General features: G+C 37.7%; 1 protein-coding gene and 2 long non-coding RNA genes across 28 annotated transcripts; 2 read left to right on the top strand and 1 right to left on the bottom strand.

The window, feature by feature from the left end:
- Positions 1-138789: 138789 nt before the first annotated feature.
- LOC128852317 (uncharacterized) lies at positions 138790-148159 on the top strand. The gene is made up of 5 exons (XR_008450070.1): positions 138790-139148; positions 139342-139508; positions 139717-139819; positions 141914-142036; positions 145535-148159. It is a non-coding gene; the product is annotated as an uncharacterized LOC128852317 (long non-coding RNA).
- A 401889-nt stretch (positions 148160-550048) lies between these two features.
- Positions 550049-1079165, top strand: LRRC4C (leucine rich repeat containing 4C). Of its 26 annotated transcripts, XM_054067036.1 has the most exons (9): positions 550049-550690; positions 733058-733098; positions 747420-747505; positions 792392-792424; positions 794015-794137; positions 910921-911111; positions 939713-939797; positions 940849-940987; positions 1049121-1079165. In XM_054067036.1, the coding sequence occupies exon 9, from the start codon at positions 1049163-1049165 to the stop codon at positions 1051077-1051079; it is 1917 nt and encodes a 638-aa protein (XP_053923011.1). In that variant the 5' UTR covers positions 550049-550690; positions 733058-733098; positions 747420-747505; positions 792392-792424; positions 794015-794137; positions 910921-911111; positions 939713-939797; positions 940849-940987; positions 1049121-1049162; the 3' UTR covers positions 1051080-1079165. The 26 variants fall into 26 exon arrangements, 23 of the variants coding, with proteins under 23 accessions (XP_053923011.1, XP_053923012.1, XP_053923018.1 ...); XM_054067037.1 differs by lacking the exon at positions 733058-733098; XM_054067043.1 differs by lacking the exon at positions 910921-911111.
- Positions 593688-632809, bottom strand: LOC128852236 (uncharacterized). The gene is made up of 3 exons (XR_008449957.1): positions 632697-632809; positions 628447-628658; positions 593688-593812 (listed from the first exon to the last, which is right to left on the bottom strand). It is a non-coding gene; the product is annotated as an uncharacterized LOC128852236 (long non-coding RNA).
- Positions 1079166-1135558: the final 56393 nt, after the last annotated feature.

Below are 1135558 nucleotides of genomic sequence, written 5' to 3'. Positions count from 1 at the left end.
CTACTGCCACCAGTGCTACTACTGCTACTACTTTATTGTTATATTATTAATAAAGCTGTTTTCATTTCGACCCATGAGTTTTCTTTTCCTTTCTCGATTCCCCTTCCCAAGTGTGTGGGGGGAATAGGGTGATAGAATGATTGCCTGTGGTTTAGCCATGGCTAAATGTGGACACAAACATTACAAAACACATCTTTTGTAATGAAGCTATTTTAAAGTAATCACCATTAGTCTTTAGCATTAATATGGAAGGAATATGAATGAAGAGCTGACGGTGTTACAAGTTTAGGAGACGTTTTAGATTATTTTTCAAAGTTAGTCAGGGATCTCTTTGTTCATTAAAGTTGGAATATTTTTGGAAATGTATCCTTAGAAACTCAAAAGCTTGAAACGCACATTTGAGAATGGCAACATAGCTTTTTCGGCCTCTGCAGTGCAAACCTACTAGTTTCATGAAATATAATTAATCTGGCCACCAGTCAGGATTTTGCTCTCATCTTTCTTTACAATCTCCTCATGCCAGTGCACATGGTATAACTTTATGGTAAATTACAGACTCATTCCATAACAAAGTTTTATCATTATACATCTGACTTCCATTCCTGCCTACTGGCCACTAATCCATGTATACCAGAATCATTGTGCAATTTTCAGCAGATTCTCCAGAGGAAAAATCATTTATTTGTGGAATCAATGAAAATTGCTTTTTTTTTCCTCACAGGAAGGAAGAATTCTTGCCCCACAGCTGCCATGGTGTTTGGTGGAAGACAGGCTTCAGACAAAGCTATAGAAAGTGTCAATCAGACTTCTTCTGACCATGACCAAAGGAGAAGACACGGTTAATGAAAATTTCACGCTGGAACAGTGATTTAATCACATGGATTGGATCCTCAGGTACAAAACCTGGAAGGTTTCTGCAGGCCACATCCCCAGTGGATAATAAAGTGTCTGAAATCGAGTCCGTTTTTTTTTTTTTTTTTTCTGAATGAGCGATTGATCCTGAATTCTAATTTTCTGTTTCTCACTCTATAGAACTGGGCTCGAGTCACTAGCAGTGCTTAGTTTTACAAATGAAGGGATACAGCAATTACCTCCCCATCCATTTTAAAAAATCCTTAGCGTTTCTCAAAGGTATAATACAGGGAACACATAAAAATGTTCAGAGATGCCATTTATTGGCACACATTAAAGGTATCTTGCATGGTTACAAGCATCTCCCTGCATCAGCCATGCAGATTTCCCCCCACATTTCTTGGTGTAATCTGATTTTCTTGCAAAATTCCTTCTTGGCTGGGCTGCCTGCTTCTTTTTCCCAGGAAACGGCAGTCCCCGTGCCTGGTGCGGGGATGAGCAGTCGAGCTCCAGGCCAGCAGGCAGCGCTCTGATCCCGCAGATCACCGCACTGCAGGAACGCAGCAAGCTTCGACGATTTGCTGCCTGAAAAAAACACCCTATCAGGGCTGTTCCGAGCGACGTCTCCAAATTCAGCCCGAAAAGGAGATCAGAGAAATAAAGTTGGAGGTTTTTTTTCTCTGTTATTTTCAGGTTGCTGCCCTGTATGTTTAACAGCAGTCTGATTGTATCCGAGTTGCTGTTTGCCCTGCTATGGTGTGCAGAAAATTTAGAGTATCATTTTGAATGATTTATGAACCTGTTAGTAACGCTCACTCTGATCTATAGTTACAGAAACTACCAAAGCAGTGACAAAGCATTTGCGCCTTGCATGTTAACTGGACTTAATTGGCACTATTATTTGGAGCCCAGAATGCCGTGTGCTTTTCCACACAGGGGAGATTGTGCAAAGATTGAAAATTCAGCCCTTGCCAGAGTCAATTTAATTAACTTGCTTGTGTGGAGCATTGCCACAGAAACAATAGAGAAAAAACGTCTCGAAGGGTAGAAAAGTGTGACTGTGAAATATAATATTTGGCAAGAAGACTTAAAAATAGAAGAAGAATTTATAAATTATTCAACTCAAAAAGCATGTGTGGAAGGGGAGAGATGACTGGTTTATACTGAATTTATTCTACTTTTGTTGAAAAGCTCCACAGGTATAAAATTCTGCTTAGGGTGAATTAATGGGCCAGATAATGAGTACTCCATCCTCCCCTTGAAAAGGCAGAAAATGATTGAGATGTTAATTTTCTACAGGCTGAAGTTCTGATGCATTGTGCCTCTCTGCTAGCATGGTCATTATCAACTTGCCCTGCCATGATTCATTCTGCCTCCTGGGACATTTAGACACCAGCCCACTGCTTCCCTGGCCTCACTGAGGGAGGGTTTAATCTCTGAATTCTGACTCCAAGCGTTTGCACTTATATGCTGCCAGTTCCAAGGTACTAGAGCAGGACAGCAGTATCCCAGCTGCATGCGTGTAGACTCCTGGCAAGGAGGAGATTCAAAGGCCATTGAAAGGCAGACTGGGAGAGGGATGTTTAGAAAGTTGTAATGAAATAGACGAGGTGAGGTTGAAGAGTAAGGATACGGAAAATGCATCAATTCATAGGACCCTCCCTGGAAGGGCAGTGAAACACCAGCAGCTGTAGGACTGAGTGTCATACAAAGATGGAAGAGCTGGTCATCCAGGTACAAGCACTAGAGATGAGATGGTAGTGGCAATGACTGGGTTTGCTTTTCATACTTGTAGAAAAATCATTAAAAAAGAAAGGTTCTGAAAAACTTTTGAATTAAACATGAGCATAATTGAAAAGTAGTAGTAATATTTGTAGGAATTTCCAACAGGAAAATTCCTTAAAACATACTTTCCAAATATTGTAGTGTGGCTATACATGAAACTTTTAATCCAATTTCATATGAGTATTCATGGCATATTTTATCAAATATTCCCTACCTTTCTGATGAAGTATTTCCAAAACTTCAATAAGATATAGCTCTGGAATCACACAAATCAGAGCAAACAAACTACTCATCTAATGTTTTGTTAAATATTGCAAGTAACTACATAAAATATTTTTGCGACTATCCATGAAGTACTTGCTTTCAATACCTTGTTGAAGTTTTGAAATTGATAGCAATATTTGTGGAATATTACACAGAGAAAGCAATACAGCCACAAGTTTAATCAAATCTAAGTAGAAAATCAACCAAAGCAGGAATGTAAGACAGCCTTGAGTACATGTCCCAAGCAACTATCACTTTGGGGAAGGCATTATGCACTGCTGCCTCCTAGCTCTCATGGATAATTTCCACCTTGTTCTCACAAGCAAAACTCGGCACTTTGCACAACAGCAATTCTACCTTTCCCATTAAAAATATTTTTAAATTATTTAAATACTCAATAGAGTTTTCCGGCACCTACCAGGGAAGTTAGGATTGCTGACAGACTGCAAAAAACCCTAGAGAGGATCAGATATTACAGTATTTTCTTAGACATTTTGCACTGGAGCTTCACAGCTGTCTCCTCTACACCAAGATTCTGTGCTCCTTAGAGCATATGAATATTCAGTGCTGAGTAGAACGTTTGCTGTCTGCCAGAAAAATGTTGACAGTGCCCTTTGTTGTCTTCCTCAGGGAGTTCATGCAAATCACTTTGAAATACAATAAAAAATATGATCCCTAAATGCTTCTAAACAAGACCAAATTAGAAAAAGGCTTCACATTGAAACATAATTTTCAATTAGTGTCTATTCAGTGGGAATGGGACAGGGAGAGCTGGCATGTGAGATAAGCTGGATTTGTTAACATGCTTTGAAAATGCTTGCTGGCTAGCATGCCTTTTTTCCCTTGCAAATGCTCACCTTGCTGTAATTTGGTGACATTTCCCCAGTTGCCATATGCTCTGCTCTTGTACTTCAGACAGAAGTGAAGTCTGCCCAGCAGGAGGTAGATGTGAGAAAACCATCGACAGACTGCATTATATGTTGTGTACACAGGTGGGCATTGTTGCACAGGCTGAAGGCTGGGAAAGAAACAATTTCTCTCCTCAGTCCATCCCTATTTAGTGTTAGCCAGTGCATTTATGAGAGCACTGAACAGGGAAGCTGATGACTGAATGGCCAGAGACCAAAGTGACATCTCGTTCCCTCCAGAACAGCACAGTGTGTCTTTAGTATAACTGATTGACGTGTTTGTTCTATGGGTATGCAGTACTAACTTGCAGGAAAGGCAATGGGGACCCTTTGCTATCTGAGCACATTTTGTCAGTATTCCTCTCTCCTGAGAAAGGAAGAGGAGCAAGTTAGTTGCTGCTGCAGTTATAACTGCAAGAAAGAGAGGCTGAAGTACATTGTAATTGATTGCTGTTTGTTTTACCCTTTCTTCTTTTATTCTCTCTACTCTTCAACATATGGCAGCATTGAGCATTTCTCCTAGGTTTATGAATAAGGGTGAATGTACCTGTACCTCTCTCTGGTTTGGTTTGCTTACTTATGTTACTTTGTCTTGGAACTCCTCTAGAAGACCTTCTTACCTTATCTCATCATCTCTTTCCCTTCTCACAAAAGATGATCAGAGGGCTGAAGCACCTTCCATACAAGGGCAGGCTGAGAGTTGAGTTTGTTTAGCCTAGGAGAAGTCTCCAGGGAGACCTTTGAGCAGCCGTTTAGTACTTAAAGGGGGCCTATAGGAAAGATGGGGAGAATAGTGATAGGACGAGAGGTAGCAGTTTTAAGCTGAAAGAGGATAGTTTTAGATTAGATATTAGGAAGATACATTTACTATGAGAGTGGTGAGGCACTGGAACCGGTTGTCCAGAGAAGCTGTGGAAGTCTCATGCCTGGAGGTGTTCAAGGCCAGGCTGGATGAGTCTTTGAGCACCTGATCTAGTGGAAAGTGTCCCTGCCTATGGCATGGGGATTGGAACTAGATGGCCTTAAATGTCTTTTCCAGTCCCAACTATTGTATGACTCTATGATTTTCACCTTGTTTTGTTTTTTCACTTGTTGCTTTTGTTAGAGATAATACATTCCTTACTTTTAATCTTAAGAAATATCAGTCTTGCCATCTTTTGGCTGGGCTGTGCCATGATATTTGTCCAGTACATGGAGTAGCCTATCCCTGTGTCCATTTTTATGTGCTGTGTAGGTTACCTGCCCTCTCTTTTGCATTTCAAAGCACTATGTTTAACATGCTCTTTCACATCTGGTTTTATATCCCTAGGACCGCAGGAACTCTTTGGATTCTCAGCTCATCACCTGGCCAGCTGCTCAGTCCCTCTCACCTCACCACAGCCTGCTGCCTCAGGTCCATAACACTTACTACCTCACCTTCATTTTCTGTTCTGGCATCAGGGAGTGAGACATCAATGGTGTTTGTAAAGATCAGGAGAATTAGCACAGCACTTACTGGAATAAGCAATCTAAAATTTCCTTTTTCAAAGTAAAGGGCAGCTAGTGGCTGGTATTTCCGTTTTCTTATTGTCAAGACATGGAAGTTACAGGACCCTGTAACTCTTGCTAGTTACACCCACTGTAGTGAAAGTGTGAAGGTTTTGTGACACTGTTGTGAACACTGTACATGACTAAGTTTCCCTGTTTTTTCAGAGGGGAAGAACTGCTTAAAATATGGACCTAAGCAAGTGACAGGGAAATGTAGGAAATATACGTATAATGTTTATCAGAGAGTGAAAGGAGTTTTGTGGGATATGTGATGAATACACTTTTGTGAAGAAAAGGACATGCCTTGATTTTTAATAGTGGAAGTGAGAACAAAAGAACCTTACAATGAAAAGTTTTTAGAGAAGTACTTTTAACTTTTGAAAATGTCTAAAAACTTTTGAAGAAGGACAGAAAGATACAGTTTAAAGGTTTCTTAAAGAAATGTGAGTATTTAATAGGCTTTCCTGCCAACGGAAACTTTCCTAAGTTTGCCATGTGCACTTAGGTTTGCCATGTGCACTTAGGTATACTTTCTGCAGTCAATATGACAAAAAAAAAGAGGCTGTTTTACTTTAGAAAAACTTGCCTGTGTGCTTTCTACCTCTTAACTTCTTGACATCCCCTTTAAAAGATATGCTTTCTGTGCCTGACTGGTTTGGGTCAATTTTGTGTGGGTCATGGAAGTGTGCAAGGGAACTATTACCTATTTGTCCAGTTCATTCCTGTGAGAAAATACACCCCCTCACCACAAGGATGTTGAGGCTCTGGAGCGTGTCCAGAGAAGAGCAACAAAGCTGGTGAGGGGGCTGGAGAACAAGTCTTATGAGGAGCAGCTGAGGGAGCTGGGGTTGTTTAGCCTTGAGAGGAGGAGGCTGAGGGGAGACCTTACTGCTCTCTACAGCTAACTGAAAGGAGGTTGTGGAGAGGAGGGAGCTGGCCTCTTCTCCCAAGTGACAGGGGACAGGACAAGGGGGAATGGCCTGAAGCTCCACCAGCGGAGGTTCAGGCTGGACATCAGGAAAAAAAATTTAATGGAAAGTGTCATTGGGCACTGGAACAGGCTGCCCAGGGAGGTGGTTGAGTCATATCAACATTGTCTTTTGAGCAAAGTACATGTCAGAGGTATTTCATGGTGAGTCAGGCCATTACTGGAACACTCCAGATGAATTTAGCACTAAACTTCACTTTTCTTACTTGTTTCATTCACCTAGATTGTCAGTTCTATCGTTTTCCTTGCCATATCTTGAAACCAGGCTAGAAGCTGTTCACTTAGCATTTTCTGCCGATGCTTTAACTGTTAATTTACTTTTCACGTTCCTTCTTTGTTTCTCTCATCTCTTTTCCAAAGCTCAGAGGCCATAGAAGTTCATTATGTACATCCTTTTGTTAACTTCAATATACTGAACAGAATGGTACCTCAACTCTATAAACTGGCCATTTTCCTTTCTCCCTCAACATAACATCCATAACATATTCCAAAGGAGTGCTGGCTCTTTGATGTAGGGCTTTTATCTTTACATCCTTTAGAAAATCCCAAGCAACTGGTTGTCTAGCATAATTACATCCTGTTATAATGGAAGTCTAAAATTGCTCTACAATCTTACACATACTGTGGAAAACTGAGTATAATACTTGTTTTTACTAAGTGCAATATTCACTTTAGAACAATGCTACAGACATCAAGTTATCTCATGACGCTTTGGAGAGGTACACTGATTTGGCCTCAGTTTCCACTTTGTCTTTCTCAAAAGGTGTGAACCAGCGATTAGTGAAGGTATCTGAGAGTGAGCAAAGTTTGTGGGCTGGCTAAACTTTTTCCCTTACCAACTCACTCCTCTATCCACTCTCAATTTGTGACAACAGGGAAGCACTGAAACACCTTCTCAGCTTTTACCTAGTGCTGACCAAAACTGCCATTTTTCAGACCAGACTGAACTAGCTTGTTGAGAAGACCCTCTTCAGCTGTGGATTTCTTCCATGTGTTCAATGCGGCACTGGATATTGTGTCCTGTAGGGAACAAACACGGAGCAGCTCTCTTTACCTTAGGAAACAGTTCAGGCTTCTGCTTCTGGCACAGGTTCAAATGTCTCAGTTGTTTACTGCTTATAGTTTGGCTAATAATATAGTCTGGAACATGAAAAGCTCTGAAAGAGAGACCTATGCTTCCCCTGTTAAGATATAGACAGAAATATCAGTCACTGGTAAGGAAACAGCAAAAGGTGAAACTACTTAACATGCCCTCTATAGAATTCTACAATACAGAGTTTCCTCATTAGTCTTACCAGTCCCAGTGAGCTATTCCAGCTAATCCCTTTCTCTTGCCATTGAATTTGGCCCTTCTGGCAAACAACTCAACTAGTAATGAGTTATTTATATTTTACTTGCAAAGGAGAAAGACAAAATTAAATGTCTGAATAACAAATTAAACAGACACTTCCAAGTTTCCGGGAAACACTTGTGGTTTTCTCAGAACTCTTCATGTCATAGATGAATGCCTCTGATATGCTGTGTAAAACATGAATTAAGCCAATATGTTCTCTCTTCCAGATTTGTTTAGCCTTTCCTGGAACCAACAGGCAACCTAGGAAAATGTCATCTTGAACATACCTCAACTGATATATAAAGAGGAATTTTCAACCAGTCTTGATTATTCAAGAACCATGGGTACTTTTTGACCATATTGGTGCTCAAATCAAATGCCAGTTCTCATAGTCCCTCTCTATATGTGGAAGATGAATATGAATCTTTTGTATCAGATCTTCATATGTATGTATTCACACCAGGATGTTAGCAAAGTTTGGAGTCAGAGATGAACTAAACCAAATCTTTTTTGTGCATCCCTATTAAAAGGCTGTATAACTGCAATCACATTTTTAATTGTAAACAGACTGTGGTTTTTTTCTGTGCTCTTCTAAACATCTGCAGTGCTCTCCCCTGTGTTTGCTGCATTTCATTGGCAAGTCAAAGGATTTATGAAAGGGATTATATGACATTATTGCCTACAATAGCAAAGGATTGGACTCGATGACCTAGGCAGTCCCCGCTAATCTTACGTCCTTATTTTCCTGAGATTCCTGTAAAATATGCAAATTATATTAGGACGGTGGCATGAAAGGCGCAATGCTAATCTGTTTTATTATTGCTTTATCCATATCACAGCTCTTGATTTTCTGTTGTCTTGCCACTTACACTGCCATTTAAACTAAGCCATAAAGGGCATCAGAACTCAATTGAATCAGAGTGGAAAAGTCTGACTCATTTTGCACAGATGTAAAATGATTACCTAGGCAGGCGGAGATCAGTCCCCCATGTGTATTTTGGTACACCAAAGCTCCAAAGCCATTTTTGGGCTGTTGGTCTGTACACAGTCCTCTTTGAACAATTTCACACTTCAAAGTATAGACACCCCTGTGCAAACAAAGGATTAGGATGATCCAGGCAGAGGATTATGAATGTAGGAGAACTTTCACACAATGCAGGGCTTTTTTTTTTTTTTCTTTTTTTTGCAAGAGAATTACCATCATAAATAAGCATGTAGTTCTGAGAGCAAATTAACTAATGAAGACTTTTTTTCCTATGGTTGCGTGCATTGTGGTTGGATTTTCTGGTGTCTGGTAATGTGCAAACTGCATGTGAGGCATTTCAGACACCTTTATTCATGTGGACTATCTGATGTTGAGTGAGGATGAACATATCTCAAAATTCCTCATTTTCTCAGATAGGAAAAATATCAGGTAAAAGCAGATTTACTTCTTAGCATTGCCATTGGGTCACATTAACCATGAGAGAAGTTGCAGCCTTTCCTCCAGTCTGTCCATTTATATGGACTAGTACAGTGTAATACCATTTGACTGAGGAAGATATCTGTGTCTACGTACCCCATCTGTACCACATACCTTGACCAATTCTGCAGCTGTTTAGCTGGTAGAAGCTAATGATTTAGCTGCACATACTTTCTATGAGATGTTGGCTGCTCTTACAAGTGCTTTCATAAAGCATGCTCTCCCTGCTTTCTGTCATCCTAGAACTCATCACAGAATAAGCAGTTTTTTTGTAATGATGAGGGTGTAATAAAGCACCCCTGACCCACTCAAACTTATGGATCTTCTTCATGGCTCTAAATAACTCTTCAGGTGTTTCATTATATTAAGGTCCCAAAATGGGCATTTTGTTGGCCTCTGTGGAACAGGAAAAAATTAGATTGCTTTACACTGTGTGACTATTTCATTATAATAAATGCCTTGAAGATTGAGCTCTTTAATTAATATCTGGAAAAGAAAGGGAAGGATCTACTATTGAAGCCCTTGGGCCATTTGAAGGAGAGGGTGAAAGTTAGAATGAATTGAAGAAAGAGAAATAAAGCAGCTGAAATAAAACACCATGGGAAGCAGGATGTTTTTCAGTGGATGATACATCCCAGGATCATCACAGAGAGAAAATGATGGTGTCATTGTGGTTAAGATCATCTTTTGTCTTTCCTGAGTCACTTTCTCTGAAGGTTCCCAAAGCAACCGAACAATAACATTTGGGCCTTTGATCTCTGGAAATCTATATGTAAATGTTGTGGTCTTTTTCTACCTGGAAAATTGAAGCACTGCAAAGTGACAGAACAAAATGACAGTAAGGAAGTCAACAGCCTCTGAGAAAAATTTTGCTGCACCCTCTCTACTTCCATCTGTGGTACAAATGCAGCTTGCCAGTTATTTGTATTTGAAAATATAGAGAAAACCTATCGGATTTTTTTTTTGCTGGAGGATCAGAAAGATGAACTGGCAGCTTTCACAGTTTCAAACAGAGAGGCTGGGAGGTGTTACACTTCTGACGCATGTAACCTTTCTCCTAGTCTGGGTGGTTAGCGCCAGTGCAGGCTTCTTAAAAGAAATTTTCTCACACAGAAAATTGGGAAGATTTAATACCTGCCAATGGAATCTTCAACAGGCAATACTTTCATCATAAACATTGGCTTTGTATATAAAATAAAGTGTAAAGGAAGAAAGGACATAGCTAGTCTATGGTAAGAGACAACAAATCAAGTCAAGAACATATGAATGATAAGTACATCACAAACTCTTCAGTCTCTTTGGCAGCTGTTGTTCATTCAGCCTCGCAGACTGCCAGCATAAATGCTCAATGTTCAAGATATTCTTTTTTACTACTTTTCCCCTTCGTGCTGCTGTCTCCACTTACATGGAGCTGTTTCAGCTTGGCTACATTTAAGACAGAATCAACCAAATATGTTCATGCTGTCAGGTGTGGCGAAGTTTAAAAGGGCTATGGTTCAGACCCACAAAATTAATTCAGATAAGCTATGCCACATACTCACTCACCCTTGGGAAAGTGGGCTAACAGCTCCATTGTGAACAGTGCAGTAAAATGGAAGAACAGCTGCTAGTTGTCTTTTTTCCAAATGTGTTCCAGAGAGGCTTGAACAGGGGCAGGATATTCAGGGCTGACTCAAAGAAGCATCCTTTGGTAATTAAGATCTGACTGGCTGAGCAATCTGACTGGTGAACTTCTGGAGCACTGAACTGAAGGACCAAGAGTGGGTTCTCTTTTGCATGCTAATATAAGTGGGTTCTCTTTTTGCTGTGCTGTGAATGACTCCAAAGAATCATGTAAATGCAAATGAAGCCAGAAGATGAGTCTATGAAACAAATATCAAGTCCATCTCCCATTCTCTATGCTTTGATCTCTGCTATCAATTAAAAGATAAAAAACTTTTACAGCAGATATAAGTCCAATTAGATCTTGTAATGAAATTTGCGACTGCTACTGAGGTGGAACTTACAATAATTAGTTTTGATACCTAAATAAAATTTTCAGCTACAATTTGTTCTATTGAGCTCATGTTCCTTTTTCAGTTCAGAGTGCTTTATTATTTCACTGATGTGTGAGAAGTAGCTTTCAACATTTCTGTTCCCTTGGTTCTTACAGCCTCTATGCTAATGCACTACAAAGAACTAGAATTAATGACAAATCTAATAAGTAATTATTCTGGTGGCAATGCTATGAGCTGGAATTCTAACTTTGAGAGTGGGTGAAAAACATTCAGAGTCTCTTAGCTCCACATGTTCATCCATCTAGGGAAGGGCGAACTTCCCAGAGAAGGGGAAACTACTGATCATCAAGGCACTGAAGGCCTGACATAGATTTTGCAAGTGAACAGTCAGAATTCATGATTGACTATGATGCTGTGCCTGGAGTTATGATGAGTGTTGTGTGCACAGGCTGCAGTAAGGACCCTCCATGTGGTGAGATTATTTGTATAAAACCGCAATTATATGTCCCACATCCTCCTCTTTGACAATATTTAATGAAGTTGTGCAGCTAGAGTTTAAAGCATACATATTAAGTAGTTTTCACTTGCTACTTCACTACACTGCTTAAAGACTTATTTCTGTTTAAACAAAGTGAGATACAGTCTCATAGTTTACACTGGAAAAATAATACATGGAAAAGACAGTCTTTTGGCTAAGAAACAGCACAAGAAGTTAAGATCCTTGCAAACCCCCTTTTCCAGACTGCACATGTTTCTTGGTTGTTGTAGACCATGGCTCAGGGAGAGATTTGGGGGCATTAGACTGTCCCTTGAGAGGACTAATAACTTTGTGCTAGCAGTTTGGGTCATTTGGGTGCTTAAATCCCTAGTTTGGAGGAGAAATAAGGGAGTCAGACATCTATATGATCTAAACTGTAGGCATAAAACTGAATGTCCCAAAATTCTTCTTATTCACAACATGGAAATGATAATACCTTATAACTGTGTTGTGAAACTAAATACGTGACTATTTATAAGAAATGTATGGAAATCCAGACAAAAGTTGATTTAGTCATTCATAAACATGAATATTTTAGAGTACATGTGCCATGGTACTGGTGTTAAAGTATTTTCACCAGACTGTGGGTAACTCTAGGCTTGCTTTATTAACAACTCAGATGCAGGCCATTTCCTCAGTGAGTGGCAAAAGCGCACACAAAATCATCAGATATTTGTATACATTATACAATAGATATTGTTTCTTCAAAAAGTTCTTGGTGTATTTTTTCTTTGAAAATTTCTTGTTGTTCCATGGTGTTTTTCCATGGGCTCTCACTTCTCTATTGTTCATTATTCTTCTTTAAATCCACCTTGATAATTTATCTCTGCTGTCTTGTTTTGGTTTTCCTTCAGAAGTGATGCTTTATGTTTCTCTACTGATCATAAAAATTGCTTATCTTCTTTCTTGAGGCACTTCTATTTATTCTTTAAAACTTTTTAAGAAAACCTCAAGCAGTTTCACTAACTTATTCCTATATTTAATCTATACCTATACTCAAAGTATTTTAACTTTTTAATCATTAGTTATCATTGAATCAAATGCCTATTCTAGGTCTGATGTTTCTTGCACAACCTGTTGATTCAGCTGGACTGGGCTTTAAACCAGCCATGGAAAGGGCTATGCATGATTGAACAGTATTCAGAGCTGTGCATAACTGAGAAGTATTCCTGTAACTGCCCTAAAGGTTACTTTTGCAACACTGGTTCTGATTATACTCTTAACACAATACTGTTTCTGACAATCCAGTAGCAATAATATGTGTTTTACATCGAAATATTCATCATATCTCCTTATTTTCCTTAACAACTGCGAACTAAGTTACTGGGAACAGTGACTGCAAAGACAGGGAGATGCTAATTGCTGTTGCTCATGTCCTGCTTATCTTCAACAGCCATAGACATTCAAATGGCAAGGACTCTCAGTCTTGCAAGATTCAAGGCATAGTACTGCAGATGCTATCAGATTTGCTTCTTCTAAAAAGCTCTGTACACAGGCTGCTGCATTTCCACCTCAAAAGATGCTTCTCTGGGCTCCAATCTTGGATGCCTTGTTGGTATACTTCTCATACTGTCTTTGTCTTCTTGCTTTCTCCTGACTGACGCTGTGGACAAGTAATCTTAGCTCTGTGAAAATAATTTAATGCTACATCCTTGATGCAAGTCTCAGGTTTTATCTTTGCTGCCATAAAGAGAAACTCAGGTAAGATTTGGGCATGTACATTTCAGACCTAAGTCAGTGCAGACAACAGAAGAGGGAAAGGCCAGACTTATCATCCCACAACACAGCCTATGGCCACAAAAACCTTTCTGAGAAGCAATCTGTCAACCTGCAAGTGTCTGTGAGTAGTGGAGCTGGTGCAGCACTGTGGTTTATATTCCATGGTTGCCTCTGTTGAGTAAAACACTTTCCTGCCCCAAATACCACAGAAGTCCATACAAAGGACTGGTCGTCTGCTTTGTTCTCTCACTGTGTTTAAAGTTAACATAGGAAAGCCAAGCCACCTCTGAAGCAGAGCTAATGTCTGTGCCAAGGAGATTTTTTTCAGCATCCCAGTTGTGGATCCAGCCCAATGTATGCAGTCAACTTTAGCAGTCTTGCTAAAAATTGCGCAGTCAATTGCACTCTGACTATGTCAGGATTGCATCAATTTCCACAACTCTCAGTGAAGATGCACACAAATGGCTTAATTCCTTTTGGTCTGAGATGTTTAAGTTAGGTACTTCCACTGGGGATCAAGATACACCAAGATATCTATAATCAAGGGAATGAAAGAGAGCCACCTCCAGAGGATAACTCAGATTTAGCTAGTGAGATGCAGTTTTGTAGGAACATCCCTTTGATTAACAGAACATGACAGCTAACTGAAGTAACACCTGTAGTCTGGATGCCACATAGATTCATTAACATGGCTTTGTATCCCAAACTGACAACAAAAGCACATCTCTGTAACGTGGTGAGTTTGGATGATATACACAGCTTGTGCACTCCTTCCAAAGTATAGCTGGAGCCAAGTCAATTTACAGTGTTGTTTTGGTACCTTCCAAATACCTGCTGGTGAATTTCCAGCTCAGAATACAGCTAATATCACCGGGTGATCAGGCCCACTCAGCATGGGTTTATGAACAGCCAGTCCTGCCAAACTAACCTGATCACCTTCTATGACAAGGTGACCTGCTTGATGGATGAGGGAAAGGCTATGGATATAGTGTACCTGGACTTTAGTAAAGCCTTTGACACAGTATCCTGCTTGAGAAGCTGACTACCTCTGGTCTGGACAGGTGTACCCTCTGCTGGGTTAAAAACAGTCTGTGTGGCTGGGCTCAAAGAGTGGTGGTAAAGAGTTGGAGGCCAGTCACAAGTGATATTCCCCAGGGCTGTAGTCCTGTTCAATATCTTTATCAACAACCTGGATGAGGGGATCGGATACACCATTAGCAAGTTTGCAAACGACACTAAAAGGATGTTGCAGGTGGGTGTTGATCTCTTCTCCCAAGTGATAGGTGATGGGACAAGAGGGAATCGCCTCAAGCTGTGTCAGGGGAGGTTCAGATTGGACATTAGAAAGATTTTTTTCACTGAAAGGGTTATCAAGCACTGGAACAGACTGCCCAGGGAGGTGGTTCAGTCAGCATCCCTGGAGGTGTTTAAAAAGCAGGTAGATGAGGTGCTTGGGGGCAATTTAGTAGTAGACAGTATGGTTAGAGTTGATGATCTCAAAGGTCTTGATTCTATGGTTCTATGATTCTAATAGCAAAATGTTTAGAAAAGTCTGCTTTTCTTACAGCCAACAGGCAACAGGCATGCTTCATTCCAGGACTGTCTAGGCAGTGGAGATATTGGCCATTCAAATCACTCACAGCACCCATAATAAAAGGCCGTTTATTGAATGAATTAATCAAAATCTCATTTCTAAGAGGGTAAAAGAAATATCCAAGAATCAAAATTAATGAATCCCGTAGAAAATGTGCTAAGGACATGTCACAGGATACCATTTATAGGATAAGCAAGTTTAGTTATCTTAAGAATTGCAGGGAATCTGAATATTCACTATAAATCATCCTCAAAGAGTCATTTTAACTGAGCAAAAAAAGGTGAAATGTTCTTTGTAAAACCACTGTCAGGAGCCAGACTCTCTTTAGCAGCACAGCAATCCAGTGTTCCCAAGGAGACAAAGGATATTGGATGATAACGTCCCAGAGCAGAAATAATATTTTTCTTTTTTTTCCAGTTTTTAAAAATGCTTAGATCTGTAGTGACACACAGCTTCCCTGAGTTTATCCCTCCCTATCTAGAACCTTAAACAATGATGACTGACAGAAGGCATCAAGAACAACAGCATGTTCAGTCCTTGTGTGACCATGGCACCCAGTCTATATCAGCAAAAGTCCCAGCTCGTGCTCAATTTCCCCACGTCTCTGGCAAGGTGATCCAGAGGCAGCACTGGAAAGGAGCACTTCCAGCCAACAGCAGTGGGCTGTGGTGTCTTATCCCCTTTGTCAAATAGTGAAAATTAAAACAGGATCGAATATGCTAATAGACACAAAATAAGACTTTCTTCTTTACACACATGGAACTTTTCCTTCTCCCTCATCACAGACATTTGCTCAAACCTGCAAATATGCTTTTAATTGAAAAGTCTAATTCGTCAGTCACAAAAAAAAGCTTGCTACATTCTGCCTGCAATTCTGCACTGCCTACCACCTGCTCATGAGAAAAAAAATAGAAAGTACCAAAGGAACATATGAATTGAATTGTATTGAAAATTTACTCAGTCAATCTTTTGAGACCAATTCTTGTGTCTCAGAACTGATTTCACTGCACTATTTGTCTTGGTAATATAACCAGAAGTGCTTTCTTCCTTCTGGGAATTGAAACACCTCTTGCTGTAACCTCTCCTCCACAGCAGCTGAAGATACAGGAGCTGTATTACTTACTATATGGCCCACTTTAAGGTACCCTCTGTTCTTAGCCAAAAAGACAGCTCTTGGGCCCATCAAATCATTTCGTCAGAGATACTCGATCCAATGTATGCCCTACTGTCCAGCAGTGGAAAGAGATAAGATTGTGATGGGCCATGAAACAGCAGCATTTGCGTGGAGTTTGATCATCAGAGCCGGTTAAATGTCGCTGATATTTTACTTTGCTCTCACAGAAAAACTGATCTACTTGTAGCTAAAGCCTCTAGTAAGAAGTGTAGTTCTGAGACTGCAGAATTTTGGTTGCTCTTAACAGAGAACCAGGAGCAGGATGGGATCTTCTGGTCTACTGTGTCAAATATCAATGTGATGCCTCAGCCAGACTGAACTCTGCTCTGTGAGCTCAGACAGCAGTAATCTGAAGATTACATTCCTGTAACTAAGCAGTATGGGCCTCTTGCATCTTATTCCACTCTCATGAGCTGTTGTAAATTACAGTCACAGCAATTGCTTTGCCAGTTCATGAGTACGGAAGGGAGGTTGGATTGTTTTAGAGCACTCAGAAATTTTCCTGTATGAGAAGAAACATTTTCAACAGCCCCAGTGTGGCAAGGAGAGATTTGATGGAGAGAGAACAAAGAGGCAGGAGTGAGGCAGTCAGATCAAAGAGGCAACATAGAGAAATACAGCCTGTGTGGGCTGGAGGGTGAAGGTATCTGAAACACTAGTGAGAATGAGTCATTAAGACAAGGAGGGCCTGGTCTGCAGGGAGGTGACACTTTTCAGTTAGCTCAGCTACCAGTATTTTTGCAAAGACCTATCTTCTAACATATTTGTATTGATCTTTGAAGTACAAGAAAACCCTTACAACAAGAACTAGACTTTCTTCCTGTCTTAAACATTCTCCCCAAAGGGTCTGTTTCCAAACATCCTTGATATCATGTCTTGCCTTTTTGTGATACTTCTGAGTCTTATTCTAGAAGATTGATTTGTCTGTAGTGTGCATGGGAAATCCTCATATGTCCACTCTACAGAAGCCTTTAGTCCAGGTAATTTCTCACCTGCCACTATTGTGATCTATGGGAACAATATATATTGATTAGCGGCTGGACATGAAACTGTGCAAGGCTGAAGGACGCTTCTTTTATTGAGAACCAATTCCCTGCTCGCTTCATTTTCCTGTTATGAGCTCCAGAAGCAAAGATTAATGACAGCTGTTCCGCTTGCTTAAACAGCTGATGTCTCAGGCCTAGATCCCACCTGAGGCTCCCTTCTGGACAGTAACAACAGACCATTACTGAGCTAAGCGAAAAACTACCATGAAAAATAGCAAAATTTTAGCTTCCAAGCTGGCAAAGAAAATAATTTCTTCAGGAGCAGAAAACCCATTGAAGGACAGAAAATGAGAACCACTATGGGTATCAACAGAATTTTTACTATAGTCCATTACTCTTGTATTTTCATAGATGCAGATTGAAAAATGCAGGCATTGCTGGAGTGAGATGCAGCTGTTGGATATGAAGAGATAAAATTGCAATAACTGTATGATGGATGTGCTCACAGTGAATGAAATGTAGAAAATGACAGGGTCATTGATAATAGATGTGTAGATACAGAGGAAGAAGCTGGTAGAATGTGGCAGCCAAGAAGAATAGGAAAAAAAGGCATATGGAGCTATTTCAGCCACATGCACTGTGTTTTTGACACAAAGAATAAAGAAGACATAGACAACAGGACAGCAGAGCTGGACCATGAATTAAAATCAGTGCATCGAAGAGAGGTAGCCTAGGAGGAAGCCTGGCATTTCTTGCTCCACACCCAGGGACCCAGATAAAGATATGTACGGTCCAAAGAAAGGATACAGGTTGCTTTGCTCCTTTGGCACCAAGAGAAAGAAAATGGTAATAATAAAGAAAGTTGGCAAGATTCTTATATTGCTACTCTATGTGCTACAGCTGTTCTCTAGTTAGCAGACTTTAGGTTCCAGCATTCTTGCACTGTCGTTTTTTTACCAGTACAAAATTAATTTATTGGAAAAAGTGGTCAAGAATAAAAGCTACTTAAAAGCACTACTTGAAATACTCCTGCAAATGAGTACTAAGAATTCATTGCTTTCTGCTTTTTTAAAAGCTCTACAATCAGGTTTGTTGGGTTGTTATTATGAAATAACATTTTTTTTACTGCAAGATTTCATGTTTAACTCTCACGTGTAATCAGAGAAGTAAGAAATTGGCATCATGCAGCCACCAAGCTTTCCAATTATATTTTCATGTCTCATTCCACATGAAAAATACCATGTGAGCCTTGAGTAATATAATCATAGAATGGTTTGGATTGGAAGGAACCTTTAAGACCATCTAGTCCATCCCCCTGCCATGGGTAGGGACACCTTGCACTAGACTGGGTTGCTTAAAGCCTCATCCAGCCTGGCCTTGAACACCTCCAGGGATGGGGCTTCCACAACTTGTCTGGGAAACCTGTTCCAGTGCCTCACCACTCTCACGGTAAAAACTTCTTCCTAACATCTCATCTGAATCTCCCCTCTTTCAGCTTAAAACTGCTCCCCCTCATCCTATCCCTGCAATACTTGATAAAGACCTCCCTCCCCCGCATCTTTCCTGTAGGCCACCTTTAAGTAATGGAAGGCTGCTCGAAGTCTCCTTGGAGCTTTCTCTCCTCTAGGCTGAACAACCCAAACTCTCTCAGCCTGTCCTTGTATGGGAGGCTCCAGCTCTCTCGTCATCTTCCTGGCCCTCCTCTGGACTCACTGTAACAGATCCATGTCTTCCCTGTGATGAGGACTCCAGAACTGAATGCAGGGCTGCAGGTGAAGTCTCACACGAGCAGAGTAGAGGGGCAGAATCATCTCCCTTGATCTCTTGGTCATGCTTTGTTTGATGCAGCCCAGGACATGGTTGGCTTTCCTGGCTGAAGGTGCACATTGCTGGCTCACGTCAAGCTTCTCCTTTACCAGAGCCCCCAAGTCTTTCTCTTCAGGGCTGCTCTCAATCTATTCTCTGCCCAGCCTGTAATTGTGCTTGAGATTGTCCTGACCCAAATGCAGGACCCTGTCCTTGGTTTTGTTGAACTTCACAAGGTTTGCTCAGGCCCACCTCTCAAGCCTGACCAGGTCTCTCTGGATGGCATCCCTTCTCTCCAGTGTGTTGACAGTGCCACACAGCTTGGTGTAGTTGGCAGACTTGCTGAAGGTGCACTCAATCCCACTGTCCATGCCTCCTACAAAGATGTTAAACAACACTGGTCCAAACAGTGACCTCTGCAGAACAGCACTCATCACTTGTCTTTGTTGTCTTTGAAGTCCTTGGCCAGATTTAATTCTATGAGGGCTTTAGCTTTCCTAAGCTGATCCCTGGCAACTCGCTCAATTTCTCTGTATTTCTCCTAGGCTACCTGCCCTTGCTTTCACCCTCTATAAGCTTCTTTTTTTAAGTCATATTACCAACCATTGAATGTTACATCTTGTAGCCTCCATTAATTTGCAGAGATGGGGAATGTGGAGGGTGTTATTTGGCTTCTATTTGTTTAACTAAGGAATAAAAAAGGAAATTATATCCACCCCTGCTGTCACCACTTTATCTCCATCTGTCACCCATGTAGTCTTTGAATGATGAAATTTATAAGCCCTTTAAGGTAGGTTGAGTGAGTACTGCTGAATCAGGAGAATCACTGTCGTTTAGAGGCCATTGGTAAAAATCCAGCTGTTACTTTCAGAGAGCTTGTGAGCACTGGAGCAGAGGACCTCGGTATTAGATCCTAGTTCCTGCACTCTGAGGCTTTTTGGAGGAGGGATGAAACAAATGTGAGTTCTCACCAGCGACCTTGTTTGCCTTGTTTGCCTACTTTTCCTTGTTTTATCCGGATTGCATTGTCTAGAATGGCAGTTATCCTCAATACTGGTGATTTCATAAAGGCTGCCGTTGTCAGGACTTCTTGGGAGACTTATAAGTATGGGAACTTCTCTCTGGAAATTTTGTAGTTTTTATTTGTATGTCAAAGAAAGCTCTGGCATTTGGGCTTACTTGTACTGTTGCTTTGGGTCTTTCTCAAACGCATTCTCAAAGGCTAAAACTTTGAGACAGCAGCTAAAGAGTTTTAAGGAGAGAAGGTGATGGCAAGTTGCACAAAATCCACATGTATTTTGTGCAATTTCAGGTAAAGCAATCCTGCTCCTTACATTGGGACTACATGAAATAAAGCTCCTTTGGCCCTCGCTGAACCAGCTTGCTAAATCTGGCCTGACTCTTCAAATAGCTCCTGATAAAACAGAGGCTCAGCCTCCAACGTCTTTTACCCACCCCTTTCCTTCTGCAAACAACATATAAATGTCGGAGTCATTTTACTGACCTCAATAAATGCTTCTGGGCAGGCAAGGATGATCCCAGATACTGACAAAAGGAGGCCATTAGGATTCATATTATGTTTCCACATCTCCTGTCAGCTAGAAGGACCTCCAAGATTTTACAGCTTATAGGTAAGTTTCATTCTGATGGTGTTCAAGCAAGTGACTGGGGCTCGAGGAAGCATCAGGGAAAAGGCAGGAAAAGGCCTTCCTGCATTCCATGTTTGGGAAGGGCTAAGCAGTGCTCAGCAGGCAACCTTCATTCAGTTGTGTGGGATAGTGATTGGAAAAAAAGCAAGGTGAGAAGGAGAAAATGCAGAGATACTGTTATGCGTATGTTAGATAGGGCCAGTCTATCAATACATGGCTCTGTGGCTGGTGTCACAAAAATAACTTTGGGTTTTTCGATAACAGGATGGCCTACGTGGCACTGGGGTTGCAGGCTTCAGATGGGACCCACCTTTCTCAGAGAGGGAGGAGTATCTTTGCTCAGGAGCTTGTGGGGCTTGTAGATAGGTCTTTAAACTAGATACGAAGGGGAAGGGGTTAACACCAAGCTAGCCCTTAACAAGAAGTGGAAGGATGGGTGTCAGCGGTGTTAGGGAGGATACTTCTCCAAAACTCCTTATAGGTAATAGAAGGTCCACTGGGAAGGTGATGCAACCGGCAGCCCGGCTGAAGTGCCTTTACAGTAACGCACAAAGCTTGGGTAGCAAGCAGGAGGAGCTGGAAGCTACTGTGCTACTTGAAAGCTATGATCTGGTTGCCATCACAGAAACATGGTGGGATGAGTCCCATGACTGGAATGTGGCTATCAATGGCTACAGGCTGTTCAGGAGAGACAGACTGGGAAGGAGCGATGGAGGCGTTGCCGTCTATCTCAGGAAAGGGATAGAATGTGAAGGGCTGTTGTTGAAGAGTAGCCACAAACAGGTTGAAAGCTTGTGGGTAAAAATTAAAGATGGAAGAACCAATGGGAACCTTGTGGTTGGTGTATACTACAGGCCACTCGATCAAGGGCAGACAACTGATGAAGCCTTCTTCCTCCAGCTACAGGTGGCTTCATGCTCGCAAGCTCTCATCCTACTCGGGGACTTCAACCACCCAGACGTGCTGGAGAGGTAGCACAGAAAGCTGTAGGCAATCCAGGAGACTCCTGGAGTGCATCGAAGATAATTTCTTAGTCCAGCTGATAGAGACTCCCACCCAAGAAGAAGCAATACTGGACCTTATGGTCACCAGTACCAGCGAACTCATTTGTGTTGTTAGGATTGGTGGCAGCTGGGCTGCAGTGATCACACAGTGGTGGAGTTCAAGGTCTGGAGGGATATGGGACAGGTGAGGAGTATAGTTAGGACACTAAGTTTCAGGAAAGCAGATTTTCAGCTCTTCAAGGAATTACTCGGTAGGATGCCCTGGGACATGGCCCTCTGAGACAAGGGAGCGGAACAGAGCTGGAAAATATTTAAGGAAGCTTTCCAACAAGAAGGACTTTTACAGGTACATCAATCAAAAGAGGAAGATGAAAGAGAACGTACCCCCACTGATGACTGGAAATGGGGATCATGTATCAACAGATGAGGAGAAGGCTGAGGTACTTAACAAGTTTTTTGCCTCAGTCTTCACCAATAACTGCTCTCCTTGCCTCTCTTGGGTCATGGGACAACAAGATGGTGACCAGGGGGGTAAACCCCCTCCCACAGTAGAGGAGGATCAGGTTCGCGAACACCTGAGGAACGTAAACATATATAAGTCCATGGGACCCGATAAGATGCATCCCAGAGTCCTGAGGGAATTGGCAGATGTGGTTGCCAAGCCACTCTCCATGATATTTGAAAATCATGGCAGTCAGAAGTCCCTGGTGACTGGAAGAAGGGTAACATTGTACCCATTTTTAAAAAGGGTAGAAAAGACAACCCTGAGAACTACCGACCTGTTAGCCTCACCTCTGTGCCTGGGAAGATCATGGAACGGATCCTCCTAGAAGCTATGCTAAAGCACATGGAGGACAGGGAAGTGATTAATGGCAGCCAGCATAGCTTCACCAGGGGCAAATCCTGTCTGACCAACTTGATGGCTTTCTATGATGGGGTAACTGCAGCAGTGGACATGGGTAAACTGACGGATGTGACCTATCTAGACTTCTGTAAAGCCTTTGAGGCAGTCCACCACAACATCCTTCTCTCTGAATTGGAGAGATATGGATTCGATGGGTGGATTGTAAGGTGGAGTAGTTGGATGGTCGTATTCAAAGAGTAGTGGTCAGTGGCTCAAAGTCCAGATGGAGATCCGTGACGATTGGTGTCCCTCAGGGGTCCGTACTGGGACCAGTGCTGTTCAGTATCTTTATCAATGATATTGACAGCTAGATTGAGTGCACCCTCGGGAATTTTACAGATGACACCAAGTTGAGTGGCGTAGTTGCTACAGTGGAAGGACAGGATGTCATCCAGAGGGACCTGGACAGGCTGGAGAAGTGGGCCTGTGAGGACCTCATGAGGTTCAACGAGGCCAAGCGTAAGGTCCTGCATCTGGGTCAGGGCAATCCCCGTTTTCAGTACACGATGGCGGATGACGTGCTTGAGAGCAGCCCTGCAGAGAAGGATGCTGGTCAATGAGAAGCTCGACATGAAGTGAAAATGTGTGCCTGCAGCCCAGAAGGCTAACCGTATCCTGGGCTGCATCAAAAGAAGTGTGGCCAGCAGGTTGAGGAAAGTGATTCTGCTCCTCTATTCCTCTCTTGTGAGAGCTCATCTGGAATACTGTGTCCAGTTCTGGAATCCTCAGCATAAGAAGGATATGGAGCTGTTGGAACGGGTCCAGAGGAGGGCTACAAAAATGATCAGAAGGCTGGAGCACCTTTCCTACAAGGACAGGCCGAGAGAGTTGGGGTTTTTCAGCCTGGAGAAGAGAAGACTCAGAGGAGATCTTATAGTGGAGAGGGGCTATTTATAAAGGCTTGTGGGGATGGGACCAGGGGGAATGGGTATAAACTGGAGAGGGACAGATTTAGACTAGACATAAGGAAGAATTTCTTCACTATGAGAGTGGTGAGACACTGGCACAGGTTGCCCAGGGAGGTTGTGGCTGCCCCATCCCTAGAGGTGTTCAAGGCCAGGTTGGATGGGGTCTTGGGCGGCCTGATTTAGTGGGATGTCCCTGCCCATGGCAGGAGGGTTGGAACTAGATGATCTTTAAGGTCCCTTCCAACTATTCTATGATTCTATGATTATGCTTCCTACTCTGTACTAGCTAGCATAGGTTGCTAGTTGCATGGGTGAGAAGAGTATGCACTACCATTAGAAAGATTTTAGGAACATGTGCAATTCCTTACGTGACTGCTTACTTTTAAGTTCTGAGGACCAGATTTATTTCTAACATGATTCAACGGATTTTCATGGGAGGAATAAGAATGTTTTCAATAACTAGACACCCCTCCCCCCTGCCAACCCCCTCCCTTCTTATGGTAGCTCTGAAATCAAGTAAGCTCCCAGTAAATTGTGTCCAAGTGGCAGATACAAATGTCTTTCCCCAGCTCTCTCCAACAGCTTCCTACCCAGAAGATGCTGGAGGTATGCAGCTCCCCTGTGTTACAGAAATCCTCTCATGGTAAATGGGGTAGGAGAGCAGCATATTCACATCGATGGGGCGAGCGCTGTGCTGACTGGAGAGCAACCTGGCCACTGTGCAACTCCGAATTCTCTCAGGCATTTTAGAGTGAATCAGGCTCTGAAGTGATGTATCCTCTTCATCCTGGCCATATTCCTTCCCTTGCTGGAGACAGAACCTCGTAGTGTGTATTACTTGCCCAGTTCCCCGGTGCTTACTTTCAAAGCCACGATGGAGAACTTCGCTCTGTTAGTCTGTTTCCAGCACTGCCTTCTCATTTTGAATATAGTGCTATATTTTGCACAGATTAGAAGAAGTAAGGTTGAGCAGAAGGTGAGAAAACAGGTTGCCAGCTCACATTTATTTATGAAAGATGAAGTCTGACCTCAGCTGGAAAACGGCTCCCATGGAGTAGTAGCGTATGAACATCAATGCTTCAGAAACCTGAGATTATTTTCAGTTTTCTATTACAAGAATAAGAATCCTATGGTGCAGGTAGAGACTCTCTCTTTCTGAAGATGTGGGACCACCCAGAATTGGCACACACATTTATGATGAAGAAATAAAGTTGGATTCCACCCACAGTTACTGCAGCAAAAACTGGAAAAGGCATTCTGATGCCAATGGCATAATTTTGGATTTGTTCCTGAAAATGGAGCCAGTCTCTGGCCCTCAGTGCTCTCTCCTTTATGTTTGCTGAAACTTTCCATTAAGCATGTGCATTAGTTTGTGTCTCTCTGTTCATCTTCCTTTCAGCATGTAAAATACCAGCCTCAAGAAGAACTTCTGTGTAGCAGTCAAGAAGCAGATAGATCCAAAGGAAATACAACACTCAAAGGCTGATTTTATCTATACAGATCTTGGCATATGAATGAAACCAAACTTGGTGAATGTTCTTTCCAAGTTTATTTCCAAGGCATTCAGTACTCTGTGGAAAGCTGGCTTTGGCTGTCTCTTCCTTCTTACATTGTCTTCCCTTGCTATCCTTTGAAATCCTTCACTGTTTCACGGGAGATTTTCTCAGTCTAAGACATTGTCTTTGCATTTTTGAACAGAGCATGGACAAGGTAGAAATGATTGCCACTTCTTGTTTCAGAATCAGAGTGAAACTTACTTTCCAAGCCACTGCACTTTGCTAGCAAGGCTGTGGGTTTCACAGTCCTGAGGAGCAGAGTTTCCCAGGGAGCAGTGGTCTGTGTTAAAAAGCAGTGACTCTTCAGAAAGCTGGAAAGAAAGCTTTCCAAGAGAGGCTTTCTCTTGCTGCATCTCATCTTTCAGGGAACTCCAACTATTTAATGTTTTATCCTTGTATCCTTTCTCAATCTTTTTTTATTTCTTCTTTTTTTTTTTTAATTTTTATTTTAGTTCAGAGAACAACTGTTTTGATTAAACTACTAGATTATATCATGAAGGCGCATATACTTCTTCATGTTTTAATCTAGTTTGGGTCACCTGTCCAATCACAACACACTGATGATCCCATGTTTCATGTATGCTCATTTTGGATTCTTTTCAAAAGTTTCCAATATTTTGAGAAACTTCTGTTTTAGCCAGATCATCTTTCCTATTATTTTCCTTTGTACTTTCTTTCTGTTATTTCTTTACCATCCCAGAATGCCATCTTTGAATCTCCTTTGCATTGGTCCTTTCTGTAATAGTGCCCAAAGAATGATTTGTCAAATACCATATATATCACACTTTTATTTTTAACTTCTCTGGAGATTTTGAACCTCAGCATCTCTGGCCCTACTTAAATGCCTTTAATAAAACCATTTGTATATGGAAATGTACTAAATGATTTATCTCAGCAGTATTATGCAGCTGCAGCAGTTCCTCTGTTCCCCCAGACAAAGTCCTAAGCCAACCATCCCAAGAGGGCTACAGACAGCCAAAAAAATAAGCCCAGATGCTGGGGGAATGTGAATGGATGGAATTTTATGAGCATGAGGAATGTCTTTGAGATTTTGGATTCTATCTGTCTTTTTAATTAATACTGTTTTCCTACAGTCTCTTCTGGGAGAAGGGCAAAATAAAACAATTTTAATGAGATCCTATAGGTTTTTATCAGGTAAATGATAATACCCAATGACAAAATTAAATGAATTAAGACAAGGGAATCATAAGAAAATGTCTGGTTAATGGATGTGGTTTTGTGTAACAGGGAGCACAGTCACAGCTGATATATCCGGAGAAATGGTGGAAGAGCCTTAAAGCTAGAACATTGCTTTTTGTTTGGACAAAAAGATGCTCTGACAGCAGTGGGAAACAGGAAAGAGTTATCAATATGATTAGGAGGTACATGTGAATGGAAAGGTAGAAGTGTTTTCAGTAATGAGGCCAAGAAGATAGAAAGTTACGGAAGAAGAATGTTGATGTGTCTTGAATGAACTTACACTAAGCCCTGAAGATGAGGAAAGCAGGAGTGAAGTTGATGTAAAGTAGGACAATTAAGGTCAATGAAAAGCACCATATGTTTTTTATTGTATCAATTTCTTTGAGACATGTATTTTCATATAGTTTTTAGATTTTCCTCTGATTTTCAAAGGTAAAATATTTTTCAACAGAAACTGGATCAGAATTATTTTCTATTAAAAATATACTCCTTTTTAGCTGAAAAAAAGAACTTTTTTTGTAAATATTGTCATGGAAAACAGTATAGATATAATTTCTTAACCAATAACAAGTGTTTTAAATGCAGAAATAATTAAACCCTCTCAAGGAGTGAAGTTGTTGCAGTGCTACTAAATGGAGACATATTCTGTAATTCATTTAGGAGAAACTTTTGATTTTGAACCAAGTGTCTATATGTGTTAGTTACCAAATGAATTAAACCTGCCTGACCAACAGGAATGGTACACTTAAAGACAGACCACAGCATTTGTAGTTTGCAATGTCAAGTTCAAAGCTGGCATACATAAAGTAATATCACTGAGCAGCTGCTTGCTGATGTGGCTAATTGACTTCTTCAGTTCTTGTAGTCCACAGCAAAGCACAGGAATCAGAAGTAGGAGACTGGAGGATTCCTGTGGCAAAGTAATAACCTGAATCATTCAGTTAGGTCTCTGTGAAGAATCAGGATTGTAATTCAGGTATTAATTTGTTGGATCTCTTCCAAATATTGTCCTATTTTAAAATAAGTTTCTGTATAAAATATGTGATAGATTTTGGAGTCAGTTCTGCCTGCCTTTTTATTGCTGTTTATTATATCTGAATAAAGCCAAAAATTTCCATGAATTGTTCTAGTTAAGTGAAAATCTCAGGTGTATCCATCTAAACAAAAGAACTTAGCTTCAACACAGAAGAGAGACTTAACAAAGTTGTGGCTGGAGAACAAGGTGTTAACATTTTCCATCTGTTGATGAACTCTTGCAATAGATGCAAAAGAGGTTTTCGCTTAGTCTTCTCGGTTTTGGATAATCTTACTGCATCTTGCATGTCCCTATTAACTTTAGTAATGGAAAGACAATGGCTGCAAAATGCAAGGTGTTCAGAGCCTTGGGAGTGAAGATGAGGGTCTTTTGTTCCAGAGCCCAACCAAGGAACATGGAGGTCCCCACCAGCATCATCTTCCCTTCCCCTTTACCTCCCTTCCTAAGAGTTTCAGGATTTTACAAAAATTAAATGGTCAGGCATGATGTTTCTGAAGCAAACTGTAGTTAACTGGAGTTGGCACCAATTCAAGCCCATAACATATGAATTGGATTCTTATGAAGCTTTTTCCATGAATGACATAAAGGATTTGAAAGGTCAAAAACTTAAGAACTTAAATGTTGTTGATCACTCCTTGCTTTGCTTCTGAGTGGACTGATTTTTTTTTCTTTTTTATTTCTCCTTTATGACCTTCATACTTCTTCTTCTATAATTTCTACAGCTGTTGTGATTTGTTTTACAAACTGCCTCTGTCTGGGCTGCTTCTGTCCTGAGTGCATTTCGTTTAGGGCTGATGTGTTACCTAAGCCATTTGCTGTTCTTTGATGATATTAACAAATCGAGTTGCCTCACTGGATTGACTTTTCCCCTGATTTATTTCAGAGAGCCTTTTGGATTGAAATCTCCAAACCCATCACAACTGCCATTGTAAATCAAGCTGACAGTCAATTACAAGATGGACTATGTATTTGAACAAGTCCAGCTTTGAAAGCCCAGTCATTTCTAATATACTTACAGACCTGCAAATGCTTTTTGTTTGCAGGACACAGGGATTCCTACTGCATGTGGACAGCTAGTGCTGGAGCATGGTGTAAAAAATCAGCAGAATTGTAAAAGAACTCAGAGGAATTAAGGCAAAATGATAAGAAAAGTGTTATCTGCCTCCCAAGAAATAAGTCTTAGCTCGAGGGGCTGCTATTTTTTGTGAAGCTTTATCGTATCTGATGCATTAACACTTTCACTGCTGACAGATAGCAGCCAGGTTCTGATGTACAACACACATTTCAAAAACAGGAGGGCATATATATTACCAGTACAAAGGCACTGGGGTACACAGGAAGATTGTAATCCAATGAAGAAATGCACAATAATGAATCTTGTACCATTTTTAGTTTTAGTGGAAAAATATTGCAATGCGACAGTTTGTAATATGGGTGTATATGTCTATGAGTAAACTCCAGATAGCACTTGGCATAGTTTAATTCCTCTCCATTTGGCAAATCATCTGGTGTTCTCCCTTTTCTTGCATATCCCAGAGTGAAATAGGAGAAGCTGTCTTCAAGTGCACAAAAAAGTGATCTTAGGCTGCACAATCACCACGTTTCAAATACATCAGGAACAAAGGTAGTTCTGTTTGATTTAGCATTCTGTTTGCGTTATCAAAAATCTGCAGAGAGGTGGAAAAAGCACCAGGTGGGTGATTGCTGCAGAAAGCATGCCACGGTATTCAGTGTGGGATTTCCTCAGGAGAACTGCTTCGATGAGGTGGTGTATAACCTTGCACTGAAAAAGGTCTGACAAAACCAAGACGAACAGCTTTTACTCCTGGGAGGATGTAGTCAGTCCAGCCCAGGCACGATGGAGTGATGATATGAAATGCATACTCTGTGAGAGTCTCTCTGTCCGTCTCCCAGTTTATTGTGTCACTAAATTGGCCACCTTGATTTGAACAGTAATAAGAATAATACAGAAATCTAAAGAGAAACTGGAGTTATGAGTTGCTGGAAGAAACAGATAATGTATTTTTTAAAAATGTAATTGTTGCATCAGTTGAGGAATATTTTATTGGTTTGAGAATTAACACATATTCTATGACTTGGGGACCTGGACTAGAAATATAGACAAAAGTCACAGCTCATATGCTGCGTTTGTGTTACAAGACATCTTCTCTCCCTTGCCTGCAGGAATTCTAGCAGCACAAGGCAAAGCACATGAAAGGACGTTGTGAAAAGCGTACTAGGACTAACCAGGAACGGGCCTGTCCCCATCTGCTTCTTTGGCCCCTGCTGCTTTTCAGGAACATCTTCTCTCCACATCAGTTTAGTCTGGGGTAGAATAAAAAGGAAAGAAAATCACAGTGTCGAAACCTGATTAACTGGAGCAGCTGCAGATAGTGAAGTGGCCAAGTTGCCTCTCTGGTCTCTTCATTAATGTTATGACATTCTGCTCAATTGATCAGTTTAAGGATGCTATGTTATGTGGCAGTGGGCTTAAGAGAGCTCAGTTGTACTTCCTTGTTCTATTTAATGTCTTCTGCTTTCCCTTTTATGCTCCATCTTCCTCCTAACCCATTGCTTTCCTACATTCTTAGGTAAGTAGCCTCCTTTATGGGCCAGAATAATGTGTCATTTAGTGGGCTAAGTAGTTCCTTTCCTACATGAATTTTATTTCATGTGGCAGCCAAACCCACTTTGTTTTCAGTTACATCTTTAAGAGAAGCTTAGGACTTAATTCTTTAGCTGCTTCAGTGCTAGACAGAGACAGCAAAGGAACGGGCTGAGAATTGTACCATGCAACGTGTATGCATTTGTTCCTGAATACTTCAATAGTTTTGTCTCCCAGCGAGCATGAGGCTGGGAAACAGAGTGCTGCTTCTGCACAGAGTGCTGCTTCAGATCAGACTGAAGTGAGAAAGACTTTTTTGCTGCTACTAGAGTCCAAGAGGTACAACAGGAAACTGCCCCTGCCAGCTATTCAGCACAACCCACCTATCATGTATAGTTCTTTGCCTTTCACTCCCATAACAGGAACTAAAGTCTCCTGTGTTGGGAGTTAAGGTTCAGAGGCCCTTGTTTTTTGTCGAGGAAGGAAGACGTGCACAACTCAATATGAGTTATAAGCAGGCTCCTATTATTGCCTTCAGATAGCTCAGTTTTATACAGCGCGAGTTAATTATGCCTACTAGTCCTACTCTGATTGGCGAAGCCTAAGGGTTAGGTTTTTACATGTGTCCTCCTACTTGCGGTTTCAGCTTAAGCTAGTTTCTCATTCTTTCCACAGCTCGTTCCCTAAGGTTATTTATGAAACTAGTCAAGGTCACAGTGTCCTTGCCAGTTCACGCTATCAACGTGATTGTGCAGCTTCTCAGTACTCCTCCATTTGGTCTATTGTGCAGGCCTATGCCTTGCTTGAATGTAGCATTTTTAAAGAGCCACGTCCTTGTTCTTTGAGCCATTCTCCAACAATTCCTCCTTTTTTTTTTGTACCAAGAATGTTTGATCTGCTGCTTTAATGAGTAGCCGCTTGCAAATACCCATAATACATGTCAAAACAATAGCGCTAACTATCACTATAATAAGCAACATAATTAAAGATTTTAACAGTCCCAAAAGCCACTCAGAGAGATTAAACCAGCTAAAAAACTTGTCCAAACCAAAAAACTCCGTGTCTTCTTGTATTCTTTGAGTGTGTTCAATTAAGGCTTTTATTTGTTTATGTATGGATTCTGAATGATCTGCCAGATCCATACAACACATGCCTTCAAAATCTTCACACCCATGGCCGTGCTAATACTAAAGATCTATTGCAGCTCTATTTTGTAATGTAACATGCCTAACACTATTAACATCAGCTAACAAGCCACTCAAAGCCATTGAAGTAGCATTGGTCTCAACCAACATCCCAAATTTGTCAGCTTTGTCAAGGCTACTGCAGTTGCTACCCCAGGAACTAATGCTGAGGCAGCTACAATTTCTCCAGGTTCCCAGAAAGGTGACTGTACTCTCACAGTCAGCCCCAAATTGATGGATAGATCGTTTATTTTGCTTACTTCATTTCTTGTTATAAATCATAGTGAGATTGGGAGTTAGTAACGTAAGCCATCCAGGGCTACATAGCCTGCAATTAAATTTTGACAATATTTCTCCGCACACTTTACGTCCATTAATCAGAGAAAAAAATTTCTACAGGCAAAGCAACTGAAAAAGAAAAAGAGCGTGATACTTTAGGAGAGATATGACTATACAAGGCTGTAGCGTTTCTATACACAGGTAAAGTAGCATTTACATTCTGACCTTTTTGAGTGATGTTATAGGTACAATTATACATTACACAAGCATCCATTATTACTGACCTATTTCACTGGAACCTATCTTGGACCGCTGTCTGTAATGACAAAAAACATAACCTCTTCCTGTCATTTTTAGCTCAACAGGTCCTTCCCATTCACCTGAGTCCCAGTCTTTACATAGTACTTTGATACCTTGCTGATCCTGGTTATTCAGTCCTGACTCTAGCGATCGGTGATGGATTACAATAGGAGGACTAGTTCTATTTCCAGTTAAACGTAAAAAGTTCAACACATAACTTGCCTTTGCAATTCTTTCGCTAGGAGGTAACATTTCTCCCCCCCCTTTTTTTTTTTTTTTTTTTTGCAAAAGTGACTTTAAGGTTATATGAGAGTGTTCTACAATTGCTTGACCTATTGGTGAATGTGGAATGCCAATAAGGTGTTGCACTTCCATCTGTAAAAACTGTCAGCCCATTTACCAGTGTGGTAGTACACTTCGATTTTTCCTCTACACATTTTTGTTGCAAAAAGGTTATCAACCGATGGCCTAGATGATGAACTCCAATCTGTCCACTAAAGTTCGTCTAGGCCACTTGTAATTCTAAACTGTTCTGCATACTCCATTGTAAATATCGTTCTGTCATCGGAATGACTATTGTTTCAGGCTCTTTCCCATTCAATTCATCTATCCGATCTTGACCTTTCATGATTAACTGTGCAAACATTCCTACTCTTGTTACAATCGTCTTTGATGGCTGATTAGATAAGAACTGCCATTGTATAATTTTTTAATTTGTCCAAATCGGTTCCAACCCATTGCATTATTAACCCAGCAGGCTGAGAAAGCGTTATCGATGATCAAAAAATTGTCAGGCCACCTATATGCTACACGATGTGCTTGTCCGTTGCTTACTGGATTTTTTTTTTTCAGTTTGGGGAGCTTTACTTTTAAAAGGCACTAATTGTGCTATTAGACCAAATGCCTGACACAGAATAACAAAAACATACATATTGGATGACCATCAAGTCGTCTATGGGCTTTTCTCTGAGTAATGGCTTTTTCAATTTTGCCCAAAGTTTGTTGTGCATCACTCGTAAAAGTACGAGGTGCTGTTAAAGCCATGTCCTCCCTTAAGAAGATCAAATAATGGACTTAGTTATGCATTAGTTATACCCAAATAAGGTTTAACTCGATTGATCGCTCCTAAGAGCTTTTGTAAATTGTTTTAACTACTATTTGCAATTTGGCTTGCTGGGGTTCAATTGTGGCATTCAAAATTTTCCACTCAAAATATTTCCAGGTTTGAATTTTTTTCAGGTGCGACTTGAAGGCCTATTTTCTCTAATACAATCTTTGAAATGGTATTAATTGAGTAACACAACTGCTTTGGGTGATATACACAGGTGGGAAAGGAATATAAACCATAACTTGTATTTGTCCAATAAAATCAGAATTAATAACACCAGGTTACACAAAAAGACTTTGCAAAGTGACACACTACTAACCAAAGCACTTAAACCGTTACCAATAGGACCAAAAGCTTGGAGCGAAACCTTCAATCCCTTATTATTGAGGAGGCTGCGGAGAAGATCCAAGCAGGAGCATTTACTGTTGTCACACGTCTCCACTGCATGCTGGGTTGCTGGTTTCCTTGGTTCTTTAATGTTAACAGTTTACCCCCGGCTTCTTTTGTCTGTTTTTACCTGTATGGGAATTCTCAAGGCTGCAAATGCATTAGCTTTTCTATTCCTTTGCAGTTTTTTACTCTCAGAGGATACTCCTTTTGGACTCTTAAATCATGTCTTCATTAGTATCTGGCTAAAATTCTCTTTACGGTTGTCTGCACTAGGACCCAGCAGTTGCTGATCTAATAAGGGACACTGGAATGCAGAGTGTTCTTCATAAATTGTTACTCCCCTAGAGAGAGATAAGGACTCCCAAGCTGAAACAAAACTAAAAACCTTCACTTTCAAACAAAATCAAGAGTAAGGGGGGAGGAAATTGGGGAGGGAGGGGGAAAACTCACACACAGACACAGGGCTGGGGTTTTTTTCTTTTTTTCTTTTTTGGTTTTTTTTTGTTGTGTTTTCTACGTACTTTTTTTCTATTTTTCTATTTTTTCTTTTTCCATTTTCTTTTCTGTTTTTCTTTCTGTATTTCCTATTTTCTTTCTTTTTTCTATTTTTTTTAATTTTTTTTCTAGGTATTTTAAAATCTTGTCATCTGCAGCCTTTCACTTCAAAGGTCCCAGGTAAATCTACCTGTTTGCCGGCTTAATGGACGTTTGAGATTGAAAAGTCTCAGAGTTGCATTTTTAAGATTAATCAAAACAGAGGCTCAATATAACCAAAACCCAATTTGCAAGTCTTACAAACGTTTAAAGTGCTTTAAACACACACACAGAACCGCTCTTTTGAGAGCTGGATTAATATATATATACAATGTTGTTTACGACTGGTCAATAAGAATAACACGATGGTATGAATATTTAAAATATACATGGTACTGAACACATACAACACTTAAAATATGCACATATATTATAAAATAAGGTTTGTATAAATTGTTTAACAGGTAATAGTCTTTGGTTGTTACAGCATTTTCGTGGCAGAGGACTATCCTATGATGGCTGTGAATTATTCATGCATACGATGGAGCCGGTGGCTGCTTCAAGCACTGGGGCGGTGGGCAGCTTGGCGACGAAACAGTCAGTACTTTCTCTTTTTACAGCCTTTCGAATTTCTTTTATCGCTTCATAACTAACTGATTTCCAGCGAAGATCTGGTGTTTCCTCTACCACGCCATTTTCTTCCTCCTCTGATTCCTTACTACTATTTTCTGGTGTTGGATTTCAACATCAACATTCAGATCATCCTCAGGGGAGTTGTCATGCCCCATTTGTATTGTAGGGCCACAGACCTTCAGAGGATATCCTGATTTTTCCTGGCATGTTATCTGGACCCTCTAGTTTTTGCGTAGCTACTGCTGCTAACTGTTTTTCTACCTTGTAACGTTTTATACAATTTGTAATCTCTCTCCAAGCTTTCATTAGTTTCTTTGCAGTTTTATCATCATCTATAAGTGCCTCATACAGGATGTTCCCAAATTTGTGCCATTCACTTTCCTCAAATATCTCATCCAGATCCTTAAAACATCCCTTAGTTTTTCTAAGGCAATGAGGCCCGCAAGTTGTTTGAGATATCGTGAGTCAAGTCCTCGCTTCTCTAAGAAGCTTTGTAATATTTCAGAAGCCACTCCTCTATCCATTTCTGGCCAGAAAAAAAACCCATAAAAATTTATAAAGTCTTACGTGCAGCCCTGTTCCGTCTTATCTCTACAAAGGCTTATTATGTCGGGCGGCGGATCCCTTTTGGATGATCCAGGCGTTCGGACTAGAGCGCGATGATCCCTAACGAAATCATAAGCTCTTAGTCTTTGCCCTCTGGTCGCTGCATCCCGGCGCTTTTCCTGACTTCCTCGACCAACAAGGATGTCCCTGTTCGGGCGCCAATGTTGGGAGTTAAGGTTCAGAGGCCCTTGTTTTTTGTCGAGGAAGGAAGACGTGCACAACTCAATATGAGTTATAAGCAGGCTCCTATTATTGCCTTCAGATAGCTCAGTTTTATACAGCGCGAGTTAATTATGCCTACTACTCCTACTCTGATTGGTGAAGCCTAAGGGTTAGGTTTTTACATGTGTCCTCCTACTTGCGGTTTCAGCTTAAGCTAGTTTCTCATTCTTTCCACAGCTCGTTCCCTAAGGTTATTTATGAAACTAGTCAAGGTCACAGTGTCCTTGCCAGTTCACACTATCAACGTGATTGTGCAGCTTCTCAGTACTCCTCCATTCGGTCTACTGTGCAGGCCTATGCCTTGCTTGAATGTAGCATTTTTAAAGAGCCACGTCCTTGTTCTTCGAGCCATTCTCCAACACTCCTGCTACTGCTATTGGAGCAAATGTTGCAAAGAGCAGTAGCGGTCCTAGGTCTGTCTCTAGTGCTGAAATATTTCTAGTGAAGAAATACTCATCACTCCAAAGGCTATGCAGTATGCTTCAAGTAGTCACAAGGACCAATTGACTTTTGTTTTGAGACCTTCTTAAAAAAGAAACATCAGACCTGCAAACAAAGCCCTCTGCCCTATGTGCTGCAAAATGCTTACGTGATTGTTATGAGACTTAGACAACAAACAGCAACTCTCTAAGTAGATTGGAAGGCACAATTTTTGAATTGTTCCAGAGAAGGAACTCTGGACATATTTCTTTCACTGTTTGACATCCCAGAAAGAGAGGATGCTGACAAACCAGAATAAGACTAGATAACAAAAGGATGGAGTAAATGACTTATTTATGAAGAAGGAGGTGAATATGTACAGACTCATTCTGAAATGTTTCTACAGTGGGATGTTATTGTATTTCAAAATGAGGAATTTAAGAAATACGTGTACTTTTATGTGAAGTCTATAATGTTTAGACCTATTGCTTCATGTATTTTCTTGCTCCCATACAGGTTTTAGGTAAAATTAACTAATTTTTGCTGTTTCCTTATCTGAGTATTTTATGGCTCCATCACTGTTCTCCACCTTCACTTATGTTTTAGTGTTTTCTTTTCTTCCTTTCTTTGGTAATTTGCATAAAATCAAAGATATGGTCTTCCATAGCAATTAACGTACAGCAGTCCTTTGACCCCTCTTCTGACTTTTTTTTTTCCTGGTGTATTCATATACTTACATTTCCACTCACATTTCATTCATACCAATATTAATATTTCAAGTATTGATATTTCTGTTACAGATTTCTCAGTTGAATGATAAAATCAGCCACTGTAAATTATATAGTACCAAAGAGAAAAATTTATTCTTTTGCAGAGAGCTACTGCAAGCTTTATGTATCACTCAAGTCCCAAATGACACTGCTGAAGAATTATCTGACACTTAAGCAGAGAGAAAAGTGCAATTTATCCAATAGCCCTTTTTTGGCTGTCAGATCTCAGCCTGCAGGAGCGAAGGCTGCACTGTAATGGTAAGCATGACTAAGAACTGAGGAAGAAAAGAGCCTTCCATTTAGATGACACCACTCCTAGTGCTGCACTGTGGCTGTGACAAGACTGAAGCAAACTGCATTGTCAGCTGGGATACAAAGATGGTCTATTTGTCCTTTATGCCAACTTCTGAGCTATTTGAGTCCTTCTTTTGAACTATATCTATATAAAACCCTTTAATTCAACTGCATCATGAGTTTTATTGAATATATCACTTAGTATCATGCTGGAGAGGGGTGGTCTGTGAAAAACAGTGATATGCTTGCAAATTTACTTTAAAGTTTCAGTCAGTTTGTAACAGATCATCTGACACACATGCTAGGGGATTACCTCATGCACTTTTGATTTATAGACCTCTCGGGTGTCTAAATATTGTTTTCATTAAGCTCCCTTAAACACAAGAGGACACTTACAGATATCTAGAGCTAAAAACGAGACAGCATACAACATCACTCTATACTGGCATTGCATTTATTAGAAGTCCAATTGTCTACATGCCTAGGGTTTTTGAAGAACATTTTTAAAGGGATAGTGAATTTACATGCCCAGACTTCTTTCCCAGTTCTGGATTACTTTCTCTATGTCTCACTATCTTTTCCACATTATTAGTAAAAATTAAGACAAAACCAGGATCCTTTCATAAATAATGACTTTTTTTGAGCAACCTTTGTGGAACAGGGACACAAAATTAATACTGAATTCTATTTCCTCCCTTCTATTTATGTGTTGCCCCCTGTTTAATGGGAGAAGCATGTCTGATGGGTAAAGCACTGGTGCTGCTTATGATGCTGGGGTGGTACAGCAGGTGGTAAATGCCATGGTGAGAAGGTGGACTAAGAAGTCTGTCCCCTGTCTCCCCCCTTTCCACCTGTGAGGGAGTACATTTTTTGGAGAGAAGATGAGATGCAGGCTATTTCCCATAATATTTTGATATCTACCTGTTCTTGGAGAGAAATTAAAACATGGTTGTACTATTTTGCAGTAGGCAGTTTTCTTTCCTCATTCAGCAAGCAGAAATGCATTGTGACCCATGATAGCGCACCTACTATTCCCCCACTGTCTTTCAAGAATATCAGACTCAGGACCCAGTAAGAATTATTTTCAAATCTACATTTAAATGTTATATTGGTTTTTGATTTCTTAATCTTGACCAAACTCATCTGAATTTGCCATAAATCTAATAGATCATTTGGTTGGAGACAGGGCTCATTACTTAGAATGAATATCTGTAGCTCAAGGCCTCTACACAATTTTAGTACTTTTTGCAGGAGGACTTAAGCAATACATAGACATTAAACTCAATTTCTGTACAAGAAAAATTTTACTCTAAATAATTACACACAAGCTATGAAATGTTTATCCTGTGATCTATTTATTTCACTCGTTTTCACCCAGGGAACCTCATATCCATTTATTCTTGAACCTTTTCTGGCTAGAAGGTGTTAACTTTATCTGAAACACCAGAAGGAATGTATCAAGAAGAAAGGGGAAAAAAGGAAAACAAAAATAATGTTCCAACTGAAACCTGATGGACAACTTCTTGATGAAGTTTTTCTTTTTCTGTGTAATTATTCCATTTCAGAGGTACGGGAATATCAAAAATTTCTGTGTTAGTTTTTAGCTTTCACGCTTAATAGAAGTAAAGCCTGTTTTATACGTTGTACAGAGTTTTTCAGCTGAAAAAAGTGTGATATGCTATGCTTTGATATGAAGTATCCCTTGAAGGACTTGGCTACTTTAAAGATCGGGAAGTTAATGACATTTTGTCCAGCAGCAGAGTGACTGTTTAATATATGTTTTAGATAATACAGTAGTGCAGCGACATCATTGTAGATTATTGCATTTCCTTCCTGAGGCTTTATATTAAATAGGTAAATGTTTCTGGGCAAGCAAAGCTTTCCTCAGTTTCAAAGGTTTTTCTCCTTTTCCTTTGCAGCAATGCATTTCTTAATAGGGCTTTTGTGATAGTGCCTTTTCTCCTAGCTTTTGTTGGGAATGATTCTTCCCTGTGGAAACAGCTAGCATAAAACCTCTATGCTCCATACTGGAAAACAAAGTAAGACATAGACCTTGAGCTCATGGGAACTTCCCCTCACCACTGGGGAGTATCATGGGACAGGTCGTCTTGAGTGCTATCACACAGCACACACAAGACAATCAGGTGATTAGGCCCAGTCAGCATGGGTTTATGAAAGGCAGGTCCTGGCAAACTAACCTGATCGCCTTCTATGACAAGGTGACCCACTTAATGGACAAGGGAAAGGCTGTGTATGTAGTGCACCTGGACTTCAGTAAAGCCTTTGACACCATTTCTCACAGTATTCTCCTTGAGCAACTGGCTGCCATTGGCCTGGACAGGCGTACCCTCTGCTGGTTTAAGAACTGGTTGGATGGCTGAGCTCAAAGAGTCGTGGTAAATGAAGTTAAATCCAGTTGGATGCTGGTCACAAGTGGTGTTCCCCGGTGCTCGGTGCTGGCACCAGTTCTGCTCAACGTTTTTGTCAATGATCTGTATGAAGGGATTTGGTGTATCTTGGTAAGTTTGCAGGTGACACAAAGCTGGAAGGACGTGTCTATCTGCTACAGGATTGGGGGGCTCTACAGAGGGATTTGAACAGGCTGGATCAATAGGCTGAGATCAACAGGATGAGGTTCAACAAGGCCAAGTGCCAAAGTCCTGCACTTGCGATACAACAACCTTGTGCAGAGCTACAGGCTTGGGGAAGAATAGCTAGAAAGCTGCCTGGAGAAGGACCTGGGAATGTTGGTTGGCAGCCGACTAAACATGAGCCAGCAGTGTGCCCAGGTGGCCAAAAAGGCCAATGGCATCTTGGCTTGTATCAGAAGCAGCATGGTCAGCAGGATCAGGGAAGTGATTCTGCCCTGTACTCGGCACTGGTGAGACTGCACCTCAAATCCTGTGTTCAGTTTTGGGCCCCTCACTACAAGAAGGATGTTGAGACTCTGGAGCGTGTCCAGAGAAGAGCGACAAAGCTGGTGAAGGGGCTGGAGAACAAATCTTACCAGGAGTGGCTGAATGAACTGGGGTTGTTTAGCATGGAGAAGACAAAGCCGAGGGGAGACCTTGTCACTGTCTACAACTACCTGAGAGGAGGTTGCAGAAAGGTGGGTGTTGGTCTCTTCTACCAAGTGTTAGGTTACAGGATGAGAAGTGATGGCCTGAAGCTGCACCAGGGGAGTTTCAGATTGGACATCAGGAAAAATTTCTTCACAGAAAGGGTTATCAGGCACTGGAATGGGCTGCCCAGGGCAGCGGTTGAGTCACCATCCATGGAAGTATTTAAAAGATGGCTAGATGAATTGCTTGGGGGTATGATTTAGTAATAGACAGGTACAGTTGGGCTTGATGATCTCAAAGGTCTTTTCCAGCCTAGTGATTCTATGATTCTACAATCTCACTCTCCCATTAACCAGAACAGCAACATCTCAGCTTTATCAACTGAGTCAAACAGCTTTGTAAGCCTGAACATGATGGTTGCTTGTGCAAAGTAGTTCTACACCAGTATGCATCTTTTACTTAACATGCAGTTTCTTCCTTATGGATTTGGAAGATCATGTCCCAAATTATGGATACACAGTGTACAGTGGAAGTGTTGTTTTGAACCCAGTTCTTCTTCTCTATAACATCGTTTTTAAGATTCAGTCACTTACAGAGATAAGCAGCTAGGGCAAGAGTTGTACTGTGTAAGAACTAGTAAATTTTGAATGGCAAGTGATAGATGGGTTAAATCTGGAGAGGCAAAAGAGAGATGCACTAAACGAAGTCTATGCTTCCAGAGTTCACTTTGGACAAAAACTGTGACTCACTTGCCACACTAGCAAATGTTTTTCATTGAGACCATAAGCAACAGAAGGCGCACCTACACTGCACTGGAGCATGGGACTGAGGTCCCTGCATGACCACTAGGTAGGCTGATACATATAGGTAAGGCAGTAGCTCTGCTTGGAGATACTAGCTTTTGTCCTGAAAGCAGCATGATCACCTTAGCAAGAAGCTCTGTATGAGCTGTAGCTAATTCTCTCTGGACTTCTGCCAGACTGTACTGCCTGGGGAGCTCTTTGTATGGACGTGCTCCAATGTATAGTGCAGAATAGTCTTGATGACATGCCATTCTATAAAGGAATAAAAACTTTCACTCTGTGTTCAGAGATTATTTTATCTATTGTAGAGACCATTTGCTTGTGAAATTCGTTATCACTCTTTCTAAACTTCTGAAGCGTTGTACTGGATGCTTTATCAATGAACATGACAGAGAAGTTAGGTGCTACCTAGTATACAGAGAGAAAAGCTCCTGATGAGCAGGAGACTATAGAGATGGGGATTCTGTTCTAGCATCTTAGGTTCTGAACCTTCACACAACCCGGCCTACCTTCAACCCCAGTGCAGACACAGAGCTGAGGGGAATCAAGGGTGCTCTCACTGTATTACACACCCATCATACTTCCTCATAAAAACCCACAGAAATTATCCTCTGATTTAAAAGGATACATGCTAACAGTCTGCACTAAAGAAAATGATTTACCTGTCTGAGCAGATAACAGTAAATGCCTGGCACAGAGCTGTACAGCTCTAGGTCTAAAGATACTGCAACTGTAATAGAGAGATGAAAATGCATGAGGGATGTTAATTGAGCAATAACTGAAATGTATGATTAAATGAAGAGGTAACCTTTCTAAGGTAGTCCCTTTTAATATATGTTACATTGTGTTATGCCTTTGGGCTTTTCTACACTAGAGAAATGAGGAGAACTAAGGTCACGTGTTCAGTTAACTCTGACCTAAACATGACTTCTTTGCTCCTATAGCTGTGCTGCAACATTTCTTACCTCAAATGAGCAGGTCAAGAGGTAGCCAAGACTCCCTGCAAACTCAGAGTTATCACAGCAAAAGTGTTTTCTACCACGTGTGCTTCTGCCTTACCCACTGGCTGCATGTACCACCGCAGCCTGTCAGATCATGGTGGGCATCAGGTGCTTGGGTGAAGTATATGACTGTGAGCAAGAACAGAAGGTGGTTGATTCACACTTGGATTCCTCCCATGAGAACTGGAGTATGGCTAGGAAATCTGTAGGGAAATTCCCAGCCTGCTTCACCCTGCTGAAAGTAAAAAAAAAGTTTGTGAAAACTGGCAAATGTAAAGCTATTTCCATGTCAAAAATGTACAGTCCTGAAGAGCAGGAGGCTGACTAAACACATTGTTTCTGTCTCATGCTACAAGTCCCATGAGGGTGTTGTTTTTTTGGCAGACAGCTGTCTCACAGCTTTCTGAGTCCACCTTTTATTGCTTTCTGGCTCTGTAAAGGGATTTTTGCCATTTTCTCTTTGGTCTTAATTAGGGGAATTAAATGCCCTTACGTGGACCACTGACAGCATATGCTGTTCTCCTTAGTTTGGAAGTCTTCTTTCTGCTGTGAGCTCCTCACTAGCTCTTTGGATCATCTGTGCTTCCCTGTGTCTGAATGGGTGACTGCTGGGATCTCCTGAATATTGCTGGTTCGGGCTACCCTGCTCTTCTCTGATAAGCTGTCTATAGGTACTGTTGTACCTATTCCTACCAAAAGTCCACCTTTGGTCTTAGTACATGGTTAACTCGGTGACTTCCAACAGTTTCCTTACCCACTTTTGGCCACTGTAGCTCATCTTATGCCTGGCATTTCTGGTTCTTCCTAGGTGTTTGTGCTGACATACTACACAGATACTCCATGGTAAGACTGAGGACCGTTAAGGTAATTCAATTTGCAGATCCTGTTGTCATGCTGAGAATGAGACAAGCCAGATCAGCACAGCAGCATCCTCATTGCTGCTCTGTGATATGGTGCATGCAGCCTCTGTAGTACTTTTAAAAAGGCATTGATTGTGCTGAGGTGGCAGGGCTGTTGCTTCACACAGATAAATTACTCATGTCTTATGACTGTACGAGGACTTGTATGTGATCCCTCAGCTTCAAGAACCACACTTGCTTTCACCCTGACTTGCTTTTGCTATGTTCCATACCCAGATATGCCCTTTCGCCTTGCCGGGTGTGGACTCATTTGGTAGCAGCTGGGTAGCCTAGGGTATCTCAGAGCACCATGGATGTGGTGAATGCTGTTGTGACCAGTCATGTGGACCTCACCGACTTCTGCTGACTGCTGTGTTTCTGATTTATGCTGCATCAAGGTCAGTCAGGGTAGTTCAGGTACACAGTAAGGGAGATCAGTAAAAATTATCTGAGAACCATCCTTTGAGTATATATAAGGACTTTAATTTACAGCCAGTAAGTGGAGCTAAAGCTCCATGAGAGGTTATTTTTTTTGCAAACATATGGTTAAAAATTGCTGATGAAACTTTTTTCTCGTCATTTCCTTGTATTTATTTAGTCCTTTTGTTGCACAAACAGTCATGCTACTGGAGCCTCATGGTGTGAGCTCTTAACTTTTCTATTTCATTCCTTGAGCCACAGACAGAACGCAGGATTTTTGCACATTGACTGTACAGTTTGCAACTTCCCATGCTATTTGTTTGTTTTGCAATATTTCTTCTCCTTGCTGATTTCACACACAAATTTTCCTGTCATTTAAAAGCAAAATAATTGCATTTGTGCACATGTGAACAGTTATGTTTGCAAAGGGGATTTTCATATTATTATTAATCTAATTCAATTAATTTCCTCAGTGCAATATTATGTCGAAGTGTTTGGGGAAAGCTGTCGTTTTGCTGTATTTTTGCTCAGTAGTGCAATTAAGGTACAACATCTAATGTCTACATCTAGAGCTTCATCTCGAATCCCTTTAGTCTTTTTCTACTGTCTCTCTTAACTGGAAACACTTTGCAATTGCATTTATTGGTCCCCTTTTTTTGCCTGATCTGGATCACTTTCAGCATTTATTCAGCTTTTTTTCATTTAAAGGATTTAGGCAGGAAAGTACTTTGACATGTGTCTATCTTTAATTATTTGAGCTATGCAAGAGATTCCAATGGGAGTAGTTACAATACCAAAATTGGGGATGTGATTGAATGTTTCGTTGGACAGAAATAATTAATACTTCACCTTGACTCGTATGATTAAGAACCCAGCTTAACTGCAGATAATGAAAAGACTGTGGCAATTCTTCAATGATGTTTATTTTTTCAAAATCAACTAGCAATAATACAACTACCAGTACCTTGTTGAATAGATGCAGACTTTTATTTGTCCTAGAACTGGGCTATGAACCATAAAATGTATATTACTGAGCTCATCTCATGTGTGGCAGCTTCTCTGTTGATTTTGATGAATTCTTATTTCACTGCTGCCATAGCTGGCCACTTAACTTGAGTTCTTGGCCTGTAGTCTGGGAAAAGGAAGATCACAGAAAAGCCCAGATCTAGGATGTGCTTTTGGAGAAATTTTTTTCTGGGACTAGCAGAATCACAGAATCACAAGGTTGGAAAGGACCCATTGGATCATCGAGTCCAACCATTCCTAACACTCCCTAAACCATGTCCCTAAGCACTTCATCCACCCGTTCCCTAAACACCTCCAGGGAAGGCGACTCGACCACCTCCCTGGGCAGCCTGTTCCAGTGCCCAATGACTCTTACTGTGAAGAATTTTTTTCTGATATCCAGCCTGAACCTCCCCTGACGGAGCTTCAGGCCATTCCATCTTGTCCTGTCCTCAGTCACTTGGGAGAAGAGGACAGCTCCCTCCTCTCCACAACCTCCTTTCAGGTGGTTGTAGAGAGTAATAAGGTCTCCTCTCAGCCTCCTCTTCTCCAGGCTAAACAACCCCAGCTCTCTCAGCCGCTCCTCGTAAGACTTGTGCTCCAGCCCCTTCACCAGCTTTGTTGCTCTTCTCTGGACACGCTCCAGAACCTCAACATCCTTCTTGTGGTGAGGGGTCCAGAACTGAACACAGTATTCGAGGTGCGGTCTCACCAGTGCCGAGTACAGAGGGAGAATAACCTCCCTGGACCTGCTGGTGACCCCATTTCTGATACAAGCCAAGATGCCTTTGGCCTTCTTGGCCACCTGGGCACATTGCTGGCTCATGTTCAGTCGGCTGTCAACCAGCACCCCCAGGTCCTTCTCTTCCGTGCAGCTCTCCAGCCATTCTTCCCCCAGTCTGTAGTGCTGCATAGGGTTGTTGTGCCCCAAGTGCAGGACCCGGCATTTGGCCTTGTTAAACCTCATCCCATTGGTCTCGGCCCAGCAGTCCAGCCTGTTCAGATCCCTTTGCAGAGCCTCCCTACCCTCCAGCAGATCGACACTTCCTCCCAGCTTAGTGTCATCTGCAAACTTGCTGAGGGTGCACTCAATGCCTTCATCCAGGTCATTGATAAAGACATTGAACAGAGCTGGACCCAGTACTGAGGAACTCCCCTTGTGACTGGCCTCCAGCTGGAGTTAACTCCATTGACCACCACTCTCTGGGCCCGGCCATCCAACCAGTTTTCAACCCAGGAGAGTGTGCAGACCTATAGCCCATTGAATGTGGCCTTTATTAAATCTGTAAAATGAACAGCTGCTATTCTCCAGAGGTTCAGTATGATCCATTATAAGCACATTTTGCTGATGTGGGATGTAAGGAGAGGTCTATCGAATGTTAAAGAAAAGAATTTCTGACTGGTACTTTTTTCTGTAAAAATGACCAATTCACCAGTTCTTGTAGATGTTCTAAATCCTTTCCTTCCTGATGCCTTTCCACTGACAGTGGGGGACATATTCCAAAAATCCTTACACACATGCACACACTTGCTTGTATCCCTAAAATCTGATTTGAGCAAATGTTTTGGCATTAGAATAACACTGGAGAGAGAACCACAGCTGTTTGAGATGCAGGGGGATGGTATGGAGGACCAACATAGCACGATGAGGTTCTGCCAAAGACATTTTTGCTCTGGAATGTTTTTCTGCCCAGCAAAATGCAGTAGTAAATCAAGTCACAACATGCCCATCCGCGCTGTGTGCTTCATCCACAGCTGTGCCTATAGCAGCATAGCTCTTCCCTCAGACAGACAAAGGAGCGTTGGCATCTATTCCTTTGCCATACACTGGAGAGGATCCCACAGTGACAACTAGATGAGCTCGGTGGAGATGGCAGCAGTTCAGTAACACCTTGCCAGAGTGAACAGAAGAACTAGTTTTAGAAGGCCCTTGTTTGATAAGACTATCTCAAGAAATAATCTTTCAGGATAGTCAAGTCAAATTATGAGTTGTTCTAGAAAGACTAAAATGGTAGTATTCACAACATTAGGGTCTGAAAGTTTTGTAGGCAGACATAATTTTATTTTGAGAATTAAAATTCTTTCTTTCTCATCCATTTCTGGAGAGTGGGATAACCAAAATAATTTAGGGTTTGGATTTAATGAAAATATGGAATTATGTCAGGTCCAAAACTTTTTAAATGTTTGTTTTATTCTCTGAATTGAGGTTTAAACTCATATCTATGCTTCTAATGCCTCCTGCCTTCCTAATATGCTTAATTTTCCCCTAGAAATTTCTAATACAAACACTAGTTAACAGCAATTGACTTCTTCAAAGTATATTTTGACTCATTCAGTACACCCCTGAAGCCCTCAGACAAAGCCTTTTACCCTAGAATTGTTCCATGTCCTGGAGAATGACTATGCATTAAAGCTTTTTCCAATGTGAAAAGATGGTTTGGGTATCATCTGACTGTCACTTCCCTGTGGTTTGTGCCCTCACAGCACTTGAAATACTTTGTCAGTATCAGATTGACATTTTTTTGTCTTTTATGGCTGCTTGGGCAGACATCAAAACCACTTCTTAAGCTGCTGCTCTCACACCATGAATCTTTGTTCTTTTTCAGACCATTTCACCTAAATCCAAGCAAAGGGCTGATTGCTACAAGGCATGAGACAAGTGCAACCTGTACTTGTAACAAGTGACCATCTGTACATAGCGGCAGGCAAAATGTCACTAGCCTCCAATCGTTGGTGATACGCCACTTACAGCCAAAGTTTCTTGCTACGTTACAAGAAAAGGCTTTTGTAAGTGCTGGGTATACACCGGATCATTTACTCTCTGTCTTTTCGGCTGACATTCTTGGGTAATATTTTTTGAGAAAAGCTTAAGACTTTACATAAAAGAGGAAGAATATTCAACATGTGAGTTCCACTAGTCAAAGAATTAATTTACATGGTAAATGATGTATTGAGAAAAGTTACGTTTTTATATTAGCTCAGGCCTAGATGGCACTCAAGCCCAGACTAGTTGGTTTCCATGTTGTGTTTGCTCACCTTTTCACATCAAGTCATACACCATCTCACAATATAAGTAGGACAGCTTGGATAGTGGGGTTTTAGCCCCAGCAACAAATGCAGATGTGACCAAACTTGCCCTTGAATCTTAGCTGTCCTTTTACATCTCACAGTGCACTCTCTGATGATGCAGTGGCATAACTCTTCTTATGGGGTCTCATTCACAGCACAACATGGGCCCTGCTCATGGACAGCATCAGGCTATACAGGGCATGAAATAATTTCATATGAGATGCCTTTGTTGTGTGTTGGAGGTGTTAAACGATGTGCAGCCAATAAGAAAAGGAGTGTCAGGAAGAAGAGGAAGTTCTTGTGAATTGGCACTTTCTTGACATATTAGAGAAGTAGATGTTATGCTTGTGTCTCAATTTCTTCATCTATTGTGAAAAAAATTTTTGTAGGAGATTTCTATTATGAAGCTGGCAAGTAATTTAAAGCAGTTTTTTCAAACACAGCATGCGTATGTTTCTCATTTTCTGGGTGCCTAGCTTCTAGCTTATTTTGGCCTCAAGCCATTGAGCATCTGAGACTAAGAACTTAATTTCATGTCCTCTGGGAAGCTCCTGTGCAGAGCTGAAGACTGGTAGGTGCATTTGCCATGACCCCTGTAGCTAAGCTAATGTACTGTAGCTTTCTTCATGAGCTGGATTTTCCTACAAAGCACTGTGAGAGTTTGCTGTAAGAAACTAGGGAACTCTTTTTGTCTATGCGCAGCATTGACCAAATGGGCTTTTATATCTGTAGCCTAAGGTGCCTGCACCATAACTACAAACTCCATGTGCAGTGCACTCTGCCATTTGGGATAACATTCTTGAATTCAACTTCAAGCACCCATTTTTCATCCATGAGTTTTGGTTGAATAAGGCAAAGAGAAACAGAGCTACTCCTCTGATTGTTGTTGATGGTGACTGATCATTATGTGTAGTCTAAACTCCCCTTGAAGCACTTGAGCAAATGAGGAAACATTAGAGCTATACTCAGCTTTTCCTGGAAAAAGAGGAAGAAACCTGATGGTTCATTTTAGTGTGAGTAGATGCATGAGGAACTAATTACTCTGATTCAAGCAATGAGGTGGCTTCTCTTTGAGGCTGAAAGGCAGTTTTCAGCCTGCTTGTGCTATATGGCTGGAGGTGTTCTATCTTTATTAGACTCAAAGACACAAGATAGATAGATCCTACTCTGACATGGCTTTGCCCAGGCTGAATCTGATTTCACCTCTAATTTTGCAGGCCGAGTTTATATTCACAAGACATATACTACACAGAGTTGCTTGCTGTTAATACAAAGTAAACACCTATAAATATTAATTTAGTAGTTCAACACTGTACAGTGGTTTTTCATTTAAGTGAAATTAAATGTGAACTAAGCATAGATGTCTGTGAATGAAATATTTACAACAGGCATGGTTAAACTGCTCTGGCCAGCTTTTCAACCACCCAATCAAATACAATTATTTAGCAAGAGGGCAAGTACCATGAGCTTTCCCAGTCAGTTAATATACTTGTGCTAAATCTCTGTGCATCCCCTGGACAGTGGCAGTGAATGTGCCTTCTGTAATCTTAGATAACTGCCAGTGATAAACTGGGGTCTATTTGAATGGTCTTTCATTTGAGATTCTGTTCACAACCAGAACCTGGATGCTTTTCTGTGTATCATATTATCACCCTAGGCTGTTTGAGGCCAATATTTCAACATCAGAAATGATCCCACTCTAGTCTTTCCCTTATGAGCAGCGGAAACATCTCTTTCGCTGTTAGTGAAACATAATCTGAGCTATTGGTTTTGATCATTATATTATCAGAGGCAGCTGGTACACAGAGGGCTCCCCTGTTCACTAACCAGGAAGTTCAAGTTAGCATCAAGTTTGCTCAAATTGGGAATCAAAGTGGAGTGAAGACACAGAATTGCTCTTGATATTTTATTCCCCTTTGAATTACTATGGAACGTAAATGAAAAAAAAAACAATGATGGAAAAAGGTTGTTGTTTTTTTTGCAAGGAGGGGGCCCGATCCTGATTCTGCTATAGTAAGAACTCCCAGTTAAACTAAAAGGTGCTGCTGGTGAAGCACTAGTTTTTTTCTTGACTGTAACACCGAGGTGAGACTGCAGCTGGTGTCTGACTTTTGATGGTCTGCATTTGGCCACAGATGTCTCTGATGCCCCAAAGGAGGGCAAATCCTCTCAATGAGCTCCTGGCAAGACCCCTGGGCTAGCAGACACTGTGGATGTGCTTCTACAGACATACAAGCACGGCCAGAGACAGCAGCCCTGCTCTGGGACTGAGAGTGGATCTGTGGTGGGCAGAACAGGGCACTGTGGCTGTCTATTGCTGACTCGCTATCAGGTAAAGGTGCATTTGGTGATAAAGGTCTACTGTCACAGATGTGGGAGATATCAGTTAACTTTCGTACAGGCTATGAAGTGAAACTTAATATAAGTTAGGAATGCCCTTTGAGATCTTCTGAGGAAGGATACAGTACATACAAGGAATGTATGTCTTATCCTAATCCAAACCGATTGGCACCTAGTCTAGTGCTGCATCATGCAGGTGTTCATGGCTCTCCTTATTTGTCTATTCTATGAAGGTAATAGTGAGTGAACTTCATGCAGTTTGGTCAAAAATATGAGCGTGAAAGCTTATCACATTGGGGAAGCAAAAGGGCACTAAATATTTAATACCAAAAAGTTAAATATTATCATAAAAGTAATTTAATATAAATGGCTTTCAGCAAATCCTTATCCATATTTCATGACTGAAATGGGTGGCTGGTTTCTAATGCTTGCATGCAATTAATTTTAATGGGTGCAGCACATTGTTGCAATCCTTTGTCCCTCAGAGACCCTGGCCCTATCAAAAAAAGCAAATAGCAGGACACCAAATGTCAGTGACACAGAGGGTGTTGCAGCGCCTTGTGTATAGATCTGGAAATGACAAGTTCATAGGCTATTGATAGTTCCTGAAGTGTATAGAGAGTAATTATTCTATGTATCTGGGGGTAAATGAGGAGTGGTAGGAACTCCATAAGGTAAAGATATCTGAAAATATTAATTACATTACAGACATATAAAACTTCATTTTTTCATGTCTTTGTAAGGTGTTATCTGAAGTCCATTTTAATACCTGGTAGTCTTTCCACTGATTTTACAGGATTTAGAAGATGTTTTCAGTGAACATCGTATACGTATTAGGGATATCTGGCTTTGTTCGGGTCAAAAGGCCAAAGAAAAGTTCTCTGATCTTCCAAACTCATTCACATCCTCTAAGTGGCAAGAGGAAGCAGGCTGTGCATGTTGTGGTTGTTTTGAGATGTGGAGTTTGCTGGATGCTCACAAATGAAGAAAAAGACATGTAAGGTGTCCAATGACCTTTGAAATAGTAGCAGAGATTTTTAAAGCTAATCGAATGTGTCTCAGACCCTTAAACTGGACAGAGAAAAAGTTTAGCAATTTGATTCCAGAAGAAATTTCTGAAATGGTAAAAGGGAAAAGAAATAAGTGGTGCAGTACACATTCAAACACTAAAACTGACTTCATTGTGGGCTTCTGGGAACGAAAGTCTCCAGCTTTAATTAGCATCAAGCTTAACTGTCTTCTGTTTCAACCCTGAATATTAATTAGCGATGCTCTTGGGTAATCAGCCCTTGTGGATCTCTGAGAAAAATGAACTGATTAGTAGATTGACCTTGACAGTTCCCAAGGAAGCAGATGAAAATACAGACTGTTCAACTATGCTGCACTCTAAGCTTAACTTAGTGTAATCTAGTATACTGGGAAGCCCAAAGCAAGAATGAGGAAAGCTTAATGAGGAGGTTAGTTACAAAGGGTGCCATTCATTTTTCTACTTAAAAATGCAAATCTTTTTTGCATTCAGGCCATGAATGGAAGTTAAAGGGCTGGATACCTGGAGCTGTTCAGTAATTATATATGCATTTTATTTAACCAACACTCATCATCTATTATCTGAGTGGAGACATCTTGATCTTAGAATATCTGGAAATATTTTCAGAAGAATCCCAGTCTAATTGTATGAACCTCACCAAATATTCCTCTTAAACACATCTCAAGTTTACATTTTGCTACTTCCCAGCAAGCAGCTGATGCTTTCAGGAAATGGGATTTTTTTTTAACAAATGGAGAGAGACTCAGTGGAGAAGAACATGAGATCTGGAGTCAGGAAATTCTGCCCCTAGCTCCCTCACACTCGGTGACTTGCTATGGGTTCTTTTCTAGGTTCTTCTTCTGCCTTTGCCTTTTGCAATCCTGGACAAATGAAATGTGCCTGCTTGCCTTTTCTGAGTATGAACGAAGAAGAAAAATCTCCGTTGTCTGAGATACCTTGTGATTTGTTGATCTGAGATGCTAGAGATGCAAAGGAAAACCTGAAAAAAAACCTTCATAACCTTTTGCATTAAACTTTGCTGCTTCTCCTCCTTACAGTCTCTTTCTCATCAAATGATTTACCCTTGAATAATTGTGTTATTCCATATCCTACTTTCTTGTCCTCCAAGTGCATCTTACAACATGGAGCAGTTCCTCTGTCTTTCCTGGGCCGTTCATACCTCCTGAAGCCCCAGGTAACAATTCTATTTCATGGGCACATGACTTGAAGTTGCTATTCAAATACGCTTTTCAGTTTTGGTTTCCCAAGAGTGATCAGAAGATGTGAAAGTCATTATTGAGAAATCATAGGTTTGTATTTCAAAGCACATTCAAAGCCAGATGAGCTGAAACAAAATGCTTTAGGCAATGAAAAAATCTCAGTCTAAAACTGAAAAATAGAAAAGATAAGTAATGATCTGCTCTTGCAACACAGGTAGTCTGGATTTTTTTTTTATTATTATTGTGAGATAAAAGTCAGATAACATCATGATATGCATTCTTTAACAGAAATTTCAAACACAGGACAAAGAGTGATACTGAAGGGTAGATAACAGAATTCTAAACTCTGTAAAACTCATTGATGTCATCTTATCCCTAAGAACAAGTCACACGAAAGGCATCTATATATAGTACTTTGAAAAAATTTGTTGTTAATTGAAGGTATTATTTTTTTTTATATCCCTGAAGACTCAGATTCTCAGTTTATCAGAGTATAGCTCAGTGGAGCTTGAAGCAATCAGTGCAAGTAGCCTGTCAGGGTGCCTGAAAGGGTCCGTGCTAAAGGAGAGGGGCTATTCAGGCCATATGGCCCCTTACAAGTAGAAATCTTCAATATTTCCAGCAAGGGAGTTGGCTAGTGTGAGCTTGTTTTGATGATTCAATGCAAATATCTTCTATGTTAACAGTGAGGCTTATTGGCATAACAGCAGGAATGTCTGGTGCTGAATGATCCAAGCCAAACCTTGGAAAAAAACATGTGATGATCAGACTGTGGTGTAGGGCATAGAATCTGGAATGGTTTAAAATAAATGCAGGAGATGGATGAGGAACCAGAAGGTAAGGTGAGCAAGAAGGGCAGTAGCGCGGACCATATGCTTTATTGCCTTCCTTTGCAAAGGTAAAGAGCCCCAGAAAACAGGGAGGCTGCCACTGCTGGAGCTGGTCTGTAGATAGTGGCTTCTGTTCATACGGATAAGAGAGACTCCTGACCAGTAGCCCATGCGTCCACAACTTTAGCAGCAAAATCCTGCATATTCAGGACTCCTCAACATGCATTTTATCCTAGCTCTCTCCGTCTGTATTTCCTCATGCCTGGGACTTGCAGATTTCAAGTTGGTTTTTTTTTTTTTTTCTGTAACTGCTGCATCAGGAAGAGTGATTCTGTTGCAGCTAGGATTGCTTGGTTAAAGTACAAATCAACCTAAACAGAGACCTGTGTTGCCATAGCTAAGCTATTTTTGGTACCTAAAGTAGTTTTTTTAAAGCCATCTCAGGTTTCTGTATGCTACACTGAATTCTGCAGACTACAAATATCCCTGCCATGTAATTAGAACTAGATACAGCATATAAAAATGTATTAAACATTCTGCAATGGTGATTTTAGTCCTCTGTACCATTGAATGTCTGCCCAATTTAAACTTAATGTCAGTCCATTCCACTGTTTACTGTTAGCAAGTTAGAAATAGTCTAAATAAGTTAGTTGAGAGACTGTAATTAACATTGTGGACTGCATTTTAAATTTTACTTGCTTTTCTTTGCTGCTCAATGTTATACATCTTCCTGCTTGTAAGTGGTTTTCAAGAAAAGTTGCATTTTTTTTTGTGTGATGTGAATACAGGGATTCTAAAACCACTGGAATGCCTCAAAGTGCTGAAGGACTACTGACATATAAAGAAACACAACACTTCCAGGTAGAGATGCCTGGACTGCTAAAGCTGACAGCACCCTAGTAGGGATGTGGTGCCCAGAGAACTGGAAGCTGCTGTGGAGAGATTAGTAGAGCAGTGAGAGTGGCTGTGGACAAAAAAACAAGTTGTGGAGGAACACAATCGTGCTCATTGATTGACTTGTCTGTACCTGTGTAAAATTAAAGAAGAAATGTTTAGGGAAGAAAAATCAGAAAGTATTTAATTCTAGCTAATATTACTGTGTTTCTTTATCTCAGCCAGAATTTTATGATTTATTAATTCAGAAATAAATCTGCATTTTGCTAAATATCTTGAAGGAAGTCAGGTGAAAGCACCAATGATTTTCTCATAAAGTGCTGTTTCTTTTAATTCCTCCATGGCAAAGGTCCAGCTTTCTACATATTATGCCAATTCCTACTGCAAAATTTGCTTGTGCTTAGCTGTAGTTAAAATAAATCCATCTGTTACAGGAATGCTGACAAGAATTTAGATTTACAATGCATTTATATATTTTTTACTTTGCTCTGAGAAGCAACAAAGATCAGAAGGCTTAGGAGATTCCCTCGGGCTCAAGGGGCTGCAGCAGATCTCAGGGGTGGGCTGGGCAGCACCATTCTGCAGATTATCTGTTACTGGTGAGGTTTCATGGGTGATGAGTGCTTCCCCCTGTGCACCTAAGGCAGGGTTATAACTTCATGCCAACTTGTTTAATGGTCTGGAACTATCTTTCATTATGTTACTCTTAAAAGCAATCATTATTTTTAGCTTACAGGACTTCTCTGAAATTCTACCTGGGCTGGTCTTTCTAAAATTTCCTCCTCATCTAAAGCTTTGACCTTTAGGATGTCAATTTCCTTCCAGTTTTATTTGCTTTTGGTTTGATTTTCTTTTTTTTTTCTCCCTGGGGGAAAGTAGGAGGTAGGAAGAAAAAACACTACCAGGATCAGAAGTGTTGGCAAACTGGTAATTTCTGATTGCTGTGTTGGAAACTTTTAAAGGTAGTGCTGGTACTCCATTAAAGAAGGATGTATTAGGAAAAATAGCAACCCGTCAATTTCAAAACATGAAGTAAAGGAGCTCTAACATGCTGCAAGATTTCCCAATTTTAAAATACCATTCAGGACATGGACAGGCGGGCTGGCTGTTTCTGTACTGTCTCCTGACAGGTTAACAATTACTTAATCGGTGCTACTAATTGCAATGTTTGTTAAGCAATCTCAGGTGGCAGATTTACCCTTCCTATCCTTCTAACTGAAACATTCTGAATAGGATTTCATGCGCAAGTGGAGATATTGTCTCTCTCTTGTGCACAGACAGCGTGGTAGCATAAGCGATATTGAGCCTCCCATGTCACGTACTTCAGCTCCACCTGGGATTACTTCCTGGCCTCATTTCCAAGAGAAGAAGAACCACATTGTTCTGTTAAGAAATGCTACTCTATTTTGGTTATAAATCTGTACACACTTTGCCCAGTAGAATCAATATGCTTAGTTTCATGAAGATGATAGCAGTAATAATGCATGGGACAAAAAGAAACAGTGATTTGCATTGCCCCAGCACTTTAGAAACAGTAATTTGTAATAATTTGTATCACCATAATCTCAGAAATAAACCCCAGGAAGGATGCATCAGGCTTCATGTAATCAATCTTTTCCATACTGCTTTCTGGGTAGCTGTAACTACTGGTTCAAAGCAAATCACCTGAGTACTTACAGGTTGTTGCAGGGATGCCCCACTGACTCCTGTTCTTCAAGACATCAATTAACATTTCTGGAGTTCTGGAATTCAGGTACACGTTTTTCTCATCTTCTCCCCAACAAAACCAGATATATCCAAGATTCAGCTTTATGCCTCTCTACTCAATTCATTCACTGTCTTTATTCATGTTTCAGAGGAAAATCTCCTGGTTTTTATATGCTATTATATCTTCAGGTCTTTTTTTCTCCTCTCTTCTGCTTTAACTTCAAGGCTATGCAGTACTTTTAGTAGAAGCACTGGCTATATCAGGTAATGTGATTGTGTTTCTGGCTGAGTTATTTGGGAGTAGAAAGAATATAGCCTCCTTTCCTCAGTTTCCCTGTCCATACGAAGGTGCAACTGTCAGGTGAAAGACACTGTACGTACAGAATCGCATTATCCACTCACGCAGCTCTCCCATAGGGCTCCGTACATATTTATAGAATCATAAATAGAATTGTAGGATGCTTTGGCTTGGAAGGGACCATGAACTAGTCCAACCCCCTGCAGTGAGCAGGGAGATCTTCAGCTAGATAAGGCTGCTCAGAGCTCCATCCGATCGGACCTTGAATGTTTCCAGGATTGGGAAATCTACCACCTCTCGGGGCGACCTGTTCAGGTGTTCCATCACTCTCAGCATAAAAAATTTCTTCCTAAGACCTAGTCTAAACTCCTCTTTTAGTTTAAAAGCATCACCCCCTTGTCCTATTGCTGCAGGCCCTGCCACAACTTTTCTCCTTATCTTTCTTATAGCCCCCTTTAAGAATTTAAAGAATTCTTTAAGAATTTAAAGAATTTAAAGGCGGCAGTAAGGTCTCCTCAAAGTCTTCTCTTCTCCAGGCTGAACAACTCCAACTCTCTCAGCCTCTCTTCACAGGGGAGTGTTTCAGCTCTCTGGTCATTTTTGTGGCCCTCTTCTGGATCCACTCCAACAGGTCTTCCATGTGCTGAGGGCTCCAGAGCTGGACACAATATTACAGATATGTTCTCACTAGAGCAAAGCAACAGAATCGCCTCCCTCGACCAGATGGCCACTCTTCTTATGACTGACTTGCTTCTGATAGTGCTAACACAATTTGTTTAATTCTCTAATGTTCTTTGGTGTGCAAAGCTTTTTGGAATATGGTAACGTGAGTGATGCTACTTGAAGTTTATGGTGACTATTTCAGTAAAAACGTGGCAATGTACTACATGGACAAGTCTGTGGGACACAGATGCTACAGTAATGTTCATTTCCTTTTGCAAAGGAAAAGACCGCATGTGTTTTCCAAGCACTCTGTGTGCTCTTCACCCTCTCTGAAGCCCAGGTTAGTTATCTCAATGAAATATTCATGTCATAAAGGTGAACACAGTGCAGATAAATTTCCTTCTGAATACAATGCAGAAAGAACTTTTAACAAGGTATCAGGTGATACCTAAAAGTAATTGTCCATAAAGCTATTCCATTTAGAAGGTGTTGTACAAATTCTATAGTGTATCAAATGAATGCTTATATAACTAATTTTGGAAGAGTAACCAAAATGCAATTCTATTTAAAATTAGGAGGCTAATCAAAACGCTGAAGCCTCCTTTCCGTTTGGTTCCTTGCAGCACACTCCCACAATGTTTTTGCTCTTTTACAGGCTTTTCTTGAAGCCCGTGAAAAGCCCTTGGGAAAATCTCATTAGGAAAGAATGCTCTCTCCTGCCAAATAATTTCAATATAATCTTCATAAAGCTTTGACAACAACAGTTACTTTAGTGTCTCAATGTACTCCTTGGACAGTTACAGAGAGCTATATGCAGAGGCAGCTGGATTCAGTTGCTATATGGTATAAGCATATGGCACAGGTGTGTGGTTCCACTATAAAACACAGAACACTTTGAGTTCAGCTGGCGAATGCACCAGGTCCTGCTCTGTGCTGGGCTCTGAACCACATGAGACACCAAACATTCACAGCATATTCACCTCTAGAAGACACTCTCTTGGTCTGTCCAGGATATCTTGTCTTGATGAAAGGAGTCTTTTTTTTCCCAGAGTTTCAAAGCCCTAAGTCCTTTCCCCTCAGTAATTTTCCTTTTAACTGTTTTTTTTTGGTTGGCGTTTCATAGGAACTTTTTTTTTTTTTAGCAGACTTTTAATTAACCTGGTACCATACTGAGATGTGGCTCGGAGGGAGACTCCAGCCATTTTTGAGTCACATCTGCAGATCATGTAGATATAATCTCTACAGTAACTGATCCATGTTGAGTAGAAAAAAAAAATTTCAGAACTAAAGGTTAATTGCTGTTTCATTTATACATGTTTTGTGCACCTCCAGTGCTGCAAATCAAGTATCCAATTAGAATTAGATTATTAACAGATTAAACAACTTTTTTGTTACTTGGATGTCTGAAGAACTACTTGAACTTTCTTAGAAATAGTGACTCCTTTTTTATACATTCTCACGCACAGGAAATCCTGGGCAACTCTTCTTTAAAGGGAGAATGAAGGTACTTGCCACTGCAGAGGGAAACTTTTATCTTTTTTATGATATAGTACAAAAGGAATACATGTCATTCTTCCCTTATGCGGGACAGGAGTAGCTACCTTTGTTGATCACTGTCCCAGCACGCCATCTAGAAAAAAAGCACAAGGAAAAAGCTACAAAATAAACAAATCAACAGAAAAATTTCTCTAACATAACCCAGAACAAGTTATTGTTCTGTACAAGGTTTCAGAAATTCTTTTGCTGCTCAACCAGTACCTTAAAGGTCTTTGAAAACGTGCTGTTAAAGAGTCTGATTTCTCTTTCAGGGGATTTGCCAGATCCATTTAAGAAAGGAAACCATTTATTTAATTTAAGAAATGAAATACATCTTGATTAGTTTTCTCTTCTTACAATATTTACTGGCTTTGTGAAAATCCTTAAAAAATCCACTGGAGTTTATCTGTTTAGCTGGAAACAGGTTTTTTTCCTTTTGCTTTCTTCTTACTTTTCATGGTCAAATATTATGGACTTCACTGCTAGAGACAGATGTATCTACAATGAAATACTTATTTTAATTTCCTGAAATACTGAGACAACTTGTAATTATGGATTAAAATTAATTTAAAGATGGGACTGCCTAATCTGGGTTATAATTTTAATTTCTCAAGCATGCACAGTTAGGTTGTACTGGTCATGAAAACAGATTCTTTCTTTTATTTATTTTTTTTTCCCCAGTATCTCCACCTTGTTTACTAGGAAATTTAAGGCTGTTATTTTTGGCTTTCTATGCACTCAGTACAATCTGCTTAGAAAAACCTGTATATTTTTTTGCATTTATGCTTACAAAAGTGATTCTTTTTGGGAAAACAGTTGATAACCTTCTAAACAAGCATGGAAATTTCTATAAATTTGCATTATTTTTTTTTATTCTGTAGAAAGAAACATCTCCACATGATCTTTTGCAATTAGAATTCTTCCAGCAGTTCTTAAGGAATTTCAGGAATTTTTCTCTCCTCTCATGAATGTCAGTAGAGTGAATTAATCTACATTCGAACAAAATTAGAGATGTAATTACTTTATAATCTTTAAAAGAATAATTAAGTTCCTAACATAACCACACATGTTTTGGGGACACTATTGCAGAGACTTCTGGGCTCTGCCGGAGACATACTCCTTTTCTTTATACTTGCTAACAGAACAGAAAAGTTCCACTTTTGAGTGCCTTGGGTGAAAACTGATGACCTGTGCGTTCACAGTGTAATAGTTGGTATTTCCGGGTTCTGCTTTGCTTATTGTTATGGGAAATGCAACTCAGACCCTATGAGTGATATTCTGAGTGTAGGAACTCTGCTTAAATTGAATGAAGAAAAAGTTGTTAGGGATGCTAAAGATTAATAATTTTATAAACATTAAAATATTTACCATTTGTCTATAAGTCACTGAAATGAAAAATATTATGATATATCAGGTGCTTAGAAAATATTCCCTTTCAGCATACATTCATGAAAAAATGTCATAAAATGTCTTGGATTTCTATATTCATTGCCTTTATGAATTTCCAAATTAAATTTGACAATCAAAAAATGATTTTTTTTTAAAGTAAGTCTTAGATCTGATGGGCTGGTGCTTGCCTGCATGCTGCTAACCAGAGAAATTCTACTTCTTGAGCACAGCAGTATTATTGATGATCTATGCACTAGTGTCTTCACAAACTTTTCAGTCCAACATGATTAGCAAGGATAAAATGTAACAAAAGGTTTCAGTTTGCAAAATCAGCAAAAAAATATGTACCCAGGTTAGAAGTGCAGAAAAGCAGAACTCTAATGGAAATAATGTCTGTCCTAATTTGCATACCAATGATTATTCATTATGGTATTTACATAATGACAGAAAATGTTCTGGTTATCAGAACTTAAGTCTCAAAAATGCAATGTAGAATAAATTATAGGAACATTGTTAAATCATTTCCACCTGGTTTTGCTGTTTCAGCATGCTGGTAGCTAGATGTTTAAATGTCTTTAATTGACTAAAGTAACACAGGAGGATTAGCTGGGATTTTTAGAACCAACACAGTCTTATCAATATGATTTTAACAGACATAAAATACATACGTACATGCAATCAGAAGACACTACATAGGTAAAATGCTCAACTATTGAGTTACTAGAAAAAGACACTTCATACAAAGCAGTAATATAGGGCTTGATCACATAGGTATCAAATGGGTAAATAATATGATATGAGGTGTTCAGCTGACTTATCTCACAGGAAGTGAAGGTGTCCACTAGCTATAATTAGGGCACTCTGAGTTGTCTGATCCACTGAGAAGTCTGGTCCAACTCCATAGCCAACCCTCCTTGGAGCAGATGGATGGATAAGAGACTCCCAAAGGTCCCTTAAAACCTGAATTGCCCTATCAGTCTGCAGTTCTGTGATATGGATTCACAACTTACAAAAGCTTGTGAGCTTTTCTTAAGGAATTATCCACGTGCGCCTAAGCCTAAGTAGGTATGAGGTACTCTGAAGCTGCTTAGTAAAGTGTATTCTTATCTTCAGACCTATTCCACACTCTGTCATATGTTAACTGCTTCATTTGCTCACGTTCTTTGTCACAGAGAAATCTTAGACCTCAGGGAAAGACTTGTACTTGGGCCTAGACTACAACTGATGGCATGGAAGAGCCTTAATCTTCATAGTTTTCTCATATAATATGACTTACTTCATTTAATTTTTGTGCTGGATAACACCAAATGCTTCTTGGTCTGATAGTGACTGACACTGGGGTTGGTGTCCTAAGACCTCTTTTCAGAGAAGATTGAGGAGGGAATAGTATAGATACAGGTGATTTACTTCTCATAGAGTGACAAGGTTTCCTTGCATAAATACAATCACACAAGGACTTATCTGGCAAGAAAACATTTTCTGCTGCAAATGTGCAGGTCAGCAGCAGCAGTTCAGCTCTTTTGTAATTTATTAAGGGTTGCTCCTAGCATGAACATTTTAAAATATTAATCTGTTCACCACTGTGAAGAATTTACAGTGAGATTTTCATGTGAAAATAATTCCAGATTCATTCACCAATATTTAGAATACTCCTGACATTTAGGTCAAATACAAAATTGTTTCTCCAAGAAACCAAGCATGTCAGGCAGAGGTGGACTACCATCCCCCTCCTGCAGAGCTGGACACAGGTGTGAATAGGACTATAAACTAGAGAGATTATCACTATGGACATTGCTTGACTGGATGAAACTAGTACAGTGTAGCCCTAATCCATGGCTGTAGCTGCTGAAAACTATGACAACAGAAATAAATAGTAGTTTGCTTAATAATAATGATACTGTTACTAATAGTGATGATAATGATAATGACAATGATAATGATGATGATACTAAAAACAATAATGATGAGGATAATGATAATAATGCTGGTTTATTTTCAATATATTATATAAATGCTATCTGCTTAGCTGCAGCCCAGATCAGCAAGTCAAAGCTCAAGGAATGAAATCCATTAGCTATGTTTTAAACAGACTCTGACTGGCAGAATGTGAAAGTCAGGGAACACTGGTCTGCCTAGGAAGGAAGCAGAGGAGTGAGATGCTAGTTATGGTCTTTCATAATTTTTTCTTTTAATTGCAGATAATCAGATGTGTTTTCTTCACTGATTGGCATTTGGTTTTTTTCAGCTGTTCTTCTTGAGGAGGAGTTGCTTTAATGGGCATAATTCAGCTGGTGAGCTGCTCAGGTTGTTCATAACAAGCATTCCTTAATCATGACAGAGAGATCGCAATTTCCATTGCCTGACTGGTCGGCTGAGCTATTTGGTATGGTTTCTATTTTCTATGAGTTGTCCAGAAGAGTAAGTTTTTATGCATCTGCAGCTTTTCACAATTTTTTCATGAAATTGTTCTATATATAGAAATATATAAACTCCTAACAAAGCAAACAAAATTCAGCTGTTCAAATCTTCACAGAGAAGCTGAAAACATGATTAGAGCAACTCACATGTCCTCACAGCTCACATAGCTTTTGCAGGACTGAACTTGTGGTCAGAGGACTGTGACAGAAGACAGCAAAGTCATATAGAGAGGATTTGTAAAGGATGCACAGGGGACCAAAGGAAGTACATGTACCAGGAGAGACTGAACTACCTCTGAGGCATAAATATGAGCCTTCATGGTACAGGAAGATGTTGCCTACACTGTGATACTCTCTGCAGCATGGCTGTGATCTGGTCCCTAGCGTGCACAGCAGCTATAGCCTACCTACCAGTCAAGAGGGTACATGGGTGCACTCCAGCTCACCATGGCCCCTCGTTTCCTTGCAGAGAAGCACACACAAAGGCTGGGAAGCTTCTTCAGTGGACTCAAGATCTTTTGTCTGGGCACAGAGACCATATAGCAACAGAATAGGTTGCTATATGCCAATACAATCATTAGGATGAAGATACAATGGAGAAGAGTGGTGGCAGAAAGAGTTGAAATTGAGGGACATGACAGATCAGTTCCTCAAATACTCGGAAGTGACCTACTATAAAGTGCTATAACACAGCAAATGAAAAGTCAGCCAAGGTACCCATATCATGCTGGATATATCCATAATAACGAAAGACATGTTCAGTGCTGGAAGTAAGAACAACATGAAAAAAAAACCAGATGAGTTTTGACAGTCGTAGTTAAATATCCAAGATGGACTGGACAGTGGAAGCATTAGTGTGCTTTTTGCTATCTTTGCATTAACTGTGCAGTGCTTGGTGCTACCCGGCATAAAGTTAATTCTGTGTTTACTGAAACAGATGGATAGATAAACTTCCAGCTGAAGAGCACTCAACTACAAGAAAAGATGAAAGGGACGTAAATTCATATACAAATCAAATAGGACTACAGAAGATTTCTAATCACAGAATCCCCTGGATTGCAAGGTAGATCTCATGGGTCTGTTCCCACACACAAGAACAGTTGATTTGGAGCTTTAATGCCATCCTCATGTATAGATATTTTCTTGAAGAATTGTTAAATAGTTTTTCAAGAGATTTTGCACTAAAAGAGCTTGAACTCGGACAGACTATATCTTATCCATTCAGGCTTTTGTCCATCATGTTTTCTTCCTGTCACACGTAGCTCTAAGTAGGGGACTACAGAGAGCTGAGGCAGCATTATGCAGCATATGAACATCTGCTGTACTGCAGCTTACCAACGGGACAGTAACCTCTGTATAGGCTATCCTCTCAGGTAAACTGGTGCCTGGCAAAATCCAACACTAGATACTCCAGAGGAAGGGGGTATTCATACACTCAACCATGACTGATGCATCTTTGGGTGTCTATTCTGACGTTCCTATTTCCCTAGGCCCAACTTTATGGTAATGGGAGATCCTCAGCTTTCTAAGTCTCACTGTGCAGTGAGTACAATGCAATGTAACTGTTCACATTCATTATGTATTTATTTATAGTAGTGTGGCATCAAGATGCAAAGACATAACACTGGTTTGTTACCGTGACATGAATGTCACAGAGTATAGATGGCATTTTATCACTTAAAGTGACAAGACCAGATGAAAAATGAGGTATCCATTACCCCTTTTTATTCTGTCCTGCAGTTTCTTTATTGATCACCCCACAAAATACCATTGCCTCTGTTCATGAGTTTATGTACATAAGGAAGCACCATTTCAAAGCAGCTCTTTAATGCAACACTACTCTTTTCATCACCCTGACAAATTCACAGAGAAACTCTCCACTGTCTCTCTTAGTGCGAGCCCTGTTCCATTATGAGGCTGACAGAGATCTGTTAACAGGATAAATTCAAAACTAAACAAACAAACAAATAAATGAGGAAGGGTTTTAATACTTTCACAGTGAACTGCAGGTCTGTCAGAAACATATGTAAATCTGGCACGTATTGACTTGCTGCATTTGCACATATTTAGTCACATCAACACTTAGTACTAATCCCCTGTTTTTGAGATTTTTTTCTGAACTCTAATGAACACAAACACTTGTATTTGGAACACTCTGGCAGTTGCAGTTGTATGGCTACAACTGCTGAAGAATTTACCTCTTTTTGAAAGATAAGGGATATTTTAGAACATATCAGCCCAATTCAGATGATGTGTTGCCAAACGTAGCACTGTGATTTAAATATTATACCTATATGTACAGGCATACACAGGACAGGACCTAGGTTATTATAGCAGAGTATCACAGTCCTTCTCTGCCTCCACATTTCCAGTTCCACCAGGAAAGTCCTGTTTATCTGAGGTGGAAAATGTCCTAGTAGAGTGAAGCTCACTGGTTTCCCATTCAGTTGAGAGCTCTCTTCAGACTAACTCTGTAGCTTTACTCCCTTGGCTGAGCTGGTATACTTGTTAAAAGAATTGTGCATATGTTAAAAATATGACTAATTCATTGTAACAGTTCTAGGCAGCATGTGAGCTTTGAGAGGAGCAAGCTATTCCTCCTGCTTGGCTCTCATTTCAGGCTGTCTGTGGTAAGAACTGAACGAACTGAAGACTGTGATGTCCGAGATGGCAGCAACAAGAAATTTCTTGCATGCAATGTGTTAACAGATTTAGAATGTAAAATTGGCATATGCCCAGCACTTTTCATCCTGTTCAAATTCAACTACGTATAAATTGTGAAGCAACTCGGTAGTTTTAAATCGTTCTGCACAGTCAAGGACTTAAATACCAGTTTGTGCAAAACAGAAATATCTGCACAGTGGTTTATGATACATAACGAAATAAACATTTCTTTCTTTTGCTTCATTTGTTACAGAGAATAAAGTTTCTGTGTGACTTAAACACAATGTAGTACGTCAGAGCATTTCTCCTTGTTATTTCTGTTTCAGCTTCACCCAAGGCTAATAGTAACTAAACCTGTTATTGTATTATGACTGTTTGGCACCACCTGAAATTATTTTCATGGGCACTCACATCTCTTAATATGAAGCAAAACCGTACTTGCTAGGTTCAGCTTTTGAGTCAAGAACTGAATGTACATAGATTGCCTTTCCTTCTCGTGTCTTAAGTAAGACCTGTTGCACATTGAAGGTGATAGTACGTGAGGGACTCTTGTTTTGCTGCTGATACAGCTTAGAGCCTTTCTACTCGAAAATTAGTAATGTGTGTTTTATTTTTTTTTAATATAGAAACTCAATCTCAGAAGACATTTTTTTGGTTTGCAAAGTCCTTGGCTTCCTGTCACGATGACACTAAATGGCTCATGAAATAAAGAGAATGTCAGACAGACCTGTAGATAGTTAAGTTAGCGAGCTTTGGGGTCCCCTTATAGCTGAAGGGGTTGCTTCGTCTTAGTGCAGTCCATAATTACAACCCATGGACACACTTGTTCATTGGACTTTCCCTCTCATTGTACTCTCACGCACTCTGTCTCATTTGTAGGGAAGTGTTCAGACCTGTTTGAAAATCAGATTAACATGACATAGAACACGAATCTGTGTTTCCCTATCTGAATGCTCATGACTTGAATACTTCTTCTTAAATAGTGCCAAGATGAGTGCAGCCAGAGTCTACTGGGTAAAACTGTATGAACAGTGCTTCTATCAGCCCCTTGAAACAGATAAGACTATGAATAATTCAGCACAGGAGAATGCCTGGCTCTTCTCTAGTAGCTTCAAAATAGGTCACAAGTGACTAAGCTCAGAAAAGGATGTCTTCAGTATAATTAGTCTTTCTTTAACACTACTAAATTAACACTTCTGTTTTATTGTACCCTGAAGCTAAAATGGTTATTAGGTTATAGAACAAGCAAATTATTGCTAAATGCCTTGGCTAGATTACTCAATAGCTTCTCACTATCACTTTATTAACTACATTTTACATCATCAGAAAAACTTCAGCTGGGAAAATTGGTAAAAAGACAAATATTACTTTAAAAATAAAGAAAGCTGCAGAGGTAAGACAGAAAGTAGTGTTAAGAAGTTGTTTAAGTTTCAGACTCATGTGTATGAGCCTGTATGCTATATGGCATGACCATAACATATCAGCAGTGGTTTGCATGTCATAGCTGCGCAAACTTTTTATGTAAGATCACTTTTTTAATCACGATATGATAAAAACAATAAAATTTGAACATTTAGCTGGAACATAATTTGAAACATTGTAAAAATTTCCCATTCTGAGGCTCAGTGTTGCTCAAAAAAACTCCTTTCAATTGGACCAAGCTTATTCTGTACAGAAACCCAAGGTGAGGGCAACCAAAGGACTATTTTCCCTGGACCAATTTCAGAGCTAAATTACCCTCTCTGACCTTGCTTAGAAATTTTAGGAGCTCTTGCTGCTTGATTAGTTCTTTCTGATCCTACCTTCCAGGTACAGGGCCCTTAGCAGAGGTGCCTTGGCTGGAATCACTGCACACAGGCTTTCAGGAGCCTTCAAGGAGCTCCATCATAAAGAGTTTTTATGATGCTGTCCCAGGGGATTATTTTACAGGTGGGTTTTACTGGTCTGATTTACATTGCAGACACCCCAAAAGGTATGCCAGGGTAACTGAGTGGCCCAATGGCATGTCAGGGTAAGGAGGAAAATGAGCAGCAGTTTTCAGATGTGAAATTGCAGCCAAAGCTATGACACTTGGAAATTAGGTTTTATGTCACTTTGGCACAAAGCCTTTTGGTCTGAACACTTACAAGTACAGCCTGGGCGTTTAAGCTTGTTCTCACACTCCCTCTGCTGTTTCCTTCTTCTTCCACCAGTTGGTAGGGGGTGAGCAGAGTCCTTATGCGAGAGGTAAAGGTTGGGCAGGTTGACCCAAGGGCAACACACAGTCCATCTGTTTGGATGATTGCAGTAGCAGCTGTCTGAGTTTCAGGGTTTATTTTCCTATCTGTCTGATGTTTTGTCTTTGGTAGCCCTACCTAAAATAGGAAGTACTAAATACTGATGGGTGTGGGCGAAATTTTCAGTTCATTTTTATGCTCATCAACAGTAAGCAACTTACCTTTGTTGAAGTTTGTACCACACCTCTGTGAATGTGCATGGATGTATTTAACATGTACACATTTTTATATGGATTGCTTGCACAAAGATAAATCACATTAAAAAAAACCAGAGGCATATGTTTAAGTCATGAGACAAGGATTCAGCAGAAAGTCAGTTTCTATTATCATGATATTTTATGTTAGAAATAAATAATACTTAAGTTTATAGAGATAAATGAATACTTGCAACTTCTCAATACTTGAAAATTCAGAAAGAGGATAGAGCCAACAAGGCATATTTCATTCTGTGTTTGCCAGGCATGTTGGGAAGAATCTCAGGACCAAAACTCCTAATAGCTATAATGCACATTTTATAACACACAGCGATGAATGATCATAGAAAAGGAGTTATTCGGTGACATTTTAGAGCTCTAAATAGGCACAGAATTCCACCTAAAGTATCAGAATCTCAAAATAAATGCATAGATTTTATACGCTTGGGGTGCTTTTTCATTTCCAAAGGGATTTTATTAACAAGCATCAGCTTTCAATCAAAGAAACTGAGAAGACCCTTGCCCTTTTAGATGCTGCTGAAATCAATAAGCTCTTGGTAAAGAATGAGTAGTGTAAAACTGAACCAGTAACAAACTGGTAGGGGAACAACTAGGGATTTCTTTATATCAATGCAAAAGACAAATTCTCTGTGTTCCAGATAGCTCAGTGCTTATACATATGACAAATATTTAAGTTATGGTATATTTAAACAATGTTCTTGTTCCCTTTAAGCACTGGACATCCCAGGGAACCAAGTCTTCAGCTGGGCTTAATCACTATCACATAATTTTTATTAGTGTGTCTGATAAAAGTTATTGTTAGTTTCTCTAAACATGCACCTGAAACACTATGTCCCAATGAAGAACAAAAGGTAGCTTCAACTAATTCAAAATTCTGCTTATTGTTCACAGTGTAATTTTCTGGAATATGCATTATACTATAATCTTCAGGCTCTTTCACAACTGGTTTGGTTTAGCCTGTGCCCCTGCTGGTTGGTAGCTAAATGCAGGCAGTTGTGATTCCAGTTCTGCCGCCAGTGGGGAAAGGGAAATGAGAGAGACTTGTGGGCTGGAAACTAAAACTAAAACGGCTTTAATGAAACAACAACAACAATAAAAATAATAACATTAGTAAGAAAATAATAAAATATAGACAAATATAGAAAATCAAACCCTTTGATAACTATACGTCACCACTGACACTGCAGGGGAGGCATGGGGAAGGATCCATGCTGGACTCAGTAGCAGATGAGAGCTGAATCCAGGAGGTGGACTTTCAAATGAACAGATTGGGATCAGAGGCAGAAAGATGGACAAGGTCCTCACCAAGCATGCTGGCAATCAAAGGAGGGGGTCTGACTCTTGCAATTCCTCAGTTTTATACCAAGCATGATATATATGAAACGGAACTTTCTGTTGGCAGTTTTGGGTCACCTGTCCTGTCTAGTCCTCCATGCAGGTGTGACCTCTTTTCACACTTCTGACTTAAGATAATTCAGCAACTCAAGGATGGCCTTAGTTTCTACAGGAATAAGTAAAAGCAATGACCTTTCTACATATCAGTGCCCTGCTACTTTGGTAACAACTATAATTATGAAGTGTTATCTTTTCTAGAGACAGACAGTGTCTGAAAAACAAGCAGTTAACTTAAAGAAGTTACTTATGAGAGACTTAGATGCAAAGTCAGAAAATTGGTTCTGCTTTAGCTTAAGCCAGAAAACAACCAGATGATTCTAGGATTCTGTGACTACAGTACAATGACATTCTCTGATGAGAAATTCATGATATAATCTAAGGAGGCTAAATTGTTGCTCATTCCTTGCATTTTTATTGGGGTTTTTTAGTATGCAGAAACTTCTGGAAAAACAGGAAAAAAAGAACCCATTTTGGATAACCGGTTGAAAGTTCCATGGTGAAGGGTACTCTGCTAACTATCCCATCAGGCAGAGGTGATGGCAGTATTGCATTTACTCTTCCTGTGACAGCTGGAAGTCAATGACCTGCACAGGTTTATGAATAGAATTGCATTAAGGTGATCTAGTCATTCAAGCTCTGAAGGAGGTTAAGGTTAGGGGGGAATTTGTGTTTCAATTTTCAGGTCTTTTTCAGTATACCGTTCCACCATATTCCATAGTTACGAAGTGAAGGACAGTTGCTGCCTAGGGTGCTTTTTCTTAGCACAATGGCATTTTCTGTTTGTGTCAGATATCCTAGGAAAAATTAATAACAAAACCATCAACATAAAAACCATTTAAAGACATATAGAGGAATAACATTAATGGGGCCACTATGAAGCAAAATCTATCAAATTTCAATACTCGTTAGTTTCCATGACAGCAACAAAACTGCTGTTGGAAAAAGTGAAATGGTTACAGCTGTGGCTGTGCCAGTGGCATCCATGCTAAGAGTCTTTGACAGATCCCTGCTTTCCTACCAAAGGGCTGTTGGAAGGGCACTGGCCCCACTGTATTAGGTTAGTCTGGGAATGAACAAAAGTTATTAAGAAAAAATAATTGGATAGAGTGGGTGACGTCACGAAATATAAATCCCAGTATTAATTGAGTTTTTATACTATGTCAAATAAAGTTTTAGCAGACTAAAGCATGGCAAATCTGTGAACACAGCAGGTTGCTTGTTGGTATAGCACAACCATGTGAATCTAATAGATATGAAGGTGTAGCAGCATCACATTTATATTCCAGCTGATCCCTCTGGAGATGCAAACCATTATGGCTGTGGGTGATGATAAATAACCAGGAACAGATTTGGATGTGGCAGATTATAACAAATTAGACAGAATCCACTTGCAATAACTTATTCCCCTTTTGCAGCATCCTGAAAGATGTGCAGATAAAATGTCAGGGTTAAATTAAGGCTTAAGTGATGGATATGGCTCAGAAACAAAAACTGCATTTTGAGTGAGTATCCAGAAAAGCAGGATCTGACTCACTCGAAAAGTGGGTGTGAACATGATTTCATATCGGGACCAATCTGGAGATGTATCTCTTATCAATTTCTTAAACTCCCTGAACTGAACAAGGTTGTTGAAAAAAGTGTGATATGCTAGGAAAGATAAGGTGTACAGTATTAGTTGTAGATTTCCATGGCAACAACACACTAAATCTCTGTGATTTACCAGTGCTGAAGCTGACAATAATGACACAAAGAGAAACCTATCTTTCTTATTGCTCAACTAAGGAAAACAATTTTGAGAACTCTGTGCTAATCATATGGGGTGCAAGTTTTGCTTTATGTGTCACAATAAATTTTCTGCAAAGGTTATACACTTCTGGATACTGTCCAGGATGGCATGATTTCAAGATTTTTCTTAGAATCCTTGGGAATTGCTTGTGTTAGTGTGAATAGCCAAGCTCTTATGGCCTATACCAGATTTTAAAACATGTGATAACTATTTACCCAGTGACAACATACGGTTTGCTAGGGCAGAAATTACAGAGTTTTGTGCTGAACATATCTAAAAGTTCATTATTTGTTTACTGATTAGGATTGTGGTTGAATTGAGTATTTAACATGGTGGTTAGTGAAGACAGAAAAGAACATGGAGGAAAGAAAGGAAGATTTCATTTCTAAATACTTCCAATGTCTAGACAAAGTTCAATGAAGTTCTTGTGCTTTAGAAGAGATTTGAAAGTAAAGAAATATAGCTGATGTGAACCAGAAAAATAAGGGTTTTGCCACAGTTCGGTGTCTAATATGTAAGAAGATGAGCAATTTGTCTCCCAGAATTTCTACTACTTTGACTTTGTAGTGAAACTAAACTTTCTTGTGAACTATCTCGAGATTCCTGGATTTGGCAAAACCACAAAACCATTTTTTCTTGCTGTGATTTCACCACATTCTCGGATCTTCTTTTTGGCAAGAAATCATCTGAGAAAACAGATTGAATACAAAAAATAAAATAAAGCTATGTGATGCTTAAGCAGTCTCACTTAATAATCATATTCTGAATGAAAATTCTGCTTGGTTGACTGAGTTTTAAGTTTCATATTTTGTATTTTCTGATCTCTCCCTATACCACACCAGTGGTAATATTTATTTATATTGTTTATGGAATAAATATTCGTATCTTTAATTCAGTTTTGTTGCCTTTAAGAAAAAAATCTGTCTCAGCAGGTGTATTTGGATGGTTATTAAAAAAAAAAAAATTAAAGCTATCAAACTAATTTTTTTTTGCTCTAAAGTACCCTGATTTCTGCAGACTAATACTCTATAAAGACAAATATTATTGCTGTCATTATTATAATATTATCAGAAATAATTTCCAGGAAGTAATTTTACAACTCTGGACAAATCTTAAAACTAACATAATCCACCAAGCACTTAATAGTTGATCAGCCTATCAGTGATGCTGAGATCTGTTAGAAGTTTTTACGTGGGTTAAGACAGTTACTCAGATGGGCAAAAGGTCTAACGGGCAAAGGATCAAACTCACTCCTAAATTTGTTGAACGATCTGTCAAAGCTGCCGATCCAAAGCAAAAAGCAATGGATCACAGTCTGTAAATGCTGTCTGCATGATATTTCATTCTGAAGTAAAGGCTGTCAGCCTGTTAATCATGTTGATATCTTGTCTGTAGTCTTATTAGTGTTTGCTTAATATTGAAATATCCAGTTCCAGATGCTTAACTTGACTGATTGCAATGGCTGTGACAGGAGATATAATCTATTTACTATCGCATGACATTTTGGGCTTCCTGTTTCAGAGGGGAATATAATACCAAGGCTGCCACACAATCTGGAGCAAATGGACATTGAGTTTTTATGATGTCAAATTACATAATTCATGAATGGCTATCTTGAGCAGCAACTAAAATTTAGAATGCCGCTCTATCCATTTCTAACATATGACTGACGTTATATTCATTCTTAAGCATCTTGATCTAGTTTACTAGAGAGAAATACAGAACTCTGTTCAAAACATTCTTGCATTTCCTGAAATGTGGTCATATGTATTTCTAGCTCCGGACAGTTAAAGTAGAATCTCTTCCAATTCATCCTTTTTTAAACAACATGCACATGAGGATGCAACATTCAGATTCAGGCTGACATGCAAAAAAAGTTTGACTTAGATTTTATGCCTGAAAATTTGTCTGATATTTCTTGTAGAAAATTGGAGGTCTAGAAAATGGGCTTTCTAGGAAAGAAAACTATTCCGCTTGAGATTCGACCACCTGCCTCATGATGGCCAAGTTAGTGGCAACATATTTTTTTTTACAGGTAATAATATATAGATATTATTACTAGAGGTTGCTTTAGAAAATGAACATTTTTTTCACATTAAATAGAATAAGTTTTCATTGACACAATTTTGTGAAACAGGGTGATTTTTTCTAGACAGAAAGAAAAAAAACCTGTCTGCCTGGCTTGCACCAGATTGTTTATGTTCTTGAGTGATAAAATAAAATGACATCTGGCAAGAATTTTAGAAAACTGGGCTGATTCTGTGCCTCAACCCCACATGATTTATGTGGGAAAGTGAAGAATGAGCGTTCTGTGTGAAGCACGAGGTTTCAGATGAAATATAAAATGAAAGACCCAACTGCTTGCATTCATTAAAGAGCTCATGGTGCTTTTTGCAGGACAGAAATCCTTTCTCCAAACTGTAGTTTAAATTTTTTCATCAAACACTGTATCTTAATTATCAAATTACTGGAAGATGATCTAATTACCATATGCTAATGTGCATGCCCTCCTATACTGACACAGTAGACAGCATTTACTGTTATAGGTTATTGGTAAGTGTTGTGAAAGAATAACCATGTTGCATTCTCATAAACACAATTTCCAAAATGTGTAAATTCGATTGGCATTCCATCAGAGAAAAGACTATTAAATAAATCTAAGATACTGAAATTTATTATTCTGATGGGAATAAAGCAACAAAATGTTTATCAGTGGGCCGATTTACCACAGTTAAAACATGGATAATGAGAACATCCACAGGTGCATTCAATTGAATATATGAAAAATAGAAGCTATCTACAATCTTTACACTCTAGCACATGAGTCAATCACTAGGTGATGGGGTTAGGAAGAGAATTTCTTCTGAGGCACCTTATATAAAAATTATCCCACAGACGTCAAGAACTAGAATTCTTACATTTTCCCTATCATTAGTTTTCCAGGTTTATACTACAATCCCTGTCTCCACTAACAAATTTTCTTTGCCTCTTATGCAAATGTGAATGGCACAGAGCTGCCCAAGGAAGGTTAGTGAAGTGTTAGTGAGATAAAACCATTTTGTTATTTTTAAGAATATTATTCTGATGGGAAAATAAGCAGCAAAATATTTGTCAGTAGACTGACAATTTCTCATTACTAAAATATGGCTTATGAGGACATTGAAAAGATTTCTTCAAGCTTCTGAATTCTGAATATGGTGCTAAAGCCACGTGCTTGGCAAAATAGCTTTCACTGTGTTCTGCTTTGTATTCATGTATTTTGAATGGAGACACTTAAAAATCCTTAACGTTCTGTTCCTGCATCCACTAAAGTCAATAATAATTTTCCATTAGCTTCAGTTGCTTAGAAACAGGCTCTGACTGGTTAAATCTTCTAACTTCTCATCAAAATACAGGCATGTCTTTATCAGTAAGGCTGTTTTTCACAGTGGGTCAAGCTTGAACAGCAAAATGTCAAGCGAGGAGAGTGGGGACACAGATGTAAACAAACCCAAGGATTCTTAACTCTTTCTCTCAGCTGTAAGCATTAGGCTGCACAATCCATAACGTTTTGTTCTTCTTTTTATAGACTAAAACCACTTCTCACACAAGTGGTGCCCATGGCTGATTAAGCTGAGATTGTGCTATGTTCCAGGTAATACCTGGCTTCATTTTTTCTTGCTGTGTGAAAGAGCTAAATTTGTTTACTCAACAAGCAGATTTACTAGAAAATACATTAGATGTGGCTTTCACTCCTAATCAATGGTATGACAGCTTCTTAAACAGTCTCCTGTTCACCTATTTGCCAGTCATTACTAAGGTTTCTTAATGAGTTTAGTCTGAAAAATCAGCTGCTGTGCTGCAGATGTCCATCCATCAATTTCCTTCTTCACTTTGCATTAGGAACTTTGATTGTATGGTTACTTATCTGTTAAGGCAGTAAAACTGCCCCAACTTCTCATATGTTCTGATGCACTTTTAAGAGAACATCGTTTAGAATTACAGAGCTACAAAGCACTCTTTCTTCATTATTTGATAAGAAGACCCTAAACTGATGTTATGTATTCTTTCTGGTTTGTAGATCTCAAACGTCCTTTCTGTTTTACCCATCTATGCATGTTGGTCTGGCTTATGTTAATAAATTTTTGCAGCAAAGACAGAGGCCTTATTCAGAAAACTAATTTACTTCAGTGACTAAAGAAGAAGTAAAATAATAGCCTATATTTAACACTGGAGAATCAGTATAGGCATGGAGTGAAGTGTCGATGTAATGAACATGAAAAAAAGGTGGAACGTGAAAAAGGTGAACAAAGTTTCAGCAGGAATGAGCTCTGAAGTAGACCCCAGGGAATTCACTACTGAGCCAAGGTTTTTCTTTTCTGTGTTTAAAGCATTTAGTGGATTCCCTGGTGTTCAATGAGGGCTACGGTTTTCCCTTCTCAAATGGCACTAATAGGGTTTCTTTAAGATACCTCACTAATTATTTTAATGAAATTTGGCCAAAAAGAAAAAAAATTAAAACACAAAAATCTTGTCACTAAGGAGACATAGGGCATATCCAACACTAATAGAAAAGAAAAGGAAAAAAATCCTAAAAATTAATGAAAGCAGATGATAATTAGACAACCCTCCCTGCTGTTTTTCTCATGAACAAAAACAACTGGGAACCACTAGAAATTATTATGCAAATAGATGGGAAGAAATGCTTTTTAAGATGAATAATAATTGTTGGTACCATTAGACATGATAGAGATGAAGCTTAAAGCAGGATTCACAAATAGATTAGACATTTATATGAATAATTAACACACAATCTGAAGTTAGAGCAGCCAGGGCTTATCAGATTCTTGTAATTCAATGTCATGCATCTACCACGTATGCTAAAATTAAACTCAGATATATATATATCTCATATTATAAACAGTAACAAATCAACATTCAAATGTCAATTTACATCTTTCACTTAACGGACCTTAGAAGGCCTAAAAAGAAATATAAATTATAAACCTGCAGAAAAAATTGTTACAGGCAACAAGAAGATTTGGAACAAGCAGTCTATACCAGCCAAGTAAAAATTTCTGAATTGCTTCATGTCCGTGAATGCAATGTCAAAGTTAGAGGTCTGTTTCACATCCTGAGCAGATTAAAGGTTGAAGAGACTAAAGGAAGTCACAACACAAATAATATCGTAGCTTCTTATCAGGAGAGAATATCTTCAGAAAGAAATTAGGAAGAAATTATTCTCTTGGTAAATTATTATTATAAATTATTTTCTTGGTAATTACTAACTAATAAAAGAAATTATTTCCTTGGTAATTAACACAGAATTTTGCTATTAAATGGAAAGTTTATGCTGTGAGGTCTCACTTCCTAGGTCCACATTTTACCCTGGTTCCAAAAATGGTGGTATTTTCTGAAGGAGACTATCCCAAGTCTGCCAAATTTTTCACTGCAATTCACAGACTTTACAGAATAATTTAGGTTGAAAAATAGCTTTAAGATTGAGTCCAGCTGTTAACCTAGCACTGCCAAGTTTATCACTAAACCATATCCCTAAATGCCACACCTACACACGCCTTTTAAATCCCTCCAGGGATGGTGACTCCCTCAGCAATCCTTAGGCTGAAAAAATTTCTCCTAATATCCAATTAAACCTCCCCTAGTGCAACTTGATTTAATTTCCTCTTGTCCTATGACTTGTTACTTGGCAGAAGAGATCAATACCCACCTCTCTACAACCTCCTTTCAGGTAGCTGTAGAGAGTGATAAGGTCTCCCCTCTGCCTCCTCTTCTCCAGACTAAACAGCCCCAGTTCCCTCACTGCTTCTCATAACACTTGTGCACCAGACCTTTCACCAGTTTTGTTGCGCTTCTCTGGACACACTCCAGCATTCCAATGTCTTTCTTGTACTGAGGGACCCCAAACCCCTGAGATAAAGGAGGTGTTAAGTACCTCAGCCTTTCCCTCATCCTATGTTTCCCCAGGCATCCACTAAAGGATGGAGATTCTCCTTAGCCCTTCTTTTTGCTACTAATATATTTATAGAAATATTTTTTATTGTCCTTCACCTGAGCAGCCAGATTAAGTTCTAGTTGGGCTTTGGCCCTTCTAATTTTCTCCCTGCATAACCTCATGACATCCTTGTAGTCCTCCTAAGTTGCCTGCTCCTTCTTCCAGAGGCCATAAACTCTCCTTTTTCCCCCCCTTAGTTACGGCCAAAGCTCTCTGTTCAGCCAGGCCTGTCTTCTTCCCCGTCAGCTCATCTTTTGACAGATGGGGACAGCCTGCTCCTGCCCCTTTAAGACATCCTTCTTGGAGAATGTCCATCCTTCCTGGACTCCTTTGCCCTTCAGGAGTGCCTCCCAAGGGTCTCTGTCAACCAGTCTCCTAAACAGGCCAAATTCTGCTCTCTGGAAGTCCAAGGTGGCCGTTCTTCTGACTCTCCTCCTAATTTCTCCAAGAACTGAAAATTCTGTAATTTCGTGGCCTCCTGCCATCACATCACCCACAAGTCCTTCTCTGTTTGTAAACAACAGGTCCAGTGGGGCACCTTCCCTAGTTGGCTCACTCACCAGTTGTGTCAGGAATTTACCTGCCACACACTCCAGGAACTTCCTAGACTCTTTCATCTCTTCTCCATTGTATTTCCAACAGACATCCAGGAAGTTGAAGTTCTCCATGAGACCAAAGGCTTGCAATTGTGAGACTTCTCCTAGCTCCTTATAGAATATAAGCACCTCTACTTGCATGTCTTGTCAACAAGATACTGAAAGAACAACATGGAACCTGATACAAGATACAACAAGAAACGGAAAAATTCATCTTATTTGTGGAGGATGGGAAATTGGGAGGAGAAAAGGAAAGAGGAGAGAGAATGTGTGTGTATGCACTCATGCCATTGGGTAAGCCTCCTGGAAAGTGTGAAGAGCTACTTGCAAGTCATATGGGAGAAAAAAAAGGGGCACATATTTTTCTGCATAAAAAGAGGGAAACAGCCGAGAAAAAGGTAAAAAGAACTAGACAGCTCACACCTGCTTCATTTTTGGACCATAATTTTCATAATTTTGCTTTGTGTTACTACAATTATCTGCAGGCTTAGATAAAAGGATGTGGGCAAAGGTCTGCTTTTTTTCCTGTCTCAGGGAAACAGATGGCATTTATAATCAGAGATGACAAACGAGACTATGTGGACCCAATGATTCATATGTAATTGCACCTCCTATGTGCAAATAATACTTGAGATGCTTCTAAAATTGGCAGATGAATTATTTTTCTCCAAAACCATCTAGGGGAATGAATCCAACTGCCATATCTCTACATATATCTTTGCACTTCAACCAGCACTAGGGATATGTTGTAACTCTTATTCCCTTGCAATGGCAAAAATATAATTATGGACAATGTCATTCTATATGTAAGTACTGATGGGAATCAGTTAGATTCCTATATTAGATAAAATACAATATTTACTTAGAATATTTTTTAAATTTTCTAAATAGTATAACTAATGAAAGAAATTGCTTCTATAGCTTTCACAACAGTTTAAAACTTATTGAGTACAACCAGACGAGTGGAGGAGAAAGCTTGAGCAATGGTCTGGAAAAGTGAGATCTTTAAAAAATATGCCCATTTTTATCACTTAGTTTCAGTCTCATCTCCCCCTCTACCTGTCAAGCAATTAAAGTTCTTGATTTGTTTAAAAATGGCTGAGATTAAATTTCCTTTTGTTAAGCACCTCAGTTTTTCAGCTAGGAAAAAAAACCCCAAGACCATTAGGGATTTACATTATCTGTTACAGCCTCCTTCATGATCTTAAATTTATATGGGAAATGCTAATTGGACTTTCATCATCATAAAGATAATGATTTCTGTAGTCTTTGCAGTGATAATTAAGATGAAAATGATGCACAGTGAACATTGTAGTCTTTATTTGTTGTGAATGGAGAACGGAAAATTTATTCTGCCGTTGTCAGCAAGGCAGGTGTGGCTGGCAGAGATAGTGGGGTACATGTACAAGAATGTTGTCTAAGACATCTGAATTTGCTTAGAGGAGAGAGTTCTGCTGATTTTACTCCAATACTCAGATGAAGAAGGCTGATATCGTGTGAAACCTCCTCCTACTACTGGGAGCTGTCCTGTAGACAGATGTAACTAATGAAATTTCCTTCATTATGCTTCAGGGCATTGTGAGTAGGAGCTTCCCCCCTTTTGCTTTCTAAACAATGTGTGCTTCCGGTTCCTGAAGGGAAAGAGGTGACTTCCATGGTGTGGAGTTCTAGGTACATGCAGTGACAGAGGCAGATTGTGTGAGTTATCTGATCAGAATAGTTATTGCTATGTGCATCTGCTGTTGAGACTAAAACAAAAAAAACAAACAAACAAAAAAAAAACCCAAACCCTAAAGCTTTGTGAAATAGAAAGAGTTTTACACAAAAATCTTCCCCTTACATTTGTTCTACTCTTACGTATTTTCCAAAAGAGGTCTGGAAAACCTGTAGGGCAGTAGAGCACCAAAAGCAGTCATATTGAATATGCAATTGAGATGGTTGATACTGTTATTTTTTTTCTGAGACTGGAATGAACTTGAACTGTTGGCTTGAAGTATCTGCTGAAAGCATAGAGGACCCAAGAAAATCAAACATCTCCAATTATAGGCTCAGAATAGAAATGTGACTAAAGATGGGTGTCCCTTACCAGGGATTTGCCTGATAGAAATTTGCCATATGAGCTTTTAGTTTTTAAAGCAACTTCAGTTGCAATAAAATTCTGAACATAATTGTCTGCCTGCATTCTGCACTCCCCAGGGATCACAGCCAGGTGCCAGGGACACTGGATGTCTGATCTTGCGTGCTGAAAATGCTCTGGATTACTAACCACACTGCAGCAGTACCTGAAGGTTCCAGTTGTAGTAGACTACATAGAGGCATCCAAGAAGACAGTCTTTGTTTTGAAAAGTTTACTTGTTAGTATCTGGCAAGATGCAACGAATAAATAACAAAGGGTAGAAGAGTGAAGGACAAAAAAGGCAGAGGTGATATGATCAGACACTTAGAGGCCCACAATGTGTGCAATTTAAATGGTTTTGAGCAAGAATGAAGATGATTCTGATATAGAGTCAATATCTGCAGAACATGCATTTAAAGAAAGTGCAGAACCACACATTTGGCTTGGTCAGTCTTCCTATGGTAAACCTTTAAATTAAAAAAGGTTGCATAAATCACCCTTAATAATGAAGACATGAGCACAAATAATGGCACTAATTAACTGAGAAAGAGTAGTGAGGTTACGAGGGCTTTAATTCCCATCTGCATGTTAGCACCCACTGATGTGGTAAACAATCCCATACCGTGAATTGTGGTCACAGCCACTTGGCTGCATCTGTACCTGAGACATGCAGAGGGAGAACAGATTAATTTTCTAACAGTTGTGAAGCAAATAAGCAGCCTCAAAGCAGCAGGAGATTTCTCTTGCTGAAAGCTTCAGTGACAAAACTGTGTTTACACAGTGCTAAGGTGACCCAGTGGCATCCCGAGACTATTCAGGGCACCAGATTTGGTAAAACTTCTGAAAATCATGAAACAAAGAGTTAAGTGTTCTCTCTCAATCCACTGAATGTCAGAAATACAGCTGTAACGTATATTTCTAGATAGCTTTAACTTGCTTCTTTGGAACAGGCAGTAACAGCCAACTAGAATTATCTCTTGTTTATTGTACCAGAAGTAGACATACTCCTTGCTACAGCAAACAGCTACTGCCTCCTGGGCAGGCTGTGCTTTATGATCAGGAATTCTGGACCTCTGCTGGAAGAGGGTATGAGCTCCTGCTGACAGCTATTTCTGTGATTAAAGGAAAAAAAATGCATGTACTTTGATTAGAGTTCTATATCAATACTGGTACAGAGAATCATAGAATCATTAGGTTGGAAAAGACCTTTGAGATCATCAACTCCAACCGTACTGGTCTAGTACTAAATTGCGTCCCCAAGTACCTCATCTACCCACCTTTTAAACACCTCCAGGGAAGGTGACTCAACCACCTCCCTGGTCAGCCTGTTCCAGTGCTTGATAAACCTTTCTGTGAAGAAATTTTTCCTAATGTCCAATCTAATCTTCCCCTGATGCAGCTGGAGATCATTCCCTCTTGTCCTGTCACCTATCACTTGGGAGAAGAGGCCATCACCCACCTCTCTGCAACTTCCTTTCAGGTAGTTGTAGAGAGCAATAAGGTCTCCCCTCAGCCTCCTCTTCTCCAGGCTAAACAACCCCAGCTACCTCAGCTGCTCCTGGCAAGATTTGTTCTTCAGCCCCTTCACCAGTTTCGTCACTCTTCTCTGGACATGCCCCAAGACCTCAATGTCTTTCTTACAGTGAAGGGCTCAAAACTGAACACAGTATTTGAGGTGCGGCCTCACCAGTGCTGAGTACAGGGGCAGAATCTCTGCCCTGGTCCTGCTGGCCACACCATTTCTGATACAAGATGCTATTGGCTTTCTTGGCCACCTGGGCACACTGCTGGCTCATGTTCAGTCAGCTGTTGACCAACACCTCCAGGTCACTCTTTGCCAGGCAGCCTTCCAGCCAGTCTTCCCCAAGACTGTAGTGCTGCACGGGGTTTTTGTGTCATGAGTGCGGGACTCTGCACTTGGCCTTGTTAAACCTCATCCCATTGGCCTCAGCCCATCAATCCAGCCTGTTCAGATCTCTCTTTCAGCAAGGAGACATAGAGATGTCCTTGCTGAGAGAACTGTAAGCAGCTACCCTGGCTTTTAAAGATGAGCAAGAGAGAGGGTCATGTCAGTGAGCATCGTATACATGTACGTGAAAGGTGGTAAAAAGAGGTGAAAGGGCTGTATCATTTGAAAAGCGCAATTTCTCTTCTGGTTTTGAGCGCAGGGTGATTGCCATTCTCTAAGTTCAAAGCCAGAAGGCAAGCATGCAGAGTATGTATGAATTGCTGAATGGGAAGAAGGTTGAGTCAAGGTGGTCCAGACATTTGACTTTTCCCCTCCTGCTTTTCAGAAATCTGTGTTTTACTTAGCTTTTTGGGAGACTGCAGGATCTGCAGGTTAGTGTTTCTTTTTTTTCTTTTTTTTTTTTTTTTTTCTGGTCTCTTTTCTCAATGCGAAAAGAAATATTATTTTTAGGAATTCACTATTGCTCAGTATTTTCTCCACTCACATTATTTGCTTAGAGCTTGTCACACACCAAAGGAGACAGAACTGCATTTAAACATTTAGTTTATTACCTATAATGTTACAATTCTAAGTCAAGAATATAAGCTTAAGTTTAGACCAATATTAGCATCCTCTAAGTGTTTGTGAGGGACTATACAACTTGTCTGGAGTTCAGGGATAAAGTCCTTTTAGATCTTTCCACGAGGTTGCTGCAGGTGCGGACGCTCCAGTGCTCAGAGGGATTGGATCCATGATGCTATGTTGAAATCAGTGGGGTCTCAGACCAGCTGACAGGGAGCTCCAGTTATGACCTGCTCCTCTCATCCTCTTATAGTCCCTTCTGGAGTGATAACATCTGGGGTATCAGTCAGCTCAGCTCCTTATCTTCTTTACCTTTGGCCAGTGGCATTGCTGGTAAGGGACACAGTGGTTTGCTTTGGCCCCCCTGCTGGTGCAACCTTCACCAGTGTATAGGGATCCGAAAAACTCAGGGTCACACATCAAGCCATTTCCAACACACAAAACTCACGGTTTGCACATCCATAAGTCAGCCAAGTACAATATATGTTGGTTTCTATTAATAAATCTTATTAATACTTCTGTTTTCAGGATCACATCTGATTCTTTGTTCTGTGGCTAGGGTGTAACTCCACATACCTGCATTGATATGTGGGAGGGGGTGACCAGGGGCCAGTTTGGTCATCCTGATAGGCAAACAAGTGGCTGGAGACATAATGGCTAGCTCATTCTCCCTGACTCATTCTTGCTGCACACGTGGGCTTTGATGTGGCCGCTGGTGTGGAGTAGCCATCAGACCTCTGTCTTGCTCCTCTCCACCCCAATGGCTCATCAAAGCAGCAGCCCTCTTCAGCAGCTTCAAGGGGGTGAGGGATATGTCAGAACTTGATTCATACATGCAGAAAGACAGAACCTAATCCTATCAGTCCACCTCTTTTACCCCTAAATGGTAAGGATTAATAGCTTCTGGAGTCCTTGATGGGCTTCTGCTCCTGTAGAGAATGGTCTTGCGCAGTGGAGGGCAGACAGAGGAGCCACAAATTGGTTCAGGCTGATGGGCACTGTGTGACATTGGGCTAAGAGCACTGGGCTGCAGGCACCTGGGAAAGTGGCAATCTGGGAGGAGGTGAAAAAGACTGGACTCATCAGGTGCCCTCACAAATCAGTTGGTCCTGTTGTCACTAAGGGCTCACATGAACCAGCTCTGGGAACAGCTGCAGTGACAACGTCTGGTCTGACAGGGGTTGCTTCAGGTGGTGGCTGCCCATTGCAGTAAGGTGAATAATATTTGACAAATAGAGACCTCTTATTCACTCCTGGTTTTGGAGAGTGAGATCTATGGATACTAATACTGTTCGGTACTCCATAAAAACCTTTAATGAACTAAACATGAATAGCAAGACCAACAATTATGTGGACAGAAAGGGGGACTACTGACCTTGGCTAAAAACACAATGTGTATACATTGACAGACACAGTTATAAGAACGAGACTACCTTTTACCTTTCTGAATGGAAAAATCCCATAGAAGAGGTGATTCAATTAGTGTTCCTGCTTGTTTTAATAGTTACAGTATCCAAGCCATTTCAGCAGCATTCTACAGTTTTATGAGACCATAATCTGGTTCCCAAAAGGAAGAACTGTAAGGACAAGTAAGACAGTGAAATGGCAGCGCTATTCCTGATGTGAAACACTTCACATGTGGCTGTGCAAATAACTGACCTTTTAGTTCGCTTGCTGAACTGGAGGGGAAAAAAAGACAGGCCAGCAGCAGAGGAAAATGAAACAAAATTCACTTGCTTGCTGACCCATCTGGAGAACATGGAGTGAGGGAACAGGCGAATATAATTTCCTAGGTGAGTGTCCTCAAAGAAGGTAAAAAAAAAATCCTTCTTTTGGAGGTATTCCACACTCTATAAAAGTGTTATTACATACTCTATAAAAGACCTTACTAGACACCTAATCAACGCTACAGCATGGGTAGTTAGGACATTCAGCTCAGATGTGAGCCATTTGAGCAGTGGTATCTCTGCCAATAGGTGCTCGATAATCTAAAGTACAATGGAAAAACTTTAGAAAAATAAATTATTCTGAGTCTCGATCCACTCGTCAGAATGAAGACAATACCCACAATTTTTACAGATTACCCTGCACTCAAGATGAACTGCTCCACAATCTTCCCTGGCACCGAGGTCAGGCAGACAATTTCCCAGATCCTCTTTCTCTGTCTCACACCCTGGCTCTGTCTCATGGGAAGTGGCAGTGGTCCAGTCCCGAAGAAGGGCAATAAGCCTCTGCAGATCTAGCATCCTTTTATACCATTTCTGGTGCAGGTGCCATCCAATTCATTCACACGTCAAGTTAGATGGTCTGATCTGGGGCCACCCAATCTGCTCCCAGGCTGAGTTTTAGAAGGTCCAATCAGGAGACAGCATGTGCCTATCATGTGCAGACCACAAGCCAAAAGTTCATACAGCTTCCATTACACAGCTTATGAGTTAGAGCCTGTCAATCCACCATTCTGTGCCCCAAGCTGCCACAAGCAAAGCAGCTGTGGTTGTACAAACTTTATTATATAACTATTTTCTTTGTGCCATTGTTAGAGCATTTCAGAGTCTCATTTTCTCTTTGAGCATTGCCAAACATAAAGTTTGAAACAAACTTAAGATCCAACAGTCACACCATTGCAGCACTCCAGTCATGAAAGCCATCCTACCATGTTTCTGTGATGGTGACTAAGTCATACCTGTCCTGCTGCACACTCGCTTCCAGTTCCCCCTATTTGTTGCCCATGCTGTGTGCACCGGTGCAGATGTACTTGGGCTGGGCTTTCAAATCACCCCCAAAATTGGCACGTCATCCCTGTCTCATATCTAGTGACCTTGTTTATATTCCCTTTCCCCTTAAAACCTAGTTTAAAGCCCTCTCCACAAGCCCCGCCAACTCATGAGCAAGAATCCTTTTCCCCATCTGAGACAGCTGAACTCCATCTGTTGCCTTCAGTCCCAGTGCTGTGTAAACCTCCTCATGATCAAACAACCCTAAATTTACATGTTAATCTGGTGAGTTTTCCTGCTCATTTCAGTCTTCTCTGCCACTGACAGGACTCAGAGAACACTACCTGGGCTCCTGATCTTTCACCCAAACTCCCCAGTGCCCCGAAATCCCTTTAGATCGCTTTTGGACTTCTCTCCGCAACGTCATCACTGGCAACCCATATTACCAATAATAATCAGAGGGCTGTACCAGACCAGGGTGTTTCCTGGTAATGTCTCTAACCCAGGCACCAGGGAGGCAACTACCCTGTGAGATGTGTCTGGACAGCATATCAAGCCCTCAATCTCCCTCAGAATGGATTTGCTTATGACAATTACCGTCCTTTTTTTCTTAGCAGAGGCAGTCATAATGTGCAGGGCTGACTAACTCACCCTAGGCAATCTCCTGGATGGACCTTCACCTACATCCTTATTTGCCTGGCCCTCAAGTTCCAGAGACCCATATCTGTTGAGTAAGGGCACCTGGGAAGGTGAGGGAGGCTGGGAGGACATTCACCTGCCCCCCTGAACAGGGACCTGTTTCCATTTCTTCCCCACTCCTACCTGTCTCTTAGGTCCTCTCCTTCCACTTGGTGGCAAGGGGGTAGGGGATCTTCTGGTTCTTGTGGAGCTTCCATCTGCTACCTTGGTCTCAGGTATAGTAGGGTGTGGCTCATCAGTCTCTCTCACCCTCCCTGATATATCCTCCTTAACCTTTCCACTTCCTCTTTCAGCTCTGCCACCAGGCTGAGCAGACTGTTCACCTGATCGCACCAAAACCAGCTGTTGTCTCTTCTGCCCTCTGGTACAAGTGAGAGACTCGGGCACTCCCTGCAGCCGGAGACCTGGGCAGCTGTATGCTTGCATGGGAACTCCATCTGCATGGAAACAACCACATTCCTTCTGGTGGTGGCTTTTGGGCAAATGGAAACCATAGCTAAGTTCTCTTCTGGGAGTGTGATAAAAAGTTATCTTCCTTAGCCAAGAGGGGGAGTGCTCCCCACTCCCACACCTTCTCTATGTAAACCACAGTACAAACTGCTGCGCACACTGTTCTGCCCTTCTGACACACCACGCCCTGTTTGCTGCTCTCCTGGTTGCTCTGCTCCGTGAGGATGGCTCTTGTATGTGTAGGGTTTGGCTGCCGTCACTCCTATCCCCGCCCATACTGAGTCAGAGCTGCCGCTCATTCATCAGGACCTACTTCTTTCCCACTTGGGGGTGGGGGGATGGAGTACCCTCTCTCCGCACTTTTGGTTTCGCCACCATTTGCTGCTTTAGGAAGAGTCCTTTGGTGCGATCTTCCACTCTGGAACCCTTCACTTAAATGATAATTAGAAGATATATATAACGAATTGTTCATGAAAAGAAAAGCTTGCATAACATTCCATTCTTTCTAGGGATGGATCCTCTCTCTGTCTGTCATTCACATGCCATGTTCGGGTAAAGCTCTAAAGCAGTTACATTGGAAATTAGTAATTATCCAAGTCAGCGGTGCACAAGGGAGTCACAGGTAATGTTTACAGTCCTCTTGGAAACCGAGTTCCTCTTCTTCCCACTGGTTCTCTCCTTCTTTCATTTTCCTCTCCTTGCACTCCACATAGCAATGCATACACTCTGTGCAAGGGGATAATCAGATCCAAGGTATATTTTTGGAACTTGGACAGGGAAAAATGTCCCAAGAAAATTCTATTGTCATATATTTGATTTTTCAGTGCAACGGAGATACAAAAAATAAGATGTAGTTTCAAAGACTTTGCCTGTCATCTCAGATTTTGATTTCCTCAGTTCTACCACATTTAGTAATCTTAGATTTTGTCTACACTGGAAAGAAATTTTCAAATTTCCTGATCAGACACATCATCAAGGGAGTCTTCTTAAAGGAATACACATCTACCCACTCACCCAGTCACACACACACTTACAAAGTAGGTGATTTTCATCTGCATAACTGCACTTTTGGGAATATGCACTTGTCAATTCCTATTGAGGAACCAATTTTCTGCTATTATGAGGCTATGTATATTGATCTTGAAGTAACCAACAAATCTAAGAGTATTTATTTTGGGCCCAAGAATGTGAGAAGTCGGCTTTGCAGATAACAACAAATAATTTATCCTGCTAGCTGTCTTCTTAAAGGTAATCAATAACATCACTGGGATGAAGTATTACATAATTTTGTAAAGATTCTTCTGAACTGGTATGATTCATTAGTGTTGCTTTTCTGGGTGGTATGTCATAGCACTCTGCAAGAGGGAGCTTAAAAAAGGTTTGTTCCCAGCCTACATTTGACATAGGCTACACCACTTTATCAAATTCAGTATTGCTTTTTTCCCCTCCTGGAATAACAGTTAACAAAAGAGACTTGATTAAATTGACATGGTATGTGAGGAGAAATGAGCACGGATCTTTAATTTCACTATACTTGCTCTACATAAATGAGAAATCCTGTGTATTAAGGTAGTGCCTGCTGACAATCATATCATACAAAGATGTATACACAGGTTCTTTTTCACATACCTCCTTCATAGTAGGGGTTAGTAACAGCCTTATGGAGAAAGGCAGAAAGGAAGAGATAGGGATTTCACAGAGCTGGCTGCAAAACAGATGGCAAAGTAGACTCTATGTCCAGATACAGTTTTGACGTTCAGCCTTTGTGACAACTAGATTGCGTGCTTTTAAGAAAGAAGTTTGTTTTGCATTCCCCTTTCAGTGTAGCTTGGGATCAGCACTCCCACTTAATTAGTTAATTGTGACCATCTGCTGGATTCTTTCCTGTAGTTCCTTCTCTTTCTTGAACTGGGGTGCCCAGAACTGTACGCAGTACTCTAGATGGGGCCTCACTAAGGCAGAGTAGAGATAATCTCCCTCACCCTGCTAGCCACATTCTTCTTGGGAAAATACCACTGGCCTTCTTGGCCAGGAGGGCACATTCATGGCTCATTGTCAACTTGTCACCTAAGGAGGACTCCCAGGTCCTTCTCTGCAGAGCTGCTTTTCAAGCTAAATGGGGCAATTGCCTACTATTCAGCAGCCAGATAAAGCCTAAACAATTGTTATTCTCAAACTCAGAAGATGCTTCCTTCACTTCCCAAATAAAAAGCTCGAGCATTCCTTGTAATAAAATGACGTCACTCAGAAGGAATTTCACTTCAAATACTGTAATCTCTGCCTAGACTTATTCTGTTCAACTTTGCTAGACATAACTACCACCATGACCTTGTGGCTGGAAACCATGCCCTAAGGCAGGGAGCTGGCTTTGATGGTTCCAAGCTGCTCTGACTCAGTCATCACTAGGGTGACAATTCCCTGTGTAATTCGGCTGCATCTTAAGCTGGATGACCTACAAATCAGGACTGATGGAATCACACTTGCTCCCATCTCTCCATGCCTAAATGGGTGGTGTTTGCTGGGATTCCAATGAAACAAAGTAAGTCCTCAGTACAGGCACGATCTTGGTACTGGCTGCAAATTATTTACACTGAACATTACTGTCATTTTTAGGCAGTATCTTCTGTTCCACTGAGCAGAGAGCAGAATTCATCGTGATTCAGAAACCCCAAATATTGTCCATTCTTCTCTTGAAGTCATTAGAACTAACTGCAAGACGAGACATTTGTCAGACTTTGAGTGTCTACATCTGGCACTTTGACATAAATTATATTCCCATGGGTAAGAAAAAATTCAGAATACATCCCTAAAGTATCTTCTAAGCTCAGCTTTGACAGAACATATCATACTATTCAGCTTTCATATTCGTATTAGCTAGCATTCCCTTTAGATCTGCAAATTGTTTATATGGCCTTCATAACTTTAGCATTTCAGTACTATAAGATATAACATGCATCCAGTATTCATTTTAATGACTAAATTCTTGGCTGGATAATTCATTGAAATTCCAGATAGAGTGAGATTAATAGTTCTTACAGGCTGAATGGTTCAACTGACTCTAGACAGGATATAGAGCTGAATGCTGATCCAAATTCAGTGAGGAACAGTGATTTCCAAAGTTCTTCCTCTCACAAGTAAGGAACAGGATTAGCTGCTGTGAAAGTGACAAGGATAAAAAGTCAAAAAGTTACTGGAAGGTGGCATGAAGGAGCTGCGCTTTAGCGAGATAGGCTACAGGGAGTTTCAGAGGAAACTCAGAATTATGGTGTGTATGGCAGAATCACTGGTGACCTTTTGGACTAGAGTAGCAAGGTGCTGTATAAAACTCCTCTGAGATGTCCTAATAAGTCTGTGTATGTGGGAGCTGGGATGGATGTAGCAAGGGGCTCTGCAGATCAATTTGAGGTGCGCCAGCAGAGTGGTGTGTGTGGAGTTCTTGTAATCTTCCCAATCTGCTGCTGGTTTACTGCCAGCAATATTAAATCTTTGACTTTCTGCTCGTGATATATACTCGGGATAAAATTTATGAACACACTGCTGAGAAAAGAGCCCTTGATCCCCACACAAGCTGTACATTTCTTATGGCATCTCCGTTTCCTTCAGTGCTTAATCCTTCTTCACTTCCCCCACTCTTTGTCTGCAGAGGATTATCGGCAGCTGGAAGAATATGATTTCTAATAGTTTAAATAAAGTAGAACATTTACATTTTGGTGGAGTTTTTTGTGTTTTTTTTTTTTGTTATGTCATAATCTTTTGGAGTTTATATTATAAAATGCAAAGGGAGGATTGCATGAACTGAGGAAGGATGGTGTTTTGTTGACAAAACTGTACTGTGAAATTGGGGATTGTTTGAGTTTATTTAACATTTATACTCACATGTTTTTCATGGCTGTTTGTATATTCAGTTTCAGATATATATAGCCTTCATGCTGGTCATCGGGCAAACTAGGACATTGTCAATTAAAAAAAAAATTGTCAATCTTTTATAAACAAATTAAATTATGAAGTTCTACAGATCCCAGTAAGTATACACCCACACAATGAAGTAATTTTTTTCACCTGGACTTGAAAAAAACCTCAAAGAGAATTTTATGAACTTCATTGTTGCCTTCAGGTTTGCAAGGAACTTAAAAACAGCAGTAGAAGCAAGCAGCCCTATCTTCTCAAAAATCATAGAGCTCCAGGTTGGGCTGTGCTGGGACTCAACATTTCAGGAACTCCATGCTGGGACACCTCTGGACTTCCCTTAGGCACTTGGGAGCTGTGGATAGAGACTGCCACTCAGCTGGCTGTGGGAATTGTTTACACAAAAGTCTTCAAAACTAGCTGTAAGGGAAGCCTGATGCATGATATGCCTTATGGGAAATGCAATGAGGGATGGAGGAAAGACAGGAAAAGCACCATGGATGTGTATAGAGGGACTCATAAAAGTTGTGAGGTAGGAAAATCAGCATTACAGCTGAGTACTCCCACTTTTGATGACATGTGCAGATGGAATGGAGTTGGGTCCAGAAGTATGTTATTTTTCTAATTTCACATCGACAATAACAGAAACTTGAGCTTGCTCATAATCATGGATGCCTAAAGAAAATCTGCATACAGATATGAAGAAAGAGACAATATTCTTTTGAGTTTGTTAAACAATTAACTTTGTGTCCGAGTTATTTTATAAAGATTCTTTACAGATATCGGGTCCTTTTTACATAGATAAGAAGATAGGACTAAAACCTAAAATACTTTTGAAATATTCACCCAGCTCTGGTTCAAGCAGACTGTGTGAGGAAGGTTTGCTCTGCTTCCATTCTGTAAGTAGTAGTCTTTATTATCTCCCAGGACTGCCAGCCTGTATTCTCCATGAACTCTCCATGAATGTTATATGAACTTAAAAAAAGAAATTGTAAAGTTTTTATTTATTATTTATTTATATACTTATATATTTTCCATTCCATGAGAACGACCTTCAAATATCAGATCAAAACACAAGTTCCTGTTGGAACATGTTGGAGCTGAAGTTGTGAGATGACATAGAGTCATTATATGGTTCTTTAAATCACATGAAACAATTATTTATGTGGTTGATATTGATTTATACAGAAAGATGGGCTTCGAGCTTATTGTGACTGCACAAGAATGAAAGATTTGAGTCATAATAAGATGTTTCAGGAAAATTTTAGCTCAGTGCTGAGAAACAGTCTAAAAAGACATGTAGTTGTTAGGGCTAATTAAAAAAGATATAGAGAATGAAACACAGAGAATCATTAAGTCACTATAGAAATGCATGCTGCAGTAGTGTGGTGCATAGTCTTCAAAAGTGTGTAATAGAATTGGAAAAGATTCAGAAAATTTTCTGGAACTGTTTTTATAGGAGTAGTGACTGTGAGTGCTGGGACTTTTCAAGCCTTGGAAAAGGTATGACTTGAGGCAGAAGGTGGCAGAGGCCTATAAAACCATGAGTATAACAGACAGTTGTTTGCTCTGTTTTCCAAGAGAAGATCTAAGGGTTATGTAAAGGATTTACCATCTGGCAGGTTCCAAACTCTAGTGGAAGTGATTTGTCACGTGATATAGATGTAAACATCCTAACTCCTTCCCTGGGCTGCTGCGGATACTAAAACTTCACACAGATGTGAGAAACAATCTTAGAATCATAGAATAGTTAGGATTGGAAGGGACCTTAAAGATCATCTAGTTCCAACTCCCCTGCCATGAGCAGGGACATCCACTAAATTAGGCTGCCCAAGGCCCCATCCAACCTGGCCTTGAACACCTCCAGGGATGGGGCATCCACAACCTTCCTGGGCAACCTGTGCCAGTGTCTCACCACTCTCATAGCGAAGAAATTCTTCCTTATGTCTAGTCTAAATCTGCCCCTCCCCAGTTTATACCTGTTCCCCGTGGTCCTATCCCCACAAGACTTTATGAATAACCCCTCTTCAGCTTTCCTGTAGGTCCCCTTCAGGTACTGGAAGGTCACTATAAGATCTCCTCTGAGCCTTCTCTTCTCCAGGCTGAACAAGCCCAACTCTCTCAGCCTGTCCTCATAGGGAAGGTGCTCCAGCCCTCTGATCATCTTAATAGCCCTCCTCTGGACCTGTTCCAACAGCTTCATGTCCTTCTTACGTTGAGGATTCCAGAACTGGACACAGTATTCCAGATAAGGTTTCACAAGAGAGGAATAGAGGGGCAGAATCACTTCCCTCGACCTGCTGGCCACACTTCTTTTGATGCAGCCCAGGATATGGTTGGCCTTCTAGTCTGCGAGGGCACATTGCCGTCTCATGCCGAGCTTCTCATTGACCAGCACCCCTAAGTCCTTCTCTGCAGGGCTGCCATCAAGCAAGTCATCCCCCCATCATGTACTGAAAATGGGGATTGCCCCGACCCAGGTGCAGGATCACAGAATCACCAGGTTGGAAAGGACCCACTGGATCATCGAGTCCAACCATTCCTAACACTCCCTAAACCATGTCCCTAAGCACTTCATCCACCCGTTCCTTAAACACCTCCAGGGAAGGTGACTCGACCACCTCCCTGGGCAGCCTGTTCCAGTGCCCAATGACTCTTTCTGTGAAGAATTTTTTTCTGATTTCTAACCTGAACCTCCCCTGGCGGAGCTTCAGGCCATTCCCTCTTGTCCTGTCCCCTGTCACAAGGATCTTACACTTGGCCTTGTTGAACCTCATGAGGTTCTCAGAGGCCCACATCTCCAGCCTGTCCATGTCCCTCTGGATGACATCACATCCTTCCATTGTGGCAACTGCACCACTCAGCTTGGTGTCATCCGCAAACCTACCGAGGATGCACTCAATCTCGCTGTCAATATCATTGATAAAGATATTGAACAGCACCGGTCCCAGTACGGACCCCTGAGGGACACCACTCATCACAGATCTCCGTCTGGACTTTGAGCCATTGACCACTAGTCTTTGAATATGACCATCTGACCAGTTTCTTATCCACCTTACCGTACACCCATCAAATCCATATCTCTCTAATTTAGAGAGAAGGATGTTGTGGGGGACCGTGTCAAAGGCTTTACAGAAGTCTAGATAGTTCACATCCGTCGGTTTACCCATGTCCACTGCTGCAGTTACCCCATCATAGAAAGCCACCAAGTTGGTCAGACAGGATTTGCCCCTGGTGAAGCCATGCTGGCTGCCATTAATCGCCTCTCTATCCTCCATGTGCTTTAGCATAGCTTCTAGGAGGATCTGTTCCATGATCTTTCCAGGCACAAAGGTGAGGCTGACAGGTCGGCACAATGTTACCGTTCTTCCAGTCACCAGGGACTTCTGACTGCCATGACTTTTCAAATATCATGGACAGTGGCTTGGCAACCACATCTGCCAATTTTCTCAGGACTCTGGGATGCATCTCATCAGGTCCCATGGACTTAAATATGTTCAGGTTCCTCAGGTGTTCACAAACCTGATCCTCCTCTACTGTGGGAGGGGGTCTAGCCCCTGATCACCATCTTCCTGTCCCATGACCCAAGAGAGGCGAGGAGAGCAGTTATTGGTGAAGACTGAGGCAAAAAACTTGTTAAGTACCTCAGCCTTCTCCTCATCTGTTGATACATGATCCCCATTTCCAGTCATCAGTGGGGGTACGTTCTCTTTGATCTTCCTCTCTTCATTGATGTACCTGTAAAAGTCCTTCTTGTTGGTCTTTACTTCCCTTGCCAAGTTCAGCTCCAGCTGCGCCTTGGCCTTCCTGACTTCATCCCTACATAACCAGGCAGCGTCTCTATACATGTCTCAGGTTCCCTGTCCCTGCTTGCACTGCCTGTGCAGTTCCTTCTTCTTTTTTTAGTTTAACCAGCAGGTCTCGACTCAGCCATGCCAGTCTCTTCCCTTTTGTGCTTGATTTCCTACATATGGGGACCGAGCGCTCTTGCACCTTGTGGAAAGCTTCCTTAAATATTTTCCAGCTCTGTTCTGCTCCCTTGTCTCTGAGGACCATGTCCCAGGGCGTCCTACTGAGTAATTCCTTGAAGAGCTGGAAGTCTGCTTTCCTGAAATTTAATGTCCTGACTACACTCCTCACTTGTCCCATATCCCTCTGGACCTTGAACTCCACCAGTACATGATCACTGCAGCCCAGGCTGCCACCAATCCTAATGACACAAATGAGTTCGCTTGTACTGGTGACCATAAGGTCCAGTATTGGTTCTTCTCAGGTGGGGGTCTCTATCAGCTGGACTAAGAAATTATCTTCGATGCACTCCAGGAGTCTCCTGGATTGCCTACAGCTTGCCGTGCTACTTCTCCAGCATATGTCTGGGTGGTTGAAGCCCCCGAGCAGGATGAAAGCTTGCGAGCATGAAGCCTCCTGTAGCTGGAGGAAGAAGGCTTCATCAGTTGTCTCTCCGTGATCAGGTGGCCTATATATACACCAACAATGAGGTTGCCATTGGTTCTTCTGTCTTTAATTTTTACCCACAAGCTTTCAGCCTGTTCGTGGCTATTCTTCAATGACAGCTCTTCACATTCTATCCCTTTCCTGAGATAGAGGGCAACACCTCCACCACTCCTTCCCGGTCTGTCTCTCCTGAAGAGCCTGTAGCCATTGATAGCCGCATTCCAGTCATGGTACCTGTCCCACCATGTTTCTGTGATGGCAACCAGATCATAGCTTTCAAGTAGCATAGTAGCTTCCAGCTCCTCCTACTTGTTACCCAAGCTTTGTGCGTTAGTGTAATGGCACTTCAGCTGGGCTGCTGGTTTCTTCACCTTGCCAGTGGACCTTCTGTTACCTATAAGATGTTTTGGAGAAGTATCCTCTCTAACACCTGACCCCTGACACCCACCCTTCCACCTCTTGTTAAGGGCTAGCTTGGTGTTATTCCCCTCCCACATTGTACCTAGTTTAAAGCCCTATCTACAAGCCCCACAAGCTCCCAGGCAAAGATCCTCCTCCGCTTCTGAGAAAGGTGGGTCCCGTCTGAAGCTTGTAACCTCGGTGCCACTTAGGGCATTCTGTTATCAAAAACCCCAAAGTTATTGCTGTGACACCAGCCACAGAGCCATGTACTAATAGACTGGACCCATCTGAGCTGTTCTATGTCACCACCTGTTACTGGGAGGAGGGAAGAAAAAAACACCTGGGCCCCCGATTCCCTCAGTAGCCATCCCAAGGCCTTAAAATCACTTTTAATCTCCCTTGGGCTTCTTACAGCTGCTTCATCTTCCTTGTTGCTTCTACTTTTATGTACAGCTCTGTGACTCTGGACATTGTATTAAAGACTGGGTAGTAAGGTGAAAGCTCTCAGTCTGTTCTAGTGATTTCTGTGGAGCAGCAAGGACTACATAAAAACTCAAAAGGTAAAAATTCCCTTTAAAATTTACTGGAAGCAACCAAAGCAAATTGACTTACCAATGCAACTCACATTGGGCTAAGTTCAAGAATGCTGCTGAGACACAATTAATCTTCCATTTGTCAGTAAAGGAAGGACAGGAATGGGATGGATTCTTCGTAGTCATTGCTGCAGACACCACTCCTGAAGCAATGAGAGCTTTATTGCTGACATTAGATCAGGTTCTTGGGGAGAAAAAACAACAAACATTTTACTTTGTGAATGATTACAGTTGTGGAATGAATCCCTGCTGCTGTCTGTAGTAAGACTAATGTCTGCAGCCACAAGGAAGGAATGTTTTGTAATCTACAGTCTCTTTCAGAAGATACAATTTCATCCACAATACTAAATAACAGGAATCACATTACTGCTTGTCGAATGTCTGAGATTAAGGCAATGACAATTTCCTTTTCTTAGCCCTGTTCCTTCTTCTTTGTTCATCTATCTTTAAGCAAACAGGCAAGCAAAACTAAATAAAAATGAAGAACAATAAAATACCTTTCCAGGACAATCTTCTGCAGAGCAATACTGTAATTCACAAGTGCCTTTTTTTCCTGGATATTGAATGCAGTGAAAATTTACAGAGAAACTTTATGTAAGAAATCTGTGTCAAATTAAGATGTAGTGGTTGTTGCTATTACCCCTTTCTAAGGCAAGTCTGAAGACTGAAATTCTACCGTGCAAAAAAACCCAAACCAAAACTCTTTCTTTAGCTATTGTATAAGAGCATCTTTAGTTGCACAAAGTAGTAGAGGGCTAACCAGAGCTGATCCCACTCAATGGAGGGTGGCAGCAAGGGGCCCTGTTCTGTCCTTACTTTTGTCACCTCATCCTTCTTCAATTCAGGGTTTCTCTCATGAACTCCTGACATCTTTCTTCAGGCATGGGGCCTATTTATTGCCTAGCCTTTTGCAGTGCACTTACAATCGGGAGTAAATTAAGCTTTCCACAGCAAATAAAATTAAATTGCTTCTCTCTGAAGAGCAAACCCAATGCATTTGTTTGAGTAACCATTTTTTGTTACCATGAAGACTCATTTCTGACTCTTTTTCTTTATTGTGCATAGCATTGCACAATATACAGTTGCAGTACTGCTTGCCCTCGATCATGCTGTATCCCCCGACCTTAAATATTGCAAGCTCCTGTGAGTATTGGTGCAAGTCTTCTTGTTACAGGAACAAGAAAAAGATTAGTCCAGACTTATTGCCAGAATTTTAACCATGACGCTTCCTAAATCCTGTTTCAGTTACGTGAAGCCTATTCATGTTCCTTGAGATACTAGCAATGGTAGAGTAACACCAATGACAATAATAGTGTAATAGGTTAAGGCAACTTGTCTAGACAGACACTTTCTCAGGATATGCAGCCATTCTTATCTCCTTTAATGGACCTACATCCTCAATATGAAACTGGTCATACTGTGATATATACAGAGGATTTTTTCAAAGAGACTTAATCTAAGGCCCATATAGTTCTCACATTATGAATGTTTTAGCATCACTGCTGGATCTGGATGTTTTACTGAAGTTGAGGTCACATTTTACAGGGTATTATACAGGTCTTTTATAAAACAAAAAAGAAAAATTATCTATATATACGCAGACCTATATTTGTAGGTTTGTGATTTATTATTATAAAGAAGACTATAATTAAAAACTATATTTGTTAGGATCTATGGATAGTCAGAAAATGAATAACTCTGTGATACTCAATGCCCTCTGTTAGAATAGTAGCAACAAACTTCAAACTGAGTGCAAGCTAGGATCAGCAACTCTAACATAATTTAATTATGCTAATCAGTCTGAGAGTTGGAGTGAAAAGATGACTGGTATACATGGAAAGGAAGATGTTAGAGAAGAGAGAGGTGAGAATGTTGCTAGCCCTGTGGGGGAGAAAGAGAGAGAAAGATAATTAACATGTAAAGAGATGGGTTATGGGGAAAATGGCAATGTGTACTATATGCCATATATGTAAAACCAATACCTGCAGAAAATATTTACTGTCAAACCAGGTGAAGGGAAACAAAAGCGTACAGATGGAAAATAGCTTACTCTTTTTCTATACTTCCTCTGCTATAACTTTTTGTAACACGCTACATTTCTCACAACTCCTGATGCACATCAGTTCTTTAACAGAGAAGGTGTGGCCTAATGAAGTGAGGTAGCTTAACTCCATCTGCTCTGTGAAGAAATCAGCAAGAGTTTGGAGCTGTGACCCTTCTCCCCCTAGTGAATCTCCTTGACATTACTCCACACTCTTGCTAGGGGCTGAAGTTAAATCTCCGCTGAAGTTTGTTTTCCTCCTCCCTGTTTTTATGTGTGTCTGAAAATGTCATTTTATTAGGCAGCTTTGCTTCTAAGAGAGAATAAAAAGTTGAAATAAAGGTTGAAGAATAAAACCACCTCTGAACCTTGAGGCAGCATGGAAATGAAAGCTGTCATGAAGAATGTCTGTCTTTTAAATTACTCATCCATCACTCATCTTGGACAATAAGCAAGCAGCAGGGTCTGGTGTAGCAGGTTCAGTCTCTGGAGGAAAATGGTTTATGCAGGGTGGGAGTTTATATTTCCAACTTATTGTCTGACTGAATGTGTAATAAAAGACAGTTTGAGTCAGGTCATTAGCATCTGTTAATATGGGAAGATTTCACAATTTGACATACCCGGGCCAGAAGATGGGATGCAAAATAGGAGCTGCTGCCAGAACATGAGTAAAAAAGATAAATAAAAAATGACATCTACCCTAACCTTCATTACATTATTAAAGCTCTTTCTCTCTGATCTCAAATGCCATGTGGATGGGTCAATTTGCAGATTGCCATGGACATCCTAATGTTCATGTAGGCACTTCAAGACAAGCTGTCATAAATAGTTAAGTTGCCCTGGGAGCAGCGCCAAAATGCATTTCAGTGATGGCTGCAGAGATGCCTGATAAAAAGCAAACAGCACATTAGCAGCCCTCAGAGTTATTGTGCAAACGGAGTGTGAAATTCTGGTCCATTGCTCTGCACTATAGCTTTTTGTCTCCCTGATAATGATTAAGGGAAGCTTTGCTTGATTTGATGGTGGGTGGAAAGAATGGTGTGAAAAATGAAAAAAAAAAAACATCCTCCAGGTCTTTCACTTGACCTTCAGGAAACTTGAAGGGAGGGTTGTGTGATTTACACACAGAGGAATTCACTGGCTTTGTTTGTTCTTAATCTTGGCACTGAATTTAGAAGCCCAGAGATCTAGGATGTGGAATTACTATGAAATGTCCCAAGCAGTTATTAAATATTTAAAAGGCAGTCTGAACCTAACTGTTGGTTGAAATGAATGAAGCGGAGAAGATCCTACTGTAGCCCTTGGGAAGCAATGCTGTGCTTAAGATCCATAGGATTGGAACTGATCTGTGGTTCTCTGTTGATTTGCTGGAAATTATTTTTTTTTGCATTTTTATTATTATTATTAATGATAATCATACTTTCGGAGCATCTTACATCTCAAAGTGTTTCAAATAATTAAACCTCCTAGCCATAAATGATTACTGCTGGTGGAGCATCAAGTGCAGTGCCTTAAAAGGTGGATAAGTATCACCCCATTTACCACTGAGATGAAGAGGGATGTGATGATTTGTCTAGGCTTGCATCAGTGGTAGATGCAGGGTTAGAACATACATTTTCTGACCTGCAACTCCACTTAACTGTGCTGCCTGTCCAGAGCATTCATTTCATCTATCTCCTGCTACTAACTGAAAGGCAGGGGCATAAGGGCCTGAGCACTTGACCCAAAGATTACTAAAATCAGTGGCAATGCTTTGAAGGAGCTTTATAATAGCCTTAACATTTACTCTTTAATTGCATATGCATTTTATTTTCTGCTTGCCAAACACAATGACCCTTGATGTTTCAGACAGTGAACCCTTCAAAAAAGTGTAAATTAACTTTGAAAATGTAAACCTCAGTGGCAGAGCCAAGCCAGAGAAAGCAGGAATCTAGTCTTCTGCTAAACTTCTGGTAATTGCTTTTAGATTCATGCACTGAGTAAAAGATATTACAGTGATCAAACACATATGTTGGGCCAAGCCAGAGTTCTTCCAAAGAACAGATTCAGGAAAATAATTTATGAATTTGTTACTACCCTGTTTTTTACAGAAAACAGGATGAATGCCTTTGATTTGCATTTCATCAGTCATCATTTGTTACTGAAAAAGAAGAAGACACAGAAAATGAAGCTCAATCAGTAACTGAAAACCAGCAGGGTAAAGTTTGTTTGTGAATCTTATCACATTCTATGTAGTTTTTCAGTAGCTGCTGCAAGTTTTGCAAGATTTGGAGGCTAGATTCTCATCTCTGGAGAGAGAAAATAAGGCTTTTTTCCTGCTAGTTGAACAGCTATGCTAAGTACCATATGAGTTGTCCACGGTAAATTTAGTGAGACCTTGGGAGTATGCTATGATTAATTAACTATGTCAGTCTAATACCTAAATTAAAGACATTATCCAGGAATCACACAAGGCAAGAATACTACCCCAAAATGAGAGTCACATCCGACCTAAATATACAGAAACAAAAATGAGAGAAAGAAGAAATGGGTTCTGTTTTTATTGCTGAAGTTGTAGCAATATATTTCCAGCTCAATATTGGACCTTCTATTGTACAGGAGAGTTCCATAACTGTAAATAATAAAAATGTTAATATTCCTACTCACTAGCAAGAGTAAGTAAAATGAAAAAAAATATTGTGTGATATATTTGTTACACTCACTTTGGGGATGAACTTGGAGGATGCCCATGGTCTGTTTCTCTGGCTCAGCTGACAAGTGGGAATAGGGATACTTGCTTTCAATCATAAGACAGTCCATGGAGAAGTCAGTTTGAAGCATGAGTGGCTTTCATTGCACACTTACACATGTGGGACATACTAGCATGTATCTGAATACAGAGAGGCACTCTCTGGCTCGAGTGACTGACCCTTTGGGTCTCAGGGTCAGACATATTCAAACAGTCCTATGCTTCCTGATCCACCAGGTGAGCTCCTCTTTTCTCTTCAGAGAGACCTTCCTTTGTTTGAGTTAAACTGCTCCTGTTGTATAAATAAAAGTGATAGACTGTAGAAACACCAGCATTTAATGTCCTCAAGCTGCGCCAGGGGAGGTTCAAACTAGATATCAGAAAAAATTGTTCACAGAAGGGGTCATTGGGCACTGGCAGAGGCTGCCCAGGGAGGTGGTTGGGTCACATCCCTGGAAGTATTTAAAAGATGGGTAGACGAGGTGCTCAGGGACAGGGTTTAGTGGCAGATAGGAATGGTTGGACTCAACGATCCAAGAGGTCTTTTCCAACCTGGTGATACTATGATTCTATGATTTTACCAGGGTATACATGCACAGAAGCTTGTAGTAAACTTATTTTCTCTGAAATTTGTAGCACCGTAGTTATTCCCATTATGGATTTTTTCCTAGACTGAGTACATGAGGGACACTATCTGAAGACCAAAGGGCATTTGGAGTACGGAGTAGCTTCAGACAAATACATTAGAGTTAAGAATTTATTTGAAAAATTTAGCCTCTTTCTGCATTTACAGATTATTTAAGAACAGACTTTGTTTTCTTCAAATTTGCAGTGCTGGTCAAGCGGAATTTTCCAAATCCTAGGTTCTCTCAGCAGTGTCCTTGATGCTCTTTGGGGAATATATTTGTGCTTGAAAATATCCAGCTAATATTGCAAATGAATATAGTCTAAAGGAGCATAATGATCTAAGCTGGGTTTCCAATGGGTTTTAAATTTTGAACGTGACTAGCCACTAAACAGTTTTGCTGCTCTTCACCTGACTGGATGAACAAGGTGCCTTGAAGGGTTGTAGTAGCCTGAGTACTTACCTGAAATAAGTGTTTTGACTTTGCTACCTAGATTACCTCCAAAGCTTTATGAATATGAACAGAAATGAACACAGCTGAATCCAACTAGAATTCTAATTATTTTGAATATAATTTCAGCTTTGAACTGACTTTCTGCTTTGCTGGGCCTTAAAACAACATTCAGTGGTATATTTGAATATAGTCTAGTCTCCTGGTTGCTCAAGAGTGTCAGTCACAGATGTTGTCTCTTTTTTTTTTTCACAAAGCCACAAACCCACAAAGCGTTTTCAAGTGGTGGTTTAAATGCAATATAAACTTGTTAATGTGTAAACCCATGATGTCTCCTTTCCATAAATGTTTTTGTGAGCATAAAAAAGATTAACAAGTAGTTTATAAAGCCTATATAAGAAGGTCATAGATCCTATAAAAGAGAGTGAGTAGATTTTATTCAAACAATGTGTCCAAAAACTTTTTAAGTGCCTCATGCTGTCTGTTCAGTGTATTCATTGCATACCCACACTGCAAATCAGGAAAGAAATTTCAATTTAATATATACAACTTTATCATAATTAACACTTGTGCTTTGCAATTAGTATAAAAATAACCAAGTCCTAGTGAACTTTTACCAGCTGGCATGTGAAGGCTCTTGGGGGTGATATAACTGCTACAGAACACATTCCAATTCCAGCAAGGTCAGATCTTTCAGCTTTCTGAGGTTCTGTCCTGAAATGAATGCTGTACTATCATTACAATAGTACAAGTACAATCCTACTTGTTCTATGCATTATCAGCAGGATAAATTCTAGACAAGTGCTTGAAAAGTGAGATAATTTACTCCATGGCTCTCCAGGCAAACTTTTCTAATAAAGTTTATCTTACTCCTGAACTTTGTCTACTTTAAAATATGAATCATATTTACTAAAATGATTTCACAAGGTTGCTTTAGAGCAATGTTGTTGTTGTTATTTTGTCATGTCCTGTTCCCTCCCCTTTCCCTCCCTTGCCCATTCCTGATTGAATACAATGTGAGAAAAGCTGCTGGAGGCTCAGAATGTAAGTAGGAAATATGAAGACATGTATCTCACTCTGTATTTGTACTAGATGACTTTACATGCATTTCCTTGTAAGTACTTTTGTAAGCACTGTCTAATTGGAGAGTAAATCAGATATGAATTGCAAATGGTGTCTTCAAATACATCCCAGCAATATTTATTTAGGAGCTAATAATTTTCAGCAGAAGCCTGGGAAATGTTTTCATTCCAGGAGTCTAATATAATAATAACCAATTTTTGTTTCTACTTGATGTTTATAAATGTATTAGCACAGTTGTTTTGGTGGCTCTTATATCTTTCTTCTTTTTTCCCACTGTTCCAAATAAAAAATTGCAGGAGAGTCCTTGATGAAGGGAAATGTCAGATAATAAGCAAGAGCTTGAATTTCCTTGTGTTATAAGCTAGGTGCGTTATCCACTTTACAACTGGCAATAACCAAAGGTTTCAATTTTAAACACCATTGTTCATCATATAGTGACTATTACATATTCCAAAACAGTTGCCAGGTTGATGAATATTATTGTGGTCTGGAAATCTTGACATAGTCAAGGAAAATGCCATGAACAGTGACTTATCTCCTAAGCATACTCTAACATACAGATAGCTTGAACCACTCAGAGCATTTGTGGGTGAATTGCTACAAGGTGAGGAGAAAACAGGAAGAATAGAACATGATCTTATCTTCTTGGTTTTGGGACACAAACAGTGGTGTTGAAGAAAATGTTAGCAGTGCAAGATCTTGTCTTTCTTAAGAGCTGAAGGTGTTACGGATAACTCAAGCAGGAGCACGGATCTTTATGTAGTCCTGAGTTTTATCTGTGATGTTACGTTGAATACAAATCTTTCCAGTGCTCTGTTTTCCTACAAGTGCTAGCAACTCAAGCCTTTAGAGTAGAAAAAACATAAAAATAAAACAAAACTCAAAGTAACTCTGACATTAAACGAAACATCAAACTAAGCTTCTCCAGCATCAATAACCATTGTTCTTCTGACTTGATACCTCAAAATTGGAATTTCCACCATCTTGCATTTTCCTGATAAACTAGGAGGGCTGCAGTTCTCCTTGTGATTTCCTCTTACCTTACCAAGATTTTTGCCTGACATGTTCTCTCCTCCTTGTGGATGAGAGATTTGGTCTGAGAGGAAAATCAGGCATGGCTCATGCACCTTGTGCTTAGACCTTCTGTCCCTATGAGGTGACCCATTGAGGCAGGAAGGGCTCTCCTGTAACACTCCTTGGACAGGGGAAGTCTCTTCTATCCTCTCAGGGCATAGCGTTGGCCCTGACCATTCCATGAACTGTATTTGATGGTCAGGGCACAAAACCTCTCCCGTTGTTTTGGGACTTTATGATCTCTCTTCTAAATAATTTTGGCTTTTCCTGTCTATGTGAGGAAGAGAGGAAAAGAGGAACATGCTTGGCAGAACAACTATAATGTAGGCAGGAGGCTGAGGGTCTACCTCCAGTGGCTCTAGCACTGATAGAGGAAGAAGATGATGACATGCAAACACGTTCACTGTCTGGTTTCCACCTCTAGAATATCCCAGGTTACTTTCCACAGCTTCTCAAACAGCATATTCAGAAGATGTGTTCAGGGTCCTTCTTGCAAGAGTTTTAAGTATCAATTTGTTTCTGATGAGAGATATTGTGTTAAGTCTCCTTATGGCTTTCCATAAGATATATAGCAGGGACAATTACAATCACACAGTCTCAAAATGGCACAACGAGATTTGCTTCCTTTATCTGCGGTGTTATTCCTCAACAGTTTCCATAAAGATGCTGTTTATGAGGAATTCATTCCTCTGATTTCAATGTAATTCACATTTATATCGTATGTTAGAATTTTGAAATAACAGATCCTAGCTTTGTTTAAAACTTTGTGACTTAGAAAATTTCATAAGTACAGATTAAAATTCTGAAGCAGCCTCTTGTTTAACTAAGAAGGATTTTTTTCCTACGCAGGTCAGTCCTTGGGTGTTACAAATATTCTTATCCAAATCTAATATTTAGGTCACTTTTTAATATGCAACTTGTCTGCAAGCTTAAAATAGACAAAAAAATTGTGTAAATAGTTGAGTATATTGGCTGCCTGTGAATCTTGTGGAATATAAACAACTAAAAGCATCTGTCTTCCTAGAAGCAAGAAATATATTGGATCTTGTTATTTTCATTTTCATTTCCCAAGTTCATCCATCATGCTCCTGTCAGTGGCATCCATCTACTTTCCAGTCCATCAAATAAACTTGTAACAGCATTTGGTTTTGACTGTCTTTGAATAACAACTCTCGGAATAAGATGGAATGTCAGTAACCCTGATTTGTAAATCTGGTACAAAATAGGTGTTTCCTACCATGACAAAGCTATTTCAGTCTTTTCTGCCCTTACTCATTCTTGCCCTGGGGAAGTACTGTGTTGCTTTTTCTCCCCTCATTATAACAGTAAAATTATTAATTTTTGGTACTCGATAAACCTGATCACTAAAGCGTTTTGAGTTAAAATAGTTAGCTGGCAAAAGATTGTTTTGAACACCTCAACCATTTTTGCCAACGATGCTAGCATATCATGAAGCTATATCCTTAATATCCTGTTTTGTAACTGAAGGGAACAGATTATGTCAACGATGACCTGAGACATTACCTTTGCCTATACAATGGTTAGAAATGACACCCGAGGGGAAGATGGATAGATATGCACAGTCGTTTTTTAATACCTGTTTAAATGCAAAACAACATTCTAAAGTAAGAGTCTATTTAATAAATAGAAACATGATGGTACTAATTAGGCTGTCAGGGGAAAAACAGTTTTCAGGACTGGATAATCATGGTTGGTACTAAGGGAATGTACCTCAAGTTTCATTTCAGGGTAGGAGAAATTGATAAAAGTTTAGGAGACATGAGCCAGCTCAGAAAGTGGGGGAATCCAGGAATTCACAAAGGGTAAAGCCTGCACTTAGCTGGTAACTGGCAGTTGTGCTGAGGTTGGTGACATCTGAGCCAAGCCTGCCTTCATGATTAGAAGAAGGCATAAACTGATCATTAAATGCCAGGATAAAAACTACAGCTGAGTGCCACAGAACTGAGGAAGTCAGTCTAACAATGAATGTTAGACTTGGTGTTACATGGTATTGGCTTAACACTGACCTTAATAGCCTACAGGATGAAAAAGGAATTAATTTCTGTCTTTATAACAATTTCAGTGTCTTCCCTAAGACTGACAGACTGGCAAATTAGTTTGGAGTGGTGGACATTTCCCTCCTGATATAGTGGGTGAAATCCTAAGTTCCTGCTGCAAAGCAACAATTAGGCAACCATCAGATGATAAAATCCTCCATTTGACATAATTCAATATCTGTGATCCCCCATAGATATTATTTGATCACAGACAGGTGGAAGGCTCCTCATCCTATTCCAAATGAAGATGTGAAAGGAAAGCTCAGACTGTAGTCAGATAACAGACCGTATCTTTCACACAGTAGTTCAGCCTAACAATTCTAAACACAACATAGTTGGAATGTCTCAAGACTCACTTATATAGTAGATCTTAATTTCTGGGAGTCTGATGCCGCTGACATGGATGGCACAGCCAGAATATTTTCTGGTTTGCATTTCCTTTTGGTCTGTCATTTATTTTCCTTGTAAATACATTACGCAGATTCCAGAGCTGTCCTTTGTGTGACAACAAAGCTGTTTGAGCAAGTGCTTTAATATTTGAAAAACGCATGCCAATTAATGGAGATGGGAGTGCTGCATTGAAGGAAAACTGTGTTCAAAGGAACCTGACTTAACTGGGAAACGCCAGATTATTCTTGCAAGATTTGCTATCTAGGATCACAGGCAATTTAGCAGCACAGCTGCATTTAGCAGAAGCTATAATGATCTTTCCTTTTAAGTCTTGACACTGCTGGCCTGTATACATTTTCATGCATACAAAACATACACTTTCAAGCCCAATCAGTCAGTTATAAAAGCTATTTTTTCCATGTGCTTATTATCCATCTGCCAGAAAAAAATACATATTTTGTAGGTGAACTGGAAGGTTCATTTTAAAACTGAGCATTAGACTGCTTAAAATCAGTTGTAGTAAGTTAGCAGTACCTCAGTGCTGACATTTTAAAATGACCTATGAACAGAACAGAGCTATGAGGTTGAAACACATCCACAGCTTAACCCCTGAAGTCCTGACTTGAGGCAGAGCTAAGAAGATAGCTGAGAAAAATGACCTATAAGCACTGGAGAGTGGCAGCTGCCCTAGGTCTGTGGAGAAGAAGAGAATGGCAGCATGAAGGAGTAGAACCAGTGGGCTCTGTCTGATGTCCCTACCTCAAAAATCATACTTGTTTCCTGTAAATAAGTGGCTGTGGACCTTCAAAAGAGAGAAAGATGGTTGGCAGTAGGAGAGTCGGAAAATTGGAGACTGGGACATTCAAGAAATAAGCTAATGAGAGGTGAGACATGTTGCACAGATGATCCCACTCTTGACACCAAAGCCCATAGCTAAACTAATTGTCAAATGTGAAGGCAGTTCACATTTGTGAACTCTGTTGTATATTTGATTTTATTTTCTTTTTAGAAAACATTTAAAAAATGTTATGCTTCATTCCCCAGATTTCAAATGAACTGAGGGCTTGGTTTGAGAAGCCCAGCTTCCCTCTGCAGATCTTGAAGACAACTTTGGCAAATATTCTGAGAAGGCAGATAATGTTTTTGTAATGTCTGTTTATTGAAGCTGTTATACCGAGGACATATGATTCAAGCTCAGACTGCCTTTTCATAAGATCCTCTGATAAAGAGGGTCAACAGGGCAAGCTTTGACTTGGAATGTACTCTTTTTCCTACAGTGAAGACTGTGTAGCTGCCTGGTACTACTATCAAAGTCAGCAGTGCTGATTTGAAAGAAAATGTGTTTCTCAGGACACCTGGCTGTGCACTTACTCAGTCAATTTCTGTCTGCCTGCTCAGCTAATCATGTGTACCAGGCTCCTTAGGATGATATCTTGAGAACTGTCTCTACAGAAGAAAGTTAAACCCTTTCTTTCTCCTGTTTCCTCCTCCCTCCCCTGCAACCAGCATATAGATCTTCTATATCTGACAGCCAGCTATATGATCCAGGAACCTTAAATATCACTTATCTTGTGGAGTGTAACAGTGGCATCTTACTTAAATCAGAAAATTAATGATTTTACATTTATTTATAAAATTTTAAATCACTACCAGATAGTGGAGCTAAAGAGCCACAGACAAAAAGCACAGAAATGGATGTATAATTTCTTTTCTTTATACTTCTGTGGAGTATGTGAACTAACAAAAAGTCAAAAAGGTTTAATTAAATTTTTTTATGCAAGTGTTAAGTCATAATACATCTGATTGAATGCAAAGTAAGAAGCAAGGATGTTTTAGGCTAAATTTAGGCCTCTTGCAAGGGGAGTATCTTTGGTAGATTCAGAACTGTATTTATCCATTGAAAGGAATACAGTAGCTATTTCTTCTGGTTCCTCTGGAATAAAATAAAATAAAATGCAGCTATAAAGTCTTCCCCATCCAATCTATTTCACACTGCATGCGAATTACTTAAGGCCAGTTCCCAAAGAAATTGCTGGAGACTTGGTCCTATAGTGCTTGCTGAGATGGGAAGAGGCAGAGTGGAGCAGTTTCACACAGGAGAGGAGAGAAGCAGCAGTCCGTACCTTCATGTTTCTGAAAGGCTGAACAATTTCACAGAACAACTCCAGACTGCTGTTTTTAAGGATGTGACACAGGGCTGCTGAGGAGAAATTGCACATAGACATGCTGTGCTGAGAAGCAGGAAAGAGCCTATAATTTAAGGTCCACTCTTACTGATGTGACAGCCTTTTCTGGCATGAGGAAGACAAAGTTTTTTTCCTTATTAGCAGAAAAATGTACGTTTGGAGGGTTTTTTTCTGTCCCAAAAGATGATAGTCTCCTTTATGGAGACTTAAAGGTCTTCCTACTCAGATCTGCAGCTTTTAACACTCTCTGGCTACATGCATAGATGTCTTATACCAGTTCACCAAAACAGGCAAACTATCATGCTGCTAAACTGCAGTCTTTGCCCATCATGAGAATTCAGATATGATAAGGATGAGTTTGGGATATGTAGACAAAGGTAACTACACAAAAACTGGATCAGCTGTGCGTTATTAGAACTGATATCCTCTTTGCAGAGATGCAGCTACTACAGACACAGCGCCACAAGCATGCAAGTGGTTTTGATTCACTGCCCTGTGGCTGTTGTATCATAGCACATTAATTTTAAAAATCAGCTGATATCTAGTTTATGCTTGCAATAGTGAAACAGGATTGAGTCAGATGTTAAAAAGTAGGGACATTGTACAGCTGGTGACTGAAAATGGAAAGGTAAATTTCTTCATTTTGACTGGCTTAGGTTGATATTCATATAATTTACAGCAATAAAAATGGTTGCTTCGGTTGCTCATTTAATTCACTGGACAAAATGGAAGCGTATTTCTTTTTCTTAGTTGGTAATAATTAATTGGCAGGCACTGCAGACTGGCATGGTATCTTGAGAAATGCTTGTTAGCTGTACCTCTAAGTGAAAACCTTTCACTCCTGAGCTTATTTAAATTTTGATCACTGAGGAGAATGCATCCTGAAATTATAGCCTAATTGACTACTATGTACACAAATCCCTTCCATCCTCTGCTCCATTATTTCTATTTGTTAATGGAAAACTTTCTTGGTATTACTACACAGTTTTTGGAGCCATGCCTCCTTATATTTGCTCTGAAAAATACCTGCAATGTGCTTGTAAGCGAGCTTTACCTGGAGATGATATGGTCTCTGGACATCCACAGTGGTATAACTTTGTTTAACTATAGGTGGATAGGGTACAGGTAAGTGGCATGCAGGCTTTCTTTCACTTCAGTAGGTTTCAAATCTAGCTGAGGAGGTTTGAGGGAAGCATCCAAGCTTGAGCATCCATGCTGTACTTGGCTTCTCTGCTGTGACACAAAAATAGTACAGATGACTACTAGTCTCAGAGTGTTTCACTCAAAGCACACACTTCCTACAAGACTGGGGCAAATATGGGAACCACATAAGCTCAAAATTGTACTAAATTTAGTCTTGCATTCACTACTCCTTTCTGCCAAATTCAGTCAAAACTACCCATATGTTTGTCTCATGGGCACTCAGCTCATAGGGAAGGTGATTTTCCTGTGCTCTCTTACTGCCTTTCTGTTCATCAGTATGGGTAAGTTAGTTAGTAGCAACTGTGAAATCCTTGGTAGATGATAATTTGTTTCAGGATTTATTTAATACTCAACAAAGGGTATATTAATCTCAATGAGGAGTGACAGGATGAGCACGTAGGATATTAAATTTAAAATGATACTGTTCTGCATAAAACCACTAATAGTTTTTCCTATTACATACAGCAAAACACCTTGAAATTTTATTGCTTGAATGTACATGAACTTGAATAGTAAGTGCATACCTCAACACTGGTAATTGGATGCTCTGCCATTAAACTCTTTTGCTCCACAAAATACAAAGAAAAATGTCTCTATTCCAAATAATGCAAAAGACCAGCACTGTATTTTATGTCAGAAAAAGCAGATTAGTGACAGCACATGAGCAGAGATCAGGAGGATTCACACATGTGTTCTGGTTTATGTGTGCCGAGTGCTGCAAGTCTCACTGAGAGTGAGCCATTATGGGCACCATCACCGCATAATTGTTTCCTCTGACTCTCCCTGTTCTCTTCCTGCTTTCTTGTATCTGGAGAAGAGGAACAGATGGGATCAGAGGGGTCCCTCGGCTACTAACAGCATAAAGTGGCAGCAAGAGTTTGTAAAGGTTAGCTTGCAGATTACATTCTTCATGTCAGAAAGAATAAATGAATAAATGCTACTTACCATTACCCTTCTGAGGGAACATGCCATTTCTTTCTAACACACTCCCTAACCATACTGTACTCATCACAAAGTTTGCACATGCAGTGATGGCAAATGTGCTGGAAATACACTGTCCTGCATAGCTGCAGGTTTCTATGTCTTCAACGAAGCTGGCGGCAACTGTGCAACAAATGAGGTGCGGGTTGGTGGCTTTGCAGTCCTTTGCTCATTCTCAGCTCCCCTGAAAGCATGTCAAGCTGTCAGTACCTTCTGCTCACAAATATTTCTTTGTCTCTATTTGCAGAGGGACTGAAGAAAGAAACAGGACAAAGCTCACAAAGCAGTGTTCAAAGCCACTTGGTGATTCAGCGACCATATGAAGAGAAGACCCTGATTCTTGATCTAACCCCTGCCCTGCCCTGCACCCACTCAGAGCACTGCCTGCCAGAACAGATGAATCATCAGTACTCTGCTGTTGGACTCTATAGATCAAACTGCCTGATAGTAATTCATTACACTCTGTGGAATACAATGCTGGCAAAGGAAAAGATTTGTGGGGGCATTTCTGCTTTCTGACAACAGCCTAGGCCTGAGATATCATACTGGTTTCAGCTTTATGTATGAGTGCTAATAGCTCCTCACTTCAGAAGTGGGGTAAGAGCTGGCTGTGACGACAGGCTGCCTCCACACGGCTCCCACAAACAAGTCATGGAGAAGTGGGGTAAGACTTGGCTATGATGACAGGCTGCCTCCACACAGCTCCTACAAACAACTTAGGGAGATTAAGAGGCTGCTGTGAAGATGAGTAAGTAGGAATTACTCTCAGACCTGACAGCCTCTGAGTAGCTTGCCTTGATAGCTCCTTTATACTCTAGACTTAGAGATTTTGTAATTATTCAGGGAGTTTTGTTTTCTGTGTTTATTCTCCTGATTAGTTTAGATATTTCAGCAGGGGAATTTGTATTACTGAAATTACAGGCCTGTTGTTTCATGTTTTGTTTCTTCGCTAGCTGGAATTCCTTCCCCCCTACCCACTCTTTCCACTCCCTCCACTCTACCCTCCACCTTTACAGAAGGGGTGACAAATAACAGTGCACACTAATTGTCTGTGAAACTTCTCTGTGTTTGTTGTGCCAGTTGGTATATTCCTACTTAGTATGTCTAGCACAGTAAATCTAAAGAAAATCAATATTGTGCTCTATGTGGAACTCTGTATGACAACTAGCCTGCAAACATAGGATATCTCTGCTTGCATGGTGGATTAGTATTTTGCTTCTGAGAGATCATGGAAATTTAAAAAAGACAAGAAGTGTAATCTTATTCTTCAGATTGGATGAAACTATAGAACTGTGCACTTTATATACATAAGCTTTAGAGCATTCTTACAGTAGTACAAGAATCCCTGTACAACATCAGCAAGTAGTGATGGTTAATGAGATGGGATACACAAACCCTGCACTGGACATAACACAGAGGAGCTGCAGGTGGGCCTCTAGAGAGACTGGCACCCACTCTTTTGCTTCTGGAGGAATGATGCTGTGGATAGAGTCAGCTACCAGGTCACTACCAAATGTCTCCTAGGAAGTACATAATAGAGATTTCCTACAAATGATACACAGACGTGGATTAAAAGTCCAAGATGACTTAAAACCCCTTGAAGGAAAGACTACTTCCTCCTGTTTATTTCTTTTATTATTACGAAATTCACAGTTGTTCCAATGTAACTGAGGCAGAGCTGAGTGCAGCCCTGACCCAGGCTGGCAGGCACAGGGTGTGGGTGGTGATGTCCCACTGCATGAGGGTGGTGGCAGACTGTTCCCCACATTGGCAACAGGTACTCTGTACTGGATAGGACTTTGAGAATTAGTGATTCTTTCACTAATTCTTTCTTTGATTCATTTAAGTGAAACATGGTAAGAACAGACTTTCAGGAGACATGACGAGCAAAACCTGATTTGTAAACGCAGGAGGTGCTTTACAACCTTTCATCGTAGCTTAAGGGACTTCGGTTTTAGATAATAGTACTGTGCATTTCAAACCTAAGCACTATGCCTGTCAAATAATGACTATTTGTCTAGTCAAGAAGGGAGTTGTTTTTCTGCCTTTTTTATTTCTTCTTTTCCCCAGTCAAGTTTAAATAAATTTTGCTTCTACTTAATGCTGCAGAGGCTGAGTTGTGGCTGGTTATTTTGGAATGAAGAAAAACATTTTCCCGGTATCCTGGAAGCATAAATAGGGGAGAAGCAATGCCTTGAGCATAAAGCAATAACAGAAAAATTGGTTTAGAAAGTACTGTGTTGTATCATTTTCTGTGCTTCTGACATGGGACAATATTCTTAGACTTTTAATGAAGGAGAAACTGCAGTGTCCCTAAGCTATCTATTCTAGTACTTTCCTTTTCTTAGAACTGGGAGGCTTTTCTTACTATCCAATCAGAATCTTTCTTGCTGCAGCTTAGGCCTGGGATATCACGCCTTCTGTTAGGAAAAAAGGGGAATGGGCTGTTCCTTTCATTTAGAGAGCAGACATTTCTGTCTCTGTCTCTGGACTATTAAGAGATCTTGCTCAATCTTATCTTCCTCAGGCTAAATAACTCCATCTGTCTTAATCTTCACTCACTGATAATTTTTTCCACTCCTCTGTTTGTTTTTACTGCTTTTCCCTGGCTTGTCTGCAACAGTCTCAGTCTGCCAGGAGTATCAAGAGCTTACAGATATCCCTGTGCTGCGGCAGGACAGAAATGGAACTGCAGTGACACAAAAGTGTGCAGCAAATATCCAGGGACAGGACTAGTGAGCAAGGGTGCAAAGAGACAGCCTTGTGCTGAATTGCCTCAGCAATGCTGGGGGTGACTAAGGAAGACTACATGTCCACTTCCGCAGTGTGTCCCTAACCACTAAACGTTTGCATTAATAAGCACTACTTTTAGCACTAAAAGCAATAGTAAGAGAGAGACCATCTAGTAAATAGACAAATTCTGATCTCTTTTACCCTATGGCTCCAGGAACTCTTTGAAATCATCCTTTGTGGAGAGGAAAATCTGTGAAAGTGAGGTAAGACCAAGGCTTCAAGAAGGGTAAAAGAAAAATTTTCCTCTTCCTAGGCCTTATCTACATAAGCATGTTGCACCAGTTTAATTCAGGTTATTTTTTAAATTGATGTAGTTGAAAATAATACAAATCCTTTACAGATCCAGTTAATTCAATAACTGAACTGAGATAAATCCATATAAATTAGTTATAAACCAAGTCTATTCACATGGGATCTGGAGCAATTTAACTAAATCCATACATGTGCCCAGGTTGTAATCAAAACAATGTAACTCTTCTGTGTTAGCAAGGCTGTGATAAGAACTTATCCTATCAAAAATTTATAGTCAAGCTATGTAAAACTACCAGAGGCTGATTTTTGAACAAATTGGTATTATTTAGGAAGGAATTTTAAAATTTAGAATTGCTATTGTTTATAACATATTTATTGTATACATGGATAAAGTAAATGTACTACTGGGATCCTTCTCACAGTCCTCACAAACTTAATGTAAATGACAGTATTTTATCCATGTTATTATGAGTATCTTGAGATACAGAAAACCTGCTGTCAAACATTCCTAAAAGTACATTTTTCTTAATCCTTAAGCAGGTGTGCCAGAGCAGGAGGCACACTGAGGGAATGGAGCCTTACATGCCCTGAAATTTTTAGGAGAAATATCAACAGACCTACAAGGCACTAGCAGCAGGAAGCACTGTTATGGCACAGAAAGGAAATGCACTGCCAACTGAATTAAGAGGGATAGGAGTTTCTTTAGGCCCTGTTCCTTAAGTATGAATTTCTGAGCTATTGCCCGTAAATTACAAAACTTCGATTTTTCGGTGCACAATTTAATACATGCTTTGACCTTTCAAGGTGCTATATGAAGCTTTGATCCTTACCAGCCAACTGTCAGGGTGAACTTTGCATAAGATGAAAACAATACATTTCAAAATTATATTCCCCCTCCCTTAAGAAAACCCATTAAATATTTCTGAGGTGGAGAAAACTCATCTTTAGACACTGCCTCAGGTTAAATGCTGCAGATGTGGTACATCTAGATAGGTATGGTCAGAAGCTTTGCTAATCACATCCTAAAGGCAAGGCTTATAAGAAGCACAGATTGTCTAGGAAGAAGGTAAACTCCTAAGAAGAATGAAAATCAAGAGAGAGTATTCTTAATTCTTTGACTGTCTTTGGAACCAGGAGGTGGTTGTACCACTTCATGAACAATGATAAGGTGAATTCAACAGGTCTGGCTTAGTTTGGTTTAAGAAGTGCTCAGAGATATCTAGACCCTCAGTGTGATAATTAAAATTTCATAACAATGAAGTTCCGTGATATTTCTAGTCCTGTTAGTGCTATGGAAGTGAAAAAAAAAACAAACCCTAAACCAATAAAAAAACAAGAAAAAACAACCCCCAAAGTCCAAACAGAAAGTAAACCAGCACTCAGATGAAGTATAAATAAAAGTTTGTGGCAGAAACTTTTAGCTGTATGAGGAATTGGCTGGATGGTCTTATTGAGAGAGTAGTGGTCAACAGCTCCATGTCCAGATGGAGATCTGTGACAAGTGGTGTCCCTCGGGGGTCTGTACTGGGACCGGTGCTGCTTAATATTTTCACCGATAATAGAGACAGTCAGATCGAGTGCACCCTCAGCAATTCTGCAGACCACACTAAGCTGAGTGGTGCAGTTGTCACACCAGAAGGACGTGATGTCATCCAGAGGGACCTGGACAAGCTAGAGAAGTGGGCCTCTGAGAACCTCATGAGGTTCAACAAGGCCATGTGTAAGGTCCTGCACCTAGGCCGGGGCAATCCCTGTTTTCAGTACATGGTGGGGGATGACGTGCTTGAGAGCAGTCCTGCAGAGAAGGACTTGGGGGTGCTGGTTGATGAGAAGTTCGACATGAGCCAGCAATGTGCGCTTGCTGCCCAGAAGGCCAACCGTGTCCTGGGCTGCATCAAAAGAAGTGTGGCCAGCAGGTCGAGGGAAGTGATTCTGCCCCTCTATTCCTCTCTTGTGAAACCTTATCTGGAATACTGTGTCCAGTTCTGGAATCCTCAACGTAAGAAGGACATGAAGCTGTTGGAACAGGTCCAGAGGAGGGCTATTAAGATGATCAGAGGGCTGGAGCACCTTCCCTATGAGGACAGGCTGAGAGAGTCAGGGTTGTTCAGCCTGGAGAAGAGAAGGCTCAGAGGAGATCTTATAGTGACCTTCCAGTACCTGAAGGGGGCCTACAGGAAAGCTGGGGAGGGGCTATTCATAAAGGCTTGTGGGGATAGGACCAGGGGGAACAGGTATAAACTGGAGAGGGGCAGATTTAGCCTGGACATTAGGAAGAATTTCTTCACTATGATAGTGGTGAGACACTGGAACAGGTTGCCCAGGAATGTTCTTGATGCCCCATCCCTGGAGGTGTTCAAGGTCAGGTTGGATGGGGCCTTGGGCAGCCTGATTCAGTGGGATGTCCCTGCTCATGGCAGGAGGGTTGGAACTAGATGATCTTTAAGGTCCCTTCCAACCTTAATGATTCTATGATTCTATGATTCTATGATTCTATGAGCCGACAATGTGTGCTCACAGCATGGAAGGCCAGCTGTATCCTGGGCTGCACCAAAAGAAGCATGGCCAGCAAGTTGTAGGAGGTGATTCTGCCCCTCTGCTGTGCTCTTGTGAGACCTCACCTGAAGTATTGTGTCCAGTTCTGGAATCCTGAACACAAGAAGGATATGGAACTATTGGAACAGGTCCAGAAGAGGGCCACGAAGATTATCAGAGGGCTGGAGCACCTCCCATACAAGAACAGGCTGAGAGTTGGGCTTGTGCAGCCTGGAGAAGAGAAGGCTTGGGGGAGACCTCATAGCAGCCTTCCAGTAACTGAAGAGGCCTACGAGAAAGCTGGGGAGAGACTTTTTACAAGGGCACGTAGTGACAAGATGAGGGAGAATATTTTTAAGATTATGGTATATGTTATGAAATTTCTCTTGTGCATAGTAAACTTAAAGCTTATCCTCAATAAAAAAACTCTTTATGTTCAGCATAGGTGCATCCTACTTTTTCTTACTGAGGGATACTATAAAACACCGCCCTTTAAGAAAACAGCAGGATCTGCTATCTTATGCTATGTGTGAGCTGCAACATTTACGCACAAAGTTGCTGTGCTGCTGGTGTTTAGCTCACTGGTTTAGAGTGCACAGTGGAAACCTGTGGTATCAGCTCACAACTTTCTATGAGACACCATTTAAAAGAATTCTTCAGAGCTGCAAACTTTGGATGTCAGTTTAAAGTCAGGTTTTGTCACTTTATAAATGTCAGATTTTTCATACTCTGGAAAGTGACTCTAGAAATAGCATTCCTGTTACAGTACCACATCCCTCCTTCATTGGTGCTTAGTCTCAGAATTACTCAATTTCCAAGCCAGAAGCTTTCCTGGCTTTCTCTTGACTGCTGATAGGAATATATTCCCCTCATTCACAGAAAACCCACCAGCATAAATCTTTCTGAAATCAGTACAAGTAATCCAAGATTCAAGAGCCTAGATTTCTCTGCCCCATTTTTTCTATGGATGCATGATACCACTTAGATCATAGCTGACTTTCCTCCCGTGTCTTCATGTGATTAGTGGGAGTGGAAAAATGTGTATATTCAGTGCAGTGACAGGACTTCACAGCCCAATGGGCAATTCCCCTCATGTTTGTGCTCACAGACCTCAGACGAGGGGACATTGTACTCCTCTGACTCCAGGCAGCCTGGGTGTACTGCTTCTGGCATTTAAAAGTGGTTGATATGTATACAACCCAAAACACCATAAACACCCCACCCATGTTAATTCCTTGTTTTCACACTGTACAAAGGACTCCTAGGGAGGGGTGGCATAAGCATAAAACTGGTTATATAGTTTCCACATCAGTCAGGGTTGGCTTTTTGCCTCAGAGCATTCAAGTCTATTTTGCTGCCCGTTTATGCCGGTTCTGCTAGCTGACCTCCTCAACTGCTGGTATAAATTGCTGCAACACACCCCTAAATTTCCTCCACAGGGGGCAGATTTGTTGAATTAGAAGGTGCACTCTTTAGATAGCTACTTTTCTGGATAACATGCAGAGGCCAGGAAAGACAGAGAGTATATCAACTTGATCTGTGCTCAGTGAGGGACCAAAATGTTGCAGGAGCCAGCCCTGTCTGCAGTGGCTGGGAGGACAGCAGGGGGACTGCTACATAATAAGGGGAGATAGGTGTGGAAAGGGAACAGATCCATGATTATAGAAGAGAAATGAAGAGTTGCCTGACAGCATCACACTGGGAAAAGAAAAGGTTGGGAGGGTTAAGGATGGAATCAGAAGATGTCTGCCACTCTGTGACTCCAGCATGGCCTTGATGACAAACCCAGAGACAGGGGCCTGGTGAAACAGTCCTGGCTTAGTGAGCAACGATGAGGCCATGTGAATCACTGCTGATGAGTCCCACTTTTATTTGGATGGTGTTAGCAGGCTGTGGTGTTTCAGAACCTATTTTCAGTAAGGCATTTCCTTGGTAACTGCAAGCCATGTAGTTTCAAATGCTTTTCATGTAAGGCTTGGCAGTGCAAGAAGCTGAATTCCGACGTATAAGCCTTGGATGAGGCCAGATTGAGTGAAAGTAAGGCAAATTTCCCTTACATCCTCTGTGCCACTATTAAAAGGCCACTAATTAGAGGTATAGGATAATGCTCCTAGACTTTAACTAGCCTCACCACAGCTGCAGTGGTGTTATTTGGGAATAAAAGAGAAAAAGGACGAGATTATAAATGAGAGGGATCATAACACAGACTTTCAGCACCACTAATTAAAGTGTGCCTCAAGGACTATCTTCACATCTTCAGTGATCTAGAGACCTGACGATAATTTATTGGAATAAATCACATGGCATATCACATGATAACTCCCCTGTAACCTTATATGATTGAGTCTCACCAAGGGTCAGCTGAAAGCAGCTGAAGTAATTTTCACTTGGTTCCTATACTTGCATTAAAAATGAGCTTTCATTCATCTGGAGAAATCCAAGGCAAACCAACCAAACAAAACCCAACATGCATACATTTTCTTCAACCAGACAGTGCAGCCTGACTTTCAGTGCTTCCTTCAGTTCCTCTCTCACTGATGTTTGGTACTTTTGCCCACCTAATAAACAGAATCCTATCTTAAAAGAAGGGATTTGTTTTGGGTAACAGAACTGGAGAGTATATACGTGCCAACTTCTGATTCCAGCAAAGCAGAAAACATGTAAAGCACTGATGCATCAGACAAGTCACAGAATCATTTAGGTTGGAAAAGACCTTGACTACCAAATTCAAGCACTAGGAAATCTTCAAATGTTTGATCCAGGACCTGTGATACTATGTTGACGAGAGGCGTTAGCTAGATAGGCAGATTTTATTTAAATATTCAGACTTCCAAACTCATTTCATGTAAATAAACCGGAGCAAATTTTGAAATATTTATACATTAACCTGTGCAGTTGACTTTGCAGAGATTCTTCATCTTTTCATTACTACTATTTCCTCACCTCATTAGTGGTCTGAAATACCTATCTGTATTTAAAGGACTTCCTAGTGTGGATCAAAATAGGCTACAACCTTCTAATTGCTGAATCAAGTATGCATAAATAATTTACCAAAATTGCATTGTTGCACTTAGTCAATTTTTAAATGACCCTCTGTAACTTCATTAAATTTTGGAAAGTTAATTTGAGTGAAGAAAAATAACTATTTCTGTATTATTAGATCATTCAGATGGTTATCATATTCTCAAAAAAAGTAATCTAATAAGCTTCTCAGTCATCAGATTTAAACTGTAAATGAAACCATAGTCAATGCATTAGAAAAGCACATGCCATATTTTGTTAACATAATCAGAAAAATGGAGCTGCCACAAACCCTTTCCCCATCTGCCAGTCATTGCATTAAATGTTTCTGCAATTTTATTAGAATTCTCTGTCTCTGCAGATCCTGCTCAACTGTGAAATTGGAATTGCAAACAGAAATATTATGTTTCTATGTACAGTTGTGGATAAAAAGTCAAATTTTGACATATAGAAAGAAGGTGAAGCCTATTTTTACGACAGAACAGCATAGCGCATATCCTCCCCTCTCCCTAAGTATGAGGCAGAAGGTAAGAAAGCATCTATTTCCTTTACGTATTTTTTTGTGACAGCAAGTAGAAACTGAGAGACACAGGAACAGCTTTCTGGCGGCTGCTTTAACAAAGGAAGGACAAAAGACTGCCTGTCCTTCCAGCCCTTGGAGGATAATAAATTTGATTTCCATTGGCTGCTGCAGCTACTGCCTCTGCTCAGGCCTGCAGGAGCGGATGCATAGAGGTTGGGCAAAGGATTAGGCAAACTTCTGCCTAAATCCTTGCTGTAGCCTTATTCTTGCAATATGTTCATTGCAATTCTTTTATTAATGCAAGAGGTGCTTGGAAAGGTTTATCTAGGTATGATAATATCACCTGCATTGGGTATTGCTGAAGCCTTATTTCCAAAGCTGATGAAACATAGTGCTCAAAAAGAGTTTGGCGAGTCCAATAGTTGAACCAGCTTTCCTATGGGGAAACCTTTTCACACCTTCCTTAATAACAGGTTGCAATATAAAGTGTTTCTCTACTGCCTCACTCTCCCTTCTTCACAGCCTCATAGTATATGTGCTTCCATTTTTAAAAGGAGGTTTTTCAGGAGTCAAATACAAACATTTTGCAGATGCTTATTTTCAGTTTACCTGCACAGCAAACTTGCTTCTCTGCTAGAAAATGAGAAATATTCAAACGCAGAAAAAGGGCATGAAAAAGACTCTGGTTGTTAAACTCCTCTGGTAAGCACCCTGCCTCCAGCATTCAGAACACAGTAGAGACAGAAAGAATAACCTTTGGATTCTCAGGAAAAAATTAACAAATTATCAGTAGAATAGAATTTTTGTTGATCTCAGTCATGAAGTTTATTCAGTCCTGCATCAGCAATACTTGATTTTCCAGCTCTTTGTACTGATTGACATTCACTTTCAAACAAAAGGTAGAAGCTATGCGAACTAAGTCTAATGTTCCTAAAGGCCTGCTGCTGTATCTTTTCACAAAGAACCTCTTTTTTTTTTTTTTTTAGTTCATATAATGCTCAAGAACTGTTCAAAGATTTCTGTGGTTTTCTACAATGATTTCTTCATTAATGTCTGTCTTTCCCTTGGATGAAAATCTTGGTCTACTCTTCTTTCTCATTGTAACTGGATTCTAGTCTCAGCCATATCTTCATGGCATTTCTTAGTCTAGCCTCCTGCAATAACCCACAGAAAATGGCACTCAGAGGAGTAACTTTGTCACTAATTGGCTAAGGAGAAAGAATCAGCTTGCTGCCCTCACTCTCTGATGTCCTCACGAGGACTTCATAAGCTGCAAATCAGCTTGCTGCCTTCATCTTTTTCTCCCTAATCATTTTCAACTATTTGTAAAGATATGTGGATCCAGCTGTGGCCCTGTTCTGCTCTGTCCTGCACTGAGAGCACAGTCCACAGAGTGCCTCTCCTCTCCCTGCTGCCAACACACGCTGAGTCCTTACTCAAGACAGGAGCAAAATTCAGACTTGCTTTTTACACTGCTGGTGGTAATTAACCTTCCCTTTGCTGCAGCCTAGGCTGACTGGATGCCTGCAGAGTAAACCTGTCAGCAGAGCAGCATCTCAGCTAGTTGGAGGAGAGATGCTTCCCTAGCCAAATTTCACAAGACTCTACCCCAAGTACTGTCTTCTGAAGCTGCTTCTTTTTCTATTTGCAGTTTAAAGTATGCATGCACATGTTTGTGCACACATGTAGAGATCTAGGTACTAATATCCTCTCATTGCTAAACTATTACAAGTTAACTATGTTAACTTTAATAGTTAACCTGTGCTTTTCTTCTCCCTTCTTCATCTTGCAAAATCTAGCCATAGGTACATTGCTTTGCCAGGACATCTTGAAGTGATATAATTTAGAAGAAGTGAATTTGATTCTAAATTATTCACACCCATTTTGGTCTAGTGTTACTAAGATGGCAAACAACACAATATTTGTACAAGCAGATAAAAGGAGACTGACTCTTCATAATTTGTTTTGAATCAGCCTACTGACAGACCACTTAGCAGGATTTCTTATTCTTTCTTTTTTTTTTTTGCCTCCACTTGTAGATTCTATGAACTGTGATTCTGTAACAGTTCTTGTTTAATTAGGATTTTATTTTAGAACAGACTACAGCACACTTCCATGGAAGTTCGGGGATGGCTAGATTTTATACTCAATCAAGTCCATTCAATGAATGAAACAATGAATCCAGAAAAGCTGTGAAATGCCTTTCTAAATGTCCCTAGATATAGGCAGTGGTCAACATATGGACAGTTTCATCATTTTGCAGTAGCAATATGACACATAATCTAGCAATTTTGCAGAAGAGAAACTTTTATAGCTCTGCAAATTTGTGTGGAATATTTTTTAAAAATTGAACTTTCTTGGCAAGACCTACCCTGCATATCCTCAGTTTTGTTTTTCATGCAAAACCAACCAGTACTTTCAGTATAGATAATTTCACATTACATAAAAAAACCCCAGTGAAAAATAAAAGTGAACACAAATTTGATATGTGGGTACATGACATGAAGGTTTCTTTTTCCAACTGCCATCTTGAATCTTTTCACAGTACTGTCATCAAGCAGAACTGCTTACATTTTAAAAGTGTTGCATAGAAAAAGTAATAATGAAAAATAGCATCTTTGTAGCACTGTTATGAAGAAAGAGATTCTGCCTTCACCCACTTTTCCTTTCATAGAAATGATGACCTTCTTTTTACTTGACAAACTGGAAGCATGAAATTAAGCTTACCATGGCATAAATTTACTCTTATGACCTTGATGCAGAACTAAATCATAAAAAATGGACAAAGCTAGAAATTGTGTAATAACAATGAATGAGCAAAGACTTGAAGAGGAACTGAACCAATTTTCTGCAAATGTAGCTTGTTCTATAATTTGCAAAGCACTTTGCAACAAAGCTAAGTCGAAGGACCACAAACTAAGAGTTGGCAGATTTAGCTGGAACTGCTTTACTGGCTTTAAGTGAGGATACAGATGCAAATATGTCTGACTGAATGCAAATTGAACAAGATATTCTAGTTCAGTTTATGCTACACATACATACATATATATATCTCATGATACACAGAGATATCGTATTTTCGCTTGCAAGTTTAATTCAGTATTCCAAAACTTCTGAGTTTTGATTAAACTTCACAGCTTAAAGATTTTAATAGATGGTATACCTAGAACTTTATAAAAACTCTTTCAGTCTTCATAAGAGATGTGAACAATAAATTATCACCCCTACAAACTACTTTAGTTATTGCTATCTGGCTTGCCTCAAGCTGATGTCCTTGTGGAGCATAAACACATACAATACTGCAGACTTGCTCCAAATCAGACCAAGATCAGCTTACTCCATCATGACCTCAAGGTGACAAGAGAGTTTAACCTCTGTCAACTTTCTTTCCTTGCAAGTCTACATGTTAGAGACCCAGTTAATGTCAATGTTTATGATGCAAGCTTGAGATTTGTAGAAATGCAATGACATCACCAGCTGATTTTCTGCAGACCATAAATCATTTATTTATCAGGTGTCAGGAACTGACACACATTAGTGCTGGTCTAGTAACCTAACCATAAGATGAAAGGCTTTACAGTATTTTCTCCGTGTCCTGGTCTACCTGTTCTTCTAGCTCTAAAAAACAATGTCTATGCATTGGAGTGATTACCAATAGTGGTAACACAGTTATAATAGTATGACTTTAATTTGGAGATATTTGTTTCCATAAGATTTTATTGCTGAAAAACTAGGACAAGAAGTGACAAGGAAAGGTGTATCAACAAGCTTTTCTTATATGATAGCAGATCATCTTTAATGTTATCTGGCTGAGCAGATAACACTTTTCAGGGATGCCATGCGTATTTACCCTCAGGGTTTTGTTACTGTTCCACAGGTAAGCTCTGGATTGAGACACAGCAGGGTTGATTCAGCCTACTCTGGCTTTGTATGCCAGTCTCACTGTGAGACTGGATGTTGGTCTGGTAAGGATAGGGGGTGACTTTTCTGAAGTCAACAGAGCTGCACCTACTTATGCCAAATGAGAATCTGGCTAATATTGCTGTTTTAATTAGAGTCATGTCAGAGCTGCTGTTTCATAGATATTGGTTCATTAAAATGATACATAAAACATATGGCTCCAATGGGAGCAGAGTAAAGGACAACATCTTCCAGAAGTATTTTCACATGAATATTAAGTCCTCACTGCTATCAAATAATACTTAATGGAAACATGTTTCAATCAGGTGTACAAAACCACAGGGATATAGTCATCACTATTAGGTTGATGCAAACATCTGTCCATATGGGATAAATTTAATGACCTTCTCCAGATGCTTTTGAAAACTGGCTCCAAAAATCCAGCAGCCTAGCACTCCTCCTCCTGCCAGATCCAAGCTCTCAGCTTCCAAACTAGCTTTTCATCTTTTAACAGTGTTTAATGATGGCTGATCCTGTAACTCTATAGACAAATCAAGAAGCATGGCCCAGGTCCAAAATATTCCTTCCCTGAAGAGAAGTCTAGACACGTTACAGCAGTTTTTATTCTGCTGGCTATTTCTTGTAACAGTGATTAACCCACCTAGGCTGTATTTTGAAGCATTACCAGAGGTAATTTACATAAGGTATTTTGTGTGCACAGTATCTCTCCATCTTCTCGATGTCTTTGCATCAAAGAAATTACTCTGATTCTTTATCTTAACCAGATGATGTGGCACTAAACAGCTGCTGCTCAGCCAGAGTTCCCTTTTTTCCAGAAATAGAGAACAAAGGTCCTAACCTTTTGTGGTCATTAAAGGTAGTCTTGCAATTTCCCATATGAGTCAAGTTGTTTTGCTCTTATGCCCTTGACAGAATCCTGTCTCTGGTAATTGCTCTGCCTTCATAAATTACTCTCTGCTTTTCAACTTCACACAGGTTTTATGCTGATTCCATTGAAGCCCTTGGGTGATTTTGGCACCTTGTTACTTAGCTCAATGAAACTACTTTTTTAAACAACTAAGATGCCAGTAGTGCTGAATGCGGCAGCAACTTCAACACTATTCAAAGATACACAGCCTTTAAGACAAGCTATGATAAAAAATGCTGAAAGTTGAGGACAGTTTACTCAATAAAATGTTATTGAGTATGTTGGAGTTGAGCCAGATTAGTTTACATCTCTGTTCTTGTGAGGTGTGCCATGAATTTGTTGAAGTCCCTATTCAGTACTTCAATCCTGATTTTCCTGCAAAATTAGAAAGGAGGCAGCTGTTCATCCTGAGGCATGTTTTCTGCTTAGGAAATGATCTACAGAGGTTCATTTGTAAACAATGACAATAATATGTGGGGCTAGATGCAAGATAAAATCTTATCCTGTGTTGTTATTTTTTGTGGGTCTTCCTCAACACTAATTTCAACGATAGACATAACTAAAGCAAATATCATAACCTCATATTTTTTGCTCCAAGCAGATAGGAAGAATAAACTATTTACTTAACACTTCAGATAGTATTGCCTCTAAATATTTCTACTTCCATCAAGGAAGCCTTCTGAACATGATTCTTAAGCTGCAAAAAAATAAAATCTATACTACGAGCCTGAAATGCACCACCAGAAATTGTGGTAAACACCAAATGGAATGCCTTATGGTAGATATGGGAAATAACTGGCCTCAATAGACTGGACTGTGTCATTCATGTTTAGTTATTCATCCTATCACTTCAGAATTATCCAGTGACAAAGTACTGCCAAGAGAATACCAAGAGAAAAAACAAAAGTCCTTTGTAAATGAATTGAATTTGCTAGTGCAATGGCAATGTAGGGAACAGGGCACTGAAGAGCAATTGTTATTAATTTCTATATTGCACTTCTGCAATGCTCATGGGTCTTTGATTAGGCTATAAGCTGTTCATTTCAGAATAAACTGAGAGGTATTTGTATCATTATGCTGACTTTTCTTTCCTATCTCACAAGGAAATGAAGTAATTTTCTGGCTTTTCAAAAAAATCCACTAGACTTGGGCACCTTTTCCAAGACACTATAGTCACTGATTTCATGGGCAGTTGCAAACTTGCGGGTGCTTAGGAAAATCAGTTGCAAAATCTTACCCTGCAGACAGTGCACTTGAAAAATATGGAACTAAGTGATTTAGTTGGATTGCCTTGAGGAGGGGCCAGGAAACGCACTTCTCAGTCATATTGTCTCCCTTCAGCTGACTAGTAGAGACTGAAAAAATCTTATTAAATAATTCCTTCTGCCTACTTACAGCCCTTTACTATTGATAGACAAAAATGCATTTTTCTGTGAATTATATATCTTTCATTGTATGAACATAATTTATTAATGGTGACATTATTAACAGCAAGACTTTATCACAGTAGTAACTTTTTCAACAGCAGTCTCCAGCAGTCAGTACTTCAAGTGTGATGAAGAAAACTGAGGGAGAAAAAACCCCACTCGCCTAAGAAGTAATCACATATGCCAGTTAGAAAAGGAAGGCTGCCAAGGCTTTGGGAGCATAGCTATGATTTGTGAGCTCCAGTCACATTAGCGATGTCTGCATTGTCTGAATTTTCACATTCTAGGAGAAAGGCAACTTGATACGTTACTGAATTCATATGCATGAATGCAAGGCCTTCTCTCTGTACACTTTCCTCAGATCCTGCTTGGTGAGATGTCTAATAAAGTGATAGCTTATCAAAACCTCTCACTATGTGATTTCAGAGAAGACTTTTTGCAGACTACATTGTGTTAAGGAAGGGCAGACAAGGGGATAAGAGAACATAAGATACATCTGTTAACTCAGGCTAAGTGTTTTCTAATTGTTAAACATTATCTTGGGACTGACTGAAGGAGACGATGACCAGTTCAACACAGGCTGCATGTTAGTTTGCATTCTCATACAGGGCGGTCAGACATCTCAGAAATCTGTCAAGGTTGCTCTTGTCTTTTAGAATCAGCTCTATTGCCTGGGGATACAGCAAAGCACTTACAAAAGCATTTCAACAGTATAGAAGACTAATTGACATTTTATCCAAGATTGCAGTGCATTCAACAAACTTTGCAAAGTGATTTAGAAAGTACACACTCTAGGCTTTCTATGCACAAATTCAAAGTCATCTATGCATTATATTTTTCAGGCATGGAAAGCACATGCGTACTTTCACTCTGAAGAAGCTCTTATTATAGTCATGGGAACAATGAAACCAAAAGAGAAGACAAGAAGTCAGCATACATATCTTCCCTTTGTGATCATCTGATCTGCATAGATCAGTGCATAATGTGAGCTGTTAGAGGCTCCCAGCCACTTATTGTTATTCTTCTGTTCCAGTGCAAAGTCAGCTGTCTCAGTTTAGACGGCCTTCACTGGTAGTTTCAGCTAAAACATTTTCCTTGCAGTGCAGTAGATGAGGATCACTCACAGAACAGGCTCCTTCCCTCCGACTGGTCCTGCTGTGGGGTGAGCAACCCCCAACAGAAATATGGTACCAAACCTTAAGTTAGTAGTATCTTAGACCTCTGCAGCTGAAACTGCAGGAAATATCTGAGCACTGGCTCAATGGTTACATTAAGGGTCTCACAGAACGGCAGCTGCTTTGCATCTAGGATCATTTGTGAAAATTTAAAGCTATGACACAGACAGAATTACATCAAATAATGAAAGCTGTGGCAATTTGAACCCAAAGCAAAGGCGTGGACATTTTTCTCTGAATAGGTATAGCTGCTTGAGAAGGGAGGCTTATAGTCTGTGACTTAGCTTGTTCTTTTTATGCTAATGAAATCTATGTTAAAAAGAAACACACTTGTTTTTATTTTTGAAAGGATTAACTCTACCCTGTTTTTTAAGATGTACTTGAGCAGCAATTGAAAATTCAATTTGTATTGAGATTGCAATTGTATCATTAAATAATGACCATTACAAGCTGATTAAGGGTGGGCTGTTAAGTGGGTTGGAGGTATTTAATTATCAGGTCTTGTAGATGGAGGCATATTTGATTAATTTTGTCTTTGTACCAGTGAAGTTGTGTTGAATAATTGGTGGCTAGAAAAGCAGCTTTGTTGCCATTTGATGAAAAAGGAAATAAAAACATACTGACTGTTTCTGTGTGAGTACAGGAGAAATGTCTTTCATTCCTCATCACAAATTGCTATTCTCTCTACTTAGTAGCTTCTTGTGTCTCTGCACTGAAGTTTGTGTCCATGTGCTATAAAAGGAAGGACTAGAAGAAAGGGTTTGACCTAAAAGGTCAGGCATTCCTACAGAGCATTCCTACAGAGAGAAGTTACTCTCTGAGCTTTGCTGGGTTATCTTGGTTAGCTGCAAATTCTTAATCATGAACTACACATGCTGCTTCTTTTATCCTCAATGCTTTTAGGTTTCAATTAAAATGAAAATGCAAGGAAACAAATTATTTCTTTGGGCAATATGCAGATTCTTTAAAGAAGTGAGAGCCACTTGTGAAAACAGACCGACCCTGTTCTTCCTTGTAACAGTCCAAGGCAGTCATTCACACTGAAGGATCTGACAGAACAAATGGTAGGCAGCGAGATATGTCCTTATACTTGAGGCAATGGGATGAAGAGGTAGGACATTTGAGTTCAGTCAAGATCTGAAGGGGATTTTCCCTAGGTTTCTAAAGATAATTTTCAGATTGCTTAAATGTAATCTCTCTAAAATAGTTGTAATATTCCCTTCCCTCTCATTCTGTATATACTCTCCTACATGTACTATTTCTAGCCCACAGGCTTTTGGGACCACCTAGGTTGTCTCATTTATTTTGAAATGCAAATAACATTCATAAAGATAATTTGGATTACCTGGGAAAGGAAGGCAAACTGAATGCTCTGGATATTCACCAGTTTCACTGGTCAGTCGGATTACAGGAAAGAAAGACAAAGAAAACTACAAGATAAAGAATGGAATACAAGTCTAGAAAGAAGGTTACCTTGAAAAAGAGATGAGAATGTGGACTTGATAGACTGAGGTTACAGGAGGGCAGAACTTAGTACAGAGTGAAAAAAAGGTTTAAGAGAAGAGCTAGAAAGAAAGCAAAGAGAAAAATCAAGGTGGGAAAGAAACTGGAAAAGAAGGAGGAATAAATGGGAAGACTAGGAAATTAGTAAGATATAGGACAAAATATTTGGGGAAAATAAATACAGTATAGTGAAAGGGAGAGGACAAAAGGGGTCAAAAAAGGCATGGGGGAAAACCAAAGAAAGTTATAGCACTACAATGCCTTTGTTTTGAGAGCACACACATCCATTGGACATAGGAGGTATGGAAAGCCGTAGTAGTCTCTAATGAACCCTTTGATTCTGTAAGATGGTCATTAAATACCTGTATTCTCATTTGTGTGACTAATTTAGGCTAGAAATTACCTTATCTTGTCACTGAAACAACAGGAGTTTTTGCTGAAGCATTTGCCTTGGATAGTGGCTTCTGCAATGACATTTTCAAATAAATAGAATATTTTAGCATCAAATAGAAGGAATAGTAGATGGAATGTGGCAAAACTGGAGAATAAAAAGCAAGAGAAAGAAACAAAGAGAAAACCCAGGTTTAAAATTACTGATGACATCTTGGGTAATTTTATTAGCAAGATCAATCAGTGTCTGCCATATTTCATTATCCTGCCCCACCTCTTAGGTTTTGCAGGGTATGTTCACTTGTTTCATTCTTTAGCAATGATAACTGAACAGTATTATTATGATCAAGATAAATAAAGAAATCTGTCAATTTATCTTTTATAATAATTCAGATGCTGACTCTTGACTACTCATTGCGCTGGAGTAAAGAATTGCAATCAGTGTAGTGTTAGAAATTACTCATATCCTTCCTTCCAAAACTGAGTATGCTCCCCTTTGTGTTTAATCTACTAATTGACATTAAAATGGTCATTTGGCAAATGTCCTCTGAGGCTGCTCTGTTCAGATGGCTGTTCTTAATTAAACTTGTATAAATAGCCCTGAAAAACCCCTTTGTCGTCTGTTAGCTGCATTAAGACTTGTTCTAGTTTTATGTCATATTTTACCAGACTTCTTGTTGAGCAATAAGGCTCTAGGTGCAGTTTTTTTAATCTGGGACTGCCTTTGGATAGGTAATTTATATATTTAGAATTTTTATACAGATAACGGGCTGATAATATTGCTCATTCATTCAGTAATGAGCAGGCCAGAGGATGTGTCCTGAATAGAATCAGAAATTATTAGTAGCAAGATTCTAAATTGCTATTAGTTAGGGACAATCTTAAAATGGCAAAGGTTGATGACCAGTTTCAAGACCCTTTCAGTCTAAATTATTCTTTGATTCTATGGTTCCGTGATAAAAGCGGGGATATTACACGGCAAAGACTCTGCTGGTTTTCATCCCTTACATGAGACAAGAATGTGTTTCTGAAATCACAACTGCAGAAACGACAGAAGACTAAAGCTAACTTTAACTGCTCATGAAATAAGTGACTCCAGTCAGCTTTTATTGCCCATGATAAAACTTAGTTTTCCTTCCACAACAATGACTTCCTAAATAGACTACATTAGGACAAAAGATTCTGGGCTTATCTTAAATTGAATTCCAGATATCTGTCATTTTAACTATGACTTCAGGTAAAACATGTCTGTTTTTCTGAAGAATGAGAAATGGGAAATGCATGTTGTGTAGTGCAAGAAACTTGCATAAGATTATTCCTTCATTTGTTGTTCCTTTATTTTTAGAAGTTGCTTGGTTTCTGAGGCAGGGATTTTAAGAGGAGAAATTCTCATAGTTAGAAGTCAAATGCTGAACTCAGGAATTAAGTTTTTATCCCCATCTTTTCTCTTGAATTCCGATGTGTTGCTTAGCAAGTGACTTCAAACTCAAGTGGGATTTTGAGATGGGGGCATTAACAGTTTTTTCTAGTTCCCAAGGTGCCCAGCATGAGGCTCTTTTTCCTGATTGGCAGCAGTATAAAATGCTTACAGCTACAGCTGCAGTCACTCAGAGATGATCTCTCAGCATGCAAAATGAGATCTACTGCTAAATACTTTGAAAACTTGGGTGCTACATATCACAGCATGCTTTATGTTAGCAGCTATGACTTTTAACTCCTTTGTGGCTCAGTTTTTGGTCTACAAAAAAGAGGATAATGACAACCTTCACCTCACCTAGGTTTTGAGAAAGTAAATTCGTTAATGTTTTGAAGAACTTAGATATTAGATGGAAAAGTCCATGAGGAAATGACTAGTTGCATATTCAGAGTGGGGTTTGAATGTAATGCAGTAAATAAAGACTAACAGTGCATACTGAGTGATATAGCTGTTCATTAAGCACACCCGGTCAATTCCAAACTCTGATTGAGACAAGAGTTCTCTGTAAATAAAAGCATATGATCAAGGGATTAAGAACCGTATCATAAAATATACAGACTGCAGGGCAAATTAAATTTTCAGGCACTTCCTTACTTCTATTATTTCCTAATTGTCAATGCTTGCCATTGAATCTTTGATAAAATTCTTTGAATTGTGCATGCTATAATTGCATTTTGATTAACACACAATATATGTACAGTATATAGTACATATACAGTATATACACACAATCTGTCATAGAGACACACCACTAAAGGAGCATAAATGAAGCAAAACTGGAGGCAAAACTATATGTTTCTGCCTCTTTCTGTTGTTTTCCCACTTTTTTCTTACTCCTTTTCAGTGTTCAACCTAGTTCATAACTTAAAATGTGGAAATTATGTCTAATGACCTACTACCTCAGTATAAATCTGGAAGGTTAGGCAGTTAAGAATATTAATAGAAAAGAAAATGGATTATTCTTCAAAGTAACCAAATACGTTTCTTCAGACACATTTTCAACCCAATATTCCAAACTATTAACCTTGCAGTTCCCCATATTTCTACCTGGTGTGTTCCATTCATTGATTTTTATGACAGAACAAGGTTTATATTTGCAAATGAAAAGGATTGTTTTTTTCAAGGTGCTAATAACTTATATTGCTGGATCCTCAAAGCACATTTAATGTAGATAATAAAGCCATTTAAAAAATAAAGAGGTAACAATGCTGCAAGTTAGAGGTGATGGATATTGCAAAACTGTATTGCCATGACACAAAAAGGAAGAGAATGAATCACATTTATATGTGAAGAAAATGCTTATTTTACATATATGACAGACACAGAAATAAGATGTCATTTTTCTTAGAACAGATCTGGTTACTCCGTGCTCTGCCCAATATCTTAAGAAAGCAAATGGCTTATGTCTGGGTTTAAGATGAGCAACAAAAATTACTTCACTGTTTTTCTGATCAGTTCTGATACCTGTTAAAAGACAGCTTTTCAGGATGTCTTTTGATATTCATGTCAGGTCTTCATCAGAACCAGAAAGTGCACCTTTGCTACAAAACTTAGACTGAAGTGGTTAAGTTTTGACAAATGAGGGTTATCCATTGAATGCAGCTCAGGACAAACGCATAGAAAACTATGGAAAATATATATTAGTAATAAACAGGGATTACACTGACATGACACTCATTTGCTGATGTTTTAATCCAGAACCTCATATGGCTCATAGACAGGATGTAGGATCTGTATAGAGCCCGGGGATGGGAGCATAAATTGCAGGATAGATAATTAAAAAATGATAGTAAGTGGCCAGTCTTTACATACAGAGTAAAAATGATAGCTGATGTTCCAACAGCACTGAACATGTTTACTAAGCAAGAAGCTAATTTCACTAGAAATATGAATCTTCTTATGGTGCTGTGCAGCCAGTTTACAGAAGAAACGGTCACTGAGACTAGGCAAACCCAGAAGAGAGAGATTCAGGGGTTAATATTTCAGTATTAGTTTAATTTTGAGACTGATACAGTGGAAGTGATGTAAAACAAATATCAAGTTGTGATAAGTTCATCAGAAAGAATATACTTAGCGCTGATTATGTAAACAACATACTGTCTTTTTCTCCTGTACATAAAAACTAATTCCAGAGAATTAATTTTGAATAAATGCGTCACTCTGTTACTGTTTTTTCCTGACATTTATAGCCAAGGGATATGTTGCTGAAATTTAATTTTCTGCTATGTATGTGACCACCTTTCTGTTTTGACATGGACTGCCTTTGCATTCAGACAGGTAACATTTGAATTTGTTTCTTGTTTAGGGCCTGTGCTACAGAAAATTTGCACATGAAGCTCAGCTAAGGAAAAGTGATTACAAGTGTTCCAGTCACCTCTTTTAGAGAAGATATAGTGAATAGAAGCACAGATTTAAGTGGAGTATTCCTTTTTATTTTCCACATTGATATTCAGGGCACATTGGAAAAAAAGAAGAGCTTAGATGCTTAGGTGTTGGACAATAATTCACTTGGAAGGGCAAGAAATAATTCAGAGGTAGATGTGAATTGCAAGAAAGAATAATGGTGTTACTGTATGTACCATGGCTCTGTACCTGAAGAAATAACAGGACTTGATCAATGATAACTCATGTAGAGGAGGGATGCAAAATGATGAAAAACCAGCAGAGGTGTCCCTGAGAGAATAATGATATCTCACCCTATGGTCCACATCATCCTGCCCAGCAGGTGTGTTTGGATTGATGAGAGCTCCATCTTAGGCAGTCAGTAGTAATTTAGTGTGGTAGGCCATGCACAAACGACTTCCGTTACTGCTGATAGCTTCATTAGAGCTGGGCCATCCTTCATATACTGCAGACCTTCTTCCATCAAGCTGAAGATGAATGAGGGAATGCCCCAGACTCTGTATTTGCAATATTATTCTCTCCATTGTTGTTCTCTGCCCTGTTTTATTTGTATATTCCACAGTTATACCTTTAAATTGTACAAGAAAGATCCAAAAAACACCTTTAATGCCTTCATCTGCATATACTTATGTACTTACTGCATATGCACCAAAAGGTAAACTACAAGAAATAGAAAGAGGGGTTTTAACGTAGCCTGAAATTGCAGTCTCCTCTGACATCTTATAAGAAATTATTTCCAGAACATACTGGGGCACCATGGAGAAATTTTCTTACCAGCATGTTACAAGCTGCCTTTCTCTAAAATTTCTAACCACTTTTCCAATATCTTTTCAACAGAATTGATAGGTTTCTGTAAAGCAATAAATGTATCCAGCCGTTAGTCATCCTCCTTAATCCTCCGTGTCACTGCTGTATGCCATTGGATGGAGCAGGGCTGTAGTCAGCTCTGGGAACTCCTCTTTTGCACAGCAAGTGACTGAAAGAAAAAGGGAATTCATATCTTCTGTGAAAGAAAATGTAGCACAAAAGGAAGCCAGGGGGTAGCTCAGATGTTATGTGCGTGCAAGCACTGCAGGAATGGAGAATGGTGAAATAAGGAATACACAACCCAAGCCTGCAGAGAAATAGATGCAAGAAATCAGAAGAAATGAAAGGTTAAAGGATCTTCGACTGGAACTCCTAGCTACAGTCTTCAAATACATGAGGGCAGGTGTATTTTTTCCTGCTGCTGAAAGAGGTTTGACTAATGCTACAGGCCTGACTGAATGGTTTGTGCACTTCTTTAAGCTCTGTAAAATCTCCGTTTATGACAGCATTTGCCTTTGGTTGTGATCATCGTACTCAGAAGATCTGTCAAAGCCAGTTCAACAACTGAGACGCTTCCTGGGGTCAGTTTGTAGTATCTTGTTCAATTATTCATTCAGCTACATAAAAAAGGCCAAGACACTGCACATAAAACCACCAGATCCCATAATAATAATCAATACATTGAATTTATATAAAGCTCTATGTAAATGTTATATCTTAGATTTGGAAGATGTTTGAATTTTTTTTACTAAGGCTGCCTACCAGATGAAACTATAAATTATTTGTTGATTACAGTATCATTCACATTATTACACTAACTAAACTCTTAAAGCTGTCCTTACTGGAGACTCGGCAGTGTGAGATGAAAGTTCAGTACTTCTGTGTATGGATGATGTTATGTGCACTTGTCACACACTAACTATAAGTTTGTTCTAACAATGGGAGTTTGTGTTTGTAAGTGTGTGTGTGTGTAAAAAATCATGTGATAGGAACTGTCTGCCTTCTCAGCCATCAGACCAGATATACGCTGATTGTATTATAAAGAAGCACTGACCATCTGACACAGACAAGACAAATATGCAGCCTATGTTGAACTGGTAATTGTGGATTGTGATCGTACTTTAACAGCAACTCAGGAAACAGAATAAAAAGAAAGCCTTCCTACTCTGTCCCTAATACCTGCAATGTGACTATCAGGTCAAAGGCAAGAGACTGAGGGCACATAACTGGGGTCAAATGCAAAGAAACCACTGGCAGACTAGCTTGGTAAAAAGTGATTACACAGACTAATGATCAACAACAGTTATAAACATATAGACACACAATAGATTTGAAGAAATACTTGTATGAAGATAATTAAGTAGCTTTGCAAATGTTCATGCAAGTGTTCCTGAGTCTGTACTCTCTGTTTCATGTCTCCTAGGAAACAAAATATAAGCACTTTTTGTAACAAGAGGATCTAGCCAAAAAAGGGCTCTATTTCCTAATTTTTTTTTAAAACTATATGTGTTAATGAAAAAATCAACATAAGTACATTATGCATGATGCCAGGTGCAGAACTGGCAAATTTCATGAGCCATCTGGACAATTTCCTAGAGAATACTGTTGTGGAGTTGTTAGTGATGTTCGTGTAGGCAATAGCAGTACTGGGAGAAGTATCAACGGGGCTATGGGGAAAACCTGCAGCTATGAATGAGACAGTTAATCTAACATTCATTTCAGGTACTTGGTAGAATGGTAATAATTAGTGGCACACTAGAAGATCAAGGAGCAAACTAAAGCCTGGTCCTTTATGCTGAGGAAAACATAGGGAGAAAAAAAATCTGGATGATTAGTGTACATGCTTAATATAAATTAAATTTACAAAATAAAATCTCTATATTTGTATCACAGAAATTCTTTGCATTAAAATTTCATGTTCAAATGGGGAGCATATTGTGTTACATCTTGGCTCCAAAATAAGGAGGGGAATGATGACTGCACAATACTGTGAGTGATAACAGAGCCTGAAAATGCAGCTGTAATGAGACCTCCCCTTTCCTTATGAATGTTATCTAAGTGTCAAGGTAAAGACACTATGCAAAAATTACATTCTTAGAAATTGCCGATGAGTGTCCTTGAAGCAACTGTCTTCAAAGGAAGAACAATAAATATATTTATTCATATTCAGAAACTTTACCAAAGTGAAAAAAAAATCACTGCAGTAAAATTTAACTTCAAAATAGGAACTATGTAGTAACCAGGAAACTACTTTAAAGAATGCAGAGGAGTAATCAAAGGGGTAAAATGCCTTCAACAGTATTTAAAGACACCATACTGCAGCCTCAATGAATATGTTTATCAAAAGACAGTAAAAGTGACCAAAAAAATGAATGTGGTTAAACAACAGAGGGAAAGAGGCAATTTTAAGTAAAACGACATCTTTTGAAAACCAGAAGACGTATCCAAAGGTACAAAACAGAAAATGCATAAAAATTCTGATGTGTGAAATGTAAAACCAGAATAAGCCATGTCAAAACTGATTCTAGGAATCAAGTTGCTAGAAGCATGGAGTTTGTTAAAAAATTTTCTCTGAAGCACATGAAAACCAAGCATACTTCCCAAGTTTGTAGCGCTGACAGGCAGCTGAGCTATGGAAGAAGCATTGGAGGATGCAGTGGCCATAGCAGAAAGGCTAAAAGAAGTGCTCATATTAGTGTTAAAAACAGGGGAACTTAGAGACGTTGCTGCACTGAAGCTTTTGTTTACGTGGGACAAGTCTGAGGAACTGTCTCAAAGTGAAGTGTCAGTAGAAGAGATTTTAGAACACATTGGATAAAATGTGTAGTAACAAACGCCATTCAAAACATGATATTAACCCAAGAATTCGCAAAGCTGCTGCTGAACTACTAACCCCTTTTGGTGAACTATTAAATAAATTATTCTTTGTACAAGAGAAAGAGCAGGTGGCAAGCCTAATGCCCATTTTTAAAAAGACCCCATGGGGTTCATGCATGTGGGGAATAAGCAGGCTGTGAAATCTACAAACAAATAAGTCTGATTTTCTTATCAAGCACATCAACTGAAGCTGTTACAAAAAGTAAAAATAGTAGATGCATATAAATGTGACATTCTCAGGAAGAGTCAGTAAAGCTTTCTTTAAAAAAAAACAGTAATCTATGCTTCGCATATCCAGCTGAGATCTTCGGGCATGTGTCATCCTCTTGATGTAGTGCATTTTGATTTCCAAAAAGATTTTGATGATGCTCTTGTCCAAAAGTCTGCTGGTCTTAAAAGAACTCAGTCTCATAAAAAGACAGATTGGAGCAGTATGTGAAAAATATAAGATCACAAATAACTTGAAGAAGGTGAGTAGGGAATGGTTATGCACTGATTTTTATAATACAAAGTACAAAGACTATTAAGTAAAATAGCCCAACAAGCTTGAAATAAAAGAAAGGAATTGTTTAATTGATATGTAGTTAACTGTTGAATTCCTTGTCATAGAATGAAGAGACCAAAATCATTATAGGGTTTAAAAAATGGCTGGAAAAAACTCACAGAGTTTGGGCACACCATGAGCTATTAATCTAAAATGTGGATTTAATCACTCAGTTAATCTTTGGTCTATATACCATGGGCTGGGAAGGTATACATTTGCGTCCTGTTCATAGTCTTTCCGTAAGCGTCTTCTTCTGGTCAGTGTTAGAGAGAGAACACGGCCAACTGCTGCTATTCTGGTGTTCCTCTGATTATTTTTAAAAGTCAGTAGGGAAAACAAGCTTTATAAGGTGCACTTCATATCATAATTAAATATTGTTTGACTAAAGAGAGCAGAGAAACTGACAGAAATGTTATAGGAAGTACCACTAATTTTTTGTTTTACTTTTATTAAAGCTAGAGAAATATGTCAATTCAAACCAGATATAGACCTGATAAAAGTAAATGTAGTATCAGTATCTCCAAGATATGTGAGGAAGGTTTGTCTGAAAAGATGGTCTTGCAACCAGGGTATTAGATTGGATTTGAATTCTTACCACAATTGTAGCTGATGCCTTGCAAATGTACTCCAGGCTTCTGTGTTTCCCATTTGCAAAACTGAGTGACCTTCCACAGTAAATCCTGACTTCCAGAGTGCTGTAAGCATAAGTACTTAATATTTCAAGGCACCGAGAAAATGTGTATGAGAAGGCTCCTAGCAAGTTGCAGTGCCATTAATCTTTGCAATTTGTTTACAAGTCTTCAGCCAGTTTTCTGTCCATGCAACAAAGGCTTACATCCAAGACTATCTGAATTAATTCTTGTAAGACCTTTTGAGTTATTGCGTCAATATAGTGTTTACTGTTTAATTTACTCATTTAAGAATATTTTACATTAATATCACTCTTCTCAAACTGAATGGTCCTGAAGCACTTCACAAACTATGTTAATACAACTGCAGCACTAAAACGCTGCACTAGCAGAAAGTGTATAGAAAGGGGAAAATGATAGCCAAGGACAACAGGGCAAACTATTTCTGTTGCAAGAAACTGGTTTGAAATCTTTACTGCACACTGACTACAGTTTGTGGAGAGAAATCCTAGAATAGTCTGTTATTGATAACAGTGCTGCCAAAGCAAGAAAGAAACTGAAATATGGGGCACTCAGGAATCTCCTGGACTCCTTTTTACTCCCGTGGCACCATGTGTCCTTCTGCTCTCTTGTCTTCTGTATGTTTGGATGTGATGAGAGTTATGTAGTTCTGAAATTATCCAGTAGCCACATTAGCTCTAAACGTGTTTCTCAGTTTCGTAGGGGTTAGATTTGCTTCAGAATCTCTGCCTTGCTACAACGCATTTGGGGAATGGTTTAGCTTCCGTTTACAAAAGAGTTGGTTCTTCTTCCAAGTATGAGGCTGTGGTGCTGGAAGGCAGATTTGCACCTGTCATCGGGTTCATTGCCTTACCACAAATGCAAGTGTGTGACAGCAAGAACTGAGATTTCTTTAGTGTAACACTGACTTCAGGACTCTTTCCATGCTGCTAGAACCAGTTCAGGTGCTGTAGGCAAGTCTCTGATGTTTGGTTTTCTATGTCACATAACCTGATACCGCTAGCAACCATCTTCTGCTCTTCATTTTCCCCTCAAAGTGTTGAACTGCAGTGTTCATCTGCTTTTTTAGACATTCATAGTCAGGCACCTGGAAGGAATGAAGGAGCTGGAGATACAGACCATCCTGCAGTGGAGAGTGAGGCCTGGGGAAGGTAGACTGCATATATATATATTGTCTTTGCTGAGCATCTCATCTCTGTTGAGATATACGAGATTAGCAACAGAGTGAAACTCACCATTTCAAACCCTCCTGAGCAAGCAGAGAAGATCCAGGTCCTTAGGGTCACACTAATGGAGTCTTCACATTCTCAGCCCAGGCTCCAAGATTAAATTGAGAATGAACCACCAAGAGCCTATCTATCATGGAAGGTAATTGCTGAATTGTACATCCATGTTTCTCCATTGCGAAGTACCACCAGGGTTGTGGGTGTATGTGAGAGGAGCAGGAGTGAATGCGGTTTCACAATTTGAGTTCTTGCCTCAGACTTTGCCTCCCTGCTGCGGTTGAGTAGATGGCAGGCATTATCAGACAGTGAGATGAACAATGTCTGGTATCTCTGGACTTTCTAAGTGCATGAGTGCTACTAACTGTACTGTGCTCTTTGATGGTGATGTTGCTAAGACTGCAGTGGCTACTTCAATTTCATGTGCCAGTTTTCTTCCCTGTGTCATTTCCTGCCTCCTGGGAAAATTCTTTCTCTCCCTTTGACACTGGATTTATGCAACTGACCAGTGAATGGAGAATGCTACCAGCCCTGGTCTATTCTGCCATTCCATCCTGAGTAACTTGCAAAATTTCTTCTTATTTGAGAGGAGCCAAAAATCTCAGCCTGATTTTGTCTCATGACAAAAAGAAATGTCCTTATGTCTTGACGTCAAGGAGGCTACACGTGACCATTTTTTTCAAAGGTTTAAAACAGATATAAAAGGTAGGTTATGAACATAGTTTTGAACAAGTAATTTTAGTAGTTGTCTACTTCATGGGCTGTTTGTTGGAATTTGCCTTGCAGAAAGAAGCAAGATGAGCTTTTTAGGAATTTTTTTGTATATATATACAATTAGAATGGATTTTTATTAAGATCAAGTTTGAATCAGTTTCCCAACAATAGATCTGACAGCATATGAAGTCCTGAGAACTGCAATGCAAGCAGAAGCAAGGTGTGAATTGTAAGTAGGAATGTCCCACTTTTCTGGCCCCCAACAAATCTCAGTACTAACCTTTGCTACTCATAAAAAACTCACCAACCTGGGAGTGTACTTTGACAATAGGAAAAGAGAAAAATAGCTGTAATGATTTACAATGTGTAGTTATCATTAGCTCCTAAGAAAATAAGGATGTAGCACATAAGTTAGCAAAAGCTGCTTTTCCAAGCTGGATTATTTTTTCTATTGCCAGAATTCGACAGTGTTAATAAATTCCACGAGACACAGATAATCTTTTTATTCTGTGCTTACAATGTCCAGCACAATGAGGTCTTGATCCACATCAGAAAGTCCTTGATCCTTCGTAACTATAAATAAAATAATTATAAACTAATGCCTTTCCTTCTCCAGTTTCTTTGATCCAAGCATAATGAACATGCTGTTCTGAATTCATTCTCACAGTGCTCCTGTGAGAGCTACTGAAAGAAAATGCATTTTTTTAACTGAAATTTTTACTGGCATTTACATTTTTAGATTTCAGCTTTTGTTGTTACTTTTTAATGAAAATGCATTCCCTCTGCCTTTTCTTTCTCTTTGTAAGAATATGAAGCAGTGGGAGGAGAAGTGGGTTGGGTAAAAAGAGAGTGAAAAAAAGAGAAAGGACTCAGTGGAGCTCCTGCTGAGATCAGAAGTGGTAAACCACTCACGGTCATGTTCCCTTCAAGCTATTCTTTGCCCAAGTTACTTTAATACTGGGCTGTCCATTTTTCACAGGCAGACTGACTGCATAGCCCAGCAGCAGCTGCAAGAACACAGGCTGAGATGTGTTCTGTTCTAGTTATAAATTAGCATCTTAATCTGTGTGGATGTTGTGACCAGACATCGATGACAGTAAGCATAGCTGCCTCTGTGCACATGAACAATTATTGCTTGTAAATGGCCTCTCTCTAAATCAACCTATTAACCTATTTTTTTCATGATATATTTTAAACATACATGGGTCTCAGCAGCTACTGTCTAATCTACAGGATTTGGGAGACTGTTCAGATTTCTGGACCTTCCAGGTTTCTGGATCTAGGTATGTGTTCTGGCTGTTTTCAGCCTCTATATGGCACCCGGGGTGCACTTCATTCTTTTCTGTTGACCTCTTATCCCGGGAAGGAAATCCAGTAATAGATTTCTCTTTATCCCATTCACTGAAATCGATGATAAAACCTTTGTGTAAATATATTTACATATGTACATGGATGCTTATGTTTTTCTTATTACAGACAAAGCTCATAAACAGAGCATAAAACATCGGTAATGTTTAGACTGAATGTGAAACAATTCCACAGAAAATTAAAAGCAAATCACTTTTCCCTGCAGTTTGGCTTAGACAGAATTTAACTTAATTGAATACGGACAGCCCTATTCTGCAAAAATATTACAAGCAAAGGTAATTTGTTTTTGGAAAATATTTTAGTAGACCATTTCAATTTCAATGAGATTATGTACTAGAAAATAAAATAAATTTTCTCTTAAATGTAATAATGAATTCTATTGTCTGCATTTCTCAGGCAGAACTACTATATAATTGTTTTTAATACAATTAAACAAAGTCTCTATTGAAAGTAATAAAGCAGTCTATTGTCTACATTACTCAGGTAGAAATACAACACAATTGCGGTCTTGTATCTAAGCCACTCAGAAAATAACTGTTCCCTATTGCATCCTCGGTGGGAAAATTACATCTTTACAGGTCTCCAGGTTAGTATGTCTTCTTAGTCCTCGTTCTAGTGAAACTCTGTTGTTACCAGCTGGTCATAGACTTGGACAAAGTAAATTTAGTGCTTTTGTCCCAGTTAACAGTGGATACAAATCAGCAAGCTTTTCAAAGCTCCCATCTCAAAGCTTTTTCTCCTCAGATTTTACCGTCTCTGATGCCATTTAGCTAGGGTTATTAATGCTTAAATATCTTTTAAAGTGCTCCAACAATCCTCTGAATCTTCAAAGGCAGTCCAGGGAAAAAAAATCTGGTTAAAAAACTATTTCTATTTTACAGTTATAACAATGTAAGCAATTTCTAAAGGCTAATAACAGAATCTGGATGTTATATTGACTGTAGCACGTAGCTTAAGCCTCTTGAGAAAGCACTGCTTGTTAAAAATTGTGGTAGTCACTGGTTTTTACAACACAAAACCAGATCCTTGAGGGAAAATGGTAATGGAAACAAAAAATAGTGAAAAGAAATGTGGTTTTAGTAACAGGTTCTATCTAACTGTGCAATTATTAAGTGTGCCTTATTGAAAGAACACCTTTAATAAAGAGAAAATGAGGATAGGAATCTACAAAAGTGATTAAAGATCGTGGAGACAGAGTAAAGAGATGTGATAACAATCAGACAATGTAAATAAAAGTGAGAAAACTTCCTGGAATATTTCTTCTCAGAAACGTTCTGTGAACATCAGATCAGTTCTGGTGACCTGCTTGACATAATTTCTTCTAGAAGTAGAACTAGCAGATCTGCTAGAACTATCCTTAATTTATTTTGACTGTTCACCTACATTTTTTTTTGTCCTTCCTGCTCCTAAACATGTATTTTCTCTCACATGCCCACCCAATGACAGAAGGAGAGGACTTCCATTACCCTTCCTTCTCTCTACTTTATTCCTAGTATTCTATTACTTCCAGAAGGCACTGAGGATCACACGGGTATGGAAAAAATACATGGCTGCATTGCCTTGGAGGTTATTTTGTTAGCTTCCAGCACAACTTCTACTAATTATGGAAACTTACACTTTTAACATTCAGAATAACATTTTAGTAATAAATAGATTGTTCTTTGTTAGTAGCTCTGAGGCCTAGGTGATGAGAAAAGCCTAAACTGAAGGCAGAAATTTTGGTTCCAGGAATTTACTGCCTTGCTTTTTATTCCACTTCACAGCCCTGCTCCTTTAATTAATTTTGTCTGTTCCTGATAGCTAACTTTAGAGAACCAGCTTTTTGGAGGGGTGGATGGGGGTTTGTAAAGTAGGTGTATAGAAACTTGCCTCAGGAAAGTACTTCTGCATTATGGGCTATGGGTAGTTCAATTTAGAAATGACATAAAACTTGATGCAAGCATACATTAACTCTTAGTTGTAGAAATAGTATTTGGGAAACTCAGAAAAATGCAGATTGAAAGTTTACTATTTTAACAGTGTCTGGTACAAGTTCTACTGTGCTGTAGGTACCTGTCTGCCACTTTTATGTCCATTTTAGCATTTCAATTTCAATTTGACACTTGGATTTTGTCCTGTTGGAGATAATTACAGTTATTTTCATTACAATAATGAATAGAGATTTCAATCAACATTAGAAAGCTTTTGCCAGGTAGTACAAAAACAATGTGACAACACATAATTCCAACTCTGAGAAGCTTATAACTCAAATAGACAGGATGTATAATGGGAGACCTATTTACATCTGCAGGCATCCAAACACCAGATCTTGAATACCAAACCATAAAAAGCTTGCCCAAATGGAAGTGGGAATTGTAAATACTACTCCTGTGTTCTGGCAACTCTTCAAAAAAAGTGCCTTGCAATACCTGTGCTGTGAATAATTATTTGCAGTTTTCTACTCAAAAAACTAATTTCTGATTTGCAGTCATTATTTCTCTTGTGTTCCAGAACTGGCTCTGTCCCAGATTACTGCTTCACTCACTCTCAGGACTCAGAGATGCCCCTGTTGTGTTCACTTTGATAATAAACCCCACTCCGTATCTGTAAATTTAATTGCTATCCTAATATTTCTTATATACTTTAACCTTCCAAAGTATTACTAACCTCAACTAAAAATCCTCATTTTCTCTTTTTCTAGGACTCCCAAGGATCTAAGGATATTAGAATGGTGCAACTAATTCTCAGCATGAATGAATAATGTAGATGTACACCTAACCCTTAATTCCAGTGATCAGTATCAGGCAAAACCAGCTGTCCAAAGGTAAGACTTGCACAGCTCCATTTTGGCAGCTAATCAGATTTATAGGAATTTGAGGACTGAAAAAATATAACAGGAAATAAAAAAGCCATACATTTCCAATTGGTTAAATCACTGTAAGTGGTAATTTCAGATTCAATAGGGAAAAAAAGAAAAAAAAAAAAAAAGCAAAGTCTTAATGTGTCCTTCTGTGCATCATAAAAGCAGAATTATTTTATTACTGGTTACTCACAAGGAGACTGAAACCAAAGTATTAAGCAATTTTGACTTCTCCTAATCAGAGGACTTCCATGCTTGACCTTCACAATGTGGCATGTGCGTTTCTGTGTTTTGTTTTGTTATTTTTTTCAAAAATATTATTCAGTCTTTTGTCTTTGAATGCAAGAAGACCAACAGCTGATTTTCTTGCAGAATGCTTTGTATTTTCAGGGTGTCTACAGACATTGCCATAAGAAATTAATAATCTGATGACCTTTGTCCCGCGAGACTGCAGCTGCAAGTCAAGCTTTCTGAAACCTGAAGTAAATCTGAGAATCTCAGAAAGGATAAAATTGTAAAAGTCAGGGTTAGAAATAAAAAAGGGGTCCCCCCCAACATTATCTCTTAGAGACAATGCAGACTAAATCATCACAGTAGTCTTTGCAGTAACATGGAAGGAATGATTGTGGTGAAGCAAAGAGAGAAGGCTTTGGCTCTCTTAATAGTGTGCATTTATTTAATCTTGCTACTACAACATCTGAGCACACAACAGTCAACATATCAGTATATTCATTCACCCAGTGCTACTGAAAATAGAAGACTGATCTATCAGGAAGTTCTGTGAATTGCAGGTAGTCACAGTGAAAAGGGAAATAATTGAATAATTCTTACTTTCTTATGAATAATCACAATTACCTTAGATTAGACCACCTTCTCTCTCATAAAGGAGAGGAGCACATTAAAGCAGTGGTACTGTGGCTAATCTTACGGAGTCTGCCCCATTTTCTCAGTACCCTTGCAATAACCAGGGAAGGCACACAGACTGGATGTTAAGGCCTGGTAAGGATGATTTATTTGACGTCAGCAGAATTTTGACACTCGTATCTCAAGAGTTAACCGTAACAAAGGATAGCAGTGCAGCAAATCTATGTGAACTTGACTTCCTAACATTAGCTATGTAGATGCCCTGAAATTAAAGTTCTATCCAACCACTTATTACTATGATCCCCTCTCAAACCATGATACTGGAATAGAAAAATACCTTCTCTTTTAACATATTGCAGTCACACACATATTTTACTAGAATATTCTCCTCTGAAATGGAAAATCTTCATGTATATGCATCAGCCCAGGACTGTTCAAAAGAGTATTTCAGGAAATTATTCCTTGTATGCAGACCAAACTGGTAGATGAGAGAGCGTGAGTTTGGGGAATAAGAATACCTGACATTTGTTTTCATTACTTGATATTTATTATTCTTTCATTCATTAAAAAAGTTGCAGCCACTCACTCTGAAACATTCTAGGTAATTTAGATGGTAAAATCCACTGAAAACACTGGACACTGCACTCTTGCAGGGCATAATTCTTGGGCTATAGTTTGTTTTATAGAACCTTTGCTGAATAATCACTACTAGTAAAGACTTTCACAGATATGTGCTTGCTCTGAAAAAGCCATGAACAAAGCACTGGAAGAACACATTGAATTATTCACTATGAACACATTCCCAAGTCAGCTTTGCTGTGGAAATATGCTCAGTTTTACAGGATGCTTTTTAGTGAGAATCTAATAAAACAACATCCCCCTACGCAAATTTAGCTGCACACTCCAGCAGAGTAAGATTCAAAAAAAGCTTTTGGGACATTTTCCCTTAAATATTTCTGCCCTGGGAGGAAAAGAAAATTAGGTTCGAGTTTTGCTTTCTTTTCGGTGTGTGTTCTTTCTTTTCTCCTTTAGTTTCTGGTTTTGTTTTTTGGGGTTATTTTTGGTTTTTGTTTTTGTTTTCATTTGCCACATGATGAAGTATTCAAATTTAGGATCATTCTGCGATATTTTATTGCACCTTGTAGACTCTATACGGTTCTTCAGGACTTCCCCTGGCTGATAATAAACAATTCTTTCACTAAATAGATGGGAACAAATGTGGGATCCTGATGGAACAGGGCTAGTCAGTGATGGAAAGCAAACACTTAATTAGATGTATGGCCCAGATCCTGTGCTATAATCTCCTTTCAGCTTGATTCAGGTGTAAGGGGTAGCAGGGCTGAAGCAGAGTAGGTGTAAATTTTTGAGCCCTCTATTTGGATCAGATAGATGTCAGACATAAGGGAGAAGATCTGCACATCACCAAGGTCCAGTTCAACATAAAGTCTTATTTGATAATCCTTAAGGGGCTTAGAGGTGCTGGGAATAATCCAAATGCAGAGTATTTCCATGAGTTAGCTTAGCTTTCAGGAAGTCTTTGGGCTGCTCTAGCCCAGATCTGATTGCTCATAGTTCAATTAGTAACCAGAGAAAGGAATTTCAGGCAAGTCTATTAGACCAGCTTTTAACTGCTAGCAAAGGAAAAAGCTTAAATTTGGTCTGAGCAGTCTTGGAGCAGACTTCACCCTGAGTTTTGATTTACTTATCTCTTTCCTTATATGTATATATTGGCAAAGCTTTTTGAAGTGCAAGGAAGTGGCAGACAGAGGAACAGCTGGTGCAGAAAATTAAATAGGCTTAGAAAGCAACAGAATAAAGTCATGGAATAAAAATCCATTAAAGACATTGAAAACAAAGATGTCACCCCTAACTCATTTAGCCTGGAGAAGAGGAGGCTGAGGGGAGACCTTATTACTCTCTACAACTACCTGAAAGGAGGTTGTGGAGAGGAGGGAGCTGGCCTCTTCTCCCAAGTGACAGGGGACAGGACTAGAGGGAATGGCCTCAAGCTCTACCAGGGGAGGTTCAGGTTGGATATCAGAAAAAAATTCTTCACAGTAAGAGTCATTGGGTACTGGAACAGGCTGCCCAGGGAGGTGGTTGAGTCACCTTCCCTGGAGGTGTTTAAGGAACGGGTGGATGAAGTGCTTAGGGACATGGTTTAGGGAGTGTTAGGAATGGTTGGACTCGATGATCCAATGGGTCCTTTCCAACCTTGTGATTCTGTGATTCTGTGATTCAGAAAGTTTCTGAGCTGCAACCCCCTGGATACCGCTACCATACCTCTGGTATACATCACATTGCACTTGCCCTGCTCTTATATTCTGCCCTAGGCACCTATCTAGGCTACTGTTGGAGACAAGATACTGGGCTGGCTGGACTTTCGTTATGATTCATTGTGGATATCATTATTTTTGTGTGACAAAATCTCAAATTTCAATGACATTGCTGTCGACATCATTGCTATGGAAACCAACTCCGCTGCAATTTACTGACTACACTTTTAAAATACATTAGTGATGATGCATTTGCATCAAATCTTGTGGAGATTGACCAACACCTTTTGTATTTTTTTTACACTTCTTTGTAATGATTCAGCAACGAGGAGCTGTCAAGCCTGACGTCTGACTAACATAACACAGGAACATTATACAACCTCCACACTGATGAGGCTCTGATAGCTGCATGGGGACATCAGAGAACCAATTTTCTTCTTACAGTGCAAGACACAAGAGGTGAAGGTTCAGGAGCCATTCAGCCCATAGCCTGTTTCTTCTCCTCAGGAGCAACTACAAAAACGTCAAACATGAGTTCTCCAGAAGTAGCTGCTGTTGTGACCGCAGCAGCTATTAGATTGCTACAGCTCTGGTTTGTGCTGGGAATCTCACTACATGGGAGAGGTTCACATCTAACAGTATCAGCTGCCTATGTAGTCGCTTTAGTCCCACTCCTTCTAATAGGATTTCAGCAGTGATCGATTTGTTCCATGGAGTTTATGCTGAAGGTATCACTAGCTCAAATATTTATTTCAGGCATTCCTTCAAAACCTTCTGTGCCTGCTGACAGCTGTCTCAGGGCTCAGGGATAGTGCCTTCATCACTCTCAAGTCCTGAAGGATGATGCTTCAAGGTACTTACCTTCTTTTTCCAATGAGATTCCTTTACTGTTCATACATCCTCCGATGCACGTGAAAAACAGGCATCATCTTTTCTCTCCCTAGCTGATTAATGGTCAGGATATGTTATCAGAGCTAATAGGAGTCAAATGAAGAAAACTAGCGAAGTGAAAACCTGTAAACCAGTTCCTGTGCTTTCTCTGTCTCTTCTAATACCTAATGCCAGGGATTTCATTCTTGTCCAGTCAGGACTAAAATGGAAAGGATTAGAAAGTCTATAATTCCCACGTCTGCAATAGGAGAGCAGTCAGCTGTTTCACTGGCCCATTTCTTAGCATGACAGAAATGTAAAACTACATAACAGAAATGTTTTCCCTCCTGTACAACCTGCAATTCTTCTTGAAAAAGCAGATGTGGAGGTCCATAAAGGTGATCAGAGAACTGAAGCACCTCCCATGTAAGGACAGGCTGACAGAATTGGGCTTGTTTAGCCCAGAGAGGAGGAAACTGTGGGGAGACCTCATAGTAGCCTTCCAGTACTTAAAGGGGGCTCACAGGAAAGCTGGGGAGGGGCTCTTTATCAGGTAGAGCAGTGATAGAACCAGGGGTAATGGTTTTAAGCTGAAAGAATACAGATTTAGGTTAGATATTAGGAAGAAATTTTTCCTGTGAAGGTGGTGAGGCACTGGAACAGGTTGTCCAGAGAAGTTGTGAATGCCCCATCACTGGAGGTGTTTAAGACCAGGCTGGATGAGGCTTTGAGCAACCTGATCTAATGGAAGGTGTCCCTGCCCATGTCAAGGGAGTGGGAACTAGATGATCTTTAAGGTCCCTTCCAACCCAAACCATTCTGATTCTATGTGCAGACTAGCTTTCCACACACATGACTGTGTCTGTGTACCTCTGCACCTTTATTAACCTCTGCCCTGAGATATATCACCTTTACTGAAGTGATCAGTTTTCAATGGCAATTTTGCTGGTGTAAAGCAAGCAAGATTTGACCTATTCCTCTTTGTTGTCTTATTTTAGCCTATTGTTTTAGTTTAAAATTCCTACCGGTACTCGTCTCTGCTCTAGTGACACTTCAGGCAGCAAAAGAGTCCTGCTAGCACAGGCAGGCTAGTGGTATTCTAAAGATCTAGTTTTAGTCTACTAGAGAAGACAATGGGAGGTGATGCTTTGTCTATCTTAGCTTTCCATCAGCTGTTGAAGTGACCACCAGTGCTTCAATCTTCTCTGGGAAAGCTGGGTAGATAAGAGCAGTATTCCCAGCTCTATTGATACTCAGATAACATGCCACTGCCACCATATGCCTTCCTTGGTGCTTTCCTCTTCCATCTCATTCTCAATTCATCTACCACACAAATGAATTCGAAAATCCTGTAATTGCTATTAACTTTCCACCATGAAATTGCTATACAGACAAAGTGGAAGATGAGAACTATGAGTTCCTTGTCGATTGAGAAGTCAGGGAGATCCACTGTACCAGTGAGCAATTCCCCCATTCAGAGTGGCCTGATGTGTGTTTAACTGAGACTCTTCCTGCACTTTATGGGCATGTTATCATAATGCATTCTGTAAGACATACTGCAGACACATGTAAGGAATGAAGGATTGAACCCCTGGATGAGAGAGTGAAATGCTCTGGAAGAGAAAGTGCAAACTCATTTCCTGTACATAGAGAGATGAAATTCCTCTTACATGCATATAGCTTATCCTTGCAGTTGCTCTTTCTCTCTTTCCTTCCATCATGCTGGTGATGGTTAACTCCCAACAGTAGTGAAAGTATTCCCTCTGTCTTGACAGAGTTTGATTTGGTAAGCCTATCTGTATAAAACCTATCGTGACACAGCACAAGAGTCTCAGGCTTTTATTACTGAATATTTGATTTGAAAGCCCAAAAAGTTGTCTGTTTTCATTCTCTGTTTTTCCTCTTTCTAGTTTAGAAAAACTACTTTAACAAAACAAATAATGTAGCAAGCCTGAACTGTCTTCTTTCTCCCTTCTCTCAGTAGTAATTATTTGAAAGTAATGCAAAACCATTTCCATTCAAAATACTGTCATGCATTTTTTGGTTTTACTAGTTAAAGAATATTAAATTAAATACGTCAAGCTGTAGGATTTTGTAATAAAAACTGTAAACACAACAGGTTTTGTCTTCTTATTTGACTAAAATTTTTCTTGATATTTTTCTATTTGGATCCCTGGAAAACTACAAAACTAGTTTCATTCCTTCTGTCCTTTTTTTTTGAAGCTTAAACTATCCTTTTAAACAAAAGTCAGTGACCATATTCAAGTCACAAACAGCATTCTCTTCAACTACCAAATACTTAGAGTGAAGCTCAGATTTATTAAGAAATACGAAAACATTGAATCACTGGATGTATCTAATTCTGTATCTAACAAGCAAATGTATCTCTCACTGGACAATAAACTTGATCAAGTAGGAAAAAGCACACTGAAACCTGACCCAGACTTATACCTCTTATTATTACAGCAAGCATGATATGGTAATAATACTATTATCAATGAACTCATTTTCTCGATGGCTCTGAGTATCTCACATATATGCTCTCATGCAAATATCTAAAAGCAGCTTCACAATAGCAAACTATTTTATGTCCCACAACATCCCTGACTATCCCTACTGTGATTTTATCTACACGTCTACTATTTATTATGTGTCTACTATGGACCTGGACTGGCTGGAGAAGTGGGCCTCTGAGAACCTCATGAGGTTCAACAAGGCCAAGTGTAAGATCCTGCACCTGGGTCAGGCCAATCCTCATTTTCAGTACACGATTGGGGATGACATGCTTGAGAGCACCTCCCATACAAGGACAGGCTGAGAGAGTTGGGCCTGTTCAGCCTGGAAAAGAGAAAGCTCAGAGGAGATCTTATAGTGACCTTGCAGTACCTGAAGAGGGCCCACGGGAAAGCAGGAGAGGGGCTATTCATAAAGGCTTGTGGGGATAGGACCATGGGGGATGGGTATAAACTGGAGAGGGTCAGATTTAGACTGGATATTAGGAAGAATTTTTTCACTATGAGAGTGATGAGGCACTGGAACAGGTTGCCCAGGGAGGTTGTGGCTGCCCCCTCCCTGGAGGTGTTCAAGGCCAGGTTGGATGGTGCCTTGGGCAGCCTGATTTAGTGGGATGTCCCTGCCCATGGCAGGGGGGTTGGAACTACATGATTTTTAAGGTCTCTTCCAACCCTAACCATACTAAAATACTATGATACTGTGATACTACTTGTAAATGACAGAGGGAACGAATTGTTTTCATCTTTGGAGCTGCTCACAAACTTCATTATCTTCTAGTAAGTAATCCAGGCGTATGATTGTCACCTAAACTTCTTTTTTTTTTCTTGCCTGTGGTGCATGACTGCAAGAATAATATACATCAGAGAGAAAACAATGCCAGTGATTACTGATGCTTGGTATGAATATAGATATCACAAAGAACAATCACTTCCCAAATTTTTATGAATACAATAAGTTTTTCCACATGACATTTTGTGGCAATCACAGAGATGATTCAGTGTAACAAACTGACTATTTTTAGAAAACAAAAGGGTATTCAGTATGGCTTGGCTAGAATTGCTATGTAGCTTAATCTACAGAGATAGAGTGGCAATGCTCTCCATTTACTGCTAACGACTACCCAGGTGAATTAAATATAGAAAATTCCTGCAACTGAAATAGCCAGTATTTCCATGCAAGTATAATCTTGTTCTGTCCTGCCCTATAATTCCATACCTCTCAGAATTATTTTTTGTCTCCTCTGAAAGGTATAAACTGAGAAAATGACAAAGGGAAGAAAAATTGCTGAAAATAAGTCTGAAAGCAACAACTGGGAAGCTATAAAGCCAGCTGATCTCCTGCAGGATGCAAACTATACTTCTTTGTTTGAGCTAAGACTGGATAATCCTGACTATTAAACATGATTCATCCTTCACAGGCCTAAAATAGGCCTATACTTGCTAATTTCCATAGCTATTAAAATGCTGCAGCCTCTTTATGATATACGTGGAAGTGGTAACGCTGGTATGAACAACAATGTATAATGCTGATATGAACAACATTGTCTTTTCAGACATTAACTAATACTGGTCTAGATAGACATCAGTCATATAATCTTCAGTTAATAGCTGAGGAAAGTGTGCCATAACAAATGGTGGTGGGCACAAAAAGGAATAAATCTTCAAGCTGGGACTAGATTGCAAGAAACCCAGCCTTAGATATTTGTGCTTAATTTTAAATACAATGATGCCTGAGGACTGGGACATGTATAGAAATACACTTATCTCCAAGACTGAAGGCTGTGATGCCACCTGCATTACATGCAGTGTAATATCTTAATTTCTTTGTCAAAAGAGTACTCAAGCTTTAAAATATTTAGCAAAAAGAAGTATCTCTGGGCACAGTAAGAAATATTCTTCTAGGAGTCATTTCACTTTAGTTAAATTCTCCCTTTGGTTTCAGAATTGCTCAGGTATGAAAGCCCTTCTTTGTTCATTTTAGGATGATATCTTAATGGCAATTCATCACAGCAGCCATAAAATCTTGTTGACAAATCCATAAACCCTGAAAAAGATTGTGGGGGAATGAAAGTCCTAATTTAAGCACGAGCTAGTCTGCTGCTTGATATAATAAAATAACAAGAAGAACTTTGCTGAGTAATGTGCAGGGAGTCTTAGTGTGGCTTAGAGTGTACACACCTAAAACAAACTCCAAAGCCTCAGCAGTTTGTTTCCCTGAGAGAAATCTGCAGATGAGGTGACTCGAAGCCAAGCTCTTTCCCTCCCCTACTCCTGTGCCAGCTCACCCACTGCCCTGAATAGTCCTTGCACATGCTATCAGGCTTAGAATCAGCAATGCTTGTCATATCCTGACCTTGTTGCAATGATATGAAACAAATGGGCTATATTGCAAGAACAAAATATACTTCCAATGATATTCTTATGCTCATATTCCTGTTACCTACCATTCTAATGTATCTGGGCTTTTTTTCCAACATCTAAGAGAATCAGTATATTTTATTATTTCTCTGAAACTACTTGGCTTTTCAATGGCAATTCTTGTTTCTAGAAATTTCAATTTTAGAAGTCCCAGTTTCAAAGAGTCACATAGCATTTGAGTATGGTGACTACCTTTATAATTTTTAACTATTTTAAACTAGCTTTTCGATGTAAGGAGTCACAATATGAGTAAACCAAGCTTAGAGATCAGAAGTCCTGACTTTTCTGAGTTACTTCAGCCTCTGATCTGGCAAAGTACATCAACAAAAACAATGCATATAGAAACAATTTCTATAATGGCCCTCTACCTCTATCTTTTCTTAATTTCTGTTGAGACACATCTATGCTCTAACAGAGTGTCTTGGCTTGGAAGTTCCAGTTTTGAAAGACAGACTTTCATGCAGCCTTCAATAAAATTACCCTGAGTATTACCAGCTGAGGACTGGCCACGGTGCATTGGACTAACAAGTATATTTTTTTTCTGTGAAATATAATGTATGTCACCAATATTTAAAAAGTAAAATTACATTTTCAAGATGAATACATTCAACCTATTACCAAATATTTCATCAGCCCCAATAGCCCTGGAGGAAGGCAGAACTTATAAATTTGGGACTGATATAAAAGTCTTCTTTGGTAAGGCCCGATTATGCTATTTCTAAAAAAAACCAAATAACAACTCACATGCTTCTTTATGCACAGGAAATTAATTCACATGAAGCTTAGCCCCTGTGTTTTCTACACGCTCATCACTTCCACTCTCCAGTGCTTGTGCTCATTTGTTGGAATGGTGACGTGCTTTTTCTAGGTGTTCTACAAATCCCACAGCAGATGAGCCGGGGCAAATAACACCTTTACCAGCAGAAGAAACCAAAAGTTTCCAGACAAAAAACTGTCAACAGATGACGATCGACCCAAATTCTCATATGTTTCTCTAAGCCTTAGCCAGTTTAAGCAGAGAAAAATAACATTTTCTACTAAATCAACCACAATCACAACCATCTTCTGTCCACTTTTATGTTCCTGCTGAGTCCCTTATAACTAAAAGGAAGTTGCTTTAGTTTATAAATTAGGATTCGTAAAATGCCTTTACACAGCATCCTTCTTTCAATTCACTCTTATTTGTCATTGTAACCTCTACAAGCAAGGACGTGACTCATGTATATCACTTACAGAAACTAGAGGTAGCTGTGAAGTTTTCAATAAAGCATAATTTTGGCAGAATCTGCCAATTTTCTGTAACTCAAACATTCAACAGAGGTGATTTGATTTTACCAGAGTTGTGATGAATATCTGCCTCTTCAGCATCCCATCCAGTGGCTTGATTGGTGCTGAGAGCATGAGCAGCCTGGCACCCAAGCATCCTCACATGCTTGTCAACCTTGGGTCCCAGGGCTTCCGGCTTCTGGGACAGCCAAACTTGCAGAGCACTTCTGTGGGCTGCGTGTCCCAGGGAAACTGTGCCATGAAGACCATGGGGGTCAGAGCTCTAGCCCCTTTTACAGAGAATTTAAACAACTTGAAGTTTTGTCTTGGATCAACCCAAAAATCATATTTCAAAGCATTATCTGTGAAATGGAATTCCCCATGTCTGCCAATCTTATACCTTAGATTATTAACTAAGAAACATGATGCATACAATTTTTAGTAGTCCCTCAGCAAAAATCAGGTGTTAGAAAGCTTTTATTTCATGGTATATTAAAAAGACATATGCATAAACTGTTCCCAAAACATAAATGTATAAAAGAAAATCAATACCTGATAAAAGCAAAGAATTTTCCATGTAAGAATTGTAGGCATTCTTGAATTTAGCTTGCATACCTTAAGGTGCTTGAGAAATTTAATTTGGTTATAGCATTGAGGTGTACAGATCTAAAAATGATGTCTCCAGTAGGTCACAGGAAATCTTGAGAAGAGTCAAGCTTCAGAGTCCAGATCTTCAGCGTTCCAGTCCTGTGACTTATCCGTGCATTTGCTGTCAGTCTGTATTTCTTTGCATGGGCTGTAAGGCTTGGTATTTACGCAAAGAGAGTGTAGATGTGCTAGGATGTGTTCCCTTTAGTGTCAGAGAAGGCATTGTTGAAAATACTCTGGTAGGCTGAATGATGAGTAAAACAGATTGCTCTCTGCTAATTAAGATGCCAGGCGACAGGGCACCTTTTCATCCTCTGCAATTTTGATATTAATTCACATAGCAATAGCTCATAGGAGGAATTGCCTTAGTCCTTGTAAAGAGGGCTTTCATCATCTGACCCATAACACAGGCTGTTTGAGTAGTAACTGTGACGTCTGAAGTGAGTAACAAACACTGCCTTCACTGTAACTTAGCCAAGTCAAGTTGAACACGTATTCAAGGTCTCTAGTAAGATCTCCCAAGATGCAGGAATTACATGGCTTCCAAAGATGAAAAGGCTGCTTATTCTATAAGATCTGGATGTTTTTTGCAGTGCCAGTAGTTCAACAATAAACTAGCAGAATATAGGTTTGTCACACCAGTACAAAGCTGAAGAAGTTGCTATTGAATACATTGCTGTTCACTCTGCACAATGAAGACAAGGTCACATTATCATTCTTTTTTGCTTTTGAATTCAGAAGTGTATTTATCAGGAGTCAAAAGGAACCAGCCCGTCACCCCTAAATATTGAACTCCTTTGCAAAAAAAAAGGTTGATTCACACAGTCCTGTCAAAGTGCCTTCAATGCCAGCTAGTGAAAGGCCATAGAGACCAGAATTTTGTCTGCCTGGATAGGGTCTCTCCATATCAGAGGTGATAAAGGGCAACAGGAAGAAATGTTTGCAGGAGTGCAGGTGCTCAGCCTTTTCTGAGAATAAACAAGGGACATCAGTCTCCAGGACTGTCAGTCTATAATTGCAGCTGGCATTAAACTCACTTTTACAAAGAACATACGTCTGATTGATAGAAAAGAGTTTAACAAGGGCACAATCAAGACTCTGGATGACCTAAACAAATACGAAGAGAGCAGAGGATGCTTTGTTCTTTCTCAAGAGTTTACTTCAGAGTCTTGAGATTAGTAGCACATGGATGAAAGCAAGTACATACAATGCTATTTTCAATGCTTTTAGGTGCCCCAGAATTTCGGCTATATGTGATCACTGACATGGCTAAAGATGCATGGAAACGAAAAAGGGAAAGCTGTTCAAAAACTGTAGGAGAGAAGTTGATGTTAAGTGTACCTAATTCTATTCTTCCTCAAAGCCAACAGTGCTTTGCCAAAGGAACAGTTATGGTTAGTCTTAACTAATTTAGTAGTCTTAACTAAGTACGTAATTAAGGTTTTTGTTGCTATGAGAAAGAGGATATCAGGATCAGGGTCTTAATAAAATCATAGAATCATAGAATGCCTTGGGTTGGAAGGCACCTCAAAGATCATCCAGTTCCAACTCTCCTGCCATGGGCAGGGACACCTCCCGTTACACCAGGCTTCCCAAGACCCCATCCAACCTGGCCCTGAACGCTTCCAGGGAAGGGGCATCCACAACTTCCTTAGGCAACTTGTGCCAGTGCCTCACCACCCTCATGGTGAAGAATTTCTTCCTAATGTCTAATCTAAACCTTCCTGCTTCCAATTTAAAACCATTACCCCTCATTCTGTCTCTATATGCCCTTGTATATAGCCCCTCCCCAGCTTTCTTGTAGCCCCCTTCACGTACTGGAAGGCTGCGGGAAGGTCTCCTCAGAGCCTTCTCTTCTTCAGCCTGAACAGCCCCAATTCTCTGAGCCTCTTCTCATAGGAAAGGTGCTCCCGGCCTCTGATCATCTTCGTAGCCCTCCTCTGGACCCCTTCAAACAGTTCCATACCCTTCTTATGTTGGGGATTCCAGAACTGGACACAATATGCCAGGTGGAGTCTCAAAAGAGAGGAATAGAGGGGCAGAATCACCTCCCTCGACCTGCTGGCCATGCAGGCCGAATCATCATCATCATCATCATCATCATCATCTATGAAGGACTCAGTGGTTTGATTCTGGAAAGCATGTTTTTATTTGATCCTGAAAATTTGATAGTGAAAAATAAAAGATCATTCTGATACAAATGTGTGTCAAATTAGACCTATTTATACTAACAAAGCATGAAATTGGATCATACAGTCAAACCTACATCTCTTGAGCTTCTAATGCATTTTAATATTCTTTTTATCCACCCTCCCACACTCTTCCCCCCTTGCTTTTCACTTGAACTCATTTCTTCAGTGTTCTGAGTTTTATGCATAATGTGCTCAGTCTTCAAGTCCCTAGGTGTGTACATATATGTAGATATTTACAAAGAACTTCAGCACTGTCATGCTGGTTGGAGAGGGAAAACTACTTTGTAACAGAAGGGTGCGTTATGCATCATGCCAACATCTTAATCTCTGAGACAACAAGTTTCAGCGTTTGATACAAGGCTGAAAATACGAATCATAGAATAGTTTGGGTTGGAAGGGACCTTAAAGATCATCTAGTTCCAACCCCCCTGCCATGGGCAGGGATACCTCCCACTAGATCAGGCTGCCTAAGGCCCCATCCAACCTGGCCTTGAACACCTCCAGGGATGAGACATCCACAACTTCCCTGGGCAACCTGTGCCAGTGCCTCAACACCCTTATTGTGAAGAAATTCTTCCTTATGTCTAGTCTAAATCTGCAGGAAAGGAGTGGAGAAGAGTCAGTGACAAGACAAAAGCTGCTTTCTTTAGTGTATGAATTTTGGGTTCTAAGGGTAACTGAAAGATAACAATCTGAACAATTTGAAGCCCTTTGGTTTTTGCTACATCTAAACTGTCTGACAGGCCCTGACATTAGTTGAACTCACTGATAGCTGAAAAAATATGAAGAAAATTTAACTACAGGAAACAACATCTGTAAAAGAAATTTTGTTTTTGCTGAAATGGTAGAGCCTTGCTTTGCGATCTGGTGATAGATAGCATGCTTAAATGGCTTTCATGTTTTGTACAGTTGTCTGCTGAATGAACCAGCTGGTAATGTAATCTGAACAGGTTTGATCTGGGAGCACATGAATGTACAGAGCTGATACTGTTTGAATGCACAGGTGCTGAATAAACAGTAAAAACACAGTAAGAATTTTTTCTCTGTATTGCACATGAATGCCTGAGAAAGACAAACATTAACAACATACTTCCCAATAGTTCCACATGATAGAAATGCACTTTTTAATGCCAAGTTCCTTAATTCAAGTCCCAGTACATCCAGGAGTTTTAGTGTGTACATCACCCGTCCTCTTTAAGAACCACCTTACATCTTGTAGGACCTCCCTGCAAAGACCTTGCACCAGTTCTTTCTCTGCTTCCTGAGAGACACATAGAGGAATTCACGGGTATTCCAGGGATCTTTAAGGGAGGACAGGTAAGAAAAGTGTGTGACCTGCAACAGCAAAGTGCTCCTTATACTCCTGGAATGTCAACACCTGCTTACTGACATTTAAAACTGAGCCCTTTTATCATGGGCAGACCATTTTGAAACTATGATGAAATAAGGCTGGTTTAGAAACACAGGTATACTGGAAGAATCCAGAAAGGACCATCTGCATTACCAGTGACAGAACATACTGCAGTCATTCTGATGCAAATTCTCTTCCTTTACATTTTCTCCTCCCTTTCTGTGCCACAAAAGCAGACATAACAATAAATCTAGATTCTCTGCATTAGATTGTTTCATTGCTTTCCCCAGAGATTTTCCTCTACAGTATAAATCCAAAATAATGTGCTCCGATTGGCGAATTTACTTAATGGCGAATTTACTTACAAGACTATCCTAGTGGCACAATTATAAATACCATATATAATGAGGATTTAACTGTACAATAACTTTAATATTTTTCTATTTAGCATAAAAAAAAAGACCCTCCTCCCACAAAACACATACCACAAGTGAAGTTTAGAGGTCTGGCGCACTGCCTTCCAAGGCAAATAATGTATCCAAATGGCTTTTAAAACATCATATACTGGAAGCTTATAAACCACAGTTAACTGTGCTCTGAATCCTGGAATGGAAAGAGCACATTTATTATTTGTTTCTAGTGCAAGAGAATAATAAAAAAGAGTTATAAAAATCTGCTTGCTACCTTGCGGGCAGGCAGAAGGAATCCAGCACTGATGCTAGGCAACACTGGAGGATGAAAGCACTGACTTGGAATGCAGCCCTTTTAAAAATGGTATTTTAGCAGAATCCTGCCAGTACTTTCAAATCTATCACAGCTTTCTAAAACCACTGCATGACTTGTCTATGACAGCACAAGAATAGGCAGTCACAGATATGAGCTATTCATTTAAAAACATCAGGATATAATGATTTTCTTAATGCTGTCAAAGGTACAGTTAGTATGGAGAAGTCACTGCACTTTTGCTTATGAGGTTGCTCTGTAGGAATGCATTGGTTCAGTCTAGAGGAGGTTTATGGAAAAACAAGCCAGGAAGACAGTGTCATTGACATAGAATAGGTACAAAACTGGTAAAAAAAAAGTACACAAACCTGGGCAAGCTGAGATCTTTAACATGCCTATTAAATCTCAAGCAACTTGCGAGGAATTACAGTATCCATTGGAAGAGTCCAAAGAGCTATTTGGCACTTGCTGTTAGCAGAAATGGGTCTCAACTATTGAGGGACTTTTCTCATATCTAGGAGATGACAAATTTTAGGGCAGATATGCAAACATTCATGTTGGTTTAGCATTTTCAAGGCAAGTTGTCAAGGAAGTCTCAGATGTAAATAATAACTAGTTTTCTGTGGGTTATCCACTCCATACTATTATTGTGATAGCTGAAAGAATTGTGTTCTCCAAACTTGTGAGAATTGTTGAAATATTTGGCACATGGGAAACTGGGGAGGGGAGAGGAGGTGAGAAGGGAGGGGAAGGAAGAAGAGGGAAGGGAAGAGTAGGGTAAGAGAACGGATGGGGACGGGGAAGAGGATGGGAGGGAAGGGAAATGGGAAGGGAAGGGAAAAGGGAAGGGAAGGAAAAAGGCCTCTTTCTGATCAGTGGAAATAGTGTGATTTTCTTAGGCAAAGCACTTTACCAAGGTGGCCATTCATTCATCAGTGGTCTATCCAAGTCCACAGAGTTTAATTAATTCCCGGAAAGACAGAAGTTACTTTTTAAACCTTTTGAGCTTGGCTAATTTTAAACCTACTCCAGCTGAAATATTTACTGCATGTCTTCATCATAAATTATGTCATATGCAAAAAGTGAAAATCCTCATTTCAGCATCATCAGCTCAAGCGGAAAACAGCAAAGCCTCCAACAGAAAATTAGGGAACATTTGTTCTGTCTGTCACAACTCAAGTGTTCAGTATTTATTCCCTGGCACAGATGTATTTAGGCTTGCTAGCTAGTGAAACTGCTGTAGCTATTCTGCAGTGTCCCTGGAGACAGGCATCCTATGGCTACAAATGAGTGTATTATTTAATCATGAAAAGACAAGACTTAGAATAAGAGAAAGCATTTCTAAGAGAAAAGTTATCAAGGACTCTGGTATCTGACTGCATAATTCAATCTCATCCCATTTTTTGAATGAAAATGGAATGCTGCTGAAATGATGTACTTGGAAGTGCATTCCATGTACACTGAAGTACAATAGTGTACTTTATTCATTCTTGGGAACAAATCAGCTTTGTAGGTAAGAGGAAAGGAAAATATGCTCTCTGAGCATTTAATAAACATTAATTGCTTCATGCTGCATCAGAAAGACATTTACATTGTTGTGCATTTGCAAAATAGGTAGGTATTAGCACTATTTCAGGCTTTAGGGTGCATCTGAAATTCTTTCAAAACCCTTGATTTTTAGTAAATATTTGATATTCTCTCCTGCAAAATAAAGGTTCTTTTGAAAATAACTCTATGAAACACTCAGTTTTGAAATTGAAAGAACACCAAATCATTAGGCATGCGTGATGTTTCATACTGAATACTACCATTTTATTCATGTAATATGCATTTGTAATTTACTCAGAAATTACTTGGCAATAAAAGACCTGGTAAAACTGTGTGGAAGCCTATGCATAAAGTATGTATTGTAACTAACTACGTAGTTTACTTCCTTTTTTCCTGCCCTTTGCATTTCTTTTTATCTGTATCTGATTTTTTTACTTCAGTTTTAGCAAGTCCAATTTTTACCAGTGCAGTCACTGAGACTACAACCAGCTAAAAGTAGATACACTCTATGATAGTCTAAAAGAAGCTGCAGATTTAGGAAGCTTGGCGATCATATATAACTATAATTAGAAGCATATCAGCAATGCAAAATAGGAACTTTCTCAGAGATACAGTAAACCAAAGTCTTATATCTTTAAAAACGGTAGAAAATGTGGTCTTTTTGCTGTCCCCGAAAGGCGGCAACATTCCTTAAGCTGGAACAAGAAAAGAAGCTTCACTTCTAGATTATTGAGATTTGAAGCATGATGTGAAAATAAGGCTCCTTTGGGTTCTTAAGGCTTGTACACTTGAAGTTCACACAAATGATTTGGAAGAATAAAAGAACCTAAGATTAATATTTATAATTCAGTTACACCTTTCAGTTAACATCTCTCCACTGCTTGCCAGTCCCCTTGACAGTGGCCAGCATGGTTCATAGCTCAGTCAAGTTTTGGCAAAAAGGCTAAATGTTGTCCACGAACATAGAAAGGGGCAATTCCTACATGAAGGCCCAAGTAGATCACATTCGGTTTGGCAATCTATTTCAGGAGCTGATTCTGAATCAAACTGTGTATTGGTCTCTGTACTGGTCACCAGTGTTTTAGACAAAAACTCACAGTGTATTTAAGCGAACAGTTCCTTCAAGGGTGATGGACCCTCGGCATTAAATTGAACAATTTATGAGCAGAAACTTAAAAATTGCTGGCTTTCGTCTTTCACAGCATCCCCAATACAGAAATAGTGCAAAAGTTTAGAATAGTTGTTAATTTTGTTTCTGGTTTTTGAGGTCAATCACTCAAGTATAATATATCTATGAATGAAAAGGGTACAAGATGCCTATAGCAGTGTATCATCACAATTTGAGTGCTATCACACTGATTTCTCTATGATCACAGAGAATTATAAATCCAGTTAGACCTGTGGCAACCAGTCTGTCTACTGAACAATCTTGCATGGTCTCAGTTCCCAATACTTAAAAAAAATTCAGGTGTCAGCTGCTTTGAAGTTTTACTTTGATCTCACTGAGACCTGTGACCTGGCATGTAGCCAAAGAAAGGGAGAAGCCATGAAATGAATGAAAAAGTGAGCACCAGAATTTTAGAGTAGTATCAAGAACACAGAAGGAGAGAAGCTGAGATTGCTGGGATTTCATTTCACAATCACTAAACATTAGGTGGTAGATCACAAGACAGATGAATAAATAGACCTCTTTGTGGTGCCGAATCCCCTGTTATGCTTTGAATCTGCTATTCAGACTAGCCAATAATTATAAATATCCTCTTGAGGTCACACCATTCACTGCACATTTCAGGTCCCAAACGGAAAGATATGCAGATAGTCAGATTAGTGGAGAATGAACACAGACAAGCTTCAGCCTTGAACTGTGATTGTATGTTAAACAAGGACGTTTTTCCTCCTCTTTTCAATTGCACATTTCAATGATGTTTAAAAAATAATCCTTCATTCAGTATCACAATTGTTGCTCTGATTTTCTTCCTGATGTCCTGGCCTTTTAGCACCACTTCTTTCCCTCCCTCTTTGAACCCACAAGCATGTTATCTTGCCAAACTACTTAAAAAGAAAATCAATGGTTCCTCATGCATGTATGTCTGCAGTTCCACAATCTTTCTGGTACAAAATTTATATCTCTTAATAGAAGAACAATACTCCGATTTTTCTCGTCGTATGCACTATTCATGTAAAGAACTGTATGTACTTTTACTAAGTTATTGATTCTTTATTTTAACTAGAATCCTTATTATAACACTCCTTTTTGTCCCATTATAAGCTAGACAATATTATACAGAGTTTCTACCTGCCCTTCCTTCTGTTCCTCCCTCCTCTAAATGGTTCTTTTCCTGCTTTGACATAATTTTTCCACATGGACTGTCTGACATTTGATTGTGATCATTACCTCCAGTGGGGAAGGTGTCTTGCTTATCAACAGGTTGGCTGGACCCTTTATTCCTTAAGTTACCCACTCTTTCAGATACTTCCTCATTTTGACAGTATCTCATTTAATATTTGGTGACTGATTTGTTGAAGTGCAGATTACTGGCAAATATAGCAGGTGTCCATGCCAGATAAATTGATACCAAACATTAAATACTCTCAAATACAACTCTGTTTCTCAGGTTGGACATCCGAGGCTAATTCAGAAAAGGCACCTGTGCCTTTTCTTCCTTTGTGTAAAATGGAGCAGAAATACAGTTCTCTTCATATGTTTGATATAAATATTAGTGTATTCACTAAGAAATAAGACACAGCATTATGAATACAGTAGACTGGCATTTAACTTTATATTCATTAAAGGTATTGGGTAGTGTATTGTAAATAAAGCATGTGAGACGGTGCAACAAATGGAGAGGATGAAAAGCATTATTGAATAGTTACCATTCTGTAAATACTATCCAATCAGTACATTAAATGAGGCAGGGGAGCTATGGGAGCCATTTGATCTTGTAATTAAAGACTGTCACAAAGGCATATGCAGAGGGGATCGGAACAAAGATTGCACTGGAAACCTTAATACTGGCATCTCCTAATCTCACAGTGTTAGATTTTGCAAACTTGATTTTTATTTTTTTTTAATGTCATTTTCAGGAAATATGTAATATGTATTATACTTGCATTCCTTTGCAGTAAGTTACTGCTGCTGCACTCAGAGCTTCTGAGGGGAGGAATTTTATAGTCAAGGGCATCAGTGAATGGTAAAATATCTTTGAAATCACAAAAGAGAGTGACATTCCATAAGCAGACATACTGAACATCGTCAGAATAACAATAAGATGTAAGAGCGCCACAGCCCATTGTATATCAGTTAAAAGAAAAGATTTTTTCTGGTGAAAAGCCCCATTACTTAAGAAGTTCTTGGAAAAGGCACTGGAAAAAATGTATCAACGAGAATGACCTTGTTTTGGCACAGGAGAAGAAAAGAATAGACAGAATCTGAAAGTCCTGTTTCTAGCTTAAATCTCAGCACTGTTTCTATCCACTTCTGCCCCAGGATAGTTCACTGCTATATTTGTTACTGTTGTCTTTAGTATGGGTTTGAACTTTACCTTAAGTAGGTGTGGAAAGGCTTATAACTAAGGAGTCCAATTCCTAGTCAGGGATGATTTTTCTTAAGATCACAGACATGATTCCTCACATGGTCCTTGCAGAGGTTTTCTGAAGAAGATTTGTATTGCAGTTCTTGTGCCACAGCACTGCACAGCCTGAGGGCAAACTATAACTAACTGGTTCTGCTTTACTGAAAGGTTCAGTAGGCTTCTGCTATGTAAAATCTGGAAATGTATTCCTAATGTGAATAGCCATCTGTATTAATAGTGAATCATGACACTAAAGCATCATTTGGGATTGGGTCCTATTGATTCTAGAGCTATGCTTTTCCACATGGAGAAGTCAGCCCCTGCCAGCCAGAACTCTTCTCAAAGTCATACTGATGAAGCTATATGCAGATGAAGCTATACAATATTTAGGGCTTGCCTACAAGAAGGAAGCGTGCAGTGCAACCCACATCTTGTCCACATCTCCAGGGACATTCACCTGTAGCGAAGGCAAGTGAACATCACCATCCAACAGTGCTAGAGAGAGTCCTGAATGGCAATATGACTATGTTGTTTCAGAACTAGAATCACATTACTTATACAAACTAACAGGAAAGGCTAATTAGCTTAAGTGTAGCACTGTGCTGATATATTAACATTATATATAACAGCTAGTATCTTAGCAGTTATATTTTGTTATATTATTTTGTTGTATTATGTGGGCAAAACAGTATATTTAGTAAGAGTTTGTCTCCAGAATGTTTCATTGCTTCTTTCATTAGGAAGTGCAAGCACTTCATAAAAGTGCTTTTGTCCGCAGTCAGATGCACCTTTGGTCACACAAAGCCACTTAGGCAGCTGAAAATACGCCTTAAGCAATTGTGATTAATTAAAAAAATGTTGTTCATAGCACATAAGCCTCACAACTGTTACTATTAAATACCAGTCTAAGTTCTAGAAATCTATGTATTTTGTGCGAAGTATAAATGTTCATCATATTCCTTCCACACCAGACATTTATGACACTATGATATATATCTACAATGTGCCATTGGCACAGCGTGTTGTGAAGCTGATAATTATGTAAATAAGCAAACTTTTAGGTCGACAAATCAACTGCCTGATTATGGTTGTTTGAGTGTCCATCTGATACTATTCATTTCTTCAAAGTTCTAGGTTTAGTAATGGAAATAAATACCCTAACCACTGCAAATTCACAGGTATTCCAAAAGTTTTACTTTTTCTGTTCTACACACAGAATAGTTTGTGACTTTGTCAGTTTGCTTTCCTTACAGCCAGCTAAAATGGCAAGAAAACTTCTCTGATCTTTCCAGTAAAAACAGCTTCAGACATAGAGACAATTTTATATTGTAAATACCAGCCAGGTTAAATTACCACTATAAAAGCTTTCTGCTCATGAGCAATGATTTCTACTTTTCTTTGAATATATTTGCATTATTACATTGCAAAAGCAGATTTTTTTTTATTATTATTCCTATTGCTCTTGACTATGTAAAATAAGCCCACCCAGTGACTAAGTCAAGATAAAAGAGATCAGTATTTTCTTTTCCCTGGGATGATCAACTATCATTAGGAATGCAGACAGTAAAAATGTAGTTCGAGACTCAGAGAGCAGGTTGCAAAATTATTTAGAGTTGTGTTCACTGTTGGTGTTATACTAAATCACATCAAGACTCTTCACTTGTTCAGGCTGCATTCAGTATGGTCTTAAAAAAAGTCTTTCCACTGGTATTTTTATTGTTTTCAAATAAGGTATTTTCTTCTAGATTTCTAATACACATAGATACCAATTAGTTACTTACATTGCAATGATAGGCATTACAAAGCAGACACAATGTGGAACGAAATCATGACTTATTAAGGCATTTGTCAGGCAAAGCTGTTTCTCATTTCTTTTAATTATATGCTAGAGCAGTTCTATCAATGCTTGTATAGTAAATATACTGCCAATTTTAATTACAGAAAATCTAGGACAAACAAACTGAGTCTTATAAATTTTGTCCCTTTTTCTTCCTAAAACAGTTTTCAGCTGAGCACCATCTCACAGTGCTTTATAAATTGTGAGTTAATCCCGGCAGTCCATTGTAGCAGCTAAATACAATACTATTGCCCCTTTGTGTAAACAGTCTGTATTGAAATAATTTCTCCAGCACCTCAGACTGAATCAGTATAAGGACCAGAAAACAACCCTCAGATTTCCATGATTACTTAGTTTCCTGTGTATCAAGCAAAGCTTCCTTCTGTTCCTTTCAACTATGATCAGACACAGATAGTACTTGTTGGGATATAGCTTTAAAGTGTGATTACATTTGTTTTATGCGGTGATTCTGCTCCATTTAGACAAACACTTTCCCCATTTTTGCTAGATTCCCTAGTTTCATCTTCCATGTGCCACAAATTGCTGCCACTGAGCTTTTTTTTTCAATGCTGCTGCGCTCTTACGCCAACACTCTCCTTTTGCTTGAAAAGCAAAGGTTCTGTCTGATCCCTTGTCCAGCCCTTGGCACAAAACTGATCTTTATGTTGTAAAACATGTATGGTAACTTTCCTTGCTATACTGCTTATTTTTAAGGGAGCTCTGTAACTCTGTTCTAGTCAAGAAGAAACTCTCAAATACTGCAGGCATGAGCCATTTCATCAAGATTTCAAGTTTATCTTTTCAGACTTCAGAGTAGCTTGGATCAGTAAATAACTCTTCCCTCTGTTAAATGAAATTCTTGCTTAGCAAATTTTAATATTCTTCTTCCTTATGCCTTTGAAAGGCTAGCAGTCTTGAAAAGAGAAAGGAAAGTTTAGCAAAGAGAGCAGTGTTTCAATCCAGACTCCAAAACTCCAAAGAATCTCTAATCCTTTGAATTTTCAAGCTCTTCTCTGAGGGGCGCTCAGGCACCGCCCGGGTCACACGCTGCCCTCTAAGCTCTGAGACCGCCAGTTCTTTTCTCCAGTCTAAGAACTTGCAGAATAGTTCCACATTACTCATGCAGTGTTGTGACGTGCTTTTGTCATTCAAAGCAAGGCTTTTACAGCTTGGTAACAGTGCTAAGAACTCATTTCCTCTGAACTGCGAACTTAAAAAGAGGCTAGGATGGCTTGTGGTAGCCTGTCAAACAGTGTAAATTGTTCTCACAGCACCATATTTCAAAACTGATGGCAGTGTAAACTTATGAGTGGGTATGTTTGGAAGGTAACACTCAAAGTGAGACTGTAGGGTACCAAATCTGCTCTCTGTCAAGGAGGTCAGAACAAATTGGCTCACTTCAGGAAACAGAATATTTTTTTCTGTCAGAGTTTCATAGCCAGGCTAGATTCTATATCCTGTGTTTGTTACTTCCATCTCATGTGTTACTGACTGATAATAGGTAAGAATGAAAGAAATATGAAAGAAGCAGCATATATTTCCTATATTTGTATTGTTTTACAAGGAAAATAAAAGGAGACTTTTGCCCCTATTAATCCTGACAAATGGCTTGGTGACACCAAACCTGTGTCATTCTTTGTATGAATTATTCTCAAAGCTCTGTGGATTTCACCACCATAAAAAGAGTAGTGCTGCAAGACAGACGGAATAAAAGGTAATTATTAAAAAACTCTTTGATTTAAAATCTATCAATATAAAAATAATTTCTATTTAATCATGAAGTTATGAAAACATATAAAGATTCAATTTATTGCTGTACTAAAGACATACCCGTTAAATACTGATACAAAATATAATGTGTTTGCTACCACAGTGTTAATGCATATCAGACATCTAAGCTGGTAGAAGTGAGTTGTCAAATTCTGAAAATTCACTTTATTGACTTGCTAACTCAGTCAAAATGGCTGTAGCTTCTTCCTGCAGTACAAAAAAAAGAAGTCACTATTCAAAAAGTTTCTTTCTCTTACTCATTCTGTGTAAGTGGATAAATTTGGAAATAGTTGACAAAAAGGTAAAAAATATGTTTCCTCTTCCATCTCTTAAATAAAGTCTGGATATAAAAAGAATTTCAACTAGTTTTAGAAAGATGCAGGACCTGGTAATTAGATACAATCTCTTCAATTCTTTAATATTAGATGCTGTTTTCCTCCTCTACCTTTCTTTGTGATTTGGAAGGACTTGCATGAAATCAGGCTTAAATCAACTGCAATTAGATTTAGAACAAAATGAAAAATAAAAATATGATTTTGATAGTATTTCAATTTCCTTTCAAATGCATTGTGGTAATAAATAAAATTGTAGAACTGATAATTTTCCAACAAATTAATGAATTGAAAGGCTATAGATTAAGTTTTCTGAACAATTTGCATTAATGCTTGTGCATTTAGCATGTCTTCTTTAGTCAGTTAAAACAAATGCCGTATACAAGACATTCCCTTCTTTCAGAAAATCAGCTGGAATGCACCAAGAATAACAGAATTTAAGAAGTTTCAAGCAAATTTTCTACTCACTGATTTGAGTTATGATCTAAATCCTGTGGTTTCAATCATTCTGAGTTAAATCAATCTACTTAAAGAGCACAATAAAACAAAACAAAACAAAACATTGCTGTACAGATCACTTCAAGAAATGGTAGCAGCATATTTCATGTTTGTTTTGTAAGAAGCTTAGCAAGTGAATTTTGGGGAAGTCTGGAGTACCCAAGAGATTATTGGCTTGAGGTGATGTACCAATTATAAGAACATAAGGGATATTAGGATTTCTTTTTTTTCTTCTCTGGTTGTGTGAATCCCAAAAGCTAGTTTATGATAAATCTCCTCTGTGCCTTTTTCTCTTTCTCTTCTCATAAAATGTAGGCTCAGCAGCAAATGTGGAAAGGTTTTTTGACAACAAATATGGCAAAACTAAACATGCACAGCAAAGACAGAAGGTTGGACACAAGAGGAAATTAAACCTGTCAGTGTGTCCCATGGCCCATCAGTATCAAGATATGATTATTCATTTTCTAAGGTAAGTGCAGAGAATGGTTCAATGAATTAAAGAGAAAGACCTCAGCCTAAATCATATTTCAAAGCAGCAGTTTAACAAATAGTATCAGAGAATACTGCGTTTAAATTATGAATATGTTTATTTTTTACTGAAGCTAAGGCTTGCTGAGGATACCCTGGATGACAGGCCTAAAAATTAATTCTTATCATTCCATTTTATCTCGTGCCTGACAGTGCTAGGAAGGGTACAGGCAATTTCATTTACCTAGACAGTGCAACTCAAATGTGTTCTGTAGCAGTCTGAATACAGTCAGCATTATTTATAAAACCAGCCTGTGCCCTAATTTAATGATTTGGCATTCATGCTAAACAATTGAACCTTTTAGGGAACAGTGTTAGTTGAATGTCAATACATACGTATGATTGCCTTTCATCTGCACAGAGAAATGGTAATCAGGATTTTCACTGTTTTGTGACAGAGGTGAAGCTGAATTAAAGTCTATTTATAAATATTTTAATATCATAAAGCAGCCTTAGAGCAATCAATTTGAACAGCACTGTAAATATGCCCTTCATTATGTAAAGGTTGGCTGTTTAATAACAATATGCAAATATCTTTGCAAGAGTATTTGCGTTTTTCCTTTCTTTTGGTTTTTCAGGCACAAAGTTTCACTGGGGAAAGAACATTGTGCAGACAAATATATGTGATGTGTGCAGACAAACATACTGTCACTTTCATTGTTTATTTGAATGTATAGGACTTGTGTTCTTCAGCTGAACCAAAACCTTTTACCCCTGGCAGCTTTTTTTCATTGAAACCTCTATTAAACCTTGGCTTAGTGTCATGAGAATGTTCATTATGTAAGAGTCAATGTTCAGTGGTAGAACCAGAAATTCAGACACTTTGCAGCCTGTAGAAACTGCCACAACTTCACTGAGTGCAGGTGAGGATCTGTCCCATAAAGTCTGTTTCTAACTTATTCATTTGCCTGTTTTTAGACAGAGCTGATAATTAGCTCTAAGGCTGACTTGCTGCAGCTATAATAAATTACTTTATTTTGGACTCAGAATTTCTGCCTAAATAGTAAACTTGAAAATACCTAGCTGATCTATGTGTTGCCTTTTTAACTTAGGAATTCCTTTAAAGTAAGAATGGCACAGAGCCAGTAAAAGTGAAATCAGAATTAAGATGAGTTTTAACGCAGAGATGTAGCTGAGATCACTAGTAAACAAATAAGATGCAGGACATAAAGCCATAGTGACAAGCAAGGGAGACAGACTCCAACAAGCTAATATTTCTGCTCACCTGCATAACCCAACGGAGTCAGAGTCTATGCTCTGCAACTGAAATCAGGAATGTTCTGACAATTTTACTGCTGGCAATTTATTCAGTTTCATGCTTTAGCATGGAATTGTCTTCCTACTCCAATTAAAAGTAAGCAATATTATGCATTCTGTCTTTTCTCATTCTGTGTCTTTTACCTTCTTTAACAAGGTAATTTCATCCTTCATCATTAACTTGTTGTGGTATTTTGGACTCCCAAAACCTTAAATTCCTGTTTTAGCTACTATCAGTACAATCCCTTTAACTCATCTTTCTGAGTTTATACACCACTGACATAAACTCATTATTTTTCTTCTTATTCTGAAGAATGTTGGATTGGCTGAGATCGTACACAACTCATACATCAATAAGTAATTTGTTTAGAATGCCAGGAATCATTTGTGATCTAATTTTTGTGTGGGGATCAAAGTAAAACGAGAACAAAGCATATGCACAAGCTCTCAAAAATAAGCACAGACAATTCCATTTGCAAAACTTCATGAGCAAAAATCACCTCATAGAATCAGAGCGGAGGAATGTAAATGTGAGTCCAAAATTAAGGCAGTACAGAAATATTCCTGTTATTTCAATCAGGTTTCCTCAAGTGGTCGTTGCTGAAGAAAATTACAACTACAAAATGATAGCCTGAAGATATTTGGAATGTTGAACTATAAGACCACTACAGGGTATCACTAACATCAACTTGTACAGCAGCAAAGTAGTTTTGAGCCAGAATTTTTAATTACACATCACATAGTACTGTGCCATTCTGGGTTACAGGGGAAAATAAGTAGTAGTTAAATCCCTCTGTGGCTAGTGCACAGCTATTTATCACGGCTGAGCAAGACTTCTTGTCTTGACAGACATTGCAAACCTATTACTTGGCAGAGTCAAGGTTTACATTTTCTTTTCATTTTCTCTTTTTATGTATCAGTGTTGTTAGCATGCAGTGCATGCTTTCTTTTTGGTTACTTTTCTTTCAACTAGGCAGCTCTGGAGAAAATAAAGAAAACTCACCTGCTTTATTAAAAACTTGAGGATCACGAAAATTTTTAAAATGAGCTTTAGCCACATGATAAAGAAACCCAGCTGTTAAGTACTACTTGACGTATATCAGAAGTTTTTTTGAGTTTGAACAAGACTTGGTATGGTATAAAGATCTGCAAAAGAGCTGGAGTCAACTCCAATGCATATTGAGACAAAAATCTCAAAATGCAAATATTGAAAGCATGTTTTGAGGTAACTTTCAGTATTCCTCATCAAACGTTAATCTTTGTTTTGAAGCTGACTTTAATAGACTCTTTACAATTGGTCAGCCATTTAAAGAAAAATGAAAAATACTCTCTGGTGAAATGCTATAAGAGTCCATTTATGTCTTCCAACCATTTGCTTTCTGCCACGTTTGAATGATATTTCCATTGGAAGGAACCTCTGTTTTGTACTGAATTTGAAGGGTCACTTCTTACTGAATGGACAAGTTGCCTTCTAAGATTGCTTTGACCTGTCTGTGCTTGCTTTATGAGAACTGACAACACTGTGAATTTCCAATAAGCCCAGTTATTCAAGAGACTACTATTTATCCAGAATGCAATTTTCCCAGAAGCCATGAAGGAAGAGAACATTTAGAATTAAGTAGTTGTCATGGCATTAGATGGACACAATTTTCATTGTTCCTAGGAAATAAATATGATTGTTAAAAGCACAAACTGTGGCAGTATTAATTGAAGAACTAGGGGTGTATCAAAGCTATTTAGTTCTGGTCAGGGTGAAACTTTGATATAGGTCTCCTGGGTGTCCCTACTTACTGTATTTTTATATATAACTTAGAGCTCATTATATGGCCTCCTTTCAGACTGAGGTAAACCAGTCAATGTGGTCTAGAAGAGCACCTACTCTGCTCCAGCTGCTAATGGGTACTCACACTATCAGACAAGACTAGATAGAGCTAGTCTGAAATAGAACCACTGCTAAGTGAACAGCATAGGTTCCAGGTCTAGAAACACAGTCTATCTTCTTGTGCATCTGAATAGCCTTTTCAGAGACTTCATTGAGGAATATGATGATTTGGAAAAGTCTTTATAACTGTTGGTCCACTGCAAATGATTACAGCAAGTTACTTTTTATTTTATTATAGATCTCACAAGTAGAGGCAATATAGAGGAGAGAACAATGCCAGCCATGTACCACTTTGTTTCCAAAGCCGCTTTTTACCAGATAAAAAGAAGAGTTCTGAGCACTGTTGCCAATAGTATATATTAATTTGATGCTTCTGTGTACTCTTACTATAATTTCTTATGAAAAGATGCCTATATGAAAGGCTAGGTTTTGATTTATCAAAGAACAGTGGCTGTGCTCTGGGAAGACAGAAAATACCTATTTTTCACTAAAATTGTATAATAAAAAAAATCATGTCAAAGACTCTAACAAGGATCAAAAGGCAAGATGTTATTCCGTTCTTGTACTGATCACAAGATTGCAATGAGAGAAGAGAACATTAGGTTATTCCTATTGGGATTTTTTATTTTCTCTACTGAATTTGACAAGCAGATGCATCAGATGTGGGACATTAAAGAGAGGTAATGTTCTATTGCACACCTGTAGCAAAGGCTACTTAGTAATAGGATACCACATCTCAAGTATGTGTGACGTAAAACTTAACAACTCAACCTGTTCTCTACCTACTTCAGTATCAGAATGTAAGTAATTTCTAATGTACCATCATAACTGTTTAAGCCATTTCCAAATAATCTTTTATTGTCTTCCTGAGGCTACATAGCTTAATTTCTGCAACCTTAGCTGAGTAGTGTACACGTACATTTCGAGTAACCCATGATCTCAGAATTTATGGACAAATAATAATATCTATATACAGGTCAGCTTTTCCTTTTGAACACCGAGTTTTATTGCAGTATTTTAAATTAATTCAGGTGTTATCTTTCTTTTACTGTATAACTCCTTTTCACAAGATAGATTTGTAATTTGAACCTGAAATCTTTATACAATTTGATAAGACCAGGAGGAGAAACTACGATGTTAAGAACACAATTATCTATTGATTACATCAAAATACTGTGAATAAAAGTATATAAAGAACACCTTAGATATTGTGCAGATCAGGATCTGTAATTGCCTTCATATAGTAATAAAAACATGAGAAACATACAAAATATACCAATCAAGCAGAAGAAATGAGTGTGTTGGATGGATGGTTTGAAGAAGTAAGCTTAAAAACAAATAGGATGCATCCAGGTCTTAGATAACCAGCGGTACCTGTAGAAACACTTTGTCCATGAATACCTGAAGCCCCTTTGGCACAGATGCCTGCAGTTCCCTGAATTGCAGCATAAGATATCAGCCCGATTTTTCCCATGAGAAGTATTTTACACATTGCAGTAACAGATTGTTAAAATGTGACCAGACAACTGTTTACCATTTCTGATCTTAGAATCTGGTGTCCATTTTCATTCAGGGGGAATTTCAATTCCAAACAGAAAAGTTAAACGTATGTTGGAGTGTTGATTGGTGGCTGACTCAGAAAGTAAAAAAGGTGCCGATGAAATAGGAAGATTTAGACAAGGGAAGCCCTCACTCTGGTTTGTCTGGAGACATGCAAATTTACTGAAGTAATAAATAAATACTAATACTCCCCGCAACCCCATACATGACCAATCTATCTTGCCCTACTTTCTGGGGATAAATAATGAGAAAGCAGTGCAAACACAGGAAAAGCAGACAAATTTGGTCTTCTCTGGAGAAGATCTCACTTGAAAACATCATGCTTTCTTTTTCTCGGTGCTAGATTTACATCAAAGATCTTAATTACTATTGTCTGTATGTGCCTGTGAGACCCAGGGGAAGTGTTCTCCAAGATGTGTATGACTTGTAAATACAAATACCATTTTGTGTTTGTGCCAAAGGAGAAGGGAGTGATTTTTTTTTTTTTTTTAATCAGAAGACGTAATAGCTTATGACAAGGTCTATTACCCCCTGGAAGGAAAAGGAAAAAAGGGGATGTCTTTATGCTGTAACAAAAACTAAATCATTTCAACTGTCAGCCTCTATCAAGACACATCAAGCAGGGACAGTGATTGCTAAGCCAATTTGTCCATCGGTTTTTGAAAGGCAGTAGTAAATATAAATAAGGAAATGGGACTCTATAGGCATTATTATGGTTGATATCTATAGACATAATCCACCCTTCATGATAATTTTCATCCCCTCTGATAATTTTCATGTCATTAAGAAAAGCTATGCTAGGAGCAGAAAGCAGCTCTACTTCAGGGCGCTTAGAAACAGAAAGTAGTATTTTTGTTTGTGCTAATACAATTTGAAAAGAGTGTCCCTTCATCCCTGGAGATTTATCTGTCATAGGACAGCATAGGTCACTCTCCTGAATCAATGTCTAGGTTAGATTTATGCATAGTCTATCATCTGTACTTTTGGTTAACCTATTTTAATACAATTTCAAATGCTGGTCACCTTTCTGTATATCGGTAGTTCTCGAAGCAATTCAAAGCCTGTTTCCATATAGTACTGAAGCAGTTTCCCTGCTTGGAAGAAGGTGGAAGCCTGCTAGTGGGCAGTATCGCTTGGTCTGATGCTTTGGCAGCATATTCTCAGCAAGCCCCTACAGTTTTGAAATGCAGCCACTAGAATATCTTCAGTGTCCATGCCTCACAGATTGGGTATTAGTCAGCCTGAGGATTCACAAGGCTTTATGGCACAGGAAATTAATCTGTTCCAAAAGGATGACTGCATTATTTTTTTGTCTAAGATGAAATTGTATACTGTTTTGATGAAGTAGAGGGGGGAATCTGTGGATTTGTGACTTGCATTTACGTCTAGTCATTTGAGCTCGTACAGGTAGCATAGTTTGTTACCTCTTTGTCTGTGGTAGCTACTGGTCACAGTATCTATGTATCCACCTTTTCCTAACTACTTCATCAATGTGGGTCAAAATAGTTGCTTGAAACTGCCAAGATAATTTCACTTTTCAAGTTCTTGTCTTGGAAGTGTAGAGATGTATGGAGATGAAGAAACGGAGAAGAAAAAATGACAAGTATGTTTTCTCAGATCTTGAAAAGAGGAGTGGATGGGTGTGAGGCCTTGGCCAAGATAAAGAACAAGAAACTTCAGACAAGATTAACAATACATTAGCTTGCTTAGTTCTAGGGGTAAAAATCTGGCCTATTTTTTTTGCACAGGATAGCAAATAATACTCATAATATGAAAATCAGAAAGTCCAAGCTGTCTTCAAAGAGCTGCCTAATGGATGTCAGTCAGCATCAAAATCTATTTGTCTTTTAGTGTCATCTGTATGATGTGGATAGTAGCACAGATAATAAACTTATGTTTGAGACTCCTTTGTAAGAGGTGGTAACTTCTTATGTTGGTCACGTTTGAGCATTGTCCTTTAATCAGAAATCTTATCATCACTTTTTAGTATTTTTTTTCAGTTTCATTAAAAGGGATCTTTTTCTTTAAATTATTTGAAAGTGAATGTTAACAAGCAATAGTAGCAGGAAAAATAATCCATTTTCTAGATAGAAGACACATCTTCCAGTAATACCAATTAGCAGCACTAGGTTCGCTGAAATCAAGGGGAATGTAATCATTGCCTTCAAGAGCACTAAAAAGCCACTGAGGATGTTTTAGATGAAGAAATGTTAGCTCTTGACAGGAAGCCTGAAGAGATTTTCGGCAAGGGTTTTCTTTTGTCCATAGCAATCTCACTGTCTTCCAAAAATTTTGATTATTCATTTTCTACCAATTCAGATCAGCATGTGTCTCAGTTTTGTTACAAAAGGGATTAAATAAGAAAAAGATCTTAACATAAGCTTCAAATTGGAGTTTTGCACAGTCATGTGCTTTATCAAGAGACCAAATTGTGACTGATTAACTTTGCTAAAGTGAGCTCTTAACCGGTATGGCAACTGACTTCTGCAAGTACCTTCAGCTGCAGAGCTCTGCATCTTCCTTCTTTAACTAATCTTAACAACATAATGATTAGAAGCATGACATGGAGCCTTCTAAACCACAATGTATAATCAGTCTCAGAAAACCCCAAGGAATACCACCCAAGCCAGCAAGTGTTATGGTGTCAGACAGTTATAAGACCCTTAATTGTGGTTGTGCCATGTCCAGTGCTTGGTATTCTCGGCTTTACTAACTGTGATCCATTTCAGCTTTTCACTGTTAGGGATTTTGGACCTAATGCTTATAGATTTACTACTTATATATAGCTACCCTAAGTGGCATCTTATTCAATCACAGTATGGATTCTTGTGACACCTATACTAAGTCTGACTAGTGTTTCCCACCAGCAAAGTGCACAGCAGCATGTTGCTGAAGTGACTACATCTTTCAAGACCCCAAATAATACTGAGGGGATTTTGTTTGCCTTCACTCTCTCTCTCTCTATTATGTAAGTCTCCAATTACTCTGACATGTATTTCTGCCAGTAAGGGAAGTATCATTTTCAGTTTTGTGTTCAATAAAATCTCAACAAGTCACAGATGATGCTTTCAGTTACGGAATCAGCATTGTTTCAACCACCTTCACATTTTTCGAACTTTATAGTTCTAGAATGTTTTTGTTCTTGTCTTTCACCCAGCATATTTTCTTACTTCAGTTGTATTCACTTCCATTCTTAGATCATTTTCTTCCTAGGATCACCTTCTATGACAAAATGACTCGACTACAGGATGGGGGTAAGGCTGTGGATGTAGTCTTCTTGGACTTTGGTAAAGCCTTTGACACAGTTTCTCACAGCATTCTGCTTCAGAAACTGTCAGCCTCTGGCCTGGATGGGCGCACGTTCTCCTGAGTTGAAAACTGGTTGGATGGCCGGGCCCAGAGAGTGGTGGTAAATGGAGTAAACTCCAGCTGGAGGCCAGTCACAAGTGGGATTCCTCAGGGATCGGTACTGGGTCCAGCCCTGTTCAATGTCTTTATCAATGACCTGGATGAAGGCATTGAGTGCACCCTCAGCAAGTTTGCGGATGACACTAAGCTGGGTAGAAGTGTGGATCTGCTGGAGGGTAGGGAGGCTCTGCAAAGGGATCTGAACAGGCTGGACCGCTGGGCTGAGGCCAATGGCATGAGGTTCAACAAGGCCAAATGCCGGGTCCTGCACTTGGGGCACAACAACCCTATGCAGTGCTACAGACTGGGGGAAGAGTGGCTGGAGAGCTGTACAGAGGAGAAGGACCTGTGGGTAATTGTTGACAGCCGACTGAACATGAGCCAGCAGTGTGCCCAGGTGGCCAAGAAGGCCAATGGCATCTTGGCTTGTATCAGAAACCGTGTGACCAGCAGGTCCAGGGAGGTTATTCTCCCTCCGTACTCAGCACTGGTGAGACTGCACCTTGAGTACTGTGTTCAGTTCTGGGCCCCTCACCACAAGAAGGATGTTGAGGCTCTGGAGCGTGTCCAGAGAAGAGCAACAAAGCTGTTGGGGGGGCTGGAGAACAAGTCTTATGAGGAGCGGCTGAGAGAGCTGGGGTTGTTTAGTCTGGAGAAAAGGAGGCTGAGGGGAGACCTTATTACTCTCTACAACTACCTGAAAGGAGGTTGTGGAGAGGAGGAAGCTGGGCTCTTCTCCCAAGTGACTGATGACAGGACAAGGGGGAACGGCCTGAAGCTCTGCCAGGGGAGGTTCAGGCTGGATATAAGAAAAAAATTCTTCACAGAAAGAGTCATTGGGCACTGGAACAGGCTGCCCAGGGAGGTGGTCGAGTCAGCTTCCCTGGAGGTGTTTAAGGAACGGGTTGATGAAGTGCTTAGGAACATGGTTTAAGGGAGTGTTAGGAATGGTTGGACTCGATGATCCAGTGGGTCCTTTCCAACCTAGTGATTCTATGATTCTGTGATTTGGAACTTATTGTCCATAAATCAAAGTTAGTCCATGTATGTCTTAGTTTTGATGAAATGTCTGGAGAATGTCTAAATCAATCCTTTAAAATACTTAATTGCTCCAGTTAACCAGCAATATTCAGCATGAAGTAAGGAATTCTGGTGAAATTCGCTCCTAGAGTTTATAAAACTCTTAGAAAAAAAATCATGTGGGAAGCTCAGGAGTTTAAGATTTTTGAAGGCCACACTCATCCTATGCTTTAGCTGCAAATTTTTCTTCCACACATCCACTAGGTGCTGAGAACTTGTCTCTTGATTGCTGTGACAGCATAGCATCTTGCAAACAGCACTTGACACTTCAGAGGCTCAGGATCAAGTGTTTCTCCCTATATCTTTAGAACTGCTTATATTTATTGTGGACAGGTGTCTTCACCTTCCCCCAGAGTATGACCCAGGTGGCTGACAGAGGAGCATACAGCAGTTTGCACAGGTCTGTCAAATTCTGAGTTATCAGATACAGGAAAGTGAGAGGAAGGAGGATATTTCTGAGGTACTGAAGCACTAGAATATGTCTACTAAGAGTCCCTGGGCATTGCTGTTATAATAGTTACATGTTATAATGCAGAAAAAGCCATATGAAAAGTAAAAATAGTATAACAGCTGATACAAGAGCCTGACAAGTTCTATTACTATAACATAGCATAAAAACACTTGTATTGAAAGCTGATGGAATGCTTGACTCATGTAATTACCTTGTTCACATTTTCGTCTACATCCTAACTAAGAAGAAGATCTTGTGGGTATGAAAAGTACATATACCAACATGAAATCTCTTATCAAACTTTTCAAGGCAGGTAAGTACATAGCTCTTCTCAGGGAAAGACTGTAGGCAAACAAACAACAGATATAAAGAGAGATTCTACAGATGACTGGACAGCATGAAAGGTAAAAATTGTTACAGATTTCTTTGGACATCTTAAAAACCAAACAGTTCAATACGGTTTATTTAGTCAGGGTAGACTAAAATTCACTAGTAGAATAACAGAACCATTTCTCGAAGCGAATATCTTGTTATTGGTGATCAATAATATAGCTGAGATGATTGATGGCTTTGTTTTCCTACAGTGCTTCAGCCAGTCTAAATTATTTATTTGACATGCTGCCTCTTGGTGTATGCAATCAAACGGTGATAAGAAATTTGCATTCCTCTGATATATACCTCTGAATGACTATAAGATATTCCTCAAGCTTTTGGTGAATGATTTGGCTGTAGTTTGACAGATAGTTTTGCTGACTGGACATGTTTTTTTCTCCTGGGAATGCAGACATCAGAAGGAAAACCAAGGAAGAGTTATGGACCCAGTTTGTTAATACTTGGTTCTGTGGCTGGTGTCATTGCCACAATTTGGGGTTTTTTTTGATAACGGATTGGCTTACACAACACCAGGCCTGCTGGCTTTAGATGGGATCCATCTTTCTGAAAGGGGGAAGATGGTTTTCCTCTGGAGCTTGCAGGGCTCACTGGCAGAGTTTTAAACTAGACTTCATGAGGGAGGGGAATAGTGTCAGGCTCACCCATGGCAAGCTGTGGGATGACAGGTTGAGATTAGAGAGATGGGGTGCTAGTGAGGGCCCTCAGGCTGGTGCTCTGAGACATGCTGGCTATACTGCAGCATACTTGGAGTCTTACAGAGATGAGCCAGGGTCTCCTGAGGTAGAAGGAGCCAACAGGGAAACACCAGTGAAATATCCCAAAGGAATTAAGGGGTGTTTGTCTAACAAGTTGACACAGCTGACAGCCCAGCTTTTGTCAGAGAAACTGCATGTGCTGCAAGACCACTCCTCACACACTAATAGTGTATGGAGCTGCCCTCTAAATAGTTCCTGACAAGAAGCATGCATGGATGTGCCCATCACCCCACGGATCATGTTTCCTGAGGAATTGCTGCTGAACACTTTCTGCCTTATTCTCTTCTTATTCTCTCTCCTTATTCTATCACACCTTTTTTTTTCCCTTTTCCTTGGCAGTTCCATGTATATCAGATCCAAACTGAGTTTCGCTGTAATTTGTTTGGCAACTTTGTGTTCAAAGTACAGATTGTGATCTGTGCAGATTGAGATTTGCTTTACGACTTTGAGAAGTCACATTCAGTTGTATCCAAGTTCTTGTTGTGATAAACTGCAGCTTGAGATCTGTTTGGGGACTTTGGCTGTGTCCAAAAGACAACAATGGATTTAAATTTGCCCTAAAGGAGATTTGTCGGTCTCTCCAGAATTGCTATGCAAATATTCAAAAGAAGTGCTGCTCTCTACATCAAGATGTATAGAGCCTAAATTGCTAAGAAGAATAGCCATGAGCAGATTGAAAGCCTGTGGGCAAGAATTAGAGACCAAGGCAACAAAGGGAACCTTGTGGTTGGTCTACTACAGGCTGCTTGACCAAAGGGAGCCTGTTGATGAAGCCTTCGTGCAGCTACAGGAGGCATTGGACTCACAGGCTCTGGCCCTACTGGGAGATCTTAACCACCCTGACAACTACTGGAAAAGTAGCACAGCAAACTGTAGGCAACCCAGGGGACCTCCAGAATGCATTGAGGATAATTTCTTAAGCCAGATAAGAGACAGCTCTACCAGAGCAGATGTGATATTGGACCTGAGAGTTACTGGTGCAAGTGAGCTCGATAGTGATATCAAGACTGGAGGCAGCCTGGGCTGCAGACATCATACTCTGGTGGAGTTCACAGTCCTGAGGGGTATAGGTAAGGTAAACAGTAAAATCAGAACCCTGAATTTTAGGAAATCAAAATTCCAGCCATTCAAGGATTTAGTCAACAGGACATGTGAGAGACTAATTCTGCAGTGAAAATGGTATGTCTTAAATCAAAAGTTTCTAGCCATGGACCCCCCAAGGGAACTGCCCTCAGGGACTAGGGAGCAAAATAGACCTGGCAGATCTTTATGAATGCTTTCCATAGGCAACAAGAGTTCTTGATCCTCAGGTGTAAGAAATCAGGAAAGGAAGACAAGATAGCAGTATGGCCGAGTTAAGACCTGCTGGTCCAACTAAAGGGTAAGGAGGAAATGATTAGGCAGCGGAAGCAAGGACAGGTATTCTGGGAAGAGGATAGGGATTGCTGCCCAGTTGTGTAGGGATGGGATCAGGAACGCTAAGATGCAGCTGGAGATGAACTTGGCAAGGGATACAAGGAATAATAAAAAGGGCTTCTGTATATATATCAGCCAGAAAAGGAAGGTCAAAGAAAGTGTAACCCCTCTGATGAGCAAAACTGGCAAACAGGTAACAACAGATGAGGAGAAGGCTGAGGTATCCAACAATCTTTTTGCATCAGTTTTCGCTGGCAACTATCTTCTCACACCTCTAGAGTGGATAGACCACAAGGCAGGGAGTGGGGTGCAAAGTGCCTCCTTCTGTAAGAGTAGATCAGGTTCATGTCCACCTGGGATAGATGTGTTCCACTCCCTCCAACTTTTAACCAAACATGCAGCCATTTGGTTCAGGCTCCAGAGGAGGTAAAGACCTGTCCACAGCTGGGCCAATAACTCCTCTAAGAAACCTACAAGGAGCAGAAAAACATAACGAACACAAGTAAGGACCCTTATGCATAGTTCTATTATATGCAATTTGATTACTAGTGAACCACTTTTATCCCATAAAAATGACGGCCTAAGTGAGCCTTCTTTGAGCTCACCCTGCTAGACAGTGCAGCTGCATGGTGATGATCTCCCATTGCACTGGAACACCTCCCAAAATACAGTCTTCAAGGATACAGGTCATCAATGCCAGCTGCACCAAGACAAGATAAGAAGTTGTCTGGAAGACAGTGGAGGAATTCAATGAGAAATGAGAAGATTCCAGGCCCCAAACTGCTACTGGACCAAACCAACACAGAAAGGGGCAGGTAAATAACCTGTAAGAGTATAATTGCCCAGGGATATGTGCAGGCCTTTCAATAACTCCAGGCATCCTTCCTCTTTTGTGTACTGTTTTAGCCGTGTTACAGCCTATTCAAGATATGAGGATCGAAAGTACACTGAAGGTGTGGGTGTAAATGGATTTAAATACCGGTGTAACAACATTCATTTCTTCTCTCTATGCTTTCATAATACGTGTCATAATATTCTATTCTTTTTTATATTTAATTCTATATCATAACAATATTTTAAATTGCTGCTGGGTGTGAAGCTGTTATTTTCAGAGGTTTATCCACAATACCTCCAGCGTCTCTTTCTTAAGCATTAAGAAAAATAATAATTTGGAAATGGTCATTGTGTATTGGTTTCTCCTTATGCATCACTTCACATTTTTTTACATTTGATTTAATTTGCTTTTTTAGAACTCACTTGCTTAGTATCAGAAGACCTTTCTACAAAACTTCATTGTCTGGTCTCCTCTTGAATAATTTTGTATTGTCTGCAGACTTTGTCTCCTCGCTGTTTTCTTTCAGTGGCACAGGTCTCAGTACAGATTCCTGTGTGGGATAAGAAAGACACTCCAACCTTGTGTAAAGGCAGGATGAAGATACTTTGGTAGAGACAAAGATTAATAATGGCAGGGCTAGAGAAACGTGCCTATTTTGGATGACTCTTCTTTAGCTTTCCTTGTCTTTGCCTTAACATCATAGAAATGTCAAAATTCTGCTGTCTATCTTACAAAAATGAATGCAATCTTCACCTCCACTATTTGCTCACGTGTTTTGTTCTTGCAGAGGCACTACAAAGAAAAAAATCTCTATATATGGACCAGCTCCAAAAAGTGTTTTAGCTAGTACTGGCAGGTTGGCAGCAACTTAGTCACACAGATATGTTTCTTCATACCCCTTTTCAGTGTAGAGCTGCACATGTAGTGAGCTTACATCCCCTCCAAAAAGTGGCAGTTCTGGAAGTGAGCAGTCATAACACCAAAAATACCACTTGGCTAACCTGGTAACAGCATTTTGAGAAATTTTGTTTCTGGGAATTACAATCATTAGAAATGATGCTAAATCTTTACATGAATATGAGCGTTAACACTGATGTTAACAGTGAAACCCAAGGTAGGTGTTTTCCTAATCAAAGGCCAATTTGTGTACAACCCCCATGTCAGAAACTGGTTACTGTAGCTGGACAGAGCTGATGAAATGACAGGACTACCACTGGAAAATCTAGACAAGAACCTCATCTGTCACCTGTTTCAGGCTCAGGTAAATTACAAATTCCCATTCTTGGTGCTGCAATAGTACTCTGCCTTCAGTGAGGGAGTGCCAGTGCTAACCCAGTGCACTGGTACCAGCCTGTACCAATTTCCTCCTGGTACCATGGTGGTGCACGTGACATTCAGGTCCTCCAGCACCTGTAGCTGTGGCAGGGCTCAGTGTTTGCCTGGCTCTGCCAGTACTTCCAGGGCTCAGCAATGGAGGGTGGCAGAAGAGTTTTAACTCATTTGTAATTCACAACTGGAGACTACCACTTGACTCTACATGATTATTTTTTCAGTATTATAATTCAAAGTTGGTGGGTGTGCTCATCTCTGGCTCATGACTAGTTTTGTAATACATGAATTCCAAAATCTTTGGTCTCAAGATGTGCAGTGTAGCAAGATGGATCTCTGAATGCTGGAAATACCGTATTTTGTCTTGCTGTGAATCCTACACAGCAGCTAATAGCACTTTGAAACTTGTTTATTGTTCCCATTCAGAGAAAATTAATGCACTTCGGAGAGGTAAGGCAGAATGAACAATTATTAATGCTGTTGAAAAAAATTACTTCTCATTTGCTTAACACCAGTTCCTAATATGCGACTGTAAAACTTTTCCCAGGACCTTTAAAGTACAATCAATTTTCCTGGGTTATTTCCTAATAATTCAAACTGAGTGCAGAGCCTGACATGCAATCAAGCTAATACAGGTCGATATCCATTTTCTTTCAGTTAAATAGGAATTTTAACACAGTGACACAAGCTGTGGAATCACAAACAGCTACTGTATATCTATCTGTCTATTTGCTGAACATGCACATGGAGTGAGGACATGACTCAGCTATCTTTAGTCATACTGAATGAAAGTCACCGGTATAGCTAATTAAGTAAAACAAAGACTATCACCAGTCATTAAGACAAAACTAGTCTGAGAATTGTTCAGCCTTAGACAAACACATTGTTTACATTTAAATTTCATTTGCCAAGATAAGATTTAAACACTTCACAAATTTGGCATCTGATCTTGCTCAGGAAAGTGGATGAATGAAACTATTGCTCTTGAGCGAGAAGAGTTACAGGTAGAACATATGAGATCAAAAACAAGCCCCACATAAAATACCCACAAAAAAAGCCTCACATAAAATACCCACTTGTCTGCAAAAGGGCCTTCTGCTCTATTTTTAGCACCACACAGTAATAGAAGGTGATGGCTGGAATCTGCAGAACAATGCTACACTCAGCTGAAATGGCCAAAATGGCTTAGAAAATGATGAAGTCAAGGGACTGTCAGCCACTTGCCTAAAGACCACATCTAACTTCATGAGTAGAATTCTGAGATGTCCAGAACTCAGTTTTACATGTCATCCAAAAAATGCCATATTCCTCCCAAATGACATAAAAAAATTATTCATGCATAAATTTAATTACCCATATGACATTTATCACAAACTTCTATCTGCATTAGCTGGTTATGATAGTCTGAAGTCTGAGCTTTTAATGTGGCTCTGGTGCAGTCATTAAAACAAATTAAGGGCAGATAAAACTAATAATTGCTTCATCTTTTTGTAACTAAAATAGCTTTTGCATTGGTAACTGTTTTCAAGGCTGATTGACCAAGATTTTGCTGATGCATCGCTCCACAGAGGTATAATTTTCTACCTGAAAATGAGTGATTTTATTTTGCTGTATCATAGCTTACAGGACACAGCTAAAATGGTTAAATTCAATATATTGCTAGATCTCAATGTATCATTTTCTTGCATTTGGAAAGATGATGAGTGCTGGTGAGTGAAAGGGAGGAAAAGATACAGAGCAGAAGAAAATTATTTGGATGAATGATGGACTACATATGAACCTCATACAAACAGTTGCAGAGACAACAAGGAATCCTGAAAAATGGAACTGGACAAGTATTTCCACTAGGCCAGGACGTGCTTTATTTCCATACACTCAACTGGCTCCTTCTTGTTTCACTGAAAATCAGTACAGGACTATTGCCACAATAAGATGGCAGTCTTTTACCAAGTGCTTCTTTCAAGTTGTCCATGAGGATGTTTTCCTCTATGTCCTTGTTTGATACTTTATTTTTATGTCTTGTTGCCAGACATTGTTCTGAAGTTTGAGATATGAATTAGCAAAGATGAAAGGGAAAGAGATGCAGTAATAAAATAACTTTTTCTCAGTATTAAGGAGCTCAGAACTGAAAAAAATGAAAACCCTCCTTATTTTACATTGAGGAAAATTTAAGGTGCAAAGACCTACTTTTTATTAATAGAAGATCTCGGTGAAACTGTATAGTTTTCTGTGGGTTGGTGATATGCCGGCTACAAGATCTTACTGATGAACTGGTCTCAGTGAACATCAACATTACAAAACCGCTCTATCCATCTGCCTTGTCTCAGAAGAAGAGTTAAGATGTTCAAAACTGATAGCAAGTATTTTGGTGAAGAAGCTATGGCAAATTTGCATATAAAGAAATAATTGCCTGTGAACATGCAACCTTAGGCTCTGGGGACATTAAGCCAACACCTATGCACATGTCACAAGATGGCTCAAGCTATGTTGGTTTAGAAGACGTGATGTCTAATCCATGACCTATAAATCGACCTAACCCATGACCTGGTAAAATCGAACACTCGTGAAAGAAAAGTCCACATTTGCTTATCATCTATGCTTATTCTAGCCATTCAAAAAGTCATGATTAATTTCTCCATCTAGTAGGAATGAAGACAAGGACTTGACTTACAGATCTACTGTTACTTAATTATTTTAATGTACCGTACCTGGCAAATAGCTATCTAAACATACGCAGAACAATTCCAGACTTAGACCAGGGCTGATTTGTGAGAGCAGAGTAAGACTGTCGTAGTTCCAGTATATGTTATATTCTTCCTAATTCCTTCAATAGAAGTATTGACAGGTTTGGGAATTTACAGTGCTTGGAAGAAAGATTTACGTTCTTCCCAAGTGGTCTTCTGTGTGTGTTTAAGAGAACTTATTTAAATGCACATTTACCTACCACTGGCTACCTCTTGGCAGAACAACTATGCTGGGAACACAAAACAATAGTGTTAAAACAGTGATGCTCACTCCTGAGATGTGCGGTTTGAGGAGGGAGATGGGCATGGATGAATGAAATCTCCTGACACTTGCAGCATATTAGAAACTGTCCACAGATCTCCCATGTCCAGAAGATTCATGACAATATTCCCAACACATTCAAACAAACTTTTTTGAAGCATGATCAATTCGTAGCCTGTGTGTGCAAGAACTACTTCTGCAGCAAAACAGAATGAAAGAAAAAGGAAGAGAATCACAAAGCTGTGGAACCATAGAACATAGAACAGCCCAGGATGGAATAGGCTTTGAAAGATTGTCTGATCCAACCTTTCATGGGAAAGGGAGCATGGAAAAATAGCACAGCAAGACAATTCATTCTTTCCCTCTATTGCACTCACAACACACAGACACAGTCAAGGGTCAGGATTAGCCACCCTTACTTGCCATGATTTCCAAGGCACATCTGTGAGAGAAACATTATTCACCATGGGTAAGAATACTAGGATTTGACCTTTACCATACACCGTATATAGTCAAAGTATATTATTTTACTAAGCAAGATACTGCTTTTTTTGTCTCTTCTTTAATAATGTTTATTTACTATTTCAAAACAAACTTCAAAAAGTCTTGCTTAGAGAAATTTTTCTTCTTTCTTTACTGTTTGTTTCTCTCTTACTTCCATTGCTGTTATAATCCATTCTCTTTTTCTGCCTTTCTCTGCATGAAAACTGAGCCTTCGTACTAGGCTTTGCACAAAGAGTGAGACCAACTGTCACCCATGGCTTAGGTTGTCTAAAGGATAACATCTATTGAAAGAACTGTGTGATTTTTACTCATGGAAATAGTGAGGAGGGAAAGTTTAAAAGAATTTAATGAATTGGCATCCCTGAAGGTAAAGTTGCCACCTCTGTTTGTTAAATATTCCAAGCAGATTTGCAGGTGAGGAGGAACAATTTCGAGCCGAAATATTCAGGGGCCCTGAAACCACAGAAAGCTTTTGCAAACTGTCGGGAGAGAGATAGAGGAACTCACAATTTTTTAATGGTTTAGAAAGTGTTAAAATGGCATTATTGCATTTTACATTGCATATCAGATGGAAGATCAATGCATCAGCTTCATTGGGTGAGACAAATCTCTACAGCCAGGCACAGATTCTTGCAAAGAATTTGTATTGCCACTGAATATCCTGAAAACTGTATATGGAAGGTGAGTGCTTGGCCATCCAGAAATTACTGTGGAGTCAAAAGACTCCTTTAAGGACAATTTTCTGAGGACAGGTACATGGTTTGATCGCTGCTGAACAATAAACTTAAAAAAAAAAAAATTACCCAAAATTCATTGTGCAGGGAAAAGCAGCAGATTATTTTTGCCATAATGAGAAGCATCTGATGCATTGCTGAGGATCTAATAACTGTCCTGCTGATCCTGATAAATGTCTTATCAGAACTCCTCCTTCTTGCCATCTGAGAACAGCCTGATTTTTGCATTACTGCCATATTCAGAAAGACCAATTATCCACCTGCTTGAATACCATATCTGATGGCAAGGTAGAACAGTTCATTAATACTTCTAGTCTCACATCTGAATTATGTATGGAGAGCCTGAGAACTCAGTGTTCTGTGAGACATCAGTAGGCAATGTGGACTGAGCTGCAGAATGCTGAAGGACACATGTTCTAGCTGCGTCGTGACAAAAAGTAATCATCCTGCCTATTAAATGCACAGATAATTACGCACTCTCAAATTCAAATTCAAATACAAAGTGGGAGGAAGGAACTTTCCTTGATTTTAGCAAGTCAATACAATAGATCCTTTAAAGTATTTGATAAGACACACTGGTAGACATGAGCTTCATCAGAGTTTACTTTTGCATGAAAGATTAACTCAAGGGATAGAATGTTCAGTGTTAAAAATGTGCTTGCATGTTGTCTTAATGTTCTTCCTCAGTTCAAACAGTTGTTTATTGGTATCTGTCTTTCAACATCCACTAGATTTATCCTGCTCAATAAAGGTTGGAGTGGGTGTAGACAACCACCCTTGCACTCTGCTCTAAGCTGAACAGCTTAAATTTACTAGATCTGCAGTAGTCTTCGGTAGTGAAAGCGTTAGTTTTCCTTGTAATATCATATCTAATCTAATGTAAGAGATGATGACTTTATTATTTGTCTAAATACCTAATTCTTTTTTAATACCACACAACTGGAATAATATTTTGTGCCTGTGACTTCCCTTTGTGTTCTAGGTTAAAACCAGTTTCTTATTATCTCTTTTAAAAGTGCCATCTGAACTTTCACTAGGTTTATTTCTTTTTGTGGAGCTGTGACAAAAAACAAATAATAACCAGAAGAACTGTGTTGGCCTTCTTTGCACAACTCATTGCATTGGAACTATCTTGTAATCTTTGCTTCTCCTGTTCAGTTTTGTTTGGCATCTTATGCAGGAAATGTGTGTACTTGCAGTTTCTATTATGTTACTTTAATCCTTCGTGTTATTTTGGAGTTCACTGTGCCTTTGGCCTGGTTAAACAGATGGCAAAATCCCTAGTTCTGATATTTCTAATAATTTTATTAAAGATGCAGATAGGATTAACCTGTCTATGTTTGGACTAGGGACCAAGATATTCTGAACTCAGTGATATACGTCTGGAAACTGGTTATGCAGAAATGTAGTTCAGTTACTGACTTCAGTTTGTACCTGTACTGCTCCATTTGTTTTGGTGAGGTAGCACTGGGGACCCCTGAGCTCTTAAAGTCGTCCAAGGTCCCACTACTTTGCACACTGTGCTGCCCTGGAAATAGGGAGTAAAAGAGCAGAGTCTGTGTGTCAGCATGGTAAATTTATCAGAACTACAGTTCTCCAGTTTCCATTTTTTATAAAACATATGTGACAATTATACTGTTTACAAAACTAAATGGTTATTAAAATCTGGTCAAGGGAAGCCACAAGGAGAATCACCAGGTGATTTCCCTGGCACTTCTCCCACGAACTGTATTCCTGCACTGAACTACCTAGTTTTACTGCTCCGGTATTGTTGGGCCCATGAGATCAATCAGCGCATTTCATTTTTAATAGCAAACCCTGCCTCTGTCATTTTACTCTGAGTCATTGAGGGGCTACATCTGTGTGAGATTATGCTGAAGTTTTAGAAGAGGAGGTGCTGTATGTAGTAGCTAAAATGGATCTCAGAAAAAGCACTTATTTGGGTCATTACACTGTGACAGGCATTGTGGGCCAAACCAATGCCCTCAAAGGTGAAAATCAAATGGGATAGTCTAGTGCTCTTAGTCTGTACATCTATAACCATCACACCAAGTCAGTCCCTCTGCTTTTAAGGTAAAGCATACTGGATACATTTTCTTCCAGTTCCTGGAATGACACACAATCTCTCCTCTAAATGCTGGTACTTACATCCAGCAGTGTTTAAAAAAAGTGCTTGAGACTCAGAGCATCTTTTTTCCATTTACAGATGTTTTCCTTATAAAGCAGAGACCATTCATCCTGCTTCCTTTGAATCAATACCAAGGCTGCAGGGTGATCTGCATACAAATCGGCTTGCAAATTTACACCCTGTCTGACTGCCAACAGGATTAAAAATCATTCATGAAACAACAGTTCCCTGTAATCACATCCAGCCAGATTTCAATAATAACTCAGGCATATTAAAGCCTCTTGGTTTCATATAGCTTCCCATTTTCTTGAAAGCTTTCTGCTCTTCATATGCACTATAATCTATCCTCCAAAAATCCCATCTACTTACTGACTGGAAATATATTTCCTACTAACTGAAAGAAAAGGCGATTGTTTATATCCCAATCTGACGGCAGGCAGAATTTGAAAAATTCCTAAGTCATCACCACACCACCCCATATCCCAGTCACTGCCTTCAATAAAAGACTCTCCCCCAAACTGTTGCTGAATTTTGATGTATAATGAGCCCAATACTTACAATGCTGTGCTCCATGGACAATTGTCTATTTCAGAAAAGCCATCAGGATCCTATTTGTCATCTTGTGGACATTATTCAATATTTGTTAAGCAAAGCAGTTAGATTTCTGCACTGGCAAGCTTTGATTTTTGCTTCAGATTATGATGCGTTTATGTAATTAAATGTAGTTCTCACTGTCTATTTTCACACTGTGTTTTTTCCGCTTAACAGATCTATCTTTATATAGTGTCATTTTCAGTTATTGTGGAAATGGCTAAAGCAATGAAAAAGGGCTTTTCTTGTAAATTGAAACAAAACATATACGTGAAAAAGCATACTTCATCCTGCAGTTCCATTTTTTCCAGGAGAGCTGAGGCAAGACTTGGGAGCTGTGAACAATTTTTCCCTCTCAGTGACAGTACTGTGAAAGACTGATAACAGTTGGAGTTCTTGATTGCCTTGTGAGGACGATCTGTCCCCATTTGTCAGGGACAATTCCTTCATTCACAGCTTTAGAAAGAATAGTTACACATTGCAAGTATAATGGGATGCAGGACTTTAGAGGGCAAAGTAGATTTTTGGCAAGCATACTTAATAATCACTGCAGACTAAATCCAGTCTGTAGAACCTGAAACCTGCTTACCCCTTTTTAGTCACTTTAGCATTTCAGTGCTTAGAGCATAGATCTGAAACTCAGCCTAAACTACAAAAGAGATGACAGGAAAAGCTACAGTATCTCTATAGTATTTTTCGTCACAGTGCTTTCTTTTATACAAGCACAGTTATTAATTAAACATTCTGGAAAAACATCACTGTTAATAATTTTTCCTTTTACTCTCTTAATATTAGAAGAGCAACAAACAATCTCAGGAGGAGGTATGGAATAAGAGAGAAATAAACTGAGATGCTGAGAATGAGACTAGTAGCTCTCTTTAGTCACCTTCAATACAGCAAGGCAGAACAGCACAGTTGTTTGGTTTCCCTATACCAATCATAAAACTGACCTCAGTAGTCGTCATATATAATGTATAAAAGGAGCAATTTCTATATTTCTTCAGCGTATTATGAGGATTATGTCTTGTAAACATCCAAATACAAGGCAATTTGAAACAGTGAAATGGATACGAAAGCACCTACCAGGTGGTTGCTTCTCCATTACGTCAAGGAGTATGCATGTATTGCTGCCTGCTGGCAGGGAGGAAGTGTTTTATTAGCAATGCCATTATTTCCATTGTCGTTACTTAATAATGCCCTTACTTATTTTTGCTGCTTCAACATTGAGCAGTTTGGCTGCTGCAGGCATGGGACGGGGAAGTAGTGGGCTGTGCAGAGTTAGGCCTGAGAGCTGTAGTGAGTGAGTTGCTCTTACAGCAGCTGGAGGGATGGGCTCTAGAGAGGGAGTACAGTAATTACTGCTGCTGCTGGGAAGTTGTACTCCATGCAGAGCCACCACTTCTAACATCATCCAATCCTACTGCTTTCATCAGGAATGAACCTGACGTTTTGGGGCTGGCAAAAGGCATTGCAAAGTAAATGGAACATGATTATTTGGTGCTGTCATCCATAGCCTACTTTAATTCTGTCTATGGCCATGGGCTCACCAGTCCCTGTGTGACAGATCCACAGTTATCCAGTGAATTAGCAGAGGTCAAGAACAGTATGTGGTTTGCTTTGCAGACAGTATGTAGTTTCAGCCACTTACGGCTGCTGAAGAATGCTCTTACAGTAAAAGAAGTCTGACACAAGAGCTATGTTAAGAAATAAGACCTTAGACTCACAGGTTTTAGACCTGCAGGGATTTGGTGTGTGGAAGCCATAGAAGAGTTTCAGTACAGTTTGGCAGGAATGCAAAAGAGATAAATCAGACAATACAAACTAAAGTGCTTGCTTCTTGTATTTGAAGGAATAAAAAAATGATTCCTAGGTTAAAATGTCCTGCAACCCCTTTAATTCTCTTGCTTTATATAATGGCCTCTTAAACTGCAGTTGTGCCGACAGAATTGAAGCAGAAAGCAGTTAGGTCTGCTTAATGATGGACCTAGAACTCACCTATTTGAGGAAATGCCCCCAGCATAGGCGATCAAAAGCATTGTGTTAATGAAGCCATAACACCTAATTTTGATTTTCTGACTAGCTATTCATTCAGAGAGACTCCTTATGCATGAACTCACTTAAGATGAAGACTGAAAAGCTCCTTCAAGGGAATTGAGTCCATTTTTTTGCACCAAAGCGATTACTTTTATGGTTGCAACACACACTTTTTACATATTCTATATTCAAAATAGACAAACCAGCCTGACTTTTGTGACCAAGCTATATTTACTTAATATAAGTTTTTCTCGTGGAAAAGGGCTGTGACTACGAGTATGTTATAGCAAACTGAAATTTGATGCTAGTAATGCTATCATTCATACACTGAGAACACTTATCCATTGCACAATGTAGGACAAACCACAAGAAGAGACTTCCTGTTTCTACACTGATAATATTTGAAGATACTGAAGAAGAGAGATAATACAGAAATGCAGACTGCTTTACACAGTGCAAATCTGTGGATTTACATGGCCAGAGCACTGGCCTTTAATTTGGATCAGCTTTTACTGGTAGAGATGGAGGCAACACTGTTGGAATGGTGAAGATGACGAACTGTGAAATGTTGCAAGCTCTTCCCTAAAAACTTTGTCTCTACTAATAAATCCCAACATACTCCGTAAATTCCAAGGACACTATATCTCGACTGATAGAATGGCACTTGGCACTTGGCCCATGCCAAGTAGCACTTTCCCAAATTATTCCTGGGCTTTGCTTATTCTCAATAAGCAATTTGCATGTGGATTTGGAAGCTAACAGAATAAACCAGCATAGGCATGAGAAATTCTTTGCCAGCTGGCATCGGTATCTGGGAACACTCATGCACATATTAGATTTACTACCACAGATGAAGCTAAAGTGTCTAATGCATTGGGTGTGTTAATGAGGAACTGCAGCCCTCTTGGTCCCTTGGCAGTTCTGCACCTGCTTAACACAAGTACTATTTGTCATAAAAAAGAAACTGTAGAGAAAATAAGGCATGTAAATGAAATTATTTCTGAAGTATTTGGCTTGTACTGTTTAATAAACTCAGGTTCGAAATATTTGTGTTGGTGTTTATCTTCTGTCCAGAGAGATGTAAGCATAAAATCCAGTCACCTCAGGAACATATCATAAGACATTGAGGAGGCAACTAGACAAATGCCAAGAAATATCTATAGGGCGGACTTTGACATATATGCCAAATATCAAACATCACTGTTGCTAGTCATGTTCCCTTGAGTCATCATGTAATTGGGCTGCGAAATTGCGTGCCAGTGCTAAAAACTGTGCCCACTTCCCTAGCTGCAGCCAAGCAGTGAAAGGAGGGAAATGTGGCCTTTATGTTCTTTTAATACTGAACTACTGCTAAGCTCTAAAATATCGCCTACTGATAAGATGGGCCAAGACTAACAGGCACAGGGGCTAGACCTTGATATTGGAAGAGTCACTCAATTCAGAGTGACACAAAAATGGTGTTTAACATAGGAGGAAATACTAATCTGTTAGACATACAGTTTTACACTTCTTCTGTGAAAAAGGCAAGATGGAGTATGCCAGAGGGGGGATTCATCCTGCAGACCATCAGCTTGACCATCACTTTGGCTTTATCAGACTACAGTCAAGAGCATCTTCTTGAATATGGCAATGAGGCACAAATTCAGTCATACCATAACTTCATTCCCTCCCCTATTACAATAGAAAGTCTGAGAGAGGAATTGAAGAATGAATAGGAAATGCTGGTTTTTATGCATTTCTAAGAAAGCAAGCAAATGAAGTGAACAGACAGACAATAACGTCTATTTCATTTCAGAGTTGCAGTTACTTATGATGATACCTGTAGTGTACATAAATGAACTGCAGATGAATACTTTAAAAATATGATTAAAACTTGATAATATGAGGCCACAATATGTTAACCACTAAGAGAGATGTGTTTAGACCTGCTAAGAAAACACAGACGTCTTTGACTTGAGCATTACAATCTATGTGGTTCTAGGAATTCTGAAAAAAAAAATGATGGATAAAATGCTGTGATTAGGATGCTTTTCTCTAAGGAGTATGCAAGACCACTATCTAGATGAGACAGTAGAATTAAGAGACATTGATTTATACGGAGGCTTTATCATTTTGAGCTAGTTTTGCTCAAACCACCATGGCTCTCAATTAGAATGTCATGGGCTAATACTATCTCTGCTGTAAAAGCTATTCTAATATCATCTAAGAAACTGGGATAAATTTAGATATCTGATTAAACCAACAACTTGTATTAATCATACTGGGCAATTTGTAAAGTGTCTTTTTCATGAGCTGTTGGCCACACTAATTCACATGAAGGCTATGCATGTGCCTCTTTTTCCTTCTTTTCTTTCTTGTGAGGATAAAGCAAAACCGATTGTTGAAAAGATGTATTCAAGAGAGGAAGGCAATGCCCTACATAGGGAAGTCCCTCAAACATCACCTGGTCATGTGTATTCCAGCTAGGTATATAGCCTTGAAAAATGGGTTCTTTAGCCTCTGTTTACTTTTTTCTTAGCACTGAGAATCTGAGATCTGATACTGTACCATGCCTGTGCTAGTGGAGTAGAGAAATCTGTGTTCTGTGACAGACCAGGCTGATGGAGCAGAAGGCACAGCAGGTAGGAATGGGTAAGGAAGGTACAAGCATGCCACAGCTGAAGTGTTGGGTTTAGATCCCCAGGATGTGGGTAAAACAGTACACCTACTGGTCTTCCTGGTTATTTGAAATATATGCCTTTAAATGCTGCGTGCATTTAGGCAACATAAATTGGACTGTGACTGTGTCAGTGAATCCTACCTCTGTCTGTATAATTCTGAGAGAGAACTCAGTGGGTACAGAGCTCATTGGCGCTTCTAGAATAAAACACCCATAAATCCATAGGGTTTAGATTGGTGCAGCCTGCTGGATCACACAGATAGGACAGTCCACTTCAGTACCATGACAGTATCCAGAATGGTATCCTGGATACATACTATGCTATCAGAAGTGCAAAGTGACTCCCATGGAAGATGGCAACCAAAGGGAGTGGAATATGTTTGCCTCTTATGCTACATAACGCAGTTTCAAATGGCAAGTCATTTAAACTTATAATATCTCAGATTCCCCATATGTGCTCCTGCTAAATCTGCCCTTGCAAAGCTCTACAAGTCTTTGAATAAAAAGGATTAAGGTGATGGTCCTTTCGCCCACACAACGGCATACTTATGTCCCAGACAACCTGAGACTAACATATAAGTTTTTCCGGCTGTTCTCTGTACAATGAATCAATCACAGATAAGTCTATATTAATGTTCAGTAATACACAGAAAAGTATGTATTTAGTCATCACACTATTGTAGTCAGAATGGAATATAATTTGAAATATTGGGTCCCTTTTTTGATGAGGTACATAGGTACATAGGTACACATGCATCCCTGAGCACAGTTATGTATCTGTAACAGGAATATTGGGTCTGGGAAGAAGCAGAAACTGGGAACTGTTGTAACATCCACACTTAGAAAAGCTGTACTAGGAAACTTTAAATTATTCCAAAGTTTACTTCCTTATGGCTTAGTCCATAGCACACCTGTAGTGGCTAGGTAAAGAGTGGTGTCTCCAAGATCTTTCTACAGCAGTAGAGAAAAATCAAGTCGTATAGAGGATGATATATAATGTGATTTAGGCTACCTCTCCCTTTTCACTAACTGTAAAATAAACCCCTGGCTATCGAGTTTTGTACCAGGACTCTTAGATCCATGGTAATTTAAATTGAGAGAAGGTGAAATCCTTGGTTAATCTTTTCCTCCTCCTCCCTTGTTCCAGCTGTGATGCTCATCTGACACTGTGTTGAACCTGCCAGGAGAGAAACTGATACCAAACAATCCTTACCAGGGAAAAAAGAATATCTTCCCATCTGTTTAGTTTGCTGAATTGACTCATTTTGCAATATGACCTGAGCACTGGGACTCAGAGCTGGGACCAAGGGCAGGATCATGGCAAGGCTAATTTACATTTGCTTTTTGTTAGAAACATCTGGATTTAGCTAGAAAACAAAGATTACACATTGGGATTGAACCCAAAAGATGTAAAGGACACAAAAGCTGTAGATACCTACAGAATTTCAGGTTTGGGGCTTGGCTGAGGTCTCTTACCTCTTTATAGAAAAAGACAGGCTTTTTTCTATGCTGTTTGGTATCCTGTCTACCCAGCTACACCTGTGCAAAGGAATCATAGAGTGAGTTCAAAACATGGTCATATCAGGACAAGAACTGTAACCAATTAATTCCTTTGGTACTGTAGGATAATTTTCTATTGCACACTTAGCAGTATTATGTTAAATTGTGAATTTTAAACAATTTATCTTTTTAGATGTCTGTTTCTTATTTAGGAAAGTATTCCACAGCTCCAAACCACTGATGATGGTAATTATCCTTTATTTCCCTTAATTTACTCTTAATTTCAGTATTTACTCCTTTATGAAAAATAACAACCATAATGATGGGAGAGAATGAACTTTTAGCAAGCTTTTTTCTTATCTAGAGGAACTGATAGATACAAATCTAGCTAATTAATAAATCCAAGCAAACTACAGATCTATGTTTCACAACACAGCGTTTCTTGGCTATCAGTTGTCAAGAGCAAATAAGCTCTGCCATTGAAAAAGTGTGTAAACCTCTCACAGCATAGCTGCACTGTCTTAGTAACAGGAGCTATGCCTCACATCCAGATCCCCCAGGGTTTCCATGCCAGCTCATGTCTGGAGGAAGCCAGATGGGCTGGCAGGCTGAAGCTGAGGCGAAAACTGAACTCCAACCTAGAGGCTTGAACTCCAACCCACACAAGCAAGTAGAGTCACCTGGCATGATGAACAGAAGCCACAATCAGGCAGACATAAAAAAGAAATCTACACATGACTTCTGGATGAGAGAAAGAGGTTAAAAATGTGTTACCTTCAAAGTATCCTCAAGGCTAAGAAGAAATGATAGACACTTGTAAGCTCCAACTGTGTCAAGAAAGTAGTTCCCGGAATAGTTCATCAGCTTCAACTAACTCCGCAGATAATTTAAAACTTCCTCTACTTGCAAGGAAAAAGAGCAGTACATTCATTATCTCACTAAATTATGTTTCTACTGGATCATTTTCAGTTAAGCTCATTTTCAGCAAGTCACAAGTCCATTCCATTTTGCAAGATAATATTCCTTAGTGCATATGTTATGGAATGTGTGAGAAGAAAGAGAACCAGCAGCTTCAAACATAACCTCATCAAAGCTTTAAGTAATTTATAGTAAGAGTTTACGCTGCTAGAGTGTATTTCATCATGAAGGGCATCAAAGACATTTAAGAGAGCAGGGAAAAAGAGAAAAAAGGGAGAGAAAAATGACATCTCCTCTCACCAAAATGCAGCCACTTCTGAGGAATAATGCTGAAGTTGTCAAGTAGCAAACAGAAGACTGATGGAAAAACTTTCTGCCATGAAAAGCAGGAATTAATAGAAACCAAATAGAGCATTTCATCATGAAACTTATTTAAAATACCATTAACAGTATCTGTATATACATGGGAAAAAATCCATTAGTATTTAATAACTGCAAAGTGTTAGGAGTTTTTCTTCATTTTATTTTCAAATTGAAAAAATACATACCTGGCAACATAATGCCTCATGTCGGATGCTGAAGGATTTTTTTATTATTAACTTAGAGTGAAAATTATTATTTAATATTGCAGAAATACATCATGCAAACCCCTTAAGTTTCACTGTAAGTCTGTATCCAACTACTGACTCGTGTTATTTGTGACATCTGACAAAATCATAGACTGAGGCAGCATAATCATAATACTACTTGGCATATTACATCTTTAAAGAGCTACAGAAATGTTAATTAATTTCCTAAACAGCCTGGGGAGTAAATATTTTCATACTGATTTTACAGATTAATGGGATGAAACACAATGTGTGCACATGACTTTTCCAAGGCATTCTATCAAAACATGTCAGATGTGGGGCGAGAGCTCAGACTCGTCAGGCCTTTAAACAATGATACCTGGGGCGGTCACTTATTTATTTATAAAAAGTAGCTTAAACCATTTTCAGATTCCCTGTAATATGTGATTTTACTGCGTATTGATTATTTACACTAGTAGCTAATGATGAGGACTCATATTGTTCCATCTTTACAGTTAAATGATTTGTATTTCTGCCTCAGCTTCAAGTTTTGTTTCCATAAAATTAAGTGCATTCTGATCCAGAGATCAAGTAGGATACAAAGTGCCCAGAACAGATTGGGATAACATCTTGTATCAGAATGCAAGTGTCAGAATGGGTGTGTCAAATTTGTGTTTCTTTCCACTGTTTGGCTGAGTCTGTTCTTAATGGTGTTTCTTTTCCATAGATGCAGATCACATCCTTTCAGAGCCTACTGTTATTTCATTGTTGCTTTGTAACAATGCAGAGAATAGTTCCAGATGCAATATTCTTTTTTTTTCTTTTCCTTTACTTCAGAGCTCCAGTACCTTTTGGAAAGCTTTTTAGTACATAAAAACAAAGACTCAGACATTCAGATGATGATAGATTGCTCAACAGATCAACTCAATGGTGAAAATGCAAAGTACCTGACCAGATACCAACATTTCTTATTCACCAAACCAATATTCCTGAAGGTTCGTGTTAAATACAAAGACTAGAAAACAGATGAGACAGACAAGATACGTTACCACATAGCCTATTTAGGTTCTGTTGCACTAAAAGATGTTTGCCTACTAGAGTCAAAGAGCAAATCCCAAAGCCGAGAAGACCTCTTCTGCCTGTGCTTGACCTTTTCCCTTCCTAAGCAACTGAGGTCTGATCTAACAGAACTAACAGGTGATGTTTTCCTCATGCTATCCTACAGCATCATGTTCCACATCTGTGATTATCTAGGAAAGTGCACTTTATAACACAAAAAGCAAATAAGTCACTTCCAAAATAATAATAAAAAAATCCTTCCTTAGTCAGTGTCCCAGTTTTGTCAGTCTTAAGACACTGAATACACTTGAAAATCAAGAGAGCAGGATTCTCCAGGCAGCACTAGTCCCCCCCAAAAATCAATCTGTTCCATTTTCTCTTATTTAGAAAAGAAGTTCTTTGGCAACATCCTTCAGAGCACTTACCCAAGTCTGTGCCTGAACAGTGTATTTCACTTCCAACTCATAAGAATTCATTTTAATCACTATTTGAAGATAGCGCCAACTGAATCGAAGCTATAAAACACCGTATTTTCCTATGTGAGAGAAATAAAGAATTTTTATAAAATCCTTTGAAATTAATTCTGATAGGATTAGGAGTTTGACTCCACATTTTCCAGGACTCCATGTACACTTTAATTCTGTTATTCTATTATAGCTACACCTATACAGTAGCATGTTCCTTGCAGTAACTAGTGGCAATGATAGTGTCACATCGTTCAGTTTGTTGTCATGGTGTTTGTGAAGCCAATAAGGGTGCTAGCATGTAACTGGGCTTCAAAGGTGCTCCAGTGCAAAAAAGGAGAAAAAAACCCAGTACAAATTAAAAGGGGGGCAGCAAAAGAGTTTTGCCACTGCTTGGGTGTACTCTTTTAAAAGCTGTTGAGTTCTCAAGCCTGAATGTGATTGAGCAGCAGGGCAGAAATTATCTTCCAAATCCAACACAACCTAGAAGAGAAACATTCGTAAGTGATATAAAGTATTTCAGCAATTGGTCTCTTTGGGTGCTATATGTGACTTGCTTTTCACCCCAGGAACAGGGAGTAACTCTTGTCTTATAGGACTGGACAACTGGAATCCGAGAACAATCTAGAAATCTCATGTTTTTCAGGCTAGTGTTACTATATAGTCCACCTAAAAAACTGAGAGAGAATATACAAGCACTCCTCTTGGATGATATGTTGCTGGACCACCGAATCATTAAGCTGCAGGTAAGTCTGTGACTGAGTTAGCTAAGCTTACATAGTATTAAGATAATGACCTCTAGTAGTCTTTAATTAACATTCAGCTAAAAGCTATTTATAAGAACAAACCCAAAGTCTGGATGCTTCTCTACTGTCCTCAAACACTGCTAATGTTTATTATAAAACCACCTGCTGTGTATTGAGCATGTGAAATCCTATCCGCACAACCTGGATGATTTGGTAGCCACAGCAATTCCAGACGAATGGATACAGCCACAACAAAAGTTTGCTAAAGAAGCTTTCTGTTCCTTTAGCAATTGTTAAGTATCAGCAGAGGGAACTTTCCACTGATCTGTTTCTATTTACTCCCAGTAGGATTCCTGCTTTGTAGCAGTCTTTATGTAAAGCACTTGTCTTCTCCCAAGTGCTACTCACCCATACAGGAATATTGTCACTTTCGGGCACCTATCCTTGGCGCACAGCTATATAACTAGAAAGCTTATTTAAGGCTCAAAACCTTACCCCATAACTCCCTGTAGTTGAAAGAAAGCATCCACCCTCTTGAAGTAATGCAAGGAATTAAGCAGTGCCAATTTTATGCTTTAAGGAACCTTTGCAATGCAATGATGGCTAAATCCTAAGCATTGTAAAGCCTTCTGCAAGCTCTCTTGTACGTGAAGGGACAACAACACTGGTTTAAAATCAGCTGTTGAGAATCTGTCCGGTTTTGTGAAACTGTGAGCATCACTGGTAGACCTAGGGCTGGGGGAGGTTGCACAGCCTGTGCTTGCCTGAACTACAGCTCTTGTGTAAAATGGCCATCTAGAAATTATTACAGTTGGTCACCAACTCTGTAGGACATGATCCAAACCAATCCTGTTGCTAAGATTTCTGTAGGAAAAGTACACCTCCTAAATAGGCCATTTTTCATCTCCCTCTCAAAGCACAGCTGTCCCTTTTTCCTCAGCCCTCACTAGAAGTTACCTTGAAGGTAACATTAAAATTTGGTTTTCCTTTTCTCCTCTGATAAGCAGTGTCTCAAAGTGCATAATATGAGCCTGCTGGAAGGAGGAATCCAAGGTCTTAATCAGTTATGGCTCTTCTTTTAAGAAACACAAAGCTGATAATGCTCTGATGTCCTCTATAAGTGCTCTCTTCAAAAGACCTCCCCCTTGTAGTGTCTGTTCAATAGCAATCCTATGCTTCCCACCTTCCACTACAGTGTGGTTATATGCTCTCTGCTGTACTAAAAAGCTGTCATTTTTCACCTTTGAAGTGGCTGCTCCTCATACAAACATTCCACGATTAACTCTGGGAATTCAAAGGATAAAAGATTGTACAAATGTTTCATACAAACATTCCACGATTAACTCTGGGAATTCAAAGGATAAAAGATTGTACAAATGTTTATCAGTCTAACTACAGAGAATCGTCTCATAATGCAATAAGTTTTAGATGTTTGAGGTTTTTATATTTAAGTAAATGAATCCTTCAGAACCTGAAACAGGATTTTTTCAGTGTTGTTTGATTTGGTTTGTTGGTTTTTTTTTGTTTTTGTTTTTATTTTCCTAAAGGATTGTTTCAAAGAAAGTTAGTTTAGCACTTAGTCACTCTTGTCAGCTTCTCCCAGCTTTGTTTCCCTGTGACAGGCCTGTGTGCAATGTCACACATATCTTTGTCCTAAACATGCATCAGTGGTTACCGGAAAGGCTGTGGATGAGAAACTGCAATCACCCTTTGAGTAAATGGAACAAGGAAGGAGGACACTGGGTGCACTGATTTGACAAAGGATTAACCTGTTTCCTCTAGTGTGAAGTTGTAATGGGCTCATTCATTACTCATAGATCTCCATGGCACTTCACATGTTAGGGAGTGTTGCCTTTGGTTCATTCTAGCAGGTGGCTTGCCAAATGGCTAGGAAAGAACGGGTAGGAACCAGACAGGAGTGGTGGAGGAGGAGGGCTAAGCTGGATGATGATAATTAATACTGATATTCACTGAGATAAAAATTGACTGCATTTACATAGTGCTTTTAGAGCTTTCAGAGTGCTGCAAAAACATTAATTAACCTTCACAATTACCTTTCCGAGATAGGGAAATGTCCACCAGCACATTGTGATCTGCCCAAGAAATTCACATGCTTTAAGGCAGCATAAAAGTAAAAGAGAAACAGAAAATCTCCCTGGTTGTGGTGTGTACACATATCGGAAAAGTCAAGCTGTGAAAAAGTCATTCAACCCCATCCCATACGCTTTCACCATGTTGTAAATGTCTGATATTTTGGGGGCAGCACAGAATGGACCCCCGGACCCATCTCTGCTGGGAAAGCCTGGTGAGCTGATGCTGGCTCAGATAGTCAGCGCCTGGATGCATTGTCTCCCCTCTAGCACAAGCATGCAGCACACATAATCGCCCATGCTCCGCTCCATCAGCCTCCCCATATCAGGAGGCTGGCCCATTTTCCTCTGCTTAAAATTTAATCAGAGCTTTTACTGCTCATCAACAGCTTAACAGGAGCAGTTAGAACTTTACAACTTAGCATATTTCAGTTTAATTACTGCTAACAGACAGATGCTACTTTCAAACACTCTCCTTTCCAGCCCTTGGTCCCTGCAATTGCTCCAAATTGGAACATTAATTCATTGGTTAAATAACCAGTAAGTAGCAAAATGATTAGGGATTAATGAAAAGACAGAAATCTCCTTATTTCTTCTTGATGCTTTATTTTTGGTTATCTCTGCTAAACTGCAGTCTACCTCCCATTTGGTAAGATAATAACTCCTCTTATCCCTGCTCTACAGTAACAAGAGAATGGAGATAGTAGCCTAGAACTATAGATCTTGAAGTGTCAGATCATACAGCTCTCTTGTGAGATTCACACGCAGAAGCAGTGATATATAACAAGCTGATTGAAATGTAAGGGACCAGCTCCTGATGTCCTTTCTCCAGATGGAATGGTTTCCACTACTTTCTTTTTCAAGTGCCAAGCTTCTCCTTTCACTGGGGGAAGAGTAGCAAATAGGTGTTTTAAATGTGGGAGAATAAGTCACAATGATCCAACATTAGGAATTAAAATACACATTAATGACGATGGCTGTTCCTGGGAGCTGTACTTATTTGGGATAGACATATTTTCAATCTCCTACACTAAGTCACTTCCCATTGCCTCCAGAAAACTACCTCCTAAGAGAACTTTGAGGCAATGAAGCCAGTATGTTTAAAGAGGACACCAACGCTCCACTTTTTAATTTCTCCCTGAAGAATGGAATCCTGTCTAAGCTTCTTTCATATGATGGAAGGATCGCTTGAAATGGGGGGAGAAGAAATTATCTTCCTGCAGATCAGAGTATTCTGACTTTTAAAAAGGCAGCACCCAGGATACAAAGTCACTTATTTATAAAGGTAACTTGTGAGGTAAAACTAGATCTTAGATCAGAAGTCTGCACTGATACTTGAATTTTCCAAATCAGTAGTCAATTTTGGATAGGGAAGATTATTACAGAGCTCATAAGAAAAATCCTAAGTAAAAAGCCTTTTCTATATTAGCACATGGTGGCAAGTATTATCAAACTGCATACTTGGGATCTATCAGAGTCTACTGAACATCTTTTTTTTGTTTCCTAGAAACTAAGGCACATATTTTCAATGATATTTTAAAAAGCAATATTGGTTAGGTTAACAGATCATTTTGTGTCTATAAAATACCCCAGAGAGAAAGAAAATAAAAACAAAGAACACATCCATGAAATCCAGCAGAACTTTCAACCAAATCACAGCCAAAACCCAAATCCCAATCCATGTGAGTTTACAACATTGCAAAAAATCTTGTCCTGCAATTGTTTTTTTGTCTCAACTGAAACTCTGACAGGACACAGAATGCAATTTGTTCTGTCTGTTCTGCCTGATGTTTTACGTAAGCTGAAGAGAACAGACAAGGAGAAGTTCAGAATTAACAGCCCCTGAAAAGTTCATTACTGCCCTGTGGGATGGAGCCTGGATTCCACGCTAACTTTGTTTTACCTCACTAACTCAAGAGAGAAGATACTGCTTGCATCTTGCCAGTGCTGCAAAAGTAACTCTTCAGCACTTACTTATTCACCTGCCTAATTTAAGGTACACTTTGATGAGAGGGCAAAGTCTCAAATAGCAATAGTCCTGATAATGTTGGCATATAGGCAATAATGAGTCAGCAAATAAAGGTCTGGTAGATGATGCTCAAGACTCTGCAGAAAAATCCTAGGTTTTGCAAGGTTAATAAACTTGTGCATTTCAATGGTTTTCACTGTGTACCTCCTTAGATCACCTCTTGTCCAGCAGCCTCTCATTTAAACAAGGCTTTGAACAGGACTGTTAACAGCTCCCAGACTTTAGATACACACCAGGACTGTTCCTAACTTTGACAAGCATAAATCTGACTAAAATTAAAAGACAAAACTGGCTTTCAGATGCTGTATTCCCAGGAAAGACTGAATGTAGAAGAGGAGTTTAATATTTTTAACCTCTAATAGCTTGAGATTCCTGAGGAGGCTTTAAGGTTTACACCAATATTAGCTAATAGCCATTTTTTGTCTCTGCTTTTCTCCGCTTCTGCATTTCACACTGCCCATCGCTTACATAGTATTTGGAAGCAGTAAGCTGACCTATTTTTCCTTACTAACTATGGCAACTGGTTGCTGCAGAACATGTGCCTTTAAAGCTTTCTTTTCAAAATATGGAAAGACTAACTAGAAGTGTAGTAGAAGTATGTGAATTTCAGAGGACAATAACATTTGCATTCCATTCTTATGGCTTCAAGCTTGGCCAAGTTTGTAAATTTTCTTCATTTTATGGAGAAAAAATTAGTTTTGTTCTTCTAGGGATCAAGAATCAAAGAGTTGTAGAATGGTTTGTGTTGGAAGGGACCTTAAATATCATCTAGTTCCAACTCCCCTGCTGTGGGCAGCGACACTTTCCACTAGATCACGTTGCTCAAAGTCTCATCCAACCTAGTCTTGAACACCTCCAGGGATGGGGCTTCCACGACTTCTCTGGACAACCTGTTCCAGTGCCTCACCACCCTCACAGTGAAAAATTTCTTCCTAATACCTAATCTAAACCTGTCCTCTTTTAGCTTAAAATCATTCTCCCTCATCCTATCCCTGCATTCCTTGATAAAGATCTCCCTCCCCAGATTTCTTGTAGTCTCCCTTTAAGTATTGGAAGAAATCTGGGTTCATCTGGTTTTGTCATAAACTTACTGTTGACCAAGTCATCTAATCTACCACTCCTTCATCCCTATTTGTAACAGGAGACACTTCCCTAACTTTCAGGTTGCTGGAATGTTAGGTTTTTCATATACATGAAACTTTCTACAACTACAATGATAAAAGCACTTAAAATGTCACAATACTTTCATATACCTATCTAACTGACATCAGGTAAAGATATTCATTGAAAGAAAGGACATATGTAAATCTTAGCATTTCAACAGTCCTGCAACATCACAGTTATTCAGTTCCAAATATTTAATCTCCAGAATATTCTTTCAATGAAAAACAGGGCGTGTGAATTCTGTAGTAATGACTCGTTCTTTTACAAAGCATTCTTGAAGGTTTTATTTTTAGATATAGGAATAAAATGACTCAATTTTCTCTCTTGTTGTCTCCTATCTCAGCAAGCAATAAAATGTCAGTGCTGTACTAGGTAATGGGAAGGAAAAACACCTCTATTGACAGAATAGATTTATAGATTAATATTTTCATGACCATTCTGCTTGTGCATTAAGCACAACAAACACTGTTGATGAAAAATATCAGAGATAATAAAGAATGAACTGAATAAAAAAAAAAAAAAAAGTCATTCATCGGATGGGGAAATGCCACCATTCAGAAAGGAGAAATCTGTAGACCTCAGCCAGTTACTGCACTTTTTAAAGGTTCAGGTAAAAGATGAATACAATGTCCAACAAATAAGAAGGCATGCCACAGTAATCTACCCCTGTCATTGAACTTAAATGGTGAAGCAAAGTGCTTGAAAGAATGTCACACTATAAGCTTTCTAATTTAGGTAAGAAATATAATTAGAATTAGAAAGATTAATTGCAGCTCATGATTCTCTATGTTCTGCTTGGAATACTGGTAAGATCACCAGAATATTCCTCACTGGTTTAAATAAAGTCATATTTCCCCAAACCTGGTGAGACCAACTGTGCCTCTATGTAGTGCAGCCAGGCTGAAAAGGTAGTTTCATCTTGCAATTGCAAAGAGTGCTCATCTAGGAACTAACTAATGCATCTGGATACAATGGCAAGTGCATAAAGGTAAGGGCAAAAAATCAAGTGTTGGCACCCTCTACCCCTATTGTCTTCGTAAGCCTCTAACTCCAACCAGCTTCTCCCTAACCTATAGCTTTTGCTCTTTTGTATATCAAAACAGCTAGACTTTTTGATATATAAATTATCCCAATGTCCTGCTTTTGTTGAGGCTGGCCCCTCCTCATAACCTCGTCATCTTCTTTTTCTGATGCTCTTTTCCAACTGGATGTGGAATCAACAGCAGAGAAAGTAGCTGAGCTCCCTTAGGCCTTTTCCCAGAGTTGTGCATGCCACATACATTCTGTGCCTAATTCTCAGCTCTCAAACTGTTTCAGTGAATCCACAACATCTTGTAGAAATTCTCTGTTAGTCACCTATATCTTCCATCATATCTGCAAGACCTTTGGTTTTACTATACAGGTCACAGGTCTAGTCTCCCTTAAAAATTACCTAGATGAAAAGCAGACACTGTCCTTTGAGTCTGAAGTTTGATGAGGAATGTCAACAGCTTTGAAATTTCTTGTCAAAATGCCTGACCTAACCTTTTCAATTTCTTTCATGTAGGTGAAAGCTACACTTTAGAGATCAGAATAGAGCTTACCATACACTGTAGCTACCATCAAGTCCTCCACTGAAGATGAGAAACAGTTTATACAGAAAATATAAAGTGCAGGCGTTTCCTTTGGGGCATATATAATGGCACTAGTAACTTTTGTCCCCAAAGGCTACGTGCATTCAGGCTGCTGGATGGCTCCACATGATCAAAAGAGTAAGAAAAAATATTGCTAGCAGGAATCACCAAAGATTGCCTTGCATGTTAATAAGGATCCCAATCACACAGCAGGGGTGGTAGGGAGGGAACTTTGCAAGTCTGCACAGTTTCTGCCTTCCTACTGAGTTGTACTCATGGAGTGTGTAATTAATTGTTACTGTTCATTTATTTGTACAAATCAATACATTTGCAAGTGAGTGCCACCCAGTGACAATCTAACAACTTACATGAGGCAGTCAGTGAAGGCAAAGTTTTGGTCTCAATAGAAAGGAACTCTGTCTCATTTTCTCTTCTTTCAGCTCTGCCAAGACTCGTTTGCTCCAGGCTTCTTAGACTACACCACCCTTCACTATATACCTGGCTACACAGGGAGATGATCATTCAATAAACTATATTTAAATATTCTTTGGTGGGCTTTTTTGTTTGTTTGGGTTGTTTGTTTGTTCAGTTTGGGTTTTTTTCTTGTTTGTTTTTTTTTTTTCTCTAAAAGAAGAAAAAATACCTAGTTTATTAAGGAGAAGAGGGAAAGAGCTGCTGGACATAAAAAAATCTGTTCTTAATCTTCATCAAAGGCCACTGAATCTTGTGGCCATTGGCTTTTTGCCGAGACTCTGGTTCTGCTCTCAGGACAGCAAAGTAAGCACAGGCTTGAGTAGTGTTTAGATCCTTGAAGTTAAAAGTCAGTCATGCTTAAATGCTCTTCTGAATCAAAGTACTCTGTTGCACACAAATTACCCGACGTATTGAAGGGCGTACTGCCATTCCCATGAATGAGCATATTTGGTGCAAAAGTTGTTCTTAATATATTGTTTATATTTTTTAAACTCTAATAAATGGAGAAACATGGAATGAAGATCCACTTGCAGCAGGCTGATTTGGGACTCTCTGTTGGTAGCTGAGACTCCCTGCATTGTTGAAACATCAATTTCAGTGTTAACAATACTGCAGAAATGTTTCCTTATGAGTTAGGAAACATATGAAATATTAAGAAAAATGGAAACTTGTAAATTGCAAAAAGCTCAATATAGCCAAAGTAATAAATAAGTATAGTTGAAAGCCTTGTTACTGAATCACTACAATCCATATTATGTATCTCCATTTAGAAGCCATAACTCCCATTCAGTTTAATTACTTTTCCTTACAGCTAAGGCACCTACAGTTTCTTCACTGGATTCTCCAAAGTATTAATCCAGTTTGATGTAAGCATAACTGCATTGAAATGAATGCTATACCACCAATGAAACAACATAGTACTGTCTGATAATGTGCCAATTAAAAAACTGCAGCAGCAATGATTCTTTATGCTCTTGTTTGTGGTGAGAGAGGTCGTAGAAGTGTGAACCCTCTCAAACTCAGCCTGTCTCTGATATAGCCACAAAAAGACACACCACCTTCAAATCTGAGATGGCTATCACGTTATATAGGTAAAATGTTTTTCATCCAAAAGTACCTAAATGTACTAAACAACTTTTCACCCTACATAAAAGAAATAATTTTACCTGTCACTGAAGTGGAAGATAACAATGAATGTGTACAAAAATATTACTTCACAGGTTTGGACAGGAAGGTGAAGTTCAGCTTTGTGTTTGTAGCTCGCATAAAGCATACACACACCTGACATTCCCAGAGTAGGCTTCCAGACCTTCTTCTCGCTTTCTGCAAGGGTCTGTTCTTCTCTTGAAGTAAGCCGGAACATAGAAAGGACATAGGTAAACTGAATAAATACCTCAAATGACACTCACCAAGGATGTTCGGCTTAACAATTCTGTTCATGTGGAGGAGAATCCTCCACAATTCGGGCTCTCACGCTTCTCCAGGGCAGTGTCTAGAGCTTTTCTAAGCTCAGCCAGGCACAAACTAACTCTGACTCAGACATTTCACCTTAATATTTTTCAGCCAGTTTGATGAACATCAAAAGAGACTGGTTCAGACAGGAAAACAAGAGGCAAATCCACAGTCTAATGCTTTTTCAAACATGGTAAGGTGGTGTTTATTTTCTTTTGAAAGGATGTCTCATTGTCCTTAAAAACCTACAAAGCTTACTGCCTAAACCATGAGTCAGGTCCTTGCAATTATAGATCTTTCTTTGAAAATTTCAGCCTCCAGTACTGAGGAAAGTGACTTCCCCAAATTCAGACAGATTTTAGCAGCTATAAGAAAAAAACAGTAAGTATCTTTGGAGTACCTGGACAACCAATCAGTAAGAAGGAAGCACTAGAATCAACCTATGTGGTAGGAAAATAATGTTTCCATTGACATACAAATTCCTCTGCCTAAATGATGCAAAGCATTTTACCTGTTACTACACCCACAAAAACTCTCCTGGGAGTTTAAGATTTCACTGTTCCTTGATACAGCAAATATAAGACCTGCTCTGACCTTTTCTACCTTCACATGCATGATGAATCTCACAATTCCTGGTTTTTGAGGCTTCTTCCTCCCTTTCTGTGTTTGTTAAACATTTCATTTCTTATTGGAATGACCATTCTCAATAGCCTTACTTGATCCTGGAATTAATCCTGAATGATGAACATCAGAATATTTGCAGGAGGAAAAACTAAGAGAGTATATTTAAAATAGAAAGGATGCTGTTTTAACTGAGATCTGAAAATGTGTATACAGTAGAGGTCATAAAGACATATGCAAGGCTTCTGCACATTATTTCAGCTGCAAAGAGGCTCTTACCAGCTTTGGAAATGATAACAGGACACTGGTTCTGTGATAACTTCACTTACAATGCATTGGCATAAAGAATATTGCTTTCTCTCTTGCTCTTTTCTTACTACTAAGCAACTCTGGGGGTCATTTGTAAAATGTCATAATTCAAGAGACATGAAGTTCAGTCAGGTCAACATTTGTGATCACACTGATCTACTTTGAGTGTGAAGTTTATGGCTCAGTCACGAAAAAACTATTTTGCTGTATCTGGGGAGGTAACTCCCTGTAAGTGCAATCTTATAGGGCAGAGATTTTTGCTGGGGAAACTTTACTTCACGTGTCCAGTGGAACCAGTGAGGAATTTTTTATGTCCTGTTTTGATAATTGAGTAGATGGCATTGGTGGACTTCTAAGGCCTCTGATTTCAAACCCATGTACAAGGAAGGATCTGTGGCAGTTAGCCTGTAGTTGGGGGAAAGAATGAACTCTCAGGTAAAGGTAATTAAATCTGAATCCAGGTTAAAGGTTGTGCATTTCTCAGGCATGAAATCAATGAACAGTGTTGTGTAAATTCAAAGACATATTGTTGATAAAGCCTTTTTCCTGATTTGGATCTCAGGCTCTTCATCCTTTACAAACCCTTCCTCATCCTATCATCTGTAAAGGCCAAGAACAAAGAGCTTTGCTTTACTACATCAGGTACTTGAGCAATTGTGGACTGAATCACTTAGCCAGCTGTTGGGACCTATTACTGAGATTTGATGGGCTACTGAGTAAGAAACAGGATTAGTTCATGAGGTTGCTGGAAATGAAATTCAAAATTTCTTTCCAAAGATGCACAATTAAACCCAACAATTTCTATGAAGGGAGAAACTGTTGGGGAAACACCTTTGATGTGCACAGAGTCACTGTTGCAAGAAGCATGCCCCCCTGTGGGCCAATGAGTTTGTTACCAGCTTGCACACCTGAAATATATTATACTATGAAAAATTTATACATGCTGCTTTTTTTTTGTTATGACTTACAGTTGATCCTGGCTTATTTATAGCGTATGAAGTAAAATGCTATGGACTGTGTCCTATGTGTAATTACTTCCAAAGTCTTTTATCAGTGTGAAGAACCTAGCTATTAGAGAAGCTGTAGGTACATTTCCTTCAGGGGAAATATAATCACTTTTTATTCCATTCTAAACCTCATTCTTGCACTATATCCTCACTGTAAATTGAGATGACAGACATGAGCTGAAAGACTGTCAGAACAGCTGCCATAATTTGCTGACTTCAAGCAATAAATGTTCACCTGAAACATGGTTCACTGAATTGAACTGAGAAGACCACTTGAAGGAAAAAAAAAAGAGAAAACTTGTGGTGATGGTAGAGAGGGGGAGTAAATATCACATGACACAGAAGCAGGAAAACAAAGTAATGAATTCTGTCGTAGCATCCACATTTTGCTTTTCATTTAAATTATTAGGTCTCCACCTCCTACATAGATTCCTATAGTTTTACAGTCATTCATGTGCTATTCATGCATTCACTGAACTGGTTTTCTGATTTTCACTGTCACCTTGTGCAACCTGTAGCTGAGCAATCACTAAACATTTGCAAAACTAACTCTGTTGTCGAGTCACTATATTGCCACGAATCTGCATTTCTTCCAGATGTCAGATAGGATACTCATTAAAAGTCCATGTTCCAAAAAAGTCCTATAGAGATTACATCTATAGGAAGACAGCTTCTTCGAGGATTGTGTTTGGATTCAGTCTTGGGATGGAATTACTGTTCTCAACTGGAAGGAAGATTGGCTGGATACAATTTGGAGAAATCAGTGCTTTTTCCCTTTCCTTTCCTGGGGAGAGAGGGACCAACTTTTGTTTTTCTGATGAAAAGATTTAGAGTAAACTTTGCATTGTAAGCATTCTGTTTGTTTTAATTTGTATATATGCTGAAATTTACTGGGCAATACTGATAAAGAATCAAAAGTCCTGATCCAGGAGGCACGAATTACTGAAAGATATTCGTGTTTTTATGTTAGCGTTCTTTATTGTCTGTGGCATGGCACAAATCTTTTGCTATGGATTCACCACCAAAGTGAGAATTACCATCCTGAAGATGCTGGTTGGTATTTAGTTGCTTCTTAGAGCAGATCATAGTTTTGATCTAATATCTATTTAAGATTTAAAACTACAAGTGAGAAATGCCTAGCTGAGAGTTAACAGAAGTAAATGACCTACCCAGCTTTGTATAGCTTTGTCCTATAACTAAGTTCCATATCACAGTGGACTAAATTTTCCAGACATGACTGTAAAAAAGATATGGCACTGCATTATACTTTTGGTGCTGTCTAACAAAATGGAAGGAAATGGTCAGAAGGCCCCTTAACAAACGACGGTAGAGAAAGATAGGGTAGTAAACATAGTCAGCACTTCTTTCAGAGTCCTATGCTATGAAATCACAGCAAACAAAAATACAGTTGTTTCCCGCATGACCACTGAATAGAGTTTCTAATAACTAAATTAGCTTTCTTTCCTTATCTCCAGCAAGTTACTGATGCTCTGTTTAATTCCAAACCATCTTCTTGCAAATACTGTTCGGAACATTGATAGTACTCTTATTTGTCCTCTAAGCTTTGGCTTTGCTGAGTAGATCAGTAAAACCTGTATCTTTTTTTTTATTTTATTAAAATGAATGAAAGAAAATGGTACAATGAAAACCTTTTTCCCTCTCTGACTCAATACAGTTCTATTGCTTCTAGGTACTTCTCACATTTGTGATCAGCTGCAACTTTTAGACAGTGGTATTAATGACATGTATGCCAGGAATTTAATGAATAAAGAGGCCCAAAGATATATCCTTTCCTCTGTTATCAAAGATCTATAGAAATGGCAAACCTGTTCTATGAATAGATGTGTTCTGTATTTTACTTTACAGAAAAGAAACAGGTATAAGGTGACATCTACTAACATTGCTCAAAAAGGCAATCTCACTAAACTGAAGCTTTGAACTATAGGAAGACTACCCAATTAATTTCATTTGACAACTAATATCAATCTGTTTCATTGAAGACAGGATCTACATCTTCATTTTATGGTACTTTGCTACTAAACACCTTACAAAGCACTTTGACATTCTCAAATAATTGGAAGAAATATACATTCTTTTGTATTGGTTGCTCTTTCAGAATTCCCTTCAAGACACGTATGTGGGCAAAATTCTGCTTTATTTCTTGCTCAATCATTCTCTGCCTTTTGATTACTAACACTGTTAGGAAATGGGTTCTTATTTATTATGAATTTACACCAAGAAATTAAAGAACATACTTAATGCCATAGAACAGTTCTTCATGTAACGTTAGTGTTCCCCTCCTTCTATACCACGCTCTTTGAAAATGCAAAAAAAAAAAGGTTTCATTTCTACCTTTGACAACTGGCAAGTTGTTTCTTTAATGGCTGAAGAATCCCTAGAGTGAATTATGTTTACAGTCACTGTTCCATTCTTCCAGAGACAGAACAACTTCAAACCAAAATCCTTGGGGAGGATCATGATTGGATGGAAGAAAAAGAACTTTTTGTTTTTATCATACACAAAGAATACATCAGATAGGAGCAGTCTAATTTTTTAGAGGAATAAGCAGAAAAAATGGAATTAAGTTTTGCACTTAAGGTTTATACATGTTTCACCACCATGAATGTATATTTTCTCTATTGCATATCTCTGTGTGGTTCATGATGATTTCAATGAATATGAATAATTGTCTCAATGGTTTTATCTAATATGAGGGCTGCTTCCCGGTTTCTTTGCATACACCTTTGGGATACCATTATCCTACTCTTCTTCAAAAGCGTAGTAAATCAGACCTATTAAGCTGCAACCCTTTGAGAAGTAAAGGACTATGCATTCAGATAAAGGAAAGCTAGCTAATTTTAAAGAGTTAAAAGGCCAAACTCTTTCCATAGAATGGATATATGTGTATACATTTTTTTTTAAAAGCCTCACTTTACCTTTTTTCAGTAAAGGAAGATCTGCATTTAGAAATAGGTTATGTTTCAAGAGATCTATGCAATACTGTCAACACCAGCTTTCCCTTCTGTATTTTATCTCCTGTTCACTGCATTAATTATGAAGCTGGCATATTGAAAACAACATAGTATTTTAGGCATTTATGTCTGCAGGTGCAAATCAAATCTGTTTATTTCAACGCTTATTCACAATTTACCATCATCAAAATTTACAGTCAAAATATGCCCCTATAGGGTTTCATTAGTACTCAGCTGCTGTAACCAAGAGTAAAGCCACATCCCAATTAAACTTGGAGTAAATCATCCTGTATTTCTTAGAATGTAAATAGTGTTAAATAGATACTTTCCCCATAGGCATGTTTTAAATCTAAATTTCACTACATATAGAGAAAAGTTTGAAATATATGTAGTGAAGGCTGGATTAAAAAGAGAATTGTTGATCAATTAAAAAGGACTCTAAGGTACTATGGGCAAAGGTTTTTGATAGAAGCCCACAAATGACCTTGACAGAAATTAAAAGTCTGTGACAAATCTAAAAACTCTTAACATTCTATTTCAGACACCTCTATACACAGCATATGAATCGCAACTACGTCATTCCATTTGCAATGTTTTACTCTGAGGATATATAAAACTACATTCAAAAAAGCTCAGAAGATGAGCTCTAGGGGTTTTTATGATAAAAACAACCTTTTAGCAGAATGAAAAGTGACGTGTCTTACATTGCAGCAGTTTAATACACTCCCAGACTACTTTTCAGAAAAACCATGAAACAGAACTTAAACCGGATCAGGAGCCAAGTAAAATTCTGCCAAAAAAATGCACTTCTTTTAAAATTAAATGACCTTTTTTCTATTTTTGCTATTGTACTATACAACAGTGCTGCACCTAGACCCATGCTTTCAGTGTCAGTGTGCACAGTTGAGGAACACAGCAAGGCTAAGTGTAACACTATCTGGAACTTCCAAGGGACTTTGGTTCTATATTCAGGGTTTTGTATAGCGTGCCCAAAATTTCAGCAATGAATACCTGGGAACCTTTTTGCCATTCTATTACTTTAATTTTTTTGATTTCCCAAAATAAATCCAATTCAGGCACTAAAATATGCAAGATAAGTGAAAAATGAGATTTCCACTTTGCTTAGATATATACTATATAGATAATATGTACTACAAGAAGCATTTGATTTGTGAATATTCTAAGAAAAGTAAAGCCTTTTCCTAACATAGGGGGAACTACTGATTTTGTTTCTACTAGTGTAAATACATTGACTGTCATAGATTTAAGGTTGATTTATAGAAATTTATTGACCTGGGTATTTTATGTTAACAATGATAGACTTCCAATATGAATCAAAGAACAGCCAGATGTCTTGCATTTCATGACAAAATCATTCATTACTTCTCACTACACTTAAAATTCTTCTAGAAATAGAAGACTGGTGTTTTATATTCAAGGCCTTATGGTTCTTAGGTTTGTAATCGACCTAACAAGAGCAGTCATTGTACTAAAGGCTAAACCTTACTCAGAGGCTTTTTCTTTACGTCCTCCAGGGCAAGATAACTCTACTGAAATGCTATGTTATGAATGCTGCTTAATGCCACTTTGCTGCAGTCTGTAAAAAATAACATGAACAAAAAAGGATCATTAGATCATTTTATTCCTTTCCAAGATGATTTGTTGGTATATATAAAGCACTTTATGCTAAGTCAAAGACTTCATTGAGTGAGTCTCAAACACACCACTGTAATGCCAGCACAAGTAAAATGTGTGCATCTCCAACTCCCTTTACAACTTTACATATTTTCAAATACTATAGAAAGATTTCTTATTGGGTTATAAAGGACAGCCAAGTAAAGATATCTCTGCTTTGCAGCTGAGAAAACTACTGCCAAGAACTCAAGATTCATAATTTAAGAATTTGCTCTTGCTTTTTGATTTCCTGGTTTCACAAATCACATCAAAGCACTCAGATCATTTTGATGCACAGAACTGCTGAACCCACTGGATTCAATGGGAAATGGACCTATCCAGAAATGTAGCAATTTGTGTCTCAAATTCTGCATCCCAAGTCAAAAGCTGACTCAGTTTCTAAACATCTGTATTTCATATGAAATAGGCCATTCTGCCTATTGCATGCAGTATAAATTTTGTTGGGAGAGACTTAATAGGCTATATTACAGAAGAACCTGTATGAGTCAAATTCTAATCTACTATTTATTAAAATTCTGTATCTAATAGTTTTTGCTACATTTTGGTAAAAAACCTCCCGAAAATAACCCCAAAATATGATATCCGGGAAGAAGAACAGTTAAATGCTATGGGAAGTTAGGTACTACTTGTACGTATCTTCATTGTCTGGCAAATTATATTTTGAATGTCTTATCACATTATTTCCTCTAGTGTCTTTTCACTTATTGTTAGAGAGACTATAGATATTAAAAGGCCAAACCCGTACAGTTCATCCCTTTCCTCTTGCCACCTGTTTTAGAGTTAATATTGCTTATTCTTAGTTCTTCCTTCCACTAATTTCATTTATGTAGAAGAGGTTTAATGTAAAGGATGAGCATTTGATGCAGGACAGAGGACAGGCTTTGTGTGTTGCTGCATGTTGAAAGAAAAAGCACGTGTAGTATTTTCCAGGTCCTAGGTAGGACTGAATTTAAACAAAGCTCTCATAACCAGACAGTTTGAGAGCAAATGAGTCATTTTTCATTGTAGCTGTTGATAATAGTGCATTGTTTGTTATTGTACCTCCCTCAGCAATTTTGATTGCTATAATGCAATCGTGGAAGCACTTTTAAGAATTGTTTTATGTTGCCGGGAAAGGGAAAGGGAAAGGGAAAGGGAAAAGGAGAGGGGAAAGTCTGTAAAACAGCAGAACGGAACCTGCTGGAACTGAGTCAACTCTGAAATTTAGCTACCACACTGTACAGAGAAGAATGTGCTCAACTGCTTTTCAATCCATGCAGATTATTCTTATAATTTCTTTTCAGTTAAATAAATGAGAGAAAATGCTAAGACTGCAAAATAGGCTTAAATGTTGGTAAGCTCTGTGAAGGAGAGTATCTAAATGAGAGTTAAGAGATGTTACTGTGCTTCAAAGGAAACAGGAGGATCTATACAATTGTTCATGAAAAATGCTTCATCTCTTCTCTTCCTCTAAAGCATTTGCTTTTCTGCAGATATTCTCATGATCTCCAAGAATTGGTATTCTATTTAGCATTAACCAAGGCCACAGAAGGAGACCTCCAAAACCCATTTCCTGTTCTGCCAACTCCCTTGATGCTCGTGGGTGAATCACTTTGGGCATGCCTGCGACATACAGTCAAGAACAGCATGGCGATTCCAAGCTGATGCATTCACATTGCATCCTGTAATAAAGAGCAGAGAATCATGAGATCTGAAAGTAGCCTGACCACATTTGACATTCCTGTGCCAAAGCTTGTAAGTTCAGTCTTTCATCATTACAGCTTATTTGTCCAGAGGCTGTGCTGAAACTATACTGCTTCTGATTCTGAAGCAGACATGAATGTTGCTATCTCAAGGAGGTGTGTTTCACACTCCATTGCACCGTGCAGACATGCCAGCAGTCTGCCTCAACCTTGAAATCCTACCTGTAAAACAGGGACAACAGATACAGTAAGTAACACATTTTGAACAGTATTGTAAAGTTTCCCTAGAGCACAGTATAGTGATAAGACCAGATGAATAAATGCAGGTGGTAGAGCACTCATGCAAAACTGTATAATCCTTAAATTTGTTTCCTCAGAGCCAGTAGATACTTTTGAAAGCAACACTGATTTTCCCAAGCTCTAAGGTGAGGTAAGGGCAGCATTGGTGTCAGATCCTCAAGGGCACTCACAGACTTTAACTTCCCTGAAACAGCCTCACCTGGGACCTCTAACCACCCTCTCACCTGTCACTAATAGGACCAGGGGCTCTGTTTCAGATCAGGCTTAGACCTACAGTCCTTCCCTAGGTTGTGCTGTAGAGGTGCCTGTTTCAGGTTCTGTCTGGGCCCTTCAGCCTCATGCTGCAGCTCTGTCTCCTGCAGCCTTTATTGGTCCCCTCCAGCCTTTGTTGGTCCATTCCTTTTGCCATGCCTGGGACTGTTGCAGGGCCATACCTCTGACAGTCTCAGGCTCTGCAGAGCAATATTGCGTAGTGAATGCACAGCCTGAGTGGGGCTCACCTCTTGACTCCCTTTTTGCAGTCAGCTAGCCTTTGCTGCTCCCTTGGAAGTACAACTAGACTCAAGAAGACCTAGCCCTCCTGCCATCTGTCCTGATCAGGACAGGAGATATCCTCCTCAGTTGCCAAGCACAGGTACACAGCAGTGTTCACAGTGGGCTGCCTCCACCTGGTTTCCACCAGTAGCATTGTGTTACCTCTCTGGGCCCCTGAACGGCTGAGGAATGGCTTAACATGAGTGACACTGAGAAGCAAGATACTGATGGATTCTGACTCTCGGATTCTGATGTCACTGAACTAGAAATTAATGCATTTATTCATACCATCAATTTTATGAAAAGCCAGGATTTTTGCTTTGTATAGTTAGAAATGTGGGGAATCTGAGAGCCTGACCATATAGTGAGGAAGACAGCAAAAGCCTTTTGACTTTGGAGACAGGTAGGGATTTCGTCAAAAGTTTTAGATGTTGAGTTATGAAGACTCTGGAGGACAGAAACTTGGCATTAGCTTGCTTGGAGTATGTTGAGATAAGGCACTTACAGCGTCCATTTCAGCAGCATACTTGCAAAATAAATAAATGCCTAACTGGACTGGCTCTGCTGTGCTCTGAATACTTAGCACTTATATTGAGTTTTACATCTTCAAGGCACTTTTTGGACATTAATAGGTAGGATTTTGATAGCAAGAAAGAGGAAGAGAGAAAGATTAAGAAGATTAGAATGATGTCAGCAGTGGATAAATGTGTCATGTTTTTCTTATTTACGTTCAAAGACAGCAAAGAACCAGGTAAAATATAACCCTTATTAAAGAAGTCTGTCAGTCTTTCAGGTTAGTTATGAGCGATAGGATCTGGAGGAAGAAGGGTGAGAAGGAAATGAAACACAATTTCTACCATACTTTCACACAGTAATTTTTCAAAAAGAATCTAAAAGACTTTCAACAATCGTAAACATGCTGGGAATTTTATTCTTGGTGACTGAAGACCTCTAATTATCCACAGGAGACCATGGTATATAATCACACTGTACACTACTAACAATTAACTTTCCCTTGTAGTTTTTTTTTCTTTTCTTAGAAGTGATATTTGTTTGCTTGTTCATTTTCTGTTTCTTATGAAACTACCAATGACGGTGGCTTGAGATTAGATTGAGGTTGTTTAAACATTTTGAATAGGTCATCAGAAATATTTAAGATAGTGTCTGCTTTCCTTTTGACTTAATCTGGTATAAATTCCAAATCAACAGTCAAGTGGTAAAATTTTGTGTTTATCTGTTTATACTATTTTGTATTGTTAGAGGTGGGAGAAAATAACAGTGTTAGGGAAGATTTGCTTGCTAATTTTTTACTCGCACCGTGGAGTAACTTCTATTAATGACTTCCTTCTGTTTTAAGACTGTTACCTGTATTTGCATGCACATATATACTTTCCAATAAGTTAAATCTTATGTCAAAAGCAGAGATTTGCATCTGTTGTGTACAAAGAAACTGTTTGTGGATCAAGTTAATCTACACTAATTGTGCCAGTGGTTTAAGTGAAGCAAACCCTGATGTTGCTGTTGCTGTAACAATCTGATGAAGAACTATTGCCATAAACTCCCAGGATTCCTACTGTCATTTTTTTTTGTGCCTGGTCTCGTCAGAGTATTGCAAAGCTAACTCTTCCAATCAGAGTGCTTAGTTTCTCCGTCTGGTATTCTATGTCAATTAACAAATTAGAACATGAGTGGCAGACATAGTAATAATAATCACATCTTATTTTCCCTTTTGATGGAACAGCTCCATTAGTTTTAGTGAAAGTACGTAGACTTTAAAAGTGTTTTCTTTGATTATGCTAGCTAGATAATTCTTTCTTTTCCCCTACAAGGTAGCAATTTCAGTTTGATTACTCATTTTGCACATGAAGCAACTGCCAAAACTGTGTGTCTTTCTTGTGGCTTCACACAAAATGAGGGTAAGTGATAAGTAGTCTGTCATGGCATGCTTATGAACTCGGGGCTTGTGCTACCCACACTAAACTTAATAGTTGCATTGCCAGGATAGCGTCAATAGCATTACAATGCAAGGTTGACTCAAAAATATGCAATCCTTGCCCTTTAAAGAAAGTTTTGCAGTGTTTCTGTATGCAGTTGTTTACTCTTGTGTCTCCTTTGATAGTCCTCTGCTTCGGCTATCGCTGCATTTCCTCAGTTAAATCTCCTGGTTTGCTTTAAAATGGGAAGGCCTGAAGTATGGTAAATTTATCAATATTATGTATATTGTGTTCTCTATGGTAATGGTTTTGTCTCACCTAGCTCTCATTCAAAGCAATAATCTCATCTCCAAATGAGAAGGACACTTACGAGATATGCACGGATACACGCATCTTCTCTAAAAAAGGTAAAAACCAGGTGATAATTGGGAAGATAATCCAGGAAGACTAGATGTGTACTCACTGAAACTTGCTGTTTCAGAGGGGAATCTCAAACTTTATTTCTAGCCTTTCCTTAAACAATCCACTCTAGGATCTCAACCCAGGCACCAAAAAAATCTTTTTCCCTAGTTGCTTTTAGGAAGCTTTGCACAGGAAACTGAAATTATGGCCAGGATTCACCAAAAAAAAAATCTCCTTTTAACATCCGCTGTATAATGACCCCAGTGTTTTGTCACTGTCTAGTTTATCTGTCAGACAGATTTAGTGCAGTGAACTTGTAACTCCGATGAAGATGACTAGCATAAACCTTCAAGTTTGTTGCAAGATGAAATTACTCTGTTGTAAATGAGCAATGAATACGTGTACTAAAGGAGAGCATCACTTTTTGTTGGGTTCATATAGTATACAATAAAAATATATAGTTCCCAAGTTATAAAATTATCAAAGTTTTTTTCAAACAGTCCCATATTTTTTACATGCCTTCACAACTGTGAGCAGCTTGCCTCTACATATGTTTCCTTGATTTTTATGCCCACATTACAGTGGCATCAAGTACTTCTAGCTGTGCAGGCACATTATTTCACCACCTCCAGCCCTTCTGTTGCTGGGACAGTAAATGCATTGGATGGAAGATGATTAGGGTCATGTGAGTAATATACAGTATGTGGCACAAAGCCTCTAATGGATGTTGGGAGGCTATAAATCATAGATATTTTCTACCCCAAATTATGACACACTATCCTGTATGAAGCATTCAGTCAAATATATTAAATCTGGCAGGCACTGCTTTATAAGAAGGCTCATTTATCTTTCATGCTAGGGCTACAATTTCATATAGGGCTTTGATATGAAGTTCTCAAAATAATTTAAATGGATTTTCTAGAAATGATGACCACTTCTGTTACAGATGAAGCACAGTCATCCCCAGCAAAGAAACTTCACATATGCTTTTTAGTTGAGTATGTGGAGATGCAGAGGTATTGTCTTTCAACTGTGAGAAACCCTTGAGTGGTGTTTAGCGTGCTCTTTACCATAAGAGCCATCAGAGTAGGTTAGAGGGAAAACAGTATGTTTCAGGTCTCATTTCACATATATTTGTAGTAAAAGACTGGTAATGACTGGAGTGGTTCCTTCAGTTTGTTCTGTAAAGAATAAAACTTGCAGCAGTCTAGGACTAGAAGTGAAGGCATACTGTCACCTGCAGAAGAAAGAACTGGGCAGAATGTGGTTAGTTATTGGAATTTAATTTGCATGGTTTGGTAACGTCCTTCTTTTCATTTTTAAGGAAAAAATATCAACTAGCTTGTGTAGTTTTACAGGAACGGTTGACTTAATACAAAAATGCAACTATAAATTATTCTGTCTCAATTTTCCTAATATTTTCAGGCTTCCTGTTGCCTGATCTTAATTAATTTGTAAACTTTGATCTTTCAAGAGAACAGAGTTAGAACGCCATCCTGTGTCTATAATAAACATCTGAAAAAGGAGGCCTTCTTTTAGGAAAATAATTGGTATTGTAATTATTTACGGTGTTACACAAAGCTGGCTACAATTCCAATCTAATTGCAATTATATTTTCACATGTTTCCAAATCACTGTCATTTTTAGGATCTAGAGAAAATTTGTTGATTAATAGTTCTGGATCACTATAAACACTAAATACAGCTGCTCCCTCATGACTCAACAATATGAACTCCAGTAGCAGCTGGAGGAGTTTTCCTGCTGCTGTCCTCCATCAGGGCAAATTCTGGGTTATGTCTTGTATAGTTTTAAACAACTGAAGTACTGAGGTTCCACACATTTCTTCTATTCTGGTTCTGGTTATCTTTAAGATATCTCAGATGGGAATTTCTTCTAATGCAGCCAAAGCTCTATAGCTACCATCTGTTGTCAAAGCCAGAAAATGAGAGGTGAAGTGTTTTTACCTGCCTCTATTTGAACATCAGATAAATAGACATGCTTACTTGCACTCTTAAAATTATAATGCCTCGCTTAGAGGAGAAAGCAGTATTTACTCTACCAACAGAATAGGCTCACCTCTTAGCAGTTCTTACAGTGGTCATAAAACTATTCTCTTTTAGTCAGACAGCATTTGGCAAGCTTAATCAGATGTAGGAACAGAAGAATTAGAGCACATCATGTCTGTTACTGGATTCTGTATGATACAGAGAGTTAGAACTGTTGAGGAGTTTTTATTCCCAGTATCAGGAGAGCATGCACCCTGGCACTTTGTTTTGCTTCACTGAGTTGTATTCACATGTGAATTCTGAACCAACAAAAGGCTGAGTTACGGGAGAGGAAAATTAGCATTTCTTTCCTGCTCTGTCTTCCTTTGCTTGACCTTGTCTATGGATGAAACAGCTAAAGCTCATCTGAATTTCATGTTGGTGACATCTATTGGACTGAAATTACATCTTGTCATTGAGTTTGGATGGATAGAGACACAGGGGGTGGTACAAAGCATATTCAGCAGAAGGAGCTGCTATAGGCCAAGGAAAATTTCTGCTAGTGTTCTGTGGATCAGTGATGTCTCTATGCTAGTGGAATAGAAAATGGCTGTAACTCATCATAGGTCCATTATAGCAGTCCTCCAAACGAGCATATTTTTTGCCTAACAAACAACTGAGTTCATCCCCTCTTAGAGATGTCCCATTTAAGATTTTAATCATAAGAGCACATACAGATCTCTTTGCCAATCTTTGTTGTATGTTTCTCCTAAAAGAAGTTAAGAATAAAATTAATTAAGAGAAGGAAAGAAAATGGTGGCACAAGAATACCATTTAAGTAACTGCAATTGAATCTCATCTCCTGAGTTAAATAGTGCAGTGATTAAAGCAGTATTTACAATGCAATAAAGACAAAGCTAATTACTGGGATTTGTGAACTAGATGATGTTTTTTCCTCAGGGAAACTAGGGAAGGATCAGGCCAAAGCAATAAATCCTTCATCAACCTCATTTTTTAATTATCTTCATAATTCTCTTGCTTATAATGATTATCTAATTTATTAGCACCAAACAGAAAAGTGATGTGAGGGGTAAAGGACTGAGACAATCAAAAGAGCCAGAGTTTGTAGGCTTAACTCTGCAAGCTACATGCAGGATCCAGGTCTGTAGGAAAGTAATTTTGTATATCAACTATTGCCGTGGAAGAAGGAGCTGAGACAGAATGTATCAGAAGGCAGAGGCTCTTTCATAGAGGGCTACATATTGTGCAGGGCTGTGAATGTCTGTCTGTACAGCAGACATTCATTCAGATCCTCTGTTGTGACCCAGCCAGGACAGTCCGGGCATCTGATGCCATGAAAAAGCTGAACTCAATAATCAATACCAATTTAATTATTAAGCAGGTATTTCTATAATGCAACGTTGGACACACAGGGAATCATTTCACCTTATGTATGTGTCCACTGAGGCTGGTCACAGGACATTTATACTGGTTAAACATACATATTCATATAGATTCTGGGAAGCACTGGTTACATATTTCGGGAAATATTGGTTAAACATACATAGAAATCATTATCATATCTTATCACTCACTCTCGTATGTACATCACAGTTCCTTTGTGTCTTCAGAATCCTCTGATGCTCTTTATTGCATCTCCACATTGTGTCCTCCTGGTGAGCTCAGGTTTGTTCTTTTGTTTCGGCCCTTTTCCTTGGCTTGGAGAATCAGTCAGAGATAAGGTCTTTTAAGATACACAATACTTGATTTGTTGCTTGTTTCAACGAGTAAACAAGCTAAACTGTTGCAATTACATTCTTTCTTACTGCAAGCTGGACAAGGTTTGTTGTTTATCTATTCTATTATTGCTTCATCTAATTCATTCCCTTAATGTAATGATTATTCCTTCCTTCGGATCACTGGGGTAAGACCCTGGGTCTCCCCAGTTGGAGTACCACTGGGCTAAATGAAGGCAAAAGGATGAAGGATGACAAACAATTGGCCCCACAAAAGAATTTATTTTGTACAGGCATCTATCTTGGGAATAAGATTGGCATTGGCTTGCTAAATCTGTGTCTAAAGGAAAAGAAAGAAAGTGAAGAAAGAGAGAGAGAGATGGGAGGAAGGGAGGTAAGTGCAAGGACACCACCTGGTCCTACTAGTCTCTTTCCCAGGATGGCAGGCGTGCTGCAGCCAAAGACCCCATTGCAGAGTATTATTTGTAGGTTTTTGTGGGCCTGTGCAGTACTGCTTCTAGGTACGTTCTGGAACTGAGCTGGAGGGAAAGGGGGAAGAGGCTTAGGAATCTGAAGTGAGTCCAAGACCCTGTTCTGCTCTTGCTCTTCCTGTTGGCAAGAATGCAGCTTGACCTCCCTGGGCAGCAAGTGCAGCTGGACTCCTTGTGAGAGTGAGATAAGATGTTGAAGGACACTTTCTCTGCTACAGTCTCAACCATGGTTTTAAGGCAGCAGAACATGCTTTAAGGCAGCCAAAAATAATCATTCTCTTATACGGTCTTCTTAGAAGGCCTTTCTACCACAATTAAAATCACGGATTTCTTAGCTACACTGACTTTAAATGCTTTCAGGAGAGCCAGATTATTCTACCAAGCAAACTGATTGATAGAAACTGTTTTAAGTATATAAGTAGTCCCTAATCAAATGTAGTGCATTGCTTTTCAAAACACACACCAAATAAAGTCAGATCTTACAGATCTGTTTTGATTTTCTGAATGCATCTGTGGCTGTGGTCATGGAAGTATCGTTCGGTATCCTGATTTTTCTGATATTCTGATTTCTTAGAAGTAATTGAACACTTTCTGTTGCCAGAAATTGGTTAATTTAACCAGCCATAGATAAAAACAAATGTCATCATACAGTTAATTAACTGCTTCAAAAATAGAAAATAATAGGAAGGAATGATCAGTTGATGTCGAGTCTATATTGTGCAAGACAGAGTTTTATGAGCTAGTTCTTAAGTGGACTAAATTGTACATTGAGGCTATTCCACTCCCATACAGATGTTATCTTCAATCCTGAAAGCAGCTTGGTGGCATTAATGTGGCATTACATGTAGGCCAACCAGTTCCACCTATCAGCTGAATTTAATTTTTGAAGGTGTAATGCCACAGTGACATGGTTATATAATATTAGATGGTGAACTGTGCTAGCCACAGAACCCCTGTACTGACTTCCACTACATGTAAACCAACAGAACTTGAGATCCACAAGTATGTATTTAAATTTTGGTAAAAGTTTAAAATGAAAAAAAAGTAATACAGGGCAAATTAGGAAGAGAATTACAAAGTAACAAAGAAATATCCCTAGCAAGATGTGTTGAGTCATGCTTTTGAACCTCCTAAGCATGGAGTTCATTGGTTATCAGTCACTGCCCCTCAGCTCCACTCACCTCAGGCACATGATATAGGTGTCAGCCACACTACTGAGGAAAGCTTGTAGCTGGTGTAAGATGTCTGTGAATGTGAGGCTGAGCGGGACCTGGTCACCGATAGTACCTGGCACAGTGCTCAGAGAACAGTAAGAGTGCAAACAAAGAAAAATGGAATTAAAATAATTTTTGCCACTCTGAGAGCTGAATAATTTGATTCTTTATCTGATGTGTGCAGACATGCCAGGGCAATAAAATATATTTTCTACAGGTTAAATGCCAGCAGTGAAACACTGATGGTGATGGCTACTTTATTCTTTTCTACTTTCTTAGCCCCACAACATTATTACCCTTTTGCAGGTATTAAAATCATATTAACGATCAGAACTGTATTAAACTGTCTGAAAATGAAATAATATGGTAGCACATTTGAAGGTTAGAGACAGCCCTTGGGTGTAATTCACTAAACCATAATCTACCTGTCTGGTACTCTGCAGATGAAGCATGAAGCAGGAAGCATTTTTTCTGGGAAACTAATTACTGTGAAGATACACACTCCCCTGCCCCTAAACATGCACACAAATAATATTCGGTACATCTTAAGCTGCTATTGAAGCTAGACAGCTGCAAAAAGGTAGTCATCCAAGCACAAAACAGCTTAACAGGCAATTTTCTTCATTGCACCATCACATTCTTCCTTTGCGTAGCCATAAGGAGAAAGGTGTTGTTCCTGTTACATATAGAGGTATTTTGGGGGGGAGGAGAAAACATTGTCTAATGATCAAAGAAAGAATTAGAGATACAGCATATTGCCACAGCAAAATAGAGCAACACCAGGAGTAGTTTAGGAGTTATTCGAGAAGTGACTGAAACCCCCTAGAAGGAAATATCTTACTGAAGGTAACAAGACATGCAGCCAATTCTGACTATTCTGTAAGAATACATTTCTGTGCCCCTACTCTGATAGTAATTAAGCAAATATAATTATTGTTTATGCTTACTCTTCTCTATAACAGAGGTAATCTATTAATCCAGGGACTAAAGAATTAGGTCTTCATGAAAGGGTTGTACTGTGATAGGTGTATCATAAATCATGTAGAAAGGTGATGCCCAAATCCTTTCTGATATCTTATTATCTAATTTTGTCAACTCTGATATGAAGAATGTTTTATCTGGGAGATAATAAAATGAAGCCAATTTTATTAATCATGTTTATAACAGAACAGAAATGAAAACATTTCTCAGAATTTAAGCTTATGCTAAAAGGGCCAATTCATTTTTTATGGGACTGGGAGGATACAGCAGAGAGAGAGAAGGCAGGGAAGAAAGAAAACAATTGGAATGTTTGCCCTCATGTCTTGAAGGCTTTTTTTTTAAGCTCTTGCTCCCTCATGGGTCTATAAAACTGAGTGACAAAACCTGCAAGAATGAAATATTTTACAAACAGAGATATTTTGCAAAAAGGTTGATGCTACCTACAGACCGCTATTAGGTCTCATCGTTTTACAAGATCGCAAGTTCCACGGATGCTACCTGTACATAAGCTTGTCACTACAATACTGACCTAGTAATAGTCATGTGAAGCTTTCTAATTAACAGTTAAAAGGGCAGGAATATTCATTGTCATCTTATTTATGTACTATGGAGGAGGCATAAATGTTTGAAATGCTTTGCTCATAATGAAGTCAACTGCAAAAAAGGACAGGACATACAAAGTTTACTATAGAATCCAGAGGCAAACTTGTAAGTAAGTAGTCAGGACCCTTTCTGTACTGCAGATATGCAGACATTGACAGGGATGCTTTCTATGCATTATTTGATGTAAATAATCTAGACAAAGAACATCATCAACTGTCAGGACTACTTGCTAAGTCAATGAAGTAATGCATGAGCATTTGAGATGAAAACTGACAGTACAGTACTTCAGTAAAATGATTTGCTAGTTAATTATGACAATTCTTAGTGTGGGAAAACAGTATTCTAATTTCTCTTTTCTCTGTTCATCAGAGTTCCAGACAGAGATGTATTTCTTCAACTAAGGCACTCAGCTGTTTATTGATAAATACTACAATGGACGAAACACAGACCTCTCTGCACTTGCATTAGCATTTTTGACAGTATTGGTACTGCACCTTACTGAGATGGAATATATTTTTCTGAGTGAAAGATGTCAAAACACAATTTTTTCAGGCTGAGATACTACCATCCTGTATTATTTCCTATGCCTGTCAAATCTATCAAAATGGTTAACACTTGTAGTTTCCCTGGTTTTCCAGTACAGTTGGCTCATACTGCCTAGCAAAAAACGTGGAAAATTCCAGCAGCACTCTTTATTCATTAATAAAGTTCTTGATTATTGTGTAATGGCTATGGTGGATGCCATGACCTGTCCATCTAGTCTTCTTTCTTTCCTGGAAAAAAGCATTTATCTACTCTTTCCACTGTGGGCACCTTCTGAAAGTCTAGAGTTTTTAAAAGACAGTTACACATACCCTGCTAATAGAAGATTCTGATATTATGGTCATGCTAAACAGAGAGAGTTAAGCATCCTAAAAAATGAAAATGTATCACATTTTAATAAGGAAACATACATATCATTATATACTGCAAGTGAGAGTCAGTGGAGCCGGAAGCTTCATGTATATTAAAGCAAGAATCTCCATTGTTCTGTCGTCCTACCAAACTTTATTTTATGAAATCTCTCTGAGATGGCATATGCTGCCTAGTAGGCATCAGATAAATTTGCTTTCAGTAATCTCTAAATACATTCAAATACGTCTACTTAATTGCTCACTATTGAATGTCATGCTTCAGTTAAATATGGAAATAATATTGCCATAAGAAACAATTCATAGTAAGAGGGATATTCATAAGTCATTCCAATTCATGAGAGATCAGTTGCAATACAACAACATTTTCAGATTAGGTTCAGGCACAATTTATCCATCTGCAAGGAGTGAAAACCCTTCATGAAGTCTTTAGGACTAGGGAAGGATCTTGGCAAATCAGCTTACCTTTTGGCAAAAAACCCTGACACTGAGAGCATGTCTCACAGACAGGATTAGGATTCTGGGAGAGATTTGCTTCCACCATGTGAGAGGGTGTCTCTGGCCAGTGAGCTCTTAGGCAGCAATGAACAGATCTCAGGGGCATTCAGACTCCCACTTTGCCACCAATAAACTCGACAGCCAGGAGGCTGATGGAATAGCAGTGTGATGAATGCAGAGAAAAATGCACCATATATTAGATCAAACACCCATTCTAACTAATAGTGGCCTGGCATCTTTTTGAATGCAACCTACCTCTTCTTTGAGAGGTCTTTGAGATCATGGTGTAATGCTGTTTGCTACAATCACCAGAGTAACTACATTAATGACATAAAATCTCCCAATTTTTCTCCTGCATTCAGAATTCTGTTTTTATCCCGTTTTTGGAATGGTTGATTGTCAGACATTGCTCAATAGCTGCTGCCTCGCATCCTGCAGTGGCTGCATTTCATTCAGTAGTTAGTTCAGACCCATACATACATAATTTACTTTATAGTGAACAATTGGTATCTTTTGGGATGACAGTGAAAATATAAATCTGAGCTTTCACTACTGGGATATTTGAGCCAGAACTGTCCTGCCTTTTGAATAGTTCATTTTATGCTGCTTCTCTTAGCGTTATCAACTTTTCTAATTATGTTTTGCTTTTAGTAAATATGACTATGAAATTGATATTTTCAGTGTCAAATGACTTTTTCCTATGTGCTAAACCTCTCCATAGTTCTGTCAATTGTGGGAACATAATTTGGAAGATTTTTATGTTGTTTTCAAATTCATGATTTTCCTGATTTGAAATTTAAAAAAATGTAGAGCTCTCATTCCTGTTTACTTCAGTTTATACAGATTCAAGCTCTGTTGAGCAATTCAGCATTCAACCTCAGCATTCAGAAGGCTAGGGCTTTGGTGTCAAGTCTATTCCTAATGCGAAAGTCACTTCATCTCCCTGAAATCCTACCTGCAAGCCATGAGTTCTGCCAGATACATAACACTGTGTCTCTCATGGATCAATGTTATTAAAGCATGATATAAAAAAAAGAGAAAGGTATAATTCTTTATATGTCACTCGATTTGGGCAGCATCACTGCACAAAGAGAGGCCTAAATAGAGTGCTGTTTGCCTGCACTGTCCTGAATCTGTTGTTATACACCAGCTGTCAAAGAAATGATAGCAAACCAGACAGTTACTGGCTTTTCCTCCCTGTTAGTGTGTTTGTCTTTTGTCAGCAGCATAAGACTGTAGTTGAGACACAAACCATAATCTTGATAATTGGGGCTATCAGCTCTGCTCTTAGAGGCTTTATCTGCCTAGGAGCCATTTAGAGCTCATCCCAGCAGAAGACTGAGCTTCAAAGATTTTGCAGGTAAAATTGCTAGAAAATCCGAATCTGCAAAATTGCTAGAAATCCGAATGGGACTAGACACATCACAGTCTCACCTCTTCCTCTTTGAAAGGGTTTCCTGGAGGCATTCACAGCCTGGTTGGCCACTTTGCACCAGCACAGTCATCCTGGTGCAATGTGACCTGCAACATCTGTTCCTTCACCAATTAGACCATTTCTTAAGGATAAATTTAAAATTATTCTAATTAAACACTATAATGGAGCTATCAATCTGTGTTAGTGAGGCAGAATAAGGATGTAATTCATTACCAATACAAAAAGATTTGTTTAAACTAGTTTGGTTTGCTATCAGCCACCACCGACTTTAAGTGAGCTTGTACTTTTTCTATGATTCAATGATCTTCAACTATATTAGGTTGCTCAGAGGCCAGTCCAACCTGACCTTGAATGTTTCCAGGGAGGGGACATCTGCCACCTCTCTGAGCACTATTCCAGTGTTTCACCACCCTAACTGTAAAAAAATTTCTTTCTAACCCTAACTCCTAGCTCTAACACTAACCCTATCTCCTAGCCCCTAACCCTAAACCTAACGCTAGCCCCTAACCCCTAACCAGTTCTTCTCCATGACAACACCTGACTGCATGTCTCAGAAATGATTCTGTAGAAGCTGCATGAACTGGGCTATGAAAATCTACCTCACCCAGCTTACTCACCAGACATCTCTCCCACTGCTTACCACATTTTGGAGCGCCTTGACAACTTCCTCTAAGAGGTTTTCCACAACCAATTAGCAGTTCAAAAATGCCCTCAAAACATTCATCTGTTACAGGACTCCAGAATTCTATTCTTGTTTTGTGTTGGCAAAAATGCATAGATTCTGATTCTTATTTCAGTTAATAGATTTTATTCCAGGCTGAGATATACTGTTCTAGAGTTGATGGTTAAACCCAGAAATTACTTTTACGCCAACCTAACAGTTCCACTTTCATGTACTTTCTTGTGTTTATAAGGAAAGTTGATTTTGCCATTTTAGACTCCTACTGCAATTTCTACCATTATTTTCCATGGAGGGAAATTGTATTTGCTGTCCAGAACTGATTGGAAGGGCAGCAGAGGTGTTCGTTCATACATTCTACTAGCCATACAACAATTCCTATGTGACTAAGATGTTTCTACTAACATGTTTTTAGCTGACTTTCTTGTATATTGTGAAAAATGTGGTGTGCTATTGTCCCAAGGCCTAACAAATGGTCTCCGTAAAGGTATTCATAAGGCAGTGCTTCCTACTCACCAGAACTGATGGATGTAGATTTTGGGGCCTTAAAATGCATTGTGAATGACACAAAGAATTTACAAGTGTTATTTCCATCAGACAGCTATATATGTTAGTCTAGATTCTCCTGCCTCCTCCTCCTGCATATTTGTCTGTATTTGGGGACTTGTTTATCTTTCGTTCTATAGATGCTGAAAGAGCAAGCAACTGCAACTGAAGGTTCTGAGCAACTCTCTGCCCACACATGCTGATAAATACACTTCATTAAACAAATTTTCTGTATTTATATTGTTTAAATCCTTCTAATTTAGGCTTCTTGTATGACAACTGCCTGATGACATTTCAGACGTAGAACATAGAATATCTCAAGTTGGAAGGAACTCATAAGGATAACTGAGTCCAAATCCCTGCTCCTTGCAGGACTATCTAAAACTAAACCATATAACTAAGAGATTTGTCCAATTGCTCCTTGAACTCTGAGAGCCTAGGTGCCATGACCACTTTTCTGGGGAATCTGCTTCTCACTAAATAACCTTTTCCTAATGTCCAATCTGAACTTCACCTGATGCTGACTCATTCCTTTTCCTTGTGTCCTTTTGCTGGTCAGCAGAGAGAGGAGATGAGCACCTCCCTCTCCACTGCCCACCTTGAGGAAGTTGTGGACTGTGATGACGTCACCCCTCAGCCTTCTCCTCACCTTACCTTGCCTTGCCTTCTTCTCTTACCCTTGAGAACTTCCACCTTTTTTGTCATCCTCCTCTGGACACATTCTAATAGTTTCTTATCCTTCTTATATTAAGGCTTCTAAAACTGCACACAGTACTCAAAGTGGGGCCTCACTAATGCAGTGCACAGTGGGACAAACGTATCCCTCGAAAGGCTAGCCATGCTTTGTTTGATACATCCTAGGTCATGGTTGTCCCTTTTGGCTGCCAGGGTATAACATTGACTCGTATTCAACTTGGAATCAAGCCAGACCCCTAGATCTCTTTCTGCAGGGTTGATTTCCAGCCGCTCATCCCCCTAATTTGTACGCATACCTAGGATTACCTGGTCTCAGGTGGAGAATCCAACACTTGCTCTTGTTTAATTTCATATGGTTTGTGACTGTGCAGCTCTCTGGTCTATCCAGACTGCTCTGTAAGGCCTCTCTACCCTCAAGGGAGTCCACAGCTCCTCCTAATGTAGTATTATTAGCCAACTTAATGTAGATTTGACTCCTGCATTCAGGTCATTTATAAAAACATTACAGAGCACTGGCCCTAAAATTGAGCCCTAGGGAACCCTACTGATGACTGTCAGCCAGCCTGATATAACCCCATTTACTATAACACTTTAAGCCCGACCTGTCAGCCCATTGTTCATCCAGGGTATTATGGACTTGTGGAGCTGCATGCTGGACATTTTGTTGAGAAGGATTCTGTGAGAGACAGTATCAAAAGCTCTGCTAAAGTAAAAAACAAACCCCCTACATCTACTGGCTTGCTTTGGTGACTTGGGTGACCTTGTCGTAAAAGGAGTTGCAGTTAGCTGCGAAGCACTTTGCCCTCATGAACCATATGGGCTGTGGCCAATGACAGCATTCCCTCTCAAGTGTTTTTCAAGAACTCCCAGAATAACCTTCTCCATAATTTTACCAGGCAGTGAAATGTGAATAACAGACCTGTAATTACCAGGACCTTCCCTCTTAGCCTTCTTGAAAACTGGGACAATGTAAGTAAACCTCAATAGAGTAAAGAACTAATGTGTTTTCTTTGACATGGAGGAGTCAGCACCCCACAACTATATCAACACAAAAGCAAGAAGGAACAGTGTTTCCAGTAATACCTTCCAGTTCATTCATATAGGCCAGACACTTTTTAGCTTGCAGAAGTTGAGGAAACCTTTAACCAACTCTGTGACAAAATTTGCATTGTCCAAACAGAAAGAAAATAAATTGTTTGATTCAGTGTCTTCATGGTGTGCTGACAGGCAGGATGAATCACAAACATTGTCCAAGATAAATGTGAGAAGTTTCTCTATCTGCTATTAGTTAGGTCAGATTATATATTATACTATCCACCTTTCAGACAAATTGCATTTCACTAGTAAAAATTTTCATGCATCCCAAAAGACTTATGCTTTTATAAGAAAATTATAATCCAAATATTTCTCCCAGGTCTTGTGTCATTGCATGCCATTCATCATAAGTTTCACCAAAACCTACAAAAAGTGAATATTCAGAAGATAAATGTTTTTGAACAGATGAAGGGAATTGAATTCACATAGGCCAGTGATTTGGTGAATGTGTTGATATAGCAAAATCAGCAACAGGAATCATAATTAAATTAGAAATAGAACTTCCACCCCAACCCCCCCAAAATTTCTGATTCAATAGATAATTTATCACAAAAAAGCCCTAGATCAATGTAACTATATATATGGTATCTACACTGAGGTTTCTAACTTCATCTAGAAGCAGCTTAGAAAATCTTAGAAAAGGGCTCATTTTTTATGACATCCTTTCATATCAATGGGTGCTGTGGTGGCCTTGGGAGGAAAAAAATTACCCTAATTTATGTCAGAGCCCAAGTACAGGGCTTCTGTGTTTAGAAACATTGAGGATATACAGCCCTAGAAAAACAATCCTGCCTTTGTTGAAACAGGAGATAGGTTTCATATTTGAGTTCTGTTCCTTTACTAACTTGTAGAACTGTAGGTTGTAGCAGATGGAGCAAAACATCAGACCCACCAGGGACTTTGTTAGTGTTCACAGTCAACTGCCATTATCACATTCCCTGCTTGTTTTGCCACTCCTACAGCCTGAACTAAAGAAAGACTGCTGTTTTAAGAAATACCACTTCAGGAAAAAAGCAAACTAAAAGAAAAGAAAGATAGAAAATTACGGATTTGAGACACTACTATACTGGAGCTTTTGCTAAATGCCCTGGGTCCTCTGTAAATGAGAACAGTTCTCCTTGGAGGGATGAACGAAGGTTTATTTCTATTGTTCAGTGCCATTATGTTCTACTTTTTTTTTCTTTTTTTTTTTTTTTTAGTGCTGGATTGCCTTCATTAACTGTAAAGCTGTAATTTTATTGACAGATTATTTCAAAGGATGATCTATGAAGTGCATTGATGATACTGAGAATTATGTGATGACCCATACAAGCCATAGAAAATGGCACTGTCCAGCTCTGGTAAAGATTGTGTTATGAATTAGGGCCTGCAGTAGTACCATAAGGTATGCTTTTGCAACTATTATTTATTGGAAAGCATTAGTATGGTTAGAACATTGCAGAACAAAGATAAAATGATAACACATGCTACAATGACGTGAGAGTTCAAAACACAAGTGATTATGTTGCAGACCCACAGATGAGTGGGTAACCAGATCAACATACTACAGTCGAGGTACTGTCACATTAGTACTTCGCTGGCTAGATTAGCTAGATAGCTAGAATTTAATTATTTAGCTGATAATTATAAGGGACTGAATAGAATAGTATTTTAAGTAGGAGGTCAAATTATGTATTAGAGGCCCATTTTTTAATAATCCCATAATAATTTATAAATTATTAATAGATACCAAAATTATGTCATAGGGGGGTTGTAGGTACTTAAATCCTTGGGGTGGAAATGCAACAGTTTAGTTTAAACCAATGTTCTAAGAAGCGAGTTGATCTGTTTGGATTTGTATCAATTGACTAAACAAACCATCCTCTTGTTGCTAAAGTACTGGTCTTTTGATTTGCTATTTTTCTGTATACTTCCCATTGACTTTGTAATGACTTACAAGGAATATATAATAAATTTTTGGTCCATAAACCCTAATGAGAATAGGGTGAAGCGATGATTCGTACAGTTCAGAGACCTTTTGTATTAAGGATCATTGACAAAGAAGTGGAAGTGTAGCCTCTATTCTATTTCCCCTCCCTAGAAAGAACACCCAAAGATCCCAGAGAAAAGCTGGGTTGCAAAGCTGACAAGGTTAAAATGTATGTTGAGTTATGATTCCCTTCCTCTGTCCTGCTTTCCTGTAGACTACATGGCAATTTACATAAAAAGTCCATGGCAATTTGGTATTTCATACTAATTTGTGGTTTAGAAGTCTATTCTGAGAAGGTAATTTACTGTCTTAAAGCAAATTCTATACTCGAGATAAGTACAACCTACTCTCACTTTAGACATCATCTAAGCCTCAAAGTGAGTGGATATATTTATACCATATTGAAAAAATTTTAGATGAGGTTTGTCTGTTTCTGCAAAATTCAGGTAAGAAAAGACTCAAATGATCCTGATTTAATTTCTCTTTAATTACAGAAATCCGTATGATAACACATCAATCTTTTCCTTGATAAAACAATCAGAAAGACATGCCTTATGTACTTGAGTTCTCTGTGAAGAAGGATCAGGCCTGATAGTGCTTAGATTGGAAATTACCTGGCAGATCATATTTCCAAGTACTTTGGTTCTTCATTAAAATTTGTCTTATAGTCGAGAGTGTTTCAAGACATCAGCCTTCTTCTAGTATGTGGTACCTTTACTATATACTCTGATATGTGGTTAAAATGAAGTTCTTGTAGAAGCTATCATGCAATTTCATGAAGAGAAAATTCTTACATATTTTTTCACTTGTCTTACAATTCTGAAAGAGGATATTTATAACATCGTTGCTATTTATTATGATTGTAAATGTGCCTTAGGGCCCTCACCTCAGATTTAGACCTCATTGTTTTATGCATTGTAAAAGTACTTATTATGCACTCTTTGTCTTAACTTGATATCTGCTACTGTGTTCACCATTTAATATTGTCCATACACCACACCTGAAATGGCTGTTTCTACTATTTGATAAACTAATTTCTGGTTTGAAAGTGCTTTGGAAATTCATATGAAGGCATTCTATAAATCTGACATAAACATAATTTGTTTATTTTCTCACATGATTTTCAGATAATTTACAAGATAAAAGAATAAAGTAGTTTGAATTGCAATATTGGGGTTTTGCCTGGTGTACCTACCCATTCATAATATGGATATAAGTTAATTTTATGCTAGCATATAGCTTAAAAAAAGCCCTAAAGACAAGTCACACTGAAGAACACACCACTTCTTCCAAGACAGAGAAATAAATCTCTGCTTCTTTCAGTCTAATTGCTTCGAATGTCTCTGCAGTAAATATGGATCAGATCAGCTAGTGGCAGAGAATAAGGCACTAAATTTCCTTTAATTCTTGTTGTAAAAAGAAATGTTCTTCTGTGGAAAAATTACGTGCCTTGTCATGCATGGAAAGTAAAGGACTGAATTTCATTTTGAAAAATGCTTCTTTTTCTTTGCCACCAACACTTCTTATAGGTAAAATATATCACTGCAAAGCACCCAACAGAATAGCCTGCAAAATACTCTGGAGGAGACTCTGCTTCAAGTGTCTTTTTTTTGTGCAGACACTTTGCAGTGTTAGGTTTACTGTTGATCTTAATGTTTTTTTCCAACTTAAATGATTCTGTGATTCTGTGTTGATACTGTCTGGGGCAGAAAAATGGGAGCTCCTGGGCACAACTGAATTAACAAACATTTAGACTCAACAAAGAAAAACAAGTTTCATAATTATATGGAATGGAATACGTAAGGATTCTCACAAAGAAAAAGCATTTGGTCAAGACTTTATTGCCTGAATTATTTAACACTTGATAACTGAAAATGAACTGTGTATCTCCTTAAATTTCTGACAGGACTTATTGTCACCTCAGCTAGATTCCCACTGAGATGAAAGGAAGTTTTGTTGTTATGTGAATGTTCTGAAAAGAAAGGCCTTCTTATCCCTTATTTATTTAAAGTCTTTAACTCAGTAGAAGAGGAAAAACGTATTAAATGTAACACCTCTAGCTCCATGTGAACGCTCCTGTATTATCTGGAAATGAAAGGAAAAACTAATTATTTTTAACATGAAATTTTGAAGCAGAGCAATTTTTCTCATTTCTTTTAAATGTTATTAATACCTAAATCCCACACAAAACATAAAAATAAATCTAAGTAATAATGTGATATACTAAAATCAATATTGATTATTAGGAGTAAAAGAGCTTTATGAAAAACAGTAACAATGTTTTAGGATCCCATAGGAAAAAACATTGTAATAAAACTAGAATAAATTACTACAGTCTATTCACCTTTTAAATAACTAAAATTCTTTAATGGAATTTATGTTCTCAGAACAGCTGTTCCTTTTAAGCACAGAGCAAGGAGCTGCTGCTGCTGCATGCAGTTATGGAGCATGAGCGAGAGCTGTGTTGACAATCTACTTTTCTGACTGACTTGTTTATTGATTCATTATTTTTCTCTCTCAAGCATTTTTTCCCACTTGCACTTTGTCTTGTGCCTCCTACCTCTTTCTATCAGAACGAAGAATACCCCTAAGGGGCCTGACAATGGTGGGGAAGCTCATGTGGATCAGCTACCCTAGAAGTGGCCTTTGATATCACTTGTAGTAAATTAGGAGCATTAGGCAACAAACCGCCTTTTGCAATGTGCAGCTCGTCACCTTCCTTCTGTAGAAGGAAGTCTGGAATGTCTTGTTTTGAACAGCGTATGCTTTCCTTTAATACATCTGTTATAGAAGATAAATATATTAGAGGACAAATCAAATAACTGTACGTTGTGTTTGGGCTGGAAAAACAAGGTTTTGATGGCCATTTTTTCTGGGAGAGCTCAATAGCAACTTTGCACTGATTTCTAAGGCAGTTCCATGTGCACATATGAACTTTTCCATCACTGAAAAGTGTTCAAAGTCCAAGCTGTCATTCCTGTTCAAACACCAAATATACCAGGCCCAGACAATTGAATGCTTTTAGAAGAAGCTGTGACCTTGAACTCAATTCAGTATTTTATAGTAAGCAATTTTAGTGAGTACAGGACAAATTTAATGTGCTTTCAGTAGCCTGTGTTGCTAAGGGGATGTGTTACAATAGTCTACAGTACTAGGGATCTAAATGCAGAAAGGCATCATGCCTTGGTCATCCTATTAATATCCTTCAACAAAGAAATGAAGAAAGCATGAACATGAAAATCCCACTTCTCACCCATTCTAATGTGACTGTTTGGAATCTGTTTGGTAGGCATAAGACCTTTTGCTACAGAGACCTGCAATTATTTGCTAATTAAAAATTCCTCCAAGATAACTTTTTTTTAAAATCACGTATGAATTATTTAGTTCCCTCCCTTAATCAGAACAGCCAAAGCTAAGGGTTGGCTATTGTGTGACGTTATATCATAGAGAGAGAGATTCAGGCTGTCCCTGAACAAGCATGTCCAGAATGACAGCTGACAGTAAAACACTTGAGCTACTTAATGCCATTTCACTCATCTTCACTCTAACCATTGAAGCCTAAAGACAAAGCTGTGGAAGGTGTCAATGTGACATCTGAAATACTGATATTACAGGGCATTTTGCTTTACATACTTCTGTCAGCACTACTGAAGAGATGAAATTCTGAAAGAGTAATCTGTATTATTTATAGCAAAGAAGATCTTTCTTACTTTTACTGACATGTTGTAGGATAAATTGAATATTCAGTAGAACTGTTGTTTACCTTCAGTTACAGTTTCTGCTGACAGGACAAAATACTTATCTGTGGCTGAAAAAAATGATGCATTTCATCTAGTTTGTTATCTGACTGTACTGTTTGTGTATATGTACACTTACGGATGTGTACAAGTATGCATACAGCTGCAGGTACATCAGTGAGAGGTGAGAGGGCAGAATAGGTGTGCCATCGGAATAGGTGTGCACGTTAGTGCCATCTACATTCTACTTGGCTTTTGAAGCCTCATATAAGGATATCCTAGTCTTGCAAGCTGCTGTAAGGAAATATGTTTACAGCATGTAACCAGCCTGGGGCATCATCTGGTGTGTAGGCTAACACCAGCTTCAATTCATTTAACTGAGCTGAGGGTCACTGACAGTAAGTACCTCTCTGATATTATGATGCGGATTCAGTGATAGGTCCAGAAACAGATCACTGATAACATTGCATGCACACTCTCAATGTTTCAAGATGCAGTCAAATGGCACTGCTGAATGGTATTGCCAAGGTTGTATCCATGCCCAGCAGATAGTTCGAGCATATTAGTAAAATCTTGAGTTAATTCAGATGTCATTTTTTGCAGTAAATACTTATGGTTTCATGCTTACTCATTTTGAACATTATCGCTTTAGGAACCAATTATTTCAACAGCAGGTAATAACCTGCACTGGATCTAAAAGAGGTACACAAAGTGTATATGTGTGCACGTATATCTTAGACAAAGTGATTTAACCCCTGTGGCATAATACATATATTTATTATATGCACATCTGGGCACACGACATAACAATATGTTCTATGAAAAGCAGAGTGTAAAAAGAATTTTTAAAAAAAAGGAGAAAAAAAGATGGGTCAATGCATCTGTATTTTTCTAAACTCCAAAATATATTTGCTATTTTCTAGACTAAACAGAAATTTGAAGAACATGCAATGGAATCTTTTACCCATTGTAGCAGTGTCAGCACTGACTGAATGCATATAACAAATCTCAAATCAAGGGTTTTCACTTACACAAAAGTGTAGTTTGGCATAAATGAGGTTACATGAATATCATGTTTCACAGTTACATAAAAATCCTGTTTCTGGCAATCGATTTGCTCTTGGAAACTCCTAGGTCTACTTTTGAGTAAAAGCTGACCCTCATTTTGCTTTTCTTCTTGTGGCAAAGATGACAAAAGAGAAAATCAATACCTTGAAGCTACAATGACCTTCACACAAGAAATTACTTTGACAGAACTTAAATTGTTGATGACTTTCATAATTACCTTTTTGATTTTATATAATTTTGCAATTGCTTTATTATAAAACATTAATCCTTTATTCACTACTAGATGGCTCATTATGCATAATATTGCACAGGAGTAAGACTTCAGTGGCTCTCAAATACTACATTATTTCTCTGTCATTTTGATACTCAAGTTGAGTTTGCTGAATTTGTAATGGGGAATCTCCCATATGTTTTCAACATTAGTCTCAGTTGAAGATAGATTATCATACTCTGGACGATTACTGAGCCTATTATTTTGCATTTGATTTCTCTGTAACTATTAAGTATTTAACTTGGGTCAAAAGTCTTATCAGCAGAATTGCCTCCTTACTACCCTTTTTTTTCTATCTCTAGCCTTGCGAAGTCAAGGACAATTTCCATCTGAAAATTGTTCCATATCACGTGTCAGAAGAATTGGAAATAAGAAAGAATACGTTCATAGTCCTGTTGCTGTTGAACCAGTAGTCACAACACGAGCTCCCTACTACTGAAACAAAAGCTGAACTTCTTTGTCGGAGCTCACAGAAGAGTCACAGCCTCTTTGGTTTCTAAGTCTAAACCATCTTTTCATCGTCAGCTGTACTCTTGATAGGTCAGTGCGTTAAACATATTGATGTATTTTGAGGATTTCATCAGCCTTCCTAAATATGCATGAGCACAAAGAGAATTGCTCCTGTGTCTTCCAGCTGGCATATTGGTTTGCTCATGCTTGCAGCAAAGAGAAGCATTAGTGTCTACAAGAGTTCCACCTCCAAGTCCTAGGATGAAAAGAAGAGACTACAGCTTGTTTCTCAAATTTCTGCGAAGGAGCAAGCCTACGGCTGTCATATCACTGTCTCCTGAGGACGACAGTGACAAAAGAAGAATATCACTGCATGAAGCAGAGTATAACTACCTTTCAAACTGGCATTGCCTTCAGATGGGAACTGCTGTGCAAAAATTAAGCCTGTTCCGTGAAAAAGGGTTATTCGCAGAGTTGAAGTTTATGCCCTGAAGCATTACCACTGTGGTAATGCTATCCATTGAAATATCTAGGTGTCTTACTTCTAGCTAAGCTTGATAAAGCTATAATAATACAGAGAATACAAAACAGCAGTGATTAGAAAATTGGATTTATGTTCCAAAGTACCTGATGTGCTGAAAGTCAGTTCAGTCTGGCATCCTAAAGCAGTTTGTGAAGTATGTACTACTTTACTATGTTTACAGCATCGTTTTATGTTTTCAACGTGACAATCCATCTTCAATTACTTAGAAAAATAGGGTAAGCATTATAGCATATTCTGCTTTTCATGAAAGAAAATCCCACTGGCCGGTCATTGCTATAATATTTTTATTATGGCCTCATCCACAATGTGACTTCCACAATTTTCATAAAAGAACAGTGCAATGATGTCTACCTCTCAGAACTAACGCTTAATTTTACAACCCGGGTGTTCAAATTAAATTGCATTGATTCCCTCTTTGAAATCTCCATTAAAAATTACCTTGAGTGGTTTAGCACACTGACCCAGGAAGATTTAAATTTCAAATGAACGACCAAGAGTTCAGCTTCAGTCCCTGTCATATTAGGAATTATACTGCAAAAGCTCTTGTCTCCTGTGTGTTTGGAGAAAATCTTCCTGATGACACCTTATCAAAATCCTCACTTTACTCTTGCTAGTTTTACATTAAGTTGATGTCTGCTGGAAACAAGTTTGATCACAGTGGGAGCCCAAATCAAGGTGCATTTCAGAAACCCCAAGCAAACATTCAGATCTGTCACAATTATGGGAAAAGGTGCCTCTCTGCCTTCACCCCATATCTTCTATGGGTGGATCAACTCCTATATCTGGAAGGCAGGGGACAAGTTCAAAGTCCTGGTGGTGGTGGGAGCTTGTAAGAAAATCTTTGAACTACAACACAGTATGCATCAACGCGCGTGGGCTGTTGCAATCAGAGCTGCTTCAGTGTCACTTGGCAACAATAGCATGTAACTCACAGTCAAGTCAGCCAGTCTGCAGAGATCGAGTGTTGCCTTTATGAGTTCAGAATGCCTTTCTGCAGTGCAGACCCCAACAGTCTGAGCCATGAAGAGTGGTGTGTTCAGGTAGATCTCGGCATGCTTGTTACCCTGGGCACCTGGAAGACACCGGGGATACTGTGACTGTAAGGACTGAATTCTCCCTTTAATGTGAATAGTCACCACTTCACTTCTGTGGTATAGCCTAACCACATTCTCCCATCTCAGTGAAAACTTAATATTTAATAATAATAATTTATTACAAATATTTATGTAAATGTATTGAATAAATGAGATAGTGGCATCCAGTTCTCCTTGAGCTGTTGCTTACATTTGTGCAGCTCCTTTGAAATATTTGTATTATTGTTTCAAGAATCAGTAAAACAAATTCTTCATATATATGAAGAATGGACTCATATGTTTGTATGTTTTGAGCTTGAGCTACCATTGCAGTTTGTGGTTCTTGCCTCATTACAGAATACTCAGCAAAACAGCTATCTTTGTATTCTTTTCCTTTCTCCCCTCCAGAGACTGGATAACTTGTCTCTTTCTCCTTTTCATTGTGGTCCTATTTAGAGGAAGAATCTCTGAAGACAATGGGGAAACATCATATAACAACATTGCTTTATGTCATCCTTGACATTAACTGCACAGGAAATTCCATAACAAAGAATGTATATATAATAGAATCACAGAACATTTTAGGTTGGAAAAAACTTTAAGAACACCGAGTCCCGCCCTTAACCTAACACTGCCAAGTTTACCATTAACCCATGTCCCTAAGCACCACATCTACACATCTCATTCTATTGCATGTTAGTTGGGAAGTACTGTCTAGTCAGTCCTTTCTTGAAAGGTGCCAGTGGTAAATAACCAGGAAAGTGTAGAAGAACAAGACAAAAAAGACAGGAATTCTGCCTTCCAGCTTGCAGTAGGCTTTGGTATACCGAACTAGAGCTTTGTATCTAGTGTGTACGTTGTTGGTTGGTGGCTTTCATACTAATTCATATAGAATATTCTGTCTTGTCCCTCCTGAGCTGCCTGCTTCCAAAAATCCTAAGATTACTAATTTCCAGTTCCATGGGACATAAACCAGGTTTCACTGGTTCGGTCATGCAGGTACCTAAAGGAATCTGACTCTCGTCTTTTTATTGCTGTTTATACATGCCTATAAGTGGATCCCAATATTGGGTGCATAGTATGTAGCAAAACCTTCAGATTTAAACAAATGCCTACATATAATACTATCTAGTTGCAGTCTCCTGGGGAAATAGGAGAAATTATTAGAATGAATATCAAGTTTTGTAGCTGACACAAACAAATCTATGCCTACTTTGCTTTGGGGGACAATTTTTTCATGTGAGACCAGTATAGCTTTTCTGCTATATTTTTGTCATTTGTAACATGCCAAGGCAGTGTCTTCAATGTTATTACTCATAAAAAATTTCTATACCTTTTTTTAGATTTGTAGTCCTTCAATGACCTTCTGAGATCCTTTTTCATTAGTTTGCTTCAATAAGTAATGCATCATGATCAAAGTGACATATGGCCTAGGAGCAGAGCTTTGATTTGGGAAATGACCAGCCAATCTGTGCTAACAGACTAAATTATTTCCTTGAGGTTTCTAACCTGACCTGTTGTTTTGCAAGTCACAGTGCAAACTAGCTTCTTTTCATGTGGCTATTTTCAGTCAAGTATGAATTTCTCACCTGTTTCTTGTTTTTGTTTGTAAGGATGGTATCGATGATGATCTCAAAATTATCAGGATTCTCTGTGCAGCTTTCTGTAAAGCTTTCTCTAAGATATACTTTTCCCTAGACTTGTCTGTGCTTTGGGATTTTTTTGGTTGGTTTTTTTTTTCCCAAGACTTGTAAGGAGTGTCTAGATGTTGACTTTCTTTTAGATACAAATGTCACTAAATCTTTTTAATTTCATTAACAAAAAATTATATTCTAAAGAAACAGATCATGACCCAAACCAAATCCAAATACAAGCCTTCAGTAATAAACAAAAACTAAATATTCTGAACATGTTCACTCATGGTATAGAGGCACAGGCTGGTGCATTTGTTTTAGATAGTTGCTTGGCATCAGCCAAATGGTCCAATTTTTTTTTCCTTGGTTGGTTATTGAAACATATTTTCTTTTCTATGTCTTTATGCAATGCTTTTGGGTTCCTGTACAAGCAAAGCATTCCATTAGTTTCTTCCTTTGCATTAACCAAATGTGTCTTCTGTGTTGGTTCCTTTCTTTACAAGTCAGGAAACCTGTTTAGTCAAGAACTCTCAACTTTCAAGAAAGGGAAACTCAGGATACAAATTGTATATTGTTTGTGCTCACCCAACTTTGTTCATTATACCACTAAGAACTTCTTTATTCTCTGGAAGCCAACCTTCAACTCCTCTTCAACTGTACACAACTGAACTCTGGCTCCTGCATGGCCTAAGTTTTGGGGTTTTTTTCTCCTGGTGCTGGGTTCTTTTGGCACCATCTTGTTTCTGGCTACATATTCGGATTGTCTTTAGTTTCAAAACCTCTTACACGCTTAATTGTTATGAAATTCATATTCTTTAAATAAAAGCATAAATAAATACTGAAATAAATACTCCTTAAATATTGTCCATGATCACAGCTTCTTCTATGGAGCAACAAGAAAAAGTTTCACATACTAAGTGAAATTGTTATTGTTAGAAAATATGCAATCTGTTTATCTTCCAGAACCCATTGCTTGTTGATACAGGTTTGAGTCTCTTGCCACTGTATTCCAGAATGATTCATCTCTAAAAATTTTAACAGTTCTGTTTTTCCTTTCAATATGATTCTCTTTATAATTTATTTGCTTCAGATACAATGCAGAAGACCTGAAAGATACCAGCTCTAACTACTTCTACATAGTGCTACTTGTGTTCCTACATCCATGCCCCAAACTCCTGTGTTTGGGGCTACACAACTTAAAGGTATTATTCCCAACATTATGTGAAGTATATTGTGCTGTGAGAAACAGGTATACACAAGGTGTTTCTCAAAACAAAAAAAAAGGATGAGAGACTGTTATACTGCAAAGTCCCTCCTGCTTCTTCGAGTTCTTGAAGCTCTCAAAATTAAATCAGAATGTCAAAGAAAAATATTAGTAGGTGTTTCAAATTGCTCAAATATTTAATGATATTCTTTTCCTTTCACCTCTTGGATTCTTTTTCTTCTCCTATGGTTGCTAAATGCCTTCATGACCTCTAACTTTGACCCTTCTGTGAAGACTGTGCTCCTAATCCTGTGCTACAATACCTGGATGATTAATTGGCTTGTCAAATAAATCACCATGTGCACTCAGCTACCATCATCAATCAATTAATCACTTCAGCAAAGAAGATGTTAATGCTATTCTATCACCTTCAAACTATTCTAGAACTGAAACAGGGAGTGGACTTGATCTTGCTTTCCATCCCAACCTTGCAAACGGACACCACTAGCAATATAAAACACAGATTCTTCATAATTTGATATTTTTTTAGAGAGTTGGACTAGAATCAGGCCAGCAGTGCTACATGACATTAAGACCACTTAAAAAACAAACAAAAAAGAGCACTATTGCAACTATTGCATACCTATCTGCCTGAGGATGACCAATGACATCATCACAAGGACTCATGGTGAGACATGAGAGTCACAGTGGCATAATGGAGATGAGCAATGTCTATGAGCAATAGTCAACGTCATTCCTACAATATCATTAAATCAGAGGGATGCCCCTGAAAGGGGTTTGTTTGACCTTTTGAAGATAATCCCTGCTGCCTTTTATCTTTCAGGTCTGGGTGCAGCAGCCAGAGGCTCCTTGACCCTTGAGGCTCTTTCCTGCTTTTTGCTTTTTCTGAACTTTCTTCCTTGCTCTAGTCCCTACTTAAGCTCTGCTTTTGCCTTGATGCCTTATTTCAGTTTTACATAAACTCTTGGCTCTTTTACTCTATTCACACTCCTAATCTCACCCCTCCCTCTGCCCTCAAGGCTAATCAACAATTAGAATGCTACAAAGATTTATTTATAGTGAACTAATTCTTCTGTTTTACCTCAGACCTAAATAGAATTCTCAGAAATAGACACCCTCTCAAAAGTAATTAGGCTTTATTCTAATGTTAAATTTATTCAGAGATGAAGAAGTGAAATTATAGGTTATGCCACATTCACAGTAACTGCACTGAGTTCAATGGCACCATTTAGGATTTACCTTGTAGAGAGTTTTACTCTACAGAATTTGTTTTCATTAAAAATCAGAGTAAGGCATAGGAACTGCTTAATCTGTCTTTTGAATCAAACTTTCCCTCTCAATTACACTGGTATAGATCTGAGCCAGAGGGTTTGGGATGACAAAATGGTTACTTCAGATTTAGATAAGCTTAACTGGCAGCAGGTTTTGGCTCTTTGTTTCTTCTGTGTATGTAGCACACTACATTTTTACTGGGAAGATGCTTACAGCATTTTTGGTGCATTTGCTGGAGGAACAAGAGGCGTATTGCTTTGATTCATTTTTATAACCCTTCCCAAGAACATTACATATCTCTGTATTTATATTTTGGCTGAAAAATTTGTCAAGACAGTATGAAGTTTCATTTGAGAGATGTTGAGAAAGACTTTCCTGAAAGGCTGTGTCTTTTCCATTGAACAGTGTTAACTTTGATACTGCCAAAGAAAAAGTAGTTCTATTGATATTCAGTAAATTTTCACCCTTGAGGAATAAAAAGTGCGTAAGAGTTCCTAAGGCAGCCAGATTCTTTTCTTAACAGCAAACATTGATCTATAAAGTTAGTGCAAGAATATTACTTGTTTGTTTTCCATTAGGTAAAGCTGGAAGGATGGATACATGTGCACAGTAGACTGGCAATGGTTGGGGGTAACTGGAAGTGCTTGCAGTGAGCATCAGGTCTCAGAAGACATCTCAATATTTTGAAGTTCTTCTAACCACTTCTTTAGTCATGGTAGACAGTTTGTTCTGCATACAGAGCACATATCAATAAGTTTAGGAATTCCTCAACTTTGGAGACACAGAAAGGTAAGATGGTGTCACTCCCTCAGGAATGCTAGACGAACTACAAGTAACTTTCTGGCAATTAAGAAATAAAAACAATACATAAATGTAAAGACTCCTTCCAATTAAATAAATACTAAATATGCTCCAAGAGTATTTTGATGACTGATAGTAAAATCTGATTGGCAATGTTGGGAAGAGGATGTTGAGACTTGTGCACATTTTTCTTTTCTTGAAAAAGCCTTCAGAGTAATACTATTAAGGCTGTACCATGAAGCATGGCAAAGCTAAATAATACTTGATTAATTTGTGAAAACTTTAATTCAGCTTTTCTTTGTGTTATGGGTATGAATTATAGCAAAAGCTTTGATATATATATTTTTCTACATAGGACATTTTCTTCATTCAATATCCAGAATGAATGCAGTATGGTACAGATTCAGCGTTATGCAAGGAACCACATTTCTGACATTATCCTCTATATAAATTCTTGATTTATCGCCTGGAGCAAAATGTTCCTCACATAGCTTTTCTGCGTATTGTACTAGATATATGAGAGATAAATAGTTACTGGGAAGTCTACTGGAGTGAGTATGTGCTGCATTCCAAGGCTTTCAGCTGTGTGCTCTGATCTGAGTCTGCAGGGCAGGAAACAATATTCTGACTCCTTTAGACATTTCTCTTCTCTCTTGCAGTGATAGTTATTTCTGAGGCATTCTTATATCAAGGGCACATGCTGTACACTGCATTCATTCTTTGCTAATAGCTAAAAGAGTCCACAGACAACAAAGTAGCTCAAAAGTCATTGCTGAAGTATTTTATTGACCTGATTATTCCAGCTGCTAACACGGTAACCTTGCCTTATTTTCATATAAGAAAGCAGTCACCTTAACTGTCAGCTGGACCACTGTGAAACAGAACTTATAATGCTGTGATAACTTAAAATACATGAGCATGCTAAAAATAAAATAGTAAGAGAGGAACAAAATAAGAAATTTATACAATAATGGAAAAAAAGAAAAGAAAGAAAAGAAAAGAAAAGAAAAGAAAAGAAAAGAAAAGAAAAGAAAAGAAAAGAAAAGAAAAGAAAAGAAAAAAAAAAAAAAGAAAAAAAAAAGAAAAAAAGAAAAGAAAAGAAAAAGAAAAGAAAAGAAAAGAAAAAAAAAATCTGTCCATTGTGATTACTTGGGCTGATAAAATACAGGAAGAGAGTCTTTAAATCTGTATCCCAAATAGACATCCCCTAGGACTTTGGGAAAATACTCCAACTTTGTTAAATAAAGCCATACCTTTTTTTTCTACTAACACTGAGTTTTATAAAGATTTTTCTAAGCTACACGGATAATAAATTCATTACAAGTAGTTATTGCCCATGATTTAGATGAAGGAATTTTGCATTTATCGTTGTTAATCCAACATGTTGAAAATGGTAAATCTGGCAAGCAAAATTATTAATGTTAAAAATGAGGAAAGAGATGATCTCACTATATGACCTCATACTACTACTCCACTCTTGAGGCAGAATCAATGACAGTTTAAACATTCCTGAACAGAAACCTTCCCAGTTTGCTCTTAAAAGCCTCCAGCAGTAGAGAATTGTACGCTCTCCAGACAAACTGTCCTACTACTTCACCATCAGGATGAAGCAGAATCACAGCAGAATGTTTTTTTAATGTTTAACCTCAATCACCCCTGCTGCAATATAATCCCATAAGTCTGGTTTAAAAATCATGAGATTTTAAAAGTAATATCCATTGGGATCTTTGTATTATTTGCCTTCTAGTGTTTGATCCTTTCAGATTAACCTTTCCAAATGTCTCTTAGCAGCAATGAGGACTTGAAGCTTACTTTCTGAAAAGAAAACTGGAAGTTGAATTTCTTTTAAAATAATATAACTCTGTAAACTGGAATTTCAAGGAAAAAACCACACAATTTCAGGGCTTGTAATCAAAATAACAATAACAAGAAACTGTCTGTGAGACATATATGATAGTTGGTGTACCAGGTTCTGTTAGTCCACATCAGAATCAGCTATATATTTGCATAAATGAACACAAATTTAAGGCCTGGTTTGGTGCTTCCTTAGACAGACAAAAAGAAGCAGAAGCATTATTAAATTCAGTGAAGTGTAAACTGATGTAAAGTAAGAATAGATCTCATGTCTAAGAATGCAAAGTTGTTTTTCTTGTAAAGAAATCACTTTTAAAGACATTTTCTATGAATTGTTTCCACTAAAAAAATGCAAGGCAAAAATAAGTATGCTGTGCATATTTAAGGATTATTAAACCAGATCAGCAGGGACAGGCAAATTTGGGGCTAGATTAATTTTTGAAAGCATTTCTAATGTTAACTAATGTGTGTTCCTGGAACCTATTTATTAGACAGTATTGGGGAAAGAGGTAATCTAACTCTACTACAGCTATGTCAAGTTATACATCTCTTAAGTTTGTTCTCAGTTCAGTTAATTAGAACTTCAGTCATTTTAGGTAAGGGAGAAAAAAAATTTGAAAATCAAGTTTCAGTAGCACTTGAAATTTGTAATTGTTAACCTGGTTAAAACACCGTATGTCCAATTCGTGCATTCATTGCATTGGTAGGGAAGTAAATTATCAATATCGTGTATTTCTCTGATTTTAGCAATCCCTCAGCTCATCAGTGTTGTATGCAATATTTTCTTTATCGGACGTACGATAGACTGAAGATGATGGGCTGCAAAATCCTTAGCTGTACTTACATCTTCTTATGGTAAAATTTCTTCCTCGTGCATTTGCTCCTGGGAGGTAGACTGCAACCACTTCTTTCAGATGCTAGGACATGGCTGCTACCATTCGTGCCTGAGTTACTTTGGAACTGGATTACTGCAATACATTGTAGATAGAAGTTAGGCATAAATCAGATAAGAGCAAAGCTGATGCAAGAGGCACTGAGATGAAACATGGGTGCTGTTTTCCAAGAGCAATACAGTGACTATTTAAGACCTATAAAACCTGCTGTGCCTTCAGATCTGAAGACCAGCAGGTCTTTACCATAATGTCACAGCTGCAATCAGCAAACATGCCCTGTTTTCAAAGATCTTCCATCAACGAGTCCTCAGGTAGACATCCTGACTATCTATTACCTGTCCATTGATCTTCAGGATCAATGCAAGAGCATCTTTTCTGTCATGCACTAGGTGCCACTAGGGTACAGCAAATGGAGAAGGTAAAGGGAAGTAATGGACTAGGAAATGGGGAAAAACTACTGTTTTTCTAGTTCTGCCACTGTCTTACAGGCTGGAGAAGTAATTTTCCTCCCTTGTGCCTCTGTTTCCCTTTTTATGATTTGCTTATGCAACTAAGGCTACCTCCAACTGTTATTTCTACTTTTAGTTCCTACAAAAAAAAAAAGTGATAGGGAAATATATAGAGACACTTCTTAGAGAAGTTTATAATTTGTTGGCTGAACCTCGATCGTCTTTCTCCCCAATATCTTTTCCTTGAAATATATGCTCGTCCAAATATAAACTTGACACAGAAAGGGGTGGCTGTGATACAGACAGAGTTTGTAAGGTTTGATATCCCTGTTGGACTGCTCCAAGAAGTAACTGATCTGATACACTTTCCATGACACATCCTTCCGGCTTCTGACAATCAATAATTCAAAGACTGTGTGCCAGAGTCTGCATCCAGACCACTGTGTTTTCTGCCATTTGACTTAACCTCAAGGCAGTTCTGCAACCACTTTTTGGAAACATTCCTGCTTTTTCCTTCTACTATGATCTCAGCAAGGAAAAACACAGCATATGTTAGTATGTATTGTTAGTAACAGTATTGCCTTTTATTTGTTTGAGTCTTCCTACCTGATAATTTCATTGGGTCCTCTTTAGTTTTTTCTTTACATGAAAGAGAAATAATCCTTTAAATTATCCCTTGCTTTCATAACTTAATAGACTTACATTGTATTTTACCTTTACTCGGCTCTTTCTCTAGATGTATATACTTGTCTCAGCTTTTACTTTTATGAAAGCTGTACTTTCTATCTTCTCACATTCTCACAGAATTCGATTACTTACAATGGATTTATAAAGTAGCATAGTGTCATGATTTGGCATAGTCTCTTCCCAGTGGGAGCATTATATAAATGAAGTGAAGCCCTGATTTTGGATCAAGTTTATGAACATAACAAAGACAATTATGGTATGAGCTAATGTTGTTATGTATGTCAATTGATAAGTTAGGGGTTAATTACATTTTGGTTTCATTCAGACCATTTTTGGAAGAAGATGTATTGAGTTGTCTCCACATTAGTGCAGACATTTCTAACGGATGACAACATCGCTTCGAGTTTAGATCTTTGCTTTAAAAGTAGCATTGATATAAATCCAAATAAATAAACGCAATAAGAAATACATTCTTTTCCTTTCTCAGTCCCCAGCAAAGTGCTGTTGTGCAAATTGCACTGTTATCAAGGTTAAGTTATTCTGTGGAAGGATATTTATTCTATAGAATCCAAACTCTTGGAGACTTGCTGCAGAGCTTATAATGTGAGCATCATGCAGAAGGATATTTTGGAAAGGAAGGTAGTGACCTGACATTCATGCCAAAGAGTCATTCTGATGAAATATGACTTCACTGTAAGTTTTTGCACACTTTTGACCCCCTTGAAGATTGCTCAATACCATTTTCTACAGCAGACTTTCAAAAAAGCAGTTAGAGAGAAAAGTGGAAGTTTCCTTTGTGCATCATGCTCACCACAATTAAACAGATCAATCTGAATGAAAGACTCAAATGCCCAAGATAAAATCTACCAAGCAATCACACTGTATGAAGTTTCTAAATAAATTGTAAAGTAGGACCCAGGAATGTGTGCACACACACACATTGTATCCATGTATATGAACACACATATACCACGGAACTACTGGGAGAAACGCATAGGATTACAAAGTGCAACAGTCTCATTTTATGTTTTAATAAACCATCATTTTTCATGAAGACATACATCTAAGCTGAAGGTCCAACATAGACAGTATGTAAAATGAACATCTGTATTCCTAACCAGATGCTTAGTGTAGCAACATGCTGGAAAGCATATTTGATTGCTACTACTATGCTGTACCTCTTGTCTCTACCCAGTAGCTTATTTGGAATAAAGGCAAGAAGGAATAAAGATAGTGCCTGACATTCTCCCTGTGTCTCTGGCTCTTCCTTAGCTGTGATTCAAAGAGTCACCAGCAAAACATAACCCAAACAAAAGCAGACGCTCAAAGAGCAAGAGTCTGATTGATTTTCATGAAATGTTCAGAATGTTTCTTTTCTGCTGGAGCATGCCTATGACCTTTGCGACAAAATAAGCAAAGAAAAAAAAAAAACAGGCATCACAGATGAGGTAACCATTTCATTGATAGTTCTAAACCAGTAGTCTTGCTACCCTGAATTTATTTGTAGGCCATGATGCTTTAATTCACTTTTTGCTGGAAATGTCTTCTTTCCATAAGGCATTAATAGATTGTAAAACTTCCAGTAAGGGAGTGCCATGCTGCAATGCCTCTCAAGCATTACATTCCCATTTTTTGTTACAATAAAATAAGCTTAGATATTCTCTCAAGTAACTCTCTGATCTGGGCCACTAATGTCTCATTAGCATGGAAAATTCAAATACTTATAGTAATGCTTCTTTCTGGGCTTCGTTTGTTCACCTTATTTCAAAAAACGCAATGCGAAAATGACCAAGATTTACACCATATCACTCATAATGATATGACAGAGACCAACTTCTGTGACGCTAAACAAACAGAGAAACATTAATCTGGAAAGACCCCAACAGAGATGTGAAACCACTCTCTGCTGGAGCTATTAAAGGTAGTGAGGCAAAAACCTGATGTAGGCCAACCTCTTTCTGTACAGACACACTCCATTTGTTATGAAAAATAGCCCAATTATGCTCCATTTCAGCATGCAGAAAAATGACCCAACCATATAGCTATAGATAATAAATCCAACATATATAAATGGTCCCAGTGCAATTAGTTGCTAGACTGAGGCAGTTTAGCCCAAAAGAAATCTAATAGTACTAACACTCACTGAGGAGAGACCCAAGACACCGGTAGAGCATGACTATGTCCCAGTTCAAACCCCATTACTGAGAGGACCAAAAAAGAAATAATTGGATATCTTGGTAAATGTGTGACAGTAGCAGAAAAGCTCCTATACAGCATAGGTAGGCAAGAGGGAAACCTCTAGCCTATTTGCTTGACTCTGCAAAGGGATCTGAACAGACTGGACTGCTGGGTTGAGACCAATGGCTTGAGGTTTAACAAGGCCAAACATCGAGTCCTGCACTTGAGGCACAACAACCCTTGTGCAGTGCTACTGACTAGGGGAAGTCTGTCTGGAAAGCTGCCTGGCAAAGACAGACCTGGGGGTGTTGGTCAACAGCTGACTGAACATGAGCCAGCAGTGTGCCCAGGTGACCAAGAAAGCCAATAGCATCTTGTATCAGAAATGGCATGGCCACCAGGTCCGGGGAGGTTATTCTCCCTCTGTACTCAGCACTGGTGAGACCGCACGATGAGTACTGTGTTCAGTTCTGGGCCCCTCACCACAAGAAGGATGTTGAGGCTCTGAAGCGTGTCCAGAGAAGAGCAAAAAAGCTGGTGAGGGGGCTGGAGAACAAGTCTTACAAGGAGCAGCTGAGAGAGATGGGATTGTTTAGCCTGGAGAGGAGGAGGCTGAGGGGAGACCTTCTTCCTCTCTACAACTACCTGAAAGGAGCTTGTGGAGAGGAGGGAGCTGGCCTCTTCTCTCAAGTGATAGGGGACAGGGCAAGAGGGAATGGCCTCAAGCTCTGTTAGGGCAGGTTCAGGCTGGACATCAGGAAGAACTTTTTCACGGAAAGGTCATCGGGCACTGACAGAGGCTGCCCAGGGAGGTGGTTGAGTCACCTTCCCTGAAGGTGTTTAGAGGATGGGTAGATGAGGTGCTGAGGGGCATGGTTTAGGGATTGTTAGGAATAGTTGGACTTGATGATCCAATGGGTCCTTTCCAAGGTAGTGATTCTATGATTCTATGACTCTTTCAGAGCTCAGAATCACAGCTGGGCAAAGTGGATAAAGTAAAGGCTTCCTGAAAGAGCCATTCTTTTAACTCTTAAGCTTCCAATGATCCTCCTCACTTTTCCCAGGTACCTGTGGCTTTTAACTAGGAGAGAGCTAGACTGGTAATCTGAGATTATAAAGCAGTTCACATCCTAAAGCACACATGGCGGTTGCATTCCTATAAGTAGGAACTATAATTTCAGTTCTGAGTCTTAGAATCCATCCAGGTCCCCGGAGCTAGGAGCTGAAATATGAACTGGCTTCACTTCAAGGATAAAAAATTCCTAAACTGAACAGCAAAATGAAGGATGCCAGAGTTTTTATGATGTGGGAAAACGAAAGGCTATTACTGTTACTTTCTGGCTTTCTTACACAGTTTGTTAGTCACTGATGTGAGGTGTTCATGTACTATTTGGAGATGCTTTCCTGCCTAAAGATTATTTTCTGAAAGGAAAATAATATGAAGTTTGAATCTGAAAATGCTCCATAGTCATAGCTTATGATTTAAGATTACCTTCACACAACAGACAAGAAAGGAAAAGCCTGAGAAATAATGGGTGAAGTGCTGCAGGGAAGAATTTATTTAGACCCTGTGGTTCCCAGTTCTGCCGCAACCATGCTCAGCAGAAGTACATTGAAGAAAGCATAACAAACACTGCAGAGATTAGGGTCTTGTTAATGGAGAAGAGGCATATTTCTCTATAACAAAACCAGATCTGACATCTGAATGACACAGGAAATGTGACCAACTGATAAATTCTAGAAAGCACAGTAGTAGTAAGAAAACTCTCAAGGCCTTTCCTGCCTGACACGACTCTTGCTGTTGAGTGACAGGAGACAACCTAATGTATTGATGGCTGTGGACCTCTTAGCATATATCTTAGAGATCCAGAAATAGAATGAAACAGAAAAAAGCCCATCTGCTGCATGCTGATCAGGTTGACAGAGGATGCCTGATGCTTCTCTGTAAGTCTAGTGCTTCTGAAGACAGACATTCAATTGTTCAGATCTGCTATGACCCCCTAGAGAAACATTGGCATTTCTGGGCAAGCACTGATAGCCATGCTTTTTATGTTGTGTGCCAGTCACAGTAACACATCAAACATCAAATGTTACCAAGAACTTGGATTATCAGTGTCTGAAAATGTACAAACTTTGCCATGTATGTCAGTAGCACAAATGGTGGACATGTACACATGCAGAGAACTGGAATATCCTAGAACGAGGTGTGCTGAGGTCCTTGAGTTAGCCGTACTTTTGCCTTTGATATTTAGTAAGAAGTGCCAAGTCCCTTTTGCTGTAAAGGAAAACAGACTGCAATTGAGGCTATTGTATACACCTTTGAAATGTGCTATGTATAACAGACCAGCTGCATTGCTGATGACCTCTCTCTGTAGTAATTCCACTGAAAGCAGGAGAAAGTGCAGTCCCCTTTTTTTTCAACTTTGATTAAAACTGACATTAGAGATTATTTTTTTATGTAAACTACATTGGGAATGCCCCTTGATTGTTCCATCATGATGTAGTTTCCATGAACATAGTAGAAAATAATATCTTCTTAATTAATAAGTGTTTTAGCTCATAAAATTTCACTGTATGAACATTCGATAACATATTGCAACACTGTCACATAATGGCCACTGTTCTTTTCTTCCTATATGAACTTTCAGCATATTAAAGGGAATGAGAGTTCGGCTTCTTTACCTTTAGGAGCAGAAAAGCTCATTAGGCAGATGAAAACCAGCACCAGTTAAGATAGCGCAGGCCAAATGACAAGCATAGAACCCATTGGGAGAGAAAATTTCTGGTAAAAAAGGGATGTTCTCCATGCAAACCAGTACTATTGCAGAAGCCCAGGTAAATACCTCTCTTTCATCTTTGACATGTCAAAATCAGGGATCCACTTCAAGGCTATAAATTAAGTGTGTGTAATATAGCACTTGCCAGTCTGACAGAAAAAACTGTCCTGACAGATACTTCTACTCCACACATGGCATGCTGCTGTTTCGGTCAGTTCATTGAGATTTAACTAGTAGTCAGCCTTCACAGAGATCTGAGCCACTGCAGATCAAATTAACAGATGCAGTTTAGCATCAGAAACTGGAACAGTCTTGAATCTCTGCAGATGGGATTCAAGGCACCTATGGGCTACTTATATATATATACACTGGTGTGTTTTTCTTAGCACAAGTGCTGCAACTGTATGTAGCAGCGACACAGTTGTGTTGTTTGCTGAAATTGGATGCTATCTTCAACAAGATGTCACTTACATGAAGCAGTTTCAGACACGGTCCACACAAGGGGGCCTAAAGGAAGGATGAGAAGGGACTCTCTATCAGGGACCATAATGATAGGACAAGAGGAAACAGTTTTAAACTGAAAGAAGAGAGATTTGGATTAGATATTAGGAAGATATTCTTTACTGTGAGGGTGGTGAGGCACTGGCCCAGGTTGCCAAGAGAAGTCACTGATGCCCCATCCCTGGAGGTATTCAAGGACAGGTTGGATTAGGCTTTAAGCAACGTGGTCTGGGTAAAGGTGTCCCTGCCCCTGTCAGGGAGATTGGAACCAGATGATCTTTAAGGTCCCTTCCAATTAAAACCATTCTGTGATTCTATCTTATGATTCTATGATGATTTTGTAAATACTTTCTTTTTTTGTGCTAAGCTGCTTCCTTGGCCCTTATCACGTTAGTTATATCACATTCCACTGAATTTATATGGAGTTATTCCATGAGAAAACCCAAACACCACAAAATATGTTTAATTCTGGATTTGCTGAGTTACAAAGCCCAGTCTATTGCAATAATCTTCTGAGTTACAGAGCTTACACTCTAATCCCAGAAATCAATGGATAATGTTTTGTTGTTCTGCTCTTCTTATACTGGAAAAAATTAGTAATGGGAAATATTCTTAATATTTCCAGAATTATTATTATTTCAAGCAGAGTCTTGGAAGTATATAATTAAAGAAAACATTTTTCTGCAGATAGTTATATTCTAGGTGCAGATCTTTTCTTATTACTTGTTTCAGATGAACTTTGAAGTTATTATCCTTGGAAAATAAACTTTCCCATTTCACAGAATGTGAGTTTTTACTGGAATATAACTTTGTTCCACATGTATTTAAGAAAACCTAACACTTCTTTACTGTTGAATTTGCAAGAAATTCTACATTTTTTCCATTGAGTAACAGCTAGAAGTTTTAAGGAAAACAAGAAGCATAAATTGCTATCTTACCACACTGAACATCTTTAAAAATTAAATTTGTTTTTCTTTTTAGGCATCTGTTGTGATTTTTGTGACATTTTCCAATACCATAGTCTGATGGTGTTGTGTCTCTCACTTTCTCTCTCTCAGTGGCAAAGTTTGATTTAATTATTTTTATTCTCAAATCCTTTGACGTGAAATCTGATAACTGAAGTTGATTGTGCTGTATTAATTTAGGAGCCTACAAGTCAAAATTGCCAGGGTTTGAAATGGAGCTGACTTGGAAGAAATGAATGCCATATGGCCAGCTATCAAAATGGCCATGCAGACCTTAGGAATAATCTATGAATATGTCCCATCAGATTATTTTTTTCATGGGACAGAAACTTCTGGCATGTTGGTGATGTAAAAAACCTCTGAAATCCTCCCTAGAGTCCAGGTAACACTTAGGACCAAGGGATATTATTATCAGCTGGGCTGCAAAGTTCAGTTTTATTCTCTGGGAAATCAATAGTGTCTACCATCACAGTACTAAAGGGAAGGACAACTCATCTTCATTTCAGAGCTCATTGCACCTAATGATAGGCAATGGCCTGAAGATGCAAATGCCTTTTGGACAAGTTCTGAACTTGCAAAGGTTGCAGCTGCACTTAATCAGATTCCCAGGTTCCTACAGAAATTCATGAAGTGTTGCAAATAGCTGAAGCTCTGTAACTAAATTCTTCCTTTTGGTTGCCTGAAAGTTTTAAAAACTAGGAAGTGATACCTCTGGTTGAAATGCTAAATACATTTTCCTGGATTTCATGGAAATTTAAAATGTTTAAATATATGAATATATTTGGTTTTGCACTTCCAAAACATTAGGAAAAAAAGGTCTTTTGGAATAGAAACAAATTTGTATAAAAATATTAACTTAAATTTGAAAAGTTAATGTTTCATACTGAAAACCCAAACAACAAAGCTCTGGGTTTTGTTTTTGGTGTTTGGTTTTTTTTTGTTTTTTTTTTTTTTTTTTAGCAACTTGATAAAAGTCAACCTGAACTTGCATTTTTCAGAGATGGAAGAGCCAAGGATAGGTTTTTCAGTCAGGTACTTATCTAGTTTCACAAATTAAAGATAATACTATGATTTGGGCCCACCTAAGATTGTAATATGTCAAAAAGCAACTGGACAACTCTATAGAAGGAAAATCCCCTAAGGACTATTAAAAATAAAGTCTCCTGCAGTGGTTCAAAAAGTATTCAAGTCAACTGTCAGGGACCTGAGGGCATTAATAGGCCTTAGTATGAGAAACCAGCCTCATTCAAGGCCTTTCCAGTGCACAGATCAAGGGACTCTACTGAAGCTCAGCCTGGGGCCTTCACACCTTGCCTGAACTATGATGCAGAAGTGCTAGTCTCCAATTTAGCCTTGGCTCTGTCTGGCTTAGTATCCTATTGCTCCTGGCTTGTCCTTGTCAGCCTGGCCTCGTCACTGTGGACCTGCATGGTCACCACTGGACTGAGTCTGGTCTTGGTCAGTCTCATTGCACCTGAACTGTGGATCAACATCCTGGCTTGGCCTTGGACCTGTCTCCAGGCTGCGGATTCCACTGCTGCTCTGGACTTTTGGTTGAGCCTGGCTGCCCTCCCCATCCCTCTCTCTCTCCTGCTTGGTTGCTCTGAGTCTGGGTCCTGGCTGGTGAGACCCTTGCCCTGCTGGCTCTAGTATCATGTTCCCAGCATCTACCCCTTATAGAGCAGCTGACTCTTGCTGTGTCATTACATCAATGAACACTGGATGCTGAGAATACATTAATGACATAAATGATTTTTTGTCCTTGTACTCTTCCCCTGCTATCTTCTATTTGCTGTGGCCTTTGCACCAGCTGCACCAACAGTCTAGCTTTTCTTATTCTTATAGTGTAACCAAACAAAAGTTAAGGAGCAGCTTGTTAGTGGCAAGTAGTGTTGTCATGATTTCAGATAATACTGACGTCAAATGTTCCTCCACTCCAAAACCAATTTAGGCTGAAGAAAATCAGTCAGTCTTACAGACGGACACCTGTAACAACAGGCATAAAAAAAACCCTTATATTTTGTGTAAGATCCATAAATTGACACTAATCAAAATTTGGTTTGGATGGTGATGGAAAACAACAGGAAAAGAATTATTCTCTTGGACTACATGGAAAGCAACATTTGAATGAGATATGTATATCCTTCACAAATTCAACAACCATTGGAAGCCTCTGGAATGCCCCTTTTTTTCCCTATATGGTTTAATCATATAGTCATAGAATTGTTTATGTTGGAAAAGACCTCTAAGATCAACAAGTCCAACCCTTAACCTAACACTGCCAAGTTCACCACTAACCCATGTCTCTAAGCATCACGTCTATATGTCTTTTAAGTATCTCCAGGGATTGTGACTCAACCACTTCCCCGGGCAGCCTGTTCCAATGCTTAACAGAACCTTCGGTCACTTCTTCCTAATATCTAGTCTAAATTTTCCCATATGTGTTCTAACCTTTAAAATATTACAAGAGGTCTTTCTTTGTGCATTACATTACCTCAAGGTTTCAGTGCCATTTTTCTTTCCTTCCTTCACCTTCAGATAGGATGAAGGTAGGATCGAATACCTGGAAAGAGTAAGACTTACCCAGGCAAAACTGAAAAGGTTTTTCTTACATGTCAAATCAATGAGTAATGTTATGGTTGAATGTTTAAATATAAACCTCCATATCTGGGGAAATATTGATTGGGTTTGACTGTAAAATCTTATTTTACTTGAACGCACTAATGTTTCACAAGAGCTCCTTTAGAGATGACAGTCCATGCAGGTTGGTTAGTGGTAGCTCTGTAACAACCCTTCCTTTCTGGGAGGGTGTATGGAAGACTAGTGATGTTATCTTGAAAACATATCTCATCTGCAGTGTCAGCTGGGTCCTGCACACCAGAATTCAGCTTTGGCCGAATACTAAAGATCAAAGATTAATAAATACAAACAAAGGCATTATAATATCATTGATGAAGCAAGTCCCCATATATAATACAATACAGGAATTTCAATGACAAACTTTTATAAAAAATAGATAAAGTTTCACTGTGCTAGCAACAATGGAGCCCACAGAGACTCACCTTGTTCGTATCCTGGGCCTTGCTGAAAGAAGCTGGAATTCACATCAAGTTTTGTTGACCTAGGATAAAAAAATTGATCAGTCATTGGGATTGCAACTGCTTTAATAATTTTATCTAAGCATTTCAATTTTTGGTTTTAATTATTTAGTGTTGCAAGAAAATGTCTGTTTCCATAAATTCCATTTGCTTTATCTTTGGCGTTTTTATTTGTCCTCTACCCTTCTCCTTGTCTTTTAAAAATAATAGAATGAAAAGACAAAAATGATGGCCATGCAATCTAAATTAGAAAAGGCCCTTGTAACAGTATTAAGATCAAGGAAACAAAATGTTCTTTTTGGGGGAGGATGAATCATAAAAGACATCATATATAAAAAAGAGTGGAAAAATTAAAATACTTTCCTTTTTTTTCTTTTAGAAATCACACCACGTTTTTAATTTTCCATTCATAGACCCATAGGATTGCTTGGTTGGAAAAGACATTTGAGATCGAGTCCAACTGTCCACTACTAAACCATATCACTGAGCACCTCATCTACCCATCTTTGAAACACCTCCAGGGATCGTGACTCCACCACCTACCTGGGCAGCCTGTCCCAGTGTCTGATAACCCTTTCAATGAAGAAATTTTTCCTGATGTCTAATCTGAACCAGCCCTGGTACAATTTAGGGCCTAAAGGCACATTCAATCCCCTCATCCAGATCATTGATAAAGATATTGAACAGAACTGGACCCAACGCTGAACCCTAGCTTCAAACAATATGGCCACTGTGAAATGTGACATAATGGCCAAGAGGTAGGTGAGCTGGAGTATCTTGTAGCAGATGTGGTGTTGGCTGTCTTTGTGATCAGTTACTCCATCATGGAATGACAGTTTTTGCAAATTCTCCTACTGACAATTCTCTAGTGTATTTTCAGAATTCCCAAAGAGATTAAATATGACCTCATGTGGCCTAGAATATCCTCTTTATCAATTGTCTGTAAGCCTAGGATGTTTCCCCCAAAGTTTGTGTTTTTTTTCTTATGACTGAGCTCATGTGAGTAACTAGTGTAGTTCCCAAGAGAGATATAACAAGCTCATTTCAAAAGACAAAACCTGACAAAGCAGTAAAATCTAATGTAATAATTTTAATCACTTTGGTAGTACTGCACTGCCTGCAGTTTGAGAATGGAGGAAAATGGGAAGATTTCAGCTGGATTTTTTACACTTTCTAGAACTCGCTGTTCTGTGAGTGGAATCTTTCATACTGTTAATGGTACTATTGTTGTGTCCTGGTCTACTCCTTGCCAGTACAGAAAGTCTAATTCCCTCTCTGTTACAGACATAAATCAATTTGTTTCTCTGGGAGAGCTAAACACACAAGTTATTCTTTATCAAAACTGAAACTTAAAGGATTCATCGATCTGCATCTGACCTGCCCCAGAATTCTTTTTTCTCTCTGGGAGCAACACAGTGACAGTCACAGATCCAAAAATGATGGGCTAAACTCTTGAGTATTATTTCTACATATCCATGTTGGTCTGTCTGTATAATAACGTGCAGTAATGAATCAAGAAATGTGGATTCCAGGCTGAAAAGAAAACAGTCGATGAACTTCACAAACTACTTGTTTTAGAAGTAGGAAAACAATTTGCCTGCATTTACACTCAGCTAAGGCATTGCTTTAGAGTGATTTAATGTTCTATTAATAAGACAGTAACTTGTACAAGAACTCCTCTCCATCCTCTGACCTTTGGATTATTTAACATTGGTCTAATAAGGAAACCATTTGAAGTTTGTTTTTAGATTCCTCCATTGTACATCTTTTGAATAAATCTCAAGTTCAGTGTGGTATTCAAAAGATTAATGCAGGTCAGTTCAGAAGGGTTTAGTCAGAACACCCCTCCTCTTTTATGTTGCCTTATTTGCAAATGTCCAGCCTGGTTGGTTTTTCTTTTGTTACATTGCCATCAGCCAGCAACCTGTCACGATAATGTGCTTGGGGTGGAAAGTCAAAGGATAGATCTACGATGTAAGTTCTGCAGTGTTTAGCTAGTGAGGTGCAACATAAGGTTTCAAATATGGGACCATTTTACAAAGATAGACCACTTCGCAATATCCAGCCTCCTTCAAATCTGGAACTTTAGGCAATAGATGGCAGTGTTGTACTAAAAACTTTGGCTGGCGAGGGAAGGTGACCTCAGGGTCCTGCTGATGGCACCCTGTATCACGGCTACAAGAAAAGTGTACCTCTCTCATGCTCAGTGAATGCAGTTCCTGTGATCCTTACTCTAACCAGGACTGGGAAGCTGTTTTACACCCCTCCAGGGGTTCACTCCCCTCTTCAGTAGCTGCACCAAGGGAGAAACATTCCTCCCTTCTCCTCTTTCCTTTTGTCTTTTTTTTGTTGTCTGATGATAAATAGCTTTTTTTGAGTAAAAACAGAAAAGTTACTTGTGTGTGCTGTTGTTATTGAATAGCAGACAGATTAAATGCTACATGGTGCTGAGTTTTCTAATAAGAGTATTTACTTGAATTTGTTTCCCTCTGTTGCGTGTGTATTTTGTTATGCTAGTAGAGAGACTCCATTAATCAATAGGTTTTGCAAGGGACTATGTATCTTAGCAGCAAATTGTCAGTTACAATTCTTTGCTACTTGGTTTGTCCTCCAGCACTGTTTATTTCATTGTTCTCTATTAATCAAAGCAGCAGAGGTGAGGACAGCTAGGAAAACTTGTGCTGGATGTTTCTGTTCATTCATTTATGCTGTGATTTGTAAGTCTTCCCATCCTTCACAGTCTTCCTGCATTTACTCAAGTGGGTCTGTGTTATTATCCCTACAGCTACAAGAAGAAAGTGCTTGTTTTGAATTTTTACTGAGTTGAAGCCTCAATTATTTTAGTTACGACAATAAAGCCTCTATTTTGCAGTTTCAAGTGGTTCTCTAAGGAAATATTAAAAAATTGACCCTCACAGCCCCCTCAGAGACAAGTCAGCCTTGTCTAATTTGACAAGGGATGGTGGTTGTCTTGTTCAAGGTCACATGGCAGTCCTGTAGCTGAACAGGAAGTAGTGCACAGACTCCCTACCTCTCCATTCTGTTTCTTCTCATCTTCTTTCCCCAGATTTGGTCATCAGTTTGCACTAGAAAACCTGATTTTAATGTAGAATCAAGTCTCAAAAACTGCAGACAGAATGCTAGTTCAACTCCCAGTTATAGTCATCGAGAAATGCTGATCAACTGCACTTCCCAGATGGAAAAGCTACATTTCTTGATAAAAATGTCTTCCTTTATCAGAAAGTCTATGTGTAAAAGTCACTAGTTTATTTGAATTCTTACTGGCTTTCCAGATGTTTTATTCCTTTCACTATCAAGTAGCAAGTGCTGTGAAGAATACTGATACTATTTTTTCCTTTCTCCATGGTGAGAACAGTCATTAAGAATTGGACCATAACACCTACTCAAAATATGTTTTGCCACTGAAGTTGGTAGAAGCATAGGAGCTGCAATACTGGTTTAGATGAGAGATTCCAGCTTTTCTGTCTCCTTTTCAGCACTGATCATTAACATCAGGGGAAGACACAGAATACTTGTTCAAGCACTATACACTGTAATGCATACATAGTGCAAAATTCTTTTCTAATCCAGTGCTAGCTAAAGATAGGCTTATGTCCTGAGGAATGCAGCTTGGAATTTTTATTATCTAGAACAACTAAGGATGTTAATCCATTTTTATCCCACTAGAGTCTTTGAAATGTAATGTTAAACATGTCCTGATTCTCCATATCTACAGTGGGGATATTCATTAAAAATTATAGAAATGTATATGTTTGTAGGCTGGACCTGAGGTCTGTGAGAGATCAGAGATTTGGAAAGCCATTCTTCTATAACTGAGTTAGAGGCTAAGAATAATAAGATAGATAAAAAGTTGCAGAGTGGCATAGCAGCCAAGGGGAAAATTGGGATTTTGCTCAGTATATGTTCTGTTCATCTGTGGGTCTACAAATGGAGAAACAAAATTCCTGAGTTTCACTCAAATCTCAGAGCAATGTTACTTCTTATGCAAAGAAGACCACACCACTATGCTGCTTGACTGTGAAAAAGAATCAGTGGCACAGAGATTCCTATGTGAGAAAAGAAATCATTGCAATTTATATCTAATTGTGAAATTAGCCTAACTACAATTTCTGACTTCTGGGTAAATAAGTATCTGGAAACAGTGTGTAATTCCACTACCCCTTCGGCTGTAGGGCTCAGATTTGAAAGCATATTTTGCCAACTAAAATACCAAGAGAGACAAAAAAACTGGGCCTAAAGCACCCAGAAGACTTGCATCTGCTTCCCCCATGAGTTTAGCGGATTCTATGTCATAAACTGAGCCAGTGGGTTTTTATGATTGAGTAATCCTTCTTAGCCCTGTATCCTGCAGGGAAAAGGGCTTGGAACAACATCTAACAGCTCACAGAAAACAAAACACTCACTCAAAGGCAAAGCTGTTCACTCAAACACTTCTCTTTTCTGAAATTCTACCTAGGCTTTTAGGACTTTTCTTTTAGAAAAGCAGAAATGGTGTATAAGGACACCTAAATTGCATTCCTTCATGTTCGTCCTCTCTCAGTTGTATAGAAATTCTTGACAGAGGGAAAACTCATAATAAAAGATAGAGTGATTAGAATCCACCAAGATAACAAAACCAATACATTGCCAGCATGAGCAGAGAGGAAAAACAAGCAAAAAACTCAGCTAGTATTAAAATATATTATAGCTCAGATTCAAAGTCTGTAGATTTCCGCAGCCGAATTGAATAGCCCCCATGTGTCCTTGAGAAGCTCTGCACCGGGGTTGCATGTGCTTCTTTTTCTCTCCTCCTTTTCCTGACTTTTCATCTTAATTACATACATTGTTCTTTCATTTTGGCATAAGTAAGGATAGAAAAAGTTGTGGCTTGGGAGCTCCTAGTGTTTATAGGTATTGCACTTTGGATTCCAGCGTGGTCCTGAGAAGAGTTAAGTACAAGTCATGGACTTCCTGCTGGAGTCTGGAGGCAGTTTAAGAGTTTCAGAGGTAAGACAAAAATTTACCTCCTTTCCATTTTCATCCTCTTCCCCTAAAATTTTGGGATAATTCTTCTTTAGGAATTCTATTACTAGTAATTAGTGTGCTAGTTTAACAAGAGGATGTGATGAAGAAAATCTGCCTTCAGGGCTTGCTTGTAGCAAGGAAATTAGTGATCTTAAGCCAGACTTTTATTAATTCTAAAATGAGGAAAATTTTATATTTTTAAGAATTGCTGAAAACAGCAAAACTAGCATCCAAACTTTTAGCCTAGCCCAATAGATGTGACTATATGGAGGTATTCAAAAGTGTCTCAGTATGCTAGAAATGCTAGAAATGCACCAATAAAGAGAGCGCTATTAAAAAAGGTAAGCCAAATTCTTTTATTTATGTTGTATTTAGGTAAGTAGGACTTTCTATCATATGTTAAGAATTTACATAATCTGCATCACAGAAATACTTAACTGTCTCTTCTGTACTAAAACACAATGCAACCCTCTGACTAGTTTTTGTGATTGTGAATAAAAATTTAAGAACAGAATCCATGAGCAGCTGAAACTGAAATACAAGTGCTGTGATTTTATTTTTTTGTCTCAGCTGCATTTAAAAGTAGCTCTGGGTGAAATGGTACTGTGTTTGTCCTTGGAACATCAACTTTGGCTGTGTTCTTATAGGGCTTTTCCAAACACAGGAAGGGAATACTGCAGTATGGCACTTGGTGGAAGAGACAAATTGAAAACCTCAGAAAAATATTCACTTAATGTTGAATCCAAAGGAAAATATAGAGGATGGAAATATTTGGTGAAACTCTCCCACGAAATAAAGCAGAAAAATCTCTTCAGGTCACCTTCCTGACACTTCCCTTATCCGAAAGAAATGTGCTTGTATTTTAGACAATTTTAAGTATTCTTTTTTTGCAATGAATGAATTGTTGAAAAAAAATTATTGTCAAATGTCCATGAAAGCATTTATGTAATTCTAAAAATAAATTAGCATTTCTGTATTTTTTAACATACATGCCCTATTTATTTGAGCAGAAAATTTTCACAGAAGTTAACATTTTGCAGTTTGAGTGTTCAAGACTTCATTATACTGCCTGTGCAAAAATGTCATCAAACTCTAATCTTTGGCCTTATGTTATAAAATGTGATTGCAGCCTGTCCTCTGCCAGCAAAGCCTGACAAAGTCTCATATCAAACCAAACTAGTGGCAAAAATGGCTAAATTTGTTGCTATTTACAACTTTCTAAGACTTACCGAAATCTACTTACTGAAAAGCAGAACAAATCATATTCTGAAAAAAGCATAAATAAACAATGGTTTTCTTCATTTGTGTGATCCAACTAAAACTGAGTTGTGCCTAAGACTACTCCAGTGTGTATCCCTGTGGAAGATGCCATTGATTTTGTTAGTTTTCTTAGCACTTTCTTCCCAGTTTGATCTGTTTAACTATATGTATGTCTAATTACCTGTAGAAGTTGAGAGGCACTGATAATCAATCAGTGCAATACCATAGGATGATTTTTTTTCCACATTGAAAACGCATCAATATTTCAAAGAAATCCAGTGGGAAAAAACTATTTGGTAAGTTTTTGCAAGTATGTTCCTTTTTTTGGTACACCTAATTCTGCTAAATAAATAATATGAAATCCCATGTCCTGAACTCCAACCCTTCTCCTTAAAATCACAAAGTCACATCTTTTACTGAACTTCGGGTATTTCTTAAGCCTCATAGAAATGGACATCTTAGACAGGGGCAACATCAAACTTCCATCAAAACTTGTAGAAAATGTTGGTAAAAATACTACTCCTTTAATAGCAAAATTGTAAATTCTGCTAGTGGCTAAGTTTCTTTGGCAAGAATTAACTGAAATAAAGCTTGAACACTTGGTGTGTATCAATAACAATGTAGTGTAACTGGAAATATATAGGCTGAGGAAGAAATTTCCAGATTAAGTTGTTGCTGCACAGTCTTTGTAATTGCACTTCTCCTATTATCCTGGATGTATCTGACTGACTGATTCATCTCCATTAAATCAAGCATTAAAAATTTCCCATTTAGCAGCAGAACACATCTTGAAATTTAACTAGGAATACCTTGAGGCTCATTAGCAAGCAAATTTTGTTATATAAATTGTTTGCAACTACACAGAAAATTTGTACGTTCTACAAGGAACTAGATATTAAAATTTAATTTTTTAAAAATCTTACTAAATAATGAGATCTAATACTTCACAACTTCAAAATTAGAAGTCCACAACATCCCATAAGGTTAATAATTATTAATATCTGCATTTTATAGAATAAGGCAAAAAAAATCAACTATAAAGATAATTTTTGATGAATTCAGCTCTCACATTGATATCTTCTCTTTCTCTGCTTGACCCCACTTATATTTTGATTGGCAAGCTGAGTTTTTTAAGTGAAAAATGTTGTTGCTCAAGTTACACCTAGTTTGAGTGGGGCGGTGGCTGAATTTTACATCTCCTAATGGTTCATTCCAAGAAAAAATTTAGGACCCTGTAATTTGCCATAGTAGGTCTGAATTCTCAATGTATTTCTATAATAGCAAATACACAGTTTAAACAAAGCAAGGGAAAGTAATTTATGAACATCTGATGAAGAAGATACAGTCTGACCATCATTAGTATCCCCAGAAAAACACCTCACTGCCCAAGGGAACAGCAGAAAATGTGCACCTCAATTAATAAATGTCCCAACTAAGTGTTGTGAATAAGATGAAATATGCATGCATTTTCCCTTTTTCAAGTTGCTTTTGGAAAATCCCAAGATGTCCTCCTAATGACCAGAGCAATTCACGCTCTGCAAATTTTAGATAAAGGAGCTCTGAAATAAAATGTATATATAGCATTGTTTATGTCTCTGTTCTGAAAACAAGTGTAGTTCAGAAGAAAGCTGGATCATAGACAAAGACAAATAATTACTGTTGGTTTTGCACTGTGTTTTATGAATGACATCACCTTTCACCAATATGCCTGGAGAAAGCATCATTCTCCTTTCAGTGTGAAAATTATAAGGAAAGTAAGCGTTGACTTAGATGGTAGAGAAATCTGTTCTAAATATATTTTGTTTGAATAATGCATATTGCCTTGAGGTGTGGATGCATATATCTCTTTTCCTCTCAATGTTCTGTTTCATCTACATTTTTTCTATAAAATTAATGGAGAAGCTCACACTAAGTATTTACATCTTTCTTTTATGGCAATATTCTTTAACTTGTATATTGCTCTACCTAATTAGTGATTAAGCAAAGAAATATTCCATGGGCCAATGACCAAGAAGTGGTCTGGATAGGCTTACAAGTAAAAGATAAGTAGACCTACTCCTCACATATTTGTAGCACAGTAGTCACTGTGATCTGGTTGATCTGGGACACTGCACAAACCCTGCATAAAACATTAAACCAAATGCCTTCTAAGAAGAACAAATATCAAGTAATGAATATGTCTCTGTCTCAATGTCTTCTACAAAATAACTTACTGATTTGATGATATTTATCTATGAGTTCTCTGGCAGCAACTCTTGATTTTTCCATTTCAAGTTTGGCTCTTACAGCACAAGACAGTACCCCATCTAAAAGTAGCACAAGTGCAATTTTTAGCCAGAAAATAACGATTTAAGATGACTTTTCTCCCTGATGAACACTTTCCTGGAGGAGGAATGGGTGAGTGGGGGACAAGGGGGAAAATAGAACTGTTAATTAGATTACATTCTTACAGACAGCTGAAACCTGGAAGCAAACAACAGCCTTAAGTGTGTCTATCTTGAAGCAATTTTCTTGTCTATGTTTATTGAAGGTTACAGTAATCTCTAGGGCACAGCTCTTCTGATTTTTTTTTAATTATGAGCTCAGTTTAGGGAGTTAGGTCAAAGTGGAGGACTTGTTCTGCTTCTCTTTTTTATATACTAAGTACCCCTGCATTCTGTGAGCACTGTCAGTGATGCATGGCGCTTAATTTAAAAGTCACTTTGGCTGAGGCCATATGTCTCAGACTAGATATTCAGAGATATGAGCATCCCATTCACTTGAGCAGCAAAGAAAGAAAATATCTAGATATATTTAAATGACACATTAATATCAGAATGTGAGTGTTGATTATCCTGGACTTTATTGTCAAATTCCTAACTTTACCTTTTCGGTGAGCTTTCTTGTGAGAGGAGAGATGCTGGGCCCAATTCCAACCTTTTTTAAATCAGTGAATTCTGTTTATGGAATTTCACCTGTTTAAATCTAGTGAGAGAATTACCTTTTTCTACACTTAAATTATTTAGTGTTTACTTCTATCAAGACTATATTCTCAAGCACATCACTGTTATCAGTTATCTGACAATAGCCAGGCCTCCTTCAATGTGATACAGCACACATTGATTTGCCGCCAAGTTGAAGGCTTCCTCTTCAGTAGAGTGCTTGAAGGAGTGAAGAGGTTAATTTATAACTTGACAAAGAGCACCCTACGTGATTTAAGATCAAGGTCCATAGGGCATCTTTATTAGATTCAGAGACATCTTTCTTCCTTGGGGCAGGAGAGGGCTCAAATGTGCTCACATGGCTCTGCAATTGCATCTGAAATTGTTTTCTGAGTAGTCTGAGAGTTTGTGAGGAAAGAGCCGGTGGAGTTCTCTGAAGAAAGCAGGAGACTCAAACTTCCCACTGCTCATGTATGCAGGATGTGGCAGATATGGGCCGGGCAGCCTTGGCTTTCATGGCCTTTCAGTTGTGACTTCTGTGGCTGGGGACCTGAAAGGCATCTTTAAACTATTCTGGAACACAGATTACAGTCACAGAGATGAAGAGGTCCCAAAGTAGACTTTTGAAAACTCTCTGCACCTACTTTTTCATCTTCTTTAAGCAGGTGAAATGAGAATATATGAATTTCTCATTGATTTGCAGGTAGTCCTTGGATACTCCTTTGGCAAGTAAGACAATTCTACAGCTGTATTTATGACTACACCCAGTGGAAAGGGTAGATGTTGCACAGACGTAAATGCTTGTGGGGAGCTGCCACTCTGCAGCTCTGTTAAACTTCGTGTGTGGGTAAGTACGAGGTCTGACACAAAAAAATGAGACTGTTCCTGTACCTTTTTTTATTTAAAAAATTCAGAAAATCAACTAAGATCAGTTTCAAAATAGTTCCCTTCTGAGTTGACACACAGCTGCATATTGTGCTGTCAATGTTCAATGTAATCCTGCATATCATTTTTTGAAAAGCAGTTGAGGTTCTCCATTGGTTTTGTTTTCACATCTTCTACAGACAAAATTCTTTGGAGCACCAACCTTATCTTTGGGATCTCTTCGCCGTAGGCCTCAGTCAATAACTGAAAAGTTTCCATCATGGATTTCTTCAGTTTCACAAGAAGCTTGACATTAATTCACTGTTCAGTCTTGCACACTAACATTTTCTGAGTGAGGGTAAGAAAACATATGTATTTGAGCACACATCCACTGATACTGAGTGAAGCAATAGAGTTGAGCCTTGTCTCACAGTGACAGGTTAGAACATGTTCTATAGCCATCCCTTTGTCTCTCATCTCCCATTCTTGGTTCCTGAGCTATAGGGTTAGTCTTGGGGATTTTTTGTGTCAGCCCTCATATGAACAGATACTTACTGACCGTTGCATCCTGATCTGTGGAAATGATTCAAGTCAGAGGGTAGTATCTTATTCTCATGATGAATGATAGAAAGCTCAGTGATAACAAGGTGGAGACATTTCTGCAAACGTGCAAAACTGATATACTATTCATAAGTCACATTAGTTCCTGATGATAACTGCCTGCCATCATCAATATTAACCTAGTCCTCATTTCAGATTGTCTTCAATACATCTAGGAGCTATAGAGATGTCCAGCTACAACTACACAGGTTGAGAATTGTATCAAACTGCCTTTTTTTTTTTTTTTGAGTCATTTAAGACAAATAGAACAGTGTAGTTTTGCTGGGTTTTATTTCAATGGCCATAGGAGGTGGAAGGAAAAAAGAAGAGGGATCTCTTATTTGAAATGGTTTGGGTAGCTTTTAAGCAACTTTCTCTGTAAGATGTAAAGATTATTGCAGAAAAGGACTATGGAGTTGCATTACTATTTCTATAAAAAATTTAGGTCAGTATTAATCACAAAGAGTTAATGGGGAAGAAGGCTCTGAGTATTGAACAATTTCAGGCTTGTCTTGAACAGTGTAGTATGACATATATACATATATAATAAGACATTTTAACAGTCACACATTTTCATTTTGCAATTAAAAATTCAAAATATATGGCAGGTTTTCATGTCAAATACTTCACTTTCTTCTAATTTTCCTTTTTCCTATCTTCATTAGCTATCCAAGGATAAGAATATGGAGAACAAGACATAGAGGCACAGAGAATAGGAAAGAACAGTACATTTCCCCAGCCTATTTATGTACTGCAGAAAACTTTATCATATAAAAAAAATCCCAAAATTAATAGACCCATAAAATCTTTGTGTAAAACCACAAATCAGGAGAAACCATCTGCTTTGATGCTACTGTTCCCTTTAAAACTGGCAGAATTCTTTTATTTTTTTTTTTTTAATTCTGCATCACAATACTATTTAAATGCTTGGGAGTTTAAATAAGGACTATTCCCAGAACTGGCCATTGGCAACATATGATCTATAAACCCACAGGTTAGAATAATAGATAAGCGAAAAAAAAACAAAACTCAAAACAACAAAAAAATTACTATTCCTCTGACAGAAAGGAATGAATTTATCTATCATTCATTTGAACTCTGCAACAGAAACTGAGCATAGTCTTAGTGCTATGATTCATTTTTCTGGTCAGCTAAAGAAAGGAACAAACTTGTAAATAAAGACCCAAAACCAATGAATTGTGTTACTTGGAGTAATCAGACTTCTTTTGAGGGAACTGCAAGAAAAACAAATTTCAATCTAACATCAAGGACTCCTTGAAATCAGAGTATTTTTCTATTTACAAATCAGAATCTTCCTCTAGGAGTGAATATATGTATGGAAAGGAAAATATTTGGGCAAATGTTTGAGAATTTCTCAAACTCTATTCAATACAACTTTTTTCCTTTACTCCTTTAGGGCAGAGTTTAGTGCTCAAAGTTTCTTAAGCATTTTAAAGTTGATTCTTTAATGGTTTGATAGTTTGATATTTTCCCTTTTGTATATGTTAACAGTACCACTGCTATCAACTGGTATGAGGTATGTGAATTAAGATATATTTCCAGTGATGTCCAGTGTGTTACAAAGGTTATTGCTAAAAAGCCAACATTGATCCACCGTAATTGAATTCTCAGATAATATTACCACTGGTAAATGGTTGATATTTTAGTGACAACTATAGGAATCTAGTATACACTTTGAGAAATACTTTGCTAACCCTATGTTCTGGAGAAAGTATATCTCATACAGTAAAGTCACCTTTAAGTAACAAAGATTTTTTTCATCTAATTGCTCTACAGACCATCTTACACAGAGGAGTGGCACTCAGTTTTATAACTGCTCAGAATGTCTACAGTCCACCTAACTATGTTACTGAAAAAGATTTTTGTAAGGAAGAGAATCTTCATGCTTTTAAGGAACCATAGAAGTTAAATCTCCCATTACTAAGTTTAGAACAAGACCTTCACAATGAGCAAGTTGTCTCACAGCTATTTGGACTAGCATGATTTATGGCAACAGTGTTGGAAATGTATAGGGATGGTAAGTACTGAGGATAGGAAACCTGAGTAAGGGAACCATGCTTCAAATCCAACACTGCAATTCTTTAATTTTTCTCCTGTCATCTAATGATAAAGCGAAATCACTGATTTTGCAAGCATTTTGACATTTAGAACCAGAATACCTAAAACAGAGACATAAAGAGTGGTTAGTCCAGTAAAGCGAAATGACCTGTCATTAGAACATAAGATAGTAATTACTGATTTTGGCAATGACAGAAAGATAAGTCTTTGAACTATTGTTCAGTGACCTAACAAGGTATTAGAGGTTATATACTCCAAGAGTTTCTTAAAGAGCTTTTTTTTATAATATGTCAAGCTTAGCCACTGTTAAGTTCTAATGACTGGAAAAATTCAGAAGAAAATCAGGAGTCTTTGTTATCCATTCAGCTGTACCTGCATAAGAATTCATTTCATTTAGACCACTTCTTTATTACAGCAAGAAAACGAAGAAACAAAGAAGCAAAAAAGCCAAGAACCACGAAATAGTAGAAAAGTCAGTCTGTAAGTATGTCATGTGTGCAGTTGTGGTTATTCCAGTTCAACAAACAATCTACTATTTGTCAGAATAACCGTTGCTTTTGGAATAAAATTCAAAGCTGCAAGGAGAAAGGCTGAAGCACTCTAGAACAGGAGAGTTTTGGTGATGAAGAGTACCTGTAATCATTTTTCCTTATTCCTATAGATGAATTTTCAGTTCTGGTAGCTGAAATAATGACACTGCCTTTGTTTTCACCCAGTTAACAGACCCCAGAAGAGATGGGAAGTTATATATGTTCATCTGCCTTGCTTTGTCAGAAAGGATTGCAAAATATTCTTCAAGGCTCAGCTACTATCTAGGCTAGAAAACAGAATGGAAAACATTTGTCATTGTGGAAATCAACACCGGCAGCTGCTGAAGGACAGAACTAAAATAAAGGTTTGAAATGTAACATCTGAGTCTCCCCATCCTTCAGAAACTACATTATCTGATGGGATATGACACTGGTATGTCCTAATGCTGACTGAGGAGCAACTTCCAGTAACATCTTGACAACATGTTATTCAATGCCAAAACCAAGCCCTTGGCTCTGTCTGGAGGGATCTTTCTGCTGTTCTGGGAAATTAGCACCAGAGAGAGTCAGGGTTAAAGTGGGTGTATACATGATTAGCAGGCTGATCTGGATGTTCTGCCTTGTTAATTCTCTCATTGCTTCAAGAAACTGGAAGAGGTATTCTCCCCTGATGTGGAAAATCCATGTGCACTTAGCATCCACTAAATATGGAGGAAAAACTGGACACAGTACTGCAAGTGTGGTATCACATGTGCTGAATAGAAGGAAGTAATCAGTTCCCTCAAACTACAATCTTGCTAACACTACTTTGTATAAGTCACTCCTAACTCATGCTCACCTTGTTCGTCACAAGCCCCCTGCCCATTTCTGCACAGCTGCTGTCTAGCAGCTTGGCACATAGTCTGTCTTGTTGCTTGAGGTTATTACATCTGAGGCACAGGACTCTGCATTTGCCTTTTTTGAACTTCATATGGCTCTTATCAGCCCATGTCTCCAGTCTGTTGAGGTCTCTGAATAGCAGCTGTACACTCCAGTGTATCAATCACTGTCCACGATTCATGGACTTGCTGAAGGTATATCCATCTCACCATCAACATGAATAAAAGAGGTGATAAACTATCAGCTCCAGCACCTACCCCCTGCAGAATGCCAATAGTAATGACCTACCAGCTGGCAGGGGAAGTGGCTGACATAATAAGCAGAGAATAAAACCATAATTCCTTGTAAAACTTGCAGATTGTGCCAATAGAAATCTCTTGAAGTTCAACAAGGAAAATTTGCAAACATTACTGTGGACTGGGAACCAACTGCCTGAATAGCAACCCAGCTGTAAAAGAACATTAGGGCTGATGGTAGACATAGGGTTAAATATCAACCAACAGTTGCAGTCTCACTGAGAGTAAAGGAAACCACATACTAGATTGTGGCAAATGAGGGGAGTATAGGGGATTGGGGAACTATCAGGGATTATATGCTTATAACATATAGGCACAGCATATTAGGCAGACTAGGGGGAAATATTAGCTCCCTCCACTCAATATCGGTCATACTACATCTGAAATATTGTGGCTAGTTTTGGCCCTCCACTTCAGGGAGGATGTAGAAATACTGAAGAGGTTCCAACGGAAGGCCGCAAAGATGACCAGGGGCGTAGAGAATGCAACTTAATAGGAAAGGTTGAGAAAGTTTGGTTTATTTAGTCTGATGAAGAAGAAGGGACAATCCAATAGCAATGTGTAGCGACGTGTACAGTAATTATAAAGATAATGAAACCCAACTCTTCTCATTAAAGTCAGTATAAAAATGGACACCAACTGTGTCCTGGTATGTTTGAGCTGGACACTGTGGGGAAAAAAATCACCAGGAAGGTGGATTGCACTTGGAAGAATTATCCAGAGAGGCTGTGGAATCTCCACCCTTGAGATTTTCAAGACCCTGCTGAAGTTAACCTAATCTAGTGTTGAAAATTGTCCTGATTTGTACAGGCAGATGATCGTATAACCTCTCAGAGGTTACTTCCAAAGAGAATTTCTAAAAGTCTTTGATTTTCATAACATTCTAATTAGAGAAGTGTGTTTCCCTTCTTAGGCTTCATTACTATAAAATCAGCAAAATGTAGGGTTCTAATCGAGCTTTCTTGATCACATACTAGTCTTTGAAATTACAAGGGCAGGCCAGCCTTCGGGGAATTCTCAAAATGGAAGAGGCAATATCTGCCATTCAGGTACATAAGAAAAGGCAAACTTATTTGCTTGTCACATCTTCATCTAATCCTTATTACAGGCAACCATGTAATTACTATATTTGACCAATTTGTGGCCTTTATTAACTGAAGATGATGTATAAACTGAAATTCTCATAGGTACAATACTGAGGTCTTCAGGATAATTGAGACAGGAGCACAGTTCATAGAATACTGTTCTAAAGACTCTGCATGCCTCCTACATCTGATGGATAATCTTTCTGTTCCTGCATAGACAGAACACATTCTAACTAAAGACTTGTGGTATAATTGCATTTGGTTAATTCATAGGGTTTGGTTTCACAAAGGTTTCTCCTTTTGTTCCAGGGAAATACGTTTCTTTTGCCGGTATTCAGTGGTTATTTGTTCCTTTGCTTTCCAAAGATATGTTTCAGTATCTTATAAAGTCATTAATTCTTCCTAAGTCTCCAGGCATTTCTAAGGAGAAAAATCTTATAGGTGAATGTTTTACACCAAAGCTTAGTGTGAACATTATTCTTGGATTCAAAACAAGCTCACAATTTAGAAGAATACAGATCTTATCCCTGATTTGACCTTCACAAATTACTTTTTCATTTTAGTATTCAATAGCAACAGAAACCCTGTGCCGAATACAATTTACTTTAAGACCATTTAAACTCTACATTTTTCATCTGAGGTTCAGTGTTTTGATATCTTATTTTATATAAAAATCTAGTGACTTACTTAAATGACTTAGTGCTATAAAGTATGTCAATGTAAGAAGCTAATCTGTATACAAATATAGCAGGCTTTTTACTGCAGGGACCAAAGAGACTGTGATATTTACCACACAGCAATCCAACAATTCCAGTTCTTTATTTAGATGAAAACAGAAATACAACATAAAAATTGAATTTTGTGTGACAATTAGATTTGATACAGTAGGAAAGTAGAAAGACAAAAAAGATTATTTTGATAATAATTACACAACCAGGCAGCATTGCCTGTCATGGGAACACACCAGGCTTACCTACTTGGTGTAAGCATTAAAAAAAAACAGGAAGAGAGGAAGCATTTTTGCAAAATAAGGTAAAAATAATATGCAGTTTTCCCTCTAATCCCTTGATTTACACTTGCTCCCAAAACCTGTGAAAATAGAGGAGAAAAAAAATCTAACTACAATTTAAACAAAGAATCTCAAGAGAGTGACTAGTCACTTCTGTTGCTGTGCTTGTGTCCTTCAGGTTTTACTACAGATAGGTGATAACTATTATAACTAGATTACTAGGCTAATAAAACCTGTGTTATTTGCTCTGTAATGTAGTTCTTCTTTAGAGGGCATGCTTTCTTAGAAGATTGATTAGTCTATTTTATTGTGCAAGCTTGGAAAATGCAAAATTATTAGACAAAGCAATTTTTTTTAATCACATTCTATAAATCAACAGTGGTGTAGACCTCTTGGTATTGCCTATGCCAGTATGAAAGGTAAAGATCAGCCACCAGTGCAGAAAAACAATCTTGAAGGGCTATTTGACTGCATTATAATGAGGACTGGAGAAAAAAATAAAGCTTTCTACCTTCACAGTGGCTCACAAAGTTTACAAATAAAGTTCTACATGAGGAAAAAGGGCTGCTTAATGCACAGAATATTGCTAGGTAGATAACTACAGATTCCATCGGGTCCCAGGCTGCTCAAACTGAAGAGAATAACAAAACTGATTAACTTTAAGGTATGACAGCATGAACTCGCACATATCCAAAAAACTGCTAACTGTGCCTCTGTGAATGCTGGTGGTGAGTGCCATTGGGAATATGCAGGAAATGTGTGAACTGTGAGATTGGAATTTCTACGAAGTAACTATTCAAAATACTTGGACTACCTTCTTACATTTTGCCCAATTTGATTTTCACAGGCATAGGAATATTTATGCTGACTTAATTTAGAATTCTGTGGAGTTGTCCCCTCATATCTGAGGATCAGTTAGCTATGCTCTCATTGTCTTTTTTACAAAGTAGGAGTACTGCATAACTATTTTGAAGACAATTAGCTAAGATGTATCTGGAATAATATGGCAAAAAAATGCACTCCTATCTGGAAACCAGGTTCAAATTCTTATCATTTGCTGTGGAAATCCTACCAACACTGGTGATTTAGGTCTTTATTCAGCAGGTGGCAAACACAGAGATAACTGAATTTCTTCTCATCCACCTAATTTCCACTTTGGGCTGACCAGGAAATTAATGCTTAAAGATGTCATAAGGCCAATTGGCGTTGTAGACCTGTCACTCGTCTCAAGACAGAACTCTGAACTAGTAAATTTCTTTCTCCAGTATTAGCAAAACACATGCAGAGCCTAGAAGCAAACCGTCAGGTGATACTTAAAATGCAACTACTAAATTAATGGAATGTAACTTACTTTCTGTTGGGAAAATATATTACTTGTGTTTTCACTGATCTGTATCTTAAACATAAGTATGGAGCAAATAAGAAATGAGTGCTTTGCTCATGCCTGGGAGACAGAGTTACAGGAATTGGGATCTGTACTATGCCTTTAAAAATTATGACTGTTGCTTACTTATAAGAATCCATTCCAAACAGCAGAAACACTATGGCTGGGCTAGGGAGGGGTAAAGGACTTAATGAAATAGAAATACTGGGCCTCTGTACAATATCCAGCTTTTCAAAGGGCTGCTCAAGTGCCTATTGCCGTTGAAAGGGCACAGAGGACTCCTTCTTTCATAGGTCTCTTGAAGAAATATGGTTGAAAGATGGCAGTAGAAGACTATTCAATCCATTCTGATTATTCAAGATTATTTGATTTTTCTCTTTCATCTCTCAAAACTGAAGGATGGATTTTTCTCATTGTCTTTCATAGATATTCTTACTCCTAATTGCAGCAAAGTGGGTTATGTCCTGGTCTTAATTTTTCTTTAAAGTTGTCTTACAGCAGACAGAAGCATACTCTGGCTCTCTAGTGCCTCTTTTCAGCTCCTTTCAGTTTAATAGGCCATGCTGATCAAAATATTCCCATAAGGATACAAAGAAAAGGAGGAGGAAGTGCCATGACATGACCGAGTCTGATTTCAATGGGGGTTTTGAAGAGCTTTAAATGAGCTGACATAGCACACAAATGGAGCTTCAGTAATTTCTGATGGCTCAAGGTTCAGAGTTGATCCCAGTTAACAATGGTGACAATAGCAGTACTAAAGTCCTGTGTCCTGGCACCATTTATTTATATAACACGAGAATTGAAATACATTGGCATTGTAATGCATATCCTGCTTAAAGGACCCAAGCATTTGATATCCACTTCTGTGAGCCTTTTAGAGGGTCAGAGCACACACTACCACTTAGTGCACGAGTAGGATAAGGAGCTCCATGCTTGGTTACAGCTCCACTACTCTCTTTTTACATTCTTTGACCTTGAACACATAATTTGAACTTTCTCTGCTAATATTTAAGTTTTCACAGGTACAGTGAGAACCTCATACAGTAAAATGTACAGCATTCTTTCTCTTCGTGAAAATAATTCAAAAATTCCTTTCAGATATGGATGGTAAAGACAATTTCTGAGAGTAAAACAAGTAAAATCCCTTGAAACTACAATTTGATAAGTGGTTACATCTTGCTTGATGATTCATTTGGGAGATGACAGGTTTTTTATTATAAAAAAACCTTAATTTAAAATATTAATTTAAAAGATTAAACCATCGAAAAACAAACCCCAAAAGCCTCAGTCCATGGCTTTCTCTTCTTGAGATCTAGAAAATAAAATATTCTGAACTGTTCTTTTATCAGGGCCCCTTAAACAGAATAATTTAAGGCAAAAACAAACAGCAGTTTTGTGCTTGTAAAGAGAAATTAGCATTTTGCTCAAAAGGAATGGCAATTTGCAGTGATGACATTGTGATTTATACTAATTGAGATTAAGTCAGACAAAACGGCAACATTAGTAATCATTTGAAGTACTTTATTACTCATTATACTGAGCTTTGTAAACATCTCTCTTGAAATTAAAAAGTAATTAGTAGCATTTTAGTCATTTAATTCACTATAATTAGGATTTTAGGGAAACTACAGCCCTGCTGTTGGAAGCCTTTAAGGTTTTGAATTCAGGGAATGTTTTTGTTTTTTTTAAATCAGCTTTTAGTGGTGTCTCATTTTCTGTGGTCCACAGAGGAAAATGTTATCATTGGAAGTAATAGGAAGGTATTCATTAGAGATGGCTTGGAACAGACACATCCTTCTTAATGCAGCGATGTGAATTGACTGGCTTAGAAAAATGCTAACAGGATTACAGGGCCAAATCTAGATCTCAATTCAAAGTCACTCTGAACAATGAATAAGCAAAATTGTTGCTTCCAAAGGGAACTAAGTACATCCAGTGTGAAAAATGTTGTTATCTGAGCAGAACAGGAAACACAAAATTGTCCTTCTTACATAACATACAGTAAAAGGACACATCCAAGTCATATATGCACCAAGTGCTTTAAATAAGCAAGTGTTCAGCGCTGAAGTTAGAATGTGTTTTCAGACCTATCCTTCTCAATCATAAAATGATACACTGGCAGAGTATACAGTGTATTTGACACCCACTAGTGAGGGTACTCAACTGATTCAAGGCGTGAAGCCCATACCTTAATGTATCCCACAAACTTTCATAGAATTTCCTGTTGATTGTGCTTAATGACAGTTCATTAAGAGCCCATGAAAAGAAAAAAAGTAGATTATCTTTGATTTATCCACTCTATATATCGACTCAAATAGGCACCTGGAATAATTCTGAGCTCCCACCAAAATTTATGTCAGTGTCTATATAGCATTTTGATTGTAAACATTCATAACTAAAGTTTCATTGTATTAACACTACTGAGGTATCAGAAAGAAGCCTCAGGGAAAATTTCAGAGACTGTTATGGAAAAAAAAATCCAATACTACTCAGTTATTTGTCCTACCTTTTTTTTAGAATATGTCTCATTTGCAATAGACAACATGTCAGGGACTGTCTTGGATAGATCCTTGGTCCTCTGATATCACTTTATTGGTAAATAAGATCCCAGTGTTTTACACAAAGATATCTGTATGGAAGCTACCAAAATAAACTTAGACACATTAGATGGCACCAGAGCTGAAGCATCTGGCCGTAGCTGCTTCAATCTCTTACTGGATAACAGCTCCAGCCCCCTAACCATTGCAGTCCAAAACTGCTAAAAGATACTTTTGGGCATCCCAGTGTGTTGATTGGTTAGTTTCTTCAAGGATATTTATAATCAGGACATATTCAGTCACTTCAGGTAACAAGTTTAGTCACATTTTGGGAAGCATGGATTTACAAAAGGTTGATAAAGGTATACTTTATACCAGACTCTATTCCCACTGCAAGTTCCCAATGGGCTGCTAAAGCCACTATCATACAGCCTATGCTGGCTTTATGCTTCTCCCTTCTGCTTGAAAATGTAATGGTTTCTTTTAGCCGTAACAATCTGGAAGATAGGGTTGGCCAGAGCAGGATTATTTTGTTTTGTGAAAAAAATGTTGGAAATTTGAAATCTGTTTAATTCTAATGCACAAAATCAGCTTCATCTGTATACAAGACAAAGTGGTAAAACACAGAAAGATTAGTCTACTAATAGCCCCGTGGCGCAGCACTACAGGAATGCTATTTAAGTAATTCAAAGAAAGACCTTGAAGCCCAGGTGCTGCACATTCAACTCAGACTTTTTGGTTCAAGAAGGCAAATGTTTAATTTTTCTCAGTCTCTCCTGTTCAGGTAGTTTCAGTGGCTCTAATTAATTTAGCTTGCTGATGCAAGAAACTGAGCCACTACTCTGAGTCATACACATGAGAGAGGAGAAGAGTTAAGGATTTTCAAACTGGGACTTTAACAGATCTCGCTATTGTGACTGAATGCCTGAACAACAAAGCTGCTATTTAACAGGACTGGCCTTCTTTCTATCCCACTAGAAATTATGCCAAAATCAGTAACTTCTGTTTCTAGCAGAATAAATAAATATCTCATCTGAGTCAAAAGTGCAACCAGCTATACTGAAAACATACTGAGATCTCAATGTATATTAAATTAACCTTATTTTAGGATTGTGGAAAGACAAAGGAGTTGGAAATCTAGTTCTGCCTGTCCACACAGGAGTGTTAAAGATAACTCCAAGATGAAAATTGAGCCTCATTGTATTCAGTAGAAAATAATCACAGTAATGGAACTGCAGTGATAACTATTTTGTCTTTTTAATTTCTAAAATTCAAATAGTGCTTGAGACACTGGTGTAAGCATACTTGCCACACTTATATATATGTTTAGCTGGTGAAGGATTTAATTTCTTTAAAAATATACCCAAGAAGCATCACAGTAAGTGCATCTGACATAAGCAAAACACAAACTACAAAAAAAAAAATTATTTTTTGTTTTCACAGATGGGTTGCAGAAAAGGAATGGCAGAACAGGGTAAGACTGGAGGAAGTAAGAAGTATCTGTCAAGCTGAAAGGTGTCTATTTTGACATGACTTCTAAATGTAGAATCTGGGTTTTAGCAGCAGATTCTTATAACATTTGGAGCTGTACAACTGAAGTAGAGGCAAGAGCAGAAAATAATTTATTCTAAGAATCCATATTCCTTCTCTCTTTACCAACTGGATTGTTGTCACAGTCTCTACTCTTCATTTTCAAAAAGTCATCTGTAAAGGTTACTACTACTGATCTATTACTCACTACCCTTTTACAGGGCTTTATTTCGTTCTCTTTGGTCAAATCTCAATGGCTTTCAGTCTCTAAGAATCCACCTTTCTGTTGCAATCCTTGTCCAATTTCTTCAGCATATTTGTAGCTGTGAGATGGGGTGGAAGTAATACAGTCTAATCTGTGGGGCTTCCTAGCCCTGTTGTCATGACTTTGTGGTATTCTCACATTGGATGTGATCCCTTTTCACACTTCTATAATCTCTTTATTGTTTATTTACAAGTTGTTTTTTTTTTTAAATCTACTTAATCCTGCAGTTTGGCTCCCCATTCTGAAATCTGCTGTTGGATGTCTTCTCATCAGTTTAAAATGTCACATGAGCAAAATCAAACTACTAGTTAATAGTTGGTCAGAAATACTACTGTGAGCTACTAAGCCAAAAAGGAACGTGAAGAAAGAAACGGTAGTACGACATCTATTTTTATGCCTGAATTGATTCTGATCCCTATAGAAACCAAATGATCTGGCAGATTTTAAAAATGATGGGTTACTCTGCCTTCTTCTGGGATTATTTTGGTTATTGTGGCTTTAAGACATGAAAGAATACCCCTCTGTCAAGGGACTCTTCCATTTATTATGAATGTCTACCTGATTTTGCAGCAGTCATTGGAAGTGGGATCAGAAGTAGCCTCAGAGTATTTTATACAAATCTGCAGGATTTCATGGGAAGCCAGGAAGCCGGGGTAGCAACCCAGGGCACTGGAGGTGAGCAAACGTAAATGGTTTTCTAAAATATTTCAGTGTTATAGGCTCCTTCTATTGCAGCATTATTCTGGTAAAAGGGATATTAGGACATGTTTAACCCAAACAGAGAAGGCAGAGTTTGAGTGGGTTGACTATACATTAAAGTTACATAAGCCATTTTGTCCTGACGTTGATATCGTTATGTTACACCTAGATGTATAGACTGACTTACTAATACCATCCGCTCTATTTCTTATTTAGATTTTATTTCTGCATTGTCTCCTACTTCAAAGTAATTTTCAACCTTTCATTTCTTTAGATGCTCGGATTTTACCTCTTAATTTTCTTCTTTGTGTTCATTTCTACTAGTCTACTAATTCTATTAAGTGGAACACAAATTTTACAATCTGAAATCAAGCTACCCCATCCACCCTGTTCAAGTAGCTTCAGACTTAGATAAAATGAATACCTATCTGTTTTCTTGGTGTGAAAGAACTATTGATATTCTTCATGACTTTTTGAAAGATTACCTTTCCAAAACAGAGCTACAAAACCTTTGTTTTGTAGCTAAACCTAAAAGTTTGCTGCTTTTATTGCATAGTAATAAACAATGATACCAACACAGCTGCAACCAGCTTTGGAAAAAGACTCAGTAATGGATTAAATCTGTCTCTCTGTTAATGTGTGCCTTTTCCAGCTGTGAGAATGTTCTTGTCTTTTAGCTGGAGGGCTTTATATAGATATATAATGCCAGAAGACAAAGGCTTTATGATCCATCGCAGTCATTCCTCAATATAAAATATTTGGTAGTTAGTATATTGGTAGTGCATTGGAATTAATGATGGCTGAAATGCCACTTTAATTTTTTTCTGTAATCACTAATGTTTCTACTGTCCAGATTGCTCTACTACTTCCTCAGGCTCCATTCCACTTCCTTTCTGCTGCACAGGTGGTGTCTTTTCTCCTTTTCCTTCTTCTGCTAAAGAAAATAATCATTGGCAGCTTCCTATCCAAATAAAGAACATAGAAGAGAATAGGCACAGCTCACTGAGGGGTTCAAGTAGCCTTTAAATCACACTATCTGTTTCCTTCACAAAAGCAGCATTTTCTTAATTGCCTTTATAACAATTAACCAAAGGTTCAACTTTCTTTTGGTTCATGTGGGTAAAAGTGCCGAACTCATTTAGCAGTTGCCAAACACAGAAATGCAGAGAACAAATAAATACAGAAGCCAATGATAATGAAGTACTGGGAAGCTGCAGGCTTCATGGCATAATATGAGGGTAGTGGGGTTATGAATCTCTCTTTAACAAAATGCTATTTGTGTTAATTTTAAAGGGGAAACTGATCGCTGGTATATGATTAGAGTTTTGAGAGGCACGTGACTTGTCCCCCTTATATTCCACTCCTTTTATGCCTCATTCCTCTTCCTTGAGGAAAGCTCTTTATATTGTGTTTGCCTTATTTTATGTAAGAAGCGCTGAATACAATTCGTAAGTCAGGAATATTTCTAGGTCAGCTTTGCTTTAATTCTGTCAAGGAACAAACTAGGCCATTAGTATTTCAGCTGGTACACTAGTCTTTTTTGGTTTGATGTGAACAAGGCTCCTCAGGCAAAGTTATCAGAAAGTGACTGGATGGTACTGTTTCCATGTTGCTTTGCAACATATACACTCCCAAAAGCCAACTTTTTCTTCAAAAAGAGCTCTAAATATGACTTGAGAAGGATATAAGTACCACAGGATTAGGATCTTTAAGTGAATAAAAGGAAACGGGCTGGATGTGAAAAATACTTCATCTCAAGTCTTAAATTACTACCCTAAGATTGTAATTTTTTTCTTTAGAACAGCCAATTTTATGGGACTTACATTGTATTAAACTTTTATTTTTGTTACCTTCAAAATTTATTGTTAGCTTACTGAACACAGTGTAATTACTCTGAAATTACAGTGATGTTAAAAATTGTAAACCAGGCAATTAACCTTATGACTACAGGAGAGTGTAGTCAGTACAAGCAGCAAAACACGCTAGTTCAGAATGCCATGTACTGAGTATGGAACTCATGAGATAATGATGAAGAATTCGCTGCTGTAGCTAACTTCTCCGTTACATGAATTAGCTGCAATCACTGATGTAAAAAAAAAAAAAAAAGTATCCATTATATAACTACATAGCAGTTGAAGTAAAAAGAAAAAAAGTTATTAATTTAAGATCAGGGACACACTATTACACCTTGATTTACCTAGTAAAGCAAATTAATCTTCTATAGGCAAAAGATAGAGAACTTCTTTAAGACCTTGCTACAGTTTAGAAGATTAAGCCTCTATGGTTTTGTGCTAAAATTTCAGAGCAGACAGATAGGTGGACACAATGGGTGCTATTTGCATAATAAGAGCAACAGCCCAGGCCACAATGTGCTGACTGCTGGTTCAGTGTGTGCACAGGAGATCTGTACTGTGATTTCTGAAGGGCTAGTAACTTGGTCAAAGCTCTGCCTTGGCTTAACCACCTGGCATGGAGACATCTCAGAGAAATGAAGAACTTTCTCTTTTTCCTTTGGCAAAAATTCAAAGCAGAAAAAAAAGTTGTGTCTGGAAATTCCAGAAGGATTGCATTAAAACAGGCAGCTACTGACCCCTAGCTAAAATATATGCTTCAGAAGAAAAAAAAAAAAATTCTTAACTCTGTATTAATTCCTTTTTTTATTCCATGCAAGAAAAACATCACAGAAAAGCTGGAAGAATTTATTCCATGGCAGAGAAGTCAGATTTTGGAGCTTACAATTGGATATGAGCCTTTTTGCAAAGTGCATGGCTTCATAACAGATCTAAAAAGGAACAGTACAAAGGTGTCAAGAGGTTCTTCAGGAAGTGTGGCTTTCCCATTGCAAAGTAGCGTTCTGTTATTATGAGTAAATTCTACATGGTTCTTTGCTTAAAAAGTATTTCTCCACTGTTTGAACGGAACTACTAATACTAGCACAGCACAACTGCAGCTGCTAGTATTTGTCTCCTGCTCCCACGTCAAAATCTTCTCATAGATTAGAAAGTTTGGTTTTGTTTGTAATTTTGAAGGTAATTTGGAAGGTAAACTACAAACAAGTAATTATATTTTGTCTCCCTAAGTCTCCTCTGCAGTTTTAATTGCTCAGTTCCTGGTTGGAAGTATACATGGTGTTACTGTATACTGTTGCACAGTTATCACCCTTCACTTAACTAGCAGCTACATTCTAGTCATGAATAAATCTTTATTTTATCTGATATGAGTAATAACTAGTACATTTTTTTTTAAATAAAACACAAATAACACCAAGTACTCTTAATCAGCAGAATTCAAACTATTTTCTGAGAGAACTGTCCTATTTTTCACTTGAGGAAACTGAGGCACAGACTTGTGAAATTAATTTCCAAGACTTTCAAAAGTGGCAATAATATCAAGTGCCAGAGACAAGAAGAGAAGCCCTCTCTCTTGAGTTCAAGGGCAATGCTTTGTTTGCCAGAGTTAATTATAAAGTTATACTATAAAATATTCTGTTCAAAAGCAGGAATAACTGTATAAATCTTTGAAAAGAACTAAAAAAATAAGAAAAACAGAAATTCTGAATCCTCATTCTCTGGCACATAGTCAATGATGGTAGCAACATGAAAAGACAGTCACTATTTTACATTAAGTAACTTTTAACAGCAAAATTTATTTGAAAGAGGATTAATCCCTTAATAATCTTGGAACCTGAAGGAAATGAATGTTTAATATGGTGTCTTTCTAATCACAGTCAAGATCAGAGGGGGAAGAAGCTCTCCTTTTCACAGACAAGAAACTCCTGAATCTTAAAATTTTTTTGAACTTTTTCCACTGATTCCTACCAAACACAAAACAGATCACTGCAAAAAACTCTATAAAGGATATTTAGTTTCTTTGTGCTCTGAATTTCCACCTGGTCTTGTTAAAATATGTAAGTAAAAGAACCAGAGCCTATTATACGCTCATTTAATAACTGATAATGATAGAAAGCCCTTGAGGGTTAATTAGTTAGGTGGATATGCAGGATTAAGCACAGATAGAATAAAAGAGTGGTAAATTTAAAAATACAAGCATAGGTGTTATGAGGTGTACATAGGCCCCTGAAGATAAAAGTTAATAGGAAAAGAAGTGGGAAATTGGTCTTGGGAATTATGAGAGAGAAGGTAAAATGGAAAGGCAGGCCATAAACTCTTAAGCTACGTAGGTAATTCAAATAATGTTGTGGGAAGTGTATCAGGCGAAGCACAGTCCCAGACATATGCTCCTAAGAAGTACTAAGAAATTATTACGTTAAAAGTCAAAGATTTAGGAGAATAAATAGAGAGAAGAAATCTTGGCAGGAGAGATTTTGTGGAACAATTAATTTCATGCAAAATTAGAAACCATATATAAAAACTGCTATAGAAAACTCAAAAGTAATTGTATTAATATGCTAAATAACATTACTTGGTTTTGGACTTACTAGAATTGTATTTTTGTTAATATAAATAAAAAAATGTCTAAAGTATTTTAGTTTTGGCAAGGTTACTATGTAGAAAGATCAAAGCAAGCAAATAGGGACTTTCCTCTAAAACACCTTTATTCTAGATAAGCACTGCTTCGCTATTTGAAATTTGTTTGTCTATGAAGTAGTATTTCTTTACATTGAAGAGGTAATTAGCCCTTTGCACAAGTTGAAACAAACTGAAGACTTCTGAGGTCTGCAACTGAAATCCGCATCTAGAGAAGTAGGAGTTTAGTCCATAGAACACTGAAGACCTAATAGTTATGCATGGAGCCTTTGAAAAATGAAGAAGGCACTCAGAGATGTGGTTAATAATGACACCGAACTATGAGGGTGCTGTCAAAAAAACATAAACCAGTGAGAAGAAAGATGAAAGTTTGCAGTAAATCAGATGGTTCTTTTTGGAGTTAGAATATTAAAGGAAGGTTTGTGATACAGCAAAGATGACCTGAAGAAGAGGACATATCTGAGAAAGAAAAACTAAAGAAAAAAAGTTCTTGAGGTAGCAGTGGGTTAGAGTGGCAACTGAGTCACTTCAAAATCAGAACAAGAAAGAAGAAGGGTAAAAAAATAAGACAAAAAGGGCATAAGTATTAGATTCCACCTGCTTGGTGTAGGCAATGCTTCTTAAGAAGCCATTTCCCACAGTGAGGATCCAGTCTCCTTTCCCAGTCTATGGTTACGGAATTTTTTCAGTGGCAAAAAAAATGCCTCTTAAAGCACACCATGTCTTGGAGCTCAGCAGCTAGAAGGCAATACAGAATTTCTTACATCGCTGTCTTGTAAAGCCACAGCAGCTCACAGGACTCTGATTGACTTTATTTTATTTTCATAGCAGTACATAAGGTAAACAGTGCATCAGCTTTTCAAAGATATGCTGGCCTTCTTGCTTGTTTTCATGTGCTATATTGACTAAAACAGCAGGAGCAGCCTCCCAGCACAGCCCCTTCAAGTCAACTGCTCAACCTAGTAATGACTTGAAATATATGAATTACTATCCAAGAAATTACATGCCATGGATGGCAGATGAAGAGAAATTGTATTTAACAATTTTCAAATATATTTTCCCTCTCTTTCACACTACTTTTTCTACTCTCTTTTAAGGCATTGTGCTATGCAGCTAGCAATTATCTGATGCAAAATTTATTGCTTGCCTTTTATTTCTTTTAATTCTTAGAGCAAATATAAGTGAGTTTGAAGTATACAAGTAATTGCTTTTATTCTTCAAAATAAGCTAAGACTTGTGGCCACTTCTTTACCTCTCCTCTTGCTTGCCCAGGGATAAAAAGGCACCTTGGGACAGTGGTCTGATGGACAACTCCTAAGAAGTCCAATAGGAGGCAGAGGAAAAAGACTAACTTAAGCCATTCCACAGCTACATTACTGCATTATGATAAAAAGGTGCAGGTACTGAAAAAAAGCTGTTCAAAGAGCCAATGACAAGAACATCAAACAGAAGTAAGTAAATCATGGAAAAGAACACTAACACTTTTCATGAATAAACTCTTTTCATAAGAAGATATGACAACTGGAAAACATCAACCTTGTAAACTTCTTCTGAATGCTGAATAACTTCCTTAAGTCTAAGATTTAGTTACTTGGAAGCTATTTTTTCCAGCCAGCTGGAAGAAACTAACTTAACCTTCTCCATAGAGTCCCACTTTTTGCTCACTTTTTATGTGTCAACTTTATAAAAGTTTATCACCTGCTAAGATGGGGGAAGAAGGCCAGAATCAATGCATGATTTATGCTGACTGGCAATAGAGTAAAATTTTGGGGCACAAATGTCACCAAAAATGCTTGTGTTGGAATCCTTTTCTGATTGTGAAGTTAAGTTTCTTCTTTAAAATGAGGTTTTGCTAAACACATTGAAAAACTCTAGTAAAAATTTGTAAAAGATAGCAAAACAATTTTTAAAATCAGGGAAATTTTAAGAAAACTATAAAGTAGAAGGAAAATGTTGTGTGGGTGTTTTTAGGAAACTTTTTTTCATGTATTTTATTTGTATCTGTAGCTAAGCTATGAGAACCATAAATGTATACTTTTATGAAAGCTTTATATGCCTTACTGTGGTAAAAGTACAGCAAAAGTACGAAATACAAAACCCCTTTTCACAGATTTTCCTTCCATGACTTGCAATACCATGCCTTTTGTGGGCCAGCACCTCCATGGCCTCTCCATTAGGAGCCATATCAAGATTCAGTGCCCTAAACTCTGTTATACACTCTGTTCAAATTAAGTCTTCTCATGTCTTCGCACTCCAGTAAAATGGAAGACACTACATCATTTAAAGCTTTTTTTCAATAGCATGTCTTCTGTGTTATGGCATCTACAGAGTACCTACGTGTTCATCTTTGCATATGTGACGTACTCTGAAAAATCTTTGAAAGAACTACTCTTCTTGGATCATATGTGAGTCAAACTGAAGAATGGTTTCAGTTTATCTATTATCTACAAGGACCCTTCATCTGTATTAGTTAACTTACTTTCCCATCCAGTTCTTTATTTATGAAAGCAAATAAAACCATTCCAGTTTTGTTCCCTGTCTTTTCCTCTTCTTCTCTGGGTTATCTCAGTTGTGTGCTTCCAAATCACAAGAATTGTAGAAATCTTTATATTTTTCTAAGTAGTATAATGCATACTGGAAGCTCTTATATGTTGGAGAATGGATGCAGGAATGGTTAAATGAGCAAGGCCATGGATCTATGGAGAAGCTGTGCGAGACTCCTATAACATAGAGGCCACTTGACATAAGCGCAGATTTACCAGCTGCAATGGGAATGTACCAGGGGAGTATTGAAACATGCTGATAAGGGAGTAGGTAATGGTCAGGCTGACCTAGAAAGGATGCAGGATGAACGTAACGTAAGGAAGCAGGAATGTACCGTGGGCCCCCAGCTGCAACTGCAAGCAGGAGGGAATAAGATTAAATGAATGCAATAGTAACCAATGATTGTTTCACAAATGTATAACCAAACCAATCAAGTTTAGGGAATGACTAAGTAGAATGTAGTGAAAGATATACAAACTGCAACTGTAATCAATAAAGTCGAAGCTTGCTTTATCACTCATATTGAGTTGTCCGCTTGCTTCCCTCGCCCGTCGCAAATGGTGCCCGAACAGGGACCCCCAATCCCTGTTTCCACCGGACGGTGAGCTCGGCGAAGCACTGGTAAGCAGCGACCGGGGGGCGGAAGATCGGTGACACTGTATCAGTATTTACGATCCGTGCCTGAACCCGGATAACAAAAGAGGGGGTTCGCCGGCCGAGTAAGAAGACTACCAGAAGACGCACAGAGTGAAAGGCTGCATCTTATGTGACTGCATAAGGAAAGAAGGTCACAGAAAAGTGTGCAATGGAACGAGAGGTAGCATTTGAACTTTTGCGCTTTTTAGAAAAGCGGGGAGTAGGTCCGATTAAGGACTTAATAGACGAGTGGAGAAATTATGGAGATTGTTTGTAAAAGTCGGGAAAAGTGCCGGGATACAGTGACTGGAGGGCGAAGATTAAGAGCTTATGATTTCGTTAGGGATCCTCACACTCTAGTCCGAACGCCTGAATCGTCCAAAATGAATCCGCCGCCCGATATCGTAAGGCTTTGGGGAGATAAGACAGAACAGGGCTACACATAAGACTTCATAAATTTATAAGGGTTTTTTTTTTCTCTGACCAGAAATGGATAGAGAAGTGGCTTATGAAATATTACAAAGCTTCTTAGAGAAGCGAGGACTCGACTCACAATATCTCAAACAACTCGCGGGCCTCATTGCCTTAGGAAAAACCAAGGGATGTTTTAAGGATCCGAATGAGATATTTGAGGAAAGTGAATGGCGCAAATTTGGGAACATCCTGTGGGAGGCACTTATAGATGATGATAAAACTGCAAAGAAACTAATGAAAGCTTGGAGGGAGATTACAAATTGTGTAAAACGTTACAAGGTACAAAAACAGTTAAATGTTGAAATCCAACACCAGAAAATAATAGCGAGGAATCAGAGGAGGAAGAAGATGGCACGAAAATGCTGTAACAACCAAGGACTGTTACCTGTTAAACAATTGATACAAACCTTATTTTGTGATATATGTGCATGTTTTGAGTGTTGTGTGTGTTCGGTGCTGTGTGTAGTTTAAATATTCATACCATCATGCTGTTCTTATTGACCGGTCATAAACAATGTTGTATAGGTATATTAATCCAGCTCAAAAGACTGGTTCCGTCTATGTGTATGCGTGTGTGTGTTTAAAGTGCTTTAAACGTTTGTAAGACTTGCAAATTGGGTTTTGATTATATTGAGCCTCTGTTTTGATTAATCTTTAAAATGCAACTCTGAAACCTTTCAATCTCAAACGTCCGCTAAGCCGGCAAACAGGTAGATTTACCTGGGACCTTTGAAGTGAAAGGCTGCAGAGGACAAGATTTTAAAATACATAGAAAAAAAATAGAAAAAAGAAAGAAAATATGAAATACAGAAAGAAAAACAGAAAAGAAAATGGAAAAAGAAAAAATAGAAAAATAGAAAAAAAAAAAGGAAAAAAACCAACCCCAGCCCTGTGGCTGTGTGTCTGAGTTCCATCCCCCCCATCTCCTCCCTCTTACTCCTGTAAGGATTTTTGTTTTGTTTCAGCCTGGGAGTTTCTATCTCTCTCATAACAGTTTATGAAGAACACTCTGCATTTCAGTGTCCCTTATCAGATCAGCAACTGCTGGGTCCCAGTGCAGACAACCGTAAAGGGAATTTTAGCAGATACTAATGAAGACATGATTTAAGAGTCCAAAAGGAGTATCCTCTGAGAGTAAAAAACTGCAAAGGAATAGAAAAGTTAATGCATTTGCAGCCTTGAGAATTCCCATATAGGTAAAAACAGACAAAAGAAGCCGGGGGTAAACCGTTAACATTAAAGAACCAAGGAAACCAGCAACCCAGCATGCAGCGGAGACGTGGGACAACAGTAAATGCTCCTGCTTGGATCTTCTTCACAGCCTCCTCAGTAATAAGAGATTGAAAAGCACACAAGGTTTCGCTCCAAGCTTTTGATCCTATTGGTAACGGTTTAAGTGCTTTGGTCAGTGGGTCATTTGAGTGTCACTTTGCAAAGTCTTTTTGTGTAACCTGGTGTTATTAATTCTGATTTTACTGGACAAATACAAGCTATGGTTTATATTCCTTTCCCACCTGTGTATATCACCCAAAGCAGTTGTGTTACTCAATTAATACCATTTCAAAGATTGTATTAGAGAAAATAGGCCTTCAAGTCGCACCTGGAAAAAATTCAAACCTAGAAATATTTTGAGTGGAAAATTTTGAATGCCACAATTGAACCTCAGCAAGCCAAATTGCAAATAGTAGTTAAAACAATTTACAAAAGCTAAACCTTATTTGTGTATAACTAATGCAGAATTAAGTCCATTATTTGATATTCTTAAGGGAGGACACGGCTTTAACAGCACCCCGAGTGATGCACAACAAACTTTGGGCGGAATTGAAAAAGCCATTTCTCAGAAAAAAAGCCCATAAACGACTTGATGGTCATCCAATATGTATGTTTTTGTTATTCTGTGTCAGGCATTTGGTCTAATAGCACAATCAGTACCTTTTAAAAGTAAAGCTCCTCAAACTGAAAAAAAAAAAAAAAAAAAAAAAAAAGGGAGAAATGTTACCTCCTAGTGAAAGAATTGCAAAGGCGACTTATGTGTTGAACTTTTGAACTTTTTATATTTAACTGGAAATAGAACTAGTCCTCCTATTGTAATCCATCACAGTTGAATCATTAAAATCGCCTGTATTGAAATGGATAAGCAATAAGAATTGGGTGGAACGCCCGAAATGTAGCGAACGACCCTTGGAACATGCAATTACTGTTTATACTGATGCAGGAAAGAAGTCACGACGAGCTGCAACCACTTGGTATGAGGGAAAGACATGGAAGCATAAAATATTGACTGCAGTTCCAGAGGATTCCTTACAGATGCTTGAACTGACAGCTGTTGTCTGGACCTTTTCTCAGTGGATGCATCATGATCTGAATGTAGTAACGGACTCCATGTATGTTGCCAATATAGCAAATCATGTAGAAGATGCTCGGATAAAAGAAATACACAATCAACCGCTGTTTGATTTAATTCGACAACTACAATCAGCTATTCGACAACGAACGTGCCCTTTTTGCATAGTACATACTAGAAGTCATATGTGGGCAGAAGGACTTGGAGAAGGAAATTATAGTCGCACCACTGAGCGATTTTGTGAAAGCACGAGAAGCGCATAATGCCTTTCACCAAAATGCACGAGGACTACATCGACAATTCAACATTACAATGGAGGAAGCAAAAGGAATTGTCCGCGCTTGCCCCACATGCAGTCATCATGGACCTGGTTTAGGGTTAGGTGTAAATCCAAGAGGTCTCAGATCTCAAGAATTATGGCAAATGGACGTGACCATTTTGCTGCATTCGGCAGATGGAAATATGTACATGTCACCATAGACACTTATAGCAAATATATATGGGCCTCTGCGCGAACGGGTGAAAAGGCACTCCATGTTATAAGATACTTAACACAATGTTTTGCCATTATGGGAGTGCCTCAGGTGATAAAAACGGATAATGGCCCAGCATATACTAGCATGAGGATTCGACGATTTTTACAAACATGGGGAGTACGGCATACTACTGGTATTCCACATTCCCCCACAGGTCAAGCTATTATTGAAAGGGCTCATCAAACCCTAAAGCAATATCTTCAAAAATTTATGGATCTATCTGATGTTCAAGAACGATTAGCAAAGACTCTCTTTGTTTTAAACCATCTATGTATATTTGGAGATCAGAAAGAACTAGCAGCATGGATCCATAGTCATGATAGTGATGAGCAAAAGAATCCACCAATGTTTGTTATGTACAGAGATCTAACAACGGGAACCTGGATGGGCCAGCTGAAGTTAGTATATGGGTAGGGGTTATATGTGTGTGCTTACCCCCACAGGACCAAAATGGATTCCCAGTCGTTGGACTAAAGCTTCTTAGCTCCTGATACCCCATCTGGCCCCGGCACTGATAATACTGTTGATCAGCAGGAACCGCTCGAGAGTAAGCAGAAATTTGAATAAATATCTATGCAACGGTTGCACAACAGCCTGACAGAGGAAGACAAGAGAAGAATAGAAGAAAAGCTGCCGATGATTCTGCGACTGTTGCTGGCACAATTGAAAGGATACTCAAAAGTTATCGACAAGACGTTAAAGCACTGCCAGACTTCTGAGGGACTAACATCCTGACAAAGAATTGGATCAGTGTTTAAGTAAATTGTAGGAGTTAAAACTGCAACGATTAGGAACAGGATTAAGAATTAGAGAAGAAAGAGAGGAGAAGAAAAATGAGGTTTAGTTGTATTATATTGCTTGGTGCTGTGATAGCCAGCACAGTAGGAATCACACGCTTTAATCAGCCAAGAGATAACATCTGGTAACATTAGCAAACCAAACTAATCAGTCGTCGCTTTGCCTAAGTTTAGGAGGGGTTACTAATCCTTTTCGAACTTGTTTGGTAGGTTTGCCTGTTTGGTCTCCAGGGGAATTTTGTAGTCTTATAAGTAATAGTACCCTATGTGGACAGTCAATAAGTTGTAACATGTCAATGTATGGAAGCACACCATCACAGGATGATGGCTGCCACCAATGTAATATCATATTGTCCTTGAATACCACCCTGAATTCTCCCCCAGAGGAATTAGATCTCTTTGGAAGTGCAAATGCCAGTTTATCCAATGCCAGACAGGGGGGTTGGCTCAGTTTTGAGCCACTGAACCTAAATGACTTTAACAAGAATCGCAAATATTGGGCCACCCTAGACTCATCCCTGGAATCAGGAACAGTGTATCGCCAGCTTTACTCCAAATGTAATGGTGCCAACATTACGGCCCCGAAGAAATTGCCCCCCGGTATATTTTTGATTTGCGGGGATAGAGCTTGGAATGGTATACCGGCAAAACCACAGGGAGGACCTTGTTATTTGGGAAAGTTATCATTATTTCACCCCAATATATCCCTACTGATGCAATGGAGTCAAAACGCAAGCAGAGTAAAATGCAGTGTACATGAGCTAGACTGCGATCAGATAGGAGACCCTACATTTTGGAGTAAATTCAAACAGGTAGCAATTGCGACTGTCCTCCCTGGAGCTGCAGCTAATAAGGCAATGAATTTAGCAAAACAATTGGGGTGTTGGGCAAAAGACGAATTAAATAAGACATCAGATATTTTAGATATGCTTACTACAGATGTGCAAAGTGTTAATCACACGGTGCTTCAAAATAGAGCTGCTATAGACTTTTTGCTCTTAGCGCAAGGACAGGGGTGTGAGGAATTTGAAGGTATGTGTTCCATGAACTTTTCCGATCATTCTACATCCATCCATGCTAAAATAAAAGAATTGCAACAAGGCCTTCACCGCCTTACGCAAGAAGAAGGTTGGGGAATCGATAGCTGGTTACAATCAATCTTTGGATCCCTACCCCCTTGGCTCCTATCGATAATTAAGGAAGCATTGCGCTGGTTTGGGCTGATATTTTTGCTCGTAGTTGTATGTAAGATAGGTTACATTTGTATTATGCGCAATATAATGAAAAATCAAAATGTTTTGCTTGCTCAAAAAGAAAAAGGGGGAACTGTTGGAGAATGGATGCATGAATGGCTAACTGAACAAGGCCATGGATCTATGGAAAGGCTGTGCGAGACACGGTTATCATGAGGCTTTTGTTTAGCATGGGTATCTCAGTGGAAACTTATCAGCTGCAAGGAAGATGTACCAGAAGTATGTTAAAACATGCTGATAAGGAAGAATGTGAAGATCGAATGGATCTGGAGATAAGCTGAACAAACAACTTGAAGGAAGCAGAAAGCAGGAAGCAGGAACATATCTTGGGCCCCCCAGTTGTATCCGCAAGTAGAAGGGAATAAGATTAAATGAATGTAGTAGTAGCCAATGATTGTTTGACAAATGTGTAACCAAACCAATCAAGTTTAGGGAATGACTAAGCAAAATGTAGTAAAAGGTATATAAACCGCAACTGTAATCAATAAAGTTGAAGCTTGCTTTATCACTCACATTGAGTCGTCTGCTTGCTTCCCTCGCCCGTCGCACTTATAAATTAATAAAAAGGAAATATAAGTTTAGCCTTCTTACACAATGGGGAATATACAACCATATATTTTAATTCCTTCTCCAGAGCAACAGAGAGAAACCAGGATTGAACTGAAGATCATTAAAGTCTTAGTGGAACCATTTGCCAGAATATATCCACATATGTGTGAATATATACATATATGTACAGTTGCCATACCTTTCCACCCAGATGCAGTTTTTGAAGTGGAATAGAAATCCACATGCTAGTTTCTAAATCACAAGAGATTTCACAGTCAAATTGATATCTAAAGCCCTGATGGAGGGTGAACTGTTTAAGATGTATGCTCATAGAAAATTCCATTTTGAGCAAGAACTCAAGAGGACCTACAGTAAAAATTGTATTAGCTTTTCCACTTGATATTGTATAGCATTTGACAGGCACAGAGAGAGCTCAAGACATTCCAGTGTTAGAGGACAGACTAAAGCAAGGAACTAAATCAAGTTGCAAAGCATCTTAAGACATTTTTTTTTCTGGTTTTAAGTAAACTCCTTGAATAGAAAACCTTCTTAGTGGGCTTCTTATCATCCCTGTCAGAAAATCTGTGAAGCCTGAAGTCTCTAAAATCCACTGCATAGATGATAAAAACTAGTAATTCAGAAAAAAAAAAAAGTTTTTACATTTAAGCAGCAGAAACCATGAGAACTTTAATTTCTAAAGCAGAACTTATGAGGTAGCTTAACAACTACAAAAAGCCATAAAATGTAATATCTCTACTATCTCTGTTATTAAAAAGCTAACAAACTTACTTAAGCATAAGTAAGGTCTTTGTTTTTAAGTCTACAGACCAACCATCCTAAAGCGCAACATGTTACATTATTCTTATCTGTTAATGTTTCCATGTTTCAAAGGCCATGTCACAGTATTACTTCTCAATCAACAGGGTATAGCAAAGGACAATTTTAATGCCAGAAATCTAATCTTATATCATAACCTGCTTCCTATGGCTAATGGCAAAACAAGCCTTTAAAATTCTTGGAAATAAAATCAAGTTCTTTATTAGCACTTACTTTTAAATCCAAAATCCAAGAACTGGCTCAATTTTCAGGTTTTGGGGTTTTTTTTCAGTTATAACAAATACTTCATTTATTTCAAGGAAGACGATAGTCGAAGATGTTAAAATGTGTTTTACCTGATTAATTTAGCTCTTAATTGGAAATTGAACATGATGAATGTCTTAAAATACTCATAGTTTTTAGAAGGATACTTCAGTTCAGGGCAGGAAAGCTCAGGACTCCATCAAAAAATATCCTTATGATTTGAATAAAATTTTGGGTCACAGCTATCATAGAACATGCAACTGATTCTACTTCCTTTCTCATGTATTACTGCAAAGAATGATGGAAGATGTAATTTTGAAAATTAATATTATGCCAAGAGTTCTGTTACCCATGTCAGAATCCAGAAGAAAAAAAGAGTCCCAGATGTATAGAACTTGCAAATTAGTCCTTCTCCAATGAACTGTTACTGTTCTTGGAATAGAATATGGAACTAGATGGCATAATATATGTTTGGTTGCTAGTTTAATACTTCAGAGTCTGATTCTAAACTGTATTAGTCGCTTATGATACTAAAGAGAACTAGAAAGTCATTACTCAGAGTTTGATTTTGTAACAGTCAAAAGAACATGTACCCATGAAAAATAATTGACTTCCTTTGAAATTATATTCTATAAAGAAATTCTAGAGCCAGAAATCTATCTGTCAAGTTTAATACAATAGCACATGATTATTATTTTAGCTAATACATTTTTGGTTGCTACTGCCAGATATTGTATTGCTAAGACTACTATGTTTCACATAGTCAATATTGTTTTACTTACCTGCAAGGGGGAAGAGGAAGAAAGAAAAAAAAGCAAATAGAATCAATATCTTTTCACGTAGAGAAAACAATCTTATTATGATGTTAAAATATAAATAATTCATTATCAAAAATTAACACAGTGCACAATTACTCAGAATCTTAAAAAGCTAACAAGGTAAAGACTTCAAGGTAAAGTTTATGTGGCGTAACTTGGATAGCAGCAATATGAAGAATAGGAGTCCTGGGGTGCATCCATTGTTACAGTTTGCCTAGGAAAATTGGACCAAGTTGTTCAATGTTATTTTCCCTATTCTATTCTTTTTGATAGTTTCAACTAGTTCTATCTTATGCATACACTATACAAGTTTTTATGCTTTTATTTTATTCTCTGATTGAAGTAATGAAAATTGACAAGGGTCACCAAGACTCTATACTGAAATGTTATGACTTTGAGATTGATTCCTTGTTTTGAAAATACATAGTCGTCCCACACTTTAAGTCGAAATATGTTAACTGTATGTAATTTATTCTTGCTTTATTCACTTGATTCTGCAATCTGGTTGAATGTAGTATGTTTTCCAGCTAAGGTAAGATATTAATGACAACATTGATCAATATGTGACCAGTTTGATTCATGTGTACTCTTAACTTTCAAGAAAAAATGTAAGTTCCTTTGATACTGTTAATAGTATATAAACTCCTGAGATCTTTTCCAAACTTGGACATAAAGCCCATACATTGAGTCAATATTCCAATGCACACTTACAAAGCAAAACAGAACTGTAGAATCCTGCGAGCATCCAAAGATCTCAAAGAACACTCTAAAACATTATTATTCATTCTTACATAAATTTACACTGGTTATTTGTTCAGAGTGACAAAGCCAGTCTGCTGAACAAATTCTGGGTGACCTTTGCCTCATTTGTTTGTCTTAATTCTCATACTTTACTTCAGTGATTAGATTTTGAAAACTAATTCTTTATAAAAATATCATTGTATCTGACAAATATTATGTGAAGTTTAAATTAGGTTAATAATCTTTAAAGATATCAACATTTCCAAGAGTACTTTCCAACTGGTAATTCTAACATCTAGCCAAGTATTGTCTGTTCTCTTCCTCAAAATGGAAATAAACCCAGAATTTTTCAATTTACATTACATCTTGTTTTTTCTTTAATATTCTATGAAATCTGGAAATGTGAAACAAATAATATGTTTATACTTTTCTGGAAATTAAAAATAAGTTTTTCCTACAAAGTTTCAAGTTAAAAATCCTTCTCCCCTCCCACAGCTTTTATAATGTGTTTTTTTCAGTAAAAATAAAAAAAAATAATTTTACAAAAGCAAATTATTTTCAACCATTTGACAAATTGGAACCTACTATTAAAACAAGTTCCTCAGTAGAAATTTTTTAGTCAAACTAAAGACATGACATTCTCTAGGTCTCTGAACTCACACTTGCCAGATGCACTGAGTTGATTAAAATAATTTCAAAGAAAATAGAACAATGACATTGATGATCAACATCTTTCTACCTCAGTGACAACTATCCAAACAGAAGCTGCTGCACTGATGTTTAAAGTCTAGGCAATCAGGAAAATATTTCCGGTACACCTATTCTGTCTCTTAAGCTATTGCTCCAGGGCCAATAAAGCATATTATCTGAATGAATGTGAATAATTACAATACATATTGCAAAAAATTATTCAGGGCTCCTTTTATTAAATTTGAACTGGTCACTTACGACTGCTCTGATAGCGCCTTACGATAATAATCTCAAGATATTACCATTGTTCAGGGGAAACATCCAAATCTACCTTTCCTTTACATTCTTAGCATTGGTAGTCTCTTTTGTGCATTTACTAAATACTGAGATGACTATTCAAGACATGAATTCTTTATAGTGAATAAAATTATGGGTTACACAGATCATGCTTCTTGCTTCTTCACATGACATTCAGGGACATGAAATAAAGCCCCCAAACAAAATTGACTTATTTCTGAAATCCAAAATAAGTTTTTGTGTCATTCTGGATTAAATATATAACTGAAAGTCAATGTGAGGTTACTAAAAGCTTTGATCAGTATTTGATTGTAAATGCTAATACGTTGGGAAAGGAGAAATTCAAGTCAGGCTGACTTTTTTTAACATTGACTCTAACATATTTTTACGCCAAATGGAAAACGGGGGAGAATTTTTTAGATGCAATCTGGAATTTGGATCAAAGTATACTCAAAGTATATTCAAAGACTTTGTGCTGGTTTTTGGCTAAGATAGAGGTAATTATCTTCATAGTAAGCACAGGCTACATTTTAGATTTACGTTGAAAACACTACTGATAATACAGGGATTTTATTGTTCCTGCTGAGCAGTGCTCATACAGTGTCAAGGCCTTTCTGCTTCTCACCCCACCAGTGAGTATGCTGAGTAGAGGCAAGGAGTTTGGAGGGAATGCAGCCAGGACAGCTGACTCTGGCTGACCAAAGAGATGTTCTATATCATATGTTATCATGCTCAGCATATAAAGCTGGGGGAAGAAGCAAGAAGGTGAGGTGAAGGGGAACATTTGGAGTGGTGCCTGTCTTCCCAAGTAACCATTACACATAATGGATCCCTGCTTTCCTGGAGATGGCTGAACACCTGTCTGCCAATGGGAAGTGGTGAATGAACCTTATTTTGCTTTGCTTGTATGCGTGTGTTTTGCTTTACCTATTAAACTGTCTTTATTGCAAACCACAAGTTTTCGCACTCTTACCCTCTTGAGCATCTTCCTGAACTGAAAGAGCAGTTGTATGGTCCTCCGTTGCCAGCTGGGATTAAAACCTGACAGACTTAAAGAAGTGATGAAAAAAAAAAAAGGAGAAATATCCATATAGACGTAGTATAGAATCATAGAATCATAGAATCGCTAGGCTGGAAAGGACCCACTGGATCATGTAACATATATGATGTATAACAACATCATAACCACATAGAAAAATAATGCAACATTTGAAAATGGTCATTTTAGTTTTTATGTAACAGAAATAAATGAATAATCAATCTCAGCCTGGGCCATAGCTAAAAGAAACAGTTTTGCATCCTTTAATCTGCATCTATACTGTTCTTGGTATCTCCTTCAGGGAATTTTTTTCTGTTTCCCCTAGCTGATTAATATGGAGCAGTGTGCCTCCACTCTATTCATGACTAGACCCTTCTAAAATCGATTTGCTATATCTACACTGCATAGCACTTGGATTATTGTTGGCTGAGTACATATTCTGGAAGCTACTCTGCCTACTAATGCAAATACCCTTCAGCTTGCCACACTAAGCATCTGTCTGCCCTCACATGCCACATGCCTGCACCATCAAGCTTCAAAACCGACATATGGAGCCACACTCTGCTCAAAGGTCCTGGAGACAACAGGCTGCACCTCCAGCTGCCACTGCTGCATTTTCTGGGTGGCAAGTATTACCATCTTCTCAGGTCTGCCACTGGATAAGCCTTATCCTTCTGTAACCAAGGTCAACATAACTTATAGGACATCAATAAGAAATGAGCTTTCTCTTTCAAAAGTGTCTTTGAAGAAGAAATGAAGAATGCAGTTGTTACTTATGTGCTGAGACACACAATATTTCACTGTGGCTAAAGGAGCTTGAACTTGGACATAGGACTCCAGGCATGGTCTTTTCAGTTGCTGAATGGAAGGATCACCTCCCTGGACCTCTTGGTTTTCTTCGCTGCGAGGGTGCACTGCTGGCTTACATTCAGTTTGCTGTCTACTGGGACACTTTGGTCCTTTTCTTCAGAACTGTTTCAGAGATTCAGTCCCAGACTACAGAGTTGTACAGAGTTATTTCTTCCCAGCAGTAGGACTTTGATTTTACTTTTGATGAACTTTCTGAAGTTCCCGTCAGTGCATTCCTGCAGCTTGTCCAAGCCACTTATTCCAAGTGCAGCTGCTCCCTCCTAGTTGGTGTAACCTGAAAACTCGTTGAAACTATACTCCATCCCATCATCCAACCCATTAATGAAGACAGTCTCAGTATTGATTCCTGAGGGTAACCCTAGTGAGGTCAGGAGAAGTGACAGACTGCCGGTTCCATATGTTCGATATGTTATGCACATTAGCATACAACTGTTTGAAGTCAGTTCTGAACTCTGCTGCTTTTACAAGTGAAAGTCTACCTGTCCTGCTGTCCCCCAAGACACATCTGCTCTGTTCCTTATTCCCTTACTCCTGGCTTATCTAGTTGAAAGTCCTCCTCACTAGGTTACTAAGCTCCTCAAAGAGTCTGTCTGCAACACCAGCCATGCACCCTGATGTTGGCTCACTGGATATGCCTGCTTCCATTTGAACTTCTCCCCTCAGCAACAGGATTGAGAAAGAGAACCATCACGCTACCCGCCTTTCACCTCACCCCCTAGACCTCTGCAGTCACTCTAGATGGACTCCAGATTAACCCTGGCAGCATTGCTGGTACCTATACAAAAAAGTGGCAAAGGTACAGGACTTGCCAAGCCTCTGGCAAATAGCAAACCTGCTGAGGCAAGAGGTGGGGCCTGCAAGTGCATGGACCTCTGCAGGAGGAAGTCTCCAAAAGCCATCACTTGCCTTTTCCTCTTTGTGTGGGAACCAGAAACCAATGCCTAGTGCTGCAGCACTGAAAAGCCTAAGGTGCCCTAAATATCCCCCTGCGAGGCTAGAAGCAGAGCCAAGGATTGCCATGCACACTGTGAGCACTGACCGAACCATGGCGTTCTGAATGGACCTTGCTTTGCCTCATGAATCCCAACAGCTCCACCACTTGCCCCTATCATGCATTACATTTCCTGCCCAACCCCAGATGCTGCACCACAGGCATCCCTACCAGTAGTATCCAAGCAGCAGCTCTTTTCTCCAGAGCCCACTCTCCTCGCGGATGGCAGCTGCCCCTGCTTTTCCTTGGTTTTGCTGTGGGGTGGTCCACCTGGGGCTGCCCCTAGCTTAGTTGCGAGCCTGTCACACCTCTTCTGTGCCAGGCAAGTGCTCCTGACTTGTTGAGGGAACCGCTTCTGAGGAGCAGTGGTGGTGGACAAGACTTCTGGCTTTTTCCGCACCTCGATCCTTGGCCCAGCTTAGTGTCTCCTGTCTTCCCCATGCCCCTGTCACTGAGGTACAGTGTTCAGTCCCTCTTTCTTTGCTGGAGTGCCCTTGTAGGCAGCTGGGTCCCCCAGTCAAGACTGGGCAAACTCCAGGTTGCTAGGAGGAGCCACCCTGCATGGAATCTTCCCAGATTTTCTGAGGAAATGGCGATTTTTTGTGCCACTCTCTAACCCACACTAAATCACAAAGATGGCAGAACAAGCAAACTAAACTGGTAAAAGAAGAAAAACAAGGTTTCTTGGGAGGCATTGTATAATTCCTGCTTTACTAAGGAATGTTTAAGACCAGCAGGGCTTGTTTCCCAGTGTTTGTGCATGTTGATTCTGAGATTACAACAGGGGCTAAAAAGGAGCAAAATCTGTTTTGTCACTCTGTGGAACGACATTTTGAAAAGTCATATAATTACATGGCTGGTAGCTACCCTTATGAAATGATGATTGTTTTGTTGTTGGATATGTCGGTTTTAGACAAAAGTGTGTAGGCACTCTCTGATCTTACCTGTGACTGTTGCTCGGTATCTTACAGAGACAAAGACAGTGGCTGGTTTTGGTGTTCTTTTTTTTTCTTTTTTTGACATAGCACACTTTCATTTTGCTGGCAGAATTCCAGTATTCTGGGCCCAATTAGGTTCTTGAATCCTTAGTCATCACCTTCTCAAGAACAAAGTGAAAGTACTGCTGACATGGCCTGATTTGCTAGAAGCTGAAAGGAACACCTGTTCTCTCAGTGTCATCAAGAGTGTCAAAGGCCAAAAACCTGGTTTTAACAACTGTCTTGTTTTCATACACAGTATACTCTGGTTTGGAAATTACTTTTTCATTTAACCTTACAAATTATGTTCTGCATTTCAGTTTCTGTCAGAAATTTCAAAGTAGTTTCTGTGACATGAATGGTCCTATGAGTGGCAGTGTTATTACAAGACATACTATATTCAGAGTATATGTGTTTATATATTGACTTATGTAACATCATTCCCTTAATCTGCAAAACCTCATGTAGCCCTCCCCATCTCCATTTCAAAAGCGTATTTATTCTATACTGGTAAGTACAGTAGGTTTAGATTACAAAAGCTTGATTGATTAAAAAAAATATGTTTGTTTGGCATAAGTTCTTGTATCAAAATTATTTGTTACATTAACAATAGAGTTTATATTTATGCATTCTTATATGCATTTGATTTATCTTAATTTTCCTTTTTTTCCCATGATTTATTATATTTTCTTATTTATCTATTTTTCATTAATGTTGATACTATTTGCCTTGGTGACAGAAAAGAGCACCTCCAGAATGGTAGATATTTCCAGACAGAAAGAAAGAGGAGCCAATATGTTTTAAAAGGACAACAGAAGTTTAGCAATTCAGTAGAGTGGGGACATGTACTGGTTTGTGCTGGAACAGAGTTATTTTTTTTCATAGTAGTTAGTATCGGGCTGTGTTTGGATTAGTGATGAAAGAAGTCTCGATAACATACCAACTTTTTGAGTGTTGCTGAGCAGTTCCTACCCAGTGTCAGGCCTTTTCTGTTTCATGGTCACACTGCTCTGCCAGTGAGTAAGCTGCGGATACGTAAGAATGTGAGACTGGACACAGACTAGACAGCTGACTACAACTGACTAAAGGGGTATTCCATACTATATGACATCATTCTCAGCAATAAAAGCTGGGGTAAATAAGAAGGAAGGAAGGGACATTCAGAGAACAGCATTTGTCTTCTCAAGTAGCTGTTACATGTTGACAGAGTCCAGTTTTCTTGGAAATGGCTAACCATCTGTCTGTTGTTGAGAAGTAGTGAGTGAATCCCTTATTTTTCTTTGCTTGCTTGTGCAGCTCTTGCTTCACCTATTAAGCTGTTCTTATCCCAACCCATGAATGTCCTCAATTTTACACTTCTGATTCTCTTCCCCATCCCACTGTGGAGAGTGAGAAAGCATGCTGCTTAGCCTACTGTGGTTAACCTACAACAGGAGTTGTTTTAAAAGGAACACAGGAGTTTAACAACTCGGTAAACTATGGCATCAGCACAGGATTGGACCTGAGCATACTAAAGCAAGTCCTTCCTAAGAATGATAGGTAGTGAAATAACTTATATTGGCATATAAATTGTCATTTTAATGTTTTGAAGTTAACAATAAAATGAACTAAGCAGTTTAACTCTCTTTGGCAGAGACTGCAGTAGATTGTCAGCAGAGTTCGAATTTAACCCCCCCATGTGCATTAGAGTATGTAATACATCTATTATGCATAATACTGGTATTCCTCAAAACAGAAAAGCTATCAAAATGCTTGATATGTTCTGGACTACCATTCTTTCTGTGAATCAGGATTACTGTGATTTTAGTGTCATTAAATTTAATGTTTAATTGCCAACAATTTGAAAAATATTCAGACCTTTTTACATCTTACGAATAGAGATACTTTTTCCTCTTGGTGCCAGTTTTCATCAGCTTAGTTAAACTGTGAGATTGGACTTCATGGATCTGTAGTTTATCCGTGTTTAAAGTATTGCATAAGAATTTTGTTTCATTTTTGCCACTATCTATGGCTAAAGATCTAGGTTATCTTCATTGGAATTCTTGGCAGGATGTTTTCATAAAATAACCGATAACAATGAATTTCAAAATGAAGTGTTCTTTGGAGACCTCGTGGTCTCCAAGACCTCATTAAATTGCCATTTATACAATATGCTTCCTAACCACCAGGGTCACTTTTCTGTGAAGGTACATCACAAAGGGAAAGCTGTAAATCTCAGTGAATATTTCACAACCCTCTCTGGCAATTAAAGATTTAAGTGACATCTTCTCTGTGTAGCAAATAAAATTAGAATCAGAAGGCAAGTCCAGGGTAGCTGAAGTAAAATAAGCCAACTGCTGCCCCAACTGCTGTTTCACATTGAGAGAAAAAACCCACATACTAAATTGAAAGACAATATGCTTTTTTATGACAACTCACTGTGTAGCAACAAAAAGTTCTATGGAGTTCTGTTGGCTTACAGGGTGAATTAATTTTAGGAACTAATTTCAAATATACTGAATTTCTTTCCCATCTAAGCATTCAGAGAATGGCAATCCCTTTTCTTTCTCTGTTGCAGTCTGTTGCTGAGGATCCCCTCTCTTACTGTGAAAGACCTTTGTTGAATTTAGTCTGGACAATCTCTTCAGAAAATCCATTTGCCATTAAATTGGGAATGGAATTATATTTCCAGCCAATTTTAGAGTTTTTCAATCCACTGATCATGCTAACAGATTTTGCAGGAACGTGATAAGTGATATTAGAGTCTCAGAAGCTAGAGGGTTGGGGTTTTGTGGTTTTTTTTTTTTGAGAAGTACTTTTAACTCCTGCCCTGATTCTTAAAAATGTTAGCGAGAACTGAGTTAATGCATTTCTGTGCTTCAGTGCACAAACAAGAGAGCTCAACGTTGTATACAAGAGTTTTGTATCCACATACTTTTCAAATGCTAGTTAATTCTTATATCTTCTGTGAAACCTAGGGACAGTTTATATTACCTTTTGAAAAATAGGGAAAATAAGGTAGAAATTCTGGAATTTATTCAGCAAGGGTAGAAAAGGAGTCACTGTCACATATATGTGTAAGGATATAAGAAAGATGCAAAAAATTTAACTTTATTACACAGGAATTGTAAAGCCAGTCTTAATTTGCTAGTGATGACAGCCCACTTGTTATTACTTATTTCTTATTTAGTGACCATTTATTAACTGCTGTCACCAAATGCTATCTTGCTGCGACAGTAGTCCATATGAATTATTAAAACCAATTGTTCAACAAGTGAGTACTTCAGGAAGTCAAGAAATTAAAAATTTGCTTTTTGTTCTATATATTTAGAAAAATAAGTTATCAAGTAAGGCAGTGCAGAAATTAGCTGAATGTGTCTTGACGATCTTAACAGAATTTAAAAATAAAGATCACTCATATCTGAACAGAAAAAATGTTGAGCTATTAAATATTCTGTAGGGATAATTTCTGTCATGTCCTGTTTGCAAATTGTGCATTTCCCATCATAAATTGTCTATTTAAACAAAACCTTTAAATTCTTCAAGCATGTTAAATCTAAAAGGTTAAATTAAATTTTGTTTTTCATAAATTATTTTTAACAGTAAAGTTGTATTGAAGAATTTCTTAGCATTCTTTAATGTGTTGTTTGATTGTGTAAGAGGGTATCACTCTTAGGAATGGCAAAAAAAATATTTTCCTAACACTACCAAGATTATGAAATAGTCAATAAAGCTACTTTGTTTTTAAGTACAGATAATATTAATGAAATTTAGTTCTTCCCATCTGTTACTGTTGCAGGGAATTCCATCATGCACATGAAGAAGAGGAAGAAGATGCTTCGTTGTGCCACTGAACAGTTAGAAGTTGCTCAAGAGTTGAATATTAGAAGAGTAAGTCCCATAGAAACTTAAATTTGGGAAAAAACTGGTTGCAAGGTAAAAATGAAACACAAGTATATTTCATGTGACTCTACCACATATTTCATGCTGTTAGCTTCAATGTAAGTTTCAAGAGAAGCTGAAGAAGCAAAATATGACAGGCGGGAGAAAAGGAAGCACAAATTCACATAAATGATATTCTGGTTTTGTCTCAAAGGATTAATGACTCAAACTCATAAGTGTAACACATATCTGTGTATCTTTGAAACATGAGAGATAACACAACATAACAGAACTTACTCTGTGTTTCAAACTGCATGACAAAGGCATGCTGCAGAAAACAGATGTGTGCTGGGTCTCAGCTGTGGTAGACTCCAGCGAGTGGTGGAGGCTTAAGTATCATGAAGAATGACACTTATCTTTACCTAGTGCAACTGCAGAGAATGTTGAAAAACACTGTTCCAAAAATCCTGAAACAAACAAAAAAAAGTGCTGAGACACACACAATATTTCTCCATAGAGATAATAAAGGATTTGCTTTAAAAGTATGTTTCATATGGTGAATTTTCACTCATCTGCAAACCATGATTCAAAAAGTCCAGTAGACTTTGAACTGTCCACAACTCCTGAACTATCAGACACGAGGAATTCAGGAGACGAATTTGAAAGTAGTCGTCAAACCACAGCAGTTTAGCATTCTTTACTTGCAAGATTATTTTAATTGGTTTGACCCTTACTTTTTGAAAAACTTCTTACTGCTTCTAGCTGTCAAAAAAACCTGGAGAATTTTAGTAAAAATTTGGAAATATGATTTTCTTCATTTTAATCCCAAAAGTCATAGGCTTCAAGGATATTTATGGGCCAAGTGGCAAGCTGACAAGCGTGCAGGGGATATTCTTCAGTTGTGTTTCTTTGTGTTCTTTCTTCATGCAATGCCACTGACTACATGGATGTTCCGGAGCAAAAGACCTAGGGCAGACCTTTCTCTACCTCATTCCAGCAGTACCCTCATGTCATGTATTAGAGGCTAATAAATATGCTAGGGAACATCATCACTTGGAAAGAATGCAGCTGAGTTTCTTATGGTGATGTTGCATTGATCATTTATTGACACTTATAGATTAACTTTCATTTAAGTAATCCATTTTTTTCCTGTGCACTGGACCTTTACAGTAACCTCTTCCTGTGCTTCCTTCTCCAGTCTTTGTGTTCTTAGAGCTAATGGAAATATATCAAAAAGACTCCTAATAAGTATTTTTGTTCTTCTTTAGTTGCTTTGTATAGAACACAGCAAAAACTTTCTGGCAAAAACACCTCCTCTTTGAATGCGGAAGAACACAAACATTTAGTCTGACACTCAAAGTGTACTCCTGTACACTTGCAATATCCCAAGATTTTGCTAGTTCATTTTAAGTGTTAGACAAGTATTTTTTTTTCCAACTTGCCACCACTTCCCATCCCCACATCTTTGAAAAGCAAGACTCTTGAATTTGCTATACCTCGCCATTTCTCTGTGGTAGTTCCTACCATAAATTAACTGATCTGTATTTCCTTACCATGGTGGCTATGACAGAGTCCAGTCTCTTAGCCTGACACCAAACCTGTCCTTTCCAACTAGAAAGTAAAGGCTATCGTCCTGTGAGAAAATGTTATCTTTTGGGAATACCCAGGAACAATTGGAGAGGGAGAAAGGGAAGAATTACAAAATGGTTAATCATTACTGCTTTTGCTTGCCTTTGAGCAATTACACAAATAATTTGGTAATTAGAAGATCTAATTGCTTTCTGACACTGAAAATGAAGCAGCCTGCCCTGCTCTCCACTCAGAGCCATTAATGTGTGTGTCACCAAAGTCAATTGAGTCCATTTCAATACTATGTCTCATCTGATTTCCCTTTTACTAAATGAATATTCCAGCATCCCTAAGAACCAAGCACCTATCAAGGATGCCTAAGGTCCTGTTTTGTCTCTACTGTCTACAGTAGATAATTTGCAGGATAATTACACTCCATTCTTTTCGTTCAGAAGCTATTATTTATAGTAAAATGTAATCAACAAAAAAAAGTTCACAAATTTATTAGTGTTCAATACTTTTTTCTGACATAGTAGCAATGAATAATAATTACAGAAAGCATGACGGTATCACGAGAATTGAATCAGAAATCAGATCATACAGAATTCAACTACAGTGTTAAAGGCTGTGAATTCGTGTGGACTCTTTAACTTTCCTTTAGTTTCTGGAGACAGGTACAATTACTTCTTCCTTCTATTTACCCTAGAATTTACAACCATTTGCATGTTGTTTTCAGCAGTCTTGAAGCCACTAGAAGCTGGAAGATAAATGTTGGATTTTAGTCTGCTTTTTCTGAATTTCTGTGGTTAGCTTATTGAACTGAAATTCCTTATTACAGTGGATATACCCACGTGTATACCTATGTCCTGTGATCCTTCATATTATCTAACGTACTGGAGTTGAATATTGACTGGTGAAGTTTGCTGCAGTCAGTGAATGTCTATATAGTGTCAAATTATACTATAAGAAGGAGTGTTTTCCCTCATTCTGAAACATCTAGAGATACTACTGACACAAAGTATTGAAACAAATGCTTTCCACTGGAATAAGACAGCATAGATAGTGGTTCAATTTACCTCACAAAGTAACATTTTGAAATTGCACTAGGGAAACCTACAAAGGATTTGTTATTTCAATGTATCATTTGAAGTGACAAGGGCAAACCAACCAATAACAAAAATATCCTTTGCTCACAGAAAGAAAGGCAATATTCAACCATTCTTCAATATTTTTTTAATCTCCTTTTTTTAAGATGGAAAAGTGATTTCACCTTGGGCTGTGAAGGAGGTCTGTGGGTGTGAAAATTTACATTGATTTGGAAAGCAAACAGATTAATGGAAGAAAAATCCATCTGGAAATTTTAAACACTAAATGTCCTTCTCTGTTTGCAAAAGTCCCAAAATGGTAAACTGTTGGATTCTAGAAGAATATTCAAAGGATTCCGTCTCTTCTTGCTCTATTTTTATGCTCTTTCCAGAACACTGTGGATTTTTTTGTTCAAAGAGTGATGACTTAAATGAGCCTGATTCTGTTTTCCACATATGTGCAAATGACTTCGAAAAGCTTGATGAATCTGATAGACTTCTATGATGGCATAACTGGCTATAAGGGGAGAATAGTGGATGCTGTCTAGCTTGACTTCAGCAAGGCTTTTGACGCTGTCTTCAGTAGGTAAGCTTGGGAAGTGTAGGTTAGATGAGTGGACAGTGAAGTGTATTGAGAACTGGCTGGATGGCAGAGCTCAGAGGGTTGTGATCGGTGGCTTAGAGTCTGGCTGGAAGCCTGTAGCTGGCAGTGTCCCCATGACTCAGTACTGGGCCCAGTCTTGTTCAACATAATCATCAACGACCTGGATGAGGGGACGTAGTGCACCCTTATTAAGATTGCTAATGACCCCAAACTGAGAGGAATGGCTGATACAAAGGAAGGCTGTGCTGCCATTCAGCAAGACCTAGACAAGCTGGAAAGTTGGGCAGAGAAAAACCTAAGGAAGAACAACAAAGGTGATAGTCCTGCACCTAGAGAGGAATAAATCCATGTACCTGTACAGGTTAAAGGTTGACCTGCAGGAAAGCAGCTCTGTGGAGGAGGACCTGGGAGTCCTAGTGGACAGTGTTAACAATGAACTGGCAATTCACCCCTGTAGCCAGGAAGGCCAATGGCATCCAGGGGTGCCTTAAGAGCGGGGCTACCAGGTCAAGAGAGGTTATCCTCCCCTGGGAACAACAGCATGTGGCTAATATCCTACCAGCCAAGAATGAGGTTGCTGTATGCATTTTGCCAAGTAAGTTGCAGGAGTTTAGATTTTGCCAGTTCTTTCCCAAATTTAAGCCAGTTTTCAAACTTAATTTGCATTACAAATAATTGGAAAAGACTTCTGTGCGAGCTTGAGTAACAGTTAACATCATAGCAAGGGCATATTGTCTATAATCAGTTACAGGACTGTTTTTACAGTGCCAAACTCATGCTTTAAACCATAAATATAGAACTGGAGTTGTGTCACAAAGAAACATTCCATTGTTAATAGATGTATTATGAATATGGGAACTTTTCTCTTTCATTTTAGTCACTGTCAAAGGCAGGTAGTAGCCATGACAGATATATGGTCTGATTCAGGATATTTTTGTCTGTGAAATATTGAGACATGTTCTTTCTCTACCCATCCACACATCTGCAATTGTCTGAATGAGAGAAAAATAGCAACACTGGCAGAAAAATACCATGCAGAGTATTAGGACATTCAGCTGATGTTAGTAAATAATAGCTTGTTTTGTTCCAACTTATCTTATTTCATACAGTAACGTGTTTAAAGATGTTGATTTTGTCAATAAACAGATGATTTGATATTATGTCTTTGATGTTAACAACCATTTCTGTTTTGCTTTCAAAGTTTATTATCACAGAAGAACACAAAGATAAAATCTCAACTTCTTGCATGCAATTGGGTACATAATTCTTCCATTCTTATTCTTATTCTTATCCTATTAGATTTTTCACCTTGAGCTAATACGACATTTCAGTGCTTAGAGGAAAGCAATTAAAGGAGAGAGAACTCATCTATTATTGGATGTCTGCTAAGCTGTAGCCCTGCATCTAATAGTAGCTGCATACTTCAGTCTATATTTTCTATTTCAGTATTTACTGCCTGATTATCCATGTACATGTATGTGTATGCTTCTGCACCTCAAATCCTTCCATTGATTTGAGTTTTTGGCTCTTGTCCCCTACAGAAGGCATCATATGCTACAAATAATACCCACATTCTAATCGGGAAGATAACTAGCCTTTTTGCCTGAGGAAAGAGGCGATAAGAGGGAAGGAAATGCCTTGATCAGACTATTTTGCCAGTGTCCCTCAAGGAAACTATGTAATTAAACTGAATAACATAAGAGTTAAGCAAAGCAAGATTTGTAAGTTAGATGAAACTGCATTTGGGAATTACTTTTTGAGGTCCCTCAGTTGATTATTTTTGTTTTATCAGAATAAATCCTTCAAGGACCTTACATCTTCTGAGACTTCTGGTTTATATTTAAGTTTAGAAAAATAAGATTGAACAGTCTTTCAAAGATAATGTTCAGTCTGTACGTCTCCTACAAACTCTAAAATTGTCAGGATAGCTGGATAAATTTGGGTGAGGCTGGAGAGCTTTTTGTGACCTCTTAGTTAAATGTAAGAGGCTGACAAAAGAAACAGACTGTGTTGTGGTTTAACCTTGGCTGGCAACTAAGCACTATACAGCCGCTTGTTTACATTCCCCATGGCAGGACAGAGGAGAGAGTTTTAAGAGCAAAAGTATGAAAACTCATAGGTTGAGACAAAGACAGTTCAATAGGTAAAGCAAAAGCCATATATGAAAGAAAGTAATAATAAAAGATTTATTTACCACTTCCCATCAACAGGCAGGTGTTCAGTCATCTCTAGAAAAGGAAGGCTTTATCATGCGTGATGGTTACTTGGGAAGACAAAACTTCTTCCCCTAGATTTTATTTGTTGAACTCGACATCATGTGGTACAGAATACTTCTTTAGTTAATTGGGGTCAGCTGTTCCAGCTGTGTCCCCGTCCAACTTCTTGGGCACCTCCAGCATAATGTCTGGTGGGGTGGGGTGAGAAGCAGAAAGCACCTTAACTCTGTGTAAGCACAGCTCAGCAGTAGTTAAAATATCCCTGTATTATCAACACTGTTTCCAGCACAAATCCAAAATATAGCCCCATACTAGCTACTATGGATAAAATTAACCCTAGCCAAAATCAGTACAGGCTGCCAGGTGAATAATTGCTGGAGAACCTTGTCTTCTGGGCCATGGCTAGAAGGCCTCGATTTCCTTCAGCCAAATGTTATTAAGACTATCACAAATATGTTATCTACCTGTAAACTCCAGGTCAATTGACGAAACTTGGCTTAAATAAACGTGAGGGTTAATAACATTTAATTCAGAGTAGCAAGAAAAAACAGGAGTCTCTTTTCAAAAACTACTTGTTTTGGTTTTCCTGCCAACTGCTGTCCGTAATCAGTGTGCCTGAGTTGAGACCTGCTGGTCAAACTCAAGAACAAGAGGAAACTGCAGTGCAAGTAGGGACTGGTAACCTGGGAAGTGTATAGGGACATGGGGACGCTGCCCAGTCGTGTAGGGATGAGGTCAGGAAGGCCAAAGCGCCTGAAGTTGAACTTAGCAAAGGAAATGAAGACTAACAAGAAGGGCTTCTACAGGTACGACAATCAGAAGAGGAAGGTCAAAGAGAACGTACTCCCACTGATGGTTGAAAATGTTGACCTCTGATCGTCAGACGAGGAGAAGGCTGAGGTACTTAACAACTTTTTTTTGCCTCAATCTTCCCTGACAACTACTCTCCTCACCCCTCCTAGGTCATGGGACAACAAGATGGTGGCTGGTGGGTAAAACCCCCTCCCACAGTAGAGGAGGAACAGGTTTGTGACCACCTGAGGAACTGGAACATACACAAGTCTATGGGAACTGATGACATGCGTCCCAGAGTTCTGAGGGAATGGGCTGATGTAGGTGCCAAGTTACTCTCCATGATATTTGAAAAGTCATGGCAATGAGGAGAAGTCCCTGGTGACTGGAAGAAGAGCAACATTGTGCCCATTTTTAAAAAGGGTAGAAAAGAGCCTCATCTCTGTGCCTGGGAAGATCATGGAACAGATCCTCCTAGAAGACATGCTAAAGCACATGGAGGACAGCGAGGTGATTAATGGCAGCCAGCATGGTTGCACCAGGAGCAAGTTCTGTATGACCAACTTAGTGACTTTCTATGGTGAAGTAACCACAGCAACAGATATGGGAAAACCAATGGATGTGATCTCTGTGGACTTCTGTAAAGCCTTTGACACAGTCCCCCACAACATTCTTCTCTCTAAATTGGAGACATATGATTTGATGGATGGACTGTTTGGTGCATAAGAAACTGATTGGATGGTCGTATTCAGAGAGTAGTGATCAATGGCTCCAAGTCCAGTAGTGTCCCTCAGGTGTCTGTACTGGGACCAGTGCTGCTTAATATCTTCATCAATGATATAGACAGTGAGATTGAGTGCATCCTCAGCAAGTTTGCTGATGACACCAAGCTGAGTGGTGTAGTTGCCACACCAGAAGGATGAGAGGCAATCCAGAAGGACCTGGACAGGCTGAAGAAGTGGGCCTGTGCAAACCTAGTGAGGTTCAACAATGCCAAGTGTAAGGTCCTACACCTGGATTGAGGCAATCCCTGGTTTCAGTCAGGGATTTAGACTAGACATAAGGAAGAATTTCTTCACTACGAGAGTGGTGAGGCACTGGAACGGGTTGCTCAGGGAAGCTGTGGCTGCCCCACCACTGGAAGCTGGATGGGGCCTGGGGCAGCCTGATCTAGGGGGTTGAAACTAGATGATCTTTAAGGTCCCTTCCAACCCAAACTACTCTATGATTCTATGATTTTATAAACCATTATTGCCAGTGTTCCATTTTGAGTCTGCTAATCCCATACATATGAATTATTATAGACATATGAACAATTCAGACAAAACAAGGTTACGTACAAAAAAAGAAACTTAATAAGAGTTCAAGACCAGGCCAGAATCTCAGCAGGTCAGAGGTGTGTGTTGTAAAAAGTGATCAGATTATGAGTAAATCCAGAAATTAGTATATGAAAGGAATACTTGAAATCTTTACTTTTATTATTAATGCTACTCAAACACATATTTGGACATAATCATGGGTATTAGAGCAGACAAAGCTAACAACTTTTGACTTTGTAGAGTTTGAGCAGCAGTAGGAAGAGTTCTGGTTGAGCTGTTCTGGTTTTAAAAAAAAGTTTTTTAAAAGTACATCAAATATTTAGGATGTTTTGGACTTCTCTTTTTTTTTTTGCAGTTAATGAAACCTTTAATCTCGTGTCACAAAAGAGTTTATCATGGCAGGCAGACCAAAGAAGGAAAATAGTGAAAAGTGAAGAGTAGATCAAAAAATGACAGTAAATATTAAGTCTCTGTGGATAAAGTAGTCAGAGAAATTTAAAGATGCCATTTGTTATGCTTTCTTTGAATGAAACAGGGATAAGAAGAATTACAGGAAAATAAGACTGTGAAACATCTTATCTGTAGAAACTTTATTTATCCATGCCTTATTGATTGGTGTCTACCATCTGCAAATTTGGCTTGGCTAAAGAAAAAGAATGTTCTCAAAGGTGACCAGTGTACAGCATTTGGATAGATGCCCTGATTAATTTCCATGACATGAAATAAAGGTAAGGAAAAAAATCTCGTTCATGGGTTGTCTTATCTGTCCAGATATCTCCATGATATTCCTATGGTACTGTAACATTGCAATTTATTTTTTTACTTCCTTTAATGTAACATCTGTTTTTATCATACACCTGAATTAGTACAAGATTGTTCTCTGAATATTACAATCTATTTGAAAAAAAAAACACATAAGAAAGTGATTCAACTGGTGGAGATATGTCAGAAAAAAGTAAGTCACACAAGACATAATTCATCCTGCTTCACATAAACTACTTGTCACTCTTTCTTTGAAGTTTCCCAGCTTGATTTCAGCACCCAGTATAGATAACATTAGCATATTCTTGGTAGTTTAGCAGTGAAGATATTTTCCTTTTATCATTTCAGCAACATATGCTACCTTCAGGCCACCAGAAACTGGAGGGGCAAACAAGGGTGTCAGGGATTTCCTTACTAGAGGAGAATTCAAAAACCGCAGAATAGTACAGACTAAGAGGCAAGACTGCGACTAGGCTCAGAAACAACAGAAATTGAAGAAATATTTTCATAATATATGATCTATCGATATTTAACCTTCTAGACAGCCTCTAGACGACTAAAAATCTACCATAAAATTATAACAAAACTTTGGTATATTCTAATGTATAGAAGAGGCTCCTGTAGGTTTAGCCCAGTCAGAACTTGAACAACATAAATGCAATCTGATGTTTCTTGTCATTCTGAGTTCTGACATCATTCATGTGGCAAGGATAAAAAGAATACAGGAATTTCAGGGTCGTTGTCTATCCTTTTTTTTGTTTCTACTCATTTTGCTACTATAGAGGTGACAACAGTGATTTTCTTTACTGACATTAAACATTCTCTTTTTTTCACAAATATTTGGAGAGTGCAAGTTCCTTCTTTTACATTCTTGTATTTTGATACTTGGGCTGGCAACATTATGAAATAAAGGCTCATGTGTTTTGAGAACAATGTGCTTTCCTTCTCACAAATCACAGAGAGCATTAAAGCTTTAAGCTGTCACCTTAGAAGCTCTCAAATGGGTTTTTAATCAGGGTAATTGCCAACGCAAAGGAGCAGACAGAAGAACTGCAGTGCTGAAGTGCATTAAAATGGAGAGAATGGAAAATTGTCAGTCAGGAATTTGGCAGTAAAGATTTCTTGACCAGTGCACTTGTTCAGGTGTGCAGGACTTGATCTACCGAACACAAAGTTGTACCAAATGTAATCATTAAACACTCTCAGGGATGGCGAGAAGGAGTATGTGATAGCCCCTCTGAGTAAGTGTTTCATCTCAGCCAGTTGCATTTTTCAGTCCTGTTAAAAGACTAGTTGTAATATTTCCCCTGTAACATGATAAATTAGGAAATAGAAAAAATCAGCAGATTACTGATGTTTTTCTCATACTAATCCATTTGTCTGACCTTCCTAAGTACACAACAGCAGCATTTTCCCCCAGAAGCCCAGATTCAAAGTGGATTAGACACAAAGCACGAGAGTTAAGAACCCAATGCATCAAAAGAGAGTATTTATCAACTAAACATCCCTGTGACCTTGCCCCTCACATAATGCAAGTCAGTTCATTACGTATCTCAGATATGAAAACAGTGTACACTTTACTTAAGATCAACAGTGTGACCTGTGAAAAACAATGACATTTATAATGGAGCCAAAGGCAGAGTTTTTTTATATTTTCCAGTGAAATAACAAGCTAAAATTCACATCAGGATCAATAGAGAGGTTTGATCCTCTATCTCAGCAGCCACCAAATCTCTTGGAAAGTTTACTCTGATAAGGAGCTGTCTGTCTCAGGAGATGAAAAAAACTGCAACAGTAGAGCATTTGCAGATGTGTTTCTAACAGATATTTGGTATGCAACTAGAACTCAGGATAAAGTGATAGTATTAATATCAGTGACAATTTGATTTTCTCATTGTCTGCATACCTACACTAGAGATGGAAGTAAGTACAATCACTTTTCTATAGCATAAAATACCAAACCATGCCAATTTTTAAAATAGTACACTAATTCCTGTTTAATATTTGAAAGTTTCTTCTCAGGCAAGTAGCTACATATTTTAAATTAAGACTACATCTGCTATTAGGAAGAATAATTTTTTTGCCTCTGACTCTGGTTTTCATGAAGAGCAGAAAAGGACATTTAGTGGCTAGGTTAGGATTCTTGCCAAATCACTTTATGACATCTCTGGAATTAAGTATTTCTCTCTGTCACTGCATCTTAGTTTACTGAGAGTAGGAGAATCAGGGAGAGAAACAGGTATGTGAAAATAAAGGAAGGATCTCCCTGCAATTACAATGTAATTGTAAGCTTTACATTTTTACATTTACATAGTAAATGTAAACAACATGGGTTTTCTCAGTGTTTGTGCAGCATCAATGCAAATTAATCAATGAAAGCAATAAGTGCTGAAGAGCTTAAGATGTTCAAGAGGACTAGAGAAGCTCGTCCTGCAGTTCAGGACTAGCTAGTGTCTGAACTAAAACCTAATGTATATCCCTTATTTATAGAAATCTTCTTTAAACTGAGGATTTTCTTTGAGAAGATATCAGTTTGTGTGCTTGATCTTATTTATTTTTTTCATACTGTATAAGCATAGACAGATACCCTCTATCATCACGAACCTTTCTTTAAACTCTCTGTTACTTGAGGACACACACAAAGACCTCCCAAAGTTTCCTGATGTAAATGTACTGAATTGTTCTAATAGTTGCATAGCTAGAGGCAGAATTTGAAAGTAATAGGCTGGATGATAAACATTAATGTTTTCACTCTCAACCATGCTGCTGAAGTTGTTGAGATCTTCTGAGATCTCAATTAAATCATGTTGGTCTATAATGGCTATGTCAGAGGCATATACATTCTCTGGTGCCATAAAGGATGATTCTGGCTTTAGCAGCTTACCGGTAGTACCACTATGAACAGAAATACAAAATAGATGAGGGAAGGCAGCAGACTAGACTTATAGATGAAGTGTATCACCACTGGCCTTCACATTATGGTCAAGGGAGCTGTTCAAGTGATTTGATCAGAGCCTTAGGTATATCCAGAAGAACCAGAGAAACCCATTCCATGTCTCCATTATATGCAAAGGTTATGCAGTAATTTTAGGTAATATTTTTCTCTGCAAACATTTGTGAGGTGAGGTCAATGAATTAGAGAGATGGTTCAAAAGCACTTGTAACACCAGTAAAACAGCAAAGGCCTCCTTTTTCACCCACATTTGGACACCTCGTAGCAATATCAAATTTACACAATTTCTAATGTTTGAGGTAAATAGCAAGATTTAGAGACAAGATCAGTGCAGCTAAATCTGGGATCTTTTGAAACAGAATATGCCATATCCCAAGGGCAATCAAATACATTCTTAAAATAAATCTAAGCTAAAATAACATCCTTGCAACAGATAATCTCAAAATAATTGAGCAAACTGATAAAGGCAAGTATTGGTTTTTAACCCTTATCTGTGACTGGAACTGGCTTGTGATTTAGGTAAGAGGGAAAGTAACTGTGAGAGTATGAGGTAAAACATTCAGCTCTATTAGCCTACTTGATAAGCAGGGTAAAAAGCAATCTTCTTCTCACTCCGTGTTTTCCAACAAAGGGTGCATTTTAGCATCTCAGCTGCAGGAGAATTGTTTTTTTGGCAGACTTGTTCCATTTTCTTGTCAGTGTTAGATGGCTCTAGTACTGATGAGGACTAGAGTATGAGCAGCCAGTACTTCCATATCTTATTTCCCCCCAAGATTTTCTGTCCCTAGAGAGTCTCTAGAATGGATGTATTCTAGAAGTCTATAATATAGTGCAAAACAATATAGGAAAAAAATAGCCATATAATGAAGGAGAAGTATAACTTGGGCTTTGAATGCCTGTTCAAGCAAACTATGGTTTAGTCTAATTCATATAGTCTACAGAATGCTGTCTTAACACCTGGTGATGAGAAAATATTATCTATAACTGGCATTTCTCCAGCTACCTTTGTAGAAGGCTAATGACAGAACAGTAATCCTACTCTTGGCACTCTGGATATGGTACTTTTGATGATTATCCCAGACATAAAGAGGTTTTTGTCCCACTGCGTGGACCAGTGTGATTAGTGTAGTTTTTCTTCACTGGTATTTGTGGTAGGGTGTTGACAGAGAAATTCAACATTCTTTCTCCCCTGAGTGTAAGTATTCTGTCTTTGGTTACAAACATTCAATTATTTCCGTGTCTAGGAATGCATATGCCCTTACCCTTTACCTCTCTTTGCATTACAAATCTTTCAGGGTACAACACTGTGATATACTGCATAGACCATTGTGAGTGTTTATCAACTTCCTGATAATTTTGCAAGTAAATAATTGGCTAAAAGACACTTAATGCATATTAAAGAAAAACAAAATTAAAGAAAAACAAAAAACCAGCACACAGCAAGACTCCCAATGTATGCTAAGTCAATACTATAATTTGCCTAGGGCGTCCTAAAATAAACATGCAATTGTTGAAGGTGATGATAGCTGAGTTCTAAAACATGAAACTTCCTCTTGCACGGGAAAGGAAATCTGGATATCTCAGTATTCACTCAACTGTTTTGCTAAGCCTCATCGCTTAGCTGATGCTGCTTGATAGAAAGCTGATGCTGTATGTGTACCTCTGAATTAAGAATTAAAGCAGAGAAATACATACACACGAGGAAAAGACTTTATATGGGGACAGGGAATCTCTATTTTAGCCATGTACAATTGTATATCTGATTGACTGGTCTGATTGAAGTCCTTTCAGTAGTAGACTCCTTGATGATTTTAGATGGATACGGCAACCTTAGATCTGTGCTGCTCTTGCCAAGATTTTCCTGTGGCCTGGAATGTAGGCCGGCACCTCTTTAATAAGAAGGTATAACTCCTTGGTATGTAAAGATTGAAGACACCATCTGTCTCACTTCTATATGTCCAAGTGGCTCTCTAAATGCAGGATACTGAAGACAGTCTAGGGAAATTGCAATACTTGGTGTTCCACAGCTAAACCTCCTGGTAGTAAAGGTAAATCTCTCAGCCATTATTACTCTCTTTAATGCTTAGTTCCTGAAGTATTTACCCTATTTGGAAGAGAATGGAAATACAGAATAAGAGTCATAAGTAAGTATAGAAACTAAAGAATAGTTTAACTCTCTAATCTGTTTTGGGTTTTTTGCCTATAATGTGGTTCTACAGCCTTTGAAGTATCATAGCACATGAAGCTTCTTATTCTGAACTCTTGAAACTATCAGCTTTTCTCCTTCGTTTTGCTACCTCATCTTTCCCTTCTCACTTCTCACTCTTCTGTTCCTCAGGGGAAGGAAAAAGCACTGCTGTTTTTACTAAGTGATTTCAAATTCTGTATCATCCCAGATACTAGAGACAGGTGAAAAGAGAAATGTTGTAAAATGACTTGCCAATGTTTGGTGAACTTAAACTTGTTAGGAGCGTATACATTTATGAACTACCCTGGAGGACTTTTTCTTCTATTTCCACTCTCACACTCCCTGACACATGTAGAAAACAAGTATTTATCAAGGCGCTTTCAGGACTTTTACTCTTACTCTTGTCTCTGGCAAGGTTAGAAGAAAGACAGAATATTCTTGGGCAAGGCCTCTGGTCTTGCTGCGTATTGCCCCTCTTTGTGTCCCTCACAGCTGAAGAGAAAATCAGATTGAAACAAAAAAGCTGACTAAATGTTTTTCTGTCTCTCAGTTCTGTCAGGAGGAGTATTACTCAGCTTCTCCAGTCACAGAAAATGCAACTACGTGGGATGGCATTTTGAAGACTGTCCCTTCTTCCTTATTGATGTATGAATTTTCGCTTACTGAGCAACGAGAGTAAACTCTTCTACGATGGTGAGACTATCTCTTTCCTCTGCTCCAACAATTAATACAACAGTCAACTAAATTTCCTCTCTGAATTCACTCAGAACTTCTCTCATGTGCAGATAAAATGAGTTGAGTAGATCTGATATCATTTTATCCTATTAAAAAATAATGTTTAAAAATTTCAAAGATTTCTATCTTTACCTTAACAACACACAGGCATGACAAGAGGAACTAGAATAATTTGAATGAGCACTGGTTAAGCAAGACAAAGGTGGGATTATCTGTCATGAAGCTCAGTGCTTCCTCTATTTCAGATTTATAAGAAAGAAACAGAAAAAAAGAAAAATTAATTTTGTAGGCAGTTTGTTAGAAACTTTAACTTCAATACAGAGAATGCATTTATTGGGTATTTTGGAACTTGAATTTTGTAAACCTGGTTTGGTTTTGCTAACCTGTCATTTTACTAATATAATTGTCTTCTTATTTCTCATAATTTTAGTAGGAATGATTTTACCCTAATTGATTTTTCTTCTCACTTTCTTGTTTTTTTGGGTTTTTTTACTAAAATAGCAGAAAATCTGGTAATAAAAGAAGAAATATAAATTAAGACTAATTGAAATTTTCAAATAAAATTAAAACATTTTTTAAGTATTAACTTTTTTTGTATTTATTCATTATTCTTATTAATTCATCATACTTAGTAATTTACAATAGCATTTTTCAGTAGTTAGTATCAATTATTGAGATTCATATTCTATAAACAAGCATGCTGGTATTTTTCTTTACTGCAGCTTACATCCACTAGAGTTCTGATTTTTGTAGCTCTATCTTTAAGCATTTCTTATGCTTGGAAACACGGCAGTTCTTTTTCCCAGTATACACAGTAACATTCTAGAGCTATTCAAAGCACCAATTTGACTGAAATAAGAGAAGTAAAAAGGAAGAGGAAAATTAATATTTTTGCTGTTGGAGTGGTTTCCAACTTATTTTTCATAAAAGCCCCGCAGCATTATATTTTATCACAAAAATATCTTAAACAATTTTATTAATTATCATGATCTTAAAACATTATAAAAATAAGTAGTCTGTTCTAGATCTCTTGTACCATTACCTGTGGTCTCGTGTCCGAATGGTATTTGGCCTGTTGGGATAGAATCATGACTGAGACTGAGGATACCTGCTGTTTAATTACAGAGGAAGAGGTTAATATCAAAGCTGGCCAAATGGAACATAGGCTGGGGTAAATGATGGACTAAGTGGAACTTAACTTCCTTTACCTTACCAGTTTATTGACTTTATCTGTCATCTTATCTACTATATCTTACCTACCCACACCAGAAGGACAGGATGTAATCCAGAGGGACTTGGACAGGCTGAAAAAGTGGGCTTTTGAGAACCTCATGAGGTTCCACAAGGCCAAGTACAAGGTCCTACACCTGGGTCAGTACAATTCCTGGGTTCAACACAGGATGGGGGATGATGTGATTGAGAGCAGCCCTGCAGAGAAGGACTTGGGGGTGCTGGTTGATGAGAAGCTTGGCATGAGCCGTCAATGTGTGCTTGCAGCCCAGAAGGCCAACCATATCCTGGGCTGCATCAAAAGAAGAGTGGCCAGCAGGTTGGAGGAAGTGATTCTGCCCCTTTTTGAGATCTCATCTGGAGTACTGTGTCCAGTTCTGGAATTCTCAACATAAGAAGGACAAGGAGCTGTTAGAACGGGTCCAGAGAAGAGCTACAAAGATGATCAAAGGGCTGGAGCACCTCCCATATGAGGACAGCCTGAGAGAGTTGGAGTTGTTCAGCCTGGAGAAGAGAAGGCTCCAAAGAGACCTTATAGTGACCTTCTAGTACCTGTAGCGGGCCTAAAAGAAAGCTGGAGAGAGACTGTTTACAAAGGCTTGTAATGATAGGACTAGGGGCAAAGGGTGTAAACTGGAGAGGGGCAGACTAGACATAAGGAAGAATTTCTTCACCATGAGAGTGGTGTGGCACTGGAACAGGTTGCCCAGGGAAGTTGTGGATGCCCCATGCCTGGAGGTGTTCAAGGACAGGTTGGATGGGGCCTTGGGCAGCCTGATTGAGTGAGACATGTTCCTGCCCATGGCAGGAGGGTTGGGACTAGATGATTTTTAAGGTCTCTTCCAACTCAAACTATGCTATGATTCCATGATTTTATGATTCTATGATTCTACTTCCGACCTGAACACTAATTTTTCATCCTGAAGACACAGACTTGGATGTGAACTTCCTTACAAATAGCACAGAAAGTTCTGAAATCTTATTTTCTTGATATCACCTTGGACACAGTTTGTGCCTAATGAAAATGTATTGTAGGCCTTAATGTAGTAATCACTATCAAACTGTTGCACATTTTTAATTGTTTAAAGATGTAATTTAAATATTATCTATCCTCTATGAATATTTGATGCCCATTAAATATTCCTTGGAGAGGTAAAAATAGCACTTACATTAGTTAAAAGATTTTGGCAGCAGTAATATCACCAGAATGTTTTTCACTTATCTTAGCATTAGTAATAGATCCTCCTTCTGCAGGCCCACCTAACCCATAAGAATTACAAAGATACATTCCCAAAGACTGAGGACAGACTACCTGGAAAACATCAGAGTTGACAGAATGAGAAATAAAGCCACAAGGGAAAGCCATGTGAAATATTTTTATCCTATATCTTCTATTAGAGAATTCTGTTGTGAAATTACATTAAGAAAATGTATTCTGTATTCCAAAACAACCCCCCACTTCAGATGGCAGAATATTTGAAAAATAAGATGAAGGAACAGAATACCGTGATCAAAATCGTGGTGACTATTCCATTAATTTCATTCCGTTCCTCTTCCCTCATCTTACTATACATATGTGCATAGATCAGCACACACACACACTTAGCGTAGACTGGGTTGTTTGATTTATTCATCTAAAGTTAAGTTATTCTAAAATAATCCTCTTTTTAACAACTGTTGTGTAAATCAGATTCAGATATATATTTAGACCCACTAACCTTTTGTCTCAAAATTTTCTTAGCCCAAATCACCACAGGATAACTATCATACAAAAAGAAATTTATTTTGTCATTATAAAATGTATTGCCCTTGTTCTATTCTGATACTATGTCAAAAGGGCTCCCACTTTAATTTATTTAAAACTTATTATTTTGTGTCAGGCTGTTGTGACCTCTCTCTACTGACAAAAATAGAAAAACAGTAGTTCTGCTGTTGTCTGTTCAGTTGCAGGCATTTTTTTTTACAGAATTATTCATCTGCCCCCATTGCTCTTGAAATTGCTCTCTCATGATAGATTTCCATCCCAAGCAGAGTAGCAGAATTTCTCTGGTGTTCTGTCAGTTAAGGATTTTCCCTGTTTGGAGTCTCAAAGAAGCTGTAACAAGCCTTAATACTCACAGTTAATAGCTGTATTTCTTGGATATGTGAATGCAGCAAAGCTGCTATTCCTCTTGCAACCTTTCCTTGCACTGTGTGAAGGTTCCTTATGCATAATCAATTCTGATTCAAAACGCTACAGGAAAACAAGAGCAAAGTAAAGACAGACTTGAGGAGCAATGTGGCCATGGATTAAAAGCACATACATTATTCAAACTTTCCTTTGATACTGGCTTCAATGGAGAATTTAATTAAATGTTTTTGAGCTTTCATTGTTAAAATATGAAACAGAGTTCTTCCTGCTTGGAGAGCTAAGGCTGTTTTGTCAGAATAGTAACCATCCAATCTGACAGTATGAGTGAGGTATATAAGTACTAGAATTAACTTAATACCCAACAGACTGAGACCATAGAAAGACTTGTTTGGTTGGTTTTTTTGAAGAATCCTTTTACTATGCATGTTTCTGGAAATCAGTGGCTCTTTGTTCTGTATGCACAAATATATGAAGTGTTGTGGCCTATAATTTTCACTAGTGAATGTAGCTGTTCTGATGTGATACTGGAATTGCAGCTGCAGTGAGCTATAGAAGGGCTTAGTTATGGCACTAGAAAAGAGAGAGGCAGTCCCAGAGTGAACACAGCAGTCCTGTTGCAGCAAGAAGTATAAGAACCCAGTACCTGGATAGGAGAAAAGATACCACAGTTTTTACAGCTACCACTTATGTGAAGGGTTTTGATGTAATGCCCTTCCTAGAATCAAAAGTTGAAAATATGCAGATTTATTTAAGATAGCATGAAGCAAATAATTCATGGGATCCTATTCTGAAAGGCAAATAACTGTTCCCATCGGGAAAGATATATGTATATACAGATGTGCACTTACATGTTTATATATATGATAAACATGCTTAGTTTTGGTGAAATACTTACCTAATTCAGATTTTCCTGCTTGTGAGATACTTTAACTTTTAGCTGAATTGGTCAGTTTTCTGCATGAGTATATATATATGTAGATTTTGATCTTTGTCAGTTAATCTGTTGATGAGAATCCCAGCTTTGCATCTCCTCACATCTTTGTCACTTGTACATGAAGTTACATGTACTTTCCACTTTCAATGGATTTTAGTTTAGTCTCACACAGTAATCTCTATTACTTTATTTCTTGCTTTGATTATTCTGAAGCAACTATCTTCTCTGCCTGACTGCTACTTTCATGGAAACTTAGCCATAAGTTCCTTTCATAAATTCCCTTCCATTTATCTCAATGGTGACTGAGAATAAAATCTGTCTTCCTTAAAAAATATATTACTATTTATTTGGCTTTAGTTAGGGGTCAGATTGAGGAAAGTGCACCAAATATTTGTTAAAAAATATTTTTGTGGGCTTTAACAGGACTTGAAGGCAGTATGCTTGCTGACTTTATGGTCTTAGTACTGTAAATGAGCCAGCTGGAAGGGTGGCTAATATCTTTTTATAATTGTGCCCTAAATATAACAGATGAAGAAATAGTTTATTACACAAGAATGTAGATCCAGCAATTTCACCAGAAATAAACCACTAAGCTTGTTTTACTAGAACTAAAAATCACTCATCTACCAAGAACTGGCCTCTAGCACCTAGTAAGAATCTTCTAAAAGACAACATCCAGTTGCAATGAGTTTCAGCATTGATGGAATGTGAAATCAGACCAATTGTCTTACAAGAAAAGAAGATAAATGATGCTAATGTCGGTTGAGGGATGTACCGTCTTTTGGACTAGGTTAGGGACACAAATTGTTCAATTGCTTGTGCTTCAAAGCAGTGTGTAAATATTTCAGTTAATACATTGATTAAACTATAATGAGAGTTCTGTAGGGTCACACTTAAGGTAAGGGGGAAAAGGAGGACTTTACCAATCAAAGAGAAATAAGCAGGAGGGTCCTGTTGTTTGAGAAAATAATGCAATCTAGGGATAAAGTAGAGAAAGAAAGGAAAGAGGTAAAGCAAAAGGATATAAATGAATTCTAAAGCTCCGTAAGGCAGTGAAGTTTCCCATGTTTTGAAATAAGACTTGAAATGATTGCAAATTCAAGTCTGGACTGGGAATTTCTGTTGTTGTTACCTTGATCTTTCTAAGAGTAATAGATCTAAATGCAGCTGTAACTGGGAATGAAAATGAGTGCTTTTCTGTCATTTTCTGAGAAGATGGCAGCTGTTTGCTATGCTTTCTAATGAGTTACAAATACGTAACTCTCAATGATAGACCTATACTAGCTAGAATTTTGGTCCAGTAGCAGTAAATCAGTAGACAAAACCTGAAAATGTTGAGGTCTCTGCACTAAACTTACACGCGCTTTGGGAATCTTATTTGGGACTAGATCTACTTTTTTGCTGGGTCAGTCATCCTCACCATATATATGCATTGAAACTGTCAAAAAGACCAGTCTTTTGTTGCAACTCAACCTTCCCTCAGAAGGGCTGGAGAATATTTGGTGCATACTCAAACCATTCTGGTTTAGCCCCTTCCCAAAAGAATATATTTAACATGTATCAGCATTTCTCTGTGAAGTGAAACAATACAAGGTAAACTGAGTTAAGCAAGAGTTTTACCTCAAAAGTGTCGCAGTGCACTAAGGCACTTTCTCTTTCACCTCTGAATATAAAATATGTCACAGTTTGTTGAAGGAATGACTGAAAGAAGGGGCTTATAAAGATAAACAAATCTTACACAATCATTTTCTGATTTTGACAATGTCTTTCCAGTTTTTCTGCAGCTATTGATAATAAGGAAAAAGAATTGCAAACTGATTGAAGAAATCCTCTTCATAAGCCTTTTGTGAATAACATGTTAAAGAAATAAATCCACTCCAAGTTTTGGTCTTTTGTAGAAGAGTAAAAGCTTTCCTTGGTGCTGTTTGGATGCCCATACTGCATAGGCAGGATCAATAATAAGGATAATTATTTTAATACTGAACCATAAAATCTTAACTCAAAGAGCAATTCTGTTGGGATAGATTTCCAATTCCTTCCACTGCTACCTTTTTCAAAGAATAATATTCTATTTTAGTTCATCAGCAATTTAACACATAACTGCTGAAAATAAATGAGCTGTAACATGCTTTGTTTCACACTACGTGTCTCCAGAGACATTTCTGTTATCAAAGAGTTTCTCTCTACTAGGTATTACCCCTACCATAAAGAAAGAAAAAAAAAAGTGAATTTCATTTGATCACAGTAACTTCTTCTAAGAAAACAGATATTTTTTTAATTGGAAATAAAGCATTTGTTTTCAATTATTATTAATAATTAATATAATATACATCTAAGTACATAGCACCAAAGACACTGTAATGCTCTTCCAACATGAAAAGATCTTTATCCCAAGTTGCTTCTAGAGACTTTGGGGGAGAAAATGTAGCCACTTGGAGCTACATATTAGGACATTACGTTTTGTCCTTCAGCTACTTCATGTTGGTAATACTGAGATTCTCTGACTGAAAAAAATGACATTAGAAAAGTCAGTAAAGTTTGTATTAGCTCACATTTTTCTATCACAGTTCTCCTAAGAGAGAATCAGAGGATTATTGCATTTATTATTCAGAATGATATAGATTTCCTAAATACTCTGAAAGATACTTTTTAAAAAGTTTGTTTCACATCTTGTGAAGCTTAGAACTTCTTGGCTGAAAGAAATACCGCATAAGGAACTGGATGAATAGAGAGTGAGACTCAGCAAAGCCTGATGGCACCACTACACTCCCTGGTGATATTACACTGCTGATGCAATGGGGAAGAGGAAGGCACAAGTGTATTATCTCAGCTGTTGTGATAGATTAAGCCTGACATGCTGCCAAATCTTATGTGTATTAATAAGTTTTTCCCACTGATCCCCAATGGCAGTCAGATGGGTTCATTGGTACATTGTGGTGGACATTTAAATGTTTGAGCTGGGCAATTTGAGATGAACTGTCATGATTCATTAGCCCTGTTGAGGGAACAGTGCCAGGAGGTATCTGGCTGATGACTTGAGAGACACCTAGTAAGCAGAATAAAACCCCAACTCACTCAGCAAATCTTGCAGCAGTGCTAAGGGGTATAAACCCAATGACCGATACAACACGATGCCACTTGTAATAAGCAAGGAATTAAAAGCTGTTGTTATTAGGGACTTAAAGGCTGGCAAACAATATGCTTTCAAATCACAATCTGTCACCAACCGACAACTACTGCCTGCCCTTTGCCTGCAGAGTGTATCTCTGTGTCTGGAAACAGAGAATGGAAGCTGATGACTGGTTATAGGAATAAGCAGTTCCTAATTTTTTTGAAATGTCTTTCTTCAATCTCTCTGTCTCCCTTTAAGTAGCTAAATGTTGACAGAAATGCAGAGCTGAACCAATTTGCCAGACTAAAAACTATAGATTGAAGGGTCAAGGCGAAAACGGGAAGTCTGACTTTTGAATCCAATCTGTCTTCTTTCACCTTATGTATTGTAATCAAAGGAAGTTCAATTGTTTTATCTTTCTTTAAGACAATGCATTTAATAATAAAAAATAATGATAAAAACCTCCCAGCCGTTAGGTGATAGAAGAATGATAACACTCTGGGGGAGAGGAGATGGGAGATTCTTGTATGTATCATATTTGATGCATAACTTGATAGGAGGATAGCTCTTCACAAATTTGCTATTCATGGACAAGAACTGAGAATAATTTTCTGTATTGTAGTGTCTCCTGTTCCATGCATCTTAGTCTCATTGAATCGTAATCTGTTCCTTATTAAGGAATGCTGTTTAAGAGACCTTTTTTTGTTGTTTCTTTTCTGGATAAACAAAGCTCTTAAGTTTCCTCACCTGTCATTGTAATTAAAATATATTTACATACTTTTGAGCAGAAATATATGAAGAATTTTTTACCCAGTTCCTTCTAAAGGTCTGTAATTCACTGTTCTTTGCTACCAGGACTGAATCTACTCTCTAAAGTTCAGCCTTCAAAAGTTCACAGTTGCTTCTTTCTGGTCATATTTTCAGGATCACTTTGCTCTTTTTACACTGCTGCTAGCAATTCTTGCCATGCATTGTGGATTGTCATACCTCTTCAAAAACTAAAAAATAAATAGTATTCCTTCAAAAAGTATTTTCTTAGATCCCTTATCTGTCATTTTTTCCCTCATCTGTATGCATTTATTAAAGATCTGTCAAAATGGATGGTTAGACGTGGTTATTTAGCCCTATACATGGAAGGGAAAAGCAATTAAAAATACCTGAGAAGAAAAATAAAATGCAGTTATCTTTCACTTTTGGATACATGCTTAGATCATTAGAGTAAATGAATTTTATGACCTTTCATAGTGCTGTCCTTTGTTGTACTGAGTTTAGCATGAGTGGTAGTTTTTACTTTGAAGGCAAATTCAGTAAGTTAGGTGCCTGGGAAACATGTTGCACAATTACAGAGGGCAATGACAGTTGGGAATGAAATGCATTTGCAAAGCTACTATGAACAAACATATAATTATGTTGCAGTATGATTTATTCATGTATCTCCCAGTCTGTAAGTGCAAATACATCATTTTACACTGTCTGGATAATGCTTTAGTTTGAAAAATCTCTTCAGACAGTATGATTTGGCTAAGTTGAAATCTATAGGCAAAATACAGCTCAGTGGGTTCTGAATTTTTATTAAATATGTTTCAGTGTAAGAAAATTAAGTAGGATCTAATTAAGGCTCAATGATTATTAATGTGTCAAAAAAGTAACAGAGAGCAATTTCAAATCTTTATTGTGTAAAAAATATACCATATGACAAAATACAAGCCACAGTATAAATGTCTAGAGAAAAATGAGGATTTAAATGTTTTTTAAAATAAATTGATAAAGAATACAAATTTTACCTTTATTCTCCACTCTTTGTGTTGATTTTTCCTTGCAAGAAAACAGACATACCCTGGGACCTATATTTTCAAGGATTATTTTAGAAACACTGATTCTTAGAATATCAGCATACAGGCTGAATGATAGACGACAACTTTTTATCCTGAAAAAAAAAACCACAAAACATGTATCAAAAATAGTGTGCTTCAAACTAAAATTACTAAGAGTATAAAATGCTTGACTCTAAGATGCGCTGCTCATTAAGGCAATTATTACAACAGCATATGAGGTCAGTGCTAAAGTGTTGCATTGAAATTCATGTTTGATAAAACTGGTTATCTGCTGTTTTCTCCTCTAGGGAAAGAGAACTTTATACATGTTATCAATTGGTGATATAATCAGTAGGAAAATAGAATAGAAAGACTTTCCTTTCATTTATTCTGTAGTCATGGGAAGTTTTAGGTTGAGTGGGTATATATTTAGGTGCTGTCATTAGATTAGGTGCTGTGATTATATTCAAGATTAATTTATCATGTGTGAAAATTTTACATGCCCCAGAACCAAAAAAAAGTCTATGAAATAAAATTTATCCTGTTCCTTTATATCTACATTCAGGAGTGTGAAGCAGGTTTCAGCTTGATCAGCAATTTAAAACAGCTCAGAGCAGAAAGAATCAGAAAGATGCACTCAGATGCTTGCTTTAGGACAGGATTTGATAGTTTTGAAACCAATTCTAAGGAAAGAGCGTTTGACTTTGAGACCACACCAGAGTAACTAAAACTGATTATGTCCTTCTTTTATCAGACAAAAGAAAAGGGACAGATATAATTTATAAAATCAACTAATTCTGTACCCTGCAAAGGTGACATTTATAGACCACAGCACTTCATATGTAACTACTTAGGAGAAAAGCTTGTAGTGATTCTGGGTTCTGTACAGAGGATCCGTTGTTCAGTACTGTCAGTTCAGAAGCACAAGAAGCCTCGATAAGCATTTACAGTTTTAAGCTGTAGGCAGGAGTGGAAATGCTCCCTTTTCAGACAATGACACTCATAGAAAATAATTTAAATAAAAATATTTGGAATCTGTTCCTCATCTACAAGGGGGGTTAGTGAATGTGATAGCATTCATTCACACTCTAGTTTTAGATACTCTATGACTAGGTGAAGTTGTACAGTGATTGTTGCCTAAAAAAATAAATAGGACTGTTCAGGATCAGAACACATAAGATTGTTCAAGAAAAATAAATGATAGGGTCTTATTCTTCCCCAAGTAAATGAAGTAGAAATCGAAGACTTGTTCTGACAAGTCAAAAGACTTCTTGTTTTATTCTCTTTTTCCTGTGTATATGAAATATGAATTAATGTATAGGCACAAAGAGGCTAGATATGTTTCGGGGTTTTTTTTTAATGTGAACTTACTACATCCGTCTATCCAAAATCTGCCACTTCCTCTATTCTTCTGTAATCAATTTCATCTTTTCATATCTATTTCATACACACAGTCATTCAGAGTGGGCACTGCTACTCCATTCTAAGGAGTAGAAATGGGCATAAGTATAACTTGTATAGAAAATGTATAGGAAATAATAAAAGAAGGCAGGACTTTTCCTCTCTTCCAAAGCGTTACTTTCAGAGCAAGTATAATGTGTCTTATGTCTTTTTCTCATTCTTTTCTTCTTGCTCACTTTCTTACCATCATTTGTATGAGTAGAGAAAAAAACTAATCTATGAACAACAAACTAATTTTGTTTTCATTTGTATGTAAACTTTTCTGCTTTAACTTAAAACTATTTCTTACCACAGGTCAGACTAAGCTTTCCAAAATTGATTTGCAAAACAAATTTGTATTTGATAATGTGAGGTTTTCTGACTGTCATTCATTTTGTAGGGGTGTCCTACCCAGCCACACAGTTTTAAATCAAGACTCTTTGCCAAGGTTGATTCTTTCTGTCAGAGGATTTAAATTATGTCCTGACTATGTAACAGTATAGATTTGGGCTGAGAGTGTTTAATAAAATCCATTCAAATTCTTTTTGTAGACCTCAGAATTACTAAAAGCAAGACAAATCCTCCTCTTAAATGACATTTTAAGATTTCAAACTCAATCTGTTACAATATTATCCTTAGTATATACGTTCTTTTTCATTCAATAATGAGTCTCGTTATCGTAGGTACTCACTAGCACACAGAACTCCTCAGATTTGACATTGCTTTTTTTCCCCTATACTTGTAACAGTAATCATGTGGTTTCTTTGTATTTAGTGACAAGTACATATGATTTCAGAGCACAAGGGTCTGATTCCTCTTAATGGAGTTCCAGGTCACCATGAGGTGCTGCAGAGTGACAGCTATGAAAGCCTAGTTTGCTACAGATTTGTTAGAATGCAAAATAGTCACCAATAGAGCACCTAGAGAGAATGGATCCTTTTTTTTTCCTTAAAAGATAGTAATCTAAACACAACTCTTCCATCTACAATATCAAGAAATAGAAAAGGCAGGATTTTTTAGAGAATACTGTCATTTTTAAGATCTACTGACAGCTGTCAGTTATCTTTCAATGTAAATATTTTTAAAATTCACAAGTGTTAAACTGCAGTAAAAAAATTACATGCCATATGTGTGAAAAGTACTCAACTTCTAACTGGGGGGAATAAATACATCATACTGTTTATCCTTTGGCTACCTATAGCTATCAATAAAATGGTTAAGGCTATAAATCACTAGGCATTGTGTAAGTTTGTATTTTCCCCATATAGTGGTTATACACTGATACAAAATCATTGGAACTAATTCCTGATTTCCATTACTCAAAAGCCATAATCATAAAGAAGATACCCTCAAAGATGCACGTCATATTACACGAATTTAAAAATATCACTGTAATTACTGTTTTTCCAAGTAAAGACAATCAGAAAGAGAAGTCAAAACATTTACTAGGCTTTAATTAAAAAAGAAGAAAAAAGCTGCTAGTTTGTATTTTTAAAAAATGTTGTCTAGCTTTTAGGTTTTTCTTTAATTTTCACAGTGCAATTCCTTCTCATGTTGTGTAACTTAATGTCTGGGTCTTGAGGGCAATAACAGCCTGTAATGGACCTGAGCAGCCTTTCCTGCATCCTCCTTCGCCCCCTGATCACAGGACCAGGAGTCTCATGTTAGCTCAACTCAGGACCATCAGTAGGATGCTGGAGGCGCGTGGATCTCCAGCTCTACCACAGTCCTGCCCTGCCTGGCTGTGGGCACTGCTTAGAGGGATCTCACCTGTGGGCTGACATCCCATCCTGGTCTGAGCCCATTCCCACCCCCATGGCCCTGCCCAGGGGCTGTGTTTCCCTCACAAGACCCGATTTTAACCCTATGGGCTGTCATCCTGGTCTGGCTTTGGCCTGTCCTTGCCGTTGTGACCTTGTCTGGTGATCTGGATGCCTGGTTGAACCTGGCCACAGTCTCTGGGTCTGTGCTGCTTGCACAGACACTGTGGGGCTGGGCACTGTGCGGTGGGACTCTTGCCCTGCCAGCTCAGGGATCCTCTGTGGTCCCTGGCTCACTGTCCTCAGGGAGCAGCTGGCTCTCGCAGTGCTTTGTCACCAAAAGGCAATTGCTTTTTGTTCATTAGCTTTGCAGGAGAGGTGATGCTTCCCTGTTTTGCTAAAAGATTGATAGGCCTATGTGTATGCTTCAGGTGAAGAATGTGTTTGAAAATGTAACTGAAATAAGGATGCATTTATGTTTTTTCCTGAATTGGGACAGTAAAAAGAAGTCAGTCATGGATAACCAAAGAAAAGTCAATCCTAAGAAAGCTGTCTTAGAGACTGTCTTTGGGCTATACTCACCTAATACACTGTTGTTTATTTGTCCTGGTTTGAGTAAAGAAGGCCCCTATGCTTGTTATTTTATCAATCTTAACAAATGTATCCTTACCATTTCAACACAAAGGAGCACAGAATTGTTATTCTTACATTTGAGACAGAGAAAGGGTGACAGCGAAATGAGGTGTTGGAAGGCTGAACTAAACCTAACCTAGTAGATTTGGGAACATTTCGGAGTCCTTGGTCCAGTTAAGTGTTTATCCTACTGACCACTGCTTGGATCTACTCACTGTTGTGGGAGCTGTGGGTTTCCAATGAAAGGAAACAAAAGTGTGCAAATGACTTGAAGAGCAATTTGGTAACTAGCAGAGTAGGCCAGTTATGATATGTAATCACAGCTAGATACAAACAGAAAGTCTTTGGTAAAGTTTGAAGGAGATGTCTTCAAAGCCAGAAGACATCTGTTCCAGTTACCAAACCATTCTTTTTGCTATTTTGTTAACATTATGCTCTATCTCCTATGACAAAAAATTAAATGGTTAGCTGGATTGTTCAAGTGCCACTAAGTGGTGTTTCTTGTGTCAGTGGCAGTTATTAAAAAGCTACATCATAGAACTGAAAAAGCAATATAAAATCCTGATTTGTACCACCTTGCCATTTCCAAATCATCTCATTTGATATTTTTTTCTGTCTCAATGAAAAATACATGACATCTTCATGGTCAGACATTAACCTGCCCATCTCTCAGGAGCTACCATATCTCAGGGAACCTATGCGGTTTTCAAGGTCTGACAATGTCAACAAATTTCAAAACAGGAAGGAGCAGGGTGTAGGATGGTAATTTTTGTATTTGCATCTTTGTGATTGAATTTGCAGCCATGCTGATTGAACTTCCCTCTTTCCTTCACGCTCAGTGTGTACACATTGTGAATTAGGTCTAAATACTGAAGTGTTACGTAATATAGCCAGAAAAGAAAGGAATGAATGATAACCAACTATTGCTTTACAAGCAAAGCTATTCTTTTTAGCCATCCTGCAAGAATTATATAGGCATGACTAGTTTTTATAACCCCTTTAGGCAATTTTGAAGCTATAGACATGATGGAAATGAAGTCTCACCATGTGTATCTAACAGCACCAAAGAAAGTAACTATAACTGGCGCTGAAACAGCATTTGTCTTATATTAAAGGTTCAACATACTACACAAATCCCCTTGATTGCTTGGGTTTAGGCTTTTACATCATTAGGAGAGGCTATGTGGAGGGACTGTCCCCACTACATGCTACAGAGGTGTCTACTGATGCCATAAAAAAGGATACATATGGAGGTGCTTTATTCATCTCAGGGATCTGGGCAAGTAACATTGGGTAAATTCAGGTGTATGTGTATACCTAACACTTGTTTATGCAGTAAAGGGACAGCATATAATGGTGAAACATATATAGAAGTAATATTTATATAGACACTCACAGAGACATGCATGTATCTGTCTGGATATTGATTAAGTTTCATGAAACTTCTGCACGTTGACACACCGTTTCAGTCTCATACAGAACTTTACTTTGCTCCCAGTTAACTGATGTAAGAAAGGAAAAACAGCACTGGAGTCAGAAGTTACAGAGGGATTCAACAAAACAAAGACTATGAAAATTAGGTCCTGAGAAACAGATGTTATACATGAGAACTTCTCTCTCTGATTCATTATATTTAAAACATCTGTGGTAAGATATACTTTGTTACAAGTGAAAGGTATTCTAGTATTCGTCTTCAAAATTTTAGAATAGTTTTCGAAAAACATCACTTAAAATTATTAAACATTCTCAACATTATCTTAAAACAGATGATTTCTCCTTGCAAAAATTTTCATTGAATGATTTTTACTGAATTTTCTTTCTTGTTTGGATGAACATTACATTGGGAATAGCTTCTTTTCTTCAGTGAAATTTGTCTACCTGCTAGGAAGTCTAATTCATTTGGTGAATGCTCAGCAATATTAGTCACTGAGATATCAAGTTTACAGGGAAAGCAATCTATACACTCATAGATCTAGAACTTCGAAAAGTTTGACAATAACTTTTGGGAATGTTTGTTCAGATCTAGTGCTGGCATTTCTTATTCTTCTGCTTTCTCAAATGAGAATTTCTTGTTTTCAGCCTCTTTTCCACAGAAAATATTTCATATTTCTGACATTTCTCAATACTTTTAGTTTCTTTGTTTAGTTGTTATTTTGCCTTTGCTATCAATTTTTGTTACTTGAGTTGTTTGAGGAGCATTCAAGTAATAAGACTCCCACTGTTTTTTTTAATAACTTCTATAATTCATGTTTTTAAGCAAAGTCAGCCATGTCTCAGTTAACTATAAAAGTGAGTTCTTATGCTTCCCCACACTTTTTGTTTGATAATATAATATAAATTCAATACAGCCCTAAACCAGTAGTTCAGGTTTTGTCCCTAAAATAAACCACCATCACCTTGCCAGACACACTAGAAAATTCCTGTCGGATTGAATTATCAGTAAATCGAAGGTCAGAAGAAGGTTTTCAGTAAATCAAAGGTCAGAAGAACGATTTCTTACTTAATATTTGCATTATCATGTGTAATACTTGAGGATATCTCAGTCTCCAACAGTTCACCAGACTTCAGTGCCTCCCATTTTCCTCAGTTTGTATATTTCTTGCTATCCATCAAGTATAATTAAGGATTAGCAATTAAAGTCTGTTTCTACATTGCTAATAATATTTTATATAAAATAAAGATATGATAATTCAGAGAATGAATGCCCAATTGTGTACTTAATTTAAATGCTCTATGATGTAGATAAGAGAAATTTAATATAAATGTATATGAAAATTGCCTATCATATATGTAATTCTCTATTATACATGCACAGTGACCTCTTTTGCTCATACAACTGTAGCTATTTTTCAAAAAAGGTGTGCAGCCCTACTTACATATGTAACTATACAAAGAAATTCTGAAAACAGTGTTTCTGGTGAATGATAGAAACAGTTTTTCATTATTATTATGACACCCACCCTGTCAAAGCATTCAATATAAAAGACTAGTAATAAAATAGGCAGAACTTCCAAGTATTAAAAAAAAACATAGCAAAGAAAACTAAAGTACCTTTCCTCTTTCCTGTGAAACTGTCCCTAGATTCTGTATGAGAATTACCAATGTCTCTGGTGACGAAAAACACCTAGAAAGGTAATTGGCCAATTGTGAATTTCCTGGAAACGGAGGAATCCACAGGGAGCATAAACAGACTGCAGCTCACAGCAGAGGACATATCAGTTTGTATTGTAGATCTCATGAACAGAATGTGAAGGTTACGATTTGGGCAAGGGAGAGAATTTCAGGCAAGAATCTCCTACGTCACACTACTGAAAATATCTAGAATGTCATAGCTTTCTCTTAAGACAGGCTGTATTCTGGAATCAGCCTTCTCTGTAATGCTTACAGCATATTCATTAAGCATCTTATCAACTCTGAGGATTGAATTGGGCCTGTTTAAAATCTTATTTCTGTGTAATTGCTGTCAGCATTTATTAAGCTTTATTGCAAAGACAGAACAAGACAGGGAAATCAGCCTCACTGGAGACAATCTGTACTAAATAAAAAGAGCTAGTAGACACCCTTACACTTTATTTGTCATTTAGGACTAGGTTTTAATTTAAATGCTGCTGAACAGCTTTGGTTGATCTCTAAAACAATGGCATCATAGCTGCTAGACATTGAAATCCAATACACAATTGAATCTTTTTTATTATGTTCACCTAATTTAAACCTCATATATTCCATCCCAGCTTCCTCCTCTTCCCTCTGAGAGTTTGCTGAATTAAACCAAATGGATAGAAAGACCCAAAGATCAGTTAAAAGAAAAATCAGAATTTTTTCTGGAAAATATTTACGCAGTCGTTATCTACTGCACTCACAGACTTCTGCTCTGGTGAACACATCAGTGCTCTGCCTCCAGGGTGTTCATCTTGGGAGAACCATAAGAACTGAAATTTATGTAGGCAATCTTTTTTTCCTTTTGGCCTTTATATGCCAGCAATGAAGTGTTCTTCTCTTCCTCCTTTCTAAGACTACTCCCTCGAGCAAGCCTTGTTCAGTTTTATCCATCAGTGGCTAACTCGTAGATGATCCTTCTGTAAAAACGCTACTGCGTATCAGTAATGGAATAGTTATTATGTCCTTAACTTCTTTCAGTGCAAGCTGCTTCATCCCATCTCAACTGATTCAGAATTGCAGATGTAGAGGGATGACTATGGTCTTCAAAAATTTCTTCTTTTTAGTCTAATATTGCCTTCATTTTCCTATTCAAAATTTCATTCCATTTTTATAATCTTAAATTTCCAATGGAATTCAAACATTTCCTCTTGACATTTATATGATTTCCAGCCATTTTGTTCTAAAGTTCTAGATGCCTCAGAATAGCTATACTTTGGTAAAACTTCTGAGTTCCTTAGACTTTTCAAGTGTCTTAAACTGACAAACTCACGCTAGAAATCTGATCAGAATAAATTCTCTGTGAGAGCTCAGATACTTCTGAAAAAGTTCTGTTCTTTCTGTCAACAGTGTGCTCTATTAAGTTCATGAAACAGAAACAGTCAGTTCTATTTTCTGGGAATCTGAGGAAATGAGGAATCTTAACTGACTTTCTCAAGGACATAAAATGCACCTGTGCTAGTTTTAGGACTAGAAATAGGTAGGCAGATCCTATTCCTATGTACTAAACCACAGTTATAGCCCTTCTCTTCTGATTAGAGGGGCCTTAGAAAGTCATGTCATTGAGAACTTTCTAATTCAAACAGTAAATAAATTATCATCAGATCTGAATTCAGAGGTTTTATTTCCAGCATTGATGTCTAGGAATGAAGGAAAATGCCAACATTTTATATCATAGGGGAAGTTTATAAATCTGAGATCATAGTGAGGGAAGTAAAGTAGAATTAGATTAGGCGACTATGGAAAGTTATTTATTTATTAAAGATAAATTGCTTAAATATAGAGCTGAAAAGGACTTCCAGATGTCATTCAGTTCATCCTTCTTGAACAATGCAGAGCAGATATACCTGCACTACTTCAAGGTGGGTACAAACAACAGTCAATTTATTCTTAAAGGAAATTTCACATAGACTCTAATACTTCTAGTAAGTTCTTCATTCTATTGCTTCACTAATGTTGTAATTAGAACGGTTTCCTAAATATTATTTACCACAGGTTGACACTATTTGTGATTGCAATCACACTGTCAGGTTTCTAAGGACCTTTAGCTGGAATCAAGGCTAAGGAAGTAAAGGGCTTTTCAAAATGAAGTATAGGGAATGTCAATATCTGTATGTCAGTTAAATTTCATGCAGAATCACTAAGCAAAACTATGCTTCTTATGCCTTAATTAAATAATCCTTGAGGATGAAGTACCAGAAGGGACAAGGTCATGGTGAAAATGGTAATTATTTCCTAGAGCTATTGATTTTATGCTAATGATTTTAAATGATGCATATAGCTTGCATGTAATTTTCCTACCTAGAATGGCAGGTAGTGTTTTGAGTTTTCTATGTCACTTGGGAGGAGGCTTGTTTGGACATATTTCAGTGTGTCTACATTGCTTATTGCAAAGGTTGGTGTGTGGGGTGAAGGAGGCCAATATAAGGTCAAAGAACAAAAAAATATCTTTTAATTAGAGGAAGGAAAAGAAGCAAAGCAAATGGAGAAGCTAGAAGAAGCAAAGCAAATTAAGAGAAGAAAAGGAGATAATATGTAAAAGAAACTAGAACATAATAACTCTGTCCACCCACTTATTATGACAGGTTTTTGAAATAAGGTTCCAGTGGATGAGGCAGTTTCTGCTAGGAAACTCCCAATACAGAGTTCCTGCTTGAGCTATCATGTTCCTTTCTTGCTTGTGTATCTTCTAAAAGCTTAGTCATGGGACAATATGTTTCTCTAAATTTTCCAGTATATTTTATCTTGTTGATGTTTATCTTCTTGACATAAAAACTATCAGCTATGGATATTGTGTATTTCACAATCTTTAACGTCCGTGAAGAAGTAAGAAGAAATCTATTCTTTGTTGTGAAGGTATTGATTTTCTGACCCACATAGTCTTCACCAGTGTCTGTAATTTAGATGAGCACCATGCTTATACTGTGAATGATTTTACGGTGTTATTGTTTATTGATAAAAGCTATAAATCTGGATATTCTGCTTTAGAGAGTAACTCTTTTCCCAGAAGAGCTCAAAGAGATTCTCTGGAAGTGTTTATGCTATCATTGTACATGTCACAGATGACAGATAGAGTTTGATTTACTCACATAAACTACTTTTCTTGTACTGTCTTTTAATGTGTTCTGGTAATTGACACTAATGTGGGATCTTTTGTAAGACTTTTTTAAAAAAAAAGAACAAGGTGAGGGATCTCAATCTGTATATAGTTCACAAACACCAACCCACACCACAACATTACAAGATGAACATATTGCCAATATTAATAAGGATTGCTTATCATAGACTATCTTGTCCTTCTCCAAAGGCATACATTCATGACAAGGCTGAAGATCACTTTTTAATTTAGGGGTATAATAGTTGCCTGCATACATTTAGTCTCATTCTGCATTGACCATCTGTCACTCTCGATATAAAGTTTTTATTCTAGCTGAAATCAGAAAACGCTAGTTATTATCATATTTACAGTAAATACTCTGTCTTCCTTAGCTGTGTTTGAAAGTATTAGCTTAGACCAATGGAGCGAAACTTTCTCACTTCCTAAGAGATTTGATTTGTCTGCAGCACAGATGGAACAGACTGGCAGGCAGTAGCAAGGAGAAATTTTCTTCAGTTACTGCCTATGCTGTGCCTATTGGAAAGACTAACATGGACTTCAGTCACTGTATCTGTCAATCTCACACTTCCCACTAGTTCACAAGTGAAAAGGAAGGAAGGAAGTAAATGAAACAGGTAAAAAGAAAACATTTTGAAAAATAATGGAGATGGGAGAAGAGAGCACTTGAAATTACAAGAATTTCAATGTACTGGTTTCTTACCTGCCACGTTTTTATTTGCTAAGTGGTCTTCAAATACAGATGCTATAGCTGAAAGTATTCATTTGGTATTACTTGTTCTTTCTCTGGTTTTTTTTTTTCTGTCCCACATCACCCACATTTCAGTATCTATATGTCTCTCTTTAATGACTTAGCACAGTTTAATGTCTCCTCTGCCATTCTCACTGATCATCACCTCCGATTACTGATGGTATTAGGTCTCCCTGTGATTTGCCGTTTGTGGTTATCTGCTTCTAGTTGGTCTGCAGCAACCGTAAAAAAAAGGCAGAGGGCAATTACAGAGCAGACTGATGCTTGGCAATAGACTTGGAGATGCTCCTTTTTTTGTGTGACATTTTAGGTATTTTATGTATTTATTTTTCAAGATTACACTAAAATTTCTAGTGTGGAAAATAATTTAAAGAGATTATATATCTCCACTCTTATTTAAAATGTCATCTGAAAGAAAAAAAGAACCCACTGATTTATACGAAGTTTTTAACTGATGATTAGATATCCAATGTCCTGGATTGCAATTCTAGACACGTATTACACACCTTTTATGATAATTTATTCACGAGAGTAGTATTGCTGCTGTGTTTATGTGAATAAGTGTTAATCAAGGAGTAAAAAAAATTTTTGAAAGCAACTGTTCACAAAAAATCATGAAGTTTCCCTTGTAGCATTGTTTCTAGATTAGTCTGCTACTAACCTTTATGTGTATAGTGTCTGCTAAAATTCCAGAAGATAACGTTACAAAACAATGTGGTGTGAATAATTGATATTAGTTCTCGTGGAAATTCAGCCATTTCTAGTACCTAATATGACTGTTACTTAGTGGCTTAAATAGCACAGAAATGTTGCATAATAATTTAAGACAAAGGGAGAAATAAACTTGTGTAAAATTCAAACTGCAGAGAAAATTTACTGTGCTTTTACTCTATACTCCTTGTATAGTGTAGTTTTTCTAATACCCCTACATTAATAAATAAAAAACTATAAAATATGTGTAGTAAAGAAAAGGGTACATGATCTTTATTAAGCAGGAGTGGCTAGGCAGGTCAGTGATTATTTCACTTTAAGATTGCATCTCAGGCCAAAGACCATCAATCACATGAGGATTAATTTAGTACTCAGAGAAGGAGTAGACAAACATATTTGAGATACTCCAACAGTCTATGAAACATCAACTTTCTGCACCATTTTAGGCACTGTTGAAGGATTGTCACTCTAAGCGACAGATTCTTTGCTCATGCCTCCAACAGATTTTCTTGGAAGGAAACAACACTGCTCTTCATTTGCTTTATAAAAGCTGTTCTTCCTTTTGCTCATTTTTTGCTTCCTTTTACGCAAATGTAAGTCCTACAAGTTTACTCCCTCACGTGTTCATGCACACACAGTCTTCCTTTTATGCTTCAGTGTGACAATGGAGGTGCTCGTTGTATTATCTCATTGCTTTGATGACCATCCCTGAGAGGCATGCCAGTGCAAGGGGAGATTCAGCCACACTGTGTACGGGGCGAGCTTAAAGAAGGCTCACATAGGCTATCATACATATAGGATAAAATAGCTGACTCATATTCAAATTGCATATAGTAGTGCTGTGAGAGAGGGTCCTTACTGTGTTGCTCTGCTCCTTGTGAGTTTCTTAGAGGAGTTCTTATACCAACTGTGGGCAGGCCTTTGCCTCCTCTGGAGCCCGAACCAAACTGCTACTGGTTTGGATAAAACAAGTGTGTACATGTGTAGAATGCATTCATCACACCTTCGTTTCTTTTACTGAAATTTATCTTTGATCCATTCTTTCACTCTCCTGTCATTTGTTACCACTTACTTGTCAAGTGAATGATCGGCCTGCTCTCAGAAATGCTGTGATGTGTCAAAACATGATGATAATTAAGTCTGAAGAGTAGTACTCAAGTTGTGGAAGGAATTAACCAGAATTAATAGATAAGGTTGCAGGTTGTAGTTGAGATGCAATAAGATGACTTTTACAATGTATTTACAGGCATGGGGGTTCTAATGGGCCACATGAGAATTCATTGCCTAGTGTGCTTGAGAGAAAATTGTGCTTAACTCTTTACCTACATGATGTCTGCATGAACTCATAATTCTGAAACCACTTAAATAAAATAAAAAAGTAATGGACATTATTACTTGGAAAGCCAGTAAAAAACATCACCTGGCACTTGTGTTAAATTTTATTAGTCTCTTGCAAAAAACACTGCAAATGAGGTCTGCTTTCAAAGCACAGTCTGTAATGCCTAGCATTTTTTATTATTGTAAAAGATCTTACCAAGGAAACAAAGTCTCTGCCAGATAGGAACCAAACATAATTCCACAGTTATTACATCCTAAAGGAAGATGACGCTTTCAGCAAGAGGATGTTAAAATGCATCAGGTGATGGTAGTGGATTATGTACGTGTGTGTTCTTAGGCACCCAATAAACCTCAAAAACACTGAGATGCTATCAAATAACATTGTATATGTCAGTTGATATTGACCTCCTCCTTACTTGAAATAATGCAAGCAAAATTTTTAATATATAGTTTATAGAGTTTTTAAACTCTGAAAGGTACTGAGAACATTTACCATGCATACAGGACATTACAATCGTGACTTCTTAGGATGAAGCTTTTCACTTCTGCCTTAAAGGTGCAGAACTGATAATGACCATAAAGGCTCTGAGCTCTAAGCACTTCTTTGCTGAACAGCACATAACAGGCCAAGGTACTGAAGATTTCGTTTGAACTGCATTATTGTTTGTCACTTTTGGCAGTAATTTTTCTGAGAATGGCTGAGCAACTAGTTTATTTCATGCAAACTATTGAAAAGATCTCTTGACAGCAGTGGCATTGGCTACCTGAATAGATTTAAATATATTGGTAGAGGCAGACTCATGTTACCTAGAAGTACATCACATAGCACAGAAATATGGACTACTGCATCAGTTCCCCTCTAATAACTACCAATACATTCTTGTAACACATAATCTATTTATTAATTTTTGAGTATTTGAGGCAGGATTCTGATTTAGATGCAGAATTCTCAGTGCACTAAAATACATGAATCTTTAAAAGAACTCTGTCAAGAACTGTAACCACCAAAATTCTGACTAATGTTATAAAGGAAATGAATATGTGGGCCATTGCTCAAAAAGTCCATTATCAATTGAAATGCTTCCATTTTACTTGATCAGAAATAAATTTAAAGTAGGGAGATTTGTAATATGTTTAAACTTCCTACTTTGCTTTGAATCACATTTCACTAAGTTTCTTACAAACTTGTCCAAAAGTGAAACAGAATATAGGTAGTGTATTTGGCCAGTTTCATCTCACTGTATGTATTTACTCATCCTGGCATGAAATAGAGCATAAAATATGATTCAGCTCTTTAAAACTATTTTTGTTTCAAGAAATATTTTTATCATCAACACTTTATTTTGAACATATATGATCCTGTATTGATAAAATCAGTTATCTTTTAGATCAAGAAAATTGAGATCACAGCTTCTACACTACCTAAAATTATTTGCCACAGGTTTTTCAGTCAGATTGATATAAATCTTGAGTGCTTCAGCTGAAATAAAAGACAGCAATTGAGTGTAACACAGAAGAGATAATTTATCCTTTTCCTACAACTATAGTTTTAGGAAGAGATAATGCAGATTTTCTTTCTAGAAGTATAATCTCTACAAACATATTTGAGATACTCCAACAGTCTATGAAACATCAACTTTCTGCACAATTTTAGGCACTGTTGAAGGATTGTTGATATGAATTAGAAACAGTATTACTTTAATGCACAGCTTATTAGCTTGATAAAACTGAAGCGATTTTGTATATTTAGAAACTAATATGATTCTTTTCCCCTATTCACTTCTTGTGTTTTACCTGCTTGGGATTCAGCATTTATATTTTAGTCACAATATTTTTCTATTTCATGTCTGGAGTAAATCCAAAGCAAAAATCTCCTTTTCCCATACCATCTTGTCAGATTTTGTTCTACTTTCACATCAAATAGAATATCAAAAAATCATATCAGTTCAATCTAATTCTTTTATCATATTTCCTATAAAACACTCCCATGGTTGGTGCCTGCAGAGAACAATACACAAGTGGGAAATCTTATTTTCTGCCAAGGCACAATAAGACGCTTAGTGAAGACAGAAAATTCTTTGAAATTTAATGCTTTATGTGCCAAAGATCTATCAGGAAAACCAACATCTGCTGCTCTACTCTCCTTCACCAACCAAATCATCACATTGTAGAAGGCTGTCTTGTTCGTTAAGCATGATTTCTCTTTCATACACTGATGTTAACTGCTAAAAAATTAAATTGATTACATTTAGTTTTTGATCCAGCTGGCCTTCTGACCACATTTCCAGTGGGAACTGTCAGGAGAATCAGTCAATATTTTGATGACTCACAGACAAATACTGAGCTGGAGAACTTCTTGATAATTTTTCCTGATTAGGAGATCTGTAGCAGATACTCAGTACAACTGCATCCACATTGGCATACCTGCTAATCTTGACCTGTAAAATCTCCATGAAGTACTAAAACATTGAACCATCCAGCTTCATAGAAAGTTGAGTTTTGAATTTTTATTGAGTTGAGTTTTTATTTCCTTATTTGGACTTCTTTCTTCCTTGTTTCAGCAGATCTGTTCATGAATGTGACAGCTGACTGAACACTAATATCTCACACCACTAGACAAGCTTGCTGATATTGAAAACAAGAGAAGCCTGAGGATGCACACTGGGTTGAGGTAGTCAAACCATTTCAATATTAACATTCTCCTGAAATCTTGAACTATTTGGTCAAAAGCACAGAGGGATATATAAATGAATTTTAATTGCAGTCAGTCTATCAGTAATAGATTTATCCTGTTCTGGGCATTCTTACAAGTTGACTGCATTTTTTTTTTTTTTTTTTTCAAAATTCACAGCTGCACTTCAGTTGTTTTACCAAATAATTTGAGAAGTTCAGCAGAGTGTGGCTTAACGGCTATCAGAAGAAGGGTATCAATACATAGGCACTTGTCTGGTATGAGAAGCCACTTTGGCTGAAGAAATCGTAGCATATTTAGGCACTGAATAGTCAGGATGCCCAAACAAGAAAAAGAAAGCATTAGTGCAGATAAGTAGAGACTGAAAGGCCTAATTCTCCGTTTAAAGCAGCTTATTAAGACATTACTCATTGATTTTACAAGTTAGAGGCAGAGCTTGAAGTAGAAGATCCATTCTTCAAAAGTGAGTTTATACGTGTAAGAGATAGAAATACTAGTGTGCATTGGAAGCAAAGAAGAGTGTGCTGTGATGACCAACTACATTCTTGTATTTACAGTGTAGTAAATAAATTCATAGCTGAACACATAAATAAATATTCACTTTAAGAAAATTAGAGAAATCATAGAAAAAAGATGGCAAGCACTTTGGAAGTCATTGTCTCTCCTTACTGTCAGAAGACAGGGCCTATGATTCTACAGATGAGGTGCTCAAGGACATGGTTTAGTGGCAGGTAGGAATGGTTGGACTCAATGATGCAAGAGGTCTTTTACAACCTAGTGATTCTATGATTCTGTGACTCTATATCAGTCTTGGCAGACATTCTTTGACTTGTTCTTTAAAACCTTTCATGGTCTACAAGCAGACTAAATTACTGCTCGCTGTCTTTACAATTGGAGCATCTAGCACTAAAGTAGTCTTGCTTGTTTTACTGCTAATGTACAGTCTTCTTACAATCTGTAATAAGCTTATAATCCATTTCTTTCATCTCAAAATTCAGCTACTCTGTCTCTGATAATCAATTTTCACCGATCTTTGTTTTCTCCACATATCTGCTTCCTTCTTAAAATCTGCTGTGCAAAACTAGACAGAACTCTTGAAAGGGCAGTTTTACAAGGGTAGAGGGATCAAATCATTACTTCATACATGAACATAATATTTCTGTATAGACTTCCTAGTATGATTATTGGGTTTTGCAGCAACATTGTATTGTTGGCCCATATCCCAGTTCTGAACCAGTATAATTCTTAGATTATTTTATACAGAATTGCTCCTCATCTAGTCACTCTGCAATAGCAGTAATTGAAATATGCTACAGAATATGTCATACGCACCTGTTTTCAGAATAGCATTGGCAGGCTGCGAAGAGAACCTTATCTATTTGCCCTTCAGTAAGGATCTTGGTAATATTTCTGCTAAGAAAAAACATTAAATTGTTCTCCTTATGATAACTAGTCAAGATTTAACTTCTAAATCTTTGTTGCTAATTCATCTGTAAAGGATTTATTTGGCTATCAAAAACATTTAACTTTGGGAGTTAACTAGTTTCTTCAAATTGTACTTCGATTTTTTTTGTACAAAAATGGGGGTTATATAAAAGAAAACCTTCTGCACTCTTTGTACAGAAGGACGGTACAATTTGGAGAAACATGGAACTAGTAAGGTTGTACTTTAAAAACAATTTCACATACTGGCGTTGATTTTTCGAGTTGCTAGAGTAAGAGCTGAAATGATAGGTATCTCCTACATACACAAATGATAGGAGGGCATCAGGCCCTTCTGTGATCAGTTATCCTCATAACTCGCCATTTCCATTTAACATTCTTCCAGGCAGAGAAAATTGTAATTGCAGAAAAGACTTTCTCAGAGTTGCATAGAATCATTATGAGAGGTCAGCTTTCTTAAATGCTCTGTCCCAGGTCGCAATCTGGAACTTGTTGCCCTTGCTGGTTTAATTCCATGATCATCAATCACGTTTTCTTATAGTCAGGACAGAAAACACGACTAAGGTTATGGTTAGCTGCCCAAGCCTGGAATGGTAAATACATAGGACTAGAAGGAATGCAAGTATTCAGAACAGGTTAACTGAGACACAAATTAAGGAGGTAGGACAAAGGCAATTACCATATTGAGAAAAAAAAATAGGAACTCATTCAATAATAGCTGATTTTAAGGATGCTTTGTACAAAACAAGAAATAAAGAAATGAGAAATAGGATGGTTATCCAGTCACCAGACAGGGTATGAATCATACAGGAGAAAAAATCTTTTCAAGTTAAATTTGTGCCAGGAAAGCAGCTTTCCTCTTGTGTTAGAACCTCATATATACCACTGTTGGTTTTTTTCCTTAGGATATTTGGACTGGGTGACATTGACTGCATCCAGCTTACTAGCTACCCTTTTCTTACAAATAATTAACTTCAAGTTATATAATTATTTGAATTTCTTTCAGTGTTTTGTCACATAACTCACTTTGTCACCATTCCCTCATCTAAGATCCAGTACTACCTATAACAATATTAAAAAATTACAGTATTAATTTAATTTATATTGATTTTGAAAAATAAAGTAGCATTTTTTCCTTTCTTTTTTAAACTAGATAATTATTCTGGACTTTGAAAAGAAAACCAGGACACTTATTTAATCACTTTACTGCAGAGTCTGTTTGCAGACTATCGTAAGGCTTCTGATAGGAATGAGAGATTTGTTAACTCTTGTGCTGGTCTTTGCAGCAGCCTGTCATTGCTGTTGCTCATCTTGGGATCTTTTTAAGGTTATCATCTACTAAATATTCCTGAGTTCAAAAGTAAAGATGATTTCCTAAATACACAGGTTTTGTAATTCCTTCCTCGATTTTTTGAAGTAGCCTACTGAGAATGGCAACTCATTGACTTGATGATCCAATGGGTCCTTTCCAACCTTGTGATTCTGTGATTCTGTGATTCTGTGACACAGGAGACTTTTGTTAACTGAAAAATGTTCCTGTCAAGCACGCTATTAAATCTTTCACATGGCTCAATCAGATTCCATTTTTTAGACCTTTTTCATGAGCAGTGTGGGTAAAACAGAGAGTCAAAAGGAACAGCAGTGCAAAGTCTGTTGCTAGCTATGCACTCTTACAGTGACAATTTATCTGGCTGTCAATGTAATGTGCTGCTTTGATAGTCATGTTCTGTCTTCTCTGAGGCTACAGCAGAAAGGACTGGATAGAATAACTCCATAGTCTAGGCACAGCCTATAGAGACTAAATAAATGTAAGCAGCGTTAATAAATAGGAGGCAGAAGAGTGATGAATTAGCCTAAACAAAGATGAAAGTAGGAGCAGGTTTTATAGCACCAAACTCTAATTTGGGAAACTAAGTTAAATTTTCTGTCTTTGTTAACCCAGGTTAACCTGGGCTGGATACCAGACATCCACTCTTTCACTTCCCTTCAGCAGGGCAGGTGAAGCAAATAATACGAAAAAGCTCATGAGTTGCAACAAAGACAGTGAGATCAATTACCAATTACCATCACAGGCAAAACAAACTCAACGTAGGGAAAATGCATTTAATTTATTGCCATTTAAAATATAGAATCAGATAGGAATCAGATAGATTACTTTGGGTTGGAATGGACCTTAAAGATCATCTAGTTCCAACCCCCTTGCCATGGGCAGGGACACGTCCCAACTAGATCAGGCTATATCACACGACAGTGAGAAACATAGTAGGATAGTGAAAAATATAGTAGGATAATGAAAAATATAGTAGGGTAGTGAGAGAAAAAAAGACAAAACTAAATGCACTTCCCTCCCTCTTCTTCCTAGGCTCACCTTCACTCCTTCATGATCAACACTTCTACCTTCTATACAGAGGTATGGGAAATGGGTGCAATGGTCAGTTTATAACACAACACTTTATCTCTGCCTCTACTTCCTTCTCATGCTCTTCCCCTGCTCCACCGTGGAGTCTCTCCCACAAGATACACTTCTTCATGAACTGCTCCAAAGTGGATTCTTCTTCAAGAATTATTCCAGCATGGGACAGTACCGTATCACTTTACATGGGATAGAGCTCACCAGGAATGGACTACTCCAGTGTGGATCTGCCATGGGCCACAGTTACTACCAGAAAACCTCTTCTGGTGTGCCTCCTCTTTAAGGGCTACAGTTCATGCCAGAAGCCAGCTCCAGTGTAGGCTTTCCACAGGCTACAGCTTTGTTCAGGTCCAAACATGCTGCAGCGTGGCATCTGGCTGTTGTGTGGATATCTGCTCCACCATGGATCTCCATGAGCTGCAGGGGAACAACCTATGTTACCATGGTCTTCTCCACAGGCTGCAGGGTAATCTCTGCTCCAGCACCTGGAGCACCTCCTCCTCCTTTTTCACTGATCTTGGTGTCTGCCGGGCTTTCTCTCACATTTTTCTCACTTCTTTTTCTCATAGCTGTTGTGAAACACTTTTTAACACTTTCTTAAATACGTTATCACAGTAGTGCCACCAACAATTGCTCGTGGGCTCAGTTTTGGGGACACAATTGGTGAAACTGGCCCTGTTCAATATAGCACAGAAGCCACCCCTGCAGCCCTTCTGCACCCCTGCTACCAAAGTCTTGCCACATAAACCAAATACAATCTTGAAAAAGATCCTGCACCTCAGTTCTTGCTGAATTGAAACTAAAGGTACTTCTCCACTTCTTAAGATATTTATAGAACTAGGAGCTAGGACATGTTAACTAAGAAGCAAGCTTCCTTTGCAACAGTACCACACGGACTAAAAAAGAACATGACTTATCTTCCTAAGGACTGTGAATGAACTGTTGTGGCACTTCAACCTTCTTGCTTAAAATACCTCTTAAATTTTATTGTTATCTATATTCTGTTTATAAGAAACATTTCAAGTAAAAATTGCAAAAATCAGTTTCTATATGTAAAAATCATATGCAGATAAGATTTGTGCACCTCAGACATGGAACACCGCAGCCATTAAAGGCAGGCTTTCAAATCAATACTGTTGCTTAAGATTATTTTTGTTTTCCACAAAGTGTACAATCAAATTTTTTTGATCTCTTTTTCATTTCATTTGCTTCAAAAATGATAAAAAATTCAAACTCTACCAAATTCTTGATTTCTTCTGCCTGAATGATATAATCACTGTGTGGCACCACAAAGATTAAGGAAGCAGATGTAGTGGTTGCTATACATGCTTCTATAGCTCTGAAACAGTAGGCAACAAATGGTGTTGACAGGATAGGTTAAGTCTGTGAAACTTGTAAAACTTGCCCTAGAGCATTGTAACCTAACAGAGAAAAAGCTCACATCTTTGACAGTTATTTTAAAAGATTCTTACAAATTCCTATAATGAGAGTATTGTTGCAGGAGTGAATGACGAGACGGACTCCAGTGAGGTGGTAAATGGAGACCTTTATTGCTCTTTGCGAGCTACTTACACACACAATGTTATGTTGCATCTAAAACTTGGCATCATTTGATTGGTTACAGACAACTGTTCACACGTATAAGTTTATACTACTATTGGTTAGTTGCTACTGTCCACACACCTAGATCAGATGCTTACTTGGTTAATTAGCTTTGCATATTTTACATGCTTTTCCCCTAAGTTATCATGATTTCTACTTTTCTAACTTACACCTACCTCTCAGCTTCTGGGCATACAGCCATAGCTTGCTGCTGCTATCCGTTGTTTCTTCTTACCGCACTGTTCATGGTCCTTCAAGGGCATCATGGCCTTCGTTAATATAAGATGTTTCTACATTTTTTTTTTTTTTCTTCGACAACTAGAGCGTGTAGTTGTTGATATTGTTTTTTTATTATTCCTTGGACGCATTGTAGTATGCAAGGAATTATCCTTAAAATCACAATGATCACCAGTAAAATGATTCCAATTTTCATATCTAGTCCTTGGAACCAACCTCCGATGCCCTATCCGGACAACAACTGCCTTAACCAATCTGGATCATTGTTATGTTGTAATTGTTTCATCAAATCCTTCAACTGTTTCAATTGATGATGCATTGATTCAGGATGATCCGATAAATTCATACAACACATTCCTTCAAATTCTTCACACCTGTGTCCTTGTGCTAATAGTAAAAATCTATTGCAGCTCTATTTTGTAATGTAACATGCCTAACACTATCAACATCAGCTAACAAGCCACTCAAAGCAATCAAAGTAGCATTAGTCTGCTTATGCAGCCAACATCCCAAATTTGTCAGCTTTGTCAAGGCTGCTGCAGTTGCTACCCCAGGAGCCAATGCTAAAGCAGCTACAATTTCTCCAGGTTTCCAAAAAGGTGACTGTACTCTCACAGTCAACCCCAAATTGATAGAGAGATCATTTATTTCGTTTACTTAATTTCTTGTTATAAAACATAGTGAGATTGGGAGTTAGTAGAGTAAGCCACCCAAGGCTACATGGCCCACCATTAAATTTTGACAGAATTCGTCCTCACACTCCACAAATCAGAAAAATTTCTAAAGGCAAAGCAACTGGAAAAGAAAAAGAACTTGATACTTTAGGAAAGGTATAACTGTACCAGGCTATAGCATTTCTATACACAGGTAAAGTTGCATTTACATTCTGACCTTTTCAAGTGATGTTATAGGTATAATTATACATTACACAAGCATCCATTGTTACTGACCCTAAAACTCCCACTCTTGGAGCTCCTGCGTTACCTGGGGCAGATGCACAAATACCCCATCCCACTTATCAACACAAGATCTTGGGTTATTACAAATGTCTGCCTGATGCAGAGAATTTGGTTTTGACCAGGAGTCTAGAGGCAACCCAGCCAAACAGGTAGAAAAGAGATTTCCAGGGGTAGAGGTAGAAGGGCATAAGGTTTCTTGATGTTGTTTGCTAAAGTCAACCATACATTCTGTTTTGGCTGTGGGACCACCCACCCTGCAACTACTTTTCCAATGATTGTTGCTCCAAAGATCCACTATGCAAAAAATCTCTTTCCACCACTGGTTTGACTCATTTTACTGGAACCTGTCTTGGACCGCTGTCTGTAATGACACAAGCATATCCTCGTCCCCAGGTTAACAATGGAAATGGACCTTCCTAATTTCCTTCCCAAGCTCTTACCATGACTTTCACTTGATTTTTATGTTCAATCATTCTTGTTTACATGGTTTGCACATGTTTTGCTATTGGAGGGATTAAGGTATCTCCCAGCAATCGTAAAAAATTCATAACATATTGTACTTTAGCTAACCTATATGCTGGAATTTCTACCTGTTCACCCTGGTTTTGCTTTTGCAAAAAAGTTTTGATGGTGCAATGCGTTCATTCTACAATTGCTTGTCCAGTTGGGAAATGCTGATAAGGTGTTGCACTCTCATTTGTAAAAACTGTCAGCCCGTTTACCAGTGTGGTACTACACTTAAATTTTCCCTCTAGACATTGTTGTTGCAAAAAAGTTATCAACCAATGGCCTGGATGATGAATTTTATTTTGTCCACTAAAGTTCGTCTAGGCCACTTGTAATTCTAAACTGTTCTACATACTCTATTGTAAATATTGTTCTGTCATTGGAATGACTATTGTTTCAGGCTCTTTCCCGTTCAAATCCTCTATCCGATCTCGACCTTTCATTATTAACTGTGCAAACATTTCTATTCTTGTTACAATCGTCTTTGATGGCTGATTAGATAGGAATTGTCATTCTATAATTTTTAATTTGTCCAAATCAGTTTCAACTCATTGCATTATTAACCCAACAGGCTGATAAGCATTATTGAGGATCAAAAAATTGACAGGCCACCCATATACTATACAATGTGCTTGTCTGTTGCTTACTGCATTTTCTACTTTTTCCAACATTTGTTCTGTTTCCTTTGTTAGTTTCCTTGGTGCTAATATATCCGTATCTCCTTTTAACAACTCAAACAAAGGTAACAACATTTGATTATCTACCCCTATCAAATTCCTGATCCAATTGATATTACTCAGCAAGATCTGCACATCGTTAAACCTTTGGATGTTAATTCCAAATGATACCCTTTGTGGTTTGATGGTTTTATCCAAAATTTTTCACCCCAAATACCTCTATGGTGTAACACTCTGCACCTTTTCAGGTGCAATTTGCAATTGATGTTTTTGCAACATGTCACATAATTCCTGTTTATACCTTCCCAAATTATCTTTCCCCGTCACTAGTATATTTTCCATATAATGATACGTTAACAGCTGTGGATATTTTTTCCGAAAACCTTGTTAGGCTTGGTCAACATAAAGTGGACACATTGTTGGCGCATTTTTCATCCCTTGTGGTAACACCACCCATTGATATCTGTACACTGGTCCCTGTCTGTTTGTTGTTGGAACCGAAAAGGCAAATTTTTCACTATCGCTGGGGTCAATAGGTATGGTAAAAAACCCAATCTTTTAAGCCAATAACTAAAACATTCCAGTCTCTATAAATCCTTGAGGAGTGACCAACGGCCATCCTTCAGGCCAGTCTTTTTCTGCCATGACGGTGACATCTGCGATGGTATTCACCAGCACAGTTATTTGAATTGTTTGATTTTCTAATATCAGTGTCACCTTTAATTGTGGTTTTGATTTTTGAATTTCTAATGCCCATGTCATCTGTTTATCTTGTCCTATAGATCCGAAGTTTCCACTTGCCCTTTTTTTTTTTTTTTTCCACTTTGGGGGGCTTTACTTTTAAAAGGTACTAATTGTGCTGTTAGACTGAATGCCTGACACAGAATAACAAAAACAAACAAACATATTGGATGACCATCAAGTCGTCTGTGGGCTTTTCTCTGAGTAATGGCATTTTCAATTTTGTCCAAAGTTTTTTGTGTACACTGTCACTCGTAAGAGTAGGAGATGCTGTTAAAGCCATGTCCCCTTAGGAAGCTCAAATAATGGACTTAGTTCTGCACTAGTAATACCCAAATAAGGTTTAACTTGATTGATTTCTCCTAGGAGATTTTGTAAATCGTTTTAACTATTATTTGCAATTTGACGTGCTGAGGTTCAATTGTGGCATTCAAAATTTTCCACTCAAGATATTTCCAGCTTTGAATTTTTTCAGGTGCAACTTGAAGGCCTATTTTCTCTAATACAATCTTTGAAATGGCATTAATTGAGCAACATAAGTGCTCTGAGTGATATATACAGGTGGGAAAGGAATATAAACCATAGCTTGTATTTGTCCAGTAAAATCAGAATTAATAACGCCAGGTTACACAAAAAGACTTTGCAAAATAACACTCGAATGACCCACTAACCAAGCACTTAAACCATTACCGATAGGGCCAAAAGCTTGGAGCAATACCTTGTGAAGGCATTAATCCCTTATTGTGATTGAAGAGGTTGTGGAGAAGATCCAAGAGGAAGCATTTGCTGTTGTCATGTGTCTCCACAGCGCGCTGGGTTGCTGGTTTCCTTGGTTCTTTAATATTAATGGTTTACCCCCAACATCGTATTTGAAACGGTGTTGATTTTTAAAGTGACAACCTTTTCGACATTTATGGTAACGGTCCAGGCTTTGTTGAGTTCTTGGCCCATTTTGTCTGTTTTCATTTGTATGGGAATTCTCAAGGCTGCAAATGCATTAACTTTTCTATTCCTTTGCAGTTTTTAATCTCAGAGGATCCTCCTTTTGGACTCTTAAATCATGCTCTCATTAGTGTCTGGCTAAAATCCCCTTTAAGGTTGTCTGCACTAGGACGCAGCAGTTGTTGATCTAAGAAGGGACACTGGAATGCAGAGGATTCTTCATAAATTGTTACTCCCCTAGAGAGATAAGGACTCCCAAGCTGAAAGAAAAAACCTTCACATTCAAAAAAAAAATCAAGAGAAAAGGGGGGGGGGGAAGAGGAAAAGGGTGGGGGAGAGGAAAAGGAGGGAGGGCTCACACACAGCCACAAGGCTGGGGGTTTTTTCCATTTTCTTTTTCTATTTTCTATGCTCTTTTTTCTCTTTTTCTATTTTTTCTTTTTCCATTTTCTCTTCTAATTTTCTTTCTGTATTTTCTGTTTTCTTTTCTTCTTCCATTTTTTTTCCATTTTCATTTCTCTCTCTCTCTCCTTTCTTTTTTTCTAGGTATTTTAAAATTTTGTCCTCAGCAGCCTTTCACTTCAAAGGTCCCAGGCAAATATACCTGTTTGCCGGCTTAGTGGACGTCTGAGATTGAAAGGTCTCAGAGTTGCATTTTTAAGATTAATCAAAACAAACAGAGGCTCAAATTCCCATAACCAATTTGCAAATCTTACAAACGTTTAAAGCGCTTTAAACACACACACAGAGAACCACTCTTTTGAGAGCTAGCTTAATATACCCATACAATGTTGTTTACGACCAGTCAATAAGAATAACACGATGGTATGAATATTTAAACTATACATGGCACCGAACACATACAACACTTAAAATATGCACATATATTATAAAATAAGGTTTGTATCGATTGTTTAACAGGTAACAGCCTTTGGTTGTTACAGCATTTTTGTGGCAAAGGACTATCCTGTGGTGGCTGTGAATTATTCATGTATGCAACGAAGCCAGCGGCTGCTTCAAGCACTGGGGTGGTGGGCAGCTTGGTGGTGAAAGAGTCAGTAATTTCTCTTTTTACAGCTTTTCGAATTTCTTTTATCACTTCATAACTAACTGGTTCCCAGTGAAGATCTGCATCTTGTAATAAATCAGGGGAAAATTTTGCAACAGTTCAACCTGTCCCCGCAGCTGCACCTCCCTTCTCAAGGAGGAGGACTTGTGCCTATCTGAATTACTTTCATCCTCAGCAGTTTCACTTGGTAGTAGAGGACAGAGGAGTGGATTAGTGGTATTCAGTGGAGATCTTACATTGGAAAGAGGTAGGGCAGAGGATTGTACTACAGTTAATCATTCACCTTTACATTGTGGCTTGAATTCGCTCGCAAGTTCAGTGGGCGTCTTATAAGTCCTGTCTTTAGTTGGATATGATTGTTTCCTAACAGCTTCCTCATCCTCAGAATCACTCCACAATGGTGATCACTTTTTTTATTTTCCTTGAAGTCCTTTTAGAAGACATCTTTAGGTCCTTCAATACTGGACCAGGAGGGTCAGGATTATTTAAGGCATTAGCCTCTGCTAGATCTTATTGTGCTTTAAAATCTTTTGGTGTTTCGTATAGCAATCGCCATGTTATTAACACACGCGTAGCATTTAGATCTCCCTTTGTGGTATGTTCAAACAGTAATTCACCAGCCCCCTTCCAAGTCCCAATGTCAAAAACACGTGGTGATTCCGCGGGCATGTTCTTACTCCTTAACCATGCTAATAACAATTCCAGTTTATGTTCTTCATAATGAACTCCTTTCCTTTTCAAAATATGCATAAACATCCTTACTATTGCCTTTTCTTCTGTCAATTTCCTTTTCAAATATGCTTAAACATCCGATATCTTGGATCGAAGACAAGTGCTGCATCTGTCGGGGCGCCATTATTTCGGAGCCATTTTAATAGAATGCGCACTTAAGTCTCATCATATTTGACTTCTCTCTTTAGGAGGAGTTGGAGCAGGAGTTTTGCTATTGCTTCATGTTCCGATGGTGCCCTCTGCTCCATGTCTGCCCAACTCCTCACCTTTTATGATAGGTGATGTCCCGGGGTTTGCGAAGAACTGCAGTCCAGCTGGCGATTCTGAGTTGAGTCGGGGTTCCTGCCGGCTGCTCGGAGCAGTGGTAGACTTCAATAGCCACGCGATGACGCTATCACGTCGGGTCACCATTTGCAGGAATGAATGACGAGACGGACTCCAGTGAGGTGGCAAATGGAGACCTTTATTGCTCTTTGCGGGCTCCTTATATATACAATATTATGTTGCATCTAAAACTTGGCATCATTTGATTGGTTACAAACAACTGTTCACATGTATAAGTTTATACTACTATTGGTTAGTTGCTACTGTCCACGCACCTAGATCAGATGCTTACTTGGTTAATTAGCTTTGCATATTTTACATGCTTTTCCCCTAAGTTATCATGATTTCTACTTTTCTAACTTACGCCTCCCTCTTAGCTTCTAGGCATACAGCCATACTTGCTGTTGCTATCCATTGTTTCTTCTTACCGCACTGTTCATGGTCCTTCAAGGGCATAGTGGCCTTCGTTAATATAAAATATTTCTACATATTGTTACCTTTGAAAGCAGATAAAACATGTGGAAAAACAGATACATGAACAAAAAGGTCTTCATCTGCTGGACTTCTAAAATTGATACCGTGTTTTAGAAAGATGAATGAAACATTCTTCTGTTTCACCATAAACAGTCTTGCCTTGTTTAAAATATGCTTTTATTTCAAACAGTTCACTGAAACTATGAGAACTGTGTGGTCAACTAGGAAACATAGGACATTGTGCATCCTATCTATGGAGTAAAGAGAGGGGTTTCTGTTTTGCATACGCTGCTTGGAGAATAGAAGTCAGCTGGCACAGTCACTCGGTTGTCAAGGCAGTTTTTCTTCTTCCCTGTTGCATGTTGTCTGAAGTTTGCTATCATAGTTTTAAAAAGATGATTGATGTTAAGGTTTTACAAGTGACCAAGGTCTCTGTTAACTTTCCAGCAGATTTTCTCCTACAGAAGAATAGGAAGCAATAGCTTTGACATAGCTTTGTGATATCTGTTTTCCACATGTGGTTACTATAGAAGAAAAAAGTTCTATTGCCTCCTGTAAGAACTGGATTGGGTAGTTAATATTTCCAATGCCTATGGCTGTAGAATTTCCGTAACTTATCATTCCCAGCTTGCTGCTCCATCTTCTGTATCTGTTGACATCTTAGTGCAGCTTACAGTAACAAAAGCATCTCAATTTCAGTTATACAGAAATTGAGTTATTTACACAAGATAAGCAAGAAAAAGTTATGGATGCTTTTTCAATTATTTTCGTCTTTGTAATCTTGGATTATAGAAGTTACATATAAAAGGTTTTCTCAAGACTGTTGTGTCTTCTTTTTTTGTGAATGAGAAGAAATAAAAACTATTTGTGTGAATAAAATTCATACAGAATAAGTCAACCAAGCTTGTTAAAGAAGGTTATGTCAGAGTTAGGACATGAATTATTCCAGTTCTAGAAGACAAGTGATTCTTAAGAAATTCACCATGTTCAACATTATATGAGTTCCACAAGTTTATGCAAGATTGCTGCCAATGTGTGAATGTGCAGGTCTATAACATCACTTGTTTTTCATGCGAACTGAAGACAACGCATTCCAGCAGTATATGCAAAACTAGAATTTGCTGCTCTAAGGAAAGCTCTTCTCAGACAGATAAGTTTTGCAGAGCTTACCCACTGAGTGTGGCTTTTGGTCACAACTGCCTAAGGCAAGCTCCTGCTACACGGAAGTGCCCCCATCAACATCCCATCAGACCTGGAACTGATTTTATAGTCCTGCTATTTGCCATCCTAAGCATATGCTTTATGTTGCTTAATGCCTAAAGCTCTTTTGCATTAATGTCGTATGGTTGTCTAACCAGATTGGGAAATATCAGGCTTCTGAAAATTCAAGGTTTTTTTGCATAGGTTCAAGTGCCTCTCTAGCCTAGGCACTGCTTGCATTTCACAGAATGACAGAATCACGGAATCACAGGATTGTTTAGGTTGAAAAAGACCTTTAAGATCATCAAGTCTAACTGTAAACCTAACACTGTCAGGTTCACCACTAAACCATATCCCTAAGTGCCATGTCTACTTGTCTTTTAAATACCTCCAGGGATGGTGACTCCACTTCTTCCCTGGGCAGCCTGTTCCAGTGCTTGACAACCCTTTTGGTGAAGTAGTATTTCCTAATAACTAATCTAAACCTCCTCTTGCAGAACTTCAGGCCATTCGTTCTCACCCTATCACTTGTTACTTGAGAGAAGAGACCAACACCCATGTCGATACAACCTCTTTTCAGGTAGTTGTGGAAAGCAATAAGTTCTCCCATCAGCCTCCTTTTCTAAACAACCCCTCAGCCACTCCTCATAAGACTTGTGGTCCAGACTCCTTATTGCCCTTCTTTGGACAAGATCCAGCACTTAAACGTCTTTCTTGCAGTATGGGGCCCAAAACTGAACACAGTAGTCAAGGTGTGACCTCACCAGCACCAAGTACATTGGGACAAACACTTCCCTAGTCCTTCTGGCCAAACCATTTCTGACACAAGCCAGGATGCTATTGGTCTTTTTGGCCACCTGGGTACACTTGGCTCATACTCAGTTGGCTATTGATGAGCACTCCCATGTCCTTTTCTTTCAGGCAGCTTTCCAGCCAGTCTTCCCCATAACTGTAGTGTTGCCTGGATTTGTTGTGACCCAAGTGCAGGACCCAGCATTCAGCCTTGTTGAAGATCATATAATTTGCCTTGGCCCATTGTTCCAGCCTGTCCAAATACCTCTGTAGAACCTTTCTACCCTCAAGCAGATCAATGATCCCACCCAATTTGATGTAGTCTGCAAATTGACTGAGGATGCACTCAATCCCTTTTGTCTAGATCCTCGACAAAGATATTAAACACAACTGGCTCCAATACTAAGTTCTGGGGAACACTACATTCAACTAACTGCCAATTGAATTTAACTGCATTCAGCATACGTCTCTGGGCCTAGTCTTCTAGCCCATTTTTCACCAAGTGAAGAGTATGCCTGTCAAAGTCTTGTCTGCATCTGTTTCTTTGCTGTGTGAATTACTGAAAATCTCCAAGAGTGACAGAACTAATTAGTATTAAAGTGTCAGTATATACACTATGAAGGAAATACTTCAGAAGAATTGTAGCTTGGATTTTTTTTTTAAGTCCTTCCTGTACTAAGCATTTTACAGAATAAACAGAGACATGATTCTTGCCCCAAGGAACCCTTTATGTTTTACCATCTTAACACAAAATGAGGAAAGGATAAAATCAGGACATTTAAATTATATTTTGGCTTCAACCCTGCTGTTCACTTGGTTAATTAAGTTAGTTTTGTTTTGAGAAGAGAAAAACATCAGACTGGTTATTTTTCTATCCTTAGCTAAGCAATAAACTAGCAAGTATTTTAGGAACATGGCAATATATGACAATAGCCTCCAGGCTGTTAACAAGCTGACATGGTACATTACAGCTTCTACATAATACAAGTGGAAATATTGCAATGCAGCTATAAGAACATGGATACATTTGGGAAAAATAATGCAAGATGATGCAAGTATGACCAAAACAAGGCACTAAAACTAGTTAAACCAACTGAGACACCCTCTGAATTCATTAAGGATTTTATTATGGTGAAGCCAGAAAATCTATATGATATTATCCTACTTTAAATGTCATGTCAAAAAGAATGTGTTAAAGAAAGTCAACATGTTTTCAAGAAGCCTGTAGACTTTTCAAGATGATGATATTGGCTTAATTTTAAATACAGACATATTGTAATAGGAATATTTAAATGCCCTTCTGGTCAGATGAATAACTGTGAAAATGCCGTTCTCCAGCAAAACAAGTCTACATCCTGTATTTAATCTCATCTAATTTTTTTTGCATCTGAAGTATATTTTCAATAATATTTACACTGGTTAACAATTAGAGATTTATTTATATTTTTTATTTTATTTTCAGCTACAAAATACTCTGTAAAAATGTAGACTGAAATACAGCTGAAGTCATTAAGGTTATAGTTATATGACTGTTAGAAAAAAACTATGTAAATTTACTGTTTGAAATTCATGAAGAGATGAAGTTGCTAAATTTCCAGGTATTTTGTAAGTACTAAAATATATGTAAAATAAAACTACTAGCAAGTCACCAGCAACAAAATGGGCAATCCTTTCACTTTTCCAGAATAAAAGAAAGATGTACAGTGATGTAACATTTGGTCATTTATTTCAAAACTAGTCACTTGGTTAGCTACATGGAAATTTAAAAAGCAAAGACTTAAGACCTCACAAATTTATGCTTTATTTATTTTCATTGCCCTCCTGAGCTTGTGCAAACAGCTTAAGGACTTTCTTACCTTGTGAATGGTTGCTGTGATATAGCTGATGTATTAAGTCTGAAGCCTAGTGGCAATGTAAATACAACTGTTATACTACCCACATTATGTCATTTTAGCAGAAATACTGAAATACTTTGGTAATATGAATGAAGACAGTACACAAGTGAATATTTTCCAAGATCTATTGTAAGTAGAAGGGTCTTTAAGACATCTACACCAGCATTTTATATACCACTTAAAATGTACTTTTAAAACATAGTGTGATTTATTTTTGACATCTTACACGTGTCCTGCTTCAGTTAATCTTTTGCTATTTGTTAGCATTTTGCTACATTTCTCGAAGTGTATATTTTAATACCTATATAGAAACCTTTGCTTTTCATAAGTGTTGTCACTGAAAAAGTTTGTTCTCTGAAGTGTTTCTGACTAAACAAAGCAAAGTAGAAAACTAGGATCAGTGGCATTACTTAACACATCATGGGCATTACTGATGCAACAATGAGATCATGTAGGAAGTGTGCAGAGATTTTATTTATTCTGTAATGAAGTTTCAGGCAACAATTTCTTTTGTCACTTATGAGTTCAGCTGCTAACTCATACAATTAAAGTAGGTGCATATTATTCTGATTTTCCTATTCTTTACTTTTATTCTATATTCTCTTCATCTAATTTCAAGCATTTGTGACATACTGGTTTGTATTGGAGAGGAACAGAAGGGAAAACAGCTATCTGCATCATCACATTTGTGAACACAGAAATTTGTAGGATTTTCCTATCAATTTCTGGATTGTAATTTACATTCACTGTCTCTCTGATGAAAATAAACTGAGAGGCTATTTCACAGAGGCAGTGACAATGGGTTTTGTATGCCGCCATTGCTGCCAAAATACACTGCAACACATCAACTCATTTTGTATCGAGTTGACTATAGAACCAGTGTGATCTGGCAGATATGACTCAGCTGACTCTGTGTTCATGTAATGTGGAACACTCATTTTGTCAGCAGAATAAAATAAAATTGCAAGCTAGTCCTTCAAACAAAAACTTTTGTCTTTCAGTAGAAACAAACTTGCCAATTAATTTCAGCCATCGGACTACTAAAAATATTTTCCAGTTGCAATTTATTTATAGCTTTTAGTCAGGAGCACTCCATATTTGACATGTTTTGTAGTAAGTAATTTGAACAGCTTCTGAGATAATTTTGCAGGGCAGCTGTATATCTGTGTTGAAATTTAATCATGTTGCTTACAGAAAAAAAACAATCCTCGATTATGTATGTCACCTTAGATAAAAAGTCCTGTAACCTAAAGTTTCCTTTCATTAGTTAAGATCAAAAGTGAGCAGTACAGCTGTGTTAAATTGCATCCAGTAATGCCTTGTCGCTGGTCATCACTTGAATAAATGAAGACATACACTGACAGAAGTCTCAAACTTGCACAGATAAGGTTTCTTAAGTTACATTAGCTCATTTTCATCTGGAAGTGCAAGCTCTGACCACCCTTGTATCTACTGTCACTCTAGGCAAATACCTTTGTCTGACCTCAGCAGACTGCCTATGATCTGACTGCCAAAGTAGTCCTCATATTAAGCCTTTCCTCCACTTTTATTTCTCATATGCTTATAGTTCCTGGCAGTGATCCTTCCCAACGTGTGTTTTCCCTCTTTAAGTTTATTCTCATTAAACTTTGCATAACAGAAATACCATGGATTCTTTAATGGATGTTTATAATGAAGTCTGGTGAATTTCAGTTATGAAACTAGTCCTAGACAGAGATAGTTATCATGTGATGTTCTTGACTGTTCCATTTCAGAGAATAATTCAGAGCTGCGTATCAAGAAGTCAAGTGCTATTTAGCAGAAAAGGAATCAGGAGTTCCTCTGGCATTACAGCACCAGAATATCAGTCAGAATCTTGACCCCAAATCCATTACCAGTTCTTTTAGGTTTGTTGCAGTTGTTTGATTGTTTCTGGTTTTGGGGGTTTTTTTTGGTTAGAGGTTTCGTGGGGAGGGGAGGTTGTTATTTTGTTGGGTGTTTTTATTCCTTACAAAGTCATATACATGGTTCAGGCCAAATTGAAATATACTTTGTTTCTATGTATCTCCTTCCCTTTCTCATCCAGAAACTTTTCACTTCCTCAGCTTTTATTCAGTGTTCAAGCCAACTCCTTCTGTCTGGATTTTCATATTCTTGAGTATGTTTGCATAAGAATATGGGCAGAAGTGTGCATCTATTTGAAAAGAAGATAAATATCTAAATTTATCAGTCTCTGCAAGATTTAAGCCCATTTCATTATCCAATGGCTAATGAGAATCCTAAACAGAACACTCCAAGTGAGGAACCAGTCCTGGAGACTCTCTTAAAACCACAAGAATTGCATAAACATAGGCTTAAACTACTGACTAGCTACTTGCTAAGATAATTTCTAACTACCACAATTGTATAAAATTCTTTGCAGAACTACACTATTTGGAGCAACTTTGGTCCGTACACTCCAGTCATGCGGTTGCATGTTACAGCCATCACAACTTTGCAGCGTACAAAGTCTCTCCTTGTCAGATTCTGTGAACAGGACTCCTCTGTTTCAAGATTTTCATATTCACAAACCAAACTGTGGCATGTAAAACTGTTTACCCACTTGCAAGGATCAATTTCATTATTTGTCTTAAATGATGTTTTTTCATGTCTGAAACTCTCCTTTACATACATTCTGTGTTAGTCAACTTTTTTCCTACTATCCTCTTCACCTTTCTTGTCTCCAAATCATCATTTTACAGAACAATTACCTTTTAGCATTATTTGTAGTCAAATTAGAGCCTCTTAATGTTGACTTGTTCTGAAATAAATCTATTTTCATTTCTAATATGCCATACTAAGACAGTAGTTATCAGTGTTTATTTTTAAAACAGAAGAACACACTGAGTGGAAATCTTTGGAGGACTTTCCTGGATTTCCTAGTTTTTAATTATTTTTTAAATGATGCAATCATAGGCTGCCTAATGAACTTTTAAGTGACACCAAATCCTGGGAAAACTACAGGTGAATGGGGAAAGGAAGTACAGTGCAAATGATTTGTGTAAATTACGGACTGTGAGAAAAAGAAAGTTAATGAATATAGACCTCATAATAGCAATAAGAATGATCAGAGGTCTAGAAAATAAGACCTTATGTAAAGTGCACATCCTGAGATAGTCTTGAAGAAAAGTGTAAAGATATTGCTGTCATGCATTGCTACAGAAGAAAAGATTAATCTGTTCTCCACGATGAGTACTTAAACTGTAGCAAATATTTCAAGACAGAGTTCAAACAGTTTGGGCTGAAGAATTTGGGACAGGTTTTGGGAATAGATCTTTTGCAAATGAAAACCTAACTGTAGAACTATGTCATCTAGCTATTAATATTATGATGTGAATAATATCCTCTCCTAACAGCGTTATTCATCAGTGCTCACACATCAGAAAGAAATATTGCAAAGCATTGGCTTTGATCGCCAGTCTTTGTGGCCTAACTGATGCCAAAACTCTGTACTAGTTTTCCTTTAAAATTTAACATATTTAGAAAACACTTTGAAAAGCTAAATAACGAAAAGCTAAATAACAAAAAGCTTCTGACTGCTTAGAAATTTGTTCTTCTAAGAAAAGAGAGCAGGTTTAACATATCTCTTTTTTTTTGCAGTTATACATTGCCAGCAATCAGGAAGCAGAAACAATGCCAGCTTAATGTCTATTACAAAGAGAAATGTGAGGAAATTTCAACATATGTTGTGATGCAATAAACAACTGCACCTCAGATGCGCTGCAATTTACAGATGGATGAATTAATTTTCACACTTAATAGAAAGGAAAAATTTTATATTAATTGAGCAATCTCATGATATCAGCCGCAAGGGAAACTCCATCAGAGCACCGATTAGGATGTTGCTATAATAAGGTATCATTTACAAATCTTGGAAAAATATAAAGGTTCCTTTTTCATGAGATTATCCTATTCCTGTTTGACTGTAAGTAATATTCACTAAGGAGCTGTGCATGCTCATGCAAAACAAAACTGAGTTGCTTCAGCAAATGTTGATCAGTCATTTCTCTCCAAGAATATTCATCCTTTCCTTTAGCAAATTTATGAAGATATAGCATCATGAAAATGGTGAATAATGATTGTCATTGGAACTGAGCGGGGAAACAAAACGTATCAGTAGTATGTTCTACTATCAGACAGTGGAAGATCTTCAGGTAAACTGGAGTTTTTATTAGGCTAATCACAGCAAGGTATGACAGTCTGCTTCAGTAGTAAGTAATTTTAAAAAATAATACTTGGCCCCTCAACGGGCCAAGGCCAATTGTATCAGTTTCAACAAGGCTAAGTCTCAGGTCCTGCACTTGGGCCACAACAACACCATGCAACACTACAAGCTTGGGGAAGAGTGGCTGGAAAACTGCTCAGTTGAAAAAGGACATGAGGGCACTGGTTGACAGCCAGCAGCATCCTGGCTTTCAAAAACAGTGTGGCCAGAACGAGTAGGGCAGTGATTGTGCATTTTTACTCAGTGCTGGTGAGGCTGCACTTCAAACGCTGTGTTCAGTTTTGGGCCCCTCACTACAAGAAAGATATTGAGATGTTGGAGCATGTACAAAGAAGGGCACAAAGATGGTGAAGGGTCTGCAGCACAAATCTTATGAGGAATGGCTGAGGGAACCGGGCTTTTCAGTCTGGAGAAAAGGAGGCTGAGGGGAGACCTTATCTCTCCCTACAGGTGCCCAAAAGAAGGAAGTCATAGTGAGGCAGATGTCAATCTCTTCTCTCGAGTAACAAGGAATAGGGCAAGAGGAAAAGGCCTCAAGTTGTGCCATAGGATGTTTATATTGGATATTAGGAAAAATATCTTCACCCTAATGGCTGACGACCATTGCAACACACTGCTTAGGGAAGCAGATGAATCACTATCCCTGGAGCTGGTGCTTAGAGTGTTATAGTGTTGGACTTTGCAGTGTGAACTGTTGGGCTTCATGATTGCAAAGGTCTTTTCCAATATAAATGATTCTAAAATTCTATGATTTGCACACTAAAGCCCCTATATTTTCCAGGTACCAGCTGTGATAAAGATGAGACTGTGTCAGTAGCCTTAAAACCAGAGGTACCCGTATTACTTCTTTAAAGATTAATATTAATTTTTAAAAGTTGACTGGTAAGATGAAACTTTCATGTATGTCATTTTACGTTTCTGCATATAGACACCAATAATTTTTTTTTTTTAAGACAGACTTTGCACCAACATGTGTATAAAGGATCTAGAAACTTGTATTGCACAGTATTCATTCACAGGGATGATTTTGTAAAGATGGCAGTGATATTAATTTGGATTTATATGCAATCCTTAATTACCACCCAGTTTCTAATAAAAACAGCTGTTCCCTATACTGAAAAAAAAAGATAGAAAGCAGAATTTACCATGGGTCTTATTCATTGAGGATAGCTAAATTCCCATGAGAGAGTTTGAGTTTTCATAATTAACTCTGGTAGCTGTTTGCATATCTTTACAAATATTGAATTTAAGATTATATAGGAAACCTTACCTGAGTTATTTCTAAACTTCTGGGTGCTGTGCTTAGTAAGTAATATTTCTGTAAGGCTGAATTTAGGGTTTTGTTTTTCTTCTTCTTGTTCTGACTTTTAATATATAGTATGCCCTTCAAATTATTTACAATTACAGACACTTGCAAATACACACTAACAGCCTTAGGTACTTTTCCCTTCTAAAAGGTAATAACTTAAAGCAGTTATTAGATTTCCTAGAGATTTACCCCCATTTGACCTGAGTCTAATTTATTTTTATATTATAGTCCAATATTTAATCTAAAGTTACTCTCAGCTACTCTTTGTCTTGCCTTGCCACAAATGCCTCCTAATGACAGTAACATTACAAAATAGAGATTTTAATCAAGAAATAGATTCAAAAGTATTTATTCACAACTGAATATCTGAGATAAAATGAAAAAGGGACAGTGTAATGAAAGGTGGAAAATGCCTAGAGAAAAAAACATGTATTTTTCTTCCCAGGCTGTGAACTACTAGTAACATATATAACTTCTCAGGTAGAATTATGTAAGAGAGTTTCTGGACAGACTATATCCCAATAGCTTTTGCTATGTAAGACTTAATATGGCTTACTAAGAGGCCAATGTAAACTTTAAAGTCACCAGGAAACCGCTGCTGAAAAAATAACATATTCATGCCTTTGCAAGCATCCCTCATGAAAAACTTTTTCTGTGATTTTTTTATGTGACATTAAGCAATTTCCCTTATTCCTTGTAACTTTTCCTTTTTCCTGCACACACACTTTAAAAAGAAAAGAAGTACTTACTTCCCATCTCTTCTTACCAGTGTTCATTATTCCCATGAAAGGACAGGAAAGCATTGGTCTTTCGTCAGAGTGAAAAAGGCTGACTCTTTTTTTCTCTCATCTGTCTTATGTATATGCAATATCTTTCAAGATCTCTGTGCTATATCACAGGTAACTAATGGCTTTTTGTATTCTATGGACAAAAAAATTCTATGACATTCATAGCACTCCAGAAACTATCCATGCTGTATCTCTGTCAAGGTATTCTAAATGTAAACTGCCTTACACACAAAAGGGTAGATTAATTGATACTTGCAAAAACCTGTATCTTGTCTGATTTATCTGACATCACTCTTAATGAAGGAGTAGTTCAATAAAAAAGGTGTGCCTATAGTAAACTAATGAGCTATGTTCTGATTGACAACATTGGAAATACAAGTTACAGAAGAGGAAGCTCCAAGCAACACAATTATTTCTTTGCTCTTAGCCTCTTTCCAGCCCGTGAACTTCAGAAATTTTGAGACTTCCCTGAATGGAAGATGCCATATTCTGCTGTATGTTCTCCCTCTAAAATGTTCTCCCTCTAAAAATGGCCTTCTATATGCACTAGTATTGCCACAGACATGTCAGAGTTTGCATGCCTGTGTGCCAGTCAAGGAGAGCTGGGGAGGAATAGATGTTTTAATTGTTATTTGTTAGAGATGAAGCTTCAAAACTTGTTTCACTTAGTTCTTTCCTAATTTAGGATTTTTTTGTTGCACTGTGGCTTTGTTCATTTGCTCACTGCCTGATAAAAAGCAGTATGCTTATCTCAATTTTCTTTTGCCAGTGATGTGGATGTGACTAATGATTTTGACTAGTACTCAGGTTTACCTTTTCTTTTTCTTAAGGTGTCAGCTGATCTGCAGTTTTGAAATTCTGATGTAGCATTTCATATATATGACACATATGTCTGTCTTGCTGTGTGACAGTGTCAATTGCACTTTGGCTTTGTGACTTTTTAGGAAGATCACACACTGGGGTTGAAGAAGGTCCAATTCTCCATAGACAAACATGCTTTTTGTTTCAGAGGTCAGTGAGTCTTCCCATTGAGTTTAAAGCATGGTTGCTGCTGTGCAAAATCAGAATTACTTTAGTGTTGGTAATACTTGGTTTAGACTATTCCCCTATTCTGAGTTTTTGACTATAGTTATCTGTGGTCCATAGCATCATTTGTGGATTCAGCGCCACTATTTTCCTTACTCTTCCTACTGTCTTATCAGGTTTTATGAAATATATCTCTGGAACAGCAGGAGAGATGTAACACTCAAGAATTACCAGTTGGAAGGCTATGTGATTCACAGTTCTATATAAATCTACTGTTTGTCAAATATTAATTTTATGTACCTCAGATGCTTCCAGTTATTATGTTGTAGGTTCTTGGAGGCATTGTTGTACTTGATCCTTTACAATGCTGGTTACTTTTTGCATACTTGGACAGTATCAGATGATTCTCTGAGTTAGAATCACGAGAAGAGACATTAACATACTTTTACCTTTTCCTCACCTGTGATGAGTGTTCGACACCATGAGAATAGGATAGTGTGCTATGTTTAGGAGCTCTCAGGAAAACATTCCATCATTCACGAATCTTAGATTCAGGCTCTGTAAATTTTTCTCTAGATGATCTAAGAACCAGAGCTAAAACAGACTACCATGCTGTTTATTTTTCTTCAACATTTAACTTTGTTCCACTCTCTATGAAAATAAAGTAATCACACATCCCAAACATTTATAGAACTGATAAGATGAGCCCAGACCTGTTCCCACTGACTTCTGTTGAGAAGTTTCAAAAATTGCAAAATACCACATTTGATCAGGAAACAAAGAAAAATACTATCTTAGGCAGGCAGATCATCGCCATTGGAAGTTTATTTTGTAAACTATCTTTAAGAAGTAGAGGCCATTGGCAGTGTTTGAAAGTTCAACAAGCAAAGAGTTGGAAAAAATTATAATGCAGTATTAATCCTTATTTCTTATAGCTGGAAGGGTGCTATGATACAATAAAAATATGTTCCTTGGTATCATCTTGTCATAATGTGCTTTGCAAGTACCTTACTTGCAACATTACAATGTTCTTGACAGCAGTCATAGATTTATAAAAGGTAATTAATATTAAATAAAATAATTTCCTAATGGCTTCTGATACAGTGACATGTCTTATCTTTTGGTTATTTAAAATTTGTTTCCCTACAGTTCTTATGATGGGCTCCACTAGGAAATACTTTTCTCTGGGGAAAAAAAAATAGATATGCCTCTTTGCCATTCCTGTTAGCAACTTATGTGACGTAGAGAAGAACAGATAAGGATTTAAGAATGGTGGTGAAAATTGAGCACCCTTATTGTTTGTAGTAAGCTGAAATTAGTCCATGAACTGTGACTTGGCACAAGGTTAGTTTGGGCACTTAAGTTTACTTTTTGCCTATGCTTCAGCCTATATTTCAGGACTTCAAATTTCAGATTTGTTGTAGATTTTTATTGCACCGTGGCTTTGTCTTTCATCAAGCCAGTTTCCGTATTGTAAAATAGGACAGTAATAGTGAAGTGGTCCAAAAATCAATGAAAAGTCTTAATAAAATCTCTATGTCTAGCCTTAAATTTAAAAAAAAAAAATCACTTTTATTTTAAGATATAAGCCTTAAAATTTTATCCTTTTTTCTGTTAATATAAACTACTTATTAAAAAATTAATATGTGAAATAATTACTATCTTCTGATCGGTGCTTTTAATATATACATGCCAGGATAAGTGAACATTTATTTCTGAAATACCCAAGCATTGCAGTAACAAGAGACATTCAAGCCCTAGATAGGCAACAGAAAATGCATACAAATGCTCTCTAGCTAGTTAAAAGTTAAACTGGAGGCCTTTTTTAGGGCAAAGGCAGAAAACTGATTTAATTTGATTTTGTGAGGACAAACGAGATAGAATGTGAGCTGCCTCCTTACGAACTAATAAAGCTCCTTAAGACTGTGTTGAGATGTAAATTGCCACTGTTTCTAAGAGAAAATTAATTTTAACTTCAGATTTATGTGAGTATTTACATCAATAAGTCTAACAGGCTTGTTTACAGAGAAAATCTGCACTTAGAATCTGGCCTTTTGCAAATCCATGTGGCATGTAATAACTGATAAAACCATTGAGTCTACACAACAAATCCTACTTCTGCAATATAATAAACTAAGTAAACTGATGCTTAACATTTTGTTGTGGTTGCCAGTTTATACATAACACTTCAACATTTTACTGCAGCAAATACATGAAACTCTCATGGTTCTCCTCCAGAAGCACAAATATATACATATTATTGGCTGGTAACCATGGGAAGCCCATGGAACATAGTTAATCAGTCTTCCATCCTGAAGAGGGTAGTTGCCCACCTGGTTAGCCTTTGAAAATAGTAAGGCCTGTTTCTTTTGGAAGAAATGTTCTAGATTGCATGGCGACACTGTGAGAGTAACTGCCTTATCTGACTGCATGATATGTCTAAAAGAAATTGATTGAAGATAACGAGAACTCTGGTGGCTGCTAGAGCTGGGGAAAGGGATCAGCATGTCTATTTGCCATAGACCTAAGCCTTCTAATTCCTTTTATATGTACATTAACTTACATCTGAAATTAGAAACTGAGAAGCTTGGTGCTTTCTGCCTAGAGCTTAGCTACTTCTGCATTCTGACTCGGTTTCTTCGGTTTCTTCATCTGCCTTCATTTTGGGCACTCCCTGGAACATTTGTGACAACAGTTTGACCTACTTCTGGAATCCAAAATCTTGATGAAGGGACGTGGCAACAGCTTGTTCCCTGAATAATCTCACGATACTGAAGGAAAGTTCTTGGCAGTGGCTTATCTCAAACTTATCTCTTAGGTAACCTCAAACAGCAAAATTCCTAGCAGTCAGTCCGTAAAAAAAAGATGGAGAAACTTAGTTTAAAATATCAAATAAAATAATGAATGAACATATTAAAGAATAAAACAAAAAAGGATTAAGTGAAGAGAGGGAAGAGACAGATCTGATTGGACTTTTTCCATTGTATAATAAAGTACAGCTGCTCAGTGGAGGCATGATTCTGGGTTCTTCTTGCTGTAGTTAGAAAGCCAGTGCTGCCAAAATCTGTTTTCTCATCTGCCATTCAGTTGGCAGGATGTTCCTAAAGCCCCTCTCAGAAGGCTGGTGTTCAGTGATCCCATTCAGCCATGAAACTGAGCCTGCAACACACATTACATAAACAAAACAATCCTAGAAAAAAAAAAAAAAAACAAAAAACAGCAGAGTACCTCACTCTAATCACTTGACAAAATACTCAAAAATCTCAAAGAAATCAAAGCCTCAATCCTGAAAAGAACAAAACCTTCACCAGTGTGACTTTTCCCATGCAGAAGGAGGAATGGTTGCCCTGGCATTTTTTTTTATCTTTTTCTCTGTTTCAAGATTCTTTGGAAACAGGCTAAGGATATTTGAAGCCAGCCAGATATTGGTTTCGGAAAATTGTATCTTGTTTTTATTTTCAAAAGGTCAGCATTCAATATTTTTAAGAAAAGCTACTGATCAATTTCCATTTTTGTGATGGGGAAATAATGAGGAATTAATTGATTCTGGTATTGTTGCAGAGGAGTAATAAGGGAGAAAAATTTCTTCTATTGGAATGAGTAATCTTAGCAATGTCTAAGGCGTCTTCTTCTGCAAGCACAGTGTCATTATACAAGTCTTGTTAGCTACTCTGATTTTATACATGTTAGAAAATGATCATTCCGTTGCCATATTGATTTCTATATTTCCCACCTGGACTAGAACCAGTTAATGAATATCTGTACATATGTATCCGTAATACTTCCATGTGGCTTTTGTTGCATGTGAGCTCAAGGTTTCTTAACTATAAGGCACTGATTTTTTGAGAGACTGATGTAGAGAGCTATTATTTTTTAAATCTCTGGTAAGCAGGGAAATTTCAAATAGAAACATAGAATCATAGAAGAGTTAGGGTTGGAAGGGACCTTAAAGATCATCTAGTTCTAATCACCCTACAATAGGCAGGGACATCCCACTAAATCAGGCTGCCCAAGGCCCCATCCAACCTGGCCTTGAACACCTCCAGGGATGAGGCAGCCATAACCTCCCTGGGCAACCTGTGCCAGTGCCTCACTACTCTCATAATGAAGAAAGTCTTCCTAATGTCCAGTCTAAATCTGCCCCTCTCCAGTTTATACCCATTGCCCCTAGTCCTATCACTACAAGCCTTTGTAAGCAGTCCTTCTCCAGCTTTCTTTTAGGCCCCCTTCAGGTATTGGAAGGTTGCTATATGATCTCCCCTGAGCCTTCTCTTCTCCAGGCTGAACAAGCCCGACTCTCTCAGCTTGTCCTTGTAAGGGAAGGTACTCCAGCCCTCCAATCATCTTTGTAGCCCTCCTCTGGAACTGTTCCAACAGCTCCATATCCTTCTTATGTTGAGGATTCCAGAACTGGGCACAATACTCCAGGTGAGGTCTCACAAGAGAGGAATAGAGGGGCAGAATCACTTCCCTCGACCTGCTGGCCACAATTCTTTTGATGCAGCCCAGGATACAGTTGGCCTTCTAGGTTGCGAGCACACCTTGCCGGCTCATGTCAAGCTTCTCATTGACCAGCACCCCCAAGTCCTTCTCTGCAGGGCTGCTCTCAAGCACATCATCCCCCATCGTGTACTGAAAATGGGGATTGCCCCAACCCAGGTACAGAACCTTATACTTGCAACCTCATGAGGTTCTCAGAGGCCCACTTCTCCAGTCTGTCCAAGTCCCTCTGGAAGACATCATGTCCTTCTGGTGTGGCAACTACACCACTCAGCTTGGTGTCATCCGCAAACTTGCTGAGGGTGCACTCACTGTGATAATTGATAAAGATATTGAACAGCATCGGTCCCAGTATGGACCCCTGAGGGGCACCACTCATCACAGATCTCCATCTGGACTTGGAGCCATTGATCATCTTTGAATATGACCATCTAACCAGTTTCTTACCCACCTTACCGTCCACTCAAATCAATCTCGCTCCAATTTAGAGAGAAGGATGTCGTGGGGGACCACGTCAAAGGCTTTACAGAAGTCCAGAGAGATCACATCCATCGGTTTACCCATGACTACTGCTGCGGTTACCATCATAGAAAGCCACCAAGTTTTTCAGACACGACTTGCCCCTGGTGAAGCCATGCTGGCTGCCATTAATCACCTTCCTGTCCTCTGTGTGCTTTAGCATAGCTTCTAGGAGGATCTGTTCCATGATCTTCCCAGGCAGAGGCAAGGCTGACAGGTCAGTAGTTCTCAGGGTCATCTTTTCTACCCTTTTTAAAAGTGGGCACAATGTTATCCATCTTCCAGTCACCAGGGACTTCTCCTGACTGTCACGACTTTTCAAGTATCATGGAGAGTGTCTTGGCAACCACAGCTGCCAATTCCCTCAGGACTTTGGGATGCATATCATCAGGTTCTATGGACTTACATATGTTCAAGTTCCTCAGGTGTTCATGAACCTGATCCTCCTCTACTGTGGGAGGGAGTTTACTCCCCTAGTCACCATCTTGCTGTCCCATGACTCAAGAGAAGCAAGGAAAGCAGTTACTGGTGAAGACTGAAGCAAAAATGTTGTTAAGTACCTCAGCTTTCTCCTCATCTGTTGATACATGATCCCCATTTCCAGTCATCAGTGGGGGTACATCCTCTTTGATCTTCCTCTTTTGATTGACGTACCTGTAAAAGCCCTTCTTGTTAGTCTTTACTTCCCTTGCCAAGTTCAGCTCCAGATGCACCTTGGCCTTCCTGACTTCATCCCTACACAACCAGGCAACATTTCCATACACATCTCAGGTTCCCTGTCCCTGCTTGCATTGCTTGTGCAGCGTCTTCTTCTTCTTTAGTTTAACCAGCAGGTCTCGACTCAGCCATGCTGGTCTCTTACCTTTCCTGCCTGCTTTTCTACATACAGGGACTGAGCGCTCTTGCGCCTTGTGGAAAGCTTCCTTAAATATTTTCCAGCTCTGTTCTGCTCCCTTGTCTCAAACGGCTACGTCCCAGGGTCCCTTCCAAGTCATTCCTTGAAGAGCTGGAAGTCTGCTTTCCTGAAATTTAGTGGCCTGACTACACCCCCCACCTGTCCCATATCCCTCCGGACCTTGAACTCCACCAGTGCATGATCGCTGTAGCCCATGCTGCCACCGATCCTAACATCATGGATAAGTTCACTTGTATTGGTGACCATAAGGTCCAGTACTGCTCCTCCTCAGGTGGGGGGTCTCTATCAGCTGGACTAAGAAATTATCTTCGATGCACTCCAGGAGTCTCCTGGATTGCCTACAGCTTGTCGTGTGCTACTTCTCCAGCATATGTCAGGGTGGTTGAAGTCCCCGAGCAGGATGAGAGCTTGCGAGCATGAAGCCTCCTGTAGCTGGAGGAAGAAGGCTTCATCAGTCATCTCTCCTTGATCGGGTGCCCTGTAGTATACACCAACCACAAGGTTCCCATTGGTTCTTCCATCTTTAATTTTTACCCACAAGCTTTCAACCTGTTCATGGCTACTCTTCAATGACAGCTCTTCACATTCTATCCCTTTCCTGAGATACAGGGCAAGGCCTCCACCCCTCCTTCCCAGTCTGTCTCTCCTGAACAACCTGTAGCCATCGATAGCCACATTCCAGTCATGAGACTCATCCCACCACATTTCTGTGACAGCAACCAGATCATAGCTTTCAAATAGCTTCCAGCTCCTCCTGCTTGTTACCCAAGCTTCTTGCGTTAGTGTAAAGGCACTTCAGCCGGGCTGCTGGTTGCATCACCTTCCCAGCAGACCTTCTGTTACCTATAAGGTGTTTTGGAGAAGTATCCTCCCTAACACCTGACAGCCATCCTTCCACCTCTTGTTAAGGGCTAGCTTGGTGTTATTCCCTTCTCCCTTTGTATCTAGTTTAAAGCCCTATCTACAAGCCCCACAAGCTCCTGGGCAAAGATCCTCCTCTGAGAAAGGTGGCTCCCATCTAAAGCCTGTAACCCCAGTGCCATGTAGGCCATCCCATTATCAAAAAATCCAAAGTTATTGCTGTGACACCAGCCACAGAGCCATGGACTAATAGACTGGACCCATCTGAGCTCTTCCATCTCACCACCTGTTGCTGGGAGGAGAGAAGAAAAAAAAAAATCACCTGGACCCCCAATTCCCTCAGCAGCCATCCCAAAGCCTTAAAATCACTTTTAATCTCCCTTGGCCTTCTTACAGCTGCTTCACTGCCTCCCACATGGAACAGCAGTACCAGGTAATAATCAGTTGTTCTCACCAGGTTGGGAAGTTTCTTCATTACATCCCTTACCCGGGCTCCTGGGAGGCAGCAGACTTCCCTGTGAGTAGGGTCTGCTCGACATATCGGACCCTCTGTCCTCTTCAATAGAGAGTCTCCTACAACTATAACTCTCCTATCAGTCCTTGTGGCAGTCGTAGCAATGGAGCATTTATGTTGTTTTGGTCTCTGACCCTGCTCTGGTATGGGTGCATCTTCCTCCATGTTTCCCTCTGGTCTGTCCTCCACATTGAGAGCCTCAAATCTGTTGTGGAGCGACACCTGAGGGGGTGTGGGCAAGAGGTTGATTTTCTGTCCTGTCGGTGGACTCGCTTCCACTTCCTACCTTCTTTGGAGCCTTTGCCCACAACCTTAGGGGGGGAAGCTGCCAGATCCTTTTCATCCTGGGCTCTTACCTGTGTGGGTGTCTTCTCTTGTGCTTTGGAGCTCAGGGTGTGATACCATCGGTCTATTTCCATCTCACACTCCCTGATGCTCCTCAGCCTCTCTGCTTCCTCTTTCAGCTCTGCTGCCAGGCTGAGGAGGAAGTCCACCTGTTCACACCTTATGCAGCCCTTGCTGCCCTCCATTTCCAGGGCAAGCTGGTGGCACTCCGTGCACGGCTGCGGCTTTCCCGGGATCTCAGTCTGAACTGACACACCCCTCCTGGCAGGTGCGGAGGAAGCAGCCTTTCGCCGAGGTGGACACCATAGCTGAGCTCCCTCTCACTGACCCAGCTTGGGTCTACGAGCACTGGAACTGCGCCCTCCGTCTTAGCGAACCGATCTCACCAACTGCTGCGAACGCGCTCCCGGTCGCGTCGCTCCCAGAAGACCGTTTAAATCTCCCTCGTCCGCTTCCGGGACCGCCCCCCCGCGCCACCCGTCACTCACGAGCCTGGGCTGCTGCAGTCCGGATCCTCCCGCCGGGCTCCCTCCGGGCTTCCTGGGCTTCTCCCGCTCTGTCAACCGCCCCTCGGCCTCGATGTAGTGCCCGGCTGCGGCACTTACCGTGTCTGCCGCGTCGATTGATATTGATTGATGGGATGTTGCAGACTCATTAAGAAATATGTCATATAGTTGCTTAGTAAAACATTTAACACTGCAAATAATATAAAACCTTATAATTTGAAATGCTGATTGTTACTGATAGGTTTTAAGCCAGATGTAGTAGGTATGAGTCTAATGGTGTTACCTGAACACATTTTCACTTGGTTACAGTTTTTGTGCACAAGGTTGTAACAAAATATTTAACTCTGTTCTGTAGCATGGACAAGTAACCCATCCTGGACTCACGTCTCTCAGCCTACATCGGGTATTCAGATTTTGCAGTGTGTGACAGCTATACTCTCTGGAGCTTTAAAGGAGTGATATATCCCCACAGTAAGATCCAAATGTTTCAACACTGCAAGTAAATAGCTAGCAGCATGCCATACTTCAAGTGAATAGCTGATTGGACTCTCTAATTCTGTTAAGAGAGAAATCTGTTGTGAGTACCTAAAGCTGCAGAGAATTGTGAATGAGACCACAACACTAGATATATGTTGATTCTGAAGCACCCATTGGGTGAGATGGCAGACCTTACCGTGATAAGCACAGCGCTTGGCAGAGTGGTGGGAAGAGGTCATTGCACAGCACGATCATAGTCCTTATTTCCCTAACATCTCTAATATCCAGGAGCGCTATTTTTACCCATTTCTGATCCTTTTTGGATGAGCTCATGAGCCCAGCAATTCAAGAGCAGAAGTAATCCTGTGGCCTTTGCTGCATCACTTAAGCCTTACCACACACACATAGCATTCAGTATTACAAATACAGAGAGAGAGAAAGAATAACCTGGTTTCAAAAAGCAGCGGAAATCAAGTATGCAGAATGACAAAATTAAATTTATTTCTTTGGCTTTTCTTACTTCCTTTTTGTTTGCATCAATGCTACAGTGTAAATAAGGCAGAGTACTACTCCTACACCTTCTGGTAAATCATAGCCTCCATACATAAACACACAGAACTTTTTGTTACTGAGCAAGCAGGAATAGTATCTGCACAAAAGAACCTCTTGTAAAATGAAAAACATTTAATCGTAACAAATAATTAGGCTATGCTAGTGTAACATGCTTAAATGTGTCATACAGACAAGAGGTTTAGCTGAAAGTATATTAATAATTGGAATAACATTGTAGCAGATTAAGCATCTAAGAGATTTCATGATCAGAAGATACAGCACGTATCTGGGAGGATTTCTGATTATTTTAACAGATTTACTGTTAGCTCACTACAGGATTCTCCGCACGTCAGCTAATGCCTTTGACCTTCAGTTTACTCCCATGTTAATGATGAAAATCAAGTGTCCTTAACTGTTCTGAGAATCATACAGAGCTCTGACATAAACTGAATTGCAATATTAGAAGCAAAGAAAAGCATCTTTGGCTGTCTATATGGATATTAGACTGGCTGTTACAGAATGCTTTTACAGATACTTTAAAGTGGCACAGTGTTACAGAGCATGGTACATGTAATAAAATTGAAATAAAGTGTAGTTGAAAAAAATGAGATACATTTCATAGCGAAGAGCATTTAACATTTGCCTTAATGGACATGTCATGAAAGAAAATAATTTTGCCAAAACAGCAGTAAAGTTAACTCAAAATTAATCTCCACTCCTGATAAGGAAACAACACAACATGAATATATGTTGCAGAAAAGTAAGAACACAGGAATGCAGGGAGCTTGATTTATGACATAAGTAAATGTAAGGGATATTAGTAAGATTAATCTATGAGTGTTAGCACAAATCAAAATATGCAGTACCAAATTGGATTGCTTGCTGCACAACAGAAGAACATCAGTCTAATAAATAAAATATGGTATGTCATAAGAAAGCAGAGTAGTTTCCAAGTACTAACTGAATATTTTGACATTATTAACAGTAGAGTAGTATAGAATCTTGTGCCTGAACTTATTAAGCATCCTTATTAATAATCTGAACCAAAGAAATAATGTTGTCATTAATGAATTTTGCTGCTACTGATTTTGTAAAGTTGCAAACACTCTCAAAGAATGTTAAAGCACCTCAAAAGACTGGGAATAAGAACAGAAATTAAATTTAGAATCAGTCTGGGAAAATGCATGTACTATCAGTTATCTGTCTTGACTGAATAACTAACTTATGTTTAGGATTTCCTTAAATATACCTGAACGGAAACATGTATATGAAAGGCATCCAGAAATGTGGCTTCAAATGGAGAGAAAACCCTGAGAAGTAGGAACATTAAACTGTAGATTGTGATAAAAAAAAAGCCTGTTGAAAAATTATTTTGCAATGCAATACAGATGGATTTCTGATATATTTTGGGCAGCACATTCATATGTACCATAAAACATGGCAGAAATATATCTACCTACAAGTCTATGGTGCCATAAGGCCCCTACCTTCAATATGTATGTATCATCAGAGTCACACTGAAGTAAATTATTTGGAAAGAAGGATATTATTATATGATATTAAGTTATAAACATAATACAGTGTTATAAATTAAGGAAATTGTTCTAGGGAATCTGCAGAGGCACAAAACCAAGCAAGCAAAAAGTTCACAAAGCCAAGAAAGTCTTTATCTGTGATGGAAGTCTAGAAATTAGAGGTCAATTTCCATAGCACTTTAAAATTACAATGGACAAGTCTGTGTCACAGAAGTGTTGATTACCTTGGGTGTTCTGTATGGGTATATGGTCTAAGGCCAAGGTTGTAAAGACAACTCAGCAGGTTAAGATGGAGGTACAGAACTTCCCCATTTTCCATAAATTGTATCAATATTTATATCTATCAATACCAAGTATCTATTCATATCTGGTACGTTAAACACATTAATGATTAAGTATGCTTTTTAAAGATACACTGAAACAAGCCATACAAACTATTTTCAGTTTTCATAAAATCAAAATGAATTATATCTTAAAATACTGTATGATAAATAACAAAGCAGTTTAAATGATTTGTCAAGAGTTCAGTAGAAAGTAATCACATATTTCATAGGAATTATTCAACTGATATTTTTTTTTGGCTTAGATCTGTGCTGCCATTACAGCATAACGCATACTGTGCAGAATACTGGTTTACATGTTGCACAGAAACGTCAGCATGGAAACCCTCAGGAAATATGAACAATTTTTTTCCAAGTTCCCTGGTTAATTTTAAGAGAAAGGATATACCTGCATCCCTTGCAATATCCTCCCTATGAATATCTCAGCCCTAACTCATATGAATTTGCAAAGTCTTTAAGTACAGAAATTATAAAGGTGAGAATTCTAAAATAACTGTTTCTTACAAATCATAAATACCTGATGCTGAACTGCTGATGAAATAGTTTAACTAGTGTTAATACTACAGGGCCAAGAGAAAGAAAGGCATGAACCGAATTTTATTCTCACATATTATCAAAATAATTAACTGTAAAAGCCTTTTTCACAGTAATAATAATTTATTATTTGCTGGATTAGGCACCATTCTCATGAATCATCAGCTAGGCAAAGTGTGTTGAATGTTCTCGACAAACATGTTAAATCCATAAGTTGCCATTTATACTGACTTTGATGTAGTTCTGTAACCGGTTGCCTATGTCTTACTGAGTTTTTTTCAGTTCTTTACTGCTGGACAAGTGAAATTTTCCCCAAGTGGGGTATTTCTGACAATAAAATAAATTGTACGTTGTAAACTGACATTGCTTGTAGGTGAATAAATATTATAATGTCAAGCATAACATTCAAGTACAAAAGCCATATACACCAGTGTTTCCAAAAAAGAGATGAACATATAATTGGAGCTTGTTCTTTAACATTTTCAAGTCTCTTGGTTATTTTGCAGTAGTTGTGACTGAACACACTTTGCTCAGCAGATCAGAGACACATTTGTGGATCAGGAGGTAGTGGCTTGAACCTGTAAGTTCAAAGGAAAGTAAGAGTATAAAATCGTACAATGTCATATTTGGTGTCCTGCCACACATAAAAAAAAAAATACACTGGCATTTATGCTAACAGTAACTAATGTAATATTTCAGGTAAAAGAGTATATGTGTCTAAGGGATTATACACTGAATTAATTAGGGATCAGAGTCCGGAATAGGTTCTCAAATAATTTCTGCTTTTCCCTGCAATTTAATTTCAGAACTGTCAGTAATATAAATGACTAATGGTAGCAATGTTATCTGGCCTTAATTATAGCACTTAACCACACTGTGATAATGAAAATTGCCTTCTGCAATAGAAATACCTAACATATGAATGTTTCCTTTCATCTTCAAAAATCCCTAAATACTCTACAAATTAGAAATCTGATCTTTCTTTTTATATGTAAAACCTTGATGAAGGAGGTCCAAGACAGAAGTACTACAACTTTTTTATCATCTGTATATTTTAAAATCCCGTAGTCTTTATCCTGTAGTCTGCAAGTACACATCAATTTCTGCAGATTAAATTAGTCAAACAGAAAAAATTGCTGGGACAGCAGGGATAAAACTGAGTGTGCAAGCCACATCTCCAAAATATTGAATATTATTTATTGACAAAAAATATTCAAAACATTGTCTTTTTTTCTTCCTCCATTTTTGCATTTCTTTCAGAAATGTCATTTTCCCTTACCCAGTTACTCACATACAAAACTCCCCCCTAGCAGAGGCATGGCATACAACTATATGTCTTTGTTATAATTTTTACCAGTATTAATCGTACCATTACCACTCAAAGATCACTCCGACCAATTTATCTGAGGCATTTAGAATTTAAAATTTGTTAAACAGAAGTTGTTCATTTCTTACAGGAATGTGGCAACTGTGTCAGCTCAGATGTTAGGAAAATATATAAATAAGTTGTTTTTCTGGATTGGAATGACTGAAGAGAAATAGATTGTTTCGTCAGGCTGAGTGTGGTTCCCAACAGTGACATCTGGGTAGAGTGCTGTGACTTAAACGCATACTCTTATTAAAAGGTTGAGGGGGTTTTGTTAGTCCCAAGAAAGGAGAATAGCTATTTTCAGGTTCAGCTGTGACTCAGTGGCAAGACTGTGAGTGCCTGTGTGAATGCTACATCTCTGCACCACTGCTCTTCATTACAAGCACTGTTACTCACCCTGCTAGACAGATGAAAGCTCAATTTGACTTAGCATTTTTTAATATGGGAGAGATAAGATTTTACTTCTGATTTATCTTCTTAAATGTTAAACTATATTTTCTTCATGAGCCAATGAGATTTCATATGGAGGGAGCAAATGTTCTCTTTCAATGCAGATATGTTAACACATAAATAGGGGCTCTGAAATTCTTGAAGATCATGAAAGAAAAGCCAGGAGTGTGTTTCTAAATTTAGACTTTAATAGAGATGCTAGCCCAGCTTTAAGCATAGCACCGAGGTACATTTTTGAGACCAGTTTACTTAAATTGAAACACATATTTGAATAAGCACCTGCTTAAGTGATTTGCTGAAACTGAGTTTCCACCACTTTCTCTAGGAGAACCTTTCTGCCCTTCTCAGCAGCAAGCATCAATAAAGAGGCCTGATTACATTATAAAATGTCTAACAAATACTGTTTAATGTTGACTTTTTAGGTCATCACTGCTGGGAATAGCAAATAGTTTTTACTTTGCCAGGTGAGATTAATTTCTAAATAAATGAGGCTGCAAAATACCCCACACAGCATCTGTGAGCTGTTCTGCTCCTATGACTGGATATAAAAAAAGATAATGATGCTTTTTAAAAGCTTATGATTTGAAATATGCTGCAATATCTTTTGTTCATTTCTTCTCATTAAAAAAAAAAAAGAAACGTCCCAACTAGAATGATTACAGGTAAAATAATGTTCAATAATTTCTTCCTGTATATCTGCTTTAAAATCAATTGCTAATTTTTTTTCTCTCTGTACTTTTAAGATGTGACAACATGGGTGTAAATGGAATATACAAATAGAGGAAGACTGACCAGCTCTCTTGAGAGCAAGCTGCTAGTTTCCAGTAAATACCTTCACTGTTAGGAGCTTTGTACAAAGAAGAAAACAAGAGTAAAGCTTCTGGGATGTATTTCAAATGAGGAGAAAATAAGTATGCTTTATTACCACCATCTGACTGCTGTCAATACAAGTAAACTAAAGTTGACTCTATTCAGATTGAACAGTGCTTAATATGAATCTGCTTTGCTAATCAGTGAATAATATTAAATTATAATTAGACAAAACATATTATATAAAGTATTTTGCTCTGGCAGTTTTCATGCATTGCTTTAGCATTTGTACCACCTACCGGTATGATTTTTTTAGAAGACCTTTCTTTGAAATGAAAGTGACATTTTGAAAGAGACTGACAGAGGTCTGATTGGTGGTTTGGGATATTCAAATGGGGTTCATATTCTTTCTTTCACAAACTGCCTGTGCAAATAGACCTGTTATTAGATTGTGCTGAAGTTCCCTTTCCACTAAAAGGAAGTTACTGTGCTTCCTTGAGTTATTGGGCATTTATAAATCCATAAACACAAAGTTGCTGTTCCAAAAACAGCAAAAAGGAAGCCTGGTGGAAATAAAGAGGGTAGATAGGACTGACTGTCTTTCTGTGGATTGGATACAGAGCAGAACAGAAATGGTCTACTTAGAACAGATAAATCTCTTTACATTTCTAATCTATCCCTAGAAGATTCTGTTCTACAGCTGAAAACAAACACTGCATGACACAGGTAACTATTGTGAGCCCATTTTGACAGCTTTGCCAAAAATTGATGTTAGAATTAGGATGTATTTAGGGTTTCTGATCAGCCCTGGTACATCAGAAAGTACTAAACTTTCTCCAGAAAATCAGTTACATTTGCTGATCAGCTAGGGAAAAAGGTGAGCTAATTATTTTTATTCTATTCAGTAGATATTTTGATGGATTCTGCTACATGCTATATTGAGCCACTCTATCCTTTCAATGATGGGGAAGAATACGATTAGTAGAGAGCTACTTCTGCTCCTCTCCAGTTCCCAGCGAGGCAATTCCTCTCCCTTTCACAAGTACCTGACTTTCCAGATGTGGTTTGTGCAACAAGTAGTTATATAAGTTGAAAGTCTTCTTTGATCTTTTTTATCCTGTTGTATGACCAGATAAAAAGATAGAATTAGAAGAGAATTTTGTGAGCAGGGTGCATAAATGCCCAAACTCATAATCAAGATGGTAGATGTCTGCACTTTCAGTTATGTGATAAGAACACATAAAATGCAGGTTTTGTGGATAGAAAAACAGATTATTATTTTCATCTTCTTGTTTCTTGCTATATTTTAGCATAATCTCAAAACAAGATCAAAATCTGTAAGTAAAACAAAAAGATAAATAAAAATGGATCTGTTTCATTGAATCATTTATTAAAGCATGTGAACATGAGGAAAAATGACCTGATCATCTGTTTCCTCATTGGTGTGATCACCTTCTATCTCTACACTTATTTTATAGCTTTTCAAGATTTTTTTAAGAACTTCATTAATGGCACAGTGGTGCAAGATTTTGCCTTCTGGAGAATGTGGTAAGAACATTATCATTTGCAATAGGAGAAATATGCAGACTTCTTCAGTCAAAGATTTAAGCAGCCCTGCTCATCTGTGGCATAGGTTTATTCTGCTTGGAGCTTTACTAATTAACATGATTCTGTGAATAATAAATGGACAAATCCATGTGCAGAAGTTTCCACAATTTCCAATGGTTTTGCTGAAGTCTTCTACAATATGCATTTCAGATTGTATATGTAATATGATGACCATAAATGTGTTTTAATGTATTACATATTTTCCAGTCAGGTATCAAGTCTCACACTGAACAATACTTGGTGTTTCAGTGAAAATAAAATAAATAATAAACTATAACATATTAATTTATGACCTAAATCACAAGATCTGGCAACTTACATTACTGTCATATACTATCATAAAGTTGTCCATTTCTAGCAAAATCCTACTTGCAGTAGGTATTTTTACTGAGTATACTTTGACTTCTCCACTACCTTACATTCTGAAAGATCAAAGCACCTTTCTTTTTTTCCTTCTTTTTTTTTTTTCTGTCTGTATTCATCAAAACAGGCTGGTGAATGGCAGTCTGATGAACTGGTTCAGGGTTGCTTTTGGTTGTTTGATTACAACAATGAAATCTCAAGGCCATGGACTGCAGCAGAAAAACTTCTGTTCGTAAACTAGTTATAACCTACTGCAGCAATGCCTTCTCTCTACGCAGGTGCCCAGAGAAATATAAATGCCTCAGTAGCGTGCTAACTTTGAAGCCTAAGAAATAATTATGAAATTGTCCAGTCGCAGTACTGTTACTTTCCTTGTCAAAATTGTCCTTACTCACCCCATGTACTATTTGCGGTCTTTTTTCTAATACTTGGCTTGTAAAGTATCTTGAGCAAGGACTGTTACATGGCTATCCTAAATGCAGCAACTCTTGATCCTAGGAAATACTGCTGTAAAAGTGCGACTAGAAGTATGACATTGCAATAATATAAAGAAAAGAAGACAAGGAGAAAAACAGCAGTAATTTTTTTCCCCACTTAGTTGTTATGAGGTATCTAGTCATCTACCCTCCCTCTGTAACATAAAAGAGATTCTTGTTTTACCACAGACTATACATGAAACCAAGATAATTAACCCAGAATGGAACCTATTGTTATTATGGCTAGAGATAAATGAGATGAGGTATACTATACTCAAATGTAAGTTTCAAAGTTTCTGTTTGTAGGTTTTGTTTAAAAATGATCACTGCATTAGGAATGCTAATGTAGTTTATCGGTGGTAGGTCATCACAGTGCCTGAAGAGTGAAGAGCTGTAATTGTAAAGCTTGTGGGACCCACTTTTTGTTTCTTTGTGTTACTCTACTCAGCTGTGACAGGCAATTACCTCTGTATTAGACCTTTAAAAAATGCAGATTAAGAGGATGAGGTTAAAATGCAGACAGATCTTGTGTTCTGCTAAAGGAATAATTTAATCCTAATAAATTCAGTGCTAACAGAAAACATCAGACTAGTCTTATTTCCTTCTACATTTTATAAATAGTTGTTATAGGAAAATGAACTCTATAAGACCATTTGTTTATGCATTTCTGTAATCTAACTCTTATTTTCATTAAGAGAATACAATACATTTCACATGTCTTCAGAATGATCTAACTCAGAATCAGATTGCTCTATGCAGAAAAGCTAACAGGAATGGAGAAAAAAAAACCCCACTCCTCTATCCAGTATTTGTGTAGCTGTATTTATAATTTCATGCCTTATATTTTGTGTATGATACAATTAATCTCTTATCCAGAATACAATATAAATCATTGCAGTGAAGACTGAAACTTTCAATCTGTCACAGAAATTAATCAACTATTTAATTCAGAGGACTCATAGTTCACTCAGATAAGCACCCCATACAAGAAATCACTTTCCATTGCCGTTAATATGTATAAAATCTGTTTCCTCCCTGCCTTTCTCTCTTTTTCCCTGTCTCCCTTCCATTCGCTTTTGTTATGGGGGCAAGTAAGCAGTTTAAAGTACTCATGGTATATGAGAACAACTCAATTGCGCTTCTGATACAAAAGCGGTCCACATTTGTAGATCTTGTTTCACGGTTCTGTCTGCTGCATTACCAAAATTTCTTACCTTAAAGAGTTCAGCATAAAATCCAAACTCTGCTTTATCTCTTCTATTATATACAGTAAATGCATGTAATTTTCATATAAGGATAAATTCTTAACAAATTTACTTCCCTGTGGAAGTAAGGGAAAAAACTCCACAAGTACTGAAAGAAACAACAGGAAATTGAGATTTCAGACTGTTTTCTCAGTCTCAAATACTTAGTTCAAATATTCATGAGTCTATAAACCAAGTAAATTGTTCTGCTATGTTATAAAATATCTCTAATCTTTTCTTTATATATGCATACAACAAACATTTATCATCACATTGTAACCTAAGCAAAATTATTCATTTTCAATTGAACTGGTGGTTTCAAACTTACTTTTGAACTTTGCATTTACCAAATGAAATGCAACATTTTATATTTTACATTTTTAAATAAAATATGTCATGGAGTGTTATTTACAGTGATAACTTTTCCTTTAATTACTTGTATTTTCTTCACTTGAATGAAACACAAGTGTTTTTAGAAACACAGAAGTCCTCGATTCTACCTTTGAAAATCCTGGAAGGCATGAGTGCTGCTTGCCTTTCTCCATTTCTTTCTTCTTTCTGTGCTATTTCTTTCTGCAGTATTTTGACTGGAGCTTCTGTGCTTTTACTTAACCTCCATCCCTCCTGGTACTCAAGTTGACATGAAATTGTGGTTGCAATGCTTCCAGGTAAGAGCATGAATCAATATCTGAAATTTTCCTGTTCAGCTCTGAGGAATCCAACTTGAATACTGTGACTCATGTTACATGACATGCCAAAGAAAAATGAGATGCCTGTCATAATGATGTATTAACATCTTGTGAGATTGTGCAGCTCTGAAATAAAGCAAGCCAGCTATGTGCCTGTCCAGTGCTCATAAGAACATCTGTTCTAATGAACTTATCACTGTAGCACTACAAAAAGTGGCTATCTCCCCTTGTGACTTTCAAAAATAATTCCATCTTTCCTACAGGAAGACCATTTTGAGGAATAAAAAAAAACCCATGTAGCTATTTTTTCGTTCACATAACCAGTTCACCCCTAAACTGAGGCACAATTTTTTATATATCCCATTGGGCTTCCCTTCCCTATTTTAGGAACAGCAGCTTGGTATTTTTTTATATAATTCAGTCCCATGTTTTAGCAGAATATGCTTCCTTTCATTTGTTAATAAAGGTCGAGGCCAGTGTTTCTCTGGATTGCATGCTGAGAAAGTAAGCCTGACAATCACAGAAACATGGAATCACGTAGGTTGGAAAAGACCTTTAGCATCGAGTCCAACCCTTCCCCTAACATTGCCCAATCCACCACTAAACCATGTTCCCAAGCACCATGTCCACACATCTTTTAAACATTGTGGGGATGCTGACTCCACCATTTCCCTGGGCAGCCTATTCCAATATTTTACGACCCTTTTGGTGAAGAAATTTTTCCTGATATCTAGTCTAAATTTCCCCTAGTACAACTTGAGAAAATTTCCTCTCGTTCTGTTGCTTGTTACTTAGGGGAAGAGATATTGCTACAATCATTTTTAAGGTAGCTGTAGATATTGGTAAGGTCTCCCCTCAGCCTCCTTTTCTCCAGACTAAAGGCAGCTGCATTCCCACCTCCCTATCTCAGCAACCCTGCTGCAAAAGGACAAACCCTCACCTGTCAACTTCCTCTCACCAACACTGCTCCAAACCCTCTCTTCTTGCAGCTCTTGCTTGGCCTCTCTTTGCAAGACTTTGTGACTACATCCTCGAGTGTGATCCCACAGCAGTTTGTCTGAGTTTCATCAATCTCACCTGTGCAACAGCATGTACTTACTACCTTCATCCCTGAGAACTGGTAACTGCCCTAAAAATGAGTGTCATCACTATTAAGTTTTACCATTTTTTCAATGATGTTTCTCCTTTGTCCTTGAGTTTACAAACAAGTCCCAAAACGTCAGGAGAAAATCCATTGTAGAGGAAAATCCATTGTGTGCATTTTTCACATCTGGGAGATATTATTAACAGAAAATCATATAAAGCTGGAAAATTGGATGACTTTTAAGTGGAGCGTTGCTTTCTGCAAATCAGCTTCCTTATAGAAGTAAAATATTTGCTCAGAAAGTCTTGTTTCTTGGGAAAGTACATCAGTTCTTTCACTCTACTAATCAAAAAAACCCATCAAAATAAAGGCAATGCATCCCTGGGGACGTGATCTACTATTAAAGTCTTGAAAGAAATTTTACTCATAAATCTGTTAAGGACTCAATTTGACTGCAATATTAGGCTTAAGAGCATCCTATACCTAAGGCTGGAGTACAAATAGCCACATTGGTGCCCTAGGAGAAAAGCTGATTGTGATGTCTTCCTCCAACAGTGGTCGTTTGCACTTTCAGCTGTTCTCTGACCCTCAGTCGATGTGGAACACATGCAGGAAGAGGCTGTCAACATTAGAATATTTTTTCTAGTGTAAAGTCTGCTGCCACAAAGCCATCTCAAGAAAAACGGCATTCAAGAGCAGGCTGAGGGCCAAGTAAGTAGACTTAGTTGACCTGCTATAACCTCATATAACTCATATAACCTACAAGGTACAGACTGACCATGCCCAGTGTCAGAGCAGATGCTCATTTTCTACCGAGCACAGAACTTATTTCTACATCATGTTTTCAAGTGTTGCCTTCAGTTCATGTTAATGTCTTTCAGAACAGCTAAGAAATAAAATGAAATTCTCTCTCCCATGGGAAAAGTTGATATTTCCACATTCGTTTTCAAGCTGAAATACTGACATAACATAATCTCTTGTGAAACAAAAGGTTTTGTACATATTTTGAATTGATAATGTTGATATCTCCTCTTTTCCCACAACAGGAAGCGATGTGCATTGCTATATTAATCTACTTAGAAGTTTTCCTTCAGGAGGGTACAAATAATAGGATCAGAAACAGAGACATTCTCTAAAGGCTTTGTGACTTCTTAGGCAGGTAAAGAGCCTGAACATAGACTGACCCTAAAACAAGCAGTAGTGTTTGCTTTTCCTGAGAAAGAAGGGTCAGTCTGCAATTTTTGCTGGAAATATTATCTTGTGGAAGCCTATATTTTCCATTACATTATCATTGTTATGGAAAACTGGCCATTACTTGTATCTATAACAAGTATCAGTTCTAAGCTGAAGAAATCATTTATGTATGTTCACCTTACTAGCTTGTTCGTAAGTTTACAGATGTACATCCATGTGATGTGCTATGTTCTGATTTAGGAGCAGACAGATAATCTGTGGACTTGTTTGAAAATGAAGTGCAAAGTTGGATGTCAATAACAGATGATGCATAAGGACAAATTAACTAACAAGTGCAAGTTCAAAACAAGCTTTCAGTAAGCCCAAATGCATAATGTGTGGTAATAAGAAACAAGACAGTTTCTATATTCATTCACCTCATTACTACAAATGACTTTTTTTTTTTGCCAACCCATTTTCTAGGTGACCTCACATTATTCTTATAGCCTCATAAGAGGGAAAAATGTGGTAGTTAACACTAACTGGACACTAACTAATACAAATGTTAAACTAGGATAGTTCTAGAGCAGTCTCACTGACTACGTAACTGCTCAATGCTAAAGAGCTGTGGAAGTGCTTTGTAACTTAGGGCTCATAAGTGGATTTTTAGTAGTAATTCAGCAGTAATAAGAGTCTTAAAGTCATTATCCTGAGAACTAATCAAACATTCTCTGCAATACTTGGCGATTGCCACTAATGCCATTGCTTTACATAACAATCATATGTATACATAAGCACAAAGACACACACAACCAATGGGTTAATTTTTCAGGTTGGGAAAGTGTTTAAATTCCCTAGCTGTAAAATGTAATATTTTAGAAAGGTATGTAGAAACTGTCTTTATATGAATGAGCCTGTTGCTGGATATCAGAATCCAAATGGGAAATGCTATTTAGTAGTTAGAACAAAATGGTCTGAATGGCGAGGAATGGGTTAGGCTACCTCACAGTGACTTGAGCAGGGATAATAGGAGATGATATGAGTGTGGAAATAGTAATATGCAAAGGGCCGTGAACACTTGTAGCGTGTGTCTGAACAGTCAGAACATGGTTCCTTGTTTAATAAAAGATGTGCTCCAGGCATTTGCCTGACTGAGCCTGCTGCAACTATTAGTTTGCTGACTCTTCTGCTCTGCTGTTCCATTTAGGTCAGGTTATTTAAACAGTTGCATTAAAGAGTGTCATATTTCTTTTGAACAGATGTCTTTTGCCAAATTTCTGAAAAAAACCAATACTGGCCTCTCAGTTTTGTGACATCCTTTGCATTGTTTCATTTGACTCTCAAAGATTAAATTCTTTCAAAGCAGTGACGTTTTAAAAAAATATTCACAAATATATTTGAAGGCATGATTCATAAGTTTTGAAGATGGAGAGCTAAGTTAGTTGCCAAAAATAGAAGTGAATAAGAGGTTTATCTGTCTTTGTCAGTGCTACAATATTAACAAACTCAACAGCTTCCCTGTGGACACCCGGAGAATCTGAGAGTTCGGATTGAGAAGTTGAGTGAAGCCGTAAGTTTTTCAGTGTTGCTAAACACAGAACAAACAAAGCCATTCTGACAGCCAAGCTTCTGTCTCCAGACCTTTTTTTCTTAACAAATGATGGCCTGAGCAGCGAACTGGACTTAAGACTAGATCCAGATTTTCAAAATTCAAGAGCTGTGAATCTGAAGATGAGTTATGTCATGTTATTGAAATAGTTTTGTTGATGAGGTGACGCACCAGATGTCAGAGACTGATTCCATCTTGTCTTCTGTCCAAAGAAAAAGAACTACCAGAGAAATTGAATACATGGAAGTATGACAATAATTCCATCAGTACCAAGGTGTTGCCAGAAGCTTTTTCACAAAAAAGTTAGAGAAAAATATATTTTCTTATACCGTTTCACCCTGTTTTCTTAGTGTTAGGCACTAGAGGGATATTCAGCTTGGTTTTCTCTCTCTTAAATCTAATGTTTCCAATCACCGTATCTGTCAAAGTGTTGTCTTCAATAACTTGGATTCAGTCTTGTGTAATTCTGTGCTACTTGACATAAATACAAAGAGAGAACACAATGCCACCAGATCAGAACAGTATTTCTCATATATATTTACACTCACATTGTAGGAGAGTAAATGATACCATAATGAGGGCTCTAATGCAAATTTCTTTCTAATCTTGTACCTTCTTAGGAACGATCTATATTTAAAGCTGCATTAAATCTTAATTTTGCACAGTCTTTTTCTCCTATCATTATTTTTCATCTATTTGCGTTAATCTTTAAATAATTCTTTGGAAGAGCAAGCACCAAGCGTTGTTTTTTCTATCCTTCTATGAGAGAGGGAAAAAATGACATCCCTATACATAAAGATGAATTAATGACTTATAAATAATCTAAGCAATGACTGCTGCTATTTTCTCATTTGGTTATATCCTTTTCATTGACTAATATGGAATTGCAGGGAGCTCTGTATATAAAAAAAGCCATGTACCTTCATCTTCTTTAAGGAGCAGAGGATCTAACTGCTAAGTATATGTGCATGCAAGTACAAAGAATTATACAAAGACATAAAACATACCCTAGATGACCGGACTGGCCTTCTTGGCTTGTCATATCTTTCAGGTAGTGAACAGTGCCATGGGACTGCAAACCCCCTATCATTCAGATACCTCATCAATCCCACTGACCACAGTACACCTGGCAACTCATTGTGTCTGTTCTACAGGTAAGCAAACTGAGATATCAGGATGATATTAGTAGAGAAGTATGTTTAGCATCTCTGAATGTTCAGCATTTCTGTTCATTCATCTCAAGGGTTTTTTGTAATAGACAAGCAAGAATGAGAGGCTACTTTTGGAAACTAGATGAGCACTTGCCCTAAGACTTTCTCTACTATCATCTGTTCCTCTCTCCTTTAATAGACAGACTATGTCTGAGTTGCATTTCGGAAGGAACCTTAAGAAATCTGCGTTGTGTTATTAATAATAAGCATCATCAAGCTTTCTCTCTCAGGAGTAAATATTAGTCAATGAACATGAACAGTGTCAAAGGAATTTTTATTGGGATTAATGGTGTGACAGCAAATAACAAAAGAAGCATTAGTAGTTTGCTACTTGTTATTAAGTATTGCTGTTTTCTCTGTACTGAATGGCAACTTGTCAGGGAAAGACCTTGGCAGCACTTAACACCAAAGCTCTGGAAAACATGTTCACATGATAAACAAGCTGCAAGCATGATGAGCTTTTCTAGCCGGTCAGATTGTAGCACTATGCTGGATAGCAGGAGGAAGAAGGTTTCCTAGGAGTCTCTGAAGAAGAAATATGTCACATGCTGCTTCAAATGTGAGTCAGTCACACCATAATCATCATCTCTACTGATTTTGAAAGACTGGACCAGCAAATCTCAATCAAGAGTCGAACTTCATGACCTGCTATTCTTCTGCAGCTAACACATTTCCTGAAGACAGGCTCTGCAATCTGTTTCAGCTACAGCTTGTCAACAGGATACAGAGCAAAAGGAAGGGACATTTTATACTTCAGATTTGAAGGTTAAACATGGCTTTCTTTCTTTTTCTGACATCCATGTCCTGATACAATCATGTAATATAATGCATATACTTTTTTTCTTTTCCAATACATTCTGTTATTGTCTTTTTTTTCATCCAGCATCATTGCAAGCCCAATGGCTGAAATTAAGGCTCTTGTCTCTTGCAGCTATCATTGTTCACTGGAATATAGTAGGCTGTCACCCTAATACATTTCCCTGGAGTAACCGAAGAACAGCAAAACGCAGCTCAACTAAATGGCATTGGCTCTTTTAGGAACTGGCCCGTAGAAATAGCATTACTCAGCATTATCCAGGAAATTTCATCGACCTGTCACAATAGAGTCTATGAACCACAGAAGTCAAAAATTACTTTGTAATATCAGCTAATCCTGGAAAATACAAGGGAGGCTACAGTTTAGTTTCCTCCACTGTCTACAAGTAGGCTGTACTGTGGGTAGTGAGCAAAGTATGAGAGATTCTCATTTCTTCCCTTACTCCATTTTATTTTATCAGATATAACCTATTCACCTTCACAGTCTTCCTCAGTTCTAGTGGCCAGCATTTACAGAAGGCACAATTAAGGCAATAGTGAATGGAAGTTGTTACTTGGATCAAAACTGTGTAAATGAATATAGTGAGGTCATATTCCTCTTGTCATTAGAGGCATAGGAAAATCTTGTCATAACTAGGAGTAAATAAATACTGGAACAATAACCCCTTCTCTACACTGATAGGGAATTATATTGTCAATACCTTGTTTTCAGTGAGTGGTATGGAGTCCTCACAGAAGATTGTTATTGCTTGATAAAGTTTAGATTTAACTTGTTACTAATAAGCTTTGATTGTACCTATCGCAGAAACTAGCTTTTCAGTGCTTTGGGATTTTAAAAGAAAACTTTTTCAGAATATATATGCTTCCTGAATTCTACTTTACTTCCTTTTTTTTTGTTGCAGCAAGTAGAATCTCTGTGGCAAGAATAATGCTTAGTTCTTCCGCAGGGAGTTTCACAGAATAGCTAGGAAAATTTCTAAGAAATGCAAGGTCTTGACCTTTATGGCATGCATAGAATCACATAGATTATTGTCTTCTTCAGTCTCATTTAATAATGCCATGTCCCTTACACATTTGCAACAGTCTTCTTTGATAGCTATTATAAGTCCAACCAAATCTCTCTTAGGAGAGATGTGCATGACGATTTTTTATAGGAAAGACTCCATTTCAGTAAGCTGGAGAAGTCCACTTCCCCCTCCCAAAAGTATAATTAACCGGCCATGCTTTGGCATGACAGCACGTGCACAGAAAAGCAATTATACGTTGTACAAATAATTCCAACCTTTATTTTTTCACATGTCATTAAGGAAAGAAGGTTTGGAGGTTTTTGTGCACAAATTACACAGACTCTTCGAGGAGCTTGGTAAGGTGGTTATAGACATTCCAGTATAAGATTTTTTGCTTTCTGTAAGTTAAAATCCACACAGAATATCTCTCCTCTCTGTTCAGGTGTCTTCTGTCAGCAAGCAGTCACACAAAGAAATAGGGAATCCTTCTAGAGGATACTACGGCAGCATACCAAGACACATTTAATGCTCGGTTTTCCATAACCTGTGGTTTGGAAACAGTTTTAACCATTAGATTGAGAAAAAGTGCATTGACTGCCCCCTCCCTGCATGCCTTAGAGACTGTGTTAGAAAGGTTCCTGGGGAGGTCTGAACTCATCCGCAGATCCTACTAAGGGAAAAAGATAACAGATGTCTTGTTTGGTCTTACCTGCTTATGTCTTGATTTGCTTACCTGCTCATGATTTAATCCTCATAGGGGTTTTACAGGAGTGGTTTGGTCTGTTTCTTTAATCAGTATCTGAGAAGTTAAGCTTATGGTACATTGATTGCATTTATCTGATTATTCTGCTTCTAAAGATCACTGTTCTACTGGAATCCACCTTCCAGGAATCAAGAAGTAAAATTTTCATTCCTGTGAGATAAATTACAATAATATGAATACCAAACACATCCTCAGGACTCAGAGATCTGTCAGTACATATACTGCAGCAGTCATCAGAGTGGAATTATTTCAAGTAAGTATTCCAGTATTTATTCCAAGTCTAATAGCTATGTCTTTTACTTTTATGACTGTTACATTTACTCTGTGGTACTGCAACAGACTTAACAAAAACTTCCTCTTCTCACTGGGGGGCAGCCAAACCACATATTCTATAATTGCAGATACTCATATACAAATCTTCCTCAAACTCTTTGATTTAAAAATCTGACATGAGAAATTTGCTCTGGTATCAATTTATGAAACTTTAGTTCTAAAATATTTCTTTATCATTCTGCTTACATCCTCGTGTTTATAGTAACAGCCAATACTAAAAATATGGTATATGAACAGTTAAATTAAATTTTACAACATGTATAAAAGTATCTAATGGGTTGAAGACTGGATTTAAGACAGCCTTGGGAAGACACTGGTGCCCACGTTTAGCACATTAGTTACTGATTTTGACATCTCAGCTTCTAGAAAGGTGAATTCTTGCCTCATTTTCACAGACTCTATTATTTGGAATCGATATAAAAGGAAGATGCTCAGACCTGTGTTAAATCTGGACATACATGGCTGTGTGTTCTCAAATGGAGACAATGCCGGTGCCCTAATTTTTTTCTATTAATGATGTCATTTTTGTTCTGTTAACTGAATTTGGAATCAGGATCCTCTAGTCTCTTTCATAAAATATGTGATATTGTCCATCTTGTTTATAAAATAGAGCTGATGACCTCTGTCAAAACTGAGTCATACAGATTAACAAAGCATAGAGTGCCATGTGCTGGTAAATGACAGTGGTAAAACAGCTTTGCTTTTTACTGATATTCCACTGCTTTAAAAAAAATAGCTATTAAACAAGAAAATTAGAAAAAAGGTTGTTCTTCCCTTCCATAACTCTTTCATAACTAGGTAGACACTAACCAAGACCAATAGAGAGGCTTGGTTCATAAACTGAGGTTTATGACGTTTTATTCACTGGCAAAAATTGCATGGTGCCTTGAGATCTCTTGATAATGTATGTGCTCTCTGCTTCTTAGAACCAATAGCACATAGAACACAGTACTGTCAGCAGTAGGTGAGGTACAGAAGCACAGTGCTCCTAGACGCGTGACAAAACAGAGACGGGAGAGGGATAGTTAGCATATAGAGGACAAAAAGATAATTAAAATAGTAACAAAGTAAATTGGAACTGACTCATTTTTCCTATCTCACATTTTCAGCTATCTAGCCATAGGGGTATGACCTGATGAAAACAAATGTTCATTTCACTGCCCTGAATACTGTTTTTCAGTACTCACGTCAGCTGGGTACTAACTGGAGATGTAGACGATAAATAATCTATTCAAACTCAAAGTTAGTGTCACATTGAGCATTGCAAATAGAGAGGCTCAGATATTTCAGTTATATGCAAAGAATTTGATGAAATGTTACACAAAACAGGACCTTAGCTGAAGATGCAGTGTGGAAACTTCCAGGCAAATAAAGTCCTATTAAACGTCACCCAGAGATTCAGCCTGATGATGTCATAGTACTGCTGGGGTTAATTTTCTCGACTTGTGGGTAGCAGCTTCTGTGGGAACTGTGAAATGCAATCAGAACTGGGGGAAGTGGGTTGCTGATAATTTTGCTAAAACCTAATACCTATATTGTTCTGCTCTGCCCTTCAGGATTAAACGTTCTGTGATAATCCCTTTTAAAGCATACACAGATGAATTGTGCATTCCTGTCAATGACATTTCATTCTTGTTAAATAATACAAGGAGGCTGTCAACCTGCGAATGATGAAAAAAGCTATGTTAAGTCACTAGTACCTCTACTTACGACAAAAGATAGAGTAAGCAGCAGGTAAAAGATAGGATGCCTCATTTAACACACAGTCTTGAAGTGCTTCTCTAGCCTTGCCAAAAGTCCGTCATTTTATAACTTGCAGGTTTTGTGAAAACAAACAAATTTTTGTTTTGTTCTCCTGAAACATTCTGTGCAACATATTTTGCCTGTCAGCTAACACTCTTTGGAACTGAAATATGACCTTAAGGACAAGTGTATATAGATTAAGCAAGGTGCGACTTCCCTTGATTATACTTTGTCATAACAAAGCAAGAGGATTTTTACTGTTAAGGTAGAGTTTAGGGGAACTGGCTTAGTACATTTTGATAAATCTTTCCTATGCCTACATCTTTCCTATGCATTATAATATAAATTAGTTGCTTCAAACTGCTAACTACCATAATTAACTTTGCTATGCTCCAGGGCCACAAATAGCTGGTTTATAACTATTGCATATCAAATTGCTCTGCCATTGAAGTAGTCACTTGCCAAGAGACCATGACAGCTCATCCTGTAGATTGATATTGCTTGAAAACATCCCCTTTTATTTGTCCCTGTGAGGCTGAATGGACATCAACTATAAAATTGTACTGAGGAAATTGGGAGTTGAATCAGCAATGCTTTTAACAATGCATAACCTTTATTATTTTGTTCCCAGGAGCACTGAAATTTGCATGGCTTAGCGAGTTGCAAGCTGTAATGACAGCACTAAGGACAGGCATCAGTGGCAGCAACAGAGATCCACTGAGAAAAGCAGGGGTAGCCCAGCTTCAGAACTCACAGAGATACTGCAGAGCTGTTCCGCACCTGGCTAATAGCCCTTAATTCCTTGTGTATTCTTTGTAAGACACCATTATCCATGCTCAGGCTATTTGCTTTTAATATGGGTATAATGTGTAACACTATCAGGAAATCCAAGTGATCCAGCCATTACATTTTCAATACTTTCTATTTTCGCTACTATGCTTTATCCAGTTGAAAGCTAAAAGAAAAACATGCTGTGTGATAATGTAACCACATCTGGCACAAAAAAAAATCCCTATCTCTGAAATAGTGGTATAATGCCTCAGTTAGTAGTTATATCTTTGTATAAGCAGATGCTATAGAAAGATAAAGACTAACTACAGTTAAATATCTTTAAATCAACCTACAATACAGAACTATTTTTCTCTAGCTAAAATATTTGAGTATTATGACTATAATGTAAATGTATTTCATATTGGTGTTCATTAGATGGTGAAATAATATTTAGCATATAAAAAATATACAGCATATGAAGTAAAAAGTGAAATAATTTTTTCTGGATCTATTAAATAGATGTTAAGATCTGTTGTAGCAATATATTCTATTTTGCAATTACCTGTTAGCTGACCCCTTTTTGATTTCTATATGTAAGTTCAGAGCATTATTTTTACTTGGCTGCTGGGCAGAATTGTGGCACTGTACACTATTTTAAATGTTGGAATAGTTTTCACCAGTGTTCTTTTCTTACAGTGAAAAATCACAGGAACTGATAGGAAAAATCCTTGTGCTTTGCTGGGGAAAATAAAATGAGATGTGCGGCTGGTGATGGTATATTCAGATACTGCATTTTTTCAGAATGAGATGATTATGACTAGTGTTATATCAGTTTCCCATGTCTAATTATTATCAGGCAATGGTAATCAGGTAAAAGATCACTGATTGCATCTGATAGCAATTTTAAAGGAGAAAGAAAGGTGGATAGAGGAAACAGGAGAAGGAAAAGATGGCTGCAGAGCAGAGAGCTGTCATTTGTAGAAAAGCAGTGGGTGAACGCATCCTGCCAAATAAAGCTGCATTCCAAAAATCAAAGATAAACTCAAGTTATGAAATAAATGAAGCAGTGAGATTGTGTTTAGCATTCTTATAACCATCTGGGGGTTGTACTGTCTCAAATGAAGAACAGTGTGTGTTTGAAACTAAAGAAAATGAAAACAATCTTACTGTCAGAGATCAGCAAGGGCAGGGGCCCCTGTGGGCAAGCAAGAGCTGAACAGAGAGTGGCGGTGTAGTGGCAGAGGGTGCCCTTCCTCCCTGCCAAAGCATCAAGAGCAGAGCAATTGCTGACTATAGCCAGGGCCAGGCGGGAGCTCTGGTCACCTGGCAAGTCTGAAGTGAAGAGGCAGGTCTCAACACAGGCTGGCAAACCTGGCACCCAAGGGGAGGTCAAGGTGAGAGCCTCAGTTTATCTAGCTCCCAGGGGGTCAGCCTTGGCTGAGACATCTTCTAGGACTTTCTTTCAAGGCCACCAGCTGCCCAATACCCCTCCCTGTGAGGTACCTAAGCCCTCACAGCTAAATCCTGAGGACAAGAGGAATGTGCTCAGGACCCTGACACTTAAGTGTCTGAAGTGTTAACCCCAATCCAAATTCCTCATGGATGGTGCTCCTGGAAGAGGTACATTTGCAATGTAGAAAGTTTTGGGGGATCAGCTGTATCAGCAGAATCAATAGCACAAGCAGCAGCATTTGCCTTCCTGTCAAGGTATCATGCAAAACTTCCATGTCAAAGAGGTATTGTGAGGAGATTTGAACTAGCTGTCAGCAATAATTGGGATCAAAGTTTCCCAGGTAAGACAATCAAACAGAGGCCTAATGACCAACTTGTTTCAGGAGCTCCACATGGGCTGCAGCACCTTGTTCAGCTCGTTACAAATTTTAAATAGTTTTCATGAATTATTCTGAGGCACTCAAGTGCAGATTATTCTTGTTTTGCTGACATGAAATAATTTATAATATGAATAGCTACACAGAATTAAAGGACTAGTCTCTTGAATAAGAACTTAGCAGTATTAGACCTTAAAGGTTTTATTCAAAGTCAAACACTAAGTCAGTGAGAGACTGAAGAAGCATAATCTGATTCAGGTAGTGCCATGAAAACCATGTGCCAGTTTACAGAGAGACTGTATGGTTATACATGGACATAGCAAGTCTCACATAAGCCCTCTAGAAACTGTATAAAGGAAATACAGGCTGATAGGGGCTGATGGAGGGATCAGTAAGGTCTCAACTTTGCTTCTTAAGGACAGGATGTAATCCAGAGGGACCTGGAAAGGCTGAAGAAGTGGGCCTGTGAGAACCTCATGAGGTTCAACAAGGCCAAGTGCAAGGTCCTATACCTGGGTCGGGCCAATGCCCGATTTCAATACACAATGGGGGATGATGTGGTTGAGAAGAACCCTGAGGACAAGGACTTGGGGGTGCCGGTTGATGAGAAGCTCGATACGAGCTGGCAATGTGTGCTCGTAGCCCAGAAGGCCGACCATATCCTGGGCTGCATGAAAGGAAGAGTGGCCAGCAGGTCGAGGAAGGTGATTCTGCCCCTCTATTACACTCTTGGGAGACCTCATCTGGACTATTGTGCCCAGTTCTGGAATCCTCAACATAAGAAGGATATGGAGCTGTTGGAAAGAGTCCAGAGGAGGGCTACAAAGATAATCACAGGGCTGGGGCACCTCCCATATGAGGATAGCCTGAGAGAGCTGGGGGTGTTCAGCCTGGAAAAGAGAAGACTTCAAGGAGATCTTATAGCAACCTTCCAATACATGAAGGGGGCTACGAGAAAGCTGGGGAGAGACTGTTTACAAAGCCTTGTAGTGATAGGACTAGGGGCAATGGGTATAAACTGGAGAGGGAGAGATTTAGACTAGATCTAAGGAAGAATTTCTTCACCATGAGAGTGGTGAGGCACTGCCACAGGTTGCCCAGGGAAGTTGTGGTTGCCCCATCCCTGGAGGTGTTCAACGCCAGGTTGGATGGGCCCTTGGGCAGCTTGATCTAGTGGGAGATATCCCTGCCCATGGCAGGCGGTTGGAACTAGATGATCTTTAAGGTCCCTTCCAACCCAAACTATTCTATGATTCTATGGTTCTATGATTCTTACAGTGATTGAGCTGGTTCAAGTGCCATAGCAGTACACTGTTTATATAGACCAATTACACAAGTTATGGGAGAAAGATGGAATAAAGGATTGTCTGACAGAAGCTATGTCATTATATCCTTCCTCTTAACAAAGGCAGTGTGACATAGCCAAAATTAACTTCAAAGGAGAAAATAGTAAGGCATAATAGCAGTATGTGTCAAAAAGGAGGCAGATGAAACTATGTCTTGTGATTGACCTTTGAATTTTAATACAAGTTATTTTAATGGAGCAGTGAAAGCAGAAGGCAGAATGGTGATTTTATCAGATTTTTTTTTAATAAATCTATTAAGTAATAAGAAGGCATAAAGAAAATATGTTTATCTTGTAACTCATAACTTAGGCCCTTTCACTCTGTTAAAATGTCAAGCAACGGATTCACATTCTTTTACCTGGAAGTATAGAGAGAAAAAAGGTCAATGAATTGGCAGTTAGATGGTATGCACTATGCAATAAAAATAAGCCAGTACCTGACTTAATAGAATGAAATGCTGTTTTGCTAATACAAATTGTGTTCACTAGCTGAAGAATGTAAATAATGTCAGTGTATCAGCCACTGGAATACACCCAAATGTTGTTCTTTAGCTAAGGCATTTATCACACTGAAAGGATAATTCAAAACAAGGTCCCTAAGTATGTACAGGTTGGGTTTTCATTGACCTTATCATCATTTATTATTAGGAATTGTAATGAATTATTATATTTAGAGTAGGTATGCAATGAGAAACTATATATAGACTAGGAATCCAGTTTGGATTACTGGAAAATACTATAATAGAAGTTATTAATAAAAAGCAAAGTGCAATAAATTATGGTAGGTTGAAATGTAATTGTAGAGCTCTGTGGATATTGGGCTGAATTTAAAATTACATGTACTAGAAATTTAATGACTCTTGACTTTTGAACAGGACTATACTAATTAATCAATTGGTAATTACTAGTGTGATTAACAGCTGTGATGATGATTGGTAACAAGTATTGATTAATTCCCCAATAATTATGGCACAGTTTAGAATAAGAAGCATGTTGCAGAATGCGGGAAGCATTATTAACAAAAGCAATAATAAAAACACTTCACTGTCATTACAGAGCTGTCCAGGGGGAACAAGATTTGTGAAGGTGGGAAACCTAGGTAGATTTGCCAAGGTGAAACAGCATTATGCCAAAGATTGCCTTAATGAAAAAGAAGTAATGGGAAAAGTGGGTGCATTTTTTCATAATGATAAATTTGCTTCAGACTTACAGTCATTATGTCCCCACTACTGAAGTCTTTTATCATTACAATGGCATGTTCATTTCTTTTTATTTTTAAATAAAAACTCTTTTTATTTCTTACAAAAAACAATATTTATATGCTTTCCAAAGTGCTATATGAATAGTGGCTCATTATCTACTCCTACAAAGAACTGCTAATGAAAGGCACAAGGAGATGAAATATGCAACTGCTAACGAAAGCTGACAATTCCATTTTGTGACATCTTCGATTTTTATTTTCTTTGTTCAACAGCAGAACTGAAAAGAAAGCTTTTGAGAATGTTTGCAAAAAGCAAGATTATGCTAGCATAACTATTCAGAATCAAAGTCTTAGTTTTATACTGTCAAAAAGAGGTAGAAATGTATGTCACCTACTAGCTAAGGCATTGGCATATACAGCAGGTACCCAAGGCTTCTATTCCTTATAGTCAGTACAAAGATTTTCATCTAGGACTACTGTGGGCCAGGTACAGAAGGGGCTTGAATCTGGATATACACATTCTGAAGCAGTTTCCTAATCATTCTAGTGTAGAAAGCCTTTTGGTTAGCAAAACAAATAAAAATAAAAGAAGATTCAAATACTACTACACTACCACAATTAATGTTGAAAAGACAAAGAGAAAAATATTTTTGAGTATGTAATTTTCTGATATCAACTTTAGGCACATTCTGTTCAACTACAAATGAAAAGTAAGTATGAATTGTTATATTTCCCATATGGAAAATTATTTGTGACACGATTTTTTTTTTAATGAGCTTCTGTCACTAGGTAAAAGTGAGAAAATAAAAGCAAGGACTTCTCTCCCAACTCCATAATGTTCCAATCCAAATCAGAACAGAGCTTCTGAGTCAAGATAGTTTCTATACTCTCAACTCCTACCATTTTATTATGATCTGTATCATTTATTATTATATTAATGTTTCATCTTGGGGAAATTCAGTCAACTCAATATATGAGAATTTAATAATTTTAAAAGAAAACTTTTATTTGCTAAAAGCAAAAAGAGCTTACTCTCTTGATTGTAAACAATTATTTGAGTGGCATGGGTGATTGACATGGCAAGGTTGACTTCTAAATATTTGAAAGTAAGAGGCAAGATATCAAAAAATGTTTTAATTGTAACTTTAAACATATCCTATGATTTCTGAACATGGCTCACAGTTTTAATCAAGTCTGGATACTCAATTTCAAGTAATTTTCTCAGAGAAAGTCTCTCATCCCAGAGGTCTCTGTGCCTCTGTGGACTTTGTCTCTATAGAGTGCTCCCTCAATTTTATTATACTTACATAGCGTGCTGACTGTAGTAGCTGACTGTAGCACCTTTTAAGACAGCCAAGGCCTTACCAATACTGTCTCTTACCCCAGACTATTTTTCTGCCATTCTTATTGTGTTCCCAAAGTGGACTTATGTGAAAGAATGAAAGGAGGTAGGTGAGGGGAAAGAGAGAGAGAGAGAGGGAGATAAGCCTCAAAGGTTAGGTGGGGAATTGAACCTCCCTAAATTTCTGTGTGTTTAGGTCTGGGCTTAGGGACAGTTCACTTTCTGAATACATAGCAAACTAACAAACAAAAGCAAAAAGTTGTTTTAAAATTAAATTACAGTCAAAGCAGGAAAAAAAATACAGCAATAAAATAAGAATGAGATTCGATAAATGTATCAAAAGGTTTAGCACAAAATGCATCACAATGAACTACAACACTTCAAAAGTAGAGAGCTAGCTCATATAATGTTTGATATATAATGAAGTAAGAATTAAAACACTTAAGGATCCATTTTAGAGAGTATCTTTATCTGATAGTAATTTCAGTGGCCAGTACCAAATTCAGAAACACATACAACTGATTTTGCCAATGAGACCAAAGCCTGAATTTTCTTTTTCTTAAAATTTATTAAATAACGTTGTTAAAAAAGGGGCGAACATAAGATGTGAAAAGATGCTTTTATTCCACCAAGTCCAGTTGCATAACTCTAAAATTCCATACCAGTAACTTCTCAGAGATTTGTCTTTCTGGTCTGTGCTTCTTGCTTTATTTTTCAAAAGACTGCAGGGACTCATCAAGTCTAAATGGCATGATGCATGCATTTTATGCCATCCTTTGGCTGCAGCTAGAGACTGCAGATGATAATAATAATATTAATCTAAAAAGCTTCATGTTGTAGATAACTTTCCCTAATGTTCTTTAGAGCATAAAAATGCTAAGAGGCACTTTTGAATAGTGTAGTCCTGCACAGAAGATTTGAAATAGCAGCTGACAGGAAAAGGTAGTTCTTTTCCAGTTTTACACATGCATGAGGGCACTATACTGCTGCAGGTGATACCAGATGTTATAAGTCTTGTCAAGGATACATTATTTGCGCCATTTGGTTACAGATAACTAGACAATACATATTTTTTCTATATATATATTTATATAGAAAAGGGACTCTGACATACTATACAAAACACTGGGTTAAGTAACAACAGTAGAGCAGGCAAACATGGCATTAGGCTGTCAAAGATCACAAGGGACTTGAGCATGTTGATTTCTGTCCTCCACTCTCTCACTTACATTCAGGACAGGCTTAACTCTAGTTATAAATCATGTGACTCCTTTTTAGCTGATGCCATCTTCACTTCATGTACTTGAATGCAATTTTGCAACATTTTCTCTCAAATTTTAGGCTGCCTACCTCAAGTATGTCTGAAAACAGCACAACTCCTTGGTAAAAATTGAGGGCAGGATCTGTGTGGTCATTATTTCAACAGTAAAAATCAAAATAGTTTTTCATAATTGTTTTCATCTCACTCTGAAGTATAGTCAAAGGTTACCACACAGAGAATTTTCTATGGCAATATGAAGTTGATTGCTGACATGAGTAAAACATGTCTTTTTTTTAATATCAAAATCTGACACTCACAAGTCCTCAAGTGTTACTGAAGAAAATAGAATCAAACTTTGACTCATGTAGCGACATACCAAGGGCATTCCAGAAATTTCTACTAAGGTATGGCAGGTCAAGAAATCCTACTGGGTTAATGTGCAGGAATATCTACTATGCAATAAATTTCTCTCAGGTGATTCACACTTGTTCTGCATCAAAATTCTTAATTTTAATCAAGACTTTCACATGTAGCAGAGATTTTGCCAACAAAACAGTTTAAATGAATCATCATAGAATGCTTTGGGCTGGAAGGGACATTAAAGGTCATCTAGTCCAACCCACCTTGCAGGAGCAGGGACATCTTTAAGTAGATCAGGTTGCTCAGAGCCCCGTCCAACCTGACGAGGGACGAGGACTCCACTACCTCTCTGAGCAACCTGTTCCAGGGTTTCACTACTCTCACTGTAAAAGATTTCTTCCTTATACCCAGTCTAAATCTACCCTCCCTTAGATTAAAACCATTACTTCTTGTCCTGTCACAGCAGGCCTTGCTAAGACGTCTGTCCTCATATTTTCTACAGGCACCCTTTCAGTACCAGAAGGCTTCTATAAGGTTTCCCCACAGCACTGTCTTCTTCAGAATGAATAAGCCCAGCTATCTCAGCCTGTTCTCATAGGTGAGGTGCTTCAGCCCTCAGATCATTTTTGTGGCCCTTCTCTGGACCCAATCCATGAGTTCCACGCCCTTTCTGTGCTGAGGACTCCAGAGCTGGAAGCAGTACTCCAGGTGAGTTCTCATAAGAGCAGAGTAGTGAGGCAGAATCACCTCCGTGGCCATGCTGGCCATGCTTCTTTTGATGAAGCCCTCGATGCTGGCCTATGATACTAAATATGTACAAGTTACTATATTTGAAACTTCCTTAACAAATTCTACATTCAAAAAACTACCAGTCTTAATCTTCATATGTGAGATCATGTGAATAACCATACACTATCTAAAGAACTGGAAATCAAGAATAAAGACAGTTTTATCACCAAAGAAATTTTAATGAGAAATTTTGATTTCCCATAAAGAGAAGAGCCTATGAAAAAGCACTGCTTAAGTTTCCTGCAGATTTGCATGGGAGTCTGATTTCTACTGCAGTTGGGATTCTCTTGTCTGTGGCTCACACGTTCATCTGTGAAACTTAAGCTCCAGGCATGGATCAGGGTCCAGGGTCTTTGGCAAAGAACTTGAAAGTGGTGAGAGGTGTTCCTGAGATGAGAGTCTGCAGGTTATCAAGTTTTTATTAGCCTTTTTATCAGTTGTTCTGCCACTGGGATCTGAGCTGTACCTCATGATTTTCAAATACTATAGCTCATTTGTAATCCAACTGCTCTCTCAGAACTTAACAGAATCACAGAATCCTTTAGGTTGGAAAAGTCCAACCGTAAACCCAACACTGCTAAGTACACCACTAAAACATGTCCCAAAGTGACACGTCTACATGTCTTTACGTCCCTGAGCAGCCTGTTCCAGTGCCTGACAACCATTTCAGTGAAATAATATTTCCTAATATCTAATCTAAACCTCTCCTGGCACAACTTGAGGCCAGTTCCTGTCATCCTATCACTTCTTACTTGGAACACCCACCTCACTTCAACCTCTTCTCACTTAGTTGTAGAGAGCAATGAGTTGTCCCTTCAGCTTCCTTTTCTCCAGACTAAACAACCCCAATTGCTTCAGCCATTCTTCATAAGACTTGTGCTCTAGACCCTTCACCAGATTTGTTGCTCATCTTTGGGAATGCTTCAACACCTCAATGTCTTTTTGTACTGAGGGGCTCAAAATTGAAGACTCCTTTAACCCTTCCCCCCCCCAGGTATCAGGAGTAGATTGGAAATTAGAAGCACAGGGGCTATAGTTGAGACTGGAGACTTTGTACCCCACTGCTTTTTTTGTTTAGGCAAATCTTCTAGTCAAATATTTCTATAATTTTGTCCTGAATTTTATCTCTCTGTACTTGGAAATTCCTACAATTGGTTCTATTCCCTCAAAACATAGACAGCTTTCTTTCATAAAACAAACAGTTTTCTTGCAAGTCAGACAACCATTCAAACAGCTCTGTTCAGGAAACCTGAGTTCTATTTTCACCACTTGGATAGGCAATCACACCTCTTTTGTTTCAGTTGCTTTATTTCTAAACCTTTATTTGTAATAATCCTGCTTTTATTTAAATTTTTTAATCTGCTACACTGCAGCTAAGATTAATACAGCTTGTACAGCATCATGAATAAGCCCATTGCACTACATGTATGGATATTTCAGGATGAATTCAGGATCAAATTTAGTCTAAGGAAAGAAACAAACAAAAAAACCCTGCTCAGGTTACGAATAATGTTGGCTTAATGTAACAGAAAGTTGCAACCCAAAAAGTACAGATAATTCAGAGACCATAAAGTTTCTATAAAAGTTACGAAAATATCCGTATATTCTGGTGAGTGTAACTGATGATTTGCTGCATGACGAGGAACAAGAAGCACAGCGAATATTTTTAAGTATGAACTTCATTTTTCAGTGATCCCCTGGAATCATTTTCCTTTGATCTGAGAGATTATCATATCCATTTCTGTAACATTTCTATCCATCTTGTGTTGAAGAAAAAGAAGTAAGGGGAGGGGGAGGGTGATCAACTCTGTGTCAGATATATGCACCAAAAAAAAAAAGCAACTAAACTTGGCCAAATCCATAAATACTTTCCCTTAATGAAGCGATTTCATTTCCCTGCAACAGGTAGAATCAATCAGAGTGCATTTTCATATGCTAATATCTAGAGATTCATTCTTCCAGAGAAGAATGAATCCTCATAGTAAGAGGATCCTTACACACAACAGAGAGGTGAAGACAACTTATTAGAAGGAATTATTAGATCTGAAAACCTTACAATTTAAGGAATCCTTACACAGTTACCCTGTGGCCACCAATAACCATTCCAAGCCATGCCTTGTTATCTAGTTAGTGTTAATGCCCAGAAAACCTTGATCAACTTGTTTTCTAGTAGGTCTATTTCCCTTGCCATTAATAAGGAAAAAAAAATTTTATTAGTCAAATGAGTTACATTGTACTTTTGGATTTATTTATCCACATGTTGTATTGCATACCACGTAGGAGGCACAGGAGGTTCAAATGACTTCTACCTTTGCTTCAAGAGAGCTTCAGAGGACAAATCTGACTCTTCTTCAACAGGTGAACGTAGGAAAGCAGACAATATGCATATGCATATAGGGATGTAATTTCTCTAGGGAACCAATCTGATTAAAACTCTGTCCAGAAGCAGAACAGACAATTTCATATAGCATTGTCTTAGTTTGTCTTTTCCTAATATCACAAAAGTCTGCACATTCATATTTGCTATCCTAATTGTGGGTAATTAAAATCACAAAATATACTTTGCTCTTTAGCAAGCGTGTAACTTACAACTGGCATAGGAATGCAGTTTTTTAATACCACAAATGCCAAGAAACTGTAGTAGTGCTACATTGTCTGCATTATAATAATATGTAGGCAAAACATTACAGGAGAACTTTTCTCTCAAATGCTGATTTGAAAGAAAATGGAGGACAAAATGCTTTGCACTTCACCCAGCTCTGGTAGGCATTTGCAATGTAAGAAGAATCAATGTGAAAAGAGATAGAGAATAGACCAAAAGCTTCAAAGGCATCAGACATGCATCTGTGGAAACAAAGAACATAAAAAGCCAAGAATCTTCTATGCATATTGACAGGATTTATCTGTAAGGAACTGCAAGATGTATGGTGGATCGATCTCATGGCTATTTTCTTGGGAGAAAGCAAACTTTGCTTTGCTGACTGGATGGCAGGAAGAAATGCCAACAGAAATTATTTGAAGATATTCTTCCCAGAAGATAGTCTGTCTCAAAGGAAAAGATATTTACTGTTCATAAACAAAGCCCCTCATCTGTGTTTCAGAAGATAAAATTGGAAGTTTTTCATACTTGGGAAGTATTTCTAAATACTGAAGTGTATCTGTGTTTCACGCATTAAACTTTTACTTAGAGAAGTGTCAGAAAAAATATCACATACCTGTAATAGTGGTGGTTTTTTTCTTAATTCTTTTAAACTATACAGGGTGAACATTTAACTCAAGTTTCTGATTCTGCCGATATGCCTATATCCTATCTGTGATGTATATTACAATTAAAAAACAAACAAACAAACAAGACAAAACACATTTATGATACATAAACTCATGAATTGTTTAGTGAGAGAGAAATACCATGGATCATGTTCTTAATATATGGCATGAAAGATATGATGGAGAATCATAGTATCACTCAGAATGGTAAGGGTTGGAAAAGAACTATGGAGATCATCTAGTCCAACCCCTCTGCCAAAGCAGGTACATCTTCATCAGATTACATAGGAACGTATCCAGGCAGGTTTTGAATATCTCCAGAGAAAGAGATTCCACATCCACTCCTAGCAGCCTTTTCCAGTGCTCTGACACCCTCATAGAGAAGAATTTTTTCCTCCTGTTCAGGTGGGACTTCCTGTTCCACTTTGTGCCTATTGCCCCTTATCCTGTCTCTGGGCACCACTGAAGAGCATCCTTTAGATATTTCATAGAATCGTAGAATAATTTGGGTTGGAAGGGACTTTTAAGTCTACCTAGTTCAACCACCCTGCCATGGGCAGGACAACTTCCACTAGATCAGGTTGCTCAAAGCCTCATCAATCCTGGCCTTGAATGCCTCCAGGGATAGGGCATTCACAACTTCTCTGGACAACCAATTCCAGTGCCTCACCGCCCTCACAGTAAAAAATTTCTTCTTAATATCTAATCTGAATCTACAATCTTTCAGCTTAAAACCATTACCTCTATTCCTATCACTACACACCCTGGTAAAGTGTCCCTCTCCGTCTTTCCTGTAGGCGCCCTTTAAGTACTAGAAGGCTGCTGTAAGGTTTCCCCAGAGCTTTCTCTTCTCTAGGATAAACAAGCCCAGCTCTCCCAGACTGTCCTTGTATGGGAGGTGCTCCAGCCCTCTGACCGTCTTTATATCCCTCCTTTAGACTCACTCTAACAGATCCACGTCCTTCCTGTGCTGAGAATTCCAGAATGGAAGATGGAACTTACAGTACTCCAGGTGAGGTCTCATGAGAGCAGAGAAGAAAAGGAATCACCTTCCTGGACTTGCTGGTCACATATCTTTTGATGCAACCCAGGATATGGTTGGCTTTCTGAGCTGCAAGCACACATTGCTGGCTCATGTTGAACTTCTCACCCATCAGCACCCCCAACTCCTTTTCTTCAGGGCTACTCTCAATCTATTCTCCTCCCAACCTCTATATGCTTGGAATTGCCCCAACCCAGATGCAGGACCTTGCACGTAGCCTTGTTGAAATTTGTGATGTTATATTTATAGGCGTTGATAAGATCCACTTTCAGTCTTCTCTGGGCTAAACAGAGACATGTCTCTCAGCATTTCCTCATAAGAGAGGTGCCCCTCGTCCTCTAATCATTTTATGACATTCTGCTGGACTCTCTCCATTAGTTCTTTCTCTTTCTTGCACGGGGGAGTCCAGAACTGGACAGAGCAGTTCAGACAGGGCCTCATTAGGGCAGAGTAGAGGGGAAGGATAACCTTCCTTTACCTGCTTGCTACACTCTTCTTGATGCACTGCAGGATACCATTGTCCTTCTTGGCCACGAGGGCTCATTGCTGCCTCATGGTTATCTTGTTCTCCACCAGGACTCCCAGGTCCTTCCCTGCAGCACTGCTTTCCAGCTGGTCATCCCCTAACGTGTACTGGTGCATGGAGTTATTACTCCCTAAGTGCAGGACTCTGCACTTGTTGAACTTCTTTAGGTTTGCCTCTGCCCAAGTCTATAGCCTGTTCAGGTCTCACTGAATGGCCGCACAGCCTTCCAGTGTGCAGCCACTCCTCCCACTTTTGTATCATCAGCAAACTTGCTGAGGGTACACTCTGTCCCCTCATCCAGGTCATTGATGACTATGTTGAACAAGACTGTACTCCGTACTGACCCCTGGGGAACACTGCTAGCTACAGGCTTCCAATTATACTCTAAGCCATCGATCATCACCCTCTGAGCTCTGCCACTCAGCCAATTCTCAATTCATTTCACTGTCCACTTATCTAAACTACACTTCCTAAGCTTACCTATGAGGATGTTATGGGAGACAAGTGTCAAAAGCCTTGCTGATTTCAAGATAGACAACATCCACTGTTCTCCTCTCATCTTCCTAGCCAGTTATGCCATTATAGAAGGCATAGATTGGTCAAGCATGAATTCCCCTTGGTGTATCTATGTTGACCATTTCCGATAACCTTCTTTTCCTCCAGATACTTAACATACAGAATGAGCCGTTCAATCACCTTTCCAGAGAAGGAGGTGAAACTGACTGGTCTGCACTTTCTTGGGTCCTCCTTTTTGCCCTATTTGAAGACTGTAGTTTCACTGGGTGTCCAGCCCTCAGGCACTCATCTGTTTCTCGTTAATGTTTTGTGGGTGCATCCTCTTGTGGCTCTTGTATTTCTGGATGTCAGGTTTACATAAATGATCTCTAACCAGACTGTCCTTGACCACAGGACAGTCTTCCTTTCTTCAGATTTTCTTTCTTTCCTCCAGGATCTGACATTCCTGAGGGCTGGTCTTCAGTAAAAACTGAAGCAAAGAATGCATTCAGTAACTCTGACTTCTGGCTGCCCTCTGTCTCCAGGGAACCCACCACATTCAGCAGTGGACCCATTTTCCCATGTCTTCCTTTTGCTACTAATGCACTTGAATCAGCCTTTCTTGCTGTCCTTGATGTCTCTTGTTAGATTTAGTTCCAAGTAGGCCTTATCCTTCTTCATTGCATCTCTGCATACTCTGCCAGCATTCCTATATTCTTCCCAAGTGGACAGTCCTTTTTTCCACATTCTGTAAACTTCCTTCTTCCATTGAGTTCTTCTAGAAGCTCATCCATGCAGGTTCCCTGCCTCCTTTACTTGATTTCTTACTCCTAGGGATGCATCAATCTTGAGCTTGCAGGAGGAAGTGGTTGAATACTGACCAGCTCTCTTGAAACCTTCTAGAGCCCTAACCCATGGGATTCCTCCAATCACATCTTTGAAGAGGCTAAATTTAGCTTTCCTGAAGTCCAAGATTATAATCCTGCTTATTGCCCTGCTTCTTCCACACAAGATCCTGAACTCTACCATCTTGTGGTCACTGAAACCAAGGTGCCCCCAGCTTTCACATCCAAAGCCAGAACTTTGCAGTTAGTACAAGGTCCAGCAGCACACCTCTTCTTGTTGGCTGCTCCACCAACTGTGTAAAAAAGCTATCACCCGTGCCCTGCAGGAATCTCTTGGGCTGTCTGTGCCTACTTGTGTTATCTTTCCAGCAAATATCAAGGTTATTGAAGTCCTCTGTGAGAACCAAGGCCTGTGATCACAAGGCTACTTCCAGCTGCCTGTAGGTCTCACCAACTTCCTCCTCTGATCAGGTGGACTGTAGTAAACACCCACAACGTCACCGATATTAGCCTAGCCCTTAATTCTTGCCCATAAGCTCTTAACCTGTTCATCACTCACCCCCACACAGAACTCAACATATTCCGGTTGCTCCCTGACAGAAAGAGCAACTCCACTACCTCACCTTGATGGCCTGTCTTTTCTAAAAAGTATGTGGCCATCTATGATAGCATTCGACTCATGAGCTATCCCAACAAGCCTCTGTAATTGCAATGAGACTGTAGCCCCATGACAGCACACAGATCTCTCGTTCTTTGTCTGTTCCCCATGCTGCATGCATTGATATACAGGCATGTCAGAGAGGTAACTGTACATGCAGGTTTCCCTGAAGGGGTGCAAGAGGATCCACCATAGCCGCACATACCCTTGAGATGGTTGGCCTTCTGGTTCTTGTCATGGAATGCAGCTAAGGAACATGTGCTGCTGCTCTGGTTGGCCTGGCTTATTCAGCAGCTGAATATGGTGGCATTAGTATTGCCATTTTAGACCTCACGCCTTGAGTCCTTCAGTTTAAAGCCTGTCACATCAGGCCAGACAGCCTGCTGCCAAAGGTTCCTTTGCTTCTTCTAGACAGGTAGATTCCATCCCCCCCCAACAAGTTATATGTATCTAAGACTAACCCGCTGTCATAAAAGCCAAAACCTTCATGACTGCTCCAGCCACGTAACCCAGGAGTTGATATGCATTACATATCTATTTCGGGCTGCCGCCTTCTCTCCAATTGGTAGAATGAGGAAAAGATAAGTTGGGCATGAATATTTTTCACTTGCATTACCAACATAACCATGAGTTCAAAATTTATCAAACTTTTCGGAGCAGTACCTACTTAAAATATTCAATCAAATTAAGAATGAATGAGTTTGGGTTTCCTGAAAAAGTAGGGGAATCTCTGAACTTTCTACACAGAATTATAGAATCATTAAGGTTAGAAAACGCCTCTAAGATCACTAAGTCCAACCGTCAGACCAATTCCACCATGCTTACTAAACCACATCCCAAAGTGCCACATCTACACATTTTTCTAACACCTCCAGTGATGGTGATTCCAGGATGCTGTGGGGCGCCTTGGCCACTTGGACACATAGCTGGCTCATATTCAGCAGGCTATCAGTGAGCACTCCCAGGTCCTTCTCCAGGCAGCCTTGTAGCCTCTCTTCCCCAAGCCTGCAGTATTGCATGGAGTTGTAGTGATCCAAGTGCAGCACCTGGCACTTAGCCAAAATTAATTCAAATTCAAATTAATTCAGCCCATCAATCCAGCCTGTGCAGATTCCTCTGTAGAGATTTCCTTCCCTTAAGCAGATTGACACTCACAACTCAATTTGATGTCATCTGCAAACTTACTGAGAGAACATTCAATCCTCCCATTGAGATCACTGATAAAGATATTAAACATACTGCTTTAATGGCTGATGATGAAATACATTCCTCTTCTATGATTCTTTTTGTGATTCTATGCACATTAAATTCTGTATTTACTTTCAATGAATAAGAGTTATTTTAGCCTTGACCAGAACTTGTGAAAATGTAAACCACCATCTGTCTAGCTAGTAAAAATACAAGTTATGGACTAGAACAGGAATGGAAAAAGCAGTCTCTCTTCTTTTGAAATTGTTGGCCAAAAATTTTGGAACTGAAGCACATGCCTTTGGACAACATTGACATTAACTGTAATGAAACTTAACTGTTATGGAAATACACCTTCTTAACAGACAGGGGTCTAGATCTTAAGTTTCTTTTGCCTTTTCTGCTCTCAGCACAAAACCACCAAGGGAGCAGGCAAGGGCGCTGCCCCATAAGGAAATCCAACCTGACAGCAAGGCAATGCAGGAACATCTCTGCCAAGGACATTGTCCCATGGGGGTCCAGGGCCAAACCAAGAAGTGAGGTCAACGAAGCAAGGCCAGCACTGATGAGGTACGTGGCTGAGCATGTCATACCTACAGTGTAGCTAAGGAAAGGACCAGGGGACATGATATGAGCTCAGGTGCTGCTCTGAAGCCAAAGTATGTAGGATGCACAGAAGGAGGCTCAAGGTGGAAGCTTAGCTGTTTTCACAGAAGCCTTGTTCAAGGTGCACTGTAGAAGGGCAGACCCTGAGGACTGTGATGGGAGAAGGGAGAAGTTGCACAGGAATAATGAAAAAGAAGGTGTGTACAGGCTGGTCAAGGCAATTCGACCCTGTTGGTGCATTCAGGGCTTTCACAAAGAACATCTCAAATAACATGGCAAAATGTAGTTTGAGATTGTACAAAGATGGGCAATAACCCAGCGAATTCCCATGCTTCAACCATACATTTATCTCTTGAAATGAGGGAAAATAAAATGAGCTACTGAGACTTTAACTTCTATAATAAATTTAAATATTGCTTAAGGTTCACCTAAGTTCCCATTATAATTCATTGGTGTCTATTTATAGTCTTCTTTCATGCATGAGCTGTTAGACAGAGATATATGTCAGTGTTTAATTCTCCATATGACTAACTTATCATAATATAACTTATTCTCCATGATACAGTGATGCATCTTACTGAAACTCCAAAGTTAATTGCATGTCTACAGAGAAGGATTAAAGTCACAGAATCACAGAATTGTTTAGGTTGGAAGGGACTGTTTGAGATCATCTGCTCATAACCAATCAGGAATCAAATACCCTACATTTGCTTTCAGATAGTCCAACTCTCTAAGCAATGTTTTTCTTTTCCTTATGAATACTTGTTATTTGATTATTTTTCGTCTGTGTAAGGTTCTTAGTTTTCTCTACCGTTATTTCTATTCTTAGTTTTCTTCTATTTCCCATGCCTTTTTTCATCTTTAATAGGCACCTAAATGATGAACCATAAACTCATAAAATCATAGAATAATTTTGGTTGCAAAAGACCTTTAAGATCTTTTCCAAAGATCTAACCAAACACTTCCAACTCCACCACAAAACCATGTCCCTAAGTGCCAAATCCTACACGTCTTTTAAGTATCTCCAGGAATGGTGACTCCACCACTTCCCTGGACAGCCTATTCCAATGCTTAACAATGCTTTCGGTGAAGAATTTTTTTTCCAATATCCCTGGCAGAACTTGAGGCCATTTGTTCTCACCCTATCACTTGTTACTTGGGAGAAGAGACCAACAGCTACATCACTACAACCTTATTTTAGCTAGTTGTAGAGAGTGAGAAGGTCTCCCCTCAGCCTCCTTTTCTCCAGACTAAACAACCTCAGTTCCCTCAGGCATTCCTCATAAGATTTGCACTTCTGACTCTTTACCAGCTCCATTGCTCTTCTTTGTACACGCTTCAGCATCTCAATGTCTTTCTTGCAGTGACAGGCCCAAAACTGAACACAGTATTTGAGGTGTGGCCTCACCAGCACCAAGTACAAGGGGACAATCAGTTCTCTGGTCCTACTGACCATACCATTTCTGTTGCAAGCCAGGATGCTACTGAACTTCTTGGCCACGTGGGTACATGCAGGCTTATACTCAGACGGCCGTCGATCAGTACCCCCAGGTCCTTTTCTGCTGTGTAGCTTTCTAGCCACACTTCCCCAAGCCTGTAGCATTGCATGGAGTTGTTGTGACCCAAGTGCAGAACTCAGTACTTCCTTTGTTGAACCCCATACAGTTGGTCTTGGTCCATTGATTCAGCCTGTCCAGATCCCTCTGTAGAGCCATCCATCCTTTCTCTGTGGGATTCTTCTTTACACCTCCACACACAATTATGACGATTTTCTCAATAGATTCCTGAAGTTCTCTTAACTCAATCATCCCATGAACTGTAATATTTTGGGGGGGAACACTTCGAATTCATATTCCATTTTCTCAGACGCTTCTGAAATGTCATTCCCAGCATTTCAATATATCTCGGAAGACATCCATCATAACAGCCAGCTCAAGAGCTTTATGCCTCTTCCTTTAGAAGTACTTTCATCTGACAACTTTATATAATGTTCTATCTGTTAACTAAGATGTCTAACATCAAGCAGCACTAGGGCTCAGAATGTGGCCCTGTTCTTGCAATAAACTTTCTGCAGAAAAACACCTTTCCTGTCTCCCACAAATCACAGTTGTTGGAATTCTCTCTAGTTTGCCTCATATTTATTACCTAAATAAACACAAAAGAAAATCTAATAGGACAGGATATCACACAGGTTATTACGTTAGTAAGAAAAATAATTTTCTTCACAAAACCATGACTGGAAATATTCAAGAACAATGACTGTGCTGAAGAGAGCTGAGCCAATAATACATATAAATTTCCCACACATTTTCATTCATATTTTCAAATGGATTCATATATTCATGTGCCCTCTCCTCTTGAGCTAACTCCATGTACATTTGTGGAATTAAACTGAAGTAACATTAATTTCCAATTTGTGCATATGACAATGTAGAGAAGCAGAGGATTGCATTGTCTGTGGGGCTGCTGGTTGTACAAAGGCTTGTATAATCTCTGAGCAGAAAAAGCTTCCATATTAAAAAAGCAATGAACATAGCTTTGTTTTACATTTGAGTGAGTGTATGTATATGCTCTATTGAGTTCTTTTTTATCTGTGTTCTGTTGCTTTCGCATCAAGTTTCTAGAAAACTGAATTTGTATGAGAAATGTTGAGAAATTATTGCTCTCTGATATTGTCTTTGGACAAATGTAAAAAGGCAAATGAGATAAGATCAATAGAAAAAAATGGTACTGGCAGCAACTGAAGCGTGGATTTGTATTTATGAGATGTTAAACTGGTATAATTACAGCTAGGAGATCAACAATAACTTGACTGGGTTTTGTCCACCAGACTCAGAACTGTGTGGGGAGCTCCATGCAACCCCAGTGACAGGCAGCTTTGGAATGCCTCCTTCTCCATCCTCCAGACTAGGTTCTTCGTCAAGCTGTCACCCTCTTCAAATCCACCAGCTGTTTTCTGCGCAGACAGAGAAGCACTGCTAGAGCCAACATATTAGGCAGATGATAGCTCAGGACAGAACCACAGGTGAAGGAAAGATATGCAGTCACAGTCCAGACCAATAAAGACAAATAGGAACTAGCAAAATCATGAAAGTTTTACAAGAGCATAGCACAGGACTTCTGTTACAGCTACAAGTCTTGCATATGTGATGCAGTTACTGGTGCGATGATATAAGTAAGTATTGACTTTGGTGTAATTTCATATTGCACATACTCAGAAACATGACTCCACTGTAGTATCACTAAGTAATTTATAAGTAGTTTTATCCTGTACAGACAATTTAATTTAGTTTAGTTTAGGGTGCTTCCAAAGCAATGCAAGCTAAACTGGGAAAAACCAAAAAGGTATACTAGAAGAAACGAGAGTTTTATCAGGCTAATTCAGGGGCTCTGTTACCCCTCTACCTTATATTGCTTATATTTTAAAATAGGCAATACTATCCTGAAAATGACAAAAATTTTTCCAATGGGTAAATTTATTTGCATGCAGAACACCATTGTAAGGTTCATCATTAACATTATAGAAGGATCCCAGTAAACACACCAAGATTTCCATGGGGCTTATTGAATTTTTATATGAACAATTTAGTTAATGATGTCACACTACAATGTTAACTAATTACAAGTTTAATTAGCTCCTGGAATTAAAGTGGGTTATATTTAGAAGTTATTTAATTAAAATAGGCAAATTATATTTCATGTGCAAATGTAGATATTCTCTGATCCACCAAAGAAATTAACAGAAATGTTTTCAGTGTATTTCCAAGAAGAAAGGGCTAAATACTTTTTCCTTTCTAACGATAACTGGCAGCCTTAGCTCCTTGCACTTCTAAAGTGAATAGGTAAGGAATGTTTATTATACGGCACAACGTGCCACAGTGGCATTTCGTATCAGTAAACACTGTAGGAACAGAGGGTCTGTAAATAGTATTTGCCTCCTGGAAACTTTATTCTGTGATGGTATGCTTTTGACGTGAGGGCTGTGCACAGCTGAAAAGACCCCCAGGTATCTCTGTACTTCCAAAAGTTGGTAAACAGTTTCCTGGAGAAAATAAAGAAATAAATAAACAAAAAATGCAATGGAAACAAAAGTAACATTAAATAATTACTGTATTCATTTGGCAGTAAAAAAAGCAAAAAAGATAGCATAAAGGTTACAAGAGAATCACAAATGGAGAACACTGTCCTACAGATTCTCTACCTGTGTATAATTATACTAAACCTCTGAAGACATCTGTGAAGAGCATTTCAAAATTCAGGACTTACCATTCAAATAATATAAACTCTGCTTTCCTAAAATTATGAATACATATGGCTCTTTTGGAAGGCAGGTCTTGGTTTGCATGAGATATTTGCAAATCAAAAATATTTTGTATAAACCTCCTTTTTGTACCGTGAAGAGAGAGACACTTTAAAATCTGTCATTTGTCTTGACTTCAAGACCAATATAATTTATCACCATTTTCTGAAATGTTCAAACACCTGTTAAAGGAGAACAGACAAGCTTCATGTCCGAAGGTGTTCTCAAACGAAGGACTTGATTCAAGGAAAAACAGAAGTACTAAGGGCTGCAATAGTCTTGTGTGCAAGGGCATTCTGTGCAAGGCTTTGCAGCCTGTGCCTTCTATCTCCCACTTGTCTGTGCAGCCTCTGGCCCTAGAATTCCTTTCACAGAAAGGGCACAAGGAAAGAGTAGAGTTAGTGGCATATTTCTGGGTCCCCTTCTAACATAACTTTGGGAAGTGGGTAAGATAATTCCCAGACTGCCTTGCCATGAAGCACCCACAGAAAAACTGTAGTTGTCATGTACTTGGAGTGATTCAGAGTATGAAATGCCATCCCCCAAAGACCACAATGGTACAACACTGCATTGGCCTAAATGGAGCCAATGTTTTATATTAGTTGTGGAGGATATCTGCCAAGGTAAAACATTGTGAGGTTATGTGCATTTCAACAGTTGCTGTCCTCCAGGAAAAAAAGTGTATGTGCCTCTGTAACTCGTTATATGACTCTGAGATACAGAATGAAGCCTGTGCAACAGGAAAAGCTGTTACGATGCGAGACTTTAACACTGTGAAAGTCACTTTACCTTAGCTCCTTTGAAGACCTTTTATATGTCAGCTGTGATGATCATCCCAAATGCACGGAAATTAACACTATAAAAGCAAATATTTCTGTTGTAATGCTGTTGATTTCGGAACCAAGCATTTATAGTATTTAAAAAATAGTCTACATATGACTTACTTAGCTTCTGGTATAGCTTTTTTCCATTACTTTGTGTGAACACCCCAAGGAAATTTTCCCACATGAAAGCTAGCAAGCAACTGTTATTCATGCAAATACACATATTCACAGGCAAGACAGGCTGTTTCAGCTGATGATTTAAAATCAAGCCCTGCATTTCCTCAAAATATTCTCTATTCCTCCAGTAAGTATTTAATGGCAGCTTTTTCTTTCTTTCTTTTCCTTTTTTTTTTTCTTCCTTTGTCAGTGCTTTGTCCCCAGTGAATATTAAGGTGCCTTCTCTCATAAAACAGAAGAGCAGATCAATGGAGTGTATTCATTTGTTATTTTTGCATTTGTGGCTATAGCAAACCTAAGAGCGTCTTGAGGCAGCCTCAAAGCTTGTTTTCTACTCAAAGAAATATTGCACAAGACAAAAAAATTTCCTTTAAGGCTTAATTATCCTTCTTCATTACCTCTTACTAGAAAGAAATGTCCTGTAGCTGGGAGTTGTTCTATGGCCAAGATACCTGTACTGGTTGCTTTTTTGTTGCAAATGGTAAACAGAACTTTTAAAATTAATTGTTCCTACTTCCTTATTTTGTCCATACTCTCAAGATTTTCTGTCTTGTGCACAGATGTGCAAATTTGGTGATGGAACCTGGGAAAAAAATTCTGTTAGTCCCTGCTTCTGTTTGTTCATTGATGTGCTCATCTTCAACGCCTGATTTTTTTCTTGCTGGGATGGAAACATTTTTCTTACATTTTTCTTGAATTTTAAAGTGGCAGCCTTTCACCTATCAAAAACAAGTATATTAGAAAAAAACCTTCCATCTCATTTCTTATGGAGTTGCCTGGGTCACCTTAGGGATAAAACTGTTTGAGGGGCGGTTTAGAACAAGCTATGTCCTCATTTAGTGATACTGTTGAATGACTAGCACCTTCTGGTCCTCCTCCATCTGGTACTTTTAAATTTTTTACTGAATGTACCTTATTTAACTACACAGTTCCCACAGGGTAACATTTGCTTCACCTGTGTAAATGAAAAATGAAATATAAAAATCAGCCCTGTCACATTGTGAGGGTCTGATGCAGCATTTTTCATTCCCATTACACTTGCTATTTCAACTGACTGGAATCTTTCCAATGTTTCTGCACAATTTGAGGCTCTTGATATTACTACATATACAATTATATTTTCTGACACTTTACGTAAAGCCAGGACAGAGATCTTGCTAATGGGCTGAAAAGGGAGCATACATCTTTGATCAGTTTTCCAGCTATTAACATAGCTTGTGACACAAAGATGGGGACTGTTGCACTGTGCATGCTTCACGAAATTGTGAAACAACTGATCTCACAACCAGGATTTACCAAGCATAATTACGACATCTCTACAAAATAATTTTTGTGCAGATTTATATGGCATAAACAATGGATATATGTTCTCCTACAGGTTTACTGAGAGTAGTTGACTATATCCTATCTTTCTAGAACTGACTTTTTGTTACATACTAACATTAGCAACCTTAAGAAACGTATCACGTGGTCACAGGCAACAGAAGTCATAAGTAACTTTCTGCCATGATTTTCATTCATGCAGATAGTTTTTATGATAGGCAACTTTATCATCTACAAATGTCTTAAAGACATGCAGAGCAATTCAAGACGAGATCTTAACTAACTTTGTTCAGTCATTTTTTGCTTATACACTTAATTCTCTTCACCTGTAATGTTAAGTGTAGAGATAAATAATGTTAAGTGTAGAGATAAGGAGACATGTAAGGTCCTCAGCCCACCAGAAGGATAACAAAAGACTGAAGGCAGTGGCAGCTCCGGCAGGTTACAGCAGGAAAATTAGGGTCTGGGTTTTGAACCCTTTTCTTATCTTTTTTGTCTGACAGCTAATGGGATTCTTTCCAACTTTTTCGGGCATAATTGGTCTTTCCTTACTTGTCGAACAATTCTGCTCTTTGCTAGATGATTTCCAGACTCTCCCACCAAAAGTGGCTGAATTACATATGCTTGGAGAGAGAAATGAAACTAAAATGTCCAGTAGTAAAAGAGACAGCATCGTAAAGAAAGGAATTTTACCCTCGTGTTTACTATTGTACAACACGATAGTGATAGTTTTTGTTTTGTTAATTAATGACAGTGGCTTATTGAAGTGGAATGTAATAATGAAGGTTACTGGGCTGATTTCACTCATCATTCTGAGGCTGTTCGAGGATAATTATTTCCTGAACAGGAGAGCTGGCTAGAAAGAAGCTAAGAAAGCTGCCAGGGTAGCCCCATTTAAGCTCGGCTCGGGCAGTGTTATCCCTGTGAGGGTTGCAGCTGGTGAGCAGTGAAGGGTCACGCCAGCAGGGATGGGGCGAGTGCCTCGCACAGAGCTGTGCCCAGTGGCTGAGGGATAGGCAGAAGCAGGAGCCAAGGCTTTAGACAGCTGTTTTCATTTGGCAGTTTTTGTTGTTTCCTTAGCTAAATGGTTTGGTTATGCTGATTTTACAGTACTCTTGTCAAAGAAACAAATGTGTTCCAACAACACGATTTTAATGTCTCAGAGACAGTATGTTTTTTTCTGGAGGGGAAGGGATAAACTGCAATGATTCCTACACCTGGGTTGGGGCAATTCTCAATTTCAATACAGGATGGGGGATGATGTGATTGAGAGCTGCCCTGCAGAGAAGGACTTGGGTGTGCTGGTCAATGAGAAGCTCGACATGAGCCAGCAATGTGCGCTCGCAGCCTAGAAGGCCAACCATATCCCGGGCTGCATAAAAGGAAGCGTGGCCAGCAGGTCAAGGGCGGAGATTCTGCACCTCTGTTCCTCTCTTGTGAGACCTCATCTGGAATAATGTGTCCAGTTCTGGAATCCTCAACAAAAGAAGGATATGGAACTGTTGGAATGGGTCCAGAGGAGGGTTACAAAGATGATCAGAGGGCTGGAGCACCTTCCATATGAGGACAGGCTGAGAGAGTTGGGCTTGTTCAGCCTGGAGAAGAGAAGGCTCAGAGGAGATCTTATACCAATCTTCCAGGACCTGAAAGGGGCCTACAGGAAAGCTGGGGAGGCACTGTTCACAAAGGCTTGTAGTGATAGGACAATGGAGAATGGCTATAAACTGGAGAGAGGCAGACTTATGCTAGATGTAAGGAAGAATTTCTTCACCATGAGAGTGGTAAGGCACTGGCACAGGTTGCCCAGGGAAGTTGTGGTTGTCCCATCCCTGGATGTGTTCAGGGTCAGGTTGGATGGGGCCTTGGGCAGCCTGATCTCGTGAGGTGTGTCCCTGCCCATGGCAGAGGGGTTGGAACTGGATGATCTTTAAGGTCCCTTCCAACCAAAACTATTCTATGGCAGAAATAGTCCCTGGGTTCCTGCTGAACACCAAAGCTGACCAGCAGCCAGAGAGGTGCCCTTGCCCAGTGGTAGTCTGGGCTGCAGTGGGCAAAGCATTGCCAGGAGGTAACACCACTCTGCTCTCCTCTGCTCTGCTCTGCTCTGCTCTGTGCTGTGCTGGTCAGGACATGCCTGCAGTGCTGTGCCCAGGCCTGGGCTCCTCAGTACGAGAGTGACGTGGACCAAACCACCTCCCTCCTGCTCCCCTCCAACCACGTCCCCGCCCAGGTGACCGTTGGGCTCATTGTGGAACGCTCTGTTCACCCGGCCCTGGCCCGGCAACGGCCCCAGTGCCTGCAGGGACGGTGCTGGGGAGAGGTAGCCTCTTGCCCAGTAGAACTGCCCGGCACTGGGACTGCGCTTCTCAGCCTTGGGCTGTCTGGACGCTGTCCCAGTCCCACAACGGTATCGCGAGAAGAGCTTCCCTGGCCTCGGCACAATGGGCCAACTCAACAGCCGCTACCGCTCCAGGTGAGCCCCCCCCCCCCACCGCTGGGGACACACCGGCACGGCCGGGCCCTGCAGGGTCGATGCTCCATGCACTACTGCGTGATGTGGAAACACTGCTCCCCAGCTGGGGAGAGGTGCCCTCATGCTGCGGGTAGCTTGAGTGGGCAGAGCCAGCCCAGCTGCTTGCCCACCTGTGTCCAGCCAACACCTGACCAGCCCTGTCCCCAACACTGCTGCTGCCCTCCACCCGCCTGCTGGGCGGTACCTGGCTCTTTCAGGGAAGGCTGCAGTTTTTGGCATGAGAAGGAAAAGGTGGCTTGGGTCTCACGCAGCTCCTTCTCTGCCCCTTCCCTGCTCACAGGCCATCAGAGGGAGTGCAGGGAACCCGTGTGACGCAGCTGTCCTTCAACCTGCTGCTGCAGGACCTGAGGGGCCGCAAAGTCGTGAGTGTCCCTCATGTTCCTCCCACGCCCTCAGAAAGCCAGCTCCAGCCCAACATCTTGTGCATCGCTTCTCACCTTCTGTTCTTTTCCACTTGCCCAGGAAATGCCACTGAGAGCCAGGAGCCTGCAGAGATTCATTGAGGACCAGGAAGTGGTGAGGGTCGTGCTGGGGGCAGTCTCAGCTGCCCCCACCTCTCACACATGGCCAGGGCATGATGCAGCTCGCTGGGGGGCCCTTCTGCTCTTAGGCTGCTCAGTGAGTGAAGCACATTTCTTGCAGGCTGGTCCTCCGTAGCAGCCACCTCCCGGCTCGTCTGGCAGCAAAGATAGATGTGGCCACTCAGCTGGTAAGTTGGAAGTTGATTGTGGGATGGCAGGGTGGCTTTCTGGGGCCCACCACTGGCAGGTCTTTGCACCCAGGACACAACACTGCCCTAGCCCATTCAGGTAAGCAAGTATGGCTGGAAAATCCCCAACCCACTGGCTCCTGCAGAGCGGCCGTGTCCCAAATAATGAGAGCCCATGTGGGGCTTGGAGACAAAGCTGGCTCATCCCCATGTCCCTCACCTCCAGGCCACCATTCTCACTCACCCCAGGCATAGCAGTGAGAAAGGACGGTCACCTCATTCTCAGCCACCTAGGTGGAAACCAAGGGTTTATTCTGCGCAGGTGACACAGCCAGTGGATGTCCTCACTGAATACTGGGAGGAAATCTTTGAGGAGGAGGTGACTAGGCTTGAAGGCACATCATCTGCAGAGTTACTAGCACTGCAGGTGTCAACTGGTCTCAACAGTGAAACATCTGAGGAGTCGTCAACACCAGAGCAGCTGGCCCAGCATGACAGGACATCAGACTAGGACTCACCAGCACCAGAGGAGGTGAATGGCCTCAACGGTACATCATCTGAGGACTCACCAACACCAGGGAAAGAAAAAGCAGAAAGAGCATAAGTATGCAAGGATCACAAACAGCATGACAACAAAAGCCTCCTGCCTCAGAAGGTGGGATTGCTGCCATGACAGGTATAAGCAAGGATGTCCACTGGCTGGCAGCTTGGCACAAGTGCAGGAGAAGGCCGATGTACAATGACCACCACAATTTGTGTGGTGATCCCAGCAGAACTGGCTCGGCTGAGCTGGGCAAACCCATCCAAGGGATTTGCCTTTCAGAACTAAGGTAACGGTTCGGCATGTAGGCCCTTGCTGCCTGTTAACTTCCACATTTCTATTGCAGGTGCCTATAGGTGCTCCCAAGAACCAACTCCTAAAGAGCTCCTCTGGGGAGAGAAGATAACAAGAGCTAGCTTTCATTAAGATCAGAACTGGTTCATGTTGATCATGCCTTTATCTGTCTAACAATACTCTTGAATGCAAAGCCTGCCAGGCTCCTCACAAGGCAACAGAAAGCGTAAAGCAGCCCGTGAAGAGGAGAGCGACAGGCAAGCAGGCACCAAGAGGAGAAGGCTGTAAACAGAGCTCCAAGGAGGGACGCCAGAGCCTGGACGAACTCAGGGGAATGCGGCCCTGAGCTGCAGCCTAAAGGGAAGTGCTGCAGAAATCACAAAGCAGACATCCATGGGGTGAAGCCCCGTTCCCACCAGCAGAGCTGAAGCAGAGGAAAGAGACCAGAAGCAGCTGATCCTAAGATCCCTTCACATCCACTGGAACTGTGTATAGAGCTGATACCTGTTGATGCTTCAAACTGTCCTTTTCCCTTCTAGCCCACATATCCCAATAAGCCCATACCCTGCAATTCCCACAATCTTGTATTAGTATTTCTTTTAAAAATAAACCATTGCGTTATGCTTTACATGTTTCTGGATATGCTTCATCAGTATCATCTGCAAAGATAGTGTCTCAGCTCCCTCTCATCCCCTTCAGCCAATAGCGATACAATGAGAAGAGGTATTGCATAGTGGTCTTGCGATTTACAAAATAGCCTTTTTCCATTCTTTGAGCACATCAGATCCATCAATTCCTTTCTCACTCCTCCTGCAAATCAGTCCTCTCTGGACTGATGCAAACACCCCTCTTTCTGTCAGTGAGTCAGACCAGGGCTCTGGAAACCGGATTTTCCCAAAGCTCCAAATACTTCAGCAGCCTCGTTTCTTGACGCTTCAGCCCTGGAGGATATCTAATGGGGTCGAGCTCCTTTCAGAAGGGAAAACACAAGAGGCAGCCGTGACAGGGGAAAGAAATTGTACGGCTGATCTGCAGATCTGGCAATCATCCTGCACGAGCCACCAGCACATACTAATGCAGGGACAACTCTCCTAGCTGGTATCTCAAGTGTTTCAGGTGTAATGCCGCCTTTTCCTCATGGGCAAGGGCTCACTTGATAACCCTCAGCAATCAATGCCCTAAGGAACTACATGCCCAGCTGCTAGGAGCTCTGCACCATGGCAAAACTGAGGAGGCTGAGGAAATAACATCCCTAAAGCATTTTTTTTTTGGGGGGGAGCAGAAATAATCCCTACACACTCCAAAGGGAGAAACATCAGGTGTTGAAACCTTAGAGCTGTCTTTCCTACCGTTTACCGCCATTCCTTTATTGGCACCTATGGGGAACTGAGAACTGCAGGTCAGCATTTGGTCTGCAGTTCCTAATCACAATATATGCTCCAGAGGCTGCTGCTCTGCGGGGCCTGTAGGGACAGGCAGAATGGGTTCCTGCCATCGCTGGATTATAGTGTGCATAAGGAAGGAAACTCATGGATGTCATGAACACTTCTATCACACAACCACGTGGGTGCGGGAGGAGATGGTACTCTTGGCTGGGCAGCTGTCTAGTTGCTAGTGCTTTATAAAACTTTATAGATTCTGCTCAAACACTGCAATACCAAGCTGTGCCCCATTCTCTTTGCTGTAGCAAGTATGTCCCACTTGCAAGGAGAGCACCAGGGAAAGCACCTGTAGCTGACCCAGAACAACCGTTCTCATGTTCTTAATGCATTTGAGGTTTGTTAGCCTTTAGGGACGGATTGATTGTAACATGAGACATCAGCCAACAGGAATGACACAAGTCAGTCACTAGCAATCTTTGAACAGGCTTCACACTTACAGCACTTCACTATGCAATGGCTAACAGACCGTTATCACATTAAGATCAAATTGTTCTCCCTGTACTGTTAGCAACGTTGTCAAAAGAAAGAGGCTGTGTCCAGTTCTGGAATCCTCAACATAAGAAGGATATGGAACTGTTAGAATGGGTCCAGAGGAGGGCTACAAGGATGATCTGAGGGCTGGAGCACCGCCGATACAAGGACAGGCTAAGAGAGTTGAGACTTCAGCCTGGAGAAGGGTACGCTCCAAGGAGACCTTATAGCGACTTTGCAATATCTGAAAGGGGCCTACAAAAAAGAAAAAGAAAGCTGGGGAGGAACTTTTTACAAAGGCTTATAGTGACAGGACTAGAGGCAATGGGTAGAGACCTAAATCTTCACACTTTTAGTTGTATGTGATATGATAATGTTTTGCTAGGAAAGTAACCGCACAGGAAATAGTCATTTTTTTCTTTATAATACAACTGGATAGCATCCTAGAAAGATTCATTATCACACAAACAGAAGAGATGGGAAGGTTATAGCAAACACTTACTAAAACTCTATTGTCTGTATTGTGCTGTTAGATTAAAGGAATATCATGGATTCTTTTAATTTGGTTGTATTAAACCACATGCAGATTTACATTGACAAATACACTAGCATTAGGGTGTTCTGCTCAAAAATAGAGACTGGAGAGGGGGAGATTTAGACTAGACATAAGGAAGGATTTCTTCATGATGAGAGTGGTGAGGCACTGGAACAGGTTACCTGTATTGGTTTGATCTTGCCACAGGAGAATATGTGTTTGACAGTGAGTGTCAATTCACTAAAAGGTATTGTCTGTCTTCTTTTTGAGGAATAAAAAAAGATGTTTTAATTTTTATTTTTTTTAAGTCAAGCATGTTTAATATTTGTCTAATGTTTAATATTTGTCTAGGACATTAATTTCGATGAAAGATGGGAGACCAGCGGAATTAATTATGAGGCAAAGGAGAAGAACTTCTTTTCTTAATATGCTTTCCCATGTATTCTTCAGTAAAGAACAATGAGTTTGGATGTCTTGGCTGGGAAATTGGTTATAGTGACAGAAAAGAGTATTTCTTTTATATTTGTTGAAGGACATCATGCACCCGAACCACATGCCAGCTGCATCAATGGAGATCCTTTTAATTTCTGGCCTCTTCTGGCAGTGTTGTATAGAATGTGTGGAATGTAAATGCATGAGATGGAGGAAGAAAGATAAATGGAGACTACAAAAAACGGGCTGGTTAAAAGATAGCCTATATGCACTTTGTCCACCCAGGTAGATGAATGGTTGTGTTTTAATGAGGTTTGGTTTGTAGCAACAGAGATTTAGGATTAAGACCTAGTCTGCATATCAAGGAACATTCTCAACCATGAGAATATTTTATCTGTGGAAAACTTTAAGGTGTTTATCTTTGTGGTCTTTTAAAATCAAATAATAATAGAAACAGTAACTTTTGGATTCATTTCTTCTTTTGTCTAGGAAAAGAGATATGTCCCTCATGTTTAGTTTCTAAGTTACTTCTAAACACTTGATTTTCAAGGGAGTTAGTTAGTGTATGGGGTTGGAGAGTTCTAACCATAGTGAGTCTGTAGCTATTTTATTCAGCTGCACTGTGTTCTAAGATTTTGTGTGTGCTGATACCTCTAATGACTTCAGAACAAGATCATATTGTGAATATATGCTTACACGCTTTTACTGGCTTTGTAATAGCTAGGAAGAAAGGAAGCATTTGTGCTTGGACAGCAGAAGTTAAGACTTATTGGTACCAGAGATCAGATGAACTGTCAAGGTTGCTTGTCAAATTCTGTGAAATACTAGGTGCAATATGGATTTAATCTTTATTGTGATGGTAGAGAATCTGGTCAAACAGAATGCCTGGTGTGATAACATCTCTAAAGCACTTGTAACTTTTGTTTCACTTAAGCATAAGGAGGAGATTATTCTCTTGATTGCTGATAGTGACTATAATTTTCAGTCCCTGTTGATAATGGCCTTCTGCTTGTAAACACAGGCTAGGGGGTAAGTGGTGAGTTGAATGCAGGATGTAAGTACCTGTATGGAACCTATTTCTGATAGAAGCACTTGTAATTTAACCACTACAATAATAAAAGACCTAAATCTTCACACTTTTAGTTGTATGTGATATGATAATGTTTTGCTAGGAAAGTAACCGCACAGGAAATAGTCATTTTTTTCTTTATAATGCAACTGGATAGCATCCTAGAAAGATTCATTATCACACAAACAGAAGAGATGGGAAGGTTATAGCAAACCCTTACTAAAACTCTATTGTCTGTATTATGCTGTTAGATTAAAGGAATATCATGGATTCTTTTAATTTGGTTGTATTAAACCACATGCAGATTTACATTGACAAATACACTAGCATTAGGGTGTTCTGCTCAAAAGTTGAAGTGGATAGGTGTAACCTAACTCTCATCCACATGTCATATGTAGTACAGTGTCTGAGCAAATATATCTTATTTACAATCTTTAAGTATCCTGTTGGACTACAGCAGAGAAAATGCATATTCTGGCTACAGCATTTTGATAATATGGCTGTATATGTCTTCTGAAACAGTTTGCTCACACTAGCCAGCTGCAAATGCAATCAGAAAGGATTTACATCTGTGTACATACTTTACAAGCCCTCTTTCTTTAGCTGCCCTTAGAAGTCCCATTAGATTACTGAATGGAGGTAATGATTAATGTATCAAATATTGATATAAAAGACACTAAATCTTAATTCCAGGTCAGGGACTCTGCTGTTTCACCTCCTGTGTCATGAATTAAGCAAAACAGGATTCTGTTTTGCTGCAGCTTTGCTGAAGGGGAAAGGGATGATAGAAGAAGAAAGAACCAAATGATTATATAGAATTTGTAACATAGCTATAGTGTGTATATAAGTGTGAATGTCTGTGCGTATTTCCTGACTTCTAAATTCAGCCAAACTGTACACAGAATCATTGGGGAAGCAGAGCTTCATCAGATTATTTTTATGGACTGCATTTTATAACTGGGTTTGCACTTAGAAGTCCACAGAGTATGTATTGTATACAAGGTGCTGAAAATATGTTAACTTTTGGAAAAACTTCCTAGCCCATGTTAAGTCTAATTTAAATAATTTGGCTTTAGCATCATCATTTTAAACTGATATAATTAAGTATTTTTCAAAGGAAAAGACATGCTGATGACTCTGCATAGTATTAAATATTTAAAATGCACATCATTGCTGCAAATTTAGTGATGAAAAATAATTTTACCAAAGCAGATCAAATGAGCACATCACATCTCTCTGGTAGTAAGTGTATCCTGCTCTTTGAATTATTCACTACTGTGTATCTATATATACATAAAATATGCATGCAGTAACTGTACAAAGTAGAGCCTGGGTGAGTCTGTTGAAAGCATGCCTGGAATATGTTCTGTAATATCCCAAATCTCAGATCAAGTGTAAAGCATACTTAGCTCTGTGTGCTCCAAGGTAAGGATTTTCCTGAATATGACTGAGTGCTCCAAGCTGTGGTGAGAGGTGTAGTGACGTGGTGTATGTGACTGTCGTTTGGGGAGATCTCAATGGACCTAATATGGTGGGAGCAAAGGAATATTGGGAACAAAGGACTACTGTGCACTGCTCACCTTAGCCTTATCATGTCAAAATTTTGTTGTGTAAAGCATTCATTTCTATAGGAATAAGTATAAACAATTTACAAAGTATTGATTTCTATAGGAGTAAGTATAAACAATTAGGAGTAAGTATAAACAATGGTCTCTCTGCATATCAATGCCCCGTGTTATCACTTCTAGAGAGAAAGGCTGTCTGAAAAACAGGTGGTGAAATTTCAGAAGTTACTTGATGAGGCTTAGATGAAAAGCTAGAAAACTGATTCTTCTGTATCAAACCAGCTCAAACCAGAACAGCACAGGACAGTATTTTTAGGTGAGCCATTACTCAGTCTGCCTCAAATGTCCTGGATAAACATATGCAAGTACATAATCTTTCTGGTGTGGAATCCTGTCTGTAAAACAGGGATGATAATATTTCTTTATCTTATAATGAAATTGCGTAGAATGTCTATTATTCTTAGGGAGTAACACTTTTTTCCAAAACAGCAGGGCTTGTCCGTGTTTTAGACAACTCTCCTGATGCTCATATTCTGATATTCTTTGAAGCGTGAGGTTTGTCAACCAATGTACAATTAATATTGGAAAGTAATACTGAATAGCTATGATCGCTGGATCTAAGGAGATAATCTATTCTTGTTTGTATCAACAATACTACTAACAATGACCTTTCCATGCCTCAGTTTCATCACTGTAGAAAGAGTAAGAATGAGAATGGCTTTGTAAGTTACTTTGAACAGTTCTAAACAGAACTAGGAGGTCTACTGTTACCATATTCTACTATGATAAGTAGAAATACAAAGCCACTTTTACTTTAATACTGTCTGCTCTAGATGAAAACTCTGCATTGTACGCAGATAGTAATTGGCTGGTCTGTTTTCAGCAGCTTTATACAGCCATAAACTGAGCAGACAGTGCTTTCAGGAAACAACCCTATGTTAACTCATTGAAACAACCCTATGTTAACTCATTGACAGCCTTTCCCTATGCATAGGGTGCACAGGATGCATATATTCTTGGCTTTGCCTAGGAAATCTAATATCTGAAAGAAAGATTGATAAACTCTTCTGGCTTGTGTAACCTCCTCTAAATATGCTTTAAATTGAGCAGATGTCAAATTGTTGCGCTTGTAATGCCATATGTATGTGAAACTTTATGGTATGTGTGACAGTATGTTCCAGCAGCAGAGACAATGAGATTAGTAACACAGTGGTCAAACAGCCCTAAAATGGAGATAACAAAATTGCTAATAGGAGTGTGCAAGAAGCCAATCATTTTAAATCAGTCCTATCTCACATAACACAACAGGGCTACACAGCTTTAGCTATCTTTTAATTTCCTGCTCTTCTAGGTCTTACCAGTAAAAAGGTGCATCATAAGAAGCAAGACGTGTCTTGAGGCCTTTTCTTAAGCAAGAAAGACAAAGTTGTATTGCACCCCAGACCTACAAGGTAACAGGAAGATGCTGAGCTTAGTAGCTGTGAAAAGGAGTTGGGGTAATACCGCAGTTACTCAGTTTGAGTCAGTCTAAACTAATTCTATCAGGACACTATTTTTTTTAAGTCTGCATCAGTTTTGCAGTCAGCTGGGAAAGATGGCATCAGACTGCAGGAATACTAAAGGAAAGCAGAAAAAGTCCAAACGATTTAAATGCAGACTATTAATTCTGACTCTGCAGGCTTAAAACCAGCGGTATTTGTGTCTCTGCTAACTCACCCAATCTAGCCAGAACACTCATTACACCAGCAGCTGGATGCTTTCCTGAAGTCCCTATTGTGGATAAATCAGCCTAACTTACACCTTCTGACATATGCCCATTGACACCATGACAATTGGTGAGAGGCGGAGTTGTGACTTAGCTGCTGTTACATCTGCCACTGCAAAGCAAATTGAACGGAACTAATTTGTAAGGTTTGTCAGCAGCCTTTACAGGTTGCTTTATCAAATAAGGATATTGGAGTTTATGCTTTGATGTTTTTCAGTCCAAGGCCTTCGTGTTTGTATGAATCTGCAAAGAATTTTAAACCTCTCCCTTAGGCTTCCTATAGGCATGCAGATAATGAGAAGTAAAAATTGTCTTTGGGAAGGTGTACTGGCAATGTCATTCTCTTCAGTCTGTGCTTGGATCCTAGCTACCTGCTATGAGAGGGGTCAGACAACTGTGCATCAAAAACATCTCAGGCTGGCTGTACTCATGATAGGCAGGTACCACATGTCACCTTCACTTTTCATAATACAAGGAGAAAATGTCACAAGGAGCGTCAGTGAAGATTTACAGCCCATTGAGAACCATTTTTCCTCTTTCCCAGGAGCTAATGTAAGCAATAAAGTACACAAACTCATGGAGCTACACAACTCTTTTTGTCAGCTGTGTCACATGGATTCAATATATCCCGTATTAGGTGACAGGAATGTCTGCTATTGTGTGGTGAACGTTCCAAAAAATAAGTGTAGCTTTTGCCTCCTCCCTTACCACAACTCAACAAACAATCAAATCTGCACACACTAACAAGACAAGTCTTACAGGTACATTCATCCATTTGTCTTACCTCCTGATTTCAGAGTTTTGCTAGCTAGTTCTGCTTCTTCTGCTTTCATATATACTTTCTGGTTTTTTCCTTCTTTGCCTTTTCCACTCTGCAGATACAGAAGAGGCAAAGTGCTGTCAAGTTGTCTGCAATTCTTGGCAGCATGTTTTCCTTAGGTCAAAAGCAGAGCAGCGTAACTGTGAGGAAAAGGATATTCCCCTCCTTCCAGTAATGTCAAAGTGAAAATTCCAAAGGGACTTGTCACCTTCAGAAAAAAAAAACTTGTGATTAAGTGTTTATATAAATTTTGATTTCAATAATTTCTGTGAATTTTAATGTTTGTCAGCACTATTGCTAGCATAAACAGCTTTTTAATCTTCCTGTAGGTTGCAGGGTCACACATGTGAGATTGATGGGGATGTGAGAAAAGTTATTCAGTCACCCATTTCTGAAATTTGAGACAAATTGGCAAGTGTGTATATATTCTGCTTCATTTTTGCTGAGCTGAAGTGTGGTGCTGTCTATCATAAATCTGTTTCACTGGAAATTAGGAGAGAGTACTCTCTGTACTTATGAGGAGTTGTGAAAGAGGAGAATTGTGTGGGGGAGGGGGGGGGAGAAACAGTTATGATTTGGCAGGTGTTTGTATTGTCATGGGTAAACTAGTTTGGGAAGGTTCATTTCTGTCCTAGTTGTTACTGAAGAGATTTAAGTAGCTACCACTTAGGTGACCAGAGCTTTGTCACTATATTGGGCAGACTGACAGATTACTTTGTACAAGAAAGTTTTTTTGCTTCCTTGGTGATATTTCAGGTGACACTTATTAGTTAAGTAATAATACAATGCATTTATACAGGATATACCACCAGTGGGAAATTGTTCAGAGAGCTGCACAGCAGAATCAGGGATCCATCCCAACAGAATCCATGCTTACTACATTGTCCAGAAGTTGAGCATCCTGCTTTATATCTAAAGGGGAAGAAGCAGAGGAAAAAGTATGATATTGATCATAGGCAATGAGTGGGTGAAGGAGAAAATATACTGTGATGTTATCTTAATACAAGAACTGTGTAACTGGTCACACCAGTTGTCTGGAAAACATGCCCGGTTTTGATCTGGGTTAAAAATCTGGGCTTGAAAAATTCAATAAGAAAAAGATTCTTCAAAGCTATTTTCTCTAGATCTGGAAGACTCATAAGAATATTCTGTTAGCCAACTCTATTCTCTGGCTTTAGACACTGTACCAAACTAATAAACACTTGTAAAATATTTTCATTCTGTAATATCTCCTCTTCAGTTTTTCTGTATGTATACAGGCCCTTTGTATCTCATTACTTTGTTTGCCTCGAAGCAAGACTGACATTTTTACCAAGGGCTGAAATGTGAGATTTTTGAGGTAATGAAATCTGTGTCCAAAAATACCCCCAAAGCAAGTATTGAATGTTCAAATTAGAGAAATTAGTGTGCTGTATGCTTAGCTAATTATTTCAGGATTTTTGTATGGTTTCTTTCTAATTAGGTACCAGCTAGAAAGCTGTGAGCTACTGCCTTATTTTTCCTTCTCCATTTAGCACTTCAAGGAATGGAAATTACAGTTCTAATTTTGCTTTAATTTTATTGTTTTTGTTCTAGTACTCATAATTAATATGTTCTCTACTGCAGGAGGGTGAAATTATATGCTCATTATAGAATTAATTAAAGTCAGATTAAGTCAATTGATTCCCCCAACCATCTCTGCTGTGATAACACTTTTTGGGCATTTTGCCACTTGGGCATCATTAAATTCTCTTATTTCCTCTGGAACTAGGTAGGAACTTCTCTCTCATCCTAGAAGAAGAAACGCAATTACACCTATTTGTTTTCAGTTCCATTAGATCTACAGTGTTTCAGTCCTGCTCAGGACTTGGAAAATTGCACAAGTCATCCTGAAAGGCAACTTTTTTCTTGGATATTTTTCTAGTTTTTCTTGACAGTCTTCCCAGCTGCTGTCTTGGAGCTCTCTGATCCCACTGACAGGGATAGCTATGTGTACTATAAGTAAATTGTGTAACTCAATAAAGAGCTTCCCAGGTGACTCTATGGACTGCTCCACTCAACCTCACTGCTAATCTCTCATTTTGAACTTCACCTGGGAATTACGAAGCCTATGTCAAATGGATGACTATAGCCATCTCATTGAAAGTTTAACAGGTGGACTACTCACTGCAGGGAGATAACAGACCTGATTTCATTATTGTACTCTGAGCACAAACAAAATCTACTGTGGATAAGGAGAAGTAATTTGTAATGTAGTAAATATTTATTGCTTAAAAGCCATCAAAATAAGAAAAAAAAAAAAGAAAAGAATATTAACATTTCCTACAGAAATATAAATTGAAGCACTGGAGTTCTTACTTGACTCCAAGACTTAGAAGAGCAAAGACTGAAAACGGCATGCATAAGTAATGCATCTACTTTTACAGTATAAAATTCAAAAAGCAGGTAAGGAAGCACTTATCGTGATGTGATGCTGTAGGCAGAAAAGGTAAGGCCAAAGTCTTAAAATTAATGTGCCTTACATTGGCAGGCAAGTTCCATACAAAATGAAGTCAGTGAGCTGTGGCTAACTCTGCTTTCTGGAACAGAAGCTGTTTAATACATAAGCGTATTTGCACTTCCCAAACAGTATGTTTCCAGTACAACAGTATCATAAGGAAAGAAGCTGAGAATAGTGATAATAAACTTAAAATTCTTAGACTATTAAATTACATCCCCAGTACAGTTACTTGAAGTTCTTAGCAAGTAAAGTACTTTGTTTTAATAGAGTTCTTTGCTGCTTAAATGATTGCAAAACAGCTTAAAAATACTTAGTGAAAGGGACATCACCTGCTGCACTTCCCAGCTGTGATTCTTCTGGAGCTGTTGATGTGAGGAAAGTGTCTGTATTCTCCAATTGTTATATTTGTACAGTATCCGCCTTGTAGTTGACTTGAATGTTTTGTTGAAGGTGCATTTCTTATGCTTTCTGTCTTTGCCTTCTTTGTGCTTACTTTTATATCCTTTTTAATAAGAAAGTTATTCTGTGCTGCATTTGCCAAGGGAGCCATGCAGGTTCATTCTATTTTGCTGAGTGTCTTTTCTGTCAGAACAGTAGATAGTGACCTACTAATTAAAGTAAATGGCAGACATTAATGTCTCCATGGTGCTTTGTTTATTTCAGATTGATATTTCTTGTTATTCCTCTCTTTTGATAAGGAAGGGATTTGTTCCCTTCATTTCTGTGTAGCTTGTAATGTTTACTCTATTATATGGAATATCACTGGACTGTGGTGAGATCAGTAATCTCTGAACTATTTTCTCCTTTCTGACACTGTTTTCCTGTGTGACTATATTTAGTAGGCCTCTCATAGAAACTACTAGTCAGAATCGGCAAGGTGTGTTATTAGTCTGTCAGTAAGTACTACAGGCCTATTAATAAGTAAGTTTACTTCAAAAGTAAATGTAGTATTTGTTCAAGAACACTAACGAACTGTGATGAATCTGGCATATTTGGGAAAAATAACTTAAGCCTACCACTCTAAAACTTATTCTCGATGACTATACGAGCTTCTTACTGGCATGACTGCAACTACAATACTGAGTTTGCTTATTTTTCACTAGCCTCTAATGTCTTGACTTTTCAGATGGGCAACTGGAAGTCAAAGTAATTTGCTCAGTCTTGCAGGAAGCATTTAGTGAACACGGGTTTCAACATAGATTTCCTAATAATTCCTTACCTCAGTGCCTCATATCAGTATGTGCAGGTGCCCTTAAAAAAATTTTCTCTAGCACTAAGTGTATTTCCATTTATTAGCCTACCTTTAAGTGGGTGTGATGTAAAAGTAATTAACATTTTAATTTCTACAGGTTGAGCTATAGCTTGGAAATGCTGACACTGATTTTTCTATTCCTAACCATTATGTTTCAGAAAGGGAGAAAGTCTGGAGACTCGCAAGAATAACAGACTTTCTTAACTGATCCCAGCTCTGTCAGATCATGATTGCAACAGTTTCTCTTCAGTGTACTTGCATTTGTTCCCCACTGCATAGATCACTGCCTAATGCTAATGAATCTTTTTTTCTACCATTATTAGGCCAGGAGACATCTGACTGCAAAAATACCTGGCTGAATTCCAGAACTGAAAGAAATAACTACATACCAGCAACTCATCACAGAGTAGAAGGAAAGGAATATGTAACACTGTCAAGGCACGAAAGTCTAACAAGTCTTCTAAACTTACATATTGAGATATACATTGCCTTTTGATGTGGATACAAATGTGTCTGACATGCTGTTCCTTGTTCAGGTGATCTTGATGAATGTTGCTAATTGTTCTACTGTTGTTACCTGTTGTAGGTTGCATAATAAATCTTCATAAAAGTCTTGTGCTGTTACCCTTTTAGTCTTTGAAATGATGCTGTAAAGTGAGACCATTATGCTCACCCTTTCAGTTACCAGACTGAAGACTGATGGTTAACAACACAGTATTAGGTGAAAGAAGCAATAGAGCTGCTAGCAGGAATCACATCAAGAATCAGTAAGCTTTTATTTTTTAAACTTTAAAAATTATCAAACTCTCTCAGCTAAGAGGGAGGTAACAAAGCTTTTGTCCTTTCCTTTTCTTCTAGCAGTATTCCTAGCTGATTTTGTAAGGCCTGAAAGGTTTAAAGGGAAGGAAGGGAAAATAAACTAAACTGGGTGGGGATCAAAGGTAGGATTTGGGTTTTGTTTGTACTTTTATGATGCTAACGCACAGCTGAGCCTTTGGTTTTGATTTAGCCCTTTGGACACAGTCAGGAAGTTCTCTGAATTAAGGTGTATTAAGGAGGTTACTATTAGATCAATCCTAGAAGAGTTAAAAATAGTTCTGTGTGGGTTCTGGTACAGAAAATGAAAAAGTGGATCTCTGAAGGATTTATCTCTGCTCTTTAGAAAACTGATGATGCTTTCACTTAAAAAAAGGGCCCTTTTATTCAGGGGTTACAAGGCAGGCGTGAATCAAGTCAACAGAAGACTGCAGAGGCAAATGATTGGTACTATAGTGGTCAATAGATTAGGAAACTAAAATATGCACAATACTTCAATGGATTCTCCAAGGCCTTTGATCTAAGAGGAATTTGGGAGACTTACATGTAGTGAATAAATTAGCTAGAAAGAAAACTAGGAGCTGCCCAGATTCTATCAGTATATTTCTATAACAAACCAGGTCTTAAACCACTCTAAAATTTTTCAAAGAAAAATTATGTGTAAGTAAAGGACCTTGTTTGACGAATATGTGAAGACTGCTCAAACTCGTCAGTATTTTCTCAGATGATTTAATAACAGCAGTAATTATTTCAGAGTGTCTTTTTTTTCTCAAGTTGCTTTCCATTGCAACTAAGCTGATCTCCAGCTGTAAAATGGACAGGTTTGAATGCTAATAATTGCATTTGATATTTCTGGATTTTATGTTGCTAAAATGAGCTTGATTTTTAATCAGATAGATTTTTAATAGATACTTTGTATGCAGTCATGACTTCTGGGCATTAGCCTCTGGAGGCATATAGCTGAATAGTCACCAGCTCTAAATAATACAAGCATTGACTTTTCAAAGTCATGATGAAGGTATTTTCAATGGCACTACTCACATAGTAAAATTTTGTCACATAAAAGTCTTAGAACTTATCTTTTCTGTTAATATAGATATGTTCTTTTTTGTTCGTATCTAGGGATTGACCTTGGTGACTTTTCTCTCTGGGAAAACCAAAGTGTATTTTCTTTACTGTGTTTCTACCTCACTTATGTCAATTCCAGAAGGTTTTTTTTTAAAAAAAAAAAAAAAAAAAGCTGCTTTTTAAAGTAACAAAGCCTTGCATTTGCTAAAGAAAATCTTGAGGAGTAGGTCATTAACTTCTGGAGGGGCTCACTGGCTTTGTAGAAGTCATATGTGGACAGATTTTGGCTTCAGATACTGGAATCTCAAACTTTCAGATAAAGAAACGTAAGAGCTAGCCTGCAGGTATAACTAACAAGGTGGCTTTATCTGGATTGCACCATCCCAAATAATATTTTACATTTCCATAGCACATTCTTGATTTATAAAGCCTAAGAACAGCTCAGGAAGGTAGGAGGATTTTAATCTGCTCATTTTTATACACTTAAGAACTAGGTCGTGTTATTCATTCATTTCATGAAAAGATTTTCCTTCTCTTGTTCCACAATGATGTATGGACTTTTTGAACTGTCAGTCATAACAAGGTGTAAAGAGCACATTGCAGGACAAATGGTGTATAAATGGATTTTGTAAATTCTGTCATATCTATGCAAACATAAAAAAAAAAAGTCTTGCAAGTGTTGATGGTTTAAACAGCATGGTTCACAAACTGATAGAATATCAGTGTTTTAAATACCTCACATTTGCAGCCATCTTCCTATATTGCTTTTGGAAGATAAAACACATGAGAACTTTGCTTACACTGGAATTTAACCCCATTTCACCACAGAACAAGCCAGAACCTGGGACTATGGTAAGCCAAGATGTGCAAATAGGAGCTTTTATCACCATTTCACAGCTCTAGCTCCATACTGCTCTGTAGTGGAGTCTGTTACAGAAGCTCTCAGGCTGCCATGGTCACAGGGTTGAACATACATAAGATGAGTGTGAAACAGTCGGTAAGTTTTTTTTCTTAGATGCATATATGCAAAGTTTGCTCCTTCAATTAAATTATCTTCTCTGAACTGATTAAGATGACAATATGTGCAGCTCTTCTGGGCATATAAACATTTATTACCATTGTAACCTGTATTTTATTTTCATCAATTAGAGACTTATGTGGGCATGCAACTGTTTATACTGGCTTCAGGAGAACCCAGCAGAAGTGTAGCAGAGTAATTTTGGATTATCTGGTGTCATGTTAGGTTGTCCTTATCAAATGCCATTCCACTTCAACAAAATTCAGGCCACGCATATATCCTCTTTCTACTATTAAAAGAACTACCTTGAAAAAACTGTTGCTGTCACTCTTTTGTCAGGCTTAATCACTGATTTAACTTCTGCATGGCAAACTGTTCATGCTAATAGGATTTATGCATATCTTGAAAAAATTATGTCCTTTCCTGTGCTCTCACCAAAGAGGACCTAAGCGCAGCAGCCAGTACAGCAGCTTGTGACCACCCTGTTGCACAGATTCTGATCCAGGATACTGACATCTTGAAAGAATCCTAATATCTATAGTAAAATTTAATGATACAGCAATGAGTACAAACCACCTGTTGTCTTTGTTCTTGCCTCTTCCATGGAGCATAAATGAATAGGTCTGGAGTGCTGGAGCATCTATCTATAAAGGAAGTCCTTGATCAGAAATGTCAAGGAGAGAAAAAGGCAGATTTATTTTCCTTTTTTAGTGTATAGCTTTGTGAAATCCTATCATTTCAAAGTAAAAGATTAGCAAGGATATAAGCCATCTATTAATCGAGTTGAGAAGATGCCTAGTGGATATCAGAGATAAACGGCTTCATTGTGTATTTATCTTGTAGAGAGCCTAAATTTTATCCTTACTGTCTTCTTTTTCTACATTTATCTCAGAGTTTCTTTACAGATCAAAAGTTTATTGAAAGCTCTGTAAGGAGACTCAGTTCTATATCCTGCTGGGAACTTTTTGGCATATCATCTAAACATGTGGATATACAAAGAGTAGAGCCAGGAACCAAACAAAATCAAGGAAATTCAGTCCAATATGAGTCGGATAAGAACAGTGCTCTAACATTTGAAAGAGCAGTGACTGAGTGTGAGCAGCTGATGGAGGGGTTCAGCAAGCCTTTCTCACTAGTGCTCCAGGACAGGAATTTTGAGCCCTGGAACAGTACTGCCTATGGTATAATGGACTGTAATTTAAACCATCATGCTAGGGAGAGAAATGGAGCCATCAAGGGACAAAAAACATTGTCTTTTTATACCTACCCTCAAGGTTTCCAAGTTGAAAGCTGCATAACTAGGGTTTACATTCTGTCAAATGACACTCTCATCAATAGTTGAGGCAGGTTAATTGGAATGGTAAGACTGGAAATCTAAAGGCAATAATTAATGTTCCCTAAAGCTGCTGAATATCAGAGAGACAAAACTCTTTGGTATGTGTTAGTTTATTGCCTTTTCCCTCTCCTTTTGACAGAGCAGGAATCTCAGTGTATGACCTTAGGAATCTCAGTATATGACTGCCTTTTCTAACATGAATTTTATCATCATCATTCAGAGCCCCATGAGGGCATGGAACCATTTCTCATGATGTACTGCGCAGTATTCATAGCCACCTTGAGGCAGCTTTGAGGAGTGAAGCAGGGATAATGAGACAAGGCAAGCCTATTTTCACCAGAGTTCATAGAGGGGGGGATTAATTAGTTGAAAGAGTATCCCCTTGGACACTGATATAAAAGGCAAAATATATTGAAATAAAGTCTCTCAACTCTATCCTTTAGTGTCAGTAGCCCCAAGTAATAAGCAAATAAACATTACTTTCCTCACTAATCAATTGGGTAAAACCAAAGTATACAGATTATGGAGAGTTAGGTAAGGAGGGATTAAGGTTTAGACATGCTGTTGTGGCTCATAACCCATATTTCTTATGTTGTTTCTGCTCTAGTAAAATCACAGCACTATGGTGTCATTCCTGCCATGCTGACAATGCTGTTCAACTAGTACAGATCTTGTTTGTTTTCCCAATGGATGCAAAATTTTTCCAGCTCCTGTCCCATGAAGATTTGGTCAGCAGTTACACTTCAGATTCAAGCTTAGCAGCGAAATTCTTGCAAGGTATGCAGAGCTGATGTTGCACTATTAATATTTATACTTTGGGCCTTATATATCTTACTTAATTTTCCATCTCTGTTGAAAACCTGTCTTTTCACTGTGCCAAGTGCAGCTCTAATTCTCGCTTTGCAATGCCTTTGCAGACCCTGTGTTGCTAACTCACAGTCACCAAGTAAGTTGAACACAGTAATTGTTTAAGGAGCTGAAATGCAGAGGAGCCTTTTTTTCAATTAAGCATTTCGTCCTACTGGAGCTCTGTTCAATTCCTGAAAACTTGTTTACTTTCTCATTGATTTCTTCATTCAATTGCATGGCCTGAAATTTCTTTTCTGGGATGAGAATGCTCTTCATTACATGCCACTTTGAACTTTGGCGACTCTACCAGTTTGTTTATTGCAGGTGGCAACAACTAGTTTCACTCCTGTTTTTCCCAATTAAAATATATAACGTTCTTTCATTTATTTCACTGCTTTGTACAGTGGATGTATCTTCCTATTCTAGTACTTCACATTTTTATTCTTAAATTTGCATTACTCTTTTTCTAGGCACCACACCTACATGTCTTTTAAATACCTTCAGGAATGGTGACTCAGCCAGTTTCGGGGAAGAAATTTTCCCTAATAGCCTATCTAAACATCCCCTGGCACAACTTTCCTCTTGCCCTATCACTTGTTACTTGGGAGAGGAGACCAGCACTTACCTCACTACAACCTCCTTTCAGATAGTTGTCAAGACGGATAGGGTCCCCGCTCAGCCTCCTCTTCTCCAGGCTAAACAACCCCAATTCCCTCAGCTGCTCCTAGTAAGACTTGTGCTCCACATCTTTCACCAGCTTCACTGCCCTTCTTTGCACAAGCTCCAGCACGTCAATGTCCTTCTTGTGGTGAGAGGCCCAAAACTGAACACAGTATTCAAGGTGCGGCCTCACCTGCACCATCACTTTCCTAGGTCTGCTGGCCACACTGTTGCACTGGATTTCCTGGTATAAATGAGATTCTTGGCAGCAGATGAGACATTTGTTACTTGTTCCTTTTGAACCTCTAACTGATATGTATACTTAAATAAGCTGTTCAACAATTTTGGTGGAGTCATATTTTAATTAATATCAGCAAATTTCTACTCTGAGCAGAAAGTTCTGTATTACTAACTCGAAATTAAGTAGTTACTAATTACTGCTGCTGGGTAATAATGCTGTTGTGCTACCACAATTTTTGTAATTCTGTATTAAATTATTAGTTGGGGGAATATTTAGGATGGGAAACTTGATCCACTTTAGCACTCCTAAAACCAAAAGATTCCTTGATATGTTTAAAACCTTTGTGCTGTTTTGAATTGTGCGTCTAAAATTTTCTTTTTTTCCTCTCTCCTTCCACTTGTGGGCATTAGAGGAAACAGGCAGATACAGTCTATTAATACGTGGCTCTGTGGCTGGTTGTCACTGCCACAATTTGGGGCTTTTTGATGATGGGTTGGCTTACACAGCATCAGGACTGCTGGCATCAGATAGTATTCATCTTTCTCAAAGGGTGAAGGTGGTTTTTGCTCTGGAGTCTGCAGGGCACACTGGCAGAGCTTTAAACTAGACTTGGTGAGGGAGGGGGGATATCAGGCTTGCCTATGGCAAGCTGTGAGATGACAAGCCAGAGTTAGGAGGGACGGGGTGCCTGTTGCTCTGAGACATGCTGGCTACATTGCAACACACTTGGAGTGAGGGGATTGAGGCATGGACTCCTGAACTTGTATTAACAGAAGACCCTTTATTTCAAAAGCAGGCTGCTTTTATACATTTCTGCTAAATTTCAAAAAGCGTAGAATCATAGAACCATAGAATCACCAGGTTGGAAGGGACCCACTGGGTCATCGAGTCCAACCATTCCTAATACTCCCTAAACCACACCCCTCAGCACCTCGTCCACCAATCCTTTAAACACCTCCAGGGAAGGTGACTCAACCACCTCCCTGGGCAGCCTGTTCCAGTGCCCAATGACCCTTTCCGTGAATTTTTTTTTCCTGATGTCCAGTCTGAACCTCCCCTGGTAGAGCTTGAGGCCATTCCCCCTTGTCCTGTCCCCTGTCACTTGGAAGAAGAGGCCAGCTCCCTCCTCTCCACAACCTCCTTTCAGGTAGTTGTAGAGAGCAATAAGGTCTCCCCTCAGCCTCCTCTTCTCCAGGCTAAACAACCCCAGCTCTCTCAGTCGCTCCTCATAAGACTTGTTCTCCAGCCCCTTCTGATTGGTTACAAACAACTGTCCCCGCGCTCAAACTTCAAAACAACTGGTCAACGGGTAACCGATCGCTCGCCGTTCACGCCCAGTCCCAACTCCTTCTTCGGGCAGCAGAAGGCTACAATTGTCTCTTTTATTCTTCTGTTTACGGTACTTGTCGTAGGTGCTTTCCCGGCAATATTCCTCTGTTGTCCGCTTCTTCAAGGTCCCTCCAGGGCCTCTTCAGCTCGGCCAGTTCTGTGTGTGCTGCCCCGGCAGCAGCGGCGGTGCGCAGAGCAGGAGGGGGTGCGGCCACTTGGCTGCAGGAGCCGGGCAGCCCCGCGCTCCGGGCACTGGCGCCGGGTGAAAAACTGCCCACATCGAAGTCTTATGAGACGACCTAGATGCTCCTGGGGTAATAGAAGGGAAACACTGGTGAAATACCTCTGCCACAGTTTTGCCTTAGCTGGGCATGATTGGCAGCTAAGCACGAGCTGTTGTGACCAAATCCTGTGCCACCCCTACCCCTAGAAAAGGGGAAAGGGAAATAAGAATAAAAGACTTGTGGATTGGAAACTAAAAATAGCTTTAATGAAACAGTAACAATAAGGAAAATACTACTAATAGAAAAATAATAAAATATGTGCAAATATATGACATTCCCTCCCCCATCACTACATCACCCCAGATGCTGGAGAGCAGGCACAGGGAAAAAGTCCTGGGCTGGACTCAGGAACTGGATTCAGGAATGCACAGATCAGCACAAAAACACAGATGAGGTCCTCACTGGATATCGGCCATCAAAGAAGAAAGATTGGCTCTCATGATCCCTCAGTTTTATAAAGAGTATTACATATATGGGATGGAATACCCTGTTGGTCAGTTTTGGGTCACCTGTCCTGGATGCTCCTCCTTGCAGGTTTGATGCTTTTTCACCCCTTTCACTTACTGTATTCCAGCAGCTTGAGAATGGCCTTGGTTTCTATAAGAGTAAGTATAAACCATGGTCTCTCTGCATACCAATGCCCTGTGTTATCACTTCTAGAGAGAAACACTGTCTGAAAAGCATGCAGTAAAACATTTCAGAAAATGATGAGACTTTAGATGAGATTTAGCTGAAGTGAGAAAACTGATTCTACTTTAGGTCAAATGAGAACAACCTCAAATGAATTACAGGGTGTGCCTCTAAGAATGGTCAGCTGGAGTGCCTGTACATCAATGCACGCAGCATGGGCAGCAGGAGGAGTTGGAAGCCACCATACTGCTAGAAAGCTATGACCTGATTGCTATTACTGAAACATGGTGGGAAAAATCCATGACTCGAGTGTGGCTATCAATGGCTACAGGCTATTCAGAAGGGACAGGTGAGGAAGTAGGTGTGGAGGTGTTGCCCTCTACATCAAGAAATGCAGAGTGTGAAGAGCTGCTCCTGAAGAATAGCTATGAGAAGCTTGAGAGCTTATGGGGTGAGAATTAGAGACCGAGGCAACAAAGGGAACATTGTTGTTGTTCTACTACAGGGTGCCTGTTGAAGGGGAACCTTTTGTCAAAACCAACTTACTCCAGCTACAAGAAGCATTGCCCTCGTAGGCTTTAGCCCTGCTGGGGGGATTTTAACCACCCTGACAGCTGCTGGTAAAGTAGCACAGGAAGCTGTAGGCAATTTCAGAAGGCTCCTGATATGAATTGAGGATAACTTCTTAAGCCAGGTAATAGACAGTCCTACAAGAGTACCTGTGATACTCTGGACCTGATGGTCATCAACACAAGTGAGCTTATCAGTGACAACAAGATGGGAGAGAGCCTGGGCTGCAGAGATCATGAACATGGTGTTCACAGTCCCAAGGGATATAGATCAGAGGCAAAGAGTGAAATCAGGATCCTGAATTTTAGGAAAGCAAACTTCCAGCTATTCAAGGAGTAAGTCAATGGGACCCCCTGGAAAACTGCCCTCAGAGACAAGAGAGCAGAATAGAACTGGCAGATCTTTAAGGATGCTTTCCATGAAATGCAAGAGCTCTTGATCCCCAGATGTAAGAAATCAGGAAAGGAAGGCAAGAGAGTGGTATGCCTTGCTGGTCCATCTAGAAGGCTTAAAGGAAATGCATAAACTAGATGTGAAGAGGGACATAATCAGGACTGATCAAAAAAAGCCTGGGAATGGCACTCCATGGTGTGCTGTCAAGGACCTTTGGTCTCCCCATCCCACAAGAAGTGAGGAATAGCATTTCAAATGGCTCCACAGAAAGGTTAGATAATTCAGTGAGTAGTTGCTTAGTATATTTTCTGGTGTTTTTCAGAAGGTTTTGTTGTGTACGGTAGTAATTACAATTATTTTAGTAATGGCAGCCCTGTATGTGACATCCTATAGTCCTCAAAGCTTGCTATCATAGCCAACAACTACCATAGTAAAAATGGCACATGTTAGCTTTCGTAAGTGAAATGTCAGTCAAGTTTCTTTCTTGCAGTTTACCATTCCATTTTAGGTGTGTGCATGCACACACAGCTTCAGGAAACTGACAAAATAGACCCTTTCTATTATGTGTCGCAGAAGAACTTCACAGCAGAGTTCCAGAACAGAGACCAAAACAAGTCCTCAATTTCCATCTCTCTGGTGGCCATCCATGCTTATTGTTGTCTGCATCTGGCATGGGGAAAAGTAAGGAGCTGGTTATCAGTCAGACCCACACATGCGGCATCTGGCAGCAAGTTTCCTAAAACTTGGAGAGCTGTCTCCAAGCTATTGGTAAGTATTTGTAACAATAAAAGGGCTGACATAATTGCAACATGAAGCAAGTTAGAAGTGTCAAATTACATCGAGAATGTAAGTCAAATGCTATTGTAAAAAAAAAACTTAAAAAAAAATTGTGCTTTGATTTTACCCATCCTGTATTAAACATAAACAGTAAGTGGTCTTTGGGTAAAACTGATTTGGGATTCTGTTGCAGAGAAAGAATATCTTGTAATCTTTACAATGACATTGCCATCTCATCAAGGTTTTCAGAATAAATATCAGAATATACAAAACGTTCTTTTTCATGTTTCTGTGGATCATAATAGATAAAAATCAATGCCTTTTTTTTTTTTTTTTTTCTGCAGAGGGGTTGGCAGAACTAATGTGTCTTTTTGCTAGTAGACTTTGTATGAAGTAATTGTTATGTAGCAACCTAACTTTTGCATGAAAATAATTGCCACCTGGCATGGTATAGCCCCAGCTGGCAACTAAGTATCATGTAGCTGCTCGCTTGCTCCTCCCACCCCCAGTGGGAAGGGGTAGAGAATTGGTATGTGAAACAGCACTCATGGGATGAGGTAAAGATAGTTTAATAGGTAAAGCAAAACACATGCGGGCAAGCAAAGTAAAACAAGGAATTATTTCACTACATCCTATTTGCAGGCAGGTCTTCAGTCATCTCCCGGAAAGCAGGGCTTCATCACTTGGGAAGACAAATGCCATCACTCTGAATGTCCCTCTCCTCATCTTCCACCAGCTTTATATTGCTGAGCATGATATCAAGTCAGAAGATCCTAGCATACAAAAATAATTAGTATTATGAAATTGCTTCCATTCTTGGATTCTTCTGGGTTTTTTTTCACCATTCTGACCCATTGTCTTTCCATTCTCTCCCTCCTTTTCTCCTTGGACTTGATATACATTGATTGCTTGTCTTGTAGGGCCTTACTCCAGCTTCTAATACCTGTCATGCTGGGCCTGTAAGTGTATATATTGCTGCTTCCTTCCTAATACCTGTTGAATTAATTATGCCACTAAGAGGTTCCAGATCATATACAAGTAAGCCTTAAGGTTTTATGAGTTTGTTTCTTTCCTGTGCTCTTTTAATTAGCATCTAATATCCAGTCAAGTACATATTCTACTACTTTTGAGAATTTATTCTGAGATAAGCATTTAAGGCTACTAAATGCTTTAACCAGTCATTGTGAATGCTGTTATTTTCTCATGCTTTCCAGTTAGGTACTTTTCTCCATCTTGCTTGTATATCTCCATGTACATTTCCAATTGCTTCACTCTAAACTTCATACTACACTCAAACTTAATTTTGGTGCTTTTTTATCATAGTTCTTTCAAAAAAAATACGTAAAACTTTGTTCATTTGTCACTATGTTTTTCTCATCCTTATGTTCCCACACTCTGAAAAACAAATCCTCACGTTTTCTAACTACTTTGCTTGTTGTATTATTACACCTCTCTATATGTCTTAAGATTTTCTGACTTAACTAAGTCTGCTTAGTTTCCTTTAAGTACCAGAATAAAATCTTAAAATGAGTTTTGTTTCCCCACTTCCTGCAACATTTATTATCTGCTTCATAGTTCCCCATTCTTCTTCACAGCAAGGCTTCATTATGTTTTACCTACAGTGTTTCCCACTGATCACAGAATCACAGAATGGTAAGGGTTGCAAGGGACCTCTGGAGATGACCTAGTCCAACCCTCCTGCTAAAGCAAGTTCACCTAGAGCAGGTTGCACAGGAACACATCCAGGCAGGTTTTGAATATCTTCAGAGAAGGAGACTCCACAACCACTCTGTGAAGCCTGTTCCAGTGCCCTGTCACCTTTGGTGACAAAGAATGTCTTTACTGTCACTCACAGTAAAGAAGTTTTCCCTCACATCCACGTGGAACTTTCTGTGCTCTAGTTTGTGCCCATAGCCCTTGGCTTGCTACAGGGCACCACTGAAAAGAGTCTGGCCCCATCCTCTTGACACTCACCCTTTAGATATTTATAGGCATTGATAAGATTTGCTCTCAGTCTTCTCCAGGATAAACAGACCCAGGTCTCAGTCTTTCCTCATAGGAGAGATGCTCCAGTCCCCTAATTACCAAAGTGGCTCTCTGCTGGACTTTCTCCAGTAGTTCCTTGTCTTTTTGGGCTATGGAGTCCAGAATTGGACACAATGCTCCAAATGAGGCCTCCCTAGGGCAGAGTAGAGGGAAAGGATAACCTCCCTTGATGTGCTTGCTACCTTCTTCTTGATGTGCCCCAAGTTATCATTGGCCTTCTTGGCCACAAGGGCAGATTGCTGGCTTATGGTCAGCTTGTTGTCTGCCTGGACTCCCAGATCCTTCTCCACGGCGCTGCTTTCCAGCAGGTCAGCTTCTAGCCTGTACTGGTGCATAAGGTTATTCCTCCCTAGGTGCCAGACTCTGCCTTGCCCTTTTTGAACTTCGTTAGGTTTGTCTCTGCCCAACTTTTCAGCCTGTCCTGTTCTTGCTGAATGACAATGCAGCCTTCCAGTGTGTCAGCTACACCTCCCAGTTCTGCATCATCAGTAGACTTGCTGAGAGTATGCTCTGTTCCCTCATCCAGATCATTGATGACTACGTTGAGCAAGACTGGGCCCAGTACTGACCCCTAGGGAACACCACTAGGTACAGGCTTCAACTAGACTCTACGCCAATGGTCACAACCCTCTGAGCTCTGCCATCCAGCCATTTCTCACAGAATCACCTGAGTTAGAAGGGACACACAAGTACCTTTGAGTCCATCTCCTATCTCTTCATAGGACAACCCTAAAATTCACACCATGCATCTGAGTGCATTGTCCAAATGATTCTTGAATATTGTTAGGCTTGGCACCCGGACTGCTTCCCTGGGGAGCCTGTTCCAGTGCTCCACCACCCTCTGAGTGAAGAACCTTTTCTTGATATCCAACCTAAATCTTCCCTGGTACATCTTTCTGTCGTTCCCTCAGGTCCTAACTACAACCCACGTCACTGTCCACTCATCTAACCCACACTTCCTAAGTTTACCTATGAGAATGTTATGGGAGATACCGTCAAAAGCCTTGCTGATGTTGAGGCAGACAACATTTGCTGCTCTTCCCTTATCTTCACAGCTGGTTATGCCATCATAGAAGTCTATCAGATTGGCCAAGAATGATTGCCTGATGCCTTGTGTCAAAGCAGTTTCTTTCCTTTGTTCCATATTTTTCCTGTTTGGTTATCATGAAATTTATGCACCAGTACAGATTTCACACACATCTGAAGTATTTGATTATCCCAGAAATATTCAGTAATGCTTCTGTAACTTAATAGTCTTTTTATTCATACAACCAGGTAACCTTACCGATTTAATCAGTATCTCATATGTTTCACACTGCTGTGTCATTTTACTTACTTCCTGTAGGTTGATATTTTCCAGTTTATTTGCCTCAATAATGTATTTTAAAGTAAAATATGTGTTTTGTCATTGCTGACACCGTACTTGCACAATTATTCTTCAATTATGACTTTTATTGCTACATTTCAAAGATACAGATGTTTAAAATATCATCTTTTATAAAGCCAAACTGGATCAATTAACCATACTTCAAAAAAGCTGTCCCACTTCTTTAGGAAATCTCTCCATCTAACTACTACCTTTTATTGGGATATGACTTTTTCTACACTTCAATATGTTGTATTCCTCTGCCTCATTTCACTGCCACTTGCATGTACACATGCAAAGTGGTATCAGTCTAGTACGTGGTCCAACCGCAGAGGTGCACTTAAATGCAACACTGCTTTTAATTTCAATTCACTCTTTATGGTTTGACTGTAGTTAGGCTGGTTCCTGTCAGAGCACCCAGTTTAGGTTTTGTTATTCATATACTAGAAAAAGAAGTATGATTATTTTTTTTTTTATTTCTTTTTCATTCAACAGTTCTACTCACAACATTCCTGCTGATTCTGGTAACTGAGGCAAAGTGCACCAAATACCAAAGAGAACACAGCTAGTCTTCAGGATAAAGAAGCCAACATGTATTATTGTGGATAATGAAGAAGAAGACATCAATAAATATCAACACTAATGCCTTGAAACCCACTCACATACCTTAAGGAAGAGACAAAAGACACTGAAGAGGCTGCTGTGACAGATACGGGGCTTTCAAGAGATTGACTGACAGGTTGTTATGAAGGATCCTAATTGAGCTTGATGGCCTAGTTAAATGAGAACCAAATGTTGCAAACCATGGGCAAAGCACTGAAATAGTTTCTTTAGGAATTCTTTTTTTGTTTGTCAGAGTAGTTAAAAATTGCCATCTGATATGAGCTCACTCCACGCATTACTAATCAGAATTAATACCAAAGCCAAATAGTTACTTCCTATAAGGAGATTAACTCAGTCTTCTCTAATATGCTTTGTTTGTGTCTCTAAGGCAAAAAGGCAAAGATTTACCCGTGTGTATGTATACAAACCAAATAAGGGAAAAAAAATTTCTTCTAGGGATTTCAGTTTGGTGTGTCACCAACAAAAAAAAGTATAGTTCTGAACTTTTGAAGAAAACAACCAGCCAGAAGGAACAAAACTTACCTTGGATCTAGCACTCATGAGATAAAATTCCAAGGACATGGAAATTCAATCCCACAGGAGAGCTTGCTCTCAGATTCATACTTCATCATGTGTGAAAGTTAAATCTATGCATTTTTTTTTTAATTAAAAAGAAGGGCATTCCTCCTGGAAAAAATAGTTTAGGCCCTTTGTACCATCATATAAGATAATGCAGTATCAAAGGATTTGAAATAAGTGATTTCAAAATACAACAAAACCTCTCACGATAGCTTTTCTCCAGAGCAAATGGTTTACATCATTGATTCTGTTTTACTGAATAGGGAGGTACTTTAAATAGAAGTATAAGTTGTAATGCCATGGGTTTTCCTCAAAGTGCTAACACTCAGCACTGCCAAAAATTGTAGAAACTCAAATAAAATGACAACCACCATACGAGTGTCAAGAAAGGTTAAAACTATAAAGAATATTGTCGGCATTTTCCTATTATATGAACCTGTTTGGAAAGGCTATGGGTTCAATATTGTTTGTGTGTAAGCAGAACAAGGCTCAAGCCATTAAAACTATTCTCGAGCCTCTCACGGTGTTCAGAATCTAGGCTTTCTCTCTTTTTTTTTTCATGTAAATCACATACCAAGGACAGATTTCTCCTGGGTGTTTTTCCATTGTATAGGAACACAGGATTCTACCTATGTGTTTATTTGAAGTTCCCTAAGTCTGAATCCTCCTCTGCAAATTACAAAATAGTAAATTTGAAATAGTTTTTGAAAATATTATTTTGGAGATGGTTGATCAGTGTGTTCAGGTGGCCAAGAAGGCCAGCTGCATTCTGGCTTTTTTCAAACATGATGTGGCTAGCAGGAGTAGGGAAGTGATTGCGCCCTTATGCTAGGTGCTTGTGAGGCCACAAGTTGAATATTGTGTTCAGTTTTGAGATCCTCAGTACAAAAGGTACAGACTCTATGGAGGTGCTGGGGTGTGTCCAGAGAATAAAGCTGGTGAAGGGTCTGGAGAACAAGTCTTATGAGGAGTGGCTGAGGGAACTGGGATTGTTTACCCTTGAGAAGAGGAGGCTGAGGGGAGACTTTATTGCTCCCTACAACTACCTGAAAGGAGGTTGTAGTGAGGTGGGTGCTGGCCTCTGCTCCCAAGTAACAAGAGCTAGGATGAGAGAAAATGCCCTCAAGTTGCAACAGGGGAGGTTTAGATAGGATATTAGAAAAAGCTTCTTCACTGAAAGATTGGTCCAACATTGGAACAAACTTCTCAGGGAAGTGGTGGTATCTCCTTCCCTGGACATGTTCAAGAAACATGTCGATGTGACACTCTGGGTCATGGATTAGTTGGTATGACAGCATTGGGCTGACAGTTGGACTGGATGATCTTAGAGTTCTTTTCCAACCTTAATGATTCCGTGATTCTTTCATTTCTCATCTCAAATTTTTACAAAAATCAGTATTAGAAAACTAGTGTAACAGACATTAGTACTAGACCCTACACTTGTGAACTTCATCCTTATCTTCTCACACTGGTTTATGTACGATATTTTGAGTTTGATTAATTGCATGTTGCATGAACTGTAAAAACTTTTGACTTGTAGGAAAAATGCAGGAGAGAAACACTTGTCATTTATCAGCATTAACACTGAATGTTAATCGTACCTTCCCCCAGATAGGACCACGTTCCGTTTTTTGAACTGTGACATTCAAAATACTAGAAATGCACTGTGAATTGAGGGTTTATCACCTATATTCATTTACTAAATTAGTTCATAACATTTGTATTAATCTTTGAGGTTTAAAATACAACCAGCTGAAGCTACCAGTTCCAGTCTAGCAAGTTTCTCCAGAAATAAATTTACACTGGAATGAACTGGGAATGAGATGGGATGGGGAGGACACATGTACTGCTGAGGAGTTTTTCCTGTTTGGTCTTTTTTGTTTGTTTTAGTTGAGTTTTTCTGTGGAGACTGGACACCTTAATTTTCTAGTTTACTTAAAAATCTGTGGCTTTTCTAATTTAAAGACTATGAGGAAAATCTTTTGGATCATATGGATATACCTGCACTGTGTTACTTGATGTGTTCTTTAAGTTGCAGGAATCTTCCACTGTCCATGTCAGCCACATCGAAGTCTGTCCTGTGCATATAAAGTTGCCTAAATAAAGTCTTTGTGGAGATGCTGTATTTAGTCATTTGCAAAACTAAGGAAGGACCATTTATATGAACATATTTTTATAAGAACAAACATACACAAACCATTTACATTACAACATACACTTAAAAAATGGAACATATTTTTTAAATCTTACTGTCTCTGGTAAATATACACACCCAAGCCCACTGAATTTCAAGGTCAGTCAAAGTTTCCCCAAGAAGATTTGTTTTCCCATGAAACAAAAATATAAGTATCAGCTGTATGCAAAACCCTAGCTTTGTCTCAGAAGTGATTAGTGCCTGAAAATGAACATGCACACTGGTACACAACTGTAAATACAGATTTACAGGGAGAGAAATGAAGGGCAGACTGAAGTTCTACTTCACCCCATGTTAGCACTGGGCCTGCAACAGGGTCTGGGCAGCTTCTCAGCCTGATATAGTACAACATCAGGTCTTGATGACAGGTAATGTTTCGCTTCCTTTCAGAGTACTAGTCTAGCCTCAATTATAAAGCACTGGCCAAACAGTTGATGCTAAGAAATCTTATTTCTTTCACATGCAAAGCTTCTCAAATTCTGGTGCCTTTTTCTACTGCTGTATCCCTAACTGGCAAAATCTAATACAAAACCAAGAAGAATGGTTATAGCTCTGTAAATCGTATACATTAGCATCACACTTGTGTTTACAAGTCATGTCATAGATGTTGTTAAGCATTGAACAAATTTGTGAGTGGTATCACATGGCTTATACAAGTATTTTTGGTTATTAATGAACAACTAGCCACTTCATTTGTGCAACTTCTAACTAATTAATATTGTCTGCCTTCTGATGAAAGAAACTAAATAAGCTAGTTTGAGGCATGCCTGTTCTCTGCTTTGCTTTACCTTTCTCTGGTAGTTGTTTACAAGAGAACAAGTTAGTCTTTTTTTTCTTCTTGTCAATTCTGACAAAAATGCACAAAAACTGTTTTGTGGTGCTTGGTGGGGCAGGGTGGTGTTTGGTTTTTGTTTTATTTTGTTAGAACTTTTTGTCTTTCACATTTGGAAATGGAACAGCATAAAGTAGTGGCTCTTCTGTTCACTCCAGACCTTTTGCATTTTTAGATGAAGCACTTGATTGATCACTTGTTTGTGCATTTGCTGATGATTATTATCTAATGGGGTTAACAGCTTCCTAGTAATTGGATATTGCGGTTTCCCATTTGGTGTATTACAAATCTATATCACTTACTATTTGTCATGTAATTAACTTTTAATTACATTTTTTAAAGCAAAAGGCAATTTTGATTGAAACAAAACCTGGCAGACAGAACACGCAATGAAGATACAGAAATGGGCTTTTCTCTTCTGAGCCTGTTTTTGCAGCAGTGTGGGGCTATCATCAAACACCCACTCCAGTCATAACAAAATACACTCTTGGGATTTTTAGCTTGATTAAAAAAAAAACCCATTTAGCTTCAAGACCTATTACTGAAATTGTAAATCTGAAATAGAAGTATTTTGTTCAACAACACAACCTTTTAGACATAAATGGCAGCTCTATTAATTTCCCCTTCTCTCCCATTGTAGCTTCAACATGCTTAGGAAAGGATGTCTCCACCAGTGAAAGTAATTTCTTCTCTGATTCTTTCAGTCCTTAGCTAACCTGCTGAAATCACTAATGTACGCTAAGCAAGTTATTCAGAAAAGGCTTCTCTTCTGATACAAATGCTTTTTCCTTGGAAATTCGTTCAAATTTATCAACTATTTTCAACAGTGTGAACAATAGTATTATTGTAATATTACTGTAATTATTGTAATATTATTGTAACATTCAGGTGAATTCTAATCCAAACAAAAACAAATTTCCAAAGCATTTTTCATTATCAAAACCTAAATTTTCTGATTTGCAGAAAGTACAAGCAAAGAATATATTTTTCTGTGAGTTTTTGGTAGAAAACTTCAACTAAGAAAAGTTTAGATAAACATCTGAGTCTTTTTCATCTTCCAAACCCAAGACATTAATCATCACTTTGGTTCAAGGAAAACTAGTTCTGTTTTTTCACTGTTTTGTTTGCTCTATTAATGTGATATAAAATTTTAAAATACCTTTTTATAATAATTGTGTAATGCTTAATGCATTGTTTTCTTCTTGAAGATGTGATAAGCTAGAATACAGACCGTCTCCACAGAATAGAAAAGTAAGCAAAGCCTAGAGGTAGTTTAAAAAAAAGCCTTAAACCAACTCCTTCTGCAAATGGAAATTGTGTCTCTGGTCTCAAGCCAGACAGGCAGGAATTTCACTAAAGATCTAAACAGAGAAAATAATTTCAGAAGAGTGAACAAACCAAAATGGATCAATTACTGGGTAGTGATTACCTTTGTCTGACTTACTTATATGATTACTTACGTCTGGCAACAAACCAGTAGCTGAAATATATACAGTAAGTCCAATGTTGACAAATGCTTACAGATCAAAACTGGTTAAACTTATCTGTTTTTTTCTGAAACCTGATGACGATAGCAAAAAAATCCCATTACAGACTTGTCAGTCTTAATAAGATGCATTACGCTGAAGTGATGTAAAAACACAGATAAAAACATTCAACAACAGCTACAACAAATGAGCGTCTTCTGCCCATGTATAAGCCCATTCTGCCACACCCATGGTTTTTCTAATGATAACAGATTTAAGAGGTGAGGCATTTATTATGGAAGCAAGTTAAAGAAAAGGACTTGTCAATTTCATGGTAGATGTTATTTGTGAAACAAAACCAGAGCATGATATAAATTGGAAGAGTAGTTGAGTAATGGCCTGTCCTGCATGGGTAAGTATATTTCTTCTGTTGGTTGTCATTCTGGGTTAAAAAAGGAACAAAAGACTGAACCAGAGGAAATGACTCTGTGGAACATACGTCTTTTATTAAATACCTCTTGCCGTGGGTGAGACATTAAATTGTCAAGTATGGCTTGGCTGTCATTACCTTGAAAGAAAGAGATTTTATTCCTATGCGAAAATTAGCGTGGAATTTTCTTAGAATGATCACAGAAAAGCAATTCAGTCAGTCATTTGTTAGAGTGTTTGAATATTAGTCATCCATTACCTCTTCAATATGTGAAAGTCAGACCAAGCTTATCCTGAGCCTTGACTTTTATGGTCACTAGTTGTACTTCGACTTCCAGACTTACTTCTTTATTTACAAGACTCTACAAGGTAAGATATTATATTTTAGAACTTATTCCCAGTTTGTACGCAGGACTGACGTACTGATTTTTCAATTGTTTACAGATTTATAGAGAACCTGCTTCCTGATGAAAAATCCTGCTGAGTAAATCTATTGATTTCACCTCAAGGCTACCCTCTAAGAAGGCTGTTGATTTAATGGTTTATCAAAATCAGTCATTAAGTCTTTGTCAATATGAGAGAACTATGTACAGCATATAAAAGAACCTTTTTGTTAACAGAAGTCAGTTTAGAATTTATTTCAGCCTAGATGGGGACAGTATTCATGTATTAATGAAAAAACTTAGGAAGACAGAGCATGCAGATGGCTGATATAAAAATGCATCTCTGTAAATCAATCCCAAGAAATACATGTAGGATTCCAATTTTTATTCCAGTCATAAATAAAGAATAGGTAAATTGCCGGATACTTTCAATCACATGAGAGGAAACAAAAAACTAAATCAAAACACCTCACTTTCTTCAAATCAAAATAAGAAAAGCACCTAAACTAACATAAAGCTTTTAGTGTACACTAAAAATAAACCTCAGTCAGGCATATTTGCAACTTGCAGCTACAGGTTTAGTTGTATATATCCTATCATTACCATGTTTCAAAAGGCAACAAAATCTACTGTGAACAAAATAATACCTGCTTTTAAAATACGTTCTTCTATTTGTGCATAACTATTTTAATTACAACTGATCTTTCAGTACCTGTGCTAAAAAAAAAATTATAAAACACAGGCAAACTTAATAAAGCACAGTAAGACTATATCTCCACTCCTGTCCTTCTCAAAGTCGATTAAAACTTCAAGAGAGTTGGCATAAATGTTTGAATATAAAAGGAACGCCACTGGAAGACAGAAAGTTTTGCTGAGATAAATTCTGTTGTCTATCTTGGCAAAAAAGCCCTATAATTTTACTTTACGAAGTTTTTTTTAATCTTATCAAAATTAACATTAATTTTATATTTTCAGTGAGAATCTGCAGAACTCATGGGACATGCTCCACAGTCCTCAAAAATCAGATCAGTCAGACCTTAACTTTCAGCTTTAAAATAGGGAATTATATCCTCTATTCACTTTCTATGGTCATAAAATGTTAACTTAAAATTTTAGGGCCTTCTTTTATCTTATATTTTTATATTAGCTCTGGAAAGAGCCTTACCAGGTGTCATTAAAATTCCTTTATGTACGGGAAATGAAGAGGAAGTGTGTGCAAATCTTATTCCACTGACAATATAGAATTATATTCTTCAGGTCTTTTTTTAAGAAAATGTTTGTCATATTAATGTTTGGCTCATCAACTGCATCAGGAAGTAACATGAGCACATGGCTTTTAGAAAATGAAAGACACCAAGGCTAAAAAATTGACCTGAATATAGAGAAAAATACCTGGTTTAATATCTGAAAAAAATATTTGCCACGAGCCAGCTCCAGGGACCATGAGCAGAGTTTCAGTTAAAGCTAAGCAAACACAAATGCTGTGCTAAGTACAGAGATACAGATCTCGACTGTCAGAAGTAAAGATTAAAATAGTTTACTAAAATGCCTTCAATGTTTTCCTGCTGAGTTAAGTCCCGAACACAATCCTGCAAAATTAATTGTGTTTCTAATTTATAATTCTTTCTAAAAGATCAGAGGCATCACAAACATAAAAACATTTTATCTAAACCTTCTCCCAGTCTTAGGGATTTGTGTCATCACTCTGCTTACCTCTGAATAACTGTGACCTGAAGAGCAAAATTACTTTGGATTTTTCTGTCATTAACTGTGTGAGGCAACCTCAGCTGAAATCAAAGTGGTCAGAGTACAAATACACCTCTGACCAGTCTGGTATGGGTTGAAGTGATTGGAGGGGACACTATTTGATGACATAATAAATCAAAGATATCAGCAAACCCGCTCTCCAGCAAGTCTCAATCTCAGTGCTTTCCCTATGAAAAATTTCCTGTGGTCAGGGAGATATACAGGGGTGAGCAAGTAGAAATCTAGTATCCAAATAACTATCTAGAAAATCAGAGAAATTTTTTTTAAAGAAAAATTAAAAAAAAAATTGTAGGATATGACTAGGAAGTTTGCTGGAGGAAGAAGAACAGGTATTAGTAGTTATTCCACTAGAGCTCAAAATCCTCAGCTCATCTTTTTGTTTTAAATATATGAACTTGCCCATTTTAACAAAGAATTTGTAAAGAAAAGAAAATCATGTGCTGCAATGAAAAATATTTCTATCTTTCAAGCACCATAAGTTCTCATTTTTATTCTACCTGATAATTTGATGTGAATAGGATGGTGATGCTACATAAGTTATAAAAAAACTGATTAATTGTCTCCTGCCTCTGGGCATAAATCAGTCATCATCGCTAAATATTATATATCAGTTCATTTCGGGCACACATTCTGCATGTTATAAATGCGTTCTCCTTTAAAAGTATTTGACAGTCTGTGTTTATATCACAAAAGTGGATGTTTTACACCGTTTGAGTTCCATCAGTGTTGGCTTGATGGAGCAAAATCATTGTTTGCATTGATAAATCAGCATCAGGTCAGCATTAATCTAAAACAAAGTGAAGATGAGCCAGTCTGGGAAGCAAGAATCAAAGCACGTTTCATTCACCCCTGAACCATTCAGAGTTTAAATAAAAACTTGGATGCAACTCTGTAGCATCCTACTCATCAGAGGAAGGGCTAAGCAAAGAATTCAAACCAATTTATTCTTTATTTGCTTTAAATAAGTGCTACATTACACAGGATAGACTTTTCCCAGAAATGCACTTGGAGGGGCAGGGCCCTAACCACATCTGACCTGTTCTGGGGGTCTGGCTGTGGAGCCCAGGGCTTGTGCGGCTACCAGAGCTGCTGACTGCCTTAGGGAAGCCCGGAGAAGGGGAGGATCTGTCTTGTGGGAGCTGCTTTAAGACAAGGCTCTAGTGCTGGGCCCCATGGGAGCTCCCATTCCCATTTCCTCACAGCTGGGCTGCTACCCGGCTCTGGGATCCTGGTCTGGACTCCAAAACTGATCTGAGATTATCATAATCTTTAAAGATTAAGACCAACTGTTCAAAAAATATATAAGGATTCTCATTTGACAGTGGAAAGAAATTAAGAAAGAGCCTTTGATCTCCATCTCAAATATGTATTTTGGTTATAGGTTTAAATGGCTCTATACATTATGAAACTCCTAAGTTTACTAAGACATATAGGTACATTACAAAAGCGTTCACTTCAGACTCCTAATGAAATAAAATATACATCAGGTTTTTCATTTTGTCATGCCAGTTTTAACCCAGTATAGCAATGAAAGTGGTGTAGGACATCACCTTAGGATCTGGGAATAGTTCTGAAATAAACCTAACAAAACCTATTTGGATTTTTTCTGCTGAAATTAGTCAACACTAAGCTGGCATGACAACTGCATGGCTACGAATCGCAAGTATGTGTCTAGAATCCCAGATTTGCAGCTAAGAGAGGACCTATCTCCAGACATAAACTGGGGCTGAAAAGTCCACAGATCAGAAATGTAAAGAGACTTTTAGCTTCAGAGCTGTGCCTTGGATTTTATCCCAAGCAGTGGGAAGGGAGCCGCAGCTATCTGAAACCATTCTATGCTTATTCCTAAAACGCATTGTGCAGGGCTGTAAGTGATTATATAAGTACCAGTATTAATATTAGGTGCATCCCAGATGACTCAAAATTATATTTGTCATGAAACATAAAAGGGGAAGTGAGAGGTGGGATCTAACCTAGCTGCGGTTTAGAAAGCAAATGCATCCTAAGAGGTGTTCACCACATAAGCATCCAGTCTATTTCTGTTTCCAAAAATGCCCTGTGTTTTCTTACTGATGAAGTCTGTCTGCGCTAACTTAGCTATTGCTGTCTTATATATGCAAAGAAGCCAAACACTGCATTATTAATTCAGACATGGTTTACCCACACTGCCATCTACAGAATGCTACACAGATCAGCAAACTATGAGAGATGTGCTAGCAGATGCTCCCTTTTTCTTTTTTCTTTCCCCCTTTTTTTTTTTTCCAAGTGAATGTAGCTCACTCATGTATCTACTTCCTTTTTGCATGGATTTACAATGGTAAACTAAACACTGCACTGTGAACACCTTTCCAAGTGTTACTACCAAGCAGTCCTACAGCTCATTTAATCTTATTAAAGTTTGGCTTTTGACTGGTGTACATTTTACTGCAACTTTCCTTGTTTCCTTGTGTTACATCAGGTCGTAGAGTGTTACCTTAAAGAGTAGCCTGTTAGGTCTGTTGCACAGGACTGTATTTCAGTGCACAGTTCCATGTTTCACTGAAGTTTACTCATTACTGTCTATCTGGTGAGTTATTCTGTGAAGATCCCAAGTAACCTCGCTTTAGTCTTAACTGTAGTAATATAGTACTTACACACGTGGCACACTTACTGAGCAGATGAGAAACTCCAGTATACAGCTAAGTGCCTTTTTAGTGTTTGGTCACTGATTGGTAGACACAGCTCTGCTGCTGGTCCATTCAGGACCTAGGCAACATTTAAAGTGGAAGAAAAAGCTTCAAGCGGTTTCCTTTTCATTCGAAGTGCTACACTAGGAAGGAATAGCAAAGCATGGAATCTCATCAGCAAGACTTTGTAGTTGTATGGTGGATGAACAATCATAGAATCAATGGATTGAATTTGAAGGGACCTTAAGGATCACCTAATTCCAACTCCCCTGCCATAGGCAGGGACACCTCCCACTAGATGAGGCTGCTCATGGCCCCATCCAACATGGCCTTGAACATCTCCAGGGATGGGGCATCCATAACTTCCCTGGCCAGACTGTTCCAGCACCTCACCAGCTTCATTGTGAAGAACTTCCTCCTAATGTCTAGTGTAAATCTTCCTCTCTCCAGTTTATAGCCATTCCCCCTAGTCCTACCACTACATGCCTTTCCAAAAAGTCCCTCCCCAGCTTTCTTGTACACCCCTTCAGGAAGGTCACTATAAGGCTGAACAACCCCAACTCTCTCAGCCTGTCCTCATAGCAGAGGTTCTCCAGCCCTCTGATCATCTTCATGGCCCTCCTCTGGATCCATTTCAAGAGTTCCATATCCTTCTTATGTTGAGGATTCCAGAACCGGACACAATACTCCATGTAGGGTCTCACAAGAGAGGAACAGAGGGGCAGAATCACCTCCCTCGACCTGCTGGCCACGCTTCTTTGGATGCAGCTCAGGATATGGTTGGCCGTCTGGGCTGTGAGTGCGCATTGCCAGCTCATGTCGAGCTTCTCTACAATCAGCCCTCCCAAGTCCTTCTCTGCAGGGCAGCTCTCAATCACATCATTCCTCCATCCTGTATTGAAACCGCTGAGGGTGAGAAGTATTGTGTACATTCAAGAATTCTCTAAATATACTACAGAAATACTGTACTTGTCATTCTTGATGATTCTTTGCTGCCACTTTGGTGATTGGTGCTCCATTTACAGTTTTTTCCCTTTGAAAGCATTTCAGTCTTAGAACAAATTGAATAGATCACAGAGAGTTCACATTTCAAAGTGCTGAACAGAAACTACCCCATTCTGGATACTTTTTGCAATTCTTCGTTTCTGCCAAGATTTTTCCCAGGCACATAATATGCTGTGTTGCTGGTATACAAAACTTTGACTTCTGTAAATAAATGGGCCACAGAAGGAACTGCTATATTCTCCTGTTTGAATGGTTCATGTACATCCAGCAAGAGGAAATAACATATTATACAGAATCTTACAGAAGTAGCCTGTGTTGCTAGCACAACAATAGGATGGGATGCCCGGCATTGAAACATAATAAGATTTCCTGTGAGCTGAATATGTATGGTAAGCCCCCAGGATTCAGTAGGAGTGTGAAAAGTAGACAGTAGATTATGAGAAGAAAGAAAGATTAAGATAAACTTTCAAATCATTCTTCTATAAAGTGCTTAATTTTGAGAATTTATGATACAGCCTCCAGAGAACTGTTCAGACACTGTTCTTCAAATGCATGAAGTATTACCTCAATCTTGATTCATCACTCTCCCATGATCTTTTCAAAGGCTGCAGGATTTCTTTCTGTCCCTTCAAGAATAAATAAAAGGAATGAAAACAAAACCTTCCCTGACTTCATGCCTGTTCTTAGATGCCTTACCAGCAGTTATCATTTGAGCATATATTAGCAGTCTCTCATTTTAGAAATGAGGGACGTTGTTCTTGTAGTGACGTTAGTATTTTGCTTTGCAAAGAATAGCAGTCTTCAAGGATTCTAGCAAACCAGCTTCTTACAGGGTTATATAAGAAAACCCACTGCAGTCAGCAGAGACCCTGACACTGACTTTAAAGGGCCCCATGTGGGCCAAGGCTAGTGGTTAATCTGTTGTGAAAGAGTGAGAGGATTTGGGAAACAGGAATTTTGTCTGAACGGTCAAATAAAAGTCAAATTGCATTGTTTTTCGTTAAATGTGAAATCGTTTCCCTGTGTGTCTTGATTTGAAGAATGATAACGGCAATATTGTTGGAAAAGTTTAGTATTTTTCTTTAATGAATGCTAGTAGTTATGCCTACTAATGATAATCCTTTTATAAGCAAAAGTAGTTACTCCTAGTCTTACACTGGGAAATTAAGGAACAGGCAAGTAATTTGCCTTAGGATCTCTGTATAGCTGAAATACAGACTCAGTCTCTAATTTTGGTGTTATATTATGTTGGTCACCATGTTTGGAGGATAGTGGTTTTTCCATGCTGTGTTCCACAGAGTGTTTTCTGTGTCATTCTCCTAATAAATGCACAATGAATATGGCATCACCACAGGCAATATTGAGGAAAAGGATAAAAAGATATGTGCTTTTCTTGAAAGGCATCTTAAAATTTGTCATGTAATGGAAATGTACTTTTTTCACATACAAAAAAGTTAGGAAATGTTGCATTTTTTTCTTTACACAAATTCGGAAGGGCTAGGTGATTTTCTTTCACAAGAAATCTGTCATAAGACTATTAATATCTCATAACTGAGAATGTCTGTATTACTTATGAGAGTGTTAGTGGAATTATACACTCATCAAATTATCAACTAGATAATTTAACGCAAAAGCAGAATTAGACCATTGGTGTTCAGTCATAGTGCTAGACTGTAGCTCATCATTGCTTCTGATCTGCATTCTACACTCCAATCCCATAGTAATTACATTGATACTTGGTCAACTCCATTCCTCAAACATCATTAACAAGAGCCTCATCATGTGTCAGACTATTATCTGTAATTGACAGGCAGAAAACACTGAATATGTGGCTCTGCTGGAAAAGCAGAGCCACTTACAAGAGTTGGGAAAGGAAAGCAGGACTTTCCTGTTAGTGCCTTTTCCATTCCTTCTGTCTGAACAAGCTAAAGGAACCAGGACACGTTACATTGCTGGAGCCAATTTTCATCAGCAGTTTTGCTTTGCCTGGTTCCTTGAAAACAAGCTGGTTGCTGGGAAACTTTATTAAAAGCACTGTGAGATTTTCTTCTGATTTTAGTTCTGACCTAAAAATGCTACGGAGCTGAGACAGAGAGAACTTTAAAAAGCTGGTTTATTCTCCCCTCCCCCTTTCCCTATCACACATACACTTTTCCCTGATGATTCAGATCTGTTCTGAGGATTCAGAACTTGCTTTCTTATGAAGGAAAAGGATGCATACCTGGAACACACAATCATTATTTTGATAAGGCACACAGGATAGACATATAGTGTCATCCCTGATACTTCTTTGCAACTTGTTTCTTTTTCTCCACTGTAGAGCAGTAACATTTCATAGATTCCACACTAAAAACAACTAAGTGCTTTGGGATTTTGTTTTGTCTTCTTTTTTCCTTTTGTTTTGCTAGTAGTAAAGTTGCTGGAATCAACAATGTCAAAATAAGGTCCTCATGTCATTTGATCTGATTACTATGCAATGCTAATGGAAGTTAAATTCATGAAACAGGAAGTGTTTGGATTTTTTGTTATTTTACCAATACTAAAGATAAAACATTTATATTTAAATTTGGCTGGAATTCTTAACAGCAGAGAGGGCAGAAGCTGTCCTAAGTGAAAATTTTAAAAGAAAATATGCTACATTTCGTTCAGATCAAAAGTTGTGGGTTTTTTTAAGGTTGGCTGCTGAACTGAAAAACTCAATTATTTTCAAGTCTCTTCCTGAAAAGCAGTACCAAACAACGATACTTTGACTGCACTTTTCCCACCATGGAGAAGCCTTAATATATCCTAAAAAAGGTAGTGGTTCAGTATAACACCAAAAACAGACCTGGAGGGTTTTCGACAAGGCTGTAAATCTCGATTCCCTTTCTGCTCTTTCAGTGCCCAAAAGTGGACTGTGGACTTCACCATTTTTCAGCTGCAATTGAGAGGATTTTCTGGCACAGCTTAGCTAGGATGGCCACAGGCCCAAGAGGGGTCCGCTCGTCGTGGTAATGTCAGGTGTGGGAAGTGAACGGCAGAAACAGCCCTGTGCTGAAGATGAGCAGGCAGCCCTCAGACATGCATACAAGGACGCTGATTGCTGTCTCTTGGACTCCCATCATCTAAGTCACAGTTTAGGACTAAGGAACAAACTCTGTCTTTTTCAACTTGTGCTTTGGCTGTGGTTATTTCCTCTTTTGTCTGTATGTTGAGTTACAAACCATAAGATGATGATACTTACGTATCTACTTTTCAGGTACTGATATGACAAGACACGGGCTTCTAGTCACAGAACAGCTGGTTATAATTGTTGGGAGACTGGGGAGAAGAGGAAAAATAGAAGCAATTCAATTTGTGTGGAGTGAGCTTTATTTGGTTTCAGTAACCAGCAGTTACCAATAATTGGCTCTTTATATCAAGCGTCCTTCACTATTCACTTCATTGAGACCTAAAAATACAGTGATTGAATGTTAACTAATAGTGAACAACTATGAAGAATATAAATTTATTAGAGTATCCTGATTAAGTAGGACAGAATTTAGAATTTTTTTTACTAATTTGAAAACACTCACAAAATTTACTTATGAACTCCTCATTGTCTTACTGTTGGCCAATATGCAATGCATGGCTGGAAGATTTTTTTCCTCTGGCTCCCTCAGTGCTTCACCTGCAAGATCATGCACACTTTTTTCAAGCTTTTATAAACAGAGCAGACTTTATAATAATATGTCTGATTGGCATACAGATCTCAAAGGACAGCAAAGTTTGGATCTCAGATTTGAACACAGGACTGCCTAGTTTTATTAAAGTCATTTAGGAGTATTAGGGGTACTGGACTCCTGCACTTAGTACTGCTGGGGCCATTAATCACAGCACAAGTTGTTCATTCAGAATTCAGCATACATTTAATCTATCAGTTCAGAGACATGCTGACAACAAAGAGTTATCTTCATCTGGAAGATTAATTTCTGTTTTATTACTTTGTCAGAAAATCCTACACTGGTATCCCATCTTCTCTCTGAATGATCCAGAGAGTACAGGGGATTGGATGTATCTACAGCCAACGGTTGCAGAAATCTAGTTTAGAGCTAATAGATAGCCATCCAGAAAAGTAAATGAATATCTTTGTGTAAGACATGGAGGAAATAAGGCACTGTAACGAATAGAGTTGTAGGAAAGTCTTTTCAGGTCTGTGTCTCCCTTGGTGACAGTAGATATTAAAAAACAATCCTAACTTCTCATAGGCATTAGGTAATATTAAAGTATTTTTATGGAAGTTGACGAGGGCAGGACAGCAAGCACATGTTGTTAAATTTTACCAGAAAGAAGGAAGCTCTTCTTCAGTGTTCTGCTCCTGAGGAATGGGCTAGCTCTGGACTGAGGAAGATGCAACATTCAAGAGTGTGTCTTCCACGGGTGCTGTTTTATTCATGAACAGAAATAAAGAAAATATAGTATTAGCAGTGCAGTCATCAATACAGTAGTACAGACAATTAAAGCCATCAACGCAGTATACAGATCTAGAGATAGCAACATTAGCATGCAACATACCCCAGTCAGGCATCTTTTTTCTTACGCAGAATGCTGTATGTCTATGTGATATGCCAATGTACTTACTGCATTATGTCCTTCATCTCCTCTTATAGTTCACTTTTGTGCTGTGAAATGTTAACTGTTGCCTTCAGCTTCAAAGAAAAATTATTTAGGTAGCAGATGTAAGCAGAAGTAATATTTTACATAGCTTTGTCAGCAATTTAGGGACCAGCAGGAGAAAAATATGCAAGTTATGAGACAAAGTACTTTGAGATCATCTAACTCTCTGGCTTCCACTACCACTTACTGACAAATTTGGCCAAATATCCATGACCATGGCCTTAGGCTGCACCTCAAGATTGCTAAAACTTTTCACACACAGTACTGGAGGCATCACTTCACAGAAAATGTTTCTAATGGACCTGTGAGTGCACTGCTTCAGGGTTGAGAAATGCTGAAACAAAGTAAAATCAATGCCTCAGCAGCACTACTGATTCCCAGTGGTATGGCATGCACTAATAGACCAGAATGGTGTTATAGAGTAGAGAAAAAGAGTTGGAGAGAGGAAAACTACTTTATTAAAGATGACTGCTGAGGGGAGGGGAAGGAAGAAGAAGAGGGGAGGGGGGAGGAGGGGGGGGAGATTAGTGGGCTGCTGACTGCGCATAGACAGAACAGATGTTGAAAGTTAATGGAGCATTGGAAAAAGAAAGAAAACCAAAGTCTCCTAATACCTAGTATGGTTATTTTAGTCAGGAGATTCTTTACAAGAATGCACAAGATTTAATTATGGTTGAAATTGAAAGTAAGGCACTACATGGCCTTGTTTAGCATAAAGGTTTTTGAGCAAAGCCATAACTGTCTCCAGAATTGCCCTCTGTGAATTCCTTACTTCAGAAGTAATACCTGCTGCCATTGCTATCAACTTTATTAAAATGTACTCATAGTATCTCCAAATATGGTTAAAGTTTGGAACCCTCCTTCTTAAGAATTCTTTTGTTCAATGAGGATAATCGATTAAAAAAAAAAAAAAGATAGTCACTCTAAGTAAAAAAATATTTATGTAACACATAAGTATATCCTGTACTTATGTTGTACAGTTTCGAGGCATATAAATTAATAGCTTGTTTGCTGTTTTTCTAGCAGTAAACCTCAGAGATAAGTGCTTTCAAATTGATTTGTATAAATTACTTTTTCTGGTACTAATATAGATTCCACCTGACACTGTAAAAATATAACTTCAGAATTCTGTCTTCATTTAATAGACACTTAGGCACGTAAGCTCCCAAACTCTTTATGAGGATAGTCTAAAAGTCACCATGTGCATTTCATTGCTAGCAAAAGGAACTGTGTGTTGACAGTCTTAAAATGGGGAACAGATTGCTTATTGAAAAACACTTCAAGGTAGTGGAAAAATAGAGCAAAGTATCCTCAAGGGTGCTCAACTGAAGTGTCTCAAACTTCAGCCTAGCTAAGTGGCCATATAGCCAAGCTTTTCAGCTGATACATATTTCTTCTAGGAACCGTTTTCAGGTACTTTGGAGGTGTTCAGGATTCCTGTTCATTAGTGGAGGGGTTTTGCTTTGTAACCACAAATATTGGAAAATGGCCATGTATTGGAAAATGTAACCACAAAAATTGGAAAGTGAAGAGGATCTGTTTGTTTGGATTTTTAGAGTTTGTTGGGTTTTTTGCTTTCTTGTTTTTTGATTTTTTTTTTTTTTTAAAAAAATCCCATTTCCTGGGTGGTAGACAAATGGAGAATAGATCAGACTTGCTTTAATACACACACGCAGTGGTCTGTGTGCCTGTGAACTACAGAGGTTACAGTCTATATACCGAATGAATGAAGCTGCAAGCTGGGTATAGGCTGTTGGTCTTTGGATTGCTTTAGAATTGATGTTTAGCCCAGATGATACAGTCTTGAGCCCAGTGTAAAGCAGAAAGAGTATACTTGTGCTGCCAATGTATTTCTCCTCCATTCTCAGTCCAGAGCCTTGGTGCTGATATTGTGTCTTCTACACATAAACAAGACTGCTTCCGGGTTTCTTCTGGAGGGAGCCAGCTTGGCTCTTGCTCAAGAAGACTGCGCACACCTCACAGGACTGTTTTCTCCAGTGTTGAGTCCAGATAGATTTTACAAACATGGACTATATTGACTTTACCAATGTAGGACAGTCTTCCAGTGTCATCCCAGAACACTTGCACACAACACACAGTATCAGTTTTACAAATCTGACTCTGATGGCTGCAACTAAGCCTTATTATTTCTGGCACTTGGCAATGGAAACACAGACAAACACACAGATGGTAATAATTCTGCCTCAGGGCCAACAGGGTGCCTTATGGGACCCAGAGTCTCCAGTGTCTGTGTAACTCTGTATGGATTTGGGCAATCCATACAGCCAGGCTATACTCACCAACCTCAGTCCACTTTCTAACAAAGAGCCCACTTTCTAACAAGATCAGCAAAGTCAGCAAAGTCACTGTTCCTTTGCCAATAAGTATTGTTTAAATTCCTCTCTATTTCTTTTAACTTTGTAAATATTTGGGGAATACAAACTGCAAAAAGAAAATATTAAAAAAGGATGCTGGTGTTTTATTGATATTAATTACCTGAGATGCCATGCATAACAAATAATTTTTATAAACCTAGGCTTAAAACATGAATACCAAGCTGAACTTCTTATGTCACTGATGAACTTCTTTTGTCTGTGAAAAAGCTCTCAGGGTTTGTTCCTTTATTTGCTTCAGTTGTTCCCTTCTGAGTCTTCAGGTGTTCTTCTGTCACCTGTTAACATGCCTGTTAAACACTTGAACTCTTAGTTAATTATGATTCCAAGACCTCCAAACTGAACAGAGATTTTTTTTTTCATTTTAAACTAGTTTTCAAACTACAATCATTCTCTATCTCACAGAAAAATACATTTTTATAATTTGTTAAAATCTCAGCCACAATATGAGATAGGAAATGCTCAGTGATAGATGGCTGCTCGGTATATATGAACGCCCAACTAAATTGTGATATGTTGTGAGACAGCAGTTTGCTAGTGTTTCAATAGTACAAAAAAAAACAACAAAAAAAATTAGTTATTAATGACTTGGTGTCTAAGTGTAGATAATAGATTGAGAAAAAAAAAAGTCTAAGCTGAATAGTTGCAGAATTTCCCTAAAAGGTAAGCATTCTAGACTGTGAAGGGAAGAAGCAGAAGTCTCATCCCTTGGGGCTGTAAGGGCAAACTGAAACATAAAAAACATTCATGAATACATTTTTGTGAAAGGCAGATGTAGCTCATAAGGTTATTTCAAAGAAGAAACATTTTGGAGAAAATCACTTTTCAGGCTGACTTTTACTAACAGACAGTGCTGTAAACTGAATATTATAGTGTCCTTTAGGCAAAAGCAATTTCATTTGTTTTAGCTCACATCCTAATAATGTAGGTATTTTCAAACAAACTAATGGTCTCTGCTATTTCAGTCTGTGCGCTGACTAATGTCAAAACCTTCGGAAGACAATGCACTGACACACTGGGTTAGACCAGGATCTTGCCTCAGAGGATGACCAGTAGAACATTAGTTTATGTTCTCTTTAGGGAGGAGAACAAGAAACAACACACAGAACAACAGTATCAGTAGTCCCTTGAGACACAGTTCCAGGCCTTGTTACCTGATTTAGCAGCTCCCTCTAGGCCAGAAGAATGAGCAGGTGAAAATAGTCTTTTCATGTCCCTGATTTGACATCAAGTCTCACAGTTGATAAGTAAGAAAATTTTTGTTCTGTTAATTCTAACTGCAAATATGGATCCTATTAATACCAAAGAGTAGTGATCTATGTTAAAAAATTTAAGGTAATTCAGCTCTAATTGAGTATTTTGGGTATTTTTCCTATTTTTAGTGTTCAATCTTGTGCTAAACATTAATTATAAATTAAAACACAAAATATATCTTGAATTTATGTCTGTCTTAGTGTGAGCAATATCTTTCAAAGATAATATATATAGAAGCAAGTGTGTGGACATATGGTTAATAAATGAAGCAGACTGTGCAAATAGGCAGGTAGAGAGAATATAAAAGCTTGGTAAATTTAAGACTCTAAAGAGACTTAAGACTTTTTCAATGTCAGACTTTTTTTTTCAGATAATAATACCCCTTAGAAAAAAGGCAAGATAAGAAACTAAGTGGGAAATTATATGAATGATGGAAATAGTTTAATTTTTGCAACTGTCATTTCATTTCAGAATTTAGACTCCCATATTTGTTTAATTACTGATGCTTGCAGCTCTGTACCAAAAATTGAACTGAATGATCAAATAGACAATCCCCTAAAATTCCCTAAAATTGTACAAAATTCCCTAAGAAAAGACTCAAACTTTTTCTCATGCCATTTCTTTTACATGGAAGTAAAACAGTTCAAAATAAACTGTGGCACCTAATATTGTACTAAGCATTACAAATGCTAGTAGTTACCTGTAACATGTATGACTTATGAAATACTTGCCTTTGCCTGTAATATAAACAGTGTCCTTGTTACCTTTGCATATATACATAGCTGAAATAGTGTGTCAAGCTAAAATCATCTGCGTACAGACAATGCAGATAACTTTTCAGTAAATTTCTCCAAGCGCCTTAGACATTACTATATCCCATTTTTAACAATGAACATTTTTTCTCTGAAAGCAGAACCTTAAGCATCAGCACAGAAGGTACCATTTACATTTTACATAACTGTCAATGAATAGCAAAGCCAACATTCTTGCTATACAAAATCTGTGAAGACAGCAAGAGATTTTGTACACAAGTAGCAATGTTAGAACCTCATCCAGGCAAACTGTTGGATAATTATATTCTTTTTGCATAAACCATCTCACATTTGGACAGATGCATTAGTTCTAGTCACTTCCTGTCCTTATCAGTTGTTCAGAGTTGTTGCAAGAAATTAAACAGCTGCTATTTTCCACCTGCCATATTAAATGGCTGTATTACATTAGTGAATGCAGTCATATGTTTCACTCACTCGCTCTCTCTGGCTCTCTTTTTCATTGTCTGCTACAGGGAGATTTTCTCTGAGAACAAGAGGGAAAGCCACGTTTAATTTTCTGAAGTGCTCAGCTCCCATAAGTCCAAAATGAAGTCCCTGTATTTTTCTTCGGTGTACTTTGTCTTCCTATCAGGATGGAAGATTGTGTATAAATGGGAAAGATTAATCTATTAGCATATTTGTCCAGAAAGAAAACAAATAGTTATTAGATTGTCTCGAACATAGCCCTGGAAGCTGAAAGGTGGTGGTGTAAAATAAAGAGGAATTTTCCATCTCTCTTAGTTTAAAATTACTTTTTAGAAAGAAAACTGCATATTCAGGAAAAAAGTTTAAACTGGCAGTTAGTTTTCTCATGTGAGCTCATATGTCTCCTGTGACAGTACTGGCTTGCGGGAGTGCATCATTTTAAGAGTTTCTCACATATACTTCACTCCTCCAAAATGCTCAGCTGATTTTCCACCTGGCACTGGAAAATCCCCACGTAGGGAGTGATTACTGAGAAAGATTGAGAGAAAAGAAGACATAGCACTGTGTCACTCTTAAATTTGCTAAGAACACCTGGTTTTTGACAGAGCGGTAACAAATGACAGTAGAAGGCAGTTAAGTAGAATAAAAAACATAAGAAGTGGCTTTAAAGAACAGTTTGGATTAAGGAACATCTGAAATCTTACATGTCTATTGTCATTCCTTCCATTTCTTGCAAAAGAGTTTCACAAAACTAGAGAGTACAGATACAATTGTTCTGTCTACCTGTAACTGTCTATTATGAAGATTATAGCTCCAAGTATATTCCACCAAAATTCCTGCAAAGTCAAGAGACGGTAATAAACTTCCTTACAAGGAACTACAGCAAATTTCTTCTATTGTTTACTTACATCCTCTTGATATGAATCCAATTAAAAGTAAAGAGGAAATATAAATATGGCTCTTGTCAATATAGGTGAACTTGACCAGTCACAGTGCCCTCACCACAACCACCACTTACATGTTGCCTGTGTTATGGTCATGCCTAGGACACCTTTCCTCTGTGTGGAAATGGATTTTACTAATTGAAGATCATTCTGGTAAATTTTCCTACAAATGACGCAGCCTGGTACAGCTACTGTGGTTCTTTAGGAGAAAAATAGAGCTATATTCACAACAGGGACATCTTGCTGGAAATATCTATTACAAGATGTGAATACATATCAGTGCGTGTAGGATGAATAGCATAATAAAGAAGAGGGCACTTGTCAATTCAAATTGCCACACCGAATCCCAGACAGCCTATTTTAACAAGATTCAATGACTCCAGGACTGAACTGTTATAACTACATTTCTAACTTTCTCTTACTTTGCACCCAGCCATCAATACTTGCAATATTTATATGCCTCTGTTGTGGTTCGGAGCTGACAACTTAGGAAGTCCATGTGAGCTTCAGGCTAAGTCAGGCCTGTTGAAAATCTAAATCTCTGACCAGAAAGCAGTGCTCAAATAAGCTGGTCTCTTTGGTCACATGTTGCCCACAACAAGCTCTGATTCCACACCAGAAATTGGAGTTTCTGCTGAAGCTTGCATATGTTTTAGATTTCACAGTTACAGTTTCTCCGATGAAACATCACGAAGTAAAAAGCTATAGAAAAGCAAAAAGCTAAAAGCACTTGGAGGAAGTTAGGGTCAGAATAACAGGAAGAGACAAGGTGGCTGTCGGCACAATTAAAATTGAATTTTTATTTAAGAAAACCCATAATATTGCAGAAGCAAGGACTTTGCTCTCTCCTTCTGTTTTGTTTCCCCTCTGTCTTTTATCTTCATCATGCAGACTCCAGTGAACAGGAACAGACTCACTTTCGCTCTATCCATTTAGCAATAAGGCTAGCAATACGAATTGCCAGTCACATCAGGCTATTGTAGCAAGCTTTTGTAAGAAGAAATTGGACAAATTTTATAGGTCACATCACTTTTTTAAAAACTTAAACCAAGCAACGTACTGTTTTATGCTAGCATGAAAACACAGATCTAAAGCCATTAAACCAAAATGGCCATTTAAGGGTGGAACGGAGTCAGACAGGCATTGGAAACAAAAAAAATGGTTTCTCCTATGCTGTCTTTAATTATGAAGCATCAATATAAAAGTCTTTTTAGCAGGTTCCACAAGAAAATCTAGTGGGATTAGCGATTAGCACCATCAGGGTTCTTTTAAGCACCGCATCATCCACACAGTCTTTGGGGATCAGAGAGGGAAATGCGAGTTCTTTTTCATTGTTGTAGTCCCAAGTGGGGAAATTAGCAAGTAACACACACTAGTCCGCAGTACAGGCACTTCACAATGAGCCAGCTTAATAGCCCACTCACTGAGATGACATAATATGCCAGCAAGAATCTTCTGAAATAGATATGGCTGTGGCTGCTGCTATCCTGTTAAAATAACAAGGCAGGGTAGGAAAGAGCAAAATAATCCAACACACAGAACGGTAAAGTCGAATACAAGTTTATACCTTTAACAAAAGTTTTCAGGTACTTCTTCACTGTTAAAGGCTTTATCCAGACAGACAAATATATTTTCTACTGCAAATATCTTCTCATGTGGAAATGTGAGATCCTAAAATTAGAAAACAGAAATTTTGGATTAGCCAGTCCATGTTGGCGGAAATAGGAAATTTTTAATAAATGGATAACAAAGATGCCATTTAGGTCTGACAAAGAGGTAATAATTTTGTGGTTTTCTAAATGCAATGTATCAGAAGCTGAATCCTGCTTAGTCCTGTATTTGGGCAGAAGAATTTTTAAAGCAGTAGAAGTATTTCACAGTCCTTGGTTTCCTGCATGTAGAACCACCAAGCGGCTTTTAGGAGTCCACAATTGCTGCATTTCAAGGATTGAACACAAGGAGAACCACAGGGATATTCTAGTCTATAAATCAGAGAAAGAAACAGCTACAATCTTGATTCCCTCCAATTCTAGGGCTGTCAAGGGCCAGTTTGACAGCTGTGGTAGCATGTAAGTTGGCAGGAGATTTTTGTAGTGCAGAATTGTAGAACTTCCTCCACAAAGACTGTTCTTACTGTAAAGGACCCTTGCACTGACTCGCCACTTTTACTCTCTTTCTACTGTACCTACAAAAGCAATTCCTGGACTTTATGTTTGGTCTTGGTATGGAGGGGAAACACTGCATGTTTCACTTTATCTCAGCCACAAACCACAGGAAATTACAGTGTTCTGAATACAGCTGTCATCTGTAATTACACTTAGCTGTCTTTGACATCAGTTTCTAGATTATCCTAAATTTTAAATCAAACAGATTAGAGATGGAAGAAATTGTTCCAGCGCAAGTGTTAGTTCTTTGAAATGTCATTTTCAGCCATGACATCTGAGTTTACTTTTTCTCCAGGATCATGACACATGCTATGAAAACTTTTTCTGAAGAAGTGGAAAGAAGTGGGAAAGTGACAGTTCTGAATCTATCTGTCTCCCAGGCATGAATATTAGAGACATTTTTCTCTTGTGTTTCATTGGCAATGTCATCTTTTTCATAATTATCTGGCTTTGTTTCCCAACTAAAACTACTGTGGCTCTAGCTACAAGGCAGTGGGATACGAGAAATTAATTAGTGTGGAAAGTAGCTAGTGGAGAATAGATGCAGTGACATTGAAATTAAACGAATGGATGTAGGAAAAACAAGATAAAATGAGAGTTAAAAAACAGTAAATCTTGCACAGGAAAGGAACAAGGCTGTTGTGAATGGGTTCAAATTCTCCTTTACAATTTCTGTGGTGAGGTAACATCTTATGGTTGCTCTCCTGACCTAGACAGAAATCAATAATTAAGGAGATTGGCACAGAAATTGCCCTTCTCTTGAGGCTTTCTGTTGTCTTTCTGAATGCTTTATCCCTTTCTCTTTCCTACACTTTCTGTTCCAATAGGCAATGATCATGAGTTTTATATCCTCTGAAATTCCTCTATAGAATGCCAGGCTCAAATATTCAGCTTGAAAATTTCTCTCCCTCTCATCCGTCTTTTCTCTTCTGTATCTGGGTGACATCTGGTGTATTGGCTGAGGTTTCCAGGCTGCTTCGTGGCAGCTCCAGACTCGCCTAGGGCAGCTGGCTAGAGCAACCAAAGAGACTACTGGGTTGTTTTGTCCTCACTGAATGTCGGATTCTTTAAGCGACCTTTGTGTTCTGGGAATTTTCAGGGCAGCTTTTTGTTTGTATCTCACTCAGTCTTAACATTGGAGTAATAAAAGCAGATTTCAAAGAGCTATACGGTTTTCTTTAGCTCTTGAAATGTACTCTCCCTCCCCATTCCCCAATAAACAAATAACTAAATGGAAGAGACTTTTATCTTAGAAATAATGGTGCTTGTTATTAAGGACGTGTTCTGTTCTGTATCAGAGAGTTGATAAATGTTCTCCACATTTGGAAAAGGAAAGTGCAAAACTGCCTTTGTTGACAGCAAACAACATTTTCATAGAAAATGAAGCAAATTCAGTATACCACTCATGTGGAAGACCTCAGAAAGAAGAAAGTGTATAGGTTACTTTTTTGTGATGATGGAGAAGTTCCACTGTCTTGGCAAAGTGTCTTCATCTTTTATCCTATTTAATATCATCTCCTCATCTCCTTGTTTCCTTGACATGAATACCAGTGACACTAGTCTCTCCAATACACAGTTTGTAAGACAATTTTTTTAGTCTCTTTGTGTTCTTACCTAAATGTTTTTTCCCCTCTTTCAAACTCTTTTTTTTTTTTCTGGTTATAAGTTGTTTTGCCTTCACTTAGATCTTTTCCTTTTCTTATTCTTCTGTCTCTTTGGGCTATCAAGGCTGCTCTTTTCATGATGTTGAAAGATATGCTCCTTATGACTACTCTATAATCCTGCATCTCAAGCCTTTTACCCTACTCCAGCTGCATTGACCTCTGAAGCTAAAGCTACTTAATCCTTCACTCTAACTGGACAGGAGGCAGAATGGTGAGTGTTGTGAGGTAATCCAAATACCGTGAGGGCTAGGCAGCCAGCATTTGCCTACTGCTGAGAGACTAAATTCCAAAAAAAGACCTTTTCATGCAGAAAATACAAGTACAGAAGTATTCTGCTGATCATTTTATATAATCTGGGGGTAACTGGCATAACGGACAGCTTTGTCAGCTCTGCCAGTTTTCCAGAAGCAAAGTATTTCTGTGGCCAGGAAATTCTTTGGATGGTTATGTGCCTTACAGTGCTTCAAGGTGCCTTTACCTCCAAAAAGATATACTGAGTATATCTCAGTTTACAACTTATAAACTCGGAAGATGAACTCAGGATCTTGCCATGCACTTGAAGTAGACTTGCACAGTACAGTGTGCCTTTGCTGAGAAGTCCTCAGGTTCTGCAGGAATCTGGCCTTTCAGCAGTGCTATAGTTACTTTACTGAACTCCAAAACATGCAAAATAAAATTTTTGGTATTTTTGGAGTGCACTCTCACAATCTACCTTAGGGTTTGTAGCATTTTGAGGACAGGTTAGTTGCAGAAAATCCACCAGCCATGGTGCTCTGTTCTGTTTAAAATACATTTGTACTTTAAAGAGATCCCAGTATCACACAGTGAATTGGATGTAGAGTTTCAGGTTTCTAGCTGTTAATGATGGCTTAAACTGATACTTGTTCTCCATGGCAACAATGTTCTTCATGTAGTAACTGCAGTCATTTACCTTCATCTTGGAGGGTGCATACTGAACTGCACTATGAATATGTCACCAATGACCTCACCTCCTAACCCGGCAGCCAGCAGCATTTCCCAGGATACTTCAGGTGTCCAATATACATCAGAAAGTAATCAGTTATTGATAGAAGAGCCTTACATGATCCATTGACTATCACAACCTGAAATGCAGAACATACCTGCTAGTTGTATTTTTGTAATTGCTTAAAAGGATCGTACAGTGTAACCGTGTGCTCACAGTATGTGCAATCATTAGATAAGACATGACAAACTGCTCAGTCATTCTGCCAGAGGTATTAAGGGAGCTGATGATAGTGTACTTCAAAAGAAAGTAAAATCCTCGAGTGTCTAAGTTTATCTCTGTTAACAATAAAAACTCTTCAAAGGAGAGACTGGAGACTTTACAGAGTCCAAAGGTGAAGGAAAAGAACATTGGTAACAGCAGTAAAAATAACATGAAAGTGGAGATTTAAATTGAGTGGAAAAGGGTTCCAATAATCAAGATCAGTGGTAACTTCTCTGGTAGTTGCATTCATTAATGGAAACTAAGCTCTGAGCTCCTATTGTCCTATTTCAGCCTGGTGAAAATCCAGGCTTCTTGCTTATATGGAGAGAAAAGAATATCAATGTTTAAAGAGCTCTGCTTTTATTCAGTCTTACATATATTTTTAGAGCAAATTATACACATTTAGTCAACAGAGCAGAACCCACACCCCATGTTTGCAAGTGCAGCTGGAAGGTGTTTCTTGTACTGAAAGGTGATAAAACCTGAGTGAATCCCAAGGAACTGGTTGTGCTTCCAGGAACAGGCTATAGCCTGTTTTTACAAATCATGCAACAAAAATAAAAGAAGTCAATAAAGCAGCCAGCTGGGGAAGGAAGAGCAAGGCTTACAGGAATGAGATAATGTGATTTATCAAAGAAGACATTTGCAAAGTAGAGTCATCTTTAAAAATTAAAAATAAAACCCAAACAGATTAGAACCTCTGAGTGTCTGACACGTTGTCTTTATACAGTATACCCCAGAAAAAAACTGTAGCAGAGGGTTTTATTTGGCACATTAATCAGTTATCTCCTGAGAGGCAAAATTCAGACTTCCTTTCATTTCAGGTACTTCCTGCATTTGCATTACCATAGAAATTATGACTGTTGGCTTTCCCCTGACAAAGGCTGATTTATAAATATTTCTAATAGAACTAAGGATTTTTCTTGCCTTGGCTAAAATGCTGTTCTTTCCCATTCCACGTTGTTGTTTGCAAATAATACACAAATACTAGCTTTTCCGCCTGTTCTAGTTCCAAGCAATGGAATTGAAGAAGTGCTTGTTGCACAATATTAAGATGTTTTCAGCTTTTAGCAAGTCTACAAACATTTTGTCCAAATACATTGCTTAAATAATAATTATTAATCAAATAAATAAATAAACAAACAATATATTCTGTGGGCTTATGTCACTTCCACCATACTTCAGGCAGATAATTCTTATGATTAGGAAAACTTCTTTAAGGAATTCACTTTTAACTGCATAGCCAGTAGGGAAATGGGTGTTAGTATAAGAGTGTTTTAAAATTACCCGAGTGTGTATTGCTCCACATATCATTCTTAGTAAAACTAAGGGGCTCTTACAGGGTTTTGAAATGATGTACACTCTGAGTTTTGACCTCCGAGAATTCCGTCCATTCAAAGTAATTATCTGAAAGGGAATGTTCCTAGCTGAAATGTTTGCAATCAAATCTCTGTTTAGCTAATTTAATAATGTAATGTCTCCTATCCTCAACTAAGGTGTGTTTTTTTGTTGGCTTTTGCCACACAGCCCATACATTAGAACAAACCCACTCTTACAGTTTTGCATAAATTACTTCATATTTCAATGTTGATAGTTTTGACTGGATTGTGATTTCACGTGCACTTTTTTCTGCTTAGCTGTGCTTAGATGGTGTTGACAAAAGTATTTGTATTACTGAAAGGAAATTATTTGTTCTGTGATATTTATGTAGTCTTTTCTCATAAAGCACAAGAAATGTGACATACTCCAACTACCAGTTGATTAAATACATATAAGAAAGAAAAGAGTGTGTTGGTTTTCTTGCTTCAGATTTTTCACTAAATGGGAAAAAAGAAATTTTCATCACCTCTCAATACTGACATACATCGTTGTGAGAGTCAATCTGCTCTAAGAAAAAATGACAACTATCTAAGCAGACCTATTTTCACGCTGAAGATGGCAGTATATGATACAGACACCATCCAGCTCACTGCAACCCAGCTCTAGGTCAACAGTCTTACCGCAGCTCACAGTTTTTGATGGGAAGAGCAGTGGTGCATATTAGAGAAAAATGTCCAGACTTGCTTTAAAATGCTGCTAATCTGAGGATCTGTCATGGGCTATACTTTGGCTGTGCTGAACTGTAACTACTTTAGGAGTCTTAATAAGGTCAAGGGAAACAGCATGAGAAACTAAAACATGAGTTTCTCCAAAATGCATTGCCTTCTGGAGGTAGAAACTACTTCCTAAGACATGAAATTAATTTAATGCATTATTAATCCTAAATCATACTGGTGAATGATGTTAGAGGAACCAAGTAATGCCAGCTGAGACAAAGGAATTTCTGGTATGGGTATTTAGATCCAACACACTTTTCTGTAGATATATGAGACAAAGTAGAGATTCAGTCATAAGAGAGAACACTAGCATCAGTGACCACTAAGCACACTCTTGTGACTTATATGGTCTGTATCATAGATCCAGTTCAAATACATGAGATTAAATACAGTTTTTCTTCAGACTACGCTTCTGATAAGTGTCAGAGAAGAACTATGGTGAAAGAGAAAATCAAGTGACCTGTAAACGGTAAAGGAGGAAATCAAACCACATGTAAAGGAATTTGGCAGAGAAATAAAGAAAAGTCTGAATTTTCCTGGTGGCATCTTTTATTGCAGTGCGCCAGTGTACTTCTCTAACTGCATGTGTGTAAATAGGAAACTTGGTTATTTGACACCTAAATGGTTGGTCTGGTTTCCCAAGATTCTTAAAACCACACAGTGAACAGAGACATAAATTAATCCCTCTGTTGTTGTATGTTAAAGGCACTGGAGAAGCAGTGGAGTCTTTGATACATTTCATTGAGGCCAGCATAATTCTAGCCACTAAAATTCAAAAAACAGAATGAACTCCATCATCTTGGCAAGAATGGCATTTTGGGAAAGTTATTTTCTTTGCAAGAGAGAATCCATCAGGTGAATCAATTGACTCTTGTGCCACAGACCTCAAACCCAAGAATCAGCTTTGTGAATAGAAACAGTTGTTAGGATGAAGTGTTTTGTGGTATGTTTGAAAACATGATAAAATAAGGGCTAAGAAATAGATGTGACAAAGAAGGGTTATTTGCCAGACTTGCATGAAAGCTGCCTCCATAAATTCAAGCTTTAGAGTGCTTTGGAGAGAACTCCTAAATATCTATGCAAAAATCTTCATCTAAACCTAATAAAATGAATCAACACCAGTGTCCAGATTTACCTACAACAAATAGAAAGTCATAACACATTACAAAATTTCCAGTCAAAAGGATGTGCAGTCATATACACCCCAATAACAACCATTTTAGTAGAGCATGGTTCTCAATATCAGTTACAAATGAGATGTAAAAGGAAGATACTTACATAAGCACAGATAATCCAAGATGTGATTTTGTAAAGCATTTACAAATTGGATCACTGAAGGTCTGAATTTATCTCAGAGATTTAAGGATACGTACATTACAAAAGCCAAAGGAGAAACCTACTTTCTTTTCATGAAAGTCTGCCTTTTCTCCAGGAGGTCTATCATGTCCTTGGTGAGACGCTACTGTAAAACTTAACTTTGCTATTTATGGATAAGGGTAATTATGTTTAGGAAAAACAGGTTCTCCCACCACCACAGCTGTACGAGGTACAGTACCAAAGATTCTTCATCAATAGGAAAAACATATATAAAGCAGGTTAATCAGCCAGTCAATTTTAAATTAAAAATGTAGCCATCAAACATCTCCAGCTTTAAAAATTCCTTGCATTAATCAGCAGCAAATAATGAGCGAGAAATACTTGCAGCAAATTAAGACATTTAGAATTCAAAAAAGTGAAGATCTCATTTAAAAAACCTTGTGTCTCAAAAAATCATCACTGTCTAGCAAGATAAATTTGAGAGATAAGAATTATTATCCTTGATACTGTCTTATCTGTCTCAGAAGCAACAGATGTTTCAAAAGTTATTACCTGATAAGTGGAAAATTACAGACCAGATGGTGCTAATTAATTTACAATTAAAACATTACCACAAACCAAATAATAGAATTAATTTTCTGTAAGATTTGGTTATGCAAAAGATTGGTCTGACACTTTTCAGGCGTCCAAAACATTCATAACAGTTATATAAGCTGATCAATGCTTTGGAGATGGGTATGGACCTGAAAGTTCCGAAGTGTAGCAAACTTCAGTGAAAAATTGCTAATCTGGATGATGAACTTTCAAAATCCTCTGAAATGTGATTGTTATCTGGCAGCTTTTTTTATCTCAGCTGAAACTTCTCCCTGGAATGAAAAAAAAAAAAAAGAAAATGTAAAAGCTTGTCTTTCAAAGCTACAAACCAAATTACAGTATTATTTTTCCAACTTGGAATGTGCATTTCTACAACTTATGTGAAGGCCTGAACTACGCAGGAATCTGTGCTTCCCTGTGAGACTCCTACTGCTTTTGCTTTGACTCCTCAATGTATTAAAAAACTTTTCTTGCTGTATATATGCATAGCAAAGAGTCAGGTGATTAGAGAAGTAGACTCAACCTCCCAAACTTCATTAATTATCCTATGGCTATGTTGAGGGTTTTTTTAATATGTGTACAAGTGTACATTTATAGATATATGTATGTATGCATGCATACATATAAATAAAAGTTTCAGGAGGAAAGCTTGCTGTATATCTTTAAAAAAGGTATTTTTATCTCCTTGGTTTTTGCTCAGTTTGGATACTTCTCATACAGAAAAAAACTGTCATGTTTGTGAACTCATGTGAAACTCTGCTAGTTAAACACCGTGGGATAGAGAGATGAAAGACTATTTCTCCAAAGAACAACATGTTCAAGACTTTCATCTTACCCTTTATTCAACATCATCACTTCCTTAACATAAGACAAATAAGGAAATATTTCCAGTCAGCTAATGCACTTCACACTTGCAGAGACCTCATCTTGAAGGGAGATAGGAGTATAAAATCACTGCCATTTCTCTCATCATTTTCTTGCACAGCTGCTGCTTTGTGGGCACTGGAAAGTCACACTGTCAGGGCTTTCTGGGCACTCCGGGCACTTCTGGAAGCTGGGGAAACCAAAACCTCTCCAGAGGCAGATCACATGGCACCAGACATAGTGCATTCATCTAGCAGAATAGCGGAAGAGATACGAAAGGCTGACTTGGAAACTTTTCAACTTAACTTCTTTTTTTTTTTTAATTTTTTTTATTTAAACAGTTGTGCAGAAATCAATGGCATCTTGTAAAACCCCTGGTTATCATGCAAAATGGGAGATAACCTGAATAGCAAAAGCCCAATCGAAACAAAAAAAAAATTCCTTAGGTAACAAAAATTCCTGAATTAGGAGTACTATGTTAGCAAAACTGGCAAAATGGCTGTCACACACATTCTTGAAGCTGAAGGAACCAGGTTGTAGCCAGACATGGAATAATAGAGGTACAGCCACACTATTACCTGTTGTAATCTCTTATATAAATGTAAGTAGCATCTTAGATAATTCAATTTCTTCCATTTCTGTGTTCTGGATAGTGGTATGAGGAGAGCCTTGTAAGCACATAAAAGCCTATGCAAGAAACCCTTTGAAACTACAGCAATTAACACACTTCATGTTCCTGTATTTACAATGTATTTTCATGGCACACGACATCACATAGTAGCCAAGAATTCCATGTTCTGCTGCTTCAGTGATGTTATAGACTCACTATACTGAAGGAAAAGATGTATGGGTAACTCTACTGCTTCCCCACCTTTGTAAAGTTGTTCTTAAAAAAACAGTACAGTTAAGTTTCACCTTAACCTTAACTTTCTTTAGCATATTTGAGAAAAAGTGGATGTTAGATTCTACCTCACTAAATCCTGGCCATAGGCTGCGGTTTAACAACAGTCTAAATCTTCTTGGGAAATGACAGAGGGCATTTTGCAAGGATGGAAAAAGACCTGACCCAGAGATTCATATGCAAAATCATTATTTTATTGAGGTCTTCCTCCAGAAGTGGTACCTGAGGGACTTTTCAGGCACTTTAGCTCACATTACTTACAGGGAAATGTCAAGAAATAACTACAAGAAGACTTTAAGTATTAGAGATCACAAACTCTTAGAAGCGTGGTAATACTAGGCATAAAGACATCCCAAATGAAATTTCCCAAGTATGAAATGTTTCCACTTACTGACTACTTTTGAAAATTTTGTTGTGTCCGAAGTCCTCTCCCTCTGCCTGATACTATGATGAAATAATGGAGAATATATCTGTATGTTCATACACTAAAATTTAGTTTTAAATAGCTGGGAAGGAGTTACAGAGTAACAAGAAAAAACCTTGCAAATTTGCTGAGTGATTTTTATGGCTATTGAGAAGTATTTTTCTCACCTGGTATTTTCAACAAAATTTAAAACTTGTTATTTTAGTCTTATAAATCAGGTACTGTAACTATTAATTTTCTTATTCAAGAAAAAAGAAAAAAGGTAACAGTATAAAACTTATTTCCAAATGTTATCCAGTGAATCTGAGGAATAATTTCAGATAGAAACTGATCATCAAGTATAACAAAATAGAAATATTGCCATTAATTTTAATCATGCATGCTCCTTCTCCCACTTTCACGCTTGTGGCGTTTTTTTTCCATTTACCCCCCTCAGCATACTCCAAATTAGTATCTTAAAAATTAAATGAAAGCTGATACACTCAGTAACCAAATACAAACAGGATATTTCATCCTACTCTGGCCTCTTGCATTCCTCTAGCTCAATAACGATGCAACACCTTGGAAACTTCAAATGGAACCATATACCCAGAACGAACTACAGGATTAGTTTCCACCAGGTACCATTTAATAGGACATTATATATCATTTAGTAATGATATATAGAGGAACCACCTGTAATAATTCTGAAGATGAAGATGGGACCTGCTCATGACAGCTAAACTTCATGTTTTGCTGGAATCAAACACGTTAGCACCTAGTGATAGAGTGAGTGTGGCTTTCTTATGGCTCATGGGGAATACCTGCCCCAAATCATGTGCACTGATTTGCACATGAACTGACTTCAGTTTCCTTAAATCAGTTAATTGATACATATTCATCAACATCTCAGAAAACTATTACATATTACACAGATGAAGGAAGGAAAGGAAGGAAAACTATTACATATTGTAATTATTTTGGGGAAATTATTTACATTGATCCTTCCCAGTACCACATCATCGTTGTCTGTCTGCACATGTCCAAAGTTCTTTTGTTTTCCGGTTTTTTGGTGGCCTCTGGTGAAGTAATGAGGGTTCTCCATCTTATCCTTCTTCTGACCTTTTAGTCCTTTCTCCTTATATGGTTTTACCTTGTCTTACAGCACAGACCATTGAGGCTTGTTTATATGAAGTCTATGTTGATCCAATGTGTTCCAGGAAATGCTTACTGTATTCACACAGCATCCACATGATAACAATGGCACCCACAGACAGTGCACCATACACTGGATGCCATTAATCACAAAGTCAAGCTAATGTAAACAAAGATTAAACAAGAAAGCTTAAACAACAACAAAAAACAATGTTGACTTTGGTAATGGTAACTCGTGGAACTATCAGATATTAAACCAGAACCATTAACTCTTAAAAAAAGATGAAGTATACACTTGAGTGAACAAACAAATTGTTCTGTTCGAGAACTAAAGCTGGTCTGAATGTAGCTTGGTCAGAAATGACAAGAGCTAAAACAGTGACTTGTCTCAAAATCAGACCTGTAAACAGAGAGGTGTTATGCATTAATATTCCTGGCAGATTTGGAAGGAAAATTAGGATGTTTATTTTGGTGGCTGCTGACTCTTACATCCATAAGTTATAAATCATATATATCTACAATGAAGTTATCCATTTGCACTGTTTTGCCTATGACCAGAAGAGTACATTGCATTCCTTAATTTCATAAATATTCAGACTCCATGAATCCCAAGTTTTCAGTGTGTGATGAGAATCTTACTTTTTAAACTGATTTTATTTTTAAATCGTTCTTTGCTTTCACTTGCCCAAGCTTGACCACTTCATTTATAAAATATGTGTGTTCTCGGGCAGGCTGCATCTGGCCTATAACTAGAGTATTATTTCTAAGAATTATCATAGGAAAACTAAGACTTACTGTACTAGTCTACTTAATAATCTAGATTTCTCTGGCATTAAGACTGAGTTCTAGGTGCTCAGACACATTTGCTTTCTTGATAGTATTAGTCTGGAATTGTCTAAATATGAAATATTTAAGTTAAAGGTTAAAGTACTAGTTTCTTTCTCTAACTGGGAAAACAGCCAAATTTGATTTACATTTCAAAAAACTGGCAAGAAGAAACACAAGACTAGAACTCTGACTAAGTAATGCATTTTTTTCCAGACTGGCACTGATTTCTCTTATGACTGTCCTTGCCATGACAAAACAATTAAATTAATGTTCAGCTTCACTCTATAGAAGTCCAGACAAAGAGCATCCTAAAGTGAAGTTGTTCTAAATTTATTATCAGGCTTCCTGAGAAGCTCACCCATAGGATTCAAGAATGATCCTGAAGTCAAAGTCAAACCTGAGATAAATATTTTCTCCTACATCTTGCAGACTGTCACAGACTTGCACCTTTGAGTGTTTTGTTCCATTCACAAACTGTTCAACATCGTTCAACATTGCATGAGTTAACCCATTACAGCTATAACTTTTTAATGACCCTTTTTATTGATGCTTTGTAAGGACATGCCACCTCAGCTACTTTTATTCTGTAGGCAGACCTGTTCTCCTTAATTTGGTAATCCCTAAGCTCTACAAAGAGAAACAAAGCCTTCATAGACACTTGGGTATCATCTAGGTATAATATATTTTTACATAAAGAGGCATATATTGGTCATCTAGACAGAGAAGTAATGGTCCGTTGCAAAAATGCTATTTTGTCAGGGCCCTGGCAGCTGCACAGAACAATTACTACAATACTTTTCTAAATCTATTTATCAAAAGATTGTGTCTCTGTCTTGCTCTCTGACACTCTGCACCATTTCTCTCAAGAGCTGTCTCTCACATAATTCATCTGTTATGTTCAGTTATTTCTAGAAAGTTGTTTATCTGAGGTTATTACCTCATTCAGTTTGTGAACAGCCATTTGGCTCTGAGAGAACCTTTAAACGAAGAACCCAAAGAAAAATTTTAACCCATTATTATGAGTGGCAATGTTCTACTCTACATTCAGACATCACAAAGGATTCTTAAAGTCAATAATTACATTAAAAAATGTCAACAACTGCTAAATAGACAATGCTTCTGTAATTGGTTTGATTACTTTATATGGGTATATAAACCCAAGAAGTTTTCAGATACTACAATTTCTAGAGAAGTTGAAGTTATTTTTTTAGGAAGCATATATGTATATAGAATATTTAGGATAAAATGATAAATCAAAAATTTATATCTCATATGGTGATTAAAAAGATCTACGCACTTGAGTCAGAGACAGTATCACTTGTCCTTTGGGTAGTTCAAATAGACCTAACATTTTAAGTGAGCTGCAGGTACTGAATAAGATTTCCATGCAAAATTAACCAATTTTTTTATAAATAAATACTCTTGTAGGGCTCAAACAAGTAGAAACTTCCAGAATTTTTCAGATATTCACCTTTATGTTTTGCAGTATCCTGTAACTTCTTACAGAAGTGTAAGAGGAAACCCAGTTAGGAAACAGAACATTGTCAGAGCACAGACACTTTGGTCTCTCCAGCTATAAAAATGTAGTAAGGATAATTCTTTACTTGTAGGAAAGTGCAGAGTGGACTTTGATGGCATTGCAAATCTTACTTCACTGGGTTTTGGCATGTGGATGTGTTGAAGAAGGAAGAGGCATTAATAGTGTACAAAGTACTCCTAAAATTTTGGAATAATATATTATTTATCACCTGCCATGTACATAAAGGCTTTTTCCTTCTCCACTTGGTTTTGTCCTGTGATACTCATCAGCCACCAGTTCTATGATTTGTCATGTAATATTAAAATTCGTGATCTTGCCAAGATGTTTCAAACAAGAAGACAGAATACACTTGCACACTTGTATGCACCAGGGATGGCATACTTTCATAATGCAGAGGCATTATCCTGAGCATGTGAATGCACTACGTAGACAGAATTTAAGAGATTAGCGTGACTGGAGAGCTTTACTGCAAGTGATGATATGAATAAAAGTTTAAGGAATGCCTTTGCAGTAACTTTTCTTAGCATACTTGCTCAATGCATTGCATTTTACAGAGTGGAATGCTTTGGGCAAATCTGCTTCTGCTTTGGACCTGTGAGGTGATTTTTCTTTCAATAGAAGCCAGTATACTTACAGAAGCCACAGAGATGCTATATAAAGTTGTGTTTAAAGTCTTTTCTATGTGGAGGCAGAAGTGTCAGCCAGATATTTTAGAGCAGGGTAAAAACACATCTACTGTTTGCCTGACAGCAAGCTACGTGAGTATTATAGTAATCATTTCAAATATTATTTTTCTCATGTTTTACTATATAAAAAGGAAACATTGGGCAAACAGCCTCACTTCAAGCAATCTCTGCTAATTAATGAGAAATGTCATTAATCTAGGAACCTAGGGAACTGTGAACCACTAAAAAGATATATATCTGTTAATGCACAATGAGGTTAGAGCTAATCCTGCAAATGCCTGGTGAGGCTACATCCACAATACAGAGCATTTCAAATTCATATCCAAAAGATCCAAAGGCTTGGCATGAGAAAGGGTGTTTTATTTTCACTTAAAAAATCATTGGAATTTCCACTTATACTTTTCATTGTTGTTAAGTTATATATCAGATGATCTCAAAAGGCATTACAATACCTGATGAACTTAATCTCATAATGACCAAGAAATAAAAATCCTCTTTAAATTACACCTTCTAGGGCTCACAGGAAGCTGTTAGCTCAGCCAAGCATAAACCCAAATCTCCTTACCCCTTTATCTATACTTCAGTTATTGAACAAACTGTCTAACTAGTGGTTCTCATGTTCTCATCTTATTTTCTTAATTTTCTCTTCAGTGAGAAGAGTCTTCTTAACAGGCGTCAGAAAATTGTGACAAAACAAAGCCAGTAATTAATTTGCTAGAAAAACAGACTAGTTCTCAGCTACATCTTACTTTTGCAAAAATCTTTATAAAAGGTTTATGCTCTGATTAAAATAAGTAACAATAAATTAGAGGGAAATGTTGACTTCTTTTATCTTTTTAAGCCAAACTTAATGGATTACATTTTTTTTTAGTGAAAATTTGCATGAAAGTAGATCTTGGGTGACTTCACTGAATTTGATGGCTGGGGTATTATGTATATTGTTAACTAAGTTTCTCTTTATTTTCTTCTCCTACCCCCCTCCGACCTTAAGGAAAATGTTCTTTCTTGCCCTTTCTTTCTGTTTCACAGAGAGAAACAGAAGCGATAACATCTTTTTATTGTAGGAACAGATCTTCTTTAATGCTTCTGGAATTATTCCTTTGTGTCTCAAATGAGCAGAATTTGAGAGCCATAATGAGAAACAGCAAGGTGAAGTTTAAAGAGAAACGCCTCATGTAGAAACACCGTTAAAAGCTTTCCATTCCCTCGAAAGTAAAACGGAAAGCAGCAGAATGGAAGATGAATCCTGCTAAATTCTGCCTTGTAGTATAGATCCTTCCTGGAAAATGGGAGACACTCAAGTAAAGAACATACATAGACATATTGGGGAGAGTTTAAGTAAGAGGAAAGCTGACTATGCCTAAATATAAATGTTGAGAAATAAAGTCAGAAGAGAACAAACCTCTGAAGGAGGAACAAACATTTTTTCTTTGAAGTAAATTGATAAAATAATAGGAATAATTTCACCAGTCTTTTGCCATTTACAGGTGGGTCATAATAGTGTATTCATAATAATTATGCAGTCAAACTGCCACCTAAATTACCTGAGTAACTGTTATTACTGTAGGTGTAGGAGGGAGATGTGATTTTATGATGTACCATGTTATTTTCATTGTATCTATCATTATTAAGGGATGATAAAATTTGAAAATTAATTTAGCCAACACATTTTTTAATCTTTCTGAACCTCAGTTGTTTGAGAGCAATGATTGCAATTTACCTTAGTTGTCTGAGTTCTGTAACTTGTGTAAAAATTCCAAGAACAAAAGAAGTTTAAAAGGGACACCTATAGTAATTGCCAGTGTCAAGAAAGTCAGTCATCCATATCACATTGAACAGGAATTAAATGTCATGATTACAAACTCTGTGGCATTTTATCTGAAAACTGAAAGGAAATGTAAAGGCTGGTGTTATTTTTTAAGCTAGAAAGGACAGCCATGTAATAGGCTGAAAAGAATGTGCATGCTCAAGGAGAGCAAATATACTTGCTGTGAAATCTGGTCATTACTATTAGTAAGATGTTTGATTTCTGACAGATTGTAACTGATAGGCTGAAGCTTGTGGTGTCCATATCTTCAGAACACCAGAAACAACCTCTTGTCTGAACAATTTTCACTGGTAAAGAACAAAATTGAACATATAATTTGATACAGGTAAAAAAAGAACACAGAGTATCAGTAGAGATCAACACAGGAATATTATCTTGAACTACCGGATTGAACGTAAAGGGAAGAACAATTAGTTTGTATTTAACAAAAAAAATACACTGGAATAATGATATTTTATTAGTCTGTAGAATAGTCCCATGGGGCAGTAGTGGACCTGTGTTGGACATTGACAAGCAGGTAGGACAAACTAACAGAAATAAAACTACAGGAAAGAATTCTTTAGTTATAAGTTGATATGATCTGTTTGTTGATTTCTCATTTCTACAAGTGCTTTCAAGATTTCCTAGAGCTTGAGCTTACAAACGTCCTATCCTATCAATCCTGTACTGTACATATCGTGGCTGACTTCAGTATTTCATATTAATCCCATCCCTAGCTGCTTCTTTGCTTCTTATTGTTCCTGAATTTTTGGCTTATTGTTTTCAACTGCTGTCCATATGCTATTGTGATTGTTCTCCTACTATTGTGTCTTCAGCCGGCAGTGAACACGTTTGAGGAGCTAATCAGGCTTTTACACATTTTCACTGAAGAGGCTTTGGTGTAGGACCTTGTCAGAGAATATGAGGTGGACAAACCTTACTGTTTTATGATCCTTTTTCTATACTTGTTTTGGCACACAAAGATCTTTTTCCACAAGTTGATACACATACATATACAAGCAAAAGTGATTTATGTTTCATTAAAATGCTTTCTACAGCTTGACTGAGCATACAATTCTTTCAAAAATATAGGGCCCAAATGAGGACTCTAGGGAAACATTTACAAAATGAGATAAAACCAAACCAAAACAAAAAATATCAACAAAATTACTTAGCAAACCAAGTTCCAGTTTAATAATTCATGCCATTCCTCCATGCTATTAGTTGAAATGAGTCTGTCTTTACATTTGTATGCTCATACAAACAAACACAGTGAGTGTGAAACCATCTGTCATCTGAGTCTAATGATCACCAATACACAAAATACATACACTACTTGATCCACATTTTCACATAATAAAAATTAAAAGATCTTTCTATTTTGTAGCTGCTGAAGAAATATGTCAGGTAACAAATCTTACTAAATCCAGTCCCAATTTCCCTGTTTTTGACTACTGAGCAACACTACTTGCCTTTTACTGTTAAATACACGTTGTCATGCACTTCCCAACTAGCATTACAGGTATGCCATCATTTGTTTTCAACAAGGGAAGCATGGTAGCTGGTTAAAGGTCTAAGATTACTTGTCTACCATGTATAATATTCTGGAACTGGAAACAGAGCTCACTGATGTGTCCTGACTGACCCTTTTTTCCTCATTATGTAGTAGGTTAATCACGTGATGTCAAGCATGATGCAGGAGAAGAGGAAGAGTTGCTCCTCATCATATATTTTGACACTTCAAGGAGAAGAAATAACTGGAAACCACATTTTTATGTAATTTGAAATAACTATGATTTCAGTAGGGGTGTACAGGACAGGAAAACAGACTGCTTTTGTACTTGCATGTGGAATAATGCTTCATATAGAGGAACAATATATGGTGAAGGCAAATATTTGTTGACAATCCAACTACTTTTTGCCTTTTAAGGAAATATGAAAAGACATGGGATGTCTGTTATGGTACCATTGTAAGCTGTGTTTGTTTAAAACTATGGAGAGCTTATGGTAAAGGGATTATATGCTGAAACTGTACAAAAATGTTTTACACCATTTCACTGTAGTTACCTGTGCCTATTGTATGAGCAGTAAGAAGACAATTCCCATCTTAAGTCTGTAAGAGGCTGTGAGATGAAACTGCTACAGGTCCTAGTAGCTTTGCCACAGAACACCTCACTGTGTCCTAGTTTTCTGACTCATCTAAATGAAACAGTTTTTCTCAATGAAGTTCAGGGTGGATTGATGTCTGTTAAGAAGAATTTTCCATCAGCCTTAACATCATACTGTGTTATTGCTGCTCTTTGTCACTGCTTTCTTTCAGCTTCCTGGCAGTTGGTTTCTCCCTGGCCTGTTAGTCTGGGGACAGTTGTAATATAAGCATTAGGATAAGTATATGGAGAATGGAAAACCTGGGTGTTGAATGTGCTGAAGAAAATGGTGCTGGGGAGAAGCTAATGAAATCAGCAGGTCTCAATGGTAACAACATTAGAAAGTCATCAAGATCCTTGAATAGGGGAAAGAAAAAACAAGGAGTAACAACTGATGACTTACAGCAGTGGACAGGATGGTGGGACTAAAGATCCGTTAGTTAGGATTTCATGATATCTGGACAGGCTATTTAGATGCACATACATAGTGCTGAAATTATGTGGGTATAAATATGTGAATCGTAGTGAAATCAGTTTTGTTTCAAATGAAATTAGCTTCTTCCAACACAATACTTGTTACTAAGCCTTTTTGCCTTGTTGCTACAATGCTGCTTACATGTCTTACACAATTGTGCTTACACAATTCCTTACACCTCTATTGATCTGTCAAAATAAAGTAATTTACCTAGGCAGTGCACATCATTAAGATGGACAGCTAGGCAAAGAAATCTATCCGACAAAATTAAAGGAAATACCATTAGCAAAGGTGTGGGTCCATCATTTATGCCTCAACAGCATCACTAATCTGTTTTCTTTCTCTTCATTTTGAGCTTTATTCTACCTTCCATTTTCTAATGATCAGGCACTGTCACACACAATCAAGTTACATATCATGTCTGAATGCCAAACATGCCTTTTCTCCCAGAACTAGTAAAGAATAAGTTAAGAGTCTTAAACATCATTAAACTAATGTAATAACTTTTCATTCCCATTAAGGTTTGCTCCTCATTTTTCAAATGTCATTTACAACAGTTGATTGTGTCTTCTTCATTTGAAACAATTCATCTGAAATTGAAAATAATTTTAAAAAATGGCATAAATGACGCATATTCTTTAACAGGTTTACTATTATGAGACATATGTCTAAATGGGCTTTATTTTATTATTGATTTTCTATCATTGCATTTCTAAAAATAGAACGATGATTTCTTTCATTTTTTCCCTTGTCTTATCTTGTCTTATAGCTCTCTGAAATTGAAAGTGCGTTATACTGTGGATCTCTGTACTTTTTTTATACTGCTGGCAACATATAGCTTTCCTCTGCAGCTCAGACTTCTACCTCGTCTTTTTCTGAACTTTATGGAACTGTTATGTGGAGCCAAGCAGCAGATCCAAGTCAGCTAGGTAGGAGTTAATGGAAACAGAAATGGAACAAGGAAAAACAGGTGTCAGGAGAAGAAAACTATAAGGATTGAAGAAATATCACCATGTAGCAGTGATAGCTGGGCATTCAGTCCTGCAATTTCTTTTTCAATCATTGATTTCCTGTGTGAATGTCTTCAACTCCAAGTGGGTGTTGCTATAAAAGAATCCCAGACTTTCATTTCACACATCTCCCTTGCAATTTAGACAGAGGAGAGGGATGACCAAAATTGGTGTCCCAAGTGATAGGTGTGTTCATCAGTTATGTATAGCTTTGCCTGTCTTTTAGCTTAGTATGAAGAAACAGACAATTTAAACTTAATATCCAAGAAGATTGTAAACATGAATTCCTAATATGCTGTTGAATATATTGGTCCTACTCTAGTAATTAAACAAGGTTGATCACTGGATTATCTGTACTTCATAGATAGTTTTTAATATTAAAAATGGAGAAAAAAATTACTTCTAATGACACCTACTAAAGTTTTCATAGATAAAATAAGCCAAGCTGCACATATTTTTTTTTTTCATTCCATGCATATAAGTCTTCTCTGACTTTTCATCATCTTCTTGGCTTTTCAGATTTATCTCAAAATGAGATCTTGTTGTCATGCAAACTTAGTCAAATAAGTGGGGAAAACCTCAACTCAGATTTATAATTGTCTCAATCAACCTTCTAAATAGGCATCTGATAGGAAAAAGTTAGCCAGAAGAAGACTGGAAAGTAAGTAATGAAAAAGTTCCTGTTCAGACAGTGGAGGAAAACATTAATCAGTCCCTTTGTGTACTTTTCCTCAGGTCTAGTGTGTAACACCATCTAGTGGCTCTGAATATAGTATAGAAAATTACACCTAACTGTAGTATCATACAATCATAGAATGGTTTGAGTTGGAAGTGACATTAAAGATTATTTAATTCTACCCCTCATGCCATGGGCAGGGACACATCCCACTGGATCAGGCTGCTCAAGGCCCCATCCAACCTAGCCTTGAACACTTGCAGGGGTGGTGCATCCACAACTTCCCTGGGCAACCTCTTCCAGTGCCTCACCACTCTCATCTAGAAGAACTTCCTCCTGACGGCTAGTGTAAATCTTCCCCTCTCTCAGCCCATCCTGGTAGCAGAGGTTCTCCAGCCCTCCAATCATCTTTGTAGCCCTCCTCTGGACCCATTCCAACAGTTCCATATCCTTCTTACATTGAGGATTCCAGACCTGGACACAATACTCCAGGTGGGGTCCCACAAGAAAGGAATAGAGGGGCAGAATCACCTCCCTCAACCTGCTGGCCACTCTTCTTTTGATGCAGTCCAGGATATGGTTGGCCTTCTGGACTGTGAGTGTGCATTGCCATCTCGTGTCAAGCTTCTCATCAGTTAGCATCCCCAAGTCCTTCCCTGCAGGGCTGCTCACAATCTCATCATCCCCCATCCTGTATTGAAACCTCTGACTGCCCTGATCCAGGTGTATGCCCTTGTGCTTGGCCTTGTTGAACCTCATGAGATTCACACAGGCCCAGTTCTCAAGCTTGTCCAGGTCTCTCTGGATGACATCCTGTCCTTCCAGTGTGGCAAGTGCACCACTCAGCTTGGTGTCATCTGCAAACTTGCTGAGGGTGCACTCGATATTTGCTTTGATGTTTGAGACTGAAAATTTTCAAGTAGACTTTTACAAAAAATTAAGAAAAACGAAGGGAAGATGAAAGTGAAAAAAAAAAACCAAAACAAAACGAAGATAAGATGGCCTCTGTCCTATTTATGTGCATATATGTCAACTAGTTAAAGAGTACTAGGTTGTTCTTAACACACCCAGCAACCCCAGGCCCTCTTTCATAATACAATGAAGTACCTCTGCCTATGGCAGGAAGGTTGGAACTAGATGATCTTTAAGGTCCTTTCCAACCCAAACCATTCTGTGATTCTGTGAATTAACATAGGCTTATTCTGAGACATATTTGTAAATTACTTTGCTCAAACAAATAATAAAAGATTAAAATAAAAGCCATAAGCCCCTCTCCTATAAGTCTGTACATGTTTTAGTTTGTGGATGCTATCAACAGCTCTTACCTACAACTGGTTGCCTGTGGGAATCATATGCTGCAGGTGGACAAATCAGCGTTTCTTTCCATTAGTGGCCAATACTCCCTGTGGTGATAATGTAATTAAAAAAAAGTCAGATGCTCTTGTATACTTTATCACTTAGCTTTTCAGAAAACAATTTTGGAGAGAATATTCCCATGAGGATCACATGTGGATTTGTGAAACAAGAGTATTGTCCTGTAAAATCACTGTTTTACATTACATTTATTTCAATTTTTTTTGTGGCTTCCACAGTGTACACCTTCAAAGATGGATTGAGCAGTACCAGGTATCCTGTCCGCTACTCATAAAAAACATAGTTTAGGAGAAGAGTTATTATGGCATTTTAGCCAACATTCTCCAATTTTTGTTGGTCCTTTTCAGCACACTCAAAGGAGTTTAATAGATGAGAGAGGTTGTGACAATATGTTTAGTACCTATAAGTGTGCATATTAATAGTGGCCAAAATCAGCAATTTAAACTTGTTTTAACTGTTGGAAGTTTCTTACTGTATGGTTATTGCACAAAAGCAAACCATAAATTTTGGATATGCAACAAAGCATAAATACAAGAAGAAAATAACTTATTTTACTATTGTGCTCATCACTCATGAAATGAATTTTAAACATACATTTTTTAGAGAGAAGCTGTTGGAAAGAGTGAAGAAAGTACAGAACCTGAACAATTAAAGGAATGTAGAGGGAGTGAAAGAGCTAATTAGTTTATTTTATTAGGGGAAAACATTGAGACTAGATGAATAATTTTAAAGAATATTTCAAAAATCCTAGATATTGAAGAAAGTCTACAGTGTAGCACAGATGTATGCAACAAGAAATTGTGTCTATAATTTAAAGAAATAAAATTTGATAAATGGCCTGCATCTTTAGCTGTGAGGGTAATTAGCCATTGTAAAACATTACTTGGGAAAATTTTCCATTCTTCACCTCTTCAAAAAGACACAAATTGGACTGAAATCAAGAGTGACTGGATGAAATTCAGCGTTCTGTTAGACAGAAGTCTGATTCAGATGATGAAATCATATTTTATTGACATTAAGCATCAATAAAACATTTGTAATTTTAATCTTTAAGTATCATAAAGAAAACTGATAATGCAAACCTGTTTTGTCTGTTACACTGGATCTTTGTACTGAGAAAAAGGATCAGGATAGTGTAGTGTAAAAAGAGCATTTCCTTCTGCTCCTTCTGCCTGTCTCCATACGATCATGATTCTGGTGTTTGTCATCATCTCTATTTCTTCATTACATATAACAGCTCTGGATTTGTCCTGGTAAAGCCAAACATAATGCACTGGAATTAAATGCAATGTTCCCAGGTGTTAGATTCACAATTTGTGGGCATTCGTTATTAGTTCACAGCTATACTCCACCAAGATGCAGGAGGAGTTTAAAGTGCTGAGTATCTAATTTCATGTGTGCAGCCATAGTATTTGCTTCTGATAACATTGCTTCAGTCTGCATCATCCCACAAAACGCATGGAATTGTGTGTTTTTACACCAGCAGCAAAGCAATTACTGTCCTCTACTAACCCATCAGTTGAGTACTGTTCTATTAGATAACTCTATTTACAATACAAAAGGATTCTGTATTTTAAGTACGCTATCTTCTCTCTCTCCTTTTTGTATGGCTACTTTAGCAACAGTGTAACAAATTACCTATAATAACACAAGTTTGGAGGGGGGGATGCTGTGTATGGCTCTAAATGTATTGTTGCTTCTCTTTAAATCCTGCAGAAACCTATCTGTGATGCTCATAAGTATTTACAGGGGCAGAAAAAGGCATTCCTGATTTCATTTCTCAGGGAAAGCAGAGAGAGATGACTTATAAAGACAATCAAATAGAGAATGACCAGCCAATATTACTATCCTGAATAATAACACAGAGATTGACAAAAGAGATTTAAACAGTTCAACACACTCTGTAAACGAAAATCCATTTTTCTGATAATGGTTGTTGAAGTTAAGCTCTTGAAAAACATAGTTTACAGAATTAAAGAGTGACTACAGCACGGGAATGAATCTGAAATGGTCAGATGCACTTTTGGGGCAGCTCTTGTTACCCTGTGTCACACCCCGAGGGAGACAGAGTAGGACCCAGAACTGTATTTAAACATTTAGTTTATTACCTATAATATTACAATTCTAAGTCAAGAACATTAAGCTTAAGTCTAACCAATACTAGCATCCTATAAGGATTTGTGAGGGACTATACGACCTGTATGGAGTTCTGTGATAAAGTCTTTAGATGTTTCCCTGAAGAAGTTGCTGTGAGTTTCCCTGTGAGAAGTTGCTCCGGTGTTCGTAGATTGTTGACGTCAGTGGGGGATCTCAGACCAGCTGAAAGGGAGCTCTGATTAGGGCTTGCTCCTCTCATTCTCCTATAGTCCATTCTGGAGTGATAAGATCTCGGGTACCAGTGGGCCCATCTCCTTTATTTCAGTCAGTGGCACCCGATGGTAAGGGACAGGGACACAGTAGATTGCTTCCTGTCAGTGCAAACACCACCAACGTATAGGAATCCAGAAAATCCAGGGTCGTAGATCAGGATGTTTCCATCACAAAAAAATCATAGTCTAAACCATGCAAGTGCAACATATGTAGATTTGTATTCACAAATCTTATTAATACTTTTGCTTTGAGAATCACCTCTGAGTCTTTGTACTGAAATCTGATAAGAGAGGGGATCACCAGGTGCCAGTTTAGTCATCCTGAGAGGCAAACGAGTGGCAGAGACATAATGGCTCTTTCTCCCCTAGTCATCCTTGCTCCACGGTTGGGCTTTGATATGGACTCGGATGTGGAGTGGCCACCAGACCTCCGTCTGGCCCCTCTCCATCCCGTGACTCAAAGACAGCAACCCTCTGCAGCAGCTCCAAGAGGGGGAGGGATATGTCACCCTGCAGTTCAATGGGTATCTGTAATCCTAGTCTTAATCATGAAAGTCAAGATCTGTTTTGAACCAATTTGCCCTGACAGCCAATTAGTTATTCTTCAGTGACTTCTTTTGTCACTGTTTTTTTGAACTGTTTTGCTCTATTCTAGGCCTGGAAAATGTTTGTTAAAATCACATTATTCACATTTGCTGCACAGGTGTTTCATAGAAATCTATATCTAGTGTCTTTTATTCACATGGTTTAGACTTAGCTAACCACACCAAAATCAAATGGATTAGATTAATTTAGAGCACTTTATACATATTTCATTATTTATTTTGTTGTTCTAGTCCCTGATGATTGCAGTAACTCTGAAGCCAGACATTGACCATCCTTAAAAAAAGCCATGGAAATGTTAGACATTAAATAATTTGAACCTCCCATTGGCAGTTGCATCCATCTCTTAATTATTTATCCACTTTAAAAGCAAGATATATGACTGGTTTTGAATTTGAGCAGTACCTTTGTTGCTTTTGGCCCAAGCTACATGCCACAAAGTGAGTCAACCAACAGATTTAAATAAAGAAGATTTTGCAATGGCTGCCAAAAAATTATTCAAGCAAATACAGCAGCAGTAAAAACACTTATCCTTAGTCAGGGCCACGTGGCCATAATCACTGAGCAGCCGCGAAAGAATAGTTTGAGTCTAACAGCTGATTTCTAGTTACCAGGACTGTAAGAATCATGCTAATTCATATTTGTCTTTAACTCATGAATATCACAGAATATCCCTAAAATTCCAAGCTTTTGATAAGCTAAACCTCACCTCATCAATAGCCTACTCGATATAATGCCCTAGAATAACACAAATCATCTAGATACAGACTAGATTTTTAATAGCACAAAACCCCTTGCTAGTCACAAATGTTTATATGTTTGGAATAAACATTTTCCCTGTATTTTTCATCCGGTTTACTCAATCCCCACAATCAAATGTCATCAAAAGGGCCTTCATTTAGGGGACACATTTGCATAAGTTATTAATATTACATCTAGGGGAAGGGAATAATGTCATGTTTCTTCAGTTTTTATAACTATTAGGACCATTCTTGCCATTCATAAACACCTCAGAACTGAAGAGTGGTGTGGAGGTCCATCACCTCACTGTTTTTTTGTCTTGAGCCCCCAACTCAGTAATGTGGGGCAAGTTATTTTAGTGTTGTTCTGCTGCTTACCTCTCTTTTCTCCAACTCATTATCTTTGTTCTTGCCTCTTATTTTGCAATGTCATTTTCACTTAGTAGCAGCTAAGATTTTTTCAGCTTTCTAGAGCTTAATTGCCAAATTAATAAAGCTTTACACTGTCTAGCACATTTTGAAATTTTACCACAGGTATTTAAAGAGAGCTCAGGTTAATTTTACATAAAATGTAATAATTCATACAGAGATTGAATCTCTGTATATAACACTATATGTATAAAAATAGCTTATTAACTAATTAACAGAACTTTGGAAACAATGTGATTTTGTTATTTTTAACCTAGTCTTTTGTACTAGCTGTTGTCTGTCTGATTACGGATGCAAGAACAGGGACAACCCTGCCTTGTCAGAAGTTTAATTATTTTCTCATCCATACTTGGGTTTGAAGCTTACCAGAGCAAAGTATTGTGGGCAGGGCAGCTGTCACCATTATTGCCCTAGCACCAAATACAGTAGTCCTCGTTCCCATTGTAATGCAATTAATCTTCCGCTTTGCACTAGTGGATGAACAAACATATTTACTGCAGCATAAAATCCTAATTATTTCCTGAACAGATGCACAAAGGGAATTTAAATTAATGGCAAGTGACAAATGTGATAAATGTCGATAATATCTTTAAATACTAACATTCTGCATTGCAGACATTTTTTTCAATACGGGCACTTTCTAAGCCTCCACAGAATGTGCTTTCCCCTTGTAACAAAGCTGACTCTCAGACAGATGTTTCAGACACTCAGTAGCTCCCCATGAGGAGAACCCTGCCTAACGAGCATGACTGAGTTGTGTTGCATCCACCAAGGTTGCAGTCCTTGTTTCTCTGGTAGTGTTCAGAGTCCTCCTTTCATCCTAATTCCACTGCTCCCTGAAGTATTTCCTGTCAAAAACTCATCAGTGAGGTCTTCATCCTCCTCTCATTAAACTATTAAAAAAAAAATGTGTGATACATAGAAATAAAACAGATTTGAGTTTGTTTGCAAAGTTAATCTTACTTTAAAAAGTAAGATTGCTGGAAGACTATGTAGTGGTCATATTGGCAATGTGAACTTCAACAATGTATTACCCAATATTTGCCATGCCTACAGAGAAGCTTTCATCTAAAACTACATCTGCAAGGCTATGGTCTGGACACAGAGAAAATGTCTTCTACAGATCCATCAAGGTGTGACTTGACAAAACACCTCTGGTTTGTACATAATGTAGGTACTGAATTGTTTCCAGGGCAAACAAATGTATTTATTTACAGCCTTATTTTAGCAACCAGTCAAAACCTGTTAATGAATGCATCTTGCAAGCTATATCCCTTGACAAAATAAGCTGTGCAGCTATATTAATGGTCTAATAATAATTTTTTTTGTGGGCCTAGCAGCTTTCAATTTTTTCATATTGTCCCATTCAGATTTTTCTCTGCAGTTATTTCCATCTTCTTTCATTCATTCTAAGGTACCTTTTGTTGTATCCATGAACCCAGACCTTCACATGGGTTTACTTTTTTCCCCCATACCACTGTTTTTATTCTCAATAGCTTAGCTCCCTTTGTCCTCTTAATACTGCATTTCTGTGCCATGTTTGCCACTTCCCCGTTCTTTCATCTTCTCTGTCTGGCCACATTACTGCTCCATCTTGTTCACTGCTGTTATTAGCTCCTGACAACTCCTTTCTCAAGTGTTCATTAGATTTAGTTATCAGTATAATGATACAACGGGGACTCCAAAAGTGCTGCAAATTGGATTTGAAGGAATATATTAAAATGAGGACTCTCTTTCTCTCCATACCAAGGGGGATATTAGGAGAAACTAGGACAACTAAACATTTACCACTCCCTGGAAATAAACAGTACTGGCAGCAGAACAAAAGTGCAGACAAATACAAAGGAAAATCAGTGTAGTGCACCAATAGAATTAATAAGATAAAACCCTAGATTTTAGTCAGAATATATTTAATTGCCATAGAACCTTGTTAGAGGCATTCAGGCTCCTACCTGTTAGCAGTTAACTTCCATCCTTAAATATGAAGGTTTATATACTAGTAAATTTTTATCATGTCTATGTTCTCATTATCCATGTAAATGTGTAAGCCTTTATTAATTCCATTTAAGCTCTTAACCTCAATTATATCTCATGGCAGCAAGTTCCATAGGTTAATTACACATCATGTTTTAAAAAAATTCTCCTGTCATCAGCTTTATATTTATCTCTTAACAATCCTTCATGACCTTATTACAGTGTATGTAATTTCCTAGAAATTACCTTTCTTGTAGTCCAGCTCTGTTTTTTTTCTTTTCTCAAGAGCAAAAAAGTTTGATGGCTTATCTTTTTTATTAGTTTAAACAAAGCAGCTCTAAAATAATTAAAAGATGTGAAACCAATATACAATTTTTTCTTTGACCTTTCACCTTCCAATATTTTATTTGAGATGCAGAACTAATCCAGAATGTTATCATGCAGTAAAATTTAATTTCTGAAATTGATACTTTTGTAGAGGAAATAACTCTTCACTCAAACCATTATGCTTGTTAACAAACTTGAAATTGTAAATAATTTTTTCAAGATGAAACTGTAAATCATGAGTAAAATAAATAAAATAAATAAATAAAATAAATAAAATGCCTTGTTTCTCAAAAGCCTAACCAAGCCATAAGACCATGAATACTTTTAGCAGAGAACTGGACTGCCACAAACATTTATTTGGGCTGTGGAAATCTATTTCTTAGACTATATTTTCCAAATTTAGAAATACTTAATATGCAAAGATAAAATCTGTGGAGAAAACCCTTTGCGGAAATAGCGTCTTTTCCAACTTTTTAAAAATTAAGTATAGCCATATACATAACCTGCTGTCTTTTGCAGAGTCATTGACTGATATACTTAGTGTATAGAAAATGTTTATTCTAGATATGAGAAATCAATGTTGTCAAAATATTATTATCTTTCTAGTCTTCCATTTCCTAATTCCCACCTTCAGAAAAGCTTATCAAAGGAAAGATTCTGACAAATTTAATTATTTAAATCACTTTTGCCTGATTAATGCATTCAATTTTTTTCTCTCATTCTTTCCATACTATTTCTGTTAAAAGTTGCTGAAAGATTGCGATGGAGCAAACACAAGATTGTCCACAAAAACACCATCTATAACAGAATTGTTCTTTGTGCTTCTTCTGGCCCTTATATAGTTTCAGTAGACACAAAACTTTTAATATCCATTAGATATGCAGATCTAATACAGCTGTGCAAAAGATTTTATGCTCTTCTTTGCTTTGTTTGCTGTGAGCAGAAAATAGAATTCCCATTTTGTTTGATTGCATTATTTCCTAGCACAAAACACTGTAAAAGGACCGGTGGAATTTCACTTTGCCAAGGAAAACGACCAGATTTGCTGAATGATTTGGAGTGTGCCATCAGGATGACAATTCCTTCTATTAAGCCTGCCCCAGTGTTTTAGGGTGCTTTATAAGCTTGGAGAAGTAAGGAGAAGCAGCTCTTGTGGCCTTCATGTTCTGCATACATAAAGGAATAAGTCTTATAGACTTTTGAACTAGACTCATTTGATCTGAAACTGTGGGAAGAATCAGCCTGGAAGCTCACTGGCCTGCCACTTCTGTGACTGACACATCAAAGAAGAGTTTCAGTTCAGTTCTTCAGCCTTGTCAGTTCTACATTTACACAAACATAGAAAAATAAATCCTTAAAAATGAGCTGACATTGAAGTTTCATGAATCCATTTTTTCAGGCACAATTTCAATGAGCTGAGGAATAAAAATTGATAGGAAAGTTCATTTTAATACATCTTTTCATGTAGCTTTTCCTAGTCTATAACCACTGATAAACAAAAATCCCAAACAGTTAGTACGGTTTCTGAGATGTGATGAATTTCCTCCTTTTACATGTGCTCTTTATAATTATAAGTGAGTTCTGGAATATCATTGAGCCCATAGCTCATAGTTATTTCTGCACAAATACTCAAAGAATAAGTATCATAACTCTTGGTAGGTGCTTAATAGTAGACAATTCACTAAATCTCACTTGGTAAAATAATAGGAAATTTAATGCATCTCACATCATAAAAATTACAGAAGATTTAGTAGAATTTAAGCCTGGCCTACATATAAAGTAAAAATATTTCTTAAATTAGAGTAGTATCAGTAATTCTATGTTAGATTTGTGGAACTGTAACTGCAAGGAAGTCATCTGTCCTCCCTATAGTTGGGCTCAGAGATGATGACACACCTGGGAACAGAAGCAAATTTTCTGATGTGTGATCTCTGTAACAATATTGCTTGCTTTCCTTGCACGCTCTGTAGTAGGCTTTTGGTGTTTAAAGAATGGTGGGTGAGACCTTTCAGACTGCAATTATACCTAGAACAGAATGCTGAAATTATGTGATATTTTCTCTCTTGGTAACCAATTACTAGCTGTAAGGAATGGAATAACAAGAATATAAATTTCAGTTAGAAAGAAACTTGTCATGATAAAATTTGTCTCTTTTTACTTCTATTAGTATAAACTTTATAATGAAAGTCACTTCAACATTAGGAAAGAAGAGAAATATCCTTTTCAAAAAGATTGGAACAAAGCGATTTCCCTATGAAGAAGCCTTTTTCACTTTTATTTAGAAAATGCCAGTCAAATTGACATATTCACGTTAAAAGGTTTTGGATTTTTTTTAACAAAAACCTATTTTCTAGAAGAAAAAGAAAACAGTTTTACCAGTTTAATAAAGATTCTTTGTTTGAGACTTGGACAGAAAATTCAATAATTCAAGAGGTAAAATATGATCTAGTTAATTCCAGCTTAGTGGTTCTGTCCTTCAAATCTAATGGGAGGAAACTTGCTCAATGACAAAGGCACTCTGGCAAGTGTGTAGGAGTAGCTGCTTTGTACAGGCTTGTTTTCTGACTATAAGTATACCCTCCAGTACATTGGGCAGTTACGAGTTACAACACTCTTATCAGTTACAGCTAAACACAAAGGGTTGCTGTAGACTGGCAGTATCAGAATAATTTTATGTAGGTGATTTTTTGAACAATTCTCAGATTGCGCTACATGACACTCTGCATCATGATACAAAGCAACAAATGTAAAGTATTTATTAGTTGTTATAACTGAGCAAAAATGACAGCTAGTTATGAATAGACCATATTACCACATACCAAATATTTCTTTACTGGTAGTGAAGATTTGCCATGACCCATCAGGGATCCACATGAATTGAGGGCCAGATAAGTATTGTGGCACAGGTCATAGTGCTGAGCATCCACAGCTGGAGCAGTTCCTCTTGGGCAGAGCCTTTTCTTTGGAAGAAGAGAAGGGGCTGTATTAGTGCTAGTGTGCATTTTGGGCTTGATGGTGCCACAGTACAACTTTGGAAGAACAGAAGGATGGCTAGTGCAAAATATCCAATATATATACATAGCCAAAGACCACATTATTCTATTACAGTAGCTCATGGGTGGCTTTGTAGGCCTCAGGGTAACCAGTCCAGGAAAAAACCTTGTTCAGGGGCCTTTTTTTATTGTGGCCTTGCTTCAGGCAATTTCAGAATGTGTAATGAAATCTTACCATAAAAAACTCTGGAGGAAACCAGAAGAACTGCTGCCAACGCAGAAGTTGCAAAAGAAGCTTATTAGCTCAAAATTTCTCTCTGGCTGGCCAGCTGACCATCATTTTTCACGGCTCCCAGTGTCTTTTTCTAACAAATATGAGCATGTATTAGAGCAGAATTTCAGAACCAAAGAAGCCACTGAAAGTGAGAGGCTGTGAGACCCCCAGTAACTTGTGAAACAAATCTTTCTCAGAGACAAGTGGTATAACCTTTATGTACTAAGTGTCCAATATTAGCCTTACTTGGTTTTGTATTCATCTGCCATATGGTGACAGCTAAGAAAATAAGTCATTCAAGTAAAAAGATGAAGGTAAGCAAAATCTGTATCCTATTAATAATTCAAAATTATTTCCATGTTCTGTTATTGATGGAATATTTAATCATTTGTTCAGTCAACACCAATGTCTCATTTATTATTCATTAAAGATAAATACTGTGTAGGGCCTCCGGATTGAAATGTGTTACACCAAGATTATTAAGAGCACCCAGAGTTGATTTATTATTTAGAAATCGATTAAACTTTTGTACAGAATTTAATGACTTAAATAACCCTCCAGATTTCTGAAGTTAACAATAAGCTTTATTTAAAGATTGATTATTTTAACACAAGCAGCTAAAGAGCAAAAAGAAGCTCTCAGACCTACGCTAACAATTAAACTGAGTTCATTTTAGAGAGAAACACATCACTAATACCAGCACTGCCTCACACATCTGCAATGACTTTCTTCTGTTTTTAATGTGAAAGTGCGTCAGTACACGCTGTGCTCTGTCACTATAACCTTGTCACCACTTAGCCCAGTCTTCTGAGGACTCAGCAGGACCCCCCTCAATCCTCCCAATTTTTACCCCCTTCACAGTCAGTTACTTGACATCTTTGAAGAGACTCGTATATGATTTACAGATGTTGTACTATACCTCTTTTTCTTAGCCTGTATCCTGAATAAAGTCAAAGATCAGGAAAGAATCATTTCTTCACATCCTGTCAGTGGTAACTTACCACCTGAGGCGCATAAGATGATGAAATACTTTCTACTCTGCAAGTGGACAGTCAGCATAGCAGCAAAAGTCTGCCAACTCTCTGGCTAAAAGCATTTCTAACTTCACTGGTAATAACTTACCACTAAGCAAAGCTAGTTTTGAAAGTGAAAAGTCTTCGATTTTTAGGGCTCCTGAATTGCTGGTGCAAACCTGGAGGCTGCTGCCCAGGTCAGGGAACTGAATTTACTAAAGACTAAGAAGAGAATAAAACATTACCTGAGTGGATCAGGTAACAGCTGTGTTATCTATTGTTTGTAGATAACTTCAGATTAGAGATCACTGGCTGGAGTATGTTATACAAAAGTTTTTGAAAAAATAAAAAGTTCAGTTTTTAATAAAAAATAAAAAAAAATTTGCACAATTAAAAGAAAAGGTAAAGGTTTGGGTTTTTTTCTGTACTATTTCCTTTCCAAGCTTATTATTCAAGGTTTGGTACTCTTTCCTCTCCCTTTAAATAATGTAGGAATTCTCAACCTCACTAAAATAAGTGTTTCTAATCATTCTTTTCTCAAACATGGGGAACAGCTTGAAAGAGTTCAGCAACCCAAAGCACCAGGGCTGGCAGAAGTGATGGTGGCTGCTTCGTTATGGAAAGACCTGGTGGAAAAGAGAGGCTTGAGGAGAAGGAAGTTTTCTTTTAGAAAAAAATATAGAGTTGACTGCATCCTGGCAAACTAGACAATTAAAAGTGAGTGCCCTGCTGTGGGAAGGAGAAACACCTTCTCATCTGTCATATGAGACAAGTGAAAATAACTCCTACCCCGCACATGTCCACAAAGGCTTGTCACAGGTTTTATCCTGAGAGCGTTTCCACATTAAAAGTGAAGGGTAGAGAGAGAGTGCAAATATCAGTACTTTCCTGTAGCTCTACCTGATGTTGCCTTTATTGAATGAGAGCCCTGCTTTTCTTTAAATTCAAATCCCTGAAAGGGTAAAACTTCTGGGCTGAGAAATGCTGCTTGGCATTGCTGAGAGATAGTGTGGGACTGGATAGAGAAGGGTGAAATGTAATTCAGTCGTGCGCAGGCAATGAATGTGCTGGTCTGGAGAGGTCTTCAATGAAGATAAATTTGCCAAGTGTTATAAATAAGAAAAATCTATCAGAATATTTCTAAACACATTGTAATTGCTATTACATTACATATGCCAATTGCTACAATTAATTTCTTAATGTTATAATTATAGAAACCAGAAGACATTTGAGTGATTACAAGATAATTAGCATAAGCAATCACATTAGAAAGACACACTTGAATTCTTCATGGCCAAATACTGGGTTTAAGTAAAGATTTTTTTACTCTTTTTATTTCTAATAAAACCTATGAAGTTTTTAACTCCTTAATGACAAAATTACTTCTGTATTTCAAAACAATTTGAAGTGTCCCCAATGTGTTGCTGATACATTATATATGAAAGAAATAGACCACTAAAAAGACAGATTTTTGACACTTTATGTATGCCTTTTAAACAACTTTTACTGAAGAAGATATAATCAGCTAGGAAGCAGGAAAAAAAGAATTTTAAAGAATTAAATCTTTGAAATGTGGAGTGGATTGTGTGCTGTAGAAAATTCTAGTAACTTGAAAGCTTTGCACTTACTGGCACCCATCTCAAAAATTAATCGCATCAAGAAAAACACTTTCATCTGAAAATTACTGTGCTGGGTCTATTTATGACAGACTTCATGGATCAAAATCATTGAAAATAGATTTTCAGTGGAACCCAGAGTCAGTATAGGACCTGAAACTTACATGAACTCTTTTACATACTATAATAATTATTAGGGAATAATAATTTGCATTATCTCTTTTAATTGTACACTTTGATAAAAAATGTGGAAAATTATTAGAATAGTTTAAATATGGGCTATTAAAAGAGATTTCAGGGTTTTGGGATGGTTAGTGAGGGAATCTGGTGCCCAAGTGATTTTTCCTTCCCTCCTTCCAGTTACGGGTGGTGACATTGTAAGGCTCAGATGGGTCCAGTCTATTAATACATGGCTTTGTGGCTGGTATCACTGCAATAACTTTGGGTTTTTCAACAATAGGATGGCTTACATGGCACCAGAATTACAACTATCAGATGGGAGCCACCTCTCTCAAAGGGGGAAGAGGGTCTTTGCCCAGGAGCTTGCAGGGCTCACAGATAGGGCTTTAAACTAGATATGAAGAGGGAGGGGGATAATATCAGACTTGCCTATGACAAGCAGCAGGAGGATGGACAATGGTCGGAGGGATGGGGTGCTGGTATGGGCCTCTACCTGCTCTCCAGAGGCATGCTGGAGATGTTGTGTTGCGGCTGAAGGCCAAGTGCAAGTCCTACGCCCGGGTCAGGGCAATTTCCAATTTCAGTACAGGGCGGGGGATGATGTGATTGAGAGCTACCCTGCAGGGAAGGACTTGGGTGTGCTGGTTAATGACAACCTTGACATAAGCCGGCAATGTGTGCTTGCAGCCCAGAAGGCCAATCGAATCCTGGGCTGGATCAAGGGAAGTGCGGCCAACAGGACAAGGGAAGTGATTACTCCAGTCTATTCCTCTCTTGTGAGACCCCACCTGGAGTATTATGTCCAGGTCTGGAATCCTCAACATAAGAAGGATATGGAACTTTTGGAATAGGTCCAGAGGAGGGCTACAAGGATGATCAGAGGGCTGGAGCACCTCCCATATGAGGACAGGCTGAGAGAGTTGGGGTTGTTCAGCCTGGAGAGGAGAAGGCTCCGAGGAGACCTTATAGTGACCTTCCACTACCTGAAGGGGGTCTACAAGAAAGTTGAGAAGGGACTATTTACAGAGGCTTGTAGTGGTAGGACTAGGGACAATGGCTATAAACAGGAGAGGGGCAGATTTAGACTAGACATTAGGAGGAATTTCTTCATGGTGAGAGTGATGAGGCACTGGAACAGGTTGCCCAGGGAAGTTGTGGATGGCCCATCCCTGGAGGTGTTTAGGACCAGACTGGATGGGGCCTTGGGCAGTCTCATCTAACGGGAGGTGTCCCTGCCCATGACAGGGGGGTTGGAACTAGATGAACCTTAAGGTCCCTTCCAACCCAAACTATTCTATGATTCTGTGATTCTATGATTCTATGAAATATACTTAAATATTTCATTATAATATAATGACATTAGAAAGCAGCATTGAAATAATGCAGCCTTTTCCCCTCTATGACTTCTATATTACATCTTACTCAAAGTCGCAATGTGCTGCAATACGTAAACATGTATGGTATGTTTCCTCCTTGTCTTTATTTTAGTAGTAAAAAGTATCTTTCACTAACTGTATGGAATTTCTGGTTTGGAGACCGACCATTTTTCTCACCTGTTAGCGTACTGATCCCTGTGCAGTTCAAAGTCCTAGAAATGATAGTTACAAATTCCACGAGGAAAACCCTGGAGGTTGCCCGCAGTTCTCTGCTATGGAAGAAAGATAAATGATCAGCAGGAAGTGCAAGGTTTTAGGTCATGATAATTGATGAATTTTGTTTACTTGACTCTTTCCTGGAAAGGAAACACCTGTAGACAGAACTGTACAATGAAGCCAAGGCTAAAGGAAACAGAGATTGGTGCTGACTTAAGCCAGTAGAAGCTCTTTCTCAGCTCAGAGGCAATGATTTTACTCTCCTAAAGTATGGGGAGAGAGTGATTTAGGCGACCAGTTTGTTCAAACTTACTGGATGGTTTACACCTACAAAAGCATTTTAGTGTTGTCATCATGTAAATTATCATTCAGATTCGCTGTGTAAAAGACCTGTGAAAAATAGTCTGCAGGGAGTCTTCTTTCTGACCAATAATGAACAAAATAGACCACTATCCTGGATCTTCTTCCAGCTTTAACAGTTGGGAATCTGTAAGAAGCCAAAAGACAATAAAGACAATAGAGTATGCAGAGTTTAACAACTCTGCCTAAGGCAAGCACCTTCTTTTTTTAAGTGTCATAATCGATAAGAAATTCTTGACCACAGTACGAAAGGGCCAAAGAATAATCTTTTGAAGGCAGAGGAATGAAATTTTTTCACAAATCCTTTTTTTTTTAAAAAAATATGATGTTTTTTCCCTTTTCTAAATTTTATCACACACTGTTATGATGTAACCAAATTACTGGGAGACTGTTTGTCACTGCAGAATAACCAGCTTACAGAGCTTTCTGTCTCTAAGATCATGGAAAGGATTAGCTAGGAAAGAGATCACCTAATATATATATAATTTCTGGCATCTGAACTTAATTTGCATTTTAACCTTTGAAGACCGTATGGTTTGTGTCACTAACAGCTAGACCATTGTCAAGAGGAGTGAACATGTGATAAAAGCAAGAGTTTTGCCTGCCTATCTCTGCTATTGTCTTGCGGTGTACCTCGCAGATAATATATAGGCCAGTATTTTCAAAATTAACCCTTTATTCTTCTTACTTCATGTAAGCCTGTGCAAGCTGTGCTCGAGATATGTTTTAAAATTAAATGTTTATTGTCTTGTGGATTTCATTCTTCCCTTTCCTACATGATTGCCTGACACATAGGATATCTTTAAAGCAATCTCTTCTACTGGACCAGTCCCAGTAGAAAACACGCCTAATGAACAAGTCCGAATGAAATCTTCTCCAGCAGCTTACTACTGAAAGCATTCAGGTGTGTAGGCGTGTGACTTAGGGTCAAGAGAAAAAGTTCTGATTTGCAATAATGCCAAAGACTTTCCAGGGAATATCATCCCTCATTCAGCTCCAGATAGTGCTGACAAAGGGAAAACTTTTTTTTTGCGTATTTCACTATCTATCTTCACATATGGGACATGGGAGATGAAAGGTCCTATCAGTTAAATGTGATAATTCTCCATTTTCCAAAGCTTGTGAATAAACACTATGGTGAGAGTGACAATTACATTTCAAGGATATCAAAAGTGCAACAGTAGGATGGAGAAGCAGGAGACATTACAACAGAATTTATTTCAACAAAAACTGCATTTCAGCAAAAAAACTAACACCCAGATGCAGGCTGAAGGTCCAGCTCCGAGTATGTCCACCTCAGTTATTACTCACCAGCGTTCAGGTGATCTTAGGTAATCCAACATTTCTCCTTTCTGTCTGAATGCTTTCTGCGTGAGATTTTGTGGTAAAGTATTGCCGGTAGCCACTCTTTCCAAATCCCCAAAACAGTTTCAGATTACATGAACCTCTGTAGGGCTGTAGAAAACCCGTCTGTTTGACTGTGGCAGATTAGTTGTGATGAGGATTTGTTTATATTCTTCCTAAGGTAATAGTTGGATATTACCGTTGTGTCTATGTTGTTATAGCAGGGGGTTGCAGTTATAAATTTAGGTTCACTTCTTTTGTGGGCAATTGTTAGCAGTATGAAGTTTAATTGAATCTAACTGCCAAATAAATGCACCTAGAGGGAATTCGTTTTTCTTTTAATAAATCAAAATATACATTCAGAAATAAACCTTTGTAAAATGGCATTAGTTCACAGCACATCTGCTTAATGAATGTTACAAGTCTCTGAAGAAAAGTTATTTAACAAAAGCATTTTACAGAACTGTATTGGATTTAATTCTAGATCAGCAATGGACATTATCATGTTGCCAGATGTTTACTCTTTTGATTATTTAATTTTATTTTGAGGTGTCCAACCAGTTCTCCTGCAAGTCTGACAGTAGTAAAACGCTATTGAGAAGGTTACTTGTCATTTCTAATAGTATGGAGTAAGAACTGGATCTTTACTGTCCAAATTATGTATGAGTCCTATCAAAATTATCTCTGAAAGGCTGCTGTGAATATTAGAGCAGACAAATACATACCTCTTAGGATAAATGCCTGCAATTCCGAGAATCCCATGCCAATTTAACGAAGCTGCTGAGACATTCAGGCAAAGTTTGGGACACTTACCTTAATCCAGTTGTTGAGGATTATCTCATGTCTCTCTATTAATTACTGATTCACGCTTAAATTTAAATGGAGCTTCTTCCAACCACATACTTGAGCTTTTGTCAAGAGTGTTCTGAATAACTGTTATTTTCCTGTGCCCATTTTTCTCTAATTAAAACATGGTAGCAAATTATTGCAGTTGGAATGTCTCTCTTGATATCAGTTTTTTTGCTTCCTTCACTTTTTTCTGAATAATTTCAGATGACAGCCCCCCCCTTTATAATTTTGTTTATGCTGCCAAAGTCCAGTGAATGCATTGGCTAGTGCTGACAGACATGTTTCTTCAACTATGTGCTACCTTTAACAGTGAAATCCCTAATTGGTGCTGCACACAACCCCTCTGCTTCAAGCGTGTCATCACTTGTTAGGTGGATGAAGTGAAGTAAAGGCATATGCTGCAAAGCAGGGGGAGCTTAAAGGGTTTTCCTTTATTTTTTCAAATATTTTTGTTCTATAGGAGGTAAAGCTCTGGGCTGTGTGAAGAAAATTCATTCCTCCCTTGCAAGATCCCTCAGTCATAAATTACCTCCCCCTGGCATTGTTGAATTTCTTCCAGTTCCTACTTAAAATATGCCTAAAAGGTGCTTGTCATATCATGGCCTAGATTATACTGAGGTGATTTTCACTGCCAACCTGGGAGTTACTTTCTTGTTACTGCCCATCTGTACCCAGTCTTGTACTAAAGATCTTATTGAAAACTTATGTTTTATAGATTGCAGATTACTGAATACAATCAGAATGCAACAGGCACGTTCTGCTCTGCCCATCTGTACCCAGTCTTGTACTAAAGATCTTATTGAAAACTTATGTTTTATAGATTGCAGATTACTGAATATAATCAGAATGCAACAGGCACGTTCTGCACTTTTTTTTTTTAAAGACTCCAGTCTGCTACTCTGACCTTTCATAGGATGTTCACTGTTCTTCCTATATTGAAAATATGAGAAGTTCCAAAATTAGAGAAGTAGATATTTGGAATAAAGTGTTGTTGACAAGCTCTGCATTTTTTTAATTCTTTGGAACACGACTGAGCAGAAATTCCAGAACTGCTTCTTCCAAGGTCTCTTGAACATAACTCTGAAACGTGGTGCTGCTTCACTCTGGGGTCAGAGCTCCTGGCTATGTGAGAAATGAATTTAATCCATTTGTGGTTTCTGCTTCAGGCAAATTACTAAAAAGGTTGCTGCCTACTGCAAAGAGAGGATAGGCAAGTCAGATACTAAAAGGTCACAACTGTTCCATTCTTTCCAACAGTTCAGCTACATAAGTTTTCACTGCAGAAATACAACTTGAAGGAGTACTGGAGGAAAAAATGTGGTACACAAATCAATTCCTCTAGGATTCCTAGTTAGGACACAAATAGTTTATTTCTCTACCACTTACACCTTGACCAATTAAAGTAACTTGCAAAGAGAAAGTGAAAAGTAAACATAAAATGCAGCTGTTTCACCCTCTGCAAAATCTTATGTATTCTTACACAGTCAGTGCAGAGGCAGATTACAAATGGCAAAACAGCCGATAATTTACCCTACACACTTTACAAAGCTGTGTTTCAAACCCAATATGAGATAGATGGCATTTTCAAAAATCTGCACAACTCTAAACTCTCCAAGGCAAATCCATAAGATTTATAAGCAAGATTCAGAGAAACAATAGTGAAGTATAGAATAAAGTATATGCACCCACTACAACCTGTTCATTTATCCAGCAATCTTAATAGCCCATTTGACAAAATTGCACACTAGAAGCTTACCTTGAGTTGCTAGTTTGCTATGACCCTTTTATCTTTATCTGGTTCTTAAGATGATGTCCTCATTCTATGTATTTGGCTGACTTTGTTGGTTCCCAGTTTGAAGTACTTTCATGAGATAATACGTAACTTTAGTTTTCACTGCATTAAAATAATGTCCTTAGACTGTTTAAGTCAATAATTTAAGCATATTACTTAGTTATTATTATCTATCATTTCCTGCTTGTTTGGGGTTTTTTTTTGACTTGTGATTTTCGTTAGAGACTTCATGCTTTCCCTCATGTCGTTTACAGAAATGTTAATAGAGAAGCATTGCAGATGCATAGTGTCAGTCCATGATTGAGGGGAATACCTCCCTTCTTGAATATGAATATAATATTGAGAACTGTTTCTTAAGATCTTTTAGGTAGTCTTTATTCTAGATAACATATATTTCTTGATAAATTATAGTAGTATTTTTTAATTGAGTAGCCATGGTAAACATTTTTAATATTTATTAGGTGACTATAGATCTTGCACTGAGTACTCACTTAGATATCAATCCCAAGGTGACTTTAGTTTATGATCATGTGACATAATTCCCTCCCTTCTCTCCACAAAAAGCCTCATCCTTCCCTGACTTCAGTTGTGCTTTTATCATAATTTTCTTAGGCAGATGAAGAGAATGACATGAATAACCCTCCTGAATATAAAGCATTCTTTTTCTCTTCTACTGCCGCGATTGAGAGACGGGACGCAGCTTGATGCAAGCAAGATGTCATCTTTATTGCGCAGCTAACATATATTTATACCAGTTACAGATAGCTTGTCCGACAATGATTGGCGGTTATGTCAAACGAGGCGAACATAGATTGGCTAATACAAAAGGGTCTTCTCTCTAAACATTTGCCTCACTTAACGACAGTTTCCTGCCATTCAACAAGAAGTAACGGCGATCAAGATCCGCATTCTTTGCAAGGCCAGCACTCCTTGCTCCCGCTACACAAAGTTCCCATCTCACTCCCTCCCAGGGCCTGTGGCCGACAAGTTCCAGCACGTCTGCTTTTATCAACTGATCTGTGCTGGGGGTTTTCTTGAAGCTAGACAGATCCTGTCCCACATTCTACCTCTCCTACCTACAAATTCTTTCTGTTGTTGTCATCCCCTATTTCTTCACATCAGTTATCTGTCCATAAGAAATAAGGAAAAAGTAATGTATTATGGCTTCTAAGTGGTTACCAAGTAGAAAGAATCTTCTATGTCTAAGCTACGCGTTGAGTTCTTTTGAGATTTTCTTTGGCAGTAATACTACATAACCAAGATTTGGTAGTTACTGCAAGAATTTGGGAAAAAAGAGTAAACTTCTGTAAATAAAGCAACAGTGTACTCTACTCAGTTTTGAGAGCAATTTGGGCTCTTGCTATTTCGATCTACTTAGAACTTTCTATCATAACTTGTGCATGTATTATTGTATTCACAATGACTAAAAATAAAAATGGAAAGTAAAATATATGAACATGGAATGCAGCATAACCTTTTTATGTCCCCTTTTACTTGGGAAAATGTTTGGATAAAGCTTTTTTCCTTAAAGAAAGAAAAAATCAAGACTTATTTTTATAGATTGCAATTTATTCAAAATGTTTGAGTGTATTAGAAGGAATACCTCCAGCCTTCACTTGTGTGGGGTTTCCACAGCACCATGCTCTAAGCCAAGCTGGTATGGTATCCTCCTATGCCTTCCACAGCCAGACACTCCTGCTTTCGCTTTGCAGGGTTTGTTTTTGGTCAATCTGGTTCTGAAATGACTCATTCATGATCAGATATACAGCACTGCAGAAACAAGAAAGGACACATAGCTGATTCCACAGTCTAGAGAAGAAGGGCACAACACTCATTTGATTTAGTACGAGCTTGAACTGCGACAGTACCTAAGAGTTAGGAGGTATGGAAGAAAAGTTAGGAAAGAGAAGTTAGGAAAGAGAAGTAAATGAGTGTGAAAAAAACTAAATTAAATCATTAATTCTGTCTATAACTGTGTTATTTTTACAAACAAGGAATAAATTGTCTTATTAAGCATTGGAGGCCAAATTATTCACCCCTGTTCTGATGCAAACATGCCTTCTATGTATCATAAAAGACCTGAACTCCACCAAAGAGCACGTGTATCTGATTTTCAAGACCAAGGTAACTGAGAATAGTCATACTAACAAGTTTTTCTCAAAATACCTCCTGACTTTACGATCTCTGCCATGAACATGTTACAGGATTGATTTCCATTAGAGCTACCATCTTAACCTATATGTTGGAAGACTTCCTTTTGTCCCTAAAATTATTCCTTCAGCATTGAAGATGGTGATGAAATTAATCACATTAAACAATTTGTATGTGCAGTAGAGAAGATGATGTATAGACACTTGCACAGCCTCTGCTGGTTTCTCCTGATTTGATAGCATTTATTGTCAGCTGAAGGAATTTTCACTCATACAGACCTACCTACCAGTTCCTGGTCATGGAAGCATGGAGGAAGAAGCTAAAAAATATTAGCACCTTAAACTGGTATTAAGTACTGGTATTAAGTACTAAGCTTCATTGTTAGCTTTGTAAAACAGAAATTCTAGTTGTCTGGAAGTTCTCACATTTTGAAAATAATTTTCATCTTCAACTAAGTAGAAAAGTTTTAAAAGTTTAACAATCCACATCAAATATTGAGATATTTTGTTTCAATAAGAAAAAAAATAACCAGAGCAAATAATATAAACAAATGAGAAGTCAGCACAAAAAAAAATATTGAATTCAATACTGTATTCTGACTTTGAATTTTTTAAGAATATGTTTTGTAATTTTTCCAGAATTTCCACATTTTTGTGAAATAGTTTCTTACATGAAACAGCACCATCCAAACTACTATCTGTAACCTCTGTATATAATTTTCCTTACAACAGCTGTAGAAGAACACTAATTTAATAGTTGAATAAAGAATGATCACCCTCTTTCTTTACATTTTTTAAGACATAGTGAAATGTCTAAACAGGTTTATCTGAAGTTATTACATGTTTTTCCTGCAGTAATTTGCTCATTGATGTTCTTATAATTGCAAATACTATTCATACGATAATTCTGAAAAACAAGTAAATCATAGTATAAAATGCCAGTGAAAATTATAAACTGAATTGGTAATGACTGATGACTTACCTCTTAGTGTACCCAATTAAAAAATTCATATGGTTGTTTAATTATAAGTGTTTGTATAAGATATGCTATTCCTTTTCTTTCTTGAATGAATTGGCTGCCACACGGCATAATGTATATGAATTATTGCTTTTAAAATAAGTTTATGAAGATCTTATTTATAGTTCTTTCACGCTATCAAATTATTTAGGCTTCAGATGTCTTTTGCATTTTTGTGATAACAAAGCACGAGGACTTGATGCACATGGACTATATATCTGAAGAATTCTCAGATGCAGTCAAACTGAAATTTATACTAAGATAATAATAAGCGTAATTGCAGAAAATGTAGTTTTCAGTTTGCAAAATTTACAGTTCAGTTTCTGTTTGGATGACAAGTTGCTGATATACAGTCTAGAGAATTTCTAAATTTATTGTAGTTTAAAAGACATAGCCATTAAAAAGTAGATAATTATTTTGTAGTTTCCAACTGAATTCTTGTATTCCATTTCCCTGGAAAAACCTTATCCTTATGGTGGACTCTAATAGGAGAGGTTATGAAAAGGTTGATCACTCTTTCTTTCTTTTAAGCATCTTCCATATCAAAAAAATTGCACTGTAACTTGGATGTACAATGTGAAGACTAGTAATACTGTCAAGGTGGGAGTCTTATAGCATAATAGCATTGTCCGATAATTCCTTCTATAGCCTTCATATGCTGGTTATTTTGTAGATTCATAAACTGAATGTCAGGATAGGACAAACATTTCCAAACTGACGCATCTAAAATTTTGGTGGCAAAACAGAATACTTTGTTTTCCCCAAAGTCAGTGCTGTGCATGAGTACATATTTTCTTTAAAGCTTGGTAGCTTAGTTTTGACACTCTTTTGATGCATAATGATTCTTGGGGTTTGGATATGAACAGCTTGCACTTTTATGGTGAGTGCTTATTAATGTAACAGGGGAAATGAAATCCTAGCTCTGACATTACTCATAGGAATTTATGCCATTGATTTCAAGAGAGCCAATCTTGACACCCCTTTCTTGACTGACTGACAAGGAAAACTTCTCCTCCGAGTACACATCAGCTACTGCTATATATATTTCTATCACGTTAACAGCATTTAGAAACAGGAAGTGAAGTGAATCCTTTTTTTTTTTTCTGTATTTAAAATGATAAGCATCAAATAGGTTACAGAATCAGGCACTCCTTTGTGTGTTGGAAAGGACCTTCTGAGGGTTCTAATCAAGCCGGCTGCTCAGAGCAGGATCAACACTGGATGTAAATCAGTTTGCTTAAGGTTTTGTCCAGTTGGGTCTTGGAGACCTCCAAGCTGGACATTTCATTATATCCTCTCAGGGACTTCTTTTAAACCTCTTACATCTGGTTGGAATTTTTGTTATATCAATTCATGACTCATGTCTCTTATTCTTCCACCATGGACAAAACATGGGGTAGTCACAAAATTAAGAAGCATCAATCAGTCTGCTGGGGTGCAAAAGAAACTCCTTTGACTGGATAGACTTTGTCTTGCTAATCTCAATTAGAATCAGTGATGGTGACACAAGAAGATGAACTTTCAGCAGAATGTGGATGCTGTTTATTTTTTAAAATTCCTCAACATTTTCATCAGCTGTAGACTTACTCCTTATGCAGGGAGAATAATATGGGGAACCTGATTGAAACCCATAGTTTCATTATCACATTTTGATACGCCTGATCCTGCAAGTTTAAGAAAAACTCTGTACAACAAGTCTTACATGTGGCAGAGGTCTGGATGTACATTGTAAATGGGAAAAGTCTACCTCAAGAAAAAGTAAAGACATTCATTTCTCACATTGCTTTTGTACTGTTCCATGAAATATCAATAATATTAGGACATGCTATGTGATTACATAATTTAAAGGAATTGTGCTATGAAAAAAATTGTCTAAAAATACATAAACTACCTAGTGCCAAGTAATATGTTAACTGAATTTTTAAGACAATATTAGTGTTTTGAGTTTGAGTAACAAATTTTGAAACAGTTAAACAGGGGAGCACCTACTCAACTTGGCTGGCTAATGTGTTAAAGCTTTCCCTTCTCTTATACCCACAGTATGATGCTATGGTAAGCCAAAATATCCCGGTATAAAGCTGGTTTCAGGAGGAGCAGGATTTAGAACAGGAAGTACCACACATTTAAGCTGGTCTAGAATAGCTGATGAGACTTTGATAGTTTTACTGAGACTTGAAGTCTTTTAGTTCCACTTACTGACAGGGGAAATAAGATGAGGAAAACAAAAAAATACTTAGGCTTCAAATCTTTATAAAATTTCTTGCAAGATTTCTTAGGGTTTCTAAAACTCTACCTGCTGAAGTTCAGATGGTATTTGTGAAATGAGGATGGTTATTTTTTATTTTCATTTAATTATATGAAAATATTTATAATTTTCATATGTTGGATCAAACAGTTGGCACAATTTCTTTGTTGAAATGAACACTTCTGGACCACTGGCTTCTGGACCACTTACTTTCCATACGTGGTCAATGAACTAAGCTGATTGTATTGTCTAGCTCAGTAGCTTACCTGTCCTCAGGTAAGACTGCATGGAGGGTTAATTGATTGTAGCAAGAGAACCTAATCCTTCTCATATTTTAAAGTAAATATTATCTCAGAACTTCTAGCTCTGTGTCAGATTCAGCGTGAGATGTAAAGTTCTGCTTCTGAAATAACATATAACAACGTCAGTGTAGGAAGGAGGATTTTTGACATCTTTATCTGGTACCAAAATAGTATTGCCTTCAGTGTGTTGCAATCTATGATACAGAAAGTGTCATAAATCAACATACAAGATGCTGGTTAAAATGGAACATTTTTGTCAGAAGATGTCAGGTTGTACTATGAAGATTTTTGTGTGTGCCACATAAGACAATTTTGAGTAGAGATGTGGATTAGAAAACATATGAATGCATATTCAGTGAAGGTTATTTCTTTGTATTTCACCTTCACAATTACTGATACTTCATCATGAAATTGCTCAGAAAATCATTGAAAAGATCTTTTTATAATGGCTGTTGCATTCATTTTTTTCACTCTCCTATTCAAATGAAATGGCTGAAATGTTCCTACTCAGATATTTCTGGTATCATGTTGAAGATACTAAAATTAGGAAAATTCAAATCACTAGAGTGAGAATTTCAAGTTTTTGAGTAGTTGAAGCACAGAGTTTGAAAGAAGCCCTTCACAATCACAATTTTGGTTGCCACTGCCTCCTGTCTTTCTTGTAATATATTTATGTATCACTCAGCCTGAAATTCTTCAGATTCAGATATTAACTATGAGCTTGGGATGTGTTCGTATATGCACCTGTCACAGTCTCAGCTTGACTAGTCTTTATAGATATACTGGTGATCTAATGGTGGCTCACAGTTTGTCTGTGTGGAAAACCAGTCACCTTTACAATGTGTTTGAATCACAGTGGAATTATATTTTTATCTGAGAATTTCCCATCTCATTTCTTGTAACTCAATGGAAAAATGTCTGGGATTGAATGCACAAATCAACATCTTTAATGCCAATGACACAAAACAGAGGTCATATTTGTTTACAGAGTGAAGGCTCAGTTAAATAAGGGAGACGGATTTCAATTTCATCCTTATTTGATATGGGTTTTTTTCTTTCTTTTTCTTAAAAGGCAACCAATCTTCAAGTAAAAAATAAAAGGAAAAGCTCTGCCTACACTTGCGTGTATATTCATAAGCAGACCTAAATATTTTAGCAAGAGTTTCATCCTTTTCATTTTTAAATACGTTATATTAATCCATTTATATGAGATCATTATTCCTAGGTTTTCTGTGAGGAAGAGCCTCAGGACCTAACACTCCTTTTAGTTTTTTTTTTTAAAAAAAAATTAGTTACAAACTTGCATGAATAACAGCAAATACAGGGTTTGTTCCCAAAATAATTTGCATGCTGGTACCCCAGCTCACCGATAATTAATACCAGTCCACAATGTGAGCCGAGCTCGCTTTCTGTTTTTACACACAACGCTTGCAGTTCATATTCTGCTCATGCTTTGCTCTCCATTCAATCCCTGGCATCCTGTTCTCTTGGTGGCTCTCCTCTTCATCTAGACAATCTGTTAAGGTAACATCTAATTCCAATGCAGCAGCATATCTATATCCTGTAACTCTCATTTCAGAAACTTCTTTGCAGATATCTATAGTCTCAGATAACATACAAGATGGCATTTCTAATCATAAAGAGCCCATCACAGTAAATGCATTCTAAATCCTTTCCAAAGGCCAGGCTAACTGTGAAGTCTCTTGGGAGCTAAGTCTGCCCTTTACAGATCAGTCTTTCTTGGGTTCACATAGTGTATAATTAAGCTGAAGCATTCCTTGCAACAGGGTGCTGTGGGTGCTTAAACATTTACATATAGTGTTGAAGAAAAGCGATTAGACAAATTAGAATAGAAAATAGATCTATGAAGGGGTTATTAACCACAGGGATAATGGTTTTGGTTCAGGAAATCTCTACAACGCAAACCCTAGAGTAGTGAAAGTATATTGGAGAGTTACCATCGTGTGATCTCCAGGCAGGCACTCACTTATGTCCACGTTTCATGGCAATGTTACCAGGCTAGCTGAACCTTTGTGCTGATCTGCTATAGCCACTTCTCTAAAGTCTGTATACTGCAACATTTTCAATAGATGCCACAGATAAAAGGCTATAAAGCTGTCCCCAAAAGAAGGTTAGGTCTGCTTTCTGTAGTCAGTGACATTTTTGCTGAAGTCAATGAGCGACTGGGGACATTCCATGTAAATTGATTCCAGCTCTGACAGTGGTGAAGATACTGGTATGAGTGTGAATAATCTATGAGGAAAATGATTAGTGTATAATGGTGCTAATTTCTACAATATTGAATGTATAAATGAAGTCGTATTGAAAATAAATTCAATCTAATTAATAACAAAAGGGCTATAGTTGGCTGTTGCTCATATAGCTGACTAAAACTGCTGGAAGGCTGCAGAGTGTTCTTAAAAGCTTTATAAAAACAATTGATTCTCAATCATCTTTATTTTCTTTGTCAGGCATATGAAGAGATAAGAAAGTTTGGTAACTGATAAAGTTTCTGGGATTTTATACTGTCTTTTCTAATAGCGCCAAAATGTGAAAGGAGGCTGACTGGATTGTAGGGAAATACTCAACTGTTAAGATATCTGGCTAGTGATAAACTAATTTATACTTAGATTCACTGCACGTGGTCAATATCTGTTGCTCATTTCATCCAAAATGTATATTCCCTAAGTGCCATTCAGATTTATTCAATGGATATATAAATGACTTACAGGAAATACTAGCAATTCTTTAACAGTTCAAAGCAACTCTACCTAAATGTGCACAGCAGGAGGTGACTTGTTAATATTCATTGTTCACAGGTAGGTAACATGTCCACCGAACCAAGTGCTGCACATGTTCTTTGCAGTGAAATTTGGAGTTACATTAGGAGCTCGTTCTGCCCACAGTCTCAAAAGCAGCACAAAAGTGTGAGCTGAGGAGAGAGTACAGGTGTTACTGATGCAAAATTTAAGGAATGATTAGAAGATTCCCAAATGACTGGGGAAACAACTACCAAGACCATCAGTCTGCATGCTTAAGGACATTTAAATTGCAACTAAATAGCTCAGAAAAGATTTACATGTATTATGTTACAAGGCTACTCCAAGTGCATTTTCTTCTGCTTTCCACTGAAGCATTGGATAAAGGACAAGCTGTATGCCAAAACGGTTGAATAATTTATTTTACAAAGGTATTTGCTTACAGAATTAATTCATTATATTTACATAGGGTATTCTCATGGACTTGCTGTGTCTAAGTAATTTGTCTTTCTGTATGTATACAACCCTGATAAACAATTGTAAAAATACACAAAAATACAATCTGGGCTTCTCCCCTGGAGCTAGTTATGCTGCATTCTTTACTAAATCTCGTTGTAGGTTGTTTCTAATGTTGGTTCAGCTGCAAGTATCATAAAAGGACAATGCAGGGCTGGTTATCCATGAAACAAACGTCATATAACTACAACAGAGAAACTGAAGAAGTTTCCATGAATTAAAATCACTTAGCATGATCAATTCTATCACTGTTATTGTGATCACAGTTGGTGGTCCTAAAATTAAAATTTTTGTGTACTTAATTTTAAAAGATGATAGATTCCATTAAAGAAAAATAATTTCAAAATTTAATGTTCTGTTATTGAACTCTTCTATTGAAGACTTCCTACTTTCTTGAAGGTTATTGTGAAGGATAGTGTTTTATAACAATCCTAAGCTAATACTACTTGTAACTTCTGCAAGAGCACTGGCATAATAGTTTTTTTTTTTTTGCTTGCAGGGTTTAGCTAAAGAAAAATGTTACATTTGCTGGACACTGTATAGCAAGAGATTATGCAAGTAGAGATTACGTGCTGAAAGACAGGCAGCACTGATCCATTGTAAAGATACTGCTTGTACTCCAAACTATTACAGTCTTCCTCATTATATTCAGTCAAACTGTTTTTCATATTTTCTGAGGATTGCGATATAAAGGTCTAAAGAGACTAGAGATTATTTGGTTTTGGTGAACACTTGTCCTCCAGACTGGTGGGCTTTGGATGCCTAGAGAGCCATGCTGGATTATTAAGAACATCTTCGAACTTGATGCAGCATGGTGTCACCCTGCCTCAATAAATAAAAGCTATCCTCAGCCTTCAAGGCCGGAGGCAGTGACATGATATTCTGCAAAAAGTGCCTTTCTTTCTGCAATTTAGGCCAGTATTGGGTGCTTTTTTTTTTTTTTTGAAGAGTTGAAATAATGTTACTTGGTTGTAATAAACAAAACCCCCTTCAAAAATCTTAACTTTCATGTAATTAAAAAGTGTGAAATTGCCTATTTCTTTGAAGATTATGTGAAGAGTAATGAGTTTTAGTGCATTTCTGTATGCATGGTTTAAGTTGGAAGCACTGAGAAGGAAGAAACTAGGACTTTTCAATATTATATCAGGAACTCTTCCAGCTGGAACCAGACAGGCCAAATGTCAATGCAAGTGAAAATTTGTTTGAATTCTTAAACCCTTAGAGGCTAAGTTTGCTTATTATCTTCATCAGATCTATTCAGTATGTCCACTGGGTCAAATTTTGCCAGTCTATTTTTCTCCAGTTCTAGTTGCATGTAAGTATCACATAAGTGTAATAAAGTTGAAAATACTCGGATATGGGAAGCTAAAGCTAAGCCGCTAAATTTAAGCAATACAACTGTATGCATACTGTCTTCAGAAATTCTTTCCAAACTCAGTTTATAGAGGATCATGTGTAAGGTGTGTCTGCACCATAAGTTTTAGTTCCTTTGGCATCACTGCACTACACCTGAGGAGAAATGTTTGGACAAACTGTATAACTTCCCTTTTGGGCCCCGTTAAAAGGAGTTTATGTGTGACATACACACTGCCCTACCTTACCCATCCCTCAAGACCCCTCAGCATTCTAAGAAGAAATAGCTAACGGAGCACCCACGTGGGTATTTATAGACAAGCTGCTTGGTGATTTTCCTGTTATCAGGCTGCACAATATCTGCTACAGAATCAGAAAATCCTTTCTTGGCTTTCTGTTGCGAAGATACAGATACCAGGATGTGGAAAGCCCTGAGGAAATGAGGTGCTACAGTTCCCAACTACAATATTTGTTCTAAAACCCATGTGAAGATGAGCAGAGCTGCTAGTGTGTTGTTTTCATGGGACAGAGACAAAAGCAACTGATGGGATCATATTAATTCTGTTCATCTGGTATTCCTAATAATAGATACAGGCTTTAGGGAGGTAAAGTATAGCTTTCATCACTCTGCTGGGGCTTAACTGTCTCGATTTACCTGTGATATATTATGTATTCAGACCCACCCTATACCCTTCTAAGAGAGGATTTAGATTTTTCTTTTCAAAAGTAAACCAGTCTGATGACAGGAAAAAGTTGGGATGATTTCATGTGCCTAATGCTCAGTGAGTAGATTGGCATAGGATATCTTAGCACTTAAAGATATGAGAATGTGGAAAGGGTTGCAAAGCTACAAAGATTTCCAATGTGATACTGTGGGATGCTAGGCTTATCCTGCTATATCCATACCATGGAAATTAATGGTAAAAATTAATGGTAAAATGAGTTACTTAGAAAGGATGGTGGCAGTATGACTTACTATTTGGACACAAGCAGGTTGGAACAACCAGTAGCTTTTCTGTTTGCTTGTTTGTTTTAGGTATTACTAGAAGACACAGTTGTTCTGCTGAGTGATCCAAATTTACTGAAGCTAATGGAGCCACATCAAAGACTCTACCCAGAGGAAACGGAATATAAAGATATACTTGTGGTTTTGTGTATTTCTGTTTTAATTGGTCAGTGGGTAAGATTTCATATCTCATACCTCATAAACAGAATTCCATGTGATGTGCTTATCTGTGATAGGTAGCCCCTGTATGACAGAAGCAGAGTTATATATAATAATATTAACACCAAGTGGTAGTGATTTTTATGAGCATTGTTGGCTTTGTGTGACTGCATCAGAGCTGGATATTGGATTTCCTATGACTTTTTATTGACCTGGCATTTGGAGAAGTTATGGGAAGTCAGAACGGCCACAGCTACCTTCCAGTCTCCAGTGAGTATACCACTGTTAGTTTGCTTTCCAAGTCTGGAACATCTCTCAGTTGAATGCTAAAGAGCCGAAAGCCTTATGAAATGAGGTGAGATATTACATACTGTCTGAAAACATGCTGACAAAAAGAAATTTTGTAGAGAAAGTCTAGAGAAAGTAGAGAAAGTGTAGAGAAAGAATTTGGGACTACTCATATCCAAAGGATGGAACCCTTCACAGTCCAAACAGTCTATTGTAGTGCTGCTTATCTCTTTTTCCCCAGAAATTCTTTTTTTCTAAGCAAAAGAATATTTTACCTATGGCAGGGACAATTTAGCAATTGATTACTTTTGCGTGATCCTGAAGAGAATAGGTTTGCAGGGCAAAGACATAATCAGACCTGCTGAGCTAGATAAGAACTGGTATCACAGGACTATTATTCAACTACTTGCCTAAGAAAGGAAGACTCTTGTGATTAAACCCCCAGATACAAGTGCTAATTAGAAACTGAAGAAACAAATACCATCAAAAAAAAAATGAAGTTTTGTTAGAGAGACTAGGAGGGAGACAAAGCAATTTTTTTTTTCTGCTGACTAATCAGTATTTTTAAGAATAAACTGCTTTTCCCCCATGTATTTTCCTTTTTCTTCAACTTAGAAATATGTTTTCCTATCTTTTTTTCATTTGATTTTAGACATTTACTTCACCGTGTAAAACGCTGGTACCCTCATCTGGATGTTGAGAAGATAATAGGTGTTACTTGCCTTTTATCAGTATGAGGCCTTGAACTTGCTTGAAGAATAGCAGGAGTGCTGGAAAGGTATGAGGAGCCAATTTACCTTTTGGGGTCCCTGGAGTGAACCCTGCTGAAAACATTAAGAGTGGCTGATTTTCAGGCTGTGCAGTGTCATGTCATATGCAAGTAGGTGTTCAAGGTTTTCCAGGAGACAGTTACAGAAACAAGAATTTCTTTAGATGATCAGATGGATGTTACCTGGTTATCAAAAAAAAATTCTTTAGCTTAAGAAGCATTAAAAAACATGACACATTTTCTACTGTAGCCATCTGATTTTAAGACTTCAGGTCACATTTAATGTGACTATGGTGTTTTTAATCTTATCACAGGTTGGGTTTTGAATGCATTAAACCAGGTATGTTGAGGAGAGTTGATGTTAGAGTACATGGTTCACAGCTTTTTCAAGGCAGCCAGGTTCTAATTGTTGAAACCAAAACAGCGCAACATGTATCACTCCAATTGTGTTTGGAATAATCTTTTGTGCTTATTCAGGCAGTGGGAAAGGAACAGTGGAAATTTTGCCACAGTATTTCATATTCAGAGTTAAATCATAGAATAGAGAAAACACAATGCAATTGTGATTGAGCAAAAATAAAAGATGAAAATAGGACATATATTTACCTAAAAATTTAAGAGCTGAATTTCTCTTGAACATTAAAGGAATGCAGTTGTTACAGACCTGGAATCAGGAACATACTTTTCTTCTTCTGAACAAAGCCATTAAATAGCTAAGGAAACTTCTTTGAATAATTCCTCTGGTAGTTTTTGGCACAAGTCCCACTATTTGCTCAGAAAAGACTTTGGGAATTTAAAACCTAAACAGCAATGCTCGGGAAAGAGATTAGGAGAAAAATACATCCAGCCTGAGATGAATTAAGGGAGATCTATTGAAGGACTAATGGATTTGAAAGGAAGAAAATATAAAACCAACAGATATTCTTACTCAGTTGGGGTGAAAAAAAGACTGTAGTCTCAGACTAAGAAATTCATATATGTGGTGCAAGAGTTTTAATTTTAGAATGGAGAAAGAAAAAATTTGGAAGCATACTGTCAGGATAAAATGTATACATGGACAAAGTATTTGTGTATAACTTAGTAGAGCTAGGTGGCTGTTAAATATTCACAACCAATTAATTTCTGCCAGTAGCTTTAAAAAGCTTATTTCATGTTCATATCATACATATATTCCAGGTCCTCGTTTCTGTACATACTTGACCAAAGCCATAATCATTTCCTTTCAAGATAAGCCTAATTATATATGGAAAAATGAAAATGCAGGAACTTTATGCTCCTGACCTGAATTTTTATTCTCTTCCCTCCCTCTTCACAGCACACCGCAATAGATTTTACATGCAAATGTCTTGCCATGGTGTAGTTTCTTTCCCCCTCTGGTGGGAATGTGCACAACTGCAGATGCTGCAAAAGTATATTGCGGCAGATATTTGTCAGCTCCACTGCTCTAGAAACACACATTTTTTTCCTCATGCATTTTGTTCTGTGTTTGCTGAGTTTATTCTCTATTCCCAGTGGTATAAAGTTGCTTTGAATACTAATGACACCAAATTAAAAAAGGCCCATGATGTGTAACAAGGATAGAACAGTTGTATTTCTATTAAGGTACTCTAATGACTATAGAAGGTAGTAAAGAATTCTTTCTTTTCTAATCCATAAACTCATTGGAAAATGTTACTGACATTTTCTTTGTAACAAAACAAGTCACCAGCAAAGTCAAGCCTAGGACATGGCAAGGTCGGAGGACAAGAGGATGCTGCCCTCATATCTGCTTCTTTAACTATTCATCAGCATTTTCCTTTTTGGGACGGTCCACAGGGTGTACACCCTGTCTTCAGATAAACTGAAGATATCACCGACCTTAGGTTAAACAAGAAGTTAATTGGCTTCCAACAACTATCCTAACTAAGGAAGAAGAACTTCAGAGGAGGCTCTTACCACACTCAGAGTCGCAAATCCTTGAGTTGAGTCCCAAGTTCCTGTGTTGAGCACAAGGCAAGCTCCTCCTAAGACACTCAGGCACTAGTCAATAGTGGCAAAATAAGATAGGAGGTCAAACAAAGTGTCTCTGCAATAAGAAGGTACACATATCATGATAGTCACCTCAGGAAATTGTAGATACTTCAAACATAAATGACTTAGACATCTTATGGTCTCATGAGTCACAGTAACATGCAAGAATGAAAACTCCTAGGCTATTTTAACATGAATTCTCTTCACCAACTTCAATTATAACATAGCATCCCTGACCTTTACCTGTAAAAATCTTTGGTAGAAATTTATGTATTTGGCTGAAGTAGGTGCACATATGGATATTGCTTTTCCATTTTAAAAATACAGCATTTTCTTTTCCTTTTATAAGTTTTCACAAAGAGGTACAGTAAAAGAAATGAGACCCAATTAAAGACTGCAAATAATTAGTTCAAAAAAATCACATAAGGATCTGTTCTTATTTTGTGACAATCAAGACTTTAAAGGGTTAAGGTGTAGACTGAACATCAGAAACACTTGTTCAGCTGGAGAGTTTGTATATCACCTTTTACAGGATCTGTATTCCTTAATAGCTTAAAATGATAAGTAATACAGGAGAAACATTTACATACAAAGTCAACTTTCAATTACTGTATTATGGGTATGGTGAAATTAATGTCTATCTTATTCTTGAATTTTTAAAGTACTTTCATTTGCTTGTGTCCAGAAGTAAATGTTTTAATCTCATATGAAATTAAAGTTAAATTTAATCTTCTTTTTGAAACTTGAACCACCGCTCTAATCCAGAGTCTTGACAATGAATATTGTTCCATGGATGTCCTAATCCATTAGTAGACTTGTGAAAGTCGGTGACAGATCCAAACTTCTGAAAAAAAGCAAACAATCACCTCAATTTCAAAGTTAACATCTTTTCCAAGATCATCTTTTCCAAACAATTTGCCTTTTCAGTGTTCTAAACTCACAATATCACTTTAAAAAAATTTTCAGACTACTGTTAAAACTCAAGAATGTTTCTGTCTGCCTTTTCCTATCTTTGTAGTACTCTGCAATCTTATCTGTTCCTATAGTTACTTAAAATCAATATTTAAAATGTCAGTAGTAGTTAAAAAAAAAAAAAAAAAAAAAGCTTTTTTCAAAGAAGAACGGCCTACTAGGAAAAACTTCAAATGGGATCAGCTCCACAATGAGAGAAACATTGCAAAATTTACATTAAGACTGTATTTCCAGGGAACTAGAAGCAGAATGCAATTTTGGCAGAAGGATGAAGAACAAACATACTTCGGAGGAAAGTATCATGCAGCAACAGATGCTGGGATAAAGAAATAGTAAGTGATGTTTAGAGAAGGTTAAAAGGAACCAGGATTATTATAAGGTTAAGGATTGAATAATATGTCAGGATATATTTTTATAAAAGTAACCTAATATCATAGACACCGAATAACTTACTTAAGACAAGTAAATTATGAACTCTCAGTAGTGAGTAGAAAACTTATATCTACTTAATTCTAATAGATAGAATTAAGTAACAGTGAAAACTTAACTCCTTCAGCATCTAGGATTTTTAAATAGACCCAGATTTGTCACCCCGTCAAAAGCCTACAGAGGAACTAGAAAATTTTAAGAACTAGAAAAACACTGCCTTCTAGGTTGATTTGATGAACAAGTTGAATTAGATACAGGTTTAACACTCCTGAAAACTGAAAACCCAAGAGCTTTGTGGCGTCTTCATGTGTACATACACAAAACACTTATATAAGAATATCAAGAAGATCTGTATTTATTACTTGTATAATAAACTACATGTAACAGGAGAGTTTTGATGCCCTTCAGCAATGCTGCAAGTACCAGTCATCGGGTGAAAAAAACAGAAAGTGCAGCAAAGAGCCACAGAAAGAGTAAGAGAAATGTTAATCTGGCCCAGAAATGGTCAAGTGAGAAAGTAAAAGAATTTCTGAATGCTCTTAATTTGAAAGAGGTAATAAATATGTTTGTTTCCATCTATGATTTTCCTTCTACATGTTGTTTCCTTCCTTATATGGTCATATTTACATTCTCTGCAAATAAACACAACTGCATCAATGAAATATACAGTGCTAAATAAGTGTCTTTGCTATGGGAAAAAGATCACAAAATCTGATGTTTTACTGTTTTGTCTATCAAAAAGTAATGATATTTTTCTCAATGTGGAACAGAATTAATGTAATTTCCTTTTCTTTTTTTTTTTTAATGCAACTGTCATGTCAAAAGCTGCTGCTCTTATAAGAAATATTCACCACTGAGAATATACGAGGCTTTGGTGTAATAGTAGTTTCTTCAGGAAAAAAAAAGAAAAAATATTTCCTAACTGCAAAAATCTCACAGCCAGAAAGAAAAGTTGGCAGAAAAGAGGGCAGTTGGAAAGCCACACATCAGGCAGGAATGCTGCCCTAATCTAAATGCAAAGAGATAGTCATGGTGGTGCAGCTGTACTGTCATTTCTGCTTCAAGTAATACCCAAATGCATGTACAGTGCAATTGCAGAGGTAGTGACAAGAAAGGAGAGAAACTATGGACCCCTCAGGTATATCCTGCATAGCTGTGACACCTCACAGTTACGAGCCTTAAGAACATGACCAGCACTCATCCATGACAGGTCATGGACTTAATTTTATAGGATGGACAGGGAGAAGAAGGCCTAGAAATGACCAAGAAGCCTATCATGTTAGGGAGTGAGGGATAACCTGAGAAAAAAAATAAACAGTAACAACTACTTCAGAGTTCCAGATTAATAAAGAATCACAAACTACTATGTACTCCTGTGAATACTGTTTGGCATGGATAACCCTGTGTTAGCATTGAGCACACTTGCTTATGCACCAAAAGCCACTTTAGCTGTGGAAGCTGAGAAACCAGTTCTTGCTGTAAAATTATCCAAATTGAGTTAATGTTTGGGCTCTTTGCACAGGCTAAACTGCATGTTGCTAGGCCTACGCTGCTTGCAGAAGCCAGTTTATATGAATTATTTATGATCATCAGCAGATTTGTCTCCTCAATCCCTTTTCTTACTAGCTTTAGAGTAGCTCAGATATGCCTACACAAGCTATAAGCACAGTTCTGCATATATGGGAAATATTTCCCAGGTCAAAAGCTATTTCTTTTCCTGATGTTGGAATAATTCCATCATCCCTTTTACACAGGATGGATTAAATACTGGGATTCTTGCCTCTCTGATGAGAGTGCTGAGTGCTGGGGCTCTGAGGGTGTTCATAGGCTTTGATTGTGCTGACCACCTCACCTGCAACTCCCACTTTCTACCAATGGGCTTGGGACCTCTCAGGTCCCTGACAGTAGATTATGTGAGATGATATTATGAAAATATAAATTTTAAAGAACTTGTATATATAAATGATTGTTGTGATCCAGCACTTGGCCTTGTGGAAACCCATACAGCTGGCCTCAGCCCATCTATGCAGCCTGTTCAGATCCTTCTGCAGAGCCTTCATTCCCTCAAGCAGATCAACGTTGTGGCTGAATTTGGTGTCATCTACAAACTTACACTCGATTCCCTCATCCAGATCATTGATAAAGATATTGAACAGAGCTGGAGTCAATTCTGAGCCCTGAGAACACCACTTGTGACTAGCTGCCAACTGGATTTAATTCCGTTCACCACAACTCTCTGGGTCCAACCATCCAGACAGTTTTTACCCAGCAAAGAGTGCATCTGTCCAAGTCATAAATAGCCAGTTTCTCCAGGAGAACGCTGTGAGAAATGGTGTCAAAGTTTTTACCAAAGTCTAAGCAGGCAAAATCCACAGCCCTTCTCTCCTCCACTAAGTGGACCCCCTCGTCACAGAAGGAGATCAGGTTAGTCAAGCAGGTACTGCCTTTCTTAAACCCATGCTGACTAGGCCTGATTCCCTGGTTGTCCTGTCCATGCTTCCTGGTGGCACTCAGGGTGACCTGCTCCATAATGTTCCCTGGCACCAAGGTGAGAATGGCAGGCCTGTACTTCCTCAGATACTCCTTCTGGCCCTTCTTGTTGATTGGTGTCACATTTGCTGACCTCCAGTCAACTGGGACCTCTCCAGTTAGCCAGGAATGCTCATAAATGATTGAAAGTGACTTGGTGAGCATGTCTACCAGCTTCCTCAGTACCCTTGGATGGATCCAATCTGACCCCATAAAATTGTGTGTGTTTAAATGGCGTAGCAGATGGCTAACCACTTCCCATTGGATTATGGGGGTGTGGGAACATAACAGAAGATTGGTGAAGAGGAATTGTAAAACACACTCAAGTGAACTTGCAACAGGGGTGTAGAAAGATACCTAAATCATGCTAATCATTTCCTAGTCTTGTGTGCTTAACAAGTAGAAAACTCTCTGTTCTGTCAAGCTGGTCTTCCTTGTGGCTCATCTTTTGGCACGTAGGGACAGATTACTCCCACACCTTTAAGATTTACTTCTTGAAGAATGTCCAGTCTTCCTGGATTCCTTTGTCCTTCAGGTCTGCCTCCCAAGGGACTCTGTCAACCATGCTCCTAAACAGGCCAGAGTCTGCACTCCGGAAGTCTAAGGTAGCAGATCTGCTCATCTCCCTCTTCCAAGTTTCATGATTGCTACGCCCAAGATGGCCTCCAACTGTCACATCACCCAGAAGTCCTTCTCTCTTCACAAACAATAGGTCTAGTGGGACACTTTTCCTTGTTGGCTCACTCCGCAGCTGTGTCAAGAAGTTTTCTTCCATATACTCCATAAACTTTCTGGACTGTTTCCTATCCACTGTATTGAGAGGTCCCCACAATGAAGTCCCAAGAAGAATGATTGTTTAGGGAATTATGTATCTCAGACTACTTCTTACCATGTAAGACAGTATGTTTTCCCCCCCAGTATTTTCATAATATTTTCTAATTATGATACAACAAAAAACCACTCTAAACTAGCCAATGTTTACTTAATATTGAAGTAAGTATTACAATAGTTCACAGATAATGCAAAGCAAACTGTCAAACATCAAAATGTTCAGTGGATTAAAAAAACAGGATCTATCATCTGGCAACATAGTTGCTGTATTTCCTCTGTGATTTAATGCTGTCATATGTATAGAAAGCAATAGAGTCTAGTCTTGCGCTTGCTTCTTTTTTAATTTATTTTCCTTTGTTATGTGAGTTCATTCTTTGATATATATCATAAAACATCAATAACCAAGAAAAGGAAGCAAAAAAAAATTGTAACTATTTTTGTTTAAATATCATCTGTCAACTAAATGATCACAAAGCACTTTAAAAAAGTATTATTTACTGAATACACACTGAAGCTGATGGTAGTCTTTCCACAGACTTCCTTGTGATCAAGGCTTAAAGAATTAACTCCATTAGTAACCAACGGAGTGAAGTATTCTACACGCTTAATTAATAATACTGGGAATAGAACCAAAAAATATTTTAAGTCCTAAGTCATGTGCCTCAGACACATGTTGCCAGTCATTAACAACAATTATTTGGAGATTTATAAGTACTATGCAGAAATCAGTAAAAAATTCTGATTTTGGAAGAGTACTGAGAGTATTCAGCACTACAGCTGTGAAATGCAGCAGGATAAAACCAAGTTAATCTGTTGGTCTTCTTGGTAGCCTCTTCATGTTTGTATGCATACATGTGGAAACGTCTGCAAGAAAGCAAAATTAAAAGAGGAATATGAGAGAATTATTAAAGATTCCACCTCTTACACTAACAGAAACTCATCTTTTTTTATTGACCAACTTGAAGAAGAGAAATCACTGTTGTTCTTGGAGTAAGTGCGTTCGATAATTTAAAACAATTTACTTGGAAACATCTGTGAAACATTAAGGACAGTCTGAAAAAGAAAGCTTTCTGCACAGCACCATATTAGAGTTATCTGATCCAGTGGTCAAATAAGTTTAATATAATGACCTTCAGATACATTTTATTTGATTTAGAGTAATTTCCTTCTCTTTTCAACTCTTTAAATGTATTGATACAGTTTAGCATCCCATGTCTCAGAACAGGCATTCTATGAAACAGTTCTAATCTGTAAAATATGGTCTTCTTTCTGCAAATCATTATGTCCATTAATATCTTTATGTACATGAGTTACTCCAGGGGTTTGATGGGATTGTTTACATGTTGTCCTATAATTGTTCTCACCTTGCATATATTAAACACACACAGGTAACTTTACCACTCACTGTATGGCAAATGCCTAAGTCTGAAAACTGCATCAAATTAACAGGCTAGTGGTAGCAGAGGAGTGTAAATAGGGTGTTTCTAATCCACCATTAGTTTTCATAAAGGTACTGCGACTTTTAGAATCAAACCCACAACACTGGATTCACGGCACCACAGAATTTGTGCAGCAAGTAGAAATGCATACTGAAGAGTAACAACAGAGAAACACATCTCAAAGTTATCAGGATTTGTTAAATGGCATGTGTGATATTTAATACCAACAGTATGAGGAGTGTAACACCTTCAGAAATCAATTATGTAGTACCAGGACTATGAAGAGCAAGGACAGCTGGCAGTGGCATGCAGGAGTTGCTTAGGCAGATAAGAGAAAGGAGTATTTAGTAATGTACTTGTCTGTGAGAGGTAGTTTCCCCAGTCAGGGCCATAAGTTGTCTCGAGGATAGATAGCTGATGCAGAAATGCTAAACTATGACAGTGACTGGGAGTGATAGATGCAGGAGCTCTTAGCAGCACTGAAAGATTATTTAGAGGAACTGGCAGGGCTGGAAGGAACAGAAAGCTCTGACGAAGGTATGATCTTAGTGTCAGAAGGTGAGGGATAACCTGAATAATAACAATTTGCCAAATTGAGCCTGCTGCCTTGTAGAGAGTTTGCCATTTGCAAATGATTCAACATGGGAGTGATACAGAGACAAAAATATCACTTCGTGTCTGGAAAGGTGGATGTTGCAGAAATTCATGGTAAGCAATGGCAAAAAATGCAGTGTAAGCCTGAATGCTGTGTTCTTTTTTAAGATCACTTGGAAATTAATCTAAGTTAACCACAACAACTCAGTCTTAGCTGTGATAATAATGAAAAACAAGACAATATAGCTTAGAGTGATTCAATCAACTACTTCTGGATATCTCATGCCCTATATGTCTGTCATTGCTGAAGTCTGCATTAAGCAAAATCTTCTTTGGACTGTAGCTTCTTGCATACTAATGCATAGAACCTCAAGCGTATAGGAATCCCTATGCGCACTGGAGTATCAAATACTGAAAGAAAACACAGAATCCAAGAATAGCTGTCCTTGGTCAAATGAAAGAATCCCTCTAATCCAGTACTGTACCTCTTACGAATGGAGATAAGGACAGGGTTGCTGGTAGGCATAGGAGAGCCTCGAGATAACTGATTGCTGTCACAATGTTAAATCAAGTTGCTTTCAACTCTACATTAAGCAGGAAAGCCTATATAACTGTGGCCAAGCTTTAATGCTACATCTGTGCATTTTCTTTACTCACATAAATAAAGTGTAGTTAAAGGACTTCACTTACACTTCAGAAGGCCCCATGTTTCTTACCTAGGCATTCATCATCTGACTGATAATTATAATGACTGTTCCTTGTACTTGGATTCTTTAGGGAGTGAGCTGTGGGTAAAGGACTCTTTAGGTGTTTATATCCTACTAATTTTATTGAGAGTTAGGCAACTAATTAGAAGGCACATGCCTGAATACCTTTGATAAGGTAGGCCTTTGTCTCTGCAAACACATGCTACTCCGCTGATAGCACTGCACCAGGGTGAAGCTACAATGAATGCAGACGATTTTGTATATGAGCAAGACTGGACCTTAGAAAATCCAAGGTTTATTCTTGAATGCCCTACAAAGTACTCTTAGTTATGTTATCCAAGCTCACCAGGTCCCAGTTCTTCACTACACATTTTCAGTTACCAACATCTGTCTCTTTTCAGAAGACAATAAGGGTAATCATTTTCCAGTTGTTTACGGAAATGTATGAGAAGATAATTACAAATCAAGAGAGGTAAAAAATAGATGCAGAAAGCACTGTGTTTTATACATTTTCAACTGACTTCTATACAGTGTACACATACATTCTTCTTGACCAGGCAGAGAAATAAAATAATTTCTTGGTGTAATGCACAGAAAAGATCCATTTTAATAACTATCTAAATGTGTTTGTCTCTTTCAGTAATACAAATCCCCCTATAACTGTACTCTAGTATTCCACAAGTCCAGACTTAAAATAAATCTCTCTGGTATTTTATTTTTGTCTGTTATTTCTGGCTCCAGATAGCAGAGAAGAATGTATTTTAAGGGAGAGTTTGGTTCTTTGAGGGTGATTAAATGTATGCCTGGCAAAATGCACTTGATCTAAACAGTAATCCCCCAAGAAGCCTGTAAGACTTTGAATTTTATTACTAAAATAAGTCTACAGCCTAAAATGGTTTCCTTGCCTCTTATGCACTATTTTCTCACAGTTACACAGGAGAGCAGAACCTAATTTTATAATAAAATTTACTTAGTACGCAAAATTCCAGGTGTGGAATCAATGAAGATGCTCAAACAGAATTTAACGGTGATGATGAGTGACAGATGAAAAATCAGTTTCCCTTTCTAAATCTGGAATAACTCAAGGGGCCATTGAATTGTAGGTGTTCACTAACTTCAGAAATGCCAGTAATTGTGAATTAAACAGGATTGAAGTATGATTTTAAGGAAAATGTGTCTTTCTAAATAGTCTGTACTAAGAAAAACAGTCTTTTAAAATGTAATTTAGATAGCAGGTTTAAAAAATGCAGTGCATGAACCTTTTGGGAAAGAGCTACTGCGGTGTTCCTTTTTCAAAAAATGTATTGTCTCTGTGATTGACATAGTCAATACACTGTGTGAGTTGTGATCCTGGTGGCCAATTCACAGGAAGGTGCATGCAGCTTAGTATGGATTGGTAGCGAAGTACATACAGTGTTACAGGTTCTGTCATGAACAAAAGAGAATCAGCTTGAATTTTTACTATATCTTATTGCCAACTAACACAAATTTCTATCCGCTGATTTGCATATTCTGAAAGAAGAAAAACATGCTCAACATGAAACAAACCCTGAGGAAAAGACCCTTCCCCATCTTTCCCAGGCTCAGTTTAAGTCAAATGCCTCCTCTCCCCACTTCGTAGGCTCATCTTCACTCATTTTTCGCCTCTTCATATATCCAGTCCACCCCAGTTCCTCTGGGAAGGCAAGCAGTGGTGCAGGGGGCCAGGTCCATGCAGAGTCGTTTCTGTCTGCTGCTCTTTGGGTCACCCACAGCTGAAGTCCCTCGGGGTTGTCCCTGTCCCTGCCCCAGCATGGGTCACCCACCATTGAGGTTTTGGAGCTTGATGATTTGCTTACTCTAGTTTGGAGCCATGTGGAATTGGTTGTGACTGCCCTGGGGCAGAAATATAAATGAGTGCTAAGTATGCCTCATTAGGACTAGGTAACATTAGCTGTTAATACAAATGCATAGCTGAAACACACAAAAAAGTTTGGATGGCTTCCTAAGGCCACACAGTGGATAGAAACAGTGGATATAGAAAGTGTGCCCATTATCCACAGGTGGTGTAACATCGAGTAGCTCTAACACCCCAGATTCCCAGGCTGGAGCTATAGAAATAACCTTTGTCTGTTTTTATGCTAGGGACCGCATGACTTGTGCTTATTCAATATGCTATTAAACCTGTGTTTTCGCTGTACCTGACCTTGTGCCTTATTTACTGCCATTGCTTCAAGTGCTTTTCTGGGAACGGAATATTAAGCAATAGGCTTTTCCATGGGGTTTCTCCTTAGAACATATGAGAGCTTCATGAATATTAATACTCCGCTGTTATTTTCCTTTGTTCTTCTTTAATAAGAAGGCAATATGATCACCATTTTACATAAGGAACAGAAGTTCAGAGCATTTCAGATTAAAAAAAAATTAGAGCCGTGATGCAAGGAGCCTAAGATTTTGGATTTCATGCTCTTTAGCGCAAACTCTGACATACATTGACTGCCTGCAGCAGTGAGGAATCGGTGCCAGCCTGGGGGAGCAGGGGTGTTTCAGGGGGTACTTAAAATAATTAGTTGCCACCTGGGGGGGGCATTTTCAGCTTTTCAGACGCAGTTTGGGAGGGCAGGAGGCACGTTAAGAGCTTGTGGTGATCAAACAGGTTTCAGTTGACAGAGAGGGATTTTATTTTCCCTGACTTTTTCTGTGAAGGTGTGTCTTATTCAGGCCTGGTAGCAGGGTTATGGTCTTCCTGGGGTCTGAGGGAAAGATTTTTGACTCTAGGGAAGGTACTTTTTGGTAAAACTGCTAAGAAATGCATGAGGAGCCTGAGGAATTCAGTGAGGAATGCATATGTGATGTGGTATTTAAGTTGCTTATAGCTAACTAATGGGAAATACTGATTATGGGATGATGTAGGGAAATGAAAAAAATGTTTGTATAAAATCCTTCCTCTTCTTTAGGAGTCTTAAGCTTCTAAATTTAGGAAACCTTAGTGTGGTTTGGAGTCCTTCTCTGATGGTAAATACTCTATGTTCAGACTGTGTAAGACTTTATTATATTTGCTGTAATGTGATATCCAAAAATAACTGAGAAAATACCAGGTGGGTAAATCTGTTCTCTTTATGAAGACACTGGCTGGGTTAAGCGTGTGGGCAGCAGAGGACCTGGGTTCTTTCTCTCTGTGAGGAGCTTTTGTCTACTGCTTCTAATTCTTAGAGGGGTACCACAGTCCCTTCAAGTCTGTGACATTCAGTGTCTCTTTTCTGCTTAGCACTTAGTGCAAACTCAGTTTTATTTTCTAGAGATTTTCAGTTCTCCTCTCCCAACCCCTTATTTTGGCCTGTGTATTTTTCCTAGCTAGTCTAACCTACAGTCTGTGGTAGCCCAACTGCCAACTCCCTTGGCTGAATAGGTGCGAACTGCATGTATTTAGGTTTTGCACGTTTATTTTAGAAGTTCGCAATGATTTCAAAATATGTATGACAGAAATTTTCGGACGCTGGGGAGAGCTGCCTGCTAAATTAAAAAGCTTATTCCAAAGTCCAAGTATTCTAGGAAAATGCAATGGATTAACTGTAACATTTTCCTTAGCAAATCGAAGTATTTTTACTGTAATTTTTGCTTTCTTAAGTTTCTGAATTAATGTTCTTGAAACATCAAGACTGAAGGAGGTACTTGACATAAGATGTGTAATCCAAAAGTGCTACAGTTTTGTAAAACGCTGAAGTGTCAATGAGAAAGTATTTTTAGGGTTTCTTTGTTTTGCTTACACTGAATGATATAATCAAGTAACCTTGATTATGCATGGTATGACCAACACCACCTTAACATTTTATCATGTAGTCCTTATGAAAAGGCAAATAAATATGAAGATGTTCTAGCCTTCCTACTATCCCATGTGGCACCAAAATCCTTTTTCTTCTTCTGTATTCATGTCTTTATGAAGAATGTCATCAGCTGTTTGGGTTTTCTGTGTTGCATCATGGAAGCTACCAGTGGAAAAGAGTCCTTCATTAGGATACCTAATGCCCCTTACTCTCAGACCAGATTATTTACTACTGTACTATTGTTTTGTTCAGTCTCATCTAAACTGAGAACTACACTAAGATTTACAATATTACCTCTGAATGATATTTCCAAAGCTGAAAACTATCTAATTATCATACATTTTGTGCTTTACAATCTGAAATTTTATTTACCTTAATTTCATCTAACAATTCTTACTGAAAACTTGTTTATGATGTAAAGTCACTTTCAGGTCCCTATTAGAAGTTAGTACATGGTTATTTTGTTTCCACAGTACATATGCCTCCAAAAGCTATATTTTCTGCCTCTCTTCTCTTTCCACCCAATGGACCTAAATCAAGTTTAAATTTCAGAAGTTTTTCTCTTCTTACTCCTGAATTAGTCAACACAACTTAGCAAATACTCTGCATCCCACACAAATTATTTGCAGTTCAAGTTAAATTGTGAATAGCTGAGTAGCTTGTATTTATTTGCTCTTGAGCCAAAATCTTGTAAGAATCTTGTGGTGGTAGCCACTGGGCAACCAGTGAACCCAAATGAGTCTTATACTGGATGTGATTTGGTTTTGATGAACATCATATAGAGTAGTGTGCTATGGAAGGAGGCAAGTTTTGGGTTGATTGTTTTGAGTTATTCTAAAAAAGGCTATATTTCTAAAAGTTTTCTCTGAGATGTTTACTTCCTGTCTTGTACTGTAACTTCCAAAGTCTTTAATTATGCTTTGTCTCTTGCTTAATACTCCAGCCTTCTGTTCATGTGGAACCTGGATTTGGTTTTGGGGGGGGGTTCATTTTTCATCACAAGTTTTCAAACTTGCTGATTTGCTATGTGCTTTCCCATCTATCACTCCCTGCCATTTTCCCATTTGACTTTTCCGTCCGACCCTACCACTCAAATCAGCACTCTCTGGTATATTTTGTGTTCATACAAAGAAGTCATTACTTTCCTTTTCCAGAATCTATAGAGAAGTTTTTCTGTAACAGTTTCTTCCTCCCCAGCATTGGCAGAACAAACAAGCGCACTAAAACTGCTGCTAATAGAGGCAGCTCATATCCAATTTCATCGGTTTTCCTTATATCTGCAAAACATATTTGGTGAACCTCTTGAGGTTCTCCTAACTGTGCTTTCAGTAATTGCAGCAGATTCGAGGGCTCGTACGTGACTGAAGCAGAAATGGGATGTGAATCTGTGTATTGATCACAGTAGAGGGAAACCTTTATTATCCAGATCAACTAGGTATAGACCAAAAATTGTTGGGCAGTGGAGGACATCACGTTCCTGTTCTAGGACTGACAAAGAACATGGAGGTAGCATTAACAAGAACAGATAATTAAATTTTTTATACATTATTCTTTAGGGTTAAACTTTCAAGAAATATTCTTTTTTTATGGTTGGCACCAACAGTCATTGGACCTCTCAGTCTTTAGAAGGAGCTTATCTATTCATGATGCAATGTAAAAGGCAGGATACTTCCTGCAGAGTGATTGCAGATTAACCTTTGTTAACAATATGCTAGCACCAAATATAAGCACCTCCATGAAAGGTATCTATGTCTGAGCTGGTCACTGAAACACTCCTGAGCCTTGGAGGGTGTGGTCTCCTTCTCTCAAATGTAGTGTCTAAAATGGAATGGATGATTAGTGCCCTGTGATATCAAGTCTTCTCAATCGTGACTATAAAACAATCCTGACAGGATAAGCTTGAATGTAGACGTATGACGACAAGAGAAAGAACTGCTGTATTTAAGGATACTTAAATGGTCCTTGTTCTGAGACCAATAAGAAAGATGCATATGTAGGTATCGCAATGTTATTAAAATTATCATTACTGAAGCACGTGCACGTGCAGTAGTTTGGAGTGCATGTGCAGTAGTTTGAGTGAGGAGAAGAAGAAAAAAACCCACTAGCCTTAACTTGAAGTCTGAAACAATCTGCTTGTTTCTATCATCTGTGAGATTAATATTTAGCACAAGAAAAAGCTCATCTTTTGCTGTCTGTTGCCCTTAGTGATATGTAGGTGTTAGAAGAGTAGAGGAAAATCTAGTATAGCAAATTCTTCATTGCATGTGAGGGACATGGATGTAATGGCTGACAAAAAATGTTTAACAGGGAAATGAGTCACCTAAGCCTGTAACAGTCTCTATATGCGTATGCATTTTTGAGATAATAGAACTTGGTACTTATGCAGTGGCTCACTACAGCATAAATTTTGAGATCAGTCTCCCATGAAAAGCAATGGACCCTCCATTGCTCAGATTTTTAAAGACAGACTGCAAGCTGGTGAATGTACTTCAGAGAGCAGTAACTGAGTGGTGAACTTGGTTCAGAGAGATGGATGGACATAACAGATCTTTACCATTTCTGATTTTCATGAAGTAATTGCTAAGGTAACAATCAAATCTAATTTAATCAAATTTAATCTTAATCAGCCTGAACATGTAACTAGGTTTCTTTGTTAGGTTTTCCCAATTAATGTGCCAACTTTCTTTTTCATGGAACACACTAACCTTTGAAGTCTTGCAAGTGCATTTGTGTACAAGGATTGATTAATTTCTACCCCAACTGATATATAAGCACAATCAGCTCTCTGTTTTGAGGCTAAAGTAGCTTTTACTTTTCAACTTCTGCAGTAGTTGCAGATCTCTTAGTCTCCTGCAATCCTTTGTCCCGATTGTGAAGTGAAATATCTTATTTCAGGAATAGCTGGGGCTAAACTAGAAAGTATTAAAATAACATGTTTTAACATGACTTTGATATGTGATGGAGCAGGATCACTGTCACAGAACTCTTCTGAATATAGGTAAAACCCATACAGGCTCAGGTCTTTCGTTCCTTCTTGTAAAACCCAAAACTAAGGTTTTTAAATTGTTCCTTTCAAATTGATTCACTACAGGTTATTTTTGCATACAAGAAAATCTTCATGATTTTTGTGCCTGCTTGCAACTTTGTAAATATTCTAAAACAACTTCTAAAATACTGCACAGTCATAAGCATAAGAAATATCGACCTCTCCCAATGATCTTTGTAGTCAGAGTCAGCCTGCAGAGTGTTCAGATAAACAGAGAAAGCACACCTTTTGTTAAAAGAAACTGCATTTTACCTTCATCCTCATATTTTTCCTCCTGTAGCAAATCCTATCTCACTACTGGGTGTCAAGGTGGTTTGCTGAATTCCTGTTCACAGAAGTATTGAAAGAAAACCTGTAGTAGAAGCTGGAAGGAAAATGGCAGTCTATCAAGAGCAGGAATATTGATGAAACTATTCCACAGGCATTCTTAATTGCAGTCAGTAAAACTTGAGTCAGTGTAAGTAATAACTGGCTGATGCACACAACGGGTACAGAGATGACAGTAAAAGCTCTTGGAGAATTAAAGAAGTTGAGTCTCAAAATATTGGTTTAAAGAATACAAGGTTCAAGACAAAAAAAACCCCTGAGACTAACCCTATAGCTCTGGAACCAAGAGTGGGAGAGAAAAAAGGATAGTTATAAAACATATTCCAAGCTGTCACAGTAAGACAAAGTTCAACTTGATTCACTTCGCTTAGTATGAGTGACACATGTTCAAATACAGATGTCTTCTTACTCTTGGTCAGAATATGTTGGTGTGCAAGAGTGAACAGTGAGTTAGCATCAAGATTCTTGTGAAACTGAAGAAATCTGCAATGGAAACTTTTCAGTTATCGACTAAGGCTTACAGTGAAGGGATCCCAAATATCAATTTGGTGCCCAAAGGAACCCATTTGTTGTTGGTAGAAAACATGAAAGCAAAAATGAAGATCCTCAACAGCATTTCAGAAAATGATCTGCGGAATTGCTTTGACTGTTGGCAGCATTGTATGCAGCTGTGTGTCAACTCAGAAGGGAACTATTTTGAAGGTGATCATAGCTGATTTGCTTAAGCTGTTAAATAAAGTTACAGGAACAGCCTTGGGTTTTTTTGCATCAGAGCTAGTACGTAGTAAAGTAACTTCTAATTTATTTTTCAGATGTCTTAATTTTTTTTATACCCGAATATAAAGGTCATGAAGTGATTTATGACCAACTTAAAATAAAAAAAAATAAAGCAAATTAAAAATCTCCTTACTGCTTAGAAAAGAAAAATCTTCTAGGTAATTTAAATGTAATAGTGTAATATTACATTTTTTTTTAGCTATAAATGCTCCTTCAGTAAAGGATAAATCAATCTAAGGCTGTGTTGTAATTCAGCAAGAACTGGACAGGCTTGTTGGTTGGAGAGGAATCTAATGGAGTTTAACAAAGGCAAGTGCAGAGTGCTGCACCTAGAGAAGAATAACCCCATATACCAGTACAGGTTAGATTTTGACAAACTAGAAAGCAGCTCTGCAGAGAAGAACCTGGGAGTCCTGGTGGACAATACGTTAATGATGAGTCAGCAATGTGCCTTCACAGCCAAGGCGGCCACTGATATCCTGGGGTGCATGAAGAAGAGTGCGGCTAGCAGGCAGAAAGAGAGATTATCCTCCCCTACTAGTTTGCCCTAGATAGACCCCATCTGGAATACCGTGTCCAGTTTTGGGCTTCCCAGCTCAAGAATGACAAGGAACTACTGGAGAGAGTCCAGTGGAGGGCCACAAAAATGATTAGGAGACTGGAGCATCTGTACTAAGAGGAAGGGCTGAAGGACTTGAGTCTGTTTAGCCTGGAGAAGAGAAGACTGAGAGGGTATCTTAGCAGTGCTTATAAATATCTAAGGGGCAGGTGTCAAGAGAATGAGGCCAAACTCTTTTCAGTGGTTACCAGCAACAAGACAAGGGGCAATGAGCATAAAGCGGACCACACGAAGTTCCACTCGAACACGAGGGAAAACTTGTTTACTTTGAGGTTGACAGAGCACTGAAACAGGCTGCTCAGGAAGGCTGTGGATTTTCCTCTGGAGATAGTCAAAACCTGCCTGGACGTGTCCCTGCGCAACCAGCTTTAGGTGAACCTTCTTTAGCAGAGAGGTTGGACAAGATGATCTCCAGAGGTCCTTTCCAATGCCAACTATTCTGATTCTGTGATTTCGTTTAGTTTAGTAACTGTCATATTGTTTCTTAAACAGTGATGCAATATTTAAGGCTGCCGGCATACTTCAATAATCCAGCTGTTTTTAGTAAGTGCTTAACGATGTGCAAGTAAAATACACACAAGCAATTTAACTAATTCTGGTTTTGATAAGAGATGTACTGCACCCTTTAATTCTTGCAACCCATCTCTCTGCAAAGGTGAAGAGAGATAATAATTATCATAGATAAATGCAAGCCAATATGAGAATAATGATCACATTAGTTCAGGCTGAGCGTCTATGTATTGGAGTATTATGCTCACAGCAGTGGCTGTGAGTGGATGCCTCTGTAAGAGGAAACACAGGGCAAACACAGGCAACGTCCCCATCCTTCAAATATGTTTGCCTCCCTTTTGATCACATAATTTCCTTTCGGAGTGGTGAGGGAACAGGTTTATATCAGAATACAAAATCTTTGAAGGGTTTTGGTTATTTGTTTTTTCTTTTTATGATGATGAGCTATAAGCTTTCATTCTGACACTTTCAAAATGAGGCTTTAAACCATTATTTTGTTTTTTTCCTGAAAGGAAAAGCTAAGGAAACATGTAAATTTTTTTAAACTTCTTACTTTTGATGAAATTGGGTTTTCTACCTAAGGAATAAGGGTCAGCAAATCTGTCTTCAAATAATAGCAGGCAAACAGCACAAAATCAAGGTGATTATGATTTGTATTTCAGCATTGCAGGATTAAATGAAATCACAGGCTTGAAGCACTGAATTGGAGTAAATTTTTAGGCAGAAGACACTGCAAAAACCCTTGAGGGACTTTGGAAGTTTTTTCATGTGTGCCAGGTCAGTACTTTCTCTGTTGAGGAATTTGGTGAGCAATAAGCTCACATGCTTAACTTGTGCTGAGTTTCAGAAGTTGTTTTCAGTGGTGTGATACTGACTGACAGGTCATCAAGTTCAGCTGAGTTAGTTGAGGGTCAGAGTGTGAGGGAGTTGAAGTAAGGTTTGGGTGTTTTTCTGTAAGAGGAAGCAGGGAGCGCTATATATTCCTGGTTCATGTTGTTTTGTAAACCACCTTTGTCTTAAGCATCATGTGTGAATAAAAGATGTTTGTTAAAGACTTCAGTAGTCAGGAGAGTGAGGAGATCTTTTGTTTGATGTGCTGCTCATGCTGCCCCCTAGGGTAAAAACGAAAACCAAACAAACACTTGAAAGTCCAAAGGGTGTTTTTTCCTCTTGATTAATGTGAAAGTAACTAACTGGTGCTATGTTTTTAACACAGATAGAAGGACAGATGAGGTAGAACAGAGGTCATTGCCTGTAGCTTTGGGATTATGTTGAGCAACACTTGGAAGATACTATTAACAATAACTTATTTTTACACAACACAATCTTTTTTCTTCTTTGACATGTAATCTGTGTCATGGAAATGAAAATTAGAATGCTAGTCACTTTAATTATTTTTGTTGTTGTTCCAGTCCCATGGACTATAAACATTAGATGTGTGAATTGGTTGAATTTTCTTTGATGTAACCTTTTTTTTTAATGTACTCAAGAGATTCTGACTGTACTTAGGAAAACAACTTTAAGGTGGTGGAAGAGATGGTTTACAGTGGTCTTTGGTCTGTCTTATGAAAGGTCTGTCTTATGAAAGTTTAGCTGACTAGTTAGAATTATAATATGATGTCAGCAATAAAGTTAATATTCTGAAATTACTCATGCCACAGCCTTAGAAATTAGAGCATGATACCATTAGTATCATCACCACTGTGATGATGTGTTCTCAAAACAGAAAGGATGCTTGTGGCATTTAAGCATGTACATGAGGTGGAAAAGGTTTGTGAAAAGTGTGAATAAGCAACGTCAATATGAAGGACAATTAAACATATTGGGGCTTCTCAGCATGAAGAAATTAGTCCAGGTAGCGTATGACAGAAGATTATAAAGCTGTGAGTGGTGTACCCAAGTGCATAGAGTACTTGTCTCTGACCTTGCTTCTCTTTATGGCACGGATAATTAAAGGCTGGGACAGTGTACTTGGGAAATACCACTCTTTGCTTCCCTTAATCTTATGATTATCTGTGGTCGTGACCAATAGAAGCAAACCTCTGACTAGATGGACCTTCAGTCCAAGCTACTATGGCTGCTCATGTTCCTATGTGGATAGGCTCAGTTATGTTCATGGATGAATGAGAATCTGTATAAGCTCCACAAGTCAAGAAAACAGGGAAAACACAAGGTGTCATGCACTGTTGGATATAGGATGGGTTGTGAAAAACAGAAGAGAAATAATTACAGCAAAGAAGAAAAAAATCAGTTAGAATTTACAGTGTCTCCTGTTAGTTCTGTGGATTTCCATTTAAACACTAATAATTTATTTTAGATTTAAATTATAATGCCAGTTAAGTTTAAAAAATGAACAGAAGCACACCTATATTTTTCTTTCCAGATACCATTGCAATCCAGATGTTTTGTGCTGTGTGGTTTTCTAAGTTCAGTGGTTGTCAAAACTGCAGGCTTTACCTGCAGGCTTTTACTCGGTGTTAGTACCAAATATTGTGACAACAATGCTTACGGACCACCGGTGCTATATATGACTGCACCTCCCTGTGCTAAAGTAACAGTAATACTGCTATGGTCAGTGCACGCAGGCTTCCATGCCAGCTACCCTATGGATGGGCTATCTAAAACTATGCAGCCATTTCTATCTCTGCTTGCTCAGTCATGGTTTAGGTGCTAGAACTTTCTGTGGTAGCTCTTTCTGTGATATGAAGCACTGAACTCATTTCAGATAGCTCATTCAGTAGGGAGATCTGACAAGTATATTTGGTTACTCAGACATATGAACTGGTTCCTTACCAGTCCTGCATAGTTATAACTTACTGTAGTAACCCCTAAGCTGCTTGTGAAGAATGGTTTATTTTTGCTTTTAGGTTCCTGAAGGAGTCCTAAAGTGTCATTTGCTGCAAAAAGTTGGAATTATGGATGCCAAGTGAGACAGCAGTGCTTGCATCCTGAACCTGATGCAGAGGATCTGGATTACCTATGGGAAAGCAAAAGCAGGGTGACTGCTTTCATATTTCATGGGAGTGAATTACAGCTAGGACTTGTACTTGCCACAACAGAATACCCAGGTTCACGCTCCAATGCAGGTCATATACTGAGACAATACATGGAAAATATATTTTGGCTGTTGGACTGAGAACTCTAAGCTCATTTCACAAGTGAAAGGTTTCAGTAGAACAGTTCTTAGTAAAGGAGGGAATTTCAAGCGCCTTCATAAATGCTGTATTGGATGTCTGCCTCAGCCAACTTTCTAAATTTCTCTTTTTTCCTGCCAGAGATCCTTTCTTTTCTAAAAATATTTCCCTGACTCTGCATATTGTTGTCTAATCTAGAGATGGATAATAAAAGTGCTGATTTTAAAATTCTGACTGGTACAGGATATAAGAATGACTTCTAAAATAGTGCTAAAACAAGTCACTTTGGAACAAATTTTCTAATCTAATGTACTCTTCTGGGTGCAGTGTCTTCTATACACAGCATCCGTGTCTTTCACTAGCCCCCCTTCCCACCCCCCCAATACTGTCATTCTAATCTTCTAGACAATTTAGTAACCTCTTCTTATCCTGGTCTAAGGAAAATACAGGTTTTGGCTCTGATAGTCATTAAGTGATGTCCAGATTAATTCAGATTTTGTTGCAGAAACACATCCTTTTTCAGCTGCAAAGAAATCCCCACGGAAAACACATATGCTCACACATATGCACGTACACACACGCGCACACAGTATGTAGAATGCCTTAAAGAAACTGTAGCTAACCACCTTATTAGTATTCCTCCCTCCTCTGTTTCACTTGCAGCAACAGAGGGCTGAGCAAAATGCAGTAGAACAGGGACAGAGACAGAGCTGGCAATCATCTCGGTGCAGGCTGCTGAATGTAGGGGGTGGGGGGGATGCAGCAAAGCAAGATTAATAACCTTGCCATAATCCTGTGCACCCTGGAAGGAGATACCTCTGGTGACTGGGCTGTTCTTGTCTTGATTAATTGGACTGAGTGAATGAGTGGCTGGCAATCCACCTGGTTTGCAGGCGACCCCCTGGTTTTGCTGCTCACTGAATCCTCTACCCATCTGGGAAGGTAACAGTGAGACGTACCATCTGCAGCACACAGAGCAGCTATTGGAGGCTACTACTGACAGTTTTGCACTACAGTTTTTTTTGGTGAGCAAGAAGCCAGGTATATTATACAGTAGGATATTTCTGTGCTCACGCTACTGAATTTCACAATCTGGTCCTTCAGCAACCCCCTACACTCCCTTTTCCATTTGCCTTTGAGTTTTGGGCTTACTTTTGGCATAGACTCCTGGACGCATTTTACTGGGGATGGAAGAGCAGTAAATGGAACCTCTGAAAACTAATTGTTTTCCTTCTGTGTGACTTGAGAAAGAGAAAAGCAAAGAGTCAAATCCAGCTGGAGGAATTCAGATTTCTTTCTGAGAAGTTTACAAAGGGACCACACAAAAGGTAAGTCCAGGGGTCTGTCTATTCCTGTTTCCTTTTTTGTTTACTGTTTGCCTGTTTTAGCTGGGGTAAAAAGCTAAAACATGAGTATTAGTGTGGTGTTTGTAAAGTCTGTGCTAGTATTTGTATCCCCTTTATAGCGTCCGTCCCCCCCCCTTTTTTTTCACCTTCTTCTCCCCCTACCATTTGCACAGTAAAAATCCTTGCAAAAATAGTGTCCTATAGTGCTGTAATGTTAGCATTAGAAAGCTCCTTTCATTTCAAAGATATTAGAATTTATAGGGAGAGAATTATTTTTACTACATCAGTTAAAATATTTGGAAAATATCTAGAATGGGCAAGAAATACAGCTCATACAATATCTTCAATGGAAGTCTCCATATTTTCATAAATCTTGTCCAGTTTTTTTCTCTGCATTTCAGTCAGCTCTGGAATGATGAATATGTAAGTAAAAAGCTGCTACTGCTGCTGGTAGCAGAAGTAGAAGGTAGCAGAAAGGAAATTTGAGGATTTGTGTATCACTTCTTAAGTTCATCTGTTTGCTTCTCATTAACATTTTGAATGCTGCTTTTTTTCTTTTTTTTTTTTTTTTGGCTACAGAATTTATGAAATACATTGGGCCAAACAGTAATAACCCGCATAGAACACAATGTTAATTACAAATGAGTTCTTGTGGGCCCTTAATTTTTGGGATGGAGGTGCTATCAAGTGACCGAAGTAAATGTCTTATCCAGCATGGTTCATGACACTCCAGTGTTTCCGGAGATCTATCAATCATATAGCTATAGTGCTACTCAATGTTTTAACCTAGCATTTATCCTTCCCCTGCACCCCTGACCCCACCTCCAATGCAGTTTCTGCAGGGAAAGTATGACTGTTGTAGCATTTCCCATCTTTCCATTAAATAATAGAAAGAAAATACCATTGCAATAGAATCGTAGCTCTTGCAGTTGAGCTATTTTTTTATTGCTGCACTGATAGTACATAGCATTCCCAAGGAGGTGAGAAAACCATCTGTAAATACATTTCAAAGATGCTTGGTTCTCCAAACAGAATTGCTAGGTAGTCACTCCTCATTTATATGAATATGAATGAAAAAAGGATATGGTATCCATTTGAAAAACTAAATAGCTGCTTATTTAGTGTAAAAAGAAATGGATTTAAATACAGTTTTACTGAATAATCAGATGTTGAAGGGCTTCTAGTTGTACGTATACATATGTAATGTAAATAAAGAAAAGAGAACTTATGTCAGATTTATAAATACAAGGACATATCAAATAGGATGGACCTTTGATCCATTTGGTACAAAGAAGTGCAATGACCCTTCTTGTAATAGATCCTGTGTTGTAAATCTTAAAACTTAATGAAAATGCTCTGCTTCAGAGTAATCAAATCACTTCATTTTATTGTATCCTGTCAGTTAGTCCCTCTGTTTCCCACTGGTTTTGCATAACAGCTTTAAAGAGGGATTACGGAAGAAAGGAGAAGTCATTATAAGTGTGTTTCCCCCCATTTTCTGGAAGTGATGCTTTGTGTAGCAGATGCCTTTACTCTATATGATTATGATAAACAAATCTGTCTCTGGGCAGGATGCAGTTTGCCATAGTTTTCCCTCACTGTACTTCCCTCAAGCCCCGTTGCATGTAGCACATTAATCTATTTCACCAGGCAATGAGGTACTCTCTCTTTTAACTATGGGGAACAGTCTGTGTGTAATGAGGGCTAAAAAAACCCTCAAACAAACCTCATGATTTTTAAATCCTTACCCTAATTTTAAAATTTAAGAATGTAATGAGACCATCAAAGCAGAGGTGTTGACTGGATGAAAGAGCAGGGTGGGGGGAGTAAGGGAGTAGGGGTGGTGGGAATGTTCTGCCTGGAGATGAAACACTTTCATGTTCTGGAGAAAAAGACGACACATTTGCTCTGCTAGTGTTTCTACATATTCTGATGTATAGGACATAATTTAGTAGTGGTTTCATGCCTTAAACTGAGTGGGAGGGTAGTCACCTGTATGCTGGAAAAGAAAAGATGTCACTGCTCTCTTGATATGGTGCCCAGATGCTATTAATCATCTATCTCTATTGATCATCAACCCTACAGGAGTGAGAGCATTGTGAATTTTTTTTTGCATGTAGTATTATCTCATTATATACTGCAGACTAAAGCCAATGGTGGTTATTTTACCCTTAATAAATTCACTGAAAAGGAAACCTCAAGCTTATTGTCCCCCCAAGTATTTTTGTTTAGTTTAGCAGATTTTGATCAGAACTTTTGCTGGGTTTCAATTCTGACTTCCTAATTTTTCATATTTGCTATTTCTTGTTTTTATTTGTACATCTTCTATTATACACAATATTGTATGTAACATAACATTATATCACAGGATCAGTTTTAGTTTATAATACCTTTGCTTTTCTTATGGGAAGAATGGACATGGGTAATAAATAGTGCTATCAGGTTTTGTATGGAAATAGGCTTTAGCACAAGTTGGACCATGTCTGGTTGTTTTATTTTTTTTTAATGTTCAGTTAAAAATAACTGTGAAAAGAATGTTAAGTGTTTCATTTTAGTGGCCCTTCCATTTTAATTGCATTTCACAGTGTAACAGCCCATACACCTGCAGTCTCACCTAACGTGGAAAATGCTTTCATCTCTGTACTGTTGGCTGCTTGTATGAGCTCAATCCACTATGCATTGCACATCTTCTCTTCATATTTCAGCAAGGCCTGCAAGGATATTGCAGTGAATGTATCATAGGTGCAATCTCTCAGAAGGAATATGTGTACAATGAGATTCTCATGACCTGAATTCTCTATTTGTTGTTTTAAGATTAAGTGGAAAATAAAGAAAACTGAATTTTTTTTTCATTTAGTTCTAGTTAATTGAGCAGCTTCCTTTTCTCATTGCTGAAGTCAGCCAACCGGGCACTAAGCTTCTCCAGCACATGTTTCAGTGTTTTAAAGACCCGAGGTACTTTACACATGAATTCCTCCTTCCTTCTGAAACAACCTGGGCTGACAACTGGTAAGTCAATTTTGGAGCTCTGCAGTGGCATGCAAGCAAGAGGAGGATGCGAGAGAGGAGATGTACCAGCAATTTTAAGATTTGCATCAAAAGAACAAGCTCTGTGGGATGGCAGAACACGTTGTTTTGACTGCTGACTCATAGTGTTGGTCTGCAATATTATTTTACACTAATGTGATGACACTGGGCCTGGCTTTGAAATAAAAAGCCAGAAAAGAGATCTTTATCTTTATTGATCTTTATCAGTAAGAGCACACTGCTTATGAATGTGGACTTCTCTAATGACAAATTATAGGATTTCTGGAAATTCCTATGGATAGAGTTAGTGTTCTTAAATCTCTTACTTTAAGAAAATTAACAGTAAATAAAATTTACTACTTTTAGACACTTAAGAAAAGAAAATTATGTTACAAATATGTCCTTTCAGTTGACAAATTCATCGAGTGCGGTAAATTAAGTGTTGGGTTCCACCTTACCCCTTGTTCTCCCTTCCATTTCTTTTCATTCCTTGTCAAAGGGTAAGATTTAGGAACGGAGGAGGCTCAGAACACAGTATTCCAATTCCTGGGGTGGCAAAAAAACATGCTAGATAAACTCAAAACTCTTAAGCAGCAGATTAAAATCAATTAATTTTCTGCTTTCCATACTCCTAGTTGGAAGTGTAAAAATGAAGCTTTTTGGGAGATTAATTTCTTAGTTTTTAAAAAGGACAGGCTGTTCAGGAAAGGAAGCCTTTGTGGTGCTACTTGTTATTTGACCTTTCACAGACTGAGATAGCCAAGAAAGCATCCCTTAGCAATAAGAGTTCCTTATGTTTTTATGAAATTACTGCAAAAACAGTGTGCATTTATGTTGAGTTGTGTAACAAAAAAACATGAGAAAATGTTTACTTAGACACTGTAGCTTTCAAGACTGGTCCAAAAGAGGAGTGTTGAGAGCATGGTATGTATATGCAGGTATTTGCTTCTAGAGGCTGTTGCTGTTCAGGCTGGAAAGAGAGTTACAGTGTTGTTCTAAAAGTTAAGATTCAAATGCCCCAGTGGTGTGCTGAATTTTCTACAGTTATTTCATACTGCTGGGGAGGAAACTTACTGTTTCTGTATTCTCAAAATCTACCAGATCCTGCCTTGTAGGAGCTCCTGCTGCCAAACTTAGATTGGTTATGTAACGTAGAATTGTATTGATCCTGTAGGAGGGTAGTGGGCAGAGATTTCTTCTGAAAATGAAGACTTTCATTCTCAGAACACATACCCAGAGGCAGAATTGTAGCAAGGAATCTACATCTCTTCCCCGTGTGTATTGGAAGAAACTTGTATGGACAACAATTTTTTTGTAACTTGCCAAAGCTTCACTACTCAAATGGCCATCAGTGGTGGGTATTCTTCTTGTACTTGCAAAGGTTAGCAGAAACATCAGTATTAAAAAAAAAAAGAAAAAAAAAAAGAGCATGCTTAAATAAGGTTCATAATTGCAAATATAAAGGACTTCTGTTTCAGCACTTTTGACATACCTTTGAGCTTGCAGCACATGGCAGGGAGATTTTCCATGAGGCTCATTATTCTAGTCTTTGATAATTTAAGATGTTGTTTTGGTAGGTTAAATTTATGTCAAGTGTTCATGAAGTCCAGCACGTACTAGTAATTAGAGACTGTCAGTTCCATTCCTGTTGTTCATCCTGTTTACAAGAGTAAGAACAGGGTTATATCCTTCTGTGTTTAGCTCCTCTGAAATGGCTGAATTGGTATGAGGTAAAGATAAAGACAAGTGACGTGGGGAGCCAGTAACTCTTTTTTTGCAAATGTTTGCTTCATTTAATTTAACCTCCTGTGGGAACAAAACAGTCCTTCCCTTTCTATTGTTTAGTTGTAGTAGAAATTCTTATTAGTGCAACATGGAGATATAAAGCACTGGGCATTCCATGTAATGTTGGCTTTCTTTTCCCGATGTGCCTACTAGTATTATAATCTTTACTGTCTTTTCTGCTGTCTCAGAAAGTAATTAGTAAATGAGAAAGAAAAGCAACGCTTCTGCACTTCGTTTTCACTTCATCAGCCTATTAAACCAATAAGACATCCTTTTGGAATTATTAGGTAAAGCTAGGGATGGCACTTCTTTGCCTGTGTGATTCTTCTCCCCATCCCCCTTTTATTGTTCATCAGTTAAGCATTCTTGAAAGCACCATGCAGCTTCTAGTTAAGGGGACAAAGAGAAGGTTAATGTTCTGCGATTAGGCCTTTCTATAGAGCCTCTAGCATTGAGGCTGCGTTTGTTTCAACCTATTTTTATTTATAGGCTTTTCTCTGGAGGTACTGACTATAATAACTGTGCATTTCATGCAAACCTATATATCTTCACTATACTTAGAGCTATTTCAGGAAGAAAATGATCTACCTACAATTTGCTTAAAACCTGCAAGAGTAGACGCCTTCTGGAAAGCAGACGATCCAGTAGTCAAAACCGGAGGGAAAAGAGTGGAATGCATGAACTTAAAGTAGGAAGGAAAAATAGCACAAAGATTACACCAAAGACAAAAGTAGTTTCATATTTGTGTAAGGGTACAAACAGGGATTGCATTGTACAGACTAACACGGAAGAAAATTTTTGTTTTCCGTGCAGTGAAAGTGTATTTTAGCAGTTTGGATGGGGAAGAAGGAAGTTGTAGAATGTCCTTTTAAGCATCTCAAGCATATGCTTCAGAAAAGCCACCTAGTCAGGTCCCAAATCTGCATTTTTATTTTGAACAAGGGTAGATTGAACAAGGCTAATAACAAGAGTGACATCAAAACTCCATCAGAGATTTGGATCTCTCTTGAAAAATCTTTGAAAATTTAAGCCTTGGACTTTGATAGGAAATTTGACCTACAGTTCCTTAAATACAGGATATATTTAGTAAGAATAAATACCAAGTAAGAACATATCTTCCTGGGAATACTGCCTCACCGCAAACTCTTCAATTATTGTATTGCAGTGGGGTTGTAAATATTAAAGTCATGTCCTCTCTGTTCAACTATGCAAATATTCCTCTTGGGTAGAAGTGCAATCTAGTTCTGAAAAAAATTAAATAAGAGTTGTAGTTTAGACCATGATTGGGTAAAAGGAGTGTGTGAACTGGAGAAGCGTGCAGGCCTGCAAAAACAAGACGATTTGTATGTTTATAAGTTTACATGGGTATGTGCTAAACTTAAGTTTAGCAATTGAATTATAGGAGTGGTGAATTCATGCTAGTTAATATTTAGATCAGCTAAACTCAGAAAGTGTGAAGCAAACTGGGACATGCAGAAGAGGTAATTAATAAGTGTTAAAAAAAAGGCTAAGTGTCCAGAGATAACATTCAAATAAAATGGCTGATACATTGATAATTTGTATCATAAAAGAAGTATAAAGTAATTTAACTGAATAGGTAGATATTTTAATTCCTTTCTGGAAAACCAATATAACAATTTATAGTTTGTGAGCTAGACCTTAGAATACTTGACTGGCAATTTTTATGTAATCACCCACATGTCTTCCACTGAAAAATGTAAGTAAAACTGTGTAAGCTTTGGAGATCCGTAATGGCTAAAAAAAAAAATCGTGAATGGATTTATATTATCAGCTCTAGATTATGCAAAAAAATTTGGCTCAGTGGATGAATGGCTGGATTAATGTTACTTGGTTGTCAGGCAGTGGATAACCATGCATTTTCTTTCTCCATTTCATGCTTCGTATCACTCCTGATCTACATGGATTTTTTTCCTCTGAAGTTTCGGTGGATGCTTGTAGTGGGGTGGGCAGAGCTGTTCAGAAGCACCTCGTTTTCCTGTGACGTGCAGCAAAGTATCTGTACTATTTACTGAAAAACAAAGTGGCCCCAGTGGAGAAAGGATTGGCCTACTCATTCTTGACTTTGTCCTGCAACTACCATGCCATTTAGCTGAGTAGTAAGAGAGAGACAGTTTAGTCTGACTTGTTAGCGTTCCTTTTCCTCCTTTGTCATTGATATTCAGGGCTTGCTGCAGTAACCTGATGCCCTCCTTTTACACGAGTCACAACCCTTTCAAACCACAAAAGATCTCTTCAAACTGGGATTCCTTTGACAATCAGTTTTCTATTTTATGCTGCTTTATGCAATACTGAAAACACTGACTGTTGAGAGAGGTGAGTAGGAGACTTCTTAGAATATAAATACTTGGCTTGGAAGTGTGTGCTTAAGGTTCTTAAACTGCCTAAAAGAGTCTCTTAATCTGCCTTAATTCTTTTTATTGTATTCTTTTTTTTAAGTAGGTGGAGGTTGCAAGATCGTTCCTTTCCTTTAGATGAATAGAGAAGTTCCCGTCTCATTCCATATGTATCAACTGCATTCTGCATTATGCAAGCTTGAGACACCACTTTCTTATACATGAACCGTCAGAAGTCAGGGATTATTGCTTTAGATTTTTCGTATTTTTTTGAGAGATGCAGCTCTGCTTTTCTATCTACATCTGAACTTTTTTCCTCTCAAGGGAGTGTTTGCCACCAGGCAAAGGGGTGTTAATTATGCTTTTTCCTCTATGGGAAATATTAGATGAGAAGTTCAAAAAGAGAGGGTGAAATTTCCTTGATTCCACGAGTTACTTCTTGCGAAGATTTTTGTGAAATTTTCCAAGAGTATTAGTCAAGGTTAATTATGAAACACCTCATTTAACATATGGGATGTGTACCTTCTGCTCAGCATATTTACAGAGTGTAGAAAGACAAGGAAAACTTCGGTATTTTGGACAGGCCTTTTACTGTATTTATGTAATGTAATTTACCAACTGAAATCAAAGCTTTGCTGTGAATCATGAGTGTTTCAATGATTATTCCCCCTGGAACTTAACGGAAGGCCTACCTCTGCCTCTGGATAGGGGATGAGCCAGTGTGAAGTCTTTCTGGTGCTGTCAGCAGGAAATACGCTCTCCTCCCACCTCCCCGCCCCTTTGTCTTTACTCTTTTGGTTATGGGGAGGGAAACTTCCGAACCAGAGTGTTGTAAAGTGATGGTCTTGAGGATACAGATAAAGTAGAAATGGATAAAGGTACTGCACTGATATTCCTAAGTGTTTGCTTTCCTAGTGGAAGATAGTTTTGTGTTACCTTGAGGGAGGAGAAAGTGCATTTTGGAAAGGTTTTTTTTTTCCTAAATCTACGAATATTTGAAAAAATACCACATACTTCGAAATGTAACAAGTAATTATTTCCCAAGGTTATTTTGTCCAGGTTAAATATTTATTTTACAATGGGTGTTCTCCTTTTTTGTCAGAAACCATGACTGAGCTTTGAACACTTAAATTCTTTTGCTTTTGAATGTTGCTGGTAGTTATCCCTTTCTTTCTTTCTGCGTTGTTCAACTGTAATTGGTATACTAGAAGGCTGCTTTAGTGATCTTGTCCAGGCCCTCAGGCAATGGAAATGAGGAGGTAGTTCCAATAAGGATGTCAGTTTATGAGAATAAGCATTTGGCCTCCGGTTGTTGTTTTACAAATTATTGTCTAAATAGTAGTTTTCAAATGTAGGTGCCATTTCTGCAATCTCTTCAGGCTTTGGCTGTTTAATTATTTAAGCCTAGCGGTAAGCACTACAAGAAGCAGTGGAGGAAAGGTCACTGAAGGAAGACGAGCATGTTTTCCACAAAAGGCCCTGATGTTGCATTTGATTTTAGTATGATAACATAGATACTAGAAAACATGAAGAATTAAAGATACACAGGCTTTATACTGTTGTTAGTAATGGGACTGGAAATTACCCTCTGTTAGTGTAATACTCTCAATTTTTAATATTACAAAGGAAAGGAAATGCTTTAATTGTTTCACTTTCTAAAACAAATGTTGAACATACAATTCTACTTTTTATGGAAAGTATTTTGTTAGGAGATCTTAAACAGCTAATACAATCGGAAAAAGCAAAATGATATTATAGTTACACTAACAATGTTTTGGGCTAGTGTAAAGCTATGTGGGTTTTTTTAACGTCACATCTTAAAGTTTGCTACTTGAGGTTTAGTGTTTCCCTTTTTCTTCTGCAGTTCTCCAGAGGCTCAATTTTATTTTTATGACTTGTGGTTAATATTGAGAAGGAGTTCATGTGTGGATTATATGAAATTTTTGCCTGAAATAAAAAAAAATAAAAAAAAAAGAAAAACTCCTGAAACAAAGTATTTTGTTTAGAGAGGAGATATTGCTTTTATTCTGTGCAGGGTGCTGCATGGAAGATCTTCCACAAATCTAGCACACCTACTCAAGGCCTGGAAGGCCTATTTATACAAAACCAATGCTCAAAATGCCACCTAGGTAATACAATTGTTACACCTATCTAATATATACATTCATTAGGTTACACAATTCTTCTTTAACGCAAAATTGCTTATTTCCTTTCCACATCCTTAATTAGGACAAGGATGTCCTACAGGTCCTTGAACAATCACATATTCTCCCTATCTGATATCCCTTTCCTTGTTTCATCACACATTTTCAACATTGAGTTGATTAACTAGTGAGTTCATAATTTTCTTAAGTGTCTACATCCCTGAGCAGAGGCAAAGATGTTTATAAAAGATCCAGCTATTAGGATATTTGTAGATAATATTAAGTGTCTGCATCTCTGGGATCAGGATGTTTGTAGTAAATACATGAGGTAAATGAGATGCAGAATTCTTACCCCTTGGATAATAACAAGAAACTAATAATTTCTGCCTTTGCTTTTGCCCCAGATTGGGAGTCTTTCGTGAATTCCATTGTTTATGCAGTCTTTGCCTCCAAACAAAACAGAAAATAATAATAATCAATATTCTTGTTGCCATACTTATTAAATATACTAATGCCCAATAGCAGTATGCACTATCTTTAAGTCTAGGGTAGTGCTCTGGCCCTTTTAATCTACTATAACCATATGCAGATACTTTGTGCTCTGTCTTGCTTGCTTTTGATTTCTCTATGACCTATTTTCCTGTAGAGTAATGCATGTATATATTTATATACTGCATAGACTATTAATATTGTTATTGAGATATTGCATTAAGTTGGTAAATTGCTCTCCCGGCACCTGGCTACTATCCCTCAGGCCAGAAATGAGAAGCTTCCCTGCCACCACTTTGCCTACTCCTGACACTTGTGTTATTTCTGATTAACTTACTTTTTCTCTATTACAGTAACAAATACCTTTAATAGTATTTCATTATATATACAATGCTGCAAGTTTCATAAAAAAATGAAGTGCTTTTGTTTGCTTGGGCTTTCAATCTCTACTTGTAGGCATTCAGCAAGCAGTAATCATTGTTTTGAATTTATTGTTGAATGGCTGTTAAAATTCAGTCATTTCATGAAAGAAAGCAATATCTCCTTTCTGAGATCATCCTGTTTAACTAGGCAGAACTGGAACAAAACAGGACTACATTGTCACGGAGTAAGGGTCAAGGCTGTGGTTCAGATATATCTTTTGCTACCTGTTATCTTTGAAGCCAAACTTGTTTTATTAAGCTGCTCCTCCAGAGACAAGAGTGAGGATCAGAACATTGGTCTTGCCTTGACGCTGCCTTCTGCATTACCTTCGGTGGCCAAATAGGTTTAAAATTATACTGCAGTAGTGGACAGAGGTGACTCACATTGGAGACACCTACATCTGAACTACCTGACCAAGGCCTGGCTAGAGCTGATGCAACTGCCATTCAGGTGGGATGAGAGGACAATAAAGATGGGTCACCAAGTCAAGATGGTGGGTAGCCTTCATGTCATTCTAGGATATAGGGAGGAACTAGACTATTAGCAAGGTTAGTTTTCCTTTTGTTTCTAAACATTGCCATTGCTAATTTATTGTTTTTCCTCATTTCCTTACTTGTCCTATGCTGGTAAGGATGGAGATGAAATATGCAAGTAACTTCTGACTCATTCTCTTCCATACTAGCTAGTCCAAGCCTAATCTGAGAAACATTAAGCAAGAGTTGATTCACTTAATCAACCACGAGCTTCAGACTCGCTGTATCAGAGGTTACACGTCACTTCCCATTGTTTGCACAGCCTGTGCTTCACAGTGGGCGTGAGGCTCCTGCCACAGTCTGTACAGCAGCTTACACTAAAACATCATGCCACAAATCATGCTCTGGAATTGCAAGGTTGATTGTGTTTCCCTCAAGATTTGAAACAACAAAACCAGAACTGTGGGATCATCACAATAGAGATGAATATTACAAAACCCTTGGAGGTGTTTAGCTGCTTTAATTGCTTTGTAGCTGTGTAGGGAATCCAGAGCATTGGCACTGCTGTCTGAGAACGCTAATAGGTGAAACTCAGAACAGAATCACAGAATGGCTTGGGAAAGGACCCTAAAGGTCATTTAGTTCCAACCCCCCTCACGTGGGCAAGGACACCTCCCACTAGATCAGGCTGCTCGAGGACCTATCCAACCTGGTCTTGAATATTTCTAGGGAGGGGACATCCGCAACTTCACTGGGGAACCTGTTCCAGTGACTCACCACCCTCATTGTGAAGAGTATCCTCCTAATGTCTAGCCTAAATCTTCCCCTCCCCAATTCATAGCCATTCCCCCTAGTCCAATCACTACATGCCTTTGTAAAATTCCCTCCTCAGCTTTCTTGTAGGCCCCCTTCAGGTACTTGAAGGATGCAGTAAGGTCTCCTAGAAGCCTTCTCTTCTGCAAGCTGAACACCCTCATCTCTCTTAGCTTGTCCTAATATCAAAGTTTCTCCAGCCTTCTGATCATCTTTGTAGCCCCCCACTGGACCCGTTCCAACAGTTCCATATCCTTCTTACGTTGAGGATTCCAGAACTGGACACAATACTCCAGGTGAGGGTCTCACAAGAGTGGAATAGAGGGGCAGAATCACCTCTCTCACCTTGCTGGCTGTGCTTCTTTTGATGCAGTGCAGGATATGGTTGGCCTTCTGGGCTGCGAGCATGAATTGCCTCAAATAGTCTGAATAGTTAGGCCTTGTGGCAGTGTTTGAGTTTAGAGACCCTATGGCAGTCCAGCCAGCTGATTCCAGTGAAGTGTCTACTTGCAGTGTTTGGTAGCAAGAGTTTTAAAGAACGTAAGGTTATGGTGCATGAATCTGCAGTCACAGATTTGAAGAACCTCTGCCCCCCCGCCCCCTCCCCAAAGAATGTCCATATGGTATTTAAAGGATATGAAGAGTATAGGCTTCCATCAAAAAGTAACAGGATCACATGATGATTATTCTTAAATTAATGGAATATAATAAAACGTTAATATAGCACCATCCTGCAAAACTTGTTGAACTGTCCCATAGCATTTAATGTTTGGGATGTAAATTCTATTAAACTTGGTGAGAGACTCTAAGCCCACAAAACTGATTAAAAAGCAGATTTTTTTTTCCCCCTTGTATTCCTCACAGAGCAGTTTAGGATTTTATGTAAAACTGAAGCAGAGAAGAACAGTATAACTTTTTACCCCATCACTTCTGTTGTGGTAGAGAGGATGTATTTAAAATGTAAACTAGACTTACTGTTAACATTACTTTTATATTTAAGGCTTCATTGCATTTGATAAAATGAATATCACAATGGTGTAATTGTGAGTGTGTGAAATGGGGGAGGAAGGCTCATAATGATGGTGGCTTTGACTTTTGTGTTTGCAAATGAATGCATTAAGAATTTTCAACTTGATAAGAGGTGAGGTAACTGGTGTGGTTTAAAGCTTTCACTTCTCAGACAGGATAGAAGGAAAACTGAAATTGAATGTATACATTCACTAATATGTATATGTATATATGCTTCTTCTGCAAAGTTATAAAATAAAAGAAGATGATGAAGCACTGAATCCTTCAAGATAGCCACTACCATCCTCAGCATAAATCTGACTACAGTTTAAATAATACAATTAATAACACTTCAGTCTTGTTATGATGTTCTGTCATTATCAGAACAAGGTTGTGTCTGTATCTAAATAGTTTTGGCTACTCTGCTGTAGTTGACTTCACATTTTTGATCATAACTTGAGTTGACTTCACATTTTGATCTCAAATCTTCATAAAGAAAGATACCACTCTTGTCTGCTTTCTTCTTTGTTCTCTTAACACTGCATCACACTCCTTTTTCTAGACTTTGGTCACAGAGTAACACAATATTTATTTAGAAATGCATTCCTGTTCTCATGTCTACATCTAGAAATAATGTGCATATGTGTGTGTGTGCTTATATATACACACACTTATCTATTGCTTCCGGAGCTTCAAGTACTTCTGTCATACTCTTCCTACAACAGAAGCAGATTTTCTGTTCAAAACATTAGATCTTCCTGTATTTCTGAGGTGATCAACCATCTGATTTTTTTTAGATGACCTTTTCTTTTTTCTTTTCTTGCAGTCTGTGGAAAGAACGTCAAGCTTCAACTAAAGAGTTGGAACCAGCGTTCCCCCTTTCCCCCTTGTCTCCAAAAATTACTTCCAAGATTTGCTTACCATAGCCCTTTGCCTCCTCTCCTGTAGGAGAAAGTGTGAGTGGCATTTCCTCTGGCAAGTCTTTTTGAATGATGGAATCTGGAGCTAAGCATTAAAAGACAGCATTTCAGTGAGCCCTGTCTCCGCTTTAAATCTTTCAAGCTTTTCCCTTTGCTGTTTTTTCTGCGCTCCTTCTTGAGATTTATCATGACTGAAAGTAGACAGTTTATAAATCAGTTTGTTTTCTTGGTGACCTGGCACTGCTTTATGCATAGCACTTAAAGAAGCGTGATTTCTAAATTGAATTTATGATGGTGCAACATAAGCCTTGGGAACACTAAGTCACCGGCAGGGCTCGTGAAGCACTGGTTCAGCACGATTTCTCTCACCTAATTACAACTTGAAAGGGAATACAGTGGGTGAGAAGCCTCGAGGGGTGGGTGCTGGCACTGATGCTGCGCTCGTCGCTGGGCACCAGGTGCTGCTGTGGGGCTGCGCTCCCCCGCGGGCAGGGGGGTCTGGGCTCCTGCCGAAACCCTCCCAACGCAGCCTGCTTACCTCATTAAAGCAGAGTTTCTCTAAGCAAACATAAGGCTATGGTTCTAACAACTAATTATTTCATTAAGCTGCGTGTATTGAAGTAGCTTAATACGCTTACAGGCAAGTACATCAATCCAATAAAAAAAGAGGTAAAATGTGTTTATTACCTCTTGTAATCCCCCTCTTCCTATAACAATAACTTTTCTAATATAGAAATTTAATTTCATTATTACGCCTTTCTGACCTAAAAAGTTAGGTGAAGTTCAGGGTTTTAGATGCTCTGCTTAGGAGGAGATGTTGGTGAAAGTAACTTGACTCTACTGAGTCTGTTTATGGAGCAGGGAAGGAATTGAGCAGCAGAACAATAAGGTTATTTCAACACTAGTCCATCAAAAAAGAAGGCCTTAATCTTTAGAGAAAGTATCAGGAGTCTTTTGTTTATGGTGTATGAGTTTTGATCACTCAGTCTGATCTTCTTTGTGCATGTGTTACTGGAGTGATGAATGTAAATAACCAGTAAGCCATCTCTGCCCTTGTCTGTTAGGGGTGCAGAGGTTACTGTTTTAGGTACTTGGTTCCATGAAGGAGACTAAAACAATCTTGCAACTGTAATGAATAATGGTTATTCACACCTTGGAACAATGAAAACACTTTAAAATTATATTAAAAAAAAATCTCTTTCCTATATGGAAGAACACAGATTTTTCCACCCCCCCCTTTTATTTTTTCCTCTTTTTATTTTTTTTTCTGCACTGTTTGCTCCATCACAGGGTTCTTTTGCAGGTTGGATTTCGTCAGTGTGACGTGTCAGAAAGTAAATGACAGTACTTCTGATCTGCAAAGTGCTTTTCAAATCAGTGTCTTGTTTAGTGTCTAGATCCACAATGAATATTTCCCCTTGACAGAGAGAGACTAGCTGAATGCTTATGCTAGAATAGCTACTAGGGTAGGTTATCCTTAGGAATCAGAGTAAAATGCCATTGAGACAAATATCAAATGTTCAGAACTCTTGTTTCACAATTCATATAGCTTTTGGTGTATATAATTACTTTAACTTGGGTCATGTTTTTAAGGTGCTTCTGAGGTCATAAGGTCTTAAAGTTGGAAAGTCTGAACTGTTCAGTTCTAGCCTAAAAGAAAACTTTTCAGCAAAGTGCTATGGCAAAGGACTAAACTTTGAGCACATTCCACAGCTGTTAAATATTGATGTTGTCTTTCATTATCTCAGTTTAAAACTAGCCCAAATTTAAGTTATGACTATAAAAATGAAACCTAAGTCTATATCAGGAATCTGCTCATGTCCAGTCTCTAATTCTTTGGAAAGTGATAACTTACCTGTAGTGTATCTCACTAGCAATATAACAGAGTATGTGACTGAAATTAATAGCTTTTATTTTCATTTTTGTGTTAATCAACGTGACTATTGAAGTATGATATCTTATTATTCTTGCCTACCATGTAGAACTACTCTTGCAGTAGGAAATTCAGTAGTTTGAGTCCATTTACAGATGGACTAAGTGATTTCATAAGTCATTAATCCTTATGAATCCAGCCGTATGAAAAACCACTACTATTCTACACATTTTAGTGTAAGCATGATTGTGCTTATACTCAGTCTGAAAATACAATGTGTTCTATTTCTTGTCCCCCATTAAGAAAAAATATAATCTGTACCTGTAAAATGGAAGTATCCTTGACATTTTGTAAGCTTAGAGAGAGAGAATAGTCTTGGAAATCTTTCAGGACTGTCTTGAAAAACCTTATAAAAACAGGACTGTTTTTTGTCTGGATTTCTTTCAACTATCAACATTTTTTTTGAGAATCACCAGCCTTTGCTTTTCTGATAACGTTACTCTTTGTGGCAGCTGCTTAAATGGCAGCTGGTGCCAGGACTTTATATGTATATGAAAGGCCATGGCACAAATCAAAACCATATGCATAGACTGTAATACATCTGTTACTCGTAGTGAGATGCATTAACATGATGAAAATGACCTTAATTCTAATATACGCATGGGAAAGGGGAAAAATATTTACTTTGCAGACAAAAAATAATATTGAGTTATTGGCAATTCTAGTGTGTTTGTGTTGGGGTAACATTTTAAGAGCACCTTGCTATAAAGCTAATGCTCACCCACTCATTGCCTTTTCATAAGGGTAATCTTCTTGGACATACAGGGTATTCTGTGACCTAGAAGTCCAGTGTAACACTGAGTACTTCGATTGTCTGGATATTATAAATACCCCTCCTGCATATTTAAATTGTGCATATAAAATAAACTTGTAATGGAATGTGCCATGGTTTACCTCTGTGCCACAAGTTCATGTATTTATTTTTCTTTTTCTTTAGGATGTTTAAGAATGAAGGAATAAGTTATTACATGTCAAGCTACTTCCATATAACTCTTTAAAGGACCAGAACAGAGGTGTGAATTAGAAAAAAATCACTGTATAATTTTGTTTTTTTCTTTAGCTGTAAAGAAAGTAATATCAGTATCCAAAAGATGTAGTTTGCAACTCTGTAATTGATCCTTTGTCGTGCTTAAAATTGGGCCCTTATTAATAGTTTGTGTACTTGGTAGTGATTTTAGAGCTTTTTTTGGAAACAATTATTTGCTTCCACTTAATTCTTACTTTTTTTGTTATTTGCATGAACTGTACTTTTCTGTGAAGAAAGGCATTTTTCCCCCTCTAGAAATCTTACTTGACATTTAGCAAGTGATGTTTGTAAGAATGTCAGATTGATGAGAGCTGTTTGCTCCTGTCTCACTGTGTTAATTCAGCTGAACAATATCTGTTGTTAACAGTTGTAATTATTATGAAATGATTTAAAAAGAAAAGCTTATTGCTGTACTTTGGAAACATGCTTTTGAGCTACTGGTTACACACTAGTAATACTTGGCACATCACACTGCTTTTTATCTTCAAAATGCTTGCAGATATTGACTAATTAAATGCATTAGAGAATATGGATTAGAGACTTTCTGTAGGTCCCTTGGTTGGGCAGTTTCTTTGTATTTTTGAGTGTTTTAGTTCTTAACAACTAGAAACAGATAGGCATGTCACCCCTTGTGACTGGGGTATGACTCTTAAGTTTTGCTGAAGACTTTTAGACTTGATTTCACTTTACCATATAGCCTGTGGGAATTCAGTACCTATAAAACCTTTCTTCTTTGGTAAGAAATGAGAGGACAGGTGTGGTTGTGCAAGCAAGATGAGGCAGCAGGATCCCCTTACTGAAGGTGCTGGAAGCTGCAAAGTGTGAGTGAGAAGTTTCAGGAGCCTTGGGAAAATCAAACAAATTGAGGTTTGGAGCTACAAATACACAGTATTTGCAATAAAAGTGACTTGCAGTTGCGTTACTGAATCTTGTAGTCCTTTAGTTTCTACCTAGGACCTCTTTCATCAGGCAAATTCCTAGTAATAGCTGTTATGCAAAGAAAAATAGAAGCAAAGGCAGCTTGCTGGGCATAACAGAATTAACATATGTTTTTTAAAGTTTCTTAGTTAGCCAGGCATGGGATGTGTAAGAAGCAAGAGGTTCCTGTGCTAGACTGAGTACCTTTTACTTTATTATGCAGACAGTACTGGGCAGATATCTAATTGGATAAGTACCTGAGTCCAGGCTCTAGTGACTGTTTGTGCTAATTGATAAATAGATTGCTGCATAGTAATCTTGTGATACTTGGACACTATATTAGGACAAGAAAGCATACATTTGGACAGCTGACTCTCGGTACTGAATGTACCTGGCGGAGAATGGGACAATATGTCTTACCTATGTATTTCATGCGTATGATGGCACTGAAGCTAGAAATCATGGTGTAGCTAAATAACTACTGCAAATGTAAAGCTCTTTTCCCTATGTTTTTGAGACAACATTGCATTTGTGGAAGTATATTTGCATTGGTCCTCCTTTTAGTTTGTGGCAGATGGAGAAATATCTACTTTTCTTATTTTTCTCTTTAAGTTTGGAGGAAGGTGATTGCAAATGAGTTTCAGTACATGAATTTAGAGTAATTATAAACTGTACAATTTGCTGTTTGGGCATTTACATGATTGCCAAGAATTATGAAATACTGCTTAGCTGATTAATATTCCTAGTTAACTAAAATCTGCTCAGAACAGCTGTACTGAGCTTGAAACTATGTGACACATTTGAGCCTTTTAAACTTGAGGGCAATTATTGGGAGATCTAGAATCTGGATTTTCTTAGACCTTTTGTGCCCTTTTTGCATAAGCAAGCAGAAGTCACTTTGAAAAGTTCTCCGCATTTACTAATTCTTATTGTAGCATTAATAGCTATATTTGTTTCAAAAGTTTTGCATGCATAGTAGTCGACTCTTCATTGTCTCACCTTTATTTGGACACATGAATCAGAATTGAGCTTTTAAAAATTCAGGCCTCCCTCTGGCACTGTTTATATTCAGCTATTTCATTTTACCTTTACATCCTCCCCTGCATTATATAGCTGCACTTTTGGACAAAGTATTGCTTATGATCATGAGGTATTCTGGGTGCTCACTGACATAGCCAGGAAAACATAGTCCCTGTATCTCTGAGTTGAGGTTTTAGCCAGCCAGGTGTTGCTTTTCTTGCAGGTCCTGAGGCACTGATGAATAATTAATGAGATGATCATCCATCTTTCTGTTAGTTGCTAGCTACCAGTAAGCTTTAGTTCCCACTTCACAGCTTCTATTTTGGAGACGTTATCTGAACTGACTTTGAATAGCATTGTTGACTTTCTGTCTCTGAGTTAGACATCTAATTTGAAGGTGAGGTGATTCACAAACCAATATATAGAGCTTCGAAGTGTGCTTTTTGATTCCTGTCTATTCACCTATATAGTGAATATAGCCTCATTTTATCAGGAATTATATGCATTTTGAGTGCAAAATGCAAAATTATATGCATTTTGAGTATGATTTCTTAGCTTTTGGAGGTAGAGACCAACCCACTTCAAGGCTAACATGCAGGCAGATCAAAGAATAGTCTTGTATAGCTGTGGGCTTGGAAAGATGTTAGAGTGGTGTCTGTCCCTATGTCTGTCGACAGAAGGATCAGCTGTACTCAGGTCATTTTTGGCAGATGTCCTGATTTGTTTTTTAAAACCTCCAATGATGAAGACTACACAGACAGCGTAAGCAAATTTGTCCTTTATGTGAAGCTAGTGAGCTGTCATTGAGAAGTTGCCCATAGAGTTTGAATATTACATATACAACTAATAATATTAATGCTGTCAGCGCCCTCATGCATGCACTAATACACTCATCCATATTCCCATCAGAATGTGCCTGATGATTTCACAGATTACGGTCCTTCAATTAGAGCACGGAAAATTCTGCCAGAGATTGACATTCCCAGGCCCCATGCAGTTTTGCGTATTCTTGCAGACTACTGGTGGGAAACCTGGGGGTTCAGTTTCACTCTGGGCTGATTCTGGGAGATTGCAGGCATTTCTTCTGGAACTTTATTGAGGAAAGAGGCAGCTGCTAACGACAGTCATGGGAAGAACTTGTATTTAGGCTTTAATTTCTTCCTAGTATCTTGTGGTATGTTATCTGAAGTAATTTTCCGTATAACCACACGATCTTCCCTCTCACAACCAAGTATATTTTCATAAACAGCAAGTATTTGACGATACTTTATGTGAGTAGGGATAAGTTTCCGTACACAAAAGGAAGGGATACCAAATAAGTGATAAAAGCAGATGGCACTTTCATTATCAGAGGAAAACAGCTAAAGAAGTTGCTTGAGAGAGGGAAATGAATCAAAGAATACTGTGCATAAGTATGCTCTCAGCTGGTTTTACATACTTACCATTTTAGATTCAGCTCATACCTTCTTATGCTGATTTTGCTGCTTTGCTCTGCCTTCAGCTACAGATTGCCCTCACTTTGCTCTGTAGAAAAAGAACTATGGCAAAACTGTTAACCCAGGAATTGACTTTGCAGGGGGACGTGGGGCAGAAATGTTCTCCCATGGCTGGAGTCAGAGTCTCAGAGCGCCGAGTGACCAAGTGGAGGAACAGAGGTGGGACAAGGTGGAATTGTGCCAGTTCTTGAAAACTCAAGCCTTGCATAAGCATCTGGAGCACCTCCTTGTTTATTTCTCCAAGTGCTCTATCTAGTTTGATCTGCCATATGTGTTTAGTTGCTTGCAGCACTTACTTGCTAAGATTTTTGAAGTCTCCATAGTGTAGCTGCATCTTGATCATTTTCCCTTCCTAGGATGTTATGCCAGCTAGACACTGTGAGATGAATCAAGTTACTATTGAATCTGAGCTGTTTGTCTAGCCTGTGGGGAGAAATGCTGCCTAATGGTCTTGGCTTGGGGCTAGAAACAGAAAGTTCTTTGTGTTACTCCCTGACTTGTGAGTAGGTTTTTCTCACAACCCTTCCTCCCAACAACAGAAAAAAACTGAATCCAAAATAACTTTCTGTAAATCTAGGTCTGGGAATGTAGCATCCACAAGTCTTTGGCTGTCTGGAGAAATGTTTGTTGGTTATAAAGTGATAAGAGACCTCATACACAATTATAGCACAAAAATATTTTGCCAGAGTATCTACTTCGAATGTCACTCTATTTTTTTAAATTTTATTTCTGATTATCATCCAGCTGTTTTTTTTTTTTATTTTGGATTTTAAAAACATAATTGAAAGTGTTCTTTTTTCCTTTCCTGAATCCTAATTTTTGTTCTATAGCTGTTCAGTTGTCTATTTCCTATATGATGTGTTAGTATTTTTTTATTTGTTATTTTGTTATATGAGTTCTTAGGCTCTAAGAACTTAATCCTATTGTGCTATGTGTGGTGAAATGTAGGAAAAAGGTGATTTCTGCCTGCAAGATCCTGTTTTCATGTGCGAGATGGGGCTCAAAGATTGGTAAGACACACAGATAAGAACATATAGCATGTGAAGGGTGCTTAGTATATTAAACGTGATGTAGGCCAAAAGAAATCTGCTTTAGGAGTTGGATTCTCTATTTATAGTCCATTGCACACCTTTTCAAGAGACACATTAAAACTGCATCACCTGGCCTAGCAATCAGCTCCCTCAGAAAGTGCTATTTGAATGCAAAGGCACGGAGACTTTATGAAAGATGAAAGAGCAAGTTACTCAATGGCTCCTTATTGTGCTAATTAACTGAGACAAAACCCTTCTCCGTCTTGCTCTTCTGCTCGCAAAAGCAGAACGGTGCTGTCTTCGTTTGGATGCTGTCACAGCTCTCCCGGCTGCGCCGTGCGAGTCCGCTGCCCCCCTGGGCTGGCAAGCATCGAGGTGCTGCCGGGAGCCTGACAGGACTCCTAGTGGTCATAGGAGGGGGAAACAAACAGTTCTGTTTTCCCTCTCTATGTCCAGGAGAGAATAAGACAGACGCCGCAGCTCTAGCGGCTGCACCATGGTGGACGCCCACAGGCGGCAGATAGGGCATCGTGAGCTTGTCTTGATGCTGTTTGCTGACTATTTCTTTTCTTGACATGCTGTCTTTACCGCTTTAGACCTGTTGCTCCTGTTTTGTGTCACACTTGCAGTAAGTCCTCAGCAGGGCTTCTCCTCCCCTTTAGTTTTCTTGTGTAACTATAAAAAAATGTCTTCATATTGAGGGAACTGGTGCAAATGAAGAACAGTGGAAGTAAATAAGTTGCTCCCTATGGTTTGTATGTTTTGCCTTTGTCTTCAGGTCAAGTTGTCACTGGTGCAAAACTGGAATATTTTCCTCTATACTCTGACACAGCATGTGAACACTCATTTTTTTTTGCTAATTTGTGTAGTATTAGTGTTACCCGTGGTAAAACTTCTGACTTTGTTACTCTCAACCTGGGTAACTTCTGGGTAAAATATCTGTGAAATGTTGTTGCGACTGTGTTGGAGTATTCATAGTAAGAATGAGGATGTGAATCACAGTGCCAGCAGTACTGTGGGATGTTGCCAGCTACCACATCTCCTCTGTGATTTTCCCCTGCTTCAGCTGATGTACCGTGTCCCTTACTCACTTGCTTTATGCTGATGCTTTCATGGGATCTCTTGTGGTTCTGTAGGTGTTTGACCATCGTTTTTGTCTGAAATACAAATACTCCTATTTCAGTACCCATACCTGCCCCCCACCCCTTGCTGGTGACATTACACTACGCAGTTTTGCAATCTGCTGTAGGCCAGTGGTACAAAGCCCTTGTAGGAATAAACAGCTCCAGTGACAATTAGTGACTTGATTTAAGTTGCGTATTAAACAGGCAGGATACAAGTGTGTGTGTTTCACCAAGTCTGAAGTAGGACAAAGCAGATTGTCAGAGTCTGCAGTGAAGGACAAATGTAACCTTAAGTGGGATTTGTATTCCTGTATCCAGGTTGCTTTCTGTCATCTTGTAACCAAGGCTCAGAAGTCACGTGTCTCTCTCTGCAGTGTTGATGCTGTAAGTGAAGTTGCTTAAGGCTGTTCATAAAACCTCACTATAGGTATAATTTAACTATTCTCTCTTCAGTTGCAGGAGAGTGAAGAGCACTGTCTCTGTACTTTGTCATTCTGTACGTGCTGCAAGAGATTTTTCTGTCATATCTATACCCACACGTATTTCCTTCCTCTTGCATAATTCATCACTGAAGGATTTGCATTCCCCTAAAGTTGAAAGTTCCAAGAGTGTGTTGTAATGATGAGAGAAATGGGGGCAGAAGGAGCTGACTGGGTTTGGTTTTTTTGAACTAGCACTTTTGCAAACTTATTTATTGTACAAAAACCTCTTCACTAAGTGGCAGTTGAACTGATGCCAGCAGAATATTTCAGACCTTAAAAGTGGCATGACCCATTTGTATTTTTACTTGAGAAATTGTTTTCTGAGCTGTCTCAGCACAAGGTGACCATCTGTCTATGTCCCTTGCTGAACTGATAATGCAGGAAAGCTAAGCTTTTGACTGTCTATATAGACACCCCCTTTTTTCTGACGTCAGTAGTTTACTGTGTGTTTGATATGGGGAAATGTCATGGGCAAATGAGCAATTGTTGTGGGCAAATATCCCACAGGGATATTTTTGTTGAGATCCCAGGTGCGGAGCTGTAGTCACAGGTAACAATGTATGAGCAGCATATACGAAGAACCTCTCTCTAGTAGATGTAGATCTGTTAAAATGCATAGGGCATACATTGGGATAGCTATGGTCATTTGAAAGCAGGTTTCATGATTCTTGCATAGCACTGTAAGAGGTGATCATGTATGCTAAAGCATGCATGTGGTTTTGTCTCAAACCAGCATATGAATACTTTTCACGTGGGAATCTTTCTTTTTGAAGCAGGTAGCAAAGTACACTTCCAAGAAACTCTGCTGGCTACCTCTATTTGTAACCCTGTTTATTTTTTTTAGTGGATGTAACATAGCATAGAGCAATAAGGCATTAAAGCCTTAATAAAAGGAACTTCGTAGGAGAGCAGTTGCCCTCATTGAGGGGTATTCTTTGTTATGTCACATCGAGTCATAGGAATATCAACTATTGTGCCAGTTCTCACCACTATCATATCCACCACTTCCTTACCACTGAGTCGCTCTGAAGGCTTCAACCTGTATTGCAATTTAGCACCACAGAATGCAGAGTGGAGGCTGAACCACTGGGAAGTGGCTCATCACAGTATCAGTAATGTTACTGATGCCACATGCGCTTGGCAGAATCATGCAAGCCTAAAAGACAGGGTAATCAATTGTAGCTGAAAAATACTTAGTTGGGAGAGAAGGCATATCAAAGGCTGGTTATAACCGTTCCAGATCATCATTGTATTTAGTATAATTAATGGAAAGCTCCCTGAAAGAAATGTCTGGGTGCTTTCCTTTGGGGGAGGGGAGCTTAGGGAAAAATGAAAATATGGCTATTGAAGAGCTCAAAAGACAAAATCTTATTATGAAGGAAGGAAGATAATAAAGAATTAGACCGCTCAGGTATACACTGTTTCACTGCTGTTTTATCAAAATTAATGTCTGTGTCACTGTTTACGTCACTGCAACATGTCTTCCAACACCTCTAGTAATTTCCCTCTTGACTGAGAATCATTTTTCATCTTTGTGATGCACTAGGAATCTTTTATCATTGCTGCAGAAGTGCTGTATGTGTATTCATAACTTGGCTTCACAGGAGAGGTTTTTGCAGTAGGTTAACAGCTCAGACAGCCATAATTTCCCTTTTGGCAATGCTCTGTTTTATCCTCTTTTACCAATCAAATAAATACATTGGAGGTCAAGGGAAGTGTCAAGTGTAACAAACCCAAACACGAACTGACACAGCCTCAAAGATGTCCATAGTACTTAAAACTCATATTCACACAATGGTGCCACTGGTTCCCTGTTTAAAAAAAAAAATCCCTTCTAGTTTATGCCAACAACCAAAGCTGTCCAATTTGTACTTAATCAGTTATTTGTCACTGTCTGGCATATTTTGCCTGAATGGTTATTATACATTTATTTGTCTTTTGTTTCCCTCTCATGTTTCACTGAAGCAACAATAGCATGGAGACATTTGCCTTGCAGAAAAAGAATCTTTGTGAATCATTCAAACTTGTTTCCTTGGCTTTGTCATAGTAGATTTGTATGTCTGTGTGGGAAGTGGGAATGGACTGGTCACTTGCTGTATATTGCTCTTCTGCTCCATCCGGACAGCTAGTCGCAATCTCAGATTGCTTCCTCTGAAAAACACAAGTAATTGCATGATATTTAGTCCTTTAACAGCCAGAAACAAACAAAGTGAATGTAAAATTTATGTAAAATAGCCTCTGTTTAAAAATATTCTGCTACTGTTACATTTGGATTAAATTGTTCTTTTTAATTCCTAATTGATTTCCAATTTTAGGAATAAGTGTATGGGGGATTTTTTTGGCTGTGTGGCTTTTTTTTTTTTGGAGACTGCAAAGCTTGTGGAACTTTATGTATATGTAGGCTGATTTAAAAAAAAACCCTCGACCTAGTACACTGGGCACTGCAGTTATTGTAAGGCCAGACACTGCCAGAGCAAAATGATTATGAAGTGAATTTCTCATCTCAGCAAAGAAAACTGCTTTCCACTCATCCAGGCTTGCAGTCAACACATCCATTTCTCCTTACTTCAAGCACATGGTTTCCATAGTTAAATTCTCAGAATAATTGTCAGCAGGTCTTCCTCTACACATGGCAGAGAGAGGGCGTTCTGGCAGTAGTTGCTTTTAGATCTTGAATTACCTTTATTACGAATTGCATTGTTAGTGCAGTGCTTTCTATGTACCTGGTGCAGTATGACTTTCCAGAAAATTGGGAAGTATTAGAAAATGGCTCACTTGGTTGCTTCTAAAATTCACAGCCACTTTCACAGCTTATAATAGAGACAGATCTGGATTCAAACTGGTGAACAGTCAGTTTCCCCTGGGCTATGCCATATTAGTGTCCAAGTGGAAAGGCCCCACAGCATTTAAAGAGCTTGGAAGACAGCAGATATGGAGCCGAGAGTGTTTTGTTTTAACAAAATGTCAGTCTGATTTCAGCAAAATAAGCCATTTTTTAATGACTGGATTTTCCAAACACAAACAGAGACCAATATAGAGACAAGATCTTACGCATTTTTTTTGATAGCTATGAATGTGAAAGCTGATAACATTTTGTGCAGAAGAAGAATCTTGTTTTGTTCCGAATGTTTATTCTTCAACACAAAGGAGTAGGATCAGTGCCACCATGAAGTCTTCATGAAGCTTTGAGAAAGACATAGTGATAACTTTGGAAGGGGAATATTAACAATAGTCATCTTGCACAATATTTTTAGTCTTAAGCTCCAGTACTTAGGTGGTTTCTCACAGCTCATGAAGGCTGATGTAAATGCAACATTGAGACTTCTGTGGATAACGTGAATCCTATAGCATTCTGCAGACCTTAAATTGTGTGAATAACTGGAGCAAACCCACCATTCCTTAATTTGAAAACAGAAACTTACCTTGTTATGGGCAACATGTGTGGCTTCTTTTAGCTTTTCCACCAATAAGGATATCAACACACCTAAACAAGTAGGTTTTTCAAGGAAGACAAGGTATTGTGGTCTGTTTCCACCAGTTACTCCTTGCCTGTGTTGTTCTGTTTTACCATTTTACCCAATTCAGAGATGGAAATCAGCCTTCTGTATTTGGTAATATACACTTCCAGGCTCAGCCTGTTTGGTTAGGGGTGGAGTAGACAAAACAAATTTTTGGTAGCTCATTTGTTTAATTTTCTCTGATCATTCACCCTTATAAGCCCAGTGGGATGCTTTAAAAGGAGAGTGGTTCCTAAACAATGAAGGTTTACTTGGTGTAAAAATCATTCACTATGTCAGCCACCTGTTCTTCCATTCTTTAAATGCTGTATCTGATTAGTAGAACCCCTCAAATTGTTTGTTTGAAAAAACCTTGAGTAAGAAAATGACATTAAAGTTTGATGTCACCTTCTTCTCAATAAGCAAAGTGAAGTATACAAAGGATTAACAGATACTTCCTGCAGGGCCTCAGCTATATTATCTAGAGGAATTTTGTCTGCTAAAATATGAACCTTACAGTACCTCTGCAGGCATAAATTATTTGGCTTTTCTTGAAAGATAGCCTGTCACCCTAAAGGCAATTTTTCTTTTTCAATTACAGTGTGCTATAATTTTCATGTGCTTGTTCCAGTACAAACCCCCATATGCAGCATATTATTTCCCTACATACATTAACATTGATACTTTAACAAAGAACCAAATTTGTGCTATTGTGTAGATAACTGAATGCTTGTATTGTGTGAGCTGACCAACAGAAAATCTTAAGACACAGCAATTTAGAACAAAACTAAAGCATACTGTGAAATGCTTGTGCCTTTCTCTTGCTTTCCATGTGGGATTAGAGTGTTACTGTAGAGTGTGAGACCTTCAGATTCAGGTCCTTATTTTGCCACCTGCAGAGTGATTTGGTAGATGAAAGCTGCTGGCCTCAATTAATCAAAATAAGGACGCTAACCTGAGAGCTATGCGACATATCTCACAGGTGGCCTCTGGCTGAGATGGCTGTACTTTTGTGTTTTCCTTTCTCCAGCAATCAGAATTGCTTACCAAAGTTTATCTAACATGTCCCAAATGTAAATGTGCCTGAAATTGCAGGAGGTCAGACTGCATATTGAAATTTTCTTTTCCTGCTTCTAGGCATCACAAGATTAATATAAAACCCTTCACTTCTGTGGTTTCCCTTCTGACACTTTGAGAATGAAATTTACTTTTGTATGTGGTCAATTTAATCCCACTTGAGTACTGTGAGTGTGTGTGTGTATGTATGAGCATATGTTTGCAGGGCTGTCTTCTGATCAAGATCTAAATAAGCCTAATGTAGATTTGATGCTGGCTTCCTCCATAAGATTCTGTTTCATTGCACTGAAAATTAAAAGTGCAGAAGTGCAGAGGAGTTTTAATCAAGCTCACAAGTTTTAATCAGGCTGCTGTCTATTCCTTCAATATGTTGAACAAATTGTAGCTTTTGGCTTGAAAAAATCTTAGAGCAACAGCTGCTGTGGCATCAGTCTTGTCCATCATATACTAGCTCATTGTTTTAGTCAGGTCTTCTATGACCTGTGTTAGCACCTGTGTGTTAGCACCTCTAAAGCCTTTGAAGCGTTAGTGTTGAAAGTACTGGTTAAAGCTTCTGTAGACAATTTCAGTCTTTCTTCTGTTCTTACCTTTGTGACAATTTCACAGTTCTCACTGTTTTCTGTCAATCTTTTCTTTTTTTGTTGATGTGATTCCTTATCTCTAAATACTAAGATAACAGTTGCTTACAGCTGAATCTTTTTATATCTAGATATCTTCTGTAGAATCACCATCACGGAATTGTGTTCTGAATCTTGTTTGCCTTGTCTACAATGAACAATTGAGTTATGTGAAGGTAATGAGGCAGTGCCAGAGCATAAGAATCAAAGATTACATAGGACTGTAAACATTATTACTATTTATATTTTTAATGTTTCTTTAACCTTCATGGAGCTGGGACACAAAACTTAAGATTCAATACCTCATATATGGTGGCATGTTCTCTATATGTGCTTTTCCTTAATCATACTTGGTTTAACTCTGAAACAAATTGAAAGATGAACTGTAAAAAGGTATTTTTTTAGCTTATAGAACAACAGTTTATCTGGCAAGCTGTCATTTTCTGTATGAACCTTGATAACCAATGTGAGTCTCTATGTTTATGATCATTTACTTATCCTGCATTATCCTGCGACCTGATGTAAAAGGAAAGTGCAAATACTTATGCAAGTACCTATACAAGAGCAGGATGAAATTACAGTTTCTCCATGACCCTAGCAAAAAGATTCTCAGTGGAATCTATTTACACTGTTTGTATCAGGATGATGATGTACTTATAAAAAATGCTGAGAAGCAGTCTTTCTACCTACTCAGACTTCAATCACTGTCTCCAGATGGGAAACCATGAGGTATGTGATAGGAGGTGTCTGCAGCTACGTGATGTGGGGGAACTCTTTGCAGCAGCTGCAATTTGAAGGTCATAGTACTTATTTAATGTCAGTAATACTAATATATGGCTTCAGATGATAATCATAGGTATTAGTACTGGATGTATAAATGGCATCTCTCCCACAGTCATCTTCTGTTCCAGGTGTTCTTCGGGGAAGATGGATTCAGCCCAAGAATTGGCATCAATAATCCTTCCAAGTCTTGTTCAATCTGCTTTCTTAAAATATTAGGCTTATATAAAGCTGTCTGAAATACTTTCCCTAACACTCTATCTCTGATTTGAACCTGCTCAGTGTATAATATAAAACAACAGTGGACTATAGTGGTTCTGTAGAGTACCAAGCAGACTTAGGATCACCTTGATTCCTCAGATTTTGTTTTTCTTTTTAGAGTAATGGTTAAAGTTATTTTGCAAGAAAAAGCTCCATGGACAACCACCTGGGAGTAATTCATGCCAGCAGAGCTGCAATTACTTACTAAATGTGTGCTGCTTATATGAAGATGATACATTTACCGTCTTGCCTCTTGAAATGCCATCACTTTTACAGGCATTAAAGACTGCCTGCTTTTTTTAAAGGGGCGTAAGAAGAGAAGCACCTGTGTGGGCCTCTGCAGTAGCCTAGAAGCTGAAAGCAATGACTTCAGAAATCCTTAAGCCTCTTAAGTAATTGTATCAGATTGAAATAGAAATGGATCCATACTGCTGTAACTCTCATTATTATCTTGAACAAGCTGTGACATTGGGCAAGCATGGAAGGCTGTATGGATCCTTCATATTTTGTATTTGCCTGCTCATGTTAGCTTATAAATTATTGAATGCCTGTTCCTTATCTAGTTCAGGGAGTAGATGTAGCCCAAATATACTTTTTTTCAGAAATGAAGTGATAAACCAGGGATTTATTGGTAGTAGATGTAGGGAATATATACTGAATTTAGTAAAAAAATTGCATTTCACTGGAATTATTTATATTAACAGAGAAGTTAACTTCCGAGAATGAAATTACTGAAGGTTGGAAAGCACAAGTCCAGCTGAGGTGCTCAGCCCAGGACCTCTAGCCCCTTCTATTTTTAAAATTTCTATAGATTTTATTTTACATTTTTTAGTGGGAGGGCAACCCCCTGTGTTGTTTTACTTTAAAAGAAAAGTGGAGCAAGGAATGCGTTGCTCTGTTTTCTCCTTGCAATTTCATGGACCTTTGCTGCCACTAGCCTACAGTCAGAGTTGGAGTCCTAAAGCATAATGTGATTCAACTTTGTTTCAATGAACTCTTTAAAACAGAGCCCATTATAGTTTTTCTTAAGCCTGGTTTTCCAGGGTGTGCACACAAACTTCATTCCCCTGTCCGCATATCTCTACTTCTTAGTCTTTCAGTTGGTCATCACTGGTATTAGTTGAATTTAGAAGAGCAGAGAGATTGGAGGTACTAGTTAATAGATTTTTTATGAAAATGAGCGGGACAGATGTAGAATTAAATTGAGACTGAAGAAAAACTGAGTATTGATGGAAGTATAACATTCTAGGTAGAAGGGAATCCATCACAAAATGTATAACCACTTTTATACTTATGGGAAAGGAAGCTTTGATCAAAACTTTGGGGTTACTAGAGTCAGGCATCTGTATATACTGTGTTTTGTTTTCTGTGTATTGAACTATTTTGAATCTGTAACAGTGCTCTATCACAGAATATTTGGTTAAATCCATTATTGTGTCAGTTTGCTTGCCTTGGTGACTTCAGTCTTCTCTGTTGACTAGTCAAGCTGTCTTATTTCCATGCTAAGCTTTTGCTGTATATCTTTGCCGTGTTCGTTGTAAGACAGTGCTGCAGGTAATGCTTCAAGACTGTTTTTTAAATTCACAGGAGGTGAAGTACTTACCTTGTGACTTCTTTCCTCCTTTTGTATCCAAAGACATCCTTCTGTTCAGTGACCCAGTGAATGAAAATGGGAAATGAAAGGTGACTTTTGTCTTCATGCTCTACTCTGCTGGAATGAAGGAAGCCCAGCTGCTTTTAGACAGCAAGACTGAGGAGAGAACCAGATTGCACACTGAGAATAATTAGAACAACATGGCTTTAATATCATTATTGCCAGGCATTATTCTAGTCATTGCATTGCAAGTGCTGTGTTCCTGGTGTCCATAAATAACAGCGAGTTCAAGGCAAACAGGGAAAATAAATTCAGATTCGGTTACCTAGGTCATTGCTCATGTTCTTCTCCATGTTTTCTATTGCCTCTTCAATATACTTTTTTTCTTATTTTTCTTATAATTTCTCAGTTGCCTCTTCGAACATAATAGTCAACAACAGAAATGTTGAGAATTTTCTGTCTTCTTTTTGGATGATACTTATGTTGATCCTCTTTCCTTATACTTTTCATTTGAATTTCAACAGCCTTGCAGCATATATGATACTGCCTTCTGAATGAGGAAAAATAAGAAGCAACGGAGGAAGCATGGGGGGAAGGAGGAAGGAGAAAGTGACTGCATGCATATAAAATCAGAAGTGATGTTAATGGCCCCAGTAACTTTGAAGGACAGCCATATAAATGTAAAAGTCCAGCTTTTGTGGAATGTGATGATGAGTGAATAATTTGGAAGACTAATCTGTGGAATTCACTGATAAGCCATAGTAAGTAGTGGAGGTACCTTCTGGAATATGAAAAAAAAAAAAAGGACTTTATGGTGTGCAATGAAGAAGTCCAGAACAGAAAATTGGGACGTAGCTTTCTAGAAAAAAAACTTAGCTGGTAAAAAGTTACTTGGTGATATTGTTGACTTGATGAGATTTTTCCATTGGGAAAAAAACCATAGAAAACTAACCTTATAAAGGCAGTTTCACAATGGAAATTGTCACTAAATGTTCATGGGATCAGACTGGGGCTAGTAAGAAGTACATCTTTGGCACATGTACTGTCCAAGTGCTGGGTTGCTCTTTCTGGGCTGCAGCCCCTACTTGGTGGTACTACGTGTCAGCACAGGCGTAGCTTTTGGCACCAAAGCTGTAGATTACTGACTCTTATAGCGACAAATACAATGATCGTTAAGAGCGAGTTAGATTTGAACAGACAACCTTAATAGTCTCTCTGTTTGACCTGGAGTGCTTGACCTAATGATCACTTCACATCAGTTTTTGTAATGTGTGGATGATGGTGTTTTTCTCCAAGCTGTGTAATGCTTTGGATATTTTTTCTTTTAAGTGGCAGTAATCTGATTTTTTTTTTTTTTTTTTACTTCTGTATTCTTTTTACTGTAAATTCCTGATTGCTGAATTGCAATGTATGTTTTCTTTTGACCCATAACAGTTTTTCTGTTGTTTTTCGGTGTTACTTTTGTGCAATTTCAATTGGGTACTTCCCTGTTAGATATATGGCAGTAACTTTGAGGGAAAAATCCTGGCAATTGTTGTCCTTCCCTAAATATGTATTTTGAATCTTTTTAACATTGATACAGTGCTATTAAACTGTAGCAGAGAACATATAATATCAGCCTAGCTTACACAGGTAAATTTCAGATAGGAATTGTTTGCTGGTATACTCTCTAATGCTCTGGACAATGGTTAGAATAATCCCCCAAGCCCATCTGCTTCTAATCTTTGAGTGAAAATAGAGCTGGGTTTACATATTTTGCAGGTGGATAATCCATGATGGTTCTGCTAGGTTATCAACACCAGAAAAAGTCATAAAACTAGCTGAGCTAGCAAGGTTAAGGAAGCAGCTACTCTGCATCTGTATAGTAATCCTGTGGAAGTGATACTGCTTGGGTATCAAAAACATTTAGGAGGAGGGAATCAAATGGAATAAGCTTTTTTTGAAAGAATACATCAAATTTAGCCTCCACAGTACTGTGTACTATTTCCATAAATTCTTACAAGCTAAGCAGAAACTGGTAAAGTTAGTTTAAAATACTTCAAAAGGTATTTTCATATAAGACCTGTTCCCCAGAATGCTTCAGAGGACTGAGCACCGTGGTGTTACTCTGGTACTAAACTTGAATAAAGTAAGGGATAAGGGAAGCAGAAGGTATTATGCAGTGTAGGTGGGGCTTGCAGATGAGAATTTTTTTTCTTCTAATGGAAAGGAGAGTTGATGAACCAAAGATAAACTGGGAAATTAATATGGACAGAAGGTGGAAAAGTGCTAAGATTACTCTTCTGTACATGTGAGAGTCTGGTAATAGGTAAAAAGGGAAAATGGGGAAGTGAAGAGGCTATTGTGGTGGTGTGTGGTCTAATGGACTTGTTAGGCCTTATGAATGGCAAGTTCCAGACTTTGCAAAAGGTAGTGGCTCTACTTGAACAACAAACAACCTTATCTTAGACGACAGATGGATCAGATGGACATTTCTCAAATAGCTGAGTGACACCTGGGGTGAAATGGAGGCCTCACAGACTCATGTTATTTCAGTTAAGAATAGAAACACCCCTGAAAGTATTCTGCCCCAAAGGTATGGTGAACCGCTGGGTCCCCACTTCTGACAACACAACTGGCCTTGCCAAGAGCTAGTCAATGTATAATGATTGACTTAGTCCCACCTGACCAAGATGTTTTCAGAAAGTATTAAATTTGCACTCAAAACCCATTTCTTTGGAGGACTGAAAATGACCAACTTACCTGATGAGTGCGTAGACAGGCCTGGACCTCTCTTCCCCTCTCCAACAAGGGATGGCTTTTGGGTAAGAACTGTGCACCTCTGACTTTGTTATACGTTCTCTGGGAAAATAACTACTAAATCGAGTTTCAATTCTTACTTCGTATATATATACACACATATATATGTTCATTGTTTACCAGTTATAATCTTCTAGATCTAACATAGCAAGTGAATTTATCAATGGCAATCGAGAACGTAGTTTTATCTGTCATTTAAAATAAATTGCCTACTGTTTACGTTAATCCTGACTGGTGGCTAACAGGTATGCACATATCACATAATTCTTTAGTTATTAACCATTGACAAAGTCTGGGCCTGGAGAAGGATCCAGCTGCGTCTAGGCTCCTCTCTGAGAGGAACCTTAGAAAGCAAAGGAGTCCATCTCAAACCTCATGACTCAATGGGAGGGCATCCCTCAACCACTTGTTGGAGCCGTACATTTTTAATGTGACACTGGTGGATGAGGCCAGAGGCACTGCAAGCAAAGACTGCAAAAGCACTTTCTAACTTTAAATTGAAAATTGAAGGAATTATTTTGTTTATAGGGAATCTCTGGGGATAATGGTACTAAACTATTTATCTTTCTGAGATAATACTGGACCAATGTCTTCAAAATAGTCTTAAGTGCATGTGCTTTCTACCATAGAGCAAACCTGACAAAAAGATGTGCTGCAGTTGAACATCCCATTTTAGTGCATAAATGTTTTTGCTGTTTTTTGTTAAATACTTTAAAAAGAAGAACCTTTCATTACATCCTATTCTAGTATCTGTTTTTTACATGAAACATCCTGATTTTTGAATTTTCCTTAGAAACACTGGAAGATCTTAAACTTTTTAAAGCTTAAACTATGTTTCATCTCATATTGAGAAAAAAGAATTTGATCTGAAACTCTTTGTTTTTGGGGTTTTTTTTTTTTTTTGTGGTGGTGGTGGAAATTACAAAAAAGAGTTCTTTATTGTACTCAATTTGTTAAGAAAGTAAGGATTTTTCAGTTTCCCATGTTTTACTAGTGTACAAGTGCAGAGCCAGGACAGTTCAGGACATCAGGTGGGAAGGGGTGAGAGAGCAGCTGCATACTGTTTAGCTACATGCTAAGAGCTTAAGTATGACATCCAGCTTAAATATGTTGCAAAATCTGGGGAATTACTAACTGAAAACTGCTATGGTAGTAGTATCTTTCTTAGTAAGTTATTCAGCATACCGTGAAATAACAAAATCCCTGCTGAACCCTGTTCTTGTTATACTGGGACTGCCTTTGTATAGTTTTCAAGAACCAACTGGTGTATCTATTTATATAAAGAACACAAAGATAGATGCAGCACAATTTTCAACCCTAGTGAAACAAATGACTTATGCCTTTGGGCAACATCTCTAGTTATGTGTATTTTAAATCTTCCAGTAAGGATGTACATGCTTATATAAGTAATGTTAACTTTCTCTGGCGCTTTTTGTTGCGCAAAAGCGAAATCATACCAGTTTTTGTAGCTTTCTGTACCTACTGTATTGAGAAATATATCCTGACCTATGTTAATGTATTGTAAATGGTATAGTTTAAGCTTGTCTCATAGGACATTTGAAAAGCCATACACGCTCATAGGTCTGCTGGATTTTGATATGCTTTTCTATCCTCATAAATATTTATACCTATCCATGCTTGATCAGCTGAGGAAGGTCTTTCCAAACAAGCCTTTTAGCCTTAACAATGCAACCTGACAGAAATTCGCTTCTGCAGCCTTAAAGGCATAGAAAACTCCTGGAGCACCAGCTGTGAAGGTCTTATTCTTAGCTCCCTGCATCAACAGCAAACTCTTACTCTTCTCTGAAATGGGAAGTAAGAGTGGGTCAACATTTGTGATGGTCTGAAAAACTAAATGCCCATAGGACAAAAAATCTTGTCTGATCTGTGTCTTAACATTGATTGCTGAATCTTTAAGGATTTAAAACTGTAAAGATGTACCAATGTCACAGATCGGTATAGCAGATCTTGATTGTGCTCACTCCTCTTCACCAGTGGAACAGTAAGTCTTACTTCTTTCCCATATTATATTGTTGGTGAAAAAAGAGGAAAGTGCTTATTTAAACTGTAATATATAAAAAAAAATAAATCTTGCTTTTTGTTATGAGGAACAAAGTGACGGCTGGAGAATCCAGAACTGTAACAGTGAGAAAGCAGTAGAATTTCCCTTGTAATATATTAAGGGACACTAAGAGGAACCTAGTTTTGAAGAGTATACAGTACTTGCAAGGAAGTGTTTGAAGGGTATTTAGCCTTTTTTTTTTTTTAGAGTTTTAAGGATATCTGATTATTGTAGGCTCTAAAAATAATGGTGAAGGTAGTATAAGCTCCCAAGGGCACTTTAAGGAAGTGAGACTGTGCAGGAATATGGGTAGAGGACTCCTGTAGCTCCTAGCTTTTCTTCCCTTTTCGTAATGAGGACCTAGTATCTGTTGGGAGTCAATGAATGCCTTTCTATTTGCAGTAACATGAACTGAATTTTCTCTGATTAAATGTGTTGTTCAGATGTGGTAGATGCCCTCTGGGTGCCTGAGCATGGTGAGAGGAGTAGAGGTATGAGCAGCTGGAGACATCAGGCTTAACTGCAGGTTTTGCAGATGCAGGAAAAGAGACTGCATGTAAGTGAGCAAGTAAGCGCCCTCCCCTCTGGCAATCTGTCAGGATCCATTTGGCTAACTGTCACTCAGCCTGAGCTATGGCTGAGCCTGCCCTGGAGAGCCCGGCTGAGGCAGGTGCTTGTGTGCTTCCAGCAGTATGGGCTCTGGGCTTTGCTGCCCTGGGAAGGAGAGGTCTAGTGGAAGCTGGTAAATTGCTATGATGAAGAGCTTCTTGTTCCTGGTGATGATGTTATGTAGTAACTATGGTGTGTATTCAGCACAGCTGGTCCCGCATTACAGGGGGGTTTCTGAAGTACTTGTGGGAGGAAATGCGTTAATCCCTCTCATCTTTTTTCTTAAAGCAGTTTGGAATAAATCTTTGAAATAAGTGCCAGTTATTCAAGCTGTTTACTCCAGTTCAGTTCATTTCAAACCTCCTATACCTTATTTATATGACTGAACTACTTTAACCTTCCAAAGGGGTATAATATTATGCCTGTATAACATGGTTGTTGTGATACAGAAGACCTTGAGAGGGAAACTTCCAATCAGTACTGAAATCATTACTGTATGGTGTGTGATTTATGTCATCTAAATGGATGTATCTCAAAGCTTAGCATCCGGCCTAAGCCGTTTCTTCCTTTTCCCTACATGTACTTCATAGGGATAGGAGATTACTTTTATCAAATGATTCATACTATCTAAATTTTTTTATATACTTAATCTTAGGGTACAGTGAATCATATTTTTGCCAGTAGATATTTCCAGGAACTGATTACTTAAAGTACCTTTGAAAATTTAGTTGTCTAGCCTAATGAAGTTAAATGAGTTGGGTTTTAAATTAATTTTTATATGCAGGCCAACTACAGTCTTGCTAAATGGTAAGCAACTGGGTTCTTAAAGATGAAAGCATAATTGCCTAGTATGGAGCCAATTAATTTTTTTTGTGTCGTTCCCCCTCCCCTTTTCTTTCTAAAGTAAAAATAATTTTGTGATTACATTTTCTCTGGGTGATTTCAAAAGCCAAAACAAATCAGAAAGGTTGGAAAAAAGATAAAAGAATTCCAGTCTCTAATTCTATTTATTTCTTCTAATTCTGGCCTAGGCAGCTGAAGAAAAACAATGAAAAGATTTTGATTAAAAAAAAAAAAATCTTCTGAAGTACTGAGACTATTTCTAGATGGGTAAAACCAGAAATGATAAGTACTCAGTACTGCCTTTTTCAGCAGAAATTTTTGACCACTACTTTACTCTTAGTAATTCTGCTTCTGTAGTACACTTAAATATTACTGAAAGGGTAATCTTCTGGTTGAAATCAAATCAAAAGACAGGAAAAAAAAACCAGTAAAACAACTGTCTGTGAGCTATGGGTGTTTTTGCATTTGGAAACTGTGAGTAAATTTTATTCAAGTCCTCATTATTAGACAATATTTAGTACAGAACATTTTTTGTAGTTTTGCAAATATCTTTCAATGTCCTTTGGCGTATGACCAGACAAAGTAATAAAACTTCTTTTTGGAGTAAATTCTCTCTTAGACAACACTTGTTTGCATAAATTCTGCTTTGAATTTAGCCAATTGAGTGGTTGTAATATGGCTGTAATAATTTTGCTTGCTTAAGCACGTGTGCTGTAAAAATAGTCATTATAATATAGATTGTCATGTTGATGCAAAAGGATGTGCTAGCTCGAGGTGTCTGTTCTTGCCATATGTTGAGAAGACGGCATGATTTCTCAGTTACATGTGTTGAAGGATATAATTTTGGTTAAGATTTTTCCAACAGTTTTAATGCTTAAGACCTTTAGCAATGTTCAGGAAAGTCTGAACTCAGTCCTTATCATTTTGATGTTCCAAATGATTGGGAGCTTTCAGCGTTGTACGTTTAGATGGTATAGGCTAATGGAAAGCTTATGAGTCTACTAAAATAATAGCATGGCAATGGGATTAGTGTTCATCACTCCGTTCAGGATTGAGGCTTGATTGAGGGAGCTGCCTGGTAACATTCAGTTATGTTTCTGTGTAATCCACTCTGTAATAGCTGCTGTCAGGTTTAACTTTGAACGTTAATCACAGTTTGTCCTCCATGTGTACTCAGTCAGGGTTGAACATCATTAGCCTTCCCTGTGTAGCTATCTGTGATTCAATATCAAATCCTCCCCTCTATATCAGCTACATCAGACTGTCTTCAGTCACAGCTAAATGTGGAGTTGCAAAGGACGTCTATTCCATACCCGTTTTCAAACACTTTTACAACTCTTAACCTTAGCCTAGATCTGTCTGGCTCTCCTAAGAATATATTGTTCATCTGGAAACAACATCTTATGCACAGACATTCCTGGTGTGTGCTATACCTATCTACAGTGAATGACAAATGAGACTCTCACTCTCAAAGCTTATTTTTCTGTATATTCACTTACTGCTGATCAATTATAATCTGAGAACTCGACATATTGACAATTTGTTTCTAATGGGAAGCCAGTTTATTTCTGAACACAGTCATGTTCCTTGTAACTTGCTCTAATAATCAGTCCTAATCAGATCCAGTAACTTCAACTGACACCTCTTCTTCCAAGTCCAACTATCTTCATTGCAAGTTTGCATTCACAAAAAAAATCATTCCCCTGGATTTAAGTTAGTTACTTTGTGTCTCGGTATGAAAGGCTGTCTGAAAAGGGGGGGTGTACTTATTCACCAGCTCTTCTCTCTTCCCAGAAATTATTAGTTAGAAGGAAGGATAATTGCAAGGTTGAAGATGAATGGTCTAATCTGCTGTCTTAAATTTTCTAATTTTCCTACATTATTCATACTTTTTGTATGGGTGCAGGAAGCACAAGCTGAACGCTGAAGCCTATTTTGCCTGCTGTCCGTCCACTGCCACCTGTTTCTTTCCAGGAGAATATCGCCAGTGAGTGCGTGTTCTCCAGCTCATGGGGAGTCACAAGTTCGAGTTTCTTGTCTTTGAAATAACTACTATACCATGTGCATTTTAAAATCTGTGAAGCAGAAATTTTTCTGACTGAGAATGAACACAGACAGCACTTTTGCAGTCTGTAAACTTCAAGTAACCTGAGGACCTTCTGTGCTTGGGAAGGAACTACTTTTGTCTTTCATGTCTTGGCAAACGAACAAAAGAACTTTTTTTTTTCCTCTCATCCCCCCCTCTTCTGGAGAGAAGAAGAAACTCCCTTTTTAGCATTGATAACCAGGGTTTTTTCTCTTATTGCTACTGAGCTGGCAGCCCTTCAGACTTCGGTCTGTATCAGTTCCTCTTTCAAAGAACACTGTTTGACTTGTAGGACTTGGGTGAAAAAGGACAGGTCAAGGGACTTTATAGCCCCTAAGTTGATAATAAGGTCTAGGTTTCAATACAAGGCCATGATAATATAAAAATCTAAATCCAGCAATTTGGGGATCTGACAAAATTGTCTCTGTTAGCACTACAGTGAGGAGAGTTGATAGGACTTTTATTTCTGACTCCACCAAGTATTTTTGTAAATCTAACACTGAATTGCTTCAAATGATGTTACAACGTTTATTTTGCTATTTTACATTGTTTTCTTTGAAAAGTAATTATTTTCAAAAGCAAAACACACTTCTGTAATGTGACTAAAACACCCAGCATTGTTTTGCGATTTATTATGTTTTTTTTAATCGAATAGAGGTCAGAGTTTAAATACATTTGTGAGACTAAACTCCTTCTGGAAGAATATTTTGAGGACAACATAACGTAATGATGCTCTAGGACGTTCAATACAAAGGTTAATGAAATAACCATCTTAATGTTTAACGCTCTTTCATACAATTTAACATTTTATTGTATGATCTAGAAAATGTGTGACGAAAGACAAGTACATACATTGCTTAATTTGTAGTGACCTGTGTGTATTTTTGTACTTGCACTGGCAGATGTACCAGCTGTGAAATGTTCCTAACAGTTTGGAAAGCTACATCCTAGAAAATACGTTAAAAAGGTAAGGCATAAACAGACAGATGTGAATTCTGATCTGTCTCATGCTAGAAGATATTTTTGCTTAAGAACCAAATTAATTGCTATTTAGACTGTCTGAATTCAGACTGTCTTCTGCTGTGCTGTTCCCAATCTTTGACTCTTTGAGATCTGTGCAGTCCCTTGAGAAAGAGGACTGGATTTGTGAAGACTTTCAAAGGGAGTTTCTGAGATAGGCTAAACTAGGTGATATTCACTGTGGGATGACATCTATGTTTTTCCAGCCATATACCCCGCTGGGGAGAATCTTCCCCCTACAAAAGGTATCAGAGTGGAATAGGATGTCCAGCAGACAGATAAGGACCTACAGCTTCAATCATCCTTTCAACAAACAGGTACAAAGTAGATGGGAAGAGGTAAACTGTGGAACAAAACCGGCAATGGTATCTCAAAAGCCATTTGAATTAACTATGGCAACTTATTGATTGGGAGAATGAATTAAGCAGCTTGAGTCTGTGCAGGGTCAGCCAGTCAGAATGATCAAGTTCTTTAAAATACCAGTGCAGGAATAATAGTATAGAGGCAAAAGAACAGTTTTTCTATGGAAAAGAGGTGGTCCAGGAGGTGATGTTCAGTAGTCCTTGTTCAGTGTTCAGAGGCTACAGTAGACCTGTAGTTGCAATCTAAAATTGCAACTGTATTCACATAACTATCACTCTAATAACTGTTAGACTAATAGTAGTTGGGAATTTCCTCACTGGCTTCAATGACCAGGAAGGGTACAAAATGCTGATTTAAGCAAGTGTTCTGTAATAAGCAAGTAACCTACCATATCTGCTTTTAGTTTTGGAAATTAATCTAGACCAGTGGAAATGTATTTTATCTGTCATTCATCCCCATGGCACTGACTGTGCTACTTCTGCCATCCTGCTTGAATCACTAGAAAAATGCTACAAGTTTGTGCTATTTGTTAGTGCTGTAAAAGTTCTGCTGACTGCTGGACAATTGTTTTTTTCCCTGTGTTTTAATTCCATTCTCTTGTTGTGGCAATTTGAAACTTTTGCTGTGCTAGAAAATGGGAATTTCAGAGTTGTCGTGTTCACTAACTTGTTTACACGAGCCAACCACTGATTATTTCGTTTTTTTCTCCATATGATACTTTCTCTCAATGTATGGGCAGTTTCAAATTCTTCTCTGCTTCTATAATAAGAGAATTTCTCCTTTGCACTGTCTGTTATCTCCTGGGACCAATTTTAGCCATTACTTGATATTGGATATTTGTTCTTTTAGAGTTCTTTTGGGGAGTGGAGTGCACCTTTGTTTTGTTTTGTGTGTGTTAAGTGGGGGGTTTTTGTCAGTTTTGGGGTGGTTTTTTTTTTTCTTGTTTTTTTTTTTTTTTTTTATTTTAGAAAGCCACCCGGAGTGTTTGTCTGTATGAATTCGGTTTGTTTAGTGAAAAGGATTTTGTGGGGCAAAGTTCTGAATGATCCTTCGCATTCCTGCCCTGCTGCTTTGTCATGAAGACCACTGCTGTTAGAAGTCCATTAAATATTAATGACTTTTGCTGCAATTTCTCTCTAATGTGCTTTATTTTGGTACTAATCCAAGCTGTGGAAATGAAAACCCCCTTGGGACCCTATGTAGAGTGTAATTTGCTCTGCAGTTTTGGCTGTAAACATGATAATAAATTAGAAGATGTAATGAATATTCATTCAAGTGACAAGGTTGCTTTCTTCACCAATGTCTGTCTATCGTTTTCCCTCCAAACTGTACTTGATAAGAGATGTGCATGGATGTTGGCAGCCCCAGTGGCCTGATATGTTCACTGTGTTAGTGATATTTTTGCCTTGGAAAGATATTTACTAAAAACAAGCCAAAAGTGTCTTGTCCTTGCAAAATCCATAGGAGAAAAAACAAAGAAAATCCCTTGGTCTTCCAGTCTGTTTAATATGGGTTAATAAGTTTAGAGTCAAAAGTTGTCCTTGTAGGAGGAGGCAGCTTCAGTGCCTTAGTTATTCTTGCGTTGGGATTCAGGTCAGCTCTTTCACTGGAGTGAGAGGCACTTTGGCAACCTGCTCAGGCTGTTCTGTCAAGTTCTACTGCTCAGCAGGATTAGGCCAGGTTAGTTCATAAAATTCCGTTCATAGCAATAAAAGGGTTTGGGCTTTTTTGCACATTTCAGAGCAGTTTCATCCTTTACAAGAAAACTTGTTCCACTTCCAGTAGTAATTCTCACTTCACTCCGTGGCAATACTAATTTTTTTTTTGGACTATTTGGAAACTTGTTATTGTATGTGGGAAGGATAAGAAAGGATTTGTAACATTTAAGCTGCTTAATTTGTGGAGTTGTCATGAGAGATTGTTGAAGTCTAACTATTTCTAAATTAAAAAGAAAACTGTTGAGTAAACTCGCTACCTAATTATCTCTCTTTCATTCAGTATGCCTTTATTGAAAATATACTATACAAACTTTCCTCATAAAGAGGAATCCTTCAGTTTAGGAAAACTCATCCTCTAAGTGATCTGAAGCTTTTTCACTCTACTCAACAGCACTGAGAAACCACTATCAATCAGTTACCACTTTCTTTAGTGGTCAGTACCTAACTAATGCTTCTGCTTTCATTTAGAAATTGTACGAACTTTATCTATAAATCTTTTTGGCTAAGTAAAAAGTTTTAATGAAGATTTTTTTTTTCCTTTAATCGTTCTCAGCATCTTTGAAAAGAATACAAGGCCTGCGTTTTCATAGTTAATTGGGTAGTTTATTGGCTTGGGATTTCTGAGAGAATCGAAGCAATCTGTGCTCTGATTGAGATAAAGCAGCACTTTCAATCTGGATCTGTCACAGCCTGACTATGAACTTTAACATCTGTCAGGCAATAGAGTGCATATTCCTCACTTCTGCTGGAGCATGTTGGAGCACGAATAAGGATGAATGTTTTTCCATCAAGAATAAGTTATTTCTTAACTGTTTTTGCTCACTCAGTTCTTTTTCGTTCACTTTGATGCTTTTTGTTGCTTTCTGTGTTTCTTCAGCAAGAAGCTCAAACTTTATCCATAATTAATATTTCTGCTTTAAAACAGTTTTAGTGTTTTGAATATACATGTCACAGGGAATCACAGTACTGCAATTTCAACATGGAAGCATCACTTCTTTTAGTTAGTTGCTGTTCATTATCAATACATATTGCTAATGGCTACCTCTTACTATCATTACAAATAATATATTACATATATATATCACTACTTCAGTTAGTCTATAACAATCTATCCTAAATTAGCTGTAAGTACCTCCAGTAGAGGTGATATCACTTTGTTGGCACTGATAGCTGTAAATCCTTGATGGTTTAATTTGAAGGTAGAGGTGATCTTGCTTAGGTGTGCTTTTGAAGATAGGAAGGTTGAATGAAAGCTATTGTCAGGTTGTCTTTTTCCTATCCTTTCTTCTTCATTATTGGTATCTTCTCTTCCTAAAATAAGAGTATGGTATTTAATAAGTAAATAAATACTCAGTATTTAATTTCACCAAACACCTTTTCTGTTTGTAGGGTGGATCTGTAATAGTCCAGCATAATGTCTTCTATATCTGTTCTTTATTACCCTGCAATTTATACTACTTACACATCTTACTCTATCCCGTTTTGCAACTCCGTCACAATTCTCTTTTTACCCCTTTCCAATTCATGTTATTTACATTTAGCTGTGTTAGAAACGCTTGTTGCTGGTTCTGTGAGTTTAACAATGTCACACAGTACTTACCTGCGCTTGCTAGTTGTGCTGTTTTAGTTTGTTTATGCCTGAGCTTAAGGCATGTGAATATTAATTATTAATATATTCATACTTGCTGTGTATGAATTTACTTTGAGTGAAACAGGTTTCTCTCTCTGCTTCAGAAGCTGGTGCTGGTGAAAACAGTCTTCTGAAGTGCTTTTGGTTTTTGTCACACTCATGTCAAAGTTGCTCCTTTATTCTTCTGTCTCATTTGGTGGTCTAAACAGATCTGGCAGAATGTTGTGGAATTCTTTGTTTGGTGTGTTGACTTGTATTTCAGACCCGAATGTCAGAAATACTCAAGATGCCTTCCTTAGGGGAATATGATTGCCTTCATTAGGGGAACACCATTGCTTTCATTAGAGGAATATTATCACCTCCTTAAAATAAGTTTATCAAATAATTTTTAATGTAGGAAAACTTAGTCAAGTAACTTATCTTACAATCCCTTTTCTCACAAGTTGTTTAGATAAGTGGCCACTGCTACTATCGTGTGGGTAACTGACTGGTTACCATCCAGAATGATGTGAAATGTGAACAGTATCATCCTATGGTTTCTGAAATGGTGATGCCCCAACAGCAACAGCTAATGCAGCATGTCTGGGTAAAACTTGACTTTCAACTCCACAGGACTGCACCTTCAGCAACTCTTCTCTTTTGAAATGTGCCCACTATTAGTATTGCAGTTCTGTTCATCGACCTGTAACAGCTTTGGAGGAGTTGCTTCGGCTTCCCCTTATCAACTGCTTTGTTCACTTGGTTAAGTGGGGATAAACTTTTATACTGGATTAAAACTGAGGGCCAGTATTTTCTGGCTATTGTAATGTCATGAGGCAATAAGAAATCTGACCTCACCTTGAGGATGTCAGAGCTGGAGAACATCATGGCTCGTGCTTTTAATGGGCCTTGTTCTGCCTGTGCTTTTGAGTAATGCTTCCTGCCTTTTCAGCACAGACTTCACTTCAAATGTTTACTCACAGGAGCCTTGTGTGTTCTGCTGTTGTTGATATACAGGTCCCTTCCCAAATACAGAAACATCCTATACTTCTAGCTTTCTATCTAGCTAAGCCAAATAAACAGATGCCAGCTGTTGGACTCTTCAAACCATTTCGTTCCTGAAAGCATAGAAGGAGCCTTTACAGTGCTCACAGCAGACTGGGCTGTATGCAGTGCTCTCCCAAGAGCTCTGCATGTCAAGACTATTTCTGATGCCAGCAATTCTATCTTAGAAGTGATTTCTCAAAGTCTAAATTATATCACTACATGGCTAAATTATCTCTAAAGCAGCTATGTCTTTTAATACAAATCTTCATAGTCATTATCAGCTATTCAGATCATCTTTCTTCATTTCTGTTGTTAACCTATTACTAACATTTCCCAGTATATAACTTTCACTGTAATACCTATACTGTGGTATGCTTCTTAATATTTGCTGTCATTATATAGGAAATGTTTAAAATAAGTAGGTTTGTTCAACATTGTATTTAATTAAAAAGAAATTGCTACAAGTATTGATAATTTAAATAAATATACAAAAAGATATTTTTCTAATATCCTCCCTTGTAGAGAATGGAGACCCTGGAATAAAACGGAAACAGAAAATAGTGAAACAGAAAGGAGTGATTCTGCAGAGACACAAAGGAAGCAAGGCGAATTTGCCCTATTCATACAAACAACTCTGTTGCAATTGTAAGAACATTTCTAGTGCCTCTGGATATTTCTTATCAACTAAACCATAACATGTAGCCTGTTATTTGAAGTATTTAAGTGGGTACTCTGTCTAATTAGTCTGCATCAAACAGTAGGAATTTATTAAAACTAAAAGGGCCATGTTACCTTCAGAGAAAATGATATATAATGGCGATAATAAAAACCCAAATCCATAAACCCCAGAATATGAATTGCAGATTCCTTATTCCGTTCATACTGCTTGTATGAAGTTAAATCATGTCATGAATAAACTAAAAATTTTCAAAAAGAAATTATAAATATATTTGGATGTAGTATTTTGAATTGTACATACATCAGTCATAAGATGTCGCTTGGACATTAATTTTTTCCATATCTAATTTAGAGTCTATTTCACTTGGAACTGACTGGAAAAAGGTGATAAGAAATGTGTGAGTATGTTGGCTGGTCTTCAAGCTCATTCAGATTTGTGTGTTGTCATTAATCTCTGGTTAATTAACAGGTGACTTTAATGTCTACCTGTAGCGTGGGATGTAAAAGGATTATGCTGCTAATTGATGATTTTGAGATATTCAGTACTTTTATTGCAACAAATTTTATCTGTTGTAATATTAATTTTCTGGAGATAATTAAAAAAACTTTAAAGCAACATATCCCTTATCAAAATAATTTCAAATATCCATATTTTTTATTTGACAGTTATATGTATTTGGGAAAGGATAAGATTAATCTAGCAAGATATGTCAAGACATCTATGAACATAAGATCTTTGAAGTTCTTTGTAGATAAATTTCTCTTCACAACTGTTGTGCTTTAGGTAGGCATTGTGATTTTGAAAACAGCAAAACTCAAACTAAAAGAAGTGAAATGTTATATTTGAGCAAAACTTCATGAGCCAGGGCATTGGAAGGATAAAAAGCTAGGAACTACTATTACCAGTTTCTTTACACTTTTACAACTTACTATTAAAAATCCCATTCTTTAATAATTGACTTTAGTTAACAATCTCCTTGAACTGGTTTTAAAATAATGCTGTGGTAAACCTCTTCTTTTTTAAAAAAAATATTCATAATTTTAGAAACTTGAAAACTCTGGAGTTTTTAATATTTTGCTTTTCCCATGCAGTATCAAAAATAACAGCACACCAAGGATTTCTTGATAAAAATTATTAAGAAATATAAGATATATTTGGCTATTTACTATTTCTTATCTCCTCCCCCTTTTCTTTCTCTTCCTATGGTATGATATACTTGAATTCCATCATCATATTCCATCATCTTCCAGCGGTCCTGGCTGACTGGGGAAGTTCCACTAGACTGGAGGCTGGCTGATGTTATGCCCATCTACAAGAAGGGTTGCGGGGAGGATCCAGGGAACTACAGGCCTGTCAGTCTGACCTCAGTGCCGGGGAAAGTCATGGAACAGGTGATCTTGAGTGCTATCATGAAGCACATGCAAGAGAACCGGGTGATCAGGCCCAGTCAACATGGGTTTACAAAAGGCAGATCTTGCCAAACTAACCTGATCACCTTCTATGACAAAATCACTCGACTACTGGATGGGGGAAAAGCTGTGGATGTAGTCTTCTTGGACTTCAGTAAAGCCTTTGACACAGTTTCTCACAGCATTCTGCTTCAGAAACTGTCAGGCTCTGGCGTGGATGGGCGCACACTCTCCTGGGTTTAAAACTGGTTGGATGGTCGGGCCCAGAGAGTGGTGGTAAATGGAGTTAACTCCAGCTGGAGGCCAGTCACAAGTGGGGTTCCTCAGGGCTCAGTGCTGGGTCCAGCCCTGTTCAATGTCTTTATCAATGACCTGGATGAGGGGTTGAATGCACCCTAAGTAAGTTTGCGGATGACACTAAGCTGGGTAGAAGTGTGGATCTGCTGGAGGGTAGGGAGGCTCTGCAAAGGGATCTGAACAGGCTGGACCGCTGGGCTGAGGCCAATGGCATGAGGTTCAACAAGGCCAAATGCCGGGTCCTGCACTTGGGGCACAACAACCCTATGCAGTGCTACAGACTGGGGGAAGAGTGGCTGGAGAGCTGTACAGAGGAGAAGGACCTGGGGATAATGGTTGACAGCCGGCTGAACATGAGCCAGCAGTGTGCCCAGGTGGCCAAGAAGGCCAATGGCATCTTGGCTTGTATCAGAAATGGTGTGACCAGCAGGTCCAGGGAGGATATTCTCCTTCTGTACTCGGCACTGGTGAGACCGCACCTTGAGTACTGTGTTCAGTTCTGGGCCCCTCACCACAAGAAGGATGTTGAGGCTCTGGAGTGTGTCCAGAGAAGAGCAACAAAGCTGGTGAAGGGGCTGGAGAACAAGTCTTACGAGGAGCAGCTGAGAGAGCTGGGGTTGTTTAGCCTTGAGAAGAGGAGGCTGAGGGGTGACCTTATTACTCTCTACAACTACCTGAAAGGAGGTTGTGGAGACGAGGGAGCTCGCCTCTTCTCCCAAGTGACTGAGGACAGGGCAAGGGGGAATGGCCTGAAGCTCCGTCAGGGGAGGTTCAGGCTGGATATCAGAAAAAGGATTCTTCACAGTAAGAGTCATTGGGCACTGGAACAGGCTGCCCAGGGAGGTGGTTGAGTCACCTTCCCTGGCGGTGTTCAAGGGTTGATGAAGTGCTTAGGGACATGGTTTAAGGGAGTGTTAGGAACGGTTGGACTCGATGATCCAATGGGTCCTTTCCAACCTGGTGATTCTATGATTCTATTCTATGATTCTATTCTATGAATAAGTTCTTTGTGCATATTTAGATGACTAATTTTCTACCGTTTTCTGATTAATGAATTCAGGGATAAGAATTGAGAAGTAGCAAATGTTGTGAGAGTTGTGAGATTATGGGTAGTGTTAAAATTGTTACTCAATTCTTAAGAAAAACCCCACAACTGATTTTTTTTTTTTCCACAAGAAATACATTTATAGCTTGCTTGTGGTCAGAAATGGACAATCAGAGTTTCCCATTAGAATTTAAAGTTAGTTTTCCAGTACTGTCTCGAGGAATGTTAGTGAATGCTGATTTATAAAACCAAATTATGGTGCAAATATACGTAAATTGTTGCTTTTTTTTTTCTGTTGAATTGAGAACCAGGGCCTTTCACAGCATTTCAGAAAGGGAGAGCACATTTACCTCTTCCATTAATGGCCTCCACTAACTCTTCAATTATCAGCAGCTGCTGAATATATAAAGTAAGGGCCAATTATGGTGCCAAAAGAAATATCTGGAATGGAAGCTATATAGCAATATATAGGAATAATTTCCTATTGTAGAATGACTGGGCTGAATGACACAACAGTGCATATTTGCTTTGAAAAGTGACACGGAAAGAAAGTATTTTTCTTTATTGTGCATACCAGTAAAAAGATTTTTACAAGTCAATGACACTTTGTCTTCTGCAAGGTTATAACCACTGCAGGAGTTGGAGTCTACAAATTAAACTTAACTAGATATTAAGCTGCATGAGTCAGAATAGAGTCCAGCTGTCTTACTTGACTACAAAATTAAGAGGAGCAAGACCAATAAAAGGTTTTGTCAACAAATTTATTAGTGGAGACTATGATGGCTAAGAACATTCCCTTTTGAAAATATTTTTTATTAAAATCTTCTCTTGGCCTTTGAATTAACGGGAAGGATGGATTATAATGATAGTACTTGATGCAGTTCTGTTTAAAGCACATTATGAACCCTAACAGGTTGCTTGTTGACTTCTCATCACATCCATTGCAAGCAGTAATAGGAAAAAATGTTTTTTCCTATTACTTACCTATTTGGGAGGCTTACTAGTTACTGTGGCAGTTCTTACAGTTAAGTAAGATAATGTTAAGTGATCAGAACAGTAATTTAAAAAAAATCTTACTGTTCTCTTTTTCTAGATGGTTAATACAAAATAGAAACCCACTGCTGTAACAGTCTCTGTTAGAGACCTTAAAAAAACCCCACAAAACTGAATCAATACCATGCACGTTTAGGAGAGGGAGAAAAGGGCAAGGGACTGTCCTCTAAAGAAATTTGGGTGAGGGAAACTTTGCAGAATGGATTTCTTCTTGTATTTATAGAGATAGAATGATGTTGGGCAAATGTGAAAAAGATGGTTTAATGGAAGGCAGAAACCCGAAAACCTATCGAAAAGAAAGAAATAAAATCTTCTGCTTAGATGAGAAAGATTATAACCTTGTTACTGTGACGCACTGCTTGCTTGCTGCAAGTTATGTTCAGCATCCTCCTCACTTTTTCTTAGAATCAATGAGACATCTCTGTGCGTGTGGTGATGATACCAAATATTATTCAGAAGCTGTTTTTTAATTTAATAGGCTATTATTGTAACCTCCCTTCCTACCCCCCCTCCATATTTCCTTTTCCTTGTGGAAGTGGGAAATAATTTGTGAAAGTAAGGAGGGGAAATGGTTCATGTTACACTTCATCTGGATCCATACTGGCATTTGCTTGTAACTACTACAGACAACTAAATAGGTCCAAGGTTTATGCTGCATTTTGCATTTAATAAAATTTGTTTGTATACTCAAGTTGGGATGAACAGGACTTGCTGGTTCTGCTGTTAAGTAGGACCAAAATCAGGACAGTGGTACTACAAGGAAAGGGAAACTCTATGGACAGAAACTTTATACTGGAACTACACTATGTCAATAAAATACCATGTCTAGCCAAGGTTGGAATAGCAGATTTTTTTTCTAACTTGCATATGTTAAAAGAATTACAAAGACGTTAATATTATATTATATAGTCTTTGCCTGTATTATGGTTCATTCTCAGCTGAATCTATATTCAGATCCAAGTTCTATGACAATAGAATTTATCTCTGGAAGAATAAGAAGCTAAAAAACCAACAAAGTACTGATGTTCCAGTTGTGAAGACAAGAGATACTCTGAATTTGGTTCCACTGCTATCAAATAGTGTACTTCTGGTAGTGAAGTTAAATCTTGTGTTGAAGAACTTAGAGGATCACTGGCAAATAAGAGTCAAAGCAAAGTTCAGAGCAAATAGCTCATATTTAAAAAGGATTATTTTTCCAGTTATTAGTTTGGTTCTTAAAATGTTTTTAATTTTGTCAGTTTGACAGTCAGATATAAATAGATAAGTTGTATTTTCTTATGAATATGGATCTTTGGTTCAAAATAGAAAATAATACAAAATAAAGGGCTGTATTTTTTTTTTGAATTCCAACTCAATAATGATGAAAAGCATTTAGTAGAATTCATTTTACTCTGAGCTTTCATGCACAATATTGGTGTCTGGTTCTATTTTCATCCTCAAAGAGGCTTGTTATTTTGGCTGGGATGATCCTTATCTCACTTTGTATACTGAGAAGGACAAATTCTGAAACAACTTCTAAAACAAATGAAAAAATGTGATGAAAAAATTTTATACACAGTGACTGCTCTTTGTCAGGTATTAAAGTACCTTCCTATTATTCTGAATAACAATAGGTGTCACTACTGAAATCAATGAACTATAATGAACCCCAGTGTTTATAGCACTAAAAATATGCCTTGAAAAAGACAAATATAATACTTGAATATTTTATAAACGTTTAGGAAGGAAGAAAGGAAGGTCATAAATAAAGGGTGGTTGTTTTTTGGTTGTGTTTTTTTTTTGTTTTGTTTTAAATTATTATAATATATTTATCTTTTGCACCCATCAGTACGGCAAAACCCAATGTATTGACTCCTCATAGGAATCACTAGGATGGCTGGATTCTGAAGCTTTTTAGCACTGTCTTGGAGATTCTGTTTTCTGTGTTCAAATGGTAAAACAGAAGGGAAAGAGAATAAGTGAGTGGAAAATGGATGCATCCTTGTGAGCCTTGCTGCCAGCGAGTAAGAGGAGGTGTGTGTCCACTTGTTGAACAAGATTATTAGAGAACAGATGTGGCAGGTAGGACGATTTGCTTTGCTTGGTTAACTCTCAGGTGGATTTATTCCAGAGTCTGAAAGATGCACAGGAATTGGTAGGGCAGAAACACATGGTGATAGGTTGATTTCTGCTTGACAGGTTTTATGTCAGCTTAAAGGACCCAACCACAGTAGATGCACGCTTGAGTTAAGGCTGACATGCTGAAGGTTGAGCTCTGCTTTTTCCTTCTCTTCTAGTGGCTTCTGCTTTTATATAAGTTTTGGGAGTGTGTTTCAATTTTAAATTTTAGTTTAGGCTGCTGCACAAATAACCAGACTGATTTACTAATCCAGTAGCAGAGTGACCCACAGAATGATTTGCAGCAAACTGAACTTGAATGTCTTTATATTGTTAATGTTTAGCCTGCAGCTAAGTAGTAATCTACTAAACCCACTGTTTAGTTGGCTTAAGGTAATCATGAACCTATTTTTAAAAGACAGCTTGTATCCCAGTACTGTATTTATTTTGAGATGCAGGCTTTGTAGGTGATAGTTAGACCTAGGTGCAGGAGATAGGCTTTTGGCCTGTAGCCTGAATAAGAGCTTCTGTGTAACTGTTGCCTCGCTACACTCACCTAATATCAGGTACTTCATCTCAGTGAGTAACTGATAGCAGCAGTATAATGTATATCACTAACATACAGTCTAATAAATTCCTGATTTAAATCTTTTATCTAATTTCTATATAAATGACATATGATGCTGTAAAAACAGATGGCAAACTTGGTAACAAAGTCTTCTCTATTTTCTGTCACCTACTGTCAAGTTTATGGGTTCCTGGGTGTTGCTCCCACTTACTTGTTATTAACTCTTGTTGAAAAGGAGCTCCACGCTTTTGATGCTATTGGATCTTTATAGTTTAATTTAGTTGCTTGTTAACCTGATAGAGAGCTCAACATTTGCTTTAATAATTTAATCTATTTTTTCCTGAGCTGCTGCCTGTGATTCTTGAGGTGGGAGGCATACTTTAAAGAGCTTATGATATGCATGTTAAAGATTCTAAGATAATTCTGTTTTGTTTTGGTTTGATTTTTTTTACATTCTGGACTATGCACAGTAATGAAAGAGAACTTTTCATTTAAACTGTAGTAAAACCCAAAATATTTAGACTGAATTCCTGACAACAGAGATTAATACAGATAAAGGGCTGGAGAATGTGTACATGAGCTAGAGAAGTATAATACAGTCCACGGATCATGTCTGTCTGAAATGCATAATATTTCAATAGCAAGCAAAACAGGGTTATTATATGAGCTTGGAACTGAAAAGCCTAGAAGTTCTGAGGTATTTTCATCAAACTTAGCTTTATGATTTTTTCCACTGAATTTTTATTGGATATTGATTTGGATATTACAATACTATAACTGGGTTACAAAATGTTAAATATTAACTTTTTGAAGTTGGACCCTGCTGGAGACTTACTGGAGTTGAAGAGTACAGACGAAACAGTTAAGTTTGCATCTTGATGCCAGCAGGGCTGGCTGAAACTAGGTAGTTGTTTTTTGAACAGCTTGAAAAAAAAAGTCATGACATTATGGAAGAGGGCTGTTTATAAACCTTAGTGACCAAGTAACTTCTGGATGAATGAAGGTAGCCAATGGGATTTCCAAGGAAGTAAGTTGAAAGATGTTTGGAAGGGAACTTTGAGAGGCTTATTTAGGTACAGGTCTGTGCTCAGTACAGTTGTAGTACAAATAAAGATCAAGATTTCTGATTTGCAATTTGCGCCATATTTCTTGTTATTTTGTGAGGAAGGGGGTAGTGGTGACATGGCTTTTTCAGGAATACATTTTCAGTGGAAAGACTGTACAACTTGGGATTTTTGCTTAACAGAGGGAAATAGTGTTCAAAGAAAAAGTCTTCTAGATACATCAGAATCTCTTTAAACTCAGGACTAAAGTACTGAGGAGGTATGGAATGAGGTAGATACATGCTTTATTTAGCACAGAGTCAAAATGGAGAAAGGCAATGATCAGGCTGCCAGAATATGAAAAGAAATCATGTAATAACCAAACTCAGTGTTAGGAGCTTAATTATTCTTATTATTGATTAACTGAAATTGCTTGTTTCCAAATTTAAACTTGACGAAGTGGTAACTAAAATATGGCTATTTCAGTCTCTGGAATTAAAATGTTAAAATAAATATTTATGACCTTATTAAGAATGACTAAGTGGGTGGAAAAGAAATGAAGTAGCATCATGTAAAATGGTGTTACTTATTTCCAAATTCCTGGTAACTAGGAGCAAATGATCTAGAATACTTGCATGTTCATTATATAAAAAGCAAATGTATTTATTATTCTCCTATCAATTGCCAAATCAAAGAAGAGAAATAAATATTCAGTTCTTTACCAGCTATAAAATGATGGGAGAAAAATGCTTTAGCATAGATGGTTTCAATTTGAATTGCATATGCTAGAAAAGTAATGCTGCCAGGGTTGTTTTGTCTCCCCTGCCCTCATCAACTCAAACTTCAGCAATTCTATAGACTACAAATTCTGTGTTCAGAAACCTTACATATAATGCAGGGAGTTTTATATTGGGCATAAATCTGACAAAATAAAACATGAAAGAACTAAAAAGTGTATGATGCAACAGGACTGAAGTGCAGAAAGAAAACTCAAAACCAACAGAAACCATGCCAGGTTTTCAATGCAGCTAGGTACAGCTGAAGACAGATGAGATTCCTGAACTGAGAAAGGGTATCTGGAGAGAAGACTAACTGATGCTTGGGAACTGTATTCAGAATCTTTCATTGTTATGATCTTAAAAGTGTGTTCTATGGGTCAAAATAATTAGTTTGTAGAGAAAATGAAACTTAAAAAAAATAAAATTGATCTTAAAGTATTTGCAATTTTTTTTTAGGAATTGCATTTGACTATATAAAATGACACAAAGAGGTATCCCAGGGTAATAAACAGGATGATGTATGGACATTGAGTTTAAAATATATGTATTATAAAATATGATACGTACTTTTATAAATAAGCATATATGTCTTAGGGACAAAGGGAAATATAATAAGATATAAATCTAACAACATGGAACCAGTGGTATTACCAGTAATTCAGGAAAATGAATAGATCTTTTTTGGGGGGGGGGGGGGAAGTATCGATTTACATAGTTAACTGACAATGAATTATTTTCCAGTTTCATAGTACATAGTGTATTTGTTCAAGTGAAATGTTTTTAACCTTTAAGTTCCGTCAAGGTATTTGGACTGAACCTCTGGCAGCTAATTTAAAAATATCTGTACAATTAATCTGTATCAGTGGTATAGCACAAATCATTAGAAAGGCATAGTCATCTCAAAAGGTTATGGCAGATGTATTTCTATTACAGCCCATCAGGGATCAGCTCCTGATCCCACACTGTTTAATGTTATTAACCTGGGGGAAAACTGAAGTAGTTAAGATCTCTGGTGACATGGAGGTTGAGGAGTAAAATAAGCAGTTTTTCAGAATCAGCTGTAGGTAATGCTATTCTTAGGAGAGAGAAATAGAGTTTGTAAGTAGAGTTTGTTAGTAGAATTTACATTTTCATTGTAAATAGTAACACAGTCTTGCAAAAATTAAATAGTGAGAAGCTGTAATAGCAGATGATACAGAAATTACAGTGCAAAAATACTGTCTAAGCATGTTCCGTTGCAAAACAAAAGCAGGAGGAAGACAACTGAAGGACAAAGAAATGTTTTCAAATGGGATTTGAAGTGCCTTTTCACTAAGGAAAATGTGGATAAAAGCTGCCACTAGACAACAGGAGAGAAAACTGATGAAGCAGCTGTGAAGAATATGGCAGAAGACTATCTGAGACTATTTACAGAGAAAAAGATTTTGACAGGGAGATAATATTTTCTATGCTGTGTCATTGCAGCATCTGTTGCTTCTGGTTTTGTTCCTTGTTTAAACTTTTGGAATTAGGGCATATTGTGGCTTCCTACTATAAAGAAGGTAAAATGAAGACTAATATATTCATTTTAGCCTTAGTTAAAGGACTAATAGCTTTTAAGTTGTTCTTGCATGCTGTTGGTAACTTATGCCTCAGTTTCCTCATCTGAATAAAAGGCCATGAGAATATTTCTGTAGGAGATTGAGTTGAGTTTTGAAATACTTGAATGCTTTGAGATACTTGGCTGAAGAATCTTTCTAGATCTCAATAGTGTAATGACGGTAAAGAAGCATATATAATCTTTGATATGTTTCACCATTGTATATTTTTCAATGTAATTAATTTTTAAAGAGTAGGATCGGAGAAAATCCATCTTTTATTGGGTAAACTTCATTAAAGGCAGGCACATAGTCCATTAATAATGAGATTCTCCGTCTGCTGAGCTTCCTTGTCTATTCATTTTTCTTTCCCACCTGCACTCACAATGGTGGCTGTTTGCTCCCACATACATTCAACAATGCATCATTTGTAAGCTGGTCCTCATTCATTTCATTCCTGTTTGAAAGGCCTGACAGAAAGCCCTGTGAAAAGCCTTTCAATGCAAATGCCAGTTTAATGACTTGATTCATTCGGCAGAGGAGAATCAGAGATAACTTGACTTTTCCACGCTGCAAATACAAGAAAATGTTTTCATAAAACCTTGGACGTGTCATGCTTTTTTAACAAGACACTTTCACTTTGCAAACAGAATCCAATGGCTTTCCTATTTAGTTAAATAAAATCTAAGGATTTTTCTGCAGTGTCAACCTCCCAAACCTCTCCTTGTGTGCAAGGAGATGGGAGGATGCGAGCTGCCCTTGTTCTGCTTTGATTTGCTTCATTTCCTCAGTAGAGCAGTAGTCCTCCTTTAGGCTTAACCCTTGTCTGATTGGCTCTTTCTGAACATGTTTAAATATCATATTATTGAGAAATTATGAGTGTATTTACTCTTCTTAAAGCCAAAGGACAAACACATTTAGTCTCTTTCAACAGCCTGCATTGCACTTTGTTGACATGTATTCGTAATTAATTCTCTTTCATTTCTAAATAATTTGTTTACTGGATTTTCTCACAGAACGATGAATTCAAAGTTATGGTAATAAAATAATGGAGCTCTCTAGGCAGCCTTTGCATACTGGCTACAGAACTTGAAGACAGTGGTAGCAGCATTGACATTGTAAAAGAAATAAAATTAGTTTATTTCCTGTTTAAGTTCACAAACCCACATTAGAGTTATTTGAAAGCAGTGATGAACTGGCCAGGGATAAAACCAAAGCATTTACACAGACTATGATAAAGATTTAGCAAAATTAATCTTAACAGAGAAATTAAGAGAGTGACTTCCTTTTCTGTGGGTTTTCTGGCCAGGACTTTGAATGAAGCTGTAGGATGACTTTTATGTGTCAGTCTTCTATGAAGCAATTTCTTGTCTGAAATTTGACCACAATTCTTAGTGTTGCACAAATGATTCCACTATAAAATTCACTTCAGTTGCCACATCCACTTGCACATTAACCTTCCACAAACAGTATTAAAATATTTTGAATGGTATTCTGTTTTAATAGTTTAAACAGAGGTATTTGACTAATGCTTTAGATTTCATGGATGCTCTCAAATCAATAATGGAATATGCCATACGAGTAAATTTAGATTAAGAACTTACTATATCTGGTGTATAAATCTAGAATTAAGCCAACTTTCTATGAAAAGCTAGTAAGTATGTAAATCCCTGCTACTGTACAAGACAAAAAATAGTTTCTGAGCAGTTCTGCAAAAGCTGCCAGACAACATTTTCTCGTCCCTGCTGACCAGCATTAGACACAAGCCGCTCATCCTGACAGTAGCTCTTCTCGTTGAGTGCTTAGAAATCAGATTGGAAAAGTAGGATATAAGACTCTATATTAGAGAATCACAGAATTGTTTAGGTTGAAAAAGACCTTGAAGATCATCAGTCCAACCATAAACCTAACACTGCTAAATCATCGTTAACCCACATCCCTAAGCACCACATCTACATGTCTTTTGAATACATCCAGGGATGGTGACTCAGACTTCCCTCGGCAGCCTCTCCTCTTGTCCTATCCCTTGTTACCTGGGAGGAAAGCCTCAATACAACCACCTGTCAGGTAGTTGTAAATACCTATAAAGCAGGACAGGAGGGAAGAAAAAGAAGCTACTCTTGTGTAATCAAGTTCCATGGAACTGTGTGAAAACTCATTCCCTATTGATAGTTCTTAATATCACGAAAGCCACAATATTTTAAGTGGCACTGAACTAGACTTATTTATTTATTTATACATAGTGATCGGGTAATTATACTTTTACTCTTCATAGTACTTCATAAATATGTGCTTATTACAGAATTCTCCTAACAAGATGATGTTCAGTTTCATCCTTGTTTTACAGAGAGGAAAAATGAATCAGAGAGGTTAATCTAAATCTTCAGAAAGATTTGGTTTTGGAATTAAGAAGTAGTTTGTGCTTTTGTAACCAGAAGCTAAAACTATCTGATGAGACTGCCTGTCTTTAAAAAGACAGGAGGAGACTCCTCATCTCTCCCAAGTGCAGCAACTTCAAAACAAACCCCTTGATGATATTCAGTTACGTATCTCCTGTTGTAGAAGATTCAAGTATGAACCTCTTTAGCAAGCTATTCACTGTTTTAAAAATCCTTTTAAAATTAGTACACAATGACATATCAGCTCAGTTGTCCCCAACCTTGTTAATTCTATCCTGTACTGTAATACTTTTATTAGGATAAATTACAGAGCATGTACTACCATAAGGATTTGAGTATTGTGTTTATGTATGTTGTATGTGGTTGCACTTGAAACACATATAAGCAAATGAAAAATGAAACACTATGTAGCCTCTGTTATTGAAAAAGATGGAGAAGAGGTATGTTAGATGATAACATTCATATGATTAATAGCAGAAGCATTTCACAAAATATATTCCATATGCAACACAAAAAAGTACTGATATTAAAAGTGACAGTGTGTTAATTATTCAGTATGACCATCGCTTCTGTTTGTGGGTGCTTCGTCGGATTGTTTTTGCTTGTTTTGTACTGTTTTGTGTGTGCGTATGGTTCTATTTTTTTAAATCGTGCCCAAATCATGGACTAAATGAGGCTTCATGTGACATTCAATAATAAGAGATCTGATTATTGAATGGGTTTTCTGTCAGTTTAATTTGAATTATACCTATCTTGAGTAGTTTACAAAAATCGGAGGCTTTTTGCAACAGGAATTATGCCACGATGTGTGGGAGGAGAAATAGCCGCCTCAAATATTTCATTGACTGAACAGATAAATTTGTGCTGACTTGTCCAAAGTGGGAAAGCAGGCTACAGTGATAGGGCTGTAAATTCTGACTCTTAGGCTTATAACTTTAACTTGGTGTCGGCATTCAATCTCTTTCTCTGCGCAGACCACCAAGATTGCTCTAGGGGACGAGAAGGATGACCTCCGCGATTGAGCTATTGTTAGTGTGAAATGTAATGGAGCTGCACATGTGAAGTAGGTCTGACCTTCCCTAAAGCACATCTCGTGTGATTTGGATGGGCAGCAGGGCAAGTATAACTTTGCCATTTTGCTCTTTCCTCCTTGCAAGGAAAGAGGCAAAGGCAAGGCAGATTTGAAATGTGCAGCTGCCAGTTTATCCAAGACTATGTGGCGGGGAGTATGTGTTAAATGAAAATTGAGCAGGAAGACTGTAGATTTTTCCTTGTTCGGCACAAATAAGAAATGCCTGGGGTAGGTGTCACTGTCCTTGTTTTTTTGTTCTCAGAATAACATCTGCTACAAAGTACAAAACAAACTCAGATGTCAGTCTAAATAAAATTATGACAAAGCTAGAAAGTTCACTGGGTTCTCCCAGTGAACTCCCTAGGAGTGGCACGATAGCTCATAAAGGTTTAAAGGGCTTTTCATTCTGTGCTTATTTTAAATTGATTTTAATTGAAAAGTATATTTGATTCTCATAATATTTAGTTCTGTGACAATTCATTTTCATTTGTTTTTGCTTTACTGAGAAAGTGCTATGATGCTGCATTTCAGAAGTATAAACTCATCATGCACTCATTGCAGGTTTATTCAAATGTTGGACTTTTAGGCCTTGGAAAAGTAATTGAATAGCTATTGTACAGTGAATAAAAAGACTGCATATATCTGGAGAAAATAAAGGCCTGTGCACACCTAGTGTTGCTAGGCTAGATGAAAACACAGAAAAAATATAATTCATACGTAAAGGGAACAACATTATTGAGGATTAATGGAGCATGCAGGTGGACTACTGCATGTTGAATCACTGGCATCACAGTACACAGTGTAATTAGTTTAATGTATTTGTCCCTGCTAACAGTAGTGCATGTTCATAGTTTAAAAACAGACAGTGGCACTGTATGACAGAGCAAACAGATTCAAAGTCTGCTCAATTACTAAATAGGCATGTAATATGCATATACAAGCACACATCTTTTATATTAAACTAGGAAAAGAAATGCAAGAAATTCTGATTCAAACTATGAGAAAAGCAGTTTTGCAGAGGGAACTTGGTGCCAGATTCTGATCATGTATGTTCCACTGAGTGAAAGGAGGCACACTTGTGCACACTTAGCTCTGAAAAGCTTAAAAAGTATAATGGGAAAACTCCACAGGTACTCAAACATGTTTCTGCAATACAGTCTAAATATGCTAGCACAAGAGACTCTGTCTTTACTAAATTTATAACCCATCACACTTCTGGTTTCAGTTCTGAAAAGCTTTCTTGCTACAGAGCTGTTTCAATTACAAGATATGTAGATCTTGTAAGCTACCAGCTAAAGGCTTTGAACAGTAATCACAAGAAGGAAGAAGTCTAAAAATCATGTAAACTGAATGAGATAAGGATTGAAGAGCAATCTGTTGAGCAATGAAACTGAGTCAAGAGAAACAAGAATTCTAAATATCTCAATAGACCTGGAAAGGAAGGGGATTTTTTTTTTAATCTAATGGCGAAACAAAAGCAAATCATCAACAAAAACAAAATAATGCAATTTGTTGTGTGCCGTTATTTTAGCAATGTCTTAAAATACAGAATGAAAATAAATATTTGAGTGTAAATTTATTTCTGAAAGATTTCTGAGTCCTTCATTTCCAAAATCCTGATTTCTGCCAAACTCTTTTTCAGGGAGTTGGTCTGATGTGTAATGCCTCATTAGACACAATACTTCTTACTCTATAAGACCTTAAGAAATCATTTACTGTGCAGCAGAGATATTTTAGGGATTTTATATGTTTCTCAATGAAAGCTATTATATTTCATAAGAATGATTTAGGACATTTGGATAAACCAAGCACAAGGCTGCTTCTCACATGATTCAGTTTCCAGACATCAGTTTGGTTGACTCTCAAGATTGTACATTGAGTCTATGTGCATTTAATGAAGCCTTCCCACACAGAATTTGTCTTTAATTTAGTGTAGATGACACAATGTTCTTCAGTCAATCTTCTGATTGATTCTTGCTCCAACAAGCTTGATGGTGAATTCGCCAAAGCTATGCAATAACTTCGTGCAAAATATCTAGAGTGCTTTCTTTAGCCAAGTTTTAAAATTGTTTCTTGCTTCATGTAAAAAACAAGCAACTCCTCACAACCAACCAACCAACCAACTCCAAACAAAATATTTTCTTAAAATTAGTCAATGAGACTCTGCACCAGTCACAAACTTGATTACTGTGTGTGAATGTTAGGCATTAGTGCAAGGTAGGGAATCAAGAGGATCTTGATACTCGTAAGTTTCTGAAACTCTGGAGTGAGGAAAAGTTAAGTTTAGGAAACTCAATCTGACTTTGTTAGAGTGGGTGATAACTGCAGTTCTAATTTGAATGAGACTATTTTCCCAGTTCTCAGGCCAGGCTACAGGAAAGACTTTGTATTGGAATTTTAATACCATCAATTCCAGATTAGCACGAAAACACTGTATTCTGATCATTATATTTTCCCTTTATTTCTATTTTGAGTATCTGCATAAATCTCCACTGAAAAGCTTAAGACCTATCTGTAAGATTTGTGTGATGACATCTTTCCCTCTAATATGAGATGCCTCCTAACAGCAATTTCAAACATCAGATATTTATTAACTATCCAGTGTATCACAGCTTAGTGGTAGTTGTTAGGATAGGTAACCAGACTTCTTGACATTGTTATTGTTATTCTATCTCCGTCTTACCAGACATAAATTTGTAACTTCATAGGATCTGATCCTATGAAACGTTTAGCAAGTGTTAGGATTAGTAATGGTATTTACTTTTCTTTTTCTGTGGGAAAAGAGACCACTAATTGTGAGATTTTTAAGGGTATATATTGAAGGGATTTTCTCCTTTTGTGTGCCTGTATAAGTCATGCAGTTCATTTACGGGATTTGAATGCATCTTACTTTATTTTAGTCTTCACTGACATGTCAAAAGTATAATTTTCAAAACTTGTCTGTAGCACCATTTCACCTTTGATCCTTTCTTAACTAAGAAGGAAATCTGTGTGGTCTGTTTCCAGGTCTGATGTGAATATTTACACTTTGTCTGCATCTTATAAATTAGAGAACAGTAAGATGAATCAAAGTAGTGAATCAGAGAGGACAGTGTGTATAATGCTAGAAGAAATTTACTATCCTATTTTTAGTTAAGAACTGATGACTTAAAGGAAGATGCTGACACTTCAGTCAGTTCTTTAATGGTCTACAACATTGTAGGCTTTTTGGTTTATTCCCAGATCAGTGTATTAAACTATCAACAATGCTTATAAATATTACTGTAAATCTGATCATTAACTTCTTTTGTTCCAATAATGCCCCTCTGGCAGTAAATTGCACTATTTCCAGAAGCTATATTTTTCTTTTAGATGTGTTTGATACAGTTCAGGTTTGTATAAAAATTTCTACACCATAGTTGTATTGCAATTAAGACCAGGTAATCTGTCTAGCTCATTATTTACATTATTAGAAAGAATTAAAAACTCTTATCGTTATTCTCTCTTCCCTGTCTTAGTGTAGCTCTGATTCCATTTTACACTTCCTTTTCTCTGCTTTTGCTCTGCTGCAGTGACTCAATATCCTCCCTAGTGCAACCTAAAGCTTAAAACTTGATGCCAAATTGATTTATCACAATCATACATTTCTAAAAGCTTGATTCTGCTGGTTATTCAATAGAAGGAAAGCCAAAGGAAAAATGTTAACAATTGAGAACAGTTTTGCATAAGCATTGCTGTCTTTGACTATCATCTTGCTATTGTCATTTTGATCTTTCTCTTCCTATCTTGTTCTCTTTTCTTAATGATGCTCTGCTGTGTATTGTCAGATCAAGATATGTGATAATGTATCTTCTTTGCTCTTATTAGGTTCTTACAACACTTTTCCTAATTATAAAAGTGATGATGAATAGCTTGTATTAAAAATGTAGGGAGATCTCATAGCTGTAGGAAAGCTACTCTAATAATCTTGAAAGTGAACTTTAAATTATAATAAAACATAATACCAAAAAAAAATTGAAGATAATGTACATTCATGTAAAAACCAAACAGGGTCAGCATTCAGTATTTCTACATGCTGTGAAATGACAGTGGGAAGATACACAACTAAAGTACTGCATGAGAAAAACCTTGATTTAGGTCAGTTCTCTGTCTTTTATGTTGATCTCATTCACAGAAAACACTGAACCTTAAAAAAGACCTACTATTAATGGGTCAGAAACAAGGGCATTTAATAGGTATCTTCCTCTCCATCCATGCAATTGAATTTTTAAAAATATGTTTAACTCACTCAACAGGTAGTTAGTTACAAGTTAGCTTGGATGTTACTTCACTGAGCAGTATATGCTATGTGCTGCTGGTATACTCAGGAAGAGTGTTTTTAACATGTCTTTGGTTTAAACGAAGCCCTTTGTTATTTGCACTCATTGAAGAACAAGTATGATATTTTCAAATCGCTGTATCACACTGAAGATTTTTTCCCCCCAGAAAACTTATTTTCAAATTCCTTGTACTTATTCTTCTTAAGGCAAACAAACTGGATTATGATGAGGATAAGGTGCAGGTCTCCAGCAGTGAGACTGAGACACCTATACTTTATTGCCACTAGCCACTTATTAACAACTAGACTACTGGATTCTGTAGTTGTTCAGTAGCGCTTCCTTTCACACTGGATCCCTCTTTTGAGGTTGAATAAATTCTCTTAAGCTTAAGTAATGAATTTGCCATTCTACTTTATGGAGAGGGAGTGGAAAGAAGAGGAGAAGATTGTGGAATCCAGGTAAGCCAGGAATATAGATTACAGTTACAAAACATGTTCTTTGCTCCATCTGCAAGACAAGACTAGGATTAGATCATTTTCCAACATCTGCATTTCCATTTTATGGCAAACGCTCTGCATGGTCGCTATAAGATTAGCTTTTTGTTCTCCTTTGTCTCTAGTCAGTCTCATCTGGTTTACGATCTTATAACATATACTAAAATTCACTAGTAGACTGGATGAATTAATGAAGGCTACTAATATATTGGCATCACATTAATTTCAGGAACTGCCTCAGGTGAAAATAGTTGGAAATTGGGAGAGTGTTGGCTGGGATATGATCTATACATTCATTGAACTTGTTTTTACCCTGGGCAAGTGTGCAGCCACGGCTGGAGATTGCTACATTTGGCAGAGAGTAAAGCCATGTTGATTTACTATGCTATTACTGTAGTCAATTTTCTGGCATAAGGAAGAGAACTTTCTCAAGATAGTCAAGTAAACAAACATCTCTGAAACTATGAAATCTTGGATCTGTGAAATTGCGACTGTTAAGACTGAGTGAATGAATTTAATGAGATGTTACAGTTGTTATTATTTTGATACCTTTCACTGTTTGAATTCAGTAGCTGGCATATCCCTGTTGCACTTGAGAAAAGTATGACTAAGCCTCTACAAACCAAGTAATTGTTCAGAGCAGAGATTTTTGGGTTTCTTGAAAGTTTAAACTCCTGGGCTGACCAGTCTGTTAATTCTGTGGAGCTAGTTCCAGCACTGCTCAGACATTGGGGCAATATTGGAAATCCCTACAATATCAAATGTTACAGAAAATATTTGTCCTGAAAATAACTAGAAGAATTAACTTACTAATGACTAATATTTCAGGGCCTTTTGTCTTGCTTGAGATTTATCGTCATCCATTTTTTATATTCGTATGTATATGCCAGTAGGGAAAGGAGAAAGGGAGACTTAATAGCAAATTAGATTCTGATCAAACAAAGGTAGGCACTGTGTATTTAGGAGGACTAAACTTGGTTTTCATTAAGAGCCAAGAAATGTGTGTTAGACACACGAAAGTTGATTAAAAATAGAACTGAATTTATGGCGTTTGATGGTTTCTTAAATGGGCTTTAGTCTTCGTCCCAGTATGTTACACTTACTCTATAAATACACATAGGTATATAGGTATGTGTATATGCTTGTATATAAAACAAATAAACCCCCAAATTATCTGATTCTTTATTCAAGAGATGATAAAATATAAATCAAGGTCGATATCTCATTAGAGGGATGTCTTATGATAGTGTTTTCCTTGCAACAGCCAATTTATCTTTCCTATTAAAGTCTTTTCTAGCTAAAGTCCTATAGAACTTTTCCTCTTCATTAAGGAGTTTCTATTCCTGCACTGGCCAAGGATTCATTAGTATGATTGGAGACAGTAAGCACAATTTCTACTTTGTTTATTTTTTTTATATAATGTAAGAGATGTACATGAATGGAGATATTGTTCAAGCTTTATAGAATTATCTTTTCACTTAAAAGATACTGCAGCTTTTCTGAGGATATTTGAATTGCACATTCATATGGCACAATCTGAGAGGAGTGTAAATATAACCCTAGGGTGGCTTTTGTGTACATGCACAAGGCATTTGCAGTGGCTTTTGAGGGCAAGTTTAAGCCCATGTTACATCTGGTTAAAAACTCCAGACTTGTTCTGGCTGAAATTTCAGAGAATCAGAGCTCTCTTTCGTCGTGGCCTATTATAGACAACTAAGTTTTATCTGTAATTAGAATCACTAACAACATAAAGCAGATACAGAGGTTCTGTATGAAATCCTTTCATGGGAGGACTAAAAGGTGCCACACAGAGTGTCAATGCAAGTGTACGAAGTACCAAGTGTCAACAGATTTTTCTGATTTTTCCTTTCTGGATAGAATATCATTAGTTAGTGCTTCTGCAGTGAATACAACTTCTTAGAAAAAAACAAACAGAGAAGACAATGACTTTTTCTGCTGATATAAAATGCAAAGCATTGTGCCAAGAAAGGCTATTTTTATTTTTCTACAAATGCTCTCAATTCGCAGTAACTATTTAAATTTAAAGGAGGAACAAGCAGCATAGCATTCCCAAGATATCTGATGGGTTCTACAGTTTGCTTCAGACATAGTGCCGGTTACAATTACATAGGTTGACCTTACTTATACTCTCTATGGTTTTACCTGTTTTATAGAATGAGCTCCTCAGACTATATGCCTATGTTTTCTGAATAGAAATGTAGAGCACTGTTTAAAGGATATAGTGCATATTGCAGATGGGTAATTTTTACAATGGATGAAGGTGGAGAGTAATAGAACACTGCCACCCACATCACTAATTAGATTTATCCATGTGAAACACAAATATCCTCACAAGCTACTTAAGGCTAATGGACTGCTATTTTTCTAATTTTTATTTTGTTTTCAGCAGAGTGATAGGTGATAAATGCACCTAAGATGTTGAAGGTGCTTGGTTAGAATAAACTAGAAAGATTATACTCTAAGACCCTCTTCCATTTTAGGAAACCCCTTTGACCTGGGGGTGCTGGTTGACAGCCGACTGAACATGAGCCAGCAGTGTGCCCAGGTGGCCAAGAAGGCCAACGGCATCTTGGCTTGTATCAGAAATGGGGTCACCAGCAGGTCCAGGGAGGTTATTCTCCCTCTGTACTCGGCACTGGTGAGACCGCACCTCGAATACTGTGTTCAGTTCTGGACCCCTCACCGCAAGAAGGATGTTGAGGCTCTGGAGCGTGTCCAGAGAAGAGCAACAAAGCTGGTGAAGGGGCTGGAGAACAAGTCTTATGAGGAGCGGCTGAGAGAGCTGGGGTTGTTTAGCCTGGAGAAGAGGAGGCTGAGGGGAGACCTTATTACTCTCTACAACTACCTGAAAGGAGGTTGTGGAGAGGAGCGAGCTGGCCTCTTCTCCCAAGTGACAGGGGACAGGACTAGAGGGAATGGCCTGAAGCTCCGTCAGGGGAGGTTCAGGTTGGATATCAGAAAAAAATTCTTCACAGTAAGAGTCATTGGGTACTGGAACAGGCTGCCCAGGGAGGTGGTCGAGTCGCCTTCCCTGGAGGTGTTTAAGGAACGGGTGGATGAAGTGCTTAGGGACATGGTTTAGGGAGTGTTAGGAATGGTTGGACTCGATGATCCAATGGGTCCTTTCCAACTTTGTGATTCTGTGATTCTGTGATTCTCCAAAAAGACTATTTTGGAGTTGAAGGTTGGAGGATCTTGTTTAATATCCTTAATGCAAGAATTAGCTGTGAGATTTCTACATCATCTGAGCTGATCTGTTGGAGAAGTTGCTTACTGGGAAATGTTTTATCAGACATATATATTTTTTTTTTCTTTGAAACTTACTGCCAGGGCATAGTGAGGCTGGGGGCTCCCTGGGTGTAGGGATCTGTGAGGTCTCCCCAGCAGGGTGGGGCCTCAGCATAAAGGCCTGTCGAAAGAGTAGGGTCCCTGGCAGGGAGCAGGGCTGAGGGGTCTGGCTGGGGGCAGCCCCAGCCTTGAGGACTCGGACACCTCCATGGAAGAGGCCAAGGTCAGGCTGGGATGTTGGCCCACTGGTGGGAGTCAAGACCAGGCTTGGCGAGGGGAACTAGAGGAGTCGGATATAGTCAAAGGATGGCTGGGTGGGGCTGTGAGGATGGGATGGGACATCAACCCCCACTTGCTGTTTTTCTTCATGGAGTTAGAATGCAACTGTTGGTGTCATCTCCTCACCCTGGTCTTCCCTGTGACTGAGGACAGGGCAAGGGGGAATGGCCTGAAGCTCCGTCAGGGGAGGTTCAGGCTGGATATCAGAAAAAGGATTCTTCACAGTAAGAGTCATTGGGCACTGGAACAGGCTGCCCAGGGAGATGGTTGAGTCACCTTCCCTGGCGGTGTTCAAGGGTTGATGAAGTGCTTAGGGACATGGTTTAAGGGAGTGTTAGGAACGGTTGGACTCGATGATCCAATGGGTCCTTTCCAACCTGGTGATTCTATGATTCTATTCTATGATTCTATTCTATGAATAAGTTCTTTGTGCATATTTAGATGACTAATTTTCTACCGTTTTCTGATTAATGAATTCAGGGATAAGAATTGAGAAGTAGCAAATGTTGTGAGAGTCTTTTCCATTTCACTGAAATAAGCATTCATTCTTTCTTTCAAATTCCCATTGTCATTGGTCTTTGCAATTTAATGTTCAGCACTGATTCTTCGCTCTGTCTGCCAGTTAATTGAGTATACATTGTTACTATTGCTAACAAAAATGATTTGTCTGAATGAATGGATTTGTTCTTAGTCAATGTGTTGCCCATGTCTTAAGGAAATAAAGCTCCCTGATGTCAACCTTGTGTAAATTCTCAGTTTCAGTGAGAAAAGAAAATACTCTTGTTTTCACAAATAGACTGAATTTTTCAGATTGTTGAAGAGCATTGGTATACACCTGCTGTGCCAGGTATCAGCTTTTTGGTAGAAGATTTTTCTACATTCACCAAATCTATTCCTAGTAAATAAAGTAGTGCTTTTGCGGAATTTAGCTTTTCCCATTTTCTAGATATAACCATTATCCCTAGCCTTTAATTTCCACACATGAACGTTTTTCTACGTCTTATGTCAAAGAGACAATACCTGGACTCCTGATTAGCTGTTTGCCACTTTGTTAATTGCTCCAAGGCCATCTAAAGTGTGAGTCATCTTACATACCAAACTATTCCGCTACCAGCAGTCAGACAATTTTTATGTTTCTCCCTCCTAAGGCATACTTTTGCTGAGAGAAGTCAAAGACAAAATTAGCATCTGTAAATTGAGAATGCTGGCATTTAATTAAACAAGCAGAATATGAAGAAAGTTTTTGGTTTTGAAAGTCTTAGAAAAAGAAGTTGCCTATGATTACCACAGCTGAGAAGCAACAGCTGTACTGACTTACTGTATGAATTTAAAGAACTACACTTAACTGTTCTCAGCATATTCCCAAAAAAACCATAAACATTCAGTGAATGTTGACTTTGTCATATGCTTATAAAGTGCTTAGTTACTTCTGATAGATCCATATTTGTTGCACCATGAGTTGACCTGTGGAATGGAGTAGTGACTTGGAGAAATTGCACTTTATTAGTACTTTAAGGTCTAATCAATATTCCAAAATTATTCTTAATTTGTGAATTAGAGACTCTAGAGTAATGAATTTTTATTATATGAAATGGCTAACAAATTGCTAGAGGTAAATAAGACTACCAATGAAATGGCTGGATGTCATTGTATGAATAGATTGTCATTACAGTTCTTTTCTTTCTGTAACTCAGCTCAACTCCATGAAGAGTAAGCCTGAACTCTGCCTGTTCAGGAGTCTTCAAGAACACTAAATTAATGTTATATATGCAGTCTTGATATAGAAAGGTAATGATAGGTACTGAGAATCAGCATTGAAGACTGGTATGGGATACTTTTGAATGAGTATGTAGGATTAGGTGAAAAGAGTATAAAAAGGAGAATTTTACCATTTTGTGGGACAAATAATTAAAACATAATTGTTTCTGATCTGTTGAATGCTACCTTTTTCTGAGAGGTCTAGTTCCAAGAGGGTGGGAAGAGGTGACTTGCGAAACAGTTTGCTTGTGATAAGTTTTAAGCTCCTGGAGCTTCTGAAACCCTTCTGAAAAAGTTGTTCTCATCAGTTGCCTGCAAACATGTAGAGACCTGGAGCAGTGTAGCAGAACTCCAGCTTCCTTACCTGTGGCCTCTTACTTTTCTCTTTGAACCGTATCCTTCCAAATACTGCTATATGAAATGTGAATTAATAGAAAAATATGGAATGAGATATTAGTTATTCCAAGTATAAAGCTAGTTAATACTAAGACCGTAATTGCTTTTATGACTGAACTTTATTTGAATTCTACTCTACACCTGATAGTTTTTTTGATTTTTGTGTACATGTACCAGGTATCATAGCCTTTATTCACTGCACGAATACTGAGAGTGAGGAAATGTCCACTGCCTTCTAGAGGTCAAATGCTCAAATCTTGTTAATCACACTTCAAATGAGAATATGCACAATGAGAAATGTCATGCTTTAAGCTCAAGGACTTCAGAATGTAGGTATTTTGGAGTTTAAATAATTACGTTTAAATTATTTTCTTACTATAATATTTATTTGTTATATTCTGTCACTACAGTCTTTTGTTTGGATGCCAAATAACATAGTTTTGTAATGCTATTTTATACTGAGACTGCTTTTCATGTGCATCCTGTAGAAAGGAAACAGTGATTGTAGCTCATATGGATGCATATGTCCTTTAAAATGTCTGTATATTCTGATGTATCCTCCTCCCTGCTCATATCAGTCCTAGTCATTTACTTTTTACCACTGGGAAAGGGGCAGGATATATAAAATGTCAGCAAATATGTATTGGCTAATACGAACAATAAATAGATAGCATTATTAGATTTACAGACCCTCACGGGGCAGCTGATAAGGCTCTGCTGGCTGGCAGTCCTCAGTGAGGTGAGAAGCGCATCCTTTATTTTCCCTTGAAACACGACAGTCTTCTAGCGTCTTTCAATTATCTTTTTTTTTTCCTTAGCTTTTTATGTCAATATTTTTACTATCAAGTCTTTAAGCTGATAAAGATCCCTGTATCAAAAATTACAGTTCTTTGCTTTGACTGTTTCAGTCTTTGATGGTCTTGGCTCCTGCACTTCTTCACATCTTGAAATAACTTTTTCAGCAAAACTAAGCCAAGATTACACATTCATAACAGAGTAAATAGGCTTCGCATCACACAGCTGGGCCAGGGCTGAGGGTTACAGTCAAGCACAGAACAGAGCTCCATGTTTATGACTGGAGAGTTAGCAAGTTAGCATGTGCGAACCAACCACTCTGTCACTGCTTGTCCCTGGTACTGAAACTAACAAAACTAAATCAGCTTTGGTATTTCTATGTGAGTTATAAATTAATACTTTATAGATTAGAAGCCAGTATTTAAATGTGAACATCATTTTGAAAGATCCAGTTTAAAAATTGAATGTCTAAACAGGCAATACCCAGTTTGAGTAAATTGAAGATGATATTCCATAAAAATCAGATGCGTTTCTAGCATTAAAAATACCATTTGCAAATTGCAAAGTACTAAAATGAGATGTTTGTTGATATAATTCATAGATTTTATTTCTTCTTAAAATTCTTTGTCTAGGAATTAACATTTTACTTAAGCTGGTCACTGATAGCAGAAAATACTAATTTTCATTTATTTTTCTATGCCTCATAATGATTGCTAAGACAAAGCCAGTCTCTATGAATAGTTTTGAAGTGTTTCTGAAAAACAGGTTATTCAGGTTTAGTGGTCATCCAGACTCCTGTTCAGTTGGCATGTGTATTGGGATTGGAGTCTCTGATGAGGGGTACTTAGCAAGTAAAGCTGAATTTTAAGAATAAACCTTAGAAAGCCAGAAGGAAGTAAGTTCTGGACGCTAAATGACAGGTAGAATGCTTCTGTCTATTAGATCTGATTGCTTAGAGCAAAGCTCTAGACTGTTAACTATGCGTAATGGGTCATTAAGCCCAATGAAATTGACTGTCTTAAGTCAATACTGATGTTAGGTCCTTCTTATTATCATAATAAATATTTTATGGTGTCCTTTAAAATTAGAGCAGTTTCACTGCATTTTTTTCCCCTTTATTTCTTTATTGATGAGCAGGAGAATGTTTGTCATAATAATTTTCCATAACTTGCTTTGAGTACATGCTTTAGATTTTCTTAGGAAGTTCTGCTTTAGACTGACATCTTAGTGTCATGGGAAAAAAGTGTATTTGTGAAAATGGGATGGGAGAGTTATTTAGTTTCATGGATGTAGTGAAGCAGAAAATCAAAGAATGGATTTCTTTTTTTTAAACTAAGTTTTCTTTCCAGTACCATTAAATCAAGTACTAAAATGGGACACCAGTTCAAGAACACTATTTATTAATTTTAAGAATTTCTAACTGAAGTTCACTGAAAACACTAAGTACATGGTAAATAGACTTATCCTAAACCTTTCTACAGTTTGTCATACTAAGTAAATGGTATACCTTACCTGCATCTGGAAAGAGTGTTTTTACAGTTTTATATTTATATCTTAATACTATTGCATGTACATATAAGCTATATTGTTTGCATCTGCCATTCCAGATCTCCCTGCTTTTTGTACAATTTTAGATATTTTGATTAAAAAGGATCTCTCTTAATCTTATCTAAGGCAGTTCTATTGCCATGCTGAATCCTGAAATTTTATGATGATGGAGATTTCGGCAGCTGTCCCTGGGCTACCTTCCCCCTCCTGATTAGTTTTTCCTTATGTCTAATCAGCATCATAGAATCATAGAATAGTTAGGGTTGGAAGGGACCTTAAAGATCATCCTGTTCCAACCCCCCTGCCATGGGCAGGCACATCCCACTAGATCAGGCTGCCCAAGGCCCCATCCAATCTGGCCCTGAACACCTCCAGGGATCCATCCACAAGCTCCCTGGGCAACCTGTTCCAGTGTCTCACCACTCTCATGGTGAAGAAATTCTTCCTACTGTCTAGTCTAAATCTGCCCCTCTCCAGTTTATACCCATTCCCCCTGGTTCTTCCACTTGTTACGGATCTCCATCTGGACTTTGAGCCATTCACCACTACTCTTTGAATACGACCATCTAAGCAGTTTCTTATCCACCTTACCGTCCACTCATCAAATCCATATCTGTCTAATTTAGAGAGAAGGATGTTGTGGGGGACTGTATCCAAAGCTTTACAGAAGTCTAGATAGATCACACCTGTCCGTTTACCTGTGTCCACTGCTGTGGTTACCCCATCATAGAAAGCCACCAAGTTGGTCAGACAGGACTTGCCCCTGGTGAAGCCGTGCTGGCTGCCATTAATTACCTGCCTGTCCTCCATGTGCTTTAGCATAGCTTCTAGGAGGATCTGTTCCATGATCTTCCCAGGCACAGAGGTGAGGCTGACAGGTCAGTAGTTCTCCGGGACTTTTTAAAGATGGGCACAATGTTACCTTTCTTCCAGTCACCAGGGACTTCTCCTGACTGCCATGACTTTTCAAATATCATGGAGAGTGGCTTGGCAACCGCAGCTGCCAATTCCCTCAGGACTCTGGGGTGCATTCAGGTGTGTGAATCTGATCCTCCTCTACTGTGGTCACTATCTTGCTGTCCTATAACTCAGGAGAGGTGAGGAGAGCAGTTATTGGTGAAGACTGAGGCAAAAAAATTAAGTACCTCAGCCTTCTCCTGATCTGTTGATATATGATCCCCATTTCCAATCGTCCGTGGGGGTATGTTCTGTTTGATCTTCCTCTTTTGATTGATGTAGCTTCAAAGGTGTGAGCAGTGCTGACAGGTTATTGTAGAATCACGCAATATGGAGAGAAGCATCTCTGACATCAATTCTAAGTTGCATGCGAAGAGTTGTAGGCTAGTATTAAAATTCCTCTCAGCTTCCCTTTATCCTGGCTAAACAAGCTCTGCTCAGGTTTTTGCCCAAGGCATTTTAATGCTTTTGGCTGCCCTCCTGCTGAGATGCTTAATTCTGCAAATGAATATTTTTGGTTTTCTCCTATGCCTTGTTTTGTATTTTTAGAGACTCCCAAGTCCTTTGTATTTTTAGAGACTCCCAAGTCCCTTCCTTTGTCCTTTGTCAACCTCTTCACAGACACTTCTGAAACATGATACTACATTTACATCATGCTGTCTGGCACATCTTTGAAAATTGGTTGTAATCTTTAGAGCAGGTAATTCTTATGGTAGTCTTTATCAACCATAAACCATCCTTTTGACAGAATACATATTTTATCTGTAACATTATTTTCACAGGGGGATACTAAGGCAGAATATTTAGTGGATTCTGGAAATTATTATTAAGTGAGCTATTTCGGATGTTTTAAATTATCATAGCTTAGTACCAATGAGCATGTCTAATAAGTTTGCAGATAAACAGCAGCTAGATGTTTTTTGGTGTGTAAAAACCTTCCTTGTAAATGTCATAAAGATTTTCACAGGAGCATCTCAAGTGCACTGGCATGTTTGTTACAGAGTCAGTGGCTGTCAGATCAGTTTCTTCTACTACTCCCTTTTCACTGGTTGGGCAGGAGCTTTCTTAGGAGATAAAATCTTCTTTAAGAAATATCTCTATTGTCCCTTTTATGTTTGCTATGAGTTAATGCAGTGAAACATTGCCACATGTAATTCTCTAGTCTATGCTTCAGATATTCATAGTGGAACTGTTTCAGTTGACCTCTAGCTCTGTGGCACATATATGAACATAACACTGTGTTTGTGAAAGATGCTGTTGAAGGGAAGAAGCAGTATATCAGGAGTAGCTAAGAATATGCAGCAAATGAGCTCATGAGAGCTTAGATTTTGTCTGTAACAAATATTTTTACAAACTCATAGTAGTGATTAACAATTTTCTGTTCCAGCTAAACTTCATTTAGTACACATCAGGTGGTGGCATAACAAGAACTGGCTGACCTCAGTGTCTCCCACTTCCCATGTTATTGAAAACCAGTATATATAATTAGTAAACAGTTTAAAACTAGCCTCCAAATAGTAGCATTGTATATTAAGATGATAGGGTAGAAAGCAGTAAAATCACAAAGCTGATGATGGAGTACACACTGTGTGCCCATCCCAAAGGGAATGTTGGAATTTCTTCAGAATCACTTTGTTTTTCGTTTGAAAATGTTTCTCCGAAATTTCTTTGTGGTGACTGAAGTGATGAATATCTAAAGTAAAATCTTCACAGAGAAACATGGCAAGTGTTAAAATTCTCATGAACTGTCCTGATAAACTTTACATTTCTCTTGTTACTGTGCTTATTTTATAGAAATGAATTATTACTGTTCTATAGAAATGCAGTTCACTGTGGGCTTCCACCTTATTTCCCGTTATAATGCTGTATTTCTTATTTATTCATCAGTGTAAGAAAAACAGTAATTTCAGTTAGCCATGGCAGAGGGAAGACTACTTTAAACATACCAGACTGCTCAGTTGTAGAGTTAACTCTAAAAACAGTCTGTGCATTTTGCTTCACTCCAACATTTAGTACATTATCCATCCTAATGCTTTTCTAGTAGGATATCACTAATGTAACTGTCTGCACTTTGCTATTAGATAGCTGTTAGAATAAACTTTTGCGTTTGCGTGCACCATTTAATCTATTGCTTTCATGGTAAAAATGAGGCTTAGGTTGCTTTATCTGCTCAGAGTGATTTGGAAAAAACTAAAAAAAAAACATGTCTTCAAAATGTCAAGATTGATGACAACATTAGTTGCTTGGCATTTAAATAGCATTGATCACCTTTTCCTCGTTGAAGCTGGGGGTGCTTTCCGGTGACACTACTGAGGTGTTCTGTTTGCACTACCCTCCACCGATCTGTTTCCAAACAAGTATTCGGTTGTATGCATTAGAAGAAAGATCTACTTTAGAAACTCCAAACTTATTTATTCTGCAGAAGCAAAAAACCCCATAATGTCCCAAAACTTAGGCAACACTTTACCTAATTTGAATGTCTGCATGTTATTCAATTTACCCACTTGGCTCTGTGAGCCCAATCACGTCTACTGTGACTACAACATATGTTTCAGAAGGGATCCAGCTTTGATTTCAGCATACTTGAGTATCAGATGCTGCACAGGATTGCTGCTACAATATGACTTCTCAAATGAAATGAATGAAAATGTTAACTTAGTAAATTATTAAATTATTAAATTATTAAATTATTAAATAAAAATCAAATTATTAAATAATTATTAAATTATTGTTAAATTAGTAAATGAAGATGTTCAGTTGCTTCAGGGAATGTTTTGGTGTGTTCTGTTTCCATATATGTTAGAAAGAGCATAGTCAAATTCCTTTCCTCTTCCTTCCTTCCACTGAGAGAAAGTGAAAGCAATTATGAGTACAGTAGACCCAAATCATAACATTCACATTTAATTGACTTGAATCAGCTGAGTCAGTTTGCTGATTTGTTTCCTCTAAACTGCTAAGATGCCATAAGGGAATGTGTGCATGGACAAGACTCACTGACTGGACTGCATCGATAACTCTGTGTGCCAGTTTAACCTTTGGATGAACCACTTTGAAATCAGGCTGACAGAGGTGGTGTTGCTTGGGAAGAGTAAACTCGTCATCTTGATCCAAAGTTCTTTGTCCTGGCCTCTCTGGTGTTCTTAAACATCCTGTCTAAGTAAATGCTAATCCTGATGGAAAATGAAATGCTGGATTTTCTCAAAGGACAGGAACTATGACTTTTCACCTACTTGTTTGTCAGTTGTTAGGCTTTCTGGATAACTTAGAGTGTTAATGTTCTGAGAAAGTAAAAACAGATAGCAAGTAATCCTGGCACCATGCTGATTATACATAATTTTTGTGGGCTTTTTAATATACCTTCATAAGTAATAATCATGCAATGTAGTTATTTGGAAATATTAGCTGATATTTTGAGGTGAAAAACTTTCAGATTAAATGTAGCACTTTAGTTCTAGTTCATTTTATGGTTGGATAGCTCTAAGGGAAAAAAAAAGAATGGGTTTCGAATGCTTTGTTTAGGTGTGCAAGTAGGGCCACATAATGTATTTGAAATGTAAAGGCTTGGGAAAACAAGGATTAATTTTGCCCAGAAGAATTTTATTAACAAGTTTTAGTATTCACCCTTACAAAAATCAGATTTAATTGGCAGTGCCAGTGCTAATGTGGTTTTTCTGGTGGGGATACCCCATGCAAGGTTTGCTACACAGATGCAGTTTATGTCCAGCTGCCCCCTGTGCCTCCTCTTCTTGTATCGCTGCAGGGCTGTGCTTGGTGTAAATGACTACATCATCCATGCTTGGTGCAGGAGGAAATAAAAGATAGAAAGAGGTGAAGGAGTGTAAGCTTTGGTGGACCCACCTGTTCTTCCTATAACAACTATCCTTGATTTTTAATGGTTTGTACTGAATTATCTCATTATAGGTGTTGATGGTAACTGTGCTCTCTGCATACAATAAAAGGCCATTCAATTGGGAAGAAGCAATGGAAGTTTGTGCTTTCTTGTCAGTCATATAATTTTTATCTTTTCTTAATGCTCAGTTTTAAAATACTTGTGATGTTATTTAGTAATGCTATTATAGAATTTATTTAATATTTATTCTTCATAAAAGTAAAATTTTTGCCCATCTGTACCCCATCTTTAGTTGCGTGTATCCCTGCCTATGGCAGGGGGGTTGGAACTAGATGATCTTCAGATCCCTTCCAACCCAAACCATTTTATGATTCTATGTAGTGACAGATAGTTCCACTCCACAGAGTATTGATGGAGGTGACTATGAATAGTTTTCCAAACCTGCAAACTCAGAATAAATAAATAAATAGACAAGAAAGGAACTACAGTCTGGAAAAAATATTTCCAAATAGTCTCTTAATTTTACCAAAACATTTGCTTGCATGTTTCCCTTCAAATTTTGGTGGAAAAGCTATACATATGTGGCAGTCACAGCTTAGTCTAATTTGTAGTGTATCTTGTTTATTTTTGTATCTTAGCAGTATTTTATAATTTACAGACTTTCTGAGGAAACTCAGGCAATATGAAGTAGACTTGCGACCAAGTAGGGTGGGAGAGGAGAAAGGGAATCCTTCCTCAGCAGCACAACTCTGTGAACTTCTTTCCTCTCCTGTTGCATATGTGTGTCTATTTTGAAATTTTTTTTCCATTTCGTAAGTGCACATATCAGTGTCAGACACTTTGAGTTTTCATAAACTGATTCTTTAAAGAATTTTTTTACTTGTGTGGTGTGGTTTAAAATAAACTTATCCACTGCTTGCTTACACAGGATTATGGCATAGCTAAGGCATTGAGTCCTGCTTCATGATAACCTTATTTAGTACAGTCTCTCATTTTAGTACTTGTATTTAAGCAAAGTAAAATCCCTCTGCTTGTCTTTCTGCAAAAGTAAAAGAAATTAAATTAATTGAACTCTTCTGTTACTGAACAACGTGTCTCTATATGTGGCAAGGATTAAAATGCTCTGGTGTGGCTGAAACTGAAAGCATGTCTTACTTTATTAGGAGTTGCTTTAAATACATTTTCAACAGGGATTATAAGCATTTTAATGGGGCAGGTTTTTTTCATTTCTCTTACCAATACTGGGAGCTATATGTCTCCTTGGATTTTTTTTTTGACTCTTAGTTCCTGTGACAGTATCTCTAAAATACAGTATTTGGTTTATATGACTCACTACCTTTGAATAATTAATTTCTTCATTGTTTATATATATTCTGGTAATTTAAAAAGATTTTTTTTCTATCATTAACTAATTCATTAGTTTGCTTTTTAGACAAGTTAGTCTATAGCTGAAGGAAAAGAACCTCATATAATGAAGAGATGAAGGAGGAAGGTGATGTAATTCATGGTGCCTTATTTCTTAGATGGGAAACAATTATGTGGAGTCATTGACATATAATGACTTAAAATGTAGATACTTGGTTGTACCTGGTACATATGTATCTTCATTTGATATTTGTGGAGTAAAATGTTCTCCATGAAGACTATGCAGGATGTCTCCTGTGAGCTGCTCCGAATATGATGGTTACCACGTGTCAGCCTGCAGAGTAGGAGCTTCTTCTAAAGCAAATGTGCATAATTTCGGATAATGTTTCAATCAGCATGGCTGTGGGTGGCAGAAGCAGGGACCCTGATACAGGCTGAATAAAGAACGATAAAAAAAACCTGTCAGCTGAGGTACTGTAGACAAGTCATATAACATTTAAAAGAACTTACTGAACTGTGAAGACTGACATTTACATCATAAAATCAGGCTTTGTTTAACTAAGCTAATGCATTTTTAGCTTGTTCTGTCTTTTGGTTTAATAAAATAGGAGCAATGAATACAGAATTGAAAACAGATTGGCTCCCATTTTAAACGTCAGGTTTAATTGGTAGATATATTCATTTTGACTTTTTTTATAGTTTAAACCTATGGATGCTTTTCATGAACAATGAACAAAATATTGTTTCATTATGCTTATGTATGGCACCAAGTTTGACCTTCAAATGCAAGTAACAAATGCTGCATTTTGTACAAAGCAGTTCTGGGATCTTGAGTGAATGGAGTATCCCGTTCTTCCCATCTCCTTTCCGTCTACAAAACTAAGGGACCTTTCCACCCACTATTTCAAAGCAGTGGTTTACACTGTTGCTATGAAATTACAGAATTGCTTAGGAGATGAGAATGATACCAAATTCTACTTCCTCCTTTCCTACTAGTTCACCCACCTGAGCAGCAACCATTTCACTGCTGTGCTTATACTCACTAATCTTCTGCTATGTTATAGACCCTTTTCTCATGAAAAGCCCTGTGGATTTCTTTTTTCACTTGGGCAAAAGCTTTTTCTAAACTAGATTATGCTGATGACTCATTAAGTAATTTTTTTTTTATGGCGACCCTTTTTCTCTGATATAATGTGTCTAAAGTGATGAGAAAAGAAACCTGATGTTCAAAGTAGATAATGCTTCAGTTGACTGATTTCTGCATACTCAGTCAACAGTTATGTGCAGTTACTTGATGACAATGTCTGCTTCCATAATCCCTTTCCTAGTCCTCATCACCTGTTTTTCTCTCTTCTCTGTCCTCTTACGTAAGTGCAATTGCTTGTTTTAGCTATACAGTGATTTAGATCAGGGAGCTAATGTGATAAAAAAAATAACTTGGCAAAAAAAAATTTACTTTCCCAATGGGTCAATGAATAGTAAAATGCACCTGGAATTGGTGTGTATATATAGGTAGGGCTGCACCTGCACAGGGCACAGTAGTCTTTAGTTTTGTAAATGTACAGAAGAATTTTGAAAATTTTAGAATTGGTTATGCCAGAATTAATTAGAGCAAACTTGATCAGGTTTCCAGAAAATGAACATGTGTACATACAGTTGTCCTTTTTTTCATGTGTAAATCTGAATATACACCTAATTCAATTTTTTTTAACGTGATGAATAGGAACCTAGAGGTAGTATGTTTTTACTTGTATAGTTCTAGAGACAACTGAGTACTGGAAAAGAAGCCAAATTTAGCTGTTTAAAAAGTGATTGAACTAGAACTATTACGCATTTTTTCCATAAAGCATAATTCAATGCAAAATATAATTTGTTTGAAACTGTAGCCTTCCAAAGAAACATACTGATTTTCATTACATTTTCTTGTGAGTGATCACAGCCACAGGGCAAAATTTTGGAGAGAGAAGCTGCAGAACCACCAGAACCTCAAAGGACAAGACAGTCTTGTGGGTGGTGAGAAGCACTCTTCAAGAGATTAGGAATGGGTCTCATGAGTGAGTAGTCTGAGATCCATAAAAGCCACCTTTCAGTTACTGATTTCTATCAAATTGCTTGCATGCAAGCTATAGGAGACGTATGAATTATCAAACATTATGATGAAAGTAATTTAACAGGTCAGTTTAAGTAAACTAGTATTTACTCAATAGTATTTTGTCTTGCATTATATTGAGTTATTTTCTCATATTTAAAGTTATCCTTTTCTTCCTTATTCCCCTAAACTTTCTATGTTATTTCTTTAAATTGCTTAAAAGCTATTATCTTCATAACAGGCATAGCTGCCTATTAGTTCTTTTTCCTTTTTCTTTTTCATGTATCTCTTGAGGTTGTAAAATTTGTCCAAGGATATATTGCCATCTCCTTCCAATAAAACCTATGCACAATGTTTTTGCTGTTTCTATAGTTAACAATTAGCAATACTGCCCAAGTTTAAATAATCCAAACCTTATCTGAATCTTTCTCCTTTCTGCTGTTTCTTATCACATGTGCTGTCAAAAATGTCTGCAGAACATATGCCTAATAGCGTGTAATCGATTTAATGATACAGAGCTCTGACTCAATCTGGCAGGACAGACCAATACATTCCAGTGCAAGTGTAGAAATTAAGTGCTTTTAATGCTGGGAAAAAGGTATCCAATTTGATAAAAAATAATGAATTTGGATCAAATTCAAAAAGAAGTTTAAAAGCTGACCTTTTGCTTTCTTCTTTTGAAGTAAAGTTTTTCTCTGAGACATTTACTTGATTTGGAGAAAAACCCACACTACTCATGCCTTCCCCCAATATTTTGTTTTGAGATGAACAAAGTATGTTTTCCATTATGGAAATTTTAATTTCTTATTGTGTTTCTATTTATAAAAAAAGCTTGACACATCTTTCTCACATCTTCCTGTTCCCAGCATGGTAATCAGATCAAAAAAAACCCCAAATTTCATGAAGACCTCTACATGTTGTGCTGAATATATGTAGTGCATTAACATGGCATGGCTCCATCTAGAGTCACTGTGCTCTCTGCTAGCTAATGCCAGCCATGCTGGACATTGTGCCACCTGGCCTATACCAACTTCAGCTAAACGCAATCGTTCTTTATCTTAGCCAGCAAGTGCCAATGGGCAGTAGGAAGGACACAGTCAGCATCGCTGTTGCAAGGCCATTTAATGCCTGTTACAGTCCCACTCCCAAAATGAATAATATCAGGATTCCAACCATCTTTAAATAACTCCTCAGAGAAATTTTTATCACCTAGGTTGATTTTTTACTTTAATCTATACTAGTAATTTTGTTCACAATGGTAATAAGCAGACATAAGCCTCCAAGGTGAGAGAATATTTAGGAAACTCCAGTTAAAAAATTGGAAGGACGTCTTGTGGGAAAGAATGAAAATTACCAAAGGGGCATATTTTATTTCCTACTTAAAACCAGTATTTTGTGGCTGTACCTGTCAAAGATCAGAAGTTTCTCTTTGGCTTGAAGGTCAGGATTAGTGCTAAAGAAACCTTCCAGATCAAATTAGCACAATCTCCAAATGATCATGCTGGCTGAATTACAGTGATTGCCAAATAATTAGAATACAGCTTCAAATAATCTTAAATTTACTTTGTTAGGGTTTACCAAGTCTTTTGGAGGCATACTTTGACACCAGGATTTTCTCCTGACCCCATTGGTATATCCTCTTGTCCTATTCTGTCCTAGAGTCGGTTTGTTACAGGTGGTTAATGTTGATAATTGTGGTTTGGTGTTTACAGTCTTCAGGAAGTGTGTAGCATTTAAGTAGCTCAAGTAATTATTAAAAAAATATTTGTTAAAGCACCTTTTTTTCTGTGTCTGAGTATATAGCGGTATGTGAGTGCTGTAATGCTTGTACACATTTAGTTTTAATCATTATAAATATAAAGCTTTTGGCTACCAGAGTAAAAACCATTGTAATAGAGTTCTCATAATATGAGCTACCTCAGAGACTGCAGGAGCAGAAGTAGTCTAGACCCATATAATCACTTCTAAATTTTCAGTAGGCAGATTGCAATTACAGTGCTTGAATTGGTTTGGGGCACTGGGGAAGACATCTTAAACTCTGTTAACATTTAAATAAATAGGGAGAGTTTTAATTCTGTTTTATACCTGTACCAAAAGATAAATCTGCCATGGAAATTGCTTCTTTTTATGTGGTAGAGAACACCATGTCCTGCATCTTTGGCATGGTTTCCTGTAATTTAATTTAACCTTCCATCTGCCTTGTAGAGCAGTTCACCAAGTTGTGCTTCTGCCCAGCTTGTATACTTTAGCAAGATCAGTAGCTGAGACAGTAGTGGCTGCATTTTTCTCAGCTATTTCAACCTAGGTTTTCCTTCCAAACTGTAGTCTTAAAGTAAAAGTAGCATTTAAAGTCCATTTTTTCATACTTGCTTTAAATATTTACCTTCTTTCTAGTGATTCTTCGCCACTCTTTTCTTTCTAGTTTTTCTCCCCAGCAGCTTCCTTTCCTCCCCAACAGGTGCCAACTTGGCACTGTGCAGGCTTCCTCGGAACTTGGTGCTGTGGCTCTTTCCAACACTGTTGAACAGGGAGCTCTTATGTGAGCAAGTGCAGCTGGAATTTTGCTCTCCCTTCTCCTCGTTCTGTGCTCCCTTCCTTCCCCCCCCTCCCCCCCTCCCCTCTCCCCGCTCACTCTGCAGCCGTGGTGCCCTCACAGCCTGCTGAGCTGGAGAGAGAATGAGAGAGAGAGCACTTTGTCTCCTGCCAGGAGCAAGCCTCACACACAGCTAGGCAGCGTGCCACAGCTAGCTTGGAGAGATTGTTGGTTCAATTAGGATAATATGCACTGCACAGGTCCATAGCTGTGGATAGCAGCTATGCATCTCTTCTAGCTGAAATGACACACACAACTGCCACCACTCTTCCCTCTTCTTGGCTTTTCTTCTGCAGGAGCTTTAAAATAAAATCCAGTCTCCCTCGTGAACTGCATATGAACATTTTTTCTAACATTCTTCCTTTAAAATACCCTGAAACCATAAACTCCTGCCACAGCAGGATGGGACCACTGACATAATTAATCTATTAAAGAAGTAATAACAATACTGATCTTAGAACTGCTTACTACTTTAGTGTTAAAATGTAATAAAATGGCACTACTGTCTGCTGGAATTTTACTGTACTTTTATTGTGTCTGAACTATAAAAAAAAGGCACTGTGAAGTTTATTTTATTAAAGAAATCAGTTATTCAAGTACAAGAAAAAAGCAAAAGGGATATACTGTCACTTGTTATAAATTGGTTCTATTTTAGAGCAAAGTTTTGGCCTTTACTCGTTATTAACTGAAATAGCTTCACAGTAGATCTACAAATGCATATTAGGAAAGTAGCTTTAATATAAGCAGTAATATTAGCATGAATTTAGCATTAGTATTTAATATTAGTATTGATATAAACTTTAGTTTTGGAGTTTTGGAGATGATAGAACAGAAGTTACAGGGATGTAAATGGCTTACCCAAGGTTTTGTAACAAATCAGTGGCAGAGAAAGACCAGATGAGTATCCAGACACTGCCAGTGCTCTTGTACAAAGAAGGAGACTGGAGAATGGAAAGCCAATCCTTAACCTGTTTCTTGTCACCTCTTTTCTTGTTCTTGTCTTCCCCACACAGTAATTATGGGAGAGTGTCTGTGAAGAAAAAAGATTCTTTACTTCAAACCTCTCTCAGACTGCACAGATTCCAGTGTTAAGCTTGCATAGATGTAACATGGGCAACCAATGCAAGTCTTGGTGAGAAAAAATTTGCAACATCAGGAGAAACCCTAATACCAACAAAAGCATATGTTAAAGTGCAGCTCATATATATTGTGTCTGTGTGAAAATAACTGTATGTATGTTTGTTAGTGATGGAGAAAGAATAAGATATGCAGAACCTCAGCACATTATCTACTGCTGTATAAAAGTGGGTGTGCTGGATATGTCACCTATACTTAGCCTCCTCAACTGGCACTGACTGAGTGTAGGAAAGGGATAGCTGCATCCTGGTGAAGCAAAATGCAACTGCGTCCTAAAACCAAGCAACACGCTGATGCAGTCACTCTGCCAGCTGAAGCATTCTACTTTAGACATGCTCACACTTTCCTACCGAACACAATCACTGTAGTTCTCATTTATTGTTGCTTCCTTGGCTGCACATGCAGATTTGAATCCCTGAATATTTAAACGGACACAGTCTGCAGGAAATCACATAGAGGGGTGTTGTTCTGGGCTTGCCACAATACTCTCTCTAATTACACCTCACTGCCACCCATTTACCACGGCTCTCTTTAATTTTCTAGTTTTCTTCTCTGAACTTGATCAAGAAGCAAGTCTTCCCTTGTAGAGAGTAGAGAATTTACAATGCTACATTTTAGTCTTAGTGTTGTCTGAGCTGTGTGTTTAGCAATGTGTGGAAAGTTAGTAGTTAAGGGTTTTCATCACACATGCTGTACTATTTTAACTGTGCAGTATTTTAAATAAGTTGTATATTTTAATGCATGGAGGGATTAGTTGGCCTTTTAATTTTGTTATGTGCTATTAAATTTTGTGCAGATAATCCCATGGGGAGGCCAACAGCTTTAGTTTAATGAGAACTATCATGATGTAGTGTAACTAACCTGTTCTGTGAGACAAGCAGAGAACAGGAGAGAACATGGTATAACCATTATGCAAGGTTTAAGCATGACAGCATGTTGATTAATTGACAATTTATATTCCATAATGAGACAAGGGGGAAAAAACCACCACCACCACCGAAAATATTTTTTTCCTCCTAGTGTCATCTTACCAAATGTGACATTTAACTTAATATTTGGATATGTAACTGAAAGATTCCATTATGTGTTCAGAGCTGGGTCATACTTGCAGATACACAGAAGGCACAAATGAGTTGTGGAAAAGTTAATGATACTTACGGGAACACAAAGCTGGTGGTGTGAGCATGGCCAGGGCAATGCACATAATTATAGAGACAGATAAACAAGGAAATTACTGGATTCACCGGTCACAGGCATGGAAGAGACTTCTCTGCCTAGGCAGAAAAACAAACTACTAAATGCTCCCAGAAAACAGAATCACAGCGTGACTGTTAAGTGCCTAGATTTGGGGGACAGGAAATGGTGGGAGTCTCTTCCTTCACTCTTAGACCATTCCAGTTTTACTTACCTTATTACGAGGAAATTGCATTTTGTTTCAAGACTTAGTCTTTTAGTTAATGTTTTGGTAGTAAGAAAGGAAAAACCTTTGTATGACTGCATGTTTTTCATGCATACATCTACAGAGATATGAAACCACTTCTTGGCTTGCTTGTCTCTGAACTCTGTCATTGCATTATAAGGCTGAATACCAGCAGTACTGGTCAAAATGCCAGTACAGTGTATTACTATGATCACTCCCACACTTAATAGTCCCTTTTTACACACTCAAGATTCTTTGTTTGTAGCCCCCCCCCTTTTTTTAAAATTAATTTGTAGTAGGTAAATGTATGTGGACCCTAAATGTCTCGGAGTCTGCAACTTCAGGGCAAGCTACACTTATCAAATACTTGAACCCATTCTATTATGCTAGATTGTATTAAAAGGTATGCGGGGGAGGTTGTTTGCTGAATTTTAATATTCAAATCTCAATGCAAAAGTACCTATTCTCATTATTACTATCCTGTTGATGTGCATGCTATCCTGAGACTGTACCTGAAAATATTTCTTTTGTCTTTGGTTCAATAATATTAAATAGGGCTGCACTGAATAATTCCGTATCAGACTCTATTTGGAACAACTGAAGAATATCTACCCATCAACAGGTACATTGTTAGACATCTGTGAATCTGTGTTTAATCCATCTACTATGAGAGAAGACTTGCATAGTCTTTCAGCAGTTTTCAGTCACCGTGAAGCTTATATGGGTCATGCATAATCCATGAAGGAATAGAGAGAGGTTATATGAGAGAGAGGTTATAAGGTACTGTTATGGTATTATACAGTGGTGTTTCTGCTAGACATTTTTACCAGCTATACTACTTGGTTAAAACCATATGCTCTGTTGAATGAGTTGTAGTGAGGAATCTGTTTTTACAGGTCTCCTGGAATTTTCTGAGAGTCAGAAAATAGTGCACTCCTTTATCACTGCTTCCAAAGAAAGAATAGATGTCAGTGATCTTGATAGTGAGCATCCCTTACTTGACAAGTTAACAGGTTTGCCCAGTTCTTTCAACACCTGTCTGGAGGACTGCCTAAATCGATTCCTAATGGACAGAACCTGACCAACAAGTGAAAATTATAGCTTATTTGATTGTTTTAGCTGTGTCTCCTTTTTCTTTATATGTTTCTCTGCTGTCCTTCCTGAAATTCATTACTGTCATGACAGCAAATGGTTTGAATGAAAGGACAGTTCACTCTGATTTAATTTTCTAGAGGCTTGTGTGCTAGTGTTTTCCATCTCACAAAGCAAAATAAATAATAAAAAATACATTATAATGTGTTTGAAATTGATTGAATCTCCGCTGACAGAATCAACCTTATTTCCTAGCAGAAATCTAACCTACTCTCCTGATAGACGTTGTGGAAGTAAGATAGCATTGTTTTTGTTATTGTTGCTATTATTATTACTTTATTAGATGTTTTGTGCTTTAGGCACAGGAGTGTGAGGTGGCAGTTGCTATGGAAACTAGTTTGAAAAATGTTACTGAGAATCAGTGAACCTGCTTGTACGACAGCTGTCACTGTGGACATAAATTAGACCTGTCCTCATTAGTTAGCTGCTCTCTTTGGGGGGGGGATGTGATGGTGTTAAACTGACATTTTCCAAATTTAAGAGAGAGATTTTCTTATGCTATTCTCTTGTTTAAAAGAACAGCATGGCTGTTAATGTAGTAAAAGTTTTCATTAATTTTTTCTTGTTATATGTCCTGATGCTGAGTAAAGTTTGTTTTGTCAATATGCTGCTACAGAAAATAAACTATTTTTTTTTTTTAAATTCCACAGATTCTGGTCGTATATATCCCACAAATATGAGATGGCAAACTTGTGTGACAGAGCTCTGCACCCTTATGGTTTTGTCCTTGCAATGATCATTTAATAGAATCATAGAATCATTCAGACTGGAAAAGACGTTTGGGATCATTGAGTCCAGTCCTTAACCTAGTACTGCCAAGCTACCACCAACCCGTGTCCCTAAGTACCACATCTATATGCTTTTTAAATACCTCCAGGGATGGTGACTCAGCCACTTCCCTGGGCAGCCTGTTTCAATGCTTGACAGTTGTTTCATAGCTACTGCTGTTCTGTCCCATTAGTCTTATACTCCAACCTACTCTTCCTGTAGCTCCTTTATGCATAAAATAGAAAATCCATTTTAATCAGGCAGTGTCATCTTAGACAATTTCTACCTTTGGGGAGCTGAATACAGACTCCTAATTCTGCATTTTTCAGTAGTTCTTCACGAGACATTTCAACAGCTCTGTAGTTTTGTTCCTAGGGAAGGGGTGGTTGTTCTGTCTTCGCGTCCTTGTGTGGTCTGAAACTTCTTACTGCTGCTTATTTTTAACTTTCCAAACACTGTTTTTAAAGGGACATTTCTTAGAACTAAGCTCATCTTATGTAACCTGTAGATGATAAGTTTCCCCTACATCTGCTCATTCTGAAAGGAGTTCTTGGTTGGTGATATTTCATCTTGGCTAGCTGGAGAAGTAAGTATTACCTATGTGATTTTTTTAATATATTTTCAGTATTTCATAATTCTTCGTTCTTTTTGTCTTTTCATTAATTTTTCAGCATTTGTATCTTTCTTTCTAGTTAGTAGAATCAGTATGTTGATTGTCAGAAATTTTCACTGGGATGGGCCAAACCCATTCTCAACTATTCTCTATTTTAAAATGTCTTGTTATAAATTACTGTAGGGCTTTCTAATCAAGCTAGGAAAGAGAGCAACCGCTTTCTCCTTTTATAAGAAGATAAAAGGAGATAATTATCCTAGAAAGCTAAGGTCAGCCAGATTTAAATTAGAAATAGGTACTTTTAACATGATTAAATGCTAGAATAAACTGTCATGGAAGGTGTTTTTTCTCATCTTTTGATGTCATTTATATCACTTTTAGAAAATATGCCTTAGTCAAATACAAGTTAAACTTTCATTAAATGCAAATTAATGAGCTCAGTGTAAAGGCAAATTGGAGACAGATAGGAGGTCTGAATGCTGAATGCTCACTTCATCTTCAGCTTTAATAAATCAGTAACAATACCATTTTCACTTATTTCCCCGTCATTTATTTTATAATTCATGAGATTAAACTGACCATAAATAGTATTTTGATATAATAGTTTCTGTTGCTAGGTTGTGTATTAAGAAAATATTTTATACCATTTGTAAAAATTCATGAGGGCTGAGAGAAAAGCTCTTGAGTTGAATGTAGGAGACTGACACTGTCTCTACATTTCTATGGCAAGTCCTCATGCAAACCTGTAGGCTGTGCACAAATGACACTGTAGCTTTGCTGCCATGCTGCCACTTCATTATGTCCTGCTGTTACTGTATCTTGTCATCCCACTTGAGATTTCATTCCTGTAAGCAGGATCGAGTGTCAGGTACGATGATTTTTTTCAGAATGTTGATAGCTGCTTACTTGAAGCAACAAGATTTTGCAAAATATCATCATTATAAATGACCCAACAGTCATGAGATTCTTAAAATATTTTGTTGCTAGGTGAAGGACTGGACTAGGTTAAACAAACCTGAACAGCTCTATCTCTATTTCTGATTCTTTCTATTAATGCAGTTATCTTGTTTTATTTTAGTCTGCAGCACAAATAAATGCACAAGTCTTCCTACCCTATTACATTCATTTCTGCTCTGATAAGGTTGCAGGAGGAAAACATTCAGATTAGTAAAGGCTTGAAATTGAACAGGATTACCCAATTTGTGACACTTGCATTTTAAACCTTTGTGGTTAATGACTATATGAGCAACTTTGATTTAATTTTGGGTCAAGATGCAACTTATTTCTTATGACTGTTCAATTGTCATTTCTCTACACCTGTATATGTATGATGTTACCAGATACAGTTATTGACTGAATTTTGGTCACCAAACACTCATTTAATCTCTGCTGGTTTTCATTTTAAAATTTATTGTAATGATTCACACTTGGGGAGTTCATTTGCCAAGCATAGTTTTGGTCGTTCAGTTCTTGGACCATGAAGAACATTCCTAGAGCTATATCACATGTTTATCAACGTTCCTAGAGCTATATCACAATTAGAAATGTGTGTTTAGTTCCAGCACACTTCTGATACCTGTTCCAGTGCTTCAGTGCATGTTATTAGGAAGATTAGCAAGTAGATGAAGCGAGAGATCTGTTCGTTTTATTGTATGTTGCACAATACTTTTATTGGATTTTTGTCGATAGTTGTTTGAAGAACAATAGAATCCAAATAAAGAACACTGCTGCTTTGAGAGGTAAATACAAATGCTAAATAGAAGTTTTCTGTTATAATCTTAAGACAAACTTAGGCAATTGCTTTCAGTTGATTTTTGCAGAGCAGCCTAAGACCTTCACAAATCTCTTATTACAAATTTATTTATACACATATATACTCACACATGCACACACGCACACATATAAACACGCAAGTATGATCTTTCAGTTGATACTGGAATACTGTTTTCAATGGCTTAGTTGTGTATATGTTTAAAGGACGACCACATTGAGGAATTTTTTGTGAGGAAAAAAAATACGCTGCTTTGCTTAAAATATTTTCTTGAAATTATTGCAAAGGACAGGCAATATTTATCCCTGTTTTTTATTCAGTCTGTTGGGCTCAGACCTTTTAAAATCTGTTTAACCAGGATTGAATGTCCTTGATATGTTTTGTGACATCTCAAAATCATCCACATCTTCATCTGGGACATAAGGCTAAAAAGCCCCAGGGTCCAGCCTTTCATCTACCCTGTACTTTCTATTAATAAAATTAATAGGAACAGCATTTACTCCTGTTGTAGCCATGGGCTTAAAGTACTGCAGAGACTTCCTATGTGATTCTATTTATACAGGGATTTTTGATGGGTTCTGGAGGACTTATAAACTCAAATGTCACTGGAATTCTGCAGAAGCTTCTAAAAATCTCAACCATCTTCCTGTGTCCCATTTCACTGCAGTTAGGAAAGAAAAAAAAGAAAAAAGAGAGAAACAGAAAACCCCTCGTTTGATGTTCTGTGCTTGGTTACTATAGTGATGAATACTCGATGAAAACCCACAGGTTCTGACTGGAATCCAGACTTGCAGATACTTGTCAGAAAACAGAGAAGAGAATAAATTCAGTAATATAAAATTGAAAGTTGGTGTGAACTAAATCTATTTGCATGAAATTATTATCTGAATTTTAATCTGGATCTTATTTTTTAGATAGTGATGTTACATATTTCTTTCAGACTGATTTTAAGTACAGAAAGCATGAGCACTCAGTGGGGCATTATGCAGGAAGACTAAAATTAAATTAAAAGTAGACTCCTGGCTGACATTCCCAGGTGGTGTGACATGTTCAGTACTTATTCTTTCCTGTTGTATTTCCCTTATCCAAGTGCAGGGACCATAACAATTAAATATTTTCACATTAGTCTCTCTTTAAATCTTCAAAACTCCAAGACATTTGTCTTCTTCAGTTTCCTTTTCTTTCTAGTAAAATTAATTCACCTCCTCCTAAAGTAGCTTCTGCACTGATTATGAGGTTGGATTTTGCTTCTAGACTCAACCCTGTAAGCTTCCAGGTCCCCACTGTGCAGGCATGGGGTGCTTCCAGTCCCTCTGCCAGCTCTGAGGATTGCTGCAACTTTGCGCCAGAGCTTTTTGTCCCTGGGGCAGTGACAGGAACTAGATGAGTCCTTTTGCTTCTCCTCCAAGGATATCCTGTCCAAATTAGTTTTGTTCCTATTCAGATGAATTGGGAATTTCTCTCCATTTTTTCACTGTCATTCTGCTGATCTTTCCTGAAGTTTGTTTGCTATTTGTTAGCTATTGTATTTTTCAGGTATTTTCTTCTGTTGAGGTTTTTAGCAAGAAGTTACAGGTTCTTGTATTCATATTTCATACAAACACAAGAATTTTGTTGAATTTGTAATTAAAAATATGCCATGAGAGTTGTATTGGTTTTCTTACCATCTGGTAAATGGTATGGTCAGAAGGTGCAGACAGCCTTTCTGCCTAGACTGCTTCAGACTCTGGAACATGATAGACTTTATTGTTTCTCCGTCAAAAGGAAGCACTTAGCCCCAAACGAAGAGATTCTTTATTCTGTTGGGGAAGCAGTGCTCTTTTTTTTTTTTTTTCCTAGAAATTCAAGGCTTTTAAACTCTCAAATTGACACTAGGGTATAAAAAGTGGTGAGAAAACCATAAACGAGATCCCTTGATGTAGTATGATGTGCGTTTCTCATTCTGTGTTATCAAAGCCTGTCTGATCCAGGACCTGCCCCTCTGTCCCACAGCTGAGTGCTCTCAGAGACCTCAGAATTAGGCCATAAGCAGGAATCCTATCTCCTGCCTCTGCTGCAGATCTCCTGACAGCCCTGGCTCTGAGTCCTCATGGTTTAGGCATCTGGCAGCATGGAGAGACTCACCATAGCCCAGGATCACAGGTCTGGGCTCTCAGCTCCTCAGTAAGGAGTGTTAAGGGTGTGATACCCCAATGATTTCAGCATCTTGTCCATGAATTTTGAGTTCTTATTCTGAAGTCATCCAGCTCTGAGGTCATCCCAGTTCTGAGTTTAAAATATATAATATTATCTGTTTTAAATAGATTATAAACCCAAAGAGAATAATGTACTTTCAAATTTCAGATTAAACTTCACAACTAACCAGTGTCTCATATTCACATTCACTCTAGTTCTTTACTTCGTCATTGTCATATCTGAACTTTTTAACAAAGGTTTTATTATACTAATGTATCTTCACAGCTTATGCTATACAAACTTACTAAACCTCCTGCTCTGAAGAGATGACCATTGTATATAGCCAATTCACATTTTGTTTTAATTTATATCTGTTAAAACAGAAAAATAATTTCATTAAAGATGATAAATTAAGCTAATTATTGCAATCCTATCTATTTATGACTACTATAATGCATGAATCAGTGGGCTGCCTTTAAAATTTTTGTATCTCATTATTAGTAATTACTTCTATTAAGCTTTTGTTTTTAATGTTATCTCAGTTCCTTACTTGAGTATATGAAAATGCTTGAAAACAGAAAGGTAAAGTGATTTCACTGATAGAGCCTAGAAATACAGAAAATATCAGTCTGGCTTTTAACATTAGGTGCAAATCCCTGTTATTATTTATAACAGCTATGTGTGTAGATCATGTAGAACTTGAATAGATGACTTATACAATGTCACATCCGAATGATCCAGACCTGCACTTACTGTGTGGTCATGTGTACAAAGTCTCCTTAATGGGATGTGGTGATGACCCCTTTATCTCGAAGTCGGTGCTACTGTGGCTATAACAATTCAGTCTTCCTTTATCACTGACTGTGTCCTCTTCCTTGGTCTGGAAAAGTCACTCTAAATGAGATCAGCAACTTCTATCCATTGGAAGTCTAACTAAGATAGCAACAGTGGTTACAGTCCCCTCCCCTATTCCCACCCCGCCCCAGGCAGTGGGGGGAAACAAAAGATGGCAAGTCCCCTCCTGTTTATGGTCACTCAGCAGTTTTAAACTGGGAGCATATCTAGAGGCTGTTCTATCTTGTCAAATTAGTGGCACACCTCACTATTTCATTTTGGGGTCGACTGTAATAATCAGTCTTTTTCAAACTGTACAAACCACCCCAAACTAGGAGTTAATGATCTTTGGAAAATTTCTTTCTGAATGCCATGTTTAGTTTCTGCTGTGAGGCATGATTACTGAACTGCATTATATCATTATATTAATTAGGTATGCTGAATTCATCCATTAAATTGTCTCTTCATTCTTTTTGTTTAATTCTTATCCCTAGATGGTGTATGTAAAATATGTATATATAAATCAGCTTAGTTTTCTTCTCACTCAGTTTTTAGGTGGGAATTGAAAGATTATATACTTTGCCATCTATAATTATTTGATATGCTACTTTTGCCAGTGCTGGAGGAAGCTAGTTGTTTAGGTGTATGTTCATTCTGCCATGCCCTGGAGCAGGTGATATTACAGCCTCACGCTGATTCTTTTGAAATTTTGGTAGGCAATGCACCCCAAAATCACACTCAGCAGAACATCACTTAGGAGGCCTCCTCGTCCGCTGAACTGAAAGTCAGTCATATTAGCTTAAATAAGTAAGTAATAGGGTTTGGAGTGCTAGATATCTGAAGCAGTTAAAAAGTTAACTGGATGAGTTGTGAAGCTGGTGAGTTCTGGCTAACGGCTGGCTGATGGGTGAGGGAGACTAATAAAGTCTTCAAGAAGTCTATTATTAGTTCAAATAGGCTGTAGAGAAGCCTGCTGGTCTACTTTAAGAACATGAGTTTTATTAGTTACCGTGGCACAGCTCAAAGGTTTAGTTCATTAAGCTAACATACTTATGCTAAGTGTCTATACTTTTAAGCTTAACGTAAAGTAAATGAGATCAACAGTGCCTTCTGAAAATGGGACTTAGAGCTCATGTCTTGGACTTGTGAAAAACTACCTTTTAAAAATAATTTATTTTTCTCTTCAAGCAGCTCTTCATGTGACACTAATTAAGTATTTTGGTGGTGGTGCCTCATTTGATAGGTAAATGTCCAGATGGTAAAACCACTTGGCAATAACTTCAAGTAAAAGGAATTGATCTGAATAGATATCTCTTTGTTATCTCAACACTTTACTAAAATTATAATTTAAAAATAACTAATTAAGAAAATTAAGTAAGTTTATTAGAGTTAACCAGCTCAAATAATGAACTACAAATAGTAGTATGGTAATAGCTGATTTTTTGAAGATTATTGTTTCATGAATTATCCCATTTCAGCATTTCTGTCTTACCAGAAATAAAATATTCTGTATGAGAGTGTTCTTACAGATACACACTTATTCTATATTATGCACTGTATAGATATTGATTTTAGTGTTGAATCATAAATGAGAAGGTTTGACTTCTGTCCCTAACTTCCCTTTTCTGTATTGAAGCAGAGTATTCAAGGGATATTCACCCAAGTTTATTTTTTTTCTTTAAACATCAATTTTTGGCCACAGTTGAAAGCTAGGACGAAGGATGCATACAGCTGTTCTCATATTCTTAATGTGACCTGAAGCAAAAAGATTTTCCTTGCTGTTCTGTACTCCTCTCTTCCATCATTTCCTTCTAATTTTTTTTTTAGATTTTCTGTATACTTGCAAAGCAGATACTGCTTGTGTAGAGTATTTCACACTGGGAGTTTTGTTACTTCTTTGAGCCTCAAGGAATTTTTTCAATATCCATCACAACAGCAGGATTATTCCTTCCTAATAATTCTGCTTTTTGTAATTTCTCAAGGAAAGGAGATGAATAAATTTAAAATGATTGGTACATGACGAGAAGGAGATGTCTAGAGTCATGAAGATCAATTCTTGCAGTCATATAATAAGCTTGCTTGAAAATAATATTAATGTTTTTATCAATTTTTTTTTTTTTAAAGCGGGACCTCTACTCTTGCTGGAAGTCTGTTCTAGAATCTCATTCCTGTCATCATTAAAAAAATCTCTTTAATATCCGTCCTCTTTCCAGTTTATAGAATTTCTTGTTGATTGCATCTTTTATGGAGAACACTTGTAGCTTCTTATTTAGAAAGACAGCCAACCAACCTTGCTTTAAAGACTTGATGTAAACTATTTCTTATTTCCCCACTAATTTGTCTCTCTAGCTGTAGTTCCATTTACTGCTACCATCAATTTGCTTTGTTCCTTTCTTTTTTTTTTTTTAAGGTTTTAATTTCACTGACTACTTTTTTTTAGCTGTTGAGGTTTTTGATGCCTTTCTTTGTCAAACTGAAAAGGCTTTGAAATGTCAAATGTTTCTTGGTTTGGAACATCTCTAGACCATTAGCAAATGAACCATGTTCCTGCTTTTATTTTTCGTAAGCTTTTCTTGAAGTCTGTAGAAGGGAATGCATCCTTCAAGGAGGTGCCCTGAAAGGGACTCTCCTCTTCTTAAGCCATGAAGAAGCTACATTAACTCCAGAAAACAACAAGCCTAAGGAGGCACACGGTTGCTCTGAACCTGTTGCTACAACCTGTTCTCTCTCAGAGAGAACTACAACCTGTTATCTCTTAGGATAAATAAGCCTGATGCACAAAATCATAAAGTTTAGCAGATAATTTTAAGGGGGTTGCAATTCTAGTGTTTTAAGAAAACAAAAAACCCTCAAACCAAAAAATATATGTCATGTCTTCTTTTGTAGATTTAGTGTTTGGGAGGGCTGGTATAGACTAATGAAGAAAATAGCAGAGCGCTGTTTTTTAAGGACTATTTCTGGTTCAGTTCTTTCTTTCTACCCTGTAAGCATATTTGCATATACTAATAAGGAATCTTGAGCCTCAAGGACATAACTGCAGTTTAAGTATGTATTTCCCCAAATCTCAGAATTTGTGGTTTGAAATTGTTTTTATATTAAGTCCTAGACTGCTGTAGAGAGAATGATGTTATGCAATCCTCCTCTCACCTGGAAATTTAATTAATGAGTTGCTTTGGTACTGATGTGATTTTTATTGTTGTTGCTTTCTTTTTTTAAAAAAATATTTGAAAGAAACAGAAATAATGTGTTAGCAATAGCCTTTTGCTCATCAATAGAGATAATAGGAGCCATATTGCTTCCATTGCGGGTGTGGTGTGTTGACACTGGCTGGACACCAGCTACAACCCAAGCTGCTCTATCACTCTCTCCTCAGCTGGACAGGGTAGAGAAAATATAACAATATAACAAACATCTTATGTGTTGAGATAAGGACTGGGAGAGATTACTCAATTGCCATCAGGGGCAAAACAACAGAAATTGGGGAAATTAACTTATTGTATTACTAATTAAATAAGAGTAGAGTAATGACAAATAAAACCAAATCATAAAATGCCTTTCCCCTACCTCTCCCTTCTTCCCAGGGTCAACTTTCCTTCTGATTTTCTCTACCTCCTCCCACAGGTGGATGGGAATGGGGATTGTGGTCAGTTGACCACATGGTTTCTGCTGCTCTTTCCTCTTCAGAAGGAGGACTTCTCTCACTCTTCCTCTGCTCCAGTGTGGAGTCCCTCCACTGGGAGACAATCTTTCACAAACTTCTCTTATGTAAGTCCTTACTAGATGCTACAGAGCTTCATGAACTGCTCCACTGTGGCTCCTTTCCACGGGGTATGGTCTTTCAGGAATGGACTGCTCCAGTGTGTGCCCCTCATGGGGTCCTGCCAGTAAACCTGCTCCAGTGTGGGCTCCTCTCTCTACGGGTCTACAGGTCCTGCCAGGAGCCTGTTCTAGTGTGGGCTCTCTGAGGTAGTCACAGCCTCATTTGGGTACATCCACCTGTTCTGATGTGGGGTCTTCTGCAGGCTATACAGTCTGCCTCACTATGGTCTTCTCCATGGGCTGCAGGGGAATCTCTGCTCTGGTGCCTGGAATATCACTTCCTCCTCTTTCTTTATTGACCTTGGCATCAACATGGTAATTTTGCTCACATATTCTGACTCTTCTGTCTGCTGCTGTTTCAGCACAGCAGTTTTTCCCCCTCTTCTTAAATATGTTATCACAGAGGTGTTCCCACAGTCATTGATTGTCTTGACCTTGGCCAGCAGCGGATCCAGCTTGAAGCTGGCCGGCGCTGACTCTACTGGACTTAAGGGAAGCTTCTAGCAGCTTCTGACAGAAGCCATCCCTTTAGCCCCCTGCTATCAAAACCTTGTGATGCAAACCTGATTAAACAGGCGATAGAATTGTTACTGCATGTACGATAATAATGGCCTGCAGTTTTGGGGTAAGAAATTTCTTTCCTTTACTATCATTAGCAGACGTACTGAATTTATACTAATCTTAGAGATGAACCCCACTGTATAAATTCTATAAATTACTTCTCAGTGAGAGGGTTAAAGAACTATATTGGAATCCCAGATGGAAACAAAACAGATATTGGGCCATAAAAGACAATATTACTAGTGTTGTTTAAAAGGTTACAATCCTGAGTGTGTGTGTATAAACTGGCTGTTATCAATAACCTCTCTGACACCTCTTATGCAGGAGGTAATATCTATAACACCTGTCTATATATATTGTAGTTTATATACATATATGTGTGCTATATTTCAGGCCACATGTCAGGGCCTCCTGATTTAATAAGGCAGTGGGAATTAGTTGCCCCAAAATTTTTGTAGATCTCATTTCAAGTTATGGAAGCAAAGCTGTACTTAGAAAGTCTGTATGTACTACTAGTCTCAACAAGAAGAAAGTAATACAGCCTTGTTAAGATATTTTAGTTGGGCAATTCTTGTTCCTGAGAATGTGATCAGAAACAGAATTTTAAAAGTTATGAAGAAATAAATAGTAACTGGATATCTGATTGTCATATGCATAAGGATATTAGTTTTTTAGAAAGGGCCAATATGTCTCAGTTAATTCTGGCTAAAAATGGAGAATACAATGATATTCCCTGATTTTGAGTATAATGAAGCTTATAATACTTTAGTGCATTCAAGGTGTTGCGGATAAGCTAGACTAGACTTAAAAATAGGTGTGAATGTCTTGGAAACAGTGTCCTGCCTAAAAGGCACGAAATGGTTTAAATATGCTGCTGCCACTAGGTGTCATGCTGGGATCATCTTGAAGCATAAGCAATTATCAAAGGTGCCGAATGAAGGAACGACATTTCTTTAATGTATTTTTGTATCTAAAAAGGCTAATTTTGCAGTCTGTAATTGCCATGTGCCTGCCCAACCTACTTTAAGAGGTATTGCTTGAGCAGGGGAAGTTGAATGTAGGTAATCTCCAGAGGCAACTTCCAACCTGTTCTGTGTCTTTCCATTTTCACATTGATCTAGCATTGTGAATACTTTAAAAACAAACAAAACAAAACCTCATGAAATAAAACCCTAAGCACTGTGGTCATAGGTTTTAGTTATCAAATAGCAGTGAACTTCTGATAGGAGTTTTTTTTTTTTACAAAACAGAAAAAGCTTCTTTGCACCATATACTGAATGTCTAAGAGATCATAGTATCATAGTATAGTTAGGGTTGGAAGAGATATTAAATTCATATAGTTCCAACCCCCCTGCAGTGGGTAGGGACATCCCACTAAATCAGGCTGCCCAAGGCCCCATCCAACCTGGCCTTGAATACCTCACGAGGGATGGGACATCCATAAGCTCCTGGGCAACCTGTTCCAGCGTCTCACCACTCCCACGGTGAAGAAATTCTTCCTACTGTCTAGTCTAAATCTGCCCCTCTCCAGTTTATACCCATTCCCCCTGTTCTATCCCCACAAGCCTTTACGAATAGCTCCTCTCCAGCTTTCCTGTAGGCCCCCTTCAGGTACTGGAAGGTCGCTATAAGATCTCCTCTGAGCCTTCTCTTCTCCAGGCTGAACAAACCCAGCTCTCTCAGCCTGTCCTCGTAGGGAAGGTGCTCCAGCCCTCCGATCATCTTTGTAGCCCTCGTCTGGACCTATTCCAACAGCTCCATATCCTTCTTACGTTGAGGATTCCAGAACTGGACACAGTATTCCAGATGAGGTCTCACAAGAGAGGAATGGAGGGGCAGAATCACTTCCCTCGACCTGCTGGCCACGCTTCTTTTGATGCAGCCCAGAATATGGTTGGCCTTCTGGGCTGCGAGCACACATTGCCGGCTCATGTAGAGCTTCTCATCGACCAGCACCCCTAAGTCCTTCTCTGCAGGGCTGCTCTCAAGCACATCATCCCCTGTCGTTTACTGAAAACAAGGATTGCCCCGACCCAAGTGCAGGACCTCACACTTGGCCTTGTTGAACCTCATGAGGTTCTCAGAGGCCCACTTCTCCAGCCTGCCCAGGTCCCTTTGAATGACATCGCGTCCTTCTGGTGTGGCAACTACAACACTCAGCTTAGTGTCATCGGCAAACTTGCTGAGGGTGCACTCAATCTCACTGTCAATATCATTGATAAAGCTATTAAACAGCACCAGTCCCAGTATTGACTCCCGAGGGACGCCACTTGTCACGAATCTCTATCTGGACTTTGAGCAATTAACCACTACTCTTTGAATACAACCATCCAGCCAGTTTCTTATCCACCTTACCGTCTACCCATCAAATCCCTATCTCTCCAATTTAGAGAGAAGGATGTTGTGTGAGAGCGTGTCCAAAGCTTTATAGAAGTCTAGATAGATCATATCCGTCGGTTTTCCCGTGTCCAGTGCTGCAGTTACACCATCATAGAAAGATGGCCAAGTAGATTCTATCAACTTACCAAAATTAAATGGCAAAGTAAATTCTATCTACTTATAGGAATTAAACAAGTAGAAAATTTCTCATTCCTTTGATGTGGTATTTTCATTAATAACGTGTGTGAAGTAGTAATGAATATACTTGTACATGATACTATCTTGGGAGGAATAGCTGGTGTTTGGGAAGACAGGATTAGAATGTTACATTTTCTTGAATTTTACAGGGAGAAATGACCTGAAAAGGAAAAAATACAAAATTGTGTGAAGGTAAATGGAAAATGCTACATGAAAACAAAACCACATACACAGGTACAAAATATATATAAAGTGATTAGGCAGTGCAGTGTTTATAATTACTTTGGAGTTAACAGCAGACAAGATACTATAGGTAAATATTTTGCTGTTGCAAGATAGTCAAATTTGCTGGTCTTTATGGAAGGATTTTTGCATGGTTTGGTTCATCTGGCAGTGATGAGAATGGGGCCTTATGGAACAGTGTATCTCCTTGTTGATAGTGCAGTAGAGATATGCAGGCAGTTTGGAGAGGGTCCTGCTTGGGATATGCGAAACACATGGCAATGGTATCTTGAAGATAAGGAAAGAAGGGTTAGACCTAGATGGAAAGGCAAATATGGGAGAGGCCAAGCCTTTAAAATAATTTAATTCCAATAACGTTAATTCTTTAAAAATAAGATTTGCATGGTACATTTTTTGATATAGAACAAGCTTGTAGCTGCAGAAACAGCCTCAAGTAGTACATTAATTCTCCTAGAGTGAAGATGCTGAGATGTGATAAAAGAAAAACCCTCAATAAATTCGCTGTTATCACCATTTCAGACTATTTTTAGTTACAGAATCACAGAATCATAGACTTGCGTAGGTTGGAAAAGACCCTTATCATCGAGTCCAACTGTAAACCTAACAGTGCCAAGCCCACCACTAAACCACATCCCTAAGCACTACATTACATATCTTTTAAATACCTCCAGGGATGGTGACTCAACCACTTCTCTGGGCAGCCTGTTCCAGTGCCTGATAACGCTTTCAGTGAAGTAATATTTCCTAAGATCTGTTTTAAACCTCCCCTGATGCAACTTGAATCTATTTCCTCTCGTCCTATTAGTCTTCTTTTGGGAGAAGAGACCAACACCCACTTTGCTACAACCTCCTTTCAGGTAGCTGTGAAAGCTATTGTGAGAGCAAGAAGTTCTCCCCTCAGCCTCTTTTCTCCAGACTGAATAACCCCAGTTTCCTCAGCCGTTCCTCATTAGATTTGTTCTCTAGACCATTGACCAGCTTCATTACCCTTCTTTGCACATGTTCTAGACTCTCAATGTCTTTCTGATAGCAAGGGGCTCAAAACTGAACAGAGTATTTGAGGTGCACCAATAGTTCCAACAGTATCTCAAAATATTCAGACCAAAGAACAGCTCCCTGAGCAGTCTGGTGACTGAGTAGCTCTCTGGATCACCGGGTATCTGCCAGCTTGGGCTTAAGTTTCTGCCAGTCTTGCTTGTTGTTGGAGCATTCTCGTCAACAAAAATAAATAATACAGGTTGTTTTACTAGTCACCTTTTCTGTTGTGCAGTCTGCTTTGGAGCAAACAATTTACATTCAAAAGGTTTGCAGAGTCTGAATGAACATTGAGAAGACACTCAAAAGTTGCATCTTTCTGAGTCTTGGCACAATGTTCAACCCTTCAAAGATGTATATTTTGCTAGTATTAGAAAAGAGTGTTAGAAGTTGCATTTTAACAGCCTTTCTCTTGGGGAATTTTCTGACAATGGTGTGTCCTTGGTTCACAGAGCATGCTTTTGCTGAATTGGATTAATAGGCTATGAATGCGTTGCAAACATCCAAGAACAATTGCTTGTAAAGCCAATTATTAGGAGTTTGCTTCTCTCTCTGTCTTTGGTTGATATGGGATAGGTTGAACGACCATAGTATTATTTGCATTGTTAGGTATGAAACACTACTGCTGTTACATATATATCTCGCTGTCTTTATGAAATGCTTTTATGTATAACACAATGTGTTTAGAGCAAAGAGTCTTGTGCTGCCCCTGCTACAACTCTTCTGCTTTCAGTGGGTTTTCAGTGATTTACTGAGTTGTCTCACCAAGACTAGAAAACCAGCAACAATGTGTTCCTTCTTAAGATACATACTAGAAAATTTCCTGGTTTTTCTTAGTTTTTATTCAGAAGTCAACCTTTCAAACAAAGTTAGTGTACTGTGATTTTCATATGGACTTTATGAAGGAAATAGTAGGAGTAACAGATCTCAATCTGGAATGACAGTTACATTTGCTTTTACTAAAATAAGAGCTGCTGGACTAGGGCAAGAACAACTGAGTAGTAGGAGAAGTGAGGAAATAGTATTTTCTCTAACTTAAAATTTAGGACACCTAGGAGTGGTAAGGCATGAAAACTGAATGCAAGCAGAGAAAACTTACATATTTCAAAAAAAATGTGTGCCTTGTTCAGTAGATTATGGGTTTTGGGACATTTTCTCTCTCCACTGAAATTGCAAGGTTGTTTTATTATGGGGATAAACATCTTGAAAAAAACAGACTGGTAGAATTTTTTAAAACAATGTTTTTAGTCAAAAATGCTTCACTTTGAGATCTACATCTCACATGGAGTGGAGTAGTCAAGGCATTTGGCAGAGCTACGGAAAAGGGATTTCTCATGTCCAGAAAGTATTCAGTGATGTGTTGTAACCTTTTTGGGAACACAACAAGTTTTAGGACACCTTTCTGTCCAACATCTACAACACTGTTATTTTCTTTTTCTGAACAACACAGTAAGGTACTTGAGAGAAGTTTCCATGTTTCCAAGCCTTAACACTGTATTTTTCAAATAGTGACTTTCTGCCACTTGTAGAAGTTGATTGGTTTCAATGATTTCACTCAATGTTTTCGAGCATACGCTGGAGCTGAGGTCTCCCTTCTGGAATAAGTCTCACTTTAGCCATAAAATGGGGTTGCTGTTAAGGTGACTGGCATAATAATGACCTATTACAATACAGATCTTGGCTGCATAGTTTTAACTTTAAATATAATACACAGGTAAAAAAAACCGTATTGTTTATTTGGTTGATATGCTGCTGGTTCTTGTGCAGTTTCAACTACCAAGCTAAACAAAACATGAAAAATTCCACAGTTGTGGGGAATTGTCTTAGTAGCAATGGCTGGAAAAGATACAATTCAACAGAAAATGAAACATAGCATATTTACGATAAAGTGATTGAAACTGATAAAGTAGATAAGGTATGTTTTTGTGTATAATTATTGACAACACTGAGGCAGAGATGAGAGAACAGATTTAGAGGAGGAGGTAGAGATTTCCTGGAAGATTAACAAGAAAAGGTTTGATGATACATGCTGGTTTATGGCTTTTATGTCTAAGTGATGGGGGTGGAAATAATGTTTATAGAGCACAAGGTGAATGGATTGCCTGTGCAGTACAGAAAAGTATTGTTTTTGTCACAGCATGTGAAGTTCCGTGTGCTGTTTGTGTGGACTTTGACTTCTGAGCTTCACAAATTTTCTGTCTAGGTGTTTTTCTAGCATTATTTTGAATTCTCTGTCATGACAGATAGTAGTCTATTCCCTCTAAGCTACAGTCAGGACTGGGGACGTTCTCTAATTAGCTTATTCTGGATTTTTCAGTAGTTTCTTTCAGCAGTTTTTACTCTTGGTTCACAGTTACAACCTAGCACATTATGCCCATCTCGGCCCTGGAAAATAGCAAGATAGGTCTTCAGCCTTACATTATTCACAAACTTTCCATCCTTTTTGTTCTCTTATATAAAACCGATATTCTCTCTGCTCCTTTTTACATTAAGTGCAAAACTCAAGAGTGTGGCTTCACTGTCTTTTTGCCTTCCTTTAGCATTTCTTATTGTGAAACAGTAGCCATGGGTTTCACAGTGAGCATTGGTGTTTAGTGTTCTTCAGCTGACCTGACAGCATAGCTTCATTGTATGGCTGGAGCACAAACTGCTTCAGGCCTTCTTTCAAGCAGGCCTTTAACTTGTTTTGCTTTTACTACGATGGCTCATCAATGAAAACAACCAAAAAGTATGACTTCCATTCTAATTAACTGGTGGTATAGAACATGTGTACCACAGTCATTCCAGATAACTCTTAAGAAATCCTTCTAAAGCTGTGATTCCTCATGAGCAACACTACCAGATGCTCAGGTTTCATTTCTAATAGTCTGCTACTCTCTCTGAAAATAATTTCTGAATGAGTACATATGCAAATGAACTCTACCATGTGTGCACGGTGATTTTGGTTCATTGAAGATACATCAAGCGTGTTAAAGCTATTCTGGACAAGAGATCTGCATGAGAAATTTGATGGAATCACTCAACTCCTGACCATGAAATCCGATGACTGACAGTCCTGGTTTAGACCCCTTCCCCTGCCAGATGAGTAAATAAACTGGGGAGCTATAGACCCAATCCCAGCCCCTCTCAGGAAAGGGAAATGAGAGAGAGAGAGGCTCGTGGAGTAGAAACTAAAACAGCTTTAATGAAATAATAATAATTATGAAGAAACAGTACTATTAATAAGAAAATAATAAAATGCATACAAGCATACAAAACCAATTCAGACTTCCCAGATGAGAACTATGTCACCACTGATGCTGCAGGGCAAGTGTGGGGAAAGTCCTGGACTGGCTTCAGCTGCAGGCGAGGGCTAGACTCAGGCACTGGATTCAGGCACTTGATTCAGGAACACATTGTGGGTTTGAGGCAGACGGACGGACGAGATTCTCCCTGAACATCAGTCACCGAAAAAGAGAGGCTGACCCTTGTGATCCCTAAGTTTTTATACTGAATATGATGTGTATGGCATGGAATACTTTGCTGGTCAGATTTGGGTCACCTGTCCTGTCCTATCCTCCCTGTAAGTAAAACCCTCACCAACTCTAGGCTGCTCTTGATTTACATAGGAATAAGTGTGAACACCAGCCTCGCTACTTACCAGTGTCCCTTTAGGTTGATGATAACTATCAGGCTTAGCATTTCTAGAGGTAGTCACTGTCTGAAATACTGTGGTGCTGATTTTCAGAAACTGAAGTTACTCAGAAGAGGCTCAGATGAAAAGTCAGAGAATATGTTCTGCTTTAGCTCAAACCAGAACACTGAAGTAAAACACATTTTCTCCCATATTTAGATTCAACAGAGGCAGATTTTAGAATTTGTTTAGGTGTAGCATTCCCATCATTATCCGAGAGAGATAATTGCTACCTTTAAAAAATATTGATCTGAAGTGTTTAGAATCAGAAATCCCTGGGCAGGAATAATAAAATGTGCTTCCGTTATGTCTGTGCTGTTATTTCATTCTGGGGACCACAGATGTCAGGAGAGAGATTGCCTATTTGTTTTTTACTGCTTTCTCTCTTTGCCTAACAACTTGCTCAAATAAATATTCTCTTGGTAGCTTCCTCTGCTGCAGTTTGGAAAAGCAGATCAGCACAATATAGTAGAAGAGGAAGAAAAAATACATTGTTTGATGGCAGCATTGAAAAATAAGGGGAGGAAAAACATAGTTTCAGGATCAGCCCAAACAATTCTACTCTTGTACTCAAATTGAGCCATGTAGTGTCAAGGCATTCTTTAAAGTACTTTTAGTTACTCAATATGACTATTTTTCCTATTAATTTATTTAATTTTCAAAAAAGTTCTGTTATAAATGAAGCATATAATTTAAAAAAAAACTAATGCAAAATATGGTGCCTCAAACAATTTTTGTAAATAAAATCATAATCAATATTTGAAATGTTCCCTTTTTCTCTCAAAATATTAATTTAACTGAATTTTGAATGGAATAGTTATAAATCATATTTAGATTAACTTTTTCTCCAAGATTTGTTTTTAATAGATATTCTGCTTATCAGGAAACGGTGAGCATACAGGGTTATAATGAAAACCAAAAAAGGAGGACAGGGTGGGAATCCATATTTCTGCCATGTAGAGAATTAAAAAAAACAGATTTTCATGTTAGACTTTCTTTACAAATCAAGCTGTAGACTCAAGGATTACATATATTTATGGAAAGTATTTGAACAGCATTGAACGTGAGATACCTCACAGTGGTTTAAATTGCAGGAATATGTAGCACACTGGCTTTTGACATTTCAGATTGTCATGCCATCATTCACGCTGTGCCTGCCATGGGTTAACAAAGTCTTAATGCTGCCAATCTATTACCTATAGTCACCAGGGAACAAATGAGAAATATCTTTTTCCAATAATGGAAGTGAGGCATATCTATTTACAGTTGTTTTTACAATTACTGCCGCTTGTGCTGAACAGGCTTACTGAGTGATTTCATTTACGCAAACCACTCCCATGCCCCTCCGGAGGAATTTACTTTTCTGTACTGGACCATTTCTGTATTAATGACAGAAGTCTATTCAACTTCTGCAATTAGTTTAGTTCCAAAAGTCATCCTCTTCGTTCTTACTGTCTCTCTGCTGTTTCTCTTTTCTGCTTCATCATTGTTCAAGACTAACTTTAGTCCCACTGACTGTGAATATACTTTGATGTCAGACAATTGTCTCCTAAAAAACCCAGTATTTTCCCCTTCCTCTTTCCCTCTTCTAGATGCTGATATCAACATTAAATAAGTGCGTATGCTTTCCTGATACTGAATTCAGAATTCACTGAATGCAAAGACCATCACTGTTCCTCCTTACCCCTATGCCAGCAATACAGTTTTCAGTGTATCCAGTTCTAAGTATGTTATTGTTGGAAGAATGCAGTGTGGTGTAATGAAGGTGGATAAACAATATTTTTCCAAGCTGCTGTTATTGTATTGAAGGAGAGCATAATCACAGACACTGAAACACAATAATTATTTTAATACTTTCATTCCTTTCTTCCCACTGCGATAGTTCTGAGGTGGTGTTTATTTTGCTTTCTGAGGTAATTAGTTTTGCCATCAAATTAGTAGTAATATAACATCACCTGGCTTTATATCTGCCATGGTTTAGCCTCAGCCCTCCACAAAGCTCCATGTGGCCACTCACTCCTGCCACACCACCCTCACTCTGCAGCAGGATGGGGAGGGGAATAAAAAAAAAGGAAAGGGTAAAAAACTCTGTTGCAGTTGAAACTCACTTTGCAATTTACTGTTTATTTACGTTAAAGCTATCCTTTGACATTTGTCCTTAAGAATAAAAGAGAGCCAAGGGTTCAAAAGTTTGGGGTTTTTTTCAGATTCTTTTTTTGTTTTGCTTTGTTCCCCCTCCAAAACTTCCTGGTTTTTTTCTGTGGTTTGTATTATTGTTTTGATAACCCCAAAATTTCAATACATCCATGACAAAAAAGGCAACATCACTTTTTGAATTAAAGTTGAGGGTGTGTGATAGAAGGGTTTTACACTTAATTCTTTAAGAGTCACTTCTCTTTACTTTTTGGAGAGTTGTTGAACTGAGAAGGCTATTGGCTTAGCCCTAGGGGGTCTGGAATGAGTTAACTTTTTCTAAGGCTGAAGCTGGAAATGAAAGGATACTAAATGAACGAGCGAAAATAGATACTAAAATAATGGTGCCAAGCCAGAATGATTAAGTGTTTCCCAAGAACTCTACAAGCCCTGATAAGTAAAAAAAAATATCAGAATTACTGTGCGTGTTGTAATGCATTATTAATGATAACACATGGTTCTCAAAATTCTGTTCTTGAGTCTTCTGTCATTGTAGTATTCACAGGATGGACTTTCACGGGATGGTTTTTGCACCTGCCGTTAGAGCTGGGAAGGCAATGTGGGACATGTAGTGGAGACTGCAGTCAAGCAGACTGGTCTCATTGACTGAATTGCTACTTTCACTCAGGGAAAAGTGAGGAGAACCGCTCAGGGTCACAAGACCTGAGCAGGATTATAATGAGTCTAAGACACCTTGTAAACAGGGTGGCATATTTAAGTGTCTTTCCTCAGCCTTTGTTCATGTCATGCTGTTTACCTTCACCTGCAGTCTCATCATTTTTGTGTTTCTCTCGCCTTATCCTTCAAGAATTTCACAAATAAATTGCAAATAAGAGAATGTTACTCACAAATAGTAAAGCTGTTGTTCTTGATTAATAAATGAAACTATTTGAGGGAAAAAAACCCACTCAACACAAGTAACATTCTACCCGTAATCCTTGAATTTTGCCCATTTCAGCGGGAAAGCAAAGACAGTTTAATATTTTGGGATTATTCTTTTGAGATGAAGGACACTAAACCACTAATGTAAATATAGCATGGGCTTTCTAGAGTGTAAATCATGAAGAAGATGAGCAAAACATCTGCTGTGGGAAGGAGGCAGAAGAATCTGCTGTGGGAATACAGATTTCACATGATGGTGAATGTTATTAATATTTCATAAACTAATAAAACTCTACTTACAATTGAAATTTCAGCTACTTCCTCTTTAAATAGTGTAATACAGGAACAGGTTGTAATACAGGGCAGGTTGCCTTTACAAGGTAACCTTTACTTTGCAACTTGATTGTGTAGCAAAGGAGTGTTTAAAAGATGGATAACTGTACCACCTTTAACAGCTTAGTGCTTACTTGAGCAAAGTGAGGGGCACTGTAACCTGCAAAGACTTAACAAAAATAAAATTAAAACTGAACATTTTTATTATGTAGAGACTAATCTCTTCTTGTGATAGAGACAAAATCATAGAATCATAGAATGGTTTGTGTTGGAAGGAACCTCGAGTTCCAATCCCCTCCCATGAGCAGGGACACCTTCCACTAGATCAAAGCCTTATCCAACCTGGCCTTGAACACCTCCAGGGATGGGGCATCCATGACTTCTCTGGACAACCTGTTCCACTGCTTTACCACTCTCACAGTAAAAGTTTCTTCCTAATATCTCATCTAAATCTACCCTCTTTTCAGCTTAAAACCATTACCCTTCATCATATCACTGCATTCCCTCATACAGAACCCACCCCCATCTTTCCTGTAGGCCCCCTTTTAAGTACTGGAAGGCTGCTGTAAGGTCTTCCTGGAGCCTTCTCTTCTCCAGGATAAACAAGCCCAACTCTCTCAGCCTGTCCACATATGGAATGTACTTCAGCCCTCTGATCATCTTCATGGCTCCAGTCTGGACTTGCTCTAGCAGGTCCATGTCCTTCCTGTGCTAAGAAGTTCAGAATGGAATACAGTACTCCAGGTGAGGTCTCATGAGGGCAGAGTTGAGGGGCAGAATCATCTCTCTCAAACTGATTGTCTCACTTATTTTGATGGAGACCAGGATACAGTTGGCGCTCTGGGCTGCAAACACACATTGCTGGCTCATGTTGAGCTTCTCATCCTCCAGCAGTCCCAAATCTTTCTCTTCAGGGTTACTCTCAATCCATTCTGCCCAGTCTGTAACTGCATTTGGTGTTACCCAGACCCTGATGCAGGACCTTACACTTGGTCTTGTTGAACTTCATCAGGTCTGCACAGGCCCACCACTTGAGCCTGTTAAGGTCCCTCTGGATGACATCCCTTCCCTCCAGTGCGTTAATCATGCTACACAGCTTGGTGTCATTGGCAAACTTGCTGAGGGTGCCCTCAATTCCACTGTCCATGTCTCCTACAAAGATGTTAAACACCAGTCCCAATACCAATCCCTGCGTAATGTTACTCGTAATCAGTCTCCACTTGGACATTGATCCATTTGCCATCTAGGCAATTCCTTATTCACCCAGTGATCCATCCGTCCAATCCATGTCTCTTCAATTTAGAGACAAGGATTTTTTGTGTGGCAGTGTTGAATGCTTTGCACAATTCTAGGTGTATGATGTCAATAACTTCTTCCCTTATCCACCAATGCTGTAGCCCCATTGTTGAAGGCCATCAAATTGATCAGGCACAATTTGTCCTTAGGGACACCATGTTGGCTGTCACCAATCACCTCCTTATTTTCCATGTGACTCAGCAGAGTTCCCAGGAGGATCTGCTCCATGATGTTGCCAGGCACAGAGGTGAGAGTGACAGACCTGTACTTCCTCAGACCTTCTTTTTTATCTTTTCTAACAATGCAGTTTATAGTTCCTCTTTTCTGGTAAGTGATACTTCACCAGACTGCCATGGCTTCTCAGATATGGTGGATAGTGGCTTAGCAACTTCATCTGCCAGTTCCCTCAGGATTCATAGATGCATCTCATCAGTCCCATGGACTTGTGCACTTTCAGGTTCCTTAGAACCTCTCCTACAGTGGGTGTTTTTTTGTTCTTCCAGTCCCTACCTTTGCCTTGGGCAATGTGGCTTTTGCCGGTGAAGACTGAGGCAGAAAAGTCATTGCGTACCTCAGCCTTCTCCATATCCTGGGTAACTGTGTCTCCCATTTCCCTATAGGGCTTACTTATTCTCCCTAGTCTTCATTTTATCACTGATGCACCTATAGAAGCTTTTCTTGTTGATCTACAATTATTTTTATCAGGAACAGGAAATATTGTAATAACAATATTATCTTTAAAATATTAAACTAAAATATATTATTCAATTAAATTTGTATTCTATCTTTCTTATGTCTAAAGGGCCCAATGATGTAGCTGGAAATTAACTTTGAGAACCTAAATATGTGAGAATTTGATGAGCTGATAATACAGGAATAGTGAGGCTCAAACTCTGATTCAAATCTAGTGAAAGAATATAATTCTTTAATACAATTCTTCTATATAATTTTTCTATTTTAGATACACCTATCTTGCACAGACTCAGAGATATCGGATACAGATCTTTCTGGGACTATTATTTTATTGCGATCAAATTCAGGTATCTATGATGAATCATGACCTTTACATTAGACTCTGTGAAATTACAGAAAAACCAGTTTGGTTTTGGTAGCAAGGTTTTATAGTACAAGTATATGTGCTTGTGATGAAGTGCTAAGAAATTACAGATTGCTGTTGGTCTGTCCCTTAGGTGTGAAATAAGCACAAAGTGGCCTTCTATCAATGCATTTTTTTATGCAAAAGAAAACAGGAGATGTCAGAACGGGTTTTTAAATAGGAATGTTAGGCTCGCTAATGAAGGAAAAAGGGAAAGTTTCTGATGAATAACATTCAACAGGAGAAAAGACAGCATGGGAGAAGTGATCAACTGGAAATGATCAAGTTGGAAATGTGATAAAATTGATCAACTGCTGTGGGGAGACAGCCTTTTCATAGCACAGGAAACATGAGGCGGTAAGAGGAAAGATGCAAAGCAAGTGGTAGCATGTGCTACTGATTATATGACAAGTCACTGACCTTGTATCTGCCTAGGTCTGCTAATATGAAGGACTGGGAGGATGGACTTGTAATGGTTGAGAAAGCAAATTAGTTAGAAACACAGCTTTAGTTGCATTGAGCTTCATGTGTGAGTCATACTTGTAGACATTGAATAGAGCTGCCAAGACTTCATTTTGGAGAGAACTCATATTTGAAATGGGGAGGTAGACAGTAATTGTTCTTTCTTATGGATCAAACGTTTAAAAAAATCCCAGTTAACACTGGAGAGGTGAGTGACATCTTACTGAAGGAATAGATAGAAGAATATAAAAGAGGAACAGGAATTCAGAATCATAAGAGCCGAAAGAATAGAAGAATGCAAAATTTTGGACAAAAATGTTTTAAGTGGCTGACAGACTAAGCAGGATGAGAGAAGCTTCATTCTAAGCTTTGAACAGGAAAAGATTGTTCAGAAGCATAGCTGGAAAATGCCTTTTATCTATGCCACACAGATGTTTTATGTTGATCTGGAAGGAAGTGGTGCCCCAGGTCAGTCGTAAGTGTAGTCATTGGGGTCACTGCTGAAATTGCCAGTAGGGAATGTATTTGCCTGTTATGAACTGGTCTAAGGCTCCCCATTCATCTCTTAGAAGTCATCAGATAGTCTCTAGTAATAACAGTGTCAGTAATAACTAATATAAATCTTGACTAGGTCCTATTAGAAGGCAGGCTTGACTTTAAATCTATTTAAAAAATATGTATTAGAGGGAAAAAAAATGTAAGCTATTCTACATCCTGAAGCAAGTTACCTTTATCTACTTTCTTCTGACATATCTGCCTGTCTGGTGTGGATATTTGACCCTGAAAATACCTCTGCCAATTTAGAGAAAAGGTTTATGATATTTCCTTCAGACACTTCTGAGAAACTTGTTGGAGTAGTGGAATTTTTTCAACTGGGACTTTAAGAACATACCTGCCACTGAAAAAATAAAAACAAAAATGATTTTTTGATAGTTTTCATGGAGCATTTAAAGATGTTTGGTTCTGTACCTGCACAGATAGCTGGAACTTTCTCAATATTCATTGAGGAAGAGTTTGAATGTTTATCCACAATTTGACTCCAAAACCTAGAGGCTTGAGGAAAACATTAAGGCAGACTAGTAGAGCTCAAGGGGGAGAGTTTGACCGTGTCATGGTCTCAACCATGTTTTCTTGTGAAAAATTCATTCTTTGTTCCTAGCACTTTTTTATTGACAGAGAATGTATTTGAAGAAAATAATCATGAAGTTTTCTATACACAGAGAGTAAGGTGAGTATAGTATAAAACATAGTATAAAGTATATATTATCCTATAAAAACTATGCATGTGAAATAGTTTTGGTATTCTAATGCTTAGAACCCTTGAAGTTATTTTTTCTTAAATGCAAAACACATGCAAAAACATCTCCAAGTGTAAGTGCACATTATCTCCTGGAACATTCATAACAAAGCTTTTCTTCTGTTGAAATATGTGACATATGTCCACCGTATCTACTGACTGTTTTTTGAAAAATTTCTTTTGATTGAAGCACTGTCTAGTTGTTTTCAAAAATATTTTGTTCTTCACACAGGAAGGCTTCAGGACAGTTTTTCAACCTGATGAGGAATTCCTAGTGCCTCTTTGAGATGGAAGGGATAATAGACCGTTTAAAGTATTGGATTAGACCTGCAGAAAGCTTACAGACATTGATGTGCTGATAAGCATGACCATCTAAACTCTGCCTGGCAGCTTCTTTACACTTATTTTTTTCTGGTTCGCATCCAGCAGAGTTGATACTTTAAGTTGGCAAATATTTTAGTCGTCTGCTAAAACTATTACCTTAACCTGTTGAGAAGATGCTACTTTCCATTTACAAATACTGCCATAGAGATGTACAGCTACATGAATTCTCAATATACATGAAATTATTTAGACTTATTTCAATGCAAAATTGGGTGAAACTTATCCATGGAAGTGAGTAAGCTCAGAAACTGTAGAGGAAGTATCTTTAGACACTTTCCAAAATTAGGTTTAAATAGGATGAAGGAACCTAGAGCTGTAAAAAGGAAAAGGGATGGAAAAAAACTAGTATCCTGTTGAAAAAATTCTAATATATTTATTAGGCCAAATTTGCTGCTAGTTCTCACTCATGTTGACAGCCATAAAGAGATCAGAATTTGTAGATTCCTACAGGGTCAATTTTTGTTATATTAACACATGCATTTCAGATTATAATTCTGTGTGGCATGTGGTATTAAAGGTACAAATCCAGATCTAAGGAGCTTACAAATTAAATTCACTAGGAATAAGATAAAATGCCAACAGTCCGTCCAATAATATGTCTCTTCCATGAAAGTTGATAGATTTTCTTTGCCAGCAAGTAATGAATCCTATAGTAATTTCTTTTACCAAGAAGAATACTGCCCACACTGAACATGTGGTCATCTCTAGTCAAGACAGGCAGTGCTGTTTAAATTGCTTGATAGTTTTGGAAGCATTATTCTGGGAAGCAGTTCATATCATTAGCCTGACTGAACATGCTGTGAAGTGATTTTGAACATAAGGTTTGAGCTTTGTGAAAAGAAAGTATGATTTGTGGTGTGCCACAATTCCCTGGCATATTGCCTAATACTAAAACCAAACACAAACCCATGTACATACCTGTCTAGGAATTACAAATATTACATTTCTCATTTTATTAGCACAATCACCAGTGGCAGCCTTGCTGCAGGATGATACCCTGAGACAGGTATTTCATTTAAGGCATCCCAAATGTGCTTTGGAAGTTTTGCTGTTCTCTCAACAGCAACTGGATTTCAATAGAGCTTCATGCTTTAAGAAAACATAGCACAGGTGGTAATGGGTGCAGCCTGGACTTAAAAGAAATACAAAGAGGAAAAACCTCTCATGTAGTGACATCAAAAGGTATTCCAAAAGTGGAAACTACTTGCTTATTGAGAAAAGAATGTGTAGTAGCAAATGTGCTGTTGAGTTGCCAGAAATCCTGTTTACTTGGCAATAGCTTTATATTAATTATAAATTAATGTAGATGCTAATGATCCATAGAATTAAATGAAATGCAGATAAAACATGCAAATAACAGAAATGTGATACAATATGCCTTCATGTAGCTTTGTACATAATGTTAAAAATAAATAAAAAAGAAGGAACAACAAAATGAGAAGTAAACATTGACTTTCTGTGAATGGAAGAGTCTTAACTACTCTTATGGATTTGGGAGGGCATTTGGAAATGGCACACACTGGCCACAACACTCCTTTTAAAAAGAAATCCAAATAAAAAGAACTTAATTCAGATTTGAGAGAGATGACCATCACTTGAGTGAACTGTTCTGCTTAGAAAACGTGGACAGAAAAAGAATGACTAGGAAGAATTAGAACAAGTGTAGGGAAAATAACCTACAATTGTACATAGATAAGATTGGAAAGTGAATGCTTATACCACAATTCATCCTCATTGTCCCTGATAACATATCCGAGATGTTTATTTTTCAATTAATTAAAATAAAAATGTTTATATAATAGTATAACAATTAATTTATTTGCTCTATAAATAGATCTTGTTGCTGCTTGAGAGATTGAAAGAAGAAAGCAGAGTACGTGAGGATGAGAGAAAGCTCATAACCTACTTGTCATCCTCAGGAGTAAAGGATATTTACAGTAGCACAGTAAAAAGAAATAGTGTATGTGAAGGAATGAACAGTTTCTCCAAAATACTTTCAATTCAGGGAAGTGTGTCAGAATTTGAATGTATGTTTGAATACATTTCTTTCTCTGTAGAAGGGAAGTGCCTCTCCTTTTATCCATTTGGATATATGAAGTCTGACACATAGATTTCAATTTAATAAATAAATATAAATAAAGATGCATGGAAAAATGCACTTGTGCTTTTGTCCTGTTTCTCAAAAAAAGAGGTAACGGAAGTGTGTCATGAATGGTGGGAGTTCATGCTTTTACTGTTTTACATTTTATATCTGAATTTAACACAGTCTTGAGTGTTCATCTCTAACTACCCAAAGGAAGGCTGGGTAACCCAGTTAAAGGGTATAACACATTCCTTTGATCATTAGAGACTCATAGGCATTTTAATAGCAGTTTGACCATCATTATTTCTTCTAGCCATTCTGGTTATTATTGAGGAAATGGATCATTGCTTCATTTTGCATCACTTCACAATTTATAGTCATAAATGTTTTTTATTGGTCAAAGATCTCAGGCTATAGTAATAAAGTGGAAATATTGGGACATTGGGACAGTGAGCTTCTAGGCTAAGACTCCTAAGCTAAGAGGAAAACAGAAACTATTAAGCAAGATGTCCTTTCATTCTCTCAGTGAAAGCTGCCTGTGTGCCCTTTCCATTTTACCTTGACTGCCAGTTGATTTCCAAAATTAATTTCTCTATAATCTCTAATTTTATGAACAGAGTTAGTTCTGAATTAAACTATCAAATCTTGGCATTTCTGAATTTCAGCCTCCTGGCAGCATGACTGAATTTTGTGCACATGCTATTTCCAAAAGTGAGATGAGAGAGAGGTTGTTTACTCTATGGCATGCTTCAGCCATACTGTGCTAAAATGCCAACTGTGGAACTAGTTTTGAAGGTTTCTTGGGTAGTTACCTTCCTTAAAATAGTTAAGCTTCACTCCGTATCCAAAATCACTAAGCAAGATCCTGACATTTAGATACCAAAAGCACAGCTTCATAGGTGAGTTCAAAAAAGGTCTAAAGCCAGTATTCCCTGGATCCAGCCAAACTGTAAACATAATTCTCATATCTATTGAAAGTATAAATTCTTACCTTTTTGCCCCTACTCTAGTCCTGGAAGTCCCACTGACTTCCTTGACCTATTATAATTCCAAATATTTTTACTGAACATCTTCCTCTTTTTCCAACACAATAATTAGATTTCCCTGGCTCTACTGAATTCTTGACTGCCATTTAATTTCTGGTGCTAAATTTTGAAACAGAAGAAAATGAAGAACCTTTAACTGGTGCTGTGTTGATCACTGCAAGATTGAATCCTTGGTTTATGACATGCGTATTTTAATTTACTGTAGGTAAATCAAAATATTAGTGATAGAATTACTCTTAACAGTGTTACTATCTTTTTTTATCAGACACTTTAATCTAAAGAATTCCTTATTCTAGAGAAATAAAACTGAAGGCCACAGAAATATTCTCCAATTACCAGACTGTGTCTAAACTTCCCTTTGTCAGTAACTCCTTCTTGAATTGTTGTTGTTACTGAATGAGTACCACTCCTACACATCTTATTTGAAAGTGGATTGATAAACCAAAAAGTATCAATACTTCAAAAAGTCTAATACTTCACACTGACTAGCCTTTTCTCATTAGGAACATGATCTACTAATGATGCCTGGTTCCAGGAGAATAACATTCTACTGCTTTCTAACCATTGCAATTATGTTTCAGAGCTCCCATTAAGCATAAAGGCAGGATCAATATGTTACACTATCTATCCTATTTCAATACTTTCAAGCAGTGTCCTTTTTAAGAAAACTTTTCCAAATATTTATCCTTTCTTACCTTCAAAAAGTTACTTCTGTGACTCATGGAGGAAGTGTAGAAGAATAGAATACCAAAGAGTAGAGCAAGTAAATATATTTATAGTTTGTTTTCTTGTTTTTAAACATGTCTTAACAAGTGTCTGTAGCAAAAAGGCAATGTTCCAGAGTCAGATAAGGAATAGAAAAAGTAAGTGGGCAGGTAAAAGTCTGAAAAATTTCTAGTAGTGACCTCATTGTGATTTGATGAGCAGATCATTGGCTTACCAGACCATTACTTGATTTGATGCTGTTATTTTTATCTTTCTAAAAAGTCAATAGATTTTGATGTCTCACTGCTCCTGTGAAATCAGTGAAAGCTGCAGATATTTAGCATCTAGAAAAATCCTTGCGATTCTCAGGATTTGAAACTCCATATGAAAAACAAATTTTCCTTACATTGTGCATTTGATAATAAGAACATGGCAGTTACTATAGCCAGGTTATCTTAAACCTTCAGAGATAAATGCCTTATGAAGTTCAAATCATGAAATTGTTCATTCAGCTTGATGATTTTCTCTTTGAAGTTACACATGAATGAACAGATGGCAAGCATTCCAAGCCCTTGACTCTTAGTGGAGTACTATCATTTCAGATCAAGATTGCAGTTCATTAGCACAGAAGAAATAATCTATTCTCTCTGTGATGGGACATCTTAGTATCAGGCTTGATCCGAAAGATTCATTAAAGAGGAAAAGTTGCAGAAGGAATTTCTGTTGCTACTGACTGCTCATATTGAAGTATATGGCCTAATGGATATAGTAGGGGACTTGGGGTCTGTTCTTGAATTTGTCACTAAGTTACTAAGTTGTATTGTGAGAAGAGCTTTGCTGTAGAATGAACAAAACAATCCCTCATGTTCCAGTGACGTGATCATTCATTCTTGCTTCCTCCATCTATGAAATGTTGAATTCTTCTCCAGGGTATCATAAAATCCAGTCAATACTTTAAAAGCACCATTAGTTTCTGAGGCACAAAACTCTCACACACAGATGTGTGTTGTGTGCTATGTACTAATCTGGAGAAAACAGAGCAGGAGACTTATAGCCAAAATTTAGTATGCTTTCCTTTTCCTTTGTGGACAAAGATAGTACAACAAGAAATATTCCAAAACACATTTTGCCTTATGTGTGCATGGAAAGGAGTGGTGTAAAAACTACTCTGCATGGATAGAGGCCAAAGGTGACTGCTTATTTCAAGCCTACTTATAGTTGCAGATTCTGCTTGTTTGAATAATTCCAATTTTGTGAAAGATGAAATGGCTAAATGAATAGTAGGCAGCAGAAAACAGGACTACTGTTAAGTGGACTGTCTCTCAGTACGGCTATAGATGTTGAAATAGTCACAGGACAGTTACAAATCATGTAGAAGAACTGCATCGAGAAATGGAGGAAACGAAAGAGGCTGGATTGGAGAGGAGGAGGGATATTTTTCGGATGAAATTTAGAAGAGGTTTTGTAGTGAGGAGGTTACTGTTATTGGAAGTTGAATGTGAAAGAGAGGTAAAGCAAGAATTATTACTTCCTTTGTACTGACTATCTTTATTTTTTTTCCACTGTAATGTGTGGAGGCTTCATGGAAACTCTAATAGTTATGGAGTGGTATATTTTTTATGCCAACTTAGTTGTGTCAAGAACTTGCCACTTGACTTGAATCAGTCACTGAGAGGAGCTGCTCCAGAGTTGGCCTGATCTGCAGCAGAGCAGCAGGTCTTGGCAGATCTTGGTACATAGGAGTTTTCCCAAAGCAGGGAAGCAGCAGGAGAGTAGAGAGACCCGCCAGGAGCTGGCAGCTCTTTTGGGAGCCATTACAAGGTGTGGGCATCACCAAAGCAACAGTGACCCCCTCACCTACAAAAAGCAGTCTAAGGAGCACCAGTGACCAGAAGCGCTGTGACCAGAGCTGGCAAAGAGAGTGGTGTATCAGCCAGAGTGTGGCATGATTAGATGGTGATTCCTGAGGAAGGGTGCACAGGAAGAGCGTACTCACCCTTCAAGCCCAAGTAGTGAGTTTATTCACTATTTATCATCCTCTCAGAAGGACCCTACCTATGGTATCGATGTGGTGATATCCTCTACACTCACAAAATGGATGTGGCAACCCAAGCAGAGCTCCCACAGAAATATGCAGGTGTCCAGTTCTCTGGCTGCAGGGAAATTGGAAAATTTTCTTCTTGCTGACAATGGGTCTTCTTGCCCTGCTCCTCTAGCTTTCAATTTCAAATTGCAGTATCCTTGCTGTGTTTGCAGTATGAATAAATGCTATACTGGAAATACATTTTTGGGCAAGAGGTGCAATTTATCATTAAGATTTGATGAAGAAGTTACAGCAGTCCTCTAGACACTATCATGAACAAATCTTGGATTTGACATCAACTTCAGTTTTAGAATTGTAATTTTTAACTGATACAATTGTTTAAATCATTAAAACAGAGGTGTGATTATGACTTTTGTTATGGATTTTTATTATAAATATAAGTCTTATTATGATTTTCTCTGAAGGAAAAATTCTTCATTTTGGGAGGAAAAGACTGTGTGTAGCTGTATGGACTTCATATTTGTTCAGTTTAGAAATAAGCAGTCTCCTTTTAATGTCTTCTCAATTACACAGAAAAATAATTTTGGCACTTAGCCACAAGATTTTCCAAACCCTTGAGTTCACTGACATTACAACAGGGAAAAATATAGCATAACTATTTTTAAAATGCAGCTTGAATTGCAACTTTTCAGTGAAAGCAAACATCTTTCTTCTCTACCTGCTTCAATCTAGTGACGCCAAAGTGATAGCAAGCACATTGTTATGAACATCCCCTCTCCCAGGTAATTAAATTTTGGAAAAACACCCTCTTTTTTTTGTACACTGTCTTCCTGTTATTTCTTCAGGTTCAAATTATCTCAAACAATTGTGAATACACAGCTGATTATTCCACCCCACTAATCCATGTTTATAGCTCTTAAGTGTTTTGGTTAATTGTCAAAATATAGGCAACATACATATACATGGATATATGCAGTACACGTATTGTCATGATTACCTTTTGACAGATGTGTGTATGTTCTCACTTTAGGAAGACATTTGAGTTTATTTCATGAAGACATAATTCATTTAGATCATTAAATCCTACGCAGTTCTAGTTAATAAAACAGAAAATCTGCTTGCACGTTGTTGAATTTCTGTTACTCAGACCTCATCACCTTATTGAATCATTCAGCAGATTGTTTCTTAATACCAACTTTATTTGGATAACCTTGATTATATTCAGTAGTTTTTATATGTGAGGTAGATGTTACGTTTCTGTAGAACATTTTATTTCAAAGGCAATGTCAGGATACTGTATTGCTGGGACATAGGTAAAGTTGCATAGAAATTAGATGACCGTTTTGTCAAATTGTAAAGCAAAAGCCTTACTGGTGATCAGTTTTAGGGACTTCAGAGTGCCTGATTATGTGAAAAAACACTGTTCACAGGAGAAAGCTTGTATCTTTTCTATACTCAGTTTTGCCCTACATATTATTTTCTGTCTGTATCTGGTGCCTGATTTAAAGGATACGTCTGTATAAGTTTCCTTCCAGCTTTTCTTCTTCCTTGCTGACCCAAATAAGAGGAAATTAGGAGGTCGTAAAGGTTCCATAATCCCCTAGGGCTAAATTAAGTTGAAATGACACAAAAAAATCAGATAAAAGGTTTATTTATTTGTGGCAGTAATAAAACTGAACAGGGAAGACGTAGTGGCAGGTGGCTTAGGTTCTACCAAAACATTTATAAGAAAGAAAGGAAAGGGAAAAAAAGAGATAAAGCTATCACTGCTCTTGGATCCCATGACAATGGCTGTGACAATGATGAGATGGCTGTTACAAAGTTTTTTTAGTGGTGGGCACACGCCAGTGATATCTTGAGAGTGTTCTTTATAGATTAGGGTCCTTTTCTCATTTGCATTTATTTCCATGTTAGGCGGTCAGGGGAAGAGTTTTGGTGTGCTTGTACATGGCCCCTTTTGAAGGCTTCTGGAAATGAGTCTGGAGTCTGTGTGGGTCTTTGGTGGTCTCACAATCTCTGACTTTTCTCAGCACACAGGTGCAGTTTGTGGTGATCTCTCCTTCCCCCACCAAGTTTGCATTTTAAACTGTTACTTATTGCTTCTCCACAAGGCCCCCTTATCTGCCTGTTACCGTGGAAACCAAGTGCAGGCTGTTTGAAACCTCAAGTCTGCAACAGTTCCTTCTCTGGGTGAATTTTTAAGACATTTCAAATTAATTGTCCTTCACCCTTGTCTGGATGTTATCATGTTGTTCTACAAAGTCATGAATCCTGAGACATTCTAAAAAAAATAATTGAATGCACTGATCTATTAATTTGAAATTTCTTTCTTATAGATGTTTTAGGAGGTCTGTGTCACTGGTTTCAAAGGTTCCCCTTTCACCTATTTCAGTCATTAATAACACAATAAGCCTTGCCTGGTGTTCTGTGTCTAGTTGTAAGCAGCACTGAGGAAAAAGGTAAATCTCATTTTGATTATGAAGTATTAAAGTTATGTAACAAAGTACAGCTTTCCTGATGTTTGGTTAATTCCCAACTGGTGCCTCAGAACAGTTTTAACTGGTTTTACTTGCTACTATGGCCCACAATAATGCTTATAGAAGTAGTATTTTAAACTACAAAATGTGAACTGAACTTTGTTTTGCTCCAATATTGCATAGATTTTCTCTTAATGAGAAAGAAAGAAAAAAAAAATAAAGAGCTTTTCTAGTGTTTGCTCCTTTCCCCACTGCTACAGTTTTGTTTAATCTGGCCCCTCTTTCCCTGTTTTGCATGTGATATAGAACAGTAAATAAATAAACAGGAACATAACAGGGAAAAGAAAAATAAAATGGGCAAAAATTGCTGTATTTTTCCAATAAAAACAGTCAGTGTAGTTTTGGCACAGAAGTTTATCTTTTTATGCTAAAAACCATTGATTTATGAAGCTCAGCATCATATAAGATGGCTTTTTAATAGCACTATCAGATTCTTTTCAGAATAGGACTGTGTTCCTACATATACTTTATCTTCTGTAAAGATGTTCAAGGGCGTAATGGAATAAGTAATCTTTTGAGCTCACTAGAGATACAAATATAAAATTGACATGTTGAGTGTGTTACATTTCACTGAGAGATTTCCCTGTTAATATCATATGTGAGCAAATCCCTGTCTATATATATTGCTCTTTGAACAGCTTTTTATTGTTCTGCCTTTTCCCTATTAAAATATAGAAGTATAATGTTGTCAACCTGCAAGCATTTTTTGACTTTTAGTCATAATGTGCTCCATAATCACTAGATGGCATCATAGCAGGCCAGTATAGAATTGTTGCTTAAATATAGTTGCATTTCCAAGTGAGATCCAGTAAAGGTGTAAAGCTATTCTACAGACAACAATGTGAAAATGGAAAGTGATACATAAATATGTAATTTCCTTTCTAAGTGAATTGGAATCATTAAAAAATACATGAATGAGCAGAAATCCTAAATCAGTAGAGATGTATTAAAAGATAACTAATTAAAATTGTGACTAAGATAAGATTTCCAGTTTTTCTTTACTAGATTCTTCTCTTATCCTTGGTGTGACATGGAGTTTATCTTGTATCATTTGCTCCTAATTGTTTTTCCTTGTGGAGAGATTCTTGTTGAAGTAGCCACAGAAAATACATCACTTATGAGTATCTCAAATATTTCTAAACTGATCAGTGAATCTATGTTTTTTTCCTTTGTCTTCCACTGAAAACATACTAAAAATCCACTTTTTCAGGCAATTACACAATTAGTTCCTAGATTTTGGTGGAAACTAATTTGCTAATTGTATAGATGTCTGGAGAAGGCCGCAGCTCCCTACACCAAATCTTTAAGGCCGTGGCCCAAGGCATTGCCATCTGTTGTACAGGTGCATGGTATAACCTAGAGTTATAGGGAGGGGAAAAAAGTGCTCAGAAGTCAGAGCAACACAGGTAAATTAACCTATTGGATTCTGTGAGATTGTAGATACCTACATTTTAATCCTAGCTTTTGTTTTGATGCCTACAGAGTGAGTTTACTGCTTAGTTTAGCATTTCTTCCCCGTATGTGGAAAAGATGCTGTTGTTTTTTTTCTCATATGCAAGAAATCCTGTTCTGATTCTCAGTATGTGTTTGAATGCATGTATATGTGTGTGCTTGCATAAGTCCCTGTGGGTATATATATGTTGGTACACCCATTTGAAGAAAGTATTTTCATTTAGACAGCCATTCAGTCTTCAGATATCACTAAAGAAAGAGCTACTGGAGAGAGATTTGTATCTTGGTAAGAACTGGCACATGCTTCTGTGTTCCACTGCTTAGGACCATGGCTAGAATAGAATTAGCTTTTCTCCTGGTTTTTTTTTTTTTTTTTTTTGGTAAAATAGCAGTTGCATCAGTCTTGAATTGCATTAGCAAAAATGAAGCTAAATATTGAAATTAAAGTTGGAAACTTAAAAATAAAAGCAACTCAGGGGTTATGTTTTTTTTTTTTTTAAAGTCCCTGAAAGGAATAAATGCTGCTGTCTGACATTATGGTGAGATGCATGTAGCCAGTAATGACTCTCAGCCATTTTCTTCAAGCTTCTATCACATATTTCTGGATCTGTCAAGAGTAGTTTAAGATGTAAAGCCATATTCTGTGTTCATGAGGTTTAGAAGCTATGTTAAGAAAAATCACGTGAACTCAAAAGGTGTATGTGTTTATGGGTACTACTTAAGTCAAAAAGGTATGCTGTGCTTTGCAGTAAATTAAAGGGACCCATTTTAAATGTTAACTTTGGACCATTTTTGGTTGGGGAGAAAATAATGCAAATTTTAGATGAAACATTTATAACTGGAGTCAGGTTTTGATCTTTGATGTCAGGCTGTATTTTTATATCTATATTCCTCTATTACGACAAAAATTTACTATTGTTTTCAGAGCAGTTTCTTAACTTTTGCCAATACTTTTTGTGACTAGAGAAATGGTAAGGAGGATATGCTGAAACTATCCATTTTTCTGAGTGCTTCTGCAATCTGTGAGGGTAAATTTTATGTTGCTTTAGTTTATTCTGCTGAAGTTATTAGAGAATTTTTCATGTGTCTGGCTGACAGCAGAGAGGAGAATAAGAAGAAAAAGGTTGCCATAAGTCTTTAAACTCCTTATCCTTCCTTCCTTTCTTGATTTTCTGTGTTCTGTTTCTTCTTTTGACTCCTAACAGGTTTGTTCAATTATTTCAGGTGCAAGTAATTCAAATAAAATCCTGATGTACTAGCTAGTTTCTCTTCCGTTATCACACTGTCCCTTTTTATAGTGAACTTCATTTCCCTAAGTGCTTTTCTTGTGTGAATTAACTTTTTTAAGAAAATCTTACACTTACTTTAAGTTGCACTTGAAAGTGATAATATAATGCTCTTGCTTATCATAATCACATTCACTGTGTGCAAGTAGCTGGTGGTTTATACGGAAAAGTTTGCTCTTTAACTTCAGTAACTACATTTTTAAAGGATTTAAATTAGGTCTTGGCTCCTATAGGAACTCTTCTAGATTCGATATAGTCAATATTTGCCACACAAAAGGAATGTTTTTTTTACTTCAAAAAGTTTCTTTTCACCTGTGGTAGTGATAGTACCAATTATATTTTTCTATTATTATTTGTCTGCTTGCCTTTTTTTGCATGAGTTTCTGGATTTCAAAGTCTTTTGCAGGAGTATGTAAAGTGTCTTGGATATTTTTGTGGTTTTTGGAGGGCATCAGTCAGGATGTCAGTTGGGGCATGTATCCTATGTGCATATCTGTGAGATACTTATGTGCATGTATGTATTGCACAGATGAGATTAATGAATTCTCTTTCAACAGGGAGTGAGAGGTTTTAGGGTGAAAATTTACATTGTGCGAGGTGAATCCAGAAAAGTCTTGGAACAGTGGGTTTAACGAGTGTCAGATTAATTAATTAATTAATTAAGTTCTTCCTTTCATGACTGGACTCTACTCTAATCCTTGCTTCTATCCAGCTAGGTCTGGATATATATGCTGTCTTGGAATATAAAGTAACAATTGATGGTTTTATTCTAAGTTTTGTGCTTGTATTGAGTCTTTCCACACTGCTTGCACTAAAAATATTTGGTTTTAACCAATTTGTCTTTTATACGTGCAAATCTGGATATATGAATGACTGTCTTGCCTGGTAGTGTTATTTTTTTCTAATTGAGATTTCATCTACTAATGAGAAATTATTTTGTTTTGTACTGCTTTTCCTTTGTTTCCTGGATAGATATTTTATTCTGCTGACTTTATAGTGTGAGTAAAACAAAATTCTTTCACTTTGTCTAGACCTTAACAGAAGATTTGAACAAAATCCTTGGTACAGGATTTTTTTATATTTCATCTTAACTAGTTCATTTTATTACAGCAGACCGAAGGGTTCACAAATCATTCTCCATCCAATCATATCTTATATAAACCAGTTCTAATTCCCTGATGAAGTCTTCAGAACTGAATTGGTAACTATAGCTAGTGATTTCTTTTTACTATCTCTTGGCAGTTTACTTTGTTTCTCATGTCTGACTCAAGTTCAAGTACTAAGACTTAAATAATGTTTGCTTCCTCTTGTTTAGTTCTATGTTTTCACATTTTCTCTTAAGTTTGAGAATGATCTCCATCTTTTGGATCAGAGCTTTCTTCTTTTCATCTGTTTCATCTCATTGTTCCTTCTCTGTCAGTTTTTTTTCCCCTCGAGCTGCAAGTTACTCCAGTAATGAAGAGAATCAATTCTTGCTTTGGAATAAGTTTTCAAATATTTGTGTATTGTAAACAATGAAAAAAAAAAATCAGGAATCCTAGAAATACTTTCCACCCCTTAAAAGCAAATTCAGAGGGATGCATGATGCATTTTGGAAAAAGAATTTGGAATGCCAGGATTGTTTGAGAATTTTCTGAATTTGCATGTTGCACACAAGTAATCATGAGTTTATGGAAACAGTATTCTTAGAAATAATATCTTCTAACAACAGGTTCTTAGAAGTTTGAGATACTATATCATTGTTTTGGGTTTTTTTTTCCTATTAATCTCATAGTGATAGTCAAAGAAGAAATTTGACCTTTTCTTTAAGATCTCATGGGCATTGGAATGGAGGAAAGAACGTAGTATGGTGAGTGAAAGTAAAAGCCCACGCCATTTGTAATATGGATAATGTTTTTTGCTTTTGCTTGTTCTTATTTTTTTCCTCCTTTTTTCCTGGAAAGGAAGAACCAAACTAGTTCTCTGCTTTTGAGTGAAGTCAAAAGTTATAAATGTTTGCTAAATCCTGCATGACTATTAGAAGAGAAAACTATTCTGAGATCTTTCAAAGTGTCTCTTTTAGAAAGTCTTTGTTTCAGTTTCAAATAAAGTTTAATTGCAAAGGAAAGCTTGACTTCTCCCTTGAGTATTTTCTTGTAATAATCTTTCTAGCGTAGCGGTCCTCTTAAAATAAGAAATGTTCTTGGTTTTAGAGCGTGTGGATATCTATCGAAATGTGCACACTCCCACTGGGCTGTTCAATGTATTTGTTTAGGGATGAAAATTGATATATTCATGAGGCCTGGCATCTGTTACAACTGGATGTTTACAGTTTGTGTTCTTTTGATGGCCCTCAAGAGATAATGGAGATGACTGCATTTCCCTGTTTGTCTGTGTGCATTTCTGGCTGGATAACATGTTACAAATATTTTGTTGCTCGTAGTCATTGTTTTGCTGTCTTCAGAATTGTTACAGCCATTAAAAATGTAATGAAAGGCCCATTAGTATATACGTTTTATATTTTAGCTTTAATGTTTCTTGCAGTCATTACCATTTGCAGTAACTTGTATCAGTGCTATACTGAAGAGTATCTATTATTCCTCTGGAAACGTGGATCTTCGGTGAGTGTGCTGTGTACATGGCTGTGAAATTCAGAATGTAAGAAATAGTGCTGCTTTGAGAGGTCAGTCATAGAATCATAGAATCATTGTATTCCTATGTTGGAAAAGACCTTAGAGATTATCAAGTCCAACTGTACCTGTCCAATACTAAATCACATCCCTACACTCTTCATCTACCTGTCTTTTAAATACCTCCAAGGGTGGTGACCCAATCAGCTCCCTAGGCAGCCTGTTCCAGTGCTTGATAAGCCTCTCAGTGAAGAAGCTTTTCCTAATGTTCAATCTGAACCTCCTCTGGTTCAGCTTGAGGTCATTCCCTCTTGTCTTATCACCTATAACTTGAATATCTAATTTGCTTAGCAAGTCTTTAAACATTTCCTCATGGGTCATGAGAGCTTTTTTCTGCTCTCCCTCCCTGTCTTCTGGATCAGGAGGTGGAGTACCCAGAGAACATCTTACCTTACTATTAAAGATTGAGGCAAAGAAGGCCTTCAGTACCTCAGCTTAAACCTCATCTTGTTTCACTAATGTCCTTCCTGAACTGAGTAGAGGATGGAGATTCTCCTTGTTGTTAATGTATTTGTAGTAACATTTTTTTATTATCTTTCACAGAACTGTCCAATCTAAGTCCAGGGAGGACTTAGATTTAGGTTTAACTCGTTAAAGTTAAAAGTTCAAGCAGGTCCAGGGAGGTTATTCTGCACCTGTACTTGGCACTGGCGAGACTGCGCCTTGAATATTGTGTTCAGTTCTGGGCCCCTCACTACAAGAAGGATGTTGAGGCTCTGGAGTGTGTCCAGAGAAGAGCAATGAAGCTGGTGAGGGGGCTGGAGAACAAGTCTTACGAGAAGCGGCTGAGGGAACTGGTGTTGTTTAGCCTTGAGAAGAGGAGGTTGAGGGGAGACCTTATTGCTGTCTACAACTACCTGAAAGGAAGTTGTGGAGAGGAGGGTGCTGGCCTCTTCTCCCAGGTGACAGGGGACAGGATGAGGGGGAATGGCCTCAAGCTGCACCAGGGGAGGTTCAGGCTGGACATCAGAAAAAAAAAAAATCACAGAAAGGGTCATCGGGCACTGGAACAGGCTCCCCAGGGAGGTGATTGTGTAACCATCCCTGGAGGTATTTAAAAGACAGGTAGATGAGGTGCTCAGGTGTGGTCCTCATACTCAGGGTCATGGTTTAGTGGCAGATAGGAATGGTTGGACTCAATGATCCAAGAGGTCTTTTCCAACTTGGTGATTCTATGATTCTAAGTTCTAGTTGGGCTTTAGCCCTTCTGATTTTCTCTCTACATGACCTCACTTCATCCTTGTATTCCTCCTGAGATACCTGCCCCTTCTTCCAAAGCTCATATACCTTCCTTTTTTATCTGATATCTACCCACATCTCTCTTCTCAGCCAAGCTGGTTTTCTCCCTCGACAGTTCATTTTCCAGCACACGGGACAGCTTGCTCTTGTGCTGACAGGGTTTCCTTCTTAAAGATCCTCCAGCCCTCTTGGGCTCTTTTGCCTGAAAAGACTGTCTCCCATGGAACTTTATCATCAAGCCTTCTGAACAGTCCAAAGTCTGCCCTCCGGAAGTGTAAGGTGGCTGTTCTACTGACCCCCCTCCTTACCTCCACTAGAGCTGAGAATTCTATCATCTCATGATCACTATGCTCCAGGCATCCTCTAACTGTCACATCTCCCACAAGTCCTCCTCTGTTCACTAACAACAGGTCCAGTGCAGCAGCTGCCCTAGTCAGATCACTCACCAATTGTGTCAGGAACTTGTCTTCCACACACTCCAGAAACTTTACCTAGACTGTTTCCTCTCTGCTGTATTATACTTCCAGCAGACATCTGGGAAGCTGAAGTCCCGCACAAGGGCAAGGGCTAGCAAACATGAGACTTCTCCCAGTTGCTCATAGAATAACTTGTCAGCCTCATCTTCCTGGCTGGGTGATGTGTAGCACGCTCTCACCACAATGTCTGCTTTGTGAGATGGACCTTCCTTTTTTTGTAAAGGATTAACTTTTCTCCCTTTTCCTGGTCTTATTCTCAAAGGAGAGGTCATGCTGTTCCCCTGACAACAAAGAAGTTATGGTAATTAAAAAGATGAAAGGGCATTTTTATTTTTGGATCTGAGACAGGATTCAGTTCTTGGCTATATGCCTTGTTCATACTTCTGTAAAGCTACACCTTTATTAAATCTTATGAACAGTCCGTGTCATTGTGCCAAGTGCCAGAGATGCTTAAAAAATGTATAACGCTTTATCAGTTTCTTGACATTGAAGTGTGTGTTCAAAGGATTCTGCTAAGCTATGTTCCCGATGCAATTTACATATTAAAAAGAATGTGTTAGTTTTCGCATTAGTATGTGCAAGTGGGTATGTAAGGGCACAGATGACCAGCATCCTAATTCAGCACTATCCTAAGAACTGTATTCTGTGTTCTGCCTAGTAGGGTATATTTATACTTGAGGATTTTCTATGGACATTTGATTTATGGGTACTATACATAGTGAAAAGCCACTGTGGATCATTACATGGATAAGTGAATATGAAATTATGGCTTTCTTCAGGGGTAATTACTTCTCAAGTTACTAAAAAAGAAGTTGAAGTTTTTTGTATGTTTGCTTTCATTTGGGTGAGTAGGATGAACAGTATTTGACATTTATAATAAATCTTAGAATTGTTGAAGGCTGTACAAAAAAAATCAAAATCTTAATTTGAATGTCAGTGCAAGATTAGAAATTTTGTGTATGTGTTAGGTGGAGAAATGCAATTTTGTTGAAATAGTCTGTTTCTGAAATGTTTTGAGTATACCTCACATTTCTGGAACAAACTCTTCTCAATTTTTTTGTGATGGCCAAGTTACTAATCTAGTAAGTAGTCTACCAGTCTAGTAGTGTTGGTGAACCAGTTTTGTCTGTTCCTTGCCATAGTTCGCATAGTAATGGTTTTACCTTTATAAAGACAGAATATGAACATGCCTTCGTAGTGCAGGAAACATACCCTTCAGATTTCATCACTTAAGAAAACAAACAAAAAATGCCTTCATGCTGCAATTTTCTGTTTGTGCAATTTGCAATTAAAAAAGTAATGCAGTACGTTCTGCTTTTCAGTGAAGAATTACATTGGATATTTTTAAAATTCTGACTTCTTTCCCCTCCCCGAATACAGTTATTCTCTGATCTGGGTGTATAAATGTGATCTCAGTTTCCAGAGACTTTAGGATTTGCATTGTAAGGTAATATTCTGCTTTGAGTCTTATGATAAACTCTACAATTATAATCACATAAGAAGGTAAAACCTGATAAAGAGCCTTGCCTACTGGGAACTAAACTTCCAATGATTTCATATCTCTCTGAGGTTTGTTTAAGAGCATCACACAAATGAACAAATTTACTTATGTTCAGTTGTAGGAAACATTACGTATGTGATGGGAAATTAAATCTTTTGGTAAGAAGGCAAAGAACATCCATTTTTAATGTTGCTTACTGTGTAAAATATAGCATTTAAACAGCCTTTTCATTTCAGAGCTAAATAATAACATTTCACAGAACCACAGAATGGTTCAGGTTGGAAGGCATCTCTGAAGATCATCTTGCCAAAGCCCCCTGATCAAGCAGGACCACCTAAAGATGGTTGTGCAGGACCATGTCCAGGCAACTTTTCAATATCTCCAAGGAGGGAGACTCCCACTACCTCTCTCAACAGCTTATGTCCGTACTTGGTCACCCTCACAGTGAAGAAGTGTTTCCTGATGTTCAGGCAGAACCTCCTGTATTCCAGTGTATGCCAGTTTTATCTGGTCCTGTCACTGGCACTACTGTAAAGAGCCTAGCCCTGTCCTCTTTTTACCATTGTTTTAGATATTTATATACCTTGATAAGATCCTGCCCTGAGCCTTGCTAAACAGTCTCAGTTTTCTCAGCTTTTTGTCACAGGAGAGATGCTTTAGTCCCTTCATTATCTTCGTGGCCCACTGTTGGACTCTGTTCGGTTGGTTCATGCCAGTCTTGTACTGAGGACAAAGCACTCCAGGTGTGGCCTCACCAATGCTGAGTAGAGGGGAAGGATCAATTCCTGCAACCTGCTGGCATTGCTTTCCTTAATGCAGCCTTAGAGTATCATTAGCCTTCTTTGTGACAAGGGCACATTGCTGGTTCATGTTTGACTTGATGTCCACCCAGATACCTCAATCCTTTTCTACCAAGCTGTTTCCTAGCTCGTTGGACCCTAGTCCTACATTAGGGCATGTTGGTTTTTTTAAATTCCTCTGGCGTAGGACTTGAACTACATGACATTCCTGTCAGCCCTTTTCTCCAATCTGTTGAGGTCCCTCTGTATGACAGCACAAACCTCTTGGTGTATCAGCCAGTCCTCCCAGCTTGCTAGGGTTACATGTTGTCCTATCATTCAGATCATTAATGAAGATGTTGAGCAGTATTGGACCCAGTGTTGATATTTGGGGTACACTGATAGTTACTTGCCTTCAGCTAGACTCTATGTCTCTGATAACAACTCTCATTTTTGTCTATATTGTCTTCTGATACCTGGTAGGAGCCCATGCAGTTTGCAGGGAGGGACAGAACACTAAGTGCATATTTTTGTCAAGTAGGTTCTCTGAATTATCACAGCAAAAGAGAAAGGAAATTCTGTAGCTGAACGTACCTTTTACATAGGTCTGAAGGACAGAGTGTAATTTTAATGTACATAAGGGACTGGTAGTAATGTGTTTATAAGATATTGAGTATCTTTCATGTCTGTCAAAATTTCGTGTTAAGTGGTTTAAAAGTCTCTAAATATTCTTAGACTTTTAAAACACATAGTACTGTAGCTCTGTTTTACAGTCAGTCTCTCTTTTCTTTTTCTCATATATATTTTTTGGCAAGTTTTTTTCTCATTGTTGAAGAACACAGTGTTTATAGTCACAGACTTTCAAAAGACAGTGTTTATAGTCACCAATACAGTTAATAATATATTTAGCCCTGTATGATTGCAAAGGTGAGTAAATCAAGTACGGAAATAGGATGGTGTTAAAGTCAATACAGAGGTAGAGTTTGTAAAATGTTAAATGGAAGGAAGCATATGAGAAGGAAATGAAAATTTTATGTGCAGTCATAATGGAGGGCTTGGGGGAAGGGACAGGCATAATGACAGTTTGATAGTTAAGGCTGAAAACCAGCGGTGGTAAGTTTGAACTAGAAGGTCAGAGAAGCCACATATGAGGCAGAAATTCTGTGTAAAAGCACAAATCTCTTTGTGAGGTTTCTTACCAGGAAGCATAAACACAGCTATCTGAAAGGCTAGTTGCCCCCTGAGAAACAGGGAACGAATAAATAATACCTTCTTAATTCATATGCATTCTTAAATAGTCTGATGCTCGAATCAAAATGAACAGTGAGAAGATCAGTCCCAGCACGACTTCTTCATCACTGAACAATTTAGTAGCAGTTGAGGTTTGTAATTCCAGAGAAGTGAGTCTAGCCAGCTGAAGAGTGTGAATTGCATACTCTTTTTCTTTGACTGTAGTGTGCTCTATTAGCCCTTGATGCTATCAATTTAGGCCATGTCACATTTTCTATGTGCATTTAAAAAGGCCCATTGAACCCTAAATTATAACATTTGATGCTATATTTATACAAACACATATTTCAGAAAAAGAAGCCATGATTTTCCAGTAATTCAAACTTGGACCTTCTTGGGAATTCATTATAATACTGAATTCTTTCTGTAAAAAGAAGTAAGAAAATCAATTATCTCTGTTAAGATAACAGAAAGAGCCTTCAGCTTGGATAAAGGCTTAACACTTTGAAGATGAACTTTGACTTGTGCATGCAAATAGCGGAGATCTTCAAATCCATATGCAAAAGGAGATATTCCTCAGCTGACACAGTGCCTCAAGTAGTGATAGATATATTGTGGACTAGTGTTTACTTCAGCATGTGACTTCTAAGCAAAATATAACACTTGTGGGAAATTAGACCTTATTCAAAGCAATGAAAGAAATCTCATTCAATTGATGAATGGGTAAGTTTTTATTTTTGCAGATCTGAGTTAATACTTTATTTTCGTAGCATGTCTCTGCTTATAGTTCTTAGACCTCTTTGCAAATTTAAATTAAATTAGCTCAAACATAATTTTGGCAAATGTTTTCAGGGGTAAATTCAGTCAGTGGAATACCCAATGAAACAGAGGGTTGATATTTTAAATTAGAATGAAATCATGTTTGTAATTAGCATTATTTGCTCATCTCTGCTGGCAGAGAGTTCTACTATACTTACAGGTTTTCTGGTTTATTTGTATTAGAAAAGTGGTAGTACATTGGAACCCCAGAAATTATTTTTTTCTCTACTAGCAAGGCCACTAGATTTCTGCTGTTACGCAGCTTCTCATTTCCCCAACTTTTTGCACTTTTTAATATCAGGTCATTTTAGAAATTCTTTTTAAAGCACATTCCTATGATTATTTGCTTAAGAGGTTACTAATCTGTATTAAGAAGTATCAGTGAGTGGCTGGAATTGAGTTGAAATCTCCTAGGCTGTCAATTATGAGATTTCAGTAGTCGCAACCCCGCTATACCATGCATTAAGAGAATAAGGCAAAACTGATTTCCTCCCTGAGATGCTTCTAATCTAAGTAACATACCAATAGCACCAAGTGTGGGAACACAACATTATGTTGAAATAATACCATTTGTTTTGATGGCAATAATAGTTTCAATAGAATGACGACAGATCAACTGTTAACAGAAATTAGTGATTCTGGAAGCTCCAAAGCTAACAGTATCAAAAGAAAGGGAGACAATAACCTTATATGCATTATCTGTTTCTAGGAGATAGTGTTACACTATACCCACACTACCCACCCACTTTTCTTAAACACGGGGAACTTATTTGTGGTTTTTTGATAAATGATGGGAAACTTTCCAGTTGTTTGTTAGAGTTCTAAACCCCAAAGTCTTGAACCACATGCAATGAATTCTCAGTTATTAGTAATTCACTGGCACACATCATCATATCTGTATTGTTTTTCATAGAATGGTTGGCCGAGGTTGGAGGTTTTTTATATTAGATAGATAAACTTGAACTCCTTGTAAGCATAACCAATAATTCTTACAAGACAAATGGACGAAGTCCATGCAGCCACATTTTTGCATGTTTTTTCTGATGAAAATTTAAATTCTCTTTTGGCTTCAAGATAATGCAGGTAGCTCATGAAAGCAGACAAAAGATTAAGTAGGGAGGGTTACAGCAGTGCTGCATTTTGCATTCTGTGATACATTTCGAATATAGTTAGCTCTTGCCTTGAAAATTCTAGTAGTTATTCACAGTAATTTATCACACCTTGCACACACCATATTCTATTACGGCTAGTATTAAAAGCATTACACTTCTCAACACGTTTGTTTTGAAGGGATCTAAATTCCAGAGCCAACAGGCCCTGAATGTTTCCATTTTCAGCACAATATTTTTAGCTGTAACTTCCTTTCCAGAAGTTTTAAGCACTTTTTTTTCCTGAATGATTAATAATTTTTATTATTGTGGTATTAGAGGGATGAAAACGCAAAGCCAGGCTTGGTGTGGAATGATAAATGCATCTTTAGTATTTTCAGAACATGAACTTGATTTTAGTTAGCTGTAATCAAGTACCGGTAATTTCTGTATGTGCCCTTTAAACCATAAAATGTCTAGTATAATGCTGGCTATTATAAATGAAATGAGAGCTGCTCTCTCAGGTTTGCTAATAGCGATGATTTGAGAAAATGTGCTTAGTGGTAGAGCCCTATGTAATAGTGAATAATATAATTTTGTTAGTCATCTTTATTTTAATTTTTCCTGAAAGTAATCTATTCAAATGAAGTGGATTTTTAAAATGATATTAAGCTAAGAAAATTATGAAAAGTACTACAAAACATAGTATTGAAAACTCATAGTGTGGTTAGATTTTAAGGAGGCATATATCCTTATTTGGATGGTGTTTTTGAAGATTTGACTGGAATTTCACAAAATCTTATACTAGACTTCATGATGATCCACTGTAGTGAGGTGAACGTCATCACCTTCTTCAGTGACTAATTTCCAGCTGCACAGAATGGTCAGGTCTTGGGTTTTCAAACAGATTGCGAAGGCACTTGAAAGTGAATTTACAGCACATCTGAGGAATCATTTCTCCCTTATCTTTTCTGCAAGCACCAGTGTTTTTAATGGGGAAGTACATGAGGGAAGTACAGTACCTACAGAAGGCAACTTGTCAGTTCAAAGACAAACGAATCAGACAAGTTGCATTGCATCACAGAAACCAGGCAACATTTTCTTACAGTTTCTTAAATGTTTTCTCCATTCTATGGCTTGGACATTTTTCTGCAATTGCCTAGCAAGAACGTAACAGTTAGTTAAGGGAGAATCATAGCAAATGGCTCACTGGGCCAGAAGACCAATGGTCAATTTGACCTGATGTATTGCCTCTGAGAGAGTTCATGAAAGGCTTTGGGATTGGGGATGGAGAGAAGCAGAGGAAGAGCATGCCCAAACCTGGATGCTTTCAGTCGTCCACTCTTTTACGCTTGGCCCCTCATTTAGAATTTGCACATTTCTCCCACTCCTAAGCATATCAATTCCTAACAATTGTTGGACTTGCTTAATTTATAATCATGTTGCAACTATGGCATTGATACAGAATTTTCAGTAGTCTCTCACATATTCTAAATGTTTGGTAGTGTAAGGGTACTAAAAACATATGAGTCTTTTTCCTAATTTCAGTTACTTTTTTTTATCCTTTACATGTGCCCTTTTTTCATTCTTTCTGTTCTAGGCTTTGCATTGGAATTTTTTTCACTCAGTTTTCTCATCATAACTGAGAATGACTCCATTTTGAGACTGGAGGACTAATATGAAACCCTACTCTAGATAATGTTTATGAGCTTTGACTTGTATTTTTTATTTCCCTTAACTTTGCAGACAACTTGTTGCACTGATCCATTACCAAATGTTCAGGATGTTTCTAGAGAGGCATGGCAGGGGAATATGCAAGTTGTAGTTTCATTTCAATAACAATAACAATAATAATAATAAAAATAATAACAATACTAATAGTAATAACAGTAATAACAACAATATAATTATCATCATTATCATCATCATCATCATCTTGGTAAGTTATAACAGTAAAAAAAATTTAAAAAATCTGATTATCTTCTGCAGTGTTGATTCCTAAGTGATATTCAGAAAGCTCCTCTGCCTCTGGCACTGTGTAGTAAAACCATTATCCTACCATACAGTGCAATAATGACACAACACATGCGGTGTAATGTAAATTTACAATCCAGTTCTAGGCAGATGTTATTGAACTGTCATATCTTTGAGCAGCAGTAGTGGAATTAAGAAAAAAGAAATGCCCTTCTCTCCCTCTTACACTCCCAATAGCAATAAAGTCTGTGTTCATATCTGCCAAGAGATTCTGCATTGATCGAGGCTTTTCTTCCTTTTTTTAATTTAAATTTGTTTCACTTTCCTCACCTATGAGGGCCAATTAAATCTAGACCATATGTAATCTAGTGATTCCTGTGACATCACTTTTTTTGTTTGCTTTCAAAACTGTCCATCTTGAGGAGCAGAGCAAAGTCTCTGGAAAATATATGTTAGGAGTGAAATTTATGCCATAATCATTCTGTTTTTATAAATATACATCTGATTTTATAAAAAGGAGTGAACTTGCTTTCCATTTGGTTTGTTTTAGATTATAAACTAGGACTACATTCAAAGGCATTTGTGACTATTTCTCAGCCTTTAACACTATTTTTCTTCTATAGATGCTTGTGAGTTAGGGGAGCACTATCATAGCAGCCATGCAGATAATTAAGTTCCTTGTAAAAACTCATTACAGGTTGTGGAGAGGTGTATCCAGCATTTTTGAGCACTAACTTGATCCTCAACTGTAGTTTCAAAGCTTCCACAGCTTTCTCTAAGAGAACCTTGTGATGAGAGAGGAAGGCACCCTAAGGGCTGGTTTCTTTTTCCTTTGAGATTCAGATGCCCTATACTTTAAAACTCAATTACGTAGCCCAGTTGACAGAAAATGGTCTACTTCCTGGTGGGTTTTTTGTAACATTGTGCTGTTGCTTTATTTTAAGTGAACAGTCACAGAAACTGAAGGTCTTTTTCTGAACTCATCTCTATTCTCTGAGTATCAGAACACTGAGTTTTTTCTCAGTTTTGCCCTGCAGGCAAGAGAAATCTGAGGCATCAGAAAGGAGCATTCTGCCTGCTTTCATGCATGTGCATTGGGTGACAGCCAGGCTATACCTAGGGTGCTTCTTGTTATGATTGTCCCTTGAGATCCTCATTAGCAGTCTGTATGACCAAGCAGTCTGTGGAGGCAAGCATTTCAGTCTTTTCTTGCTACTAGACAGTGATGTGACCTCTGGTTATAGGAGCATTGCATTTTATCTCTTCATTTTGCACACAACATGGATATTTCAGCTTGCTTAAAATATCATCCCACTCCTGAAGAAATGGAGAAATAAAGTTCTCTTTATTCAAATTCCTGTGTATGCAGCTTGGTTTTGATCATAACTTACTACATAATTTCACATCTGATACTTTCTTTGGACATATATATATAGAGAGAGAATACTAAAAATAAATAAGAAAAAAGGATTAAAACATCATTCATAATGATGCTTTCTCTTATACTACAGTACATTATTTTTTCCTCCATAGGGAATGACCTGTGGATATTGCAGTCTTGAATATTTGATATGTACCTTGCACTACAGAAATAAATAAATCCATCAGCTTGGTTTAATGTGTACCCTTCAGCGAGGCACAAGGGAACATGCTGGATATGTAAATATCATAGTTGCATAGCAATTTTGTACTGTTCCTTAAATAGCTATTATGTGTACATCAACATTTTAGTTTTGGAAGGAAATTTTCTGCTTCAATTTATATATGAATAATAATAGGAATGGTATGAAGGTCACTTCATCATTCAAAGGAAATCCTCCATCTATCTGTCATGTGAAGGGTGTGTATCTTGAATGTTTCCTTTTACTTCTATTTCCTCTAACATGCTGAGTGCATTTCCTACTCTCATAAAGATGAATTCTCAGACCCACAAGGACTGTTGGCTAAAAATTATATCCAATTTCTTGAGTATGTGTACACCTGAAGGATTTGATTTGCTCCTTCTGTGACTAATTGTTAGAGGAGAAAGTTTGGATTTGGACTCTTCCCCAACACACTCTAGTTTATAGTAACTTTTTCCTACGTGTTTCTGCAGCAGGCAGAGTAACATGCAGCTTCCCTAAAGGACATGTAAGTTTAGTGCTCTAGGATGAGCTCTTCAATGGAACATATGGTCAACTGAGTAGCCCGATGGTACGTTACAGTCAACATTAATCAACAATTAAATCTTTGAAATCAAAGATAAACAGTCAAGAAATGAAAGAAGCAAACTAGTGCTGTCCAGAGAAGATTTGGTAGCCTGTAGGATTTGTCAATAACTTTCAATAGTTTGCCAGGTAGCAAGGAGGAAACAGACCTTTTAAAATGAACAAATCCTCTGTTTCACAGAGAGGCAGGAAGAAGATCCAATATTCTGCCCTGAAACAGCCAGACTTCAACAGTGCTAGAGTAAGGAAAAAATGTTTATTATAAGTTGTTTACTGCCAAATGATTATTTAATGTTCTAAATATCCTGAGGAAATAGGCCAGCATATAAAGCCCTATGATAAAATATTTACAGTTATTTGGCCAACTGAGGTGTATAGCAGGGTGGATGGAGTGCTGTATGTGACCTAGATATATCTGAAGTATTGCTGGATGGCAGAATATGATCTGAGAGGGGTGATCCCTGAAGATTTCTATCACATGTTGTGGTTTAACCCAGCAGCTGGCTCAAGGAGCAACGTGGACCACAGCCAGCTACATAAAACCATGTGGCTGCTCACTCCCCCGTCCTGGGAAAATGGAAAGGGAAATTGAAAAGAAAAGGTAAAACTGGTAAGCTGAGATAAGAACAGTTTAACATAAAAGTAAAAGAATATGCAAAAAAGAATATGCATAATCTAAAGCCACTCACCAACTAGAGCCGAATGCCCAACCGTTCCCAATGCAGAATCCCAAGTTGTGCACCCACACCATGGAAACCGAGACCATACTGTAGAAAAAAAACAGTGCTGTGGAACCTGAAACTATGCACCTATCTCAGATGTGCTGAGCTGCCTGGAGCTGCACTGCCCCACCAACCACCCCATATACACATCCTGGAAAAGATATTAATGGCATGGAAAAGTGCATTGGCAAATTTGATCAGCGGCCCCAGCTGTGTCTTTTACCCGCTTCTTGTGAAAATTTGCCCACTGATGTCAGGAAATTAACTCTTTCCCAGCCAGGATATTACCCATCCCTTATTCGGTATGTTTTCAGCCATCCGATGGTTGCTTCCATCATCATGAGAACATGCTGCTTGCCTTGGATCCTTTGTATCCCTGACTCCAAAATGGCCAACCACAAGCCTGTGCTGGTGCTTTTTCCCACAGACTCCAGTTAGGGCCATTCTCTCTAGCTGTGGTGTAGAGCACATTTTTAACATCTTGTCCTGCCTGGGCTGGCCCAATGGCTACTGAATGGACTATTTTCTGTTTAAGTTGTTCAAAGGCTTGTTATTACTCAGAACACCATTTGAAATTGTTTCTCTTCTGGGTCACTTTAAAGAAATTATACTGTAATTTGGGATATGAATCCTCCAAAAGCCTCAAAATGTCTGAGTAAGCTTATGTTTCCCTTTTGCTAGTTGGTGGAGACATAGCTGTTATTATGTTGATCGCATCCATTGTGATCTGACAGCATCCGTCTTGCCATTCTTTTCCTAAAAACTAGATCTGCTGTGAAGTTCCCTTGACCTTACTTTGTATTATGGCAAAAGCGGCTTTTGGAAGTATTTGAACTATTTTCTTCCCTTTCTCAAAAACATCTTCTGCTGTGGTGTCCCACACAATGACGTCCTCAATATATTGCAGGTGTTCTGGAGTTTCACCCTGTTCCAGTGCAGTCTGGATCAGTCCATGGCAAACAGCAGGGCTGTGTTTCCACCCCTTGGAGAGTCGATTCCAAGTGTAATGGGTGCCCCTCCAGGTGAAAGTAAACTGTGGCCTGCACCCTGCTGCCAAAGGAATAGAGAAAGACACATTACCAATATCAGCTGAGGCAGATCACTTGGCTGCCTTTCACTCCAGATGAAATTCAAGTTCTAGCATGGCTGGTATAGCATCACTCAGCAGTGGTGTGACTTCATTCAGGCCACAATAGTCTACTGTTAGTCTCCACTCTCCATTAGACTTTTGCACTGACCGTATGGGACTACTAAAGGGTGAGAGAGTCTTGCTGATCACTCCTTGGCTCTCCAGTTGATGAATCAGCTTACGGATGGGAATCAGAGAGTCTCTGTATTGCCAGAATTGGCCAGCCAGTTCATCTACCTTTTGTCCTTCACATTCTTTCCAGGACATTAGTGCCAGTGGTTGGCATACAATGACTACGCACTCTATAGAAACTTCCATAAGAAGGGTCATGTGCATTGGACCTCATCTGAATCTGTGGGTAACTGCTTGTTATTCAGATCATTATACCACCAGCACAGCCTCAGGCACTGGATGCCTTTCTCCATGGCAGTTCACTTGCATGAGTGACATGTAACATCGTCCTTGAAAGGATACTTTTCCCTTATGTCTGACAGAAATTACTTCCAGAGGCTGAGAGTTTGTGGGTTTTTTCCAGTGTCTTGTCAATGCCCCCTTTTCCAGGCAGAGTTACCAGCTACTGGCCCTGATATCCCAGCATCAGAACTGCCAGGTGACAATGTGCTTGCCTGGATGGTGGCTGAAATCTTTTCGCATATCTCACAGCTTGCTCAGGGATAAGGATTGTGTGATTATCTCTGCTTATACCTCTTCCTCCCATTCTTGTGTTGACCCTGGTTCGTCTTCATTCCTCACTAAGCAAACTGAATATTTTGTGTGCTTGCTTTTCTGTATAGGGGTGACTGGTACTGACATGAGTTGGTTCTCTGGTCCGGCTGCAGTGCCTATTACTAGGGTTTAAGTAGTCACAGGGCCTGTCACTGGAGTTGGAGCAGACGCAGTGCCTATCACATTGATGCCACATCCAGAGGTTCTCTCTTCCATTTTGGGGTGCTGAATGATTTTGAACAGGGCTTGGTAGGTATGGACTAGGTCCCAGCATGTTGCAGTGATTTGTAACTCTCTGAAGTTGGCAGTGTGATATTTTACTGATTTTTCAGGATTCTGCACTTGTTCAGGAGTGATGTTCTGGAACACTGGAGGTGCCCACTGTCCTAGGTACTTGCCCATACACTCTGCCACTCTGTCCAGCCTCAGGACAGGTCTCTGTGTGACATTTTTAAATAGTTGTTTAAACAAGATCTGAAATGGATTTAACAGGCATAGGAAGAAGAGCATACTGGATTAAATATTTCAAGGATCTGATGTAAGTAGCCTGAAGGAGAAAAAGGAGGTGAAAGTTTCCCTCCCTGTCTTCCCCATAGAGTGGGTGCAATTACTAATGAATTCCGAGACATCACACCTGAAATACAGGCAAGACAACAATACTTCATATACATACCAGCTGAACCTCATGCTTAGTGATTTTATCATAAACCAATAAGGGTTTTGGGGTTCATGAAAGGCAGGTCTTTTGGGTTCATGAAAGACAGGTCTTGCCAAACTAACCTGGTTGCCTCCTATGAAAAAGTGACCCACCTACTGGATAGGGGAAAAGCTGTGGATGTAGTCTTCTTGGACTTCAGTAAAGCCTTTGACACAGTTTCTCACAGCATTCTGCTTCAGAAACTGTCTGCCTCTGGAATGGGCAGGTGCACACTCTCCTGGGTTAAAAACTGGTTGGATGGCCGGGCCCAGAGCGTGGTGGTAAACGGAGTTAACTCCAGCTGGAGGCCAGTTACAAGTGGGGTTCCGCAGGGCTCAGTGCTGGGTCCAGCTCTGTTCAATGTCTTTATCAATGACCTGGATGAGGGGTTGAATGCACCCTAAGTAAGTTTGCAGATGACAGTAAGCTGGGAGGAAGTGTGGATCTGCTGGAGGGTGGGGAGGCTCTGCAAAGGGATCTGAACAGGCTGGACTGCTGGGCTGAGACCAATGGCATGAGGTTTAACAAGGCCAAATGCCAGGTCCTGCTCTTGAGGCTCAACAGCCCATGCAGTGCTACAGACTGGGGGAAGAGTAGCTAGAAAGCAGCATGGAGGAGAAGGACCTGGGGGTCTTGGTTGACAGCCGACTGAATATGAGCCAGCATTGTTCCCAGGTGGCCAAGAAGGCCAATGGCATCTTAGCTTGTATCAGAAACAGTGTGACCAGCAGGTCCAGGGAGGTTATTCTCTCCCTGTACTCGGCACTGGTGAGACCGCACCTCGAGTACTGTATTCAGTTCTGGGCCCCTCACCACAAGAAGGATGTTGAGGCTCTGGAGCTTGTCCAGAGAAGAGCAATGAAGCTGGTGAAGGGGCTGGAGAACAAGTCTTACGAGGAGCGGCTGAGAGAGCTGGGGTTGTTTAGCCTGGAGAAGAGGAGGCTGAGGGCAGGCCTTATTACTCTCTACAACTACCTGAAAGGAGGTTGTGGGGAGGAGGGAGCTGGCCTCTCCTCCCAAGTGACAGGGGACAGGACAAGGGGGAATGGCCTCAAGCTGTGCCAGGGGAGGTTCAGGCTGGACATCAGAAAAACTCAAAAAAGAATTTTATCTCTAGCCAATAAGAGTTAATCAGGTATTGATTTGAAAAAAAAAAATTAAGTAAGAATTTCAGACAAATGTAATAATACTATTTGTTGTGTACTGGTCTTTTCTGTTACTATTAAACTGTAACAGACCAAATTATAGTAATATACAGTCTCAGATTTTTGATACGCTCTGATCTTTTATGTTTATAAAGACTACATGGGTAGAGTTTAAATAAACAGAGTTATGTTGAGTTGGTTTTCTTGACATTAATTCAAATTATAAATGAAAATTTATAATCAATGAAGTTAAGTGAAACATTTATTCTGATGACTTATAAAAACTACTAGTATTTGTGGTTCTGATCATTTTGCTAAAGTTGCAGATTTTATAATATCAGCTGTTTGACTTTTGCGTAAGTTAGAGAATAAATACAGACTTATTTTTTATGCAAAACTGTCAGGGAAAAGAAAGAGGAAAACAAAAGGCACTCAGATATTTCAGATAAAATTTTCATTACAGGCCCCAGTGAAAAGTAAATCTCCAGAATACCTTTTTAATTTTTTTTTCCTCCACACACTACTAAGTAAAAAGCAATAATATTTCAGAAGTGGGGACAAAACTGATCCATGTAACAGATCTTACATGTCTGGCATGTCTCCCTAGTCTTCTGGGATGGGGTGTGTTTAAGCCAAAAGATGGCATTGAAGGATTGACTCAGGGGAAAATTGGTTTGTTGGGGATAATGTGAATAATGTGATTATGTATCTCAGTAGTTGGAAATGCATGGTACGATAGCCAAAGCATGCTGATTATTTTGGGCTAAGAACAGAGCCTGGATTTCAGCCAGATGATAGATGTTCAAGGAACATCTTGGAACTCAGCCTGAAATCCTGCCCCCCAAAAAGGAAAGGGCACATGACCAAATTTGTGAAAGCAGCATTATTTGTCTTAAAGCATTTCTGGCATTTTTCTTTCTACTTCACTGGAGGAAGATGGCTATAATATCCCTTACTCTCCCTCTGGTCTAACAGGAAATGCTAAAGATAAACAAGGTTGAGAAATGGCTCAATTGTCTGTAATGAAAAAAGTGTGTTACGTGGTCACTTCCATTTTACAGCTATTACCCTTAGGACCCTCCTCATTCTCTCCACTAGCTTTTGCTGATGATTAAAGTCTTCACTGATCATTATTCTCTGAGGTACTTCAGCAGGATTTATGTCTTTGGAGTGGTTGTCACATATGCCACAAAAGAACTCCACTCCTTTTTTTCTCCCATCCTGGCACCTTCCATAACCAAAAATGGTTGGCTAGACTGGAGCTTTAATGACACTGAAATCATAGCAGCTATTTTATAAAAGGGTTTGAGAAAGGTTTTGAGAGCAATTTAGTACAATTTTTTTTTTTTTTTTTTTGCATTACCGTTCAAGTGACTAAATCTTAATCAAATCTGTAATGGAAGTTATGCTTGTATTTTGTGTACACAGCATAAGAAGGTGAAGACTTTTTCAAAGACTAGCTTTGAGAAAAAAAAAGAACAGTGTTAAGCTGTGCATTTATAAAGTTGTTTTGTGCAGAAAAGAATATTGGAAGTGCTACATATGGTCAGCGGAAGATACTCCGTTTAGAAACCTGCATAGTAGGGTTAAACCAAAGGAACTCAGATCTGAAGTCAATAAACCGGGTCATGGAGTGCGTAGGGCTGAGGCAAATCCTTATTGGGAGAACTAAGCAGGCCCTTGTCAGCCATGATCAAAGTAATTACTGATGCAATGTAGAGCAATGAGCCATGCTATCACTATTGAGTCAATACCCACTATATGAACTGAAATGGGTAAATGCCAAGCTTCTGATTTCTTCAATTAAGTGAAAAAGGCTCAGGCAGTATGAAATGACTGGTTTGGAAATGCAGTTATAATGAAGAGTAATTTTATTGTAGTCTGGTTTCAAGTTCTTCATGTGAAAAACAACTGAAACATATGCTGTATATTTTCAGCAAGTGGACAAGAAAAGGTACCCATACTGTAGGACAAACGTGAGCCTGTTGAGGCCAGGGCAAAAACTGGCATTTTCAAACCCATCATTGTCAGGGTACTGTGTTTATATCAATGTGATAGTTTAGCTAGATCTCAACTTCAGAAAGTGTCTGATGTTACTATTTGAGGGTAGAAAGGGCATACTGTGTACTTGATCTTTGCTCAAGTCACACAAACAAGCATCTGGCAGTGCTATTTCTCGGTGTAGTTTTATGATGTTTTCTCTACCAGTTGTTCAGTAGTTTCTCAGTTGAGTTGACAGAACTGTTTTTCATGGGGCTGTATTGCTACGTTAAACCAGAAGACTTCTTTCAGAGGCAGTAGGGCTGACCCTCTTCACAGAAGACTGTTGCCTACCACATGTGCATATTATTAGCTTAAGTGGTAGAGGTGATGATCTGTGTTGGCTTACCTTCATGGGAGAACAGAAAGAAGTGATACCAGTTTGCTTTTACTGTGTGCATGGGAAATGGGGTAGCTTTTTTAAAATAGGAAATAATACTTAATATCCCAAATCCTAAATATGAAAGTAAGGAGTATTTTGAGAATTTCATGATCAAATGTTCAAAAAGTGAATGCTATGACTGCAGTTCCTTATGGTCTTTAGTGAAACAGGAGATAGGATAAGATTTCCCTACCGAGTATCTATTTCTCCTATTTTTTATCAAACCATCAAAGTACATTAGTCTCCAAGATCATCGAGTCATTTGATTATTCCTCACTGAGACTACAACTGTGTGAACTGACAAAAAAAAAAAAAAAAACCCCAAACCAAAAAAAACCTAGAAAAAAAAAGAAAAAAAAAGGATTTGGGTCCTGATCTCATACTAGGCAGTCTTTTAAAAATCTTGTTTTTTCTGACCACTTGGGAATGATAGCTTTAGTTCTGGCTGTTACAGTGAAAAGAGGGAGACAGAATTACCTGTTAACTTGTTTTTTCCTCATACTCTAAGGTGAGAGGTGAGCTGTTAAATACTCTAATTACTACTACTACTACTACTAAATTACTCCATTAAAGGCTTTACTCTTCTTTACTCCTCTCCTGTAGTACATCCTCCCCTCCATTTTTCCTACCTTGTTCCCTGTATCAAGTTGAGTCTCCCCAGGCCTGCTTTTTTATTTTTTCCTTTTCCCTTGACACACTGTCTGCCATTGAATTCCTGCTAAGTGCGGGAAAGGTCCTGGATACCATAGTGCAACCAGTTTTCAGGCCAACATAACTACAGCAGGAATACAAGCATGATGGGTTGGCCAGCTAAGATGCAGCCAGACACTTGGATTAGATGGATGCCATCTGGCTTCCCTGTCAGTACCTATCTATTTGCTGGCCAAGATACATGAGCTATCTAAGTGGTTCTTCACCCAGAAGGTATGTACTGCTTTTTAAACTCTCCTGGAGAGCTAAATGTCTCATGCAACATCTTTGCTTTTGTATTGCCTATAGTATGAGGCCTATTGTTTAAATTTTGTTTATTTGGATTACATTTAGGGGTTGTGCTTCCGAATTTAGGGATTTAGGGATTGTTCTTCATTATTTCCTGAAGAATTTTCAGCACTTCAGTTTCTTCATTATCGCAAGACAGACACTGATGCAAGACCCTGTAGAGTTTCTCTGTCTCTTCCCCTCACCTCTTTCCCAATAAGTCTTTTATTAAAAAAAAACCCAAACCAAATAAAAAAACCCAACCAACCAACAAACAACAAAACATACACACACAACCCCTGTTAATTCCTTTGAGAGGGTGAGAAGAGACAGCGTAGAAAATTCAACATTACAGCTTCTCCTGACCACTGAAAACTATTGGACTCTTTGACCCAGGCAGCTTGATGAAAACTGTAACTCAGTATCCTGTCCTGTCACAGAGGACCTGTAAGTACTTTTGATTGCTTTCTGTAACACGCCTTCCTCTAAAAGCAGTGCCTGTGGTAGATATTTTTACTATTAAGTAGCAAAATTCAAGGATAGGAAAACTACTGTGAATGTGATGTATGAATTTCAGTCTCTGTGGTCATATCAATTTAGTTATTTGTATATTATGGCCACCATAAAAGTGTTGTAGGGCTACTGGTAGGGTTTTGTCCTTTTTGCTGACATTTATGATCCAAAAGAGCAGGGAGACACAATCCAAGTGCAGAAGTATTTTCAATCTTAATGCTTTGGATGTTTTACATCTTCCAAAGTGGAAAAATAATTCAGTTCCTCATGGTACATGTTTTGGAAGCCAACTTTAAAAAGGGTAAATTTTGGAGGCTTTTTAAATGATGTTTTTATTCATACATTGCTGATGTCAGTGTTGTATGTGGTACTGACTGTTAGCAGGTTTGTGGAGATCAGCAACTTGGATAGCACATTTCTATTGGCATTTTAGTGACCTTTCTTTCAAACATCTTTGAGTTTGGCTGGTTAGGCTAAACAGTCAAAGTTCCAGCCGTACCTAATGAGAATTGCATTTGCAGCATCTTTTCAAAACTGGACTCTTAAATGGATATGCAGGTTTCATTTACCATACCATCTCATAGTCAGAATCAAATTGTTTACTTCATTATCTTTTCTAAATTCACAATATCTCATTTGGAGATAGTATTTATGTAGTATACAAATGACATTGAAACATTTCCTGTGAATCTGTGCCTGGAGTGACTGAAAAAAAACAAACCACCAAGTAAATGGATTTTTCATCTAAAGACGAAAAAGAAGACATATGCAGTAAATGCAGGTTGGAGTGTGATAGATAAGAGGCTTCTGCAGGGAGGTTTTAAATTGTTCTTAGCAAAAACCTGCTAATCTTCATGAGAGGAAAATTATTACAGGTAGAGCTTTTGGATAATGCAAGGATGGCATTTCGTCTGAGCTGCCTCTAAAATCCTGTGGGCAATGTGATACTGACCAAGGATTTCAAGTTAGCTTATACTTCAGCATTCCTAATATGCTTACTTTATGATGAGGTTTGATGCAATAATATACTTTCAATATCGCAAGCTTCTCAGTTTGAATCCTTACAATTTATACTTTAGCATGAGAAAACAGAGCAGTGCTGTCTCAGCTGTCCCATCACAGTCACTCTGGCTCTCTGTATAAAAGAGAGAGGTTAGAGAGGTCTGCTGAGGGGGTTTCACGATAGAATAGTGGCAAAAGTTGTATTATGAACAGCAGTATGAGGGGAAAAGAAATGAAAAGAAAAAAAGAAGAAACTTTTCTCTGTCCTTTCAGAATACAAACCCAGTTCTGGGTACTCATTTAGTAAAGCCTGAAACACTAGAACAGTGGAGTGCATTGCCTTTTGACAGGTCTTTAACCTATCCTGACTGTGAAAGGCAGTCAGTGTTAGAGGTGTGATGTGACAAAAGGTTTTAAAAGAGTTAAAGTGCAATGTCTTGCTTTAAATAAAAGGGGAGGAGGTATGTGCTGCCCTTCTTTCTACTAATTTTGTGCATGCAAAAAGATAAGCATGGTTGAATAATGGATAAGTGACCAGGAACATTTATAAAAGAACTGGTTGAATATCAGGACTCTCTCTCTTAGTTCTAAGTTGAGTGGTGTTATGGCTAAAAAGAAACAGGCATATGTTGTTATCTTTTGTCATAGCGGCTATTTATTTGTTTTGCTAAGTTCAAAAGTAGTGGCTTGCATAAGTCTTAAACCATCTGAATTGTGGTTTAAATCTGTTCCCTTCAATTGCACAACAAATCTAAAGGGCTGTTTCTAGTTAAGATGAATGGTGTGATCTTGAATGGACGTAATTTAATTATGTGTACAATTCTTGCCAATTTATAGTTGTATTGTATCTAATTTCTGATCACATACTTCCTGCCCAAACTTGTCTGCTTCTGAGATTATTATACATTAATACTTTCGATGTAGTGCCCTTAAATATGGCACTGAACATATATGGTCTCAAATATTCACCTATATTAGTCCTTAAATTCTCTCCTGCTGTCTCCACTAAAGAGCCTCCTGGAATGCTATTGTAGTAAATACAGTTTCAATGATCGCTAATAGACCTTGCCATATGTTATGCCATTATGCTTCTTTTTGACCTTATTACACAACAACAAGTGTTATATAGAGTTTATACTACTCAATTGATGCTACTGTCTGCTACTGTGTCACAGTGTGCTGGAGAGCAAGTCTTGGCAGAATGAACTTTAGAGGTGGCCATTGTGGCAAAACTTACTGTTCTACAATCAAGGGAGTATTCTAAATCTAGGATAAAGAAATTTAGCTACTGGTTAGTTATGGCTCACAGTGATCTGGAATAAACTCTTGATAAAAAAAGTCCAACTCAGCAGGGTGTTTTTTGTTAAAGTTCTGTCTTTTAGAAATTATCTTGTGAAAAGGATGCATTCACTGTTGGCTGTGTATATTTATTGCAGAGCTTCATGTAACTTTCTGTGAAATTCAGTGAGGGGGAAGGTGTTGAAGGTATTTCATACATACTCTTTTCTTAGTTAGGAGTGTTCAGAGTTGATTTCAGTTGATTTACAAGTCAACTTGTTCTTTTAATTGGCAGTTGGTCATCTTCTAGATCCAAAAATGAGTTTGAGTGACTGCTTCTGTTTACCATACAGGAAGAAATTATATATGCTACACATGTAAAATGAAATCTGAGGACCTCTTTCTTTTCCCTGAATCATGGAGCACATATAAGGCAGCCTTCTGTCAGAAAGCCCAAGTACACTTTATAGATGTATATTGCCCTGCGTAGTAATAAATAATCTTATCTTTTAATGCATTATTAACATTGAGTAGTAGCTAGTAACACGGATGAATAATTATGCCACATTTTAAAACTATTTCTGTCTATTTCAGCCACACAGTCAGGCAGTTAAAATATAGCCCATTTTTTTGGAGTTTGGCAGTTTTTAGCTACGAATTCCCAGTGACCTCTTTAAAATCTAATTAGTAACAACCATTAGTGTTGCCTTATTTTTCTGCTTTAGACACTAAATAATTAGCATATTTTTGTAGGGTAAAGTACTACAGCATACTCAAAAAACTAGCTACATTTCCTCTTTCTCTTGAACCAGAGCACCTTAAATTACCCAGTGGTGTAAGTGGCTGAATCCAGTTACAAGTTACTGAGTTAGATACTGGACTACTTTCATGTCCTGATTCCCTGTATGTGACTAAAATGGACCATCCTGCAGTAAGAGCTGAAAGATCTTACTAGCTCACATACTCACTGGGGACTATGATACCTGTGCTAAGTGGTCTTCCTAGAATAAATATGTAGAAGATAATTAGCTGAAGCTGCCTGTATGAAATCTAACTGAGGTTAGATGAGAAAACTGATCTAGGAATTCAGACAATACAGTTACTGTCATGAGTTTCTCCTCAGTCCTCTAATTGAGCACTTCATTAGGTCACAACATGCACACTGCCCTGATTCAACAGAGCAGACTACTAGCTACAGTAGTCTGGAAAGATTACATAATGAATGCAATCGTAGAGCTGACTTTAACTAAAACCATACACCTGCATTTCTGGTGATTTAGCCTATAAGATGCCTAAAAGTTTAATGTGGTGTCTAAATTCAGAAGTGTAAATTTAAAGGCTTTGTCTGCCTTTGTTTCCTAATCTACAGTCAGTGTTACCTCATGTGAATGTAGGGGAGTTGACCTGATTTAATATTAGAGTTTTTAGAGATACTTTCCAGAGAAATTTTCAGTAAAAGCAGAACATGTAGTTGCAGCAAGATACATTTCTCTAGCATTATTTGATTCAAGAACTATGCAACAACAACAAAAAAAAAAGTTGCATAACCTGGAGAATGATGGTTGTGCACTGAAATGTTTGTAAACTACTTTGATGTTTAATACCTGCATTTTGTTAATACTTTATAAGTAGCTGTTATGATTTGTATTCTATATGAACTCTGACACAAATAAAAAAAAATGAGGCATGCCTGTAACCCTTTTTATTTAACAAATTAAGAAAATCAACCACAATCACCTTCAAAATAGTTCCCTTCTGAGTTGACACACAGCTGTGCACGATGCTGCCAGTGTTCAAAGCAATTCTCCAGGTCATTTTCTTGAAAGGCTGTTAAGAATCTCTGTAATTTTTCCTCTCACACCTTCTACCAATAAAAAATTGCTTCCTTTGAGCACCAGCTTGATCTTTAGGGTCTCTTCACTACAAGCCTCAGTCAATAATTGAAAAGTTTCTGTCATGGATTTCTTCAATTTCACAAGAAACTTGATGTTAACTCACTGTTAACAGTTAACTCACTCCTGCAGACTGACATTTACTGACCAAGGGTAAGGAAACATCTATATTTGAACATGTGTCCACTTGTGCTGAGTGGAGTGATTGAGTTGAGCCTTTACTCACTGTGACAGGTTAGACCATGTTCTGTAACCATCTCCATGTCTCTCCCCTCCCACTCTTGGTTCCCAAGTTACAGGGTTCATCTTGAAATTTTTATGTTGGAATTTGTATATATCTTAGTAGTATATTTCACACTGAGTTTGCAGATGTGCACACATCATGCAGCATAAGTCTGCAAATACCAATGCAGATGTAGAAAACAGGAGATATTACAAATGATGATTATTTTATTTTTAAAGTATTCTTTTCTGATGCAGTCAGAAACGTAGTAGAAATGAACTTTCCATACTAAATAAAGTAGAATATTTCAAGGCTACTTAGGACTTCTTCCTACCTGTCTTTTCTAGGCATAGTAAAAGTTATTAGAAACACTTATCTTCTGTCTTTTAGGGGCTTATCCTTTAGTGACACCTTCTCCTTTATTTGTAAGTTTTTAGATTTATATCAAGTAATAATAGTGTATTTTGGTGATCTCTAGTTCTTAAATGAAGAGTTGATTTCCAAAGTAACTAGATATTATTCTGACCTTACTATGTATAAGATTTTGTGGCTATTGAGTTATCCTTCTTCAATGTATATGAGATTTTCTTCTGCTGAAATCACAATTTAATGTCTGTACACGTCCAAGGCTGTCTTTTTAGAGTTTTATTCATCTTTGTTGTGTGTAACAAGTGTAATTTGGTCCTTAAAAATGGTAAGGATAAATGGTATTTCTCATTGTAGTATTGCCAAGAGGTTTATTTGATATAGATCACTATTATGCAGCTGAAATTTATATGGGCATAGAGGTGGTATAATAACTGTTGGACATACTGGGACGTCATAATGGGTAGTTGCTTAACATGTATTTAGTTAGGAGGATTAAAGAAAAAAAAATATTATCCAGGTAGCTTTGAAGCCATGTTTTTACACAAGCATATATTATTTTTACAGTAGATCCTTGACTATCTCTTTTCTCCCCTACAGATAAAAAAAAAAGAAGATAATTTACTAGAGTGTTCTTCTGCCTTGTCACTCATACTATGTGAAACTTCCAGACAGAGATTATGCCTTACGTCTTGTTTCATCATGTTTTCCCACAGCTTTTAATGATGTGTAGCCTGCAACCATATTGTTTTGTATTTGAGGAAGAGGAAATTGGGAGCCGTGGCAGTAGCAAGGTGAATTCTGAACACAAGAACACGTCACCTCTTTTTTTTCTAATTGAGTGATACTTTCTGAAAGCAGCAGCTATCCAGCACTTACTGACTCTGTTAGTGCATAAAACTTTACAGCTGCTGATGCTCCCCCAGCCCCTATCCCCCTTTCTGGTACAGAATACAAAGTTCTTTTGAGGAGATCTTTTGCAGCAGAGTTATTAAGTCAAACTCAGGAGCATTTTTTAAAAGTACTTATTGTCCTTGCTGCTGTGTTATTTCTGTCCCAACCATTATGTTTTTAGCATGGAAAAGGTGTTTGAACACTTTCCCTATTCTTCCTTAAATGTGACATCTCATCTGTTTCTCACCACATCCTCATGTAACTGAAGGGAAGAGTAATATGTTTGCCTGAGTTATTATCTGATCTACTGGCTCTCAGATTATATAATTAGAAGTTCTCAGTTCTCCCCTCACACCATCTCTCTTAATCCTATGATTTAATCTCTTTATAGTACACTTTGTCCTTTGTGTTGTTTTCTTTATCCAGACAAATCATGGGAGTTACTGCAGCAGAGACACTACTGACATATCATGTCCCAAGTTCATCACAGAAGGCTGAGGCAGTGGCCTTGAAAGACATCTACTTCATTTCTGTTTTCTGCTATGAACCCAAGCAACTTTCCCTGCTGTAAAGCTGTTTGCTAATGCAATCCAGTAACTGATATTTCTGGTCTGAATTAATCCTTGCTGGAAATAAATGCTTTACTTTCAGTAGAGCTATTTTAGCGATGGACTTAGTAATGTAGCTTGTTAAATTATTCTCCTTTCTGTTCCTTGATTTCCTCCTTTCCCACAATGTAAAATCTATAGCCTTTTTTTGTGGGCCAGCATTTTATTTTCAATGTGAAATATAAGTCCTGGTTTTCAGCCAGTAATAAATCATAGGGCGAGATTCTATTACATTAAGGATTAATATTAAGTATTTGTTCTGCCACTGAGTAAGAGGAGTTGAACACTGAAAGGTCAGTATTTTTTACGAGAAGATGCTAAAATTAGGTCTAAGGTTGCATTTATTCAGTGCCATACTTTGAATGTCAAGAAACAACAGAAAATCAGGAGGGAAAGGAGAGGGGAAGATGCATGTGGATTGTGCATCTGACATCCAATGGACCTAAGAGAATCTGAGTAGAAAAGGGAACTGACTCACCATGAATGTAAATTCTTGACTTTTCATGTCTGCAAAGCTATTTTGCTGGTTCTACTAATGATTTAGAATAGCTTCCTTACTGCTAAGCTCTGTTGTATTGCTGCTACAGAAATGTACTCCAGAAAAGAACAGGTCTAATTGTGAATCTGCAATTTTATCAGCCTTTTGAAGAATAACAGGCTGTTCCATGCATGTTGGAAAACTGTTTCCACATCCATCTCAAAGGAATTGAAATTTGAGAAGATCAGTTTTTATATTCTGTGCCTGAGATTCCCATAGACTAGAACAGAGTTACAACAGCTATTCAGAAAATAATCCAGCTTGCTGAGATACCTTCTTGAGTGTCTGAGGCTTCTCTTGTGATGAATTATTTTTCCCACTTCTGAGCAATGCATATGGGAGGTTGTGTTTACATTTGTAAATATATTTACTCCCTGCAATCTCCTGTCAGGTAGTTTTAGACGGTGGTAATGTCTCCTCTTATCCTCCTTTCCTCTTGGCTAAACAACCTCTTTTCCCTCAGCCTCTTCTCATAAAACTGGATCTCCAGTCCTTTCACCAGCTTTGTTGCCCTTCTCTGGACATGCCCCAGTGCCTCAACATCCTTCTTATAGTGAGAAGCCCCAAACTGAACACAGTATTCAAGGTGCAGCCTCACCAACGCTAAGTACAATGGTACTGGGCACAATCACTTCCATGGTCCTGCTGGCCACAATGTTTCTGATACAAGCTAGGATGCCAGGGGCCTTCTTGGCCACCTGGGCACACTGCTGACTCATATTCAGCCAACTGTCAACCAACAGTCATAGGTCCTTTGCTGCTCAGCAGGTTTCCAGCCACGCTTCCCCAAGCATGTAGCATTGTGTGGGTTTATTGTGTCCCAAATGCGGGACACAGCACTTGGCCTTGTTGAACCTCATACTGTTAGTCACAGCACATTGATGCAGCCTGCCCAGATCACTCCGTAGAGCCACTCTACCCTCAAGCAGATGACTTCTGCACAGCTTAGAGTCATCTGCAAACTTACCAAGGGTAAACTCAATCTCTTTGTTCAGATCGTTGATAAAGATATTAAACAAAACTGGACCCAACACTGAGCCCTAGGAAACACCATTTTTGTCAGGTATCTGCTGAGATCTGCCTGTTAAGAAACTTAGGAGTACTGACCAAAAATTTGAGGATTTTGTCATCCAGCGTGCTGTTGGTTTGCTTTTAGGAGTCAAGAAAACAACGTTTTAGGGTCAAGAAAACATCCTCATGTTTAGGGGAACAACACATTTCTTTAGCTATGCTTCACTACATCCTTACCTCTGTGATTGCTAGAGGACATGGAGGTGATTGATGGCAGCCATCACAGCTTCACCAAGGGCAAATCCTGTCTGACCAACTTAGTGGCTTTCTATGATGGGGTAACTGCAGCAGTGGACATGGGTAAACGAACAGGTCTGATCTATCTGGACTTCTATGAAGGCATTCACGCAGTTCCCCACAGCATCCGTCTCTCTAAATTAGACAGATATGGATTTGATGGGTGGATGGTAAGGTGGATAAGAAACTGGTTGGATGGTTATATTCAAAGACTAGTGGTCAATGGCTCAAAGTCCAGATGGAGATTCGTGACAAGTGGTGTCCCTCAGGGGTCCATACTGGGACCGGTGCTGTTTAACATCTTTATCAATGATATTGACAGTGAGATTGAGTGCACCCTCAGCAAGTTTGCCAATGACACCAAGCTGAGGGGTGTAGTTGCCACACCAGAAAGACGCGATGTCATCCAGAGGGACCTGGGCAGGCTGGAGAAGTGGGCCTCTGAGAACCTCATGAGGCTCAACAAGGCCAAGTGTAAGGTCCTGCACCTAGGTTGGGGCAATCCCTGTTTTCAGTACACAATGGGGATGATGTGCTTGAGAGCAGCCCTGCAGAGAAAGACTTAGGGGTGCTGGTTGATGAGAAGCTCTACATGAGCCGGCAATGTGTGCTTGCAGCCCAGAAGGCCAACCGTATCCTGGGACACATCAAAAGAAGCATGGTCAGCAGGTTGAGGGAAGTGATTCTGGCCCTCTATTCCTCTCCTGTGAGACCTCATCTGGAATACTGTGTCCAGTTCTGGAATCCTCAATGTAAGAAGGATATGGAGCTGTTAGAATGGGTCCAGAGGAGGGCTACAAAGATGATCAGAGGGATGGAGCACCTTCCCCATGAGGACAGGCTGAGAGAGTTGGGCCTGTTCAGCCTGAAGAAGAGAAGGCTCACAGGAGATCTTATAGCGACCTTCCAGTGCCTGAAGGGGGCCTACAGGAAAGCTGGAGAGGGGCTATTCATAAAGACTTGTGGGGATAGGACCAGGGGGAACGGGTATAAACTGGAGAGGGACAGATTGAAACTGGACATTAGGAACATTTTCTTCACCATGAGAGTGGTGAGACACTGGAACAGGTTGCCCAGGGGGCTTGTGGATGCTCCATCCCTGGAGGTGTTCAAGGCCAGGTTGGATGGGGCCTTGGGCAGCCTGGTCTAGTGCGATGTGTCCCTGCCCATGGCAGTGGGGTTGGAACTAGATGATCTTTAAGGTCCCTTCCAACCCTAACTATGTTATAATACTATGAATTTTTTTCCCACATTAAAAACTTTACAGCTGAAAGAACAAATAGTCAATCTTCAGTGTACAGAGAGGGGTTGGATTGGAGGAAAACAATCTGAGTTTGCCAAGAACTGGAATGTGTTCAATAGATGATTTCTAATATTATTATGCAACTCTGCTATGCAACAAACCACAAATACTGAAAAAACAAAAAGCTAGTAAAAAAAATTGCGTAGAATATAACATAAATTTGAACGAAAATCTATTTCTGAAATTAAATATTTTATTCCATTTTATTCCATTTTAATTCCGCAGAGAATCTCTGTGTATTAATAGATTTCAAACACAAACATTTTTAGTAAAAACTTAGAAATTGAATTGCATTGCCTTGTATTGCATGAAGACATATAATATAGTTTATAGACTCTGAAGCCCAAATCCTTATTTGAAGGAATAAACAAAAAGGAACTTTTCCACCAGCTCCAATAGAGCACTGTCAAGCACTTACTACAAAGAAATTTGGGGAGCTTGAGCAGAAAAGAGAGATTCTTAGAAGAGGATGGGTTCATCTCACATTTCTTACTTTTCAGACACCAATTTTTAGACCACAGAACAATGAGCATAGTTGCCTCTGCACAAGTGGGGTGGAAAAATAGTCTCAAGACAGTACATGAATTATTTGAAACTACAAATCTAAGGTGAAAACAGATAAACATAACATTTCAATATTCTTATTGAGCTCCCTATTGAGAGACTGCTGAAGAAGCAATTCATTCCAATGTAAAACATTAAATTTGAGGAAAGAGGAAATGAGCAGGATTTTCCAAAGCGTGTTCAAAGGAAGATAGGACAAATTGATTAGTAAGGTTATTTCATCCTATAAAAATTAGTATGTGCTCAGAAAGCTTGTTTAAAGAATATCTAAACAATTATTTCATAGCCCTTTAGTACAGCTTCCAGCTTAATATGACCCAGCTTACTTGAATCTTTTCCTGTTCAATGTCTTCTCTAGACAGTTACAGGAACTGAGCCTTAGCTTAGATTCCAATGATCATATGTTAGTGGGATGAGCATCACTGAATGCACACACTGTCTGTGAGCACTGACGTAAATTATAGCTTCTCTACCAGCATTAACCATTTCAGACTCATCTTGTATGCTTACAAAAAGTGAAGTCTGGCTTTCATTAGCAATAAGGTAATACATCTTACCAGAGCAAATTTTGCAGAAGTAGCTATGCACAGATTAATACCTCTTTGTTCCCCTACCAAAGGCAAAGGCAGATTGCAAGGCATGCTAAGAATATCTCTACCCATCAAGTCTTTAGCATCACATTTGCAAAGAAAGTTTCCACTATCACAAGCACTTGACCTTGGGAAAAGCGTAGTGTTGACTAGTATCAAAGGGATTAGTAAATGCATTATTTTCCCAACAGTTTTCAACTACATTGATGAGCAATTAAAATACTAATTAATAAACAATCCAAAACTCAGTATTCAGAAGGTTATGAAATAATAAGCTCTTGTGCACTCACTGCATTGGAAGCATTAAGAAGGTCACAAGGCAGCTGGAGCATAAAGGTACAAAAGAGAGGAACTGTATTGTAATTGGGGTGGGTTGTTTATTTATTAAAGAGAAAATATACTTCAAATACATCTGGCAATGTGTTTTTTAAGTATTGGGTTAGACTAAAGGTTTATATAAAAACAACCTTAACAGACACTGGCTTCAGGCAGAATTCATCACTTTACGTAGGACAGGAAAAAAAGTATATGCACTCTGTTGCCAACTTGAGAAGTTCAAAGTTCATCAGTCAAGCTCTAAACTAGTCATGATGTTGTTTTAATAATCAGGAGATTTTTTTATCAATTATTAAAGTTTGGGCTTTCTTGCTTTCAGCTATCAGGCTCATATTTGCAATCAAGAGAAACAAACTCGCTTTTATTTCAACTTCCTATTCTGATTCTCATGCAAATGTAGATATTTAGAACTTTGCATCTGAAGAAAATCCCTAAATACTGTCAGTCACAAAAAAGTTATGGCAGATAGTAGCACTGCCTCAGTCACTGGGTGCCAGTTAAGTTCTGTTCTGCAGGATGCAGTGGCACACTACTGATCTAAAAGGAAACAAAAGCACTTATAAAATTCACAAAAAATCTTTCATTTTTGTTCATACCCCAAAGAATAACAAACATTCTTTGGAATTAAATTCTCTACAGACTAGAGTGTATCAAGCTGTAAAAACTAATCACTTCTTGCCACCCCACCTGAGAAAGTCCTGGAATTCCCATGTACTGTACAGTCAGTGGTGTGCCAATTCATACTCACATGTAACTCATTCTCATATGAACAGGATTTAACCTGTTCCTCTGAGTCTACTTATTGAAATCTTGTGCATTTACCAAGACATATTTTCCATCATAGCTATAAAGATTTACAACCAAAGTTTTCTGAAAAATGCTGGCTAGTTGCATTTAATGCAACACAGGAGACCTAAATTGTTGTTGCAATGCACTGACTCCATCATGGATGCTGCAACAAAGCAGTTTTCCTTTAAACTAGCTCAGTAATACTCATCAAATGCATTATCATTTAAAGAAAAACAAAGCCATAACATAACCTTGCCTTCTAGTACCTTCAAAAAGTTGCTGTGACTCACTAAAAACAAACAAAAATGTTTCTTAAGAAATACAGGTTCTTGTCATCTATTCAATAGCTGCCCTGCATTCTGTAGGAAGTCACAGTTAATGAGATTGAAGATGGAGATCTTTTGCATTGCTGGAAAGAACTGCATGGTTTCTCTATGAAATAACATTAATTTGCTTTTCTATCTTATAATAACACACATATGGAATCACTCAGAATAAACTGTCCATGCCTTACATGTCACTTTATCCATCTATTAAAAAAAAAAAAGAAAAAAGAGTAGCAAAACTACTGTCAGAGGAACCAAACAGCAGAAGGCAGAATAATAACCTTCATGCCACAGAAAGTAACTCAAATCTTATCTCACAAGTTAAATTAATACTCAGTGATATAGCTATTTAAATTGCATTGGGCTGTATGGCTATGCAGATCCAGACACAGGCCAGAAAGATGAGTTCATAAGGTAGTTTCACCAAAGTAAGCGTTATACTAGCTTGCAAAATCAATGTCTAATCTCAATCCACTGTCTACAGCATGTTATTAAAACAAATACAGAAATTCTTTGTTAAATAGTGTGAAAACCCAAATAAGTTATTACTGAACAGTCTATTTTTTCTATTAATAACATTAATCTACAAAATAGCCTGACAAATAAAATCTGAATCCTTGAATTACTATTTCTATTTCAGTATTTTAGTAAGACATTTTCTGATTAATAGATCTCCAGGGCTCTATATGACAGCTATTAAGAGGACCTGATAATGCTGCAAAAAAGAAATAAACCTATTCTCTGCATTGGAAACTGCCAAATGAAATTTGATCCACTGACTGCAATTGCTATGACTGGATTTTGGCCAAGACATTGGAATATTAACACTTCAAATTATGATATTAACATTTCAAAGAAACATTACTATAACCATACAATTAATTTTATTTGAATACATCTTTAGAAGAAAAAAAGCCAGTTTGTAATATCATTAAAAATATTTTACTTGCCACTGAAATGTTCAAATGAGTAGTATCAGCAAAAAGCTAACATGGCTGCATTCAGTTTTAGGAAAAAAAGTCCCTAAGGTGTTAGTTTTCTTCTCCATTGTTTCATTATAAATCCTCTTAAGTCTGCTAACCCAGCTTCATATCTCCAGCATCATCTACATTTAGTATGCCAATTTCCCAGCAGGTTCTGGCTGTTTAAGGTATTTTCCTTAGCATAGTGTCAGAGGAATCTCACTTCCTTTCTGCGCCACAAATCCCTGTAATGCCACCTAAATAGTTTTGCGGTACATGCAAGTAAGTTAGATACATTTCTTAAGTGACAAAATATAAGTAGTCTTACCTTAATGCAAGAGAATCAAATAGAAAAGATTATTTTATTAGCGCAGTCAAGGAAAGTTCATGGTTTCACCACCGTTGACAGAGTGTGACTTACTAATACTAAAGCTATTAGTCATAAAAAGCATAGAGGAAATTCACTGAAGGAACCAACCAGCATTCATGTTTTCATTCATATTTTCATTACATATGTTAAGGAATGAGGACCATGAAGATGACCGAGGGGCTTGAGTGCCTCCCAGATGAGGACAGGCTGAGGCTGTTTAGCCTGGAGAAGAGATGGCTCCAGAGAAACCTGATAGTAGTCTTCCAGTACTTAAAAGGGTTCTGTAGGAAAGATCGGAGGGGTTATTTACAAGGGAATGTAGTGACAGGACAAGGGGTAATGGTTCCAAACCAAAAGAGAGTAGATTGAGAACAGATATGAGGAAGAAATTATTTACTGTGAGAGTGGTAAAGAACTGGAAAAGATTGCCCAGAGAAGTTGTGGATGCTCCTTCCCTGGAAGTGTTCCAGGTCAGGCTGGATGAGGCTTTGAGCAACCTGGTATGATAGAAGGTGTCCCTGACCATGGCAGAGGGGTTGGAACTAGGTGATCTTTGAAATTGCTTCCATCTGAGAGTATTCAATGATCCTGGTACATTATATAACAATAATCTGTCACATTGGCGAGAATACTAAATAAAACCTACTTAACAGTACTAAGAATTGAATTGATCCAACTCATACAGAAGCCAAATTTCATATAACCAGAGTTAACCAAGGAGCTCTACCAATAGCTTTCAGCATAGTATAATATTAAGCTACTTTTCCTAAGATCAGCAGTCGGTTTGAGGATACTGAAAATGCTTTCCTTCTCTCTCTAGTTTTCCTCTGTACTGATATGCATTAGTTGTCACTTTGTGTAAATGACCAGCTTGAGTGCATGGAGCTCCACCTGGGGACGGATGAAGAGCTGACTGAGAGCTTATGGGTCAGAATTAAAAGGAGAGCAGGGACAGGTGGCATTATAGAAGGGGTCTGCTACAGGACACCAAACCAGGTAAAGTGTATGTAAATACACTACAAGTAAAATACAAACTCAGTTGTTAAATTGAGTCCCAATAGTCCAAAACATGGATCCTTGCATCTTGTTACTGTAAGGGACCCCTCAGTGCAGGATGTGTCTTGTACACACTTCTCCCACTCGTAACTCCATCTACTTCCTCTTCTTCTCCTCAGGAGTGATCTTCCCTAACACTTAGCTACTTATACACCACTGGTCAAAGAACTGCTTACTTCCAGTTTTTTTTCACCTTTGCATTTAAACTGTAATACTTAAAGAATTGCACATGATAAGAACATAAAAAAGTGAAAAATATAACAGCTTGAAATCATAATAAGAGCCAACACTGTATCACTACATTCATCATTCATGACGTTAAAAAGTTTTCAGTCATCTATTCAAAAATAACAAATGATACACAGACCAGCCATACCCCAAGCAGCAAAAAACTGAAACAAATAAATTGCTCTTTTTAAATAGTTCATTTCATGTCATCAGTTGAAAATTGCTTGCTAAATATAGCAGATATTTATGAATGACTATGACAATCATAGAATCATAGAGTCATAGAATCATATAGTAATTAAGGTTGGAAGGGACCTTAAGGATGATCTAATTCCAACCCCACTGCCATGGGTAGGGACTTCCCAATAAATCAGGCTGAACAGGTCCTATCCCCACAAGCCTTTATGAATAGCCCCTCTCCAGCTTTCCTGTAGGCCCCCTTCAGGCACTGGAAGGTCGCTATAAGATCTCCTGTTAGCCTTCTCTTCTTCAGGCTGAACAGGCCCAACTCTCTCAGCCTGTCCTTATGGGGAAGGTGCTCCATCCCTCTGATCATCTTTGTAGCCCTCCTCTGGACCCATTCTAACAGCTCCATATCCTTCTTACGCTGAGGATTCCAGAACTGGACACAGTATTCCAGTATTCCACAGGAGAGGAATAGAGGGCCAGAATCACTTCCCTCAACCTGCTGACCATGCTTCTTTTGATGTGTCCCAGGATACGGTTGGCCTTCTGGGCTGCAAGCACACATTGCCGGCTCATGTAGAGCTTCTCATCAACCAGCACCCCTAAGTCTTTCTCTGCAGGGCTGCTTTCAAGCACGTCCTCCCCCATTGTGTACTGAAAACGAGGATTGACCCAAGTGCAGGACCTGGGCTTGTTGAGCCTCATGAGGTTCTCAGAGGCCCACTTCTCCAGCCTGCCCAGGTCCCTCTGGATGACATCGCGTCTTTCTGGTGTGGCAACTACACCCCTCAGCTTGGTGTCATTGGCAAACTTGCTGAGGGTGCACTCAATCTCACTGTCAATATCATTGATAAAGACCCCTGAGGGACTCCACTTATCACGGATCTCCATCTGGACTTTGAGCCATTGACCACTAGTCTTTGAATATGACCATCCAACCAGTTTCTTATCCACCATACCGTCCACCCATCAAATCCATATCTCTCCGGTTTAGAGAGAAGGATGTTGTGTGAGACTGACTCCAAGGCTTTACAGAAGTCTAGATAGATCACATCCATCGGTTTACCCATGTCCACTGTCGTGGTTACCCCATCATAGAAAGCCACCAAGTTGGTCAGACAGGATTTGCCCCTGGTGAAGCTGTGCTGGCTGCCATTAATCTCCTCCCTGCCCTCCATATGCTTTATCATAGCTTCTAGAAGGATCTGTTCCATGATCTTCCCAGGCACGGAGGTGAGGCTGACAGGTCGGTAGTTCTCAGGGTCGTCTTTTCTACCCTTTTTAAAAATGGGCACAACGTTACCCTTCTTCCAGACACCACGGACTTCTCTTCATTTCCATGACTTTTCAAATGTCACGGAGAATGGCTTGGAAACCACATCTGCCAATTCCCTCAGGACTCTGGGATGCATCTCATCAGGCCCCATGGACTTATATATGTTCAGATTCCTCAAATGTTCACGGAAGTGATCCTCCTCTACTGTGGGAGAGGGTCTACCCCCCTGGTCACCATCTTGCTGTTTCATGACCCAGGAGGGGCTATGAGAGCAGTTATCAGTGAAGACTGAGGCAAAAAAAGTTGTTGAGTACCTCAGCCTTTTGCTAATCTGTTGATACACGATCCCCATTTCCAGTCATCAGTGGGGGTACGTTCTCTTTGATCTTCCTGTTTCGATTGATGTACCTGTAAAAGCCCTTCTTGTTGGTCTTTACTTCCTTTGCCAAGTTCAGCTCCAGCTGCGCCTTGCTATTCTTAGATAATTTGTTTACTTAAAAGTATTGTCCATATATCTTATGTTAAGACCTATTACCTATTTTTACATCTGTCTTAAGAGACAAGTCTTAATGTTTTCAGTCAAACAGTTTCTGAAGTGGATGTGTACTGCAGATTGAGCAAGGAAAAAATAAATAAGTAACTGTGCTAACTTTGATGAACCTTCAAAGCCCTTCTGAGCATAGTAATGGTCATGGAACATCTGAAGCCCTAGCAAAATCATGTTTTATTTTGTGCTTATTGGGAAATTAAGATTAATTGCTAGCTGAGCTTGCAGTTGATATGTAATTGGCTCATTGTAACTGAACACGCTTGAGAAGGGAAACCACACTGGTTATTGCTTTGGAAGTTAAAAAAAGGTCTCTGCTATGTTTGAAATGAAAATAAAACAGCTAGAGACTGACCCATTAAAACGCTTCAAACTTTTCTTTGCTAGCAGGAGATCCTCAGTGAGGCAGATCAAATGTAATTATTGAGAGAATGTAAAGAAAACATCTTTGTTTGCTCTATTGTAATGAGGACAGCTCAGCAGGATTGGTCCTGAGTGTGCTGGAATTTGACTGGTGTACAGGCTTGTATGCTGCAGAGTTAGCAGGGGTCTTCATCGTTTAATTACATGGAGTTATTTTTGCTTTTGCAAGCACTTGTAACTTTCTTTTAAAAAGAGGTAAGAGCTTGCAATACTTAATATGCACTTCATATCTTGAAAGTGGTTTACCTTAATTAAGCAATTAGTGTGAATGCCACCTGGGTGTACTTCTATCCCTTCCTGTGTATGTTGTAATGATCGATATAACCTAAACCCAAAGATGTCCACTTACAGATGGAGAAACAAACCAAAATGAGTTCTTTTAGGGTGTCATTATTTACATTAAATCAGAATGTGTAGTAATTAATTTTGTGAGTGCTTTCTATGAAATTCTGCCTACAACAATGCAATCCTGAAAATGCTGAATATTCTGATGGAAAACTATTTTCTTAGTTTTCAGCAATTCTTGTAGGAAAGTAAAGTTCTCAGACATACATCATTTGGAATAAGTAGCTTTTCCCTGAACACGAGGCATTGTACATTAAAAATATTACTGATTGCAATCTTAATTTTTATCTCTCTACATAAGAAACATCTTGGATAAAATGTGGGTAAAGTTAGAAAACAAAAAAAAGTGGGGAAAATTGGATGACTTTCTTCAGATTAATCTGCAATATTAAAATATTGCCCCATTCATTAAATAAAATTACTTTCCATGGCAATAAGATTGATTGCGAGTGGATCATGAATTGAATTGCAACATAATTCTAAAAATTGTGGCGTGTATCTTAATCTCGTTTATGTATAGGCATGTATGCCCCAGGTGCATTTTTCCCAGTCCTTTCAGCCTCCCTTCACAAAAGCAACAGGTGGCTGAGTTCTTGTGTCCAGGATTGTAAGTACTAGCGTATAGGCCTCCAGTATTTGAATTCGCAATTTATTGTTCCTCTTCTAGGTCTTCTCCTGGTTACTGTAAGTATCAGTTAGAATTTTCAGTCCTTCCAGAATAAGTGTATGCTCTGTGTTTTCACTTTTAATGAGCATGTAATCAAGTCCTTGTGTATGAATATTTTCTGGGGAACTGTTTTTCTGCATGCAAATCGTACTGTTTTGTCCCAGTTTAGCCTGCCCTCAGCGAGGTCAGTGGCTAAACCTGGGCAGCTTTTAGTCCCACTCCTCCCCCGCTTCTCCCCAAGGAAAAGGGAAAGAGAAATGAGAAAGAGACTTGTGGGTTGGAAACTAATACTAAAACACCTTTAATTAAACAACAATAATAAAAGGTGGATAGTAAGATTAATAAAAAAATAATAAAATATATACAAGTTATAAACCCAGTTCAAACTCCCTGCATGACCTCCACATCACCCACTGACGCTGCAGGGCAGGCATAGGGAAAGTCCAACTTGACTCAGGAACTGGATCCAGAACTGGATTCAGAAACCAGACTCAGGAAGGAGTGGATGGGCTCGGGGCAGACAAACAGGAGTCCTTCCCTGAATGTCAGTCATAGAAGAAGAGAGGTGACCCTTGTAATTGCTAAGGTTTTATATTGAGTATGATGTGTATGGCATGGAGTGCTTTGCTGGTCAGGTTTGGGTCACCTGTCCTGCCTACTCCTCACAACAGGCATGACACCCTTGGCCACCAGCTTGAGAAAATGTTCTGCTTTAGCCCAATTTAGAATAGTTTCTTACTTTGGTTTGCATTCTTCAGTTATGCAGTCTTCTCACTTGATTGATGCTCAGTGTGTGTAAAAAAAAAAAAACAAAACCAAAACAAACAAAAAAAACCCCAACAAAACCCACCACAAACAGCAAGATTGTTTTCTTTTGAGTTGTGTTGCTATTGTCTTCCTCTGATCCTCTCACCTGGAATAAGAAGGAAAATCTTATGAGAGCTTAGTAATAACAAAACCTTTTATCAGTCTGAAGATAAAAATACTAAAACTCTATCTTTTCTTTCTTTAAGCAAAGGACCAGGTAGACAATAGTTCTGTGTTATAATATAAAATAGTAAAATTGTTGTGTATTGATTCACCATGGATTCAGAAGCTTTTGAGAAAGTCTCTAGCTGTTTAGAAAAATCTTAATGTAAAATGCCAAAGCATGCAGAAACATTTCTTTTGTTTCCTAAGAAATCTTTGTGTTCAATTGTATTTTCACTGTTTCTGAATTTAATGTGAGAGTTAAGGGATTTGACCTGCCCTGATGATATATATAGCAGTAGGGGTATTCCTGATGATGTCATATAAGTAATTATACCCTTAAAACAGTTAGTATCCTGTTTTTGTGTATTCTTCTGGTTTTTGATTCATGCTAATTATTAAATACTTCACAGTTATTAAATACTTGATGCTTTGTGTTTTCCTTATAGCAACTTTCTTTGACAGCTCTTTTGTTGAAGCAGAAGACTAAGGGATAAAGTAAGGACAAAAGAAATGCGTCAAGATTTCTTCGGGTTCATTTTATCACCTGATAATTGCAGAACATGTTTTCAACAAGGAGGAGAAGAATGAATTTGTCTCCATCCTGGACACATCTGCATTGCTAAAAGAAACAAGCATGCTGTTTATTTTCCATCAGAAGGACATAGTCAGTGGGCAGGAAAAGAGCAGCAGGATACTTCAATGGCCTTCAAATCTTACAGCTAGGGGAGAAGAATTTCGGGATACTTGAGTGCATTTAGCCGGCAGTATAGACAAAACCTTTATGAGCTTCAGCCTCTGGACAGAATAAAGGATGACCTGCACTAAAATCAGTGAATATATTAAACAATATTGACACCAGATTTGTTAAATGGGAACGTCCTCCTATCTTTCTCATCCTCCACATCTTTGGTGTAAATAAACCATAAGTATCCTAGAGAAAATGAAAGGCAAGGAAGGAAAAAAAGAGAAGTGTTCTAGAACATAACCATTTTGTCTGAATGTCTATCCTCTTGGAGAGCTAATAGGGAGGTATAGAGTTAAAAAAAATTATTTTACTTTTCAACAATAATAGTGAAAAGAGAAATTTTATATTGTTCTCTCTTTTGTGACTTGGTTTTCTGCCCAGAGACACGAAGAACAAACACTTCACCAGTTTCACATAATTTTGCATTTCTTCCTGGCTGGTCTTTTATGGTATTTCCTCTCTGACTCATGCCAAGAGCTGTTTCAGCTTGACATATTGTAAATGCATTTTCTGTCCATAATGAACCTGAGATTTGTGAATGATGGATGCGCAGCAGGCATACTTCCGTATGCCTTGATATTGATAAGAAAACTTAGGTAGCCAGAAATAAACTTGTATTTAATTCAAAGTCATCTGGGCTCCCTTCATTCAAGTTGCCCATAGCACTGTAGGTGTCCACTTGTCCTTGAAGTGATTCATACCTTTTGCTACAGAAGATTTCTAGTTTCCTCTTTACCTTGCTCACTGTAAATAAACCAGATAAAATAGGTCACTTCTTTACATGGCATCTTTTAAACCTATGATCTTTCCTCTTCCACGGACAGCTAGAACTGTTTTCACTTGGTTTTGTAGTCTATACATGCTGATATTACTATAGCTAGGTTCTAACCTGTTGTGACTCAGTTTTCTGATTGTAAAGTGAGAATAGTATTTCCTTACACCATAAAGACTGGTTTTGTAGCTTTGCTAATTAATGTCGGTAACATGTCACATACTGAAGGTCAGTTACTGAGTGGGCTTGAATTAAAGCTCAAGCTTTCTCCTTCTTCATGGATAATCTCTTTGTGATTTTATGTTGTCTATTTCACGTCTTCATCAATTAGTTGGATTTTTTTATTCTCTGTTAAGTGTCTTCTGCCACTGTTTTATGGCATATTAACTTTGAGATCATTATCTGGGGAGGCTGTATGGAGATTATGAACACTATCATCCCACTCCTAACTAATGATGGTTTGGTTTGTGAGACAGATTTGTCCTTTCATACCAGTAAGATCTGATCTCTTATTCAGCTTTCAGATATGCATGAAATTCTTATTTCACAAGATGAAGGTGAAACTAATTAAAGAGTTACTGTATTTTACCTCTTCCTTCACTTCAGCTAATTAATTTCAAGGTGTTTTAAGGTCTGACTCAATTTCTAAATGTCTGAATTAGACAAATCTGTAGTATTTTTTTCCTTTATTTGAGATAAATTATGCATTTGTGAAATTGATCAGGTCATGTCAAGGAAATAGAACTATTCCTGTGGTAGGATTAGCAGGTTTTAATTCTGTTCTAGTTTTTTTTTTTTTTGATATAGGCTTATTTCCCTCTTGCTTATGAGTACAAGGAGCTAAGAGGTTAAGAGGTATGCTGGGGCATCAAAATGAACATTGGGAAATCACAAACCAGCTTGTGAGATCCATGGATTCTCTGGCATGCGAGTAGAAATCCCCAGTCACATTTCCATACATTCAGAAGGAATTTTTTCTTTTTTTTTTTTTTTAAGAAAAAAAAAGAGAGAGAAGGAAAAAAAAAAAAGAGAGAGGAAAACCCCAAGGCTTATTATCCATTGTTTTATTTTGTGAGACAGTGTGCTAGTATCCTTAATAGTGATGTTCAGTCCTGATAGTGTTCTGGCCACCTGGAGATGTTACTACTTAGTTCATGCATTAATGTTCATTTTAGCAATCATTAGAACTGAAAAACTACATGGAGCTAGCACAATATGTGGAATATTTCATAGTGGAATATTTTGATTGAAGCTAAAGTAGAGTTGAGTTTTGTCTAAGCTCTTGTGGTTTTTGAAAGATAGACAGGTTGCCCTTCTGATAGCAGTTTTTCTTTAAAATGGTGCTTTTCAGACACTGTTCTTTCTTTGAAAATGATAACGTATTGTGTGAAGTATGATATGTGTTGAACAGATGTCTCTTCTTCTGTTATCACCTCTGTTTGGAGTTTTCATCTATCTTAAAGCCAAGGTCAAGCAGAGAGCTGGAGCCAGCTCCAAATTAGCAGGAGTTTTCACTGTTGCAGAGTTTCGTAACATTACAATTAGACCTTGGAAAGTCATAGCATATGCATAAGATTTCTGGGAAAATGTGTACATATGCATGTAAGTGGGAAATTCAGTAACCAGCCTTTGTCTTGTTGCACATGATTGATGGAGATCACTCCCACGTGTTGCCCAGGCCTGATAAAGGACGCTTGCTTTCTAAAACTCCAAAATGAGTCTTAGAGTCTTATTTGCTGGCATTTTCAGTATCAGGGAAAGATGGCCAGAAGTTCTCAATATGCCCAACTGGACCCAATCCTCAAATAAGAATGTTAGGTGCCAGTTATTTTATATAGCCGCTGGATTTTTAAGAGAAATTAGCAATCTACAGTCCCCAGTAGGATTAATGAAGACTTTTGATTTATAGTCTTTTTTTTACATTCCTCTACTCTCTTCTGCAGTAGCTACAAGAATTTGTGATCTTTTAGAGGGTCTAATTGCTTTGCACTTTTACTTTCTGTCGCAGATAATGATTTGAAAATGATGGCTAGAAAATTAAACTTCAGAAATGGAATAGTGGAAATTAGATAGATATAGACTACCTGGTACTCAGAAAATTATCAATTTCTTATTTCCGCCCTTGACAGTGTTTTCAGCTAACAACCATGGAAAGAACTTCCTTGTTTTTGTGAATGGGTTGGTACTATCCACTGTGAGAATATCTCCAGGTTGATTAATTGTTTATTGCATTGCCATTTACAGGGTGCTTATAGAGGAACTCAGAAAGAGGTAGTTCTTGATACCTGAATGTAATAACCTAACTTGTAAAAGAAGTGGGAACAGTTCATTTTGCTGATAGATTAAATACTTATTAAATGTCTTTTAAGCTAAAATTTTCTGAAGAGTTATTTAATGATGTAGCTGAATACCAAATTTTGAAAGCACAATCCTCTCTTCATTTTGAAGTGACAAGGTTGATATGGAAAAATAACATGCAATCACAAAATAACTGCATGTTATGTTTTCCAAAACACTGAGGTAGCTACAAAATAATTACTTCTTGAGCTCATAAATGAAAATGCACAGCAGTATTCAGGAACATGTGATTACTCCTGAGGATTTCTTTATTAAACTATAACTTGTATTAAACATCAGGTGCCCCACCACCACCACCACCACAACACCTCGTGCTTGATGATATTAAAATATTTTCAAAATTTGGATAATTTAATCCTTGGGGCAAATATGCTCAAAGCAAAGGCATGATATCAGTGACTAAGCATGGACTATTATGACTCAGTTAACACTGAGTCATAATATACAATATATACAATAGGAGGAAGATGGACAAAAGAAGATATTACACTCCTTTTTGAGGTGGAGATTTTCACTGTAGAGAAGGGTACAGTTCAACAATGGCAAATTTGAATCCCATATCAAATTTGAATCCCAGAGTTAAAGCTTGTGGTCTCAACATTAAGAAAGCTCTAATTCTCTATTATGCAAGTATTAAGTTGTTTTAATAGGTTATTAATGCATTGAAAAAAATGTACTCTACAGTGTTTTCCTGAACAGTTTACAAGAACAGACATTGAACAGTTTTGCATTTCATTCTAGTTTATTATCCTCATTATTTTAAGCTTCTGATTTGTCTTTTGTATTACAGCAGTTTATGAAGAGTTAATAATGCACTTCTTCCCTCCTCTACTGCCCTCATCACAAAGAGTAATCAGAACTCAAAATAGATCTCTTCCTTGCTTAAGGACAAATTAATCCATGGAAATTTCAGATGCTTGGCAGCTCCTCCGCCAGAAGGATATCTACTTCCAAACTTAATTAATGTGTGTGTAGCAAAGATCTGTAGTAAAGCATATAGCAAATGAAGAACCAAGGATGAGATATAGTTCCATATAATAAGTCAGTTTTTTCATCAACACTTCCTGTTTCTTCTCCTTCTCCTTCTTCCTCTTTTACTCTGTCTTGATATTATATTCTTCATGTTCATTGTCTTTGTCTTCAATGTCTTCATCATCTTCTTCATCTTTGTCTTCTTCATATTTGTCTTTTTTGTCATCTTTGTCATCTGGTTTGTCATCTTTTTCTTCTTCATCTTCGTCATTATCTTTGTCTTCTTTTTCTTGTTCTTCATCTTCATCTTTGTCGTCTTCTTCATCTTTGTTTTTGTTGTCTTTGTCTTCTTCATCATCACGTTCTTCATTTTCTTCTTTAGCACTATCTTCTTTTTCTCCTTCCTAGTACTATTATTATTAGTAGTAGTAGTACATCTGCTTTACAAAACAGTTGAATCACCCATGGGAACTGCAAGGACAAGAATGGATTGAATGTATCTAGATGTGAATAATAAGATGAAGTGGAGATGGAATGCATGCAAAATTGGCCCAAAAAGACATAGAAAGCTACAAGAGTTATGTTTTTTAATCTCTGTGGCCCTCCTCTGGACTTACTCTAACAGATCCCTGGCCTTGCTGTGCTGAGGATCCCAGAATTGATCACAGTAGTCCGGGTGAGGTCTTATGAGAACAGAGTAGAGGGGGAGAATCACCTCCCTTGACCTGCTAGTCACAATTCTTTTGATGAAGCCCAGGATATGGTTGGCTTTCTGAGCTGCAAGCTCACTTATTAAGCTTCTCATCCTCCAGTACCCCCAGGTCCTTCTCTTCATGGCTACTCTCAACCCATTCTCCACCCAGCCTGCTTTGGATTGCCCTGACCCACGTGCAGGACCTTGCACCTGGCCTTGTTGAACTTCATGAGCTTTGCACAGGGACACCTCTCAAACCTGTTGAGGTCCCTCTGGATGGCATCCCTTCCCTCCACCATGTCAAGCCATCACGTATCTTGGTGTTCTCAGCAAACCTGTTGAGGGTGCCCTCACTCCCATCGTTCATGTGTTACAGCCTGAACCTGACTGACCTGCTCAGCAGGATAGGGGGAGCAGAGGGGTCTTTGGATATCTGTGCAGCGAGTTGAGAGACTGACAAATCTCCACAGGGCAAATTTGAATACAACCAAAATGACAAACCAGATATTCAGGTTCACTCCAAGTTGTGACTTCTCAAAGTCACAAAGCAGATCCCAATCTGCTCAGATCACAATCTGTTACTTTGAATACAGTTTCTAAACAAATTATAACAAGATTTGGATTCAATCCTGTACAGCAGGAAGTGCCAAGGGCAAAAAAAAAAAAAAAGGTACGGAAAAAAAAGGGGAGAGAAAAAGGAAAGGGCAAGACAGAGAAGGAGAGAGAAAGAAGTAGCAGGGAAAAAGAAAAGTAATCCCTACCAGTGGAACACAGCAATTCCTCAGGAATGTGGTCCAGCAGCAATTTCTCAGGAATGTTGTCCGGGTCAGCAGCACTTTTTCAGGAAAATGTGGTCCAGCAGTCCTCCCTCAAGCAACATGGTCCACAGGGTTTTGGGCACACTCCATGTACCGTTTGGCAGGAACTATTTATAGGGCAAGTCCATGCCCTATTAGCATGTGAGGGGTGGCCTAGCCATAAAAGTTCTCAAACTGGGGCATGCGCAGAAGTTGGGAAAGTTCTGGAATTGGGGCTTGGGCATCCAGGGATCACCAACAGTTCAACAGACCCTTGCCAGGAATAACCTCCTTGTGAACCCTTTGGGCATGCATGTGCAGTCAGGTGTGTGTGTAGGGTGGTAGCAGCTCCTGCACATCCCCCCCTTTCTTCCCCTCTCTCCTCTGCAATAGACCACCAGGGACAGGTAGCCTGCCTGCAGGCGTAGGAGCCCGAGAAGATGCACAGACCTTGTATACATGATTTCCCAGATGCAACAGTAGGTCATAGATGCAAGTTTCTAAGGTCTACGTTTGCCATGAACATTGGAAGCCTCATTCTGATTTTGGAAAAAAAATACTCTGATTAATAATTGAAGTCTTATCTAAATTCCACCCCCCCCCAAATAAAACGGAACTCATAGAAACAGAATTCATCCTTTTCTACCAATTCTTTTAGTTCATTATGTTAGTGAGAGTAAAACAGGAAGTAAGACATTTTGCATTATAGTTTTTTTTTCAACTTGAAAGAATTTCTTTTCCAAACTTGGGTTAGAGTCATAAAAATAATATGTTGCCCCCCCTCCCCCAATATTCTCCCTTTTTACCAAACAGCAATAATGTGCTTTGTGGCATACAATGCATAGGAGAAAGCCTATATCTGTTAGGTCAACAGAATTCAATCCGCTAAGCTAATAACAAGGTTTCCTTTATGTTTTCCAATGTATAGAGTGGTAGTGTGTAGTCTCTGTATTTAGATTCAGAAGAAGCAGCTCAGTCTCTAATAAGTGAGACAGTAATAGATTTGAAGGCTTTTTTTTTTTTTTTTTTTTTTTTTTTACTCTCTCTCCTTTTTTACTCCTCACTCAATGATCTTTCTTTGGTCTTTCATTTTAATTCCAAATGTTAAATAAATTGTTTGGTTGTTTCACCACTGATAAGCCATCTCGCTCAGATATTTTTAAGAACATTTAGTTCTCCGTTCACTGGCATAGAAGAGAAGTTAACAATGAGATTGCTCTTGCTAGAGGTACACTGATCTTTTTTATATGATTTTTGTAGGACTGTGCATGAGTTCATTATATTGCTTTTCTGATGCACGGTGGCAAATTGCTATTTTTTTGGCAGCAGCAGTAGACCAAAACATCCACAAAACTGAGTGACATTGGCTAGTCTGATTATATAATTAGTCTACTAAAAGAGAAGAGTGTTTAAGAGAGTATGTAATTTTTCATTTCAGATCCAGTTAGAGTATAATTCTAAAATTTCTAGCTTTTAAAAAAGCTCCTTAATGACCAATACTTTCATTACTACGTTCTGTTCCTTATTAAAAAAAAACAGTTGAATAAGACATCAGCTACCTTGTCCTTCGTATTCAGGCGTAGATTTAATTTTGCAGCTTACTGCACGGTGACAGGTGCTTGATAGTGCAAGCAACTTAAAGGTAGCTGGAGCTGTTACAACATATGGAACTGTCTGCTAACTGTCCAGAATTACAATCTCCTGTTTATGAGAGTTGCTTCCCTTGAATTTTTTTCTAATTTTAACAGGAGCTGCTCAGTTGAGGCTGACAAAATTCAGCCAGAGATACAATAGCAAGATGGATAACATGTAATCAGAGAGTATCACTTAGGGAGAACCTGTAGTGTCCTCATGCCAGCATAATGACCTTGTGTTTATTAAAATAAATATCCCAAGCAAGACAATGCCAAGGAGTTCAATAACAGAAATATTTTCCTGTCCTCCTGCTGCTGAGTGAACAGGGTCTGAAGGTGCCATCTCTAATTGAAAGCAGTCTGTATGCTCATGGCCGTTAAGGCTAATTTATTTGTTTATGACAAATAACTGCATGCACAGTACACAGGAAAGGGTGATGTAAGGCAAAATTGAGATAAATTTTCCTGGCATGCTGAGGAAAGATAGCAAATTCCCTTCATTATCTTTGTGATGATTGTGATGGAAGTAAAAATAAGAAAATAAAAATGAGTCAAGGCAGTTGGAAGCATTTTCCTGGTTTATAGGTAGGTTACACTTTAAAATGGCATCTTAAAGAGTCTGTAGGTCTGGCAGGAATATGTGCCGTGCAAACTTGATTTACCATGTAAGTCCTGAACTTGCAAAACACGAAGCTAAATTGGTTGCCACCAGTCTTCTGGTTTTGATATTATCTCCATCCTTATTCCGGATGCTAAGAACCAAATACACATGGTCCTGAGTAAACTGCTCTAGTTGACTGTTTGAGATAGGGATTGGATTTGGATGATCTTCAGAGGTCCCCTTCCAACTTCAACTATTCTGTCATTCTGTTAAATTGTCTACTGATATATCCTCTGTTGTCAACTGATATATCCTCAAAATATCCCTGCAAGGTGGAAAATCCTAGGATTATACAGCTGACAGGACTACTCAAGGTAACTAGTCATCCTTGTGATGTAGGATACAATCAAGTACGCTTATGTCATTCCTTACAAATGCTTTTTCAGGAGTACTTTAATACATGGAATAACCTGTCAGGAATCTGTGGAGGTTATTTAGTACAGTTGTTACTCACTGTATAGCCATCTTAGATCAGGTTGTCGAGGCCTTTTTCTCATCTATGTTTTCATATGTCTAAAGATGGAGATACTGCAACTTCTCTGGGCAACCAATATTTGACAGCTTTCATGGTAAATTTTTTTCTCTTGTGCATCTAAGCAGACTACCCTTGTTGCAGTTTGTATTCATTTCTTTTCGTCTGTCACTGCCACTGCTGAGGAGGGTCTGGAGTTCTCTTTACTCTTGGCAGCTTCCTGTTAGTCAGTTCAGGTAAGATAATCCATGAGCTTTCTCTTCTGAAGACTGAATAACCTCATTTTTCAGCCCCTCCTGGTACACTATGTGCTCCAGATTCTAAATCACATTGGACTTACTTCAGTACATCAACGTCTGTCTTATATTTTGTCTTATAACTGTGTCTTATACAAGAAGTACACATGGACAGCAGTTGAGTCTCACAACTGCTGCAGAGGGAAATAATCACTTTCCTCAATCTGCTGGCTGTCACTTTGCTAATGTAGCCCTGTGTGCAGCTGGCATGGGTTATTCCATCCCAGCGGCAGGACTTTGCATTTGCCCTTGTCAGACTTCATTAGGTCTCTGTCAGCCCATGTCTGTGGCATGCCACAGTCCCTCTGAAGGGACTAATTCTGGGGATAGAGGCATTACCATTCCAATATTATATTTAATGTATTATTTTCCACATGGTTAGGTTTTTTCTTTTGTCCTTAAGACTAATTTCATTTCTTTGATGCAGTTTAAATCTGTTACTGTTGGTCGTGTAATCCCTAGGCATAGAAAATCAATTCATGCTATCCTTTTTGCAGCAGCTCCTTAGGTATTTGGAAACTTATCATAACACTCTATTACTCTTTTCTGGTTTTCTGTCCTCTTCCCCTTTTTCACAAGTCAGATTCTCTTTGTATTTTTTCTTGGTTTTTTTTCTGGACTGTGTGCAGCTGACTTTCATCTTTATTGAAAAGCCCAAAATTTGACACAATATTCAGTGTCAGTCTTTATTCTTGATAAGTACAGTAGAGGAAAATTTCCTGCCTTTCACAGACTGTGTATTAGAGGATACATTCCAAATACTATATACTGGTTTTACGAAAGCATAAAATTATGTTTAACTCTTGAACCATAAAAACTTCCAAATCCTTTTCTGTGAAACCATTTTTCCATGCTGTATTTGTGTAGCAGGTTACTAACCCCAGATTCAGATTATTGTCCATGTTTAAGGGTAATTTGATTTGGTTCAGTGTAGTTTTTCAAAGCATAGTCCCACATTGTCAAGATAATTTTCAGTACTAGACTTGTCCTTCCAGCTGGCTGTCACATTTAATCTTTCATCATCTTTGTCATTAATGAAAACACTGAGTAGGTGTGAGTCAATAGGGAACTTCAATAGGTGTATTGTTTTGGTTTGATGAAATGGCATTGGTAGTAATATAAAAAAAGATATTCTCTAAGCAACTTTGTCTCTGTGCTAATCTGTTTTCATCTGAACTGTGCTTTCTTCCGTATTTGTGAGCATAACATATGTGGTAGTGTCAAAATCCTTTTTTGATAAAACCTTTTTTCTTGTCATAGAAAGAAATTGTTAGCTGTTACTCATTTAATTGTTTTTGGTTTATTTTCAGTATTTTTCTGAAACATAAATTTAGTTCAAAATCTGAAACTTCTCAGTTTTCTTTTGTTCCAAAGTATAGAAGCCATGTCTTCTCTCTTTTGGTTCCTGTGCTATGTAGAAGAAAACAATCTGTCAAGCATCAGAAAATTGTCACAGGACACTATATATTTTGCTGAATAGTCTGTTTCATGCTGTATTCCTTTCTCAAAAACCAGCTACTTAATTAAATTTCTTAATTATCACAAGGCCCAATTCTTTTCTGCTCACCTAATCTTATTAGTTTTGTAATCTGTACTAGGAGACTGGGTTGTCCAAGAGTCTGAACACCTTTACAATACTTGGATTAGTACGTGATCAGCTTAGATGTTTGACATGCAGACTCGTTGCCTTTCCTTTTTTCCTAGCTGTGAATATTTTATGTCTTCCTAAATTTTTGTCATTAGTCATAGTTTTTCTGTGTCTCTAAGGGTTTCTATTGCTGTCTCCTCTCAGTCATTAGGAGGCTTGTAATCTGATAAGCACAATATTTTTTAAGTCTATCTGGGCTGTATTATGTTGTCATGACACACCATCCCATGGTCAAAGGAGACAGACAGATCTTTTCTGAACCTTCCTCTGCACAAGCACAGTAGTCTTCAGGATACATCTGTTTTCACCTGAGCCCTGTACTTTATGCTGAGAGGACTGATAAACCCAAAAGCTGATTGCATCACCCCTTACACCACTTTGTTTGCTCTATAGAACCTTTTATCTTAGAGAAGTCCCTGGCGATATCAGTATCTGCATGTTTTCTTTTATATTCACCAAATAAATTCTGTAGCTTCAGAGGAATTTTTCAGATACAGACTCCTCAATGACAGAATATCTCTCAAAGCTTTTTGTGGATTGTATTATGAAAAAATGGAGTTATAGGAGTTGAAATAGCCTGATTTCCAAAGAAACTGGAAAGTAAATTTTAGTCTGATTGTTTTTCCACCTCAGATTTCTAAATGGCTCCATATTGACTATGGATACCTGCCAAGCTAATGCTTGGTTAGGTCATCTCATCAATAAACTATGTCCTTCCAGGAAACCACTTTAATTCAATTAATGTGGCAAGTCAGGCTAGGTCAGCATCGAAATTCAGTAGATATTTGTATTGCAGAGACATTTGCTGATTGCATAAGTTTTACATAAGGGATCCCATGAGAAAAAGGCTTTAAAGGGGAAATAAAAAGTGTCCAATTATATCCAAGCCATCGACACATATTCTGTGAAGGCAGAGGTTATTAAAAGTACGTCTGATATTCCATATGAAATAAAAAGGTGAAGGGGGGGAAGTAATCTAGTGAATGGTATTTAAGTAGAATTTCACTGATTAATATAAACCCCAAACAAGAAAGGTAAATGAAGAAAAGAAGCACGCGTATCTTCAATGAAATAGGGTCAAGATAAAACTGTGTACAATTATATGCAGTAATTGTTGAGGAAATGCTAGAACTTAATGCAAACTACTTAACAACAGTATTTGAGAGGCACATTCCACATTCCTTCCACTCTTTGATGTACGAAAAACAATCATTGTACTTGTTCATAATTTTATATTACTAGCAAACATCTGACATGACATTTTAAAGTCTGCCAAATTGAAACAAAAAGAAATTAATAGAGATGAAAATCATGTATATCATGTACTTTTCTTAATTGACAGTGTAATTAGAATTTGATGGTCATTTGTCAAAAAAGTTGCAAATCTGGCCTCATAATTCAAATATGAAAGGAATTGAGGCTTGAAATAAGACGTATGTGGTGTATCATGGCACAGTAGAGTTTCTTCTTTCTTTACTAGTGGTGTGCAATTGAAGTTCTCAAGAGTTTGCATGGGAGAAAGTAAGAGCCACTGATTCCAGTCTCCTAGTTATTGTAATTAATATATTTTGAGGATATCAGTAACGTCACTGAGCATAAAGTAGCACTTTCAAGAGCACCATGAACTGTCTCTAATTCTTTTCAGTGCCTGATTTGTTAGCCATGCTGTTTTCATCCATCTGCAACTGAAGATGAAGCTCTGAAACATAGAGTATATAATCAGCAGCAGACCCTTGCTAAAATGAAGTTGGAGTGGCTGGGAAGACTGTAAGATTTATAGCCCATAACAACAGGCAGGTGCTCAGACACCTTTTTGGTGTGTTATATAATGTGAAGTGAAGCAGTCTCAGTGGGAGAGCAAGGACCTGCTTCTTCGGTTTGCTGTAATGCAGTCTCCTGAAGAAAATATCACATTTTGCTACCTGAATGAGGTCTGAATTGCAGCCACCAAGCTGCTTTGATTTGTCAGATTTTGAAATTCCAGTCTCCTTTAAGAAATAAAACATAAAATAAAATGTGGAGGTTCTGGCAACATCTTACTAGTCTATGAAATCATTACTGCAGTGAGGAGATGGAAAAAAGCCAATATCCAGGTAGGTAACTGGTTTGCCTTGATCACAGAAGCATGGCACATGCGACCAATACAAGATAAGATTATATTGTATTTTGTGAATCCTACGTGGTAATGGAAAAAATAGTTGTCATCATTACATGTCCATCCTACCAGTGGCATAATTGTCATCCAGAGCAATTACCCCAATTCAACAGAAATTGCAATAGGAGGGCTAAAGTAGTTTCAGTAGCTAGAAAGTAGAGTAACTTTGTTTAGGCAGTTTAAAGACTGATTTAGGCAAGGTAGTGCCAAGTGTAGGGCAATAACGATTTTGCCCCTAAGATATTTCTTTTCAAGTTGTTTTCTATCATAATTATGCGTCCTGATGCTAATACTTATCTGAATTTTCATATTCTTGAACAATTCTGAACAATTCTTGAACAATTCTGAACAATCATATTCTTGATTGTTTTCAGAATTGTTTATAAGAAAAGCAGTTATCTTAATCAATTTTAAGTGTATTTTTTTAAAAAAATATATTCTTAGTCAAAAAAAGGATTTTTTCACACCATCTGAACCAAACTGTCACTTTTTTTTAAACTTGATAGAGAAACAATTGAGATGATTTATAGAGTAACCAGTGTGGTTTCTGTTCTGTTCTAACACTCGGTCTTATGTTTCTACATGTGAATTCTAACACCTCCTTCATACATAGGCCAATTTTATCACTGAAATCTTACTAAAATATTGTTAGGAGTTTGCAGTTATAAAGTGCAATTAAAACAGTTTCAAACATGAAAATAGACTTGGACCTTGAAATATGTTCCTTTAATGTCAGATAATACTTAAAAAGTCTGTGACAGTAATGAGAATATTAATACAGAACAAAGCTATGCTTAGGGCTCAGATTTAATGGAAGAATAACCTCATCCTGAAATTTGTTAGATTTCTGTACTTCTGCTGCATTATTTCCAAGCAGACATGTGTTCATAGCTGTTAATTTGCAATGTAAATTTAAGAATACTTTAGCAAGAAGATTGGTGTTTTGCCAACAGCTTATATTTTCAATTAAAACAATGGCTAAGAAGTGTTTAGAAGATAATATAGCAGAACTCATTAAGAGAAGACTGCTGTGTAATACACAGAAGTGGAAACATGAAAAAAAAATGTTTTAACAAATGTCTTAAATCAGCTGAAGTAGGACTAGTACAAATTGTGAAGATTCCAGTTTCTCAGAAATAAGGTAGGCTTGAAACAGTTGGTAAAAGCTGTTAGGGAGGATCCTGTATATGATGTTATTATGAAAACAAAAGACTTTTTAAAGAAAAGAAATCATGTTGACTTATAGCTGTCTGTTGAAGGTGTGGTGATTGCATTTACAGAAAACTAACAGTTCTTAAAGTGTGAAATAGAATGTGATGCCCCACACTAAACATGTTTAATGCCATTTTTACAGAGTAAAGTTTTAGAGCGGAACTCACTCTTTAAGGAGATAAGAAACATAACCTGTAAGTAATAATTCTTTCTTCAAAAAGTAAGAAACTATTCTCCAAAAAGGATCGTTTGTCCCAGCTTAAGATCTGCTTACTTCTGATCAGGGAAAGGAACAATGAAAGCTCTCAGACTATTTCAGATAAACTACTAAGGGGATGGATCTTGTATAAGATATATATACACACACATATTAATATAATGTATGTCATATCAAAACAACCACATAAATATAAAGTATTATAGGATAGTTGAGGTTGGAAGAGACCTCTGGAAGTCAGGCTCAAAGTCAGGATAGCTATGAGGCTAGGCTACATTGCTCATGGCCTTACACAGCTGGGTCTTGAAAACTTAAAAGGACAACAAGACTGCAGTTTCTTTGAGCAACCTCAACCTGATCTGGTGCTCCTTGGTCTCATGGTGGAGAAGTCAGAACCTCTTTTGTTTCAACTTAAGTTTATTGTTTCTTGACTTCCTTCCTTGCACCACTGTAAAGATATCCTCTTGTAGGAACTGTCCTGGCCACCTCCCACCCCTCCAAAGTCATTTATTCTCTAAGCTGAACAAGTCCAGCTCCCTCAGTTTCTCCTCACAGGTCAAGTGACCAAACTCTGACTGTCTTGGTGGCCCTTCACTAGATGTGCTCCAGTTTATTCTTGACTTATTTTTGGCTCGGGAAAGAAAAGAATGTGTTATTTTCAGCAACTAAAAACTATCAAATCCTGCTTTGTGTAAAAGTCCTCTTATAACCATATTTAGAGATGTTTTAACTCAGACTCCGGTTCTACCGGGATACCTTACTTCTTACTAAAGCCCTAAGACTTCCTGGAGGAAAGAACAGGCTTGGCAGTTTGCCTCTTCTCTTCAGATTTCGTGGGAGATCTCAGAATGGAATATAAAAAGGCACAACACAAAAGTGACCTCACCCTCCTCTCTGCTGGAAATCCTACCATATGTGTTGCCATAATTTTTCATGTATAAAAATATCAATATATGCAACAATTTGGAAAAAAGTTCATTTGATGTTCTTTCCTCATATCTTTGAGGCATAAATGAATCCTGCAGTCTGTATAGTTGTATTGTTTGGGGATCTCTTATTTTTCTTTTTTTTTTTTTTTCCCTCTTGCTTGTCTGGTAAATTAGTGTCCGAAGTGTGAAAGTTCTTACTAGCCTTATGGATGTCTAGCCAGCATCTACATATCTGACTGTGTTCTTTTGGCTTTAGATGTTATCACTAGTTATCACCACCAATGAAGTCATAGATTTGGAGTTAAAATGCCCAAATTAAATCAAGCTTTACTTTGCCCTGGTTATGCTGTCTTGCTACTATATTAATAAAGAAAAAAAAAACAGGAAAAAAATAAAGGTTTTGTCAGTAATCATATTTGTCTCAAAAGGTCAAAAGAGGTGTTGTTTTTTTCTACTTACATGAATGCACATTTGAGATGGAACTGTCATGTGCTGGTGTGTAAAAGTCTCTAAAAAGTTAAAACCTAAATGACTTGATGTTAAATTTCAGTGAATCTCATATTAATGCTTACGTACAGAATCTTTTAATTCCAGATGGGGCCATATGTCTGTCCACAGTAATTGGGCTACCAGTCTTCAGTCGAAACGGTTCCCTGTGCTGTATTTTTGTGAAAGCTATGTCATCATAAAATGGTTTATAAATCTGCCATATCTGCCTTATACACCTTATAAGTGACTCAGATTCTCACATTTGCTAGCTGAAGTTTCCTATAAGCACAGTGACTACTCTGGCATCCAATAGATTTTAATTTTCTGCTTTTTTAGATATAATCAGAATCTGAAAATTCCGCCTTCTTAAATCTTATCTCCATGGATGGACACTTAAGGAGGTATCTGGAGATAAATAGTGACTGTTTACTGTTGTTATACCCATATGTAAATCTAGAAAATTGTGAGCGTACTGCACAGACAAGCTCCTCTGAGCAGATGGTGGGGGTAATGGCATGCATCTTTGAAGGCTGTGTATCAGTAATAATTCCAGACATACAACATTAAAATAATGAGCCAAACAGTTAGGGATAAAACAGGGAGAATTTAGTTTATGGTAATGCTTAGTTAAAAAACCCAATCCAACAAAATAAGAGAGTTTCAGAACTAATAGTTGAAAGTTGTTGGAGCGTAATAACTCTATATACTTGGATGCAAACACCACAGAAGTCACACTGAAAGGACTGGATGATCCACTGAGACAGTGAGTGAATGTGGTGCTCAGTAGGACTCAGCCGCAATTAAACATCCTAATTCCAATTTTCCCTTGCAGGTTTCCTGCTGGAGTCACTTTGTTACCTTAAAATCAAAACATAAGAGTTGAGTAAGATGCCGCTCCATATGCCTTGTATTTCATTCATATCAATTTCTTGGTTTAGATGTCATGATCTAGTTTAATTGTGTTGTTTTGGTGTGTAGTCTTTGGATAACTTGTAATACAGGAAAGAAAATCAAGGTAAACCACGGAAGATTAAATAAGAAAACCACATAAATTCTTGTTTATTTACAGAAAATACCATAAATACTAGGTTTTGAATGGATTTTTACTTATTTCTTATTATATTTGTTAATATCTTTTAATAATGAACTTTCATTATCATATTGCCAATTCTTATAAATAAAATTATCAACACTCAGTAAGAATGTGATGTGAAAAGGAGTCATAATGGGTTTATTCTCTGCTTAAACTGGATATATGGTGTCACACTGGAAGATGAATGATTGCAAGTTAAAAATGCAAGTCTTTGTAGTGAGTCATTGCATTGCCCTCCTCTGTTTGTGATACTCTGAGCATTGCTGCTTTTTATTTTTTTCTTTTATTTTTTCTTTCATATTTTCCGTAAAAATGTTTCTACATTGCAAGTTCTTCATGCTATAGGCAAGTTCACATCTCTGGAAAATGTAGGCATTAGCCAGTAAACTATTACACATAAGGAATCCATTTGTACTATTAAATTAGGTCTATTCACCTTTTGTTTCCCACTGAAGAGCATAGGAACATAAAACGTAAATTAGCTTAAAATAAACATACAGTGGCTTCAGGACATACCTTTATTTTGTCTTTGGTTTTAACCAACAACTGCTCATCTACCTAAGGAATACTGAGAAATATATAATTGATGGATGGATATTTTTGCATAAACTCTAGAAGAAGAAAATATATTTAATTGAAATGAATGATAAATGGCCAAGGACTTACTCCTTTGACTTTTAGACTAACTTGTTTGACAACTGCACATAATTCTCTTGTATGCAATCTTTTGGATCTTCTAATTCAATTCACTCAAATATTTTTAATTTTAGGTTTACTTAAATTAATGAAGAGTACCTCCCCCCCTTCCCCCGTAAGTAATTTTGGTGTTACAGACAGTACTGTTTTGTCATGAATTTGATCTCATACTTTTGTCACGGTTGTGGAGTCTTGCCTGTTTATTCTCTGTGTTTCAAGTTTGCTACAATATTTTGTGTAATATGCTGTGGTCTGGGTAATGAGAAAGTGGTGGATCCTTTAGATTAAATGCTTTTAGCCACTGTGATTTCAGGGACCAAGACTGATGGACCAGTGCTAACAGATGACCACTTCCAGCCACCTGCATCAATACTTTGAGAGCACCTGATGATAGTCTTAGCAAAAGATATTTTGAAAAAATATCTTTTTTCAAAGGTTGCTGCATCATATTATAGAATCTTCAGTAGAAGTATCTAATTTCATTCCTGTCTCACATGTAATTTGTGTTTCACAAAGAACTTTAGAGTCATTCAGACTGAGGCAAAAAGAATTGAGAAACTTGCAAAGGAAGATTTTTTTTCTTTGTTGCTGTTATTGTTTTTTCCTTAGTTCTAGCTTTTCTCTTTATTCATAGCTTCCCTTAATAAAGCACTTTCATATTACAGTACTAAGTGGCATTCAAATTAAATTGTGTCAATTTTGTTAAATTTTGCTAGAAAAAATAGTTTTGTAAGCATCAAAATGAAATTTCTGAGAATTGCTACAATTTTCTGGTTTTTTTCTCTTTTAAATTTCATGGAGTGTTTATATGACCTCAGAATCCTTTGTACTAAAAAAAATTGAAGTTCCTAATTCACTTGGGTGTTTTAAAAAAGTTAAATGTTTTTTGTGTTCTCTTTAAACTTTAGAGGAAAGAGAATTACTGTGCACAGAGAATACATAGTAGAGTTGAAAATATAGCTTTTTGAAATCTCAGACTTGCATTTTAATCGTAGTGCACTGTGATGTGGCACAGTATTTAATATTTAAACTGTGTGTGTAGTTAAAAGAAAAAGTCTTTAAACAGAATTTACTTACAATTTTCTGGTACTGTTATTTACCTGCTACTGTTATATTTTTGGGTAATATTTGGATTCTGATTTCAGTAGGTTGACATTGTGAAGTCCACTTGGAATTTATACATTTCTATGAGATCATTCTTTTTAAAATAGTTATCTACACTCATTTAAGGAAATTGGCTGCCACTCCTGTGGTTGAGTGACATCCTCTGTTAGAGTTTACTTCTGTACCTGTCGTAGTGTTGACTTGGAGTTAACACAGCATGCTCATGTTAGTGAAAAAACTGAGACTCTCTAAAAGCTGCACACAAAAAAAGTGGCTGATATGGGAAATAGAAATCTATCTTTTTTTCCTTCCCATAATTGTACTGTTGTCATTATCTAGAAGATAGGTAGGATGCAGAGTGGAACTTCTGAGAAGTTTATTTTAAGCAATCAAGAAAGCAGCTCAGTGCCACAACTGTTATTTTTTCATAAATCTACCTGTATGCTGAAAAGTGACCTTGTTACTGAGTTCCACAGACACAGTACACACAGGGTGCTGTTTTCTCTACTACTTCTTTCTTAAACTACTTTTACTCCCCTACTCAGAAACTGTCAAGCATTTGGATTACGAAAAAAGCTCTTGCTTTCGCTCTGTAGTTTTATGAGCAAGACTTATCCAACCTTTAAGGTTTTAAGAAAAAAACCTATTATTTTTGTAATTACAGGACGATAAGTAGAAACTTTTCCTGTAGATATTTCTTGCCTTGAATTGTATGGTATGGATCCATGCTGTGGAATGAAAAATATGGGTTCAGTGGGTTCAGACAGTACAGATTAAGTGTACATTCTTGAGTTGAAACACTCGTTCTTCAGTATGTGACAAATCTACTTTCAGCAGATACGACTGTCTTTGCTGGATTAAGCTTCTTTTGCATTGCCTTCAACAAACTCCAGATTGCATATTCCTCAGATTTTTTCTCTTTTTTATTATTATTTTTTGTTGCCATCAGTGATTGTCTCCTATTCTTTGCTGATCTAACAGCAAGCTCTGGACCTCAGCCAGATAATCCCCTCTGTGGCTCTGTGTGCCTGAACTACTGTGTCTTTTTTATTCAAGACATCTTCAGAAACCTAAAATTTACCAGCGTCCTGGAAGTACTCTCCTACTTCTCCTGCTGTGTTTTTTTTTTTTCTCCTTTACGCTTTCAGGGAGGTCCTCACTTAATTTTCTTCCTTAATTCCTTTTCGTGGAGTCTCTTAAAGATATAGCATGTTCTGAAAATGTCTTAATAATGCGTATTCTTAATAATGCATATTCTTCCCATAACAATGTGTTCATTTTAAATCATATGCATTTTGGGGGATTCTTTCAAACTCTCTGGCAAAGTAGTTTAGACAGGAACTAAAATGGTAAAGTTAGAGCTATTTCTGCTCCAATTATTCTTTGCGTTAGAAGGTGTTTCATGGAGAGCTACAGAAGTGAAGATTTATCTCTGTGGGAATTGTCTATTATCATCAGCACTGTAGTTGGCTAAGAAACTGTGCTGAGGGCATATAAAATCAAACTGAAAAAATCTTTTTCCCCAACCTTCAAACAGGTTACTGTCACTTGCTTCCAGTAAAAGCAAACAAACAAACAGTTAATGTATAAATGCAAAAATTATAAATCTAGACAGATTCAAGAAAAATCTTAGCAATGCTGAGAGTTATTAGGTTAAAGGACACTGAAATTTCTCGTAAATTTATATTTATTATATCACTGCATGGGTCAACAGATAATAGAATTAGTACTTTGACCAGAAACATTGACCAGAAAAATAGTAGTACAGGACCTGAATTAGTCTGTCCACCTTGTGTGTACCTGTTCAAATAATCTGTAGTTAATTATTACTTGGTGAATTGCTGAGGCCAGCAGTATGTGGTCATCTGTTACGTGGGGCCTCTGAATACTGAAAAAGTTTGATCAATTTGCAGGAGTAATAACCTCCACACTGTGCCATACAACCCATCCATTTTGTCACATCTCATTCTGCCTTAATTTCTACATAAGAAATCCCTTCCAGAATGAAGCACCTTCATTTGCTGCTTCTGTATACAGTTGTGTGGAAAGTTCTTGAATTGGTGTATGTGCAGAAGTGCCTTAAGGAAACCACGTCTGCATGAACCCCTTACATCCAGATAATGTTTAAAATGTACAAAGTACAAATAAAGTTATCTTTACAATCATAACAAACATTATCATAAGAAAGGAATGTTCAAAACTGCACTGGCTCAATGCCTGACTTTTCAGAAAACACAACTACCACTAATTCTACCATTTCAAAGTTTACTGGCAATTCCCATTCTTTTTACCAATATTTCTCCATTGTGTCCCCTTGGGGAAGTAAGATGGGAAAGGAACAGAGTAGAGATAAAACTAATTCCTAAAAGTATTCTTAAGGCCTATTCTTTCAGGTATTTTTGGGCTGAACGCAGTAGCTGTGAGGAGACCAGAGCTCTGTTTGACTCATTTACTTTTTTCTTTTAATTGTCAGTATGTCAGACTTATCTAATTAGCAGGGTGCTCCTTGTCACCCACTGTAAGAAATTAATCAACAGTAATAATTATAAACAGTTCAGATTTCAATGTTTCTTTACTTTTAAAACAATTACCAAACCATTTCATTTCTATTTCCCTTCTTTAATCTAGGAACATTATTTGAGTCCTTATTTTGAGTTGTTCTTCCTTTTAATCATCATCATTGTAATCCTGGAACCTACATCTAATTTCCTCCTTTTTAAACATGTTCATTATGTGCATTTTAAAAGTATCTTGCTTTTCTGGATTTTTTTTGAGCTCCCTCATAGAACAGAAGAAAATTTACTATAGACAGATGTTAAATCCTAGAGACTGATGTGAAATAGTTATCTGTATCTGTATAATTTCTATCACTTTAAGGTCTTAACTTGATATGGATGTAACCTTGGACGTGAGAACCAGAAGACAGATTCTCCCTTACTACTGACATAAACTTTCTGCCTCTCATACTTACTCTGCTCAGTTGCATACATTAGTCATAAAACTTCATGTTTTCTATGTACGGAAAAGCTGGTCTGAAAACTAATAGTCCTGGTTGTGAACCACAGTTAATAAATATTTTCATAAGCATAATTAAAAGATAAAGCTGACTAGGGTTTATTGATAATAGTCTTGGAGAACAAACAGATAAAGTGATGGTCATTAAATTACTTTGATATGATTAACTTTTTAGAAAGTATAAGTGCAGAAAAAAATTAATATATCTCTTAGTAGATCTTGCATTTCAAACTTTCCTATGTAAATATGTAACTCTTTCGCAGAGGCTTCCAGTATGGGTTGCTCTCCATCCATTGTGACTGAAAATCAGTTAGCAATAGAATGATTCCTGTTTAAACACTAAATTAAAAGAAGATGACACAAAAATATAATGATAAATATTATTCTATTTTGTTGAATTGTTTTATTCATTTAACTATCAGTCTGGATTAGTCAGGATTCTGCTTACATACTGGTACATCGTTACATGCAGTGCCTTGTAATGAATGTGCTGTTAATAGTGTGGTTTTATGAAACTACAGATGAATAACTAGCTCTTTTTGAATATGTAAGCCAACAAATGTGAACTTATTTTTATCAACAAATTGTTGATTTCTTAATAATAATATTCTAATATGTGTTCATTTCATGTTTGTAACACTTCATCTATAGATAATTCACAAATAATTTCAAGCTTATTCATAACACTTGTTACATTTTTATTAGTTTCAATTATCTCTAGCATTATTTCTGTATTGAAAGGCTATAGAACTATCAATGTAATTGCAAATTTTGAACTGTGTACTGGAAGAAGTGGTAGGTGTCATTTGGATTCTTGATATTTTTTATGTGATTTTCAGTTTACTTCAGTATAAGTTCTAATATTTGCCATTAGATTTATTCATGATGCCTAGTTTATTTCCTGGTAATACTGATATAAGACACAGTCAAAAATGTGACAGCATTTGACCAATACCTCTAAATAACAAATATTTAAATAAAAAATGAATATTTAAATAAAGATACCTAAAAATAAATATGAAATACCTAAAAATAAATACGAAAATGTGTCAAAAGCATTTATTCTCAAATGTAGCTCCTTTCTGCTTTGGCTGATATCAAGCCACCTATGATTCATATTTCAGTACAACACTGTGCCTTTGCTCTGGCTCCTTTTTTCTGTAAATGATTTAGGAAATTCTTATGCCTATTCATAAGACCATTCCTGTTCTGAACAGAATATAGAGATTGTAATTAATCTTAAAAGCAGTGGTTGAAAGCAAAATGTTTATTATATTTAAGGATAAATTTTGATAAGGATATCTAAGGATAAATCTGGATAAATTAACCAAATGTGTAGGTTCTGAATATAATCATTATATGAGTAGGCACTTATATGCAGGAGTATGAATATGATTAAGTCAAATGGTTTTAAACATTGTACAGTAGAAGCATGATTACTATTTGATAATTGATTTAATGAATGTTACGACCTTTTAGATTCTATTGAGAAAGGCATTTGTGTCAGCAACTGGCAGGAACTTTTTTGTGATGTTTTTATTTTGGGGTTTAAGAAAAGCCACATAGTAGCTGTCACCCTAAGATACCTGAAGAACAGATCAATGTATAGCTTTCTTCCTCACACTTTTTTCTTGGTTTTATTATAACTGACAGTATATTCTTGACTTCATTGCTGTTCATACAGTCACAGAATCACAGAATCACAGAATCACAGGACAGTCAACGTCAGAAGGGACATCTGGAGATCATTTAGTCCAACACTCCTGACAAAGCAGCTTTACCTAGCAGTTTCGCCTAGGAAAGTGTCTAGGCAGGTTTTGAACATGTTCAGAGGAGACTCTACAACCATTCTGGGCAGCCTGTTCCTGTGTGCTCTGTAACCCTCACAGTAAACAAATTTTTCCTCATGTTCAGATGGAACTTCCTGTGTTCCAGTTTGTGCCTGTTGCCCCTTGTCCTGTTACTGGGTACCACTGGGTCAACTGTCTGGCCTTATCCTCCTGACACCTGCGCTTTAGATATTTATGAATATTGATAAGATCTGCTCTCATTCTTCTGTTCTCCAGGCTAAATGAACCAAGGTTTCTCAGCCTTTCCTCATCAGAGAGATACTCCAGTCCCCTAATCATCTTTGTGTTACTCCACTGGACTCTCCAGCAGTTCCTTGTCTTTCTTGAGCTGGGGAGCCCAGAGCTAGACACAGTACTCTAGGTGGGGCCTCAGTAGGGCAGAGTAGAGAGGGAGGATAACCTCCTCCGACCTACTAGCCTCATTCTTCTTACAGCACCTCAGAATGCTATTTGCATTCTTGGCCTTGAGGGCATGCTGCAGTGTCTTGGTAAACTTGTCCATCGGGATTTCCATATCCTTCTTTGAAGAGCTTTTCATCACCTTTCCAGGGGTTGGAGGTGAGACTAACTGGTCTGTAGTTTCCTGGGTCCTCCTTCTTGCCCTTTTTGAAGATTAGAGTGACACTGGCTTCTTCTCAGGCACCACTCCTCTTCTCCATGATCTTTCAAAGATAATGGAAAGCAGCCTAGCAATAACACATGCGAGGTGTACTAGTGGGTGCGTCCTATCAGGGCTTGTGGGTGTTGAGTTTGTGCAGGTGGTCGCTAACCAGATCCTCCTCCATGAAGTGGCAGTCTTCCTTTCTTCTTTCTCTCTTTCCTTCAGGGTCTAGGATTACTGAGGGGTGGCCTTAGCCATAAAGACTGAAGCAAAGAAGGCATTCAGTAATTCTGCCTTCTCTGTATCCTCTGTCACCAGTCAAGTTTCTTGTTTTTTTAACTCTCCATCCATCAAATCTACATGAATAACATTGAGTTCCAGTGGCATTGCCCGGCTTGCTTTTAAGTTGTGTACTGTTTTAATACTGTAACTTCATGCAAGTATTTTGGTATTGAGGAGGTAGTCAGTGTTTGAAGACCTGCTGGAAAAGAAACACTTTGCAGAATTCACAAAATTCTAAGAAATTGCCAGTGATTAGATTACAGTATTATAAACACGTCAAAGAAAAATTAAGCAACGTTTCTTTTTGAGTAACATTTATATGTTTTCAAAATTCAGTTTTAACTGATAGAGTGAGGCTCTCCTTTCTACTCACTTTTGAGAGCACAGAAAGGTTGTAAACAAGATGGCTTTACTTTCTTCACAAGTAGAACTGCAATTTTAGGCCTGAAAGCATATAAAGCCTGTGTCAACTTGTGCTCTGACTTTTGTTCTTTCTGAGCTGTGCAGCTATTTACTGTCAGTAATCTCCAGAAACTTTTATTTTCCCCTCACTTCGTTGGAAGATTAAATAACATGGCAAAGTTCATGATGGAGATATGGAAAATGCAGTGAATGTTGCATGTATTAGCCTGTAAATTTCAAGTGTTTATTGACAGGGCACCTTCAAGTCCATTGATTTAAAATAGCTCATAGTTCTGTGAGTGACTAGAATTCACAAATACCCGGCCTGTTTTTCTGTGATTTTTTTCCCCCAGTAACACACGCAGACGACCAGAATTGAAGTAGGAGTTTCTTTTTTGCTTGCTTTTTGTCTCTTAGTGCTTTGATCTTGCGTTTTTTGAAAATGAGAAATACCGGAATAATTTTCAAAAGAGAAGCACTTAGATAAAATAGGGAAATCACTAACTAAACCTCTATTATTTGCAGTATTCCCTCAACAACCAGTGTGCCAGCATGAAATGACTCTTACTGGGAGGCAGCAGCACAGTTCTGGACTCTGAAAAGATTCTGCAGTGTTTCTTGATGTTGATGAATTCTGAAAATATTGATTGATTTTCAGTTGATTGAACTGAAAATAATTTCTTGCCTAGGCAGTACTTGGCATCATTCATTATGTGTATTTTTGGAAGGAGAGGAGGAGATTGTACTAGAAAAGAGTAAGTCTGTCTAGTGGTGTTGTGAAAGAATAATTCCTAGGTCTTTGTAATTTAGTTGTGAGATACAGTGTAACTGTTAAACCCCAAGGCAATACCACTTAACATTGTGACTGTCCATTCAGTCACAGCACTTTTTGCAATATTTTGAGTCACTTCTCACAAGCTCTATAACACATTTGGAAGCATAAAGTGCTACTTGACTCACTTCCTATGAACAATCTTTACTAAATGTTCCTTATGCTGCAGTTGTAAAACAAACAAACAAACAAACAAACCATGTAAAGAGATAAGTTTGCGAACTGTAGGTACTACTCTATGCTAGTGGCTCTGCATTGAACAAGCGCCTTAGAAAAAAGTGTGAAGCTGTCACCTTCTCTTCTGGATGAAATATAAAACAAAGGCTGAGCTTTCCTTTAGTAATTATTAATACACTATCTATTTCTTGGCATTCTAGCAGTAGAAATATTGACCAAAATGTGAGCTCTTACATTTAATTCTGTGTAGCTGTATAACTTTTGAAATTTCTGTTTGAATAAAGCCATTGCTAACTTGAATTAGTTTGTGTTGCTGTTACCTTGGCTCTTAGACAGTTGCTCTGTTCTGAATTCCCAGAAGGATTTTGACTTAGTACTCCATGCTACTATTCTCTATTGCCATCCTTATATTTTAAAAGTAAAGGACTAATTCTAAATGTAAGGACAATGTTATATAAGATATAGGTAACTAATCCATTTTCAAGATGAAAACTGAACCTGAAGCTGAATCCTTAATTGGCCCTTCTGTTCCCCAGCACTACTGAAATTAGGCACAATTCAGTGTTCTTTCTCAGCAGAGAAAGCTGTGTTGTTACATATCCTTCCTATTTTGCTCATTATAAGCATTGTTTTAGTCCCCTCTAGACTATTACTTTATGCTTCTCTAAGTTAATTTAGAGGGACTGACTAGCAATGAACACTATAAATCCAGAAGACATTTCAGGTTTTGTTGTGGGTTAATTGGTTGGCCTTGCATCACATCAGTTGCTCTTTCTGTCATCCAGAAAACTTAATTTACTTTGTATAGTAGTGCTTTGTCGAAAAAAATCGTGTGTGGTAGAAAAGTGATATGGTAGCCTCAGTTCCTAATAATATATATAAAAAAAAAAATAAATGCCATTAGGAACATGAAGAAGTTGTATCTATGCATAGAAGCACTATCGAAGTATAAATTTGGAAAGACTGAAGCAAAGTATGAATTATTACTACGAAGAGTTATAAGGCTGTAAAAAAAGGTTAGATGTAAGAAAATATTAAAGATATTGTATGATATATTTAGTGTAAGTGAACACATAACAAATGTCTGAAGAGAAAATGAAGTATTCAGTGACATTATTCTATTGATCTTCACCAAAAAATAAGTAAATTACAAGCCCATTTTTAATAGTTAATAATAAAATAAATACAGGCAAGAATAATGGCAAATGAGTTAACATTTTTTAACAGATGTGTGTTTCATTTTTATCATATTCAGATATCTTGTAAGTGGTTAAGTAATTAGGAACTGATAATATTGGAGAACTTGCAAGGCAGAGGGCTGTAGATGAGTCAGCATTTCACCTAACTGGGGCTTATTTTGAACTCCGAAGAGACAAGCAAAAATAAAAGAAAGGAACTTATTTAAACAGAAATGTATGCATGATGTAATAATGTTTCCAATCCACTAAACAGCGGATGGGGCATTTTGTTTACATTTGGGTACTGGAGACATTTTGACAAATATATGTTCTGACAAATATACTTTCAGATAGCAGGAAAAAAATGAAGGTGAAATCCCCAAAGGATTGTAGCGTTGGTTGTTACACAGAGGGCTGTGATCAGTGGTTTTCACTCTTACTGTAGCTGAGACGAGAAGTTATTATTTGCTGCCTCAAGAAATGGGAAAATGAAATTAAGAATAACAGAACAATGGAAAAGTAATGCCAAGGATGTATTTTGCTAATAGTTGCTCTGAGTAACTAAAGGGTGAGCAAGCAGAAGGCTCTCTGAAGTTCCTTGATTCTACTTCAGAAAATTAATGTGTGTGTTAGGTGATTACTTGAATTCTCCTGAAATCCTGTATTTCTAGGGTATAAATAAAGAAAAGTAAGAGGCATTACTCTGGGGGGTACAAATACAGAATAAATCTGATATATTTTGCTATGTCTCAAACTTGCCATTATCATTCTCTTAGCTAGACTTTTTCAGGCAGAAGTCCCTTGGTGGTGTAGACATCACTAATTATAACAGCCTTTAGTAATGATTGTGCAAAATATATTCATACAATAACACCAAAAATGTAATAACAATAGCAATAATGTATCATGCTGATGAGAAGTGGTTTAATATTTAGATTATCTCACCTTTATTTACACTCTTCTCTTACTACTTTTTTATTGTACTATTATGAATGCGCCTGTTAACAAACTTGGAGAAATGTTTATTAAAGCTTAAAATATTTTTACTTAAGACTTTTACATAAGAGTTCAAGCTCTTTCTAGTAGTGATGGTTTGGCTTCCTATTTGAGAATGGGTTGTGAGACAAAGTGTTTTGAAGGACTTCATCTTTTTGCTGTAGATTCGTTTCCTGAAACCATTATACTCTTCCAGGAGCTGTGTTCTATGACACTCCATACTGCTGACTTCTTAAGTGTTTAGTTGTTTAGTAGATGGATTCCCCCCCCTCCCCCCCAAATTTTACATTCTCTCATTTAATTTCATCTTTTTCTCTCTAAAATTTGCAATATTTTTATTCTAGTGATCTTTGCTTCAATATGCCGTACATGCTTCCATATACTGTATATTCACAATATGTAGATGATACCTGCAGCTAGATATTTCTGTGCTGTTGTATGCAGGCCGCCCTAACCAAACCTATATGTAGCAGTCTTAGTACCATGTGGCCACATACACGTCTGTGGAACAAAGCTAAACTATATAATCCAAGGCTGAAAGTCTGCATCAAATTGCTTCATTCTTAGACAGGAATACCTTGTCTTTTGCCTGATCGTGTGGAGATGTGTATGACAGTCAGAGAGGTGAGCTGCATGTAAATAAATCTTTGGAACTTTTTTTTTCACCTCCCCCTCATATACTAAGAAGTTTTACCTACTGTCTCACCACCTGTCTTTTTTTCCACCCATTTAAAGAATGTATATTTCTATAGGAGTAAGGTAATGAAGAAAAGACACTTTGCTTTGGCAGATTCTGGAAGGAGAATATCCATTACCATGGTCTGAAGATTACTTCTATCAAGATTGCACCTTTTAGGCAAGCACTCTGTTTTCTGCCAATACAGACTAGCCAGCCTTACTTTCTTTTCACGTGAGATCTATTACAGAGTTGCACTACAGCATATTGACTTTATAATTTGCTTCTGAAATACATGCTTTTGCTGCCAAATTTGTGCTTTGCCATCACACTGATTTCTAGTTCTCAGTGCACAACTGTCAGGCAACTGTGCGTAGGAGCTGAAATTAGCCCCTTTTAACTGGCGAAGTAACAAGACTTACTGAGCACCTTCTGAGAGGAGCAAATAGTACTCCAGGTAGCTGGCAGGAGTGAACTATCAATAGCAAATAGTTTGCATACCCTTTTATCAGTCTGTAAATGGAAATCTCTGCTTCCTACCTTTTTAAGCTTCTAATACTTGTTCTTATTTGCGTAACTCAAAAATTCTTGAAGGGTGCGATTTGTTAGAAGTCTGGATTACTGATATGTGTCTGAAAACTACCAGGACAAGGTGATTCTTTTGAGATGTTTCTAATTATTTAAGATGTGCTGTTGCATTTTTGTGTCTGTATTTCTAGTATTGTAAGCCAAGCTAAGCTCGGCCGTGTGTGCATGCAGACAGTTTGCATTTCTTTATGGCTACACGAATGCAATATGTCAGAATCACTGTTCCATAAAGAGCTGACAAAACTGGAGAGCTTTATCGGGTTACCTACACTTATTCCATGAGCACTTGCGTCCATCACTTGTTTCTTTGTAAGTATTTGATGAGGCTTTAGATACTAAGTGGATTTATTAGACAACCTAAGAGTTTCCCTCACAGCAGCTCATGCCCAGTAGCATTTTCTCTCAGTCTTAGCAGGTTTAAAGTTACTGAAAGCTTTAAGCATTTTTTTCTCTGTATATAGCATTCTCGTCTGTAGGATGGCTAAGTACTTGTTCAAAGAGGGTCACAAAAAATGAGTAAAAAGCCTGAGACTGTTGTCTCTAGGTTTAAAATCAAAATTCAGGAATCTGCAGGAATATGGTCACTTATAAAAATGTTTTAAATTCTCTGTTGACAACAAGGAATATTCCACAATGCTGACTGGAAATCTTACCATGTTCTGATATTTTAGGATAAGCAAGAAATAAAACTTACTAACTGTACTAACTAGAAGATATTTGTTTACAGGTGCAAGAGACAAAAAATCTTTAAAATCAGTCTTATTTCCCACTAGAGGTAATGTTAAGCTCTTTTAAAATTCTGTCAGAGGAATAAGAATGAACTGTCTCATGAATTGTGCTATATCTTCCTATAGAGATTCTTCATTTTCTTGGGAGTCTACCCTGCTGTTAAATTGATTTCACAGTAAGAGTCTATTATTCAGTCGACTTGTTTCTTTTCTTCATGTATTCTCATAAATAAACACTGAAAAGTGATAAAGGGAGGTACACTGGGATGTAATCTACAGGATTTCCTTCAAATCATTCTGCCACTAAAATTCAAGGAAAATATATTTTTTCGTAAGAAAAAATAGAGTTTTTTGGCTGAGATTCCATTTTCTTTTAGAGTATTTGTCAAATGCATTTTCAGTTGAAACTGAGATTGCTTGCCTCTTGAAAAGCAAAAAAACTTTGTCCTTGGTAGAACAAAATAAAATGCCAATAGTAAAGAAAGTCTCTGCAGCTCAAATAACTTTTTCCTGTATGTGGAATATGTTCTTGACTCTCATAAAATGTTCACACTCACAAGCAAAGATTAAATTATGCAGTTTTTAAAATGAAATTGTAGCATGTTCCTGTCAATTTCCCAGCTGATATTTTGCGTTTTCACAGAACCACAGAATTACTAGGATGGGAAAGACCTCTTGAATCATCGAGTCCAACCATGCCTATCGACCAGTAAACCATGCCCCTGAGTATCTCATCCACCTGTCTTTTAAATATCCCCAGAGATGGTGACTTCACTACCTCCGTGGGCAGCCTCTGCCAGTGCCCAATGGCTCTTTCTGTGAATTTTTTTTTTCTGATGTCCAGCCTGAACCTCCCCTGGCAGAGCTTGAGGCCATTCCCCCTTGTCCTGTCCCCTGTCACTTGGGAGAAGAGGCCAGCTCCCTCCTCTCCACAACCTCCTTTCAGGTAGTTGTAGAGAACAATGAGGTCTCCCCTCAGCCTCCTCTTCTCCAGGCTAAACAACTCAAGGTGCGGTCTCACCAGTGCTGAGTACAGGGGGAAAATAACCTGATACAAGCCAAGATGCCATTGGCCTTCTTGGCCACCTGGGCACACTGCTGGCTCATGTTCAGTCAGCTTTCAACCAAGGCCCCAGGTCCTTCTCCTCTGTGCAGCTCTCCAGCCACTCTTCCCCTGCTCTTTAGCACTGCATAGGGTTGTTGTGCCCCAAGTGCAGGACCTGGCATTTGGCCTTGTTAAACCTCATGCCAGTGGTCTCAGCCCAGCGGTTCAGCCTCTTCAGATCTCTTTGCAGAGCTTAGTGTTGTCTGCAAACTTGCTAAGGGTGGGCTCAATGCCTTCATCCAGGCCATTGATAAAGATACTGAACAGGGCTGGACCCAGAACTGAGCTCTGGGGGACATCACATGTGACTGGCGTCCAGCTGGAGTTACCTCCATTTACTACAACTCTTTGGGCCCGGCCACCCGTCAGTTTTCCAAGCAGAAGAGGGTGCACCTGTCCAGGCCAGAGCAGACAGTTTCCTAAGCAGGATGCTGTGAGAAACTGTGTCAAAGGCTTTACTGAAGTCCAAGAAGACTACATCCACAGCCTTTCCCTCATCCAGTAGGTGGGTCACTTTGCCACAGAAGGTGATCAGGTTAGTTTGGCAAGACCTGCCTTTCAGGAACCCATGTTGACTGGGCCTGATCACCCGGTTCCCTTGCATGTGCTTCATGATAGCACTCAAGATCACCTGTTCCATGACTTTCCCAGACACTGCGTTTAGACTGACAGGCCTGTAGTTCCCTGTGTCCTCCCTCTGACCCTTCTTCTAGATGGGTATAACATCAGCCAGCCTCCAGTCAGGTGGAGGCTTCCCCAGTCAGCCAGGACTGCTGGAAGATGATGGAAATGGGTTTGCCAAGCACGTCTGTTTCATGTATTACCATAGCACAACTACTGAAAAATACTGCCAATCATTTAACTTCATGTTTTCTTTTGTTTGTTTCTTTTTGTCTTTCCAGAAATGAACTTCTTTATTGTGCAAAATCACGTCTATTGATGCAGAAAGCAAATGGGCGGATGTTCTACTGGATGTTATGAACAACATGTAAGTGTAATCCATTTACTGTAACACTGATTACTCCTTCAGTTTAGCTAGTGATTATGATTTGATTTCATCAAAGAAACCATCGGTTAGAGATGTTACTTAATTTATTTTTATCGCAGCAGCAGATAAGGTACTATGACAGATTATATCTGAAGTCATAGATTTCTGAAGGTATTTTTGTCTCCTTGTTTTACTCTGCACATTAATCTCCATCAGACTCTGCTACACATTCATAACCTCCCTTAGGAATATCCATAGCAACACAAGTCAAGATTAATGGTAATTGATAAGTAAAGCTCTAAAAAAAAATTATTCAGGGCCTACCTGGTCAGCAAAATTAACTGACCTAGATAAAATTAAGTATTTGTTAGCTTTCCCCAGAATAGCAGTGTTTTGGCCTTTTAGAGTAGGAACTGCAACATCAAGTCTATGCAATGGCCGAGAGAAATGTAAACTCTGATTAAAATCTTCATTTTTGAGAAGACACTAGGTAATATTAGTGACCTTCTCAACCGATATGCAAGCGAAGGTGAAAAAGGGCATTTATTCTTTCTCACAGCAATATGTACTGAGCATTGTTGCTATTCAGTAACAATATTATTTCTGATGTTGCTAGTAGGTCAGCAATCTTAAATTTTATGCTCTTTATATTTGATTTCTTTGCCATAGGCATTTCGTGACTGATAAATTCCAGTTTTTAAGACCAGAGTTGGATCTCTGACTATTCATTTCACTTTTGAAAGGCTGATTAACTGAACTTTGTTCGTGACGTTGTTTCAGTCTTTTCTGCATACAAACAATTGTGGTTCCAATATTTGGGGACTGAATATCTCATTCGAATAGTCATGCACTTGCACAGGAGAAGGATTTTGAGCATCTTGTTATTCAGAATTTTCAGCATGATTTCTGTCATTGTTTTTAGAAAAGCTCCTAAGACTAATAGTAATATTGGTTGATTGAGATGATATATCATATATACTGACTAGTGAGAGCATAAATGTGAGGTTTGCCACTGAGCCAGTCAGCTTTTCTTTATCCATGTGAACTTTCCTAAGAAGAAATCTAAATAATAGAATTACCTAATAAAAGATGGTCTTTTTAGAAATAACTTAAGGACTGTAGAGGTTCCCAACCTGACATCTAAAAGCTATGCAATGGGATTGCATCACATCTGTGTTCTCTGCTGAAAGAATAGCACCAAGCAGATGCAAAAGTCATCCTTTGGTCAAAATGGAGACATTGTGTCAAAATTCTTGTTTTACCTGGAAGTTAGCTGGGGGAGAAATAAAATCACCAGAAATCCCCTACCAAGTCTCTATGGTTTTTATTGTTGTTCATAAATACGTGTCATAGTCACGTTAATTTTTTTGTTATTAGGGAAAGAAAATAGATTTTGCATCACTGCATTGTGAAAATTATTATTTTTTTCTATTGCTCACTAGATTTTGTGATAGAAGAGATCAATTTGAAAAAAAAATTAAGTGGATTAGTACCATCTTATTGTCCAGACTGAAAGTTTGATGTAGTCAGCAATGACTGTGTAGCTATTTTCTGTAGCTGAGCAGGAAACCATAGGGCGTCATCATTTACATTTTCTACTACTAAAGCCCTTGTAAGTTTATGATGACCATCTCTTCTTGCTTTCTGGAAGGTGCTAACTCCTGCTCCCTGTTTCCATAAAAGGACAGCAAAAGATGCGCTACATGCAGTACTAGTGTATTTATACATGCCTCAATATAGTATTCACAAGAAAACGAAACATATATGTGTAGCGGGTGTTTGATTTTCAGCACATTCAGCAATCAAAACTATTCTGACAACAAAAGCATGACGCTGCTACTGATAAGAACTGATCTACATTTTGCCAAGAAATTCTTTTCACATCAGAAGATGTAAACTGGTGGAAAATAGTACGTGTATTCTCAGTCTCTAATCACAAGGGTCCACCTGATAACGTTTAGTAATAACAGTGCTTTTGTAATATGTGAGAATCTAATTAAATGCAATTCTTTAATCAAAGCTATCAGCCACAAAGGCTGGAGGTTTGAAATTTGGCTGTACTCCTAGCTACGCTTTTTTGGTGCTAGGTTCTCCTGGCATGAAGAGATACCATTCCTTAGTAGTCCTTGTTACAAATTGATGCCTCTCTATCACTGATTCTCTGTAGCCTCATGTGAGTCTTCCACAGCCCAGGAAAGCAAGGTCTAAGGGGAACTGGCAGGCCCAGGAGTAGCTCTGTGACAGGACCCGGAAGGCATGAGAGCCGGGGTTGGAGGTGGAGCTCTCAGTGCTTTGAGAAGGCTGGTCCTACAGTGGCAGCTTCACTTCTGGGGTTAAACTAACCTCAACCCTCTGTATCAGCATACATGATTTCTGAGCACTGACACTGCATTGAGGGTCTGTGAACCTAGGGCAGCTCCTGATATTTTTCCTTGTTTCCTTACTGTCTTCACAGTCTTTCATTTTCTAGACTTTTTCCTGATTCAAAGAATTCAGTATTTTTACAAAATACTAGTATTTCACAGCACAGAAATACTGTGTTAGTAGTTCTACTGCTGAGTAATTTGAAGGAAAATAATAATAATAATATGTATAGTACTGAAAATAATCTAGGTATGTGTTATTTTTAAAGCGATTTTATGTGGATAATATTCTTCAGCTGAAAACACTGTTCAAGAATGAGTATTTTATTTGTTTCTCTTGTTAAAGGATTGACTACTAGTGGAAGCATTTTATACTTCATAGTTACTTGAGGCTCTGTTCTATTCAATTAGAAAATGGCTCTAACAAAGAGCAGAGAAATGAGTGACAGTACGCTAAGGGACTCTGTATCACAGAATATATAGCTTCAGCTTGCATGAAAAAAGTATCATTTAGCTGTGATAAGAGATATTAGATTTCAATTAATACACTGTGTGCTATTAATCTGTTTTTCTCCTTTTGTCTGAAGAAGTCCTAATTACATATTAGACAAATCAGGCTCTTTAAAAACTGATTTGAAACAAAAATGCCTTTGAATACTTGCAAGTTCAGCATGCATTTTGTATAATATGTTCTCTTGCTGTTAATTTATTTATGCATACTCAGAACCATGGAATCATTAAGGTTGTATTTCTATTTTTGTCCAAGTTTAATGTTATGAATAAAATTATTTCTCCTATTTAAGGAAGTTTATGAGGGAATCGTGGTAGGTACAGTAAGAACATTGAATTTGAAGACCTAATTTTAAGGGGTGATTATTAATATGTAGGATTGAAGTACTAAGGTATGGGGCAAAAGAGCTGATGTCTTAAGTAATTTTAAATCTTCAGGGTTTCACCAGCTTCAATTACCATCTGAAGTTGAGGAATTTGAGGTATTTTTAGGCAGACAAACACTTCTGCGTGCATTCTGCATAGCAGAACTTCCTCATAGGTTAGTGCTGTTAGAGTCTCAACAAAACATATTGATGAAGCTTCTGCCTAGTGGTTGCTTTTTGTGATACACAGAAAGACATTGATATAGGAGGGCTTTTGCTTGGCTATTGTGATTATCTTATTGGTCTCTATGTCCAGTTTGAAAAACAAAATGCTTTAACTTTATTGTCAATGATGTTGAGAGATTACTGATAATGTAGTAGCATTTCATAGTTTCCCCTGATTTTGATGTGACCATGACAATTTTTAACTACCTAATCTCCCCTTTTAATTTCACACTTTCAGAGGGGAGGAAAAAGAAAAAAAAACATTTTGTATTATTTGTTTTGTTGAATTATAGTCACAGGTCCATTACTTTACAGTCTGGAAATTTCAGCACTGTTCTTTCATGAAGGAGCATGGGCTGGGGTCAATGGCGGCGGTTCCTTCATATTTAGTGTCTGCAAGGTATGGCCTCTAATATACTTATGATCTAGCACATCAGATATTTGCACATCATGTATATTGACAATGTGCCTGTAAAATGTTATGCAGACCAGTGCTATGCAGTACAGTGTTATCCAAAGACCAATACGAAGCATGAATGGTTTCTGATAGACCTTTTTATACAGCGATCAAAACTTATCATACTTGCATCCTTTTGTGGACACGGGCATTCCACCTCTATCACAAAATATTAAGTCTTCTTATGTTCAAGAACTGTCTGCTTTATGTTCTTTCTGTTATTTCAGAGATTTTTTTTTGTTACTTTCATTCTCTTTATCTTGCATCATATTTTTGCATAGACACTTCATCTATTGTTCACAGCTTCTGTGGGGCCTACTTTAATTCTTTTATCAAAAACCATGCAAAATGATACAAAACATAGACATAAAAGATACAAATGAGAATACCATCCAAATCTATTGCTGTCAGTGGATTCTAGGAAGTTCATAAAAAATGTCAAAAAGAGTAGCATCATATTTTGAGATTTAAGAGGGGCCTCATATTTGGTTATTTATTTTTTCTCATCCGAAATAATCAAGACAAAAGTCTTGATTTTCATCATGAAATAAACTGTACAGATTGTAATAATTTAATTGGTGATATCTTTGAAGAACTGAGCGACAAAACATTAATTTTTCAAGAAGACCTACAAATTCTTTTTCAAGAATATTCCTAAAGGAAACTGTATGAAGAAGGGGTGCTTTTCCACTGGGTCAGAACTATTAAATAGTTTGGTTTAGATGCACTACTGTAACTGCTCACTGTGTGCTCCTCAGCAGAAGAGACCACGGCAGGATTTGAAAGGTCATTGCTGTCTGCTGACCCTGTAGCCTTTTCTGATAAGTTTATTCATGTATTTTGTGAACTAAACCAAAAACTTTTATATTTCATGCAAAATTTGCCTGGCTTCTTCCCACATGTTTATAGTGTGTTATGTAAACACTTTTATTTTCTTTTTCCTCCATAAATAGCTTGTTTACAAAGGCTTGTAGTCATAGGACTAGGGACAATGGGTATAAACTGTAGAGGGGCAGATTTAGACTGGACATAAGGAAGAATTTCTTCACCATGAGAGTGGTGAGGCACTGGCATAGGTTGCCCAGGGAAGCTGTGGATGCCCCATCCCTGTTGGTGTTCAAGGCCAGGTTGGATGAGGCCTTGGGCAGCCTGAGCTAGTGAAAAGTGTCCCTTCCCATGGCAGGTGGGGTGGAACTATATGATCTTTAAGGTCCCTTGCAACACAAACTATTCTAAGATTCTGTGATTTTAAAACTACAAATATTTCTATCCAACTGGCTTATTATCCTACATTACTAAGGAGGGTGCCAAATGAACAGCTTCACTTCCTTTTGCATTCATAGCAGTAGATTGCTTCTAGCTTGGTCAGGACTTACTGAAGAGAACATAAGATATATGTAGTCAGTAACGAATGTTCCATTGAAGAAACCTTCATCTTTTCCTTGGTTCATTGTGTGAGTGTTCGCCAGTTAGATCCTTGAGACAGTCATTGTGGGATAATGAATATGATGTGAAAGAATCAACAAGACTAAGTATTTCCAAGTCATACAGGGTTAGATTCAGTTTAGTTAATTTAGGTATCTGAAACTCTCTAGGATTTAACTGTGATATCCTTCTGCCTGAGGGAACAGAAATTGACTTCTCCAGAAGGTATTTCCTACACAAGTTTTTAAGAATAATTTAAGGAATTGTCCTATAGAAGTGGGTATTTTTTTGCCCATTAATTTTAAGGAGAGTCAATGGTGACTGTTTCAGACTTAAGCAACAAACTTTAGATATTTAAATTTAAACAGGAAACCTCACCCTTTGGAAAAGTGGATTTTGCTTGAGAGTTTGAAAACTCATCAGTCAGTATAAGAAACCTCTTCTACCCTGTGATCTTCCAGAACACTTAGTTTTCCACATTTTGCCCAAGAGGTAATTTATTGTGGCATGTAGTGTTCATGAATGTTGAAAGATGCTTTCTCTTTTGGGCTTCAAGGCATAAACTGTGAAAAAAAATTACATTTTATTGTGGCATAATAACTATTCCTACAGAGTGGCACTACTGGGTATGCAGAGCAAGTTTAAAATTGAGCTCGTCTTGCTTCTTCAAATGTGTGCTGTCAGTTAAGTGCCTGTAATGCTGTGTGGCACCATCTCTGTGTTGCTTTTATCAAAGAGTTTTGCTGTGTTCTTTTTTTCCCCAAATCTTTCACTTTATTGCAGAATGACATCACAGATCTTCCTGGAACTTTGCCTCTTAGTCTACTAATTCTCATGCTTTGAGTCTGCAAGCAAATTCTGTTGTGGGAACATGCAATTATCAGTGGCAAAATGTAATGCTTTTGGAGGCATTCCACTAGCATTGTTGTTTTAGAAAGATGATATATTCCTTTTTTTCAGGCTTTTATGTAGATCACTTAAAATAAATCTTTGCCAGCAGCTTCTTGAGGGATCCTTTTAGATACTATTGAGAAACTAGTAGCCACAAGACTTTGTTGCTTATGCTCTCAGTGTGCTCTAATCTAGTTCTTTGTATGAGTATAGGAAAAACATTCAGTCAATAGGTAGCTATGATATTTTAAGTATGCACTCTGTATGATATTTCTAAATTAGTTGGTGATACATCTGTAGCTTCCTGACTGAAAAACATACTTGCCAGATAAGCAGAGGACCTGGATATGTCTGTTGATGTACTAGGCTTATAAAAAATTGATTTGAAATGCTTTAAGCACTAATGTTGTTCCCAATAAAATATAGCTAATATTATTAGATATCTGAGCCCCTTCCACACATCCAGGGCAGAAACTGAAAGAATAAAAAGATAATTTTGATTAAGTTACATAAAGACCATGTTCAGTTCAATCTGTTCATCGCAAACCTACATGAATATTAAATACAGTTGAAGACACAGCAATATTTATTTACACGTTTAAATTGCATTAACTTTAATACTGTTAATTAAAAATATTTATGTTTCCTAGATGCTGTTGTCCTCAGCAAGCTAGCACACTGTACATGATGTATACTATGTATCATTTGTTAAATACAAGCCTATTCACAAAAATGAAAGGTCTACCAACTCATTTTGTGCTTTCAGTTATCAGACTGCAGATCTGTCTGACAGTGAAGTTACTATAAAAGTTGGGTTTGTCCCTTTGGAGCAGAAATAAAATATATCTTGTGCATTACCAGCTCTAAATTTAAAATGGTGTTTCTGGTAGATATGGTGTAATTGATGCTGATAAATTGGCTGAAGCTTCTTGAGTTATAACCCTAAAAACGGGCAAATGCCAGGTTTTTTCATAATGTCCATAAAGCTTTGATATATTTACGTTAAGTCTTATAACCAACTTCAGAAGATGAAAAGTAAAAGCATCTGATCCGTTTAAAATACCAGAACAATAATTCTAGGTTTGAATTTGCCCCAATTGATGTGTGTAGTGGCCCAGCCTGGACAGTCTCTTACAATGTGTTCTTGGTTTTGCAGAGGAGCTTGAAGGAATAATTAGCTACGGACTCTTTTTGTTCTGTGGTACTGTGATCTCTTGGACCAAAGAATAAAAAGCTCTCATAGCTGACTGAAAAACAAAAAAATACTGGGTTTGCATATACTTGTTGCAAGCTCTTTTACTGTTAAACAGAGGTTCCCTTGGTTGTGGACTGAGACTGCTGTGCTAGACAACTTGTTGCTGTTCTCTCTATTTAAGAGTTGCTGTGGTCCTGTGTGGGCAAGAGGCATGGTGCTACTGCTGTGCAGCTGGTGTCTTGGCCCCTGGCACAGATGGCAGCTGTCTGGGCATGTTGTTCTACCCCAAAAGGCTGCAGTTTGTTCTGGAGGTGAGGTGTATGCCAAGACTAGATAAAAGATGAAAAGATCTTGTTTTGAAGGAAAATTTTGATAGGAAGTATTGCAACATTTTGAACATTGTTAGGTATAAGAGAGTGCTACTTTTCACCAGTACCAAAAATTGGTGTTTGAAAATTTTGAGGTAGGAATATCAAACCAGCTGTTGTCTTGGTGTTTTGTTGTTGTTGTTGTTGTTGTTGTTGTTGTTGTTGTTGTTGTTGTTGTTGCTGTTTTACTGGCACACTGCCAATTTTTGTGTTTGTTGAAGTTTCAGTCTGTTACAATTCTGCTTGGTAATTGTTTTATTAAAAACAAAAGCCAGATACTCTTGTAATCCTTATGAGGTATATTCTGCATTTGTTGCTAGTCGAGCAAAGGGGCAGAACTGATATGGTAAAGTTTTATCTATGTGTGAGTAATGGATACCAAGGTTTCCATTTTCTAGGAAAAATTTTCTTTTCTAGGAAACTGCGTTATGGCTAAGAATAAATTTCCAATGACCTTTCTGCATTCATGTCGTGGCCATAGTACCTATTCCTAATGTTTTTCTCATAAACATTCTGATAAATATATGAGCTTCAAATGATAGTATATTTTCACATTTGCTGTATACAGTTATTTTTCTAGCTTAAAACTTCATTTGGAATATTAAAGTAAACATTGATGAAGTGGGTTCATTAGTAGGTGATGAAGTTAAAAATGCATGGTAAATCACAAACAGTTGGCAATTAATCAGGCATATGATTGATAAATCATAGAATCACTAGGTGTTCCAGTGCCCAATGGCTCTTTCCATGAAAAATTTTTTCCTAACGTCCAGCCTGAACCTCCCCTGGCACAGCTTGAGGCCATTCCCTCTTGTCCTGTCCCCTGTCACTTGGGAGAAGAGCCCAGCTTCCTCCTCTCCACAACCTCCTTTCAGGTAGTTGTAGAGAGCAAGAAGGTCTCCCCTCAGCCTCCTCTTCTCCAGGCTAAACAACCCCAGCTCTCTCAGCCGCTCCTCATAAGACTTGTTCTCCAGCCCCCTTCACCAGCTTTGTTGCTCTTCTCTGGACACGCTCCAGAGCCTCAACATCCTTCTTGTGGTGAGGGGCCCAGAACTGAACACAGTCCTCAAGGTGCGGTCTCACCAGTGCTGAGTACAGGGGGAGAATAACCTCCCTGGACCTGCTGGTCACGCCGTTTCTGTTACAAACCAAGATGCCATTGGCCTTCTTGGCCACCTGGGCGCACTGCTGGCTCACGTTCAGTTGGCTTTCAACCAAGACCCCCAGGTCCTTCTCCTCTGTGCAGCTTTCTAGCCATTCTTCTCCTGCTCTTTAGCACTGCATAGGGTTGTTGTGCCCCAAGTGTAGGACCCGACATTTGTCCTCATTAAACCTCATGCCATTGGTCTCAGCCCAGCAGTCAGCCTGTTCAGATCCCTTTGCAGAGCCTCCCTACCCTCCATAAGATCCACACTTCCACGCAGCTTAGTGTCATCTGCAAGCATGCATTTCTCTAGCTCATCTTCTTGCATTTATCTCCATAAATATGCTGTGTAAATTTACAGAGAAATAAAAATATATCTTAAAATAGAAGTACCTGAAATTTCACGAGATATTCAGTTCAGGAAAATAGAATTAAGTACAATATTTTTTTCTTAATAAACAGGCAATTTTTTAAATAAACAACCACCCCAGTTCTGTCGCCAGCTCTACATAAGATTAGATTGCATAAAACTCCTCATTGGTACCTACATCGTATGCTGTGGCTTTGAAGTCATGTTGGGGTCTGTGATTAAATAAGCTGTGAATACTATCAAGCAATGTGAAGTGTCCAGCTATTGTCATCCTAAAGACATCTGAGATGAATCAGTGAAGCAGTGTAGCTTTAGACGTCCCTGCAATTACACACCATGTACCTGAAAATTGATCACTTCCATTCTCCTAAACACAATCAAAATGGTCTCAACACAAGAATGAGAGCTGTCTCAAGACACTAAAGAGTAATTCTTGGAAATCTTGGCTAAGCTGGGAGTAGAAAAACTCAGAAGCACTTTCTGCATGGATCTGCAGTAGTCCTTAATCAGCCTGTGAGCTTTGACAAGTCAATAATAAAGTAGAAACAGAAGGTGTTTTTGCATCATAGGAGACAGATGGTGAGGGCACCCATTTTTGCATATAGGACATAATTAAATAAAAACAATAAGAGACAGCTGACCAAAATCAGAATTATTGCAGTGCTAGAGATACAGAATAGTCTGTTCAACTGCCCTGATCTGAACTGCGGGAGACAGACATCTGAATGCAGGTAAACCTAGCCACTAGGTATTAGATATTCAGTAGTGTAAAAATGGTGAATGCTAATTAATTTATATTCCCTAGATAAAAAATAGAAACTGTAAAAGAGAAGCATTTTGTTTTCTGTTCACTGTATTAGTACCATTTGGAGTCACTTTTCGAAGTTCCATAGAAGCATTCAGCCAGAAATGTTGAAAAGGGATCACAAATAGGAGCAGCGTGCCCTGACTTACTGCACTCTCTATGCCTTTTCTGTCAACCCAGAGCAAATGTTTATTTGTTGCTCTTCAATCCATATTACGAATCATCAGCAAAAAGGAGAACAGACATAGAAAAATGTCATTCTGGGTGAGCCAGAGTGATATTTTTGTAATCCTTTCGTTGTGCCTTCTATTTTTCTGACATCATTGTTCTTGTAAGTCCTAAAGCACTTTAAAGAACAATATGAAATACCCTTGGTACTATAGTGAACTCAATTTCGATGTCATTATTTCCTCCTCCATCTCACAGAAATTATCTCATGGTATTCTGAACATGACTTTCTTTCCTTTCATTTTGATAAACAGATATCTTGAATGTTGTTGGCCTTCTGGGCTATGAGCACGCGTTGCCAACTCATGTCATGCTTCACATCAGTCAGCACCCCCAAGTCCTTCTCTGCAGGGCTGCTCTCAATTACGTCATCCCGCATCCTGTACTGAAACTGTGGATTGCCCTGTGCCAGGTGCAGGACCTTGCACTTGGACTTGTTGAACCTCATGAGCTTCACACAGGCCCACTTTTACTCTTCTTGCCACAATACCGTTATAGGATTTATCTTTTGCTGTGTTTGATTCTGTGCATGCTTTCACATCCATATGATCACTGCTGAAGTACAGAAGGTGACTCCTTCACAGAGAATAAAAAAAACCAACCACCACCCACCTTTAGAAATATTCACATCTTTTTGAACATGTGGTGGGCTACATGTATGTTTCCCCATAATATCTAGGATTTGTTGAGGTTAAATGTGTCTTGTTCAGCTTACAGTAGGCAATTCTGTTACTGAGTCAGGTGGTGGTCTAAGGTCGAGAAGGACTGCAGGTGGAAACTCTGATTTTGTATTGAGAATACCATCCCACCAATGTCTTGACTTCTGCTGGCGGTATAGCTGTATTAACTTCCCCGAGCATTTGCCTGCGTACACCATAGGAAGAAAGATGAATCATCAGTCATGTGTGTAATATTCCTTAACATGTGAACTGGTACTGAAGATTCTTGGTTAAAGAGAGTTGTATGCACTGAGGTAATTTCATGGACTGTGAGGCATGGAGGTTCTTTCCAAGACTGAAAAAAAAAAGCAACAGTATATGTAGAAAGTCAAAGCTAATGTATCAGTGTCTAAAATTGTGTTTTGAAATTTCAAGAGGATGAGAATTCAGAAGAACTTTTAACTGTCATTGGTACAGAAGGGTTCAAAGAAACCTGATAAACAGAATGGTAGAAGCAACTGAATATATTTAAGAGAAAGAATTAGTATCAGTCAATATATTGATAAACTGGCACATCCATAAAATGCTACAGAAATAGTAGGATCATTATGTGTACTAATAAGTTAATTTGTTGCATCTCTTAGATTTTTGGATATCAATTTGTGTAGAGGACCTTCACCAAAAATAAGCTTACAGACATAAATCTTAGAGGAAACAAAACTCCAGATGGAACCTTGAAGAATACAACAACAAAAGAAATAGTAACAAAGAATTTTTGTAGAACATGATATCTGGCTTGCAAGAAATGGTATATGACAAGTTCTTCCTTGTGTTTTCTTTTACCTAGAGGGATAATGTTGCTTTTGAAATGAAAAATTGAAGGAAGAGCTGACAGTAGTGTTTCTTTGCTGGTAAGGCCAATTGTGTGAGTCGAATGCAGGCAGAATACAGGAACAACAACAAAGCCACAGATAAAATGAAAAGAATAAATATATTTCCATTACTTCATGATCTGGGGCAACTCCAAAACCAGCACTTGTCAGAGGAGATGCAAACGGGAAATGCAGGCATCACAGAGCTTGGGTCTTGCTCAAAAGTGTATATCTAAATTGCTGCTTTGCCTGTATTTATCAGGGGAAGGCAGAGTCTTTGATCTTTCTCACAGCAGGGTTAGAATCTCAAGAACATTGCTTAGCCTCAGGTTTGACAGGTCTATGTTACCTAAACACAAAGAGTTCTGCTTGTTAAACACACAAGAACTAGGCAATGAATAGCAAGATTTGTGTGTTTTTCAACATGTCAGCTGCAAGGTCACTTAAGTTTGTTTATAGTTCTTCCTCACCATATCTTGAGCTATATTCCCACAGGCTTGCTGGTTTCCAGAACCCTACCCTTAGGAGAATGTTTGTTTTTTAAACAGAGGCTATTGTACAGAAGCCTGATTTTCACAGGATAGATGCAAGACTAGTCTGCTACTGTAGGGATAAAGCTACAAAACTCAATTTGTCCCTCCTGAAGATTTTTCTTCTGTGCTGACTTGTGTGTAGCATCTCAGCAAATCAGCTGTTATTAGTGAATATAAACATTCTGGCAAACTTCGTTAGTGTTACTTTTCAGGTGAAGGAGAATAAAATGGAAAGAGCAATATTGGGAAAAATCTCACTGAAAGTTCACAGAGATTTAAGAACGTAATCTGAAAACTAGGAAAGAAAAAGAAAGATACCATTTGTAAATCAGAGTAGTTTCATTACAAAAATAAGCATAATAAAAAAAAAACCAAAATTCAAGTTTCAGCATTGAGTTTTGAGTAGCTCCCAGATTTTGGAAGAAAAGATTTTTTCCCAGTCTTCCTGACACACTGCGTATTTGCAAAGCTTTGCAATCCCAGATTTTCCCAAGGAAATATGTGTGATATTTTAAAATAAATTCTCAGTTACTATTACTTTGTCTTTCTAAAAACTTGCAGTAATAGATATGATGACTTTTAAACTGGAGCCTGAAACACACAAAGTATAACATCAGCATTAATAGGCCAAGATTCAGGACAGTTTCCAGTGAATTATAGTCCCTGGGAAGATTCAGCTAGATTTTTTGAGATCATTTGTCCAAGTGATTTACCTGATGCATTACTTATTTTAACATTGATTAGGCTACCAGCACTTACCTGATAGGGAAGGTACTACTTAATGTTTAGAACAGCATTGAGAGTAGCTGTTGGTTGGTTGTATCATTAAAAACTGCCTGAACATTAAGTATTTATTTTCCTTATTTGGTACTTGTAAGCAAGTGTTAATGTGTTGCAGATCAGTTCTAAGAAAACCTTCGAAATTACACCAATAGCTGCTGTTGAAAGTAAGTGAAAATACTCCTGATTTTTGCTGGTAGGATAAACAGTTCAGTACTTCTATATGCACACACACAACCTTATTAAACAGAATCAAATTTCTGTACCATATCTTACGGGCTGAATATTGTTTTTAGTTGAGGGAAGTTGGTTGAACATTCAGAACAGGAGTACAATACTTATGTTTGTGTGTTTAAAAAAGAATTCCTGGAGGAACCAAAAAAACCAGTAGTTACAGCATTATTGCAATGAATCCTTGGATGCTGAGAATGGTGCTTGTAATAACAAGCAATACTTATTATGTGCAACAGTGGTTTGTTCACAAATTGTGTGAATAGTCAGCTTATTATATTTGCATATACTCAATAACCTTTACAGCATATCAGAAAAGCTACACCACCTTGACATCAAGCATTTATAAAGGTGAAAAGTTGTCTGATGTTCTGGTAATGTAGCCTGCACACAATGGTTTGAGACAAGAAAAAGAAAGGAATATGTACTTTCTAGAGAGAGTAGCAATTAGAATAATGGTAAAGGGTAAGACACAGGAGCAAGTCAATAATTATGTATGTTTTTATAATCTTGTTTTTGTTTATTAATCTAGCTTTTTATGAAAAGCTATGAGATATTGACAGTTAATTTCAATAATATTTTTCACTTCTTTGAAATGTTCATGTTTTGCTAATTTAATGAAAAAAGAATTTGGGATGTTTGAAAATAAATAACTTTTCTTTACTTAAATTTCTTCATTGGTGCTTGATGTTGTAAAATACAAACCCTTCAAGATTATTGTGCTGAAAATCAACACAACATTCAGCATTTAAATCATGGCTTCAAAGATTTTATCTTTGAAAATGCCTACATATGTTTTGTGTATGTGCAAATAACAAATTTCTGATGTACCAGGTTTATCTTAGGAGTACAAAATCATTGGCCTGTGCATTATATGAATTAGGCATCATTTTAACATCCCAGATTACAGAGACATAAGCAAAGAAACATGCGAGAGTACTTGGTCAGCTTTAGATGGCAGAAATCAAATAAGTTGGTAGACTGAAATCAACTCCACTATGAAGGAGGTGATACGTAGTTAACTGATCAGCCTATGCACAAACAATGTCTCAGTGAAAGACATGGTCGACTCTAAGACTGTGAAGTAGAAAAGCACAATACATTCTTAACTCACCAGTGGATTTCAGTACTGGTTTTGTGATAGTTATTTTCCTCATTATTCTTCACGTCCTCCAGATTTAAAAATGAAGGTTACAGTTATTTATCAGCTACTTAAAGATGAAGAATTGTAGGGAATTTTGAAGACTTGTTAAGTACAATTCGAGTAATTCTCCAGCTTTGCTTCTCTTTGGTCTCATTACAAACATGTTAGTAATATAAGTTCTTCTTATAGTTTATTACGTAGTTTAAGAGACCTAAGATTCAGCAAATCATTATTTTCCCATGACACTCCATTTTAGGAGAACAATTCTGACCAGCTATAAATTAGACTACTAGTATATACTGTTACTAATATTTTAGCTGAGAAAGCACAACTGTTTCTTTTTTTGCTTTGTCTTTCCGTTATACTTATCCAATTGCATGGTACAGGTTATGATCAATCATGATTCAAATAGGAATTTAGGTTGTTTACCCAATCCTGTTGCCTTGCATCTGACAGCTACTCTCTTGACATCTTTTCAAACTAGTCAGATCTTAGAAGTGAATAATGACAGGCAAACTGAGAACAGCAAGAGATTTATCTCTTCACCCACTGTCTCTCATTCTGACAATCATTTTTCATTCCCAAGGGAGACTGTCACTTTCTTGGATGACCGCTTATGCTTCTTGGACTGCAGCCACATTTGGTTTTATTTTGAGAAGTTCAAGAGGTTGCAATGTGAAGTCCAAGAGGTGGCAATGTAAAATGAGTGACCCTTTTCATCCTTCATCTTGAAAAAAGAATGAAGATGACAAACTTGTTCCATTTCAGCATAAACTTAGTATCTTTTCTTTCTTTCTTTCTTCAGATAAACAAAGTGGAAGAATTATTCCATCAAAAAAGTTTTTGAACTACTCAGAATGGGCAAACACATTCATTCTTGCAAATACAGCTTGCTAATTTGTTACAGTGGTATTTCAGACCCTTTTAAATAAGTACTGTTGTGAAAATTACAAACTAAGGAGATATGAGCCTGTTTTAAAAAAGTGATCATGGGATGTTAATGAATAATTCCTGAACTAAGACCAGAATTCTTTCTTCTCTGTTATTTCAATGAAGGTGCAGTGGCATGTGACCTTTGGAGCCAGTCACGTGTACGGGAGTAGAAACCCACAAATACTAGGAATAGAAAATGCGGTCTGACCCAATACTTGAAAGTTGTTTAACCAAACTTTAAACAAAATAGTTAAATCGCTACATAGTAGCTTTCTTCTTCTCCAGTGACAGAGAGGAAAACAGGCAGTGTGCACTTTTCCAGTGAAAAATGAATGAATTAAATGGAATGTTCAGTAGCATTCTCCACAGAGGGGTTGGAAATTAAAACATAAATAAAACATTTCCATGATGACAGAGAAAATGAGAAGTCTCTAATGCTTCTTGCCAAAAACAAAATAAATACTTTTCCAAATGAAAGCCTGTAAGGACAGCTGACTATTTCTCATTATGTTAAATGTTGGAGATACTGGGGTTTTTTATTACATGAATACTGATTGTAGGTTGTGTTTTTTAACCTTCAATACAAGCCGAAGATAAGACAACTATTGAACTTCTAGCCTCACTTCATGATATTCCATTTTTATTTTTCAGCTGAAGGCATGCGGAATCCACATTTTAGAGTTACCTAAAAAACCCTGAGCTACGTATTTCACTGCATTCATTCAAGAAACATACTTAGGAATTATCATGGCAATAAAGTCTATGTAGACTTGCCTCTGGTAGCTTTCTGAAATCTCTCCCTTGTCTTTTGGTTCCTTGTGCTAAATATTTTATCTCTTTGCAGATGTAAAGTATATTTTATTCAATTACTTTCTATAGGTATTTACAGTTCTGAGATCTTCCTTGTTAAATAGTAAGCTGATTTGGAAGTGTTCTTGTCATTATATGGGAAGCCTGGGTAGGATCTCTGTTTTGGTCCTCAAAGCAAGGTATCCAAAATATCCGTCTCCAAAATCTCATGTATCAGAAGAAGTGAACAGGTAGTTTTAGTAATGGGTGTTAAACTGATTCGAGAAAAAACATTACGAGGAAAGACCATTATATTTTGTGCTATTTTGTTCTATATAGTTACAGAAATTACAGAAGTCAGGTATTCAGAAAAGGATTAGACATGTAAAGTTAATAATGAGAGTATCTACAATGTCATTATTTAAGAGCAGATCTATAATAGTTGTGGCATTTATTATTTCAGGATATAAATTAAACATGTCCTAGGAATTAGAAATAAATGTGCTTTGCTGGTTAGGGTATAATTGTAAAATATTCTCATTTCACTGTACTATTAAGGATAAAGTAATAGAATAGCTCAGATTTAACATGATACTTTTGAAATCTTGGATTGTTTATTTTGGAGTAATAGAAATACTGTAATGCTGAAGGAAGCAGAAACAGAATGGGGGAAAATTCTAAATAGGAAAGGGAGAAACTTCTGTGATGGATCTCTTTGTCTTGGCAGCACAAAGAATCATCTTATTTTTGGTTAATTGCTGTACAAGCTTTTCAGTCTATAATGATCTCTAATTATAGCGATACACAATCATTATTAGGCTAAAAGGAAGATGATAGCTATACCCAGTTGAACAACCTGTAAGCTCTTATATATCTTTTTACTTTCTGGAAAGGTGTATATGAACTTTGTTGGTATAGCATTCTAATGTACACCTTGAGGGAAAGAAACTTCTCTGTGCCCATTGAACCATACAGAGACCACACTTAGAACTGTGAAAGTACTTGATTGCACAATTAGAAATTAATTGCAAAAGGAAAAGTAATAGACCTCATTTTCAAGATTTAAATGAGAAACAGGTTTGCTTCTGACAAGCAGGAGTGTATTTCTCTCTGTCAAAGCTGGCAACGTAGTTCTAGGTCATTCTTCTAGGTATTATTTGTCAGAATAGGCTCCTTCTGGAGTCAGTATTCCTTGCCTTATCAAACATCAGGTGAAAGGAACATATCAGTGATTTATAATCTAATGGTTGGACTCGATGATCCTGGAGGTCTTTTCCAGCCTAGTGATTCTGTGATGATGGTTTACAGTTGTAATAATTGTGTGTTTTGCTGGTATTTCGATTTACCGGAGAGATAAGTAAATAAACATAGGCCAAACAGAACATTATGGAGTAGATGAATAAACAACAATTGACAGTAAAGTTAACTGTTAATTACCTTACATATGTAGAAAGTTCTCAGAGAGTTAATTATGTGGGGGAATTTTGTCCTTATAGAAGATTTTTAACTTCACATATAGAGGCCAGTGAAAAAGTGTTACTAGTAAAGGTAAGGTCAAAGTCTGAAGATCAATAGATGTGTTCTTCAAAAGTCACTAAATTAGAAATTATGAACTTCTATAATTTGTTTAGGTGTTCTGTAACATATTTTTTAAAGAGGTAGGCATAGTATATAATCCCTGAGATGGAATAGCAATTATTTTCTTCACCTTATATTGAACAAAACAAGTTTAAGGAAGGCAAGGACTGGAATTTGTTAAATGGAAGCACAGATCTGCAAGAAAGTTATGATGTGGGTGCCTCAAAATTGGTGAAATTATGTTTAACATTTTTAACAGCTTTGTCATAAGAAATGTTAGTCAGTGTGCTAATGTCGTGACAATGACACAAAGTTAAAAAACCAATGTCCATGCACTCAGCAAAAGACAAATCTAATATACAGAAATCAACCAGTGAGTTTACAGATGGGAGAGACAGAAATGGGATGGAATTTATTAAGTTAAAATCTAAGTCTTGCTTTAGAGTCATAGCAAATAATATTTTACACCAAAGCTTTCAGTCAACTGTGACAAAGATCTGGCTCAATGTGAGTCATCTAGTACAACAAAGACTTTTATGGGATATTTGTTAGATCATACATAGAATATCGTACAGTTGTGCCTATGATGAGCAATGAAACCTCACTAACGTTGTCAAATTTCTGGAGTTCAGTCACAGCAGTAAATAACGCAAAGGAAAGCTTATTTGTGATAGGAATCTAAAAGAAATTGGTTGTTTTTTTTTTTTTTTATCCTAGCAAAGACCAAGGGGGACTAAGCCATAATGGGAGGTAAATTACTAGGTGAAAGCTAAGAAACAACGCTGGAACAACTACAAATGACTATATATTGGCTTTAAATAAATTTAGGCTGTCAAAGTGAAGAACATTTCTAACTGTCACACCAAATGATATAGCTTTTCAAAAGGACTGATGTGACAAGATGCAAACTCAAAAGAGTTCATCTCAGTAAAGAATACTTTTTTTCACAGTTTTGATTTCTCTGCATGTGAAAACCAAATAATTTTTCCCCTTATGATTGTCTCCCCTCTACTCAGTCCTGGTGAGGCCGCACCTCAACTACTGTGTCCAGTTTTGGTCCCCTTGCTGCAAGAAAGATATTGAGGTGCTGGAGCATATCCAAAGAAAAGCAATGGAGCTGCTGAAGGATCTAGAGCACAGATCTTACTCGGAGCAACTAAGGGAACTGTGGGGTTGTTTAGTCTGGAGAAAAAGAGGTTGAGGAGAGATCTTCTCACTCTGTAAAGCCACCTGAAAGCAGATTGTAGCAAGGTGGGTGTCGGTCTCTTCTCCCAAGTAACAAGTGAGGAAATTGCCTCAAGTTGTGCCAGAGGAGATTTAGACTAGATATTAGGAAAAATTCCTTTGCCAAAAGTGTTGTCAAGTACTGGAATGGATTACCTGGGGAAGTGGTTGAGTGACCATCCCTGGAGGTAATCAAAAGCCTTGTAGATCTGGTGTTTAGGAACATGTTTTAATGATGGACTTGATGATCTTAAAGATCTTGTCCAACCTAAATAACTCAATGATTTCTACAATTTCTATGATCATTTTACATGTAAAGAATTGAAAAATAAGGCTACAAAGCAACACATGCAGTTGTACTGAAACTAAAAGTCTTCAATCTGGGGACAAACTGTCAAGGGCTTGAATGTCTAAGAATTCTCAAAGATGAGAAGGTTTTTATTTGCTAGACTTTGCTATGTGACACAATTGAGAGGCATGGTCCAAAACTTTGAATACTGATTAAAAGTCTATAGGAAGACCAATACTATTCTCAGAAGACGGTTAGAATTGAAGCAGTTTTCTGTAGTGTCAATGAAAATTATTAACTGAGTTCAAGACATAGTGGTGCTGAATTTTTAAGGAAAAAGTCCTGTGAAGACTCTTTAGACTGAATTACTGCTACTCAGTTGTGTCTTCTTTAAATATAGTTTTAGCAGTTAAACTGGTACCCAGTGGTGGTTTTGGAGGGTTTTGTCCATAACCACTCTCAAAAATGGAAACTTTTAGACTGAGGAATCATGTAAATTTTATCCATATGTATCTTCTTTTGCAGCAGAAAGTAGGTTAACACTAACTACTTTTGAAAAAGTCAGCAAATATTTTCCCATCTGGTTGTGACAAACTGCAAATAAATGCTATAAAGAATGAGGAAAACAACATGGAATAGGACACAAAGTTTGAATACTAAATAAAATCAGATAATGCAAAACTACTTAGTAATTATTTGGCAGGAGAGGCTCCTTTTAGAAGCTTTTCAGAATATGCCACAGTGAATATTATTTTTAAAATGGAGTAGTGATTTTCCTGTATTTAATGTCTAGGCAGTATTAACACTCCCAGAAAGTGAGAGTTTGATATAAGAGAACAGAAGCTTGATTTGTTGACAAATTACACCCCTTTTGCAGAGTTGTTACCCCAGGTAGCCTGAAGAAGTGTCTGGGAAAACTACATCTGTAAAAGAACAGATCTTGTGACTAAATTATTAAAAGAAATAGAGAAATTTTTGTTGCAGCCAAGGTCAAGAGACTTAGGGATACACAATGCATTTGTTTTATAAATAGGGCAGTTATTTGCCATCACTTAAACCATAGTCATCAGATGGAAAGCATGGAAGAGAATATGTTTTGTAGAAACTATTAACATTCATAATAAAATATACTAAAAAATTACATGTCAACAGCTTCATATAGTGGAGGGCTACCCTCTTTGAACCATCCAGTTTCTCAGGAAATATATCCAGCATTTATGTAACATTTATCTATTGTTTATTGTGAAGACAATACAGATATGAAGTTTCACCAAATACTCATTTTTTTTCACTTGGGATATAGGCAAGAAACCACCTATGGTGAACCTAAGGAGAAGATGAAAACATGGATTAATCATCTGAGAAATGGTAACAAAATACTACTCAAATAATAGTTTTACTTTCTTTCCAAGTATGTACTTGTTTAAATTTAGTAAAAATATAAATAAGCAATAACATTTGTATAGATATAGGACTTGCTAAATGATAGCAGTTTATGCTACAAATGACTTTTCCCATTTTTAGTTTAACTAATTGTTAATGATGTTTCTTACATGGAATAAAGCAGTATTCTAAATCTCTCAAAAATATTTTGCAGCAGTTGCTGTGTTTAGCTTTCAAGGTCTGTAATGTCTGAAGTGTTAAGTTTCACAAATTTTTTGTGGCTCTGAAAACAAATAGTGCAGTCGGAAGACCATGTAGGTGGATAAGATGGCAATATGGAACTTCTGACAGTTCAACTCCATTGGTTTTAACAAGAGCACACTAAAAGGCGGTTATTTTTCTGTTGTTTTACTGATCAAGGAAGCACATTCCCTCTAGTTTCTATATCATATTACCTGCACCTTCTTCTCTTCACTTTGTTTTTCACTTGAAAGACGTGATCAGAGAAATGCTCATGCCATGTTTCCTTTTCCAAGCAAAACTGGAATATATAAAAAACCTTATGTTGATTCAGAGGAAAATTACAGGTATAGTGGCAGATATCTGTCAAATTCCCAGTGGCTTTCTACATTTTGTTTCTAGCTGTCTCCCATGCAGAATATGGGGGGAGTGGCTGCTCTGTTATGGCAAGTGTGTGATGTGTGTAAAAACCAGATAGACATCAGGCACTTGAATTGTGGCAGGCCTCTATGTGATTAAATTTAGGTTCTATCTAAATGCTTGTCAGGCTGGATTTAAATCTATTTTCAGTTTCATCTGTTGATGCTACTCGGAATGTTCTGTATAGAAGTTGACTTAATGCTGTTAAAAGCACAATGAAATTACGAAGTAATGGGATCAACCCCTCCTTGCTCTATTAATAAATTTGGGAAAGGAATTCCTGTGACAGCTGATAAGTATTCTCCACTTTCATCATGATTGCATTATTCATCTGAGAACAGATCTGCTTTGTCCTTTAAAGGGCCTACTTTTTTTTTTTAAAAAAAAAACCCTGGAGACACACATTGCATGACTTCATGCTTTTCCAGCCACTTTGTGACAGAGACACTTAACAGTGGTTGAGATTTTGTAATTAGAGGAAATTTGAGGTAAATGCATGTCCAGTTTTTATGGCTTCTTTTTTTGTCTACATAGACCACAAAAGGAAGTTTGTGCTGTTTCTTATATACTGCTTTGGTGGTCATCTTACTCAAATATCTATCCACTAGGGAAGTACTTACTATCATCAAATGCATTTCACAGAAACAGGTACAAGCTTATAAAAAGAACTTTCCTTTATCCAAAATAGATCTGAAGAGCGGCAATGTGATTCCTATTGCTTTCCTAGCTCCAGGATCATGCACTTTTTCTTTTGCAATCTAAATTGTCTGGAGGTTACAGTAGCTGACTAACTTTCATATCTTTGCTGAATAAAGCTTTTACTTCATAGTACCATACACTTTTTATAGAACAGTGTAAAATCCTATTAGATATTCTTTTCCATTGTTCTTACAAAGTCATCTTTTGAATATTAGCTATATACCAGGACTTGTTACCCAAATTTTCTTTTGGTTTTATGAGATTGTAATTCACTTATTGCTGCGGTAGGCAAAGATAACATTAAAATCTGAAATATGAGTGCATTGCTTGATATACAGCAAAGTCCATCCATCCTTGTCAAGAGATCAGTGTTACGATTATATACTTGCTTATGGCAATGTATTGATCATAAGGGTATAAATGTTCAGAAATTCTACTGTTTTCTTAAAATCTGATTTATTTATTTAATTTTTGGAGAGTTAATGCACTTTTTTCTTTTCATCATTCTTTCTTTCTTAGCTAATATTAGCGTGTATAAATAGGGCAGCAATTTTAGAAAATGTCACTTCTTTGAGTGGTGACTTAGGTGATTACGGGGTCACCAAAGGCAGATTGAATCTTAAAATATTCTGGGCAGTGAAGGAGAAATTTTCAGTGGAGGTGGAAAATACAAATTCAGTAGTAAGTTTATACTGTCAAGGCCTCTTTAAGCTGTTCCGTATTCACATGATTTAGATTTCAGTAAACAATAACATCTATGATACTCAGAGGAACTATGGCTTCTATTATGAGGGAGATCTGGAAGAGAATGACATATTTAATGTAGAAAAATGAGACATCAGAAGGGAATGCGCTTGTTTTCTCTAGAGCCAGAGCAGGAAAAAAAAAAAAGTGAAAGCACAGTGTTGGCAGAGGAATAAATGGAGAAATTAAGCATTAATACATTCAGGTGGAATATTTTGAAAAGGAATTCTATAGTCTAGCTAAGAAAGAGTTAACTTTCTAGAACAAGAAAGAATTCTTAACACAATGCTTGACAGATTCTAATAATTATTCTGGCTGTGGTTGCTTGGCAACAAGAAGCTGGATCACTAACCTCTGCATTCTCAGGTATATTTCTGTTGTCTCCTTGCGTGTCTTCCTCTAACCCCTGGCATCTTGATAGGCAAAATCTTGTCCTCTATCTCTAGCTGTCTGTCTTTTTTTCTTGGAGAAAGAGAATTTTTCTTCATTTTTCACTTCAGTCAGCTGGTCTTATCTAGGATAATTGCAAAAGGAAGACTACAAACACGAGTAAAAACAGCTATTCCGCTGAGCACTCATATTGAAAGTATCAGAACAGTTGGGACCAATCAAAAGTGTATTAATCTGTTGATGATTTTAAAAGTTCAGGACTACTTGATTGAAAGACTGTGTGAAAATATAAATGGTCTTACAGTCCTCTATGGATTCAGTCTACATGACATGGTTTGAAAAGAGAATGTGATGAAGCCTGAGTGCAGTGGATCTCTATTCTATATAGGCAGCATCCTGGGAGCACCACCTTTTATTAACTTCCTTTTATTCTTGATGTCCAGGCCACTTACATGAAACGAAAATATTAAATGAAAGAGATTGATAATAGAAATAGAGTTAGCAAGCTGATACCATGTAAATGTCTTGTTTTTCAGAAAGAGGTCTGTCTTTAAGGACTTTGCTGATAAGGTAAAAAACTTTAAAAAATCATTATGCTACAGCAAATCCATTATCCAAAACTGAAGCTTAGTTCTTCCTTTGGGGTGATGTATGGCAGCTCTTCAATAACACATACAAACACTGGAGAGTAAAATAGTGATTAAAACAGCAGACTGTAACAATATTGTCACCCCTCAAGTAGGTATACTGTTTCAGATCAGTGCTAGAAGTTTTTTTCTTCTGCTTTCAGAGGCTAGTAAGCAAAACTGAAGGGATTTTCAGTAAACGTGTTATTACATGAGGCTGAATTATTTTACAAAGTTTGAAATTCAAATTTCATCTATTAATAGTTCACTTGGGAGTGTACTTTAAAAGGCCTGGGATGGGATAATTAGAGCTAATTTTGTTTTTCACTGATAATTCGTTTGAAGGCTATTGGATTGCTGGAATTTTAAAAGAACAAAAGAACATTTTTAAGTGCCAACACTGTATTATGGCTGTCTTCTGAAAGCTTTATGGAACAGCAGGATCAGTTTTTCATGTTCTGCCTTGCTCATGTTTAGCATACTTCAGCTAAACTGAGATCCACTGCAAAGGTCTTGAATGCAGCTGTACCCAAGAATTAAAATTTTTACTGATTTTACTAATTTGGAAAGGCAGAAGCAAAAATAGACCTACCCTGTCAATATATGAAACAAATGTCTTTCCGTAGTAGTTTCTCTGAGATTTAAAAAGAAGAAAGCCCTCTGTTTAGGTTGTTTAAATAATTGAGTATGCAGGACAGTCTGCTTATTGCAGAGAAAAGACATGGCTTACGTTTGTACTTATAACATGAGTGAATGATGCTTTGTTCAGTCACAGCCATAGATGTGTATGCTTTATAATTTTCTCACATTTATTAGGTTCAGCGCTTCTGTAATTGTCATTCCTTTCTTTTAGGATGACTTTTGCACTGGTAAAAGCTAACAATTGACCATTCCAAAGACTGTAATTATTACTCTATCTGCAGGTCAGGTACATACAAACACTATGCAAGTTTTTAAGACTGTCAGTGCACCTCAAGTCTGTCCCATTGAAACTCTGTTTGTAAGAAGCTCCATATCTACAACCAATTATTGCAGAGTTTATAGGCTTTTAAGAGGAAATATTCTTCATCCCTCTGATTTTTCTAAGCAGTACTGCAATCACCAGATGGTTACAGGGGCTTATTCCATATAAATGAGAAAACCAAGGGGTAAACAGTTGATTATAGCTCTTCCGTATGTTGTTTATATTCTTATAATACCACTGCATAATGTTAGACAATTTGCTTTGTTCTTTGAGGGTTGAATTTGAACTAAGTTTCACTTCTGGGCTTTTGCTGAATCTGACTTATTTGTGGGCTTTATTTATTGATCTGAACACCACACACATAAGCATACATCCTTCTTCCTGGCAATTTTGTGCTACGCACGACCATTCAAAATTTTGAAACTAATTTAAATTGAAAGCACATGTCTGTTGTTTCTAAACAATATTTATATATCTGTTGTATTGATTTGCATCTATTGTTTGAATTTCAGCTTATGTTATATGAGTTCAAACAGGAAAACTAGTTTCTTGCATTCTAAGTGTTGCTAGTTGTTTAGAGATGCCAAAAGATCACTGGTAAAGTGCTTGTAATATAACTCATAGTGGCTGGCTGCTGTATTTCATTTGATTGTTTAGTTACTTGCTCACCAAGTTAACAAGATTAATTATTACAAAGCCAGTCATGGCCCAGTGTAGAAAGAACTATATAGGATATGTTTTAGCCAGCTTTTGTTTTAGTGTTTGCTTCAAGAGCTGAGTTTCAACTTAAAATCTTTATATAAATTCTGGCATAATTTTTTAAGTCCCTGTGGCTTTAAGATTTTAAAATAAAAAACAGTGAAAAATTCAAGCTTATTTTTCTAATTCTGGAATGCACTTTTAGACCTTGAAAACAGTTTATACATGAAGCAGTGCTTTTTTTTTCTGCATTAATTCTGGGGAGGGAGAGAGGGAAAGGCCTTGCGGATTAATAATAATAATAAAACCAAAACAATTGATTCCTTTCTAAAAATGTACAGCAGAAATAGTCAGTAGAGCAAACAATTTAACAGGCCATACAATATTTCTAGGGAAAAAGAATATCTTTCTAAAGAAAAAATACTTTCAGGGCAATTTATTTTAACACGTTGACAATCTGCAATAAGCAATTAAAAAAGCAGTATTGAGTTTTAATTAGAAACTATTTAATCTGTAAAGAAAGTCCTTCTAGAATTGGGTCAGGATATTGGAACAGTTTCTCTGTGTGCCTCTGTGTTTGTGCAGAAGATAAAACCACAAACACAGATGCAGTTCCGAGGGGGATAGAGAAGCTTTTTGGCCCTGCTGAACAGTGCACACTGTGCTGAGGGGTAACAATGGACAGATGAATCATCTCATCATACTGTCCAGCAGCAGATATTTACTGGAAAACTTTTCAGGGTATTGGGGACTTTCTGCAGTGCTGTGTTGTTTACTCTGCTGGCGTCCTGTTCCTAATTAAAGTCTTCCCCAAACCTAAAGACAACTAGAGCGGTTGGGGTATTTGATAAGAGTTTACAAAGGGAATTAATATCACATTTGTGTTCTAATACCCTAATATAAAATGACCAAACCTATTCAGGTCCTATAAAAATATGTATAACTTTGTTTGTTTATATGTCCATCAAAGATTAAGCTAAAAATCAAGCACAAAACCTTAGTTAGCTTGCTCAGATTGAACTACATTAAAGATCTCTTCATCCCTTACTGGAAAAATAGTAGGCAATATTTTTATTAAAATATATATAACTTTTAAAGAGATAGTGTTTTAAAAAGTTTCTTTTTCAAGTACACTGAATTAATAGCACCCATGAGAGGAAAACCAGTTGGTTTAGGACTTTCTGTAAATCAAATAAAACCCCACATTTTTTAAGATAAAGTTTTTTTGTTTGCCTAAAAGTTGATGGCTATGTGCATATTTTGCCATACTTTTTGAATGAAGGCATGTCCATCTTGATCTTCTTTTATCTAATCCATGTATTAATTACAGATTATTGCTAAATCTGTTTTTGAATCTCTCTAATTTTAAACTTTGGGAACAATTCTAGCACAGTAAAGAAGTATGGAAGAATCTTGTACCCCACTATAGCTATTAAAAAAAAAATCCTGAAGTGTCACATACTAAAAGAAGTTTCTACAGTTAGAGTACGTATGATGCACAGTATACTGATTCTGTCGGGAAAAAACTTCTTATTTTGTCATCTGGTCTTTCTGCAACACTGTTTTCTTGTAACTATTTGCCTAGTAGCTGCTAGCAGATCCTTTGACCGTCTTATCAATATGATAGAATTCATGACATACCTGCTGAAATTAGTAAAAAGGAGGGGGATAGAGTGGAACAAATAGGAGAATAAAGGTGTTGAATGACTCAGACTTAGCTCTTCTAGGATGCTGAAAAGGAAGCCAGGAAAAAAAGCTTCCTGTGCAGCAGAGTAAATTAAACCTAAACAATTTTTTCTTCCATTTTTCGCTTCATATTTAAACTAAGGACATAGGCCACATGGCTGAAAAATGGACTGCTAGTACTTCAATATTTTTTGTCTTCAGATTAGTAACATTTAATTCATAAACCTCCTAAACTGTCACAAAATAGGAGAATGTTAATTGTGTTTCTTGTGTTAGTTATAATCCATCTTCAGCTGCCTTTGCAGAATGATTGAATCGAACTACTAGTCCTTGTGGCTACAGTCAAATACACCTTCCGTCTGGTTGCACTCAATTTTGAACAGTGATACTTACCAGATTAGTTTACCATCTAATACTTGTCATATCTGTCCCATGACAGGTATTGTTACTGTATTAATCTATTCCTACTAATTATAGAACTATGTTTTGCTAATTATAATGCAAGCTAAGATTCTGATTAATTAATTTGTCAAGAACACATTTTTTAATCAAAACTTTGCCAGTGAAATCTGTAACTTTTAATAGAAACACTTGTAGGAAGTCCTTCCAGTCTTTAAGAAGAATAACAATTTTTACTTTGGCACTTTGGTAGTAATTTCTGTTTATCTATATCACAGGATAAGATGGGCAGAAATCTCAGAAAGAAATGGTGTATGTAGCACCAGCTTGCTGCTTTTTAAGTTTCCTATACCTAGCCTTCAGCTACATTTAGTTTACTAAAAAGATTGTTTTCTAAATCTAGCCTCCAGCTACTTTTCCAGGTGGTCATGAGCCTCCCATAGACCTGTTACATCTGCCAAACTCCTGACAATGTCTCACATAATTCTGGAGTGTGTCAATTAGCATTAGACATCTATATTTAGATGTCCGTGACAGGTGGTGTCCCTCATGGGTTCGTACTGGGACTGGTACATATCTTTATCAATGATATTGACAGTGAGATTGAGTGCACCCTCAGCAAGTTTGCCGATGACACCAAGCTGAGTGGTGTAGTTGCCACACCAGAAGGACAGGATGTCACCCATAAGGACCTGGACAGGCTGGAGAAGTGGGCCTCTGAGAAACTCATGGGGTTCACCAAGGCCAAGTGTAAGGTCTCGCATCTGGATCGAGGCAATCCCCATTTTCAGTATGGGATGGGAGATGATGTGATTGAGAGCTGCCCTGCAGAGAAAGACTTAGGGGTGCTGGTCGGTGAGAAGCTCTACATGAGCCGGCAATGTGCGCTCACTGCCCGGAAGGCCAATCATATTCTGGGCTGCATCAAAAGAAGCGTGGCCAGCAGGTCAAGGGAAGTGATTCTGGCCCTCTATTCCTCTCTTGTGAGACCTCATCTGGACTACTGTGTCCAGTTCTGGAATCCTCAACGTAAGAGGGACATGGAGCTGTTGGAACGGGTCCAGAGGAGGGCTACAAAGATGATCAGAGGGCTGGAGCACCTTCCCTATGAGGACAGGCTGAGAAAGTTGGGCTTGTTCAGCCTGGAGAAGAGAAGGCTCAGAGGAGATCTTATAGCGACCTTCCAGTGCCTGAAGGGGGCCTACAGGAAAGCTGGAGAGGGGTATTCATAAAGGCTTGCGGTGATAGGTCAAGGGGGAATGGGTATAAACTGGAGAGGGGCAGATTTAGACTAGACATTAGGAAGAATTTCTTCACCATGAGAGTGGTGAGACAGTGAAACAGGTTTCCCAGGGAAGTTATAGATGCCCCATCCCTGGAGGTGTTCAAGGCCAGGGATGGGGCCTTGGGCCTTGGATGGGGCCTTGGGCAGCCTGATTTAGTGGGACGTCCCTGCCCATGGCAGGGGGGTTGGAACTAGATGATATTTAAGGTCCCTTCCAACCCAAACTATTCTATGATTCTATGATTCTATATTTAAGCAACAGATTAAGCTCTATATGTTTAAATACTAGGAGTATATGTCACTTAAGCTTCACTGAGGGACATTAAGAAGCTCTGTGGAAAGGTGAACTATTTCTGAGCTGGGATTAGAACAAATTCAGTAGGCTTGTCCACTATGGATCAGGATTTAATTGCAGGCTATCAAAAGGGAACCTAATATGACTTCAGTAGATTGAATTAATTTTGCCTAAACTTAGGCTAAATCCAATATGCATTTGGAATAAGGATAAAAAAAATAGAATACACCTCCAAAGAACAAGGGTATTGCTTCTGTTTTCTTTGCTGTTTAGAAGTTTGGCAAAGTCTACTTTGTCTGTCTGAAGAGAGATATTTACATTTACCTACTATGCTAAAGGTCTGACAGTGTTCATCTGTGTTGTTAAACCACTGCTGTGTTAGGTCTCTGAGTTGGATGCAGTTCAGTAGTAAATGGAATGATTTTATTATTATGGACTTGTGAAGTGTTTTGAGTTCTGTCAGGATGTAAAATATTTTGTGAATGCTTGCCAGACAGGTAAATAACTCAACCATTTTATCCTTAAAAAAAAAAAAAGAGAGAGAGAAAAAACCCTTTAAAATATATGTTGCATTTTCATTAGATTTTATACTTCTTTCTAGCTCTTTACAAGAAACAGAAATGCCAAGGAAGAAGAGGTACACTGAGAATTATCCTACTGCTGTTTTCAGAAATGCACAGTAGGTGTTTGAATAGCAAGGAAATGTATTCGTTTGGATTGGTGCATGGTGGGGAAGTAGCTGGCTCCTAATTTTGTTTGTTTTTAAACATTTAGACAAATGAGGAATTAACGCAGCATTGTGTGACTTTACAGAGGAACTCCAGGTAATTTTGAATTTTGGGAGTTTTTCACTGTTTTGTGGAAAGGACATTCAGCACTTTTCACAAAACTACAAAGTAGAAGCAATAAAGTCTTTCTATGTTTTAGTGACCTCAGTGGTGAAATTATACAGTGGCATCCAAGAATCATCTAGGTTGCAAGGAGCCTCAGGAGGTCATTTTTTTGGCTGTCTGCTTGAAGCAGGATGAACTTAATTAGACAAAGCTGCTCTTCAGTCTTACTCAGTTAAATTCTGACTATATCCAAAGACAGAAATTCCTCAGCTTCTCTAAGCACCTGTTCCAGTGTTTGATTACATTGTGAATTTTTTTTTTCTTATATCTAACTTGAGTGTCCCTTATAGCAGCCTCTCATCCTGGCACTGTGCTTCTCCAAGATAATTCTGCATCTGTCTTCTCTGTCCTCTTCCGAAGTAGTTGATGATGGCAATAAGATCCCATACTAACTTTGTTTCTTGAGGGGTTGAACAAACCTCACCATCTTCTAGTACATCAGGGGCTCCAGCCCCACAGTCATCTTGGTGACCTCTTGTTGGATTTACTGGCATGGTGAACAGTTCGAATATGGAAGTGTCTTCCTTATACTAGATATCTCAAAATAAAACGTGGTACTGGGGATGTTGTCTCAAAAATGCAGAATGGAGGGGAATAATCACTAATTTTAACCTTCTGACCTCAAACATTGTTGATTAGGGTACATAGTCCAGTATAGTTTTGGTCATCTTTCTCATGAGGACATGCTACTGTTGTCTTCTTTCTATCCTGATAGTGTTTAGCCTATCCTGTTGCACAAGTTATTTCACTCTAAATGCAAGGACTTTGCATTTGCCTTTGTTAAGCTTCATTTATACTATGCATGCATGCCTGTGGTGTTGTGTGGGAATCTCACAGTAGAAATGAGAAGCTGATGTGCAGTCACAGAGCTATGATCTTACTGGAATAACGAAGTGATGATAGGATAGATTACATAATTGGTGTGCTGCTTTGGATGGATGTACACTCTTTTGAAAGGATCAGGAAGGTAAGGAAGAGGACATGTGCTTTGTCCAGTGAGGAGTCTGAAGGTGTGTTTCAGAATATATGATGAGCCATTTGGGAACTTAAGAGTTTGGACCAGATCAGTACATGTGATGTTTTGGTAGGCATCTCCTGTAGACAGTCTGAGAAAGAAGAAAATGTAGATGAAGTCTCTTTTTGGAGAACTGAAGAAAGCGTTTTGATCACAAGAACTAATCCTTACTGTGAACTAAGACTTTGGTTGAGAGTTCAATAATATTGTAGGTCAGTGTTGGAGATCTGTGTAGGCAGTGTGTGTTCTGCGAGAATCTTGATTGCAAGTAACATTTTTGGGTTTGTTTACTATAAGAGATGAAAATACGGGATAAATCAGAACAGCAGTATTTTACGAAGGCTAGCCCTGAATAACTAACCTGGAAATATCCTCACGAATGGCTTTGGAAACCCTTATAGGTATTCAGTGGGGAGAAGGAAAAAAAATGCAACACCTCTCACCCAAGCCATTTAGGGAATATTCCAGGCCAAAATAGCCTCTATTTGCTGCAAGATGGATGATCGAGGTGCACCTGTTACATTTTGTTTCCTCATGAATAAACAGAGGACAGAATTGTCTGCATTTTTAATTTCTTTTCCAGACAAACCAATAGCAGAGAGACAGCATAACAAACAGAAACAGATTACAGAGAGCATGATTCAAAAATAGCATGTAAGAGATTTATTTTTGGGCAGAAGCAGTAAGGGGATATTTTCATTCCTTGGAGTCTTACTTTATATTAAATTTTGAAGTAAAACTTACTACTTTACTCAATAATCTGAAAAACAATTGGCCAGGCAAAATTGATAAAATATTGTAGCATGGACTTTACAATGCAGAGTACTGGAAATGGATCACAGATTGTTTTCCATTGTAGTGAAATGATGGGGAAAGTTGAATCAACAAATGATAAATGGATTAGTGTTGCTCTCAATGATGTATGTCATATTCAGCTCTGTATGGTTTGCAATTTCTGTGTTATTTGGCTTTCAAACAATTATTTCATCCATGTGAAGAATCTACTATGAGCCCATTTAAAATATTTCTGTTGATGTTGAGGTCCTAGAAGAGGTCATTTATATGAGCTGTCAAAGTAAGACTGGCACTAAATTGCACAGGGTTTTAAGTACAATACTATCTCTGCTGCATTCTCGAAGGACACACTAAAAGTGCAATGGAGTACATTCCTGCCATTCTGTCGAATTACCCTGTTTGTGAAGAAACTGATGATGTCATTGAGTGGCTTCAATAATATACTTCTCATTCTCCCTGGGAAAGAAAATTGAGACCACTCTGCTCTGGAAGAGAGCTACAATTCTAAAGTGTTGGGGTTTTGTTGCATAAATTCTAAAGAAACAAAATTCATACTGAATACTGAATATACAAAACTGGGTGTGGAGCCAGCAGCTAAATTACCTCTTGACTTTAGGACTTTGTTTAGATTTGAAGCAAATGTAAACAAAGAATAATATGAAGAAGAATGGGATGTGAGAGAATGATTGTGATAAGCGAATTCAAGATAGGGCTTTACTTGGTCTAATTACTTTGTTTTAGATATTTTATAGTAGTATAACAAAACATAGTGTGTAGTAGTAGTGGTAATTTTTTCTGATCTTATTGTCTCCAGTTTACATAACAAATGAAAGATTAGGAAAAGTTAAACAAAGATACTTAAATGCATAGCAAGTTAAGGCTAGTTGTCAAGTTGCATAAATGGGAGTTGAAAAGTCAAACCATCCATTTCTGGCTCTCTCATAAATCAAACTCGCTTCTTTGCTTCAACATATCTGGCCTCAGTCAAATCAATGTCTTCTACTTCCCATTTGTTTCCATTTATCTCACTGCTTCACATTCTCAATTTTCCTATGCTACCACAGACATTCACTGGGATAGATAGCTTCTGAGGCTACTTACTTTTCCACAAGCACGATAATTTATGTATTTACAGTTGGTGTATTTTGACACAGAGTTTTAACAGAAAATTAAAAGCTGACTAGTTAGTATGGATGTGATATATTTATATTTATGAAAATATATCTACATAAACTTGATATTCTCAATTGCTAAAGCATGTTGAGAAACCCAAGTAGGAAATATCCTGCGTTAGAATATAGATGCAGAGAGGTTTGTGTAGAAACTAATATGGTTCTGCTTCTTCAAGGAGAAGGATATTTTAGAGAGATAACAGGTCTTAAGTCAAGAATTTCAAGCAAGATTACAGCACACTTGATGAGTACATCATGAAGAGATTTTGGTTTTTGATCTTCATGAGCATTTAAAAAGAGTAATTTGCAGTAAAAGATATTTTCTGTCTGATGTATATAGAATGTACAACATAGATGCCGTGGATCTTTTGTTAACTATTGAGAACCCATTAATTATAAGCTGTTATCTTCAAACTCTTTATATTTGCTGAGTCATATATTGAAATAAAAAATGGATTGCTATATTACCTAATTCTCACTTTCCTTTGGAAAAAAATGCATATGTTCAATAAATGTTCAATACTCCTAGTTTCCTTTTTATTACTGTTGTGGAACGTGACAATAAAATGCTGAGAATCAAGTCCTTGATTACATTGCAGTTCTTATTTTCTATAATAAATTCTACTCTAATGAACTTTTCTGGCATTGCTGCTAATATCCCTTTTGATATCTCTCATCTTTTTGTGCCTTTGTAACAGTTTCTGATCTTCCTTTCATCAGAGTGTATGACACCTTTAACCAATGTAGTATCTCATCTTTCTTTTGTATTTATCAAATGCAAAAATTTTTAAGAAATGCTGGTAGTTTTCACTGTCTATTTTAGAGGTTTTATGCTCCATGGAGATTAACCCAGGGATGAAAAAGAAATGTTCAATGTTTTGTTGCTATTCTCAGAAAGTTTTCTTCTTGGAAGCATGACAGCAGCAAGTTATGCAACTGACATTTTGAAATGTATTAAGATGTTGCCAGTAATGGTGCCATCATATATATATATGTTTATCTCCCCAAAATGAGTAGACAATACTATTCAAAGTTAAAAATGAAAGACATAGATGAAAAATACAAAGCCACAGAAAAGCTATGGTTAAAAAAAAGCATGGCAAAAGTAATAAAATGTGCTTTATTTGTTTTATGAAACTCATCTCTTTTCAGTGTATTTAATTTCAAAGACTAAACAGTGAAGAATAATACCTGCTTCTTGTTGTGTGCTAAAAATAGGTGTTTACTGAATCTACATTTAACAATAGTGAAGGAAAAGCAACTTTTACTCCACTGAGAATACCTTTATAGGAAACAACCTGTCAACATGAATATGACTGTACTGGACACAGACACTTTCCGTGGCAGCTAAAGACACCCTCTTTGCAATGCTTGGCTTTCAGTTGTGAATGACAGTGTGTTGGCATGGATACTGAAAGATGTGGTCTGATATGCTACTGTTGTCCCTCTTGTTCTAATGTTTCTCTATGGTAATGTGAATGTTAAGAGTGGTTTCTAAGTATAATGAATATATTCTACGTTAGACATTTTCATGGATACTGTGAGAGAAGTCGATAGTTTCCAGTCAAATGTGTACTATAAATTAAGGCAAACTATTACTTTAAATAGTACACATATCTCCTCAGAAAATACAAATAGTCATAAAAGAGTCATACCAACACAATATCTGTTGTGCCCTCTAGCTGGAACTGCTTGCTCTGTAGGAAGCTTTTATGGTTGCTCAATATGAAACAATGTCAGTAATGCTACAGTGCTAAGCCTAAGGCCAATTTTTGGAAATAATAATAGTACAAACAAAGCTTGTGGTTTGCCTGAGGGTTTTGCAAGCTAAACAGTTTGCTACTCTTCTTTCTTTCAGTAAGCATGCTAAATGATAGAGTGTACACTAGGGAAAAAAATGCTACCTTCTTCATGGTTGGAATGGCTAATCAGATAGAGATTAAAGATGAACATCCTTGTGTTGGGTTTCAGTGGCAAAATTTAGATGGAGGACTACAAGAGTGGCTTCCGTAAGAAATTACTGGAAGCTTATCCTGTGTCCAATAGAACGGCTGGTCAAAGTTGAGCAAATCAGCAGTGGTGGTAGCACCACTGTGATAACATATTTAAGAAGGGAAGAACCCCCCCAACTTTCTGTGGAACAGCAGCGGAGAGAGATGCGTGAGAACATGTGAGAAAGAGAACTCCATAGACGTCAAAGTCTGTGAAGAAGGAGGGAAAGGCAGCAGAGCAGAGATTCGCCTGCAGGCTATGTTGAAGGCCATGGTGAGGCTGACTGTCCCCCTGCACCCCATGGAGGTTCATAGTCGAGCAGAAATCCACATGCAGCCCATGGAGGACCCCACAATGGAGCAGGTGGTTGTGTCCAAAGGAGTCTGTGACCCCACAGAGAGCCTACACTGGGACAGGTTCCTGGCAGGATCTGTAGCCTCATGGAAAGAGGAAACCACCTTGGGGCAGGTTTGCTAGCCAGGCTTGTGGCCCTGTGGGGGACCCAGACTGGAGCAGTCAGTTCCTGAAGGACTGCACCCCATGGAAAAGACTCGTGCTGGAGCAGTTCATGAAGAAATGCAGACTGTGGGAAGGACTGATGTTGAAGTTCATGGAGAATTGTCTCCTGTGGGAGGGACTCCGTGCTGAATCAGGAGAAGAGTGTGAGGAGCAATAAGTGGCAGACAAAAACATATGATGAATGTTTCGCAAACTCCGATTTTCCGCCCTCCTGTGCCACTGTGGGAGAGAGGTTTTAGGAAGGTCAGGAAAAAGTTGAGCCAGGAAGAAGGGAGAGGTGGGAAAGAAGCTGTTTTAAGATTTGATTTTTCATTTCTCATTATCCTACTCTGATTTGATTGGTAATAAATATAATTAATTCCCTGAGTCAAGTAGGTTTTGTCCGTCATGGTAATTGTTGAGTGTTTTGTCCCTGTCCTTATTTTGTCCCAAGAGCCTTTCATTATATTTTGTCTCCCTGTCCTGATGAGGAGGGAGGAGTAATAGAGTGGCCTGGTAGGGACATGGCACCCACCACAATCATTTAGAGTTTAGAACTAGGTAAAGAAGGTGAGATGACCTTTCCATCCATGTATTCCTAATGTGGTAGACAGATGTGTGAATTCTCAAGGTTGCTCTAAATAATGACTATATTGTAATTATTCCCTAGTGTATCCTGACTCATTATACTACAGGAAACCTTGGTGATGGAAGATGTCCCCTCACAAAAAAAAATCATAGCTACGAGGCTAGAGGAAACACCAAGATGCAAGAGTTGCAGTTAGTGCTTATACCCATTTGTCATGAATGTGGATCGTTGCATTGTACTAAGTAAATCCAAAGATGAAGTAAAGATGAGAAATGCAATAAGAAACCTTGAATTTCAGTTTTCAGAGAGTGAAGAACTGAAGACATTACTTAACCCTATTTTTTTGAATGACTAGGTTGTTAAAAGAAGTACATACATTTCAGAATTAGTAGTATGATTGCATCAAAATGAAGGGCCTTGCTTAATAGAGTAGAGGAACAGAGGATGAGAGGAGAAAATCTGCACTGCTGAACTTTCCATATTTCACTTTCTCTCTGAGACTGCTGAAAATGAGACATAGTCAAACAAAATTACCATTTAAACAACATTTTAAACATCGGAAAAAATTACTCTCTTGATGCATAACAAAAAAGTATAAAAGGATATCAGAAGATCCTCCAGCCCATATCTGGACATATTTCTATCCTCCTTTCTCCAGAAGAGAACATGTTCACTATATAGTTCCTGAAACATGATCATCTAACTGGATTTAGAAAGTCAGTTGATGCAGACTAGGCTATGTGTTCTAGTAGCTGCAGAAATTCTCCCAGAATGTCACAGGATCACAGAATGGTAGGGGTTGGAAGGGACCTAGTCCACCCTCTAGAGATCACCTAGTCCAACCTCTTTGCTAAAGCAGCTTGACCTAGAGCCAGTGCACAGGAATGTGTCCAGGTAGGTTTTTAGTATCTCCAGAGAGGGATATGCCATAGCCTCTCTGGGCAATCTGTTGTAGTGCTCTGTCACTCTCAAAGTTAAGACGTTTTTCGACTTGATCACATGGAGCTTCCTGTGTTATAGTCTGTGCCTGATGCCCCTTGTCCTGTTACCGGGTGCCACCTAGAAGAGTCTGGCCTCATCCCCTTGACACCTATCCTTTAGATATTATAAGTATCATAAAATAACCTCTCAGTCTTCTCTAACCCACCTCTCTTTCATTATGAGAGATACTCCAGTCCCCTAATAGTCTTTGTGTAGTTACATATATTTCTTTTTGACCTACCCAGAATGCTTACTGAGAATAGTTTAGCCTCTTTGTAATGGTCTTTTACATTCCTCAGTTGCATCTTCTCTAAACTGAACAAAGTCTATTCCTTTCATTTACTGTCACAGATTATGGATTCTAGATCAACTTTTGTTGTTCTTGTCTTGACTCTGTCAAACTGATGGACATTTTCTAGCAGTGTGGCTTCCCACTACAGAAATAATTCTGAGCTGAAGACTTACTAGGGCAGGGTAAAATGAAAATGCAATTTCCTTTGTCTCATAGAAAATTTCTAGTTGAGGACTCATAATTACTTTTTTTCATTAAGGCTACTGATTTTGACTTGGGTTCAGCTTCTGACCCACAATATTCCCTTTATTGCTGATCTTTACAGGTCTGTCCTTTCTGAGAAGACTTCAGTTCAGTCTGAATTATTTAACCGTAGTGAATATTCGGTGTTATCTGCTGCTACATCTTGATAAGATCAGGTTTTATATTCAGAAATGTGATGAAAGGCTTAAAAATTCTTCTGCATGTGAGAATTGAAGCTTCCAGTCTATTAAGTCTTTCAGTTGCCAGGAACTGTTTTGCTTAAAGTGGCACATGGACTGCTGCTATGAATGCTGTTTTTGTGCTGAGCTGTTTAGAGGCAATCTGGTAAGGCTTTCTCTTCCATCGCTTCATTTCAAATAACTTCGCGCACTGACTTATGTGTGTATTTCTTAGGACGTGCTGAGAGTATCTAGTAGTGTAGCTACCTGACTCTGGCTTTTCGTAATACATCTTGTCTTTTTTATTTGGCTTTATCTCATCATTGTCATTCATCTAATATGTCAGTAAATGGATATGAAGAAGTTCAAGCCCTTTTTCTTTGAAACCCACTGACTTTTAGTCACTTTGAATATGCTACAATAAGAATAGAACTAAAGTCTGTTTGGAATGAGAGCTTCAGGTTATTGGCCATGTTTACTAGAGACATTAGTTTTGTTTTAGCTTTGTCAGCTAGGGCAAGAAACACAAAATTTCTATACATATAGCTATATATCGAATATACACACAATCAAATTTCACTAACTTATGTTTGTGATTACATTTTTTTATCTTTATATTCCTGATCTTGTGGGAATAAGCTGCTTTTCCTCTATTCGGAAACTCTCATATGCACTTGCATACCAATGATAAATAAGAACAGAGATTCTCAGTTTTGGGATATGGTTGCTCATTCACTTTGCTACATGTGTGTTTGTGAATATATTATTCTCCTAACACGGCATTTTAGGGATTTATCAAATCTGTGTTTAATTTGGTAAACTACATGAATTTTGTGAAGTAAAATTTGAGTTATAATTTTCAAAATTCAAACATCTTGATTTTTGCAACATTTTACTTCAATTTCTTTGTTCTTATTCTTATTCATTGATATTGATTTTTAGGAACAGATACACAAAATGAGAAAGTAGAATTTTCTCCATTTCAGTGAAATTCATATTCACTTAGAGTTTTTTCCCATGTTAGTTTTGTGAGTTATACATCAAAGCAAGTGAATCAATATAAACAGATTCATTCCTAAAGACATCACTGAATCATGTGTGTAATTGTTTTGGGGTTGTTCTGTGTATGTGTTGACATAATTAAGAAGCATTAGGCATTTAGAACTTTAAAAATACATATATTTTTGATTCTGAGGAGCTTGAGTCCCCATACATGGGTAAAAATCCAAAAGTGTGCTGATTTTCAGTGCTTCTACACAACAATTTTCCTACTGGCTAAAGTGAAAAGACCAAGAGAAATTCTAAAATAGTTGCTACCTTTGTTTGTTTGGTTATTTGTTTACTGATTTAAATGTTTAACTGTCTGTTCACAAGAATAATACAGATTTTTCATACTAATCATAAGGATTGATATGTATTCATTTTTACTTCCTAAGTTCCTGCAGAACTGTACTCAATTTTTAGAAACATCAAGAGAACAAAAAAAGCTTACTGTCCTCTTAGAAAAACTTTAATTATAGTGCTTACAAGTGGGAAGAGAGACAGTAGGTCATGTCTTTATTAAAACACATCTAATTAAGTATTGTACCTAAAGCTTTCTATTCTTACAACGTGCCTCCTTTTTGATAGAAATCTGATAGCTGATAGGGCTGGAGTTAAAGAGTAAGTTTCAAGTCAACCTGCACTCAGATATTACTTTCCCATTGAAGCCACACTCATACAAGGCAATAGGAATCAGTTTTAATGAGGCTAGTGCTGCCCAAGAAGGAGATAGATCATAAATTAGTCATACAAGAAAAACGAGACATAAAGGGATGTAAAAAGGAGATAAAACAGCTTTGACAGACAGAGAAAGATGATTTCCTACTGAGGGCACTCACAGGTCCCTCAAAATGAAAGTAGCAGATGGCAGGGGTATTGTCATGAAGTTGGGATGACAGTTCTTTAGAAACTTGTTATTGTCAAGGATGTTTCTCTGATGAAGAATCAGACATGGGATTTTCCGAATTTTATTTGACTATCTCTTTTTTCTTATGAAAGGCAGACCACTTCAGACTGTGCCAAGATTTGTCTCACCCTGTGACAGTGATGTCCATATTGTGTTTAAAACCACATGTACAAATGATATGTCAAAGTTGTGAATTTTGATGAAAAATCTGAAGCTTGGATTGGTGGTAGCTAAAATTAGACCCTGAAAGAAAATCTATTTAGAGAAGTTGACTTCTTATCTGTGAAGAGGCTGACACTTTTGTGGTTTTGTTTCCTACTTCATACTGGAGTACAGTATGGGCCCCAAATGTTAGTAAATTTATTCTCATAATGAAAAGGTAATTTAAGAACATGTTGTTAAGTCTGTTTTCCCAAAAATAGCTGAGGCAAAACTTGAATAGACAGGGCTTAGTGCCTGTGAATTTCTTTTACTATATTATTTATACTTATTTCTTATTTATTATTAACTACCAGCATCTTAGACCTCTTAGAAACCCAGTTGTGTCTTTAGAGTAGGTATACTGAGCCGCTGTGTCATGTTGCTGTTGCTGTGCTATGTTCAAGCTATCCAAACTCAGCGAAAGTCTTGCAGAAGCCAATTATATTTTTTCACATGAACAGGATTTCCAGAAACTGAGGCCTGATGAAATGAAGCCACTTGCCTAATGTTGAATGAATAGTCTGAAATAGAGTACATATGTGGAGGAGTTCCATGACAGGACCGAAACCATAAGATTATCCTTCTTTCTTGTACGTAGTGGGTCCAGGTAGAAGTATATCTATTTACTTGATTTTTAGATAAGAAGATGGAAAGGTTTCCAATACCTTACCACTTTCTTTAGCAAAGATCAGAAAATATAAATCTTGCTATACTTTTACTGGTCATTGTAAAAACACTGCCAACTATATCTTTTCAGCTAATTTATTGGACTGATGCATCATAAATCAAATAGCTCACTAGGTTTATTCACTATCGGCAGAAATATTTGTGGTGTTCTCAGCTTTTTCAGTATGGCTAATTCTTGCAATGGTGCAAACATTAATTAACGTGCGTGGTCCATTATTTTAATGAATCTTACATAGAGTAATAAGAGTAAAGAAACTGCTGAAACTAAGCTGTGATAAACCATGCACTTCATGAGAACTTATTCAACAAAGCACTTTGATTCTAGGGATATATTGGCAAAATATTTCAGTAATTAAACACGTCAGGAAAAACCATCATAAACTGTTTTCATGAAGAATTTGTTCCTGGCATAAAAGGACATTTTCTTTTCTAGATTTCTTTTGAGAATACAGAAGCTGGGGACAATTTTTGCTCAACTGATTTAATACAATTGAACATTCCTGTTATTTCAAGCATTTAAAACCCTGAATCAGATCCTAAATACTTCTATTCCCTTGGTTTCTGAATCTTTAAGTAGTTGGATAGTATTTTCAGGTTTGAGGTTTTGGGAGGTTTTTGTTATTGCTTTGCTTTGGTAGAGGTTTTTTTTGGGAGTGAGCGGGTTGACTTTTTTTTTCTCCTTTCCATAAATGTAGTTTTAGAATCTGGTTACTTAGAAAAGTGCAAAAATGATTTTGCAAAATAAATTAGTGCTTGGAGTAGTGCTTTAAAAATAAACATAACAAAATATGTGCTGAAACAATAGGAGCTGTCAGAATTACTAATGAAGTAAGACTTGCACTTTTTTCAAAGCTTACTTTCTACAAATGATTACTAGTTTTGGTCATTATATGTAATTAATAGTAATGTGAATGAAAAACAAATTATATATTAGGTAGCAGGTATGAGCCTTTCTGTGCCAGCATGCATTTTAAGAAAGCAATCCCAAAGCACTTTTCTAGTAAAACTTCTTTAAAGTGCTAGCGCATCCGTAAAGTCATGAATCGGTCTCTTAAGGTGTCAGAGCTCAGAGGCAACAGATCTGCCAAGGAAAACTGAATATTTCCTTTCTGTACTGGTGTTCTGTTTTACTTTAAGACTTAACAATATATGACTTTACTTCGTACTAGCAAGACAGAAGCCCACAGAGATAACCACTCTGTTTTTAAGAGAAACATACACTCATCATGAAAACCCAGGATATATTATCATATTTATTTGTTCAGTCTGTGATCTCTTACTCTTTTTGTGGATGGTGTTTCAGAGATGATAACTTCAACATTAGCATTTGTGAGCTATGGGGCTGTGTATTTACAGGCTTTCCTCTGACCAGGAAAAAGGCGAGAGGATGATATGTTTTTCTTTACTCTTCTGAAAAGTTGACTGGTTTTATTTTTTTTGGCAGAAAAACTGACATGTTTACTGGAAGAAAGAAAACTTCCATAAACTTTGCAACCTCTTCTTTGAATGCCTGATTATTTTTTACTGTTTAGTAAATGTACTAAGTTAATACTGAAATCTCAGTTTCAAGAGAAGAGCATAGAATCAGAATTATTAAAATTGCCTAGCCATAGAGTTAAGCTACAGTTAGTGTTTCATTGCATCATATGCTGTGCCATCTGAACACACTTTTCAAATTGTGTCAGGCAGGAAAACTCACTGCCTTGACAGACCCCAATAGGCCACCTGCTCAGAGATGTATAGAGGATCAAAATTAAGGAAGACTCTAGTACCCTATTATGTAAATTCATAATCCTAATCCAAAATTATGGGTTCTTGAAATCCTTCCCTGAGTGGATTTAGTTTTAATCATGACACTGTTGAAAGGACTAAACAGATGCCATTTCTATCCTATGTGGATACTAGAAAGGAATATTTTTTCTAAGGTGGGGAGAATGTGACGGAAGGCCCACTTTTATTACAGAAGTATTTTAATGCTCATATTCTCTTTCTAACATCAAAATCTCAAAACCACTAGTACACCAAGATTGCAGCTGGAATAACGGGAGCCCTTAGCATAAGAAAGACATGAACCTGTTGGGTTGGTCCAGAGAAGGGCCATAAAAAATGATCAAAGGGATGGAGCACCTCTGCTATGAAGAAAGGCTGAGAGAGTTAGGGTTGTTCAGCCTGGAGAAGAGAAGGCTACAAAGAGGCTTATTGCAGCCTTTCAATACTAAGGGAACTGATAAGAAAGATAGGGACAAGCATTTTAGCAGGGCTTTGTTGTATTAAACTAAAAGATGGTATATTTAGACTAGATATAAGGATGTCCCATCCCTGAAGACATTCAAGGCCAAGTTGGGATGGGGGTGCTGAACAACCTGATCTAGTTGAAGATGGCCTTTGCTGAATGCAGGAGGCTTGGTCTAGATGGCCTTTAAGGGTCCCTTCCAATTCCAAAGCATTCTATGATTCTTTGATTTTAAATATTTTAAACAAAGTAAAATGTAGAGGTCTAAAACCTACACTTGGTCTGAAAAAGGTTGTTGAATTAAGGTTCTCACTTTCTAGAGCTAATTAAGGCCATATTAAACAATGCCTATCAGGAATGCTTTAAGAATAAACATACATTATAAAGATGGACTAGATGATAATTTGAGTTTATTCCCTACTCTTTCTATGTTAGAATTGGGTATTTTACTTCCAAAAAGAACAGTCACACAGTTTTTGGAAATCTTAGAACTCTTGGGTAATGGTCTCCAATTATGTTGTCAAAGAGATTGGTTTGTTTAGCTGTTTCTTCAGAACATGTTTCTTCTTCATAGAACTTTCAGACAGGCCTGAATAGCTTATGTGAAAACATGCCCACTTTATCTTAAAACTCTAAATTTTAAAGAGTATGTAAGATTTAAGGGTCTGCTTGATTGTCTTAATAAATCACTTCTCAAAATCCCCTTTATCAGCTGTTAGCTACCTCTGAGAAAACGAAAGTAACTCAAGCTGCATTAAAGTGAAAAAGTAACTACAAAAAAGCAGTGAATTTTGGTTTGTTTTTCACTAAATATGAAATGGGGAACACAATTTCTACAATTTGGTAAAGACATAGGTTTACCTAATTGTAAAGAAACAAGGCTGTCTCTGTGTAATGGTTTAGAGCAGCTTCAGTATATCCTATTTGGTTTAGTTTATTCCTTCTTCCTTCTGCTCTTTTCTGTGGAAGACCATATTCTTAATGTTCATGAACATTTTTAGTATGCTTCTACAGTTCTTATTGATTTATTATTATTTTTTAGTAGATTATCAAATGTATAAAATCTTCAATAAAAAATTAATTTCCACTTGACATATTAAGCATTTACATAATAAAGAAGACCTATATGTTCAGTTGAAAAGAGCTGAAATATATACATTGGCCTAATATGACAAGTTTATAAACTATAATGCTACTTGTATTTCATTTGTTGCTGATATCAGATTACATGTTTTAGGGGTTCTGTGTGGGCAAAAAAAAAATTAAGTGACAACCACATTGGAAAGACTGACATTCCAATGCCAACCAATGCCCTTATCACATCAGAAAAATACAGAAATTTAGACACTGTGCCAGATTCTGTGTGGATATAGTGTCTTTCTGTAAGCCCAACAAGGCAAGTCTGTTAAGACAGTTAATCTTCAGCAATATTTCTCTTATAAGTTTTCTGAGGCAGTTACTGACATAGAGCTGAACTCAGTTATTTTCCTTCAGAACTTTCCTATGCAAAATTTATTCAACTCAAAAGCTGCCTTTGCCACCCTCCCCATTTGAAGTTGCAGGTAATGCAATACTTCAAGTGCAAATTAGTTTTTATGAAATTCTGCAAGGTTCTTATTGTTAGTGCCAGTGAATTGTGAGGAAAGACTTATGACTTTCACATCATATTTCTCAACTAACTTATTACAACTGACTTTATGCTCTATAGATGATTGTTAATGCGAACAGTCCAAAGAATGGGAAAATATATTTTCTCTAAAGTATCTTTGCAGGCTTTTTCAAGCTATCTATTTGCAGCACTACCTTATATCAAGTTTGCATATGGAAAGTTATTTTCAGACTCATGAGCTCTAGCAACAGGTTATTGACTTTTTTCCTTTGCATGAGTTACAGATCCAATGCTTCAAAGACTGATAAACCAGACAGGAATTAATAAAAAGTTTCTTTTTATTTTTTTCAGTTCTTGTTCTCATGGAATTACTTTCAAAAGGCGGTAAGTGCAATAAACATTTATCTCATTAGCCTATGAGTTTATTAGTCAAAATCTGAAGTGGAGTGGCTTTTCTACCAAATAGGTACACCCTGAAGGTGAGATCAGAAGAGAATATAAACCTTCTTAATTCTCTCTCTAGCAGCAAGTGGTCTGTTTGTTCATTCTTGTTACTTATTATCAAATTTGATTATTTGTTATCAAATAACTATCTCCTTCTCTCCAAGAATCCCCACAAAACTCTGTCTTCTGTGCAATAGTAGTTTATGGTATGGTATTCAATTGTTGACATGGACTCACTTCACCCAGTTGAAAAGTACTTTGCGCTTGGTCACATTTTGACTTAATTATATGTTGAGCTATGCAGATATTTTTTTCATGTATTTAATTCTTTGTCCAGTAGCTAAGATGAAAAATAACACAATTGAATGGTTTTAAGCCTTTCCAACATGAGGGTTTTTTTTTCATTTGTCATGTCAATTTGAATGAATGCATCAGAAATATTTCCTTTCATACCTTTTTTTACAAAAGCAGTGGAATTTTTGAAGCAAATGCCTAAATTACACGATAACTTGAAACAGAGCAAGAAATAATGGTTGTGCTGATGACAAATCTATCACCCTCCCAGAAAATGGCATTTAAAGAGCTCAGCTCACAGGTGAAATAACATGATTTAACATGCTGTCTCCTGAAGCGTTTTCATAGGCGTATCCCACTTCTACAAACAGCAGTCTTTCCCTTGCATGATTTGCTGTACTTCCCCAAGTCGATGGATAATTTGACTTACTCTAAAATTGAATTATTCTAAATGTAATATTTTATGCACATTATTAATGTTTAATTATAAATTTATTAAGTTATTAACAATTACTAAATATGCTCTGGTATAGTTTCAAGTTGAAGACAAGTAATTAGTTTTCTTTCAAAAGTTATGTGACTGGCTATTTTTGTATTATTTTCATCAGTATTTTGAATATTAAACATTTTTACATAGTTTTACTTATAACTTTATGGTACACTGTGGAATGAGAGAAACATACAAATTTGGTGCACATATTAAAATAGAAAAAATAATGAGACTTACAAACCAGCTTACAAACAAACTAATTTGTACAATATATGCCTGAAAGAAAGGTTAGTCGCTTGATTTAGCTAAAAGTGCTTTGGATGTATCATAGTTATAAAACTCACATTTTTATAGATGATCTGGACTAAGCAAGGAGCAATAAATAGATACACAGCAGAGGTTTCTGATCTTGAAATACATTCCAAATTCATTTACATGCAAAACACTTAAGAGCAGACCCTAGTAGCTGTCTAGATTCCTTTTCATCGACATTGTTGCTTTCTAAAAGAAACTTTTTTTCGGATCAGTACCTAAGGAACAAATTTTTATAGTGCTGAGATAATCAGAATCATGAGAAAATAAGCTGAAAATATTAGGCCATTACCTCTCTTAAACCTAACATGCACTCTCTTTCATAGAGTGGTAAGTTCAGATTGAACTAGTATGTTTTTTCTTTTGTAAAGCAGGCATGCAGGCTGTAAATTTGACTTAAAGCCAGTGATTGCTGCTTTCTGTGTGTTTTTCAGCACAAATGTTGCAGTGACACGTAGAGAAAATTATCTTCCCATGCTGAAATTATCATCAGGAAAGGAAGGCAAAGGAAATGCCAGCTGCTTATTTTTTCGCCGGTGCTGAAATTCTTCATTTCAGTAAGGAACAAGAAAATATAAGCAATTGTCAAAATGGCTGTTTTGTATTTCTCTATTAGTTCTGTGTTATGCCTCTCTGCAGCAAACAATATGTTTTTAGTGGACATTTCATGAATGATGAAATGAATATTATTCAGTGGGGTCTAGAGTGCACTGTCTACATGTAACCATTAAAATTATTTCCCCCACGAACAATTTTTTTAAAAAAATTGGAATCAGTTCATTCAGGGAGTCCCAATAAGATTGCATGAATGAATTTTAATGTAAGTTGGGAATACATATAATTGCAGCTGTGGAAATGAGATTCATGGTGATCAAATACACTCCACAAAGGTACACTTGTGCACATGGAACTGATCATGTGCCGAAAGGGATTATAGTGCAGTTGACATAGCTATATTATAAAAGCTGTCTAGATGCCCAAGGCGGCATTTGGGAATCTGTGAAATTTTTGTGGAAAACAGGCATATCAACTGTTGACATGTTTTTGAGCATCTGTTATCAGCTTCTTCACAAGATCAAGTCTAAATGAAGTGAAATGCACAGTAGCCTGATGCCCTGGTTTAGCCTTGCCTGGCCAACATCTAACAATTCATCCTCCACCAAGGAATGTGGAAAGGAATAAAGGAGAGAAACTTATGGGTTGGAAAAAACTCACCGAAAAAACCAATTTTAATAAGACAATAACAATAAAAAGAAAAAGTAATCATTAATAAGAGAATAATAAGATACATGTATATGTACAAAATCAAAATCGAGCTCCCCTAATGACAATCACATCACCACTGATGCGGTAGGGCAGGCACTGGGTAAGTCTCTGACTGGGCTCAATAGCAGACAGGAGCTGGATTCACGAACACATGGATTACAGCATTGTACATGTACATATGTACATGTGGTGTTATTGGTTTTGTAGTGAAGAAAAAGTAATGAAGTTTTAAAAACCAGTGCAGGGGCTGGAGAACAAGTCGTACGAGGAGCGGCTGAGAGAGCTGGGGTTGTTTAGCCTGGAGAAGAGGAGGCTGAGGGGAGACCTTCTTGCTCTCTACAACTACCTGAAAGGAGGTTGTGGAGAGGAGGGAGCTGGCCTCTTCTCCCAAGTGACAGGGGACAGGACAAGAGGGAATGGCCTGAAGCTCCGTCAGGGGAGGTTCAGGTTGGATATCAGAAAAAAATTCTTCACAGTAAGAGTCATTGGGCACTGGAACAGGCTGCCCAGGGAGGTGGTCGAGTCGCCTTCCCTGGAGGTGTTTAAGGAACGGGTGGATGAAGTGCTGAAGGACATGATTTAGGGAGTGTTAGGAATGGTTGGACTCAATGATCCAATGGGTCCTTTCCAACCTTGTGATTCTGTGGTTCTGTGATCTCCCATCCTTGTTGAAGTTATTGTTCTGTAAGTCCGAGACTACATGAGTATTTGAGATTTTGGAAAAGTATCTTCAATTTACTGCAGTATATTGCAAGGTAGTCAATAGATTTGCTGAATACCATTTAGTAACGGGCAGAGAACATATGTCTGGGAAATGCGTTTATGATATTAAAGGCAGAAAATGTGAGGAGAAGCAGCAGCGGTGTGCACTGGAAACCATTACAGAGAATCAACAGGGATATGTTTGATAAGCAGCTAATGCAAAGCAAATTGCCAAACCGTACCATTTTACATAGATGCCCAACTTCTTAAAACTATGTTTTATGCTCTGAAACATGCATGAAAATATTTTTGCCATACAAAAGAAAAAGGTACCTTAATGCCCTTAATATGCACAGGCATCAATTACTCAATTAATACCTATTCATTTTCTTAACTCTATTGGACTAGAACTGAAGTATCAAGGGCCAAAATTTTTATCAGCTTTGTCACTTGGTAAGTCTTCAGTTTTCTGAAAAGTGAGATGCCAAACATTTCCTGTGTCTGGCCTTTTAAATACTAGAGGGAGAAAAAAGTTAATTCTTGACTATTTGAGGCAACTTGCTTACTTTATTGTGCCTTTATCTTGTAATTTTTGATGCAGGAGAATTCAATTTCCAACTTTGAAGAAAACTGGGAAATGCTTCGAACCAGAATTTTTTATTTTATCTTTCATATACTTTTTGTAAATCAGGAGGTAATATATTTTTGTAAAACAGTTGTTTATATAATGCTTTTCACCTCTTTGGCTCAGTTGTTTATAAAATGTGCATTCCAAGTGTTTGCTTTTAACACAGAGTTGCTTATAGTTAAGGTTTAGATAAATTTAAAGCAATTCTGAAAATGAAAGACAGAAAAAAAAATTTAGCAAATGAATCATATGAGAAAACTGCAGAAACATTCGATAGTCCTTATTTAACTCCTATTTGGAGCATTTTTCTTGAAAGATCACTTTCCTCAATTATTCTAGTGTACCAGAAAATGAGTAAATGGAAAGCTTATGTGGATGACTGTATTTAATAAACTGTCATTAAAGCATCTACACCTATATGTAAGTCCTCATGTAATAATACAGATTGCAATGAAGTGAAAGAGCATGGAGACAGAAAACATAACGAGGGAATAGCTTGGAATGGTCTGGAGAACTAAAATTGGCTGGAGTTTATCCAGAGTTATTTTTCATGGCTGCTAAAGAAATTAGAATAATGCAGTTATCCCAAGCCCTAAAAATCATTCAAAGTTGGGTAACGCTGAAAAATAAAAGATATGCTGGAGAATCATGAGTTATATTACAACAGACAAACGTTATTCATTTGACAAAACCAGGTGCTTCTATGATGCTTATATATTTTATTTTACAGTCATGTAGTTTTTAGAAGAATAACATATTATTCAGGGGAGCATTTAATGTTATATTTCTTTGGGAGAATTATTTTTATAGAATCACATTTTGAAATGTTTTGGTGAAGTATATTTCTTCATCTTTATTGAGATGTTGTTCAGGCACAGGCATCCAGAAATTCTGTGGAAATGGATAGTAATCTTTTGTGGCCAGCACTAGCAAGTAATTTTTAGGTCTCAGGTTGTGTTCATGCTATCAACATCTTGGAGTACCTCCCATATGAGGACAGGCTGAGAGAGTTGGGGTTGTTCAACCTGGAGAAGAGAAGGCTCCGAGGAGACCTTAGAGCGACCTTCCAGTACCTGAAGGGGCTACAAGAAAGCTGGGGAGGGACTGTTCACAAAGGCTTGTAGTGATAGGACTAGGGGCAATGGGTGTAAACTGGAGAGGGGCAGATTTAGACTGGACATAATTTCTTCACCATGGGAGTGGTGAGACACTGGCACAGGTTGCCCAGGAAAGTTGTGGCTGCCCCATCCCTGGAGGTGTTCAAGCCCAGATTGGATGGGATCTTGGGCAGCCTGGTCTAGTGGGAGGTGTCCCTGCCCATGGCAGGGGGATTGGAGCTAGATGATCTTTAAGGTCCCTTCCAATCCAAACTATTCTATGATTCTATGATATGGACTTCAGAATTTGGAGATCAACTAAGTTAGCTGCAGATAAAGAGTTTTGTGTCTTTTATGGCAGGTATTCCTGTAGCCAAGTACATTGAACTGCAGCAACTCGGTACAAGAGAATGCAGGAAGCCAAACCAGACTGTTCTGGTTAACTGTGGATGTTTTGCAATAACAAATTAAAAGTTGATGCTCTAGGCATATTCTGATGATAATTCACAGAAAAAGCTATATATTTTTATGTTTTGGTCTGTTAGTTTAGCTTTAAAGGAAATATATGCATGTATCACTGTATTTTAAAATATATTTGAAGGTCAAGTAAACAAATTTTAATGTCATATTAATAATATGCTACTATTATTAACACTAGTAAATGGTCATTCTCTATCTAAGATGGCAGTATGTCCTCCTAGTGCTTTAAAAAATAGAATAATTTCATATATTGCAAAACCACAAAAACCTTAAGCCAGAATCATGATTCTGTTTAAAATGATGGATCATAGCTCAGTGAAGGTGTATAAACTTCAGTATAAACTTCTAGCATGCTTAATACCAGTGAAATTGATTTACAAGTACAGTTCTTATGTACAATAGAAAGTGTTTGTCAGACTGAACTTCAAAAAGGGGTAACATCTATTTGTAACAGGTGAGTAATACTAGAAAAGACTGTAATTACTTAAATTTTATTTGACCGAGCTGTGAAAAACAGACATGCTTCCTCACAAAATTATGCATTTTTTACTTTAAGAAGGTATCTATTGTGTTAGTAATTAACCATTTAATTCTCCACTCTACAACACTGTGAGGGGACTGGAGAACAAGTCTTATGAGGAGCGGCTGAGAGAGCTGGGGTTGTTTAGACTGGAGAAGAGGAGGCTGAGGGGAGACCTTCTTGCTCTCTACAACTACCTGAATGGAGGTTGTGGAGAGATGGGAGCTGGCCTCTTCGCCCAAGTGGCAGGGGACAGGATGAGGGGGAATGGCCTCAAGCTCCGCCAGGGGACGTTCAGGCTTGACATCAGGAAAAACTTTTTCATGGAAGGGGTCGTTGGGCACTGGAATAGGCTGCCCACGGAGGTGGTTGAGTCACCATCCCTGGAGGTGTTTAAGGGACGGGTGGACGAGGTGCTGAGGTGTATGGTAAAGGGAGTGTTAGGAATGGTTGGACTCGATGACCCAGTGGGTCCCTTCCAACCTAGTCATTCTATGATTCTATGATTCTATGACATAAAGGAGTAGAAGAGTAACTTGAGCTAGTGAAGCTGCAAAAAACAAAGAAAGAATGCGGGGACAGGAGGGAAAGGATGCAAAAGCAATACTAGTTGAAAAGTGTGAGGTCTGGTTTTGGTCTGCGTGTAGATATACACATACAAATACAAATTTGTATGTGCTGCAGCATCTCCCATATGAGGGCAGACCAAGAGAGTTGGGCTTGTTTAGCCTAGAGAAGAGAAGGCTCCGAAGAGACCTTATAGCAGTCTTCCAGTGCTTAAAAGGGGCTAACAGGAAAGATGGGGAGGGAATGTAATGGTAGAATAAGGGATAATGCTTTTAAGCTGGAAGAGGATAGATTTGGATATAGATATTGGGAAGAACTTTTTACTTTTTGACGGTGTTGAAACACTGGAACAGGTTGCCTGGAAAAGTCATGGATACCCCATCCCTGGAGGTGTTCAGGGCCAGGCTGTCTGTGGCTTTGAGCAGCCTGATATAACAGAAGATGCCCCTGCCAATGTCAGGTGTTTTGTAACTGTTTACAATCTTTAAGGTTCCTTGCAACTTGAACCAATCTATGTTTCTATGATTGTGTGTACATAAGTCAGTAAATGTGCTTGTGTCATGGTCAGGGCTTGTATCTGGGAAATGTAAAATTTCAGTTTAGAAGCAGAAGTGAAACTTTGCAAAGTAGTCTTTTATTGGCTTTGGACTTGCAGTGAACTATGATTCTGATCCAGTGAATTGTATAAAGACATATTTAATTTACACGAATGACCTCATTTTATTAGTTTTATACTGAAATTAGGTGTATGTGTGAGTGCTTCACTGGAATGGGATAAAAGTACTCATTGTTTTGCAGTGTACTGAGGTGAGAAATAGCTGTTTAAAGGTGTGAAGCAAATATCAGTGTTACATCTATATGGTAGACCTGTGTGTAGATATGATTCAATCTGATATTTGGCTAAGATTATTGGCATGGTTTTGGTATTCGGGTCTCGCAGTTTTGGATTTCTTGTCACTTTTATTTGTACTGTTTCAAGTAGTTCATTTGTTAACAAACAAGGGGGAAAGTAGCTCATTCCCTTGCTTAAGTAAGATGAGAAAATGTCAGGGATTTTTTTTTCTTTTGCTTTTGGTTGTATTTTAATTATGCATGAATAAATGTGTCTATGCACTTTAGCCTCCTACTAAAACACACTAATTTAGGAAAAGATATAATTCTTCAGCACCAAACTGACTTAACCAGGGGATGTGACAAAACGTTGTTGTGGTAAGTTGAGACATGGCTAAAAGCAAATCTGCCAAAACCATAATTAAGGTAAATGGAAACCCATATTAATGAAATTCATTGAGAAGCTGATGCAGGAAGAAAATGTGTTTTGAGATTAATTATTTGAAAGCAAAATTATCAAGGCTTATTTTGTGAAGTAAATACAGTTATGCATTCCATAAGAGTCTGAAATTAAAAGAAAGTAAAGGGTTGTAAATCAATAACAATAAAAAGTGCACTAAGCTAATGGATCCCTTGTTTCAAATTGAAAGTGACAGTTTTGAATTCCAGAGTAAACCTTTACTGATGGCCATTTTCATTACCATGCAGCAGCTCTGCCATTTTAGTTTCCACAGCTGAACTCACTCAGCTATGTGCTGCTTTGATCTATGACTCTATTTGCTGTGCCTTTCAGGATAGGGAAGTGGGAATTCATTACTGAAAAACACCAGAGTGATTTGGAAGATAGATTTTCATGTCACCAGCTGATCCCTGAGGCTTAGCATCCACCCTTTGAATAGAAAGTTAAGTAAAACCTGAGAAGATGTTTTCCATGTTGCTTTTTCAAAGGGGACCTTGCTGACTGATTTAATGTGCATATCTGTTTACACGCTCTTCTGTGTCTTCCAGTAGAGCAAATGCTTTTCCTTGTAGCGAATAATTGGTTTGGTGGTTTTTAGTCCTGTCTCTTGCTTTTGGGTATGCATTATTCCCATAATGCTCTAGGCTACTGATGTTTGATGTGTAGGAGTTGAAGTAATCCAGTGTAGAGTTTACTCCAGAACAGTAAATGCTTTTCTTTGTGGCAAAGAAATAACTTGGTAGTTTTCTTAGTCCTGTCTCTTGCTTTTAGACATGCACTGTTCCTTTGATACTCTGGACCACTGATACTTGATATGTAGGAGTTGAATTAATCAAAACTGGTTGGAATAGTAAAGATAAAATAGTGCAAGATTTTCTCTACAGGAGAAAATCCTGTAGACAAAAGTTCTTTCGTCTCCTCTCACCCCCAGTTTTCTTAAATGCTACAATCGTAGTTTCATGTCAGACAGTTCTGATCATTTTTCCTCTTAATTAGTTTTAAAATATCTTATTGAGGGAAATAATCTGAAGTACTCTATATATACTGATATATTCACGCATATGCTTTGAGACAGCAGCTGTGTTGTATGAAAAATTATTTTTATTTCTCAGGATAAATATAGGATGGCTCAATGAAAAATTACATCAGGGCTCCTGCTAACTAAATTAAAAAAAAAAAAAAAAGAAAAGATTTGTTATGAATTTAATCGTATGGCCAAGAGAACTATTTAATGCAAAAGAGCAGGCAAACTCAATTTAAGCCACTTAACATTAGAGCCAGGGGGATCACGTGTCCACAATGACTGAGGTATTCTCTCATATTTAGAGATCTAGGTTCTATTTACTTTTCAGAATGATCCCCTAAATTTTATACTTTAAAGTGCATTAGATATGTCACGTCCCTTTTAATGTTAGCTTCATATGAACTATATTAATTTTCTGAATGTGCCTGTAAGTAGAAAACATGATTCTTTATCTTGTTTTTTGTAACATTCACCAAAAAAATCCAAATTCTGCTCCAAATGAGTGTATTAAAGAGAAGAGTATCAACAAAGAATACTGAGAAACCATTCCTGAATATGTGCTGGGCATTCATGTGATTTAGCTCAGGAAGAAAGGAATTCAAAGTGTACATTTGTAGAAGTGAATTGAATCTGGAACTAAGTGAAGGTTAATGTGTATTCAGGAAAATTTGGTTGGTTTGTTTTTTCTTTTCTGGTGAACAAATTAGCTGAAAAACAAAATCTAAATATAGCCAACTGGATAACAGTTTTTTTTCAGAAGAACATTTCTGTGTCTTCAGAGAAAAAAAAACAAAACTCACAGCTGTTGGAAGAGTAGGCAGGTGGAAAATCTATGTGTGGTAACCTTTGAAGACCTGCTTTTAAAAGCAGCTCAAAAGAAAACTTAAATTTAGTCTGTTACCCTTTGAAAAATGAAGCAAAAATTTTTAGATTTGTTAACGTTCATCCCTTAGGCCTTCTTCTGTGAAAGAATTGAGAAGTAAACAAATATGTTTTTCTTTAGCTAGTTGCAGTTTAAGATGTTACTTTTTTCACTTGTGTCATCTCTGTCCCTCCAATGTACATAAGGATTGTACGGGAAGACACTGTAAGTCTGTGAATGCCCTTAATTTACATTACCACAGCCTAAAATCGCTGTAGTTCTTTATGCTAAAGTTTTTCTTTGCATGGAAACAGAACACAGTCACCTTGCCCTTCATAGCATTTCAGATATGAGATAGTAACTGTGAGAGTATTGCTACTGGCTAGTTTTGCATTAGCAGCTTTATTGACAAAGTAATAAATTTTGCATCTTGGAAAACAGTTGATATATTTTAACATTATTGAGAATATTCTTATTTAATTTATGTTTTTAATAAAAATGTGTAACACTTTTTGCATTAGAAACAAGGGGAGAAAAAATAGTTTTGAGACAACAAAACCAAGTTTGTGCTGTAAAAACATTAGAAGCTTTAGAAATAAATATTTCTATGAGCATTTTTACAAAGTAGCTATAAAATAATAATACAATCCATTCTACACTCCAAGTAGAATAAATCTTCTGTTTAATATGTGGTAGACAGCTGTTTTCTTACAATGTATAATATTGGAGGAAGTGATAATCTAATGATTGCTGGAAATAATGGGAGACATCTTGATATTGTCTAAGTAGCTTACATTCAGATAATTGGAATTCTTTGGACATTTAATTATGACCGAAATTGGTAGGTATTATTTGCCTAATTCTTTCATCCTTGTATTTGGGGTTTAATCTTCTGGGTTTGAAATTAATGGAAAAATTCTTACCTACAGTTTTGAGTTTTAGATTCTTCATGCATCCATTTCTCTTTTCAGAAAAAGAAACATGGTTAAAATTGTCCGTAGGGAGCATCTTGATCTTCTTAGAAGAAATCTGAGGCACATGTAATGTATCAATATACACTGGGGGCCAATCAGGGGGAATGCAGCTTTGCAGAAATGAACCTGGGGGTCCTGGTGGGCACCAAGTTGAAGTGAAGCAGGAGTGTGCCCTTGCCACAAAGAAGGCTGCTGGTATCCTGGGCTGCCAATAGAAGGTGTTGCCAGCACGTTGAAAGAGGTGATATTTGCCTATACTTAGCACTAGTAAGGTTGGAGTAGTGGGAGTACTAGAGTCCTCAGTACGAGAGAGACATGGACAGGCTGGAGAGAGTCCAACAAAGGGCCATGAATATGATGAAGGGATTGGGGCATTTCTCCTGTAGGAAGAGGCTGAAAGTAGGGACTTTTTAGGCCAGAGAAGAGAAGGCCAAGGGGAGATCTTATTAATGCTTATAAATTCCTGAAGAAGAGTGTAAAGAAGACAGATCCAGTGGTGCCCACTGACAGGACTAGAGGCAGTGGGCGCAAACTGAAACACAAGAAGGCCCCTCTGAACATCAGGAAACACTTTTTCATGGCGAGGATCACTGAACACTGCAATATGTTGCCCAGGGAGGTTGTGGAGATATTCAGAAGCCATTTGATTGTTCTGTGCAACTTGCTTAAGCAGGGAAATTGGACTAGATGACCTCCAGAGGTCCCTTCCAAACTCAGCCATTCTGCAGTTCTGTGATTCTATGCTTTTATACTGTTCTCTTGATGTAGAGATCATCAGACATCTGAAGATGAGTCACCAGAGAAGTAATTTATCCAAATTTGTGATAGACATAAACACACATGTGGCCTCGCATGTATATTTACATACATGTGCCTGTCATCTTAACATGTTAACATAGTTTTGGAATTGTTTAGTGATACACTTGGAATTTCACCAATAAAATGGGCCATATTGTCATTGATTTCAATGACCAAAATACTGTGTTCTGTTAGGATTTTAAATTAATATTACTGTTATGCATATAAGATTAAAGGAGGAGAATTAAAACTGGGAACTCAAAGCTAAAAATGAAAGTTTTATTTCTGGCTTAACTGGTGGCTTGCTGTATGACCTGGGGTAAGCTCTTTGAATAATCTGTGCTTTCATTTTCTAATATATAGAACCGTACTAATAAAATACACCTGCTTTGCAGAGATGTTGTGAGTTTCAGTTAGTGCTTATAAAGTGCTCCGAGTTCGAAACATAAATGATGCTTTGGCAGTAGGAGTAATTATTATTGTTTTGTAATTATGATATGTGTTAATTTAGCTCTGTGATATTTGTCTACATTTATCAAGACTTATAACTTGCTCCTGGCAACCTCTCATGCATTATGATTTCCTCTATACACTGAAGGTACACATCTCTTTGGTATATAACCATGTTGAATTATATATCTATATGCACTGTGTATTCATGACATAACAGGTGTTTTTTACATCTACTGAAAATAATTCTTGCTCATTGATTGTAGTGATTTTACACTTGACTAATGCTATATTTCTGTCTTTTTAAAAAGTATTGTAATTAGTCAAATTATTTCCTTTTTTAAGTAGGGCTCAAATAAACTGTTGTGTCATGTAGCATTATTGCATTTTGTTGAAGTTAATGAAAATCATAATACGGACCTGTTTTAGTAACTGCATTATTGTATATCAAACATTAGGACAAATACGATGTTTCTCTTTGAATAATGAAACATTTACTGCTCACACTGTCTAATATAATGCCATTATTGCACCTGAAGTAGAGAAATTATACTAGCAGGTTTGTTGCACAGCATTTGCTTGCATGGCTATATCCCTTACCTACTAATCAAACAGATTTTGTAGTCCCGAAAGACTTTTAAAGGGAAAAAGCAATATAAAGTACTGTTAACAGTAGGGGATGTGGTATCAACTGACTGAATGTTCTTGCCTCATGTATCAGAGTTCATCTTTAATAGCTGGTATCATGGATCCCTCCATAGTGTGTAAATCATATAGTTTCAACAAGAAGTATCTGCAAAATTCTAAATGCTTTTTAGGCTTCTTTTTTTTTTTTTTTTTTTTTTTTTTTTTGCTAATGCCGTCCTATTGCTTGTAAAGTTGCCTGACATTCTGAGAAAGCTGAGGAGTCTTATTTTGATGTTTTGTTACAGAGACTTGACTGATATAGGTGAGTATGAACATAGAAACATAAACAGTGTGGCCAGCAGGTCCAGGGAGGTTATTCTGTCCCTGTATTCGGCACTGGTGAAACCGCACCTCAAATACTGTGTTCAGTTCTGAGGGTACTAGGGTTGCTTTGCCTTGGGAAGAGGAGGGTGAGGGGAAACCTTATTGCTCTCTACAATTACCTGAAAGGAGGTTGTGGAGAGGAGGGAGCTGGGCTCTTCTCCCAAGTGACAGGAGACAGGACAAGGTGGAACGGCCTCAAGTTGCACCAGGGGAGGTTCAGGCTGGACATCAGAAAAAAAAATTTCACAGAAAGGGTCATTGGGCACTGGAAGAGGCTGCCCAGGGAGGTGGTCGAATCCCCATCCCTGGAGGTATGTAAAGGACCAGTACATATGGTACTCAGGGACATGGTTTAGTGGCAGATAGGAATGGTTGGACTCAATGATCTATAAATCTTTTCTATATCTATAGAAAGAGATAGATCTTTTCTGTATCTATAGATATAATTCTTTTCGAACCTAGTCATTCTATGATTCTATGATAATTTCAAATAATACTAATGAAATTATTGACTGATATTGATTATATTATTAATACTTTGAAATTATGTTGCATAGACTAAGATTATTTTATGTTGTTATTTAGATAATAGAAATAAAAATGAAAGTGAATATATAAATAAAATCTTTGATTATAAGATCTAAGCCAATTTTTAGTTGTTCTGCTATGTATGTGACTATCATATGGTGTATAATGGTCAAACAAAATTATTAATAGATTAGACGGACAAGTGGATGATGGTCAAGTAATTGATGCAGAAACTGACACAGCTCTTTAAGATGTTCCTACTTGAAGCTGTATTTTTAACAACCCTCTGTCCTCCCATGTCTTGGACCATGGGACAAATTATTCAATTAATCACAGAAGCAGTTTAATGTAGTTTGTTTGGCTTTGCTTTAAAGCACACCATAGTGCCTTGATGCAGCATGCCTAGTGTGCATTGGCGTTGAAGAGGAAAATAATCTACGCATTACTTCTGGTGTGAGAAGGAATTCTCTAATGAGGAGGTTGTTAGGGTGGAAAATAGAAACACAGAGAGCCATAGAGGGTTTTTGCAATTGTTTGATCAAAGCCACAGTTCAAACACTCTTGATTTAAAACAAAAAATCATAGTTCATGCTTAGGTACAGCAGCATGTTTAGATAATTGTATCTATAAGTTTAGGTATCTACAAAATATTTGCATGGTGAAGATTGGATTCTGAGGTGTTTATTTTCAGTGTCTTTTTCCAGTTTGGATTAATTATTACAATATTTCACTTGTAAGACTGTGCTTCTTCATCAAAAAAGTGCTATTTTGCATACGTGTTGAACTTATAATAATGAGTAGAAGGAGAAAGGCGTATTCTTAAATAAAATTAAGCACTGCTTCTGTCACAAACAAACATTATACCATATGTTTTTCATTAATACCTGTTTCTTCTTTTCCATTTATTAGTTTTATGTATTTAAACAAAAGGAATACTTTCATGCAAATGTCTCTAATTGTATTAATGTTGCCAATATTATTTAGGATTGATGGTTTGCAACCATTTTATCCTGAAGCAAAGAAGTTATGCCCCCAGCCAGCCTAATTTATTTGATGTCACAACTGAAAACAAGTGATCCATTGCCAGCAACTCTAAAGTTTTCATGGACTTAGCTACATAATGAGGTAAAGGGTATGTTCGTGTCATGTACAGCCAACTGAACATGAGCCAGCAGTGTACCCAGGTGGCCAAGAAGACCAATGGCATCTTAGCTTGTATCAGAGATGGCGTGACCAGCAGGTCCAGGGAGGTTATTCTCCCCCTGTACTCAGTGCTGGACACATTGAATACTGTGTTCAGTTCTGGGCCCCTCTCTGGGCCCCTCACCACAAGAAGGATGTTGAGGTTCTGGAGCGTGTCCAGAGAAGAGCAACGAAGCTGGTGAGGGGACTGGAGAACAAGTCTTATGAGGAGCAGCTGAGAGAGCTGGGGTTGTTTAGCCTGGAGAAGAGGAGGCTGAGGAGAGACCTTATTGCTCTCTACAACTACCTGAAAGGAGGTTGTGGAGAGGAGGGAGCTGGCCTCTTCTCCCAAGGGACAGGGGACAGGATGAGGGGGAATGGCCTCAAGCTCCGCCAGGGGACGTTCAGGCTTGACATCAGAAAAAACTTTTTCTGGAAAGGGTCATTGGGCACTGGAACAGGCTACCCAGGGAGGTGGTTGAGTCACCTTCCCTGGAGGTGTTTAAAGGATGGGTGGACGAGGTGCTGAGGGGGTGGATGAGGTGCTGAGGGGCATGGATCGTTAGGAATGATTGGACTCGATGATCCAGTGGGTCTTTTCCAACCTAGTGATTCTATGATTCTATGTTATATAGAATATATTGTCTGGGAGTTAAAGTTTCTACTCACAAAATAAGATTTCTTAATGATTGACAATTTTTGATCTTGAGCAGGCTTCCTTTCTACTTACAGAATCAATGAAATATTTTAATGCTTTATAGTTCTATAGTATATTCCAAGTGAGATTTTACATGAGAATTTTTATAATAGGTGTAAAAATAGATTGCAGATGCTCTGAGGCAGAAGAAAGTTTGATTAAGGTCTTTCAGAATCTTTAAAAGTGACAGAAATTTTCTTCTCAGAAGTTTTACCTTGAATTGAAATGGAGACAAGGTTCTGTCACTTAAGTCTTAGTATTTCTTTGCGCTTTATCAGGACTAGGAAGCTTGGAGGTTAACTGGAAAAAACTTAATAAATATTTTTTAAGTCAGACATTGGATTCACAGTTTTGCTTTTTCTTTTAGCATGGAAAAAAATCTTTAGTGACCAAATTTCTCCATTGGCTTTTCTGGTAAAGTTTTAAACCCCTCACTAATCACCATTGTGTGTCATTTCATTAAAATACTTGACTTTCCTAAAAAAGAAGTGACTTGTTTGTTTGTTAGTTTGTTTTTATCTGTCCTTCCTTTTTTCTTTGTTTCTTTTTTTTTTTTTTTTTTCTCTTGCCTTCCTATTGCCACTCAAATGACAAACTGATGAGTTTCTTTTCAAATTATTATGTTTGGATAATTTGGTTTAGTTGCCTTCCTGCAGTCTTTTATCAGTGCTTGCTTCCATGTGACTATGTTTAGTTGGATAACTGCAATAAGAATTCACTGCTGACTTGTCTGTATCATGTACGTGGCTTTCTTTTTCGTTGTTCCCCTTCTGCCCCCTACCTGTATTCAACAAAAAAAGATTTGTTAGCAAGGTATTTGATTGATTTTAAAGCAAATAGTTTGAAAGGCTACTTGTGAAGCTTATCAGATTTCTGAAAGTATTTTGTGGTGTGTTGCATGTCATAAAGCAGAACTACTGAGAAAGCCACAAAGTCCCTTTCATTCAATAATAAATAAATTATATATTTTAGTTACATATCACCCATTCAGTCAAAGTCACTTTGCTGTTGCTAAAGCTTTTTTTGATGCACGCTGGTTTTTATATTTCATAACAGGGATTTTTTTTTGCTGAGATGTTATTAAAAAGAAATGCAGTTTCGGTAAGAAGCAATCGCCTTTTGCAAAGTAAGGCTGCCAAATTCCTCAGGATATGAGAGATACTGAACTCATGCTCAAGTGGTACTGGATTTGAACTCTGCTAAAGAGGACTATAAAAGTCACTCAATTCAAAATGAAAAAAAAGAGAGTTAAGGTAAATATGAAGGGAAGAAAGAGAGGAGAATGTAAATGGAAGAGAGTATAAAAAACATGCAAAGTTATTTCACAGAAATTATGAGGAGAGGGTCAAATTTAAAAATAAAGCTTGTACGATCTTTACATCAGTTTATGAATTACCATCAGCAGTATGGTCACATGCAGGATGATGAAACAGATTCCAAAATAATGAGTAAAATTGTTAGTAGAGAGAACTGCTAGTTTATCCTGCTTTTGGCACATGAATTTGTATGGACAACTGATGATTATTAAAATGATAAGCAAAATGCTATTTCCGGTTTTCTCTTCTTAATGCTGCTAATTATTACCAGATAGAACATAAATAGTTTTTCCTGCTTGTTTATTCCATTGACTACTTCTTTTGTGTCAAATTACATGTTGTCATTAATCAATTCTATGTCTATTTTTCTATTCTGAATTTATGATTCTAAGACAGTCTATTTTGGAGGCCCACACCAAGAAGTGAAAAACAGGACAAACTTCTATGTAGGAGAGTAGATAAGAAAGCTGTATAAGCTCTCCTTTCCTTAAATTGTTTATGTAGCCAACATAAAGTACTGTAACTCTCAAGTTAAAAACATTAAGTTAAAATTAATCCTAGCCTAATTAAATGATTTTTTTTTTTCTTTTTGGTGGTAAGATGGCCTTTCCATAGAGTATGTACAGCTAAATCACTCGAAAAAGTGACAAGTCCCTCTGGACCACAAAAAATTTCCTTATAGAGCACTTTTGTCCAGCATTACATGAGAGTAACAAGTAAATACGTTTGAGTAGAAGAATACCTCTTCTGTTGACTGATAGAGTATTTTGGTTTCCATGTTAAAGAGAGGATCTGCATCAGAATCCAGTCTGGACCACCCATTATATATAGATATGGTAATATAATTATTTTTTCTAGAGTAGAATTACAGAAATAGTAGGATCCTGACAGAAAGGAAGTAGATTTGCAGTTTCCAAGTTACGAATGGCAGATGATTTATATAGGTTGAAAAAAATTAATCACTGATTTCAGTAAAAATTGCTTTAGGGAATTTTCAGATCATCCTGCAGCATGTAAGGCTGTGAAATTACTAAGTGTTTTAGAATATTTATCTTACTTGTGATTTCTGTGGCATTGTATCATATAATCAAGGATGTTCCTGTTGTTTCTGTTGTTATATTAAATAAAACCTGAAGCCTCCAGCACAAAAAGTATGCATTCCTTAAATAGGAGATTCATTTTGAAGTGAGTAAGAATGCTTGAAGTTGTAGTCAATAGTCATTACTAGCATGCAATGGCAATTCATTAGTGCTTCTTTGGGTTTATTGTTGTTTGGGCTTTTATTTGCTTTTTTGGTTTTTTTTTTAAATCCATGTTGGTTTTAAATGGTGACCAAGAACTACTGAAATGAATTGAGTATATTTTTGTCATTTGTAGAATTGATTAAATTCCTGTGAAAATTCCTGTATATCCTTAATTTAGGTTATAGTTCCAAGTTGGGGGGAAAATGGATATACTTAATAATTTGCTGGAATCTCTGTGAAATGTTGTTAGACAATTTCTTATGTTTCTATTGAATCTTTAAATTAATTTAGAATTCAGGAATTGTTGTCTAGTTCTTCTTTTTTGTTCTAGATATTGTCGAAGTACCACTCTTTCACCAGTTGCCTTCAGAGGGAGTTATGTTGTAAGCTCTGGAAGAAAAACTCAGAGACTAACCTTATAGCTCGGGAGCCAAGGGTAGGAGGGGACAGTTGAGGAGATGATTATAAAACACATTCTAACCTGGCACAGTGAGAAAAGGCTCAACTTGATCGGTTCACACAGTACGAGTGGATGCATGTTCAAATATAGATGTTTTCTTACCCTTGGCTGGAAAATGTCAGTGTGCAAGAGTCCACAGTGAGCTAATCACAGAATCATAGAATTGTTTGGGTTGGAAGAGACCTCAAAGATCATCTAGTTCCCACCCCCCTAACCATCTCACTAATCAGGCTGCCCAAAGCTCCATCCACCCTGGCCTTGAACACCTCCAGGGATGGAGCATCCACAACTTCCCTGGGCAACCTGTTCCAGTGCCTCACCGCTCTCATGGTGAAGAAATTCTTCCTTATGTCTAGCCTAAATCTGCACCTCTCCATATCAAGTTTCTTGTGAAACTGGAGAAATCCATGATGGAAACCTTTCAGTTATTGACTGAAGCTTATGGTGAAGAGTGCAGGTCTCATGCACACATTTTTGAATGGCACAAATTATGTTCGGAAGGCAGAGAAAGCATGTAAGATGATAATTGCCCAGGCCACCCATTCACAATAGTTACTGATGACAACACTGAAAAAGTGTGAGATGTGATTCAAAAAGACACAGAAAGTTGGGTGTCCTAGCGGTAGCTGAGACAGTTAATTTGGACAGGGAAAGAGTTTGGCACATTCTAGCTGAATAATTGAATATGAAAAAAAAATGTACAAAAATTGTTCCAAAAATGCTGTCAGATGAACAAAAAGAACATCACAAGGAATTGTGTTTGGATGTTTTGCAACACATTGAGGATGAACCTGATTTGTTGAAATTGGCGATTATTTGTGATGAAACCCAGATATTTATGCATGATCCAGAAACCAAGTGACATTCAGTGCAATGGAAGTCAGTAACATCTTCAAGACAAATAAAAGCATGCATGAGTCATTTGAAGTTCAAGGCCATGTTGATTGTTTTCTTCAATAGTCAGGTTATTGTGATCGTAGAGTAGGTTCCCAGCAGCTAGATGGTAAATCAGCAGTATTGCACTAAATCTTGATGGAATTGTGCAAATGCATGAGAAGGAAATGACTAAAATTGTGGAGAAACAGATGGATTTTGCATCAAAACAATATGCTAGCTCCCAACACTGTGTCTGTGACACAGTTCTTAGCTAATATCAACATCACTGTGCTGGAGGACCCACCCTGTTTACCAGAACATCTCTTCCTGTGATTTCTACCTCTTCCCAGAGATCAAGTCAGTGCTTAAAGGAATCCATTTTTTGTTGGTAGAAAATGTGAAAATAAAAATGACAGGGTTCCTCAATAGCCTTCCACAAAATTATCTGCAGAATTGCTTTGAATGTTGACTGCATTGTATGCAGCTGTGTGTCAATGTGTCAACTGAGAAGGAAACTATTTTGAAGGTGATTGTAGCTGATTTTCTCAAATTGTTAAATAAAAAGAGTTATAGGCACAGTCTTGGCATTTTTTGAGCTGGACTGCATATCTTTTCCTAATGCTGCCAGCCCCAGTTCCAAGATGCTGCTCTCAGACTTTCAGAACTGCTTTCACAACTTAGCTGTCACTAATGTGCAGATCATTTCAGGAGAGGCATCTTGGTCCAGCTTTACTCTCCAGTAGTGATATTTGATATGCAATTTTCAAAGGACAAGAAAATTATTGTTATAAATGGTTGAGAGAGTTCTCTGAAGATAGGAAGTGAGCAATTTTATTAAATGTCATATTTTCTGTTATCACTGTTCTTAATATGAAATCACAATAAAATACTGTCGACATTTCTGTGGTACCATATGATGTATCTAACAACCGGCCTGAATATTCTCTTGTAACAAGACATGAATTAAGTATGTTTACAGATGGCAGCAACCCATTTCAGTGCTAGGATATAGCCCTGGAATTATGTGCTTCTCCTCAGCCCTTTTATTTCTGTCTTTTAAACACCATTATGATGTTGTCACAATTTAAAAGGTATTAGAAGAAAATGGTAAGCCTTTGTCTTCTGACAGAATAGGAGAGATACCCATCATTTTAAAAGCCTAATTTGTCCAAATAAATGATTTATATTTGAATTTTCATAATGCCTTTTGTTAGTTTCTGTGAAAGAGAATAGCATGCAAAATACGGATACTAACACTTAAAAAAATTTATATTAAAGTATATGTTTTAGAGTAAGAGAAACCATCCGGTTTTGTTCTTTTGTCTTTGTGGTGTTCCTCTAATAATTCAAGCCCAAAAGAAAATAAACAAAGGAGTAGTAGGTAAATGTCTTAGTTTTTACATTGCTATTCTTGTACATTCTGTTGCACCGTTGTTTTGGCTTAAATGTGAAATGTGATTTTTTTCCTTAATAATTAATCTGAAAAAATTCCACTAAAATTGTATTCAAATATGGTTCAGTTGTTGCAAAAAATTGGGATCAAATTATGATATGATGACTGATGAAAATGTTTGCCACTGTAGTCGTGCCATGGAGAGACTGGTATAATCTATGTCAGGAAAATAGGAAAAAGTTTACTGTAAATAATGTTACATCCTCTGGATGAGTCTAGATGACTTTTGCTATATACAAAGAGACTGCAAGAAAGGTATGCTCCAATTAAAAGCAGAAAGCAACAAAGGGTGTAGCTACAATTAGCTATTAGGCTAACCACTAATATGCTTCTTTGCCCTCGATGAGGCTCTTTTGAAGAGTCCTTGCTGCGTGGATGGGGAAGGATCACCTGCTGCTGTTCTTTGGAACACTGTGAATTACATTATTCCTGAGTTGCCATGTTCCAGCTATGATCTTCCCCTTAGGTTTTTATACTTTTTTTTTCCTCATCCTTGTTTTCTCTCTTAAATCTTTGAGCTGCTGACAATCTTTTTCTCCTCTATTTTAATTCTGTCTGCAGTTTTACCTTTTAAGTTTAACCTTTTAAGTCTTGCCTGGCTTTAGGCTATGTGCTTTGTCACAGCTATTTCCTGTAACATTGTGGGTTTCTAAAAAGTCCTAGTCAATGTTATGCACCTGTGCTGTGCCAAAACTAGTGTATGATCATAGAAAACTGAGTACCCGTGGAGAAGCTAGAGGAGGATTTCTTTGCTAAAGCTATTTAGAGGTTGATCCACAGCTCAAACCTGAAGTGGTCTTGGCTCAATTAAGTAAGTGATAGTGTTACTGTTGTACTAAGGAGACCTAAAATTTCCTCTTAAGTCTCTAGACGCTCATTCTTGAGACCTTTTAGCAATTATTCTTCTTAACTGCATTTTAAAGTAATGATAGTGATTTTTATTTCAATAGGTACTTGATAGATAATGCTGCTTATTCAAAGAAGATGTAATGCATATCTTTTTTAGAAAGTGTACATTTTGCCACCAAGAAAAAAGGTGAGCTTTTTGTTGCAAGAGCTAACAGAATTTATAGATCCACAATTACTTAATTAATAGATTCGACAAATATTTTAGATTCTTGACGAGTTAGAGGAAAGTAACATAGACAGAAGCTGAGGTTATAGTAAAAATGGATTGATATATTCATAAACAAAGGTTTGCAATAGATTTTGAGTAGGTTAAAACATAAGGATGCTGGGTTACATCTTTCCCTTCTTCTTTCCAGAGCAGTATAACAGATGCAGTAGTAGAGTTGCCAAATGGATCAGTCTTTCCCTTGTCTTTCATTTTGAACTCTACATGTTTACAGGAGTGTTTCTTCAAAATTTCATAAGAAATTATGAAGGTACCCTTCCTATCTTTCTTGACTTTGAAACAGTACCAGAAACTGAAAGAAGAGCTTGATGAAGGCAGAGGATTGGGATATTAACAACAAAGTTTATAGGAGGGCATAAAACTTTTTCAGTGGCTCATCCAGCTGTGACCTGCTTGTCACAGTGTAATGCACTTTCTTCCAATTTGCTGACTTCAGTGTATCTGTATGAAAAAAAAAGGCTTTAAATTCTGCTTTTGGAATCCATCCAGTAATATTTTCCCCTAAGCTTGTAACAAATAGCTGCCAGGGCTCCATGAGTCCGTTAATATACAGTAGTGTGTATGTCTCATGAACATTGCATTGGTAATATGTTTGGTCAACAGTTTCACAGAGGACTGATCCAAAGATATACAGAGAAGAAACAAGGTCTTCAGAGACATTATTGCACTTTCTGCCAAATAAAGAGCGAAAACAGAAAAATGTCTTTGTTTTATGCTTAATTTCCACGGCTCATTCAACTGAACATTTGTGGAAGTAGAGTATGTTGTAGATATCTCTAGTTTCACTTGTCTTTCCTTTTAATACATTGAGAACTCTTTACAAGTTCTAAGCTTTGCCCCTCTCTTATAAGCATATGACTGGACAAGCTCAGCCTCATGGCTTACTCTTTAGGTGCATATTTCTAAGAAGTCTAAAGCTGTCAAATCTGCTTTTAAAACATAAAATAAAAATTATACCAATATGCATGGTATTTGAATTTCCTTCCATAAAAAAAAATTAAATGAGTGCAGGAAGAATGGGGGCACAAACAGGAAGCAAAAGTTCTATAGAAAATGCCCTAGATTTAATTGACTGACCTGAACAATATCAACTTTCATATTTGTACTGGAAAGAATTAAATGGTGCATTGCCTTTTTTTCTAACATTAATAGCTTATACAAAAAGAAACAGGGTTAGACAGTGGATGATGAAACTTTAAACAGAACTAAAATTCCTCTGTTAGTGGCATATGTGATTCAGCAGGTGGTGCTCTTCCCTCTGCTTATCGTTTATGAGTCAGGTGTTGGGACTGTGACAGAAAACTGCCTGGTATAACTTAAGATCCTAGACACCTGTGATTATTCAGTTATTCAGTAGACCATATCACAACAGTAATGAAGGTAAAAATTAAGACCATGTTTCAGATGAAGCCAAAGCTTACTTTTCCCTCTCCCCTACTCTTTTTCCTTTCCCTGAAGTGTAAACATGGACTGGAGCCTGAATATTCTCTGCCCTGTGTTCAAAAGCTGTATTCAGCATCTTTCACTTGAGTAACTATGTTGACAAGTTTCTGTCTTGTTTGCCTGGCAGGTTTCTTTATCAAAATTAGTGATATTTCTTATATTTTCTTTATCTGAGGAACAGTCTTTCTGTTGCTAACAATTAACAAACACCTCCTCCCCCAACACCTTCAAAACAGAGTACAGAGGGCAGAAAAGCAGAAACTGTCACAACTGTGGGTAACAAATGGTGTCGATGAAACAGTCTCATGCGTATCTTTCAAGTGTTCACTCTTCTCTTCAGCTACAACTTCCTTGTTTTCCCAGCATTAGACCCTCAGGCACACTCTTCTGAACTGAAAGCCCAGGAAGGCAGGATACTGCTGGAGTTTCAGCTATTCCTATAATGTTATTACACTTGTTTTAAATTCCAGATGATGGTCTGTTCTATTAAATATTTGTTTCATCAGTCAGTTCTCAGACACCTCAACTTTCTCTCAGTCTAATGCGTAGAACACCATGGCTGTTTCATGTAATTGAGAAGAGAGCACAACAATGTCAGAAGACAAGACACAGCACAGAACCACACAGGGGGAGTCTGCATTTCTGTTGATGCTCTTTTGACCTCAATCAAAGAACAGCCGGTCAGCTATGCTTGGCATCTGTAGTACCAAGAAGAATGATATTTCACTGCCAACTTAAAATTTAGAGCTGCCAAAGAGGTGTCATTGAATTAAGCTACCTAGAAGAATCTTGAGTGTAGTCAGATCTCTTTTGACCTTACCAAGCAGTGCATCGACGTATAATATTGACTTAAGTTTTTCTGTGGCAAAGTGTATCTTTAAATACAAACACTTGGCAGAATTAAGTAAGTTAATAATAACCCATTTTGATGTGTTTTTCACTTCTGCTTCAGAGTGTGTGCCATTGTGAAAAGAGTAACTACTTCTGTTCTTCAGCAGCTAGAAGTGAATAAGTCATCACGGTGTGTCTGTCACTGCAATGCAAACTTTTATGTGTTTTTTGCCTGTAGCATATGAACGTTATAATAATAAGCTTATATGGACATCATTGTTGCAGGAAGACTGAAAGGATTTTGAATTGAGGTATAGGAGTCTAGTTTAACAATTGATTTAAATATAGCACAATGAATATAAGTTGCTGAAATGCTTTAACATTAAATGATTCCTGGTTTTTTACAGTGTTCATCATAAAAATATGAGCCCTTGCCAGGAAATAGTTATAGTTTTAATTTTTGTTATATAGGAACACTCTGCTGTATTGTTGGCATTCACACAGCTGTTGACAGTTTTGATTTTTTACTAATTACTACATATTCCTACTTCTTATCATAAAGTGCTTTTGTTTTGAATCTATGTATTGTCATGCTTAGTGTTTATTTCATTTGAGACTAAATGTCTAAAAGCAGATGAAAAGGTAAATCAGTTTTTAAGATTATTCTGTGCTTTTCTTTTGTATGGTATGTGTTAGTAATAATGCCCTACAGGGAAATAATTAAAGGACTTTTTTATAATACTGTGATTCAGAAAGAAAGCATGACAGCCGTACATTACTGCTAATTGAATTTAATGAGCTTCTTAGCACCATGAAAGTGAGTCTTTGAAATAGAAGCTATTCAATTTAGATCATTTGGATTATAATTAAATAATTTCACATTTACTACAGGGGCAAGTTTAAACTTAATTAGAACTTTTTACATGAAGGTGATGCCATATATCTTTGCATCTATATAGATATACACATTTGAAATACTTGTATTAATCAAAGTTCAGTCTTGAAACAGTTAAATATGGCAGCATTTTCTCTAGGGAAATTTTAGTAGTGATACACTTCATGGTTTTGAGATAGTGGAAAGATATTTTCTTCAAAATATCTTTATGGCCACAGTTTTAACAGAGTAATACCAGATACTTTACCTAACTGAATGATATTTTGACTTTAGCACAGCTGAAAAAAAGAAGCTTCAGTCTGCATTGTTAAAGTTACAGAAAACTTGTGAGTCTTTATTAGGTTAGCTGATCTAAGTGAAGTTGCACTTGAACTTGCTCTCACTGCTATTATTTTCCTGCAATCCCTTTGATCTCACTGAAATCCTCAATAAAATTTTGAACTACAGTCTCATGTTCACTTGACAGTGAGTAAGAAATTGTCCACATTTTAAATAATAAATATAGGTGATTTATTAGTTGAACTAACACTGATAAAATACATATGTTGGCATCAAAGTCTTCTTTCTCTTAGTTACAAACCCAATATCATCAGTTTCTTTTCTTGCAATATTATATAAAAAATCTTGCAATATTTTTTCTTCCATTTTTGGTGTATGAAGTACCTAATAGAAGTTGCTCGACTAATTTTGTTTTTTTGGTTTCAGTTGAGAAACAAAGGAGTTCTTTTTTATTACAAGATGACTGCAGATTTAGGCTCCTAGAATCTGAGGTGCCTCCCTTCAGTACAAGGACTTGCTTCTCCTCTTTCCATGGGTTCAAGTTGCCCTTAATTTCTTTGAAAGTTGGGTGTTTATATAAACCCTGCAAAAGAGGCCATAGATGACTCAAGCCTGTAGACATCATCGTGTAAAACTGAGAAGTCTTTTACCTTTAACAATAGTCTCTCCAAGTGGGTGGTGGTGGGAAAGAGCATGTAGTACAGCTACTTATACTGTTCCTGCTCTGTGGGTGAGGAGAAAACTTAAGTCCCCAGAGCTGTCAGTCCAGCATGAAATTCAGATATTTTTACAATTATTATTTTAGTTCTGTGAGTCATTCTGTGATACATAAGGATATGTGCAATAAATAGATAATGACTTAACTCTACCCAAGGTGTTTAAGTGTGATACTGGAGATGCACTTAATATGCTTTTTTCTCTCTGTGTCATTTTGTAGCGATATTTCTATGTATGTAAAACAAATGATTCAAGCTTCGGTAATAACACATTAAATTCTGCTCATTATCCTTGTATAAAAAAAAAATAAAATATAGAGTGTGTGATTGTCATTCCAGACACACACATTCATGTTTCAGTCTCTTGATTCAGTTCCACTAGCCATATCTGATCCTATACTTCAAAATCCTTTACTATGAGTAAAGGATAGTGGTAAGGCCCCGAAGCTGGCTACCCAGAGAAGTTGTGAATGCCATATCTCTGGAAGTGCTCAAGGCCAAGTTGGTTATGTCTTTGAGCAACCTGATCTAATGGGAGGTGTCCCTTCCCATGTCAGGGGGATTTGATTATATAATTCCTTCCAACCCAAAACATTCTGTGATTCTTTGATTCTATGATTCCATGATGGTCTGTATACTTGAGTTTCTCCTATTTACTCTAATGAGGTTTCTGTCAAACAGGTTAAAATAAAATACTTGGCAGCTGACATCCTTTTCTTTCCTCAGTTTTTACTATCTTTTTCTTTAGGAGAAAAAGAAATATGCAGTTATGTTTTGTCATTTGGATATCAAGCATTCTTATGTATAAGTTCCGTTGGTTTTATCCAGATAAGGTTATGATATATGAACAACACGTTTTAATTTTACCCATAATCTCTGTATTTGCAAAGAAAGATTTTTCTTGTTACCGCTGTTTGTGTATATTTTCCTTTTCATTTTAAAATAACTGGAAATGGTGGCCTTAAAGCATAGTTGCCATCCTAGTGTATTGTTGAGTAGGCATGTTTTCATTTGACCTGGGCTGTTTGTTTATCTTATAAGGTTATTATATCCTCTTACTACCACCTGACTAATTTATTTAGGAAAAAAGGACTAAAGTAAGACAAACTAAGATCCTTAGTGTAAAACAGTGAAAGACTTGAAATCTACATTCCAACTTTTCCTCCTCAACTCAAGGAGTTATTAAACAGAGCTGAAAAGTTGTATCTTACCAGTGCCATAAGCAGTATGCTTTTCACAGTACTTCAAAAATTATTTGTTTTTAAAGCAGAACCTAGTTACAGATGGACATGGCCCCTTCTGTTCAGCATCCTCTTGGTTAACTGCTCATCAAGACTGCAGAGATATTTTAAAAAAATCTTGGATAATTTTTTTGAAACCATAGTAAAAATGTCACTATTTTACATATATATATTACAAAAAGTAATAGAAAAAACAGTTAAAAGTTACATTTTATATTTCTTGTCTTGGTCACATACATGGTTCTCTAATAGAAGGTTTTTTTGAAAGTCTTCTGCATGTGGGTGGATCTGATGCTTGTTTGTGTTTGATAATGATGAGATAACCCGTGGAAGACCAGTACATACTCTTCAGACATACTATTTCTGTTTCTTTGGAGTTCTGCCCAGTCTTCACTGCCTTGCTTATGTGTTCATCCTGGCATATATCCTACACAATAACTGATCTGGTAAGAAAACATAACCTGAAAACAATTTAGGGACTAGTTCATTAATTTATTCAGTAATGTGTTGGTTGAATTGTTCAAATTATCAGTCTGTATAGTTTACATATCACTAAATGTTAATTTCCATTGAATTTACCACTCATATTGATTGTGAAAGGGCACAGAATATGCTGATACACATTTTCAGATTCCAAGTTAACTGGAACAAGTAAGAGACAGACACATATATATATTGCTGTAGACAGGTAATAAAAGTATGAAAAAGCTTGATGTGCAGCAGAGCATTGAAAGCAAATAGAGTGCTAGCACATGTAAGAATAATGAAATATATTGAGAACTCCATGCAATTATATAAATCACCAGTGCTGTTTCCTTTGGGTACTGGATTCAGAGAGGATAGGTTTTTACTTTTGCAAAGTCTATTAAATGAAATCCTGAGATGGAATGTAAAAGATTTCTGTTGTAAGGAAAAGAAATGGTACCTTTGATTCTATCTGCATGTTGTCTCTGAGAAATTACTAATATGGCCTTCATAATCTTATCTGACCAGAAATATTTAGCTGGATTATTAAGTACTTTCTTTGAATGTTGACACTGTGGCATGTCTGTATTTGGTGTTCACCAAATTCTAAATGCAAATCTGAATATTTTTCCAAACTCTGTACTGATTTCTACCTCAGCCAGCATGTTATTCTGGATAATGCTAATATTCATGTCCTTTTAACTATGTGTTGTAATTGCTAATGTAGTTCAAGAGCACCGTTATTTTGAAACATTTAGAAGAAAATAAAGAGAAAATAAAGAGAAAACAAAGCCCCAATGGATAACATCTAGTAAGAATATATTTCTGTTTTTAAATTTCACTGTTAGGTAATAAGTAAAAGAAAACATCTGGAGTCTTGCAACACCCACTCAGTGTGCATGCATATCAGTGTATCCATCCGTAACTACTCTATCAGTAAAGCTGGAGGTGATGAGAAATGACTAGCAGTAGGCCCTGCTGAAGTAAATAATCATACAAATAGGAATAATTGTAGAACTGCATTTTTGCATGTATTTCAGGCTGGTTTGGGACCATTTATATTTTGATGGGCATAAAGTGCCACTATCTCTTAGCATTGTTTTGCTTTTGAAGGGAAAATGAGTATCAGAAAAAGTTTTGATTTCCAAAGTGAATACTCTATTTTAAGGGTAATCCTGTGAGCATCATCATGGAACATGAAGAGAATTTTGTGAAATGGCTTATGTTACTGACTGATTCTCAAACAGACAAAATGCATATTTCTGGAAATTACTCATAAAGCATAAGTATCAACATGGTCTGTCAAGATAAGCCCTACCTCATGTGAGAATATAACTGACCAAAAATAAAACCATGTAAAAGTCTGATTTTATTGTTCTTGTAATACTTTTTATTGACACCAGTTCTCCCTCCTGTAAGTCCACCACATCATGTATTCCCTCTCTTAAAATCAATTTAGCCTGTCTTAAGAAACAAAACTCTCTGAATTTATTTGACTGTAGAGTATTAAATTCACCATTTCAGTGTTCAAAAGTTGTCTTCTGTTTTTAATTGTTTAAATGCGTTAGGGTATGCACATTTGGTTTTATGATACTGCCCTTTGCATTAAAAGTTCTCTGTATAGCTCCACTTTTAACCAGCCAATATATTTATAGACTCTAATCATATCTTCTCTGAACCTTCATTTTGCTAGGGTAAATGAGATAAGCACTTTCTAACTCATCTTAAAAAATTAGATTCTCTTCTTATGATGATGATCCTGTTATCTTCTACAGCTTGAATTAATTTTCTTTGCACATGGCTTGTCATCTGCTGAAATCCACATGAGGTTTTGTAGACTTGCATTAAAACTAGAATCATACTGTCTGTTATGATATGTCTGCCTTGTCTTGGTTATGCAGTAACTGTCTAGTAGTATTAAACTTTTCACCTTAGTCCTTTCATATGCAGTTTACAAGAGTGAAATATCTAACTGAAGTCCTTTTTAGTCTGTGAGTGAAAGACCTTGGATGTACCATTAAATGTCATCCTATTTCTTTTCTCCATTTTCAGGTGCTTGAGCAAAGACAGATAAAATAAACAGACTTTGTACACATGGGAAAAACACAAGTGTTTTCGTATTCTAAATATCTGTCAGCTGAGGGAATAATAATGTACCTTCAGTCAAACTACATAGCACTGTGTTACATTTTCCATGTATCTGCATCTTGGATCATTTTTTCCTCCTGAATTTTCTCTGAAAATTCTCAGATCTGCAGCTGTTGGGAGTGTAGTTCAGACTTCTTTTGACTAACTTTGATATTTACTCACCCCAAACCAAACATATATATGCCTGCATAATAGTATATATGAAGATCTCTGATCTTCCTTCCTATTATTCCCTTCTTTGTTTTCAGAAGCTTGGCTTTAGCTATATTAAAGTCAGAAATCATAAGAAATATCAAAAAAAAGAAAGCTCTTGTTTTCCAGCTGAATCTTCTTAAATTCCTCTAAAGACTGAAATAAGCAGGTAGAATGATCTCTTTCTTGGTATCAAAATGTAGTGCTCCCTCTATGGATATCCAGACTGCAGAGCCCGGTCATTTTACCGTTGGCTATCCTTAACATTTATACTCCTGATTAATGGACTCCATGCAAAGGAACAAAGTGTAGTTAAAGTTTTTATCCCTCTGCAGGGCTGTCTTGCTTTCCACTGTTGTAAACACCTCTCCACACATGATATAAAGAGGTATCACTGAAATATTGATTTTTATGACTGCGAAAAATGTCTGTTTTTATTTTCTTTTGGAGGTGCTGTATTTTAATACAATTGATATAATTTCTAATGCCCTACCAAGATTAAGTTTAAGGCTACTTTATGTTTACGTAAACATAAAAAAGTCATCTGTCATTTATTCCATCTAGCCTCTAGATGTATTTGTAATACTTTCTATCTTTATTGCTTTAAATCTATTATACTGCATCTATTGCAGTGATTTAGTCTTCTGTTTTCTTCTTATGCAATATATGTATTTAGAAATGTCGCGTGCAACCAACATATTGGCAGTTATATAATACTCATGGGACCTTATGATATTTACAAAGAAAAATTGGGACCATACGTCTATTGTGGATTTGCTGACTCCATCTGAGTTTAATTAAGAAGCGAAGAGGGACGTAATAGCATTAATTACTACAATAAGCTATAGTACCATTTGACAAACATTTTTCTGATGAATGAAATGTTTTCATAACATCTGTGGCCAGAAGGGAAAAGAAACTACTGTGATCACAAGTGAGGTACCATCCTTGATCTGTGGCCATCTGGATGCATATGTGACTGAAGGCAGATGATTTTGTAAAGCAGAGAACAGAGGAGATAGTGAGAAGATTTTCATCAAATCTCCATCTTTTTATCTCTCTGTCCACTTAGTTGCAGAGGCCAAACTTCACTGAGATTGTCAACAAAGCTGTTATTCCACTCATTGGTCAATGTGTGTTCATTTTCTGCTGACTGCTTCAGGGATTGATGCACTTTATGCTGATCTTTTTCTCAGGTCCATTTTTCCAAGGGCATTTATGTGTAATCCTCAGTTCATCTGCTTCATGAAAACATGGTGATTAAAAGGCGACAAAGTGTTGAAATAATAATTCATCTGTGGGGAAACTCAAGGACAAGTGGCAAAATTTTTCACCTCTCCTATAACAAACAACTGTAGTAGTTCTGGTTGTTATGGATTGTGTGCTAATTTTTGCTTTGTTTTTATTTGTCTGTTAACTTCAGTGCTTGACTTAAAAAAAATTTTTTTTAAAAGGAGCTTATGTTTGTCTTTTGACCCTCTTACGTTGGGTTTCTATTCATAGATGGATCTGGAAAGAGGAGATGGAAGGAAAAGTAAACCAATAGGTTCTCAGAAAAAAAAAATCCAAGCTTTTCTCTTCCATCTAATCTAATCTGTAGCCTATAAGGATACTGTATTTCTGAAATAAATACTCATAAGAAAAATATCTTTGGTCTTTCACCAAAAGTCTTTGATGGTATTTTATGATATGACAAGTGTCTTTTATGTGAAATGAATCTCTGGAGGGTGGGAAATGGCCTAAGGCTGAAAGAAGTACTTTGATATGGCACTCTGCAATGCATATTACAAGATAAATAAAACCATACTGAGCATAAGCAGAACAACATGGCAACTTTCTTTATAACACTGTCTATGAAAACTCATATAGAAGATAGGATATACTGACTCTATCCAGTTAGAGGTCTCTTTTTGGATCAAAAGCTATTGAAAAAACTGAGATTTAGGATGATGTATGATTGATGTATGCTGTTTCTAGTACAAATGGATTAATTGTACTAGGAAATATAAAGAACCAAATCAGTAAACCTGCAAAAGAACAATAAGAAACATGTATTTCTGTAAAAGTTTAGGTTACAGGTTTTCAGGATTTTTCAGGGTATTCTTTTTTTATGTGAATTAGGTATGGACTAAGATTTTTAGATTTTTGTGAATTCCAAATGTATACAAATAAATAAATTGTGTGACTTAGATTGTTCAATTGTTAACAAATAAAAATGAAGCTTATTTTTTAAGCATCATAAGTATAAAATCTTTCTGGTTTAGCCACTTTAATGAATTCTGATTACAGGTAAATATTGTACTGTCTTGGTAAATTAAATCCTTTGAATTTGTTGATCTCAGTGTTGAAAATAGTTCCTGGTTTTGCATATATAAACAATAATTATGATATGCCTTTTCACTGTGTCCAGAAGGTGTTTTCCCTCTGTGGTAAGGGAATTCATTTATATTGCCTTTCCTATGCATAGGGATATGCATCTGTCACAGAGCATATGAATAGCATCTGTCACACGCTATATGAAGATGACTCCAGATGATAGGTCCAGATATAAATCTGTACTGAAACCCAGTAATGACTCATATCTTCAGTACTTTCAGTGTAAGCCCCAGTGTAGACATTGGTATTTCAGAAAATATGTCATATTTTAATTTGGTTTAACTAGCCTAAAAATAGCTTATACCAATATCATAGAATGATAGAATTATACAATCAGAGAATATTTAGGGTTGGAAGGAACCTTAAAGATCATCTAGTTCCAATCCCCATGCCATGGGCAGGGACATCCCACTAAATCAGCCTGCCCATGGCCCTATCCAACCTGGCCTTGAACACCTCTAGGGATGGGGCATCCACAGCCTCCCTGGGCAACCTGTTCCAGGGCCTCAGCACTCTCATAGTGAAGAATATAATGTAGTGTTAGAGTTAGGAATGTTGACAGAGATGCTTAAAACAGCATTAGTCTATACATTGTAATTTCATGCAAACTCTGTATATAAAATATCATTTAAAAGCTTTAAATGCACTTTAAATGCATTTAAAAGCTCCACTGCACTGTCCTGTTTCCCATTCTGTCTCAAAACCATAGCATCTCAAGCTGTTTCTGTTACATTTAGAACATGATGTGAGAAGGATTTCCTCTGAAGAAACCTTTTGTTCCTGGGAGAGGGCACTCTGAATCAGCTGGTGGTGCTCCTTCCCATTTGTTTCGACCATGTGTCTTCCTCTGCAAAGATGAGGCAGGAGGCTCTCCTGCTGCTGTTGTTCTTCGGAAGCTAATACTGTTGAGGTTGTATTTGGATATCCCCATAATTAAATATAACAATTTTTACTCTGCCTTGCATCATATGTAATTGTTTGTGCCTGTGTAAGACAGGTATAAAATGTTGCTATTCTGATTTGCTTACAGTGTGCACTGGTACAATATTCATTCTTCACAGGCTGCGATGACTCCACTACATACCACGCACCAGAGAATGAATTGGAAAAGGGTGGTTCACAAGGGTGAAAGTTAACTATCATTGTATTGTCATTATCTTTTTATTTTGTTAGGAATAGAGTAGTAGCCAAGGGAAAATAAACTACCCCTTCACCCCCTCGAAAGAAATCAGGTATTTTTAAGCCATGGCAGAATAAGAAGAAAAATCTTTGAGTAAAAGTGCCTAAAGTTTGGCCAGTACTTCGCACCATGGTGAAGAAATGATTTATCAACCTGTCTTTAACAAACACTTTTACATGGCTGGAAACCATATCTCTAAAAGCTATACCCATACAAGGCATTTTTTGTGTGTTTATGAATACTTAAATACTAAGAAAGAAAAAATTAATCTTAATTTAAAACAATTCAAAAAATCTTATAGTTGAGTACTGAGTGAAGATACTTCAATAATTGTACTAGAAGTCCATGTCAGAATTACAGTATAGGAAACATTCAAATATTTCCCCTCCAGGCGATAAGTATGAGAAATACGTGTGCACATTTTATGCTACATTCTGTAGTTGCATCTATGTTAACAAGTTGTATGATTTATTGGTTTAGTAGGGGCAATGGAGTAATTTCCAGAACAATCCCAGGTATAAATCCAACCAGGACTACTACAATGTGGTACTTTGACCTAATTTATGTAGGAGTCCAATTCTTTTCAGCATAGAATCATCGTAAAACAAGGCAACTATGCTGCACAAGCTGCTGAAAATTTGTGTCATTTAGGTAATTCTGGATAACTACATGAGCTTGCAGAATACATTTTGGGTAACAAGTACACAGACTTGCATTGCACTTTGCAAAGAGAAGGAAAATTGAAATATTTCAGTCCTCATCACCACTCATCAGGAAACAAGAATACTTGTGGATTTTTTCTAACTAGTCCATAAAATTTGTAATGTGAAATATTTTGAACTTGTTATTTCTCTGAGGCATGATCAAGGTTGTGAAAATAAGGGTTTTTTAACTCCAACAGAGTGATGGATGAGAGCATTTGTCCTCACTTGATCACGTAGTCTTTACTATAGAAACAGAGGAAAGATGAACTCATCAGATCGATACATGACATTTATAAAATAGAACTATATAATGTAGTGATACATCCTGTCACATTACCAGAAAGCAGAGCCAAATCAGGGGCTAGTAAGGGGTTAAAAAATGAATTTAAAGCTTTGAGATGCCAACAAGTTCTTGAACTACAGTAGAATGTGTGGTGTCTTAACAAGAAAATATTACGCTGCTAGTTTTTCTTCAGTGGCCATTGTATTATAGGAATATGATCAGGAAACAGGACTCTGTCCCATTAGAGGGAGTAAAAGCAACAAACAAATTCAATGTTCACTTTAATAGCATTTCCTCAAAACATTACAGGTGTCTTTGAAACCTGGCTTCAAGGGAGACAAGAGGCAGTGGGTACAAACTGAAATACAGAAAATTATTCTAAATCCCCCAAGGAGGGGGAGTGGTAGAGCAGCCTTGGTAGACACCTGGCAGCCAACCAGGGTCAACCTGCCACAAGAGATAAAATAAATTATATGATGAATTACTATTGCCGTTTTACAGATGGAAAATATAGATTGAAAGATAAAATCTGTACGCTCAATGCCTTTTTATGCACAACACCTATCGCCGTCCTTGGTGACCCAGTTTAAACATATGGCTGAATTAAATACTGAACATCAGCAAGTCAGAGTCCCAATCTCATTGGTAACCAGTGCACTCACCTTTCCCTGAACTGTGTCTGAAAGCAGAACAGGAATTGAATTATAGTAACAGTTATCAGTATATTCAGTGCATATGCGAGTGTGAACTCTCTGTTGTTTTTTAATGACCTCAGCTTACTTTCAGGAGTTATTGCACTGCCTTAAGTTGGATTATTAGTAGATGCAAATTAATGTTGTGTTGTATTAGAAGACAGGACAGGTTAAGAAGGTTTTTGATTGAAGCAATAACTTAACACTTTTAATACCAAGTGACAGTTATTCCTGTAATTATAGAATAATATTCACTATCATTGTGCAAAGAGGGAAAGTACGTGGTTTGGTTTGGAGACTGGAATGCTGCCTGATCCATTGCTATACTGCTGCCAGAGGTAGTTCATAACTATCATAAGTAAAATATTCATAGGTAAAATATTTGAGGTTCATTTAAAATTCAGTAAAGTGTTATTGTAAGATGAAATGTACCTCCTGTTCTCCTTTGGCAAAGTGGCTCTTACAGTTCTAATGGTAGTGTTAAACCAAATTCTGATCTTCGTACAGCACAGGAGTAAAATCACTCTCTGAAGGGAAGTTCTTGGAATGCTCCTGGTGATTAAGTTTTAGAACAGCAGTAGTCTCTGCAGCTTTCCCTTCGATAATAGAGAGTTAAACTGTGGTATAATCTGTGACTGAGAATGTGTTTGATGCATTTTTGTCTCATGTGTCTATTTTTGTCCCTTGATTATTCTTATTTGTTAAAGAAGATGAATGTGCTTATCAGTGATGTAGTTGTATAAATAAAGGTGTTTCCCTCACTTTAAAGAATAACACTTTTTACTATTATATTAATATATTTTATATGAGACTAAGTGTGTTTTTATTATAATATTTTTACGTTTTATGATATATATATTCATTTTTAATATCTGCCGAAACGGAAATGCTTTTTGATAGTAAGAAACTATTAGATTCCTCTAATTAAGTTTTAAATAATGATTTATTGATTTTGTAGATGCTGACATTATTTTTCCTTCCATACATAGGAAGCAGTCAGCAGAGACAAGAAGCTGACAATAGAATAATTTAATTACAGTTAATTAAAAAATCCATTGGATCACAATACGTTAATAGAAGCAGGTTAATAAACCTTTGGGGTAGAAAATCATTATTTGGGGAAAACATGACAGATATGAACAAAATATTCTTTGTGTTTCCATACTGCATATTATCTAGATGCATAATTTTCAGTTATTTAAAAGTATTATATATAAACTGATGAAATATAATACACAATGGCTGGTGATACGCACTGTTGTAATTTGTGAAATTCAAAGAGAAACTGCGAATATGACAATATCTCAAATTAAGCTCAGTCTTACTACAAGAACATTACTGCACTTTTCTCCCTGAGAACATTCCCTTCAAGTGTAGAAGAAAGGAGCCTTCTGGAATTCAAATATACAAATACTAACCATATTTTCCTGTGGAAGTATTTGGGTTTTGGCATGATGTGGTCAGATACCATACGTCTGTGATCTGTTGATTAATTAGGTGTCACCATTCTATTTACTACCAGATTTTTTTTTTTTACTTCAAAAGATAAATTACATTTCCAGATATTTGAACAGCTGCATCGTGTGCAAGAGTAATGTAGGCTAACATAATATACACCTGCCTTAGCATTTGGATGTTCTTCAGTGGAATAACATGATGTAGTTTCAGATGAATAAAATATATAAGTGGCCATTAATGACTATCACACATTTGTAAAACCACAATTGAAGCAGGCTGATAAAAGGTTGTCCTATGGGATAAAAAATAAAAATATTGTTCAGACTTTCAGCTATTAGGGAAGATTTATCTGTGTCAAGAGAATACCTGGCTTTTAATTCATATGAAGAAGTAGCTGTACTGTTTTAGCGACTGTTTCTGCACAAAGAATACCCAGGTTCACAAGTGCTCCATAGCTTTGTGCATTTGGCATTATTGAAAGTGCAGGTCCTGCCAAATGCTGTTGGAAAAAACACTAACCCACAACAAAATGACTAGCTGCATTTCCATGTATTCAGTTCAGAAAAGGATGGTGTTTTTTTCGTGTCACTTAGTAATGGTTTGAATTGGCACTACAGCATGTGAATATTTTGTCTGGTAAATGTGAAAAAGGCTGTGCTATAGACTATTCACTCTGGTGTCTCAAGAACAAGTTCTACATTAGTATTATTAATATTATTGTTGATCGAGAGAAGCAGAACAGAATACAACCTCTAACAACCAGATGAATTCCTTTTGATTTTCTGTGTTTATAAATGTTATGTTTTAGATAGTTTGCATAAGAAATTTTAATTACTTGTACTTCAGAGTTATTTCTATTTTGTACTTAATCATAAGATTTCTAAATATGTTCATAATAAAGCACATTATGACATGGTGTTCTTTCAGTATGAGACACAGCACACCACTAAATGTTGTCTTTCTCACTCCCTGACACACACTGATTGCCAGAAAAACAGAATGTGCAATGGAGACTGTTGACACGGAAATATCCTAAGATATAGCATAACATATAGCACTACACTTTGGTACGAAGGATAATTAATTGTGTCATGAATCACTGAAGACAGAGAAACCGAATACCACTTTCCATCCATTCTTTCATTCATTAATATTGTGTGTCTACTAACGTCTGCTGTTACCTTCTTTTCAAACTTTATTCTTGGCTCTTCATCTGTACCTTTTCATATAGTCACATATGGTTGTATAAGAAAAAAAGTTTTTAAAGGGATGATTGGTGAGCACAATTTAGGACAGATCTGAAACTGACTTTTAAATTGGTAACTGTGGGCTCTCCATTGATGAGAGAAGTAAATTATAGGGATTGGGTTTCTGGGGACTGATGTATTTCAGTCTTGTAGTCATTTTTCTTTCTGCTTAAACCATATTCTGGATCTGGATGCCATTTACATCAATAATGAGTACAGCATTTGGAAAGCTCTTGTATGCTCTTGTCTTTCTGACTTCTGCAGCTTTATGAAGCAAGTAAATGCAGCCAAGGATGAATGCTGATGAGATCTAAGTTAGAGAGAAAACATTAAGCAACATAGAAAATGAATTTTAAAAAGGCACAGCCTGCTTCCTTTTTATCATATTAATATAAAAAACATGCTCTTAAATATGATATGAGAAAAACAGTAGTTCAGACATCTCTGTAGCAGATAGGGCTCTCTTTACAAACCAGAGTTTATAAACTATGTGAATTAACAGAATCAAAGAAACTAACATTAAAGCAGTTAAAATAATAGACAACATTTTGCTCCTAAGTTTATTACATTATTTTTGGAAGCATAAGTATTGTATCATGAGACAAATTTATGGTACAGAAGATCTTTCAGTACTTTGGGTCAGATTTTTCTCTTCTTTGCATCTTTGCACAGTGATGGTTGTGATAAGTGAATTCTTATGGCTACCAGCACTTGAATGGGCATTTTACATTTTAACTTGTCCTATCATTAGGTGGATTTTGAAACCTTTTGGCAGTGAAGAACTAGTTCTAATTATGTTTTTCTTCGCACTAGAGTTTTCTGAGATATTTTTCCTACATGTAGGTATGCTATTAAGTAAGAATTATTTTGAGTTCTGAGTTCCATAGCCCTCCAGGTCTTAACCGAAGCTTTCCAGATAAAAAAAGTGATAAAAATAGAAACAACAATATTATAAGAATATCAGATTTTTCTTTCAATTATCTTTCCCCTTGCCCCCAAAGTAAATCAACCTGTGTAAATCAAGAAAGAACATTATTTTCTTCTAAAAAATAATTTGTTTTCTTTTTGGAACTATAACAGGCAATGATGAATTCTGTGGTTTGGAGACTGCTGAGAGGTGCTTTATGAAAGTTTTTGGTGTGTTGATACAAGACAATTCATGAACTTTCAAAGATGGTGATGAGCTAAATTTGAATAAATTTCCATCACTTAATATTAACTTTGAAGCAAATTGAAGAAAGATAGAAATTCTAAGTTAATTTTTAAACCTAATAAATGTGAAAACATGATGGATGTAGACTTGTCTGATTTGATATTCATTCTTTCTCTGCCCTTCAGGAAAAGAGAGTTAAAACCAACTTTGTACTACAGGTATTTATTATATTATTGCCACTCATCTTTCAGAATTCCTGTCTCCAAACTGTGTACCACCTGCTGGGTGGAAATCTGCTCATTTATTTATATGTATCTTACAGCTTGAGGTTTGCATTTTTCTTTTTACATATTATTTACTGACAGGTCTTATGAGGAATTTTCTTTGGCTAATGTATAAAATTCCTCAAATTGTATGTCTGGATACAGATAGTACCACTGTCAGTCTTAGACTTCTAGAAATAGAGAAATATTTTCAAAAATTCATTTTAAGATTGCTTTCTTACACTACAGAAGAGGTTTTTTTGTATACAAATTAACATTACCTTTCCATAAACATCTACTTGAAATATATGGGTTTTACACTGCTTGAGGAAGCAATGGTACACTCAGATACAGTGTTTATATTATCTAACTGCCCATATAATCTGAATAAAATGAGAAATTCCCAAGCTTGGTTTTTGCTTTTGTGTGGCAAGGTTTTGGTAGTGTGTGTGTGGGGATTACAGTACTGGCTTTTGTGAAAAGCTGTTAGAAGCTTCCCCCATGATCAATAACAGCCAATGCCAGCTGTCTCAAAGTTGGACCTGCTGCTGGACAACCAGTGATGGTGGTACCACGTGCCTCTGTAATAATGCATTTAAGAAGCAGGGGAAAAAAAACCCAACTATGCAACACCAGCAGCAAGGAGAAAAGTGAGTATATGTAAAAGAACTCTTCAGACACCAAGGTCAGTGAAGAAATAGGGGAAGGAGGTCCTCCAGGAGCCAGAGCAGTGATTCACCTGCAGCCCATGATGAAGACCATGGTGATGTTGCCCTGCAGCCCATGGAGTTTTAATGGTGGAATAGATATCCACCTGCAGCCCACAGAGGACCCCATGCCAAAGACAATGGTTGCACTGGAAGGAAGCTGTGACCCTGTGGATAACCTACATTAGAGCAGGTTCCTGACAGTACCTGTGACCTCATGGAGAGAGGAGCCATGATGGAGCAGTTCATGAAGAACTGGAGCCTGTAGGAAAGGGTCATGTTGGAGAAGTTTGTGGAGGACTGTCTCCCAAGGGAGGGACACCACACTGGAGCAGAGGAACAGCGTGAGGAGTTCTCCTCCTAGGAAGGAAGATTAACAGAGACACCATGTGATGAACTGACTGTAATCCTCATTCCCTGTCCTCTGCACCATGGTGGGAGAAGATAGAGAAACCTGGGAGTTAAGTTGAGCCCAGAAAGAAGGGATGTTTGGGGGGAGGGTGTTTTAATTTTATTTCCAATTATTCTACTCTGATTTGATTGCTAATAAATTAAACTAATTTTCCTCAAGCTGAGTCTGTTTACCCATGACTGTAACTGGGGAGTGATCTCTCTGTCTTTATCTCAACCCACGAGATTTTCATTATATTTTCCTCTGTCCTGTTGTGGTGGGGGAGTGATAGTGAAGCTTTGGTGGATACCCGGTGACCTGTTAGGGTTAAATCACTGCAGCTTGTCGTTATGATGCAGGGATGTATTACAGCAGTTAACCTTTTATTCTCCTGTGCAGCTCAAATGGTAAATTTGCAGGTTTTTCAGAATAAGCAAAATCTTGTTATCTAATATTGAACATTAAATGGACAAAACTACAGACGTTAAAGTAGTTTGCAATAAATACACTTGCTATGATATTGCCATTGTTTTATGGATGTCTTAACTTTAAATAATTCATAGCGGTTAAACAAGTTGTGTTGTAATGGAAATAGAAATTGGAGTTTATTGCAGTTTTTGATGCAAAAAATATTCAGATGCATTACCCATTCTTTAGCTGTAAGTAGTTTTAACTACATCCCTTCATAAAAGCCTAAACAGCAAAAATTAACTTTATCTTCTTCTGCTGATGTAACTTGAAGAAATGGAATGTTTAAAACTTGAAAAATTTCATATCCTTTAAACAGGAATTGACTTTTGTAAACTCCCATCTGAAAGAGCTGGCATCTAAAGGTTGATTTCAACAGAGCAAATCTTTTCAAATATATCTCAAAAGCCCTTAGGCTGAGCTATATCTTTCTCTTCCTTCACATAAGATAAATTGATGTGCTTAGACATTTTAATCTTACAGGCCAAATTCCACGTTGCATCTCAAAGTCTGGACAACTAACCTTTTTTGAGAGAAGGGTAATGCTTCAAATAATGCTTGTTATGTATCATCAATAAGTGATACATCAATAGCATCTATTTTCAAAATTTCATACTCAGCTTGGGTAATGAATCGGATCAGGTGAACCTGTGTCCTCTTAGACTTTATCATCTTTGCATCAGCAAATTTTCCTTGGAGTTTTTCTCAAGTAGCAGAATGAGAACCAATGCATTGTGAGATACTATGCTTGCATATTCTGCAGATTTTGAATATGGAAAATCAATTGAAAATAATGGCTCAATATTTGTAATCCAGGTACTACAGTAGTCAAAATCTGCTGCAATAAAATAATGAAAAAATATTGTAGATAAGCTTTAACATGCCCCAGAATGATCATCTCGATCATGGTTGTGCTGTGCTTTAAAGACCGATCTTTGAAAAATCTTTGAAATGGTGTAATCATAAATCCATATATCCTGAGCTTCTTGGAAAACTGTCCTTCTTGCAAAAGGCTTTCTAACTGACCAATGACATTTAAAAGACTGCTTTAGCACAGCTTCTATTCTTAGGTGAGAAATGTTAAAATCTTCAATATTAGTATATTGGTTCCTATTAACTTCTCAGAAGCTGGAAGATTTATGCACGAGTGATGGGGGAGGGCAAAAAAGCAAAAGACAACAGTCCAAATGTCAAAAGTGAAAAGGTAAATAAATTTAAAAATATTTAAAACTTTTTTGGATATGTGACATTCAAGAGGAACAATTGTTATTCTAGAATAATGAAGAACTGTCTGGAAGTACTCCGGGTTACTCCTTAAGGATCTGGCCTGCTGTCAACAGGTAAAGGTATTTGGCAGATAATATAAACCCATGCAGACAGTAGCTGATGACTACTTCTGCTCACTGTTCAGCCACAGAAAGACGGAGCTACTTTCTACGTGGGGGCTAGCTCTCTGCTTTTACTTGCACATTTCACTGAAATGTTTGCTGGATTTTGTTACCTTGAACTTGCACTTTCTTAATAACGCTTTGAAGCAATTGATCCAAGGAAGTAGAAGTAGTGCCAGAACTGTTTTTACCCTGACACAAGGCACCATATTTTTATCGTTCAAACTTTTCCCAAAGGGTTTTCTTCCTTTTCAGAGATGATATTGCTACCTAATCCATGTTTCTCAGTATGGTTTGAAAAATCTTTAGAAAAAATGGCCTGGATTTGAATTGCAGAGAAACCTGAAAGAAGAGGAATTCTGATAGTGTTACAGGGTATCTGAATTTTGAGCTTCATATCACTTCAAATTAAAAATGTGCCTATGAGATCTGTATCTAGAAGATGACAGGACTGCCTCTCAATCTGTAAAATATGTTGATTAAATGATGTGTTATAAATACTAAAATTAATTATTTTGGAAGAAAATAATTAGTGTAACAGAATTTTTGTAAGCATCAGTATTTTTCATTCATCTTATTTTTTATATAACCCTGATTCTATTTTCAATGTATGCTCAAAGCAGAAATTTTGACAAGTGAAACAATTCCAGTTGAAATACATGAGAACCATTTGTCTCATTTCCCACTGTGTCTTTGAAATATTTCGCATATATCTGTGAGTATTGTGTCTTCCCTGAGGCATAGGAAGTTTATGGACAGCTCTAGTTCTGATTCAAGGTGTGGACTCTATTGCTATGTTTTCTATTCAAACCACCTTCTGACTCAAATGACTGTTTCTCTTCACCCTTCCTGCTGCCCCCATAAGTCATTTCCACGTGAAGATACATCATTATGTTGCTGATCAAAAGTTGCATTGAAAATCTCCTACAGTTTTTATTCCCTGTGGAAGGATATGAAACTGTTATTATGGAAGAATGCTTTCAAGTTTGCATTTGTCAGAAACCAAATAACGAATCTCGGGAAAATGATCAGTATTGCTAATGCTACTAAATATACTGATATAAGTTAAGAACTTTTACAATTCTTAACAATACGCCATTTCTTTCATTTCCAACTCTCGCACCACATTTTCAAAAAGCAACATAATAGTTAGCCATGTGATTCAACATAGATATGATACTAGGCCCCATCTTGGAATTTAACAAAACAAGTAGCAAAATAATCTCATGACTATTGTTTCTCTTGTCTGTCTGTATATAAATTTCCTGGCATTTTAGATCCTCCATAAATCACTTTAAATGGGTAACTTCTTTTTCACCTTTTTCGTGTTTATCTTTTTTATTTCTTCTCTCTTCATATTTCTAACTCTGCAAAATTATAGGATATCAAAACTTAGAGAATCAGGATTGAGTTTTCCCATATCACAGGACAAAGAGTGAGGGTTGTTGAAATAAAATAAAGAACATGAGGCTATGCAGTGACTTATGAGACAGAAGTATAGACTGTAAAGATGAATTATTGAGCAAAGTGGAGGGGAGGAGTGAAGTTCAAAAGTTCATGGTTAAGTGCATGATCACAAGAACATCACACAAAATGGTGTATAATAGAATGATTAGTTGAAAGGCCAGAGAGGTCGTTAAAAATACTATGTTTTACTTCCTTGATTCACATATCTGGCTTAATATGTTTGATTTAATGAAAATTAAGTACTCTTAAATTACTGATACCAGCAAGTCTCTGTTCTTCATTTTAGTGTGTGCTTAAGTTCATGTTAGAACTCTAGATTTAATTGAAAAAAAACTTAGGAGTGACTACAGAAATAAATGGTACGTAATTATCCATGAACACAGGAAGTATGTGAAGAATTGTTCAAGCTGTATTTTAGAACCCTCTGAGCAAGACTGACATATGGTTGGATATATCCTGTAGGGAAATGTACAGTGCAATAATCCTTCTTACAAAATAAAGGTCACAAGTGATAACAAATGCCAAGAAATCATCAGGGACTGTTTTGAGCTTATTGGGTCAGTAAAATCTCAGTGGGCTCATGTATTTCTTTAACTGCAAGAAAGGATTCAGTTTAGATCAGGGAACATAACGGCTTCTGGGTGAAGTAGAGAAAGAACTTCTTCCTAGCTTAAGCCAATGGTTGCTTCTTCTAGGACGATATATTATTTTCACAAGGTTGTGCTTTTTATCCATTGACCTGACTTCTAGCACAGTTGGTTTCCTGCAAATTCAAAGTCATTAGATGCTAAGGCACTAAGACCTTCAGAAGTTTAGTTTTTGTATTTTCGTATGTGGAAAATACTATGGCTAAATAAAATGAATTTCTGGAAAAGTATATTTTAAATGATCACCTTTTTACACATGATCTGTGTTAACAAATGATCAATTGAACAAATCAAAAGGTTACCTTTTTTCTTTTAGACTATCTTTTTCATTTTATTTAGAGAGTCGTGAAAAGTAAATCTGTTTTGATCACTCTAGGTTTTGAATGATAGATGTTCAAATGGCAAAAGTTATTTTTATGAACAAGTTATCTCTAAGTACAACTGGCATGCACTTAGCTTTTAGGATTATGTTTACAAGGTAAGAATGGAAATAAAGTCATGCTGTTAATGCAACCAGGTAAGTGCTGAGATGAATGGAAATAAAGTCATGCTGCTAATGCAGTGATAAGCGCTAAGATTCATAGGCAGAAGAAAATATAACAGAAGTCAGCATGACCATCAACTATTCTGTACGTAGGTACAGATTTTCAATTACTGACCTATTAACTTATTTACTTCTCTATTGTAATTGATTTTGAAAATATAAATACTCTTTGATGTGTAGCCCATGTATTTATCTGCATTTATAGAACTCAGGAAAGAAAGGAGAGTTTATGACCTTCAGAAGAATGGGCAGGCATCTCAGGAGAACTACAAAGGTGTTGTGAAATTATGTAGGGAGAAAATTAGAAGGGCCAATGTCCAAGTAGAATGTCATCTGTCTAGGGTCGTAAAAGGCAATTTAAAAGGCTAAGGACAATCTCCATCCTTTAGTGGTTAGGGCTGGGGGAACATAGTGACAAAGAAGGAGGAAAAGGCTGAGGTACTCAATGCCTTCTTATTCTCAGCCTTTAATAGTAAGACCAGTTGCCCTTTGGGTACCCAGCCCACTGAGCTGGAAGAGAGGGACGGGGAACTGAATGAAGCCCCCATAATCAAATGGGAAATGGTTAGCAATCTGCTACACCACGTAAGACACACACAACTCTAAGGGGCTAGATGGGATCCACTCAGGCATACTGGGGAAGCTGGTGGAAGTGCTCACCAAGCCACTTTCCATCATTTATCAGCAGTCTGGCTGATACCGTAAGTCAGATCAGTCAGTTGACTGAAGATTAGCAAATGTGAGGCCCAACTACAAGAAAGGCCAGATGGAGGATCAGGGGAACTGCAGGACTGTCAGCCTGACCTGAGTGTTGGGGAAGGTTGTCGAGCAGAATATCTTGAGTGCCATCATGGCACACATAGAGGACAACCAGGAGAACAGACCCAGTCAGCGTGGGTTTATGAAAAATGCTTGACTAAACTGATATCCTTCTATTACAAGGTGACCTGCTTAGTGGGTGAGGCAAAGGCTGTGGGTGTTGTCTATCTGGACTTTCATAAAGCCTTTGACACTATATCCTGCCGAGTGTATCAGAAATATTGTGGCCAGCAGGAATTGGGAATTGATTGTCCTGTGTACTTGGCACTGGTGAGGCCATACCTTGAATACTGTGTTCAGTTCTGGGCCCTTCACTACAATGAAAGCATGGAGGTGCTGGAGAATGTCCAGAAAAGGGCAATGAAGCTGGTGAAGTGTCTAGAGAACAGGTCTTATGAGGAGCATCTGAGGGGAAGTGGGGTTGTTCAGTCTGGAGAAAAGGAAGCTGAGGAGAGACCTTATCACCCTCTATAATTACCTGAAAGAACATTGTAATGAGGTGGGGATCAGTCTCTTCTCCCAAGTAACAAGTGATAGGACAAGAGGAAATGGCCTCAAGTTGCACTAGAGGATGTTTAAACTAGATATTAGGAAATATTACTTCACTGAAAGGGCTGTCAAGTGTTGGAATGGACTGTACAGGGAAGTGGTTAAGTCACCACTTCTAGAGGTATTTAAAACACATGTAGATATGGTGCTTAGGGACATGGTTTAGTGGGGGACTTGGTAGTGTTAGGTTTACAGTTGGACTCAATAATCTTGTCCAGCTTAAACAATTCTATGATTCTGTGACATATAGAGAAATATGAGAATGTATGTGATAATAATGTTAGCAAATTTTGATTTGCCACATTCACCTGTATTTGGGATTCAGTTACTGTATTCTGTCTCTCTATCAAACATCAGCTTGTCTGTGCTTGGAAATATGTACACTTGCCTTATAACTCACTAGTTCTGAAAATATACCTTGTTATGTCAGCTTGGGGTCATCTGGTCATTTCTTGGGAAGCATCTGTGCTGTAGGAACACTTGGTTTTCATGGGTGTAATCAGAATTAATATCTGTATTATTATTATTCAGAGCTGCTGTGCAGACTGCCTTAATTTGTTGAATCTGATGACTCCATGATAGATAAGCTTACCAATACTTTCTTTTCAAAATAGAATCTGGGATATATAGCTTGCTGATTTTCAAGTATAAATCACTCATGCTTTCAGATAAGAATTTATGAAGAATTTTAGCATAATGGGAACCATCATAAGTGAAAATTACAATTTTTTTAGTAGACAGATAACAACAACAAATTGAATAACAAAATAAATTACTCAAATTCAGTGAGTTTTGTCGTTCTATAAAAGTACTGAACTCAAAGTTCATAGAAATATTTTATTATCACTAATCTGTTTTTCCTGTTTCCAGATGTAAGATTTTAGCCCACTACACTTTTTATTTCTAAACAGTCTATCACCAGATTACTTGAGAAACACAAAGAATATATTTTTCCATTTCCTGCTGCTATCAAAATACAGTGTTGTATTGTATTTTAGTATTACTCTTAAACAGATTTCTCTTATTCCTTGGCAAATGATAGTTTCTTCTAACTCATTATAGTTAGGATTCTGTATCAGCAAGAGTTTGATAGCATTAGATGAGTTTATGATTCTTCCACAACTGCATCAACAGGAAATTCGCAGGTGCTTGTAGCCTTACAGATCTGGGCCATAAGAAGTTTAGTTTTGTAAATGGATTTGTAGAAATAAATAAGGAAGCTAAAAACATAATGTTTACTATAGTGTTTTTTCTGGAATACTGTCTATATAACAGGGAAGATCAGTCATGAGATTATTCCAGCAATTATACAAACCTACAGATCTAGTAAAATGCATACTTTATATAACTAAATAATAAAAACCAAAAATAACAAAGGGGAGAGAAGAATGAGAGAAATTTCTTTAATTGTGGTTTTGTCGAATGCAACACTGTATTTATTCATGTTTGATGATACAGCATCCAGTCCCTTGTCCTCTATCCTTCACACAAGATCTATGTGATTTATGAAGAGAATGAGTGGAGTTAAGTTAAACACTTAGTGTGCAGACACCTCCCTGGGTCAGGTAGAGTCTGCAGTTTGTGAAACTTCTATTTCCACGAAAAAAAATCTTTCATCTTTTGGTGCGATTCTAAATGCATATTGAGAAGAAATAACTCCGGCTTATTAACATTTTCTCCATATTTTTTTTATTTGTGATTGGGATGGGGGGAGAGGTGTTGTTCGTTAGGTCTTCTGCACTTTAAAATATACTTTTTGTACCTAGAGCTTACTAAATTCTACAGGTAAAACTTGATTTTGATTTGTAGGGAAAAGAGCTATTATTAGGCTCAGGATAAATGTTCTGATATCTTTCAAAACATGATTTCATTCCAGATAGTCTGTAACACTAAGTGGAATATTTGTTGACAGATTCACAGGGACCTCAAAGAATCAGGAGATTTGTATTTTTCTCTTCGTTTGTTTTTAGGGGAAGACCTTTACTGGCAGTGCTATATTTGAGTTGTGCCCAATCAAACCAGGTCTGCTGATGTGCAAGGAATGCCCTCATAGGGTTCTTTGTCCCCTGCTGTTTATCCTCAGTAGTCCATTAAATGCTTGAGACTGAGACACGGTAGGGAGGTAATCCTTTGACTGCTCATAGCTTGTTTCACTGAATTCTTTGCAGTTTTGAGACTGGATAAAGCACAGTCAGCTTGAGCAAAACTGGGAAATGTAGGAAAAATGAATAATAAGATTTGACCAGAGGAATGTTATTTCATTGTTGAAAGAAATTTGTTGAATTAGCGGCACACTTCCATTAGAACTTTCTTTCAGGAATTACTCAGGCAGATGAGACAAATAGACCTTACAGCAATTCTGCATGTGGAGCCAAGTCAGGTCTTCTTAGTGCCCTGATAAGCTGCTCTCTCATTGCATAAGAATGTCTTCAGTCCTCTAACCTCCACAGATACAAGGAAATAAGGAGTAACTACAAAATTGGGTGTAATTACAGAGAAGCTGTATGCACATGAAACAATTTTTTAATGTCAACATTCCTTTCAGAGTAACAAGCAGGTATGATCATGAGGAAGAAAGGAATGATTTTTGTCAGCTATTGCATTTACATGCTTTTATAAATTAGATATGTAAACATTATGTATATCTAAGTTAAAGGTTGGCTTTATAGAATCCATACATTTAACTTAATAAACAACGAGTACTTCCTAAATGCTTTTAGATCTTTCCAAGTCACATGAATGCAAGATTTAAGATTATTACACCTCCCTGAAACTACAGGTTTTGCTTTTTTTTTCTTTTTTTTTTTTTTTCCTTTTTTTTTTTTTTTTTATAAATTCAGGTCAGTTCTATCCAGGCTAAGTCTACTTAAGTTTCACTGATTTTTTTATGGAATGCCTTGACAGTGAAAGGTTCCTATATTTAAAATAATGGGGAATCAAGGTGTTCTAAAGGAAAAGCCAAAGCATGATAGGAAGTGAATAAAACTACAAGTTTTGTCATGGTGCAGACTGTGGTAATGGCTTTTAGATGTCATACTGTCAAAATGTAACCAAATGTAAGGAAGCGGGAGATAAGTGCACTAGCATCTTGTCTGTGGCTGATCAGTCTGTTGCATTTGCCCAAGGTCCATTCAGTCCTATTCCTATTTCCACCATTCCAGAGAGAGAGTAGAAGGTTTCTTCCCCCAGCTTCAGGCTGCCAATATAGAGTATTTTTTGCTTATTTTTCCTGTATACAGATAAAGAAAAATTATTATTTTAGAAACTACAGATTTACACATATGACAAGGTAATTTTCCTCCCTTCTTCAATGCTGCTCTGCAGAAAGATTGAAGGGTGATCAGCTTTCAGAAGGAAAATTGCTTTAATGCTACTGGATTTATAAAAGGTTTGCATCACATTAAAATTTTGATGTTGTTACTGGGTTTTTTTTGGAAGAGTGTAGAGAGTAAAACTGTGTAATACTTTTTTTCTTTAGCCTCCTTTGCCTTCAAATATAAGGAGAAGCTTCCATGCAGTAGTAGTACTGATCCGTTGTTTTTTGGTAGAAGACAGTGGTAACATAAAATATAAACTTTGAAAAACTCTATGTCAGAGATCACTACTTTTCTGATCCTGTGACCTACGGTGCCTAAGTCTTTGAATGGCTGACAGCATTAGCAGAGTAGTTCATAGATGGAGAATGATAACGGTTTCTTAGAGGTTCTCAGTTCTCTGTTAAGTGATGGAGCTTAGCCTGGAGTTGCAGCTGGAGTCTGGAGCAACACTGTGATGTTAGCCTCACAGGTCCTTCCAGAGAAATATGTACTGCTCAGCAGCACCCACACCATGATAGGTTTGTTCCCTTGGCACTTTCTATGGACAGGAGAGAAATAATGGCTTTGATGGTTTTAGTCGCCCTCTGGAGATGTACCTATGCTTGCCAAATAAGTGTAAAGGCTTCCTAGGTATGTAGTTTAGACCAGCTGTCTGACTTTAAGGTAGCAAATGTCAGGAGAAATAAATCCCACTGCAGGTGACCCAAGCAAAATTCAGTACCCGCCTCATTCTCAGTTTGCTCAGTGAAATACTTCTTATTGCCTGCTCTGAGGGAAAACCACCATGTGATTGGCATAGCCATACAGGAACAGATAAAAAGTTAAGGTGGCAGATAACTACAAATATTTTACAAGGAATGTCATGAGGAGTTTTGAAAAACTGAGTGAATTTTCAGCTTCTGAAAATTACCATATCTTTCCTTACATCAACAGAGCAGCAGAGATTTAAGCTATCTGAAAATTAACTCCATAAATTTTAAAAACTAAAATTCTTAGTAACTAAAATTGTTGGCTTGAAAATGGCTTCATTGTACAGATGGGATTGACATTGTGTTGCCCAGGATATATTCCCTTCAGCATTGCAAGCCTGTTCTGATCTTATTGTGCTTGTTTAATCATTAATTTTTGGTCCTATTGCCAAGAATGGTGCCAATTTTAGTTTGACTGCTGACAGTGATTTTTCTGAACATCAGTCTGCTATGCACTGTGCTGAGATCCACCAAGCTTATTTCAAGAAACAAGTGAGAACATCACCCCCTTTTACTCCTCCAACACTGCTCTTAATATAGGGATTTTATTCACCTCAAAGCTGTCAGTTTTCTATGATCTCATTAGCTATACTTATTTCTACCTACTGAATAAATGAATCATCAACCAAAACAGCACTGAAGACCAACTGGTAAAACTCACATGGCTAGATGTATATCTATGCTGAGAATCGATACCTTCTCTAATCTGTAGATTCAAGATGTTAAAAATACTAGCTTTTCAGACCAAAAAAAGAGTTAAGTAATTTCTGAGATTAATTTAGTTTGAAAGTCATTAACATAGAAAAAAATTATTAAACCTTTCAAGTATTTTTATAATTTCAAGTAGCTTATTAAAAAAAAAACCCGAACCTTTCTATTTATAGAACACTGAAGAAACTGAACTGAAAATATATTGTAATGCTTGTGGATTTTTTCCCTTTATTTTCATTTATGTACATAGCTAAAATAAAAGCCATTTTATTTTATGGCTGTGTGAAGTGAATTAGGTAGGTGATATTGAATAGAAATTAGCCTAGTTGATTCAGCCAATTTAAATGCTTCTGAATATAAGCATGCACTGTAGGGAAGTGGAATCAGCCTGAATGGGAAAATGAAGAAAGATTGGACAATGTTAGAAGCTAGGTGTGAAATAAGTGATGTAGGGATAGTGATGGTAGATGGTTGCAGGCATAGGACCTGCTCAGTGAAAGAGTAGAAGTATCTCATGTCCAGCTATTCATTACTTATACTATTTGAAGATAAATTTAGAAGGTAGCAGGAAGAGTGAAAACTAGAATCTGTAGCAACCAGCAGCCATTTCTAGAGAAGCCAAGTGATAGAGTGTGTTTGTCAGCAAGTTGAGGCAGGTACCTCTCTGAAAGTTGAGGACTTTTATTCACTCTTTATAGGTGAGAGAGGAAAATAGGTCTAACAGACAAGATGGAGAATTCAGAGTTAGTTAGTTGGACATGTAATTATTCTAATTCTTTATCACCTTTCTTTACAGTTCAAGGTAGAGAGTTCTACAGACCTGACAAAGTGAGATTTATTCTGTTGATAAAGGAATATAAAGAGAGAGAAAATGTAAAATTCTACTGCGTCTCTTTCTCATTCAGTGGAACACAGAAACACAGTGTTAAAACATTCTTTTTACAGAGGAGCTTCATGCGTCAATATCACACACAGGTCCTCTATGCCTGTGCAGGACCAATCTAGTGGAATAAGTGAATGTCTGACCAATGAAAGTGATTATTGTACACAAGAGCACTCATATTGTGAGGCACAGGAGAAACATTTTTTCCCTGGAATAGCTTTGACAGGAGTTTGCGTCTGTGCCTGTCTCATTTCCAGAAGCAAAACCAACAAATCTGAGCTGGGATTACGAATTAAAACATACACAACTGAAACTTTGTGTTTTCATAGTGCAATGTATTATTTCTGAGGAGTTATAAAATTCTTACAAATGGAGGAATGACTTTTGTAGATGGTCATGTGTACAGAACAATGTCCATTGAGGTACCGTGGAAAATATCCCAAAGTATCAGCTTGAGATTAAAGTACATTGCATCAAAATTGCATGTCCTAGTAGTCTCTGAACTGAACTTTCCAGCAGTTCATTCCACAAACGTGGTCAGCCCTTATGATAACAGGACACATGCCATTTACATTGGAGTACTGAGTGGCAAGAATTGGAGTGTAACAAGTCAGAGGCTCACAATCTTGTTGCCCTGCAGATGAGCAGCCTGATTGCTAAGTGACGTCAAAGTGTCAATGCCAACAACTCCTCTTTTCTTCACAAATATTTGTGTAATAGTAAATAGTATTGCCTGGAAGCACTCCTAGGTGTCTACCAAACAATCCTTTCCAAAGTCTCGGGTAGCATGGTGCAGACAGAGGTACCAGACAGTATGGGTATGCTGTAAGCAAAAGTAATGCTTCTGTTTTGCCTTTCCTTAGAAAGGGAGATGCTTCCAGTCCCATTCACCCTTTACATCTGGGAGCAGTGAAAGGAGCTACCTCTGATCTCATCAGGCTGTTCATGCTCATAGGAAGAAGGGTTCAAGTGGCATTTGGAAACATGTGCTTAGTAAACTGATGTGAGTAATATGCCACTATTGCCATGTATCACAGAAATGCTTTGATAAGTAGAAGAATTTAGTAATAATGATATATTAAACACCGTGATTTCTTTGTTTCCCTTCTTCTCCCCCCCCACCATGATAAATATAGTCCTCTTTCAGGAAAAATGGTTTTATATACTATGTTCCAGTATAAACAAATGACTTAATGATTATATCATAGTCATAGGTCCTGAAATCTGTCAGAAGGCAAATCTTTTACTTTAGTACTTTTCTGTGAAATGAAAGGATGAATTGTAAATGCTTATCATTTACAATTGGAGCTTTACAAAGAAGTCTATGGCAGAACAAAATGCTTTGTAATATAGTAATACCCTGTGTTTACTTTACTGTAGTTTTCACCAACTTTATAAAGTCTTGTGTCATGACAGAGCTTGGAAATAACATCATTATATTTTTTCTTTTTTGTCTACTTAATCTCATTTATCTACCTTATCTCTGCCTTTCTTATATTAATTCTAACTGACAGAGAGGCTGTAGTACCCAGGAACACAGCATGAGTGTCATAGTCTCAGCTTATGAAAGTCAGTGTAGCACCTTTGAAGGCTGAAAATCTGGCCGATAGTATTAGGTAAAATTACTGGGGTTTGATTTCCAGAAGAGTTGACAGGGCACACACACCTCCAGGTAAAGTAAATGGAAGAGACAGGCTCATTATTGTTGAAAATGAGGCCAATTATTTTTGATAGGTCATAGGAATTAATAAATAAGGGACTAAGTTCTTCCATATCTTATAGTCTGCAAGACCACCTAGCTACAGTTGTACAGTAGGGTACAGTATACAGGTATAATTGAAGCTTATGGAGATCCTGGTTTTGGTTTTCCGCTTTCTAGTTTAATTCTGAAAACGTTTGCTTCCAGATATGTTTTCTGTGTGATGATCCAGCATGTTGTTTACAATTTCTAGTTTTTTAAAATATGCTGGTGTGTCCATGTTTTACCTGAGTGCAAACCACGGAGCATGATCAGCTCAAACTCTCAACGGCTCAAACTCTCGAATACTATGTGAAATCCTTAACTAATTAAAACAAGAAAGGTAACAAATGATTAGTAGTGATTAACAGCAAGCTAACAGTAACAGCTTTAAAGGTAACGTGTCTAATCATTGCTATAATAGTTCTCCTTTCACACAGAGTTCATACTCTTGCTGGTTGGTCAGGCAGGGCGTTGATGGCCCAGGGGTTGTTGCTCTTTTTCTCATCTTCTTTATGCTGGAGGAGCTACAATCAAGGTGATACAACCCAATTCTACTGATAATGAAACTATGATGCATTTTCTCACACTTTATGTGTTAAACATAGCGATTCTACAGAGAACAGCAATGTGAGAAGTTACAGATAAAGCAGTACATGTAGCAATGTAGTACATATCATCTATGGGTCACCTGTTTTGTTTTAGGCCTGTTGATCAGGCCATGTCACTTCAGTCTGGTAAAGAAACATTAGGACATTAATGATGGGAGAGGTTGGATAATGCATATAAAATATTTGGGGAAACTGAGTTAAGAGCTTTGCTGCAGGGATCCACTGAAGATTTAAATACCAATTCCCTTGCAGCAGGAAGTAGGCAAAGGCTAAAAAACTATTTTGGAAGTTACTCTCTTTCTACTTCAGGCAAGTAACATTAACAAATGTCAAGTCCAATTGAATTTTGCCTGTGCTATGATCTGTTCATCCTTAAAGCGCATGCTGTCCACGAAGGTGACAGAATAACAATTATTTTCTCCAACTTCAAGGATGTTTCTCACACACTGGTAATCATGCTGATGCACTGTACAGATTATCACTAAAAGCGAAGTGCTGTGCTAAAGCCAGGCTGTAAATTGTGTTACTGGTATGTTTGTAAGGCTAGAAAAAGAGGAAGCATGGGGCAAAAGCAAAAAAACTGAAGTAATGTAAAACTTCTTTTACACTTGACATTAGAGCTTTTCCAGTGAGTTCTTTGTGTAATAGTCCATTCCTGGGCATTAATGCCACTTCTGCTTTCACTATGGAACATTAACTCCGTTTTTATTGCTCACATCCAGCAATGATCAGATGCAGTGTAGCATATCCAAGCTGATAACCTATCATTTGTTTGCTTTTAAATACAAACATTCAAATATTTCAATACCATCCTTTTCCTTCTGGCATCTTTTGTTAAAATGCTGATTCTTCCATGTAGAAGAATGAAAAAAAAGCAAAACCAAACAAACAACAAAAAACCACTCAGATAATTTTTTTCTCCTTTGCTGATAGCTTATTTAAAGATGTGCTTGTGAAATGATAACACTGTTCCATCAGAACATCAGGCAGCTCAAGCATCAGGCCCATTATCTGCTATGCAGTCTTGGATAGGATTCAAAGAATTACTGGATGTATCTGTGCTGTGCATGTAGTTGTGTTTTCTGGCATTGCTAGTGAAAAGCCTTGCCTTGGGAATTAAAGGTAATGCAACAAGCTAGTCTACTGATCTTCCTTTTCTGGAGATATAATTGTAGTGAAATACCAGTGATACTTTCACATAGCCTACTGTCAAGATGAATTTCCTAAATGATATGGGCCATTGAAAACTATGGAGATAAACTGTTTTGCAAGTTGGCTGGTGTGTCAGCTTGAAAGGAATGTGCATAGCAGAATTGTCTGGTATAGGCAGAGAGACCGTGTGAACAGGGCTACTGGAGATTGAAAGAACAGGGAAGTCCTGGAGTGCAATTATTTAATTACAGAAGCCCACAAGATTTAGTTTTGCAGAACTTTCTAGTGTTTCACAGATTATCTGTTTTTACATCAGCTGCCCTGTAAATAATTATTAGCTTTAGGGTGATCTGAGCTAGTCTGTTGGGATGGAAAATTTGGTCTTTTAGGCGTTTCAAGTGTTATGGTACTTTCTGCTTCATAGGGTTATCATATATCTTGTAACAAAGGTGATAACATAACAGTGATAGAAAGAGGTGAGACAGTCTAGTAAGCAAAGCAAAATTGCAGGTGATGGGGCAGAGGCATAGAAATAAAGTACGGAGATTGTAAACTGATAATGATTACAACTACATAATTGCATTACAACTTTTTAAGTGCTAATTTTCCCTTATCCCTACAGGCCTTTCAAGTTTCCATAATAAGAAAGGGAAAAGCTAAAACAGACCTTACAGATACTCATAGAGACAAGTGAGAGTTAAGCCATCAGCCACAAGACTTGATATTCCAGTAACTGGTATATTGAAATACAGTGAATTAAGTAAGGGACGGTGGAAGAATCTTATATTTATGCAGTATTTCTTCTCTTAAGCATTGAATGTTAGCTGACTTTGAGAAGAAAAGCTGCAGGTTTGCTGCAAATTCAAACGTCTCCTACACTTGAAGTCACTATCTCACTAGGAATGTCTTGCGTCCCTATGTAGCCATCATTCATTTTTAGAATTGCTCAACTGTTTGTGAAGATCTCTAGCATTTTCAGATCTAGAGGCAGCCAAGTGCATGAATTTCACTGATTTCCATATACTGTGTGAGAAATTATCCAGGATATTGTACATTAAGGTTCAAGGTTTGTACAGCACACCTTCCATATAGCATTGCTGCAAATTAAACTAGTTTATACATTAGGAAAGGTGCCAATGCAATCATAATAGAGACTGAAGTGCTGAAATGCCAAAAAAGTTATTTCGTTACCTTCCTCGGCACATGTTCAGCACCACATCGATTCAAGCATCATACCCCATTTGGTAAGATTCTTGAGAGTAGTAAAAAATTATGTACTATTAATCTGATTTGTAAGGAAAAGATGTGAGGTGCACTGGAAGTCTGGTACAAAATAACTAGATTTTTCAGATCATACATGTAACAGTTGTGGGAATTTGGTTCTTATGCTTGTGTACTTCTGAATGAAGAACTTCCTAAGAGTGATTCTTCAATAAATGTCATAGGAATATAATTCTTGCTTGGATATTTGCCAGACTGAAAAGCAAACAGTCCCCCATTCTCATCTGGTGTGTTAAGCACATTGAAGTACTTTGTTCATGAAGTGATGTCATCTGTGTCAAAATCATGTAGCATGTCATTTTGCTGTGCACTCAGACTGATTGATTAGTTCACAGTTGTTCTAAATGTATTTCTATTAAACAGTTTGTAGAGCTGGTTGCCTTTCAAAGGATTTTTTTTCATTGAAAAAGGTCATTAATCCCAATAACACTTTAAAAAGAATTGCTTCTGGCATTTTCTTTTTGTTTCAGCACTATCCATAGATATGCTGTTTACATCCATTTTTATTGGAAATGTTATGAAAACGTTTATTGATGTTTCTAATTTGTGGCTGATCTAATATTCAGTAAATGATGCAGAATATTTTGATGACTTCCTAAAAGTCCTCCAAATACTTAAAAGGAAAAAAGAGACATTGCTTGTAAACACAGTAACATGGAAACAATATTTTATAATGTTTAGAAAAGGGTTTATGCATTCTATTTTTAATTGTTTAAATTTCTAATGCATTTTAATGCTAGAAAGCGTGTTTTCCTCACCAGTAATTTCAATTTTAAAAGGCACTCTGTTTCAGTGTTATAGGATGTTGTTAAAGAGATGAAGTGATTTTCTGTAAACATATTGGAAGGGTGAAATACTTCTGTTAAAGGATAATATAAAGCCATATATATTATTATTAACTGATCATAAATAAATTGAGAGTCGATTTGAAGGAGGTCTGCAATAAGATGTGAAGTGAGGCTTTAAAATGTTTTCCCAATAGAGTGGAGTCAAAGAACCTAGATGGTTTTAAGGTGAAACTTGAAATAAGTCTGTGGAAGGGGTTATATAAATACATCCTGGCATAAGAAAAATAAAAAGAAATCCTAGCATAAGAGGTATGAACATGTTGATATCTGATGTTCCAGTATATATAAAGGGTGTTCAACAAAGTGTTGGTAGCCTTTAATTTGCACTTTTAATTATCTCAGTCTTAAACTTCAAAGCTTTCCTGGTCATTTGCTGAGGCCAGGGAGGCTTTTTCTCTTCTTCTTTCTCTTCAGTAGTTGGAGAATCCAGATTTTCAATGACTAGAACTAAAACCCAAAGGCAGACAATATGGCAGCAAGCTACACTGGAATTAAATTCTCCTAACTAACTTGTTCATTGGTGTATCCTACTCTTATTTTTAGGTTTAAGTTTCTCTCCATATTGAAGATGAGAAGGAAATTTAATCTCCTCCTTTCAAGTTAGGATGTCTGTCAAGTTAGTATATTAGTAAGACTGTCTTTTTTTGTTCTGTCCATTTTTTAAATTGTGGTATGTGGTTGTTTTCTTTTTCTTCTTTTCTTCATTCTCTGTAAGGGAAGGATATAATTCCATTTTCTAGGGTGATCTGGAAATTGGTTTTATTCTCATATAGGATATCTACAATATTACAGTAAGCTTTGATCTCTTCTGTTCTCCTGCTGTGACACATTATAGTTGTAGAGTTTTGTGTCTTGCTGTGTGTCACGTGGGTGACCAAGCCACCTTAGAAAAGATAAAAAGAAACCACGGAGAAATAGTTTTATCACAAAACCTCTTATTTTTCCAGTGTAGGATTGGTTTCTCAGTATATGTGGACCAACAAGCTATTGAAGGAAGTTTCTACAGTTTTAATTTTTCACAGGAAGAAAGGTAACTGGATAAAGACACAATGCATTCTCTCCACTTTGTTTGTAATAATTAAAATGGTAATTGTGTGAGCCTAGTATAAAAGGCCACATTGAAAGGAAGAACTTTCATACATGTGAAATCTACATTTTGGCATCATAAAAAAGAAGCGAAAAACTGTAAAGCTTCAGAGCAGCTATTGCACTTTCAGAACATCTGTGTCTCTTCATGTGTGTTCTCAGGACCAACTCATCCCAGTAGACAGAACAGATAATAATTGTGCTTGTGAGGCTCTCATTTAGCATTTGCATATGCAAACAGTAACAGCTGTTGGTACATGTAAAGTCTTGTGCTTCTATAATTGTGTAATCTAGCTGTTCATAGTTTTCAATCTGATTTATGTAAAAGCACTGAATTTTCCTTTCCCCTAAGAATTCTTCCTGCTCAAAGGGAAGAGACCAATGTAATAGGCAGGTACGAAATGATAAGGTTCTTGATAAAACCCATGCCTGGTAACTCAGAAGTGCTGGTAATAACATAAGAGCAGATTATTGTTATTTCACAAAAGAAATACAAGGTACACTATCTTGATCTACCTTAGGCTGTGATTTCTCAGGGTTCTGTAATCTGAAAGGCAGCAGTTGGTTTCATTTAGAAGTGTCTCCAAGAGAATCTGGTAGGTTCACGTAAGGAGTGAGAATGGCCTGGAGTAAAAGCTGTGCATCAGATCCTTGCACTGTATCCCAGCTGGAAGATGCCATGTTTTTTGACAGAGTTGCAGTAACCTTAACTGCACAGTGGACCTAACATTTAAGTAGTATGCTCAGACAAGCTTCAAATGAGAAGTTAGTCTTGAAACTAAAAATGGTAATCTTGTAATCAGGGAAGAATGGGTATACGAGTGAAGAACCTGAGTGTTAAATGAGTATGCTATGGGTTGCTTAAGCAGAGAAAGCTACTTGTAAACCTGAGTAGATGTAGTGGGAGTGGACAGCTTCAGTTCTGAATGGACAATGATAATTTTGAACGCAGTGTCTTTGGATTTTATTCTATTTTATTTTATTAGAGTATTCTCTAATATTATTAGAACACCTGACTCTGCTAGTGCTCCTGGAGTGAGTGCACTTTGATTCTACTATAACACCAACTAGCTCATTTAAGGAGGATATATCACAGAATGGTAGGGCTTGGAAGGGACCTCTTGGGATCATCTAGTCCAACCCCCCTGGTAAAGCAATAAGTAAGCTGTTATCTTCTGAGAGGCTCAAAATTTAATAAGCTATAAATGAGCCCTGCCATATAACCTTTATAGTAACTACAACAGCTTTCAAAGGTCTGAAATTAATTGTCTTATTTTTTTCCTGTATATGAAGCAAAAGTACAAAAAAATAGTAATATTTTTGTCTGCATGACAATTTTTCTGTACTGAGATCTGTACTGTACTGTACAGATCTGGGAATCAACCTGTGAATTCTCTTTGAGACTGTATGTTTAAAACCACTATTATTATTTTACCATATTCTTACTCCTTATGTCTTACATTCAGAAGACAGAAAACAGGCTACATAGTCTGAAGACTGGATGACCATTTGAGCCCAAAGAGCTGTTATCTAAATGGCACAATGGCATGGCTGCATGCCAACTATTTTTATCCAGCCTAAGTACGTAGAACTGCAGTTTGAAGGGGTGAGTGCTTGCAAAAAAAAAAAAAAAAACCACCCAGAAACCAAAGATAAGATTTCTTGATGTAGGAATCTAAAAGTCCAACAGAGAAAATTTGCTGAACTAGGAGGAAATAGGAGAAAAACTTGAAGAAACAAGTTATTTTTCAGCCCTAACCAGCAAGAAAGTACCATGCAGCCGCTCATTCACTCCTGCCCTCCAGTGGAATGAGGAGAATTGGAACGAAAAAAGATGAAACTCAGGGCTACTATAAAGACAGATTAATAGAACATCAAAGAACAAGAAAAATAATTAACTGTAGTAGTAAAAAAACCCAAACAACCAAACACCAAAGCAAGTAATGCACAGTGCAATTGCTCAACCTTTAGACACTGATACTGAGCCCACTCCAAAACAACAATCACCCCCAGCCAACACCCCAGGTTATATACTGACCGTGATATCACATGTTATCAAATACCTCCTTGGGGAGCCTGGGTTAGCTGTCCTGGCTGTCTCCTCCTAAGTTCTTACATATTCCACACCCTCTCATTGACAGGCTGGTATGAGAAGCTGAAGAAAATTGACTATCCCAATTGAACCCAAGGCAAAACAAAAGGGAAAGAACGAGGTGTGTTGAAAGTAGGATTAAATGAATCTAAAAATATAGACTACAAATGTTAGTGAAGACTGCTTGATTTGAGAATGTGTGAATGAAATGTGGAATGCTACCACAACACTGTAGGTAGCTAAAGAGCAGTAGGGAAACTTAAGGCAAAAAATATTACATTCTATCAATTTTCGTGAGGTTAAGGATCTATCTAACTAAAATATTGTGTATGCTCTTCACTGCTGCTGTTAATACATTTTTCTCAACTTTTCGGAGTTATTACAAGGCACGCTCTGAATTAATTAACTGTAAAATTAATAGAATTTTAGACTTTACTCATCTACATGTGAACAGGGGCAATGAGTTGCTGGTGATGTGAATAAAATAGCACACCAGCTACAGCATATAAGTGACATAACTTTTTTTTATCCAGTTATACTGTTTTAAGTCATATTCTTCCTACCTAAAAAGGAAAAAAAGCCTGAAAATAGTGAAAAATGTATTCCCATTTCAAGGCTATTTTTTCATTTGACTTATTATACTGTCATCATCTTCAAACCATGCAGAAGCTCCCTTTTTCCTACTGAAGTATGATATGTAGGTTTTTGAGGAAGACTTACAAGAAAGTTGCACCAGAATGCAGTAATATCACCAAAATATTAGTGCGCCAATATCTAGTGCATGTACTAGCACAGCAGATGCTGTGTATGGATATAATTAAAATAGTCATTCACACATGTACTGACTTGGTAGAGAAAATTCAACCACATTCCTGGTGCTATATATTCAATAACACGCTAGCCATGTTCAGGGGAGGCGTACTCCAGTTTTCAGAACTAAATTAGATGTAATGTTTGGTTCTATCTGATCTTGAAGCAGCTGTATTCTGAGGTAGCATATGGAGTACATTCAGCATCACAACTGCTGTGCTGTGCTTAATCTGCCAGTGAGAAAGAGCTTCACAGTGTCAGTAACTATTTGCCATAAAGGTAGTATACGATACATAGTTTGCATTTGAAAAACTATGGACTTTACATTGACACCCTTGCTTTTAATATTTACTGCCATGCTTGTGGTGTCTAATTGGGAATCGAATCTGATTTTCAGTAATGGCATTACCATTCTAGTGTTCGGTGAATTTGGATCTGGTTATAACAGGTTTTGATGATGTAAGAAGTTAGTTTTGCCTTTTGCTGGGGTTTGGAAGTTCTGAACCGATATTCTTAGCTGTGGATCTCCCTGTGCTTATTTTTAAAGGAACGCTTAACATAAAGCTTGTACCTCTGTATGTATTTACTACATTCTGTCTGGTAGCATTACCTGACAATGTAAATGCAAGAAAGTTTTTTGAGAAATGGGGTTTAGAAATTTCAATTTCCTTTTTCCCCCAGCCTTATAAACATTAATTAATATTCACCCATCTGTCTCTCTGAACATCCTTCTTCTCTGGCTATGAAAACAAGACCGTCATTTTAGTGTGGATGCTGGCAGAGCATTAAGGGACACTGTGCAAATGCATTGCAAAAATGTGTTTCTTGTTTCTTTTAGTTAACAGGCCAGCTCTGAGAAAACTTAACTCCAAATATGGAAACATAAATAAAATCTAATCCCAGTTCTTCAGGAATATCTATTTCAAAAATTTATGGGAGGTGTGCCAGGAATGTATGAGGTGTATTTCTGCAGTGGTCTGGATCATGAAATGAGTCAAGAAGCTAATTAGAAGTCCAACCACATAGGCTGCTGCTGAATACAACACAGGATCAAGATTAGTTTGTTATGGCATTTTTCAGCCCAGTCCAGGCACCTGGTAGATTCCTAAGGTTGAGTTTCATGATTCCCTGATCTTAACCCCCTTGTTGAGAATTATAAACTTTTTTTGGTTTGTAGGTGGAAAGGGGAAAGTTAAGATAAAAGCTGAAAGCTGATCACTGGGAGTCTATATGTGCTTTGCTTAATTCTAATCAAACCTTGGTTTATTATATGTCCTAATTTCTCAAGGATCCCCATCCATCACAATTTTTAACATATTAATTAATACAACTAGAAAGGTGTTATTAATGCTATTGCACAAATGAAAAAATAAAACACAGGCTGAATGAAATTCCTGACTCTTGGACTAGCCACAAAGTCAGGTATCTAGAACTGTAGGGGTTTTATATATGCACTATCTGGAGAGTATCTGTAGTTATGATGACAGTAAGTATGAGAAGACAATTGTAAAATTCCTCCAGCATGAGAACAGTTTGTACTGGAAATAAGCTGTTCCTTTCATAAACTGAAGAGGGCTCTTTGGTTTCTCTGAAAAGACAAGAGGAAGAAAAGGCATGACTCAAGCCTTCTACATGCCAAGTAAAGATTAATAAAGAGGCAAATCTCCCCTTCTGGACAAATTTTAGCATGAAACAAGTGAATACATTTGTTTTTTCTTTTGACCTTAATTCTGTAAGTATTTCTTAGGTAAGCATTTTCTTACTATTTTGGGCCTCATAGATGGCATACTGAAGAAAATGCCTCAACTATGTATTTTAGGTTTAGGCATGAAAGAAATGTCAACAGCCTCAGTTCTGACATAATAGATACAATACTTAGTATTTTTAGAAACAACAGCAGTGCCCATCAGGCTTTACTGCTTAGAAGTCCAGTGCCTGGCATGCATGTGATGGGAACATTGACTAGTCTTTTGCTCTTTAACTTGGGTAAATATATTGAGGAGAAATTTGGATCCAGGTACGCTAAATCCAAGGCAAAATCTTACCACCATGCAACGTTTCCAGCCAATTATCTTTCATAAGCAAATGCCTTCACTTCAAAGTGTTTCAGCTTACGCACCAAGTGAAGATAAGTATGTCTTTTTTTTTTATTTCAGAGTGTTGTGAAGCTTCATTACATTCACAAAATGTTTTGAGAAATCCTAAGATAAGCAATAAGAACCAATAAAGGAAATCTACCCTGGTTTTGTAATAAGTCTTTTATAGACTATGAATGATGAGTTTCTCTTCCAATAAGAAACCATGAATTCTTATTTCTATTTCCAAGGTGAAGAATTTGTCTTATATTGCATAAATGTTCTGTGTATGTGCAGAATTGTCTGTGCCCTAATATAATTTTAATTTCTAAATTTAGGTGAAAGTTTCTTGCACTCTTGTATTTTCTATAAAATATTTGTTTTTAATATACACAAATGCATGGAAGTACGCATGTGTGTAAGATGAACTGATTTCTAGTTAAGGGTGAAAATCTAAAGAGCTATACATATATATTCAGGTTAGAATTTGTCCTGATCAGTTATATGTAAATAAAGCCACAATAAAAGTAAATAAATAAAGGCAAGATTTCACGCTGAATCAAGCCTGTGATCAAGTGCTCCTTTCTGATTATACCTGTTCTGAGAAGTAGATCATAATGTAATGAACTTTTTAGTTTCTCTCATATTCTGATTGATGTATGCTTTGGAGCTTGAGGATTTGTATCTTTCAAAATTTATCCTATTTCACATGTTCTCGTTAAGACTAGCAAGTCTAATGCTTATCTAAATTCTACTAAGCTCTTGTTTTCTGTGCTATCTTATTTTATCTGTGCTAGAACTACAGATTAAAAGTTCTTTATGTTTTAAATTAAGAAAAAAAAAAAGCTTTTCTAAAAAAAAACAAACCCCAGTTTTTTCATTTAATTGAATATCGCCCTGATTGTTTTCTTCTGTGAGTGGTAAAGATAAGTGAAAGTGTATCTGTATCTTCACTGCTGTTTCAAGAAACTTCAGGGAAGCTCTTCCATTGAGGGTTGCTTAGACTGGAGCGTCTCTTTTGCATTGGCAGAAGACCTGTGTAGTTACTGTAGATTGTTAGGTTACCTCCAAATTACGAGCAAGTGGCCAAGAACATCCATGTCAGTACCTTGAGTGTACTAATAGCTCTAATGGCCCTGACTAACCTCACCTGAGGTCTCCATCCACTTCCCTGCCCATAGGCCTTAGGGCTTTATTTGAGCTCAACCCTGCCTCTTTCCCCAGAAAGATTGCTCCATCTGTGTTGTGCTGTAGGAGTGTTAATTGCTAGCTAGGTCAGCCATGTTTGTGTCTAGGCATAGAACCTATTGATCTGGGCCCTAATCCTTGGACTGAATTCCTGGCTTGACCTCTGCTGTCCCTCTGAAGCTGTTCAGTGATCTCTGGAAAATATCTCACTCCAATTACCCTTAACTGCTTCTGACCTGCAGATTGTTTTCCTGACTTTGTCTTGTTCTTGTCTTTTTGACTTGTTCATAGCCTTATTGCTATGAACTTTCCTGCTGATCTACAGTCTTGGTTCAACCTGATCATGATCTCTGGATCTGCACCCTTTCTCATGAGCCCTCACCTTGCTGACCTTTTTTATTGCATTTGGCTCCTGTCTCCTTGTCACTTAGGAAGCAGCTAACACTTGCTGTGCCCTAACGATCATTCTGGATGAAGACATGTGATGAGGAATGACAGGAGAACTACTATCTCTGAGAGTTAGTTCACCATGCTTCGTGACCTGATGGTCAAATAGAGAGTGAGGAAACAGAGTTTAAAAGACATGCATCATTCTGTGGCCCTCTTAGAATATTATTAAACCATTTTTTTTACATTTAAATGATGTCCTCTCATGCACTATATATAAGCAGAAAAGAAGGAGTGGAAGAAGCCTCTCAATTTTCAGTTTGTAAAGTAGCCACAGAAATTACGCAAGGCTCTATTAGCAAGCTTAGAATTTGACTGACGACAAAACAAGACTCAATACGTTATACCTTCGGAAACTGGGCCACAAATCAAAACTGACAGCTGACTTGTAACTAGTCTTAAAATATCCATTTTGTTAAAAATAGTGACCTGTCTTGTGGAGCAGAATTTTCAGGTAGATTTTTGTGACCTCTGGATCACCAGCAGGAGCCAAATTGCAGGTACTAGAGGAAGAGACAAGTCTGGATTAAAGGCAGATCATTGCTTATTGTCATGGTTTTGGCTGCTTTCCCTGTTGAATCTGTTGTTTGTGTTGAATCTGACTACCTTAAGTAGCTTTACTATGAAGACAGGGTTTGGTTTACAATGCCAGACATGAGAACAGCCAGGACCAAATTTCATTTGCACAGGTTCCTGGTCTTGCACAAGTGTGTCAAAGCTGGCTAACCAATCCTTATTCATGGTTAGAGAATATCATCAGGAAGTTGTTCCTGGATCCAGTTATTGGAAAGAAACCTATTGTCATCAGTACTAGGAACAAGTCCTGTGTTAGCTAGTTTCAAGTTGTGATCTGGAAGGTGGACAAGGGAAATGGAAATCTTTTGCTAATGGAAATACTAACACTTTGCTTACTTCTCCTCTTGGCAGAAGCATGATGAATTTTTGGGGAAGATTTCTTGAAAGTGGAGTCACTAGTTGATGTAAGGGCTTGAAATCCTTCTGTACAAATACACATAGCTTGGTGAATAAACAAGAAGAGTTAGAAACATGCAGACACCTGCAGCACTGTGATCTTATTGGCATCACGGAGACATGGTGGGATGGATCCTGTGATTGGACTGCTGGGGTGGAGGGATACAGACTCTTTAGGGAGGACAGGCAAGGTAGATGAGGATGGGGCGTTGTCCTCTGTGTCGATGACTAGGTAGAGTGCATGGATCTGCACCTGTGGATAGATGAGGAGCTGTCTAAGAGCTTATGGGTCAGGATTAAAAAGAGGGCAGGGACAGGTGTTCTTATAGTGGGAGTCTGCTACAGGATGTGGCCCTATATAGGCAGATAGGTGCAGTCTTGCATTTGCAAGCCCTGGTCCTCATGAGGGACTTAAAGCATTCCAGTGTTTGTTGGAGGAATGACACAGCAGGCCACAAGAAATCCAGGATGCTGCTGGAGTGTGTTGATGATGATTTCCTTCTCCAAGTGTCAGAGGAGCCAATGAGGAGAGGTTGTTCTTACCTTGTTCTTACCAACTGGGAAGGGCTCGCGGGGAATGCAAAGCTCAAGGGAAGCCTTGGCTGCAGTGACCATGAAATGGAGTTCAAGATCCTTAGGGTAGCAGGGAGGGTGTGCATCAAGATCACTACCTTGAACTTCATGAGGGCAGACTTTGGCTTCTTCAGGGATCTGCTTGGTAGGGTATCATGGGATAAAGCCCTGGAGGGAGGCGGGCCAGGAAAGCTCATAAATATTCAAGGATCACATCCTCCAAGCTCAGAAGAGATGCATCCTAACAAAGTGGAAGTCAGACAAAAGACCTAGAAGGCTTGCATGATGATCAAAGAACTCCTGGACAATCTAAACCACAAAGTGTGGAAGCAAAGGCAGGTAGCCTGTGAGGAATACAGAGAAATGGTCTGAGCAGCCAGGGGGCAGGTTAGGAAAGCCAAAACTCTGATCCAATTAAATCTTCTCTAAGTGTGTTAGTGATAAAAGGAAGACTAGGCAGAATGTGGTCCTCTCTGGAAGGAAATGGGAGACCTGGTTGCTCAGGTCATGGAGGAGACTGAGGTACTCAATGACATTTTTGCCTCAGTCTTCACCAGCAAGGGGTCAAGTCACACCACCCAAGTCACAGAAAGCAAAAGCAGGGACTGGGAAAAGGAAGAATTGCCCCCTGTAAGTGAAAATCAGGTGCAAGACCATCTAAGTAATCTGACAGTTCACAAGTCCGTGGGACTCATGACATGCATCCATCAGTCCTGAGAGAACTGGCAGATGAAGTTGCTAAGCCATTATCCATCGTATCTGAGAAGTTGTGTCAGTCTGGTGAAGTTCCCACTGACTCGAAAAGGGGAAATGTAACTCCTATTTTTAAAAAAGTTAAAAAGTAAAACCTGGGGAACCAGGTCTCACCTCTGTGTCCAGCAAGATCATAGAGCAGATCCTTCTGGAAACTCTGCTGAGGCATATGGGAAATAAGGTGACTGGTGACAGCCAACATGGCTTCCATAAGGTCGAATTTTGCCTGATGAATTTGGCGGCCTCCTGCAATGAGGTTACAGCTTTGGTGGCTAAGAGAAGAGCAAATGATGTATTCTACCTGGACTGGTGCAAAGCATATGACACTGTCCTGCATAACATTCTTTTCTCGAAATTGAAGAGACATGGGTCTGATAGATGGACTACTTGGTGGATAAGGAATTGCCTGAATGGTCACACATAACGAGTTGTGGTCAAAGATTTGATATCCAAGTGGAGACCAGTGAAAAGTGGTGTTCCTCGTGAGTCCGTACTGCGACTGGCACTGTTTAACATCTTTGCCCGTGACATGGATATACAGACTGAGGGCACCCTCAGCAAGTTTGCTAACACCAAGCTGAGTGGTGCAGTTGACACAGTTGAGGGAATGGATACCATCCAGAGGGATCTGGACGGGCTTGAGAGGTGGGCCTGTGCAAACATCATGAAGTTCAACAAGGCCAAGTGTAAGGTCCTGCACGTGAATAAAGGCTATCGCCAGTATCAATACAACATGAGGAAGGAAGGAATCGAGAACAGGCCTGCCAAGAAGGATGTAGGGGGTATACGAGTGGATGAAGAGCTGGACATTAATTGACAATGTGTGCTTGCAGCCCAGAAGGCCGACCGTATGCTGCCCTGCATCAAAATTCCAACCAAAAGTATTCTGTGATTCTAAAAGAAACATTTCCAACAGGTCAAGGGAGGAGAGGTCAAGGGAGCCCCTCCTTTCGGCTCTCCTGAGGCGTCCCACCTGGAGTACTGTAGCCAGCTCCCAAGTCCTCAGTATAGGAAAGACATAGACCAGTTAGAGCTCATCCAGAGGAAAGCCACAAAAATGATCAGAGAGGTGGAACACCTCTCCTATGAAGAAAGGCTGGGAGAGTTAAAGTTGTTCAGCTGGAAAAGAGGAAACTCTAGGGACAACTTACAACAGTCTTCCAGTACCTAGAGGGAACCTATAAAAAAGCTGGAGAGTAACTTTTTACAAGGGCATATAGTAGTAGGACAAGGGGCAATGATTTAAACTGAAAAAGGGTAAATTTAGATTAGATATAAGGAAAAATCCTTTTCTGTGAAGGTGACAAGGCTCTGGAGCAGATTGCTTGGAGAAGTTGTGGATGCCCTATCCCTGGAAGTGTTTGAGTCCAAGTTGGTTGGGGCTTTGAGAAATGTGGTGTAGTGGAAGGTGTCCCAGCTTATGGCAGGGGGGTTGAAACTACATGATCTGTAACATCTGCTGCAACCGAAACCTTTCTATGATTCCATGATATGGTGTTCCTGCTCAGTGGTTCTCCTGGTAAGGCCCTCTTTCAGGCTGGACATCAGGAAATATTTTTCACCGAAAGGGTCATTGAGCACTGTAACAGGCTGCCCAGGGAGGTGGTTGAGTCACCTTCCCTGGAAGTGCTTAAGGGACGGGTGGATGAGGTGCTGAGGGGCATGGTTTAGGGATTGTCAGGAATGATTGGACTCGATGATCCAATGGGTCCTTTCCAACCTTTCCAGAATTCTATGATTCTATGATTCTTGAGTACTTTGCAGACAGAATGTATTTATTTTTCCTTTCTATTGGAAGTACAGTATCTGACGATAAACTGCTCCCAGTACAGGGTTTCTAATAGACAGTATCGTAAAATAATAAAGGGCACTGCTCTTGCTAATGGCTGATGTAGTTGTCAGTCATCACAATGACTGTCAACCACAAATTTTCTGATGCTAAAGAGTGGAATTTGATTAAAAATGTATCTGTGGTATGTATTTTTGTTGTAGTATCTGTGGTAAGATATATGTAGAAGATGCATCCCTTCCTAAAACGACACAAGAGCATAAAATTCCTCAGTTGTTTGGTAGTTGCTCTGGCTGGCACACAGCTGCCATCTTCGCTTGGTCAGACAAGTGCATCTCAAAATTATTTTTGTTTTCATATTCTGAGTTTTTATGAAGAATAAGTTCTTTACAAAAGAGATAATATGCTTACTGGTGAGATTGTCATTGAGAATTCCTTCTAATTTGGTCCAATGAAGATAGCTCTACTTTCTGTTATGTTCGATAACGAGTTTGGAAGCTTTCTGTATCACCAAATACTAGGATAAGGAGTCTCTTGAAACTGAAAGAATTGTAGAGGAGGCAGTAATGGTGTTCTTCAGACTGCATGATGGGTCAGTTCAGTATATTTTGGCTTTTAAAATGTTTTGGTGCAAGGAGGACAATGATTCTTGTTCTTTGTTTTTCTCTTCAAAATAATTTGTACTAAAATACTTCTGAAGCAGATCTGATACAGCCAATACCTAAAAGAGACAATCTTAAAATGCCCAATGACATCAGCAAAACATTTTGGTGGAAATTAAAGGCTAAGTAGTGTAGATAATGATCTTCATTAAATTGTTAAATATTTAAATAATTAAGGTAAAATACACATTTGGAAGCAGATTGGACACACAAGACAAAATGGCTTAATTATTTGTTCATCACTCAAGTACTGTTTTGCTCATCAGGATTATACCATGCCTGTGTTATGTTTGAGAGAGTAGGTACTATAAGCTGATTAAAGCATATTGCACAACATATTAGCTGAAGTTGTTGACTGCATGGTTCTAGTGTACAAAATTACAAAGTTGAAGGGTGGATTTTTTCAGTTTATTACACTTCTGTTTATTACATTTATTTTTAGTAGCTGGAATGTTCCCTTAGGCATATCATCAGAAAACAAATGAGGATGTTAAGATTAGTACCTGAGTTGTAAAATGATGCAAAATAGAAATAAATTAAATTAAAATAAAATATCAAATAGTAACCACTCTTTGAAAACTGCATTCTTTATTAGTATGAATGTCATTACTGGAAGTCTTATATGCCAAGTGACGTGTATGGCAGCCATGCCTTAGCCAAGAGCTGAGACCAAGGCAAATGGTCTGTGTGTGATAAGCCAATGCAAACAGGGGAATGTAAACAAAACTCGAGGGCAATGAGCTGTGATCAGAGCTATGAACCAAAAACTGGAATGATATAGCACAACATCACTGTGGATGGCTCGTAGTGCCAGCCTGAACTAACCCCTGGCTACATTCCCATCTTAGTCTAGCTAATTTATTCACTGTAGTGTCCTTTTGCTTGGTACTCCTTTTCCTACTGTGACAGGGTCAGGTAAGCTGCTTAACAGTGCACGATATGACTGTTTTTGCTTTTGTGTATGCAAGAGAAATATATTTAGCCAGTAATTTTATAATGCTGACAAGATCCATGACTGTCTAGTTGCATCCATGTTGATAGCGTCAAACTGAAAGGGAAGAAGGTGATTCTGAGAGGCTGTGTGAAGGTAAGAATTCAGGGGCATGAGAGTCTTCTAAGTCTAGGTTGCTTAATTTACTAGAAGAGTTCTTCAGTTACTTTTATGAAATTAAGAACTGTCAGGGCTCTAGAGGGATGCTGAAATCTAGTAAGTCTAATCCTGGGAGAAATAATAAAAAAGTCTTACACTTCTTGTCCTTTTACTTTTGCATGTTCAATAATTTATTTTCGTATGTTATTAGATTACAATACAAAAATTGCAGCATGTGAGTACAAGTCTCAAGTTATTGAACACCTACTGAAGAGGAAAACTTTCCTTTTAGCAGTAATGTTTGGCTGGTGTAAATAGTATGTTCCTAAGATGATTTAATATATAAAAGACTGTGTGGCAAATTAAAGCTGTCATGTTTCTGAGAGTAAGGCATAAATCTGAAAAATTTATCTCAGGGTGTTTGGGGTGGAGAAAGAGGGAAGAGAGGGTGGGAGCAAAAGAGGAAAAGGAGAGAATATCTAATTTCTGTGTGTGAATGCATAGAAGAATAAGTAATTGGCTTTCTCTGATCAAATGGAACTGATAGTTGATCCACACTCTTTTTTATTAACATGTTATGTGAACTGAAGGTAAAACTCTGTTTCTGGGACTGGATTTTCCCAGTATGAGTAATTTTCTCATCTGAAGGATTCTTAATATCCTTAAAAGAATGAGGCATTACTTGTAAATTGGACCCAAGGATTGCAAGTTGACCCCTAAGGTTGCCTTATGCACTCTACCTGTACATTAATTAATGTACGCTGTTTTTACCAGGTGAAAGATAACGTGCATTTGAAGATCTTTTATTGATGACTAGAGGTATCCTGGTCTTCAGTGGTAGATTTTCCATGGTCTCTGATGGCTAGTTTCTTCCTGTAACTGGGGAAGATGGCAGTGTTGTTGCCTTATCAGTGTGTTTACCGAGCTCTGAGTAGGTAATTAGCATAATATCCCAAGGCTAAGTTTGAATTTTCTTTGTCTTCAGTGTTTCTCAAAATATGTATGCAGGGAGTGGTTTGGGCCTGTGGAGAAAGGAAATCTCTGTCCCTGTGTTGTCACATAGGCACTGTACTTGTATAGGTCCAAGGTGCATCATCTGAGGTGCATCCCCTGAGTGCATCCCCTCTTTTGGAGGCAGGTCTCAGGCCAGCACAGCCAAGAGCTACACCCGCTGAGGGCTTTGAGGTGAGATGCTCCATCAGCGCTGTGGCGAGGCCCTGGCCAGGGCCAACCTCTATCATGTGGGAGCTGCTGTAGGCTGAGCGTGCAGTGCTGTGCCACACCAGAGCTCCTATTACTGTTACCTCCCAGCTGGGATACTGCTTGATCATCCCTGGTCTGTGGCTGACCCTGGCTGGTCTCACTGGATCTGCCTCAGCACCATAGGCTTCTCTGGCAATCTAGGTTCTCATCTATACCTACAGACCCCCTATACTGACCTGCCGCACTCTCTTTAGGATGGGCGCTGGGGGGCCAGGGCACCCTTTGCCTCCTGGGGCTGCATTGGCAGGGAGTGGCTGGGCTGCATCTCATGGCACACTGGGCACCATAATGTAGCCTTCCACATCTGAGGTAATCACTCAACAATTTTTTTGGTAAAGGCTTTTCTTACTAATTCCTTCTGAAGCTGCTTTGATGAAGAGTTATTTTAGTGACCCTAGGAATCCCGCATCTGATCCAGGTAGTATCCATGTTAATCTGTTCGTTCCAGAAAGCATTTCAATAATTTGATGATTAAATCACAAGTATGTTCTAGAAAACTCTTTGAATATATATTTCAGTGAGACATTTGGATCAGCCAAGATAGGAGAACACACTGAATGAACTATTTCACATCTGTGTTAAATGGATGTAATACTTCTACACAGTAGGTGTATAAATTGAAGAGGACATTGGTGGTAGTTTACTGTTTTTTGTAAGTGCTCAGGACTTTCCACAAAATGACAAAAAATATTATTTTGTGTGTATATTTACTTTAGAAGTAGCAACAAAAGTCTTATGTGATAGCAGCTGAATGCAATCTGGGAATCTAGAGCTGAACGAGGTGTTTCTTCTAATGAAGTAATTCAAACTCTTTTCAAGGTAGTATAGTTTACTCATACCTCACTTTCCCTCCAAAGATCAACTGAAAGGGCTGTGAAGAGGGACTCCATTAGTCTAGCTTTAACTCTGAATCCAAAGGACCTTTTATTTCGCACTTCAAGAAATACCAAAGGGATCTTTATATTTACAGTTTTTGACAACACTCTAAGCCTCACAGGCCTTTCTTTCTAAATTAAATAAAATCTGCAGTGCAAACTATGCAAATGAGTTTTGTCATTCTCCTCCCTGAGTTGCCTTTTAGCATTTTATCACAGTGAGCACGATTAGGCTAGAACAGTGTTTTTTTTCTCACAAGCACCTGTGTACATCTAAAATGAAAAGAAAGAAGAGGGGAAAAAAATCCAAATAAACCATGGCCTTGTGGTAGGGAAAATTTTGTCTATTTTCTCCTTGGAGAATGGTGTTAACACTGACAACTAGAAATGTGAAATCACTTAATATACTCACCATTCAAATGATGTTTCTGATCACTTCATGTATGTAGTTGGTGTAGCATATCCTAATTTTTTTTTCCAGTTAGATGTAAAAGATAAGATCATCAGCACTTGAATTGACTAAAACAGTAATCCATGTGGCTCAGCTGGCACTTTTCCTAGATGGAACCTAGGGCTGATGGGCGGAAATTTCAGAAATATCTTTCTTTGGATTTCATCATGCACTAACATAGAAATTAGCTGTGGAAAAGGTAATGCCAGCTCTCATCAGCAGGGTCTGAATCTAATTAGCAAAAGAGTGGATGTTACAGTCTGTGGACTTTTGATGAATAGATGAAGTGCAATGAGCAGAAAGAATGGGTTACATCTTTTTCTGACAGCAGATGTGTACGGAGTGATTAGTACCCTTGTATGTACCCAGGTAATGGTGTATCTCACCGCCACAGATGCATCATTTTCATCATGAGGAAATAATATAATGTATGTGTTTCTCATTCTTCCATATGAGGACTTGTATTGTACTTTAAGGTCATACATAGTTTAACTCCTTGTTATTCTGGGGGGATCTAAATCTAACTCAGCTAGAACAAATGAAGGTAATAATGAAGTTACCGACACTACTGAAACCTTTTTTTCAAGTATCATTTTCTTTAATGAGACCTCATCAGTTTGGCTTCTTCTCAACCAAGAACACTAAGCACTCTAATAGAATCATTGCAATTAAAGCAAAGTAGTGATCGCTTTACCTAGTAGAAGCAATAATCTGTCATTTAGATACTGTATCTTATCATAGTCAAGTATTGAAGAAATAGAAAATAGAATAGCCATAGATTAGCTTCAGCTCTGAAAATAATGAGAAATACCACCTTAGATGATGTACAGACTTTCTGAAAAGGTAAGTAATGTAAATGTGTCTGAGTATCAGGGGTGTTTGCTTAGTATATAAAGATGCATTATGGAGAATGGAATTGCATAAATTGACATGCAGGGAAGGAAAGGATAAAGTTTAGTACTGTTGCTGTGGGATAGGTGGCTGGAGACTGTAAAATATGTGAGTTTAGGGCAGGACTACAAAGATGGAATGGTAATACTACAGACAATAGCCAAGAGATGAAAAAGCCATTATCAGTGTGAAAGAAGAGAAGGAAAACTACTGGAAGTAAAGACAGAGCTTATTTCCTCTAGACAGCTATTGGAAATAGCTACCAAACAGCTACTGAGAGAATAGCATCTGAAAAAAATGCTACCCCATACCAACTAACAAAAAATCAAAATCCAAATCAAGACCCAAATCCTGCATAATTTTCAGTTTTTCATTTCCTCTAGTGCATGAGGAGAAGGACCTTCACTCAGCTAGAGAGCAGACAGTCACTGTCCTACATGGTCCTAACTCAGCTTTTCATCAACACAAGTGTGCAATGCAAACTGTAAGTGTAGTCTGTGACCTCAGGGTAGATGCAGGCTGACTGCTTGCAAATATGGATGTGTTTACTTTTCTGTTGTCAGGCAACACAGAAGGTGTTTTATCTATTCATCTTCTACAATAGTTGCCCAAAAAGCCACGGAGGGCTAAATCTCCATGCAAAGTATTCCTGTACTTCTCATTAAGCACTGAGATTACATTCTGCCCTTATGTGAAAGAAGTTAGAGTACCTCCATTAAACTGCATTGAGATCTTCTATTGTACACTGACTATAGAAACTCACTGAGGCGTGCTGTCTCTAGAAAGCTGAGTTACTTTGAGGCTCTGAGTATTCAGTTTACAGTGGTTTAGCATCCTTGAAAGTGATGTCAGTACAGTTTTATCTGCAAACCAATTCCTAACAGATCTACATACATGTGCTCTCACGCTATGCTCTATTTAGTTTTCTAGTGTTCTCTTATTTTGTAGTAGTGTAAAATTTTATCATAGTGATATCATGGAAAATCAATGTCCAATTAGTTTTATGCTGCTGTGGGATTTTTTATTGTCACCTTTTGTTGATAAGAACAAATAACACATAAGAGGAACATTTTTTTTTTAAGTGAGTAGAAAACAAGCAAACTAATATTTTGTTGTATTGTACTGATTCAGTCATAGAAGACACACCTATGCACTGCTGAACTCAGATAAAAACAAAGTACCACAAGGAAATTAATGGCAGCTTTCTTTTCAAAATAGAAAATCATAATATAACAAACATAATATATGCAAAAGTGTGATGGACTCTATAAAAATTATCAACAGATTTGTTTGAAATATTTGCTACCCCAGGAGACTTATTTGCATGCAGTGGTCACTGTTTTTGTTTTAGCTTCAATATTATTTGTTTAGAAGAAGAAAACCAGGTTTTGCAGGATACCATTACTTTCCTAGCAGTACATTTATTTTGTAACTATTAATTTTTTTCTCATCCAAAAGAAAATAAATATTTATATTTCTTGTCATTGTTTTTCTGAAGCACTTCTCTTATGTTTTCCGCTTCATTGTATTTTTTACTTAGTTGAAAATAATCTAGCTAGTTGTCTGTGACCCTACTTTTCAATATAAATTTCATGCATGCATAATCTCTTACATCAAAATGATTTAGGTTGTGCACCTGCTATCAATACTGAGGAAAAATATTGACATTTGATGCATTTGGAGTTTTTTAGAATTGCTGTCAAAAAGACATTTGTTGAGCAACTTTATTCCCAAAATATTCACTTAGGTCCAAACCAAAGATCAGTGTAGCACTCTAGTTACAGCAGTTTACAAAGAAAGCATGTATCACCTAAAAAAAGTACGAACAACCAGTCGCCATGCACTTCTGATGTGTCATGGAATTTATCTAAACAATATTTTTATGGTTTGTGCTGTCATTAAAGCTTTGTGAAAGTTGGCTTAGTTCAGCAGCAGCTTGTCTATGCTTTTCTGATGTGTATTCTTCCCATGGTGTTGGAATTAAAATATTCTTGTATATTCAGGTTGCGTATGTTACATTTGAAGACATACCAAAATGGATAAATTATTTCTGAAGAAGTTTACAAGGAAATTATGACTAAATCAACTATAAGATTGATCACAATGACATGTGGGGGTGGCAAAGCTGCTGTTTCCCTGTGTCTGTCTTGTGCCTCTGGCCCAGAGAAAATAAAATATAAACAGTAAACACTCCCCAGATGGATCCAGAAGATCTCTGCTATTTTTGTAATCCCGTCTCTAGATTTGGGAAGTTACTGCTCCCCACATAAACAATACTTTCAAACAGTTTACTGAGTTTATGTAAGGACAGTTGTATGTGCCTGTCCTTCTCACTAATGAAATCTGAGTGCTCAGCTGAGATAATGGCCTTTTGTATTTGATCCTTCCCCAAATTAGGCTGGGTAAACTATCAGAGACCATTTCTGTGCAGGATTAATGTTAGTTTATAAATACACTGAGTTGAGAGGAAAAAAATAACAGAAATGAAACTGCATCAATCCAGTTCAGGCAAATAAATAAATTGTTCTAAATGAGCTATTGTACTGACTGCTCAAAGCCAACAAAGTAAGCTAAAACCAAGATAATAAAACTGTTGTTGTGAGAGACAAAATTGTGAAAAGTGTGTAAAGGGGTGATTTATTGTTCTGATGCCTTTGTTGTTTTTCCCCTTCATTTCCTTCATGGGTTCAGCAGCCATGTAGTGAATTGATTCGTCATGCAGAATTGTTTCACTTAGTTGTTCCTAGGGTCACTAAATTCGTAAGACTGCATGCAGCCTTCAAATGGATGTTGTCATTATCCTAGGTACTGTTAGGTCAAATAGTTCAGAAATAAAATAGCTGAAAATAAATTTCTATAGCTAAACTGTGTAGATTTTTGGATTCCTGACTTTGAAAGTAAGATACAGCTACCATATAAGCCTCGTACTCCTTTATTCAGAAAGTACTTTTTTTCTCTCATCTCTGTCACTCTTACGTCATTCAGTCTAGCCATATCTCTTTCAGTGACATTTCTATGTTAAGCTAATAAAATTGCTCCTAAATACATGCAAGTGGGCTTTGAATCTAAGAGTTAAAGAACATGATAACGAACACACAGCCACAGGTCTCTCTGTGGAGCCGAAGCCAGGAACCTCTGTGCTGAAATGCTGTTGCCTCACTGCTCTGCTAAGGTACATACTCAGTTTCAAATCTATGTCTTGCTTTTTTGTCTGTTTCGGGGAGGGAGTTTAGGTAAAGTTGATAGTCATCATCCAGATACGACTTGTTCTAGTTTTGTATATTTGTGAAGTGGAACACGGGTCATAGTCTCTGAAGGTATAGGTAAAAGGAACTTACTACTGCAGTAAGCACCTTGATATTATTGGGTGAAAACTCTGTGACAGAATCAGCTTTTATACAGCGGAATCAATCAGTTTAGAGCTTCTTCTTGCCTAGCAAGATCCTTTTCTTGTGTGTAGGAACTACTGCTATGGTTAAGATATATTTGACTTGCAAGATGCAAGTGATTCACTCGTTTTTCATTGCCCTGTTTTGGCTTTATTAGGCATAATGGATTCTGCATTTCAGACAGGATTTAAAACTCCAGCTCAGACCATGAGTAGTACATGTCATAATGCCTTATTTCCCCCTCAGCTTTGCTTGGTTAGTGAGATATTTATCAACTTTCTATTGTATCATATTGTTACATGGTCACTATGTTTTCAATCAGTGGTAGAAGTTATTCCAGTATATATGAAATATGAAAAGCATGCTGGATCTCCTTAAAATTAGAAGAGATATTGTATTAATTGGAAAAGATTATCATAGTCGCATTTGTTAACTTGCCTGTAGAATTATGAAAGTTGATTTTAGACATTACTTGTAGTGGTTATGTTTTTTTCTTCCTTCCTAGAGAATAAAAATACTTATTGAACACCGATATTTTTATCTTACTGACATGTCAAGGGGAAGGTAAGCGTTGTTTATTTTCTAAAAGCAAGGAGAGACTCAACTAGGTGTGCAACCCAACCAGTAAGATATCCCAGTTCACTTAGTCTCAAGTTTAGCACCTTATTTATGTCTACTGTGTGTGGTGGAAACAGTTCATAGAATGCAGTTGTGTTCTTCCTTGTGTATGAAAGCACATGACACTTTTGAAAGACCTTTCCTCTTCAGGATCAAGGAGTAAAACTGTGGTTAATGTTCCCATTGGTCATGTTGCCACTGACTGCTGAAGCAGACAAGTAGGCTCAAGCAACTCGTTGCTCTCATTACTTATGGTTGTATTCATTAGCAAGTGTTTCAGCAATCACTGGGGATTTACAAGGAGTGAAATGGGCTGATTCAGTTACATAAACCTTAAAGCAAATTCTTTAATATACCTTCTCCTGTCTCAGGTTTTAAGGCAAAACTCAGGTTGAAAATATTAATCTAGTAAAGGATACTACTTAATTTAGGTAGAAGATAGAATTCAGAATAGCACAATAATAAGAATCAATGTCTTGGAGACTTGCAAAAGGGATATGGAGATGATAATAGTCACTAGCAAAAATCCATTCTATTTGAATAACTGACAGAATATATCCTAGCAGGTTGTCTCTGTCTATATACTCCATAGACACAGACATTATGAATGCAGCCTGTTATCAGTGGCACTGGGTGGCCACATCATCTAGAAGTTAGAAAAGGGTAAAAGAAACAATTTTGTGTTTCATAAAGACTAAGCTATGCTTTGATTTGTAAGAACGTGTTCTGTTCTTCTCAAAATGTAGGTGTTGGGTAGGTGGTGGTATGGAGGAATTTTGGAGATAGAACACTATTTCTGTGGCTAAGTACAATAACTATACTCTCAAATGCTAGAAACTTCAAAATCTTGTGTCTATACATTGTAAGTTTCAAATTCACTCAAAACTTTAAGCAGTTCTTGGTTGTGACTATCTGCAATATGGGCTAGTTGTGAGATGTTAATCTTGCTCTTTCATACAATGCAAGGAGATTTCTAATGCAATATTTAAGTCCTAGGAAACAACCCAAGATCTTGCAGTTTTCTTATGGCAGGTAGGTTTTACAACTTAATTTCTCAGAGGTGAAAAGTTTATTCTTAAAAACAGAAAAGTACTCTCATTTTACATCTTTGCTGAGGCTGTTTATATGCCTAAACTAAATTGCTCATATCAGAAATAGTTTTGATAGATCAATCAAGTTGAAATAATATACAATAATGAAAAGGCAAGAATTTCTAAAGTGTTGAAATTCCCTATTTAAAAATATTTATTTTAAATAGTAGTTTTCAGTTTGAATATTAGCAAACAGCATAAAGAAAAAACATAAGATCAAGATTGCAAAATGAAATATTTTAGCTGTCCCCAGCTGAGCCTGTTGAGAAATTCTTGGGAAGTTCCTGACTGTGTGGTTAAAATATTTTGCAGCAAGAAAAGTAATGTATTAGTAGGGTAAAAATAAATAATTCTCATCCAGTTCCTGCAATTCCTTTGTAACAAGATTTTCAGTACTGTTGAAGGTGGTGGACTGAAATCCGTGAGACAGAAATCACTCCTGCATCTGATAAGTGAAGCAGTTATCTATTGCAGGGATGACAAATATTAATGCATTAGTTTATATATTGATTGTATTAAAAATGCATGAAAAAATTTAGGCTTAGTGATATTCAGAACTACATGTTTAAGACACCCTTCAAGTGTTAAGTGTAAAATACTCTGAACTGATATTCCAAGTGCACCATATAATATTTTTGTGGGACATTCTGACACAAAAGGTCTGCACTTTCCAGTCATATGGCACATTAGGAATACTTTATTACCAGGATTACTCTTCTAGTATAAAGGCAAACAAATATTCTCAATATTTGCAATGTCAAAAAAGGCCATGTATATTGCTAAAAAAATTTAAAATAAGTAAATTTGCAGATAAGCATTACTCAGTACTCCTGCTATTATTCCTCTTTGCAAACTGAAAATCAAGATAAAAACAATCTTGATTGTTCTTTTTCACTTTGCTTTCCAGAAGTTTCTTTTAGGAACTTAAATATATAAAAATTAATACAGAAGATAATTTCAATATAAGAACTATTTATAATCTGTATGTGAACATCACCTGTGGTTTTCTAACATATCTAATTTTTTCAAATAAAAAGTTGGACTTTCTTGTATACGAATTCACCTCTCCTCCCAAACTAATACAGTGTCCAACCAAGAAAACAATTACTTGGATCTTTTAATGTGTATTCTTTTTCCTTTTCTCAACAAAAATGTACTGCAGTATTTTAAGTCACCTGTCATAGAGGAATTACTTAACATCAGTCACCATGAAAAAGAATGGAATTTTATTCATTAAGCTGGTAACCTAGTAACATACTTATTAAGCTCCTTCCTATCCAATAGAAGAATAATAATTTTCTGAGAAAGAGTCAGAGTCCACTTCCTACCTTTAAAATAATGGAGATCTTTGTGTGTTAATTGACTCCAAAGAAATATGCTTATTCCTGGCTAAAAACATTAGTATCGGTGTTTGAGGTGAGCAGAAACAGTTCTCCAATAAGTTGGATTTCTGATCATGACATTTAAGTGAAAGGCTTTGAAGTGAGTGGAAATATTCTTCTTGTTTTTTAATCTTTTGATATGGGCTTAAGATATCTTTCGTGAAACACAAACTTATCTGTGTAAAGCTTTATTTAGGAGGCTAGAAATATAACGTTTGATGTTCACTGAAACAGAATAGTATCAAACATCCTTAAACACTTTATGATCAGCTGTTGTGAAATTTTAGTAGTACATCATACATTCAATTGGCTCAAAGAAGTTGCAGCAAATTGATCTTTGCTCTGACTTAAGTTTGGATCATAGATTCTTTATCAGTTGAATTAAATGGTAAAGCAAGAAAGCCTAACTCTCATTTTTTTTTAGTACAAATTTTTGTTGGGAGATTCTTATCTGAAGACAAGACAATGTTAGTGAGATGTCCCAGTTGCATAAGGAGCTTTGACAGCATGTTTCTTTAGACAGTATGACTAGAAAGTGCTATTAACAAAAATACTGTCAAATGCTGCACCAAATCTATATTGGCTCTGTTGATTGTTGACATCTCCTTTTCCCCATCTCTCAGGGGGATGAAGTCTCAGGGAAATGTTCTTGTCTTGAATGTTGAGCCTGCTTAAAAATAGCTTCTAACTTTTCTGGCAGGTATCATGGTTTCCTGTTGCTAAATTCCAGTGCCACAACTTATTCTACTACTAGATGCCTCATGTGCTGACATACAGAAATCACGTATACCACAGTTATGCATTGCTGCTTTCCTTATTTACTTCCTAAACAAACCTAGTAACATTTCTTTCTCACTATTTAATGCAAATGCTCCTCTCTTCTCAAATACTTGAGAGTATTTATTTGAAGGAACTATAACTAATCTCATAATCATAAAAGCAGACAACCCATTACTTCCTACTCTAGAAAAGGTTTTTTTCTTTTTTTTGCATCAGCACTATAACTTTTAAATATTCTTCTAGTCTGCTTTTGGGGTTTGGGTTTGGTTTTTTTTTGGGGGGGGGAGGGATGGGGTGCATTTTTTTTTAAGGAAAGCTAAGAACAGACATTTTTTTCCCCATATGTACCTTTTTAGTGTCTCAGCCCTTATGTTGTCCTGCGGTTTATTCTGAGAAAGAAAAGTAATCTTTTTTTTTGAAAGAATTTAATGAAATAAAGTTTGAAGAACTGTAAACTAGTTCTCTTTAGTAGAGCCATGTATTTGATTGAATGCAGTGCTGACTATAATTGACCGAGGGGAAAAAAATCTGGTCTATTTATGGAATCTCCTGCTAGACTCACCATTGTTGATAGTCTTTCCCAATTTTTGTTATAAGCTTCTCCACTCTGCCATTTTTAAGGTTTATATTTTCAGGTTTATTTATATAAGATTTATTTTAACTCAATTTTTTTAGTAGTTTAACTATTTCTGCTGTATTTAAATAAAAAAAAGATATGTATTGTACTATGAAATAGCTCTGCTTTTCCAGAATAATCTCCACTTGCTACAGTGAAATGGATACTTTGAGTTTAACATCCTTTTCTTCATCACAACATTTGTTTAGGTTGCTCAGCATAGTTTCTTATCACTTTGCCAAAAACACTCTATGACTTTTAAATTGTATTTTATTCAATGTTTACTACATACATTACTATAATTATGCAGTAATGTCTGCTGTTATGTTTTAATACAGAAAGCTTAATTGTTTTTGTGTGTATGTACACACACACACAAGTTATTATTGAACTTGTAATACTATAAAGCACTTTGAGGCCACTGTAAGAAACTCCAACTTTAGAATTCATACAGCTACTGGTATGTTTAGCAATGATATCAGTAGGACTGTAGATAAGGGATTTAAGAAAAAGAAAGTTCTTTTAAACATAGACTGACTTGAGAATCAGTTTGTGAGATATAGAATAAACAAAGAATGGGGAAAAGTAGGAAAAGCGTTGCTTCAAAGCAGTGGCGTTCAGGAATATACTCTAATTCATTGAACTGGACCTAATTACTCAATGAATATATTCAAAAGCTTGTCATGACTAAGGGGAAACCAGAATGTTTACAATAAGTGATCTTGAAGAATGAGAGTTGATGTAAATTGAGGAAATAAGGAAGATATTGGTAAAACCAGAAAACACAAATAAGAGAACAATTGGTGTCTGTAGCTTTTACAAAGTCAAAATCCCAGTTAATCAGAGGTTCAAACTTCCCTCTGAATTCTTTTGTAAACTTTGATGTAAGCTGTAGTGCACCATTCATTATGATAACTTCTATGCTTTATTTCAGACTTTTAAGAAGTGTTGGCCTTTCCTCCAGGGTAAGTTATAGACTCCAATAAGCCATATCTATTATTTTGAAAAGTAATTAATCTTCATTGAATCAAAGACCAAATTGGGCCCTGTAGGTTTTGTGGTGCCTCTGTGAACCGCTTTGCAAGGCACATTCTCAATCAGAGATCTGGCTTCCAGTGGAGTCTAGGAAAATTCAGTATGCCACTATAATTAGGAAAAAATCTTTCTATTCCTTTCTATTCCATTATCCACCCAATGTTTCTGACAAGAGGGAAAAAAAATCCACCATTTTTGTCTCAACCTCTTTGCATTATCCCTTCAAGCTGAGTGTTAACCTATAATAGGATAAATAACACTGTAGCTGTGCTGGGATTTAGTTGTAGTTATTGATTTTTTTTGTTTAAAACACTTAGTAGTGAATGGTGACAACATAAACACCAAAATAGTTGCAGAAGTGTGAGGTTGTGTCCTTTGTGGAATTAAAATACTATACTGATTGACAAAATTTCTTTATGTTGTTTCATGGAACATCAGAAACTGAGAGAATACCATGAAATCGGCTTAATTCTAAAGGGAAGCACAGTTGTAAAACAGAGATTAGTCCCCAAATGATGCTGAAATAGGGTTGAAATCACCCCCTGTATAGATCTAAGTTGTAATATAAAGTGCTGCCTACTTGTTTCCTACCATCTGTAAGTGACAATTGTTTGATTAGGTTCCTGAGCACATGTTTCTTACGGCCAAAGCATGCGGATATTTGTAGCAATGCATTTTCTGTATCACACGATACAGAAAATTCTTCTCATACTAAATCTGAAAACCAGCAGCTACTGGAAAGAAAATTACCTGTGTCCCAACTGTGTAGCCAAACACAGTACACATAAAATTTATGTAGCTTCCAGTATCTTTCATGGAACATTTAAAAACCATCAATGTTTTATTGAAACATAAAGACCTGAAGGAGCTTAAACAAAGATATTTCTAGATGAAAATATTTTGCAATTCTGGCTCTGTTTCAACTGGAGACAGGTGAAAAATAAAAGCTTTGTTTATAGTACTCTTTGATTCATAACAGTATTTTTGCATTTTACATTAACAGTTTCAAAATCCATATTCAAAAAGGGAATAAATGGGCAAATGAAAGCTCGATAAAATTTGTAATTTTTTAAGATTCTGTAAAAAAATAATGGTTTTGCCAATAGCCATTATTTGACACTTCATATTTTCCAGTAGGTGGCAAAACACAAAATCCTCTTGTGATCTCTTAAATACAACTGAGAATAGAAATAAACAAAGGAAATCACTTAACTGCAAGAAAATATTTCAAAAATTGTATAATCAATGGTATGTTAATGAAGGATTGTGAAAATAATTTTCAGTGAGCTAATGTCATGGGAATAAAGTCATAATTATTTTAATAATAAATACATTAAGGAAACCCTTCTAAGTACTGTTGTATTTAGGTTGTGTTTCTCAATTTCACCTAATCTCTACTTGAAAATTATAATTCCTGGATCTATACGGGGGAATGTGAGCATTGATGCCATCAGAATTGGAATCTCTGACATGAAATATTGCATTAGTACTTCAAACAGAAGTATTACTATTGTTGCTGCTTTGGACCCAAGCTAAAATAATCTAAAATACTTTAGTAATGTTGACAGAAAGTAGCATCAACAAACTTCCAATTTCTGAATCCAATGCAAACATAGAATGAAAAACATATACATGGCATATTGTGGGCAGACAATAGTAAGCTTATTGCTTTTCTGTTAATTGGAAACCATATGAACTTAGTGTGATGTTAGGCCCAAGCTGATGCAATGTACCTTGACACTCAGGAGGGCTCACTGTCTTACAATCAGTATCGCATTAATCACGTTTTCATAGCTCCTGCATGGGAAGAACAAGATACCACTTTATAATTGTTACCGTTTCTAGGAAGAGTTTTATAATGCTGCTGACATTCATGTGTGAAAAAACAATTCCTAAAACATGGTTGTAAGTGGGAGGAAGGGTGTTGAAGTGAAAGACTGAAGTGCGAGCATAGAATTATGCTCTTGGGTCTGATGTCTCTTACATGATACTGTATCTCTACGAAGACATGCCAGGTCAGACAGAAGCACCTGCCTGAACCTACTCCAGAGTTCCCTCAGGAACAAAGAAGGAATGTCTTGCAATTCAATATGTTCATATGATTTTTTTGTTTGTTTCATTTCTTTAGTTTTGGTTTGTTTGTTGGTTTTGTTTTTGTTTTTTTTTTTTTTTTTTTGCGGGGATGGTGGCATTGTTGTTTTGTTTGTTTGTTTTTTAAGATGGAGGTGTTATGATCAATTGCGGCCCACTGATCCAAATCATATTCTGGATAGACAGGGAAAAAACCTCTTCGTCCGATGGCTATGTCTATGAATCATTCATATCTGATGGTATAACCTTTGTCTTTAGTTGCAGTTCTTCCTAAAATGGAGGTGTAAGACTTGGCAATGATTTTTGACTGTGACACCCTGGAAAATGGGAATCCTCCTGACTCTTCTAGCATGCTTGATATAGTCTGAGATGCTTACCTACCACTATGTTGACCTCCAGCTGAGTCACTAAACAGAATAATCTAAAATTCCATGACTTCTTTACAGGCTTCCAGTCACTTAACGTTTACATCACATTTTATAGTGAGATGAAGAATTGTCACACGCCTTGATTAAGAACTTAAGTTCTCCATAATGAACTGTTATTATTTCAATAAATAAAAAGGCCTAACATCTTTGGAAATCAGCCTAAACATGTAGGTACCAGAACATGTAGTTAAAGTCTGAATTCCATCTAGAGATGAGACAATTTTTTAATCTGCATTGGTAAACAATGTGGGGAGGTGCTACAGATGTGGTCATTCTCAATCACTTTGTTAAATGAAGATATTTTATTAAAATATATACTACACCTAAAATAAAACTATAGTGCAAAAAACACTGGGTGAGATACATCAAGATATTTCATCTGATGCCTTGGTACATAATGACAACAGTAACACCTCCTCATAAAGTCCTTGCTTATGTTGCCATTACTTTCACATCTGCATGTTTAACCCTTGCCAGTAGATCTTGTTTGTGAAGGGCTCGCAAATTTCAAGTAAAACTTTAGTTTTTATTTCTGTCCCCCATGCCCCTCCACCTATGCCTGAAATGATTAATAAACTAATTGTGTGGATTGAGGGGGATTCTTAATTAATGCTCTAGAGGATTTTTTACTTGGTTTCTTTGCTGTGGTTTCAACAGTACCTTGTTCTGCAAAATTTATGTTTGAAAGGAGGTCATTTAGAAGAAAACAGACTGACTAAGAAACCTGGAGATAAGATAGCCTTTCTGTTTTAAGCAAAGATGTGTAAAAGTATTGAAGAGCAGATGAGGCTGGGACAGTGGAAAGTTACAACAAATCTTAGGGGAAAAAAAAGGCAGAATAATCCTGTCTTCAGCTGAAATGGCAGGAGTTACTGAGGGTAGGCAGAATGTTTTACCAATGTGCGGATTTGTTAAAGATATGAATAGTTAATTGGAAGTCTATCTCAATCTTTAAGACCTTTGAAGAAATGTCTGTCTTTGGTAATATTTTGTCAACCTTTCTGCAGCACTGACGTAATTCACACAACATGTTTGTTCCCAGTGCACACAAGAAACAGTTACATGACTAAGAACTGCTATGTCATTTCTACTCAGTTCAGTGTGTTCTGGAGGGGTGGGGGTAAGAAAGAGCATTTCCTACAGTACCTCAGCAGCAGGAGTGGAATGCATACTATGCAATACAATATTTGAACATAAATAATGCTGTGTACACGAATAACACTGATAAATACTGTGTTAAAAATGGCTGCATAATCTGACCTGCAGACAGTTCCTAGCACCAAAATCTGCCCTTTCAAGTAGCCTGCACTTAACACTGTAATTAGATTATTTTAAACCTGATCATTATTTGTGTTTGGGGACATAGGTCTTCCTTTCCAAATTATATTAGGGAGGGCCTTTGATGGGAAGACCCAGTCATTTTTTTTCAGCCTGAACTTAGTGCTGCAAAAATAGAGGGCTATAGTAGAAGATGCACTGGGGTGTCTGAATTCTGTGAACATTGTTTTAAATATGAACATGTATATGCCGGATCAGCCCTGTGGATTTTCCTGGAGTGAGCAATGCTGGCAGGTGGTGCTTTGCCCTTTAGGCTGCACTCCAGGCCTCTGTACACAATGCATTCATGCATACTGTGATGTCTCTGATATTTAAAGTACACAGTGGAGCATAATGTTGGATCAGAGCTGCAGCACTGTGCCAGCACTCAGTGAATCACAACACTCTGAAATGCTCTGCTGCAGAGTGTTCAGAGAGGAAGACAGGTGTGGTGAGCACAGTAACAAGGATGTTACTCGTTGATTCTATTTGCAACAGAATCATAGCCATAATGTAACATGGTATTTTTGGAGTTCAGGAATTTTAATTGCCTTTTTAAAATTTTCATCTTGTATTTCCTTCAAGGAGGAAATCCTGGTGGCACAAGAGCAGGCCATTTCCACATGCTGAAAAAAAGAACTGGGAGGGAAGAAAACCAGCTTGGCTGAGCAGAGAGCTTTGCATGGATCTCAGAACAAAGAGGAAAAATCTATGACGTTTGGAAGAAAGGGAGCGCATCTCAGGAGAACTACAAGGATGAAGTGAGGTCATGCAGAGAGACAGTCAGAAGGGCTAAAGCCCAACTAGAACATAAATTGGACAGTTCTGTGAAAGATAAAAAATGTTTCTACAAATATACCAACAACAAAAGGAGGGCCTAGGAGAATTCCCACTCTTTACTGAGTGCAGGCAGAACAATAGTGACAAAGGATGAGGACAGGGCTGAGATACTTTATTTCAGTCTTTAATAGTAAGGACAGCTGTTCTCCAAACATCCTGCTCCCTGAGCCAGGAGTCACAGAGGGAGATCAGAACAAAGCTCTCACGATCCAACAGGAAATGGTTAGAGAACTGCTTGGCCAATTAGATATTCTAACTATTCTAACTATATTCTAGATATTCTAACTATATTCTAACTATTATCTAATTAGATATATCTAATTAGATAAGTCTATGGCTCTAGATGGAACCCACCCAAGGCTATTGAGGGAGCTGGTGGAGATGCTCACCAAACCCCTTTCCATCATCTACCAGCAGTCCTGGCTGACTGGGGAAGTTCCACTTGATCAGAGGTTGGCAAATGTTATGCCCACTTACAAGAAGGTCTGGAGGGAGGATCCAGGGAACTACAGGCCTGTTAGTCTGACCTTGGCACCAGGGAAGGTCATGGAGTAGATCATCTTGAGTGTTATCACACAGCACACACAAGGCAACCAGGTGATCAGGCCCAGTCAGCATGGGCTTACCTGATGACAAGGTTACCTGCGTCATGAACAAGGGAAAGGCTGTGGATATAGTGTGCTTGGACTTTAGTAAAGCCTTGACACCATTTCTCACAGTATTCTGCTTGAGAAACTGGCTGCCATTGGCCTGCCATATCTGCTGCTGGGTCAAAAGTTGGCTGGATGGCCAGGCCCAAAGAGTGGTGGCATAAGGAGTTAAATTCAGCTGGAGGCTGGTCAAAAGCAGTGTTCCCCAGGGCTCAGTGCTGGATCCAGTTCTGTTCAATGTCTTTATCAATGATGTGGATGAAGGGACTGAATGAACTCTCAGTAAGTTTGTGGATGACACTGAGCTGGGAGGAAGTGGGAGGCTCTAACAGAGGGATCTGGACAGGCTGGATCAGTGGGCTGCAACCAATGGTGTGAGGTTCAACAAGGCCAAGTGCTGGGTCTTGCATGTGGAACACAACCACCCCAAGCAATGCTTGGGGATGAATGGCTAGAAAGTGGCCTGGCAGAGAAGAACCTGGGGGTGTTGGTTGACAGACAGCTGAATGTGAGGCAGCAATGTGCACAGGTGGCCAAGAAGGCCAACGGTATCCTGGTCTTTATTAGAAACAGTATGGCAAGCAGGACCAGAGAAGCGATTTTGCCTCAGTACTCAGCATTGATGAGACTGCAGCTCAAATACTGTGTTCAGTTTTGGGCCTGTCACTACAAGAAGGATGTTGAGGCACTGGATCGTGTTCAGAGGGTCTCATTAAACTCTTGAGATTCTGAGGGGTGGCTTAGAAGACCCTCCCATTGAGTCACAAGATTAAAAATCTCAGATTTGGTTGACAGTTTATGACTAAAGGGTTATGCATGTGTGTTTATATGTGTTTTTGCCACAAGTCAGAATCTATGAGAGTCTCCTTAGTGACTGGTACTCACAGAGTTAATACATGTGGTTTGTGGCCCAAATGGGATGGCCAGCTGCTGCTTGCAGCAAAGCTGGTCAGAAAGACAATTTTGCAGTGCTGGAGGCAGTTAGTAGTTTAATTCAAGTGATAGATTAAAACAATTTCAGGATTGCCTTGATAAATTCACTGCTGTGTTAGCACTTAAACATTTATAACTGGTTAACAACTAGACATAAAGCAAGTAACAGTAAAAACTCCAGTTAGTAGTTATTTTCCCAGGGAAATATCTGACAGAGTCAGAGGGACACAATTTCTACCGAGAAATTTCTTCTTGGTGGAGGAAGAGAGGTCCAGGCCCATTGACTTGTCTGTTAGGTAAGGTGGTCATTTCTGATTCCCCAAAGAAAAAGGGATTCAGGTAACAATTTTATACCTTTTGAAAACACTTTGGTGCCTCTTAGTGGGGCAGGGACTGAGTCAATTCGTATGTGTTGATTGGTCCTTGGCAATGCCACTTGTGTGGTCAGAAGCAAGAACTCGGCTGTTCCCCAACTTTCCAAGGTACGTGCTTTGGGGGTGTCTTTGTTTTTTACCAGAAGCAGTCAGGCTGTGAGGCCTCTGAATCACCCCAGGTGCCGTTTAGTTGAAAGACCACTATCTATTTTACCATTTTATATGCTGTTGTCAATTGCTGGACACTCATTTTGCCAACTGTTCTCTTTTGCAAAAGCCAAGCTTATTTTCCCATTTACAGGGGCTAATATATCTAATATACCGCACAGAGAAGGACAATGAAGCTGGTGATGGGGCTGGAGAGCAAACCTTATGAGAGGCGGCTGAGGGAACCGTGGTCATTTAGCCTAGAGAAAGGGAGGCCTTATCATTGTCTATAAGTACCTGCAGGGAAGCTGTAGTGAGGTGGGTGTTGGCCTCTTCTCCTAGGTAACTAGTGATAGGATAAGAGGAAATGAACCCAAACTGAGCCAGTGGAAGTTCAGATTAGATAGCAATACAAATTTCTTCTCTGAAAGGGTTATCAAGCACTTAAACAGGCTGTCCAGGGAGGTGGTTGAGCCACCATCCCTAAAGGTATAAATAAGCTGGGTAGATGAGATGCTTAGGGGTATGGTTTAGTATTGGATATGTGCGACTGGACTTGATGAGCTCAAGAGTCCTTTCCAACCAACCAAATTATATTTGTTTTGTGCCTTTTATGGTTGTCTTATTTTCTTATTCATGTTTCTGATTCCAACAAAAGTATGTATATGAGGCAGGAAGAGGAAAACATTTTCAGGAGTACTTAAGAGGGATGGAGTGGGGAGGAATAACTTGTAAAGAGGTTTTGTTGTTGCTTTTTGTGTTTGTTTGGTTTTTATATTTCCACAAGCAGAACAAAACTGCTACATAATCTCTCTGTATTTGGTATCCAGATAATTCAGCTAGCTCACACCACTTGTTGCCTTCAGATACAAAGACATTATGATTCTGATGAAGAATGCCTGCCTTTGATTGTGGTATTTATTTGGCATAAGCTAAGACTCAGTAGGGGAGTTCTAAAGATTGCTCTGTGCCTAGAATGAAATAAATGTTTATGACGAGTGATTCAAAAGAAGTTTGTGTTAAAGTAATAGCCAGGTGAAAACTGAAAAGAATGTGAGGATGATTAAGAAGCAGCTGTACTAGGTAAAAAAGCCTCCTGGGTGGCTTCCATGCTCTAGAGAATGCAGTGAGAAATGTGTCATGGGAAAAGTATCTGAGAAAACAATATTTTCCCAAGTACTTTGAGACTGCACATTTCTTCTGAGTTGCCTGGTTCCCCATATACTTGTTTGTTGCCCATTAAAAGTCCTATAACAACTTGATGTTGTTTCTTGCCTATTAAAAGTCTTATAAGCAACATGATGTTGGAAGCCAGCTGCATTATATCTCACTACTGAATCTTCCGAGCTTCAATTTTGTCAGTGAAAAATTTGGACAAACATATAGTAACATTTAATTAGTAGTTGCTTTTATCTGTTTTTTAACTTTATTAAGTTAAAAAAGTTAAGTTATTAAGTTTATTAAGTGGGAGTAAGACTTAAAGGTTTTAGAGGGTGAAAGTACTAAGGCAAGTTTTGGAAACCTCTTTCTCCAGCTCTGAACTGGCTTTGTGGTTCATGTGTATCTTCTGTGGTGCTGCATTTATAATTTCTTTAAGTTCCATATAGCAGAGTTCATGGGGATTTTTTTTTAAGAAAGGGTCATTTTTCCTTTTTATTCCTATAGAGTCGAGTCTGGTAACTAATTTCCTCTTAATCTGGGAATGATAGAGGTCACATGAAAATTTATGTTTTCTGTGTGAGCAATATGTCTGGTTTATGTCCAGTAAACATTCCCATACAAGGTCCTTTTGCAAAGTGAAAAATCTTGCTTCAGTATTTCTGAATACTATTTTCCATTTATCTTGTGCTGTGTATGTATTGCAGGTTACTTTACAAGTTATTCTTAGAAAAAAAAAATCAAGAAGTAAAAGGCTATTCAAACCCCAAACTGGTAAATTCTGTAACCACACAGTGTGGGAGGTAGCTAGATTAAGAAATTAACTGCTTCTTTTGCCTGAACACATGGTGGTAAAATTAGTTGATAGCCTGTATTGTGTAGTGTGTACTATTTACTGGTTTTGGTTGCTTCAGTGTGTAACTAACAAATGGAGAGTCTTCATATATAACAAATAATGTGTATACTATGTACACGATTCTGTAACAAAAAGCATGTTTTTCTCTTGGATGTCCAAAAAGATATTTGCTAGTGTCAGCTTTAGCATCTGTGGTTGACAGATAATGATAGCCCAAATGCTGCAGGCTTAAAGGATTACTTGTTTTTCACAGAATGTAATTAGCTATTAGGCAAAAGTGGTTAGCTTGGAAAGACAAGTTATTGACAGGAAAATGCATGTATAAAACAAGGAATGATGTTTATCTGGCAAATTTCGCTTTTATATTTAAACTATCTGATGTATCTAATAAGATTATATAAGTATTAATGTATAGCTGTCCTAGAAATACATGTTTACGAAATATCTGTGGTAGAAAGCTCTCAAAAAATGAAGGTCTAGCAGGAAGTCTTGCAGAAATTATTTTCAGAGTAGATATAGTTCTTTGAAATTAATAGGTAACAAAAACTATCTATGCAGTGACATAACTACAGGTAGACTGGCTATTGGTCACCTCATAAAAACCCAGTCGCAAGAGTAGACCAAGTAAGCAGTGAATGACAATACCTCCTCTGTGAATCACCCAAAGTGTCACTTGTAACAGTTAATTACTTGTACATGGCCAAAACACCAAACTTCTCCCCTTTATGTATTCAAATCTGTTTTGAATTAAAAAATAATTGTATCAGTGTAGTATTGAGCTCTAACACAAGGGTGAAACTAGCAAGCAGTGAATCACAAGTCATACAGACAAGTCTAGGGTGCCAGTTATATGACATGATGAGAACAAAACAGCAATAATTTATATTCATTTGGTATTTTTTTTTTCTTTTTCAAAATGATTACTGAAACCTTGTAATAGTCAAGGAAATTAGATAATAATAATTTCATTCTTGCCAAGAAAACTTGCTATTCTTATGACCCAGAAGTTCTGGTATCTTTGAGAGCTGAGCTCTGGATTCCTCGCTCTGCAGTAAGTTTTAGATCACTTGCAATCCAACATTGCTTTCCACTGAATCTTGTGTTGTAACATACTCCAGGCAAAACTAATGCAATTTGAGTATATAATGCTGCCCAAATGAAATTCTTTACTACTTTATGTTTGTAACTGGTCTTGCACATGTATTTCATTCATTCTGACTCTGGTGTCAGGTTAAATAAAAAAAAAAAAGGCATAAAATTACCATGACGGTGAAGAATCAGACCTTATTCATTCATGATATAAATAGCTAGTTTGAAGTTAAGCTTCGAAACTCAAAGGCATAAGGTATCAACAAAGCTCTTTGTATCTGTGACATTTAATTAGACATGATAATTCTGCCTACATTCTATGTAATAACGTATGATCTTGGGGGATTTACATGGATGTTCTTAGATTACTGAGTTCTACAAAAGCTCATTACTTGAATGTATGTTCTGAATACAAGATGTGGAAAATGCCCAGTATGCTCCCACAATGTATGTTGTAAGTAATATTGAACTTTGTTGTTTTAATGAGACACAATAAGGAGCAGTTGAAGATAAATTGCTTTCATTATAATCTAAAATTTAAGAAACATAACATTTTACTTTTCATCTTAGAGATGTGATACTATCAAACAGAAGCAGAAAACAGCTTACTTGAGAAAAATGATTTTGATGTTCAAGTCTTAGTACCTTTTTTTGAAAAAAAAAAGCACCAACAAAAAAATTTTCATTCTAAGAACAGTATTATAATGTGTCCTGTCTTAAAAGAGAGAGTTCTTTTTTATTGTTGAATACATTTCAAGAGGAAATTTGGTTTCAGCTACTGCAAGAAGCTGAGACTCAAATAGCTGTTGCTTGTCTTTCTGAGGATTTACCAGCTGGCAAAGTAATGACTGTTTATATTCATGAAAGATTGAATTTAACCTGCAGATTTTTCAAGAAATCTAGTACCAAGCTTAGATTTTGGCCAACTTCTGAATCTTGATGTTTGTATTCTACATCCTTAAACGTGTCGCACATCTTGCTGTTGTTGAACTGAAATGATAAAATGTACAACAAAACAACCAACTCCCTTCTCCATACCCCTTACTTCCCCTTAAAAACACCAAACAACCAAGCCCCAAGAACCAAACAACCCCCCAAAACATCAAACCCTGCATTGTTCCACCTTTGAGAGAGTTATACTTTGACTTTCCATAAAGATTTTTCTATTCATAGAACTGAGGGACCTTTATGATGAAGTTCATGGTGATGCTTCAAGGCGAAAACAACTGGTTTAGGCCTTCACCACTTTAACCTTCCAAAAAGATCCAAATCTTTTTTTGCTGTGTTTTATTTGCTGACTTCTGGCTTTTTTTTTTTTTTTTCTTTTGAGGAATCTGTTCATTCTGGTCCATCTGTCATCAGTTTGGAAAGAGATGTCTTGGCCCACAAGAATAATTTGTGCATAATGTTCCTGATCACTGTGTGTTTATCATGCCTGTTTATCATGGAACCTGTCACTCTGGTTGGGAGCATGCTTTACTTTTTTCTTCCCAACTTATCTTTTTTTGGGATATGTGTTTGAAAAGGTTTCAGCTTTTCAGTATGCTGAAGGTAGAGAGTAAAGGAGATGATGTAGAACTTTCTTTTTTTCTTTATAAAAAAAGAAGAAGAAACAGTCTTGTGTTAATTAAGAGTCAGGGATTTATTTTTATCATTGTCCTGTGAAATACAACAGACAGTCCCCTCCTTTCAAGAATACTAAAATGCCACAAATTACTTATTAGTTTCAAGAGATAATACTTTGTCATTATAAAGTTATTTATTCAAGTAAATTAGAGAACTAGGTCAAAAAGCAGAAGTCACGTGTATCCACCTCTTGGACATGCTTTGTTCTTCAAGGTGCTATCATTTACTTCAAAATGTGCCAGTTTAGTGAATCTTTTCCTTGAAAGCAAATTGAAGATGGTGAATCTATCTGAACAATTATGTACCATCAAGCAACAGGACAGATATAAATTATCATATATTCATTAAGTAAATTAAACATGACACCTTTAGGGCTATGACTTGAAAGTGCTACAGTGCAAATGAGATAGATACAAAGAAAGTTAGGGCGAAGAGCAACAAATGCTCTATGCAGAAATAAAGTAACCCTGTAATATTGCATAGAAGGTAGGTAACTTCCAAAATTCCATTAGAAGCCTGTCTGTCTATTCAGACATAAAAATAGTTTTAAAATCATGCTCCACCTAACTGTAGAGTAATCATGAAACATACTCCAAACTTTTGTCTAGAAAAACTTTCATTGTGGTTTGAGATCTACAGTTTGCTCTCTGAGCTGTTACATAAAAAGTGCCTGTTCCCAGGAAAGTGTTGGCCAAAGTAGTTTTGGCAAAAATGTAAATGTAATAATGATTTCACAAGCTCTGGAGGGATTTGTCTTTGGGATGTAATAAAAAATAAAAGTAACCCAAAACACTTGCCTAAAAGGAAAAATTAAAATTCTTGGAGAGGAGGTAAATCAGCTTCTTCCCTGTGTGTAGCTGCATAGATACGGTCCTCTACCTAAAGTTACCTTTCTAGCTGAGATTCTACCCACTTGATCAGCACACTGGCACTGCCTATATGCTTTTGAGAACTAAGACAAGGAGGGTCCTTAGGATTTGCTAGTAAATCCTATTTTACCAGCTGTTTGAAACTTGCTCAAAAGTTTTTGCACTTAGAGTATGCACTGAAAAGTACAGCCCCCTTTTATAATGCATGGATCATAAAATCCAGCACCCGTATTTGTAAGCAGTCAAAGCATATAATCCCTTTCATAAATATTGTGCATTTAAACAACAGCAGTTTATGAAGAGTAAATGCACGAGTAGAGTGATTAACTGTATCTTCAGCTAATAGCCCTATGAAGCTGGCAAGTAAATTTGGTATGAAAACTTGGATTTTTTTCTTTAGTTGTCATATTAATATGTCAGCATTTTCTAGCAAGATCATTGGGGAGACCATTGTTATAGCATGTTTTATAATGGGAATCTAGATATGCTTTCTGAGATATTTTAATGAGTTTCTGCTCTCCTTTATAAATTTCTGTTGTTGTGTGCTATCAGCTGCTTGAAATATTTGCTTACTTAAGGTACAGCTGCAAAACAAACACTCAAGTCCACTGTTCTATCTAGGAGGAGTCTGACTAATTTAATTAGGATACTCATAAGCAGGGATATCATCCTATACAAGTCTATAGGTTTTCTTTTCAACACATGGTGACAGAATATGGGAAGTTGCACAAGGCTGTCAGGCTCCTGGGAAATGACAATAGGGAGTTGTGTAAATGCAAATGATTATGCTGCACATTTTTTGTCAATGAAAACAAGATATATTTAAAATAAATTTCCAATGGATATAACTAGTTCTCTAACCTGAAAAAGATCTCATTTTTTGGATAGAAGATAACTTGTAATAAAAAATATATCTTAAATAACAAGATAAAGAATTTGATCAAATTATTGGGCTTTTTTTCTTTTTAGAAGACTTGGTTATTAGAAATTATAGGCATCTTTCAAGATTGTTAAGGATTATACCTTCAGCTATGGACATCAATGACCACAAAAGCACACTGTTGTCTTTTGGAATTTTTATAATTGTTTCATACATTGCAAACAAGTCACACTTGCTTTGCCTGTCCCTCAGTAAAAAGAAGCTTCGTAGCTAGTATGGTCAAACTAATAACAGGTTAATAAAACTTTCTGAATATATGAATCTATAAGATGGAGATACAGAGTGGATCGGCTACCTTCATTTCAAAATGTGGTCATGGAAGAAAGTAATACAGCTATTACCTTTTAAAGTACAGGTGGATAGTTAATATACTCAATTCAGGTAAGGGAAACGAGGGTTTATGCTTGTTGGACTTCAGATTCATTTGCATGCTTCCCAGGAGAGAAGTTACATGGTAGCTGAAAGATTCATAATACGTATGATAGTTTAGGATGATAAATATCTGTGCTTGCTATTCATTTCTCACATTAATTTTGATCATTTATGCTATGACTAATAACAAACCAGATTCAGTTAGTGATACTTTGGAGACATTGAAATATGAAGACATTGAAATATGTCTGCATCTGCTTGAAATTATTCCAGAGTACATCCTCAGGGTTAATATGAATTAAGAAAGACCTTGGAATATCTGGAACCACAAAAATTTTATGTGTTTATCTTTTTCTCCTCTTCTGAAGGAAAAATTTGTGATGTAAAGTACTGCAGGACAAAACATGGTCTAATTTCCCAAATAGACAGTGGATAACATGTAATCATGCATTTTCATTTAAATTTATCACTCACGGAAGATTTGATGATTATATAAAATCATGTCCATCAGGATAGATACAATATGATAGCTTCTTTTAAATTAAAAGTTGAAGTGGTTCTTAAGAAAATGCATTTAACGTGCCCTTGTAGGAAGTTCATTACATAATACAGTGTAATGTATCTGTAATCATTACTTCATAACAGATTCTCATGTAATCCATGAAATCTGCTACAGAAAACAACATACAATACTAATTCCTCATCTTCTTTAATTCTACATGCAGTGTGAAAGAAGACAGTATATGGGCATCAACATCTGAACTACTACTGGAAAATTTTATAAAAGCTTTATAAGTACCTGCCTCTTGAGAAATTTATTAAAAGAGTCACGCATTATGAAAGCCAGTGTGGAGGAAGGGTATCAGGGAGTGGGAAAATGACATTAAATGAAGAGAGGGAATATCCTTTCTTTTTATTCTGTACTTTTAGCCATCCATCAATATTAGCACTGCCTTTACATAGTAACAGTGCTATTAATATTCATCACTGCATTGCTTTAAATTTGCAGATAAAATGAATTGGCCAGCAGAGACCAAAAACACCCCTCAAGTACAGTTGTGCACTTCTTATTTCAATTACAGATCTGAAGGAAGCACTGGCATCGCATAGAGAATAGCTTTCGAAAGCAAGTTGTACATAGAGCTAATGGAAATATTTGATGAATTTTTAAACATGGCATTTACTGCCTGAGGAGTGAATGGTGGGGAAACAGTGATTAGGCAACAGTTTACTCTCCCATTTATTTGAGACATTAGACTGAGACCAAAAGATTTCCTGTGAAACTTTTGAAGACCAAAGACACTTATTATATGGGGATAATCAACTTATACATTGATAAGTGAGAAACAACTTTTGAGCAATTTGAACTACAGGATAAAAAAAAAAAACACCCAGCAGAACAGCTAGAACATGCTGACGATTAATATTAGCTGATTGCCTTGTTATTCTAATAATTGTTCAGCCAAACAGTATCTTCAAACAGAGCAGGAGGACTGTTGTTATATCCTGCTTATTAAATACTCCCAAACCTCCCCAGCTACTTGGTAACTCTTTGAATCAATCATCAGACTGTGAACACCCATTCAAAAGTGAGATGCTCACCAGAAGACACATCAGCTTTGTATTATCTGAAGTCTAGTGAGACCAAACTCAGAGCCTCCAGATTCTGTGGCTCTTTAAGAAGGTATTCCACCCTCCCCCTTCCATTTCTGCACTTAGGAATGGATTATATTAAGAATTAAATTATATTAATTTTTTCTAGGATTGGAATTTGGTTTGTGGGATTTTTTTTATTACTTTTTTTTTAGGCAGTGTTTCAGTTTTAGCTTAGCTGTACCTCTGCTTGAGGGACACAACATGTCAACATCTCTTTCTGCCAGTACTGCCATTTTCAAGAAAATTGTGATGACTTTTGAAGGTGTTGCTTGCTGGAGGAGAGTAGAAAGATACATCTGATACTGCTAGCGTGCAAGTACAAAAAAAAAGTGAACTGCCTATTTGACACCAAATTCCCAACTGAATAGCCTTATTTCAGGCCTGGAGACTTTCTGTCAATGAAAAAATGGATTAATCTATTGTAATGGATTTGGACTGGAAAGATACTGTAAGGGAACTGTTTAGCTAGAAGTATGGCACTCCTTTTGTTCCTTTTGCATAAGTGATTAGCCAGGAAGTTTCTGTTCACTTACATTTCCACTGAAAATCTACCCTTCAAAATCTGAAAATGTAGACGTCTCATAATATGTTTCCATCTTATCATAGTGACATAAAAAACAAAGCTACTGTTGAACTTGTTATTGATTCTGTGTTGTCCTTGAATCAGATGTTTTCCCAGTGCCAAAGAAGCAGAAACAGGATTATTTGGCCAGGAAAACACATTTCTGTAGAAATAACAGTGGTCAGAAAAATTGAGGCTGATTAATAATAATGGAAATTGACTGTAAAGCCAGATTTCTAAGTACTAATTTTGTCTTACGAGAAGAAAATCTATTTAAGGAAAAGAACTTTATTTTCATATAGACAATGTGTCTTATAAACTCCTGTATATACTGAGGGTTAAAGGGTACATTAAAAGTTAGGATTTTCATTCGTTTCTCTTCTTGTTCCTCATAAAATATGGAGAAAGGTAGAAACAGATGTTTATGTTCGGTTTCTGGAAAACTGGTGAACTTGTCCTTTAGGATATGCTGTGTCTTTAATCAGAGGACCATTTGATGCTCACATTGATCATTGATCAGACACAGCTTGCATGTGTACATGAATGATGCATTCTATAATGGCATAAAGGTGGTAGCAGTTGGGTAGCATATGCTGCTACTCTGCTGCATGATCACAGTGAATTTGCCCCTTAAAACCTTGCATAAATAGTGACTGATGAGGCCGGACATTTTCTTAAAACACGTGGATTTCAATTTCTTTTGATGATTCTTATTTTGGACAGTTGAGAAAGTTAATATAGCTCTGATTCAAATAATTCTGTGACTGTAGGAGAAGGTGTGAAAAATACATAACCTTTTGTATGTTAAACCATATTGATACCTGACATATCATATCACTGAGAAAATCTGGTGTTTTTCTGAAATTGCTTTTAAAAGTAATAGGAAATATTGTTTGAATTCTAAATGAGATTTAAAACCAAGACTTTGTAATGAGTAGGAGTCACTTGTCTTCATTAATATTTCCGTGAAATTTTTGTAGTGTTTTGGTTGTTATAAATTATGGTATGTATTCTGTCCAAATTCCAGTTTGGCTAATAACTGTGTTCTTATTTCTTATATACTTCTTCCTGTGTTTTTCAAAATGAAAGAGATTATTTTCCAATTTTTATTTTGTAATTGTTCTGCAGTGTTCATGTGAGTACTTTACTAAACTTTTTCGGGATTAATACATTTTCAATGTCTTGCTCTGCACTTTGCGGAGTCCTCTGCAGCAAGCTGAAATTAAAACATTATTTAAAAAAAAATCTCGAAGTGAGCTACAATAATACAATACAATACAATACAATACAATACAATACAATACAATGTGTTAGTGGTTTATATTTAATTAATTTAACTTTCTTTTTGTCATAAATAACCATTGAATAATAGCCCAGCGTCATTTCGAAGTACTCAGTTTTCTAGCTGAATCTGAATGCAGACTTAAATTGTGTGGATCCCAGAGAAGGGAAGACACTATGTGCACCTCTGGTTGTGACCATGCAAATGTTTTTTTTGGCAATTCTTCTTCACCAGCCTACAGAACTGTACAAATCAGGAGGGGGCAGAACACAATAAGCAGGAAAAATGTGGGACTGAAGGAGCAGAAGTGTGCAGTCAGCTGTGACAAAAACATTTAGTTAAATTGTAAAATGTTAATTGAATGGGTGGATATTCATATCTTGCCTATAACTGAAGTTGATCTTACTGCCTGGAGTTTATGCTGATTAGAAACACTAAATAGTATTTTTTTAAAAAATTAATGAATTAGTGATCATCCGGAAGACCAGTAGTTTGGTCTCCAGTAGGAACAAAACTAGCCTGCCTAGCAATGCTTAGCCCTTTTAATAGAATATGGATTATTTTTATGGATACCACAGTTTCAAATTGATATCCATAAGGCATAGCTAGAAGCCAGTTTCCATTACTTTAGCTCTTTTAATTGCCTATGTGATCTGTCCACATTCTCTCTTACTGGTTGTGGGGACTATGTCAGAGCAGTCCTTTATTCTGCTCCCCAAATCTGAATTTGCTCCAAAATACTGCCAAGCTCTATACTTGTGCCCATACTGGGGGTGGAGTGGAGATGAAGAAAAAAAAAAAAAAAGAAGTAAGGTCTGGTAGAAAATCTGAGCGGTATTAAATAAGCAAATACATTAATCAACTTTTCTTATCATGACGACAAATGAGGCTTCTGACATTAAGTATCTTGCTTTGCTTTCTATAAGAGAAACATAATCAGTATGATGCTGCTGCACCAAGCTCTCAGGCTCATGTACGTTTAAGAGGCCATAGAAAGTCACAGTGATGTTAAAATTCAGTGACCCTTACTTGAGCAATGATAATGTGAACTAATAACCTAGTGCTAGCCTATCATATAAAGAATTAACTCTCCTGAGAGTTTCAGAGCTTAAGGGGCTCAATGCAGTTATTTTCAGCTTGTAGGATTTCCTTTTGCAAATCAGAAAACATGCTGTTACTGCACATCGGTAGAAGGATGACTGTTCATTGAAAATAAGAAAACAATGACAAAATCAGCAACAATTTGTGTCTTAACTCTGCTTACTCCATTCTCTACCTAGCCATAACCCTACAAAGACATAAACTTACTCTGTTCCTCTGCTTTGCTTACTTATGCTGTCAGTAATGGAGAGCATGATTATTATCAGCCACTATCAACACCTCTTGCTACCTCACATACAGCTGTATGTTTTAGGATAGAGCTTTGGAAATATAGGCTGTGCTGCTCTGATGGAATGAAGTTTGATCCCAGTCAAGGATGAAAGGGAAGTGTGGGTTTTGTGACTATAGACCACAGTCTTTTGATTGGTGGAACAGTGTACCAAAATGTGGGACAGCTATAGCTAAGTCCTCATTTAAAAGGATTATACTTGGCATTTAGATAGATACTACTGTATATGAATCTCAAGTTCATTCGGAAGTAACAAAGTACAGTTCATAGTAGTCCTGAGAATATTTATTATACCTACTTTGTTGATAAAATTATGTACAAAAGTGGACAGTCATTCTTTAACAGAGCATTAGTACAAAGTCAGAGCACCAATTAAGAGTCAGGATTTAAGTAGGTAGTAGTTCTGTGCCCGTTCTAAGATAGGGATCAGTTTCTCCAGAGGAAGACCAAAGTTTAACATTTCAGAATTGTTTATTGGCTGTATGTTTCTGTACTGAACTAATTCTGGCTTTATTTTCAGAATTGATGAATATCCACAGATTTCTCTGCAGGTACTAAAAGTGGCATGTATTTTGTAGTTGGTGCAAGATATATTAAATTGTAACACTGTTATGACATATGATCCTGGAGCACTGTTCCTTATTTTCTCTTTTTATGGTTATTTTTCATGTGCAAGTTATTTAAGGTGTTGTTTACATTTTTATAGTGGTTTCTACATTTCTAATACTATTTTTTTTTAAAGCTGGATTTTTAAGTTGAACATTTTCTTAATAAAGGAAAGATAGTTACTTTCTTCTGTTAAGTTGTAAAAAGGAACTCTAAAGGACTAAAACTCATAAAGGAGAAAGGACAGGAAAATGTTGTTGACAGAAGGGTAACTACATTTTTATTTAAGACTGTTATATGTTAGCTTGATAGATTACAGATTTGTGCAGATGAGATTAAAAAAAAAAAAGATATTTGTATTACAATTGGTTGGAAAACTTCCAAAACAGAAGAAAATGTCATTATATGTAGATACTTTACCATCACAATGCTTCAGTCTGTGTTATGCTCCACGTGTAAATTTACACATTTTTATTCCTCAATTTACACCTGTCAAGTTTTTTAAAAAAAAATGTCAGGAAAAGTATACATACCCATGCTAGATACCCTCTAAATATCCCTGTAGGTTTGGTGGAGCACATAAGGTCTTTGGATATTCTGGAAAGTTTTACCTTTCTGATCAAAGATATGATGCCTTCTCAAAGGTGAAGAATAATAGTGGGTGCAGGAACAATTAGCTCATTTGCATCAACTGATGTCTGTTTGGGCAGCTCCAGGGAAGTCCTCTCTCTTTTGATTCTTTCTATCATGTTCATCAAATAGCTCAACACTTTAACAAAATTATCATTTCTACCTGATATCGTTTTTCCCTGAGAAAACACCTTTGAAACAGGTCAATGCATCTGTGTCCCTTTATTATCAATAGTGCGACAATATTAGATACTGACAGCTGGAAACCTCAACTGGGCTGGTGACAGGCAAGTAATTGGCCATTTGCAGGCACTTATTCTTCCTGACTTTGTATTTAATATCAATGGGGAAATGTTAATTTTTATTGGAAACCTTGAAGAAATTGAAAACATTCCAAAGTAGGTGGGAATGTGACCTTTCTTAGAGATGTCATAATATTGTTACAGAAAATATGCATGTCTCACATTTCACCTTAACTTTTAGAAAACTAAAGATGAATACATCCTGCTTTGTTTATGGTGATTATCTAAAACATTGTGTTACGTATGCTTATCCAGAATTCCTTTAGTCCTATCAAGTACTCAGAAAAATGAAGATAAAATGGGAGAAAATAATTAAATTTTCCTGAATGAAAATTGGTGGTGTAACTATTAAACAATTAAATCATTACAATCAAATAATCAACATTACATCTTAAAAGCTGAAGCTGCAGGTTCTCAGAGCATTTTTGCATTTTCTTGGTTTGGGAGTTTTGTTTATGTGGGTTGGTTTGGGGCTTTATTTCTCTTTGGTTGGTTTAGTTTGGTTTGGTTTTTTTTTTTTCAGATGAAGCTAAGACACAAACATTCTAGCATCTAAATAATCCAATGTGAACTGTGTCCTTCTAATCTTTGCTGCTGTTCCTTGTTTGAGAACGATCTGGTTAGAATCATCTAGGCAAACTTGACATGCACTAATGGTCCCCAATGGGATATACCTATGGGATATACCTAAAAGTGCTGAGAGACATGGCAGGTATTATTGCTCAGCTACTCTCAGGTAGTGAGGGAGCTGGCAGGTATTATTGCTCAGCCACGGAGAACAGGAGAGGTGCCTGAGGGCTGGAGAATAGCTAATGTCATTCCAATATTCAAAAAAGGCAAGAAGAAAGACTCAGAAAACTACAGGCCATTCAGCCTCACCTCCATCCCTGGAAAGATGATAGAACATGTAATTCTCGATATCATCTTCAAGCATCTGAGAGAAGAGAAAGTTATGAGGAATGGTCAACATGGATTCACCAGTGGATATCATGCTTGCCCAATCGCTCAGCCTTCCATGATGTCATGACTGGCTGAGTAGATGAGGGAACAGTGGTGGATGTTGTCTACCTCGACTTCAGCAAGGCTTTTGACACTGTGTCCCATAATATCCTCATAGGTAAGCTTCGGAAGCATGGGTTGAGTGGACAATGAATTGGATTGAGAACTGCCTGGATGGCAGAGCTCAGAAGTGCTGTTATTGCTGGTGCAGAGTCTAGCTGGAAGCCTCTGGCTAGCAGTGTTCTCCAGTACTGGGCCCAGTCTTGTTCAACACAGTCATTAATGACCTAGATGTGGGACAGAGTGTACCCTCAGCAAGTTTGCTGATGATACAAAACTGGGAGGAGTGGTTGATACACCAGAAGGCTGTGCTGCCATACAGTGAGACCTGGGCAGGCTAGAGAGTTGGGCACAGAGGAACATAATGAAGTTCAAGAAAGGCAGGTGTAGAGTCCTGTGCCTCTGGAGGAATAACCCCATGTACAGGTTAGGGGTTGACTCACTTAAAAGCAGCTCTGTGGAGAAGACCTGCGAGTACTGGTGGACAAAAGGAAAACCAAGACCCAGAAATGTGCCTTCGTGGCCAAGAAGGCCAATGGTGTCCTGAGGTGCCTTACAAAGAGTGTGGGAAGCAGGTCGAGGCAGGTTATCCTGCCCCTCTGCTGTATGCTAGTGAGATCCCATCTGGCATACTATGTTCAGTTCTGGACTCTCTATCTCAGGAAAGGCAAGGAATTACTGATGAAAGTACAGAGGAGAGCCACAAAGATGATTAGGAGATCTGGTGTATCTCGCTTATGAGGAAAGACTGAGAGACCTGGGTCTATCTAGCCTGGAGAACAAAAGACTGAGAGGGGATCTTACCAATGCTTATAAATATCTAAAGAGCAGGTGTCAAGAGAATGGGGCCAGACTCTTTTCAGTGGTGCTCAGAGAGAGGACAAAAGGCAGTGGGTACAAACCGGAAGACAGGAAGGTGCACCTGAACACGAGGAAAAACTATTTTACTTTGAGGGTGACAGCAGTGGAACAGGCTGCCCAGAAAGGTTACAGACTCTACTTCTCTGGAGGTATTCAAAACCTACCTGAACACATTCCTGCGCAAACTGTTCTAGGTGAACCTGCTTTAGCAGAGAGGTGGGACCAGATGATCTCCAGAGGTCCCTTCTAACACCTACCATTCTGTGATTCTGTGATTCTATGAGAAAGCTCTACTGTATGTTGCATGGCTACAACATCCCTGCTTTGAAAGTCAGCTTCAGTAATTAGGTTCTATAGGATGTCTCCACACTACATATTTAAGTATCGTCTTCTTTCTTATAGTATCTGTAGTGCAGTATATGCAGTAAAGTTAATAAGACAAAACTTTTCAACTTTTCATATCTTTAGCAGATCTTTGCTATTCATCTGGTACTGTTATGATAGTTTCATACTTTGTTTATGTTTTCATAAATAAAATATGGATTTATTCGAATGATATGTACAGTCTGTTCTCATTATGTATTAATGTTGATGTGTCTGATGTCTATTCATAGATGCGTGAATGTTTAATTGAGGACAAGCTTTCATTTTCTTATCTTTGAGTTAAAGCACTTGCCTTTCAATCCAATATTCAGATACTGATTATGCCTGCAAATGTTTTCTCCTTTATTTTGGTGAGAGTAGATTTAGGAACTTGTTCCACACAGCAGTTTTTTGAAGGAGTTATTTACCAAAAGGAAGCACTGGAAGTGGGTAAGGAAGTTAATGAGATAAGTTTGGTATGATCTTGACAAATGTTTTCATTGGGAGCTCAGTTCTCCTCTAGCTTGAAATCACGGATGTTGCCTAGCATCATGAATTATATGGTGGATAGACAAAAGATGACATAGGCCTATGTAACTTGGGATAGAAACGAGTGTATAAAATAGTAAAAAATTATTCTTCTCAGTTGATATGACTTTTACTGGATCAGCTATGATAATTTCTGTACCAACAAGAAGGGCCTAATGAGACTGTGAAGTTGAACAGGCAAAACCCAGACAGTAGTTGAAAAAGATCAAGGGGAGGAAATTCAGACTTCTGGAAGTGGTGAGGATATTTCTAGGAATATTTCTAAGGATATTTTTTTAATATTTCCAGGAAGTTTTATTTTGTTCTTTGAGAGATACAGTTAGAGAAGGTCTTGACCATGCTTAGTGTTAAAGCTCTAAAATAAGGGTAACACTCTAGATGTCACATTGGTAACCTTTGCATCATGGCTAATTGCAACTTGGTTAATTAAATTTTCCTCTGTAATTTTATTCTACTCTTTCCGTTGGTTACAATGAGTGGACTCTTTCTTCCTTACGCAGTCTGCTTGATTAATGGAAAGTGAGCATGAAAGATTCCCAGAGTAGAGCAGCAGAGTTTTTCCCTTATTTTGTTCTTCTAAAAATATGTGTTGTATGCAGAAGTGCTGTAGCCAGAAATATCTGAAGTAGTCCTGAAAATTAAAGGGATTTATATGCCTTTGCCATATCTAGAGCCTTAGTTGGAAAAAAGTATAATTTTTCATATTTCATTCTCATGAATGAGGCATATGATGTGTTGTCTCATACCACCTCTAGGGTGTAGGCCACACTTTACTATATAGAAAGAGTTTTGCATGTTTCTAAAGCATTGGCAGGTAACAAAGCACCTTTCCAGCTGCGTTTCCACCTTTCTTTAGAAAGGGAAAGGTGTGTGTGGTTCTATGAGAACTACTAACCTTCTACTCAGTTCCACAGCTGTATGGCTTTGCAGCTTTGCTGCCAGCCCTGTCTCACGGGGACAGCTGAGGCCTTAGAAAATTAAGTACCATTCCCAGAGTTCCCCAAAAATTCTTCCTATGCTGGAAGTATGTTTCAAGCAGATATTTCCTAAATCTCCATTCTTATCATTTCATGCACCTCCAGCCATGAAGAAGAATGTTGGCAATAACCTGACAAGATTTGGGAAACTTGTGGGAGTCAGGTAGCTGTATAATTGTGATGTCAATATTATTACAGTAGGTCAACTCATCTTTCTGTGCAAATATGGGTGTTCATTTTGTATCTACAAATATTGAACAGAAGACACGTGTTAAAATCTAAAGGAGTAACTAATGCTCTGTGGAAGCAGAGAGAAGAACCTTCCAAAGCACTTTTCTTCCGCAATGCATCATTGACATGCAGTGAAGGGAATAAACATTAAATTTAATTAATAATGTATTTTTTTCACCTTTCAGCTTCTGAAAGATAATATTCCTCCCATTCTATAGAGTTTTATTTCATTAGCCACACAAAGAGAAATAATGTTTTATTTAACTATGTCAAAACAATCTAAACTCTCTGCTATTTACTTTCTATAAATTTTAATGCATTTTTTATTCCAACCTACTGGTTGGCAAATCAACCATTGAAGTTATTGTTGCCCTGTAATGTATTTCAGTCATTTCTAATAAACCTAGACTTTAAGATGTTTTATTATTATTTCTGTACACTATTAAAATGGATTCACAGCATGTGCTGGGTTTCAGACTTTAATTACCAGAAGTAGATATGTATAAGATTGAACAAACAAACAAAACTAGCTAAATAGAATATAGATAGTCTTTAATCTTGCGTTCTTTTTTGAGGAAGAACCATACTTGAGGGAGAATTTTATGCATTTAATAGAATGTTATCCTAAAATTAGAGTAGCAAACACATTGGAAGTTATTTTAATAGGATTTTTTATTATAAAACCTATTTTTATTCATGTTTGAAATTACCTGAAATATTCTGTGGCTTATTTCTTAAGATTTTATGAACGTGGAAAAATTTGTTTTGTAAAATTCTATACCTTAAAAAGTAATTTAAGATTTAAGCAAGAAAGTTCTAAAAGGTTCAAAAGTAAAACTACTCATATATAATTAAACGATCCTATAAAAATATTGAGTCATGAAACATCCTTTTCCTTTGAATTTCTTTGTTCAAATACAATAAGAATTCACAGTTCTCATTTTCTGAAAGCCATATCAAAATTACCTTGCTCATTTATTACAGAAAATAATTACTATCAAATGAAAGCATGCTCATTTAAGCTATTTTTTACAAATCAGCGTGAAAGACAGTTGAGTCCATGTTATTCTCATCCTTGAGTTCTTAAGAGGTTTTTATGTCCTTAACAGATTCTCTTTTTTTTAAGAATTGTTCTGTTCCTTTGCGTGACTGTTCTTTGTAACCCAACAACTTCATGCCCGTTTTTCATGGGCAGGGAAAAAGATTTTCAGTTAATGTTATGACTGGCAGCTGAGCAGGTTCTTTTCAATATCTCTCCTTCAAGCTGAGTTTACTTTACCTAGAAATTGTTCAGGGAATGTCAGGGCAAAGTGAACAAAATCTATTCTTTCTTTATTCTTGCTTGTGTCTAGAGACTCTCAGTTTCTAGAGCAGATAGTATTTCGTGTTCCTGAGAAGTCTTTTACAACAGTTAACCTTTCTTAGAAGAGCTAACAAAGCCTTTAAAATTACTTTCAGCATCTTTTGAAGGGAGGAGCTATTCCAGTAAATGATGTCTTGTGAAATTTCCTTGAAATGTTCACTTTCTGTCTGTATTACACTAAATTAACCATATTTGTCTTAAATAACTACACTGTATGGCCTGTTTACCAGAATTTAGTCTACTTCAAACATGTCATTAGGCAAGCTTGTATTGTTTCTTAATAGCTCACATATTTAAAAAAATTAGTTATTTTGCACATAGCCAGCTGACACTGAGTTCAGTTTTTGTAGAGATTGTCATATATTCATGCATTTTCATCTTTGTAATAAATCTCATTTGTGTAGGATTTGGGTCTAAAGTGGGATATATTGGAACAAATCTGTTTAATTTTGGTCCTGAAAATACCCTTGGCACTTTATGACTCAGTTTATGTATTTTTAAAATGTAGGTGATGAAAAGGTACTCTAATAATTTTTTGTTGCTTCCAGTGTGAACATTATTTCAATTAATAACAATAATTGTAGTAGATGGGTATTTAACTATATCACCCCTTCTGAGAAGTTCAGGAATTAACAGATGTTAATCTGCTAAGGTTGTTAAAACAGCTTGAGAGGTCATGTATTGTGATTATCATTCTCTCCTCATAATATTCTGCAACTTGTACTCAATAGGAGATACAAACGCAAGCTAGATTGAAAATGAACTACAAGTACAAACTAGGTTACAGAAGAAAGGAATCTCATGCAGATTTTATTGATATGTCAGGTGACTTTTTCATAGCAACCGTAAGAATCAAATGACAATCTATATTTTCTACATGAAATTAAGGGCTTCATAAAGGGGTAATGGCTTATTTGTTCATTTTTAGTCTACCTTTTATTGTTTTGTTAGGTTTTCTGCACCTTTATTATGAGGTGTCTTTTTCAAAGCAGGTAGTAGTAGTGGTGAAGGGAACCTTCCTGTACATTTCTTCAAATGTTTTTAATGTCCTTCTTCACACTGATGACATGTTCCCCATAGGATGAACTTGATCAGTGTCTGACATTAAAATCTCGGAAGTGCTAAGGTCAGATAATAAAAATTTTTAAGATATGGATAAGAACAAAAAGAATGATTAAAGTCCAGAGAATTATTTTACAGTAAAGCTTAAATGAGGTAAATATATAGTGTATAGCTTAGTATTGGGGAAAAGGGATCAAAGGGAGAGGCATAAAAACCTTCTTAATGTCTCTAAAAGATATAAACTGCAATGCCTGAAATGCGCTAGTTAGTCACAGACTCCATGTGGCCAGTGCGGAGAATTATTTTCAGAGCTCAGGGCATAAAAAGAAAAAAGTCATGCTGTCTTTTAGAAAACAGAAGACATACAAGGTCTACTCAGTTTAGAATCAAAAGATGATGTGGAAAACAGCAAATAATTTTTATTTTACGTCAGACCTTTCACATGGGCTAACTTGAATGCAGACAATTATTCTGCTATTTTATATTATGAAGCAAGGACAGTCAGGCCCAAATACAAAAAAAGTTTAACAGTAAACCTCATAGGTAAGTAGCACTGCCAAATAGCCTGACAGTGGAGCATGATTGTGATGAACTGATTTATTGAATTCTTTGGAACTTGACATAACTGAGTTGAGGCCCAAATTTGGATTCAATGCTCCATATTGTTCGTACAGAAGCTCAGCTTTCAGGTTCAAAGTCTTTCCCATACCTGATACAAAACTATTTTAACACCCTTTCTCTAAATGTTCCACCAAAAATGCTAATTTTTCCATCTCAAGTTTGATTACTGTTTGATCTCAACTATAAAGCTTCCTTCTTCACATTTTCTGAAGAATTTTGAAGCCATCAGGGCCACTTTTCTTCATTTTTCTTCCATAAAGCATCTTTCTAGCTCTGCAAAATGCTATTTAAACATAAAAAAAAAAAATTACTCTTGGGGTCATTAAGCACTGAAACAGGTTGACCAGAGAGGTTTTGGAGTGTCTGTCCTGGGCAACCTGCTCTGACTGACCCTGTTTTGAGCAGGGAGGTTAAGATGAGTTGATCACCAGAGGTCTCTTCCATTTTCAAGTATTTTGTGATTTTTTGGACTTTGGCTTCTCTAACTGAACAATGATTAGAAATGTTTTGCCATATTTTTTCTTCCTCTGATGAACACTGTTGGCTCCTTTGCATTGCAACCTTTGCTTAAAGTATTTATTTAATTTTTATTTTTTAATTCTAAAGGCTCTGTGAAATTCAGCATATGTACTTTACACATTATTTTAATGGTACAGTCTTTTAGTATCATAATACTAAATCATATGTTGAATACTAAACCATATGTTAAATCATTATGTTGAATCATAATGCAACCATCATTCTTATTTCATCTGGCTAATTAGCTGGTTTGTTTTATTACTGGATTCTCTATATTCAGTAAGCTTGTATATTGGGATTTTTTTTCTCTTGTCAAAGTAAAATTATAAAAGTAGGGCTCACTAATAGTTCTGTATTAATTTAACTTAATTTTAATACACAAGCATTTAGCTGATAACAGGCTTGAACTATTTTCTTCCACTCCTCTAGCCCCCCACCCATTTTCTTCTCCTTCTCCCTTCCAGACTAGCGCAAGCATGAAGAAATATTTTTTTGCAATTAATATTTAGTAAAGATATTTATTTTTGTGGTGAGAGATGAATTCTAATTAATCAAATGACCAATTTTCATAAAATTGATGAGTTGCAGAGGCTTCCTTTGATCTGGCATATTGAATGATTCATTCCTGGAGAATTAATTTAGCTGTAAAAAAAAACCAGAAATGCCTCAATCAAGGAAAGGAATTTAAATACCTCATGGGCAAGTTGAAGTGAAAATAGATAGCTTGTTTCCAAATGCTAATAAACAGGAAAATCAATATGACATGCTTTGGGTTAGCCTCCACTAAAATCCACAAGCTTATTTTAGTTGCAATGTCTTTAGCAATCACTCTAATTGTCTAATTGTGTAGCTCATGAGGCGATTGTGCTTTGCTTTCATTGTTGTTTTCTCTTGACTGAAGTACATAGTTGGTCTCAGCAACTTCATATGAGATGAATCTATGATGATGTTTATTTTTTTATCTATAGTAAATGCTTCTGTTTCAAAAGTAGCTGAATCAGACATACACACATCATGAAGTCATATAACAACTCAAATGTCTGGTGGGATAAATAACCCTTTGCAGACAAGAGTCAAAAGGATAAGTCTATCCAACATCCATCATCTTTAGTGGGCCTCTTATTCTGCATGTCAGATATAAGAAAACAACTAATACTAATTCCGCCATCTATCTAGGGATGGGAGTCTAATATTTGTCTTTTGCAGTATTTGTCATTTTTTCAGCATAAGAACAATATCTGGGTTAACTAATACAACTGCACTGTCTTCCAGGTAATAGTAGTAGTTTTCATCCAAAAAGGTGGGAAAAAAATAGAATTTATTAAGCCCTTTAAACAACTCCTGGACTAAGAGGGTTTTTTGTTTTGATTTGGTGAGGGTTTTTTGACTGTGGGTTTTTTTTGAATAAGTTTTTATTTTCTGTGTGATATGTGAAATATTTTGGGTTTGAAAAGTCTTACACACAAAGCTTTCCTAATATGTGATAAACCATATAAGCCTGCATGTTTTAATGCTATTATATGCATTTAAAACATTTTTCAGTAATTTCAGGTGTTATAAGAAGCTACTTTATGGTATCACTTTGAAGGTTGTGTCTCATCTTGTCTCCTTTCCTGTTATGTTATCTCTGGAAAAGTGGAAACATTCTTTCCAAATGTCTGAATTCTTGAGGTGCTGATGATGGAAAACTTGCATTCTTCTACTTTCACCTTGAGTATGCATTTCCAAGACAAAGTACTCCAAGAACATAAGTAATTCCTTTTATTTACAAAGCAGTTATTTATAGCCTCTATAACTTCTAGAGCAAAAAGCTTTTTTTCCCCTATTCTTCTTTAACCAGGGTTTAAAAAAGTATTGACTAGGCCACTTAATTTGTCCCAGATATTTGTTTGAATAAATAGACTGAAGTAATATTTTTATAGTTATTGAATACTTTAACTGGGATTATATGAACTGGTGATGGTTTCCACATGATAGTTTAAATGTATGACTCATAAAAAGCCTTGAGTGTCTGCCCTTCTGCAGTTTTAGTCTTAATTATTAATCAAAATACTTATGATTCTCAACAAATTATTTTGATGTTTGCTTAGCTTGAAGAACATGAGCAGTATTTTTTTGTGTAATAATGCTGCACATATTCTTATTTATGCACTTTATCAAACTGGGACCAATAGTAAAGTGGAATGAAAATTTATTTCGATGCCATCACTGTTAATCCTGAGGAACAAACATTGACTTCACTTAAATTTTCCTCACAATCTTTGAAAATCATACATTTGACTCACAAGAATTGAAAAAAATCTTCTTTCTGTCGATGTATTTTTGTCCTCTTTGAAATATAGTTAGTGACAGGGTACTAGACACATATAGTAAAATAAAAGGTAATAAAAAAATGAGCAGGATTCATCTAATTCAAAAAATATGATTTCTTCTAGCATTTTATGAAAATAGACTTGAGTTTCATCTTCAATATTTACCAGTGTTTTGGTAGAAAAGGGGTGAATTTTACATTTATGGAGAATAAGAATTAGTCAGGTTATGTATCACTGTATAACTCATTTTTTTCTCCAAATTAATTTGTGATTGGAAGACCCAGACTAATCCACTGAAATAAATATTGGTATTCTTTTCACAAGACCTGAAAGTAAATCTCTTTGTAAGTCTTTATTTATAGTTTTCCTCAGTGATTTTCTCTAGACATTTAGAGTAGACAAAATGTGATTACGTTGAGTAGGTTTATTTCCAACATGTTTCCGCTTGTAGTCTGAAATGAGATTGGTGTCTTCTTCAATTTATTGGTAATCTGCAATTATTTGATGTTTAAATTACAATAATAATAATTCTGTAGTTCAATAAGCAGCAATTTACTGTAAGTTTTTGATGTTAAAATATGAAAAGAGTTCGATGTCACAATTTAGCACCTTACTGGCCAATTTTGGTAGCTAATACTGAGATCCCAGTTCTTTTTTCCTCCCAGCCCCCAGGGAAAGGAGAATGGGAGGAAAAGACTTGCAGATTGGAAACTAAAACTAAATCAGCTTTAATGAAATAATACCACTACTACTACTACTACTACTACTACTACTACTACTACTACTACTACTACTACTACTACTACTACTAGCAACAACAATAAATAAAAGCGTATGAAATTGCATACCCACTCCTCAATGATTATATGTCACCACAAATGCTGTAGAGCAGGCAAATGGACAGGTGAGTGGCAGGAGGGAGGCTAGACCCAGAAAATGGGTTTAGGAATGCATGGATCCAGAAACAGAGGAAAACAGACGGATGAGGACTTCACTAGATGTTGGCCATTGAAGAAGAGACAGTGACTCTCATCATCTCTCAAGTTTATACCCGGTATGGCATATATAGGATGGAATACTCTGCTGGTCAGATAAGGGTCACCTGTCCTGTACACCCCTCCCACAACTGCAGCCTTTTTTGCTTCTTCAACTTACAGCACCCCATCAGCTCAAGGATGGCCTTGGTTTCTATAGGAATAAGTGTAATCAGTGGCCTTTCTGCATTCCAGTGCCCCATGTTAACAATAGAGAGGAACACTGTCTGAAAAACATGCACTTAACTTCCAGAAATTGAAGTTACTTAGACAAGAATGAGCTGAAGTTAGAAAACTGATTATGGTTTAGGTCAAATCAGAAGACTTGGTCATTTCTGATACAGTGCAGAGATGATCTGTCTTTACTTTATGACTCTTTGACTTCAGATTCTGCTCTAAGTGCATAGGCTGAATTGAAAATTTCCTAGTACAAATATTTTCAATCTACCAATTAATTCTGAGAAAGATCTCTCCTAGTAGACCCATTTGATAGACTATTTCCAGAGAGAAAACCAGAAAGGAACCTAGAAGTTAAAAAAAAAAAAAAAATTAAAAAAAATCTGGGTGTGAACACTGGTAATTCCTAGGGCAGTAATATGTGCCTAACATTAGTAATGGTATTATGTTTTATAATCTGCCAGGCAAGTTGTTTTCCCTGAAACACCTTGTTCTGTATTAAGCTTAGTATAAATCTGTACAGTATATCTTGCTCACTGTGCTAAAAAGATGTTCACAGTCTCATATACAGTAGGGAAAACTATTTCAAAGATCAGGGTTCAAAGAGCTGGCTTTGCTAAGTGTAGTTTCTATGAATGCTGCCCTAATGAGCAACAGACTTGCATCTGAGAATGATAATCACCAAGATGAATGGCCTTTGCCCTACTTTAAAATTGCCCTTTCTAAAACCAAGATCTCTGAGGATGCTAGGCACTCTTAGTGCTTTAAGGAACATCCATTGAGACAAAGTGCTAAAAGATCACATTCAGTTCAGACTGAATTCAGCAAATGGAAAAAATATACAAAAGATTGAGGAGGTAAGTTCCTCTTGAACTTTTTGTCGGAGGGACAACTTTTTACATAAATAATTGGATGTCTCGATTGTAATGCTTTTAGAGAGTCTATTATTCAATTTGTGAGAGAGGGAAGTAGACCACCTGAACATTGTAAATTCCTGCTGTGGAAGGAAAATTAGGTAATATAAGTTATCTTTTGGCTCTGTTCATACTTCCAACATAAGGTCAATTATGTTACTGATAATTTCATTTTGTATTTCTTCCAAAGAGAAGATATAAATATCTTTCTTCATATATAAATGTGTTTACAGGAAATAAAATAATTGTTTTAAAGAATTCTGAGGAAGCAGTTTTAGAGGTAGAGAGTTCCAACTGGAGCTTTCATGGTGGAAAGTAATTTTTTCAGGGCTGTACAACTTTGGCTTGTGTTTCTAGGCTAGAAATTTCTCCAAGATCTGTGGCTTTGTAGTGGTTTACAAAGGAAATGCCAACAACTACAACTGTTCCTGTTGCCTTCGATAACTAAGATCAAGAGGCCAGGCCATGGTTTTCTCCTACAGGTAAAAACAATTAGAGAGGTGTGTCAACTGGCATTTGTATTTCAGTAAACACTAATCTCTCAAAGTCATTATGAGACCAAAGCCTTTGTAACAGGAAAATACAATGCTTCTTGGACCATCTTTCACAACAAACTGAACCTGTGTGCTGTCCACTGTAGTAATTATATTCTACCCAATTACAGAATTTTCTTTGCAGTTTCAGTGGACTTTTTTTTTTTTTCTTTCCACTTTCTGTCCACAAGTATTCTAGTACAATCAGTGCTATTAGCCTGGTGTGTTGGTGTTCTCTAAATGAATTTCAGCTTAAAGTAGCACATTCTTCCCTGCAGCAGAACACTAAAACATGATTGGTCTTCATAAAATACTTTGTTATAGGAACTTATAATTAACTTATAAGGGAACTTGTTCTGCCTGGGAAGGTGAGCAGTTGTCTGTCTATTATTAATTTTATGCCACTATTTTTTGCAAAATTGCAACCGTACCTGTCAACAGTTAACACATCATAGGATTTTTGGTCATGTTTCAAAAGACCATTTATTATTTTGTTACACCGAGAGATCAGTGTCTGGAATGGACTGTCCATTCTTCTTCTGATTTTGTGAGCTGAATATTTATGATAGTTTCATTTCTATACTATTATTGTGCAAACAAAATTAATTGACAGAGAAAGCTGTCAGCACATAATGCACATACAAGAACTTCTAATGTAAGGTATTGGTTACTTCTCTAAATGTTGTCAATTATAAAGGATTTTCAGCAGGGGAGCAGTACTTCTGCAAAATAAGCAGCCAGAATTACAGACTATATTCTATATATTTATTACTGTGTGTGGAATAAGTATAACATGTTGGGATACCTTATAAGTTATTGTAGGCATAAATTACATTGATCTGCAGAATATAAGAAATAATACATGCTGATGAACACATTGAATTATTGCTTACAGCACTTACACTAGAGATAAAAATAATTGTAATTATTTTTGTGGCTTGATCTCTTCACTTCTCATTCACCTCCTTCCTTGTTCTGTCCTCTTTCCTGGGCAGTTACTAGTGCTTTTACTGCCTCTTCTTGCTGATAAGTGTAGAATAAATTCAAGAAAAGTCTAGTGATGGGCAAAGAATATTAAAAAAACTGACTAAATTAAGAAGTTACATAAATTGATCTTGGTTAATATGTCTTAACATTAAATAATCCTTTTTTAAGAATACAAACAAATTAATGTCTGTATATCAAAAACTTCATCCCATCAGGACATGAATCTTCATAACAAGTTGCTAGTTGCAGATGGTACAAAATAGTATGATGGATGTAACTTGAGAGTGTACTTCTTACAAAAGTCTTTTCCATGTATGGGAATAATTTGTGTAGACTCTCTACTTACACACACATATTTCAATATTTTTATATATAATACAATTACATATAATATAATACAATATTGGAGTATGAATTTTGAACTAAAAAAGTTACAAGTTCTCACCTAATGGCCATGACATTTATTTTTGATAGGGTAGATATGCAGTTAATAAAGATTCACAATAAGTCCCTGATAAATCCATTTTTTTTTTCAGGATATTATGATTGCATACCCGTTATCATTAATCTTCCTAGGGAGGGAAAAATAGCCCTAGGTTTTCTGTTGCTAACGAAGGTTGCAATATATATGTCTATTTTTTTCACATGGTCTTCATTATTGTAGTATCTTACTATTCTCAAAATAGATGGGGAGATGAAATACAGTGAAATGACATTTAAAATTGCAGAGGAAATCTACAGCAGACTTAAATGAGTAACCCAGTTTGTTCAGTATAGAGGTGTCCATTCATTGTAAGAAAGAAGCACTATCTGAAGTAAGGAGCTTCCGCATAACCCTTTCAGAAATCTTAACAGGATGTTAATACACGGAAAAACAAAGTATGATATCCTATAATTATCAAGGTTCCCTGCTTAAGGATTTGGTCACTGTAGTTGTCTTGTAAGATGACTCAAGCTACCTTTTTAAATGATTTTATGAGTACTCTGTTAACTAAGAAAAATTTTCTTAGATTATTTCTTTATTCATAACTACAGACTTTTTTTTTTTTTTGCGCTATCTTGTTGAGAAATGACCATGAAATTTGCCATCCCGTAAGTCTCCTATCTCTTTACATTGATTCTGCTATCCACACTAGGTATTGAAATCCATGATATAGGTTGCATCTGGTGTTTTGCTGTTACTGGAAGGTTCTTGTGTTTTTCAGCATTGTTATATTTTTCCCCTTTATGGTCAGGATTAATGCAGATCTTGATTTGTAATAACAGATAGAAAATTAAAATTTTAACAACTCATCTGTGTCCTCATTGTCATCTCCATTTCTCCTTTACCCTTAGGTCATACTGTTTGGTAGACTGTGGACATGATTTTTTATGAAGCCTTTTACCTTCAGAGGCTCCCACAAAGCTTTGCACACCTATGGACTGGAGATATACAGGATCTGAGATGGGGATCCCTCTGGATTGTAGAGAAATACGAAAGCATATCCCAAGAACTGGATTTTATGGATCAAATCTAGTACAAGAAGGTAGTTATATTCTGTAGCCAAAATGCTATTAGGACCAAAACTTTTGAATTTAAGGTACCAAATCTATAATCAGCATAAAACATTGCCTCCTCAGTCTGCAACTAATTGTAGCTATTCATCATTTGCTCTAGCAGTTAAATGAACTATTTCAGTGTTGGAATACTACAGCTGTCTCTTTGCACTGAGCAGTATTTCAGAGTAGTTTAACTGAGGAAATAAAGATCCTGCTGAAAATTAGCTTCCACAGACTATAATATTCTGAAGACTCTAGAGTTAATGATAGACATATTTTTCCAAAAGGCATGCCATTTCAATAACTACATGTGGCTACAGAGGAACCTGATATGAAAGAGTTGTGTATATCAGAGTTCTTAAGTGCCAAGCTTAGATGCCAGTTTGTACTGTTACTTTGAAAAAAAAGACTCTACCCTGGGTTGTATGTTGCTAACCCTGCATTCAGAAATAGCCAGTGTTTTTCATAAAGTTTCTACTAAACTAAAGCTAAGCCTTCTCTAGTACTGTTTTACAGTCTGAGCCTGAGGCAGTATTACAACATGATGACAGCAGTCTGCAGTAAAGATAGCATATTGTTGCTACCAAATTACTTGGATTTTAAGTCATATTGCAAGCTAAAGGTATTATTGCAGCATCTCTAATAATATTCCTTTTCCTCTTGCTGTTAGTGATGTTGATTCAATTTGATTAATCTGCATGCCAGTATATTATAGTGTTATAAATCTTTTTCGCTAGATGTTTAGCCTGGTAGATGTGCTTGAATAGTAGTGTTCCTGGGTGAATTTTTGGCACCAGGATTTTATCATGTCTCCAGTTCTGATGTTTAATCCAACATAGTAGTGTATTTTTACAATGCATGGAAACTTGTTTATGTTAGTGGTCAGCATCAGGCACTTTAAAATTTGGAAGTGGTTTCTAGAACGTCGACCTCATGTTGTCTAAACTGGAAATTATTAAAAATAGCTCAGTTGGTCTCAATTACCCTGTTTCTGTGCAACAGCAAAAGCACTTGTGTCCCATTAATACTTATATTATGCAGCGCATTTGAAAATGTTATAAGTCAGGTGGATTTTCTTCCTGGGAGCCACATACATCACTTTTTTCTCTGCTTTTTTTTCTCTGTATATGTCAAATTGTTAAATGATCTTCAGGTTACTTCGACATGTTTGCAACCTTAATACTTAAAACCACATTACTTAGTGATGTAAAAGGAAGATAATTCAAGCTGGCTGGTAGCAGGTCTCTGTGTTTTCTGTACCCTGTTTTTTCAAAAATCTGTTTTGAACCGAGCCATTCTTTTGCACTACCATTTGAAATAAAACAGATACGTAGCTGGTAGGTTGTACACATTTGCTTGTCACTAGCTTTGCCTGTTTTTCTCCTAGAAATAAAAATGTCTTTTGTGCTTCTTCTTGTCTAGGTCAGTTATTTTAACTACAGTATCAAAGACTGTGGAAATATTTTAAGAGGACTGGATACTTTGTGACTATAGCAATGTTAATTTCATATTCACATTAACATACGGCAATTGGATCTCCAGCTTTAGTTGACTGCCATGGAAAACATAAAGAAGAAGCTATACTTTTTTTTCTCCAGAGACTGAAACCAATAGTGTTAATTTACATCAAGGCTATGGAGCAGGGCTGCCTTGTGAGCTAAATATACTATGAAACTTTTCATTTCCTGCTGTGGCACTGCCATACGTTGCTACAGGTGGTATATTAGGAAATGGCCAATTTTGTGGTATGTTTCATATAGAGTGGCCAAAGACAGACAATATAATGTGAACCTTTTCTAAAATATGGAACTCAGTGGTGATTATCCAAGATTTTAATAACATCTTCCCCTAGCTACTTCATAATTTTCCATAAAATTATGGAACTAAAGGGGTCAACCAGGCCATCTCTAGCTTCAAAACTAAGACCAAATATAACAAATTCCTGATGTGTATTTCTCTAATGCATTCTTAAAAATTCCCTCCTAGGCTTCGCAAGATCCCTGGGCTGACAGCTAGGTCATATGAAACATCTCAGAGCCTGAGATGTTTAATTACCTCTTTTTTTAAAGTGTTTGGACCTTTTCCCAGTTGTCCATTTGTTCCTAACTTCTAATGACGTAGGAAGTTGATGAAAGTTTGATCTGATGGTATTCTCAAGAACACTTGATCATTGTCAGTTCACAGTGTTTTCATGGCACTTACTTGGTTCTAAGCATAAATTATATGTATTGTATCCCTACAGGCATGTTTTTTAACCTGATGTCTTGAGTGGGAGGAACACAGGGGCTACTGAGTTTTCCTTCCCTTGAAATATAATAAAAAATGGCTTAGTCTGGAATAAAATATATAGGAAAAATATTATTACTGTCAGTTAGAACCAGTCGTGTCAGGGCTATAGCAATCGATAGTTAGTGACTGAGGTTAAACACAAATTTTTATTCAGTACAAGAGTGTTAAGGACTTTTTTGGTTGGTTGGTAGATTGGTTTTGTGTCACATTCTGTAGTATAGAGCCTGAACGTCTCTCTGGGGTCGTGCAGTGAGATGCTTGTAAGCAAATGTTGGGATGATCTGGTTTGAGGTAAAGCAGAACCAGTTTTCTAACTTCAGCTCAGTCTCATCTAAGTAACTTCATTTTCTGAAAGTTAACTGCATGTTTTTTAGATAGTGTTTCTCTCTAGTAGTGACAAAGGACATTGGAATGCAGAAAGGCCATTGATTACATTTATACCAATAAAAACGAAGGCCATCCTCAAGCTGATGGGGTACCGTAAGTCAAAGAAGCAAAAAAGGCTACAGTTGCGGGAGGGGTGGACAGGACAGGTGACCCTTATCTGACCAGCAGAGTATTCCATCCTATATATATCATACTCTGTATAAAATTGGGAGAACACGAGCATCTCACTTTCTTCTTCCATGGCCAGTGAGGACCCTGTCTGTTTGCCTCTAATTCTGGATCTATGCATTCCTGAACAAAGTTCTTGGCCCCAGCTCCCTCATAGACTCGGATCCTTCCCTTGTTGCCTGCTCTGCATAATCTGTGGTAACGTACAATCATCAAGGAGTGGGGTTACAACTTCCTATATTTTTATACAGTTATCATTATTGTTGTTGTTGTCATTGCTGTTGTTGTTGTTGCTGTTGTAAAGATGTTTTAGTTTTATTTTCTAATCCTCAAATCTTTTCCTCTCATTTCATTTTCTCATTTCCCTGGAGATAGGGCAGAAGGGAATCAGGATCCCAACTGCCTGATTTTAGCTGCCAGAATTGGCAGGGCCAGGGCTAAACTGTGACACAGGAGAACTGTGTAAATAGGAGAACTAATGTGAAAACTCTGTTATGGCTTACACAACAAAAATTCTGATGATATAGTGTTCTTCATAACAGTGTTGTCATGGCCTTTTAAATTAATTAATGTTCCATCATCTCTGTAAATGATTCTTACATTGCAAAGCTTGTGAGACAATCTGCTTGCATTCTGGCTAAAGAAAATTATATCAGTCTTGAGAGGTCCAGTTTAGATAGCTTAAATAAACTAAGCAACACTGTTCAGCATTAGAAGTCAACCATATGAAATTATATTTTTATTTTTATTTCTTTTTTAAACATGCATTTTCACCTACTTTCTATTTACTCTGTGTGAAATGGAAACTCATATTATCTCTGTAATACACATTCCTTCATTTCTTAGGGTCAGGTTTCAATTGAGACCCAGATGTCAAGTGTTTATGTAGAGCAAATAATTCATTTTTGTTTTCTGGTCCTTTCCTAGATGAGCCCCCTGTCAAGTCCTGACAACTTGTGAAGATTGTAGATTTTGGGAGAGAAGGCATAGCCTCAATCTCACAAAAGTGAAAATGTGTATGACAACTACAACATATGATTTATTAAATGGTTGTGTGACTCTGTTAATCATTACGTCATATCTGCTTCTACTATGTTTCTGATGATACTTAATTTTCTGCTAGAACTACAGGGATTATACACATAACTTAAGAGTACAAAGTCAGTTTTGATTAAAAACTTCTTTTGAGATGAAAAATATTTAAGAAAGTTTTATGAACTGTTTATAGAAAAAATATCTTTAAAGGACTGGAGGGCTATTCTTATAACTGCTCATATACAAACATCTAGTGTTTGAGAACACAGAATTTTTAAATGAACCAAGACAGTACTTATGAGTACAGGATTTTAATATCTCAGTAATTTGTTCTTATTGCTACATAGTCTCCAAAGCAGAAAATTTATCTTACTCTATATGTATTTTCATGCATGAGATTTCATGATGTCTGATCCTCCTGCTTGAATCAATGACATTGATCTTAATTGCAGAAATTACCAATTTGAATGCCAGTTACTAATATTCCTTTGGAATCTGTCCTCGGTCTCATTCCTAGCAAGTGTTCAAATATTTGTACTGAGAGGTATTTTTATTGATATAAAGATAGAGAAGAAAGGTAGTAATAGCATATACTGGGTTGTGGTGTTTCTTTGCTTTTTGTTTGGCTTTGCTCTGGTTTTTTTATTTCCGTTATTGTTTGTTTGGGTTTTTTTTTTTTTTTATGTAGTCTTGCATTTGGCTAAACGAGAATTAAAATCTGAAACTTTTCACTACTAGAGACCAGTTTTCCAGATTTTTATTTTGTTATTTAGGATTCCAGTCATATCACTAGGCTGATTCAAGTCTGTAGCACATTACAGCATTCTAAATGATATTTGGTTCTGCCATATGTCATTCTGCGTTGTGGCAGATGAGAGTTATATTGTGCTTTATCAAGAATACTAATACTGAATTTATCAACAACACAGTTTTACCTAATCCACCTATATGTTTGACTTATATTTTTTAGTCACTACTTGTCAAAGCACAGACACAAAGGTTATTCCGGAAGATTGTATTTTGAAGTAAGTTCCTCCTTATGCTGTAGTTTAGGAGAAGTTTGTTAGCAGTCTAACTGAAAGGCAGGTGTGTTTCATTACAACATTTTTCAGAGAAATTTCAAAAGGGTTGATTTGGAGATCATCCCAACCAGCTATGAGGATTTACCTAGAAGATTAAATGACTGGGGCTAAAATGTGTGAAAAAAAAGATTGAGTTTCTTGGGCCTAGTTACTTTATTGCTATCAATATCACTTTTATTTAGCCGATAGTGCTTTACTATGCTGTTAAGACTATTTGTTTGCATTTAGAGTTTAATAAAGTCAGAGCAGGGAATCGGAATCTAATTCTTTAAGAGAAACAAGGATGCATGACTGGTTTAACAGTGTTTATGGTCCCATTGTCTCACAGAACACAGCAAAACAGTTATTGAATAAAGGTTAAGGGAGCTGACAGACGCCACCTACAACATATAGAACTATGTTTTGGAGTGATTCCGTCTTTACTCATATAAAGATCTTCTTTTCTTTCATACTGAAAAAATAAATCAATACAGGTTAAGGGGCTAGTTAGGAACTGGTTGTGTGAAAGAACATCTCTGGGGTGCAGTGATTTGCCTATTCAGTCATTCTGTACAAAACATTAGACATAACATCTCAAATAAGGTGGAAAATTCCTAAGGCAAAAAAAAAAAAAAAGACTCTATGGAAATGAGGTTGATTTCACATACATTTGTCTGGAGGTTGGTTGTTCACTTTGTTTTACTGCTGCATTGCCCACAATAAGTCATAACAATAATAAAAATGAAAACTTACGAATACCAGGAGTATTTGTCTAGAAACCAAATTATCTTGAAAATGAGATGTAAATGCATAGAAGGCTGAAATACATAAAAGGCGAAAAATTTTGGCTTCTGTAATTATTATTGTCACTTCTAGTAAAGTCAAGAATAATTTCCTTTTGCTGTGCCTTTCATTTGTTCTTTGCATAGGACAATATATGATTGAATGCTGTGGGCTGTGGAGGGAGTTCAGTGTTCCCTTAGAAAAAATATAGTCAATAAATTTTTCTTTCTGTCTCATCTCTGTTTTCCAGCTAATGTAACCCTTTAAACTGTACATATGTACATGTATAAATATTCTATGATGAGAAATATAAAGAAAGAAGTTTTGCAAATATTGTATGAGTAGAGTGAATAGATTTTCACACTGAGTAATTCTTGCAGGAGCCTGAATTCTTATTATGCATTATATTCTTTTTCTTACTCATTGGTCACTGAAAAATTAATCTAAAGCCCAGTTGAAAGTCAGTTGAAAGGATTCACTACTGCAAAGTTTAATTTAGTAATGACTGTTAACAAAATAAAACAAAGCCGTAAAGCTGTAGGGGTTTTCATATTCCCTCCCAGGTTACATACACACTTGAGTAATGGAAACTAGTGAGATTTTTTTTTTACATATGTGGTATAAATCTAGCAACAAAAATAGTTTATCTGTTGATAGCTGTTCTCCCTACACATATTGATCTATATGGATGTTAGCAGATGTTAAATTTCTAGTTTCCTTAATCAAGGCCTCAAACTTCCTTTCAGTTCATGGAAATCATACTGCCATCCCTGTATCCTCTTTCTCCCCTCTAAAGAAAAAGCCCTATCAATAACATCAATAGTAGAGAGTCTTAAATTCCATTGATAAAATAAAATCATATTTATTCCTAGAAAGATTAATATTTGGGAATGTTTTGTATGGAAGTGACAATCCAGAGACCAGATAGGCAACTGCTAGCAATACTTCTCATCCCTTCAAGTATCTGTCTTATAATTGCTCATTTAATTTTTGTGAATTTAATTATTCATGATTCCATAACAGAAACTTCCTAACAGCTCTTATGTGATGTAGGAGCCCAAGTCTCATAATTTAAAATTAATTGTACAAGGAGAAAACGAAGTCCCAATGACTATCAGTTAGTTTTAGGTCTGCAAGTGCTACTGTCACACTGGAAAACAGAACTCAGTTTTATAAATAATTTAATTACTTGTATATTTTTATGTACATTTTTGCTACAAAACAAGCATAAAATTTTCTGGTATTAGCTATTGCATCTGAGATAAAGATATGTGTAAATAATTAAAAAAATAAACTTTACACGAATGAAAACAACATCCATTCTGCTCAGTAAATTTTAGGTGCAATGGGATTAGATAGGCAAGTAAATACCTGTGCTCTGGTTGAAGATACTTCATCACAAGAACCCTCTAAATGTGTAGAAACCTCCCAGACTCAAAAGCCTTATAGAACATCAGGTATGTAGCTTTCCTAAAATGAGGCTGACCAATAGGTCAGTTCTGAGTTCTGTTAGAAGCAAGGGAATGGAACGCACCAAAGAGGATTACACTACTAAAGAAGCTACTAGAATTGCCTGCATGTAAATTCCTACCAGTTTCTTCTAATAATCATCTGACTAGTAGCGTTTTGGAGGAAGCTTGCATGCTTCTCTTGGGACTTCTTCTATTCTTGGGTTTCTTAGTGGTATTCATGTGTCAATAATAACAAACAGCAGGAATAAACATCTGCTGCCATCATCAACTTCCACTGGAAATCTTCCTTGATAATCTTTCAGTACGGCCTTGGAGATGTATTGTATTTAGGCATCTTCTAAGGCAGATGACCAAATTATTTACTTACATATCAGAGAAATACAGTTAAATCTATATGATTTTGACCAATAAAATACATACTGCAGAAGAGAGGGAAGAGACCAATGGTTTAATTTATAAAAAACATGACATCGAAATAGCTTATTTTTAAAAAAACCTGCTTAAGCGGGGAAATCTGAGAATATTAAAGTCTTTACTATTAATGCACTAACATGAGTAGTTATACCTGCTGCTTTTTGCATAAATGGAAGGCTAACGTATTATGCTGGTGACTCTATATGCATCGCAATACATGGTGAATATATATACAAACATACACTGACTCTCTGTGTGTATTATAGCATACGGACTATATGTAATGGTGGAGGATTTTTTAAAAAAAACAAGTGTATGTGTTTGAAAGCTTTGTTCTGGAGGGCTTTTGCTTTCAGAAGTGAGTCTCATTCACGAATATAACAAGTATTGTTATACAATTTTAAATCTTAGTCAAAGTATGAAGTTGACATAGAGCCCACCATGAAAATAGAAATGAAAATGCCTTACAAGCAATGGTCTTTACTAATTCTTGATACAAAAAAAAGAGACAAGTGGAGAAGAAAAAAAATAGCTGCATATTTCTGTAATTGCTTGCACATCTTCATCCAATAACAAAAATTATGATAAACTCAAACGAAATGATATTCTTAGAGAAAGTTCTAAACAAACAATCTGACTAGTATTTTTTCCCTAAGAATAAAAGTATGATATTTTGATCTTTTTCTGCATCTCAGAATTTGAAGTATCACAGGTAGGCATGAGGGATTGCCATTAATTTTTAAGTTTAAATCAATTTCATGAGAAATAGAATGGATATCAAAGCATCCAATGTAGTCTTGATCATCCTTATTCTTTAGAATGCCACTTCTTATTGTGTTATTTGGAAAGGTTAGAGAGTTACAGCATATTTAGCAAAAAGACTATTGGCAGTATAAGGCTTATCTTCTTTCTAAGCCTGTCGTCTAGTAAGGAGAGGGGTGGAGGCATGACAGCCCTCAATGAAAGACTGCTGAAGGATCCTATTAGGTCTATATTGAGTACAATGGCATCTCAAATAAATAAATTCAGGTAACTCAGCAATTTTAACCTCTTTGAAATTAATCAAGGTATGACCTGCAAATGTCACAGATTTCAGTGTTTATTGAACTTGAGCTGAACAAAAGTGTGCTTGGAACAGGACAAAGCATAGCATACAGATATTCTGGGACATCTTAGTCTATGCTTCTCTAGCTAATTAATCAAATACTGTCTTTTGGAGAGAGAATAAATCAGCTCTCCAGAGAAATGTCTTCTTTTCTGGTTTACGAAGTGCTTCCTCTGACTAAAACTGCTCATGAAATGGTTCAACATTCATAGCCACCAGTCACTCTTCTTAGAGAGAAAAGTGTCTATGCAAATAAATCCTCCCACTGCAGAGTATTTTACTGTACCATTTCAGAAATCTGTCTCCAGTCTATGTATTTTAATATCAAAAGAATGTTCTTCTGTTTTTTCTCCCTAAACTTTTTGGCAAACATGAAAGTGATTAGTTGACCACCTGATAGATTCTGTCAAACTGGCCGTCAGACTTCTCAAGTTGCTGTCTTCATCTGGTATGAAGTCAGAAAAACTGAAAACAAGTTCTAATTTGCTTTTTTTTTAACTCCTTAATCTTTTTGGTGAATTTCACCCATGAATACAAACCGGCCTGAAGAAAGACCGGGTAATTTTTTTGTGATAAGAAGAGCAGCACTAAAGCATTTGCCTGGAGCTCATAACACTGATGGTCAAATAAAACTCCAACGAAGTCCATGGCCTCAAAAGGCTGCTGAGGCTGGATCTGCTTTAGGCTAATATGCTTAAAGAAAAGGTCAGGCAGTTGTGGAAGTCTGCACAGCAGACTGCCTCTCAGCTCTGTGGCTGGAGCTGTTCAGAAGCTGAGTGGATAGCAGAAAAGGATCAATATAAATGAGTTAGCTGTTTCCTCTTTTCTTTAGGGCCATACACACTGTACATGTCTGTGTACTGTGTACTGTGTACTGTGTACTGTCTGTGCCGTCACTTAAAACAACTGAAGTTGTAATGTGAGCCTCTTGCAAGACTGCAGTAGGATAGGAGACCTGGAGGTCTCAGTTCCCAGGTCTAAAAGTTTGCCACCATCCTTCTTTTAAACAAAGTTGTGCATTAGAATTCTTTCTTTCTTACTTTTTTGATGCCAGCACATTTCTAGGAAAAAGAATATGTTCCTAGCTTCCTATTACATCTCAGGCACTCGCCCAGATAAGAGCGGCTAATTGTTTCTACTGGCAACCACTGAAAAATCAGAGAAGCTTTTTTAGCTTTGATCTATGACAGAAACCAAAATATGACCTGGTAAGAACATAGTTGTGATTTCACTTTCAGTAATTCTCATCTCTGTCTTGTTTCTTCTGAATGCAGTCAGGTTTATAGCCAGATGCCTTCAGCACAACCACAGCCTTCAAAAGTTGCTTCCTCAACTAGTGGTTACACACTAAGTGATGGAGGATTGCTGGGGTTCCTCTTGATCTTATAAATACTTCGTTTACTTGAACATTCTAAGATTGTGTAGCTAAAGAAGAATAGACTAATTAGAAAGACAGTCAAAAGTTATCTTTTAAGACTTGCCTCTACTTTACAACCTTACATTGTTACTAGTGTGTTTTTTCTAAGAGATATAAAGGGATTGTCTTAAAACTACTGTAAACATTTTTCACCTGGGGAGAAGTTTGTTTTCTAAGTAGAATTAATCTATTGACTACGGTGCTCTCATAGTCTGAAATTCCATTAATCTTCTTAATCATCTTAATCGTGCTTTTAAATATGAATTATACAGTTAGCCATTACAGAAAAATAGTTGGAAGATGTTTGTCTGTCATGCAAACACATTCAATTTTTCAGTATGCTATTTGAATACGGCAGTTGGTCAGAATTTTCAGTTAGTACCTTATTAAATTCCACTCTTACCATAAATGCATTTTTTCTTGAAGGAAAGATGAAAAAAAAAAAGGGTCGATTATGTACTGTTTTCTCTGTCAATACTCTCAGTGTTTTCAAGCAATTCTGCATCTTTTGTTGTTGTTATTATGTGTTCTTTTTCTTTATATGAATCATAGGAGATATTTTAAAACCTACTGGACTTGCAAACTAGAAATTGAAGAAAACTTCCTTCTCTACTGAAATAACTGAGTCAGAAGGAATCACTTTCAGTGGGTGAATTGTGAGCCAACCTGTCACTAGTTTCTTTTCTGCATCAGCTAAACAGCACATACCTCTCAAAAATGTTTGGAAATTGTGTGGTTGAGACCACCTGTTTTCATGTGCGCTGCTAAACAGCCACCGGCAGATAGTATTTATCTTCCATGATTTCCTGAGTGATGGTTATGCGTCACTCTAGGAAAGCACCTTCAAAGAGGTTATCTAAATCGATGTTTATATTTTTTACATGTACCATTTAGTACCGCTTTGGCTTTACTTCTTGATTAAGTTTTGAGGGATGAAATGTTTGTGGCAGTTTTTGTCATTTTTTGTCTTCAAGGAAAGGCTGAATTATATCTTCTGTTGTTAATTAAAATAGTAATTTTAGGATGGGTAATGTGGAAACAAATTAGTTCCAGGAGTTCTCTGAGTGAAAATTAAGGTAGAATTTGGATAAATCCTGTAGAGCTTCCATTTCTACGTCAGAATTGCAATTTAACTACTATCATCTCAATATGGAGCTTTGACAAAAACTGAACCTACTGGATAAATATTTTTTGTGCTCAACTTTGGAGAGGAATTGAAGTCACTGTTTTAATATAAAAAATAATATGAGGCAATGACAATAATATTAGGCAAAAGAAAATTTGCACTTCCTTGGAATTTGTGCTTGAAAAATATACTAATTATTTGTTCAAGGTAAATATTTGAGTTTCAACTGAATTTCAAACCTTTCTTCTCATTGCCTTCTCTGACTTAGAGAACTATTATAATTAAGTTGCATGGAGAATCTATAGATGGCCTAAAATGCTGTTTTTCTTCTGGGTAAATGAGGCATAGCAGATATGCGGGCAAAGAGAAATGGCCCTGTTATGCTTCAGTGACTGAAGTTTTTCCCATATCACAAAAAATATAGATTGATGGGACTGTGCATTTTCTTGTATGTTGGTCAAGTGACAAGGTGGGTCTTTGAAATTGAAATGATGTATCAAATTGGTTTTAGTTATATATTAATGGGTGACATCACTGTCCAAAGTGGGAAATGGTTGCACTGTTCTCTTTTGGGCATATATATATATATATAGTATATGACATCTGACATGAAAAAAAGAGACTAACCCTATAGCTAAAGAACCAGTAAATGATCTGCAGAATTGATTTAAATGTTGGCAGCACTGCATGCAGGTGTGCGTCAACTGAGAAGGGAACTTTTTTTTTTTTTACATTGGACCTCATATATAGGGAAACCCCCCTAAATTTAGAAGGAAAAGTGTGAAATGCGAGCATGACCAAAGGTGCTCTGTCAAAATAACAGAATTATAAACAAATACGGCCGTGGGTATTGTTTCATTTTCACCTCTGAGTATGGGGACCAGTAGTAACTTTTCTGACAGTGACTGTGTGCAGGTACTTGTGGACGCTTTGCATAAACAGCAAAGTTTTAAAAAGTGCTCTGGTGCCTTGAAATGACTTCTCGGAATGAGTGTCTGTGGCACTGCTAAATGTTTCCTAGCAAAGAAGCGCCATAGGCAATTTTAATTGAATTTAGGAGCTAGTAGAAAGGGGCAAACTATATACTGAGATCTATCTGCAGCTGAAGTCTAGCAGACAGTAACATCAAAATCACTGATGTTCTGTAAACGCCATAAGAGATTTCCAGAGCGACAGCTTTTAGGACTTGAACCGTAACCTTTTTTTCTCTGTGGGCATCACAGTCTTTGTTTCATTGCAAAAAAATCCAATCCAGTGCTTTAAAATTGATGTTTCCTTCGACACTGGCATCTTTCCCTTCAGAACTAAGATGAACATGCTAATTATTTCTTTTAGGTGGTAAAGACTGCAGTCTTCTTGCTGGGATAGGTAAAGCATTTACACCCACTATCTTACTAGTGAAGGGTTTTCTGTGCTGTTACCACTGCAGTATTACACACAACGTACCCCTATCTATCAAAACAGAATTGTTGACCTGACAGTCCATATTGTAAGTTGCTTGGGAGATAAGCACTAGTGTTGTTGCAATTGTAAGAGGAAGAATTAATGCCATCATAATTGCTGCAGGTGACTTGTAAGAAAATAAAAGAATAATGTATAGTTCTCTGTTTGTAAGTAGTTTTCAGTTACTTGAAGTTTTCTGAAAGGGATTGGAAATGTTCTCCAAGGAGTATTATTCATGGCGTCATTTTTAATTAAATTCTAGACTCTGAACAAAATAGTCAACAGTAATTTCCAGATAGTAGAGATTTTTCAAAAGGAGACTTTGGAAATTGTGAAAATATAGTTAGCTTTGTTCTGCTGAAATTTTCTGCTGCTGAAAATGACGGACTATACAGCTTTACAGGCTGCACGCTTGCGTACAAAATGAGATATTTTGATGAAGGAGATCAGGACTTTGTTCATGTCAGTTATCCATAGCAAAGATGTGTACAGGAAGCTACTTTGCAATGAAAACCAGAATATTTTTATCTTATCTGCAAAATGAATGTAACAGTGTCTGAGAAGTAATTTGTCTGTTCGTGTCCTGCAGCCACTGATCCTGGAAATCTGGGGGATCCTTCTCTCTGAGGCTTTGTATTCAAATTATTGAATTTATAGAAATTGAATGTTCTCCATTAAATGTTATAATTTTGACAAATTTATTAGCAACAGTAACAATTTGTACCATCTTTCTTGGCCCTGTTTAAATCAAGCTACTCTATAGAAGGAGGAGAATCAACTTCCTATACAAATAATAATTCTTAATAAAATTGTAAAGCTTTGCTACTGGCCCATCTATGGAGCTTTCAAGATTTTCAGAACATGAAGAAGTAATAAATCTTCCTAAGTGGACTGTAGAAGTCTGTTTTCCTGGCTACACTGGTATGATTTTGAATAACTGGAAGTAGAATAGCTGGATATCAAAATAACCCATACAGTCTAAAATTCTATCAGTTGATATTTAAATAACCCATACAGTCTAAAATTCTATCAGTTGATATTTATTATTGCTTGATGCCACGCATTACTCAACCCACATTTCTTACCTATACATTCCACTGGCTTAAACTTCATGACTAGGAACATTTGCAGTCTCTCCTGTTCGTTTCGAAGTTGCTTACATTATCAACACTACATATGCTAGATACTGCTGTGCAGCATCTGGCTGTTAAGCTGTTTGATCTCCCTGGGAGAATCTTGGTTTAAATTCATGAATAAAAATCATATAAAAATAAGTCCAAGACAGACGCTTTTCATCTCGTGTAGCTTTTGACATTGAGGTGTGTAATGTAGTCAGTTGACTTCTCAGAACTCTCCAAGTCATTTTTTTAAATTCTTTTTCCTGAAACTGATCTCAAAACAAGCCTGTGGTTTAAATATATAAAAATATTTAGTTGGGTTTTTTTGACCTCAAGGAAAGTTTGAAGATATTACTTATTTCTGTAGTTTCATCTTAAGATCTTCACAAGATTTATGGCATCAGTTCTTTTTTGAGAGCCTTGCTGCCTCAACACTTCTGGTTGTGCAGACCAAAATTATACATGTGTCTTAAAAGCATAGCTGAAAACAAATATAGAATGCTAGCGTATATATGCTGGTATTTGGCTTTCAGTTTCAAACCCATTTTTTGAAGTCAGTAAATGATTTTTTCAATATGTTGATCACCATTTCTAAAAGTACTTAGCTTAAAAATCTTTACTTCTCAGGTGCTCTCTGCCTTGTATTTCCTTTCCCCAAAATAAATGTATAGTTTTGCTAAAACATCTATTTTTTACAAAATTGATTTTCATTTTTTTGCAAAGAAATCAGATTTTTTAAGAAAACAAACCTGAAACACTTTTTTTCCCGTTATAGGGGGAAACTTCTTCACAGCAACAATGAACAAATATGCATTGACTAAATAAATAATTAGACATTAGTAGTTATATGATCCAAGCAAGGAAAGAGAAGTTCAGAAACATAATTAATTATATCTGGAATCCGACAGTAAGTTTATAACAATTGTACAAAGGTCTTTGTAACAGCTTTGAACCCGTACCTCAAGACTACCATGTCTGTCCTTAACGTATTTTTGACCATTGCTTGATAGTGCTCCTATAAACAATCAGTAGCAACTAAATACTAATGGGCACAAAAATAATGCAAAACAATACAGCGTGACATTTGCAGTATGCATTGCTTTGGATTAAATTAGACAATGCTGTATGACCCTTCTGTTGCTTTTATGCTAAAAATTTGAGTCACGTGGCGATTCTCTACTCACCTTTTACACATAATGTGCAAAGATAACTCTGTCTTATGTCTCCCGAAGATGTAATAGTAAAGAAAATCTAATTGTAATGAATGCAAATATTCACCAGTACATTACATCTGATTTTTTTTCATAAAAGAGGTTGGGGTGGGATAAAAGTAGAAGACTGCTAAGAAAGGTGGGGTAACCTTTAACTAGTGAATATTTTTGGTAGAATATCGCTATCCAAAATAGCAATGTGACTATACAATGAACCTTAACACATTTTCCTGTAAAAGCTACTGAAGTTGCAGAAACTACCTTCTAGTAGGAAGTGTTTCTAATATTGGGGCATAGATCAAACACTAAAAGGATCAAGCACTAAAAAGACAGCCTGGTAGTTACTGCAATAATGTCTCCTCATTGCACCACACTATATAATATTCATGACTTTGGAAATTATTTGGTTGTAGTATCATTTCATTTTGGGATGGGGAAGTGTGGACAGCAACACACAGACAAAGACAGTTTCTGTGGTACCAAAAATTTTGAAAAGAAACTTCACCTGAGAGCTTGTCAGACAACTAATTATATAGGTATCAAATGATAATCACAATATCTAACTATTTATTTTGTGTAAACATTATTCTTCCATTTATTTAAACTGAGAATCTCTCTATATTAGATTTTTTTTTTAGAAAGACATAAGAAGTTTTTTTATATTTCAGTGTTTCATATTAGTAATTTCACATTTCACTTGTTTGTCTTCATCATGTCACTCTTGCTTCCCCATGTCCACTCAACACTGCATTAGTATCTTTCCCAAAAGAGCAAACAAAAGAGTGAAGGTCAGGGGAAAGACTGGTCAGAGATCTCATTTTTTTATGCCAATAGTTTTTTGATGGGTTGCTTTTTAAATTGTGCATTCTACCCAAAACCTTCACAGAAAATAAGCCATTTGAATACGCTTGTATAATATTGTCACTCTGTTCTGACCATGATTTTTCCTATTTTATAAATAATAACAGGAGCTGTACTTTTTGTTACAGACACCAGCATTTGAAGTGAAGGAGACTGTTGCAGTATTTATTATTTATCATATTAGAAATCATATTGTTTTTCATATTATTTACTGGGTTCGTTGTAACCATTTTTAATTCACTGAATGCCCAGCTAGCATAATTTTTCTTTTTTCTAAGTTTACATATATCTATGGTCTTTTTATGTTGGTTTTATAGTTCTTGTATTTATTATCAGTAATAGTAAATGTTACCAATACGTGTTGTGTGAGACTTATGAGGCTCATGCCAATACTGTTTCTATTTAAATAGTGAGAAAGTGACCTACTTTCATCTCTGTCATTGCATCTGTGGATTCTCCTATTAATGCCCTAGTATTTTGGCCAAGATTAATGTCTGTCCTGCCTCCTTAGCTGGACTTGCAGGACACATATGGGAGACTTCAATCAGGCCAAAACTCATTTCTTAGTCAAGCCAACAACGTGTTATCATATTTATACCAGCCCTTTGTGGTCCAATGATCTCAAGTAAATATTTCTTCTGGTTATTATTAATGGTTGCTGAGATATATATCAGAGGGTTTAACAAAACTACCTAATGATGCTTTGTCCATCTATATTTTTTAAAATGAGTGACCAATATACATTCTTACGTATGTAGAGGCAGAAACAAGAATTGAATTTTAATGCTGACTCATTTTTTAGTATTGAATAGAATATTTTTGTCTTGACACTACAGTTGATCATAGCTTTTGCCTGAGTTCAATGCCTTTTTTTCTTTTGTAAATGTAAAAATTTCTTGAATCTTGCTCATTGCTATTTGCTGGTGTTCTTATAATCTATTTGCTACTTATTTACTTGTCAGTTCTTATTTCATATACTTAGGAGTGGTTTTCAAGGGGATGAAGAATGAAATTATTGCATTTTAAGATGGTAAATTTGACTTTCTGGCTGAGCTGTTGAAATGTTGTGTGCTGTCTGGAAATTATGATCCAAAGCAAGATTTAGTTGCAGTTAATTGCTGGTTATTCTTGCCACATTACATTTTTGTGAAATTGCAACACAATACTTCTGACAAGGAGCAATGCACATGCAAGATCAGAAAATTATCCTGAAACTTAGGTGCTCAGATAGTTAGCTAGTCTTTGCTAAACATGCATGTGTGGATCAGACAAAAAATGAGAATAACTATTTTTGTGACTTTAGTTGTGCAGAAAGCTGAAAATACAAAACAGATGTGGAGTTTCAGAAATCTTATTTTGAAAGGCATAAATACTCTTTGCCTAAGCTGATGATCTAGACATTGTCACTAATTATTAGAATAAAATTACTTCACATGCACATCATTCAGACATAGGATTTGCCCAACATGTGGCCTGATACTAACTTATCAAAAGGAAGTCGCCTTTATGTCAGCAGATTGAACAGTCCTCTCTTTAGATTAGTACAAGAACTACAGACTTTTTCAATCCTCAAGTGAAAGTGGTTGCAAGGCCTTCTACTGGATTTCTGCACCACTGTGTATTGTATTGAAAGGATAAATTAGGAACTTTGAGAGTAAGAGTCCATGTAGAGATTAAATTTATTATAAAGTTAGCAAAATACATATTCAGCACACAGTTGTCTTCACTGCTTTGGTGTTCAACTTGAAGAAAAAGCAGAAGGTCCTTAAACCAGAGAATTAGCAAATGGTCATACAAATGTTTTTAGTATTTCAGAATCTCAGTGCTTTTCACTGAGATTATTAATTCTGCTTAGATATTACTTTTTTTTGTGAGGAAGTGGATCTAATATGAATATTTTCCATATAAATCTTTTTGAATATGAAACAGAGCCGCTATGAACATAAATGTCTCATTGTGTGAGGACTGCATTTGGACTAGATCTTCCAAAAGTGAATGTACATTTGCAATTAGCTATGACTCACAGAACATTAAAACTCTGCAGTGAATTAGTTTAATTTTATATAAAACCTGAGAAAATGTAAAACTTAGAAAAACTTTGTTAATAGCAGCAGAAAAGCTTTCCTCCTTCTTACTTAAAAAGCCTCTGTCATGTTAACATTACCATATTAACTGAAATAACAGAATTCTTTAAAGCATTTCTTTACAAAACTGCACTTGAAGTTGAAAGTCTGTCAAGAGATGGGACTGAAGCCTAACAAATCTAAATGATTCAGTCAAGTTCAAGAAATATGGGATATAGTAGGAAACTGAAGCATTTTCAAATGCAAGCTAGGATGCTAGGTGATGTTTTTTGAGTACCACATCTGTTAATACCCTAATTGACCTTTGATTTGAGTTGGCTTTTACAAAGCTTTAACTTCTAGTTTATAAGTATTGTTCAAAAAGAGTAATTAGGATTAACTTGATGATTTTGCAGTGAATTCATTGTTTAGAATTGTAGGTACTGAAAGTAATGATTTAAATAATAGTGCTTTTGAGAACTGCATAGAACATAAGATATTCATAGTCCTTTTCTTCTGTGTTTTTTTGGGAAATATTCCTTCTTTCTTTTTTATGCCGAACAGTTGTCAAGTTACAATATTAAAGGCTTTTCATAACTGCCCAAACCAGCCTAGAATGGTTGTTTACAAAGATATGGTTTTTTTTCATTAAGTAGTTTTTAAAAGAAAACTTCAAAATGAAAAACAGTTCAGACTTCAGTCCTGTACACATAGAGATGCAGCTTCTTCAACTGATACTATTATAGCATAAATATGATGCCAGTTGAATGTGGTATATATATGCTCATTCAAATAGAAAGTCCTAAACAATATACTCATACTTCCTAGCTATTTTATGATTAATGATGATGTAATCAGTTGGGTAACAGTAGGCTGAGGTCATTTGTATTTTCCTCATACTCTCTGAAAGTGAATTTTAACAACCAAAATATCTGTGGAAAGAACGTGTTTTTCATTCTATTTTGGATTAAAAGATCCATGTGTTGTATGCATTGAAAATGGCTGTACTGTAGGATGATACTCAGCAATAATGCTTTTATTAAACCCTGCAATATTCTTAAAGAGATTTTCAAACTCTTTCTTTTTCTCTTAATAAAACCCACACAAGCATTTTTATGGGAGTGACAAAGACATCATTGCAAGTAATAGTTATTTGTACATTGTCATGCATCAACTTTGTCACTTTTCAAATGTAGCATGAAGAGTAGAAAATCATCGGTCTGAGTCATCTACATTGACATTTTTCTCTCTTATCTTCATTTTTTCACTGTAATATATATTACGTGTATTTCTCTCATTCCTAAATTGTTGATCCAAATTACACTTACCAAGAGATCTGAGTATCTGGAATGCATTGGTCATCAGATTAGTATGAGCAAGGACATGAATTTAAGTAAGTTTGATTAAATGTGTGACATGTGGTCTTTTATCCTTTTAAGACCCAGTACTGTGTTTGATACAGCTGCAATTTCTCCAGAAGAGAAAAAGCGATGGAAGCCAAATAATGTTAGCTGGAAAATCATAATGTTAAATACAGACAGAAACACCTGAATAATAAAATAATAGCTGTTTTGCTAGAATGATTTGACAGTTGCTTAAAAACTGAATCTAACAAAGCATTGCAGAATATGATGTAGGAAATAAGCCTGAAGTACTTGAGGATGTGGACAAAACATTTATAAACTCTTTGACTTCTTCAAAAGTACTTTTACTTTCATGAAATAATAAAAACAAAAAGGAACATAATATTACTAAGATGTCACAGTTTAGCACCAACCTGGCTAATTTTGGCAGCTAAAACCCTGCAGCTGGACTCTCAATTCCCTTCCCTCCACACCCCAAAGAAATGTGAGAGGAAAATAAGAGGGAAAAGACTTGTGGGATGGAACCTAAAACTACAGCTTTAATGAAATGATAATCCTAATAATGAAAATAACTAGAAAGTAATAAAATATATACAAATATATGAGCTAGCGGCCCCACTCCTTGATGACTGTGCATCAACACAAATGTTGCAGAGCAGACACAAGGGAATAGGTCCATGGCTAAGAGGGAGCTGGACTCAGGAACTGGATTCAGGAATGTACGGGTCCAGGATTAGGGGCAAACAGACAGATGAGGTCCTCACTGGACATTGGCCAGTGAAGAAAAGGGAAAAGACCTTCATGATCTCCCTATTTTACACTGAGTATGACGTATATGAGATGAAATAGTCTGTTAGTCAGTTCAGGGTCACCTGTCTTGTCCGCCCCTCCTTGCAGGTGTGACATTTTTTTTTGCCAGCTCAAGGATGGCCTTGGTTACTATATGAGTAAGTATAAACTTTGGCCTTTCTGTATTCCAGTGTCCTGTGTTATCACTTCTAAAGAAAAACTGTCTCAAAAACATGCAGTTAGCCTGCAGAAAATGAAGTTACATAGGCAAGACTGAGTTAGAGTCAGAAAAATGACTCTAACTCAAAATACATCATAAGAAAATAACAAAATATATACAAATACATAAAACTGTCCCTCCCCCCACATCACCTCCCCCTCTCCTGCACACACACACCCCCCCCCATTATAGAATGCAACCACTGATGTTGCAGAGCAGGCACAGGAAAGGTACTGGACTGGACTTTGCAGCAAATGGGAGATGGACTCAGAAATGGGATTCAGGAAGGCATCGATCCAGGATCAGGGGGCAGAAGGATGGATGAGGTCCTTACTAGCGGCCAGCCATCAAAGAACAGGGCTTGACCCTCGTGATCTCTCAGTTTTCTACTGAATGAAATGAATGAAATATATGAAATATATGAAATATATGGAATGAAATACTTTGTTGGTCAGGTTTTGGGTCACCTATTCTGTCTGCTCCTCCCTGCAGATGTGACCTTTGTTTTGCCCTTTTGACTTACATCATTCCACCAACTCAAGGATAACCATGGTTTCTTTAGAAATAAGTATAAGCAATAGCCTTTTGTCATACCAATGCCCCATTGCAATGGTGATAAATTTTAAGCCTTATCACTTCTAGAGACAGACACTGTCTGAAAAACATGTAGCTAACTTTCAGAAAATGAAGCTACTTAGGCAAAAGTTAGCAAATTGGTTCTATTTTAGATCAAACTGGAACAGATATGTACTAGGTTACATTGTAGCAAATTTTTCCATGTTTAGCATTGGGAAACACTTTCTGATCTCTAACTTCTAACACTGAAATATTGGACCTAAGATAGAGGAATATCTACTACTGAATTGTTTCTAAACAAGTTTGAGTGCCTATCAAAAAGAATGAGAGTTTATCTTGTGAAAGAGGTAGAATAGTGAAAAAAATTATGCTAAAGGGCCTAATTTTCTAAATACAAAACAGGGGTTCTAGAGCCAAAGCAAAGTTTATTTTTACATTCAAACCTCATAAACTTACTTTATTTCTAAATTTTAGTGTTTCTTTTTGTATTGATATTCAAAGAACAAACCTGTTCTTAGTTTTAAAATTGGGGACAGACTGGTTTGTACTACCTCTCTCACTTGAAAATAATGGTAATATAATTCTGCTTTTTACAGCCTGACTTCAGACTCTCACAGTATCAAACAGCAATTGTTTTCCCAGATTGCAAGAATGACTTGTTTTCCTTAAACGGCAACTGCAGTAAGATAAGTTAATTAAACTGGTTGCTTAAACTAGTGAAGATCCCTTTCAAGAGGCAAATTGTTAATAGTCATTTGGGAGCCAGTGTATGTGAATGAAGTGCAAGAATATCAGAAAAACAGTTTGAGCTAATTATGCTGAAATTTTTACAAAGGGAAATGAATCTATTTTTCACCTGGGACTTAACTTCACACAGACCATTAGAACATGGCTAGTCCAACAAGTAGATGTGTGAAAATCAAGGTTTTTTCTACAATTCTACTGGCAAGGCAGCTATTTCTAAATTCAAAGGCAGGTTATTGTTTTTCACAGAAGGAAACAATTGCACACTTATGAGATATGCTTAAATTTCTTTTCCCCACATCTTTTTCATTCGAGTGACAGCTGAACTGTAGAGTAGTATACTGAATTAAGGGAAAGGCTAAATGAAGAAACTAACTGTTCTTTCCAAAACAATGAAGGCACCAAGCATGACTTAGAACAGCTGGATACTGATCCTTTTTGTTGTGAGTCAGAGCAGGAGAGACAAGTGTGATCACAGACAGTTTATCTCTGCTTCTTTTTACAGCCCCATAAGCTCATGTTATGCAAATTTATGTAACTTTCATGTGTGTGAAACATTTGTGTTTCCAACTGGGAAATTCTGAGGGGCATAGGAAGGAAGGAAATATTCTTCCCTGTCTAGCCATTTTTTTACTAAGATAGCTACCACAGCTTTCTGACTGTTATTGTCCATGCTTCCTATTTTGATGCACATTTCAGACTTTCCTTCTAGTAAGCTGCAACAATCTCCAACATAGACTAGAATCTCTTGGTATCATGCAGAGCACACATTACCTAGGGTCAATTCCACTAGTAAAGTTGTGCTTTCTTTACAGCTGTCAAGCAGTAGATATGACTTTACCTAAATGTTCCAGGGAAAGTATATACATCCTAGGGATGGCAACAATTCAGGGCATAAAAGTTTACAGGGCACGTTTTATTTGTATTACTATGATTGCAGATTCTCATATCTGGTTGTTGGGCTAGTTTGTATCGAAGGCTACTAAGCATGGGCCTGCAATCTTCAAAAGGTTTAGTTCCATATTAACAAAGAGAATGGCTGAAGTTTGTTTTACTCTAATACAATGTGGCTGTAGGACCCTGTTACAGAGTAACTGAACAGCTCTTAACAGTGTCCTTGATAAAATGGGTTTGCTTTCAGTCTCTGATTTTGTGGCAAATTCATGTGGCTTTAGTACCTCTTCATTTTGCCTTGTACATTTCTAGTAACTTGAGAATTACTCAAAGATGAATTGATTTACATCCATCAGTGTTTAAGAAAAGGCTGGAAAACATAGGAAATGCACACATAAAATGTGTACTTTGTGATATGAGGTCAAATACAAACATTTGGAAAAGTCTGTATGCAACCTTTTTTCTCCTGTGAAGTGCCATTACATTGCAACGTTTGTTATTTGAGTGGTTACTGAGGGCAAGGAGAAAATCAAGAATTGACTCGTGTATTTGCTGAGTTTACCTGGAATGGGGGACATAAAAATTCATTGATTTCTGTGAGGTGATTTCAACATTCTGGAATTTGAATTACAATCAAGCTTGCAGTGCAGTTTGTAGAAGTTTGTGGTTACATATTCATAAAGCTAGAAAATTTTCTTTACCCCACTTTTCTTCTGTCGCTGCGAATTAAGCTGATTTTTACTTCAACTCATGTGAGTGTCTAGAACAATTAATGGAAATCAGCTTATAATGGTACAAATGCAGATTGGTCTTGCTTATTTTCTCATAATAGCTGTGTTCTGGAGAAGGTACAGGACCGTTTTAGAGTTATGATTTTTTTTCCCTATTGGAAATAATTAGTAATTGGTCTTGCTTTTTTTTAAGACCTCATGCAAAAAATGTGATTCTCTTAATGTTTTTTATTAACTGTTATATTGAGAGCTAAAGACAATGCATCCTAACAGTTTAAATAAGCCATTTGGTATAAATCATGTACAATCCTTTAGGCATCCATCAAAACTCTCATCTCATAGCTAGTCTTCCACAGGTCTATGATCATGTCTTACAAACATGGAAAAAAAGCATACAAAGCCAGACGTGCATTCTACTGCATTTTCCATCAGTGTTACCTTCATTGAATCCTATACAGAAAAGATTATTTAATGAAACAACATTAAATAAAAGATCCTTTTGGACATCTTTACAATACACTTGTTGTTCTTGCACAGGTAATAAGAAATAGAAGAAGAGGGTCTCTTTTCATTCTGGTTTTCTAATGAGTTGGTTCCATTTCAGTCACCTTAATGCTATGATAGTGTTGGCATGCAGCATAGAAATACTTGGGCAGAGCAGACGTCTCTATTTCTTCTCTGAACTTTGGCACAAGAATGACAGTTTTCAGGAAATAACTCAATTTATATGCTGATCCTTGATAGAGTTTTCATGTCTTCTGATAATTTCATTTTCCTTTCCTCATATGAAACTTGTTAAATTTTAGTAGTATCTCCAAGTTATTTTCTCCAGGGTAATATTTAGAGCCCTATTTATACATAAAATTATTCTTATTCTGCTTGTAAGGAGCAGGCAAAGTAAGTGTACACATATACACTCATATGGACATATGTATGTGTAAAATAAATAGGTGGAAATATAGCTGACAATCATTTTACATAGATGAACAAATAATTGAGTTTTTCTGATGGAGGTAATTCTTACAAAGTAATTGAGCAAGTCAAGTAGGAACTGGCCAGTAGTAGTTAGAAATATCTGAGAATCAATCTTTAGGACACATTTGGCCTCGCATTGCAATAGACATGCACCATGCTTGGCCAGAGACTATCTTACATGTTTTCAATTTTTTTCAAGTATCATTTGAAAGCTGAATATTTTTATAACCTCAGTAAATCAATTTCTTAGTATATTCATACTCTAAATCTCATAGTTTCTGTAATTTTATTTGGATTGAATCTTTCACTTTCTCTAAGAAAAAGAAACATATTCTAGGTTATATATCAATATATTACAGAAAACATTACATATTTTTTATAAAGATTAAAAAAGAAAAAGTTGCTGTGCTTTACCTTTTATGAAACTTCATTTTAGCCTGACTTCTAATAATACAGAAAGATGTATTAGATCTAATTACAGCATAAATGTATGTAGGCCAAATTAGGCCAGTTTCTTCTGGAATGATCCAATGTAATTTGAAATGCAAATGCAGATGCTTATGACACATTTAGGTAATAGTTGCACTGTAACAGTTATTATTTTATGTATATATTTAAAGACTGGAAATTAAGATTAATTTATCCATGTTAAAGAAGTTCCTTCCAACTTGATTTTCAATATTGAATATGTACAGGGCACCAGAGAATCAAAAGGAACAGCAGGATATCAATAGAACTCACAGAAAGTGACTGGGTGTCCCACAATGCCCAGCTGATAATTTTGCATAATGGTCATAACTTCTCTTAGCTTACTTTGCTGAAATACTGCCAATACAAATGTTCTCTATTCATTCATTATTCCTTGACGCATCATTTTTTGATATGCCCTGAGCGACCTGTTCTAATTAGACCTGTTTTGAGCAGGAAACTGGACTGGATGACTCCTGGAGATCCTTTACAGCCAAAATTGTGGCTCTATGATTTAATTTGTGCCTTGTAAAAAATAATTAAAAAAAACCCTAAGAACAAAACCAGAATGCTATAGACAGAGCATTTCATACTGAAGTAACATATTTTCTCTGTCCTTTATTTGTCGTTAACTTGGTTGTTTCATCCATAAAAACAGCAAAGGTTTTTTTTTTAATAAAAAGTTATTAGATAACTATTCTGAATGTTATGAAAAATTAATCATAGATTGTACAGAGCTTATTGAAAGAAAAGGCTTGTTATCAAAGACAGGAATATATAAATGTTTTCTAGTTTTCAGTTTGATATTCCCATACCACCTTTGCCAGCAGACACATTGTACTAAATTGCTAGATTACTTTTGTTCTCAAGGAATTAAGTGAGGTAAAAAATGGTTACACTAGGAGGAACATGCTTCGTACCACTTAGGCCATTAAATTCCTGTTCAAATTATGTTTAGTTCAGGTCCTTTGAGATTACTGCTAAAACATGAGATTTTCTTATTAAAGAAATTCAGACTGCCTTTTTGTGTCTAATTAACTCCTCCATTGTTCTGTGTGTGCATGTTTAAACCTTATGCCTCTATCTGATCTTTCATTGCTGCCTTATTTCTTTATATTCTTCCCAGGCGATTTTAAAATTTTATATTTATGCTTTCTGTAGATTCTACCTTCTCTTATTAACCTTATTCATCAGTGCAAAGTTTTGTGCTGACACTCATACCCATGAAACTGTTTGTGCCTTTAACCCGTTCTTTGTTCAGATCACTTTCTCTAAGCCTTTCCAAATGTCTTGATTTGTAATTAATAGTTTTTGTTGGTTGTTAGTGACTACATGATGATCCCCTAGCTTGTGCTGCCAAAGAGCAGCAAACCTGTGCCTGGATTGTGATGGAAGTATATTTTCCCCAAATGACCTGTGCCTCTCCAAATCCTCTCAGTGCTGTTCAACACTGGGAATGTACATGCATTCTGCTGTATATTATGACAACCGAGCTCCACACCACACTATGTATAATAATGTACAAGTAATTAAAGCTTCCCTTTCTCGCACCTTGCCCAATAAACTCCTCTGCTCCCACACAGTTTTGATGTGGGATGCACATGACAAAGGGCTGGGATATATTTATATACTTGCTGTCATTTAACCAAAGCAGAAATCATTGCCATTCTAGAGTTTAGGTCTTCATCAGCATGACTGATCTATAAATATTGCACTTAAAAACCTTACAGAATCAAAACCCAAATGTGGGCATGGGTATAATACAGAACTAGCCCAGAGTAAACATCAAACAGTTTGCTAGAGAAGGAATGTATAAGGTACAAGTGTTTGAAATTTTCTTCAGCAAGATAGGGAAGTGGTATCTCAGATGTTTTCTCTGTCTTAATATTAGCATGCTCTGGAAAAAAAATTGGATCCGTGAGCATACTGTCTCTGCCCCGGTCATTACAAGAAGTTTTTGTTTGATTTGGGTTTTTTTTTTACTGACCAGCATACTTACTGACTGACTTGTAATCCAGCCATACACTGCCTCCCACCTAATACTATAGTGTCAAACTGCTAGTTTTCTTCTGTTCAAATGAAGTAAGAAAGAGAAATTAAGTCTTTCAAAAAGTAAAAAGTGGCAGATATCTCAGTAAGATTAATCTGACATGAATGGTGCTGGCTACCTGCAAGAAATATTCCTTACCCCTGAAAAGTTACACATGGACCTTAAACATGTACAACCTGCTATTTTTGTTGTTTGAAAGGATTTTAAAGACAGACTTGGGCAATTAATACACTTAGACAAAATAGAATGTTCAGATCCACAACTTTAAGCACAAGAATGCCTTTTTAAATCTATCCTAGAAGCTCTTTTTGTAGAAAAATGTGAGGTTCTGTGATGTTTTGATGTTGTTCAGAAAAGTTTATATTGAAGAATTTTAGCAAGTTGAAGTTCTTATGTGAACAATAAGAAATATTTATCTTAAGCACACTCATGTAGTGGGAACAATGCCACTGCCTACAAAGAAGACAAAAATCCTAGACTATTGAGTTCAAAGACCAGTCTGCATCTACCTCTTATTCTAGTATATTCTTCTATAGATTAAGCAAGCACATATTTTGTGATAGCTACAAGCTACATTAGTTTAGAATAAATATATGAGAAACTTTCTCTATGATTTGTCACAGATGTTTGAAAATTTCTTTCATGAAAATATCCATTCCTACAGTGGTTTTGACCATAAAAATCATGCCAATGACAACAATTGAACATAGCCATATGGCTTGAAAAATATCTAGGTACACAGATACTAATGTGTATCTGTCTGCATAAAAGGTGGAAACAAACCAGTCCTTGATTCTACATCTGTGTTAGTCATGCAGGAAATGAAACAGCTATTTTAATGTAATTCTCTGATTTTAATAACTTCTTGAACTCTAAGAGAATTTTAAAGGAAAATGCCTGTATAAAAAAGAAATACTTAGAAACCACTTATTTATTGATTTTTTAATATCAGTTAATAGATATATTGCTATTTTCTTTTTTTGTTTTTCTAAGAAAACTGAGGGGAGGAGCAGTAATTTAAAAAAACACAACAAATTATAAAAATAGTAGCTTTATATTTTCAGTAATTTGTTTTAAAACTAATTTTTCTTAATTATCATATGTCTGAGGAAAGTTTTTAATATGAAGTTGAAATAGTTTTATAACCTTGCTTTTGGGATAGATTGCATTAAATTTGTAATTTAAACCTAAATATCTCTCCTCTTCTAAATTTGTCTTCCAGAAAAGGAATTCTAGTAAAATATACTATACGTGCTTTAGGGCCACAGATGGTTAATTCTTGCTTCCAGATCTATACCTTCATATACAGAGTTATTAAATGTATTTTCAAAAAGTAATGACTTATTTTGGTTGGGTGATCTTTGTAGAACACATTTTAAATGGGGTTGGATTTAACAAATACTACTGTGCCTGGCTTTGAATGTAAGGCCCACTTCAAACATTTAATATGAAAGCCCATATCTTTTGACCTTCTACATTTTCACTAAATGTATTCGGTTTTGGAAAATTTTAAAACTTCAGCTTGTTTTTCTTATCACTTAAATGATAGGTATTTTCATTAGCATGTTGATTGTAATTTCCACCTACACTTGCAATTATCTTCCACAAGTCAATACAATTGTAAGAAAACAGAGTTTCAATCTAAGCTAGCAGGACTGTGCAAGAGATGAGAAACAGAAGATCTGAAAAAGCAGAAAAGCAATAGTTTTGACCAAATGCAGACTCCTGTTTATCTCTTCTACGGGGTTTTTTTTTTCAGCTCCTTCCAAGCAATCTTACAATGGTGATGTTCAGCTTCCTAAAATGATGTTTCATTCATTGCAGGTTTTTACCCTCTTCATCACCAGAAATAGTGCCCTTAACAAGAAACTCCTCCCTAAATCTTTAAGAAGGGGTCAGATTCAATAAGGTAAGTTTCAATTTAAAACTGTATCATACCCACTGGGAAAGACATTTGGAGAAATAGTAGGAAAACTGAGTCTAAATTATCATTGAAAAGGCACTTAAAAATTATTCTTGCCATCATTTTCGTTAGTTGTGACAGGCAGGATTTCTTAGCTTCTTATCAAGATTTCTAACACGCAGTCAATAAAGGCTAAGAAGTGTTCTTAACCACAAGTTTTAGAACTTTGTGTTAAACCTGCTTCTTCTTATTGCCTCTGAAATGCAGTTACATTTTCCCTTTGTAACCTTTCCAGGGCTTAAGTGCAAATCCAATGCAAATGGGTCTTGGCTATTCTTCCATTTATACTGCTTTATGAAACAAAAGTTGTGAACTATCTATTACGAAATGATCCTGTATTCTCTTTAGAAATAGTGGACTAGGCAGACTATTGGTCTGTTCTAGAGCAGCAGTAGCCAAGTAAATTCCGAAAGAATTTCAAGAAGCTCATTATTGTCTTTAAAGTTATCATTCAACTCTTTAAGATGATACTGAAAGATAATCAGGTATTTGACATTTCATATACTCTTTAAATGTTGTACAGTTCTAGTGGGAATGTGGAGATAGAAGGGAGAGTTGAACACTTGAGTGAGAAAATCTAGAGAACTCAAGGTGAAGACTAGTCTACTAAGTAACTTATATTTCAGAGCACTTGTGAGCACAAATGTGGTGCCTGCTGCCTTTATTTATTGCTAGGTACTAAATTGTTCCCAAGTTTTTAGTCTAGTTTGAGTCAATGCTTGTCAAAATACATTTATATAAAAACACATTTTAAATTATTTAATATCTGATATTGACTGCTAGGCTACAGTAAAGGATAATTATTTAGAGGAGTGAGCTTTTACATTCTCTGCTGCCTTTTTTCCTATTAGCCTTACCTGGCTTAGTGCACATCATACGGTGGTTATGATGTCATATCATGCACTGATGTGACTGTGAAATTTTACTCTCCTGAGTTCAATTAATGCTGAGTCCATCCTGTTTAACATAGTCAATAAGCACTATTTCCATTTTACAGGCAGGGTAACCAGTGTGCAGAGAAATCAAATAACCAATATTGAGATCATGCAAAGACTTTGGAAATACCACCTCAGTGAGTCCTGTCTGTAATGCTTTTGATGTCCTTGTCACTGGCCACAGTCCTGCAAGCATTGATGGTAAGAAATTAGTTTCTTATCTATATCATATGCATTATAGAATTTTGGATTAGGATAATTCTAAAAAATAGAAAAGGATTCTGTTGTGTTCCAGTGGCCCATTAATGATTTAAGAAGAAAAAAAATGAAAAAAAAGAAGTTGGAAAATTCACTGTGAAAAGTACATGTTTTTTTTCCATGTTGATCAATAAAAGTTCAATAGAGATTTATTTGATATATGAAAGTGATGTGTAAGTTTTAGGTATACAGCATAACGAATGTATTTAGTTGAAATAATTTATTTAGAAAGTTTACTGAAAATAGATCTTGAAAGTGCAAGTTATCTCCCTGACTGATGTTATTTGTGCCATGAATAATTTTTTTCCCCCCATTTTGGAAATTATGTCTGTCAAAGATCTCTTTGCACACAACATTTCTCTTCCTCCAGAATATATTGAAAACTATCTTTTTTGGGGGAGATCTTGCATGGTTAAACTAAGCTATTAACTATTTTGAGATGAAAATTTAGAAATCTGCTGAGCTACTTTTTCCTTGGTTCAGCGGTTAAACTGAACGTCTTTTCCCCATACCAGAATTTCACTTTCAATTTATGCTAAACATGAAAACAAGATAGAATAATATATCTGTTATATTGTTTCTCAGTAATGTTTTGAAGCATATGTAGGTAAGATTATTATTCTCAATACATGTAAATTGTATTTTACATTAACAAAAGTATTCCTTTTTCAATCTACTGACTGTTTTCAACCTATATTATTCTATGATTTACAAAACCAAATGCATATTTGATGGGGCATAAATAGAGAATGACAACCATGATCTATTCCCATCTATATCTGCACTAAACTGTAGACACTACACTGAAATTGAAGGATTACTCCTACCTATAGAGGAATTTACAACAGTTTAATTACAGTATCATTCAGTCTTGGAAAGGAGAGAATTTGTCTAGTTTCAAATTCTAAGCCTGAAATTAGTGCCATAGGAAAACGGCCTATGGATTTTGGGCCATTTTTTTGAAGTGAAAACACTTCAAAATTTGTTCTAAGCCATTTTGTGAGTCAGATTTTTTAATGTTGAATACAGTAATTAACAGCAGTAAAAAATGTTCACATTTTATAGGAAGTTGAAAAACATGATCATTGCCAAGAGCTGGAAACTATAACAGAGAAATACAATATCGTTATCAGTAGCAGTAGTAAGTAGTAGTAGTATTGCAGAGCTTCTGTTCTTTGCTAGGAGTACTATGCATGAAAATTGTGCTTTGCAATTTGATTTTGTCATAGGATAAGGGTTTTGACATGCATTTCCTCCTAATTTGGACTAATTAGTTTAAATAAAAATTGGAATAGGTTATGAAAAAAATAGTACTGAAAGGCTGCACAGTTGCTGTTACAGTAGAGATCGTGTGCATTGTATTTCAGGGAAAATATCTGCAGTCTGTTTTGAACCAAATTAAGGTAAGCTAACAGTGTTATTGAACAAGTGCATTTGTATATGTATGTGTGCATGTTGTGAGGAGCTGTTTATGATTTAGAAACAGAAAAACTTGTCCTTCATTGTTTTGGGAGTAACTGTAGCAAAAACATTAGAATGAAGATCAGTGTTGATCTTCGAGATGCTGAGCTCACAGACAGTTTGGAAAGGAAGTTAAAATTTAAAATCACGTCCAACAAGATGCTCTGTAAAAGTATGCTCTTATTTAAGTCAGCAGGTATTTTGTTATTGACCTCAGTGAAACTAGAATTATTCTGCTGGCTAAAAAGTAAGCTCATGCTTTTTTAAAATATGTAGTTACTTTTGTGAATATGTATAACCTCTTAAGGTTTAATACTCTATTAAATGCTGGGTACCCTAAAATAATTGTCATCAAACCTAAAGAATAAGGTTTTGATATGAATGTAATTTTATAAGTGTTGTAACACTAGCTCTGAGTGTGTGTATAGGTCCTAGTCACAATTGTAACACAACAGTCCCAAGATCAAACTCAGGAAAAGTTTAACTTTTTTTGCTTATGGTTTGTCTTTTTCGTATTTTTTTTCCTTCAAAGCAGCATTTCTTTTAGAAAAAATATCCTCCTCTGCTAATTCTGAGTTGAATGGTAGACACATAATTCACACAGGTGAGTAAGAGAATTTTAGCACAGAACAGAAAAAAATATTTGTAGCAAATATAAGGCTTCTTACTTTCATTCCACATAAAAACTTTTATGAACTATTAAATTACAGTCATAGAATGGCTGAGGGTGGAAGGGACCTCTGAAAGTCATCTAGTTCAACCCCACTGCTCAAGCAGGGCCACCTAGAGCAAGTTGCCCAGGAACATGTCCAAGTGTATTTTGAATATCTCCAAGGGGAAAAGTCGACAACATGCCTGGGCAACTTGTACCAGTGCATGGTCACTCTCACGGTAAAGTAATGTTTCATGATCAGAGGGAATCTCCTGTGTTTCAGTTTGTGCCTGTTGCCTCCGGTCCTCTCACTGGGCACTGCTGAGAAAAGCCTGGCTCTATCCCCTTTGGGCTCTCCCTTCAGGTAGAGTTTAATAAGATTCCAGCTGAGCCTTCTCTTCTCCAGGCTGAACAGTCCCAGCTCTCAGCCTTTCCCCATAGGAGAGATGCTCAAGTCCATCATCTTCCTGGCCTTTTGTTGGACTTTCTTTAGCTTTATCTATATCTCCCTGGTACTGGACACAGTACTCCAGATGTGGCCTCACCTGTGCTGAGGAGAGGGGAAGAATCACCTTCCTCCACCTGCTGGCAATGCTTTCCCTAGTGCAGCCCAGGATATGATTAGCCTTCTTGTAGTAAGGGCATGTTTTGATTATATTTGCATGTTTTGATTATATTACAAAAATCAGTGTTCCTGTGAGATTATGTATACCATATTTTATGTAGTCTTAGATTTTTAGGATCGCTTTTCAATCCCTAAACTGATTAGGGAGCTTCATGCTAGATCCATGCAGTCAAAAGTAGGTTTTTTAGAACTATTTGTTTCCTTTTGAAAGTAGTTATAAGAAGATTCAAGTACTGTCTCCATATGCAAGCAGCTTCTTGTCAGCAATGCTTGGTAAAAGAAAAAGAATAATATGTTCCACACATTCCTTTATGATTCCTTCATATTTATTTAAAATGAAGGCAGGGCTGTCACTGACTTAGAAAAACTTGAAACTGCTTTTCACTTTATTTTGGATAAGCAAAATGGTCTGGCTTCAGTTTTTACCTTAAACATCTGTGACACTTATTTAGTTTTAAAGTTTCTCTACTCCTTTATCTACAGGTCAGAATTCTCTTTTCTTAGGATTTAGTCACGTTTCTCTTCCTCCAAATGACCGATGATTGCAAATATCTTGTTTTTTTTGCACTAGAATCTTCCAATACCCATCATAGAATCATGGAACAGTTTGGATTAGAAGGGACCTTAAATATCATCTAGTTCCAACTCGCAAATCATACACAGAACTTCAGTTCTTTAACTTGCATTACCAGTCAAAAAGGAAAAGGTGTATTTTAACAAACTGTTGTCCATGTTTGTAATGCAGAGATTTGCCTGTACATACATTTATTGCCCTATTGTACTTAGGAACAGACAAGTTCGTCCCGCTATATGAACAACAAAGTTCCTTTGCTAGTCTGTGTTTAGTTTTCTTCACAGTTCACCCTTTTGACTAATGATGATCTTGCTCCATAAGAGGAATCAGAACCAAATGACCTCCATTATGTGTACCATAGCACCAGTCACTATTCTGTAAAGTGTTCGGTAGCATTGCCAGGGCAGCTCCCAGACAGGAAGAAGATGATGTAACAGCTGCTTTTATCACTTGCTGTCCACCTGAGTTTGCCCAATGGTGGGGAATGGACATGAAGGATAGCAATTCCCTAGTTTAGGAACTGAACAGAAAGCACTGAGATATTTCCTCTGTCTCACTTTGTCAGTGCTTGTAAAACATTGCCTTACATGTATCATCCAAAGTTTTCCATGGTGCTTTCACTTTTCATATTGGCTATGTTGGATCAGTTTTGTGAAATGATAAATGAGGCATTGTTTTTCTTGCCTAGAAAACCGGCAAAATAAAAGATTGAAGGCAATACACAAACAGTATTTTTTGGAGGCAATACACTGTACTGCAGGGAAAAGATCACACAAACAATTGTGTCCAGTGCTACTGATATCCTTTTTACACTTGATTAGTGAATGTTTTATTGTGATAATACTAAAATGTTTGTTTTAAATAGGTGGCATGCAGACATGTAAAACAGATGTTTTTTAGTTTTTTTTTAGTAAAAGGATATTCACCGTTTCATATAGCATGCTGTCATCTCACAAATATCACAAATTAGATTGCTTTAAATTTATGTTCTAAGAAAGTAATCATTCTATCTTCTAAGTTCATTGGATGCTAAAGTGTAATTGTTATAGTAAAAAAATTTTAAGAGAGATTATACTACAGGGTATTAAAATCTTGATACTGATTTTGCATCTAGTCACATCTATGCCAACAAATATCTTTTTGTGTATACATATATACATTTATTTAAGTACTGACATGTTAGAAATGTGTATTTTGATATAATTTGAATTACATAAAAACCACAAAATGTGCAAATTTCCATCAAAATTGAAATAGTAGTTTGTATCCACAGAGATAATGCAGCTATTGCAGCTGCTTGTGTCTTAGGTTCTTATTAGATTCCCAAAATCTCTGTGACTTCTGTTTTTGACTCCCATGTATAGATTTAATTCAGTTATAGAAACCTTCATTTTTTCTCACAGACTCTTTAATATTAGCAGGAAATCGTTCCAGTAATTTTTAAAGAAACAGTGGAGAAAATATATATTACACTGTGATGGTTTTATCCTTCTGGGAAAAGGAACAACTTTGGGGTTTTTTGGATTTTAAGCAGTGACAATAAAAAGATTCTTATATGATGTATGGAGGCCCAAAATACATCAGTGGTATCAATGAATCAGATGGGAATAAAATAAGCTCACCAACTGAGAAAAAGACTGTTACTTGTCAGCAACTTCATCTCCTATCACACTTGCAGCCTTCCTCTAAAATTCCCGAAGTCTTTTTTAGCGTTCTTGAAAGATCACTACGTTTGCGTTACTCATTACATACTACATCTTTCACCCACTGTAGGTAATTTGTGTTTCCCATTAATTTCAGTGATAGTAAGATCAGATGCTAAATGTTCTAAGAATGATTACGGACCGAGTTCTAGCTGCTTAACTTACATCTAGTAGAACTTTCTCACCAGAAAGCCTGCTGAGTCAGTAAAATTAATCTGGAAGTCAATGTTGATGATTCAGTTAAGTGTTACTTGACTGAACTTATGGAATTTCTAATTCTAGAAAAACTTATAACATGACATAACTTAAAAAATTCTTCTCTTTCTTTTTCAAGTAAGCTGATTTCACACTAAAGTTGAAGGCTAAGTAAGGATGTTAAATAATCTGGTTTCAGATGGGATATAGTTAATTTTCTTCTTAGTAGCTGGTATAATGCTGTGGTTTTAGTGCTGTATTGCATATCACTTCTTTTGTATAGTCTTTTATGATTATTGTTGTTGCTGTTATTGTCATTATTATCATTATTATTCCCATTGTTTTCTAACCTATGAAACTGTTTTTATCACAACTTATGAGTTTTACTTTTTTTTGTTTCTTTCCCCCATCCTGCTGGGTGAGGGTGAGCAAATGACTGTAGTGTTTAACTACCTGCCGGGTAAAGCCACAACACCAAATGTAACTTGGCTGTTTGAGAGAGGACTGAGCAAAAACTAGCTATATTATTGCATGTATGGAATAACTCAGCGTTACTCCTTAATATATGAAGTTTCCTATAATTACCATGAAAGCGCCTGACTAATTCTTTTTTGGTGGTTGTGTGGAGGAGTTAGATCTATAAATAATTTCTTTCTGAATTTGAGAGAGACAAATGCTGGCACATAGATCATCTATATTATGTTTCCCTTGATCCTGGAGAAGGTATTGTATCTGACTTTATATATGCAAAGCTTTCTCTAAAATTTCTATTGAATTTATGTCCCTGAAAAAACAAAACACAAGCACAAATCTGAGCATTTTAGTTAACATAAATAAGTACATCTAGGCATACTTTGGCAAGTAGTTAAGTATACAACAAACATGTCAGTACTTTACTAGCCCAAATTAAGGAGTCAGTTTAGAAACCTGAAAAATCCTGGTCAGAAATTATTCTAATCAAAGTGCAGCAGATGAGCCTAGAGCTTAGACATTTTACCATTGTGTTGCTGTCACTTAGCTCACTGGAGCATCACTTACACCCACTGAAACCTTGAAGCACTTTGTAGGGTTTTTGGCCTGGAACATCTGCCAAAATGGAGTTTTAAATTACTTTCATTTGTATACAAGTTTAGAACAAACATTCTTTTCTGTAACTAAAAACCAGATGGTCTTTCCATGCAAATTATTTGCTCTGTTACAATGTTACAATTATTTACACTGTTACAGATAACTTTATACCTCTTTTAATTTTATTGTCGTTCTTCTGCATCTATGGCTAGAGTTGGTACCTGTGAATACTAGTTGCTTATGTACTTCTTTTGCAAAGTCAGCTTTATACCTCATTTCATTTTACTGTCATTCCCTCTGCTTCAGTGGCTAGACTGGTACTTGTTGAACTGTCAGAATCAGGAAAGCTTTTAAGAAAATATTTTTGACATTCTTTTCCTTAAGATGATCCCTTGATTTTCAATTACTTCTTTCTGACATGTAGACTTCCAAAGATAAGCTTGAATTTGTTCCTAGACTGTCAACCAGGTGGCAGCAGTGCCACATCGGAGCAGTTCCTATACCCTTTCCCTGACATCAAGTGTTAATGCAATTGACCAATCAGTACTAAGATGATGGGAGGTAATTGGGTAATTGTATTTTACTGATCACAAGCAGAGAAAAAAGAGGGGTGGGGTGGGGTGGTGTAGTGTAGGGGGGAAAGAAGGCGGGGATATGGGGAAGAGAAAGAGGGGAGAGAACGGAAGGGGAGAAGGAGGCGTGTAGCCAGAAAGACTGGCCCTGGGACATTTGCAAATCCTAGGGTGCCACTGAAGCGTGGGGAGTAAGGGAAAGCCAGAGCGACAGAAAAGCGGAGATACTCCCAGCAGCAACAACAGCAGCAGTCAGGAACTGGATGTATACATACACGCGTAGGTACATGCACACACAGCGAGAATTCTGAAGCTAATGGGAGGGAGGAAGGGTTTCGGCTCTGCAAAGAGCTATGCATTTCAGGGATGAAACTAAAAAATGGAAGAAGCCGCTGCGCTCCTGGGAATATGTCATCTTGGAAGGGAGGGAGGCAGGAAGGCAGGAAGAAAAGGGGGAAGATAACCGGCATGTGAAAGAAGATGGGAGACTAACTCAGTGCTGTGCAGAAGGGAAATCCAAGTTGTAGATCTGAAATAAACCAGGCTCAGCATGAAAATGAGATCAGACCTACACTGAAATTGAGAAAGGTAGGAAAAGGGAGGCAGAGACTGGAGAGCTTTTATCCTTCTTCCTCTCTCTCCCCTCAAAGGAAAAATAGAAGTTTATCCGTCTGGGTGCTGTTGGGTCTGTATAGCTGCTGGACAAAAGATGGAGAGGAAGCTGAAATGAAAAGCAAAGGGAGCTTGTGAAATTTACAGCTAAGAGGACAAAGCTAAGATGCTTCTTTTGTGCCCGGTGGGGGGAGTTTTAACATCAGAAAGATTTTGAAAAGTGGGGGAGGTGGGGGGGAGAAGGAGGGGGGTAAAGAGGAGAGTGGGCGTTGAAAACACCCATCCCAAGTGTTTAAAAAATAACGAGGGGATGGATTTATTCTTGACAGCTGGTGGGAACCTTGAATTTTTTTCTACTCCCTCCCTCCTTCATTCCATTTAATGTGATATTATGAAAATGCAGAGGAGTTGGAGGGAAGGCAAAAGGATATAACGTTGAGTTTGAAGCGAGGAGAGGTTGCTGATGCTGTGGATTGCTGGCTTCTTGCTGAAATCAAAAATACAATTGCGCACTGGGTTGTGATTGGAAATCTAATCAGATCTTTGGAGAGGGGGAAGAGAGACAAAAAGTTTATTGTTTTGACAGACACAAATAAAAATTTAAATTATAAAGAAGATTCTTTTCTAAAGGAGTGTGGGGAATAGAGAAAAAGAAGAATGGGAATCCCCGTTCAATTGTGGAGACACACAGATTGGATTATTGATAGTGCAGCAAAGAAGGGGCAAGAAGAAAATTGCCTGGCAAGACCTGGATCTTAACAGTCACAACAAAATTACATTAAAAGAATACGAATGGAGGTTTGCCTAAAAAGAAATACAGCCTTTTCTGCTCTCTAGAGAAAAAAAAACCAAATAGAGAGCAATGGAGATCAGAGGAGCCAGAGAGGCAGAAAACCTCAGAAAAAGGAAACTAAGCAAAGGATCTACAGTGGAATGAAAAGTTTCAGAAAGGAGAAGGATCATCCTCTGCAAGGATTTTTGTTTTTTTCCTGTTACTTTAAACCACTCTTCTCCAGTGAAGGCAAACATCAACGTTACCACTACAGCAATTTTAAGCAGGAAAGTTGAAAGCCACAGAAAAAATAAAGAGCAGAGCAGAAGAAAGCAAAATTGCCGGAGGGGGAGAGTTCAGCAGTGTTGGGTTGGATTGGCACCTGTATGGACAGAAATTGTTGGGAGATTGCAATTGGATATCCTTTATTTTTATTTTCTTTCTTGTTTTTTATTTTGGTGTGGTTGCTGAGATGAAATAGTTTTCTAACCCCTCCCTCACCCTGGCTTTTCGTAACCACTCGGATTTCCAGCTGGATGGTCTTTGAGGAGACAGTAAGTACACTTTCCATTATATTATTTTTTAGAAAAGGAAGCATACCCTGTTGCCTCTCTTCCTTCTTCCTTATCCCTCTTTTCTTGGTATTTCCCCCACCTGAATAAAGAATCTGACTAGATTCTGATAATGGCTGGAGGGGGGCAGCTAGGAAGGGAGAAGGGGAAGAACGAGGACATATCTGAATTCTCACAGTAGCTTCAATGTTCCTCTTGGTAAAACTCTAACCTTGGTAGGATGTTGCGGATTCCTGCCTGCACAAATGTATAGCATTTGTAAATGGCCATTAGCAATGGAATATTTTGAGAAAGCCTCTGCAGTGAGTGGGGGGTGCTGCCTGATTGCCCAGTCTATGCAACTGGATGCAAGTTGCATAGAATTAGATGCACAGAGGAGGTTTGCTTGTTTATATATTTAGTAAGTATTTAAAATAGAGAAAGGCTCAGGTTTGAATGCTGGTATTCAGTCTGACATTGCAGATCAACATGGTGTATTAGCAGGAAATTTTTATAATTAAGCAGGGAGGTGAAAGATGGCATTTGGCTGGAGTAGAGGGGTGTAGGACAAGAGGTTTTAATGGATTTTTAGGAAGTGCTTCTGAGAGAAATGGTATGTTTTACACTCCATCACTAAGAAACAGCAGTAACAGCCAGAGAGAGGACATTCTTCTATTGAAGGGGAGCCTAGGAAACTGCTGTATTAAACACCCATGCCCTCCAGATCTCCTAGGAAAATTTTGTGATTTTGTGGTGAATCCTTCAGACTCCCCTAGGACTTCCACGGCAACTGAAGATTTACTTTGACTGACAAACAGTGAGAGAGGATACTGTGGTGTTAGGAGGTTTTTGTTAATGTAATGATAATGCAAATAATTTAAATGTGACGTGTAGGTGATGGGGTTCATAGATTAGCAATGATGTTTAACAGACCCCCAAATGCCTTTGAATTCCTAGAGAAATGGGGTGTGAGGATGTAGAATAAAATGGTGTTTAGAAGAGAGGTCCTTGTTTTCCTGTGGTGAGGAATGCCACTTCCGTCCTCTCTTCTGGCACGACTGTTTATCTTGTAGATAGAGTTTTATTTCTCTTTCTATCCCTTTTCTCCTCCCTCACCTCTGCTCTCATCAGCCTTGGCCTTTACATGTAGAGGTGCCTGACGAAAGTATTAAGTCAGAACTGGGGGAGAAAGAGAGAGAGAGAAAACGCTAATTAAATGAGCCACTGAACAGGCAAGGTGCAGAACTAGATTTACCACTCATTTTCCTTTTGTCTAGCTGCAGTATTCTTAAGGAGGGGAGAATAGGAAGGGATAGGAAAGGTGTTGGTAGAGCTAGATTTTAATATTTTTTTTTTTCTGGCAACATTTCCCCCTTTACAAGCTTCCTGTATGAAGCAATACAAACTAGAGCTCTAACTTCCCCAGATAAATACATACATAAATGTTGGCATCTTCCTTTTTTCCCCTCTTCCTGCATTCACTTGCATCACCACTGTTACTTCATGTGAACTTCCTGAATCTTCTAGCATAATGGAAATGAAACCTTTGTGTGTCCCATGTGCTTCTGCTTGGAGGTGTTATGTCTTAAACATTGGCTACTTTTAAAGAATTGAGATTTTAGGGTGCAATTCTACTCCTAAGGAAACCTCTGGGAAATTTTGTTTGGCCACGTGAATAAATCAGACCCTTTGTGCTGCAGTGTTCAGAAAAAGAAGGAAGCAGGCACAGCAAAAATTGTTCCTTCCAGCTCCAATTACTCTTGTCTTTCTGAGTATAGCTAAATCAGTTTAGTATGAAGTGTTTTAGCCTCATTTATTTCTCTGGGCACATGTTTCCTGGTGGGACATGAAATGAGTAATAAGTTTCTCAGCATCTGAAAATAAGCAAAAAACTGTGTTATCCATTCCTTCATGTATCATTATAAGTGTGTGCTCTATTGTGGGCTACACTTACATCAGCACTTGCTGTAACAGAGCAGCTAAATTTATGTTAAGCTGCTCCTCAGTAATTACTGAAGGAAAAAGAAGCTGGCTAAGGAAAAGGCATCTCCAAGCTTTTACCTGGATTGCTGTCAAGTGAAAACATAAACAGAAAATTTGAGAGAGCAAGTCCAGTTTTTGACAACAGAAAGCTGCCATAGGTGCCTCATTCATTTTGTAAAATAACTAGCAGGAGGATTTTCTTGATGCGATTAAGGAAGAAATGGGAAAATTTAACTACCAGTATGGGCTGAAATAGGCAAACCTTGTCAACATTAAAAAGCTGGGGATGCATGTCTGCTTCTAAAGAGGCAACAGTTTCACACTTCAGTGAATCATTCCCTTAATACAGTAGCCAAAAGACACACAGAACAACCCAGAGTTTAACTAATTCACTCTCAAAGTGGGAATAAGTATAGCATTTTTCAGCCTTTTTACTGGAGCATATGCAGAGCCCAAAGAGCTGATCACAAAATAAGTGACAAAAAAGTCAATCCAAATATCCAGGTAAGTGAGGAGCAACAAAATGCCTCACGCAGAATCAAGAGCTGGCTGTCTCTGCTACTTCCCTTGCATGTGCCTGAGCACAGGTGTATCATTCAACAGCATATGCTAGTCTGGCAGGCTTCTCTTCAAACTATGGACAATCATTTTTGTAATGACCCCAGGCATCTGGGATTTTGGTACTGGAAAGGGAATCATTATGTGTGTATTTAGGCACAAAATGCTTGCAGAGAAAGAAAGAGAATTCTGGAAGGTTCTGTTCCATTTGTTCTAGTTCTTCATCAGAAGGTCAAAGATCATGCATCTCAAACTTCAGATACTCTTGGCAGATGGTAGGTGGTAATGATAGCTAGGCCATGTCTTTCCACATGTCAGGAATGATGTGAGCTAATCTAGGATAGGAGCATGTTCAGTTTGCTGGTGCAGCAAATTTTGTGTCACAGTATCTCCCAGCCTGAAGATTTGACATGAAGATTCTTCTTGTAGCAATATAAGACAGGAAGGTTTTGAATGGTGGTTTGAAGGTTTTGAATTTTTAAATGTGCTTTTGAATTTAAGCACATTTAGAGAGAGCTTGGTGCTGGTGGAAACTCACAAACCAAGCTATCCACAGGTGAAGTTGCAATATATTCAGAAGGAGTGCACTGTGCACAGCAGCAGCATGCAAAGGCCTCGTATCAGTCTTGCCAGTGTGCCTTCATTGTGGTTTGGAGATATCCTTTTATTTCTGATTGCTAGTGAGGGAAAGAGGAGGGAAAGAAGGATGCTGGAATTGGTACTGCTTGTAATCTGGGAGGAAAATTACTCTGAAGATACACAATTAACAATTACCAAGTCATTTCTAGAGTAGTCAAGATGACCGGACTTTTGGGCTACTATTAACAGGTGCCTTCTTTCTGCATCCCCATCTATCCAAAGCTGTATGAAAATCAATGAAAACCAAGCCTCCTTACCTTGTAAAGCATTACCCCACAGGACAAATGAGATGAGAAATATTTGGTAATAGCAGGAGACATGGTGGTCTGGAAAACAGCCTTGCAGTTTGCATGAGTCCAGAGTGAGCAAGAAGCTGCCCTTAGATAGGTTCTTGCATCCATTTCCTGCAATGGCAGAAGATATTGGGGCTTGGCTTGTGACATTTTGGAGTGTTTTTTTTAATGATGTTTTTCAGAAAAGGATATGTGTTATTTAGCTGTGCTATCACGGTTGGTTTTTCTCTTAGGTGACAAAAAGGGGGATGGAAGGGGGGGAGATGAGTGTGCCAGTCGTGTTTTAATTGCATATTCACAAGCTGCAGTATATGGAAGTGAATTGATGCATATTTCATGGTAGGGGGGCCCGGATACTTTGCTATGTGTTAGAAGAAAAGGCAAAAATCAGATGCTTTTGCCTGCACACAATAGAAGAGAACCAGGGTTTACATTTGGTATCCAAGGAAGCAAGAGCAGAATTCTGCAAGGCTTTCTGTTAATTGTCTAAATGTTGCCATAGCAATATATCAGGGCACAAGTTACATGTTTTCCACTTCTGGAGTTAAGCCTTTCTTCCTCCTCTCTGTTTTTCTCTCTCTTAACATACATAACAACTAGAGGTATCTCCACAGAACTTTGCACAGCAGTAGAAAAAGGTGTTTTAATGCTGCTATCTGTTGCATATATCTGTATGTTCTTCCTTGTTATTGGCGAATATGTTGGAAACACAATTAGGATGAAATTGTTGGATAGAAGTGGAACGTGAGGCTCTTGCTATTAGGACATTAAGCATATTACAATATTTTGTGCAGTGATGATATGGTAATTGGATAGCTGCAGGCAAGCAAAGTGTAGCAGTCACTCACAATTAGAAACAGCAATGAACTTCCCAGGTCAGAATCTATTCCTTGGGCAGATTAAAGTGCATTTGAGCTATATTTCAGAACTTCTGTAAATTTAAATACTAACACCACTGTAAGAACTCTTTACATTCTGTTTTCACTGTGCTCAGACAAGATTTACCCTTGCTGCTTGTGTAAGGGTAAGAGGCAACATCAGACCACTGAATGAAATCTCCCAGAGTATTTGTTGCAGAGCTTGTACTTGTTATGTCAGACTGTGGGGGAGCAATATAACGAGGAAACTAGGAGAATTAAAAAAGGAAACCAGTCAACCCCAAACCAAAGCAAAATCTCCAACAAAAAATGTTTTCACATGCAACTAGATAAAGCTTACTCAGAAGTATTGCAAGAAGATAAGTTAAGTGAATGAGTTTTTGTGTGCAAACCAGCAGCAATTCAGAGCGTTTAAGTAATCCTCTTTGTATTTCTGTAAACTCTTTTCAGTTATTTGGCATGTATGGGATTTGTACAGTCCTATGCATTAAAATAATGAGAAGCATGAATGTAGTTTCTTTTCACGTTTATGTGGACAACTGACTTAGAGAACACCTTGGAGTTGGTGCATTTCCTTCACTATGTATTGAAGAATGATTGCTCTAAGGGTGAGACCTAGTCCTGAAAACCAGTGGAAGTAATTTTTGAGAAGTATTAATTTCATTTAGATCTCCAACATATTTTATTTTCACCTACAAACCTTTCTTCACTTTCATGTCAATAATCACTTCACTCATACCATACCATGTTACGTGGGAAATCAAGCCAAGCATATGAAGAGCCTGTTTATCGATGAGGGGCGTGCAAGACGAATAATAAGAGTGCAGATTTCCTCACACTTTTTATTATTGTACTGTAGTCATGACCTTAAGCAAAAGACCGAGTTAAGACTTTAAACAGGCACTAATTCTGTTTGTGTATTTTGAACTTTCTCCAGCATGTTTAAGATGGAAAAAAGTTGGCCAGCTGTGATGGGGACGGGAGGTACTTACCTTACTTATTATGCACTGTGTTACTACGCACTCATCAAATTATTAAAGCCCATCAGATACCGTTGTCTTGACTGAAATTTGAAGTAGGGAGCTGGAGATGAAAATTTCACTATTCTTGGGTCTTCATCAGCTCTAGACCAACATTTTACTTCAGTTTTATTCTCTAAGCCCAACTATTAGTGGACAGGTGGAAGAGGCCAGGATGACAGTATCTCTATAAACTAATAAGTGAGAATTCTATCTTGCAGATAATTAATTAAAAGGATTATTTTGATTTTTATTCACTAATGCCCATTTTCCTGTCCTAATGCAGCACTGCAATATGTATGAGCTAGCTGGTTCTGTAGTAACTCTTCCATGTGACCAGTTTAATTCCTTTTACATTCCTTTGCTTGTTTCTATACCATCCTAGGAGATTCTCAAGACCAGTTTGGATGAGGCTGTGAGCAGCCTGACCTAGTGGAAGGTGTCCCTGCCCACGGCAGGGGGGTTGGAAGTAGATAATCCCTTCCAACCCAAAATATTCTATGATTCTATGAATATCTTCATCAATGACATATACAGTGGGACTGTGTGCACACTCAGCAAGTTTTCAGGTGGCATCAAGCTGAATGGTACATTTAACTTTTCTGAGCAACAGGATGCCACATAGAGGGATATGGACAAGCTTGAGAAGTGAGTCTGTGAACATCATGAAATTCAACAGGGCAAAGTGCAAGTTCCAGCACCTCAGTTGGGGCAGTCCCTGGTATCAATACAGGCTAGGGGATCAAGGAATTGAGAGCAGCCCTGCTGAGAAAGGATGGGGGTTCTGGTGGATAAATAGCTGGACATGAGCCAACAATATGTGCTTGCAGCCAAGAAGGCCAACAGTATTCTGACCTGCATCAAAAGAAATGTGACTAGCAGGTCAAGGGAGGTGATTCTACCACTGTGTTCTGCTCTGGTGAGATTCAACCTGGAGTAGTATATCCAGCTCTGGAGTTCTCAGTACAGGAAAGTCATGTTGGAGTGGGTCCAGAGAGAGCCACAAAAACAATCAGAGGAATGGAACAACCCTCCTATGAAGAAAGGCTGAGAGAGTTGAGGTTGTTCAGCCTGGAGAGGAGAAAGCTCCAGGAAGACCTCATTGGGGCATTTCAATACTTAAAGGGGGCTTATAAGAAAAATTGGGACAAACACTTTTAGCAGGTCCTGTTGTGATAGGACAAGGCTTAATGTCTTTAAACTAAAAGAGGGCAGATTTAAACTAGATAGAAAGAAGAAATTTATCACAATGAGGGTGGTGAGGCACTGGAGCATGTTGCTCAGAGAGGTGGTAGTTGCCCCATCCCTGGAAACATTCAAGGCCAAGTTGGATGGGGCTCTGAGCAAACTAATCTGTTTGAAGACATTCCTGTTCATTGCAGGGGAGTTGGACTATGTGACCATTAAGGGTTCCTTCCAAATCAAACTATTCTATGAATCTGCAACCTGAATAATTTTTTTGAATTAATGCACCATAAACTTTTCAATTTCTAAATGTTCCGTATTCCTTTTGTGGTGCCTGATGACATTCCAAGTATAAATGCTTCTTTTTGATCAGTATATGATGTAATAACTGGTGGGTTCACTAAGTAATCTGGCCTTTGTTACTGCCTCAGGAAAGACTCTATCTGTATTAACAAAGCCAGCTATTTTGTAAACTGTCATATTTTTTGTCTGAATTCTCAGTCATGGCTAGGAGAATTTGGTGACACTGTAATCTGTGTGCCTTACCTTTTCACATCAATTACTGAATATTGTAACAGTTATAATCAAGTTAACAAAAATGTTATGATTTGCCTTTTAAAAGCTACAGAAGAGGATCTACAAAGACAGGAAAGGGTCTTGTTAGGGAAACGTATTTTTCCCTCCCTCACTGCATGTGAGTTTCATCTGAAGTGTGCAAAAAAAAGTATTAAATTCCATGAGTTTCTTTGCCAAAGGGCATACATGTTGTGTTAAGGGTTTTTACTTAGCTGTTTGGTTTTACAATAATTTTCTCTGCCAGTACTCTATTTGCGAGCCCTTATTGGACAGGCAGGTTCTTCTACAAGTGGTTATACATTATTTTTCCAGAGGCAAGCTTTTCTATTTGTTACATCATTTAAAGAGCTGAGGTACATTTTTGTTAGGGTTCTTGAAGACAGAGCTGCTGAAGGGGAAGGATAGTGACCCCATTAGCCTTTCAGGTTGCTCCTATGAAGTGCACAGTCTACTCCTTCAATAAGAGATTTATTATATTTAACGCCCATGTGAATTATGACTGCATATGGTGCAGAGGATAAAAATCCTAATGAATTTCTCTTTTGAACTGGAAAGAGTTCAAAAACACTCACCTTCAGTGAATGTTCATGTTGATATCCCTCTTTCTGTAATGTATATTTCACTGAGTAGCTGGCCCTGAAGACCGAGCTATATACATTAAGTAAAAGCCTGAAGGTATCTATTAAAGACTGCTGAATCAAACCGTGGCAGAAAATGGCATAGTCCTTAAATAACTTTCCATATCATGTAGAAAAAATAATAGTAATTTTTAATGTGGAATTTCAGTTTTGGGGATATGTATGAAAATCTCATGCAGCTGCAGTAAAATGTCATCAAGATGGTCAGAGAACTATACATAATTTTATATCATAAAAGGTATCGCATCTTTTTTATTATCTAGAAAACATTTTCTTGTGGCAAGGATAAAGTTGATTATTGCCTATAGGAAATGAAAGAAAAAAATGCATCCAATGGTGCTGCTTCCAAAAGACCTGTCTTCTAAATTGAGAATAATTATGAGAAAAATTGATTGGAGAGAACATATAAATGGCTGATTCTCTTTGTGGCATGTATTGACATTTATCACTGAGTGACATTAGAATTCGGATGGTACAAAATTGACAAATATTTTATGCTCTCCTAACATAGGTGGAAATGGGTGTATGCAAGATAGTGGGAACTTGAATCCTTTAAAGAGAACATCGCCCCTTTTCAATACTGTAGGGACTACTACTGACCATTCAAATATTACTAACTTTAGGAAGATTAGCATGACGTTAGAAACAAGGTTATATTTCTGTACCTGATATTCTGTGGACCTTGCTTTTGTGCTCCTTTTTGCACCCTTTACTGTACCCTGGGGATTTAAAAAATGGATTCAGTTATCTCACATGCTTGCTTATGTGGGAAAATAATGTTGATGTCATAAGACGCTAACCTGTGCTGAGCTTGCACTAAGAGAACTAGCATGGGTACTGTGTATTAAGTTACATTATACAAAAGCACTGTTAATACTGATTAAGAATGTCTGAATTGTCAGTGTAGTAATCAGAATTTTGAAAATTCATATTTTCCCTTAATTCTCACTCATTATTCCACATCTGTTTCATATAGCATCATCATGGATATTCAAGGAAGGCGGTTACGTATTCCTTACTGCTCCCTTACAGCTCCAACAGAAGACAGTAACTCCCTCTTCTAAGGAAATCTTACCAAATTGATAATCTAGGAAAATTTCCTCATAATCTTTTTGTTTGTACTCTCAGCTTCTCTGGTGTTTTTTTTTTTCACTTTGTGAGGCACCCTTCTCTTGCATATTCCTCATTTTCTTGTGCAATGCTTTATGTTTCATTCCTTACACTTTAAAATATTTTATTCCTTACATTTTCAATCAAATAAGAAATGAATTAAGTGTAGCTAAATTTTTGCATCATCATTCCATTAAGTTATTACAATAGGTGACCATTTGGGAACCAGAAAAACAAAGCATCTAAATCTAGCAGACACTGTCTAAGATGGTCCCTTTCTCTTTTCTCTCTCTCAGTCCCTTCTCCAAATACCTTTGCCGTAGCCTCACCTAACCACTTTTCAAACCATTGACCTACTGTGGGACCAGCCAAATGAGGAGGCTGACGTGGATTCAGTTTGCTTACCAGGAAATCCAGCTTTGTCTGGGCTGCTCCTCACTCCTTGACTAGAGTTCATTTTCGGATGTGGTCTGTCAATAGCCCAACCTCTTCCTGTGGCAGCAGAGTTCAGAAGCTCTTTTTCTTGTGCAAAGCTTCCAAAGAGACCTTAAGTGCCAGAGCTCTCTTGAATATTAGGACTGTTACTAAATAATCATGGCAACTGGGGGAGGGAGGTGTCTGAGGTCTGCAGGCAAGCTAGCAGTTGCCTGTTTCTAACCTCTTTTTAATGAAAAGTTAAAACTTGCAAGTTGCAATTCTGTTCTTGCCAGTTTTTCCATGCAGATGGAGCTACAGACCAGAATGAAGCCTCATTGAAACTAAAGTAAATTCTATATTTAGGAAAAAAATGTACTAGAGGAGCTGTCAGATTAATTTCACTGGCATGAGTTGGTTGACGACTACTTCTAAAGCTATGTCTTCGTATAAGTGTATGTATGTGTGTTTAAGAGGGTAGATTATCCTTGAAAGTTATGGAGTGCGTTTGGCCTTATGGTACATTAAAGTGATGGTTCTTTGCACTGGTGGCTGCATTTCTGAAAAATAGCGGGTAAATTGGATTTTTTATATATTTGGCAAAACACTTGCTTCCCTGTATCTGTCTGTGTAAGAGGATAGAAATCTCCACACGTCAGTCATAGATCTTGGGAGAATTATAACATGGACTGTATGGCAGCTGGGTAAAAAAGTAACTGCTTTGGGAAATATTTAAGAATTAATAAGGTTTTATTTTATTTTTTTTTCAAAACAATTAATGAAAATATCCTCCACTTCTCCCAAGAATCAGAAAAAAATATCACGTCTTTCACCCCTCTACCTTTCAAATGATATCTTTTTAAGGGAAAATGAAATTAAGAGAGACATTTATATATAGTAGAATGGACAGTCTTGTGTACTGTAGTGGTCAGTATTAGAGATTACTTGACTCTGGTCTTTGTGTGGCCTCTGACTTGTCTGAAACAAATCACACAGACTCTATGTGCTCAATTTTACCTATCTGTAACTTAGGAGAAATTACTATTGCATATTGCAGGACAGATCCTTCCACAATTTATGCAGCCAGAGCTCACTATTTGTAAGAGTTTAGACATCAAAACAAGTTTAGTATAATTTAAGAAGTGAGTGTGGGATTTAAAAGAGATTTTGTGAACTTCAGCTTTCAGCTGCACGGAAAGTCCTTGAATAAAAGCCATTTTGTAAGCACAATTCTTGAATAAAAGCCATTTGTAAGCACTCAGTACCAACGTACCTAAAACAGTGTTTCAGTGCAGAAGTAAGAGAGGAAAACAAAGGAGTATGTATATCTTTTATCCTTAAATATTCCATTAATGAAAAAAGTCTGGTGACATAGGCCAAGAACTTCTTTCTTATCCTTCTATTATCACAAAATATTTTTCCTGATCTGCCAGCAATTTCATGATACTACTATTTTTTATTCAGACTCTTAGTGATTTTTTTCCCTTCTGGCTTATTTTACCTCAGGCATAAACTGACTTGAATAAACAAACAAACAAATAAACAAACAGTTCCTTCCTTAAAGTTAAGCAAGATCACAAGCCTGCCAATTCTTACTCTTATGAGTAAATACTTGCAAACAAGAGCTTATTCAAATATCACTTTGATATTCTAGCTCTAACCAAGTGAATAAGGAGTATTCAAGTCAAAACTATTTAGGCTTTTACAAATTTTATACTGAAGTTATTATTCATTTATTTTCAATTTATGCACTGGAATGGTTGCACAGTGCCCAAATCTCTTTTCCCTGGACACTGAAATTTTATCTTCTCTGTCAATGTTGCAGTAGTTCACAAACATTAAAACCATAAATTCCTTTATTTCTTAACTCACAACTTTGGCTGCTTCCATTTGACTTCTTGTGTCAATTTGTTGTGCATTTAGTAGAGAAATCACGTCCCTGTAGAGTTCCATGAATATATAGTTTTCCTTTTTCCTCAAACCCTGGGAACAGTATACTTTGCTGTAGTGGAAGGTTAAGATCAATTCAGTGTCAAAGATCTAGACAGCTAATTGCCAAGCATGGTATATATCTGCAAGTGGCTGTAAGAATTTTGACTGTGTTAAGGGTTAGGACCTGATGCAGCTCACTTTTACTTTTGTGGGAGGTATTTAGTTATGACAATACTTGCTTTGCTGCTTTTTGTTGCATTTTTTTATCTAGTCATAGCAAACATGTACAGAAAGGTATAAAGTCAGCAACTGGAATCATGTATCATTTTTGAAATGGTAATGAATTCCCTGATATCCAATCATTTCCTTTCAACCTAACCTCTACTTATGCAGACACTCATCTCCTCCCTCCTGTGCCAATGAGCAGATAGAGTCTAGGAGAGTATGCAGACTTTGAAATGTGACTCAGAGGTCGAGAGATTCAAAGTCTCAGGAGGAAAACAAAATTCACAGCTAAGAGCAATTTACTGTGACTAACCTGCCCCTGGGAACCTCCCAGCCACCAAAGGGCTTGGTGATGTCTCAGTTTCTCACATTGCCAGTTGACGTGAATTTGCATAGGAAGGCATCTCCTACTGAATTAGAAAGACTCTGCTGAGTAAAAACTGTTTATTTGAGAAAGGCTTTTCAAGAGCAGACCTTTAGCTGAATTTAAGCTTCCTATCACAGTTTCCATTGTTACTGTTTGTATATATGAATCACTATTTATAAATCACAAATTCAGTAAAATTAAATTCAATCAGATGTCTAGGATGGGGCAAAAGTAGTGCTAAATTCCTTCTTCCCCCCCCCCCGCCCCCTTAGAGCTTTCTCTGGAGGCAACAACGCAATTAAGACACTTAGATTGATACCACCAGTGTGTTTGCCTTTGCTTGGAACGTTTAAGTATCTTTTAACAATTATGTTCAACATAGAGTCTTTATCTTTTTGGTTTGAAAGGCACTTTGAATAGTTTTGGTGATTTGCTGAATTGTTTACTGATCTCATAATTATTCAGTTTTTTATTCAGTTTTCCCCCCTTAGCATCATTTCATCCTCTTTCTAAAGTCCTGGAAAAGATTTACTGTAATTCAGAGTTCCTTAGTAAAAATTTTGTGCATTGCTTAAATTCCATGTTGCTGGAGCGATAAGGATAGAAGTTATATTGAGGCACCTTAACAATTCATGAACCAAATAAAGGAGAAATTGGCCACATGGTCAGAATTAATTTCTCACATTGTAGGCAGGAGAGAGTTATGGTGAATTTTGCAACAGACTACTCCCATGGGGTCATATTTTATTAAGCTGGGTAAATTGGATGAGTCGGAACCATGACTCTCTAGGAATTTAAAGAAAATTATTGAGACTTTATCTCCCAAATATACAGTATTTTTATTTTTGGCGTGGGTGTTAGGTTAAGACATGTCTTCATAAACTCCAGTTGATGAAGAGAACAAGGTGATATACTTTTTCGCATTTTGCTTTAGTTTGCATTCCACAACACAGACCTACTTCAGATGTGACTTTCCTACACCCTGTACTCCCTTCCTTTACTCTTCATTCAAAATCCCTGATGGTATTCACCGATTTTCAAATCCATCTGATTTGCCTCTTCTGTAATAACAGAGTTGTTCCACTATTATGATAATAGTGTATGTGCAACAGTGAATTGAAAGTAGAAAGCTAAAGGACTGCTTCAAATTTAGCATGGCAAATTTCCCTCCACCCTCTGAGTCCATAAATGAAAATAATCCTGCTGCAATGCCAAGAAATTAGTATCCTACCACAACTCCAGAATGCTATGAAAACAGAGCATTGCATAACTGTGATTCCACTGAATGGTATCATTATGACTAAAATTATCTAACGTCATGTTGCATTTTTTTCATATCTGGCAGTAATCAGACTATCTCACCATGGTATACAATACGTTTTCTAAACGTGGGTGAAAAACTAGAACGTTCTTCGGAATAAGTATTGCCTTAATACAACAGAAGTGAATAGAAAATGCTGGCTCTAATTAGTGGTATATTCTTGCATTGAAGCATGATCAGCACATCAGTCTTCTCTAGAAAAAAAGTAAAATCATGTTACCAGATGGAAAGTCAATTAAATTGAGCATTTCTCATCCTTCAGAAAGTTGGTGCCAAAGTAGCCTTGTTGCATAAGGAAAACAATTTATTTCAATCTGTTCACCTTACTACCTTCTTTACATAAGCATTTTTCAGCTTGCTTACTTTTCTGTTAGGAAGCATGTAGATGGTGCTTCCTAAGGCATTCAAGGCCAGATTGGATGGGGCCTTGGGCAGCCTGATCTAATGGGATGTGTCCCTGCCCATGGCAGGAGGGTTGGACCTAGATGATCTTTAAAGGTCCCTTCCAACTCATACTATTCTATGATTCTATGTATTTTTAAAATGCCAATCTGCAATGTTTTGAAAGAGCTGAAATAAAAGGGCACACTATTTTTGAACTGTAAATTCCCTTTTAAAGTTCATTGCATTTTGCCTCGCACTACCAATAAACTTTCCAAAACAGTGTAAGTTGCTATTCCTAGTAAGTTTTATTCTTATTGAATAAATGTAAGTGAGATTTCAGTAAATAAGAGACAGTTGTTATGCACTATGACAAAAAGTAAAAAAGGATGGTCGGGGTCCAATACTCTTCAAAGTATCTCCATAGCTGCAGGTCACACTGACTTTACATTTTGTAACATCATTAAAAACTATTGACTCCTAACATAAAATAAATAATGTATTTCATCAGACCTGTCTTTCAAATAAAAAAAGAATTAGTGTATCTTGATTATATGTTAGCCTTTTCAAAGACTATGTTGCTAGATTATATGTCAATGTGCTTTAGTAAACTAGAAGATCACTATCACATTGCATTCCTATTTATACAGGCTATGCAAACACTTATTAAATAGAATTGATAAAAGTAGTTTAACTGTGCAATTGCATTTATTGCTAGATTCAGACTATATATATACAATAAGGTAACCCGAGTCCAGTCCTACCATACAGGAATGTATCTGGGTGGCATGCACAGCATTTCCATGATATGCTTTATCTTTATTCTTTACCTGATTCTTTCATAAAGTCTACTTTAATTTTGCTAAGATTCGAGTATTACAGAGAACATACATATTACATGACTTGTTGTGTTGGTAGTTCTCTGCCTTGCACTGAGCAAAATCTAGCATCATTTAATATCAAATGTGCAATCAGGAAGAAATTGCAATGTCCCAGAGCTGACCAAGAAAATTAAATCAAAATCTGTGGAGTAATTGTTCTCGTTATTTGCATGGACTATCTAGGTCCAAAAAGGGAGCTTGATCCGTTAAAAGAACCATTTCCCCCTTTCCTCCATCATCCTCCAAAGGTATTTAATACAGTGGTAATTCTTAGAAAACTTGCCATTTGCTGAAATTGTTTTTCCTTGTAGCTTCTGCTGCTGTTCTGAGTGGCTGTGCATATAAACCAGACTGGAGGTTTTGTGGAGTTATCAAGATGCAGTAACCCAGAGATGCTAATATTAAAGGGCGCTTTTTTCCTAAAAGGCAAACATTTCATGCTTGCTTCTGTGTAGAGCACTATAAACACAGTAAAATTTAGTACTGGTGTTGCATGTATTGTCAATACATGTTATTTGGCTAGAAAACTATTGTTAATGAATAACAAATAGAGTAACAAAAAAATATACTTAAAATAGTAGTTGTGTATTTACAAATATGAAAAAGTGTATCAAAAAGCCATAAAACGACCATAAAACTCATACTTGTATGAATCACCCAGCATGAAAATTCAAATTATTCTATTGTGCATGACTTTACAGTATAGATGGGAGTAAATTTAAAGCCAGAGTGAACTTATTCAACTTTTTCAGTAGGGGAAGAAATATCCAGGAAGAATCCCAGCAAGGGAATTTAGTTGCAGTTCCAACTCAGACAATACCTTAATCCATAAAGAAAACAATTTATTTCCATCTGTTCATCTTACTACCTCTTTTGTATAAGAATTTTTCAGCTTACTTTTGTGTTAGGAAGCAGTACTAAGACTCTTTCTTCTACTCATTTCCTTTATCATCCTTACTGAAAGGGAATAATCTAAAGATTCCATGATCTGGGTATGACCTGGAGGAGTCAGGATGTTTCACTAGATCAGGACTAGATCTCTCCATCATGTAGGACTGAGCCATACAAGGGAAATGCAAGTTGCTATAATAAGCCAAGTGCAAAATTGGATTACAAAGCCATTAGAGGCTGTAGTGGTTCAGCACCTTTTAGGCCCTTGGGAAAGATTATTGAACAAATGAAAATGGTTTTAGAACTAAGGATTCTCTTATTTCCAAATAGTAATTATTATTTTTTGACTTCTAATTATTGTACATAATATTGGATTATGTCACATATAAAATCTATTTATAACACCTATAAAAGTAGATCTGTGCCTATCTAAAGCATTAAATTATAATGTTGTTCCCCTCTTACTTCTGTAAGTTGGAAGTATAGGTACCAAAAAGCTGTTTCTTTTCTTCCTCTTTCCTGAGATTTCTGGATGTCTTTTTAAACCTAGGTGACTAAAAGGACCCTTCAAATAACTGAAAATTTTTGCATTTCTACTTATTTATTTATTCATATTTTAGGTTATTAATTGATTTTATTATGTATTTAAGAGAAAATATTTGTGAATATGTGAATGTGCAAGAGTTTCTACTGTTATAATTTCATAGAATCAAGAAAATATTAGTTAGAAGGGACCACTGAAAATCATCAAGACCATTTGTCCACCCGAAGCGGGGCTATCAACAGCACTGCAACAAATGAGGCCTTGTTTTGCCTGGTTCAGTTGTAAAGTCTTTCAAGAATATATGTTCCTCAGCCCCTCTCAGTCCTGTGCTGCCTCACTCTTCTAAGGGAGAAGGTTTTTCCTAATGTCCAGTCTTAAATACGATCCTGCAATTTCTGGCTGTTGCCTGTATCTTAATCCATCACTCCTGAAAAGCATTTACTGTGGTCATCTTTGTAATCCCTTTAAAGGACTGCAGGCTGCCAACAGAGCAGTGCCTTGTAACCTCCTCTCTACCGGACAAACCCAGCCCTATTCCCTCAACCTGTCCTCCTAGAAACATGCTCTAGACCCTGATGGTCCTGATAGCCTTCCTCTAATCTGTCTTCAGTTTCTCCACATTCTTCTTGAAATCTGGGGCCCAAAACTTGATCCAGTATTTTAGATGCAGCCTCACCAAAGCCAAGTAGAGAAGGGCAATTAATAACTTCCCTTGATGTGCTGGCCGTTTAGCAAGCTTGGGGTAACAGTGGAGAGTGCTTAGTTAGAGTGCTTGTGTTCGACCTGGTATCCAGTATGACCTCCAGGTTCTTTCCCTCGTGGCTGCTACTCAGCTTGTCAAATTTCAGCCTGTACTGAGCCATGGTGATTGCATATGTTTGCACTTGTGGAACTTCAAGACATTTCTGTTGACTCAGTCCCTAAGTTTTTCAGAATCCTCTTCTTTCAGGAGATGAAATAAGTGGTGGCATTTGAAGATATGGCTCTGGGTTTAGATTGCTTCTTTCTAGATTCAATAAATTAGAGTTCACTAATCTGTGACTTTCTAATATATTATTTTCTCTGTGTTAATAGAGAATATTATTACTATTCCTTAGTAGAATCACATAACTTTCTCTACTTTGCAGTCGTATGACAAAGATAAATATATTCAGTATTTTTATATGACTGACCATTCAAACAGTAAGCATAACATCAATGGTAATTCTTATTGAGACTCTTCAACTCTTGGCAGAAGTTGAGTGTCAGGACATGGCCTATAAGAAGGACTTATTATAAAACAGCTTTCTGAAGAGCTCTCCATATGCTGTAAAGAGAGAAAAAAAAATCTTTTTCGTAGAATAAAATATGGCATTTTCAGAAAAAAATCCTCCTGGATCTACACATTATAGGTAGAAAGTATCATTGTGCCTTATGCTTCCTATAATTACCCTAACATGAGCCTGGGTGAAGAGAATAATTTCTTATTTAACAGCCCCTGCCAAATTATTGAGCCTTTGAGAAAAGTTAGGGTAAATAATTCATTTTTCTGAGGCAATCCTTCACTTATCTCACAATACCTATCCCAAGAGTTAGTAATGGTTCTGTGAATTAATAAGAAAACCACCAAATTCTATTTAAGCAAAATAGACTGACTCATCTTATCTATTCTTTGTATCTTCAGGTAAAGTACAGTTCCTATCTCTTAATGTGAACACTCACATTAGTTCTGTCTTGCTGTCCTTTCTACAAAATTCTATCATGTAGATGCATCAGGTTTTGTCATATCAGGCATGGAAAGTATGAGGAAAGATAACTAGCATCTCTAAATTTACTGTGGTTTTTTTCAAGCATTTGACTCACAGTTTTTCTGAAGTGCACTGGGCTGCAGTGGAAGAAACAGCACCAAAGTTTATCAAATGACAAATTAGTTCATATAGCCTAGTACATCAGAATGTACTTTTTGAATAGCAAGTGAATGCTTCTACCTCTGTTGCAATGTTATTAAAAGGTGCATGTTACAATATTTGACTGTTTCTTCCTCCCCAAACAGCAGAAATGTATAGATTAAAGCTAAATAAAACATTTACTAATTTCATGTCAAGTTCTGTGGCTAGTTTAATTTTTTAAGTAAGACTTCTTCACATTTATCAGAAAGAAATGTATTATGACTGAGTTTTGTTCTGCTTGTATCTGAGTTTCCTTTCATTGCATTAGGAATAAGCAAACCCAAACTGTAAAATCTTCTTAGAATTCAAACAAGATTAGTGCTTAGCAGAGACTAACATTACTTTGATAATATTGTGTGTGATATTTTTTTCCAGACTTGGTTCAGTACATGTAGCTTTTCAAGGATACACAGGTAGCTTCTATTCCAAGTACTTTTTGTAAATTCTTCCCTCCACAGTTCCTGCTCCATGCAGTTTCCTCTGACACAAAGTATCAGTCAGCCATGAGTTTATAGTGCTACCTGTTATTGTACAGCATGCAGCTCAGTCCCAGGTATGCAAAACTAGTGCTATTGCACTCTCAACTGTCTTAAGTGCAGTCTGCCAATAGTTGGTTTTCAAGAGTAATGTGGTAAAGTGTGTGTGTGACAGAGAGTGAAACAGATAAGTTTAAATCATACTGTCAGCAATCAATAAAAAAAATATTTTCCTAGGGTTGAAACAGCATGGACAGTAAGAGCTTGTAAGAATTTAAAAAGACACCAAAAATAAACCCAGTAAAGACAGTAAAGGCTCTTAGATAACCCCTTATTAACTGTTTTGTTACAGACCACGAGTAAAATGAAAGTTAGGTAAACTGAATAAAATGTGAAGATATTTTTTAATATTATTTGATTTATTTTTTATGTTTGTCATTTTGCTGAATGACACAAAATCCCGTTGTGTTAGATTGAGTATAGGAAAGAGTGTTGAGGGATCTGAGATATGAAGGTCTTATATTTCAGACACTTGTTGCAAGATACTCTGAAAGTAGATAATGATGTTTGCATTGAAAAAAATGATAATATAAGCATTTCGTTAAGTGAAATGAATTAACTTCATTAAAGAGTTTCAAGAGTGATACCATTAGAGAAGAATCTAAATATTAGAAGCTATTGAAAGAAAATGTGGTATTAGCACAGTAGTGACTATCTTTGTATTTTTCCTCCCATTGCCTTTGACATTTGAAAGTGTTTCAAAATGATGTGTTGAGAAATATATGAATATGACTAAAAAAATCCTAGAAATTCATCACACATCCCCTTTAGCAGATATAGAGTATTTCGACAAAAATTTACTGATAACAGATATTTCTGATATTTAAAATACAGTTTCCTAGTAAAGGCAAAATTGTTTTGATTTTTTTAACAAGTATTTATTTTCTTCTGGCATCAAAAGCTTTTGACTTAGCATTGTGTTCACATTAAATCTTTTCTATAAAATGCTTGCAGACATGTAGGCTTTTCATTCACTTTGGAAGAGCCTTAGTCTGCTCTTTGTGAATGATCTTTATATGTGGATGTAAGGATGTGGTAAACAGTACTTACCATTTTCTCCAGCCCAAATATTTCTTCATCCATTCATCTGCTTTTTTATAAGGTCACCGAGATACTATTGTAATAGGTGACCTCATAAAAATCATATGGTTATAGATAGCTAGATTTTAAAAGAGAAATGTTGAAGTTGTGTGGCCAGATGTTGCTTTATATAGGTTTTCAGATATGAAGAACCCAATATGAAAACATTAGGGTAAACATACTGTTTATACAAATTTCTCCTTTAAAGCAGAAGGAAAAGGCAGGGAAATGAGGTCACATGTATTTTGACAGCACTTTTAAAAAAGGAAGCGGAACAGAGAAAGAAGACAAAAGAGATGTAAGAATGTAGTGCTGCTCCAGAATGATTGACTAGAAGTAATCTCAAAGACAAAAAGGTGACATATAGGTGATTTAGCCTACTGTGTGCTCAGTATACAATAGTGTCTTGCTGTCTCATGCTTTGTCTACTCTAGTACCAAATGTTCTCGCCTTACAGAATTATGTTTCTGATAGATTTCGGTCTCATGAAATGTTTTGCTACTGTTCAGCTTATTATGTTCATGGTATTATATTGCTGTTTTCTTGAAGTTTCATTCTCCTTGAAATGATCCATAATCTTCAGATATTAATAAAATCTTGTCTTTTTATTTAACCATGTTTGACTGATCTCCTAAAATAAGTTTTTCTTATCACTCTTCCATCTCTGGATATACTGTTTCTCTTTAATATTTTGGTTACAAGATTGCTAGACTTAGGGTGGTTTTGCACCAATGATTGCATGAGACTCCTGTATGCTATATGGTGAAGATGATGGACTAGGCTAGTCTAAAGTATATTGCTAAAATTTTATGGTCATCCAATATTGCTTTTAATCCAATATTCCTTCAAGTGCAACAAACATACATGACCAAGACTGTGGTGGCTGACAGTATCTCCTCCTCAGAGACAATAATGTCTTGTCAGAGGAGAAAAGCGAGGGCAAGGGACAGTTATTTGGTCTCCTTCTCAAGCAAAAAAAAAAAAATGCTGAATTTGAGATAAGCTTTAGTTTTTTCAATTAGCTTTACAACGTATTTCTATACAGGTACTTCTCAGTGTGACTATCATTAATACAGCATAAATGAGATTCGGTATATCTGGTTTAGGAATGCATATTTATTTTCAAGCTAGACGTTTTAAAGTTATTTAAAGTTTCTTGCCTGTTCAATGTAATTTTGATTAATTTAAATACAAAATAATGTGGGTAACAGCATAATAAAACTTAGCAATTCTGTAGAATTCCATTTATGAAATACTTTATAGGTATTCTCTAATTATGATCGTGAAACTTCTTGAAATTGGTTAAAAATCTACCATCATTTTTTGAAGGAGTGAATTGACCTACTTTCTTTAATGGTCTGTGTTGCATGTGTTCCTATATAAGTAACCAAGTTTAAATTCCTGTAAAGTCTGAATTTACGAATGCTGATGATACATAACTTTTCACTCACTGGGAGTTCAGAAACCCTGAAGTTCAGGCCATAGGATTTCCATCACGGGGTACCCAAAATCAGAACTTAACTAAAGTGCCTTAATTAATTAATTTTTTTAAAAATCCCAACCAACCAACTAAAACAAACAAACAGACAAAACTTTTGGCTATAATTCAGCCCTTCGGACTGTAGACTTGCAGCACAGCACAGCACCAGGGTAAGATTACAGGTAGTTCATTTATTATATCACATTTTTAATATGATGAGGATTTTATGCGTTCAGATGAAGAGTAGTCATTGTGAGGCTAATTAGCTTAAGCTGCAGTGTTTTTTCTTATGGCAGTATCTGTAATGTGATAGTTACTTTCCAGAAGGAAACAACAAATTCAGTCTTTGCCAAAAAAATGGTGTAATGCAGATATTATCTATTCAGTACGTTGCAAAAGAAGGACAAAATGTTAATATTTTTTATTTCACAGACAACTAAGAGAAGAATCAAATTTATCAATGTAATAGACAAGTGACCCAAGAATATGTTATGCATGCATATTCAAAGTGTTGTGCTGCCATCCAGAGGGACCTTGAAGGGCTAGAGAAACGAGTTGACAGGAACCTCATGGATTCAACACAGAGAACGGTAAAGCCGTGCACCTGGGGAGGAACAACCCCATGCCTCAGTGCAGGGCTGCTGGGGACTCGAGTGGGGGATTTGAAACAGACTTCCAGAGGTCCCTTCCAACTCAACCATTCCATGATTTTGTGATACTCCTATGCAATGTGTAAGCACTATATTCATGAAAGTACTATGACCCAAATTTCACTGATTTTTTCATGGAACTCACAATGACTATTATCATCAGGTCAGGTATTTCATGTCAGTTGATGACCATCTGGAGCAGCTGAAACTGTAAGTATATTTAACCAGTAACAGTGAAGAATGGCCAATTAAAACTCATTATTGGTGTTAGAAACTGTCATAATTAATTGAAATTTTAAAAGTACTTTTTTCCTTTGTTTTTTAAATATTCTGTATCTCACAACCTTACCTTGCTGTACAAAACGTATGTACAAAAATAAAGAAGATAGTAGAAAAACATGTTTTGTATGTTCAGTGTTGCAATACATTTATAATGGGCTATGTTCTATAAAGCAGCATTACCACATGAAGCAGTAGGTGATGGGTTACTAACATAATGTATGTATCTAAATAAACCAAGGATGCTAATTATTCCATTAGTGTTACAGTTTGAATTAATGCCTTTCCAGCAGACCAATAATCAGTAGGTGAGAATGGTTGGCACAGATGTCATTGTGCACACCACACTGTATTGTAAATAAGGTTCTTGTTAATACAGCAAAAGTAAATGCTTTTGCCAGTTTTTGCTAGCAGATTACTTTTGTTCTTAACTTTAAGAAATTGCTTTGTAACTAGAATCAGGAGGCTTGGCCTATCACCAATTACCGTATTTCTTTGGGACTTACTTGCTTTGTCTCTATCTTGCTTTATATCACAGGATCAAGAAATCCAGAAGGATACTTTTTACCTAAATTTGTTCTTGCATTTCTTTGTCCTTAAGACGATGGATAAGATTACCTTCTGCAATTCTAAGAGGACTGTTGCTTTTATCATACCATTTTCAGGCAGAGAATAAACACTTGTAAATTCTCAAAAGCTGCCTTTGGGGTGGGAGAGGGATCTTCTTTTCTTAGATTTCTTTATTCTGCTACTGTTCAAACTGCCAGTTACCCTCATATATCCAATATCTTTGTTCTTATTTGCTGCTTGGTACTATTTGAATGTTATTTGAGTTTTACTTCTTTTTTTTTTTTGGCTGGCATATTTCTTTGTCATGCAGACCCAGTTTTACCTGATACATAGATCCCAATATGTTCTAATGGGAATCACTGGGAGTTCTTGTGTTTAATTTTTGCATCCAATTTCCTGAGACCGGCTATTCCTGGTGGGAGTAACACAGATGTCATTAACTTGCTGAAACTTGGTTTTCAATTTTTGTATTGTTCAAAACTTCATCTATAATGTTTGCCTGTTATACTAATAGTTGCTTATATGGTATATCTGTTGAAAACGTATCTGAATTGGATGTACAGCTATAGAATTGGTATAGGTATTCATATATAGATTTAATATAATTAAAATAATGTGTTAGAAAGACATGATGAAATTTAGAATATTGATCTTCTGTTTTTCAGGTTGGTGACAAGTCTATTGGAACTTCTATAAAACTGATGTAATTTTTAATACAGATATTTCCTTTTTAAATCAGATATGATTTGATACTTTTATTGCAGTAAGTAGCTAGAGATTTGCACTTTCTTTGTGCTGAGTATGCTTTTGTCTACCTGATTTTAGGGAACATAAGGGCTGCTAGGATTGATCCTGAGTAAACACTTTTATTAGGAATTTAATTCTGTATAGTACTGAAAATCTTCTCTTCCCACTGAATGGTGCTGAGGGTTGCTAGGCATCTCAAAGGATTGGAGACTATCACAGCTTGCTTAGCACATGGTACTACATATGTCACTTGCAATCTCTGAGTAGAACAGACTTCTACTGCTGTCACTGTATATTTTTCTGTGTGGTTTTGGGGTTGTCTTGCTGTGCTTAGAATGTGACTCCATCCGTTATAAAATGGTAACATTCTGTGGATGGGAACTGCTGGATGCAGCAAAAAACAGTCCCTGAAGATGAGGGCAGAGGAAAGATTTGAGGGTTTTGTATAATAATAATAAAAATAATTAGTCCCCTGCACATTTGATGGAAAATTTCTCAAGAACATCAAACCAGTCAATGACTGAGACAGTGTAACAGTAATAATAAATCTTAATTTTCTTACCAGCTTTGTTAGGTCATTGTTCTTTTAACATTTTTTGTTGTGATGTACATTCCCACATACTCTGTGTAATGCCAGCAGTATGCAGGGTGCACTTACCACAAAATAAGCATATCCCCAAAGCCCCAGGGAATCGAACTGGCCTTTTGTTCCATGTAAACCATTGCAGAACTACTCAAAGAATGGCATGCTTTACTGCATGTCACCTTATTGCTTTATTATTAGCCTGCATAAAGGTCAGGTCTTCTCTCTACTGGAAGACCTACCTTTTTTTCTGAGGTCTGCAACAGTATTTTTGATATCATGTGAAAAGCAGAGAACTGTTTTCAGTTCCCATTGTGGTAATCAATGAGATGTAAAATTGCAGCAGTTCCATGCTGCCTAGAGCCTCTCCTGACAAATCTCGTTTGGTTTGTCAGAATGCATAAAGCGCTCATAAGACCGTAACATTAGCTCTATTTCTCTCTGACGCGAATAAGCACAGGAAGAAACCAGCTCTTAAGAAGACATTTTCATTTGTTTAAATAACCCTGCCATGGATGCAGTTCTGTGTTACGTGTATTTCTTAGGATGGGACTAGGAACCACTACCTGTATGTGTGCTACAACAAAGCAATAAGCCGGTGGACTAGCTCCATAATTATTTCATTTCCAAAAATGTCATTCACACATAGGAAAAGTCAGTCATGGTAATCCAGGCATGCTGTATTTTTTAGTATATTTGTGACTACTCAGGAAGGTTACATTTGTCATTGTGATGCTACCTGTGATCATCTGGAATCAAAGGTGGATACAAAGTATAATAGAACATGCATCCTCCTTTTACAAGACCAGAGAACTCTTTTCAACTACAGTAAAATAAATTTTCTAGATATCAACAGCCCTAAGGCTTTGAAAGAAGTGAGCAGTCAGGAATCAGTAGAATAATAAATACATAAATTCATTCGGTAGTTCCTTAGTAACTATTTTATGACATATATTTAGGAGGAGGATGCTATCAGTGCTTTGTGTTTTGGAAGTATGTGGAGTACAGCTTATGTAAAAAAATAAATATTGTTTAGTCCTAAAATATATTCCCCTATATGTCATTATAGATGGAGTGATTGAGTAGCTTACAGCATTAGAAATGGACAAGAAGGTTCTTGTCTGTGACACTGATGCAGAGAACTACAGTCATCCCTTCCCAGTCACTTGTCCCTTATCAGTTCCTTGACGGTGTTTATAAAATATTCTGTTTTGCACCTCCTTGTCACAGAAGGAGATCAGGTTATTTTGTCAAGACCTTGTTGCCCTGAGCGTGCTGTGTAATAGCACTCAAGACGATCTGCTCCATGATCTTCCCTGGCACCGAGGTCAGGCTGAGAGGCCTGTCGTTCCCAGATCCTCCCTACGGCCCTTCTTGTAAATAGGTGTAACATCTGTCAACCTCCAGTCAAGCAGAACTTTCTCAGTCAGCCAGGACTGCTGATAGGTCGTGGAAAAGGGTTTGGCGAACACTTCCTCCAGCTCCCTCAATAGCCTCAATTGGGTATTGTTCAAACCACTGTCTCCACATGATTATGTCTGGAGCTCAGTTGCTGTAACTCACCAATTGAGAGTTCTGGACTATGGGTTGGCTAAAATTTATCAAGGAAAATGTGGAGAATTATCTGAGAAGAAGAGGTCTGAAATTCTTGCTGGGAGAATTTAACACTTATTTTAACCACTAATACCGATCTTAGACAAAGTTATATCATAAATTATTTTCTCTGAACTTCCATTGGTGAAGTCTGATAGCAGCATAATTTTTTAGGTTTGTGGGTTTTAGGGTTTTTTAATCGCTTGGACATAAAAGTCTGTTTCCCAATGTGAAACTTGGCCTTGTTATATTGTATCTCAGCCAAGGAATAAATTTTGTTTCTGAAGAACATTTGAAGAAAGGGGACAATGCATGGGCTTTTTTTGTTTTAAGTTTCACACTTATAGAGATGTTTTTATACTAAGAATCACATTGCCTCTTAAATACTTTGGTACCTTGTTGAATTTTTGCTGCATGTGGATTGTGATTTGAATTAGTGATTTGAACTGTTTGAAAAGTTCCATAACTGTTTGTTCCTAGATGCATTCTTTTATTCTTATTCTTTCACTCAGGCCTTCAGTACAGCTATTGTGGATTTCCTTATGTTACTGTGTACATGAGTAAAATATTATCCAGATTTTATTTTATACCGTGTGTTCTGAATTCTGTTCCCTCATCCTGTGTTTGTTGCTGCCAGAGGAGTTAAGCAGGTCTACAGCACAATTAGCTGTTCCATGGAGACATTTCCTCATGAGTTTCTCTACAGCACTGTCCTCTGCAACTCTAGTCACCAAAGGTGTGATTATTTTTTCTTTCTTTTTTACCTTACCTAGTCTTGAATAAAAATGGCATTTCATAGGAAATGTTATCAAAGTTGAGAAAGAAATTGAAAAAGTGATGAAGCTTATAGCCTGTAATCATTTAGGTAATTTTTATAACAGACTGTTCAGGAGATTAAAAACAATAACTATATGGTAGAGCTCTGTGAGGTATTCTCTTCATCCTTCTGAAAGACGACTAGACAACTAAGAATAAAAAGCAAGGGTTTTGTCTGCTGTAGGTTTAATTGGGCTTGAATCTCTTTCTTGAACTCTGTTCAAAATGTATTCATGCTTTGAGTATGCTGTTAAGTAGAACGTGTTGTTTTCTGCAGTGTATTCTAGGATACTAGTCAATATTTTGTATCTAGTATCCATAGATACTTTTGGGTCTTTGAAATATTACTGGGAACAATGTCTAACATAGGCTGTAAAGACAAGATTTCCAGACCAGCTTCAGGTCTGGAAGGGGTTGTAGCTTTTATATGGTCTGGTTACAAAAGTATTAATACAAAATTAATGGACAAGCATGTTCTCTGCTGGGTAAAAAAACTGGCTGGATGGCCAGGCCCAAAGAGTGGTAGTAAGTGGAGTTAAATCTAGTTGGAGGCCAGCCACAAGTGGTGTTCCCCAGGGCTCAGTGTTGGGTCCAGTTCTGTTCAATATCTTTACCGTTGATCTGGATGAAGGGATTGAATGTAACCTGAATGAGTTTGGGATGACACTAAGTGGGAGGAAGTGTGATCTGCTTGACGGTAGGGAGGCTCTACAGCGTGATCTGGACCAATGGTGTGAGGTTCTACAAGGCCAGGTTGCAGGTCCTGCACACAACAACCCTGTGCAGTGCTACAGGCTTGGGGAAGAGTGGCTGTAAAGCTGCCTGGCAGAGAATGACCTGGGGCTGTAGGTTAACTGCCACCCGAATATGAACCAGAAATGTGCACAGGTGGCCAAGAAGGCCAACTGCCTCCTGGCCTGTATCACAAACAGTGTAACCAGCAGGAACAGGAAAGTCATCCTTCCCCTGTACTCAGCATTGATGAGGCCGTATCTTGAATACTGTGTTCAGTTTTGAAGTCTAGTTACAAGAAGAACATTGAGGCACTGGACCATGCTCAGAGAAGGGTAGCGAAGCTGGTGAAGGGGTTGGAGAACAAGCCTTATGAGAGGTGGCTGATGGAACTGAGGCTGTTTAGCCTAGAGGAAAGAAGGCTGAGGAAAGACCTTGTCATTGCCTACAACTGCCTGAAAGGGTATTGCGGTGAGGTGGATGTTGGTCTCTCCTCCCAAGTGATAGGTGATGAGACAAGAGAAAATAGCCTCAAGATATGCTAGGGAGGTTTGGATTAGATAACCAGAAAAAATTCTTCACTGAAAGGGTTATCAGGCACTGGAACAGGCTGCCCCTAGATGTGGTTGAGTCACCATCCCTAGAGGTATTTAAAAGATGGGTAGATGAGCTACTCAGGGATATGGATTAGTAGTGGACAGGTATGGCTGGACTTGATGAGCCAGATCTCCAACTCATTTGCTCCCTGTTTTCATTCAGCCCCAGAAGTTTTACTTGCTTATCAAACATGACTCTTTCACGCTCATGAACTCTAGCAAATAGACTTGTTTTCTGGGAGAGCTGAAGTTCAGCCCATTAAGATGAAGCAGGAATTGAACTGTGTTTCCCTATTTCCTTGCAAATTCTCTATCCACTAGAGAAAAAGAAGAATGCTTGCACTCCTGGTCCTTTAAATCACCAGCTTCATTCCATAGGGTGTGTTTAATTATCTTTTCATTATCTGAAGCAGAATTTTCACAGATTATTACATAGGCATTTAGACTAAATATGTGTAGAATAAAATTAGGAATTAAAAAATGAGGACGTTCTGAAGGTATTGGAGTTCTTCATTTGCAATCAAAAAGGTGTCATTGAAGTATAGATAATTCAGGTGCAGCTGCCTTTCACAGGCAGTATAAATTAATATTCCAGATGGTAAAATTCTGCTTGCAAAGGTTTCTAGGAGGCTGAACCAGATAATGTATTTCAAAGTCCAAGTGTGCTATGGGATTTTATAAGGCCTACTAGATGCTAATTTTACATGACTGTAATTTTACAAACTGAAAATGCCTATATTTTAGGGTGCTGCCTTTCCTGGAGAGAAAAAAATTATAAGTTGAGTCCATATATCTTAATGAGAAATCTTAAAGCTTGGCAGATAATGAAGATACTATTTTTGAAAATATCGGCTCTGGCTTTGGTTATGTTTGTCCCACTCTCTATCAGCTCATTTCATTGTGCTTGTGTGGATACTTATTTTGCATGAATCTGATTCTGGCAGTTTCGAAAAACTGAGGCACTGAGTGGAGCATCATTTTTTCACATCATTGTAATTAATACAAGAGGAAGAAAGCAAACAACTCTGGCAGAGATGTGTAACTATTCCCTTTTCACCCTTCTGAGGAAATAGAACTTATTTTAATTTGGAGGGAATTTCTAAATAATGTTCTTTTTACAGGAAATATAAGGATTTTTATATCCTTTCCAGGTCTAAAAGCCCAGTTTCTTTTGCCAAGGATATTATGAGACTTGTTTGGCCTGTTTCCATCTGTTAAAGCTGGACATTCCATGCTGAGCCACCGACAGTGTACTATATGACTTATATGACCAATCACACACAATCAATCTGTCACTGTATAGTTTTTCAATATTTCTAGTTATATTTAGTTTTGGAAAATTATTGTAAGCATGATTCTTATTAAGGAAATAGGTCATTAAGTTATGAACAATTTACAGACAGGAAAACAATTGATATTTTTAAATGCTTTGCTGTATAGCAGTAGACAACACTGCTACTATAGCACTCAATGAAAATCTTTTGCTCTTTAATCTCTAATGGCTCTATAGTGATTGTTTTATGTGGTAATTTCCAGTTTTCAAGAACAATTTCAGGATTATTCCCTGTTCTTTTGCAGGTAACAGTCCATTGCACCTCCTAGTAACGCAAGCTTCAGCAGTTTTTATTGAACGTGGTGCAGGGAATATCAGTTATGCATCAATTTATGCTTGTCAGCCTCCACCTTATGTTTACCTCTTTCATATAAACTTAGAAATTAGTTTAGATGTAATACATGCAAATAGCTAGTAACACACAGTTGACATTCTTATCAGTGCGCTTACTTGGCACACTTTTATTTTCTTACTTGTTTGTTTATTAGGAAAAGGCAACAAGCTCTGGTTTAACCAATAGTTTATAAAACCCCTTTGAAGTCAAACTTCTTTATACCTTTATATGATCTATAAATTTCATGTGAGAGACCATTTTTTGTATCACCTATGATGATGTGTTGGTAGTATGGTACATTGCTATAGGTTGAAAATGAGATTTTGGTTCTATTAGACCTGATATAGGTCTTATTCAGTACAAAGATATGATCATTTTGCTATCTGGATTGATATTACTAAATATTACTTAATATTTCATGAAATTCTTTCTAAAATGTGCCTTTCACCACAAATTTGCAAATCCAGAAAATAATGTTCTTTATGCATGACTGCCAGACAATACTTATAATGTCTTAAAACTAAACTATTTTGTGTGTTGCTCTGTGGCAATCATTCAAGCGAATTAGCAAGAATTCGTATCATCATAATGACAATGTAGATATGAGTGTCATGTGAGAAGTACATTTGTGGTATGAGCATCACTCCCTCTCTTGGGTGGAACTGGAATTACTCAAGAGATGTCCCTCACAGTAGTTTCATCAGATAAGCAAAGCCATATTGGAACTGAAGAGCAATTGATGTCATCTACCTGGACTTGTGAAAGCGTTTGACACTATTCTGCACAACATCTTTGTCTCTAATTCAGAGACATATGAATTTCATATCTCAGTAGCTAAGGAATTTGCATAAAGTTGCACTCAATGAATTGCAGTCAACAACTCAGTGTCCAAATGGAGATCAATGACCACTGTCGTTCCTCAGGGGTCAGTATTGTGAGCAATGCTGTTTCACGTCTTTGTTGGTGACATGGGCAGTAGGATTGCATGCAGCCTCAGCGAGCTTGCTGATGACATCAAGCTGAGTGGTGCAATTGACTTGCTGGAGACGAGGGATGCTCTTCAAAGGGAACTTCACAGGCCTAAGAAATTGACCCTTGTAAACCTCATGAAGTTCAACAAGGCCAAATGCATGGTCCTGAACCTAGGTAGAGGCAATCGCAAGCACAAATAAAAGCTAGGGGAGGAAGAAATTGACAGCAACTCTGCTGAGAAGGTCCTGTGCTATTAAAGGATGAAAATCTGGACATGAGCCAACATGTGACCTTGCAGCCCAGAAAGCCAACCATATCCTTAGCTGCATCAAAAGAAACATGGCCAGCAGGTCAGTGGAGGTGGTTCTGCCCCTCTACTCTGTTCTAATGAGATCCCACCTGGAGTACTGCATTCAGTTCTAGAGTCCCCAGCACAGGAAGGACATAGATGTCCTGGAGCAGGTCCAGAGGAGGGCCATGAAGATGATCAGAGGGCTGGAACAGCTCTGCTATGAAGAAAGGCTGAGAGACTTGGCATTGTTCAGCCTGGAGAAGAGAAGGCTCCAGGAGGCAGCCTTCCAGTACTTAAAAGGGGTCTACCAGAAAGCTGGAGAGGCACTTTTTTACAAGGGCAGGTAGTGATAGGACAAGGGGTAACGTCTTTGAACTAAAAGAGAGTAGATTTAGATAAGATACAAGGAAAAAGTCCTTTACTATAAGGGTGGCGGGGCACTGGAACAGGTTGTCCAGAGAAGTTGTGGGTTCCTCATCCCTGGAAGTGTTCAAGGCCAGGCAGGATGGGACATTGAGCAGTCTGGTCAGTGGAAGGAGTTCCTGCCCATAGGCGAGGCATTGGAAGTGGATGATTTTTGAAGTCTCTTCCAAGCCAAACTGTTCTATGATTCTGTGAATTATTGTCCCATTTATAATAATGTTGTGTAACTATGTGCATGTAGTATAAAACAGATCATGTTTATATCAGTTCAGTCACATTGAAATTAGCAGATGTTGAAGTTGTCACTAATTTATTTATTTCACTGTATTAAAATGCTCACTAACACACTATCAAAATCTTCTTCACTTCAATCTCTTTCTGTTTGTGGATATCACACTGTGTTGTACAAACACAGCAGGGGTGAAAGGAATGAATATTTGCATCTACAGCACAAAAATACGTGTTTATAGGTGAATGAACGAGGTCAAAGGTTTTGTAGTAAAAAAGAGATTGAACAGCCAATTGTCATATGAGCATCTGGAGCCTTATTATTAGTCAATAAAACTGATCATAGAATGGAGGGAATATGGGCAGGTGGAAATATTTTTAATGTCATTTTGTGCTTACAAGCACACACCAGACACTCACATTAAAAAGATATTAGACTTATTTTTCACGCTGTACTGTTGCTCTGAAATGAATCACTATCAGCTTTGTATTAGTTAGCCTTAATAAGACAAATAGTCTAGAAGATTGGTTCAACACAAATTAACTCATTTATTGATTAGATGTACAAAACCATTTCCAATGAATAATATGGCAGATTACATAGAAGAGCTAAGAATATGATTTTAGAAATTGGTATATATAGCTTAATTCAACTTGTTTTGCAGTTAGCCATGCAGAATTTCCTCATGTCCATATGCTTTACTCAAATGCATAAGAATAAAAATGTTAGTGTAGCAGACATGCAATGGTTCTTTGTTTTGTTTCCATCTGGCAGTCTTGAAAGAAGAAAAAGGAATAGTGCAGCATACACACAAATTGTAGGTCTTATGCAGGAGAATAAGCCTTACTTGGGATTTCACTAAGCTAAAAGATCAGAAAAAAAAAAAAAGTAGTTATGGCCTTGCAGTAAGTAATCAAGGTTTATGGAGGTTTGCTCAGTTCCTCAATGTAAAAATGTTCTATTCTGATGAGCATATAGAATAAAACAGAACTCTGAAATAACAGAATATATCAACAATTGAAGGGAATGACAACTGGTAAGAATGCCTTTTCAAATCACCAAGAAAACACTGGTAGCTAGTTTTACTACACAGTGAGTCAGCAGTTATTCAGAGGTGATATTTAACTTAAATTCTTCACATTTACTGGTAGTGCAGAATTTATATAAAGATACCTTTTTTTAAGAAACTGTCTGGAGTAGCATATTCTCTTTGTATTGTCTGTGACTTTTGACAGTCTTGGGTGGACACAGCTTGCTGTGATTTTCCTGTTTTGTTAACTTTACCCTTACTTGTTACCTAACGTGTAAACACCCAGAGCTCACATATATTTTCACTAACAGCTTGCAAGTGATTAGGATTCATAAATAGAAGTATCTAATGCTATTTCATATATCCTAGGGCATCCAAGACTCCCATAGGAGGAGGCAGATAGGGCATAGGATCTAAAAGAAACCAGTGTCCTTCTGGAATGACAACGCAAAGCCAGATATAGTAACATGGAGTATTTAAAATAACATCCTTTCTTTTGGTAGTTGAATACTATCTTGTTAGTGTTATTTATTAAACACAGCAGGAACTGTGTAGCTGTTTGTTCTCTTTTACTTGGCTATCTTATTTACTATGTCATCATGGTAGCACTTATTTTTTCTTTAATAAGTCTCCCTTTTACTGCAGCTTTTTTCATCCCCTTGCAATCTATAAAAATAACTGTTTTGAGAACAATTAATAAAGCCTGATTATAACCTCAGTGCGTTTGTGCTTCTTATTGCCGTAATAAATTTTTTGAAAATATTTTAAAAATTGAGAGCAAATTTTTATTAGCTGCTGGCTGATTCATTATTAACAATAATGTTCCTTTCATTTTTTTCCTACTAAAACTTTATTTTCCTCATAACAGCATTTGTCCAAAGCTTCTTTAACATTTTATTTGGTTGTAGTCCATATCCAAAAAACTAAGCCATTTTGCATATCTGTCTTTTCTTTTGAGTAGCAGAGGAAGGGAGAAAGATGGTCAAAACCAGTCTTTTTGGGATATTCTTTTGTAAGCATGAGTGCATGGCAGATGAGATTTTCCAATGTAAATGTAGTATCTAATTACAGTCTTTTAAATTTAGGATGAGATTGCTTGCATCTCAGTTTTCCATATATCATGAGAGACTTCGTTTTCCCTAATATTTTATTGTTTCCCAATTATTTCCTTTGGCAGCTGGTTTGGTTCTATTTTATTCATTCTGTAGGAAAATCTGTTATAGCAATTTTTTATAAGAATGCATGAAAATAAAATCTTTCTCTTCTGTTGTCTCTTTACGTCTTCTTGAACTTATTAAGAACAGGTTTCTCACAAAATTAAATGAGAAAACAGATGTGAGTCTAATCTTCTGGTACTCTTCATTAGGATTATTTTTAGAAAATTTGGCTTAACATTAAAGAGTATATGAAATCATAATTATTCTTTGTAAGGGAGGAAAACACCACACACTCATTTTTTGCTTTAATAATGATATTCTGTGATAAATTCCTATGCAAATGGGGAAATTGCTTCTCAACGAGCAACTACTTAATTTTGGATTATACTTGGAATTCTTATTACAGTAACTCTCATGACTACAAACTGAGAAATTTACTGGGAACTACCAATTTATGTCGTTGTGAAGAATGACAGAGAGAAAGCAATTAAAGAGATTGTTTATAGTGAGTCCATGAACAGAAAAAGAGATCCCAGATCTCTGTTTATGCTCAGTAACTTTCTTCCTCCTGTTTAACGAATCCTCCTGTTTAAATTGCACATTTTACTTTCCATAGATGTTTTCACTGTTCATAAGTACCTCTGAAAAGTGAAGCTCTAAAACCTGCGGGTTATTTTTTTAATAATTTTCTGTCATTCATGACATTGCTTGTATTTTATTTCTTTGGACACTGATAAACCATCCAATGTATTTTTTGTGTCCTGTTACAAAATTAAGGAGATTTTAAAAAAAATATATACTTATTACATACTATTAAATTTGGGTAAATGAATATTTATACCTAAATATATGTAAACACCAAGGTTTAAAAATTCTTCCATAATTCTACAATTGTTTTAATGTTTAAAACTACTCTGCATTTATATATATAAACACATCTCTGCTGGTACTGTGTTCATATTCTGCCACAGATTCCTTGCATGTACCTTAGTGGCAAAACAAAGCTACAGCTCAACTTAATCAGAGAGAAATGGAGTGGAGTGATAAAGGTATATTGCTATGTCACAAGACACATCAGTTTGTTATGTTTCAGGCTTCAGTTTGATCCAGAAATAAATGGAAACTTTTCCATATGAATTCAGGAGTTGGAAGTAAAGAGACACAAACCCCACATCATTGCCGTGTGACTGAAATTTATGAACATTTGGTATGCCTTTACTGCATCATCTCTAAGAAACTATTAGGCTCTTCAGGGCATATCTTTGACAATCTCTGTTTTTAACTTTTCTCCCCCACCACTTTCTGATTGGAGAAGAGGGCTGTATTGATCAGGTCATAAAGTGTTTGCAAATTGCTGTTTCAATAGAATTGACAAGAGCGTAAGTATTTTTTATGTACTGTAGAAATATTTTCTGTGGCATCCTCAATTTTGCACTAATAATAAAGGAGAAAAAGCCTGGAGAAAATAGGCTTTTCCATGAAAAGCTGATGGGTGGTTCAGGGAGACATAGTCCATATTCAGTTTCAAATTACTTATTATAATAAGCAGTCCCATCCATAACTTCCAAACTGCCCGGCTTTGAGGCACAGACACAGCAGGAGATTAGTTTTAATCTCCATTTCTCTCCAGTTCTTGGGTGATGCAGGTGACACCATACAGCAGCATGAATTCTGGTCTTCATGTTAAGTAAAAGGACCAGGCTGGGTGAAAACAGGAGCCTTACATAAACACCTAGTATTTCAGGGTGAAAAAGCTTATCATAGTATCAAATCAATAGAGAAAGCAAGAAATATCAGTGCCTGTAACATTAAGAGCTTCCTATTCAGCTTTTGTCTCATGGAAAGTGGGATTTGCTTAGTTCCCAGGCAATTTCAAGGGGGTAGTTTTCTTTGCAAAACCAAAAAATATGTCCTTCACCGGGACACTGAGGTGATGTTTGGAATGCTGTATTGGAAGGAAGGAACAAACAGCCCTTTGTTTCTGTGTTCTTCTTATAGACGTTCTCATAAATAAATATATAAATTAAACTCTCCAGAATTACTATAAAGTAAGAAAGCTCTGTGGAGGTTGCTAGGCAGCTGAGACCATAGGAATAGAAAGCAGGCAAGTCTATGAAACACAGAATCAATGGCTTATGGGTTATTTGGAGTGACCATTTACTTAATTGTCTTTTGTGATAAACAAGAGACAGCAGAATTCTTTTTTCATTAGTAGATGAGCAATATTTTTAAAAAGTTTGAAATAAATATCTAGTTTATATCTTCTTCCCATCAGTGTTTTCAAGGTATGAAATTATATGTGTGATTATTTTTCCTAGTGTTTATTTATTCATTGACTGAATCAGTCAACAGTTAATGCAGTATATCCAGGATATAACTTGAAAATTATTTAGCAGAGTAATTAATTTTTAAACTTTGTTCCAATTTTCATTTGTACTGCAATGGGCATGTAAGAGTCTAAATGAAGAAATTTTCCATTGTAAGAAGGTGTACCTTGCCCTCAAGAGGTGTCTGCATTTCATTGTCACTAATGGCATGGAAAGACCTAATTTCTACCACAAAATCCTCTATGATGTTTAATGAAACACATATCCTCTTCCTGTTACTGCTAAGCATGCAAAAATGCAGGCATTTCCAACAGGCAAGGCTTTTATATGCAAGATTAGGTGATCACATTATTGACTAGTTACTCACTTTGAAATCTCTGCTTCTATTTATGCCTTAAAGCCTTCTTAAAAGTAACTGTGCCTTCAGCAGCTGTATTATACATACAAGTACACTGAGGGGATACTAGAATTTCAGGTAGTGTAATGACAGATCTATATCATGTTTTACTCTAGTTTAGTTACTCTCTTCCTGAATCTGCAAATTATGTCTCTAGAAGATTTAATTGCTGCATCATGGTTTTTCAATATTTGTTTCTTCCACAGGGTGGATGCTGTGGGGGGGGGTCCAGGTAGCTCTGTTGAACAGACTTCAGTGGGCTAGTAGGATGAGAAGGTCCAGGGGTAGTTTCGGAAACAAGAAGCATCACCTCCCAAGACATTAAACCTCCCAAAAAGGTAAATAATGCCAGGATACTGTTGTGCAGTCAGCTTTTTAGGCTCCAGATATATCATGGCTGGAATGCATGGGAGAAAACTCGTAGGGAATAAGAGAACACACCTTTGATGCTGTCTGAGTGTTCACATGAAGTCTCCTGAAAATCTCTCAAGAGCTTTTTGAAACACGCTGAGTTTCGACTCCTTCCCTGGGTGAGGGAGAATTTGTAGTTTTTATTGCTAGAATTTCAGACGTCCAAGAGAATGTGCAAACTAAAGATCTGTCATCTCACAGCCTAACTGTAATGCTCCTTCCTTCACGCTAAGAGGTACAGTTGAGCCGTTAAATACCAGAACAGTAAATTTCCATAGTGTCCCAAAAGCTGAACTGTATGGTGTATTTCTGAGCCCAGTTAACTTTCAATATGTCCATGCTACACACATATTTATTAGTCTTCAGCTAAAATCAAATTTGATGAACAAAGAGATTATGTTTACTCATCCTAAACAAATCATTTCCCATAGTACCTTATGAAATATATGAGAGGCTGACTTGCTGCTTTCATTTATTAATATATGTCTTAGTGTATGGGGAGTATAAGAACATTAACAATGGAAAATCCCACTGGTGGAAAATAAAATAGGATTTTTGATGCCAAAGTTTTCATAAAGATCTATTTCAGCATCTCATGATGTAAAAAAAAAAAAAAAAAAGCACAAAAAATCATTTAATTAGGAAAGCTTTTTTCTTTGCTCAGGAGTATAGATGTTGTGGCTGGGTGAGTATTAGGTTAGACTTTCAAATGTCTCTGTGAAATACCTCCTTTCTAGTTGCTGGTGAGCTCTCTCTGTCTCCCTAGCATTCATTAATTAAAACTATTCAGAAATTCCAGTGCTGCAATTCACAAATTACTTCCATGCTTCACCAGATTTGGCAGCTGCGACAAAACAGGCCAGTCCGCCTTCTTATAACAGCAGAGTTATGTCTTTGTTTAATCTGTAGCTAGGGTATAGAGTCTAAAACTTTCCCCTCTGGAAACAATGGGAATTCCTTTATTACATAGGAGAATTTATAAATGTGCTTGTGACAGAAGAAAGGTTTGGTATAGGAAAATGAGAGTGAGCATAGGTCTTGCCTTTTTTATTTATATGAATGATGATAACTTGCAGTTTTCAGTTTTTCTTCTTTTCAAGACCTTTCCACTCAGAGTTTTTGCTAATCAATTCAATGTATGTTCTCCAGACCTAATTTGGTTTTCTGTTATGTAGAAGAAATTAATTGACATGCTTTTTTGTTAATGAAGGTCCAGTAGTCTTAAAAAACCAAAAATCACCAATAGGTTTTAGAGAATTTACTGCAAACATAAAACAAAGAGTTTGTTTATTATTGGAAATGGTCTGAGATCCAGAGGACTTGGCATCATTCATATGGCTGTGTTTCATATGTCTTTTTGGGTGCATTTTAATACCTATAAAATGGGTGGACTCTCATGCAAGTTCTGTAATGTTTCTTTGTTGAAGCTTTTGTGAAAATCCTTTCTTGAAGTGGGAAAAGGATCTTTGCACAAGAGTTAGCAAGGCTCTTTTAAAGAGCTTTAAATAAACTTTGAAGGGGGAAAGCAATAAAATGAGATTTGCTAGAGATAAACCTGGGGGCAGCATGCTAGGTGTGCTAGTAAAGTCCTTCAATCTGCTCCACAATATGCTGAGTACATGCGCAAATTGGGAGGGGGTTGGGGAGGGGTGGGTGGTGGCACTGTATGTGAGGGAGGGATTGGATTGTACGATGCTTACAATTGGTGACAACATAGCCTCTGGGTAAAGGATGAAATGGAAACAAAATAAAGTGGGTGTTGTTGTGGTAGTCTGCTGTCAACCACCCAGCTGGGACAGTGACAACAATGAATTATTCTGTAAAGAATTAAGACATATCTTTAGATAAACTGCCCTTGTCCCTACGGATGATTTTCACTTCCCAGATATCAGCTGGGAATATCATACAGTAGACATAAAGAGGTACAGGAAATTTCCGAAGCACATTGAAGATACTTCTTGGTGCAGGTACAAAAGGAGTCAAGTTGGAAAGGTGCCCTCCTGGGTTTGTTGTTTATAAACAGAGCAGGACTCATGAGTGAAGTGGTGAGTGGTGGCTGTCTTGCTCACAGTGATCATGAAGTAGATGAGTTTCAAAGCATTGCTTATAGAAAAATTGCCAGCAAGACTTTGACCCTGGATGTGGGGAGAGCAGGCTTGGGGCTGCTGAAGGAAATAGTTAGGTCCCCTGGAAATCTGCTTTTGAAGGTTTTGGGGTCACTTTTCAAGAGCCATGTCTTAAGAGTGCAGGAGCTGGCAATTCCAAATTGTCAGAAGTCAAGCAAGTAGGGCAGAAGGCTGGCCTTGCTGAGCAAGGATTGTCTTCTAGAACTTAGGCAGAAAAGGAATGTGTACAGACACTAGAAGCAAGGATAAGTGACATCGGAGGACTACAGAGATGCTGTTCATCACTGTAGGGAGCAAATTCATACAGCCAAATCTCAATTAGAATTAAAGCTGGCCAGCACTGTGAAGGATAACAGAAATAGATTAACAGTAAAAGAAGGTTCAGAGATAACATTGGTGTGTTACTTGATGAGACTGGTCATCTCACAAACAGAGACACAGACAAAATAGAGACATTTAATGTCTTCTTCATCTCCATCTTTAACACTGACGATGGTACTCTGGACTCATGGAGCTCTGTGTTGGAAGTCTGTGACTGGAGGTATGATGAACTCTCAGCTGACCCTGAACTTGCTGCTGCGGCTGGATGTCCATCTTTGGGGCCAGATGGGGTCCATCGCAAGGTATTGAAAAAACTGCCAATGTAATTGCAGGACCTCTTTCCATTACTTAATCAGTCCTGGGAGTTTAGAGAGGTCCAAGTCAAATTGTAGGTGGCAAAAGTTGTACCAATTTTCAAGAAGGGTAAGAAGATCCTGGTAATTACAGGCCTGTTAGTCTCACTTCAGTGCCTGATAAAGCTGTGGAGAGATTATCCTGGACGTTCTTGAAAAAGGCTTGAGAGACAATGCAGTCATTGGTCAGAGTCAGTGCAGGTTCATGGGGCTAAAGTCCTATATAACTAACTTAATTTCCTCTTATGATGTTGCCCATCTAGTTGACCAGGTGAAGCCAGTGGATGTGGTGGGTTTGGATTTTAACAAAGATTTTTATGATGTCTCTTACAGTATCCTTCTGGACAATATGTCCACCATACTAGCTAGGCAACTGCATAATACACTGGATGAATGATTGGCTGACAGGTCAGACTTAAACTGCCATAGTAAATGGGGCTGCATCAGGCTAGTGATTAGTCATCAGTGGGGTTCCCCATGGCTCACTTTTAGGGCCAGTGCTCTTTAATGTTTTTATAAAATGATCTAGATGCAGGAATCAAGTATGTAAATTTACTGATGATACTAAACTAGGAGGAGCTGTGGACTCCCTCAACGGTAGAGAGGCCTTAGAGTGAGGTCTCCATAGACTAAAGAGCTGGGCAATCACAATTCATATGAAATTCAACAAGAGCAAGTGCCAGCTTCTCCACCTGGCATGGGGTAATCCTGGTTATATGTACAAATCGGAAGGCCAGGGCTGAAGTGCAGCTCTGCAGAAAGAGATCTGGGAGTGTGGATTGATGGCATACAAGTTGCATACAAGTCAACATTATGCTCTGAGGGCCAGAAGGGCCAACATTTATAGAGGTCACTGTCCCAGTCTACCTTGCACTTGTGCAGCCCCACCTTGAGTACTGTGTGCAGTTTTGGGTGCCTCAATATAAGGACATCAAACTGTTAAAGTGTGTCCAGAGAAGGACAACCAAGATTGTGAAAGGTCTTGAGGGCAAGACTTATGAGGAGTAGTTTAGGTCACTTGGCTTGTTTAGCTTGGAGAGGAGAAGACTGGGGGATAACCTCATCATAATCTACAACTTCCTCAGAGGAGGTAGCAGAGGAGTTGGCATTGATCTCTTCTTTCCAGTTGCAGAGCACAAGGAAATGGAATGAGTTTGCATCAGGTGAAGTTCAGATTGGACATTAGGAAAAGGTTATTTACTGGGAGGGTGGTTGGTCACTGGACAGATTGCCCAGGGAAGTTGTCATTGCGCTAAGCCTATCAGAGTTCAAGAAGTATCTGCATGATGCTCTTAGTCATATGATTTACTTTTAGGTAGTCCTGTGAGAAGCAAGAATTTGGAATCAGTGATCCTTATGGGTCCCTTCCAACTTGAGAAATTCTTTGATTCTATGAATCTAACCTCAATGCCAAAGAGAAAGGTTTCAATTCCAAGCTTTGTACTGGGAAAAAAAAAATTGCATTCCTTCAGTGCAAATATGGAAAGAAACTGAAATTAGATGAGATGGCATTGTGATATCTTCATCTGTAACATACTAAATAAAGTTTGAACTTCTCCACCCCTTCGCTTAATGAGAAACAGAAAGCTTGATGGATTGATGTTTCAATCTCTGATTAAATTGTGTTTCATGTGAACTATTGTTAGAAATTTAATTTTGACTAAGGAAGATAAAAATGCTGTTTTAATATAACTTCAAATCTTGATGATATAAACTAATTTATATTTTCTGTAAGAGGCTTTTGCCTTCATTGAAGTCTAATGATATTTGTCTGATGATGATATCAGTACTAAGTATATATTCTTGAATTCTGACCAGATTCTGCTTTTGCTGAGAACCACGGATGTTTCACATTGCTACAGCAAATGAAGCACTTTCTGTGCATTTCTTTGGCTGGCCAGTTTGCAAGTGGCTTCATTTTGCTGTTTTGTGTGTTAAATTTTTTTTGGCCCATTTTAAGATGAATGGTTCTAAATTTTATATTTATAGCAATTGCTGTGCCCTACTATGACTACTACTAGTCATAGTAGTCAAAGCTGGTTTTGGTTTTATTTTTACTATTCTAACAGCTAAGACACTAGTTGTGTTCCATAATTTATGGAGCAGTTCAAACCTTTCAAATTAAATGAACTGTATATAGATTCAGAATGAATTATGTTCTTAAACACAATGAAAATCTCCATTTGAGAATGAGACATGTCCCAGAGTTTGGAATGGAACAGGAGAAATGAGGTAACCAACTCCTGGTTTTATTTGATTTTTTTTTTTTTTTTTACTGAATAAGAGTTCACATAGCCGTGTTGAGAACAAAGCTTGTATTCTGAGCGGCTATCGATACTGACCTGCATTTGCATAACTGGCTCCATACAACTGGTGATTGACACAATTACAGTCATAAAGTATATACTTTGAAAACTGCATAGGCAGCGCCCACTGCTAACAAATAAAGGAGTGCTGAACAAAGTAAACTTTTTATATTCCTTGTATCTATAAAGGAAATCTGGGAAGGTTCTGTTCAATTTTTGTTCTTTTTTTTTCTTTTTTTTTCTTTTTTTTTCTTTTTTTTTCATTTTAATTATTTTTTGTTTGTTTTTCTTTTCACCAAAACACCTCTAGGCATTTATTTTAGAAGAAAAAGCCCTTAGACAGAACCAAAGTCTATAACCCTCAAGAGACAAATGGGTGCAGAAGAACTTAGGAGCAATTGCTTCAGTATTTCACTAGAGACTAAAGGCTGTGACAGGACAAGAATAGACCACTGGATTTCTGAAATGATCCAAGAAATCAAATATGAAAGAGATGAGTTACCAGGTAGCAATCATCTTCTTTACTCAATGCTATATATGCTGCTGTCCCCACAGCTGGTAACACTGTATGTAATGAAATTTGAGGGGGAGGGGGAGGGGGGAAAGTGCTTTAAATTCTGTTTAAATTTAATGTGTGAAATTCCTCCTTCATTAAAAACGGGTAAAAAAAGCTGGCCCCTTTAGTGTGTCAGGATGCCAATGATTTCATGTCTCAATTTACTTCTTTCTTTTCTTCCTCTCTGTAAGGTTGGATTTTGTTCATCTGCTGCTTCTGGTTTTTTTTTAATATATTTCTCCATTATTATTATTTAATTTCTTATCAATTATGCACTTCTTGGTTTTCCATTACATTCCTCAATTTCTGTTATGACAGGTGGCAGAAAAATCTTCATCTGATACTGACAGAGAATAGTTTGGGGTATTGCCTCTTTGTAAGACTGAATATTCAGGCACTTTTCTCTGAATGTTCTCATTCCTGTACTGTTTCAGGACTCCTGCAATTTTTAACACTTACTTTAGTGGAAAATTTGCTTTGATTGCAGTAGAGTAAAACTGGTGGTAGAAGAATTGATTTGAATAACCAATGGTAAAACTTCTTTTCTTAATTCCCTTGATATCTTGGGTAATTGCAAAGGATTAACTGTTGATTTGGCATAATAGATAACAAAAATTCAGCTCCAAACTACTTTAAAACTACTTTAAACCACTTCTGACAAAACAAACCATGTTAAAGGAGGGAGGAGAGGAGGGAAAGTTGCTCTCATATGCATCAAGCTGATCACCTTTACTGATGTGGCATTTGTACCTGTTGCAGAAGTTGAGGTCTCTGTGTGAAGTTGTTAACATACCAGAGATCAAATGCATAGCAGCTTTTGTTTAAATCCAATATCTTATGTAGTATTTGTCATGAAGATATTGAAACTTGTAACAAGAAATGAAGATTACCAAATGAACAGCCTGGGTTATGTAATATAATTATTAAAAAAAGTAAAGTGAAAATTACTTACATAAACAAGGTATCTGACTTGAGATAGAACTCCCCAGGGCATTTAAACCCACGTCAAAGTAGCTGGAGATGAAAGTTATTCTTGTGGAGCCTCATGAAGTGGAGGGATGGGGTGGAATCCATGTGTATATGGACTTTGAGCAAGAGCACACTGAAAGAAATTTGCATGAGGTATTTGTATGAAACATAATTGTAAGCATAGATTAGAACAATATTTTACAGAGTTTGTGCTTCTTTTTTGCTTGCACTGCTCTGTTTGCTTGCACTATACAGAACCTTAATCATAAGTTTTGCTAGGAACAGCTTTCTTTTTTATTTTTAAGCTTGTCTTGTGTTGGAGAGCAAGATGTGTCACAGTGAAACAGTAAGATTGTCTGCATTGCTAGAAGTAAAAAGTCAGAGGAATATGCAGGTAAAGCAACTGGAGCTGCACCTTGAGACACGGGTGCTCAGCGTGCTTCCTATTGCTCTGTTAAGCACCAGTGTAGGGACTGTGGCTGCCAAATGTCAGCCTTTGGGAAGGAATACTCTCTGGCAAAGCAGTCATGTTCTTCCTACATAGAAGCGGATGGCAAAGATGCAGCCCGCATCACCAGGCAGACCTGTATATGCTGTGCTTCTTTAGGTTAAAGATTATTTTAATCCAGTAAGTCATTGTTCATTTAAGTAATACAGACATTTGAACTGACTTAAAAGTAAAATAAAAAAATAATTTGGGGGTAATCCCTGCATTTTTTTCTATAAAGCAAGTGATCAGTACAAACAAGGCTGATTTTGTTAAACTTAAAAGAAAGTAGCTAACATAGATGAACTAAAGCTCATTTGTGAATATATTTCTAATGTAGTGCAGCTTTGTTTTACATTGGCCAAATAGGCTATCATATATGGTCATAATATTATTTCCCACTGGTTTTTAGCAGTGTTATTTTATGCAGTGCCTATGATAATTCACAAGAAGAGCCAAGTGAGCATTGAATAAAAGAAAGCCCTGCATTGTACAGATGCTGCAATGAGGGAATCAATATCTTTATTTAATACTCTTGATTGGGGCTTTCTTTGGTTTTGCTATGTTATTTTTTTCACTAGGATGATTACAAGAGTATTTGACCACTTTACAGTCATTAATTCCTTTAGATATGTAAAGTAACAAGAGGTGCCTCTCTGAACACAGTAAGACTCTGATCAGTACTTAAAAATACAGTACATTGTAGTGAAAATGACAGCACACTGGCTAATATATTAAATAACCAAGCAACAAACCCCCTCAACTTCTCTGAATACTGCACTCAGAAATGGGTTTTTTTTTAGCAAGACTTCATGGTTAGAAGCAGTTGATACTGAAAGTGAGTAGGTCGTTTGTTTATCTTTACAACTCCTAATGTTTGATCATTATTGCAATTTCACGATGAAGCTGAGGCACAGAGATGAAGCATTAAGAAAGTTAGGAGCTAGAAACTCCTTCATACTGTCTTTGATCTGGAAATCAGAGCCTTTTTCCTCACAGAAAGCACCAATTCTATTTAAATTAATTACCTTTATAGCTCTTTGGAGATCCAAGATACTACAACTGAAAATTTTCCTTAGATGTCTAAACAGGGAAAAGTCATGGGAGTTAAACATAGAGGGCTAGAAATTGTCCTGTCATCAGTCTTGTACACTTTCTTAAAGTAGTACTTTTTATAGCAAGGGGTTAATAACTATCCCAGACAATATTGTCTAGTTGCACAAGTATCCAATTTAGTTTTGCCAGGAATAGTAAAATTTCAGTACCACACGGTCTGTATGTTTTGAGCTGTAAGCAACAAATCTCCCTATTTCTACTGCCTTAGGCTCTTTTAAGCATATATTAAGCATTGCAGCTACTTACTGAGTTCCACAATAATGGTTAGTGTTGGCAAATACCTACTAGTGACAGATCTGAGAGCCACCATAATCCATTATTTTACTACAGTTAACAGTTGAAATTAAAATTACCAGCATAAGAATTATTCTTTCAGTAGAAATTATCATGAAATACTATGTTGATGGTCATTTAAAAATGGAGTTTCAAAAAGAAAAAGTGTCATGGTGCAAAAAGAAAAAAGTGAAAATAAGGCTTGCACACCATATGGGATTAATCTGTGTTAGCAATAATAAATTCAAGCTGCATATAAACTTTATGCATCCTGCATGGCTGCTGAGCAAAATCAATGATTATTCACTTGCATAAATCACAATTCAAATTAACATAATTAGCAGCAAAACAGTAGAAAGTGTATGCTGTGCTTAGGAATTCATGTCAAAGTAATGACACTATTGCAGTACCTGCCATAATCTACTATGTCAGAGTGAGGTCATCAGGCAGTGCTAGCTAAAGAATCTCTTGAGTATTAATCCAAGAGCAAATGATAGCTTGCACCTTTCCTTAACTCCATGTCTGGGAAATTTTTCTTCCTCATTATTTTGTTCTGTAACGTTCCCAGGCTTTTTTTTTTTCCTAATAGTTCTGTTTCAGACAAAATGACACCGGAAATATTTTTCTAATGACCTTTCCACTGGCCTAGTTAACAGTCTCATGAAATTCAAATAACAGCAGCAGATTGCTAAGAAAATCTGAATAAACCAGATGTCAGCCATTTACAATAAATGTATTTTTTATCTTTTTATTTCTTATTTCTGTTTGATTAAAAATAAAATACGATTAATGAATTAGGCAGTTCAAAGTGAAATCTGAATTAGACAGTTAAAAGTGAAACCGTGGAATTTAATCAGATATGTAGGAAATGTAAACCTAATCTGTTTAGTAGTGCTTTGCTTGAACTTACTGGCATGCATTTCCAATTCCAGTTTACTGAATGTGTTGTTCAGCTATCTTTAGTTATGGAAGTTATGATGTAGAAATATTAGACATTACTCATCTTACTTGCCAAAGTTTCAGAATTTTTTGAGAGAAGTGTGAACAAAGAATTTCATGAAGAGTTGTTTAATGTGGAATTCAATGAAAATTTCAGAATTAAAACTCTAAGCTATACTGTCTGCAGAATGTAATAACGGGGAGTCTTTATTCCATCATGCTTAGAAATTGCTTCCAGAAAAAAGATACAGTATTCTAGATTCACATAGGCTATAATATTATTCATTCCTCTTTGTTCAAGTTAGGCACACAAAAAAATGTTGACACAAGTAACTATAGTAAAGGAAGATGTAAAAAACTAAATTAGTGATCATGCATATGAGAAAAAATTATTAATATCTTCTTAATGAAGGATGTAGCCACCATATTTAGTTTCAGAAAGAGTTCTGGGTGTGTTTTTCAGTCATTTGTTACTCCTGATCTCTGGAGTCATCACAGAGCAAACAAGAGAGATGGGAAAAACATGAACATTTTCTGAAAACAAAGCACTTTTGTAAATATAGTCTGATCTGAAACCTCTTAATTTGGATGGAAAGGCACGATCTGACTTTCAAGAGAGGTATTGGAAATTTGCCTCAGATTGGTTGCATGTCCATTCAGCTACATGGATACCTATACTTCAATTTTTGTTTCTTTTGCTTTCATACTAGCTTGGACAAAACCTTCTTTAGTGTTGATTAGATTGTATATATGCGTTTTGATAATTCACACATTGCTACAGACAAAACATAAACTTTGGAAATGCTGGAAGAAAATGAAATGAGAGAGAGGAAGGGCTGACTTAGAATGCAGATCTATGCATTGGTTATAACAGTTATGGTTTATTTGGAGAAAATTAGTTAAATTACTTCGTTTCGGAGTAAGGTTACAGACCTATTGATATATGGTGCTCAGAATCACATCGGCCACACTGTCGTATGAAGAATGCCACAGTTATCTCTAGTGCCCTGCAGAAGAAAAGGACAAATTCAGCCTCATTATTATACATTACGTTCCCCACTTGAAGAGGCAGAGTATTCCTTGGTCATGGAATTTAGCGCATGTAAGAAATTATATTGAACAAGATATGTAGACAACTGTGTCAAACCTTATACTTCTCTATATGCCTAGATTGATTATAATGAGTATTAAAATTAAACTAAATTTGTGAAGGCTGTAAAATTTATCAACAGTAAATTAACTTGGAACTTATTAGCTTTATTAATTTATTTGTATTTTAACCATTTTTGTGATTTTTACTGTGTTAGTCCTGTGACGACTGTAATGTGTGTGCACACAATCCGTTAATATCTCTACTTTTTACTTTCTTCATTTTCTTCGAGAAGCGTCACTGAAATAGGAATTTGCCGTACTTCTTCACCTCCTCCTTTTCCTCTCTTCAGAATGAAAGTAGCTTATATGTAAGGATTGCTATGATAGAAAATCTTTTTTATTTCCAGTAAAATATGGGAGAGAGGGAATGGTTATACTGTATACATCTACATAAACATTATGATGCTAACTTTAATGGATGCTCATGTTTTAGTCATTCCTTACATTCATCATCCAGTGAGATCTTGTCTCATTCACTGCACAAAGTGTCTTAAAAAATGAACTGCAGACAAAGAAAGTCTGGGATATTTTTTGAATGCTTCTCTTTGCAACTAAAAGATCTTACATTTTCTTGAGAGTAATGTGTTTTAGATGTTATAGATATACATTTTTTTACACGCTATTATAAGAAAGTTTAAACTCCGCCAGTAAGTACTCAGGACGACTAGTAAAAACAGCTGGAAATCTGTACATGGAGGGGAAGCAGATTATCAAGTTGAGGTCAGCAGTCTGAGAAGGGAGGGTGCTTCCCTAGACCTCTTTTTTTTTTTTTTTTCTCTAGGAACTGGTATTATAAAGAGAAGGGATGTCTATGGACTAAATACTCCAGTTGGAGGTATGCATTTATGACATGAATATGACTTTTGTTATCATTTCGTTTAACGTGGTATTGCTTATATAAGTTAAAAGGACAATCGATTCACTTTTCAATTTTTTCTTCCTTCAGTTCTGAAGAGATGTCTTTGATCTTCTTTGATGTACTCTTACTCTCCTCCCTCTGCATTTAATCAATGCTTCTGAATGAACTCAGTCTTGTTCTGTCTTTACATGCTTCAATAGCTTCATCGAGTTTGTTTCTGCTAAAAACCTCATGGAAAACACTGAAAAACATTCTTCTTGGAAACAATTCTGCCAGCACCTCATTGATTTAATTTGCATCAAATCACGATTTTTTTGTTTCTCTTGTTGCTGACTCACACTGTCCTTTCCTACCCCAGACACGTACAGTGGTTTCCTGACACTGTCTGTCATGTCTTCTAGATTGATTTTCTAGTTAGTAATTAGTCCTTGTCCTTGTGTTCCCTAGCTCTATTCGTACTCTGTTCTGTGGCAGTAATTCAGTAACTCATTCTGCTTACACTGATTTTGTCCCTGTTGTCTGCCCCTACAACTGTTTATGGGCCTGCATGGTGAAGCAGGTAGATTACTGATCTATTTTAAAAATATTCTGCCTTGTTATTAACCTAGGTGTTATAACCTGGTTTCCTAAAGATCTGTGCAATGAGTAGAATTATGCTAGAACAACTGAACTTGCAGGAGCGTCCTAAGAAAGATACAACTGACAAGAGAAATGGCTGTGGAACAATGGTTTATTTTCCTTGTCATCTCTCCCCAGATCTTTTATTTTAATGACTGCATTTAGCCAGCTTTCTGGTCCTCTCAGCTTATCTGGTTTTTGTGTGATCTGTGCTGGTCAGTATTAACCAGTTCCTCCAGAACAGGAGTGTGAAAAACGACTCATTCTGAAGTAGCTGAACTGTTTTCAGCAATTAGAGGTAATTTGAAGTTTTCTGGGAATAAGTAATAATAGTCCCTCTTATTTTCCAGCCCTGCAGGAATGGAGCAGTTGCTCACTGACAGCTCTCTTTTTTAAACTTTGTATGATCTCCAAGGGATTTATGACCCACAAGTAGAGAAAACAGTACTAATCTAGTGTCCTTCCTGGTCTGTGAATAAAATGTATCATGTACTCTTCTCTTATTACTTTTCTCTCCTCTTTTGGAACACCATCATTCTTAGGAAAACTGCAACATGCATTATTGATATTAGTAGGAAATTTATGACAGTAATGTGAAGCCATGCATAAATCTTGTTAAGCAGTTCAAGTTAACTATGAGCAGGAAAAGAGTATGTGGAAGCCCAGACTTTAGTATCCAATTGGACAGATCCAATTGGACAGCAAAGGGATGACCAGAGATGACATAAAACCAGCACCTTCTTACCTAGCATTTGCTCTTAGTTGATCTTTGCAGTCTGTTTTACTGACAAAGAAATGTGTTTTACAAAAATTATGACAAACCAGTGTTGCTGTAGGAGGAGCTGGCTTATGTTCCACTTAAGTATTGTGACTTGTCAGGGATTTTATTTTTGGTGAGGATGATGTGAGGTGCAGAAAGTAAGTTGTTTGGGTGGGCTTTCGAATGTAGAGTTTGTGATCTTGTTACAAAGCATGAGTGTTCTTCCTCATCAATGGACAAACAAGACTGCAGTTTCTTCTTATATATATATATTTTTTTTTACTTGTATTATGTACAGATTAGCAACAGGAAAGTTCCCTTCTCTTGCCTTGCAATTTTACATGGACAGACAGTTTTTCTATCTTTATTTTAATAATTCTGCATGTCACCAGCAGAATGTCCCTGGTCCTCACTTTGGGCCTGAATTATCTTTTAATATAATATTTTGCTGGTCTACCTCAGTGCAATGGCAACAAATCAGTAATGACCATTAGATCCAGAGCTGTAGGTTTTGTTGCTAGCACAGTACATCTGCCATTCTAGAGGCCTTTTGTCTTTCTCACTTTTTGGTGCCATGATTTTGGCTATCTAATGGTTTCTTTGCTGTCAAACTCCACAAGGTGGCACATCCCCAAATAATTCTCTGACCTCATCCAGAGAAATCTGAGAGCTCTTCTTCCTATATTCTCAGCAGGAGCTACCTGCTTGCTTTTATGTTTCAGCTACTACATGCACATACTTACGTTTTTACTCCTTTCATAAAAGTTAATCTAATGAGCTATCATAGAGAGCAGCTAATGGCAGTGCCCCCTCATCTCTTATACCTTTTCCCTATATAATTTTTCTTATCTACATATGAAGTCTTTCTGCAGTGTGTGACTAATTTTGCTAATCTCAGACTTTTAAATTAATCATTAATTATTATGTATGGCTATTACTCTGAGTATTTGAGATTGCATGGCCTTGTGTTGTCCATACAATTTTACATCAGAGCACTTAATTATAGTGCTATAAGTTATTAATTGGGAAACAACCACTGAATATCTACTTCATACACAGGTTATTCTGTAGAGTACTATTGTTCTGGGCAATAGCTGTTCCATCTCATTAAAATCGTCATGTTTCCTGAGACCTTATATATTTGGGTATCAGTAGGTCATACACCTAAAATGCATGCTTAAATTCTTTCTCAGCATCTCTCTGGAGCTGCTCCCAAACTGGCTTCATCTCAAATATTCTTGCTGTTATTACTTATTGCTTATTTATTGCAGTAAACGATTCCTATAAGAAATTCCAAGCAGTTTCCAGTGCTGTAAGGCACCCCTCAATATCAGAGCATGGGCTTGGTATGATGAAGTGAAATAAAATAAGGTATATTTACTGATTTTTTTCAAGTTTGTGGCAAGGTAAAATGTTATGCATGATATGACATGATTTGATATGAGCCATTATTTAATGGTTCAGTTATGCAGTGTTTGCCTTTGACTTTCCAGAGAATAAGAATTATTCTCTTATGCTTTACTTCCTGATTTCTTTTCTGTTAGCGTATTCAGTCACATGATACATTCAAACAACAAACAAATTTGACAATTAATTTCTGTTATTAAAATCCATAGGATGTGGAATATTTTCAGATATAACTTTGAGGTAACAGGAGAAAACTCCAAGAAAATCAGACAGAAAGATTAAACCTTAGACCAAAGTAATCTCCTGCAGGGTCTTGCACCAACCCAACATATCCGTCACCTTCCGGACAACAGTACATGTGTCATTCTATTAAATAGCTCATGTTTATGAGCTCCGGAACATTCACAGAAGTAATAAAATCTGATACTGTGTCTAAGTGTTCTTATGTTCAGATTCAAATTATGAGACTTTAGAGTGATCAGTACTTTCCAAAATTCAGAACTATAGCTTATTGTTGTATTCCATAACTTTTTGTGTCTGAAGGTTCAGATATCTAGCATAGTACTTGTGCATGAAAAAAAATTTCCTGCATTTTGAAACCAAGATTGTAGAAAATTAGTTTGAAATAATCTTATCATGCATTTCATTCTCTCTAGTCATAGTGTCTATTAGACTCTGAGTTCATGCACCCTTAGCAAGTTTACAGATGACACTAAGCTGGGAGGAAGTGTCAATCTGCTTGAGAGTAGGGAAGGTCTCCAAAGGGATCTGAACAGGATGGACCAATGAGCTGAGACCAATGCCATGAGGTTTAATGAGGCCAAATGACGGGTCCTGCACTTGGGGCACAACGACCCTGTGGAGTGCTACAGACTAGGGGAAGAATGGCTAGAAAGCTGCATGGAGGAGAAGGACCTGGGGTTGTTGATAGACAGCCAACTGAACATAAGCCAGCAGCGTGCCCAGGCGGCCAAGAAGGCCAATGACATCTTGGCTTGTATCAGAAACGGTGTGACCAGCAGGTCCAGGGAGGTTATTCTTCCTCTGTACTTGGCACTGGTGAGACCGCACCTCGAATACTGTGTTTAGTTTTGGGTCCCTCACTACAAGAAGGATGTTGAGGCTCCGGAATGTGTCCAGAGAAGAGCAACAAAGCTGGTGAAGGGCCTGGAGACCAAGTCTTACGAGGAGTGGCTGAGGGAACTGGGGTTGTTTAGCCTTAAGAAAAGGAGGCTGAGGGGAGACCTTGTTGCTCTCTACAACTACCTGAAAGGAGGTTGTAGAGAGGTGGGTGCTGGCCTCTTCTCCCAAGTGACAGGTGATAGGACAAGGGGGAATGGCCTCAAGCTGTGCCAGAGGAGGTTCAGGCTGGATAGCAGGGAAGAATTTTTCACGGAAAGGGTGATCAGGCAATGGAACAGCCTGCCCAGAGAGGTGGTTGAGTCACCATGCCTGGAAGTATTTAAAAGACGGGTAGACGAGGTGCTCAAGGACGTGGTTTAGTGGCAGATAGGAATGGTTGGACTCGATGATCTAAGAAGGTCTTTTCCAACCTGGTGATTCTATGACTCTATAAGATCTGGCTATCAGGGAGCTAAAGCCTCTGAGGTTAATAAGAGGTAATAATAAAAATAATGTGTTTTACCATTCCTCTTTAGAATGAAAGAAAAAAAAAGAAACAACCTAGTGTGGAGTCTCCTTGATTTGTTATTGGTGCCTTAATGGTAGCCTGCTTTAGTGTATGTCTTCAGAAAGTGTAGGGTTCTGAAGAGGAACTATGAAGATGGTGACCAGACTTATATGGACAGCAAGCAGCAAGTGATCAGTGCTGAGTATCTGGAATTGAATAAAATGGGAAAGACTGCAAACATAACAAAACAAGATAAGCACTTATACTGTTTCTTAAACAGCTCTGTGATAATCCAGGTTTAGACACCTGGAACTTTTAATTGCTTTCTTAAGTGAAATATGCAGTGGGGGAGATGCAATTACCTTGCTGCAAGCATAGCTACAGCAAAAATATGTGCTGTAGACAAGTATTTAAAATGACACTGGTACACATAAGAAACCTGACAAGTTGTGAAAATTTGAACTATATCGCTTCTTGCATGAGAACTATTTTTAAAAGGAGACAGGACTAATCCTAATGAAACATGACCTCTCCACTGTGCCAAACTACTGTAAACTGAAAATGACTGACTGCTCCACTGGTGACATTTTCTAATCCAATTTAATGGACTCCAGCACTTGCCTGGGCAGCTGTGAAACCTCCCATTGATTGCAACCTATGCCATCTTTTCATCTGCTTGTTTTTCATTTCAGTTATCATCTCCATCTCATTTTCCCTTTTCTGATGTAGCAAACATCTGCTATGAAAATAATCTCAATATTGCATGTAATTTCCTGTAATGATTCTGTGCCACCTTCACTTCACATTAGGCTCTTGTCTCATTTAATAACTAAATCACACTTCACAGATAAAAATTGGTTTTTTTACTCTCCATGTTTTCCAAGCTTAGTCTTCTTGTTTCTCCTCAGTGGGCTTTGATTATTTACTGGACTTTCATTTAAATCTGTGATAGTCAAAATCTCTCCTCAATGCATAGAACATACATTTTTTTACTATAGTCTTCACAAAAGGAAGTTGGGGTTTCAGCTGTTAGTTTTCAGGAGAACTAAGATGTCCAAGTTCTTCTTTTACCACTGTTTTATATTATTCATTCTTATGTCACTTAAGTGTTCCTGCCTAGGTTTAATGAACTTTAAAATGCACAATACTTATTTCACTGGATTATTGTGATGCAAATAATAAATCCTTTGAAAAATCCTTTTAAGTTCTCATTTGTAAGGTGCTTTATAAATATGTAATATTCATAGAAAGAAATCTACTTAATTTCATAGGTTTCAGCACAATATCATAGGAAATTGGGAATTTTGCTTTGTTTTATTCTCCTCACACATAGTGCTTCATTTTGTGTGTCACAACTAAGTTATTTTACATTTCTGTTCTACCTCTAAGGATTGTTTCTTGTACACATATGTATCAAAGAGAATTTTAAAGATTTATTTTTCATATTTCATATGACACACTGGAGTCCTTAGTCATAAAAAATGTAGATTATCTTTCTTTTATTCTTGTATGCAGTTTAGAAGCATGTAATGAAATACGCTATTTCCAGGAGAAGCAGACCTGTTAAATGGGTCGGAACATATGGAGTATTATTAATACCTCTTGGTACCATGAAATATTTCAAAAAGTGTACCAAAGCCCCAACTTACATTTTAATTTAGCTTCATGCTTTTGATGCTTTTTGATGGGGAATAAAAAACCCATACTATACAAGTGCTGTATGTGTGCCATTGTCTCTGAAACACAACTGTGTGTAAGGAAACTGTATAGGAGTGCGGAATAGAAAACTGTAACAGGAACTACTGAAGAACATTTCAATGTAATTGTAATTGTAATTTTAAACTGGTAATATGATTTTCAACAGATTCCTGAATTAGAAAGCATCATTGCTGTTGTGTTGAATGTTATAGGATACTTAAATGACATAAATGACGAACTAATAGAATGAGAGAAAGTTCGGGTTAGAAGGTAGCCTAAAAGGTCACCTAGTCCACCCCGTTGCAATGAACAGACATATTCAACTAGATCAGATTGCTCAGAGCCCCATCCAACTTGGTCTTGAATTCCATGGACAGGGCATCTACTACCTCTTTAGGGAACCTGTTCCAATGCCTCACCACCCTCATTGTAATAAATTTCTTCCTTCAATCTAGTCTAAATCTACCCTTTTTTAGTTTAAAGACATTAACTCTTGTCCTATCACAACAGGCCTTGCTAAAATTGTCCCAATCTTTCTTATAAGCCCCCTTTAAGCACTGAAATGCCTCAATAAGGTCATCCTGGAGCTTTCTCCTCTCCAGGCTGAACAACTTCAACTCTCTCAGCCTTTCTTCATAGGAGGCGTATTCCATCCCTCAGATCCCTTTTGGCTCTCCTCTGCACCCATTCGAACTTGTCCATGTCTTCTCTGTGCTGAAAGTTTCAGAGCCGAATGCGATACTACGAGTAGGGTCTCACCATAACAGAGGAGAGGGACAGAACTGCTTCTTCAACATTCTGGCCACATCGTTTTTGATGCAGCCCAGGATACTATTGGTCTTTTTGGCTGCAAGTGCACATTGTCGTCTCATGTCCATCTCTCTATCCACCAGCTCCCCGAGTCCTTCTCAGCAGGGCTGCTTTAAATTCTTTCATCCACTAGCCTGTATTGATACCAGGGTTTGTGCCAACCCAGATGCAGGACGTTGTACTTTCCTTGTTGAAGTTAATGAGGTTCACATCGGCCCACTTCTAGAGCAAATATCCCATTTCAATTTCCTTCCTATACTAAAATCTACTCCAATTTTGTATGTAACAAGAATCTAGTCTGACAGTATAAGTAAATCTCATATACAGGTGAAAATATGTATGCATTAAGTGCTTTAAGATTGAGACCCACTAATGGAATCCTCCTCCTATGTTGTAGCAAAATAGTCTATTTTATTTAAATTTTATTTACACTTTTAACTTGCTTTAAATTAAAAATATTCCATTAGCAAGATCACAAGAACGAAGAAGTAGGACAATTTAACAGCTGAAATGGCTTTTCATAAAATTGCACAAGTTATTGGCGTTATTCACAATTTGCCTGGCACCATTATATCTAACGTAAGATGACTAACCTCATTAAGGCTGAAATATTAGCTGTAGGAGGGGCAGCCAACTGAGGCTATAGATCTCTACCCAACTGTTTCTAGTCATTTCTATTTATCATCAAGAAAGAATTGCTCCAGGATTAAAGAACATTTACTTATCTATACAAATGTAGATATCATCAGTTGCTGTGAGTTTATGAAACTAAAAGAACAGCTGTGTTAGAATGTAATCAGTCTGAGAAAACTATTAGAATTATTTGAGTTTAGGGTATAAAATGGGGGAAATATTTAATAGACCATCAGAGAGTAACACTTGTTATACTACAGTAAAAATATCTTATTTTCTCCTTTACAAATATTGGAAACACAGCATTTGCAAACTTTAATTAAATCCTCTCTGCTCCACTGACAGTTAACATTTTTAAATCTGCTGTAATGAAAAGCTGTGTAGTATTATATCTTTTATATAATATGAAACTGTTTCCTAATCTTGAACATGGAAAAAAAAAGCCCATGAACACAGCCTTTATTTCTATATTTATATTTAACTTACAGTAGTACCTCAAATATTTAAATATTTACTTATGTAGTTGTATTGATCACTGAGATAAGTTTATATCATGATCAAAATAATTATGAAGTCATGACATCTAAAATTTAAGAAATATTTTATAAAAGATAAGAATAAGTTTTCAGATATAAATTTTTATCCTGTGGCTATATACAAGGCCTGACACAAAATGCCCCTAGACTAAACCTATAGCTTGGGAAACAAAACTAGGAGAGGTGACACAAAGAGATGGTTATAGAACATGTTCTAACCTGTAACAGTGAGAAAAGGCTCTCGACACGGGCCCTTCATTCAATACGATTTGATGCGTGTTCAAATGCAGATGTTTTTTTACCCTCGGTTAGAAAATGTCAGTGTGCCCCAGCCTGCAATGCTTTCTCTGTGAAACAGTTTTTAGGTAATAACAACATCAATGTGCTTAAGCACCCACCCTATCTGTCAGACCTGGTTCACTGAAATTTCTGCCTCTTCCCAAAGATCAAGTCACTGCTCAAAGTAGTCCACTTTTTGTTGGTAAAAGAGGTGAAAGCAAAAATGATGGAAATCCTCAACATACTTTCAGAAAATGATTGGCAGCATCGTACAGCTGTGTGTCAAATCAGAAGGAAACTATTTTGAAGGTGATTATAGTGGATTTTATCTAATTTGTTAAATAAAGAGAGTTAAAGGTAGGGTCTTGTTTTTTTGGTCTCAGACCTCATAGTTTGCAATCACAAGTAGCCGCTTGCAGGTATAATGAAGATTTATAGTAGGAATAGAATTATTTATTTTTGACATGAGATTCACACAATAGTTCCACATGATGTTGAAAAATAATTTGTATGATATTAGATTTTTCAATAGTTTTCTCAGTTTCCTTTAATTTGGGAAGCAAAGAAAGAAAGAAACAAATAATATACTGATTTTATTTTATTTAAAATGTGTCAAGGTTCTGATTTATGAAAGGACTGATATAGCAACATCTGTAATGGGTCCCAATGACAGTGAAATTAATTCAGTGAAAGCCCATAGGTATTGACAGGCTTTAAAGCCTGAACCTTTATCTTTTACATTACTTTAGTCTAATAGCTCTACATTAAACACAACTACTGTAACAAACATTTTGCTAAATGGAAAAGTACTGTTGAAGAGACAATAGATATTTAGAAAATAGAAAGCAGTAGGAAATGTCATGCAAGTGGTAGTTTAATTCCTAAGCTTTTTTGCTCTGTTTTTATTATTCTATGTAGTTAAATATTAATAGAGTCAGTGCCACTTAAGCAAAGTAATTTATATCATCTCACTAGCCTGCATGGAATTAAGGAAGAATGAACTTCATCTCTTTAAATTAGCAGGAGATAACCATGAAGCACAACACAGAAATGATTGAATTTGCCAGCAGTGTTTGTGCAATACTTGCTAATTTACAAGGGCATTTTCAAGTGATTCATGGCTGGGATTCCTTGAGGCCAGTTCACCTGGGCACTGAAATTGAATCGGTGTTTAAATGGTTTTACTTTTAGAGTGCAACTTTTAGAAAAAAAAAAGTAAGTAAATAGGTGTTTTCATAATTGATACAGTAATTGCAAATCATGCAAGGATCTTTTGCCTTTTGAAAGGAGAGAAAACTGTTCTCATTTAACTGAGAATCTTGCACTGTATTTGTTGGAACTATGAAGGAATGTAAAATGCAGGTTGTTGACAAGACCAGTTGCTCACTGATCTGGATAAATCCACTCCATCTTTAATAGATACTGCATCTGCTGTGGAGAGAATAGAGTGAGCTGGTGTGCTTGTTCTACGATATCACACCTTTTGCCACTTTGGTTCCCTTTTGGCTAGAAACAGGACAGGCAATGACCCCTTTCAAAAGAACAGTTATTTCGATTATTTCTATCCCATAAGTTGTATTTCTGCCCTACAAGAACTCCTATAGTTTTTTCCTTTCATAACGTCCCTGATATGTTTTAAAATATGACTGTTAAGTGCCAATATTTCAGTAGCAGAGCATAAGGGAGATTGTTTTGCTCCTGTATTTGTATTCTTCATGTGTATTTACAAAGAGGGACAGGCTGGTAGACATTTGCCACATTGATGCAATAAATATTTGCACTCATTTAATTACTGTAAAATCTACCAAAGCAGGAATTTTAGGGCTGGAGGTATCTTTTTGTGACATGAAGGAAGGTGAAATTCTGTCAAAGGCATAGAGTGGGAGCAAGAGACAAGCTTTCTTTTCCTGTCTCCTTGATTTCCTGCATGGTTTTGAAATTCTAGACAGAGTAAAATAAAAAAATCCTTTTCAATTTTTCTGATTTCTTTTGGTAAACCATTGGTTTAAGTAAAAAATGCTCAGTCTATCGGGCTTTATCATTAGTTGCCATCCTTGTGCCTACACTAACTTTGATACTAAATGTTCTCATTCTATATATGATATTTTTAAATAACTTATTTATGGAGTACTCAAGGATATAAATGTCTTTGTCTTGCAAAACCTCTGGAAGGAAAGATATTAAATGCAAATCTAAAATCCTCTAGGGAGACGGAAACCCCAAAATGGCAATCCCTTGTCTTCAAAAAGAGGAAAAATAATTTTTTTCTCAGGCTTCTTTCTAATGTGCTCTTGAGATTTTCAACATTACAAAAGGCGATCCTGGAACAAGCAAAGTTGGCAGTTGCCTAAAGGATCAAACTGGCAAAGACAGAAAAACAGCAATGCTTCCTGTATCTCATTTATATATAGCAAAACATTAGAGAGTGAAGCTATTTTCCTCGGTAAAGTAATTCAGGCTCTATGGGATAAGGGCTATTGCTTGGCCCTTATTGTTCCTTCTGCTGCCCTTCCAATTCCTTGGCTTTTCCTTGACTGCCCTAGTTGTGCTGTAAAGCAAAATTCTCCCAAGGTCTTCTGGCTGAATCTGGGTAAGGCCCCTCAGCTTCTCCCAGTCTTAATACTTTAGAACTTTATAGATTTACCAGTCAAAGCTCCTTTACCAAATCTGTGTCCTTGACTCCATCCAGCAGATTCTGAAATTGCTAGCTCTGCTAAATTTTTTTAATAACAGATAACTTCTGTCTTGGAATTAAGGCTTCTTTTTGCTAGGCTTATATTACCTAGATAAAGGCTGTAAGATTATTTTTTTAAATTTTGTTTTTTTACATGTAATTGATAAAATAACTGACGGGACTGCTCAGAATTGAGTAGTACTGTTTAATGGCATGTTGCTTTTGAAAGCTGTAAGTCATATATGAAATTTCTTTGGTAACATAACTAGTATTTAATATTTTAGTTCATATCCATATCCACATATAGATTACTATACATGCATGTTTTCGTCCTGACGTACATGTGAATTTTCCGTGGAAGTTTTCCTTGAACACTGAAAAGTTTTCAGTTAAAGGAGTTATGTTCAAATTTCTGTTGCTGTGACAGCTTTTGTGGCAAAAGAAATGACCGGGAATCTGACAGGAGAGTCAGGTCCAGTGGCTAGATCTTCACACATTGGTTTAGATTTGTATCAGAGTATGTTGGTCATATTTGGGGAGCTGAGAGTAAATATATCAAACAATATATTGAATATATTGAAAGAAGTTGGGTTAAAACCTGCTTTCCATAAAGAACAATTAACACGTTTAAGAATGTAACTAAAGATAATCTCTGAGGTCTAACTTGACTGTGAAATCTCTGTGAAAACATAGGCTTTACTATTTGCATTGAAGTGAATTTCACTAGATAATAGAATCATAGGATGGTTTAGGTTCGAAGGGACCTTAAAAATCATCTAGTTCCAACCAAGGATACCTTCCTTAGGCCAGGCTTTTTAAAGCCTCATCCATCCAGGCCTTGAACACCTCCAGAGATGGGGTGTACACAACTTCTCTGAGCAACCTGTTCCAGTGCCTTGCCACCCTCACTGTAAAGATGTCTTCCTGATATCTAGTATAAATCTATCCTCTTTCAGCTTAAAACCATTACCCTCCACCTATCAATACACCCCCTAGTATAGAGTCCCCATCTTTCCTAAAGACTCCCTTTAAATACTGAGAGGCTGCTGTGAGGTCAGCCTGCAGCCTTCTCTTCTCTAGGCTGAACAACCCCAACTCTCTCAGCCCATCCTCATATGGAAGGTGCTCCAGCCCTCTGACCATCTTCATGACCCTCCTCTGGAGTCGCTGTAGCAAATCCATGTTCTTCCTTGTGCTGAGGACTCCAGAATTGAATGCAGTACTCCAGGTGAGGTCTCACAAGAGTACAGTAGAGGGGCAGAATCACCTCCCTTGACCTGCTGGTCACACTTCTTTGCATGCAGCCCAGGATATGGCTGGTTTTCTATGCTGCAACAACACATTGTTGACTTATGCTGAGTTTCTCATCTACCAGCACCTCCAAGTCTTTCTTTTCAGGGCTTCTCTCAATCCATTCTCTGCCCAGCATGTGTTCATAGTTGGGACTGCCCCAACTCTAGTACAGGACCTTCTAGTTGTTGTGTTAAACTTCATGATTTTAGCACAAGCCCACTTCTCAAGCCTGTCTAGGTCCCTCTGCGTGGCATCTCTTCCCTCTCAACTGTGCTACATAGCTTGATTGTCAGGAAACTTGCTCAGGATGTACTCAATCCCATCATCCATGTTTCGAACAAAGCTGTTAAACAACAGTAGTCCAAATACTGACCCCTGAAATGCCACTCATCACTGGTCTCCACTTGGACATTGAGCTGTTGACCACAACCCATTCTGAATGTTACTATGGAGTCAATTCCTTATCCATCAGGAGGTCTATCCATCCAGTATGTGTCTCTCCAATTTCGTGACAAGAATGTCATGTAGGACAGCATTGAATGCTTTGAACAAGTCCAGGTAGATGTAGTCAATTACTCTTCCCTTTTCCACCAATGCTATAGCCCCGTTGTAGAAGGCCATCAAATTTTTCAGGCACGATTTGCCCTTAAGGAAGCCATGTTGACTGTCACCAGTCACATCCTTACTTTCCATGTGCCTCAGCAGATTTTCCAGGAGGATTTGCTCCATGATCTTGCCAGGCACAGAGGTGAGACTGACAGGCTCATAGTTCTCTGGGTCTTCCTTTTTTAAAAATGGGAGTTATGTTTCTCCTTCTCCAGTCCCTGCCTTTGCCTTCTGTGAGTTGGGTAGTGTAGTTTGAGTCCTTGCCGAACTGAGACTGGGGCGAAAATATTGTTGAGTACCACAGCCTTCTCCATATCCTGGACAATCAGGTCTCCTGTTTCCTTCCAAAGAGAGCCCACATTCTCCCTACTCTTCTTTTTATCACCACTGGACTCGCTTGAGCAGATCCGTGGTCTTCCTATGCTGAGGACTCCAGAATTGAATGCAGTACTCCAGGTGAGGTCTCACAAGAGCACAGTAGAAGGGCAGAATCACCTCCCTTGACCGGCTGGTCATACTTCTTTGGATGCAGTTTACTTATAAAGAGAGCCCACATTCTCCCCAGTCTTCCTTTTATCACCACTGTACCTATGGAATCTTTTCTTGCTGTCGTTGACATCCTTGGCCAGATTTAATTTTATTAGAGCTCTAATTTTCCTAACGTGATCCCTGGCTGCTCAGACAATATCTCTGTATTCCTCCCAGGCTACCTGCCCTTGCTTCCACCCTCTGCAGGCTTCCTTTTTGTGTTTAAGTTTGTCCAGGAGTTCCTTGTTCATCCGTGCAGGTCTCCTGGCTCGTTTTACCCAACTTCCACTTTGTTGGAATGCATTACTCCTGAGCATGGAGGATGTGATCCTTAAATATTAACCAGCTCCCCTGGGCCAATCTCCCCTCTTGGGCTTTATTCCAATGTACCCTAACAAGCAGATCCCTGAAGGGGCCAAAGTCTGCTCACCTGAACTCCAGTGTAGTGAGCTTGCTGTGCAGCCTCCTTGCTGCCCTAAAGATCTTGAACTTCACCATTTCATGATCACTGCAGACAAGGTTTCCGTTGAGCTTCACATTCCCCACCAGCCCTTCCTTGTTGGTGAGAGAACATAGTCCAGCATAGCACCTCTCTTCATTGGCTCTTCTATTACTGGGAGAAGGAAGCTATCATCAACGTGTTCCAGGAACACCCTGCATTGCATGTGCCCTGCTGTGTTGTCCCTCTGCAACCGATATCAGGGTGGTTGAAGTCCCCCATGAGGACCAGGGTTTGCAAATGTGAGGCTGCACCTATCTGACTATATAGGGCCTCATCCGCTCACTGTTCTTGGTCAGGTGGCCTGTAACAGATCCCCACTGTAACATCTCCTGTCCCTGCCTTCCCTTTAATCCTCACCCATAAGCTCTTGGTCATCCATTCCCAGTTGGAGATCCATACACTCCACCTGGTCATTAACATAGAGGGCAACACCCTCCTCATCTTCCCTTCCTCTCCTTCCTAAAGAGCCTGTGTCCCTCAATTCCAACACTCCAATCCTAGGATCAATCCCACCATGTCTCCATGATGCACATCTCTAGCTCTTTTTGTTTATTTCTCATGCAGTGTGTTTGCATAGAAGCACGTAAGCTGGTCACCCAATTAAGCTGTCTTACTGGCTTACAAATCCTTTGCATCGCTCTTCAGCATCTCTGGCTATCTGTTGCTGTCACTGGCTTCAAGTTGTTAGGAGCGGCATGGATTGAGGTTCCCCTCCCCTGGCAACTTTTCTTTAAAGCCTTTTCCACCAGGGTGGCAAGCCAAAGGCCATAGATGTTCTTACCCTTCTCTGACAGATGGATCCCATCAGTGCCCCGTAGACCAGGTCTCTCAAAACGAGTCCCACATTCTAAGTAGTCAGCCCCCTGGCTGCTCACCAGTCCTTTTGTTGCCATTTGTTGATTTTCCAGACTTGACCGGCCCTTTCAAACCTCATCGCTTTCATGGGGATGATTGATGAAAAGACTGCCTGTGCTCCAGGGTCCCTTATCAATTTACTTTGGAACCTACTTTTAGTTTGTTCAAATGTATGTGTGTTTATTATTATCTGTTTCAGTTTTCTGTTTAAGAGGCTCAGCGTGAGATCCATCCTACTTTGACTTATAGAAATACTTCCATATGAATTATTACTGGAGATCTCTACTGCACCCAGACAAATAGCTGCAAATCAACTCTCTGGCAGAAGGTATTTCCCTCTCTTGGAGGCTATTGACATATATCTTTCATAGTAACCATAAGTTTGAAAACACTAACCTAGGTAGCAGATATGTGGCAAAACATGTGCAGCATTAGTGGCTAATTTCTTCCTTTTTGGAGATGCCAGTGTATAAAATAAGGGGGAAAACATGCTGGGCTCCAGGGCAATCTACGCTTCAGGAATGCACAGCTGGTCACTAACCAGGAATGACACCAGGCAGAGCCACGCTTCAGAGTTTTTATCCACATCATTAAACAACTGGAGTTTTGCCCACAATTTAGAGCAGAAGACTGATGAAAGTGACTTTGGGTCATAGTTGTGCTCCTGATTTATTGCATGACTTTAAACAAATCATCTCGCATCTATCTTCACTTTTAAGAAAAATTTGGGCTAGGATGCTTTCAGCATTGCCATCATGATTTGGACTTCCAGATTATTGCACTATTTGTAACAACTATAATGAAAAATAATGTAGTTCACCCTTGCATAAGGAACATTTGAGTGGAAGACATGTATTATCCTTGATTGAATAGATTAATCTCAAACTGGTAAGACCAACCTATTATTGTTCAGGTAAACCTAAGTATAGTGTTATATAGTGATATAGTGTTTGCACAACAATTTTAATCCTAATGACAACTCCTCTAGAAAATAAGGGGAGAAACCAATGTATTTAAGATGCGAGAGCACAAAAATGCCTGTGATTCTGCAGCACAAAACTGGAACTATTTTGAGCTCTAAAACATAGAAGACAGACTTCAGTGGATGTAGACTCTGGGTTTCCAACTGACTTATCATCTGTGTATATCTAGGTCTATGAAGAATAGGAAAGAGATCTTTGAAAGCATTTGATGTTGATTTATCTTCGCTCCCATTTCATCGACTTCTTTAGCAACAGGATTAAGCTAACGTTGACTGGAAATTTGACCTTGTTTAGTGCCTATGCGGTACTGTCATAAAATGTTCCCAGGTCTCTAATGAATACCAAGAGGTAGAAAAACAAAAACAAGAGAAAAAAATGACCATTTCCTAGAAACCAATTACTAGAAAAAAATCTGAAATGTTGGGATTGAAATAAGTGGAAATTCCCCTTCAGACAGTCAGAATGCTCTAGCCTTATTGAATTAGTGGAACTGTGGACAAGGATGGGTCAAAGTGCATCTTGGCTTGTGATATTATGAGAAGGCCACCTTATGCCATGCAATAAAGATAAATACTAGAGAAAAAAAGAAAATGTAAGCTATTTTGATGGTCTGGCTTATCTTCCTACCTTGGTTTTGCTCTACGATTTCAGCTGTTAAGCAAGTTCCTGGGGAAGGTTTCCCTATATTGAATCTTAAGATATAAGTAAAGAATTAGGATTTAATGCAAAGTAAGCTGCAATGGCAATTAACAAGTCCTTTTTTTAATGACAACAGGTGCTAGATCAAAGATTCAAACACTGAGATAATTCCTCTGCTGGCATCTAAACTTTGGTCAAATACATAAACAAGGAATGAAGGAAAAGGTTTTTCAGCTATTTAAAGTGCTTTGGGAGGTAGTCCAGAAGGAGTGGGAATGAGAAACAAGGGTTTATATGTGTGCACACCATGCACAAGGGCATGTGTGTGCCTATTTTCGAATATATGTGTATATAGCACTTTCACGTCGAATATATCTGTTCATTGTGTCATGAAGATTAACTCTGAAATATGCTTAATGGAGAAAGAAATCCACTGTTTACTATTTGTCTTCTTATTCTGCTATGGACTGTTGATAGGGTGTAAGCTGGTTAACAACAGGAAACGCAATTATTTCTGTCTGTACTAGTGGTGAATAGTGCAGACTCCTATGATTACTTAGCTATTTAATTTGTACTGCAGTAGTGAATGGTATGATGTCTGGTAGAGTTCCACTGGAGGTACTTAATAGAAATTTTCTCTCAGGCTCCTAGACCACTTGTAGAATTCTTTATTACCTTACTCTGTTATTGGAAAATATGTCCACTGGCTCAACAAGTCTTTCTACATTGCTTGAATTAAGAGAGATTTCTTGAGATGTGTATTTAAAAAAAAAAAACAACAAAAAACCCCAAAATCAGAAAAAAATATACTGTATTTGATGTTATTTGAAGTTATTAATGTAACTAACTGATACCACCAATACAAAAAATTTCCACTTGATATGCAGATACCAATCCAGTAAGGACAGGTTTAATTATGTTCTCTTGACTTCACCGTCATCAACAGCAAGTACTAAAGAGTTTTGTCTTGAGCATTATTCACATTTTGTGGAATGTGTTCTCCTTTTTCTTTTTGTGCTTTAGTCATATGCTTGTTTTCAGATTTAAGTCCCTAATTCATGTCTAAATGCAAAGCCAAAAAAGTAGAACTCCTGATATTTAACAAAGTCAAGCTTATATTTGCTGTTGCCATTTTCTCTTATATCACTGTACTATCTCCTTTTTCATTTCACTAAGAGGTCTTTCACTTAGGAATATTAGTCCTTTGGAAGATCTGATCAACATGTTCCCTATAAAGTATGATATTGCTAATATTTCTGGTCTCTGGCACCCTTTCTTAACAAGAAAACATAAGAATTGTCTTTCTAAGTCAGAACATAAATCCATGTAGTTCAATGTCTTTTTTCTGTAGTAGCACAGAGAAAAAATACAAGAACAGATGTATAGAGAGAAGCAGAAAAAAATGGAAAATTTCTATTCATTATTTTTATATCATGTATTGTTTTATAGACTTCCATTAAGTTACTGTCTTTTATTACTTCTACAGATTTCTAGTCCATCTTTTTATGTCCCATATTTAATCTGTCCCATGTTTTCATTACCTCAGCTACTGTTCTGTAAATTTTAAGTTTCATTATATCCTTTCTAAAATGTGGCAGAGTGTTCAAGAAGTAGGGATGTCAAGAATTTAAGGGGGGAAATGGCAGTGTTTTTGTTTTCTATTCTTTCCCTAATAATTCCTGATGTTAATGTGCTTTTTTTGACTGCTGTAAAATTGTTTTCATAGGGTTATCCCATCCCTTCATTCAGTAAAACTGGCTGCATGCTGAAGCTCAATTTTCATTTTACAAATGAAAAATACGAGCAAAAAAATATTAATTGCAGAATGAGCTAAGAAGTCAGATTTTATTTCTAGCAAACTGAACTGAGGAAAAAAAGTAATATTCATGAACTGCTGAGGAAATGAACGTTCCTTTGTATATAAACTTTTGTGTAAAGATGGGCAACAAGAAGGTCTTGGAAAATCATGTTAAGCCAGATTTATAGAGTTTCAAAGGAATGTTCTTGTGGGCCACCAGATCCCTCAGTCTGCAGCAGGCAGGGGAATGTTCTTAGATATTGTCTCTAAATAGGGCTGACATGGTTTCTGGGATTACCACACCACTGTGAGCTTTGATAAATTTGTCTTATTGCCAAGGATTTTCTGTAAATAATAATAATAATAATAATAATAATAATAATAATAATAATGTCTTGTAAAATTCCTGAGCAGTCTTATTATTCAGCCCACTAAGCATAAAATCAAATTGAGGAGGTGGCCATTAACTCTCAGGGAAGCCTGACTTTATTTTATTAAAATCAGCAAAAAGCAGTGGCCATTTACACATGGGCTGTAGCTGCTTCTGCAGCAAATCCTGGTATGGAAATGTGTCTGACAGTCATTTCAAGTACAGAAAAGCATCATGACTGACTGCAGGATGGTAATATAATATGACACTTAAAAATAATATCTCATTATAAAATCATAAGAATTGTCAATAGCAGCACAATGACTCACTGAGGCAGGTAACTCATTATCATGACCTAAATATAAAGGAAGTAGGAATGGCTCTGTTGAAGAGGCATTATAAGGCATCGTGAGGGAGGAAAACTACCAGCAGCTAAGTTTGAGGAGGTCTATATAGAAATATTCATATTTTAAAATGTTAAAATATATTGTTATTTTTCATGAAATAATAATGCCTGACCACAGGAAAGGCATGAATTTTGGACTCTGTCTTGCGTATAGAGTATCCTGGGAAACATGCCTGCTCACACAGTGTTACTAATAATAATGTAAATTATTAAAGCTGACAGAATTTTTATAGCTAATGCATGTGCTTTTTGCACTCTGCACTCTCTTCAGCTTGGAAAATGAATAAATACCAATCAGGGTTTGTTTCTAAAGTTCGTGTACCAACACAATGTTATTGTTTGTGATCACAGAACTACAGAAAAATGTTAAAATATAAAGGATAAGAGGTGAAAAACAGGCACATAATCTATTTGGTTTAAGTGACGCTTTCTGTAGGCAGTATATTATGGTAATATTCCTTTCTTGAATGGAAAATATAAACAATGCAAAATTTAAATACGTATCAATGGCTCCGATAATCTCATTTTTAACATTGACATTGCTCTTCATAATATTTCAAATGAACAAAAATTGATTTTTGTTTTTGTGTTGGAAAAAGCCATCTTTGTAAACTGAGATCCTGAGCCCTAGAGAGATGTATGAAAAGCAGTGATTAAAAAAATGTTCTACCTTCTTCTGAGCTTAAAGGAGAGGGAACAGATACAAAAATAATTTTGTCAATAATTTCTATACTTTACTGATTTTTTTTTTAATGCTTCAATCCTATTTATAAGCACCATCAATAAAACTTTAAAATAAATTTTGAGCATGCTGTGTTCAGGCACCAAAAGGTTTTCCTCAACAACTTCAGAACATGTCTTTTCCTCTAATTACTCTGTTTGCAAAAGATGTCCATGCTAAGAGTTTCTCTGACAGCTTTGTCCGTCGTTACTCTCTGCCTATTTTTTGCTATGAATATCTGTCAGTAGATGACTTTTATACTTTGCCGTGGGAGGTCTCAACCGTGCACAGCAATATATTGGCCATTTAAAAGAATCCTTCCCTGCAGGAAGTAATAACACTCAAAATGATTAAAACGAAACCTAAAATGTCACCTTAGACTAATGAAATTCCATCACCAAGCAATCCAGAGTTGACACTTCTATGAGATCCTTTAAAACTCAGGTTAAGAAGGAAAAGTTAATCTCTCTTTTCCCTGGCAATAGTTGCATACAGTATGACATTCAGTCAAGATAGTCTCAGGGACAGCAACCCCAACTGGCAATGTTATCTATCTGTTGTTCATCATTTTAATAAATGAAATATTGGTCTGTCTTGGAGTTAGGTGATCTGTAGCTTCACTCGTATATCCCCTCATACGTGGGGAGATAATTAAGGAACTGCCTTTCTTGCTCAACCTAGAGATAATTCTCATCCATTTTCCCATATCAGGGAATGAGCAGTACAGAGTGCTTCAGTGGAAAATATAGGATACTGCACGGTTAGAAGTTATAAAATAACCTGTGCATGAGGGAGTTTTCTTTTAAATTAATCTAATTATCTATAATAGTGTCTGCTTGGAAATGCAGGGGTTTGTAGCTTTTAAATTCAATTTAGTACAGCTGTAGTTTTATGCCACTTCAGATGTTCACAACACCCCCTGAACTCCACATTTAAATCTAGGTATGCTTTTACCCAGTGCTACTGCTTAGTGGTGAACAGCAGAGACGAGCTGCTTTTTGTGGAGGGCATCAGTGCTTATAAAGATTCCATGGTTTAAGCAGAGCACAAATGTGAGAGCACAGGACTGTGGAACTGTTTCTGTGAGCAGCAGCTTTCCTGAATAAGAAGGTTTAAGTCTACTAGAAGGGCACTCCTGCATCGCTTAACAGCACTATATTTGGTTGCACAAAATTGCCAAAAAAATATACATTTATAACAATTAGGCTGAATCCTAAGACTGGAATCTTCAGCTACTTTTGGGATCAAGTAGAAATAAGAACTTAACTCAGATAGTCCCTGCACACTCCAGCATTTCTCTCTCAGCTGCACAGCTGTGTGTGAGAGTTTAGGTGTAATTTTGCCTTCGGCACAAAGCCAGTCCTGCAACACTGAGAGAAGTGATAGTTCAGGGCTGCTCTTTTACTTTTTTCATCACTGCTGACTGTTGTTTTGCTTTCCTCATTTCAGAAAAAAAGCAATCATCCAGCATTTGGGCTGTCAGCAGCTCCCTTGCTCTCTCATTTTTTCCTCTGGTACAGGCCAGTGAGGACTGCCAGACATCCACAATGTTTCTGCACTGCCCTCAGCTGCTCTGCCCTCAGCTGCCCAGCCTCCTTTGCCTACAGTGCATACCCATAAATTCCCCCTGGCAGACATGCCATTGTGCACAGTGTGATCACTAAGGCAGCAGCTGAGGCTAGACAGAGAGATCTAGCAGTCTTCTGCCTACAAGGAAAGGGTTTACTGTGTTGGATCATGGACCATGAAGTCCAGTATCTTGCTTTAAGAAGTGAGCAATACCTAATGTTTTGAATGAAACTCTAAGCACCTAACAGTGTAAATGGAGAATTGTGTGTGGCAGAAGAATAGAGTTTATTTTACTGACTCTGCATGTCTAAGAAATGAAAGCACAGTTACTTCTATTATAAACCACAGATCCATGAGTCCTTTCTGTGTCTGGAGTTGGACTTAGGAACACTTTAGTAATAATGACAGACTGTCTTTAATTGGTCTGGGGAGAACCATGGTAAGAGCCAGAGTGAGCACGTGCAACTTAGAAAAATGTCTTTATATCTGGATTTACAGACAGCCTGGAATTGTCCTGGCCAAACTAACAAAACTCACTGCATTATGTGCTATTCAAGCTTGCACATGTGCTCTTAATGTTGTTACATTTTATTGCTAATTGCAGGGCCACTGGTATGAAACACTATGTGTTCAGATAAAGCTCCTCTGAGGCAGCAATTTGTTGAAACAGTGGAACTCTGATAAGGATGTACAAATTAAGATACCTTTAATGGCTTCTTAAAGAATTGTCCACCTATAGAAACTGCCAGAGATTTCCATATTCTAGTGATCATGTAATTTTTAAAACAGCGATCTTTTATCATTTTTAATGGCTGTAGTAATTATGATTGAATTTTATGTGCTGATGGTGATAATAAGACTAAAATATTCTGTGTTTAATGTAATTTATTTGTAAAGGTTTCAGAAGGACCAAAACCACAGGTGTCAGATTTTTAGTTGAAACTTTTGGTAATGAGGAGTTTCCTGAGGCAGTCTTAGTGCATTCTGACTCCCAGCAGCAGTAAACTGTATATCTTTGTTACACTCCTAGGTATCTTTTTAAAGGAAACACCTAATCAATAACCTATGGTATCATAGAATCATGGAATCGTAGAATTGTTAGGGTTGGAAGGGACTTTAAAGTTCACCTAGTTCCAAGAGCCCTGACATGGGCAGGGACATCCCACTAAATCAGGCTGCCCAACGCCCTATCCAGCCTGGCCTTGAACACCTCCAGGAATGGGGCAGCCACAGCCTCTCTGGGCAACCTGTTCCAGTGTCTCACTACTCTCATGGTGAAGAAATTATTCCTAATGTCTAGTCTAAATCTGCCCCTCTCCAGTTTATACCCTTTCCTCCTCATCCTGTCACCACAAGCTTTTATGAATAGCCCCTCCCCGGCTTTCCTGTAGGCCCCCTTCAGGTACTGGAAGGTTGCTATAAGATCTCCTCTGAGCCCTCTCTTCTCCAGGCTGAACAAGCCCAATTCTCTCAGCCTGTCCTTGTGAGGAAGGTGCTCCAGCCCTCCGATCATCTTTGTAGCCCTCCTCTGGACCTGTTCCAACAGCTCCATATCCTTCTTATGTTGAGGATTCCAGAACTGGACACAGTATTCCAGATGAGGTCTCACAAGAGAGGAATGGAGGGGCAGAATCACTTCCCTCGACCTGCTGGCCACGCTTCTTTTGATGCAGCCCAGGATATGGTTGGCCTTCTGGGCTGTGAGCGCACATTGACGGCTCATGTTGAGCTTCTCATCAACCAGCACCCCCAAGTCCTTCTCTGCAGGGCTGCTCTCAATCACATCATCTCCCATAATGTACTAAAAATGGGGATTGCCCTGACCCAGGTGCAGGACTTTACACTTGGCCTTGTTGAACCTCATGAGGTTCTCACTTCTCCAGCCTGCCCAGGTCCCTCTGGATGACATCCCATCCTTCTGGTGTGGAAACTACACCATTCATCTTGGTGTCATCCGCAAACTTGCTGAGGGTGCACTCAATCTCACTGTCAGTATCATTGATAAAGATATTAAACAGCACTTGCCCCAGTATGGACAGCTGAGGGACACCACTCGTCATGGATCTCCACCTGGACTTTGAGACATTGACCACTACTCTTTGAATACCACCATCTAACCAGTTTCTTATCCACTGTACCATCTGCACATCAAATCCATATCTCTCCAATTTAGAGAGAAGGACGTTGTGGGGGACCATGTCAAGGGCTTCACAGAAGTCTATATAGATCACATCCATCGGTTTACCCATGGATGGGTAAACCATCAGTTTACCACTAAGTTGGTCACAGGATTTGCCCCTGGTGAAGCCATGCTGGCTGCCATTAATCACCTTCCTGTCCTCCATGTGCTTTAACATAGCTTCTAGTAGGATCTGTTCCATGATCTTCCCAGGCACAGAGGTGAGGCTGACAGGTCAGTAGTTCTCAGGGTCATCCTTTCTACCCTTTTTAAAAATGGGCACAACATTACCCTTCTTCCAGTCACCAGAGACTTCTCCTGACTGCCATGACTTTTCAAATAAGATGGAGGTTGGCTTGGCAACCAAATCTGCCAGTTCCCTCAGGATTCTGGGATGCATCTCATCAGGTCCCACGGACTTATATATGTTCAGGTTCCTCAGGTGGTCATGAGCCTGATCCTTCTCTACTGTGGGAGACGGTTTACCCCCCTGGTCACCATCTAGCTGTCCCATAACCCAGGAAGTGTGAGGAGAGCAGTTATCAGTGCAGACCGAGTCAAAAATGTTGTTAAGTACCTCAGCCTTCTCCTCATCTATTGACACGGGATCACCATTTCCAACCACCAGAGGAGGTATGTCCTCTTTGATTTTCCTCTTTTGATTGATGTACCTGTAAAAGCCCTTCTTGTTAGTCTTTACTTTCCTTGCCAGGTTCAGCTCCAGCTGTGCCTTAGCCTTCTTGACTTCATCCCTACACAACCAGGCAGCGTCTCTATACACACCCCAGGTTACCTGTCCCTGCTTGCACTGCCTGTGCAGTTCCTTCTTCTTTTTTTGTTTAATGAGCAAGTCTTGTCTCAGCCATGCCCGTGTCTTCCCATTTCTGCCTGATTTTCTACATATGGGCACTGAGAGCTCTTGTGCTTTATGGAAAGCTTCCTTAAATATTTTCCAGCTCTGTTCCACCCCCTTGTCTCAGAGGACCATGTCCCAGGGGGTCCTACCAAGTAATTCCTTGAAGAGCTGGAAGTCTGCATTCCTGATAGTATTTTGAGGATGTAAGGAAATCAATTATGTCATAATAGCTGGCTTTTTTAAAAAAAGAAACAGGTCTTCAACAAAGAAAGATTTTCCAAGTGATTAAATCTTAGAAAAGTCAGGGGGAATTTTACATAGACTATACAGGTATTTATTACTTTGTTTGTAGGCTTGTTTCCCAATGCTGTCGAGTCCAAAGGTTGCACTAGAACTCAAAAATTGCTCCAGCTATTGTAATTACATTATTGAGCTAGCAACTTCTTTTTTTTAATATGTGATTTTTTTTGCTCACATAGGAAGATGTATTTGTCAATTCCACAATACACATTTTAAGGAGATTTTTGATTGGTTCCTGGGACTGGAATGGAATTCTCTCATTTTTGTCTCTGAAACAATACAGACACCACTAATTAGGAGAATGCTTTTTTGGTTCACTGTGCAGAGATTAGCTTCATTTCAGTGAAGGCAAACTCTTGGCTCCTAATTTAAAAACAGGTATTGAAGACATTCCACTGACAAAAGCTCTTTGAAATGTCTCCTTGAATACATGCAGTTTCCTGCATTTGTGCTTAGTAGTAGAGCATAATTAGATTTCAAATTAATGGGTCACATGACTACCCTCAATCAAGGCTAGGCTAGGATGAATCAGTAGGCAAGTGAGCTCATTTCCTCTTTTGAGACTTAAATTCAGTCCCTTTTTAAGCATACGTGTCTGTTAAATGTGCATGTTTTGTATCTTTAGACACATATGTATTCATGTCTCAACTAACAACAGAATAGATAGCTGTCTGGGCTAATGTCCTTGGCGGGATGAAAGAGCATTTTGCATGGCACAACATTTAAGTTGTTGAACCCTTATCTCTTGAGACTGTCTCACAGAACTGGTGATAGTTTCAGACCCTCTGCATAAACATTCATTGCACACTAAAATTCTGCACTTTCTCAGCTCCGTGATTTTTCTTATTTCTGTCTGGAGTGCACCACTAGTACGAATGTGCAAAAGGGTGACAGTTAATCAGGGACAGAGGACATCACAGCATGGTTCTCTTTCTAACTTAACAATAGGTGATCTACATATTATTCAACTGAACCCAATATAAAAAGACTTTTAAAACTCCAGGAAAAATATAAAAAACAATGCAATAACAAGCCAGAAATAGTAGCTGTGTCTCAGATCCTCAAAACCTTTTAGATAAGTTACTCCTACTTCAGGAATTAAGGATTTGATTATCATGAAGTATGTTGGCTTCAGATCTTTAAGTCTCTAAATATCTGTAACTGACCCACAAGAAAATACATATGAGTGAGAGGGAATCTGGGTGTAGCTTTTAGTGGGGATGGAAAGAAGAGAGATCTTGTAAAATTGAACAATTGTGTTTCTTTTCTTCTAAAACCATATGGAGTACAATGAACCTCTTGTGGAAAGAAAGTGTTTTCTAATGATCTTACTGGAGCCAGCATTTCCTCAGAACCTAATTAAAAATGATTTCTTTCAGATAGTCATTTGGGATTATCTTGTGGAATGCACAAAACTCTCTTATAAGCTCTGTAAAAATTAAATTCTTTAGATTTTTTATCCCTAGGCACTGCAAAAAGTATTTCTAGTCTTCTGAATAGTTTATTATCATCAAAACCACTGTGTATATTTCAATGTCTTGCATATCAGGCTATTGTTGAGTAAATTCCATTGACAGTGGTTTTGGAAGGGGGAAAACAATAAAAAAAATATTAAAAAGAGAATAAAAAGACAGCAACTTATACAGAACATATGGCTTCTAATTAAATTAACTTTTTTTTTTGTGGCAAGCCCTATGTTTTTTTTGCATTGACTACCTGCTTACCCCTTAAGTTATAGATATATCAGATGGTCAAAAGAGTAGTTAATCATAAATCAATGATTCTTTTCCATTCGGAATTACAAATGAGCATTTTCCATGTTTAGTTTGCTGATCTTTTGCTTTTTAGTTGTTTTTTCACACCACATGAGTCAATGGCACTGATGAGCCAGATATGGCTGCACTGATTAACTGAGATGAGCTTCTTTTTTTTTTTAATTTTAATCTCACCCTTTGTTGAGAAAGACTATATAACTCTATGATCTTGAGTCAGAAAGCTACTCTGCCGAGTTTCAAGATCAAATCAGCTTCAGCTCAAACTGAGCTGAGTAATGATGCCTCCAACATCTTTCAGCAGCAGGGTGTGAATTTATCTTCAGTATTGCAGCACAAAAGTTCTACAGCATGAATTACAGGAATAACTCCATCAGCTGTGGTAGAGGACTGTATTCTTTACCTAATAGTTACAACTAACGGCAAATGTCACACACACCACTCAGTTCACTATGAGTGAACAATTGATAGGGTAAATAATTCCTAAAATAATTGCAAAAGCCAAATTTTAATTCTGGGGTTTTTTTTAGTAACGTTTAATTTGCAAAAATTGATCTTTAGCATTGCTCAGGTACAACACGTCTTTGATACTACATGTATGCAAGTATAGGGGGGAAAACATGCCTGAAAAAGCAACCTGTTTGGACAACTGCCATTTGCATGTCCAGAAAATGTAGAGTTCTACCCTATTAAATGAGCATGAATAATTTTCTTCCTTCTCCAACATTTTGAGTTATACTGTAATCTATATAAAAATTGTATGTTTAAATGCATTTTGGACAACAAACTTCAGGTCTTCAATCATTTATAGAATAATTTTTGAAGAACAATCTCTTGATGAAGCCTTTTTGCAGTTTCCAGATTTTATAACCAGCTGCCTTGATAAACATGAAAAATTCTACTAGCCCATAAGAGCCAGCTCCTGTGCCAGTGAAGCTTATTTTTGACAGTGAACACTATTACAGTACAGTCAGTACTTTCTACAGGCATTCTTCATGCTATAGAGCACTGGCTCAGCATCCATAACTGTAACTTTGTTTTAAATGATCTGCTCTTCATGCACTAAATCGAAATGGAAATTTTCCATTAAAAGAGAGCTCCAAGATAGCAAAATTCAGCGTGTGTTCAGAAAAGAGAATTTTTTTCCTGAGGGATGTGAAAAGTCAAGTCACTTTAGTTGAAGTATGAAGTCTGAATCTTTGTATTTTATTTGTGTTATTGATGAGTGTGCCACCATGCAATGGGCCAATGACCTTCATAAGGCACAAGATCTTTACAAGGCCGTTCCCTGGATATATTTGTGAGTTCATACTAATGTGTGGTAGAAAGGAAAGACTGAGTGCCCAAACTAATCACTAGCTATCCCTTTGCAGTTTGTATTCAGCTATAGATCTTCTATCAACAATATATGAGGTCTGACACAAAAAACCTGAGGCTATACATATAACTCTTTTTATATAGGAAATTAAGAAAAGCAGTTATGATCACCCTCAAAATAATTTCCTTCTTAGCTGACACACAGCTGCATATGATTCTGCCAACATTCAAAGCAATTCCACAAATCGTTTTCTGAAAGGCTGTTGAGGATCTCCATTGTTTTTGCTTTCACACCTTCTACCAACAAACAATGGGTTCCTTTGAGCACCAACTTGATCTTTGGGATCTCTTCACTGTAAGCCTCAGTCAATAACTGAAAGGTTTCTGCCATGGATTTCTTCAGCTTTACAAGAAACTTGTTCACCCTTATATGCTGGCTGAGGGTAAGAAAACCTGTGTATTTGAACACGTGTTTGCTTATACTGAGTGAGCAATCGACTTGAGCCTTGTCTCACTGTGACAGGTCAGAACATGTTCTATAACCATCTCTCTGCCTCTTCCCTGTCATTCTTGGTTCCCAAGCTATAGGGTTAGTCTTGGTGGGATTTTGTGACAGACCTCGTATATAGAGAAATCTTTAGAAAGTGGTTTTGTTGCAAGCGAAATTAGCCATTATCCTTTGCACTCTGCAAGGAAGGTGCAGCAAATTCATGTTCAAAATCCTTGGATCCTCAAGAAGTGGACAGTAGTAGCCCCATACCAACTTTCAGGTGTACTATTTGCTGTGTCTGCATTATCATTTCAGCAATCACTAACGAAATTATTCCTTTCACTCCTGAGTACATCCTTACTTTATCTTTCAGTAAAAATTGGCAGATAAAGAATAGCAGTGAAGACCAATCGAATACAGTCTAGTAAGTGCCTTTCTCACTCTTAAGTACTGCTTGTTAAATTTCATTTTGAAAAATGGAGTTTTATTTAGTATAAATGGTGGTGGATCCTGGTGAGAAGAAAAGCACCCTAAAGCATTAAAAGAAAAAAAAAAATCTGTTCTTTTTGCTGCTGTATAATTTTGAAATGACTTAGCAATTTGTACTGTACTTAAGGAAAAAAAAATGCTGACTTCTTGGACACCATACTGCAGGTAAATGAAATTTTAAAAGTAAGGTTTAGTACTCTTTAAGAAGGAAAAAGGGAAGTTTGTAAGTTCCTGACAGACCCTTAATTGAGCTGAAAGGTATCCTGTTATGCTATTTTTATACATTAAGGAGGAACTACTAAGGATGCAGTATAAGGATGCTGGCTGCAGTGTACTGCAGTCTTGCAGGTTACATTGCTGGGATTCTTTGTGAGGCAGCAGAAAACTCTCCCCCCCTTAAACAATTGTAACGATTTATGGTAAGATTTTGTCATCTCCCACTTAAAGTGAGCTCTTTGGAGTCACTGGCAAGGCATTAAAGTGACACAAATCACTCAGAAGAAGGGCGTAAACAATGTTTTACTAAATGCATGCCCTGAAACACTGGATACAATGACCCATATGCAACAGAGCATCAACAAGAAACCGCAAAGGCCAATGTTACTGCATGGATAATCATGAAGCAGACAATCACTAGGCCAACCATCAAAACCGTAAATCCAGCAATTAACATTAATCATAGTTTTCTAAACCATGCCGCCCACCCTGTGAGTCCCAAGGATTGCAGAATGGAGAGTAACCATGAACTCAGAGCCCAACTGTTGAACCAGTCCTTAGGCTGCATTGATTGAAACAGTTCAGCAGTCTGGTCCGCAACTTTCTTCATCTTAGCTCAAACTGCTTCTGTTAAGGTAGCTGCATTATGAAGGTTGACACAGCACACTCTGTCAGTGATGTTTAGCACTCCACAGACTCCATTCTCTTTAAGAAGAAGCATATCCAAGGCTGGACAGTTTTGCAAGGACGTCCTTGAGACTTGTTGTGCCTGTAAATTCTACTCTCCAAACATGTCCCATGTCCAGTTACTCAAAACATGTACTTGCTATGTGACATTTTCTAGAGGAAATTGATGTTGCTTTAAGAATCTCTAAGGGGCAAAGACGCCTTCAAAACAGATGCCCACCAACTGCTCATACGGTTATCTGGAGGTCAAATCCCAGAAACTGCCCAATCTGGAAGTCCACTCTGGTCCACTTACGTGAAATGGTGAAATTAAAAACTCTGTTGGGGCATAAAGGAGGGATACCCACAAGACTTTTAACACAAAGCACAATCAGCATAAAAGCCCAGACTCTCAAATACTCTGTGAAATCAAGTTTTACTCAATTTATTATAGCCAGAAAGGTAACAAATAATTAGTAGTGATCAACAAGTTAACAGCTTTTAAAGCTGTTACTGCTTATAAAGCTTTCAGTTACTACAAGACAATAAGTGTAGTAAATAAGAAAGATACATCACCAATTGTCTCATTTATCATCATCTTCATAATCTAGATCTGCAGTTGTCAGGGAGCCCCTTTTTCACAGTGAGGATTTGGAGAGCCTCTCCCTGGATGATTGAGAGTGATCGTCTTAGGGGATTCACTTCTTAAAGGAGTGGAGGGACCCATCTGCAGACCGGACCCGCTCCACAGGGAGGTCTGCTGCTTGCCGGGGGCATCAGTGAGGGATACCAATAGAAAACTCCCTTTCTTGGTGAAGGAAATGGATTACTATCCCCTGTTAGTATTTCAAATAGGTAATGATGACTTACAGCGCAGAAAGCTGAAAGCCATCAAAAGAGACTTCAGGGCTTTAGGGAGGATGATGGAGGGCTCTGGAGCACAAGTGGTGTTTAGTTCTATCCCAATACTAAGGAATATGGAACAGGAGGTCAGGGACATACAGATGATTAATGCCTGGCTCCGAGCCTGGTGTAGGAGAGAGGCTTTGGCTTCTTTGATCATGGGGTGACCCACCCACCCCCAGGTTTTCTTACTAGGGATGGGTCATACTTGTCTCCAAGGGGGACTAAAGTTATCTCTAAAAATCTAGTTAGGCTCTTAAATAGAGCTTTAAACTAGATGTGAAGGGGGAGGGGGAGGAGACCAGGCTAGTTGGGAATGAGCCTGGAAGTAGGAAACCGGCGGCTGAGAAATGGTGTGCTGGAGAAGACCACCAGTACACCACAACAGGGAAAGTGAGGGCGAGTACAAGTGAGGGACAGTAAGGATGAAACTGGGTCTGTGGAATTAGTTATTCCAAGGACCAGTCAATCAAGAATAAACTCTCTTCCCTTTATGAGGGCTGAAGGTTCATCAGCCCAGCTGAAGTGCATTTACACCAATGCACGCAGCATGGGCAATAAGAAGGATGAGCTGGAAGCTGTTGTAGGGCAAGGTGACTATGATGTCATTGCCATCACAGAAACGTGGTGGGATGACTCACATAACTGGAGTACAGCTATGTTGGGATATAAACTCTTCAGGCGGGACAGGAAGGGTAGGAAAGGAGGCAGGGTAGCCCTCTATGTTAAAGAGTGCTTTGATACTCTTGAACTGGATTACTGTGAGGATGGGATCGAGTGCCTATGGGTTAAAATCAGAGGAGCCCACAAGAAGGGGGACTTTGTGATAGGAGTCTGTTACAGACCACCCAGCCAAGAAGAAGCAGCTGATGAGCTCTTCTATAAACAGCTGGGGACAGTCTCTAAATCTCTGCCTCTTGTCCTTGTGGGTGACTTTAACTTTCCGGACGTCTGCTGGGAGTACAATACAGCAGAAAGGAAACAGTCTAGGAGGTTTCTGGAGTGCATGGAAGACAACTTCCTTGCACAACTGGTTAGTGAACCAACAAGGGAGGGTGCCTTCCTAGACCTTCTGTTTGTGAATAGAGAAGGTCTTGTTGGGGATTTGACGGTTGGAGGATGCCTGGGATTAAGCGATCATGAGATGATAGTGTTTTCAGTTCTAGGTGGGATTAAGAAGGGGGTTAGCAAAACAGTCACATTAAACTTCCAGAGGGCAGACTTTGGCCTGTTCAGAAGGTTGGTTAGCAAAGTCCCGTGGGAAACAGTCCTTCAGGGCAAGGGAGGCCATGAGGGTTGGGCGCTCTTGAAAAATGAAATCCTAGCAGCTCAAGAGCAGGCCATCCCTGTGTTCTGGAAAAGGAGCTGGTGGGGGGAAAAGCCAGCTTGATGGAGAAGGGAGATCTCAAGATATGTCAATAATAAGAAGAAGCTCTATGTGCTTTGGAGGAAAGGACAGGCATCTTGGGTGGACTACAGGGAGGAAGTGAGATCGTGCAGGGAAAAAATCAGGAGGGCCAAGGCCCAACTAGAAATAAAACTCGCTAAGTCTGTGAAAGACAACAAAAAGTCTTTCTACAAATACATTAACAGGAAAAGGAGGATGAGGGAGAATATCCAGTCTCTATTGGATGCAGAAGGAATAACAGTGACAGGGGATAAGGACAAGGCTGAGGTACTTAATGCCTTCTTCGCCTCAGTCTTTAATAGCAAAGAAAGTTGTTCCTTCTGTTTACAAATCCAAGAGTTAGAGGGGCAGAATGAGGCTCCCGTGATCCAAGAGGAGGCGGTTAGAGACTTGCTTGCCCAGCTAGACTCCCACAAGTCTATGGGGCCGAATGGGATCCACCCAAGAGTATTGAAGGAGCTGGCGGATGTCCTTTCCAAACCCCTTTCCATCATCTTCCAGAGGTCCTGGCTGACTGGGGAAGTTCCACTAGACTGGAGGCTGGCTGATGTTGTGCCCATATACAAGAAGGGTTGCAGAGAGGATCCGGGGAACTACAGGCCTGTCAGTCTCACCTCAGTGCCAGGGAAAGTCATGGAACAGGTAATCTTGAGTGCTATCATGAAGCACATGCAAGAGAACCGGGTGATCAGGCCCAGTCAACATGGGTTTACAAAAGGCAGATCTTGCCAAACTAACCTGATCACCTTCTATGACAAAATCACTCGACTACTGGATGGGGGAAAGGCTGTGGATGTAGTCTTCTTGGACTTCAGTAAAGCCTTTGACACAGTTTCTCACAGCATTCTGCTTCAGAAACTGTCAGCCTCTGGCCTGGACAGGCGCACACTCTCCTGGGTTGAAAACTGGTTGGATGGCCAGGCCCAGAGAGTGGTCGTCAATGGAGTTAACTCCAGCTGGAGGCCAGTCACAAGTGGAGTTCCTCAGGGCTCGGTACTGGGTCCAGCTCTGTTCAATGTCTTTATCAATGACCTGGATGAAGGCATTGAGTGCACCCTCAGCAAGTTTGCAGATGACACTAAGCTGGGAGGAAGTGTCGATCTGCTGGAGGGTAGGGAGGCTCTGCAAAGGGATCTGAACAGGCTGGACTGCTGGGCTGAGACCAATGGGATGAGGTTTAACAAAGCCAAATGCCGGGTCCTGCACTTGGGGCACAACAACCCTATGCAGCACTACAGACTGGGGGAAGAATGGCTGGAGAGCTGCACGGAAGAGAAGGACCTGGGGGTGCTGGTTGACAGCCGACTGAACATGAGCCAGCAGTGTGCCCAGGTGGCCCAGAAGGCCAACGGCATCTTGGCTTGTATCAGAAATGGGGTCACCAGCAGGTCCAGGGAGGTTATTCTCCCTCTGTACTCGGCACTGGTGAGACCGCACCTTGAGTACTGTGTTCAGTTCTGGACCCCTCACCACAAGAAGGATGTTGAGGCTCTGGAGCGTGTCCAGAGAAGAGCAACAAAGCTGGTGAAGGGGCTGGAGAACAAGTCTTACGAGGAGCGGCTGAGAGAGCTGGGGTTGTTTAGCCTGGACAAGAGGAGGCTGAGGGGAGACCTTATTACTCTCTACAACTACCTGAAAGGAGGTTGTGGAGAGGAGGGAGCTGGGCTCTTCTCCCAAGTGACAGAGGACAGGACAAGAGGGAATGGCCTGAAGCTCCGCCAGGGGAGGTTCAGGTTGGATATCAGAAAAAAATTCTTCACAGTAAGAGTCATTGGGCACTGGAATAGGCTGCCCAGGGAGGTGGTCGAGTCGCCTTCCCTGGAGGTGTTTAAGGAACGGGTGGATGAAGTGCTGAGGGACATGGTTTAGGGAGTGTTAGGAATGGTTGGACTCGATGATCCAGTGGGTCCTTTCCAACCTTGTGATTCTGTGATTCTGAGAGGGTGTATGCACTGTGTCCACTCATAGGTGAGATCTCAGACCATTGCTGCAAGGGGCTTAGCTTTTATACCATTGAATAAACTACTTATATCACCCTCAAAAAGTAGAACCTGGCCCCAGCTGTTTACCGCCCCCCTTCCTCCTTGAACATGGCCAAGGTACCAGGAGAGGAGGAAGCAGCTGGATATCTCTTATCTTTGAGCTAAGGGGGCACAGAGATGCAACATTCCTGCACAGCTCTTTTCTTCACACAGCATCCATGCACATGCTGACTGGTCAGCCAGGGTGTTGACAGTTTTCTTTTCTCATCTTGTGTACTAGAGAACCTACAAATAAGGTGGCACAGCCCAATTCTCCTGATAATGCCAGCCATGAATCACTTTCTCACACTGCACAATTCTACTGATAATGAAACACTTTCTCACACTCTTATGTATTAAGAATAGCACAGCACAATTCTACTGATAATACCAATGTGAGAAGATATAGACTGACCGGCACATATCGCAATGCAATCTGAATCATCTATGGTTCACCCAGATTGTCAGTCAGGCCCTGTCAGTTCACTGGGTCAGGTGGCAGATCAAGTAGCAGGTTGTGACATGTCCTTCAGCACATCTGCTCCTGTAACCGTCCACTTGGGAGGGGGTGCACGGTCACATCTCAGAACCACCTGCTTTGAGATATTTTAACCCATACTCTCTTTTTCTTGTGGTTACCTACAGAGAGGATTTAAATCCTAATATTTGCCTTTAAGCATTAATTTGTTATCTGATTTAAGTAAGAAAAGAAGCTGCCGTTGCTGAAGGCAGTCTAAACAGCAGATGCTGAGGGTTTATACATCCCACCAAATGATTGCTACATTTTTGTAGTCTTCACTTCTGAGAAGCGGTAAGATAATTCATGGCTAACTCTTTCCCAAGTAACTTCTCAGGATCAAGCTCACTCAAAACAAATGTTAAGCATAAAACACTGCAGCACATGTTTCTGCAAATAATGATAGACAGATAATCATTATGCATATGTTACCATCACTAATGGATGCGGAGTACTAGTCTGCTCACGTTGGATACATAGCTTTCTGACTGTCCTGAAAATGATCCACTCAATCTCCTGGACAAGACAGAAAATGGCACGAAGCTATTTTAGAAAATCCACAAAAGTAAATTGTTTTTCCAAGATAATCCTATGATAGTGCTCTAGTGCTATTCTGACAGAAACACTGCTCTCTAACATGATTAAAGTGAATGAGAAATCCACTCTACTTTGAGTCAGACCTTCTGCTGAAAATGCACTTTCTAAAACAGTAGGGTAACTTACCCTAATTGTTGTTGTACACCAAATTTGAGCCTAGATATATACCAATGTCTCTAAAATTTGCCTTCATTTTTAGTTGAGTTAGCAGTCTTCAGTGTTTCTTGATGTAACATGGTAAACCCTACAAAAATTGTGATGTTTCCCTTCAGAAATAGTTAGATTTCAGTGGAGAATAAGGTAATTCTCACAGAGAGAGAAAGAGAGAGTGAGAGAGAGTCCATGTAGGATTTAAACCTCACAGGGAAGCTTCTAGATAACAGTCAGCATATAACTGTAAACTATCACCATCTATTAGTCAATGTAAAACCTCCTAAATCCTGTATAGACCTGACATAACACATTATAAAGGCTGAAGATAAGAAACTGTCTTCGTTCATTGTGGGGTACATGTGCTGGTTTTATTTCATAGCTACCATTGCAACCTATATTTCATGCTACTAAGGAAGGAAGAAAGAAGAAAAAAAGGAGATATCATCTAGAAAAAGGAAAGTTTATTTTTTAAGAACTGAAACTAAACCCATTCTTAATCTAGAATTGCCATTCTTTGGCATTTCAACAATCAGAGGAGAGATCTTCTTTATTACACAGTTAAAGCAAAAACATTTTTCTTAACTTTATTATTAGAAGCCTATTTTATAAATATATATTTCATATATATTTTATAAAATCTGCATTTTCATAGCAATTGTCTATCTGAACTTCCCAATGTGCCTCAAGAACAGATCAGTCTAGTTTAGAGAGTAAGAAGGATCACAGACCAACTGGAATGAAAATTGTAGTTTCATTGACTTGAATGGAGCAATGCCAGTATATCTCATCTGAGAATAAGACTAAATTCATCCAATTTCTATAGGATTACAGAGAAAATTATTCCCTTCACACTTCTAGAATGGAAAGAATTATGAAGAAAAGAAGCCACTGGAATGTGCTATGCATTTAACTCTTTTATATTTCCCTCCACTCAGAGCCATGGAGGAGCTCAAATATAAAAATATTTCTTTTTTCCATCATACCGTCCCCGTTAGTGATAGCTTAATTTTAGATCTAACACTGCAGTATTAGAGGAAGTTCTTAAATCTGTGCATGCTCTTTATCTCTGATACCCAGCAGCTCTCCTATCTTCCATGAAATCCTTCTGAGAATTAGATCCCTGTGCAGAAATCAGGTCTAGTAAAGGAGATCTCTGTGCTTCTGTGTGAATAATGCGAGACATAACTCCCTGTAGTCTTTGCTGTTTCTAGCTGCTGTTATTACGTCTTGTCACTTCCTGGGGTTTCTTAGGTGTTGACCATATGGACAGCAATATGAGTATAAGAAACGAAGATGTTTTTCCTGAGATGCTTGAACCCAGGCTTTAAAATCATTATTGCAGATCAAGGACAGATGTTGACAGCCAATTACTAGGTAATAGCTGCCATTAGGCGTTCTTGCAGAAGTGGATATAGTTAGAAATACCAGGCAAATAGCAAATCGTACCCCATAATTAATTATTTAATTTTTCAGACCAGATAGCCTATTGTGTTGTGTAGGTTGGTAAGGTAGAGCAGTGATATATATCTACACAATATATATACATATAGTCAGCTATCTATAGAGCAGTGATATATATACACTATACAGCATTGGTATTTAAATATAACATTAGCGTTTACATTTATCATTGTTTTTAGCAGGCCACAACCACGTGGAACTCATGTGAAATACTCTGGTAAGAGAGTGCCTGATGATGCCGAAAGTCTTCAAATGCATACTTCATGCAAGGGCTATGATAGCAATGTATTTGTCCACTTGAAGTTTTTACATGGCCCCCTGCTAATGGCTGTCTGAAAAGATTTAATGTACTTATCCTCACGCACCATTCTGGAGTAAAGAAAGTAGATAAGAATCCAGGAAAAAGTTCTCAGCAGGAGATCTGGACACATTTACTTTTTTTCATTGAGCTGTATTTTTATGTGCTCAGGCTAGAGAAATAGATAGAATTTAAAAATCCAGAAAATATTTTCCTGTTAGGAAACAAATAGGATTTTTTTAGAAATAGCATTGAGCCGTATTTTACAAAGTGGTTTTGGTATACCTATGCATGCATGGATATATATATTTGAATACAGACTTCATTGGCTGCTTCGTGTTTTGATACTATCTTTAACTGTATGACTACATATTTCCAATAGTAACTCTGTCTTTCAATGTACAGAATGAAAAAAAAAATAAAATTCAACCTGAATTCAGTAGTTAAGCTTTTATTTCTAAAGTTCTGCTTTTTTTCTGTGACTACAATATTTGTTACCATAAGGTATGACAACTACTTTAAAGCTGTGCTGAATGTGTCTGTACAACTTTCAGTGACTAACTATAGGTATATTAAAATTTTGTTGTAAGAAACTGAAAACAGTCTTTCATGATGGCAGATATCGGACATCCTTAATAATAGGCAGTATCACTGCTGTCTGTGATAAATATATTTGCATTGATATACAAGTCAACATAGTATGAAACGCTTTACTGCAGAAAGGTATATTTATACCCTTGAATAACATTAGCTATCAACTTTATTCCACTTTGGACAAATAATTTACAAATTTCCTCTGAATCTTGGCTTCACGCTTTTGCTATATAATTTTAAAGTAGTAGAGTAATTTCTTGGAGTGTTTAAGAATCCAATATGTTAATATCTTGACATTTTAAGATATTGCTTTTCTTTAATAGAGTGTTTCCACATACATCAGCTCTCTATTTTTAGCTGTCTAAGCTTTTTTCTGCTTTTTTCTCTTTTCCTTTTGTATCATGTGACAATTTTAATTAAATGAAAATTAAATTCCCAGCTCCCTGAAAACTCTCCTACTAGAATGGCATCAAAGCCCTAGTGCTTACATCAACAATAATCTGCAGTTTGTTCTGCATCCAAATATTGACATATGAGATGGAAACCTGAGTCCACTGAAATCAAAGACAAAACTCCCATTGTTTTTTTGTAGGAGTCAGTTTTTACTCATGATTTTCTCCCATGGATCTATTTAAAAATGGAAGTCTGCAGTATTCTCATGAACATAGAATAGTGCATTAGCACTTTGAAGTCTGAACAGCTGAACATGCAGGCAGCACTGCTGATACTGGACATTGTATCCTGTTAGTTAAACATAAGCAGATAAACCACATTTCTGTGAAAATTATAATTTGTTAAAGAAGTATGTGCCAACTTTCTTGGATCTGACAAGAATTTCATATTGATATAATAATACTTTGAATTTAGCCAGTGATTTCAAAAAGCAGCCTGTAAGCAACCTTCATAGAGAAGATATTCCATTGCATAAATGTATAATTACCAATTTTAAGACCACATCTATGTAAAAATATGAAGTAATATATTATTTTATCTCTAAGACTTCCCAGAATGTAAAGTTTCAGAAATATAATATCTTCTCTATCATTACGATTTACGATTCTTATATTTATAGACAGTCTGGACAGAAAGAAAATAACTCATATAATTTACCACTGTTTCTCACAAACTGCTTTGAAGCATTTGATTTTCACTAAGCTGCATTCAAAGTTGTCCTTATTAATGATAACAGTCAGATCTACATTACCAGTTCTTGAATAAGTCCATATCCTGTGAAGATATGCATATGTTCTGGATACCTCAGAAAGACACATTATGATGGATGATCTCGTATTGTTCTAGTGCCTAATTTCAGCACATACAGAAACAGAATGCTGCAGTATGAACGAGTTACTTCATAATTAACATTTAAATATGATTAAAACAGGTTAATGTAAAAATGCATAACTATTCTTGCTTGAAATATTCAAAGTAGATGACGCAGTTATAAAATTTGACTTAGTTATGTCTCTTTGGTTTTACTTTCAGTGCTTGACTAAGCTGTCAAGGGAAAGGATATTTTTTAACCTGTTCTGGTAAAATTCAAGTGTAGTTTTTTTATATACATATGTGACCCTATGATTGTGCTTTATATAATCTTATTTGGGAGTTAATGCACTTATTACTGGAATTCAGTAATTAAAACATTCATAATTAATCATTTTAGAGTGAAACTGGTTTTAGAGCATACTGTCTTTCAAAAGTACTATGATCCATGAACCATCAACAATCCTTTACTAGGTCAGAAAATGATGTTTGTGGCAGAAAGACTGACACTTGAGAGAATATGATTATAGCAAATGGGACAGGTGGAGTTCATGTTATTCTGGACAGATGCAGTGGTGCTAAAAGTTACTTGGGCTAGTTGTATGTAAAACAGTTATGAGCCTCTTAACTCTTACCCTCTTCCTTTTCTTTCTTCAGATACTGAGGGTAGTTCCCTGAATGTGAACTGTTGTTCTTTTTGAGGTTACTTAAGTCTTTCTAGCTGGATAGCCCCAAACTATAATGAATTTGAAATGTCATATTTTGCCAGTTATACAGTTCTATGGCAGGAATTTTCTTTCAGGTTGTTTTAAACACTTATATTTAAAAATTAGTTTCGGGCTTATAAAGACACTCTCTGACATGAGGCTTATATGAAAGCTTTCCTGTGGCTAAGGATTGGAAGATGATGCCACATATTAGAAAGCCTCATCAAGAGGCCATATATGGGGCCATACATTCGTGCAGCTCCCAAGAACAGAAGTATCAGGTCAAAGTTTGTTGTTCAGGCCCAGGAAAATACTTGTAAGTAGCTGTTAGAGTCCCCCTGACTCTATCACATAGTTTCATTCTTAATTTTATTTCACTTGCTGTGTCCTAAATTGAATTGAAACATTTTCCCACTTGCAATATTTAAAGGCACACAAATACTGTATGCAAGAACACCTGTGACCTATTCATTGCCCAGCAGTGATAGATCTGGTAATAATGTGCTTGCTATTCTGGCTGTGCTGCACTTTGGTAACACCTAGGGCTTAATTGAAATACAACCTGACCTTGGTTTTGTTCAGCAGGCATACAATGGACATAATTACCACAAATCTACTGAGAGGTATTGTGGCAAAATGTCATATTACTAATTTTAGCTTCTCTCATTCTTTTGGGAGAAAAAAAATCAAAAATCTCAGTGAAAAACAATGTGCTGTGGCTTCATAGAAGTCCTAAACCAAGTAATTTTCCAAAAAATTAACATCTAATATTTCTCTGTACCTATTTTTCCTCTCAAAATACTATCACAGTATGATAATTGCATTGCTACTAACAGTTTCATATTCCTTCATAATTAAATAAACACTTGTAAATTACAGACCACAAAATGCCTGTGTTCCACTCTTACCTGAAAGGGTTTCCATAGTTACTGAGGACAAGAAGTTTAACTATCGTTTGCCAGACTCAAGGCTATTTGCAGCTCTGAGTTTTTCTCTCATGACTCTTTTTCTCTTTGTGTCTTTGTTTATTAACAGAATGAGGGAGTAATTTGAACTCAGTTAGCCACTACAAATGCAATGATGCAAAATGGACTCTGATACTTCAATGTGTTATTAGCTGAGTATGTTTCTCTCAGAAGACATTTCAGAATAAGGCAAACTAGCAACACAGCCTGTAGTTACCAAGGTTACAAAGTATCTATCAAGCACTTCTCCAACTCAACATCAAATAACTCAGACCTTAAAAAAGGAAACACCTTTCTTGACACGGCATTATGGCATAGACATACTTAGGCACTTACCTATTATAATTTATACCTTAAAAAGCATTGGTGCAAATTTTGCACGTCTGCTTTAATGTAATTCCCTCTCATCCCTCAGTTTCCTCTGTTCTAAGTATTACAAAATGCATTTGGAAAAACTGCACTTGTTAAGGCATAAACTTGATTTTTTATGCCACCGGAATGGACCATTCTCTTATTTGCTAGTCTCAAAATAATCTTAAAACCTTACTAATCGACTTCAAATTTTACCAGAGCATCCTTGTTGCTGAAGTACAGAAGCTACTAGTGATCCACAACTTCATTATATGTTCATCGAACTAAACTGTTTCTGTCATCAAGTTCATATTATCTACTGAGTTCAAGAGCTCAGGAAGGCTGAAAGGATCACTCTTTGTAACAGGAACATTCATCATTGGCACATTCAGTAGACAAACACAGGACTGTAATTTAGGAAAAGATGTTTTGGAGCTTTGAAAACTAGACTCCAAATTTCTAGGATTAGGATGAAATTATCACAAGAGCAAGCATATACTCTAATTACCATTTTTTTTTTGTTGCTTTTCATTGTATTGGCTACATTTGTATATGAATTCTTAGATTATGTGGTGTTATGATCTGACATCTCCTATATCTGTTTTTATGGTTTGTGACTAAGGAGAAAATTTTGGAAGCAGTTGGTGCTAACATCTTGGATTCTGTCAGCCTCACACTTTTTTTGCCTTTGCATCTTTTAAAAGATGCAATATTTAAACATTGCATGTACTTAACCTGCAGACTTCTAGTTGCCAGTTTGAAATCCTGTAGTATGTTGTTGAAAAGGATGTTTATACAATTTAATGCTTCCATGTAAAAAAATTGATAATATTCTATCGGATCAAAATTTGTTTGAAATGAAGTAATCACCTTGGTGCCTTTGAACAGATGTTGTCTTAAATCACTACTAATCTGCTAAAACCAAAGGAATACTACAATGTTTTGAAATAAAGCCCCAGTGTGACAGGAGTGAAAACTGCATTGTTTTGGAGTAGTGTTTTAGAACATCATATAATTTTTATTAAAGGTTGTTTTTATACTAATTTTGTTGTGGCTCGCAGATGCCTTCTAAATGGGAATTTGTGATTTCGGTTTGATAGTAGACCAAAAAGTGATTAGGAAACCATCCTTTTAATTGTTAGGTATTCACTGTGATTTAATAGTTTCTTAATGAGGCGTTTCTGGCAAAAGATAGTGAAATCCTAAAGGTACTTGTATGACTTCTCCTTAAATTATGGTTGACACATGAGATGTAATGACAAGCTGCTGTAATTAAGAGAATTTTTTTTTAGTGCTATTGTAAAATTTCTTCTGTACAATTGTCTGTTTCCCACTACATGAATATCTGTCCAGAAAAACATAGAAGATGAAACAAACAAAAAACGTTCAAGGAAACTGTTTTATCAACTGAATTAGTGAAGTGAGAAGAACAAAATGGGACTTGAATAACCCAAGGGATCCATGATGAGGTAGAAAACCTTTTTACCTTTACAAAATTTGATTGAATTGAGGCCAAATCAATAAAGAACAAAATTTCCTAGTGGCTACACGGGGTCTCAAGAAAATGAATTCAAATTAACTTTGAAAAGGGACTAGCTAAGCTACCTTATTCTCTTTTATGACACTCTTAGTTGAAATTACAGTGGCCTTGATTCAAGTATGCTTAAATACTAAATAAGAGTGTCTATAGAAAGATTTAATGCAATATAATTAACCCATTTTAAAAGTTAATTCCAATCAAATTTCTAGAAAGTTTCTGGGTGGACTAGTAACGGACTCCATTGTGGTGGCTTTTATGAAAGAATTTAAGTTAGTTCATCAGGAATACTTCATAGATAGCTCCTATTCACATCACTGTGAGCAGTCTGAACAGACAGTTTAGGACTGTTTTGTCCTCTTCACCCTCTGAGTGACATCCAGGGAAAGGTCAATAAAGAATAATTCCTCTTAATAAAAGTAATTATGTCCTAAAGAAATATCCATTACATATTGTTGGATATTTCCTATGATTTTCCTATAAAAATAGCAAATGCTATGAGATGTACTGAGGATGCAAAGTGCAAATGACACTAGACAGTAAAAGAATATTTATAAATAAAGGGACATACTAGACCGATTCTGTTTAAAATACTATGAAATCCTGCTATAAAGCAAATATTTTTGCCTGGACTAAAGCACACTAAAATTCTCATTTTAAGATGTCTATTTCTATTTCACCTGAAGTTAAGGAGAAAATTTTAAACCTCAGGAAGACATAAGAAAGGAAACATGACCACATGCTGGAAAAGGAGAAGTGTGAAATAAAGCTGTTTTCTGTATAACAAAGTGAAAGAAAAGAACACAAAGGTATAGTGGATCAAACTTATTCTTGATTGAACTCCCCTGAAATCAGTGGTGATTCAGAAGGATTAAATGTGTCCGATCACATTTAGGTCTTTTAGGTCAGTATCTTAGTGAATCAACTGTGTCTTAAAAGGCTTGCAGAAGAGAACCTCTCTGCCTTCTATACTTACATGCTTTCAAAGGCCATAGAAAATCTCAACTATATTCCAGAGAAAAACAATGAATCATGCTAAGAGGAGAATTATTTGCATTGTGAGTGTTTTGATTTATCTAGTCTCATGAGCAATCAGTTTGCATTGCAGGGCTGCCCATCTAGCCCTCTTTTGCCTCCACTGCATTTTACTAATAATAAAATAAACCCCAAATACATAAAAACTGCTTCACTTTGAAACCTCTCAGGTTTTTAGGCATTGAACTGTTGTTGAGACTTTTAAATTCCTCTAGCAGTGAAAAGGGGAAACCGATTTTTAAGTATGGAGAAAAAGATACACAGCTATATATTTCCAGTGAAAGTTTCACTGTAAACCAGCCAGTTTAATAAAACCTAAACACCTCAGATGAGCCAATCTATGTGAAAAATAAGAAATAAGATTAAGAAGAGAAAGATATGAGTTCTACTGTCACCCAGTTTACTGATTTTGCTTGATGATCATAGTAATGCTCTATTAAGAATACTATGTGTTCCTTTGTTCATAGCAAAGATATTCAATGGAGAAAAAGAATGGTGTTACCGCACTGTATATGGGCAGGAAACAGCATGCAAAGCTTTTGTACTACTCTTGAGGTGAAAGCTCTAATCCTTGAGGGTTCAGACAGATTGAAAGGAATTTCAGGACAGAAAAAGCAGGGAGGGGAGCAGGAGGGTATGGTGAGTGAATCCCTAGCAATGTTGTTCCCAACCCTTCACAGCCTTATGGGGACATGCATTTGAGGCTGCAGGAATGTTTGCAGAGCAGATGTTGGTAGAGAATTTCTGACCCCAGTGGAGCTCCCTGCCTCCCGTTTGGTCTCTGTTCTGGGACAAGGTTTTATCCTCCTGTGTTTCAGTATTTTGCAGAGCTAAACCAGATTGTGTGCTTCTCCCCTGCTATCTAGGCTGAAATTCCCTTGGCTTCCTCTACTGACATTGCTGCCAAAAGGGGATCAGTCTCAGAGCTCCTGAAAAGAGAGTCAAGAGAGTCACTTCTGTGTAAGGTCATCATGGGATTTAGACCTGTTTTTATTGCTGTACTCCATGCTCTGTTCCATATAGAAACTATTTTAAATTCTTAGGCACTGATACTTCCCCACATAATTAGTTGTTTGACACACGTAACTCCTCTTCATACATTTGGAAATCTGCCATTTAATTTGCAGCTGTAGAGCAACTTGTTTACTAAAAATGCAGATATCTTTGAAAGGGTTTTTCTCTCAAAAAACTCTTTAAAAGAGTCTGATGTACAGCATACATAACTGTGCTAGGTAAAATGAAGCAAAGGTGCATTTATCTGAATGCATTCACATATTTGTCAACTTGAAAAAAAAGTTGTAAAATGTGACCTGAATGCTCCTCATCCTGAAATTTTCTGGCACATGGCTGAGGGAAAGTGTAATAATTTAACTGTGCTTCAGCTGAGATTTAACTGTGATGTACTTGTGATGATTTGATATTACTGTGATCATTCAAGCATCTGATATCTAATAGATTCTGTCATACTTTCAATGCAGTGACATATGGCATGACACCTAATTTTTTTAATGGCAGATGTACAGCACCAATCAAAGTGTGTTAGATCATACCATGTCATAAACCATATATTGGGATAAAGCCACAGTCTTCACATTACACCGCTCTGTTCCTGAGATGGTTATTCATACACTCACAGACTAAGCAGACAAATAAGTTTGAGTTGCCAACAGCAACTAAACTTCCTTTGATAGAGCTAAGGGCCACTGGAGCTTGGGAAAATACCTTTGCCACCTGCCATACTTAATTAGACAGATCTTTGGGAATCGTGTAGAAGTTCTATTTTGTAATCAAAGCCCATCATCACAGGAAAATCCTTCAGAGATCAGAGTGTAGTCACTTTCTCCTGGCAAAGTAACAAAGAGAGATCAAAGCACATCAGGCCTAAGAATTAATTACAAAAAAAATAGGATAATTAATTGCCTGTTCCATTACAATGCCCATAAGGAAGATGTCTCTGCATACACATTTAGCAAAATTACCTCTCAATAGCATAACTGCTGTATCCTTCCAGATGTACTAAGGAAAGTTGCACTGTGCATTTGTGCAGAGGGGGGTAGCTCTGTCATTCCTTGCTTCATCTTCTGCATTGGATCTTAAGAGGACAATGCTTTTCACTCAAAGGCAAATATGTAGTACATTGAGACTGAGTATCAGATTAACTACAGAGAGGAGAACATACATATCAGATGTCAATTTGAAAAAAAGATGTTTTTGAGTTCTGTGGAAATAGAAAACAAAACAAGTAACTCTCCATATAGGCGTATTAATGTCTCTGTGTCCATAAAGAAAACATACATTACTATACTTAAATGACAAATGATGTATGCTTTGGTAATTAAAGCAAAGCCACAAATGGACTTTAAGTTGTGTTTGGAAGCACATTCAATAATGGTACAGTGTCTGGAGAACTGACTGCACAGTAAGGAAATTCTTAGCATTTTAAACTACATTTTAAATCTATACAGCAGAGGGCACTAGTGTTGTTGATGTGACCATAGAGTTACTATTTTGGTACCAGAAAAACTAAGAAAAAAAAATCACTTAGAAGGCAGAGTTGTCAACGAAGACTAAAGAAGCTCTTTGATGGCCTGTGTTCCATATTCAGATTTGTAAAGCTCAGTTTTCATGTGTCTCTATCATAATAGAGAGAGATTGAATAGGAAATTACTCTAGTACAGAGTTCCATACGGGTCTTTATGTAAAGCCCATTAAAATATTTCCATAATGTTCTTCAAGGCTTTAAATTAGTTTTCCACTGAGTTATTGTGCTGGCTACTTTTTTTCCCAGGGTGTTTCCAGTGTATTTCTGATTTTAAATTACCCTGATGTGAACAACTTCTCTAAGGCTTCCTGAATACTTAACCTCTGAGCTGTGGAAAATCACCAGTATAAAAGAAAGGACCTTTTTAATACATTCCTACACCCACTTAGGAGTACATTAGCCTCACGCGAAGCTCACCAGTTGGAAGTGAGGAGGCATTGTGTAGCATATTTTCTGCTGGTCATGATGGCTTTTTTGAATCATCATCTCCCTCTACTTTAGCAGCAGCAAACCCAGTTAGTGTGTTCTTGTGCCGAATACCACATTTTGCTTCCTGTATTACCAAAGAAAAGGGGAAAACTTCAGCAATGTGAATACATCCAAAGTTAAATCAAAGGGTGTCTACAAAATCTAAGATTTGTTCTCACTACCTCCCAGAAAATGTTCCAGAGGAATGTCAATATAGAACCTCTGCAGCTTAGACATTGAAAAAAACAAGTACATTTATGAAAAACATATCTAGAAAATTATGAAAACATATCTAGAAGTTTCCATACACATTTCTCAAAATGTTGATCTTGTCTTCAAAATTATATGCTCAGAGCAATATATACTGATAAGTAGTCAGTGACCAAGCTTGTATTTGAAGTATACACAGATATGAATTTTGCAGAAACCTGAGGGTCACAGAATTCCCTAAGGGTCACAGAATCCTCTGAAGATCTTCAAAAGATCATAATTCTGAGACATATGTTTGATTGAGACATCCCTAGCACATGACTGTGGAAAAAGGTAAAGGTAAAAGCCACAGGCTATTTTAGCCTTCAGTACTAGGAAAGAGCTGCTCTATGTGACTGATCCATTGTTTCAGTCAATAACCAAAACCAGGAGGAATATAAGGAATTTATTTTAAGAAGATAAACCAAAATATTTCTTTTAAAAAAATCTTTCTGCAACTGAGACATAGAAACATTTTGGTTTGGGTTGAACAGTTTTTACTAATCACTCTCAAAATTAGATAATTTTTTTGTTATAACGAAGTACTGTACTCAAGTAAAATTTTTTAATTTTTTTTTTTTTTTTTACCCCATGGTGTGGTGATGGGAAGGGACAATTTTCTGGATTAAAGAGTAGACGAAAGGAGTGGTCGGAGGTACCATCACACACAAGAAGTCAGAACAGGAGGGAAGTGCCTTGGAGTGCTTGCAACATGGTTTGGCATGATCAGCTTTATGGAGGCTGACAAAGCAGTGAAGGGATTTTATGCATCCACTGGCTGAAGCTGAGGGCACTTGCTCTCTTGTGGCCTTTCTTATTTTTCTTATGCTTTCTTGTTCTACAAATCCCATAATTACCCTGGTCCTTCAAGGTATCTTGGATACAGGAATAAGAGTTGAAATTAGCAAAATAGAGGTAGAAAAATAAACGGTGGCTTACGAAGCCAACCTTTTATAGTGAATGGGTCTCCGATATAACACAGCATATTCCTGTATGTCTATAAACCAAACGCGCTCCTGGCACCACACCAGCCATAAAAGTCTAACTGACAGCTCTGAAGCTGGATGTAGTGGGCTGAATTCTCATCTTAGTTCCAGCGGAGACAATAACATTACACCAGTGCAATTGTAAAATAATTGGGTTTATGTGTTTCTGTGTTGGTTATATTACTTGTTAATGGAATTCATTATTCAGATCAAGTCCTTAGGGGACAAGTTTTAGAAGAATTTAAAAAATGAGGAAGAAAAGAAAAGACAAATCTATTGAATTAAAAAAAAAAAAAAGCAACTAGTGGCAAACAAAAATCCCAATAATATCATATTAACTATAGCAGAAGGTTGTTAGTTACTATTCAACAGGAAAATTCATGGATCACTGATCTTAACTAGGGAGCTTGAAATTGATATTACTCATTGATACAATTCTTTCTACTGCAACAGGCAGATTCTTCTTCATGGCAGTGTATTCTTACAATGCGAAGCAGGTCCATTTTAACTCTCCTTTTACAGACATTTTTTGCTACAGTTAGATTTTTGATGTAAGAAAACTTGAATTTTAGTGATGAGTTTGAGAGTGTTTCTCCATATATTGCATTCACACCTCTGAAGAAACAAATGCCCTTGTAAGCCTGCAGTAAAAAGGAAGGTGTAGGCAGCAGCCACCTTTCACCTAGTCTAGTACACTATCCTAAATCCATGAAGCCAATGTTCAGAAGTAAAGTTACTGGCAGAGGGAAGGGATGGAGAAGTGGGATCTGTAACATCTAGCACAATAGTCACAGGCTTTTCCAGAGTCATGTGACAGAAATGCAAGCCGGAGAGAGAGGAGCTGAATGACTTGCTCAAGGTTGCAAAACACATTAGCTTCATGAATCTTTCACAACAAGACTGATGTTTTGTAAATAACACTTACAGAGTAGATAAAATAAACAGATATAGCCCAGACTTTCCTATTACCATTCATGCGTTTTTAACCATTATATTGGCTTTTCCCTGCTAGGCAAATTAGATATTCATAAGTCTATGAGACAGACGGGATTCATCCAAGGGAATAAAGGGAGCTTGTGGAGGTGCTTGACAAACCTCTTTCCATCATCTACTAGTAGTCCTGGTTGATTGGGAAAGTTCCATTGGCCTGGAGGCTGGCAGATGCTACACCCATTTACAAGAAGCGCCAGAAAGGGAATCCAGGAAACTATGGGCCTGTCAGTCTGACGTCAGTGCCAGGGGAGGTCATGGAGCAGGTCGTCTTGGGTGCCATCTCACAGCACATAAAGGACAACCAGGTGATCAGGCCCACTCAGCATGGGTTTATGAAAGGTAGGTCCTGGTGATCTGATCACCTTCTATAACAAGGTGACATGCTTGATGGATGAGAGAAAGGCTGTGAATGTAGTGCACCTGGACTTCAGTAAAGCCTTTAACAAAGTATATCACTGTATCCTACTTGAGAAACTGGCTACCTCTGGCCTGGACAGGTGTACGCTCTTATGTGTTATAAACTGGCTGGATGGCCAGGCCCAAGGAGTGGCGCTAAATGGAATTAGATTCAGCTGGAAGTTGGTCACAAGTTGTGATCCTCAGGGCTCTTTGTTGGGTCCAGTCCTGTTCAATATCTTTATCAGTTACCTGGATGAGATGATCAAATGCATCCTTAGCAAGTTTGCAGATGACACTAAACTGGGAGGAAGTGTCGATCTGTTGGAGGGTAGGGAGGCTCTACAGAGGGATCTGAACAGGCTGGATCAGTGGGCTGAGGCCAATGGGATGAGTTTTAACAGGGCCAAGTGCAGAGTCCTTCACTTGGGAAACAAAAACCCTGTGCAGAGCTACAGGCTTGGGGAGGAATTACTTGAAAGCTGCCTGGCAGAGAAAGATCTGGGGGTATTGATTGACAGCCAGCTGAACATGAGCCAGCAATGTGCTCAGGTGGCCAAGAGGGCCAACAGCATCTTGGCTTGTATCAGAAGAAGTGTGGAAAGGCCAGAGACCAAGGAAATGATTCTCCCCCTGTACTCAGCACCTGTGAGGCCACACATTGAATACTGTCTTCAGTTTTGGGTCTCTCACTATAAGAAAGGCATTGAGATCCAGGAGTGTGTCCAGAGAAGAGTGACAAAACTGGTGAAGGGGCTGGAAAACCACGTCTTACGAGGAGCGACTGAGGGAACTGGAGTTGTTTAACCTGGAGAAGAGGAGGCTGATGGGAGCCCTTATTGCTCTCTACAGCTACCTAAAAGGAGGTTGCAGAGAGGCAAGTGTTGGTCTTTTCTGCCAAGTGATAGGTGATAGGAGAAGAGGGAATGTTGACAGGCTGCATCAGGGAAGTTTTAGATTGGACATTAAGAAAAATTTCTTCACAGAAAGTGTTATCAAGCCCTGGAACAGGCTGCCCAGAGAGGTAGTTGAGTCGCCATCCCTAGAGGTGCTTAAAAAGCAGGGAGATGAGGTGCTTGGGGACATGATTCAGTAGCAGACAGGTACAGTTAGAGTTGATAATGTATAAGGTCTTTTCCAACCATGATTCTATGATTCTATTATTCTATGTAGTGACTTATTAAAAGTGAGAGGAGAACCACTGTAACATGTTTTATAAAAATGCAGAAATAAATTCTCAAAACCACACTGTCTGAATATATAATTAGGGAAAAAAAAGCCTTTCATTAAATGAATTGCTGTGAAATGCAAGTTAATATATTTTTTCCTGTACTTTTTTTAAAGAAAGACAGATTTTTACACAAGATGAAACAATTCAGAGCCTGGAGTGGAAAAGAATTGTCTTATAGTATTTTGTTTTACTGAATACATGTATTATGCATCTGGGTGCCCTAGGTTACATATATGCTTTAAGCTTGCTGTAATTTATAAGATTTCACATTAGACTGATCTATAGGAAATTTCATTAATCTCTACAGCACAGGAATGTTGCACTGAGGAGCGGACTGAAAATTAACTGAGAGCTGGGGGGTTTAAGAGCTACCACAAATGAATTTCTTAAAATGGTAATGATCATTTGTAATGTAAAGGTCTTTTTTCCCCCACAGTAAGAACTGTAGGATTTTTTTAGAGGTGTCAATGAAATTGCCAACCCTGGAGTCACAGAGATATTTTTCAGCATTTAAATGGAAACTCTTATTTCTCTGTTCAGCACACATTTACTAATGAGTGTTTTTCTGCTGCTGATGCCAAACAAAAGACTTGGGGAGGGAATATAAAGAAATTGGATGTTTCTGTTTAACAGTAGGGAAGAATTGATGCTCAACATGTTTCTTTTGTATTTTTTTTTTTCAATTAACATAGGCAAGATCTTGCAGTGGATATTGCATGACCTGCTACCTTCAGTATTAAAGGCTTTACTTCCAGTTGAACTCCAATACAGGAATCACAAAACAGAAGTCTCCTCATCTTTATATTACCTGATGTCTTGTCTTGTAATGTGTCAAGAAGTTTAACACCTCAAACATTCTGATGACTCCTATCTTAGTAATTTTTAACTATTGAGGCCCCTTTCAACTCTCCGCTTGAGTCAGAACATTTCTTTTGGTTATCCACTGTGTCTGAACTTGTTATCTGCCATCCAGCTACAAGTGTTATACATTGGAATGAGCAGGAAAAGCTAGTGTCTGGCTTTTTTCTTATTTCATTGCCAATTACAGCTCACCTATCTTGCTCTACAGGAAACAAAATATTAGAATGTCTATAGCTATTCTTGCTACACACTTTCATTAAATCAGTAGAGTTGACTGAAAGGACTTGAGAGGTCTTTGTTTAGAGAGCACACTTAAATATTTAAGATTAATTTAATATTCTCCTCCCTTCTTTCTTTCTTTCTTTTAGGCTATTCAAACTGCAGAAGGACCAACACCAAATAAATTATGAATGTTGAACAAGATGACCTTACATCCACAGCAGATAATGATAGGTCCTAGGTTTAACAGGGCCCTATTTGACCCCCTGCTCGTGGTGCTGTTGGCTCTTCAGCTTCTTGTGGTTGCTGGTCTAGTGAGGGCTCAAACTTGCCCTTCTGTCTGCTCCTGCAGCAACCAATTCAGTAAAGTTATTTGTGTACGGAAAAATCTGAGAGACGTGCCAGACGGCATCTCCACCAACACGCGGTTACTCAATCTCCATGAGAACCAGATCCAAATCATTAAAGTTAATAGCTTCAAGCATCTGAGGCACCTAGAAATCTTGCAGCTCAGCAGGAATCACATCAGAACAATTGAAATAGGGGCTTTTAATGGTCTGGCCAACCTCAACACTTTGGAACTCTTTGACAATCGTCTGACTACTATCCCAAATGGGGCTTTTGTATACCTGTCAAAACTGAAGGAACTGTGGCTGAGAAACAATCCCATTGAAAGTATCCCTTCTTATGCTTTTAACAGAATCCCTTCTCTCCGGAGGCTGGATCTGGGGGAACTGAAAAGGCTTTCATACATCTCAGAAGGTGCCTTTGAAGGTCTGTCAAACTTGAGGTATTTGAACCTTGCCATGTGCAATCTTCGAGAGATACCTAACCTCACCCCACTTGTAAAACTGGATGAATTAGATCTTTCTGGGAATCACTTGACTGCCATCCGGCCAGGTTCTTTCCAAGGGTTAATGCATCTTCAGAAATTGTGGATGATACAGTCCCAGATTCAAGTGATAGAAAGGAATGCTTTTGATAATCTTCAGTCACTTGTAGAGATCAATCTGGCACACAACAATCTGACACTGTTGCCTCATGACCTGTTCACACCACTCCGCCTAGAAAGGATTCACTTGCATCACAATCCTTGGAACTGCAACTGTGATATCCTTTGGCTCAGCTGGTGGATCAAAGACAAGGCACCCTCTAATACTGCATGCTGTGCCCGTTGCCACACACCTCCCAGTTTAAAAGGAAGGTATATTGGTGAGCTGGACCTGAATTACTTCACATGTTATGCTCCAGTCATAGTGGAACCACCGGCAGACCTCAACGTCACAGAAGGCATGGCTGCAGAGATGAAATGCCGGGCATCAACCTCCCTGACCTCTGTATCTTGGATTACTCCAAATGGATCTGTTATGACGCATGGGGCATACAGAGTTCGGATTGCTGTGCTTAGTGATGGCACATTAAATTTTACAAGGGTAACTGTGCAAGACACGGGTTTGTATACATGCATGGTGAGTAATTCTGTTGGGAATACTACAGCTTCTGCCACACTGAATGTGACTGCCCTGGATAACCCTGGTTACACATACTTTTCAACTGTCACAGTAGAGACTGTGGAACCTTCTCAGGATGAGGCACAGACAACAGAGCAGGTTGGGCCCACACCTGTTACCAGCTGGGAGACCACTAACATGACAACCTCACTCACTCCACAGAGCACAAGATCAACAGAAAAAACGTTCACCATTCCTGTGACAGACGCAAACAATGGGATCCCGGGAATAGATGAGGTTATGAAGACTACCAAAATCATAATTGGTTGTTTTGTGGCTATCACTCTCATGGCTGCTGTGATGCTAGTAATTTTCTACAAAATGAGGAAACAGCATCACCGGCAGAACCATCATGCTCCAACGCGGACTGTAGAGATCATTAATGTGGATGATGAGCTTACAGGTGACACGCCCATAGAGAGTCACTTGCCCATGCCAGCAATAGAGCATGAGCACCTAAATCACTATAACTCTTATAAGTCTCCTTTCAACCACACAACAACAGTTAACACAATAAATTCAATACACAGTTCAGTGCATGAACCGTTATTGATCCGAATGAACTCAAAAGACAATGTACAAGAGACTCAAATCTAAAACATTTATGACATTAAGTGTTGGGGACAACAAAAGATGGTTTATAAATCAAATGACACAAATGACTGGGCTAAATCTACTGTTTCAAAAAAGTGTCTTTACAAAGAAAAGGAAATTTATTTATTAAAAATTCTATTGTGATCTAAAGCAGACAAAATTATGTGTATTCCTCAGAACCTGTTTTTGCTGCACTTATTTACGCTCCTCATCCCCTTTTTGCTTCCCAACCTACCCCGGTTCCCAGTTGCCATATTTTTCATAGGAGATCTTGATTCCCTAAAAGAACTAGTCTAGGAAATTTTGTAAGAATTCTGTTACACTTTGGGAATTTTTATGGTGAATTCTAATGGTGAGATTTGATTTATTTTGTCACTGTTTCTCTTTTTTTCTTTTGTTTTCTCATGCCCTTTTTGAAATTCTTCAATAGAGAATGGAATAATAACAGCAATTTTACAAGTGAGAAAAGAAAACAAGTAAAACTTTTTTTCCATGTAATAATTTGCTCTGTATTTACTGAAAACACCATTCTGTGAAAAAAATAGAAGACATATTAAAAAAAAAACCCATCAAAACCCAAGAAATCAGTTTAATTGTGAAAACCAACACACTCATGATCTTTTAAACAATTCTAGGACCAGAATTTGTAGTTCAAACACTAAAATAAGATTATAAATAAAATATTGTGGTTTTTTTTCTGTACTTGCATATAGCTCATTTTTAGTGTGGTTTTAAACATCAAAAGTTTGATATAATCCTTATGATATTCTGCTATTATGGCCCAAAACATAATCACTTTAAAGAGAGTAATTAAACCATTTTGAATCATTACTGAAGAATAGCATAGTTTGAATTTTAATTTATGTAAGCAACATACTCGCAAACAAGGCTCTTTGACATTTAATGCAAGATTAAAATCATTCCTTCTAATGATGTTTTCAAATAACTCTATTATATCTCCAGACGTATTTCACAATGCCAGGAAAAGCTTTGCAAGGAGTTTCAGTCGTCACTGAATTTATTAGACAGAGCCAAAAAGTTTGTTCTGTGTTTTGTTATTTATAACTGTCAATAAGAAAATTCATCTTTGTATCAAAGTCAGTGGTTTCCAGTTCAGTTGTGCTGGTATTCCTAGACATACGTATGAAATATATTTAGCTATCTATATCTATGACCAGAGCTCTATCCCTATGAGCAAAATGAAATCAAAATGCTGTTAATGGAGTAACTCACAGGAAGAAGTCCAAGGATTTTAGTTTAAAAAAAAACAAAACAAAAAAAAAAACCAGAAAGAATGATCAGCCAAATCAGAGGAGAGTATAGGCTGCTGTAATTTGCACGACAGATAGACTTCATGAAGAGTAACCAGTTTACATTATTTTAAACTCATATTCAGTTATCAATAAGAAATGTACACTCTTTTCCTTTTTATCTATATGCATTCTCTGGATTTAGCTTATTTGTATAGAAATGGTGTATACCTAGCATGCTGAAAGCTAAAAGAAAGGCTTTGCATAAGAAGACCAGTTTCAGGACGCTGTGTTCTTCCAGGTGGAAGTTCTGCCAAATTAAACTACTTTATGCATTGGCAACTGAACAGAAGCATTCTAAAATATTTAGGTCAGGAAAAATTATCACATGTATAATCTCTGAATGTATTTTTGCCTGTTTCCTTCCTTAATCATTCTTACTGTGAGTTTTTCAGGGTCCTGTGCCAGGTAAATAATGTTCTTAGTTCATATCAGAATCTCTCAGGAGATTTCTAGTATCCAGTAGCGTGCAGGATGAAGATCCTGCTGAAGAGTATACTTTTGTTAATTTAACAAGGAATGCACAGTTCTAAAGGTTGCAAATGGATATCATATTAAGAAGGCCTGATTTAAAGAGAGCACAGTGGACATAGGTGATGAAATAACACGTTGTGCAAGAAGTCTGATAATTATAATACAGAATCAAACCCAGAGTTTTATAATTATAATGTCAAAGAAACATTTGAGAAGACATTGTCCTTTGATGTGCCACATGAACAAGGGTATTTTAATACATGACAAAGATGTTCTGAATGGAGAACATTGCAGTTGTGATTCCTAGTTTTGTTTTTTTCTTCAAAATGCACTAGAGCATTTCACTGGTGATTTCTTTTGAGAATTGTAATACTGAATGTACAGAAACACTGCAATTATACATTGCTATTTCTTACCGAATGTTAATGCAGTTTTATTGACTAATCAGAAATATCAGATATTTCTGCTTGCTCATAATAAGCATAAAGTAAAAACATTTTGGTGTGTTTGTTTGGGTGAGTATATATGTTTTATATGGAAATTATATTAGTTATGATTTTCCCAGCATTTTCCCTACCCTTCTTGGAACTACAGAGATTATTTCTGACTCCTTCCTCCTCTATAAAACACCCAGCACTTTTGCAGATTAATTAAATACCACAGTTAAAGAACATTACAGTTTAAATTATGAACTGAGCTCTGCAATAAAGAGAGAGGAGTGCTGTGCTCTCCTGCTTTTGCTGCTGAAATCACATGCCAATACAGTCTGTTACTGCTCCAGAAACAACAGTATTAAGAATGAAGCCTAGGTTTCATAAATTGTTGAGCACATCTGATAGAAAGCTCTAAATAAATTTTTCTTGCAGGTGACCATACCTGGTGTGTGATATAAAAAAACTCTGGAAAAAAAATGTGATCTTGATTATGAGCTATCACTTTCTAGTGGGCCTATGAGAAAGGATTAATTATTCTTCAGTTCATTTGATGGAATCTGAACTTGTTTGGCTGTTGTCCTGTACAAATACAAAGTGCAAACAATTTTCTTACTGGTATTGTCATCAAGTGTTATAAAGCTTGCCATATGCAGAAATACCAAGTGAGTTCCATTCAATTTACCATACGAGATGGACATTTTATTTTACTTTGAACAGGGCTAGATATATGAAAATTATGACAGTAATTGTATTTCTTTGCTAGAATATTCTAATGTATTAAAACCTATGTGTAATTATTTCAAGATTCCCTGTCCCCACTGATGCCGTTATAGGATGACCACAGCATTAGAGAAAAGAAAACTAAATTAATATTGTATTTAGTTGTACTAACTTTATAGTCTTTTGAAAATATTTTATATCTCAATTTTGACCATTACTGTAGTCTTTTCAATGTGGATAATGGAAAATCCTTTCAACCTATTCACCCTTCTCTGAAGTCTCTATTCCATTTAGATATTAGGTAAATACATATTTTTAAAAAATTTTCACCTCTTTTTAAAGGTCTAGGAGGTGAAAGTTTAGGAAATGTTAGGAGCTATCTTGCAATTTCATACCAAAAAAAGCAAATGAAGAAATAATTATCTTCAAGATATAATAAATAGTTAGATATCATTGTCTAGGTTTCTGTTTTTTCCTAGCAGAACTATTTAATGCCTCTTTTTCTTATTTTGCAGGTATTGACAAAAAAAACCCAAAAACAGGCCACGTTTCAAACTTGTGTCTGAAATTGACTCTACAGTTAGTCTGAAGGTAGCGGCAGACATTTTATTGTGGAGATAGTATTGTATACTATTATTGTAGAAAACTAATACCCACAGTGATCCCTGAAATAGCAAGGGTGCATGAGCAGGGCATGGTCTTGAGGAGACTCTGGGAAACGTAGACAGTAAATCTGCAATTTCTATTGGCCTTGCAGCCGCACTTTATAGTGGTGCCCCATGGAAACTGTGAATGTGTGTAATTTGCAGCTGGAAGAGCACAGCAGAGCAGAAGAGCTTTGGTTTAGGAACAACTTCATTGGCTGCTCCACACTTTAGAGCTTAGATGCAGGAATAATCAGGGTGTAATAGCTCAGCTTCAGACATGCAGTCTATGACTAGAAGTGAGGGAATAATTTTTGGTTTTGTTTATCACATTCAATCACAAGTGGGTTTTAAGGCTTAGTGCATACTAAGCAATTGAAATCCTGAAGAATAAAAAATGTCACGGATCTACAGTGTTTTACACAAATGGCAAAGTCATATTTAGAAAAAATACTAATGATAGTTTGAAGGAGCCTGAGAGTTTTTTCAGTAATAAGAACTCTATTAAGATAAATAATATCTGTACTTCAGTAGCTACATGCTATTTGCTACAATAAGAGTAAGTAGTGATTTTCTTAAGTGACATCTGTTAAACAAAATATTGTGTTTGTTTTTTCTTGATTTTAGTCTTTGCTTTCATACCTTTATGAATTACACCTAGACTTTAAATTGGAGTGCTCTCTAGAGGGCCAAATCAGTGAACCCTGACTGATTTTCATAAGAGAAAAATCTTTCCTATACTGTAACTCCAGTGAGGTATGGAATTCTGGAAGGAGGAGGAGACACTGAAAAGATGACCTCATCAGGTGATTTCACAGCTATCTTTTTTAAATAAGAAAGAGGGAAAAAATGTCAGTAATTTTTGAGAATTTCAAAATCCAAATCTTATATGAAAATAGAAAACCTCAGTAAAAACTAGAAGAAATTAGAACATTATTTGCATTATTGAACATGAAAACAATAGTAAGATGCAATAATTAAAGTGAGAAGTGGGAGTCATACATCCCAGATAATCTTTGCATCTTCCAACAACAAAAATTTCAAGCTAAAAAATTTGAGTTACTTTTCTATGTATCATTTGGCTTGTAAAAGGATCCTGGCTGCCCTATCCTTAGCATTCTGTTATCTTCTTAAATTTTGCAGTACCCGTATGATGTAATCTGGGCTTTCAGCTCTAGAACAGTTTCCCAGACAAAGCATGCAAGGGAATCCTCTGCTAAGTCACTCAAACTCCATCTATTGGATGTTCATGTTTAATATTCTCTGGGACTATTTTTCAGTCTAATTGAAATGGCTTATGAAGTGAAATATTCCTTAATTTCTTTGATCTTCTACTACAATAGCAATATATGCTTCATAACCTAGTTTGGAGAAGATAGTTTTGTATGAGTGAAAATTTTCATCAAATTTCAAATATAAATTTGTGGCATTTTATTTTAGTAAAAACATCTGAATTCTGTTGAATTGAAAAGTACTTCTGTTCCTTTCACAGTAGTTCACTCAAATAAAACTAAATTACCAACAAAACAAAACAAAATTTAAAAAGAGAAACTACATCTTGGAATGCTATGCATGCACATGTGTCTGTATATGTATATTATTTTAAAAATTATTCTATATGTGAGACTAAAAGAATAAAAGAAGAAATGTATAAAAAGGAGAAAGATGGAATAAATGAGCTGAGAAAGAGTCTAGTAAAATGGAACTGGAGTTAGTGGACCACAGAATTAATCCAACCCCTACAACTAATTTAATTCTGTAACATATAATTCAATTTGATTTAATTTGCTCATTTAATTCCTCAAAAGGACAGTTAGTTGCCTGAGCAAGGAGGTGGAAATCTGATTTCTGGTTTTTTTTGACAGTAACATGATATCAAGCAGGCCTAGCTCTTCAACTATAATTTTCTGAAAGAGTCTTCTTGAGACACTTGTATTTCCAGCCTGTCTTGGAACTGAATTCCAGTGGTCAATAGGACAAAAGACAGGTCAGTGTTTTGTTACCAAGTAGAGTCACTGCATATTTGATTACTAGGTGTTTAAGTCCACTAACTCGTAAACAAATAGTTCCAATTTGATACCACAAGGCGATTTGATAAATCATTTATATATTGTTTAATATTGTATATAAGATCAGGGTTGTTGATCACCTGCCATGTGTTAATTAACTATCTTTCTGGTTTAAATAGCCTTTTATTTTTTTTTTTCTTCTTGGAACATACCTTTCTTTGTGATGAAGCACTTAATCACAGCTGAAGAAAAAATATTGATGTCTTTGAGAATTTAGAATATAAAAAGACTCCTGATTGTATAAAACTACATTTTAAAAAAAAGCAATAAATAGCGATGTTCTCACATTCCTAGAAAGCAAATGCCTAAGCAAATAGTACTTCAATACTTCCTCTCACTTCCCCCTCCTCCTTTTTTTTTTTTGGTTAAGAACAGTTTCTCTATTTGACTTGGAAAAGTCATCAAGCTCTTATCAGATTGAGTAAAGAAATGGCACTGACAAGTTCCATGGGTTTTGCTGAGACTTCCATGACAGAGACTATTTTGTGCTGCTGATTTTTTTTTTTTTTAATACATTCTATTGCTTATGTCAGCAGTGTTTCTATCAGGATGGATATGAGTAATTATCGTTGGAAATATTGTTAACTCTTGTTCCAAAATGGAGAAATATTGATTCTGGGTGTTTATCCTTCCAACTTCCTGCTGATTTCTGACACTCCTTGATTGGGGAAGCAATCAATTTTGTATTGAAAGGGAAGCTTTGGCACACCTAACACAACAATGAGATAATAAAGGGCTCAATCAGGCAAAGAAGAATAAAATAAAATGCAATGGTAACGGGGAAAGAAGAGTCCCAAGAAGTTAACTAAGTCCTAAAAAGACTACTATGCAGCATTTTCTATGGATTTTATTGTTTCAGATCAGAGGCCTTTTTCCTTGTCTTTACAGTTTGTTTGGGGTTTTTTTTCTGTATCTTCAGTTTTTATACAAAGTATTTTCTCCAAAGCTGAGCCATTTTTAATTATATATTTTCTCCATGATACGCACTTGTAGCATCTGAATCTGCGTTGCTCTGCTATGCATCATCCCTAACTTACCTAAGTATCTGCTCTCATTCACTATCCTCGTACATTTATATGCTTATATCTCTCTTTGTGTCTAATTAGATCAGTCCATAAAGTCATTAGAATTGCAGAATCACAGAATCATAGTATGGTTTGGGTCAGAAGGGACCTTAAAGGTCATCTAGTTCCAACTCTCCTGCCATGGGCAGGGATACCTCCACTAGACCAGGCTGCTCAAGGCTCCATCCAATCTGGCCTTGAACACTTTCAGGGAGGGGACATCCACAACTACCCCAGGCAACCTGTTCCAGTGTTTCACCACCCTCATGGTGAAGAATTTCCTCCTAATGTCTAATCTAATTCTTCTCCCTTCTAACCTCTAGCCATTTTCCCTCACCCTATCACTACATGCTCTTGTTAACAGGCCCTCCCCAGCTTTCTCATAGCCCCCTTCAGGTGCAGGAAGGATGCTGTAAGGTCTCCCCAGAGCCTTCCCTTCTCCAGCCTGAAGAAGCCCAACTTTTTCAGGCTGTCCTCATAGCATAGGTGGTCCAGCTTTCTGATCATCTTTGCAGCCCTACTCTGGACTCATACCGAGAGTTCCATATCCTCAGCCCAGATTATGTTTGGCCTTCTTGGCTGTGAGTACGCATTGCTGGCTGATGTCGAGCTTCTCATCAATCAGCACCCCCAAGTCTTTCTCTGCAGGACTGCCCTCAATCACGTTGTTCCCCAGCCTGTATTGAAACCATGAATTGCCCTGACCAGGTGTAGGACGTTACATTTGGCCTTGTGGAATCTCATGAGGTTCACACAGGCCCAATTCCCCTGCTTGTCCAGGTCTGTCTGGATGACATCCTGTCCTTTTTGCATGACAACTGCATCACTCATCTTGGTGTCTTCTGCAGACTTGCTGAGGGTGCACTGAATATGGCTGCTATATCATCAATCAAAATATTAAACAACACTGGTCCCAGAGTGGACTCCTAAGGGACACCACTTGTCATGAATCTTCATCTGGACATCAAGCCGTTGACCACTACTTTCTGAATGCGACCATCCAACCAATTCCTTATCCAACGAAGAGTCTACCCATCAAATCCATATCTCTCTAGTTTAGAGAGAAGGATGTTGTGGAGGACCATGTCAAAGACTTTACAGAAGTCCAGAAAGATTACATCCATTGCATTTTGCATGTCCACTGATGTGATCACCCCATCACAGAAAGCCACAAAGTTGGTCAGGCAGGACTTGCCCTTGGCGAAGCCATGCTAGCTGTCTCAAATCACTTCCCTGTCCTCTATGTGTTTTAGCATAGCTTCTAGGAGGATCTGTTCCATGTTCTTCCCAGGCACAGAAGTGAGGCTGACAAGTCAGTGGTTCCCAGGGTGATCTTTTCTACCCTTTTTAAAAATGGGCGCAATGTTTCCCTTCTTCCCGTCACCAGAGACTACTGACTGCCATGACTTTTCAAATATCATGGAGAGTGGCTTGGCAACCCCAACAGTCAATTCCCTCAGGACTCTGAGATGCATCTCATCAGGTCCCATACATTTATGTTCCTTAGGTGACCATGAATCTGATCTTCCCCTACAGTGGGAGGAGCTATACTCCCTTGGTCATTTCATCCACACAGACATGAGGTGTTGCTGATTTAAGAAAGTGTGAAAGGGTATGACTGTCCAGCACTTGTTTTAAGGCTTCACAGCAAAACACTGTAGACTCAAACTTTTTAGACTTTTGCAGCAATTGGAGTTTGGCTGCAGATAATCAGCAGAACAGCCTGAGTGGTGTGAGTATACCTTTTGTGTATCTTAACATGGAAAGATGTTATGTTTCAATAGGAGAAGATTACCCTGTTTCCTCTAAAGTTTATTTGACATCCTTAGTAAAAATTAAAGTGATATTTTTTGGTATAGCTGCTTTCTGAAACTTATCAGTGGTTCAGATTTCTGCAAAATGACTGTTAAATACTGATAGAATAGTTATGGAAGCATATTACTAGAAACTATGCCAAAATTTTACAGTTGTGCAAATTTGTGGCATCTAATCCACTGGTAGTGGTCTGTTGCTCTAGTTTAAGTTTGAAGGTGTGATCTGACATGTGCTGCTATAGTGGCTCAATAGGGGAAATTATTTTGTTAATTTAAAATGTTTTTAAAGTTCTAAGAGAATTGTAGGTCTGAGAACCAAGTCCTTTGCACTGCTTTGCTGCAACAAATTATTGCAGTTTGGACTTTAAGAGTGCTGCAGAAGCATATGCAGTGTGTTCAGTTTCCATATCTGCTCTCTTATGACTAGTCTTCTGTGACAAATGCAGTTCTCTGTAAGAACATTTAATTTAAGATTCCAGGACATACATGAATCTAGATAATGTTTCTGTAAAGAGCCCATGGAAAAAAAAAAAAAAAAAAACCAAAACAAAACTAAAAGAAATATATCAATGAAGACAAAAAAAATTGAACTAAAATATAAATTCCATACTATTTATACTATTTTACACATACATATATGCATATATGGATACATGCATACACTCTCTTGTGGCTCTCATGTTTTTCAGCAGATCTGCTTTGAAAAGCAGTGCAGATGCAATGGAGATAGAGTGCATTTCTTATTGGGTGGCTAGCTCCCCACAGACATGTGTAGTAGAGGAGATGCAAGACAGAGAAAAGTTTTATCAAAGGTAATAATTCTGGTGTGGGTAGGGCACTGCTACCCCTGCAGTAAGATTCTGCCTCCTGTGTACAATGCAGTGAGTCTGGAGGATCTGCTGTATGACAGGAAACTACATTTCCTTAAATATATATTAAAAAAGGTAATACTTCACCAGGCAATGCAGATTGCTCTGGTTCAGGTATCTGAAAGTATGAGAAAGTGAATGTCTCTGCAGCAATTCTGTTTTTTCCACTGGTCTTTGTAATCACCATGTAAGTAACTCTTTATATGTTTTTTCTTTGAAGTAATTTTCCCATTTGCAGAATGCATTGGAAACACAAACAAAAAGCAGCGTGAACGCTAGTCAATGCTGCTGATGCTTTTTTTGCTAAGGTTGGACTTTCATTTGTGTCTCTCAAATGTACAGTGCTTCTCTTTGAGAATTTCAAATGGAAGGGTCAACAAGCCATGATCTCCAAATAAAACAAATGCATGATTTTATGGTGCTACTTGATGGGTATGTAATGTTTTGTGCCTGTTGTGCATCTGTGACAGCACTGCCAAAATCTGTGGCCAGTGACAGCACATTCACATAATGTGAGATGTGACAGAATAATGCAGCACACCCCTTGCTTATCTTGTAGCTTTCTCAAACATTACTTTGGGAGAAAGGGCAAACCAAATTTCATTTTCAACCCCCTGTGAAGAAAGTGAAGGGATGCAGGGAAGGTACAGGCATAGATGCATGAAATGATCAGGACACAGAGTTGGGTGTTACACTTCACCTGGGGAAGGTTGTAGGTAATGGCTTCTGTCTTCCAGAGAAAGGTTTTTCTTGAATACGCAAGCTTTTGCAGATTGTTGTGGGGTTTTTTTCCTTTCAGAACATTCAGTCTTATCTGTTTCAAACTTATCTTAAACATGGACTGTAAAGTGTTCTGTCTTCATGGAGATTGATTCAACTAAAGAGCAAAAGGCCCATATGGAAAGAAATAATACATTAAAGAATTATGAATTACCTCTGTGTAAACAGAGCGGATATTAGTGCTGATAGGGGTAAGGAGGAATTGGTGTCATTTACCTCTTCACTAAAACTTTATATCAGTTTCTTTCAAGTAGTTTACAACACTTTCTCACAATCTCCCATCTCCTCATCTGTTAGAGAAGGGAAATTGTGATAAAACCTATCTGAGTTGTACCTTCGCAGTGAGTTCAGTGAGCACCTGGGGGAAAGGGAGCTTCTGTGGCCAGAGAGAGCGCTTTCCCCCAGGACGCTGCTGGGTATGTGGGGTTGGGGGGGATCTTGCAACCTGTGGATGGGAATAGAAACAAACTTCCTGATACTCCGAGGGGATGTAGCACTGAGCTCACTGTGATGGAAAAATAAATTTGCTAGGAATTCAGAGCTTGCAGATAACAGTAAATTGAGCAAAGGGCACAAAAAACAAGGGGAAGGAGACTGATTTACATATCATATTTGTTTCGATTCTGTTTGCTTTCATGTGTTTAGAAAATAATTATTTCAGTACAAATATGTACATTTGAAAGTCTCTTGGTTTTGTGTTTAAAATAATTTTTATCATCTTTGATCTCATTCGGGGGAGTGGTCTTAACATATTTATCTGAAAGTTCGGACTGACTTTAGTTCCTATTAGTGAAGTATGGTATCTGTTTTATAATGGAACAATCCGGGATGAAGATCAGTTTAATTACATTATAGGTAGAAATTAATCTTTCTTCTTTTCTTTTCACTGTATGAATGCTGCGCTTACTTCCTTCTGAGCCCTAGCATATATATGTGTCCTACAATGTACAATTGTTGTCTCACAGTGTCCCACATGAGTGGTTTTTTTCCTAAGAAATAGTTGGAAAGTTTAATATCCAAGCCTGTGTCTTTATTCTTGGCACTAAATCTCCATGTTGTCATCACTGATAAATCATGTGATAAAAAAGGTGGTTTTATTGTTTATTTATTATTCTATTTTACTCTTCAAGGCCAAATATAAGTCTTTGAATGCCTAGTGCCCAACTTCTTTAATTGAGGTTCAATACATTGCCATAATACGTTTATTCAGAAACATGCTTCTTCTTCAGCAGTGTGTTGTAACGTAGCACGTAGCAGCAGCATGCTGTAGAATCAGTATTTTGATAGCTAATTACTGTTCTTTAAATTAATAAAGACCACAGAAGAAGAACAAATATTTCCTAATTCTGGCATTCAAATGCAAAGATGTACTTTTTTGCCAGTCTTAACAACCCTAAATTTGCTGCATTATTCTAGTTCATGAGAACTGAAGAGCAAAGCTAGCAAAAAAATGTAAGCTTTATTTTTTTCAAAAAATAAAGAAGAGCAGTAAAAACACTGAAGATTATATGTGATTATGAAGAGAATGTGTATTTGAAATCTTAAAAAAAATGTTTAATTTAATAATGAATAATAATTAGGAGGTAGAGTCACTGGGTAAATCTCACTTATCCAGTGTAACTTAAGCATTCAAATATATTTCTTTGCACAGCACAATCTCATCATCATAGAAAAAATAATTTTGGAATAGATTAATTGTAACTAAAAGTATTTTCATCAGTGTTCTGGATTTTAAGTAAGGAGAAATTGGTTGTACATTGTCATCATCCTTGTGAGTTAAGACAGAAACGACAGTGACAGTATGTGAGGAAGAACAGGATTTACTTTCACATCATTTCTTTTTTAAGGAGAAATGAAAATTTCTAAGGTTTTATGAGGGAACCTTATTTTCATTATAGTTACGTGTTCTGGGGATGGGAGGTTTGCTGACTTAAAATATTGCGATATAATTTTTTTAATGCACAAAACCTTTTAATGAAAAAAAGCACCAGTCTATGAAGGAGACTGAGCAGTTGTCAGAGATCTGTGGTTACTGAACTCTAAGAAAGGGGTCTTATTACAACTCAATATGAGGAAAAACCCTTAGCTTACAGCCAGCTGCAGAGACTAGATTATAAAAATCTTTGGAAGCAAGTCATGTGCTTAGTACAATACAAAGCAGAGAGCTGTCACTCTGCTGCAGGCAGTGGGCATACTGGGATAGGTGAACTGATTAAGCACTAGTCTGATGTAATCATGCTGTTCATGCTGTGTTACTGTTTGGTGCTGTAGAACATATTTTTGTGTTAATAGTATCACAGTTTCAAGGTACATGGTATCTTATAATACCAAAGCTATTCACTGCCTGCTTGAGATCCTGTTCTTTTGTTTCATTGGTTGTTGTCCAGTCCTGCTATGATGCGTCACGCTGTTTTTACCTTCTGTCCCATTTCTCTCATAAGAATTGGGGTCCCCTGACCAAAACCCCTAGCTCTGGCAGTGATGTGAATTGGTTGTGAAGATGGACAGACAGATGAACAGACAGATAGATAGTGTTCTAATTTTCCTTTTTTTTTTCCACTAAGAGCCATAGATGCTGTTCATGAGTTCAAATGAAGCTCTGTGTCTCCTGAGGCAGAAATGGTGCCAGCTAGGGAAGGCAGATCATGTGGCAAAGGGAGGAAGAGAGTAAGAGCAGGTCCTGGAGTGGAGCAGGGCACACATCTTAGGGAGCTGGAAAATATGGTTCTCCACAGAGTGAAGGTCTACAGAAAACCAGATTTGATGGTCAAAAGGAAATTAGTGGTGTAGAAAGAAGAGATCTGCTCCTTCCTCCTTTCTGTAATGTGTTCTATATTCTAAAAGACTCCATAGAAATGTCCTACCTGATATAATTGTAATATTTCATTAAAAAGAACCTAGATTCAGACATTATCAACTATAACTCCTACAGCTGACTCTGGTTTAAAAAAATTTCAAGAAGACTTAGTCAAGTCTCAACCAAAGAACCTTAAATACTTGGTAGATGAAGTTGTAGATTCTTAATCATGTGAAGGTACAGGCTGGTACATGTGACTTCAACCAATTTAATTTGCATTCAGTGCCTCAGGCCTGGCTGTGAAGTCTATATAAATAAGTCTTATGCTATGAAGAACATGCTTTTCTTCATATAACTATCATGTCTTCTAGCTTTCTCCAACTGCTTGAGGTTTTTTTTTTTAAAAAAAACCCAAACAATTGCTTCCATGTGTATGTGAAAAGGAGACATAAAAATGTGTGAGCATGTGAGATGCAAAACTCTGAACTTTCCAGAAATTCATAGACATTCCTTTAGGAGTTCCTCATGCTATTAGACCCAGAGAGCAGAAAAGATGCTAGCAAAACCAGTCCATGCAGATTATTTTCCCTAAAAAGCAGTACTTAGGGTTGTGTAGTTAGGGGTTTTTTTAAATCAAAATCTGGCTGCTCGGACAACTACGACTACATTTTAAATTGCTTATTTTTCTGTGGGGGTATGACTGTCTTATTGCAGAAATAACACAACTATGTTGCATTCCTCAGTGCGATGGCTGTCCCAAAACATAGATAAAGAAATAGATTGAGCTTGTTTTAAGTACATTTTGGATGATAATTACTTGAGGATACAAACACGAATTGTGAGGCATACTTGAAATCTCACTTCTGAATAAGTAGTCAACACTTAGAATGCTTTCAAGCTTCCAAGACTATTTGGTTTCTTTTGTGCTATAGGCCATATAGTCTAGGAGTGATGAAATTTGCCAATGAATCAATCCTAGTTGCAAGGTAGAAGAAAGAACGTAGCTCACCCTCCAGAAAACTAAGTTGAATTATGCTGTAGCTGAGGTTGTGCTGCAGAGAGCCACATGCACTTCTGATTGAAATCCAGTAAGTAAAATCCATACTTCTTTTTTAATACATAAATGTGTTACACCTTCTCTTTTGTAATGGATGTACAATGGCTTGCAGTAATAAAGCCAGGGTGACTTGGTCGTCCAGATAGCAAGATATAAGAACTATACTAGTTATGCATGCCTTGTATATTGGAAGCTGTTTTCCCAAATCTTTGGAACAGTATTCATTTCACTCTTCCTCACAGTGCGGCAAGGAATTTGCAATTGGAGTTGCAGCTGAAGGGCAGAAGTGCCAGACCAGTTCTGCTATGAGGACTTGCAGAAAATATTTTACAACTTTGTCTACAATACTTCATTTTGTTAATTTTAATATATTTCCTACTAATAAGGAATTATAGAAAAGAGGGTGGTTCCACACAGTATACAACTTTAATCTGCAACAAAGCTTTCGGTTTCCTTACAGTTATCAACTTCATTTTCCACTCCATTCTACTCTCTAATCCCTGATTGATTGTTTATACATATGTATTATTCTATATTTACTTTTATCCCTGTGCATTTTTAGTTTTCTGAAGATAATATAGCTTAAAGTATTTATGATTAAAGTTGTCCAAATTAGAAAATTCACTGTAGAGCACATCTTCTGATACGTACATGAGAACAACTAATGATAAGATATATTAAATAGGAAGACATAACATTGTGAAGTAACAACAAAATGGGACAGGAAATGGCACTCAAACGAAACAAAGTCCTGCTGGGGCTGCAGCATTCATATGGTTAGTATTTGTAGATTGTTGACCTAGGTTTGAAAAGGAGGTAGTGCAAAAAAGTACTCAAGCAAAACCTGAATTCCTAAACATTATGCAATTTTCTAACTCCATTCTTGGAACTATGAAGTTAAGATATGGGAAAGAATAGGTAGAATCTTAGCGAAGTGATGAGATTCAACAGCATGGAACTATGTCAGTATGGCACATAAAAGTCAAGGACCTCCAGAGGAGAAAGGTGTCTAAAAGGTACCTCTTTTTAATTGAACATAATGTATTAGATAACGTATTAGGAAGTTTAACTTCAAAATTAAGATAAATTACAGGGTGATTGTCACTGCCAATGTATATATAGCTCCCAGAATACTGGGAAATGTTACCAACTTTTCGCAGCATGTAAGACATTTCTTCTCAGCTGTCAGTTTGTGAGTAAAATTAATATTAGAGACTTCTAATGAAGAGCACTTATACAGATTAAGTTTATTGTTATATATGTTTATTTGATTTGAAGTTGATGGTTGAACCTCTTTGGGGGGAACGCTGACTGCGAGTATGTGTGTGAGAAATTGCATTCATAAATGTCTTCAATGAAGCTGAATACAGTCTTAATAACATCCTTCTATCTCATAAGTAGCATGTGCACTGGAGAATACTTTCCATTTAAAAAGCTTCTAAAGCTCTTGGGGCAAAATTGTAAGCCTTTATCACTAAGCAAGCTCAAACTTTTATGTGTAAATAAAAAAAAAACAGCTTGGGCTTATTTATTTATTTGTTCTTTTTAAAAACATGCTCTTGGGAGATAGCAAGTACCTTCAAATATCATTACAGAAGCAATGAAATAGATATAATATTAATATATCTTAATGGCTTGGTAAGACAGCTGAATCATACTGAGGGATGTGCTGAAGCTTTCATTCATCATAAAGGAAGACATTAAGCTCCATGCAAAATTCATCTCATGTTGACTCTTTCAAAGCTTAGCAGTAATTTTTAGTGGTATGTTTGTTTTACTTATTTTTTATTCATTTTTTTTATTTTCTTCATTGTTAGTGTAATTTGTTTTTTTCTTTCAGTTTTTCAGTGGAGCCAATACCAGAAAAAGAGTAAAAAAAGGCATAGGAAATTGTCTTCTGAGGATATTTACCTTTGATGGCAAATTTAAGTCACTTCCTCTGAGCTCCAAATAAGTATACAACTTTGAACACTGAACTGTTTTCAAGCTTTTCTTATCAGAAGACATTAAATCATATTTTAATATTTTCTTCTGCACAATTCTACTAGTAAATGGCTTCAATTTAAAAGAACGTTATTAAGATTTAACATTTAATCTGAAATACAAAATATTGTCTCTCAGATAGAAGCATTTTCAGAAATGTAATTGAGTCTGCAGTATTTTTCAGTCTTGCCCCATAGCTACGGCAGGTACTGTGGGTGGTTTACTGCAGCTTGCTAGATGTTTTTTCTTGACTACAGTAGGTTTTATAATTTTGTAGATTTTTTCAATTTTTCTATCATTCAAATAAAATGCTAATCTCTTTTTGTTTAGTAAATGTACTCTTGGAGGTGATTTCTGTTCTCTAAGAATTATGTTATCATTTGAGAGCAGTGACTTTCAACTGTATTTTATGTAAAATTTACCCCTGAGTTATCTTACGGTAAATAGCAGTGAATTCCACCTCCAGTATACATCCAAGTATACTAGTTTGACATAGCAATGTTCATGCATCACACATGACATGTGGTTTAAATGTAATAATTAGTGCTTTCACTAAGAAAATATGTTAAGATGTTAATAACATAAAAATTATGCTCAAAGAAATGCAGGCTTTTTTTTCAGCTGATCCGAATGAGAAACTGTGTAATACTTAGCGTCTTTCTTGTCATAGGTTTTGGAAGAACTTGGGCTGGGGCTTACACTTATTCATATTACTTCATGGATTTTCTGGAAACAAGAACCACTCATGTATTGGTTGTATAAGTTTTTCCTCAATTAAAGGAGAAGTTTAAATGGAAACTCAAACTACAATGAAGTGGGATCACTAAGTTGATAACTCTCTCAAAATCTCTTCACTGGCTTTTGTAGTTTCTGTACTGGAGTTAGAAACATCTGTGTTGATGTAAGTCCCAAACACCAGAATAGTGTTGCATAAATAAATCATATTTTCCATATTAATATTGCTCTTCACATTGCAACTCGGGCAAAACTTTTCCCTAGGGATCACTGAAATTTTGTTTGATACTTCATGGTTTGTGCTGAAGCAACAAGCATTACCTAGTCTGCACACAAAGCAGCAGCAGGCACTGACATTTTGGCACAAGAATTTTCTAAATGTTATGCTGTTGCTCTCCATTTGATGTTTTGAAGATGCAGATTTTTGCGTGCAAATTCACAGAATAACTGAATTGAGTCTATCTGCTAATCTCAGAAGAGCTACACTACCTGAGGATCTAATCCAAATACCTCATATGTAACGCTAGATAAATTTCAATCCACTTTTTCTCTATTGCATGTTTTCATTTTAAATTTTGCTCTGTTCCTTCTTTTCTATGAAATGATAAAGCAGATCATGAAGCATCATCAAAAGCTGGATAGGCATTCATGTATGTTCTGAGTACCTGCAATTTTACACCTCTAGGGTAAGAGAAATCTGTATCATGATCCCCTTGGCAACTGTAATCATCCAGACAGTGTATAGTTTACATCATTCCTAGACCAGAATTTGCTACTTTGGGTCATATCTGATGCACAGACAAATTCAAATGATAGTCAAGGATGGAAGATACCAGAATATTTAGGGTTTTTATTTGTTTATTTGTTTGTTTCTTTGTTTTCTTAGATAAAAGGAGAATTCTACTCATGATTTTGATTTAAAGACATTGAAGACTGCAAGACAGTAGGGTCTATAAAATCATACATGCCATGCCATTTTTGAAACACAGTGTGTTGAATATTAGGTCCTTCTGCTAAATCATGTGTGATCAGATTTCTAGGGTTTGAAAATGCTGTTTTCTGTTGTGTGGAAATATTTTTTTAACTTCTTACAGTATCTACAACAACTAGGAGCCAAAGATGTAATCCTTATCACAGGACTTCCATAACACTTACACATTGTTTAGCATCATTATTTCTGCATGGTACAAACGTTGTACTGCGTGCTTCCAGGTTTGTGGACTGGAAGAATTCTCTCACTGCTGCTTTTCTTAGTGAGTCTAATTGGAGTCAAATACAATTTATTATAAAGACATGTGATGTTTAATGATTAAATGATGGGACATAGCAATAGCCAGGGGATTAAGTGGACAACATTATGTTAGCACACATCTTAGAAATTCTGTGATTTGCAGGCAGATGTCTAATTTGCACCATCATATGATTTTCTAATGTTTGTCTGACAGAGAGCAAGGGGGTAAACCTTGGGCTGTAAGTCTTTCTGAAAATGAGAGAATAATACACTTTGATGTTGCCATTATAACTCTTCATGGCTGTATCATGAAGTCAAAAATATGCTATGACCAAATTTGTTGTGGGAGGTTGATGTCCTTAAATGTTTACTTGTTTCCTCTTTTATCAAAGCTCCTGCCAAATCCTGCTAGAAGTGAAAAATTACAAATACATACACTATTTCTGTATTTCCACAGTAGTTAGAGATCTTTTAAATGAAATCTGATGAACATATAGGCACAAACACATGTAATCTGTGTTCTGTTACTGCATGTGAAGCTTTAAAGCACGTTTGACAATACAGCTATTGAATAGCACGTTGTTCATAATGGCCTCTTGAAATTCTGGGAAGGTACATAATGTTCAGATAGGAGATAATGTGTTTTCTTTAGTAGACAGATACGTTTGATATCCTGTGGAACATATGGAAAAGTCACCATGGCTTTTTTCTGACAAAATTACTCTACATTTTTGGACAGCAGTGCACAAGTACACACATGCACACACACTTTCAAGATGTAATTTTGCCAATAGCTAAGCTAATGACTGCAATTTTTTTGTTTGATAAGTAACTAACTACTGAAGTTCATGCCCAAACCCAAAAGGCAGTTTTGGGCTGGCTTACAAAATCCTTATGGTTACTTTGCAACAAGCAAGAAGGCTGTGGAGGAGCAGGAGGGCTCTGAATCAGTACATGACAGCAGCAGTGTCAGTTCAGCCAAATAGGCTTCATATAAGTCACTGTGTTTATATGGGTAGCTCTGTAAAATTAATATATTTACTAAAATGCAATAACTGGCTGTTTCATGGTCTGATATTAGCATCTCCTTACAGCAGCTCCCCAGAGTGACGGATTCTGTGACCAATATATTCTCAGCTCTCTAGAACAAAAAAAAATCAGCAGAAGTCAATGGTGGCAAAGCAGGAGAACAGAACAGAGTGTTTTACTGGAGATCAATTGGCTGTTATAAAATATGCAAGGATTTTTTTTTCATGCCTTTTAAAGGTAGCATCTTATACAGAGGAAGAAAATTCCTTTTAAAATTTATGTCTGCTCTAGAAATATTAAATATATTTCCCAAGGACTTAATTGCGCATTCCTCCATTCAAATATTTCTGACTTCTGTTTCTGAAAGGGGAAAACCCCCACAAACTAGTAATTCAGTGGTTGCTTATAAAATAAATTAATTAATATATGCAATAAAATTATCTTCCTATGAGTGTTTGAGCATACCCACTAGAAGAGTGAGAGGGAAACATTTATAGCACTGTTTGAAAAAAGCCATTTTCCTGTTCATAAATTCATTTTGTAAATCTAGGATAAAAATGTTTCTTTTTAACATTTACTTTTCTGATGACACTTCTAAAGGCCTCAGGAGAGGGATTCTTCCTTATTATTATTGTAGAAATTCCTAGCACAGAAAGACCCTCTTCTCAGTTAAGTAAAAGTTATTGAAAGAATATACATTTGTTACTTTAAATGGAAAATATACTTGAAGTTCTAATTCTGGAAAGCTTACTAATTCACTGGCAATGGTCAGAGATTTTCATTGGAAGAATTAGGGATAAATACAAAGAAGAAATTGAGTCAGTATAGTCATTATCTGTAGTCAGAAAAAAAGGCAATTTCTTCATTGAATTCAGAATGCTTTGAGGTCAGAGGAGTTTTTTTCTTTGTGGTTTAGGTTTTTTTCTATAAACAAGGAAAAAAATGGAAGATTTCAGTATGAATTTCTTGGTTCAGCAGGGTAGTTTCCTAGGGAAATTCTTTAGTCTAATGTCTTCACAGTTCTTTCATCAGGATGACTTATTCTCCTATTCATAAGAGTGGCTGTATTATAAGCATCTTTACCACAGGACAGTTTGGCTTAGCGGAGAGCTGATATGGCATCAGTGTGACATTGTTATCAGTGGAAGACAAGGGTGCATGCAAAACACTTGTAGCAATGGCTGAGTGCAGTGCCTGTCCCAGATGATGTAGTTGCTGCCTGAATATAGCCCTGACTTCTTTTCCTTGTTATTATCATCTTTCACAGCAGTGGGAGAGTGAATAGCCAGATGTACTACCTTTGAGTCTTTGCTTGCCTAGGGACATCAGCCTTACATACCTTTTTCCTCTTTTCCCAGGTATTAAACACTGTGAAAGAAATTTCTCCACTGCAGTTAATGGATACTACTGCTTAAACATTAACAACTTCTTCGATGAAAAATGTTTGACCGGTTATTATAAATTATTTAATGAGATGCCTTAAACTAAATATGTGTGATCCCCTCTAATCCTCCTCTACACCATCCTCCTTAGACTGCTGCTGTAAAACATTAAAAGCCTTATTTGTTATATGTTAATTGGTATTAATGGGGTTAATCTTTGCAAAGTAGAGATTATCTTGCTTTAGTCTGATATTCAAGGGAGAACTTAATCAACCAAAGGCAAAAAAAGAAAAAAAAAAAAAAAGATTAAAAACTTGCATACAGATGCAACCTGTTTTCCTGTTCCATAGTCACATGTGCAGATGTTGGGCTGCATTGCTCATTTTCAGAAATGAGTCTGAAAACCAGAGCTGCACTAGCCCTGCCCCCTAGCAAGGAGAGATAAGATGAGAGGAAATCTGACATGTATTTACTTTTGCTTTACATTTATTGTACTTTACTATTTTATTTTTTCCATCTTCATATTTCTTAAAATCTCTAAGGTGGGATTTTTGTCTCACAAAAGACAAAGGAAGAGAAAAGAGAGGTATGGTTTTTATGTGAATTATTCAGCTACTCTGCTGGATAAATATAATCATAATAGAAAAGTTTATCCTATCAAAAGTGAAAAAATTATTTTATTCAATGCATGTTGTTACAGAATAGGATTTCTTGCCAAATATATATATGTTTGCTAGAGATAGATAGCATGTCCACAAAGGGGGAAGTAGTGACTGCAGGATATTCCATACTTAAAAAGACTTTCCACACAGGCTTGTGCCTTTTTCGACTGTTTTTGTCTCCAACCTTCTTAGTCTCAGTGCTCACTATCTGTTGGTTTGAATTACCTATCGTCTTCATATCACTAATATCTGCATTCTCTTTTCTAAGATCTGCAGTCCCCAGAATTTAAAAGAACATTTCTGTGGAAGTTCAATTTCACACTGCAATCAGGCTGATTGTGCCTTTTTCCTTGATGACTGAGTGAAATTTCAAAGTATCATTTTATAAAGCAATTTAATCTCAGTAGCTGGTTGGGAAAATAACTGAAGCTATGTGCATGTTTTAGAAGGAATAGTACTATTTAGCTGTTCTCTAATGTGTTGATACTTGTTCATTAAGCTATTTGGGTTAGCATAAGGTTTGTATCTCCTTCCCTTGAGCTAGGGCTTCAGTACTCAGTGTGGAAGAAATTTTTGGAAACAGCCTCAATCTGGATTTTGTTGGTTATCGGCGGCTTCCCATTGTTATGGGAAGAGCCTTCAGTTTGGTGTGGATCCTCTACCTTCTCTGAGCTTTCATAAATATCATTAAGGTCTTTTGTTTCTTGACAGCTAGGAGGTGTAAAAGCTCTGTGTTAGCTTGGAATTTGACCAGGAATGTATTTTAAAAAAATATTTTAATAACCTTGATGAACAGCTCCCAGTGTCTTATGAGTGCAGAGATCAAGTTCAAAACTGATTTCTCATGATGCATAACAGTACCTCAAATTAAACAGAAAGAAATAACGGTTAAAAACATTTTCCATCCATTATGCATGACAATGATACAGACATTCAAAATTGATTTTTACAATAATGGCATGTTTAATTCATTTTACTAATGCCTTCATGTAAACTACAATTCCAGCTTGCTAGTGTCTTCATGTAATACACAATTCCAATCTATACCAAGAATAACACAATCTTAGTGTGAACAGAACTTCATATCCATCTCTAAATTACAGCATACTTGATGCTACAGGAGGTAATTTGAAATAAACCCTTACATTCTTTAAGATTCTGTAAGACACTAGCATTCAGAAAGCTAAATTTGAAGCAAATTTTTTTAAAGCACAAAGATGTTTTCCATTTTTTCTTAAGTGTTAAGAAAATACTTTTTTCCCTGAATTTGACATTACTGCTCCAAGAAATTCACCAAATAGTTCTCAGTTTGCATAGTTAGAGCTCCAATTATCATAGCACTTTTGAATTAATGATAAAAGAAGCAGCTGCATTTAGTGCCCACCCCTCAATCACCAAAAAAACCCTCTAAGAGGTATTTTGTCCTGGGAGAACAGTTTGCTTCCGGTGTTTATTTTGATCAGATGCTGGATACTTTTCAAATATATCCACCATAATAAGCAACTGGTTGTTTCCTTTGAATATATTAACATAAACAACACGCCACTAGGACTTTTTAGACCACTGTAAAAATGACCATACCTTTTAACCTGGTGGTTTCTCTTGGCAGAGCTAGTAGCAGATGCCTGCAAAAAAAATACTGTTGGAAAACAGAAAAATAACAGTAGCATAGAAAAAAAACGCTTTCCTCAAGCTTATATTCTAAGCTACGTGTAATAGGCAGCTTGGGCATCCCAGCATCAGAGGTAGCAACTGCATTATGTTAATTATGTTCATATGCCTTACTTCCATGAACCTCTCTAGCCACTTTCTAAATACATTTGGATTTTGTAACATCCCGTGGCAATGTGTTTAATAATATAATTATATATAGTGTGAAAAAGTACATCTGTTCATCTGTTTGTTTTATACCTGCTGCCTAATAATTTCATATAATGTCTTCTAGTTTCCTTCTTATCTGGAAAAAATGAATTAACTTGCCAATTTGTCTTCTTCATGCCATTCATGGTTTCACTATTTTTTCATATATATTCATCATTGACCCCCCTCCAAACCGAAGAATTGTTTAATTAATTTTTCTGTTTTCAACCAATGCCATACTTCAGACCATCATTGCTCCATTGTCTGTTCTAGGAGCTTTCCTAGGAACTGTTCCAGATCTCCAATATGCTTAAGATGAGGCAATGAAAAAAAGAAAATATTATTCCAGGTGTTCATTTAACACAGATTCATACAATGGAACAATAGTGCTTCCTGTTTTCTCTGTGTATTTCCTAGTAACTTTGAACAGCTGAGTGGTGCAGTTGCCTCACCAGAAGAACGGGATGTCATCCAGAGGGACCTGGACAACCTGGAGAAGTGGGCCTGTGAGAACCTCATGAGGTTCAACAAGGCCAAATGCAAGGTCCTACACCTGGATCAGAATAATCTGCAGTTTCAACACAGGATGAGGGATGACTTGATTGAGAGCAGCCCTGCAGAGAAGGACTTGGGGTGCTGGTTGATGAGAAGTTCGACATGAGCCGGCAATGTGTGCTCACAGCTCAGAAAGCCAACCATATCCTGGGCTGCACCAAAGTGTGGCCAGCAGGTTGTGGGACGTGATTCTGCCCCTCTACTCTACTCTTGTGACACCCCATCTGGAGTACTGTGTCCAGTTCTGGAATCTTCAACATAAGAAGGATTTAAACTGTTGGAACGGGTCCAGAGGAGGGCCACGAAGATTATCAGAGGGTTGGAGCACCTCTGCTATGAGGACAGGCTGAGAGTTGGTGTTGATCAGCCTGGAGAAGAGAAGGCTCTGAGAAGACCTTATAGCGACCTTCCTGTACATGAAATGGGGTGTACAAGAAAGCCGGAGTGGGACTCTTTACAAAGACATGTAGTGATAGGACTAGGGGCAATGGCTATAAATTGGAGGGGTAAGATTTAGACTAGAGAGTAGGAAGAAATTCTTCATCATGAGAGTGGTGAGGCACTGGAACATGTTGCCCAGGGAAGTTGTGGATGCCCCACCCCTGGGAGTGTTCGAGGCCAGGTTAGATGGGGCCTTGAGCAGGCTGGTCTAGTGGCATGTGTCCCTGCCTGTGGCAGGGGCATAGGAATTAGATGATCTTCAAGGTTCTTTCCAACCCAAACCATTCTATGGTTCTATGATTCAATGATTCTTATTGCTGTTTAGCTGAATGCTTTCAGCTGGCGATTTCAAAAACTTAACCAATGCTGACACAGAGATTTTTCTCCTGAACAGCAGCAAATCATTTTGAGTCTGTTACTGTGTATGTTTACTTAGAGTAGTTCCTTCTCCATGTGGATTACTTTGCATACTATTGCTAGTTTTACAGTGCATATTCATAATTCAGGTTGACTACACAATAATGTTTTCCATAAAGTAGCTGTGTGACCCCAAGGAGATGTATGCATTAAACCCCAGCAAGTCATTTTCTGTAAGCTGCTGAATAGACATTAGATGAAAATAACTCCTGCTCTCTGTTCATTGGACTAATTTCAAACCCATGTCATGGGATTAAAATGCTCTGTATCTTGTTACAAGTCCCTGGAGTTTACCCAGTCAAATCCATTTGTGATTCAAAATTTATTTATCTTGAAGGATGTGCTTTGCTTCTCATAGAACTGAAAACAAATAAGGCTTCTAATAATTTTTTCCACATGAGTTCTAAAGGAAGGTAAATAAAAGTCCCCAATCTTACTGTCAAGAAACAAACAGATACTGATACCAAAGCGTCAAGTGAAACTGTACTTATTTCTCACCACAACTTCATGAAAGCACGTAAACTAACATTAAGATAAAGCTTAATTTGATGCTCTCTTGACAAAACACTGTTGGCGACTGTCTGAGCACCCTGGCTGTTATTCAAGCCTCTGAACACAGTACAGGAGACGGAAGCCTTTGAAATTATTTTTACTCTCCAAATGAGGCAAAGAAGACCTATCTGACCTGAATTTATGATGAATATTGCTTATCAATGTTAGCATTAGTTTTCTGAGAATAAACAAAGCTGCAAAATGTAGAACACAGTTGTATTCCCAAAGGTGTGTTGGCATTTCTGACACATTCAATTATGTGCATTTCAGCTGCATTGCTTTAATTATAAAAAGTAAGATCAAAAGACTTGAAAAATATATAAATCCAAAGAATCTATGAAGTCAAATTGTTTTCTCAGAATAATATGCTGCCACTGTTTAACACGGAATTACCTCTAAAAATCCATTATGCATTTGCTCCTTCTTTATCTGCCTTTAAAGCAGTCATGTCAGATATGTGTGTGTATGGATATATAAACACACTATAAGTGTATAAAACCAAACCCAAATATATATATATATGAATCTATACATAAGATAGGCTCTCCTGAGATAAGAACCGCTCCATGAAAAAGTTAGAAAGCTCCACTGTTCTTCTGTTATATGTTCTTTTAATAAAATTGTTGTAGTACAATTAAACACCACAATCTGTTTGTGTAGCTACACATAAATAAAATGCTGGCATAGTGCTAATTAACCTTACTTTCACCCCAGATTTAAATTGAGTAAATGCTTTGTAAAGGGAAGCCTATCTCCTGACTTGCCTGTTTTACAGCTCCTGAGGAAGATCCATTTTCTTCTGCAAATTTAAAGTGAAAGTATATCGATCTGAGCTGTTTGAGTCAGCGGTATCTTTAATCAGTTCAAAGGTCATATGAGTGTTTCTACAGCATGTACGGCAACTGCTTTAACTAATATTTATTGAAGCCAATCACCGTTCGTCGTCAAAATTTCACTGAGGTTTGTGCTGCGGAGGAGAAACAGCAGATTTTCCCGTGTGGCTCATTGAAGTCATTCTTGTTTGCCTATTAACCCCTACGACAACAAAATATTAAAGTTGTCCCAAGAGTAGTATGTATTTTTCAGCATTTCATATTGTTTTGGAGAATGTACTTGTCTTTCTAAAGTATCCTAATATACTGGGTTTTGAAGCTACAGCTAAGGTGGGAACAATTCTTACTGGAAACATCAGGATTTTTGCCACTAAAAAACAATAGCATGCTTGATGTTGTAAAGCAGATACGTACAATTCCTGCTCAGGAAGGATTTGTTATCTAAGTCCTGAGCCACTGCATGTATGATTTTCGAGGATGTTAGGGCCAACTGTCATAATCTCACTCACCTTAGGAAGGCAGGCAGAATTCCAGTTGAAATTTTGGCCTCATTTATTCCAAATAAACTTCGTGTGCTCCCACACTGGCTGTTGAGATATATTTTGTCATTCTGTACTTAAGAGATCTGATATAATATGTTCTTAGAGGGTAGAATATCATGCCTGCAAGGTGTCAAGCTCTCATATTTTACACTTCCCCTATAGCAACTTATTCATCACTTTGTTGTGCAATGCAATCTGGACATTTCTTTATATCTAAACCTGCTACTAAAAAGGATAGTGACTTTGTTTAGAGATCTCCGATACATACTTAGCTTAAGTATGTGCCTACCCTATCATTTCAGTTTGGATCATTAGTAGGTTTTGAAGGCAGTTTCTCAGTCAGAATAATTTCAGTCGAAAGATATTCTCCAGGAGGAAACCCGTAACTCCAGCTGCTGGTTCATGCTCATTCTGTGGGAAAAGGCTAGAGTCAACTCAGACAAAATCCCATTTGTAATGGCACTGTGAATCCTCAGCATCAACTATCTTGCTTTAGTCTACTCTTCTTGCCAGCCCGAGAGTCCTAATAAAAATCACACAGTGGGATATTAACAAAAGGTTTTAAATATATATTTAAATGATAAACAATCTTGTCATAAACAATATTCAAGACAGTGAAAATCAATGTGAATTTCCCAACCTTCTTTTAAAGATAACTGTTCATTATTAAAAAGTGTTTCAGTACTTTAATCCAAAGTATTGTAGCTAATACAAGCGCTGAAACCTTACTGAAAAAAAGGCAATATCATAACATTTTTTTATTAAAAAGCAAATCCATTTTACATTTTGTCTGAGGCTGGACTGCAAAATTTGCTGAGCATGCATTGTTTTTCTCAGACAGTGATAATTAAACAACCTGACTTAGGTATACGGTTATTCTTATGAAAAAAGCTGCTTAACGATTTCATATATTACACAAATTGTCTAAAAACATGCTAATACAGAACTATTCAGACGTGATTAGTTTTAGATTATTTTTTAATCATTGTCAGATAAGTTTGCTCCACAAAGCTTAATCCAACATGGGGGAATGAAGTTGGAAAAGACTGTAACCTGTCAAGGTGAAGAGGCTATTGAAAAATCACATACCATTTCAGACCGTAGCAGGAAAAGTAGTTTCAGAACCAGCAGAGAAGTATTGATAACACTGTACAGATCACTAAGAAGAACATGTCCATGACTGCTAAATTCAGAGAAGAGCGGGTAAAGACAAGACCAAATAAACTGATCAAGAGAACAAAGAGCCTGTTCTATGGACTAGAGAAAAGCATGATGTTTAACCTTGATGAAGGGTGAGAAAAGAGATGCTTGCTTACTATGAATGACTCAGAAGGTACACAGCAGAGACGAAGAAAGCTGTTTAAGCTTAAGGAAAATTTCAGCTCTAGAATAAATGGAGATATACTGGCTAAGATTGAATTTAGCCCATAAGAAGGCTGGAATGAGGCATTCTCACGTTTGGAAAGGAGAAGCAGAGAAAATAATATAACTGATTAAAAGACAGAGCTTAAATTATTTCTGAATGAGAAGCCACAAGGAAGTCACAGACCTTCAATTTTCCATCTTCTTGATTAGAGGCTAAAGACAGTCTGGAGCTACAAAGAACTCTACAGAACTTTCATTATGAATGTTTTTCCATAAACATTTGCAGCCTCACAGAATGCTAAAGGTTCTATTCAGAATTCACAAAGATTCTGAAAGCTGTGTATAAATTGGAAAATAATATGGCTGAACTTAAATGTGTTATGCATTTTGACAACAAATTATAGATAATATCAAACTTTTTAGGTGCTTAAACATTTCCATCTTATTATTATAAAGAATTTTACTTCAACCATCTGGAACACTCAGTAAAGGTAATTAAATATGTAATATTAAAAAGAAGGGATTAATATGTTCCTAGCATCCCAGCTTTGCATGTAAATGGCACCAAAACATTAAATGGGGAAAGATGGCAGAAAATGTAAAGGATTTTATTCTTAATAATGATTTCATAAATTTGATGCTGAAGTCTCTAAGGCTTCATTTACGCCAACACCATCAAAACCAAAACATGTTTCAGTCAATTATCCAATTTCAATACATCTTAAATCAGTGAAAAATTAATCATGTAAAAGTTCATTGAATTAAATTCCATTAAGTAATCAAGATTGTACTAGTACAGATTTGTTCAGATCTTGATTGGAGTTCATCTAAACTAATATTTTACTGCTGATTTTAGAAAATTCTAGCACTTTTTTTGGATATGCAATTCCTCTTTTTTTATATATATTTTTCTGGGAAATCTACACCACAAGATCAAATTCCTGAAAAACAAGCTATGTAGTAGCCCTGACTGGAGAGATCCTTCCTTACCTTCACCTCACTTTTTTACCATGGATAGTTAAAGTACATTCCCTGATTCCACCTCCTTTCATTTTTACCATCCTGTTAAGATGGCTTTTGAAAATTTCATTAATTTGCTCTTAGTGGGGCAGAAAACACATTGGAATGAAAACTTCAGTTAACTAAAAATTGGAAAAATTAAGATGTTTTTCCTTTTGATACCACTCTGGGGATCAAAATTTTTTTCCTGATTATTTTCTACAGCAATGAAATTACAGCGAATGAAGTAATGCACAGAAGATGGTGTCAAACATTATTTCCTATGTATCACAGTCTATTCATTTGGTACTGCAGGTAGTGTGATTCTGATACATACTCCCACACTTAGAATTTATTTATTTTGAGTGACTTTTGGAGATTTTTGTTTGTTTATTACTTCTGTGCCCTTTGATGTCCGCTACACAGTACTATTCTATATGGCATTTTAAAGGCACTTGCTGAGATTCTTCTTACCCACCAGAAGTTGTCTGAAGTTTACAACATAACTTTTAAAAGGACTAAAATTGTAATTTTTCCCTTTAGCTTCCTAAAATTGTCTAATCAATTTCCCCCTCTTCTTAGCATATAGATGCATATGTGTGCTTTTTTCTAACTCATTAAAAACGTGCCTAATGATTAGTTGATGGCTAATATTATTTACAGAAGGAGATTGGAAGTGAAAGCTGCTGTTTGCCAGTCTTAGATATCAATGTGAACGTAAATTCTAATAAGTCTCTCATATGCAAGGATGCAAGTTAAATCAGTCTGTAAGCTGACATATGAAAAACTAAACCACTGATTTTGTTGAACACTGGAAGAGAAAAATATATACCTCATAGAAAAAGAAAAAAATTACATTAATCATTGCAGAAATAAAGTAAAAAAAAGAATATCAAGCTGCTAGTGAATTACTAGGTGTCTTTAGTAACTTATTATCAGTCAGGAGTTTAACATTATTTTGCTTTAGAACTTTGCATTAACTTTAGAATTTTGCATTAATTATACTTAATTTGGAACAAATGAAGGAGAGTAAAATTAAGAGTTTCAAAAAGCTTCATATCACCTGGTTTTAATACCAAAATAATTATGAGAGAAGCATAGAAATTTTGGGGGGTTTAAGATTACTCTTCCTAAAATAGTAGATAATATATTTTATCAAGAAACCTCATAATTTATTCATAGGTAGGAGCTCAGATGGCCACCCAGGAATGACTTCACGCTGTCCACTGCCTGCTCCTGGCCTTGAACACCTCCAGGGATGGGGTATCCACAACTTCACTGAGCAACCTGTTCCAGTGCCTCACCACTCTCATAGTGAAGAAATTCTTCCTTATGTCTAGTCTAAATCTGTCCCTCTCCAGTTTATACCCATTGCCCCCTAGTCCTATCACTACAAACCTTTGTAAACAGGCTTAATAAATAAGTCGCAAAGTACTATGCTTCCTTCTGCTTGAAAAAAAGCCACAATGTACCATGCTTCTAAGAAAAATGTCTAAAGTTTCATCTTTAATTTTGTACATGCTTCTGTATCTATAAATAATATTTTTTTATTTTATACAAGTTCAGAGTTATGAATTTATTTTATTCTTACCAGATGTTAACTTTTTTTAATGCAATGAGTTTAAATTACAAACATTTGTGCTTTACAATGAAGTGATGATATGGAAGACACTAATCAGGACAGGCAGGTTTCTGAAGTGAACAGAATCATGAAATAGTTTAGGTTGGAAAAGACCTTTAAAGTCATCAAGTCCAGCTGTAAACCAAACATTTCCAAGTTCACTACTAAACCATGTCTCTAAGTACCACATTTATACAACTTTTAAAAACCTTTGGAGATAGTAATTCACCCACTTTCCTGCACAGCCTGTTTCAATTTGACAACCATTTTGGTGAAGTAATATTTCTTAATATCCCTGACACAACTTCAGGCTATTTTCTCTTGTCCTGTTGTTTCTTACCTGGGAGAAGAGGCCAACACCCACCTTGCTGCAACCTCATTTCAGGCAGTGGTGGAGAATGATCATGTCTTCTCTTAGACTCCTTTTCTCTAGACTAAACAGCCCCAGAATAGTATCTTTCAGTCCAGTTTCAGAAGTTACAGAGGAGAGAAACAGATATTTCAGAATTCTGAAATTTATGTACTTTCAAAATCCTAAGCATCCAGAAATCAGCTTATCAATAATCATTGCTTATTATTGACAGTTAAGCCAAAAGTTTAATAACATTGTCTATGTCTCATCAGAAGACAGCATAGGTGTTTACTTAAAAAGCAAGTCTGTAACAACATATATCTTCAGTCACAACTTTGAAAAGAATCCAAGTAGATTATGCTAAATTAGAAAGAAACTAATTAAAAAGAGTCAAGCATGAATACATCTCTCTTGCTTCATTAATATGGTATTGCTACTTTTTCATATCTTTCTTCACTTCCAAAAGCTATTTTAAATGCTTGCTATGTTAAATATACCTAATTTCAATGTCTATATTTTCAGCAAGCATGCGTCTCATAAAGTGTAGGAAAAATAGAAGTACAGAAAATAAAAAAACATTTTATAGAAGTCTAAGTCATTCTACTCCTCTTTTGCTCATAGATAGACTCAAATTCTATTCCAGTGCAATTTAAAGTGAATGTAAAAAAACTTGTTTCTTTTTAATCTTAAATTAAAAGAAATATTTATTTTTTGTTGCCTGTGCTGAACAAGACTCAAGGTCTATTTGCATTAGTGCACGTGTGTAATACAAAAAAATTCAAAAATGTCCCAATATCTAATGTTTCAGGTAATGTTTCACATTCATTCTTGTCTTAATTTTTATTAGTTGGAGGTTTGCTAAATCAGAGAAGAATCAGGTTATCCTGAAGTTCAATATCCCTTCCAAATTTTTTAGAGTTGATTCCTATAATTCAAGACAGCTTTGACTTTCTTAGAAACCTTCAGCCTGTCTTACATTCTTATCCTCAGAGCTTTCCATTGATAATGAGTACCACAGATTAATTCTGTAACATTGAAATATGAAAAAGACTTTTAAAAAAAAATTGAAATGTTCATATATTTTGCAGTCTTCTGCATTTGAAGACTGCAAGACATTTCTACAACTTTAATTTCCCATTTTCTATGGAGATAAGGATATGTGAGTATTTGCCAAACTTGACTGTATTCAGGGTCAATGGTGGAAAGAACTACTTTCCAGTTTTCTTAGGTAAATATGTGTATGTGCACAAAGATATTCCCCTTAATCTTACAGTAAAGTAAAAAACAAATTAAATATGATATTAGTCCACTTAAGTATTTTTTCATTATGCTAACTTTGCCACCATGTACCAGTTTTGCTAAGTGTCAAAGGGTTACTTCAAATTACTGGATTTAACAGAAATACATTGCAGGATAGAGCTGCTTCTTTGTTCCTCTATCTAGAAGTAGTATTGTCATAGTGTATAAATTTTGGATGGTTTTAACACCTCTTAGTTCTCAAAGTGCTTTTTAAAAAAATCTGTCCTTATTGGTGTGAAGAAAATGCATTTATGGTATCAACAGTTATGGTGTGAGATAAAAAATGTAAACCACAGCAGAAAAAAAAAGCAGAATCACTTCATTTTGTATGTATTATTCAGTCTGTGATCATTTTCGTGACATGAGTTTGGGTCATTTGGGTCAACAGAGAATAATAACACTATAAAATGTCTTAATGTAATTTCATGTATTTAATGGATGAAAAAATGAAAATTTGTAATTTTTTATTTTATTTAAGTTATGTTTTATTTTCTGTTCTAGTGAAAGTGGTAATTCTGCAATGTTATTACTATTTGATATGGAAGAAAGATGTCTTTACTGCTGCATAGAGACAATACCTGTATACTATTTTCTGAAAAAGACAGTGTCTCGAGAGACAGAGAGTGCTAGACAATCAGCTGAAGGTAGGCAACATTCAACAGAGGCATAAAGCGATATGAAGAAATCTGTTAGCAGATATCACTTCCCTAACAACAGGGAAGTGATATCAGAGTTTGTACACTTCCAAGACCCACAGTATAGACCTGGCACTTGTGAATCTGTGTTTTGATATTGCTGTTTTCCCTGGACTATTCATTGGTGTATTGGTCCCAATAACAGAGAAATTCCAGCCCTCTTTCAAATAGCTATCAAATTATTTCGTAATAAATATTAATCAAAGTAAAAAGTTCAGAACTTCACACTCTCAGGAGAGTTCCCTCTTCCTCAGGTATAGGCCCACACATTCATCAGCTCTTATTTGCTGAGTGTCAGTTGGACAGTGAAATTTTAATTACCCTATTCATCCTTGGAACAGCTTCAGTAGAAGAGACTGAAAGAGCTTGACAGCTACTTGCTATTTGGGAGATTGCTAACTGGGCTAAAAAATGCATGAGAAATTTTCAGAAATCATTTTGCCAGATGATGACAGTGTTCTGGCTCTGTAGACTGGTCTAGTATGGATATTGGTCTCAGTGTCTGGGGACCTCAGTGATGGGAAGTTAAAGGCTGAAGAATTCTTGGTGCTTCTAGACAAAAGATGAGCACAGGCCTTTAAAATCAGTGTTGTGGTGGAAAGGCATTATTTACATACAGAACTGTATATTAAAACTGCTTTTGTGCTCCTATAATTGTCTTTGACTTAATATCTCATGACTACATCACTAAGGTGGGATAAATAAATGAGTACTAATGACAAATAATGAAACTACTGAATGTAACAAAATTATGTAAAGCCTAGCACAAAATTTGCTACAAGTCCTGCTGACTTATTGGAATTGCAGTTTCGCAACTGCTAATTGTATCATTTATGAACTAGAACAGACTGAGAACAGCAAATTCAAGAATTCATCATAGATTAATGAGAGGTCAGAGAGTGTGTACATCTTCTATGAGAGATGCTTTGTTAATCACAGCTTATTGCATGCTGAAAATTTGGCAGAACTAGCATTTGAAAGAACAAATGCGATTAACTCTTGGGTTTGGGCAGTACTATTGCATGTCTTTTTGCTTTAGTATAATGCATATGTTATTGTCAGATTCTTATTATAAGTGTTAACTCCAAGTGTTAACTCCAAGTTTGAATGCATAGAAGGGTGGATGACCACTCTTACTATGGATTTTGAGGTTAGATTCACATTTACATGAAACCCAGCTTTGCATTTACATTTTGTATTGTGTATCATCATAGCCTTCATACCCTCAGGTGAAAACCAGGAATACATATATGCTGCTGAAAAACAGTCTGCAAAAATGGTGATATTTGAATTATGAAAAGTACTCAGGAAATGTAATACCACCTTTGATGAGTACAAAGCAATGTGATAAATTTAAAACATCAGTGCCTTTTTTCAATTTCCAATTAAAAAAAGCATTGCCTGAAGTAAATTGAACCTTCAGTGCCCGGATAAATGAGGTTATGGAAATCCTCAGAACTTCTTACATTCTTCCTTAGCCACTTCCAGCTGGGTAAGATAAATTCCAAATGTAACTTGCTTTCTGATTTCCCCAAAGCTGTTTTCTCTGTACAATTGATAACATTTTGCCTTTTCTCTTCCTACTCGAGTCCTTGAATTGTTCCAGCAGTGCAACAACTCGCTCACAGGCTGACACCAATATACCATGAATTTTACAACTGCTGTTTGTTTCAACAAGCCTGATACTAATTTCTAACTTTCAGTCATAAGTCACTCAATATTTTCAAGAGCAATTTTGGTCATAAAAATCTAAAGAATGAGGAAAGTAGAGTTAAAATACCTTTGGAAAGGCACTCAATAAAACCCAAACTATATCAAATGAATACAAGTAGAAAGGTTAAATATGTTTCATATGCAGCCCAAGGGTAGCAGTCTTACTACAATAAGAAAATTACTTTGGTAATTATTTGAAATCTTTTGTTGAGCGTCTAAGTATATCATGCTATAAACCTACATAGCCAGAAAATAAAATCAGTTTAGGGAAAATAAAATCAGTTTGGGGAAATTATTTTCCAGAAACAATGGAACAATTGTGGGAAAATACATGATTTTTCACTTGAATCTACAGTCTACATGGAAGATGACAGACCCATATTTTTATGGTAACTGTTGTAAGAATTTTCCACTTGAAAACCTTTTAGATGAGAGGTATTTACAGAGGGGTCTATAACTGGTCATCCACCTAAATATGAAGTTGTCTCAGCTTCTGCTCACCACTATTACTTCTACATTCCACATATTTTCCCATCAAAGACGTGTTACATCTCCTGGCTCATGCTTTTCTGCTTTCTGGAAGTCTGGACACAGCCTGGGAAGGTTTTCAGCTGCTTTTTGGAAAATATGGAGCAATGGGAAGGCGTCAGAGCCGTTTGTAAGCGCTTACTCTCTTGAAAAGGAGTCATTGTGTGGAGTCATTAACCGGTAGAAGCAGGGCTGACAGGAGTGAGACTGTATGCTGCCAACATAATCAAAAAACAGAAGATAGAAGGTTGGTGATGCTGAAATACCATGCACACTAAAATTCTTTCCTTTCTTACATAAGCAATACTGTATGACATTTTATAGCTTTGACTGTACAGATCTCTGAGTAGTTCTGGGTATATAAGTAACAAAAAGTCTAAAATCAGTTCTTTAAATGACAGTAAAGACAATACTGTATGTTTACATAAAAACAAATTGTTATTAATTCTGTGGACACCATAAAATACTCTGCATTAGTCCTGTAGAGTAATGTGGTACTGCAGCAACTTCCCATTTTGTGTATGCCAGTATGCCACAGTTATTAGATATGTGGAATGGAAAATTCGCTGTTTTTTTGATGTTCATTCCTATACCTGACTTCAATTAGTGTTCGTATCACAACATATATGAAGTGACATACTTAGCTTAAATTCTATAGTAAGCTTTAAATTTTCAGGTCCATTAAACTTAATTTTTGTTTATCTTATTGTCAGTTTTTGGCATTGTATGCTCTCTTTATATATAGCACTGTTCAGCATTTAACTGACCTCCTGATTCCCATAATTCTTCTGCTTACCAGTGTGGTCCAACCTCAAGAAGGATTAGTTTAGAAGGATCAATTTACTGCAGAATGTTGAATTGTCTTGAATGAAATTATTCAAATTCACAGAACTAACATTTTTGTTATTCTTTAGCTCTTCTTCTTCCTTCAAAAGTCCTTTGCTATCTACAGACTCATGTATCTCTGTATAAACCATAATTTTTTTCTTTATCTCATTTATTTTGTTTTCCAGAATAGGCCATTCCTGTGACAGGTGGATAGCATTCCCCTTTCCATAGTATCTCGGAAGACTTCAAGTTTCAACTCCTTTGTTAGAATAGTGGTGGTCACAAAGATAGTATTCAAGCCTTGCAGTGTATACAAAATACAAAAGACCATGATGGCTCTACCTTCCTTTTAGGAAAAGAGGCTAAAAATCTCTCCTAACATGCATTTGTTAAAAAAGGTGGACATATTTTATAAAATACCTGAAAGTGAATACTCTTGCATATCTGTAGGGTTCCCTGGAATCTTCCAAAACCTATACATAAGTGGTCTCAGACCTGATACAGTATTTAATGTATCACTAGTGGTAACTGTTTGTAGAGGAGACAGATTTTTGGGTCTGTATTCCTACAATACCTTTTACATGTAAATAGATCTCTACTTGTAGGGCATCTGCAAGAAAAAAATAAGATCAATGTAATCTGTCTTGGATGAACAAGGAAAAAGATTTCTAGCTAGGCTGAAAATTACAGTTGTTTTACAGAAAGAAGCATATCAGTACCTATACAGTAATATTTGAAATAAGAGACAAACTGGAAGGTGGTTGTAGTGAGGCGGGTGTTGGTCTCTTCTCCCAAGTAACAAGCAATAAACAAGAGCAAATGGCCTCAAGTTGCACCAGAGGAGGTTTAAAACAGGTATTAGGAAATACTAGTTCACTGAAAGGGTTGTCAGAAATTGGCAAAAGCTGCCCAGGGAAGTGGTTGAGTCACCATTACTGGAGGTATTTAAAAGACATGTAGATGTGACACTTAGGGGCATGGTTTAGTGGTTGAACTTGGCAGTGTTAAGTTTACTATTGGACCTTAAAGGTCTTTTCCAACTTAAACGATTCTGTGATACTGTGAAAGAATGAAGTCACTCCTTACCATATGTAATGAAGGCTGACTGGGCTTGATATGAAAAGCCTCATTGCCAATACTGCAACAAGCTGGTATATAGAAAGAAACTAGTGCCACAAATCCTGTAAGCAAAAGACAGTGCAGCTCCTTCTAAAGGAAATTACTTATGTGCACTTGTATCTTACTTTTTGACATGAGCTCCTGTGTTGTGTATAGTGCTTTATCTCTGGCTTCCGAAAGTATTTAAGGCTAGACATTTCTTTACCTTGTGGCATACCTTAGCTTTTATTGTATTTGACTCCTAACAGTAGATTTTGTAATTGGCTTGAAACACCTTCTGAAATTTTATTTCTTTGCCTGTGAGACATGTTGCTGATGCACGTTGGTCCTCACCTTTCTTTCTTCAGCAGAAATGCATATATGTAAAGCTGATATTGGTATTAATGTTTCACAGTTTCACTACTGCTAGACATCTACATATCATCTCTTCCCCATTTACAATGATCTTTCTGTTCTTCAGTGTTTATTTTTAATCATATCCTGAAGGTTGTTTTTATGCTGGCTTCAGTTTGCTGGGGCGACAGATTGAGTCAAGTGTCACTACAGTAGCTTTTTCCTTCTTTGTGCTCTTTGACTGTAACTTCCCTGACACAGTCTAAACAGTTCAGAAGTTTTTCGTGTCAATACACAGAACAACTCATAGGCCTGTGGGTATTCACATCCTAAAATTTTCACCTTGGAAAATTATTTTGGGGCTTCTTTCTTCTCTACTGATTGAAGATCTTGCTGACTAACCGCTTCATAAGGGAGCTTACTGATACCAGCTTGAGTTTAGAAGTACATGAAAAATTAAATAATTATCACCGCACAGATAAATGTATCCAGTCAGGCCCGGACATGAGCGTGTGGCTCATGGGTCCAGAGGGTGACAGTTGTCTCAGACGCTCCTTTCTTTTTCCCCAAAGAAGACTAAATTGGATCAGTGCAACTCTGGTTATAATGATCTGATTCCTGGTGCTACTGTGATTAAAATGTACACTTTAAAGTAAGCAATGATAAATTAAAAGCACAGTAGAAATCTTGGTGGGTGTTAATGGATGAGTAATCTTAATCAGAAATAAAATATGCTCTTTTTTGTACTATAAATAGACTTTTCTATTATTAATTGAACAGATAAAAACTTGGTGTGCGGTGCCTTGCCACACTAGAAAGAAGTTCAGTACAAATGTACAGAGTAAAGCCTTTTCTTAGGTTACTAAGGACAAACACAAGACTTCACTATACCTAAGTACAATTTCTTTGCACGTGTAAAACCAGATGTGAGCAATAACCTTACTGTTGAGCATTCAGCTTTTTATAATTTTCTTAGAAAATGCCCTGTGCTTTTTTTTAAGTGATGACACAGTATATTCCCACTTATTTTACTCCTAGTACTTTGCAGACTAAATAATACAATCAGTAGATTTGAAATCCATAAAAAATTGCAGAAATATGAAGTTGTGAAATAAATACTTTAAGCCCAAAGGATCTAAGAAAACTCTGTGTCTTTCAGTTTAATTTTTCCAAATGATCACCAGGTATCACAGTACGCTCCATACAAAGTATAAGGATACAACTGGCTTTTGTGAAAACTTACTTTTGTTCAGAAGTAGCCCTTGCTCTTTTCTTGCTTCATTAGTAGAGACTCTCATGAAATTTTCATGGTTTAGAGTAGGAACAGAAGAATAAGTTAAGTTATTGGTAACACAAAACCACATTTGAACCCATTGAGTCAAAACTTTCTGATCTCTATCAAATTTCAAAAGCCTGTTACATACAGTGCCAGTTGTGAACAAATTCTTAGGCAAGTGTTTTGCAGTTCTCCCTTTTGAGATTGCTGTGTGTGGAGCTGCTTAGGCCTTATATTCAAAAAAGAAATTACAAAATCTCTCTCCACCCAGAATCTGAGTATTTCAGAGTATTTAGAACTCTAGGAGGCAGTCTAAGGTATAATTTGCATTTCTACTGCGTATAATACTGCTTGCTTAAAACTAAGTAAGAATCTTGAGAGTTAAAAAAAAAGCAAACAAACCTCTGCCATGAAAATTATGAATGAAAATAAGAAGATTAGTCCCAATGCTCTTCTCTGTAACCTACAGCTCCAAATTTACACAAATAAGAGAATTTTGCTTTTGGAAGTAAGATTTCATCCATAGAGCTAAATGATCAGTGAAAGAAGGAGACATATAACTTCTACTATAATTAGGCTGCGATATAGCAATGAACCAACCTAGATAATTAACTGAACAGAGAATAACCATGTCAGCTCTGAGTGCTGACAGCTGGTGCTCTGTATTTGCCAGCATGCCCTGTTGTGTTAAATTTAGTTACACTGAAATAACGTGCATATACTGTATTTATATGAAAAGATTCTGTTTAGCCTTATACAAGCACTGCTCTTCAAGTAACTCAGCAATCTGAGGGCTGAAAGCTAGAGGAACAGAGAACTCACTAAGTTGGACAATATGATCTAATGACTTTTTTCTACTTTACACCTCTGATCCTCATTTTAAAAATGATTCACATACAGGTGACTGCCAAATTCTTGCTACGTCTGCTTTATGCAACATTTCCACTGATCTTAAACTGCACAGGACCTGAGACAGCCACCTTATGAGCTCATACATCATGTTCGTAAGTGTCTCTAGAGACAGCTAGTGCAGAGAGACAGATAATGCAGAAAGATATTCCGTGGACTGAAAACTTTGAGAGCCTGAAGTCTTGAATTGCAAGTGGAAAACAAGTTATGTTCTGGCTCTACCTTGTTTTTTGATTATGCCAGCCCAATTTCACTGAAGCACAATTTATTTGCTTCTTTCCTACATAGTGATAAAATAAATCTATGAGTTAATCCCATGAAAGTATGTGGAAATTGATAGGTGTCCTTCATTAAAGCACTGGAACTAGCTTTTCTATTTGGTCCAAGGAAGCCCGAATGTGTTAAAACTCATGTTCAATACGTGATGTAAATCTTATATATAATTTCCAACTTCTTCATGTACCAGGGATAACATAGTGAGGGGTCAAGGTTTGAGGTAGTCTTTATGCTAAGTTTGTTTTTCTGTTAAGTAAATAATGTCACTATGTGCATTGAACGCCTTTTACAAATCTAAAATGACTGCATATCTGCTTGTCTCCAAGATTAGACTAACGTTAATTAAAATATGTTATTCGTTTCCCCCATTATATCTATAGATTTTATGCCTTTAAAAAAAAAAAAGTTAAAAATTGTGCTTATGTATTTTGTATATGAGTGAATTTGCATGAGTGAATTCCAAAACAATCAGATTCAAAGCTAAACCTATGTTTAGAAAAGATTCAATTCATTTGCAGTACTTTGGACTAGAGTCTTGGTAAAGCAGTGCTCAGGCCTGTTCTCTCCTAGGGAGTTCTTGGAATCCAAAAGAAAAATACCTCCACTCTCAGTACAGTACATGGAGAGGATTAAGTGCCTCTTAAGTATAACACCGGTACTAAAATTCGACTTATGAGTAAGATGGCTCATAACCCTTTGAACCTATTCAAAGATGGATGTGTCTAGGATCCTACCTCCTTGTTCCTTGCAACCCACAGCTGCGGAATTTGCAATGCAAAGAAATGCTGCTCCCTCCAATGTAAGTGGTGGTGATGTTCTCTTACTCTGCATATTATAAGTCACTGCAACAATTGTCAAACAAAAACTTAAAATTCAGCCTTATGGGGTTAAAATATATCTTCTGAAAGAAAATCATAATCTAGATTTGAAGACTCTTCTTCAAGTTAATCCAGAAAATGCTTGCTGGCCCTGAGCTGAGTGACATGGTTCATCTTGTCTACATTCTTAAAGATTCCTGTTGTTCCCAAAATGTTGCTTCTGTGTTTAAAGCTCTAACTGGGAACATATTCTCTGATGGGCAGTTTTACCTGTACCAGCAAGGTCAAACATTTCTCAGGCATGACTGGGCAGAGCAGTTGCTATCAGTTAAGTAAATGTGACCTTTCTAGACTTAGGGGTGAGCTCCTTAGCTTAGAGTCTTTCTCTACATGCTCAGAAGTTGTACTTGAAGTGCCATGGACCTTTGAAACCGAGCACAGCCAGAGGCTGCTGATATACCCTAGATTAAGAATGCACACATGAATGATTTTCACTGAACGGGGCTAGCAGTTTATGAATTGCCCAACCAATATGCCATTTCCCCATAAGTTTACAAGTTCTAATGATAATAGCAGAGTCTTTTTATCTTTTGCAATATTTATGAGTAGATGTGTGCATGTCTTTGAAGCTGTGCTCTTAATAATAAATCGACAAGGATAATATGGTCTGGCAGAGACACAACACTGAACGTTCGTCTTTTGATTGATTCCCTGAGATATTTTTTAACATAAGCTGAGGAAATTATCATTCTTTATTTGGATTTTTTACTTTGCTTTCTTTTTTCATTTGTGCTGTATTTAGTTGACAGCTTCAGACTAGTAACTTGCTATAAGGCTGTCAGACTCCTTGCTGGATTTATCAAAGACAACAGTTTAGATGAAGAAAGTTAAGACTGACGTGCTTTCAGTTTATAGTGCTTAAACAAATTCACGCTGGCCCTTTATTGACAATAACTCTCCTTATACATCTTGCACTGACCTCTTTTTTTTTATGCTTACCTCAGAGCTAATTGCCATCCTTTAACCTGCAGTGGCTTTGATATCAGATCTCTGTTCTGCAGCTATTAGCCATGCACATTGAAGTGAGTGGTTCACATAATCTGTGACTGTATGGAATTGAAAGAGGATAAATATGATTTTTTTCCAATCTTTTATTGGCTGACACTGCCACCCTGTGAATTCATGTCTTTCTTCCTAAATAGAAACACTTATGTCCATCTGGAAACTATATCCTCTGTGGTTTTGTCTCTTGGCACTGAAAATACTGAGAAGATCGTTCTCATATGAATATAATGCATTTGCTCCACTATACATTTTTCCATCTTAGTATTACCAGTTCCTCAGTATTAAGAAAGTATTTCTTACACATAAATAATTTTTAAAGTAAGCCATCTAACTCCTTGAAGTTATTATATATAACTTGGACTAACAGCTCATAGCTGCCTGTTACGCAGCCAAAGCTGCAAAACACCCTTGATCTGTTACAGGTTTTTCATAAAAAATGGAACAGAATCCATTATCATATCTGGTGAATCACAGTGTAAGTAAAACTTGTAAGCTGTGATTCCTAAGCTATCGCAACAAGAGAGTTTTAGAAAGGTAACTTTGCAGCTGTCAATGCAATGTGAATGTATCTCTGGAGTGGTAGTTATATTCTGACTGTGACATCATTGTAGGAAAGACTGAGCCCATATTTGGTTGGATATTTTCTCAGTCTCTGGTGGAAAACAGTGTCAGACTTAACTAGTAGCTTTGCACACTAAGGGAGACTAATTCTGTGAAGATGTAAAAACAGCTAGTGGAAGCATATGATGTTTTTCAGTATATTCTAAAGGCTGCAGATCAAATATCTTCTTCAATTTGTAGGTAGAAGAATATATGGCAAAGAAGGGGGTCTGTTGTTCTTTTAGTTTAATTCTTTAGCAATTACATTTGGGGTTTTTATTGAGTCTTAAGGCTACAAATTCAATTTGTGGCCTGCTAGTCATACTGAAAGTTTTGTCTTTCACACTCATTAGTCATAAGGCTTTGGTGGTCAATTTCAGTTTCCATGATGACTGTGCAAATTTGGTTGTTCTCCTGGAAATGGAAGGAAGTCACAAGTGTTGTCCTGAATAGGCTACAGTAAAACTGACAAGGAGTATTAAGAATGAGGTGTTTTGACTGCTGTTACTCATATTATTATTCTTGCCTATTGGAAAAAAAAAGGCTGTAATTTCCAAACAGCCTTTTTGGAAATTTTCTCAACATTGAAATTCACACAAAAATCAGTGGAAAATAATATTAAGTCAAGGTACCAATTCTAAAATCTTCAATAACAATCTCAAAAAAGTCAGGCAATGTAGTACTGAATGCATAAATGGAAACTTTCTTCTAAATATCTTTTTATTAATAAAATCAAAATCCATGCTGAACTGCTTCTCTTCTGGTCTCCTGACAGAAAAAAACTGAAATCAGTTTCCATGTCTACTAACCTATTAAAACAATCTAGCAATCTACTAAACAAGGATTGTGAACTGGGCCTTATGTGAAAGTTGATACCGAAGTACAGAGGTCATTGTAGCACCACTTGAGAGGTGTCATATAAGACAAAGTTGGCAAACTGGCAAAAAAGTAACAGAATTATTCAGTACTGAAGAAGTCTTTTTTACGTACAACATTGTTTTCTGCATTACTTCGTTAGAAAATGTCAGTATTACTATTGTTCGTAGTATCTAACTGCAGAGTCGATTTCATTGCTACAAAATTCCAGGTGTTTAAGGAATTTTTAAATATAAAATTCCAGGTGTTTAAGGATTTTTTGCAGTAAAATAGACTTCTTCACTACTGAATAATTCTGTTACATCCAAGTCTTTAAAAACCCTGACACTGATATTCCAGAGATGTTTGGATTTTTTTAGCTAACTTATTTCACCTCTTCTGTCACGTGTGTAAAACAAAGCAAGCTGAATGGCCATGCTTGGTATCTCACTAAAGCATACCATAGTGCGTTGCAGGCTAAATGAGGCCAAAGTGACTAAGACAATTTTTGCTTTTAGGAAACTCTAGAAATGTGGAATTTCTCTTTTTTAATTATTAAAAAGTACAGAGATTTTCATGATTGCTGAGTACTTTGTGAATAAAGTTTCTCCATGCCTACATGGTAGAAGTTTTTTGCCTTCAGCGAGGACCTAAGATATCACAGGGATTTTACTGAGTTTATCTAAATTGTTGCCCCTAATTGTTGTTTTTAAGATCCTATGGCTCTCCTACACATCAAGATTGCTAAATATTAAATTGTGTTTAAGTCCTACTAGCAATTGTGGTCTTATGACTGCAGTTTTCATACTGATTGCCTGTTAGAATGCTTCCACGCAAATATAAATCTTTAAATAGTTAAATGGATTCAGATTCTCAAAAAATATTTAATGTGAAAACTGAACTGTACTCAATACATACTGAACCATGATGAGGAGCGAATGTAATAAAAGAAGGAAAGCTCTGATTGTATGTGGATACTAGATTTGGGTGGCTTTGGGGGCATATTTATGTAGACAGGCATAACACTGCTGTTAATCTCCAGCTGATATTAGAATTAATAAAAATGCATAAAGAAATTTTTAAATAGTGATAAAATATTAAAAACATGGTAGAACAATTATTGTGTTTCAATTTATTTGACTAAATATAAATAATGTCTATGGACATAAACCTATATTTTAGGTCTGAAAGATTGATAGTGCAAGATACTTTTTTAACACAAAATATATTAAATAGTTTCAGAGACCTGAATGGACCTTTTATGAATCTGCGTAATGGAAAAGTGACTCAGAGTTCTGCAGGCAACAGGTAATAGGATTATTGGTAGATAATTTGTTTCCACAGGCGTTTTTACTATCTGTCCATATGCAATAGGTCATATCTTTTTATTCAACGGAAAATTTTCAAATCTTAGCTTATTCCCAGTATGTTACTAAGATAAAGGTACTGTTTAAAAAATATTATTTTTAGTGATTGTCCACACCTCTCATTTTAATTGTAATTAGCTGTTATTTCTATTTCCCTGTGATGGACGACTGTAACATCAAGAAGGATAACCTATTTTTCTGACACTAAACTTAACTACTAATAGTACTGTTTGTATGTAAAGGACTACAGTAAATTCATCAGCAAGGAAAATAAGTGAATTCTACAGAGCTTTACAGAATCAAACAAAACAAGTGAGCAGATGATAAATTTGAAATCAGAGATGATTTATTGAACCTGTGGTTTTGCATGCTGGTCTCTCGTATAAAGATAGCTCTAAGATAGGATCATAGACAGCCTAATACAAATCTTTCCTAAATTTTCTTCCTTCATACACAGAGGAATTGTTTTCTTCTCCAGTCCTACTCTTCTAGTCTGCAGAAGAGTTGAAATTGCCATTCTTTCTTGTCCTCTCTGGTCCACATAAGGATAGGATTGCTCTTCGATAATAGATTCAGTCTCTACCAGATACAGTGCATCATCTCCTGCATTCTGTCATTCACATAAACATTTCTTGTCTTGTCTTCATTCTTATCTGGCTGATGTTTAAGTAGGCCAAGAAGTAGTACTAATGATTTTTAAAAATACATACAGTCAGTGCTTCTGGCCAATTTTCAACTCTCCCTTATCCCCAAGATTTCTGCTAATGTCAATTGCATTTTTCTCATTAGGTATTGTTTTAATGACATTGTTGCTTGGTAGTCCATAGTCCTTGAAAGCAAATCAAAATACATTGCTTTTCTGAGTACTAACTCAACAATCTCATCAGGCTGAACAGACAAAAAAGAACACATAGCCTAATAACATTTGCATTGACTGGATGTGAATTTCAATTATTACAATCAAGCTGTCTAGAACGACTGGGAATTTGGTAGTTATTTGTGTATGTTTCTGTTTAATAAAGCAAATGAAGATAGTGTTTTTTGATTGATGATAGATACTTACAGTAAGCTTCTTTTATTCCTTGTGCAGGGCTGCTTTAAAATTCCACTATCGTGGCAGAATAAGTACAATTCCATTAGGAAGGGGGCAGTAGAAATTTCCTACTAATTTGGTGAAGACAATTGCCTATTTTTATATTATGAAGAACTGTGGTATCGTGTAATTTCTAACAATCTATCACATAACCTGACTGCCATTTACTGATGTGAAGAGCTTATTCTAGTTCACCTTTTATCCTCTCCAAATGAGACCAGTTGAGAGAACTGATATAAAGAGGTAAACATTTTTTCACCTTTATATGAAATGTTATTTTAGCCACAGAAATACAGTTAAGTTCATATAATAATGTCCTGCAACATAAAAAAAAATAGTAGTCAGAGATGATGACAGTTAAACAGTGGGCATGCGTAAACTAATCAAAAGTCGAAAAGATCTTAATAGATCAAGACCTAGATTGTTACAATTTGACTATTGGTGCTATGCTTTGTTTGTGTGGTTTATGTCTTATTTATTGTCAGTGTTGCAGTTTAAATCCAGCCGGCAACTAAGAACCACACAGCCATTTGCTCGTTCTTCTCTGATCGTATAGGTGACAGAATCAGAAAGGTAAAAGTGATGAAAATCATTGAGATAAAGACATTCTAGCAGGTAAAGCAAAAGCTGCCCGTGCAAACAAAGCAAAATAAGAATTCATTCACTACTTCCTATCAGCAGGCAGGTGTTCAACTATCTCTAGGAAAGCAAGGATCCATCAGGGGGAATAGATACTTGGAAACACAAACACTATCACTCCGAATGTCCTCCATTATCCTTCTTCCTCAAGCTTTATCTACCGAGCATGATGTTACATGGTATAGAATATCACTTTGATCAGCTGGGTTCAGCTGAGCCAGTTGTGTAGCCTCCCAGCTTCTTGTGGACTCCCAGCCTACTCTCTGATAGGGTAAGGTGAGAAACAGAAAAGGCCTTGACTCTGTGGAAGCACTGCTTAGCAATAGCAGAAACATCCCTGTATTATCAACACTGCAGCACAAATCGAAAACATAGCCCATACTAACTACTCAGAAGAAAATTAACTCTATCCCAGCCAAAATGAAAATATTAGGACTATATTATCACCAAATACATTTGCAGTTGACATTTTAAATGACAGTATTGCACCAGGAGTATTCTCCATGCCTTGAGCATGAACAAATCATTTATATTATTATTTAGCTAAAAGAGGTTATAGAATTCAGCACTGAGCAAGGAGGCAAGTAAGCAATCACTAGAGGATCCACCATCATTCTCTGGAAAATGGCAAGTTACAAATTTAACTAGGTTGGCAAACTTGTATTTGGATTGTCATGTAAATACATTGATAATTATTATACCATACAGAAATGCATAGATAAAAAGAAAAAGACATACTGAGGCTTTATAATTAAGTTAATAAGATAGTCTGCCAAATTAAGTAAAAAATGTTTGTTTTGTCCACTTATTGTCATAGTCAACAATTTATCATATTAATATCTGTGCTCAAGATGATTTTATCGGTTCATTGATCTCTCTTCTGCTCTGGTTGAAAAATGGCATTCTGATTTCTCAAACTTTACAGGACAGAGTGCAACCGCTAAGCAAGTATCTCTTTGCTTGCACCAGTCTGGAAAGGTAAAACCAGGCTGCTAATAAACTGACTTGGCCTGTGAAAATGTGTGTAAGTTACAGTGTGAAAAGGTCAAATGGTAGGCTTCAAAACAAATATGAAAGAGAGGAAAGGTACTTCTGAACAAAATGGGCTGAAGAAAATATGTTTTTAAGAGTCTACTTACATCCTCTTAGCACAGCTGCTGATGCTAGAGTGATAGGAGAAATTGGAAGCAATGCTTTTTATGCTTTTGGTATTGAGTTGTCTAGGCAGCATAGTAAAAAAGAAAAAAAATAATGTAACTGGCAGTCTTAAAATGACTTATGACTTCAGGGCAACAGAGAGAAAGGGAAAGTCCTGAGCTCAGAGTTCTGGGGAAGTCCAGTGAGAAGTCCATTATCACATGGGAAGGATGTAAAACATTGTTTAAATGATATAAAAAAGTGGTGGCATAACTTTACTGCCCAACGCCTTCTTTTTCACCAGTTTCATATTGAATTGCTTTATTGATATGGAAGACACTGAAACAAAATGAAAAAGTGAAAGATGAAAGATATAGTTCAAAATTGCAGTACAGAGATAATATATGAACTGGAATCATAATTTGTCATTGGAATTCTAGGGGTGACTGTAACTCAAGGCCTGAGAAGTTACTCATTTATGAGTAAGTATTTGACAAATCTGACGATAATGAAACTTAATGGTGTGATTCATATGTCTAGAATGCTGGCATTAGTGGTAATGGTGTATGTAATTGGATGAAACCAAAGTAAGGTGACATTTTGTAAAAAAGACCTTTTTCTGAGTGAGGCTGAAAGAAAGTTGATTGGCTTCCTAAAGACATACTTGTTACACTTAGAAAAAGGAAAATAATGCACCTATATTATCATAGAGGACTTCCATCTGAGAGGCTTGCTAGAAAGCTTAAAAACAGTTAAATATCACTAGAATTACTAAAATTATAGATTACCTTTTCATCAGTCAAAAGAGGCTTCCCAAGGCACAGGAAAATTTTATATTAGGTATTACTAGACTCAATCAGCAAGAGTTCGTGGCAGGGATGGGAAGTTCTGCAGCTGAGCGCTATATCGAAGCAGACAAGCAGTCTCCAGAGTGAGGGACACCCTAGAGGGAGCAAGGGGCAGGTGGCTCCTGACTCCTGGATGTGGCAGCATGTGTGTGCAGCTGATGCGGAGGGGGTGTTCCCAGAAGCATCCACAGGAGATTTAAACAGCCCCGAAGGAATGTCAGTGACAGGAGCACTGCAAACAGGAGTGAGCAAACAGGTGTGTGGTGAGTCAGAAGGGCATGGCAAGGCAGTTCATGCAGGCAGAGTGAGTAGACAGGATGAGCAGTCAGGGCACTGAACCTTGGCCAGAAGTACCAGCCAACCATGGTGACCACTCAGCAGAAAACTAAGGCCTCTTCAAGTTCTGCACCAGCCTTAAATGATGCAGCAGACCAGACAGCCCCAGTAGGTGCATGCTGCCACACAGCTGCTGGGCTGCATGATGTGCCCCCCTCTTGCTTTTGTATTGGACACCAGTGAAGAATTCACCCGTGGGAGGCATGCTCGGATGAAGGAACTCACTCCTCTGCCTGGTGACAGAATTCAGGGAGGAAGTGAACAGGCTGAGGATCATCAGGGAGTGTGAAAGGGAGATTCACCACTGGAACAACACCTTATGCTCCCTGTCTCAGACCCAATAGGCAGGCATGACTCATGCAATGAAGGAATCCCCATCCTCTCACCATTCAGCTGAAGAGAGAAATTTAGGAAATGGGAGGGAATGGCAGCAGGTTCTTGCCCAGCACAGCAGGCGTGTTTCCCCTGTGCCAGCCCCAGCCTCCCAGGTTCCCTCACAAAACAGATATAAAGCTCTTCAAGTGTAACCAAACCTCGATGAAGGGTGATGGGTCTCACAGCCTAGAAACATTGCCAAGGTTAAGACACCCTAAGCCATCCATCAAAACAGCTTCTGTTAAGAAGAAGAGATGGGTCATTGTCATAGGGGACTCCCTTCTGAAGGGAACAGAAAGCCCAAAATGCAGACTGGATCCACTACATAGGGAATCCTGCTGCCTACCTGGGGCCTTGGTTAGACATGTGGAAAGAAAACTTTCACCTTTGGTCAGGCCCATGGATTATTATCCACTATTGATTTTCCAAGTAGGCAGTAAAGAAATCCCAACAAGAAACCTGAAGGCAATTAAAAGGAACTTCAGGGCACTGGAATGAATGGTGAAGGGATCAGGCGCACAGGTAGAGTTCTCCTCTGTCATTCCTATTACAGGGAATGATGAGTGAAGTAGTAGGAAGACCCAGAAAATAAATACCTGACTCTGAACCTGGTGTGAGGAGCAAAACTATGGGGTTTTTGACCATGGGCTGGCCTGCACAGCACCAGGCTTTCTCACAAAGATGAGGTACACTTGTGCCCAGGGGAAAAAAGGATGCCTACCAAGAAGCTAGCAGGGCTCATCAACAGACCTTTAAACTAGATATGAAGACGGAAGGGGCCAAACCCAGGCTTGATAGAAAAAAGCCTGGGAATGGCACTCTAGTACCCGAGGGATGGTGTGCCAGTAAGGCCCTTTGGTCTGCCACCTCAGAAGTGGGGGATAACACTTCAAGTGGCAGAAAAGATGCAGATGTTATTGATGGGTTAGAAATGACAGTAAGTAGTCACATAGGAATGGAGACTATTGTCCTCAGGAGTGTGGCAGGGTCAATAGCCCCACTGAAGTGCATCAAAAACAATGCATGCGGCATGGGCAACAAAAAGGAGGAAGTAAAAGTTACTGTAAGGCAAGAAAACAATGATATAATTGCCATCACGGAAACACGGTGGGACAACTCACATAACTGTTGTGCTGCCATGCTTGGCTATAAACTCTTCAGGCAAGATAGGCAAAGAAGGAGAGGTACTGGGGTAGCCTTCTATGTTAGAGAGTGTTTTGATTGGCTCAGTGATGGTGATAATAGGGTTGAGTGTCTTATGGGTAAAAATCAGTGAAACTACCAGTAAGACAGATATCGTGGTGGGAGTGCTATAGACTATGCAGCCAGAAAGAAGAGGCTGATGAGATATCCTACAAGCATCTGGGAGAAGCCTCATGGTTGCTAGCCCTTGTCCTTGTGGGAGACTTCAACTTACCAGTTGTCAGCTGGAAGTGTAATACAGCAGAGAGGAAACAGTCTAGGAGGTTCCTGGAGTCTGTGGAAGACATCTTCCTGACACAACAGGTGAATGAGCTGACTACAGAAGGTGCCCCACTGGACCTGTTGTTTCTGAACAGAGAAGGTCTTGTGGGAGATGTGACAGTTAGGGGATACCTGGGACACAGTGATCATGAGATGATTTAATTCTCATTTCTAGGAGAAGTAAGGAGGGGGGATCAGCAGAACTGCCACCCTGAACTTCTGAAGGGCAGAATTTGGACTATTCAGAAGTCTTGTTGATGAAGTTCCTAGGGAGGCAGTCCTAAAGGGCAAAGAAGCTCAAGGGGGCTGGATGCTCCTTAAGAAGGAAATCCTGGCAGCAAAAAAGCAGGCCATGCCCATGTATGAAAAATGAGCCAGTGGGAATGAAAATCAGCTTGGCTGAGCAGAGAGGTTTGGGTGGATCTCAGAAAAAAGAGGAAAGTATATGAGCTTTGGAAGAAGAGGCAAGCATCTCAGGAGGACTGCAAGGGTGAAACGAGATCATGCAGAGAGAAAATCAGAAGGGCTAAAGCCCAACTAGAACGTAAATTTGCCAGCTCTGTGAAGGATAACGAAAAATGTTTCTACAAATATATAAACACTAAAAGGAGGGCCAAGGAGTATCTCTATCATTTACTGGGTGCAGGGGGAACAATAGTGACAAAGGATGAGGTTAAGGCTGAGGTACTTAGTGTCTCTTTGCCATAGTCTTTAATAGTAAGATCAGATGTTCTGTGGGAACTCAGCCTCCTGAGCCAGAAGATAGGGAGGGAGAGCAGAACAAAGTTCCAAAGATCTAAGAGACCTGCTTGCCAATTAGACATTCATAAGTTTATAGGGCCAGATGGAATCCACCTGAGGGTATTTAGGGAGTTGGCGTAGGTGCTCACCAAACCCCTTTCCATCATCTACCAGCAGTTCTGGCTAATTGGGGAAGGTCTACTTGACTGGAGGCTGGAAATGGTTATACCCACTCACAAGAAGGATCAGAGGGAGGATCCAGGGAACTAAAGGCCTGACAGTCTAGCATTGGTGCCTGGGAAAGTTATGGATTAGGTCATCTTGAGTACTATCACACAGCACAAACAAGACAACCAGGTGATCAGGCCCAGTCAATATGGGTTTATGAAAGGCACATCTTGCCAAACTAACTTGATCGCCTTCTACGACAAGGTGACCCGCTTAATGGATGAGAGGAAGGCTGTAGATGTAGTGTACCTGGACTTTAGTAAAGCCTTTAACACTGTTTCTCACAGTACTCTACATGAGAATATGGCTGCTATTTGCCTGGACAGGCAGACCCTCTAATGGGTAAAAAAAACTGGCTTGATGGCCTGGCCCAAAGAGTTGTGCTAAATGGAGTTAAATCCTGTTGGAGGCCAGTTACAACTGGCATTCCCCAGGGCGCAGTGCTGGATCCAATTCCGTTCAATATCTTTGTTAATGATCTGGATGAGAGGATTGAGTGTACTTTTAGTAAGCTTGCGAGTAACATTAGGCTGGGAGGAAGTGTTGATCTCCTTGAGGGAAGGGAGGCTCAACAGAGGAATCTGAACAGGCTGTATCGATGGGCTGGGACAAACAGTATGAGGTTAAAAAAGGCCAAGTTGGCACCTGGGCCACAACAACCCCATGCAGCATTAGAGGCTTGGGGAAGAGTGGCTGGAGAGCTGTCTGGCAGAGAAGGACCTGTGGGTGTTGGTTGACAGCCATCTGAACTTGAGACAGGTGGCCAAGTGGACAGGTGGCCAAGAAGGCTAATAGCATCTTGGCCTGTTTCAGAAACAATGTGGCCAGCAGGACCAGGAAAGTGATTGTACCCCTGTACTTGGCCTTGGTGGGGCCACACCTCAAATCCTGCATTCAGTTTCAGACTCCTCCCTTCAAGAAAGACATTGAGGTCCTGGAGCATGTCCAGAGAAGGGCAATGAAGCTGGTGAAGGGGCTGGAGAACAAACATTAGTGACACAAAAAGCTAAAATATTCAATAACTATACCTGATTTGCATTTTGGAAGAAGGTATGTCAGAATCAACCCTAGCAGAAACTAGATGCCTGCTTCTGAACATGGTGACTGAAAAGTTAAAGGAGGTTAATATATAGAATCCATAAAGACGAACAAAATATAGTTGTTACAAAAAATTTGTAACCCCTGATGAAGCGAGAAGCCATAATAGATATCCTCTTTTGGAAGATTATGGGTTTGCTTGAAGAAGACAGCAGGGTCAGTGTTAGATTTCCATAAGGTATTATGTTTTCCCTTGCAACATTTTGACTTAAAGAGAAGAATAGCACAAAATCAGTGTAGCACACAATAATTGCAAGGTAACAGATCTGAGAAAAATATCACAAACTGAGTTGCTGTATATCTAGAGAGGACACTAATTCTTCCTTGGCCTATGTGCTTTAATATCCATGGCTTGGAAGAGGCACATCAAATTACAGCTGATGAAGTTTGAAAGTGATACAGAAGTTTGTGAAGTAATAATAAGAGCAACAGATCCCGGATATGAAACTATATGGATTTTTGATTAGCTGGCATAACTAAATGAAATATACTATTATTACCAAAGAAGAAGGAATTTGTAAATAACAGGAATTTGAGCAGTTGGGTTTATTTTTATGTGTTGCTGCCATGACTGCTATCAGAACAATTTATCATGTTCACAACTGAGAATAATAATAAAAAATGGAGAAGATTTAGGTAAAACCTAAATGTTATGTCACTGATGGATATGAAATGTTCTTTTAGAGGCTTATGTCCTGAAGTGTACTAGTTCTAGTTCAGGATTTGCTATTAACCTTCCTCCTACTTTACTTATTATATTTTCTCCGTCATTATATTTATGCATAAGACACTAGAGATGACTACATCAGTCATGCGAACATAGATCATATGGTTAAAATGTGATTATGGAACAAGCTGACATTTATATAAATAATTTGTTGTGATTTATAATTTTACTGGATTTTATTGTAGTTTGCTCCCTATCTTTGACACTTGTCTGAGTAATACAATTCTGTTCAAAGGGGTATGCATTTCTGCCTGATTACCATGTTAACCAGGAGATTTGTCCTTTTTTAGATTCCTAGTGAGAAGGAAATAAGAACATGATAAATGCTCTACTAGATGGGACTAAAGATCTATCTATCCCACTGTTCTTCCTCCAACAGTGACAACAACAGTTTTTACTTAAGGATAAATAAAAACCAATATAGTATATGCACTGGAAAGTAGTATTCAAATATGCTGTTCTTTGAATTTCATAAAGAAGTTCCTTCGTCCCATGCAGAGCATGAACATGTGGAAGAAATGTCACTTCTTAATGATATAGTTTACTGTAAGGTGAGATAAAGTCGAATAGCAATGTGGATGCCAAGTCCCATTACTGTCTCCAGACTTGTGGGTGTGCCACTCTTGCCTCAAAAGAGGAAGCAGAAGCCGTGAGGAAAGATGGAATCAACCCTGACATCAGCTGCAGTTTCTGTCCCTTCTTCTTCCTGTACAGCAGAGATAGGGAGCTGTGCTCCAAAGTGAGTTTCCTGGAGCTAGCAGCCAGACACCACCTCTTGCCTCTATGGCCCTGTCCCAACTCTTCCCCTTAACCGGACAAAGTGTGACTGAGTCTTTTCCTCATTGTCCTGCATCAGCGCTGTGCAGGACTGTACAAGGAGGGAAAAGGCTGCCAGAAAAAGAGAACATGCATTGCTTGGCCAAGAGGAAAGCATAATCAAGGTGGAAAGAGGAAGGAAGAAAGAAACCAAGGAAAGGAAGAAAAAAAAATATGGAAATGGAAAAAAAGCCCTTCCCATATGCTTTTTCCCTGGCCTTCTGTCTTCTCTTACATTTTGTTCACCTCTCTCAGCTCTCCTCCTGCTCTGCCTTAATCATCAAAAGAAATTTCACAACTTCCCCAAAATTTTCAGTTTGCTGAAAAATGAGATTTTACCCTTAGTCCCATTAGCATTTTTGAGCTATCTCTTCCTATGAATATATGCAGAAACTAACTGACTCTTAAAACACTAAACTCTGTATTAAAATAACAAAGTACTTTGATAAATAGAAATAAATGTCAAAATTGAGCCTGATATAGCTTGTTTTGATGGCTCATTCTACTGCAACGACACATACAATAGGGGGAGATAAGATTTTTCCAAATGTAACATGGTTGACTGAAAGATTGAAGTGGTGAGCAAACAAAATAACATCACCTGGGACATCTGCAACAGTGTAATTGAAGAGTTACTTTATTCTCCAACATTTAAAATAGAACAAAGCATTTCTTTCTTCAGGTTTCATGACATAATCAAATTCTTCTGTGTAACAAAGCCAAGAAGCAAAACTGCATAGCTGAGGTTTGAATTGAACAGAATAATGCTGCATCAAGACACAATCTACTACTGAATCAAAATTGGACAGTAATGACAAGTGCTTGACAAATATAGCAGAGAATTATTTGGGAACATTCATCTCACTTGAACAATGAGTTCACTTTGCAAGCCTCTCTTTAATTCCACGGTCATTTCTGTAAGCCAAATTTAGCATTCTACAAGTACGCGTGTGAGTTTGTACCTACATTTGAATGACTTCCAGATTCAGTTTTCAGTCTTGCCAGACCACAGTACAATTTATCGTGGCAGAGAAGAACACATCTTAAGACATTATGACCCTTGTTTATTCATTCAATACTTCATTAAAAATCTTTCAGGCACGTGCTAAAATGCTTATTTGTATGGAGTCCCATTTATGTGAATCCATGATGAACTGTTGTATCTGTGAATAAAACATAGAATCAATTTTGGAGTGCATATAATACGCAGATACTGAAAGTTCTGAATTCTGGAGAGTGCTAAGAAGCTCTTGTCCACTTATCTGAAATAAAAGAAAGTGATCAGAAAGAATTCACTAATATTCATGGCTTGCTAACACACCAAGAAATGGCAGCTCTAAAGAGTGAAGTCTAAACAGTGTAAGTTTAGACTGAAAGTAAGGTCTGTTTTTTCTAACTTGTGTAGTGAAAGAATGCAAATTTATATTCTTCACTCAAGGATATTTCACGCCTTATGCAGGAGTTACTAGGTGAGCCTCATTGACTTTGTGCTGTCATGTGGCAGAAGAGCTAAGCCGCCTGATTGTAGAAGCAGTGAAACTAGAAACAGTCACTCAATCCACCAAAGACCTCCCAAGTAATTTAGACTACTGGTAAGTGTAAAGCAAGGATCCAGTTTTCTGTTTTTTTCTTCTTCAGGACCAAGTGTTCTATAATTTCAAAACAGCACTCTCAGTCTTTTCCTAAGAGCAGTGAACACACTTTCCTGAGCTGGCAACAGGTCTTGTTCATCTTCAGGTTTGAAAGACAGTACAAGCCACACATAAAATAGGACAACTGGTGAGCCAAATGAACATGATGTTACTTTTAAGTGGAGGAATAATGCTTGCACAGTAGGATAAAAAAGGTGAAATTCATAGAAGTTGCAGGAAAAGCTTGTGAAATAGGCAATAAAAAAGAATATTTCCTTTGTTTGTCAAAGCTTTCTTGTGCTTCTAGGCTGCTTCATTTCTGATGTTGAAAAGACTCTCTCTTTAAAGTTACTTAAGACAGGAGTAAACTTTCCAACATCTAAGGAATGGAAAGAACATGAAGAAATATTTATGTTGCTCCTCAAATCAAAGGGAAATTTCAAAGCACTAATAAAAAAGGCACCCTAGGTAGCTAAATCTGTATTAATACTACAGGGATGACAAGACCATTTAAAATATGGTTCCAATTCATTTCAAAATGAGAAGAAGGATGAGCTTTACAATTGGCGGTGATTTTGACTAAATTTTTGCACCTTTTTTTTTTAATTTACCTTTTTCAGGTTCATAAGAATGTGATTTTCTCTCTCAAATTATATTGGGAATATGCAAATATAATGCTTCTTACAGTGAGGGCAGATGTAAAAGACTTCTCTATAGAGAATAGTCACACCCAGAGGGTAGTGGTCAATGGCTCACTGTCCGGATGACGATCAGTGGTGAGTGGTGTCCCTCGGGGGTCTGTTCTAGGACTAGTGCTGCTTAATATCTTCATCAATGACAGATGATGGAGTTGCGAGTAACCTCAGCAAGTTTGTGGGTGACACCAAGCTGAGTGGTGAGGTTGACAACCCGGAGGGACAGAGTGCCATCCAGAGGGACACTGACAACCTGGAGAAGTGGGCTTGTGAAAATCTCAGCAGATTCAACAAGATGAAGTACAAAGTCCTGCACCTGGTTTGAGGCAACCCTTAGTATCGATACGGGCTAGGGGATGAAGACATTGAGAGCTGCGCTGAGGAGAAGGACCTGGGAGTCCTGGTGAATGAGAAGCTGCACATGAGATGGCAATGTACAGAAAGCTAACCGTATTGTGGACTGTATCAAAAGAAGTGTGGCCAGCAGATTGAGGGAGGTGATTCTGCCCGTCTACTCTGCTCTGGTAAGACCACACTTGGAATACTCTGTCACCTCTGGAGCCCTCAGCACAGGAAAGACATGGACCTGGTGGAGCAGGTCCAGAGAAGGGACACAAAAAGGATCAAAGGCCTCGACAGCTCCCCTATTAGGATATGCTGAGAGCATTTGTGTTGTTCAGCTTGGAAAAGAGAAGACTCCAAGGAGAACCTATTGTGGCCTTTCTGTGCTTAAAGGATGCTTATAAGAAAGATGGGGAAAAACTTTTTAGCAGGGCCTGCAGCAAGAGGACAAGGGGAAATGGTTTTAAACTAAAAGAGAAGCTTAACCTAGAGATTAGGAAGAAATTTTTCATGCTGATTGTGAGAAAACACAGGAACAGGTTGCCTAGAGAGGCAGTAGATTCCTCAACCCTGGAAACATTCAAGGTCTGTTTGAATGGGGCTCTGAGCAACCTGATCTATTTGAAGATGTCCCTGCTCAATGCAGGGGGGATGAACTAGATGACCTTCATGATCCCTTCCAATCCAAACCATTCAATGTTTCTATGATACTATGATTCTATGAACATGTTTGTCATTGCAGCATAGAATCACAGAATAATTTAGGTTGGAAAAGACATTTAAGATCAATGAATCTAACCATAACATTTTAATTACCATGAAGCAACTGAGATAGTGGTTTGTATAAGATTGATATTGATTGTTTTTCAGCTGAACTTTCAGCAATTAAGTATGTATTTTATTTATGTAATATATATATAAATATATATACATAAATACATATACGTACACTTCATTTACTGCAGTGGAACGTACTTCAACATTATTTTGTGTTCAACTGTGTCACTGCATAAATGATCATTTCTGGGTTACTAGTACTGAAACCCCCTTCTTCAGCCTTCATGAAAATGCAGTTGGTGATCCTCATATAGGCTGTAACCCTCTAATTGAGTCAATGGGTGAATTTGCATATATTCATAATGGTTAGGGAAGGATGATGAAGGTCACAAATCCTGATAAACAGACCTAAACCCCATGCATACATTGGTTAACATGAAAATAAGAATGAATTTGTGTTCTTTTTGTAATCTTTGAAAATATCTGAAAAATTTTGATCACAAGGCTTTTGTCTTAGAAACAAAGAATTTATTTGGGAAATAGTACAATGTTCCTATTTTATACTGGATTTGTCAGTCATGGTGAAGAACTTCAGCCTGTTGGATTCCAATTCACTGATGCTGACTTTACTGCAAAAAATCCCAAAGCAGCGAATGGTAGCCATTCTGCAAAAATTACATTGAAATGACTTGTAAACTAAATTTTCTAGAAAAGTATTCCTGCACGTTAATATTTACCTCTTCTCTATGGGCCTAATTTTTATATGCAGCATAAAAGTTCAAGTATAAACAAGTCTGTAATTTTCAGTCTTAGATCAAATATGACCACAAAGATTTTAATTTCATCCTAGTCTTCAGCTTCATTATTGAGGACTGAACTGTGACAACAGGAATAAAAGTAGTTGAAGGCAACTCTTGGATCTGCTTCTGTATGAAGCAAAGATCTACACTAATTCTTTAGATTCCACATGTTTCAAAATTTCCTGTTCTAGGTTTACATTTATGTTTGTTTGCTTCTTTTTCTTTCCTGTCTCTAAAATATATAATTTTATGCTGTTTTCCAACTTCTATGCCTTCTTAGAATACATTTCTGGTTTGACCCAAACCACAAACACTTAGATGTAACAAACCTTCATTTCCAAGTGCAGTGTACCCCATCATCACTCTTCATATTCTAAAAAAAAGTTTTCTCGTAGTCTTGGTTCCTGGGATGAACTCTTGACAGCTTTTAACCTTTTTCTGTGTCTTGAGATGGTTCCTTATCAGCTTTTTATTTTCCACAGAATATGGAACATATGTGCATTCTTTCTGCAAACATAACTGCAATTCTTTGTAGTTGATAATATCAAGAATTATATGAGTCAATAAAAGAAAGTCAGAATAATTACACAACCTGAGAATTATTTGCTGATTCTTAAAAACTAATATAATTCCCAATTCCACACATACAGTCTGGGATGACCTTGATTTACACAGGAATAAATATGAGCAATGATCTCTCTACATAACAATGCCCCATTACCTTGGTGATAAATATCAAAATCATTACTGTTAGAGGCAGCCGATGTCTGAAAAACAGTATTGGTAACATTCAGAATCAAAATTATTAGAAGAGGCTTAGCTGAAATCAGCACAGTATACTTCAAAGTTTAAATATGAGCAGGTTACTGCTCACAAGTATGAGTAGTTTAGCAATAGATGAAACTACCTTCCAGGTGAAGTAAAATTATTAATTGTGAACAGAGGTGATAAGTAATTAAAAAAAAAGAAATAATGGAAATTACTTCACCGTAGTTTGTTTTCTTGATATTCCAGAGGTAGTAACTCTGATTCAGATTAATTCTTTTCTCATACATATTTGAAGTGACCTTATGTTGTAGGTTACTCATGCATTATACAACATGCCAAAATATAATTTGATTTCAAGAGCGCCTAATTTACGTTTTTTTGTAAACTTTTTCATAGTTTTACTGTCTATCCATATAAAACATACATAAAGCTGGAGCTCAGATTTTAATGGGAATTATAAACTTAGCTTCTATATGTTCCCTTGAAAATTGATATCTCACCCTCTCACCCTCCCTCCTTTCTTCTAAATTTTTATTATCAACTTTATAAACCTTTAATATTTTCCTAAAGCCTGAATTTTGGCCTTAATGATAGCTTATGGGAATGATTGCTGCAAGTGGACTAGACATTGTATATGATCTCTTTATGTATCTCTATTTATTGCCTGCAACAGTCAAAGCGATTAAAGATCTTGAAAGCTGTCTACTTTAATTCCATTTTAAATCATATTCATTCTTCAGAAATAGAGAAGTTTCATTTTTTTTGTTAGTTGATATTCTTCTAGTACTTTACATTTCAGATATTGTGTATCTGTTAAGCAACAACATCAGTCATATACACTGTTGAATTAAATATGTCTTCCTATCAAGTTTATTTTTTATTTCTTTATCAAGAATGTTATTTTATATATCCTTATCAGGGATATTATTTTATATTCCTGTCATCAAATTTTTGTTCCTGTAAAATGTCTACTCTTGAATGTCTTAGGTGTCATAAAAAAAAAAATCAATGACCCAAATAATTGAAATTTCATGCTTCAGTAGTGACTATTTTCAATGTTTTTAGACTATTAGAATTTGAAGCCTTAAGATGTTTGTCAAGTCATGTTGGATCAGCCTTTTGTAGAGAACACCTCCAGGTTTATCTCAGCCAACAATAATCCCCTTCGGAATATTTTGCATGGAAGAACATCTTCGAACTCTCGGCCAACAATAATCCTCTTGGGTATGGAATCCAGAATGTAGCAGGCTTTATTACTTCTGCTTCACTCCCCAAAACCTCTCTCAGGAAGTCAAACAATCTTGAGTTCCTTCACACAGGACAATTGGTAGATTTTAAAGGTGCTGAATTGCAAGGACAGTACCCCTTTTCCTTGTTATAATACACACATACACAAGATGCATGAAAGTTTCTGCTTCTTTCAGGTGTTTCTTGATGCTTGTATGAAATGGCAAACAAATATTTTGTTTTATAGACATAGGAAAATCTTTGAGAAATAAAAAGATAATAAAAGAAAGAAGGAAAGTATGTAGTCCCTAAATTAAAATATATGATAGATTAACAGATACAAACCATAATCTCACATACATCTTGCCCTATCTAGGCAAAACTGCCAGTGAGATCAAACTACCCTTCAACATCAAATCATTGTAGCATTGGTCATGTATGGCTCATTCTACTTAAACTTTTTTAATAGAAAAAAATACATATCTGCCTCAAATTTTAGTGATGTGTTTTGGTTCTGTATCTCAAGCAAGAGAAAATGAATTCCTGAATATTTTCAAGGGAAAATTTCTCACCTCATGCAAATTGAAGGGAGAAGATGGGAATCCTGACCCTATTGATATCAGTATTTTTCCACTTGCTACTCTACTTAGGCAGAGTAGAATAATATCACTTTTGTAAAGTTATGACATTTTTACTTTCTTTTTTTTTCTCATGTAAAATATGTATCTGCTTATTCTAGGTGATCAAATAAAGGGTAAATTATACTTCAAAAAAAAAAAAGGTTTTGTTGCAAATAGCCAAAGGGAAAGATGTCAGTCTGTAGCTCTAGAAAAGAGCAAAGTATAATTTTATGTACTCTGAGAAAACACTAGAATCAATGTGAATCAGAAGTTTGAAAGGGAAAAATATGTAATAATGACTGCCTGAGTGGAATTCAGTTCTTTGCTTTGGGCTAGCACGTTGCACAGCTATGAGCTTCTTCCTAATACAACAGAAAACGTGATGCTTTTCAAATACAATGTACTATGCCTGAAGTTCAAAGTAATTCATGTACAGATATTTTTGAAGGAAAACTTTTCATCATGTGAACGCAGAACACAGTCAGGAAGAGGTAGGTGAGTTTTCACATTTGAAGCCATTTTGGCAATCAAAAAGTACTTTTTCCCTCTGTGCAGTTATGAACAGCTAGGAAGTGGTTTATTTCAGACATAATCCACTGCTGAAAGGATCGCTCTACTATTGTTTGGTGCATCTATATCTCATGCTAAATATCATCCTGAAACTGTGATCATGAGCAGATTCACTAGCCTGCAGAAATAACTCTCGCTCTTTGCAAGCCACCTAGATCTTCTAGACTAACCAACTAGTTCTGTATCATTCATCTAATTATCTGCTGTTATCTTACATATTTAATTTTCACATCACAGATTAGATCTCCATTTCTCAATGCTAGATTTCTTTGCCATTACCAGCCTTCCTGTTAAAAGATCTTGGGAAAAGTTCTATCTAACATCCTTGAGCTAGGAAGAGACTTATTCTGATAAGGCTTTTAAGGAAGAAACTATCTGGTATAAAATTAAATGATTCACTAGATTCAGAAAGAACAGATTGCTTTCTTGTGTCAGCCACTGAAATAGTGTATAACCACAGGCAGGTAGCATGTGGTATCTGATCTGTGACTCAGAGTGAATATTTGAATGGTCTACAATAGGTATTCAGTCTGGGATTGTGATCTTCATAACATCGGGAATATTATTCTGTAAATATAATGAATAAAAATTGGTTTTGTCTTAGAAAAACTTGTTTTGTGTTTCTTATTGTGGAAAGCTGCTGAATAGTGCAAGCAGTCTTGATGAGATTTATACTTACCAGGAATAAATGGAAAAGGCCTGGAATGGTCCATGTGGATTGTAAATGAGAAAAAGAAAGTTGTTTAATTGTAATAAAAACTCAGCTGTGAAAAAAAACAATTGGCAAAGAGCACAGGGATTATGATATACTTAGGTATTCACTAATGCAGGAAGCAGAATGACAGACAACCTTCCCAAAAAGTGTGTTGCTTCATTGACTAGTGAGTCATTTCCACATTTTCCTTAGCTCAATGAATATTTCAGTAATTTTTAGAATGTGGAAGAGTTTCTCAGTAAGCCTAAAAGATTGTCTTAGTCTGCTAATATTTTGACCCACTTAAGCATTTAGGAAACAGCAGTATTGCTGTCTTTATGTAGGCAAAGCTTAGATTCTATCTCCAGTAAAAAGATAAAACCATGAGGACTAACTGGCAGAAGGTGAGACAAAGTACTGTCCTTCTTGTTGGCATTTTGTGCTTGGGAACTGTCCCTGTGACTTTCTAACTTGTAGAAATCCTCTCCCTCTCTTCCCCCTCCCATCTTTATTTTTTTTTTTTTCAATTAAGTCACTCTATGTGTTATACGGGGATCCCGAAGGCTCGCTTTGGAAGTGTGAATACCTCGACAGGACAGGGCAGATGAGAAATAGGAAGTGAAAGTTCTCTGTAATCTATTTTGAAGAATACAGATGTGACAGGACAGAATGTCCCTCTGAGCCCAAAATGTCCTTCCACAAGCACATAATGCACACCTAAGCACACTATAAAAATGTCACTTGGGGAAAAAAATGTTAACACTCTGAGAAATAGTGGCACTGACTTTCATCAGGAGCTAATGCAATTAAAGATCTGCCCACAATAATGTGCATTGTTAATGAATCAATTAGAAGCATAAAGGCCCTGTTCTAAAGGAATAGATGTAATTACTACTAATTCTAATTGATTTTTCAAAATTTAACTAATTTACATCTTGAAAGCAAAGCAAAGATAATATGAGAAAATCACATTAAGTAAGACTTTTACAGGTCATCCATTTCTTTGCCTTTTCTGTTCCTTCGATTCCAAAAGGTGCTGAGTATCTTCTGTGAAACTGGGCTTGAATTGTATTAAACAGTAATGCAAATTCACCTGTAGTCAGGAAAGACACCTAATGTAGGTTACATCTGCCATACTATGTATAAATTTACTTTTCCTGTTATTGTTAGAGTTGTGTCTCCATAATGGTTTGCAATAGACAGGACCAAGCAGTAGATACTAAAAAGGAGTTAGACATATTTTTCAGATAAGAACTAACTAAATAGTCACAATGAATATTAGACATTAATTGAGCACTTTTGCTTTTCTTCGAGAATATCTTATTCAGAAAATTCAGCTGATGTAGCAATTTACATTTCTATAAAAGTGGACAAACTTAAGGCATAACTATTTCCACATTAAGCTGTTTCATGGCTCTTCTACAGGTCTGGAGGTATCATCAAATTGTAAGTAGGTGGACGTTCAGATCATCTGTTACCTGGAACCTGGACGTATGACATATACTCTTCTATGGAAACACTGTTTAAACATTAAAGATTGTGGGCTCTTTCCTGCATCTTCTCCTAGATGGTTGTTATACTATTGTTGCAGATTGTACAGATAGCTGTATATTTTTGGTAAAGAGGAGAATTTTTCTTACACAAGATGCTTTTGATTACTTATAAATATAAGACCTGTCATACCGGACACTGTTTCATGGGGATTTATCAGCATTAAATTTTCCCTGCACAAATATGTATGAATAGGATTTAATAAGAAGGAATGAGGTTGAACTAGATAGCAATTCTGTATTAAATAAATATTTATAGAGATTGCTTTGCAGTGTTCAACCAGGTCTAGTAATCTTATGTAAACCAGCTTCCCCGTGAACATTATCTGCTGAACTCTCATGTATTTGTCATGTCGAGTATGCTGCTTGATCCACCTCACTGCGCATAACATTTAATTTAATGGGTATAGAGTTGTACTTGGTGGTCCCATGTCACAATGAACCATGAATAAAATGCAAGACAGTTTTTAAAATCTTGCCATTTTCCTAGAAAATCACAATAACTTATAATAGCTGTCTGATTCATTATTTAAGAATGTGTCCGTCAAAGGCAGCTGGAGAAATATGAAAATATTGTCTCTTTAGGCCCTGTTTATGCTTCAGCAGTTCATTACCTGCTGTTTTGCTTTCTGTTTAAGTATATGCTTAAATACCTTTCTGACTACATGTACTTTGCTGAATGAAGGTCTAAAAGTAGGTCTATTATTTTTCTGATAATCTGTCTAGTTATGTATTTTGAATAGATTGGACTGTAGGTGTTTAAACAGTGACCACCAAATTTTCTTGGAAGATGGTCCTTGCATTACCATGGATACAGCTGCGTCAAGATAGAATTTGTCTGGAGAAGGGATGTGGCAGTGACACAATAAGTGACACAAGTCCAGACTGGAAAAACAAGGGACCATGTGGTGGGTTTACTCTGTCCAACAGCTAACCTTCCACTCTGTCATTTACTCACTCCTGTATCCTGGGAGAGGGGAAAGAAAAGAAATTGAAGCAAGGAAAAAAGACTTTTGGGTTGAGGCAGTGATAGTTTAACGAGAAAAGTAAAAGCTGAATATGCAAGTGAAGCAAATGAAGGAACGCCATCAGCAGGCAGATGTCCAGCTACTTGCTGGGAACCAGAGGTTAGCACACCTAATAGGTGCTTATGAAGGACAAATGCCATAACTATTAACGTCCCTCCCTTCCTCCTTATTCCCCCTATCTCTTACTGGTAAGAAGAATGTCATACGGTATGTGGTATCTCTTTGATCAGTTGGGGTCTCTGTCCTGGCTATGTTCTTTCCCAACTCCTTGCCCACCTCCAGCCTACTTGCTTTGCTGAAGTGGGGGCAGTGAAGACAGAAGTAGAAGGCCTTGCTGCTGTACCACAACTACTCAGCAGTAAAGTGGTGTCTTATGAGCTGTGGTTTAGCCATAAACACAGAGCGCAGCACCATATAGGCTGCTATAAAGAAAGTGGACTTGGTAACTTCATCCCAGCAAGATTCAGTATAGGTAGAAAAGGGATTATGATTATGAATACCTTCCAGCAGAATCAAAAAGAAAACCAAAAAAGAGTATACAGCAGCTGAGGCAGAATATCCAGCAGCTGTAAAGAAAAGGGAAAAGTCAGAATCAGGAAAAGTCAATGAATTGGAACTAGACAGGGTTCACAGGCAGAGTTAGGGAAGGACAAAGAATGGGAACTAGACAGGTGTCAAGATGACTGCAACAAGTATGCAGAGATTTAACCAAAAGGCGTTATGCAGGTGGTTTTAGTTGAGTCCACTATAAAGAAGATAGCAAATCTTGGACAAAATTAATCTAGGAGGAAACTGCAAGCAATATATTCAACTATTTTACTTGTGAACAGGCAAATAGGTTGACCTACGTGGGTGTTTTTATTGTTTCTAAACATGAGACAGACAAGGAGAGGCACAAAGAGGGAGAGACACAGACAGATAAGCCTTAAAACATGCAATCACTTTAAATACATTTGCATGCTAATATTTCCTACCAGCCTGAGAGGAGGCTATAGACTTTAAATGTTCAGTTCATATGTTTATGTCCAAAAAAACATGCAAAGAACTTTTTTCTTGTAATGAAACCAGACCTCAAATGCTCAATGTTTAATTTGCTTGTTCTGAACTATAATTTCCTTAACGTTGCCTACATATTTCTTTTGTCTCATATATACTGTTATTAAGTTTAGATAAAATCTTTTTATCCAATTTATTTACTGCTCGAAGACATGAAGTTTGACAGAACATGCTGATTACATTCTTTTTCACAGTAATATCCATTGGCTATTCTATTTAATTTTAGCAAATTTAAACCAATTTAGGAAGAGAGTTACCTTTGGTCTTTGATACTCAATTAGCTATCACAAATATCATGGGTGTAAGGATGACATTGGCTTCACAGGACATTGGATAAAAACTGTAATTCTCATTTCAAACTACTCAATTTATTAACTTTGTAATCTACTGGGGTAAATGACAAGGGAGATTTGTTTCCTGTGATTTATGGTACTATAGACCATACAGGAGAAAACTAAGTCTCTGGCATTGGTAAACCAAAACTGATTTTAGGTGCTAGTAGAATCAGTTTGTATGCCCTTATAAGTACAGAAGAACTGGGATCTTTCCCAATCAAACGATACAAGTGTGTAGGAGCTCGCAGTGTTTACAAACCAGAGCTTTTCAATGTAAAGCTGTCTCTAGGTAAAACCTCCTTGAAATAGTGATAAATTATTCTTGAGTGAGCTAAAGTACAATGAAGATTGGATGACAGGAAAATAATGTAAAAAACATTATTGCTTTGTATATCTTCTGAACAAATGAGTACATTTAAAACATAAATGTTTCCCAAGATGGAAGAATGAGGTCTGTTGGTAGAAAATAGATATAGCAGATCAGAGTAAAATGTTTTCATTATTGGGGACTGGCATAGTGGGGATATGTGCCATAAATGATCTCCACTTGCCAGCTTGGACAGTTCTACTATCACAGTGCTATAATTGCAGTCTTACTATCAGTGGTATACTTACTTATATAATTACAAATATGAAACTAAAATACGTTGAAAACCTTGTACAGACTGTGCCATCTTTTAAATAATGGATCAGAATACAAAATCATGGCATGCTGATAGAAATATTATATTTATATGTGAAATAGTCATTGAATGTAATTCAGATCTAGAATGTCTTTTATTTTTTCTGTCTAAAGCTATTCTACTTCATATCATCTTTATGAGATTTTAAAGTATTGTAATATATATACATGCATGTGTTGATGCGTATGTGCACAGCATGATGCATGCAGTCATCTTGGCACGTACACAGAAAAATACTGAAATTGGTTCTGTAAAAGTTAACTTTAAAGACTTATGTTTGACTAGTCTACTTTGTTGAAGATATTCTTTTTTGCATTTCCACTGCATTACTTTGAAAATTCTTTTCAATTTCACTCACACAAGCTGAATAGATTTCCAGACAAGGTTTTTAAAGATGCTTTCAGATGAAGATAAAGATTTCAGTTCACTTAGATCCTACTCGAAACTCCAAAAAGGACATATACAAGTTTTTTGCCTTGATCTGAAGTATATTGCATGATTTAATTTATAAATATAGCATAGAGCACATTAAACAACATAAAGAATTCCACAGGCAGCACCAGAAGATACAACAAGGGGATACAACCATTAAAAACCAGATAATTTCTAATATATAAAATTGATGACGTTGCTCTCTATATATGTTTTAAAACACTAATTTTAAACACTAATAGGACTGTTGTGCAGGCCTATAAGAGACAATATAGTTATAAGGTGTCTTGTATTTTCTGTCAGTAGTCTGATCAGTCTTATATACTTCACAGGAAAGTACATTAACTAGATTGAGATGAAAGCATCTTGCATAAACTGTCATGGTTAGAGCATCTGCAAAAAAAAAAATATGTGAGCTGGATACTGCTCAGTCTAAGGAAAGAATTAAACTAATCTACCCACTCTTTGGGTGGGTATGTTATTGAATATGAAAAGGCTTACATTTGATGCTCAGCCTTCCCAAATGTTCCAAGTAATTATTGTTTTCATAAACATAAATTTAATTTGGAAAGCTGTATGTAGTATCACGGATTAATGGTAGTCTTGTCAAATAAAAGCAGGTGAGAAATAGATATCTTTGGATACCTGAAAAACTTAATGCACTATATGCCAAAGATCATCAACTTGATGTTTTCTTAAATATTTTCTTTCTTTTTATTTTATCTAAATAATTACATTGAAATATAAGCAGAAATGCCTGATCCATTGTAGTAGCTTGAGGTTTGATTCTCTGAGATGCTATGCATGCTTCATTTTCATGGAAGAGAGCTGACAGCTTAGCATTTCAGAGACATTTGCCCCAAGTGGTTAGATAAATACCATTTTTTTAAGAAACAGATATATTTGCAGAATTTCATCTTTAACACAGATGTTGCTCAATCACAGAGATAAAGCTTAAAATCCTGCAAAAATTTAGTTAAATCTACTGAAATAATTGGGATTTACCTACAGATTTGTATTCCTCCACCACTGACACAAATTCCCTTGGGATATGAATGAGTTTAATTTTCCTCTGTGATTAAATGTTTCTATTAATTGGCTAAAGTGCATTGAGTAGTGATAGGAAATTTGTATGAATTTATCTGGAATAAACTTTGGTCCACCAAATGTTTGTTCTGCAAAAATTAAGAGAAATAGTAATGTTGAGTGGTATTTAATTAATTAATTAAGTTGCAAGAGGATAAGAGATTGCTTGCTGGGGTCTGTATGACTGAAACAAATCTACCGATGGAGGCCTTGGAATCATAGAATCCCTGGGTTGGAAAAAACCTTTGAGATCATCAAGTCAAACTGTACCTGTCTACCACTAAATCAAATCCCTAAGCATTTCATATACCTGTCTTTATCACCAGGGATTGTGACTCAACTACCTCCCTGCGCTGCTTCTTCCTGTGCTTGATAACACCTTCAGTGAGGAAGCTTTTCCTAATGTCCAATCTGAACAACCTCTGGTGAAGCCTGAATCCATTAGCTCTCATCCTATCACCTATCACTTGGGTGAAGAGACCAACACCCACGTCTCTATAATCGCCTTTCACAAAGTTGTAGACAGTGGTAAGGTCTAACCTCAGCCTCCTCCAGGCTAAATAACTGCAGTTCCCTCAGCTGCTCCCCATGAGACTTGTTCTCAAGCACCTTCACCAGCTTCGTTGCCCTTCTCGGGACATGCTCCAGAGCCTCAATGTGTTTCTTGTAGGGAGTGCCCCGAAACTGAACACAGAATTCGAGATGTGACCCCACCAATGTCCAGTACAGGAGTATAATCACTTTCCTGGCCCTGCTGGCCACGTTGTTTCTGATACAGGTCAAGATACTATTAGCCTTCTTGGCCACCTGTGCACGCTACTGTCTCACATTCAGTTGGCCGTCAACCAACACTCGCAGGTCCTTCTCTGCCAGGCAGCTCTCCAGCCACTCTTCCCCAGGCTTGTAGCGCTGCATGGGGTTGTTGTGGCCCAGGTGCCAATTTGGCCCTTTTGAACCTTGTACCCTTGGCCTCAGCCCATCGATACAGCCTGTTCACATACTCCTGTAGAACCTCCCTACCCTCAAGCAGATCAACACTTCCTCCCAGCTTAGTGTCATCCGCAAACTTACTAAGGGTACATTCAATCCCTTCATTCATGTCATTATAAATATACTGAACAGAACTGGCTCCAGCACCAAGCCCTAGGGAACACCACTTGTGACTGGCCTCCAACTGGAGTTAACTCCTTTACTGAAGGCCAAGTACACTACATCCACAACCTTTTCCTCATCCATTAAGTGGGTAAACTTGTGACAGAAGGTGATCAGGTTAGTTTGTCAGGATCTGACTTTCATACACCCATGTTAACTGGGCCTGATCACCTGGTGGTCTTGTTTGTGCTGTGTGATAGCACTCAAGATAACCTGCTCCATGATCTTCCCAAGCACTGAGGTCAGACTGACAAGCCTTTAGTTTCCTGTATCTTCTCTCCGGCCCTTCTTGTTAGTGGGTATAACATCTCCCAGCTTCCAGCCAAGTGAAACTTCCCCAGTCAGCCAGGACTGCTGGTAGATGTTTGGCAAACACTTCTGCCAGCTCCCTAGATACACTCAGGTGGATCTCATCTGGCCCCATAAACTTGTGAGTGTCTAATTGGCCAAGCAGGTCTTTAACCATTTCCTCTTAGATCATTGGAGCTTTGTTCTGCTCTCTCTCCTTGTCTTCTGGCTCAGGAGGCTGAGTACCCAGAGAACACCTGACCTTACTGTTAAAGACTGAGGCAAAGAAAGCATTAAGCACCTCAGCCTTATCCTTATCCTTTCTCACTAATCACTCCCTTGCATCCCGTAAAAAAATGTTACATACGTACTCATATGAAGACATTTAGATACTACACGCTTTAATCACTTATTAGTGCTGAACTAAAACATAGGCAGAGCAGGACCTATGAATGAAAAGAGAGATGTTTGGCCTTTCTAGGGTTATGTAACAGGATTTGCAGCCCAATACTGTCATTTGCGGTGGATTTCACTGTTGTGGAATTTCACCATTACAGACCAAAACCTAGTGAAAGTTATCATAAGAAATGACCTTTTCAAGGTGCTTCTATGTTTATATGAATACAATCTTAGCTTCTGGTTGTTGAAGTCCTACAGAGTCACAGCACGGATTCTCTGAAAGAGCAAGACACAGGATTGTAGAATCTTTTAGGTTGGAAAAGACCTTTAAGGCCATTGTGTTCAACTATAAACCTAACACTAACAACTCCACCACTAAACTTTGTCCCTAAACACTGGGTCTACGTGCCTTTTAAGTACTTTCAGGGTGGTGATTCAATTGGTTTCCTGGGCAGTCTGTTCCAATGCTTGTATCTTTCGGAGAACACGTTTTTCCTAATATCCAGTCTAAACAACCCCTAGCACAACTTGGGGCCATTTCCTCTCATCCTATCACTTGTTACTTGATAAAAGAGAAAGAAACCCAGCTTGCTACAATCTCCACAACATCCACAGCCTTTCTCCAAGCAGGTTATCTTGTCAAAGAAGACCAGATTAGTCAAGCAGGACATGCCTTTCATAAATCCATGCCTGATCACTTGATTGTTCTGTATGTGTTGCGTGATGGCACTCAAGACGATGTACTCCATAACCTTCACAGGCACCATGTCAGACTGACACTCCTGTAGTTCTCCAAATCCTCCTTCCAGGTGTTCTTGTAGGTGGGTATAAATTATGATAATGATCTTTCATTTTCTGTAGGCTCTTTTTAATCATTTGAATTATAAAATGCTCCGCATACTTCACTGATTTACAGACCATGGACCTAATCTTTCCATCTTTGCAAAAGAGTGAGCTTTTTTTTTTTTCCACCAGAACAGACCTTCTGTATTTATTCTTGATGAGTCATAATGCATCAAATTTTCATACTTTAGACAGTAATGTATTTAATGTTTATAATGAACCATGGTCATTTGGAGTTTAATGTATGGTAAAAGAGCCTTTAAAATACTTTAAAAAAATGGCAGACATATTTGAAGTGCACAAAGGGGAAAAATGTGAAGGATTTGATGCATCACATAATACTGCAATGTGCTATGTTAATATTAACAACGTCTAGGCAGTAGAAATCTGTTCATATAATAAAAAATGGTTCATTTAATAAAAGTCTGTTAGTTGTTAAATTTAGCTAGACAGCTTAAGTCTAAAAGCTAATGATTTAGTGCTATGTAAATGTAGTTGGACTAAATCAGACCAATGGGTTATAGATGTTTATGCAATCCTGCTACTGTAGAATGAATAAAATGAAGTCAAAATTTCAAGCAAAAGAAGCAGCAAAACAGAATACCTCATCTTATGATATGCTGATAAGTTCTAGACAGAAGCTCTGAACTGCATAACCACCTAAATTTAGACTCGCTGCTTTTTTTTTTTTTTTTTTTTCCGAAATTACTTCTGTGTAGCCTCTTTGGGTCACTTTTAGTTCTGTGGCTATTCTCCCTTCAAGAAGGGAATCAACTTACAGAACAAAGGAAGTAGAGGGGGACTGGGAAGGACAAGAAAAGGGCTATTCCATGTGTGTCAAATTGAATTCATAGTAGTTTAATACTGAACATGAACTTCCATCCAAACAGGATGATGACCTACCCCTTATTTCAGGTATATCATAGAATCACAGAATGGTTTGGATTGGAAGGGACCTTAAAAATCACCTTGTTCCAACCACCCTTGACATGGGCAGGGACAACTTCCACTACATCGGGCTGCTCAGTGCCTCTTCCAACCCAGCTTTGAACACTTCTGGGGATGAGGCATCCATCACCTCTCTGTCAACGTGTTCCAGTGCCTCACCATCCTCACAAAAATAATTTCCTAATGTCTAAGCTAAAGCTCCCATTTTCAGGGTTTTTTTTTTTTTCAGTTTTTTTAAAACCATTACCCCGCATTGTATGACTACATTCCCTGATACAGAGTGCCTCCCCATCTTTCCCGTAGGTGCCTTTTAAGTACTGGAAGGCTGCTATAAGGTATCCCTGGAGCCTTCTCTTCTCTGGGCTAAACAAGCCCGATTCTCTCAGTCTGCCCACATAAGAGATGTGCTCCATCCTTCTGATCATCTTTGTGGCCCTCCTCTGGACTTGATATAACAAATCCTTCTCTTCAGGGCTATTCTCAATTAATTTTCTGCCCAGTCTCAGCTCTACTTCTCAAGCCTGTCCAGGACCCTCTAGATGGCATCCCTTCTCTCCATTGTGTTGACCATGCCATACAGCTTAGTGTCATCGGCAAGTTTACTGAGAGTGCACTCAATCCCATTGTGTCCATGTCTCCAACAAAGATGTTAAACACCACTAGTCCCAATACTGACCCCTCAGGAACTCTACTCATCACCGGTCTCCACTTGGACATTGACACTTTGACCACAACTCTTTGAATGCAATAATCCAGCCAATTTCTCTCCAATTCAGAGAGAAGAATGTCATGTGGGGCAGCATAAAATGCTTTGCACAATTCCAAGTAGATGATGCAAGTCACTCTTCCTTTATCCACCAGCTCTGTAGCCCCATTGTAGAAGGCCACCAAATTTATCAGGCATGATTAGGTAAGCCATGTTGGCCGTCACCAATCGCTTCCTTATTTTCCATGAGCCTCAGCAGAGTTTCCAGAAGGCTCTGCTCCACGATCTTGCCAGGCACGAAGGTGAGATTGACTAGACTGTAGTTCCCCAGCTCTTCCTTTTTTTTGTTTTTTAAAAATGGGAGTTATTTTTTCTCTTTTCCAGTCAGTGGAAACTTCAATGGACTGTCATGACTTCTCAAATATGGTTGATAGTGACTTAGCAACTTTATTTGTCTGTTCTCCCAGGACTCGTGGATTCTTCTCATTAAGTCCTCTGAATTTGTATACCTTCAGGTTCCTTAGATAGTCTCGTACCTGATCCTGTCCCATAGTGGGAAGTTCTTCTATCTCCCAGTCCCCGCCTTTGCCTTCTGTGACTTTGGTGGTGTGGCTTGAACCCTTGCTGATGAAGACTGAGGCAAAAGAAGTTGTTGAGTACCTCAGGCTTCTTAATATCCTGGGTAACCAGGTCTCCCATTTCCTTCCAAAGAGGGCCCACATTCTCCCTAGTTTTCCTTTTATCACTGACATACCTGTAGAGTATCTCTTGTTGTCCTTGACATCCTTGGCCTGATTTAATTCTGTCAGGGCTTTGGATTTCCTAACCTGGCACCTGAGACAATTTCTCTGTACTCCTCTCAGGCTACCTACCCTTGCTTCTACCCTCTGCAGGCTTCCTTTTAGTGTTTGACTTTTTCCAGGAGTTTCTTGCTCATCCATGCAGGCCTCCTGGGGGTTTTGCCAGCCTTCCTTCTTGTTAGGATGCACCACTCTTGAGCTTGAAAGAAGTAATTCTTGAATATTAACCAGCTTTCTTAGACCCTTCTCCCCTCCAGGGTTTTATCCAATGTTACCCTGCCAAGCAGATCCCTGAAGAGGCCAAAGTACTCTCCTGAACTCCAGTGTAACGAGCTTGCTCAGCATCCTCTTTGCTGCCCTAAGGATCTTGAACTCCATCATTTCAGGATCACTGCAGCCAAGGCTTTCCTTGAACTTCGTATTCCCCACCAGCCCTCCCTTGTTGGTGAGAACAAGGTCCAGCATAGCACCTCTCCTTGATTCTTCTGTCACTTGTAGAAGAAAGGTACCATCAACACACTCCAGGAACCTCTTGGATTGCTTGTGTCCATATGTGTTGTCTCTCCAAGAGATAAAGTGTGATGAAGGGTAATTGAAGTCCCCCATGAGGGCCAGGGCTTGCGAATGCAAGGTTATGCCTGTCTACCTATAAATGGCCTCATCTGCTCACTCCTCCTCATGCACTGTAGCAGACACCCACTATATACAATACCTGTCCCTGTCCTCCCCCCCCTTCCCCCGCCTTTGATCCTGACCCAAGAGCTGTTGGTCAGCTCTTCAACCATCCCCAGGTGGAGCTCATGCACTCAAATTGATCATTGACATAAAGAACCACAATCTCCTCATCTCCCCTGCCTGTCCTTCCTAAAGAGCCTGTATCTGTCCATTCCAACACTCTAATCATAGCATCCATCCCACAATATCTCCACGATGCCAATGAGACCATAGCCCTGCAGGTGTGCATACATCTCCAACTCCTCTTGTTTGTTCCCCATGGTATGTACATTTGCATAGACACCTTTTAGTTGGGCATCCAATGAAGCTATCTTACTGGCTGGAAATCCTACGTTACTCTTCAGGAGCTCTCATGTTGTTCTGTATTGCTTCTCCAGGCTCAAGGCATCTATTGCTGGCACTAGCATTAAACTGGTAGGAGCAGGATGGACTAAGGTTCCCCTATTCCAGCAACTTTAGTTTAAGGCCCTTTTTACCAGCCTGGCAAGCCTATGACCAAGGATGCTTTTTCCCTTCTCTGACAGATGGGCCCCATCAGTGCCCCATAGACCAGGTCTCTCAAAGAGAGTCCTGTGGTCTAAGTAGCAAAACCCATTGCTGTGGCATCAGTCCTGTAGACATTTGTTGATTTCCCAGACCCTTCTGGCCCTTTTAAACCTCATCCCTTTGATAGGGAGGATTGATGAAAAAACTGCCTGTGCTCCAGAGTTCCTTACTGTTGTAATCCAAACAAAGTTGATTTCAGAGCTTTGAAAGAGTTAAATCTACACTGACACATATGTTAAAAACTTACCCTGGAATTCAGAATTTTATTTTTAAATATATGAAAAAAAGGAAGAAAACAATAGAAGAAGAAAACTCTTATGGATGTTTGGTAATAACCTGGGTAATTATCACTTCCTTCAACATACAGATAATATTTTTAGTTGGAATGAAAAAAAGAAAAGGAAAAAGCAACAGGGAGTGCTTTATACAATGAGTACATTACAAACAATTATGGAAATTGGCTCCTTCTGATACCATAGGAATGGCTTACCAGAAGCACTTGGGGAAACATTTAACCTTGATGAGGAGTTTGTGCTGAAGAAGCATTGCAATCGCTAAAGATTTGGCTATAGCGCACTGCTGGTCTATTCTAAGCTGCTAGGGAGATTTCAGAGTGCAGCCTTGGAAGCTGTGGTGGAGCTGGGAAGAGAAATGTGTTTCTTCTTGTCTAGGTGAGGAATTTGGGAAAGAAACAAACTTTAAAAGTGTTCTTATAAAATGTGAGTAGTATTTCCACCAGATCCTGGAGAGTTACAATGAGCCAAGGAACTGGGAACAGGCTAAAGAAGTTTTGAATTGTCACTTGCCTGAATGCTGAAACTGTATTTGGTCTTAAGAATATTCTAGTGTACGTTATAGGAACAGAATTCTTAAAAAATGTTGATTGTTAACAATGAGACAATCTAAAAATCTAGGAAATGTGATGGCCAGTGCAGAGGCTTAGATCTCTTGATTTGCATTTTTCCTGCATGTTGGTCTTACTTTGTAATATTGTGACTCTGTGAAGTTTCAATGCAATAGGAATCTTTCTTTCAGCGAAGAATAAAATTAACTGTTTGCTTGGGGGTGGCATGGGGAATGCTGATTTGTGAATTTGTTTCTTTTTAAAATAATTGTTTCTTATTTTAAAAGGAATATATTTTGTCTACAAGTTCTTCTTCAAGACATAAAAATAGCAAAAAGCTTTCAATAGCTGATTGTTACTGTCATGAAAGAAATAACCCATTGTCTGTTCATATATTTTCAGGTCAGAAATGAAAATGCTTTAGAGACATGAATTACAGTCAAGTGGTTTGACATGGAATCACCATATGAAGCTGTTAACAGTACTTCTAACCTCAGGCAATACCACGCCTTGTATAGTAAAGAGAAAGGAAAATGAATGTATTCACCTACCTAATTGCTTAGTTCACATGTTGTACAACAGAACAAAGCACTCTGCATATAATTATGATGACTCTCATGACTGCAGAGCTAACATCCTCAGTCACTTTTTATCTGTCAAAAAGTTATTTCACAATGTCTTAAAAAGGTCTTTTAATATAGCTTTAAACTATAACAATCTAACTGTATATGAGTTACATTTAATATTAACTTAATCATAGAAGGCATTCATTGAAGGTTACATTTAAACAAAGACTATATGGCAAATTCTTCATCATTAAATTATATTTTAAATAGTAATGCTATATAAATGAAAACAATCTATTTCAATGCCTGAATGGAATATTGGACTTCATCTTTTTTCAGGGAAAAAAGAAAAAACTATATTTTTAATCACATTATATTTTATTCAGGGATTAAATTTTGATAAAGATTGGATAAAGTGAATAATTTGCACAAAGAACTATTTCATGAGTTAATATAATCTGTAAATCTTCTTCAGGACTTCTGTGCTATGTTAAGGTCCAATGTTTTATAATCCGATACAGGTTGACTCAGTTTCTCAGTGGTCATGAAACAGATTACATTACTTTCTACCCATGACAACTAATCAGATTTGGATAAACTGTACAAAATTAGCAAGTTTTGTTTTTCAGTCACATGAATTTCATATTAAATTCATTTCAGGCATAAATAGAAAAAAAAACCCTAAACGCTTGGATTGACTTGACCCTCCTTATAAAATTAAATTTAATTCTATTTGAATGTTTCAGCATCCTTGAGAGAAAAAAAAAATCAATATATGGTGTCAAGACGTATTTCTGTACAAATAAATCTAAAAGTAAGGCCTATACTCTTTTCTTTCATTAGGTCATTCCCTATCTGCATCCAAAAAAAAAAAAAAAAGAGCACTAATTCTAATGATTGAGAAAGCAGAACTGAACCTTTGGAGTAAAGTAGCAGTTGCCCACTTTTATTAGGGCATATTTCAAAAGTATCATCTGCTATTTTGACATTCTCTTTAGTCTCAAAATGAAGACTGTGGATTAATAGATTCTGCGCTTTGATTTGACTTTAACAAAATTCAAACCCACTTTTCATACATTTTTTCTACTGTATCATTATATTTTTTAGTGGATCCTCATTTCACTGCCCAAACTGAAGTAAAACCTTACTAGTTTTGACTAATTCTATATTCGCTTTTTTTTCTTATATCCCCACCTATCAAGTTTTTGTATCTTCATGTCACTGTAATATTTTATGAATTTTTCTGAGGAATGATAAAATATATACTCAGAATTAGATGTATAAAGAATAATCTTATTAATTGTTCTCTCTGAAGCAAAGAACCTGTATGACATTCTAAATGTAAGAGTTGTGTTTTTCTGTCAAGAAAAACACATAATGCTGGTTGAAAGCATCACAAGTTTAAATTTACAATTAAATAGGTCTTGAGTCAAGACAGAAATAAAAACAAAATACCGTAAATACTGCAGCCACCTAACAGCAAAACTGCTCTGCCTCTTCAGTTCTTGGACAAGGCTATGAAAGAATGTCAGTATGAGTCAATATACTTGTTCACAAGACAAGCAATTCCCATTCATATTTCAAATTTCCTCGACAGTCACAGTTTGGTCACTTGGCATCTTGATGATGTTTTCATTGCCCATTTCCTGCTGGGTCTGTAGTTTGTTATCTGTGCTGCTGTGTTGTAATGAAATGCCACTGAGGCTACAGTGAGGTACAACTGACCGTCCACTGCCAGATCATCGAAATTGCTTTTCATTTGGCCCCCCAGGGTCATGGCTGAAAAGTGTGCACTTTTGCTTTATGACCTTTTAATGTTACTGAAGTATTCATAGTAACCTTACAATCATCAGTACCCAGAATGTTCTCAGTGTTGTAACAGTGTTAATGATTTACAAACATAGGTAAAGATTGTTTGCAATCATCTGTCTCTAAGGACATTGGTTTGCTATGTACATCTACATTCATTCTGCAAGTAAATACATGTCAGCAATAAGTGTTAAAAAAATTCTCATTTTGGACCTTATCCTCAGCATCCTTCACATGATAACGTAGTGCCTCAGTCCTAAAACCATTCTAGTGGAAAGTACGCAACAGTGAAATACTCTAAGAATGTAGAAATCTAAAGTTGTCTTTTTAAGATTCTAGTCTAATTGCCAGAAAACTTAAATTCACTAAAAGAAAGGAGGGGAAAAAGGGAGAAAAAAAAGAAATATATTAAAAACCTGAATTTTTGTCAGCCAGTGAAGCAAAGGAATATATTTCTGTAAGAGAATTACAAAGAAAGAAAATTACAAGCAAGGAGAAAATCTTTATACAGAAAAGAAATCACACAGCAGTGGTGCTAACTGCAGCTTGGTTTTCTTCAGCCTGGACTACCATTTAATTTGAATATTTGATGCATATTTATATTAAAGCAGTGCTAATTTCATTGATTTAATGACATAAAAATTGTAATTTTCATTACAGAATTAGAGTTTGAAAACCACTAAAAGATGTATTGTAAAGACTTCTCAGTGATCCCTTTATTTATCAAAGAAGAAAGGTGTGTGGTCTACACACCAAATTGAAAAATGCCTGGAGACATGGGTGACTAGTTGATTTGTTCCTCTATATCCAAAACTGTGAAAATTCCATCCATTTTTCACTACCTACAAAGTTTTCATGTCTTCTGCTTTCAGTCTCAGCTGGGTAAGAAAATATATCTATAACACTTCTGAAAATGAAATGTTCCTACACAGTGCAATTGTGGTTTTGAGAAATAATTTTCTATAACAGCGCTTTAACACTGCAGTCAAGCTGGCACAGATATAACACAGACCTTTAAAACAATGCCTTTCAGTACACTTTCAGTGTATCCAAAGAGGTTATCCGTTAAAGATGCACGTTGAAATATACCATGTTAATCATGGTCGCTTTATTACATTTCTTGGTGCAGACTGAGAAACCACTTCATTCCTACTAAATACAATTACTAAAGAGTTCATGTTCCAAACCAGTCATCCTAGTTCAATTACTGGTTCACCCATTGCTGGTTGAATTCAAAACACTGACAGTTTTACTGAAAGTAAGAAAGGGTGAGAAGAAAATGAACAGAGCCTGAAACCATAAGAGAGGCCTAGCCATATACAGGAGTGAGTAATGTACAGACTCCATTTTGGTACTTTATGACGCATAATTTTGGAGGTTTTGGTTTGTATGTATAGGTATCCACATAGTCATAGATTCTTGTTTATTAAAGTATTAGTTTAGTTGATTTCAAAGTATCTTCTGAAACAAGGCATATAAAGTTCATGTAAATGACAGAGGGAAGGCAGTCATTTTTCTGGTACCCCAGGAGAGCCTGCCTATTTAGATAGTCATATAACTTAGACCAGTGAGGAAGAGCCATATGTTGGGGCTGAGCAGTGGAGTTCAGGATTGGATTATTAGGAGTATTGCAGGATATCATGAAGTTTTCGATGTCAAAGAACACTGTATGGAAAATTATTAATCTTCCCATTTTCAACTCAACCAAGATAGTCTACTCAGTTATTCTCTACTAGGCACTAAATTCATTCTCACATACTCGTATGAAAACCTGGTCTATCTTTACAGAATCTGAACAAAAAGTTTAAACATCGGCATTCTGATCAGGGCCTTTGGTGATATGATGTATAATCATTTGACTGGCTCAAGATTTTCGTGTTGTTATAATCATCCTTTTACAATCCTGAAATGTCAGCTGTCAGGAAGAGCCAAAGTTTACCATCTCTTTTTTTTCCTTCCCTCAGATTTTTACTTAGTAAGAAAGAGAACGTATTTCAATAATTTATTTTTAATCTCTCACAAGAATGAAAGCATGCATATAGTGTCCTTCGGTATATGCCTACAGTAGTCTTGCTAAGAGTAAGGGACAGGTTTAAATGAGGAAGGTCAAAGACAAGACTTATCTAGTATGTAATCTTGCAGAGGAGTCATTGGATCAAAGAAATCGGCCAAAAATTTCACCACTTCTCACAGAATTGAGTGGAGACCTAAATATTTAATCATCTGCTCTGTGATTCAGGAGTTTCTAAAGTCATATTCCAGCACACAGGGACTTCAATACAAGTCAATTATCATTTAGCATTCAAATTGCTAGCAAGAGTAGACAGCAAGAGTTCATCCTACTTCTGTTGAAATCAATGGCAACCTCATTGAACGCATTGAATCTGGATCAAACCCCCGACCTACTGTGACCAGATTGCTGTGTTAACAATTTTATCTGGTAGGTTCATATGTCTTTTTGTTTCTCATACTTGTCTATATGATAAACTGATGGATGCTGCTGGAAGCTAAGACATTGAATTAAACTGCAGCAGTTTAATGCAGTGATGCATACATTGCTCATTTACTCTGCGGTATGAAAAATTTTAAAATCATTACAGTACATTTTCTGATTATTCTATGTTGGATGGGAAGTAGTTTCAGCTACATTTGAGCCATTTGCGTTCCAAGAAGAGGGTAGCCACTACAGAGGTAAAATAAAGGAACGTCAGTGATGACCTCTTCCATGATGAACAGGTATGAGACAGTAAGCCCTCAGACAGAGAGAGGCTATATCTTTGTTGCTTGTATGGCTGCTATCAACATTATGTCTATAATCCTGAGAGACATCTTCTTAAATATCCATTCTAAGCCCTTTTTTTCTTTGTGCTCCTTAAACATGAGTCATCCTTGGCAGGAACACCCAGACCTTCACGTGCATACAAGTCGTATTCTGTTCTGACTGGCTATGTTACAGTAAATGATTTATATATTAACAAAGAGTCAATGACAGCCTGATTTGGGATCTGGAGCCCTGGACTGAATCCATTACAGGCTCTGGCACTGATGATTCTTGATTGCTAATGTTCACAATGACAGCATTGGCAGGGTACTAAACAAAAACTTACTTCTGTCTTCTGAATTGCTGTCTTCAACAGCTCGTCATTTTCTTTTTCTGTTGATCCCTGAATGTAACAGTTGAGAAAACAGAAATAGGGAACAATCTAAGTCAAATTACCTGAAAAAGCTTTCTGTACACTTACTATCCAGTTAAAACTGTTAAATTTACCATTGTTCTTGGAACCAGGAGAAGATCAATATACTGTTTACATTCCAATTCAATTCTTATTTAAGGGTGTTACGTGAGTTCTAATAAATAGTTCATAGGCCTTATGCTGCTTACATACACAGACATGAATTTCACTTCAAGACAGATAATTCTCTGGAGAATAAGGACTACGTATTCTGGGATCACATCAAAATTGGCGTGAAAGGACTGTTTATTTGTTATCTGTTACATAAAATAGGTCATGCTATATCATTGAAAATTAGAACATTTACATAGTAGCTGTAGCTCATTATTAGGGTTTCATTAGAGTCTCATCGAGTCATGTATAGCCAGTCCATAAATGTTCATATTTTCTTCATAAGTTACCTTCACAATACATTGTATATGTTCACGTTCAAACAGTAAAAGAAATAAGAAATTTATGGTATTCCTGAAGACCATTATAATCTCTGTTACCTCAAAAATTAGATCTATGAAAGTAGTTCACAACATTAAGTACTATATCACCTATTTTTCAGTACACATTTATAATAATAAGGCCATGTGTTGCAGTAGATATCTAAGCATAAGAATAATGTCAATTGTAGTCACTGAGAGAAGGATGTACAAACAGGAAACTTGTTTCCTAAAAACTTGTCTCTCTGGGATGTAGGATTTAATTCTGGTTTGCAAGTCAGTTGCTAATTCTGCTAATGCACTGTAGTATTGAGAACACATTTTCTTTTATGGAAGACAGCAGAAGCTGTGTGGGTGGAATACCCAGATGTAGGCCAAGAAACTCATATTCTATGCACTTTCTGTGTCTCTCTTTCTCCCTGAACATATTTGAACTTTCAGCTTTCAAGAGTAAATTGTAAATACAAATTGTAAGGAAATGGGAAGAAGATATTATTGAAGATTATACACTCTTGTTATCATTTAAGTTAAAATACAAGAGACTTCAGAGGGAGAGTTTACCGATGTGCTTAACCCTTTCTCTGACAATCTCATGAGAATGGAAACAAAATGCTCATCTTGTCACAGTACACACCGAGCAATCATGCAAGGACAATTAATATTATCCAGTTTGCTTGACACAGCTTTACTTGGGTTTAACTTTTTTCTCCGACAGCCTCAAAAGAATGAAAATAAACTGTACAAGTTGTTGGGTTGTGGCAAACAGTGAGCAATCACGTAAGGACTATTAATATTGTCCGGCTTGCTCAACACCACTGCAGCTGGGCTCTTATCAGCAATCTTACAAAGACAATCTTATCTACCTTGCTGAGTTTAAATCAGAAACTGCCCTTAAGTCCCCCTTACCAGTTAGTGAGATTCCTGAGACAGTTTATGTCTGAACAAGTCAATTGTATTATAACAATTCTATTATAACTATTCATGATTAAATAAGAGTTCAGTGGTGGTTAATGATAAGATATTGTTTACAAAAATGCATTGAAAGTCAAGCACCCAAGTGTAGATAGGAACAATATGCAGATAAGATATGTAGTTAAGGTCAAGGCATAAAGAGATGCTAATCATTAAGTTAATGTCAAAGCACATATTTTTAACACATGTAACACAAAGGTCTCACCCCAGATGGCGGCCCAGGGTGGGGGGATGGGAGAGGAGATGAGGTTCAACTCATTCGCTAGTCCCAAAAGTTTTCATGATGTCTTCCCCCTACACAACTTTCCCCTTTGTTTTCATTTTTATAATAACTAGCATCTTTGGGGTGGATTTTTAGGCAGAGCTTGAATAACTGAAGTCATTATGAAGTCATTAATCTGCTGATTGATGGAGAAAAAGTTCTCACTTTGCATGCCAAAACTGAACTGCGTATGCCCAGTAGGAGTAGTTATGGCAGTGGTTTGTATCGGAGGTGAGGGGGAGGCAGGTAGCCTTTGGTGTGGAGGTGTGTTTTGGCATTATAATACTAAAATGATGTTATAATGAGTACAGGTAAACTGGAGGGCAGGATTGCCAGAGGAGCTGTAATTCATCTTCTTGGAAAATAGTTGGGCAGTCGTCCTCGGGAACCATGCTCCTTGCTGATAGCAGAGCCTGGCTCAGTTGGTCTCCAAACATCCCATTCCCCACTTCACAGGGCAAGACAGCCTTGCTGCATTCCCTCCTGATGAAAAGTGTGCTGCACCTGTGCACATCGCGTCTCCACTGACTTTGCTTTTAAAGAAAAAATGCCTTGTACTTAGCCTATGAAGGGGAGTATTCGGAAAACTTTAGGGATCCCATTTGTCCCCACATTGACTTTTATTACCACATTCAGCTTTATTCCAACGATGCTACATGTATTACTTGTGTATTATTGTAAAAGGAAGTACCCTTGAAAATGAGATACAAATCCCTAAGCAATTAATATAAAAGAGCAAGCGATTATATTGAAACTTGGACTACTCTTTTCAAGCGCCCTTGATTCTTGCAAAATATAGAATCAAACTCCTTTTCTTGTGACATTCGTACGTAATGAGCTGATGAATAGTATGAATTTCTTAAACTGGGAGAGCAGTGGACATATGCTGTGCTTGGAGCACCTTGGCAGTTTACAAATTTGAGGCAATCACCTGAGCTGTGAACTGGAGACTTCAAGCAGCCAAAGCAATGAAACATCTGTGTCCTGAGTAAGCCCTTTTCTTGTGCTTGATTTAATAGATTTTTAAAGATATTTTGGTGCAAAGATTACACCTTAGTGCAGCTGTATGTCATAGAGCTATGTTCTTTTGTGTTAGTATTCTAGTCCTTCAAGTCTCTCCACTCTCTTACACGCTGGTATACATGTTGAGATTCACCCTGATAGGCAGGTAGTTCCTTTGTTGAGAGAAAGCACTTGAGTGCTTTCCCTGCATGTCGAATAGGTGTTTAATCCAAAATTAAGCAAAATTCAAAGAAGCTATTCAGCTGTACTAGTTTAGATCCCTTCTTCCAGCAGCTAAACAATGGGCAGTAGCTCCTCTCCTCCTCGCCCCATCCCTTCACCCCCTGCCCCTCAGTCAGGAAAGGGAATCGGAAAAGGAAAAGAAGACCTGAAAGCTGAAATAGAAAATGGATTTAATAAAACCAATAAAAGCTAAGATTAATACTAGTAGTAATACTATTAATAATTATATATATTAAAAAAAACCCAAAAGCAAAAGAACCACACCACCACCCCCATCCTAAAACATGTAAATATTCAGCTAGCCACTGAATGCACACTACCAGCAATGATTGCCAAATGATGCACACTGTGAACACAGCAGGTCCAGCCGGCGCAGATGTCACAGCCGTCATAGAGAGATCACAAAAACTGGAACTGGATTTGATATAGCAGCTGGATTCTAAGAAGCACGACAAGTGGGCCCTGGAAAAACAGTGGCCATCAAAAAGAATGGCTGTCCTGAGAAAGTTTCTCACTTACATAGGGAACATGACATTTATGGAACAGAATACATTCTTTCGTCAGTTTGGATCAGTTGTCCAAAATCCTCTCTTCCAGCATTACGGTATGTCCCGGTACTATGTTCTTTGACTCCA

The sequence above is a fragment of the Cuculus canorus genome, chromosome 5 (genome assembly GCF_017976375.1).
Source record: "Cuculus canorus isolate bCucCan1 chromosome 5, bCucCan1.pri, whole genome shotgun sequence".
In the NCBI taxonomy this organism is placed as follows: Eukaryota; Metazoa; Chordata; class Aves; order Cuculiformes; family Cuculidae; genus Cuculus; species Cuculus canorus.
Note: the sequence above shows the minus strand (reverse complement) of the source record. Positions and strands in the feature narration are given on the sequence as shown.

Bases quoted from the DNA above. Each gene is read 5' to 3' on its own strand.
- LRRC4C (XM_054067035.1), top strand. From the start codon at position 1,049,163: ATGTTGAACAAGATGACCTTACATCCACAGCAGATAATGATAGGTCCT.